At 45.1% G+C, this 926,282-nt stretch overlaps 1 protein-coding gene across 1 annotated transcript; it reads right to left on the bottom strand.

Moving 5' to 3' along the window:
• Positions 1-135,701: 135,701 nt before the first annotated feature.
• GDPD4 (glycerophosphodiester phosphodiesterase domain containing 4) lies at positions 135,702-826,752 on the bottom strand. Its single transcript, XM_069639989.1, has 16 exons — positions 826,276-826,752; positions 573,023-573,231; positions 495,740-495,843; positions 492,203-492,296; positions 463,925-463,984; positions 448,350-448,448; positions 379,646-379,739; positions 363,126-363,271; positions 315,640-315,722; positions 296,664-296,814; positions 251,347-251,568; positions 188,640-188,797; positions 172,720-172,867; positions 168,823-168,905; positions 165,069-165,124; positions 135,702-139,292 (listed from the first exon to the last, which is right to left on the bottom strand). The coding sequence occupies exons 2-16, from the start codon at positions 573,203-573,205 to the stop codon at positions 139,189-139,191; spliced, it is 1,785 nt and encodes a 594-aa protein (XP_069496090.1). The 5' UTR covers positions 573,206-573,231; positions 826,276-826,752; the 3' UTR covers positions 135,702-139,188.
• Positions 826,753-926,282: the final 99,530 nt, after the last annotated feature.

The following is a 926,282-nucleotide window of genomic DNA, read 5'->3' as shown; positions in this document are numbered from 1 at the left end:
TTCTTTATCATATTTTGTTGTTAACCTACATATATGATCTTTCATATATACTCAATCTTCATAATGTTTGCAATGTCATCACTCGTTTCATTGTCACAATCATTTTCTTCAATTCTAACTTCTGTACTATTTATCAACATAGATAAAATGTTCTCAGTATGAGCATGTTGGGAACTACCTTGGCTCATTCGATGACAGCACCAGCAAAGAAAGAAAGCAGCTATGGTGGCAATATTTACTGCACTAAGTACAGCCCACATATATGGGTCCACTAGTCTGAACATCGTGAGATATGTAATAGTAAATTATTTGATGTGCAAAGAACAACAGTTCAATAAGCAAATGTAAAAGCATTTTTCTCAGGTTTAAACGACGCTTATAGCGCATACAGTCATTGTCTGACTTCCTCATTCCTCTTTGTCCGCTGCAACATTTCTAGGTTATTGTCATAACGATATGTCACTATTATGGGCCTCATTACGAGTTCGGCGGTAACCGTGCCGGAAATTCCGGCAGGTTACCGCCGGGCTCGTATTACCATTCCGCCTCTGTGATTGCCGCAATCACCGGGGCATTACAACCCGGTAATTCCGGAGGCGGAATTCTGTTAATCCCCATTCCCATGGAGTCCGATAGGACTCCATGGGAATGGGGAAGTGGAAACACATGCTGTAATGGTGCCGGTGTTTCCATGTCCGCCTGCAGGCGGGTGGTGTTAAACCCGCCAGGACAGACCTGGCGGCGAATGACACCTCCCGCCTGCAGGACTCTTAATCAGCCGGTCCGGAAAGAACGGTGGTGGCAGATTTACCACCACCGTTCTTTCTGGACCGGCTAACTTGTAATGAGGCCCTATGACTTACCAGTGAAAACTAATTGTATATGTTGTCAGACTGGTGTCTGGCCCATTGAGGTGAGTGTCGGATCCCTAGCAGGCCCAGCTCTTCCTTTGCTATACTTGTTGAGGCAGCCCCCAGGCCCGCGTGCACCCCCTTGCCTCCCCCTGCCCTTCCATGTTATCATTCCCCTTCTCCCTCCTCCTATACCTGCCCACCGTCCCTGATTGGTGCTTCCACCGCACTGTCAGAATCTAGCAAGGCCCGCAGCCCCGCTCGCCCGCACTGGTGTCTGACCCATTGAGGTGATTGTCGGATCCCTAGCAGGCCCAAATCTTGCTTTGCTATACTTGTTGAGGCGGCTCCCAGGCCCGCGTGCACCCCTCCCCCTGCCCTTCCGTTTTATCATTCCTCTTCTCCCTCCTCCTATACCCGCCCACCGTCCCTGATTGGTGCTTCCACCGCACCGTTAGAACCTAGCGAGGCCCGCAGCCCCACTCCCCCACTGGTGTCTGGCCCATTGAGGTGAGTGTCGGATCCCTAGCAGGCCCAAATCTTGCTTTGCTATACTTATTGAGGCGGCCCCCAGGCCTGCGTTCACCCCCTTGCCTCCCCCTGCCCTTCCGTGTTATCATTCCCGTTATCCCCCTCCTATACCCGTCCATCGTCCCTGATTGGTGCTTCCACCGCACCATTAGAACCTAGCGAGGCCCGCAGCCCCGACTGGTGTCTGGCCCATTGAGGTGAGTGTCAGATCCCTAGCAGGCCCAAATCTTGCTCTGCTATACTTGTTGAGGCGGCCCCCAGGCCTGCGTTCACCCCCTTGTCTCCCCGTGCCCTTCCGTGTTATCATTCCCGTTATACCTCCTCCTATACCCGCCCATCGTCCGTGATTGGTGCTTCCACCGCACCATTAGAACCTAGCGAGGCCCGCAGCCCCGCTCGCCTCGCAGCCCCGCTTGCCTCTCAGCCCCGACTGGTGTCTGGCCCATTGAGGTGAGTGTCAGATTCCTAGCAGGCCCAAATCTTGCTCTGCTATACTTGTTGAGGCGGCCCCCAGGCCCGCCTGCACCCCCTTGCCTCTCCCTGCCCTTCCGTGTTATCATTCCCCTTCTCCCTCCTCCTATACCCGCTCACCGTCCCTGATTGGTGCTTCCACCGCACCGTCAGAACTTAGCGAGGCCCGGAGCCCTGCTCACCCCCACTGGTGTCTGGCCCGTTGAGGTGAGTGTCGGATCCCTAGCAGGCCCAAATCTTGCTTTTCTATACTTGTTGAGGCGGCCCCCAGGCCCGCATGCACCCCTTTGTCTCCCCCTGCCCTTCTGTGTTATCATTCCCCTTCTCCCTCCTCCTATAATCGCCCACCCTCCTGGATTGATGCTTCCACCGCACCATTAGAACCTAGCGAGGCCCGAATCCCCGTTTGCCCCCACTGGTGTCTGGCCCATTGAGGTAAGTGTGAGATCCCTAGCAGGCCCAAATCTTGCTTTTCTCTACTTGTCAACATCGGAGCACGGTGAGTGTCGCCCCTGACCACCTCACCTGCCTAAACTCTTTGGAGGCCCCCAGGCCCTTTCCATACCAGCTCCAGGCTGCCCGCAACCGCTTCCTGCATATCTTCCTTCCCACCTCCCGTCCCGCCCCTGCCCGCTCCCATTGGTCCGTAGGCCTTCATCACTGGTCTTCCCAGGGCAGCCCTCTGCCCGAGCAGCCCTGCGGCTAAGGCCCCAAGGCCAAGGGCGGCTCCAATAGAGGCGGCCTCAGGAAGTGTCAGCAGGTCTCTGCAGAGGGAGCAGTGGCCAGCCGTTAACCATCATCTACAAGGACCAATATGGTAGGAGTAGCCTGGGTCAGGAGTAGAGCAACTACTCTACCCGAGATTCCGAGCCACTTACCAAATGCAAAGTAAAGAAAGTAATTAGCCCCCTCTGCATATCGTTCCCTCACCCTCAAACTTAACCATTATTCACTACTGTACCAATCTAGCCAGGCACAGACGCCTCTCCTCTGTATAGACCTATACAGGTCTCTCCAGTTCACCAAGGGCACTGACTCCAAATTGCATTGTATGAATATAGATTGCATTGATAGGCCTCTCTCCCACTATACAGGTCTCTCAAATCTAGAAGGAGTTCTGTCTCCAAATTGTATGACGTTTAGATTGCATTGCTAGGCCCCCTCTCCCACTATACAGGTCTCTGAAAGCTAGCAGGGGTTGTGTCTCCAAATTGCACTGTATGACGTTTAGATTGCATTGATAGGCCTCTCTCCCACTATACAGGTCTCTCAAATCTAGCAGGAGTTCTGTCTCCAAACTGTATGACTTTTAGATTGCACTGATAGGCCTCTCTCCCACTATACAGGTCTCTCAAATCTAGCAGGGGTTCTGTCTCCACATTGTATGACGTTTAGATTGCATTGCTAGGCCTCTCTCCCACTATACAGGTCTCTCAAATCTAGCAGGGGTTCTTTCTCCAAATTGCACTGTATGCCTTTTAGATTGCATTGATAGGCCTCTCTCCCACTATACAGGTCTCTCGAATCTAGCAAGGTTCTCTCTCCAAATTGCATTGTATGATGTTAAAATTGTATGCTTAGACCTCTCTCCCACTATACAGGTCTCCCAAATTTAGCAGGGGTCCTGTTCCCAAATTGCATTGTATGACATATAGATTGCATTGATAGGCCTCTCTTCCACTATAAAGGTCTCTCAAATTTAGCAGGAGTTCTGTCTCCAAATTGTATGACATTTAGATTGCACTGATAGGCCTCTCTCCCACTATACAGGTCTCTCAAATCTAGCAGGGGTTCTGTCTCCAAATTGCACTGTATGATGTTTAGATTGCATTAATAGGCCTCTCTCCCACTATACATGTCGCTCAAATCTAGCAGGGGTTCTGTCTCCAAATTGCATTGTATGATGTTTAAATTGCACGGTTAGGCCTCTCTCCCACTATACAGGCCTCCCAAATTTAGCAGGGGTCCTGTCCCCAAATTGCATAGTAAGACGTATAGATTGCATTGATAGTCCTCTCACCTACAATACAGGTCTCTCAAATCTACCAGGGGTTCTGTCTCCAAATGGTATGACGTTTAGATTGCACTGATAGGCCCCTCTCCCACTATACAGGTCTCTCATCTAGCAGGGGGTCTGTCTCCAAATTGCATTGTATGATGTTTAGATTGCATGGTTAGGCCTCTCTCCCACTATACAGATCTCTCAAGTCTAGCAGGGGTTCTGTCTCCAAATTGCATTGTATGATGTTTAGATTGCACGGTTAGGCCTCTCTCCCACTATACAGGCCTCCCAAATTTAGCAGGGGTTCTGTCTCCAAATTGCATTGTATGACGTTTAGTTTGCATTGATAGGCCTCACTCCCACTACACAGGTCTCTGAAACTTAGCAGGGGTTCTGTCTTCAAATTGCATTGTATAACGTTTAGATTGCATTAATAGGCCTCTCTCCCACTATACAGGTCTCTCAAATCTAGTTGGGCTTTTGGGTCCAGATTGCATGGTAAGATATTTAGTAAGTCCTAGCTGCGGCCTCAAACTCACTCCTCAACCAGCATATGCCCCCCTGAACCTACATGGCTAGCTCACCGCGGTGAACACAAGGGAGACGGTCACTGTGAAGGACTCCCAGATCTAGCTGTGTTTGGTATCGTGCTCCACTGCTTCAACTGATCCTCAGATCTAGCTGTGCTTGGTATCAGACAGTACTACTTCAACTGACCCTCAAATACAGTTGCTCAGTCTGTTACCCTGTTGCTCTCCTACGCTTGGGCCTCTTCCCTACAGTGCAGGACCCTTGAGTCTAGGTGTGCTTAGTATCGTGCTCCGCTGTTTCGGCTGACCCTCAAATCCAGCTGTGTTAGGCCCAGAACACTGTTACCTCCTAGGTGCAAGCCTTTCTCCCATAACTGTGCTTAGTTCAGTACTCTTTCAATCCCGGAAACCCATCACAACCTAGCTTAGTCCCATTCCACCAGACCGTTACTACCCTAACCCTTCCCGACAGTGCGCCCTTAGGAAACATACCCTACCCACCGACAGAAACGACAGACTGAGCTAGAAAGCACCCCAGCGTATCCAGAGAAGGAACCAACATCACTGCACCTGCACAACACAGCATAGAGGACCAACTACCCTACTACGCCTGCACCTTAAACTAAAAAATGTCCCGACCCAGAAAAGGTTGCCGAGAAAGAGAACAAGACCATGCAACAAGAGACGCAAACACACAACACCGACAGAACCCAGAACAAGCAGTTCCATTGGAAGGAAACACGCCTAAAGCAACCATAACCGGAACAAAATCTGCAAGAGAAAAATCCTTATACCTCACACCTTATACCTCACACCTTACCTCACGACAACCGCGGAACACCGACGTCTCAACACGGAAACCTCGAGACATGCAAAGAATTTCCCAAAACACCTGGAAAAAAGATGGGAGCAGCCAACAAGAGCGTGGGGGGGCTCCAACCCCATCACCCCTTACATCACAAGAACAGAGGGGCGCCATCGATTTCTACAACATCCCACACAATACGGTGAAGCCTCGACAACCAACAATGCCACCTCTGACCCAACAATCGGACTCAATGAAGAAGCCATTGCTGACCTTCATCCGAGCAGCATCACAGCAGAAACACCACAACTGATCAGCCCTGTTATCAACCTATTGGACCGCTTCAATGAAGAAGCAGCCGTCGCCGTTTTTCATCCTACCAACACCAATGCGGAAACACCACAACCAGACAACTACAACCTTGAACAACGAATAACCACAAAACAAAATCACACCCAGAGAATCCACTGTAACTTAATAAACGCAAGGTCAATGTCCAAACATTCAACGGAAATATACAACTTCCTATCAGATGGAGGAATAGACATCCTATTTGTAACCGAAACATGGCTAGACGACAACTACAAGATCACCCTCAACAACTGCCTGCCTGAAGATTTCAAATGCATCCAAGCAACCAGAAAATCCTAGAGAGGGGGGGAGAACTAGCGATCATCCACAAGGAACAACTGGCCATCAAATTGGAAGATCCACTAAACATCGAGAAATGCGAATCCTTAATAATACGGCTATCAGTAAACCCCAAAACTAACCTGAAATTCCTACTGATATGCAGACCAACAACCTAGGATGCGACTTTCATAGACACATTCACAGGAGAAATCACCATCCTAGCCATCAAGTACAACCATCTGATCATCCTAGGAGACTTCAACATCTGGTTCGACGAAGAAACCACAACCACACAAAAATCCTTAACTGCCCAACTAGCAGCCATGAACCTACAACAACTAGTCAAAGGAGCAACACACTCAGCAGGGCACACACTCGACGCAATCTTCGCCAACAAGGATCTCATCACCACGGCACCCCCAATTCAAATACTCTGGAACAACTACCTCATCATTCCATTCATAATCACATTGGCCGCTCCAACAGAAAAGCAACAAGAAAAATCACCGATCATGATGAAAAGAAACCGGAGAACCATAAAAAACTCCAACTTAACCGAGCTCCTAGAAATCAGCAAACCACAAGCATCAACCATGGAAGAAGCTGACCTAGACAAATAAGTTGCCCTGCTCCACACCTGGATCGCAAAAACTCTAGACAACATCGCCAAACAAAAGCCCTTAACCCCTCATGTAAGAAAACAACAGCAAAATAGTTCACCCCACTACTCAACGCCATGAAAAGAAAAAAACAAAAACTAAAATCTGAATGGAGGACCAACAACACCACTGCAAAGAAATTGAAATTCCTGCAACAGATCCGCTCATATAAAAAGGAAATCCAAAAAGCGAAGAGGAAACATTACGACAACTAAATCTTCAGAGCGCCAAACGCACAAAAAGAACTCTTCAAAATCATAAACAAAATAAAAAACCCACCGGGCTGCAACAATAACCCAATTCCATCGATTAAACTTTGCGATGATTCTCCTTGATCTGTCGGCAGCTTTCGACACTGTCAACCACGACATCTTCATAAAGAGATTAGAAGGACTAGGGATAACAGACACCGCCCTACTATGGATCAAATCCTTCCTAACAAACAGAACCGAAACCGTATGGATGAAACCTTTTAAATCCAAACCTAGAGACTCCACATGTGGAGTACGACAAGGATCATCCTTCTCGCCGCTTCTATTCAACATCTACATGTACCTACTAATCAAACTCATCAAAAAACACGGCCTCACATGCTACAACTACGCCGACGATACTCAAATAATCTTCAACATACAAGACACCCGAGAAGAAAACACGACACTAGAGAATTGCCTTTGTGAGATATTCAACTGGATGAACCTCAACCACCTCAAAATCAACCCAGGCAAAACAGAGATAATGATTGTTTCAAAAAAGGGAGGAGACATCAACTACATCCCCTGGCCAGGAGAGCTCGGCACCACACCAGAACCATCATCAACTGTAAAAAACCTAGGGGTCCTGATGGATAACAACCTCACTATAGAGCCACAAGTAAACTCTCTACTCAAGAAATGTTCTTCCTCTTGCGAGCAGCAAAAACGATCCTACCGTTCCTGTCGTTCGCCAACAAAACACTTAACATCATCGCTCTGATCATGTCCAGAGTTGACTACGCCAATAGCCTATACCTGGGGATGCCCGAACGACTTCTAAAAAAACTACAACGCATACAAAATGCAGCAGCCAGACTCCTCCTCAAGATACCCAGAAGAGAACACATCACACCGGCGCGAAAAATAGTACACTGCTACCATTAAAACAGCAAATAAAGTTCAAGTCCATGTGCATCACGCACAGAGCAATACACAAACAAGGCACAGAACTCCTAAGCGATAAACTACACCTACATCAACTGACAAGAACACTGAGATCAAGCACTGACATCCCCCTGGAACCAAAACCCTATAACAGAAGAAAACTCGGAGGATCCTCTTTCTCTCACCAGGCACCGAAAACCTGGAATGACCTACCTAAGAATACACGGAACACAACAGACCACCTAGCATTCAGGGAACTCCTCAAATCATGGCTCTTCACAGCGTAACCACAACAGTGATGCACTAAAATGCCCACCCATTAGAACAACAACGAAAATAACACCAACCTCGGCCACTCTCGAATGGACAAACACTGAACCCAAGGAACCAACCATACGACAGACCATAAGACATAATGGGAAATAGCCACAAAAGGAGACCTCCAGAGACTGATCACATACTCAGACCCAGACGAAAGCCCTAAATGACTCACCCACTCCCCCGGACATACCATATCCAAAGCGGCAGACGCATTTAGATAGAAAGTTTGAGATGAGTCCGCTACACCAGCCCCAGCTCCCAAGGAGGAGAATAGACACCCAACCCACATTAATCTATCCATCAGCATTAGAACACCTACAGAACTGGCTAGAATAGAACGGCGAGGAGCAATCATAACACTTACAAAGCATGTTAGAACAGCACAGGGAGCGCCCCACAAAAACCAAACCCTGCCAAGCATAGCCCTTTTGCCCACTCTGATGAAATTGGGAGGATTGGCAAGTGCCACACTCGGACAGATTTCTGAACTTCTGCTAACCTTCATACAACCGACTAACAAAAAAACTGAGCATTTCTGCAAACTTATCTCACTCAAAAATCTCACACAACCATCTCTCGCACAACAACCCGCACGCACTTCACAAAACTGCAACAACACATAAGCAGCACCAAAAGCACACGAGGACTGACATTGATCTAATACTCGCACCAAAGCTCAGCACCCGGTGTATACCTAGTTGAAGCTGCCAACAGAACACCACTCCTCTCACTATCCTACTGCCACTTCACCTACTAACCCATCCCACCTTCTCATTTGCAGATCCGCCAGAGCGCCCGGGGGACCAACTCCGTTGGTGACGGTGCGCGGTACAAATACCTTTAACATTTAACATATGTTAAATGCACTTGTGTTCACAGTTCTGCAGGTCAATAAATGTTATGTTTTTCAGTCTGTCACATCATACACCATTTCTGCTGGGTGGAGAGCGCAGCTCTCATTGGGTGGGGGTTCTTTCGGCCACATGGTTAATAAATGTCCTAGTCCATGCCACACATCTCACTTCACTTTGTGAATGCTCACAACATAGCGAGTGGGTTTCTTGGGAACTTCGATTTCTCAAAAATTGTGCTAGTTATTATCCGATACGTTCGCTAGTTTCTCACTTTGTTGTATTGTTTGTTTATTTATAGAGCGCACTTGGCCGTTAAGCAACTGGGCACTTGCAAAAATAAAAACTTGGTTACAGGTACATAAATATGTTACATTTTTTATATTACAGGGTCATATATCAAGCATTTCCTATGTTACAATGTCAGATGACTTACATGTATTACAGTTTCAAGTATTTTACAGTAAATGTACAGAGTATTTTGGTACAGTTGAGGCATTTAGCAGTCGGTGTGAAGCCAGAGTTTGACGTTAGCACATGGAAGGAGGGGGTGGCTCTGAGTGCGTCTGGGATGGAGTTCCAGAGCTGAGCTGCTAGAACAGGGAAGATGGACCTGCCATTTCTTTTCAGTTTAAAGTTGGGGATTTTGATACTGTTTGAGCGAGCCTTTCTGATGGGTCGTCCGGATGGGTACTTTGTGAATTTTTCTGTGAGGTATGCAGGTGCTTTGTTGTTCAGACAATTGTGTGTGATGTTCAGAGTTTTAAATTTTATACGGTCATTGATGGCCAGCCAGTTGACGATTCTTCTATGGACAGATATGTGTTGCCCTTTGGGAATACCTAGGGCTGTTATAAGTTTGGAGAGGATGAGGGCTTGCGCTATGGTGGTGCAGCTGTCTGTGGAAAGGTATGGTTTACATGCGTGAATTAGTTTGCAGGTGTAACTGGTTGCTGAGGCTGTGGCATTTACTTGCTTGTCGAGGGTAAGAGCTGAGTCTAAGTAGAATCCTAAGGTTTTAACTTCCTTGGCTACCTTAATTTTGATACCGTCAATCGTGATGGAGTTGTACAGATGGGGTAATTTGTTAAGTTTACTGGTGGATCCGATGATTAATATCTCAGTCTTGTCGTCGTTAAGAAATAGGCTGTGTGTGGCCATCCAGCTTTGGATGATTTGGTAGATTTTATTTATGAGGCTGGTGTCCTTATCATAGTCCCCCTGGATTGGGATAAGGATCTGGCCCACATCCCAGGTTTTACAAGCGCAGTGCATTCCATGAATTGATGAACGGCTGCGTGCGCGGCTTTAGCACACGTGCGCTGCGATTTCCACGCTTGCGCTCCCCTTTTCGGCATACATTTATTCCATGAATGACCCCGTATATCAGGCATCTGGGTGTGGCCATCCAGGTTTGGATGATTTGGTAGATTTTATTTATGAGGCTGGTGTCGTTATCATAATCCCCCTGGATTGGGATAAGGATCTGGGTATCATCAGCGTAGTTGGTATATGAGACCCCTAGTTTGTCCAATATGTCAAAGAGAGGCTTTGTAAAAATATTGTACAAAGTGGGGGAAACACATGAATCTTGAGAGACTCCGTGATGGGGACTGGGTCCGCTGCTGATGTAGGTGAGAAGACTCTTATGGTTCTCTGGTCCAAGAATGAGTTTATCCCCGCCGTGGCTTTTGTGGAGAAGTTGGCCGCCGATTTGAGGTGATTACAAAGTACCTTGTGGTCTACCAGGTCGAAGGCAGCTGATAGGTCTAGGAGTAGGAGATTAGAGATGTTTCCTCTATCTTTGTGCTCATCTAGTTGGTTTTTAAGATCAAGGAGAGCCGTTTCGGTTCCATGTCTCGGTCTAACTCCTGATTGTCTCGTCCCTAGTAGATTATTGATCTCCAGGTAAGATTGGATCTGTAGATATGCAGCTTTATCTAAGATTTTGAGGAGGAACGGGGCAGTTGTTATGGGCCTATAGTTCGTTGGGACATTGGGGTCCAAGTTTGCCTTTTTTAGCAGAGGTAATATCCAGGCATCTTTAAGGTTGGTTGGCACAGAACATGTTTTGAACGATGAGTTGATAAACAATGTGATGAAGGGGGCTAGTTCATTTGCAGCCTCTTTAATAATGGGGGCTGGGCAGGTGTCAACAAGGCATCGAGACGGTTTAAGAGACATGATGATGTTCTTGGTTTCCGCAATAGAAATGGCTCTAAAACTAAATTGGATAGGGGGTTTGGTTTGGTTGGCGGCAAGTTCCTGAAGTATAGTCTCTTGCGTGGAGAGGGCAATGTTGTGGAGGGCAGATTTTTTGGCTAATATTTTGTCTTGTAACATTGTGATTTTGTTACAAAACGCCTTTTGAATGTTTGTGCACCAGGCTTTGTCTTTGGTACAAGAGTCTATGTGTGCGATTGGGGATTCTAATTCTCTCAGAATGGAGAAGATTTCCCTGGTATTCAAATTTGCTTTTTTGATTCTGTCACTAAAGGTCTCTTTTTTTGCCTGAATGATTTGTTTTTTGTAGCTATTAGTAAGGGTAGTGAGGAGATTTTTGTTATGGGGAGAATGTTTTTTCTCCAACAGGCTTCTGCGTGTCGTTTCTCTTTGCGTAAGGCTTTTAGCGTGGGAGTGAACCAGGTCTTAAGATGGGCAATAGGTTTAGATTTGGTGAGTTTCAGCCGCGCAATGGCATCAATCTCTGAGTTGATGGTGTTATTATACAGGTCAGCTAGATCATTGGGGTTAGAGATCAGGCTAGAGTGATTGGTGATAGGCTGGAGCAGGAGGAGAAGATTCGCAAGTGTTGTTTTTTTTTTGCAGCGGGTAAGGGCCAGAGGAACATGAGGTTTGGTAGATTTAGGTTGGGGTAGGTCTGAAATGGACAGTGAGATCAGGTAGTGATCAGTCCAAATGCAGGGTTCGATTGCCGTTATGAGGGAAATGCAGTTGATGTCTGCGACCCAGTCCAATGTGCGGCCTTTAGAGTGCATGGGGCCGTTGCTCCGTATGGTGAGGCCTGCTTCCACAATAGTGTTGGCTATGGTTGAGGCATTGGAGTCTTTTAGGTCCTTATAGCCTAAGTTAAAGTCGCCTAGTAGAATGATTTGTGTTCCCGGTTTGGCATTAGTGTTTAAGAGGGTGGTTAAGTCTTCTTCAAAAGTGCCTAATGGACCGGGGGGGTCTGTAGATAAAGTGTACCGTGATAGTACGTGAGGCGGAGATTTCCAGTTTTAGGGAGAGTAGTTCAGCTGACAGCATAGTAACGCTGTCTATTTCTTTGATGGTGAGGTTGGCTCTGCAGATAAGCGCTATGCTTCCTCCTTTGGATGTTTCCCTGTCTTTTCTGAAGATGGTAAAGTTGGGGTATGGCTATCATAAGGCTGGGGCCAGCAGCTTTGTGTAGCCATGTTTCAGTAACAGCTAGGAAGTCGAGTTGGTTACAGGAGATAATGTCAGCAATTTCAGAGGCGTGGGCTATTAGAGATCTAGCGTTCATGAGACCTCCCTTGAGGTTTTGTGTACTTTTAGTGTTATTGCTGATGTAGTCCTTGTTGGGCAAGGTTTCAGATGATTTGGCCCAGGGTGTTTGATTGAAGCTAGGTTTCCTTTTATGCGTGTTTCGCCTGGCGTGTGTTAGCTCATTCTTAGGGTGGCTGTGAGGTGGGTGTGTACCTGGTGGTTTGGGTAGTCTAGTGCCTAGTCTGAGGTTCCTTAGTCCGGTAGGACAAGCCTGATTCAGTTGGGTCTGGGTAAAGGGGGCAGACTGTTTGGGTAGTCTAGTGGCTAGCCTGAGGTTCCTTAGTCCGGTAGGACAAGCCTGATTCAGTTGGGTCTGGGTAAAGGGGGCAGGCTGTTTGGGTAGTCTAGTGCCTAGCCTGAGGTTCCTTAGTCCGGTAGGACAAGCATGATTCGATAGGGTCTGGGTAAAGGGGGCAGCCTGTTGGGGTGGTAGCTGTGTGTGCATCTTTTTGGTTGGTTCCCTTTCTGTAGGCAGATTGTGGTATGGGGCTACTGTAATGGCTAAGGCAGATAGTGAGAGAAGTGTAGCTAAGTAGCTTATAGGTGTGTCAGACATGGGAGATGTCATGACGGAGTTGATTGGTAAATGGGCCTGTAGTAGTCTAGTGCCTAGTGGTAGTATAATCTAAGAGTGCAGAGTGCAGATGGGTTAACCTAGATTCAAGAATCATAATATGACCTGAAATGCATAGCGTCACGAAGTTAGCAGCGTACAAGGTAAGCGACCAAAGGGTCTTAAATAGGTAACAGGGTGCAATGGTCGGCGACCAGAAGTGTCTCAGGTGGGTTACAGGGTGCAATGGTGGGCAGCCAAAAGGGTCTCAGGTAGGACACAGGGTGCAGTTGTAACAATATGGCAGTCTAGGCAGTACTGAGTGAATGAGTGGGCACATTCATAGCGGAAGTACAAGCGGCAAGACAAATACCAGGCTTGCAGCGAATGTGGGCATATCAGGCAGCATGTCCAGTTCAACAAAATCACAGCGCCTAGATTCGAAATGCTAGGTTAAGTCAGAAATCAGTAGTGTCACAGTGGGTAGCAGTTCAACAAAGTCACAGGCAACATATTGAGTTCAACAAAATCACAGCGCCTAAATTCGAATTTCTGGGTTGAGGCAGTAATCAATAGTAGTGTCACAATGGGTGGCAGTTCACCAAAATCACAGGCAACATTTTCAGTTCAACAAAATCATAGCGCCTAGATTTGAGTTTCTAGGGGAGCATGAGAATCAATGAGGTCACGATGGGGTAAGATTGTCAATGTCAGTTGTGGCAGGGTGCATTATCATGGCCAGAGTAGGCAAATGGCAAAGAAGTTGCAATATTTAAAAACATAGGGTTACAGTGAGCAAGTATCATCCACGCTCAGTGACACAGATGGTTAGATAGTATGCTCACAATGTACTGAGTTCAGCGAAGTCGCCGTAGGCTGGGGACAGCAGTATGTGCAGCATATTAGAGTAGCAGCATGGTAGTGCAAGTAGAGATGTTCCAGCGAACATTAGAGAGATGTACCAACAAGCAGGGATGCGCCCATGAAGGCAGTACAATGAATGACATCGCAGTGCCTAGTCAGTATAGTTCGGCATATCAGATGATCAAGGATCTGTGCGATTGCTCGGAGCCATGCGGGGGGCGCAGCAATATACACGTGTTTGCCGCGAGCTCACAGTTGGGTGAGTGTGCATGTAGTCGTGCTGATAGAAGGGCCGTGCTTATAGTAAGCACATTTTCGGCGGCGACATGTTGCTGAGGGCAGCTGCTAATGCATTTGTCACACTAGTCAGGATCATCAGATATCGCCTCAGTCGCTGATGGTGCTGCTTGTCGACAATAACTGTTTTGGACCCAGGTTGGCACATTCCAAAAGACAGCTGGACATGCCATAAGGAGCACCTCAAACAAGCCCCTCCACCTCCCTGATGTACAGACTTTCCGGTGATGGCTTCTCACATACACCCAGATGCCTGATATACGGGGTAATTCATGGAATAAATGTCCGCCGAAAAGGGGAGCGCAAGCGTGTAAATCGCAGAGCACGCATGCTAAAGCCGCGCACGCAGTCGTTCATCGATTCATGGAATGCACTGCGCTTGTAAAACCTGGGATGTGCGCCAAATCCGCGGGTGGCGCACGCAGGCGCACACGTCACTAAACGGCGTGCTCGACGCGCACAGGGAAAGCGCACATCGTGTAGCACACACAAGAAAAGTGGGCGTAACACGGGGCGTAACACACGGAATGGGGAACAACGCGTGAAAATGTGGGCGTTACGGGGAAGTACAGGAGGTAAATGCTCGCAACGCCCACATGCGCGCCAACAACACCTATTCATGGAATCGAACAGGGGAAAGCCGTGTGTCAAAAAAGACGCGCTAATCCGGAAACACGTACGCCAGCAGGAAGCAGGCGTAAGCGGCCACGCGCAGCATAAAAGTGCACGCAAACAACAAACAAGCTCAGACAATAAAATGAATATACCGTTCCTCGCAGCAGTGGTCGTGGGACACCGCAGGAGGAAGAGGATAGCCAGGCCCCACATTTTTTTACCCAGGACCAGCCTTTTTGGGATGCTTGATGACCAGGTGTATGGGAGGTACAGGTTTCCACCACACATAATCCTAGAACTTGTCAGGGAGTAGGAGGATGACCTCACATCACCCACCCTGTGCTCCCAAGCACTGAGCCCCTTGGAAAAGGTGCTCAATGTACTGCAATTCTTGGCAACTGGGTCATTTCAGCGGACAAGTGCCATAGTCGGGGGTGTCTCAGAGGCTACGCAGTCACGCTGCCTACACCAGGTGTTGGCCATCATGACTGCACACCCCTCAGTCCGCAGACACATATACATACCCAGAACACCTGCAGAAAGGTAGGCTGTTGTCCAGGACGTTTACAGGGTGGCACACTTCCCCAAAGTGCTAGGGGCCATTGATTGCACCCATGTGGCTCTACATCCTCCCAGGGCCAATGAGCACATCTATCGAAACCGCAAGCACTGGCATTCCACAAACGCGCAGGCTATATGTGATGCCAAGGGAATCATCACCTCAGTATATGCCAACTATCCAGGATGCAGCCATGATAGTTTCATATTCAGAATGTCACCCCTAAACCGGGACCTGGAAGCTGGGCGGCATGGTGACACATAGCTAATTGGTGAGTATAAATGCCTCTGCACATGCATGCATGTCAGAGACTGAGAAATGTTAAAACCCCACTAATTACAACCATTATCACCTCCCCAGGGGACAGTGCCTACCTGTAACGCTCACCTGATTCTCGCAGAGGCGCCGGTCTTGACTGGGCGACTACCGTATCTTCAAAGGTGATGTGTAGCACCCGGTTGGCTCTTTGGGCTGGACCTCTGTGCACTGTATGCCTGACTTCAAGAGTAAGATGTCTGCAGACAGAAAATATGGGATTAATGAACTGGGGTTATTGGGGGTGTCCCTATCTCTTCCCTTTTTGCTCTCCTGTAGACCCCCAAAGGTTAACGCTCTCACCTTAGGTAAGTGAATGCCGAGCTCTCCATCTGCCTCGGGGCAGGGTGCTGTAATCAGTTTCTTCACTGGATCGGTAGCGCAGGCCTCTTGACTTCAGAGGACTGCTGTCCGTCGTTTACTGCACGAACGGTAAGTTTCGAGTAATTCTATTGTCTTTAAAGTCTTTAGCAATGATGTCTCTTATTTTGCAGGTTCCGGCGATGGCGGATGACGGGCTGAAGTGAGTTGAAGATGGAGTCCGTATGATGAATAGAAGCGCCTGGAAGCACGTAAGTAAGCGCTTGTTGCCTGCTTCACGACGCGCTCTAACTGTCTTTTATTTTGCAGGTACGAGTTCGGAGCGGCTGCAGGGTGCCGGAATACCCACTGGGGTTGATGTGGAAAGGAGTAATGGCACGTGAGTATTAAAGTTCCCCAATGTCTTTAAACGCACCTTGTTTTGTCTTTCAGATGCAGGATGCAGCGCCGAAGGCCTCCGGAGAGTGCGAAGAGTCGGTAAGCTTTTGTCTTTCAGATGCCGGAATGCAGTGTGAAGACCTCCGGAGCGCACGAAGAGTTGGTAAGCCTTTGTCTTTCAGATGCCGGAATGCTAACCTGTTCTTTCTTGTCTTTATAGGTGTTGCTGAAGACTGGATTCAGGATGGTAAGCCTTTTTCCTTAGGCCCAGGATCCGATGCAGAAGACACGATGAGCGTTCTGCTGCAGAGGATGCAGAATAACGCAAAGCAAGATTCATCCACCGGGTGTGGTTTAAATAGCCTCCTGTAGTGCTTAGGTGTCTCCTTCCACAGCCACGCCTAGGTAAGAAAAGAGTTCCTGCTTTCCAGAAGAGTTCCAGTGTTCTGAATCTAGGGAGTGGCTCCTGCCCCACCCAACAGGAAAAGTAGTTCCAAACAGAAGAGGATCAGAGGCTCAGCTGGCAGGCAAGTAAGCAGCATGGTCTGCTGCAGGTAAGTCCACCCAAGCATTATGAGCCCGGCGCTTCCAGCGCTGGCACTGGACACATTTATGAGCCTGGTGCCACTGGCGCCAGGACTGGGTCCAAAAGGTCCTAATTGGGACTGGTTGGCCCTCGGAACCTGGGTTATGGATCTGCTTCCAAGGGAGTTGGGAAAACCCTGACCTTTTGGAAGCAGAGATCATGACAGTACCCCCCCTCAAGGCCCCTCCCAAACCGGGCTTCTCCGGGGGTTTTGGCTTGTCAGGAAATGTTTGGTGAAATCTTTTGATTAGGCGAGGAGCGTGGACATATTCAGCAGGTTCCCAGGATCTCTCTTGGGGGCCGTAGCCTTTCCAGTCAATTAGGTAAAATAGTTTAGATTTGGAGATCTTGGAGTCCAGAATGCTTTTGACTTCAAACTCGAGTTCTCCATCAACTAGGATGGGTTTTGGAGATTTAGTTAGTCGGGTTTGAGGTTGCACGGGTTTTAATAGAGAGACGTGGAAGACCGGATGTATCTTCATGTGAGGGGGCAAGTCCGACTTGACCGCTGCTGGGTTTACTATGGTAGTGATGGAATAGCGACCAAGGTATCTTGGGTTGAATGTGCCTGGCCCTTTTAGAGGTAGATATTTGGTGGATAACCAGACTTGGTCCCCTACTTGATATTGAGGGGCTTCCTTCCGATGTTGATCTGCTCCTTTCTTGTATTGTTCTTTAGCCCTTTGAAGGTGAGAAACAGCTTCCTTAAAGGCTTGGGTGATTGTAGAATGCAGGTAGTCTACTGCTGGTGTTTCAAGATCTTGGAGGGGATCCAACTCCGAGGTTCGAGGGTGACTGCCGTACAAAAGAAAAAACGGTGTTTTCCCAGTTCCCGAATGGACAGAGTTATTGTAGGCATATTCGGCTATCCAAAGGATGTCTTTCCAAGTTTTTTCAGTTTGTTGCAGCATGCAGCGTAAATACTGTTCCAGAGTTTGATTGGTCCTCTCGGTTTGTCCGTCGGTCTGAAGGTGGTGACTGGTCGATAGTCTCACATCAATTTGAGCCGACCGACAGCAACTTCGCCAAAAATGAGAAATAAATTGACTACCTCGATCCGAAATTAGAACCGAAGGAAAACCGTGTAGTCGGACGATGTTTTCGAGGAATTCTCGGGCCAGAGTTGCTGCTGTTGGCAAGCCTTTGAGTGGAATGAAATGCGCCATCTTGGAGAATAAGTCCACGATTACTAGAATCGTATTGTATCTGGAGCATGGAGGTAGATCGGTGATGAAGTCCATAGAAAGCGTATGCCAAGGGCGAGGTGGGATGTCAATAGGGCGTAAGAGGCCTGCTGGTCTTTCCTTTTGACTCTTGTTTTGGGCGCATACTCCACAAGACATGGGGCCTCATTACGACCCTGGCGGAAAGTGACTGACCGGACCGCCACAGCGTAAATAGCGTTTCCGCCATTGCACGAAGGAGCAAAGTGCGGGCCATTCCGACCCATCGGGCACGAGCACCACGGCATGGCGGAAGTGCAAAGTCCGCTATGGCGGAAATGACCCCAAAACGGCCCACACCGCCGCCGTACGGCGCCCTAGGTGCAATACCGCCACCCATCACAGCGGACACCGCAGTGTGCGCCTACCGGAAAGTACGGTGACCGTAAATATACGGAAACGGAAGCAAAAACATGGACCCGGAACGGGAAACATCCCGCCGTACACCTATAAAACCACAAAAACCACACAACCACTAAAAACACTACCCCGAGACACACCCCAACCCGTCATCCACCCTAGCGAAACCAAGAAAAATGGGAAAAGTAGCGAAGAAAGCGTGCGACCGCAAGCGGCAGGTCCACTTCTCCCGTGAGGAACTCACCGTGCTAACAGAGACCCTCCAGGAGAATGCTGCCGTCGTCTTCTCCACGCAAATAACCAGGACGGCACTTGTGAACAAGAAGGCCATATGGGCTCTGGTGGCACAGCGGGTAAGTGTGGTGGGGACCGCACCCCGCAACCCACAGCAATGCAGAAAGCGATGGGACGACCTGCGGATACGCGTCCGCAGCATACTCTCTGCCAACCGCAACATTGCCACAGCCACCGGGGGAGGTCCTGAATCACCCATCAAGTTGACCCCCTGGGAAGAAATCTGTGCCTCCACCATCGGAATGGAGAGCATAGAGGGAGTCGGAGGGATGGAGAAAGGAGTGCAGACATCCGAAGATTCAGGTAGGTGGGCCAGATAAAACAATGCTAAATCCACAATGTCCAATCATGTGAAGTACCATGTGTCCACATAGTGCAACAGAAACACATGTCCAGGAGAACGTCCACACACATCGCCCTGATAGCGCACTTTAAAACTCACAATAAATACATAAATAATTAAAAACCCCTAAAACAACCACTACACGTGCAGCAGGCACACCCTAACTGCAGGCTGCCAAACAACTGCACCCTCACTCCACACACAAATGAAAGCACCTCCAAGGCCCCGACCCAAATCACCCTCAGGTACCACCCCAATGCATGTGATACAATGCCATTCCAATACCCACAGACCCATTAATAACCCTCGCCCTCCTTTACTCCACCACAGGGTCCGATCCAAACGACGAGCATCAGGACACCCCTACCAGCACACCTGCAAAGAGGGCCAAGACCAACGGCCAAAGACCCTCCACCTCAGCTGCACGCATCAAGACACGGCAGCAGCACAAATCAGGTGGCAGCACAGAGGAGGGTACATCAACAGGCACCCCAGCAGCCAGCATGCCCACAACACCACCACCACAGGTCCCCCCAACGGATGCCACAGAACGCACTGCCTCTGGTGGCAGCAGCACCATAGGTGACACCCCATTGATGGCGGCATGCTCCGACACAGAAGACGGGGATGTCGAAGTCAGATCCATCCATGACCTGTCCCAATCCCCCTGTCTGTCCCATCCCGTACAACATGAGGATACCACGCAGGGGCACCCACAAGACGACGACTGGCCATCCCCCACAAGCCCTGTGGCAAGGCAACATGAGGACAACAGCCCCTCTGTGACACCCCCGCAAATGGCCATGGCCCAGCAGAGGCAACAGTCCCTCGACCAGTTAATCGTGCAACAGCAGCAACTGGCCACGCTCCTCAAGGACCATGCCGATGAATGTGGGGGCACTAAGGCAGACATAGAAACATCAACTGAGACACTTAGGGCAGAAATGGAGAGAAGTACAGAGACACTAAGGGCACAAATGCAGAGTAGCACCGAGAGCCTGAGAGTCCAAATGGAGAGTAGCACCGAGAGCCTGAGAGTCCAAATGGAGAGAAGCACCGAGAGCCTGAGAGTCCAAATGGAGAGAAGCACCGAGAGCCTGAGGGGGGAACTGCATGCGACGTCCAAAGACGTATGTGCCGAACTTGCCGCAGTGCGCCGTGTGCTCACTGAGCTCTCACAAACCCTTAGGGACATGCATGGACATGAGCAGGCAGAGACATCATCCGTTGCAAGTTCCGTCCAGGGCAGCCCCCAACGTAGATCTGGGAGGAACCTGCGCTCCACAGGCAGGGGTGCCCCTGATACCCGCAGAGGGGGCTTGCAATAGCGACAGCCCACTGACAATGAGCATCTTTGGACACTGGTGTTCGGGGGGGAGGTAGGAGGGTGGAGGGGGTGTGTTGGGCTCACTTGGGTGGCGGGTCGATAGGGTGTTCAACATGATATCACATATGCCATAAACAGTGCACGATCAACCAATGAGATGTGTGGACAATGATCTTTGTGTACTAGGCCATCATAGGCGTACAGTCCATATTGTGCATGTACCAGACACACACAGTGCCACGAGTCCCGTGTCCATGTATCAGCCACCAGGCGTGAGTGCTAGAAGCATGCATCAATGAGATGCTGACGAATGTCACGGCCCTCCGGTGCCTCGCAGACTCCATGAGGTGCTGCCACATCCCCACCCTCATCATGACCATCATCAGGTGCTTGCAGTTCTGCGTCAGGGGGCATGGGCACATTTCTACGTACACACATGTTGTGGAGCATGACACATGCCATGACCATCTTTGCAACCTTCTCATGGCGGTACAGGAGTGCCCCGCCAGACCTGCTGAGGCAGCGGAAACGAGTCTTCAGTAGGCCGAATGCCTGTTCAATGACTACACGGGTACGTGAGTGGGCATGGTTGTAGTCCTCCTCATGCTGGTCCCGTGGGTTCCGGACTGGTGTGAGGAGCCATCTCTTCAGTGGATACCCAGCATCACCTGTATGTGGACGATAAACGTATGATGTGGAATGCCATTGCTACGTACGCACACGCCCCCCCCTTCCTGCCAGGTCATTGCCGCATCACATACCCCACATCATCATGCATGAAATGAGACTCACCGAGTAGCCAGGATCTGTTCCCTGCGTGTCGCTCCATGTAGCGTGGTATAGTGGAGTTCCTCAAGACCATAGAATCATGGGTTGATCCAGGGAATCTGGCACAACAAAGTGTAATGATCCTGTTGGAGTCACACACCATTTGTACATTCAGGGAATGGAATTGTTTTCGGTTGCGGTACTGGGCCTCCATGGCATGTGGGACGACCAATTCCACATGGGTGCAGTCGATGGCACCAATGCAACCCGGTATGCCGGCAAGTGCATGGAATCCCACTTTTGTGTTGGTAATTTCCTGCTCCGAGCGTGGTAGAGAGATGTAGTCGTCTGCCTGCTGCAGGAGGGCATCGAGCACTTGCAATAGTGTCCGTGAGAACAGTGGCTGAGAAATGCCATGCAACTGTCCGACTGTGTGCTGGTAGGTGCCTGTGGCCAGGAAGTGTAGTACAGACACCACCTTCAGTAGGGGTGGGATGGCGGTTGGGCTATCTATCATGCTGACAAGGTCAGCCTGTGTCATGTCCACAATGGCGGCTATGGTGTCCCGGTCCAAACGGTAGAGGGTGTGGATCTGCTCATCAGTGAGGTTGAACGGATGTGCTCGGAGGCGTGGGATTGCGGGCTGCCTGCGTGGTGGTAGCGGCTGTGCTGGCGGCCCTTGCTGGCCCTGCCTTGGCCTCCTCCTCCTCCTGCGTCTCCTCGGTGCGGGCGGTTGTAGTTGGTGTTCGTCTGCTTCTTGGAGTTGGAGTACTTGCAGTGCTATCAGGTCCCCCAGGGCCAACATCGCGAGTCCTGCCGGTAGCATTTCGGTGTGGTTGTGGGAGGAGACCGGGTGTGCAATTCATGTGTTTTCAGGCTGTATGGCCTCCACCTGTGGTGATTCATTCCACCTGTGCAAGCAGCTCTCCCCTTTGGGCGAGCACGTCCCGCACACAACACTGCAATTCGAGGAATGGCATCTTGCAAATGCAATCATGTATTTGGACCCGATGGCCGTGTAACATTTGTTGATATGTACAATCGGCTATGGTCCCATTGTTTCACATACAATCTTTGCAGTCGCGAACAGACTTGTGATGGGTCAGTGGAACGTAGTACTCGAGTAACGGTGGGCCCTCATGCATCACTGTACCGAGTTGCAACGACGGGCGGGGCGTCCCATTAGTGGGTGAAGGCAGTTGCCATTTTCACACACAGCCGCACTAGAGGGATTAATTTGTGATTTCAAACGGCCACAGATGCCTTTTCGACGTGATGTTGCAAATGAGGAATTCGAAGGGCGGCGCTTTCGGTTTTCAGCTAGCGGCGGGGAGATGCCCACAGGTCTGACTGCAAATATAACGTTCTATTGTTCAATGTCCTTGAGACAGGGGCCATGGCGAGGAAGCAATGATTGATATGAATAGTTTGGGATGCGCAATAGCGACGTGGGCGATGAGGCCGGACGTTCCCAAATACATGTTACTTCACAACACTTGAATTACGGGCTGGGGCACTGTGGATTTTGCAGGCTGCATGACGCACAGACTCAATGGAAATTTCTAATGTTATGTGAGTAAACAATCAGGCGTTATTATACCGGGATGAGGGAATGATGAATGGATGCATGGCCAGGTGATTTGATACAGGGTTTGCCATGTACAGGGCTTGTTGGAATCTATCCGCCTCCCCTGCGCTATGTGATGCAGGGCTGCCATAGTGGGACCATCGTCTATCTGGCCTTGTTGAGCCCTCCCTGTCTCGACGCGCCTTCAGACACTTGTGTCCATGCACGTTAACATTCCCATCTGATGGAATCTGTTTTGACAGACGCATGCACAGGTACACTCGTTTGTGATGGTGTTTACACCTCGATATAGATGGTTATGAGTCGCAAGTGGCTTTGGGGTGGTGATGATCCTTTGGAGTGGGCTAGCATGCATATGGCTGTGGATTTAGTGTGATCATTGAAGTGAGTTGTTCGAATGTAGTTCTGATGGCCATTCTGTTCTTTTTCTTTTCTTTTGGTTGACAGGTATCTCCTCCCCTTTTGCCACTGCCATCTGTATGCCACTCCTGCAGATGGCTTTTACTCCCGACACCTGCTGCTTCGTGTTAATCAGTGGAGCAGCATTACGATCTTATGGGACGATCGCCAATGGGCCACATGCCCTTACGCAGTACTAGTGGCTCGGAGCAACATTTCGGCCTTTCAGCTGGACTAGTGCCTCCCCATTGGGACGGCCCTGCGGTTCTGTGCGCTTCCATGTTGCCTTTTCGTACGTGAATGTGGCTCTGTGTACCATGATGGAACAGGGCGTCTCACAAGTAGGAGCTGGTCATTCCTTGCGGATGCAGCCCACAATGGTGATATGTGTTTTGGAGTTCATGGACTTATGGCTGTATGGGCTTGGTGATTTTGTTGTGCATTAAATTTCTATTCTGATATGGCCCGTGTAGCGTTCTTCTTTGCGAGTGATGTGGCATATTCCTATTTGGGGAGCGATGTATTGTGAGGAGATCTGCATTGGGTTCCAGCTTTGGAGTTTAGTTGCGTGGTACTGTGCTGGGCGCGTTTGCCTACGGAGCCCAGTGAGGTCAGGGATGGGGGCTGCCAATATGACTGTTTGAATGTTGTCATGCTCAGGGGCGGGGGATTGGGTTTTGTGTAACAGATGCCGGTCAGCCAGGTGGACTGGTGGAATGTTGTGAATTTCGGAATATTGCTGGTCACAGGTGCCTGTGTTTGCGTGCGTTTCGGGGGGGGGGCTGTGGTCATGTCCATTGGAATGGCTTCTGTATTCGTGCCATCTGTGCCCTGCAGCTCCCATTGGCCCCTCTTGTGATTCTTTTGTTCGTTGGCATGCATGGGTGACTTGTACATTTCACTGGTTGCATTGTGACTTCATTGCACCTACGGGGAGTTGTACTTTGTGGGCAGGGAGCGGTGTACAGGCACTCAGTGGGGCCGTTTACGGTTTATTCGCGATGCCGTACTTCTCACCATGGCGGAATGGTACTTTCTGCCATGCTTGATGGCGTTAGGTACATGTCCGCTAGGGTCGGAATTCGCGTACCCTTGCGCCATGGTGGTATTTACGATTTGGCATGGCGCGCGCGTACTTGGTGCAGTTAGCGTTGGCGTTCACTACGGTGTCGCTAATGGCTTCGTACTTTGCGGTGACGGGTCATAGTCGCACCGAGCGCTATTCGATGGCGGTATTGCATTTCCGCCATCGTTTTCCGATTTCCGCCAGGGTCGTAATGAGGGCCATTATAAAGTCTCTGATATCTTTTTTCCAAGACGGCCACCAGAAGTAGCGCTTGATCTTTTCTGAGGTCTTGGCCATACCGGGATGACCTTCCATTAAAGAATCGTGATAACAGGAGATTACTTTTTTCTGTAAATCAGTGCTGGGTAGGTATAATCGTTCTTGGAAATACAATAAGTTGTCCTTTACTGCAAAGTCCTTTCCCTGCAGATGCCAATTCTGTATGTCAGCTGGGGTTACAAGTTGCCTGGCTTTATCCTTAACTTCCTCTATGGATTCTGTGGCGATTACACCCAGAATTCTTTGTTCGGGAATGATTGGTACAGGTTTAGGGTTGATCAAGTGTTCTTCCACTCCCATCCGAGAAAGGGCATCAGCTTTACCGTTCTTTGTACCAGGTCGATAGGTAATTATGAAGTCAAACTCGGCAAAGAATAATGCCCAACGGAGTTGTCTAGAGGATTGGGCTTTTGCGTTTTTCAAATATTGCAGGTTTCGGTGATCCGTAATCACAGTAACGGTGTGTCGGGCCCCCAGCAGATAATGCCGCCAAGCCTTAAAGGCAGACTTGATAGCCAGAAGTTCCTTGTCAGTAATCGTGTAATTTATTTCCGGAGGCGAGAATTTGCGGGACCAAAATGCCACGGGATGCAACTGATTGGTTACCGGGTCCTTTTGTGATAGAACTGCCCCCATGGCAAGGCTTGAAGCATCAGTTTCCACGATGTAGGGGCGTTCGGGGCGAGGGTGTTTTAAGATTGGTGCAGAGATAAATTTAGTCTTCAAATCCTGGAAAGCTTGTTCCGCCTCGGTAGACCATTCAAAACGTTTGTTTTTCTTTAACAAGGCAGTGATGGGCTGGACTATTCGAGAGAATTCGGGGATAAACCTGCGGTAAAAGTTAGCGAAGCCTAACATGCTTTGCACACCTTTTACGGAGGATGGTGATGGACATTTGAGAACTGCATCGACCTTCTTTGAATCCATACGTACTCCGCCAGGTGATAATATGAACCCCAAGAATTCAACTTCAGTCACGTTGAAAACACATTTTTCCAACTTAGCGAAAAGCTTGTGTTGACGCAATCTTTTGAGGACCATTTTCACGTGTTTCCGATGTTCAGATTCCGATGAAGAATAAACGAGGATGTCGTCAATGTAAACAACAACACACACATCTATGAGCTCTCTGAGGACATCGTTCATAAAATATTGAAAGGCGGCCGGGGCATTGCAAAGTCGAAGGGCATGACCTGATATTCAAATAGCCCATACTTGGTGCGGAAGGCAGTCTTCCATTCATCGCCCTCTTTTACTCGTACCAAGTGGTAAGCTCCTCTAAGATCCAGCTTTGTATATATGCATGCTTTTCTGACTTGGTCCAGGAGTTCAGGGATCAAAGGTAACGGATATCTATTCTTAACGGTGATCTGGTTTAGGGAGCGATAATCGATACAAGTTCTAAGGTCTCCTTCCTTTTTTGGAACGAAGAACAAAGCTGAAGAAGCAGGGGACTTGGAAGGACGAATAAACCCATTCGCCAGGTATTGATCCAGGTATTGTCGAAGGTGAAGGTTCTCAGGCTCGGTGAGAGCATAAATTCTACTACAAGGAGGAGTAGATCCAGGTATCAGGTATATCTGGCAGTCATAAGACCTATGAGGAGGTAGAGTGTTAGCCTGATCCTTCCGGAAAACATCTTGGTATTCAAGGTATTCGGGAGGTAACTGGGGAGTCTCTGAAGAAATTGCTGCCAGTGCAACACCAGGTGGAAGGTGACAAGTAGAGACACATTCTGGAAACTGGACCGTTCTTGCTCGCCAATCGATCAGAGGATTGTGTTTCTCTAACCAAGGTATTCCTAGAATAATCTGAAACTGAGGGGCCTTGATCACATCGAACACGATCTTCTCATGGTGTCCATCTTGACTTACTAGCGTCACCTCTTGAGTGGTATGCGTTACTGGCCCGGAGGCTATCTCCGTACCATCCACTGTAGTAATGACGTCCTTTACAGCCTTGGGACAAAGAGTTAGATTCATCCTCAAAACCATTTCATGATCCACATAATTGCCGATGGCACCGCTGTCGACGTAAGCTTCAATTGCATGTAATCGATCCGGATTATCAGGGCTAATGAGGACCATAGGTATCACGAAATGCGAGGTCACGGAACTGGTTTTCACGCTCGGCAAGAGGACCTCTATTCTTGTCGGGCGAGGTCGTTTCCCTGCTCAGAGTTTGTAACTTTGGTAACTGCAGCTCCTACTGCCTTCTTGGCAGGTTTCACCGGACAGTCTCGAAGAAAGTGCCCTGAGTTTCCGCAATATAGGCATAATTGCAACTGTTTTCTCCTTTCCCGCTCCTTTTGTGTTAGAGGACCTTTCAGACCCCCAATTTGCATGGGTTCCCCGGAGTCTACTCCTTTGGAAGGAGTTGGCGGTTTGGAAAATACTCGAGCATCAAACTTGGAACGGTCGGCCTTCCTGTTCTGCAGTCTATGATCTATTTGAACGACCAAGTCTATATAATCCGAACAGTCTTGTGGGGGATTCACTACTTGGGCTAAAACGTCTTTGAGCTCTCCACGTAGACCTCTGTAAAACAGCGTAATCCTTTTGTCCTCAGGCCATTGAGTTTCCACTATTAGTCTATTGAAAGATGCAATATAAGCCAAAAGGTCTTGATTACCCTGTCGCAACGAAAGAAGCTCATTGTCCAAGGCCTGCCCCTGTGAATGTCTTGCGAACAGTTTTTCCATACTAAGCTGAAAGGCTTGAAAATCATGGAGAACCGGATCATCTTGATTAACTAGAGGGATCGACCAGTCTGCCGCATTGCCACTAAGGTACGAAAGTACAAAAGCTACTTTAGCTTGATCAGTTGGAAAGGCTGCTGGCCGGCATAAGAAGTGCAACCGGCACTGATTGATAAATACTGCAAACCTCTTTGGGTCACCAGAAAATCGTTCGGGCGGAGCCAGAGGTACATTCCCAGGTAGGTTGATCTGCACTGGATTCATAGAGGATGTTGAAGGAAGATTTGCCCCTGATGCGGGTAACGGGGTTTGTCCGGCTTGTGACTGTAGCAATTGTCTAGCAAGACCGTCTGTTCTCTCCTTGGAAATAATTAGTTCCCTTCTTAGAGCATTTGTTTCCTGACGAGCTGCATGCACTTCTGCCCTTAGTTCCCCAAGTAACCGGGCTAGGTGGTCAGTATCCGAGGTTTCCATAGCGCCTGGGCGAGAGTTTTGCGGTAGGCTTTGCGTTCTGTAACGCTCACCTGATTCTCGCAGAGGCGCCGGTCTTGACTGGGCGACTACCGTATCTTCAAAGGTGATGTGTAGCACCCGGTTGGCTCTTTGGGCTGGACCTCTGTGCACTGTATGCCTGACTTCAAGAGTAAGATGTCTGCAGACAGAAAATATGGGATTAATGAACTGGGGTTATTGGGGGTGTCCCTATCTCTTCCCTTTTTGCTCTCCTGTAGACCCCCAAAGGTTAACGCTCTCACCTTAGGTAAGTGAATGCCGAGCTCTCCATCTGCCTCAGGGCAGGGTGCTGTAATCAGTTTCTTCACTGGATCGGTAGCGCAGGCCTCTTGACTTCAGAGGACTGCTGTCCGTCGTTTACTGCACGAACGGTAAGTTTCGAGTAATTCTATTGTCTTTAAAGTCTTTAGCAATGATGTCTCTTATTTTGCAGGTTCCGGCGATGGCGGATGACGGGCTGAAGTGAGTTGAAGATGGAGTCCGTATGATGAATAGAAGCGCCTGGAAGCACGTAAGTAAGCGCTTGTTGCCTGCTTCACGATGCGCTCTAACTGTCTTTTATTTTGCAGGTACGAGTTCGGAGCGGCTGCAGGGTGCCGGAATACCCACTGGGGTTGATGTGGAAAGGAGTAATGGCACGTGAGTATTAAAGTTCCCCAATGTCTTTAAACGCACCTTGTTTTGTCTTTCAGATGCAGGATGCAGCGCCGAAGGCCTCCGGAGAGTGCGAAGAGTCGGTAAGCTTTTGTCTTTCAGATGCCGGAATGCAGTGTGAAGACCTCCGGAGCGCACGAAGAGTTGGTAAGCCTTTGTCTTTCAGATGCCGGAATGCTAACCTGTTCTTTCTTGTCTTTATAGGTGTTGCTGAAGACTGGATTCAGGATGGTAAGCCTTTTTCCTTAGGCCCAGGAACCGATGCAGAAGACACGATGAGCGTTCTGCTGCAGAGGATGCAGAATAACGCAAAGCAAGATTCATCCACCGGGTGTGGTTTAAATAGCCTCCTGTAGTGCTTGGGTGTCTCCTTCCACAGCCACGCCTAGGTAAGAAAAGAGTTCCTGCTTTCCAGAAGAGTTCCAGTGTTCTGAATCTAGGGAGTGGCTCCTGCCCCACCCAACAGGAAAAGTAGTTCCAAACAGAAGAGGATCAGAGGCTCAGCTGGCAGGCAAGTAAGCAGCATGGTCTGCTGCAGGTAAGTCCACCCAAGCATTATGAGCCCGGCGCTTCCAGCGCTGGGACTGGACACATTTATGAGCCTGGTGCCACTGGCGCCAGGACTGGGTCCAAAAGGTCCTAATTGGGACTGGTTGGCCCTCGGAACCTGGGTTATGGATCTGCTTCCAAGGGAGTTGGGAAAACCCTGACCTTTTGGAAGCAGAGATCATGACACTACCCTCTGAGCACCTACATGATGACGCCAATTCCGAACCCCACAACACCACCCGAGGTAAGATACAACACAGCCCTTATTGCAACCCGGGGCATAGTAGAGCGCACATTCAGAGTGCTCAAGTCACAATCAATGATGATGACAAAAGGGACAGTCAACTGTCACAACCATACCAGCCTGAGATTGTTCACCTGGAAGTGCTACATTGTGTGCATCCCTAGCTACTTAAAGACTCCCAATGCTATGTCAGAAAAAGGCACACATTCATGCAGCATGAAGGACCACCCCCTTGCAAACTACCACTTCAAAATAGTGGCATGTCACCCAACCCCTCCCCATCTCAGCTACCCACCACACCATGGCATGGCATGCAATGTGAAAGCAACCAATTGAATGTACAACACATGACACAAGTGTCACAAATTGCACTGTCCCAAATGGAAACAGGCCACAGACAAATTGCTCTCAGTAATGAATAAAAAACAACACACATGAAGAAACACTTACCAGCAAGACAAAACGTCAGTCGAGGATCAAACAGTGGCAATATATAACAGTAAAAAATTAAAGTAGTGCAAGTGTCACCACCTGACTAAGGCAGCACATCGACCCCTTCCAACTGCAGAGTGTTGCCGGTAGGCAAATGTGTCAGTGTACTGCATACAACATGAACTGCATTTGCAAAGGAGACGGGCTTGTTAAGACATGAAGAAGGTACAAGTATGTAAGGATAAAGTCATGGATGTAGAACCATATATAAATCCACCATGCAGTGGAGAATTGAACAACACTCCCCACTAGGGATGTATACACAGTTTTGACTACAGACTGCCCACACAATTTATGGGAGCCCAATGTCACTGTGTAAGTTACTGTCACTTGGTCACACCCTTTGCAAGCCCATGGAAAGGGGAAGCAGGAGGGGTGTGTGTGTCAGGAACCCAAGTTTCTAACCCAAACACAGCACAAGCCTGCATGTGCTCAGCTGGAATACACAGTGGTTGCCTATGGGAGCCACACAAATCAACACACTGTAAAAAAAAAAAAATAATAAAAAATGGCCCCATGTGTTGACCGGGGGGGGGGCAGCCAGCAGGGATGAGGTACAGGGTGCCCCCCAAACACCCACATGCGTGGATGTTGAGAAAATAAAAACCCTCCATGGGCTCATGGCCTGCATGGCTACGCTACAGTGGGAGAACTGCTGTCGCTGTCATCACCCTCTGGTGCTACATTAGAAGGTGGGCATGATATGGGAGGCAGACCACGCAAAGCCCTGGCATGCTCCTCCATGGCAGCAAGCATGCGGATGTGAAAGGTTTGGTTCTGCATGATGATTGTACGGAGATTCCCATGCAGCACCTCACGGGTAGCACGCGTTTCTGCCTGCATGGTCTCGTGTGATGCCCGGATCTCCTGACGGGTTACTGGAGCTCAGCTGAGAGTGTGCGTGTCACCTGCACCAGCTGCTGTTCTGACCGTGTACTCAGGGATACCTCAAGTTCACACAGAGTATCTCTGAGGGAGCTGTGTTCTAACCTCAGGGCTTCCCTGTGGGCCTGTGACTCTGCAGATATGGCTGTGCGCAGAGTCTCCAGTCCAGTCTGCCGCTCCCTGTTGGACACCAACAGGTCCTCCCTGTGTGAGTGGCAAATGCACTCTGTTGCCTGCTGCTGGAGCTTCACCTGCCTTTCAGGGGGGAGAATGGAAGTGGCCACCCTATCCATGGCCTGAGCCATCATTTGACACGATTCCCCCTGTTGTGCTGCTATAGTGTACATGGAGTTTTCCCACACAGTATTGCCTGGTGGCGCATGGCCACCGCGTTGGCAGGCACCACACCTGTTTGGGGCAAGGTGATGTGAACCTTGCTGTGCTGGCACTGCCTGAGGCTGCAGGACTGCATTCCTCCTGTGATCTGCTGGCCCAGGAACAGGAGCAAATATTGTGGAGTGTGACCCTGCATCCGTAACCGCCACAGGCGGACTTTCCAACACTGAATGCCCCAAAGAGGGGTCTACCTCCAGTGCAGGTGGGTTGGACAGAACAGCATCCCTGCCAGAAACACTCACCTGCGACATATGTCTCAATGTCCGATTCAGCACCTGATTCATAGAGGTCTCCGGAGGTGTACCCCGAGACACCCGTGGACAGTATGGTCTGTAGGAGGATTGGGGTTTCACCCACCACCACCCCTCGTCCTCCACTGGTGCCCGGTTGTGGCTGTGAGTACTCCTGGCTCTGCAAGAACAGGGGGTAGGTTGGGCACCGCTTTATCTTTAAATAATTCACTGTTTCAATTCTTTTTCACAGTTTTTATGGGAGCTCACCCTTTAGCCTAGGCACAAGGTTGTAGCAATATCCAAGAAAGTAGGAATGGACTACTTCCGTTCCTGGATGAGCTCACTCACAAGACCCTATCCAGGGTTTCAACCAATGCTTGAATCGATTAACTCGCTTATATGCGGTGGGTATGGTTGTTAATCATGAATTCACAATTCTTTGTATGGTTTTTGAGGATCGTCATTTATTCCTGACACATCAGTGTCATATCATTTTAGCCAACGCATTTCGGACTTCCGTCCATCTTCAGGGCTATAAGCACTGCTACTTATTCACCAGTAAAGATCCCATCATCACACCATTGTACATTAGTGCAATTCATTCCCAATTAATCGCCATTGAGTAAAATCCACCAAAAATTTAACAAGAAGTAAACAAATTACACATACCAGATAATTGTTGTAGTCCAAGGTGAAATTTAGAGAAAAAGAAAAACAAAAGAGAATTCATTATAATACAATGTCCACTGTTTAAAATATTTCATTGTATAATTGTGACTTCAATTTGCTACCTGTTTGCCTTCTATCACCCAGAGTATTGTTTCACTCTGCTATATTTTCTCCTGATCAGCACGCATTCCCTGTGGGGTCAAAAACTTGTAATTAGGTCCCCGTGTGGTTCTATTACTCTTATCCTTACGCCCATACTGCCATCACCCTCTTTTCACTCGTCTCTTACCTCTCACTCTCCGTGATGTATGCATGGGCACTCACTGGACATTGCTTCAAGATCTGGTAGGTCTCCCACGCCTTGGATCTGATCCTCTGTGATGAATGCTCCAGCGATAGACTCATGTTCAGTGAGTTGTTCCTCCTCTGGTGGAGACCCACCGCCAGTCACCAGAGTAGAGGCATGATTAAAAGCCAGCTTGTTCTTTGCTCTGCGTTTCAGGTCATTCCACTGCTTAGAGCAATCAGCAGCTGTGCGCTTCCAAATCCAAGGGAACTAATGTGGTCCGCGATGGTCTGCCAGTGGGCCCTACGTTGAGAAGTCGTAGTCTTGCACCCTGCAATCACCACCATTTTGCGGCCATGGGCCGACACGTAGCCCACAAGTGCGTCTAGTTCTACATCATTGAAACTAGGCTTCCTTGACGTGCCGGAGTGGGCAGCTGTGACTGGGGTCCCAGCCTGTACCGCAAGAGCACCCTTCTTCCTCTTTTAAGGTGGTGTGGACCCTGAGTGGCTTATGCCGCTCTGGTTGGTAGGGGATGAAGCGCAGGTGGACTGGGTACTGGAAGTAGCCAAAGGCACGATGACTAAAGGTCTCACTGCAGGCATTGGCTGCTGGGTGATGTTGGCAGGACCAACCTCGGTGTGATTGACTTGGACCAACACTGTCCCTGCTGGGAGACTCAGAGCTGGGGTGGATTGAGCTGCAGCTGCCCCTGCAGCCTCCTCACCCTGGCTACTTGGGGCAGCAGATGACATTACTGCCCCAGATCCACGTGGCCTGGTGACAGCAACTTTCACCGCCACACATGGCTTTGACTTGGTGACACAGAAGTCAGCCTGGGAGTCATCCTGTGCCGGTTCGGTTGACAATATGGGCTGGGTTAACAAGGAATGGTGTCAGCTACATCACCCCGACCCATTGGCTGGGGGGCATAGGTGTCCCTGATCGGTCCTCCACACACTGGCCTCTTGGGCCACCCTGCACATCCTGGCCACATCCCCTACCGTGCCCACCTCTTTGAAGTTGGCCACCTTTGCCTCCCTTACTGCTTGGTCACCTCCCAACCATGGCAATGATGTTGTGAAAGGGGTAGGGTACTAGATGGAATACGTACCCTAGGGATCTAGCAAGGCTGTCTGTGACCCCGGGGGAAGATGACGGGTCACGCAATGCACAGGCACCCTGAAAACAAAATTTAACATGCACGCGTCCCCTGGTAGACCACGTGCGTGGAATAAAGAATCTGCACTATGCTGTGGCACCCAGAAACACAAAAATAAGCGTACACATGGTACACGCAGGCTACAATGACCTCTGAATGGGTACGCAACACACGGGGCAACCACAGTTGAAAAATATGTACGCAACTTACTGTCTGCCTGGAAAAAGAACGTGAAAAAGACGCGCGTGTGCGCGTTGGCAACACCACCGCCAAAAGAAGAATTGAACGCTGTCTGAGTATACAGGGAGTACGAACTGGAACCGTTGTGAAGTAATCGCGTGTGAACCGACAAGAAGTACAAGAATCACCCGCTCGCTCTCCACAAAAAGCATGTACAAGAACATTTCGTCCTATGCGTACCTTTTAACCCAGCCCACACGTGAAACGTCACTTACGCGCATACGCGCTAAGGGCCTTTCCTCCAATTACACGCAGTGACACCCGGACGTGCAGTTTTCGCACGTGTACAATCAACATGCACCCGTGTTGAGGGAAACGCCCTTGCGCGTCACGTCACAGATGCGCTTACGTACTAAGAGCCTTTCCTCGAATTACACGCAGACGTCCAGTTTTTTTCACGTGCCAAATCACTCCATATCAAGCTGGCCATGCAACAACACACAGAAGACCACCCTCCTGCCCAGAAGGCCATTTTCCTTCCCTCCCAGAGCCCCGAGCACGCTCCCACCTTCCATCTGCTGCTGCCTGCCTGCCTGCTGCCCATGTGCCCTGCTGATTGGTGCCTGCACGTGAGCCATCTGCAGGGGTGCAGTTGCTGTGACCACCCCTGCTGGAACAGAAGACTCCCGACTGGTATTCAATCGCTCCACAGCCCAGCCCCAGGACCCAGTTTCCCACCCACACCTGCCTCTGGGGTTGCCATGTCGGACCTAACAACATCTGGCACCACTAGCAACCCCCAGCCAGAGAGGCAGAGGGCTACCAGCTTCAGTGTCAATGAAGTTGGAATCCTGGTGGAGCAAGTCCTGGGGCAGTATGATGCCCTCTTTGGAAGTTCGCGCGCCAACAAGGACGGAAGAGGATCTGGATGGACATTGTGGCTGCCATCAACGTGGAGGGGGTGGCAGTCTGCGACATTCAACACGTCTGGAAGCGCTGGGAGGAGTTCAGGTCCAGGACCCTCAACAAGGCCCGGCGCCTCTTGAAGGCAGCGGATGCGGAGGGATGCTGGGTCCGCCTAACCAACAACCAGATGAGGGTCCTGGAACGTATACGCCCAGTGCTCCACCTCCAGTCGAGCGGTAAGTGTACATGCGTACTGATTGGACGCTGTGCATGTTGAGGTGTCGCAGGAGTGTGCAGGTCGCACATATGTCTTTGTAGGGCCATGTATGGATGTGTATGTACAGGGACATGAGCCTGCCGCAAGTGAGTCCTCTCATGTGTGAGACACATCGATGGTGTATGTGTTGGTAAGCATGCTGGCCAAATGCATGTGTGGGTGCACACATTTTTAAATTTCTGTGTATGTACTGTGGCATGGTTGTGGTGTCACACATGGATGCTGGTTCCACCTGCATGTATCTGCACTATGTGCATGTGTGTGTATTTGACAAGTGTGCAACTGTGATACACCATGGATGCATGTGACACTGACATGTAGGAGGCTGATTGCCAGATGTGACATGGATGCCGATGTTATCACTGCGACAGGTGGTTGAGATGTACTCCCCGTGTTGTATGTGACGTCAGGCTCACCTTCGGCTGCTCATGCTGTTTTTTGTTTATGGATGGTGCTGCAACATTCCTGTTGATTTGCTCATGTGTGTGAGTTGAAATGACATGTGTGCTGGGGAGTGTGATGCCATGTCTGAGGTTTGACACTGCCACTCATGTGCAACTGTCATGTGTGTATCAGACCATTGTACAGTGCCCTGATGCCTGTCTTCTATCTTTCCCTGTCTGCAGCGTCAACTGATGAAGAGGGCGGAGAGGGTGCTGTGGAGCAAAGCGGCAGGGATTGCACCGCCAGCCGGAGAGGCAAGGCCTGGCTCCCCTCCCATGTTGTCATCTCGTCGGGGAGTGAGGAGTCTGGTGCCGCGTCTGTGGCCGCGGCACCAGACTCCTCACCTGCCGAGGGTAGGTCCAAGAGGCAGAGGTCGGAGGTGGACTTCTCGGCAGCAGAAGGGGCAGCTGAGACCCCACAGGGTCCGATGGAGGAAGATGGCACGAAGTCATCCAGGTTGGTGGGGGGTTTGGTTGAGGAGGAAGCCGTGGAAGGGACACACACGGGGTCTGGAGGGGGATTCCACTGGTGCCAGTGGTGCAGTCCAGGTGCAGAGGTGCATGTGTGTAATCCTGTCCCCGATCCTGTGACTGCATCAGCCCACACCAGCAGGGATGCCTTCGTCCAGACCCGTTCTCAGGGAGGGGATCAGCGCACAACAACTGGCCTTCCTCTCCCTGCGGACGTGGCAATCTGGGACGGGTTGAGCCTGTCCTGGCTGGGATGGCGTTGCGTCAACGGGGCATGCGAGATGATCTGCAGAGTTTTCGTGAAGACACATTATCTAGGATGCCTCTTTGACCGCGTCGACCTACTAGGATGGGTCACCAGTGCTCGATTCCTCCGTGTGCTGGACCTTGTACCACCCCCCCCCTCAAATGATCCCCCTATGCGCCAGTCGTCCTGCGTGCCATCTTCCGGCCCAAGTATCACCTGGGTACCCTGTGGAGCTGCCTCTGACCCAGCAGTCAGGCTGGTGGAGGACACATCCCTGCCACAGTCGGGAGTCGGAGGTCCAGCAGGGGTGGGCACCCCAGTAGGAGGAGGACGTGCAGGCATTAAAAGCCAGGGCACAGGCACGGCAGCAGCAGGCACAAGGTGGGAGCGATGATGGCTCGGGCCATCAACATCAGGGGGGCAGGCATCGACCGGAGGGCAGGAGGACCCTGGATTGGGTGTGTCTTCCGTGTGGCAGCGGTTGGGCCAGCAAATAGATGCAGAGCGGCGGCGGGCGGAAGAGGCACAGCTCACTATGGTCAGGGCGGAGAACTCCATGCGCAGGGCACTGAGGCGGGCTGAGTGCCTCGAGGCAATTCGCAGGGAGTTGGAGGTGGACATGGCTTTATCCCTGCGAAACCTCAGGGCCATGGAGCAGGCCTGCCTCCAGGGCTTGGAACGGGAGTTCGATGATGCCCTGGCCCGGGAAATCAACAAGTGAGCAGTAGGACTTGCCCGCCGCCATTGTATAAAGTTAATTAGTGTTAGGTTTCCTTTCTGTTTTTATTTAATTTGGGGCGCTTGGACAATGCCCCACCTTTTTGTATATAGTTTTTCATTAGGTAGGGTTTTTTGTAGGTTTCCTTTCAGTGGTCGGGTCATGGACCCTGGATTTGTACTTTGTATTTAGTTCAACACTGGATTTCACTTCATTTAATTTTTTTTTTACCATGGATCAATGGATTTGTCTTATTTTTTCACTTTGGATTTGGTTTGACGGACAGACACTTTGGACCCATGTGCTTTTGGATTGTTTGGATTCTGCTTTCACACATTTTTTTGGGAATATTTTGGACATGCAGCTTTTTCTTTATTATTTCCATTATTGTGTGATTTCATTTAATTCCCTTGCTTTTGTGTTTAATGCATTTTTTATTTCATACTTCAATGTGTGGTATTCTCTCTTTGGTTTCATGCATGTCACGATGTTTGTTTTCTCATTCACTTGCACCCATTGTGTGTGTGTGACAGACATGTATTGATGTGCGTACTTGCCATTTGGGTTGTATCATCTGATGGGGATTTCAATGTGGGGTGGATGTAATACTTGGTTGTGTGTTTGGACTGGGGTGGCTTGGGGTGTGATTTGGGTGGCCATAAGGCCCATGAATGTGGATCGTGATGACGTGTTGGGGGAGGAGGACATGAGTCGGGCCTGCTGGCCTGTCACTGCTGGGTTAGTGGGGGTTCAGGGGGACGTGAGTCAGGGCCTGTTGGCCGGTGCCTGTCACTGCTGGGTGGGTGTGTGAGTGGGGGGACATGAGTCAGGGCCTGCTGGCAGGTGCCTGTCACTGCTGGGTGGGTGGGGGAGCAGGGTGACATGAGTCGGGGCCTGCTGGCAGCTACCTGTCACTGCTGGGTGGGTGGGGGTGTAGGGGGACATGAGCCGGGGCCTGCTGGCAGGTACCTGTCACTGCTGGGTGGGTGGGGGTACAGGAGGACATGTGTCAGTGCTCACTAGTGCATGGTGACATGTGGGCTGGCTGGGGGGCATGGCCAGGGTGGATGGGCTGCCTGTGGGGCATGGCCAGGGGTGCAGGGTAGTCCCCTGTGGCGTGGGCTGCCTGCGGGGCATGGCCAGGGTGGATGGGCTGCCTATGGGGCATGGCCAGGGGTGCAGGGTAGTCCCCTGTGGCGTGGGCTGCCTGCGGGGCATGGCCAGGGTGAATGGGCTGCCTGCGGGGCATGGCCAGGGGTGCAGGGTAGTCCCTGTGGCGTGGGCTGCCTGCAGGGCATGGCCAGGGTGGATGGGCTGCCTGCGGGGCATGGCCAGGGGTGCAGGGTAGTCCCCTGTGGCGTGGGCTGCCTGCAGGGCATGGCCAGGGTGGATGGGCTTCCTGCAGGGCATGGCCAGGGGTGCTGGGTAGTCCCTGTGGCATGGGCTGCCTGCAGGGCATGGCCAGGGTGGATGGGCTGCCTGTGGGGCATGGCCAGGGGTGCAGGGTAGACCCCTGTGACGTGGACTGCCTGCGGGGCATGGCCAGGGTTGATGGGCTGCCTGCGGGGCATGGCCATGGGTGCAGGGTAGTCCCCTGTGGCGTGGGCTGCCTGCGGGGCATGGCCAGGGTGGATGGGCTGCCTGCGGGGCATGGCCAGGGGTGCAGGGTAGTCCCCTGTGGCATGGAAAGCCTGAGGGGCATGGCCAGGGTGGATGGGCTGCCTGCGGGGCATGGCCAGGGGATCAGGGTAGTCCACTGTGTTGTGGGCTGCCTGCAGGGCCTGGGGAGGGGGGGGAGTGGGCACACCTGGGAGGACCCACACTGCCAATTCGTGTGTGGTACTCCCTGCGTACCCCAGGAATACACGTACCCCGCTCGCCTAGCGAAATCGCGTGTGAAACTCCCCGCACACCCCTAAGAATGCACGTACCCCACTCGCCCAGCGAAATTGCGTGTGAAACTCCCTGCACACCCCTCAGAATGCACGTACCCCGCTCACCCCGTGAAATCGCATGTGAAACTCCCTGCGCACTGCTCAGAATACACGTACCCCGCTCGCACAAGGCCTATCGCGTGTAAAACTTCCTGCGCACCCCCAAAATACACGTAGCCCGCTCGCACAAGGACTATCGCATGTAAAACTTCCTGCGCACCCCCAAAATATACATACTGCGCTCGCCCAAGGCCTATCGTGTGTAAAACTTCCCACGCACCCCCAGAATACATGTACCCCACTCGCCCAAGGACTATCGCATGTAAAACTTTCTGCGCACCCCCAAAATACACGTACCCCGCTCGCCCAAGGCCCATCGCGTGTAAAACTTCCCGCGCACCCCCGAAATACACGTACCCCACTCGCCCAAGGCCTATCACGTGTGATACTTCCCGCGCACCCCCGAAATACACGTACACTGCTCGCCCAAGGCCTATCGCGCGTGATACTTCACGCGCACCCTCGAAATACACGTACCCCGCTCGCCCAAGGCCTATTGCGTGTGATACTTCCCGCGCACCCCGAAAATACACTGTACCGGCCCTGTGAACTGGTGCAGGGTTAGCGCGGCCCTTTGCCCTGCATTGGGGATTTCAATGTCTTATCCTTGTGCAAGGGGCGTTGGTGGGGGCATAACTGGTGCTGCAGGGTGTTCTCTGCGCAAGCGCTCAAAATGGCTTTGATATTCCATGAATACGCAGAGCGCCAGAATGCTGTTTAGCGCACACGGCTGGCGCACGCTGGCGCACGCTCCTGCTCTGCGCTGCTCGCGTGCGCTGCCTCTGCGCTGAAATCTATGAATTACCCTGTTAATCTGGTGACATGGTGCCTCCAGTTCTTTCGTTATGCCTGTTGGATATGTGAATAAATATTCCTGACAACCTTTACCTAATTCTGGCAATATTACAACACTGTGTCATAAACCAGGTGAATATTTCTCCGGCTTCATAGCAACGTTGGGTGACTCTGGTAAGAGCACTGGTCTGTCTGTTAAAATCTTATATGGGCTTAATCCCGCTTTCCTGTATGTGGTGTCTTGCATGCTCATCAAGGCCAGTGGCAACGTGTTTGGCCACTTAAAGCAAGTATTGCTATAGATTGTTGTTATTTTATTTTTCGGCACCCTGTTTTAACTCTCCAGTGCTCTCACGTTTATTGTGGTTGATGTAGACAAAAGAGCTTTTTTATATTTAAGACTTTGCAGAGCCCCGGATTGACTTGCCCCAAGAAATGTGTTCCACTATCAATATTCACTGGCACTCCTCAAAGGTTTCCAAAGGTACAGGATCATTTACTTGGGAGACAGTTTTTCAACCAGTGGTAGAAGACATGGCACATACCATTATTTTCGTACCTGAGCCACCACCCCCGCCCCTTTTCCTACATGTGCGAAACCATGTAGCACATGTGGAAAACAATGTAATAGGGATTTGGACTCAACCAATGTGCCATCGTTGCTGTGCCACAGTTCATCAGTGTTCACCGTGCCTGACTCCAGCCATTAATTTCCACTTCTGAAGCACTTTCCTGAACATCAGCAAGTTCATCAAAGGTAGAATAGGGAGTAGCTGTGCCTGAGATTTTGTACAAATGTTCTCAGTCAAGGAAACAGGAGAAAGGGCATCCTCTCATTACTGTATTGCTGAGGGCGTTCATCTTTGCAACATTATCTTAAGCAATCTAATGGCCAGCACATTTGACCCCTGCTAATGTCTCTACAAATGGGGCATTCTTGATTGGTGTCATGAATAACACTGAATGCACACCGAGAGTCAGTATACACTGTTACAGTTGTTTCTTTCTCTTCTGTTGTTAACATGATGAGTTCAGCAAATTGGCCGCAAAATACATCAGTTAATTGTGCACTCTCAATGAACTCATGTGCAGTGCATACCACATTCCCTGGCTTCAATTCCCCCTTTATCTTTCTCAAACATGATGAGTCTACATACTATCCTTTCTCGGGAATTTCTAATGGGGTTTCAAATAGGTCTTTCCATGGCTTTATGAGGGCAGCTGTTATCAAAATACAATCATGGGATTCGCCAGTCTGCTGAGCTCAGCAGTGAGGCGAGGCGGGATTTAAATCTGAACTTTTTGCCAATGTAATATTTGCAGAGTTTAGCAGAACAATTTCATATTTCCTAAGACGTAAAGCGTAAAGATGTTGGGCCTCATTCCGAGTACGGCGCTAACCAATGGCGCTATTAACGCCTTGGTTGACGCCGTACCCGGACCGGCAGCGCCTTGGTGGATGGCGGAATTACCGCCCCATTCCAAGGTTGGCGGGGCGGTATCTCCCCATTCACCAAGGCTCTTCCCCATTCCCAAATGAGCCCCCATAGGGCTCAATGGGAATGGGGAAGATGCAAATAACGGTGACCGTTCATTACGGTCACCGTTATTGGCTTGGAGGCCCCTTTGCGCCGTCGACTTTAACACCTGCTCAAAGCAGGCGTTAAGGGCGAGGGCGCAAAGGGAACTCGGAGTATGGCGGTAAGGGATCACCGCCACCGGTCTCGTTACCGGTGGCCGCTATCCCTTACCGCCATACTCGGAATGAGGCCCGTTGTGTTTTAGTTTTAACAGTAAGGCAGTTCCTGCATGGGGAACTTCTTTCCTGAAGATTGTACAGCTAAAGTGCCACTGTAACCTACTACAAGCAAGGCATTAGGCCAGCTGCAATGGGATCCAGTGCAGCGATATAATAGGCAATCATTTGGTGCTTGTCACCATGCTTTTGTGTCTGCACCAATTGGGCTTTCTGTAATCGGGCAAACCGAGGGCTGGGGCACTAGCAAGTGCTTGTTTTACCTCTACAAATGTGTTTTCCACTGTCAGAGTCCACACAAAAGCCCTGGCAATGCAACTGTGTTATTTCTTTTAAGCCGCCCACCCATCATACCATAACACATTATCCATTATTAGCAGTATCCTGTTGTTCCCAGAAAAGATCTAACTTGTGCAGTTGCTGTGAATTTGGGCAATTTCCGAATCATTTTTATATGGTTATTTTTCAGGCTTGTAGAACCTTCTGATATGTCAACGCCAAAATAAGGCACTTTGGTTTTACCCAACAGCAATTTTTTGATATGATGCCTTATGTCCTGTTTCAGCAAGTGTTGTTACAAGTACTAGTGAGTGTTGCTTAAACATCTCATATGAAGGCGCTGCAACCGGGAGGACTTGCGTATAATGGAAACTTCATGTCCCAGAACCATACGTAAATTGTATATCATCTATGTTCTTATTAAGGATTTCAGAAAAAATAATTGATGGCACCCATGTGGATGCCTTGTCCATGTATATTGCAAACCAGAATAAGTAAAGGCAAACAAATGGATACGAAGAACGCAGAACACAAATCAACAACTTAAAAATAGCTAGCTGTAGGCAGAATACTAGAGAATATAGGTGCTAGATTTGGGAGAACTGTAAATGTGGGTAACGCCAATGACTTCACGCGTAAGAAACAAAAGGGTGTCTCACCTGCTAGTTCCCTGGGATATCTCTCTCAGGTGGACAGGGCACGTCCATCGCCTTTGGATCCAGACCCTGGGGGTGGACCAGTGTGGGAGGATCACTTGGATGAGGAGTCTTTGGGGAATGGGGGTGAGACAGCCAGTGACGAGACTCAGTATTCCTCCCTTTCCCATACCTATGATCCCTCCTATTTCATAGGATTCTCTGGTGTCCCAACTCCTCCCCCCTTTTCCTACACACACTAGGCCGAGGAAGAGGGTGACTAAGAGTAATAATGCTAACTCTTACACATCACATTGGACGTGTCCCACTAATTGGGTCAGGCAAAGTCAGGCACTTGACTCTATGTGCATACATCTGATGCCAATTAGCTCTCCTCACACGGATAAAAGTGCGAAACATAGAGACATACTCTGAGCAAGGTGGAACACAAGTAAGAGAAGAGCTTCCAGGGGGAAGGTAAACCTACTGGAGCAGAGCAACATACTGAGGGACGAGAGCCATCGTGGAGAACCCCAGGAGTTCCCTGCAGGAGGTTGTTGCCTCCAAAAGGAGACAAAAGATATGTGGAGAAGACTGAGTCCCAAACAAGAAGCTTGCATTGTGTTTCAAGGACGCCAGCGACCCTCCTGGGTGAACGGCAGAGTTGGGGAGGCAAGGCCAAGCGTGTGACACTAACCTTGACTCATAAACTGGAAGACATTTATACAAGAAAGAAACACACACAGTCGGTGAGTTGGCAAGCGACGTTAGAGACCGGTGTGTACTAAAGAAAGATTGAAGTTGCAACATTATTTTGCACAATTGAAGGCTGCATGTGTGTGGATGGGACGTAAAGAAAGGCAGACCTGCAAATTAACCTTGAAGTAACGATAACTGTAAAGTCAGTGATACTGCATAATGGAGAGGTTCGGTGAAAGGAAGTAGCTCACCCGAAAGTCTCTGTAAAAGGTGAAAAGTTTGTAGCGATAAAGTGAATGACCTATAAAAGCAAAGTGATTGAAAATGACCCCAAGAAAAGGGGAAAGTAAAAGGTGAACGTTGAACTTTGGTGCATAATACAGTGAACTACCCAGACCAGAAAGCACTGGGGCAAATAAAATAGGAGTGTGAGTTGAAAGTAGGAAAGTCGAAGTGGTCCTGCGGAGGTCTGTAGAAAAAAAGCCACACACATACAAAAGTCTTTGACATCAGGAAACGGTCTGAGCCCGACTGAGGGAGACCGAAGGTGTAATAAGTTAGGGGAAGGGAACCCCTAAAGAGGTGAATTAAGCTTGGGGGAGGGAACCCCTGTAAGTGTTTTTGTTTTGCTTTGAAAGGTCCAAGCCCAACTGAGGGAGACCGATGTGAACTTTTGCTTTGAAAGGTCCGAGCCCGACTGAGAGACAGATGTAAACATTTGCTTTGAAAGCTCTGAGCCTGACTGAAGGAGACTGATGTGAACATTTGCTTTGAAAGGTCTGTGCCCGACTGAGAGACAGATGTAAACATTTGCTTTGAAAGCTCTGAGCCCGACTGAGGGAGACCGATGTGAACTTTTGCTTTGAAAGGTCCGAGCCCGACTGAGAGACAGATGTAAACATTTGCTTTGAAAGCTCTGAGCCCGACTGAGGGAGACCGATGTGAACTTTTGCTTTGAAAGGTCCGAGCCCGACTGAGAGACAGATGTAAACATTTGCTTTGAAAGCTCTGAGCCCGACTGAGGGAGACCGATGTGAACTTTTGCTATGAAAGTTCCCAGCCCGACTAAGGGAGGCAGATGTGAACGTTTGCTTTAAGAGGTCTCAGCCCAAAAGAGGGGGACCTATGGGAAATTTTTAGTTAGTGAACTGTGTACTCTTAAATCCTGTCTTTTTTCCTCCATACTGTATGGGCGTCCCTTGCGAGAGACGGGAGACAGAACCTTTTTCACTAGAACAATCTTCTTCCCATTTAGATTTAGATGCCCTGGGAGCATGCGCTCGCCTGACTCTGCCCACCGGCACCACTCCTCAGTCCCCTTTTCTGCGTTTCTAAGAGTAAGTTAGTCACTACGGTGAGTAACTATTAATTACTCTTACGTCACATCCCCTTTCCTCTATACTGTATGGGTGATTACAACTATAAATTTTTGGAAATTGGTAAGGGAAGGCCAGGCGGTCCTCGATCCATGTCTTGAACTGCGTTTGTGTAAAGAGCCTGAGCCAGAGTGTGTCATCTGTACTACGGGGTCCGCCTTACTCCGTGGAGTCCTATGCCTGGAGGAGAGCTGACTCGGCCACATTTATTCTTTATATTTGAACACTGACTTTTTTTGCATACATATTCTCCTTTTCACACTTTATTTTACAAGATATAGGGCAGGCATTAGGTTTTGTTAGTATAGGCCATTTTGGTTTGACAGACTCAACTAGGACTGTTTTATTTATGATTTGATGGGCGAGACTACCTCCATGTTAGCTATGGGGCAAAGTAGGAGTTTCTCCAACCCATTGAAACTTCGATAACGGTTTTACAACTGGTACCTTTTGTGTCAGTGTCATACTTGTGATACCATGCCTCCCTTACACACCCTACAACTCTTATACAAAACAGTATGTGTCTCTACCAGACTTCTTCTTTGGACAAATTGGGGTGTTCCATGGGTTAGTTGTCAAACAATAATCCCCATCTGCAATAATTATTCTTTGTATGTGCGGCTTTCATGGGGAAGGTTTCATTTGATTAATTTGAATTCTTACTGGTTCAATGTCTCTAATCATCCCCACCTCATGTGCATAATTTGTCAGACACCTTGGATAATGGTATCAACAAGTCTGAAAGCGACTCTGCATTTTTTCATTCTTGCACTATTTCTGATTGCAACATAGCCAATATGTTGTTATCATTTTCACTAGAAATATCATTGAATAACCCTTTCGGACTACAGTAGATGGTGCACCTTAGCTTATACAACAGTTCAAGACCTAGTAAATTCACTGGGGAGGGAAGGCTTAGAATGAAGGAGTATGTCGTGTTCATCTGAAATATGTCCCACAGTCACTGACAGAGAAGGGCAGCATTTTAGGGAAAACCTTGGACCTGGTTGCTGAGTAATTCACTCCGGTATCTATTAAATAAGGCACAACCTTCCCTTCAATTGTGCATTTAACAAAGAGATCTTCCTGATCTATGTGTATTAAAGTTTACATGACTTTGTCACCTTTTCCCCAGCTGTCATAAATATCACGCTGTGGCTAGGGATGCAATATCCGTGCATTCACATCTGGAAAATGAGGGACAGTGGGAGTTATCCAAGCCTGAAGCTGCATCCTGTTTGAGGACTCACACTTTCCGTGCCCCTCCTGCTTGCTATAATGACAGGCTGTACTGCTCGTCTCAAACCCATTTTGAAAGCCCTGCAGAGCTTGAGGATGTGGGGCACCACCACTCCATCATCCCCTGTTCCTCAGTGTGCCAATAACCTTCCACGCTTCTATTTGCATTTACATTCCTGCTCATCCCCTGCCCTGCGCCTGCAGGTGCTGCAAATGAAGGGTCATTATTTTGCATCCAATCATTTCTTTCTTTTGCTGTTGACAAGAAACACAGTGATTCAACACTGCTATTAGTTCCGTGAGGGGGTTGGTCCTCCACACCATGCAAATAGTCTTCAGCTGTTGCTGAGTTTTGGCATCAACCCAGGACAACCGCTGAAGCCATGGCTTCCTGTGCTATTTCCACAGGTTTGTTAATTTCAGACTGCCGAGGAATGTATAACTTTGAAACAATCAAGATAGTTTGTTGGCGACTGATCTTTTTTCTGTTTACAATTTTGTTTGCCCAATCTGTTTTTTTCAGACACACCACTGGAATCTTTGCTCTCAAATTATCCTTTGCCTGTACCAACTCTGCAGCCAGTCCAAGATCTTGAAAAGACCAACCACTCTCTTGGGTTAAAAGTTGGCGCACCAAAGTAGGCATTACTACCTCCATTAACTGAGTCATATCAGCCAAGGAGGTGGTGTAACATTGACAAAAAAATTGGAAAATCTTTCACAAATTTCTCAAATCCCCAGGAGTCCACAAGGCATCAATTTAGCAGCACCATATGCGCCAACACCTGGTAGCTGTCCCAACAGAGCCTTTAATTGTGTGCCCTCTGCACCATAAACAGCACCTGCACGAGTATGTGATGACTAATAGTGAGCATGGAAATGCTAGTTTGCTGGTTGGAGTACACCTTTCTTGGTGTCTGTATGCTCCTGGTACTGTCGGGAGTTGGGGCTGTATATACATGTCATACCTCTAGTGTTTTTTTATTTTTAAAGTGTGGACCTAGCTGGAGAGCAGTGTTACAATGTACAGAGTGTGGGTAGCCATTGTTTGGGCTGTGCACCATTATCCAGATGTTCTCAAGAACATTATCTGGATGTCTCTTTCCCAGCAAGTCTAAGGGCCTCATTACACGGACGGCGGTAAGGGTTAACGGTCACCGTTAATGGTACCGGTGACCATTAACCCTTACCGCCTTACTACGAGGTCCCTTTGCGGGTTGGAGACTTTAACGCCTGCTTTTTGCAGGCGTTAAAAACCAACCCGCAAAGGGACCAGGGAGCTAATTAAGGTACCGCAATTTGCGGTGCCGTAATTAGCACCTTTCCCATTCCCATTATGCCCTATGGGGCAAAAATGGGAATGGGGAAGGGCAATGGGGGAAGGGGGAATTACCGCCCCACCAACCTTGGAATAGGGCGGTAATTCCCCTTTCCTCCAAGGCGGTGCCGGTATTTTACCGGCATGGACCAAGGTGCTACTAGCACCTTGGTCCACCGCCGTCTGTGTAATGAGGCCCTAAGTGTTCTATGGAAATGGCCAGCTGGGTGTTCTCTATAGGAGGTATCAAGCCATTCTTGGTCCACACCGGTCGCCTTTTCCACCTCCAGTAATTGCACCTGCAGCAGAACCCCTCTCCGCCTTCTTCATTTCCCCTTTCATCACAAAATCTTGCACCTTCTTGATTTGCCGAAGTTGGACATATCTATATAACTTTCTAGGAAATATTGGATTTTTCAATTCAGCATATCCTTTATTCGAAGTGTGGCAAACACTGGCCCCTCAGACACCTTTTATTCACCCTTCCAAGCTTGTATACTGTTAAAAAATAAAATGCCTCGTGATCACCTCATGGTTTTGTAAAGAAAATCTATCGTGATGTCAATGAGTGTGCTAGCAAAAATGTAATTGTCAACAGTGATCACCTTTTCCCCATACCATAGCCTGAGTGGAAATAGATATCCATCTTTGACAGATCAATTCCTGGTGCAAGACAGCTATTGATGAAGGAGACTAGTACCACAAAGACAGTGTACATACAGTAGGAAATAACAAAATGGTTATCTGCTTATGAACCATTTTTGTTATTTTCTTAACCTTTTGTATACATCTATTTTTTATGAACAAAATATGCATATAACTATGCTGCATTGTTTCACTCTGTTTAAAGTGGGAAGTGACTAAAGCGGAAGGGTAATCATTGCTGCTTTCTTCTTGACACTTGGGCCATTCGCTCAATTGGTTTTTCCCCTTTTGATTTGGTCTGATCCTTGTGCCTTCACTAGCACTATTACCTTCCTTCACAGTAGCATTCCAAAGATGCTCATTTGATTTACAGAGAGTATCCACAGCATAAATAGCTTCCTGAAGCAAGACACAGACAACCGATTCAAAGTTCAAAATAAAAATGGTTTATTAACTCAATGACAGGATGGTTGAAAGCCTAACTTGCCCTGTGCTAATGATTTCTACTTGGACACAACTAAGGAAAGTCTGAGTCAGAAAGTTCAACTTAAAAGTCTGTCTGTGTCCAAAATCTATCCTTGCCCTTACAACTAAAGTTAAGCGATGTGTACGGATGTTAAAACTAAAAGAAATGGTGATCAAAACAAAGTTCTGAGCTTCTTCCAGCTCCTACCTTCCTTTTAGCTCCCCTTCCCCAAGGTGCAAGAAAGTTCCACAAAAGTTTCAAGATTACCTTTCTCAAGTTCCAAACAGTTGCACAGATTCTTGGGGATGCCTTCCCCAAGTTCAAGGCAACACAGTTGCAAATGAGAGTGTTCAGGGCTCCGTCCTCAAGACAGCATTTAAGTTCATCAAGCCTCAGGGTTCCCTTCCCCAAAAATGCGATTGCCAACTTGTGCTTGGCCTCTGTCATTCAATGTTCAAAACAACTCTAGATCAACTTGTCACTCCTTCTGGATTGGATTAACAGTTCAATTAGATTACTTCCTCTTGGTTTACTTCAACAATGTCTTTGCCTTTCACAATTGACGGCTACTCGGTCTAGGCACAGTTGCCAGACCACATGCTCCACTCATTACTGGTCGCACAACCAGGAACCCTCGGCTCTACAGCCCAGACAGGTTCTTCTGTATGTTACCCTGTGTAAAGATTCACACTCACTTAGCTTCTCCTTGTCGGCCTCTTGGCTTTATGTGAAGGTTCATACTCACTTGGCTTCTCCTGATTAGCCTCCGGCTTCACCACAATGTGTCACATATCCTTTGGCAGTCTTTGGCCTTTCTGCACTATATTCATGCATAAAGTTCACTTTGTGGTGGTTTTATTTCTTCCCCCACCTTTCTGTCATGCTTTTTCTCAAACTTCCACACTTGCTCTCTTATTTTCGTATGTTGTGTTCAAATGGGCAATTTTACATTCATCTTTTATCAGATCGTAGCTTTGCCCATAAAGTTTTCATTCGGTTCGGTAGTCAATGTTAGTGACTATTTACTTTGCCGCTTCATTTTCATTCAACCTGTGGCTTTGGGATTGTTTCAATCTTCAAATGTTATTTAGTTCATTCAGCATTCGTCTCACTTCCGTGCTGCCCCTAGGAGCACCCCGGGTTCGAGTGACTTTCCCCTTCACTCACCGGTCCTCAGCGTTCCTTTCGGGCAGCTGCGTTGTTCCACCTGATGGTTTGCCTTGCACCGCGAGACCCGCCCGCACTTCTGATACTTCTCTGGTCCCGCCGGCAGCTCTGCTTCCTTCCGCGGATGCTGGTGGATACTTTGTTTCTTTCTCTTTGCTCGCAGCTCAGCCTGCGTATCTCCAACCACAGATGTTCCCGCACATGTGGATTTCATACGGCCCAATTTGTCCTGTGCTCCACAGTTTCATGCGATCATCTACCAGTGTCCTGGCTCTCCTGCAGGACCCATCACAGCTGCTAAAACTGTTTGTCACATGCATAGCCTATTGCTGTTATGTTGGGTCCTACTGCCCCAGTCAATGAATTTGGTCCTCCTTAGCTCCACCCCTGGTGAGCATTTTCAGATTTTTGCATGCTTTTGTGTTGTGATTCCTCAAGGTTTGCTCCTCGACTTTTTCATTCTGTCGGAAGCGGGTACCCGTTGCCAGTAGAGATCCTGCCTTCCATCAGATCTCCAGTTCATGTGAGGCTGCAAGCTGCATTTCGGGCCTATTGCATGCCCCATGTCAGAGGCAGAGAAGAAGTGCCTATTCAAGGCTTGCTCAAGATGCAGTCAGAAGAACATCTACATAGAAGACCACCATTAGAAGTGCATCTACTGTCTGCACCTAGACCACGTTAAAGAAGGATGTCCCATCTGCCAGTCCTTCTCCTCAAAGACGAGGAAGTATCGTCATCAGAGGTTCGTAGTGCGCCTTGAGGAAGGTAAGGCCTCTGACTTGGCATCGGTACGCAGTCATGCCTCTTACAGGGCTAGCAGGCTGTAGTGATAAACAGTACCCGCACCTCCCTGGGATCCAGCCCTTTGTGCAAAGTAAATCACTCCTAATTACCTTCCCACACAAATAAGGTTTAAGAAGCACGATGAACTCAGTCTGGAAAAAAGCCAATCACACAGAATATGATGCTTGCATTTATTATCTACAATGACTAATGAAAACTAAGCAGCAATTTATAATAATGTGGAAATAGAGAGTGCAAGCTATATAATGCCAATTATCAATCACAGATGAATATGCAATTATTTGGTCTTACGCTCCTAATGAAATGTAGATGAAGGTACGATCTGATCACACCCAGGACCCTCGCCGCTACAGGTGCCCGGCACTCCTCAGCAGAGGAGGGGAGGACTGGCCAAGCCCCCACAGTCCTACACCAGAGCGGGGATGTTAGGAGCCTCGGCCCTGATAGCGCACAGCTGGTCGTCCAGGCACTGTCCTTGATACGCGCGTCTTTCCAACAGTCCAGGATGAGTCCCCCCTCCCTGGTCCAAGTATAGTTCTCTTATTAGGAGCTGCACGTCAATCATCATGACGTGTCAGCTCTTCGAGAAGCTTCTAGGCTCTCCCCTCCTGGCAGTAAACATGTTTTTTGCTTGGAAAGTTACAAGACTGGAAACAGCCAGTCTTGGCTCCCAGGCTTCGGGCACTGTGTTTTGCATTCTTGCCTTATCAGTGCACCTGACTCGCAGAGCGAAGACGAGCAAAGCTATGCCTGACTCCCAAGGGCTGCACAGAGCCTCTTGTGCTAGATGTTTTATGTCTTCAGAAAAGGCCTTTGCAATTAACCCCTTGCAAGCATGCAGGCTCACCCAGTTCGAGAGTCCGGGTTGATGTCAGCATTTTCCTCCACGCTTCGAATAGGCTCTAGTACACACAAGATAGCTCAGTGGGTTAGTGCAAATGCAGGTTACTGCAAGCGCCTAGCAGCTTATCACGACATTCCACCCCTTTCGAAGTGAGGCCTGAAAATGCTGACTCAGTTCCATGATCTGGAAGCATGCACAGTGTGCTGTAGGCCAATTAAGCGTTTCTCTAGCGCAGTCATTCTAGTATAAAGGAAAGACATTCTGCGCAAGAGCCCAATGAAGACGATAAGTATGAATATTAGGGAAATCAGCAACCACAGCAATGGGTGCAGTATTATATTAAGCAGTTTAGTGGAGGAGGGAGACCATCCAGTGAATATATCCCACCAGTAGTGAGTAGTAACAGATTGCAGATGGTCAGCAGTTTTGATTAATTGGTGTCTGTCTATTATTAGCTTGTACTCTGCAGAAATAGCTGAGGTAGCTAGCGTCTGGAAATCTTTCCAAGCAGTTTGAGCAAACTGTCTAATAGCTTGAAGCCGGGCAGTAATCACTCCATAGGATAGAGTCCAGTTAAGCAAATGCGTGAGCTCAGCATGCAGAGTAGTGTGAGACCACTGGGTTAAAGAATATAGGGTATGAGTAACAATGTCTAGGATAGTCACAACTTGATCTACGCAAAATACTTGAGGATTCCCTAATAACCTATAATTGTTAATAAGCAAGGAATGATTAGTAACTAAGCAAGCTGTATGCTGATCTATTTGAAAGATGTCAGTCCCATTTATGTGGTATTGCATCCAGGTGCCCTCCCCTGCTACGGGATGTATGCATGGGTCCGGAACCCTCCCAGTTAGGGGACACACCCACCCTTGATCCCAGGGCATGCAGGTGTGACTGTGGATGGTGTAGTTTTGGCTGTCTAACCATTCCCCTCGTATTTTCGGAACCCACCAGGAACCATTGATTTTCATAGGCAATACTATAAAAGGGCACCATATTTCTAGAGCATAAGCGGTCCTACTAACTTGCATTAACGCATGGCATATGTTTGCTGGTAACTGTAGCTCTGTGTGCCAGTGGGTTGAAGATAGTCGCCCCCATTCGGAGCGGAAAGCCAACACCTGCTGATTTAGCAAAGTTTGCCATAAAATACATTGTGTGTCTTTAGCAGTTTTGTTGATCTGCCCTATGGCAGAGAAAATGTCTTCATAGCTGAAATTCTGCCACTTCCAATGGTTGCCAATACTTGTAGCAGTGTTGCGCAGGGTAGGACTTATCAATGGGCCCCACTGAGCCAGAAGTTTTATAGCGCCGCTGGCATCAGAACCCATAGTGGCTAACTTGTTGCGCACAGTTTCTATGTCAAAAGCATTTAAAGCCCCCGTTCCCACTCCCGCTGCACCCGCAATCAATGAATCTAAACCCCTAGCTACGCGCAATTTGGTGATGGGCCATAGAAATTGACTCCATTTATAGCAGCTTGGTAGTACTAAGGAGACATTGCCCCGTGACAAGTCTATGTCTAAGTGTACCTCTGAAATAATGGAAGCATGCATCACATGTCTGCAATTTAAATGTTGTCTTACTACTGGAAAATCTAGCATGCTGACTGTCTCCACTTTATGTGATTTGAAAAACACCATCCTCCAAGTGGGATGCCTACCATGTACAATATTGGTTTTTGATACAAACACCATACTACCATCTGGTAGAGGCTGTTTCAACGTACAATTGTATAAAAGGCATTTGGTTAAGTTATAGTCCAAAAAATCTTGGCAAGTACACTCATTGCAGTTCTTGGGGCAAAAGAAACATGAAACATCAAAGAGATTATTTAATCCATTCACTGAAACTTTCGGACCTAAGATCTCGTAGGCGCCAGTCATATGAGTTAGTGATAAAAGGTGTCCGACAATGTGCCAATCTAGAACTCTTGCAGTTCCATGTGGATACTCATTTGTAACGCTTTTCTCACAGGTTACGGTGCGGTTGTAGTTATCACGCAGGACTGGAGCATCAGGTGTAGTGCATGCGATTCTCAGAGTCCATGTAGTGTCTTGCAATAACCCACTCTTTACAGAGAAAGCGTTGGTTTGGCAGGCCAGGAGCACCCACAGCAAGGCAAGTCCCATCCCCTTCATACTGCTCTACGTTCGTGGTGTGAGCCTAGTAGCGGGAATATAAACAGGCACATCAGAATTATGCAAAAGTACAACATAAGTACTTCCAACACCTTGACTTAGCACTTCCCCAGCCTCAGGCTTCTTGTTAGGATGGTGCACCCACACCTTTTTTCCTGTGCTACCGAAGCCCCCTTCCCCCCTCAATGTAGTGTCTGGAGATTGCTTGCTTTCTACTACTAGGGGGACAACTGCTTGTTCACAAATCAATTGTGCAATTCGGTCATATTTGCTTAATGGTACTGCAGATGCACCAGCATTATGTAAAAGTACCGAAACAGTCCCTCTATAATCAGGATCAATCACACCTCCTAATATGCCAATGCCTTGTTTTGCCAGGCTGGATCGTGCAGCAATGCGTCCATAAGTGCCAGCCGGCAATTTGATGCCAATACCCAGCGAGATGGAGTTGGTTTGCCCCGCCGGTATAACATCATCTTCACAGGTAGATAGATCAAGTCCAATGCTGCCTGCAGTGGCTTGCACAGGCAGCTTAGCTTCTTTGTCGGTTTTCCACACAACAAGAGTCTTTGTAGATTCCACTTTCTCACTTGTCAGTCTCACAAAGGGTGTCTGGCGATTTCCCAGTGGACGATTGTTCAGTGCAAACAGTGCATGTGCCAGATGTTTGGACCACCCCTTGAGAGTGTGAGTCTTAGTCAGCTTCTTTATTTGTTGCTTGAGCAGCCCATTCCTACGTTCCACCAGAGCAGAGGATTCTGGGTATCGGCTGATGTGCAGTGTCCACTTTCTGCCTTGCTCTAGTGCCCAGTCTTGCACATTGTGTCCAGCAAAATGGCTGCCTTGGTCTGATTGGATTTCATCCGGGATGCCATAGTGTCTGATGAGGTATTCCATGCCTTGCAAGGTAGCCCGTTGATCTGCATGGGCGGCTGGATAAGCTAATAACAGTCCAGAGTATGTGTCTACCATGGTCAACACATAATGCTTTCCATTTTCGGGCGGTAAAGGGCCAATGTAGTCAACTTGCCATACGCTAGCAGCTCTTTCACCTCTTCTCAAAGGGCCTTGAGGCTTCCTCTCCAGAGGGTAGTGCTTCACTTCACTGCACACGGAACATTGGGAGGCAGCTTGTCTGGCTTGATCCATGGTAATGGGCAATTGTCTCTTTTTGTCCATTGATAAGTTCCTGTTTGCCCTAGATGCCCTGAGGTTTGGTGTGCCCAATCCGCCATCCCTTGCAGCACCTCAGCTTCTTGCGGTGTTGTCACTGGGCGAATCTTTGCCATTTGGTCCACTTCATTGTTGAACAGGGCAGCCAGTGAGGTGTCAGGGGGCATGTGTGCATCGACATGCCCAATGCAGATTTTGCACCTCTCACCTTTGCACCACATCTCTTCCCAGATGTCTGGCCCTCCCCAGATCGGCATGTTCTTGATCTGCCAACCATCTCTTCTCCATGCCGGTGCCCAATGTGTCAGGCCTTGATATGTGGCCCAACTGTCTGTGTATATGTATGCAGTCTCGGTTTCCTTCACCTGTTCAATCACAGAGGCCACTGCTTGCAGTTCAGCATACTGACTTGATCCTCCCACACCTTCTCTCATTAGCAGTGTTTCTCGATGGGGCTGGAATGCGACAGCTTGCCAGTGTCTTTGCCCTTTATCATACTTTGCCGTGCCGTCCGTGAACCATGCAGACTTTTGTTCTTCTTCTGTCAATGTATCATAGGCGGGTGCGACTTTGAAGGGAGATTCTGGCAATGCCACAGGGGTGTTTGGTTCAGGCATCGCTTCCAGATCTACTGTCTCCAGCATTTGTTCTTGCAGTCTGGAAACCCCTGTGCGGCCAGCTTTCGCACGTTGCTGTAAATACCATTTCCATTTGACATGAGTGGCGTCTTGTGCTCTGCCACTTTTCCCATTTGCAGCAGTGTCACGCACCCAGCCCATGATTGGAATTTCTGTGCAAATTGTCACTGGTTGCTCGCCTGTGATTCTTTCAGTTTCAACTAGAGCCCAGTACACTGCAGCAACTTGTTTCTCAAGCGGAGTGTATCTTGTCATAGGATCTGTGAGTTTCCTTGACCAGAACCCCTGTGGCACTCTTTTATGTCCTTGCTTTTGCCACAAGCTCCACACAGCCACGTCATTGTAGACAAGAATTTCCAATTCAAAAGGATCAGTTTTTGTCAGGGGCCCCAGCGTGATGTAATTTTGCAATGCGTCTTTAGCCTGTTGGAAGGAAGTCTGTTGCTCTAGGCCCCATGTAAAGTCATGTTTCTTTCTGGTGACTTTGTAAATGGGTTTCAGTATCAGGCTTAAATGAGGTATGTGATTTCTCCAAAACCCCATTAACCCAATGAATCTTTGTGCCTCTTTTTTATCTGCTGGTGGAGCCATCTGCTGAACCATATCAATTACCGGGTCGGGAATTTTCTTAACTGACCCAGACCAGATTGCACCTAGAAATTTCACCTCTTGAGCAGGCCCCTGTACCTTTTTGGGATTTATGGCCCACCCCCGATTTTGCATGTGTGTGATCAACTTTTCAGCAGCGTTTTCTACATGTTCTTTCTCAACACTGGTCAGCATGATGTCATCAATGTAATGAGCAATAAATACGTTATCCAATTGCACCATCTTTAAGTCCCTGGCAATCAATCCATGACACAGAGTGGGACTATGCATATACCCCTGGGGCAATTTAGTAAAGGTAAACTGTCTGTCTCCCCAAGTGATGGCAAATTGGTCTTGTGATTCAGTGTCAATATCAATGGAGAAAAATGCATTGGCCAGGTCAAGGACCACATGCCATTCACCCACTTCTCTCGTAAGGTTTTCAATCAGGGTGATGATGTCTGGCACCGCCGCAGCTAAGGGCGGCACCTTCTTGTTCAAAATGTGGTAATCAATTGTCAGACGCCATGCCCCATCCGGGCGGCGGACAGGCCAGATCGGCGAGTTGAATGGACTGACTGCCGGCCTCATTATGCCAGCTTTCACCAATGACTCAATAGTTTCACCAATCTCTTTATGTCCTCCTGGCAACCGGTACTGTTTCACACACACTGGGTCAGCAGGAGGAGGTAAATGCAAGGGGGACCATTTGGCATGCCCAACCACAACGGGGTTAATAACTCTCACATGGATTTTTCGATTGCCAAAAACAAATTCGCCTAAATCTGTAGTCACACTTTTGCCCAACAACACATCCATGCCAAGGATGTACTCCGGTATATCTGCAATCAAAACATTTGCTGTGAAAGGCAATCCCTCGCCAATTGACATTAAAGGCTTTTGCAACAGTTTCTGCTCCCCCATAACCATTGACCAAAATCCTGGGACCAGACAATTTACTGGGATTGCCATTCAGAATGGTTACCTCAGCTCCTGTGTCTAATAGAGCCAAAACATGTTTTACTTTCTCATCCAAGTACAAGGTAAGTGGCACAAAAGGGCGTCTGTCTCTGGGACTAGTTCTCTTTATTAACCGTACCTCAAAGACAGAGCCAGCCCTTCAATCAAAAATGGGGTCTGGGACCTCCCACTTGTTCTTTGCCAAATCAGGGTAACCTTTTGCTCGCACTTTGGGCTTTAACACCTCCTCTTCAGAGGGTGCAGAGGGCTTAGTTTTTTCCCGTCCCTGTCTTTTAATTGTTTTCCATTTCTCCAGCAGCTCAGATGTGGGTTTACCATCTATCGCTTCCACCCACATTTGTTTGCGTGTGATCTCAACAGTATCAGCTTTCTCTTTAGACTTTACATTTTTACCACGCTTTTTTTCTGAATCATTGTTTGCAGCCACTAGACGCGCTGCTTTGCGTACATCCAGCCCTTCTAGTTGCCCTAACAGAAGTGCCACTTCACCAATGGCTTTGCCCTGCGCTGGACCCAGCAATGAAAGCAATGCGCCCTTCATGTGACTCGGTGCATTTCTTAACAAACGTGCGCGCATGCCAGCTGTAAACAACTCCATGTCAGGCCCTGCAAAATTTGCACTGTACAGTGCACACTGCAAACCCATCTCTCTAAGCTGGTTTGTTGCTTCAGTTAGTGATTGCCAACAGCCCCAACTCTCTTCCATATCCATTGGACTCCCATACAGATTCATTAGGGCAGTCTGAAGCCAATTAAACAAGGAATGAGAACCTTGCTGTCCGAGCGCACCGCGCACTCTCTGTCCCAACATCACATTAGTAGTGAGTGAACCCATCTTTAACAGTTCCTCTGGGGTTAAGAAGATACTATCGGCACCCGTGTCCCAGGTGCGAAGGAACCAAGTCAAAAGTGCTTCACCTAGCTTCTGTCTAAATAACTTAGCAATCTCTAAAAGCTCTGTCTGTGTATAATCACAGACAATCCTTGTATTTTGAATATTTGCACCGCCAGCTTGGCCTTTTGATTTGTTCGTGATTAACGGCCGTGCTGGATAAACACATTTCTTTGGAGCACATTCCAGCTCCTCTTCATCAGACCAATTTAATTCAGCAAGTCTAATTTCAACAGACTCATTCCAGTCGTGTGCTTGCTCAGTTTCACTATCACTGACTTCACCCGACCATAAATTTGGGTCCCAGTTATCTTTCCTAATTAGCGCGCGAATCCTTATCTTTGACGGATTTCCCCGCCGCTGTCTGCGCTTGTGCGTGGCTACACGCACAGCTAAAGAGGCACACCTGTCCTCCATCTGATCAGCCCGTTTAACGGACGATTCAAGGGTCTCTCTCATAATAATTTGTTGCTCTTGGAGCAGGGATATCTCATCTGTTAATTTACGAATCTGAGCATCTTTAAGCAATTCATTCTCATGCACCTTTCTGAGCGCCTGCAGGAATAACCAGCCTATGTTTCCTGCTGCCTTTAGCTCCTTTCTGCATTTCTCAAGCGGTAAACTCTCCAAGCACTTACTAATTACCGCCGGGGAAACATCATTTTCAAGCATGTCCCATGCCCTCGGTGCCGAGTACCGATGCAAAATATCTGCCATACCCGACCAAGCATTTGATGCCGGCCATCCTGGAATGTGACAGAGTGCACTATCTTCCCCATTGCATTCATCTTTTGCATGTTTTTTCCAGAAGGGCATCGTGCTCGTAAACCCTGCTCACAGCGCCAAATGTAGTGATAAACAGTACCCGCACCTCCCTGGGATCCAGCCCTTTGTGCAAAGTAAATCACTCCTAATTACCTTCCCACACAAATAAGGTTTAAGAAGCACGATGAACTCAGTCTGGAAAAAAGCCAATCACACAGAATATGATGCTTGCATTTATTATCTACAATGACTAATGAAAACTAAGCAGCAATTTATAATAATGTGGAAATAGAGAGTGCAAGCTATATAATGGCAATTATCAATCACAGATGAATATGCAATTATTTGGTCTTACGCTCCTAATGAAATGTAGATGAAGGTACGATCTGATCACACCCAGGACCCTCGCCGCTACAGGTGCCGGCACTCCTCAGCAGAGGAGCGGAGGACTGGCCAAGCCCCCACAGTCCTACACCAGAGCGGGGATGTGATGTTAGGAGCCTCGGCCCTGATAGCGCACAGCTGGTCGTCCAGGCACTGTCCTTGATACGCGCGTCTTTCCAACAGTCCAGGATGAGTCCCCCCTCCCTGGTCCAAGTATAGTTCTCTTATTAGGAGCTGCACGTCAATCATCATGACGTGTCAGCTCTTCGAGAAGCTTCTAGGCTCTCCCCTCATGGCAGTAAACATGTTTTTTGCTTGGAAAGTTACAAGACTGGAAACAGCCAGTCTTGGCTCCCAGGCTTCGGGCACTGTGTTTTGCATTCTTGCCTTATCAGTGCACCTGACTCGCAGAGCGAAGACGAGCAAAGCTATGCCTGACTCCCAAGGGCTGCACAGAGCCTCTTGTGCTAGATGTTTTATGTCTTCAGAAAAGGCCTTTGCAATTAACCCCTTGCAAGCATGCAGGATCACCCAGTTCGAGAGTCCTGGTTGATGTCAGCATTTTCCTCCACGCTTCGAATAGGCTCTAGTACACACAAGATAGCTCAGTGGGTTAATGCAAATGCAGGTTACTACAAGCGCCTAGCAGCTTATCACGACATTCCACCCCTTTCGAAGTGAGGCCTGAAAATGCTGACTCAGTTCCATGATCTGGAAGCATGCACAGTGTGCTGTAGGCCAATTAAGCGTTTCTCTAGCGCAGTCATTCTAGTATAAAGCAAAGACATTCTGCGCAAGAGCCCAATGAAGACGATAAGTATGAATATTAGGGAAATCAGCAACCACAGCAATGGGTGCAGTATTATATTAAGCAGTTTAGTGGAGGAGGGAGACCATCCAGTGAATATATCCCACCAGTGGTGAGTAGTAACAGATTGCAGATGGTCAGCAGTTTTGATTAATTGGTGTCTGTCTATTATTAGCTTGTACTCTGCAGAAATAGCTGAGGTAGCTAGCGTCTGGAAATCTTTCCAAGCAGTTTGAGCAAACTGTCTAATAGTTTGAAGCCGGGCAGTAATCACTCCATAGGATAGAGTCCAGATAAGCAAATGCGTGAGCTCAGCATGCAGAGTAGTGTGAGACCACTGGGTTAAAGAATATAGGGTATGAGCAACAATGTCTAGGATAGTCACAACTTGATCTACGCAAAATACTTGAGGATTCCCTAATAACCTATAATTGTTAATAAGCAAGGAATGATTAGTAACTACGCAAGCTGTATGCTGATCTATTTGAAAGATGTCAGTCCCATTTATGTGGTATTGCATCCAGGTGCACTCCCCTGCTACGGGATGTATGCATGGGTCCGGAACCCTCCCAGTTAGGGGACACACCCACCCCTGATCCCAGGGCATGCAGGTGTGACTGTGGATGGTGTAGTTTTGGCTGTCTAACCATTCCCCTCGTATTTGCGGAACCCACCAGGAACCATTGATTTTCATAGGCAATACTATAAAAGGGCACCATATTTCTAGAGCATAAGCGGTCCTGCTAACTTGCATTAACGCATGACAGGTGTTATTCATGCAATCAAAAGCAAGCAGCTTAATCCATATGTTTGCTGGTAACTGTAGCTCTGTGTGCCAGTGGGTTGAAGATAGTCGCCCCGTTCGGAGCGGAAAGCCAACACCTGCTGATTTAGCAAAGTTTGCCATAAAATACATCGTGTGTCTTTAGCAGTTTTGTTGATCTGCCCTATGGCAGAGAAAATGTCTTCATAGCTGAAATTCTGCCACTTCCAATGGTTGCCAATACTTGTAGCAGTGTTGCGCAGGGTAGGACTTATCAATGGGCCCCAATGAGCCAGAAGTTTTATAGCGCCGCTGGCATCAGAACCCATAGTGGCTAACTTGTTGCGCACAGTTTCTATGTCAAAAGCATTTAAAGCCCCCGTTCCCACTCCCGCTGCACCCGCAATCAATGAATCTAAACCCCTAGCTACGCGCAATTTGGTGATGGGCCATAGAAATTGACTCCATTTATAGCAGCTTGGTAGTACTAAGGAGACATTGCCCCGTGACAAGTCTATGTCTAAGTGTACCTCTGAAATAATGGAAGCGTGCATCACATGTCTGCAATTTAAATGTTGTCTTACTACTGGAAAATCTAGCATGCTGACTGTCTCCACTTTATGTGATTTGAAAAACACCATCCTCCAAGTGGGATGCCTACCATGTACAATATTGGTTTTTGATACAAACACCATACTACCATCTGGTAGAGGCTGTTTCAACGTACAATTGTATAAAAGGCATTTGGTTAAGTTATAGTCCAAAAAATCTTGGCGAGTACACTCATTGCAGTTCTTGGGGCAAAAGAAACATGAAACATTAAACAGATTATTTGATCCATTCACTGAAACCTTCGGACCTAAGATCTCGTAGGCTCCAGTCATATGAGTTAGTGATAAAAGGTGTCCGACAATGTGCCAATCTAGAACTCTTGCAGTTCCATGTGGATACTCATTTGTAACGCTTTTCTCACAGGTTACGGTGCGGTTGTAGTTATCACGCAGGACTGGAGCATCAGGTGTAGTGCATGAGATTCTCAGAGTCCATGTAGTGTCTTGCAATAACCCACTCTTTACAGAGAAAGCGTTGGTTTGGCAGGCCAGGAGCACCCACAGCAAGGCAAGTCCCATCCCCTTCATACTGCTCTACGTTCGTGGTGTGAGCCTAGTAGCGGGAATATAAACAGGCACATCAGAATTATGCAAAAGTACAACATAAGTACTTCCAACACCTTGACTTAGCACTTCCCCAGCCTCAGGCTTCTTGTTAGGATGGTGCACCCATACCTTTTTTCCTGTGCTACCGAAGCCTCCTTCCCCCCTCAATGTAGTGTCTGGAGATTGCTTGCTTTCTACTACTAGGGGGACAACTGCTTGTTCACAAATCAATTGTGCAATTCGGTCATATTTGCTTAATGGTACTGCAGATGCACCAGCATTATGTAAAAGTACCGAAACAGTCCCTCTATAATCAGGATCAATCACACCGCCTAATATGCCAATGCCTTGTTTTGCCAGGCTGGATCGTGCAGCAATGCGTCCATAAGTGCCAGCCGGCAATTTGATGCCAATACCCAGCGAGATGGATTTGGTTTGCACCGCCGGTATAACATCATCTTCACAGGTAGATAGATCAAGTCCAATGCTGCCTGCAGTGGCTTGCACAGGCAGCTTAGCTTCTTTGTCGGTTTTCCACACAACAAGAGTCTTTGTAGATTCCACTTTCTCACTTGTCAGTCTCACAAAGGGTGTCTGGCGATTTCCCAGTGGACGATTGTTCAGTGCAAACAGTGCATGTGCCAGATGTTTGGACCACCCCTTGAGAGTGTGAGTCTTAGTCAGCTTCTTTATTTGTTGCTTGAGCAGCCCATTGCTACGTTCCACCAGAGCAGAGGATTCTGGGTATCGGCTGATGTGCAGTGTCCACTTTATGCCTTGCTCTAGTGCCCAGTCTTGCACATTGTGTCCAGCAAAATGGCTGCCTTGGTCTGATTGGATTTCATCCGGGATGCCATAGTGTCTGATGAGGTATTCCATGCCTTGCAAGGTAGCCCGTTGATCTGCATGGGCGGCTGGATAAGCTAATAACAGTCCAGAGTATGTGTCTACCATGGTCAACACATAATGCTTCCATTTTCGGGTGGTAAAGGGCCAATGTAGTCAACTTGCCATACGCTAGCAGCTCTTTCACCTCTTCTGAAAGGGCCTTGAGGCTTCCTCTCCAGAGGGTACTGCTTCACTTCACTGCACACGGAACATTGGGAGGCAGCTTGTCTGGCTTGATCCATGGTAATGGGCAATTGTCTCTTTTTTGCCCATTGATAAGTTCCTGTTTGCCCTAGATGCCCTGAGGTTTGGTGTGCCCAATCCGCCATCCCTTGCAGCACCTCAGCTTCTTGCGGTGTTGTCACTGGGCGAATCTTTGCCATTTGGTCCACTTCATTGTTGAACGGGGCAGCCAGTGAGGTGTCAGGGGGCATGTGTGCATCGACATGCCCAATGCAGATTTTGCACCTCTCACCTTTGCACCACATCTCTTCCCAGATGTCTGGCCCTCCCCAGATCGGCATGTTCTTGATCTGCCAACCATCTCTTCTCCATGCCGGTGCCCAATGTGTCAGGCCTTGATATGTGGCCCAACTGTCTGTGTATATGTATGCAGTCTCGGTTTCCTTCACCTGTTCAATCACAGAGGCCACTGCTTGCAGTTCAGCATACTGACTTGATCCTCCCACACCTTCTCTCATTAGCAGTGTTTCTCGATGGGGCTGGAATGCGACAGCTTGCCAGTGTCTTTGCCCTTTATCATACTTTGCCGTGCCGTCCGTGAACCATGCAGACTTGTGTTCTTCTTCTGTCAATGTATCATAGGCGGGTGCGACTTTGAAGGGAGATTCTGGCAATGCCACAGGGGTGTTTGGTTCAGGCATCGCTTCCAGATCTACTGCCTCCAGCATTTGTTCTTGCAGTCTGGAAACCCCTGTGCGGCCAGCTTTCGCACGTTGCTGTAAATACCATTTCCATTTGACATGAGTGGCGTCTTGTGCTCTGCCACTTTTCCCATTTGCAGCAGTGTCACGCACCCAGCCCATGATTGGAATTTCTGTGCAAATTGTCACTGGTTGCTCGCCTGTGATTCTTTCAGTTTCAACTAGAGCCCAGTACACTGCAGCAACTTGTTTCTCAAGCGGAGTGTATCTTGTCATAGGATCTGTGAGTTTCCTTGACCAGAACCCCTGTGGCACTCTTTTATGTCCTTGCTTTTGCCACAAGCTCCACACAGCCACGTCATTGTAGACAAGAATTTCCAATTCAAAAGGATCAATTTTTGTCAGGGGCCCCAGCGTGATGTAATTTTGCAATGCGTCTTTAGCCTGTTGGAAGGAAGTCTGTTGCTCTAGGCCCCATGTAAAGTCATGTTTCTTTCTGGTGACTTTGTAAATGGGTTTCAGTATCAGGCTTAAATGAGGTATGTGATTTCTCCAAAACCCCATTAACCAATGAATCTTTGTGCCTCTTTTTTATCTGCTGGTGGAGCCATCTGCTGAATCATATCAATTACCGGGTCGGGAATTTTCTTAACTGACCCAGACCAGATTGCACCTAGAAATTTCACCTCTTGAGCAGGCCCCTGTACCTTTTTGGGATTTATGGCCCACCCCCGATTTTGCATGTGTGTGATCAACTTTTCAGCAGCGTTTTCTACATGTTCTTTCTCAACATTGGTCAGCATGATGTCATCAATGTAATGAGCAATAAATACATTATCCAATTGCACCATCTGTAAGTCCCTGGCAATCAATCCATGACACAGAGTGGGACTATGCACATACCCCTGGGGCAATTTAGTAAAGGTAAACTGTCTGTCTCCCCAAGTAATAGCAAATTGGTCTTGTGATTCAGTGTCAATATCAATGGAGAAAAATGCATTGGCCAGGTCAAGGACCACATGCCATTCACCCACTTCTCTCGTAAGGTTTTCAATCAGGGTGATGATGTCTGGCACCGCCGCAGCTAAGGGCGGCACCTTCTTGTTCAAAATGCGGTAATCAATTGTCAGACGCCATGCCCCATCCGGGCGGCGGACAGGCCAGATCGGCGAGTTGAATGGACTGACTGCCGGCCTCATTATGCCAGCTTTCACCAATGACTCAATAGTTTCACCAATCTCTTTATGTCCTCCTGGCAACCGGTACTGTTTCACACACACTGGGTCAGCAGGAGGAGGTAAATGCAAGGGGGACCATTTGGCATGCCCAACCACAACGGGGTTAATAACTCTGACATGGATTTTTCGATTGCCAAAAACAAATTCGCCTAAATCTGTAGTCACACTTTTGCCCAACAACACATCCATGCCAAGGATGTACTCCGGTATATCTGCAATCAAAACATTTGCTGTGAAAGGCAATCCCTCGCCAATTGAAATTAAAGGCTTTTGCAACAGTTTCTGCTCCCCCATAACCATTGACCAAAATCCTGGGACCAGACAATTTACTGGGATTGCTATTCAGAATGGTTACCTCAGCTCCTGTGTCTAATAGAGCCAAAACATGTTTTACTTTCTCATCCAAGTACAAGGTAAGTGGCACAAAAGGGCGTCTGTCTCTGGGACTAGTTCTCTTTATTAACCGTACCTCAAAGACAGAGCCAGCCCTTCAATCAAAAATGGGGTCTGGGACCTCCCACTTGTTCTTTGGCAAATCAGGGTAACCTTTTGCTCGCACTTTGGGCTTTAACACATCCTCTTCAGAGGGTGCAGAGGGCTTAGTTTTTTCCCGTCCCTGTCTTTTAATTGTTTTCCATTTCTCCAGCAGCTCAGATGTGGGTTTACCATCTATCTCTTCCACCCACATTTGTTTGCGTGTGATCTCAACAGTATCAGCTTTCTCTTTAGACTTTACATTTTTACCACGCTTTTTTTCTGAATCATTTTTTGCAGCCACTAGACGCGCTGCTTTGCGTACATCCAGCCCTTCTAGTTGCCCTAACAGAAGTGCCACTTCACCAATGGCTTTGCCCTGCGCTGGACCCAGCAATGAAAGCAATGCGCCCTTCATGTGACTCGGTGCATTTCTTAACAAACGTGCGCGCATGCCAGCTGTAAACAACTCCATGTCAGGCCCTGCAAAATTTGCACTGTACAGTGCACACTGCAAACCCATCTCTCTAAGCTGGTTTGTTGCTTCAGTTAGTGATTGCCAACAGCCCCAACTCTCTTCCATATCCATTGGACTCCCATACAGATTCATTAGGGCAGTCTGAAGCCAATTAAACAAGGAATGAGAACCTTGCTGTCCGAGCGCACCGCGCACTATCCCTCCCAACATCACATTAGTAGTGAGTGAACCCATCTTTAACAGTTCCTCTGGGGTTTAGAAGATACTATCGGCACCCGTGTCCCAGGTGCGAAGGAACCAAGTCAAAAGTGCTTCACCTAGCTTCTGTCTAAATAACTTAGCAATCTCTAAAAGCTCTGTCTGTGTATAATCACGGACAATCCTTGTATTTTGAATATTTGCACCGCCAGCTTGGCCTTTTGATTTGTTCGTGATTAACGGCCGTGCTGGATAAACACATTTCTTTGGAGCACATTCCAGCTCCTCTTCATCAGACCAATTTAATTCAGCAAGTCTAATTTCAACAGACTCATTCCAGTCGTGTGCTTGCTCAGTTTCACTATCACTGACTTCACCCGACCATAAATTTGGGTCCCAGTTATCTTTCCTAATTAGCGCGCGAATCCTTATCTTTGACGGATTGCCCCGCCGCTGTCTGCGCTTGTGCGTGGCTACACGCACAGCTAAAGAGGCACACCTGTCCTCCATCTGATCAGCCCGTTTAACGGACGATTCAAGGGTCTCTCTCATAATAATTTGTTGCTCTTGGAGCAGGGATATCTCGTCTGTTAATTTACGAATCTGAGCATCTTTAAGCAATTCATTCTCATGCACCTTTCTGAGCGCCTGCAGGAATAACCAGCCTATGTTTCCTGCTGCCTTTAGCTCCTTTCTGCATTTCTCAAGCGGTAAACTCTCCAAGCACTTACTAATTACCGCCGGGGAAACATCATTTTCAAGCATGTCCCATGCCCTCGGTGCCGAGTACCGATGCAAAATATCTGCCACACCCGACCAAGCATTTGATGCCGGCCATCCTGGAATGTGACAGAGTGCACTATCTTCCCCATTGCATTCATCTTTTGCATGTTTTTTCCAGAAGGGCATCGTGCTCGTAAACCCTGCTCACAGCGCCAAATGTAGCGATAAACAGTACCCGCACCTCCCTGGGATCCAGCCCTTTGTGCAAAGTAAATCACTCCTAATTACCTTCCCACACAAATAAGGTTTAAGAAGCACGATGAACTCAGTCTGGAAAAAAGCCAATCACACAGAATATGATGCTTGCATTTATTATCTACAATGACTAATGAAAACTAAGCAGCAATTTATAATAATGTGGAAATAGAGAGTGCAAGCTATATAATGCCAATTATCAATCACAGATGAATATGCAATTATTTGGTCTTACGCTCCTAATGAAATGTAGATGAAGGTACGATCTGATCACACCCAGGACCCTCGCCGCTACAGGTGCCCGGCACTCCTCAGCAGAGGAGGGGAGGACTGGCCAAGCCCCCACAGTCCTACACCAGAGCGGGGATGTGATGTTAGGAGCTTCGGCCCTGATAGCGCACAGCTGGTCGTCCAGGCACTGTCCTTGATACGCGCGTCTTTCCAACAGTCCAGGATGAGTCCCCCCCTCCCTGGTCCAAGTATAGTTCTCTTATTAGGAGTTGCACGTCAATCATCATGACGTGTCAGCTCTTCGAGAAGCTTCTAGGCTCTCCCCTCCTGGCAGTAAACATGTTTTTTGCTTGGAAAGTTACAAGACTGGAAACAGCCAGTCTTGGCTCCCAGGCTTCGGGCACTGTGTTTTGCATTCTTGCCTTATCAGTGCACCTGACTCGCAGAGCGAAGACGAGCAAAGCTATGCCTGACTCCCAAGGGCTGCACAGAGCCTCTTGTGCTAGATGTTTTATGTCTTCAGAAAAGGCCTTTGCAATTAACCCCTTGCAAGCATGCAGGCTCACCCAGTTCGAGAGTCCTGGTTGATGTCAGCATTTTCCTCCACGCTTCGAATAGGCTCTAGTACACACAAGATAGCTCAGTGGGTTAGTGCAAATGCAGGTTACTGCAAGCGCCTAGCAGCTTATCACGACACAGGCCCAAAGAGCGTTCTCCCTCTGAAGAAGTTGAGGTCCATTGAGGGCACTTCCAAGTGGAAGTTACCTAAAAAGGCAACGTTTTCAAATGCTCCAGCTTCCTCAACAATGAGCGCCGCGGTTGATTGGCCCCTCCTTCACAAATGACCACTCAGACCCTGTTGATGAAGCATCATTCATCATCATCAAAATCCTCGTCGATGACCCCAACACTATTGTCCAAGACATCATCATTGATGAAAACTCAGTCGACGACATTGTCTGCCAGACCGATGGTGCTGGTTTTTGTCCCATCAATGGGCTCGTCAATGACTACAGTTACTGTCTTTATGGTAACAGAGGCTGCTTCCAGAGTAGTATTGCATCCAATGTCTCCGTCAGCCTCAGCTGGGTCTGAGTCACCATCACTATCTTCTCCAGGTGCGCCTGCGGAGCCACCTTCCTGAGCGGTTCTAGCATCGACGAGGAGTTTCCACCATTTTTTTTTTCACCGAAGACAACCAGGGCTCCTCAGCTGCACGCCACAACCCCTGTGAAGCCTCCCAGTGCATTAACCCCTACTCCTGGGGTTCAACCTTCCACCCTTTCAAAAGAGGAGGTGGAAGTATTTCCAGAGGACGTCTGCCCACACCCAGAGGAGGGTCATAGTGGCCTCGTCCCACAGCCAGCTCAGCAGCCTGTGCAGCCAGTTCAGCCATCTCGCCTTACGAGTTCCTAGCCTCATTCAGAAAGCTCCAGTTCCAAGGGATCTCTCCTTGGATATTTTGACGACTCTCCACACTTTGATCATGGAGATTCAGCAGCGCCTACCGCCTGTGGCTTCTGGTGTTCTGGTGTTCTGGTGTTCCAGTGGTTCCCAGCCCGGCTCCTGCCACCAATCTGCCAAGACCTTCTCGACCCAACCAAGCACCACCTCTCCCGGTGCCTCCGGTCCTGCAGCAGCTACCTATCCCATGGCTTCTTATTGTGGTGGGGCTGGACCTGATGGGAACTGACACAAGCATCGATACCAACCCGGATATGGATGGTATTCGTGCAACGGGTGAGTTTGAAGACTACATCCCAGTATATGGGGGGGCTGCCAGATATAGATTTGTCATCTAGAGACTCCCCTCCATATGAGGTCGGATCGTTCCAGGCGATGATCTCCCTGGCTGCTAACCTGGTCCCGGAAGAGCAAAAGGAGTTATTCCTGTTCTAATGGTGTGAATCCTCCTGAAAGACTGTGGTTGCTGTCCCGCTACTAGATGACATCTGGGCAAAAGGATTAGTGCTAATGTGGAATCCTTACTCTGCGCTTGCTAAAAAAGAGAGGCTGGTTAAAGAAATACAGGGTCTCGGATACGGCCCCTAAATGCCTCAGAGGCCATTCAACGCCAGACTCAGTAGTCTCAGCTGCTGCGAGGAAGAGGTCTTCAAACCCATCATCCTCTTGCTCAGTCCCACCTGACCAAGAGGGCAAGAAGTTGGATGTGGCTGATAAAAGCACCGCTACCACTGCAGCGTCTACCTTCAAGGCTGCCAACCCCCTAGCTATCCTCACACGTTACTATATGGGGCCCATCTGGTAAAAGATGGGCCCCATTCTCGATTTTCTGCCGGGCGGCAAGAAAGCAGAGGCCATGGCCTTTTAAAATGAGGGTGGAGTGGCTTCAGACCATGTGATAACTTGTCGCCCTGAACATGCTGACTCCGGCTTCAGACAAATGGGCAATGGTGTCGCCCTACGCTGCCAAGGTTGGCTCAACCTCAGAGGTATTCTTCCTTTTCTCACTTTCTCCCAGAAGCTCACTGTGTCCAGAGCTCTGGTCCTCTCTAGGCTGCACTATTGCAACATCCTCTTTCTAAATCTTCCTGCCTCTACTCTTCGACTTTTACAACTCATCCAGAACAGGACTGCAAGACTTGTCATTGGCCTCATGCCCAGGGATCATATCTCCCTAGCTCTGAAATCTCTTCACTGGCTCCCCGTGGCTGCAAGTATCAAGTTCAAGACCCTCTGCATCGTCCACAAGGCTTTCTTGGGCCTAGGACCGCTCTACCTCCAACTTTCTCTTATGATATGTTATTTGTATTGCGCTCATACACAAGTGTATCAGAGCGTGAAATCATCTTCCTTCTTGAGCTCTCGGCTCATCCACCTCCAACTCTATGAGGTGTCAGACGCTTCTCCAAGCAGGGAGTTGGGGGCAGATCTATCGCCTCGGCTTGTGCCTCCATTAAAACAGCCTCCCTGCCTGTCTCATACTTGAGCAGAACCACCTCTGGTTCCGGAAGCAACTCAAGACCTTCCTTTTCGCTTCCGCTTTCTCTCTTCCTCTCCCCTGTTAATGCACCGGACTGCTCCGTGCACTTGTCACCTGGTCACCCTCTGAACTCGGGCCCAGGCTCCTGCATGTTTAGTTGCCCTTGTACTGCCTCCGGGCTCAGCAGCACTCAAGGGTCTGTATCTGCAACCCTACAGTCCCTCCTCTCTGCACTTATGAGCCAGCCGCTGGCTGCACTTGTGAGTTAACGGCACTTCTCCTTTCTCCTCCTCCCTAGCACTTCTCTCCTTCCCTCTTCCTAGCACTTGAGCAATCTGAATCACACAAGGCCTAGTAAGATTGTTATTTTGTCCCCCCTTTTGTTTCCCCCTCCTTGTCTTGTCCCACCTGGAAGCACCTGTATACAGGCTTGTTATAAAAGCTGCATCATATTATATCATATCAAGGTCACTAACTTCAGGCAAGATGTGCAAGCCAGGGTTGTCGACATGCCTTTTGACAGTGAGAATCTATTCGATAAGGCAGTGGACAAATCTCTCCTAGCCATTAAAACGGATACAGAGACTGCACGCTCTATGGGTTCACTTCAACAGAGGAAGCCAGCCTTTCACTTCCCAAGAAGGAAGGTCTCTCGAGCATCTAAGGTTCTCAGCCGCGTCCTACCGCCAGCCCTCTTGCTCCACTAAGCAGGAAGCATATGTAGAGGCTGTTCTCAGGCCTACAGAGGCGGTACACTGTGTTGTCACCCCCAAGCCGCCAGGACACAGATGCTAAAGGAAGCCTGACCAGGCCTAGATCCCGATCCCCCACTTCAGCACCCCAGTTGGAGGCTGGCTATCACAGTTTGTCGACAAGTGGCGCAACATATCCACGGACAAATTGGTGCTCAAGGGTCATACACTAGAATTCCAGGGCAAATGCCCTTGCATTCCTCCCGTGACAAGACAAGAGCGGTACAAGCCCAACTCCTCAAGGAAGTTCAGGCTGTGCTGCAAAAAAGGTCAATAGAACCTGTCTCTCTGCGCCTCTGGGGCTTCGCAGTATACTCCAGATACATTCGGGTTCGCAAAAAGTCTGGCGGGTGGAGAGCAATCCTAGACTTAAGACACTGCAACAAATTCCTAAAATCCCCAAAATTCAGGAAGGTCACTTTATAGCACGTGCTAAGCCAGCTGAAAGAGAGAGGGTTCCTAGCGACACTAGATCTGAAAGATGCATTTTTCCACATCCCCATTCATCCAAAACATAGGAAATTACTGAGGTTTGTCGCCCAAGGAAGACACTACCAATTCTAGGCCCTGCGCTTAGGCCTCAAATAACCCCCGAGGATTTTCACCAAGTGCTTGGACCTGGTGGCAGCGTTCCTTCATCGCAAGGCAGTGTATGTATTATGCGACCTGGATGATTGGCTGGTCTGGTCCCATTCGCACACCCTGGTGGTGCACTATACAGCGGAGACAGTCCACACTCCAACCGCTCTGGTATTCTCTATAAACTATCAGAAGTCCTACATGGTGCCATCCCAAGATGCACTGTTCCTGGGGGCCCGACTCAAAACAGTATCACGCCTGGCAACCCCATTGGAGGAAAGGATAGGGGGCATCATAGGGAAAGTCCAACTGCTGTCTTCGACCAGCACTGATACAGTCTGGTCCATCAAATCCCTGTTGGAGACAATGTCCTTGTGCATCCATCTGGTTCCTCATTGCAGATTGCAGATAAGACCTATTCAGGAGTTCCTGGACGCCAAGTGAAAGCAGGTTGCGGGCCAATGATCCTCACGACTAACCCTGCCATTTCATCTGCCCATGCCGTTGTTCTAACCTGACTGCCATGCACAGCTTTAAATATGTAAGTGCAACCGAACTGCCACTATGCGCAGCACTAAATATGTAAGCATTTGTCTAACTATATGTATATATGCACATTCCACGCAATGTAATGCTGTGCCTCCTTTTTGTTTTTCTCTCATGTGTGCCTTATCCTGCAACAAAGTTTTTATGTTAGCTGGTCAAGTGGCACAGCGAGTAGAGCACTCGCTTTGACATCCGTGCAGAGCCTGCTAACTCAGGTTCGAATCCCCTTCCGAGGTCGATAAATGAGCACCACACACCAGTGGGTAATAATAAGCAGCGCCCAGTCCCCTGAGGGTTCGTAGCACTATATAAATGCGAAATTATTATTATTATGTAATCCTATCTTCCTGCCCTCTGTTGCCCCCTGTTACCTCTGGGTTTTGAGCGCCATGCTAAACAAATAAACAAACAAACAAATAACCAGCCAACAAGAATTCTGCTGGGGCTCCAAAGTGGCCTCCTCAGACACAGAGAATCAACCAGAGAAGAATTCAAACTCGAACACAATAACAATCAGGAGCAACAGCACTGGGTCGCAGTAGAGGCAGGGGATGGGGATGGGGATGGGGATGGGGATGGGGAAGGAGACACAGGAAGAGGGAAATATGTGCAGAGAACCCACCCCTCAAAACAGACATACACGTTCTAGCAGGAGGCATTCACAGAAGGACAACAGATGGCCGAGGAGATGAATAGACCTGTTACATTCAATATACCTCACAGACAACTGAGGCTAGGTGAGATAACAGTATTCCAGATGGATATCACATTTTCCCCGAGCAGCATTTTCATTTTAGAAAAACGAGTCGACGTCTTCAAATATACCATGGAAATTAAGTTGGCCATCTACTTAAAGGATAGTTCCGGGACTTTTTTTTTATTGTCCCTACGGGTCGGCCATGTGTTTGTAAGCATAAATCGGTAGATCGTAGGAAACTTTCCTATGGACCTTACCCGACTTTTCGCCCATTATCGCACTCGAAATCAGCCTCCATTTTGTGATAATCCTATCATTCCGCCGCATCGACCTGGCTCACCTGCCTTTGCGGCACTAAATCAAATCCCCCGCCCCTGAAACAGACATTATCAAAACATTCATATTCCCCGCCTCTCTCCGTGACGTTACTGTGCTGCGTAGGCAAACGCGCCCAGGCGTCTTCTACGCGACTCCACACAGACCCCGGAAATCAACACAGATCAGCTCACAATACAGCGCACCACAATTCGGAATATGAAACTGTACTTTGAAATCAAACCGCAAGATTGTAAATGTGGTAAAGTACATTTATTAGACATCAAATGTTTAGAGAATATTCAGCGATTTGCATTTTTATTTGCTCATGTTCCAAAAAGTTCGTATTGAGGAACGCGATGGTCCTTTGCTGTACACAGGGTCTTAGAGCATCTCACAATACAGCGCCACAATTCGGAATGTGAAACCGTGGTTTAAAAGCAAACGGCAAGATTGTACATTTGGCAAAGTACGTTTATTGGACATCAAATGTTTAGAGAATATTCAGCGATTTGCATTTTTCTTTGCTCTCGATCCAAATTAGTTCGTCTTGAGGGAAGCGATGTTCGTGTGCAGTAGACAGGGTGTTGGTTTACGATAAAAATAAGCTCTTCGGTCGCACTGATAATCGCATGGCTGTTCCAACAACGAGGCACTAGGCCACCACAACGGTAGGTATGTTGCATCTAACCGTTAGTACCGCGTAAGGGCATACTTGTACTTGGCGATCGTCCCATAAAATGGTCAGGGTGGTAACGTTGTTCACGCGGAGAAGCAACTGGCGGCTGTAGAAGCCGTCCGCCGGTGTCTGGTACTCGTGACACAGACAGTAGTGAATGATGTACCTAAAAACATAAAAAATGAAATTAGTCTCACCATCAGATCCTTATTAAAATCATAGCGAGGACAGCGCTACTGGGTGTACACAAGTGTTTAAAGGCGTGGCGAGGCAGGGAGGGGGGGGGAGTGGAGTACAAGGTAAGTAGCATAAAATAATAAATAAATAGGGCCAGCTGGTGGCAAGTGCAAGGTAAGTGCAGAACAAGTGCTGGGAAGGGGGGGCTGTAGGATACTGAGACAGTCCCCCAGTGCAGGGGTTGACAGGGAGGCAGTGCAGGTGGAGAGTGGAAGGGCCCAGGACCGAGGTCGCAGACAGTGGACCAGTTGTAGCAGGGGAGAGGGAGAGAGAAAGCAGAAGCAAAGAGGAAGGTTTTGAGGTGCTTCAGTAAAAGCAGATGTTTCTCCTCAAGATAGTGCGCGGTAGAAAACAATATGCCACATAGAACGAACAAGTACAACTGAACCCGTCTTTAAAGCCACTGTATAGTAATGAAATTGCGGTATAAACTCATCAAAAGTTACTTACATTATATTTGCATTTTCCATTGTGTCTCTGTGTAGGGCAGACCCGAAACACCACTCCTTTGCCGACGTTACTTCTTCTAATGAACGTGGCTCATCGTTTCGTTTCTGAAATTTTATTCATTATCTTTTCATAGTCTTTCAGGATGGTCCCGGCCTGTCAAGGTCAAATCACAATAGAACCTTATACTGGGTCGTGGGCCGTTCCGCCACCCGAGCAAAACATCAAAGCAGCTGACCTTCACTTTGAGCGAGCACACATTTCTAGTTAGCTGCAGTCAGTGTAAGGGCATCTTGTCTGCGTGCCTTTTTTTTTATTGTCCCTATGGGTCGGCCATGTGTTTGTAATACGGAAACATTCTATAATTTTTGTAAAAATGATTTATATTACTGTTTGGTTTAATTGCAATGGGCCTGCAACATGAGGAGACTCGAGAGAACAGACAATCAAATTACAATCATTTAAACCGTGATGTGTATTTCTCAATGAGCTCTGCTTTAGGTGGACATGGAACAGAGGCAATGTTGGGTGGCAATGCAGTTGTCCCCTGCATAGGTTCGTTCACCACTCCATGTATGTGCCTATCGAGGACATCTACGATAAGTCTCTCAATAAACTCATATTGCATATCCTCAAACACTGGTTTGATCACCCATTGTTTACTTCTTTTAGCGAAGGCCTTATTGTAGCGAAGCGTCCCTAAAGTTCCGGTCGTCCTACTTTGTTGACGGCCAACATTATGGTTATGTGCCAAGACCGCTAGAAGAGTCCGATTTATCATGCCTTCCATGCCAAAATGCAATCTTTTGGGCCTGTACTTTAGGCACATATTGTGGAACACCTCCAAATCTCCTGTGTGGCAGAATTCCGTGAGTCCCCTCAAATCTCTTGTTATAGTTTTATCAAATACAATCTTTTCAATGGCCTTGTGAGTGGGTGATGAAGGAATCAACCACTTCTTCTTCCGTGCCTCCTCTGTGGACAAATGGCCATGTTCACATTTGTGGAAATGCTCATTTGTCGACCATCGATGTACGTTGCTACAGTGCAACATTACTGACCGCCATTTTTCCAGTAGAATTTCCAACGACCCTTCACATGTTTTTGAGCTCCACCAAAGATGGTTGCTGATTGACTTGGACCACTGTGAAATACCTTGCATATCTTTTTTTTTTCCTGCAGCCGACAATTTTTTATTGATTGTTTTTGCAAGATGCCATACGTCAAATTGGTGATTTATATTTTTGTACTCTTCTCTCATTGTCTTGGCAATTGAAACGTGTCTGTCCGTGGCTATCAGGTCGATCACCATTCCCCGCGATTGTAGTTCTTGCAATGATGCTACAAAGCCAACTTTCTCCATGGCCACTGAGGATGTACTTTGTGACACCTGCACGACCACCGAACTCACAATTTTCTTACTTTCCATGTCCTGAAAGTGGTAGGTGCAGTACTTGGCTGAAAATCCTGGGCTGTCGCACTGTCCATCACCGGCTAGCCTGAAGCGTTTGCCCGCGAATGTACTTTCCATTGACATTTTTTCCATTCTCCAAGCTTCGCTGATGGCTGGAAATAGATAATCGGTTTGGTATTTGTAGAACTGACTTTTCGCAATGAAATGGATTCCCACAAACTGAAAGAAATACTGTAACTTTTTAAAACTTGAACCACTAAAAAGTGCGGCCGCTGCACAAAGTAGATTGCCTGCTGGCAGTTGCCCCAGCATGGGTTGTGCAGACCATGCGAACGGATGATATTGTGTACAGGTGGCATGTATTTTAAGGTTAGTGCCTCGAATTGCACGAGTCACATTAATCAATGGCTCCCCACATACTTCCCCACCAACCCAATGCCCACATTTCATCATCATAATAATATCCATCAAACAGCTATCGAATACAATGAATTTGGCCTCTTTCCTTATACTGTCACTCTGCATCCCAGCTGGTTCGGCCTGTAACGTTGAGGACATGTCACTCGCATGAAAGGTACAATCTCTGATATCGTCTTCCGCTATGCTGAGTGATATTGATGGTGTTTCATTGTCGTCCACTTCATTCTCTTCCATTGCAACATCTGTTCCTTGTCCGGAGATGGGAGAAAAAAACAATGTCTTCAACTTTCGCGCGCTCTTATTTTTTGCGGGTGTGGATTCTGTGAATTTATCTCCAACTGCATCCGAACTACCAGGAGGACATTCACTATCAATGGCTGGTGGTGGTATAGCTCCGTTGTCAATCACTTCATATTCTTCCCATTGGCACGATGCATCTCCAGTCTCAAGTCCCTGCCAAAAGGTTTGACAAGCAACATCTCTCGTTCGCTTCACTGTCTGTGTAGATCTAGTTCTTACACCCACTCGCAACTAGAGGACAGATTAGAAAAGGGATGTTCAGTTTAAACACAACTTACAGTATTGAACTATTGACAGTGAAAGACAACATAATATAGTGAACAGGACACTAACCTTCTTTTGCTTTCTTTTCTTTGAAACTTTCTTGCCTCGAACTTCAACATCTGGACGCTGTTGCTCCGACTCGTGTGTGCATGTCTCCACTTCCTCTCGCGCTGCAACGACTATATTTTCATGATAAGCACATCCATCACTCACTGAGGCTCCATCGACTCCCTGAAACATAGAACTTTCATTAGTATGTATAATAATATTGAAAACACAAAATGTACTTGGGGACCAATACCCATACGTACATCTCAATAGCAAAACACGAATGAACGCATTGTGTAGAACATTCAAACGACAATAGTTCACGCATTGTTGATCTAGTTAGATTGAACTGTCAAGATCCATACCTCGGGCTCCGCATAGACTTCCATTGATGATATTATTGAAGATGACGCTTCAGCAACTCCCTGAAACACAGTAATTGCATTAGTATGGTTTTCTATTTTGTTTAAAAGAACATAAACTTTCTGCAGGCGTCAACGGCTCATCTAAATAGACCTGCACAAATGATCAGTTGTCTAAAATAAATAATGGATATCTAAATATGATTCGATTTGCTCCATTGTTGGAAGTGTCACCACCCAGAGATCTGCATCAACTACTAGGGGTGATGTTCTTGTTGAAGAAGCTCCGTCAGATCCCTGAAACATAGTACTTGCGTTAATAAAGAAGGAAGTATAGCGGATGTAATCACGTCATTTGATCTGGCATGATTGATCTGTCAGTATCCATACCTCGAAATGCATAAGAACATCAAGGGACGCTGTAACTGCGGTGCACACTTCTGCAAGCTGTTGCGCCGACCCGTAACTGCATGCTCCCCCTTCTTCTTGGACTAATGCTCCATCGACTCCCTGAAAACATAGGACTTTCATTAGTAATGAACACAATATTGAAAAAAGAAGACACATAGGAGGGCGACGACAGAAAGACATACCAATGGCTAAAAACGAAAGAAACATTGTGTGTAACAATCACGCTACAAGAATGCAAGATCTGATGATCTCCATCGATGGAACTGTCCGGAAACGTACCTCGAGCATCTGAGTGACATCTACGGTTGTCGTCAATGCATTGGACTCCTCAGCATCTCCCTGAAAGACAGTACTTGCATTATTTTGGATCAATTAAAACTATTGATTTACATGCCTAAAACAAGTCAGTGTCAGAATAGCTAAGTAAGATTACCCGATAGGCGCTTGAAGTGGCTGATGACTGCAATAACGACACGGATGGAGAATCTTCCGCCTTCATATTGAGTGGATACATAAATGGGGAAATTATTGTTGCAAGTGCTGGGGGGGGGTGAGGAGGAAGGGAGGGAAGAGGGCCCCAGGGCTAGGTGAGTGCTAAGCGGAGGCCATGAGGACAAGTGCCAGGGGAATGAAGGTCCACATGCTAAGTGCAAGGACCGGGCTGGATGGGCTCAACAGAGTTGCATGCCAGCCAAACTAGTGCAGGGGACAGCCCCAGTAGGGCAAGTGCAGGTTAGGGGAGGGGTCAGGGAAGAACAAAGTGCTGGGGTATACTGGGTGAGGGGGGGCCTGGTGCCCTGTATGAATCAGAAGGAAGCAGGTAGCCAGTCAAATGCGGCAGAGGTGGACATTCGCAGGGGAGAGGGAAGGAAGAAAAGCAAAAGAGGGTCTTGAGAAGCTTCCAGAACTTAAGGATATCTGGCTTAAGTCTGAGAGGGGCAGGAAGGCCATTTGTGAGAAACTTGAGTCATTTCTCCCAGGCTATTCCCAGAGATCCTTTGTTCAGGTGGCCACGAGAGGGCCATTGCTCTTGGATCCCATGCCTGGGGCGGATGAGCGAGGGAGGATCACCTGGGCAGGGGGTCCTTGGGGTCTATGGGAGACATGCCCTTCGGCGAGACCTGGTATTCCTCCCATTCCGATACACCCCTACCCAACATCCCCTCAGTTGTCATGGGATATTGTCAGCAGATGCTACTCATACCCCAGTACCTTTCTACAAGGAAAAGGAGAAAACTACCAGGGAAAGTAAAACCCAACAGATAATCCATTCACCCATCACAATATATTTACCCCTTCATCCTGACGAAAACCTACATGGTTTTTCCAGGATTTCCAGGAAAACCTACAACTCCCATAATCCCTACTTCCATTCTAGAAGTCCAACTACCGGGACGAAAAAGAGGCAGATGGGAGTCATGGGGATTACCCAATGGAATCAATGGGCAATGGATACCTATGTGCAGTCTCCATGTTGTCCCGATAATGAGGTCAGGCAGTGTGGGACAACTACTCACACCAGACTCCAATCAACTGTTTCAAAGAGTATAAAAGATCAGACACCCAGGCACACTCTGAAGGAGCTGGGGATGCAGAAGGATGCAGAGAAGCCAGGAGGAAGGAGCCAGAGCATAAGAAACCCTGTAAGGCTTGGAGTGGGATGAACTGCCAGGACACTGAGCCAGTAAGCACATGAGATGCTGCAGTGTGGTGGAGAACCTGTGCATCCAGAAGGTTAACCCAGGGGCAGTTGAGGCTGCCTGACCGTGGCCAACCCAGAAGTCCTCCCCTGGGTCAGACTCAAAGACCCAGGCTCTTGAGGGGCAGGCGGTGAGACTCTGACCTCAGGAGAAATCCCATTTGAACACTGATGCACTCTAGGATTCGAAGTAAAAAAAAAAAACTTATTTTGAGAAGCAGTGAAAGCGGAGTCTGAGCCCGACTGAGGGAGAACCCGGATGAGTCTGAGCCCGATTGAAGGAGAACCCTGAGGAGTTAAGAGCAAGGCGGTGCACAAGAGAAATCTGTACTTCCATGACAAAGGCAAAGGAGGGAAGGAGAGCAAGAGACCAGGGTGCTGACTCCAGGAGGCCAGAGAGTGAAAGCTCCTTTGTTGAGAGACTGCTACTGCCTAGAATCCAAGGGTGCTATGTAAGCCAGCCCAGCATAGAAGGAAAAATATGGCATACAGTGCTACAGGGTTACCAGTGGGCACTCCTGGGTGAACAGCAGAGTTCACGAAGCGTTGAAGCTGAAAGAGTAACAGCCTTTGACTCTGACACCAAATTGTGAATCGAAGTGGTCCTGTGACGGGTTAGGCAAAATCCTGCGCACAGTCGAAAGGCTTTGTTTTCAATGCAGAGGGGAGGGACTCGAACCCGACAGAGGGAAGTCCAATAAAAAGGTAAAGAAAGCTAGGGGAAGGGAACCCCGGAAGTGAACTGAGGAAGGTTTGAGCCCGATCGAGGGGAACCTTTAATTGAAGAACGAACATTTATTAAGGAACATGTGTGTGTAAACTGTGTAAAACCCAGTAAGGTTGATCTGGACTTGGGGGAAGGAAAACCTGAGAGGTCAAGCCTCCTGAACTGATAGCTGAATGCCTAAAGGCCAAGAGAGCTCTGGAAGACAGGGTTGGTAGCTTAAGGTGTATTTGAATAGTTAAAGTGGGTCTGAGCCCGGGGGAGGTAGACCCGGGGTGAACAGTGAACAACCTGAGACATTGTACATGTAAAATCCTAAGAAGAAAGGAACTTTAATGTTTGTTGTGTCACATCAGGCCCTCCGAAATAAGAGACTTTGAATGGCAAAGAGACTTTGGTATAGAGGGCCCTGATACTGAGATTTTGAACTGCATCCTTGTGCTAGAAAAGCCACAGTATGTTCTAAGCTCGAGTGTGCCGCCTTGTCCCATGCTGAAAACGTGGGGAAGGGAAGCTAACGGCTTTACTATCCTGACATATCATTTCTTGAACACTTTTCTCTTGTATAACATTATTTCCCACACTATTTGTATTTAGAACTAAGGATTGGCAATAGGTTTATTAGCATAGGCCCTTTAATTTTGACTACTAGGACAGCGTTATTATTATTTGATGGTCGTAGCTTGTTTCCATGTTTAGATTTAGGATTAGACAGGTGTTTTTTCCAACCCCTTGTATAGTTCATTAAACACAGTTGAACTGTCATCTCTTCTTTCTGTCGTCTTACTGTTGATACCGTGGTTCCTTACACATTCCAGAGGGAGATTTTTGCGGAAGAGAGAGATCTACCCACCACTCTCTGTTTGGAAAAGCATCTGATCAGCAAAGAGTTGGAGCTAGACGACCAAAGGAATCTACCAGGGAGGTATTTAGGGAGAGAAAGATGGATGTAGCAGGATCCCAGGCCCCAGAAGCCTTGTGGATGATGCAGAAGGTCTTGAACTTGATCCTCGCAGCAACCGCAAGCCAGTGGAGAGATTTTAGGGCTGGAGAGATGGGATCCGTGGGCTTAAGGCCAAGGATAGGTCTTGCAGTCCTATTCTGGATTAGTTGAAGGGGGCGAAGGGAGGATTAAGGCAGATTGAGGAAGAGGCTGTTGCAGTAGTGCAGCCTACAAAGGACCTAAGCTCTGGAAACATTGAGTACTTTCTCACAGACATCGTGAGTGACAAAGGACTTACACGCGAGCCATATACCTGACATGAGCCAACACAAGGGTCAGGCAGAGTCAGGCTGCCATCCCTCTCTGCAGTTCTGCTGCGTCTCTCAACATCAGTTCAGGGTGGCAACCTGCGGGGGACACAGAAGTGTGCCTCCCCCCCTTGGATCACCGTGAAGACCCTCTGGGCAAAGATGGCCACCTCCACCAACAAACCTGGTGCCGGAGCAACCAGCTACCGGGAACGCGATTGGCCCGTAGCTGGATCAATAATCAAGCTTGCCGTTAGCTGAATCGCGAAGCCGAGAAGCGAAGGCAGAGAGCAAAGGCTGTCGTCCCTCTCTGCAGGTCTCCGCTGCTCGCTGCATGTGCCACTCGCCTGGGACCACGCCCGTCTCCAGCACTCCACTCCCAGTGAACAAGGTAAGCCAATGGTACGTAGTGATGCACATGGCAATAACCTGTATTGTTCCTGCACCCCCTCCCCCCGAGCGCTAGTTCTAGCACTGCTCTGGTGCACTCCTACCCACATACCACTTCAACATGCCCAAACATATCCCGAGGGCTTCCACATCTCCTTCCAGCTTCTAAACCCCATCACTTTATCTCCAGCCCTAGCATGGCACTCTTTGTATCCCTGATGCCTCACACAATTCACTTCCTGCCTGACTGCTGCGCATGGCACACCATCAGCACTGCCCCCCTCAGCAACCACTAGCCCTCCCACTTGCTCACCCTCACTGGTCAACACAATCCATAACTCTCCACCCCCACTACCTTCTTACCTCCTCCCATCCACGGTCCAGTCCACCTCCCACACAGCCGGACTCTGGGCGCACCAGCGCACCACCAGTAACAAAATGAGCCCATGCATGCCACCCCCCTGAGACCCACCCTCTCCTACCCTCCCTGAATGAGTTGTACCTTCAGCCTGCACTGACAACCAGGCTTCCACTCCTGCTAGCTGAGAGCACCAAACCTCCTTTTGATGAACCCATCATAGTGCATCCCAGCACCCCATACCCTGCATCACCAAGCAGCACATAAGCAAGACCTGTATCCTGTAACACTGCCCCCCTCCTCTCCACCTCCAATGCCCAAAGGCTCACAGACTCCTACCTCACAGACTGACACATCCAGCACTAGGACCTCCAAGCACATGCTACGCACCTCTCACCAACCCAAATCGCCAATATCTAAGACGCATCCTCCACCCACAGCTGCCGTACCACCCGCCAAAACCGATCACCCTCACAATCACCTGCACGCCCACTCCAACCCACCTACACCTCGACCACACAATACACTGCCACCCTCCATTAGAGCCTGGAACGCTCTCCTAAGACTCAGGACCACCACCCCATGCACTTATCAGCCCCAGCTCACTACACCACAGATGCCTGCCTCCAGAGCACCCTCCATCAGAGCCCGGAACGCTTACCAAGGCTACAGGATCTTTACTCCTAGTCATGACACTCCTGCCATCAATGCTGCGTTCAACCTTGCCGTCCCACACCAACCTACGACCACACATTCTAATTCAAACACATCCATGCCACACTGCCTTCCCTTGCGCTGCACACTCCTTAACATTAGGTCCATCACTGTGCATCCTCACAAAATCCTAGACCTCATCACCACTAATGACCTAGAAATCCTAGCCCTCACCAAGAATTGTCTCTACGCATCAGCAGGCCCAACCCTCTCCATTGCCATCCCTACTGGCCATGCCATCCTCCGCTGTGACAGGCCAGACAAGAAAGGCAGTGAAGTAGCCCTCATTTTCAAAGACTCTCTCCCTCTACCGGCCTCTTCCACCACCCATTTGCCCCACTGCAAATCCCTGTCTTTCAAACTTAGAGTTTCGCCAAATAACACTATCAACATACATCTCATATAACGACCACTAGGACCCATTGCCTCTTTTGAAGATGAAATCACCTAACTCATCTCTACCATCCTCAAACCCTCCACTCAACTCATACTTTTGGGCAACTTTAATCTGGACTTCAATGACGCCAATGACACAAACACTAATACCATAGCCAACTCTCTAGCAGCCTTTGGATGCACCCAACTCATCACAGATCCCAAACATGCCCACGGCCACACTCTAGATTGGCTGATGGACCACAACTGCAAAAATCACCATATCATCTAACCTCCCATGCCCTTGGTCTGACCACCACACCATCACCTTCTCCATCCCAGCCTCTAGCAAGCCTTCCAAACCCACCCCTACCCAAAACACAACAATGGCCCAAAGCTCACGCAACCGGACGAGTGCCAACATCATTCCCCTCATCAACACACCCCTACCGGCCACGCTTGACCCTACTGCCTTAGTTGACCACTACAACACCCTTCTCTGCAATGCAGTCAACATCCTTGCTTCTCTCAAAGCCAAGAGGCCTATAAACCCAACTCATCACAACTCTTGGTTCGCCCCAGAACTACGCACCACCAGAGCAGCCTAAGGCACAGCAGATGCTGTTTGGCTCAAATCCCCTACTCCTATGAACAAGAGCTACCGCTCTTCTCTCTCACTCCACTGCAAACAGCTGATCCTCAACTCAAAAGGCTCCATATACAACACCAGAATCGCTAAGACCGCCTCAAGCTCCCGGAAACTCTTCCCCATTCTCTGCGAACTTGAAACTCCCCTGTCCCCCCAAACGCCATTGTCAAAGACAATGACTGGTGTAGCAAGTTCCAAGACACCCACACAGGTAAAATGACATGACTCCAAGCCAGAATACTCACCAAACAAGCCTTTCTACCCACGGCAGTCTTCCAATCGGGACACACCCATGATAGCATGCCAACATTCAAGTCTCAGCCTACCAATGTCACCACCCTTGACAACATCATTGCTGGCTTCAAACCCTCCTGCTGCAAGGGAGATGCCCTCTAAACCTCTGTGGTCAAATACTGCATTGAGCCCCTTCTCCCGTTGATAGCCTCCTTTATCAACTCGTCCTTCACTACCTGCAGTGTCCCCCTCTGACTCAAGGAATCCTGGATCTCCCCATTATTGAAAAAACCCACCCTCGAACCTGCCATCCACACCAACTGCCACCCCATCACCACTGTCCCCTTCCTCCTCAAAATCATGGACAGAGTAGCCAATCTACAAATAAAATCATTCCTCGAACTCCATCACATCCTTGGTTTCCGCCAGCCATGCTTCCATCCCAAGCACGGAACAGAAACAGCCTGCCTCGATCTAAAAAATCAGCTTGACACTGCCAACGACAAAGGAGCCTTATCCCAGCTTCTCCTCCTTAACCTTTCAGTGGCATTCAACCTTGTTGACCATAAGCCCCTCTGCCAAGCACTCTAATCCGCCGCCTACTTCTCACCAGATGCCACTAACTGGATCTCCTCCTTCCTATACAGCAGATCCTCTAGAATTTTTGTGGGCGAGGCCACCACCTCCCTAACACCCAACTCTTGTGGGTCAACCCAAAGGCTTGTGTGTCTCACCCACCTTGTACAAAGTCAACACTAAGCCATTGTTTGCTCACCTTGACACCTTAGGTATCTTGTATACCAACTATGCTGATGATACCCAAATTCTCATCCCCCTCTCCTGGCAACTATCTGAAAGACATCATAAGATTGAACGAAATATATTAAACCATCCAAGTCTGGATGGCAGCTCACAGTCTGTGCCTCAACAACGAAAAGACTAAGCTCTTCCTCACTGGGCCATCTGCCTGCCTTAAGAGTCTTCCCAAGGATTACACATCCTTCCTCATTAATGGCCACAATATTCTGGTAGCTTCATCCGTCAAGACTTTGGGGGTCAATCTCGATTCCTCACTCTCCATGTCTCACCACGTCAACCACATCGCCTCGACCTCAGGCTATGCGATCAAACTTATTAATGCCAGCACACCTGTCCTCACCACCACGAACTGTCTGGAAGTTGCACAAGCCCTTATTCGCTCTAAACCTGACTACTGCAACTCCCCACTCTGCACCACTTCAGAAAAAAACCTCCACAAACTTCAAACCACCCAGAACAATGCCCTCAGAGCCACCTTAAACTTGGGCAAATGGGATCACATATCGGAGGCTAGGAGATCAGCTCACTGGCTTCCAGTAAAGGACAGAATCACCTTCAAAATCCTATCCCCCAACCACCGATGTCTCTCGAACAATGCCCCTAGCTACCTGGTGTCCAGCCTCGAAAACACACCCCATCAAGACCCACCAGGCAGCCCTACATCACTGCCTCATCACCCCAAGGTTCAGTCGGCTAAAGCTGGGGACTCCAACTTCCCAGTCCGAGCACCATCACTCTGGAATAAGCTACCTCTGCACCTGCGGGATGAACCATCTTACAATGTCTTCAGAAAGGAACTCAAAACACTGTTGTTTAACTGACTTGTCTCTGCTCCCAACCGTTTCCTGTTTTTCTCCTCTTGAAACTAGCACATAGATGCTTAGGGGCTGTGAGCGCTGCTATAAATGCACAAATAAATAAATAAATTCACCTGACTGCCATTACCCTTCCCCACACGGATAAAAGGCAGAGCACGAAAGCACTTTCTGAGCAAGGCAAAATACATGAGGAAGCAGCAGTTCCGAGATGGCGGTTTAATATGAGGATAAAGGCTGCGAGACCAGAAAGGGTTGCAAGGAGGGAATTTCCCTTGGCCTTTTCAGAGGAAGAAAACCATTACTTTAACAAGCCCTCAGAGATAATTTATTTTATTTATTTGGATTATAAAGCGCCCAGCGGCCCAGAGGCATTGTGCCGCTTTTACAGCATATTCACTTAGTACAGGTTAGGTGCAGTTATTTCAGAGCAGTGATACAGATTAGGACAGATATTACATAGGCAGTAGTACAAGTAAATAAACATAGGACTGGGAATTAAAGCTGAAGAAAGGCGCAGTGTGTGTCGAAGGTACCCGAGGCTTTCCTGCATCGAAAGGCAAGACGGGGAGGTGTGATTGCCGCTGTGGTGCTGTCCTTGGCTCTGACCACAAAGTCACTGCAATAAAGTCAACACAGCTAGAGAGTAGGGGAGACTGATGGCAGACCGGTCTGTGTTAGAACCAAGGTTGCAAGCTGCAACATTGTACAAAGAAATCTGCAAAGAACTTTAAGGCGTATGTGATTTGCGAATATAATTGAAGACCACAGGAGTGAATGAACTTTGAAAGGCCATGTAAGATACTGTGCATAGAGTGGTCTGGCGCCACGTGGGTGCTCATTTGAAGGTCTCTGTTAGGTATCCAACTGAATGGCAACTATATTGTGAAAAGGAATTTTATGTCAAAGTGGTCCTGCAGCGGGTCAAGCTAAACCATGTGCACATTCGAAAGGTCTTCGATAAATATAAAACTAACTGTAATAGGTCCGAGTCTGGCTGAGGGAGACTAATTGTGAAAAGCGGATCTGAACCCAACTGAGGGGGATCCGGAGTGAGCCGTGAGTCAACTGAGAACAAATATACATACTGTAATTGATCCGAGCCCGGCTGAGGGAGACTAATTATGAAAAGAGGATCTGAGCACGGAAGACGGGTATCCGGGGTGAACCGTGAGTCACCCGTGAAAAGGTATTGCTGTGGCTAATGTGATCCCGACTGAGGGGTGCCAATGAATTGAACAAACACTAGTCCAAGTCCGGCTGAAGGAGACTAGTTCTATAAAAGGGGATCTGAGCCTGGAAGAGAGGGATCTACGGTGAAGAGTGACTCACTTGACTTGCGTAGTTTTGTAAGAAACTTTTGTTTGTTTTTGGTACATCAGGCCCTCGGAATCAAGAGACTTTGATAACAGAAGAGACTTGGGCACAGAAAGCACTGATGTTGGTAATGGAACTGTGTCCTTGTGCCGAAGAAGCACAAGAGTGTTCTATGCTCGAGTGAACCACTTTGTCCTGTGCTAAAAACGTGGGGAAGGGAGGCCAACGGCCTGAACATCCTGACTTATCATTTTGTGAAACATTTCTTTTTCATGAATATTCCTCCACACTATTTTTAAATTAGCTGTAAGGATTGGTAATAGGTTGTTTAGTATAGGTCTTTTTATTTTGACGAGACTCCACTAGGACTGCATTATTATTATTTGATGGTTGAAGCGTGCTCCCATTTTAGATTTAGGTTTAGATAGGTGTTTATCACACCCTTGATGAGGTTCAATAAACACCCTTGAACTGTGGTCACTTGTGTCTGTCTTACTTTGATACCATGGCTTCCATACAGTATGCATAATGTTTAGGCATGGAAGTATGGAATATTCCTGTCTGCACTAGAGGTATTGATTCGCCATTGTCTGGATTGAGTATCTTGCTATGATTGTGTGTGTCACGTTATGATCCATGTACAGTCTGGCATGCTCAGGTCACCCCTGCCCTGTCTGCCAGTCTGGTGTCGGTCCCTGGTTCTTCGTTGTTAGCCCCTGTGCACTTGATCAGCCTCCCCTCCCCAGTTAACCACAAGCTCCTGTGCAGCCATCTAGTCATGTTTCAGCCATATTTTTCCCCTTCCTCATCTTCAGTAGGGATCCCAGAGCCCCCTCCCTGAGAACCAGTGGGTTTGGCAAGGTCCACCACACCTGCCTCAAATCCAAACAGTTGCACAAGCCCCGGCCGGAGATCCCCGGGGCTCTGGTCTTTGATCCTGTGGCTGTGGCACCCCTCGCAAAAGATATATAGTTAACTAGGGGGTAATTTTGCTGTAGCGATAGGAATCACTAGTAGGCCAACACCCAATCTGGCAATGTACTTCCAGCAGTGGTTGCAGGGCGGAAAGGAGGATAAATAGTGCCCCTCAACCCGTGGTCAGGGAGAGACTGCTGGGTCGTGCTGCTGAGGCAAAGCTCTGCTGGATCTTTGTCTTTATTCTCTCTCTTTCTCTCTCTCACTCCCTTCTTTCTCTCTCTCACTCCTTTCTTTCTCTCTCGCTCTGTAATGGCTAAAGAAAACTGGACTACTGTGATGGACCATAGGAACATACCAGAAGGGAATACTTATAATGATGGAGTGGTCCCTGCTATAACCCTGCCCTGTCTGCCAAGCATGAGGAAATTACCAATGCCATGACTGCCCTGTATCTGCCTGTCAGACTTTGATCTCATTTGTTTACAAGATTTTATTCACTCAGAGGATGTGGGTGATTACTTAGAAAGGGTTAAACAAGCATCCCAGCAGTATTCTGGCATGGCAGATCCTGTCACGTCTGTCAGACCCCTGATTGTGACCCACTTTTTGAAGGGACTTCACCCCGAGGAAAGCTCAGATATGAAAAGATTGTGTGTTGGTTGCGATAGCATCACAGTGACATATACTTTCACACATTTCTTAAAAAGTTATTCAATCACAACAAAAGATATTGCACACATATTAAGCAGGAAAAGTGCATGCGTGCAAATAAATGCATGAGTATCTTTCGCCTGCTGCGATTACAATCCAACATGGATCTAGACACACAGTAGTCGGCGATACGAAATAGCGTCAAGTACCTACTGAATTGAAAATGACCCCAATATGGTTTTATAGTCTCTCTTAGACACGCGTGAACCTGTTTAAGAAAACGGTCTCTTCACGCAAAAGAGTACTCGGCTTTAGGAGAGATACTTCATCCGCTCCAATGGAAGTGGTGGTTTTCTGAACTTAGAACAAATACACCAGGTAAACCGACAGTTAACCAGTACCCAACTTAATACAGCAAAGTGTATCCTGTCTACTACATCTCAGAGACAAAGCAACGTTTAATCCCTGATAAATGTGAACGCACCTAAGCACGGTTTTATGGTTTGTTGTAGGGACGTGAGTACCTAAAGGATAGCAAATAAACAAGCGTATTTTCCACGTGGAAAGAGGGATCGGCTGTAGGGAAGAGAGTATTCCTATCTAGCAAAAGGGGTGTGCATGCCATTGTGAAAGCATACCAGATGAGCCGAAAGAGAGTATAACGACTCTATTCAATGTAGTACAGCCTTTCTGACATTTGTTGCCTACGATTAAGGCTGTACTGATGGATTCAGGTTCTGAATGCGCTCTATTTCTTTGTGCATTTTCTGTAGGTAAAGATTATTTACTCAGCTGAGCAAATCTATTATCTAACTCATCCCGAACCTGTTCAAACTTCCCACAAGGTAAATTTAGTTGCCAAAGGTGCAGGAGGAAAGTTGGGCTGATTTCCTCCTGACCAATAGGTCGCACTAATGGCTGCTCTGTTTTTTGTGATTGTATTGCAGTGTCTGCAAGTATATGCGCTGCTTTCAATTAAACACAGAGCACTTGTTTATAAACAACATAGGCATGTTACTATATGTTTTTTATTATTTTGTTTCTGACTAAGCAATTTAGCTCCTGAGGAATGTTCAGCACGTGATGCATAGGAGCAGAAACATGATGAGCCAATGGTCATAGAGTTTTCTATGGACCACAAATTTAACTTGCATACTTCAGTACCCTGTTAGACCCCCGTTGCTTCATCCCTGACCTCCTGTCTGCGGGCGATTGACAGTTCTGTGTTCTTAGTGCAGAAAAGCTGCTATATTGTGCTCGAGAGCAAGCCGATTTTGAAAGTGCCCCATTCTGTCAACACCCTTCTGATCCACAGCAGTCCCCTGCATGAAAGTTGAGATATGAGGAAGTTCTGTTTAACAATGGTAACGTTAGAGGTGAAAGAGCACCTGACTTTAATTTATCATCCCTAGTGCCTGTCTGTGATGAATTATTGGATATGCATGACTGTTCGCAAGCAGTACACTCCCAGACCTTACACACACAGTTGTCCCTGGAGCGCCAGTGTTGTTTGTGGATGGTTCAGCAGAGACGGTTCCTTGGTCTCTGCCTATGATGTTGTGTCCTGGGAAGAAAGTACCAATGTCTTCTCTTTATGTATTTATTTGTTTTTTTGTATTTGTATAGGGCACAACAGCCGTGGGCATCGCTGTTACAGAGGTAGGTAAGCTCCTTAGTTACAGTGTACATACAACAAATGTCAAATATATTACAAGTAAATTAGTTACAGTGCTAATGGACATGAAATATTAAGTGTACACAGTTCATTTGGTTACAGGGAACATGAGTACGTAAATTTAAGGCAAGAAGCGGGGTTGCAGAGGTTAGTCAAACAGCCAGGCTTTGAGTGTTTTGCGGAATGCAGCATGGGAGGGTTTGTTTCTGAGGGTAAGTGGCAGGGAATTCCATTGTCTGACAGCAATGAAAGGGAAGCTAGCACCACCTGGTTTGGCACGTTTGACTCTAGGGATTATAAGGCAGTGGGAGTATGGTGTTCTGATGGGTCTGGAAGAGACCGCTCTAACTACTTTCGAGGAAAGGTAGGGGAGCTGTGTGAGTGATTCACTTGTGTGTGATGGCAAGAGTCTTAAATAGGACTCGTTCTTTGATGGGGAGCCAGTGGGCTTCACGTCTGGCTGTAGAGATGTGTTATCTTTTGGGAATGTTGAGAGAAGCTCGAGGTGTGTTGTTTTGGATTATTTGGAGTTTCAGTAGGTTTTGTGAGGAAGTGCCGGCAAAGAGGACGTTACAGTAATCCAGCCTTGAGCTTGTTATAGCTCTAGCGATGGAGAGGCAGTTCTCAGTGGATAAAAATGGTTTGGCTGCATTAATCAGCTTGGTGTAGTAAGCCGCTGAGGAGACGATAGCGCTGATTTGATGTGACATGGAGAGGGGGCATCAAGGTAGTGAGGAGGAGCAGTTGCAAGCCTCTGCAGGAAACCCTGCCCCCCTACCTCTCATATGTTGGAAGCCTGAGATCTTGCCGTGTTTTACACCAGCAGTTGTGCCAATACTGCAGCGTGTATTTGAAAGAAGATACCCATTGAGACAACCCTATCGAATGTATCCTCGAAGTGACGAAAATCTGAGGGAAGAAAGAAGCTTCTGACATCATGCGAGAGTATGAACGACGTCTCAGGATACTGACTGAAGAGGTTGTATAGTGCCTACAGAAACTAATGAAGAAGTAAAGAATCAAGTGAACTTTTAAATATGAAAAAAAAGATTGCATCCGCACAACACACGTTGATTCTCTGTTCCAAAGAATCAGTCGCTCAACAATTGTACAGACGCTGAAACGCAAGGCTGACTAAGGGCCTCATTATGACCTCGGCGCTAGCCACGCCGCAGCATGGCTGACGCCGAAATCGCCTCCGGCTCTGGGTTCCCAGAATGAGGAATTACGGGGCCATTCTGAGTTCGGAGGGTCCGGTAATTCCTCCCTCCAAGGACCCAGACCCGGACCTTCCCCATTCCCATTTCAACCCAAATAGGGCTGAATGGGAATGGGAGAGGGAGCAAACAACGAGCCGATTGCGAGTTGGTCCATTGTTTGCTCCCTCTTCCCCTCGCGGGATACAGTAAGCATGCCTGTTTTTACCTGGCGTGCTTACCGTGTCCCGCGAGGGGACCTCGTAATGTGGCGGAACGGGTTCAACGGGTCGCATCCTTTTGCGGCACCCGTTAACCCGTTCCGCCAGGATCGTAATGAGGCCCTAAATCATAGAAGCTGGCTATATGTAGTGAATAGAATGCAGACAAAGCTGCCATTGTATAGGGGCTGGAAATCGGTATCATGAATTTTAGTAAACCAAGAACCATGAAGAGGAAAGGGAAAATTGTGTTGCACCAAGAATAAGCTGAATCGTGGAGCTGCATGGTGAGGTTGTTTGGCCTGAAGTCAAGACTGAAGCAGCCAAGGTCGGCTATCTATTCTGGAAAGGAGTGGACGTGAATCATCCCTTGTTAAAGTGCAAAGAAAGAACACCAAGAGTTCCAAGTTTAATTCATTTTAGAACATTAAAAACCTGCAAAATTGACCAAACCATGGTCTCCTGTCACGTGAGCCAAGAATGAAAATAGAGTCGAACATGGAGTCCTAGAACACAATAGTGAGTGCCCGCACTCCCATATATTCTCAGAGACAAGGATACTTTGCAAGGCTAAGTTCAAAGACAATCATCATGGCAGAAGGCTTGGATGATGAGAGATGCTGGGCCGATTGGGTGCAGAGGTAGAGTCATGCCCATCTTCTTGCACCTGGGTCTGGGTTTACGTGGCAACCAATTTCCGTGGTCCATATCACTAAGGACCTTATAGTTTGAAAACCAATGAAAAACCATGTGTCTAATGTTTCTGAAGATTACATGTTCTAGAGGTAGGCATATGTTGCCCCTCTGACAGTGGGCAGCCAATCATAATCCTAGTTCGTATAGATAATACTTAGATGTTCCCCTTAAGACTATCTGATCCCCAGTAGGTTTTCCTTATTTGCCACGTAGAATGACCTCGCCTTCAACGTATTTTGTCATATATAACTCTTGTTTTGTGAAAAGATTGCTGAGAGAAATCGAGCATCCGTCCGTTGATGTTTGTTGTAACTTCCTGTTTCAGATAATTGTTAATAAAACAATACTTTGCCATCTTCCTGAGTTGGTGTGGTTATTTTCACTCAGAGTTATTTTGTGAACCCATCCATTGCATGCACGTTCCTAAAGGGCCATAAGCTCATGTGGTAGAGGTGAAAATGGTTCAAAAAGATCCAAACCAGTTTGTCTCCAGTATTTCGGGCCATCGGGCATCCTCTGCCATTAGCTGGAAGATCGCAGAGTTTGCTGTGGAGAGTGGCCAATAGAAATAAACTTGCAATAAGAACCGAGATGGTGGGTGTTGAGATGGATTTCTGAACTCAGAGCTGGAGGGGCAGAGGTTCAGAAGGCCAGCCTAGTTTCTTGGAACAGGGTAACCTCTGGACAAGCCAGACCAATCAAGGTAGCGATGGCGGCGGTCAAGACTAAGTCTCAAGAGGGTTGAGGGTGACGGAAAGTCCTCAATGAGCACACAAAGCAAGGACACTTACAAATTACTTCAGACAGGTGTTATATTAAAAATATAGACACATTTATTACAAGGCCTTTGTAACATCGACCATAGAAAAGAATCACAATAATACAAAAGTAAACCAACACATCACAATCAATACAATATATATACAAGACCGAGGGGTCTAAGGAGTTATTAGCACGTAATATGTAGACCACCTAGATGAGGAGGAAAACAGGCAGTGCAAGTAATCATTAGACCCAGTTTGACATCAGAAATACACCTAACTAGGAGGAAGTCCGAGCCCTACGAAGACAGGAGCTTTATGCTCAAAAGTACCTGCACGCGTGGGTGCCAATGGATAAAGTAGGGACTCTTCAAGGGTCTCAGGCAGGTCAGGAAGGTGAATGAAGCGATGCAGAACAAGTCCCCACTACTCAAGCAAGGCCTCCACTTGTGGGCAGAGGCAGGGTGAGAGTGCAGGATAGAGTCGCTATTTTGCAACAGCGGTAGAAAAGAAACGGGCTCCTGCACGAGGGGCCACCGGTTGGGGTATGGACTACTCACCGGTCCCCAATGCAGGCAGACCCAGACTTCTCCAGTTCAGTTCACGTTGCTGGCAGGTTCAGCTGCGATGATCAGGACGTCTCGACACTGTGTAGATTCTGTGTAGCAGGATGCAGGGTCGAGGGTGTCCCAAATGCAGCGGACGTGGACAGGTTGTTACCACAGCAGGGCAACACGGCAACCGCGTTTACTCTGGTCCGGGCGCACTCGTCTCACTTCAGACCTGGGAATTCCAAGTGTACGAAATTCGGGGTGAGGGTGCCGTGGACGCAGAACAAGCAGTAGACCAAGTTTCGAGGGCTTCCCCAAAACGGCAGCGGTGACAGAGCAAAGCGTCCTGCGTAAGCTGGTCAGCCCACTGGTTGGCCCAGGGACACTTCCGAAGAGGCTTACTTGCAGGGTTTGAAGAAGGTGCCAGGAATAGTTGATCCCACTATTCCAATGGGTCGAAGCACCTTCGCAGACCTTCTAGGACAATCAGATGCAGAGGATCTCGCAGGACGACAGCGGCTCAGGGTGCCAAACCTTCTGCGGGTCACCAGCAGTTCCTCGACTCAGCTTCTTGTTGCAGGATACTTGGCTCCTTATCCCTTGTTCGGTGTGAACTCAGGAGTTCAACATGATAGTGGTGTTTTCAGCCTCTCTTATCCAAAGTTCCCTGCGCCAAAATGGAGAGGACCCAATGGGAGATCTGCTCACAAACACTCACACCATACGTGGACCTATCACGGACCACGGTGGTCCCAGGCATTCAGGACACTCCAGACTCTCTGGCACTCAGGATGTGTATTGGGAACAGACATCACAGCACACATCCTGGAGGCACACACAAGGCATGCAGAAGCCTGCGAAAGTGTTGGGTTTTGCGGGAAAGTGCATGACCAAATAAGGACTGACCCGGGTCGGCTCGACCTGGGGAAGGTGAAGGGGCAAGATGGTCAGAGGACAGGACAAATAGCCTCGTGGCATGGCCATTTTGGAGCCAAGCCACTCATTTGTGCCAAGCGCGGATAACATGGCGAAAAAGGGTTCAAAACACAAGAGAAACGATAGCTGCCACCATTCCTGTCCATGACACACTTGCATAGTTCATAATAAGTCCAGCGAGAGGTTCCAGGGCCTTTGGAATGACTAGAAACCCAAGAGCATGGTAAAGTAAGTTACAGTGCACTCTTGTTTCATGTTGCACAAAAGCTGCAACATGAGGAAAGGACTAATGGAAACGAAGTCTCCCAGTACTGACTGTCTTAAGGGCATGTCAGTTTCCCCATAAGAATTGTGCGAAAGCCCATAGGAATGCGGCGGAAGGCTGTGCTTCTCTGGCAAAGTCTAGATCAGGGTGTAAAACAGCAGCAAAAAGTTTGGGGGTTGCCACATGGAGGGAAAATTACATATAATATGAAATCTTTCCTAACACTCGCCCCTTCCAGACTAAGGACAGGGGGTACTAATCCACCCCTGGATGAGTTTCTTGTTCAGGCCGGTTAAACATTCTGGACAACCCATCAGCATTGCTATATTGGACACCTGGCCTATGCTCAATAGTGAAGTCAAAGCCTTGTAGACTTATGGACCACCTAAGCAACTTTGGATTCTCTCCCTTCATGCTCATCAGCCACTTTAAGGGCTTATGGTCAGTTTGCACAGTGAAGTGGGTCCCATAGAGGTAGGGCCTCAGCTTCCGTAGGGCCCACACAACAGAGAAACAGTCTTTCTCTACTGTGGACCATCTGAGCTCTCTGTCCTTAAACTGGCGACTAATGAAACCAATAGGGTGTTCCTTACCCTTCTAATCTACATGTGATAGTACAGCTCCTATCCCAGTGTCAGAGGCATCTGTCTGCACAATAAAAGGTCTTTGGTAACCAGGGGCCTTGAGGACAGGGGCCTGGCACAAGGAGTCTTTTAAGCCATTGAAGGCCTCCTCACACTCTTCAGTCCAAGTTACTTTCTTGGGTTTCTTCGGAGTGGTGAGAGCAGTCAGAGGGGCAGCTATGGTGCCATAGTCTGCCATGAAATTTCTGTAATACCCAGTGAGTCCTAAGAAGGCTCTCACTTGGGTTCGTGTAGTGCGGGTAGGCCAGTCTTGTACTGCTTGTACTTTACTGGGTAGAGGCTGTATCCTTCCCCCCACCTACTTCATGTCCAAGATAAACCACTGAGCCTTGTCCAATTTGGCATTTACTGGCCTTTATTGTCAAGTGGGCTTTCTGAAGAGCCTGTAACACAATCCCAAGGTGTTTCACATGGTCTTCCCAGGTGGCACTGAAAACTGCTATATCATCCAGATATGCAAGACAGAATTCATCCAACCCATTCAACCCATGATTCACAAGCCTCTGGAAAGTGGCAGGTGCATTCTTCAACCCAAAAGGCATTACCCTGAACTGGTAAAGACCTTCCAGAGTTGAGAATGCTGTCTTCTCCTTGGCATGTTCTGCAAGGGCTATTTGCAAATAGCCTGCAGTGAGGTCAAACGTGCTGAGGTACTTGGAGGCACCCAAGTTATCCACCAGCTCATCTGTTCGAGGCAAGTGGTGTGCATCTGTCTTGGTGACAGCATTCAGAGCCTTGTAATCCACGCAGAACCTCAATTCAGAAGTGCCTGCTTTTGGATCCAAAATCACAGGGCTGGACCAAGGACTACTAGAGGGTTCAATCACCCCAACATCTTGTTGACCTCCATCTTAATGTAAGACCGTACTTTGTCTGACATCCTGTATCCCCTACTTTTGGTAGGTACACTGTCTCCTGTGTCTGTTATGTTTGCACCAAGGTGTCAAACCAGGGGCTGTGAAAACAGGGGGGAAAATTGCCTAAGCAAACTCTTCACCTCAGCCTGCTGATCAGAAGTCAGGTGAGGGGCCACTCGGACACCCTCAAAGGAGGTATCTGAAGGATAGCTTTGAAACAGGTCGAGGAGAGGTTCAGACTCCTCTTCCTCAACATCTGAAGCCAATTGCAGTGCTGCGATTCCAACTCTTGGGATGAAAGCCTTCAGCCTATTTACATGGAACACTTTTGGAGCCTGCCCAGGCCTTCCAAGGTCCACTAAATAGTTGACCTCACGCAGGGGCTCCACCACTGTGTAAGGGCCTGACCATTTATCCTGTAAAGCTCTAGGCCTTATGGGATTCATGATCAAGACTTGCTTACCAGGTGTGAAGTTGATGAGGGAAGCTTTCTGGTCATACCAATATTTCACCAGGGCTTGTTCTGCCTTCATCTTATCACTAGCCAGACCCATTAGGAGTACCATCCTTTTTCTGAGCCCTAACACATAGTCTACTATGTTGGTATTAATAGGGGGAGTGGGCATCTCCCATCCCTCCTTGACTATGGCTAAGGGTCCCCGCACAGGGTGACCAAACAGAAGTTTGAAGGGGCTGAAGCCAACACCCTCTTGTGGTACCTCTCTGTAGGCAAACAGTAAGCATGGTAAAAGAAGATCCCATTTTCTTCTCTGAGCCTCTTTCAGAGCCCCAATCATACTTTTTAAGGTCCTGTTAAACCGTTCCACCAGACCATTGGTCTGGGGGTGGTATGCGGAAGAAAACTTGTAGGTGATCCCACATTCCTTCCACATAGCCTGCATATACTTCGACATAAAGTTGCTGCCTCTGTCAGATACAACTTCTTTAGGGAAGCCAACCCTAGTAAAGATGCGAGTAAAGCTTTTGCGACTGACTTGGCAGTCACAGTTTTCAATGGGATGGCCTCAGGATATCTGGTGGCATGGTCGACCAATACCAGGATAAACCTATTGCCTGAGGATGTTTGTGGGTCAAGGGGACCAACTATGTCAATCCCTACCCTCTCAAATGGTACTCCCACAACTGGGAGTGGTACCAATGGAGCTTGGATTGTTGAACCACTCTTACCAGATAACTGGCAGGAGCCACAACTCCTGCAGTGACTTTCTACTTGCACCCCCATCTTGGGCCAGTAGAAGTGCATGGATAACCTTTGCTTGGTCCTCTTAATGCCAAGGTGAACAGCAAGGGTCACTTCATGCGCCAGCTGCAGGAGGAAGGGTCTTACAGCAAGGGGAACCACCAACCTCCTATGGTCTCCTTCTGTAGACTCTGTGGGATCACTATACAGGGGTCCACCTTCCCAATAAATCCGATGCTTCCCAGGAGGTTCACCATCAAGCTGGGAGCAGGTCTGTCTCCTCATGCCTTCCAGAGATGGGCACTCACGTTGGCCTTTACTGAATTCTTCCCTGTCAGGACCACCTTCTACTAACAAATCGTTTAGTTCAGGATGATCATTGGGGTCAAATACTTCAGGCATCACCACCTCCTCGTCAGGTCCGAGTGATTGACCAACTACCTCCACCGCAGTAGTAGGCGAGTTAGGGGGAATATTTTCTTTCCCTCTTTTTGGTTTTCTGACTCCTTTAGCCTTGGGTTTCCCCTTTGGCTGGGGCAGGGCATTGGTCTTGGCCAATGCTGCCCTCGTTTGAGACCTTGTGCAGGGTCTGTCAGCAGTATCTCCCACAAGCCCTAAAAATCTGAGATCATTGCCCAACAAGACCTTTCCTGGGACACTTCTCTGAATGCTCACTGGAATCCTGACTGCTGTACCATTGATAGTAAGATTTACAGGTATTACTGGGAACATGAGAGGTGGGCCGTCAGCCAACTTAGTGGGCATCAGGGTAGCTCTGGCAACTTCCTCTTGGTCTACCAAGGTAGAATCCACTACAGTTCGACTGCACTCACTATCCCTAAGAGCTGGAGTATCTACTCCATTGATCAGCACACTGTCTTTAAAGTAGTGCTTGGTGTTATCTGGAATCCTAGCGTAAGCCTCTCCGAGGGAGGGCTTTGCCCCTGCTGTCTGGGGGTAGATCTGTCTAAAGAGGGGTCCCATGCGATGTTCAGGTCTCCCCCCAAAATTATCTCCGCTGTGGCCTAGTGTTCCAGCTTCTCAAGCATGTCCTTCAGAAAACCCTCCTGTCCTGTGTTGGGGGCATATACTGCAGCCAGAGTTAGAGGGCAACCTTCTATAATCGTGTTGGCTAGGAGATATCTGCCCAGAGTATCAGCCTCTGTTTGGACCAATTGTACCTTTATGGAGTCCCTGAATGCGATCAGGACCCCCACCTTTTAGTCCTTAGCGTTTGCCTGTAATATCTGGTTGTAACCCTTCAGCCGCACCTTTCCCCTGTCCTGTCTCTTTATGTGTGTTTCTTGTAGCATAATGATGTCGTACTTGTCTTGTTTTAGGTAGTGTTCCACTTTTTTCCTTTTGACAGGGGAGTTAAGGCCTCTGATGTTATATGTTAGTACCTTGATACCCATCCCGTCCATAAATGGAAAGACTCTGGTTGAGCCTTATGATCTGAGCTATGGTGGTTCCCGGTATCCCTCCCCTCCTCCCCAAGGCATGCCCCAACTCTCCTTCCTTCCCTCCTCCCCCCAAAACTGCCCTGGGATGAGCCCTGGTTCCTATGTTCACTCAGGCATTTAGCCGTGTGCGCCATGCTCATCTGACCACAGGGGTAACTTGTAGGGTATTCTAAGACACTCTGGATTCCAATAGGTGTCGCCGGAGCTCTCCTCCCCCCCTCCACACCTTATCTTTTGGAAAAAATCATCATCTGTCATCTTGTTTTCTTCGTGTAAGTCTGCGTGGGCATGCCGTATTTACTCCGATGGGGGCTTCTGGAGCTTCCCCTTTTGTTGTCATAACTCTTTTGGCGTTGGAGCTCTCCCCTTTTTCTCTACTCTCATCCAGTGCCATTCCGATCTTTTCTAGGGTCTTTCATCTCTCTGTTCTCCTTGTTCTACTTCTCGATCTTGCATGCCCAGTAGTTGTTTCCCTTCCTCACATGTCTTTATTCTCCATGAGAACAGGAGTCCGAAAGGAAATGTCCATTTATATTTGATCTGTTTTGACGCTAGGAACTTCACCACCGGACCCATTTCTCTGCGTTTCTGTAGTGTTGACTGTGCCAAATCTTGGTATAGTTGTACCTCTTCTCCATTCATCCTGATGTGCTCCATTGACCTGGCTTTCCGTAATATTAGTTCTTTCTGGGGATATGAGGAGAGGGAAACTAGTACGTCCCTTGGCCGCGTGCCAGGTCCAATCCTCTTTGGACCCACCCTGTGGACCCTGTCGATTCCTACTTCCTCTTCCTCGTTTGCGTTTAAGATTTCTTTAAAGACCTGTTGCACTGCTTCTTTAAGGTGTCTGTCCTCCACCGTTTCCGCCATATTTTTTATTCTTATATTCGCTCTTCGTGATCTATTTTCTAGATCCTCACACTGTAATTCAAGGTTATGAGTGCGGGTCAAGAGTTGTTCTTGGAGTTCCGCATTCTGACGTGCCTCCTCGTCTAGGTTTTGGGTTATTTTTTCCAGGGTGTCCGTCCTTTCTCCCAGGCTCATGATCTCTGTTCATAGTTCTTGTATGGCAGTTTGCATGTCTTTTTTCATGGCTTCAAATTGTGACTGTGTTGTTGCTAGGAATTGCGTCTGGAACTCCCCGAACCACGATTTCATGTCTTCCTTAGATGCCATCCCTGTGTCCTGCGAGTCCATGCTCTGTGTCGCGGAATGGACCTCTGGGGTCTTCTTCCTAGTGGATATGGAAGGATTGGGGTGTTCTGGCCCCCACAGTTGCGTCAGGCTCTGATCCCCTCTTTTCTGTGATGCTTGCTGGTCTTGTTGCGCTGCCCTCCCTCTAGATTTTGACATAGGTGCGGTAAGATTCTTCTGTAGTATCGGAACTGATTCTCTACTGGGGGTATCCGCTTCTCTGTTTCAGGTCTGCATGGGGCACGTGGGGCCTCCACCTGCGTTCCGTGCGCCCGGTCCCTCTGCCCCCTTCTCTGCGTACCTGTAGTGTAGGAGACTTCCGTGTTCCCGCGCACTGGTCGTCCCCTCCAGTCCTCGCGGCCTCTGATGTTGTCCTACTCCGTCCGTTATATGTCCTCCACTTAGTGCCGCCTTGTATACGTTCCGGTCCCCGGCGGGATCGGGTCCTGCTACTGCTGTCTGGAGGTGGTACTTCGGTGCTGCATTCTTTCTGGTACCTTCTGGAGCGTTCCTTGCCTCCTGTCAGGGCCATCTCCTGCTGGTGCGCGATGCCTCCACTCCTCGGCCTGGAGGCGGCACATCTGTGGTTCTCCTCCTCGCGGACACAATCCACACAACCGCCGTCTTGGGAGCCCGGTCCCGGAGTCGCAGAGTCTCGCCGTTGCCCAGCTGTGGAGCGGCGGGCCTCTACGGTCTGCCTCCCGGGAATGTGCTCCGGTGCCGGTGTCCTCGACGCGTCCCCGCCCCCGGGAGTCACCTGCAGCGGGGTACGCCACCGGGCTTGGGTTGCTTAGGTGGTCTCGATGTACTCCCAGTCGAGCATAGCGTTTGCTGCCCACGGTGAGTTCTGCCGTAGACAAATTTTTCCGCTTAATTGATGTGCTTTGCTGGCGCGGCCTAGTAGGGGGACGGAGTGCGTCTCACACACGTCCGTTTCCCAGCGCCGCCATCTTGGAATCGGGTTTTATCTTTTATCTTGTAGTGAAGCTTAGACTTCTACACTCTCTTGTGGGCTTCCTCTGATTATTAAAACATTACTATCCAGATACATGTATTCTTCCTTCTGTTGTGGATGTTTTCGTCCCCCTTTATAATAAAGCTGACATGGATGGTATACGTTCCTTTGTTTTGAACCCTGTCAGGATGTGACCTCAGGTGTTGAGAAACTAAAATGTTTGCTCCTCTGGCAGTAATAATTAAACCTTCTACTCTGGCTTAAGGCATTCAGTCACAGCTCCGAGCGTGACATGTTTTATTTCTCTTTGCTCTCCTCCAGCAGAAATAGAGTTCACAGTCTATCCTCCCTCAGATGTGTCTGTGCTGCGGGCCGTATGTATTTAAAACATAAACTGGCTAGTAGAGAGACACACCTTCGATCGTGCGCGCGGGTCAAATTTCACTCAGCGGCCCGGGTGATCATACGCTCTGTCAGGTCTCCTCACAATCACACCATGAAGCTTTTCTCATGCTGCCCTTTCTCCCTCAGAAGCGGCGATCGGAGCTGCGTGTCAGTTTCACTTGTCTTATGATTGATGGCTTTCTACGGCAGTTCACCTCACAGCTGATGACTCCCAGCTGACGACTCCGAACGTGAGCTCGTCAGTTTCTCTTTTCCCCGGTCTCCCACGACGGGCTCTTCTGGTGATGACGCTCAACTGCTTTCCTTCGTCAATGACGCAGCGCAACAATGCTGCTTTATTCTCTTCAGCCCAACGAGGCAGTTACCCCCAACACAACTTTTTAAAATGTTTAAGTTTCTCTCCAGCCTTAGTATGCCCAATCATAAGTCTCCTCATCAGGATCTCCAACACCCTGTTAACGAACACACGTACATTAGAGGAAAGTCCCTACCACGCTGGCAGATCATTTGCTATTTGTATATTTACTTGTCCATCAAACCCCTAAGGACTTCCTACTGATTTTAACCCTGCACTCTTTCCTTGTCGTGATGCCTGGTGATGCTGGATACCTCCTTTTGGCTCGTTCTCTCAGGTTTAACTCCTTCACACACTGGAAGAAGGATTTGATATAGAAAGCATTGGAGAAAGGATCGATAAGGTGTAGCAACAGTTAAGGCAAGGTAGCAAGCATGAAACTCGAGGGAATGGTGACCGATCCCCAGTACCTCAATCACAAAGTGAGGTGGGAAACCTGTTCAGTGATGAACATTGGGCATTGTCCTTGAGCAGACTGAACTTAGACAAGGGTGAGGGGGATGAGAGTCACACTAGTTTTGGACTAGATTTGTCGGACGACGAAAGAGAGCCTGGTGTTGGGGCAGAAGGAGGAAGTGCATGCACCCCTGAAGGAAGCCTGCAAATGGATAAGGAAGTGAGATGGTCAGATCTGGAACAACCTAAAGATAGAACACCAGACCCTATACCATATCCTGAGCATCCCCGAGGACGATCACCTAGTGAGAGGGGAGGGTCACCACCATATGTAAGTAAGTTAAGGTCATTGCAGACTAGGTGACAGACAGGGATGGCTATCCCTGCCAGGGATAGACTAATAGGGGGATCTGACTATGGGATGGGGTTCACACAGTTCCCCTTACTGGAAAAAGGGGGGAGCAAGACCGGAAAACATTCCATGGCCACAGATGGACAAGGATAACTTAAAATGCAAGCTCCCTATTTTGAGTTCGGGTGCTGGGATATGGATATACGAATTAGAGAAAATGACAGGAGAAAATAAGCTGGCCATAGGGGACATAAATGGTCTCCTGGCAGCCATTCTTGGAGAGAGGGCTGATGACATATGGAGGAGAGCGGGATATTCAAGTGCGACTGCACAAAACTCAGCACATGATGGAGTGCTGTTTATTAATTGCGGAGCAGACGTTTGGAGGGCTCTCAGCGTACAGTACCCTGATACATCAGATATGGGTGAAATTATGACACGTAAAATGAAGGAACATGAAGACCATATTGCTTACATTTGGGATATTCAGGAGAAATGGCAGCTTGAAACTCGCAAGCCGTAGGAAAAGACAGTGGCGTTATTTTATCATATTTTATGTCAAGGGTTGCCTGAGCCAGTACAGAGGCAGATGAAGAAACAAGTGGGGATGGAAGAGAAGGTATGGGCTGAGATACAGTCGATGATAGTGCCCCATACTTGGTTATTACAAGAGAAAAACAAGATGAAGAAAATAGGAAGATCGAGGAAGCCAAGTTCGTTCAGAAGAAGTTGTCAAAATTTGCCATAGAAGGGGTGGTACTGACAAGCGGAGAAGGATTGGGAATCTAGGAAGCAATGGGTGCATTGCAGGTGAATAATTTGCACCTGATGGACCAAGGTGAATATGGGTTTACGCCATGAGGCAGAGGTATGGGTTATAGAGGAAGAGGAGGCATATGTCAAAATAATGAAGGTGGGTTTCAAGGTACATAGAACAATAACCAGAGTGTTTAGGGAGGATATAACCAAGAAGGGGCTAATAGGAGGGTTCCCCAGTATGTTGGAATAGCGGAATGACAGGATATTTTGTGCGCATGAGTGGGAGCCAATGGAATGTACAAAATGCCCAGTTTTCCAGTGGGGGGACATCTTATCCTCCGCCATTCAGCACACAGACTAGAGAGGGCTTTGCCCAAGATCACACATCTTATCAGAGACCAGCACCGCAAGTACAACAGGTACAACAGCAGGGACAAGTACAAATGAATCCACCACAAGGGAAGTCATAACAAGCCCCTATGCAGAGACAGCAGAATGCAAACACAGGACAACTATTGACAACCAGAATAGAAGGTGTCACTGTAGTAGGCTGACATCCTTTCACAGGGACAGGGATGAGCTTGTATCCACAATAGGACAGCTCACAGGGTGACTTGATGCTTTCAGTACTATCTGTGATGCCAGACCCCCAAGAGGAACCAAGGGTCGATGTGACGATACATGGCAATTCCTTTTCTTTCCCTTTCCTGATAAATTGCCAGTCTCCATAGGAGGATGTGGCATGTCCATTCCCCTGTTATATTCATGACAGACACCGGTTAATATTTTGGGAAGAGATGTAATGATGAAACTTAACATGATGATTTAATTTACTGATCAAGGAATAGTGTGCTCCACTCCAGGAATACACTATTACACAATTTAAACGTTGGAGAGTTTATACTGGCGTTTACAGGGCAAGTGGCTCTGTGAGGCGTTCCAGTGGACCCAGAGATTTTTCTATATGGGGTGAGCATTTTACTGGCATGGCTGCCTGGCCTGGTGGGAAAGATTGGGAGAATATCTGATGAGTTTCTATTTAGACTACAAATACCTATGGATGAGGAGGGTGGACTGACTATTCCTATAGAATTGGATGCAGCCATAGTATGAAGGGAAATGGCAATGCTCGAAATAATAAACGATGAGAGTAGACCATGGAGAACAGTGATCGCTCTGGAAGAAGGGTAATAATTGACTGACATAACTGATGACAATATGTTTGAGGAAGACCGAAATTATGAGGAAGTAGTGTTCTTCATGAGCATTACATACTGGATAAGGAGAGAGAAAAGGGAAGTCCCACAACGAATGGTGATAATGGTGCAAAGAAAAGCATTCTTTCAGGAGGATCTTGAAAAGGTGCAGAGTGCTTTAGGGACCACAGGCCCTTATGACTTAGGTTTCTTGAAGGGGATAGGGGAGTTTAAAATAATGCTTAATTCAGAAGCGATTTTACCTCGACCAAACAGTACCCCATGTCTCAAGAAGCTGATGAAGGTATATTTCAGATTATTTCAGCACTGATGAATCAGGGGATTCTGGTGCCCTCAGAATCATCGTGTAATACCGCTGTGTATCCAATGAAAAAAATCTAAAGGGGGGCTCGTGGAGATTTATAAAGGATATGAGACCTCTTAACCAGATTGTAAATGCAGAGTTTCCTTAAGTGACTAATGCGGCAACAATATTATGCAGTATCCCAGTGGAAGCTTGATATTTCACGGTGATAGATTTAGAAAATGTGTTTTTCTCGATCCCATCGCACAAGAACTCACAAGGGTTGACTTCATTGATGTTTCATCAAAAAAGACTGAAACATACTAGGCTGCCCCAAGGGCACTGTGAATCCACATCAATCTATAACAGAGGCCTACAGATGGATCTAGGCAATATTGATCTCAAAAGCGCAGTCATACAGTAAATAGATAACATATTGATTTGCAACACCACAGAAGATGAGTACAGACAGGACTCTGCCTGATTAATGACTATTCTAGCAGACAAGGGATATAAAGTAGACAAAGAGAAATTAAAATATTGCCAAGAAGAGGTGTCGTATATAGGTCAGTTGATTTTCGCATGAAGGAAAGAAAGTGACACCTGAGAGAGCTGACGCAATTATGAACACCTCAAAACAAAACACAGTGAAACAGATGCAACAGTTTTTGTTTTTGTACAATTACGTTAGAGCCTGGGTGTTTCATTATAGTATCTACACAAGGTCACTTCTGCAAGCATTAAAGAAAGCACAAGTGGGTAAAATAAAACTAGAATGGACTGGAGAAATGGAAGAAGGATTTGAGGAGTTGAAAACAGCAATTTGCACAGCCCCTGTTTTAGGAATTCCCAATTATGTTGAGGAATTTTATTTGTTTTCGTACAGAAATGGGACAGTCAGAACAGCAGTGCTTATACAAAGAACCACGTTGGGGTAAAAACCTTTTGCGTATGATAGTGGAATTTTAGACCCAGTAATGAGAGGACACTTCCCTTGTGAACATTCTTATAACCCTCTTTGTGGAGCATGCTCTATTTGCCATTTTAGAGAAACCCAAGGGCACATTAACATCCCAAAGAGCTTCATCTTATGAGGTAATAATTTCTAACCCAGAAATTAAAATTGTAAGATGTAAAACAGTGTACCCTGCTACTTTTATAGCTGAGCCAGTAGAAGGCGGCGATAATGTGCATGACTGTGCCAATTATGTTGAATTTTATGATGATATACCCCGTGTGAGGGAGAATGCTTTGTTGGGAGGGGAGATTCTTTTAATTAATGCTTTGTTGGGAGGGGAGATTCTTTTAATTGATGACTCTGCGAAAACTGATTCAACTAGTAGGGAAAGGCATTCAGGTGCCACAGTAGTAAGACATAGATTAAATGGAGAATTCAAAGTAGTAGCAAGTGCAAGGCTAACGTCTCAATTTTCAGCACAAGCAGCAGAATTAGTAGTGCTTATTGTTACACTTGAGAAACATGAAGGGCAGGAAGTGACAGTGTACAGTGACTCTGCCTACGTGACCTCAACCGTACACGCAGGGTTAGCACATTGGAAAAGAAGGGGCTACCTCCGCCAGGCACCACTCCAGTTCAACATGCTTCCTTATTGGAAAGACTGATTAAGGCACTACAACTCCCAGTAGCCATAGCAGTCATTAAATGTACAGCACATACTTAGAGAACAGATTGTATCTCTTGTGGAAACGAAGCCGCAGACATGGAAGACAAAAGTGTTGCATATTCTCCAGAAATTTCGAGTTTGGATACTGAGAGGAATATATGTCCCGGAAGGATAGTTCAGTGGCAATGTGCTCGCCTTGGAAACTAGACTACACGAACCAACACAGGTTCGAACCCCGGGTCCATGCTTAGAAACCTCTGGGTTTTTAATCGGGTTATAAATACAGAACTAAGACATTTTTCTCTAACAGCGCCTTGATGCCCCAGGGCTGTGTGAGCACTTTTAAATTGTGAATAAATAAATAGAGAAAGAAAATTCAGTTACAATGATGTTAGTGCAGGAGGGGTTTAATAAATTGTCAATAAGCCAATTAATAGATATTCAAGGAAGTGCACCACAGGAACAGCAACAATTAGGGAATCAAAGGGGGTGTTCTCATCCCCCATGGAAGCTCTATTGTAACAGGACAGCACTAGAAAGCCATATTGAAAGTCGTGCTCAAACAGCTGCATTAACCCGCGCATGTGACCAGAGAGTGTTTTGCTGCTAGTATTGAAGAAGACTGGTTAATTCCTTATTTGTTGGAACACGTTGCCCTGTTTATGATAAATCTCATTGTGTGTCAAAGGTTTACTGCTGGGCATACACTGAGAACGATTAGCAGAGTAATACCGCGACTGAATGGCCCATTTCAGCATTTGCATATTGACTATGTCGATATGCTGCAGACATGCAATGGATATAGGTATCTATTAGTGGATCGAGTCAGGTCTATGTACACACACTGATGCCACTTGCGCAGTGAAGTTTTTAGTGTGCAAAGTGTTCCTGAGGTGGGGTGTGTGTGCGGTGCTAAGATCCGATAATGGGCTGCATTCTGTCAGTGAGTTATTTGAAAACATAGGGCTTCTATTAAACATAAAGCACATGTTTTCTTCTGCTTATCACCCGCAAACAAAAAGAATATTTGAGAGACTCAATGGTCTCCTCAAAGGATTGCCAAGATTAAATTGACATTGAAAATGAGATGGCTGTATTGCCTACCCCTAGCCTTGTATGCCCTTCGGAATCAGCCAGGATCAGACCACAAACTAGTGACAGGGCGAATCGAATGAGAATGCCCCTTAGACCTCCGTCTAGGGGTAAGAGTGATGCCCAGAGGATAGCAAAATCTTTAGGTGATGAGATGCATGATTATCTGACATGTATGACCTCTAATATTTCTTTAATTTCAGATCAAGTCAAGCATCAGGGGGGTTGGTCTAAGAACACAGAAGATAATTGGCAACCAATCCAAGCAAACTATTAACACCACCTAAGTTATATGCTGGGGACCTAGTGTTGATTAAAACTTTTACCAAGAAGTGGCCTGAGCCACATTTCCATGGCCCCTTCTGCATTGAAGAGGTGTCCCCTTTAGCCATTTAAGTACAGGGAAGAAGAGCTTAGTTGCACATGAGTGACGTGAAAATCTATAAGGGCGAGACCGTCCCTCCTACCGTAGCTGATCCGGAAGCAAGACAAGAAGAATAATTTCCGTGTGTGCAGACTCGATCGATGACTAAGAAGAAGGATGATAAAGCAACAAGTGATTAACACATAGTTTATTTGGACTGGAATTCAATAGACACTCCTTATAGATATTATATCAGAGAGTGAAAGTACTTTTGCAGAGAATTCTAGGAATGTTGAAACAAACTTTTAGAAATATATTGAAGCAGAGAATAATGCATTAAAAGGTATGCCTAAACATCAGTTCTTGATCAAATATTGGAAAAGCAATAAGTACCCAGATTCATTTTGTGGAGAATATTTGTTTAAAGTGATAAAAACACATGGTACCTACTGACAGTGACATCCATTGTCTTGTGGTCGCTGTCTTTGTGTTCACACTTCAATCTTACCCTGCTCTTGTTAGAAGAGACATCAATATTCACACTTTTTTACAACATCCTAAAAACGGTCCAGTGATAAGAAGACAGAAGACTCCTTATTGCTATAATTGAACACATTTTACAGTTGCAAATATGAGGGAATTTGATGATTGTATTAAAAAGGATTAATGAAGAAAATGGCCTGATCATAGAGAATGAACAAATTCAACAAGCAGTAGGATGGCACGAGAGATGGATGCCCAGATTCTTATGTATAATATGCATTTGATTGATTGTTCTCATTGTCTTTCTGTTCCTCATCTTTCACAGGCTCTATCATAGTAAATTCGCTGAAGTAAAAGTCCCCATGGCTCTCCCCACCGTGAAAACAACTGACAAAATCTATGATTTCTATAGGTATTTTGTGAGACAAAAAACATGCAGAGGAAGATAGTGAAGGGATACATACCTATCTAGATAACACAGCTCATCTGGGGAATAACATGTGGAACCAACTCATGAAAAAGGTGGGGGAGAAAGCATCTAAGGAGGGTTGCTACGTCTGCTCCCTCATTCCCTATGCCATGAACAAGAACTTTCATTGCAAGAGAGGTTCCAGAGCACGATGCAACATGTCATCAGTCTTCTTGCAACATGTACTACTCGAGGACAATTTTAAGGGAGTTGGGCGACCTTGCGATGGAGATCAAAACGGTCGTTTCCATACCAAGATGACTATATCAAAACACTATAAATGGAAAAGGAGCCTGGATGGAAGAGCAAGATGCTTGTGTATTCTGCTGCAGGACAAGATGAGGTAATCATTGAAGAAATGAAAAGAATGAATCACCCTGATGTGACATAAATAGCCGGATCACCTGGATGTTGGGAACAGACTCAAATATTGATCTATAGATGAGTGAATTCTAAGAAGGGATTTGCCGAAGGAATTATGTCCTGTGCAGCTACTCTGCTAAAAACATATTGCGTACAAGAGGTACAGAAGGTAAATGATGGATGTTTAAAGTCATGGGTCATGCACTCCAAACTACTGACATGGGTAGAAGACAAATCAGGCACAGTAGTTGTAATCCCATTAGTTAATGCAACACTATGCACCCGAAGACATGGAAATAATCATGTGGGATATAAGGAATGCAAAACCATAATTGACGTTCCTAGGATGGGAGAAGGGACAGGCGTCCTTATGGACCGATATTGGGCTTGTGGATATAGAGCTTACATGAGGTTGCCCAAGAATTGGGGTGGAGTATGTTCCTTGGTGCTCATCCACGTTCCAGCACTAGTGATTCCTCAAAGCGACCTGAACATTGGTGATTTTCCAAAAGTGAATGCCCATTTAAGAAAAAGAAGATCGCTTGAACTTTCTCCGTCGGACAAAAAGAGAAAACCATTTCTCAGCTAAATGAATAACAGCATATGATTAGATTGTTCAGCAAGACTGCCACAATACTGATGACTATATTCATGCCTTCGGATCCAAACAGTGTCAAACGCCAAGTGGTTACAGATCACTAGGTGGGAGCTTCTACAGACAGTCAATGTTACCATAAAGGGATTTAACACTATTAAAGAAGAACTGAGGTCCATACGACTGATGACCCTCCAGGATAGGTATGTCCTTGATATGATCACAGCGATGGAAGGAGGAGTTTGCTCCTAAATCGGGCCACCATGTTGCACATTCATACTTTCTCACAATGAACAAAATGGAATCTTGACAGAGGCCATACCGTTGTTAACACATCTGCCTAACAAGATGGAAGATGAGATAGATGACATTGAAGATTACAGTTGGTTTACCTCCCTGTTCTCGTGGATTCTGCAGTGGTTGGCAAATATATTCAAGATTCTTGGAGTATTATTGGTGCTTGTGATGATTGGATTCTGTATAGTTAGGATAGTGATTGGCAAATGTAGGAAAATGATAAAGAAGGTGGTAGGGATGAAGATCATGATCAATGGCAAACCTGAACCTAACGCCAAGGAGTTGACTGATGAAGCTGTAAGGAAATATATAGAGGCCAGCATCGTCGCACCTGAAGGAACGAAGTTCCTGTATCCAAAGAATCATAAGAAGTACATGGGACGATGGGTCTATTGTACCTCGAATGGACAATGTATCAACATGACCTGGAGTGTAGAAGAACATGTCAAATCAGCCGGCACCCTGAGGGGGGTGATGAAGATATGAACACCAAAGAAACACTTCAAGAGAACATATCAGGATGTGGGCAAGGACTCGACCAGAGCGGGGAATGTAGAGAAGCAGCTACATGCCTCTGCCGGAAAACCAGACCCCATGCCTCCCATATGTTGGAAGCCTGAGATCGTGCCGTGTTTGACACCATCAGTTGTGCCAATAACGCAGCGTGTATTTGAAAGAAGGTACCCATTGAGACAACCGTATGAAATATATCCCCGAAGGGAGGACGATCTGAGGGAGGAACTCCCTGAAGGAATATAAAAAAGAGCAAATGATACAATAAGAGAGTATGAACAACATCTCAGGATACTGACTGAAGAGCATGTGAGAATCCTACATAAACTAATGACGAAGTAAAGAATCAAGTGAACTTTTAAATATGAAAAAGAGGATTACACATGCACAAGGTGTTGCAGAGAATCAACCATTCAACAACTGTACAGACGCTGAAACGCAAGGTAGACTAAGTCATCATAGAAGCTGGCTATATGTAGTGAATAGAATGCAGGGAAAGCCGCCATTGTATAGGGGTTTGACTTCGGGATCATGAATTTTAGTAAACCAAGAGAAAGAAGAGGCAAAGTAAAATTGTGTTGCACCAAGAATAATCTGAATCATTGAGCTTCATGGCAAGGTTGTTTGGCCTGAAGACAAGACTGAATCAGCCAAGGTTGGCTATCTATTCGGGAATCATCCTGTGTTAAGGTGCAGAGAAAGAACTCCAAGGGTGGCAAGTTTAATTCATTTTAGAGCATTTAAAACCTGCAAAAGGGACCAAATCGTGGTCTCCTGTCACGTGAGCCAAGGATGAATATAGAGTAGAACTTGGAGTTCTAAAACACAATAGTGGGTACCCACTACCCACACTCCCATGTATTCTCAGAGACAAGGATACTTTGCAAAGCCAAGCTCAAAGACAATATTCATGGCAGAAAGCTTGGTGATGAGAGATGCTGGGCTAATTGGGTGAGGAGGTAGAGTCTGGCCCAACTCCTTGCACTGGTCTTACCTGCTGCTAAGTGGACCAAAAGTTCCAGAGATGGCAGAAGCATGCAAACCAATTGTAGTGGTCCATATAATGAAGGACCTTATAGTTTGAAAAACAATGAGGAACCGTGTGTCTAATGTTTCTAAAGATGACATGTTTTAGTGGTAGGCATATGTTGTCCACCTGACAGTGGGCACCCAATCGCAATCGTAGTTCATATAGATATATACTTAGATGTTCCCTGTAAGCCTATCCCAATCCCCAGTAGGTTTTCATTATTTGCTATGTAGTATGACGTCGCCTCTGACTTATTTTATCATATATAACTCTTGCTTTGTGAAAAGATTGCTGAGAGAAATCGAGCATACATCCGTTGATTTTCGTTGTAACTCCCTGTTTTAGATAATTGTTAATAAAACAGTACTTTGCCATCTTCCTGAGTTTGTTCGGTTATTTGGACTCAGAGTTATTCTGTGAACCCATCCATTGCATGCACGTTCCTAAAGGGCCATAAGATCAGTAGATCCTAAGGTTTTGACCGAGGGGGAGACAGGGATCTGTATGTTGTCAATTGTGAAAGTGGTGTATTGGCTAGTGAGTTTTTGTAGGGGACCCTGCTAGGATAATTTCAGTCTTATCGCCATTGAGGCAGAGACCGTTGGCTGCCATCCAGGTCTGAATAATAGAGTAGGCTGTGTTGAGGGCCTTCGCGTCAATTTCGTAGTTACTGGAGAGTGGGAGGAAGACTTGGGTGTCATCAGCATAGTTGGACTAAGCTATGCCAATGGAGTCCAAGATGTCAAATTGAGGCTTAGTGAAAATGTTTTAACAAGTGGGAGTGATACAGGATCCCTGTGGAACTCAGCAGTGGATGGTGGTGGGGACTGTACAGGCCTGATCTGAGAACACTCCATGGCTCTTCCTTCCAGTAAGGAGGTGATCCATGCTGTCGATTTGGGTGAGAAATGGGCTGAGGAAGTGAGGTGATGGCACAGAATGTTGTGGTCCACTAGGTCAAATGCAGCTGATAAGTCCATGAGGAGAAGTAGGGCAGGCTTGCCTGCATTTTTGATCTCATCTTCTTGGTTTTTTAGGTCAAGCAGAGCAATTTCTGTGCCGTGACCAGGACAAAAAAGGCCCAGGATGTAGTTGGTTTCAAGGAAGTGTAGGACCAGAGTGTAGGCTTCTTTGTCAGGAAGGAAGGGGACTGTAGTTATGGGCCTGTAGTTATTGGGGGAGGCCGGGTCAAGGGAAGGATTTTTTTTTTTTTTTTTTTAGAAGTGCTCGTACCCAAGCTTCCGCAAGGCTAGGGGGAACCAGTCCTGAAGCAAAGGAGGCGTTTATAAATACAGTGAGAAACGCCAGTGTGACAGTACAGTCTTTGATGATCATGGCTGGGCAGTCATCACCTTTGCAATTAGATGGTTTAAGGTGTTTCAGGAGGGTGAGGACTTCTGGTTCAGTGACTTCTTTGAAGGAGAAGAGTGGGAGGTCCTAGGCAGAGGTGTTAGAGATGGGTGTAGATGTGAGTGGGGACAGTGCATTCTGGTTGGTTAGGATTCTACTATGCAGTAGGTCAAGTTTGTTGAGAATAGCATTTTGGATATTACAGCACCACAATTTGTCTTTGCCGATAGCCTGCGTGGTATGAGCTGGTGATTCTAGTTCCCTGAAGATGGCAAAAACCACCTTAAATCACGATTTTGCATTGGTAATCCTAGCATTAAAGGAGGTGCATTTGGCTAAGCTTATTGCCTTTTTGTATTGGGCGGCTATCCTATTGAATTCCAGTTTTGTGGCTTCAAGTGGGTTAGTTTGCCAAGTGGAGAGGGTGATGCGTTTCCAGGAACAGAGTTCCAGTAGCTCAGGGGTGAACCAGCAGTTTGCATGTCTAGCAGTTTTTTAGCTCTCCTGGCTGAAAGTGGGGCTATGGTGTTGACTGCATTCTTTATTGCGGAGTGTATTGTTCAGCAAGAACTGTGGTGTTATAGGAGAAAGGAGCTCTGAAAGCAGGTGTTTCTAGATTGATATTTTATTTGTATCGCGCTCGTACACAAGTATTTCAGAGCGCAACAAGGCAAGGGAGGGCAACAGGGGAGAACAAAAACAATGATCTTACTAGGCCCAGTGACATTGAGAACGCGAAGTGCATGGGAAGGGTAGTAGCCTTTCTTTGGTTAGTTTACGTGAGCTCCGAGCTAGGGTGGGCAGTAGGGGAGTGGTAAGAGGCTTTTGTTTCGATGGCATGGGGATGGAGAAGCGGATGACATGGTGATCAGTCCAGGGGCAAGGGTGTTGTAGCTGATGGATGGGGAGCAATTGTGGTTCGTTATAGAGTCCAGGATGCGGCCTTTGGAGTGGGTGGGGTTTGTGATCGATTGTCTGAACCCCAGGGTGTCTAGAGCTTTGGCGAGTGATTTGGCTTTTGAAACCTCCGGATCATTGAATCTGAGGTTCCGGTCTCCTAGTATGATGAATTTGGCTGAGGAGACGGAGGAGATTCTTGTGGAAGTCAGCCATGGGGCCGGGGGTAGGTGGTGGTACACGATATGTATTGTGATCGTGAAGTTAGGGTAAGTGGTAAGCTTGAGGGACAAAACTTCACTCTTACCTTCGAAAGAGTTGGTGATCTGACTTAGTGGAAGGGATTCCTTGGCTATGAGGGCAACTCCAGCGCCTTTGCTGTGTAGGCGGCCCTGACAGTAAATGTTTCCGAGATGGCTAAAAGGTCTAAATTGTGAGCAGGCCACAGATTTCCAGGGCGTGTTCTGGGAGGCAACGTGCATTAATGAGGGCACATTGGAATGGGCCAAGAGGATCGATGGGATGCTTGGGGAGGAGGCTGCTAGTAGTTTAAAGAGTGGTTGTAGCATCAAGGGTGGTTGTGGCAGGGGGGCTGGCTGTGTGAGCTATACTTAACTTAGATCCAGAGAGGATGGATGAAGTGGTGCCAGGGTTTAGGCTAACAGGTGTCAGGTTAGTATCAGCATTAGAGTGCAGAGGAATTGTAGGAGTAACGTGCAGGAGAGATGGATTTACCACATTGGGGGTCTAGTCATAGGCAGTGGGATTGAGATCAGCAGAGTACGGAGCAGGTATGTCAGGATTGGCGTGTACAGTTGTGTTTGTGCATGGAAGGCAAGCAAGAGCGGCAATCAGATACAAAGGTGATCCAGTGACATGGTCAGAGTAGGTGGTGGTTTGATGAATGGGTTTGATGAGGGTTGGTACTTTTTTAGGTGGTCTGGGGGTGGTAGCTTTGGCAGTTGCAGCACAAGGTAGTTGGCTGGAGATGCCAGCGAATGAGCCTGTAATCCTTCCTTAGTTTAGGCAGGAAGACAATTCTTTTTAGGTGAGTGTGGACGGAGGTGGCTGAGGCAGAGCAGCGACTCGAGTGGGTGAGGCTGTTCTCTGTAGTTGAAGCATCGCCCCTTGACCCCTGTGTTCTGCCCAGGTGGGCGGACGTATTGCCCTGACCTGTTCCTGCACCCTCATGACTGGGAACAAAGTCACCATTTTTTATTTTTTTATTTTTTATTTTATTGTGTTTAGTCAAAAGTAGGCTTTTCATAAAGAAACAGCTACAAGGAATAAAAAGTTACAAGATAAAAGAAGAAAGAAAAAAAAATAAATACAATCTTACCATAATTCAAAAAGGAAATTATAACATTTCTTCAATATTACATAGTCAAGAGAAGAATGAAAAAGAAAAACAAATGGCAATCATCCCATTAATCCCAAGAAAACACATAAAAATGCATAGAGCCGCAAGATCAATTTGACCGAGCTTCCCCAGATAAGCCTAATGTTAATGTTAATGTTAAAGGACATTTATACCACACACTATCACCACAAAAGTGGTCCCCTGGCACTCTGGCGGCTCTTAAAAGGGGAGGAGAGGGGGTGGGTTAGTGGGAATAAGCTGGAAAAAGTGCAAGACAGCAGTGATGTGCTGTTGGCAGCCTCAGACTGGTGGGTCTGTTGGCTGATCTTGGGGTGTTTTACGGTCGGTAGTCGTTGTGTGCTGTTGTGCAAGCCTATATGTGGCTTGTTTTGTTGTTGCATTGTTTTGACGTTTGTGCGGATTGCTGCGTTTTAGGCTTGTGGTTGTGTTTGGTTAGAGTTTGAGAGGTGTATGCAGAGGGATGAAATGTTAGTTGGTTGGTTAGTTGGCATTGCTGTCCTTGCAATTGTGGGATTCCATCTAGGTGCGGTACATGCTGACATTCACATTTCTATCTAGATGCGACGCAAGCTAGGGTTCAGAATTCTAAGTGTGGTGCATGTTGAGAATCGCATTTCTATCTAGATGCGACGCAAGATAAAGTTCAGAATTCCATACGAGTCTGGCATATGCTAACAGTCACATTTCTATCTAGATGCAGCGCAAGCTAAAGTTAGGAATCCTGAGTGTGGCACATGCTAATAATTACATTTCTATCTAGATGCGGCGCGGGCTAAAGTTCAGAATTCTAAGTGTGATGCATGTTAAGAATCACATTGCTATCTAGATGCCGCGCAAGCTAAAGTTCAGAATTCCAAGTGTGGTGCATGTTAAGAATCACATTTCTATCTAGATGCGGTGCAAGCTAAAGTTCAGAATTCTATACGAGTGTGGCATATGCTAACAGTCATATTTCTATCTAGATACGGCGCAAACTAAAGTTAGGAATCCGGATTGTGGCACATGCTAATAATCACATTTCTATCTAGATGCGGCGCAAGCAAAAGTTCCGAATTCCATACGAGTGTGGCATATGCCAACAGTCACATTTCTATCTAGATGCGGTGCAAGCTAAAGTTCAGAATTCCATACGAGTGTGGCATATGCTAACAATCACATTTTTATCTAGATAGATGCGGCGCAAGATAAAGTTCAGAATTCCATACGAGTGTGGCATATGCTAACAGTCACATTTCTATCTAGATGCGGCGCAAGCTAAAGTTCAGAATTCCATACGTGTGGCATATGCTAACAGTCATATTCTATCTTGATGCAGCGCAAGCTAAAGTTCAGAATTCCATACGAGTGTGGCATATGCTAACAGGCATATTTCTATCTAGATGCGGGGTAAGCTAAAGTTAGGAATTCCATACGAGTGTGGCATACGTTAACAGTCACATTACTAAATTCCATACGAGCTTGGCATACGTTAACAGTCACATTTCTATCTAGATGCGGCGCAAGCTAAAGTTCAGTTCCCTACATGTGTGGCACTAGCTGAAATTGGCAGGTAAGTTAATATACATCACAAGGCAACATTTACAATCCATTTACAGTGGTCACAAGTCTTCCTAAGTATGTACTGTTTAAGTCTATGGCAGTCTACGCTATGGAAGGTAAGGTAGAGGGACAGGGGCTTTCTGGAGTAGAGTAATTGCTCTGCACCCCACCCGTGCCACACTCACAGTTTTGTTGGTGTCTGCTGGCTTCCTTGGCTTCCCCTGCGGACACCTGCAGACACATCTTGGATCTGCCAATGTAGGAGCCGCCCTTTGCCTGAAGGCCCTTAGCAGCAGGAGCTGCAACAGGCAGAGGGCTGCCCTTGGAGGGGCATCTAAGACCAGGGAACTAACCAATCACAGGTGGCGGGAGGGCTGGGAGGCAGGCTCTGGGCAGGGATCAGCAGGGAAGGGACCGGGGATACTATGCAGCACGCGGGCATGGGGCCTGAAAAGGCAAGGCCCAGGGTTTTTTAGAGGGTCGGGGGCTCTGGAGAGTCTCACGTGCACACATGGGGACGCCGGCTGTTAATGGCGTAATCCCCAGTGCAGTGAGCAAGTTCCACAGTGCCTGATGCAGGCAACCAATCACAGGTGGCGGGAGGGCTGGGAGGCGGGCTCTGGGCGGGGATCAGCAGGGAAGGGAACGGGGATACTAGGCAGCACACAGGCATGGGGACTGAAAAGGCAAGGCCCAGGGTTTTTTAAGGGTTGGGGGGCTCTGGTAGTCTCACCTGCACACATGGGGATGCCGGCTGTTAATGGCGTAATCCCCAGTGCAGCGAGCAAGCTCCACTGTGCCTGAGCAAGCTCCACTGTGCCTAAGCCAAAACATATCTGTCAGAGTCACTTCGCCCACGTACCGCAGCCTCGGCTGCTCAAAGCATATGCAAGTCAAGATGTGTTTGTGTGTTTCAACGGATTTAGACTTGCAAAATCTACAATGATTGTCTGTAGTTGATTTGTCCCATTTTGATCTCCTTTCCAGGATTGCAAACTGGTTAAGGCAAAATCGCATGTAGGTGCCTGAATCTTTGGGCAAGGAAATAGAGCTATATACATGAGGTTGACCCCCCGCTTTCTTCTAATCCTTGCATTCTCTCTATATAACGTTACATTTCCTAGTAAATCAGCGGTTTCAGCCCAATCAACAGAGTATAATTTGCGCTTGACTACTCCCGGCACATCCCTCAGCTCACGGAGGTGAGGCCCAGCTCGTATCTAACAATAACATTTGGCGCGGAGTTGCCCAGACCCAGGGTTCTCTTCCATAGTTTCCCCTGAAGGATGTTGGGTGGGTCATCCAAATGAAATGGGACTATGCCCAAACCATATAGAACTACTGGTTCGATATTTTGTAGGTAGAACCTAATCAGGGGTACCAGGGAGAAGTGACAAATTTGGGAATAGACTTGCTTCATTTTAGCCAGTAGGGTAGGGAAGCCCTCTTTAAAAAGGGTAATCCACACCCCCTTGTAAAGATTGTTGGTGAGATTGAAAGCCAGGTACCTTATTGCCGTCACCATTGGAATAGGTTGCTCTCCCACCCTCCAGGAGTAAGTCTTTGGATTTCTCCTAGAAGAGAAGACGAGCAGCCTAGATTTCTGGCCATTAACCTGGAGATTTTTTTGTACTGCATAGGGAAAAAATAGTTGCAATTTTCTGTGAAAGCCAATCCGTGTTTTGTCGAAAAGAATAATATCATCGGCAAAGGCGAGCCAGTCTAAAACCAAGTTACCCATCTTGACCGAGTTGGTAGTGCCCGCCTCTCACAAAGTTGCAATGTCAGACACATACAGATTGAAGTGGGTCGGTGCAACCACAAAGCCCTGCCTCAACCCCACGAATGAGAGGAAAGGGGCAGATGATGTCCCATCCCTCATCAGCCTGACTCTCAGTGATGACTCCCTGTGTAACACTGCCAAGATCTGCACAATACTCAGGGGGACCCTCCACTCGAGGAGCGTCCTCCAAAGCAGCTCTCTGCTGACCGTATCGAAGGCGCTGGACATGTCAATGGATGCCTTGTAGACAGTGCCCACCGCCCCCAATTTCTTCGGCCACAGAGAGGTGTGATATGATTGTACCATTTAGGGAAGTCCCCCATGCCCGAATGGAAGCCCACCTGGAACTTAGACAAAAGCACAAGGTTCTTAACATGGTGCGAAATGTCTCTCAGCAGGAGTGAGGCGAATATATTACTAGAAGCGTCAAGCGGGCGATGGGTCTATAGTTCTTAGGATCGGAAACATCACCCTGCTTGAAGATGGGGAAAATAATGGACTGTTTCCAGGTAATTGTGGCCAGCCTATAGATGTTCTTAAACAGGGTCAGCAGGGGGCCCACCCACAGGTCCGGATCCTGCTTGAAAAGCAAAGGTAGAATGCCATCCGGGCCCGGGGCCGCTGATGACCAAGCTTTTCCAATGCCCCATCTAACATCTCCCTCGTCCCAGGGACAAACACCCCAATCCTGCTTGCCCGTATTTAGATCTGGGCAACATAGTTCAGTACTGGGTCGTGCATATTTGTTCTGCAAGTCGGCCACCGAAACATGCTTTGCTATATCGCAGCACCTGTCAATAACTGGGCCTTTGGAAGAGTGCATGACCATTGACCAAAAGTTAGAATATTTATGGCCTACCAGGGATTTAATTATTGCCTGGTTGGCTGATATGTGTGCTTGTCTTTTGCTGTGGGAAATAGCCAGTCCATAGTGGGCTTGGATTTTCTTTTTTGCAGCCATATACAGAGCCATCAAAAGGGGAGTTAAACCCTGGGAGTGCAGAGCTTCCCTCTTGTTGCTCTTAGCTCGGGCAATTGAGATATCATAATAATGTAGATGCTTCCTACCAAGGTTGGGTTTACCCTTGGCTGCCGGGATAGCCAAACAGTGTTGGATTGTGGCGCCAAAGGAATCCACCCCTGTGTTGTTACTCAGGGTACCCTCAGTATTTAGAAACTGGGTATAGATGTTAACAAATCGCTTGCAATTTGTATTGTTCCACTTGAACCTCCTCTGTCTGGAGAGACAAACGCAGTGGCTATCTCTTACAAAGTCACAATTCTGACTGATAGCCGGTATGCCCTGGGTGTTTGCCATGATCTGAAAGAAAAGATAGCTGACCTCAGCAGAGACCCCAATCCATAATGCTGCTCTTGTAGCTGCCGTCCTTGATGCCCTGGCGCTGCCCCTGAAAGTGTCAGTCATTCACTGCAAGGCACATCAGACTGGTGCATCCTGGCAGGTAAAAGGAAATGATATGGCAGACAAAGTAGCTAAACAGGCAGCAAAGACCCTTGCTGACATTCCTAAGAATACCACCCCAGTGTAACTGTCCCAACCCGTGACAGACCCAGGAAAGAAATGTCCCCACTGCACCATACCATGCAGGCCACACACAAACCCCTTGAGCCAGAGAAATGGAAAGGGAAGGGTTGCACCCAGGAGGGATTTGATATAGTGTAGATGGGAAACCAGTTACCCCAGCTTTGCATACTTGATTCGCCTTGCACACAACACGGGAGGATAGCTCAGCGGCAACATGCTCGCCTTGGAAACAAGACGACACAAAGCAACACAGGTTCTTTCCCCGGTTCCGCGCTTAAAAACCTCCAGGTATTAAGCACGTTATAAATATGCAACTAAGAGACTTATTCCTGTAACAGCGCCTCATGCCACTGGGCTGTGTGAGCGCTTTAAAAATGCAAATTAAAACATTAAAACATTGCACACATAGGAGGGTATGGCATGACCAGTTACATCAAAAGCACTTGGTTTTCCCCTGGGTTGGAGATTTGTTCAGTAGTGTCACATTTGTCAGCTACACAATGTAGGGAAAGCAGTAAGGGTAGCCCCAGGTTCTGACCCTGTTCCCCTGCCAGCACTATTTTACGAAATGAACATTGTCTTTATCCACATGCCTGGTGATTGTCAACATCTGCAGTGGGTACATGAAAGCATTTCCCTGCAAACATGGTTTCTGTTAGCTCTAGCAATAGAGGAGTACATTTTAACAAGCAGGTTATGACACAGATGTGTGAGGCCCTCGGCATTGATAAGAAACTGCATGTCCCCTACCGGCCACAGAGTTCTGGAAAAATAGAGCGAAAGAATGGGTATCTGAAGGGAAAGCTAGTGAAGGTTTGTGCCCAGACAGTTCTCAATTGATCGCATGCACTGCCTCTTTGCTTGATGTACATGAGAGGAATGCCCAGTCGATTTGCAGGTCTCTCTCCCTTTGAAATCATCATAGCCAGACATATGTCTCTCTCAGCTGCAGCACCACCCACATTCAATGGTTTATCATCCAAGAAGGAGATCAGGTGTACTTCAAAGACCTCACACGCGACTCCTGCCTGAAAGCCCGCTGGAAAGGACATTTCACTGTCTTGCTGACAACAGACACTGGTCTCAAAGTACTGAGCGGTAAGACTTGGGTACGTGCATCAGATGCTAAAAAAGGTGAGGCCTGCCCCAGAGTCTGAACTTGACACAACTCAACTGCCAACTCAGCTTTTTGGTCTCTGTGTACCCCCACACCCAGCCCTGAAAGGTCAAGGTCCGGATCACCACGAACCCAGATACAACCTCCGGCCATGATAAAGGTATTGTGCCGGAGACCCTACCTATGCTCTGAAAGATTGAACTGTGCTTTGAACCTGAACCGTCCTGAAACTCAAACCGAATCTGAAAATTGAACCGTTCTGTGACCTTGCATAGGTCCTGTCTCTGCAATTTCTCTGAAAATGGGCCTTTGCTCTGAATTTGAAGTTGGCCTGAATCCACAGCTGAACCGGCCCTGAACCTGAAGCTTTGACCAACTGTACTTGCTCTGAAAGTGAAAATTGCTCTGAGAAACTGAATGGTGTCACACACCCACATGTGTCTTGAAAGGAATTGCTCTGAAACTGAAACTGCTATGAAACTGAAACATCCTGAACTCGATCTTGTTCTCTGAAAGCAACTGGTTTCTTGAAACTGATTTGCTTACTGAACGTAAAATACTCTGAATTTGAATAGTAGGAAGAATTGGAAAATTAAAAACTGGTACACTGTCAGAAGAGATTTGCGTCATCACACCTCTGGAAGAAGCAATGCTGCACCACTTGCGCTGTGTAACTGAGAGTGCCAGAGCACCACTACAAGGAAATGAGAAGAATATCTGCTCAACACCCAGGCGTGCTCGCCCTGTGCTTGGCCATCATCATGATGCTGGAGGCATCTGCCAGTTACCAAGAGAACACCTTTGGGCAAACCTGCCACCCCCCAGCACAAGAACTGAACCAGACCAACTGCTGGGTTCTGGCGAACATGCTGACCCACGATGGAGAAGAATTCCAGTTCCAAGCAGTGCCCGCCAATGTGTCACTGCTCATGCTAACTTCCAGTGAACCTCTGCCTGCCCGCCAAGACACTGCTGTCATGAAAGTGAAGCACCTCGCCTCATTCCCTGTATGGTTCACCCAGCAAGTAGAAGAAGGTGCCGAGAACATTGGCACGACCAGGAAGAGCAACTCCACTGGGCACTGATCCCAGGACCACTCTGTGACTACAAGGAAGAAGGATTGCCAGGAATGTCGCTCGCAGGCTGGACTGTCAGAGAAAGACACTCCTGATGACAGCCCAACTGTCACCAGCAACCCCTTGTACTCGCCATGTGAGTTAATTTACTCTGCATCAGCAACCGTCAACAGCACCAAGCCTCTGGACCTCCTTCTACTGACTGTGTACTGCATCATCTGGGGACTGCCTGTGCCTGGATGCCAGCCAATCAGTACTTGGCAAGCCCAAGAAGGTCTCTACTGGGTATGTCACAACACCGCCTACAAGCAATTACCCCAAATCTGGACTGGAGTCTGTGTCCTGGGTCATGTCATCCCTGCCATCAGTGACAAAGGGGATACCACTTGGCTGAATCAGGAACACCAGATACCTGGCCCAGTCCATGGACATTGTGAACACGTACCTGCCCTTAACCAATGGTGAGATGTACATTAGCGCTGCTGTGATCCCCCAGGTGGGAGTTGTCCGAGTAGGCTGGGCTATCTACAGACTGCAAGCCCTCAGAGATCTACTGGCGAATGAGACTGCTTTCACCTTCAAGTCCCTGGCCACTAAGCTGAGAGAGTTGGCTCTGCAGAACCGCCTGACATTGGACATGTTGTTTGTCTCACACATTGGCTGAATACTGCATATTTGTGCTCCATGTCCTGGATCCAGAATATTAGGGACTTCCTGGAATCTTTGGGATGGAAAGTAGTATCAAATGTACTGTGTGGTCTGTCAGTTTTGGTTGTGGGTTTGGTAGCTTTCAGAGTTGTCATGTGTATTAGTATTAGATGCTGCTGGACCAAGAATAAATCGCTGATCATGAGCCACCTCCCCACTGCCAGCCTAGACTTTGAGTATGAACTTCAGAGACTGAACAAGATTGAGCTGTAATATGTGTCTCTTAGGACCAGAGGGGGGATTGTTAAAATGCCTGTCTTACTGACGAATGGCTGACACTCTCTGTTCTACGCATTTCTTCGCCCGTAGCTTGGTATGCATAATGTTTAGGCTTGGCAGTATGGAATATTCCTGTCTGCTCTAGAGGTATTGATTTGTCATTGTTATGGATTGTGTATAGTACTATGATTGTCTGTATCACGTTATGATCCGTGTACAGTGTGGTGTGGTCAGGTCCCCCTGTCCTGTCTGCCAGGCTGGTGTCGGTCCCTGGTTTTTACGTTGTTGGCCCCTGTGCGCTTGACCAGCCTCCCATCTCTGGTTCACCCCAAGCCTCCGTGCAGCCATCTTGTCATGTTTCAGCCATGTTTGTGCCCTTCCTCACCTTCAGTAGGGATTCCAGAACCCCCTCCCTGAGAACAGGAGGGTTTGGGAATGTCCACCACACCTGTTTTCTGCACAACCCCTGGACGGAGATAGCTAACCAAGGGGAAATTTGACTTTAGCAAAATAAATCACTCCCAAAGGGACGCCCCATCTGGAAATGTACTTCCTTCAGAGGGTGTAGGGCAGAAAGGAGGTTAAATAGTGACCCTCAGCCTGTGGTCCAGGAGAGGCTGCTGAGATGTGCTGCCGAAGCAAACCTCTTTTGCACCTTTGTCCACCTTCCCTCGTCTCTACCCCTCTCTCGCTTTCCCTCTCTCTTTTCCTCTTTCTCTCTCCCCCTCTCTCTCTTTCTGTTTCTCTCTCCCTCTCTCTTTCCATCACTCCATCTCTCTTTTCCTCTTTCTCTCGCTTCCTCTTTCTCTTTCCCTCTATCCCTTTCCCTTTCTCTCTCCCTCCCTCACTTTCTCCCTCTCTCTCCCTCTCTCTCTCTCTGTCCCTCTCTCTCTATCCCCTCTCTGCCTCTCTTTCTCTTTCCCTGTCTCTCCCTCCCCCCTCTCTCTCCCCAGTGAACACGTAAGCCTCTCCGTCCCCACTCGCACCCTGAGACCCGGTGCCCCACCCTGAGATCCCAAGCTCCCGAACTAACTTGAGACCCTGAGTAACCCCTCAGGCCCGGTACACCCTGGGAAAACAGGGGCCTCTGAGAAACCCAGCGTCCCGGAGTAAGCCAGCACACCCTGAAATTACGAATACCCTGAAGCCTTGCACACCCAGAGACCCCGTCCATTCTGAGAACCGATATACCCTGGGAAGCCGGTCACCCTGAAATATGTTTATAACCTGGTTACTGTGGCATGGTCCGTTTCTTCCATCATAGCCACCCTCTCCTGCCGTATTTCCAAGTTCACACACCCAGGCCTGTGACTCGAACTGTAGGGACAGGGAATTAATCCTAACAGCCGCCAGAGAGAAGGGGGAACTTCCTCTGGGAAACACTAAGATTTCTATATCTCCAGTCTTTAGTACGACTTTGCAAGTGGCCAGGAAGACATTTCTGGAGGTGAAATGTATCTGACAGGAAAGGAATGTGAAATACCAAATGTTGTTTCCATCTCGGCTGTAGATACTCCACCATGAAAAGTAATATTTCTTAACATTTGCTGAGGAGGCCTCTTACTTCATAGTCACCCACATAGGTAACCCCAAAACTAGTGTTGGCAGCTCTAGAAATGGTGAAGGACGTCAGGACATGACTCAACGCTAATCGGATGGTACAATGAAAAGGAACCGTCGTGATTCACCTCTCAGAGTGATGTGATGGTTGGTTCTTAATCTGCTTACCTAACACAGGTGTGTATAAGTAGCCAGGCAGTGTGTTCCTGCACCTAGCTCTCCCCCATGGTGAGACACACGAATGGTGGAATGTTAGAGGCCTGAATAATGCTATTACATCAGGCAAGGTTTTTGTATACCTTAAAAGGCACGCGTGTAAGGTGGTCTTGCTAAAAGAACCCACCTGACGCATAGCTTCTGCCGAGACCGGCCTCAGACCATTCTCCGGGAACGCTAGTGAGGAAATTAAGAAACCTCAGTCAGTGCCACAAGACTGGAGATTGTAACCAGATACACTTAAAAATGTGGCATTTAGGGTGGCTCTGCAGAAAGAAATCCTACCCTTTATGGATAATAACCTGGGCTCTGTAACAGCACTGGATATGTTCTGGGTCACCTAAAAAGTATCTACGAGGAGTATCCATCTCAAAAGAGTCTGGTGGACTGAAATCCACCAGAGGGGCAGTAAATTGTCCGGAGAAATCTTATCTGGAACAGAGGCATTTTAATTTATTTATTTGTATATTAACATTTGTATAGCGCACTTAACCCTTGGGCGTCTAGGCACTTGCCTCTTAATAATAGCAGATAGTTTGCAAGAAGATGAAAAGAGGAATGAGACATTAGCAGATATTAGGGAGCAATGGCACAAGTACTATAAAAAACCAGAACGTAAGGTTACATTTTTATCAAATAAAGTAACAATCAGAAGCTAGGGGGAAGGTAAGGACACCAACAATATACTTTCTAGGACGATTAATAGAAAACGCTCTACTGTGCGGATTGGGGATATTCGCACAAACGGTGTCACAGACCAAGATAATGTTGTGCAGACATTCCTGGAGTATTACACTAAACTATATGATGCTCCTCTTAAACTCCTCCCCACTAACCTCAAATCATGTTTGGAGAGGACCAAGCTCTCCAGGGTTGGGTATGCCCATTGGGAGCTGCTAAACGTGCCAAGTACAGCCGCTGAGGTAACTCCAGCCATCAACAAGCTGCGGGGCAGGCACCTGGACTGGATGGTTTCATAGTGCAATATTATAAAGAACAAGCAAGCCTAGTAGCGCCAAAAATCATGGATGAGTACAATGAAGCGCAGATCAAGTCCATGTCGTAAATGACAATCATGGTGCTATCTTAAACCTGGGAAAGGCAGAACACTATGCACCTCACAGAGGCCAGATTAACCCCATTGATGGATAAATTAGTCCTGCAAGATCAATCAGGTTTAATTCCAGGGAGATCGACTCAATCAAATCTCAGAGAGTATACTATCGCAAGTTGGCCCAGATATACAGGCTGTAGCCATGGCTTTAGACGCCAAGAAGGCCTTTGATTCATTAAAATGGGAATTCCTATTTAAAATGTGACAGTGTATGGGGATAGGAGGAAAATGGAGATCACTGGTTAAATTACAGTATCATTGCCCCGTAGCCAAAGTACTTATAATCGGTCATCTAGCTAGAGCGTTTGAATTACACAGGGGCACTGGACAAGGTTGTCCTCTGTCTCCACGCTTATTCGCATTGGCCATTGAACCGTTGGCATGCATCCTGAAAGCCGAGCATATTCATAGAGAGCTACGGCTTTACAGCAGAATGGTCCTGATCTTCCAGTACTCGGTGATCTGCTAGTGCATGTGGTAGACCCGGACAATAAAGCTGCTGATTGAGACCATGACCGAGTTTGGAAGACACTCTGGCCCTATGATCAATTGGGCTAAATCAGAACTCCTGCCACTCGCACCAGGCCCTTGATACACAGATAATCGGTACAGCTTTAGATGGTGGCCGGGGCGCAAGCTACTTTGGCGTGATGATGGCAACAACTTTCTACCGCTCGTTATCACATTTGAACAGGAGATAGAGAAATGAGTAGTGCTACTGCTGTCCATGCTAGCCAGAAGATGGTGGTTCTACCTAATCTATTTCATCTGTTTCTTAATATTCCCACATCTTTACCCAGAGAGTTTTTCACTGTGCTTAGGTCCCTGCTTGCAAGCCGGGGCCGGATGGGAGGCTTTAGGCTACCATACTCAGAAGGGGGTAGATGGTACCGGATCTCCTGACCTATTACTTGGTGACACAAATAAGCCATATCAAAGCATGGTCCATCTTGGCCCTCTATGCACAGCAAGTGGCACTGAAAAAAGATATCAAGATTGCCTGGAACCAAGTCCCCAATAACTACTACTGCTTTAGTGTGGGCCTGCCAGGATGAAGCCTGTGGATTAAGGGAGTGGTTGTTGCACTCCGGCCACCACATTTTACTGCATTTTGGCCCATGAGGGCCGCAATCCCGAGGTTGCCTGGAGCCACGACCCAAACATCTACTCCTGCCTCAGCCGGGGCCTGCCAAAGTGAATCCTGTGGGTTAAGGGCATGGGTGTTGGGCTCCGGCTGGGTTTGTCCCACGCCAACAGGATGGGAGGTGCCTCCAAACTATCGCAGCATATATAACCTGGAGCCCGGGCAGCCAAGAACATCATCACAGGAAGCATGCAACAAGGTGAGAGGTCAGGGGCTGAGTAAGGCTGGCTGCCTGGGGGTGGTGGGCCATAGCGCTGTGACTGAACTGTGAGCTGTAAGCACGACAGTGCGTTTGTTGTTTGCGCGCACCCAAAACTGCCCAATTATAAATTAAGCAAAGTCAAGCCAAGTCGGGCCCCTCTAACAACTCCTACTACTTCTCAACAACCCACACATTTTCTATATCTATCACTCCTTATTTTCCATCATGGAAGATTGTATGGAGACAACACGTAAAATACTGACTGTGAGGAGGAAATTGGCAATGGGACCCACCCCCTCCAGCCCCCGCATGTAGCTGACACGGATATTGACATAGCTTTGAAGAAACAAGCCCACAGTCCCATCAAGTTTACAGGGGAGGCTTATTTCCTTATAAAGGAAATCCATCAGATTCTTTTGGCCAAACAGGATGACGGGTGGCCTTTCCATAAAGCCAAGAGAAAAGGAACACCCCAATTGTGATAACAGAGTGGCAATTTGTAATTCTGGGCACATAGGCAGAGTCAGTCCACCAGATAATTCCACCCCAATCATTCAGTGAAAGTGTGCTTGCACAGCACTTCAGGCAGGTACAGTTGCTGCAAGGTGGATTTTGGGGGCATTCATGGAACCTCTCTGACTAATCATATCCCTGAAGCCTCGTCCCCAAATAAACTTGCAGCCACCTGCCCTGTTTCCAGCAGTGACCCTCCTGGACCTGAACAAACACAAAGACGAGCCAGGACTTGTACTAGTGCTTGGTGGCAAAGGTATGACCCTCACAACTAGTCAACCTTTAATTCGATCACAAGGGTGGGGAGAGAAAACCAGGAAAAGCTCAATGAGTTATTACAAGGGCTCTGAGATTCAGAACCCATTTGGTCTTACCCCACAAGCCATGATCTCTGTACTAGACTCCCGGAATCTATGGAGTGGACGGAGCTAGAGGCTGTGGATGTGATTCCCGAAAATAGCCTCCTTTGTATTGACACACATGGGAACAAGAATATGTTGGATGTGCACCTTGGGAGTAGCCCCCTGCTTATTTCCTCCTTCCAAAGTGCCCCCAGGCCCCATGGCCTATGTACTCCGTTGCCTGCCTAGCTACCAAGGCGGCGCCCATGGCTCATGGATGTAAATGCAAGCAAGTACTGGGTGAACTTGCAGACATAAAGAGGTTGCTTTTGGCCTTGTTGGAAGCCTGAGGAAGAGGGGGAGAGAAAGATATAGGGGCATTCCCCCCATGCCTCACAGATGCTATGAGGTGCCATAAACCACCTGAGGATCCGGAAAACCACACCCCCAGAAGCCCCCCAGCTATAATAAGTACCAGCATGATGGGGTGGGTGCCTATACGTGATTATGATGAAGATACTGGCCTCCACAGTGCGTTTGTGCCTCAGGTCACCACTCTCTGTGACTCACGTGCACCAGCTGTAAAGGCAGTGATCCGAGGTGAGTAACCCATCCAGCAGCTCATATTCAAGCAAACTGCTAAAGCAGCCAGTGCAAGCATAACACATGCAATCTGGGATGACAAGAGTCGCCAATATAGCAGGAAACCATGGCTTCAATATCGCTCACTCCAAGGAATGCAGTCCATGCAAAAGGGAAGGTACAACAAGTAGTAAGGTAACTGAGGGCTCCAGGAGGGGCAGAGTATTCCTGCATAGGGTCCCCAAAATGAACTCCTAATTAACGAGAACCAAGGGATGAGCTCATTAACTAATGCATGCACTGGCTTGGCACTGTAAGGGGCTGTCCTTTTGTAACCGGGGAGACAATATTGAGGGTGACAGTACATGTGACTTTTTACAGATGGAATTTAGGGACCATAGAGTGGCCAACGGGGTTCTGTGTACCAACATGTATTACAGCAGAACACCAAACAGCTCGATTGTAACCAGCCCCTATCCTTACTATAGTACTGTTCTTCCCCCTGGAAAAAAATAAAATATTCTGCTTTATCTGGTGCCAAGACTGTGCCATTGGGGAAAAGGTCCACGGGTAATCGTAGCAGGCTCCTAATAGATTTGTGAAAAAAACACTTAGTATGGGGGTTGAATTGTTATTAGCGGGACTTGGGGGCGAAACCAGATGCCATTGTGCTTCATGGAAGGCTGCACTGTTATTGTAAATTAAGTCTTTTTTGTTATATTAGGATGTACTTTGATGGCCTCATGGCCGAATTAAGTTATTTGATGATGATGATGGAAGAAGAAGCCAACCTCTGCCATGTTGGTAATACAAAAAGTACCGACAAGATAAAGCACACCGTGTGGACATCGATATACGCATTGAGACGTTTGTACAGCAAATTTAAACCAATACTTCATTGGAAAGAATAGGGTGAGTTGACTTCTCCTTCGATGCATTTATCCCCAGGGAATTGGCAAAGCTGGGCCTTGTTAGGATAATAGACTGGTTTCAGAACAGCACGTTCCTTACAATGGAAGAGTATGAAGAGCTGGGAGGTACATCCTTGTTAAAACATATGATATTTAGTAGGGCACACAAAGAGTTAGAGCAGAAAAGGCCAGATTTCCTGAAATGCCCGGAGCATCACCCTGTTCTGGCGTACACTACCACTGAAAGATTGCAAAGATATCTAATTTCTGCTCTACATAATTGTTGGGAAGAGTATGCCCCCACCCCATAGGCGCTTTAGGGTGAGGCAAATCCCATTGGAAGACCTGTGATATGCTCGGGGGCAGGGGGTGTCCCGAGCATCTCCACACAATCATAATTTTATATGTAACTTAGACATAGGGCGCGAATATAAGTAGACACCACTTTGTAGTCATGGTCGAGGCATAGGCCCTGCATGGCCGAATAGTATTCAGTGTGCTAAACACAGGCCTCAAGCCTGAAGGGAGAAGCTGAATAGGCCCAAGAGTAGGTGAAAGAGGCCCACATTGCTGCTAACTTTTACAGAAATCCCCCTTTGTTCTCAACGTGTTGCTAATATGTTGCTCTACGAAAGAAGGCCACAAGACAGTGTTGGGCGCTCTGGTGTACGTGTTATCACGAACAGGCCAAAGCAGGTCTCCGAACCCCATCAAGCCAACCACGAGATATAGCCCATGCCCATGTCATTCCACAAAGCATGATTTGTAATGCGAGGTTCAGGGAGGAGTAATTATAGTTCAAAAGCTAGGGTTGAAGCCTTGTAAGCTGAGAGACGCGATCGGGATGACCTAGAAACCCCACTACGTGCCCACCTTCGGGCCTGCAAGGTGAACTGTGTAACGATAAAGTAGCACTATTTTTCAAATGTAGCTAATTGTGTTTTCGGCCATGGCTCCCTGGAACTGATGAGCCCAACAGACCCCATGTGATGGAAGATGGACACACTGGGCTGGGGCCAATGGCCTGGCATCCCCCATTGAGTAGGCCAACCATGTATAGGGTCGCACCAACCAGCTGCGTGGGTTTCTACTGTGTATGAATGATCAGCTGTGTCCCCTTTTAAGTCTTTGCTCGCACCCTCTTCCCTTAGAACCTTATCGGCAGCAGAGTTCTTCGCTAGCCCACCTACTTTTTGTAAAAATACAACTTGTTAACCTTGCAAGACTTTCTTTGGACTTTTTTCATAGCGGGTTGCATTTTTTATGGTGTGACATTTTAGGGCCATGCCTTCACAATATATAAACTTGAGTGGGAGTGGAGATCAGGAACACTTGGATGTGCCAAAGAGGCTTGGACCATAGACTTGAGCTATTTAATAGAAAATAGCGACTGCAGTTATATATGCAAACAAACTAAAAAGGTCTCAAGAACCTATAGACGTAGGCTGCTTCATTTGAAATTCATTCACAGAGCGATTGTATACGCCAAAAAGAATTAAGACATTTGATCCCACCGCACCTGGGGCATGTCCATGCTAGAAGATGAAAGATGCAGACTTTCTACATACGGCATGGTCATAAACCTGTGACAAGTTATTGGTTTGAAGTGACAACTAAATGAACAGAGATTATGGATGAATTCATCGCATTGGAGAACATGGTTTGTGGGTTAGGGATGTCGGGAGATTTCCTAAGAGATATTGTAAATTCTTGGGCCTGGTGTTACTTTTAGCTGAGCGCCAAGTTGCTATTAATTGATGGTTAAAGACATCTCGAACAGTGCAGGCCTGGCTTAGGGATATGTTCTGGTGCAATGTACAGGAAGACCTCTAAAGAGAGTGGCAAAATGGAATAATCGCCCCAGAGAAACTATATGATTTAAGAAGTTTAATCCCTGTGTTTATATATCTGGTTCAGATTTACAAATGATTTTAAAGCACAAAAGGAAAACGTTTATTCCAATGCATTTTATTTAACTGTGTAAACTATTGTTCACTAACAGACTATGGGCTGCATTTGAGCTTATTTAAAATCCAAATCCTGGGAAGGAGCATAGCTCAGGGGCAAGGCAGTGCAATACAGGTTTGAATCATGATTCTGCGCTTTGGACCAATCTCTGGTATTAAGCCCGTTATAAAAGGACAATTATAATTATAATAAAATAGCTTCTACATTGTTTATATGGATCAGAAAATGGAAGATCTCTTGCAGCAGATCAAGCAAGAAGCCAGGAAGTAAAGGGGATGTCAGTGTGTGGCCATGTATTACAAGGAATAAAATACTCCCTACCATAGAGAAAAGGGTGTTAATCACCTCAGAGTTCTCTGACATTATAAATGAACTCGGCCTTCTGTCTCGTTCCTCTGTTTGGTCAAGGAGCTCCTTTGTGACTTGAAATGCCCTTATAGTGTACAGTAGGGAGTACTCTATCCCATGTATACCAATTCACATATGTACTTCTGGTCCAGGGACTGGCATTTCTGCGCAATTAGATGTGCATCTTGTTAGGAAGATTAGAATGTTGCTATGGTGTAGCTTCCATAAGGGAATAAGAAGATCTGTTGATATTAACTTGACTGACCATAGGTGGATAAGGATTATACTATGGTAATACTGTATATGGCAGTAGGCATGCAATATCGAATAATTATGCTGTGTGCCTTTTCTTAAGGAACTAATTCTCCTTTTAGAACTGGTGCCTGGAGAGGTCTCTGCCGACTGAACTGGCAGTGTACATATTTCTATTTCCCCCACGTTATAAAGGATTATCAGAGAAGTCCCAAGATAAAGTTGAATTTTTGTTGGATTATTTTCTAGAGGCCTCCCGCGTTAAGGACGGTGCTCTTTTTTTGATTTCCACTTAAACCTGCATTAAAAAGATATTTTTAAAAAAACAGAACCTAAACCGCAAAATTGGCAGTCATGTTGTTTGGAGCTTGTAAACGCAGACGATGGGAGTATATTGTGAAGATCGTAAATTAGCTACCGTTACAGAATACCATTAATCACCACCTAGATCTAGCCCAGGATTTTTTGTTGTTGTTTTTGGGACATATTTGTTAAACTGTCTTTTTGCTCCTACTCCTTTGTGTATCATCATATTTTATTGTGTTAATGTTTTTTTAGGTTGTACTATTTGATATGATATGGCATTTGTAACGCGCCTATACACAAGTGTTTCAAGGCGCGACGAGGCAGGGAGGGGGGAACAAGGGGAAGACAGACAACGATCCTACTAGGCCAGGTGTCATTTAGATTGCGCAAGTGCAGGGGTAGGGGGAAGGGAAAAAGTGCAAGGGGAAGGGGATGGAACTACAGGAACTAAGTTTGTGTGATTGTGGATTGTAAAAGTTTTTTTAACCATATACAATAAAAAACATTTTTTTTAAAAGAGCCACTGCTATCACTGCAGTGAACACTACTGACTACTGCTTCCGGAGTGTTCTGTGTCGCTTCCACCACCACACCTGAGGATCAAAGCACCACACTGATTGCATCCTTTATGGCCAACCACTTTAAAGCCACGCTGCGACAGGTTATCTAAACACCATCAAAGCATGGCACCTATGCCTGGCCGTTGCCTTTCTTTGGGGAGGAACCACCCAAGGATGGCGATGCATTCCAGGTCTGGGCAGATCCAACCAACCAGATGTTGTACAACTGGTGCGTTCCTAACAAAGAGAAACAGTGTGGCATGATAGAGACTGTGGGGTCCTGCTGTGAAGGTGATGCCGCTGCACCGAGCCACGCACCCCAGACCATCAGCTGCTGACTTCATGTGCATACTGGATGGCATTTTTTGGTGCCACAGAATATGGCTTCAGATTAATAGTAAAGTTCCACGCCACCTGTGTACACCTGGGAAGTGACTGTCGGAGCACCTCAGCAAGAACACGCCAATCTTGAGATGCAATACCAGAAAATAAGGGTCAAGTCACAGAGCTTGAACCGATTAAGGCTGGAACAAGCCCCACAAGGAGCAAGATTGTTTCCACTGATGCACTTCCAACTGTATCTTAAAGAGCAGACCCTGATCCCGCCATTGTTATAGGAGCTTGTGAGAGAGGTTCACACCCTGGGAGAAAAGATGGAGGACACAGTATACAGCCAACTGGTGAGCCACATCTACGGTCCCAGAATGTGACCTATGGCATCAAGTCGAGGAGTTGCATCAAGTCATCCACAACATGCCACTCCAAAGGCTCCATCTACCATGTCGAGTCCACTAAAGTATGGAAGAGGTTCTAGACTGCCATCACTAGACCATGAACTCGCGCTCTTTTGGCATGCTCAAGAGCCTTTGGGCACCCAGAGAATACACAATGCGAACAGGAGCTCTCCAGCCCTGACAGTTTTGCATGTTTTATTACAGCAAGGGCGCACAACACATTGTGCATCAACCCAGCGAACATCAAAAAGGTGGCAGATCAGTTTAATCCTCTCCAGCCCCAAACACATGTGATGGTGGGAAACATCAGAGAAGCCCAGGAAGTGGAGCTCCTGCAATCTCATCAGAACATCAGAATTGATCAAGAGAAAACAGCAGAAGGCCACAAGCCTTCACCATCCACAGAGCCCAATGTTACCCTGATAACACCAGGTGGTGAGTTGCTTTCAAAATCCAGACCAACTCCAGAGGGATTTTGGGGAATACCATACAGGCTCATTGTAGCACCAACATAAATGTTCCCAAACTTTTAGAAATCAGATGCAAGCACTTCTCAAGAGGTGCTCCAAGGCCACCATCATATACTTTCCTTACTACTGGAAGCACCTGGTGCAGATACACCTGGAACCCTTAACTGGGACGTACCCCCACAGTGTGGACAATCTCCTCTGAAAATATCTTGGGTACAACTGGGTCAGCTTACAACATCCACATAGGGTAGCATCATAATGCCAAGGCTCTGATATACAGAAGCCACAGCGAGAACCAGGAGGCACCTGTGGTCATTTGGCACAAACTAGGCCAAGTTAAACACTTTAGCAGTCCTTTGGTTGAGTGATGACCAGACTGAGGTATCAGCATGCTGTCAATGCATCTCCTGTGCCAACAGGCATCCCTTCAGTGGTAACTGCAGTCTAGAGCACCACCGGATGGACCAGCTGGCAAAACCCACACCACCAGGTTTGAGCAGTTACCTTTGCACAACACAGTGATGGTCCCCAGAAGAGTACATCTCAGTGGATGCCATTGGCCAAGATGCCTAGTGTTGAATGCACCAAAGTTGGAAGTACTTTCCAGCAAGATTATTGGTGCAATGGACCCTAGTGATGGATGATGGTCAAGACTTTAACAACTTCAAGGCCCTCATTACCAACATCAACAACATTATCACTCACCTGCCAGGATAAACCGTCATCACCCGATTCCACTTGACCACTTCTATTGCTCCAGCCAGTGTCACCTACCAGAATACGATTGGGGAGTCACTTTTCTATGAGAGAGACTGGGACTGGCTGTGTGAATAACTGTCGCAATGAATGAAATAATTTTTTTGCACGAGCTCCTGGGACTTGGCAGAAGGCCATTTTCTGAAGCATAAGACTAGAATCAACAATGAAACCCTATTCCAGGTGAGGTCCCACAGATTTGAACCTGGAGATGTGGAAGATGTCCAATGTCATTTGGGTAACTTTCGGGATCATTACTAAACGCAGGAGACCCTATGCTTATCCCATTGTCATCACCGGAAGAAGAACAGAGATGTCAGGATATGCATGGACTACTGTTGCCTTACCACACACATCAGTTCTGACCAGCACACCATGCCACACAGGGATAAGGCTGCGGATTGACTGACAGGGAGTGAGTGCTAATTGCTGTTGGCTCTCAGAATCAAGCACTATCAAATCACAATGTAGTTGAATGACATGGAGAAGATGGCGTTCATCTACCCCGTGGGGTTTCATGAATTTGTCGGGATGGTCTGGGGAATCTCTGGTGTTCCAGAGATATTCCAGTGACTCATCAAATGGATCGTCAGGGACACAAAGCTCCTGGAGGTAACTTGTGTAAGTAGACAACTTAATTGTGTTGGCAAGGGTTAAAGGGGGGCACTGTAGGAACAAGACAGAAGGCTCATGAAGATTCTGTACCATCTGAGAGACCAAGGCCTGAAGGTGAGCCGCATACATTGGGCACATACTTTCTGCAGACAGGATTGCAGTAGGCCTAGCAACGGTAGAGGCTCTAATCAACTGGCCCAGACCATAGGCATTGAATGAATTACAGAGCTTCCTGTAATTATTACTGATGCGTCTTTCCTATACTTTCCAACATCAGGAAGCCACTTGTGGAGCACACCAAGGGATACCCAAGTATACAGCCTATTTAACGAATTAAATTACATCGAGAGCTTTTTCACCTAAGTTTTTTTATTGAATCACTTTTTCATCAAATAAACTATATATTGAATGTTTATATATCGAAAATGTACTGTTTTGAACATGAAATATAATAATGTAATATGAAAAAAGTTCAAGGTATAATGTTCTTTTTGGGTGGGGTAAAGGGTTACATTTGTTTGGGAATGTTTGGGGTGTTGAAGTTTTATATATATACTGTTTTCATCATGAAATATAATAATGTGACATTAAAAATGGTTAATGTAGTTTGGACTGGGGTAAAGGGTTACATTTGTTTGGGGTGTTTTAAAGGGCAGAAAACAGGGGTTTGCCCCCTCCCCGATAAACATAAAATAAAAAAAACTGTATTTGGTATACAGGTTTATAGAAGTTTGGGAGGATGCCCCGTCCCCAATTAAAAAAATGAAATAAAAAAATCAATGCGGTATACAGGTTTTCGGTATAAGATTTTCGGTAGATAAACACTTTTAATTATGGGAATCTACATTCGGTGAATACGTTTTAGGTGAAAGAATTACATTGAAACATACTTTAGGTGTAAAAGATTTGGTGAAAAGACATCTAACCGGGATACCCATCCACTCACAAATGCATCAGAATTGCCAGCCCCCACCAGCCATTATTGGTTTAGGGATTACTTCAGTGAGATCTGGCCATACGGGCAAACCTTCCAGCAGATAGACGACGACACTCACCACAGTGCCATTCCAGGCCTATGCGGACTCACACCAGCCTTATATCCTGCACACAAACTCCAGCCTTGATGGACTGGGAACAGTTCTCTACCAAGGGACCAATGGTAAGATAAAGACAGCAGGCTCCATAGGGAAACCCAGCAATTGTGCCAGCATGAAAATGGATGCCAGGGAACACATGCTAGGGCATTCGTATGGCGGAGAGGAATGGAGGCGGAGGAAGGGCAAGTTGTTGTTTCCGCCCCTCTTCTCTGCCGAACAAATCAATTCATGAAAATGGGTTGTGACGTTAATGGAAGGCATACAAGCCTTTCACAATGCTTTTAGACCTTAAATGAAAGTTATGCCTCAATGGAACATGAGCTCCATACAGTGGTTCATAAACTCTGAGGTAGACTATTCTAACACTTCGATTTAACTTTGTTAATCCCCCTAGAAGCACATTGTGTTTTCTGTGTATGTCAGCAGGGATTTCTCTCATGTGTGTCCAGTTTTTAGAGAACATATACGATCTGGTATTACAGCACTGTGGTAGCATGAGCGGGCATTATACATTTCAACAAATGATGATTTGCGTAAAACAGAGCTATGCAACATTCCATGGCTTTCTTTAGAGACTTTTATTTCTAGATGAGCTTCACTTGGACCCTCAGGCACTTGCCTTGCAAATCTTTAGCTCTCAGCAAACTGTAATGTGCCTTAAAAGAAGTGAACTGGTGGGACATTAGTGGCCAGCATGAGATGAGGCACTTAGAAAAAATGTCAATACAGTACATAGAATTAGAATTTTTTTCAGTATTTAACAGGTTTGATTAGAGTAGGTTCAGAGTGTTACCTTACATGGATTATTGTTTTCAAAAGGGGATGTTGTTTCTGAAATAGGGAACTTGCAAAATGACCAGCAGATTACAATCAATAGTCAAGATGTGTTTGTAAAAAAATCCCTGTTTTGCAGTGAATAAGGTAAACCTTATCAGAAGAAAAGTGTACAGATTGTGTGTGGCTTGTTTTCCAGTATTCCATAATAATTGTGTTAATTTGCACTCTGACATTCCCAAATCTCTTCAAAGCGCTTGCATTTCCTAAGACCTTTGTTAAGATGTAATTTCAAATATAGATAAAAGACAAACAACTGCTAAACATCAGAAGTGTGGGGTTATTCAAGAGTGCAGACACCATTTCACTCAAAAGAAGCATAAATAACACCCTGGGGCCAAGAAAGAGCTAATGTCTTGAAAACCACTGTACAGAAGTACGACCTTATTAGGATAATATATGGAAACACAATGGGCTCTTCTTTAAGATGCAGAGTTAAAGTGATGGTCACACTTTTATAGCAGCAGTGTATGGTTATTTGACCCTGTGCCTCTTCTGATGCAAAAGAAGAGAACTGCAAGGGAGACTGGATAATGTACCTTTCATTGGCATCTCCAATGTTTGTTGGGGTGTCACATGCACTGAAAGGTTGGCCGGCGTTACACCAAGCAGAGAGTACGGAAGGAGGCTGAAAAGTGGAATGGAGGAGTAGAGAGGACAACGAAAGAGATGTGCCCAAAGCTTAAATGCAGGATCTAAGGCGGGACAGGGAAACAATAGAGTGGCGGTATAAGAAAGTGGCAAATTGAGACGAGGGCAGAAAAGCGCACACCACCTGGGATCGGGAGGGCACAAGTGATATATTTACAAGTGTTTCACAGATTCACAGTTAGAAGTCCCATTCCAATGAATACCTCAAAATGTATAAAGCCACTTTGCGGACTAAAAGAAATGTTGATGACACAGGGTTGACATAGCCAGCAATAGAAACCACACTGTTATGACTCTGCACCTCGACGATGGGGCGATATTGAGCAGTGGTTCCAGTTTTGTGGTTACTGTTCTCAAAAGCAAAACAAAATCCTACCCAAAATCTGTAGGAGTTTAGCGGCTATCCTGTGAGAAAATACTCAGAAATGTACTGATGTATCCATCGACAGAAAGAAGGGCGAGGCACGCGCCTCTGCGAGGATAATATTTAGACCACCCAAGAAGAAGGACTCTTTCATTGTCTGAGGGGGCTCTAGAATGTGAGGTCTTTAAGTGAAAGAAGAGGAAAGAGTGTTAAGAGTAGTCCGGGAAAAAGATGGACTGAATACTCATTGGGCACCATCTTCTGCCAAATGATGAACCCATTTACTCAAAGTAGAACTATGTCCATGATGCCTACAACCAAAACCGGCACTCCTTGATTTCAGCTCAGATTATAAATAGGGCGCCTTATGACACAAATGGATCCTCAATATGATTGGAGACTTTCTAGAAATGTGGAGCTCTATGACCATGAGGGCTAGGCATATTACTTTGCCTCCATCAATGTGTATTGCCCCTTTCCTGCTAAAAAGCTATTGTTAGCGTTACACTGATGTGCTAATTTTCCAGCCAAGTCCTAGAAAGTTCCACTCCAATCACTTTTCGAAAGACGAAAAGGAAGATTTCACTGCAGCACATTGATTGATCAAAGACATATAAATATTACATGTGCACCATCTAGAAAGGGCATTCAGCCACTACAATTGTCCTAATTTGTTGTGATGTAAACAATCTGAAATCAGATAGGTTGGTTGTTGAATTGTTTCCATGAACATATCCAGTTTTCTTCAACATGTAGAGTGTGGCTTTGTAGCTGGATGTCAAATTAGGTTTCGATTCTCCAGATCCGAAGTCAATGCCACGTTTTGGCAGTCATTCGACAAGTTGATGGCCCTCGACTGCTTGCTCTTTGACAGCAGTGCCTTCAAAACAAACCGAATGCATGCAGTGTGGCTGCTGGAGTCCCCTTCCTTGACACTCTCCGGTTCTCCCAACTTCTTATATAACTTCTCCTCTTCATCCGACACCAGTGTTAGTGCAGCAGCTCGCTCTGCACGGTTGCTCAAACCCACAGTGGGAGGTTCTAAGCTCCCACACAATATAAATTCAGCTTAATCTATTCACATGCAAATTAGCCTTAAACAAATTAAAGGTTCTCCTTCAGGCATAGTCGGTGCCTTTCCCCAATGTCACTCCATCCATATTAGTGTGTGCCCTGTTGGGCCATTAGTGGCGAGCAGCGGCAGGGAGGACAAGGGTGCACGGAGTGCTTTTCCGGCACAGTCAGCATGATCGAGCGTTCCACATCTGGGATGCTTAGAGGTGGTGTAGTGGATAAGTCTCTCTGTTACCGCTCAGCAGTCTTTTCGCCTTATTTCATGCACTGGTAACCGATCCTAGAACCTCATTTTGGGATGAACGGCTGGGAGTGCATGGCAGGCTTTTCAGATCGCTTTCTTCAGAAATGGAGCCATCAAGTTCTGGAGGAAATAAGATAGTGTTTGTTAGCACCCATATTCTAGTAGACATTCACAGGGATTAACAATCAGCCAGGGGGATTCTGGGGAGAAATGTATTCACAGTGGTTTGAACCAGGAATTCATGGCACCGGGTAGCTACATTTTAAACATACAAATTCTATACATGACATTAAGATCAAAGCATGGCTAAGAAACTGTTAGTCCATTATAGTACATTCTAATTCAGGGTTCAGCAACCCTTTGCTCTCCAGATGTTTTGGACTATAACTCCCATCAACCCTAGCTAGAGGATTCAAAAGGGAGGGATCACGGGAGTTGTATTCTAAAACATGTTGGTTGCAAACGCCTGTTCTAATTGGTTCATGCCTCAACTTCTTTTACACCAGTGGCATCTGACTAGGATATAAAACACTCCCACACACCATCAAAATTGGCCGACATTCCCGAATTGCAATGTGTGGCTTTTCAGAGCAAACTGTTTGGCTAGTAGCTGAAGGAACATTTTGTTGAAAATGTTTGTGAGCTTGTGTATTTTATTTATTTATTGTACATTTGTAAGGTTCTTATACATCAAGTAAATTGTGTTTCATAGCGACCACAGGACAACAGGGAGGGAACATGGGAATGAAAGGGAAAAATAACAATGAAAGAGAGAGGTGGTCTTACTAGGCCTTGTGAGCATTCAGAATGTGCAAGTGCAGAGAGAGGGTGGGAAAGGACATTCACAACTTAACATTGATTAAACAATCAACTGCATCAAGAGATTGGAGTGGCTCACTATGGGCTTCAAAACTGGTTCTTATTGACCTGTTTGGCAGCTTCTTCGGGCATTGCCCTGTTGCCATTCAGGCCAGTCCAAGCTTGTTTATCAGACCCTGGAATCCTGCAGACTCTTATTGGTTAACTCTGGGTGTTATTCCATACTTAGGCATAGTTAACATAAGGATGGAAGTGCAGCCACATTTAACTGGACTCTGATAGCCGAGTGAAGGGAGTCCCATCATGTCCAGAGCGGTCCCCTTTTGCATTCTCTGCTGGTTCACAGAGGCTCCAGGACATTAATGATGACATGGATAGGTAATACCAGGCTGCACAGGTTGTAGCTTGCACAAGTGAAGCGGTAAGGCGTGTCTGGATGCCCTTTTATCATCCAGGTTACAAAATGATGCAGGTATGTGATGTGCATCCCTTAGTGAGTATCCGAGACACGCACACGCACACACGTCATTTGTCTAGCAAATCACAAGATGCTGGGTGCAACATTGCAAATTCATGACTAAAGATACATATTGGCAACCCATGTATTGCAAGCTAGCAACTTTGTAGACTACTCGTTTAAGCAAGTGTTTGCATGAAACCATGCATTACAGGTAAGCAATTTCTTTGTAAACCTGCTCCATGGTATCTTAATTACCATGTCTCAGATCACTCTTTCAATTACTTGATATTATTGTATCGTCCCTCTGGGTATTATAACAAAAGGGAGGCAGGGGCAATGTTGGACGGAGCCGGAACGAGTATAAATAACTATGGCTTATGTTTAATTAAAGATATTTTAAAAATCGTCTGAAGAAAATATGCATGCATGGATAGGTATTGGCATAGTTGACCTAATGCAACTTGACCTACTCTGATTTGACCGCATCCTTTTGGTCGAATTCGGTCGGTCAAATGGTATATTTTAATTAAACACTAGTTGTGGGGTGAAGTAAGGGAATAGGTTGAAGTGGGTGGAAGTCGGGGAGGTTTTGTGGGGGTCTCTCTCTGCGAGTAGGTAAAAAGAAATTAGGTTCAACAAATTAGGTCAAATCAGCAGTAGGTCAGGTTTTTTAGGTCCAACGACCCATATCCCATTGATAGGGTCCACTATTAATCATTGGGCATATGGCAAGCCAGCCACAAAGCTTTAAAGTGGACACCTTTCCTATGACCCCCCCATCAGTAGTACTACACCTACTTGACTCAATAAATACACGTCATATTAGGAAGAAAATGAGCGCCCGTTCCTGGGACCATTTAGAAGATCATTTTCCCGAAACTATGAACAATATTACAGCTATGCATGAAACCAGCAGTGCCGCCTTACAAAGCACAATGTCCACTGATGCTTCCAATCAACTACCAAGGGGCACAGCCCTGTTATCTGGAGTGACAAAGGAAAGAGGAGAGAGACAGGAAGCAACGAGCCAGGCAGCGAAAACATACATCGATGAGAAGGCACATGCAAGAAGAAAAAAGAAAACCCCTCAATAGGCAATGCAGCCTGGAGTAAACCAAGGATGACTATGGTGACAGGTCAATGAAAGGTTTCTTTTGGCAGAACAACTGGAATAATCTGGGAACAGTGAGGGAAATCTTTAGAATTTAGGCTCTGGGATGGGGACCTTCAAATCAAACTGATGGCAAGATATTAGAGAAAGAAGGTATAAAATACTATATCAAAATGTTCAGCACTCTTTCCTCTGTACTCTCCATTGCATCCCTAATTTACAACACATACCACTGGGGATGATAACCATTAAATTATGCAGATACTACAGAAACCATTGACGAAGTTGTGGAGATGTTCTCAAACAAAAACCTGGAAGATGTCATAAAAATATCCAGTGAAATCTAAAGCCAAAGGTTCTAACAAGATCCCATCTGAAATAATATACTATTTAATCAACTAGTAAATTAGTAGAGTGGAGGAATGCTTCATGGAATTCAAAACGCTGGATACGCTCCCACAATCCTGGCTAAATAGTAGCAGCACCCAACTCTGGAAAGACAGACCACACAACAAAACCAATCTTATTGCACATAAGCTATTATTGAAAAATCTCAATAGACGGCATCTTGAAATGAATGGATACTGCAGGTGGGTAACTGTTATTTTGTTAACCAAATGTAAAGAGGCTTTAGGGCCACTTATTAACTGTGGACAAAATCTTGTTTTTTTGCAACTCATTGACAAATATTCCTTGCCTAAAGAAATGTCTACCTTCCTAAAATTCACATCCACTCAATCATCAATTGCTGTGGGAGAAACACGTAAACCAAGGCATAAGCCAGTTACTCTTAAACTAATCAGAGCAATGTGCCGCAACATCACCTTGCAAATCAAAACTGGCATCTCAGCCAGCAAACTGTACCAACCATTTCCTACAACGAGAGTTAAACAAGGCTGCGTGTTAATACACATTTTAATTTGCCCAATTCAAAAATTACATGAACGGTGCATTTCTTGCTTCTTCCAGAGATGTTCCATGAAGAAATGGCTATCCAGTTTCATGACATCTGTATGCCGATGAATAAATTCTACTACTACACACACACAACAAAACTACAGGACCAACTGGAAACAATTGGACAATACGGAACTTAGGATGATTTTATCAAACATCCCCTAAGGCAACAACAAAGGTCTTTCAAGCTAGATGGAGCGGACCCACATAAAACGTTTGAGTAAGACTACCAAGGTATGAAAATCTAAGCTAGAAATAACCTATTCACTAGGCAGCACAGAAAAAGAATGTGAGTAATTTGTTTGCAAGCACGGACACTCAATCACTACCTCTGTTAAGAGTAGGGAGGGCATAAGTTCCTGACGTTTCCCCTTATGCCCAAATGCTTGTTGCAGAAGCATGTCTCCTACAATACATTGTGAATAATTTTTCCTGTTGAAAATCCACTGTGACACCGGGGTATCAAACTGATCAAGCAGCTGTCACATCACTCACGTCCTTTGAGTCCTGCCGAGGGACTTGCATGCCAACCCGGATGAGTGAGAAGCCGACAGAGAGCCATAAGGAGAAGCTGCCAATGTGAACAGCTGTCACATGGATCGTACAGTACCGGATAGCCATACCAGCGAGGGCTCACACGTAAAGCAACTAGACCACTAGAGAAAGACACAAAGACTTGTAAACAATGTTGGCGATATCATTCCCCATGGTACAAACATTTACCAGAGACTTGATTCAACGCGAATTACAGGGCAAAGGCCTGTGGAAGCAGTGAGTGGGACATAAGCCCCTTTTGAACAATTTCCTTTTCACACACACATCACAGGTTGGAAGAGCAAATTAGATTGGCTAGGGGAAGCAAAGCTATTCCTTGGAGGAACGGATACTTAAGGGGAAACAGACAGTAGTGGGTGTACAAGGTAAGGTCAGCAGTGGAGGTGGACAATGACCGAGAGACGAGACGGAGGAAGGAGGAAGTGGTGGATCATGTAAGAGATTGTTGTAAAAGGTGAGGTATTTGTTCAGGAGTGGAAGTGGATTTGCAGTGTGTGTGATTGTGAGACAAGTGTGTAGTGGGGACCGAGTAAGGAGTAACTGGCTGGTACGGGGGGAAAGGAGGATGTGAGAGTAATAGTGGTTAGAGGGGAATAGTAGTTGGAGAAGAGTAGTAGAGGTTGGGGGAGAGTTGTAATGTTCTGAGGGGAGTAGTATTGGTGGGAGAACAGTAGTAGTGGCGAGAGGAGAGTAGTCATGGTTGGAGGGGAGTAGTAGTGGTTGGAGGAGTGTAGTAGTGGTTGGAGGAGGGTAGTAGTGGTCTGAGGGGAGTAGTAGTCATAGGAGGGTAGTAGTAATGGTTGGAGAGGAGTAGCAGTAATGGTTGGAAGAGAGGTCGTGCAGGGGACTATTAGTAGTGTGGGAGTGGTGTTAGTGTTTAGGAGAAGGAGTAAGGAAAGAGGTAACATCAAAGGGTGGAGACAGGAAACAGGAGAGTGAAACATCAGAACAAAAGCAGACTGGCGGGGAGGAGCAAAGGAAGAAGTACCAGGTAGAGTAGAAGGGAAAAGGGAGACCATGTATGAGTGGTGTAGACGCATTATCCCTAACTCCCACACCCATACCGCCGTCATACTAGAACATCAGGAGAAGAGACCTATATGGATCTCCATGTGTTATGCCTATACTGCATCGAGTGTACGAGAGATGATATGTACTTCGACAACCGTATGAAATGTATCCTCGCCCTAAATGAGTGGAAGGATGTCATGTGGAGGGATGTCATCACACACCACTGGATATCGTATAGTGCTGAGAGAAATCTGACATGGGCAGAGTAATGTCATAAAGAAGCCATACAAGCACATACTGAAACGATATGAAAATACTGAAGAGTAACAATGTAACTGAAGTGATAAGAGAAGCATGTACGAAACTATAATGTAATCATACATACAAAGAAGAATGAAGTATCTTGTTGACCAATAAGTGTAAATACGCAGCAACGCAAGGTAGATGAGACACATAGAAGCTTACTTTAGAGGAAAATATAATGTGGCAAGGACAGCCATGATAGGAAAATGGATAATTGCTCATGCAAAGATTCAATTCAGCTACCTCAGAAACAGACCTGGACTGCAGAGTTGGAGAATTAGCTTTTTGTGCAAAATGAAGAGGAGTCTATGTTGGCTGGGATCAAGGATGCTATTTCAAGGAATAGCTGCAAAGCACAAAGGGAGGCAAACGAATAAGCCATGGACGTGAGCCATATTTCTCTTAGATTAAAGAAGAAGAAAATATTTGCAAGAGCCGAAGTATTGACTAATTAACAATGAATAATGCTCCTACAAGATGGAGTGAGCAAATCTCTAGAAGCCAAGAGGAGCAATGACAACCAGCATAATCAAATCAAATAACAGTAAATAGGAGGTCGAAATAGACAAATTTGCGGTCTCTTCACACGTGATCCAAAAGTCGAAAACAAGGGCTATTCATTAAGCTGTTTTTTTGTTTGTTTACAAAACTTCACCTTGTGGCTGGCAGTATGTTGTCTTAATAGCGTCCCATGTCAAGCAGAAACTGGGACAGGTGGGCTCTGCAGTTCTTACCTACATAAATGGGCCCAGATCCTTTCACCTGTACACCACGTACATACACAGACCAGCCCAAATGCTCCGGCGCGAATGCGCCGACAATGAAGTAAAACTGTCCCACTCTTGCCGGGGAATGTTGTTTTTTAGGTGAACTACACACCAATACTCAGTGCTTCCTATGGGATTTCAGGCTAACAGACACACTCTGCAACTAACTCCTGCAAAGAAAACTATACCCTGACTGTCCCTCTCACAACAAGCATACATTGGGGCCAGATCTGTACCACTGCACGTTCATTTTCATAATGTATCCGAGTAAAGTGGTTATTAAGACTGAAGCTCCAATAAAATCAACTCATTCTACTTTTGACCATAAAAAACAGCACAACCTTCCTTGCACCCACCCCCACCCCTCCCCCCCTCACACTTCAAGATGTGGTTTTCCTTCGTTTGCGCTGCTTTCAGCAATAGCTGGGTGGCTCAAGATAAAACACATCTGGCAACAGGACTTTCACACAAAAAGAGGGGGCGAGAGAGAGAGAGAGAAGGGGAAAGAGGGAACGAGAGGGCAGAGAAAGATTGATGGAGAGAGAGAGGAAGATAGAAAGAGAGAGAGGGGAAGAGGGAAAGAGAGGGGCGAGAAAGAGTGGAAGAGGGAGAGAGAAGACGAAAGAGAGAGAGGGAGAAGGGGAAAGAGGGAGGAAGATAGAGAGTGGAAGAGGGAAAGAGAGAGAGGAGAACGAGGGAGAGAGAGGGAGGGGGAGGGGTAGAGGGAGAGAGACGGAGAGACCAGCATATGATATGCTGGACACAGTTGGCTTTGTTCATTTCTCCATGGGTTTCCCCAGTCCCCCCAGTGTGTACCATTGAGAGTCAGGATTGCACTTTCTTTTCTCCAGTACTCAGGCATTACAGCGAATTCATCAAGTGAATAAAGATCGTCAAATGCCATAAACCTCCCTACGCATTGCCACTAATCAGCATACATCTAATATGGCCCGTTCCCCTGTGCACGTTCAGCAGTGCTATTTCCAGCCTGACTTCGACTCCAATGAATGGAGAGGGATTGCATCATCCTGTGGATGCACTTCTGTCACTGAGCTGTGGGCATACATGGACGGCTTCCATTGTGACCACTTCAACACGGTATTCATTCATGGATCACTGCCAAACACATTTCTCTCATCCGCCCTACAATATGGACTCTTACTGATCGTGGATCTAAACTCTTCTGTCGTCTTTGACTTTGTGCCAACTTGCTTCACCTTACCCATCCTCACTATATTCTCCTTATTCCTTTCTTTTTTGCAAAAACAAAATCCCGACCTCCTCCTGCTGTGATTCCTAATGTGACTGAAATGCCACACATGTGGGTTTCACTGCTACAGTCCTATCTTTTATGTACCAGGATAGACATTTTATTCTGATTCATATTTATTTATCGGGAGGGAGTGATACATTGACAATGTAGTAATGGTCTCCATGGCATTAGGATCCTTGCATGATAAATGGCTAGCACATCAGACATGGATCTTTTGCATCGAGTGCGAGGCCCTAGTAGTGGAATCCATACATTGGCAAGGAAGGAGGCGACTCCCTGAGGCCTTAGGTAGCCTTTGCGGTATCTCCCAGATTCACAAAGGCTATCTTCCATGGTATGCATGGCCTTGCCTTCTTATGAACAGCAGGAAGTTGTCACTAGCATTGCTACAGTCCCGTCAGATGTCTGGGGACGTCCCTTTTAAGGGAGTAAAGTATGTTTCCGATCCTAACTGTGGTTGCCAGTGGGCGGTTCTGGGGACTCTAAGCTCATTGTCATCATTATCCCACTCAATGGTACTCGGTATGCCCACCTCAGAATAATGAGAGGCTGAGTGTACTCGTTGGGATGTGATCCTCTAACCATAGGTCACATATACATTTCTGCAGTCGATAAATTAGTGAGCTGAGCTTTCTAACCCAATCCAGGTAAAATAATCTTCATTTAAGACTCACAAAACCAGAAGCACAGGCTTATTTTGTATTTTACAGATTTTACAGAAAGAATTCAAACATCTCTCTTGACAGCTTTTTCCCCTCAGAAGGTACGCTGTTAGAAACATCAATAGTATAGCTGTGTTAAGTCTGCTTTATGCTATTTCACCATATCCCACTCATATTATTTTAACAATATAAGAAGTCGTAATGATAGTATTTTTAATACTTGCACTTATCACTACACTCACTATCCTTCTGGCTCAACCACCCACATGATTCCCCGGATATTTTGAATGAGGCCAGTCAATACGTTTCCATCTATAGCTTCCGCTGCTGCTAGGAAGGCCCTCATCATTTGCAATTGGCCAATTGGATAGTACCAATGAATCTGAACCAAAACCAATTATTGTTCACTGATTCTGCACTCATTTCCCTAATGTGCCCATGTATAACCTTGAAGAAGACTGGATAGGCCAAAACACGTGTTGACAAGGCAATGTAAACTGATCACTTGTGAATTGTTTATATATTTGATCACATACAAGGACTAGTATGAGCAACTCAATAAGCACTGTTTGTTTAAATCTATTAAGTTACACTTTAATTGATGGATCTATAAATGTAATTTTTAACCGTGCATTGCATAGAAACAATGTCCATACCATATTTTACCAGGGCATTCTAGTTTTGCTAGCCTTGATGGTATGTTTATCCCTAGATAACATATCGTGGATGTGTTAACAGGTGATTGTAGGCACAAATGATCCTATAGCCTGAATTGCTGCCTTAGTCTGTCAAAACTGCCAAACATTTGGTGATATATTACTCATTTTATTGGAGTTTTGTAATTTACCACATTGCGATCATGCCAGGGAGCCAGTTTGGAGCTGCGCGCATGAGCAGATTCCCCATCAAAGTTTTTCCAAAATGACACAAATTTTAATTGTCCATCAGTTGTATAAAGGTTTCCCTTAATTTGGCAATCTTTGCATATTGCTCTTTGCCTTTCTATTCATCTGTGGATTTAGGGGAATGTTAGTCTCCCCCGATTGTGATAGTTTCACCCACATAGTCTGCTTACTCTCATTACTACATTAAATCATGTCAGATTCTCTATCTTTGGGGCCATATATTATCCTGAAATATTGGCCTCCACTATCACCCATCTCCCTTTACTTTTCCCTTTCGACTCGTTGATGTGGATCCGTCCTATTTGTGGAAAGTACTCCTGTGCCTCTGATACAGCCTGTGAAGGTTGAACAAAACATTATTTTAACCAATGGAATATCTAACAGATGCTTATTACATGAAATATCTAGGAGATGCTTATTCCATGGTATTTCTAGGAGATGCTAATTCCATGGAATATCTAGGAGATGCTTAGCTTCTTTTTTGGAAAGGATAGTCTCCTACAGGTGGATCACATCTGCTTCTTGCTGTTGAAACGGATTCAAAACAGGACATTTCTCTTTGCATTCCTATGGCCATTCACGTTTCTTGAAATACATTCATGTTTGGTTTTTGTATCTGCCTTGTTTCGTTCCCCGTATCAGATTTGTTTATACACCCCACTCTTCCTATTTTGTCTTCCTTCCCTCTTGTTTTTCACCCCCTTTATGGTTCATCCGTTTTCTCAGAAATGTTCCTCCTTCAATCAATCAGTTGGTATCCTTTTTGCTTCCATGTTATTGGGCTAATCTCATCCCCACCATTGCTCCAACTTTCTTCTCGGTGAGGAAGCCCCTCCCCTTGTTTTTCCCTGTTCATGGTTTTTGAGCTGATTCCCTATTAATGTGACATCAATCAAGGAGATCCTGTCCATATTTCCGGGGTGGTTTGTCTCATCAGTGACCTCATTTGTTCTTGAGGATGAAGTTGCTAATGTATAAAAGTTCTGGTTTATCCCACTTAGTCCTTGGCTTTCTTCATAATGGTAATCAGTGTGTTCACTGGATTTCCGCTCACAAATCGCGTGTGTTTAGTTGTTTTTTAAAAGGTTGGCAAAGTACGATCTGGCCTTCCTTCGATCAGGCTCATATTGTAATGGTCTAATGTCTTAACCATTTTGTTTTAGATTTAGAGTCTTCATTCTCCTGTTATTCTCTGTAGAGACCATGTCGGCTTCTCAAACTCTACGCTCCAGTTCATCAATAAGTGTGTTTGTCACCCAGATTGTTTTTCTTCTAGGCCTTCTAATGTTTTTTTATCGCTCTTAGATGTCTCTTGGATTCGGCTTCTGTTGTACTGATTTGATTTTGAAGTGCTCTTTCCCATTTCCCATGCACCATTTGGATAATCCTGTGTGCAGATCACCTAATGTTGGTTCCTTTCGCTCCTCATTATTTGTCTCCATCTCTTAAACCTTTAATGGCATATCTTGTATTTTTTCTGCCAGAATTTCAATTGACATTAGGGTGGTTGATTTGTAGGTTGCGTTCTCTATCCCTGCATTCTGTGCCCCATCTATTGCCATGGTTACTGACTTGACAGAAACATTCTACTTATTTTTGTTTTGGCAGGATACAGTGAATATGGTGACTATAATGTGGCTAGTTAAGACACAGGAATTTTCCTGAAATCTGTTGGCTGAGTCACCTTCTCCCACACCAGAGTTACACTGTTTCAACTGGTTTCTCCATGCTTGCTTCTTTCTCCCAACTTTAGACCCGATTATCTCAGAATTGCTAGTGGATTCAGTTTCAGATGGAGTGGGCAAACTGGCTTGTAATTATGTACTTTCCCAGTTAACCTTAGAGGTGTAGTGGCTGCCCAGAAGCCTTTACTTCCCAAAACAGCTCTCACGACAGGTCCGCGATAGACTGACTCAATCTCTGAAATATATTCTGAGGCGACGAGTGCAATCTATCTTCCCTTGTCAGCCCAAGTCTGGGGCTGTGTTTGTCACAACTTATCTATTGAGATGTAGATTCTTTCGAAGCCGTCTCCTGCTAGCCCCACAAAGTCTGGAATCACTTCCAAGTGTGATGATTGATTACACTTTCTCTTCCGATGGGTTTGGAGTGAGATTGAAGATTGGAAAAGACTCCTGTTTCTGACTTCCAAGCTTAGGGGCAACAATATTTTCAGTTTTTAAATGTTCCCTTGAGGCCCTGGAGTTTGGTATCTTTAATTCCTGTTTGGTATCCATGTTATACTCATCCATTCACTTCATTGCATCTTTGTTAGTGATAAGGCTGGTATTTGCTTGTAGGGAGTGTTGCGTTGCAAGGATCATTTTAGTTAATTCCTTTTCCTCTGATATTACTGGATGCTGTTCGTCTTGTCCCTCTTATGCCCTCGCATCCCCCTCATGTGGGTTTGAAAGTGATTTTCCTGTGATGGTTTCAACTCTGCTTTAAGAGGTTACACTATTGGGCAAGACATGAAGGGATGTGTCTTATTACTGGTATCTTTCAGTGTATGAAAGCATTTTGCCTCCCACTTGACGCCCCTTGCTAGGATGTTGACCTTAATTTTTTATTGCTTAAAGTTTGAGGCCTGCACATTTGGCAACTTGTTTCCTATGGCAGGTTGCTGGACCTTCATTATCCTGCTCTTAGGGTCTTTACTGCAGACTCTCTCCTTTTTAAACACTACTTCTGACTTTCGTTTGCTGAGTGGTTCTGCATCTGGTCAACCACTCCTAATTATTTTTGTTGTGCTATTTTCACAGTATCTCCAATAGCCGCTACTAGTTTTTCTTTTAGTTTGCCATGTATCCCTTTACTGCAGCACGCTTCTAGCCTATATCTTATTCTGGAAAACTGCCTTGGCTTTTCGCAGTAATTAGTTACAATAAAGTTGTTCTTAAAGTGTATTAAAAAGTACACCCCTCCTTTGCCTCTGTAGATACCTAGCATTATCAATTAAAGCAAAGTGAAGGAAGGTGAAAGTGCCATAGAATGGAATGACTTTAAGGAGCAGAGTGATTTATATACAGGTAAACAGTTAACAGAGAGATCCCCATGAAGGACCCAAAGATAGTTTGAAGAGAGTTAGGCAGACTTATTCAGGCCTAAGATGATCCGAGAGTTCTGAGGTGCCACAGGGGGTGGGTGAGGTTATGTAGAAATTCTCTTCACTCTTCAGGACTTGATCTCTGCTTAATCTGTTCACTTGGATCCACCTGTTTTATTGAGCAGCGACCATTCTGAGCTTTTTAGCTTTTGGTTGCACCTTCTTTGTTGCCTTTTCATTGCTCTTCATCACTCCTTTTCCCTCGTTCATCCCCTGTTGCTGCTAACTCCTGTCCTCTGTCCTGCACAGGCAGCATTCTGCTTTGTGTACCGTCTATTATATACTAACTTGTCTTAGTTGTGACGTAGTCCTAACTAGACGATCACTGAGTACTGGGTGCAGACTGCATTATCAGTCAATGCCAGTCTCTGGTAAGTCACTAACGTAGTACACGGTTTCCCACCCCACCTCAGACGCCCTTCAAAATCTCGCCTCTAACCCAGCATCCCCACCTCCCAGGCTTCTCTTTCTAGACTACCTCCCTCTGCTTCACCCATCCCTCTTCCCCACTGTCCCCAACTCATTCCTGCCTCCATCGTTACACGTGGCCAGATGCCATGAGATCCATCTCCTCTGGAGGGGGAGTCAGGCAACAAAACTGACAGATGGTAGCGCAGTAACAAAAACAGAGGTAGGAAGAAAAATGGACGGAGGCGAGGAGACATGAAGGCAAAACACAAAAGGAAGCAATAAAAGATACTGTAAGGCTGAGTGAGGCGAAATAGGAACAAGAAGGATCAGGAAATCTCTATGGTGATAAAGGCGTCAAGAGCTGGTAGAAGCTAATGTAAGGTCATCAGTAGTGTCCTTAATGCATCAACATCATTTCCAAATGTGTTGAGTCCCCTATACCTCGTCCCTGTACATTGCTCTGTAAGTTATGTAGCGCCATGCCAGCCATCGGAAACGCGGTGCTCCTCACTCTGATGCTGTGTTCTAGTCTCTACTTCTTCCAGAAGAGAAAGGGAGAGAGAATGGGGTGGCCAATGGAGGAGTGACAGGGCTGATTTACTAGCCATGTCCGTACCAGAGATGGGATTGTAATATAAATCATTGGTACGGCGTACCACTAGTTCGCTAGCTTTTTACAGAGCATACTTTTAGTTCATAGGCTTAAGAAATGCGTCCTGGGCGCTTTAGCCGGACATTCAAGCACTGCCAGTTTCCCAAGTCACAACTGGGCCGACACAACCACAGCGTCCGTGGCTCTGCAGACCGTTAAGGTGCTCAGGTTGCAAACACATTTCTTTTATCAGTGGCAGAGCCTTTCATAGGCATGATGGAACATTTGCAACTCAAAGAGCTCACAAAGCACCAGTTATCTTGTAAACATGTGATAGTTAAAGTGAGCAGCACTAAGCACGCTTTTAAAGATTGTTTATATCCATGATGTCTACTAGCTTGACATGCAAAAAAATTAAGTTGCTTTCAGCCGCTAATCAGAGGTTTTCAACAACATAAATAACAACGAACTGGAAGTTTGTGACAAAGAATCTGTATATCCATCTTTGTTTATTACACAACTTCTTGTATTACATGTCTTACATTACTGAAAGTACAATGAGGTTGACTAGATTTTTCAGGTTGGCATTATCTTGCATTCTGGGACTTATAGTTCACCATTCTGGATGTGAAAATTAAAGCCACGATGTTATTCTTTTGGCTCAGCATGTTGCTATAAGGATTTACATGTTGGCATGTGGCTTTATTATGGAATATGTGTTTTTTGTATGTGAACTCAAAGACATTATTACTGTAGACCTTGGAATCCAACAATGTGAGCCAAAGTTATGATCCTGGTCACCTCCCACCCCCACCCCCACTCGACGTCCGTACCCTCCCCATCCCCACCACCCCTCTGCCATCTGTTAGACCATGTCACTCCTTCCTTTTTGGGTGCAGCCAGAGTACCACTAGTTCCTTTTTTCCACTTCCACCACTGGTCCGCACCTATACTTATCTATAAGCCTCCTGTCATCATCGGGTATAATAAGTGCCCGCCCTCTCCTACTTCCCTCTCCCAACTTTACTACCCCTCACCCTACTTATAAACCCTTGGTGTGACCGCCAAGGGGTTACGCGTCCCCTGTGCTCCATTGCCTCGCAGCTTGGTTTGCGCTTTATCAATCCCATACATGCATACAATGCTCGCAGGAAGTTCATACATTTGTGGGGGAGCTAGAACCCCCTGCTTTAGCTATGTTGCCAGAGGTCCCCACACAGGAGTTTCCGTTGTCTTCTACTCTACCCAGAGGCCTTTTTCCTCCAAAGTATGAATGTTTTACAAATATCTAATTGTTAATACACTTTGCAAGAGGAGTTCCACATGTTCACGTCACTTTTGGCAAAAGAAACACAATTTCACCCTTGAATTTATGGATCTATGTGATTACAACGACCCCCAGAATTCCGATGGCCAAAAATGTAGACTTTTTTTTTTCTTCAACCCCCTTTACACCACGTACATGTGCAGAGGGAGATCCCTGCAGCCTCCCCCCCATGCTACTATTATATCCCATACACCCCCCCTACATATGTGGTGTAAGTGGGGTCGATAAGATATACAAAGTTGGAATTTCAGGAGTCGGAATTCTGAGAGCGACATTTTGGGCCATTACCGAATTTATAAGGGCTGATTTCAGTTTGACAAACAGCAGATGCCATTAACAGGTGATTTCTTTGGGGAATTTTAGTGAAATCCCATTTCACGTTTACCAAACGTTTGAACAATATTTTTTAAAGAGTCATATTATATTCGATATAAGAACACACACTATGAGGAAATTAGTTCTTAACAGATATTAAAGGTGTTGCATTAGTGTGCTCGCCATTTTTGAAAATATCAGAAAACAGACTGTCAAAATGAAGGCGTTAGAACCGCCTCGTTTCGCAGGCCTTTGAAGTATAGGATACAAACATGTTTCTTGTTTTACACGCGCGTCAAATGAGGGCCTTGAATTCGCTTTTCATTCTTTGGAACAGCGCCGTCGGAGACCTCAGAAGCAAACCTCGCCCTGATGTCCCCTAATGCGCGGTTTCAAAGAAAGAAACGCTCATTTGCGGCCTTTGTTTGGTGAGAAGCTCAGTCAATTGTGAGGCGCAGAACGCCTCCATTTTGAACAATTGTTGTCCTCGCGCTGCAGTGTCATCCTTTGTTTCTCTTCCCAGATACTGAACCAAACATGTCTCACACTGCTTCTCCACAAGGACATGCTCAATGTCGATAGGTCCTGCCTGCTCGCAATAAACATGAGGTGTGCAGTGAAGGGGAGCTGCAGGTCCGGGAGAAGTCGCAATGGAAACATTGATGTATTTTGTATTTTTATGATTCAGAAGGGCCAACATACTTATTAGAACCCCCTAGTAGTATTTCTCGGAAGCTGATTGGTCAATCTGCGGGCTATACACACTGGTATAGCCCGCAGATTGAATACAGCCCGCAAATCGGGTGTTTGCAAAGCAAGCAGCTTCCACGTTGTATTCTGCAATTGTTCATATACACCCGAGGTCCATATGAACACTTTAATACACACCAAAGTAAGCAGCTTCAACGTTGCAGAATACAACGTAGAAGCTGCTTGCTTTGGTGTACATGAAAGTGTTCATAAACACCACACGGGTGTATATGAACACTTTCACATACATCAAAGCAAGCAGCTTCAGCGTTGTATTCTGCAACGTTGAAGCTGCTTACTTTGGTTTATATGAATGTGTTCATATACACCCATGCTCTCAGCAGCATATTTGTAAAATAACAAATATGTTGTTATTTTCCAAAAATGATGCTGGGATTTCAGGATTGCGCCCTTTATGACAAACAGGCGCAATCCCGAAGGATGCCCAGGCCCATTTGAAAATATTGGTGGAGCCTGGGCGTACTGATTTGGCACAGTGAATCCTGCTTTTTAGCACATTCACTGCGCCAAGTTCAGAATCAGGCCCTGAGGGTGTTCTAATAGCTTTATAGACCTGCAGCTCTGGGCCGTAACGGGCGTTACGGTCCCTCATACCTCGTTAAAGGCTCTTGCTTCGCTCAGGCCATTAACTCGGTCTTCAGGCCCATAACGCCCAGTACGGCCCTTGCTGCAGGTCTATAAAGCTATATTAGAGGCCTGGTCAACCGGGTTATAGTTTATAACGTACTGCAGTATTTCTCTTCAACATAATTTAATTAGATTTACACCTTAAAACAAAAGCAAAGCATGACCAGAAAACTACTGCTTGACTTAATGAGAGAAATATAATGTGCTCCAATCGTAACTTGAGCTGGGGCAAGTAAGCAGTGTGTTCTGGACCTACCCCACGTGACCAGGTCTGCTTATAGAGAGCTGCACTTGGAGGGATATCTTAGAGTGGTGTCAAAGAACTGACACGCGATCCAGGGAGAAAGCCTCTCATTGGCCCACTGATCTTGCTGGTGACTTTGTGCAATATCTGCTTTGCAATTCTACCAAAATCCTCTAACCAAAAATACCTCCTGCAGGACTATATTTATACAAAAAACAGCCTTTCATGGAAGACCAGGAAGGTACTTTAAACAAGCACTGGCAATGTCCACAGTTTAGGATTTAGTGTAGGCATGGGAAAGGCACTTGCTAGGCACTGTTTCAGTGGTATAAACTGCCCATTGATGGAAGCAGGTGCAAAATGGTGTGAGTCCCTGGGCATATAATAGCAGTTCCTGGCAAATGGCGAATGCATATAAACAAGACAAAATGTCGACTTTGCCTACTTCAGGGAAGGGTACTCATAGCGGCGATAGCGCTAATAAATGGAGTGTGTGAAGGCAGACCTGATTAAGACATTTTAATTACACCAGTTGTAGGTTTACACCTCCAATTAAGTCATTAACTCTCAGAAAACTGCATGAAAAAACACTGGCAGGCACTTCGAGTCCAACATCTTATAGTAAGGCTTGATTAAAGTGAGTTCAAAGAGTTCCCACAAGGAGGTGTTTTGGGCTGTGAGGGGCAGGAACGGAATGGGAATGGCCATAGGGATTACCATGGCAATGGGCAGTCAATAGATGGGCAAATAAGCAAACAACATCTACAAGCGGTGTGTCTCTCTTCATATGCCATTTCTCCATACGTGTACTTTAATGCAACTGTTTCGGCTTATAGGTGGTACAAGCGGCACCTATTAGCTCAAACAAAAAATTCAAACAATGGCCACAGCCCTGCAAGGGCCTGCCTTGCCCGACCAGGACCCTACCTAAATATTATTTTAAAAGTGTTGCGTCCTTTGAGCATTGTTGAAGCGCAAACATATGGAAAAGCATGACCTATTGACTTTGCCAAAGCTTGTTTTTGTTAGTGATGTATTCACTGCACAGCCCCTCCCCCCTTTTAACGCCAGGCACACACCCAGCTCCATTTTCATTGGGCTCCTTCCTCTAGGTGGAAGGCAGTGAGGCGTATTAAACTTTCTTCAATGTTTATTTAATTTCATGCTTATGTTGATTATATAGCACACACAGTAAAAATAATGTCTTCTTTGCGCTGAAGTTAGAGAGAAATACAGCATTGCTGTATAATTATGTATTAAAGTACATTTTTTCGGAAGCTTATATGATGTAGCTCTTTGGGGTTAAAGCTACTCCTGTGCTCATTACAAATAAAGTGCCCCCCCCTCAAGATTGCACCTGTAGAGTAACCCCTCAAAGCTCACACCAGAAAAACTAGAACGCCAAGCACACCTCTTGCAAGGAGAACAAGGTTTATTCTCACGAAAAACCAAGTATGTGCCATCAAAGAACTCTGCTGACACGAAGCGCTCTGACAAAAACAGCATGAACAATGGGTTATAAAGATACACAGCATCACACGTGACGTACACCACATAGGTTACAAATCCAGATAGCTGATTGATGCGACCCAATACACATATAGTCTGCTCCATATGGGATGCCAGGCGATTTGTCCAAGCATCTTATGTCCATCTTCGTGCACGTGGGGATCTTCTTCTTCCATCGTCAAGTGCGAAGGCTCCAATCAGCAATTTGGTTACACAATTCATTATTGCATAGATCTACAGCGCACCTGGTACCAAAGACATGAGCAAGGTGGCTACTTTCAAAGTCGTGATAACTTCTCAGAACTGCGTAAACCCCCGCTCCAATCCCAGACACGCTGGCGCCTCTACAATCTTCCCACCCGGAGTTTAAATGCGTTACCTTCTCCCCGGCAACTCGCAGCACAAATCACATGAACCAATGGTGGAGGCTGTCCGTCTCTGCTCTCTGATCTTCCTGGCCGATTGGCCACTTTACAGTTTTCTGGTCAAGGGTCTTGGGCTGGTCAGTGCACTGAAATGTTTGTGTTCGGGGCTCGGGGGTCTTAAGCCGCTTTAAGTTAGAGATCTGGACTGGTGAAGGCCTAAAGCCCTCTCCCCCCTTCTCATGGGATAGTTCTTCGAAGATGCATTGCGACCTCTCTTGGGCTTGCAGGGCACATTCCTTCTGGGTTACATGCACTAATGATAAGACACAATAAAGGACTGTGTCTCTTCAGGGATTTATCCTTCTGCAGGGCTGGCCGGGCTGCGAGCAGAAAACACACGCACACCCTTCTAACCCTCGGGACGGGATTTAAGCATACTGGCATAGCTGTGGCACTAGGCCTCAATTTCAAGATGGCGTCTCACTAATAAAATGGAGTTTCATTATTCACGTGATCCTAATACCATATCTACTGCAGTCCAGCTTCGATGAGTGACACCCTCCCACCTCCACTCTCCTTTGACTATTGCCTCATCCTAAATCGCTCTGAGCTGGGGGGAAATCCGACCGGTAATTTGCTGATTTCCGGTGCTATTACTGCGCGGTAATACCACGGCGGTAATAGTGCTGAAAATTCCCCATTGGGTCCAATGGAGAATGGGGAATTCACGAATGGGCCCAATGGGAATGGGGAAATACTGTTTTGCCAAACCAGTGATCCGGCGCTAATAGCGCCGGACCGGGTGGCAGTAGCACTGTTAGCGTGGGCAGTATCCCGGCGAGAATACCACTGGGATACCGCCTAACTCATGATGAGGCGCATTGTCTAGTGGGGTGTCCACCTATAGTTGTCCCTTTTTATTTAAAATTGTATGAGACCTGAGCAGTACAAGTGTATGTTGGGCACTAACCACCACCGGCCCATCACATACTACTAGGGATCTCCTATGAAACAGAAGATGTACTACCCCAACCAGCTCAGGGGTTGCGGCGGGGGGCGGGGATACATTATAACTTCAAGGAGAGTCTGATGTGGATGAAAAATAACTGCTTCCTTCTGGCTCTTCAGAAGCACCTGCTCTAACAATGCAACTCTTCCCAGGCCTGTCTATCAGCGACTGCATCCAAGATTCTAAGCATGCTGGCTCTGTGTGATAGAGTTGACCCATGAGCCCCAAATAAATTGTGTAGCGAGTGAATGCAGCGACCATTTGAGCAAACCCAAAGAAACTGTGCCTTCCTGGAATACTGACAAGAAAATCTTTCTAATCAGGGCTATTACCTTGCCAGCTCTAAACCAGGTAAATGCTACATTCAAGGGAGCCCTTCTACGGCCGATAAAGCTGCAAAAAGGATTCTTATTGTTGCATTTAGAGACCATGCCAGGCCTGTAATAAGGATACTGGATTGGCTGCTGGTAGGTCCCCATCTAATTCGTAGCACACTCAGAAATGATGGAACTAAACACTTGGAAGCACTGATCACCAAATGTAGCCCCACCAGCACATCCAAGGTCTGAATGAAAACATGTGCTAGATGTCCTGAAATCCAGACAGAAATGTTATAATGAAGGATCATCAGCCGCTTCAGGTAGGTGAACACGCAAGTCCTTTATTGCCGGCTCACCCCAACTAGCACCAGCCACGCCAACCTCTCAGGCAGCTGTTTAGCCGAGCCCCGCACAGTTACACGGCTGCCTGCAGGTGTCAGCATTTCAGATTAGAAAAAAAGAAAAGGCAGCGTCTTTTCTTTTTTCTAATCTGAAATGCTGACACCTGAAGTCAGCCATGTAGCCAATCAATGCTTGGGCTAAACCTGCTGCGTGATGTTTCTTTATTCTGAACCTGGAGGAGGGCTGGGTTGGCCAGCCTCTCCCTTTGTTTTTGAGTAAAGAGCTAACATGTAGAAGGAAGCCCATTTACTGTGCTTGGTTAAAGGGCTTCCACTGCGTGATAGCTCTTTACTCAGAAACAAAAGGAGAGGTTGACCAACCCAGCCCTCCATAGGTTTTGGAATAAAGAGACATCGCGCAGCAGGCAGCCCATTACATTCAAGGAGCCATGTGCTAAAACGGTTGCCTGGGAGGGCCTACGACCCCGGCAGGCAGTTCTTTAACAACGGGTCCTTGAATGCAAGGGCTGGGGGGGGGGGCTCTTGTTGGGGGCTTGTGTTGGAGGGTATGGCCTAAGCACTCATACTTAGGCCATGCCCCCGAAAGAGAGTCCCCCCCCCCATAATTTACCACCCTACTTAAAGCACTGCTGTTACTTGTAAGTTACATCTGAGGAACCCACTGGCTCCCACCAGCCAGGCTACATCGTCCAACTGCCTGGATTGGAAGCCAGCACACTGGCATTCTCTCACACATACTTCAACATTCTAACCTTCCAACATTCTCTCTGACCTCACGCATTCCAGACAAGCTTACCTGCATTCATTCAGCAAAGCACATGACAACACAACTCCCTTCCTTACCATACACAGCCTTCACGAACCACATCACAACAAACAAACAAAACTCGAGGAAGCTCCTGGCTTATGATGAAGTTACCAGAGTGGAGAAAACCACAACACGCTGTGCCCAGTCCCTGGCGACAGTCAAAAACATGATTCTTTTCTGCCAGGTTAGTCTTTATGCTTGAAGCTGTCTCGGCTGATGTAGCTCATACGAAAAGAACTAGTGTAGCATAACTAACCAAACAGGTAAGAGGCGTAGCAGCCACCTTTACTTCCTGAAACAGGCAAATACTAACAACAAACAAATAAGGAGTACAAGTATTCCAAGTAGAAAATGATTCCATTGTACCCGGGAGCCTGCCCCGTTTCCAGCCACCGCAATCGGTAGATATGTTCGGCTCCATGGTGCCTTCAGGGCAGTGCCACAGGGAGGAGCTCTCATATCATTACTGCCTGGTCCGAAGAGGGACTTCAAGGTAAAAGTGCACCTTCATTCGCATGAATTATTTGCACTAGCCATAGGGATTACACAGATATATCGCTTCTAGAATTCAAATATATTTTTACTAGACTATAAAATACATCGTTGGGAATGGGAATGCGTTTTTACTCCCAACTTCAAAAAAAGGGAGTAAAATATTCCACATCCACAGCCCTATATAGCAGGATATAACATCTAAGTTAAAGTTTCTTTGCATTTCTTATGCTTTAAATTCGCCTAACTTATTTCATTAAAAATATCTTTTGCTTTCTATCTTTACAGTGTTTTGCATTACTGTTGATTTGAGATGTTCACATTTCATTTCAGATAGGGTCTCATCTTTATTTTCGTTACCCATTTTTTTGTAGGACACCCCTCATTCTGCAGATTCCACACACCTCTGGCAGTCCATCCTTTTCTGTACCTGGTTTCCCCGTGCAGACACTTCCCAAACCCATCCTGTTCTTCAGCTTGCCTGTCTTCATGGCCACATTGTTCACCCCTCTCTTCCACCACCCTGCCATGGGTCCCTGTCACCATCTCTCATCACTTTCGACCAATTTACCCCTCTATTACCACCCCCTGCTTCATTATCCGTTATTCTACAGCACCCATCGTCTCTTCCCTATCCCTAAATCCCCCTTGTTCCTCCCATCCTCCTTTTTTTTACCGCCAGGTTGGCTCTGAAGTGATTGTTCTCCACTGGCGGGATGCAAATATATATCTACCCTATAATATAAAATCAAAAGTGATGGTTTCATGTAACATTTTCATGTAACTTTTTTGTAACATTTCTTGTAACGCTTGACATAGGCGTCAACGGATGTCCTGCAGACAGGAGACTGGTGTAATTCCATCCCAGATTTAGCCCACTTCAACGGTATACTGTCTAAATATGCAATTCATAAGATGTTTGGAGTGTATTCACTGCTGAAGTTTTGATTGAGTGACAATTTGATGTAACTTCTGTTGTAGCGCTTTTACTTGGGGCCATTGTACATTCTACAGACATGGTTCTGGTGTCATTCCGTTCCACATTTCGCCCACATTGATGGTATACTGTCCAAACTGCAATTCCTGAGACGTTTGAAGTTCATTCACTGGAGTTCATTCACTGATGAAGTTGTGTATGAAGCTGTGTATAAGTGATGACTTTGTGTAACGTTTCATGTGAGCCTGGTGTCATTCTGTCCAACATGCATCCAACTTTGATGGTATCCGGTCCAAATCTACAATTCCTAAGGTGTTTGAAGTGTCTTAACTGATAATGACTGATTAAGCTGTGGGATGAACTTGTGTAAGTGGATATACCGTGACGCGTTGACTTGGGATCATTGTATGCCCTAAAGATGTGGGTTGGCTGCCATTCTGCCCCACATTCCTCCAACTTTGCTGGCATACTGTCGAACATTTGGATTCTGCAAAGGAGGTGGGGGTACAAACAAAGCGAGCCCTTTGTGGACTATCCCTACAAGCGTCCAAGCTGCTGAGTGCAGCACGCATCAGTCGCAAGAGGGAAGTGGGGCAGAGAGATTCGAGCCCCTTGGGGGGTTGGGCACCAAAGGTGCCAGGGGGTGGGGCCCCGGGGGGTGGGCACCAAAGGCGCCAGGGGGAGAGAGTATAGCCGCTCCAATAGCACAGCAAGTAGAGTGCTCGCTTTGACATCTGTGCAGAGCCTGCTGATGCAGGTTCGAATCCCGCCAGGGTCAAGTTCAGCCTTTCATCCTTCCGAGATCGATAAATGAGCACCACACACCGTAGCGCTATATAAATGCTAAACTATTATTATTATTATTGTACTAGAGCTGTATGGGGAACCACTACACACAATTCTACAGCACAGAATCATGTCCTATTTGCAACCTGTCTTTAAGGGTGTATAAGCAGAATATGATCTGTGATGGTCTGGGCCTCATTCCAGTAACAACGATGCCGGCAAGCTACCAGCACCGTTGTTACCGGACCGGCACACTACGAGTCTGCAAGCGGGTTGTCTCTGGGTTTCCTTTCAGATGCTCAAACCTCTTGTCCACGTATTTTACTTACAAAATAACTTTTTCTGAACAACCTTGTAACACTCTGGTATAAACATCACCTCCCCACCCAAAATAAAAATGTACTCAAAGGTCTGTGGTGAAGTCACTGCATACATGTACTCACGGACCACTTTTTTTTTTATTGTGTACTCGTTTAATATGTGACACTATATATTTTTACTAACAGTGTTAAAGGTTTTATGTGACTAAACACTTTAAATAAAAAAAGGAAAAAATAAATAAAAAATGCTACATACTTTTGACGAGGTTTTCAGAATTCTCTATGCATGTCCGATTTTCATACTTTTGTAAGTCCCGCCCACACATAATTTCAGATTAATGAGAGCCTAAAGTAAGCAGACCCTGGGAAGGAGCTGCTCAGCACATGCAGAATTGGGATAATAGTACAGAGGGAAATCCGCCATTTTAAATTGGAGTGCAGTAGTGCTGGAGTGTGGTACTAGGGGCACCCCAACCCAACCGTGGAGAAGAAGGCGCCATATCCCCCCGTGGTTTGTGTGAAAGAGGGTGCATTGGGAAATACTCGTGGCTGTTATCTGCATGCATCTGTCTGACTGAATTAAAGTGTGTGCCCGTTTTCGTGAGCTCTGTGCCCATTGCTATTAACCCGCAAGGGGCATCAGTTTGAGTGTTGACTGATGGTCAAGTAAGTGGTTTGGTGTAGGATGATGCAGAACGGGGTGTGGGTGACTGCCCCATGCCTCCGATACAATGCCACTATTAGGGATGGCAGCTTGGGTGGGTGGTAAGCCATTGTTCTACTCATGATGATGGGGTAGTTAGAAGTGGTGGGTCTTTGAGTGGGTGGGTCTGACAACAATAGGGCTGAGAGCAAGGGTGACTGTCTGGTGACTTTGGTGTGCCTGAGTGCTAATATCACAGAATGAGAGCGCGAGTGCACCAGGTATACATATGGCCTGCATGGGTGAGCAAGTTTCTTTTTCCTGTTGAGTTTTGTTTTATTTGGTTTCTGATAGAGCAGGGAAATGTTCCCAGTTTCAGTGTCCTCTAGGTGAGTGGGGGTGGGGTGCCCCCTATATACCTCAGGCAGACAACTTGCCTGTCCAGGGACAGGTGGACTAGAAGGATCCAAGCCCTTCTCGAGACCATGGTGCAGACAATAGGCCAGTGGTCGAAGTGAGCAGCAATGGTTGGGAACAGCGTTGCACTACTTTTATTTTGTACTGTTAACAGTGCCACTACTTTGTACAACCATTTCCACCATTCAGAAGTGTTCTTTGTGAAGTTAAAGCACACGTCTCCACTTTACCATAACATAGCAGTTACAGCTAAACCAAAATCTTTTTCAACTTAATTGGCTGTCAACCACCATTACTGCAACCCTTGAAAAATGTTTTGCACATTACTCTCTTCCTGCCTACTCTGTCTCCGACCGGGGTACAGTTGCACTACATTTATTGGTACACTTCTACCACTGCTATAGGTGGATGGGCTCCAGGGCCCTGCAGCACAGCAGCAGACCATCACATAGGAAAGAGATGGCCCCTGTGAGACACGGACAGAGGAACAGAACGAAAGGAGCATCACGTGGGAAGTCATGCTGGACCACAGAGGAAGGCCTCTTTGTTGGATTAGGACAAGAGCCAAGGGCAGGCCAGGGGACAGAAGTACCAAGGACCCAAGTTCAAGTCCAGCAACACCAAAAGGTTAAGTGTCAAGTGGAAGATCAAGGTACGTACGAAGCACCACTCGGTGGTCACCAGTCACAGCTGCCCACACGCATTCGCCTCCATACTCCACTCTAATACGCAAAGCACAGCAGCCATCAGACTGCAACTACGACCTGCAACACAATTCAGTCTAGCTGCACACATAACGAGTCTCTGGCACTAGAAGGCACCTACAACAACATTCGGTCAAGCTGATCACATAACGAATCTCCTACACTCACTAACCCTCCTGACCTCCCCCAGCACCCATCCGAATCCCTGACCATGTTGGGTTACTTAATGGAGCACGGCAAGCCCACCGACTCCTCGATCTCGGCCTAATGTGCCTCCGCATTCTAGTCATCCTCACCACATCCATACTTGGACTCTGGTACCCAAGGGCGTTTACCCACAAACGCGTAGAGGCCACACACATGGGATAAAGGTGATATGCAATGGACAAACTACTGCTGGTACTACTACTAAAAGGTCCTTAAGCAGATCCTTGCTTTAGATATACTGTCAAACTCTAGAGGGAGCCAAGTGGATGAGGAAAGTTCATTTGGAAGACAAACTGCTGGGACTTAAAAGTCCTGGGCTGGGCTTGTCTAAAGCTTCTAGAATTTACATGTAGTTATGGTCACATAAATTCCCTTTGCTATTCATGTATGGAGGGTCGTTCAGTTTTTGATTTACTGTACACAACAATGACCCACAAGGACTACTATACTTTGGACAATGCTTACTTTCCATTAGCTTACCAAGCAGAGATCTCGTTGCAAATTAGAAGGCAGGCCTCACTTATTCAGGGCAAGCGGCACCCCCTGTTAGTTTCCCAGGTAAAACCCACCAATAGGCCATGACCATGTATGCTAGCCAATGAGTGCTATGGGATTCAAGAGAACCACATAAAGCAAAGGAAAACCTGAAAAGCTGAGTGGATGCTACTATATATAACAGGCCCCAGTGGAACTATGCAGTGAAAATGTGAGATTGACACGGACCGACCATTGGGGTGTATTTTTTTCAGGGCCGATCTTTTAGAGGTTAGTACCATTTAACGTACTTCAACTCTACTGTACCTCTTTCCAGGAGCATGGAGTTATTGGAACAACAGGTAAAACCCTTCTCCCTCCACCTGAAAAAGAAAAAATAGAGTCACTTGAAACTCGTCACCCTATTTGTAAATTCAGGATTATATTTACTTTCTGACGGAGAAGGAGAGTAGTGGAATGCCCTCACAAATAATTGACCAGGTTGCATAAAAATAAACAGGTGTGAAAGGAACTAAGAATAATTTATACCCAGTCCTTTAAGCTGGATACTATTGGCACAGTTATTCTTACCTTGCACAAATAAAGCACATCACAATAAAAATGGTGACTCTTTATAAAATCTGGCGCTCCTCAAAGAATCAACATGTCTGAGGCTGCTTTGAAGGGTCTGGTTTGGGACAACAAATCTACTTTACTATTTTGGCACTGGACCTTTCTGTCTTATAATAATCATAGAATGCCCCAAACCTTCGGTGTTGGACTGCCCATGTGGGCGGGACAAAGACTGATATGCAAATTTCCCATCTGTGAAAGGTACAGTGAGCAAAAAGCAGATGGCTGCAAACTCTCAAAGTGGTTAAAAACCACTGAACAGGTTATCATGCCATGTTCTTTCGAGAGAGGGACACCTGCTACCTTTTTTGTATTTTTGGAAGGAACTTGATGTTGGCCACCCTAAGTTACCTGGGGGCAACCAGACGTGGACTCCCTGCTCACTGTGCTCAGAGAAGCACAGTGCAACCTCACTGATGAGGCCCAACAGGCTGAAACACGTGTATGGGGTTGCTGTTGATACTCTTGTTCAGAAGGGAATTGCCATAGCATTTCGGTGCTGGACTGCCCATGTGGGCGGGACAAAGACTGATATGCAAATGGATATTTCCCATTTTTGAAAGGTAAAGTGAGCAAAAAGCAGATGGCTGTGATCTCTCAAAGTGGTTAAAAACCACTGAACAGGTTATCATGCTGTGTTCTTTCTGGAGAGGTGCGCCTGCTACCTTTTTTGTAACTATTACACTTAGGCAGCAATGAAATTAGAAAATCTGTATAGCAAATGATTATCTGTCCTGTACACTTTCTTCAGTTGGCAAAGACAAATTGAATACATTTCAATATTTCACTCAGTGGCATCACTTGCCATTGTCATTCATGCCAACCGATTTAGGTGGGAGACTCACGATTTTTTCAATTGAAAATATTGCTATTTTGTACTTTCTCCCTCCTGGAATAATTGTAACCCCAATGGGAGAAAACAATTCTCCTGCTTTCTGTAACAAAAGCTCTCCACCAGGTGCTACAGAATGCTGGCATGTATGCATTGTGTCCGTCTGAGCCCCCCCACTGTTTTTGGACTTGAGCTCCGGGCAGGACTTAATTTGCTATTTGAAGTAACTTCTTTTTGTTACATCACCCAGGTGGGGGAGACAGAGCCAGTGATCCAATTGGAGAAGGCGGTGAAGGATGAGAGGAGCAACAGGAAGGAGATGGAGAAGGAGGTGATGGATAAGAGGAGCAACAGGAAGCAGGAAGGTGTGGTTTGTTCAGGTACAGTCAGAGAAGGGAGAGGTGGCAGACCAAGAGACCAGCAGGTGGTAGGACAATGGATTAGAGTGCAACAGTGACATAGAGAAAAGATGACGTATTGGTTGATCAGTGCAAGTGGTATTGTGTTGTGAATGTGCCGGCAAACTAGGTGAGTGTTAGTGTTAGTGTTAAAGGGGTATAGGGAGTGAGAAGGGGTTGTGAGAGTGAAGACATGTGACTAGGGAGAAGGGTGGGGTGGTCGACTTACAGTGGAGAAAGGAGTAGTAGTGCAAACGAAGGAGTAGTAGTGTGGAGGAGAGAAATAGTGTGGAGAGGGGAGTAGTACTGCAAAGGTGAGAGTAGTACTGAGACAGAGGGTGCATTAGTGTGAAGGAGGGAGTAGTTGTGTGGAGGAGGGAGAAGCGATATTGAAGGGTTGAGGCAAGTGGTAGGAGGAGGGATAAAGAACAGAAGGACAGAGAAAAAAGATTCAGGGAGTAGAAGGAGTAAAGGTGAGTACATTGAGGACCAGGAGAGTAGCGAGAGAACATCAGACAAACAGACGGAGAGGAACACGTAGGCGTGATAAGAAGGCCACATCAGGCAGCACGTCTGAAAGGCACAGCCTATAATCCGTTCAAGTCAACCAACAACATTGATAGTGCAGGGTTAGCCTAGAAGCTCCCTGGGGGACTTTAGACAGATAAGGCATTGGCATTGGTGGTCCTAGCGCCCAGTAAAAAGTTAATAACCCTTGAACAGTCGCTGGGAGTGGGGGGGTTCTCTGAGCCATCTGGGAAGCCATCACGCCTTGGACGGAAGCATCCTGTACAATTCCCTTGGAATGTCTTCCCATTGGGAATGGAGCTTGTAAACAGCCATCCTTCCCCTGAGACCCGGTTACATTTGTATACACAGGGAAAGGAAACATTGTCTCCAGAGAGCCCTTGATCCCAGTGGAGCGGCAGATGTCAAAGCCATTGTATTCTCACATGCATCTCTTGCTTCTCCACTCTTTTTGACTGCTTACTCTCTGTTCACTTCTCATCTCCCTTTCTACCTTTTCCTATCTCCTCCCCTCCTTTCTTACTTTCTTCTATGCACTTACTCTATCAGAATTGTCCCTGGACTTTGTATGATAGCAAACTCGTCTGTCTCCTCCCCCCTCCCCTTACTTGTTTTTTTCCTCCACACGCCCCCCCCCCCCCAGCACTATCTGAAATGTCTTCAGGCCTAGTACGATAGTCGCTTGTTTTGTTCCTCCCCTCCCTTTCTGCACCCCTCACCCTCACCTTTTGTTTTAATCCGGCTCTAGCAGAAATGACGTCAGGCCTAGTACAGTAGTCGCCCGTCTGTTTCCATTTCCTTCCCGCTCTCCCCCTCCCTTCCTTATCTATGTCTTAGCTTTTGCAGTATCTGAAATGTTGTCAGGCCGAGTATGATAGTTAATTTCACATCCTTACTGTTCATGGCCTGTAAGAATGTCATTGTATTTTCCCTTGTTCCCTCCCTTGCCTTGAAGCTCTTTGAAACACATTGTGTATAGGCGCTAGATAAATAAACTATCATATCATATATCATTTCATGCATTTCCTGATGGTGTCCAGATCAGTGGATATGCTCCAGGGCTACCAGCACTGGGACCTTAATGTGAGTGTTGTGAAAAATGAAAATAAACACCAAGCCCGGCGTGCATTATGTACTTAGAGAGTGAAGCATACAACCCTTTCATCACAGACATATGTTTCAAATATAAAGATGTGTGCTCGTTCTTATGTCCTGGAAATGTTCCTTTGTTTTATGCACAGCAGGCTAGGGCTAGTTGTTTCTTTCCCCTTTCACATAGGGATATTTCGAAAGAGTACAACAGGAGTGTGCCAGACTGTGAATATTGGAACTACAGCCTACCACAAACTAATGCAGGTGATCAGTCTAGGCTTTGATAATGCGCTTTGCTCAGTAAGACACGCGTTGTATTCTTATAATGTGTACAATGGATACTGGAAGTGATCGTTAGGACTAAAAATTGTCACAGTTTAAAAACAAACAGTTTACAATGTTAATGAATTAAATCATTTTCAGACAGTTTGAGAATGAGAGTGAAAGAATGGGAGAAAAAAAGAGACAGAAGGACAGAGAGAGAAAGAAAGAGAAAAAAGAGCGCACGTTCGATTGGCCTATGGTATGCGGGTACAGAGCTTGTTTTTAAAAATGATTTGCCTGGCTTGATATTAGACGAATGAAGGAATATACTCACAGATGAAGAGCAAAGATGAGGCTGATGAGCACTGCAGAGATGACGTCACTCAGAATCCACATAAACCTATACCCCTGGGGGGTCTGCCAAAGGAAAGGAAAGAGTAAGGGTCTTCAGGAACCAATCGATAATCTGTGGAAGTTCTACAGTGCCCACTGCAGTACACCTGGAAAGGATGCTCAAGACAACATTACCAAATGGACTTCCTTTTGTCTCAGAATGACATTTTTATAGATTGCCAATAGCATCATCCAAACACTCACTGGCCCCTTGTAGGGAAACCCTATGTACTTGCTATATTTAATCCTACATCCTGCGTCTAGCTCGGAGACATGTTGGACCAGTCTCCCACTCACTCAGTTTTCAATCGAATGCAGCTCATTGAACATACTTTCGATGTCTTTTATCAGTCATTGTGGACTGTCTTTAATTTGATGTTACATGCCCCGAGCCAATCAATCCGCGCTCCTAAGACTCGTTGCCTGAGTGTCAAGCACCCATAGGGGTGGAAGTATATGTACTTTATTGCACCAGTACCCCATCGGGATCCAGCGAGAGACTGAATGACAGCCATTTCGTGGCACAGTTGCCGGGCAATTTAAAGGTCGCCACCAGAGGCTGCAGCTGTGAGCCCTCTGCAACCCCTGTACATCCGATGCCTGCCATACATCTGCCAGCCTGTTGTTTTCATTATGTTACTATAGAATTTCGCTTTGACTTTCACCACAGTTAAATGCTGTGCAATGCAACTTCCTGGGAAGTCATCAGAGGAGGGAGAGGCGGTGGGATAAAGAAATCTCAGTGGTTAGCTCCATAATTTACTCCAAAGGGAACTGTGGAACTTCCCTTAATCTGCACAAGATCACATGCACTAATATGATCTGGCGACCTTGCACAACAGATATACCTATGCAAGCCTTTTCCATACTGAGGGCAGGTTTTGCATGCTCTTCTGGAAATGCCCAGTTGGACAGCAGCAGTAGAAGACATAGGGCCTCATTACGAGTCCGGCGGTAACCGTGCCGGAAATTCTGGCAGGTAACGTCCGGACTCATATTACCATTCCGCCTCTGTGATTGCCGGAATCACTGGGGCATTACAACCCCGGTGACCCGGTAATTCCAGAGGCGGAATTCTGTTAATCCCCATTTCCATGGAGTCCATGGGAATGGGGAAGTGGAAACACCGGCACCCTGCTGTTATGGTGCCGGTGTTTCCATGTCCGCCTGCAGGCGGGTGGTGTTAAACCCACCAGGTCAGACCTGACGGGAGTGACACCTCCCGCCTGCAGGACTCTGCGGATTTACCACCACCATTCTTTCTGGACCGGCAGGGTCGTAATGAGGGCCATAATCTCCATATGAAGGAAGCGCTCCACTTTCTCTAATGTCTCCAATCTTTTGAAAAGGCAGCACCTTCTATGGCAAAAGATGCTGGAAAACACCAATGAAGCAGGGGCAGCTGGTGTGTTGGGGCACAAGTGTTGCATCCTCTTATTTCAGGTGAAGATATGCAAGTCTCAATTAAAACGTATGTCTTTTAGCTGGCACGGTGCGGCTTCAGGCAGGGTGGGTGCTTGTTAGGATGGGGGACTTTGCTGCCTGCCTCTGAGCAGGGGAATCTGTGTGATTTTTCCACGGCCGATTTTACCGTGACGAAAATGAGTGCATGGGAAATGTACTCAACACAAAATGTTGAGCGGGGTGTTACGGGGGACATCCCTACAGCACCCGAATTTTTTATTTTTTTTATTTTTTTTATTTTGCTCAGGTGAGTTGCACCCCGCTCACTATTGTGAGCAGGGTGTTGCGGGGGACACCCCTGCAGCCTTTGTGTTTCTTTTTTTAAATTTATTTTATGACCCCACCAAAACACATACCACAAAAAGTTTTAACTTTTGGTAGTGTGTTTTAGGTCTTTTAGTAAGGTCGGTAAATTATATTCGGTAACTTCGTCCTATTCCGAGCTATGTAGAATGTTTAGTTTGGAATGCAGAGCCTGAAGGCATCCAGCAGAAGGCTTCAATATTCAGAGGACAGTGGGAAGTGGGAAGTCTGACCCCACCACCTCTGATCTATGCGCAGAGTGTGGCATGCTGACTAAGGAGATGAAGGGTGGGCAATCCAGTGCAGCATGAGGCAGCAGTGATCTGAGGGCATAAACAGCTAACAGAAGAAACACATTGTGTGTATGTATGTTTGTATATGTATCTGCATGAGAGGGGTTGTTTGTGATTGTGCATGTGTTATTGTGTCTACCTGTGAATGTGTAAGCGAACATGTGTGGAAGAGGGGGCTGAGAGGAGGGTGAAGTCTAGCAGGCAGGCGTACGAGGTGTTGGCACTGAAAGTTGGCAACCAGCATGGACATTACTGGAACATGGGCAAAGCCAATGTGAACATTTTCCTAGATGGTGGTCGAGAGTCTGGTGTATATTGGCACAGCCAACATGAGCATGTTTTCTTACTGTGGCATTAATGCATTGCGATTAAACCCACCATTACTGAGTAGTTCCGTGTCCTTGGCAGAATCAATAGTTTGTCTTTAGGTGGAACTGCTGGCATATATTGGCGCAGTCATTTTGAGCTTGTTTTTATTACACTGGCATTATTACTGCATAATGGTCAAAGCCCTGAGTGTTCTTACAAGTGGATACTGGAATATATTGGCACAGTCAACATGGACACACACATTTAATGTAGCATTCGTGCATTATAGGCAAAACAAAATTACCAAGTGTCCAAGTGTGTCCTAACACGGGCAAACTGGCATATATAGGCACAGCAAGCATGGACATGGTTCCTTATTGTACTATTACTACTTTATGGGAAAAGCCAACATTACTGGTTTGTCCTTACACGTGACACTTGGCATATATTGGAACAGCCATTTTAAACATGTTTTCTTACACTGGCATTATTATTTTATATAGTGGGAAAAGCCAATATGAGTGTGTTCTCTAGTAGAGATAACACCAATACAATCATGTTCTTACAATTACAGTACTGTCATTATTGGTCAAAGACAATAAAAGTGTGTGTTTCCAATACTGGCCGTAGGCATACTGGGAAATGCCATCAAGATGGTGTGCTTACACTACTGGCATTATTGTGCAAAGTCAAGAAAAGAGTGCCCTTGCCGTCTCTGGCAATACTAACCTTAGGCTTGCAGGCCAAAGCCATCATGGGTGTGTTCCTACAGTTGCACAATTGAAATTATTGGGCAAAGCCATACTAAACGTGTTCTCACAGTGAACATGCGGGCATATATTGGGGGCATTTAGATTCTGAAAATGCTCCTGTGAACAGTTGGTGACATAGCATCTATTTGGTGGTTTAAATGCACTACCACACAAAACAGACTAAAGTGTGAGGCCTTTTACCTAGTTTTTCCTAGAATGTATACTGAAAATACTGTTAATACAAATTATTTTAAATTATGTTTTGGGGGAGAACCCCCTAAAGCACTATTGTTTAATTTGTGCTTCCACTCACACCATGCTCTTCCATTTGCACCTATTACTAGAAAATACTGACACCCTCCACCACTTCGAAAATGAAACACCACCTGCCACTGCACTGAAGACAGCAATCAGGCATGCAGCCAGGCGTGTTGGAAGGGCTGGCCAATGTCCCGACGCAAAGCTTAAAGGTGAGAGTGAAAGAGGTGCCACAGCTTGGAATGGACTCCTCCTGATCGTGTGAGATTGGACTACCCAGTGTCCACTTTTTATCTTTGACATATGATTGGGTTTAAAGTAGTTCTTGTTACTATACAATTTGGTATGCAGGGTTGTCAGCAAATCAACAGCACAGCTGTTCTAGCTAAAGGCAGAATTTACACACAATGCAAAAAAAGGGACACCATGAGGAACTACTTACCACGAGGAACTACTTACCATGAGGAAAAGTGGTTGGTCTAAATTCTTTAGAATGTGTGCTGCATTGGTGGTAACAGAGTGCGCTCCAGAGCACCAAGCCAATGAGAACAGCCAGGGCTCACTTATCACATAGAGGTTTGTGGAGATGTTGGCTCGGGCATAAGTGCTGAAAAACACAGAAGCAATTATTGAGGAGAAAAACAATGCATCGTTGCTCGCTGTTTGGGAGCACAGTTATTCAAACACAAAAATATTCCATGCAAAACTGAAAAGTGCTGGATTGAAGGATCGGAATAATTCATAATCTTACACAAATCATATTTTGGTTAAAACTGCATTGTGTCCTGTGCTTGTCCTAATGGCCATGTTGACTGGAGGCAGAATTCTGATGACTGATGTGTGTATGTGTGTGCAGCTCAGAGAATGTCGAGTGAGTGCTTGAATGCATTTTCCATTGGTGTGACAGTTGGGGTTCAGCTGTGACTGTTTGAGGTGGTCCGGTGGGTGTCTCCTGTCTCGTGTGTGACTTAGGGTCTAGGACTTCACTTGAAGTGGCACCTGTTGCAATAAAGTCCAAGTCAATTTCACCCTACGGCCTCCTGACTCATCTGTTGAAGGAAGTACCCGTGCAATGTAAGATGAAAGTAACAACATTGAATACTGTAACCTCAGAAGCGCTCTACTCATTTCCAACCCACTATTCAGCTAGACTACATACACAATCCTTAAAACAATGTATAACACCAAACAGCTATATTCTGCGTGATCAATTAGAAATTGAGGTAGAGGTAAATATTTCAGCATAGCTTTCTCAGACATAAATATTGAACAAATGTGGCGATTTAAATTCTGCCCTGCAGGAGTACAAGGATGAGTAGTGTCTAAAGCACCTACTAAGCCCTCACACTTCTACAATCCAAGAGCGAACACAATCATAAAGGTCAAACAAGCATTTAAAAGATATACCTCCTTCGCCTTTTGTGGTATATTCTCAAGAAGGGTGTGAATATGAAACAGTTGCAACCCAAACAGCGAAGTATAACGGTCCAAAATAAAGGAATGTCCAATTAACCTTTAAACGCACCATATGCAGTAATAACTAAATAGAAAACACTACAAATACCCCCCCACCCCTGTTGAAAGAACACAGAATGTGCAAGATAGAAAGATGCAGCACTCTGAGTAATGAGACAGGAGGACAAAAGGCAACAAAAACCACAGTGTTCAAAAAGGTTGTGTTCTTAGTTGCAAAAAGGGATTAATGTGTCGGTAGGACCCAAAATTGACTAGAGGGGGAGTTATCAAGCAATATATTTGGCAGTGTCTTAGCGGTTCGACAACAGCGAACAAGGCTTCTCAGCGCTGTTTGGTGGTTTGAGTCATTTCAAAAGGGGACTGCAGCGGTAGTGCAGTAGCAGATGTCGAAACAGGATGGAATGGAAGGGTGTTGCGGTCCAAAGTGTTATTCAAGCAATGTGGATCATGGAGGCCACCAAGTTCAGTTCAGAGGTTGAGCTGGTGACGGGAAGAGCACGCAAGTTAGATCGATTTGGGGGCTCGAAGAAGGTGGTTCGGAGATAACACCAGGGTTGGTCTGATTATTGACTGGACTGGCGATGAAGAGGCTGGTGGTTCAAGCAATGCAGGGGCATCAATACTTCTTTGTTCTTTTGTGACAAACTGGTTTGAATGGCTGTATGGCAGTTCAAATGTCAGTGGGTGCCAAAGGCAGCTCCAGAGGGTCCCGTTGGTTCGAACCTGTGTCAAAAACGCTTGAATCAGGGCTCGCAGTGGTTCAACGGTGAAAGTACAGGAACCCTGGCTGTCTTGGCTCTCATGAGTTGAGTCCCACTCCAGGGTCTCATGCAAAAGATGGGTCCTTTTCCTTTGGCTCCCAAACATGGGGGAGGCTGGCACAAACCTCCAGGGGTCCTTCAACACCATGAGGTCCTGGGCAGTAGTCTGGCAGGTAGAGATACACGTTTTGATCCATCAGTAGGTGCACCCCAAATGGTCTCTGGGCATGGTTAGGGGACAGAGCTGCTCTCCAATCAGGGTCTAATGAAATCCTTTTGAAGGATTGAAGTCCAGAGAGGATTCAAAGAGTGGGAGACCCCTTCTTTTAAAGGCAAAGGCTACAGCTGATTGGACAAAAGCAAGCCTGCTTTAAGGGTCTAGTCATTGTCCTTGCAACAAATGGACTTTGTCTTCAGACATCACACCCAGCGTGCTTCGTGCTGCTGGGAGGCGATAGGAAGGAAAGACAGAGGCAGAGAGAAATAAGATGGTAGAACCTTCCGCCAGCTATAAGGAGCTCCCCTCTGTCTTCACGACCCTACCCTGTGACGAATCGTAGGCGTTTGTCCCTTGTCCCTAAGAGGGAGTCCTCCCTGTGAGGCTAGCGAGGTGCACCCAAGGGGTTGGGGCAAGTGGGACCTCACTGGGAGAGACTTCCCCTTTGGGGACAAGGACTCCAGTTCCTATGAGGGACTCCCTAGGCATCTACCAACCACGCATACATGGGACTACCTGTTGGAACAAATAAAGCGGCATCTTTACTGTTGGCTGAAGATAATGCAAAAAGAAATCAATTTGTAAGAGAAAAGGAATATGTCTTTTTAACAAGAGACGTATATTTGACTGGGGCATGTAGGAGTGAGAGGAGAGTACATGGTGCGCAGGTGAAGCCCCCTAACATCATTACGCCTTGTGGAGGTGGAGCGAAGGCAAGTCACGGACACGTGACTTTCAATGAGGCAGAGAACGTTAGTACGAGACGCCGGGTGCCCAGCGTTTATCGATGCGAGAATTGTGAGGAAGGAGAGAGGAACAATCTATCCAGTGGTGGCGTGACCACAGGCACAGATGGTGGGCAGGACTCCCAAAAAACAATGCCGAGAGGTGGTATTGCGAGGTTGGGGAGTTTGGGGGGAAAAAGAAAATAAAATTCATAGTGTTTCCATTCTTGGTTTAAGTATTGTTTTCTACTAATGGTAATATTAGAACTTTCAGTCCCAGAATGCAATGTCATGTGGTCAGGCAAGAGGGGAGTGTGCGATACAAATCTTTCCCGCTTCCCAAATTGGTTTAATTCTCCCGAGATTCACGCTGTCCTGCTTGGGTCCCCTCGAGTACACAAGCAGGTTTCTGCTGGCACAGGGCCCAAGGCATGGGGTCACCCTGCTGCTCCACTTACAGGCTCGAAGGCAGCGCTGCACGAGGAGCCCTTGCTCCCCGTCACCCTTCCACACTTGCCACGAACACAGCGGCTCCACTGTGTTACTCCACGGCTAGCACGACGTCGTGGGAGACCCAAAGAGGAAGAGCAGGCAGGCCGACTTTATGCTTGCTGCATTCGGGGGGTTGTAGTCAATGTGCCATGGCTCACCACACGTGTGCCTAAATACTACACAGAGAGAAGACATAATATGTTTTGTCACCATTAGGATGAACATGTTTCTCATAGTGGCAATGTTGGCATACATCATTGGGGCCAACCGCCTGACCTCTTTGAATGCATGAAGATGACCGGTTGGTGGTCGCTCTTTCACTGACCACACTTTGAGAGTACCTGATGCCACGACCCCTCACCCCTCCAAAAAAAACACTTTCCCTTAGTTCACCACTTACCGCTGGCAATCTAGAAGCTTCCCAAACAATGAGAGGACTTTGTTACGGTGCAGGAGTGATGGGCGGAGTTAAAGATGGGAGTGAGTGTTGCCTCTCTCCCCCCCATTCGACTTTTGCCAAATATAACCAAATTAGATCCCAGAAAACCAATGAGAGAGAGGTGCGTTAATGTATAAAAGTATGTCTGATGGATGTGGGTCGAGGTCACACCAATTAATGCACCGGCAGATGGGCAAACCGGGGAGGGAAGGCTTGTTGTATTTGATCATCAAAATTCGATTTGAAAAATCCTGTTCGATGTTACCTGCATTTGATAATGTTCTGTAAGCCTACCACCAGAAACTGAAATGCATAACAGCACCCTGCCACCCACCCACCACAAATACCAGAATGCAATGGGAGATAAGTGCAAATGTCAGGAAGGGAAACATACTATGGGGCTTTTAGGATTGGGGAACTGGTGGCACGGAACACGATAGCAGGAGATGGCCTGGCAAAGAGCGATATTAGCATGGGAACCCAGGGAATGTCCATAATGTTAAGGAAATCCAAGACTGACCAGGCAGGAAAGGGGAGAGCAATAGACCTCAATTGCATCAGAGAAAAGACCACTGTCCCAGATGCATCACCCAGGAATTCCTAGACATCCGACCGGAGGCGGGCACCTATTAATACATAGGAACGGCAGCGCACTCAGCAGGTACCATTTTCAGGCGGTATTGAAACAAGCAGTGGCAAAAGCAGGATGGGACCCAGCCGAACTTGGTACACACTCATTCAGGAAAGGGGCAGCAACTTCTGCATGGGCAGGGGGCCTGGGAGCAAAAGGTGTGAAAACAATCCAGAAATGTTTCACCAGGACGGGGTGCACTTGTCAACCAAGGGAATGGGGGTTTTCTCTGACAACATTTTTAGGGCACTGGAAGAACGGGGATGCAAATAGAGGTGCTTTTGGGGGGGACATGAGCGGCCGAGGTAACACCCACTCAGGTGTGGCGGCATGTGCCCAGGAACGGATGCCCAAGGGTAACAAAGACTTGGGCATCTCCAAATGTGCCCAAAAGCAAATTATGTGATATATGTTTGTACTATGTATTTTCTGCAAGAAAATAAATTGCCTACGGCCTATAATTTTTCCACAAACAAAATTGGTCTGCTGTGTTATTGCTCAGGGAGGGGTCAGGTAACAGGAGCAAAGGGAGCCCACACTACTCAGCCTATGCCCCAGGCCCCGGGCCGTCAGAAAGACAGCACGATAAAGGGCCTGGGAGTTTAGGCGCGGGGTGGGGGGGGAAACGGCGCGAAAGCCGTGGGGAGGGGCGGCCAAATGGCGCCCACAAAACAAAAGGCCCAGGAAGCCCAGGAAATGGCACCAGGGAAAGGTGTGAGGGGTAACATTAGGGGGCCGGGGGAAGCCAGCCCCCTAGGTAAGAACAAAGGGGCTTGGGGGTATAAGTAACCCCAGGAAAAGGTATGAGGCACAAACCAGGTAAGGAGCTCACCTCTCTCGGGTAAGCTCCGAGGGCCTGGAAAAGGGTGAAGAAAAAACATTTACCACCCAATCCACCCTACAAAGATAACGAAAGAAGGAGGAAGCAGGCAGGAGCCGGAACACTGAGTACTTTCTTTCGGTACACGGCCCAAGAAAGTCGTAGGCGGCATGTGCCCAGGAACGGATGCCCAAGGGTAACAAAGACTTGGGAGGAGAAGCCTTGGGCATCTCCAGACTGGACACAATGTGCCCAAAAGCAAATTATGTGATATATGTTTGTACTATGTATTTTCTGCAAGAAAATAAATTGCCTACGGCCTATAATTTTTCCACAAACAAAATTGGTCTGCTGTGTTATTGCTCAGGGAGGGGTCAGGTAACAGGAGCAAAGGGAGCCCACACTACTCAGCCTATGGAATGTGGATACGATGGGGCGTATGACTGTGCCGTATGTCGGGACGGCCCCCGTTGCCGGCTGTCAGCACTATGGGAATTCTGCTGGCAGTGTGTGTTTGCGTTTTCCTTCTAAGCAGTCTCTTACTACGATTGCACACCAAAGCGAGCAAACACAGAGCGCGCCTTCAAATACCCACACTCACAGAGTCAGTTCCTTTCACAGGGGTGACACGCAGCCGAAGAAACTCAACGCAAACATTTTTAAAATACTCCGTCTGCGACATCTCCCTGTGTTTTGCAGGAATGCCTTTCATCTGTATGTAGGGAGCAGTTATGCAAGGCCCACGGTTTTCAAGGAGAACCCCCCCCAAAAAAAATCTAACTGAACGGCACCCTTAAACAGCACCCCAAACTTCCTTCCCAGAAAGTCAAAGGTATACAAATTCTAGAAGTAAAAATCCATTTGAACACTGCCACGCTAAAATAGTTCTCAAACCACGCATCATACTTGTTCTTGTTGGAGGCCACTTTTACTAGAGATATTGTCATGAGATAATGCCGTGAGACTGTACCTTCGTTTCTAAAGACAAGAGACAACCCAGGTTTCATCCAGCGCGAAGGTCTGCTCCACATTCGTCTTACAGGGTGCATCAAACAGTCCCTTCCCTTGTTTATTTGAAGGCCGTCTAATCAGATCGCAATTTTCGCAACCAAAACATCAGCGTCTGGATCTTGTCATGATTAAGCCGAGGCAGTTGCCTTTTTTTGAAGCTCACACTGTAAGAAGCAGAGCTCCATCTGCGAGTGACAACAAGGTTCGTGTGTCTTTGTCATTGCTTGTAGTTTGGATGCAGCCCTAGTCGGGTTACAGCACGATGAATCGAAATAAAAAGGCACCTCGTGTGCTGCTGGACTCTCAGGTCCTCATTTCTTTACCACGAATCAAAGCGAAATAATGCACACTCGGTGCATGTTCACATTTCCTGTCCATGCACTACCGTCATTCTTACTGCGCATCATGACATCACCGCGTGAAGAAACACGTGGCGAAAACAGCCGTAGCAGCGCCAGGCAGGTATGTATGCTCGCAGACTCGTCTGCCAGCTGACGTCAATGTATGGGGGGGGGGGGAGAGGAGTCAGCGAACCCAGGACAAAGTGGATGTTATCTCTGCTCTGCAAAGGCGAACGGGCGCCATTCTGCAGCTGCCCTCTGCGCGTTGGCCAGACTTTATGCCTTTTGTTGCACTGCCGGAATAAAACAACAACATGGCCCGGCAGATACATACTCGATAGGGGGCTGTAGCCCAGCAGGCTGCAGGCAGCAGCCAGCACGAGACAGACCACCTCACCCCCCTCTTGCACTTACCCAGGTTGCTGCTCAGCTCCACAACACAGGAGGACACACGTGCTGCTGAGAGTGGCGAGGACAAAATGGAGGAGCTCAAGCGTATACCTCCAGCATTCTCTGGTTGGAGAAAATGCCGGCGTTGCAAGTGATTGACCTGGATAGCAAACTAAAACACCGGGGTCACTCTTGGGACTCCAGAATGACGTCCCTGAGAGCGGGACCTCTTCACTTGATGCTTCTTCTTGTCCTTCAGTGAAGGTGCCGTTTCCTCTTAAACATCAGCAAGGGAATATAGGCTTTCTTCAAAGGAGGGTCTGAGGCCTGTGATTTTGCCAGCTTCCTCTTACCTCCCTTGTGGAGATGGGGGAAGCTTTTAGCAGCATGGCTTTAGGATGACTGGATCCAGAGGATCCACATTTCTCAGCATCTTGAGATCCCCAAGGCAATAAAGACATACCTTGTGGGGATCTGGCACCAGCATTTTTCTCCCGCAATCGAAAAAGGTCTTGAAGCCAGAGGCCTTTGTGGTATGAGTCTTGATGCAGTGAGGTCATGCGGCATGGCAGGCTCCATAACTCCAGGTCTGACATCTGGGGCATGCAACAGTGCCAGATGGGATCGACATGGAGCTATGTTGCACCCCCTGTTGTCTGAAAAAGTATCCGAAGACAGTTGGTGTTGGAGAATATATATCCAAGATGAGGAATCCATGGGAGGAAGGAATCCATTAGAAATATGATGTTATCAGGCTTTCTGGGACGTATTATAACCAGAAGGTGTGTATTTATGCAGGATACTGGTCTTCATGTTGCACTGTCCATCAATAGTTCGTATCTGTACAGTGTTAACTATAGCATCCATATTAGAAATAGGGATCGGGTTTAGGAACACTTGGCACCTTCCTGAAGGTGAGTTGTGTGGAGGGACTTTACAGTCAGGTGCCCTTGTCTGTTTCTGATAACAATCAGGCAAAGCATTGATGCAGCTTGGTTTTCGGTGTTCTGGTCTCTTGTGGTGGTTAAAGTGCAACTGTGAGAGAACACTTGTTTAACATTTATTATACGGGTGATTCTGAACTTGCTGCTTGCACAGGGAATTTCTGGATGGAGGTCAATAAAGAAGGTCAAGAGCATAAAACAAGTAGAAAGGGGAAGTGAAGGGGAACTAGGCACGGTAAACCAGCAAGAACCATTTACAGCTAAACCAGTGTGGCATTCCTGATATTGGCATAAGCACTATTTCAATGTCAGAACAGAGGTGATTGTACAGGAGGGGATGAGAACTGGAAGAGTGGCCCTCTAGTTCCAAAATCCTGTGTGAAAGTTCTTCATCCAAGGAGGACAGCTTTGAGGCGACTGAAGGTAAAGAGCTGTTAGAGAAGTTAATTAGTTCGAGAGTGGTTTACCTGGTGGAGGCACAGTTTCCATGTTGGAAGGTGCAGGTGAGGCCCAGTTCACGTGGTAGAGGCCCTCCTCATTCATATTAGTTTTTTTGTAGTTAGCTTAAGGTTTGGATCATAAGCGGCCAGAGGTTTCAGAACCTGCATCTGGCAATGTTACCACTTTTGGGGGCTCATCCCTTTTTGTTTGTTCTGTATTGGGACAGCAGCAAGGCTTCCCGAGGGTAGGGACCTCAAGGTCTTGAGATTAGGCTAGTCCTGCCGGGTCAAGGCAAGAGATCGCACAACCTGGTCATCTGGTAAAACAAAAAAAAAACAGTTCACCATCAGGCAGTGCCTTGGTTGTTTACAGGTTCAGGCAGGCCCTCCTCTCCAGTCATATATGCGTTGGTGACTTCATCCTTGTTTGGGACTGGTTCCCAGGAGGCATGAGGTAAAAGAGCGGGACCTTCATTGTTATGGTGGATTAGGGCTCAGGAAAAAATGAAATTACAGGGAAGATTGATTCATAATATTATGCCTGTCAGACAATTACTGGTGGCCGCCACATGGAGCTTAGACAGGGTCCTTCCTTCTGTTCAGTGTGGATTCAGGCTTAATCCGAAACACCATTTAGAAACTGTCCGTAGCTGGTCCTGGAAACTGCAGCCCTTATTCTCTGAGGCAGGAGGTTGCCAAGCCCATATATGGCCACTTCCATATCCCACCCATTTTCTCATAGGAACAATGACTGGCACGTGGATTCTGTTCTGAGTTATACATGGAGGCTTCAAAGGGGGACACCCCTGGGGTACATTAGACTAGAATCACAAAAGGATGCCACCAACCAAAGGAGGCTCATTGCTCGCCATGCAAGGAGACAACAGGGAAAACAGGGTACATGCTTTCTTGTTGGCATATTCATTTTAGTGAGGGACTGGCTCAGGAAGAGGTATTCTGTGTCCAGAATTAAGATTTTCACAGCCTGGTAGGCCAAGGTTTTCATCATCACTGCCTGAATCACAAGGTATAGTGGAATTTGAAGCTGATGCGAATTTGAAGCTGGTCTGTGCTTGCAGGGATAGTGTTGCCCTTTGACGGGCCGTGCTGCTGCATGTATGGTAACTTACATGCATGTATGCAAAATGTATGACAGTGTTTGATAGGTTCCCAAGATGAGTGAAGTAGGCCACTAAGCAGGGCAGGTGTTACAAGGTCGGCGTGGAGGATTTCTTGAAAGATATTCTCTTAATGTGGTTTAGCAGAGAAGGCTGCAGCCAAGAAGTCACATTTTTTTTCCAATATGATTTCTTACAAAACTGTGTAGGTGTCAATTTAAAAGGCAAACCAATTTTGATCGTGGCAATTTCTCAAGTGACGCCTTGACAGTCCATGGTTGTGTGTCAGGCTTAGATGCGTTGGTGGATGGGTTGGAACTAAGTTGCTTGGTGGGAATATTATTATGAGTTTGAGTTTTAAGACTATACTTTATAGGAATGATCAGATCAGAGGCAGGCATGAAGAGAAACATTAAGCTAGATGTGGGCATCCTTTATACCCTGGTCAGAGTAGAAAACATGGGTGGACATGAGGACCCTGTGTAGGAATCGGAATAAGAATGAAAGATGTTGTGGGTTCGTTACCCCACAGACGACACTGGTCCAGGCTTGCATGCGAGTAGTTTAATGTAGGTAAGCACACATTCAGGGCAAGTAGATGAATACATAGACAGAGCACTGGCCATCCACACCCAGCCAGCTCCCAGCTGTAACTGCCACTACCAGAACACTCCCACAGTCACACACACCACATTCCACTCGAACCTCACAGCACTCTGACAGCACTGGCGAATGCCCCCAGCATAGCAGCCATATACCCAAGATCATAACAGAAGACTTGTAGAGGCCAATTTAAATGAAGGGGTATTGGCTTTCTAGAAATACATTTAGCCCTTCGATGACTTCGTCCCATCTGCCCAAGAAAACGTTGCACTTGGCCTTGAGCTAATAGTACTGAAGGCTGTCATGAGTTCTAATAGCGCTAAGAGGAAGGGGTCACATTTGTCAAGGATGCATTTCCATTCTGTATTTATTTGAGATTCATAGAGCGCTTTACCCCAAAGTGCTGTACAAATAATAAAATGCAGTACAATAAAATAACTAGGAGCACGACCATAGAGTGATTTAAACACATGCACAGGGAATCATGAACTATTTTCATAGGGGCAATTCTTCTGCTGCAGCAGTCCCCAAACCGTATTAGCATAATGGCAGTTTGTTGTGCGTGGCTATGATAACCTTCAAATGGAGGGCAGCGTCTCTCTCTCTCTCTCTCTCTCTCTCTCTCTAGGACATTTTCAATGGAAGGCAAAATGTGCGATACAGTAGGTTATCTTGATTTCGGTGGGTCTCATGAGCAAGGGAAGGATGTGGACAGTTTTCTATAATGATGAGAAGACTCAGTAAGGGAAGTATTAATAGTGGCTATGATGGTGTAGAGGAGGTCCCAAATATGGCCTGCACTCCAGCCACCCATTTTGAGATGCCAGAAGCATACTCACCAAGATATGTGACGTATAAGGAGCAAATAAACCAACAGAGAGCCACAGTAGGGCTCTGTCCAGTACCCATCAGAAGGACTTGTATACCTATTGAAGCGCCAATAACCATACAACCATGGGCTGCACGGTACCCATTGAGACAACCATACCAGCAGCTGGCGCGAAATGAAGACCACTTACAAACTGTCCCTGAAGAGACCCAAAGGGTCCTTATTGAAGGTGAATGGTGACGACACAAAGGCCGGACAGGCTCACAGATGAAAGACGACAACCAAAAAGGTGATAAACAAAGACGAAATGTTATGAATAATGCCGTAATGGACATAGAAGAAGAAACAATGCTGAACTTTAAAGAAACGTAACCATTGAAAACAGGATGGAAATATGTAACTGGCTAAATGCCTGTAAATAGGCTTGGAACACAAGAAGCTAAGGAAACGATACAGCTTGCAAAGCTTCGTAGGAGGATAGAGCGGCAAGCGTCAACTATACATCTACCTCAAGAAGCACATTATACAAGTGCGACTCCATTTTACAAAGGCAGAATTAAGCCGAGGATGATAGAGGACGAACAGGCCAGGATTCATAAACTAGCTCAAAGTCAGACGAAAGAGCAGAATCGAAACTCAGTAAGAAGCAGCTCATGGCTAGGAATTCGAGGTCAACCCAAGGAAGGGAGGAGAGCAGCAACTCCGAAGAATAGAAACTTAAGAACATAAGAAGCCTGCCCCGTGAAGGTCGAGATAAGGAGGCCAAGGCAGGTGGCGAGGCTGAATAAAGAATCAAATATACAAATAGAGGGAAAATGAAGCCGATCCACGGTATACAGACACGTGACCAGCCTGGCACGGAGAGGTGCCCACATCTGATGTCATCCAAACCTAGAGGATGTCATAACTTTTCCGGACACAAAACTACAGTTCGAGGCCACTCTCAGCCAACTAATTGACACATACGCCTAAGGGTATTGATTGATGGAAGGGAGACAGGGTGAATCTTGGGCCATCCCGCACCTGGGCGACCATTCTGCATGCTGCTAATTAAAGTGGAGATTTATGTCTAGGGGTGTAACCGACCCAATCACAATGGACCAAATAATCTAGGGTCCTATAGCGAGTAGGACTAATGAGAGTTATCCAATCCCTACACTCTGTTACCATATACAGATATAGTACCTATACTTAAATTACCTTTTCCAACCAATAGAATTGCATGTCAAACTTATGAGTTTTACACGTCAATGATGACGAGAATTTGCTATAAAAGTTACTGTTTGCATGAAGAATTTGGAAGTTGAAGCGAGACAGGCGATCGCAGCTCTGATGATTTCCATTTGTTTCCCCGTTTTTTGTACTTGTCGTTAAACGGACTTCCCTTTGCCAAACCATTGACTTGTCCTTATTGATTGGTGTTGGAGTAAGAGAATCCTGCACCCCATCCTCCTCAAGGTGCAGCTATCTCGTCTTAAGGTACTTGAGGGTGAGCTCTGATCCTATGGGCCCGTCAGAGGTCACTCCGCCCTCCTGTACAATAGCCATCAGGAGTTTTGTAGCGTGTTACATTGTAACCATTATCACTTCAATGTTTGGAGAGGATAGAGGGAGTCAGAGGACATTCACAGTTAAAGCTGCATTACAGATCATGGCAAAGTTTAGGGAGGAGACTGGATAATGGAGAGGAAGGGAGTAAGGGGTGAGGGATGGATGATCAGGGATCACTAGAAGATAAGCCCAAGGCCACATTCCAGCTCCTGACTCCTCACCGGCTGTGGTCGTCTCTTTCTCAGTTTCACAATCTCTAATTCACGAGTCAAGGTTAGTACCACAGGCTTGGGCTCGCCCCCCAACTCTGCCGTTCACCTGGGAGGGTCGCTGGTGTCCTTGAAACACAATGCAGTCTTCGCTTGCAAGATATGGTCTTCTCACATGTCTTTCACAGCCTGTGGGAGGTAACGACCTCCAGTAGGGAACCCTTGGGGTTGTCTACCCACAGCTCTCGTCCCTGGGTCCGTCGCTCTGCTCCAGTAGGTTTGCCTTTGTCCTGGAAGCCCTGCTCGTACTCGTGTTCTGCCTTGGTCAGAGTGTGTCTTTGGGTTCTGCCTCTTATTCCTGTGAGGAGAGCTAATTGGTATCAGGTGTATGCACTTGGAGTCAAGTGCCTGACTTTGCCTGACCCGATTAGCGGGACATGTCCGGTACGATGTGTGAAAGTTAATGTTGTTACTCTCAGTCACCCTCTTCCTCGGCCCAGTGTTTGTGTAACAAGTGGGGGGGAGTTGGGACCTCAGAGAATCCTAAAAAATAGGATGGGTTTGATAAACAAAATAGGGAATACTGTGTCTCACCATTGGCTGCCTCACCCCCACTCACCTAGGTGATCCTCCCGCACTGGTCCACCCCCAGGGGCTGGATCCAAAGGTGATGGCCATGCCCTGGCCCCCTGAGAGAGGGATCACTGGGGACTAGCAGGTGAGACACCCTCTGGTTTCTCACAAAGATGACAGACGGGTAGGTCGATGCATGCATAGCAGCCGTAGGTTTACGGTAAGCATCACCCCATAATATTTTCTCACCTTTTGCCTTTACATACATCTCAGTCCGTCATGGAGGTCTATACTACCCCTCACCTATTCATGGTTATATTTGTTTTATTTGCTTATGAGCTCCTGGTGCACTCCTCTTCGTGGGTGGTTCCAAGACCTTGGCTAGTCTTTGTTGTGATGCCGATGGGCGATCTGGGTCAGAAGGAAGTGCTGCTAGCCTGATGGGTTATAAGACCTGTGAGTGGGGAAAGTTCTTGTAAGTACACTGTATGCACGGACCGGGGCCTATGCTAACGATGTTGCGTTTGTGTTGCTTTTGGTTTGGGGCTCGTAGTGTCAGCCTGGTAGGTGATGATGGTTTGGGCATGGGTCCTTTTTTGGTGGAGTTGGGGAGTCTCAGCTTGGTGGAGCTGGGTTCAGGAAAAGAAGCAAAGTAACTGGGATCAGTGATATAGGGGACTGGCCAGAGATAGGAGTTTGGTGCTCTGCTTTGAACTGTATGTGTGCCACTCTATCAGTGTGGAGGCCTCATGCTCGTGCATCTTTTGAGTGATCCAATTACAACCGACTACACATACACCCCTAATACAACTATCATACACCCCACTTCAAACACTTGTACCTATCCATCTGCCTGTTCATCTCTTTTCTATACCTTCCCTCCAATAAACTCCCCTAGTTTCCTATGCTCCCACAGACAAAGGTCTGGCACACTCCTCCTCATCCCATAGCGGGGGCACTATAACTCCCTCCATTATCCAGACAAGCCTTTGGCTATTAGACCAATACAGTGGTGATGTGAAAATCATAAAGGTCTCTTAACATAACTGCCCTTTACCTGGCCAGCTGAGCACTGGAAATCCTGGGTCCACTGTCAATCACACCAGTACTCTGGTTGGGCTAACGGCTCTGGTTTGGGAGACCAGGAAAGAAGGACCATGTTGATGGTCAGGCTCAGAGCTTGATGCTTCTAGAGCACTGGCCATGACAGTAGAAACGTGCATGGCGGTCCCATAGGAAGGTGCTTTCCATAGCACAAAGATGTTGCTTAGGTCTGCAAGTGTGTTAGGTTTAACGAAATTGAGATCTGTGATGTTTCCATAGACATCAATTATGGAGATCTGTGTATGTTCACAGTGTTTTTTTAAATAAATCCCATACATATATAGGTACATTCTTTCACACTCTCCTCTGTTTGTGTCTCTCCACCATTTTCCCACATCTCTTTAGCCTTGTTTCACCCTCTTCCGATTTCAACTTCTCAATGGCTGACCCTTGTTGTCTCTTCCTGTTTATCCCTCTTCACCTTTTCTCTTATTACCTTTTTTTCTCCTTCCATCATTTCTTTTCTCCTTCTCCCTGTGTCTCTGCTTCTAATCTTTGCTTTCCCTTTGTCTACTCTTGCCCTCTGCCTGTCTCACCCCCCCTTTGTTCCTTGCCATTGTCACTGTAAAGAGATATGGGGGGGAATAATTTGAAACTTCACTCGAGGGAATTGTGAAACTCAGACTGGCCTATAGGACAATAGGGCTCATAGCCGAAACCTAAACACAAAAGGCTGGTATGGGTCCGTTTTTTGGGTCAATGTGGGCCACTTTTTTGACCAATGTGGTCCAGTTTGACGAGTTACTTCACCATGCGGCTAATCGTTTTGACCAGAGTTGCTGAATAAATATTCTTTAAAATGCATCACATTTTATCAATAATCTCCCCCTTGGGTACTACTCAAACAGTTTGTCACCAAAGTAATACATTGGGCCACTTTTTCATTGGTGCCTGCACAATTTTATGGCCCAGTCCGACCCTTGGGGTTAACTAGTTGTAGAGCGCAGAGAGGGGGCACTGAATTGAATTACCCTCTCCGCCCCCCCCCATACCCCACAGTGTCTGCGTTAGTGCAGAATTTGCAGCATTTAGCAACTGCTCAAAGCTGGTGGATGCCATAGGAATCCAGTGTAAATTCCACCCCACATGCAAACGCGACGGGAGGTATTTACACTGATTTGCACTACAAGAACTTTGATCTACCGGGATTTGCATTAATCTATTGGACTTTGTAATGCAAAGAACACAAATTGCATGGAGAGAACTGCAGTGAACGTATATGAACACGTTGCCAACCTCTCTGTGCAACTGGCATATATATTAAGATGAGCCTCACACTATGCATCTCTTAATGAAAAAAGACAATTTTAATGTGTTAACCATTTTGGCATTATATAAAGCGTTGAAAACTGCTTAATCTATGTTATGTCCTTAGCAATGTGTGTTCAGTGCAATAGACTAGACTATGGGTCTGCAACCTTTGGCTCTGTAGATGTTTCGGACTACAATTCCCACGATATCTGGCTATTGACTATGTTGGGTAGCGATGATGGGAGTTGTAGTCCAAAACATCTGGAGAGCCAAAGGTTGCAGGCCCCTGGACTAGACAGACTGAAGACACACATGCACTAGCCGCATTGAATAATCAATGCCATTGGACAGGGGCAGAAGTCCTGCCACAGCTAAAGAGTTCATGGAGTGTCTGCTAGCGGGTTTCTAAGAAGGACAAAGGGTTCAAGACGGAGCTATGTGCTGTGCTTCTTACCTGATGTCGTCACTGGACATTTCACTATAGTGCAGGTTCAATTTCACAATGTTGCTTTTCACAAGCTCTTCGACAGGGGACTTCTTGCCCTGAGTCTGCTGAAATCCAGGTGCTAGCGCGGCAACCTCAGACCTTGCTTCATTTGGAAGCCAAAGAATCTACGAAGAAGGAGAAACAATTGAATTTTACTGCTGATCTTACAGAGTTAAACATTTAAAGACAGGCTGAAAAGGGCACATGAAAGAAAGGCTCTTAAAATGTATCACTTTAAATCAAATGATCAGTTCATTTATTTTCATAAAATAGGCTAGAGAAAATTTGTCAAAATTCTGCATTTGATGTATCTAATCATGATTTCAAAGGATAACGTTTTATACTTTACTAGATGTGCTTATAAATAGCTCTTTGGCACAGCTAGGGCATCAGATAAACGATAAGGCGTTCAGAAGGCCCTCAAAGTATTTCCCAGAAGGCCATCGCTCTGAAGACCATTTCCCTATAGCCCACTTTCGATTGTCTTGTTTAATTGATATTTCAACAGCCTTCCACCCCCCAACCCCACCACACCACCTCCCAGGGATGAATTACTGAATGTGTAATCACATTTACGTAATGTCCTTGAAAGTTCACAAAATCACAAAAGAGATAAGTTGTATGTATATGTTATTTGTTGTGCTGGACCGCTCAGTCCACTCTCCCATTCCCGTCCTCCCACCACTAACCTGGTTCCAGACCCCCCAGCCCAGAGCCTTCCATATGACCTACGCTTTCCATAAGACCTGAGCATATGACACCACTTTCCCCTAGAAAGAGAAGTTATGAGTGTGCCTGCGAAGAATAGCAGGCAAAGGCAAAAGAAAGATTAGGCATTAACTGGTGACAGCTTGTGGAAAGTGACAAGGAAAGGAGGAAATAAATGATAGGATGTGTAATAATAGATAGGATGTGTAATAATAGATAGAAAAAGAAAAATCGTAGCAACCGAAGCGATACATCATCCATAAACTATTCATTGCATCTCATAGTGCTGAACTTAATTGGCATAGTTCTTGTCCACTTCTGCCTGAATGCTGCTGTGGTGGACGCCTCACTACTAATACATACCCTGCTGGATGGAACTAAACGTACGTTGGCTGCTGTCTCATTGGTTGGGACTACGTGAGCGTTGGAGTTGACATGCCTCCCCTACATTAATCATAAAGGAGAGATTCCCGTGGCCCCATTAGGGCTTGACCTTACACACAAGATCAACTTTTTAAGCGTTCCCATGACACTGAAGTTATTCTTTATGTAATACATATGGCCTACTCTATCACTCGTACAACAATGTTACTGAATAATTCTATTATCCCATTGAATTCAGGGAGGTAATTGGAAGTAAACGTCATATTGATCCCTTATCTTTGGCATACATCATCATATTTGTACTTCTAAATCGTAGACCAATCACTTGCGATTTCCAGGGGATAACCCTTGCTGAAAAAATGTGTTCCAAAAATGTGTACAAAAAGCAATTTTATTTCTGCCCACTTAGAAAAAGGATCTCCCATAATGATCATAAACTGAATCTCCCTGCCTATGGCGTGGTAGGGATCCAAAAGATCTGGCAGAATTGGGCAGAGGAATTGCTTACTCAGTTTGAATCGTGTATCTGAATGTATGCATGGACAACACATTTTCAATTGCTAACAACTAGTTGTGCCTAGAGCATACCTAATTTGAAGAAATATTAATAATCTTAGAATGATTGGTGGGGTGTGGGGGAGAAAACCAACCCTGACACTGGGTTGTACCAATTAAAGTAGAAACAACAGATGTCCACAGCCTTGTGGAACTATCCCGTCCCCTGCACACCCAATTGTTATTGTAAATGCCAACAATTATTTCAATAGTGCTTCAAACATGTTCAATAACACATTATCTAATCAATGTGTGTAAAAACAACAATTTTACTGTAATTCAAAAAAGAAATGTCATATGTTTATCAAATCCTTGTCGAACTCATAATATCTCAATTACATTGTAGTTTGATTCTTTCAGTAAATAGATTGCAATTCAACTAGTTATAACTTTCAAGCAACATTTGAATAGCAAGAATCTCCATTAATTCACACATATGATAAAGTTCATCATTTGGTGTCATATATGATCGGGTCATTTCTTGTGTATTCCATTTGATGCGTTTCGGGCTGATAACATCCCCTTCTTCAGGAGCTGTTTACCCGCTCCTTTAAATTTCTGTGTATCTATAATGTATAATTAATAAATATCTTTTAGTTCTCTATACATTGTATCATGCTGTTCTGTCATGATTCGATGACTATTCACTCATAATCACCTGGGTGTACTGTCTGTTAATTATTCCTTCCTCTTATTGTAAATTCCTTTACGATAGTTGCATGCTCCAATGTAGCTGGTCCTAAAAAATGGAAAAACTGTATGCAGCACTTATCTAGAGATTAAAAACCTTAACTACCTCTGAATAAAACTTATTAGTCACAATAAATATAAGAACGAATCCTCCCAATAATTACCTGTTTAGGATGTATTCAGGGCAATTGTTGGAATAGAGTGTAAAACAACCTCCACCTTATATGTGATGGATCTGCTTATAACAGATGATGTTTCTGTAAAAAAGTAAAAAAATCATCTGTGACGTCTCCATGGTTACTACTTAACTGCATAGTTTCTGGCCTACCCTACTGGTAAAGAATCCTTAACATGTGGAAGTAGCCATTGGTTAAATGTAGATTCGATCACTGGATCACTGGATTCCGATTTATCCGTGTTCGCACTGTAAAATCAGCATGAACCTAAAAATGTAGTATAGTGTGTAACTATAATCTATAGGCATCTAAATTCTGTAGTTATAGGGTTCCAACTGATTCTGTCACACTCACCTGAGTGGTTGATTTGCAATATTCACTCAGTGTCTTGCCGCCGTAATTATGAACTTTATCATATGTGTGAATTCATGGGAATTCTTGCTATTCAAATGTTTACCTGAAAGTTATAACCAGTCGAATTGCAACCTATTTACTGAAAGAATCAAACTACGATGTAATTGAGATATTATGAGTTTGACAAGGATTTGATAAAAATATGAAACTTTTTTTTGAATTACAGTAAAATTGTTTTCTACACAAATTGATTAGATATTGTGTTATTGAACATGTTTGAAGCACTTTTGAAATAATTTTTTGTATTTACAATAACAATTGGGTGTGCATGGGATGGGATAGTTCCACAATGTTGTGGACATCTGCTGTTTCTACAACACATTTTCAATTTACTGTCCACAGAGAAGTCAACACATGTCCACCACTACTTTTCCTGTACCTTCCTCTTCATCTCTGTAATTCCCGGATGCACCTCATGCACCTTCACCCCATGCGCTATATGGATCAATCTGTCCCTAATCCTTGTGAAAGCTACAAGTTGTTAGCAACAAATTAACATTACTTCCTATATGGATAACTGGTGTTTAACCTCTGAGTAAGGGGATAGCACATTACCCATATTCTTCTTATCTAGCCAACCTTTGCATGCCGAGGCACTTATTTGGGATAGCATGGCACCACCCTCTTATTCGTTTCACCACTCATCTATAGATACCACAGCTTCGGACTCATAGCCCACTTCCCTAAACTGGGCTTGTTACAAAGTCTTCCTCTTCCTTCTCTGGAGCCATGAAGTCTAGGGGAAATGTTAGAGACAATCTGCTACCTTGTTCTGCATCACAGGGATGTATTCTACTTGAAACTCAACCTGGCTATCCTTGGGTGGCGCTTGACAGTAAGTAGTTTGATTAGTGGTTTGTGATAGTGCTGATGTTAAGTTGCTTACTCCAGATGTACTCTGTATAATGCTCCACAATCCATATGCAAGCCAACAACTCCCTCTCTATGACAGATTATCAAGCTCTTCAGGAACTTTCCTTGAGTCTATATCCTTTCCCAGTATGTGGCCTAGATCATGGGTCTACAAAACACACACACACACACACACACACACACACACACACACACACACACACACACACACACACACACACACACACACACACACGTTTTACCTACCTTGTGGGGACTATGTGTGGGAACCAGCCTTGTGGGGACTAACCCTTCCCAATGTTTTAGAAATGGGCTAATAGCAGAACTACGTTCAGAAAAAAATCATAATCCAGGAACCAACTTCATATTTGCAAAAAGGCTTATTTTTACTCGCGTGTCCGGTACCATCTTTGCGGGGACTTGGACGCGTGTTACCATCCTTGTGGGGACCTACTTTATTATTCTTATTTGGGATGGATTGCTCCATAAGCAAATGGAAAAATGCTTACTTTATAGTACTCAATATACGTTATACAATTGTATTCATACATGTGAGTACCTGCCTGCATTATCAACAGGTGCATTTTGATGGTTTGGCATTTCATTTTTTTAAAAGTTCTAAAAATTGGCACAGATATCTTTTAAGTTGTTTTAAGTCATTTGGAAGGCATTTAGGTCCCCACAGTGAAATCAAGTCCCCACAGCGTGTGCATGTTTACACACCCAAGTCCCCACAAGGATAGTAACACAAACTCACATACACACACACACACACACACACACATGGCGCACCCACTCTGCAGTATCACTTCTTCTCATGCTGAGAGTGGAATGTTTTGAGGGCTATTGGGATTGCACCGGATTTTAACACAATCGAGTGTTTGTAGCCTGTGCATCCAATCATTTTGTAACATACTTCAGGAAACCTAACATATCCTGTACACAGAGATCTAGTACACAACTGGGTTTTCTTCATGGTCTCGCCACCCAAGCACGTCCACTCTTTTTCAAGCCACCTAAATCTTTGCCACTTCTAATCTTCCATATAATTCCAGCATGACTTGGAACATGCCTGGTATGCTAATGCGAGATACTTTGAAAACTCTAGGATTTCTTATGTCAGCTTTTCTGAGCTGCTATTTGATTCCTTGTTTCAACATGTCCTCCCATTTAGTCTTCGAGATGATTGAGTATGGGGAGCAACTACCAACCATCATCATAATCGGAATGTTTTTTAGTGCTCTGAGTTGCATGAACAGTGAAATGAGCACCAACAACAATTATTTGTTCTTCTTCCCAGCAAGTTCCTGAAGTCTTGCTCTCAAGAAAGCGACATCCATCAGGAGGAAGATACAAAGGCCCTGATGCATGAATTAATTGCGCCGAAAAAAAGGATTTGTGCATCATTCTGCCCTCAAATCCCTGTTAACAAATGGGGATTTGCAGGCAGAATGGCGCACAAATCCCGTTTTTTTCGGCGCAAATAATCCATGAATCAGTCTCAAAAAGTTTACTTTTATGGGGTATTTTTATTTTTAGATTTTTCCCCCTTTGTGATCCGTCTGAACCCTTTGGCTTGAAAGATGTCTCTTTAAGGGTTAAACACAAACATTTGCAGATCATTATTGTCAAAATAAAAATGAGTCAGTGATAGTTGCATTTTCTACTTTTAGCTCAAAATCATGCCATTAATATACCATGCACTCACCTCTAGTCCAGCTCCTTTTTTATTTTTATAAATGGGGAGTGTGTGTTTCAATCAATCTCTATTAGTGTTATGAGTACATGTTCAGTTGCAATTGCACGTTATTGATAACAATGAACATATTCATTTAACTCTTTTGGTCAGCCACTGGACCTTGAAGGTTCCATTCACAACAAATCGGTTTTATGTTTAAAGTGTTTCTTAAAACATGTGCATGTGTGTTGTTAATCACCACAATGCATTAAGCCATTCATCAATGCTTTGTTATTTTCAACAATGATCTTAACATTTCATCACTTGTCACCAAAAGCATTTGTCTCATAAAATACCAAACAATAATTCAAATGTTTGCAATTCTAATAATTTCAACCTGCTTAACCTCCCGGCTTGTTGCATCAAGGTTTAATAATAGCAACTAGGGTTTCTAAAAGAAGCATTCTATTCTCACTTAGCCAATATTCTAAAAAAAAAAAAACAGCCCCCTAGCCATACAATTGCTTTCTAAATAACGTATATAAGTCATTAACGGCAGACAATGTTGAACATCTTAAAAACTTCTGATACTAATAAATGTTGGTGACTGTTAAGTAGAACAAAGAGAAAACATGTAATACAATTGTGAACCCTATAGGCGAAGGGGAAAGGGAGTGGGTACCATTTATAAAATAGAAATATGGGGAGAAGGTTTGGCAGGTGAACATGAACAATCATGTGGAGCCCAGCCACATGAACTTGTCCAAAGACGATATTCTAGGTTTCATACTTGGATTAAAGAATTTGAGAGCCCCGGGCCATGAAGGATTGGCTAATGTGGTCATCAAGAGAAACCCAGAATATTGGGCTTCTTATCTTCACTCCTTGTACAAAGTGATTATGGCCTGTAATACCATACCTGATTAATGGAAAAAAGCCGTATTAATCCTTGTATGCAAAAAGGGTATGAGGAAGCATCCGGCTAATTACAGGCTATTAGACCTCTTGGACATTCCAAGCAAAATGCTTGCATCATTTTTGCTAAAAGAACTTAAGGCCTGGGTTGAGAAGGAAAGATTATTGAACCCCTCTCAGACAGGTTTTAGGTATGGATCCTCCACGGTATGGAACATATTAGTGCTAAATACATTAATTCGAAATGCCCGTGCTAAAACCAATTTACCTTTGTATGCATTGTTTGTTGACTTTCGAGAAACCTTCAACACAGTTAATAGAGAGAGATTGTGGGAGAAACTCAGACGCGAAGACATCCTTGAGCTCTGTTACATTACTTGATTCAACTGCACACTAACACAAGGGTGCAGTTTAGGCTGAATAGTCAGGGCTCTTCTTCTCAAGAAATACCAACATATAGAGGGGTAGAGCAGGGCTGTGTTCTTGCCGCCATGCTCTTTAACTTACACCTATCGGATTTGTATGATTGCCTGATGGCCATGGCTAATTTCCCACCATCAATAGGCAATAAACCCATCATCTGGCTAGCATATGGCGATGATGTTATTATCCTGGATCACACTTACATTGGGATAAAAAGAAGTGCCATCAGACTAAGTGAGTATGCTAAGGATAATTATTTACTAATCAATATGGGAAAAATGAAATACATCAGATTCTGTACTTCTAAATGCTCTAGGCAGGTGTTGGATTTTCAGTCAAATAAAATATCGAGGGTCCACAGCTATAGGTACTTCGGATATGAAATCCCCAGTAATGGTTGTTGTAAAGAGCTAATTGAAACCAATCACGTTAAGGCATTGTTTCTAATGATGGTCATAAAATGATTTGCATTAAAATCTGATGGCTACAGCTTAAAGGGTTTGGCTTATAAGCACAGTTTTAGAAATGATCATGTGTGATTTAGAGGCCAACTCAGCATGTCATGAAATATGGCTCAATAAAATCGGAGGGCTGGTATGGAGAAAGATACTTGGTCTTGCACAAAGCATACCAGTTGAGGCTATTTGCCTTGAGCTGGGTTTGACATCAATCCATATATGTGTGTCAATAAAAAAAGGTTTATTATACATAAAAGCTATTACCAAACCAGTATGCCCTTTGCTAAAATTATTGGGATGGGCTATGAACAGCAACTGCACCATGGCCATAACCAAATACAGAGAAAGCTGTGAAAATATTTCCATGAGATAGGCTGGAAGCCTCGCTGGGGACTAGGCTATAATCAATTGAGACGTGAACTTACGATAAGAGCGAAGGAATGGGTTTGGGCAAGTAATCCGGAGTATGTGCATCATTTGGATAGCCTGCATTATTTTGCAAGGCTGCATCAGAACTTTCTAAGTCCTCCGAACGGCTTCTTACCGTATCCTTCTCCTACTTACAGAAGAACCACATTGCTCATGAGAATGGACAGACTACCCACGCTAGCAGTGGTCGGTCCCTGGTATGATATCCCTCTTAACAAACACTACTGTCGTATATGTAAAAATAAGTACCAAATGGAGACAAACAGACACATCATCACACAATGTCCCTTGTTGGGGAATCTATATGAAATACACTTTTTGCAATTTGTGCATAACAGGGAACATATTTAGAAGGACACATTTTGGGCCTGTTGCCGGGAATGCACAAATCTGTTGCTCACGTTAGCTTTGGTGAGAAAATGATCAACCATATATAAAAATCTAAGTACAAGACATATGAGCATGGAGGATGACAAAGGAAAAAGGAAGACACTGAATTGCTAACTGATGATAATGTAACATCATTGACCTGCATTTTGACACAGGGTGTCCTGCTGTAAAGATCAGACCGCATTATAGTTATCTTAAGTGCACAGGGGCTATCGTGCACTTAAAGTAACATGGCCAAGGGGATTGAAACACAGGGGATTCTCAGGAGTAACTCGAATTGATTACATTTTACAGGATTTTTGTTAATATGTGATGGATGTTTTTATTACCCTATATAATCTGATGATTTACTGATGCAATTATATTGTACATGTTTTATTATGGTTTATATAGATACATTTTTGTACTGTATATAGAGTGCATTTGATACAATAGTGTGCAAAGTTTAGTATTAAACTGTAACACACTGTAATAAATAAATAAGACTTTAAGGGTGCAGGCTAGTCTATGTTAGGTTCTGTGTGCAATGGTGCCTAGCTCTTGTAATTCATATCACCTCAGTCATAAACCTTCTAATTAGAAAACACTGCTCTTCTTTTAAAGAAGATGTTTTTAAAAAAGCATACAAAAACTCACATGTACTCCTTAGCTGTCCTTCTTTGGGCCCAGTCAAAAACATCCATCTAATTCCTCTATTTAAAAAAGTAGCGGAACGTGTCGTATTTTGAACCCAGACAAAAAAACGATGTTATTCCTCCATTCATATTCAGGATAAACAAAATCATATGCTAGCCCTCTTGTCTTTTGTAATGGAGAAAGATTTTACAAAAGTAATGGGATTAAGGATTATGTCCCATGGATAGCTCTTAAAGAACTCTCCTAGCTATTTAAGTAGGATTTCAGAATCCTTAGCCCGATTATTAACTCCCAATCCCAAATATATATATTCTGATACCACCTACAAAATGAGCTGTGCCATTTTCAACATAAACCTGTTGCTATTTTTAGTCAATTAAAAATCATAGTCTTACTTTTCCAATGTTTAATTTTCAGTGAGTAATGTCACAATACTCTGATAACGCATCCGGCATGCTCATTCTCTGTGCACTTAAATAGTACTATATCATTAGTATTCCTTGTCCAATCTATGTGAATATTTCCAACTTTCTAAGGGCGTGCTAGCTTTTCCAGATAATAATGCAAATCAGCCAGGTATAAATTAAAAGGAATGGGGGGCAATATGCATCCTTGCTTTAAAGCTTTGTTTAATATGAATGGAAAGAGTTCCTTCTCTATTCAAACACACTTTAACAGAAGGGTTTTCATGTGATTGTTCAATCAAATGTAAATGATTAGAACCAATCCTCCCACTTTCTCAACTTTGTCCATTAACATTTTCTACAATGCAGAAAAGCCAAAAAGCAACATATAAAGGGGCACTAATCAAGCACATTGCCATTTTAGTTACTGTATTTAGTATAATTAGAGTATGAATCCTATTTGATTGTTATTTAAAATGTCATTTTCTTGAACCCAGTTCTGCAATTTACATAAAAGAAAAATAGAAAAACTTTTGCTCTCCATAAGCATCCAATAAGGCAATTAGTCTATAGTTGCCACGTCTTTCTATCCAGCATTTTCATAGATTTGTGTTAGGATTACTTCCTTTCATGACTTGAGAATTTACCCTCTATCAATAATTAAAAAGGTTTTAAAAACTGGGCCCAAAACCCAAGTTGTTTGCAATTTTCTATCTGAATCAAGAGCATGCAAATTCTTCAAGCCCTCTTAGATCCCCAAAATATCTTCCTGCTTCAATATACATTCCATATAATTTTAAATTATTCACTAGTACTAAATGTCTATTCATATAAATCCATATTCTAGTTATCAAAAGATTTTCACCATTAGTCGGCATGATCTGTCTAACGTTTGCATCTTCACTTGAAGTTTTAACTGATTTCTAAAAACTATGGGTGTTTTCGACATGATCGCCTTCCACATTTTTTCCAATTACCTCTACGCCTCTTTTCTGATGACTAATCATCCAATTTGTATATTTCTGGCATATTTTCTTATTCTGTTGTATGTATTCTCTGGGGTTTCATTTAAGGCATTTCATTTTATTTATTTTATTGATTCTTTTTCTTATTGTAAATCTCCCAGTCCAAAACCCCCTTTATGCTGCAGTTCATCATTATTAATCTTTGACCTCTTCGAATTTTAAAATATGTTATCCACATTTTTATCAAGTAACCTTATGCATCAACCTCCGTCAAAGATACCTCATCATGATTCACCACATTTAATTCTACATTCCCATCCTCAATCTATTTTTGAAAAGCTTCCAAATGTTTTCTTGATGAATATTTTCTGTTACCATTTTTGTGAATTTTTAAATCCCCCAGATGTGGAATATCCTGGATCCAAAACAGATCTAATTGCATCTTCAACACCATAAAAGCATGATCATTAGCAGAATTTCTTTCTACATACTATGTTGTAGACGATTCAAAATTATTATTCTTTGCAAAAAACCATAATTTTAGATTACTTCAAAAGATCAAATCATATAGAACTATCTGGCATATGTCTTTTGATACACCTGTTTAACATAATCATGTCCAAATCTCCAAACAAATCTGTTAAAAAATATCCCACCTTGTTATTCACCTTTTGCTGCATGCTGTCATCTGGAATTTATTATGAATCCAGAGTTTTCCTATCAAGTGCCACACACTTTTCAGGGCATCTAGCATTGAAATCCTCAATGCACACAATGAGCTCTTCAACACAATTTTCCAAAATCATAACTAAATCTCTTACCACCATTTTACTTTCTGAATTTTAGGGGAAATATACACATTAAGCACCAAGATATTAGGTATGTGATTCTATGTTTAAAAATAATCACTTGAATATTAAAGTTGGAATCACATTATTTTGAAATTCTTTTGAAGGAACACCATTCTTAATTCCTACCAACAAACCTCCCTATAGTGCTCCCAAAGGACCCCTTTGGACCAATTTATTATGAATAAATGTCCTGCGATCCATCAGAAGTAAGGTAATGTGCAGACTTGAATTCTGACAGCGTAGGAAGGAAATAACCAGAAGAAAGAGCTTCTCAGTCTATGCTGCAAGCCTCTAGAACCTCCTCCCGATCAACATCAAACTTGCTCCATCGCTTCAACAGTTCAAATAATAAGTACCCTAATATTAATAATAATAATAACAATAATAATAATAATAATAATAATGATAATAAATTGTACAGCCATCTAAGTTCAATAAAGAAGTTAACAAAGATATGCACTATATTGGTGGTATTTATGAGTTGATTATGTGTCCCCTGGTATTCTATGACAGTACATAAAAAGTTTATTTCAATCAGGAACATCTGGTAGTTTGGCAATGGCTACCTGTTAACTTAACAAACCAATGATCTTCATTTGTTGTAGTTTGAGACAAATGATCTACTTGCAGTCTAACTACTCTACTATTCTCTAAGTCCTTCCGACATTCAAACATTATGTTGTTTTCTGGTCTAATTATGGTGGTTGCTAAACTCATAACTAATGTACCCCTGGTCCAAACTCAACTACATTTTTCACATCAAAGCCCATTACTCAGAAATTGTCAAAATGTTTGAGAATTAACTTATTTACAATCAAAGAAGCAAGATGATCTTGACCCAATATAAAGTGTGATCATCTAAACATTGAACACATTCACTATCACTACAAGTAATCAATCTCAACACAATAATAGTGTTAAAAACAGATAAAATGCAACTTCTATTTAAAGCAACTTGCTTATATCCAAAAATGTATCCAACATCAAATGTCTAGCCAGTCATCAGTTCAGCATCCACCAAAGTTCTCTGATTTGATTCAATATATTCCATTGATCTTTCCATATTAATCAAGCTGTTTATGGTCAGTTTGTTTCACTCATTGATTGCTGCCAAGCGATTGACTAATTTCCAACCTAGATCTAACCCTGTGTTCATCTTCTTTAGACTGCATTCTTGATATATTAAAATCCTCTTCATTCTTCTCTTTCTCGCTAGTAGAAGCCATTGAGTCTTGCAAGTCTACCAGGCCTACTCCTCCCTGATCTTTTAGCCAGGGTTTCTTTTTTCATTCCCCGGATTTCTAAAAGAGTTCCATTGCCATCTCAAAAATGTTTTTATTGCCTTTTTCTTTCAATTAATTAGCTTCAGATGTTGATGAATTGATTAATACTTTAAAGGTTGGATTAGTTGCTGGGCTGCTGTATTTTGAAGTCTATTTGTTTTTGTCAGAGAATAGGCCGGCAGTCAAAGATAAATCCATGTTAAGACATTCAGTCTGGACATGACTAAACCTACAATTGTTTGAAACCTAACTTAAAAGCAAAAGTTGAGTAAGTTAAGTTGTGATAAAGATACAAATAACCAGATTTAAGGACCATCTTAATTTGAGGTTCTAAAGTGAAATGAGAGTTGATTATTATGGTCAGACTTCAATCCTGTCTGACTGGGAGTGGGCAGCAAATACCCATTGAGGCAGGCCAGAATTCCATTGGCCAAGCTGTTTATTGTGCCCCTTCAACACCAATAGAGGTTTTACTTGCATTTACTTTTAGATTATTAGTTGTCATCCAGCCATACACTCTGAGGAATGCCTTTGCTGAGAGGCAGTGACTGGCTGCAACTTAATGTGAATCTGCAGGTTGTCCACATAGTTTAAATAGGAGATTTCAAAATGGGACATTAGTTTTATTGGTGGTTGACTATAAAGATTATAAAAGATTGGCGACTTATTTTATTTTTTATTTTTTTTATTATATTTGTATATAATCAATTTAGATTTTTACAAAAAAGCTTTTAGTTCTTAAAGTTCTTGAAGTTACACGAAAGACATTTCTGCGTACTTGGTGATTTCTCAAAGAAGGCCAAGAAGGCGGAAAAAAAAAAAGCAAAGAGAGAGGCTTTTCCAAGGGTTTACTTCTGTATCATTTGCGACGTCTTCTCTAATGCGATGGTTATCAGTTTGGTAGCTGCTATAAACCACCTTGTTTGGGCTCCCGTGATGAGGCGGTTCCACCAAATGTTGTCGTCAACGACGTAAGACAATTCGTACACAGGACCGAGGAAGGCCTTTCTTTCTTGGTCTATTGCGGGACAAACCATCAGGAGATGTTTGATAGATTCTATGGATTGAGCATCTCTGCAGAGTCTACAGGATCTTTCTTCAGTTGCTGAGCGGATGGCTAAGACTTCTTGTGTCGGTAAGAGATTTAGACGGGCTTTCAACAGAGTTCTCATAAGAAGTTTGCTTGGGTATTTAGTACAGTATTCCATTGGTTGTTTCAGTTTATTGAAGACTGGTGGCAAGTGGACTAGCAGTTTGTTCACCACAGCATTGTCATTTGTTTTTATCCAATCAAGCCCTTCCATTTTTTCTTTTATTCTCAGAGGGTTCTGGATAAGTTCTTCTTCTGAGCAAGCTATATCTTGTAATATACGTTTTTGCTTATCAGCCCAGTTGTTGAGGAATTTGTTGCTCCCTTTAGATAATTCCTCAGAAATCATCCTGTATATTTCCAGGCTTTCTGGGTTCCTGATTTTTCTGTAGAGTTGGATGGTGCTCTGAGCGACCACTGCCTCCATGGAAAGCAGCCAGAGTTCACGTTTTATAGGTGCCAGAGCTGTCGATTTCGGTAGGCCTTAAGTTGCTCTCCAGATAAAACCTTCTAATTTGGTCCACAGGGTCGAAGGAATTGCGGGGCTTGCGTCCATGCCATAAGTTAATGCTGGAATTACTTTTGACTTATAGAATTGGATTGCCGGTAGAAGACTGTATTTACCGTATTTTCTGTCGACTGCTCGTAGTTGGGCCGTTAGGTTTTTGGCCTTTGACCACAGGGTTGCCTGCATACTTAAACCTCTTTTCGTGCTGTCAATGTCGACTCCAAGGTATTTGAATGTGGAGACAATTTCGATTTTAGAGTGGTCAAGGAACCACCTCAAGGACTCTTTTTTTTGGCCTCTGCTTCTGAAGAATCAGGACTTTCGTTTTAGATTTATTGATATCCAAATTGTTCTCCTTGGTGTAGTGGGCCAGGTTATCCAATTGGCGTTGAAGGCCCACTTGAGTATGATCCAAAATGATGAGATCATCGGCGTATAGAAGTCTGGTAACCGTTGTGTTTCCAATTTTCAGCGGAAAGGATCTAATCAGATCTTGTGAGGCTTAGAAGTCACCAAGGAAGGAGATGAAGAGAGCAGGGACAAGAGGGCATCCCTGTTTGACTCCACGATTGGATGGTATGAGTTTGGAGAGTAGCCCTTGGTGGTTTAGTCTGACTGAAACGCTGGTATCGGTGTGTAAGGCGATAATCGGGTCAAGGATCCGGTTAGGGCGGTTCCACTTCTTCAGTTTGGCCCAGAGTTTCGATCTGTCAACTCTATCGAAGGCCTGGGATAAGTCCACGAAGGCGAGGAAGATTCTTGGGGCACCTAGCAAAACTTTTTCTTTCAGGATGTTTAGAATCATTATATTGGTACCTGTACTGGCGTTTTTCTGGAATCCCGTTTGGAGTGGGTCCCTGGCCGGAGAAATTCTTGCCCAGTTCTGGAAGTGAGTCAAAAGACTAGCAGCAAAGACTTTGCCAATGACGTCCAATAAGGCTATAGGACGGTAGTTGGAGGGGTCTTCCCTGATGCCTTTTTTAAAGATTGGAACGATGATTGCTTGGTTCCATGAGCTAGGGATTGTCGTTCGTTCTTTGCAGTCTTTGAATATCATGCTCAGAACCGCTGACCAAGCCTCTGGATGTTGCTTTAAATCGGTATTTGATAGACCGTCGGGCCCAGGAGCGGGCGACAGTTTCAATTTCGAAATGATAGACCTTATATCTTCTATATTGGAGAGATGAACCCAGTTTGATTTGGTAGAAGATTTTGTCCTCTCGATGGTGGAGGGAGGATGGTCAAACAGTTTTGAGAAATGGTTAATCCAACACGCTTCAGAGACCGTGTTTATCATCTGAGAATTCGGATGGGGTTTGGTGTTGTAAACTAATTTCCAAAACTCTCGAGTTTTTTTGTTGGCTATGATCTTGATCATATTTTCGGCATCGGGTTGGTAGAGGGCTGATTTGATGTTTCTTATCCACTGTTTATAGAATCTCAGCTCGAAAAGATAGGATTCCCATAGCGTAGGAGAGCTCAAAGTCATAGCCTCTTTTTTTAATTTTCTTAAGAGACGACGCCTGATCACTAGACTCCGATTATAAATGTGGTTATGGTTTCCGGCCTGCTTGTCTAGCCCTTTGAGGTTTTTTGTAGGTCAGAAGCAGCGGGATGTAGCTGGACCTGAAAATTGCGTTGTCTGCTTTGATGTCAGAGGATAAGATTTTGTATTCATCTGACAAAGTTTTGATATCGTTTTCGGTCATGCGTAGACGAGAGAGCTGCGTGTTGGTCTCAATTGCAACGTTGTAGAATTGCTGGTCCCGTCGTCTGGTACTGCATGTGAGGTTTAGCAGATTGTGATTGCTAGCTTCCGTTCTGATTACTTCGAATGAAGCTATAATCGAATAAATCTTTTCAGAAACAAAGATATAGTCGAGATTTGCTGTAGATTGATCGCGCTCCCATGTGGGAATTGTAGTTTGATTAGTAGATTTTGCAGCATTTCGAAGATTTTTAGAGTTCATTAACGTGATCCACATTTTTCCTCCCGTGGCGACTTATAGAGGTTTAAAGGTCAACTTAATTGCACCTTTTGAGACTTCAAAACTTCTACCAGAAAGAAACAAATTAAGCCAAACCTGCGATACCTAATTCTGCAGTGTTTTTAGGAGAAATTGGTGGCTGAGAGTGTTGAATGCAGCTGATAGATCAAACAGATCCACTGCTCTGACTCCATTGCCATAAATCAGGTTTTTAATGTTGTCCAAAATCGATAATATGACCGATTCTGTACAATAGCCTGAAGAATGTCTGATAGAGAAATGGTATATTTACCTGATCATTTAATTCAGCAAGTTGCTTTAAAATGACCATTTCAAATATTTTAGCAATTAATGATATGTTGAAGATCCAATTAAAACTGATTATGTCTTGTAGATCTGCAAATGATGAAACCACATGACACTACAGCAGACACGAGTGGGCATTTTAAGTTCTTACCCTGTCCAACCCCATTCAGCCAGCTATGTGCCCTTCAGTTATGAACGTTACTATTTCCCATACAGGGTGCAACCTAGAAATTCAAGGCATGCTTGAGAGTCACAAAAGCCATTGCCGACCGTTAACTACAATGATATTGGCATTTGGATATTATTAGAGCGCATATACTCTCAGCAGTCCATTGGTGCTCAATGAGACTAGGTGAGTATCGATCTTAAGGGAAAATCCAAGTTTGTACTGCTTTAAAAAAGTGAAATGGTTACGGATAATGCAGATGGTCTGGAGGGCAGAGGTTCGCAGATGAAGTACCAGCAAGGAAAATGTAGATCCCATCACTCTTTTTTTGCAGAAGCAGAGGGTATACAGAAGTAGGACATACACACAGTGAGAGCACTCTCCTGTAAAAAATATCTGATGAAAACACATGTGGCTAATGTCTAATATAAACAATCTCAGTGTGTGTTTACTAGAATTTGTAAATGTGCAGGGTCACCTCTGCTTTGGCGAACACTTGAAGCCAAGTAGATCTGTGCTGGAGGTATCAGAGAGAGAACTTTGTTATAAATAGGTCATAAAGTACCCCTACTCAACACAAAAATATCTATCTCCACCAGTAGGGAAAATAATGTATTTCTATAAAGGAGATAAAATTATAGCGCAGTAGTTTCAAATAGACACATTCAATCCGAAAAAGGAAATCGCTGATTGTCCGGCCTACTAGGTCCGTAAAAAATAGACTGTAAGCTGTAATGTATCAAAAAATATATATAATATACATTTATTTAGAACAATATAAATTCATAAGTAAAAACATCAATAAGTAAAAACATCTATTGATGTTTTTACTTATGAATTTATATTGTTCTAAATAAATGTATATTATATATATTTTTTGATACATTACAGTTTACAGTCTATTTTTTACGGACCTAGTAGGCCGGACAATCAGAGATTTCCTTTTTTGGATTGAATGTGTCTATTTGAAACTACTGCGGTATAATCTTATCTCCGGTATCAGAGAGAGAAGCCATGCCTGGAGGCCTGTCATAACAGACACTGGTTTGAGACTGAAGAATATCCAAGGACCCATCACCAACCTGCCAGACAAGACCATCTGTCTCGCAGGATGTATCAAGATTACCCAGCTCCACCTTACCTTGTGGCCTAAGCCATCTTTCCCAAGCATGCTGTTTCAGCCTTGACCCAGCACCAGCTGAACTTTCTGACTCACAACTGCTGCAGTAAGAGAAATATCACCTGCAAGAAAGGGTGATGTGGAGGATGCCAGATTCTATTTTGTTTTCTAAAAATCGAATTTCGGCTTTCCATTTTTCCTTTTATTTCTTTACAGGACAGAGAATCTGCATTAGGAAATGAAACCTACACATTTTGAAAATGTAAAATTCTGACAGTAGTTTGATTCCAAAGAAAATGTTATAATGCTGCCCTGTGTTTAAAGTGACAATTGCAATGTGGAAATGTAGAAATGCATGTGACTTTAAAGCCTGCATTTGTAAATGAAACAGCAACGTGGTCAAGACAGCAACATTACATTACTCCCACAACAGCTACAGGAGGGTATTGCTTTCCCAAGGAAATAACATTCAGGCCCAGAAGCTGGACTATAACATGTTAATTTAATTTAATTTAATTTAAGTTATGTTATGGCACTTCCTGCATTCTGCAAATGACCAAATGTTTTTATTTGTTCTCAAAGGCAGGCCTAGCAGAGGAAAACAAATGCCTTATACATTTAAGGAATGGATTCTGTGCAAAGGTCTTCCCTGCATAATCAGGCCTTCTCATCAGACCGGTCCTTCCACAAGGAAACAATTCACACCTTCAGAGACCTGGAGTCTGATACATGGGACAGACAGATGGTCCAATCAAACAAGGGGGCGGGACTGGGTCAACAAAATGGCCCAAGGCCAGCCTAATATCAAAGAATCTTCGGACAAAGTGTCCCATGACAACCACATTCTCAGGATTAAATGGCCAGCTCTGAGCTTCAAAGAGAATGACACCAAGCGTTCTATTGTCAAGCAGCTGATAGTATTTCATTTCATATTGTGATTCATCCCATTACATGTGGAAGAAAAAATGGCAATATTTAAATTGTACCTATAGAATCGTAGAAACATGCATTGTAAAAACAATTGTTCAGGGTGAAAAGCTTTATCAGCGGAATGCGAAAGATTGTTTATATTTGTTTAATTATGCAAATTAGACACATGTAGATATTGTTGTGCAAAAGTATTGCACATCACCGATTCATATATCGTATGCCAGTGCTGGCTAGGCTAATATTTTGAGATGAGAAGGGCAGCCCTCTTGCCACTTTTGTTTGCCCACGTCTTCACTAACCAAATACTGACAATGATATGGTTCTAGTTTGCTTCTTCCTTGGCTTTGGCAAAGTGGGTTTACACCAGCTTTTGCTATATACTTCTTCAAACATGGGCAATAAACATTACACACTTTGTGACTTTCAATTGGCCCCTCCTGACTTTGGCAATGTTTGTTGGTGTTAAATTGCCTTGCCTTTACTTTCTTTTGGTTTGGGTATTGGTTGTTTGCATTAAGTTCTAGAACTATTGCCCCATCTTGGAGCTGTGTTTTAAATAAACTTGCAAGCTTAACGTCACACTAATTTGGTCTTATGTAATAAGGTTTTCTTTGTTTTCTGCCAGTATTCAAAATTGCCTTCTTTCTTATTTTCACACCCACACAATTGCTTTTCAATATTAAAGTACCTGCATCGAGCACTCAAGCGGTCACGGAGAGCTCTGGTGTCACAATTACTTGGTGAACTCACCGGATACCTTGTGCCCGTCTGTTTCCCTCGATGCTCACAGATTCGTTGTTTCAGCTGCTCAAAACAATCTGGCAATCTGCTGGTATCAGTCCGCCACCGGCTCTGCCAACTGCACGCAGAGTTTCCTTTGCTCCACAGGCTCTACGGTGCTCACCTGCCACCAGAAATAGCTTTGTGGGAGGATAGCTTTCCAATCTTTCACTTGTAGCTGCGCAGCCTCTGCAAAACAGGTCTCCAGGGCACAAGCTTCCCTCTTTAACACTTCCTGCTGTGAGACATCTGCAATTAAGGTTTCTGGAGGCAAAGACCTTCAAAGGACAGTCTACTGCTCACCACTCGACAGTGGTTCAGGCATCTTCTTCCCCCTCCAGTCTCTGCTTTTGCTGCCATGTGGAAAGTTCATAACTCTTCCAACTTCATGACTACTACTCTACACCTTCTTCTCTCTCTTGACCTGCATCTGAGGGAGCCTTTTAAGCATCTCATTCTCCCTTAGGTATGGGTCATTCCCATTAAAAAGCTGCACTTTGCAGTTTTGTTCCTCTTCAGCCCTCTTTTTCATCCCAGTACCTCAGGGAGTATGGGACTAGAAGTCCCTACTGCATAAATCATTTTTATAGCGCGATTTTGGATCTCAAGCTCATTTCTGTTCCCAACAACATTCTCTACAGGAATATCATAACGATTAATACTAAAACTTGATTTTATGGTTAAATAACGATTTTTGGAGTTTAAGTTATTATTTACAGACTATTTTTCACTGTACCTTTGGGAGCTAGGGGAGCTTCTAGCTCTATACGTCCCCATGTATTTAGAAGGGTTTTCATTTCTCCTAATGCCAAAGGATTTATGGATGTTTTTACGCATTTTAGGATGTTCAGCCTCGGGAGCTTAAAGTTTATTCTGACAGCAAGCCATTATATACTTTGGCATTGAGGAGATGTCTTCTCTAGAGGAAGACAAATACTGTGTCTCACCCAACAGAGTCCTCGTATTTCCCTGGGCCCTTTCTCCTCCCAGGTGATCCTCCTGCAGAACACAACCCCCCAAGGTCAGGATCAAAAAGCGCCTGCCTTTCCCTGGACACCTGTGAGTAGACTATAGGTAGGGTCTTTGTGATGACTCTGCAGGATTCATCACAATACATACCTAGAAAAATAATGTCACTGAAGTCATTCCTGGTTACATCACCAAGCAGAGATCCAGCAGTGAACCACTCGAGAAAAAGGGCAAAGGGTTATTTACTGTTGCCCATTGAAATTTACAAACGTGCACATTTATACATTACTGCAAAAGAAATAACATTGAAGGGAATCTAGCAAAAATACATTTTCATTTTGCAAGTGGGTTACACACAAGAGTGTCAAGTAGCTTGTGTTTTAAGGGACATTTTCTGGAAAGTTGTTTGAGAGGTTCACATGTCTAATGAGTAGAGAAGAGGTGTTTATTCCAAATAATTAGAGAGATTTAGAAAGGCAGGGATGTTCGTATTTCATTTTGTTTTTCCAAACAAAAGCTTTATCTTGAACCCTTATACATTTGTCAATCCATGGTGGATGTGTGCTCAGGATAAACCAAATGCATAGATAGTGATGTGTGTGTTTACAAAAGTCTATATTCAAGTAACTGTAGTATTGATAATTGAATTGACCAGCATATTCATCAGTGTGACCTCAGGGTTTAACAAATGACCTCAGGGTTTAATTGAGAATGTTGATGTTTCATTTGTTCATATTTAAATTGATTTGACTATTCTGAGTTGAATTAATAGATACACCTTCTGTGCACCCATGTGTGTTTTGTTTTGTACTAACGGGAGAGAGGCTATAGGGAATCAGTATTGTTAAACTGGCATGTCCCAAGTTCATAAAACATTGTACACGCCTGATTTGGGGTGGGTGGAAAATTCCCCCAACTAGATGTCACTCGATTAAAACATCCTACAAAGCAAATAATACCAAGCCAAACTGTGAGAGAACACTGAAGAGCAATCCCCACAGAAGAAATATCTGAACCCATAGACTCCCTTCAGAGAATGATGATGGAAAAGAAGAGGATGGCCATGCTGACACAATCAACAAATTCTTCACCACCAATTAGGCTATTTCATCACCTGAATAACACATAAAAATTAACCCTCATGCCCCTGGAGAAGGAGGAGTAGAGGAGGCCTCAGCGGGGAAAACTGGATGTCTTGATACTGTGTGTGAACCTGCCGCCAAGTACCTCATACTGTTGATTAATCCTGATCAATGGCTGGAACCTGCCACTACCCCTGCACCATCTCCTGTGAGAGCCCAATTTTAGTTCCCAGTTCTATTTAAGTAGTGTTTACTAATTGCACCTTTTATAAAATGATGGATTTTGAAGTGTCCCATCCATCACTGCAACTTCATGGTATATCAAGACATCAGACAACCCTATGGGGACTCTACACTTAATAGGTTTCCCATAAAAAGTCTGTCACCAAATCTTGAGCAGAGCAGCTGAGGAGGAGAGTCACCTGAGGAGATAAAACTGCCAGGTGTGACACTCTTCACAGGGAGTCCTGTTTCACAGTTAACCACTGCAGGGACAATGCACTTCTACCTTACACCCAAACAGGCACTAACTGCCATGGTAGTAAGGTAAACCAACAACGAGCAGTTTCATAATGAGTGAGTTTGTTCATCAAGAATGAAGGGCTTGTCCCATGGAAACCCCTCTTTGTGATCCAGAGTGGCAGTAAACTGGATACGCTGACGCTCTGGAACCCAAGGAAGCTGGCAGAAGACAGGGAAAATAAGGCTGTACAATTCTGAATCATGTGAAGCCAAATAGAGAACAATAGGCAGTGCAGGCACAGTGCCTTATCATAGTTATGCCTAGCAAAATGATAGCTTTTGCTAATGTGCTTTTATTGGAAAAGGAGAGAAAATAGTCAGAATATTACATAACAAATGTATATACAAAAAGCAGGTGCTCACTAGAGCGTTAACATGTGGAATGAGGAACAAGAAGTCTAATTTCGAATCCTTCATTTTTTTATCCATGAAGCTCGAGTGGGGCAAACAGCCATTGGCAGAGGCCAGTGCGAGAAGTGACAGTTTCGCACCCTACCCACAACCAGAATTTCTATGTTGTCAAAATGAAGTTTTACCAGTTGTCAGCCATCTATCCATCAATAGTTATCAGCCATCTATCCATCAATGGCTATCAGGAATGTATGCGGTTTGTCCATTGACACACAGTCTCCATTGTCCAGAGGATATAGATGTAGCTGTCATAGGAGAGAGGGTGTGTGTACAGATGCTTAATGATAAGGGGCGTATGAGGAGCCCAGAGGGACTCCACAGGAAAAATGGATTCAGGGGCATGAAGTATGACTGACTGGGTTCTGCACTAGAGACATGACTGAAACCATGCTAAGGCAGTGCCCTCAATACCTGCAGCATGGAGCCTGTTAAGACATAGTGGATGGTAAACAGTGCCAATTTTCTGAAAGGTCCAACACCAGCAGGGCAATGACACCACCACCATCCGTGGTCACACAGGGATCTGTGACAAAGTCATGTGTGGCGACAGCAGAAAAGGCTCAGGAGACGGTGGGACCAGGGGAAGCCACCTGAACTGGGATGCAATCCCTGGAGGTGTTCGGGAGGGATCCCAGAGGGCCTTTCTACTCCCCAGTGTTAAAGCCTCCCCTAGGTTACCATTTCTCCTTCAGGGAGAATTATTACCAAAGACACTTGGGAAGCACAGAACTGTGAAAATAGGAGAGACAGTACCAGGGAATTTATTGCCAGCAGGAGCACTCGCAAGACCAATTGCTTACCCACATTTGAATGGAAACAGGAACGAGGGATGCCAGGGCCCGTGAACTGTGGACGTCGTTTGCAGACTGGGAAATCAGATGTGGGCATTCATTCAAAAGCAACTATGGAGTCAGACGGCCGCCAAGACAGATCCACCTAATTGCAAGGTAGTGAAAGCCTCTGATCACATCGCAACAAGCCAATCCTGTGAGCCCTTCAGAATAGCAAGAGATATCTACTATTCAGGAAGGCTAGTGGTCCAATGAAACTCAGCCCTGCAGCACAAAAAAGGGACCAGTCAGTCCATCCTTAAGGGAGGTGAAACGGTGGTCCAAGGAGGTGGTTTGTTTCACGGAAGTGGAGGGGATAGTGAGCCAAGATTAAGAATGTAGGGAACATTAAGTAGGGAAAGGTGGTGGTTGATTGGAGATTCAGGGAAAGGTTGGCTTCGGACAAGGGAGAGAGAGAGAAGGAGGATAACTGCAAGGGAAGGAAGAAGAAGAGGCCGTGTTTTGAGCTCCTTCTTTGCATTTAACACTATTAAATGAATAAAACCTGGCACTTCTAGTGTTTTTTCATTACAGCTCAACAGGAGCTCGCCTCACTTCTCATGTTCATTTTATCTTCTCAACTAGATAACCAGTTTCTTGGCTGCCCCAACCCTTGACACTGGGCCAGACATCCTTTCTCAAATCTTCCCCTTATTGTCAGCTGTTTTCTTCTACTGCACCATACTTTCAGCCCTTCTATTCATGGGGTCCTAGTTGTTAAACATGTCGTGGAATATCCAGATTCTATACACTTCTATATATTGGCGGCACCGCCTGCAGTCTATTCACTACTTATAGCCAGCCTTATCATTACTTAGTCTAGTTGCATTTCAGCATCTGTACAAATATAAAACGGCTTGCATTTTCTTCAGTGCTCTCCGCACGTGCAATCTTCATTACACACATGAAATGTTGTTCAATTCTTTACTTCACCATCAGATTCTATAAGGTCTATATACTCTCTTCATTGGCATCTCCTCTGTGTGCATCATTTCTGCCTCATGTGATGTCACCAGTCTTCTCTTTCATTCATCTTCACACTTCTTCTGGAACCTCCTTTAAAAGACTGTAATTTCTCCGCGGGTACATCATATAGGGGTTTTGCAAGGGATACCTTGTTTCGAGGACTCTTTGCGGTGTGGGGACCATTATTAGCGTTGTGCATGGCACAATTTCTGGTTTCCAACAAATAGGACAAATGGGGGCAGGACTTCCAGTAGGGGCACTTTGCTCCTCCTCTACACTTCTCTTTCCAAAGATTTACACAAGTGGTTATACTAGCAGTACAATTAAATTAGCTTAGCAATGGTAAGGTCATATTTATATTTATGGAAGTAGGCTTTGACGGGCAGCTTGACTTTTTTATGTTAAGAGAAACACTAGTTCCTTTCCAAGCATCCTTTTTGTTTTTCTTTCATTTTCCAGTTCAGGAGGGACCTATTTTGAGGGAGACTTCTTACTTGTACCAGTGGAGGGCATGAGATTATCCATTATATTGAAGATCCAGGTGTGAGAAAAACATATATACAGAAATCAGTTTGGAAGGATTTCACTCGGAAGTGTAAGCTGAAATGGGGCGGAGGGTAAAGGAATCACATTCTCTCCAATTGTAGTAGGGTTAGGAGGGGGAAGAGGGCAGGATGAGATGATATGAGACAGGGGCCGGGGCAGGGGGGATTGCGATACTTTCAGGGGAGTATTATGGTGGTGTAAACAGAGCTAACTGTAGGCAGAGCTCAAAGTATGAGATCTAGCAAATGTCGGAACAGGTTCATAGGACTGGAGATGCATTGATGCATTTAGAAGCTTTCACGTTAACCACACACATTAGTAGTAATGTGGATCAATGCCTCCTCACATCAGATATCCCCTAGCATAATAGTAGGGCTGGGTGAGAGAGGGTCCGAACAATGACTGAAGACATTGGGCCTCATTCAGACCCTGCCAGTCCAGAAACAATGGTGGCGGTAAGCTTCCTGGCACTGTTGATTCTGGACCTGCATATTACAGGTCTGCCTGCCGGAGCCGCCGTGCCCAACAGGTCTGACCCTGCTGGGCACAGCGGCCACGGTAGGCAAACCGCTCACTAACAGTGCTGGTGCTTCCATGGTCCCCACTCCCATATGGAATGGGGACTTACAATTTGCCGGCGCCTGACTTTCCGGGCTGCCGGGGTTGTAATCTCACGGTGGCACTGGGAAGTCAGGTGCCGTTAAATATTTACAGGTCCGGCAGCAACTCGCCATTAGCACTAGCACTGTTACCGCCCAACCCGTAAGGAGTCTCATTACCTGGGATCTCTCTTCTCAGGATTGTCCCCACTCTTCGATGATTGTCAGCACTTCCTTTCCTCACCTTCCCAGATACCCATCCATAGTGGCTTCTTTTTGTCCTTTTCAGACATATTAGCTACTGTTACAAGTCTTTAATACTTTTCGACAAGCACACCATTCTTTTCTTTATCAGCCCACCCCTTTCACTGTGGTTTCTCCTCTTCACTAATGCTCAGTTCTGTGCTCCACAGTCAATATCCTCATTGTCAGAATGATTATGTCTTTCTTGGTCAGAGGTTTTCCTCTCCAGCCTGCTTTTCCTCTCAAACTCTTCACATTTTTGGCTCTCTCCAACAGCCTCTCAATGGCATCTGTTAAATCTCCTCCTAACTTCCTTTGACTTCTTCTGCTTCCCATTAACTCTTTGCTTCAATGTTCACTGGGTGCTCTCCAGTGGGCATAACCAACTAGTTGTACTTCCATATGGGTAAAATACCCTGACCATACATCTGCTCCCCCTCCTTGAACTAAGACTTATCCCTTTATTTGTTCATTGTCCTTCATCCTTTTCCTCCTGAATTCATTAGTGGCTGCCTGCTCCACTTCTTCACCTTATCGCTCTACCTTTTTCCATTTTCCTACACCTCTGTACTTCGCTCTATTCTTAGTTTATACTCCTTCTCCTTTTAATTCATGGTCCAGCCCTCTCTCCTTCCACAGGCTGCCTGTGCTCTTTTTTTCAATTTCTATTCCCTGTCTCTCTTCCCTCTCCTTCGTTCTCGTCAACCTATCCTTCTCTATTCAAAGCCTCTTTTCCAACTACCACTCCAATCTCTGTCTTTCTTCCTGCTTCAAACTCTCATGCATCCCCAGCACTCAGTCTCTTCGCTGTTTCTCTAATGCATGCTCGTGTTTTCTTTTCCGGCTCCCATTCTCTCTGCCGCTCTATTTCCTCTTGAAAGAGACCATTTCATTATCTTATTCCATTGACAAGCCTTCAATAATGTTTCCTACTTAGCTTTGGCCCCTACTGTGTGCTTCCACTGCTGTGCCATACACAATGAATCATCATGTGACTGTTATTGCGTTGACATTATAATTATTACATATCATTATAATTGTTCTTTTTTATCACTCAGGTACCATCTCGACCTCCAGACCATTATGTTCCTCCACTGGCATGAACTACTCTAAGCTGTTCCCTCCATCTGCCCTTTTCCTTTGCCAACTTGTTACATTTCGACTCCACCACACCCTCACTCATGCCTGCCCTGTACATATGTTTATTTATTTCAGTGAAATTATGCATTATGATTGTAGTCAACTTGTTGTTTTATAGGTATAGTGGCAGTCAACTTGCTACTGGCCTCCTTCATTTTAGCAACCTCCCATTCGACCTCTTTCCGTTCTCCTCTCCCTGGCGTAACGGGTGGTCTAAACCAAGCAACTTAAGCTTCCCGTAAGTCTGCCCCCCCCTTAAATTGAACAATGGCTACCTCACTACCTCACTGACTCCCAACAAAGCACCTTGGATCCCCCAATGTTCATAGAATTGCTTGTGTAGATCTACTACTGAGTGAACATAGCATAATGCAGAGGATGCTTATAGTTTGACTAGATAAAATGTCTTAGAGCATGTCTGATAACCCGTTGGGTGCAAAGGGAGAGGGCACAGTTAATTGGTCTCCAGTAAAGGCCCCTTTGTACGCCCAGCCTTAGCCCCCCAGCCTTCAAGACACATACATCCGGCGTCTGCACAACCACAAACCTACATCATCAAGTGCCCAAGAGACTAGTGCAAGGAAAGGGGTGTAATTATAAATACATAATACATCACCGGTATGCCCTCTTGCTGTCTCAGCTGGGCTGATTATCTAGCTAGACGAAAGGGGTGCAAGCTTTACTGAATAATAAATCGCCTGATAAGCCCTACCATGCTTTCTACCGGACTGGCTCCTCGAGGTTCAGTGCCAGTCCAGTGAGAGGACAGCAGTGCACCTGGAATTAAAGAATAAAGCACTTCCTGAACGCACCATGGGCTGCTAGGGGGGCATGGCAGTCTCTTAAGTGTGCATTGATTACATCAACGCAACACATACAATGCGTCATCTCGCCCAGTACAGTGACGCCACACATCATTGGAAGAGGCCTGGGCCCGATGCTTGGCCAGCCTGTCCCTCTCCTTGATAGGTCCCTCAGCCGGGTGACCATTTCACCGCCCCAAAAAAATAGGTGGCTTTGGTTATTGTATATCCATTTGTTTTAAGTGATTAAACACTTGTATAATGTTCTATAGTTTGCTGGCCTAGACAGAGGGGTTCAGTGGATAAGCTAGATGCTGTCTGGAAGGGACTCTAGGGTGAAGCAAACCTGTAACCTAAAGATATGATGCATCAGAGAGTTACATAAGTCACTGAGCATCACCAGCCGCGCCCATGACTGTTAAAGAGTAGTTTGGTATGTGGGAAACCGATGCATTTAACACATTGGATAACACGATGGTGCAGCTGGACTCTAAGAAGCATGAATAATGAAGTGCTATTTGTTTACATGTAGTGTGGCTTTCTGACTTCTCTCTTTCAGATGCTAATATTCGGTATCGAACGACTAAGGTTTAATGTTATTCAGTTTGAGCCATTAAATCGGTACAACGTCCTTTCATCGTTGGCCTTTTTTTCGCTGGGTTTTTTACTGCAAATTTTCTAACGAAAAAACCCATCACATTTTTTTGGGGGGGTTGGAACAATATATATATGGTATGTGGGTGTTTGGGAATAGATTAAAACTGAAAGGGAATGGGGGTTTGGGGAGCCCCCCAAAAATAAATGTAAAAAAGATTCAATGGGTTGTTTCATTAAAAAAATTTGCAGTGAAAAACTGTGCAAAAAAACATCCCGCGATGAAATGACATGGAACCATTAAATCATTAAGTTGTAGTGTGTTCCAAATAAATAGGAATAGGCCGCATAGAAAACTCGAAACCATTGACGAATATGGGGTCTAAATAATTAAGATGCGAGTGGCGTACCCCATTACGTGGCAACCCACCATATCTGGATACATGATAATGAAGTGTGAATGTTGCGAGGAGCGCACTGCACCACACCACTGATTGCAATCTGTTTTTTGTAGATCAGCTGAAATTAAAGTACATCTGGTGAATTAATACCACTGCTCATATTGCCTATTCTGCCTGGCTTCAAGCAAATCAGATCTATGAATGCACTTCCCTCTGCTGAGACGAGGTGACCTGTGCCAGCTTCTTCAAAGTAAGAGAATTTGCACATCAATGCAACTCTTTTGAAAGCAACTTCTCTGAAGGGATGCAGGGCTCGCACACCAATCTGAATGCTATTTTTTCTGTCTCTTCCAACCCCACCTCTTCCCAGGCGCCGTAAACTGCCATCATAATGAAAAGATCTAACCTCCAGAACTGAAACAAACAGAAATCCTCTCTTCACCAAACACGCATTTCTCTTTCACGCAGTACAAAGTGTGACAATAGCCCCCCCTTCCTGTGTTCACATAACACTTATCTTTCACACTCATGTAATCAGAACGCACTTTTATATCATATAATATTATTATATATTATATTTAAGTTAGAGTTTTGTTTCAGTTGTAGGACATCTGCTCGAGGAAGAGACCTTCACGGCTTAATGACTGCACCAATTCTCCAAGATCGTGAGCAGTTTTTCCCGTGTTTCTAGAATAAGCTGCACTCCAGATACTGGCCATGCCAGTTTCAACAGTGCCATGATGGCTGTGCCCCAGTTTCACACATTGACACGGCAGCAACAACACTGCACGCGCTCGTTCTAATTTGTTCCCACACAATTTCCATGTTAGCTTCAACAGTGCCATGATGCCAGCCCTGCCTCGGTGAAGCACATGGTCCTATACTGCAGCAGTGTCTACATTGAGCGTCAGAAAAACGCATCACTGTTTCACGCTGGCCCCAGAAATTGACCATGGCAGTCACAACATTGTCATGCTAGATTCCATGCCAGTTTCACAGCACCTTATAAAAATGTTCACGCCGGTTATGACTCCACTTAGCAACAGTGCACGTCTATCAGAGTATGCAGTGCCGTCCTGATGCCAAGGCCATCGGGTGCTCCTTTGATTAAACTACACAGGTGATGCTCCTTCCACTCCCTTAGTTGTGCTGGACTTCACAACAGCACACGTCTCTATGAGCACATATGTGCCTAAGCAGATATGCTTAACCCCTATGCTTTCACCCTTGATGGCTATACAATTTGGACATCAGGATGTAGATGAGGGGCCAAATCTGCCCACCATGGTGCCCGCACGACTCTCGACTCTCGACACTCAGACAGCGAAACGATAGATCTACCTCACTCTCAGGCCCATCACCACAATCATCGATGTATCGCAGGTGTGAAAAGTGATATTCTCTTAAAAAACCATTCAAACCATACTGAATTAATGATTTGGATGACATGGAATTGACATCAATCGATTGACTGGGAAATCGGAAACCAATGACGCCATTACTGACTTCACGACGTAGCTGCGCTTATACATGATGTACATATTCATCCATCATGAAGCTACACAAACCTGCACTGGTTTATTGCATATAGGCATGAAGCACATGCTTGTGACCCACTTAGGCAGAGGATGAACACACATACATATCTCTATTTTCATATCTTTTGCCAAAACTGAAACTGTAAGATGCAAAGAATTAATATATCTAGCTTGCACATGCTTGACTGCTACTAACATAAGCCATAAGGAATATTATAGAAGTTATAGGCCTTTGAAACGAACAAGAAAGGAGAGACAGATTCTGACTGCACAGACAAGCTGACATGACCGCCGCAGCACGAGGCGAGCAGAAACAGGACACCCAGCCAAGGCCAAAGTGGCAGCAGGAAAATTCCAGCTACCGGGATAGTTTGCCACTTATAGAAATTCAGGCTAAACTCCCCATAATTACAGACAAGAAGGCTTCAGTTCGTGGTCTCGACACAGGTGACCCAGACGGAGAAAACTGTTTCCAGAGAAAGAGTGAACAAGATACAAGTGTTACCCACGATTCGTCAACTGACTGCACCCTCACAGGCTTGTGTGATCAGAGAATAGCAACATTAGAGAACGCTTCGCACCTCCATGTTCTTTCTCATTACCTTTAAGAGGTACATTCAGTCTGAGAACTGTCTAGGGCTGGGCGGGCACATTCTGCCCAATCCAAATTCACCTTTCACGTGGGGATATAATTTGTTGAAAGGGCCAATGGTCTTTCAGTGACCCTGCAACATTGTAGACAGGTGCTAGTAGAGGTGGTACGAGGAGGAGCCACTGGATATGGCCATACATTCATTAAATATAACTTACCCAAACTGATCAATGTAATGTGTGTCTGATAGGCTTCCGGAAGGGGACCTGGATTTGTGACGTCACACCGGGATAAATGCTTAGAAGCTGAGAGCTCTAGATGAAAATTGTTTTTCTGGTGCGATACCTGTTTTACTTGCTAATTCACAACAGTAACCTTTCCCTATGGCTGAGTCTTCCATTCTTGTGGCTGGGAGTTTCTGAGGGGTCCAAGTGTACTCTGTTAATAATAGGGGTGACTGCTAGAGCAGCCCGGCCACGCTATAAAAGGGCATTTTGTGCATTTTTGAAGGGCAAGGAGACACGCTGACTCCTGATTATTCCTGTTGATCCCTGGTAGGCCTAGGCCAGGCTACCCTGGTTGCATTGGATGCAGAGGCACCCAAAATAACACGAGGCTAATATGTTGTTCTGGCTGTTACCACCATAATCATACACTTCTCATTTACATCTTCTAGTATGCAAATTCCAAATCACATGGCACATCATTTGCTCTAACAGCCTGATAACTTTGTTTAACCCACTATTTCCCTCTTTTCTCCACAATTCATGCTTATTACTGGCCATAGAGCCGGTATTATTCCCACCACCCACAGCAAAGGAAAGCAGATTAATGGTAACCCGAATCTTCAGCGGTAGGCTATGCCATAGATGACCTGCTTGAACCAAAAAGATTCCCCTACCATGGAAGATGAACTCAAGCATTTTTAAATGGATGGGAACAAGAGTGTTTATTAGTTATGTTTCAGTGCCACAAATGACATCAGCTATAGATTCAATAATTAAACTATGAAATTCATTCGTAGGTTGCCAACTGTGTGCAAGGCCAAATAATGAAACAGATGTGCATGCTTACGTTTAAGAGTGATGCTTGGTGAGGGGATAACCTGAGGGAAAAACACAATCATATTCACTGTTAGCTTACCTGTCCTAGATGTATGCAAGAAATCATGAGCTATGGAACAAATTGGGGTCATGGTCTCCCACCATAGAGATGTGAAGAATGGGAACATCCAAGCTCATTAGGTTGCATCCCTGCATTATGGTGTATGATTAAAAGGACATGGCACTGTCCAGTAGTAGAAGGGCTTGCTTTTGGTGCACGAATGGCACAGATGATGACTGACATCTTGGGTAACCTCACACAAAGCGAAATTCAATACTCTGTTCCCTCTATGCTGTATGCCACTTCAACATTGTCAGCACAACACTGCTCCAGCCATCTTCCACACTGCCTATAGAAAATGTTCATGCCAGTTTCACATTGCCTAAAGAAAGTTCTCACAACATTTTCAAAAGGGCCTTAATAGCATACCTGTTAAGTACAATGATGATTTTAGCTTACAAAAAGAGAAATCAACAGTCCCATGTCAATGTTGCATACTTAAGCACATTAAACACAGAAATTCCTATTCAAGCTTCATGTTCCCCCCAGAAAATGCCCACTGTTTTTTTAACTGTAGCATTCCATTGTTTCTTCAGTTTAGCAGATTACAATGCTGGTTTCACTATCGCTTCCCAAGAAAATTTTCATTTCAACAGTGCATGGCAGTTATGCCCCAGTGTAGCAGATTGTCGATTTCTACATTGCCAGTTTTACATTCCATGCCATGTCGATCATGTACCAGTGAAGCTTGTAGCTATCCTACAAAGGTTTCTACATTGAACAAAAAAAAGTACCATTCCAGTTTGATACCACCCCAGAAAATGACCAGTCCAGCTTCAACAGTGGCTTGACAGTGTGGCCCCAGCTAAGCACATTGCTGCGCTGCTATTTTTCATATTGTGCGTAAAGGTTGTCATGCCACGCTCTCATTACCTTCATAAAACGGCCATGCATGTTCTAACAGTGTCAACACATTATTTCCAAAGCTAAGCACATTGCATTGCTATTCTAATTTGGATATCCCGCCTAGAAGCTGAGCATGCCATTTTAACACTGCCCCAAGAAAATTACTAAAACACTGCCCAGTTCTTGTGTTACATTACCACTGATTATTTTCCCCACGGCACTGTCTCATTGCCCCATTCCACTTTCATATTTCCGAAGCTTATCGCCCCATTCCACCTTCACAGTGCCAAAAAACACTGTCAGTGCTATTTTAACATTATTCATGAAATGCTGCCTCAAATCATTTTCCCTTTGCCACATTCCATGCCCACATGACCCCCAGAAAATGGCCATGTTAGTTTCACATTTCCAACAGAAAATTGCCATGACAGTTTCAACAGTGCCACAAACATTCCCATGTTAGTTTCAACAGTGAAAAGCCAGTTGTAGTCCAGTAAATCACACTCATCCTATGCCCCACATTGCCCAAAGAAAATGACCCTTCCGCTTTTACGATGCCACCTGATAACTGTGATACATGTTTCATTCAAGTTAAACAATGCCATAGGACTTTTACCCCAGCTAAAACATTGCTGTGCTACTTTCATCATTTATATTTTTTAAACGTATGCCACTTTTACATTGCCTCTCAGACAATGACTGTGCCATGTTCACGGAGCACTAGTGCTATGTGTAGGAAAGGCATAGTATCAAAGTAAGACAGACACAATTGATCACAGTTCAAAGGTGTTTGTTAAACTGTAAAAATGGGTGAGATAAGCGCTTAATCTAAACCTAAATCTAAGATGGGAGCAAGCTACAACCATCAAATAATAAGAATACCGTCCAAGTGGAGTCTGGTCAAATAAAAAGAGCCTATACTAAGAAAACCTATTACCAATCGTTACCGCTACGCTACAAAATAGTATGGGATAATATTCAGAAGAAAAGAAAGAAGTGTTCACAAAATGATACATCAGGATGTTATGGCCGGGGTCTCCCTTACCCACGTTTTAAGTATGGGACAAGGCAGGACACGTAAGCACAGCACACTCCTCTGCTTCTCGAGCATGAGGTTACAGTTCCTTTTCTCAATATCAGGACCTTCTGTGGCCAAGTTTCTTTCATAAAAAATGTCTTGCTTTAGAGGGCCTGATGTGCCATAAACAACAAAACAAAAGTTCATTCTATTAATCTTCACGTCAGCGATTAGACTTCACTCTTGGATCCCCCTCAGGATCCGTCTCTCAAAGTTAGCCTCCCTCAGTCGGGCTCAGACCATCAACTCACAGAGGACATCCCTCAGTCGGGTTCACGTTTGTCGTCACAATGTTCACGGGTTTATTACTCTTCACCCTAATTTGCAGGCATCCCTCCGCCTGCTTCACATTTGCCTTTCAATCACACGCTCTTCATTTTTATTATTCAAAAGTCTCAATGGCCCTCATTACAAGTCAGGCGTTATGGGTTTAAGTCAGGCGTCGGCGCCGTTAACCCTTAACGCCTGATTCACACTTTAACGCCTGCTTTTTGCAGGCTTTAAAGTCCAAGGCACTAAGCGACCTTGGTGCTAATTACGGCACCATAATTTACGGTGCCATAATTAGCGCCTTCCCCATCCCCATTATGCCCTATGGGGCAAAAAAGGGAATGGGGAAGGGCAAATGGTGAATGGGGAATTACCGCCCCACTCACCTTGGAATGGGGCGGTAATTCCGCCATCCACCATGGCGGAATCCGGCGTGGACCATGGTGCTAATAGCACCATGGTCCATTGCCTGACTTGTAATGAGGGCCTTTAAACACCATCTAGTTTAGTTAGGTCCCCGTCATCTGGGCTCAGACCTTCCTTCACCGGCTTCGTAAAGCATGTGCTAGTTCAAATAAAGAATTCCGAAGTGCGATCACATTTCGCTGGGTCACTCTGTTATTTTTTGGCAAATACGTATTTCAAAATATCACAGTTCACATGGCGTTCCCCTCATCCGGGCTTGAACACCATTTTCACATTTCCCTTAGTCGGGATTACACTTTCATATTCCTCAAAGAATACTGCAACTTGCAAGGGCTTTCGATTGTACAAGGGTGTATGCTTGACCCTTGTATGACTACTTTGACACCTCATGCCAGTCTCCCCTAGGGCCTCTTGATACTTGAAGTTTCAACAACAACCCAAGACTTTCGACTGTACAAGAGGTTTGGTTTGACCCTCGTATGACCACTTCGATTTCTCAGTTGAACACATTCTCCTTATTCAGGAGTAGGGTTTCAGTCAGAGTCCTTCAATTGAGCGCCCACATGGTGCGGGACCACTCTGACTGATGCATATTTTGCTTAGAAAATACCTTTGTGCTTTAGTCTTCTTTCTTCATACAATGTTGCTCTTCACAACCTTGAACCCAACACAGTCTGGTCTATTATTAGCTCTTCCAGCTCACTGGATTTGTCGAACTCTGTTGGCGTATCCTGCCTCTGGAGTCAAGGACGGTACCACGATGGCAATCTCTTCTCCCTGCCTTGGCTATCAGTGCGGGATGGTCCCATGTACCGCTGACATCCTTTGCACCATTCGCCAACTGCAATTCCCGGTCTTAAATTTCCTTTCTCGGACACTCCATGGGTCTGGGTTGAAAAAGGCAAGGGCAATTCCCTTCTTGTCGTTCTTTCAGGTCTCACCACCTTCCTCCTCCATTTGAACTGTCGTCCTGGAGTAGCTGCTTCCTCATGCGTTTGGCCTTGCTCAAAGTGTGCTTTAGTGCTCTGCCTTTTACCCTATGGGGAAAGGGAAGGGAAGTCAAGTGTGTGTAATTCTCGGCAATTGCCCGACTCTGCCTGACCCTTGTGTTGGGACATGTCAGGTATACGGATCTGGTGTTAGTCCGTCATCTTTCGTGGTAATCGGTCTGTGAGAAAGTGTTTGTGTCAAGAAAGGGGGTGGGAAGTTGGAGTTTCTAGATATCCTATGGGGTAGGATGGGGAAAAGCTGCCATAAGGAAGGGGGTACTGTGTCTCACCCTTTGGTGTCCCACTTCCACTCCCCTCACCCAGGTGATCCACCCGCTAGATCCACCCCCAGGAACTGGATCCAATAGTGATGACCGTGTCCTGGCCACCTGGTTGACAGATCCCCGGGGACTAGTAAGTGAGACACCTTCAAGTTTCTCACATACCCTTCTCCTATGCGAGGTGGATATGAATGTTCTTTGTCCAAGTTTCACGTTGTTAAGACATGGGAGAGAACAGGGACGAGAGATGTCCAGGAACGCTCACATATTCCTTTGATTTGTTGTGTTCGGTGTCAGTAGATGTGTAGTGATTTTACTGGTCTCTCTACAGCAGCCTATAAATTGGTTGTTGAGGGTTGTTCAGTTTTCCTAGGCTCAGAGTTTTCCCAGTCCCATATTGGAGAGTTTTGGGAGTAGTAGTCTGCTTGCCAACAACTCTGGGGCAGAACATCTCCAAATGGAGGTGGTGTTTCCTGTAAGAGAGCAGAGAAGGTAGGGAAATCCCACCCGAAAATAACTTCTTCGGGGAGTACAGGAATTATGGCTGATGATATCTCACAGGATTCGCCCCAGATATTAATGTGTAAAGGTATTTTGGGGTACACTTCATTGTCTCTGTGTACACATGTAACCCTAACTAGGGCCGCATTTTCCAGGTCCTCTGTTGTAACTAAATCAGCCCGTATAGCAGTTTTCTTAATACCTGAGTCAATTAGGGCCCTCAGTTGCCTCCCATTTACCCAGGCTTTTTCGTATGTAAAGTCAGTAGAAGACTGACATAAACAGATACTAAAGGTCTCTAGCTCTTTCTCGGGTTCTTCCCATTCTTCACCCTTTTAAAAGCCTATTTCCATAGGTTTGTCCCTTAGATTCTTTGGACAGTGTCTAGCAACATGTCCTGTCTCTCTACAGGAAAAGCAGACAGGTGGCGGTCGTCTGCTTCCTTGTATTTCCTCCTTTCTGCATTCATCTTTATTTTTATGATCAGTTCTTCTGATTTCTACTTTTTCTTGTGAGATCCCTTCTGTAGTTCTATATGACCCCCCCTGGTTTATCTATTCCCTGAGGTTGAGGTCGGTGGATAGGTCTATGTTCCTTCCGTTCCTTCCAACGATGGGCTGAGTGGAATTTTTAGATGCATCTGAGTGGTTTTGTTCACTCTCAATGGCCGTGGCTAGGGTAGGTCGATTTAGCCGTAGAACCACTTTCTGCGAAAAAGGGTGTAAGGAATTAGTGAATTGATCTAGGTTAAACATCTCCATCAGTTCTTCTAAGGATTTGTTATTGATCCATAGGGCCACACTGTTTTTGATACGTTCACCCATTTCTAAGGGGGTTTCTCCTGGGTTTAATCTAATGGCCCTCAACTTTTGCTGATAGAAATTGCAGGTTTGCCCCACTCATTTACACAGCCCCTCTTTAATGAATAGAAAGGTGGCTCCCTGTGCAAGATTAAGTATTTCATAGGAGGTTTCTAGTTCACCTTTCAACAAAGGGGCCAAATAGCATCTTGTGAGGTTCGCTTCCTATCCTAGTTGTTCAGCTAGGTGCTCAAAGTTTAGGAAAACATTTCCTAAATCTTCACCTTCAAGATATGGTTGAAGTAACCCCTATGGTACTAATGGTCTCGCTTGTAATTCAACCAATTTAGTTACGTTATTTGGAGTCTAGCTTCGGCCTTCATCTGATGGGTCCGAACTGTGTGATGGCATTGGCTAGGTCAGCCATTTCTTCCAGGGATGTAAGGGTTCCTTCAGTGGATGGTTCTGAATCAGAAAATAAACAACTCTTGATCCCCACGGATAAGGTTTCGAAAGTCCTCTGATTCTTCCGATTCTGAGTCTGCTGAAGGAATAGACTTTGGTAAGTGAATTTCTAACCCTGATGGCCTGGCGTTGGGTACTGAAAAAAAAGGTTCAGAAGGGTTTAGAGCACTAGGTCTAATAAAGGTAAAGATGGGTCGAACTTTCAGTATTATTCAATCCCATTGTTGTATATTATAATGTGAGAGGGGAAGGGTGTCTAATAACACTTGAGTTTTAAAGAACAGATCCTGTTGACTGGTCGGGCCATGAAGTTGAGAGAACAACACCCCTTTTTGTGTGGCTACGCTGCCAGTCAAGGAGTTCAACGATTCTATTTTCCCCTTCTGGTGCTGTAACAATTATCAGCATGGGTTTCAATTTTTATCAGTTGAATCGATCCCACCCTCACACCATATGTGAAGAAGGCATGGTATCAAAGCAAGACAGACACAAGTGATTACAGTTCAAGGGTGTTTATTAAACTGTAAAATTGGGCGAGATAAACGTCTACTGTAAACCTAAATCTAAGATGGGAGCAAGCTACGACCATCAAATAATAACAATACCATCCAAGTGGAGTCTAGTCAAATATAAAGCGCATGTTCTAAGAAACCTAGTGCCAATCCTTACCGCTATGCTACAAAATAGTGTGGGATAGTGTTCACAAGAAAAGAAAACTGTTCACAAAATGATAAGTCAGGATGTTACGGCCCGGGTCTCTGTATGTTTGTCATCACAATGTTCACGGGTGTGTTACTCTTCACCCTAATTCATAGGCATCCCTCAGCGGAGTTCACATTTGCCTTTCAAGCACACTCTCTTCATGTGTAATATTCAAAAGTCTCAATATCTTTTTAAACAACCCTCAAGTTAGTTAGATCCCCCTCATCCGGGCTCAGACCTTCCTTCACCGGCTTCCTAATGCACTTGCTAGTTCAAACAAAGACTTGTGAAGGGCGATCACGTCTCAATGGGTCACTCAGTTTCTGGCAAGTACGTATTTCAAAATATCACAATTCACACGACGTTTCCCTCATCCGGGCTCAAACGCCAGTTTCCCATTTCCCTTAGTCGGGTTTACACTTTCATATTCCTCGAAGACTACTGCAACGTGCCAAGGACTTTCGACTGTACAAGGGTTTGGCTTGACTCTCATATGACCACTTCAATTTCTCAGTTCAACACATTCTCCTTATTATTGCAGTCAGAGTCCTTCAATTGAGCGCCCACGTGGTGCTGGACCACTCTGGCTGATTCCTATTTTGCTTACAAAAGACCTTTGTGCTTTAGTCTTCTTTCTTCATACAATGTTGCTCTACAACCTTGAGCCCAACACAGTCCAATCGAATATCAGCTCTTTCCGACTCACCAGCTGTGTTGGTGTCTCCTGCCTGTAGAGTCAAGGACAGTATCATGAATTCAACCGCTTCTCTGCTCCCTGGCTATCAGAGCGGGAGGGTCCCATGTACCATTGACATCGCTCGCACCATTCGCCAGCTGCAATTCCTGGTCTTACGTTTCCTTTTTTGAAGCTCCATAGGTCTGGGTTGAAAAGTGCATGGGAAATTCCCTTCTTGTTGTCCTTTCAGGTCTCACTGCCTTCCTCCTCCATTTGAACTGCCATCCTGGAATAGCTTCTTCTTCATGCGTTTGGCCTTGTTCAAAGTGTGCTTTCGTGCTCTGCCTTTTATCCCTATGGGGAAAAGGGAAAAGACGTCAGGTGTGTGTAATTCTCGGCAATTGCCTGACTCTGCCTGACCCTTGTGTTGGGACATGTCAGGTATACGGTTCTGGTGTTAGTCCATCGTCTTTCATGGTAATCAGTCTGTGAGAAAATGTTCGTATCAAGAAAGGGGGGTTGAGTTTCTAGATATCTTACGGGGTAGGATGGGGAAAAGGTGTCATAAGGAAGGGGGTACCGCATCAAACTGTTTGGTGTACCACTCCCACTCCCCAGAGACCCCTCACCCAGGTGAACCTGCCGCACTGGTCCACCCCCAGGAACTGGATCCAATAGCAATGGCCGTGTCCTGGCCACCTGGCTGACAGATCCCCGGCAACTAGTAAGTGAGACACCTTCAGGTTTCTCACATATGCCATTTTCTTATTGCCTCTCATAAATGTTCCATGTCACATTCTGACATGTAAACTGCTCTCCTGAACATCTGTGAAGATCTGCTCTCCAACCTTGACTCTAACGTTCCCTCTGTCCTCATCCTACTCAATCTCTCTTCTGTCTTCGACACGGTCAACCACATCGTCCGGCTCAACCATATCATCCTGCTCAACTGTCTCTGTGATAACCTGGGTATCACCAATCAGGCTCTGGCCTGGCTAACCTCTTTCCTCTCTGATAGACCCTCCCAGGTCCAACTTGGGTCTTTCCTATCATCTATCTCCCTCCCTACCTGTGGTGTTCCCCAGGGGTCTAACTTCTCGCCCTGGCTTTTTAACCAATACCTGGCAACTCTTGCCCACTGGATTGCCATTTTCTGCTCCAATTTCCAGTGCTATGCTGACGACATTCAACTCATTTTCAGGCTGCCCTCGGCCACCTCCTCTCCTTCTCTCATCTCTGATTGCCTAACTGCCATTCAAGATTAGTGTCCCGCCAACAACCTTTGTCTGAATGCCAGCAAGACGGAGATCCTCCTCATCGGCACACCTTCACCCTCCTTTCCTCTCACTCTCTGGCCGGTCTCCCTTGGCCTTTCGCCTACCCCCACCTGCGAGGCTAAGAACCTCGGGTTAATTTTTGACTATACATTTTCTGTCTCTGCCCACATCTCTGATATTTCTAAAAAGTCATACTTCCTACTGCACCTACTCAGAGGTACTATGCCTTTCCTCTCCTTCCCCCAGAAGCTCACTGTCTATCAAGCTCTGGTTCTCTCTAGATTGGACTATTGTAACAACCTCTTTCTAATTCTATCTGCCTCTACTCTCCGCCCTGTGCAACTAATACAGAACAGGACTGCGAGACTGGTCCTTGGCCTCAAGCCATGGGATCGTATCTATCCAGCTCTGAAATCTCTCCATTGGCTTCCAGTGGATGCAAGGATTAAATTCAAAACCCTCTGCACTGTCCAAAAGGCTTTCTGAGGCCTGGGTCCAAAATACCTTCAGCTATCCCTCTGCAATTACCTCCCCTCTCGAGCTCTTTACTCCTCTACCTTCAACTCCCTCAGGGTTAGTTGTTTTTCAAAGAAATGAGCTGGCAGTAGATCTCTGTCTTCGGCTGGGGCCTCCCTCTGGAACAGCCTCCTGAAACTTGAGGAGAACGATCTCCGGTTCCGGAAGTACCTCAAGACATTCCTCTTTGCTTCTGCTTTTGTCTCCTCCTCTCCCCTGCAGATCTGTTTTCTCTCGGCACTGTGCACCTGGCCACCCTCTGTCTTTCCGGGCCCAGGTAACTGCTCACCCTGCCACCCTTCCGCACTGCCTCCCGGCCACCCCTTGCACTGGGCTCTGTATCTGTACCCATACAGCCCCCTCCCCTTCTTCCTGTACTTATCAGACATACCCTGTCTGCTGCCTTAAATCCAGCACTTGCCGCTTGCTGACTGCACTACCACTGTTTGTTGTCTTTTATTGATGATCAGTTTTCTCCTTTGCTCCGCACTTTCCACTTCTCCCCCCCTCCCATGCACTTTTCCCGTCTCTCATGCACTTGCACGTCCTCAATGTCACTGGGCCTAGTAAGATCATTGTTTTGTTCTCCCTTGTTTCCCCTCCCTTGTCTAGTATAAATAAAATATCAATATCAATTATAAAGCCCCAAAATATTGTGTCGTTCCACTTTCTCATTTCTCCCAGGATCTTGCCCTGTGCCACTATCATATTTCCCACTGTCATGTTCACATTGTCCCATTTCAGGTCCCTATTGTGCAACAGAATATTCCCATTCCACGTTCACATTGCCAAAAAGCAATGGCCCATAATACTTTCCCATCATTTGGGGTTGACTAATGCCACATTCATATTGCCTAGTGTTAAGGACCCCCCCACACACTCTTACAAACACACACGCACAAACACAAGCACACACTCACACACACACACACCTAAAACACCCAAAAAGCAGATGTACATACATACACACACAATATTCTGGGGTAGCAGGTCACTTAACATAATGAATCCAGTTTAACTCTTTTGTTAAAAATATCCAGGGAGGTGTACGCCAGTTGTTTGATCACAGTGGTGATGGGTTCTCTCTCACATACCGAGTCCTGGCAATATAGGGTCCAATAAATAATGTGTATAGACACCTATAATATGGCACAGTAAAACCAACATGGCTCTTGTTTCTCCACACATCAGGGAATAGTTAGAAGCCAGCCTAACAAAAATGCATCACTGCTACTCTTGATTGTCAAAGATAACGGAAAATGAAAACAAGTGGAACGTGGGTACAAAATACTTAAATCAGCCCCCAAAACAAAAAAGCAAGCATAACCTTAGAATTTGGAACAGTTCACATTTTTGGGCCTAGAAAGCATACACTCTGCGCTGGTACATTTATTAGAAGTCTTATTTTTCGTTCTACCAAAGCCAGTTGGGCGCTTTATCGAGCTCGGTGGATCAGCACTGTCTGCTAACTTCTTCCCCACATGGAATCTGCTCACCCTTTAAATGAGGAAGTTACATGGTAGCACTCCTCTTTGGAGATTGCAGCATAGGGTGAATTTCGGATTATCTAAACCCCTCCTAACAGCCAATCCTGACCTGGTACATCAGTGCTCAATATTAATTCTTGTTCTTTTCAACCAGCTGGTTACACCTTTTCTCCATAGCTTCTTAACATAGTTTTCTGAGAAAAAAGACTGGCAATGAATGATTTGGTGATGCCAGGACCTGTAATCTGGGTCTCCCACCACAATAAAACGGAGTCAGCCCACTGTTTTACCATAGATAACATGAGTTGTTAAGAAATGACAGAAAACATGTTGTGTAAATAGTGAAAGGGTTACCACCCATAACCATGTGTTATTCGAGTTAGTTATTTGGGCTAGTTATTTCTCTTTTCAAAATGGCAAAAAAGCCAAAGTACACTGCAGATGCATTCTTTGTAATGGAGAATCCAATTCTCTTTTAAAATGTATTTTGTTCACCATGTATGGGCATGTGCTGCATGAAATATAACATCAGGCCACTGTTAAATTATTTCAGTTTTCAAACGCTGTTATCTATAAACAATTTGATTTGCTTTGTGAACATGGCAGGCAAATGCATCACTACCAATTTAAATGGAGCCCATTTTCAAGTGGATAAATAATCTCACGCTTTATATAAATGCTTAATGGGCCTCATTACGAGGTAGGTGGTAAGGGATTACCGGCACCGGTAAGGACACCGGTGCCGGTAATCCCTTACCACCCTATTCCGAGGTCCCTTAGCGGGTCCCTTCCTTAACGCCTGGTCTGACCAGGTGTTAAGGATGGGACCCGTTAAGGGACTTCAAAGCTAATAACGGTACCGCAAACTGCGGTACCGTTATTAGCTCCATCCCCATTCCCATTGAGCCCTATGGGGGCTCGAATCGGAATGGGGAATGCTTCCCGGAATGGGGACGTACCGGGTCCTCCAAGGTTGGAATGACCCGGTAAGTTCCTATTTCTGGAACCCGGAATGCAGTAAGGGGGTAGCCATGGTGCTACTAGAACCATGGCTACCTCCTACCTCGCAATGAGGCCCATGTCTTGTATGTAAAAGCCCTGCCTTATAAATCAAATTTCGCACTTTCATTGAACCTTTTTTTCAGAAAACAGCACACAACTAGCAATATTTCAGAGCAATGTCACTCATAAGGCCCAGGCCTGTATCAATGAGTGCAGGTTTTCAATAGTGACACACCAATGTGTGTTTTGTTTGTGGATGCAACGTTACACCCAAAAGTAAGTAGTTTACTTTAATTCAGTCAAATGACATGCTTTAGCTTGTGAGGCATTCACAACCATCTTATATAAAATTCACTAACAAAAAACCTTGTTAAAGGGACGTTATGGTTAAGTTGCACCACTACAAAACCTATGAAATTCAATGGAAAAACGCTGCTACAGGGACGTTTTGGTTACAGGCAAAACCTAAAACCCCAGAAATGTGCACGTTTTGGTATGCTACACAACCAAAACATGCGCTACCACTGTGCACTGCAAAGACTAACACCGATGACATCAAAGATGACATCATAAATATCATTGATGACATCCCTGATGACATCACACGTCTGGCACCCTCTTTGTTAGTTTAGTGAGATATGTACACTAGGTGATTTTCTTGGACTAGCAGTGAGGAATTACAAAGTGAGAAGGTACTACATTTGTACACCTTACCGTTCACATATGTTCTTACACTGCTTTCCTTAGGTTCAGGGACATTATATGCTACATATGTATATGGGAAGAAGGAAGCCTGGAATGCAGCACTTATTTTTGTGCATTAAAATAACCAGATAGGTTATGAACACGTTGTGGTAGCACTGCTACGTTTTTACTTACTTTACTTTCTTTGGATATGCTGCTATTGGTATGCATTGTGCTGTCTTTCATTTTTGTATGCAGTAGTATATTTATATAGTAACTGAGGGATTGGTAGCTACTTATCACATGTTTAACAGTCCACAAAAGTCTAACAGCAAAGCATACATAATTTCACTATGCAACATGCGAAAAATTTGGATATTGCACCTGTATTATGCATGCTGCACAGACTGCATACGATCGTACATGAGTTTGGTTTTGTAATGGAAAGAAATGTGTAATGCAATACTGTTTATAGCAATGCCTTGTGTAATTACCTACTTATGTAATGATAGTTCTCCCCATGATATCTCATAGTTTTATGGCAACATAGCAAAGACAATCCCTTCTGGAGGCTTTTCATGACAACTACATATACATGTGATGTCATCAATGACATTTGTGATGTCATGATGTCATGGGTGTTAGTCCTTGCAGCGCACAGTGGTGGCGCGAGTTAAGGTTGCGTAGTGTACCATTACTTGCACATTTCTGGGGTTTTTAGGTTTTACCTGTAACCATAACGTCCCTTTAACAAGGTTTTTTGTTAGTGAATTTCATAGGTTTTTAATAGTGCTCTGTAACCATAACGATGCTTTAGGCTATTTTTTTGCAATAAAGTGTAAATGGTTTTAGTTGCGCAACTTAACCATAACGTCTCTTTAACAAAGTTTTTTGTGAGTCAATTGCATAGGTTTTTAATCGTGCACTGTAACCATAATGATGATTTAGGCTAGTTTTCTAAATAAAGCAGAAATGGTTGTAGTAGTACAACTTAACCATAACGTCCCTTTAAAAATGTTTTTTGTTTGTGAATTTCATGTTTTTAGTACACACTTTAACCATAACGTTGCTTTAGGGTAGTTCTTTTTACAGTAAAGGCAAAAGGTGTTTCGTAGAGCAATTTAACCATAACGTCCCTTCAACAATGTTTTTTCTTAGTGAGTAAATTTCATAGGTTTTTATTACGGCACTGTAAACATAACTTTGCTTTAGCATATTGTATTTGGAAATGATGCTATGTTTGTAAGAGTGCACCTGTATCTTAACATCCCTTTAGGAATGGTTTGTGTACGTGATTATCACAGAAAGCTCCTTTTACAGTGTCACAAAGTAAGTGGCAATGAAGGGAGTAAGTGCGACGCACATCGTATACTCGCCACAAAATTGGTTGCTAAATGTAAGGAATGGTGGTAGTGTGGAAAACACTGCAGTGGAAAAAAGGTAGAAATAGGTACCTGATGAAGGAGATAGTTGTGCGTGTTGCAGTGCGTTTTCAAGGGCGCAAGTGCGCAACAGCAATGAGAAACATTTTTCGTGTACTTCCAAAAAGGGCACCAAAGCAATGAGTGTACAGCGGGCACAAAAGGAAAATGCAGTAATAGGAAAAAGAACGCTATTTGTGGGGGAAAAATGCTCGTGCTGGCAAAAGAAAGATTCCCATTTGTATAGTAGGACAATGGCACAAGTTGTAAAAAGACACAAATACACTTCTTCACAATATACTGCGCTTTCTCCATTTCCGCACCAAATGAAAAATAACATCCCTACCTGGGTGGCTGCATTATGGGAAACAAAATTATGCAGGAGATTGGAAACAGAATCATTGCCTGCCCTACTACCTCCCTAAGAACAAACTTCACTAAACATTGTGTTACATGGTGTGCATTTCTCCCTATACAAGCAACAAAAATAATGTCCTCTGGATCTAGCATCATCAAAGTCTGACACAAAGAAACCATAAGCAATCACTTCAGTGTAGGTGCTCCATACGCGTACACACCCAGATGATACACTGCACACAACTCCCATTGGACGCACTTTTTCATTCACTGTCAAGTAATGTATGTGCAAATCACCCACAGAGCATATGCTGTGGCGCGTACAACACACATCCATAAGCTCACCCTCTGCATTAAGGTGAACAAATATATCGTATAGCACATTCTGAGCATGCATGGCACGCCCACAAAGCTTATTGCGCAATCCTGTGTCCTCCCCAAACCCAAAAAGAATATGTTCATTTGCAAAACCGTGTATGTTACACTTACAACCCTGCAACTGTGGCGATGTGTGTGATTTTTTTGCAGGTGTGCAGGTGCGAGAGTAGGGCAATACATGTCAACCAAGGTAGGGGATGTGCTTTGAAGTGGTGGCTTTTAAAAAAAGCTGTTTTAAAAAAAAAAAAAACTTGAGAGTAACAACTCCTTTGTCAGGCTTTTATAATGGTTTTTATTTGTTGCTCTGTGCCTCACATTCTTACAATAGTGTCTTCACTGCAGCCTGTAGATTCGAAAACCAAATATCATTGACACTGTGCGACAATGAAATACCATTTCCATTGAGAAGGTGCAGATATCGATGACCAATGTTTTCATTCTTACAGGAATACATCCCAGCAGCATGCAAAACGTTGCACATACTTCTGTTGATAAGACGCCTTCCCACCTCTTGCTGCTGACAACATTCATTTGAACAGTTATATACTGGACATGGTGGTTTACGTGAGAAAATCACCTTCTCACTGGCAAAAATGTGCTTCACTTCTTTCATCATCTTTTTCAGTTGACGGTACACACTTGCACAAGCTATTGAACCCAAAAACAATGCTCCATAATGCACTATCACTACGTGTACAGTACCTAAAGTGGCCACTTGTCGACATTCTTCAACCAAATGGTGGAAACTACAGACAAGGGACACCGCACCACAAAGTCTCCAGTTCGTCCAAATTCAAATTACTATTAAGGCCTCTTTCAACGGCATACTGGAGCAGATCGAGCACAAAGCGATCACCCACTATCAAAACTTTGCGTTTCGCCATCTCTGTCTGACTCACTGCACACAGGAATTAAACAAAATATGGCCGCCTTCTCTTGTGATGCACAATCTAAGCACCTCATTGGACAATTGCAACAATCACATTTCCATTGGCCAGCATGTTCAAAGGCACAGAATATAGCATGTGCTCCTCGCAAAGTACCATTAGAGCCGCACCCCAACAATTCATTTACAGTCCTTTTTCCCTTTCCAGTATCCTCTTCCTACCACACCCTGATTAGGTATTTGTAAGTACTGACACACGCATCCACCAATGGCCTCCAAGACTTCAGTATCCTACAATGTCACTTCTCCACACAAGTTCATATGTACCGTTACAACATTAGGGTGCACGTGTGCCGTATTGGGAAGCACTTCCAGTTAAAACTTCAGTGAAACATTGCAGTAATTATACATGCATATTCATGCACATAAGCACCCATCACCACAAAAGAAACTGATGGACATTTCTTTAGCAGTGTGTGCACAATTCTGTTAGAAGTACCGGTGCGCACGAAATCTGCTTATGAGCGTCCACTACGTCTTTAAAAAGCATACTAATGTTCCTCCCATCTGCCACCATGAAGTGGCAATTTGTTGGTAGATGCTTCCAACGTTTTTAGTTACCCATTTCAAACACTATATTAGCTAATCAGTAACTCTGTTCTTGCCTTCCCACATTGATACCAAATGTGTTCCCCACTATCCCAGCTACTACATAACTCATAAAAATAAGGCACTAAATGCACCACTGAATGTATTTTAGGAACCTACAGGCACTTTCCAAAAGGTCAGTGTCTGCACGAGTGTGGTGCTTTGTACTCTACACTGTTGCCACAGGCTCTTTTGCCCACCTCCACTTTCTGTCCTCACCAACTCATGCAAGAAAGAGAGCACAACTTGTCCTTCGCCTGCAAGTCAGGTATCCTACCTCTGCTTTAGTAAAATGTGTGCACTACCTCCCACTAACTACAAACAATAAAATAAAAGCTCTGTGCATTATGCAGAATGACATCTGGTCCCTGGGACCTCAATACCTCCCACTCTGACTTCCTACATATCTGCTTGCTCCACCTTTTCCCTCATCAGCCTCCTACTCCGTCCGGGTCAGTTGCTTGTACATGCAATCAGATGATAGTACATGTCTTTCTTCTGCTGCAGCCTCCCTGTGCAACGCACGCTCTGTCTCCCTGCACCTTCAGGAGAATAATGGTAGGCTCTCAAAGCACCTGAAATCCTTTCCATGTACTTCTTCTTTTTCCCTTCCTGTCCCCTGCTGACTTCCTGGCTAAAAAGTATTGTGCAGTGGTTTCTTACCCAACCTATCAGTGTCCCATTCTACCTCCCTCCTTACACTTCCACCCTTGCACTAGCTTTCAGCCAACCCCCGCACTTGCGTGCTGCTTCCTAGAACCCTAACAGTGCACACACCATTTTATGTCAACACCTATCCTTCCACTTGCCAGCACCGGCTGTAGTTGCATGTATTTCTGTTTCTTATTGTTCTCATATACTGCACTTTGCCCTCACCCTTCCCATTCACTTGTGCACGGTCAATGTCAGCTGGCCTAGAGGATTCAATATCTCTGTATAGCCTCCGTTCTGCGTCCCTTTCCTCAGCGCTCCTTCACACATTTGTATGTATGCACAATACAAATGGCAGAAAGTACCATAGCACATCATATGATGTAATGCACACACTATATGCACAACAACATCATGGCTGCCACGTACTTTATACACTACACAATATGGTCTTCCATTGTAATGCATGTACTACAAATGTCGGAAAAGTGATCCCACAAAAGCAGCAGGGAATGTATAGTAGCAACGTTACGCAAGTGCGTTCAGTCCAGGTATACAAACATGATGCATGCCCCTAACCTTGCACACTTTCACCATAGCATCCTACATTTATGTGTACAAACAAACCTTCTCTCACAGTCTTTGTGTACACACCACAACCAGTAAGCACATTGCCCAATTGCTTTGCCTCCTCAGTGGCAATGCTATAGCTGCCATCCTAAAAACAACCGGATGTGCCATGTGGAATCCTCACAGTACCGTGGATTGCGCTGCATTACCATGCTATACACTAGAAGGGGGTGGGGTTGAGATGGTTTTCGGGGGAAGGAGGGGAATGAAATAAAGGAGTGGGAATGTGTCTTTAGGATGGTGTGTAAAACCACTGTAGTGGCCTAGAAGGATGACAGGATGCTGTATGGTTTCAGTGGGTGTTTATTTAGACACCAGCACAATCACAATGTGGGGGGCTTGGGTATGGTTCAGAGCAGGGCTGGGGTCTGTACCCACTGTTGTGCTGTCTAATGATGCAGTTAACTTCACGTCATCCAAGGTGCCATGGAATGAGACACACTTACCCAGCAAATGCACCCAGGAAGCTGTCCTCAGCCTTGGTATTACGCTCAGCTAGCCCTCTGTTCTCTTTGCGCTCTTCGCACTCCTTCATTCTCGCTAGATCACACGAGGAGGAGTCACCACAAACACTTATATTTATTTTGTCCTTTTTGTAGTGTTTTTATTACATATGTGCATTCATACATTTCTTTCTTCTTCTTCTGTCTTTTGCTCACTGTTTGTTTCCTTCTCCTCCTGACATTTTTCTCCAGTGAAGATTAACCGTTATCTTACATTTGTACAGGATTGTCTGCAAAGCTTCGTGCACAGTGGCAAACACAACAGCATTGCCAATGGAAGTTAAAAAAATGCCATTTCCCTGGAACCACTGGAACTCTCGCTGGTTATTAATGCTGTCATAGTCCATGCACACCATCCCAACACTGGACATAAAGTCACACATGCTTCTGTTTATCCAAAGTCTCTCAACCTCTAGCTGTGGACAACTGACACCGGCATGCTCCCATTTTCCTCTTGGTGTCATCAATGTGAAAATCACCTTTGCAGTAGGAAATATCTGCATCACAGCTCTCATCAACCTCTTTAAATAAACAAGCAAACATAAACACGACATGTGCCCCAAATGTAGTCCTCCAAAATGCATGACAACCACATCCACAGTACCAACAGAGGCCACATATTTGCAAAGAAGATTCATGCAGCTGAAACCCCACTTATAAACTGTGGCCCAAAAAGCATGCACTCCTTCCAACTGAAAATCAGTATCGAAGCCGCTTTCCACGGCATACCTGCACAGATCGTGCGCAAAGCTATCACCGACTATAAGCACTCGCCTTCTCTCCATGTCCGCCAACCTCAAAACATCTACCTTTCGGTAAATATGTCACCTCCCCTTCTGTTAAACCACACCCTCCAATCCTCATTGGAGAATTCCCACAATTCCATTTGAGAAGGTGCCATGCACATAAAGCCATGATGTAGAACGTGCACTTTTACAGCTACAGCTAGGGCCACACCCCAGTAAATCACACACAATACTTCTTCCCTTTGCACTCGATTTCTCCAACAGTCCCTTACTGCCACCTATTAAGAACTATCACATTTTCTAAAATGCCTGCACCAATCACATACTTAAACTCTGCATTAAACACTTTCATTTCTATACACAACTCCATATGTCCCCTTTAACATTATGAGAACACGTTCCCTTTGCTTCCAAAGCCCTTCTACCAGAAACCTTTCCTACATAATGCCCTATTTCTGCATCCACAACAATCTGCCAGTGCACCCAGCACACCTTTTCCCATGCACACAACACTCCACCATTGCGCACACCCAAAACAACACTGTGAATGCATACATACGCCCATGTATGCAGCTAACATAGTACACAAACGTAACATACATAGCAGCACTTCAACCCAACTCCCTCACTCCATAAAGCACCCATTGATGAAAACAGGTCGCAATTACCACCAACCACAAACATACCATAGCCTCCACCATCCCCACCCACTACCATGCGAAAGTATTGTTTCACTAGCAACCGAACCACATTATCACAAAATTTCCCCTACCTCAACAATTCTGCACACATTATACTAAAGAACCCATATAAGCTGCACTTCAACCATACCCTGTGCCATACTGCCAGTGTGCACGCACTGCACCAAGTGGGCACACTGCGTGACTTTTCATTGCACCATGTCCAATCACACATCCAAAACTTTACCATATTCTACCATCCACCTCACCTGCGGAACCAAACATACACACCTGCCAGCTCATTTGTACTGCTCTATGTCATCTGCAACATACTGCATAACTATTCTTTGCAGGTCATCACTGTCTACTAGATGCACAGTCAACATTGCATTAGTGGCGTGGGTGTCCCCAAGCCCTAGGCTCTTCAATGCATGGCCTACAACCTACCACCTTCGGCCATACACCCAGTAGGCTACACCTTCAACACAGGCACCGCAACTCCATAGTGACATTATGCAAACCCAGCACCAGTGGACACACTGCATCACTTTTCACAGCACCATCTCCAAGTACACATCAAAAACTTTACCATGTTGTAACAGTGTCCTCACCAGCAAAACCACACAAGCAGTCATGGCAGCTCACTTGTCCTGCTCTATTACGTCTGAAATGGGTCGTCTGAAATGTGCTCCACACCCATTCTTTACATGTCACAACCCTCTGCCTGCTGCTGAATCTGAAATGCCTTACTATCGTGTGTGTGCCCTAAAGTCCTAGACTCTTTAGTGTATGGCATACGGCCTTCAGCCATGCCCCCAACAGTCTAGACCTTCAAGACTGTCACTGCTACATAATAGCATCATCCATTTCACCAACTTCGCCTATCCACATACACAGCAGTACCACCAGCACTACTTCATAACCTGTGCACTGCCATGGACTTATAGAGCAACAATTTGCACCACTTAGCTTAATGTAGAAAGAAAACACTCTCCTACACCCCTGTGCACTTTCATTCACATACTATGGCCGTCCCCATTCCCATTCCCAAACTATAGTGCCACTGCCTAACTAGCCACATTCAGTTCGCAACAGTAGCCTACTGCAGTACATGTGCACACAACACACTATGCAAGCATCACCCTGCACCACATGTACACCCACACTTGCTTTAATGCGGTAGATATGGTAAAGGCTTACGCTCTTCACTGCATGCCCTACAGTCTATGGCCTTCGTCCATGCAGCCAATATTATAATCCTTCCACAAACCCAATGCAGTTACCTTAACCCATGCATGCCACCATGTGCCCAAGTATTGCATTCCATCTACATGACACAGCCACCCGCGCTCCCACCCAGCCTATTTCATGTGCAATTCATTCCCCTTCTGCACTGTACCTGCCACCACTTAGGACAGAAAGAGGTGGCCCCAAACAGGTCACCTGAACACGCATGCACCAATCACATACAGAACCTCTGTCATTCCACCCATTCACTACAACAGGTTGCTATAACCAAAATGCACAAACATATCACAGCCTCCACCAACCCTACCTAAACCCATTCACAAAATATGTTATCACTACCAACCCAGCCACAAGTGTTGCACAAAACATTGGCCCTATTGCCACAATTTATCAGACAGCATAGTTACCAATCACAATTAAGGTGCACGTCTACCATATCCTCTGCCATAGTAACAGTATGCAAACCCAGCACCCAATTCCCACACTGCAACTTTTCACATCACCATCTTCAAGTACACATCAAATACTTTACCATGTTGTAACAATGTCCCCACAGCAAAATCAAACATGCAGTCATGGCAGCTCACTTGTTCTGTTCTATTGCATTTCAAATGTGCTCCACATCCTTTTTTTACATGTCACCACCCTCTACGTGCTGCAAATTCCAAAATGCATTAGTGCCGAGTTTGTCTTAAAGTCCTAGCCTCTTGAGTGCATGGCCTACAGCCTACGGCCTTCGGCCATGCACCCATCAGTCTAGGCCTTCAACAGTCTCACTTCTACATAATGGCACCATCCATTCACCAGCCTGTAACTGCTACACATTCCGAAATGCATTAGTGCCGTGTGTGTCCTACAGTCCTAGCCTCTTGAGTGCTTGGCCTACGTCCTATGGCCTTCGGCCATGCACCCAACAGTGTACACCTTCAAGACTATCAGTGCTACATAATTGTACCATCCATTTGACCATGTGACCAACATCACCTATCCACATACACAGCACTACCACCAGCACTACTACCCAACCTGCACACTGCCATGTACCTATACAGCAGCAAATAGCACCACTTACCATAATGTAGAAAGAAAACACTCTCTCCTTCACCCCTGTGCACTTTCCTTCATTGCAGCACTAGCCTACTGCAATCAATTTCAACACACCGCACGATGCAAGCACCACCCTGCACCCGATGTACACCCACAATTGCCGCGTTACTGCGTTACATATGGTAAAGGCCTACGCTCTTCACTCCATGCCCTATGGTCTACGTCCTTACTCCATGCATCCAATATTGTAATCCTTCCACTAACCCAACGCAGGTTCCTCAACCCGCGCATACCACCATGTGGCCAACTACCGCATTCCATCCGCATCAGAAATAGGTGGGCGCAAACAAGTGGAGGCACAATGTATGGGGCTGTTGCGCCACCTACCGCCAATCACCACACAAAGTACTCGCCTGCGTAGGTACCCTCCAGTTCACACAGTACACGCCAACAGTAGAGGCACTCCTCCGTCTTCTTCCACCTACACAGATATTTCACATAATCCACTGTTCACTCCCCCACCGTTCTGTACGGTCCATTTTCCATACCCTTCTGCCGCTGCACTGTCCTCCGATACACCATGGCGGCGTTTCCCAAAAATGTTGACGCAGAGCCCGCTTCCCTCCAACCAACCACCAGCCGCGTCCAACGTTCGCCAACATCATGGCGTACCGCAAGCCAATGACACTGTGGTCCGCGGAGCGAACAGGGAAATGGGTCAGCGGAGCAGACCCATATATCACACATTTTTTGGGACGTACATTTCAGTAATTTCCCAAAAAAAGTATTGGTCGGATTTCCACTAAACACACAAAAGCATGCTTTCTGACCCAAGCCCCCGCTCCTGATGCAAATTTGCCAAAAATCCGTCCAACCGTTCGGCCTGTAGCCATGCGCAAAGTTTTACCCCATTCACAAAGCCGCCCATATACTTTTTTTGCAAAGTTTGGTGCATATTCGTCCATGGGGAGCGAAGTTATAAGCCGATTAAAAAGTGCTCTTCCTATGAGTTTAGCAACTTAACCATAACAACACGCCGCTACCGCGGGCCGTGTGATATATGATCACCCCACCCTTTGAACAGTGAAACATGATAATGGGAGGTAAGATGTGTTTGAATCCACAGGTCCAAAGCAGCAAGGAAGAAATCCACAACAACTACCATGATGAAATTTCAGCATGGAGATCTTCCATCAGCTACACAGGAAAACATGCCGGAGTATGTCTCGTTTGGAATCCATGCACAGAAAGATGAACACAGAATCTGTTTTCATGTTGGTGGTGAGTAGAGCTCACGTTGGGACCACTGCATCAACCTGTGGTCTAGTTGATCGAGATGACTGTCCAGTTGCAAGCTTACCCAACAGGCACAAAGGCCAAGAGAACTTGTTCTTTATGATGGAGTAGTTCCTGGTAACATTTCAGGTACAGGTCCAGGTGCATTGTGCTTTGTAGAAAGGTGGCTAAAATTAGAATGCTATTTGGTAGGAACCAACTGATAAGGATGGATGCGATGGTTCATTACCCAGTATTCCTTCATGGGAGCATTATGAAGTACGGTACCATGTCCAAGAATATAACTTCTTATTCTACTGCACTGGTGTCTGCTTTGCAGCAGATCAAGCCCATGATTTGCTTTCACAGTCAGGCCCTCCTATGTGAACACAAAAGCGGGTGTGCTATAGCTGAGAGAGAGGGAGCGAGATAGCGAGAGAGCAAAAGAGTAAGAGAGAGAGCGCGAGAGAGAAGGGCACCTCACCCCTGGAATAGTGAGCAGGGCTAGGTGTGGGCTACTATGTTTTGAAGGGTGAGCATTGCACCATATCCCTGAGTATAAGACAGAGGAGGTGAGCCCCTATGCCCCAGAAGAGGGAAATAAGTAACAAAGAGATGGGGAGCCACAGTGAAGGGGGGGACCTTTGGAGCACTTGGAAAGGGAGAAAGCCCTAAATCCAGAGAGATGCAGAGAGGCATTGTGGTCAATGGAACTTTCTGCATGGCTTTTCTGCCTGTTGTCCTTCATTTATAAAACTGAGTTCAAGGACTGGGACTCCCAAGAATCTTTATTATACATCCATCGTTAACCCATTTGCATGCAATAGTCTTATGTTTGACTTTAGTTTAATAAAACCATTTAAACTTATTCTGGTGTCACTAGTTGTGCGTTCCCTTGGCCGGGTGACAGTACACACCCGGCCCAGCAGTGTGTTCCCCTGGATTGGTGACAGTACTCATAGGAAGTCTTTATTCAGTGTATTTCTTCTTGGTGTAGGGCACCCAAGGATATTATTGCTTGGCACTCCCGGTTTTCTTCTTCATTGGCCCAGGTTGACTTCTGAGGTGGAAAACATATTTTGGGATTCCCCACTCATGGGCTTGATTCTGAGATGTCTTCTTAATACTCATTTCTATCTGCTTATCCTTCAAGGTGGCACACATTTCAATAGACGGGACGGGAACCACTGATGCCAACATCTAGTTGACCTCCATTTCTATAAATTGACACACAGGTCTTTACCTGATATAGGATTGGGGAATGTGAAGTGGGACTACTAGGTAAAATGGGTTTGGGGGTACTTACATTCGTTCAAATACCTGCTTCTCTTCCCATGTACCTGCGAAAATTGATAGCGATGACTTGGAATTCTGACTTCCCCTATTCAGTGGACCCCTACATTAGCCTCTCCACCGGATACCTCCTCCACTTTGGCACAACACACAAACATTCAAAAACACTAATACTGTAGCGGTCATTTGTCCCTTACTATCCTGCTCCCTGACATTAGAATCAAAGCTGATTCAATCTGTGTTTGGCGATTGTTTTCTTGCCAAGGAAGGGAGCCGCCCTTTCCAGAGTGACTTATTTTACTCCACACTCTCTTAGAGAGTGCCTCGGGTGGGGTCAGAACTCAAAACGCATACAATTACCGGTAGAGACAAAGTCAAGGATACCTTTTTCGTAGCTTGGACACAATGGGCCTCATTCCGAGGTTGGTGCTAGTCATGGCGCTATTGACTATTACCGGTACCGTGTCTGCCCTGGTTCAATGGGGACTTACCGGTCTAGTCTGGCCTTTGCGGGACCGGTAAATACCCATTGAAAATGTCAATCCCCATTCCCATTGAGCCACTATAGGGCTCAATGGGAATGGGGTGGGTGCTAATAACGGTACCGTAAATTACGGGACCGTTATTAGCTCTAAAGTCCCTTTGCGGGTCCCGTCCTTAACGCCTGCTAAAAGCTAAAAGCAAAGGCATTACCGGCACCGGTGTCATTACCGGTGCCCGGTATCCCTTTGCACCCGGGTCGTAATGACCCCCAATATTATGCATCCATGGCAGTTAATTACTGTGCCACTATCATCGTCTGACAGCCCCAGGCTCCCTACATACTGTGCTCTGACCACGCAATGTGTGGCTCTCAAGTCCAACCCTGAGCAATGCTGAGCACAAAGTTGTCAGTTTTTGAATTTGCAAAGAATCTACATGCAGGCAGATCCTTTGCAAATCCAAAGATAGCACACTACAAATTAAATTGCATTAGAAAATATCACACAGACAACCTAAATCCGAGTTTACCTTGGCACAGACAATAACGCCAACATGAATTCAAATTGGGGGGGTGACTCCCTCGCTTCCCTCGTTGAATGCCCTACTGTTTGAAGGGCTACGCTACAAAACCGTTTCTGGTATTGCCTTGTTTCTCGATCGCATGATGTTGGACAACCCTTTTGCAAAACCCGAATGATCTGACACTGTTTAGGACATGGACCATAAAGCAATTCCTGTATTGTTTCTGTTATTTCATCACTATGGAAGATCCGAATGTTGCATCTTACTTGCCAAGCATGTCTTATAGTTTAAGAAAGAAGATACATTAATGTGAATATGATCATAAGCATTTTTTCTGTCACAAAAATCAATCATGTCTACCGATATCAGTCAAGCTACCTCCTACATCAGGACAGCCATCATAAACAAAATAGGTTAAGTGCAAGCTTTGCAATTGCAGCCTAGCAGGTCAACTTGACCTTCCCTACTTTCAAAGTAAATCATGAGAAGCATAACATACCTTACATTGAGTAGGCAAAGATCAACACTAGTATTTATCTTTATTTGTTTACAGTTAAAAAGACCTTTAACAAAATTAAGATTTGCATTATATATTAAATACAGATAAACAATTTAATTACTTAAATCAAGTCACAATATATACACACTGACATCACATCACAACAGTAATACTAAACTGGGTGATACTAAAAATCTAACCTTTCTAAAAATAAAAAAAATTACTCTTTTAAAACATATAAACCATTTAAATACTTATAACACCCCTGAATATGTTCAAATATTTAAAATATTTAATACACTTAAAAGGTTTTCACAATCTAAAATTCGTATCTAAGCAGATTTCTCAAAATCCCACACTTAATAATTCATAGGTTTCACAGTCAATTTCCACACATTCTATATGCCACTTCCGCAGTCCTCCAGCTCTTCAATTTCTTTCCTTTACAGGTTCGAGAGATTTCCAAAGCTTTACCATAGACTTCCAAACCCAATAAAGTGCCATGTGTAATATATTTGATTCAGAGTTTGAGGAGTATACCCAAAAGGACTCTGGTTTGATTGTATCGTAATTATACACTCCTTCAACTAATTAACACATATAAATGGAACCAAGAACCCTACACTCAGTCATAACACGATTCGCTGTTTCCAAATTGTCGGATAATTTACAGAACCGACATATCCTCATCTCTTTCAGAATTCCCAAATGCGAGCCTCTGAGTGTTAGTAGTGGAAGCAGATTAGTTCTGAGTCTCAGCATAAAATGTAGTACAGCAGGGCTCCGACTTAGGAGAAGGTATGCCTGTATGTTCATCTATCCGATTGTAACCTTTGCTACCTCATTGTAATTACCTACGTTGGACAAGTGGGTGCAGTTTTTAGTCCAATCGCACATGTTTGCCTTACTAATGAGAGAGGCTTCTACTGAATAAAAATGTGTCCGGAATTCTGGCTGTGGTATCCAGTTAATGGTTCAAAAGAAGTCTAAATGCAAGTTTTCAAAACTCTTCCCTCGGCCACCCACTTCACATTCATAGTTTTTCCCCAGTTCATTAAGTAATGGGCATACTGGGGTCATTCTGGACTTCACATCTAGTTTCCCCCTCTTCTTAAGTGGTTAGGTGCTCAGTGACACAATCCCTAGCTAAGTCTTAGATTCTCCATAGGAGTTGTGGTTGCTAGATTTAAGGCCTTAGGTCAGAACATGCCCTCCAAACGATCCAACCAACCAAGGTCCCTCATAGATAAAGCGTCAAGCCCATATAATATCATGGGGCTAAAGCACTGCTTGTAGAGTGTTAATATACCCTGAACAGTGTAACCTTCTGTCATAATGCACATTTTCTGAAAAGGAGCGTTAATTGGCATGCCTTTCTTGTTTTGGTCTCTATTATATTTAAATATTGAGTGTTGTTGCTCATTTCGAGCCCCAGTTAGGTATAGCTTTCAACATAGTCAATCATGCCCTGTTTTGATGATATGACCATTTTGTACACCTTTTTCCCAGTAAGATGCATGCATTCTGTCTTGGTGATATTTATTACAGGTTTATTTTCATTTGCATAATCACATAACTCATTTACCATATTTCTCATACCACTGTCCTTGTGGTCAAACACCACCAGATCATCAGCATACAGCATGCTTCCAATGTGTTCTTTTCCTAATTCAGGAGGGCAGTTATACTTTGCCAACAAGTGGGCAGGTAAGTGTGCCAGGTAGAGATAAAACAGCAGGAGAGCCAGCACACACCCATGCTTGACTCCCCTGCAAATACCTATCAGTCCCGACATGCCCCCCTCATTGTCCAAGAAAACTCCAACTTCAAAGTTCTTGTTTAAAAGCTGTATAGCATGCACCAGCCATTCTAGGCATCCCATCTTTTGTAGCTTTTGCCACAGTTTCTCCCCATCAACCCAATAAAACACGGCTTTTAAAGTCCACAAAAGTTACATATAAGGGTGGTCTGTCTTTACCAACTGTCCCCTTCGATAACATGTCCAACATCCTTATATTGCGGGTTGTTGCCGTGCCGGGTTGGAAACCTGTCTGGTATTTATAAAGGACCCAAATGTCTCCATCCAGCTTTGCTGTTTAATTAATAGAAACGTTCCAAACAATTTTCCAGTTACGTCCAACATGGACAGAAGTCTGTAGTTGTCCAGGACATTTTTGTCCCCTTTCTGGTAAATTGGGACCAACAATGACTGCAGCCATGAGGGCTGTATTTGGTGATCGACACACATTTTCTTAAACAATACCAAGAAAATTCTTGCCCATGCCTCTGGGGAAATCTTCAGAACCAGATTGGCCAGCCCATTTGGATCTGGTGCTCAGGAGCTTTTTAATTTCACTATAGCCTCAACCATCAACTCGTATGAGATCTGCACATGCCACTGTTGCTCAGGATTTGGATCTACTAGTGGACCAGAGGGGTCGGTTTTGTCTACTGGTTTTAGATAGTTCTCCCAGGTTTCTCTTTTGATTGGGTTTATGATCATTTTAGCCCTATCACCCTTGGCCTATACTATGCCATATGGAGTGAGTATTCCTAGATCTGAGGGCCCCCAACCTTTGCTGCCACTGGGCATTCTTAATTGAGAAGCCTGCGTGTCTGAGCCAATTATGATAGTCATTTATTTCCCTTTTACCAAGGCTATTTGCTCCTGCGTGGTTAGCTTGGACTGCTTACTACTCCTTATTTTCTTCTTCATTTACGGTTGGCATCTCGGATGACAATACCAAATTCTACAAATGCCCTTTCTCTGAGATTACCATACGATTACCCTTAATGGCACCACTACCATCTGCCAAACACTTCAACCAGTCCTCAAATTCATCTGGGGTTAAGTCAACCAAAGATTCCATTTCATATCTAAACACTGGTAGTGCAACTTGTCATGCTCTCTGAAGATCTGATGTAGATCAATAAATGTGGTTACCTGCGCTGTTTTGGTTGAGACCCCAATTATCTTAAGCATGCTATTCATTGCCTGAGTTTTTATAGACAGTAAGAGCAAATCATGGTCACTATTGTCTCCAAATTTCATGCCAAGTTATTAGATCCGTTCCTTGGCAGCATTATTACCAAAAGTATAGTCCAGCGTAGCCTTAGACCTACCATTACTCCATGTATACTGCCCTGGAACATCACCCTTGGCTCTGCCAATTATTAAAAACTGTTCCCAATCTTCCATTAGACCCAACCATCGCTTACAGCTGCTGTTACCCTTATCCTGCAGCATTACACTTCTACGTAGGACATTGCTCTACAGAGCACATTCTGTGTTGTCTAGTCACCACCCACCAGAATGGCACATTGTTTTCCACCTTCTTCCCACTTTTAACACATTTCCTATATAGTTCATAAATTGTGTCTATATTTCCAAAGCCAGGTGCAACAAATATGTTGGCAATCAGCAATTTAAAAAGCATGTTCTCTTTCTCTAGTTGTATCTCAACAGCAATCACATTCTCATTTGTAATTGAGGGAGACAGGTTTTTTAATTAAATGCATTTGTGACACCAATAATGAGCCCACCAAATGGCATACCACGTGTTCCCTTCTTTACTAACATGTTGTAAAGTTGAAACCCATCAACCACAACTGCGGAGGTCAACCAAGTCTCCTGAAGCACAATGATGTCATGTTTTATAAGAACATCAAGAGAGCCAGACTGTCCCAACAAGTGCATATGGCCCCAGGTGTTCCAACATGCAATCTTAATACTTCACTTGTTTTCGACTCCCTGGATGCATCGGGAAACCCTTCAAACATGCCCATCCATTTTCATTTTCCTTACTTGGTGCCAAGACAGCTGCGGTACCATTACATTTCCCTTTCCTGTCATTAGAAACATGTTCTTTGCATTTCTCACAACACCCCCTTAGACATTCCTTTAACAATTTCTTTGTCCAACGTGTAGCCTAGGCTAAGTAGTGCGGCCTTGTGAATTAGCTGTGCTATTTTGGGTAAGGCACAGTGTATACGTGACATATTGCCACTGTAACCCATTAAGGGTTCTACAAACTCAAAGTCAGAAGAGTTCAGCACCCTCAAAAAAGGAATGTTTGGAGAATACGGATTAGCTCACTACGGTAAGTCCCCTTTTTGTTTTGTCATATAATTCTATATCTAAGATTTTGTTTCTACAGGTAATTGGGCCTCTACAACTAAACCTAGTATTTCCTTGTGCCTGTTGGCTAATTCTGTCTGAGTTGCACAATCTCTAACCACTTCCTCTATGACTGCGACTGCGGCACCAGAAGGCTTACTCGTGTCACTCAGCGTTGGTTCAAAATAGTGCCAGACTCCTCAGATACTATTTCCTCAATGAATTCTGTTCCCTTATCTTTCAAAAGCCAGCTGGTCAAGGTCCTTTGTGTCCTCTTCTTGCGTCTTGATTCCTTCCTCCTCATTCTCTGTGACTTAGGGCGGGTCTCTGAATTTATAGTAGAATTCAGAGGCTCATTTGCAGTGGTTGCAGCGGTCACAGCGTTCGTTCGTTCGTTCGTTCGTTCGTTCGTTCGTTCATTTGTTTGTTCGTTTGTTTGTTCGTTTGACAGACTGTTAGAGTAAAGCACACCACGCCGTTAAGCCGCCCTAAACTAGTATACTATAGTAAAGGCTATCTATTGAATACTAGTCATTTCATCGAAAATGAAGCATCGAAATGCCACACCATAGAAACCAAAGCATCGTTTACCAATGTATCGACAGGCTATCTATTACATGTCAAAGTGCTTTTCCATCTAAACCAGTCCATAGAAAATATAAATGGACTGATTTCAATGGAAATGCACTTTTAAATGTAAAAGAGAGCATTTCAATGCATTTTTTGTAACATTAAAACGTCACATGGAGCTGTCCAAACCTGAAATTTTGGCACTGGCCAACTCCTTGTAACGTTTTAATGTTTTTTTTGTATATTGGGGGGTTTCCCCCAAACCCCTCCAACCCTTATGATGACCCCCCCCAACCCTAACTCCAACCCTAATGTAACTCTTAATCTAACCCTTGCCCCAACCCTAACCCTAATGTAACCCTTAATCTAACCCTAGCCCCAACCCTAACCCTAACCCCAACCTTAATGTAACTCTTAATCTAACCCTTGCCCCAACCCTAACCCTAACCCTAATGTAACCCTTAATCTAACCCTAGCTCCAACCCTAACCCTAATGTAACCCTTAATCTAACCCTAGCCCCAACCCCAACTCTAACCCTAATGTAACCCTACTGCAAAAAACAAATGTTATTCATTTTGATACTACCATCAAATTATAGCCAACGAAAGGGGCCTTCGATGGTAAGGCTTTTCGTTGCATATAATTCGATGGTATGGTGTTAGATGAAATAAAATTCGATGGAATGACTAGATACCCTATCTATTAAATATTTTTTATTGGGAAAGCTAAAAGTGTACTTGTTGGCTATGCTAAACATATTCATCATTTCAATTCAGTCTAAGAACTGTTTCTTTCTGTCTGGTAAAAAGCATAATACATCATCCCTAAACTAGGTCAGCATTCATGCAACAATGTACAAATGGGACTTAGTGAGAAAAGAGCTTACATTGAAAATGTGATGTTTTCAGACACACTTATGTGTTCTCCCAAAAAGTATTGACCTCTTGAATTTAAAAACTCTATAAAAAGGAACACATTTCTTAACGTAGCACGCATGGGGGAGACCCTCCTCCTTCACCCGATCACCTTGCATAGTGCGCTTCAACCTGGTACCATCTACCATGTGCCGGGCTCACTCATCCTGCCTCTTTCTGCTTTTTGAACTTTTATAGATTTACACATATTTCTTTGTCAGTCAAGTATACAAATATCCATCTTTTGTAAACAGTGGCTTGATGCAGAGAGAAATGTGGTCTTACCAGGTGGGGGTCCACTGCAGATTCATTGATGACCTCCAGGGTTCGTTTAACCCAGGTGTCCCGGAAAGGATGCATCATAGGAGGCCGGTATAGATCAAATAAAACATATTTTTTTGTACTGTTTGCAAGTTTCAAGAAGTCGCTGAACTTGTAAATAGACTGGTTTATGGCGAGCCTTTCGTCTTCACTTGACAGTGAGCCCATGGACAAAAACGGCTTGTCCTAAAAAAAAATATTAAGCATACATTTTGTTACCAAAAAAGAAACATTAGAAAATGAAAGCCAGCATCACTCTTAATTTGAAAATAACTGAGTAATACACCAGTGGCAGCAGGTCCATCAAAGGCAGTGGGGCCTGCCATTTCAGTTCTCTCATAGAGGGAGATGGAAGTCCTAATGAAAGAGCAGAGGCCAGGCATCAGCCAAACATGTTGGATGTCTGGTCTATGCTTGGCACAGTCCGGACTATGCATGTGTCATAGGTTTGTTCAAACATTGCTTCCATGCATTCAAACCCCTCTGCTCCCCTCCCAGATCAATCAGAAGTCATTTGAGATGCGAGTCAAAGAAGCTCAAAACCTATGGCGTGCCACCAACCCAAGTGTTTTCACCTGGCTAAGTGCTCCGCTGTGCCTCCCCCCGTGCTGGTAGCTAAGGGGGCAGTTGGAGCCAACAAGTATAGATCACTACTGGCAGACAGAACAAGTATTACTGGACAAGGCAGCGAGGATCAAGTTGAAGCCTTCATCGAAGCACTGTTAGCAAGACCAGGGCCTGATGTTGAACGAGTGTACGCCCTGCTCGCCTAAGCCAAGCCAACATGTTCGCAGTCGTTCACTTCCACTTTCACAAGATGATTGTACAGAAAGGACGGCAGTGGAGACCATTACTATTTTTAAAAGGATGGTTCGACCAAAATGTTTTATTTCAATAATAGAATGGCAATATTAAAAAAAAAGATTGGCTTTTTTTTTTTCAAGTCCCTATGTAAAATTTTTAGCAATTCAAGCTCAAATTTTGCAAAAGAAAGCACATGGGCGCATCCATTTTGTGAAATGGATGCCCGCCTGTGCTGGCTTTTGCGGCACTAATGAAGGAAAAGCCAGCCAGCTGTAGTAAACAAAAGCTACCACTGGGTGGCTTTTCCTTCATTGGTGCCGGGACTCGGAGGACACGGACCGGAGACTACAGGCAGAAAAGCTGCAGCTGCATCTCGGTAAGTGGTATTTTTTTTTTTTTTAAATAAGCACTAGCTGCGTTTTTTTTTCTACGTTTTCCGGGCTGGAGGAGCCAGGAAAACTTAGAAATAAAACCGCAGCTTTAAAAACGTATTTATGTTTGCGGTAGCTTTTGAAGCGACCGCAAACATAAATACAATGTTATTGTGTTTGAAAACGCTGCGGTTTTTCTTTCTAAGAAAAACCGCAATGGGGACTTACCGGTTCCGCCAGGGTCGGACTACACCAATAAGTCCCCTTTGAACTACACCAGTGCCGGACCCATTATTGCTGGCAGTCATGGCACAAATAGCGCCATGACTACCACCAATCTCGGAATGAGGCCCAAGGTCGCGTTTGTCAGAGGATAGGAGGTCGAAGATGCTGTATCTGTTTTTCACAACAGAGCGGGCATTAAAAAGGATGCAGTTGACTTCGATGGGGGTGTGGTCTTGGAGGAGGTCATCGGGTTGGGAGCAAGGGGAGCATGGGAGATTGGAGGGGAGGAGTGTGGGGTGGGAAATTCTGGGTTGTTGAGACAGGGAGAGGAGGGGTAATGAGGGGGCAGTGTGCCAGCAGATTCTGGGTGACTGGAGATGGGGTTACGTTGGTGGGGACTGGGAAGAGTAGGCGGGCGGAGGAGGATATGTGAGGGGTGTGGGTAGAGCCGAGGTGGGACGGGCAACTGGACAGATGGTCAGCGGGTGCGAGCAGGTTTAGGGGGTTAGAAATTGGAGTGAGTCTCGAAGGGTTCGGGGTCCGGCATGCAGGGTGAGAAGTCGAGAGAGAGGGGGTGGAAGCAGGGCGAGGGCAGGGGGTAGTGTGATGGGGTAGGGGAGAGAGGGATTGGGAGGCTGGGTTGAGGTAGAAGTGGTGAGGAATAGAGTCGAGGAGGGTGACCAGACTCGTTTTCTACTTTTCATGGGTTTTGGTGCAATAGGGGTGTGAGAGAGGGTAGGGGGTTCGGAGGGTGATGGAGATGAAGCTACTGTTCTTGCGAGGGCGAGATGTGCTGCTTTTAGAGAGGGGAAGGGATATGAAGGGGGGTTGTTCGTGGGGGTCGAGTACGGGTTAACGGGAAGGGGGATGTCAGTGGGGTGGGTGAAAGGGTGGGCAGTTCTCTTATAGGTTAGGGGGAGGGACTGGGGGTTTGGGGGAACAAAAAGGAGGGAGGGATGTTCATTGGAGGGTGTAAGGAAGGAGGAGAAGAAGATGAGGGTTCATGCTGTTTGGAGCGCCAGCAGGCTCCTCTGGCTTGGGAGTTTGATAGGGGGCGTGGTGTCTTGGTGAGGGGTATTAGGAAGTTCTCAATAGCAGTCAGAGGGAGGGTGGCAGCCGATGAGTGGGGGGTCGGCAGGGGGTGGTGAATAGGCTTCTGCAGAGGGAGGTGACTGGCGCGCCAGAGTGCGCATCTGATTTTAGAGTTGGATGCGGGGTGGTGGTAGGAGAGTGGGCGAGCGGCGTCTGGGTGCAATGTAGTGCGAGGGGAGGTTTCTAGGGTTGCGCTCAGGGGGGATATTGGTGGGTTCGAGAAGGTGGGTGCTAGAGTGTGGGCCAGGCGCCGTGAGGGGTGAGTGAGGAGGGGGGAGAGAGCGGGGGATTCTAGGGATCGGGACGGGTGCGAGAGGGGGATTCTTGTGAGCCGATGTCGCCATCTGGTGTGCCAGGGATTGATGCACTTGTGGTGGTAGATGGGCCCTGGATGTACAATCTGTGACTAAGATTTGGATGCCATGGGCGTGGGAGATGGTTAAAGAGGTTGGGATAGGGTGGAGATCAAGATGAGGAAGGGGTGCTTAGAATGTAAGCAAGTGAATTACAGTACTATCTCAGGGGGCGCTTGTAGTTGTAGGGGGGTTGAGTGGAAGCAATTTAATTCTGAAGCATAGGTAGGTAAATCACAGTGTCACCTTAGGAGTGATTTCAGGGTCAGAAACTGAGTAAATGTTCAAGGATGAACCCAAATAATTCTCTGTGTTTGGGACTCGGAGAATGCAGCACAGTAATTTCTAAGGATCTAAGGTCTACTATCTAGATGTGAAACAGGCTGGCAGAATGATATCTCAGTGAGTACATTTCTAATGAATAATTTCTAAGAGTTTGAGATTAGTAGAAAACAAGAAGGGAATACAACACAGTAGTATCTAGGGGCACTATCGAGATGTGAAGCAGGTTAACAGAAACACTTTTTAAGTGTTTGATACTGGCAGCAAATAACACAGTAGTATCTAAGGCACACAAACAATTCTAAGTGTGTGTGACAGGCAGAGAACAGCACAGTGAATATAATACGAATATATGTGAATACAACACAGTAGTTTCTAAGGCACACTATCTAGATGTGAGACGGGCTAACAGGAACAATTTCTCAGTGTTTGAGACAGGCAGAGAACAGCACATTAGTATCTAAGGTGCTCTATCTAGATGTGAATGTAACACTGTAAGAACAAACTGTCCCTCCTCTCCCCCCAACAACCGACCAATCCAACAACCCTCCAACCCCCTCTGCCCCGACCCCTAATTCCCCCACCTTCTACTCCTTCAGACCCATCTCCAGATATGAGTTTCTAGACCTACTATCAGCCAGCAAACCGTCTGGCTCCCCCCTTGAACCCTGCCCCACATCTGTCCTAAAAGAAATATTCTGGTCTACCTGCGCAGGAGAACATGCAAGAACCATACAAAATGAATACCTCAACTCTGGCAACTTCCCGGATGCCTTCAAAATTGCGCATGTCAAGCCTCTTCTTAAAAAGCCATCCCTCGACCCCCTTGGCCCCAAAAACTACAGACCCATCTCGAACACCAGATTCCTTGCAAAACTCAATCACCTGACCGAACAGCATGCTCCCAGCTAAATGCCTTTGTTGAATCCAACAACCGCTTCGACCCCACACAATCAGGCTTCAGACCACGACATGGAACCGAAACCACTCTGATCTCGAACTGGGATGATCTTTAGGTCACTGCAGACTCTGAAGGATGCGCTGCACTAATTCTCCTCGACCTCTCTGCAGCCTTTGACACGATTAAACACTCAATCCTCCTTGACCGCCTCCACTCCTTTGGAAACCGTGGCACTGCTCTCAAGTGGATCGCCTCCTTCCTCAGCAACAGGAAACAAATAACCCTTCTCTCCCCTTTTGTCTCAGCTGCTTGCTCGGTTAATACTTGAGTACCGCAAGGTGCATGCCTATATGCTCTCCTATTCAACCTCTATATGTCCACCCTTCCTGGAATCATCCACTTGCACAACATCTTGTGCTACAACTACGCTGACGATACCCAAATCATCCTTAAAATCCACAATTCGGACACCAACCCCCCCAGCCTGACCTTGAAACCGGTCTTCATGATATTGACTGATGGATGACAACAAACAACCTCCTCTTAAACCCCACTAAAACCGAAATCATGGTGTGTGGCAACACTGCCCTTCTACCTCATCCACTCCCTTGGCCCCCATCCCTGGGCGAATCCCCTCACCCCCCCCCGACACAGTAAAAAACCTAGGCTGCACTATGGACTCTGGCCTAAACCTCTCCATTCAGATCAACAATGTGTCTAAATGTTGTCACTACCATCTCAAACTTCCCAGATGCAGAAAAGTTAAAACCATACCTCCCACCACGCACCCTAAGATCAAGCACCCTCCTTTTAGTGATCCCAACCACTAACTCTGTCAGGATCAGAGGATCCGCCTTCTTTGCCTTGGCCCCAACTCTGCGGAACTCGCTTCCCCCACATATTCGACACACACACAAGACTATATGACATTCTGCAAAGCTCTAAAAACTTGGCTCTTTCCATAATACCAACCACAACCTTCCGAAGCAATTGAATTTCTAACAACCCAATGACTAAATACACAATGGATCTCCCAACCATGTCATCAATGATTACACCCATTCATTTGGCTATAAACAACCATATCCCTGAAATGCAGAATAATGATCTCCTGGTCATAACTCCTCGCAATTCCCCATGATGCTGCTCTGTCACCCTGCCCGTTTGGTCTGTGTTGTCGCTGTGTGCCCCCCCCCCTCCACATTCCCTGTGATAACGCTGTGTACACCATGGTCCCCCGTGCCTTCGCTAAATGTCCCATCCCCTCCTGTCCACTGTGTAACACTGCATGCCCCCAATCCCCTTTAGTCCCCCATGTTTGACTGTGTGCCCCTACCCCTTTTAGCCCCCGTGTTGTCACTGCGTACCCCCCACCCACTGGCTCTGGTGTTATCGCTGTGTACCCCTCTGTTCCCCGTGTTATCGCTGTATGCCCAGCCCCCTCTGGTCCCCGTGATGTCTCTATGTGCCCCCCATCCCCTTTTGTCCCCCTTGTTGTCACGGTGTACCCCTGTTCCCTGTGTATTCATTGTGTACCCCTCTGGACCCCATGCTGTCTATGTATGCCCAACCCTCTCTGTGCCCGTTTGGCCCCCCATCCTGTTGCTGTAAGCCTAGCCCCCACTAGTCCCTGTGATATCCCTATGCGCCCATACCCCCTCCCGTTCCTGTGTTGTTGCTGCGTATGCCTGCCCCATCTGGCCCCCCGCTGCATACCCCTCTGGCCCGTGTCGCCGTATGCCCAGCCCCCTAGTCCCTGTGATGTCCCTATGTGCCCCTACCCCCTCCAGTCCCTGTGTTCTCAATGCATACCCCCAGCCCTCGGGTCCCCCGTGATGTTGCCGTTTGCCCAGCCCCTCACTTCCCCTCGATGTCGCTGTGTACCCACAACCCCTTAGGTCCCCTCATTTCACTGTTGCCCAAACCACCGGTCCACTATGATGCCACTGTGTGCCCAGCCCCTTGGCTCCCGCAGTGTCGCTTTGTGCCCCCAGCCTCCCACCTGGTCCCCTAAAATATCGCAGTGCACTCCATGCCCCTCTCGTGTCCCATGCAATCGCTGTGTGCCCCAGCCCCCTCTGGTCCCCCTTGATGTCGCTGTATACCCCCAGCCCCTCTGGTCCCGTGATGTCTCTCTGTACCTCTGGCTCCTGCATGCTTGCTGTTTGCCCCTACCCCAATCCCCTGTGATGTCGCTGTGTACCCAGCCCCTCCAGTCTTCATATACCGTTCCTAGGCATGCCCTCCTGTCTGTGCCTTAGCACTTGCACGGTCTGGGTGTATCTAGACCGAGTGCAGTTGCTAGTCTTCACATTCATGCTGTTCATGACTTGTGGGAGTGTTTTTGTGTTTTCCCTCGTTCCCTCCATTGTCATCGGGTGCTTTCGAAGCACATTGTGCTTAGGAGCTTTGTGGAAGAACCATCATATCATATCATTTCACTACGCTTACTCTCGTCTCAACACCATCGCACAATTAGAGTACAGCTATACCCCTCGATAAATTTGGCCTAGCTGCTCACATACGAACACTACCCCATGAACACCTCATCACTCTAATAAAACACAGCTATATCCCATGACAAACCGGCCTAGCTGCACACATAAGCGTCCTACAGGCCTAACGCAGCCAGAACCCAGTCTGGGTGTCCACCTGGGTGCACACATTCAACTGATATCATCACTACCACACCTAATGCTAGGATGCAGCTACCATCAGGCAATTACATCAGCTGCACACATAACTGGTGCACCTATGCACCCTACAACACTTACTCTCTCAACTGACCTGCACTGCGGTCCCCGAGGCGTTCAACCTACCAGCGGTTTGAGGTCATACCAATGATATATAGAGCACTATATAAATGCCAAATAACATAACATAACAAAAGTCACCAATCCTAATTGTTCCTTTCCCAACCACATTAAAGCGCCCTTGTTTCTTGGGCGGCAGAGCAGTGAGTGTGCATCCCACTGTGGTGGAGCCAGGAGTCGTTAATGGGGCCATTGGGGAAATATAGTCCCCGCAATCTACTCTGATTCTCATCTACTCTCCTCATCCGCCGGGCAGCTCCTATGAGATTTAATCTGCATATAGATTGGCCTCCCCCACTTTTTTTCAACGAGGACATTAGCAGAGTGTACAACATGCCCCTTAGGCCATTATTGCTACTAGTAGCCCGGACCCTTTGCCTGGACAGCTAATACATATTTGTTTTTAAAGAAAATGTGCACAACGTGATTTGTGCACGGCCCATTTTCCATTAAAGAAAACTAAACAATATGGCGAGTGTCACGTCAGGAAAGGTGCGCAAGTACCTTTTCTGTTTCTGACACCATGATGTTGGGCCAGGTCACAGAGAATGGAGACACCAGCAGCCAGGTGATTGGAGTGGGTTTGCGGGGAAGTGTGGGAACAGAGGTGGGAGGGAGCAGTGACATGAGGGAAGGCAAACATAGGGAGGTAGCGAATAAAAATAAATGCTGCTCAGTGGACTGGCGCGGTGGAGATTATTCCCCGTTCCTAGCCTCCTGATTGGCTGGTGTCAATTCCAACATGCAAATTAACAAGGGGGGTTCTGGGAGTCCCTCTGCCAGACATTAGTCCTGGTTACGAGAGACTTACCCAGAGTCTTTAGCTCACTATCTTTCACAGAGAAGAAATAACCCAAACATATCAGTCTTTGTCCTGCCCTGGGGCAGTCCAGCACCAAAATGCTAGGCAATTCTCCTCTGAACAAGAGTACCAACAGAAACCCCAGACACGTGTTTCGGTCTGGTTGGACCTCATCAGTAGGGTGGATCTGTGCCTCTCTAAGACCCCTTGCTCACTATTCTTAGACTATTCTTAGAGAGGCACAGATCCACCCTACTGATGAGGTCCTACCAGACTGAAACACGTGTCTGGGGTTTCTGTTGGTACTCTTGTTCAGAGGAGAATTGCCTAGCATTTCGGTGCTGGACTGCCCCAGGGCAGGACAAAGACTGATATGTTTGGGATATTCTCTGTGAAAGATAGTGAGCTAAAGACTCTGGGTAAGTCTCTTGTACCAGGACTAATGTCTGGCAGAGGGACTCCCAGGACCGCCTTTGTGAATTTGCATATTTAAGTAACTTTGGGTCTCACCCTAAGTTACTAGGGGAATCCAGACGTGGACCCCTTGCTCACTATTCTTAGAGAGGCACAGATCCACCCTACTGATGAGGACCAACCAGACCGAAACACGTGTCTGGGGTTTCTGTTGGTACTCTTGTTAGGAGGAGAATTGCCTAGCATTTCGGTGCTGGACTGCCCCAGGGCAGGACAAAGACTGATATGTTTGGGATATTTCTTCTCTGTGAAAGATAGTGAGCTAAAGACTCTGGGTAAGTCTCTTGTAACCAGGACTAATGTCTGGCAGAGGGACTCCCAGGACCCCCCTTGTGAATTTGCATATTTAAGTAACTTTGGGTCTCACCCTAAATTACTAGGGGAATCCAGACGTGGACCCCTTGCTCACTATTCTTAGAGAGGCACAGATCCACCCTACTGATGAGGTCCAACCAGACCGAAACACATGTCTGGGGTTTCTGTTGGTACTCTTGTTCAGAGGAGAATTGCCTAGCATTTCGGTGCTGGACTGCCCCAGGGCAGGACAAAGACTGATATGTTTGGGATATTTCTTCTCTGTGAAAGATAGTGAGCTAAAGACTCTGGGTAAGTCTCTCGTAACCAGGACTAATGTCTGGCAGAGGGACTCCCAGGACCCCCCTTGTGAATTTTTCAATTCCAACGTAGCAGTTTATCACCTTATATTTGTATGCTGAAAAAAATGAAGTAAATATTTGACTACACTGAAACGTTGCAGGCATGTGAGTTTCAATTGCTTTGAAAGGCTTCCGTTAAACGCGCCCGATGGCATCATGCTGAGTGCTAGCTTCTGCAGCATGCACACACTAGGCAAATTAAAGCACGCAAGAAACATTTGAATTACAGATGTTCTAGAACATTCCCCACGTTTGGCTCCCTAATGTTACACTTCAGCAACACTTCAAGTGCACATTAATACAATGTAAAACTAGTCACCAAAGCAACTGCAGATGTACCATGCCCCTTTCCAAGCATGCTCAGGCCTCAGTGTTGATCATAAAGCGGTCAGTGCAGTACACTATGAATTGAATTAAACATTCCTTACATCCTATCTGTGTAGTTAGGCACAATTTAGATGTTTGCCCACAAAGTACTACAATCTTTGGCAAACACATCAAAACCTTAAGCAAACATAAGAGCTCCTTAACACAGTTCACCGAAACAATTGAACAGTTAGAAAATCACCTTGTTTTTGATAAGGAAAGAATGGAGAGGGCTTCGCTGGTAAAGAGACATCTTTCCCAGCCCTCCACACAAACGTCAGGCACCCATAGTGATAGCAGAACAAACTAAACTGAATAAAGAGAAACTGAAGTCAAGCATTAGTTCACAATCCTACATACCACGCAAGGGCAGGAAAGCTTCAATACACATGCAAATGTGTGGAGAAGCCCATGTTCTTCCCGCTATGATTGTAAAGCGCTCCATTGCTTCCTGAAGCTAGGTCCACACTCAATAGATACACTACAAATAATAAGAAAACTCAGGCATTGTGACGAATCTGTGGATGTCGGCCATTCTCCTCTATGGGGGACCTTTCCCATGGGGCCTGGGAAGTGTGCCCACAGTACAATAGTCCCCCTAGGGGTGGTGCACAGGGGGAGGGTCACATGGGAGAAGAAGCCTCTTGTGGGATTAGGGACGGCCATCCCCTAAGAACGTGGCATACCTCTGCTTTGTTAGACCCACCCTCTTCTCCCCAGCCTAACTCTCCTTCCCTCTGCCCAACTAGTGCCAATATCTTTTATTGTAAAGGCAGCCAACGTATTATGCTAGACTTGAATAAAGCACCAGACAACATAATGTGCTTTCCATATAGTTCCAATGCAAGTACTGTGAAGAAGATGATGGCCGGGAGTATGAACATCACTCCAGTGAACCGGAGTGAACCATCTAGTCCTTCACGGTATTTGATTGGCCAAAGCGAATGCAAAATATCAGAGGGAAAACAAAATGGAGAGAACCATCCTCCGAGGAGGAAACCAGGGAGACGCCGACCCGACGAGCATGGAAGTGCAACAGGAGATGTCATGCAAGGAGATGAACAGGAGCACAAAGGCAGTCCATGGAGAAGGAGCTACTTAGTCCACTGGCAGAGCAAACATCTGGGCGTCCCAAAGTCTGGGGAGCTGCGGCAAAGCAGGACTGCAGCTCAAGAAGGAACCAGTAACTGACGGGGCAACCGCCGACAAGGAGAAGTGTTACCTGAATGTGGCTAGAGAAGGAAAGCACAGCCCAAGAAAGGATGAGCGACCGGCAGAACTGTTGCCAACCTGAGGGAACACTTAAGCAATGCCAGAGCCTCCCAGCTGAGTACCACCACTCGGAAGACGCAAACCACACAAACAGGTATGCAGGCAGAGCGAGAGGTGCTAAAAGGTCCGGCAGGAATCGGCGAATGACTGCAGAGCGCAAGATAAGAGGGATGGGGTCCGTGGGAAAAACAGAATGAGAAAGAAAGGAGTATATTCTTGGCAGGTGAGTAAACCAAACAGGCCAGAAACATTACTGCGAGTCTAGGACCCGCACCCATATAAGAACCCGGGAATAAAAGGGTCTGGGACCCTGAGAGAAATAGAGACAGTCCAGAAGGACATATATGCTTGGCAGGGCAATAAACCAAGCTATTGTGAAACCACATTGCGAGTCTGGGACCCACACCTATATGAGAGCCAAAGAATAGGAGGGTCTGGGACCCTGAAATCAAAAGAGATAAACAAGAAGAAACCATATGCTTGGTAGGAGAGTACACCAAGCTGGTAGAGTTTGTCATTGCGAGTCTGGGACTCGCACCCATTTGAAGGTACAGGGTCTGGGACCCAAGAAGAGGAATAGAGAAGTTTAACAGTGATTAGGCGTTATAATTTCCTGGGATATGTTTGGCAGGAAAGGGAACCAGACATAAGCCCTCCATGAACAAAGAAGGGCTGTTCACAGGAAAGCTGGAACTTTTTGTTGTGCATCTAAAGTAAAGGAAACTACACAAGAGGAAGACCAGCTCCTAGCTTGCCAAGTAGGATAGGAAGAAATCAATGGAAAGGAGTTAATCCCTAATATTGGAATTTTACAGGAACATTTGGTTTGTTTGACAACCAGAGACATTGGGAACTTTCTGTTGGCAAGAACTGTCTTCAACACTTCAGTTCTGAACATAGCATCCTTCCACATTAGATCTGAGTTACTAGTGTTAGGGCAAGAAGCAGGGTTTTTGGACACGACAGTGACTAACTATTTATTTCACATCCTGACATTTTCATTTGTTTTCTTTGAGGCAGTGAAAACCCTCTTAGCTTTAGGAATAGAGAGGCCATTTTTCAAACTCTTTTGCTGGTTAATAAAGGTTTATAACCAAAACTATGTCACCTTTGCGTCCAAGCCTTACTTCTGCTCCCTTGCAACAGTCACTATAGGAAAGAGGTGGGAAAGCAAAGAAATGTATCGCAAAAGCCCGGAGCGTGGCTTTGGAGCCAAACAATGAACAGGGCCATTGGAAAAAATGTGTGTAAATTAGACAACCTAACATTTCTACATACCAAAAATAATGACATAGGAAAAATTATGTATTTATCATCACCACAATAATTTGTAAAGAACATTACGTTTTCATTATCTAGAAGAAAAACAGGATTAGAACTTCCTTAAAACCGATTAATTTACATCATTAACAATAATCACTTGCACTCAACCAAAACATTTAATGATTTGTTTGGATCAGGTGTAGGTAAGGTATTTTGGCTTTAATAGTGACAAAGCTGCTGAGTGGGAGGGGTGGGAGTTGTGTCTTTGTTTTGTTATAGTTTGTTGTGTGTTGCGTTCATTATTGGGGTATAGGGGTGGGATTTAATTACTATTCTATACTAAAGTTCTATTTTATGATGAAATGAAATGTATGTGCTATTCATATTCTGTTCCCACATAAATGTTTGTATGATTTTTGTGGAATAATTTAAATTAAAAAAGTGTAAAAAAAAAAAGAAAGAAAAAAAAAGCATTCCTGAACTCTGTATTCATGACTTCATCTCCCTCCTTGCAATAAATGGAGTGCCCTGTGCGCTTATTGTGGTATGACCCAATACAAATTTACTGCATAATAAAGTCCAATTTCAGAGTTCATCTATGCACCAGGCTTGGGGTTTAACTGAGTTTCATTGATTTTTGAACATCCCAAGGTGGCAGGGACAGATGTAATTTTCTCAGGGTTAATGGGGATTTCCTAGAAAATTACCCAGTTTCTGCCTTCGGAGCACATTAGCAGTCTTTTTAATCCTGTTTGACACTATACACAATGCACTGTATATTATTGGTGGAAGAAGAGGTGACTAATGCTTCTCCTCAATCAACTCGGCTATGCCCATTCATCTCTATGAAATCACTTGCTCACTGATCAATCTCACAGAGGGGCAAAGGCAACGTTTCCAAGCATAGGCATTGAACTGAAGGAATATTTTGGAGGGGCCGCACAACAAAAGGGATATTGAAGATTAATTTAACTAAAAATTAATCAAGTATCCTCATCAGACCCTCCAGAACACAACCATTTGAGGGCTATGGTTAGAATATCGTCATTACAATTTAGACTGGTTGAGATATATGTAAAAACTTGAGGGAGTCCATGCATTGGAAAAAATGAGTGTAGCAAAGGCAGCTTGGAATTTAGTAAATAGTATAAGTGGTGTAATAAAAGATGCATTAGGACCATCATCCTTATAATATAGATAAAAGACTACATTTTAATTATTGAGAGAGTAAAACTAAAGACTGCTATTAATTAACACAGCACTGTACAGCAGGCTGGGTCGGGTCTAGGCAACATGACAAGATCACTTTTATATAACGCTTCATGATAGATTCATTGTGGCTAGACTTCAGATAATCCAGAATGAGGCTGCCCGTCTCCTTTTTAGTTTGGGGGAACAGCGATCATATATCTCAAGTCTTATAAATGCAACATTGGTTGAGTATATTTCGTTCCACACCCTTAGGTTTACCGAGGAGTACACAATCAGAGTCCAGGTTTTCTGCAGGATACATGTAAATATACCTATTTTTTGCTGGAAGTTGGCTTCTCTTGGACCAGAAGTTTTGCAAGGCTATAGAAGTTTTGCAAGGCTATACATGGGAAAATGGGGCAGTCCATATTTGTTTGTCCAAGCAACAGCTCTGTGGAACACCATTCATACTTTTCTGCATCTAACCTCAGACCATCTACTGTTACATTAGAAATTGAAGACCTTTTTGTTCCCTCATTAGCTCATTTTCTCTTGGCCATAGATTCATGGTCTCAATCAATTCTTAATTAGCACAGTTACTCTATTGTAGCGCCATTATGCCCATGAAGGGTGACCAAAAGCTTTATAAAATAACACAACTTAACACACAGCTTTCTGTTGTTTGTTAAACATTTTATTAACAATTTTCGCCTCAATATAAATTGCAATAAACAAATATATCAATGCAAAAATCACTCAATTTTGGCAATGCTGTACAGCAGTTTTAATCAGTGATAGTGTTCAGTTGGGAGAATGGTGTTTTCCGCTGCAACAGTAAAGTTACAGGGATGTTGAAGGTTGGTGGCACGTGTGTTGGACACAGGCGGATGAGGCAGTGCCTAGATAAAGGAGACGAGGGGCGATGATGGTAAATATGGGCATCATGGGCAAGGATTCCATCTTCTTATCCTCAAGACCCTTGTTATCTTATTCTTGCAGTGCTGGGTTGTGATGGGTGCCTTTAAAACATTGGTGATAATATTCGAAATTCACTGAATGTTTGAACAGCAAGTGGACCCACCCGGAGAGTGTTTCCAGATGATAATGGTGGAACCAAAAAACACTGCCTAACACCACCAGATACTTAATAATCTCGATAAAATCTCAAATCCGCAGAACTGTGCACATCACCTCCCAACCTCACTCTCCATGTGTACAAACCTCTCCAAATCCTTGCTTGACAAAGGTGACACCATTTGTCTTGGCATTGCTTCTGGGGACCTATGCACTCCCCGCCCACTTCATCAGTCCAACCTTCACCACACTCTTGGAGAGGAGCAACCAACTGCCAACTGCCTCTGCAGGAAGTCCTGCCCCACTAGCGCCCCTCGTTAAGGTGCAAAGAAAGAACACCATGAGTGCCAAGTTTATTCATTCAAGACAATTAAATGCTGAAAAAAGTGCTGAATTACGGTCTCCTGTCACGTGAACCAAGCATGGGAATAGAGTGGGCACGCAGGGCAGAACTTTGATAAGCGTGTGCCCATACTCCCTTATATTCCCAGAGACGAGAATACATTGCAAGCCCAAGTTCAAAGACGGTCTGCACAGCAGAAGGAATGAGTGATGAGAGATGGTGGGCTAATTGGGTGGAGAGGTACAGTCAAGTCCACCTCCTGGCACCTGCGTTTGAGCTGACATGCTGCTAAGTGAATCGAATGTTACAGAAGGGCACGGGCGTGCCAACCAATTGTAGAGAGCCGTATCACAAAGGGCCATATAGTTTGAAAGCCAATAGAGTACCGGGTTTCTGGTAGCTGATGAAGATAACTTGCACTAGGGGTGAGCATGAATTGTCCACCTGACTGTAGGGACCCACCCACAACCTGACCCCTTGAACCAACCACAATCCCTGTAGGTTTTTCTTATTTGCCACATAGTATGATGCCACGTATGACAAGTTTTTGCTATATACGTGTTGTTTTTTATTAAATGCTTTGAGAGAGAACACTGTGTGATGCCTGTTGATATCCGTTGTAACTCCCTGTTTTAGATAATTGATATTAAAACAGTAAACAAAATTTGCAGTCTTCCTGAGTCTGTCTGATTATTGGAGTACAGAGTTATTCTGTTTCCCATCCACCTGCATGACACGCTACCTAAATTAAGGCCCATATGGTCACTGTTCTTCCACCAGACCTGATCTCCTCTTGCTACTTTCTAAAATCAGAATCTTTGTGCCTGCCTTGTATCCCTGCACCCCTGCTCTTTCCAACTACCACCTCTTTTGTACCCCCTTTTCCATCTCATCAATACCTTGTTCACTCCAAAATGATCCCGCCCAATTTCAAAAAGGTCCTCAGCATGACTCTCAAAACTAAAAACCTACCTTGGACCAATAAGTAGCCAATTAATTCATATAGCCTTCCTTTCCCCTCCATTAACTGGGGATCTATTGCAGCCCACCAGCTACAATCTAAACTTAAAGATCACAACCTCTATGATGACAATCTGATTAGCATTCATCCCCTGTGTAGCACCAATTCTGCAATTATTTCAGTGTTAGATGACTTTGTTGACATATGATTGCTGAACAAGTGCCCCGAGCCTCCTCAACCCATCTGCAGATGGTGATACAGATCATAATCAAATCCTTCTCTCCCGTCTCTCAGACATCAGCATCCAAGCTTTGGCTCTATCCCGACTGTATGCCTGATAACTTCATTTCTCTTTAACAGATGACAAATAGTCTGTCCTCCATACCATCAATCCAGCCTTCAAATCCCGGATGGATGATCCCTCCGATGTGTTCCCTCTGCCCACACCTTGTTACACTCAGATTCTTGAGAGACTGGGAAAATCACCTGATACCACAGCTGAAAACCTTTACCAATGCATGTCCACTATATGCCACTGGAAGCATAGCCACTAGATGAAACTAAATGGCGACATTACTGAGGTCCTGATCACAAACTATCATTCTTACCTCTGGCCTTGCTCCATCTGGCTGTTGTTCCTCTGTCCCTGTCCTCAACCCATTTTTAATTACAATGGTCAAAGAACGTGCATTCCAGCTTGCCACCAATCTATCACTACTGTGAGAAACCTAAAGGTGTCTCACCCGCTAGTCCCCGGAGATCTGTCATCCAGGTGGCCAGGACACGGCCATCGCTATTGATTCCAGTTCTGGGGAGTGGACCAGTGAGGGAGGATCAGCTGTATGGGTGGGTCTTCGGGGAGTGGAAGTGGGACACTGAAGGTTGAGACGCGGTACCCTCTTCCTTGTAACACCTTTTCCCCATCCTACCCTGTAGGAAATTTAGAAGCTCTACCGTCCCCCCTTTCCAACACAAACACTTTCTTACACAGAGAAAGACAACAGACTAACAGCAGAGCCATTTACCTGGTATGTCCCAATACAAGGGTCAGGCAATTGACAGTAGCCGCACACACCCGATGGCCCTTTACTTTCCCCACGGGGATAAAAGGCAGAGCACGAGAGCACACTTTGAGCAAGGCTGAGTGCACGAGGAAACAGCTACACCGGACCGGCAGTTCAGGCAGAGGAGAAAGGCAGCGAGACCTGTAGGGACGACGAAGGGGGAGCTGCCCTTGCCCTTTTCAACTCAGACCTGCAAAGCCTCCGAAAGGGAAATCATAAGACCAGGAGTTATGGCTGGTGTGTGGAGGAACAGATGTCAAAGGTGCACGGGGGCCTCCCGCATTTGATAGCACAGGTGGGGAGGCATGCTGGCTACCGTGGTACTGTCCTTAACTCCAGAAGCAAGACAAGCCAACGGGTTCAACACAGCCAGTGAATCGCAGGAAGCTGATGGCAAACTGAACTGTGTTGAGCCCAAGGTTGCAAGTGGAAACATGATATGAACACAAGGAACTTGAAAACAAAGAACTTCTGTGTGTTTGAACTTTTGGGAAAGCCCAGACAAGGGCCAGCTGCAGAGTGGTCAAGCACCGCAGGAGTGGTCATTCGAAGGACTCTCGCTGACACCTTTTGTTTTGTATTGAAACTGCAAGCACCAGAATGCCCTAGGAAAGGGCGGTGTGAGATGTCAGAGTGATCCTACAAGGGTCACGTCAAAACCCGTGTACAATCGAAAGTCTCTGACCAATTGCAAAATAAAGCTAGGGGAAGGGAACCCTCGCTTTTTGAAGAGAATGTTCAGATAACTATGGCAAGTGTGAAACCGACAGAGGGATGCCGAAAGAAAGCTAGGGGAACGGAACCCTCACTCTCTGATGAGATAAAGCAAAGCATGAACTGTATTAAAAACATATAACTGTTAAAAAAAACTCACAAACTGTGTTAAAGAAGGCTGTAGTGAACCCAGAGGGAGGCCCACTTTCCAAGGAAGATCCAAGCCCGGCAGATGGAAATCCAAGGGGCGAAGAGCAATCGCCGAAGGTGTAAGACCACCGACATAACTTTTGTTTGTTTGTTTGTTGTTTTTGATCAAGCAGGCCTTCTAAGGCAAGGGACTTTGTAGAAAAGAGACTTGGCCCCTGAAGGTTCTGGTATTGTTGAATGGAATTGTGAACCTCGTGCTGGAGAGGCCCAGGGGTGTGCTGTGCTCAGGAGTTCCACCTTGTCCCGTGCATAAAACGCGGGGAAGGGGGACTCTGCCATACCATCCTGACTTATCATTTTGTGAACACTTCTTTCTTTTCTGGTGAACATTATCCCACACTGTAACTTAGTGGTAAGGATTGGCAACATTTCTTTTTTAGTATAGGCACTTTTTATTTGCCAGGATGCCACTAGGCCCACCTTATTATTATTTGCTGGTCGTAGCTTGCTCCCATCTTAGATTTAGGTCTAGATTAGGTGTTTATCTCACCCATTATAACGTTCAATAAACGCCCTGGAACTGTGATCGCGTGTGTCTGTCTTTACTGTTGCCACCATGAGTTCCTTAAACTACCCTACCAATAATGTTGCTTATCAGCTTTTGCTTTTTTTTTTTAACTCTGATCCATAAAGGGTGTTCTCCCATATCTAATGTTTACCCATACTCAAAGTGGTCAATGGCTCAATCACATTCAGGCTGCACTATGACAACAGTGCTTATCCCACTCTTTCCCTTACTCTACTTTGTAAACTTCATAGAGCCCTGAACACAGATGCTCATCTTCTCCTTCAACTTAAGAGAGATGACCACATCACTCCACTTATTTCTGCCTTTAGAAATTATAAAATAGAATATGTCACTTATTGAAGGATTAGAAGGCACCCCTACAAGCCAGAGCGTACACTTATGTAGCAGTTCCTATACCCTGTTCCCCACGACAGTGAAAGCAAGCCTACTTCTTGTCGGTGCCTGCTTTTGGGTTGCAGTAAATAGGGTCCTGCCGGAAGGTGAAACACAGAGACCTGCCAGGCGAACGTTGCATAAGGTCAAAACCAGGTCAATCCAGAGGTGTTGCTGCTTTAGACTGGACTTTAAGCTATTGGAGGCACAGCAGTAACTGGTGACAATGTGTAATTGCACACAGAATCTGTGCTTTCACATTTAGCAAAAATATGAAGTAGCAATGTTACCTGTGGGGTAGCGGGCAAAAGCTAAGCTAGTAAGGCCACTTCCACTTCCTCTTGTTGTGACCGCGTCTAGTCCACCACCTGCTTGTACAAAAATGTCACTTTGCTTTTTCAAATGCTAGCAAATTGCAAACACTGATTGCAGTGTTAAAGGGGCTGAGTCTATCCAGGACTACTTAACTCTGTCATTCTGAGGTTTTATCACAGTCCTCTGCCCTAACTCCAGTCAGCCCCATTTCCCTAGTCCTTTGCACATGGCTGAGGGAATGTCTATATGCCCTCACTTCGTGAATGCACCTCTTATGGTTGGTGGATTGTGCATTTAGCAGGGTACCTATAGCAAACAAAATGCTGGCCCCATAGAAAAACCTAGGAAACCCTTTAATGACTTGACACCAGCAGGTCAGAATGCCAGGTCAGTCCTTGTCCCTGCTCAGGCCTTCCCAACATGCACTGGCAGAAAACCAAGGGTCCTGGCATCCAGTCCGGTACCAAAGGAAGAATTATTCTCAGAAGAGGCAGCCTGGTCACTGAAGTAGCAACACAAAGAAAAAGAGATCCTACCCGCATTAACCTTGATTAAACAAATTGCCAGAGTGAAAAAAAGTGTCAGTGGATATTTCATCAATCAATCAACTAATCAATTTTTATTGTGAAACAAATTCAAACATTCTTATTAAACATGTATGGTTACTAAGAAGATTAGAGATATTTCTAATAAAGAGACAACACCTTCAAGATAAGTGGTGTAAACATCCATCAAAAAATGTGCAGGCTTGTTCCCCTAAAAGTGACACAGACACAAAAATGACAACACAATAGACAAAATAGACATGGACAAAGTGGTACCAAATTTAAACCAAAATGGACAAACGCACCTAAAACACATTGAATTCAAGCACCAGGACTGTGAAATCAGTCTAAGTGCCTTTACGCTTTTCTGCATGAGCTATGAATTCATGGATGTTTACACCGCTCATCTTGAAGATGGTACCTTTTTATTAGAAATATCTACAATCGTTTTAGTATGCATACATATTTAATAAGAATGTTTGAATTTGTTTCACAATAAATATTGATTGATGAAATATCCACTGATGCTTTTTGCACTCTATGACAATGTGTTTAAGCAAGGTTAATGCGGGTAGACTGGGATCTCTATTTTTTTGTGTTGCTCTGTGAGTTCCCAATGACTCGACCCGTTGAAATAACTTTTGGTTGGACCTCATACATGTGTGTGTGCTTGGTTACTGAAGTAGGCAATATGAGCAGTGGATGACAGGCAATTTTAACATCGCAATGTATTCAACACGAATAAGAAACACAAGAATTATTTAGCTACACTTTGAGGCTATTTCAGCCCTGATGCATAAATTAATGTGCAGGTGACAGAATTGCCTCACACTTAACTGACTGAGATGTATTCAGAGCGTGAAGCGGTGGAGAAGCTTTATTGTGTTTTTGAGGGAATACACCGTGACCTGGCAGTACAAAGCTTGAAAAGGACCAGACTGTGCACCACCCCTAGGCGTTTGTCAACCCAAACTCTTCTCATGGTCTAAATGTCCACATGTGACAGTCACTTTGGCTTAAAAGATATCTATTGTGGCTCGGATATCATTGTTCTAATCATGGGCTTAGGTACCAGGTTAATGCTCTCTGGGGGTTGTTTGGTTATATCAGTTGGACATAAACCCATTTTGCCAAATGATTTTGAAAAGTTCACCAATGGAAAACTTGTACTCTAGTGACATGCTCTCATTTTAGGGCAGGGGTCTGCAACCCATGGATCTCCATATCTTTTGGACAAGGACGCCCATGATCCCTCGCTATTGAATATAGTTGCTAAGGTGGATGGGAGCTGTAGTCCACACACCATTTGGTATGGATTGAGCAAAAACAAATGACTACTTCTTTAGAGGTTTTTTTTTATTTGTTAAAGGCACATCTTCCGTTGAATAGCCCATCGATCTCATTGTAAAAGGGATTCCTGCCTCACCCTTCGTTAGCAGGTTTCAGGACTGTCCTTACCCAGGCACGAACCCACCCACAACAGTGTACTTTCTGTGTGAGGAAATATGCAGCCCATGATGGCCAATTCTGTATGAGGGAAGCTTGCACTGCTGCAGTCCAAGCTGATCTGTTCAGAGTAAAGAATACTTGTACAGTGAGTTCCTGTGCTGTCTCTTCTGGGTGAAGGAAGCTTGTGCTATTGCAACACATCTTGTCCTGTCCTGTGTGCGATAGCTTGCTCTGCCATCAATGTCACCCTGCAGCAGCTCCGCTTGTGTGGGTGAAGCTTGTACTGGCCAAACCCTGGCTGGCCTATTCTGTGTAAAGGATGCATTAAGAGGCTGGTACTACTGCTGTGCCTTTTTGGTGGAATACCAGTGTGCTGCGTCAGGGAAGCATGCACAGCTGCTGTGTCTTTTCAGTGCAGTACCAGTGCTCTGTGTTAGGAAAGCATGCACTGCTGCTGTGCCTTTTCGGTGTAGTATGTGAGAAACCTGAAGGTGTCTCACCCGCTAGTCCCCGGAGATCTGCCATCCAGGTGGCCAGGACACAGCCATCGCTATTGGATCCAGTTCCTGGGGGTGGACCAGTGGGGGAGGACCACCTGGGCAATGGGTTTTCGGGGAGTGGAAGTGGGACACTGAGGGTTGAGATGCGGTATCCCCTTCCCTGTAACACCTTTTCCCCATCCTACCCTGTAGGATATTTAGAAGATGTGCCCCCCCCCCCTCCTTTTCCCACACAAACACTTTCTTACACGGTAACAGACAAACGACTGACGCCAGAGCCGTTTACCTGACATGTCCCAACACACAAGTCAGGCACAGTCAGGCAATTAACAAGAACCACGCACACCTGATGGCCCTTTGCCATCCCCACAGGCATAAAAGGCAGAGCACGAAAGCAAACTTCCAGCAAGGTTGAATGCATGAGGAGACAGCTAGAACAAACCAGCAGTTCAAATGGAGAAGAAAGGCAGGGAGACCTGGAAGGCCGACGAAGGGGGAGTTACCCTTGCCCTTTTTACCTCAGACCTACAAAGTCCCCCAAAGGGAAATCATAAGACTTGGAGCTACAGCTGGTGTGCAAAGCAGCAGATATCAATGGTACACGGGCGCCTCCTGCTTTGATAACACAGGAGGAAAAGGAAAGCTGGCTACCGTGATGCTATGCTTGACTCCAGAGACCAAAGAAGCCACCGGGATCAGCACAACCGGTGAGTCGGAGGAAACTGATGGTAAACCGAACTGTGTTGAGCCCAAGGTTGCAAGTGGCAACATTTTGTACGCAAGGAATCCTAAGAGAAAGAACTTGTGTATGAACTTTAAAGAAAGCCCAGTTAAGGTCCAGGTGCAGAGCGGTCCGGCGCCATGTGGGCGATCATTCGAAAGACTCTGACCGGGACCTGTTTAAGAAACTACAAGAACAAGAAGGCCCTAGGAAAGAGTGGCACGAGGCATTAGAGTGGTCCTATAAGGGTTACCTCAAATCCTTTATACAATCGAAAGTCTCTGACCCATTGGCAGAGGAAAGCTAGGGGAAGCAAACCCTGCTTTCCGATAAGATTGTGAACTGTGGAGTAAGGCTGTATATGTACATTTCTGGATTGACCTGCCTATTCAAAACTTGATTCACTATCTATGATGTGACGAAACTACCTTACTGATTGATTCACCCCCAAGATGTAATGTAACAACTCTATCTTGTATGACTCCAGTTTTATGATGTAATATAATTACCATACTGTTTTCCATCGAGTCCTAACTATGTACCTTTAGAGCCGTGATACCTCCAGGTCTGAGCGATATCAACAAATAAAATAAATAAATAAATAAATAAAATAAAGGCAAGTGTGAACCCGACAGAGGGATGTCGAAAGAAAGCTAGGAGAAGGAAAACCCTGCTTTCTGATGGAAATGAACAACTCATGAAATGTGTTAAAAAGGTACATGAACTGTGTTAAAGATAGGCCATAGTGAACCCAATGGAGGGAGGCCCAATTTGCAAGGAGGATCTGAGCCCGGCGGGGGGAGATCCTAGGAGCAAAGAGCAATCGCTCAGGTGCAACACCACTGAAGGAACTTTTGTTTGTTTGTTTGTGTGTCGTTGAGAATCAGCAAGCCTTCTAAGGCAAGAGACTTTTGCAAGATGGAGACTTAGCCTCTGAAGGTTTGATATAGTTGAACTGAACTGTGAAGCTCGTGCTGACGAGGCAAAGGAGTGTGCTGTACTCGAGAATCCTGCCTTGTCCCGTACTTCAAACGTGGGGAAGGAAGACCCAGCCATACCATCCTGACTTTTCATTTTGTAAACACTTCTTTCTTTTCTGGTGAACATTATCCCACACTCTTTTTGTAATTTAGCAGTACGGATTTGCAATCGATTTTTTTAGCATAGGCCCTTTTTATTTTGACAAGAAGCCACTACGACTGGCTTATTATTATTTGATGGTCGTAGCTTGCTCCCATCTTAGATTTAGGTTTAGATTAGACGTTTATCTCACCCATTAAAAGGTTCAATAAACACCCTTGAACTGTGCTCACTTGTGTCTGTCTTTACTGTTGCCACCATGAGTCCCTTACCAGTGCTCTGGTCAAGGAAGCGTGCACTGCTGCTGTGTACTTGTGGTGCAGTGCCAATGCTCTGTGTCAGGGAAGTGTGCATTGCTTCTGTGTCTTTTCGGTGCAGTGCCAGTGCTCTGTGTCAGGGAAGAGTGCACTACTGCTGTGGCTTTTCGCTGCAGTACCAGTTGTAAGGGTGCAAAAGCAAGGCTCGGACACAAACATGGCATATTTTTGGCTATTTTATTAACCAATAAAAGGTTTGGAAAAATGCCTCTCTATCCATAAATTTGGGAGGAGTTTCCCTGCCTCAAAGGAAACCAAGGAATACGTCAGTATGTCAAAACTATATGTTTGTTACCATCGTGTCCCACAACCCTACTTCTGTCCTTAACACTAATAGCCTAAATCAACTGTGTTGGGTTGGTTTCTTCCAAAGTAAAGAGTTCATGATAACTCTTGCCAACAGAAAAGTTTGCAATGTCTTGGGCAGTCCAAAAGTCAAAAGAAATGTTCTACCAGGTAAAAGTCACAGGTTTCTAAGGGTTTGCTCCTTTCCCCTGGATTCCTTTTGGTTCTTCTTTCCTTTTCTTTGGGTCCTAAAGACCCTGTATCTTCTCAGGTACATGCCACTGTATTTTATATCTTCATAAGGGTGAAAGTCCCAGACATGTAATTCTCTATAATACTGGCTTGGTGTACTTCCCTGCCAAGCATAGGATTTTCATCAAAAGGCTCTCTTGTCTTCAGTGACCTCGACCCTCTTATTCTCAAACTCTGTCTTGGGTGTGAGTTCCAGACTCGCAAAGGTTGAACATAATATCTTGGTTCTCACTCCTGCCAAGTATATGTCCAGCTTAGTTTACTCTCCTGCTAAGCATTGGTCCTCTCGTAGACTGTCTTTATATCTCTTGGTATCCCAGACCCTCTTATTCATTGGCTTTCATATGGGTGTGGGTCCGCTGCTCACACTGTGCTCTTGTAATTGTTTGATTTACTCTCCTGTCAAGCATATGTTCTCTTCTGCACTTTCCCATATTCTGTTGGGGTCCCAGACCCTCTCAATCTCTTGTCTTCATATGGGTGCGGATCCCAGACTCGCACTGTATGCGTGCAATAACGTGGTTTGCTCTCCTGCCAAGCAGATGCCCGCTTCTGTGATCTCTTTGCTTCTCCAGAGGTCTCAGACCCTCTCACCCATGTGCCTTCATATGGGTGGGGGTCTCAGACTTGCACTGTATGTGCGCATTAACTTGGTTTACTCTCCTGCCAGGCATATGATCCTTTCTGCGCTCTCTCTACTTCTCTGGGTTTCCCTGACTGTGTCACTCTCTAGATCCTGTTGCTCCCGGACACCTCCTAGATCTTTAGCACCTTCAGCTCTACCAGCGTACCCGCCTTCTCTGGTGCGCGTCTTCCGGGCAGCAGTGCTTCTTTCTAAGGCTCCAGTATCATTCAGTTGCTTGCTTCAGTCGACAGCGTCCCGCTGATAAGTTTCCCTTCAGTTTCTCATTTGCAGTAACTCCGTCAGTGCTTTCTAGCTCTGTGGAACAGTACTTCGCTTCCCAGGCTTCAGGATCCCTGGAGGTTCATTCGGGCAGCATTTATAAAGGCGTTCCACCTCCTTTTCCTGCTTTCACGCTCCTGCTCAGCTCTGTGCACAGCGTCTCCTGTTTCACTTCCCGGTACGCCGGGTAAGTGTCTCCCCAGCTTACTTGCTCGAGGACTGCTCTCTCCATCTTGTTTTCCCTATGCCTTTTGTATTTATTTGAGGCAATCACAAACGGTGAAAGACTAGACGGTTCATTCTATTTCTCTGCACTAATCATCATACTCCTGATCCTCTTCTTCGTCACAGCAATAATGGTAGAGCTACATGGGAAGCATTTGGTCTTTCCAGGATTGTTGGTCAGCTCTATCATATTACGTGGCTTAACCTTACAATAACAGATATTAAAACTGTCTGGAGAAAATGACAGAGAATTTGATTTGGGGAAGGAGAGAGGGTCTACTAAGGTGGAGGGATACCGCGTTCGCTGGGAATGGTCGTCCCTAATCCCATAAGAGGCTTCCTCTCACATGTGATCCTCCCCCGCTGCAACACTCACAGGGGGGCTTTTGTACTGTGGCCGCACCGCCCTGACCCCACGAGAAAGGTCTCCCCAGAATGGGAGAAGGGACGACATCCTTAGATTGGTCACACAGTGCTCTGTGTCAGGGACATCATTTAGGGGTCGCCAGAGGTCGCAACTTCGACCTCTGAGGTCTCCCTTGCGACCTCTGTGGTCTGCCTTGTGACCTCCAAAACAAAGTAAACAAAAAAAGGGGTTTTTGTTTGTTTTTTTGGGGGTTTCCTGGGCTGTGGCCAGCACCATGTGGCTCTTTACTTCTGGAGTGGCTGGCTTTCTTGTTCAGGCCTCTTAAAAAAAGAAGAAAAATAACAACAGGAGTGTAACAAGTCAACACTTGAGCACTGACCCTAAATAAGAAAGGATAGGAATACCAAATAATGTGTCTTTCTGGAATTCTATACAATAATTGCTAGACCCATTAAAGGTTTATTTCAGGCACACTTCAGGGGGTGAGTCTCTGATTTAGTCTGTTTTTAGACGCCTCAATTCAGCCTTTCATCCATATGAGGTCGATAAATGAGTACAAACACAGGTTGGGTGATATTTGGTGTATATTTTTTCTATATAAAGCGCTTAAGCGTAAGTGCTATGTAATAACACATCATTATCATTTGGTCATGGACGTTTGCTTGCATTCACAGTAATTTGGTAATATTGGCCTATACGCACTGATCTTAACGATACATATGGCGATCCATTCTTGTGTGAAATGTACATCACATTATAGTGATATCGTAACCATATTTTTTGTAGCGTACAATGCTATGTGATGCCACTTCCTGTTTTGTCAATGGGTGAAAGGTTGTGTGCCAATGCTTCCCGCGATAGCACTTCGGGGTGGGGTCAAATGACATCACTTCCTGTGATGTCATCAGGGGGGTCAAGGGTTGTGTGATGTCACTTCCGCTACCCCTGACATTTTGATGAAATGACGTCCCTGGAAGCCGTGCACTGCTGCTTGCTGTGAGGGAGATGGCACTGATCATGCTTGTTCAAGTGAAAGTGAAGGTTGATCAACTAATGTCTGGGATATTCATGGTGAGTGCAGAGGATTGCATTGATGCTACCACTCTCGTACATGCTCTTTGCGTGAGAAATAGTTTACACAGGTGGTACATGTACTATGGTATTCCTGTTCGTTTTTGAGCAACGCTTTCACTGCGTCTTCCCCTACTTTATCACTGAGGCACATGTGAATGACTGATGCGTGTGGTCTCTGTGTGAGTGTGTGCGCGTGTGTGAGAGGGAAATTTTCGAACATAACTATATTTCAATTTCTTTTCTAATGTAGCCACAAGATAACGATGTTACTCTTGTATGTATGTGAGTCATATGATTTTTTAAATTTAATTGTGATCTTCATGTTTGTCTAACCATGTCTGCGTGTGTTCGCATCCAATCGTTGTGTATATATTACTTGCAATTAATGTCTGTTATCTGTTTCATTGTAAATAGTATGCATTCACTGCACTTATTTTGCAACACGATGTTGAATTTTTATTGTGTGCTAACTTGATGAACTCCTGAACGCACAGTTTGAGATATGCCTAGTAGGAAGCCCGTCCGTTCATATATGCCCTCCCATTGTCACCAGTATGGAGAGACTGACATACAATACACCATCATCCTCTCATCTGGCCCAGAAGAAGTAGCAGCCAAGACCACACCCTAGGAACCAACCCTCATGGAACCCACAATCAAGAAAACCAAGCCACAGACTCCAACCAGCTACACTTGTAGGTAAATAGGTACTGCAGTGCAAAATGAGTGGCCTGTTGTCTGAGCCGCTGATAGTACAGAGTGGTTGCAGGTTTCAACATGTTTGGGCCCTGCTTTCTTAATTGGGGGAGGTTACTGGTAAAGTGCTCATTGGACATATTTGTGGCAATGATACTTTTTCACTCGGTATGCTTTTCCATATCCCTTCTACACAGGCACTTGAGCGAAACAAGGCATGTTTTGGCCTTTTTTGGCCACATCAGTGAGGTGCAAATGCCTTAAACGTTTGGGACCCAAGCCTAGATAAACATCATCCACTTAGGAAGACTAACAGAAGAAAGCAAACAGAATGATTGAAGTGCCACAGAAACACTAAAAACAAACATTAAAATCAATACGACTGGGTTTATAAATGTGTCCACGGACAGATCTTAACCCCTTGATTTACGAAGTGAGACCTATTGGCTTTGGCAATGTATGCTTATCTTGCTGATGTAATTCCAACGCAGTGTCTCTGTGTGCATTGTGGTAGCTTAAGATAAGTACAGAGAATTTCCCTTCGAGTATGTGCAAATCTTTTGACAAACGGTCAAGGCAAACTGCTTCGTCAAAGTACAATTGGGTCAATTTTAGCCTTCTTTCCAATTTTTCCGCTCCCTGGAAATTCCACCAAATTTAGAAGTGGAACCAGCCAAAGCCACTGCCAACGTCCACACTTTTCTTACTCAATCTAGACTATGATCTGCTCAGTTTAATGTGCTGCAGAACTCGCCCCCTATAGCCCCCGCCCCGCCCCAACCTCCCTTGATCTTTTCATTGTTTCTTCATGTGATGTGCAAATAAAGGTGAACTAAAAGCACAACCCCGACCTTGGTATTCCTAAAACAACAAGTTGGAACATACAAGACCTGCAGCACTGAACAAAGTTGTGCAAACTATTGGATCACCTTAATTTTCGTTGTTTTACTTAAGGAGAATTGCCTAGTTCCTCACAATTTAGGTAGGCTAACCTGAGACTGGGTTTCAGCTAAGCACAGAATCTTTAGTGAATTCAGACAGATAGAAATAGCTGGCAATGTTGTTTGGCATTAAGTTACAGAACCAACTTATACCTCATAGCGAGGACACGAAAAGAGGAGGTAATTTTGCTACATTTTGTTTGGGTTTATTTCTCCAAACATACAGATTACACATATAGTGCTTAGAGTGTTCTCTAAAGAAAATGGGATAAAACTGTCTTCATTATGTAGTGCCCTTTAATGGTGCAGAGATCAAAGATCCGTACCAGCATCAAGGTTCCCTTGTAACGGTCCATCAAAAAAACAATGTTGGCGCCTCACTAATGAGCAGCCACATATGTGTGCAGATGAAGATTGCTATTGGGTGGGGGCAAGAGAACGTCTTTCAATGTCTGTTTCCCGGCCAGAACATCCCTATAAAGATGTCCAAGGGGTGATTGTTTGCTTAAATTGCGTTACATTTTCTGACTTGATTACAGAGGCTCACCAACTAAGTCATGACAGAAACATCTGTCAAATGTTTGTCGACGGAACTAATCTGAAAAAAGCAATATGGCCATTATCATTTGGGAGTAGATCCACAAATATTTGAATATAGCTCTCATCTGAGATCCCTCCAGCACAGACACTGTTTGTCTGTGCAATCAACTGTGCTCAACACAATAGGAGAATGGGTGAAAAGTCTTCAGTCTACCTGATTTTGGAGCATGTGGTCCAAATGGATAAATAATCATCATACTCAATGTCATCCCAGCCAAGACACATAGACCTGGTATCTTCAGATCAGTGATCGTTTTCTTGCTGCTAAAGTTGAGTAATTTGTTCACCACTTAAGGATCTCCTATGGCATGCAGGCATAGGTGTGGGATTTCTATAGGAGACACCTAGCTGGGGAGTAATGGAGTGTGACACTGTATAAGGGGGACACAGCAATTGAAAAGATGAGGGAGCCAGGCCAAAGGGTGAGGCAAGATAGTAGAGGGTAGAAGAGGAATCCAGGACCCAGTGATCAGAGGCTCAGGAGTTATTTGATGGTAGCATCGTTTGCCTGCACAATCTACACACCAACAGCTGTCTTGTTTATTTTGTAATTTCAATTTTTTTTTCAAAATCGGTTGATTGTTGGGGCTGGATGACTATGAGCTCAGAGGCATAGCCTTCTCGCAACTCCAGCATGCAATGGATTACAGATGTATCAGGTCAGATAATGATTTATATGTGCAGAATCGCTCCTGATTCCATAACCTACTAGTTTTGAGTAGTCAGATTTTCTTTGCATTGTTAAACTTGAGTCTACTCCTTAAATTAACATGTCAGGGATTTAACTATCAATTATTGAGAAAATTACTGTTGTTTCTTTCGTATTGGACGAAATAAACGAAAAATAAATGCTAATGCACTTTCACTGCACATTCGGCTTGGAAAAGAAAATCGAAGCCCATATAGCTGACCATGGGGAGCAGGGGTTGCGGAGGTATCCCCGCTCCCCTTGTTTGGCATTATGGGTATCGGGGACTTTGGGGTTGTACCCCGCTGCCATGGCATTGGAAGCTAGGGACAATAAAGAAAAAAAAAGAAAGAAAAAAAACAGAAAAAGGGACCCTGCAGCACCAGCTCCGACCCCCGTTAGTGGGAAGGATCTGACGCCGCAGGAAAAGAGGAGAGTCGGCGGCCCACTTCTGTGTGTGCCACCGAAAAGGTAAGGTGCGGGCATGCGGGATGTCGGGAAAGTGATCTATGTGATCACTGAGCATCACGATTTTGGAAATTGATATTTTTGGATTCGCAATTTCGCGCTGTGTAGTAATCACGTAGATCCGTTTCCTTTTGCCATCATGGTAGGATCATCTTGAAATGATTAAAATGTCTTCTTGTGGACTCATAACACCACATCTCGCCATGTTACAATTGTTCCCCTAGCCTGCAGTTTGAAAGTCCTCCCTGCCACCATGCAGTGGCAGAAGTGTACCGAAAGAAGTAGTGCAGCTGTGGCCTCGGCAGGGGATGGGGTAGGTGGGAGCATAGTGCAACACATGACCAGGCAGATTGACAGCTAAGTGGATGGAACAGGCAAAAGGCAATGATGCCTCTTTTTTTTTTCTTTTGTTTTTTTACTCAGTCGGTGAGTCAGTGGGAAGATTTATATATTGCCTAGAGTTGCTGATCTTTTCTATACTGGAACCTATGCCTGACAACCTGAACAGATGCTGCTTCAACTGGCGCATTGGAACTACAAAGAGCTTGCATTATCATTAAAGGAATTTGGAAATTTACTCCAAATCCTGTGTCCCAGAAATGAGAGACTTATCTCCTCGGACTTGACAGAGTTTTAGGGATTAATAGTCTGTGATCCTCCATAGAGAGGTCCCACCCTGGGATATACCGTGTGATGCTATCCTGAAGGTAGTGTGATGAATTCAATGGAATCATCACATATTCCCCGGAGGAGACCTCCTCCCATGTGGCCAGGGGACAGCAGCTGCTACCTGATCCTGACCCTGGGGGTGGTTATATGAGGGAGGATCACATGGGAGGAGACAACTACTGGGGGGATGTGGCGATTTCATTGGATACAACACAATGTTCCCCACTTTCCCAGGAGGAAGAGCCTCCAATGCCCACATTTTTAATGGCATATTGTCATTCTGGTTAGGTCCCCACCTTTGGACTAAACACCCACAACACACACAACTTTTTTTTCTAATGTGTCTTTATGTGAACTCTCTGAGAAAAACCCTCCGAGAGTTAAAGATCCAATGATAACCATGGACTCTAACAAAGACAACCAATCAGGTATTGAGATGAGGAGGAAGATGAGGGAGTTTGTGCAAAGTGACAGGCGCTCGAATTACAACATGCAGGTTATTTGTTTTTCCTAGCCTTCAGTGCACAGGACATTTAAAGATGGCAACCACAGTATTGGGGAAAGCAGTGCAGGAGAAGACGTTGAATACCAGGCTGAGGCTTACAAACGCAAGGTGCACAGAAAGCTGTGGTGGAACAGAGAAGGCCGCCGGGACAGGAGGAGAGATGCTGTGTGTGAGCAAGTAGCGCTGTGGAGACGTCATGAGCACTGCAGGAGCACCTGGATGCTGGGCCACTCGAAGAAACTGCGTTCTCCGGTCTGGGCCAAACAGGGAAGCTAGTGTGTGACCGCAGAGCCACACAGGACCCGGGCGATCATCCCCGACCTCCAAACTGTGGGTGAAGGAATAACACTACAGAGGCGCAAGCAGAGTCAGAGACGCTGTAAGACACCGATGGGTCTGCCCAAAGCAGCTGGGGACCCCCAGGCATTCCCACAAGTGCGACAGCAAGTGTTTGAATGCTACAAAGTTGCAGATGCAGAAAATACTCAAAGTTTGTTTAAATGCAGTCAAGGCAAAGTACACATTTAACACCCCATAAGAAGAATGTTTGAAAGCAGACAAAGGCAAAGTAGCATGCCAACAAGTGTTTCAATGCAGTTGAGGAAAAGTACAAATTCAACACCCAATAAGAAGAATGTTTGAATGCAGACAAGACAAAGTACAAAGGCAAACCCCAATTCAGTACAGATGCATGAGATGCCTGTCTGGGGGAGAAGCTTGGGCGAATGTTACTATAGACAGATATACCACGCACATCATGGTATATGCTATTGTGGTATAGGCAAAGACCTGTGAAGCGTAAAAGAAGTCCTGGCATGCGAGTTCACCAGACAGTTGAAACTGTATAAAGATTCCTGGCAGGGGGTATACAAGTTATAAGGTGGTTTACAGAAAGACTATTACAGAACTTTTTGCTTAGATAAGAACTTTGTGAGCCCAGTGAAGATGCAAAGGAACTGTTAGTTAAAGAGGCACTTTTGTCATCCTGTTCAAAGAATCCAGGGGCCGGGGACCACCCTCTGGATCCGAAGGTTTTTACGTTGGAGAACATTTTATTGAAGTCATTCTTACACTTTTGGTTTTGAACACTTTTTCTAACATCAAGTTAAAGACATTGGGCTTCACTCCGAGTTTGGCCGGAGCCGTGCTGGTGAAACCGGCATGGCTACCGCCACACTCGTCAAATTACCAGCACCAGCCAATGGGGATCTGGTAATTCCCCTTTGCCGGGTGCCGGTAAAAAGGTACTCCCCATTCCCATTGAGTCCCTTAGGAATGGGGAGGTCGGATGCACCGGCACCATTCATGAATGGTGCCGGTGCACCCGACATGGTCTGCGGGCGGGAGGGCACCCGCCTGCAGAACTCGGAGTATGCCGGTCCAGTAGCAACGGTACCGGCAAGCTTACCGGTACCATTGTTACCGGACCGGCATACTTGTAATGAGGCCCATTACACCTTGCACCATTTTGTTGTTTTGTTTATAGTGTGAGGGTCAGATTAGGATGTTTTGGACACAAGGACCGTTTTTCAGTTAATGACATCCTGACAAAGACAGACCCTTAGTGTTGATTTCTAGGTAGGGAAGTTCCTCTTGAGAATAGGGCTAGAAAGGTATTCTTCCAAACCATTTGCTTTGTGTCCGGCTTTCATTTGTTACACCTCACAGTAGGCGGGAGCAGCCCCATTGAAGGCATTGGAAAAGGATGCAAAGATGTTTAAGCTGAATTGCCTGCTTTACTGGAAGCCACATCCGGCTCCTGTGAGCAGTTTGGCTTGGACATGATCACTATTCAGAAACCAATCCGTTTTTTAACCAGCTGGAGTCTTCTAATGGATTTCATTGAAGTAACCCGCAGGAATGCATTGCAATTATCCAAATGACTATTCACTGAGGCTCCTACCTCAACTTTAGACTTTAGCCACCTGATATTAAAAGTGTATCCCTTGCAAATGACATGGACCTTTAGAAACTATATTGTCTTAATATCTTACCTGAGAACACAACCTGACACTTTTTTCCAAAAATCAGGGGGAGATAGAGTGTGAGAAGAAATTCCCTTCTTAGTGTTTCCAGGACTTCCCCCATCTTCCACTGGGTAAGATGAAGACAGCTAGAATCCATCCATGCTATGTCAGCTAGTCTTCCTAAATGTACACTCATACTTGTGTTTAGCTGCAACTCCTATACGATAATAGGGTTAAGGTTAAGAAGTATGCTTTATCTTCAACAAGTAGTGTTCCGGAATAGTAAACATAGTTGTAAAAAGTAGTGAAACTGTTAACAGAAAAAAATAAAAGTAGCAGAACTCTGCTCCCGACAATTCCCACTCACTTCGATCACTGCTGCCATGCCACATTTATATGGCACACAAATCATTGAATAGTCTTATCCACCTAAAACACACAGAGATCTAGGTGTAGTATTACATTTCGCTGATTCTTGAGGCTTTCATTTCTGCTTTATGTTGCAGTAGAAACCTTGTGACAACCTCTTGGTGTACTCTGGTGCAAATGAACGTTGACCAGGCCCTTCCCAAATAAATTCCACCGCTTCTTATGTTGGTCGTCAAGGACACAGTGCACAATCAAGTCGAACTGTGTATGCTTTTGTGAGCTACACACTACTGCTAGTTCCAAGCAAAACCTATTTATATATATATTAATTAATGAAGTTCTTCTTTCCATTTATTTGAGATATCATCCTTTATTCAGTCATTGGGAGATTGCAGCTAGTGAGCTTACCTAGTTCGCCTCTAGCTGAATGACCTTGATTGATGCTTTTAAAAAAATAAATATAAGTGTTACGTTACAGAAAACCTTCAACACTGTTGATAAAAGAATATATATACATTCATAATTCATAAAACATGATACCAGTAAAATACATGATGCGCAATCTGAAATTGAAGTACTAAATATATAGTACAATATGAAAATAGAGAACGCTAACTCAGGCACCAGAGAGCTCTTTTCCATCTTGCGGGAAGTGGAATCACCCTTCCAGGCCCCAGACCACTGTACTAAGGACCAAGTATGGTGTGAAAACACTCAAAAGGCCCTCTTGGACAAGACCTCTTCTCTCCAACACAACATCCAAATAAAAAAAGTCAAGCTTGCCATGACTACTCAGCCTATAGCTACTGATTCCAAGACACTAACCTCACCCCCTAGGTTTGAATTCACACCGATCACCACAGGGCTTAAATCCTTTGAGATGTCAAGGTGATATCTGCCCAGCCACACTTATTAAAGATTGCGCCGACAAACTGGCCCCATTTATCACAATGTACCCGAAAACCTGAAGGAAGCCTGGGTACTCCCACTGCTGAAGAAACCCACAATAGACCCTAATGTGCCAACCAACTACCAACCCATTACAAAAGTTCCCTTTCTACTAAAGTTAATAGACATAGAAGCTTATGTACAGATTCAAAACCCCTTGAAACTCATAACCTTCTTGGCCTTCGCCAATCAGGTTTCTGCCCCAGTCACAGAACAGAAACGGCCCTCTTGGACCTCAAAATCCAAATGGATCAAATCAGGGACGGGGCTGATTTAGCCATCCTCCTCCTGGATCTCTCGACAGCGTTTCACTTAGTAAATCACAACATCCTGTGCCAACACCGAGCCCGGCAGCTCACTTCTCAAATAATGCCATAAACTGGATAGAATCGTTCCTCTTCAGCCGCACCATGAGAGTCTTTTCTGCGTCTGCCGCAGCACCTCCCACCCCGTCACGTGCAGAGTCCCACAATGTTCTTGCGTCTCCCCTACATTGTACAATGTATTCACAAAACCTCTCTATGACCTCCTTGACAAACTGGGAGTCACGCATATAAACTACGTGGACAACACCCAAATACTGCTGCCTGTCACTGGAAATCATGACAAAGACTCTAAGTCCCTGAATACCATCTACCACACCATCCAAGCTTGGATGGCACAACACGAACTCTGTCTTAACGACGATAAAACAGAGGTCTTCATTGTGGGTAGGTCATCAAGGCTAAAGAAACTTTCACCAGCCTACAAATCCTTTGACATTGATGGCAACAGTATCACGGTAGGCAAAGAAGTAAAAACATTAAAGTAAAAACATTAGCGGTGTATTTGGACTTGTCAATCTTCCTAACAAGACAAGTCAATGCCATCACCTAGGCGTCAGCCTATACGGCCAAGCGTATCACCACTTGCAGACCATTCCTAACTATGGATAACTGCATCACGCTTGCTAGAACACTTATCCTCTCCAGGATCAATTACAGCAATGCCATCTTTGCAGGATCCACTGTGAAAAACATGAAGAAACTCCAGACAGTACAGAATAACGCAATCAGAGCTGCTCTCAATATTCCCAAAGCAGACCACATTTGCACAACCAGAAGAAGCATCCACTGGCTACCAGTGAGAGATTGCATCAAATACAAAATACTACTCCTAACACATAAATGTCTGTCCAACACTGCCCCGCCATACCTGACCAAAGAAATCTCAAAGCACAATACACTAGACCAACCTGCTCGACATATGTCAGCCAGCTGCCTACCCAGAGATTCAAACAACAAAAACAGGAGGGTCCAGCTTCCCGGTTGTCGCAGCCAAATATTGGAATTCCATGCCTCTGGAGCTAACAGTAGACCCATCACGTTGGTCCTTCAGTAGAAGTCTCAATACATGGCTATTCAGCCAAGACATTGAGAACTGAATCCCAACCTATCACTGAGCATAATGCACTCCTAAGATTAACAATAAAAAAGACACCATTACTGCCGCTAAGACTGACATCAATGGTACTACCTCTAAGACTGCCACGAACCTCTTACCACCACCGCAATCCACTTTAACTCCACCCACACCAACTACCCCCAGCTTCCACTTTCACAAAATTTCTACTAAAGAAGTTGAGAAAGTTATCCTCACCATCAAACCGTCCAAATGTCATGGCGACCCATGTCCAGCCCAAATTGTAAAAGACGCTGCCCGTGAACTCTCCCCCTTCATCACAAAACTTATAAAAACTTCATTCACATCAGGCACCATTCCTAGTAACCTGAAACATTCCTGGGTCCTCCCTCTCCTTAAAAACCAAACCCTCGACCCCTCCATCCCTACCAATTACCGCCCCATAACCACAGTGCCATTCCTACTAAAAATCCAGGATAAAGTAGCATACCTCCAAATTCAGCACCATCTGGAGCAAAATCACCTCCTAGGAGTTCGCCAATCTGGCTTCAGACCTCAGCATGGTACTGAGACTGCACTCTTAGACCTTAAGGCACAAATAGACACACTGAGAGACAACGGTAAGACAGCACTCCTACTACTCCTCGACCTCTCAGCAGCATTCGATTTGGTAGACCACTCTATACTTTGCAACCACCTGGTCTCCGCGGCCTGCTTCTGCCAGGAGGCAGTTGCTTGGATCCAGTCCTTCCTTGATAACAGGACAATGTGAGTCTTCTCGCCCCTTGCAGCTGCGGACCCTTCACCTATGTCATGCGGTGTACCCGAAGGCTCCTGCGTATCCCCCACTCTGTACAACATCTTCACAAAGCCCCTTTTCGATGATCTAGATGGCCTGGGTATCACCTACACAAATTACGCTGATGATATACAGATTCTCATCCCGTTGACGGGAGATTATGACAAGGATTTGGCCTTTGTGAACAGAGTTTACCTCATCATCCAGGCATGGATGGCCTCTCACGATCTATGCCTGAATGATGACAAAACAGAACTCGTCATTCTAGGTACACCATCTAACATTAAAAAACTAAGTCCTAAGTACGCCTCCCTCTTAATTGACAACAACAACATTACTGTGACCAAGGTAGTTAAAACACTTGGCTTCTACTTAGACTCTACGCTCACCTTTGGTAAACAAGTAAATGCTATGGCCTCAGCCACATCATATATTTGCAAGCTAATCAGAGCAGCCAAGCCCTTCCTTTCACCTAATAACTGCATCACTTTAGCGCAAGCCTTAATCTTATCCAAACTGGAATACTGTAACGCTTTATATATAGGTAGTAACAAATACATCACATCCAAATTTCAGACCCTGCAAAACAATGCCCTGAGAGCCGCCTTAAGTATCCCTAAAAATGCCCATATATCTGATCTTAGGAGATCTGTCAACTGGCTTTCCACAAAAGATAAAATCCTCCTTAAAACTGCATCCTTGACACATAAATGCCTTAACCACGCAGCCCCACCATACCTCACAGAGAGAAAGATTCTCGCCCCCTAAGAAAAGCCAACTCAAACCTCCTACTAGTACCTAGATTCAAGCTCACTAAGTCCGGCGGGAGTAGTTTCCCTGTTAAAGCTGCACAATATTGGAACCCCCTCCCCCTACCATAAGGGAAGATCTCCCCTTTCCACAATTCAGATCTAGTCTCATTCACTAGCTAAAGGAACATGACGTCTGACCCTACCTCACCTGCTTCCTTCTTAGTACCTATTGTACATTTGAGACCTCATTGCTTTTGCTATATTTATGTGCTTCACATTTATTCATGCTACTTACTGTATATATCTATCCGCCCTGCCTGTTGTTTCATGCATACAGCATTGCAACCCTAGCTGTAGGTATTTTTGTCCATTGTGTATCCTAAGCTTAACAACCCTCTTTATGCTTATGCGTCCGAATACCTCTGGGTCTGGTTCGCAATATAAATAGTAAAACAAACAAACAAGCAAATAAACAACCCCCTGTAATAATATACCCAACCTATGTCTGTCGTTACCCATGTATGTATTTCCTGTATCTTTATCAAGAATGTAATGCAACCAGCTAAGTATACAATGTAACCTTCTGGTTCTGGATCAAGAATGCAAAGTAACTGACTAAGTCTGTAATTTATTATAAGAGCCCAGATGCCTAATGCTTAGGTGCGCTCTAAATATGTAAAAAAAAAAAACATTATACATTTCGTGTTCTTATTTCATTATAATAATTGACAATTCAAAGATAAAAAGAAAAACTATGTATAAAAGACAGGATTTCCTTAAAGAGTGTTGTTGAACAATTTCTCGATTATAAGCCATATATAAAAGAGTGTATAGTTCAAGACCAAGCTAGTGCCCGAAAATATGAAAGCCAATGTTTGGTCACTGTCCAAATTGTCTGAAGGAAATCAACTACTGCAGTATCCTTTATCTAATATGTGGGTGGTCATTATACATTGCGTGAATAGATGTCTATCTGTTTCCACTTCTATTTTGCACAACCTACAGATACGATCACCTCAAGAGATGTTCACCCAAGCTCCCACTCTAGACAGGGTAGGAAGCAAAGCTATGCTTTTGTGCTCGGGCCAGGCCTTTTAACTTTTACTATAACTTTAGCTTTACTATTCATGGCCTGTGTTCAGATGTTAAGCACGGTGTATATAGAGCCCTCAGCAAAGACAGTCGTACTTTGAAAAACAGTTGGCAATGTGACTTAATTATATTCGCACCCGGGGAAGGGCGCTCAGCCAATCAGGTTGCTGGAACAGCAGGTGAGAATACACAGTCCCCACCCGCTGTCCTTCCCCGGGTGGCGTTTTTTTCTCCCTTTTTGATCACTGTGGGGAGGTAACAGAGACAATCTCCCTGTTGCCTCCCCACCCCCCTCCATTTATCAGCGGGACCGGAGCATTGCGCTCCAGTGCCAGAGCTCCTCCCATCTGGCGGCCGCCATAGACAGCTTCGCTTGGACCTGCCTTTGCTCGGGCTGGCCGGCCGTTAAAGAACATGTCTGCCCTGCGGGCAGAGCATGAAAGCCACATAATTTCAGGCAGGTAACGAAAATCAGCAATTGAGACACTGCCTTTGTAAGCTAATTGATGTGGATTTCCCATCTGATAACAGGAATCCAAATGAATCTTCTGACAAGTGTTAGTATGTTAGCATGGCCATCTTCTGGATGGGATAACTTCCATATAGCATATTAATATTCCCAAATCTAAAACATTTTGATACAAATCTGGCCTAGTATTTCAATGATCCTACAGTTCCATAGGAAAATGCTCCATCCACCTACCCAGTCATAAATCTATCTCTTGGATAGTCATGTCCACCGCCACTCAGACAGTTATCAAAAAGTGGAATTCTCCTGCTCTACTTAACCCATCTGGTTTTGGCACTTAGTCTACTTAATTGCAGAACTAAAATTAACTATCTAGTATTCTCCCATCCACATCCCAAACGAGAACTGATGATAACTCACATCCAAGATCTAATGCTACCTAATTCTATAAATCATGAATATATGTTATGATGCATAGTAAACCATAAATGCATATTCAAGATTGCTTCATTGAGTTCAATATATAGGTTTCATTTCCACATCTGCTTGCCCACATGATGCTTTGGGTAAATAGATGAGGAAGTGAGGCAGTGGTACTGGAAGGCAAGCTGGTTGTGTTGGCTTTGGTGGTGGTGAGACGGCCCGACTTGGAGTGCCACACCAAACTGTGTCCATAGAGTGCAGTGCGTGTTACCAATCTGGGTCCAACATGAACATTAATGAGGCTCTGGAAAATAATTGGATGCGGAAACATGTCCTAAGAAAAGAAGCAGTACAGGTCAGGATCAGTGTCGCGTCCGATACCACTTCAGCACCGGCAGCCTGAGGTGCCTGTAATTTACCATTGTAACCTAACTTGAGAAATAGAAAACCAACTAAGAAATAATCCATATTGGTTTAAGGTGATAACAGTCCCATGCAGTGAACAGCATGTGGGTGTTAATTGGCAGAGAGATCATTGGAGCATCAGGGTTTCAGCTTGCCTCTCTTGCTGCATCCCTCTATCACCATAGATGGGCAAGCAAAAAAGAGAAAGATGCCACAGGGTAATAGGTGCCAGTACAGGGCCAGCATCCACAGCCAGCACTCTTAGGGTGACAATGAGCTGCTTCTGCCTATCCTGGTATAGGAGTGCCACCTGCAGCCTGCATGTGCAGTTGCAGGTTGGTGCAGCAGAGTTCAGCATGACATCAGCCCAGCACGAAAGCGCTGCACAAGTAAACGGGTCTTCAACCTGAGACTCTCAGATGTTTTGGTCTACGACCTCCAAAACCCCTCACCATTACCTATGCTGCCTAGAATGTAATCCAAAACCTATGGGGAGCCAAAGGTTGCAGATCTCTAAAGTAGGTAAGTAAGGAACTGTGGCAATGTCCGTGGCCTGATCCTGGGAAGGGGATGGTAGGGCCCCAAGGGTGCCAGGTGCCACTAATAGCTTCATGATTCTGGGCCTGGTTGCAGCATGGATAGGAACCCCCTGACTACGTCCACCATGCCACCATCAGAGGGCAGGGCCTTGGCATATAGGACCACCCGAGATGCCAGACCCCTTAAGGAACTGCAGAAATGGTGCTAGAAGAAACAATGCCCAGACACCAGAGTATCATAGTTCACATTGCAGCAATACACAGTTTAGCAATCATTTTAACCGTATCTCCAGAGTGGCTTTGCTCCTTGAAGGAGAAGCATTCTGCATGAAAAGTTTCACAGGCAGCAGCGATGGATGTTTGGAGTGAGGAATACCAGTTCTCGTACATGCGGGCATCACATATGGAATTTAAGATGGCGGGCAAGCCTCTTCGAGGCTCAGTCCCACAGGTTCCCCCAAACAGATTGGTCTTTATCCTGAAATCTACAAATCTCCTCACAGGAACATTCAGGGACACTAGGTGCACACAATCAAAATATGCCCAGTGCAGCGGGGGGGGGGGCAGAGGCCTTCATAATCCGGGGAGTCTAAAGGACAGGTGGTACATTTTGGAGATGGCACATTTCTGGAGATGGTTGGATGCAGGAGAAAGGAGAGGCTAATGGACAACAAGCTGACGTTTGGAGAAGAAGCAAGTATGAGGAGAGAAGAACTGGGAAGGAGGTCAACAGAAGGACTAAGGAGGAGGGAAGAGAGAAGCTGAAGATGAGGTGGTAAGAGTATCTGAGGAGGAGAGAAGAGCTGGTAAGGAGGTGTAGGGAAGAGCAGGGAAGGGGTGGAGGGTGGAACCGAGGAGGTGAAGAAAGGAGTCAAGCAAGAGAAAGAGGGACACAAAAACCCTAGGCTTGTATGAGCAGGTGGGAGGAAGGTACAAGCAATTGGCAAAGGATTGAGGAGGCTAAACAGGAGTTCATAGGTAGCAGAGGCAACATGGTAGGAATTAGGGAAGCTCCTTCATGAATGAGCATGTGATGTGGAGATAAGAAGGAGAGTCTGACTTGGTTGAGTGAGACAAGAGCAGGACCCTGGGACAAGGAAGTAGAGCAAAGCCAATATCACAGCCTATAAAGACTCAGTGGTGTCTCCAATCTAACAGAAGCTTGGGCCACTATTAGGACAGCAGCCTAGACCGACTCTGGGACCAACTGTGTCTTCCAACTGCCAAGTTTATGGACCCAAACCGTCCCACCAGAGACAAGTCAATAAAGCCTAAAGATCATGTCAGGGAGACCAAGAACCTACTGGCATTAAAAAGTGTGAGTGACGTCGGAGAGAGATATGCGAAGAAATCTGCTAGCAATTCTTTTTGAGATGTTTTTACTATAAACAATTCTTTGAGAGACCTTTTTGCCATTAACATATTTTTGAAAAACACTAAAGAACATTGCTTTGAGAGACTTTATCCCAAGACTGAAACCAATCTTGCCATTTTGTTTATCATCAGCATTTGAACTTTCATTTTGTTTTGATCAATATTGTTGTGAAATTGAGCCCCTTCAACCCCTGCAAGCCTTACAGATTGGGACAGCCTCACATTATTGTCCTGGGAACAGAGTTGGAGAAGGGAGAACAAGGACTCTAAAGAGGGTGTTGTTTGAACTGGTTAAATTCAGTTCTTTATCTTTTCCCAAGCAGTCTGCCCACATCCTTCATAGTATAAGCTAACAATAAAAGGACTGCTAAGACAGCGTTTGTGTCTCACCTGTTCTTTGATGCATCTTTACTTAATAACCGAACCCAGACATAGAATCATGCAAGCTAGTCTGGACTAACCTCACTGCTTTGTAACACTAAATTCTCACAATTACCATGTCGCAAAGAGCCAGTCTGTAAACATGACTAAGAAAGCAGTGTTTATTCATCACTATATCCCTATCTAGGCCAAGTCACTCTGTCTCCTAACTCTTAGGGCACTGGCAGAGCCAATGCCCCTCCTCTTAGGGTGACAACCTTCTTTTTCCCTTTTTGCAGAGTCTCCACTCTGGATGATGTATGGATTGGACCCTTAATCACCTTAACCCAAAGCAGGCCCACCACTTAAGGAATGAGTGCACGTTTGTATGTACAGCAAGTTTATTGTACAATCGTACAGGGAGGAACTAGATGACTCTGTAGAGTCAAACTAACCTGCGTCCCCCCGAACCACATACATTTTTGCAACAGTTAAAACACTCCCATATATTTTATTATAGTCCACCCCCATACATGATTGGCCAAAATCTGCCCAGAGAAATCCAATTTTTCTCCCGTTCTTGCATTCCCATTGGTCACTGTTATCTTAACTACCATCATTAGAACATATTCGTAACACCCCCTTTTTTAGGATTTGTCTGTGGCAGCTCATAACATCATCACACAATTAAACATTCACCTACAAACATAATGCATTACAAGTGCCAGCTGGTCTGAGACCTCTTAATCCTAAATGTAATTGCACATGTTTTGCAAGGATACTTAAGATGACATGAGAGAGCACAATAAACAGATTCCCTTTGAACTGTTGATAGTCATCTCATCCACCCCCCCGCCTAACTGGTGTCATTGTTATATTTTAATTCATACGACTACCAATTCAACATTAATGGCCTCTGGCCACATCCTGAAAAAGCGATTGAAACACAGGGAATATTGGTCACTCTAGTCTTGACCGTCACCTCACCCCATGTTTATTGTTGGTCAAAAGCAAATGACCAGACCCCTCTGCAAGCTCTCATGCACTTAAAAGAGATTAGATCTGCTTTCTGCAAATCTACCAGGTCATAAACCCTTGGCCAGTTTGCTAGCTAACTATCTACCTGGTTAATCATTACTCCTCCTCCGGCCTCCAACCCTGCAGAACTAGAGTTTCCCAGTCACTTAAACTTGTCTCTGCAAACTCCTGACTGGAGAGTTTTAATGAATTGATAAAAGTCCACTACGTATAGATTTATAAATTCCCTGTGTTTGTATTTTAGTGTGCATGTATGTTTAAAAAATATTGTCTCTTCTTTACAGTGGATCCTCCGCGACCAGTCCCCTTCCTCGCATGCGTATTATGAAACTCCTCCCCGCCCAGCCTCTAGGCACTTAATCGCACACCATATCTGGATCCTGTTTTAGATTTCACTTGGAGGTTTTTCGCATTTATCTTTCTATGCACGTGCAAATCTAATATGTATCAATCTTGAACAAAAAGTAACACTTGAAGTAACACATCCTATTAACATTTAACTACAGTGGATACATATAAAATGGTAACATCGCGTCAACTTTGCTGCACCCCCAGTCACAAATATGGTGCGCGCAACGTGAACCCCTCTTAATCATTGAGACCTTTCCTGCCCACCCCAACAGTGACATAAAGGCAGATACACACATTAAAGGTGAAGTACAAAACCCTATGGTCTGTAAAAAGAAACCATGTAGTGATTTTAAATACTCCTCGATTAAGTGATTGTTTTCAAAATAATGTACTACGCGTTCAGCTGTAAGACATGTTTCCCAGTCCTTTCAAACAAACCTTTCCTCTTGCCAATAGTGCTCACCTTCATTTTCCAGACTATATACTTCACTTTTCAGATCTTGAAACTTCCTTATCATGAAGCAACATCTGAAACCTGCCCTTTTACCTACTTACAATGCAGAACTGCATGTGTGGCCTTTCAAATCCATTCCTGCTTGCGTACTTCTCCTGGGCAGCTCAAATCATGTGCTGCTTGGCGACACAGCTGAACTGAGCCTTACTCTTTATTTGTGAACCAATCATCTGAATGCAAAATGAAATCATAGCTAGCTAGTCTCATCCAAGGAACCCACTTCACAAAGGTTTTTGGGAAGTGCACATCTAGTTATGCTCACGAAAACGCAGTTTTCCCATATAGATGATTCACATAAGGTTTATAAGCAGGCAATTCCCTTGCGCTGCGTGTGGCCAGCTTGCACAGCTTGGGTGCAATCTCTGCACCCATATGTTATGTTATGTTCTTATGGCGTGCACCGTTGCCACCTACGTGGTCTCTTGTGTGCTAATGAATGGGTAGTGAGGGGGTTACTTTTCAAATAACCTCACTTTTCAAATCCAAGCTAAAGCGGATGGGGGAGTCTTATCAACAGGGAACACAAGGCAAAAGGGGGACACCGAGCAAAGAACTAGCTCATTATCTCTCAAATCACAATCTGACCCGGTTCCAGCATGGCCTTAGATATTATCATTTGAATATTTTTCCTTTCCAAGTATCTCACTTTCTCCTTTATTTGACACCACTTTCACCAGAACTCGTGTAACTTTTATTCACTTTTCATCTTCCCATGCACAGATACTGTACAGGGGGGCTTGCCCCGGAACATTAGCTCCCGCAAATCAAGGTGCTATTTCACCCGCAATTTTCGACGGGGGCAAATTGCTCACTGTGCAAGCAGGACTCCTTGTGAATCACCATGAGTCCCTATTTGTGAATCGTCATGCACCACCATGTCGTTCTGGCGAACCCCAAGTGCAATTTGCTAGAGAAGCTGCCGTTTACTCCTGGTCAACTCAGAGCTTTGTGAACGTGACCCAAGACGTTCTGATCAGGAATGTCTCTTCGTTCATTTCAAGGTCAGGGATTCTATGGTATATGAAGGTTTGCGTGGGTGTTTCCCCCGATGACACCTTACCTCATAAGTACAGAAATATGTCCTACTAACGTGGGGGTCTGTTTCACGATTGCTGGGTATTCTAGGAAAAATACCACCTCCCGCAGAGGGTATCACTCTCACAACTCAACTATGTACACCCTTGAAAAAGAGCGGTGTGCTTTTGTGTCATTACTTTCAGCTACTGCGTCAATCTCTGTTTTCCAGGTCCTCCTACCTTTTCCATGTGCTAGTCTATCTATTTCGCCATCTGTTGCGACGAGTAAATCTCAGTCATCCTATGTTTTGAATATATTGTTTGTGAAACTGACAGTTCATAAAGAAGTAACATGTAATCAAACTAAATTGTGGCTATTGTATGGATGGAAAGATCTGCTTAGTGAGGGCTGCACTTGAAGCTTCTGCAGTCGCCCAGCACAGGACGATACCAGGAGGCTACAGCACGTCCAGCGGCACATATAAGATAACAAAGGTGAAAGTGGTCCATTATATCTTCTTTCTCTTCAGGTTTATCCACAGTTCCACCTTTTTCTGCTTTTGACGTAAACTAAGAACTCCATTCATTGGTCAAAGTGGTCCTTCTCACATGAGTTTCCATGAGGGCAACGAATGGTTGAGAAATCCTGAATGATACCAAAATATAAAGCTAGCCAATAGTTATTTCAGAACAGGATAACTTAACTGATTTAACAAGCGTTGCAGCCTTACCTTAATGAACCACTTTCCAGCGTTCAAGCTCTTCAGTGCCTCCCACGTAAACATAGCAGCGTTTTCATTGGTTAGATTGGGATAGACTTCCTGGACGTTTGTTGTCCTCTTTAAAGTGCCGTCGTGCATTAAGAAGGGGATGCCATCATAACTTCAAAGGAGAAAAGCAAGGGTTACCAACACACATTCCATGTGGGATGACAAACGTCCAAATTATCAATAGTAATAATAATTTATTTTTTATATAACGCTTTAATCTGAAGCACTTTGCATGGGGCATATTTACATGCATTACTATCATTACCCAATCGAAATTCGTACTCATTTATCGACCTCGTAAGGTTGAAAGACTGAGTTGGCCACCCTTCATCTGATGCACCCAAACACTTGACGAGAAAAATCTAATTGCGTGTGTTCCATCCTAGTTCGAAAATGTTTTAAAAGATTTTAAAATCATAGCATATCAAATTATTTAAAAAAATAGGTAATGATCAAGTAAACAAGGGGACCTGAATCACAGATGAGTAAAAAGATAGGTTTCTAAGCAAGATTCCAGTAATCGAAGGTGGCTATGGGATGTATGAACAAAACTAGACAAGAATATGGGCCCAGTGAAGTGGTTTGAGAACCTTGCTGCCACTGCCCTTTAAACCATGCACGCGTAGGTCCACGTGTAGGCTGGTCCAGCGCTGGTTGTCACCCAAATGATATAGGGCCTCATTACACGGTAGGCGGTAAGGGTTTACCGGTACCGGTATTTTACCGGTACCGGTAAACCCTTACCGCCTTACTATGAGGTCCCTTTGCGGGTTGGTATATTAACGCCTGCTTTTAGCAGGCGTTAAAAAACGAACCCGCAAAGGGACCGGAGTGCTAATTACGGTGCCGCAATTTGCGGTACCGTAATTAGCGCCTTCCCCATTCCCATTATGCCCTATGGGGCAAAAATGGGAATGGGGAAGGGCAATGGAGGAAGGAGGAATTACCGCCTTCCCAACCTTGGAATAGGGCGGTAATTCCCCTTTCCTCCAAGGCGGTACCGGTAAATTACCGGCATGAACCATGGCGCTAATAGCGCCACGGTTTACCGCCTACCGTGTAATGAGGCCCATAGTCTTGCATGTATCTTCCGCCATAAATGTACAGCTTTTACACAACAAAGGAAACATTCTTACAAAAAAATGGTTTGTAGTCTAAGTCCGCTGCCTGTTTCTCATCAAAGTTTTCTTTATTTTCTCTCTGAGTGATACTAATTCGTTGGATAGTTCGTTTTGAAAAAAGTGACCATTTGTTGAGGTTTTCTTATAGAGAAGCAGTTGCCAAGTAAGATTCGCTTACATTTTTCTATGAAATACATATTTGTTTTCAGTGAGGCTTCTTTCCTATGTGCGCTCTGAGGTCTATGGGCATGTAGCGCTCTATAAAAATTAAAATAAATAAATAAATAGAGTGTAGTAGCAAAGGTCCAGGTTCATAGAACAACAGACCTTACCCGGAGCTTGAACCTTTGTCATTGATACAGTTGGAAATCCCCTTTGGGTAATCCTTGGCCACCAGGAGACAGCCGGCATGCCTGGGAAAAGGACATTTGTACATTCCTTTGGCCTTATTATATGAATGGTGCTACTTCCTCCAATGATTCCCATTCATTTGTACTTTAAGTTCAGAATTAAACAATTTGACAAGCTTGGGGCAGATGTATTAGCATGAAAACAATGGATACGTCACTCTCCTACATCACAGATCCAGTAGAGAACTCCGGGAAGGCAAACAAAGGGAAGAACTGCGACCTGGGGTTGGAAACTCAGAAAACGGGGCACAGTCATGCTGAATACTGGACAACCATAAGAAATGGGGGGAGAAGGAGACAAGGAACAGTCAGAGCAGAGAGAGAAAAGAACTGTGCAAAAATCATTCCGGGTTAGTGCGTGAGTGTAGAGACTAGAAAAAGCATCCAAGGCTGAGGAAACAGCCTCATTACGGGTCGGACGGCAACTCTGCCTGTGATACCGGAGGGTTGCCGCCGGACCCAAAAATAAATTACCGGAGCCTGACTTCCCGGTAACACCAGGGGATTACAACCCTCGTGGTCTGAGAAGTCAGGCGCCAACAATTTGTAGACTCCTATGGCAATGGGGACCATGGAAGCACCGGCACCATTGTTAACGGTGCTGGTGCTTCCGTGGTGGCTTTCCTACCGTGGCTGCTGTGCCCACCAGGGTCAGCCTTGTCGGGCACAGCCGTTCCAGCAGGCAAACCTGTAGTGTGCTGGTCCAGAAACAACGGTGCCGGTAGGCTTACCAGCACAGTTGTTTCCGGACCGGCACATTTGTAATGAGGCCCATTGTGTCATAAACAATATGTATAGCGCCAGTGACTCGCTAGTGCTAATGGAGGTGAAGTGTACAAAGATTCAAGATGAAAGATGACACTCTTAGTCACAGGCAGGAACAAACCTCTCAAAATGTTAAAGTTGACCTAAATCGTGTGAATCTAATGGCAGGTCACCAGGACTCAATAATAGTTATACATCTGTACCTTGAGCAGCTGCCATTACTAATGTATTACTGCAGGAGTTTAAATGTAGCAGAGATCAGTCCTTTTTGTCAGATGACAAATGAACAATAGACATATACTGTTGGGTTCTGTGCTTAGACCTGATCAAATGTCAACTTTTTCACATATTGAGAAACATATGCGGCATAGCTCAAAGCATGCAGTAGACACACTGGGGCAGCGAAAGACCACCTACTGCAGTCCTATCCCCTCTACCAATTGTACATCATTGGTAGGGTTTGGTCAATTGAATATAGGATCTGAAAAAGCCAGAAAATCAACCGAGTTAGTTTTGTCCTATTTCATGTGATAGGGTCCTGCCTACTGTTGGAGCAGCAGGGCCATGCAGTCTTTTTTAGGAAAGTAGCAAAGACAGAGATAGAGTTTGTGTATTGCAAACCAATCAAGAGAGCTACATGTGTACTCCACTGCACAAATTCCACAACCACCACCCATGGCCAACGGAACTCCATCTTCATATGTCAAGCCCTCGTGACCCAACCAAAACCACAGAGGATCTTTCCAAAGAGAATTGTAATCCCCAGCTCCGGCGAGGAGACTACTTCCTCGCCTGTTCACTTCATGCTGGGGTACTGGAAAGACCGCTATTAACACAAGTAGCTTTCTCTTGCTCACATGTCCCAGTTCATGATTCCCTGCGCGTGACAGTATATTTCCGTCCGTTTCTATACGTGTTCGCAGTCCACCTAAGTCCACATCACGTGACACAGATTGTGTCTCCCGCACACAAGGAATGGCTCAACAGTTTTCATGTTCTAATTAAAAAATGAAAATAGTCCCGCAGATCAACTTGAAAACAAGGAAACACACGTTAATAAAACGAGCATTGCAATAAGTCCAGTAGCAAACTACAATAAATGTACGCGTACATTGGAGGTCGCCTGCTATTTTTATATTTTCTCGACCACTATCCCATTACTGTGTGTCCCGGGAAACACAGAGACTGAGTTTACACAACCAAAATGCAACCTGTAGTCACAAGTTCGAATCCCAAATAGTGCCGACTCAACTTTTCATCCTTCTAATGTTGACCCAATGAGTATCATAGCAACGCACACTACATAGTGGCATGGTACAATTCAGTTTGTGGCGGGTACTTAAATGATCACGATTATTACCACCCTGGATGGAACATTGTAATCCTGAGAGCCAATTAGGGTCCATGTCTTCTGGGGAACCTTCGCCAGTGTAGGTATGGATCCTGCTACTTCTCATCATTCCAATATACATGCTATGTAACAGCCCTAGCGCTGCACCCTCCCCACTTACCTAAACTTTCTCCTAGTCTTTGCTCCTCTCCAGGCATCCATGCACGTCTCCTGCCTTTCGTGTACCTTGCTCATGCTCTTCATGTGCAGCAGGTGATGATCGTCTGCTGTGACTCTTGCTGCAACCTATGGCAACCATGGGCTGCTGGGGGCAAGCTACCAATCATGTGTTAGTTACTCCGTGGCCACTCAGATTCTGCATGCGAAGGAAAAGTCTGCCAACAGCCTACGCTGCCTCACCTGGGCCGTATAGCATTATTGCCAGGAGCCCATGCCATACTGTTCATTAGTAGGCGTTATTTCATGCACTCCTCGCAACAGCAGCATGGACCCCGGAACCCCTCCCACTCACCTGGTAGGTGCAATCTTGTCGGCGGCGCGGATCGTGGACTCCTTCCGCTCCTTCACCTGCTTGGCCTCCGGGAGCGTGCCGCACGCCATGGTGTCCCTGGCGCCTGCTCCCCCGATCACGTTGGGGTTTACCCTGGCGCCTGCAGCCACGCAGAAGTGCCTTCCTTCATCGCGGGCACCCATTGGGCACGGCGCTTCATAGGCAAAGGTCACGTGTACTGATGAGTGGTCACTTGACCCAGAAACAACACAGAAGGCGGTCACGTGACCAGGTGGGCAGTCAAGTGACACGGAAGAATGGCATAAGAGAGCTCCAGCCCTCTCAATCAGTGCTTCTCAGCTGTTCCTTCGGCGAGTAGCATTTCTGTGCTCCTTGTGCTTCTGTTTTTGGACTTCCTGGATTCCTGATCTTGTTTTTCTCCTCGATTGCCTCTTTGGATTTGTCCCATGGAACCCGGTTTACTGGAATTGACTAGACCCTTGGATTGTCGACTGGACTGCCTTTGGTTTTTGCCCTCTGGATTTGGTTGTTTTTGGACTGCCTCACCTGAACTGCTCAAGACCTCTGGATTGCTCCCTGGACTGCCTTGTTTCCTACCCCTTTGGCCCAGATACGTGCATTGGAAACAAAGTATTGCTTCCTAAGTGATACTTCCCGACCACATTGGACCCTTCTGCCTTGAAATATCCATTACCTCACTCTCCACACCTTCAGAGGGAACACTTAGGTTTCAAGCTGCCATCGGTCACCCCTAGGGTAGGTATTCTTTCTGTATACTTTTTGTGCTTTTAGTAATTTCCTTGCACCTGCCTGCTAACCGTGTCTTTCCCTTATGGCCATCCGGGACCCGGTGTTTTCTGTCCCTGCCTGCCTCATGTGGACACAATAATCGGTCAGCGAGTTGATAGCTCTTCTCTGACTTGTACTTGGTGACGGAGGTATAATAATCCTTGTTAGCCCTCCTTATTCAGGCCCATAAGGCGGGCAGCTGCGCTCTTAATAAACAGTATCATAACATGATCTTGGGGCAATAATTGAAGTCAAGTAGACATAGCAGATCAATCTGTGTTGGAGCTCTGCTCTTTAAAATCTCATAGTACACAATATTTTCAAAACCTTGCACACATTTTCATCCCTCACATTGGAAGTATTTCTCAATGTTACTTTTATTAGGCACTGTAAAAGACCTCCACTTTCTCTATGGGCTCAATGCCAGCCCTTCCTCTCCGTCTGGCATAACAGACTTGTATGTGCAGAGGCCCCTCTGTTCCCTACAGTAGTCACTGACGGAATTGTCTTCTATTACCAAACCACTTTTTCTGACTTTTGTGATGAAGTCACTGACCACACCAGAAAAGGAAGATTGGGACACCAATCTGCACAAGGGCCGACTTCAACAGTCTACAGGAACCTTCACCTGGGGATAAATATGGGAGAGTATATTTACAAAAGGAGGAGTTTTGTCCAAGAGCCCAGGGACAATCAGATGGAAAGAAAGACAGGCACGTAGCAGGCAGCAAATAGAACTAGTATGGCCTCAATTATCTTACTACGCACACTGTGAAAGGTGGCCATACTCACAACTGTGCAGCAGATAATATGGGTTTCCACCCTGGAGAGGGTGCAAGAAGGGCAGGAGGTAGTAAAGAACCATGTGTGGCAGCAGGAGCAGAGGAGGTGGAGAAGCAGGGGAATGAATAGTAGGAGGTTAAGACCAAGAGAATCGCCTGGTAGCAGGGCCAGTGACCTGTAGAAGGTCACCTTCAGGGAACGATGATGCTAGGACTTGGTGCTCTAGGTGGAGAATCACAACATTCTCATGAGATTGCTATGGTAGGTGGGGGAACTGTGATCCTGCTCGCTGCATAATGAATACATTATGCACCACTCCAAGGATTGCAACTGAACACCAATTATATGGTTATTACCCAATTAAACTAATCAATGGTAAAAATAACCCCACCAGTACTGCTTCAGGATTTTGTTTCTACTGGTAAAATGCCAAATATATCATGGCAAAATGAATAATTATCAGTCTATATAGACATATTAATGTGTGTTATTATAATTTTATAATTATTATAATTGGTTATTTATAATGTGCGGACCCAGAGATCAAACCTATTTTTCTCAGCATTGTTTTTCTTCCGAGGTGAGCGCATTGCCCCTGAGCTATCCTCCTGAGCCTTCGGTTGTTCCACTTGCGTTAGCAATCCCCCAGAAAAGTAAACCATGCAAATATATTGCCTGTGCACCCTTGTACATCTTTTTAACTAGAAGTGTCAATGAAGTCAAATAATTCTGCTTGCACACTAATGAGATTCTTTGATTGAGACTTAGCGCGATGCGGTCATACATGTACTCATCTGCACCAACATTATTCCTCCTTTATTAAGTTTATTTTCTTTGGGGTTGTGAATAATATAGTTCCTAAGTGTATTGCATTGCATTGAAATTGTTCACACATGCATCTTCAACAATACAGTTCTATGCAATACACGAACCTCCCATGTCAAATGAAAGTTTTACATTAGCACTGATGGACTTTATGACAAATCTGTGAATGTCGTCCTCGTCTGTATTCATTCCGGGAGATTTTAACCTTCCACTGAGGAATGATTCATGTTCTTCTTTCATTATGTTATCAAAATTTGAATATGAGACGAAATATCTGTTCCTAGACTCACATTACAGGGAATATTTTGGACTGGGTATTTAGTCCAAGTAAAATTACTATCCCTGTTGAGACGGTTCATATTGATTGGTCTGATCACTTACTGTTACCATTTGTTTAACTTTAGAACAATCTATCCATCAAAGGCAGGGAAAAAAAGTATGTGTCCAAAACTTAATTTGAGACTGATTGATAATATTTCACTATCCCAGGATTTCCCAAACAGAGAAGAATTAAGTATGCTCAATATTTCCATAAATGATGCATGCTCAAGATTTTATGAAACTGTGCAGTGTTCTATGGACAAGATTGCCCCATTACTGACCAGGTCTATTAGAAATAAGCCATCAACACCATAGTTTACTGATGAATTGAACTCTTGGAAGAAAAAGGTCAGGCGTTTGGAAAGAAGATGGCAATCTAACAAATCTGAAGGAAATCGAATTTCTTTCAAATCTGCCCGTTGCAATTATGCAGGCCTTGTAGTAAAGGTAAAGCAATTTTCCCACTCTACTACTATTGAATGTGCCTTAAATAAATCAAAAGCATTATTCTCATTACTGACATTTGTAAAAAAATCCATAAGACGAAACGTTCAAACTAGATTGTCAGGAGTTTGCACAATATTTCTGTGAGAAAATTAATGAGATACAAAATTACATTTCCTTATCCCCTAGCACAAAGGTAAACGTTGCATGTAGAGATGGAACGATTGTGATTTGCCAGTAGGTAACTTCATCTCTTCTTTATGGGCAAAGTAAAAACCGACATTTTGCTGATGACCCCTATCCAGCATCAAAAAGTAAAGAATGCTTCTCTATATTTTTTCCTTGTTTTACTCAAATAAAACATCTTCCACTAGATCAAGGCTATTTTCTGGACATTCTAAAGACTAGGCATATATGTCCATTACTGAAAAAGCCTAATCTAGATATTGATCAATTGTCGAGTTATCACCCAGTTACTGCTCTCCCTTTTTGGGAACATTATTAGATAAGGTAGTGTCATTCAGTTAAATGAATAGATAAAACCACAAAATGTATTGGCAACATTTCAATCTGGATTTAGGGAGGGTTACAATATTGAAACTACAACATTACACCCTCTAGACCAGAGGTCGCAAAATGGTTGATCGCGAGCTACCAGTAGCTTGCCTGAGCCTCTTCAGTCGCCCACGCTGGAGAAACTGAAAAATAAACTCTTTCTGAAGCTGGTGTGTTTTGCTGCTACCGTCCGTGTTCAGGATGTGAACCCTGGTCGTCTTCAGGGAGCTTGGCTACTCTGCCATGTGGAGCTGCTTGTAAATCCACTGACAGATGTCAGTATCACGTTCTGCTTCTGCCTGTAGTACCACAGATTGCCTTGTGCGCCCCCACGACACTGTCTTGCTGGAACATCTTTTTCATTGTACCTCATTACACTGACATGAAGCACTTGAAATTTGTGCTTCATGAATGCATGTTGCATACTTATAACAGTAGATTCTGGTCTCTAAATCCTGGCCTTATTTTGAAGTATCAATTACTCATTCGTGGCTGCCTGCTGTAGGACAGGCAAAATGACCCGAACAGACATCAGACACAACAAGCTGAGATCTAAATAATTGCAAATTAATTTAAGTGGGTCAAGAGCTAAGAAAATATAATGTTTCATGATTGTTATGTTAGCATGGACTGAAAAGCATGTACGAGTCTCTCCCACTGTGGGAGAGGCCTGCAGCCTCAAATTGATTTCTTTTGAATTTGCACAGAATCTTTCCATTTTATCTTGAATAAATGCGAGGTTATGGTGGGAGGAGTGAAGCTCTTTAACATGCCTGTCATCTATTATGTGCACCGTTCCAAGTGCCTGAGGAACAGGTGGGTTTCCATGTGTTTATTTGCATCCATTTCCCCCCACCAGTCACTTTTTTGCAAACATTAAGGGCAAATGGATAGTGGTGGTTGGCCAGGGAATGGATCGGGCTGGTTGCTTGCGTATATTCAGGGCAGAGTTGGGGATATTTCTCCCCTGCATTGAAAATCAAAAGTTAGCACCCATGAACCCACAGTTTAATTTCCTAAAAACTGCTGCCAGCACAACAGAAGCATTTATTTGTAATTAACCAGTTTGACAAGCATATAACATCTTTAGAAATATAAGCTGTGCTAAAACACAGAGAGGCACACAAATAACAGAGTATGTGTGGTGTCTACAAAAAAAACATTTCAAAGAAAACTAGTGAACGCAAGCAGCATTTTTCAGTTTGGAAATTACTTGTTTTTTTTAATGGAAGTGTGAAATGCACATTTGGAAAACAATAGTGTGCCCAGCATGTAGAAAGTCTGCATAAAACGCAAAGGAAGGGGCACAGAAATGACCAGATATTTGCGTGTTAGTCTTTTTATGAGACAGCTACTAATAAATAATAATGCAACAAAGAGGTTTTTGAAGTTCTTAATATAATCGTGAAGGCATATGTTATTCCATCTATTTATAGAGGGGAAATAATCGGGCCCAAAAAATATTAGTAAAAATTCGGAGGTTTATAAACATACCCACCCCGATATCGCCTGCTAGTAGCTCGCCACTGTTGGCCTCCACTACAAGTAGCTCTAGCTAACGTAAAGGTTGGAGACCCCTGATCTAGACCATCTTGTTATTACCTACACTAATTATGCAGATGATACTCCGATTCTCTTACCACTTACTGGGGATTATGATAAGGATTTGGCCTTGGTAAATAGAATGTACAGCATCATTCAGGCATGGATGGCCTCACATGGTCTCTGCTTGAATAATGATAAAGTCGAGATCATCTTCCTGGGCACTATCTCCCTTCTTATATGACTAGGCCCCAAATACTCATCCTTCCCATTGACGGGAACCCCATCAAAGTCGCGAAAGAAGTAAAAACACTAGGTTTTTACCTTGACTCCACCGCATAATAAATAAATAAACAAACAAACAAACATTTCTTGGATATACTTGTCAACCCAGATTTTTTCTAGTTTTTCCTTCAGTGGCAGGTAAGTGTTCATAAACTCTGCTGTTTTGTGTGAGGTCCTTTATTGGTGCCCGAGCACGTATTTGTTTTATAATGGGTAACTTTGCCAAACTGCTTACCCAATCTTTACAAATCCTCAGCTGGAATTAGGGTTTTGGAGAAAGGGAGGCATGCCATCTGTTATGGGATCCAGTGATGATGCTGATTATGGAAATATCCACTGTGGAAATAGTGGGTTATAGAAAATACATACAATGCACTCATGGGGTGGCATAAGTTAGGGAGAGGGCGACTGGAGGATACAAGGGGTAGATATTCTCAGTCATTAATATTTAGGAAGCTAAAAACATGTTTAACATTCTGAAGTAAAATAAAGGCAAAAGTAGCCATGTTTGTAATATTTCGGGTGAATATTTTTGTAGTTGAATGGTTTCCAAATGATAGAATTCCAAATACTTATTCAGCAACGCACACATTTACCCATCCTGGAACCGTGTTCCATAACATATTTTGCCAACAGACACAGTACTATCATGGCTTAGCGGTAGATCCACTCGCTGAACCCAACAATCTACATACATGTTAAACTGCTGGACATATATTTGAATTTCGTATAGAACGGGGCAAGAGCTTTGATCAGAACCACTGCAAATGAAGACAAATAATCAGAGAGCGGAAGGGTGCATTCAGGTGCGGGGGGGGGATACTAGTAAGAACATGGAGTGGGGGCAGCAAGACTGACAAGATAAACAATGTACCATACATACACCATATGTATTTGAACAAATAATGTTCAGTTAAAAAGTTAAACCACATTATGCACAATGGGGAGAGGGTGTGATCAAGGGAATGGTTTAATGTGCTGGGTTACAGCAGGTTCACTTACCAAACAGATGAGATGGAGTTTGAGGGCACATTTTAAAAGGGGCTATTGATGGTGATATTCTTGACATCAGGGGAGTGAAATACATTGATCTGGGGCAATGAAAGAAAAGGAAGAGAAGGTCATGACAGTGCAAGGGGTGTGTGAAACAGATATTTAATACGGTGCTGGAACTTAGTGTTCCGGGTGCAGCAATACGGGGCATTGAGTTAGCTAATTGTGGACACCTAGCTCATGAATTGAGTTGAAGACTTGTCAGCGGAACTTGAAGCAGGCACATTGGTGGATGGCGTGCCAGCCAGTTTGAAGATGGTTGGCTAAAAATGTAGCAGAGCTGGGATGGATGTACAGAGTGGAGGTTGCAAATGTGAACATTTTGTTAAGGGTGATAAAGGAACATATAGGAAGACCCAGGTGAAGGCTAGAACAGAAGATGAGTCAACCGAGTACAAGGGAGGAGATGAGACTTTTAGTGGTGTGGCTGGTGAAGGGTAGGAGGAAGAGTTGGAGTTTCCTGTTTAGTAGGTTTAACCTACCAACAGTCGTAGTAGAAGTGATACATTGGTGGCAATTAAGATCCTTGTGGGATGAGGAGATAAGATGGGGGGTGGAGTTGTGCATTATGTGTTGGGAGGTGCAGAACTTTGATGTTAATGGAAATGAGCAAAAGTGAATGAAGTGCCATCCAGTGGTGAATGGCCAGAAGGCAATTTGTGCTGTGGGATGATTGATACGGGGTAAAAGTGGGCGAGGGAAGGATTAATCTGAGTGTCAAGGCAAGGAGTAGAAGGCCAAGGATGGGCCGTTGGGAACTCCCACTGGGAAATGAACAGGAACAAGGGTAATCATGTTCCAGGAGATGAGGAATGAATGCTCTTAAGGGTTCTATGTCTGAAGGCCGGTTACAAAAGGCCATACCTGTGGATTACACTGCAAAAGGCTGCATTCCGCAGATGTGGCCTTTTGTAACCGGCCCTCTTGGGGGCGGGGAATCCACCGCCCCGAACTCTCCACTGCAGCGTGGCCACCTCTGTCATGCTCCTCCACACAGTGCTCCTCCCCCACTTACCTGCTGCAGGCTCCGGCCTCCGGCTGCCTCCTTCTGCACCCATGTGCAGTCTAGATACTATGTCTCCGGAAGCCGGATGCACAGAATGTCGTGCTTTTGTGCACAACCATTTGTGCCCCAGGTTTCCAGGGCCATGGTATATAGACCGCAAACGTCAGAAAGGTAAGATGCAATACAGGCAACTGCAGTATCTTGGATGCTGACGTGTGATAGTGTAAGAAGGACAGAAGGGTGGTCAATAGTAGCAACAACTGCTGAGAGGTCCAGGAGGATGCGAATAGAGAAGTGATGGGTAGTGGTAAGTAACTTAGAGACCCAGCTCAGTCATATTTCCATGGAGTAATCACTTCAGAACCCAGACAACAGGGAGAAATAGAGATCTGAGGACTTTATTGTAAAAGGGGGAGATTGGAGACTGAACAATAGTTGGACAGATTATTAGGGTCAGCCGAGGGAATTTTGAGGATGTGCATTACAGTGGAAATGAGAATCTTGAGCAGGCGGGGGAGATCCCAGTTATGAGATGAAGGTCCAATGGCAAGAAGAGTTAAGAGCAGATAAGGGTGTCAGGGCATGAGATTTCTTTTAGGAGAAAAACAATGCATAGGGACAAAAGATGTATTGGCCTTCTGAGGAATGGGTGCTAGTATGTCAGGTGAGTTAGAGGGTAAAGAGACAATACAGGATAAAGTAGGGATGCGAGAAGGAGTACAGAGAAGATATGAGGTGGGCGGTGTCATGGCCAAGGGATACACCGACCACACAAAGCCAAGTTATTATATAGACAGAAAACCAAAGGATTAGCTTTGAATGACATCACGGAATGCAAATTCAGCAGAGCAAACAAATGAGACTTCTCTATAGGACCATGGTCCTTAGTTCTTCCCTCTCTCCTACAGGCTCAGTCCCTCTGTGGGAAACCAAAATGTCACTCATAGTGTTTGGATTGTTAAGTGTCTCACATTTCTTTCTTGGAACCTGTAGTTGCTTGATTGTCTTTCATAGATTTTTCACATCACCAGTCTTTGATGTGGATTACATGGGTTGTGTGCCACAAGGTGAACATCACATTCTTTCTATTTGAAGCCCAAAGCATTTCCTCTCCTGATTTCCAAAAGTGTCCCCTTGTTACAGAAACACTGAACCCTCCCTGACTTCCAATAATGCAGACCTGACTTCCTAATGCAGAAAAGGGGTTCTTCTGACTATAAAAGGGGTAATTCGAAGTTGTCTAGGGATGGACTAGGGAGCGTGGGAAATCCCTCCTGTACATCTAACAGGGCCTACCATACGGACCAGGATTTGGTCTGCAGTGGTCTCCCCAAGTCCAACCTCTAGTCTAAGAGATGGTACATTGTCCCGGAGGTTAGAGCATGTAAGGCCATATAGTTAGTGCATGAAAAGTAGAGAGCAAAGTAATTGGAGGGGGAGATTAAGCAAGGACAAGGGTACCAGCATAGCCTGAAGACTACTGACGAGTTTGCAGGGTGAGATCAGAGAATTTAGAATTTTTGAGTTTTGAGGCATTTCTACAGTGCACGCAAAAAACTAAATCGAATCCTGGTGCAGATGTGACATTTAGCTAGCACAAGTAGAGGATCAGTTGTTTGCTTCTAACCAACCACAGTAATTACCAATAAAAAAAAGCAGGGATGGGCATGGACCAATTTAAATAAATAGGTATTTTTAAATAGGTCTTTAGACCTGCTGTGAAGGTCAGTAATGAGGTTACCTTTCTTAACTTTAGGGGCAGGCTGTTCCATAGTCTCGGGCCAGCGACTGAGAAACTGCGATCACCTCTTGAAACACAGTTCGACCTCGGAACAGTGAGCAGGTGCTGATCTTCTGATCTTAAAGCCCAGTTGGAGAGAGAAGATAAGATTGTCAAGGAAAGAGTAGGCAGAGTCCTGTTGTCTGGAGACTGGAGATTCCAAATCCAAAAATAGTACAAGAGGAGGGAGTAGAGAGAAATAGGTTCTTTAATAGGGGTGGGGTTGGAGGAGTGAGCATCATTTTAGGTTAGAGAAAACATGGCCGCCAAGGTGTTTTTGTGGATGGGCACAGTGACGTCTTTATCAGAGGGCAAAAGGGGCACTTGCCCCAGGCCCCCACCTTGGAGGGTGGCCCCTCATGGCTTCCTGACCTAAAGAAGTCAGTTTACATTGTTCACCATACATAAATGGCACACATCAGGATATTTTATGGCGTGCTGCTGAAGCCAAACCTGTTGCCTGTCTGCTGTTGACAGTTACATTCTGCTCTACTTAATTCATCCTGTAATGCTTGTGTGTTCACGGTCGTATACATAGTTTGTGCATTCACTAAGGCACAACTCCTGTAGCATTCTGACCTTTCTGTGGGGATCATGTTGATCATGTGCAATAGCCAAAATTGAAATGCATATTGCTACATTTGATTGCTGGGATGGTTCAGAAGATATCTCAATGTGTTAAGCACTCATTGAACAGATCTGTGTTTATATGCAAGATTACAAAACCAAGTTCCAGCAAGCAAATTCAGACATTCGTATGTCTGAGGTTGATATCTCGCGGACTTCCAGTAGTCGCAAGGCTTACACCGCCCGCACGGTCTGACCCAATTGGAAAAGATCCCAGTCCGACTACGTGTGTCTGCATGGGACTTCACTCACTTAAACACATGGTATCAGGGGTAGCTTTGCCATAACGCGGACAGGAGTTTTCGCAATCATCATTTGTTGATGGGGTTTGGAGGTGTAATTACTTCCCACCTTTTTAACAGAGGGCTATTAACAAGAATGTGCCGCAGCAAACAATTACTGACGATACCCATTGGACACGGATAACACATCATCCCTCGTCCTCAAGAAAGCCATTTCCACACAACCATCAACAAATAGCTTTACCTGGCTGAAACATTATAGTATCGACAACCTCCTTTTGTAATGTTCAGTGTTCAATGTCGCACTGTTGTCTCTGTACTCCAGAAATGCATCAGGCTCTGGATAGCACATGTTTCTATGTAAATGTATTGTTGAAAATAAAAGGAAACATGTATTGTATGAGTCAAATCCTTCTGATCTAATTGGATGGTACACATCTGTACTACCTTTTTTGGAATTAATACAGTGTCCTTTTTTGGGTCATATTTGATAGTGTTGAAGAAATTGATATGTTGAATAAAAAACCTAGGGACAAAGACTTGGTTGACCTAACAGTAAAAGTTTGTGTTTTGTGACTGTGTATGAATACACCAAAGGACTGAATATATGATCTCTCACGCTGATTATTGTGATTTAATAGTGTACCCACCTGGGTTTATCAGGGCCTAACCAGGTGCCCTTTTTGAAATTTGAGGTTGATAACCTGCATGTATATGTACTTTGTTTTGTAGCACATGAAGTGCTATTATCAGCAATGTACCTACACCAGATAGCGGTCGGTATAAAAAACAAACATAGCATCAACATGGTGAAGGTCTAGAAATCCGTTTCTTCAGATGGGCGGTTGTAAAAGTGAGGCAGCCATCACTAATGATGAGTATAAAGTGTTAGTCTGGTGATGCGATTAGCTAATCAAATTCAGGACTGTGCAACCAAGGCGTTCCTTCTCGTATTCTGGCTTTGCCAGCAGTGATCCTGGACAAATCATATTATATCAATGATAGTACTGAGCTGTGTTCTGTGAAAAGGTTTACCGTCTCACATGCTGGCGGCATTGTTTAACCCATTACGTGATCTTTCTTTTTATATATTTTTTACGTATGCCATTTATTTGGAAGGGGTTCTAGACAGAAGAAAGCAGACCAGATATCGCAGGCCTCTGGCAAGCATATTTTAAGGTCTGCTCATTTGACACAAAACAGTTTGCTTTTTTTTATACAATTCAATACATACGATCAATTCACAAGCCTTTGTTTTGGGCCTATTTAAAGAGCTTTGACATACACAAGAGAATACCAGATACAATAAAGATCACATCAGTTAGTATGCTGGTACTTGCATACTTCCTTGATGATGGAGGCAGTGAAACCAGAAGCATCCCCATTTTGCCTAATATGCTTCTATCACTTTTGTTTTGAAAGATTGTCATTTTGAGTTATGTGATTTGTGTGCGTTCCAATTCAGTTCTATACTGTTGGATTTGTTTTTTCATGATAAGAACTGCAAAATAACTGGAAAATAAAGTTGTAAAATGCAGAAATTGCAGAATGGGTGCAAATCCCAGCATCACCTCTTAGCCAATGTGTGATCCCAATTTTATTTAATCTCGTATTGCCTAACCTGTCAACATTACTAGTCCCGAAACCTTTCAAAAGTGTCACCCCAGAGTGATTTCGTTCTCAGGGTATGATCTTCAAAAAAAGGCTGACTCATGTTTTCCCTGGCTATAGTCTTGCCTAGACTATAATAATAGTGAGCATTTATATATTGCACACCACAACAACTTGCCTTGCTTTGCTCTGTAATGTAAACACTACTTGGAAACCCTCTTCCTCTTCTAATCTCAGCCTGTCTGGATATGGACACCTTCCTGGAGCTTCCAATCCTCACCCACTATCTATGCTATGAGATGTGTAGCTTTCTCCTGCCTTCAACTGGTCTCCTGTGTCCATACTTGAGCACTTTTGCATTCTTTGAGGCAGAAAATCTGGGTCCTCTGTCTCTTCTGGGGTATGTGCACCACTTTCATACAATCTCATTCCGGCCGGTTTACCTTCCTCATGGCTGCTATTGATGAAAAGTGCCCTGTACTTGTGCTAGAACACAAGTACCCTTGCAGTGGACTGCTAATGCTGCCCTTGAAATGCTACTTGTTTATTATTCTTATTACAGCAAGAATGAATAGGATAAAGGAACTGAAAGGGAGTAGCCGTGCTTATTTTGATCGATGTGAGCCAGCATATCAAGCTATGTATGGATGGTGATCGCGACGAGAGGGGCGTGCAACCAGATATTCAGATCCCTCAATCCCTTTGGTTCGGTAGAAGGGACCACTATGGTGTCCATGCCCCCGGCCCCAAAAGTGGTTAAAATGGCCCTGTGCACAGTACTGGTATGGAAAGAGGAGTAAAGGGGGTGTCATTCTGGGATGAGCATGGAATACCCATGTGAAGAGTAGGGAAAGGGCTGTTAGTAGGAATGAGAGTCTGGGAGCACGTGATGAGGGTCGGGGGACATAGGTGTGAATTACAGGTGTGAGCTGAGTAGTAGTGAATGGTACCAGTGGGGGCTGAAGAGTGAACACCCTTAGTAAAAAGGTTAAATTGAGTGAGGGACAGAGTTGCAGGAGCATTGGGGCAAATGGTACATTCAATGGGGGTATGAGTACTTGAGTATGCCACTACTATCTAGATTCAAGAAAAAGGTGGGAGCAACAAAAACATTAGCAACTAAGGAAGGTCCATTGTTGATGACCCTATTGCAGCATTAACTGCGGTAGAATAAAATGCAATGTTAGAAACATTTAAATGAAACTGTATTATACACAAACCTCCAGCTAGAAGCCTATGGTGTTTGTTGTCATCACTACCTAGAGACCATGATGCCTGCTTGCTAGGTACTTATTCAAGCACAGATGCAAATAGGAGCGGACACTGGTACTCTATGTTGCTATGTTGCATCTTAGTTGGTGTCAGGTATACCTCTTGAGGTATCCCATAATTATTAACACTAGATTCGCCTCCCTTTGCTGTGTATGTCTAAATGAAAAATTCCTCGGGGTCCTAGTTGGGCAGGGAATGGCACCTGATCTCTGCGGCCAAGCATTAGCTGCCTCGCCTGCGCCCAAGATGGCTAGCAGAGAATACATTGTAGGGCAGGAGGTAGGAAGTGGACTGCTGCTGGGGCACTTGTTCCTGCTCCGGAATAACAAGCATTCTAGTGCTGTCTTGCTCAGTGAAGTGATTCCATAACCGGTTTGATGCCTTTCTGGTTCAAAGCACTCAAGATTTCTGAAAGCTGAACAAAACTATACAAGTAGTTAGACAATGCGTTTTTTACAGAACAAAGAAAGATTTGTATTAAACGGTCTACAAAAACCTAGGAGACATATGGTTTCTCTACATGTGGGCATCACAATCGAGATCCTTTGCCTATGAAGACCCATCAAATACAAGTTCATCAGAAGGCAATATGTCTGACCCATGTGGCATAGTGATCACAATGAATGGAGAACCAAGTTATGGCCATCTGCGTAATTATTTACATTTATTGTACAGCTACACAAGTTAAATTCAAGACAGATTGCTAAGAAAAAAAACAATTGAATATAAGCAGAGACTAGAGTATTGTGCATGTGACAAAGGGGCGGGGTCAGGGGTTTCGTGGCAAACTTCCAATGCTACTTGACTACAAGTCCACCTTAACAAGGATGGGCGTAGATGGGCAACCATTTCTCCAGATTAAGAAATGGATATAGCAGAGTTAGAGAGGGGCTCTCACAGACCAAACAATGAGGTCTCCTTGTAGTTTCTCCTACACAAACAGCTACTGCACATCACTATAACTAGGTGTCACCCTGAGGAATGCCCTTCAGCAAGAAGAGGGCTGAAACATGTAGGGGAGCAACCTTAAACTAGGATAGAACAGTCTGCATTGAAAGAACGGAAATTACACAGCATTAACAAAGTTGGGATGGAAATAGACTTGTTTCGGCTTGTTTGTTAGTCTGACATCACACATGTAACTTGTTTTATATATATGTAAAGTTCTTTTAGTGAGTGCGAGGCAGTATATGTTTGAAAATATTTGGGAAACCAAAAATAGTTGTGGAAACTACATACAAATAAGTATTCTATAAACATGTGCTAAAGAGGGCAAGAATGTGATAGTCTGGGGTGACAGATTATGGTCTATATGATGTATACGAGGGCTTCCTCAGAATTGGCTGGGTTTAACTGCCATGAAAGTATAATTCCACACCCCTGTGACCTTCTTGGCTAATCGTCTGCTACCTCGCCTGAACCCAAGATGGCCACCTGGAAAACCTTTGCCAGTCAGAAGGTGGGAAGTGGAACATGCTAAGGTACTTGCTCATGCTCCAGAGGAGCCTTGCCGTGCAGGCTGGGTGGGTGAGCGGAATAATGCAGAACCTCTATTATGCAAGTACATGCATTGCTTGGATTGTGGGTTGTTGTTCTGGAAGGTGTGATTCTCGAAACAAAAATCACAGAGTTTCATTATCTTACCTCAATGTGACATCAGTTTCAAGACCTACTGCACCTTGTTCAATAGTCTTCTCAAATGACAATTTGGTGTTTTCTGGTGCCAGCTGCAGAAGAAAAAAGATAAATCACCTTAACAAGTAAGGGACAGCTCCCACATCCCTCAATACTTTCAACCCAACTATGGGCAATAACCACAAGAAAACATTAGCACTTTCAGATCCTCAAAATACCATTAGTATCTTTTTTGTATATATTGCTTGCTAAGGCCATTTTTCTTTTTTGTAGCACTGTAAATGATGGATGTTACTATTACATTTTTTTATTGTAGCCAGTTTACTAACCTCAGAATGATTAGAATATATCATGAACACCATGCTCACTATGGAAACATGATGATACCTTACAATGTGAGTTCGATCCCTGATCGAGCGCTTAGAATCGAGCGCATGATCTGCTATACAAATCACCACTGATTACTCAATAGGAGTGTCTTTAGAAAAACTTCTGAGCAGAGTGAATGTAAAGGCTCAGAAGCAGTGAAATACAAATTTGACAACTGTATATGAATTACTCTATCATGTTATACTGAGATGAAGTGTACTTTACTTTTGTACTTTACCGCACACAGCTTGTTTTAGAGCATTCTTTTAGCTCAATTGAAATGCTGTCCTTTGTTTTTGAATTACAAATTGACTTGTATGAACTAAATCTGTGAATTAAATTAGATCTTTTACACACATCTAAGGTATTGGTGTGGGGTAAATTAAATCTGTTTATCAAATCTGCTGGCGATATGATGTAATAACAAATCGGGTCTGCCTTGCACCTGTTGTTCTCAGTCGGATTCATTCTTGGTTGGAGACTCACTGCTAGACAGGGCCGAATGTACCCGGTTGACTATTTGAACATTAGATTAAGCCAATCACACCATTCTGTAGACTGGTGAAAACTGAGCCTTGTCGAACAAATATTCCCGCGAAGGAGTCTTTAGTCTCTGCAAGGCAGAATTACTACTTGGGACTAGTTCCCGTGAGGAGTGCAGCACAGGGTTACCGGCCGGCAACGGTCGGTGCATGTCTTGTTCTTCAGTATTTTGAATCTCGAGTGGCCTCGAGCTTCTCCCTGCTGCACCTGAAATATTATATACTTGAATGACACAGAGTTCCTAAGACCCTTTGGGCAAATGTACCTATAGTAAACTCTAACTATTGTTGGTAGTGCCCCCCAACTAATTCTCTTTTCTATACAAATCACCAATGTTCTATTAAATAATATAATATGATGAAAAACTGAATGTGCCCTGTTAGAATTCAAGCCTGTAACCTTGTGGAAATAAAGCTTTGGAAAACAGCTGCCAAGGTACAGCTCCGAGGAGGCAAATCCTGGCTTTTACTAGACATGGTATGATGAAAAATACATTGAAGCTCAGTGTAAAACACTGAAAATGGAACTGAACTTTCAAGAGCTGTACAAACATTTGGCAACTCTGAAATATAGATGTTTTAACTCTCCTTCGAGCTCTCCTTTATCTCTTCAAAATAGTATTTTCCGAGGGGACTGTCTGTTGCGGGGGCATGCCCGCACACAACCAAGACCTATTGATGGAATCATGCCTGCACACAACCAAGACCTATTGATGGAATCATGCCCGCACACAACCAAGACCTATTGATGGAATCATGCCTGCACACAACCAAGACCTGTTGATGGAATCATGCCCGCACACAACCAAGACCTATTGATGGAATCATGCCTGCACACAACCAAGACCTATTGATGGAATCATGCCTGCACACAACCAAGACCTATTGATGGAATCATGCCTGCACACAACCAAGACCTATTGATGGAATCATGCCTGCACACAACCAAGACCTATTGATGGAATCATGCCCCCACACAACCAAGACCTATTGATGGAACCATGCTGCAATAATCCGACTCTTTCATTTCAATTTCCAGTCAATCAGGTTCAGGCTGGCCCTCCTGTGAAGCTTCATAGGTTGCTTTAGCTTCCCTTCTTAGAGGTTCCTCATCTTTACTTTTCATTTCTCTGTTGCAATCAGTGTTTCTGCAGGCTTTCTCTTGTTCACATAGTTTTTTGTTCCACTGGGTCATTTTGGCTCACAGGCAGGTCTGTCTTTCTTTCATGCTTCCCATGGTTTCGGGTGTTCTTGACCTCCGTTGTGGTCTCTTGTAAAGGACCTCCTGCTACTGTTTGTAAATCTATTTTATGTCAGTGTCTCTGTTTTTTTCTACCCCCTTCACATGCTTCCCACCATCTTTTATTCTATGCTGTAAGCAAGGTGTATTCTCCTTCTGCTGATTGTATGCCATATGAAGCTGCTGCAGCATGATGGACTGATTTAGGGGAGCTAGGCGAATGGTTGGGAGCAGCATCAGGAGGGTATTTCCCCAATAATGTGGGAGACCACAAGGGTCTGTACTATGGTCCGGAAGCCCTGTGGCCGGATGAAAAGTTTGATTTGCAAAGGGTGGAGATTTGTAGCAAGTCCATTTGGGCCTACTTGGCTATGTGTTTCTGAAAGGGCAGGCTGCTGTTGATGGTAAATCCTAAGGATTCTGCTGAATCCAAGAGTCTAATACTTTTAGGCGCATATCATTGAGCCATTGTTGGATGAGTTATTGTTTAGTGGGACAACCAGGGATGACAAATTCTGTCTTGGACGGGTTAATCTTGAAGTAGACAATCGAAGAAGGGGTCTCAAGGATAAACAAAGATTCAAGTATTGTTGGGCGGGCGGTGTGGGGGCGGGGAGTGCAATGGAGTGGTTGATTTGGTACCCACTTGAAGTGTATCTTGTCCATGCTGTAGTTTTGATTCCGACTGATATGTTTCTTCGGAAGTGTAGACTGCTCTGTACGACGGCTAAGAACTCAAATACCTGAATGCATTCATATAAAGTGTATTGTTTCATGCAAAAATCGAATAAAGAAATAAAAAAATAAATAAAGATTGAGGTAGGCAGTCGACATCCAGTACTGTATGATGGGAAGGTAATCACGGAGATGACTGGTGTCCTGTAAGATTTTTATTCTCATGCATAACTAAGTTTCGTCAGCGCATTAATGAATGGCTATATCAGGATCTTTGAGGCGGGTGCCTAGAGGTTCCATGTAAAGGTTACAGATGATCTGTGAGAGGATGGAGCCATGGGGGATTCCGCAGGAGACTGGCAGTAAGTTATAATGCAACAAATTAATTTGGACGGCCTGCTGAGAGGTAGGAGGTGAAACACATGAAGACAGTGCCAGAGAATCCCATCCTTTCTGTGAGGGAGGAGAGGAGGATGTGGGGGTTGATGGTGTCGACTGCAACTGAGAGGACAAGCAGTACGAGGAGGCATGAGTCACCCTTATACGTGATTTGGAGGGCATCATTCACCACCTGGATGATGGGTGTTTCGATGCTGCACTTGGGACAGAATCCCATCTGATCGTCTTTTAAAAAGGTATACGTGTGCAATTCTATAGTGGCTACTTTTACCAAAAATCATGTCGATGAACTGACGGTTTGCATTGACACAGATTTTGCCCAGGTCATCTGGATCAAGGGTCAATTTCTTTTCAAAAGAGGTCATAGGAGACCAGTCTTGAGGGTGTATGATTGTCACATTAATAATGCTGAGCAGTGTGTTGGGCACCAGGACCATCAATTGTTTAATGATGTATGCTGGGGTGATATAGTCAGAGGTAGGTTTGTGGGGGGTGAGGGGGGGCAAAACCTGAGTTGTCAGATTTTTCCTATTTTTTTTTCAATGGAAAAGTTGTTGATTCCGTGGCAACTTTCCTGATTTGCTGGCATCTTGGGATTGGGAGCGGCTTGGTAGAATGCTTTACTACTTTGAAGAGGGCTTTGTTCCTGTTAGAAGCTGCCTTGATGGCGGTGGATTAGTAAGCAGCAACGATTGCTGCAGAGAGATGTGAGATCGGTGAGATTTCTGGTCTAAGGTTTCTGCATCACAGTTTGTCTAAGGCTTTGATTGAGCTTTCCGCTGAAGGCAAGCTTGGAGGTGTACCAAGGGGTGGGTAGTTTGGTCTTTGCTGGTTGGTTTTTAGTGGCGCATGTGTGTCCACCAGCTCAGTTGTTCAATAATTCTAGGAGGATGGAGTCCAAGTCTGACCAGGTCCACAAAATGTGCTTCTAGCTTATTGGCCAGGAATATGTTGAATGAGGGGTGCTGCATGAGGAGACGTTTAACCTGACCTTTTTGGGCCATGGTTGACTCCCTAAGTGCGTGATCGACAGTGAGATAGTGATGTGGTCAGACCAGTTGAGTCGGGTAGGGTCTGTGCAAGTGATGAGGGGGATGATGTAAAGATTAGGTCTAGAGCATTGCCTTTTTGTGCATGGGAGAAGACAATTCCTGTGGATGATTGCCACTCCATCTCCTGTCCTTCCAGGCCTTTAGGCATGTTGGATGAAGCAGCTGGGTCCTAGGAAGATGTCAAAAACATGGGTGGAGAGTGTGGTAAACCATGTTTCAAAGGTGTAGATTGTGTAAAGGTTATTGTACGAGAAAGGTTGTTGTAAGCGATCTTGGCAGCATGAGCAACTGCTGAGCTAGCATTCTTCAGCATGAGGGTGCATGTGCTTGTGGTCTGTGGGTGTTGGATAGGGGTAAGTGTGACACTGAATAGGTTCGAAATGGTAGGCTAGCAGGGCTGCCCATGGTGCATGGCCGTTCGAACCCCCAGTGAAGGTGCCAGGAGACACATGGTGATATCTTTTGACAAGTAGTTGTGTATCGACTACTTTGTAGGTGAAATGAGGATAGCCAGTCTGGCCCTGGGCCTTATCAGGCCCCAACAAGCTCAAACAGGTGGCATCCTTTATCTGGTACGTCCTTCACTGAGGACACCTGGCTTGGCAGACACTTAGGTGTGGTCCAGGACGTGGTTGTTTCCAAGGTGGAAGAATCCTGGATAGGAAGGCGGGAAGAATCCTGAGAGCAGGTGGTGGCAAGGTCAGGGAACCTGCTGCATCACTGTGTGCCTGTGAAATGAAAGAGGCATTAGGGCAGGTTCAGAGTCCTATCTTCCTCCCAAGGTGGGTGGAGTTAGGGATGCGGCCACAGGAAGGCGGGAAGAATCAAGGAAGATTGGAAGGATTCTGAGCACGAGCAGCTGCAAGCATAGGGGATTTGCTGCTCTGCTGTGTATCCAGGTAATGAAGAAGGCAGGAGGCCAGGAGCAGGGCCCTACATTTCTGCCAAGGTGGATGGAGTTAAGGGTGGGCCTGAGGAATGTTATGTTATGTTACTTTGCATTTATATAGCGCCTTATGTATCTTTTGTATGATCTCAAAGCGCTGGTAGGTTGAACGCCCTCGGGAACCGTAGTTCAAGTCAGTTGAAAGAGAGAGAGAGTTGTAAGGTGCGTGGGTGCACCAGATATGTGTGCAGCTGGTGTGGCACTTGCATGATAGCTGCTTATTAGCAGTAGGTGTGGTGTTTGGGAGGTCAGGAATATGAGTTCATTCTGGAGGGTTGACACCCAGACTGATTTCTGGCTGCGTTAGGCCTGAGGAGACACGTAGGCTAGTGGTGTGTGTGTTCAGCTAGCTGTGCTTAATTAGGATGTTGAGAAGTAAGAGGCAGGTGTTAGTATGAGAACAGCTATACCGAATGTGTCATAGTAACAATGTGTTCTAGTTGAGTGGTGGTGTATAGGAGAGAGTAAGCGTGGTAGTGTGATATGGTGGTTTTGAGTAAGGCCATTCCGTGCATTCTGTGCGTTCCGTGCGTCTTATCCGCTCCATCCACTCCATCCACTCCATCTACTCCATCCGATCTATTCATTCCATCTCTTCCATCTACTTCACCTGATCCATCTACTCCATCTAGTCCATCTGTTCCATCCACTCCAATCCGCTCCATTCGTTCCATCTGCTCTATCCGTTCTATCCACTCCTGTGTAAATAGTTGGGAAGCAGCTGCTGCCCTTTTGTACCCCCGTAGGTTGCTGAGAATGGGTCACTATCCCACGTCATCGAGGCAGTGCACAATCTAGGTGTTCAAATGACGAAAGAAGGAGTTGAGAACGTGGCTTGGCTATCACTTGCCTTTGACTGGGTCCCGTCATGGCTGGGGCAGCAGTAAAAATATTGTTATCATATTTTTCTTGGTCCTCTTCTGCACGTGCCAACTGGGTCTCCAATATTGTGTCAATATAGCTCTTAATAGTGCAAAGATAGGATCAATTGGGGGGAACTAAAACACCTTGACATACAATAAACAGCAAAACTCAAACTAATGGGGTTGTAGATATGTTGGGTGGGCACAAGTTTGTTACTGTATAAGTAATGAAAGAGGGGAATGTTGGGAAGGAACCAGGGTCCTCCCGTACCCCCAAGCAATTTAAAATTAGGTGAGAACTCTTTTAGGAGCTATAAGGGAAGAGGCGGAAGGGGGGTCCACTGGGAAAGCTCTCATGTAAATATAATCATATACACTGACATGGGCAGGCACTAAAAAAAGGTAGTTAATTGTTTAAATATAGGGTGCAATTAACTATTAGCTGAATACATTTGTAAATGTCTAATCCTATGCATTTCTAAAATCTTAGCACAGTAGATGCAAGCTCTCTCCCAGAAAGAATGCAGCCTGTGCTAAAAAATAGGACTACAGGCATCCGCAGTGTTCGTGCTAGCAATAGCAGCACAACGTGACTCACCAGCTGTCTGTCGTCAAGAGCCCAATGCAGGCTAAAATGGGATTTACATGCTCATTCACAAAATGCAGAATTATGAAAATAAGGTTTAAAAGGAGATTATTGGACCAGGTAAAAACATGAGTGGCATGAGTGAAATATGGAGAGAATGACTGGAAAATGTTTTTTGTACATAACATTCATAGGTAGCAAAATGAAGTAAAGCATGATATACAGTATTTTTGCATAGGCTAGCACAACGTAGAGCATCACGGTCTGACCAAAATCGTTGACAATGAAGAAAGTAAGGTTTACAGGTTTCTTGCGGAGTGCATTGAGTGAGGTTCTGGTAGAGTTACGCCAGGAATTAAAGGCGGTCAGGAGCGAAAATGTAGCAAGTTTGGGAAACCAGATGATGAAATGCAGACAGCCAACTCTGCTACCAATAGACACGTTTGATGATTTAGACCCCCCCCGGATTTAATTCGGGAGGAGGGGCAGGAGGAATTAAAGACACTTAGGCAATACAGAGGCAGAGAATGTCATTACCAAGTACCCTTAGCTGTTCCTGAACGTTATGGGGGAACCCAAGCAGGACATTTGTTGAAAGACTGTCCCAAGGGAAAAATGTTGAATTCCCTTGTCATTTCCGAATTCCGAGGTGGTGGAAAATACACTTCAATCAGCAGTCCCTCATTTTACCTTGAACGTATCCTTATACTTGGCAGGAAAAATTAAGGGACGCGGTCCAGTGATGTTCGATTCTAGGGCACAGAAAATTCTATAGATTGGGGTTTGGCCAAGTCTTTGGAAATTCAGGTGGTACTAAAGTCTAGTCCTGAAAAAATTAGGGCAGTTGATGGCTCGCAACTCTCTTCAGGACCAATCACCCATGAAACGGTTCCCGTTTGGATGGAGATAGAGGGAGGACATGAGGAAGAATTAGTGTGGGCATTAATTGATGCACCACAATTGTTACTGATTTTAGGAATGCAATGGCTCACACTACACAAGCCCTTAGTAGATTGGGAAAAGCGAGGAATACATTTTGAATCAAATGTGTACTTTATACTGTCTTGGTGGAAGCTCTGACACAAGAAGTCTCCTTTAGTAAGCAGCAAAGGAAATGAAGCATTGTGGAAAGCGGAAGGGGGTTCCAGGAATATCATCATAGGAGCATTTACGGGCAAGTTGCTACAAGGAATTTTTGAGCGTTTTTGGGAAGGTGGGAAGAACCGTGAGTGTGGGTGGCAGCAAGGCAAGGGAACCTGCTGCTCAGCTGAGTGTTCAGGGAATGATGGAGGTTGGCAGGGAGAGATGTGAGGTTGATGAGATCTCCGATGTTATGGTTTTTGTACCACAGTTTTTCTAGGGCTTTCATTGAGCATTTGTTGGAGACATGGTCGCGAGGTGTACCAAGTGCCAGATGGTTTGGTCTAACCCATCTGCGGTTTAGGGGGGTATGAGTAATGAGATATGGGTATGGGCAATGATGGGGGATATTAGGTTAAAGGTGTTGCTTTTGTTGTGCGTGGAGGAACAGCACATTTTGCTTAAGATCCATGGATCCGGTCAGTGTGAATAGCACACGAGAATAAGGACGAGTTCCCTGTGCTAGGTTGAATGCTTTGGATCAGTAGAGTATGGCATCAAATCCTAAAAAGTGTGAAGAAGCAACTGCATGTGAAACTGCATGAAGGTATCCACAAAGGAACAACATGCTCACAATAAAATCACTTTTTATTCAAGTTGATTCAAGGAAAGACTATTGTATTTTTCTTCATGCAATCTTTGTAAAACTAGCCTGCTTAGAACAAAAGATCAAGCAATGAACAATCAATAAGAAGACGGTATTGAGTAAAGAACCTTCACCTAAACAGGTATTGGGCATCGATTGACAACTTTAGCTTTTGCATGTACTTACCAATGTGGCCTCTTAAATAAGCCTTGTGGTTCTTTGGCTAGGCAGAAAAACATGTAAAATGATACATTCCCATGTGCTGCAACCAACGCAACACTCAGCATGTTAAATTAGACAGGTCTTTTGCAAATTCCATTTCTTCATGAGTTAATTCCCCTTTTCCTCTCCAGCAAGCCTGTTTTGTTTAACTTCCATGCTCTGAGCCTCCCACAGCCAGCAGAAACTTAAGTTGCATTGAACAATACAGAGCGGTCTTCCTTAGTTGTTTTCAAATATACGACTTCTCTTAAATAATATGTAGAATTAGCCTTCAACCCCACCCCCACACCATTTTCTCTGCAACTCAGGTTGATGCCTTGGTGTTGCAGGCCATAAATCATACATTTGTGCCAATTCAACCTTTATAATATCTTATCTAATGCCTAGCAAATGTGTTTCAGATGTGTACATTAAACTGATAGGCGAACATGCATTCTGCCCCAAGGGTATCTATAATTCCCAAAGCAAAGCACAGGACAAAGGCCACAAGCCGTCACTGTGTTAGGTCAGGAACTCTTTAAATATCAACGTTTAGGTTAAAACCCTGTACTTGGTGCACCCAGATGTCATTTAAAAGCCTACATTTTGTAATTGTCACTTTTTCTGTGACTGAGGGATGCATGCAGTGGCAGCATGAGAGAAAGTAGCATTTTACATGATCTACAAGACGAAAGTATCGCAAGTTGTTTTTTAGTAAATTCCATTTCTTTGGAAGTAAAATGCCATAGGAATATGGGATCTATAAGATTACTGTTACCCCTAAGCTGTGTGCATGTGCGCTTGCCCAGCTTCCTTCTGGGTATTTCTCAGAAGAATTTTAGCAGTGCACATAGACAATTCCATCCTTCTCAAGAATTAATAAGGCACAAGCCACAGCAGTTACCTGACATTTACTTTCTCTCTTAATAAAGCTAAATTATACTAAATAGTCCTTATATTCTGTTCTAGTCTATTTACATTAACCTATTATGCCTAGTGTGACCTTAAACATCCAAAAACCCCATGAACAGCATACACCCTCTACAGGTTAAAAACAAATATGAAAAAGTGTCTCAAATAACCTTCCCTCCCCAGCCACGACTCCTATGCTTGACTATACCTTATGACTCTAACTTCCACCCCAGGCCACTTTTAGATATTACCGAACAACCTTGTCTCTGCCTACATTGACTCTGCGAAAAGTAATCAAAAATGGACCTGCATCCACTTGTTCTATGTTTGTGGTAATATGAATAACGCTCAAGTGTGATAATTTCTGTTACTCATGGCACCTTAGCAAAAGCGACCCACGCTATGTAAACCAGCTTCCACTGAAATATCGGATACTGTCTGTAAGTAAGCAGGCTAATTGGATGTGTAACCTCATCCAATGCTTCTAATTGTTGTACATGTGTTACACAAGTGCTTTGAAGTGGTACACTTGGAAGTTAACACATTATAAAACTCAAATATTAATTTGTGCTCTATGGATTTTGAGTTGGCAAATGTCATGCTCAGCGTCTCCTACTTTAGCATTGCTAACATTACCCTATAAATGGAGAGCAACATTGAAATATAATTTACTTGACCTGCAAGGGATAATGGGTATGGACTATGCCTAGAATTACTCATACATCGCATTAGAGAAGCAGGTATTGAAACAGCTAGAATGCTTTTCACACAATCTGCATCCTTACCAGGTTTTCAGAGTTCCAGTAGTCCTTAACAAATTATGTGTTAACTCTCTGCTGTACAAAAACGTTTTCCCTGAGCACTTGTACAATTCTACCTAACAATATTACGATGGGGTATGTTGCAAACAATCTTGTATAGACTAAAAAATAATTATGTACTATCACATTCATGACATTTTCTTCGGATGCCCATGTAAATTACATGATGAGATTTTAAATACATTTTGCTTGCAAAGTATTGTGGGTATACAAAAATCCAGCTAGGGTTTTCTGGTAACAATCCCTCACTTTTCCAGAGCCCTGTTCACTAGTATTGGATGCTAGCAAACAAGCCTGGGAAGGGTACGAGGGAAAGGCACAGGAGAACACCGTTTGGGGGTGAAGAACAAATCAGCAGCTTTCAAAAACCAAGTCAGACATTTCGGCAGGACAGTATAGTGAAGGAAATGTGGTGTTTGTTTGCTCATGATTGGAAACACTAGTAACAGTTTTCGGAAACTGCACCTTCTTTTTCTTTCTATGCTCAGCTGCTGAGGGCTTTTCATTACAATCATGTGTTCTGCGTTTATTGCCTGTAGCAACCCCATGCATCATGCTTAAGTGATAACAGGAAATTGCAGAAGAAGGTCACCAAGTTACGGATAATGGCACTCAATATGTTGTACCGGTATATAAGTATTGCTGCTGTTAACTTAAAAGGCAAATATATGTCAATTTTTTTCAATGAGGCTCCATAAAACCCCCAGTAAGGCGCCTCCTGAATTTTGTCTAGACTGTGGTGAGGAAGGGAGGGCAAATATATAGGCTGTATTATGGGCCCTCTCACTTCACTTCCTATGTCAGGTTTGCAAGCAGGACTCTGATAAGATTTTACTCCCTACTTGAAATCAAATTATTTTTCGGGGAGTAAAAAAGTAATTGGCTTTGCCAATAGGGATGCTTATTAAAATATGTTCTTTCCCCTTAAAATTCTTCTTGAGCTCGAGCGGTAATATTTGAGTTCCTTCCTATGCCACTGCTCTGCTGGTCACTGATTCGAAAAGAGCAGTGGAGCTTTGTGGGTAGAAGGAGAGGGGAGGCTCTTATATGTTGGTTGTTTCCCATTTTTGTTGGTCAATTTTTCTGTTTTTGGGGAGTACAACTTGGTGTTTGTATGCCTCTTTCCTGTAAGGCATGTTTTTAGCACGTGTTGCCAGAGATCTGTTCACAGGACAATGTAATGTGGATCGTAAGCAGAGCCTCAGGAATTCTAATCATCATATTTTATGGTGCAGCTATTCAGATGCAATTATCATCCTTACACAAATTATGAGAGTCATGCTCTCCTGGCCCTTGAACTACTTTAATAAAGTGGCAATTGGCATGCTTTCTAATACATTCCTTTTAGTTGCCTTGTTTACACCTGCAAATACTGTATCCTGTCAGAAATGTTTGCTAGCCTCATTAAACATGAACAATATTTATTTTTTGTAATACATATGAGTTTTTTTTTCCAAAGGCAGAAAACACTTTCTGCACAGTCTCTGAGACATATCAACAAATGAATAGCCTAAACTAAACCTATTGATTATACTGATCATACAATGCTTTTTGAGTACATGCACACATTTTTCTCTGCACATGAGTCCTTTTGCTAGCTACTATGGCAGATGTGGAAGCCTTGGGATTGTTGATAAGCTCACTTTATAATTACATATATACAGTTTGTATTTTTAACCTATACCATTGGAAAACATGCCGTAAGATGCACCATTTACACTTATTTGTAAAGAATTGCAATAGTTGGGAGGGGGAAATTCCCTTCCAAACTCTCTTTGGAGATGATAGCTCACTAACTACGCTGCTCACAAATTGGCTTACCTCGTTAGTCAGCTGCACTCATGGAAAATATCATGCGCACGAAAGACAACCATTTCCGCTCTTAGAGATAAATATTTACAGGGAACATTGACTGCGACCCCTCATCACTGCAACCCCAAAATTGCGGACTTTTAAAAATATATTTCAACCCCCTTTACACCACATATGTATGCAGGGGAAGACCCCCATAGCCCCTCCTACTTGCATTATATACTATTATCCCCCCACATATATAAATGTGCTGTAAAAGGGGTCGAAATAAAAAAAAAGTCAGCATTTAAGGAGGCCGCAGTGATGGGGGCGCAGTAAGGGTGTAATTCCGAAATATGTAATTCTGATTAGTTTCTAATATGGAAGAAAGGGTAAATGGCAGAGGTAAAAGATAAGTTTACTATCTATGTCTGTATTTAATTGTTACGAGAATAAAGACGCATACTCTCTGTGACAAAGTCCTCTACCTGTTCCGGTCCCTGGAGGTGGTGGATTGGGTGGTGGATGTTGGGGGCTGGTTTCTGCTACACATTTCATGGTGCTGAGAGAAGTATGAGGAATCCCTGGCATACCCACATCTTGCCAGGGCTGTGGAAGATGATCGTCACCCAAGACATACACATCCGCTGCCTGTTCCTTTTAAAAAGTCCTCCTGCCTATGGGGAAAACCAAAGCCCTGAAAAGTAGGTGTAAATGTAACTAAAACTTGAAAGGTGAGTAGGGCTGGACCAGCTGAGTTCTGCTTAATGCAGTTGCTGTGAGACCTCAGCAAAGAACTGAGATGCAAACAAAGTCCAGGTGTCAGTGGAAGAGTAACAGGCACGCAAAGGAAGATGGCTGACACGCTTCAAGAAGGCTCAGTCTGTGGAGACACTCTGTGTGGCATCTCCCATGTTCTCACTGGTGAAGTGACTCAGCTATCCCCACCACATCAATCAGCAAGATGAAATAATTATCATACGCGGATGCAAACACTCATATGGAGGACAGGCACTGGGGAGGTGGCTAGTGACAAAAAGGCGTGAGGGCATGGAGAAGGAACGAAGGAAGAGGCTGAGATGGAGGCAAGAGGGGAAAGGAAGGAGGGGAAGAGGCAGGGACACAGAAGAACAAAGATGAGGTTGAGGTCGATGAACAGAGTAGACGGGGAGAACTAAGGTGGGTCAGAAGGGTGGATGAGTAAGATCAAGTGATGGAAGGAGGTCAGTATAGGAGAAGAGGCTAGAGGATGGAGGATGGAGAAAGTACACCTAGGAAAAATGACATTAAAGACTCCACAGGGCTTTTAGGAGGAGCTGTCGGCAGAAGGTACACTGGAGAAAGTAGAGAGGTTGGAAGGAAACAACAGAATGAGGTTGAAAAAAGGAAAAATGCTGGAAAGAGAAGAAGAGAGTGGGTTGCAGAAGAGCAGACGGTTGTGCTTGGAAGGAGAAGGTGGAGAAGCAGGAGATAGGAGGAAGTAAAAGAGAAGGGAGGAGATTTGCCCTTGGCCCTGCACCTCCACCTACCAACGAGGCAAAAAATCTGGGGTCATCTTCGACTTCACTCTCTCCTACTCATCTCATATCGCAGACATCTCAAAAAAGTCCCACTACCAACTGCACCTTCTCAGAGGTATTCTTCCTTTTCTCGCCTTCTCCCAGAGGCTCACTGTCTCCAGAGCCCTGGTCCTCTCTAGGCTGGAGTACTGCAACATCCTCTTTCTCCATCTTCCATCTTCTAACCTCCATCCTCTTCAACTCATCCAGAACAGAATCGTGAGACTTATCTTTGACCTCGAGCCCAGGGACTGCATCGCTTCAGCACTGAAATCCCTCCACTGGCTCCCAGTGGCTGCAAGGATTAAGTTCAAGACCCTTTGCATTGTCCACGAGGCGTTCTGGGGCCTGGGCCCTCTATCTGCAACACTCTCTCCCTAAATACTCACCTTCCTGAGACCTACTCTCATCTTCCCCTAACACTCTGTGGTTGAGCCCCTTCTTCAAGCAGAGACTTGGTGGGAGATCCCTATCCTCTGCAGGTACCACCCTCTGGAACAGCCTACCTGCCTCTCTCGGTCTTGAACCAGATCTCCTTAAGTCCTGGAAATTCCACAAGACTTTCCTCTTCGCCTCGTCCTTCTCTCTCTCGCTCCCCTGCTAACCACCTTTCTCTGCTCTCTTGCTCTCTCCCTCTACTTCTTTTCAGTTTCACTGACTGGCTGCCTGGTGTACCTTCAGAGCCTCACAGGTCCCAAGCTCTCCTCCACAGTCTCCTGCACTCGCCCCTGGACCTTGCAATTGCTGCAACACTACGGCACTTTGGGTACGACCCATAAGAGTGATATCTATCTGCACTTAACCAATGTTCTGATGGGACTGGGCGCATTTGTTCCAACTACCCTCCCCCCCACGCACTTCCTTTTCTGTTCGCCTTCATAATCTAAACGTACCATTCCTAGTAAGATCCTTTGTCTTGTCCTTCCCTACTTCCCTATGTCTTCCTGTTCCTTGCATGGTTGCGCTTGGAAAACATTTGTTTATAAGCGCATAATAAATGAACAATCTATCAATCAATGTTGGAGAAGAGAATGGAGTAAGAGAAGGCAGTGTTAGAAAAGACCAAGCAAATATTGGAGGAGATCTAGGGAAAAGAAAATAGGTTGGAAGAGACATCCAAATGAGATATTGGAGAAGAAGTAGAGTGGAAGGAGACAACAGAATGGGTGAAGGTGACTTTGGACAGAGGAAGGATAGTGAAAGGAGATGTCAGACAGGGTGGCCAAGAAAACCGCTTAAGTAGAGTTGGTGGTAGAGCAGGAGGCTACCCACCGAACCAAAAAAAGGGGTGGAGGTATGAGCATTTGGTCAAGCATCGAGGAGGTGGCAGAGGAAAGACAGTGGGTGAAAGAAAGATTCCTCCAGGCATGAGAATGTAGTTACCCATTGTAGAAGAAAGTGAGGACGGGACATTGGAGACCATTACTAGGACCTGGAGACTGAGCAGTGCCAAGGGAATAGGAGAAAAGCCTTTAGACCGCCACAGACTACCTACCTCTCTTCTGGGGGTTTGTTCACCACTCACCGCCACTTATGCCCTTGTCTAGGCCTGATATTCGGATGCACATGCGGTCTTGAAGACCTGAAAGAGGGGATGCCCAAGAGCAAGTACGAGAAGCAAAGGACCAGTTAAAGTGAAACAGGGAGACTAGAAAGAAGTGCTACGGCCACTTAATGTCCTCAGGGCTGTGAATGACAGCTACATTGTCTACCATGGGAGAAGACGCTGTAGTGAGATTTGCAAGCTAAAGAGTTCAACTATTACAAGCATACAGAAGACACCCTGCTGTTATTGAAGCTGTATGTCACGTTTTTCTTCAGTTGGCTTGTAAATAATCTTAATAAACACTTGCTGAGCTATAACCTCTTGTGTCTGCCAGATGTTAATCCTACTTTTTCCCCTGACATCACCTTACTGGTTTATTGTTAAACTAAACGTACTGGGAGTCAGTCATTGTATAAAGAGTGAAGTGCAAGAAGTGAACTGTGTACACCTTACTTTTAAAGGCCAAAGTTAGTCTTTCATCCTTCCAAATGAGCACCAAGCACTGTGGGTAATAATAAGCAGCGCTCAGATGCCTGAGGGTTCGTAGCGCTATATAAATGCAAAATTATTATTATTATTATTATTTTACACTCCAGGTGATTTTCAGTGCATTTGAAAGAGTAGGGACACAACATTGACTTAGCACTTATGCTTTGCATTTTGCCTCCTCCTTCAAATGCTTCCTGGTTTTATGCCTGAAAGAGGAAATAATGGAAAACATGCTTTTTCCTGATATGTACTCCATCTCCATAACACGTTACCAACACAGATACGACTCTCCGCCTCCATCCTACACTTCTGAAAGGACCTCTTGATCCTACTCTTCAAATAATATCTTGCCAATCACTGGTCACTCCACTCAACCCCATTACCCCTTCCGGAGTTCCCCCCTTAACTATTCCCCTACTCATCCCATCTCCTCAGCTAACCCAGCCACCTCCTTGTAACACCAGAATACATTGCGTTTGTGCAGCGCTCAGCTGCTTCCAGGCTAGGTTTGACCTTTATAGAGCCCAAATGCACATACATGATTACATGGCATTTTCATGCAGGTATAAAACCAATGGATTATATAGGTATGCACTGTAAAGGTCTACCGCAAAGAATAGCCTGCAGGCGGCATTTACATTATTTTGATAAACCTGAGAGTAAATTGAATGAGTAAAGAGTATTTTTCCCGATTTTACTCTTTCATTTTCCACTTCAAGTAGTAAACGCTGAAAATAGAATACAGGGGACGCAGCAGCACTTTAGGGCATTAACGCTGGTGGTCCCCTGAATACAATTTGCACTTCTTACAGAATGACCCGAACTCACAACAAGATTAATGCATTTCTGTTAAAGCAAAAAATAAGGGCAGCATGAATGCTCCCTCCAACCCGTTTTGCCACTAGTTTCCTTAATTCAATGCCATCTCACTCCACGCCATAGACATGGTTTTATGTAATTATTCTTCTTGTCTATGATATGTTTGTTTTGAAAGGTTAATTAATTAGCCAACCAAAATTAAAAAAATTTTTTTAAAAAAAACATAGACATGCTTTCCTCACTAGCCATAACATCTTAATCGCGCACACCCTTAAAGTTGTTAGGTTAGGCTTACAAATTCTAAGCTGTAGATATGTTAAAAAGGAGATATTGATGTAACACATCTGGGATCTTGCAAGTAAGGCTTACACTTAATGATACATTGAGCCTCCCCAGAATCAGTTGGCTATGTTATATGGAGCATGATATAAGCCGGCTGGTCTTAAACCACTGGGATTCATCCAATGGCATGTTCCACACTGTCTAGATAAAGGTAGCTGACATCAGCTTCTCTACTACTGTTAATTGTTGTGAGATCCCAATATTTAATTTTGAAATAATACTGCAGATTTAATTCTTTACAAAGGGACATAAATTGCACATACTGCAAATGTGTTAGTGCAATTGATCAATTCAGTGCTCTTGTCTATTAGCATTCCGTAGCAGGTACTTTCAAGCATTGCTTACTTAACAGATTCTGCAGACAAAAAATGTTTAGATGCACTAGGCTGTTTCCGCCTATCTTCTGCATTTGGAATAGACTCCCTGTGACTTTAGCAATGCTTTCTCTACAAATGTCATTTTATGATTTGGTTCTATGGACAGGGCTAAATTGTGATTGTCTAATGCAGGTCTTGGAGGTTCACCATTATATTTGCCAAATATGGTAATATATCTGAATGGATCCTGCTGTGGATCATCTGTGAGATTACCTTTTAGGAGAAGGTCATTTCTGTTTATATATAAACCTTTCCATCAACAATTTGATACTGCCTTAGTCTTACACCCTCGATGCTCATGTCATAAAATCATTAACCCTCAAAAGGTTAGCTCAAAGTAACTCCTGTGATGAATCGAGGGAATTTGTCCCTTCTCCCAAAGGAGGAGTCTCCCTCTTTGAGGCTAGGGAGTTGAGCCTACTCTGCAGGGGTCTAAGAAAGTGAGACCTCACTGAGAGAGAAAAAGACTCCCATTCCGCTGAGGAACTCCCTAAGCCATTCCCCATGATGGCATACATAGGACAATCTGATATGCAAAGCACAACCACATTCAGAACATTGACTGAAGAGGAGAATAAAGTATGCCATTTTTATTGAGAGAGGCTCTGTTGCTTTAAGAGAAAACCTCCAATGGACTGCAACAAGGAGGTTGAAAAGAGATGACAGGCCGAATGAAAGAAGAAGAGAGACGCATTTGCCAGTATGGGAGGACCCATGTAAGCCTAACACCTGACAGAGGTGAAATCGAGCAGAGCCATAGAGACCACAAAGTTCAGATCAACTTGGAATGTGAGAGACAGATGCTGGAAAACCAGCGTGTGCAGGCTGAGAGAAGCTGATAGAAGGAGAACCCAGGTACCAGTGATGGCATGATCACAGTGGCTCCGTGGAGGGCAGGTTGCCTAATGAACAACGCCAACACCACCCGGTTGAGAGTGCAGCAACCCATCCAGGTAGCAGAAGGAATACCGGGGCGTCGAGCAGAACGAGGAAAAGATGCGAAGTGGAAGGAAAAGAACGTAAGGATAGAGGTAGCGGGGAGAATGGGAGGACTGAGAGGCCACAGGAGATCATTATGAATTGCAAAAAACTTGGCCCAGTGAAATTGACAAAACCCAGAATATAAAATTGAGAGGAACTCATCCCAGTGAAACTCACAAAACCCTGCATATAAAATTGAAGGCAACTCGTCCCAGTAAGATTGACGAAATGCTGAATATAAAACTGATGAACTTGAACTATAATAATATGAGAAGGAGAACCCCAGGCACACAAGGGAACAAGTACACTAAAACTGGGATCACACTACCATGGGAGGAGAGAAAATTCCATGAACGCAAGAGAAGCCTATGAGTTAAAAGGTCCACAAAAGACACTACAGCTGAGAAGGGGGGAATGTTAATTACCCTGAAAAGATACCCCATCTAGGAGATTATAATTTACAGGAATCCTGAATGCCAATAACGTGGATCAAACTTGTGGAGGACTCGCCAGAATGATACGGGGAAAGCAAAATCCCTTGTGAGAGGGTTGAAAGAGTTGGTACACAAGGTGACCAGAGAGAAAATTGGAGGTTAAGAGAAACTCTATGAAGAAGACCAGTACACCACCAGGAGAAGGGAGTCATTCTTGTGACTTTAGTTTGTTATACTAGTGTTAGGTCAGCTCGGATTAGAGTTTTGGACAGCAGACTATTTTCATTTGGACATTTCCTCAAGAGTGACAGGCACCTAAGTTATTCATATAGGCAGGGAACACCCCATAGTGCTAGGGACAAATAGGTCTTATTCCTATTATTTAATAAACATGTATTGGAAATGTCATCATAGTGTCCGTGTGATCCTTCTGGCCCACCACACTCCCTACAAGGAATAATTTGTGTGTTCTTTATGGTGAAAATGTGAAGCTATGTTTATGTACAAATATATTTGTCATTTTAATATCATGTTTTTGTAGAGCACTTCATGCTTGATTGTTCCCACTTCAAGATATAATTTAACGGTAGTCCATTTATCAACCTCTGAAAGATGAGGGGTTGAATCATGTCAGAGATTAACTCTTGTGCTAGTATCTACCCAGTCAATGCATGAGGCTCACAAGTCTACAATACATTTCTTCAAGCTGCAGGTCCAAGAGTTGAATACCAAGTCTGCTCCATCAGCAACTGAATGCTAGTTTCAAAGAATTGCTTTTTAAGTTTTCACTTACAACTTTAAACAGTTATTGTACACACATCAAATTAGCAATATTTCACCAATGTAGCAGAGCCAAATCACAAAACTTGAATTTCAGATTAGTGCATTAGGGTGCATGTATTACCAACATGGTACTTGAAGAGGGGAAATCCAAATTCCCCCTCCCTCCCGATGGGCCACCCAATTGGAAGAAGCACCCCGACAGAAGAATCATAGACCGCATAAGTTTTCACCAATCCCCACCGCTCCCAATACGGTATCCGCCCACCCGTCCATATAATCCTGCTACTGGACGGGCCCTACCCAAAACAAACGAAGATAACCATGCCTGAGCTGGAGACAATTACATCGATCAAATTGACTGACATCCCCACAAGCTATGCTGCAAGTCGTTTGAGACGTCATGATGACGTAGCTGCGTTAGATAGGAAGCACACATGCAATCCGCACACTCGGGACACTCACACACCAATCTACACAAAGAATATACGTCTACAGTTCTAGGAGCTAGAGGACAGTGACATACATATACTGCCTGCACGTTTATTATTTTGCCAGTTAGGCCAGCTACAGCACCACAGAAATGCAAGATGCCAGAAGAGCTTGTGTATATGCTTGCAGATGCTACATGCTATTAACCCTGTGGAAGGAAAGCGGCGCTCGAGGGACCTGAACAACCGTCACACCCACTAACCTATGGACATTGTAATAACTACACAGTCAGAGCCGAAGTAGACCTTGCGAAAATCCAACAAGCCAGAATCGTCCTGTAGAAACCTTAAGCCACGAAATGCTGTGCACGCAGAATAGCTTGACAGGAGCTACTGAAGCCAAGGCCGCAATGTTGCAAGCAGCATTCCTCACACACTGAGCCAAGGTGACACCGGTCACAGCAAGGACTATCCCAAGCAAAATACAAATTAAATCGAAGTAATTCGGCCTCATCTACGGGCACCTCACACGTGACATGGCCACACTGACATGGTGCCAAGGCCTGGAGGCTGGAAAGACGCAGTCATATCTCCTCTGAGACCGAGCTCGCAACAGACTTGCAACAATCTAACTACAGTATGAACTGGGGATGGAACGCTCTCATGGCATTAGCAGAAACACATCATTGTTACACACAGACACACAGTCATACCTTCTCGGTATGTCAAATGGGAAATTATATCGGGCCTCCTATTGCAATGAATATATGTATATTGGCCTACGCCAAGCTGCTTGTAAAGCCACTTGCGAAGAAATCCGTGTTGTAAGGTCCTGACCTTAGAATCAATGTAAGCCGCCATTTTAGGTCAATCCGCCATTTTAGGTTCTCTTTGTAAAGTCACCCTGTGAGTTAAAATGGTGGACGATGTCATTCCGAAATACAACATGGCCGTCTTGACCTCTGCGTACAACTAATATGTAACTTGCCTGCAGGCCACATGTTGGGGTCGTGAACTGAGACCTTGTCCTTCCTTGACCTGTGTGTAAAGGATTACTTGTGCCAATAAAACAAATCCGCGAGCATACGTTAAGAACAATGTATCCAAATACTGAACTGAGAACACTTGTTTAACTACATTGTATTAATGTTTGAGAAGACTTAATGAGAAATCCTAAAATACACTGTTACCGTGTAGACTTGTTGACGAATGCATTAAAGGCAAACCCTATGCTTATAGATGTGTGAACTCTGCATGAACCCTAGATCAGTAATGTATTAGAGGAATATTAACCCGCAGTAGCGTTGGACATCACGTTCGCAAATGGTATAAAAGTGCGACTAATTCTAATGTACAGTACCACTCGCTGAGCACACCGAACCATGCTGGAGATCGCTGTGTTGTACTGAGGGCTGATAGCTATCTGATTGTTTGTCCTTTGTAACTGTGTTCGGTGTATTTCCTTTTGCGGTACTCAGCCTCGATATTTTCACTTTGTTTTCACAGTTGGCGCCCCAATAGGGACCCTAAAGATTGATGCCGGATTGTCGAAGGTTGACACATGCTATCGGACCGGGATTGGACGGTGGAGGAGGGCCCCTTCAGAGCGAGACACGACACCTCAGCAGCACTGCACGACCCGATCCCTGGACGATTAGCTTGTGGCCCGAGACGGCATCTTGACGAGGGTCCACTCATCGAGGCGGGCAGTTTTGCCGAAATCACCAAACACAAGGTAGTATTTGTTAGAAAAATAATTTGAAATCTGATCGGACCTCCTTAGGATTGATCAGGTGAGTTGTGACCGATTCTTAAGTATCCTGATAATTTGATTTTGGCGCATTGTATCTGCAGACACAATTATTGACCAGGTAACACCAATATTTTGATATGCCTGGGAAATTGTCTACCTGTTTCAGGGCGTTATTCCACAGCGATAGACAATTCTTTGGAATGTAGCCGTCTGGCACCACAGGAGGGGTCGCCGGCTTGTACTATGTACTGTAAGCAGGGCATAGGAAGGATAGTGTTTAATGATATTTGGCACAGACAAAGGAAATTGAACACAGTATGCACACCAAAGTATAGAAAAAGATTCTTATGATGCTAATAGAGATTTAGTGAGGTGCAGAGGAGAAAGACACTGCCTTGACACTAGGTAGTGGTACATAACAAGGAAAAGAAAGTGTCCACAGGCTGTGGAACACTCGCGTCCCCTGCACACTCAGGTTATTGCCAATGGCAACAGTAATTCACAAAGTCTAGATCATGTTCTCAGGGATCTACTTCAATGTTCTATTTGTAACAAATTGCTTACAGCGCAATGGGAAGATTAAAATGCAACTCTATATATAAAATGTCTTTGAAATGGCTGGCTGGTTCGTCACCAAATGTGGTTTACTCCAAAGGTCATAATCACTTAAACACTTTCTTGGTGTGCTTGGGTAGTAATCATCAAGTCACTTAGTTGTTGATTTAAAAAAACAAAAGATTTATTGATGCATGCCAGTCTATATTCAGCAATATTATCAATTGTTGATCATCATATAGTGACATGTCCTCAATCAAGAAGTGTGTAAATTTTGAATACAGTAGAGGCCTAACTACTGTACAGCTAGCTCAACGCGTTTCGGGAAATAATATCCCTTCTTCAGGAGCTGAATATTCTATGTTATCACAAGTCAAGTTTCAGTTTTTCATAATTTCATAGTTTCTTACTTGAAGTTCTTCCGGACAAACTGTGTCCCTTAAAGCAGAAAAGATAGGGATGTTTTTAGTACACTATATATCCATTTTCATAGACATAATAACATATTTAAACCAAAAGTGTCTCTACCTCTCATCGGTGCCCCTTTTGTGTATTTCAGGAAGGAGTAATCAGCGTTTCAGAGTGGGGGACCCCTGGAATCCGGTGAATTGGTTTCCAACGTAATCTCGAGCTGGAGAGTACTGGAAAAATAATGGGATGTGTATACTAAAATAGCATGATACCAAAAACACTCTAAACTAAAGAGTAATCATTAGAGAGTGATGTCTTAAAACACAAGAGGCAAGCAATTCTCAATTAATTTTATAAATGAATTAGGCTCCCAAACTCAGGAGTTTGGAAAAAAATGTTTTTGGGAGAATGTTATTTCACTCACCCCTTCCAAACTGGGTGGTCTTCGAGTCCAGTATTTAGTCAGTAGCTCCTGTGCTGGGAGAAGTCAATACTTGACAAATAGTTGCAGAGCAGTAAAGGCTTAGGTCATCACCTACAAGAATAGAGGGTGGTTGTATCAGACCTTTTCAAGTCCATATATAAAAAGAATTAAGTTAAGTCCAACCGGACAGATAAAGCACCATAAACCAAAACAGTCTTTTAGAGCTTCTTACCTCTCGGAAGCTTGCAGGTTCTGATGGCTGGCATCCGCGGATGATGCGGAATGCAAGTGGCCCGTTTTTAGTATTCGGAAGTGGCGCCGTCGTGCGTCAGCCCGATGAGGTCAGATGTAAACATCTGACGTCATCACGCGGTGCGCATCCCGCACCGCGTCACCATTCTCACTCCATACTGGCAGGTAAGAATACAGACGTATATTGTCTGCAATGTTTAGAACTAGATTCATGGCCCCTTAGATGAGGTTAAACCTTCTTCATACTGAGAGTCATGTCTCCATAGAGGATAGGGAGTGTGAATTATTTAAACTGTAATCGATGCAGTCCAGAGGTTGCCAACGGGAATGGAGCATAATAGTTATGTAAACTATAAATAATGCATAGTGTGAGTTTACCAAAGGGGCACCTCTGCTCACAATCTTAACACATTCATTTGTTGTTGAGATAGTGTAGTGCCCTGTGTGCATCCTGCAACACTACGGCATAGTTACAATTATTTCATAAGTAAAGTCAAAGGAAACAGCTGAAATGTGAGCATAATGTTACTCATTAAATTTACTTTCACACATATTAACAGAGCCACTTATACAGATAATGAGTCCGCACGGCAAATTTCACAATGTGAGCACAATAATAAGTGTGTAGTCTAATATGGTAATTGGACAATCTCGCATCATCAGATCATTCAGAGGAATGTATGTATCCACTATAACTAAAGTTAGTACAGGTGGAGCAGTTAAACACAGTTTGACCCATCAGAAAAGTTCTCACATTATTGGCAAAAGCCGACGGTATGTTTCAGATCTTATTCACAGGTACATACTTGCAGTGTATGAATAAAAGAATAAATATATATATTCTGATAGTATAGTATAGTAGTAGTAGTTATAGTGGATACATACACTCCTCTGAATGATCTGATGATGTGAGATTGTCCAATTACCATATTAGACTACACACTTATTATTGTGCTCACATTGTGAAATTTGCCGTGCGGACTCATTATCTGTATAAGTGGCTCTGTTAATATGTGTGAAAGTAAATTTAATGAGTAACATTATGCTCACATTTCAGCTGTTTCCTTTGACTTTACTTATGAAATAATTGTAACTATGCCGTAGTGTTGCAGGATGCACACAGGACACTACACTATCTCAACAACAAATGAATGTGTTAAGATTGTGAGCAGAGGTGCCCCTTTGGTAAACTCACACTATGCATTATTTATAGTTTACATAACTATTATGCTCCATTCCCGTTGGCAACCTCTGGACTGCATCGATTACAGTTTAAATAATTAACACTCCCTATCCTCTATGGAGACATGACTCTCAGTATGAAGAAGGTTTAACCTCATCTAAGGGGCCATGAATCTAGTTCTAAACATTACAGACAATATACGTCTGTATTCTTACCTGCCAGTATGGAGTGAGAATGGTGACGCGGTGCGGGATGCGCACCGCGTGATGACGTCAGATGTTTACATCTGACCTCATCGGGCTGACGCACGACGGCGCCACTTCCGAATACTAAAAACGGGCCACTCGCGTTCCGCATCATCCGCGGATACCGGCCATCAGAACCTGCAAGCTACCGAGAGGTAAGAAGCTCTAAAAGACTGTTTAGGTTTATGATGCTTTATCTGTCCGGTTGGACTTAAGTTAATTATTTTTATATATGGACTTGAAAAGGTCTGATACAACCACCCTCTATTCTTGTAGGTGATGACCTAAGCCTTTACTGCTCTGCACCTATTTGTCAAGTATTGACTTCTCCCAGCACAGGAGCTACTGACTAAATACTGGACTCACAGACCGCCCAGTTTGGAAGGGGCGAGTGAAATAGCATTCTCCCAAAAACATTTTTTCCAAACTCCTGAGTTTGGGAGCCTAATTCATTTATAAAATTAATTGAGAATTGCTTGCCTCTTGTGTTTTAAGACATCACTCTCTAATGCTTACTCTTTAGTTTAGAGTGTTTTTGGTATCATGCTATTTTAGTATACACATCCCATTATTTTTCCAGTACTCTCCAGCTCGTGATTACGTTGGAAACCAATTCACCGGATTCCAGGGGTCCCCCACTCTGAAACGCTGATTACTCCTTCCTGAAATACACAAAAGGGGCACTGATGAGAGGTAGAGACACTTTTGGTTTAAATATGTTATTATGTCTATGAAAATGGATATATAGTGTACTAAAAACATCCCTATCTTTTCTGCTTTCAGGGAAACAGTTTGTCCGGAAGAAATTCAATTAAGAAACTATGAAATTATGAAAAACTGAAACTTGACTTGTGATAACATAGAATATTCAGCTCCTGAAGAAGGGATATTATTTCCCGAAACGCGTTGAGCTAGCTGTACAGTAGTTAGGCCTCTACTGTATTCAAAATGTACACACTTCTTGATTGAGGACATGTCACTATATGATGATCAACAATTGATAATATTGCTGAATATAGACTGGCATGCATCAATAAATCTTTTGTTTTTTGAAATCAACAACTAAGTGACTTGATGATTACTACCTAAGCACACCAAGAAAGTGTTTAAGTGATTATGACCTTTGGAGTAAACCACATTTGGTGACGAACCAGCCAGCCATTTCAAAGACATTTTATATGTAGAGTTGCATTTTTATCTTCCCATTGCGCTGTAAGCAATTTATGTTACGAATAGAACATTGAAATAGATCCCTGAGAACATGATCTAGACTTTGTGAATTACTGATTGCCATTGGCAATAACCTGAGTGTGCAGGGGACCCGAGTGTTACACAGCACGTGGACACTTTCTTTTTCTTGTTATTTGGCACAGACAAACCAGACATACCTCCGAACTTCAGTGGCCAATCAATTGTAGTTTTGAAATCCCTCGTATTGAGTATTTAGAGTCGATTCTATTAAAGAAAAAGGCTACACCTGCAGCATTCGATGTTTTGCAGAATTTTAAAAAAGAAGCGTTACAGCAACTTAAGAGTAGGGAAAAACATGCGCGCCGTCATAAGACAAATGCCGAAAAAGCATTGTTGTATGACCAAGATAAACAGTCTGAGTCAGCTAGGAATATGGATAGGGCTTTCTCACTTGGCATTCAGAAAATGTATCCTTGTAAAGATTTCCATGTTCCTGATGAACTTATTGACAAATTGTTAAATGAGCGAAGGCCTGGTGCCACTGCGCCACCTCTGTATGTTCCTCTTCCTGCTGTTGTGCCTCTTCCTGCTCTTATTCCTGCTATTCCTGCTCTGCCTGTTCCTGCTCCTCCTAATGTTCCTTTTCCTCCAGTTTTTCTTCCACCTGTTCCTCCACCTCTTCCTATTGCAACAGTAACAGTCTCTCCACTGAATTTGCCTGCCCCCCCTCTTCCAAGTAGTCTCGTACCGCTTGTAGTCGATCAGGGTGCGGGGTCAAGGTTTGTCACTCGCAGTACTGTACCTCCAGAAAAGAAACATGAATTGATTTCATGGGCTAAGCATTGTATAGAGAAGGATGATCGAGCTAATATTCTTGCCACACTTTCTAATATGGATAATTTTCCTGAGAAAAATGTTTTCATTGAAGGTTTAGGGATTCATTTATGTGTAATGTGGGGAAAATTAAATAATGCAGATCTCCCGCAAGGGTTAAGGGATCTAAATACTTTAGCGTTTTCAAGAGACACTATGGAGAAAGTAAATGAGCATGTTCAGATGATATTTGAGTATAGAAAGGAGTTGGAAAGGTTACAGAATGAGGATGACGAGGGGGAAAGTATGTATGTACAGAAACGGTTCCTTCCTTGTCGAAAATCGATATCTGAGGAAGTACGAATTTGTACGAAAGACGCGATTAGATGGATCTCAGATATGCCGATAACTCCAGTTGAGGCATATGACACATAGAGTCAGTATACGCCAGAAATGCAGAGGAAAGTGATACAGGTAATGATAGAGTCCCTGCAGGATGATTGTGTGAAGAGAAAGATTAGTTGTCCCATAGAGTTATTGAGTATTCACTTGACACTTTAGCGCTCGACTTAGTTCTGTTGCTTAGTAAGCGTTCAGAGTTGCCTACTTCTCAGTTGCCTACGAGAGAGGTTCCTCCGACATTTGTCCGGAAGGTTGAGATTGCAGCCGATGCTGCGACGGGTATAGTTGCTGTGAACATTCCTGCACATTATGTATAACAGTTTGTGCACGTCCCGTTCCCAAGATAGGTAAGTGAACACTATTAGACAATCTATTCCTGGCATTAGGAAAAATCTGACAGTATTCTATAAAGAAATGGAGTCTGTCTTGCAGTCCTCAGTAATCACCCTGGGGGACATTGGGCCTCATTACACGGACGGCGGTAAGGGTTAACGGTCACCGTTAATGGCAACTGTGACCGTTAACCCTTACCGCCGTACTACGAGGTCCCTTTGCGGGTTGGAGGAATTAACGCCTGCTTCTTGCAGGCGTTAAGTACCAACCCGCTAAGGGACCTCGGAGCTAATTACGGCACCGCAAAATTGCGGTGCCGTAATTAGCGCCTTCCCCATTCCCATAGAGCCCTATGGGGCAGAAATGGGAATGGGGAAGGGCAATGGCGGAAAGGGGATTTACCGCCCCTCCAACCTTGGAATGGGGCGGTAAATCCCCTTTCCGCCAAGGCGGTGCCGGTAATTTACCGGCATGGTCCAGGGTGCTAATAGCACCCTGGATTACCGCCTTCCGTGTAATGAGGCCCATTGATTTGTTATTTCTTGTACTCCTGCCCGTAGATTTGTGGAAAGAAGTTACGACTATAGACGACGTACCAGGGTTGGGAGATACATGGGCTAACATAATTAGACTCGATGGAGAAAGACCAGCTGGTGAGAGACCGCCCCAGGTGATACTAACTTTGCCTGATAGAATCATTACAAAATTGAAAACCATAATTCCCGAAAAGAGAATTATTTGGGACAAGCTTATGGCCTGTGTCCAAGGGAAGTCTGAGGGTGCTACCGAGTTCTTTAATCGGTTCGAACAGGTATTCTCGGATTTCAGCGGACAAGACTTAGGCACAGAGTCTGGGAAAAGATTATTTGTGGACAAATTTGTGCGTGGATTGCTGCCTGACATCCAGTCACAAATTATGTCTTCTGAGAGCGCTTGGCAGGCGAAGTCCCAATCAGAAGTACTTAACATGGCTCAGTAATACGAGAATCGTGTCAATAATGAAAAGGAAAGAGTAGAGAAGAGAAAAGGTGATTTGAAGACTAAAGTATTATTACAGCAAATTGTTAGAGGCCCCAGAGGGGGTAGTTCGCAGGTTAGAGGTCAGTATGTTCCACAAGGGAATGTGCCCTTGGGTCCTGTGAACATTAACCAGTGTGCCTATTGTCGACAGGAGGGTCATTGGCGTGCACAATGCCCTGTCCTTCGACAGAGGTCGAATAACACATTTGGAAATATGGGTAGACGATACAGAGGTCGCCCGTGTGTAGGGGGCCCTGGTAGAGGTCAGTTTGCACAGGATCCTCAGCAACCTTTTTCACAGGATAATCAGGTACCGAGTGTGGATGCTAGAAACATATTTGATCATCCTTCTGCTGCATATCTATCTGAAGAGCTTCCTTTTGATGATATTTTGTTTCGTTAGGATTGCCCGAAGCAGGGTTTGGAACCTACACCTATTCCCGTTAATCAGAAAGGTCCCTACGTTGAAATGGTAGTGGAAAATAGGAAACATCAGTTTTTGATAGACACTGGAGCACAGAAGTGTTCCATTGATCATTCTTGGGTTCCAAACATTCCACTGTCAGGGCAAACCAATGTTTCTGTAGGGTTTTCTGGCACACCAGTTGTCTGTCCTGTTTCTTTGCCGGTACCTATTTCTTTGGGTCCCTTTATGGACCACTGTCCATTCCTTTTGACTTCGAATTGTGGAGAGAATTTGCTGGGGTTGAATCTGTTGAAAGAATTAAATGCTGTAATTCATTGTTCTTCTGACGGAGTGCGTTTGACGATTTCACCACAGCAACTTTCTGTCTCTCAATTCTTGACTAGACCTTTGCCGCCAGAATTCAGTGATGTACCAGAGAGTTTATGGGCAATTGACGACAATGATGTCGGTGTTTTACAGATTGAGCCTCTTAAAATAGTCTTGAAACATGGAATAAAGCTGCCACGCATTCCACAATATAAGATTTCAGTTGAGGGCGAGCAAGCTTTGAAATGCATTGTTTCCCATTTTGTGCATCACGGGGTGATTGAGGAAATTTCAGGAAGTTTGTGCAATAGTCCGATTTTACCCGTGTACAAAAAAAGCGATAATGCAATTCCATTCCGTTTTATAATTGATTTACGTACCATTAATAAAGTCGTCGCTCCGCAATTTCCAATTGTGCCTGAAGTGACGACGATATTAACCATGATTCCAGCTACAGCTACTTACTTTAGTGTTGTGGATCTGAAGAATGCTTTCTTTAGTATTCCTATACACAAGGACAGTAGATACTTGTTCGCGTTCACCTTAGGGGGACGCTCGTTTACATTTATTCGTGCACCTCAAGGTTACACAGAGAGTCCTAGCATCTACAGTAGGACTTTAAAAGAACAGCTTGATACACTTGAAATTGCCCTCTACTTGTACATTGCTTCAGTATTTTGAGAGCACCTGTAAGGAGGGCACTGTGTTGTTGTTTATTCATCTAGCTAAACATGGTCACAAAGCTTTGCTTAAAAAGTTTCAATATTGTTGCCAGGAGTCGCCTATTTAGGCTATCTCCTATCAAAGGAGGGAAGAAGATTGACACCTGAAAGAATAAAACACATTTCTGGCATGTCTGTCCCAAATACACAGAAGGAAGTTAGAGCCTTGATAGGTATGGCTTCTTACTGTAGGTTGTGGATCCCAAACTACACACTAGTGATTAAACCGATGTTGGCTTTGACAAAGAAGGGCATTTCTTCGCTATTGCCATAGAACACGGAGCATCAGCAATCATTTGATCTGCTCAAGACTGCATTGTGCTCAGCACCAGTTTTGGGCACGACAAATTATGAAAAGGCCTTTGTGTTGTTTGTGCATGAATGTGATGGATGTGCTTTGGCTGTATTAACGCAGGAACATGGAGGGAAGAATAGGCCGTGCGGTTACTTTTCTTCCGCCCTTGATCCTGTAGCATGCGCTTTGCCAAGATGTTTGCGAGCTGTCGCTGCTGCTGCTGCTGCATCTGTAAAACAGAGTGAGGGAATGGTCCTAGGCCATGATGTAACCCTGATGGTGCCTCACTCTGTAGATGTTCTACTGAACCGAACCCAAACGCAACACCTCACTTCCGCACGGTTGACGAGATATGAATTGATCTTGTTTGCTCCTCACATTCAAATTAAGAGGTGCTGTGTTCTTAATCCGGCTGAACTCTTACCTTTCCCACAAGGTACTACTTGCGGCGACGAAGAGTCACATGACTGTCTGTATACTACCGAACAAGAAACAAAGGGTAGAATTGATCTAAAAGACACTCCTTTGAACAATCCGCAAGGAGAGCTGTTTTGTGATGTCTCCTGCTTCAAACCTCCGGATGGTACATCCACAGCTGCTTATGCAATCACCACATTGAGCACGGTCGTGGAAACCAAGAGAATCACGCATAACTCTGCACAGGCCGCAGAGATTATTGCATTGACCCGAGCTTGTGAACTTTCCGAAGGGCTTAAAGTAAACATATATACTGATAGTCAGTATGCCTTTGGGGTGGTTCACAACTTTGGGAGACTTTGTTCAGAGAGAGGGTTCTTAACTTCGCATGGCACAAAGATCCAACATGGCTCCCTAATAGTACAACTGCTCTCAGCGCTTGCGCTCCCTACTCAGTTAGCTGTCGTGAAATGTGCAGCAAATCGAAAGATTATAGATGATATAGGAAAAGGGAATGCTTTCGCTGATCGGATAGCTAGACAAACTGCCACCGATCTCTTTACGGAGATGTATGTTTCAAGGGAGACTGTAAATACCTATGCAATGGACGAGGGTGTCGGGTCTGTACGGGATATCCAAGCCGATGCCTCGTCGGAAGAATCCAAGAGGTGGGCTGAAGGCTTGGGGAAACTCGATGATGGGGTGTTGGGTGGACGTAGTTGAAGGGAAATGGCTACTCCCTGACGCTTATGTGATGATGATGGTCATTATGGCCCATGGCCATATGCATATATGTGCCCAGAAAGTGACGAGAATGTTAGAGAAAGTTTGGGCAAATGACAAAATTTCGAAAATTGCCCAGTGCTATGTTCAGGACTGCATGATTTGCCTACAACACAATGTGGGAAAGGGGACATCAACTCCAAGGGGAAGTTTTGGGCCACCTTCTGTCCCCTTCGAAAGCATTCACTTCGATTTTATTGAAATGGAACGGTGCAACAATATGAAGTATGTATTAGTTGTCATCTGTGCTTTTAGTAAATGGGTCGAGGCTTTCCCTTTCAAAGATGCTAAAGCTATGACTACCGCGAAAACCATGTTAAAGGAATATTTTCCTCGGTTCGGGCTACCAAGAGTCATCTGGTCGAACAATGGTCCACATTTTGTCGCTGCTGTAATTCTGCAGATATGTGCGGCATTACAGATCGACAAACAGTTACATTCGGCCAGACATGCTCAGAGCGCCGGACTAGTAGAAAGACACAATGGTATCATGAAGAACAAGCTCGCTAAGACGTGTGCCGGCACTAAATTTAAATGGCCGGACGTCTAACCGATCGTGTTATTAGCCATGCGTACAACCCCTCAAACTAAGACTGGGCTCTCTCCATTTGAGGTGGTAATGGGGAGACCTGCCAATATCTGGAATCTTCCTAAATGTAGATACTTGAAAAATGTTGAAAATGTACTTCTTTCAGATTATTGCAGCCAGATGACTAAAAACCTGTATTTGATTTATCACCAGGTGCGAGAGGCTTTACCTGTGCGATACGAGGGCCCAGGCCACAGCATTCGGCCTGGAGAGTGGGTGCTTACCAAGGCATTTGAGCATTCTTCCTGCCTTGCACCTCGTTGGTGGGGCCCATTCCAGGTCCTGCTGGTCACACAGACGGTGGTGCGTGTCTCAGGCAGAAAACACTGGATCCATGCATCGCATCTCAAGAAACTTCCTCACCCAGTGCCACACGATACAGAAGAAATAGAACCCCTCGCTAACGCTGCAACCAATGATCCCAAAGCAGTAAATAGCCCTGAGAGTGCACCGGAGAATCTTTCTGAGCCTGTTAGGCTTGGGAAACCCATCATTCTGTCTCCACACTCTCCAAAAGTTTCGCTTCCAGAAACTGTCATTTCAAATTCGGCATCTTCACTTGCTCTTGATACGTTGCTTCCAACGGGAAGTGACGACACATTGTTTCCGGATCAATCAGTACCAGGAAAAGCAAGGTACAATCTGTGTCCAAGGAAATAGACTTACGGCATGGTTCGGCTGTGCATTTGGAGAAGGAAAAGAATCATCGAGGGCTTGCTTTTTGCCCAAATAATTGTTTGAGAAAAAGGGGATTCTGTTGGCTAGGGTTGTGGAAGGACTAAGAAGTCGCGCGGCCGGAGGTCGCCTGCAACGAACATTGGGGGTTTCCGTTGGAAGACTGCAATGCCTTCCACCGCTACCGCTCGTATTGGACTGATAAATGATCGTATGTGACCAGCCGGGATAATGGACAAATTACTTGGGCCCCGAAAACGTATTGCTGTGTTTTTATAATACTATTTGGTTTTATAATAGTCACTGTTTTAGGCCTATGGTACCTCGAGGAAACTCATCCTTTAGAGTCCTTGTTACCGACTGAAAATGTACCCACTGTTTCTAATCCCTTCGTACATTTGCTTACTCTGTCCCCTAGGGACTCCCAGCATAGACAAAGGTATCATAACAATACTCTGTTACTTATCATGAATGCTATGCATGCTATTTTCAATAGGTCCAACTGTTGGGTCTGCTCGCATTTACCTCAACATGGGGATAAGGGGCTAGGTTGGTATATTCATCCTTTACCTTTGACAACTGCTTGTTATGCTTCTCATAGAGCACTGTTCTTTGGCCGTTGGAACGATAGCATCTCGGGAACTCTGATGGCACTAATTTGAATAGTTTTGAGAAACATGTTCTGACTCCCCTGGGATGCTCGCTTTTCGCAAATAGGAGTAAGCTCAACGTTGCTTCTATTGGGCCTTCTGATAGGCTGTCTCGCCCCTTATAATCTTTGATGTCCTTTAAGATGGCTCCAATAGGCAATAAGGATGCCATGCCTCCTTCTTACACTGTTAACCACAGCCCTGATTCAGTTTCTTTCTGCATACAGAGGAATGGTACTCAGTCAATGGTAGATTTTAAAGGTTGTGCCAATGTTGCAAATTTGACTGGGGAAAACAGACATTTGTATGTAGGCGAACCTGTCTACTTTGGTTGCGGTAATGTAGCATTTCCATGGTTGCCCAGGGATTGGCAGGAACCTGTTATTTAGGGATCATGTTACCTGGGGTGTTCATAGCTAGTACAGTAGAAGTTTCAAAGGCAGGACGAGAATGGTGACACTCCAGCACAGGTCTTGGGAGATGTAGCAAAATCATTTGTGCCATTTTGGGGGCAGATAGCGAATTCCGAAGATATCAGAAGGCTAGCGAGAGTACTGGAGAGAACCATCAACCGGACCACGGACATACTCTATAATATGACATTAGAACAGAAAGCGATAAGACTAGTAGCGCTCCAGAACCGGATGGCATTAGATGTCATTCTGGCTGAACGTGGTGGAGTGTGTAAATTAGTGGGGTACGCTTGCTGTGTTTTCGTGCCAGATTCCTCCCCAACTATCTTCAAAGCAATACAGAATCTGCACGTCCTTAGTTCAGAAGTGCATGTTCCCGAGGGAAACTGGGATCTTAGCGCTTGGTTCTGGGACTTCTTGCGATCTTGGGGTTGGAAGGTACTTTCGGTCTTACTGATTATTTTGGGAATTCTGTTGTTCCTTGGTTGTTGTATCCAGTGTTTATCTAGTATATGTTCGATGCTAGGGGGATGTTGCGCACAAGCAATGGGTACGATAGGACATAAAGCGTATGCCCCAGATAAAAACTCCAAGGAATATGTGTTAAAAGAAATTTTAGCGAATGATCTGATGGCAATAGATTTTTCTGACAGCGATTCAGGGTGCATGGATGATGCATGGAGTTGTTTGCAAGGAGATCAGAAGTAGTTTAGCACTTGGCATAGGCCAAAAGGAGGGTTTGTCAAATGGGAAATTATATCGTGGCTCTTATTGCAATGAATATATGTATATTGGCCTACGCCAAGCTGCTTGTAAAGCCACTTGCGAAGAAATCCGTGTTGCAAGATCCTGACCTTAGAATCAATGTAAGCCGCCATTTTAGGTCAATCCGCCATTTAGGTTCTCTTTGTAAAGTCACCCTGTGAGTTAAAATGGTGGATGATGTAATTCCGAAATACAACATGGCCGTCTTGACCTCTGCGTACAACTAATATGTAACTTGCCTGCAGGCCACATGTTGGGGTCGTGAACTGAGACCTTGTCCTTCGTTGACCTGTGTGTAAAGCATTACATGTGCCAATAAAACTAATCCGCGAGCATACGTTAAAACAAAGTATCCAAATACTGAACTGAGAACACTTGTTTACCTACATTGTATTAATGTTTGAGAAGACTTTATGAGAAATCCTAAAATACACTGTTACCTTGTAGACTTGTTGGCGAATGCATTAAAGGCAAACCCTATGCATCTAGATGTGTGAACTCTGCATGAACCCTAGATCAGTAATGTATTAGAGGAATATTAACCCGCAGTAGGGTTGGACATCATGTTCGCAAATGGTATAAAAGTGCGACTAATTCGAATGTACAGTCCCACTCGCTGAGCACACCGAACCATGCTGGAGTTCGCTGTGTTGTACTGAGGGCCAATAGTTATCTGATTGTTTTGTCCTTTGTAACTGTTCAGTATAAATTAAAGATCTTTGTATGTTCCTTTGTAACCTGTGTTCGGTGTATTTCCTTTTGGGGTACTCAGCCTCGATATTTTCACTTTGTTTTCACAAGTACACAGTGTACATGAGCAAGTGTCTTGCGGGCTGGGAACAATGGTAGTCCCAGGCTTGGGGGCCCGCGGCCGGACCAATGGGAACACTGGGGGATAGGGGTGGATGGCGGGACTCCTCAGCCAATCACTGGGCTCTCTAATGTAACAATTCTCAGGTAACAATTTTTAGGGACAAGCAAAGTACACCGCCTGACACTGAGGCCACCACTAACAATGTACACTATATGTTCCTAGACTGGACCTACCACTCAGGGAGCCAACCCGCAGTGTCGTTAGGTTTGGGGAAGGAACTTGCTGGGTGACGCTTGTTGTGATGTCACAAATGCGAGCCGGAATTCAGCGAGATGTGCCTGGACTGGATTGCTCCAAGAGTTTTATCCCTGCCTGTTTGTCCTAATAAACAGCAGTAACCTTTGCTCCTTGTGGGGACCTCGACTTCTTTGGGACACTGGAAGGAGTTAGGGCTTTCCGAGAGCTTGTGGTCCTCGGAGCCTACGTACAACTCTGCCGACCCCAGAATTTACCCTAACAAGTAGGAGGCTCAGGCTGCTCAACTACACTTTAGGTGGAACATGCACTCTTTGCCATTCTGCATAAGCCAAAAAGCACACTGACAACACAGAGAGGAACAGGGTATGAAATGATACTATCCAGGCCCGAACTAAAGATAGTGAGGTGCAAAACGGTAAACCCAGCACATTTCCTGGCAGAAGAATATGGAAAAGGAGAATATGTACATGACTGCACACAAGCTATTGAATACTACACAGAAACACGCAAGGTAGAAGAAGACGCACTTGAGGGGGGAGAGGTGCTCTACATTGACGGTTCATCAACAACAATTGATCAAGGTGATGGGGTGAGATGAACATGGGGCGGCAGTGGTATGACTGCGAGAGGATTGGATGAGTCAGGCATTAAAATGTGTCAAATTAGCCCCTCAATCTTCAGTGCAAGGAGCAGAACTAGTGGCACTGGTATTAGCTCTAAAAGAAAACGTCCCGAATTGGAGACTCATGTTTTTGCCCTGATTTAAAAGCCCATGTGTCCAATTTCATCAGTAATTGTATAATATGGAAACAATGTATGGCTAGCCATACACTAAGAGTAATAAAAGGAGTAATACCCCGGTCCGAAGGTCAATTTTAACACCTCCACATTGACTACGGTGATATGATCAACGTATTTCAGGGCTACCGTTACATGATTGTGGTAGTTTGCCCCTTTTCAAGGTGGATAGAGGTGGACCTGTGCTCCCATGCTGATGCTTTAAGGGCAGCCATATTTCTGGTTAGAGAGGTATTCCTTAGGTGGGGCGTCTGTGAGGTCCTACGGTCGCACTATGGCCCCCACTTCGCAAATGAGTTGCTTCAGCACATCACCACATTACTAGGGATAAAGCACAAGTTCTCCTGTGCATATCACCCGCAGTCCAATGGCGTCTGCGAACACCTCAATGGCCTCATGAAAGAAAGCATTGCAAAAACACAACAAACAACTAAAATGAATTGGCTTTATTGCCTGCCTCTGGCTCTGTTTGAGCTGCGGAACAAATCCGGGTCAAATCACCACCTCACACCCCACGAGGTGGTGACCGGACACCAAATGCACTTCCTGTTAGCTCCACCCACAAGGGCCATCCAGGATTGCAAAGGGACAGCTGAAATGTTTGGTAAAGAAATGCATGAATATGTTAATTCACTTGTTACTAGCGCCTCTTATCTCTCAACAGATTCGACGAACACAGGGGAGGTCGGAGAACGATCTACAAGAAACAGAGCACCCAGGAACCTGCAACAGAACTGCCCATTAAAAAAGGAGACCAGGTGCTCCTTAAAAATTATTTGAGGTAGTGGAATTCACCCAGATTTACGGGGCCGCATATAGTTGAGGCGTCGTAAAAGGGCAGTTAAGCTCGAAAATTAAACAGTTTGGCACAATCTCCATGACGTCAAACCCTACAAAGGAACGGCCTCACCCCAACACACTTTTGACAGGGCCAACGCTACAGCAACGACAAACACTCAAGACAGCAGTAGTATCACTCTAGCAATACCTTCAAATGTAGATACTTCTCTGAACACAAATGAGCAAGAGTGAACTAATCACCCTATGGTTAGATCTAGCCACACCAACCGCCTAGCAATTCCAAAAAGCCTCAGAACCAGAGCAGGTGTCACTAGCTTCCCAGTCCTCGCCGCCACCAACTGGAACTTATTACCCGCCGAGATTAGAGGTATCAAATCCCACCTGTGCTTCAGGAAAGCAATAAAAACGATGCTGTTTGTATAAACCCCACTTGGGCCCTGTCAACTGTGTAACCGCTGTAATGTCAAACGTCCTTTTTTCCCAGGCTAGGGGTAGATACGATCTTGCTGTAACCTCCTCTATCTACCCCTCCTTGCACTGCAACTAAGTCATTATCTTGCAACAGTGCCCCGATGCCTCTGGGCTGTGTGGCGCTTTACAAATGTAAAAAATAAAATAAATGGTCAGACGCTTGCAAGCACCTGAAGTCCCTATGACTTCACTGATACAACTAAATAAATAAACTTAACATCACTGTTAAAAGATAGAGCTCTACAGGAGATACCCACCAAAAAGATGAACAATGTCTTAATGTAGAGATGACCATACAGCATGCACAATCTCATTAGGAATACATTGTGTTAACACGGTCTTAGCATTTTCTCTTTTTCTACGCACATGCAGGGGTCTGCGTTTCATAAATGTATATGAATGAATGTTAGAGGTAGGTTGAATATTTGATTTAGATGTTACCCCCATTGAACACCCTGAAGCACTGTCTCACCAATACATTCATCGTTTATGAAGACCCACACACTCTAGATCAATGCCACCACGTGTGTATTATAACACATTCATAGAATACATAGCTCATGTGTATCCACAACTTCATCACGCCCTACCCATACTTAGAAACAGATCCATAGAGAAAATTTGGGAAGAATTATTTGCATGGGCATTGAATGACTATTTAGTGCACCTGGCTTGAAGTACTTACAAATACTATTATATTAACAATTTTATCATCTCATCAGCAGCTGGACAGGGTGGTAAGAAGTATATATATGCTCATGGCTGTGCTAATAAAACTTGTTCTGACAACTGTGTGGCTAATGCTGTCCACAGGACTGCAAACTGCTGTCATTTGGCAGCTGTATTCCACTCGGCTTGTCTCTGAAACCCCTAATACTAACATTTCCCCCACCCAAGCTGCAAAAAGCACAGTGTCAGGTGGTACGGGCAGCACCATCGAAAAGGTAAGGAGAGGTAAGCGTAGCATTGGCCCTGATGTTAATAGAGTTGACACATATCTCTCTGGCACAGCACACATAACAAACAACATGTGGTATAAACACATGTCAAATATTGGTAAGGACACTACAAGTGGCAACTGCTATGTCTGCTCATTGATCCTATATGCCATGAGCACCTCCAGGACCTTTTTGGCAACAGAAGTACCAGCACCAACAGCGCAGTGCCTCTTATATCTTGCAATGTTCCAAACACGAGGGCTATTCCAAGGGAAGACAGCAACGCTTAGATGGAGAGCGAAGGCAACCTATCCATATGAGGATACCTTCATAAAAACATTACCTATGTTCCACAATTACTGGCAACACGCCGAATCACTGCGATACATAACTGATGGACCAGAAAAGGGAGAAACAAAGGAGGTGACACTAAACTACTTGCCATGCGAATGGAGCACTATGGAGACAGGCGGAGAACCCGGCTGCTGGGAGAGACCACAGATGTTGATATTTAGAAAGGTATACACTAAAGACAGATGGGTAGATGGAGTTGTGGGGAGCAAGCCTTTAACGTTGATGAAAGCTGCTGTAAACAAAGTTCAGGAAGAAAATGACAAGTGTCTCAAGGAATGGGCCAAAAGCACAAGTTTACTGACGTCGCTGGATAAGGAAGATGGGCTACTAACAATAATTCCTCTGACAACACCAGCCCTGTGCTATCAACATGACGGAGATATTGAGGTAGGAAACAACGAAGGGTGCAGAAGAATTGAGGAAATTGCTGAGATGGGGTATGGTACGGCAGTGCTAATGGACTACTATTTGGCCTGTGGTTCTAAGGCATACGACAAGTTACCACCAAACTGGGGAGTGGTATGTTCTCTAGCACACATCAATATTCCCTCACTAGTGGTACTAAAGAAACATATGAAGATAGATGACTTCCCAAAGATGGGCAAAAGCAGCGGAGACGGAAGACATCATTACCACAGACAGAACGTCCCCCAGACGACACAGCTGCAAGGGACGAAATGCTAAAGAGAGTAAAAAGACAAGGGAATTACCCCTGGGGCCGATCCGAAACGGCCCTTGATGAAGTACCACCATCACACAGATTGTTCAGCAGGGCTGCCATGTTTTTCTCAGCAATAATACATCCCGGATTCCAGACATATGCAAATGCTAAGTGGCTCCAAATATCGAGTTGGGAACTAATGATGATAAATTCTACTGTAAAAGGGCTCAACACAATCAAAGAAGAACTGCGAGCTATTAGACTGGTGGCCCTGCAAAATAGATACGTTCTGGACCTCCTCACAGCAATGGAGGGAGGGGTCTGTGCAAAAATAGGAAGCTCCTGCTGCACATTCAAACCAACAGACAACAAAGACAACAGGACACTGTCGGATGCAGTGTCACAGTTAGCAAAAATGCATGCCAAGATGGAAGAAGAATCCAAGGCAACAAAGAAGGAAGGAAGTTGGTTCTCATACATTTTGTCAGACGGCCTAAAAGTACTGGCGGGGGGTTTAATACTGGGAATGGCCTCACTGTTTGGGGTCAAGGCGTGCATGGCAAGGTCTAAGAAAACGGCAGAAGAGATGATCGGAATGAATGTACTCATGCCTCTAGATGATGACCAACATGTGGATGTCATAATTAAAGAAAGGGAGGACTGTGCCAACAAATAACAGAGGCAGACATGTACCCACCATCAATGAAACTGGAGAATTCGAGGAATCAAAAAATATATGTCAAAAAATGGGTATACTGCAAGCCCGGAGGAGGATGCGTGTACATGTACTGCTCATTTAAAGATCATGTGAACCACTAGGGACACCACTCCGGGATAACAAAGGTTTGGCGCTTGAGAGATGACAAGCGAAGTAGTAATTTTGTGTCGACAAGTCGACCAAAGGGGGGACTGAAGAGGGGAAATCCGAATGCCCCCTCCCTCCCGACAGGCCACCCAACTGGAAGAAGCACCCCCGACAGAAGAACCACAGACCGTATGAGTTCGCACCAATCCCCACCGCTCCCACCACAGGAATGCTCCCTGAACGGTATCCACACACTCGGCCATATAACCCTGCTACTGGGCGGGCCCTACCCAAAACAAACAAAGATAACCATGACCGAGCTGGAGACGATTGCATGGATCAAATTGACTGACATCCTTACAAGCTATGCTGCAAGTTGTTAGAGACGTCATGACGATGTAGCTGTGTTAGAAAGAAAGCAAACGTGCAATCCGCACACCCGGGACAATCACACACCAATCTACATGAAGAATATATGTCTGTAGTTCTATGAACTAGAGGACGGGTGACATATACATACTGTCTGCACATTTATTATTTTGCAACTTAGGCCGGCTACAGCACTGCAGAAATGCAAGATGCCAGAAGAGCTTGTATATATGCTTGCAGATGCCACACGCTATTAACCCTATGGAAGGACAGGAGCGCTCAAGGGACCTGAACAACCGTTACACCCACTAACCTATGGACATTGTAATAACTACACAGTAAGAGCCGAAGTAGGCCTTAGGAAAATCCAACAAGCCAGAATCGTCCTGCAGAAACCTTAAGCCACGAAATGTTGTGCACGCAGAATAGCCTGGCAGGAGCTACTGCAGCTAAGGATGCGATGTTGCAAGCAACATTCCTCACACACTGAGCCAAGGTGACTCTGGTCGCTGCAAGGAATATCCAAAGCAAAATACAAATTAAATCAAAGTAATTTGGTCTCATCGATGTCACCTCACACATGACATGGCCAAACTGACATGGTGCGCCAAGACCTGCAGGCTCGGAAGATGCAGTCATCTCATGTCTGAGACCGAGCTTGCAACAGACTTGCAACAAGCTAACTACAGTGTGCGCTGGGAATAGACCACTCTCATGGCATTAGCAGAAACGTAACGCATGCATAAAATTCACCGTACAATATGACAAGTTTTCCATCCCCTTTCTAGATCTCACCATCTATAAGACATCCTCAAACACCCTAGCCACCACTCTATATCGCAAACCTACCTCAAAGAATACACTGCTGGCATTTGAAAGCTTTCACCCAGCGGCCTTGAAAGAAAATTTGCCATTTGGTCAATTTCTTCACCTAAGACGCAATTGCACCACACGAGAGAGTTACAACATCACGAGCAAAGACCTTTCAACAAGGCTAAAAGCAAAAGGATACCCCGGATATATTATCCAAAGAGCGCAAAAAAGAGCTAAGAACAGAAGTAGAGAATCATGTCTCACCCCGACCCCCCGTGAAATATGGAAGGATAAGATCACCTGCATCATAACTTTCACACCTATGAGCAACCTGATCAAAAAAAGCACCCTACGTAACTGGAATATCCTTCACACTGAATCTTTCAAACCCACAAAACCTTGGTTCACGTTCAAACGCAGTAAGAACCTCAAAGACCGTCTAGTCAACACCTACACTGAACAAACACCATCAATCAGCCGACAGTCAACCCTGTGGGATTTACCAGGTGCAGATCCTGTTCTGTATACTGTCTTACTAAAGACATGAAATTGATCAACTTGAATGGCAAGATATGGACCTTTAACAACTTCACAAACTGTAAAAGTAAATGGACGGTCTATGCCATCCAATGCCCATGCAACCTCATTTATGTGGGCAAATGCAAAAGAGAAATAAGACAACGGATTTGTGAGCATCGCTCATGCATCAAGAATGCTGTACCGGAAAAACCCATGGTAGCTCATTTCAAAGAAAAACAACACAGCCACAATGACATATTCTGGTTCATTCTTCAAACAGTCAGTAATCCGTTCAGAGGAGCGGATAGAGATATATCCCTTCGAAAACTGGAACAAAAATGGATCTCCGCCTGGACTCTGCACGCCAAAAAAGACTAACGCTATTGTTGTACTTCCTTGTGCAATCCATCTCAATGAGAGTCTATCCGTTTCTGAATTATAACTTGTGCCCATGTTTTATCTAACTGCAATGATACCAAGCACTAGACTTTTTTGCCTGTGTTCAACAAAATTGTAACCATGTCACTAATAATATCTGTAAACATTGACAAAACACAATATTGACCAATTTGACGGCACTCAAACACATAAGATCTGCTTGTCTAATAACACAACTTAATAATGTTTTAGCTGTTTCAATGCATGCCTGGCACCCACTACGCATGCGCGATAGCGGGATCACTATTTTAGTACACAGCTCTACGTAGGCGCAGACAGCTCCACCGGCCCTGAAGCAACATTCGTGTTTAGCTACTACACGAAGTTAAGACTCTGACAAGCTTTTCCTTTAGCCAAGCATCATAACTGCTCTCTCAGGCACCTAATAGCCTTGGCACCTCCGGGATTTGTCGCAGCACTCGGTCACTCTACCGAGTGCACTTTGAACGTTACTGGCAAGCCACTCGACCACACAGAACGGATCACCCGGTTCCTTCCGGCATAGTCTGTTACACTCCTATGACTCCATAGTCTGAAATAATGCATGCATCAGACGTGAGTCACACAGACGCTGATTCATACACCCTTGTAGACACGGCCACATAGCCTTGCTATATTTTGTGTACCCAGCAGCAGTTCGCTCTATGCAGTGCAGCTTTAACAAGATCGGCAAGGCTTTGTACCACAAAAAAATCACCCGATCCTTCCGGATACGTCCTGTGTATTTTTAAGACTCCACTGTCCGCTCCAATGCATGCACCAGACACTAAGTTATATATGCCCTGTAGACACATCCAATTTCGGTCCCCTACTCATTTGTGCACACCGGCAACCCACCATTTTGTCGCATTGCGGCTGTAAGTAAGCTATCACACCCTCTATAGCCCTGACTAAATCAGCTTTGCTTCACTCGATATATACTGCGTCTAAAACAAAAATTCCTGCGATATTTAGACATCTAGATGCCTTAGAGAATCCCGTGACATCTACTTCTCCTTTCAACAACTTCCAGCATAATTGAAAAGCAACCACTCCAGGTATGTTTATACACTACAACTGTTCTTTGACAAACAACTCTATCAAATTAGGTAACCACTTGGTACCCCATCTGTTTCCCATAGGTGCTCTACATAATTAGAACCACCATACTTCGGCCAGTATAAAGAACAGGCTTTATCCATTGATTTGGGTTCAACCAAATGACAATATAAAGGTAGGCTTTTTGCTCTATAGCGCCGAGACACTTTTTGCCAGTATACAGTCTGCCACCCCTGACACGCACACTTGTCATCTATTTTCTAGGTCTTAATATCACCTGGTCCCCCAGTGACCACGTCCTGAAGACAGTTCGGATCCCTCAATACACTTGCTATGATTTAGCACCCTCTGAAGGCCACCAACATCCCGAACCAGAAACACCAATCTCTTTCATGTGTCAACAACAACAGCATACTACTAATGCAAAGTAGTATAGGAACCTGTACCAACATTTGTCTACTAACCCTCACTTGAATGTGAAGTGTAATTTTTCAAACAAGTAGCCCCCTTGGGCATTGTTTGTGTTTTTAAGGTCTGATTCTGTGTATCTAGACCTACAACTTTTAGATGTGTGTCTCAATCCTATTGGAATTGATTACAAATTTTGACTTGTCCAATTTTCTAGCCATGTACGTGATCTCTATCAGCTAGTATTTGTTAAACCTAGCCTGCTATTTTCCATAACTACCTTTATTGATGGTTGAATAGAGGTATCTTTCCGAGTCATCCTTCATTATATATATGTAACTTGCCTTCCTGACTCAAAGCCCCCCTTGAACAAAAAAGAAGGCACTCCTTGCCCTATATTTTTCTGCTATTAGCAAAAACACACCATTGTTACACGCTGACACATAGTCACACCTTCTCAATACACAGTATACATGAGCAGGTGTCTTGCGGGCCAAAGGTCGTCCCAGGCTTGGGGGCCCGCGGCCTGACCAACAGGAACACTGGCGGCTGGGGGCGGATGGCGGGACTCCTTGGAAAATCACTGGGCTCTCTAATGTAACAATTCTCAGGTAACCATTTTTAGGGACAACCCGAGTACACCACCTGACACTGAGGCCACCACTAACAATGCACACTATAGGTCCCTGTACTGGACCTACCACTCGGGGAGCCAACCCGGAGTGGCGTTAGGGTTGGGGAAGGAACTTGTGAGGTGACGCTTGTTGTGACATCACAACTGCAGAAAAACGGCCTGCGAGCGCGAATTCGGCGAGATGGGCCTGGACTGGATTGCACCACGTGTGTTATCCCTGCCCGTTTGTCCTAATAAGTAACCTTTGCTCCTTGTGTGGACTTCGACTTCTTTGGGACACTGGAACGAGTTAGGGCCTTCCGAGAGCTGGAGGTCCTCGGGCCCTAGGTACGGCTCTGCCGACCCCAGAATTTACCTTAACATACTACAATATATTTCTCATCTAATCATTCAGCAAAAAATAGTAAAAGACAAAATTGTTATTTAGAATGAATTTGGCTACTAAAATTATAATTTTGGCATGTTCCAAAAGAACAATACTGAAGGAAATATTTAAGTTCCTATATGCCATCCCTATATTTCATCAATATATTCTAGGCTCAAATGTCAAACAGAACCAGAATATAATCTTCAATCTATTAAGAACACACGTTTGTTTGTTTTTTGCATACAATGGTTGTCGTCAGTTTTATGTTGACATAGAATTATCCCAAAAAGTAGACAGGACCCCAGTGTTTGCGCCTTTTAAAGACAGAATAAATCTGCCCTTTACTGACATCTTCTCTAATAAGATCTCCCTCCTTCCCTTTGTTTGCAAGCTGTGGCTAAGCACAAGTGTTGAAGGAATTCAGCATTGGTGCACACCTGCTGTGGACAGTTAGTGTTTACTCTTCTCTCCATTGTGTTCAGGTCAGAGGTATGTGCAATGAGAAACCAATTTGCATCTCTTAAGAGGTACCTCACATTTAGTCATTTCTATGTTATATTTTAATATTGTTGCTCTCTGATCATTGTATGGACTGTTGTCTTATTGATTTTAAGCCTGGGATGGAGTTATTTATTTACAACACTTATCTTAATACATTCTTTGTTGTTTTTTCCCAACTGTAGTCAGCTGTTTCTTTTTTACACCCACTACATTATTTCTGAATATAACTGTGGGTGGCCAGCTATCCAATTATTGATCGTTGGTGACTTAGAGAAGCCAATTCTTTTTCTTCACCCGACCATTAAAGTCTGACTTTGGGTAGACTTCTGGTTTGATGCACATCTGAAGTGACTCCCTGTCCTCACTTTGACTGAAGGATGTTAAACTTGATCCGTCCATGTGCAGCTTGTGCCGATTCGGTTAAAGTATGATGGCCGATAAAAGGAAAACTACTGTAAAAATTTAGTCCAGGAGATCTCAGGACACAGAGTTTAGGCTAAAATATTGAATATTTGTTAAGGATGTTTTCTGGTACATAAGTGAAAGGTTATTTCAGGTACACGAATAATAGGGGACACCAAATCACTGAGAACATTCACCCAGGTTGAACACTTCCAACACCCCGCATGATATCATACCATCATGTCATGCAACATCACCCGGTCATTCTCACATACTACATGTTACAGAGAATGCGACAACTACTTCTGACCTAAAATCTTCACATGAAAACTTTGGAAGTTCATGAAGTTTAAAAATATACCAAACTTAGAACTGCTAGTTGGAAGAAGAGGTGGAATATTCTGAAAATATAAATGTTTCTGGGATACATTTACATGACCAAAAGGTTCGGACTGTTCCAAGACCGTCTAAGCTGCTTGCAACGTATGATTTTGGGTGCAAGGCTGCAAGGGCCTGGAACGGATTTTTGTTATGGAAGAGATTCTGTCTAGGTGGCAGGTATCCGGATCATGCTTCAGTAATATTCAGATGTTTTCAATTGCAACATTTACATTGTTCTAATGAGTCCTGACCTCTACATTGTGCTCATATTACAGGTGTCTGAAGTCATCTACCTCTGTTCTGATAGGGTGTCACATTAATCAGGACTCGTTAAAAATGATTGCACAAAAAAGCCTCTGATCTCCCATTCAAAATGCGTTTCAACATTATGAGATGCGCGGCTGTTCAATGCATGCCTCCTATGATACGCCCAGGGGGTAGTTTCAAAGCATGACATAGACATAGAAACTGAAAAAACACTCGACATCTTCTGACAATCAGATACATTCTCATAAGCAGTCCTAAGCTGTTTAAAGGATGTTCCGCCAGAAATTCAGATTAAAAAGGTACCTGTGTGGAATGTTTAACATACATGTTGACAAGAGGCCAATCAAAAGTGTAAAAAACCACGCTGCACAGCGTCCCCCCCTAACTATGCAAGGCGCTGGAATGACATATGCATACACGACCTGTACAACAGGTAGGGCTTGCATGGGAAGTATACGACCAGTCCTGTGCAGCCAAGTGGCTACTCAGTCTATGAACATGTTCATGAAGGGCAAACCATTAGGAACATGAACCACACACCATTTTTCAATGAAATGCATTCAAATACGATCACTGTTTCTGAGGACTACAGTAGGAAACCTCTGATTTGAAGTAGACCTTCGCATTGTAGATCTGCTGAAAGGAACGGTTGAGTGGGTGGGCCCGTTACCCATAGTAAAGCCGTCTCCAAACCGATGCTGGTTCAAGAAACAGGCATGGGTTACACAGAAACAGGGATCCCTTAACATGTCGTGAGCCTGGCAACACTGATCTATGACATGTATTTTGATAAATCTATTTAAGAAAGCACTGACCAAAATCATTCTAAAATCAAAGAGTGGAAATAGTAGTGGGACTACATACAAGAACATATTGCAGTAGACTCACACACCCATGCAACAACAAAAAAATGACATAGGTAACTATTACACTATAATGCCTATTATACCTACCAGTGGTGTGCCTCTGTGTCCAAACAGAACAGGTTTTTGACCCAGCGTACCCTCATTTCTGATGCAGGGGGAGTACATTCCAAGGGGGATCAAGTAGAGGAGGATCAGGAAAGAAAGGAATGGTCCAAGAATTATCACCTGACAAACTGCAGGAAGTAGAAAGAGAAAAGTTACAGATCAATGTGCCAATCAAAATGAGCTGATATACCAGGTAGACTTGTTTTCACAGCAGAATACATTGACAGAGTTTGTACAAAACGCAATGGCCTTGATCCACAGTGATGAGCACTGGAGCACACGAGGAGATACTCACGAGTATTTCCAATGCCCCTGCTGCCTTATGCCTTAGTCACATAGCCTATAACTGGAGCAAACCTGGAGACACTTGCAACATCTTTCAGGCAGTCACTTGAAAATATGGTTCACAAAGACTTCCACTATTGCATACAGAGATGCTCCAGGCAGCACCCCCCCCCCATTCCCCGATTTGCTCCTGTTTTAGGCTTTATGAAGCGCTTAATATTGAGGTGCAAATTTGAGATGCTCAGGGTAATCTCCTGATCGGCTCCATTTCAAATCTTTGTCAAACAGGCCCAATGTTTTTTTTTTTTTTTAAAAACCCTCTAAACGCAACATAATCATACAGTAATTCATTCATGCACCCATAAGAAAGTTTAATACACATCTCCAGATCAAGCTTACGAAAGAAGTTGTGTTTGAGTAAATATTTTCTGATATTCGTCATCCGAGGAAATACCTAATTTAAGAAGCTAGATCAGACCCCACATTGGCTGCCTTATGCCAGTTTTGAGCAACAGAGTCGGTAGAAGAATGTTCTGTAATGTCTGATTGCAGAGGTTCACATTCCAAAGTTACAGATCAGAACTGAGTGAGAGCTAGTTGGTCAAACTCGAGTTTCCAGTTTTGTTTCATTGATTGCTGTTGAGGTGGTTGGGGGCACGGTCAGTAGTGGCATGTGAGCCTGAGCTGGCAGCCCTGAATGAAACAAGAGCATCTTCGGAGGCTTCAGCCACTATCAGCAGCTTACACCTCCTCCAGACATGAATGCCATTAGCGGCCCTCCGTCATGCTCGGGGTGCTGGTGCGAGTAGTGTGTAGTGTGTAGTCTGCTCCCAAAAACTCTTCCCTTTGAATGCATTCAAATGGAAACTCACCCCATACAGAGAGGTCCACCACGGAATCCAGAGAGGGGCTCTTTGGAGCAAGCTCCTTTCCACTATCCATGGCAGAGTCTGGGAAAAGAAGGTGGCATCGTGAGGTCCTGTTGGTCCAGTGATTTCAGGTAGCCTATGGTGCCTAAAGGGGATGGGTATGAGGGATTGGGGGGAGGTAGGAGAGAGTAGGCAGAAAAACAGGGTGCATGCTGACTGGGCAGAGAAATGTCCTATACCTCTCCCAGATCCCAGTCATATATTGCAGAATTCAGCCTGGCGTTTGAAGGAGCCAATTGACTGGTACCACGTGCGAGGTGCTAATCAAATTATTGTACCTTCCCACTATCTCATCTGAAATGATAAACTGGTTCTGAGATGATGCGTGCCAGATTACTGCATCAAGCAGTCCATTTTGCTCTTTTGCAAAGAGGACACGCCTCATATGTGTTGCTGATAAACCCCATAGAATATAGGCACTAAAATGTTCTGGCATAAATAAGATCTTTTAGGGGCATTCTAACAAACATTGAATCACAAATTATACATAGTTATGACGTGTCCTTTGAAAGAATAATACATATATGCCTGGTCACAATGTTCCTGAACGGTTATTTTTCCTCATTGTAGCAAAAGAAGAGCATAAGAAGAAGAGCTGGGATTGCACGCTAAGAAAACTTCCATGACAAAAATGTCCAAATGAGCAAATCGTGAAGAATGTCCATGTAATGGATACAATGTGTGCATGGCACAAGGAAATCAGTTCAAGGCATTAAATATGCTTCCTAAACCCTAATTGACTTTGGGCAAAAAGATACTTTAGGACGGTTTCCTGTGCTTCAGGATTGGATGTCAGGAGCTCATACATTGGGAAAGTCAACTCATAAGTCCCGAGCCAACATCTTGGGGCACAGACACAACGCTTCTAAGGGGTATGTTCAGGCAAGTCACAGAGCAGTTTGGTGGACCTCAAAATGGTAGCCAACCCTGCTAACCCCTTGATGAACTCCAAACACAGAGCCAGAGGTTAATTGGTTAATACTATATGAGAGACAGCTGGGAAAGAAGAGGATGGGCAGGTGGTAAGCCTACTGACCCGATCATAGGTGATCCTAGGTGATCCCAACGGCCTCCTTAGCAAGCCATTTACTGCTCACCCCGCAGGATAAAAGGGAGCCAGATGAACCTACTGGGCTCCAATTCTCCCTCACCTCCCTAACCCCTCCCCCCGTTACATCCTGTAATTCAAGTGTTGCTAATTTTCTTCTTGTTCTGGACCATAATGCATAACCAAAGTTTAAAAAAAACAGATTTAAACATTTTTTAAACAGAAGCCATTTGGAGCCAGCATTAAGTGAGTTTGGAAGTCACAGCAAGAAGGCGGAGCGAGGAAAGGACGGAGGAGGAAGTCGAGATTAGCGCTGGAGGAGGGCAAGATCAAAGAGGAGGAGGAGGAGAGAAGAGGTGTGAGGAATAGGTGGGTGCCCCAGGAGGGGAAAATCGACAAGGAGGAGAGCAAAGGTGTGGAGTAGAGGCTGGCATTGGAAGAGAGAAAGAGAAATGGAGGCAGGAAGAGGAGAGAGTAAAGCAGGAACATGAATCACAGTCTTAAGGAAGGATGCGTGCCCGTGCCCGTGCCTTGGCCAAGGTTTAGCTGTGACCTGCATGATGGTTCTGTTTACCAAAGTGTTTTCATCACAGTATTTTTCACTAGCATGTTCTTCCCAATTATTTTATCCAAAATGCCGGAGGACAACACCCTCCTCCCAAGCCTCATCCTCTCTCCACCGCATATTGCTTCACCCAAAGAAAAACCTCTCTATTTTGCAGCAACATTTCGGTCAAAATAAAATTGCACTAAAAGAAATCGGCTGTGCAATGTAATCCTTAGAAAGACTGGATACCATGTGAAAGCCGTGGTGGAGAGAAGGAAGAGGAAGACCCCAGTAGAGAGGAGTTAGAGAGAGGTGAGGCGGGGACCTCTGGGACAAGGTGGAAAAGGGGAAGGAGATGAAAAAGAGAGCTGGTAAATGGCGAACTAGGAGATGGAGGCTGCGGACACATTTCCATGTTGTGCAAGTGTGGCACCTTGCCCATGGCCACTGATGGCCATTGAACAAATGGGCTTTAGACAACGAAGGGACTACTGTAGCCTGTGGTGATCATAACAACAGTAGCCTGAAAATCCAACCAGGACAGGCAGGGAAGATATAGGCCGTCTTCACTGTTGTCGCCCAAAGCATTGGATTTGGGGCTCTTGGCGCCAGACATTGTACTACAAGTCCAGAAAAGAGAACATGTATTGCATAATGAATGCAACTTTTTAAAGGTTTAAAGACAAAAAAGAGGATTAACGCACAATATAAGTGTTTATGTCAGGCCTTTATACATAAGATACAGATAATGGGCCTCATTACGAGTCAGCCAGTCCGGAAAGAACGGTGGTGGTAAATCCACCACCACCGTTCTTTCCGGACCGGCTGATGTCGAGTTCTGCAGGTGGAGGTGTCATTCCCGCCAGGTCTGACCTGGAGGGTTTAACTTAACCCGCCTGCAGGCGGACATGGAAACACCGGCACCATTACAACATGTTGCCGGTGTTTCCACTTCAACATTCCATGGAGTCCTATGGGACTCCATGGAATGGGGACTTACAGAATTACGCCTCCGGAATTCCCGGGTCACCGGGGTCGTAATGCCCTGGTAATTCCGGGAATCATAGAGGCGGAATGGTAATACGAGTCTGGCAGTAACCTGCCGTTTTTTCCGGCTCGGTTACCGCCGGACTCGTAATGAGGCCCAATGTCTTGGCATAGTTAGCGATGCATGGACAGAAGCATGTAGGGTAGGTCACAGTTAAGATTAGTTTTAGCTGTGTAATTAGTGGAGAATATTTTAGATAGTACTTTCAATATATGTATAATATCCTAACAATGATACAATGTTTTCGTTGGTTCATAAGTACATAATTAGTCCAGTAAAAACTCATACTACAGAGATGTGCTTAAATATCTATAAAGCTGTATGAATGTGATAGTTTATCTGCATGGGAAGAGTGGTAAGAAGCACAGACTAAAGTGTTACTGAAAATGCACATTTGTTCAAAACTATTAATGGGTTTTGAGAATAATAGAGATGTTGCTAAAAGGTTCAATATGTGCTGATTTCTTTAATTCAAAGTTTGATTGATTTGTACATATAACATATATGAACTTTGCTTGCATTTAAATTTTCATTCACTTTTGAGCTTGGCACACAGGGGTTTTATTTATATTGGAAAGCTTCATTGCTTTATAGTCTTCATAGGTAAGCGTTTTCTTTCAGTGCGGTATTCAATAAGTATGAAGATATATTTGTTAAGCTTTGAATTCAGTTCGGCATTCAATAATTGTCAGATGTTTTCATTTTAATCACTTCGTTGTTCTATTCAGTTCATTTTGTTATAATATGCCTTTAAACAAGCACAGCACTCTTGAGACTTTCGAAAACGTGCTTTCAAAATAACCTTGCATGTAAGATCAAACACTTGCATACCTGGTTTCTGCTTTCATAGAAACTCACTGGTTGCTTTGTTGCGAGTTCCCGCAGTGCCGATCTCTCGGCCTTCTGGTCTCCGCCTCAGGGCTCCACCTCCTACCCCTCAAGCACTCCTGGGTTGGCTTCTGTCCCCAGGAGACTCAGCACTTCAAACACCAGAAAAAGGTGCAGCCTCCCTGCACGGCTCTCCTTTCAATGTTCATTCGAGCCCCAACTCCTGGGCCACTCTCCCCTGAACCGTTGCCGTGCTCCACACATTCAGCTCCCCGCTGCTTCTCTTGGCCTCTCTGCTGCTGCTCCACCTTCATCGCCACTGCTTCTCTCAGTGACATTGCTTGATTTGGTTTTTATACATCTGCAGCCCTTCAACAGGCTGCAGGTGCAAATGTACAATTAGCCATACCTGACATCCCCTATCCTCACCATTGCTCCGCCATCCTCTCCATCACCCTCTCCCACTTAGGCTACGCAAACTGCCTTTACCTAGGCGCACCAGCGTTTCAGATAAGGAAACTGCAAAGAATCCAAAACGCTGCAGCCCACCTGCTCATTGACCTACCTCCCAGAGAACACATCAGCCCTACACTAAGAGTCTCCATTGGCTCCCTATTGGTGGACCCACTACCTTTAAAGCCATGTGCATCACCCACCGGGCCATCGACAACACCAGCCCAAAATTCCTTCAAGACAAAATCACGCTCTACCACCCCTCTTGGATGCTGAGATGTTGCACAGCATCTCTCCTAGTGGTCCCACATTACAACTCATCCAGACTGGGCGGATCCACTTTCTCCGTCCAAGCGCCGATCATCTGGAACTCACTACCCCTACACATTCACAATATTGACGATCACCTGGCATTAAGAAAGGCCCTCAAAACCTGGCTTTTCGCTCCCTCCTCTTGAACCTTCCCCCTAAACTCTAGATAGGTGCACAGAAACGCTGACCCAAACACGACATCACTCCATCCACCAATACTCCACGGATGCCAGCAGTGCCTGCAGAAGCACACCGTGACAATCTATCATCCAACCCATATACAACAACACCCCTACCCATCTATGACCCATGGATACCGGCAGTGTTTGCAGAGGCACACCGTAAAAAAAAATGAACAAATAAAGAAAACGTTCATCCTCCCGCAATACACAATAACTCTCTTACCCACCAATGCCTCACGGATGGTGGCAGCTTTCGCAGAGGAACACCGTAACAAACTATCATCCCCCTTATCGTCCCTCCCTCATCGCCGGCCCCTTCCTCCCTCCGAGCCCATCTCCAACTGTACAGATTTTCCTTCCAGGAAGACTACAAATAGAGACACCAGCAAACAGCAGTGGGCCAAGAAAACGACCACTGTAGTTGAACTCCATTCAAGCATACAGTATGTATACCGTACACCACTTCTGTGGACACAGGCCACAGGCACGGCCACCCATCCATGCACCCTAGAATGCAGCTATGGCTATGCCATTCTGGTCTAGCAGCACACTTATCCGTCCGCGCTGAAACCCCCTGATGTACTTCAACACCTTTGCCATTAGTATACAGCTCCAACCAACAAAAGAAAATGTGGTTTAGCTGGGCACACATCGACGCTTCAGCAATAACACTCTATCCTAAACCACCAACAGCGACCACCCACGTCTTCATTACTCCCGGTTGCTTCTTCTTCGCCCCAGTACTGTTAGTATTCGTATATGAGGAAGTCAGGTCAGTTGACTCATAATACCCCATAGAGGCGGCGGAAGGGTATTACCCAAATTGACCTTTTACACTTTACCTTTTGTCCTAATTGACCTAATTATAGTGGTCCTAATTGACCTTCTGCACAATTGACCTTCATATTATTTTAGTTATGCATTGGGTTGTTTTTGGATTATAAATAATATAAGGGTATTGAGTGGGGGGCTGTCAGCATTTTTTTTTTGGATTGGGTGGGGGGTTGCAGGGGGTTTCTCCCCCACATATATGTCCTAATAGAACTTTTAAATTAGGTCAATTCTCCCGAAGGTCAATTCTCACGAGGTCAATTGTGAAAAGGTCAATTAGTATACAACCGGCGGAAGTGTTGGGTTGGTCATTAGTAGGAAAAGGGGGATACCATGTCTATCCCAAGGGCATCCCACTCCCAGTCCCGAAAGACCCCCCACCAAGGTGATCTCCCTTGCTTGTCCACCTCCAGGGTCGGGATCCAAGAGCGATTGGCTTTCCCTGGCCACCGGCGCAGAGAATCAATGGGGAACAGGAGTGAGAATATTCTCAGGTTTCTCCCACCCCCCTAGAACTTGGTTCTGGTTTTCCACAGACATATAGGAACTTTATTAATCAGTGCAAATTGCACTTCCTAAATTGGTCAGCTGCATTCCCAGATTACACCTCTAAGGCAGCTTTTGTAGTGTCTGACTTAGAGGGGGAAGCAACCACTTTGGCTAATCTGTTACTTGAACATACCGATCCGTTATTATATGATTTCAATACCAAAGGTATTCAACACATGTCATCAGAGCCAGGCCACCGATCAGGAAATGCTTGAGTTGGCTATGTTGTACGGTTCCAACAACTAGCAACAGAGACCCTGTGGCCAGAAGAAAAGAAGGCAGGCATGTTTTACAAGTGGTTGAGTGATGAAATGAACGATGCTTTTGGCGTGGTACCAACCTTCCCCAAAAGCTTGCCTTAATTATTAGATGTGGTGCTCTAGAAGATAGATACACGGATCGTGGAACACCGTAGCATCCGTTGCAAGGGTCCCAGATTATCTGATGGCCAAGTTCCCTTACCTAGGCCCAGCGAATAAGGTGGAACCTCGAGAGGAACCTATGCAAATTAGAGGCCGTGCAGCCCTTTGACTACTGAGAAGGGTGGAACAAATGACGCAATAACAACTTGTGTTTGTATTGCAGTCAAACCATCACTTTGTCATAGAGTGCAACTTAAGACCAAACAAAACATTGTGAAACTTGTTGGTTCATGCATAAAGGGAAATATTTGGATGAGTCCAGTAACTACTGTGTCAGGTTTTCGAGCTATATTTGTGGTCCACTCTACTGAGGGTAACTTTCCACCTGCAAGTATCGACCCCGTCTGATAACAGAACACTGGACGCAACAGGCACAGGTGAAAAGGCCGGATGCAGACCACCTGGAAACCAGGCTGTGGAGGCAAGAAACAGAATAGATTAGACATGGTCACAATACTCACATACTTCCGATACTGCTTCCCCCCTCAATTACCCTGTCCTACTGGGGGTCTGTGCTGATACGGAGGTAACACCTAGAAAAATGTCCCACTTGTGGTAACGCAGTCCATAGAACAGATAACTGCTCATCGCCAACGGTATGAATAGTGGGGTTAGTAGTGAGCAAATGTCTGCAGGGACCTTACCCAGGCAGCACGAAGGAGCAACACTAAAGGAGTTCCAATGACAGGATCAATCGACGTGGAAACAACCATTTCACCAGTATACGAGTCTGTGAAGAATGAAATCCAAAAGCAGGCCAAAAGCCAGGTAACAATTCAATGCAGACAAATGCAAAATCGATTAACCAGCACAATCCAGGAGAACAGGCAGAGTCAGAAACTGAGAAACAGTAGTTGATAGCACGAGGCAGGCGGGGACAAAACAGCAAGCAGTATCAAAACAGGAAGCCAAAGGGGTCAGGATAGACAGGAGCCAAAACAAACTCCATGGTCGACCATAAAATCCTATTCCGCCATCTCATTGAAGGAAGGAAGAGTTTTGTAGGTATTTGCAGTAAATGCAACGCCCCTGCCCCCATCCATCATGCCATATGGTGTACCACAAGGGTCATGTATCTCCCCCAACCTCTCCAACAACTTCATCATGTTCTTTTCGACATCTTGGACTCCCGTTGCATAGCCTATACTAACGATGCTGACGATACTCACATTTTCATCCCTCTCACAGGTAACTATGCAGAGGATTCAAACACCCTCAACAATACTTACTAGCTGATTCAGTCATAGATGGCGGAGAATCACCATTGTCTAAACAGTGACAAAACTGAAATCTTACTAGTTGGGACCCCCTAAAGCCCTAAATAATCTCTCTAAACTTTACTCTACATTCCAGATTGAAAACATTTACTTTCCCGTGTCAACGTCAGTCAAAACCTAGGGGTGCACCCCAATGCCTCCCTAGCCATGCCCCGCCAAGTGAATGCCATCGAACACATCAACAGACTAGTCAACCTAAATGCTGCCAGGCGGATCCTATCCAGAAACAGCTGCTTAACTTTGGGCCGAGCGATCATCGGCTCAAAGCTGGACTAATGCAATGTCCTCTTTGCAGGCACCTCCTCCAGCATCATCAAGAAACTCAAAAATAACGCCCTACGAGCAGTGCTGAACATCCCAAGAAGAGAACACATCTCAGAAGCGAGAGAGGAGGCCCACTGGCTTTCCATCCAAGCTTGCATCACCTTCAAAACCCTCTCAATCACCCACATTGCCTATCTGCCACAGACCCTGTATCTCTCTCTCAGAAACTAGTCAAAGCACACTCAGCAAGACCCACCAGAACACCATACACTGACCGCCTAGTCCTACCGAAGGTTAAACACACAAAGGCAGGCACGCAAGCTTCCCCTACCTATTAGCCAAACAATGGACCGCCCTTCCCCCCACACTCAGAGCAGAGAGATCTTACTGGGTATTCAGAAAAGCACTCAAAATGCAGTTCTCCTAATCGCTAACCACCGCCGTAATCCTGAAGGCTCTAGCACACCCATATATCCGGTATTTGTAACCTAATGCTAACAATATGCGTGCATCTATCATAAATATTTACCTGTAAGAGCGCCACAATGCCTCCAGGCTTTTTCCACGCTATACAATTGAAATAAATATATATATATTTTTTTAAGTAAAGCAACCTATTTGGTTTTAGACTCATCAATGGTTTGTTCCGTGCTGTTCTTATCCTTGTCAGGATCTCCCGATTGCGGTGATTTGGACAACGTAATGAGGTCACACGCATAGCTCCAGCATGTGACGTGAAGTGGAACATGCTGACATGAACGTCCGCCTTGTGGAGGACGCTGCTAGAGTCTCCATGACAACTTCCATCCCGGTGTCTGCATCGGGTAGAATTACAGGCCGGGACATACTGGTTCACAAATAAGATTTATGTATATGAAGGTGTCTGTGCTATTACATTTAAGGCAGGAAGAGGCCATACTTCTGGAGGCATACATTGACTCTGGTGCATTGTTTTTTTTTTTACAACAATATTGTTACGGCTCAGAGTGGGAATTCCTCAAATTACCAAGACAAGGCCTGAATCTCTTCGAGCAGTGCATGCCAAAGTGCTGACTTCCAGTCCTATTCAGGTACAGAGTGCACTGTAATTAATCGTGTGTGCTGGTGAGCACAAGGAGTGATTAAACTTCAATATGATAGATACTGCCCTTGTGTTGGATGTTTGTTGGGTATTTCATGGGTGACACAGCACAGCTTTTATACTGATTGGGCTACCCAAGAAGTCCTTTTGACTCAGAATACTGCTTGACAAGATGTCTAAGATCAAATCCTGAAGAAGCCCCCTCAGTCGTATCCCATTATGGCTCCAATTCAATCCACTATTGATATTGCTATCCTACCACAAAAACTCCTACAGGAGTTTGGCAATTTTAAGGATGAGTTGGACTCAGCTGGGGTACATGTTCTACCCCGCATCATAGTTATGATTGCCCCATCATCCTCATCCCTGAGGCTCAAGTTTCAAGCAGGCACACTTATACCCATTAATAGTAGCCAAAGGACGACACTTGTGGGACAATTTTAGAAAGCATTTCTGCTCCAGTTTTATAAGCCCCTCTAAGTCTCCTACTGCCTCTCCCCTCTTCTTTGTATAGGAGAAAGGTGGGGAACTATGGACGTGCATTGACTATAGAGTCCTGAACAAGGTTATCATAAAGAACAGATGCCCCTTCACCTTATCTCTGTGCTGCTGGAACAAGTGAGGGTAGTTAGAGTCTTTACCAAATCAGAGCTCAGGAAGGAATACCATTTGATAAGAATGAGGACCTGGCTAGAGGAGAATATCACGTTTTGCAATTTCTGGGGCTTGTACAAATAGAACGCCATGCCTTTGGCTCGTCTAATGCCCTGACTACCTTCCTCCGGGTCATGAATGACATTTTTGTGAGATCTTGGATCAGTTTGTGGTGATCTATTTAGATGAAATACTCATCTCTACCCTGTCCTTGCTGCTACAGATTTCCCATGTTTGAACTGTCCATGGGATCTGTAGGTAGAATCATCTATATGCCAAATTGGAAAAATACATGTTCCATAGCACTGAGATGTAATTTTTAGGTTTTGTTTCAAGCCCACGAGCATATCCATGGCCAACAAGATGGTACAGGTTGTCCTGCAATGCCATAGACCAACCAGTGTAAAGCCGTCCAGATCTATCTAGATTTTGCCAATTTCCAATAATCACAGGTTTATAAGTGTTTTTTCTCAAACTGCAAAACCCCTCACACTACTCACGAATAACAACTGTGATGTGCCTTCCTCTGGACTCCCATTGGGTATCCAGCCATTTTATTGCAAACAGAACAGAGTGGTACATAACAGAGCAGACAAAAACACAGAAAACCACCGAAAAGACTAAATAAATATAAAGGGTAGTGGGGGTAAGGGGTTAAAATGGGCCAGGATGGGGTGGCCTTAAACGGGGGGCTTTGGGCGCAGTGTTTTGTTCGCGATGAAATTTACCACCCTGTAGTTGTGGTCGGTAAGATCACATATAATCTCCTACTGCTCAGAGAACATTAAAACAACTGAAGCAAGTGTGTACTTCCACCCTGGTTTTGCAACACTCAAACCCAGAACTCCCCTTTGTACTGGAGGCCGATCCTTCAGATGTAGTGATGGGTGCCATATTATCTCAACACTGCCCACAGACTAGCTTTGTCCATCAAGCGGCCTTATACTCCTTTAAGCTAATCATGACAAAGAAATTACACTATCTTAGAAAAGGAATGAATGGCCTTCAAAGAATGCAAACTCACCTTTTTGTGCCTATCATACTGTCACATCATATAGAGAGTATCATCACCTATTTGCTCTAAAGATGTCATGATTTACCAGTGCTCACCAAGCACGCCGGCATTTACTTTTTCTGCATATCACTTCACCATCACTTACTGTCCAGGCACTGCCAACAAAAAGCAGACATAGTTTTCAGTATTCATGCCTTGACTACTGTAGCAAGTAAGGAACCTGGGATGGTTCTTCCAATGGATACTTTGAGTGATTTTGTGGCACTCCTTCGCAACTCCTAACTAAAGTAAGAGAATGGGCCTTTCATTGTCCATCAATACATGTCACATAGGGAGCCTCCTTTCATGATGCCATACCTGTGTAATAAGGGGATGTGTACCCTCCCTACAACAGAATTACAGCAGCCTCCTGTTCCAAAGAAAAACAGCAGAGTTTGAGCTTTCCGGGTTTTGATGGCTTCAAGTAGTTGGCAGAGTATAGAAATATGTAGGCATCTGTGTTGTGTGTGCCCGGGGCAAAGAACATTGGGGTACACCAGAGGACTGATACCCCAAAAGCCCCTGGAGATGATATTCCCAGACTTCATTGTGAGCTAACAGCAATTCAGGCGAATAATGCCATTCTTATGGTAGTGGACTCCTTTTCTAATAAGGGGGCCTTTTGTGGCATGCCAAAGCCCACCCACCACTCTTAGGTTGGCCTTCCTGTTTTTAAAGCAAATGTTCCATCTTCACAGATTGCCTGAGATTATCATCTCTGATAGAAGCCCATAATTCACTACTAAGTTCTGGACATTCTTAATTGCCCTGTTGGCCATTGCCCCTTATTTGTCCTCCACTTGCCCCACCCACACACTGACGTGCAAATTCAATACTTAACCAAACCATATGAGGTACCTTTGATGCTATTGTACACAAAATAAGAACAACTGCTTTCCCTTCTCCCCACAAGATAGTTTTCATATGACAAACAACAGCATTCATTCACAAAGCCCTCAACCATTCCTGTGTGTTATGGCAACACCCTTGATGCTACCAGTACGTGTCTAACTGAATTCCCCCATGCCAACAGCTAATGGGGTCGTACACAGGTTACAAATGATCCAGTCCTAAATCTGCAAACATCTAAACATCCTTCAAGAGACTGTCACACGCCACGCTGATGAAAATCAGCAGGACTCCGAAATGTTAGTGGTACGATCTAAGGTGTGGCTGTCCACACAGACCCTCAAGTTGACAGGATCTAGAAAAGTGACCCCAAAATATGCGGGGACCTACATGGTGATCCGGGTGATAAACCTTGTCAGTTTTCAGTTAAATATTACCTGCAAATGGAAAATCCATCTGGTGTTCCACACGTTCCTACAGAAGAAGTTTCACCTACAATCAAGGTTATCCCAGCCCCTGCTCCCATGCTTGTTGGTAACCAGGAAGAGTGAGAGATTCCGGATATCCTGAAATTACGCTTTATGATAGGGAAGCCCTTCTTTTTGATAGATTTGAAGGGGTATGCACCAGAAGATTGCACATGAGAACCTCTCGAAAACATCCATGCACCTTTATTGTTGAAGCGCTTCCTCAGGTGGTTATCTGCCCGACACAATGGAGCGACGGCTTTGGTGAGGGAGACAGCCAGTATTCTAGTCCTGTGTCAGCCATGGTGGCTAGCCTGGTGGCTGTGTGATAGCTCTACGGGTCCAAACAGCACCAACAGGCAAAACGGAAGTGACGCATCTCTTGCCCTGTTTTTGCCATGGACATTTGAAAACAGCTTTAGTCGCAGCGGGACGTTGCTCTACAATAAGATTAGTGGTCCACCATTATGCTGTTGCCTGGTTTATTCTACATACATGGTTTCCTTTGTGTCTTCACTCTGCCTCTGGTGACTGTGTGTAATCATGGAACACAACATGCTGTGCTTGACCCCTCCCGCTTTGGGATTTTGCTCTGACTATGATTCTGCGTGCTGATTTCAGATCTTAGTAGCTATCACCTTGACTTGTTCGTTTTGAGACTCTGCTCTGCCTCCAGTGATTTTACTTACTGGCCTGAAACTCTGAACAGCAATGTGAAAAAAATCTGCTTCCACATAGGTGCTATACACCTAGATGCTGTCTTTAGTGCACCTTAGACCACACAAGCCACAGACTGTACTGTCAGACCTCAATTCAATTCTCTTGTCGCCGATCTGGACTGGTGCCCATTCCATCCTTATGCCATAGGGTGGGACTAAATGCGTCCCCTTACAGTCTGGTACTGGCTGACTTGGCTTCCCTCCTGGAATCGGACTCAGTAGGCACCCCCTTTTATGGACTTACCTACATAATTCTGGGAACGACTCTCTGGTAAATCTGTTCTGTTGAGTGACATGAGGGGATAGAAGGGTAGGTGTCCCTGTGGACCCAGGCTACTTACAGCAGAATCCATAAATATCAGAGTCATCGGGCCAGAAAAAGGACTTCACTTACGTTAGTTCAGGGAGACCATTCAGCGGCGTGTGGAACGCAGAGAGGTGCAGGGGCCATATAGGAGAGATAGAATTGACAGTCACGAGCTAGCATGCTCAGAGATCATCCAACTTGCCAAGGTGCAACCCGCAAGCGGGTGCTACACGTGAGAACTGTGGAATGCTGGACTCCACTGTGGCAGGCTATCCCAGAGCATGCATACTCTGAAGATCCAGGATGGAGCCCTCCCTAAGTAAAGCCTTGGCCTATGGCTCCACATGCACAAGGGCCGATCCTCCTAGGAAGTGGGAGGGCTGCACACAAATTAATAGTAGCCAATACCAAACTGACATTTAGAATCCCTAGCACCTGAAAGTAGTGAAGCAAGGGGAGACCCTGAGGTTGCGCCAGGCCCCTATATAAAGCCTGAGACTTGCTAGGTAGATGTGGACATTTGGCGAGAGCAGTGGAGTGGCGGAGGAGGAGGTTGGAGGCTGGAGCAGGAGGAGACAGCGAGGAGAAGGAGAAATAAGGCTGCAGAGAGGAGGATACAGAGACAGAGAGAGGGGAGAGAGAGAGAGAGAGAGAATGAGAAAGAGAGTGGCCTGTCAAGATGAGGTGGTCATACAGAGAGAGGTGATAGTTAAGGAGGAAGAGGAAGCAGCTAAGTGAGTGGATTGGGAAAACAATAGAGTGGAAATGAGAGACCAGAAGAGGTGAGACAAAAGCCAACAAGAAGCTATGAGTGAGAAAGACAAGGCAGAGAAAGAGCACACGAAAAAGCAGGTGAAGAGGTCTATAGAGGGGTGTGGAGGAAGAGCTAGGGGGAAGAAAGAAGAGATAAGCTTCAGCCAAAAAGAAATTGAGGTAGAAAGGAGCAGTCACAACATATCCCTCCCACAAGCGAGATTAGGTGGTGGGAGGTATGTGCATATGGCAGGGCATTAATGAGGTGGTAGAGAGAGAAAGCAGCCAGGAGATGAGGAGAAGCAGGAATGGGACCATCCCGAATTGTGGAGGAGAGAGAAGAGAATGGGTTGGTGGGAACCAGTGTCAGGCCGCGTAGACCAGGAAAAGGAGCATGATATCATACCCAGTCAACATAGGAACGAAACAGGCCTTAAACCTGGTGGAAGCTAATCTGGTGGTTGGCTTGATGACCCCCCGGCCCCCTGCTGCTGACTAGGCTCAGGGTGCACCTAGGCCTGAGACCATGATTGAATAATCTCCCAGAGTTCTGAGAGACAAAGATGGGAGCAGAAGAAGGAAGTGGGAGGACACTGAAACTACTTAGATTGTGAAACTGACCATTGCTTCTGGGAAGAAACCTGGACTCAGAGACTTTTGTGGAACCTGGAGATCTGTTTTGAAAACTTCGTGTTGCTATATCTGAAAAAAAGTGAACCTTGGACTCCAGAGAGAGCCTGCAGACTTTTGTAGTAGCCAGGGGCCACAAACAGCTGATTACTCTTTTTGGTTTTGCAAACAAAACTGGCAAACCTAAAGAGATGGAAATGTCTCCAGTCAGGGTATAATCATCATGAGTAAAAGAACCTGAGTGCACTGGCAGAGGCCCAGATCTCCAGCCTCGGAGCTCAGAAAGAGTGCTTGCATTGCCAATGCTATGAACGCTTCGATTAAAGACTGGTATCAGAAGTTGGTTTAATAACCTATTTCCATCACCCATTCCATGTGATATGATAGGTTATTTATAATGCACTTAATACCCAGAGGGTTCTAAGCGCAGACCGGGGGATCGAACCTGTGGTGTCCCGTGTCGTCTTGCTTCCAAGGCGAGCACGTTGCCCCTGAGCTATCCACGCCTTTGTCGCACTGTCCTGGGACATCATGGCCAGTGCTGGACAATGGCAGAAACACTGCAGCTGATGTTATGTATCCCTCTATGAATCGGGGTGTACACTTTGATCTCTGGAAGACCCTCCTCTACCCACATTTTGTGGACGCACTGGTTCAAATGCAGGGTGCACATACACCAGTTTTGTGGATCAGGGCACCCTCGGAGTGTATGAGTTTTCTCCGCACCCACAGGAGTGAAAACTTAGTTTGTGAATTAACCCCTATGTTTCTAAAAACACGTGCCTTCAGATCATAGTAAGACACAGTTAGGTTTATCAGGCTACACATCTGGTTACTTCCATTCCACGTTTCTAGCTAAAGCAATATAAAATCACCTTATAGCATTAGTGCTTGCTTTAAAAAACATTTTGCATATTCCTGTTTTACATGCAGAATGAGAAAGCTGTCATGCCTGGCCATCAAGTGCCCACTGTAACACACCCCTGAAACATTATCACACATGCAGGGCCTACCTTTCCTGCTCGTTCTCACAAAGTAAAGAGCCACTGGCCAAGACATGAGGGTCATAGCTGAAATGGCGCCAATATGGAGATATGGAGCCGTGACCTGTTAAGAAAGCACAAAATGACATCAGGTCCTTTTTAATGGGCGTGAATGAGGCTGCAAAGAACTAGGCATCACATAGTCTTCTACTCCAAATTGCTTGTGAAAACGTGATTATGTACAGGACACAGTGTGCCGACCAAAGCAGTGTTGTGTGGACTCCTTCAAAACTAATATTCTTGGAACACAACGAAACCCTCACTTTAACAATAAACCTGGACGCATGAGTGAGTGAATGTGTGTAGGTGCTTGGCTAAGCAAAAGATTAGAGGGCACCCCTGTCCCCACCCCACCCCACCACCCGCAGGAGCTCCGGATTGTCCGTTCAAGCATCAAATGCAATGCGATTGCCAGGGGAACAGGGCCTGGTTCATGGTTATACATTGACCTTACACCAACAACAACAAAAAGATAGATTCGATATAAACATTTCCAAATTGATCACATCAAGTTAAATCATTATAAAATTCACTTAAAATACAAATTCCAACTCACATTATTACAATCGCCAGTTCTACTTGGTTATTCCTTTCTTCTGCAAAAAACCCTCATTGATGCTAATATTAGCGCTATCGACTGAGTACTAATGTTATGGTATGTTATGTTATGTTAAAGGTACTTATATAGGGCACCGTCACCAACGGAATTGGTCCCCAAGCACTCTGGCGGATCTGTAAATAGGAAGGATGGGTATGGTTAGTCTGGAGGAGGGGAGCAGGAGAGTGGGAGAAGTGATGTGCTGTTGGCAGCTTCAGCTCGGTATACACCGAGTGCTGAGCTTTGGTGCTAGTATCGGATCGGACAAGACCTCGAGTGCTGTAGGTGATGTTTATGTGTTGTGGATGCGGTGTGGTAAAGTGCGTGCGGATTGCTGGGAGAGAGATGTTTGTGTGGCTTTGTGTGGTTTAAGTATGCAGAAGGTTGGTGGTTGGGTTAGTGGGGTCATATGTCCTGATTCAGGTACTTTCTGATTCCGTTAGAGATGTATCCCAGTGGGTTGGGTTGATGCTGGTTCCTCATGGGCCGACTCGCATTGTTGTTGCTGCGCTGATCCCACTGTATCATAGTGAGTATTTTTTGGATTGATAGGTGAGTCTGAACCTTTCTTCTGGTGTGGGGCTGGGTTGGTAATATCTCTATTCTCTTGTTATCTGGCGTGACACTGGTCAGTTGAGGTTTGAAGGGTTCAGGGTCGGAGTGGTGTTGATGTGGTGTTCTAGTGCTTCCGTCTTGGTGATCCTGTGTATTCAGTTGTGCGTTTCCTCTTGTCATGACTGTCTTTCTGTTGGTTCATTGGTTTCTGTTGGGTGAACATCCTTGGGGATCTTGTTAGTTGTAGTTTTTGTGATGGGGCATTGTGCTTTCCGCTGTGTGGTAGGTGGACATTGTGTAATGATGAAGCGTTTTGTTTCTCACACACCGGGTAGGGGGATCGTGGTGTAGAGCTTCATTACCCTCTCTGTCTATTGTCCTTATTGTCTGTTGGGAATGGCTATGGTTTAAGGTCATGGTCCTCTTGATGATTCGTCCTAGTGTTTCTGTCTTTGTCTTGCTATGTATACGGTCTTTGGTTGTATTGCGGCTGACTCCGGGTTAGTCATTTAGTATTTTGTTGGATATTTTCCTGAGGGTTTTTCCCCTTTGCTGTGGGTCCGGGTAGGTCTCTCTCTACGTTCATAGTTGTTATAGTTGTGTGCGTGCCCCTTTGGCTGGTCTTACTAGTTACCACGTGAAGAGCCAGGTTTTGAGTGATATGAAATAATGAAAGAATTTATGGCAATCAATATTTCTGATAATGATTATGATAGCGACTTGGGTAGTTCGGAAAGTGATACTTGGTCCGATGATAATGCAATGTTTGAATGATACTATTGGCTTATGGCCAAAAGGAGGGTTTGAAAAACTGTAATGCAATCGTACAGCACGAATGCTATGAATAGTATGTTGGCCAGAAGCGAATCGCATCATGTGACATACATTGCAAGCCATGAAACCTGAATGTGACCATTGGGAGTCCATTTTGTAATTGCCTGCCGTTTTTCTTTCCTAAACGCTTTTGCAAATATATTTTGCTTCAGATCTACACACGGTGCGAGGCCACAGCTTGAACTTTGAATGCTAATGTAGGCAGGAATGTGAAACCCTGCAGAAATACATTGTTTCCCTTATTTTGTGAAGCCTTGAAGCTGTACATAAGGGTCGACTAATCAGCAACCCAGGTGCCAGCCTGTCTTGCAAATGCTGTTATAGAAGCCAGTTAAATAAGAATTATATGCAACGGTGCTCCTCCATAAAAGATGGTATTTTCTCTGCTACAGAACTGTCTGACCCTTAGCCCATGAACGCAGCAAATAGATAACATTAGTTGGAATGTCTCCCTGCTAGAACATAATATCCTTCCCTGTGCCAGTGCCCTGTGTTCCCCAAAACAGTAAACTGTCTCTGCAGCCTCGGCTAGAAATACGAAATGTTTAGACTGAATGAAGTTACGTGCATAACTGTCAATTACTGAACCCTAGCCTGTACTATCAAAATGTTCCCAGAATACTTCTGTAACGACTGCCGATACAATTCAGAAGCACTTTGCAGGCAACAATGGAAAAGTCCTACCTTGTCTTCGGTATCTCCTGAAGGAGTGAAAGTTTACCAGAGACCCCTTCCCCAACCTTCCAACACAGGTGCCAGAAAGGGGTTCTCCGGGAAACCCTCTTAGAGAGACAAAAACCCGGTGCGGATGTTGTCCTGTAGGTGGTTCACGTAGCTCCCTCACAACTGGAGTAGGAAGTTTAACCAGATGGAATCGCGATGAATTGGCTTGGGTGAGACTCTTCTGTGGGAATAGAATAGGTAGAATTAACTATCTGTAGCACCCTTCGCCTTATGGTTACTCAAGGTTGAATGAGTGAGATGTACCTGTGGGAGAATCCCAAGGAGTGTTATGGAGAGTCTCTGGTGGCTGGTGATGCGGTCCGATCTAATATAGGTTAAAGAAAAACAGAAGGGAAGTGTTTGCATAAAGTTTTGTGAGAAGAGAAGTGAAGGGGGGCAAAGCCTGAATGTTTAGATCCCTACCTGTTGGATAGTCAAGGATGCAGAGATCACGTGTTGAGTCTTGAGAGTTCGAGGGAAGTGTCGAGGCGGGATCGACCAAAGGGTAATAAGACAGCTGAGAATTTCCTCCGTAAGACTGGGCCGGGTGGAGCGGCTGGGTCGGACTGAATAGGGGTATATGGAGATAAGTCCTGCAGGAAATGTAAGCAGAGTAAAGTAAAGAAAGGCTTCCCTAAATCTAACTCAATGAGAGGCGCGTATCGCAGTTTCAGTAACTCACGGAGCGGAGCAGTGATGAATCGTAGCAATGCGTAGTACTCCTAGCAACTCTGGTTCATATCGTACTTCCGGAGTGGAAGGAGGAGTCTCGCTCTCGTCCTTCTCACGAACCACTAGACCGCTCCTCCGAGCTGGAGGCTCCCTGTTGGTGGTATGAAATCGCATCCGCGGCTGTAACCGCCAACGATGCCAGAGAGTGGGATGCCGAAATCTGGGTGTAACAGTATACCCCCTCCCCAAAGAAGCAAAACCAGGCTTGTCAGGATGAAAAAGATGAAAGGAGCGAACCAATCGTGAAGCATGAACGGCCGAAGCCGGCTCCCACGACCTTTCAGAAGGAGAATAACCCTTCCAGTCCACCAGGTATTGAAGGACACCACGATGATATCGAGAGTCAGAGATACCCGAGATCTCGTATTCGGGACCCGCATCGGTCATCATCGGCGGAGGGGCGGATACCGCTGTACGATGAAAGCGGTTCCGTACGTCCGGCTTCAATTGGGAGACATGAAAAGTCGGATGAATACGGCTCCAGGATCTGGGCAGCTGCAAGGTATAGGCCACAGGACCCCGTTTAGCCACTATGGGAAATGGTCCAAAATATCTTCGAGACAGTTTGGACGGGACATGCCTTCTAGGTAGGAATTTGCTCGCCAACCAGACCTGTCCACCAATCTGGAATTGTGGAGTTGGAGAACGATGCTTATCAGCTTGAGTTTTACTGCGAGTCTGGGCTTCCTGAAGAGCCAGGTGAGCAGTCCGATGTCCTTGTTGGATGGCGTCCACCAATCTCTCTAGAGCCGGGAATTGTGCGTCTGGTGATGTGGCAACCGGGAAAACCGTAGGATGAAAGCCATAGGTGCAGAAAAAAGGACTTGCTTTGATAGCCGAATGTGCCGCATTATTATAAGCAAATTCGGCCAACGCCAGTTGGCATTTCCAATTGTCCTGTGCAGAGGAGACATAACATCTAAGATACCCTTCCAGTGTCTGGTTGAGGCGCTCCGTCTGACCATTGGTCTGCGGGTGGAACCCAGAGCTCAAAGCTCGGGATATCCCTAGAAGGGAGCATAGTTGTTTCCAATATCTGGAAGTATACTGTGGGCCCCTGTCCGAAATAATAGTATCCGGAAGGCCATGTAGAGAGAAAATGCGTTCCAAAAATATGTGAGCCATCTGTGCTGCTGAAGGAACTGCAGGCAAAGGTATAAAATGAGCCATTTTAGTCAATGTATCTATGGTCACCATGATAGCGGTACAATCTTCCGATCTCGGTAAATCCACAATGAAATCTGTTGTAATTATTTGCCATGGTCTCTCTGGAATCGGGGTCGTGACCAGTTTTCCCATAGGTGGTCTCCGGGGAGATTTAGTCTGAAGGCATATCGTGCATGGCGCAATATAATCCCGGACATCAGTACGGACTGAAGGCCACCAAAAATGCCTCTGAACCAATTCGAGAGTGTTGAGGATTCCTCGGTGACCAGCTGCAAGTGAATCGTGACAAAGTCTCAATACTTCTTTTTGGAGAGTTATATCCGGGACGTACACTTGTTCCCCTTTGAATAGGAGTCCTCTACTGCTTGTCAATCCCCTAATGAGACCATGTTCTGGTTCTGCTGTCAGCAGATCCTTAGTCTTGTCCTCCAGTGTCTGCAAGAAGTGATGGACTACTGGAACAAAGACAGCCTTTGGAAACATAGGTTCTGCTCGGAAGGGGATTTTCCCCGCAGGATCTTTGCGGGATAAAGCGTCGGCCCGGAGATTGGTATTTCCCAGGATGAAGGAGAACTTGATTTGATAGGGTGAGAAAAAATGTGCCCATCGTGCTTGTCGGCTGTTGCAGGTTTGTACATACTGAAGAGAACGAAGGTTGTGGTGATCAGTTCTTACTTCGATAGGGTATCGTGCTCCCAAAAGGAGATGTCGCCATTCTTCAAAAGCCCGCTTGATGGCTAGAAGTTCTTTTTCTAAGACGGTATAATTGATTTCTGCCGGTGAGATGGTCTTGGATAGGAAGGCTACAGGTCTTTCAGTATTATGACTGTCCGATTGAAGTAGAACCGCTCCCAGGGCATATTTCGAGGCATCCGATTCTACAATAAAAGGACGTTGTTGATCTGGGACTTTAAGTATCGGAGCCTGGGTAAAGAGAGTCTTCAGGTGGTCAAATGCTTCCTGTGTCTCGGAGTTCCAAAGATATGGGGTGCCTTTTTTTAGCAATTGAGTGATGGGTTTAGTATAAGAAGAGAAGTGTGGAATGAAATGCCTATAAAAATTGGCAAAACCTAGAAATCTTTGTATCTCCTTGATAGAACGAGGAGGAGGCCATTCCGTGATAGCGGAAACTTTTGCAGGATCCATAGCAATCCCTTCTTGGGAGAGAATATATCCCAGAAATGCTATGGTGGTCTTATGGAACGCACATTTTTCTAATTTGCAATACAAATGGTTTTCCTGCAATCTGTTTAAGACCTCCTTCACTTGGGACTGATGGTCTTTCAAAGAGGAAGAAAAAACTAAAATGTCATCTAAGTAAACAATAACATAATGAAGACTAATATCTGAGAAGATGTGGTCCATAAATCTTTGGAAAACTGCTGGAGCGTTCATAAGCCCAAAGGGCATGACTTTATACTGGAAATGACCGAAGGGTGTTCTGAACGCCGTTTTCCACTCGTCGCCAGCTTTGATGCGAATCAGATGGTACGCCCCCCTTAGGTCCAATTTGGTGTAGAATTTGGCCCCTTGCACCGCTTCCAGTATGTCTGGGATAAGGGGCATTGGATATTTGTCTGCAATGGTTATTTTGTTCAACCCTCTGAAGTCTATGCAAGGGCGAAGTTCCGATGTGTCTTTTTTTGGAATGAAAAAAAGCGAAGCGGCTGCCGGGGATGTGGATTCTGTAATTAATCCGTTCTTGAGATGGGTGTGTAGGTACTCCTTTAAAACTTCCTTCTCTCTTGCCGACAGAATATACATCCTGCCAAAAGGAAGGGGGGTGTCTGGGACTAAGTCTATGGCACAATCATCCCTTCTGTGAGGTGGGAGTTCTGAAAACTCTGGGTGAGAAAATACAGGACGAAACCGTTCGTATTCTGGAGGCAAGGAAGAGATCTCGTTGACTACAGTAGTCGAGATCCCGGTATCTGGAATCTGCTCTACCTTGGGGGAGTTTACCAATTGGTGATGTTGTACACATCGTTCGGACCCCAAAAAAAGTGTGCCTGCTGCCCAGTTAATATAGGGATTATGGTGTCTTAACCAAGGCAGCCCTAAAATGATTGGGTAGTGGGCTGTCTTGATTATGTCAAACTCTATATTCTCTTGATGTGAAGCAACCACCATCAACAAGGGCAAGGTTTGATCCTTAATGGGTCCTGATGTGAGCGGACTCCCGTCCACGCTTTCCACAGGTATGGGCATTTTTTTGAGGTACGAGGAATGTTACGAGAGCGTGCCCAGGTATCATCTATGAAATTTCCTGCGGCACCACTATCAATGAGGCCAGGGACATTGAGTAAAGAAGTGTTGTTCCAGGATAAAGTCCAGGATAAAGAGATTTTCAAACTGATCATGATGCTCTCTGATGAATGGGCGGAAAACCCACCGGATATGTAAGAAGAGGGACTATGTGTAGTGAAAGGACCCGATGCCGCCGTCCCTTTTACGGTCGGGTACTGGCGTTTCCCTGCCCCAGTTTCCTAGGAGGGATCAGAGTACATTCCCTAATAGTATGGCTATTAGACCCACAATACATGCATAAGCCTAGTGTTCTTCTTCGGGCTCGTTCTTCTGGGGTTAATGGACCTCTAGCTGTGCCTAATTGCATGGGTTCGTCTGAAGGGCCTGACTTAGGGGAGGTAAATACCTCTACATGAGCTCGAGCCCCTTTTCCCTTACGTCTTTCTCTGTTCCTCTCTTGAAGACAGTAATCCATTTGCATAACCAAGGCAATATATTCTGCAAGGTTCGTTGGTCTGGAAACACGGGACACTTCGTCCTTTAAGTCTTCTGACAGACCACGTCTAAATAGTGTCATTAGGGCGTCATCGGCCCAAGAGGTATCTGCAGCCATTCTTTTGAACGCTGTTATATAAGTGAGTATATCCTGACTACCCTGTTTTAAATCTAACAGTTTCTCTTGGAAGGCAACTACTACTTCCTGTCGGCTGAACATGCTTCGGATACTATTACAAAAAGCAGGGTATGAATCAAGGATTGGATTGTTGTTGGTGACTAATGGGGTGGCCCAGGCCAGAGCGGCACCAGTCATTTGGGCAATCATGTGCCCTACTTTGTCCCTATCAGTGGGGAAAAAGGCTGCCTTGAATGAAAATTGGACCGTACAAGATTCCAGGAACTCTTTCACGGCATGTGGATTGCCGTCAAAGGGCCCTCCTGGTAAAGGCCCCGGGGGTACCTCTGAACTCTGAGGGGAACGCCCTACCTGTTGTTTAAGAGTGGCGTTCTCCTGTTTCAGTAATTGCACCTCAGCAGACATGTTCTGCGTCGCTGCGACTAATTGCTGTATCTGTTGTTCCATTGTTGCCAGCTGAAATGCTTATTCAGGTTAATTTGAACACGTACCCTTTTAGGCGTTGCTATCTGTAACGACTGCCGATACAATTCAGAAGCACTTTGCAGGCAACAATGGAAAAGTCCTACCTTGTCTTCGGTATCTCCTGAAGGAGTGAAAGTTTACCAGAGACCCCTTCCCCAACCTTCCAACACAGGTGCTAGAAAGGGGTTCTCCGGGAAACCCTCTTAGAGGGACAAAAACCTGGTGCGGATGTTGTCCTGTAGGTGGTTCACGTAGCTCCCTCACGACTGGAGTAGGAAGTTTAACCAGATGGAATCGCGATGAATTGGCTTGGGTGAGACTCTTCTGTGGGAATAGAATAGGTAGAATTAACTATCTGTAGCACCCTTCGCCTTATGGTTACTCAAGGTTGAATGAGTGAGATGTACCTGTGGGAGAATCCCAAGGAGTGTTATGGAGAGTCTCTGGTGGCTGGTGATGCGGGCCGATCTAATATAGGTTAAAGAAAAACAGAAGGGAAGTGTTTGCATAAAGTTTTGTGAGAAGAGAAGTGAAGGGGGGCAAAGCCTGAATGTTTAGATCCCTACCTGTTGAATAGTCAAGGATGCAGAGATCACGTGTTGAGTCTTGGGAGTTCGAGGGAAGTGTCGAGGCGGGATCGACCAAAGGGTAATAAGACCGCTGAGAATTTCGTCCGTAAGACTGTGCCGGGTGGAGCGGCTGGGTCGGACTGAATAGGGGTATATGGAGGAAAGTCCTGCAGGAAATGTAAGCAGAGTAAAGTAAAGAAAGGCTTCCCTAAATCTAACTCAATGAGAGGCGGGTATCGCAGTTTCAGTAACTCACGGAGCGGAGCAGTGATGAATCGTAGCAACGCGTAGTACTCCTGCCAAATCTGGTTCATATCGTACTTCCGGAGTGGAAGGAGGAGTCTCGCTCTCGTCCTTCTCACGAACCACTAGACCGCTCCTCCGAGCTGGAGGCTCCCTGTTGGTAGTATGAAATCGCATCCGCGGCTGTAACCGCCAACGATGCCAGAGAGTGGGATGCCGAAATCTGGCTGTAACAACTTCACTAAAGATGAAAGATGAAGAGTAACACAACATCTATGCCATCACGTGGACCCCTGCCACCTGACTTGCTAGACCCTCTCCTCCCTGCAACCGTATACAGCTATACCCCTCATCTGTATTCTACCCCACTGTATATCTGTTCTGTTGTATGCCCAGCACTGGTCATTGGGCCGGGTCTCGCCGGATCCGAGGTCCGGCACCAGATATGTAGCCGGATCTCGGGATCCAGCCAGAATCAGCCACAGCAAACCCCAAACGAATGCTCGGCGCTGGGGTACTTTTAAAAAAAAATGTGGAAAAAAAAACTCATTGCCGCCATGAGCGCTCTGCTGGCTGTGCCCCCCTACTTGTATACAGCAGGACTTTGATACAGGTCACAGCTGCAGGAAAAGAAAACTAACTTCCTCTGGTGACCCCGTGCAAGGGGTCACCAGAGGAAGTTACAGTCCTCGCCCACAACCTGAAGAAAGAAAAAAAGAGATTTTGGGAAGATGAACTCAAATGCGCTAACTCCTTTGAATGAATATATAAAGGCGAGTCTTTAACAGTCTTGTAGGTTTTATTAGTGTTTTCTCACACTAATAATTTTTATTTTCCTTTTATGATTTCAAAAAAAGAGAACATTCATATTCCAAATAAAGCTACACACCAGTATAAAGTAGTTCATAAAGTACAGTGAATCAGATATTTCTCTTTTTCTTTCAATAAATCAAATATTTTCATAAGTTGCTCTTTCAAGATAAATCAAATAATTCTCTCTCTCTTCAAGATAAATCAAATAATTCTCTCTCTCAGATATTTCTCTTTTTCTTTCAATAAATCAAATATTTTCATAAGTTGCTCTTTCAAGATAAATCAAATAATTCTCTCTCTCTTCAAGATAAATCAAATAATTCTCTCTCTCGACACGTGTTTCCCCATTGTTACTCTCAATGGTTCTTCAGGAGAGGAAGTTTTAGTAGAAAGTTTCGATACGTTCTGATTTTCTGATTGTTCACATATATCATGTATTATTTATCCAAAATAAAAGTTTTTCTATATAATGTTCATCGGGATATTTGACTTAGTTTAATCTGTAGAATATGGATCCAGGTTTAAGCTGTGAGAACAAACATCGGGTTGTGGTGCGCTCAACCACTGCTTGGGAATGTTCAATTACGAAATCTGGTGGTCTGCTAACATGGGACTGGTCTCCTCATGAGCCCACAACCTGGTTTATTTATTTATTTATGCAATGTTTGTCGGATACTTGTATCCGACAAACATTGCACAAATAAATAAATATACAGGTATCCGACGAACATTGCATGAATAAATAAATACCCCTATTAACATTGAAACTATCCCACATGCTGCAGCCACCCAACTGCTTTCAGAGGGGAGCAGCAGGAGCTGTGCCGGGTGTGATTCCAGTAAAAGAAAACGTTGCTTATGGCATACAGAAATCAGCAGGTTTTAAGAAGGAGGTTGCAGGACAATCCCTCGGTTTAAATCAGGATTTTCCCCACAGATTATCTGCTCTTTCACCATTAGCTGGTGTAGTTGGAGTAATTGCTCTTCTTAATGATTCTTTCACAGTCTGCTTAAACTACTCCTCTTCATGAGCCCAGATCACAGTGTAGACTAACATTGCTGTTGGTAGTTTAGGTGCACAAATGGCTGGTATGGTTTGCTCCTGTGTAGGTGTGTGGGTCGGACTGAGCCATAAAATTGTCTCAGGCACCTATGAAAAAGTGTCCCATAGTTTTAAACGGCAATTCATTCCTTTTCTGACCCTGTTTGAATAGTACCCAAGGGGGAGTTTTTTAAAAAAAATGGGATGCAAATTGTGCATTTTAAAGAATATTTACTCAGCAACACTGATCAAAACTATTATCCGCACAGTGAAGTAACCCATCACCAGTGCCATGGAAGTGGTTTAAAGTGGAATTGATATATAGTTTGGAAAAGAAGCAGCATGAAAGAAATTGTGCCATTTTAAACTATTATTTTGGACATTTCCTTTGATCGGAGGTCAACTGCCAGCTCTGCCCCCTAAACCCCACCGCCTCGGGCACCGCCCCCCTGCCCAACTTGTATGCCCCTGTAAAGCGCATGGTCAAGCATCTGTATTGTTGTATACCTCTGTAAAGTGCTCTGTTGCTTCTCAAACCTAGGTCCGCGCTCAATAAATACCATAATAATAATTAATAATACAAAACGACTAAAAAACGCTATCCTTTCTTCATTAAGTCGCACACATGCCAGTCCCGAATGCCTTAAGGACTCAATTTCACGAGTACAGGTGGGGAAACTTCGTCATGTCTACTATACAATGATACATTTTGGTTTCTTTCCAACTAATTAAGTGTAAAGCCCATATATTGATTTCTAAATAATGCTGACGGGAGGTGCCTGAACATGTATGCACTAATCGCAGATCTGCAGCGCGTTCGTATTTCAGCACATTCCCCCGGGTTTCACTCCAATCCTAGCTCTGCCATTTTATTTGTAGTTTCTGCATATTCGCCCAGCCTTTGTCTAGCGTAATCCCCGCCCTTTTGACTGCTGCATCACATGCCTGTGCACAACTGTTTGGCATCCCCTGTTCCTCACTCCCAAATTCAGTAACTAGTGAATGCGCCGGAAGATCAGCAAACATGGCACAAAGTAGGAATCTCTTCCATAATAAGCATGCATTCATCCAAACCAAGCATCATTCATAGCGATTGAAAACCGTTGGAGCCCTTTTTGGCAGGGACAAAACATATTTCCACATTAAATCCTCACTGATGGTCAAGTCAATTGTGAGCAGGCAACGATAAGTTTCCAGGCTGTACAACAAGGCCAGGATAAACTTAGAGAATTGTTTAATATAAGGTAAATATCCCAAATGTATATAAAAAATGTTTCAGGTGGTGGACCAATTTCATTGCTTTTTTCCTCAATAGCAGGAAAAGTCAACTTTTCTTAGGCCGAGAGACCCACATAAGCAAAATATGTTCTCTAATTCTCCATTAGATGACTACCATTTGACGTTTGGGAACTTCTTCCCTGCCGAAAAATGTATAATTTTGGTTTTCCTTTCGTTTACCACAAGATTAGAGGCTTCTGCACAGAGTGCAAAATCAATGATCATTCTCTGTAAGCCCACTCTAGTGAGGTCACACAGCACCATGTCATCAGCGTGAGAGATCCATGCTACTTTCACCCCATAAAGTTTAGGCAAGGCCATCGAGGCTGGGGTCATGTAGCCCCGTTGTTTCAAGCAGCAAATGCTGTGGGACTGCCAGGGGAAGAGAGCGCAAGAATGATCCTAAGGCAGAAAATATCCTTGCACCACCACCGTGTGTGATAAAGTGGTTTCATGAATAACTATGTGAAAGTGTATTGTCCACTTCGAAACCCCACTTCTAAAGGCTTCAGGGCAAGATTCAAAGTGCCTGAAACTTTATTTTTCGCACCTAGAGAAAGCAAAGCATTGATGCCACGTTGTGGGAAGGTAAGAGCAAGACAATGGTGGATGACAAGTGGGTAGGGGCCAAGAAGTACGGAAGGAGGGCAGTGGAAAAGGTACTATAAGAGAAAGAATTCTGGGTGATAACGTGTGTGCAAGAGAGCGGTGAGCGAGGCATGGAATGTCAGCGGTACTGGGGTGCAGAAGGAGGCAGATGGATGAACAGGCAGGAAAAGGGATTGGGGGTTGCCCCTGTAAAAGAGCAGCAAAGTTATAGAATGGGTAGGGGCTCTACAGAAACGGGAGGAGGCCATGGTAGAAAACAGGGAAGGGCAGAGAAGTGAGTCGAGCTGTCAACTGACCCTCAACTCGCAGGTTTGGCTCGCAATTAAAAAATGAATCCTTCAAGGACGCAAACGTGTCAGGAAACCTGCAAGCAGGGAGGGCTGAAAAAAGTTCATCACTTACTAAGTGATGATACTTTTGCGTGCAAAGCGCCCCTTTTGTCTATGTATGATGACTGTACTGAGGTTTGCTTCTGCCAGTGACAGAGCTTTGACCCCCTGTGATCTCCTAAGGTTGGCAGGTTTCACAGGCCAGAAACGTATAGCCTTGCGGCTACATCTCCAAAAAAACAAACACAAGCGATGTAAGTGCCTTGAAGTCAGGCACACAAGTTGTTGGTAGGCTCTGGTTAAAAACAATGCAAACATCCTCATTTTCCATATCTGAAAGTAAATTATACACTGATATACAGGTTTTTACAATTGGGGTCATTTAAGTCCAGATAATTTTGTTTGCTCCATCACTACATATATTAATTATTGATGTTTCAATTTGTCAGGAAAGTCACTGCCAGTGAACACACATTCTCACAACAGTTTTGCACAAGATCACAAGGCACCCCAGCGCAATCACAACACTTCTAAATACCTATTAAAATGAAAGGGTAACTCAAAAGTAAAATGCAGTGCACACGTTAGCGGAGTAATACACCTAAGAGGAAGTGCTTCTCTGTCAAACTAATCACTAAGCACTGTCAACTAAGAAACTGTCACCTCTATTGGGGCAAATACGCGTATCGACGCTATTAAACACTATTACGAAAATGGTAAATTAAAGGGAACTATGTTTGTTCATCATTTGTATTGAATAGTCTTCAGTGTGGTGGGTTCACAATAATTGTGTTCCTTTTAGTGAGGTGGGCGGGACTTCACAAATTATGCACATTTTCGGAATGTGGGGCATGGGAGTGTGAGCAATGCATAAATGACCCTCGAGCCCACTGCGAAAAGTCGTCATCTATGAGAGAGGTGACCGACTGCACAGGTAAAGGACAAATAAAATGGTCATCAAAACAGGCAACTGGCCACTAAGTTCGATCACAGCATTGTAAACGAAAAGAACATCTAGCAGGTAGCAGAGGGGAGGTTTCAAAGGTTCGGGCAATGGGTCCATCAAAGTAATCCATACGATACAGATGGTTTAAAATGTCACAATGCCGCCCCTTGGTACTTGAAGTCAATCACACCTGGTGTCAATCCATCCTGTTTCAAGACTGGAAATTGCTTACAGAGATGTAGAAATGTTTTAAAGACAGTACTCTGGATGTGTTTCATGTTGCATTGCTGTAATGCTTTCTTACACACAGGACCTGCCACTAGAAAGAAAGGTTATTATGTTAAGGCAATGGGGCGAGGAGGGAGGGGTTTACTGCCAGGAAAAAGAGCCATGATTTCAATAAAGGTAGATGTATGCTATTACATCTGTGCCCGTCACACCTGTGGTTCGTTATATCATCACTTGTATAATGGAGCTAGCTCGTTTGTTTTATTGCAGAGGCTAGAACTCCCCCCAAAAAGCACTCCTACGTTTTAGTGTGACATCTAGGTGAACTTTTAAATGTACAGCAAGGTGCACATTTAAAGTGAAGACCGAAGCAAGACGTAGTTGTCACAAATACCAACTGTACTGAACAGAGAACAGAACTCTTGGATCTAAAAAAAAGTCTCTCTGGTTTTCTCCCCGATGACTGATTGGATCACCTCCTGGATCCAGGTGGGTTTTGTGGTGACCTGGAATGAGGAATCTGACCAAGTGAAGGCATGTTTGGGGTTATAAACGTTTATAAACCAAAATAATTGCAATCCTACCTATCCCTGAAACTAGAGGTGGTATCCCTACCACAACAAAAAACGAAAACTCAGGTCTGTCAGGAAGTCAAAGCAATCCTAGTCAAACCGTTACTCTATCCCTGTCACTGAAACACAAATCGCTAAGCTAACTGAAGAGTTCTTATTCTGAGCCAGGAGAACGACTCCCTTTGCCTGGGTAAAAGTTTCTCACAGTTCGTGTTTCACAAATCTCCGCAAATATCAAGGGGCTAGGAGAATGGCTCCCTTCTCCTTGTTTACCACTTGTTTTAGCAGACTTTTCTGGACTTCAATACTGTCTTTCAACTCGCCCCACCAGGACGAGGGAAGGACTCCCAGAGCTCTCTTGGACTATTCAACGTTATATCAATCTTCTTCAAACTGCACCCACTGGGACAAGGAGGAGGCTCCCGAGTCCTTCGTCCTTCTTGATGCTTCAATACCACAGTCTTATGTAACTGACCAGGGAGTTGCCTCAAAAAACGATCTACTTCTCTCTTGACTTCTGGTTTCCCCTTCTCAAGTTTTCCCGGCCCCCTCTCTGATTTACTACCATTCTCGTTACCTTTTCTCCGGTTACTCTTCACCGGTTTCACCAGGGGTTGCAGGATCATTCTTTCTCTTTCTTCTCCTGCTCTTCTTCAACCTGCTTGAATTCATGGCCCATTACTGCTGGCGATGTGGATGCAAGTTTCGAACCAAATGATCCACCTGTCACAGGTCGCGCAAACACAGTACCTCGTACTTCCCATGCAATTGCCTATGTGGCTCTGCAGTAGGCTAATGTTGGTGGTGTCTGCGTAGTTCTTGGACCGCACGGTCCACCCACCACAGGTCACACCACAACCACACTGACTCTCAGCTTCAGCGTTGTTGACTCACAGCCGATGGGTGAGACACTTTCCTAGCATCGCTCGGTTCCTTCTCGTCACTTCACAATGCTACTTCGACACAGCCTTCAAATGCCCTGTTTCCAACGAGCTGGCTTTTGCGGGCCTCCTAGTTCACTGACTTCTCCTTCCGGATGTTGCACTCCTTGTCCATTTCTGTGTAGCTTAAGTAACTGGGACTGCCAATTTGATTGACAACAGCTGGTCAAACACTCTTCATGCCTGATGGTAGCATTCTTGGGTTCTTTTTTGTCCCAGTACCTATCATAGTGAGACTGTTGGACACATTACAATAACATATCATCTCAGACTTTACCATATGTAAGGAAGGCTTGGGTGTTGTTTTTACCCCGTGGGGTTGGGCGATAAAGGGGCTGTGTCCCAGATGTACCTCCTTGTCCCTAGGAGGAAAGTCCCTCCCCATGAGATCCTCCTGCATGTTACCACCCCTAGGGGACCTATTGGTTGGCTACCTCACCTCCCTAGCCTCATAGAAAGGGGCTCCCATCTGGGGAGAAGTGATGTCATCTGGCGGATCATCACATACCTTTTGCCTAGAACCTTCTTCTTCGCCATCAACTCCCCTTGGAAACTGAGATAGGAAGTCGATATTTTCCCTGTTCCTTCTACTTCCTATGCTCAACATGGAAACAAAAGGGCTGCAAGTCTAAAAACCTGTGCATGATGGAGGGGTTAGTGTCTTTACGAAGGCTGAGCCAGGTTAAGGGGTAGTGGTCTGTCACCAGCTTGAATTTGAGTGGCATACTTTTTTTGCGTGGAAAAATGTCCTACTGGTGTATAGGACCTGATGTTCCACCCCATCGTATTCTTGCAACAGGACCGCCCCAAGACATACCTTCAAAGCATCCGGCTGTAACACACACTCTTTTTTTAAATTAGGCACTTTCAGAACTGGTTCATTACAGAGGATGTGTTTTAGTGTGTTGAAACTGGCTGGGCCAGTTTTTTCCAGTGTATCTTTTGGGGCTGAGCATTCTTTAGCTTATCGGTCAAGCAAGATGTGATACTAGAGTAGACAGAAATGAAACTACGATAATAGCCAGTAAGGTCAAAGAATGCCCGTAAGGCCCTCTTGGTCTTAGGGAGAGGGGTTTCACTAACAGCCTTGACCTTCTCAAGTTGACGTCTCACCAAGCCATTTCCTACAAAGAAACCCAGGTATCTCACGGCCGACTGTCAGTTGGCATTTCTTTGGGTTGACCATCAACCCCATCTGCCTTAAGGCTCTTACGATCTCATACAGGTGGCGTAGATGTTCTTCCCAGGTTTGACTATGGACTACGATATATGAGCTGCCAAAGCGGGAAAAGAGTCACAATTTTTAATCAATGACTTGATGGAAATCCGCCGGCACTCCATGGAGTCTAAAGGATAGGACTTGGAAATAGACTAATCCTCTAGGAGTGGAGAACACAGCTTTTTCTTTGTCAGTGGAGTTTAATAGCACTTGCCAATAGCCCTTAGTCAGATCAATCATGGAAATGAAAACTGCAGAATCCCAGTCTGTCAATAAGCTAATCGATCCGGGGCATTACCTAGTTGTCAAACTGGGATATCTTGTTTAATTTTCTGAAATCTATACAAAATGTCCACGATCGATCAGGTTTTAGACTTGGACTATTAGTGAGCACCATGAGCTCTCAGATGGTTCTATTATACTCAACTCCAATATCTTCTCCACCTCCTTGAGAATTACTTCCTTTCTGGACTTGGGAATTCGGCATGGCCGTAAATTAACTACTTTTCCAGGGGCCATACGAATATGATGTTGGAAGTTCTTAACTCTTCGCGCTTCCTCATTAAACACACCAGGGAACTGGTCCAACAGATCCTGTATATCTTCTTGTTGTTCGGTAGGCAAAGCAGGAGGTACTAGATTATACTCTACGGTCCCCTCAGACAAGAGAGCGGCCATGACCACTGAGGTACTCTTGATCGGATTGCCCTTCCATTCTTTTAACAGTTTTATATGATAAATCAGAGTCTTAGATTTTCTGTCAGATTGGGACACTCAGTAGTTATGATATGATATGATAAGCCATTTAAAACACGCTTGGGCACATGTGTTTCTAGGTGTGACAAGACAAGGGAGGGTACGGAGGGAGGAGAAGAGAAACAATCTTACTAGGCCTTGTGTCATACAGATCATGCAAGTGCTGAAACGCAAAGTGCAGGAGAAAGGAACGAGGGGAAGTGCATAGGGGGACGGGAAATGCAATCAGGGCAGCATTGCTCCGGGTAAGTGCAAGGAGGCGGGGGACTGTAGAAGTTACAGTTACAGCCCTTAGTGCATGACAGGCCCAGGCATAGTGCTGGGGAGACCGGTCAAGAGGAGCCAGGTACCCAATGAGACTTTGAGGGTAACCAAGCAACGGGTCGGCACAGCAGACAGGTAAGTCAGCCGGGGAGGGAGGGAGAGAACACAAAGGAGAAAAGGATGATTTTGAGCTGCTTCCGGAAATAATCGGGTCCAGCTCACATTTGAGAGGGGCAGGGAGGCTGTTCCAGAGGGAGGCACCTGCAGAGGAAACCTTCCCCCTACTTTCTGCCTGGAGAAACGCCTGACCCACAGAGATTTGGAGGCTGCAGAGCGAAGGGCTCGAGAAGGAAGGTATTTAGGAAGAGAGTGTTGAATGTAGTGCTGGCCCCAGCCCCAGAAAGCCTTGTGGACGATGCAGTGGGTCTTAACCTTGATCCTTGCAGCCACCGGTAGCCATTAGAGAGATGTCAAGGTTGGAGAGATACGGTCCTTGGGCTTGATGCCAAGGATAAGTCTCGCAGTCTTGTTCTGGATTAGTTGCAGAGGGCGGAGAGTAGAGGAAGGCAGATTGAGAAAGAGGCTGTTACAGTAGTCCAACCTAAAGAGACCAGGGCTCTGGAGGCATTGAGCTTCTGGGGAAAGTGAGAAAAGGAAGCGCACCTCTGAGGAGGTGCAATTGGAAGTGGGCCTTCTTGGAAAGGTCTGTGATATGAGGAGAGCAGGAGAGAGTGGAGTCAAAGATGACACCTAGATTTTTTGCCTCACAGAAAGTCGAAGGAAGTGGGCCCTTAGAGGGCGGCCAGAGTGAGAGAGGGAAAGCAGGAGCAGGATGAGAAGGATTTCTGTTTTACTGGCATTAAGGCGGAGATTGTGGAGGCACACCAATCCTGAATCACGGATAGACAATCAGGAATGTGCAAGAGAGAAGAGAAGGCTGTAGGCAGCCGGAAAGAAAGCTGCATGTCATCCGTATAACACTGAAAGTTAGAGCAGAAGGTGGAGATAAGGTGGGCCAGAGAGGCTTTAGAGCAGAAGGTGGTGATAAGGTGGGTCAGTGGGTCAGAGACATAGTTACATGGGCCAGTTTGTTCTAAAATCTCGTACGGGCCATGTCATCTCGAAGTTATCTTATGTTCGGACGTGGATAACAATACCAGAACCTTTTGACCTATGTAAAATGATCTTTTCACTGCCTTCTGATCATAATAGGCTTTTGTGTTCCCTGTGCCTTTTTTAGATATTTATATACCAGGTCTTGGACCACGGCCATTTGTTCCTTTAAGTGTCAGGATGCCTATGATAACGGAAGGACAGCCTCCTCATGTTCCTCCCAGGTTTCCTGGAGTATATCCAGGATATCCCTTGGGTCCCTACCATACAGATCTCTAAGGGAGAAAAACCCAACAAAGCTTTGGGTGGGAGGGAGTGCCCAGGGGGGTTGCGGACAACAAAAAGCACCCAGGGGATAATTATATCCTAGTTTCAGCCATCAGCCTCGACCAGCTTTTTGAGTATGTTCTTTAGTGTTTGATTAAATCGCTCCACCAGTGCATCCATATGTGGGTGGTACACAGATATGAACTGTTTAAATGTGGAGGATTTGCTTAATCTCTGTCATGAGCGTCGACATAAATGTGCTACCTTGGTTGGTTAAAGTTTCTTTGGAAAAACCCACACAGGTCAAGAAAGGGATCAAGCACTTAAAAAAATGCTGGGAGGTATTATTCCACGTAGGAAATGCTTCAGTGTAGCGTGTTGACTAATCCACGATTACCAAAATGTACTTATTTCCCAATCTGGATGGTTCCAAGGGTCTGATAACTTCCATGCTTATTCTAGAAAAAGGAACTTCGATGATTGGAAGCGGCTGCAATGGGGCAGGTGGCACATTGGCGTTAGTGGTCTGCTGACATAGTGTACATGCGGCAATAACGTTTTTGATGTTTGCATGTACACCCGGCCAGTAGAATCTTGGTATGATCTGATTCTGTGTTTTAGTGGTCTCCAAGTGTCCAGAAGTTAGATGGGCATGTGCCATCTCTTAGACTATCCGTCGGTGACCGAGGAACCACCAGATGAGTCCTTGAGACTCCCTCTGTTGTCAGATCTCATCTTTAAAGGAGACCTTTTCTTATAAAGAAGGGTCCTCCTTTCTCCCTACCCTGCTCTTCTGTAATGTCTTGGTTGAAAGCTACTGTTAAAATGGGATCATTCCGTTGTGCAAATCCAAGGTACGGGACCACTTTGGTGTCTTCATCCACTGGTCCAGGCACTTCAGCACCAACATATATCTTTTTTTTCCTTGGGTTTGGCGCAATTGAGAGATTTCATCAGCTTCCCCAAAACCGTTGGTACCTCTTTCGGTGATCTCCTGTTCCTGTACCTCCCTGGGTTTGGGGAAGAGAGTCCACTCCAATATTCCAGGGGCTATTTTCTCCCCAATCTTTACATGGTAGGCCTTTTTCCCATTAATATGGAGGAGAATTCTTATTCCCCCCAATAGTCTGGTGCATTCCCTCCCATTACCGCATCCAAACCATGTCGCCAGGTTGAGCCAGATCGCTGTACTAATCTGACATAAGTGCCTTTCAGGGGAAATAAAATCAACCCTGTAGGTACTAGTTTGCGTTCTCCCGCATCAACAACCATATCCTGGCTGCTGCATATACCAAATCCAATAGATTCAAGAGTCGCTATCGTGGGATTGGAAGCTCTGGTGGTAAGCTTAGTGATTTTAAGGGTCCCCCAATTTGTGTCAGTTGGGCAACATTTGTGGTGACCTGGAATGAGGAGTCTGACCAAGTGGAGGCATGCTTGGGGATATAAACCTTTATTAACCAAAATAAATGCAATCCTACCAATCCCACAATCTCGAGGTGGTTTTCTTACCACAACAAAAAATGAAAACACGGGTCTGTCAGGAAGTCTGTGATGTCGCAAGCAAAGGTACTATCCTAGACAAACTCCTAGTCTATCCCTGTCATTTAAAGACAAATCACTAAGCTAACTGAAGAGTTCTTATTGTGAATTACTCCCTTCTCCTGGGTAAAAGTCTCTCACAGTTCGTGTTTCACAAAGTTCCACAATATCAAGGGACTGGGAGAATGGCTCCCTTCTCCTAGTTTACCATCTGCTTTTAGTAGGCTTTTCATGACTTGAACACTGTCTTTCAACTTGCCCCAATGGTACAAGGGAAAGAAACCTTTAGCTCTCCTTGACTCTTCAATGTTTTATCAGTCTTCTTCAAACTATCCCCACCGGGATGAGGAGGTGGCTTCTTGGATCCTTCTGGACTCCTAAATACCACAGTCTTATGAAACGAACTAGGGAGTTGCCTCACAAAATTATCTATTTCTCTCTTGACTTTGGTGTTGCCGTCTCAAGTTTTCTCGTCCCCCTCCCAGACTTACTACCGCTCGCATCACGTTCTCTCACGGAACTCTTCACCGGTTTCACCGGGGGTCGCAGGTTAGTTCTTTCTTTTTCTTCTCCTGCTCTTCTTTGGCCCGCTTGACTTCACGTCCCATTACTTTTGGCAGTCTAGGCACAAGTTTTGGACTAAATGATCTACCCATTACAGGTCATGCAACCACCACAGTTCCCTGTACTTCCCCTGCAATCGCCTACGCAGCACGGCGTGGCAATAGACTAGTGTTGGCGATCTTGGCGTAGATCTTGGACCGCACGGTCCACCCACCATAGGTCATGCCACCAACAACTTCAGCATTGTGAACTCCCAGCTGACGGACGAGACACTTTCCTGGCATCCTTCGGTTCCTTCTCGTCACTTCACACTGCTGCTTCGACACAGCCATCAAACGCCCTGTTTCCAACTCTCAGGCTTTTTGGTGGACTTCTAGCTCGCTGGGCCTTACTTCTGGATGTTGCTCTCCTTGTCCCTTTTTGTTTAGCTTAAGTAGCTGGAACTGCCCAAGTGTAACGTCAATTTGATTGACAATAGCTGGTCGTACACGCTTCTTACCCGACGGTAGTGTTCTTGGGTTCTTCTTCATCCCATAACCTATCATAGTGAGGCTGTCTGACACATTACAATAACACATCGTCTTGGACTTTACCAAATGTAAGGAAGACTTGGGTGTTGTTTTTACCCTGTGGGTTTGGGAGATAAAGGGGCTGTTTCCCATATGTACGTCCTTATCCCCAGGAGTGAAGTCCCCCCCCAGGAGATCCTCCCGCATGATAGGCGGAAAATCGCCTCACCTCCCTAGCCTCATGGAAAGGGGCTCCCCCACTGGGGAGAAGTGACGTCATCTGGAGGATCATCGCAGTCTCCAGATGTGGCCACAGGTTGAGTGACATCTTTTAATTAAAACAAACACTCCTGTTGAAGTTCCAAGCTTTGACACAGTAAGGGCCATAATGTCTTTTAGAGGTGATGTGGGCCCTACAGAGCTTCTCTGTTCAGATACCTGATCCTATTACCCAAGCCAGTCTCATTTTCCTAGTTGCTGTACCAATGTTCACTCATGCCTAGGGACCTGTCTCTATGTCTCAACTCTGACCATTGGGGTATCTGTCGGCTGATCCCCTTGCAATTCTGCCACAATTTTGTGCATCCTCCTCCCACTTCTCCCAGACAACCAGTAGACTGGTCATACTATTACTTGTCCTATACCTTCTGGGATTTTCCCACCATCTACTTGTCTTCCTTCCAACTCCTCCCTTCCGCCAACTAAGAACATGCCTCCCTTGCCAGCTTCTCCTTCCTTTTTTCAGGTATTCTTACTTTCTCACTCTGTTTCCTTGTCTCCTCCCTCCAGCCGGCTCCTCACCTCCTATGACTGACTTCTGATCTCTTCCCCCCTTCTTGGTGTTCTCCTCCAACCTCTTCTGTACTCTCCTCATCTCTTCCTTGATGTTCTTCTCAAACTTCTTCTGTACTTTTCACTTTGCCTCCTTCCCCAGGAACTCCCTCGGCACATCCGCTCCCTCCTGCACCCTCAGCAAACTCTGCACATTTACCTCCTCCTGCACCTTCAGACCTTTCTGCACCTCCACAATCTCTTGCCCATTCAGCTCTCTCCACACAACCAGCTCCTCCTGCACCTTTAGCTCTCTCTGAACCTCCACATCTCCACACCTTGCCACTCCACTACGCCAAACATCCACTCCACTTGGCAGATTTGAGCAGGCTTTTATATAGCCATATTGCCCAGTTCCCTCCCCTAGGTAGGGCTATTGTCTAAGACTTGCAGGAGCATTTGGTAAATGTTTCTAGTTCAAGAGTGCTTATGTGGCAAAGGTTCAGGTGCATTTAATATTTCCTTGATGGGCGGTCTTCTCCATTGACCAAACCTTCAGTAAGCCGGTACACCATCTTGGAACTCTTTAGCGCACATAATCGGTGACATTTTGCAAATGAGGTGTGGCAGGCCTGGCAACTGTCCCACATCCTGCTCATGGACTGCAGCACCTGCGGAAAAGAATGCCAGTTAATAATCAGTGCTTTCACATTATAGACAGGTAGCTCTTGCAGATCTGCATCTATGCAAGCCATGGCTGCTGACTCTGCCTCTCTGCGGAAACCAATTAAAAGGCGAGTAGCGAGACTAGATCCATTATGGTGGATCCTTACCCCACATCCCTGGTGTTGTGGGTGGACAAGGAAATCCTCCCCATACCACCATTGAGCCCCACATCATGGTATGTGTGGTGGGGCCTGGCCCCTTGAGTCACCAGACCCCGCCCACCCAAACACACACCTTTGGGGCCAGCCAGGGGACATTGTCACATACAGTTCCACAAAGATTACACTATTTAGGTTTGAGAGGTAGTCAGGAACTCTGTCCTTTGGTCAGTTAAAGGTGTCATATGTTCTATTAGGAACAACCAAATATTTTTCTAAAACTCGCCATGGATATTCTCAATCTCTTGGTATTAAGAACTTGGCTACCAAATCCCAGTATTAAATGTAACTTTGTTCAGTCTCTTGATGAGATATGAGTAGGAGCTTGGTCTCCAAGTTCCAGAAGTCAGTGCCTCTCAGTTAAATGTATTTTCCGATTGGTCTCAGAAACGTCTTAGCTCTATGCTGCAGTATTGTTAAATTCAAGCTTGTTCTGAATGCGTACTACGAACTTTGCAGTCAGGGTTCAGAACCCTTGAGTTCAATTACTTTCTTAATTGGTATAAGGGGCATTGCCTCCGAGTACCCGAGTTCAGTACTTTTCAGTTCAATTATTTTTGCAGATCGGGCATGGGGGTTTGGCTCCAAGTATGGGGATTCAGCAATTTTAAGTTAAACCATTTTATCAATAGTCACTAGGATCTTTGCCTCCAAGATCCGTAATTCTGCGCTTTTCAATTAAATCATGTTCTGAATGGGCGTTAGCCACGCAGCCTTCAAGTGCCAGGATTCTTGCCCCCAAAGTCAAAGGTTCTCCAGCTTTTAGTTCAACGCCTTTCTTGATGGATCTAAGGAGCTTTGCCTCCAAGTTCCAAAGCTCAGCCCTTCTGTGTCCAATCACTTTGTCAATGCCTGCTAGCAGCGTTTTTTCATAGTTTCAGAGCCACGCTCTTCTAAGTTCAGTCTACTGGGCTGTTCACATGTCCCCTCTACTTCCTTGGTCATGGAGTCCTACTGAGGTTTGTCGCAAACACTTCCTCTCAGTACAGCAGCCTTCTTCCCTGTTCTCGTTATCTCTCTCTCACCAGTGGCTGGTGTCTACAGACTCCTCTCCTATTTTTGGTCTGCTTTTTGCCTGTACTCCCATCTCCCATTCTCATTACTCGCATACACCTATCAGTCGTAGAATTCTCTGCCAAATCTAGCGCATCCGCCGCATTTTTCAGCATTCCAGGACCTGTGATAGCAATCCATTCCCACTCAGTAGTCATCTCAGGTCGTCACTCGCTGTCAGGAGCCCTGTCAGGGCAGCCCCATCAGTGAAGGACCCCGAGGCAAAGGACAGCTCCAGCAGAAGCAGTTCCAGACCGTGTTGGCCCGTGTTAGCCTGTGTGGGCATGCATCCGTCAACCAGCAGCGACAGACAAGGTTAGGTGTGCTTGCTCATTATAGCACCCTTGGTGACTACTGACTCCATCTTTATTTACTGAAGATGGACGTGTTTTCCTTTCCTCCTAACTCTTCGGGCAAGTTCTACCTGGAGCATTTCACTACTAAGCATTTTCAGAAGCGTGACCCAGGTGCGCTCTACCTTTTTCTTTCTACTTGGCTGCATTGTTACACAGCGTACGAAGTTCAATAGGTTTGGAAAAGTAGCCTTCTACGGACTGCACTCCGTTCTTTAATCTATACTGGGGTGATACTATCAACTCACCTCCATCCTGCCCTGAGGAAGGCTCTGACTACTGATGTCAGTTTGGCATGCCGAAACGTGATTTATATATATGTTGTTCCCTTTAAGAACGAACTTTTGATTCTTTCCCACACGTTGGCAGATTAAATATACAAACTCAGCTAAAATAATATTCTTTTTACATACCTACCAGGGTAATTTTTTATACACTCTGGTAGGCCTTATGTTGCAGGAATTATGGGCAGCCTGTAATAATTGTGTTATCTTGATGTGATTAATATGTTATCCCTTCTTTTGCACTTGATATATTTGTGATGAATGTTCTGTTTTTCTTTATTTTTCAATTGCTCTATTCTACTTATTTTTTGCTTTAGAAATTGTGTAAAATCTCAAAAAAACTATGCTTTCAACAATAAATGTATGGTTAGCACTTCTCAGACTGCTCCCTTGGTGTATCCCCAGTGATTTGCCTCGCAAACACTAGCCTTTAAATTACTATGGAGATTTAATTTGAATGTCGGACAGAATCGAGGACTGTCTCGAGTGTGAGTACCCCTTTGTCGGTTTTTGTAAATTCTCAAATCTAGCGCTTACCACAGTTCCATGTGTCTGATATGCCTCTTCCTCTCAGTGAATTAAAGCTGTCCTCAACTAGATATGCAACCTGTCCCCAGAAGTCCAACTCAGCCCAGTCGCAGCTCCCCAGAGTTCTGTGAGAGTGCATCTTTCTTTCGGATTTCTCATCTCTATCCATCCCTTTTCTAATCTTTGGTCAGCACGCTGACCATGCCAAGTGGAAAAAAGAATCCCGATTCCAGATTGTTCTTGATATCTTTTATTTATTTATTTGTATTTATTTGCAGAGCCCGCGGGTATCGATGCGCTGTTACAGGAATTGTTTGTTGCGTAATTGTATTTTTTTTGTCTCAGTTGCGTATTTATAACGCGCTTAAATACCCAGAGGTTTCTAAACGCAGACCCGGACCCGGGGATCGAACCTGTCATCTTGCTTCCAAGGCAAACACGTTGCCGCTGAGCTATCCTCCTGGAACATCATAGGGCACTTCCCCACAGTTGTACGTTAAAAAAAGAATGTAAGAAGTTAGCACCACGTAAAGGAAACACATTTCATAAGTATAAGGTAAACCACCTGTTCGTTATTTCAAAAGAAAACCATGGCAACATATAGCAGGTAGATTATGGAGAAGAACCCTCTTTACGATGTACATTGTGATAGTATATTGCTTTTTAAAATTGAATTTAAGAAAACCGGTACCATATAAAACAAACGTGTTTTAAACATATCCAGAATAATACAAGCCTGTTTTCAACTATTTAACACATATGGAAATGGAAACAAATGTCTCTTCTGTGACTGGATAGCCTGCCACATATAACCAGGCTGAAGACTGGAAGAAGTTCCAATGGTGCTCTATTCTAAAATGACAAGTCATTGTTCCAAGGCAATCCCAGGAAGGTCTCGGGCTAATGGTGTTCTTAGGGTTGTTTGGCAGTAGGGCCATCCCCTTCTACCTATTTCCTGCTGGTTTACCCCATCCCTAGTCCAGGCATCCTTAACAGGGTGTTACTATCTGCCAGCGGGGACACCTATCGGTCTGATGTTTTTGACTAAGGCTGATGGTGTTTTCCCAAACACATTTGGTAACTAGCTCTCTGACCTTCCCTGACCTAGCCCGCTGAGTACTCGAGGAAGTTAGGGATGGTGCCTTCTTTCCCCCCTTCCACTCCTCCATCTCTCACACTCAATCTCCTCTGACCCTACTCTACTCTGAGTTCCAAGATGTCTTCCTCCCACCATACTAAAAGTCCCTTTGATCTCTCACTCCGCATTTCCACCTGCACTCTTTGATCTTAGGTCTCCTCTTACTTCTGCACTCCTTCACTATTATTGCTACCTCCTACGACCTCTGCCATTATATTCTCCTCTTTCCTTCCTCTTACTCTACCTCCTCGCCTCTCGCAATTCTCCCGTTGTAATATGTGTCTCACTCTACGCTGATAGTTACTCAGATTCTCCCACTCACTGAAGCTTTTAATATTCTGCTGCTTCTACTATTACTACTCCATACTTAACCCTTGCTATCGCCACCTACTACCATTCCTAACCCTGCCTACTACCGACTCCACTCTCACTCTCCACATTTCTTATTAACAATTCATGTAAGGAACATAATGAGGTGAAAGGAGAAGTGGTAAGTGCTGAAAAGGTTGGTGATGTTGTCTTCTTCATGACTCAATTGATTCTGATCCACACGCGACAGCATGCCATTTTTCGGAGTCTCCTTTCTTTGCGGATGATCAGCTGACTCAGTGCTTGCAGACATTGAGAATAAAGGGACACTCAGGGAGAAGAAAGGTCGTCATGCAAATGACTTCAGCAGCAAACGTCAATGTTCAGAAATGTGTCTTTTAAAAGGCAAAAGTCAGTTAGGTCCTTTATGGAGGACCAGGGAGACAGTGGGTCTCATTACGACCCTGCCGGTCAGGTAACAACGGTGCCGGTAGGCTTACCGGCAAAGTTGTTACCGGACCGGCAGAGTACAAGTTTGCGGGCCGGAGGCCCTCCAGCCCGCCAGGTCTGATCTGGCGGGTGGAACGGCACCCGCTCGCAGACCTTGACGGTTGCACCGACACCATTATGAATGGTGCCAGTGCTATCTTCCTCCCCATTCCCATTGAACGCTATGGGACTCAATAGGAATGGGGAGTTACTTTTAACAGCGCCTGGCTCCCGGGACCGCTGGGGCTGTAATGCCCTGATAATTCCCCAAAGCCAGGCGCTGGAAAAAATACAACTCCAGCGGCAGCCGTGCCATTTTTACCGCAGGGTTGTAACGAGGCCAGGGCTTCTTCAGATACCTTTCTCTCTTGTCTCTGTGGCTCCTTATGCAGGAATTTTGGCCTCCGGTTGGTGATCTGGTCAACTGGGTCCAACAGGCAGTGCAGCAATGCCATGTGGAACGAAGAAGCTTCAGACAGGCAGACAATGTCCAGGTTGGTGTAGAGCACACGTGGATCAAGGCAGGAGACAGAGCCCAGGTCAAATCCCTTAACTTATGGGTTGCTCAGAGACCAGTCCAGAGTCTCTAAGAGCAAGGTGAGTGAGTGTCTCCGCTCTTCCCAACCAGGACTTGCAGGGGTTCTGCTACCTCAATTGGCAAGGTGGCGAGTACCAATGCCTCAGTTAAAGTAGGCATTGTCCACACAGCAGTTTCACCCCAAGTGTGCCCTTGGGATGTGTGAGGAGAAGAGCTTTCCTCTTCCTTGGAGACTTCTCTCTTAGCAGAGGACTTATCCCAAACAGAATTCCATGTCAACCCTTCTTAACTTGAAGTTCAAAGATGAATCAACTATGCGCAGGGTTTCCTTCCCTTGTAAAGGAAAAATGTTACACGGGATTGGGCCAAGGCAAACCTGTTGGCAAGGGTTCAAACCAGGCTGCTGTAATAGGTGTCCTTTACCCTCCCCAGGGGCTACTCTAACTCCACCCCCTTGCCTGTCTGTTGACTTAAAGGACTCCAATGATTAGCACCCTGGCATGGGATTCGCTTTGTTATTTCAGGACTGCCTTTGAAGCTCTGGATTCACTGGGAAGCTCCCTGTGCCTTGGGAGGAAAGTGTTGGCCTTCCTGGGCATTCTTCCACATGGCTGTTGTGGGGACACCCAGGCCAGATGGCTAATACACATCAGCCCTGTCACAGCCAAACAACTGCTCATCAGGCTGACACTAATATGATATGCAAATGTTGAGACTGTATGACTTAAAAGATGTATTTGTAAAGCGCACGTTCACCCCCAGCGTGGCATCTTGGTGCTAGTGACAGATAACAAATGTTTATGGTTACCCAACTTAATGGTACTCATTCTATCAACCCTGGGAGGATGAATCGCTGAGTGGACCTGCAGGGATTCGAACCTGTGACCATGAGGTCAAACACAGGCTGTTTAATTGTGTGACCCTCAATATGCACCATGCTATAAACAAACATTGTTTTTTATTTATATTTTAACATGCCACCAGGCTGACTAGGGTATAAAATGATTAACTTTTGGATCAGAGGGCCTCTGCTTGTTTGGTGCTGGCAACGTCAAGGGACTGTGGTAGCAAAGGCACACTAATGCACCTATGATTTTGACATGGAGCATTACGAAAAGAGGGTCTAACTAGCAGATCTCCCTTTAAGAAATAATTGCCAACATCATTTTATTAATAAAAATCAAATAAGCTAAGGCTTTTTCACCCTTGCTGATGGCATCCCATTGCACACCCCCATCCAAAAAGGGTTGAGTACCATCTTTCTAAGGGTCTAGATTAAACCCAAAGTGAGATAATCGACTGAGGCAATCTGCTTTGAAGGGCTGCAATCCATGCTTAGGCGGTATGTCTATATGGAATCTCTCTAGCGATATTTCCCTACACCAAAGTTCTGAATTCTTCTCAACTGTGGTTCAGGTTCGTTCTCTTTCCATTAGCCACCTGCTAAGGCTGATATTCTGGTCTGACGATGCCCATATGAGTTTAGCTGGCTGAACTTGCTCCAATTCTAAATTTACACATACCTGTCTGCCATATGAATTCCTGCCCATGGGAATTCTAGAGTCGCTGCACACAGCATTGTTCAAGCCCTGGAAAGCTGTTTGGCTTGCAGAGGGAAAATAGTCTTTTTGTGGTATCTGCATAGCCACATAAGGAAGGGGGACCCCTTTCAGAGATTAATTTCTGGGGAATCCCTGCTAAGAGTATTCTCCCTTCCTCTCACAAGACCACCCAACTACAGGTAATGGAATTAAGGGAGCCTCGGTAGCCTGGCCTGACTTACCATAACCTTGGCAAGACTGGAAGGAGCACATTAAGTCCTCCATTTTTACACCCACTTGGGACCAGTAAAATGATCTGACAAGCTGTCAGATGTCCCAGTCACCTCTAAGCCACCAGACAAAAATTCAGGAGCCAACTCAGGTAAGACTTTCCTGAGGCCAGGGGGATCAACCAGTCTCTGGCTGCACCCTGCCTCAAAATTCTTGGATCACTGTCTTTGACCAGGCCTTGCCTTTCATATGGCATCTGTTTTGGTACAGACCAGAGGTCTCGCCTTGCACCTATTGCATTGTCTACTTCCACAGACCCACCAGAGTGGGACAGTCTTTCTGTTCCTGGCAAAAGTGAACCTGACGTAGGCCTCTAGATTAGGGCAGCTTGTTCAGCTCTGGTGGTCTTATTAAGTCTGAAGCTCCCAGGTCCTCCATCTCAAGTTCTATGCAAGTAGGCAATCCTGAGATCCCTGAATCCTGTGCTACAGCTATAGGCAAATCAGTGGCCACTGCACCTTCCTCCTGCAGGAGCAGGCCTCTCCGGGACTTCATGTCTTGACTACTGGTGATTCTGGTCTCTCCCTCTCTTGCAGAAAAAGCCTAAGGGCCAGTGACCCCTCCAAGTGCTTTTTCCGTTGCTGCTTGTAGAGCTCTCGCTCTAGAGATTAATCTGAGTATGTCTGTATCTGGAAGGTCATTACCAAAAAGACACTCTAAAGCAATGGAACCTTTGACTGCAACACAGTATGTGGAGGTTTTCCTCTTTCAGCTAAGATCCACCATTGGCAAGGGACAGGACCTAAGACCATCACACCCCGTTAACGGGTTGTCTGAGCCTGGAATATACTGCTATTTGATGTTCCTGGGACCCAGGCAAGTCACTAACCAATCGGGAACCAGTCTCTACCCAGGCATGTAGAAAAGGAAGGTTTACTTTATTGTTGCTGATACAGCTTAGATGGTAAAGCAAGAGTGTCAAGTAGATACATCCTTCTAGTTACGGTTCCCATAATGCAGTTCCCAACTGAGACTAAAGGAATCCAGAAGTCCCCCAGGTTCCACATTCCATAACATACCTCACAGTTCATACACACAAGCCTCTCCAAGTAAAAGCCCAAGTGACTACACAATTCCTGTACCCATTGTCGCCTGACAGATGTGACACTAGCATCTGTGTCACACAAGACAAGGGACCTTCCCCCATTAATGAAGATATTCTCCAGAAATGTCAGAGTATTGGTGGAAATTGGGCCTCCCCTTGGGAACCCGAAACAATTCCCACTAAGAGTGATTGGGGGAGATTAGTCCACGCCCTGCCAGAAGTTCTTCTGCCAAGAAGCCCACACTGACTATATCCTCCTTCATGGGATCAGCAACCATTGTTTGGGTTTGTCCCGGCAGGCTGGATCTCCGTTTCTGTGGATTCCGACCCCACACAGAAAATATCCTCTGAGTGTGCAGGTGCCTAAGGCATAGAGGTACCCTCACTCTTCTTCTCTGTGGTGGTTGATAAGCCATATGTTTGTGATTTCCCTTCATGTTTTTGGGTGATTTTTTTGGAAGAAGGGTCAGAAACGTTGTCCTTAGCCTCCTTATGGTTACCTTTATCAGATGTCTCTGCTTCTGGTTTGGCTGTGCTCACCTGAGCTTTTTTCTGAATGCGAGTGCCCACATACCTATCAGCAGCTCTTGCAAACCTCCCAGAGTCAGTAATAGTTTTGTCCATTAGATGTTGGTGTAGCACCGTTTCACAATTCTTTTGGACATGGTCACGTGCAATCCGATTAAACATTGCTTCAAGTGTGTCAGTTTTGTTAACAGTGACCCACACATTCAGATACTTCAGGGACAAACATGTAAACTTCTCAAAGGTTTAATTCCTTCTTATTATGAGCTCTTTATAGCTCCTGAAGTATCTCTTTAGGGTCTTGTAAAACTTCCCAAGGATTGCGGCCTTCATCCTGGCATTAATGGGTTTTTCCTCAGAAGCCAACAGAATAATGACACCAGCTCCAGCCGTCAATAGACGGCTCATGAGGGCTGTACCACACAATCTCTCTTTCACCTTCTGCAAATGAAAGGCTAATTCTAGTGCCACAAATGAGTCAAAGATGTCTCCCCACCACATATGGGTGAACCAAGTTCTTGGGTGCATAGTACCTAAGCTTTCCTTGGATGCTACTGCTTGAGACACTTCCTTCACCTCAGAATATTGTTTGTGTGCCTCCCCTTTCTTCTGAATCTCCAGCATTACCTGATCCCCTGGTTTCTGTTAGTCTATGGATACCCTCTTTTCCTCTAGAACACAGTTCCACCCCAGAGAGACCACCCTGGCAACTGGCCGATACTCTGGACTAAACCGAAACCTGGGATCTAGCTGAACCCCAGGATATTTGGGAAACCACTCAACCCCCCTGTGGGAGCAATGGCGTGAACAACTATTGTTAGCTCCACCTCCACCCACTTCCACAACCCTTAGTGGAAAGAGTACTTGGGTGGGGGGTTCCCAGTAAACACTAGCTGCCTAGGTCTCCTCCCCAAGACCATCTTCCTCAAAAGCTCAGAGGCTCTGGAGCATTTTGGGTTTGCAAACCTTGCTGCCATGGTGGAGTACCCTTTCCTGACATAACTCACGAAGGGGACTGGACTTCAAGCCTTGCATGGAGCTCATGTCCAATTCAATTGCACTCAAATCCCAAAATACCTAGCAGTGTCTCTAAAGTTGCCCGTACAGTATATAAGATGTAGGCACAGTATGTATTAAATCCAACCACTGACCACCAGTGTGGCAAGATGATTACGGTGCTGCATTAGTGCAGAGATGAGAAGTAGCTAAACTGGCTACTCAGCCCACACTAAACCGGCAGTGATCCCAATCAGAAAGGTGAAAGACACAGTCCAACAGGTATACCTACTTTCCCTCTTTTAAGAGCATGGGCCGAGACAACAGGGAAGATTTGTAGAGGGCACTTGAAGGGCTTTTGCCACCTCCAGTAGCAGGGTACTGGGTACCAGTGCCTCAATTCCAGCAGGCTTTGTCCATAGAGCAATTTCACCCGAAATGTGCCTTTGGGATTGGTTGGGAGAAGAGCTTTCCTCTTCCTGGGAGCCTTCTCTCATCAGCAGAGGGCTTTGGAATAGAATGTAGCCCCAATGGAGTTCCAGGGGAATCCCTGCTGTGAAGTCCAAAGTGTTCTTTTCCTTGTAGAGGCAAAATGTAACAGAAGGTTGGTCCAAAAAAATAAATAAACTGTTTCCAGGGCTCCAATCCAGGTTTATGTAACAAGTGTACTTTGCCTTCTGATATCATACCCATATTGATTTGGCTGCAGCAAGTGGTGGTGGGTGAGAGCCAGAGCAAGAAGGGTAGGGAGCCCCAGCAGAAAGCAAGATTTCGGCACCCGTTTTCTGGCCTACTGTATTCTCTGGGCTACTCTAACTTAACATCCTTCTCTTTCTGCTGACTTGACTGTATAATTGTGTGACCTTAGCAGCCACCATGCATTAACCCAACACTGCTTATATTTATAGTTCAACATTTCACCAGGCTGACTAGGATACACAATTAATATGTTTTGGATCAGAGGATCAGACAATTAAAGAGCTACCTTTGCTTTGGAAACTTTTGTTCCAGCAGTAATGTGCATTTGACCATTCAACCTGCCCTGCTGGCACTGAAGGGCTGGTGCTGGGTGTCAGGAGACTGTCTCAGCAAGTGCATTTGAGCACTTTTATTTTGGCTTGGAGCTTTGTGAAAGGGAGTTCTGATTAGCAGACCTCCCTTTCAGAACTATAATTACTTACCGCATTTTATTAATAAAAACCCTTGCATATGGCATTCTATCACAGCACGGAAAGCAGGAAGTGTGAGACCCATACCATTCCCTCTTTGTAAGCTTCCTCTGCTTCAAGTTTGCCTCCCGTAGCCTGCCTTTCTCACCCCCACCCCCTGTTTGATTGTCCTGTCCAATCTTTATTACTGCAAGCCTAAGGCAAATAACAGAATGCAAATGTACTTGTCTTAATGGCTGCATCTCCAAGATGTGTAACCATTGAGATGCACTAAATTCACATAATAACAAGTGGCCCGGGTCGTAAACATCTCCTTAAATAGGTAAGCCTTGAGAGAGAAAACTTTATAATCATATCACTCTTTTTCATTTTGAAATATTGTCATATGTGACACACCCTCAGTGATCAGTGGGGATCAGCAGTAACAACACTATGTGAGGACAAATGTAGATGATTAGTTGTTATGGGGTTGTAGTCTCAATGGTATGAGAACAGAGGTACAACACTCCAGTGCTTCAAAGCTAGGTTCACAGTCTGTACATCCAATACATGCATGCATACATACATACATACATACATACATACATACAAGAGGAGTAGAAGATTTCTGAAAGAGCACCTACTGAAATGCTATGGGATAGTGGCCGCACTGCGAGACATGAATAAACATATTGGAGAGTGGCCATCAGACCCCATCTGTAAAAGTGGCACTGATGCAGCTGGCTCATTAGACAGCATGCAGATCCCACACTGGTAACCACATGTATTAAATTAACTGCAAGGAAAATCGCATAGGTAGATGTTGGGAGTTGCTTTTGTTACCATGCAAAGAGGTGGGGCCTGACTCTTCATTATGCACAGTTCCATTCAGCGACAGGTAAAATCTCATTTGCATATGGTAGATTCCGTAGTGCATGAGCAAGGTAAACATAATGTTGCAATGAGGAGAAATAGCTTCATGATTTCCTTCCATACTTCCCTGTTTGGTTTTCTCAGGGAGTCTCTCCAACTGAGAGCGAGTATGCCCAAATATGGGTCTCTTGCTCGCTGTGCCTAGGGGATCAAGCACCACGTAATTGATGAAGCTCAAGATGGCTGAAACATGCTTCAGGTCCGTTGTGTTCCTATACAGAGAGGATATGACCTGGAATCTCTAGAATGATTGCACCACTTCAGGGTGAGGCCAAGGCTGATGTGCAAGTGAAACAAGACCCTTTCTTAATTTGTCTCCTCTGTCAAGGGTGCAGTGAGCTAAAACGTGGTTGTAGATCTGCCTGATTGGAAGAAATTTCATAGAACAGGGTATGTGACCCATGCTCATTCTCAGTAGAGGGGCTGCCACACCCTTGCTTAATTTGTGAAACTTGGGGTTTCACCCTAAGTAACCCAGGGTAATCCAGACGTGTAACCCTTGCTCACTGTGCCTTAGTGAGGCTCAGTTCCACCTCATTTAGGAGGACCAAGAAGGCTGAAACACGTGCCTGGGGTTGCTGATGGTACTCTTGCTCAGAGGATAATTGCCTACCATATCGGTGCTGGACTGCCCTTGTGAGTGGGACAAAGACTGATATGCAAATGAACATTTCCCCTCTGTGAAGGGTTCAGTGAGCTAAAACATGGTTATAGACCGTCCTGAGTGGGAGAAATTCCATACAACAGGGTTTCTGACCCTTGTGCATTCTCAGTAGAGGGGCTCCAACACCCTTGCTTGATCTGATTTGCATATGGTGTACCCCTTTCTTTAATGACACAGACAACCTAACAAACAAAATAAAATAAAAGTATCCAGTGGAATTCCTGGTGGTTAAGAAGTGTCGGCTCACCTTCCTCCATCAATGACTTTTTAGTTGTATTCAGAAAATCATATATTAGGTTTCGATGATTGTCGATTACCTCAGTTTTTCACTTGTGTAGTAAAGTGCAAGGAGGTTGATGGCAGTAACGTTTCTTTATTTACCTTATGCTAAATATTGCAATAGTGAAATAAAATCACATTTAATTAGGAAACGAGTCAACATAGTATTCAAGTGTAGGGGGCAGGAGACTAGGAAAGATTGTGATTAGCGTGATAAGAGGATGTAAAACAGCATAGAGTATAAGGGAGAAATAATGCCCAATGGCATAGATAACTGTGGAAGAGCAAGTCACCGAGGAGTTGTATTTTAAAAAATGTATTTGGAAAGAAAAAGACACATCTCGGTCTCATCATCAACACCTGTGAGGGGTCAGAAATGCGAGGTAACAACTGCTTGTAGTTTTGTCAGTATTTGACAGTCAATTTTGAACAGAAAGTGCAAAGAAAATCTAACTAAGCCTACTCTACCAGGGGATTCCCTACCTAGTCTAGGATCGAAGGGAAAATCTCCTAGCATATACAAAACTAACCCTCACACTAAACAACAAAACAGTTAAAACAAAGCATAAACAACATACATGAAAGATTACTAAACAACCAGTGTATTGGATGACTTCTACTTGTAGTGGGTAGATCGTGTTCCCCAGAATGTCCAAAGTAAATTTCTCCCAAAGAAAAGTAAAGTCTTAAATCAGTTCTTGAAAATTTCCAAAGAAACAAAAGTTCACAAAAATCCACTGTTAACATTCCTTCTTCGGTCATTTCAAAGTTCCCTTTCCAAGTTCCACAAAGAAAATAGCACCAATGGGTTATCCTGGATAACCTCCTTCCAGGATAGAGATGATAAAGTTCAAAATAAAAGTACCACTTCAGCTTCAACAACAATTCCTCTTTTGTAACCTCTGCAGCATCTGTAATATAACTTGTCAGGATGCTTCTTCTAAGGGGGGTTACTTTCTCCTTGACAACTCCCTTCTACAAATTATACTGTGAAAGCAGGCTCCTTTGCCCCACAGTTTACTACTGCATCAACTACATTTCATATAAAGTGTTCCGACAAAATTATAGACAACCACAGTTCTACTGATTCTGCTGCAACTTAATACTTTGAGAATGTATTGGGCAACGTAGACAAGACTTTTGACCTCTACAGGTAGGCAAGGCACTCTTCTTTCCTATGCCATAAGAAAGGGCAGCCTCTTTGCCGCTTCTGTCGGTCTTACAGCTACCACCAGAATCTGTCTCTGCTCCTACGCTGCTTCTATCGCTCAGCTTGAACAGTCTCAGCTTCACAGATTGTTGATCAGTTATTTTAACAAGCACCCAGCTCCCTTCCCCAGCTTTATGCACACCTTCTTGTTTCCAGTAATTACCCCAAAGCTGTATTGCCACCTTGACACTCTTGTATTGTAATTGTAATTGTTTATTTATAAAACACTTGAAGTGGGAGAATGGAACAAAAGACTCCCACCAATCCCCTCACGCCCCTGGCCTAGAGGATCGCGGCCCAGACACCCGCCACGAGAGGTTTTTGCCTATCTACCAGACGACCAAATACCCTGGTACAGGAACATACGGATGTGCCCACCAGCCTGCCCACCAGCCTGCCCTGCCCATGCCGACACCTGCGGCATGGATGAACTCGACTGAACCATTCAACAGTAAATAAACACATCGTTAGAGATGCCATGACGACCTAGCCAACGGTCAGCACACCCGTGCAAACATGCACACTGGACACTCCCACACCAATCCACACGAAGAACATATTCAGTGCTATGACGTAGGTGACGGACACACCCACTGACGCGCATCTTTATTATTTTTCACATAGGTTTTTCAAAATGCAGAAACGCAAGACGCACAACGAACTCATCTAAAATGCTTGCTGACGCTTCTCCTAACCCATGCATTACAATGATAAATATAACGGAGACATGATACTGGGGATAAGGCAATATGATACCATAACCTAAAGCACCGTGCATCAAACATCCCCACCTATGCACCAGGCCCAAGTAGGCCGCAAGCAAGAGCCTCCATGAACATTGAACGAGCAAGAGTACAATTGATGACCCTGCAGAATGAGCCCGGCGAGAACAGACAGTCAAGGGCACAATGTTGCAAACTCGCATGCCACAAGCCAAAGCCAAGGTCACACCTGCAAACTAAGCCAGACACACAGTGGAAAATGCAATATTAAATGTGCAGAATTCTGCCTCAACCACGGTCTCTCCTCACGTGACCAAGCCGAACCTGACAGGGTGCCAGACCCAGGAGGAAGGAGGCGCCTGGATCCCACGTTTTGAGACACAGGCAGCAACAATGAAGCGACTCAATGGACATCTGCGGCGGTGGGAGTAGTCTGCCCTCCAGCATATGAAAAAATCTTCGCATTGTCTGCACATACCCATAGTTATACATTGTTGCAAATGACAGGTGCACCGCGAGCTGGGAACAGCGATGGTCCCAGACTGGGGGGGCTCGCGAGTGGACCAATCAGAACATGGGGCACTTATCACTGACACCATTAACATTAGCCAATCCTCAGGGGTCTTCATGTAACAATTTTCATGTATCTAATTGAAGGGACAACCCAAGTATACCACCTGACTGACCCTCAACCACTAACAGCGCTCTCTATACGTATGCTATACTAACCCTACCACTCGAGGAACCAATCCAGAGTGACGATAGGTTTTTTTGCTAACTTTCCCAGGTGACGCAAGTAGCGCGTCATACTAAGGTAAAAAAGGGCCTGCCAGCCCCACGAGAGAGAGAGTCAGGACGGACGCGTACGATCCTTGACCCATCCCTGCCGTTGTTTAATGAACAGCAGATACACCTTGCTTCTTGCGTGTGCCTCATACTCATTTTTGGGATACGCGGGAGGAGTTGGGGCCTCCCTGCCCGGGGGTCCGCGGATGGCCCAGCAGACGCCGGCAGAATTTCCCCCGGACACACTTATACACAGGTGGAGTGCTTCAAAGTGCTTCAAGGCGGGAGGGGAAGAAGGGAACAAACACGTCCAGCCCAACAAGGCCCTGGGTTAAGTGCAGAGAGGTTTCCTCACTCGTGGAGCGTAAGCTGAAAGTGCAGTAATGATGAACATAGTGCAGTGGCCCAGAGGCAAGTGCAAAGACTGGCTGGGGGGGGGGGCCTGGGAGACCCGTAAGACTTTGAGGTGAACGAGGCAACCATTCAGCAAAACTGAACAGAGTTAGGAAGGAGAAGAATGAATGAGGGTGGAGAGAAAAAAGAACGGAGGTTAGCAGGGGAGAGGGAGAGAGAAGGACTTTGGGTTTACAACAGCTTCAACAACTTTAAAAGATCAGTGTTTAGATCTTAATTGGGCTGCTTTCACCTTAGAAAGGATTTGTCTACTGGCTTGGGTAATGCTTGTTCTTCTTGTGACATCAGCAACTTCTACAACTGCTAAATAATTGTTCTGAATGTTACAAGTCTCAAGTTTCACTTTAGAAACACATTTAGGTACACGTGATCTCTCTTCGATAATGAACTTCCACTTAAAGATTTGTGTTCCCTTTTGTTTGTGCAGCTTCTGCCTTAACATGGATTGGGAAATGTATAATTATAATAATTCTTTATAACGTAAGACTGGGATTTGAACCTGTGTTGCTATGCGTTGTCCTGCTTCCAAGACAAATACGTTGCCCCTGAGCTATCTTCCCGGCCTCAATAATAAGGGCGAGAGGATAAGCTGAATAGGTGCGTGATACAATTCCCTTCGTTATGAAGACTTCCATCTACTACGAACACCTTTACCCGCTTCTACTTAACCATAAGTGATATATTAGCTGGTTACAGTTACCGACAAGGAGTTTCTTGTAATTTGGAGTTCAGAGCTTCATTCACTAGCTCCAAAGTCACAGCTTTTCTTCCTTCTGCTGCTACTGCTACAGGCACTCCTGGGACCCAAAAGCCTCTGCCCTGCGGGTGTCTTGGATCCGCCTGAACAATGAAAAGTCTTTTCTCCAGCTTCCCTCAGGTTGCTTCTGCACATGGTCCTCGGGTGGAAGCACGACTTCAGCTCTGCATTCATGGCAATTAGGCACACCTGTAAAGCCTGCTAGTTTTGCCCACTCTCTTCCAGTGCAGTCTCAGCCAAACAGGGTTGGTGAGCACAGGACCAACTCAAAACATGCAGGTGAAATCTGCTCTTCTCTCGTCCCGGCGTACCTTCTGTGGTCACACCTCCTAGTGAACTGCCAGCCTTGTGCTCTGCTGCTTCGTCTGCTGCTACTGCTGCTGACCTTCCAGCTCCTGCTCCAGCTTCTTTCTACTGCTCCTTCCTGCTCCCGACCGTTTATGCCTCTCAAGTGGGGCAATTGGCTGTGGGTGCATGCCCTTAGTGTTAATTGCCTCACCCAACCAAAGGCTGTTAGGCCTGCCTGCTGAGGAAATAAGGGTTCCAGGCAGCAGTGATGAAGAAACAGTAATTTATTTCATTACAGCGACAGCGGCCTATGAGAGCCGAGTGCCAACATGGCTCTCTCCCTGCAGTCTGAACTGTAACCCATGAACATTCTTAGAATAACATTCTTAGAACTTCATGAGCTCATAGTGCAGCTCAATGCTTAACTAGGATCTGGTAATACATTTTTATGAACTTGTTTTAACTTACACTTACATCATAACACATCTCATCCCTTATGTGCATACAGCTGTTTACTCCACATAATAATCCTTAAACCAGCTGGGTTTGTTCTTGACTATTTGAATGTGTCTCTGCTGCAGACCTTGAATTGTTGTCATCCTTGGAACACTTATCTATGACACTAGAGTCTCTGATACTGTTATTAGCAACTGACTCCACTGGACGGATGTAAACTTAGAAAAGGAAATAGGATAATACCCCCCAGTGGAGCCAGATCTCATTTAGTAAATATAGCACATCAAGGTCACCTGGGCATGGGAGGAACAAAGAGATATTTGCGGCAATATTTCTGGTGGCCCGGGATTGACAGCGATGCAGAGAAGTGTGTTAGGGGTTGTAGAGAGTGTGGTAAGAGTGACAAGACCAAGATGGTTAGAGAAGTACCAATAAATCCTGTCAAAGTACCGAGTGCCAACATGGCTCTCTCCCTGCAGTCTGAACTGTAACCCATGAACATTCTTAGAATAACATTCTTAGAACTTAAAGAGCTCATAGAGCAGCTCAATGCTTAACTAGGATCTGGTAATACATTTTTATGAACTTGTTTTAATTTACACTTACATCATAACACCTGCCTTTCATTTACCTCCATATGTCTCTTCAGCCTCCTTCTTTGCACAGTCCATGAGGGATTCCGGGACATGTAGTCAGTTTTTAGGGAATTACGTGTTTCCTACTTCTTTACTATTTTTAACAGTGATTTTACTTCCTCTGATGTTGTTAGGGTTAAACCATTTTAGAGACAGATAGGATAGAAAAGGCTTTGTTTCTGTCATTCTGTTTGGTACACTTTTGGATATTTTATTTTAGGGGTACAAAAGACTTGTTCTTTGGATACAATACTTTGTTGGATTATACCCCAGGAGGTTATTCTTCCCTCCATAGTAGGAGGTTGAAATGTATCTAAATGACAATAAGCCAATTCCTCCTTCAACCCAGTGGTACAAGTATTCCTCTCCAAGGAGAAATATTGTAGTTTACTATGTAAAGTCTCCCGACTACCCTGGGCCTTTCTCCACTCAGGTGATCCTCCCTCAGTACAGCGCCCCCAGGATTGGGATCAGGAAGTGTCTGCCTGCACCTGGCCACCAGGCAAGGAGACTTTAGACAGGGCTTTAGTGTGGGATCTGCAGGATTATCCACACACTGGATGCAGGAGTATCAACATGCTACAGTATAACCAACATATACCAGAGTAGAGCAGCTATGTCCTTCAGCCACATATCACATTTCCATGCCATCCAGTGCCGTCCCCCTTGGAGCTCTAGCAAGATGTCCAAACCCAGCTACACAGACTGCAACAGGTATATCTGCAGAGGGTCCCACATATCCTTAGGTCTAACAGTTGGTGTGACCATAGCGATATAGACCGCCTTCCATTCATTAACGTATACTAAAGTCACTGGCAATTCCAGGACCATATGCGGTTTAGTACTGCTTCTGCCCTTGGGATGACTTTATGGAGCTGAAATTGAGCATTCAGGGGCGAGAAAGAGAAGAGAGATCATGCAGGAGAGAAAGGGACGGATGTACATTGAAGGCCTTTCAGAATTTTATGTGTTCATTAAGGGTCATCAGTGACAAATTCCAGTGGAGGGCGGCCTGGATGAAATTAGCACTGGGTATTTAGTGCAAAGTGGTTCATGAATCATGTCTGGGGGGCAGTTTGGTAGACATTGCTGGGCCTTGTGTGACATAGTCTCCCCAAGAAAGCCATGCCAGCACTTACAAAGCCCTATTGTTTAAATTGCCAGTAACATAACCTATCTAATGTCTGTGCTTTCTGGCCATTGATTTGGGAGGTTGGCATACTCTAAACACAATGAAGCCAGGGCAGTGACTGTTGTGACATGGTAGGTATACTCCAGGAATAGGACAAAGTTACATGGTGGGGGGCCATGATGAACGACATTGGTAATCTGGGGGCAAGGGAAGTCACCCGCTAAGTGAGGGAACCCCTGCAAGTGTTACATGACCAAACACAGATAGTTCCTTAGCCAAAGTAACAAACCACAAAACACATCCCTAGAGCCATTCCTCCTCTGAGGGACACCCATTTTATGTGTTATTTGGGTGACGACTTTGCAGAGTCCCAGCTAGAACATAGTGGCAGGGGTCAAGCACAGATACACAGGTCTGGATTAACCTTCCGGGGCGCCAGGTGATTGAGAGCATCTCTGCAGCAAACACATTCGTAAGCTGAGCTATCTTACTAGGATTGGAACTTGTAATAAGAAGGCAACAAAATCATCTCTTCACCAGCTATCTCACCAGCTCACTGTGGGTGATCGTCATAAGGTGCAATGTGTATCATCTTTTGCTAAGGCTAGAGGGCTACTGTTTACTAGCATTATATTCGGTGCCTTATAGAAGCACTGAGAAGTCAGATGAAATAGAATCTGTGAAGTACATTTGAACTGGCCTCCCTTGTGGCTGTTGCTTACGGGTGCTATTACCCTTTATAATAGGACTTATTTTTACCAGCCTGTAAAAGACGAAAGGCTGACACGGGAACCTTAGAAAACAAGATTTGTGAGATGTTTGCAAACTTTATACATATTGTAATTGTGATGCCAAAGAAGAAAGTTGGAGACAACATTGTAATGAATGGTGTCACCTTAACGCCATCTCTTTGGAACCCACTCCCATTCACTATGCCATGCTACACGAGGCACATGCCTGATAACTCCTTGTGAAGAGTGGCTCTGCTGCTTTAATGCTGCAAACTATCCAGAAAGCACTTTCACTGTGCAATAATCTCATGAGAGTACTTTGGTGGCTGTATCAAACAACTCAAGTTCAGATTGAAAAAAGTGTCTGTACAGTTGGCAATGTGTATTTATTGTTTTTCTGAATTCTGTACATGGATACATTAAATGCATACCCAAGGAAGTTTGGTGGTGGTAGGCAAAGTGGGCGACTGCAGTTGTAGGCATTTTAAGGGCACAGGATCAGCTGTTTCCAGCCAGCACTCTTAGACTAATTTATGAGCACTTTTACTGTTTGTTGTTTTTTTTGCTTCACATTTCAATTACGAAAAAAGTAACAGAACGGCACAGAGTCTGTCAAGTGTAAGGGATCAAGAGTAAAACTCTGACACAGTGCCATCTTGAGTGTGCGTTACACACTTTTATTTGGTATACAAGAAAATGGGTTGGAGAAATCCTATATGTCCCTAATTCTAAGAGGGGTTTTCCTGTCTCAACAAAACTAAGCAACGTCTGTGTCAGGATGAGAAATCATAACGCGTCATCCGTTCTGTGTCCAAAATCCTGTAACTGACCCTTACATGCTAAACTTAGTTTAATGTGTACATGGGGTTTTCTGAAACTGAACACTTGTAACTTTCCTAAAGTTACCAACATAAAGTTCTAAGGTGTAACAAAACAAAAGAATAAAGTTCCACTAGGAAACGGGTCTTCCCTTCCCCTAGATTTCCTCTAGTGGTCCAAATGTCACTTTGATAAAGTTTGTTTTGTTCAAGGGCAAAATGCTCTTCCCTTGAATGTCCTTTAAAGTACACAATTCACTTGAAAGTACATCATTCTCTTGAATATACACGGTTCTCTTGAATGGGTGCTTTGAAATACAATTCCTTGATGTATAAGCACCTTACAGATGCACAATAAATAAATAAACAAATAAATAAATGGTTTGATCAAGAGGGAATGCCTTTCCTTTGAACCTCCTTGAAGCACATACAACTCTCTTACTGTTTTCACAACTTCTTAGAGAAGTATTGACCCCCGGACTTTCTCAGTCTTTTCCCTTTCCCTAGTGTACTCTTCTGCCAGGGTATTGCAACTTTATAACTTCGCTTTGGAAGGGGTATGGGTCCTCCCTTTTCCAATGTTTGACGATTTCAGATTGGGATTTCAATCCCCTGTTTCGCTTGCTCTTCTTCTTACCCCTGGTATTCTCGCCTGCCAGGGTGTTACAACTTTCTTACTTGGGTGCGGATTCCAATCTCGCACATTGCTTGGTTCACTATCCTGCCAGGGTTTTTTGACCTTTCATTCACTCTCTGTTGTATCCAGAAAACAATCCCTTTTCATATGCTGGGGCATCAATTGTTTCTTAACAATGTCTATGTCAGTTTTACGTCTCTTGTCTTGACTCTTAGTAATGTTCATATCAGTTTCACTGTCCTTCCTTAGACTCTTAACAATATTCTTATCAACTGCACAGTCTTTACAATGTATGTATTGGTAACAACTGTTTCTCTTCATTCTCTTCAGCTCTCACGCACTGTGTATCATACGTGGCATTCACCCTGAAGTGCCCCGGTGACCCTTTCACTCTCCCTCGGCTTGCCGGTCATCTGTGGCTGCTTCAGTGTTCCTCACGCTTCACCCACAGCTTCGTTTTCAGCCCACTCACCAAAGTTCTGAGAGCCTCTCTGCTTTCACATTGTTTGTTTGTTTTGTGCATTTATATAGTGCTACGAACTCTCAGGCATCTGAGCGCTGCTTATTATCCACGGTATGTGGTGCTCATTTATCGACCTCGGAAGGATGAAAGGCTTGTTTGGCCCGCCGGGATTCAAACCTACGTTGGCAGTCTCCACACTGATGTCAAAGCGAGTGCTCTACTCGCTGTGCTATCTGACCGGCTATCTTACTAGGATAGCCTGCATGCTGACGCATTCTCTCCGTCAGCATGCAGCAACTCCAGCAGCCGTTGACAGAGGCACGTCAAACATCTCCCGGTTTTGCTTTTCTGCATGTTGTGTCTCTCCTTTGCACTGCATTTTGCAGTCCGCTCCTTTCGAGCCTTCCAAACAGCATCAGAACAAGTTAGCCACAGCAGCAGCGTCTGCCAATCTTGCTGCTTCTCTGCCTACTTCTCTCCCTCTTGCTGTTCCCCTGTGTCCATTTTAAATGTCCAACTCCAACTACTAGAATGAGGCGTTGGTTTACTGCACCTGGTAATCCACATTACTCCATCCTTCTTCCTCGTCTCAGTACTTGAAAAGGGGGTGGAGGGACAGTTTTGTTGGTTAGAAGAATGTGGGAATTCACCATCCACACTACAATAAGCCATAATTAAGTGTTGCAAAGGTGCATGGCTGTTACTAAGAGGTATATCTGAAAGGTTGTTTTTACTCAACATCTCTTTGCCTCCCAGGAGTTTATCCTCCCCTATGTGGTCCTCCAGCAGATAGCCACCCCCAGGGTCAGAGTCAAGTGACGTCTACCTTTTCCTGGCCACATAGGAGAAGTTTCCCTCCAGGGAATCAGTGATGAGGCCTTCAGATTCATCACACAAGTATGTTTTGAGTATGCCTTTGTGGTCTGCAGAGTGTTTTAAATGGGGAGCGACCAGTGATAGATCATTACAGCTAGAGCTGGGGGTAGGTAATTGGCAGAAACTATTGTTAATGGGATGTCCCATAAGAGGTGAAAATATTGTGTTATTAGAAACAGGAAGGGTGCAATACAAGATGCATGCTGTGTAAATTAATGAGCACAAGCACCTTATTATGCATTTTCTTTCACTGGTGAACATTTGATTAGGCACCCATTAATACATAGCTGTACCAGCTAGAGCTGGGAAGATATGTGGTCTAAATTGCAGATCGGGTTCAAATCTCAGCTTCATCTCTTAACCAAAGTGTGTGATACTGGGCAAATCTAATCTTGCTGTTCCTTAGCAATACCAATTGGGAGTCCCTAGAAGTGACTCAGTTCAACAAAATACTAACACTCATGTTTTACTAGGCTATAGTTGATAGTGAAAATGCTTTCTTTTTTGCAACATATTCATCAAACAAGGAAACATTTGTTATTTGAAAATGTGTGACAGTAATTAGGCTCTTGGTTGCAGTTGCCATTACTAGTTGTTCAGTGGAGTTTTAGTAAAGTAAATCTGATTAAAAACAAATGTACAGTCTTTAATGTGTGAAGCAAGGCTATGTTCTAGCTATACATTCAACTGAGAGCAAAATCATCGCAAAAATATTTTAAGGAATAGTGATAAACACCTGTGCAGCAGCAAAATCCAGGAGTTAGTGTTTTAGATGAACATATAAACCCAAGTCTCTTCTTACCTCGTCTCTCTCTTCACCAATTTGCTTTTCATCCACTGCATTCTACTGAAACCAACCTACTCTGTCTCCAACTCCCCTCTCTCTCTGCTTCTAATGCTAAGCTTTCTTCTATCCCTATTCTTCTTGATCTCTAGCAACTGTTGAAACTGTCGCTCAGCCTACTCTTTTGTCCACAAATTACTTCTTTGGCTTCTTGAGCTTCATACTTCAGCGGTTCTGCTCTGAGTTTTGATATTGATATTGATATTGTATATGTATTGCACTCGTACTGTAAGAGGATTCAATTCAACACTACAGCTAAGTCAATGCCTAGTCTGGGATACTGAATGGAAACCCTTATTGATATATCTTTATGTCCAGTTCATGCGTTCTGGATGACTACCCCTATATAACACCCCTCTCTTGGAATCCCCCTGACCCCACTGAGCCAAGAAGTAGTTCTGTTTTGCAAGTTAAAAGGTTTATTTGAGAATTTAAACAATATATATATATATCACACTTTATAATAAATTAATAATTGAATATCACACTTAATCTGATATGATAAAGATTAACAACGGAGAATCTGGCACTAGCCCACTTCTTTATAATCACTAAGGAGTTGACATGAAATGGATAAGGTAGCACACTGGTAAATAGGGACAGAAGAATAATGTGGTAGAGAATGCTTTATAGGGTTCAAGGAAATGCAAGGTTGAATGAATGAAATGCAGTATAGAAAATAAACTGATATGGTTTCACAAAAGACAAGGTAATCACTTTCCCTTTGTGGCAATTCACCCCCCTATACAATGTAAGGAGATGGAAGGAAGAGCACACAGTTCAGGTATACAATCACAATGTAATACATAGTTCCAGTTTCCCAGCAAGCTTAGAGGAGAATAGATATGAGTTTTACACAGGCTCAAAATGCCTTAAAATGTGATAGCAATATATTGGAAAATGTGCTAAAATGATTTTAATTCCCTCTGGAGGTTCAGGTTGAGGATTAGTTGGTTTAAATAAGTTCAGGCTTACTTTAGCAATGTTCTAGGAATGATTGGCAGGTTAAACGAATTTTTGGCAAATGAAAGCAAGGAAGCTGCTGTTTTCACACGTTGAGAAATTTGCAAATCGCGGTAAAATCCGCGAGTGCGTTTTTCGCGATTGCGGCAAAAGTATAGGGAGTAGGAATGGGGTTCTAGGTTCGTTGAAAAGCCAAGATTCCCAGCTTTCAGAGGAAAGTTACTGCAAGTCTCTAAGACAAACGGTCACGGAGATATGAGCGATATGGTAAAGGTCGTTTTTCAGATTTGAAATTTTAAAAGTTCAAAGTGACAAGTTACAGCTTGCAACTAGAAAATGACAGGTGACAGCTTTGTAAATGACAGGTGACAGTTAGGAGACAGTTCTGGTTAGATTAAAATAGATTGAATTATATTATTTTAACTAAGAGATTGGTTCTGCACAGTTCTGCTAGGTACTCACAATATATTTAGAAATAGAATGGGCCTCGCCACGGATCTTGTCAGGTTTTCTTCACTCGCCTGTCAGAAAGCACCAAAGTATTAACTGAAAAGGATACGGTACTCAAAAGGATACAGGTGGTAGGGTCTTCCGGATCCCTGTTCACGCGTTTTGATAGTTGTGAAGTCAAGTTAAGACCTTCCAAATGATACAACTCTCTGACCGGTAAAACAGGCAGAGCGATGGATCACTGGAAAGGGCGTGGGTAAGGTATAGGAAGTCAGCCTAGAACAAAATAAAGTATCATGAATAACTGCCCCAACCTGGGTATGATGGAATAGAAAATGTCATGAATGCACACACTGACCTTGAGTCTAGGGCAGAACGAATCCAGCAGAGTCTCTTGAGGAATCCAAGGTAGAACAAACGACAAGGAAGGGAAGATTAGTAAGGGAGACTTATCCCGAACGGAACGAGGCTCACGCTAGATACCGGGCTGATGCACCACAGGATAGCGTCCAAAGTACTGTTCACTGTCACCTTCCAATTTGAAAAGCTTCCTTCCCACGTAGAGTAAAGTATAGAAATGAATCAATCCCCCTGTTAATATCACAGGTGCAGGAGTTGGAAATAGCGCTCCTTTTAAGGTATAAACAAAGTTCACGCGGTTCTGTACAGCCGCGAAGAAAAGAGCGCGTGCGTGTGGATTTACACGCGATTAGGATTCACGCAGTCCAGGCCAGCAGCGCTTGAAGATAGCGTGCGCGTGTGGATTTACACGCGATTAGGATTCACGCAGTCCAGGCCAGCAGCGCTTGAAGATAGCGTGCGCGTGTGGATTTACACGCGATTAGGATTCACGCAGTCCAGGCCAGCAGCGCTCGAAGACAATATATGCGTGTGGATTTTACACGCGAGCAGGATTCACGCAGTCCAGACCAGCAGCGCTCGAAGACAATATATGCGTGTGGATTTTACACGCGAGCAGGATTCACGCAGTCCAGGCCAGCAGCGTTTGAAGATAGCGTGCGCGTGTGGATTTACACGCGAGCAGGATTCACGCAGTCCAGACCAGCAGCGCTTGAAGATAGCGTGCGCGTGTGGATTTACACGCGAACAGGATTCACGCAGTCCAGTCCAGTAGCGCTTGAAGATAGCGTGCGCGTGTGGATTTACACGCGAGCAGGATTCACGCAGTCCAGACCAGCAGCGCTTGAAGATAGCGTGCGCGTGTGGATTTACACGCGACCAAACAGCTCCAGGAATCAGCGTGTGACGGAAAACACGCTATAGAAGGCCCAATAAGTAGCTATAGTAACCTGCAAGGATGCAGACCGGAGGTTCAGCTACACAACGCCAAATGATTCGATCAGAAGCAGCGAGTGCAGTTTCCACGCTGCTTAAATACGTAATGCCGTAGTTCACGTGACGAAGCAGAATACACGTGGAGTTAGCGACGTGAAAAGTGCAAACGTCGTTTTCCCGGCAGCGTATCGAACAACCGCCATTTGGAATAGAACGGTCTAGCTGTTCTACGAGCGTAGGAGGTAGGACCACGTCCAGCATGCATGACATCGCCACGGACGGTCTCTGTGCACAGCGTCTGGGTCAGCTCTCTAGTTCTGCGAACAGCGGTCTGGGTCAGCTCTGCTCTGCCTCTGGTTCTGGATACTGCTCTGCTTTCTCTGGGTACAGCACTGCTTCTGGATCTTTCTGCACAGCTTTCTCTGGACCCAGCGCTGATCTGCACGGCTCCTGGATGCTGCTATCGCTGTTAGGTTTGCTGGATATGCTGAGGCCCACTGAGAAGAGTTCTCAGTTTGTGGGTTTAGGCCCTTGCTTTGAGTTCTGAATCAAGTTCTTTGGAGTTTTAAAGTCTAAGTGTTGAATCTAGTATCTTCTGGATGTTGTGTGGTCCGGCAGAGCGCGTTGCAGCAAATGGAATTGAATGTCCCTATCTGTCCTGACTGTCTGCTTTTATGTGTTTTGAAAGTGGGTGGAGAGGCTAGCTTTCTAGGCCCAACCCCTTCAGAGTTCTGATAGGTTGGAGAATTCTTTGCGTTCTCACTGGAGAGCAGGATTGTGTGTCAGAATGATGTCATTTAATGGCTTTCAGAAAGGACACTCCCTTGTCAAATTGCACACAATCTATATTTGATCAAAAAGACATATTTGCACAGGTACACATTTGTTTAAAATTACATGCACCCATCACATATCACAGGAGGTATACCCTGTCCAAATCTGCTCTTCCTGAGAGCTTGCATTGAGAAATGGCACATTTTGCACTTTTTAACTGGTTTTGCAATATCGGACATTAACCCAAATTTACACACATGTGCGCAAGGAGTATGGACATTAATTGATGAAGTGTCAGATTTTTAACATGCATACATTTTAAGTAATACCCTCTTAACTGCTAGCTTGCCCCCAGATCATACCACCGAATCTAAAAACCTCTTAAAATGTGGGCAGAAAAATCACAAGACTTATGGTATCATTTATACAATTTTCACAAGTCCGCTCTATGAATGATCCACCTTTTTAGAGTTATGTTCTGGCCCCAAAGGGGTGTGGTTTCCCCCCAGCACAAGGTTGAATTTCTGGTTTTTCCAGTTCTGCCAAGCCAGCTTGCTCTCACATGCAGTGCTCCTCCCCTTTCCTTCCAGGAGGAAGCCACATTTACGACTCCCACCAATAAAACATTTGCCTGAGTCAGGACAGGGCTTTGTTCAATTTCCTGCAGAGCCCAGGTAATTCAATCAGAGAAGTGTCATATCCCTTTTGGTGGGAACAGCAAAAGGCAGCTAGGCCTGGGAACACAGCTGTTGTGCAAGTCTCATCTCCTGTCGGGGGTAGCTGGTGGGCAGAATTCAGTTCCTTAAGCCAGGCCCCAGCTAATGTCACTTTTAGTTACCTAGTTTTCTGCATTCAAATAAAACTAACAATTTTTACATATGCAGCTAGAATGCTGATTCTAAGTTTAAAACTATGACATTTAAACAATTGCAACCTATGTGACACTCAAAGTAGGTCACTCATTTCTTTTAAACATTTAGATTTTTAGTGTCTTTCAGTCCAAATTTACTTAAACTGTTGAAATCCACAGCTCAGCCAGTCTTGTTATAAACCTTCAAGTCACTTCAGAATATAACTTTACATTGTATCCACCCCTCAGTAAGTCTTTCTTTGGCCTGCTTTGGGTTCATTTATTCAGTTTTACACAAAAAAAAAGTCTGGTGTTGTTTTAAAACGCCGGCTTTCTGATAGTGGTGAGTACTGGTAATGCACCCATTTTTGGGATTTAAGAAAATGAATTCCCCACAATTCTAGGTTGCTCTTGGCAATCAGCATTGCCATTCCCAATGGTTTCAGGCTACTGTGTGGGTAGTCCAATGGGGTTTTAGGCAGTGCCCTTCTGTGCCCATAACATCGTCAAAAATGGGTGGCAGCCTATTCTTCATGCATTTCCCTGGGCATTTTCTGGGAAGCTCTGGCCATCATGATGTTTTCAATGCCAGTACTGCACAGTTTTTGAGGTAGGGCTCGGATGCATGGGTAAAAACATCCCACAAGCCCCCCTCTTGCGATGGCCATTCTGTTTCACTGATGGGACTCGCAAGACCTGGGATGTTTCCTCATCTTATTCCAATAGATGGCACAGTTCAGCATCTTTTCCTCCATTCGGTACTGATCGATCGGTTCTCCTCGCCGGTCCTGATGGGAATATTGGGCGGTACACTGGGCCCCTTGCGTCTCTGCTCCCGGTCTCAGGATCGTCCTCCTTGGCCAGCCTGCAGGTTTTCCTTCTCCTAGGACGACAAAGGAAGAGCGGCAATACCTATTCATGGACATTTCTCCCCCACCATTGAGATAGTGGTTTGGCATATAAATTTATAGTCAAAACATATGAACATGCACATTTCTTTTTGCATTCAAAAACAAAAACACCCACATTGAGAAACTCAGAATTTGATAGGCGATATGTAGGATATTTTAAGTTAGAACTGAATTAATCTGAGACAGTACCCTCTAGGATTCCAGAGGATTCCTCCAGTTGTTGCAGAGTGTGCCTGGGATGGCAACACTTCAACTGGTTAATGTGGACCCACTTGTCTTCCCCCTCTGCCAAACCGCCTTTGGGGATGCGGATCTTGTAGGCCACAGGGGAGATCTTGTCTATAATCTCAAACGGTCCCTTCCATGTAGGCAAGAATTTTCGCTGTTTTGCCTGGTTTCTTTGGAAGTTGTATAGATAGACCCGGTCCCCCACCTGATATTCCTTCCTGGAAGTTTTCAGGTCATAGTGGGTCTTCATGCTATCAGCTGATCTTTCTAGATTCCGCTGAGCATAAGCAAAAGCATGTTGAAGGTGTTTCCTAAAATTCTCCACATACTCATGAGTTGTGGAGGCATTTATCAGTGTCTGCTCTTGGGTCCTGTAGAGCAAATGCTGAGGAAGCACCATCTTGCGCCCAGTCATCAACTCAAATGGTGACATTTTGGTTGCAGATGAAGGGGTAGATCTGATGGCCATTAGGACCAGAGGTAATCGGATATCCCAACTTGGCCCAGAATCTGCCACAAACTTCTTTAATATGCTCACAATGGTTCGGTTATATCTCTCTACTGCCCCAGAAGAAGCTGGCCGGTAAGCAATATGCAACTTCCTTTGACCCCCAGTATCTCCCACATCTTTGTCATTACTTCACTGGTGAAGTGGCTACCCCTGTCTGACTCAATCCTTTGAGGTAGACCGAAACGGGAAAAGATGTGGTTAATCATCAGGGCAGCTGCAGTTTCTGCCTTGCAATTTGGGGCTGGGAGACATTCCACCCACTTGGTAAACAAGCATGTAACGGTCAACATGTACTTGTTTCCTCTAGACGAGTGAATCACAGGGCCTACAAAGTCGATTTGCAAATCTGACCATGGCAGTGTCATCCCCCGCTTTTGGAGAGGCGCGCGGTGTGTGAGGGACGTCGGCTGAAATTGCGCACACACAAGACACCCCTTCAAGTATTGGTCAAGGTCCTGCCCCATGTGTGGCCAGTATGCAACCTCTCTTAAGATTTCCAGTGTTGTGTGAAACCCCCTATGACCGGCGGTGGCCGCATCATGGGCGTGACTTAACATCAGGCTTCGGAATGAGGTAGGAACCACCCACTGATCGTGGCCAGCTTTGGATTTCCTTACCAGCAAACCGTCTTGGATTCGGAACATTTTTGGACATTTCATCAACACTCTTAGGTCCTCTTTCCCAATATAATCGGTATCCGTCAGGGGAAAGTTCTCAGGGTCCTGAAGGTGTTGGTAAAACTTACCAATAATTGGATCCCCCTTCTGAGCGGTAATCAAATCAGCATCAGGGGTCTCCTTACTCCATTGTGCAATTGAAAGGTCGTTGTGAGCATTTGTCTGGGACCTAGTGATAGCAGTGACCTGGATTTCCCCCAACAGGGACTCAATCTCAATTAGATCCCCTTGGATGGCCCCGGTTTTGGCCAGCTGATCAGCTAAGTCATTTCCAGTTTTGTCTGGTCCCTCTACTTTGGAATGACCCGTGATCTTTTTCCAATAGATGGTCATCTCATTCGAGGTGACCAGATCATCAATGTTTTTGATCAACTTCCCATGTTTCAAGGGTTTGTTGTTAGCACATAACATGCCTCTGGTTTTCCAATTAACCAGGTGCTCCACGAACCCGTTCCGTACATAATCCGAATCTGTGATTATGACCAGTTCGTGGAGTTGATGCTGGACAGCAGTGAGGATGGCCTGATGCACAGCCATCAATTCTGCCACCTGACTACTTCGGGGACCAATTTTGTATCCAGCGGAGGGTTCTGGGGACTCATTCACCCATGCATTCCCTACGCCGGCCACCAGTTCTTTCTCCCCGTCGTTGTCAACATGGTAAGAGCATCCATCCACATATACAGTGGGCATTCCCTCACACTTGTCTTCTTCAAAGACTTTGTGGGGGGAATTAAGGTATGCCTCCATGTTGTCCTTTATTTTTAGACTTTCGTCCTCGAGACAGTTTTCTCTGGCACAATCATGCAAGTCAGCCAGACCTTGCGCGAGGGGACTCTTCTTGTTTTGGCCATATCTGACCTCCACAGGAAAGCCTTGCATTGACAGAATCCAGGAAGTAATTCGGGAATTACTGACATTTCCGGCCCGGATTCTGTCACTTTGGAGATATTGCAGAGGCTGGTGTGGAGTCTCCACTATGATGTGTTCCCCCTGGATAAACGGGCGGTAATTCTTCAATGCCCACACCGTTGCCAGGAGTGCCTTCTCACAATCGTTGAATTTTTCCTCCACAGAGGATAAAGTTTTGCTCGCATAGGAGATTACTTTATTGACCTTGTCATGCTTTTGGTATAATACTGCCGTCAAGCACGTATTAGAGAAACCCGTCTCCAGGAAGAACTCCTTGTTTCTGACAGGGTAAGCTAGGCAAGGCGCTTTTGAGAGGCTTCTTTTGAGTTGTTTTACTGCCTCGGCTTGTTCTGGACCCCATTCCCACTTGACCCCCCCCTTCAGGAGATGAATCAGGGGTCTGGTGATCTCTGCGTAGCCCTCAATGAACTTTCTGCTGTAATTAGTCAGTCCAAGGAGGCTCTTTAGTTCCCGCAGAGTTGTGGGGTCTTTCAGTTTCTGAAGTGCTTCCACTTTCTTTTCCTGGGGACAGAGACCCTGAGGAGTAATCTCATGCCCCAAGAAATTAACACGGGTTCTACACCACTGTGCTTTCTGAAAGGAAAGTTTTGCTCCGGAGGCCCTCAACTGCGTCAGAACATAACGGATCTCCGCTATGTGTTCCTCCACAGATGAACTTTTGATGAGGACATCATCTACATAAGCCAGGTTACCCCTCGCACCCAGGTCGGGCATGGCCTTATGTAGGAAAATATTGAACTCATTACCGGAGTTAAGGTATCCGAAGGGAGTCCGGGTCCATGTGTACTGCTGGCCCCCAAAGGTAAAAGCCAGTTTGTATTGGTCCTCCCTGCTGACAGGCACGGTCCAGTATCCATTGGTCAGGTCTATTGCAGTGAATACCTGTGACCCCTGAATCTGGGCCAGCCCTTGGTCAATGTAGGGCAGAGGCCTTCAGGAAGTATGGACCCGTTTGTTGAGCTCCCTGAGGTCGGCGCAGAGTCTCCACTGGCCGTTTGGCTTCAATATTCCCAGCACCGGATTATTGAAAGTGCTGTGGACTGGGCGGATTATTCCCCGGGACTCCAGGTTCTTAATTATTTCAGTAAGGGACTCCATTGATGCGAGAGGCAAGCGATATTGCTTCACAAACACAGGAGTCATGCCAGGGTCCGTGGGGATTGTTGTTGTGTGGATGTCAGTGCGACCACAGTCATATGAGTCTACCGCAAAGAGATCTTGGAAATCCAAGAAAACTTGTTTCAACTTTTGCTTTTGTTCCAGAGTCACACAGGCATCAGCTAGGTTGACTCTCTCTTCCACCATCTGCCTGAAGCCTGGAAAGACTTCTGGTTTGGCTATTTCAGCGGCCTCCTCCAGCTGGGTGGAGAAGTCCCTGGTCAGAGTGCTGATTTGGACTGGAGGCTTCAGGTGGGACAGGCAGCCCTCATGGACCTGGAAAATCACCTCATCCCTCCTGAAGTCACAAGTCACATCTTCCTTACCATAAGGGCAAGAAGTGTACACCAGGAAGTTCCCCCCATGCCGGGTAAAAATCCTGTCTGGTGTTGTATTGTCATCACTGTCACTGTCAAAACAGTCCTTGAGGATTGGTCCTAACAGTTCATTTCCTAAATCGATGGAAAAATGTCGGTCATCAACCGCCATTCCAATAATGGTGCCTGCGGCTAGAGTAATACTCTTTAAGTCGCTGTTATCCACCTCTATTAGAATGGTGTCATGTTCTATGTTGACTAATGGACTTGGGTTTACCCCCAACCCTTGCTGTTGGAGAGAAGCGTTTAGATGTATGTAAGCATCAGGGTTTTTCAAATGTTGTCCTCTTTTAGCTTTCACTTCCAGGGAGAATTGTCGGGTCCTTTCTGGGATGGTGACTTCCTCTTTGATCTGAATTTCAACTGCATAAGGTAGCAATTGAGCTGACCTAAATGCTTTTTCTGGATCATCAAAGCCCATGGGATTATCCGCTAATCGGGACCAAGCTTTGAAGTTTATTAGGTCCAAACTAATGGCAAAGCGATTGAGAATGTCACTGCCTAAGTAAAAGGCGGCAGTAATGTCTCGCACGACCCAACAATTATGGACTATGCTCTTGTTGCCAATGGAGATTTTGAGCATACACCTGCTTGGCAGGAGATGTTTGGAATTAGGTGCTTCCAGGTCCATTTCCCATTTGTCTATCAGTTTGAATGTGGGAATGGCTGGATCTTTTGGGAGTTGGCGGAACATGGCTTCGCTGATGAAGCTCTTACCGTTGCTCACACACACTCGAGCGAGAACAGAGTCCTTCCCATCATTTAACTGAACAGGGATGAACAACTGCTCTCTAATTTGCTGAATATCAGCCAGGCTCTGAGCTGATTTCACATCTTTCCGGACTATAGGAGTGAGAGTTCCTGATTGTGGATTAGTAAAGAATTTCAGGGTGTTTCCTTCCAGTGTGGAATACCACCTTAAACTGGAAGGAAGGTTGATTTTCAGAAATAGAGAGGACCCCCCATCACCAGTCTGTTGTCCTACTGCTATTACTGTCACGTCTGGAATTTGGTTGTTCTGGAAGTGAAATTCTACTTGGTCAGATTTTTGTTCAACCATGTGGCAGGTGCCGTTTGAACTAACATGGTTGACACTCTGTTTTAATTTTATTGGTCGGCTAGTCTGGGTCCAGAGGACCTTGTTTACACAATCTATTAGGGGTGACAACCTTCTCAGGAGGTCATTCCCTAGTAAATAAGGGGTGCCCTCTGGAGTCACTACTATGACCGGGTGTTTCACCTTGTGTCGCCCAATTTTAATGTCCAAATCTGCCGTCCCCTCGACGGGAATTTCCTTCCCGTCAAAGTTCTGGAGTTGTCCAGGAAGTGAGGTGAGAGGAATTTGGTAATTCCCTCCCCTTCCTGCTTTCAGTTCATCAAAGGCCCTTCTGGACAGAAGGGTAGCTTGAGATCCCGTGTCCACCAGCGCTGAAATCGTACCCTGCCCCTGTACTTGTACCGGGGCATAATATCTTCCCTCCTTCTCCTCAAGGGGGCACAGATAATGCACATTTTTGGACAACTGGTGGGCTAACTTTCTGGTTTTGGACATTGCTAGAGAAGAGATATGGGCAGAATTCTGTGGAGAGTCTTGGGAATCTGAAAGAAAAAGTTGGCAACTGGAGATCAGAGCCATTGTGGGTTCCCCTCGTTCCGGTTCTGGGCCACCCCCCCCCTTCTTGGAGGCAGTCACCAGGATGGGTTTGAACCAGGGGATTTTGGCATTGTTGGTTCTGGGATAAGATAGTGGGCGGCGGTAGCTCAGTCTCCACATCTCCCCAGTCTATATTGGAATCTTTTGGGACCCATTTTTCCTTGGGAGGAGTTCCCCCATCTCTGAAGGAGAAGATCCTTTCCCCAGGATCCTCTGGGAATCCCTCTCCTTCAAATTGGAAGATCTGTATTTCTTCCACAAAACGGGTCTGTTTGGGTCCTTTGTTTCTCCTACCCCCCCTCTGCTCCTTGGGAGGCAGGCTTTCAGGGGCAGGAGATTTTGTTTCCGGTTCCTGGTTTTCCAGGGCTGTTTCCAAGTCGGGAAGGAAGCTTCCTCCAAGGCTTTACACCCCCCTTCCCCTTGTGCCTCCTCCCTGGGAACCGGTGGTTTGTCGGGGTGCTGCCCCCGTCATTGCTCTGGAGCACCAGGCCCAGAGTTTGGTGCATTCTGTGCCGGCATGCCCATCTGAGGGTTCTGCTGAGCCCTTAGCACGCGACCCAGCTCCTGTGCCATGTTCTGAACCTGGCGCTCTAACTGGGAAACCCGCTCAGGCTGATACGGGGCCCTGTTTTCTCCCCTGGGCTGATCCTGGGAAGGGTAGCTATCCCTTCTCTGGTAATACCCCGGATTGGGAAGATTTGGGTTCCCCTCCACCCTTGGCCTCCCCTCTCCCGGATTAGGTTGTCTGGGCTCAGGGAATTGGGGAAAGAAGGATGGATGATTTTGGGGTTGGAAGTTGGGTGGATACCTGGGGAAAAAGTTCTGCCCAGGATTTGGAGAATTTCTGCCCTCCGGTGGGAAGTTAGGAGGGAAGTTCCCTGGGTTAGGTGCTTGGCTGGATCCCCCCCCTTGGGCTGGAGGAGTCCACACATAACCCAGGATGGGTCGATTTCCCTTGTAACGGGGACTTACATAATCAGGAGAGCGAGGGACCCCATTGGTGGGGCTGCCTCCTTGGCTCCCTGTCTGTGACTGGCCCGAGGACCTTCTGGGCCTAGCATTATTAGGTGCAGGTAGGTTTTTAGGCCCCCCCATCTCCAAATCCAAAACGGGGGTGACCTTTACCTCTGCCACCTTGGCAGCAGCAGGGGTGCTGTTGGTTTTGGGATTTTTCTGGGTATTGCTTTTATTTTCTATGGGCTTCTGCACCTCATAGATCCGGGTAGCCTGTTCAATGACCCAGTCTAAAGATCTTTTCTCATGAAAATCTCTCACGAGCTGGGTCATTATATATTTGGGCAAGGCATGGAAAAATGTATTGACAAATTCTCTGCTGTCTGTGCGCACCCTTCTGGTGGCCTACGCAAAGGCACGTTTCAGTTCTTGCACGAATTCTTGTGGGGCCTGATCCTCCCCACATTGCAAATTGTAGGCTGCCTTGCGAGCCTCTTGAGGATTTCTATGAGTAGAAAAATGTTTCAAGATGGCCGCCTTATAGGTGGACCATCTTAAATGATTTTGGTCCTCCAGCCCCGCAAAGAAACTGGAGTATTCCGGGGAGAAGGTCCACTTTACATATTGAATACAGCTTTGGCTGTCCTTCAAATGGAAAGTCTCCATCATTTGCTCAAACAACTCTAAGTGCTCCCAAACAGAATACTTGGTGTTCTTATGATAAGGCGTGATGACGCTCCTGATTGCCTTAATCTGCTTTAAGGGGTCCTTAAGCAAGGCCCTTTTTGTCTTATTGGCCCTTTTGGTCCGGGTAACCCTGGTCCATTCATCTTCTGACTCAGAGGCACTGCTCCCAGAGGTTCCCGTCTGTTCTTCCAGGTTTTCCCGGATTCTGCGAGCCTGGGAATGGCTGGCAGAATGTGGGGACCTGGTCTCCTGTGTCCTGTACCGCTCAGAGGAGTCTTCAGATCCCTCCTTGCTGCCAGGATTTGATGGGTACCCCCCCACTGACCTAACTGGGCAGAGCTACTCTCCTGGGGTTCCCCATTAAATTGCACTGTGCTTGGGTGCCCATACCCGGATGCCCGCCCCTCCACTCCTGGGTGGTACTGGCCTATGAGCCCCATGCTTCTGGCTGGATAGTAATCTGCCCTCCCTGTGGCCCTGTGCTCATGTGCGCCAGGGGACATGGGGGTGGCAGAGTCCAGGGACTGAGAGAGATAAAGGCCTCTGGTACTAGGGCTCCTGGGGTTATGCTCAGGAGTTTCTCTTTCCCAGCGAACCTCATCTCTATCCGCCCCTGCTCCCTGTTGCAATGCAAGAGCCTGCGCCTTCAGTTCCTCAGTTAAGGCCTTACTAGACTCTATCAGTCTCTCCTGCATCGCTACCTGTTGTTGGAGTCTATCATTGTGCTGGCAGAGAGCCTCATTCTCTCTCTGTGCCTCCTGATTGGTCCTGGAGCACTGGGCCAGTTTTTGCTGCAGGAGGGTTACCTCCTGAGCTGTGTCCCTATTGGCCTGCTCCTTTCTTGCTAGAGCATCCTCCACCCTCCTGGTGTGTTCTAACAAGTTCTGGTGTTCTTTTTGGAGGTCACCCAGCCCCTGGAGGGCCAAGTGATTTTCTTCTGTTTTTCTTTTTAAATGGCAGACTTCCTGGCCTAAGGCGTCTCTTTCCTGACTAAGAGCCTGCATTTGGGCCGCCAGGTCGTCCCTCTGCCTTTGAAAGGCACCAGCTTTCTGGCGTTCTTCATCAAACTCTGCCTGGGTATCCAGGTCTTTCAAAATCAGCTTGTTGCTCTCTGCCTTCACTCTATCTAGATGACTTTGCAGGGTGGCTACCTGCTCCGTGCATGCCCTGTTAATGTCTAATTGTTGCTCCAGCTTTTTCTGGCTCTGCAGTAAGGAGTCCAAACTGTCTTGGTGCTCCTTCTGCAGGGCCAGAAATCTAGTATCCTGGTCAGCCTTTTCCTGTTGCAGTATATCCATGTCCTCTTTTATTTTAATGATATACTGCCTACTATCATTTTCTGACTCCTGGCTCCTCTGCAGCCTCTGCTCAGAAGAGTCCAGATCAGATTGGGCCTTCTGTAATGCCAGCAGTTGCCTACTCGCCAGATCTTGGCCTTCAGCACATTTGTCCTGCATGGCTCCCATATGTAAATATAAATATGCCGCTACCCTGGCAATCTTGTTGTGCTCATCCTTGGCCTTAGAGGACATCTATAGTTCACTCAGGGCCACATGTAAGGGACCCTGGTCTCTCCATATATCTGACACTGTTTCCGTGATCTGGGGTGCGATTGCTTGCAACCAGACCGTCTGGTCCTGATGAGTCCACTCACCTCTCACAAATTGCTTATGTAAGAAGTGCTCTCTGCCTATTTTCATATCTACCAAGGTCGTCATTCTGGAATTTGAGTTCCTTCCTGACTTACAGAAGTTTGTATTTTATTTTTGCAAAACAGACCTTTTCCTTAGAGCGTTCCTTTGAGGAGTGCTTTACAGCGTAACACAGCGTGGTGATCCGACCGGATATGTGTATCTGGTCAGCTGGCACCCTGTATTAATCTGCACAAGTGATAGATCTACTCCGGAATCCCCGGCTACGAGCCCCCAATTTGTAAGAGGATTCAATTCAACACTACAGCTAAGTCAATGCCTAGTCTGGGATACTGAATGGAAACCCTTATTGATATATCTTTATGTCCAGTTCATGCGTTCTGGATGACTACCCCTATATAACACCCCTCTCTTGGAATCCCCCTGACACCACTGAGCCAAGAAGTAGTTCTGTTTTGCAAGTTAAAAGGTTTATTTGAGAATTTAAACAATATATATATATATCACACTTTATAATAAATTAATAATTGAATATCACACTTAATCTGATATGATAAAGATTAACAACGGAGAATCTGGCACTAGCCCACTTCTTTATAATCACTAAAGAGTTGACATGAAATGGATAAGGTAGCACACTGGTAAATAGGGACAGAAGAATAATGTGGTAGAGAATGCTTTATAGGGTTCAAGGAAATGCAAGGTTGAATGAATGAAATGCAGTATAGAAAACAAACTGATATGGTTTCACAAAAGACAAGGTAATCACTTTCCCTTTGTGGCAATTCACCCCCCCTATACAATGTAAGGAGATGGAAGGAAGAGCACACAGTTCAGGTATACAATCACAATGTAATACATAGTTCCAGTTTCCCAGCAAGCTTAGAGGAGAATAGATATGAGTTTTACACAGGCTCAAAATGCTTTAAAATGTGATAGCAATATATTGGAAAATGTGCTAAAATGATTTTAATTCCCTCTGGAGGTTCAGGTTGAGGATTAGTTGGTTTAAATAAGTTCAGGCTTACTTTAGCAATGTTCTAGGAATGATTGGCAGGTTAAACGAATTTTTGGCAAATGAAAGCAAGGAAGCTGCTGTTTTCACACGTGGAGAAATTTGCAAATCGCGGTAAAATTCGCGAGTGCGTTTTTCGCGATTGCGGCAAAAGTATAGGGAGTGGGAATGGGGTTCTAGGTTCGCTGAAAAGCCAAGATTCCCAGCTTTCAGAGGAAAGTTACTGCAAGTCTCTAAGACAAACGGTCACGGAGATATGAGCGATATGGTAAAGGTCGTTTTTCAGATTTGAAATTTTAAAAGTTCAAAGTGACAAGTTACAGCTTGCAACTAGAAAATGACAGGTGACAGCTTTGCAAATGACAGGTGACAGTTAGGAGACAGTTCTGGTTAGATTAAAATAGATTGAATTATATTATTTTAACTAAGAGATTGGTTCTGCACAGTTCTGCTAGGTACTCAAAATATATTTAGAAATAGAATGGGCCTCGCCACGGATCTGGTCAGGTTTTCTTCACTCGCCACGGACGGTCTCTGCGCACAGCGTCTGGGTCAGCTCTCTAGTTCTGCGAACAGCAGTCTGGGTCAGCTCTGCTCTGCCTCTGGTTCTGGATACTGCTCTGCTTTCTCTGGGTACAGCACTGCTTCTGGATCTTTCTGCACAGCTTTCTCTGGACCCAGCGCTGATCTGCACGGCTCCTGGATGCTGCTATCGTTGTTAGGTTTGCTGGATGCTGAGGCCCACTGAGAAGAGTTCTCAGTTTGTGGGTTTAGGCCCTTGCTTTGAGTTCTGAATCAAGTTCTTTGGAGTTTTAAAGTCTAAGTGTTGAATCTAGTATCTTCTGGATGTTGTGTGGTCCGGCAGAGCGCGTTGCAGCAAATGGAATTGAATGTCCCTATCTGTCCCGACTGTCTGCTTTTATGTGTTTTGAAAGTGGGTGGAGAGGCTAGCTTTCTAGGCCCAACCCCTTCAGAGTTCTGATAGGTTGGAAAATTCTTTGCGTTCTCACTGGAGAGAGGGATTGTGTGTCAGAATGATGTCATTTAATGGCTTTCAGAAAGGACACTCCCCTGTCAAATTGCACACAATCTATATTTGATCAAAAAGACATATTTGCACAGGTACACATTTGTTTAAAATTACATGCACCCATCACATATCACAGGAGGTATACCCTGTCCAAATCTGCTCTTCCTGAGAGCTTGCATTGAGAAATGGCAACATTTTGCACTTTTTAACTGGTTTTGCAATATCGGACATTAACCCAAATTTACACACATGTGCGCAAGGAGTATGGACATTAATCGATGAAGTGTCAGATTTTTAACATGCATACATTTGAAGTAATACCCTCTTAACTGCTAGCTTGCCCCCAGATCATACCACCGGTTCTAAAAACCTCTTAAAATGTGGGCAGAAAAATCACAAGAATTATGGTATCATTTATAAAATTTTCACAAGTCCGCTCTATGAATGATCCATCTTTTTAGAGTTATGTTCTGGCCCCAAAGGGGTGTGGTTTCCCCCCAGCACAAGGTTGAATTTCTGGTTTTTCCAGTTCTGCCAAGCCAGCTTGCTCTCACATGCAGTGCTCCTCCCCTTTCCTTCCAGGAGGAAGCCACATTTACCACTCCCACCAATAAAACATTTGCCTGAGTCAGGACAGGGCTTTGTTCAATTTCCTGCAGAGCCCAGGTAATTCAATCAGAGAAGTGTCATATCTCTTTTGGTGGGAACAGCAAAAGGTAGCTAGGCCTGGGAACACAGCTGTTGTGCAAGTCTCATCTCCTGTCGGGGGTAGCTGGTGGGCAGAATTCAGTTCCTTAAGCCAGGCCCCAGCTAATGTCACTTTTAGTTACCTAGTTTTCTGCATTCAAATAAAACTAACAATTTTTACATATGCAGCTAGAATGCTGATTCTAAGTTTAAAACTATGACATTTAAACAATTGCAACCTATGTGACACTCAAAGTAGGTCACTCATTTCTTTTAAACATTTAGATTTTTAGTGTCTTTCAGTCCAAATTTACTTAAACTGCTGAAATCCACAGCTCAGCCAGTCTTGTTATAAACCTTCAAGTCACTTCAGAATATAACTTTACATTGTATCCACCCCTCAGTAAGTCTTTCTTTGGCCTGCTTTGGGTTCATTTATTCAGTTTTACACAAAAAAAAGTCTGGTGTTGTTTTAAAACGCTGGCTTTCTGATAGTGGTGAGTACTGGTAATGCACCCATTTTTGGGATTTAAGAAAATGAATTCCCCACAATTCTAGGTTGCTCTTGGCAATCAGCATTGCCATTCCCAATGGTTTCAGGCTACTGTGTGGGTAGTCCAATGGGGTTTTAGGCAGTGCCCTTCTGTGCCCATAACATCGGCAAAAATGGGTGGCAGCCTATTCTTCATGCATTTCCCTGGGCATTTTCTGGGAAGCTCTGGCCATCATGATGTTTTCAATGCCAGTACTGCACAGTTTTTGAGGTAGGGCTCGGATGCATGGGTAAAAACATCCCACAGTACTAAACTTCGTCTCCTTTTTTCCTGACTTGATTATTGCTCAGCCCTTTTCTCGGTCTGTGAACTTTCTCTCCTTCGTTCGATTTTCTTTTCCAATCTCCTCCCCACTCTTCCCTTTTTCATCTTCTCTACTTCCTGGTTTTCCTTTGAGTCTCGCTTTCCTTTTCAATTCCTTTGTATCGTCTTCAAATGCATTCATGGACGTGGCCCTCAGGGTCTGGCTTCCTTGATGTCCTGCTATCTTCCTCCTCGTCCTCTTTCCTCTGAAGTGCACTTTCTTCTTACTGTCTCCAATTTCGCTTTTACTCTTTCTCACTCCTGAACCCTCCCTGACTTGACATCCATGCCTCTCCCTCGATAGCTATTTTCCATTCTCATCTGTAGTCTTTTCTTCTTTTGTCTCAATATTAATGATTGAGTTTAGTTAATGACTGTGCATTTGCCATTGTCTATTATGTTCTGTACCATCATCGTTCTTATGTGCAGCGCTTTGGCAAAAGTGATATATAAATTACAATAAATACAAATGCATGCAATAATGAAATGTAATTCTTTTTTGCAATGTTGTTGTCTACGTTGCTGCATCTACGTAATACTTTTAAGTACTGAAAGGGTGCAGAAGTATGGCTCGGACACAATGGTGGCGTGCTTTTGGGCAGAACCGTTTATTATTCAAGAAAGGGTTGGAAAAAGGCCTCTCTGTCCATAAAACTAAGAGGGGTTTCTGTGCCTCAAGAAAAAACTAAGGAAATTGTCGATTTATAGTGACTGTTTCGACAGTCAAAGTTTCGACTGGTGAAAGTTCCGACATAAAAGTGTCAAAAAAAAGTTGTGAATTATTTATTTATTTATTTTAATGGGGGGGGACACCGCCCCAAACCCCGTTTTTTTTTAACACCTATTACACTATACCAAATTATAATAAACCCTTTACTATTTTTGTTTTCGGCACTTTTGTGTTGAAACTTTTACCTGTCAAAACTATTTTTTTGAAACTTTGACGGGACACCGAAATTGTCAGTCCAAAACTATAAAGTCCATCCCTGTAGTTTCTCTAAAGCCTGCTTCTGTCCCTAAAACGAATAACTTAAATCAAGAGGGCAAGGATGATTTCTTCTAAAAGTAAAGTGTTCTTTGTGGTTACAATCAACAGAAAAGTTCCCAGTCTCTCAGGTAATCAACATTGATGAAATGTTCACAAGTGTAGAACTCCCAGGCTATGGTGGTGACCCTTTCCCTTAGCTTCCTCTGTGTTCTACTTTCTTTCCTTTTGGGCCTCTCAGTCCTCTATTTTCTTGAGCAGATGTCACTGGATAATTCACAAAAACAGGTTTCTTGAATCCACAGTCTTTATCCCAACAACTTGGCACACTCCCCATTTGCCAAGTGTAGGATTCCTTTCGATTAATTATTCTTCTCTCACTTTAGGTGCGGGTCCCAGACTTGCAGTGTTTAGAATAGCTTGGTTTACTCTCCTGCCAAGCAATCGCTGCCTCATGGACTTGGGTGCCGGTCCCAAGACTTGCAGTGTTTAGAATAGCTTGGTTTACTCTCCTGCCAAGCAATCGCTGCCTCATGGACTTGGGTGCCGGTCCCAGACTTGCAGTGTTCAGAATAGCTTGGTTTACTCCCTTCCAAGCAATCGCCACCTCATGGACTTGGGTGCGGGTCCAAGACTCGCGATATTCAGAGTGGCTTGGTTTACTCTCCTGCCAAGCAATCGGCCTCTCATGGACTTGGGTGCAGGTCCCAGACTAGCAGAGTTCAGAATAGCTTGGTTTACTCTCTTGCCAAGCAATCACTGTCTCTGGGACTTGGGTGCCGGTCCCAGTCTTGCAGTGTTCAGAATAGCTTGGTTTACTCTCTTGCCAAGCAATCACTGTCTCTGGGACTTGGGTGCGGGTCCCAGACTTAAAGTGTTCAGAATACCTTGGTTTACACTCCCGCCAAGCAATCGCCGCCTCATGGACTTGGGTGCGGGTCCCAGTTTCAGTGTTCAGAATAGCTTGGTTTACTCCCTGCCAAGCAATCGCCGCCTCATGGACTTGGGTGCGGGTCCCAGACTCGCGATATTCAGAGTGGCTTGGTTTACTCTCCTGCCAAGCAATCACCCACTCATGGACTTGGGTGCAGGTCCCAGACTAGCAGAGTTCAGAATAGCTTGGTTTACTCTCTTGCCAAGCAATCACTGTCTCTGGGACTTGGGTGCCGGTCCCAGTCTTGCAGTGTTCAGAATAGCTTGGTTTACTCTCTTGCCAAGTAATCACTGTCTCTGGGACTTTGGTGAGGGTCCCAGACTTGCAGTGTTCAGAATACCTTGGTTTACTCTCCTGCCAAGTAATTGTCCTCTTGTGGACATGGGTACGGGTCCCAGACTTGCAATGCGACCCCTGTTTTTTGATGTCCTGGACAGCTTTTTTCTCCATTCTTTCGATCATCTACATCGGTCCCCTTTCCTCTGTAGGTCGATGCTTTAGACTCACCCTTACTGATATCACTCTCTCTCTTCAGTCTACTCTTTCTCCCAGTGCTTGAAAACCAGGCACGCCTGGATGCAGAGAAAGAAAATCAAGTCCCTCATTACAAGGTTGGCTGCTGCCTACACTGTTACACTGTTTAACTCACAGTTTGGCGGTCTGGAAAGTGTGCTGGTACGTTGCTAACGGCACTGTAATTTCCGGACCGGCAAGCTTATAATGAGGACCTATGTCTGTGAATTATGCTGAAGGAAGCAACCAATGAGCTTTTGCACAACAGCCTCAAATGTAGGGCTATTTGCGGTGATATTCAAATTGCCACTAGTGAAAAAGAGTTAGCCCTGCTGTTGGCCCAGCTATACACCAGCAAGAAGCAATTGGTTTCTGGAGTTTGCATTTATGTAGGTGAAATCTAAAGCAAACACCTAGATAGCTAGCAATGGAGTACTGTTCAAAGAAAAGGTGGAAAGTGCACCATAGCACTACAGGAAGAGGGTTATATGTGTTAATATCCCCGCCAAAATATCGGCATACAAAAATATCGCCATATTTTTGCAGCAATATTAAGGCATGGACCCTGTGAGGGACAACACCATAACCACACCCCCATTATTGTTAAAGGTGCTGGGGACACCCTCCCTACCCCTGCTCCCAAAAACCCCAAAATGTAGCCCCCCCAGAAAAATGTCACCTATTGCCGTTTCAGACGACTATATATGTGGCAATATTTTTGGTGGGGATAATATGTAGTGATACTAGGAAGAGGGGAGTAAGAGGTCGTATATTGGTAGAAGGGTAAGCTTAGTTGATGGTCAATAAGTAGCAGCTGCTTTTGGCTGCTGTGAAAGGGGTTGTGCATGCTGATCAGAGGGTCTTCAGGTCATTGTGATAATCTTGCTATCGGAAGGTTACTACAGATCTTGTCAGCAGGAATTGCAAGCATGGAACCGTGCGGAAAGGGAGCCGGGACACATGGAGGCTCACTGTTCATATTTTCAGTTTTGGCGATTAAGCAACACATTAGCACCAACTCTAAAGCCAGAACTATTGTGCTGGGAGTACATATAGGAGGCAGATGGGATGTGAGGAGCGACACAGCCTGTGGGTGTTGTTTGGATTTTTACCAGTGGCCGTTGCCATGCTACTCCCAATTGCCATTCCCATCCAATTTCTGTCATGCAGTAACATCAACCTATGGGTTTGGCTGCGCTTGCTGTGCTATGCTGAAAAATAATTGTAGATGTAAATATAAATGTATTAAACAAAGGGTGTCTTCAATCACTTCATTATAGTCAATATGTTGATCCTTTTATCTGTTTATTGCACTGAATTACTGATCTTGCAAAAGAAACAGTCTTGGTTCTTTTATAAGCATCAGATAAGACTTTGCCATGACCTACCACCATATGCCCAGATGCCCGTTCCATTTGGCATCTGTTGCCATCTTATGGTCAAGTAGTAGTATCTCCAAACCTTCTGCTGCCAGACCATCCAGATCTGCATACTCCAACACTTTAATCGTACCCAGGACATGCAGAGTGCGCGCTGGTGGTTCCAGCTTCCCTGCCGTGGCTGCCACCACCTGGAACGCCCTTCCACTGCACATCAGGCAAATCGACTCCCATGCTTCCTTCCGCAAAGCCATCAAAACCTGCCTGTTCCTGTATCTTGCCTGTACCTTTAGTCACTCTTTTGTGTGGCTTAGTATCTATTCTTCTGTGTAATCATGTACCACAGCATCAATGTATTTCTTGGGCGGCATCACTGCAACCCTCTTAAGTAAGCCCGCGTATTCTCCAAGCTTTCAGCGCCTCGATGCCCGTGGGCTCTAGCGCGCTTTACAAATGCAAATAAATAAATTATAGCAAGCACTTAGAAACTCCCATGCTTGCTCGCAGGGTATGCACTGCATGTATATGTGATGTGTTTTATATAACGTTCACCTAGCTATGAAGCGCTGTACAACAAGGAGATACAGTAAACGGGTAGAAAAGAAGCCAAAGCGTCACTAGGGGGCAGCGGGGTTAGGGGGGTTCTATAGCCCCAGGTATTTTGGTTCTAGCCCGGATAGAAGCTCAGGAACCATAAACAAAAGGCCTAGCTAACCCCGAGTCCCGGCAGAACCAACATTAGCGTAGCCCGGATCTTTTCCAGACCTAGCAACACACCTGAAAAGAAGCATGCATTAAGTCTATGCACATGGGAATCTAAAATGTGAGACACGTTAAGCATGGCAGACAGTGGTGTGCACCAAAGCGAGTGCCTCTTCCAGGATGAGAGACAACAACAGTACCTGGAAGGAGAGGATGACTGCGGCCCATTCTTCTCCCCAAAGGTGAGACAGGACTGCCAAGGCCACAGCGGAGAACACCAACACAAGCAGGGTTCCAATCTGTGAAAGCAGAACACACAGTGATTAGGAGACCGAGGGATGGGGGGCAGGGGATGTCACTCAATACTGTGCTTCGGCTAAGCCCCGGTGAGGGGTGAACATGATCTCACAGCACTCCGCCTCTTGCTCCCACTGATGAGGACATCTGGCGCGTGTACTGCCATAAATAATGCATGAACATTTCATTTTCTCACCGGGGGATTACTTCCAGCATAATTACAGGATCAGAAATGCCTCAGGCCGGGCAAGGATAGCTTGAATAAGAGGTTTCATAGCAGTGTGGTGGCACAATTGACCTGCAATCTCTCCCCTGTACAATTGTCTCTTTCATTCCACACGCGACAGGTCACCATTACACTTCTGTGCAGAATGAAGGCACATGGAAAAGTTGGACAGTGAAAATGGGAGACGAAAGAAACAAAGGACTTACCTGTTAGAAATTTTATTTTTGATTGATTAGTCCTCCCGCCCTACAGGTTTCTCACCTTCGATATATATCCTGGTTTTATCTGTGTTGCACAAGATTTGTTTTAAACATGAGTACAATAAATAAATAAATGCAATAAAATGATCTATATCTTCCAGTGCCAGTAGTCTTTGAAAACATTTTCAGCCACCGACGGGTGCCAAGAAGCTCTGTGTCAGCTTCGCTCATCTACAATGTATGAGCCACTGACCCCCATTACGGCTTTTTTTTTACCTAGCAGTCAGCAGCTGAGGGACCGCAGAACAGCAAGAAGTGAACAAGCTATCCAACATGAGGGGTAGTATGGGAAGGCAAAGAGGAATCTGTGGAAGAACGCACTAATCTGCCAGAAAGAACATTACCGGGAGATACGTAATTTGTTATTTTAATCGATTCCTTCCTCCCACAGATTCCTCATCTTAGATAGGCTCCCATACCAGTACATAAACCTGCAAGGGGAGGATCGTGAGAACGACCCCCTAGACCATAAAACTCTGGAGCACTCCATGCCCAAAACAGGGGTCCTGACCAGACTTAGAATCCAGACAGTAGTGCCTGGCAAACATGTCAAGGAAGCCAAAGTAGCTGCCTGACATATGTCCAAAACTGGGACACCGCTCTGCATGACTGAAGTGGCCCCATGACCCCTGGTGGAGTGAGACCTGAGACCAGCAGGCACGTCCGTCCCGGCTACATCATTTCACTCAGTAGTGCAGGGGATGATCTACAGAGAAATCGCCTGCTTGATGATGGCACTGCGTGCAAGAGCAGCACCGTAACTAACAAAGAGCAGGTCATTCTTTCTGATGTCCCTCATCCGAGGACCCAGTAGATGAGTCTTCTTGGGCTCTAGCAGATGAAACCTCTCCTTCACCTTAGATGGAGGAGGTGGAGGATAGAAAATGGGAGATGAATTTATGTGTACATTTATAGCAGCACATAAAACCCTTAGGCATCTAGGCGCTATTTACAGAAAGTGCAAAGTGAAATTGTGCAGGGTGTGGGACAACGCATACGGGTTGCAACAAGTGGGTGGATCTTGAAGTCATAATCATATATGCTAAAGACAAAATAAGATGGATGCACATTCTGGCAAAGCCGCGCCTCATGCTACGGGGGGCTACATTAGCTGTACATAAATGCAAGAGACAAAATAAGGTGGATGCACATTCTGGCAAAGCGCGCCTCATGCTACGGGGGGCTACATTAGCTGTACATAAATGCAAGAGACAAAATAAGGTGGATGCACATTCTGGCAAAGCGCGCCTCATGCTACGGGGGGCTACATTAGCTGTACATAAATGCAAGAGACAAAATAAGGTGGATGCACATTCTGGCAAAGCGCGCCTCATGCTACAGGGGGCTACATTAGCTGTACATAAATGCAAGAGACAAAATAAGGTGGATGCACATTCTGGCAAAGCACGCCTCATGCTACGGGGGGCTACATTAGCTGTACATAAATGCAAGAAACAAAATAAGGTGGATGCACATTCTGGCAAAGCGCGCCTCATGCTACGGGGGCTACATTAGCTGTACATAAATGCAAGAGACAAAATAAGGTGAATGCACATTCTGGCAAAGCCGCGACTCGTGTTACGGGAGGCTACATCAGGTGTACAAAAATACAAAATCATTTATAAGTCATTTATAAAGCACCTTACACGCTTAGATGAGCATTTCAGGTGCTCCAGGACAGGAAATTAACACAGAAAATACAATGGATATAAACATTCTTACAGGCCCCTGGGACATTCAGAATGGGCAACTGCAATGTGTTATCATGGTTAAAAAAGGAGAGCTAAGTAATAGGAGACCTTATCAACATAAAAACAGAAACCATCCTAGAGGCTAGGCAGCGTTTAGAATAGTGCAAGTGCAGTAAACATAACGTGAGGCAGCGAGGGGGAGAGGGAAAGGGAGGGGAAGGTACAGAGACAGACAGACAAGAGGCGAGTAGAACAAGGCATGAGCAGGGCAGCAGAAGGATAAAGTGATCAGTCTCCATCACAAAAGGTACTCTAAAGTACGAAAAACAAAAATGGCTGCAGAGATGTTGGAGCACCTAGATTCAAATTCTGCCAAAGTCACTATAAAGCATGGATAACATGGTGGAGATGATGTTGGTGCTGGACAGAGGGTAATCAATAAGCAGAGGGGAGAAGGATCATGCCTGCTTACCAGGGCGGGTGCAAGTTGATGGGAATCCATTGTTGCTACGATTCCGGAAAAGTTTTTACGTAGAGGAGCTTTGTCATGCTCCGACAGGCTCAGAGAGGGCCTTACATATGGGCCGTGGGTGGGGGCCGACGTTCGCCTGCCAGCTTCAGAGATTGGCTAGTATATGACAAAATGCAGCCAATCAGAGATGCAGTAATGACAAGACCCAAAAGGCTGAGGTGGTTGTGAAGAAGGAGGCCATATTTGAGTTGTAGATGCGGATTGCATGCAAAGGCCCAGTTGAACAAACAAAGGTTTGGAGGGCTCTCACAGGCACAGAGACATCATCCAAAATTGAATCATGATGGCGGTACAATTGTGTACTCAATCTTGTGGGGAAACAGGATTGCGCAGCCAGATGCAAATCAAGCCCAAGAGGGTTTACCTGAGCAATGGTAGTGCTGTGGTTTTGCCCCATTATTTCTGGAGTCTTGCAGTGTTGTCTGGCCCCCACTGCATCACTTTTTTATCATGAGTTATTTACTATTCGCCTAAAGTGACAACAAAATACTGGCATTCTCAGGTCTCTCGAAAGCTTAAAATTGCATTTTTCCTTCAGGTCTGTCGTGAAGAAGTGGCGTAAAGCGTCATCAAATGCAAATCTGTAGCACAGAGGAAATCAAATGCTCCTATGCTCATTAATTCAAGGTTTGCACTGCTTCATTGATCACATCACCAATCCCAAACAGCTTGAAGTCAGAGCGAGGCCGTCACCGCCTGCTTCTGTGATCTAAATGAATGTTCTCTGTATGATGAAAATATGACAAGACCTTGGGAAGGAAGGTTGGACATACTTTCTATCAGGAGCAGGAATGAGACTCGGGCGCAGGGTATTCATAGTTTTAGTCAAAGACTTTTATTAAAATAAAAAGGGGTGGGAATCTATTCCCGCACAGGAGCTGTTTCCCTACCTAAAACCAAAAATAAGGGCCCTTCAATGTCAGAATGTCCAAAGCAAAACCGTGCACTGTAATGTCTTTGGCCTTAGGTGGTTTATAAATGTTCAAAATAAGAATGCGTAACTCCAACACAATTGGATTTCTCTTCCCTCTCTTTTATGTTCAAAGATAGCAGTTCCTTGAATTTCCCTTACTCCACAATGCAACTGTTCCACAAAAACAACTTGGTTTTCTATCCTTATGTAGTTAGGTTACCTGGTGTACTCTCCTGCCAGGTTTTCACGTCTCGTTTCATTGGTTTCACACAATCTTTGGCAGGTCCTGATATATCCCTCCCAGGACCCCTTTTGCTGATATACGTCTTGTATACTCTTCAATTTGTCTTTGGCTGGTGGATTTATCTATCAGGGCTTTCCCATGTAAACGCTCTTGTACTTGCCTGATATACCCTCATGCCAGGGTTTTCACAAGCACACTTGCAATTGCCTGGTATACTCTACTGCCGGGACTTTCTTTAATACACTTGCAATTGCCTGGTATAATATCCTGCATGGGCTTTTCTTTCCTGTGTGCTCTGCACACACCTTCAATTGTAAACACTCTTGTTCACGTGTTCTGCACACACTCTCAATTATAAACACTTCTGTCCATGTGTGCTTTGCAAACACTTTAAATGTAATATGCTCTTGAGTCTGATTTATCTAGCACAGTACCTGCATGGTACACTATCCTGCTAGGGCTTTTCTTCAATGTGTATTGCACGCACTTGAAATACCTAAAGTCTCTTACTTCTTGTTCGCTTTCCCGTTTTAAAAAGGGTTCAGTATTTCCTTCTCTTTCCAATCTTTCATTCACATGTTTAACATTTATTTGCTTTTGGCACATCTACCGGAATGCCCCAGTGTACCTGCTTCCCTTTAGGGAGCTTACCGACTCTTGCTGGTGTAGTTTTCTCTTCCTGCGGTCAGCCAGAGGTGTTTGTTCGGCTTCTCTCGCCATTTCTCCGCCCTTATTCCTCAGCCAGGACGCTGCCTGTAGCTCTTGCTGGGCTCTTCTGCTTTCTGTTCGGCTTCGGCAAAGACAACGGCGCCGGTCCGCACCTGCAAATGCCCAGGGGCCCTGTGCTAGCTTCTGGCATTCTGGCAGTGTGTCTGGTCATGCAGTCAACTTCACACTTCGGTCTTCCTGAGCCAGATGGCTCCACGACAGCCTCAGCAGCTCCACGGTCTCTCGGTGCGTCCCGACAAAAGCAGCTTTCTTCTTCCAGCACCACACCCTGATCAGCTTTGTCTGGGATTTAAATCTCCCGGATACAGGACTGTACTGACAACAACTAGAGTGCAGCCTGCACTCTTGGTCTTGTCCGCTCTGCATTACTCCGCTCCTCTTCCTTGTCCCAGTACTCTTGCAGTTATGGGAATGGAAGTCCATTCTTGATGTTGAATCTATATAAGTGTCTTTAGAGGTGTTTGTAGGCAGGTTAGCTCTTGATAACTTGTAAGTAAAGTCTAAGAAGACATTTTCATGAGTTCTGGAGTGTAAGTCAAGTTTTGATGGTTTATACACAAATCTTGTTGGATGGTTTTCCGTACCCTTCCTAGGTGGATGAGGGGAGGTGTAACAATATGCCATTAAGGCATTGGTCATGGATGGGTGATCCTCAAAAGAAGAGGGGGGTTGGCATGTCTCATCCAAGGGTGCGCTGCTACTCCCCGGGAGGCTGTCTCCCCCATGTGATCCTCCCTCATATAGCCACCACCAGGGTCAGGATGAGGTAGCGGCTGCCATTCTCTGGCCACATGGGGAAAGTTTACCGCTGGGAAAGGAATGATGACACCATTGGGTTCATCACATTTCAGACTCACTTTCTCATTAGAGAATACCAGCTGTGGAGGTTAAACAAGGAGACCAAAGCTCAGTCATCCACCTAGTGGAAATAATGGCAAACAGGAAGATCACTTAAGAATGAATGAGGATGAAGCTGAAACAGAGTTGTCATTAAGAAAGCCAACACAAATTTCAAGTACCATGTCAGGATAACAAACTGAAGTGGGGGAAACCTGTCACCCAAGAGAAGACAGGGTGCCCAGAACTTTGTGCCTGCATGTTTCAACTGTACCGGGTTGCTAAAAGCAGATCTTTTTCAGCAAAAAGCATCCAACGTCTTGTTTTCCCAATCTGGGGGAAAGGATGAAAACATGGCCGACTTTGAACCCACTGTAGAGGCCTGAAACGCCAGTCTCTCGGGACTGGGGTGCATGTACAGGAAGCCCAGATCCATGGGGTCCAAATTATGCTTTTTGGCAAGGTAACAGTGTAGAGCCATTGTGTATGCCAGTTGCAAGCATGAACCAAACACCTGTGCAGCTAATCCAGAGTTAAAAGGGAGGAAGTGCCTCTATCAGGAGACCCTGGTCAAGCAACTTCAATGAAGTCAAACTACCACTGATTTTAATGGAGCCGACATGGCCAGGGTATCAATGAGTTTAGAAATCGTCTGCTGAATGGAAGTCACATGCAGGGGCATGTATGAAATCCAGCCCAGGGCATGTGCCCAGTTCAATGGCATCTCAAAGGTCAGAAGCCAAATTGGCAAGTACAGTCTCTTAGTGTGAAATTCCTCCTGTTTCCCCACAAGATTGAGGGCCAGGAGAGCCACGAGAGCCACGAGAGCCAGGAGCAGTTAGTGTTCAAGATGCTTCCACGCTCCACCCAGCAAACAATCAGGAGAGTTTACATTGCGAGAAAGATCTGGATTGTTCCTTGGTAAGCAAAGTCCTTCGACCTTGTCATTGGCTATTCTGAGTAAATTGGCTGATGGGGGCCGATGGGGATTGGCGCCCCTGCCCAAATTAAAGTAAAGTGGAAAGAGTAGGAACATACGCCAGGGACAGGGACTGGAGAACATTGCAGCATGCATACCAGTGCTATCTGGAAATGAAAATGCATTCTATAAAACGTTGTGTGCCTATAAAGATGGCAGAGAATTTTTTTTCCACATTCACGTTTGAAGTTTACATGTGTCGTGGAATGAAACAATTGACGTTTATTTTTAAAAAAAAGAACTTCATTTCATCCTGCTTTTGCTAAATACTGCAGAGTAAACGATGAATTGATAGCAAATACCTACATGTGCCCAAAAAAAGACATTACAATTTATAAGATCCAACAATTGTGAAAGGCTACACAATTAGCGGCCAGAAGGAGAACGTTTTTAGACTTAAGCGATTTTGTTAAAAGTGTAGAAGCTGATCTAATATCAGGAGCCAGAGAGTTCCAATGGTCAGGTGCCGGAAGAGCGAAAAACAAGAAACGAGATGAGAAACAGGGGGGGTTGTGTACAGCAAGTCAACTGAACTTGAGAGAAGGGACATATAGCATGATCAGTTTGGAGAGATAAGAAGGGTCAAGTCCATGGGTGCATTTAAAAACAGTGCAAATAAAATGGAATACAAGGCGAAATTCAGAAGAAATCCAAGAAAGGGACTTAAGAAAGGAGGAAATAGAGGTACAGGGAGACAGACAGCATCTCTGGACCGGTGCCTGGCCATCCCATCTAATCCTTTTTTGGCCAAATGCACACACGCATCCTAATCGTACTCCATGACCTCCAACACTCTGGACTTCGGTCCTGCGAGGGCGGTCCCACTAACAGCGCAATGAGACTATAGTAATGATAAAATGGTGCGATAAAAATGTCAAGTGCAATGCAATATAATAAGGTACGAATGGAAGAATTAAAGCTGTGTGGAGTGGGCTAAGACGATCTGATTGCAGTCCAATAGGCAGAACAGTAGTGTAGACGAGAGAGGACCAGAGAGGAAATAAGCAGTTTGGTAGCATGGAAAGAAAGGAAGGCGTGTCCTTTGAGGGGCTATTAAAGGGTTAAAAAAAAGGGCAGGAACAAGCTTTGTTGGAGCTGTGTGTAGCAAAGCCGAGGAGGATTCAAAGCCAATGGCCAGGTTGCGAGGAGTGGCAGTGAAAGAGAGATTAGATGGGGAAGGGAATAGAATGACGGGCAGAAGAGGGGGGATAGTAGAGGCCGGGAAGAAAAGGATCTCAGGTTTTGAAGAGTTTAGATGTAAGAATTGATTATACATGGAAGATGTCATTGTTGAGAGGGAGGCAGAGACAGTATCATGGAGAGGATCCAAGAAAGAAGAGAAAGAGACATAGATTTGGGAATCATCATCAGAGAAGTGAAATGATAGGCCAAACGAGGAGACAAGAGAAGAGAGAAGAGGGCCCAGAATGGAGCCCTGGGGAACACCACGCAATAGAGGGAGAGTGGTAGAACATTTACCAGCCTAAGGGTCGGACTGGTAAACAGTACCAGAAAGACCCATGGAGCAGCGCATTCAAAGAAGTGTGGGGTGCTCGGCCATGTCAAAAGTGTCAGAAAGATCCAGGAACATGCAGAATGATAGCATGTTCAAAGTCAGTCAGGAAAGTAGCAGAGGAGAGAGACATGTTAATAAATGCTGTTAGGAAAGGAAGGCAGGGAGGGTCGCTTTTGGAGATATGAGGGGGACGTGGATCAAGCAGGGGGAGCATTTGGATGAGCAGGAGATAGAAATCCATTTCAGAAATGGAAAGAGGGGCAAAGGCAGTGATGGAGGAGGAGACTGAGGAAAATGGAAACTCAGAGGAGTTGAGTCTAGATGAGAGAGGGGACAATAACTGCATGGTGTTATTAGAAAAGTAGTTAGCAAAGGCAGGGAGGGAGTTGGAAGAAGACAAGGAACAAACAGGAGCGGTTGGTGAAACAATGTGATTAAGGAGCTGAAATGGGCAGCAGGGATTAGGCCATAACTAACAAAGAATCATAAAATGAGTGAAGATCAGAGAAGGAGGCAAGATCAGTTGATGAATTAGATTTCTTCTGTAGGCGTTTGGCGCATCGAAGTGAAGATCAAGGTTTCACAATCAAGTACGGGTCACAGCCGGAGGGGGGGAAATGGCACCCTGCAAGCAGAGTGTCAATCGTAGAGGGGAAACCAGTATGAAAAGCAAGGAGGGCGTAGTTAACAGAGAGAAGGGAATATTCAGAGAGAAGCAGGAACAAAGGGGGTGGGAACGAAAAAAATGTGAAGTACCTAAGGATAAGACAAGTGAAGGTTTGTGGAGTTAATAGATTGGGAGGTTATGGGAACATAAGAAAGAAAAGATAGTAAGATGTGGTCAGAGGAAAGATTGGGAACAGCAGATTTAGACCAAATAGATGGGATGGAAAACGAAGCCCATGGATGAGTCAGAGTGTGAGAAGGGGGGAGATGAGTACTGAAAAAAGATGATAGGATTCAAGAAGTGAGAGAAGGGGAGATGAAGCATGTACATTAAAGAGACGTACGGTGATGAAAAAATAACCAATGGGAGGGTGTCATCATAGAAAGAAGACAGGGTTCAGAAAGAAATGCAATAGGGCTTAGAAAAGGAGACAAGATGAAATTCAAAAGAAGAATACTGGGGAGGGATAAGTTGGGTGAGGATTTAAAGTTTAGAAGGTGTTATAGAGAATACAGGTACTTCTGCCTCTACCTGAGTGGTGAGGTGAGTGAGAGAAATTCAAAAGAGGAGTCGTAGGAGAGTTAGGAGTTACAGTCTCTGTAGAAGAGGTCCATGTTTTAGTGATGCAAAGGAAATGAAGATGAAGACACAAAGGAGGTATAGAGACCCATGCCGAATGTATTGTAGATCAAGCAGCATTGAGAAGACCTATGGCAACGATGGGGCAAGAGGAGTTAGAAGAGATGGAAATTAAGTTATCAAGATTAAGTGAGTGAAAAGGAGTGGGAATTGCTGGAGCAGTGCGTAGAGATGGAGGGAGGCAGAAGAAAGACCAGAGAATAAAGATATAAAGAGGAATAGAGACAGGTGAGAATGTGTAGAAGACCGTGGAAAGATGGAGAAGACACACAAAGCCTGGTAGCGGGAAGGCAGGTTGTGACCGACGGAGCGGTTAGGTAAAGAAAGAGGTGTAAAGGGTAGCATTGTGAGAAACGGTGGAGTCAGAGAGGATGCCGTAGTGTGACCACCTCCACCATCTCAAAGAGGAGCAATCAGGAAGGACCGACTGGAGAAGGTGGGTGGGAGGAGCCACCTGAGACGCACAGCTGATGGCAGAATCAGGCATAGGGGTCCTGGTGTGCAGGGTCCCACCAGAAGCAGCGAACATTTTGGAGGCAAGTTCCTCAGTTCACAATGGAGTGTCCTCTGCTAAGCGCTAGGGTGGGGGGGGCGGACAAATGACCAGGTCACATGACTGGCTGGAGAGGCAGGGTGGGCACCCAAGACCCACAAGCAAATAACCAGGGCAGGCTGAGGGGGTCCAGATTTGTGAGCCCCCATTCTCAGTAGTGAAGGTGCTGGCGGCAAGGCCCTAAATTCACTGGGGAGCGCCCTCTGGTAAGCACTGGGGTTCAGGGGGGCACGTGACAGATTGGAGAGAGGCCAGGTGGGAGGCATACATGGCAACCATCCCGATTTAGGCAGTGGACTCACAATTTTATAGATTTGTAAACCCCCAATGCAATCCTATGGGGAAATAGTTTTCTCCCGTTGTCTGGGGCAACATCTCCCACACAGGTGCTCGAGAATGTTGGCCTGCATGGGGAGAGTCGATTCCCAAATGACTTGTAGAAGCATCAATCTAAGCCTTTCTTGAAACCATAACATATTTATTTCATTTTCGAAAACATACAACATTCATTTCAAAGACATAGAGAAAAGAAACAACATTTGAGCACAATCCGTTATTGCAGCTTTGTGCACATCAACACATAGTATGTGACACGTGAACCAGGGTTAGTAATGTTCCCACATAAGGTGCTTCACAATAAAATGTTGCTTTTAACGAAAACATTGTGTTCATGTGAACATGGAGACTATGGCGCAGCCCCAGCCACTATTTATAGGTGTTTTGTATTAATTAACAATTAAATGTTTGAAAATGTACTTGCACTGCTCTAAGGTGCCGTTTTTGCTCAGTTTGTCTTAACAGTATATTTCAACCAGAATATTTTGTTAGCCCATTATTTTGTTAGCCCAAAAAAAGCTATCAAACTTTGGATTTTGTTTGATTCAGAAAACTAAGCAACAGCTCTTGAACACTTCATTTGTAAATTTGTTAACCAGCAAAAAAAAGTGCAGAAACTCATGAGTCCTTCTTAGTTTTCTGAATCAAACAAAATCCAAAGTTTGATAGCTTTTATTGGGCTAACAAAATATTGTGGTAAGATGGTAGTTCCATAGGCCTGCCAAGTCTCAGAGACCCTTAATCCTATGGTAGTTACAAGACAAATGTGAAACAAAAGAAAACACACACAGAGCTGGACATCTCTTTTACATGGGAAAAAAGCCAAGGGATTCTACCTCCATTGACTGCAGGAACAAAGTATGTCAGGAATTCAGTCTGGCAAGGCCCCTTTATCTGAAAGGCCATAAATTGAGCATGTGTCTGTTTTAGTTTCCAAACATTGAGAGGCAGTGTCCCTGCTGAGAAGTTACATTTCAAGCAAATGTTTTGCAGTGTGTAATGTGTCAAAATGATTCAAGGAATTATTTGCATGGAAAATAGGGTACTTGCGTCGATTTATGGCATCGAATGTGCAGTACTTTTCCTGAACTTGTGTGGAGTTCGCACAGGCTCGGCACATCTCTGCGAGCCGTCGAGGGCCTTGCACGAGACTCCATTCAGAGCATGGGCGTGGCTTGCACAGAGCACTGGGAAGGGGGAGGAACACTAGAAATGGGGAAGAATTTATTCAAAAGTGGACGTTCCAAGGGACGGTCTGCAGGCAGTCCCTTGCATGCCCACAATTGCATGGCACGAGACGTATTTATGGATTCGATCACGCAACCGCTCGGCTGTGAAATGGCCATGCAAGTCCTTCATATTATCTGCCACCCGAAGGCAGGTGTAAGTACACTTGCGCATAGGATTCGCAGTGGGCAGGTGGGTTTGCATGTCGGATTTCAGGGTGCGTGTAAGCAACCAGGGTTCCGATCCAACTTAGGGGTGCACGTATGCAGTGTAGCGGGGTGCAGGAACAGTTTATGGGGGTTTGCATTCATATTTTTTGAGATTTCAACCGAGTTACGATTTTTCATACGCATGTTGTCAGGGTGCCGGATACTGTTACAGGGGACCCTGCGCAGGCCCCCCGAGATGCAGGCCCGCTTGTGGGGGACCCCAGGCACTATTTGAAGGGTGCATATATTCGCGGCCAGGGGAGCATGCAAACGTAGCTGTCCTGACTGTTTTTGCTTTGTGTGGGGGCATGTCTGAGGCGTTCCGGGCACAACTTGCGAATACGGTTACTTTTCAAAGTAAATTCCGTGAATACACTGAGCGTGTATTTTTAAATTTCAGCACAGGCTCGCGCAGTGTCCTTCCCGGCGCGTGGCCCCTGCGGTATTTCTGCACACATTTCCATGAATCGGGCCCACAGGGTCTAATGAGTGGAACCCGGCATAAAAAAAAACAGTAATCCAGTTGTAGATGAAGTTGATGATATGATGGGCACAGGGATCAGAATACATTAGTTGGGTTCAGAGTATCAGCACTTTCATGTTGTGGGATGTAGAATTGCCACGCAACAAAAGTTAAAGACATTGGGTGCATACCTGGATCAAACCATGAATAGGCGAGCACAAGTGAATAGTTTGCTATCAGCATATCATATCAAACTATTGACACAGATACGGCCGTATCTCTCTAAAAAAAGCTGTGTTACCTTGGCCAGGACCATTATTAACGCATAAATGTACTGCTGTAGTAGCCTTCTGTGGGCATTAGTAGGAGGGACTCTCAAATTTCCGACTACGCCTCCTCAGAGGTACTCTGCCTTTCCTCTCCTTCCCCCAGAAGCTCATGGTATCCCAAGCTCTGGTCATTTCTAGCTTGGACTATTGTAACAGCCTCTTTCTAAATCTACCTGCCTCTACTCTCCACCCTCTACAACTGGTCTCGGGAGGAAAGCTCATGGGCAACGTGCTCGTCTTCAAAGCAAGACGACACGGAGCAACATGGGTTCGATCCCCGGGTCCGCGCTTAGAAACCTCTGGGTATTAGGCGCGTTAGAAATAACCAATCATATAACTAATCCAGAACAGGACTGCGAGACTCAAGCCCTGGGATCGTATCTCTCCAGCTCTGAAATCTCTCCACTGGCTCCCAGTGGATGCAAGGATTAAATTCAAAACCCTCTGCATTGTCCACAAGGCTTTCTGGGGCCTGGGTCCAAAATACCTCAGATATCCCGCCGCAAATACCTCCCCTCTCGAGCTCTTTGCTCCTCTACCTCCAGCTCCCTCAGGGTGAGTCGTTTTTCAAAGAAACAAGCTGGGGGCAGATCTCTGTCTTTGGCTGGGGCCTCCCTCTGGAACAGCCTCGCTGCCACTCTAAAACTTGAGGAGAACCATCTCCGGTTCCGGAAGCACCTCAAGACCTTCCTCTTTTCTTCTGCCTTTGTTCCCCCTGCCCCCTGCTGATATGTTCTCTTTTGGCACCATGCACCTGGCCACCCTCTGTCCTTCGGGCCCAGGTACCTGCTCACCCTGCTACCCTCCCGCACTGCCTCTGGGGTATGTATCTATCTGTACCCATACAGCCCCCCCTTTTTCTTCCTGCACTTATAAGACCTACCCTGTCTGCTGCCTTAAACCTAGCACTTGCAAATTGCTGGCTGCATTACCACTGTTTGTTGCCTTTATTATTTATTTATTGGTATTTATCTGTTTTTCCTTTGCTTTGCACTTTCCACTTCTCCCCCCTCCCATGCACTTTTCCCCTCCCCCCTCCCCCATGCACTGGTGCGTTCTCAATGTCACTGGGCCTAGTAAGATTGCTGTTTTGTTCTCCCCTGTTCCCCTCCCCTGCCTTGTCGCGCTCTGAAACACTTGTGTACGAGCGCGATAGAAATAAAATATCAATCAATCAAGGCTACAGGTGAGTCAGAACAGCGCTGTGAAAGCAGAAGAAGGTTTGAAAAGAAGAGAACACATCTACGATGCTAGAAAAAAGCTACACTGGCTACGTATTGAAGCTAGAATAGCACATCACCTGTTGACCATAACGCATACATGTCTGGTGGGGACTATCCCAGAGTATTTGGCAGAAAATCTTTTGAGAAAACCTGTACAGAGATCACTAAGATCTAATGATGCGTAGTCAATGGTGTTGCCAAGGACTAAACCGACCATGGACAGTAAAGGTGCCTTCTTTGCAGCCGCTCTTAATGCTCCTGGACCTCAGAGGTATTAAATTATGGGAAACGTTCAACTGAAATTAAAAATGTATTTGTTCAGGTAGGGCAGGGCCCTGCTGATGGTCTGGTAGCTTGAGTGTGTGTTAGTTGAATTGGTGTGCATAATTATGCTGTGTGTTAATAATAAAAATGATAATAGTTTGAGATCCTGTTAGGAGCAGCACGCCCTTTTGCCACTGGCCCTTTTGGTGCGTGATATAAATAAATTAACATAACATAACGTAGACAAATTCCAAAATGTTAAATTCAAAGGCACATAAGTTAAGAAGGAAAAGCATATGCTTTTTCACACCTTCCCTGCGCAGTAAGGTTTTTTACACATATAGTGGTTGGCATTTTGTAATGTTATAAGCAGACATTTTTTCCAATTACAATGTGTATGAGCATCTTTCTGGCAGTCACAGTCAAAGTATTGCTTGTAGTGATTGTAATGTCCCACCAGACTAAGAAAAACACGGTGCACCCGTGTGTGGGGACACACCTATGTTCAGAGGTTGCTGCATGTTTCTGCAGTCTCCATACAGTGCTAGGGTGGTAAATAGGTTCACCTGAGTTGCTTAGGCCTACCTATATGCATATGGTGAAACTAATACAGAAATATTCCCTAAACCTCCAAGGTGCTATGTCCAAATGTATCCTACTTGTGCCTCATATTTGACTGTGTCTTAGTATACTCACATACAAAGTGGCAAATACAAAAATACTTTACCACTGGTGAAATTTCCACTGTTTGCTGGGCATGCCTCTGATTTAATGATAGGTTCCAATCATTTCTTCTCACCCATCCAAAATGACCATATGTTATGCCTGTGGCCTTACCCATTCGGGGATTCAAACAGTGTCTAAAAGCTGTATGTGAGAGGTAATAATGGCAGGTCATATTTGGGTTTTTTCAACGTGCATGTCTTGAAGGTCTCAGGCTCAGAGTAGGCCATAGTGTGACATAAACCTTGTGTCTATGTTCAGACCAGAATTTTTTAGGTTGAGATTCCAGGTCTCAGGAGGATAGCTCAGGGGCAACGCACTAACCTTGGAAGCAAGACGTTGCACAGGTTTGATGCCCGGGTCCACGCTTAGAAACCTCTGGGTATTAAGCACGTTATAAATCACCAATTATAAGCACTTTAGCTCCCATGTTCTTCTTGGTGTGGTATTCGAGAGGTCACGTTTCAGTACCATCACTGACAGGTCACGCAGCGTGTGAAATTCTCCAGCACAAGCTTTAGCTTGCTGTATATATGTGCAAGCTAGCCACTTAGTTGCACTGTTTTTCTCCCTCTGTAATAACTATACTGAACATTATACTTTAATGAGAAAACCAAGTTATACATTATACATTTTATGATCTTTAAGTAGCAAAGTGAATTTACATCTGTAAAGTGTGCACAGAAAACAAGTACTGTTTATATTTCAATTTTTGCTATAAAGAAATGGAAAAGAAACTTTGTTTCCATAATTAAAACATGTTCAGACGTTTTATACTGCTATGAATGGCAGAAAAGCGAACAGTAAAAGTTTACATCAGGGCACTTATCTTCAGCTTTGGCTTTGTGGCACCCACAGGGTCTGATACTGGTCATCAAGTAAAATAAACCTGCTGATGACACAAATCAAACGTCTTACCTTGTGACTCCAGTGTAGATACAACCGCTGGCCTTCGGAAAGCAAGCATACTGCCAGAATCTGCAAGGCAACGTAAGGAAGAGTATTGAGAAACAGCCTGTCACACATTATGATGGCAACACCATTCTGGCAAGGGACTAAGCGGTGAAAACGGGTATTACCCAAATTGACCTTTTACAATCGACCTTTTGTCCTAATTGACCTAATTATAGTGGTCCTAATTGACCTTCTGCACAATATTATTTTAGTTATTTTATATATGTATTGGGTTGGTTTTGGATTATAAATAATATAAGGGAATTGGGTGGGAGGTTTCAGGGGGTTTGCGGGGGTTTCCCTAATGTCCTAATTGACCTAAATTAGGTCAATTCTCTAGAGGTCAATTCTCTAGAGGTGAATTGTGAAACAGTCAATTAGTATACAACCGTGAAAACGTGCTGCATTCCAACAGTCGCCCATACCATAGACTGTGCACGTGCCCCTAACACAGAGGGACGCATGGCACGTTAAGGACAAGTTAAATACAATCCTAGTTTTATTTTCTTCTGTTGTCAAGTACATATAACGGAGAACCCAATCCAATGACAGCCTTTCTGTTTGGCACAGATGTTCTCCCTGTCGCCTTCAGAGGAGACCTCACAGTCATGCCTGCTGGATGGAGAGCTCTTCCGCCCGCCACATGGTCTGGAAGGCTATAATTAGCATCCTCTCACCACTATGATTAGAAGAGCTGCCTCCGATTCATTCTTGGCAAGAACATGCCTCAGGATGTGCCTCACTTGCCAGGCCACTGATATGCCAGTGCTACAAACCTGTGTTCAACACGGTCATGTTATGTTTCATTTTCATTTCATTTACTTGTGCTTATATAGCGCTTATAACGAAAGCGCTGAAGAGAGTAGACAGAACACAGCAGTCAGTTAACAGTACATTGGATGAGTACAATGGTGGCATGCGTTAAGGAGAGCAAAGGAAGTGAGATTTCAGGTCAACATGGAATGAAGGGTACAGCGAGAGAGAACAAATAGAAAGAGACAGGCAATTCCAATGTTTGGGAGCTAAGCGGGAAAAGGAGCGGCAACGTGATTGGGCATATGAAGGTCGGGGGACAGAGATGCTATGTTATTGGATGTTATCCCACATGCCGCTGCTCTTTGGGTGCTCTAGGACCCGCAAGCAATTTGGTTTGGGGTTGGTTGGAAGGGCAAGAGGAAACAAGGCAAGCTTGCTTTCCTGTGGTCTTCATGCAGTCAGGTCAGTAGTTCCATTGCACTGAGTACAACTTTGCAGGTAGGTTGCAAGGGGATTTGTGTCGAGGATATATGTATCCATAAGGGGGCCACGTGTGCCCTAGTGCGAGCATGAGTGTCATGGCGGACCATGCTGCCCAGGCTAGTGAGAGAGAAGTTTCATGGTGTTTTGTAGTGGCTTAGTCGATGCGCATGGTGTATAGTGGAATAAAGGAATTTAAGCGGGCTGGTGAGAAACACAGGCAATCGGGACATCAACGAGCGCTCAAAGACTAATAACCGGTATCAATGATATCATAAAATCATCCCCACACACACCTTTCCAACAGAGGAGTACTCCTCATTACATGTTGCTTTCTTACAGTACCCCCACATTCCTCCAGGCAGCATCAGAGTGTGTGCACCTGGAACCCAGCGCACAAATAAAAAAAGGTTTGCAGAAGTTGGTCTTGGATTGTAAATTATTGCATAGCCTTGACGCAGATTAGGCAAAAAAGAACATTGCAGCTGGTTAGATATGCAAAAGACTTTCCCTTCCTCCATCCACGATGACCACACAATGGCCTACAAATCCCCCTGCACAGGATAGAGCCATTGGATTATGCAGTCTTGACACAAGTGCTGGTTTGAAGTGAAGCCATTTTTTAATTCAAAAGAATTTAACAATAGGTCCCTTCCACAAACAAGAGTTCGGTTTCCCTTCCTTCATGAGCTTTGCAAGAAGGACCACTGCATTTTTGGTGCAAAATGGAGAGAGTACCTGGGCATCTGATAGCCGTGCCAGGCAAAGGCCTAATACTTACACACAATCCAAAACTTCTGGCTTTGCCAATGTTTGTTTTTAAAAGGACTTCAGTGAGGATACGCAGAGTGCTTATACACCCAGTGGCTGAGGACATTTTTATTACACCAGGAGTACTTGTACAGCTCCAATGAAGTAATTAACTCTGAGAACACTGCTTTGAAAAACACTGGCAGGCACTTCCAGTGCAAGGTTTGTTGGTAAGTGTAGTAAAGCTGCAACGCCGTTGGATGGTGGAATAATAAAGCTTTTATTATTAGAAAGTATAATCCTTAAGACCCCCAGCACACCCTTCACCAACACCCTGGCAGCCAACTGATTTCTCTTCTAAGAAAAAACATTCCAGTGCTACCCAAACATTCTGTATGACATGGTGGGGATGGCATTCTAGCTTGCCATTCCACACTCTATCACCGTCACTATACAAAACATCTCCTTCCGTTGACAATAGTTCAACTTCAATATTCATACAATAACTGAATAAAAAATGACTATTTACATGTCACATATTGGCAATTTTGGGCTGATAGCGAAATAGTTTCTTATAACAATAAAAAAAATACATACTGGTGGACAATGCATGAGCTCAAGTCCTAGGCGAAGCAATATTTTAATTACTCAGAAACAGCACATGTTGAAGTAGGAACACATACAATGTGATCTTGTATAATCATCCTGCATCTGCACAAATGTCATCACAGCTACCCTCCTCAGATTCCATACCTTGCCCGCATCCACACGTACAGCTCCCTTCAACTCTTGCCTTATTTGGACTGGGTCCCCATACAACAAATCCCCTTTCTTTTTCACAATTCCCTTCTTTATTCTCACCCAATCTCGTACCTTCACTGGCACATCTCTCCTTCCAGACTTTGCATTTATTCTTTTCACATACTCTTCGTTCCTGGCATCCATACGAGCTTTCACATCTCGTACCACATGATCAACCTCACAAGCCCTTCCCATCCACGGAGGCACCACCTTAGTATTAGGTTTCCTCCATCTCATGAGTTCAAATGGACTTATTCAAGTGCTGGCATGGGGAGATAAATGTAACATGTACAATATATCCCTAACCGCAGTTTTCCTGTCCCTTCCACAAACTTTTGCAATCCTCACCGCCTCCATTATCGATCTATTCACTCTCTCAACCATACCATTCGTTTGTGGATGGTAGAAAGCAGTCTTATGTTTCACCCCACTCAAATTCAAATATTCCTGGAAATCCCCACTCACAAACTGCTTCCTGTTATCTGTTTGAATAGAATCCGGGACTCCATCTCTCTCGAATATCCCTTGCAAAAAGCCAATCACATTCTGGGATGAAATATCTGTCACAACCTTACATTCTTTCCATCTGGAAAACAGATCCACTAGCACCAACATAAAACTTCCAAGTCCTCGCCCCATTTCCACTAGGCCTAAAATATCCAAACCCAATTAACTCCGGTTTATTGACTTTCACCATGGGCTGTCCTTTTGCTATTGCATTCTTTACTGACGTCTCACATTCAATACATCCACCAATCATTCTCTCCACATCCCAATCGAATCCTGGCCACCAATAATCACTTCTTAACACACACATGGACTTCAATATACCTATGTGACCCTCATGAGCCACCTCCACCAATCTCCTCCTCAGGACCGTTGGCACTACCACCCTATCATATTTATATAGGAGATCACCTTCAATCCTCAATTCCATTCTCATCTCCCACAAAGCTCTCTCATCTCCAATTAACAAACCCTTCTCCGGCCATCCTCCATTTACAAATTGCATTGTCCTCACAAAAATGTCATCTTCTCTCAGGGCATTTAACCATCTTCCTTGGTAATTATTCCTTCATAATTCACAAATACAGCATCCGTGATGACTTCATCCCTCTTCACACCATCCTCATGTTCATTAACAACTAATCTAGAAACATGGTCAGCGAAAACATTATTTCTCCCGGATACCACCTCCATACAAAAGTTGTGTCCCTGCATTCTCACAACCCAGCATGCAACTCTCCTCAAAACTTTTTCCAAACTGTTCCTTTCAAATATATCTATGAAAGGCTTATGATCGGTTGTGATCACAAATTCAGATCCCCACACAAACTTTTTGAGTTGTTATACTGCCCGGTGGCAGGACAGCATCTCCTTCTCCACCACTGAATTGTTTCATTCAGACACTCTTAACATTCTTGATGCATGGGTGACCAGCAACTCTTCATCGTTTTCTCCTATCTGTGACAACACTGCCCCAATACCAAAATCACTGGCATCCACCGATATTACACTTTTTCTCTGTGTGTCAATCATAGCAAGGGGATTCGCCATATCTATCTCTTGCTTTATCATCTGGAAATATTTCTCACATTCCACGCTCCACTTGAACTCAACACCTTTCCGCAACAAACCTCTCATCTTCACCACCTTATCAGCAAACCCACCAACACATTTCTGGTAGAATTCTACCATACCTAGGAATGATCTTAAATCCCCCTTTCCTTTTGGAGATTTCACTTTCTTAATCCCATCCACCATATTGTTCTTTGGTTTTAAACCTTCACCCAAAATCTCGTGGCCCAGATATCCTATGGCCTCCTTCCTGAACAAACACCTTTTTGCCCTCAGGATTACTCCCCTCTGACCCAAAATCTTCACTAACTCCTGAGATGTATATCATGACTTTCTTGATCATTACCACATACCAGTATGTTGTCCTGAACGCAATATACACCAGGGAGGCCTCTCAGCAACTTGTCCATTACTTTTTGGAAAACTGAAGAGGTCGACACTAGCCTGTTAAGTGAGTCCAATCAAGCACTCCCACTAAGTCAGTGCCTTGTCCGGGATTGCTCAAGGAAAGCCCTTATTTATATATTTTTATGACAAGTTATACTCTGGATGATAAACCCTTATATAACACCCCTGTCTATGAATCCCCCTGATCTCACTGAGCCAAGAAGTAGGTTTGTTTTTCAATTTAACTGATTTATTGGAAAAATTAAACAATATATATATCACACTTTTATAATAAATTAATATTTGATATCACACTTATGAATATAATGTTGATCAACAATAGATAATATGACACTAGCACACTTCTTTACAATCAATTAGGAGTTAGTATAGGAAGGATAAGGTAGCAGAAAATACTTTTATGGTTTCAAGGAAAAGCAATGAGTGAAAAATGCAGCACAGAAATAAACTTGATATGATTTCAACAAAAGATAATATGATCACTTTTTCTTTGACAATTCCCTCCCCCCCATGCAAGATAAGGAGATGGAAGGAGAGCACACAATTCTCAGGAATACAAAATGCAATACCAATTTCCAGTTCCCCCCAGCGAGCTTAGAGGAAAACAGGTATGATTTTAAAGCAGGCAAGATCCTTTTAAATGTGGTGGCAATGAAGTGAGAAATATGCTGAAAATGCTTTTAATTCCCTCTAGAGGTTCAGGGTGAGTGAGAGATACTTTAAATCAGTTCAGGTCAGCCCTACCAATGATTCAGGGATGGTTATCAGGTGGAAAACGGGATTCAGTAATGGAAGCAAAAGACAGATATTTTTACACGTGGTTGAAATGAAGCAAACTGTCAATTCGCGGCACTTTTCTCCGAATGCGTCGATCGCGATTACGGAAATTTAAGGAGTAGTAAGTCGGTTCTAGGCTTGTTGGAAAGCTTAGAATCTTAGCTTTGAAATGAAAGTTAAACCACGTTCCTAGCACCTACGATTCCAAAGATACGGACGATTTTACGAAGGTAGTTTTTCAGAAATGAAATAATGATTCAAAATGGCAAAATTACACTTTTACAGGTTTAAAATCGGAGAAGGGACACACGATTCTATGATGCAGTTCTGGACAGGTTAAAATGGTTTGGATCAGATTATTTTAGACTAACAGATTGGTTTTGCACATTCTGGCTGAGTACTCACACTATGAATTTGAAATAGCCCGTCAGGGTCCGGTCAGCAGGTTTGGACTGGGCTCTGGGCGGATTCTGGTACTGGTTCTCTGGTTCTGGTCTGGTCTGTGGTTCTGCTGTCGGCACTTCACAGCGGTCTGGTCTGTGGTTCTGCTGGTCTGGATCAAGTGGATTCTGGATACAGCACTGCTTTCTGGGTCTGCTACTGGTTCTGGCAAAAGTTCTTGGCAAAGAATCCAACAGCTCACCCGGCTGTAGAATAGTTTGGTTGGATGGCTGGATTCTGAAGGCCTGCTGAGAAGAGTTCTCAGCTTGTGGGTTAGGCCTTTGCTTTAAGTTCTGTAGTCTATCTGGAGTCTAAGTTCTGGATGTTCCTTTTAGATGTTGTGTGGTCCGGCAAAATGCTCCGCAAGAAAATGGACAATGAATGTCTTGCCTGTCCAAGCAGTCTCTTTTTATGTGTTTTGAAAGTCGGTGGGTCGGCTCATTCTGCATGCCCAACCCTCTCATGATTTGATAGGTCAAGGATTCTCTGTGACCTGATTTGAGAAGGGATAGTGTATCAGAGTGAGTCAGAGTCTTACAGTCTATTGAAGAAACGCCCCTTTGCTTCTACTTAGAAAATGAATTTTTCATAACTAACAGGTTTCCCAGATACACACGTCGTTGAAATTACATACACATTTCACAGATTAATTTAAGATACAATCTCGTCCAACTCTGATCCCCCTCAGAGCCTGGGTTCACAAATGGCAACATTTTGTGCTTTTTAGTGAATTTCGCCATATTGGTTTTTCCTCAGAATTTACACAGACCTGCACCCCTTCCCTGAGCATATTACTGGAAATTACTATGCCTCTATCCTAAACACAGTGTCTGCAATATTAATAAATAGTGGGGTTCGGTCCCAGAACACCGTACAAAGTGGAATTTGGGCTCAAATCGTGAGGGCATTTTTCATTTTCAGGATCCCCAAATTGTACATTTCTGTGAGCTTAATACAAGATTTTAGAAGCATTTAACTTAAACACATATTTTCTGAAATATGAATTCACAGTCCTGTCTGGCCCGACCCTAGGAACTGGGGAAGTCAGGGATCACATGTCTCTCCTTCCAGGCAGAGCTCTGTTTACAGTCCACACCCAAAATCAGCATACCCCATTCAATTGAAAGGGTCTAGTGTGTTGGGTCCAGCAGGCTGCAGGGAAGTCCCCTCCCTCTCAATCAACAGGGCCATGTGATATCCTGCCTCCTGGTGTGGGTCTCTGGGGTGTTAAGAGTTCGCAGGAAAGGCAAGTCTTTTGAACCTTTAATTACATAAGACCCCCTTCTGTTCACTGCACAGTTCTGCAAGACAGCTCTCCTGTCACGATTTATAGAGCGCCAGCGCCGGTCAGTGTCCAATGCCGGTACTGCACCTATTTTTGACAGCTGTCTTGAATTAATACATTTCAAAAAGAAAGAATTTTACTTGATAGTATATGATCCTTGCTTGACATGGCATTGATGTGGATCTGTAGTAGAGTAAAGTAAAACACTCAACCATAGTTGGATTTTTGTTTGGTGGTTTCGGGCCCATGATCTTAGCAATTTTTGACATTAATAAAAACGGATTTTGAACAGAACCATCTTTCTTTGCACTGGTGGGTGGCAGGTCAGGGGACCATTTTGGTGTGCGCAAAACTGTACGGTTCTCCTGGATTCTGGCGCAAATGTGGGCTTTTTCGCCATCTTGGATTTCCTAAGCCCACAGCACCAAATGTTGCAGCATAATAGTCCAAACGTGGGTCAGGACACCCAACAAGCCCAAATGGCATCCTACAATACTGAAACACCCCTTCATGGGTAACAAATGCGGTATGCTTCTTGGAGTCATCATCCAATCTGATTTGATGATATGCAGAAGACATATCTAATTTTGAGAAGTTTTTTGCTTTCCCCACCATGGACAACATTTCTGCCATATTTGGCAAAGGGTGTCTTTCTGCAACAACACACTTGTTGAATGCCTCAAATCAATGCATAATCTTAACTCCCACCCTGGTTTTTTAACCACCACAATCGACAACACCCATTCCATGCTTCTCGCTTGTTCAATCACACCTGCTTCCTTTAACTTTGAAAGTTCTTCCCTCACACCATCTCTCAAAACCATGGGTAGTGGCTGCAGCTTCACCACAATGGGTTTGCTTCCTTCTTTCAAAACAATTCTGTGGAGCATAGCTTTCACACACAGAATTTTCTCTGAGAATACTTTGGGATTCTCCTGAACAATCTGTAAATCATCACCCCCTTGTGCAACATGCAACACTTGTTCAACAGTATTGGGATCTAAATGTATGTGCAAACCTTTTTGTTTCCTCCATCCAAGTAACATCTCCCGACTCTTGGTGACGTATACCTTCCCCTGGGTCTCCTTCCCTTTAAATTTTAAAGTGCCTATGAAGTATCCTATGACATCTATTTTGCCTAAATTATAACCGCCTGGCCTCTTATCCGAAGGCAGTAGTTTCTTGACATCTCTACCAACAACCGTCTCATGAATTGCATGAGATATAAGAGATAACTTGGCACCAGAATCCGCCATCATCTTCACCTTCCTATCATTCACCCATATATCTGCATATGGACTATCACATTTGTCCTCCTCTCCACATGCCACCATGTTCACTGTAACAATTCCAACATTTTCTTCCTCTCCTGATGATTGGTGGGTTTCATCTGACACATAAAATACCCTCTTCTCCCTGGATATGGGATATTTTTTGCAACAACTGGCAAAATGTCCCCAGTGCTTTCATTTGTTACAGATCACCTTCCTTCCTGGACATTCTGGCGATCGTGCAAAATGTGCAGGACTCCCACACCTGAAACACAATCTCTCTTCAGCCTTAAAATGTTTCATTCTTTCAACCTTCCCTTCCATACCCTCAAATCCCTTGGGATTGTGAACTTTCCCACTCTTCTTCACCCTTCTATCATCTCTACATCCAACATTCACTCTCAAAACCTCAGTCAGTAACACTTTGTTATCCTTTATACCCAGCTTGGCAACACACGCCATTGTGTGTTCAACTCTTTTTGCTATTATCAGTACCTCGTCCAAGTCTGGATCATCTTTTAACCAGATCTCTTCTCTATTTTTGTCATTGCACCCGTAGATCATAAATTGATCCCTTATGTGTTCGTCCAATTTCTCCCCGATTTTACAGTTAACAGCCAACTGGTGCAATGCCGTCACATACTCTTCAACTGATTCCTCTTCCCGTTGGTGCCTTGTTCCAAAATTGTACCTTTCCAACAGTGCACTTGTTCTCACTTCAAAATGGCTATCTAAACTTAATAGTGCTATTTCAAATTCATTTGCACCACTTTCTAAATCTATTTCAGAGATCTTGGGTAGTGTCTCATATTTGTTGCCTTTCAAATCCTAAAAAGTGCACCGATAATGATACTCTTCTTTCAGAAGAAATAGAATTCCCACAGGCAGCGTTTATCTAATGCAAAAATCCTTTTTACCATGCTGCCCACTGGATTTTTGCATGTCCCGGGCTTGCCAAAAACACTGCAGGGTGTGGCACCTGCCACTGCCATCTGCAACAGTAGTTGGTCTGCAGCTAATGTTTTGTCAAGTGTACGAACCACAAAACCGCTCGTCGAATATGTTCAGCTGCTTTCTGGTAGGTCTGAGCACAGTTTATGTCGCTTTAAATGACAGTAATTAAATTGTAGCAGCACATGTGCCCCTCCCGTGGGCCCTGGACACATGTGCTGTTTCTCCTTAGGTGTCATATGTTCCTTTATCCTCTAGAACTGGCACTACACCGGTTGGGCAGCTTGGTTTCAGCTCCACGTGACAGATCGTATCTCTGCCGATCACGGATGATTTGATTCCAGCTTCTGTTACACATTTACGCCACTCACGTGATGTATTTCTCCTTGCGTGGCGTAATTTCAGAGCTTGGTTTCAGCTCCACGTGATAATCCACATAGCCGATTCGATTCCCGCTGCTATTACCCATTACGCTATTTGTGTAATTTATTCCTCTTTGTGTGGCGTAGGGTAGTGACTTCCTACTAGCACAACGTAACCCAATTACGCCGCAGACGTAACTTTTTACCCGTTGTGCAGTGTTGGTTGCCTGGCAACACAACGTAGACCTTCCGTGTTGCGCTGCTGCCAAACAATCAGCTTCCCTCTCAGCCTTTTGTTTATTGCACTGGCAGCAGTTACCGTATCAGCATTCTCTCACTGCTAGACACGTAGGCTGTGCAAATTGAGCACACGGATCCCACTAGGACATTCTCACCCGCATCAGCGCGTTCCTACGCTCATTGCCAGGCGACGTTGTGTTGAAACAAAAATAAAACAATCGCTCGCTACGTCGTGGGTCGCAGCCTTTATATGCCCAAAAGAGTGCACCCTTTTACGGTCCTTATCTCAGCCCACTGTCTTTTCTATCAGCACTGCATCCACTCGCCAGTTCAGTAATTAACTGTCCGTGCTCCAAAACTGCCAAATGATCTTACCGCTGGCTCCTGTCAATTCATGCCTGCTGCTCCTTACAGCTGCTCCTTAGCCGATGTTCTTTCAGCATGCACTGGTCTCCCACACCATTGCCAATTTGTGTGTCCAGTTACCAGCTACTCCTCACTTGTTTAGCCACCAGCAGTTCCTTCTCGTGGATGGTGGGGGTCAATCCTCATCGCCACTGTAGTAAAGCTGCTACGCCTTTGAATGATATAATCCTTAAGACCCCCACCACATCCTCCATCAACACCCTGGCAGCCAACTCATTTCTCTACTAAGGAAAAACATTCCAGTGCTACCCAAAAAATTCTGTACGACATGGTGGGGATGGCATTCTAACTTGCCATTCCACATTCTATCACTATCACTATACAACAGTAAGGCTTGATTAAAGCAAGCTCAAATATTTCCCACAAGGAGGTATTTTGTGTGGGGGGAGGCAGGAACTGAGTGGGAATAGGCATCGGGATTAGCATGGGCAGTCAATGTGTGGGCAAATAACCAAACAACACCTGTACCTACAAGCTTTGGGTTCCTCCTCATATGCCATTTCTCCCACTCTGTACTCTAATGAAATAGTGTCAGATTATGGCAGAAGGTGCTTAAGTGCCCCCTAATTGTCCAAATTAACAAGATCCACAATTGAAACCATTCACAGAGACTTCCTTCCATCTTCTTGTATCTTACCCAGGTCACTGGAAACCCTTTTCCGCTACTCTTTCATGAATAATCCTTCAATTGTTCACATTACTCTAATCTTAGGGTAATCATTTGAAATTTCTAAGTATATCTAACACGTCAAATGTCTGGCTCAAAGTATATTTATTTAATAAGTAGAAGTTCATCAATTCTGCTGAACATAAATCAACTGGCATTAATTTAGCAGAACTAGCAAATAAATCATGGTTAACTAGTAAACAGTGCATGCATATCACTACTAGGTGTACATTGGGTGGGTGGTAGAAGGATGAAAACAATCAGAAATGAGTTTGCACACTCATAGTCGAGGGGTTTAATGTCACCATCTGGAACATATGTACCATTAGGAAGTCAGTTTCTCTGTTTACGACATCCAAATCAGTGCAACTAAATCAACTGGACTGTGGATTTCAAGAATGTTCTAGCTACTGTGGAAGCAGGCTTCAGGTCACCTTGTGTTATTTATTTAGGTTAAGTCTCCAGGCAGAGACAATCGTTGAGTTAATTCCTTCATGGTTAAATTCTGCAAATTGTCCACTGAAAACTGATTTTCCTTCCAATACAACATAACTGACCAGAGTCAAAAAGTTTTGCCTCTTTATAGGGGGTGTGACGAATCAACTGACGGGGCACCAGTGGTCCAGGGATGAATATCGGTTTCTAAACCATTAATCAACCTCACAACTCTAGTACAACAGAAGGAATTTGAACAGATTGGAGCACAAGTAATTTATAAACCTCCTTGACCAATTTTAGTAACGTGGATGGAACGGCAGGCTTATCTCTGCAAGGTCGTGGATCGTTGGTTAGTTGCAACACAGTGAAAATACAATTATTACCCAATGATAAAAGGGACTGTCAAGTCAAGGTTGTATACAAAAATCTACTTTATTATTATTATAACAGACAGTTCTAGCACACTACAAAGTACAACCCACCCTGTAAAGGAACACAGAGGACAGACAGTTTCACAAAGAAAAATTGATGCACTCTGGATACTGACAGGAGGGTAGTCAGTAAAGCAATCAGTCTCAACTGTTCAAGGTTATTTGGTTTCAGCACCAAGGGAGCAAAGGGTCGTAAATGTCACTAGGGGCTTTCGGAGAAGGACCAGGGGGTTAGAACCACAATGTACCTGGTGCTTGAGATGATCTTGATGCTTGACAGCGTCGAGTCGGTTCCAGGATGCTTTGCAGCTCCCACAACAGAGTTCAAGACAGAGACAGCTGCAGGTATCAGGTGGCAGGCAGTTTGGCAAGCGAGGCTGGATGGAAGGCTGCAGGTTGACCTACACGGTGGTTCTGGGTCAAGAATTGTTGTTTCTGTTCTGGTTGGTAGATCTGGAATGCTGGTCGAGACGTCTCAGATGGCTTTAGTGACTGCAGCGGGACAACAGTTAGTGGTGCAGCCGGTCGTGGTCCAAGGTCTTGCCTGTCTCGAAATTGTCCTTAAAATATGGATGCTGGTTGATGCTTGTTGTGGTACTCCTCCTAGCTTTTTCACCGGACTCATGTTGTCCTTTAAGACAGACAGCCCAAAGCGGGCGAGAGTGTTTGCAGGCAATGGTCTCGCCCTTTTCTCAGAGTCTCTCTGGCACTCCCCACCTAGGACGTTTGCTGGCAGAACCTAGCAGGGCATGCTGTGTGCTTGCTGGGTATCGGTTGTGGAGCTGCTGGTTGGGTCCTCTGAGTCTCCAGTATCTCCCTCTGTTACCTGGGAGATGTTTAGGGGAGGGATCCTGCTTCCCTCATGGAAAACCTAGCCTTCCTTCATTGGCGGATGCTGAAAAGCAGACTATACCTTCAGCCAGGGCCCAAATGAGTCCTTTATCTTACTCCTTTAGAAGTCATTGGATGATCTGCTAAGTGAGGGGCTGTCAGGAACTGCTGGCGGCAACAGTAAAGAAAGACACAAGTGATCACATTTCAAGGGTGTTTATTAAACGGTATGCAGGTTGGAAAAATGCCTAATCTAAACCTAAATCTAAGATGGGGGCAAGCATCGACCATCAAATAAAAATAAGGCAGTCCTGGTGGCGTTGTGCCAAATAAAAAGGGCCTATACTAAATAAGCCTATTGCTAAACCTTACAACTAATACAAAAAGGCTGTGGGATAGTTTTCAAGAAAAGAAAGAAGTGTTCACAAATAATATGTCAGGATGTGTTAGCCTGGGACTCCCTTCACCACATTTTGAGCACGGGGTAAGGTGGGATCTTAGAGCACAGCACACTCTCGAGCTTCTCCAGCACGAGATGAAAGTTCCACTTGCAGCTCTGAGGACTGACGATGGCCAAGTCTTGTTTCTCTTGAAAGTCTCTTGCCTTTGAGGGCCTGACATGCTCAAATATTCATTTTTCACGTATTCTCTGTAGGGGATGGTTGCACCCCTGCGTCCCCCTCTTCTGGGCATTGAGCATTCACAAATCGTATTTAAAAATATCAGTTCTTTCTCTCAATGGACTTTGGGTGCTGGCTTCACCCCTGGATCTTCCTTTTTCCGGCTCAAACCCTTAAAAAACAGTTCCTATCAGTATTAAGGCCTTCAGTGGTTTTGCCTTGGAGTTCCGAGGGCCTGATAGGTTTTTGAAAACAACAAACAAAAGTTCCTTCAACAAAAGAACAGTTTGTTTCCTTATTTCATTTAAGGTGAGGATTTTTCACCTTAGAGTCCCCCTTTCCGGACGCTGACCCCTCTTTACTTTCAGCCTCCCTCCATTGGTTTCACTATGGCTTCAATGAACCTTTGGGTGATGACTTCTCCCCTGGATCTCCCCCGTTCGGGCTTGGACCCCCTCTCAATTCTTAATGTCTGTTAAGGAGTTCCAGAGGACATCCCTCAACCAGGTTCACGCCTGTCAAGACACTGTTTCTTGGGATTTTAGACTTCTCCCTTCTCGTCAGCATCCCTCTTCCGCGTTCACTTTGCTTTCAATAATTTGCAGCATTCACTGCCCTTGCTTTCTTTAGTTTTTATGTCAAAGGCTTTTGACTGTACAGGGATTTTGCTTGACCTCCTGTATGACCACTTTGCCCTATCTTGCCCTATTTTGGTGACTCTCCTATGGCCTTCTGGTATCTGTAGTTTCATTCAGATGAGGATCGACCTCGAGTCTTTCGAGTCTTTCGAGTTAGAACTCACGTGGTGCTGGTTCCCTCTGCAAATCCATCTGCAGCTGGTCTCCTCTCAACACTTTTACAGTTCTTTGAACTTAGTTCATCTTGCCATTTGCGTCTTTCATTCACCACAGCCCGGCTCTTATCAGTTCTCCCCCCGACTCACTGAACTGTGATGAACTGCTTGGCTTTCCTCGTAACTGGAGTCAAGGCTGTTACCTGTAAGAAGATTCAATTCAACACTACAGCTAAATCAATGCCTAGTCTGGGATACTGAATGGAAACCCTTATTGATATATCTTTATGTCCAGTTCATGAGTTCCGGATGACTACCCCTATATAACACCCCTCTCTTAGAATCCCCCTGACCCCACTGAGCCAAGAAGTAGTTCTGCTTTGCAAGTTTAAAAGGTTTATTTGAGAAATAAGACAAAATATAGATACCACGCTTTTATAATAAATTAATAATCAATATCGCCCTTATAAATATAATGTTAATCAACAATGGGTAATCTGACACTAGCACACTTCTTTATAATCAAGGAGGAGTTAATATAGGATGGATCAAGTAGCAAAAATACTTTTATGATTTCAAGGGAAAAGCAATGAGGAATAAAATGCAGTACAGAAATACTTGAGATGATTTTAGCAAAAGATAATATAATCACTTTTTCTCTGGCAATTCACCCCCCTCCCTTATGCAATGTAAGACATGGAAGTAGATGGAAAGAGGAGCACACAGTTCTCAGGAATGCAATCAAATACAATACGAAATTCAGTTCCCCCCCAGCAAGCTTAGAGAAAACCGATATGAGTTTTAAAACACAGGCCCAAGTGCTTTGAATGTGGTGGCAATGAAGTGAGAAATATGCTGAAAATGCTTTTAATTTCCTTTAGGAGGTTCAGGGTGAGTGAGAGATACTTGGGATGAGTTCAGGCTCACTTTAGCAATGATTCAGAGATGGTGATTAAGAAGCAAACACATTTTTAGCAAGGAAAGAAATGACTGCTGATGGTTACACATGCCTGGATTTTTAACCAAATCGCAAATCGCGGTAAAATTCGCGAGTGCGTGAATCGTGATTACGGCAAAAGTATCATTCGGTTCCATGTTCGTTGGAAAGCCGAGATTCTAAGCTTTCAGAGGAAAGTTAAATATCGTTCCTATCCCAAACGGTTCCAGAGATACGGACGATTAAATAAAGGTAATTTTTCGGATTTAAGGTAAACTCAAAATGACAGGTGACAGCTTGCAGCTTCAGAATTGACAGGTGACAGTTGTGCAGCTTTACAAATGACAGATGACACGATTTCTAAGAGGCTGTTCTACTTAGGTTAAAATAGTTTGGATTAGATTATTTTAACTAAGAGATTGGTTCTGCACAGTTCTGCTAGGTACTCAAAATATAAATTTGAAATAGGCCCCGCCACCGATCTGGTCCGGTTTTGGACTGGACTTCGGTTCTGGTCTCGGCACTTCACAGTGATCTGGGTCAGCTCCCTGGTTCTGCTCACAGCGGTCTGGGTCACTCTGGATCTCTGGTCTGGTCTGTCCGGATACAGCGGTCTCTGCACGGCTCCTGGATCTCTGCACTGGTCCTGGCAAAAGTTCTTGGCAAGGGATTCAAGCAGCTCGCCCGGCTGTGAGTAGCTTGCAATGATTTGAGGCCTGCTGCAGAGAACTCAGCTTGTGGTTTTAGGCCTCTGATTTAGGTTCTAAAGTATAAGTTCTAGGTTCTGGAGTATGTAGCTGGAGTCAGTCTGGAACTGGTATGTTCTGGATGTTGTGTGGTCCGGCAAAACGCTCCGCAGCAACTGGATTTGAATGTCTCTACCTGTCCCAGCAGTCTCTTTTTATGTGTTTTGAAAATGGGTGTGTGCTAGCTAAGCCTGCCCCTCTCTACTTGTCATTGGCCCAATTCTCCTCTCTCCCATGATTGGAGGAAGGAAATGTGAGTCAGAGTGATGCTGTAGGTTTTATGGGTCAGAGGATCCTCCCCTGGTCAGTTTGCCCACAAATCTATATTTGATTCAAATACATCCTTCCCAGATATACAATTTGTTGAAATTACATGTGCACATTATATATTCCTTATGGTCCATGCTTGTCCACCTCTGATCTTCCTGGGGGCTTGCATTAAAAAATGACAAACTTTTTCGCTTTTTAACTGGTTTTGCAATATCGGACATTTACCCAAATTTACACACATGTGCGCAAGGAGTATGGACATTAATTGATGAAGTGTCAGATTTTTAACATGCAGACATTTGGAGTGAGACCCTATTTTCTGCTAGCAACCCCCCAGAATACACCACAAGGTCCTAACGCATCTCAAAATGTTCACAGAAAAATCACAAAAATAATGATATTACTTATATAATTCTGACAAGTCCGCACTTTGAGTTATCTATCTTTTTAAAATTATGCCCTGGTCAAAAAGGGGTGTGGCTTCCCACATCACAGGGTGAAATAACTGGTTTATCCACTTCCCCCAAGCTCAGCTGCTAGCAGAGGCACTGCCCCTCCCACTTTCCCCTAAGAGGAAGCCACTTTACGGCCCCCCAATATAACATTTGCCTGAGTCCAGGACAGGCCTTTGTTCAACTCCCTGTAGTCCCCAGCTGCTCCACCCCTAATCTAATCAACAGGGCCATGTGACCTCAGGATGCAGCCAGGCCTGGCAGCCAGGCCTGGGAACACAGCTGTTGATCCAGTATCAACTCCTGTCGGGGGTAGTTGTCAGGCAGAATTCAGTTTCATTAAGCCAGGTTTCAGCTAAATGTCACATTTTGTTCCCAGTTTTCTACATTCAAATCAAACTGACAATTTTTACATATACATTAAATAATTACTTCCTTCAAGTCATTTCAGAATATAGTTTTACATTGTATCCACCTCTTAGCAAGTCTTTCCTTGGTCTGGTTTTGTTTCATTTGTTCAGTTTTACACAAAAGTCTGGTGGTTTTAAAACGCTGGCTTTCTGATAGTGGTGAGTACTGGTAATGCAACCATTTTTGGGATTAAGAAAATGAATTCCCCACAAGAAGGTTGTATCTTTGGAGTGGTCTCGTGCCAACTGCGCAGTTCTCCTATTCTGGCGTGAATGTGGGCAGCGATAGCTCATCCCCACATCCACCCAGTCTATTGATTTAGTTTGTTCTGGGATAGAATAATGGGCGGCGACAGCTCATCCCCACATCTACCCAGTCTATTGATTCAACATGGGTCAAAACCCATGACATACCACAGTCGTGGGAGCTTCCCTCGCTCCTGCTTATCAGCGTCGACATGCTGTGGGTACTGCTGGCATCTGTTACAACACACTCTGTCTATTGTCCTCGGTCTTACGATGCCTTCTGTGGAGGTTTCGCAGGTCTGGATAGCCACCTCGTCGTGATGCCTGCCTTGCTCCTACTGTGCTCTCTTTTTCCACCTTTTCTCCCTGTGGGGAAGAGAAAGGGCCATCAGGTGTGTATGATTCTGATCAATTGCCTGACTTCGCCTGAACCTTGTAATGGGACATGTCAGGTAAACGGCTCTGGTGTTAGTCCGTTCTCTGGTGTGTCGTGCGAAAGGGTTTGTTGGAAAAGAGGGGGGAGAAGTGGATTTGAATGTCCTACGTGGTAGGATAGGGAAAAGGTGTTGAAAGAAGGTGGATGCCGCATCTCACCCGTCTGTGTCCTACTCCCCATCCAGGTGATCCTCCCTCACTGGTCCAACCCCTGGAACTGGATCCAACAGTGATGGCCATGACCTGGCCACCTGGATGACAGATCCCCAGGGTTTAGCCAGGGAGACACCTTCAGGTTTCTCACAGGAGCTCAGCCCTCTTTTAAAGCTAAATAGGCCCTAGTGATTGGTGCAGGGTAAGCCTACCTTAATGAACCATTCCTGGGTCCCTACCAACAATCTTCTGTTATGCATAAGGTCAGGACCAGAGTGCTTTGCAACAGGAAAGTAAGAGGTGACAACATGTACTCCTAAGTCCCACCCATCTTCCTGTCTGTTGTAGATCAAAGTGTCTCTATGGTTAACTGAGCCCTCTGTGGCCCTTGATCAAAGCGCAGATCTCCCATGAAGTTTGTGGTGAGAACAGACTTCTGTCTCCCTCAAATCACATACTTCTTCCCTCTGAAAGCGGTCCGTTCTGCAGGGATTGCCTACAAAAAATAATCGACCCAGACATGTCATTCACTGTCCTTTATAGAGAGGGGTGGGAACTAGCTTTAAGTTGGCACATTGTACATCCAAGAGGTGTTAGTGCTGCCTCCCTTTTGCCTTTTCTGGGGACAAGCCCCTTCCGTAGACTTGCCTCAATTAACTCTCATCAGTATGCTCTTCCACCAGCAATTGAGACAATAGGAAGGCAGATCCATGGAGTCTTTGATATTTTAATTAGGCTGCCCATGCAGAGGAAGGTGTCGCCTTCCCCTTCTTGAGACGCTTTGATGTACCTGTGGCTGTCAAATTTCAGCTGAACATGACAAGGAGGACTGCGCCTGTCGGCTGTGTCCACCTCCCCCCCCCACCCCTGGGGTACATCTGACTATGTGTTTGTTGTTCGGTAAGCAGAGGAAAACATGTGCAGAACACCCCACACATTTTCTCAGGTTGATCTCCCGTCATTCATTTTCATTACAAAACTTCAAAAAAGCCCAGGGGAGCGCACACCCCCCGTGCGGATGGTCGAATTCCTCACTGGGGGCACTTGCTTTCTTGTGGTTTTATTATCCCTTTAAACACTGTGATTACACCGTTTTCTTTCCAATGTATTGCTTGAGTTGTCTTGCGCTCCTATTCATTGGAGAATTTCTTTAAACAATGTTTTGTTTGCATGGCGTGAATTGCCTCCAAAATAGCGTCTCTAGGTTTTGATAACTGGTATCAAATTTGCAATGGTTTTTTTAAAGGTAGGTAATTCACTCAAAGCACAGGTTAAGCTCAGACCAAGGGAAGAGTTGCTCACAGAGGGTGATTGTGGAGTACAATATTGAGGTCTGCATGCAGATATAGCAATTCACAATCATTGCGGTTTGAAGCCTAAAAGGTTCCGTTTACTGAGATTAGGATATTTAAGCAACTTGAAATGACTTTACGGATCGCACGTGCAGTGAACATCACCCATTTATAGATTTCATTTTCTTTCCTTGCATAAATGACACCAATTCCAGGCCAACCGAATGCCTTGTTCCCTATTTTCCCCAATCCTCAGCACACCTTGCCCATACCCCATGCGATGTAACTGGTCAGATTCGAGTAACTCAAATCCTGCAAATTGATTTGCACGGCCTGTTACCTTGGTGAGGCATTTGGGTCTCCCGCCTTTCTGCTGTTACACCTATTCAGAAGCCCACATCAATTTCATTTCTATTTGTTACTTACTCGCAGCACAGGCATAACTCTTTTTTTGCTTATGTAAACAAGGCCCCTTTATACATACGCAAAATCTGTTTTTCTAAGAATACGTTCGTTCAATCGAGAAAAAAAAGCTTTGCGAATTGCCCTCTTAGCATTTTGCTAGCCGCGTTCAACGCGGATACCCCCGTGAGAAAGCCATGGGGCCGCTGTGCGTCCCCTGTGATTGATCGATAGAAAAAAAACAATATTGTTTGCAGAGCAATTGATTTCTCAGTCTATACTAGGGTCGCAGGACGCAATCCGCGGGATTCCACATGTCCACACAAGTAAATAATCAGAGAGTCATACTACCGGTTTGCACGTAGCACGGCTCCGTCATAAACCTTTGCATACAGACTACAGCAACACCTGTTTGCAAGCCAGCTATGGAAATACCGCTCCACGGTACCGGGAAAAAAGCACCACCGTTTCAGAGGACACATCTCTGTAAATGTTCTTAATGTACTATAAAGGTTTCCAATGTTTTCCCCTAAGAAGCGGTGCCAACCTATCCCTTTCATCCTTCTGAGGTTGAGAAGTTGATTACAATATAATTGGGTAAGAGCAACTATTATTAGAGCGTTTAGAAGAAGGAGGAGGAATATGTTATGCGGCGCTATAGGTGATGGGGATTTCATTATATTATTAAAACAAAATGGATGCCTAAAATATATATTTAACATTTTAAGAGTGTGTGGCAAGAAGACAGGAGTTAACCCAAGTATATTGATAAGTATTAATGAGTGAGTGAGTTTATAGAGCTTTTAATATGGCCAAGTTGTTGGAGGTAGCTCCTATACTGTCAGGAAGGCGCGGTCAAAGCACTGAAGAGACAAGAACCAGGTTAAGCTAAAGGTGAAGAACAAAAAGTTGGGCAAAGACAATCTGAGGTTGTGGAAGGGAAACGTAAGCTTGCATTCACTTATGAGACAGTCGAGTAACTGCAATGAACTGATTTGTTCATCAGATTCAGCTGGATCATGTTTATTCTCAAATAGGTGATAGCTAATAAGAGGGACTTGAGACTGTTACACGTGTTTGTAATGAATGGACGCAACACCCGAGCTCCAGAGCCCCCATCCCTTTATTACCTCCTTCCTCACACTACATACACCAACGCCATGAGTGATGTATAGCTGTCTTTCTCATTTGGGGGAATGGTCTGGATGATGGACTTGATCTTTCCACCAACCAGGTTGATGAACATGTCGCACAGTGTCAGCGACTGCTCCTCTCACGCAGTCTTGACGAAGTAGTTGAAGTCCTTCACCCATTCCACCCATCGGGCCCCTTTGTCGCTCTGCGGGACTAGCGTGAATGGGAGTGGCTTCTTCAACAGTGCAGCATTGGAGGTCGATGGCATAACTGGGGGCTGTGCTCCCTGGCGTGTGGGATAACTGGGGCCACTCATGGTGTCGGCCTGTGTTCTGTGGGCACCTCCACACTGGTCGACTTATGTGTCCTCTGTGGGGTTATGCTTACTGCTCACAGCCTGCTCCTCACCCGGCACTCTGCTGGGTCTCTGTGCTTTCCCCCTCTTTTGTTTTCCTCTGCCACCTGGTGGCTCCTGGTGTACCAATTGCTGTGGGGGTGGCCATGCAATTAATATGAATGCCAGCAGTGTTCAGGTCCTACCTTGGGAGGCAGTGTCACTGTCCCCTGTTGCGGCCAGTGGGGTAGCCGCTTTCCAGAAAATGGCAGACTGCCAGAACATTACTGCCAGCGGGATCGCCGCTTGGAGGAGAAAGGATGGATGATGGACTGCCATATAATCGCCTCGGGAGGGTGGCGGACTGCCAGGGAGACTGCAGTTGGAGGACAGCGGACTGCCGTGAGGGACACAGTGGGATCACTGCGTGTGTTGCTGCTCAGCGCTTAGCTGCTGGAGACGGCGGACTGCTATGAAGGAACGCTGGGATCACCACTTACGGATGTTTCGGCAGGAGGACCAGCAGGAGGACGGGTGTGCGGTCGGAGAAACCCTCATCTCCAGTTGTTACACTTGCTTGCAATGAATGGACGGGGCACCCGAGCTGAGGAACTCATTCCCTCTATACCTCCTCCCTCACAGTACATACGCCAACTGATATTCCCAGGCTCTCCGCCCCTTTCTCTGACTACCTCTTCCCGCCTTGTGTATTAGGCTCTACTTAAAGGCGCAGTAGCCTGCAACAGAGACCAAGCCTGATGTGCTCATATTGTCACCTGCAGGTCTTGCATTACGATGGATATGCAGGTGAGATGAGAATAAATGAGGGCAATCCCTTCTAGATGCCATCATGTCCTCCTGAGTGGAAGAGGAGGAATAAGGGGGCTCCCAGAGGTGCATCCTCCAAGAAGGGGGAAAAAGCCTGCTGGCAGAAAATAAATCACCCTAAAGTAGGCAATGCGTTTTGAGATTGAGGCCTTGCAAAATGTTCTTGCAGATGACACAGAACAGGCTGATTTCCCCAATGAAAACGAAGGTGGAGCCAGAGCATGAGAAGGAAGGAGGAGGGAACAAGGAGGCGAACAGCAGGAGGAAAAAGAAGATTCAAGGAATGCTGGGCAAGCAGCGGCATTAGGACAACCACAAGGAGCAGGGAAAGCAGGAAAACCTCACAGGTGTCTGTCAGCAAAGCCAAGTCATAATGTGGAGTGAAGAGCCGATCACTGTGAATTGTTACTTTCCATTTGCAGGTGGTGCGCGTCTGGCAGTCATCTTGGTGGAAGACTGGATCATCACTTCACGCTTCCGAACAAGTGTGACTGAAAAGTACAGAAGCCACCGGGTGCACTTCCAGCACCACCATATGGACCACCGCGAAAACCAGCAGTCTGTGACAGCATGCCGCCTTGCAAGCCTGATCGGCCCAGGCTTCCAAGGATGCCTTCGATGGATTATCTTAAGCAGATGAGAAGCATGCAACTGCACAGCTGGTTGCAAAGTGTGTTCACATGAAGCAAAGCCCTTCCAGTGAATCAAGTACTGAAGTCGACCTCAGCAGTAGCAGTCGCAAATTTGAGCTACTTTGCCAGACTTTGTCCTTCATGACAGGAGTAGGTGAGGGAGGTATCTATCCTGGAAAATTGTCGGGAACAAAACACTTGATCCGAAAGACATGAAAATTGGGATGGATCCATTTACAAGAAGTAGGTAAGTCAAGGTAGCAAGCCACCGTGTTGATCTGCTGGGTAATCCAGAAAAGACCCATAGATTGTTGTGACAGACTCGATCTCCTGTGTTTGTTCTATAAAGGTGATTCCTGACAATGACTATCTGCATACTTCTTTGTCTTGGCTTGAACCGCCTTCAGGCTTAGTACAGTGGTTTGATGTCCCTTTGGATGGTTTCGAGAGAGAGTCCAGAGATGCCAGGTTCCTGGTAGACAGACAAAAGATAGGGAAGACAGGAGCGTGACACACTGAGGAGCTGAAAAGGGGGGGGGGTCACCTTTGTGGAAGTAAGTATGGCATTGTTATAGGCAAACTCCTCTGTGGGTAATAACCCAGCCCAGTTGTCCTGTGCGGCCAATCAGAAGCACCTGGGGTATTGCTGCATGTTCTGATTTAGTCAATCAATCTGGCCATTTCTTTGGGGGTGATATCCAGAAGAAAGGGCTCTTTCTATACGAAGTGTCTTGCAAAGCACAGCCAAGAACTTTCAGATGTACTTTCAGTTGTACTGTGACTCCTACCCTAGATAATGATGGATGGCATGGATAAAGAGGATATCCCTGAAAAAAGAAATGTGTCATCTTGGTAAAGGAATTGATAATTTCCATGATGGGGAAACATCCCTCTGTGGGAGATAGGTCAACAAAAAATCAGGCAAAATGATGTGCCAAGGATAAGAAGGAATGACAGGTCACAGAAGCGTACCCATTGGATAGGCACATGAGTGCTTACTTTGTGCAAGAATTGTCATAATCCTCAATGTCTTTTTACATGATAGGCCACCAAAACTGATGTTGGATGAGATTGTAGGTGGTTACTGTACCACAATGTCCTGCAGGTTTGCTATCATGACATTACGATAGCACCTGTTGCTACAGTCAGGGAGTGGGGCCAAGGGCCTGTCCTTTCAAAAATAATCCCTTCAGTTTGGATTACTTTGTTCTGGCTTTGAAACTAGGACTCAAGTTCCTGGTAGATGCTTCATGAACTTGATCAGAAAAGGAAAATACAAACCCAGGCAATATCTGTTCAAGAAGACAAGCTGTGTGTTCTGATTCCACCATGCATCTGGACAGGGTGTCAGCTATGCTGTTGCTCACTCCCGGTTAACACTGAGCGAAGAAGTAGATCCATCAGGCCTGCCGGCTGTTCTTACATTCGATTTGTTGCAGCAGAGAAAGGTTTCAATGATCTGTTCTGATCTCTACAGGCTGGGTATCACCCGGTAACAGATGTCTCCATTCAGAACAGGCAGATTTGATAGCCAGGAGTTCTTGTTTGATCACTGAATAATGTTGTTAACTTACTGTTAGAGTGCGGGAATAGTATGATATGGGATGTTCCATGGAGTCCTCACAGTCCTGTTTTAAAACTGCCCCTATGGCTTCACTGTAGCATCAGCCTCCCCGATGAATGGGTGAGTGGTATAGGGTTGGCGTAGAATGGGTGCCGAACAAGAGGCTTGATTCCGTAACCAAAACACCTCTTCAACTTATTGGTTCCATATGAACGTCGCTCCTTTCTCCAGTAACTGAGTAAGCAGAAGTACTTTTTGAGAAAAAATGGTCAATGCATTTTCAGTAATAATTAGGTAAGCCAAGAAAACGCTGCACACCTGTGAAAGTTGTGGGCAGTGGCGTATTTAGGCTTTCTGCTGCCGTAGGCCCAAATGAGTGCAATTGGTGCATGCGTCTGATGTGGATACGTTTGTTGAGCAGGTTTCATTCGTACCTCCAAAAGTGGGGTCACGTATTTTCATCTGGCTTGCAAATTCAGACAATTTTTTGTTCTTTGATCGCACCCCTGTGGGACTGCAACGACTGATCACTGCATTCTCTGTGTGTGTCGAGGCAAATGATTTAATAATCAATGCAGGGAAAACCAAGGTTTTGCAATTTACTATGCATAAAAAAATTCTCCTTTTAAATGGTAGCTGAACCAGGATTACATTGAGACAGTTGACAATTTAATATTCCTTGGTTTCCCTGTAACTTGTAAACCATGTAAGCAGCATATTGTTGATTATGCGACTTACAAGGCTATGGCAGCTCAGATGCCACATATCAAAAGTACATACTGTAAATTCTCACTGATCCCTCTATTGAATTATTATGACGGTAAGTTGATTCCTAAGTTAACTTATGGATTTGAGTCTCTACAGCCAGGGGTGTTCGACATACTTCTTCATTTGGAAAGTATTACATGGCGTAAGGTGCTGCACATACCAAATGCAGTCACGACAACAGTAATTCGATTTGAGCTCGGTCGGAACTCTATATCAGTGAGAGCTAAGTGGAAATACAACTTTATTGTAAAATGTTGAAATCATAGGAAAATACGTTCTATGAGGAATTTGCAGCCATCATGAATTCAGGGAAGGAAATACCGCTGAATTCATTTTGTGTATTTTGTGAAAAGATACTGTCTGACATTGATATATGCCCAGTTGACCAAGTCGATAATCTAGGAAAGGTAAAAATAATTCTGCATCAATATGATTGGTGTTGTACTTTAGCTGAATATGATGGTTGAGTCATTGCTCCATTTGAAACACGAACATAAACTGTTGGGTGCAGTTGCGCTGTATTTGAAAATATTTCCCAACCCACATTCACAAATGGAATGTTTACGTTTCACATGGAATTTACATCCAACTAAGGAGATTTTGAAGGGACGCAACATTATTGATTCTGATTCATCTTACTGTCGGTTATGTAAAGATCAAAAGGAACTTGAGTCCTTAAAGCATTTACTAATTTATTGACTGAATTTGATATTAACGCGCACCATGTACTTCAGGGACACTGTGTATAATAGGAGCCTTATTGAGAGTGAAAATGTGTGGGTGAGGTCCCTTGGTGGTTATCCTACCTCAGCGGCTTTTGCAGTTAATGGGATCATAATAGCTTAAGCTTAGGAGACAGTCTGGCTTGAGCTTTAATTTGGAACATTAATTTGGTAATATTCAGGTCTTCTTATGCATTTCTAGTGTACAAAACTATATTTTGTAACAGGTTTTATATAAGATGTAGCTTAACTGAAAATATGTTCAGTTAGTCTTCTTGTGATATTGCTTACTTGTATTTGGAAGGTTTAATTTTTCTGTTCACATTTTTCATTTGATGTTTTCTTTATGTTCACTTGGTTTCAGTAACTTATATTGTTAAGGTTGAACTTGTTTTTAACTAAAATACAATAACAGGTTTTCTTTATTAAAAGAGGCGGAACAGCATTTATCAGAGTTTGCTACTTTCTCCCACTCCCGCTCTTGCAGACTTCTTCCTCTCTTGAATATGCCACTATTCAACTCCTACCTCCTATCCCCTCACTGTTCTGGTTCTCTATTGACCCCCTGGTCTCGACTCCTTCCACAACATGAACCTTCTCCTTAAGTCACTTCCCTAAGACATCTGCATTGTCATGCAGTAGGATTTTATGCTTCCCAAACCATTCTCAGCAGCCCACCTTGAACTCCCCTATTTCCTCCCCTATCTGACCACACCGTCGACTACCAGCCGATGCGAACACTCGACTTTCTCTCTACTTCGCTCTCCACCTCTGACCACTTTGTTGAACCCCCATCCCTCTGATCACTCTGCTGTTCACTTTAATGTCTTGGTCCCTCCTCCCTCTACTCCTCCCTCCCCTCTTAAATGACCATGAGTAAATTCAACCAAGACTATCTTGTCCCTTACCATAATGATGTGAGGTTCTCTCTACTGTCTCTCCCTCGTATGCATGCCATTGACCATGCTTTTTCTGACTTTCACTATGCACTTAGGACTTCCTTTGTCCAACACTATTCTGCATGCACATTGACACCTTCCTGCCCCAGCCCTCATCCCTGGATCACTTCTAAGAACCAGACCCTAAAATCAAACATGCACTGTGACCTATGATCCTGGTGCAAATCACGGAACCCACTCTGCTCCTAGCCTACAAAAAATCCCTTACTGCTGTCATCTGTGCAATGGACTCTGCCAACTTCTCCTACTTCACAAGCCTAATCCACTCCACTTTCAATCACTCCCAGAAACGTTCAATTACTCCAAGATTTTCTCACACCTACCAAGCCAATATACGCTGCCTTTCATCCTCTCTGGTAATGACTTTGCTCACTACGTTTCTTCTAAAGTCCCAAAAACTCTTAACACTGTCACAGCCTCTCCCTCTCTCCCCTCCTTCCTCTTTCTGTCAAATCTCTTCCTCCTATCCCTTTGACAATTGACTATTCCCCCCCTACACCACCAACTAAATTATCACGTTAGCACCCACCCTTTGCAGCGCCAATACGCTCCTCTTGATCTGTTTGCTCATCAAACGGTCAAGAATTTAGTGCAATTCACCTGTCCTTATTTCCAAGTTCTTGAGCCCCACTCTGGCTGGTGGACTGTTCCCTTCCACCTTCAAATTTGTTACCCTTTAAAAAAAAAACTCTGCTGACTAAAATATCCCAGCAAACTATTGCCTGGTTTCCCTCAGACCTCATTATTTAAAGGTCTTTAGCGGGTGGTCTTCTACCGGATTACTAAGTACCTTGAGGATAATGGTCTTGGAGATCCACTTCAGTTGGGCTTACGTGCACTACTTTATGAAATGAAAACATATCAACACCACAAAACGGAAATCCACCCATTAACCTGCAACAGTGCAAAAAACACAGGCACATCCTACCAACTGCCCACCATTCACAACAAGCGCAGAGAATGGTTGCAGGGCCACCATATGTAAATGAGTTGTCAGATAATGTCACATAGTATGGACAAGTGTGTGGGGTGTGACTTTATTGGGGTTTTGCAGTATATTTGAAATGTATTTAGCGGTCGTGGTAGGTCATCACTTCCCCGTATTACGTAACACATGCCAATATGAAGTGAATCTGTGCCTCTGTGTCTTGGGCACGCACTAGAAAATGCAAATGCAAACGCAACTCACATGTGTTTCACCAGTTATGAAAAATGAATACTTTTGAGTATGAGCCGTGCTTCGCATAGTGTAATTACACATGATGTCAAACTGTGCCTATCGCCAGTCCTGGCGTTCTATTCAAAATCATTCAGAATGATTCAGATCCACTTATGCATTTAAAGTAATGTGAAGACATGGGAGTGGGGCAAAATAACATTAAAAAGTGAGATGCTCTGAGTCTACTGCGGTGGTAATTTGCCGCATTATAAAAGCATCATAACGTAACTTCGCTTTGCGTACACAGGGAATTAGAAAGAGGGCAGCATTAGTCATTACACAAGCAGCCCACTTCCAGAAGAGGCAATAGTGATGGGCAGGCAAGACCTCGCCCTAATTTACATTCAGACAATACACCTTTGGTCCAAGTCCACTTTTCTGTTTTTTAAGGCCATAACTTTGCAGGGAATTTACAATTAGCAACACTTCTTACCAGTAACACTGCAATGTATGTAAACAAGACTGCTGCGACAACTAAGATTAGGAGCGACCAGAGGAACCAGTATCCCACATTTCCATAGGTATACCTAAAACACAGGAAAGGTCCAGTTATTTGCAACATTTCATACACTCATTTTTGGTATACACTTATTTTGACAGCACTGTTGCAAGCTAATACAACTAAAAATGCACAGATCCAAAAGAGTTTATGTGGGTTCATGGGTAGGGCATTAGATTCATAACAAATCTGATTCCAGAATCCCTTTAGCCCCTGGATGTGAAATTCTGCAAAAGGGACTACAGATTTGAACATGCAATGGACAACTTGGTTTGGTATAGAAAGATAATTTTCTACGTAAGCAGCAAGCAATGGCTGGCTAGCAATGTTTAGATGTTACTCAAAAGGAAATTAGATTTCACACTGCTGCCCATAGGGTGGGAAGGAGAGGGCTGGACGAGTAATCCACTGTCTTCTACTCGTGTGTCCCGGAGCTAAGGCAGGCACAGCCTCTACTCCCAGTGGTGGAAGAGCTACTGTGCTCCCATTGTTTGGATGGCAATAAAGAGATGGTCTATTTCCCCTAGGAAAAGGGATTGGTAGTGGACTGGATTAATGCAGATTTGTAACAATGCAACTGAGGTGACCATCACCCCTAGGTTATGGACTGTGGTAACCTTTTGGACCACTGGTGGTGGTTGGTCATGGGTCAATATTATTATTATTATTATTAAATTATTAATAGTTAAATGAAGGGCGTTTGGTTTTTGACTAAAGTCCTATTAATGATGATTCTCTTTCTTTTCTGTTTAAACTTGGACGCCTGTCCTGCATCCATGTTTGTATCGGAGACATACAGAGTAGATTCTGTGTTGCATTGTACAGCAGTGCAGGTGCTTTCATTTATTTCCAGTGGGGAAACTAAGGGCTGAGAAAAGGCTGTATCCATACTTGGTTGAGAGGTTTGCGTTGTAGGCTAGCGATAGTCCAGTGTAGGGTAGTAATCAATTACATTTTGTGGCTAGACTTGGATCAGACAGTGGAGAGTCCAGGACTAGGGTGTATGTTTGCCGCAGATACTACACTGAATGAGTAGACTAGGTTGAGTGAGGGTCCTGCTTAATGTGTGGATCCTAAGGCGTACAATGGAAAACAATGGTTCGGAGCAAGGTTGCCAATCTCAAGAGGTTATGGATCCTGGGATAAGGTGGCTCTTGGGTTTCCTGGCTTGTAGGTTGTTTGCAACACCAAAAGGCTAATTGTTTTGCAGGCGAGAGGTGCTGGTCAACAGCCCCTCATCCATGTCTGGGTACCCCTTTGCTAGATGTTGATGATTATTTGCATGGAGCGGATGTCGTATGCGAATCTGGGCGGCTTTGTAGGTTATTTGTCCATCTTAATGTAGTTGTTGTTATATTGTGTTCTTGGACAGAAGAAAAATATCATCTTGCGTTGCATCTATTACAAAACAATCATATGAATAACATCAAAAAGTGATTGTAAATATTTGCTTTACCGAAACAATTTGAAAACAAATTAAAAAACCTGTTCACATATTCATATCACAAAATACCATAGTTCATAACAAATAACAAATGATTAATATTAATTTGCTCACATTCATTACAAACATAAAATCACGAAATACCATGATTAATAACAATCAATCTTCAATCACATTAATGGGCAGTTGTCCAGTAATATTAATTGCCAGTTGCCAATTCATGCAATACATTTCCATGTGGAATAGTTGTATATGTTTTTCATACAGACATCGTCCTACATTGTAGGAGCATGTAATAATAGATAATAAAGTAGTAGTGCAAAATAATAAAGCATAATAATAAAGCATACATTTGCTCAAATTTAACAAATCCACAATATTGCTGTGTAAGGGACATGTAAGTGAAGCTGGGTTGAGAACATTGTTTGCTGCCCACTGTCTGCTTGAGAGTAAGACAGACAGGGCCTGGAAACACATTCCAATCACATCCGTTAAGCATCCTACGTTTGATCAGGCGTCAGGAGAAAAATTAAAGAATTAAAGAACAAGGGGGGTGAGGCACTTGCAAACAAGCCCCGCAGAATTCACCCCAAAGACCTTGCCAGAGATTCTCTCTAAATCAGAGCCTGGATTTTCGGTGGAACGTCTCTTAACTATTCCCTTGATCCCAAAGAAAGAGGATATTCAGGACTGCACCTCCCAGGATGCATCCTGTTTAGAACTCCAAAACATTGAGATATTCCAGAATGTTTACCAGGGATTCAGAGCAGGATATGCTATGGGGAAACAATAGCACATTCAGGATGACCCTTAGACAACAGGTGCGGGTCCTTGAAGGGAAAAGTCTATCGCAGAGTTTGTAAAGGAGAACTCCTTTATCTCTTCCCTGCAGTAATTAATGAGAGAAATGCTCCCTTCCCAAAGGAAAAATGATCACAGGTGGGATCTTTGCCAGAGTTTTCCTGTACCTTATGATGTCCTTTCCAACACCTGAAACCTTCAACTCTAACATCTTTACGGGGGGGGGGGGGCAGCCAGGATTCAAGAGACAAGCAGAGCAGAAGCAAACGCCAGCCCCTGCACTGGAAACAAACTGAAAGAAATGCAAAATGGCGGCAAGCCTTTTCAAATCTTCCTTCCTCTGGCCTGGACTAGGAAACCGGTTATCTAATCAATTTGGAAATGTGCTCAATGGGAGGCATGTGAGGTCTTTAGAATTGAGGCTACAAATCACACAGAGCCTCTTTGGCCTGAGTGCTGAGACGTCTTCTTAGGGAACTACCGAGCACCGGGAAGGGGAGCTCCTTGAAGACAGAAAGCAGCTGTTCACCAGTGAGAGGGAGGAAAGCCCTGTGAGCCCAGAGGAAAGACCCTGAACCAAGGGAAAGGAGGGGTGAAAGGTAGCAAGACAGAGAGACAGTGACTTTGATCCCAGGAAGAGGGGATGTGTAACAGAAGAGGAAATCCTCTTGAATCATAATGGAGGGGTGTGCTCCAGTGATCGGGAGGAGAGTCCATGAGGCCAGAAGTCAGTGTTACTGTGAAGTAAAGTGCGAGAGAAAGAGGGACTTTGATTCCTGAAGTGGGCCTGGCGGTATAAGAGAGGGTGAGAGCCCCTTCACCCTGGAAGAAGGAAGTAACAGAGAAGGAAAGCCCAAGAAGGGGAGGACTTTTCAGACACTTGGCAAAGAGAGGAAGCCCTAATTCCCAAATGAGGTGGAGAGCCCTTGTAGTCCCCAGAAGAATGGGTAAGAACTGAGATATAGAAATAACAAAGCAAGCGACCTTCCCGTATGCCTTTCTTTTTTCTGGCTTTAATATACTTGTAAGGCTACATTTCTCAAGAGACTTTCTGTTAAACCCATCCTGAACCAATTTTAATGCCAAAGTCTTAGGTTTTATTTTTCCTTAATACAATCCTTTGACAATATTCCAATGTCAGTAGTTGTGTGTTCCCTCGGCCTTGTGGCAATTGCTCAATGTAGCAACCTCAGCAGTAGAAATGGGGACTTGTATCAGTAACTTACCAGTCAAAGTCGTTGTAGTCATTCTGTGCTTCACCCCAGAAGTAGAGGAATATCAGAGACAGGCAGAACGTGCTTATCAGCACTAGAAAGAACACGTGTTCCCACTAAAAAGGAAAACAAAATACACTTCGTAAATGTCACGTTCATCAGCGGCACAGGTGCCTTAAGGTGAGCTGCTGTAGAGAGGTTAAGAGCAGCAATAAGCGAACGGTTATAGCAAAAATCCACCCAGTGGCGACATCTCGGCAAAATCATAGGGGTGGCTGAAGGGACAGGATAGTTCCTTTCATCATGGCATCACAGGGCATAACATCACACATCGCTCTGCCCCCTCGACTTCTACCCTCATTGCCATTCTACATTTTTCAGACAAACTATATTTAAAAAGCAAAGTAATACACATAGATTGATAAGAACAATCAACTAGCTGCTATAATTGAAAGTGTAGCTCTCTGAAAAGTCATATTGGTTAAAATCACGAGTGCAAAGCAGCAAATAAGGGATAACACTGGCAGCTACACACAACCTCTACATGGCACCACTGAGAAAACTGTGACATATTTACCAGGCGTATGTTTCACTAAGATATTCACTTAAGCATGATTGAAGAGGCTCAGAACCTTTCTGCGATTGGTCACACCTGTTATGGTATTCATTAGGATTAAGGTTTGATCAAATCTAGAAGCATTACTCATTCCTGTGCCTGCCCTGTATTTTAAAAGGTAGACGAAGCCTGCAGAATCTGTATACAAACTTTTACATAATTGTCTTTTTACAGTCCAATTAGGATATGCCTACTCACCTGAAATAGGAAAATGGCATACTTATCTACAATAACGTAATACAAAGTGAGCTGTGATGTCACTGTGTTGCCGCCCAACTCATGCACAGAGCAGAATTCCAGCCACTACTAGAATATTTACTGAAACGCAAGTCCAGTTTTTCAGATTCCTTTCTTCTGAAAAGTCTTGGTGACAATTCACATTTATTAGTTGCTAAGGAGAGAACAATTACGGTAGTATGTTTAGTATACTTCTGGAGTTGGATATAGCAATAAGACTCGTGGTGGCGGGCTGGATCGGGCAGTAACAAACGGGCCCCAAGTTAATGCTGGTCCCCGTTGCTGTTACCAGGCTGATTCAGCCCACTGCAATTGTTATTCATATTCACGGCCATGGTTTGAAAAGTGGGGTGCTGATAGCAATGTATTTATTTCCATGAACGGGTTAAGTGCTTTCTGCAACCTTTTTGTGGAAACAAATAATCAATATGGCCACCATGGAAATGGAAGGCAGGGATGGATACGTGTGGAGCCCCTTTTCCATTTCCATGGCGGCCATGAGTGTTGGAGGAGCAGCACAGTGGCATGAAAACATAAAGGTAAGTGAGAGAGGACAGGCGAGCCGAAGGGAGCTGACCAAAGGAGCACTGGGAAGTGACATGGAAGATGGTGGGGCAGGCATGAATTGTGAGATTCAGTCAGGGATCCAAGCAACCTGATTGGATGCCACACCACCTTGGGTGCTAATAAAGAAGCGCTCAAACAAGAAAATGATAGGGTAATTATATATAATGAGGGCGTCTGTGCTTATGAAAACTGAACATGTATACAGCCATTCTTACCCTAGGAAACATTTTGTTTGAACAGACCTGGGACCGCAGTGGAGCGACTGAGGTTGCAGCTGCAGTTTTACCCTTTATCTTCACATCCTATTCCTAAAGCAGTGTAACTCAGTATATATAGTTAAATGTTACAAACATGTTAATATTTGGGAAAGTGCTGTCTCCCTTCTCCTTAGGGGGGAGCCTTTCCTTGTGAGGCTAGCGAGGTGAGCCCACTACGCAATACCCTCCCTAGGGATAGAGGCAAGTGGGATCTCACCGGGAGAGACTACCCCCCCTTGGGGGCAGGGACACCCGATTCAAAGTGGAACTCCCAAAAACATTCCCTCACAATACACCAGCAGCAGTAACACAACCAAGAGGCCTTGAAGAACACACTGCTGTTTGCTTTTGTGGAATAACACCAGCAATAAAAGTAAAAGCAACTGGTATCACAAATACTGAGAAGAAGAAGAGTGATCGAGTAATACAGACTACTCAAGCATCTGACGCTGGTAATACTGAGATAAAGAAGAGTGATCGAGCAACACCGCACACTTAATGGAGAGTGAAGAAGGATTATACAACTACATTGGGAAGGCCCAGCTGTCCGTCATAAAAAGAGAAGGAGTAGTCAAGACAGATAGAGAAGACCAATAGATTCGAAATCGGCTGCAGAAGCTAAGAAAAGCCGCAAAGTGCAGCTGTCGTGGAAAAGGGATGCGATGATGGCTGATACCCAGGGAAGCTGATGAAAGAAAAACTCAGATAAGAAGCCCAAGAGTGTGTGGTGGCGTGACTGCGCTGCGGTAGACTGTCCAGTCCAGCAATGGCACTAAGACCACAGACTCTCCCACATCAGAGGATGGATGCCGAGGGAGAGAGCGAGAAGGAGAGAAGAGTGAAGCCAATCTGACAGAGTGAGGCGAGATTCCTGTCCTGCGAACAGGCCTGGTGACGCTAACCCCAAAGAAAAGCAGTGATGGGCACAGCGGAAGACCTGGGAGGGATATCAGAGATAAAGAATACATTAATCATACTCATCCCAATGAAACGGAAGAGTGGAACTCAAGTATGAATCGTTACTGGCACAATCAAACTCGTCCCAGTAACACTGAAGAGTGGGATCCAAGTGTGACTCGTTATTGGCAAAATCATTCTCGTCCCAGTAACAGTGAAGAGAAGAATATAACTAAGAATGATTATTGTAACTGCCATGCTCATTCATGTAATAGAGAAGAGTGGGAAATAAACGGGCCCAGCCAGGAGAGGGAGCGGATATTAAGAGAGGAAAAAGCAATACTTGTAAATATCCAGGACAGAGAGAGAAGGAGCATCAGAAAGGAAAATCACTGTGTTAAAGGCACACTAGTGTTAGAAATGCATCTTTCCAGTCTGCATTGGTTCCTGTGATTATCAAGCAGGACTGGATCATCCCGCTGTTAAAGAAATCATCTTTGGATCCAGGTATTCATAACAACTATCATCCTATCACAAGCTGCCTTTTCTTCTGAAACTATTGGATTGTTTGGCCTATTTACAAGTTCAGTCTCACCTTGATGAATATAATCATCTGGGCTCTAGAAAATCTGTGTTTAGAGCTCATCATGGTACTGAATTGGCCCGTTTGGACCGTAAGTCTAGCATGCTAGAAAGGATGGATGCCGGTCATGTATCCTTGCTGGGCTTATTAGATTTATCGGCGGCTTTCGATTTCGTTGATCTTTATATCCTTTTTAATAGTGTTCATGTTAATGCCTCCTTCTGCAAGAAGGCAGCTGATTGGGTTTTATCCTTATCGGGTAGATCATACAGAGTTTTGCCATGATCATCTCCCACTGAGCTTCTGTGTGGGGTGCCACAGGGTTCTTGCTTGTTGCCTACTCTTTTTAATATTTTCACAAAGCCCCTGTTTGATCTGCTGGGCGAAAAGGACATTTTGTATACCAGCTATGCGGACAAAATGCAAATCCTGCTCCATCTCACAGGTGACTATACTATAGATTTTGTCAGAGTGAAAGCCATCTCTGAGTTAATTCAAAGTTGATGGCACATAATAGACTCACCTTCCTTCTACTTTCTCACTATACAGGATTTATTTCCCTTAGCTGCCCAATTATTTGCCGGTCAAAGATTTTCGACTGTACAGGGGGTTTTACTCACCCCGCTGTATGACCGCTTTGACCTTTTCCTTGCAGCTCTCCTAAGGCCTTCTGGTATCAATAGTATCAACAGCAAGGGGGGGATCAACAAGAGTCTTTCGAGTGAGCATGTGACGTCGGACCCCTCTGCATCTATCTTTCCCCTGCAGTGTTAACAGTTCTTTGATTCCCCTTATTTTGCCATTTGCAACCTTCATTCAACACAGTTCGGTTTCTTATCGGTTCTCCCTCCGACTCAATGGCTGTGAGGAACCACTTGGCTTTTCTTGTCTCTGGAGTCGAGGACGGCACCACTGTAGCAAGTGTCTCTCCCCATCCCGGCTATCAGTGTGTAGTGCTGCACCCGTGGAAGTGTTGGCACAGATCGAAATACTTGTAACATGGAGTCTGAGTTTCCATCTTAACGGTCTAGTGTTCCACCAAGATGGCCGTCGACACTTTAACTGGAGGTGGAGACTGATCAACTCTGCGTTGTATACATCTCCTGGGTTTACGCTGCCTGACCTCTGTTCTCAGTTGTCTAGTGATTTACTTACTCTTCTTTAGTCCCTCTAGTTTTGTATCTAGTATTTTCTGCCTTGTACCTTCATATTTCTCCTTCGGGTATCCTTCCCTGTTCCGATTACTCTTCTCCATTCCTTACCAGTGTTGGGGTAAGTGTTTTCACGTTTTGGGTTCTATTAATCTATTATTTCTCTCTCTCTCTGTGTATACATACCCGCTTTCTGACGGACCTTTCTCCCTTTCTTTGGCAGCCCTCAGCCCGCTTTTGCCCGCTTTACCACTTTCTGCAGTTGATGTTTTCTTCTGTCTGCAGCCTTCTCCCCACTTTAGCGGTTCCCGTCACGGCTGCAGACAGTATCCTCACTGCGTCCTTGCGGTTTCCTTTTTGGTTGCCTTTAGACACTTTACTTGATCGCTGGCAAGTTCCTTATGTACGGCCTATCTTGATATCTCCGCCTTCTTACGGTTTCCTTTGAGCAGCTTATGTACTTAGGTTACCGCCCTCTCGCGGTGTTCCTGTCAGTCTAAGCACTGCTTTCTTGCAGTTTTTCTATCACAGCATCTCAGGGCTGTTTTACTCTCATCTAGGTAGGATTTCTCTTACTGGCCCTCCGCTCCTTTTCCGTTCTACCCTCTTTACCCTTCTTCAGATTTCTAATTCAGGTCTCCGTTATCAGCGAAATTCCTCTCTTCTCATCAGTTCTTACCGCATAGGGGAAGTATTAATCTCTTTCATATTCTGGACTCTGGATCCTTTCCATCCTACCAGCTGCATAGAATGTCACACTCTGGATCCTCTGCAAGACTTTCTACTTTTTTGTGTGTTCCACACAGCAAGTCTACTTACCTGGATACCTGGATACCATCCTCAACACACTGAAAAGAAAGATATTGCCAGACCGTATCTGTTTACTAGACTCTAATCTACAAGCAGGGTTTTTGTGCCAAAGAGGCTTTTTCCCTGACATAGGGAGCTTGCTCCTTGGGGTTCCCCTAATCTTGGGTGACTTGTCAGGCCAAGGTGGCCTCCGATGGAGCTCACACCAACCTTCACCGGAAGAAGGAAAAGCAGACCAAAGAAACACGGAAACAATGAAGGAAGAATGATTCAGAGGCCCAAGAGAGCTCCATAGAAGACACAAGTGAGGAGGGCCGGGAGGGGCCCCAGGGCTTGACACAGTGTAGGAGGGATCTGTGTACTGTTGAAATCGGCCACAGCACACATCAGCTATTGTTCGTGGTTTTATGATTCCTTTCACTGAGGATTTGCGGGTCTGGGTCGAGAAGCACAATGCAGCTTCTCTCCCTTCAGTTCTCACCGCTTTTCTACTCCTCTTCAACTGCCGTCCTGGAATAGCTAACTCATTGTGCAGTCTGTCTTGCTCGTCGTGTGCTCTCCCTGTGAGGAAAGGAAAGGGCTGTCAGGTGTGTGTTGATTTTATTAATTGCCTGAATTTGCCTGACCCTTCTGTTACAAGGTTAGTTCTGTCACCACCTCGAAGAACATATATATGACCAGCTTCAAAGACAGGACTAGCGAGGCGACAGACTGGACGTCATGGACAGCATAATTGATCCAGATTATAGGGGCGATGTAAAAATCCTTATCTTCAATCATTGAACTGCCCCATACACCGTGAAAGAGTGAGAAACAATTGCACTGGGGATCCTGGAAAAAGCCCTATTCCCCATCGTTCAGGAGATACAAGAACATAAAGAGACAGAAATGGGATTTCAGGGTTCTGGGGAGGCAGATCAACCTAGGAAAAGTAAAACTCCTCAGGAACTTGAAGAAGTGGGGCCTTTACCCGATTTAGCGTTTGCCCAGAGAAATGACACAATATTAACAGAAGCTTTTGGAAAAGTCATCTCTGAGGCAGATGGAAGAGATCAGGCAGAGCCTTCCTTTTTTCGAATGAAGGGACTGTTCTATCGAGGCGATCTAAGTCAGTAAGGGAAGTACAGGTAACAACTAGTAATACCTAGATTGAACAGAGAATTGTACTAGAATTGGCTCATTCTCACTTGACCGTTGGACACCAAGGGGTTGGAAAGACTCAGAGTCAAGTGACCCCAAAATGTTATTGGTTGGGTATATTCGCTGATGTAAAGAACTTTGACATGCCAACTTTGACAAAAACAACCTCTCTCTATCATAAACATTCCATGTTCCCACATTAGCATGGATATGGTGGGTCCCTTAGAGATATCAAAGTTGGGGATCCAATATATTTTCATAATTGTGCATTATGCAACCAGATATCCAAAAGCATATTCCGCTGAGGAGTAACAAAAGCCATCAGATCCATAAACACCTCATACCATTTTTGACCTAGTAGGGTTCCATAAGGAACCAAGGAACTACATTTATGTTCCGACTTATGGTGGAATTTAAAGAAATCCTCCACATAAAGACTGTGAAGACTTCGGCCTACCACCCACACACCAGCTGCCTTGTTGAATGATTTAACCAGACCCTTAAGAGGATTCTGAAGATGCTTGTGGAGGCGGATGGCAAGAATTGGGACACCATTATCCTCTAGTTAATTTTTGCAGTGAGAAAAAGCCTGCCGAGCTCTTTGGGGTCTTCCCCCTTTAAATTTTTACACCTAGAGATGTCCTCGATATGCTCAGAGAGACATGGGAAGACAGAGAGGAAGCTATCCTTCCCATCTCTGCAATGGCAAGTCATTTAAAGAAACATATGAGTACCACACAAGAGATAGTGAGAAAACATCTTTCGGAAGCTCAAGCAAGTCAGAAAACCCACTATTACCGAAAAATGTTTAATGTTCCATTTTGTTGGGACAATTAGTTTTATTATTATTACCAACTACGGAAAATAAGATGCTGTCCAAGTGGCATCGCGCATACAAAATCCTGGAGTGAAAAGGCCTGTGTGATTACCAGGGGTGTTGCTAGGTCTAGAAAAGATCTGGGGCTACTCTAATTTTGGGACTGTCGGGACTGGGAGCTAGGTAACCTTTTTGGTTGTGACCCCTGAGCTTCTATCCGGGGCTACAACCAAAAGACCTGGGGCTATAATCCCCTAAACCCCCCCTAGCTACGCCCCTGGTGATTACTTAGTTTCCCAACCCGATAGGAAACAAGAGCCAGTGTGCCATGTAAATCTCTTTAAAGAGAAGAAGAAAGTGTCACGACCCTCTTCCCGAATCCCCACTGGCAAGCCCATTGGCCAGGTGGGATCAGGACTCGGGTCTCTAAGGCCTGTCATCCACTTTAAATGCCCTCTTGGGGCCAGTCAAAAGCCCTATGACACCAGGCTCATACACCGTGAAAGACATGTGTTCAGGGAACTACTTTGTTGAGGCTTTCAGCCAACATGGAGGCATCCACATAGCGTGGCTCCTAGGAACCAAGCTATGCGGTATAGCGTTTTGGGTGTGGTGGCCTAGGGACTATTTTACCTGGACTACTTTGTTGTGGCTATTTAAACCACACCCGAACAAGACAACACACTTTGCATTACTTTGCAATGTGCAACGTGACGCTCACTGTGTCCAACTATACCCACGAGCCTCGGAGAAGCAGAACCTGCAAGGAGACCAAAGGAACACTGTTAGCAGCAGCATCTTACCTGCAATCTTCATCTTTATCCGCTCACAGCTCCTGTGAACAGCTTCCTCGGATCCGCACGCCTCCCGGACCGATAGACCTGAAAGAGGAAGGTAAAGACAACATTAAAGAAGGCATTAGAGACATTGTAAAACAACGAACTGCTGAAAAGGCTTACCTGGCTGGTCGCCTCTCGGCTTGCATCACCCTGGAAATTCCACATACGCTGAGAATAAACCACGACCTACGAGAAAAGAAGGAAAACAGGTTAGCAAAGGCAATACATCGCAGCGATGCGCATAGCGCTTACTTACCGCATCATAGCGCTCATTACGCGCCATCATTGACCGGCGAGGCTCAACAAAGTCAGTTCACCATGCTGAAGCTCTGCATATCTAAGGGAGAAAAGAGACATTACTAAACAAAGAAAGGCATGCAGGAATAACAACAATACGAAAAAACAGCAATAAGACCTACCTGAAAGACATTAAACAGGCCGGCGTCAGTGACGCAACTGGACCGCACACGCCCATGAAAGACAATGCGCCCCTGCAAAGAAGGCAGGTCGGAGAGCATGCCTAATTCTACAACAAGGCGGAACCTTCCCCGCAGACCACTTCTGGGAACCACTGAGAAGTATACAAGCGAGCAGCCCGGCTGGGTGGCGTCCCCGTGGATATCAGGTGAGCGTAACAGAAAGACTGTGATAAAAACTGCATGGTCACTATAGCCCGTCTACTGTCTGAAGAGGGACAAGAAAATTGTCTAATTTCCACTGACCTCTTGTAATCCTAGCAAACAGATATTGAATACCTGTTATCTTAATTTACAGATATTTTTATATATCAGCTAGGCAGGGTCAAAAACCTCTTTACTACCATCAGAACCCCACATGGAAAGAATGTGAATCTGAACGTGAACAGTGGCTCTCCTCCAAAGGTCTTATTATGGTTTGGTGGGTGAGTTGCTCTTGTCTTGAAAATGTTCATTATGTTGCTTAGCCTTCATCCTTACTGTTTCTTAGGGACTATCAATTAATGTTTCTTTCTTCTTGGTATTTGATTGTTCCTGTTTCTCTCTGTGGTATTCCATTTATGATTGTCATCACTTCATTAAATAGTACTATTTCATGAATGTGTGTAAAGTGCCTTTTATCTGGTGAGGAAAATGGTGATTAGAGGCAATGGGATGGTGCCTGGCTCCATTAACATGGGCTGTGTACTTCTTTGTTTACCAAGCAAAGGTGCGCCTGTAACATGCAGGTAGTTGTCTTCTCATCTGAGAGACCTCACCCGATAAATGATGCAGATTTTGCCACAAACTGAGGATTGGTTGTGATCAATTTTAAACACACAGCAAGAAATGCTATAAGACCTTTTTCAAAATAAATCTTTCTACTTTCATCCGAAAATTGTACCTTACTGCATTGAGACAAGCTACTGTACAGAACTTTACAAATAAAGAGAAATGGAGTCTGCGAAATGCAGAACAGCATTGTACCTAATCAATAATAGCAGAATGGAAGAAAGCCAAAGAATCATCACAGCTTCATACACTACCTGGAAAATATTGCTAAGCTTTTCAATAGGGCTTAATTCATTCAATTGTAATTTCTTGAGCCAAGATGTATTGTGTTTCTTTTTTTTAACAGTAAGCAAAATCGAATCGGCTATCCTGTTGAAAATATATGTAAGAAAAATACTGTAATACACTTGTAAATAGAAATAGAAGCCTATTGTAAATACACTATGGGCCTCATTACAACTCCGGTGTTCCTGGAAGTCAGGCGCCAGAAAAATGTTAATCCCCATTCCCAATTGAGTTCAATAGGACTCAATGCAAATGGGGATGACGGTAAGATGTGTTATAGTTATATGTGACATTTTAAAATAAGGAATATATTGCTGTTCAAATCTGCATGAGCAAATTGGTGTTTTAATATAGTTTTTTTAATATAGTTTTGGCAATGCTAGTTTTGGATTCTTCCTGGGAACCTTAAAGCATGATTACTTCTGTTTAGCCCTGCACACATTGTTAACGGGCGTAGGGTTGAAATCCCAGGAGATTAGCTTGCCCTTTGGAGATAAACAGACTTATTCATCTTCCACTAACGAAACATATTAAAAGCTCTACACAAAGACCATCTGTTCAAGGCCTCTGGTTAATAAGGTGCCCCACTCACATGAGAGATATACTCTTAAGGAAAAATACATGTAACATTTAAAATAGGCCTCAAGTACGGGCCTCTCATGAGATCAATTCTAAACTATTCACATGGTAGGAGATCTGTTTTCCAAAATCCATGCTTCAACTGCAGCCAAATGCCTTACTCATTACTTCTTGGCATAAACTTGGTAATAAAGTCCAGCACGTGCCCAGTTAATGGACAATCAAGCAAAGGTGCTTCTGAGGGCTGTTTGCAAGACTCTTGAGGCTTTCACAATTCAATTAAATGAAACTAATTTGAATTAGCACAAGAAATTATTTTAAAACAGTTTTGGATAGCCATATGATGTACAATCAAAGGAAAAGAGTGTTCTGGAACCGTGAGAGTCACCTATACAAAATTAGTCTAAACACAATAGGCCTTTTTACGCGGTGGGTGGTATTCAGGTGGTTAATCTGCCGGAATACTGCCCAACTGAATTACTGTTACTGCTAATTGGTCCATCGGAATTACAAGTGGCAGTGTAAATCCCTATGGGCCTCAGAGATTGGGTGGTGTGGTAAAAATGCAGCTGTAATGCTATTACCACCACATTACCGCTCCACCCAATCCCGAGTTTAGGTGGAAAGTAGTACATTTACCTCCAGCCTCTAGCTGCCCTTTCTACCGTTATACGGTTCTCTTCGCCTAGTATAACACAGGGAGGAATGTATAAGTCATGGCCGGAACAGGGAATGAATAATAAGGATATCTTGAGTCATATGTACACCTTTTTGGCAGCTAAATACAGAGGAAAGAGGTTGAAAAATAGAAAGGAAGTGTGAGATTTATGGAAGATAGCGGAAGATTTGGAAGATGTCCCTGTCAACTCTTCTAAGACTGAAAATATGTCACCCGCAGCTTATGTCCAACCCACTACCACACCGAATGATCATAGCTCCCAAGTACCCCTCGCCCCAATGTCCATTGCAGAAACAAGTCAGCCTCCTCCCCCATTAGGGTGTTACCCCACCCATTCAGCCTTCAGGATATAGAAACCCCACTTATATCCCTTTGCCCGCTCCTGCTCCCCTATCACCTGCACCGCATTAGTAGCAGAACCTCCCTAACCCCACAGCGTCTGCCGCTGCAAGGGCTAGAGCAGTGGAGGAAATAGATAGGAAACCACAGAAGGAGTTAGAAGAAGCGTTGAGGAAGGCAGAAGTGGTTGAAGTTAGATAGGAGAGACGAACAACAGACACCTGGAGCAACCGATGAATGAAGAGTGGGAGACATTCTATTTCAAATAGATAGCACTGCTATTAAGGACGTGCATATAGGGAAAGAGAGGGAGGATAGAAATAGAAGGCAGACAGATGGTTTGGTCTATGGAACAGTAAGATCAGATGATGAGTATGACCGTATGCAAATAGGGGAAGAGGAGTGGGATACCGCCAATGAGTTGGAGGATGAGGAGCAGCCACCCGCAATCTTCCCATGAGTGGAGAGCTTGTGGGAACTTAGGCTATGAAATGGGTGTGGGTATATGACAGTGGCAAAGACATCATTGGTGGGGAAGAAGAGAATGGCCAAAAAAGTGGGGGTGCAGATTTCATTATTGCACAAGGGACCAGGAAGGCCCTGTAAATACAATGGGCCCACATGGGCAAAAATAATCTCATTAAGACACTCCCGTCTCTCACTGCTAGAGCGGGTTAGTGGATATATGCGTATCCCTATATGAGAAGCAGACAGCTGGCACAACCCTAGCCATAGGGGATTTGAAGAGTGTATTTGTTTTGATACCGGGGGAGCAGGCTGACGATATTTGGTTTAAGGCTGGATTCTGGAAGAAAGGTTCGGGGATGATAGCCACGATAGGGCACATTTCAATGACATTAAGTTCCATGTGTGGGTGGTGCTGCAGCGTGCATATCCGGAAATGCCTGATCTTCAATCAATAATGCAACAAACAATGTGGGATGATAAAGATCCTGCTCAGTATATTTTGCAAATATAGGAAATGTGGAGGGCGGAAACGGGAGATTCTTGGGCCTGAGCAATTCCATTCTTTTATTTCGTAGTAAAGAGAGGACTCCCCAAGGAGGTACAAAAGGCTCTCGATAAGATAGTTGGGATTGAAACTAAGGGTTGGTTGGAAATACAGTCTATTATTATACATCATTGCAAATGGTTGAAAGAAAAATAGAAGGAAACGGCGCAGTGAACTCAAAGAGCGGAAGCAAAATTAGTGCAGAGAAGCTTGTGGAAGTTGCACCGGAGGGGGCAGTGATGGCAGTACAGACAGCGGGACAGAAGGAGCACAGAACAGCCGAGGCAAATGTACAAGCAGCACCTGGGTGGGGAGTAAGTATGATTGGACAGGGCGGTACCAGCCTCAGTACCAAAGGGGGTTTTCAGGAGGGTATCAGTATCAGGAGGGAGTGGAGGATTTTTTCTGGGGCCTGAGGTGGAAGGGGGGATTTGGAGGAATGGGGCCTTGGAGGGGAGGAGCAGGACTGTTTTGGACATGTGAGAGCATGGGCCATTTTTATAGGGAGTGCTGAAGCAGACATGTAGCCACATACCCACGGTAGCAGCAGTACTCATACCCCCAAAGTGACCCGGCCCCATACCCTCAGCCCTATGTGCAAGCACCCCCAGCAGTTATATATGGTGTGCCACTTCCCACAGCCCCATCTGCTCCCCCCACCTTCATTTCTACAGCTGCCAGCTGCAGGTCCTGGAGGTGCGCCGATATACGGCTCCAAGTACAGAACAGTAACTCAGTTCCCAATGGAACGGTGAAACATTAAGGGGGCACTGTTGTCGGAGTGAACCCATTATTTTTCACGGGAACAAATACATATCCCGATTAAGACAGCCCACAGAGAGCTTTAACTTGCCCAGTTCCATTGGTCACTGTCAGCCCAGAAGAGGAACCGTTGGTGGGCATGGAGATAGGCAATAAAGCATTCACCTTGCAACAAAATCATGCATTAGCGAGGGTGGATTCCTTTTGTCAGGTGAGGTAATGGACACACATCGGTTCGATTTACAAAAGGAACTAACTATTGAAGTAGGGGGTAGAGAGATGGGGGTACCATTGTTGCTTTCCACCGTGACCCCATCAATCTATTGAGTCAGGATATCCTAAGTAAGCTCAACATTACCATCTTGTGCACCAAAACAGGTGTGGCATGGTCAACCCCTGGCGTGTTTTACATGAGGGTTATGTTAACCATACATGCTTTAGAGAGTGAAACGGCGGTGAGAGGAACACTGGTGACTCCTGATTTGTTCATATATGGAATCACAACACTTCTCAATGCAGTGCTGCAGGTGGCCAACCAGTACTGGCGGGTAACCTCCAAATTTTTGTTCAGGCCCGCTCAGCCCTAGGAACTCACTTAAGAGGCTATTATCATTCTTGGCATAGAAGGAGTACTGGTGTCAAAAGAAAGGGTAGTGATGATAGCAACTGATTCCGATAGAGGATAGTGGCAGATGATTCTGTTTATTGACCCCACACAGCCCGAGAGACAGAACATATGAGGATTTTTTGAAGAATACAGAAAATTATGGGGGATCATGTTGGAAGTATGTGTCCCCTGAGAGATAATGATACAGTACCGGCACTTATGCCCCATGCTTTTGGTAGGGAACGCCCCTTTGTTCGCTTCAGAAGTCTTATCGTAGGCATCTGAAAAATTATAGATGAGTAACCCACATGATGTAGGGCTCTTGCGGAGTGTTGCGCCAATACGTATTACACTGAAACCAGGTGCAGTGGTACTCAGAGTTAAACAATACCCCTTATCCAAGACAGCTGAGGAGGGAATCTATGACACTATCATGGCCCTCTTAGACCAGGATATTATAGTTCCATCAAACTCTCCATGCAATACAGCTATTTATCCAGTGAAGAAATCAAAGGGGGGCCAGTTGGAGGATGACACAGACGATGTGGTACAGGCAGAGTTCCCTGTAGTTGCTAATCCTGCTACCATATTATGTAACATACCCACCTTGACCACCCACTTCACTGTGGTGGATCTGGCCTTCTCTGTCCATTTACATCCAGATTCTCAGTACCTCACTGCATTTACATTTTCCGGGAGGTTGTTCCAACATAGTAGGCTATCTCAGGGGTACTGTGAGTCTAACAGCATCTTCAACAGGGTTCTGAATGAAGATATAGGGAACATTCACATTCAAAGTACTATCATTCAGTATATGGATGATGTGTTGGTGTGTAGCACCGCTAAGCAACAGTGCAGGGAGGATTATATCACATTATTACGGTTGTTAACTGACAAGGGGGATAAGGTGGACAGAGCGAAGTTGCAGTATTGTCAGCGAGAGGTGTTGTATCTGGGCCAGCTGATTTAAGTAAATGGTAAGAGAGTGACTCCAGAACACATCAGAGTGGTGCGCAGCACACCCCAGCCGGTAACTGTTAAGGATATGCAAACATTTCTCTGTCTATGTAATTACTGTAGGGCATGGATCTTCGACTACTCATCATACACTCAACCACTGCTGAAGGCCCTTAAAGAAGCCCAACGGTTGAAAAATACCATTATTTGGACTGACGAGATGCTTACCAGTTTCCAGGAACTAAAAGATGTTATTTCTACCGCCTCTGTTTTAGCGACCCCCGATTACACAAAAGAGTTTTATCTTTTTTCACACTCTGAAGGCCAAATGATGATGGCAGTTCTTACACAATACAGTTCTATGGGTCATAAACCTCTAGCGTATTATAGTGGTATGTTAGATTCTGTCATGCAAGGACAGTTTCCTTGTGAACAAGCGTTAGCAGCAGCTACAGCTGCCTTTGCTATTGAGAAGTTGGCTACAATTGTCATGGGATGCTCAGGGACTCTATATGTTGTTATCCGAGGTTGGGGATTGTATTGTAATCTCCCTTGCAGACCCTTGTTTGCTAGACCATCTGACCAATTCCAACCTGACCTGAGGTAATAAACTGAATGGCACTAGGCTTGGGAGCAGACTAGTGTCATTGGAGTTTTTCTATTTGGATTTAGGAAGTTGTGCATAATGCAATAGTGGCCTCTGGGTATATGCAAAAAATAACCAAGCGGTAAAGGAAGCACCTCTGAAGGCAAAGAATAATCCTCATTTCTGACAGATATTGAATCCTAGGATTATATCGAGGGCAGCACAACAATTGAAAGTAGGTAGGGAATGTGCCCCATCAAGAGTTGTGGTATCAAATCATTTTGATGCGCTTTCAACTTTGGAGGAAATCGATTGCCGGATAGGTTTTCTTCCTGGTACATCAGATTTGGGGGTGTCAGGGGATAGAGGGAATGCCTTAAGACAGGAGTGGGAGGTGGGTCAAACATTGCAGAAGTCTATTTCTTCTGTGATGTGTTTGTTGTCTTGGAACATAGCAGGAACCTGAGGGAAATTAGTCAACCCGCACATCGTGGAGTTCCTGAAATCTCATGAGGTGATCCTCATACAGGAAACCTGGGCTTTAGAAACCCCCCTCATTGATGGCTATGTATCATATGGGGTACCAGCCAAAAGATGATTGAGACCAAGATGGATTTTTTACAGATGCTGCCAGTAAGGCTGACTTTTTTGAGGCCGGTAGCCATTCTCAATTTTTATTATAGGCCCCATAAGGCCAATGCAAATAGGCTGTTAAAACTTAAAGCCTTTGCTGATGATCAACAAAGGCAGAGGATAGATAATATGATTATGTTTGTGTTAGGGGGTGATTTTAACCTCAAAATGGGCAATGGGTTGCCGGATGATCTTTTTGATCCAATGGAGGATATGAATGTATACATTCCAAAACCCCAAATGCAGGCTGCACAGATGTGTGTGTGAGGGGTTTGTAATTTTGTGCTTGGCTCAGGGAATGTGGGATGTGTGTTGTTAATGGGTGCATTTTACCGGATATTCTGGGATTGCCAAAATTTAACAACTATTCAGGATCATCTACCATTGACTACTTCTGTCTTTCAGTGGTCCTGTGAGATAGAATTGTGGAATTTGAAGTAGCAAAGGGCCCATCTAAGGGCCCATCTAGTGATCACTGCCCAATTTGTTTAAAATCGAGGGTGGTATCCACGCAAGAGAATATCTCTTGCATAGTAGAAGTGGAGGATGTGTGGAAAGAACAATTAGCTGGGCCAAAATTGCTGACTTCAAGCTGCACCATAATATTTTGGCAGAACAGTGGCATGACATTCTGAATATATTGGACCATTTGGGTAATACAGAGCAGGTGGTGGCTGGATTTGTTGGTCTAATGGGGGCTCTCACGCAGGGATTAATGCAGGAGCATAAAGGGAAGGAGATTTTGACAAGAAAAGGATGGTTTGATGAGGCATATATTGAATCAAAACATGCAGTGTTGACTGCATTAAAATCCTCAACCCGCTCTAAGAATGATATTGTTCAGGAGCGTGCTAATTACCGTGCTACACTGGGGAAGAGGAAAGTGAAGCTGGATCAGGAAGCATGGGCAGGGTTTTTGGAGGCAGCCAAAACTAAGAATTTAAAGGCATTCTGGGAATTTGTTAACGAGTCCACTGAAGAGTCAAGGGGAACGTATGTGGAGATGTCAGCCTGGGTGGTGCATTTTTCCAAACTGTTTAAGGACAGGGATTGTATGGGGGATGATAGGAACCCTGGATCTTTGTTGGGCATTACATTAAAGGAGGTTATGGGGCCATTAACAAACAGGCCTGTAACTGGGCTCCAGGCCCGATGCCATTCCATCAGATTTGTTCCAAGATCAACCCGAATGGTGGGCAACGCTGTTGGCTGTAGTGTTTAACCCTTGTTTAGTGTCGGGACTTTATCCGCTGTCTTGGAAAAGTGCTATAATATTTCCAATATTTAAAAAGGGGGATCCTTCTAGCCCTTTGTCATATAGACCTATGGCTCAGGTCTTTGGGCTGCCTGGTTTAGATACTGACTGTGCTTCAGGAAATACACAGTGAGAACCACACGAGTACCCGCAGTGGACCAGGGAGACAATGCACAGCGTGTTTTAAATTGGGTCTGGCTGTTTGTTAGGGCTGTGTTTTGGGCCCGATTTTGTTTAAATTGTATATCAATGGACTGCAGGATGCCCTGGTAGAGATCAAGATGAATTATCTGAGTTTCCGTGGCAGGGAATTATCCATTTTAGCCTATGCCGATGGCACGGTTTTGATAGCAAGAACCTCTATGGCCCTCCAGTGCTTGATTAACGCTTATACAGTGTTTATGAATAACCTGGAGATGCCTCTAAATCAAAGGTGATGGGGTCTGTTGGGGGAAAACATGGGTGAAAATGAAGCCAATGGTCTGTAAAGGGGCAATTATTCCCAGAGACAAGGATTTTTACTATCTGGGAGTTCAATTCTCTGAGACAGTCACGGGCCGAGCACACCAGAGAAAGCAATCATTGAAGATGATGCAACATACGGGAGAGCTTTTTGACCCGATGCCAGGGGCAACTGCTGGACTTGGCTTTACAGGTGTATGCGAGACAAACGAAAGTGGCAACCTTGTATGGGGCACCTCTTTGGGGTTATACGAAAGGAGCCTGAGTTACAGGTGTTGGAAAACAAGTTTCTCAGACATTTACTGGGACTCCCAAGATCCTCATTGAGTGTAGCAGTGCACAGGGAACTGGGTGTGGGCTTCTTGGAGGATCAGTGGGAACTGGCTCCGATTTCTTTCTGGCTCCACCATTGGTGCAATGAACACGCAAGTTTAAGTCATTTTATTATTAAGTCTTTGATAGGTTGGGCTAACTGGCATAAAATTCCCTGGCTCACCTTTGTCAAGACAGTTCAAGTAAGAGCAATGCTTTGGTCCTTTTTCAGCCTGGCAGCTTGTTGTCCCTGAGGCAAAAGCAGTACTATAGGTGCATTTTGACGTCAGCAGTTATGGAAAAGAGGGAAAGCCAGGTGCTTGTTACTAATGATAGAGTACATGCAGGGTAGATAGGATTCAGACTTATCTCCTTGTGAGCTCTAAAAAGGAAGATCGTTGGCTGATTACACGTGCTAGAATGGATTGCCTACAGTTGAGGGGGGAATACAGTTAACTGGATGGGTTATCTGGACACAGCAGCTGTCCGTTATGTGGGGAGGTCAGGGAGGATCTAAAGCATTTCATTCTTTTCTACCCAGCATACAGGGATATTAGAAAGTCTGCATTACTACCTGTTTTTAGACAGTTCAATCTGCTTTGTTATCATCCTGCCTTCCTATTATCTGCGGATTCAATATATGTTGCTAGTGCCTTGTTATCTTTTTTAAAAAGTGCTACGTATAAAAGAAAGGGTGTTCTGACAGTGTTATGAAAGTCTTTATTTTATTTTCGTTGACTGCATAATGTATTATTTTTATTACGCTTTGTTTTGTTTTTGTCTGTTTAATGGATGTTTACATCCGAATAAACATATTGACTGATTGACTATATGTTGAACGTGCAGTATTTGCAATACTTGTGAGATCCAAGTTCAAACTAACTACACAGAGGGCGTCGGCATATGAAGTGATCCTTTTCAGCCCATCCATTCATATTGTGTGCTGTAAAACAGTAAATCGTGCTACCTTCTTGACAGAGCCCATCACTGACGATGACGATGTCTAAGACTGTGTCACCTAGGAAGGCCTAGAAGATGACATACCTAAAGCATGTGATTACACCTTAGATGATGGTGAGGTATTCTTTGTTAACGGGCCATTAACTATTGACCAGGAAACATGTCAGTAACATACTGGTGCAGCAGTGGTCCGATTGGTTAATGAAGAGTTTGAGGTTTTCATTCAACAAAGGTTGCCAGGGCATTATTCTGCCCAGGCGGTGAAATTGATCACTCCCATTGAAGTGCTAGAGGCAGTGCAGGGATGTTAAATGATGATATGTTCTGACCTGGCATAAGTGACAACAGTACATTCAGGGTTGTCGAGGTGGATGAGAAGAGGGTTTTGCAGAGCAGATGGGTCTCCAGTACAACATGCAGCCATTCTAAACAAATTTATTCATACTCTTTTGCAGCCCACATTTCTGCAATTGTCAATTGTGCCACCAATACAAACAGCGGGCACTTTGTTTCCCTGGGGAATGAAGCAGCAGACAACAGCAATATTGGCAGTGTATTTGCCAGTGCCAGATATCCCTGAACATCCAGCACTTGTTAATATGCAGCTGCAATTACAGGTCCCATATACTGTGTCAAACCATTGAACTACAGGGCCAAACGTTGCAGAGTGAGAAATTATTGTGGCAGAAAAGGGGGAAAAGGCGTGTGTGCAAACTCCGACAGCCTTAGTTTGCATTCACGTTAGCGCTGGAAAGGTAGTGATGCTGCAAGAATTGGCATTGGTGGCATTTCACCAGTTGCATCACCCCTCGCATGTGTCTAAGAAGCACATTGCTGCACATATACAGGAGGATTGGTACTTGCCGAATATACAGGATTTGTTGAACATGTTTACATCTAACTGTATCATTTGCAGACATACAGTACTGGTCATAACCTGAGAACATTGAGGGGCACGTGCCCCGGCCCACTGGTCCATTTCGGGACCTCCATATTGATTTTGCAGATATGGGAGAACGTTGTAATACCTTTCGTTATCTTATCATTGTCACTGTGTCCCTTCTCCCATTTGGATTGAGGCTGGTACATGTGCACATTCTGATGCCAAGTCAGCAGGCAGGTTTTTGGTGAGAGAAGTGTTTCCCAGTTGGGGATTGTGCAAAACACTCAAAAGTGACAATGGCACTCACGTCTTTAATGAGGTGTTTAAAGAAATTGCAGCTCTTTTGGGAATTAAACACAAGGGGCCTCATTACGGGTCCAGTGGTGACCCTGCCTGTGCTATCACCGGTGGCCCCTGGACCCGTAAATATTTACCGGCGCCCGACTTCCCGGTGCCAACAGGAGATTACAACTCTTGTGGCCCGGAAAGGCAGGCGCCGGTAAAATGTAAATCCCCACCCATAGAGTCCAATAGGAATCTATGGGAGTGGGGACACGGAAGCACCAGCGCTGTTGCTAATGATGCCAGTGCTTCCATGACCGGTCTGCTTACCATGGCCGCTGTGCCCAGCAGGGTCAGACCCGTCAGGCACAGCGGCTCCAGCAGGCAGACCTGTAATATGCCAGTCTGGAAACAACGGTACCAGTGAGCTTACCGGCACCCTTTTTCCGGACCCAAGATGTCCTCCATTTACCATTTTACCACCCCCTAGGCCAACAGCATTGTAGAAAGGATGAACAGCCTCTTAAAGGCTAAGCTCACTAAGCGATGTGTCACACTTAAGAAGAATTCGGTCCGTAGCTTGCCTTTGGCCCTGTTCGGTTTGAGGACCCAGCCCTGCAAGGACCATCACAATGACCTACACAAGATAGTGACTGGGAGACATATGCATACACTGCCATCTCCTATGCATAATGCATCTGATGCTCAGAGGGCTGCATCCATTTTAGGAGATGAATTTCATTCATAGTTGGCTCAGTTAAAAACATGTATAAAATACCTTTCTCAAAAGATTGCAGGAACTGTAGCTGAAGAAAACAGCACTGCACCAGCTCCTGCAAGCCTGCCATCATTGCAGCAAAACCATAATAAGGTGTATGTGAAAATGTTTGTCCACAGGTGAAGTGAGCCACACTATAATGGACATTATACGGTAAGTGTATGCCACTCCACTTGCGGTCAAAGTAATGGAGTAGCTGTATTGGATGCACCTTTCCGATGTTAGGGGGCCACCCCAGACTTCACCTTCTTCTATAAGCATCTTATGGGAGTGCTTCTTGTAGATGGCTAACTAATGACAGAATCAACCTTTGTAGCTATTTGTCAAGTGGTTTCACTACATTTGTATATTTTAATCACTTTGCTATTGGTTCAATATGTTGGTGTTTTTTCCAGTTTCACTACTTGTTTTTACCTTAACGAAAATGACTTCCTCCATCGACATTACATGGCTTATTTCTTCTTTCTCCAGTATGTTTACACTGTTTTACAGGTCTCATTGTATTAGAATACTTTTTTACCTCACTTGTGGATTTTTGTTTGGTATATTTTTCTATTTTTCAAGCAGGTTTATATGGTTGGGACATACAAAGGAGGGGTGAGGGTGTAATGTAGGATGGGGTGAAAATAGGGAATTTGCTGATGTTACAACATCAACTCATGACCTTATGTCTACTTTAGTGAATTTTAAACAAATATGAGCATGGGACACAGTAGTATGGCAATTGAAGTTGCGATTTAAAAGGGGATTAGATGAAGAGACCGAGTATGACCAATATAAAGGAGTTGTTTTTGGACACAATGGGCCTCATTACAAGTATGGCGGTCCAGAAATAAGGTTGAGAGAAGTGTCTCCCAGGTCGGGATTGTGCGAAACACTCAAAAGCGATGCCATTGTCACTCAAGTCTTTAATGAGTTGTTTAAAGAAATTGCAGCTTTTTTGGGAATTAAACACAAGGAGCCTTATTACGGGTCCAGTGGTAACCCTGCCTGTGCTACCACGGGTTGCCGCCAGACCTGTAAATATTTACTGGCACCTGACTTCCTGGTGCCACCGGGAGATTACAACTCTGGCAGGCCGGAAACCAGGCGCCAGTAAAATGTAAGTCCCCACTCCCATAGAGTCCAACGGTGCCGGTGCTTCAGTGACCGGTCTGCCTACAATGGCCGCTGTGCCCGGCAAGGTCAGACCTGTTGGGCACAGCCCTCCAGCAGGCAGACCTGTAATATGCCAGTCTGGAAACAACGGTACCAGTGAGCTTACTGGCACCCTTTTTCCATGGAAGCACTGGCACAGTTAGTAACGGTGCTGATTCTTCCATGTCCCATTTCCATGGAATCCTATGGGACTCCATTGAAATGGAGAGTAACTGTTACCACCGCCACTTGTGATATCCCGGTTGCACTGAGATATCAGGTGGTGGTAACAGTGTTACAGGGTTGGTGGCAATGTCTGATGTGCACCATCCAGAATTTAGCAACATGTGCTAAAGTGAAATGAGCTCAGGGCGGAAACAGAGGTATAACGAGAGTTGTTATGTCGGCTCCCTCATCCTCCATGCGTCAGGGGCACTCAAAATGTTAGTGAAATGACATCCTTGGAAGCCCAGTGTTTGGTTCATTTGGCACTGTGTCGGGTTTGCACTTTGTTCCAGGGCCATAAAGTTCAAGTTGTCCTAATGGACAAAGATAAAGAAAAATGTACCAAAGAAGATAGTACACCACAACGCAGTTTTGTTTGTGTCAAACAAATGGGGAAAAGAGATGGTGAGCTGCACAACAGGGGGGATGCCAGGCTTTGGAGAAGAACTAATGTGGAACATTAATAACAACCATTTTTCAATATGGACTACGTACATCTTGAAGTTGACATGGATCGAACAACACACGAACCTCCAGTGAAGGTCCAACAAGCGGGAGAATATGAGTTCTGTTTGCGAGGGCATGGGACAGTTCCTGTTGGCACCAATACCAAATGTAACAAGACATTGTTCATTCCAGACCAAGCAAAAGGAATAGCAGCTCTAATGGACCGTTACTGGGTATGTGGTCAGCAAGCATATCTGCATCTCCCACCATCCTGGCGAGGCACCTGTGTATTAGCACCACTGCACTCTGCTATACTTGTGGTGACTGAAGCTCATTTAACAATCACATCCAAGCCTGGTGTACCAAAACAGATTGAAGGTCCAACCCAACCCCCCGGGGTGAAGAGGAAGAAGCGCTCACTGAAGATATGAAAGAAGAGATTGAATTATTTGTCAGAACAGGCATCAAAACTATTGAAAGCAATTCCAGATAAATATCGCATGCACACCAAGACTGAGGTGTTTTTCACCTTCCTTCTGATGCCAGTGGTCCAGGCTGCAGCAAATGCAAAATGGCTGCAGATCATCAGGTGGGAAGTGATCCAGTTGGAAAATGACACTAAAAAAGGCCTGAACGCACACATGAGAGAATAAAGGACGATCCGGCTGATTAGACTCCAGATTCAGTATGTTCTGGATCTTCTGACAGTGATGGAGGGGGCGTATGTAAAAAAAATAGAAATGTCTTGCTGCACATACCCCCCACTCCAAATAATGCAGAAAATTGGTCTCTGACATGCATTATATAGGCCCCACACAAATTGAAGGCTGACATGGAGAATGAAGCAGGGGTGCAGCATGAAGATTGGTTTGATACATTGTTCTCGCATTGACATGGCTCAGAGCACTGGTGAAGATATCGGGTCCATTCATGGTGCTCCTGTTGGTGTTGTTCTGAACATGCCAAATGACACTTCAGTGTTGTGCAAAGAATATAACAAATAGTGCAATGACGATGGTTACATTGGAGCAGGAATGGCTCTCCCAGTTACAAAGAACAAGCAGGTGCAGACCCAAAAAAGCCTTGTATGGTTAGAATAGAAAGACCTATACATCCCGTGGGGACATTGACTCCTCCCACACCTGACCCAGAAAATTACACCGAGCACTGGGTTTATTTAGCGAGTGAAGGAGGGTTTATTGAACTCATGTGTACTCCTGAGAAGTATGCCAGAGATGGGGAAAGCTTGCGTCCTGCATGCAGGATGCGAGTCTCGAAGCGGATTGAGAGAGAGAAAGGGAAGCGTTAATTAATGGAGGATTAACTAAAGGGGGGGGGGATTTTGGGATGCATGTTCAGATCCCAGCCCCTCCTAAATGATTTAGATTGCGAAATGTATATTAATACATAGAAAATGCATATGGGCGGGTACAGGGGGGAGAGAAAACCTCCCAGGAGCTCAGACACACATGGGGAAACAGGATCACCAATCGGCGCACTCTTGGGAGTAATCATTGCTCGAACACTACGATAAATATAAGCACAAGCCTCCTAACTGGAGAGTGTTTGTATGACAATCCAGAGTACAAGTTCTGGAGTAGCGCAGCAAGGCAGAAGATAAAAGGAGAGAACCTGCATTGGCCAAGCCAAATAGATAATTTCATAAGAAAGAAAAATAGAATCAAGCTGCCAAGGTCTAGTGGACCACACCATGGATTAAGCCAGGTCACAGGGTCAGGTTAAACTAAAGAGCCTGCTAGGAACCTCGGCCCAGAGGCCTTATGTAAAGAATAAGGGCACGGTCCAGCTAGAGGACCCACCCAAACTAAAGAGGCTTGCAGCACCTCCAGAAGCCAGGTGGGGTGAGAAGAATCCTACTCTGAAGAACACAGGAAGGAGAATAATTCCTACCCAAAAGTGCAGAAAAGAAACCCTAGGGCAAGATTGGGATAATACTGTGCTTGACCAGGTAGCAGTGTCGAAATCAATCCAGCCACCAGGGCAGCAGGGTCACCTGAGAAGCACAAAGGCAAAGACAATGGTAAAGATAACTAGAAAGACATAGAAGCGTGGTTGGGTGCTTAGAAATCCATGGGAGTGCTTTGAGGAACTCTGCCCTGGCTAGGCTTGCAGGAAATCGAGATTAGGAAGAGGGATTTGACTCAGGACATTAGGTTATTTTGGGGTAAGTCTTTCATAGACTTTCTTTTGTCCAATTTACCTCCAACTGTTACCTTAGCATCTACCCCTGCTGTAAGTAGCTTATACAATAGGCACTTTTTACTAACCCCTTCACCTTGAAACTGGAAAATAAAGACCGTGCAGAAAAGTATTCTCTTGTGTTCTTTGTTGTCCATATGTGACAACAAAAAATCCAGGGAAAGGCCATCGTTTTTGGATCCTGACCCTGGAGGCGGAGAAGCGAGGGAGGATGACCTGGGTGGTCCTTGGGGATTGCAGAGAGGATGTCCTTGCGTAACACACGGTCTCCCCCATTCCCATTCCAGAATGAACCGTCAGTCCCAGCCACATTTATGGAATGTTGTTACCCGTATCCCTCTTACTGGAATAATACAATAAGGCATCTGCCATCTAGGCAAACAAGGAAGAGATTATCTGAAGACAGGGCATCCCACTTGTTCATATGAGTACCAACCTCACCCTCCTGCAGCCTTCATGAGCTATTTTAAAACATCTCTGCACATTTTCCATCATAAAACCCACTATGGTACTGGGACGAGGAAGAGTCAACTAAGAGTAGTGAACACTAGTAAAACATTTCGACACTCTAGTACTGAGAGGAGGAAGGGACCTGCTTTACTAATTACTACAAGGGAATTCCAATTTGAGACTCACACCTGAAACCTGTCAAGTGGTTGCAGGTGTATGAGAAGGCAGGCAACCAACAGCAAAGAGACCAACAGGAAATCCTGAATTCAAGGAGGCAACCATGGTGGGTCCTGCAGGACAGATAGGACGCCGACAGACAACGCCAGGGAACTCGAGAGTCCAGGGCCATTTGGGCTGCTATAAGGACACAAGAGGAGGAGCCTCAATGTTTGGAGTTGTGCAGCAGGAGCTGCCGACACAGGAAAGAGAAGCCAGAACACCCGTCAGCATCTTCAGAGAGAAAGCGTAGATGCCGGCAGCAAACGAGGAGAAAGACTGAAGTGTGAGCGGGGCTTGCTGTTGCAGAGAAACATGCAGGTGGAGCCGAGACACGAAGCACAGCTGCCTGGAGGAGATGCCAAGGTCCGGTGAGTGAGGAGACAGAATACTCAAGTCTGGGCTCTCCTGGGGGCTGTGAAGAACCAAAGTGAATGCTGAGTGAACAACAAAGCATGTGCCCAATGAAACCAACCTGAAGCCAAGGGTTGGGAAGAAATTAAGAACAATGTAAAGTGCAAGCCGCAAAGTAAGAAATAACATATATTGAATATAGAGTCAAATTAAAGCTTTCAGCAGAGCCATGATCTGATGACAAGAATATGGGAATTTCAGATAGTGGTGATTGTGAATGCAACACGGGAGCGATCTGAAATACAGAACTCTGCAAGTATATAGAAATGTGAAAGAATCTGAAAGCAAAGCGGAGGGGATACAAACCCATGGTGAAGTGAACTATACGCAGAAATACAATGTGGCAACGCCAAAGACTAGCAAAGGAGAGGTGACACATTGTGGCAAAGCCAGAAGGTGAATAAGGAGACACCAATTGAATGTGAACCTTCACACAGGTACCATTATGGAAGAACCTGTGTGGGCTGAAAAACCTAGGGTTCCTGGTTGCACAACCTGTAATGGGTGGACCGTGTGGTCTGACAACTGCACCGAGACCAGGGAACCCCAATTGTGCAAACTAAAGCAAAGCACAAGAAAATAATTAAGAAATCCTAAGAAGGGTAGAGTTGATTTGGAACTACCTTGAACTTGGGGAATGGAACCTTGAGATTTTGTGGAACTGTTTTGGTCTTGGGGAAGGAATCCCCAAGGTTTTGCTGAACCTGTCTTGGACCTGGGGAGGGGATCCCTGAGGTTGTGTGAATGTTTCTTGAACTCAAAGAAGGGGAGTTGAAAAGTAAGCCAGGAGCTGGAAAAAGCTCAGAACTTTGTTTGGAACACAATTTATTTTTAATGTGCACATCCCTACACATTGTTTAGCTTTAGTTGTGAGGGCAAGTATAGGTTTTGGATACAGACAGACTTATAAGTTGAACTCTATGACACAGACTTTCCTTAATTTCTTTAGGTAGGGAAAGGCCACCTTAGTTTAGGGTAAGTTAGGCCTTCATCCATCCTGACATTTAAGTTAAATAAAACTCTATTGATCAACTTTGAATCTGTTGTCTGTGACTTGCTTCATGATGCCTTCACAATACCTATGACTGCCTTCATGTGAAACAAAAAGTTAGGGAAAATACCCAATTAATAGTTATAGGGCCTTGTCACGAGTTGGGTGGTATCCCGTTGGCAATACTGACTAACTGTAATTGCATTGGCACCACCCGGTCCAGCGTTATTAGCGGTGGATTATGGGTTGGCCATTAACAGTAAATAACCTCATTCCCTATTGGGTCCAGTAGACCCAATGGGGCATTTTTGGCACAAATACTGTGCTCTAATACAGCTAGCGTAATTGCGCCAAAAACAGTGCGCTAAATGGAATTTTCACCTCCAGCAAAAAGCTGGAAGTAAAACAGCCCATTTAGCACCCAACTCGTGATCTGGCCAGTCCTTAAATGCAGGGGTAATAGTGTTACCGCTGCATTTAAGGGCTACCGCCCAACTCGTGATGAGGCCCATAGTAAGGACTGCAAGATACATAACCAGGGTGCCACAAATGAGAATATTTTGTGAAACAGAAGACCTATTTCCAGCTGAACATTTGCAGAGTATGTACATTCCACTAAAGAAATCTTCAGGAAAATGTCACCAAAGAAGACTGTCACTCCTGCACCAGCCCAATTCCAGTACTTACTCCTCTGTCATTTTTAAACAAGAAATTCTATGCCTTCAGGTTTAACATCTCATCTGGCCCACTCTGAGCAATGATCAAGAACTGTCAACAACACAGTAACCTTCCTATTCTACTGCATGATCTGTATCCTTCATTTCACTCCTGTCAATATCACAGAAAAAGCAACAATCTTTTCCTCATTCATGAACACTGATCCTCTGAGACTTGAACCAAAAAACCTAACACAGATCCAGTGTCCCTGTCAAACTACTAACCTTCACCAAAGCTTTGACAATAGTGTTCCCCTCTCAGATCTCATCCAAACTACGACTCCAAAGCATATTTAATGATTACCAGTAGTACTTCCACCTGTGGAGAGGGACTGAAACCACCTTATTAGCTATTGGAGCGAAAATGCAAACCGCTAAGACCTTGACGATTGGAGTACACACGTCACACATGATTTCACTGCAGAATTCAATACTATCAACAATGAAATAGAGCTGGATCAACTGGAATAGGTTGCTGGGTTAGCCTCTAGAACATCCTTCTGAACCAGCAGCACATGCCAGGTCATGGAAACATTGTCCCCCCTGAACTCCTAGCATATCCTGGGTTGTCCGACAGGAATCGCCCCGCTCGATGATCCTCTTCAATGTTTTCATGTGTCTGCAATCAGGTAGCTTGTAAACATACTTTATCAGATTTCCCTCAAATGACAAGATGTTTCTGGGCATAGTCACATCTTGTAATGAACTGCCTCTATCAAGTTCAGTGATGGATGCATCAAAACAGTCTCTTCCTAAATGGATCAAAGTCAGACAGCATGCTTATGGTTGCAGTAATACCACTCCTCTTCAGTTATACTGTACTGCTTGAGCTTGCATCCCACATAATCAGCAATGGTCCACATCCGCAGAGTAGAGGCACAAACATGTGATCCATAAGCTTAATCAACTTTGAGGGAGTCTCGATCTTCATCAATACAGTCAATATCTCATCTGAACCCCTGTAAAAGCCTATAAACCAGATTACCAGCAAAATCATTCAACAAGCGCCAAAGGGCCCAAAACCATTCAGCAAGACGCATTTTTGGCCTACAACGATTGCATCACATTACACTACACTTAAGGCCCTTCACTTGCTACTGATCAAGGAAAGAGTCCAATTCAATATACTGCAGTTAGTATATAAGTCTCTCCACTGCCATACTCCAAAGCTATTGCACCAAGATCTTCGAGTATTACTTGCTTATGAGATCACTGTGATAAATATCTTGCAACCAACTCACCATCTAAAAAACCCATTTCTCAAAAATTGAAGGGAGAACTCTCTACTCCGAAGGCTCCAAGCTATAAAACCTCTCCCTCCACATTTAGCACAAGAGGACCGCCTGCAATTCCAAAGAGGCTTGAAAACACATCATAGTTTTACTTTATACGCTGTATACTAAATCACAGCCTAAAACCATCAGTCATGTGCTTTAGACTGACATGTCCATCTATTCTTTGGTGAATATGAGAGAAAGGCTTATCAATGTACTGACTCCAATTGAGGACTTTTCACAAAGTATCTCTCTACCCTACTCCTAACCAAAGTCACTCTAGATTATTTGGTGAGGCCGCCTCTAACCTTATTCAACCTAGTCAAGCACTGCTCCAAGCCCACATTTGTCCCCGAGATGCCGGCCTCACAAGAGAAATGTGACTGAATAAACACCTTATTCATTATCAAACTTGAAAAAATGTGAGGTCTAATCGATGCCTCAAAACCAGACAGAGACCTGCTATCTATCCCCTCTCGGGTACTGCATTCTGGGACTGACGTGCCCCTTCTCTCTCTAAACGATCTCTGAGACTCATGCTTCACATAAACCCATTACTTACATGGACGACTTCCTCCCAGCATCCCTAATTCAACAACTCACTGGTCCAGCACCTAACACACTCCTTTGTATTGTAAACACCTCCCTCAGTAATGGTGTATTCCCTCACATGTTGAAGACAGGTCTCATACGACCACCCTCCCAAAAGAATAACTGCTTGACCCAGGGGACCTACCCAAGCCAACTACACCCATCAACAGCCTCTGGGGCATCGGAAATCCTATCAAGAAAGCAGTTGCAATCTAACTACTTGCCAGAATCAACCCGCTTGACCTCTTCTACAATAACCAATCTAGCTTCAACCATCCAAGTGGTGGACAATGCATGCAGATTCATCAGCACTGGGGACTCTTGTCTCCTAGTCCTCTTAGACCTCTCAGCTGCCTTCAACACATGTTTTCTTTCCCTCCTTGTCAACAGGATGGGCTCCTCTGGAACTGTCCTAAAATGGTTTAGATCCTACTTATCCCTTAGACACCAGGTCGCACAAAAGGGGTTTTCACAAAAAGACAATTAGTGTGCATTCCGCCTGGTTGAAAGACCAAAATACAGAACAAGGGGAGCGGAGGTTGCGGGGGTGTCCCCCACACCCTAGTTTGGTATTATGGGCTTCAGGATTCATGGGGGAGTCCCCTGCATACATTAAATGCATGACGGGTGTGAGAAATATGAAGGTTTCTCCCTGACTAGTTCCCGGGGATCTGTCATCCAGGTGGCCATGGCATGGCCATCGCTATTGGATACAGTACCTGGGGTGGACCAGTGGGGGAGGATCACCAGGGAGGAAGGGGGACACTAATGGGTGTGGCGCAGTATCCCCCTTCTTATAACACCTTTTCCCCATCCTACAAAGTAGGATACTCAGAAACTCTACCCATCCCCCCTTTTCCGACACAAACACTTAGACACACCACAAAAGACAAAAGACTAACACCAGAGCAGTTTACCTGAAATGTCCCAACACAAGGGTCAGGCAATTGACCAGAATCACACACACCCGACAGCCCTTTCCCTTCCGCACAGGGATAAAAGGTGGAACACGAGAGCACACTATGAGCAACGAAAACCGCACAACGAGACAGATATCCCAAGGCAGCAGTTCAAGAGGAGGAGAAAAGCGGCGAGAACCGAAGGGGTTATAACGAGAGAAGCGACCTCGCCCTTTTCGAGCGACATGCACGAAACCTCTGTGAAAGGAATCCTAAGACAGCAAACAATAGCCAGCGTGTGTTGCAGCAGTTGTAAATGGTACATGGAGCCCTTCAACACTGATAATCAGGATGGGGAGAGATGCTTGCTACTGTGGTACCATCCTTGACTCCAGAGACAAGAAAACCCAAGTGGTTCATCACAGCTGGTGAGTCGAAGGGAGAACCGATCAGAAACCAAACTATGTTGAACGAAAGTTGCAAATGGCAAATTAAGATGAAAACCAGCTGCAGAGGGGTCCGGTACCACGTGGGTGTTCAATCGATAGACTCTGGTTGATTCCCCTATTGTTGAAACTACTGATACCAGAAGGCCTCAGGAGAGCCATAAGGAAAAGGTCAAAGTGGTCATACGGGGCGTTAGGCAGAATCCTGTGCAGTGCCCTTAGGGACCACTACACACAATTAAGACTGCAAGTGGTAATACAAGTTCACCTTTGGTACAAGCCTGTACTACTATGTTAAAGTGGTAGCAGTAGCAGAGCAGCCAGGCTTATCTCAAGAGTATATGAGCAGTATCAGAGATTACACAAAGGGACCACAATTACTGTGACTCAAGCAAACACTGACTCAAGGTTTCAGGTAAAAAAATATAAGTACATTTATATTTAAACCATCTGTTATAAAACACAACACTTCTATAAATTCAAAACCACACGTAAAATACACTACAAACAACCAATTCTCTTGGCACAGAACAACTCAAGGTAAGTACCTTATGTTTTGGTGGACCGGTGTTGTGAAACAAAAGACGTTACCGTGAATACGTATGCGATCACTTTTTGACAGTTCGGTCTTACTAAAGATACGCGTATCCGCAGCAAGAAATGTTACCGGGGCAAAACACACTTAGCACCTGGGCTAACCAGAGAGAGTTGGGGGCAAAAATCATAGGCAATACTTTTGTCAAGGCAGACAAAATCAGAGAACACTCACTGACAGAAATACAAAAGTCAATAGGCCAGAGCCAGTGTATAGTGGAACCGGGTTCCTGTTGTTGAGGATCACACAGTCAGACAGTTCAAGATTCAACGTTGCCAGGAGTACTTAGATATTGTCAACAGAGGAAGCAAAAGTTATAAGAGGGAAGGAAGACAAGGGCAAGCCTTTGAAGAGGAGAAAAGGGATTCACCCTAGTTCCTCGATGCAGAACACAGTACCTTATTCAATGAAGAAGCTGGTGCCACGGCAGTTGTTCCTGGTAGTTTCCTGCATACCCACTGTTCCTGGAGCTTCGGTCGTGGCGACGAGAAGGAGGATGTCTGGAGGGGTCTGCACCACTCAGGGATGAGGCCAGCAGCAGCGATGGTGAATAAAAAAGGTGTGCTCCTTTAAAACAGGAGAGGCTCTCTTTCAGTTGGCTATCCGGACCATGGCATTAGGGTGCAGTGATTTCGACCACAAAGAGGATCCTCTGGCTGTGGAAGAGGAGCTGGTTGACCCCATCAGGCTCAAGGGAAGACGACTCCGGACTGGATCTTCTCTGGTCATCGAAAGGTAGATAGCTCAGGACGGCAGCAGGGCTTCACCGGGACGGGGTAGTTGCAGCAGCCGTCTTCTTCTCTGCTTTTCTTCGGTTCCTTGTAGTTCCAGTGGCGACTCTGACTTCCAGCCCAAGAGTCCTGCCTTTTAATGCAAAAATCCCCCATTCACACAGCGTGGCTGTCAATCACGCAGCAGGGGGGTTGTCCAGCCCGGACAACCACCTCAGCCAATCATGGCAAAGTGCGACTTCGGTTTCCTAGGATACCGTGTGCAGGGGGTGACTACACTTCTCCCTCACATTCAGCCCACCTAGACACCCAGGTGCCCAGAGGAGGGCTTCTTGGCAGAAGCCTGCCAAAAGACAGTGAACAAAGAAGGCAAACCTGGTTCGCCGCGTAAAGTAAAACACAAGAAGGACTTTAACAAAAAGAAATGGTGACTAAAGCCAACTGGAGCAACAAAAAAAAAAAGAAATCGGTCAAGCGGGTTTATGTTCGAGGCTACTATAATAGCCTAGAACAATACCACGTTTATATAGTATAATCGCGGTAGCAAAGTTAGGGTAGATACCACTACCACCAGCCAAGTCTAAATGTTAAAAGAGCAAAACAAAGCGCAGAGAGGCACAGACGGATTTAACCCTTTTCAGTACTCCATGTAAGATGGGTTGTACTGGGTCTGTAGTTTTAAAGTGACTATGTAAAGTTAATGGCAACTTTACCTGTTTCTGGGGGACAGTAGTCAGCCCCAGAAAAAGGAATTATTAGGAAGTCTTAGAGACAACCCTGTGTTACCGCACTGAAGGTGCTGTGTAACACACACAACAAGTTTGGGCTCATGGCGTGCTCCAGAGTCCAAGACCACACAACAAGTAGGAATGCACATGACAAAACACAGGTAAGAGTGGGAAAAAGAGGCACACGCTTACCAAGTGGAAAAAATAAACTCCAGAAATCCAGAAAAGCTGCTGAGGAACTCACTAGGTAAGGGAAAGTAGCCATAGAATGAGAATTCTCCCTAACAAGGGGTCTAGCAAAACTCCTTGTACAGTCGAAAGTCTTTGAACGGCACGTCATTGGAATGCTAAGGGAGGTGAATCATGCATAGAGAAAAAGTAGAAGGAACTGTGTGGTTGGCAAGAATGAACCCGATGGAGGGATGTCCACAGTGGATTGTTTAAAAGACATTAAGATGCAAAAGAATACATCTTTTGGAAAAAGTCGTAGTGAACCCGACAGAGGGAGGCTCTATTCGAGAAGGGTCTGAGCCCAAAAGAGGGAGATCCAGGGGTGAAAGCCATCACCCAACATACATACAGGAAGGAACTTTTTATTTTGTTATTTGGAACACATAAGGTCAGAGGAGGCAAGAGACTTTTTTTGGAGAAAAGATACTTAACCACCGAAGATCCTGATACTTGAAAATGGAACTGTAGTCTCGTGCTGGGAAAGCTTGACAGTGTGCTGTGTTCAGGAGTCCCGCCTTGTCCCGTGCTCAAAACATGGGGAAAGGAGACCCCTGGCTATAACATCCTGACTTATGACTGAGTGTTTATTTATTATGCGCTTATATTTGTGAACACTTCTTTCATTCTTTCTTGTGAGCACCATCCCACACTCTTTTTTGTATTTAGTTTGCAAGGATTGGCAATAGTTTTTTTTTTTTGTATAGGCCCTTTTTTTTGACAGGACGCCACTAGGGCTGCCTTATTATTTCATGGTCGTAGCTTGCTCTCATCTTAGATTTAGGGTTAGATTATGTGTTTTTCCAACCTACCTATAGTGTTTATTAAACACCCTTGAACTGTGATCACTTGTGTCTGTCTTTACTGTTACCACCATGAGGGAAAAAAAAAAAGATTGAGTTACAAAATGCGAACAAAATTTGATCTTTTGGTACTCGATTTATTAACGTACATCCTTACAAGTGGGCCAATTGCGATACAACTATCACGCAAAGAGAAGACTCAGAAGCAGTTCTTCTCCTGCCATGCCCGAGCATCCGCAACTCAACCGCGGCAGACGCTCAAAATGCCCCTACCATCTTTCAGATCCACAGAACACTAAAAACATGGCTATTTAAAGATGCCTGCCGGATGAGTAAAAATTCCCCTCTCACTCCATGACTGTGCAAATGTGTGAAACGCCACCCTCAATTCTGGCACCCTCCTGTTTTAAATCAGTCTGCTGCTCTTGAGGTAGGTTTGCGCTATAAGCAATGAAGTAAAATATGTAGAGACTTGAACACTAAAGAGGGTATGAAGCAGAAGTAGTTATTAATGGGGACTCAAAACCACAGCATTCACTAGAGAATCCAAACACTGATCAAATTCAAACAGAACCCTGTGACAGGTGGCAACAAATGATGCCACAAAGGTATTTAAGTCTATGCCTTGTTTTTAAGGTGCCAGGTTGATTGGGCTTAGGTTTAGTGTTCCCTGGCACTTTACACGGACACTTCTTTCCTAGATTAGTGCCCAGAGGAACATTTACTGGCTTCACCTCCTTGTTTGAGGCCTTCATCTTCTCGTCAGCTTCTCTGTCTTCTAGACTAGGGTTTGTACCCTTTCGTTATCTGCCTTTTCTTACTCTGCCCTTTGCTTGACTAGGGTTGTAACCAGGTTTCTGTTCACGTGCATTTTTGTCTCTGCTTCAAACTGCTTCCTCTTCTATATTTTCAACTCTTGGTTTTAGCTACCTCCAGTCTCCAGGTTTAACAATCAGTCTCTACTATCTGGGTGTTACACCCAGCCTCTCCTCACCAGGTAGTACAATCATCCCAGCAATTTTCGTATTCTTGCTTGGTCTTGAAAATTGTCCTCGCACTCCAGGTTTTAGGGACATCCCAGCTGTTTTCCTCTCCTCTCTGGGTCTTACAGTTTGTCCTTCCACTCCACGTCTTACAACCTGCCCATGAATCTTCTCACTCCTCCTCTTTAACACCACAATGCACCTTCTCTGTACCACAAAACTCCCTTCCACTTGTCATGAGAGATGGCCCTTATTTAGTACTTGGGCTGCATAGCTTCCCAACGACTGGCCAAAGGGGGGGGTTGCATACCCGCTCTGGGCATACTCCATGGCACAGATGTTTTGTGGTCCTGAGTTCATAGGGGAAGTATTTAAATGGGGAAGCCAAGATCTTGGATCCTACTTTAGTATGTGATTGTTGCTGACTGGGAAGGAGCTGTTGGTTTGTTCCCCTGTTTCATGCTGGAAAGATTCCCTTCTCTGAATTTCGCTTCGGGGACATCCTGTGACAATCAACTTAGGGTATGTATTGAGCATTACTGCTGTGGTTTGGGAAAACAAGTTTCTCTTTCGTTTGGTGCAGTGCCAGTTTCCTTTCCCTTACTTTTATTTGAGGCTGCAGGTGCAGGTGATCCTGTCTTCCTTGTGCTGGCAATTGTGAGAGAGACAAACGTTCACTCCTCCCCAGTGTTCCTGGTAGTTCGAGAAGGAAGTGGGCTTCTATCTGTGTATCCATTAACTTTAATGATGAGGACTGGGCTACCTGCTGCCACTCTGGATATTTGATGGGTGAGGGGTGCGTGCTTCCCAAGAGTGCCATCATTACGGTGTGGAAAACACTTCCGTGGGTTACCCCGGGTTTCTCCATCATCTGCCCGATTCCAAATCTGTATGCTTGTTTTGCTAGTCTGGTCTGGGGTTTCCTCGGTTGGAAAAAAAGGGATTATGAGAGATGTTCCTTTGTTGGTTTGCTAACATAATGTGAGCCATCTGGCCCCGAGATGTGTTTTGTAGCCTTCCCCCCCAGGCCTAGGTGCCATGAATGGGTCTTCTTTATGGTTTATGCCCTCCCAAGTCCATAGTCCCACTTCCTGGACCTGGGCCGGGATTTATTTTCATTCAAGAGCATAAGTATGGAATATATAGGTTTTTCTGGTTTGTTTTTCCAAAAGGGATTGGTCTATGCCTGGGAATATGCTTTCACTGTACACAGTGCTGCTCTGGACCTGGGGATACCATACTCTGGGCGATGTGATGAAGTCAGTTAGCTCACTTTATCATAACACCCATATTGCAAACCACCTTTCGGAGATCATGGCAGAATTGTGAGTATCAGCTCTTCTGGTTCATTCTTTCCAGAGTTCTGAAAGTCCTCAGAGTGGAAAAGTGGTGCTTGTCACATCTACCAAAGGAGTGTGACTACATTGGCTATGTGAATTGCTCTTAGTAAGTTCTCATGTTTCTCTTGCTCTGCAGGGAAAGTCTCAATCATGAGGGGATAGATTTGTTCTTGACCTCCATTACACACTACAACACTATCACTGCTTCTACCCACCACACTCGACCTACCAAGCAGTGGTGTCTCAGGGTGATTATGGGCATGTTTCCTTAATTCCTGACTTATAGTGACCTGGAAGACAAACTGGATCCATGACTATAAGCACGCTACATGTAGGTTAAAATAAACGCGTCAACCTCTGGAGGACACAGCACTTGTCCTGAACATATTCCAATGCATTTCAAGAACCCCTGGTAAAATATGTCGCTTGGCATACGGGTTATAACTGTAAGATTAATCATTTTGGCTCTGGCTTCTAGATATAAAGGGCCACTCATTTTGGGACAGGGGAAGAAAACACACTATCAACCAACATCTTCCAATATCTTGTTGAAGACACCTTTCAATTTCCTTGGCAGCTGCATTGGAACCAACCAAAGGTGTTTGGGAAATAGAAGTTGAGTTCTCCACTAAAGTTCAATTTTCCAAGAGGATCTCCTTAAGACCATTGCCTTGGCCCTAGGTGCAGACAATATATAACACTTATTTGAAATTAATGTATCTTAAGATCCCCAGTGGTTGGTAGATGTTCCATCAATCAGCAGAATGAAATCTGTGCCCTCTTATTCATTCGGGACCTGGATTGGTTTTCCTCCTCTTGACATTAGGTACCCAGTTCTAATGTCTGGATTCAAGGTTTCACAAAGTCACAACATTGTGCTTTGTGGTTTCTCGGTGCCCTAGTTCCAATCAAAATTAATAAGTATATACCAAAGTGTAAGTCACAGGATAAGGCTTCCACCAACTTACAAATGCCTCATGTAGTGTATGTCATGATTACAAAGAATAAGGCAAAATTCATATTTTCCAGAAATTCTTCCTTACAGTTGGGATACTAGGTTTGTTAACAAAAGGTATTTTACTGTATGGTGTAGAAAAAGGTTTTGCATTGGATGTTTCAGTCCTCAGACCCCAGATCACACTAAGGAAAACAAAAGAGATGTTGGCTGGCCTGTTTAGAATAAATCTTAATCTCTGGCATTGCTCTGGGCAACCATCCAGACCATCATTCTTTTGCCTGCCAAGCCATTACAAAAGGGGAATGACTATATGCAAATCAGGCTTGGTCCCACCCCAAAAGGAGCAGTCCTGCCCAAACTGCTTGGTCACATCCGTTCGGCACGAAACCGTAAGCATCCTCAGGCATGTTTCTGCCTCGTTGAGCCTCATCAGTGAGGAACAGCTTGGGTCTCCAGGCCCAGCAGGCTCGGTACCCACGTTTGGGCATACTCTTCCCACTCGGAGTGACTCAGCAGAAACCAAAGCATCTGGTAGTGTCAGTAGAAACTATACACCCTCTGAAGTCCATGGACTTGTGTTAAGGATATACTTGTGATCACCTCCAATAGTGCACAAGCAGAAGAATATGTCATCCTGCCCAAGGGTAAGACAGGGCCCAAGAGAAAGAAGCAGGTACTCTTCACTGTTATGGGAATACGTATTTAAAAAGGATAGCCGCAGGTGTGGCTCTTTACCTCAAATTTCAGCATACATATCAAGAAATGAGCTCCAAATTAGGAAAACAAAATTCCATAAGACATATAATATCCATATTGGATGTGGCTCAGCATTGCCCCTTAGCAGAACTATCAAACTTGCCAGGAATGATAGATAAGGGGAAAGAGCAATCATCCCAGACTTTTGTGAACTGGGTCTTAATCACGTTCTGGTTATTTCCAGTCTAGACTGGAACTTTCTATTTTTATTGAAGCAAACACCTAAGGTTCTTACACAATTGTCCTGCTTGACATGGCACTCTTCGCTTTTAGTCAAATCTGAATTGATAGCTCACGCATAGTAAGCAGGAGCATGTGTTGTATCTTGTCCATTCACCTTGTTTAGGCGCTTCAGTGAGAGTGAATAGGAAAAAGTCCTTTACATTCTCCCAATGTACTAGTGACCTATTGAAAAGACCCTGGGACCCAAAGGGACCAAGCAAGTGAAATAAGCAATGAAATAGTGGACTTTAACATTTCAACTAATGGATGAACTTTGTTAAGTGGTCTACTGTGGAGGATTATTTTGCCTGTAGGAATTATACAATTGTTGTTGGTCCTTCTGTATATTGCACATTTTCTAGCTGCCTGTCCTTAGAAACGTAGTAACTCATGCTTAATATTTGACTTTGATACATCGCTCAGCATTTCGGCTAGTTAGTTATGTTTTAGATTTGTACTGTGTGTTGACTTGTTTTCTCTGTGGTGTTGTCGACATCCCTCACCCATTGTTCTCTCTGGGGCGATTTCCGCCAACTACATCCATTAAGAATGGGTAACACTTGGGCACACACACGTGATGTTGAATATGCAGCTGACACGCCTGCAAACAAGATGGAGGCAGTCTATGGCGCAGAATCAGTGCAATTTGTGGTTAAGTGGCATATAAATACTGCTGCTAGGTAGGGGATTATGAAATGTCCACAATCGGGGAGCTTTGATCAAGGGGAATTTAAATTCTCCAAGTGTCCTACTGGACTCCAAGGGTTGTAAAGCTCAGCCAAAGGAATGGGCAGCTTTTGTACCTTGGGCTAAAGAATCATCGCACAAGGGAGAGGCACTCTTACAAAAACACAGAGAAGAAAAGGTAAAGTTAAAAAAGAAATTGCATGATAAAAAGAATAAGGATGAAAATGAGCATGCTCTTTACCCGGTCCTCGCACCCCTTAGTGCACCCCCTGCCAATGGTGATGACCCCCCGCCTATCTATTATCCTCCGGTGGCACGACAAGAGCAGGCGCTCCCCTCAGCCCCAGCACTACCCTCTACTCACACGCTGGGTGCAACACCTGACAGCACTACTCTCCAGCTTCCCGGCAACTCTGCCCAAGTGCTGCGTGCAGTACAGAGAATACAGACTCATTTACAGAACCCGGATAGAGTTGACTCTATCACCGCAATGACTCCTCGAGAATTAAGGGAGTACAGGAGAAATTAGGGGAAGGTAGCATTTAATATAAATATTGGATTTAAAAAATACCTAAGGGAAGTTGTGTTATACATGGGTAAAAATATGAATAGAGACAATGGAGAATGACTGCACTATGTTTTAAATGAACTGGGCAAAGACGATGGGTTAGGTGCACCATCACGTATGCCAGAAAACTGGAGGGGGGTAGTCATTTTTTAAATGTTTGTATTTATTTATAGGTTATTTATAATGTGCCTCTACACAAGTGTTTCGAGGCACAGTCATGGGAGAACATGCATAACCAGTCAGAATAACACCAGCACCGAGGGGTACCAAACTGTGCCATTCTACACCAGACCAAATATGGTCCTTCTAGGATGCACTCCTGCCACTTCGCATAAACCTGAAGATTTTGGTCAAGGAGCTATAAAGCATTATAGATTCCCACAACCCTACTACTGCAGATTTAGCAGGATTACCTAAACAGATCCTTACCCCCAGAGCAGCTACACACAGTTGGAGAAAAGGCAGAGTGGTCCCAAACCTTTAAAGATCCATTAATTGGGAATCAGGCTGGGACCGGTTAAAGACTAGACAGAAGAGGAAATTAGACAAAAGGAGGCGACATATTAAAGGCAAAAAAAGACATAGCAAAGGGTAAAACCGATTGGTCAAAAGTGGTTTCTTTAAGGCAGGATAAAATGGAACACCCTGGGGATTTCTTTTCAAGATGTGTTGCCACGCTAGAAGATCATTCTAATATAGATGTCAGCCATGCTGCCCTTGAGCTTGTCTCCTGGCAATTAATAGTGATGTTTATTGATTGGAAGCGTAAGGAGATGCCAGAAATAATGGCAACACTTGTGAACATGTACGGTTTGCATTTAGAAAAGAAAGATCAGAAGACAGAAAGGATTCTTACTCTCCAATTGACTCAATTTGACGGACTGCAACGACCCAGCCCCAGAGGTGCGTGTAGAGGGGGGGGCCCAACTGATCTCTGAGAGCTGTTGCCCTATTCAGACCCCCACTCCAACCCCCACAGGGTTCCCAATGCCATTACTGTCAAGGGTTTGGACACTGGAAAGCAGACTGCCCCAATATGTTTACACCTTACATGCCACAGGCCCCTCTGAAAGCATACAGATGGACAATTCAAACGCAACAGACCCCCACTGGTACCGTAGGCCACTAGTACCACAGCAACAGCAAAAAGGATCACTTAACTATACGTACATGCAAAGACAACCTGAACCGAGCCAATGAAATCCACAAGCAGCCCACTTCTCGACTGGATACTCAGACATCTCATGCTGACATAATGATGCCCCAGGACAACGCATTATTCCGCCCGTATTCAAATTGGACATGTCAAATCCTTCATTGGCAGCTAGAACACAGGAGCACCACACAAACCTCCTAGTAGATACAGGAGCTTCGAAAAGTACCCTCAAAGCACAAAACGGTGCCCTACCACATTTAGGGAAAAATGTAGTTACAATGGCAGCGGAGAGTGTCACTATACGCCTACATTTAACCGCCCAACCGTGTTAAACCTGGGGCCCCCGATCACCACACAGGCATTCTTGCTCAGCCCAACTACTCCTAGAGATCTTTTGGGTATGTACTGCCTCAGCGCCATGGGACGCAACAATTTACTGCAGACCACACAGCTCATACATTCATTTACCTTAAGATCCCGCCTCCGGCAGTAGATCTTCCCACAGCAGTGGAAGCATATACTCTAGCCACACATACTGAAGTACTTGCTGCAACACAGACACCTTTGCCTGATTGGCTTCAGGATGTTCCAAAACAATTATGGGTCACCGGCTCAAATGATGCGAGACTCATTACTTCCTGTGAACCAGTAGCGATGCCTTTAAAAGAGAATGTCACCTTCCCTAAAGTGAAACAATACCCCCTTACGCTTCAGGCAATAAGGGGGTTTGAAGCTATTATCCATGACCTATTGGCACAAGGTATACTTGTTTATACTTTTGAAGTGGGAGAATGGAAGACCAGGCTCCCGTCCTTCACCTCTCGCGCTTGGCCTAGAGGGTCACGGCCCAGACACCCGCCGCGAGAAGAGTTTGTCCAGTTACCAGACGACCAGGTACCCTGGTACAGGAACATACGGATGTGTCCACCTGCCTGCCCAGCAGTCCGCACTGGCCATGCCGACACCTGCGGCTCGGATCAGCTAGACTAAAAACCACACGTCGTTAGAGATGCCATGACGACCTAGACGACGGGAAGCACATCTGTACAAATATACACACTTAACATTTCCACACCAATCTACACGAAGAACATACTCAGTGCTCTGACATAGGCGACAGACATACTCACGGACGTACATCTTTATTATTTTTACATAGGCTTTCAGAATGCAGAAACGCAAGATGCATCATGAACTCATCTATAACGCCGCTTGCTCACGCTTCTCTTGAAACCCGTTACCACCATGAGAGGTATAATAGAAACACGATACTGGTCATGGAAATATATGCCACTATAACCTAAAGCACCCATGTCCGAAATGGATCACTATACACCAGGCCCTAGTAGGCCTCAAGCAAGAGTTCCCGTGGACATTAACAAAGCAAAAGTCAGGTTGCTGATCCTGCAGAATGAGCCTGGTGGAGAAATCAGCCAAGGTCGCAATGTTGCAAACCCACATCCAAGAACAAATCATCAAAGGCACGATGTTGCAACCTCGCACTCCGCATACCAACGTTAAAGTCATATCTACAAATTAAACCAGACACACAGTGGAAAAGCAATATTAATTGTGCAGAATTGTGCCTCAAACACGGTCCCGCCCCACATGACCAAGCCGAACCTGACGAGATGCCAAAACCCAGGAGAGAAAAGGCGTCTGGGTCCCTCACTACGAGACACAGGCCGAGACACGTGAAAGGCTCAATGAACACCTGCTACAGTGGGAGCGGTCAGCCTTCCACCTATGAATAAATCCTCACATTGTCTGCACGTACCCATATTGAAACATTGTTGCAAACACAGGTACACCGAGAGCTGGGAACAACGGTGGTCCCAGGCTGGGGAGCTCACGGATGCACCAATCAGAACATGGGGCTCTTATCTCAGACGTCAGTAACATTAGCCAATCCTCAGAGGTCTTCATGTAACAATTCTTATGTATCTAATTATAGGGACAACCCAGATATACCACCTGACTACACCTTGACCACTAATATCATTCTCTATATGTGTACTATACTAACCCTACCACTCGAGCAACCAATTAAGAGTGGCGATAGGTTTTTTTGTTAACCTTCTGAAGTGACGCAAGTAGCGCGTCATAATGCAGTAAAAAGGGCCTGCGAGCCCCACAATTGTGTGTGTCAGGACGAACGCGTGCGCTCCTTGACCCATCCCTGCCGTTTGCATAATAAACAGCAGAGTCGCCTTGCTCCTTGTGTGTGTCTCATACTCTATCTCATCTGGGATATACGGGAGGAGTTGGGGCCTCCCTGCCCGGAGGTCTGCGGACGGCCCAGCCGACCCCGGCAGAATTTCCCCCCGACAAGTTGGAGGCACTGCTGAGATCTGTTTAAGATCAACTTTTATTTTTTAGTTTTTCCAGGCACTCCCGTTGCGAGGAGGCCCGGCGGCGCGGCCCCCTCTGCCGTTGCCCCCTTCTGAGGACTACAGGACCATCGCGGAGCCGCGAGAAGACCGGACAGCGCAATCCGGATATTGGCCCTCGGGAGCCGGTTGAGAAGTATCCCGCCCGCGGTCGGCGAGTGTCCAGACGTGGTCCAGACGAGGGGAGGTGGCGAGCCGCTTGGAGGGTGCACGCAGTCGAGCGGCCCTGCATCGAGAGAACTTGGTGAGCATGACACGCGCAACAAGCAATGCGAAATTGTGAGGGAGGGGGAGGAAGTAAATAAGGGAGGGGGGAGGTATTGTACAGATGTGCGGTGAAGGTTTAACTGAGCGTTGCTAATGGAATGAATGGTAGTGAAACGAGTGCGAGAACAGTCGGCTAACGTTACGCGAAAGAGGGGGCGGGGCACGAAAACATCACGTGCAGCCGCTCGTAACAGTCAGCTAACGTTACGCGAAAGAGGGGGCGGGGCACGAAAACATCACGTGCAGCCGCTCGTAAGAAACTGATGGCTTAAAGTGCGACTAAGTGTGAGGGTGGGTGTGTGTGGTTTCCTACGACTTGACATTTATTGATCAATGAGTAGATGAGGTTCCCTATTGTTCGAGCAAGAAACTCGATAGGTAGATGACGTTTCCCTGTGGCAGGTAGCTAGCTACATAGTTGCCCAAAACGGAAGATAATTGGCTGGTTAAGCCCTCCTGTTGAGGGGCGTATCACACGCGAGGCGACGCAGCGTGCGCAGTCCGGTTATATTATTGATGAGATTACCTTGTTCCAGGAGAGACAGGAAGACAGCTGTAGGGTTAGCGGGGTAGATTGCAAGTGTATTTTGAACTTAAAGAACATAACAAGAATATACCAGTAGCTCGAAGAAATCGGTGACGTCACCAGTAGGGATTTAATAGGATATCGCGAGCACAAGGAATTTTGGGTTTGAGAATGGTGGGGAAGAGAAGCATGATAAAGGAGCTGATACGGAGATAAACTATAAACCAGTGGATCGAAAGAAGAAGGGGAAAGGGGCGTGGCTGCGCACGGAGAACGCCAGCCACGGCGAGTGTAAAAGGGGGAGGAGAACGGAGAAACAGGACGACTGTATAAGATCGTCGTAAGGGGTACGCAGCCGCAGGGGGCTGCGTGCGCTTCGGCCGCAGGGGGCTGTAGGGGAAGGAATATAATATTACATCATATTTATTATTATTGCATAATTTGTCAAAGGATTGTCGTAAGTCCCCACACTTGCGGGGCGAGGTAAGCAATACAAGGTTGTACATTATAAACTGCTAGTAAGGGGAAGGGTAACAAGGGGAGTGCAACTATGTCATACGGGAGAGGGTCGGGAGGGTGGGGGAACACCCTCACTACCCCACTACAGCACATATGCACCACATTGCCACCACACAGGGAGAAGTTAATTAAGTACAGCATAGAGTGGACCCAGGGGACAGACAACAAAATGTTAACACCATGGCCGCCTAATGGTAGTTTCGATCCATATGCCCAACATTCACTACTAAACCATCTGCACAATACATACAAGGGGAAGAAGTTGGCAAACCATGTGGAGGTGTTTAACTTATGGAGGATGTTCCAGGGGTCTCGACCAGGACCAAATGGAATGTTCACTATGGGGGAAACACCGGAAGAAAAGGAGATTAAGAAAGAAGGAACGGGTGGGGAAAAGGAGTGCGAAAGTACAAAGAATACGGGGAACGAAAGACAGGGAGGAGAAAAGGTTGATAAATCAGACGACATAAAAAAGGAACTGAGCAATGAGATACCCATAACACCGGGAGTAAAAACAGAGGGAGGAGGGTTGTACCCTTTAAGAGAATTAGGAGAAATAGAAGGACAGTTAAGGGCGGCTGAAGGATACTCAAACCCGGCATACAGCCCTCCACCATATGTGGCTCATGGGAAGATACCAATGGGGGAAGGGAGGATTAGAGAAGAGCAGACTGTAGAGATAGGAAACGATGAGTGGGTAGCTGCACAGATATTGTTGAAATTACGAGGCTCACTAACTGGAGAAGAAAGGGAGGCGGTAAAGAGAACAAACGAGGATAGTGCCAGAGAGAGTGAAATGAGGGGAGAGGAGCTACTACGGCAGAAGGAAGAGATTTTGGAGGAAAGATTAGCAAAACTAAGGGATGAGCAGAATGAACTGATCAAACAACTTGAGAGGGAGGAAAGAGAGAGAGTGAGGAAAAGGAAAGAAGGTAAGGACGAATTGGAAAAATTAAGGGAACGAAGTGAGGAGCAAAAGAGAGAAGCTGAAAGGGTAAAAGCAGCAGCAGATAGGGTATCAAGAGTAGTACTGAGAGAGAAGAAGAAGGAAGAAGAAGAAAAGGAAAAGGAAATGGAATTATGGAGGAGGAGGATAATATCGGAGACAGCTAAGAAATATGAAGAAGGGAAGGTAATAGAGAGTATAGTAGAAAGAGAAAGGGTGAAATGGGAAAGGAAGAGAGAGGATGAAAGGATATTGGAACAGATGAGCAACGAAGTAATGGAGGAACTGAAAAGGAAAAGGGAGGAAAATAGTAGGGAAATGGAGGAGAGAAGTGAAGAAGGAAGAGAAGGGAGGGGTAGGGAGAGTGAAAGATGGGGAGATGTATATAAAAGTAGGGAGGTAGCAACGACATCAGCACTAGGGGGGACAGTTGTTAACAACGAAAGGGGAGAAAGAGACCTAATAGATTTGAAAACGGTAACAATAAAAGGAAAAAAGGCAGAGTGGGGGGTGCCATTTATGAATGATTTTTGCAGTGAGGAGGAAGGAGGAGTGGAGAAGGATGGAAGAAAGAGTGAAAGGGAAAGCTTAGATAAACTGTACCTCACTAGAACAAACATAGATTCGCCCTGGATAAGTAGAAGATGGGAGGAGCTGGAGAGAAGTAAGGAGGAAGTGAAAAGAATAGGGGAAACACAAACCAATGAAACCACGCCACCCACATCCCCATCACGCCGCCCTCCCACGTCACTACCTACATGTTCAACCACCGCACGCTCTCTGCAAAGAATAAAGCTCGCACCCTTCATGAACGAACTTACACCCTATGCATGTCGGCTTAGGGACCTCCCTAGTCGCAGGCAAGAAAGACAAATAAACATACCCATATTGAACACAGGAAATGATGAAAGAAGGGGGAAGGAAGAAGAGGGAGGTAGGGGCAGAGGTAGTAAGGAAGAATTTGAAGTAGTAAAAGAAATGGGGGAAGAGGAGGGGTGTGAAGACTCAATATCATGGAGCGTAAAGGGTGACACAAGACAGAATTTAATGCCACTGCTGGAGAGAGGAGGGGTTAGACCACAGTATGTACCTTGGAAACATACGGATAAGGAAAATATAAAATGTAGGCTCCCATCACTAAGTGGAGGTGCGGGTAAGTGGATATATGAAATGGAAAAACACACCGCAGGACAGAAACTGGCAGTAGGAGATGTGAAGGGCCTGTTAATATCAATATTAGGGGATAGAGCGGATGACATTTGGAAAAGAGCGGGATTCCATGGGGTAACAATAACAAACACATCGCATGATGGGGCACCATTTGCAAACTGCAGACATGCGCTATGGCAGGCACTGAGAGTGCAGTACCCAGACACATCAGACATAGGAGCCATTACTTCCCGTAAGATGGGTGAAAATGAGGATCCTGTTGATTATATCCAGGATATTCAAGAGAAGTGGCGCATGGAAACTAGAGAACAATGGGACAAAACACCAGCCATATTTTATCATATACTAGTACAAGGGCTCCCAGAAGGAGTTCAGAAACAACTAAAGAAAGTAGTGGGAATGGAAGCAAAACCATGGCCAGAAATACAACTGACTATAGTACATCACTGCAGGACATGGCAAGGAAAAATGAAACAAAAGGAGGAGGACAGGAAAACAGAAGAGGCCAAATTAGTACAGAAAAAACTTACTAAATATACAATGGAAGGGGCACTAATAACTACGCCCACACCAATGGCCCAAAGCCCAACGCAAGTAGTGGCTGCACAAGATCCAGCTCAAATAACGCCTCCACAAGGTGTAATACAGCAAGTGCCGCCTCTGCAATTACACGCACCAAACATGGGAGGAGGGTACCCAATGCAAGGAACTGGGTATTATAGTTATAACAGAGGGAGAGGAGGGTTTATGAGGGGGAGAGGATATGGATATAATACCCAGCAACAGGCTGGGGGACTTAGAAATTACTACCCCACAGGGCAACCCGTATACCAGGACAACACAGGGAGCTTCCCATGGCAAAACAGGGAACCACCCGTGTGTTGGAGCTGCGGACTATTAGGACACATGTCACGTACATGTAGGGTCAGGCCAGGAACACCAGCATGGAATGAACAAGCACAACCTAGGACATCACAAGAACAGCAGGGCATACAACAACAGCAGATGTCACAACAAGGGAGTGACCAACAACAACAAACACGACAGCCACAAACCTATTCACTGCCACAACAACAAGTGGCGTTAATACAACCACCACCCCAAACTGAACGAACACAATTGGGTGGGGTGACGGTGTTGGGACACAACCCTTACACAGGGAATGGCCAATCATTGTACCCCCAATAGGCCAGCCCACAGACGGCCTTGGTGTGTCCCATCCTGTCAGTAACACCTAATAGTGCGGAGGAACCACGCATAGAGGTAACGATAGGTGACAAAAAATTATCATTTCTTGTTGACACCGGGGCAACTCGGTCTTGCATAAGGGAAGGTAAATTTAAGATGTCAGGCGAAGCCATGAACACCCAAGGATTTTCTGGGGCTAAAGGGTTGGTTCCATTTACTGATAACATTCCCTTATCTATTGGAGATTATGATCTGTCAGTTCCACTTTTGTATTATAGTGCCTCACCAGTAAATATACTGGGGAGGGACATAATGAACAGGTTGAACATGACGATCTCCTTTACAGAGGATGGCATAATTTGCTCTACTCCAGGGATTAACATGCTCGCAGCACGACAGATTTTGCAAGCATACTGTGGACAGACAGCGATTAGGGCGGAGCCAGTAGATGGCGAAATATTCCAATATGGCACAGACATGGCATTTGCATGGATGCCAGGGATAGAAGGGAAAATATGGAGGAGACCAGCAGCCTATCTATTCCGACCAGAAACACCAGGTAATGAACTAGAAGGGAAGGTGTTTGTAGTGGACATTGAGAGCATTATTGCAACAGCTGATTATGTTGCTGTGCACGCCCAAGATAAAGAAGGGAGAGCATGGAGGGCGGTGATAGCACTAGCAGAAGGATGTAGGCTGACCCAGGTGTCAGATGAAGAGCTGTTCTCAGAAGAAAAGGAAGAAAATGAAATGGTGTTCATGATGAGTGTAGAAATATGGCTAAGAGTGGCTCACAAACAAGTAGCACAGAAAATTGCAATGGCACTTGAGGCACCCGCAGGCACCCCAGTCCCATTTTTTAAGGAGGATATGTCAAAGGTGCCCAAATCATTATGGACTATTAGCCCTTATGACGTGGGATGCATAAAAAGCATAGGGGGTGTAAGGATAAAATTGAAAAAAGGTGCCATACTGCCAAGAGTGAAACAGTACCCATTGTCAAAAGAGGCAGATGAGGGCATATATGAAACCATAACGGCCCTTATAAACAATGGCATATTGGTCCCCTCAGAATCACCATGTAACACAGCTGTGTACCCGGTGCGCAAAGCTAAAGGGGGGTCTTGGCGCTTCATACAGGACCTCAGACCCTTGAACAACATAGTAGAAGCAGAGTATCCAGTAACAGCAAACCCGGCCACAATATTGTGTGGCATCCCAGCAGAAGCATCACGATTTACAGTGATTGACCTTAAAAATGCTTTTTTCTCAATACCATTACACCCAGACTCACAAGATTTGACAAGCTTCACTTACCGAAATACAAAGTGGAAACATACCAGATTACCACAGGGGTTTTGTGAATCACCCTCAATTTTCAATAGAGTAATACAGATGGATTTGGGTAACGTTGAGGTGGAAAGCACAGTGTTACAGTATGTGGATGACATAATAATTTGCAGTACAAACGAAAGCAAATGTAGAGAGGACTCCCTAAAAATGTTGATAATATTGGCTGAAAAGGGGTACAAGGTAGACATGGAAAAGATACAATACTGTCAGGAACAGGTACTTTACATTGGCCAACTGATATCCCAACATGGAAGAAGGATTGCACCACAAAGAGCACAGGCCATCTCAAGCACTCCCGTGCCACAGACTGTGAGAGAACTGCAGCAATTTCTGGGGCTGTGCAACTACTGTAGAGCATGGGTATTTGATTATAGCTCATACATAGGACCCCTGCTTGAGGGTTTGAAGGAAGCAAAGAAAGGGGAGAAAAAGTTGGGATGGACTATGGAAATGAGGGAGGCATTTGACGAATTAAAAGACGCGATATCAACTGCTCCAGTACTGGCATCCCCAGACTATGAGCGGCGCTTCTTTATATTTTCACATTGTGACTCAGCAGTGATGAAAGCAGTGTTGGCCCAAAAAACTAGCATGGGCTATAAACCAGTAGCATTTTACAGCGGTCACTTAGACCCTATAATGTTAGGTCACTTCTCTTGTGAACAAGGTCTTGCTGCAGCTGCTTTTGCAGTAGAAAAAGCATCAGCAATAACTATGGGGTGTCCAACTACACTATTTGTGGAACATGCATTATTTGCGATATTGAATAAACCTAAGTCCACACTAACGACACAGAGGGCATCAGGTTATGAGATTATTTTGTCTAAAGCTGAACTAGCAATTGTTAGATGTAGCACGGTTAACCCTGCAAGGTTCCTAGCAGAAGTAATTGAAGAGGGAGATTACGCCCACGACTGCACCCAAGTAACTGAAATGTACTCATGTGCTAGGAAAGTTGAAGAAAACGCACTAGAGGGAGGTGAGCTTTTGTTTATTGATGGGTCATCAACTATTGATCAAGGAGATGGGATACGAAGGACTGGGGCAGCAGTAGTAAAAATGATGGAGGCGCCGGTGTGTGTGGCTATGAAGTGTGTACAACTACCACAGCATTACTCTGCTCAAGCCGCGGAACTCGTTGCACTAATATTGGCATTAAAGGAAAGTTTTAATAAAAGAGTAACTATATATTCTGACAGTGCATATGTTACATCCACTGTCCACTCAGGGCTATCAAAATGGAGAAGAAGAGGGTTTAGGAGAGCTGATGGCACTCCAGTACAACATGCCCTCTTGTTGGCTGAACTAATTGAAGTAATAAACGACCCCCAAGAATTAGCCCTAGTAAAATGCACCGCACACACCAATGGAGAAGACTACGTCTCAAAAGGAAATGCAGCAGCAGACGCACATGCGAAATATGCTGCATATTTTGGTGAGATATGGAACCCCACAGACTCACAGAGAGGGAGAGGGAGGGGAATAGCTAGGGAGATGTTAATAAGAGAAGGGTACACCCATCTCCCAGCCACACAGATTATGGAACTACAAGCGGCTGCACCAATGGCCGAAAAAGAAGTATGGGTGAAAAGAGGATGCACAATGTCACCAACCGACGCACTATGGCGCCAGGGTGGCACTGGGAAAGTTGTAATACCGTTGACACTATTAAATACCGCCTTGAGCCAATTACACCACCCTGCCCATACAGGCAAGGAAATAATTGCAGCACGAATTCGAGAAGATTGGTTTTGTCCCGAGTTAACCTCCCATGTGTCAAATTTTATCAGCAATTGCCTAACATGTCAACAGTTTACGGCCGGTCATACTCTAAAAGTGGTAAGAGGTACCATACCCCGGCCAGAAGGACCTTTTCGGCACCTTCACATTGACTATGTTGATATGATCAACATCTGTCAAGGCAATAGGTATATGATTGTAGTAGTATGCCCATTTTCTAGATGGATTGAAGCAGGGCCCTGTTCACACCCTGATGCGTTTAGAGCAGCCAAATTCATAGTAAGGGAGGTCTTCCCCAGATGGGGAGTGTGCGAGGTGCTAAGATCAGACAATGGCCCCCATTTCGCAAACGAAATGTTCCAGCATATCACATCCCTGCTGAACATTAAACACAAATTTGCATGTGCATACCACCCACAGGCTAATGGTGTATGTGAACGCCTGAATGGCTTATTGAAGGAGGCAATTGCTAAAATACAACAAACAACAAAGAAAAGTTGGTTGTATTGCCTTCCGTTAGCATTATTTGAGCTTAGAAACAGGCCAGGGTCCGACCACCACCTCACCCCTCACGAAGTGGTAACTGGACGACAAATGCGCCTTCCCCTAACACCAACATCAAGGGCATTCACCGACCACGAAAGTTCAGCGAATGTGTTAGGTGATGAAATGTATCAATATGTGTCTTCTTTGATTACTAGTGTCGTGTTTGTGTCTCAACAGCTCGAGCGCACACGGGGCGGGTCTACCAGCAATCAAGAAAAAGACGAAAGTACGGAATTGGGAAAGGAGAACTCGTGCAAACTTGCCAAAGGTGACCACGTACTACTTCGCAATTTCAATAGAAAGTGGAACCAAAAGAGGTTCACTGGCCCCCATCTGGTAGAGGACGTATCAACAAGAGCAGTAAAACTAAAGGATAAGCGTGCCTGGAACCACCTACATGATGTAAAGATTTACAAACTGCAGACCCGCCCCAGCGCCAACGACAGGTCCATTGAAAGAACAGCAACAACATCCCCGACAGCGGAAGAAAGTTCCACCACAGACAACGACCCAATTGTTCCCTCGGAGACAATAACTTACGAAGAAGGGGGTGATCCCCATGCTGCCCACCCCATGATCACTCGCTCAAAGAGTAAAAATACTTCCGCCATTTGAGCACAAACCCCCCCCATTGACTGCTAAGTACAGGTGTAACTAAAACTGAAGGACATGCTTGCACTAATACACATGTAAACACGTGAATGTTCTCTTTTTCTCTCGCACATACAGGAACTGCGTAATATTGTATTGTTAAGAAAAGCTAATTAACAAATTCAGTGTGCAGGTGTAGATGGTGCTGCCAGACGATAACTACCCAGAGGAATTGTCACACCAATTTGTATACGAAATAAAGAGGCCAACATACTTAAAAAGGAGAAGGGTACGTGTCTACTACACAGCCTTCCTCCTGGCCATAGAATATCACATGCCCCACCTCCGCCCATACTTGCCGGTCTTAAGAGACCCATCACTTAGAGTAGCGTGGGAGCAGCTCTTCGCCTGGGCACTGAATGACTACTTGATAGGAAGAGCTTAAAACTAACATTTAATAACGAGCACTTTTGAGAATTTTTAGGCGGGCAACTGTAACGTCGCAAGAATAAGCTGCCAGGACCGCAGCAAGGTAAGAGCAAAATGCCGGTGAAATTAGCATATGTAATAAAAATAATAGGGATTTTTATGATCACCGGGTTCTTGGCTGCCTCTGTCTGGCAGTACAGCTATGCTATCGATTTTATTGCTGCACCCAAACTTAATATACCCCCGTCCTCTGCTGCAACAGGTGTTACGTCAGGTGGTAATAGTAACATTGCACCCAAGCAAAATAGAGTTAAACGCAGCACATACTCAGACAATAAAGGTATTGATAATTATGTACAAGATTCAGCACACGTCACAAACAACATATGGTACCAGCACATGACCCGCATTGGTAAGCAGACAACTGAGGATAGCTGTTACGTTTGCTCATTAATACCATACGCCATGAGCGCTTCACGAACATTTGTTGCCACAGAAATAGATGAAAAAACAGCACAGTGCATAATATATTTGGCCCTGTTCCAAACGAAAGGAAGGTTTCAAGGAACAGTAGTGCACATGACATGGAAGACACGAGACTCATACCCATATGAAAACAACTTCCTCAAGACCTATCTGAGTTATCACAAGACCAGTTTACATGCTGAAGCATTCAGGTACATAACAAGTGGCCCTGCAAAAGGAGAAACAAAGAAGGTAACACTGCAGTATCTACCATGTGATTGGTACGCCACTGAAGTTCCGGGTAAACAAGGATGTTGGGAAAGGCCGCTACTGACGATAACAGGAAAGGTGTACCTGGGCAACAACTGGGAGATAGGAGTAATTGGCAGCAACATGGTAACAAAAGAAACTATCTCAACTATCGAGACACACAATCATCGATGTTGGACGACGTGGATCAAATATGTACCAATGCTCACGTGGGTAGAAGAAGATGAAGACCCGATAACTATACTACCATTGACTGCGCCCAAAGTATGCTACCAGCATAAAGGAGAGGTGGCCGTAGGATATAACACCAATTGTGCAAGCCTGATGGAGTTACCTGAGGGGGGAGCGGGAACAGCAGTAATAATGGACCATTATTGGGCCTGTGGAGAAAAGGCATATCATACACTGCCTCCCCTGTGGAATGGTGTGTGCACAATGGTACACGTCAACGTACCATCACTAGTGGTACCTAAGAAGCATGTCGATGTGGCGAAATTTCCTAAAATGGATGAAGGAGATAAGAGAAGAAAGAGATCTGCACCACTTCAGAAGGAGCAAGGAAACAGGACCAACAGCAATGACACTGTCCTAAATAGGAGAAAAAGACAAGGAGAGCCATTGACAGGAAATTACCTGTGGGGAAGGTCGGAAACGGAACTAACATCAATACCGCCAGAACACAGACTATTCAGCAGAGCAGCAATGTTCTTCTCCTCAATAATACATCCGGGACTGCAGGCATACGCAAACGCAAAATGGCTCCAAATAACCAGGTGGGAACTAATGATGACCATCAATTCCACAGTAAATGGGTTCAACGCAATTAAAGAGGAGCTGCGAGCTGTCAGGATGGTAGCACTCCAGAACAGATATGTATTGGACCTTCTCACAGCAATGGAAGGAGGAGTTTGTGCAAAGATAGGACAATCTTGCTGCACGTTCATACCTGCCAACGATGCTGACAATGGTACACTGACAGAAGCAGTTTCACAACTGGCCCAGATGCACTCCAAAATGATGGACGAAAGTAACGGTGTAAACAAGGATAAGAGCTGGTTTTCACTATTATGGTCATGGATGCCATCTTGGCTGTCAGATGGACTGAAAATAATAGTGGGATGTGCTATTTTGGCTGGAGCTGCCCTGATCATAATTAGATTTTGGAAGGCCCGGAAGGCACGCACGACTGACGAGTTGCTGGAAATGGTGGGAATGCACCCCTTAATGCCAGCAGATGACGGCCAGAATACAGGTGTGATAATACAAGAAAGGGAGAAGTTGCGCACCCAAATCATCACCAATCATCTAGACCCACCATCAGTGAAGATCGAGAATCCAAGGAACCCCAGGAGCTACATAGGAAGATGGGTATACTGTACTCCTGGAGGAACATGTGAATACATGTATTGGTCATTTGAAGATCATGTGAACCATTATGGACATCTCGGAGGGATAACTAAGATATGGAGAGTAAGAGGAGATAACGAGAAGGATATGTTTGTGGTCGACAAGTCGACCAGAGGGGGGACTGAAGTGGGAGAATGGAAGACCAGGCTCCCGTCCTTCACCTCTCGCGCTTGGCCTAGAGGGTCACGGCCCAGACACCCGCCGCGAGAAGAGTTTGTCCAGTTACCAGACGACCAGGTACCCTGGTACAGGAACATACGGATGTGTCCACCTGCCTGCCCAGCAGTCCGCACTGGCCATGCCGACACCTGCGGCTCGGATCAGCTAGACTAAAAACCACACGTCGTTAGAGATGCCATGACGACCTAGACGACGGGAAGCACATCTGTACAAATATACACACTTAACATTTCCACACCAATCTACACGAAGAACATACTCAGTGCTCTGACATAGGCGACAGACATACTCACGGACGTACATCTTTATTATTTTTACATAGGCTTTCAGAATGCAGAAACGCAAGATGCATCATGAACTCATCTATAACGCCGCTTGCTCACGCTTCTCTTGAAACCCGTTACCACCATGAGAGGTATAATAGAAACACGATACTGGTCATGGAAATATATGCCACTATAACCTAAAGCACCCATGTCCGAAATGGATCACTATACACCAGGCCCAAGTAGGCCTCAAGCAAGAGTTCCCGTGGACATTAACAAAGCAAAAGTCAGGTTGCTGATCCTGCAGAATGAGCCTGGTGGAGAAATCAGCCAAGGTCGCAATGTTGCAAACCCACATCCAAGAACAAATCATCAAAGGCACGATGTTGCAACCTCGCACTCCGCATACCAACGTTAAAGTCATATCTACAAATTAAACCAGACACACAGTGGAAAAGCAATATTAATTGTGCAGAATTGTGCCTCAAACACGGTCCCGCCCCACATGACCAAGCCGAACCTGACGAGATGCCAAAACCCAGGAGAGAAAAGGCGTCTGGGTCCCTCACTACGAGACACAGGCCGAGACACGTGAAAGGCTCAATGAACACCTGCTACAGTGGGAGCGGTCAGCCTTCCACCTATGAATAAATCCTCACATTGTCTGCACGTACCCATATTGAAACATTGTTGCAAACACAGGTACACCGAGAGCTGGGAACAACGGTGGTCCCAGGCTGGGGAGCTCACGGATGCACCAATCAGAACATGGGGCTCTTATCTCAGACGTCAGTAACATTAGCCAATCCTCAGAGGTCTTCATGTAACAATTCTTATGTATCTAATTATAGGGACAATCCAGATATACCACCTGACTACACCTTGACCACTAATATCATTCTCTATATGTGTACTATACTAACCCTACCACTCGAGCAACCAATTAAGAGTGGCGATAGGTTTTTTTGTTAACCTTCTGAAGTGACGCAAGTAGCGCGTCATAATGCAGTAAAAAGGGCCTGCGAGCCCCACAATTGTGTGTGTCAGGACGAACGCGTGCGCTCCTTGACCCATCCCTGCCGTTTGCATAATAAACAGCAGAGTCGCCTTGCTCCTTGTGTGTGTCTCATACTCTATCTCATCTGGGATATACGGGAGGAGTTGGGGCCTCCCTGCCCGGAGGTCTGCGGACGGCCCGGCCGACCCCGGCAGAATTTCCCCCCGACACTTTATCTGCATGCAATACCCCGATTTCCACACTGCGGGAGGGTGAAGCAACCACAGAGGTAAGATGGAGGGTAGGTCAGGACTAGAGGGAAATTAATGAGATTGTTTCCCCTATGGTGTTCAACCCACATATAATTCTCTCGGCAATTCCCATCAAGCACCAATGTTCACAGTGTAGTTGACTTATGTGCAGCTTTCTTCTCAGTGCCTGTTGCACCCTAGTGCCCGTTCCTATTTAGGCAAATACCAGAACTGTCAAATGACTTCTACAGCATGCCTTTGATTCTTGGGTGATTCCACACTCATTCAGTACGTTGGTGATATATTGTTTTGCTCACCTGATCAGTCAGCAGCACAAAAGGATTTCCATTATTTGTTGACTAGTTTGGGCAACTCAGGCAATAAGGTGGCTCCATCTAACATGCAGTTATCAGTCTGAAGCAAAATATCTGGGATACACCCTAATGTCTGGACATCGGGTTTTAGATCCATCCAGAGTGAAAATCATAATGACTATGGGGGTCATTACGAGGTTGCAGGTAGCCATGGCGCTATTAGTGCCATGGCTACCCCCTTACCGCATACCGGGTCCGGGTTCCCTGAATGGGGAATTACCGGGCCATTCCAACCTTGGAGGACCCGGTATTTCCCCATTCAGCGAACCCATCCCCATTTGAGCCCCCATAGGGCTCAATGGGAATGGGGACCATGCTAACAATGGGTCTGTTACTAAGGGCGCCTGGTAAAGGACCTTGTAATGCGGCGGTAAGGAGTTAACGGCACCGACACCTTTACCGGTGCCATTAGTCCCTTACCGCCAAACTTGTAATGACCCCCTATGTCTCCACTGCAAACCAGCGCTGAATTAATATCATTTTTAGGTGTAGTAGGGTATTATCAGGCTTGGATAATGGATTATGTAATTCGGGTACAGAATTTGCAAAGTGGATGCCAAGAAGGACACACCAAATGAGATTGTTTGGACACCTGTGTTAAAAGAAGATTTTCAAGGGTTGAAAACTGCTTTATGTGCTGCCGTGTGTGACGAGTAAGGACATTGTCCTGGTAATAAGGAGAAATAACCAGGCTCCCATACCTAAACCAAGGAAGCTGCTAAAAGTCCCCACAACACCTCATGAAGAAAAGACTCGGATGCCATATGGCTAGATGTATCTTTGTAAGGCAACTCCTTTAATATTGTACTCTGGAAAAGCTGAGACGAGGAAGCTCTGTCTAGAGGAAAGAAGAGCAGAACACCAAACACAATACTGTACTCCTTTCTTTTTGACAGATGACCGCTTAACCAAAAGAATAGAAGAAGGATGAGGCCTCAGAGTTTATGATTGTTGGAGTAGAAGAAGCAGTATTAGCCTGATCTGGAGAGTTTGGGGAAAGAGTCAGAGTAGTGGCAGTAGTTGGAGGAATATAAGCGATTCGGAATGCACAGGCACAGAAAGCAAGTGGTGGCAGAAAAGCTGTGATAGAGTAAGTGAGAGCTGAGGCAGTAGAGTGAAAACAGCAGGCAATTGCAATATTTCAACCACCGCGTGAGGCGAAACACAAAAAGAACCCCAGAAAAAAATGCAACAGCAGACATCTGGTGAAAGCTGTGAACGCCTGTGCAGACAAACTCCAGAAGGGTTTCTTGGCAGCTGGACGCAACGGCAACGTTCCCCAGAGGCAAAGCTGCTGTAAAGGCAGTGTTGGTTGCCGCGGCACAGGAAAGATCTGTGTGCAGTGCCCAAAGAACTTTCTAGGCTAGATAGGAGTTCCACCTCAGAGTTGAGGAGGAGCTCACAGATAGGCTGAGGAGCTATGCCTGAAAGTGATGGAGGCGGAGTGTATGGAACTCTGGAAGTTGCCCTACGGCTGCGACTTGCTACCTGCGGCTTCCTGGCAGTAGCAATGGAGCTGCCGACAGAGACAAGATTTTGCCGGCTGGTGAAAGCAGTGGCCGTATGGAATGTTTGAATGTTTGAAAACATAAGGCTGTAAGAGAATAAGTTCACCAGTACAGTGGGACATTGATGCAAAATAGTGATCTCCCTCATCGCAGTACTTTGTAAAGTCATTAAGGATTACTTGGCAGGTTAGTGAACCAAGTAAGTCTGGCTGAAAGTAAACAATGCAAACCCTGGTAGGAGAATACACTAAGGCCTATGAGTAGGCAAATAAAAGCCGACAAAGGATATTATGATCCTCAAAAGACAGACAAACCCTGGGCAGGAGAGTATACCAAGGATGTGCATTGACTACATTGATTTACAGCCCCACCAAGGTAGTTACAAGAAAAGACCAGGGATGAGGATCGTCCCCTTGGTATTATTTGGGACACTTTAGAATCCATTTAGTTATTGAAATTGAGTGTTAGATAAAACGCACAGCACTGCAAACAAGCAGCCAAGAGACTCTTTATTTTTTCCTTTTAGTATATTTTGAAGTAGTTGGCCTGTGAGGCTCAGAATAGGTTTGAGACACGACGGTAAATATTATTTCGGACATCTTGACAAAGACTGGCCCATTAATTATTTTGTCGATGCAGGGAAACCCCTCAGACTTGGGGATAGTGAGTAGTTTTTCCAAACCCCTGCCGGTAGCAGTGTACCACCACCCTTTCCAGACCACCAGACTACAAGTATACCTGCAGGGGCCGTTCCTCCCGGCTGGTCTGACCTGCCTGGGCACCAGCCCCTGTAGGGATGTTTTTCATGGAAGCACCGGCACGGTTAGCAGCAGTGCCGGTGCTTCCGTGTCCCCATTCCCATTGAGTCTTATGGGACTCCACGGGAATGGCTTATCTTGGAGCCCACAAACATAGCTATTTTCAAATTCTCTGCACATACAAAGGAGGAAGATGTGGTGTCGAGAGGTAATGAAGGAGCTGACAACACATCATGGGGAGTGGCCCTAGGGATGATCCCACCAATATATAGCACCACAAGTACCGCTCAGGCCGAGGACAGCATGTATGTGAGCTACAGTATGTGACAGTTTGAGTAAATTACAAACATTGGCCACAAAAGAAGAAAAGGGCAGATGGGAAAAGAAGTGAGCAGGGAAGGATGTAGAGGGGATCCAGAGACAGGAAGGGAAACCAGTAGTGCCTCAAAAGGTACTCTTTCAGTTAGCAAGAAGTGCGCATGTTTTAGCACAAGTGCATGAACATGGCATGGTGTCACAGGAGCATTCGGCATGGTGGGCTCCAGGGTTCACAGCTGCAGCATGTCAGACTGTTCATCAATGTTCCAAATGCCACCAGTTTAATCTGGGGTGGCATAGAAGGCCCCTTTTGGGATGACACCTCTCCCGGCCGGGCGATTTCAGGGACTGCAAATTGACTTTGCCCACATGTCACCAACTGTTAACTCATGCATCTGCCTCCTTGTGGTGGTTGACATATTCAGCAGATGGTTCAAAGTCTATCCCAGTAAAAGGGAACACGCCCAGACAGTAGATAAGCGCTTGTTGCAAGATTTTATTCCAACATGGGGTATCCCTGGCTCTATAGATAGCGAAAGGGGTCCTCACTTCAACAATGCTTTGATGTCTCTTATTTGTAAAGCCATAGCTATTGAACATAAGTTGCATACTCTTTATTGACCACAAGCATCATTACTAGTGGAGAGATGCAAAGCAGATCTAAAATCCAAACTAGCGAAGATCTGCCCATATACTCAACTTAATTGGCTCCAAGTTCTGCCCATTGCGTTAATGTACTTGCAGGGCTCCATTAACCAGATCACTGATCTTTCCCCTAATAAAATGTTCACTGCACATCCTATGCGCTTGCCTGCGGTAGCAGCAGCAGCATTCTCACCTCTTCCATTGTCTGATGAGTATTTTATTTCATTGACATCAGCCCTCCAGTCTCTTCATTCACAGGTCTCGGTCACCTTCCGAGAACAGCCGAGCAAGCCACTTGACGATATACAGCCTGGCGATGTCGTTCTTGTTAAGGTGAATGCCCGGAAATCAGCATTGTAGCCAGTGGTGTATGGAGGCTTTCTGCTTCCCTAAGCCAAATATGTGGATGAGCCTCCAACCCCCATGTTTACTTCACCTCTGCCAGATACTGCTCCTTCGCGAGATTCCGCACCTTCAACAAACTCTCTCCGCTTTAACCAAACTACGCCCCTTTCACCCACACTCTGTCCCCCATTATGGCCCCGTAACATTATATATGATATGATAGGGTATTTATAACGCGCTTAATACCCAGAGGTTTCTAAGTGCGGACCCGGGATCGAACCTGTGTTGCTTTGTGCAGTCTAGCTTCCAAGGCAAGCATGTTGCCCCTGAGCTATCCTCCAGATAAGGATGTTTTTATTCATTCAAGTCTGACACCTTCTATGTTATGTTAGTTGAAAGAGTGTTTTCAGATCTCTGCTGCCCTAGATTTGGAGAAGGCAGTGTGTTCTACAGTTGAGTGCACTAGAGGTAATTTGTACGGCTAATTGGCTACTTTTGGTTAGGTCCGAAAACAATCTTTTAGAGGAAGCATTGAGAACATAAGCGGTCTGCCAACTAGACACAAGTGAGAGCGGAATTTTGGTTTCAATGCTAATATCTGGTTTCTCTCAAGCACTTAGACTGGTCTGTAATATTAATGCAACATAACTACATTTCTACAACCGGTCTTGTCAAATTGTAAATTTTACATATGAAATATATGCAGAGGGTACAGGCACATCTTATAAAAATGTTGAATAAAGATAACTGAACCCCCTTCTCATGGTTACAGCTCTGCTGTTAGCAAGTGGCAAAATGGAAATAAGGCAGGCGATGTACCTCTAATCCCTTTGGCTCGAACGCCATTAAAACATGGCAAAAAAAAGGGAAGTTTGTAAACTCTGTCTAGGCATAAACACCTCAGTAGAAGAAAGACAGTTGGTGAGTGCCTTGGAATCTTTGGCTGTGCATTCTCACGGTGGAATAATGGATAAGGGCGACCCCTGAACATTCATGTGTTTGAAGTAACAGCATTCCTCGTAGCTGCCCAATGCAAGCACCTTTTATAACAAATTAAGTGGTATACACTGTTTACATCATTGCTGTTTGTGGAATTGTTCAACATACCCAACACTCCAAGAGTAAAAGTGAGCAAAGGATCGGCATTCCGGCACAATATTACCTTTGGGGGTGTGGTTTAGGCTATGGGTCTTGCCAGCCTGCGTTTAAGGTAACTTAAAATATTTGTTAACTCTGTAGAGTAGGTCGGACTGTACGATACATAGACACATTTTGAGATTTGTGGCTAAAGATATACATTTTAATTTATTTATTTAGTGCATTTATTGACAGCGCCCAAACCCGTAAGAATCACAGCGTGGGTACAGCTTGGTGAATGGAAAACAAACAAGATAGCTGCAGACAGGGTACAGAAGTTAAAGGTTGTTGCAAAAGCAACACAAGGCTGCACATGTAATAATAGGTAGGTACAGGTAGATTGCAAATGCAGCACAGGGCAGCATACATCAAAATAGGTAGGTATAGGTAGACTGCAAAGCATCACAAGGCTGTGCACATCATGATAGGTAGGTACAGGTGGAGGTTGCAGGCAGGTTATAAGTGTAGCACGAGACTAAAAGTCATAATTGAGGTGGTTGCAAGCAAAATCACAATAACGGAAGCGTAGTTCAGCATTACAAGGTAAAACCCGCATAACGTAACAGAGTACTTGCAAGCTGCCAACTGCACTAGAGTGGCAGGCTTCTAGGGATGAGCAACAGCATAGTCAGGTGATGCAAAATTGGCAGAGGGTGTGTGCCGTTAGTGTCGCAAGCGTAGCCGGGATAGATGTGTAGTAGGACGTTGAAGTGGTCCAGGAGATTTGCATCTGAGGGCAGAGCATTATATATGCACTGCAGGGGCAAGCAATGTCAAAAGAACTGCAGAGTAAATCAGAGTAGTAGGTCTATGTAGTGGTACGGGAAGCCAGCGCCCAGGGACTGTGGGCCTCTTCGGACATGAAGGAGGGAGAAAGGTCACTGAAGGTGGTACACATAGGTAATTTTAACTTTGGGTACCAATGCGATCAGGCCGGCATCATAGCGGATGTAATCATCCTTACATCAGGCAAATCTTGATCGAGACCAGGGATATGAGCAGAAGTTAATGCAGGAAAATAGACGACAAACAGAGCCAGACAGGAAGCAACCCAGCCTTAGTGTAAGGCCTTCGTGGAGGCTAGCTTCCCCTGCCGGCTCCCTTGGGGGCTCATGATGCCGATCTGAGGCATCCAATCATCAGATGTCCTGTTGTTGTTTAAAGTACTGTTTCACAGTAAAAGTCCAACCTTGTATTTAAATTATAATTAATGTAAAGATTACTTATAGACATCACAGTTATGCATTATGTGACATACTTTTCAGTTGGTTCACCTGGTAGTACTGAGAGTGCAGCGGATTGTCATCAAAGACACATGATAAACCCAGCAAGGATGTGTGAGAAACCTAAGAGTATTCGCCCGATTAGACCCCGAGAATTCCTTATTCAGGTGGCCAGGGAAGGGCTAGCGTGCTTAGATCCCAACCCTGGGGGTAGACAAACGAGGGAGGATCACCTGGGTAGGGGAGCCCAGGGTTATGCTCAGCAGAATGCCCCAGGTGAGATGTGGTATTACACCGGGGAAGAGGATGAGGAGGGCGAAATACCTGAGGCTTTTATAGCTGTTTCAAATCAACCTCCCTTCCACCCAATGAATCTCCCTTACCAGAATCCAACAATCCTTCCACATCTGGTAAACCTTTTAAGAGCACAAGACCTGTTGCAGTGGGAAACTACATCTCCCAGGATCCCTATTTTCCTGTTGCCTAACTGAGTACTCCAGTCATTCTTCTCCCCGTCCCTCTGATTATTATTTCACAAACTCCCAGTCTGCTTTGACAAAACACTACAGTTCCTACAAACCCCCCCTTTCTTGACACAAACACTTTCTCAAAGGCTGATTACCACAAAAGATGATGGACTAACACCAACACTGGGGTCAGAGATAGTCAGGCAATTGCCAAAAATTACACAACCCTGACTTCCCTTCCCTTTCCCCATATGGATAGAAGGCGGAGCACAAAAGCATACTCTGAGCAAGGCCAAATGCATGAGGAAGCAGCTATTACAGGACGGCAGTTCAAACGGAGGAGAAAGGCAGTGAGACCTGAAAGGACGACAAGAAGGGAATTGCCCTGCCCTTTTCAACCCAGACCCACAGAGCCTCAGAGAAGGAAAACTTAAGACCGGAAATTGCAGCTGGCGAATGGTGCGAAGTACGTCAGCGGTACATGGGAACCTCCCGCACTGATAGCCATGGCGGGGAGAAGCGGTTGCCATTGTGGTACCGTCCTTGACTCCAGAGGCAGGAGACGCCAACAGAGTTCAGCAGAGCCAGTGAGTGGGAAAGAGCTGATAATAAATTGGCCTGTGTTGGGCTCAAGGTTGTGAAGAGCAACATTATATGAAAAAAGAAGACCAAAGCACAAAAGGTAAACAAAACAGGTATCAGTTAGAGTGGTTCGGCTCCACAAGGGTTCTCAATCGAAGGACTCTGACTGATGCCCCACTCCTGAACAAAGAGAATGTGTTGAACTGAGAAATCTAAGTGGTCTTACGACGGTCAAACCAAACCCCTTGTACAGTCGAATGTCTTCAGTTGTTGTTGAAACTTCAAATATCAAGAGGCCCTAGGGGAGGTTGGCGTGAGGTGTTCAGGTGGTCATACACTGGTCAAGCCAAAACCCTTGTACAATCGAATGTCCTTGGCACATTGCAGTACTCTTTAAAGGAATATGAAAGAGTAAACCCGACTAAGGGAAATGTGAAACTGGCGTTTGAGCCCGGATGAGGGGAACGCTGTGTGAACAGTGACATTTTGAAGTACATAACAGCTTGACCCAGAGAGACGTGATCGTCCTTCGGAAGTCTTTGATTGAACTAGCAAGTGCTGTAGGAAGCCAGTGAAGGAAGGTCTGAGCCCGGATGAGGGGGACCTAACTAAACTAGACGGTTGTTTTAAAAAGTCATTGAGACTTTTGAATATTACAAATGAAGAGAGTGTGATTGAAAGGCGGTAGTTAAACCCGACTGAGGTTTGTCAAGCGAAAAGCTAAGGGAAGCGCATCCTGCATTGTAGGAAAACTAAGTGACAGTGTTATCTTTGCAAATGTGAACCCGGTTGAGGGATGCCTGCGAATTAGGGTGAAGAGTAATACACCCGTGAACATTGTGACGACAAACGTGAATCCGACTGAGGGATGTGCACAGTGAGTTGTTGGTCTGAGCCCGACTAAGGGAGGCTAACTTTCAGAGAAGGATCGAAGCCTGGCTGAGGGGGACCCAAGGGTGAAGAGTAATCGCCTGACTTGGACACAGAAGGTCCGGATATAGAGAAAAGGAACTGTAACCTCGTGCTGGAAAAGCCCAGGAGTTTGCTGTGCTCATGAGTCCTGCCTTGTCCTGTGCTAGAAACATGGGGTAGGGAGACCCCGGCCATAATATCCTGATTTATCATTTTGTGAACACTTCTTTGTTTTCTTGTGAACACTATCCCACACTATTTTGTAGCATAGCAGTAAGGATTGGCAATAGGTTTTCTTTGTATATGCCCTTTTTATTTGACTAGACTCCACTTGGACAGTATTCTTATTATTTGATGGTCGTAGCTTGCTCCCATCTTAGATTTAGGTTTAGATTAGGCGTTTACCTCACCCATTTTTACAGTTTAATAAAAACCCTTGAACTGTGATCACTTGAGTCTGTCTTGTTATACCATGCCTTCCTTACAGATGCCATTTGCCTGCTTAGCACTGAGCAGCTTCTGTAAAGATGGCTGAATAAATATCTTTACAGGACACCTCTGCAGCTGTGAAACAGTGTGTACCTTTGACAGACAGTTTTTGTTCTCACCTTGCTATGGCTTTGGGTATCCTTTAACAGGTTAACAGGTTTCTTGATACACTTGCGCATTCAGTTTTACTCTCTGCCATTTTAACTCCTCCATGATCTTTTTCATGCTTGCACTTTTGGGCGGCTACGGATTTCTGAATTGTGGGGGCTGGGAGGGAAATGAGTGCTTGCTTCTGAACATTATTTTATTGCCACCTCAAATCTGTGCTTCAATTAAAGGTAGGCATGCCTTTAATATTGTAGACTGATGCATCGTTTGTAGCCTTTACTTTTCTGAAGGAAAAACCCTCATTTTTGCAACGGTTTCAAAAATGCATGTCATGTATTTGACTATAAAAGTGATTGTTTAACACAGTGTATGTATGCATTGATTAAAGTAACTCCAAAGATAATGTCAAGTCGCACCAATAAAACCAATGAGGTTTGGGCTGTTTTGCATATTAAAAGAGCATTTTGGGAAGATAAGAATGACCAAAGAGCTTTTTATCTGTCATATGTGTCTGTGAGAGTTGTATGACTAAATCACTGTGTACCTAAAGCATGCTGCACTCGATACGCTTTCTTTAAAAAAAAATGAAAACTTTGACTGTTAGAGTGGAATGACTGCTAACAGCTCAAAATTACTTGCAGTGTTATGGAGCAGCCACACTCGGAGAAACAAAATTGGCTTTATATTAAAGAAAAAAATGACAACCAGTCAATTGAAAATAACCTACAATAAAATTCTGCTCCTCTGGCAATCTGCAGCCCTAGGCCTGGGCCTAGTCAGCCTTGTTGTTAATACATCTATGATTGGAGCCCAGGTGGAAGGGACACTTTGTGGTCCTCTTGACATCATACACTGCCATTAGCTTGAGGGGGTACAGACATGTCAAGAAGCAGAAGAAGCTCCATGCCCTCACCTTACCACCAGCATCATCTTTACAGACTGTTTCTGATTTGTGGAAGGTTTCAGAGCCAACTAGAATCTCTGATATGAAGAGTGAATAAAATAAAGGTTAATGAGCAGGAACCACAAGAGGACTTATCAAGAGTACACAGGAGGTCAACAGTCATTGGCAGTTCAGTGGTGGCAGAAAACGATGTGTGATTGTACTAGAACACAAGAAAAAATAGTCAGTGGTTGTGTAGAGGAGCAGACGTGCATGTCACTGACAGACTCCACCCCCTCACCTACGACCTATTTGATAAATAACAAGAAGACACTGCATGACACCTGGTATAACTCCAATACTGTATAAAGTGTATGAGAGATGTTCTGCACTCAGGCAACCGTATTGAATGTACCCTCAAAAGAAGTGGTAGCAGGAGATTTGCAGACACCGCTGAATATCGAGGAGCTGTAAGGAACACTTGACGGGTGCAAAGTGACGTCATGAAGAGAAGAGACGATCACGCTCCAAAACAATATAAGAATACTTAAAGAATGAAGATGGAACTGAAGAAACAAGAGTAAGCATACATACAAGTGAAAAAAAAACATATATACAAAGAAGATAAGTAATCAGAGCAGTAGTGAATGTAAGCTCACAGAAACGCAAGGTAGATGAGTTAAATAGAAGCTTGCTGTAGTAGAAAATATAACATGGGTGAAGCAGCCATGTTGAAAATATGGGCGTCGGCTTTAAATAAAAGTAAGCAAAGAGCTTGAAGGAGAGAAACCAGGGCTGCAGAGCTGACACAGGCTGGAAATACAAATGTGTGCATGAACAAATAATAGCTGTTGGCCAAAGATCAAGTATGCCACAGCGAGAAGCTACTGAAGGGTAAATGGGTAGTGAACTAGGATAAGCAATGTACGCAGGAAATATGTCTCTTAGATTAAGAAAATGAGCAAACATTTGTGAATGCTAAGTATTGATGATTAAAGATGCAGAAAAGCATATGTGAGATGGAACAACCAGGTCTCCAGAGGCCGAAGAGATTCATGCCACCCAGCTAATAAAATAGCACAAAATAAAAGGTGAAATGGACAAAATTGTGGTCTCGTCATACGTGGTGTAAAGACCAAAAAGCTAAGCTTATTCATGAGCTCCAGACAAGATAACGATGTACCCTGTGCTCCAGACAAGATAACGATGTACCCTATCTCCATTACAGTTCCAGAGAAGAGAACATAATGCAAGGTCAAGTACAAAGGAGAAGTCTTGGCTGAAAGCTTGGCTGATGAGAGATGGTAGACTAATTGGGCATGTGAGTAGTAAGTAGTCTGATGTTTCTGCACCCGTGTTTCATTTTGCTTATGTGCTGCTAACAAGCCAAATGTCCAAGATTGGGAGAGAATGCCAACCAATCAGAGGGCCTATGTGATGGTGGACCATACACTGTTGCAGAGGCCAATCTGCTGCTATTATGCTGTTATAATCTGTATTATACATAGTTAGAGGGAAGTTCAAGGCATGCCTACTAGATGTGGGGCAGCCAATCATGTCACTAACACCTACATAAGCTGCAAGTAGATATGTTCCCCTAACAGCTTTTATTATTATTATTATTATTATTATTATTATTTGCCATATTTTATGACATCATAGCTGACGCACATCGAGATATAAAGCCTTTGTGTAACTGAAAGATAACAGAGTGTGTGGACTACAACTTGTTGTTCGCCAGATTTCCTTACTTTATTGAACTGATAATAAAGTAGTATTTTGCCATATTCTTTGGATCCTTCTGGTTATTTGGGTCCAAGAGTTTTTGTTATGGTAATTCCATTCAGCGCATAGAAACGCTCAAAAAGTGCTAGTGCACATGTTTGTAGGAGTGCGGATGGTTCAGATTCAGATCCCTGGATTCTTGACATATTCCACCATTAGACGTAAGATTGTGGAGTTTCCTGCAGAGGGCAGTGCTATAAGACGGGTGCCGAGAGATGGTTGGCAGGTGTCCATTTGAAGCAATTTCTGTCCGGTGCCCACAGTGTCCTGTGAACTGAAGGCAAAGTGGTTGATTGGGGAAGAGTCGATACTGAAGGCATTGAGCTGAATAAGTGATGTAAGTAGAAACATTGAAAGTGGCAAATAAAAGGGGAGGGCCAGTATTGCATATATATAAGTAGTGGGGAAACATAACAGGATTCATTAGGGAAAAGGAGATAACTTTTACCTGACCTCAAGGAGGGAGAAGGGACTACATCAGTGTAAAAATTACATTGACACATTTTGTATTAATGATGATAAAAAAGGATCACAGTTTAAACACTATAAAAACAATAGCAATGAAACTTGACAAAATGATTAGAGCCTCAACGAGCAAGTGATTGGCGCCAAACAAACATAGGAGGGTAGCATTTTAAGAAAAGCAGAATCCAATCAAACCTACGAGGAATAATATTTGAGGAAAATAGGATAAAATACGATCCATAAAACTATCAATAATAATAACAGGAAGGTACAAATTGATAAAAACTATAAACGAAGAGATAAAATTGATGTTGTTGTATACATTGTTTTGAAGAAATTGTTTTTTTTTGGAGACGGCTGAGTTATCTTTATTATGGTTTTTCAAAAATGCACCAAATGACTGGTGAAAGGCATACTGGGACAGCAGTAGTGAAATTAAAAAAGAATGGTGAATTTGAAGTAGTGACAAGTGCAAGATTGCCTTCACATTGTTCAGCACAGGTTGCAAAATTAGTGGCGCATCATCGCCGTAGTTCAGAGATTTGAAGATGAGGAAGTGACGGTGTATTCTGATTCCGGCTACATGTCGACAACAGTACACGCAGGGTTATCACGCTGGACCTATGTAATTCTTGTAGGTCCTGGGTTTTTGACTACAGTACATATATTCAACCACTTTTAAAAGGACCCAAGGAAGCACAGATAAGTAAATTAAGATTACATGGGCAGATGACATGACTGAAGGATTTAAAGAATTGAAAAGGGCGATTTACATAGCCCTTGTGTTAGCAATACAATTTTTATTCTGGTTTTTCAAAAACTGCACCAAATGACTGGTGAAAGGCATACTGGGACAGCAGTAGTGAAATTAAAAAAGCATGGTGAATTTGAAGTAGTGACAAGTGCAAGATTGCCTTCAAAATGTTCAGCACAGGCTGCAAAATTAGTGGCGCATCATCGCCGTAGTTCAGAGATTTGAAGATGAGGAAGTGACGGTGTATTCTGATTCCGGCTACATGTTGACAACAGTACACGCAGGGCTATCACGCTGGAAAAGGAGAGGTTTTCTCCGCACAGGTGACACTCCTGTGCAACATGTGTCCCTATGGGCAAGCTTATTAAAGTACTAAAGCTCCCATTGGCTATCGCTGTGGTGAAAGGCGCAGCCTATACTAAAGGAGCAGACTTAATTTCTTGAGGATAACAAAGCTGCAGATGTAAAAGCCAAAAAAGCAGCATATTTTCCAAATATTTCTGATTTTGAATTAGAGGTTGTTAAGCAAGGATCAGATTGATGCATGCTGATGCAGGAAGGATTTAATATGTTATCCATTGTACAGTTAATTGAGCTGCAAGGTCGAGCCCCACAGGAAGAGCAGTACCTATGGAAAAGATGAGGGTGTTCTTTATCCCCCACTGAGGCTTTATGGAGACAGGACAGCACTGGAAAGCCAGTTATGCCTCTAGCATTATTGAAGGTGGTGCTGGAGAAAATTCACTAATCTGTGCACACAACCACAGAGAGTTTTGCAGAAGACTGGTTTAAACCAAATTTATTAGAGCATGTGACACAGTTGATTGTAAATGTTATTGTGTGCCAGAAATGTACAGCAGGGCACACCTTGTTAATAGTGAGCAGAGCAATCCCTAGGCCCAATGGTCCATTTCAGCATCTACATATGGATTATGTGGATATGTTACAAGTATGTAAACGTTATAGGTACATACATACGCCAAACATATCCAGCTCTAGTGCGACGAAACGTGGACGTTGTATTTTTGGGAAATTCTAAAAACAGTCCTATCATTCACAGAGTTATTATAGCTATTGTAATTCCATTTCTGTTATAACAAGTGCATATTTTGAAAAACAAATTGAAGGTGAACAATTAAAAAATGTGAAAGTTCCATTATATAAAACACACACTGTTAACAAGAACACCAGCTACTCCAAAAGAGATAATATGGCATTTGAATATGATGGAAATACTTCTTACAACTACATTTTGCCTTATGTGTTGTCTTTATTTTGTTATGCTCTTTACATTTCGGGGGAATTTATTTTTATATTTATTTATTTTATATTATTTTATAATTCAAGTGTAGTACCAGACAACGAGACATCTCTTTCTATACCTAACAAAAGGACAAGTCATATTTATTTTCTGATATTTCCGAACAAAGAGATGTTGGGGAAGACAATGAAGGTATACATTAGGACAATTCCAAGGCAGGACAGATTCCATAGTGTGGGGGAATAAAGCAACATCCCAAAGAGGAGATAATCATGTGCAAGACATAAAGTCAAGAGCAAAGCAAGAGACAAAGCACCAAATAATTAAATATGAACAGCCTGGAATAAATAGGGAAGGAATCAAAATCGAGGTAAATCTGATGTTACAATACAAGGATAAAACAGGTAAAGAAATATGGGAATGCTGGGAAAGAGGTCAACTATGAATTAAAGGAACAGTCCTTGCTCCTGATGGATGGGCCTATGGATTGATTGTGTGTAAAGCAATGGCATTGGTAGGACAATGGGAAGTAGCTGTAGTATGCTATAAGATATGATATGATTCAAGTATCCTTAGTACACGCTTAATACCCAGACGTTTCTAAGCGCAGACCCTGCAATCGAACCTGTGGTGCTCCGTGTCGTCTTGCTTCCAAGGCGGGCATGTTGCCCCTGAGCTATCCTCCCGAGACGGTAAATGCAGAAAGAGAATGCAAGGACCAATGGCCTAAGATTGCAGGGTTGTTAACATGGGTCGATGATGGGGGGGCTATTGCAGATATTACTCCTGAAGAATGCGTCCCTATGCTTCAGAAATAATGGCACAATAAACGTTGGAGAAAATCTCAAATGTGGCTGCGTCTTTGATGTACCAGGAATGAAGGGAGGAACAGCAGTCCTGATGGACTACTACTGGGCCGGTGGATCAAGAGCATACATGAAGTTGCCACCAGAATGGGGAGGAGTTTGTTCATTAGTATCGATAAGCATACCAGCTTAGTAGTACCACAAAGCGACCTGCAGATCAGATGTTCCGAGAATGGATGCACACCCGAGGAAAAAGAGATTGGTTAAACACATTAGCTGAAAGAGGGAGAACTATTTCTCAGGAAAATCGATAGAAGCCTATCATGACATTCCAGATGAGCATAAACTGTTCAGCTGAACGACAGTGATATTCATAGCTATATTCATGCCAGGAATTCAGACTGCAGTAAACACCAAGTGGTTACAGATCACTAGGATTACAAATGATCAACACAACAATAAAAGGATTCAATGAAGGAACTGAGGGAAATTAGGCTCATGGCCCTCCAGATCAGGTATGTCCTGGACTTAATTACAGCAATGGAAGGAGGCATGTGCGGCAAGATCAAGCCTTCTGGCTGTACATTTGACCTGCCCATGATGGAGAAAATGGAACCCTGACCAAAGCAATAACTGTGCTGTCAACCGTGCATACGAAGATGGTGGATGAAGTAGGCGAGACTGAGGACAAATATTTTTTCCCCTGTTCTCATGGGTTCCAACCTGGTTGGCAAATGCCTTCGAACTAATTGGAGCAATACTAGTATTAGTCGTGCTGGGATTCTGTCTTATAAGAATATTCATAGGACAGTGCAAGGTGACAGCAAAGAAAGCAATTGGGATGAAGATAATGATCGATGTAAATGCTGTAACAGATGAGCACACACAGACTGAAAATACCACCCATGGGCACCTGAAGACAATCTCCTGGTACCCTGAGGAATGAAGTTCTATTATCTAAGGATTATAAGAACTATGTAGTCAACCAACTGTGGGCTGCTGCCACATGACCTGGAGTGTGGATGACATAAGAAATGCAGGTGACCTGAGGGGGTGAGTAAAATATGGATCCGAAGAAGCAGTTCTGCAGAAGAAGAATGAAGAGAATTGAGGAAGAGGAGGTGGTCGAGGACTCAACCAGAGGGGGGAATGAAGAGGAGCAGATGTTCATGTCACTAATAGACCCCACCTCACCGCCGACCTACTGGATGAATAACAGGAAGACACTGTGCATGACACCTGGTATAATTCCAATACTGCATTGAAGGTATGAGAGATGTTATGCACTCAGGCAACCATACCGAATGTACTCTCGAACTGATGTGGTAGCAGGAGATTTGCACACACCACTGAATATCGAGGAACTGTAAGGAAAGCCTGACAGGTGCAAAGTGACTTAATGAAGAGAAGAGACAATACGCACCGAAAAGATGTAACAATACTTAAAGAATGAAGATGCAACTGAAGAAACAAGAGAAAGCATACATACAAGTGAAAAGAAACCATATATAAAAAGAAGATAAGTAATCAGATGAGTAGTGAATGTATACACACAGAACGCAAGGTAGATGAGTTACATAGAAGCTTGCTACAGTAGAACATATAACCTGGATGAAGCAGCCATTTTGAAAAGACCGATGTTGGCTTTAAATAAAAGTAAGGCGAAGAGCTCGAAGGACAGAGACCAAGGCTGTATAGCTGACAGAGACTGTAGATATACATGTGTGCATGAACAAAGAATAGCTGTTGGCCAGAGATCAAGGATGCCACAGCAAGAAGATCCTGAAGAGTCCAAGGGGAGCCAGCTAGGATAAGCAATGTATGTAGGACATATTTCTCTTAGATTAAGTACACAAGCAAACAATTGTGAATGCCAAGTATTGACGATTAAAGATGCAGAAAAGCATATTTGAGACGGAACAACCAGGTCTCCAGAGGCCGAAGAGTTATGACACCCAGGATACTGGAATCAAATAGCACTAAATAAAAAGGTGAAATGGACAAAATCATGGCTTCTTCACATGTGGTGAAAGACCAGAAAACAAGGCCTATTCATGAGCTCCAGATGAAGATAATGATGTACCTTAACTCACTTAAAGCTCCAGAGAAGAGAACATCATGCAAGGTCAAGTACAAAGGAGAAGCCATTGCTGACAGCTTGGCTGATGAGAGATGGTAGACTAATTGGGCAAGTGTGTAGTAGTTCGACGTTATTCTCTTCACTTGGATTTTGTTTTACTTATGTGCTGCTAACGAGCAGAATGTCAAAGGTTGGAAGAGAATACCAACCAATCAGAGGGCCTATGTGATGGTGGACCATACACTCTTGCAGAAGAAAATCTGCTGCTGTTATGCTGTTATAATCTGTATTATATGTAGTTAGAGGGCAGTTTAAGGCATGCCTACTAGATGCGGGCAGCCAATCATGTCACTAATACCTACATAAGCTATAAGTAGATATGTTCCCCTAACCAATCCCTCCGCCTGAGAGGTTTTATTATTTGCCACATAGGATGACATCATAGCTGACGCACATCAAGATATAAAGACTTTGTGTAACTGAAAGAGAACCGAGAGTGTGTGAACTACAACTTGTTGTTAGCCAGGTTTCGCTACTTTTTTGAACTGATAATACAGTAGTATTTCACCATATTCTTTGAGTCTGTCCGGTCATTTGGGTCGAAGATTATTTGTTATGGTAATTCTATTCAGCGCATAGAAACGCCCAAAAAGTGCTACTGCACAGTTGGAATAAAACAATTGTTTCCATTTGCTCTAAAAATACTATTTATATCATGTCCCTACAGAAGAATGCACGTGTGCAGCATTAGATGATGCATATCACAGAATAGGAGCTTATGATGCATTGTTAAACACATATCGACCCAGTCATGTACTAAACACAAATGCATCCAGACAGAGGGCAATAATCCCTTGGCACAGTTACACCTGAGGGACCTGATGTCAGGCCTACCCCAAAATACTGAGAAAAAAAGGCTGAATGCACATTTAGTGCGCAATCAGCCTGATAGAAAATGCTGAAGCCCATAATACCGAACAAGGGGTGCAGGGATTGCAGCAGTGTCCCCCAGTCTCCTAGATGGGTATAATGGGCTGCAGAGGTTGGGAGGTGTCCCCCACATACATCAAATACCCACCAGGGGATAAACAACCAAATTCCCAAAAGCTTGAATAACAAAATGCGATCCAGTGGGCTTTGCAATTTTGTAATTCCAGCTTTTGGGATTCGGTTTTATAACGTAGATACCTTGCCGTCTATACGCTCCACCAGTAAACCTGAAGGGGGAGGAGCAATTGATAGAAACACAAGGAGAATGGGGGCCACTCAGGTTGTTTTACCCATCATACAAACAGGGATCATAAGTCCCCTTGTCCATTGTGCCCATGCTAAGCTATCACCTTCACTACAGGGTAATTCATGGTATTACCCAAATTGACCTTTTACAATTGAACCTTTTGCACAATTGACCTACTTATAGTGGTCCTAATTGACCTTCTGCACAATTGACCTTTATATTATTTTAATTATTTTATATATGTATTGGGCTGGTTTTGGATTATAAATAATATAAGGGGATTGGGCGGAGGGTTGCAGGGGGTTTGTATTGTTTGGGGGCCGCGGGGGGTTTCTCCCGCATATATGTCCTAATTGACCTTCTAAATTAGGTAAATTCTCCTGAGGTCAATTCTCCCGAGGTCAATTGTGAAAAGGTCAATTAGTATACAACCTAATTCATACATGAAATAGGTATACGTAACTACTTCTGAATTAAATATTAGTGATTTCTGGGTATGCATCCACCTGCCACACCATTCTGAGGACACTTATCCTATTGCTGCCATTTCATCAAGATTTTTTAATTGATGGAATATTCAGCAATTTTATGTTTTGTAGGACTTTTTATCACAAATGTATGCGGTGGACACACCCCGCAACCACCCCTCTCTAGTTTTTCTATTACCCTAACCCTCCCCCCCAGACACATTTGCGGTAAACGTTCTTGAACAAAATTTGATGATTTCTCCCTCGATGGAACAACTTGCAATAAAATCTACCCATCTCCCTCAAAGGGCCACAATAGATTATCCAGAACACTTAGAGTACACTTCAGATACCACTTCCCTCTTTGCGTGGAGATACAAGAAGGAAATGGAGAATGTTGGGTAACGCAATGGGTGGTAACTTTACAGTGGAATTACTTGAAAATGGCACTGCCTTGCTGAGAGGGGATGTTTGGGGAACAGATTATCTTAAAGACAGATGGACCAATACCTCGAACCCTGTCCTACGTTTGCTGAAAAGCCAATGCTGGTTTAGGAATGTGAAGGCCTCTAATGTCATGAAACAGTATTCCTATAATGAGAAGAACAATACCGTAGTCATACTGAAGGCAATGTTCCTCCCACCAGGTTGGCGTGGCAATATCATTGCAGCAACAACACTAAGTCATACTCTAACCCATGTGCCCTAAATATCATTAGCCTCCCCCTTCCACAAGGGGTGTTTTGGCTCTGTGGGCCAAGAGTGTATAAACCACTACCTGAACCATGAATGGGACGGTGTACCCTAACATACGTACCTCCTGGGCTGCGGGTGTTCAAGGACCTCACTTCAGGGAATATCAGGAACACCCGCTCACTGTATAAAAGGAGCGAAGAAGACGTACAAGCAATTGTGGATACTTACCGCCCATTAACATATGGCAAGATTACAGGGGGAGGAGTAGGGTGCATATTTGCAGGACTCAGAGGATGCATATATGCTACCACACGAACTGGTCATTCTCGTATAAGACTCCAGGCAATGCTTGAGCTAGTGGCGAAAGAGACAAACTGGACTCTCTGGTGCTGGAACCAGGGAAATGTGGACTATGGACCTGCAAAATAGAATGGCGCTTGACATAACTCTGGCAGCACTAGGAGGGGTTTGTGCACTCTGTAAAGAGCAATGTTGCGTATTCATATCAAATAACGAGCAGCAAATACATGATCATGCCACATACATCAGGGAAATTGGACACATACCCACAGACCAGTCTATGGATTGGTGAACAACATTCACAAGTATGTTTGGGGGATGGGGTCAAAGATTGTCATGTTTCTCCTGGTAGGTTTACTCATATTAATAACCGGTTGCTTATTTTACAAGCTAATTATGGCTTGGCGCACCAGCGGCAGGATTAATGTTACCACTATAGCTTTGCATACATTCCCTGACGCAGATGTAGGGAGAATAGATCATGACATCAAACAGGAAGAATATATTAGAATGATTAGTATTGAAGCATAATGATTTATAGTGAGAGACTATGAAAGGGGGCCCTGTGAGGGTGCCATTTTGATTATACTCTGCCATTTCTTGTATGCTTGCTTCTAAGCTGAGACATATGTGTGCATTAGGGAATAAGTGCTTATGCTGAAGACAGACGTGCACATTAGCACATGAAAATCATTGGGGAAAGGAATCATGCAGGGCCGCTTCTGGGTTACCGCCAGGCCTTGTTTCTCAGCACACAAGATAAGGCAGGGAAGCTTCCCTTTGTAAATGGTCATGGTTTGTTCTGCATGCTGGTAACCAAGGCCATCCAGGGGTCTCTCAGAAAATGAGTCGTGCACAATGACTTACTTATCTTCAACTTTTATGCTGTCTTCAGGCATACAAATCTTGAAATGTATACGCACATTTGCTTGACCTTGCATATTTAGAAAGGGACACTGTTATGACATGTAAATGTAATTTTGCCTGTCCTTCCACATTTTTGTTTGCAGTCTGCACCGATAAAAGTAGATGGGACAAACTCGAGGTGCATTTTTCTAAAATAAACACCTCTGAATGTAAGTCCCTTTGTTCCAGTGAAACTCACCTGTACTTTCTTTAGAGTGGAAGTGAGCCCGAAATTGACTATTTGACCCTTCACGGGACGGTGATGCCCCATGGACTGATAAGTAGGGCTTAGAGGACTGAGGCCTTACTGTAGAACAAGGCCTGCAACTACAAATACTGTGATCAAGCTCTGAATAGTTCTGCAAAGAACATTTCATAACATATTTTACATGTGTAAAGTATTGCAGTGATCCACCCACAGGCCTATCAAATGCTACATGACCTACTGGTAACATGAATGTATATGTACCCAACAGCAATCGTGCGCAATGTGTGATATCATCGCTCAGTACCCCAGAGAGAGACAGCTTTTACAAAGGTTCACATCTCCCCGCCGCAAGTGTTAGTAGCAGTGGCGTCACCAGAGGCGTTTCTCAGGGGAGTTGCTAGGTCTGGAAAAGACCTGGGGCTACGCTAATGTTGGAACTGTCGGGTCTGGGGGCTAGCTAGTCTTTTGGCTGTAGCTCCTGAGATTCTATCCGGGGCTACAACCAAAAGATCAGGGGCTACAGCCCCCTTAGCCCCCCCTAGCAACGCCCCTGGCGTTGCTAGAGGGGGGGTCTAATGAGGCTACAGCCTGGGTCTTTTGGTTGTAGCCCTGGATAGAATCTCAGGAGCTACAACCAAAATGCTAGCTAGCCCCCAGTCCCGACAGTTCCAACATTAGCGTAGCCCCAGGTCTTTTCCAGACCTAGCAACACCCCTGGGCGTCACTATAGCTATGCATAGACTTGCCCGCCGTATACTCTCTCCTACCTTCTTGCAGCAACACTCTCCTGGCTGCGTCTTCTCCCGCTGGTACCGCTTCCAGCGGCAGCTGTAGAGCCCAGCCAGGAAGGAGATGAAGGGCTGATGTTCATACCGCTGCAGCAGCCGCCGTCGCACCACCTTCAGCTTCCCGAGCCTCAGCTTCTTGAGGCTGATGGAAGTGCTACCCATCTGAGGCAGCTTACACCATTCTCCCACTGGAACAACAAAGCAAGTGGGAGATCAGTGCGTTGGACAAGAACACATGATCACAGTAGCCAGTGCTTAAGCTGATGTCATAATCTGGACTAATGTCCACAGATGTGAAGAGCATGCATTGCATTATACCACAGAAGCTCCTAGTCCAACGGCATGTCTTATACACGGTAAACTATTCACATGATCCACCTCACGCCCTCGGGCTTTGACATGCAGAATTAGAGCAAGCACTCTAGGATTACATTTCCATCTTCAATGAGTCAAGCAACTAAATATTTCAGAGAGTGGCTATTTCCTGCTTCCACCATCTCCCTCCCGCTTCCCTTCAATACTTCCCTTTTCAGAAGAAAAAGCAATGCACTGCAATCAGACCTTGCAAATGCAAAGCTTTGTGGCACAAGGATGGCCTGCGTTCCCTTCAGTTAGGAGATGATGAGAAGGAGAAATATGCAGTACGTCTCATGATAAGTACACATTGGTCGCCAATGACACTCGTCTCATGATAAGTACACATTGGTCGCCAATGAAACTCGTCTCATGATAAGTACACATTGGTCGCCAATGACACTCGTCTCATGATAAGTACACATTGGTCGCCAATGACGCTCGTCTCATGATAAGTACACATTGGTCGCCAATGACACTCGTCTCATGATAAATACACATTGGTCGCCAATGACACTCGTCTCATGATAAATACACATTGGTCGCCAATGACACTCGTCTCATGATAAATACACATTGGTCGCCAATGACGCTCCATGTGTGCCCCGGGAATGTGAAACAAGTTTTGCCATTTCAGCTTTTGTGATCATCCAATTGTATTGTTGTTGAATTTGCCTTGATAATGTATTGCAAGGCCGCTGCCCTGAGAAGGCTTCCTTAGAATTCACGGTGATTACTGGAGCCAGAAAAGTGCATTGGGATTGAAAGGCGTAGACCAATAGGCTTCTGGCCCCATGAAGCGAATACGTGCAGGGAAGAAACAGAAGGCACAAAGGAAACCTGTGAAAGAAGGGAACCCGAGCCGCCCTATCAAATGATTGGTAAATTAGATGCAAATGGGCCGCAGCTAGTGCCGTTAAGCAGCACTTTGCATGGGTGCCTCTGGGGCTCAGTGGTGTACCGACTGCTCGGGCTCCAGGCTCGCTTTGCATGTTAGCAGGATACAGCAAGGCCACCGTCTCAGGAGCAGAAAACGATCTCAGTAACTACAAAATAGCAGCGAGTTCAGGAGAACATGGACATGAAAGCTTTCACAGTGCGGAATGACAGCATTCAAAATAAGCATGTTTACTCCCTTTAAGTCCACTTACCCTCATTCTTGCTCTAATAAGAATGATAAACAAGTAGCATTTGAAGGCCAACATTAGCAGTCTACAAAGTGGCTAGTTTTTTCTGTTCTAGTATAGATACAGGAGACTTTTTTTCAGTAGCATCCAGGAAGGTCTGGAGCCTACGGTATTAATGCAGGACTGTATGTAAAAGGTACATGAAACCCAGAATAGATAGAGAACTCACATAAGCAGCCTCACAGAATGCAAAGGTGCTCAAGCATGGACAGAGGAGACAAATTGGAAGGAAGGTGAAAGTTAAACAGACCATAGCATGGATAGTGGATGCAGATTAGAAACTACCAGGAAGGTGTCTATATCCAGACAGAGATAAGAAGTGGGACATGGTTTTCAAATAGTGTTGCCATTAGAGATCAAAGGAACAAGTGCACGTGGGGTGCAATATATCAAGGCTCACTTTTAAGGTGGAAGCAACACTATAGGCAGTGAAACCATGAGTGAGGCTTTTATCACGATCATACCCTGAGAAGGAAATCACTCTGAAGGGCTGACAATTTTGAAAGGTTTAGGTACTGGCAATTTTGAGAGGTTAGGAAATACAAGATTAAATGAGATGCCCAGGCTCACACATTGTTTAAGGGATGAAGCTCGGATTTGTGCCAACTCTGTAATTTCTGTATTTGAACACTTTCTTTTCCAGTTCTTACCATGAACTAAAATAATCTCATTTGATAAAAACGGACTTGGAAAGTACACAAATCACATTACCAAACATGACAATTTTTAAAAACTAAATATTATAGAAGGGTGTTATGCAAAATGGGAATGATTCTAGCTACATTCTCTCCATCATCAAGGAAAGTATATAAGTACCAGCATACCAATCTATGAGATTTAATAGATTTAATCTGGGTTTGTCTTTTCTATTTTAAAGCTTTAAAGCTTTAAATATTACCGTTTGCTTGTACAAAAAACGCAAACAGTTGTTTGTGTCAAATGAGCAGATCTTAAAATGTGCTTCCTCAAGGTTTGCAAAATATGGTCCGCTCTTCTGTCTACCACCCCTTCCACTCAAATGGCCTACATAAGAAGAAAGATCAAGTAATGGGCTAAACGATGCCACCGCCTCATAGAAGACAGCACAGTAATGTCCGAGATATTAGATGATTTGACCAGGATCACTGTATCGTCTGCTGGCAAAGCCAGAATACACATATGAACGCTTTGGTTCCACAGTCTTGAATTTGGACACTTATTCACCTCTTGGACTAACAGTTTATGCGCATCATTGGATGTGACTGCTCGGTTTTACAACACCCCATCTGAACAAACCTATTTCTAGACTTTCACCATACGGATGAGATGTTAGTTTTCATAGCAACCCCTATCTGGTGCAGGTACATTGCTGATTAGCACCTGGTGTGCTGCAAAACCAAGTACATATGCAGGCATGTTTGTAAACTTCAGACACAGGAATGGCTCAGCCAGCCTTGCTGGAATGTGCTGTTCTAATCTTGCATATGAACACATATTTCTGCAATGAGTGCTTAACACACTGAGCTAACTTCTGAGCCATTGTGGCACTCAATTTATCAATATGCTATTGCGCATGATCAACATAATTCCCACAGGTAGGATAGAATGCTACAGGAGTTGTGCCGTAAGAAACACACAAACTATGTATACCACAGTGAACCAAGCAAGCATTACATGGTGAATTGATCAAGGCAGAATGTACTTGTCAAAACAGACAGGCAATGGGTTTAGAGCCTTAACAGGATGCCATAAAATATCCTGACGTGTGCTATTTAAGTCTAGTGAACAATGGAATCTTACTTTAGATCAGGCAGCCTTGTCGGGCCCCATCCAAGGTGGGGGGCCCAGGGCAAGTGCCCCTTTTGCCCTCCCCATAAAAATGTCTCTGGCTGTAGGTCAAACAGCTGTAAACTGTGCAATTGATGCTCCAGCCAGGTGCGGGTAAGAGTAGAGGTGCAAACACATGAGTAGGTGGGATCTATCGGATTACTGTGATTTAAAATATACTGAATACAAAACTGAAGATATTGGTTTTTCGATTCATGCACTTATATGCGGGGGGAGCCTCCCAACCCCCTCCCTTACTCCCTTTACATAATTAATTACCCTTGCCCTCTCCCCCACCCACCCCACATATAACTACGCCGAAATTCGGAAAAATTAAACCCAAGGCATTTTTGCACTCACAGCAAAGGAGTGATGCCAGTAAGTGCACCATCACACAGTGCTCGGTGCATTACATGGGAAGAAGACCTTTAGGCCTAGGTTTATCCTTAAACCCGCTAGAGTGATATTGACATGGGTGTTTGAATAACCCAATATACCCAATAACATGTGTCTGGTTTTCCTTGTTTACTGAATGAGGACAACTAATTTGAGAGCATTCATATCACCCATTCTCACCTTTTCTTCACTAGTGTATGTGATTGGCAGCAGTGGTGAAATGCACACTCGCAATGTTTGAGCACATTTTCCTGAACAGTCCTTTTCTGTGGAAGGGGCAGATGATACAGTAATTCACTTTTTTTGTGGTCTGTCTATTAAAACTCGCAAGAGGTAAGGATCTGAATGAACGATCTACAACCCATATCTAAAAGCCCTTTCAATAGATTCGATGTGCTGATCGATCTTGGTCGCTGTGGAATCGGGTTGGATTGGACACAGCTGATACATCCATGAAAGCCTTTTTGCTTTTATGCTCTGCTATGAAGATTTCATACTGCGCTGTGGAGCATCAGCGCCGGCACCTTGTCCGAGAAAATGGCATGGTGTGCCCCCGCTCTGGGTGATGAGAACCTATTTATTTATTCACATTTGTAAAGCGCGCAACAGCAACAGCCCGGAGGCATTGTGGCGCTTGTTACAGACAGATTTCTTAGTTACAGGTAAGGTGACAATTTTCAGTAGAGGCTTGAGAGAGAGAAGTGCATACAGTGGGTTAAATGAAGAGAGAGGTTTTGAGGGTTTTTTCGGAAGGCAAGGAGCGAGTTTTCAGCTCTGATGTCTGTGGGTAGAGCAGCACATTTGGCAACCTAGTCTGTGGAGGAAGAAGTAAGGAAAACAGGGCCAAACGTGTGGGTGGGGAGAAGGAGGAATAGGACAAGGATGCACTGAGATAATACACCGGGAAGATGCAATGGCATTGTGGTGGAGGGAATATGATTGTGTAGGCGGGTGTGTGTGTGGTAATGAGTATTTTTCAATGATGGTGGTTTCTCATACCATGGAAGAAGTATTTGAATTAATGGAAGCATGGTTGTGCTATTTGGCCCCGGCACAGACGCAGGGATCGAACCTGTGTTGCTCTGCATCGTCTTGCTTCCAAGGCGATCGCGTTAACGCGTTGCCCCTGAGATGTCCTCCAGAGACCGAGATGTGCAAGGACAGCTCTTAAAGTGTGCAGTCTAAAATTCTTAGGTAAGATTTTTTTTAGGCACCCACTGCCAGGTATATATACGAACCCCGCATACGCACTATAGTCATGTCATACTTTCAGTACTCAACCACATTTAATAAGACATGACAGGTTTAACAACTTGCAACATCTGCAAGCATGCAATGTGGCAGCTGTCCACTGATGGGAACACGCTCGTAGACATTCAATAATTCTCGCTCTGGACATGGGCAGAGCTTACTGGGTAATGGGGTGGAACGTTATGCTAACCTGTTTTGAAAATGATAATGATGATGATGTGTTATTTATATAGCGCCATAATCCAAAGCCCAAAAAAGTGGGTGTTTGCTTCTTGGCTCGTGCAGAGTACCCTAACCAAATAGACCATTTCGATGCGATTAGTTCCCAAAGTTGACATATTTGCAAAACTGCTACAAATAAATAAATAAAACAAAAAAAAGACTAACGACTATGCCACATTATGCCTAAATTCAGTGTCATATTGCAGCACAGCTGTGGGGTATTTCCAAGGATCCACTGGCATTAAAGCCGATTCAGAAGGCCTCTACCATTACACAGATGATGCTTTTTCATCTTCAGGTAAATTCTTTCGAGTTGTGGAGGCTGATGGTGCATTTAAAGCTAAAAGGGTCCCTCCCTGTTATGGTTTTGAGTGGGAAGAGCACGTCAGTTTCATGGAAACGAAGTGTCTCGAATGAACTCGCAATCATCTACCATAACCAATGGAAAGTCTTCTGGGCAGCTTTCCATTACATCATGTTCGAACTTTAAAAAAAACAATAATCTTTTCTCAACAAGACATTACTCCTGAGAAGAACATGGTAAATGCCATGGCTGGCCATGGTTTGTTAATGATCCTGAAACAAGGGATTGCATGATTGCAAACCTTAACCTAGGCCATCCTATTGCTACATGCACTCTCCACCCTTTTCTGAAGTCAAACATGTTAGAATCAGCCTCTCTCATCAGCTTTTGCACTGCATGCAATTCTAACAGGCAGCCCAGACCAGCTCCCTGGACAGACATCGCTTCACTTGTAACATGTGTTCCTCTCAGTAGAACTTTGCAACCACGTGTATTTCTGTCCTGGTCCTGCTCTGTCATTGGCCCTCTAGGTCTCTTTTCCAGAGCCCGAAGTCCCTGCCCCACCTGCCTCTTTGTTCGAATCCCTGCTCTTTTGCTTCTTTTTGCCCAACTTTACCATCCCCACCGTGCCCCACTTCCCTTTCCAGCTTTTTTCACTGCTCATTCTCCCAGCACCGCTCCCTCGCCCTGATCTTGTGCTCTTTCTGCCCACTTCCCTTTCTTTCCCCATCCCCTTCTGTTTCTTGAACTCTGGTTGGTCTGCACAGTTCAGTGTTTTTTTCACTTTATCTCTGCTTCTCTCTCTGAACCTCTGCTCTCTCTACAGCTCTGCTCCATTCTCTACACCCATCATCCTGCTACGTCACCCATGTGTGCCTCCCTCTCTCTCGCTTTTTCTCAACTTCCCCCTTCCCTCTCTCCTGGCTCTCAGTGCTTAATTTGTAAGAAAATAAGTGCCAAGGCACTAATTTTCTAGCACGCTTGTGACGCTGCGGCAGGTAGTTCCCCACCAATGCTGCCACCACCCACGGCTGCTCCCTACAGTGTTGACACATTTGGGGTTAAACTACAGCCCACACCTGCTCATTGGGGTGGATGGACACTCTGGCGATCATTACTTCATCACTTCATAATCAATCTGAGTCTGAGACAATAAGTGCCGGGGCTCAGAAATAAGTGCCGGGGCTGAGCCCTGGCAAACACCCCCACAAATGAAGCACTGCCCTTCCCCTCTGTCCCTTGCCTCCTTCTCTTCCCTCCCTCTCTCTCGTCCACAGCTCACCAACATGGTCGTGATACAATACTCTGCATTTCAGCAAACCTCCTTCCACACAGTTATTTCTTTTGTCACGTTAATCAATTTAGATTTTTTTTTGTGTGCATTTAGCCAGGTTATCTGCTTTTTACAAAAATAAAACCAAATCCAGTTAGCTGAAAATGTTAATCATTAGAACAGTTCATACATGTTACATCTCACAATTTTACATATTTAAAACTTGGAATTAAGAATACATACAGCGATCAAATAAACTCTGTCCACTAAAAAAAGACAGGCCGACTTCAACAAATCTAGGACTCCCAGGGTTAATTTGATGTTATGACCAGAAGCGGCTCTTTCCCAGATTGCAGTTGTGGCAGGCCAGTCTTTGCTATGGACCAACTGAGAAAGGTGTCCAGCTCTCATTTCTTTCAATGCTACACAATCAGTTACGATATGTCTGAGAGTTTGCACCTTCCCCAGACCACACTGTGGGCAAAGGCCATCTTCTATTCCTAGGCTATCTCTAGAGGCCCTTTCCTCACCCGTCAGGATGACATTAAGATGGAACCTAAGGAAATTAGACCTCTCCCTAGAGGCCGGAAATGTGATTAAGTAGCCAGGCAGAGAGCCCTTGGATTTATCATGGAACAAGAGTGATTTGGCAAGCTTCAAATTATCAACCGTTTTAATCCAATCTGCGTCCAAAATTGCTTTTTTCACCCCCTCCTGTTTCCCCACTAACTCCTTAGGGATTTTACCCAGGCACCCAAACAATTCATAACAATCTCCTTCATTTTCGTTAATTCAGGCGATTTTCCCTGAATGATGTGAACTGCCACATCTTCATACAAGGACCTCCTCTTTGGTGCCATGATAAAGCGGTATAATGAAACTGTCCTTTGCTCCAAGAGGGCTTCCAAGGACCACAGGCCCAATTCATATCTTATACCAGACACAGGGAGAGACTGTGGTAAATGTAACACCTTCTTCCATATTCACCCCTCCAGTCTCTCCCAGTTAACTTCCCATGCCTGGAAGCTCGAATCCAATCCATAAAGCACTTTAGGGATCACTTTCGCCTTGTAATAATGTATCAAAGGGACCAGCGACAATGTGCAGTACTTGGACAGAAGCTTTCTCATCTGACACATCAGTTGGTCGATTACAGTTTCGAGACGCGCTGTTACTTTCAAGACTGAGGGAATCGCGTACAGCATCAGACCCAGATATTTAATCTCTGACTTCATTGGAATGGCAAGGCCATTTACCCTCCATTTATAGCTGGAAATGTGCCTTCCTGGATTTGAGAAACACAAAACACTTGTCTTAGAGGCATTGATTATTAGATTGTGAAAACCCTTTATAAGGCGTTGGGGGCCTATTGGTGTGTAGTCTACAAGGACCACATCATCCGCGTATGCAAGCCAACTCAAAGGTTGGTTCCCTATCTTAGGGGCAGCAGGCGTGCATAGAATTAAGGCCTTGGCCAAGTCTGAAATGTAAAGGTATGATAGGCAGGGAGCCAGAATGCATCCCTGCCTAAGACCTCTACCAGTCAGGATCAGGCCAGAGAGATTACGGTTAGCGTTCAGTCTCACCTGTATTGTTGTTTCTGTATGGGGGTGCTTAATGATAGCTTGGAGCCCAGGTAGTATACCCCATACGTCCAAATTGGCCCCCAACCTATTTCTATTGATTGTATCAAAAGCCAGTGACAGGTCGATCCAGACACCATGTAGGACCGACACGCCCCTAGACCAGGATTTTCCTATTAAAGTGTGTATTAATACCCCATTCAAAGAGGTCAAAAGGCCTCTCCTAAAGCCAGTCTGATGTTTCTTCAGGATTCCACGTCCTCGGCCCAGGCTTCAAGTTCCACCAAGATCAAGGAAGCAAAGATCTTTCTATCAGCGTCAAGAAGAGCGAGCGAGGGGCATGGCTAACCGCGGGATGGAGTAGACGTGCATCTGCTCGGCTCCCGCGGCCGCACTAACATCCTGATATAAAAAAGCCTGTTTTCAGGGGTAATAAGAGATGGAAATACTCTGATACGATAGCGAACACCCTTGGGCATTCCTGGAGCGAAGATCGAAGAGAACCACAGTCGGATTCCCCGGAGGCGACTGTGTGAAGTTCTCTAGCGATAGCAGCCGGCCCGCTTTCAAAATGGCCACGGGCGCACGCAGCTGAACCTCCGGTGCACACCCAGCGAGGCCGCGCTGAGACAGTGGCCGAATCGCAACGGATTGATCGATCACAGCGGGAGAAAGGTGCGGCCCCGGGGAGGCTCCGACCGGAGACACGCTCCCTGCAGGACAGCACAGACAAGAAGGTAGCGGGAGAGCCTGCCAAAGAGTGGACCCTAGGCCTCCTGCGCCGGCTCCCGCCCCCTCGGGGGTCTGGCCGGAGCACCATCACTGGCCGGGAAGTCAAGAAGGCCTGCAGGGGGAGAGAAGACCGGTGAGCCCTCCCCTCCGAGCGGGGCGGCCCTGTGAGGCGACCCCAGTATCATACGCGTGGACCCGCGGGCCGGTGTGAGAGCGAAGAGCACGCCTTGCCCCGGGATGCACGCTACTTCTGTCGGCCCTGGAGGGAGGACATATCCCCGGAGCACAGCAGCTACGAAGGGTGCGACCCGCCGACAAGGTAAAAGAGACAAGGGGCACACCTGGCAGCGAGGTGCTCGGGCGAGGCCGACCACATCGGCCCACATAGCGTATGCGGTGGACCGGGCGCTATGGGGAAAGACAGGCCGAGGAAGCTTCACGCCCAAAGCAAAATGGATCAATACACCATTCCTCCTCCCCAACCCGCTGAACTCTCAGTCGACATGGAGACGGACCAAGGAATATCGCTCAAAGACATCACGGCCGCCATTACCGACTCCCGCACGTCCATGGAGCAGAAAATGGATGGAATTAGCATGGATGTCTCCCTCCTCAGGCACAACCTCCAAAAACTAATGGCACGCACCGGGGAAGCCGAGCAGCGCATTTCTAATTCGGAGGACAGAATGAACACCGTGCAACAAAATTCCATAACACAATGTCCAAACTGAAGGTGCTGGAAGACAGAATTGAGGAAGGAGAGGGCAGGTCCAGGCGCAATAATGTACGCATCCTGGGCATACCCGAAAGGGCAGAGGGCCCCTGCATGGAACTCTTTCTAGAACAATGGCTCTCTGACCTATACGAGCCCAAGGCCTTTTCCAAGTTCTTTTCCATAGAAAGGGCACATAGGGTGCCCACAGGCAGACCACCGCCTGGAGCCCCTCCAAGAACTGTGATAGCACGATTCTTAAATTACAGAGACCGCGACGCCCTGCTACAACATGCGCGCGCCAAAGGAGCGGTCACTTTCAATGGCTCCAAAATCGCCTTTTTTCCGGACTACACGAGGGAAGTGCAGAGGGCAAGGCAATCCTTTGACTCCCTGAAACGACAGCTACACACGATGGGCGTGAAATACGGCCTGCTCTTCCCTGCACAACTTAAGATTTACCATAAAGGCACAACAATCCATTTTAGGGACCCTAAGGAGGCTTGGCGTTGGCCCGAGCAAAAGATAGAAGGGGACTGGTCCGCCCCCCGCGAAAATAAGGGGAGAAACCAAAGACCTCCGCCAGACCAGCGGCGAGAACCCCGCCGACCATCACCGCAGGACCCACCGGAAGACCTAGGGGGGTGATAACCCCCTCAACAATCCTGTGTCCATACGGAAATACGCAAGTCAGACCATAGATCTTCTCATAATACACGCAGACACACAATGATAGGCAGCACACATCCACCTGTAGCGGCCGCGGTACGCCCTAGGCACTACGATAGGAAAAGAGCCCCCCCTCCCCCGAGAGCGCAATAAATCCCAGGTGTAGTTTACACGGGGATTGCCCTTGGGGATCCCCCCCCTTTTTAGAGGAGTACTGCCTCCCCCCTGGGTTCTCCCTAGAGGGGGACCATTTTTGTTTGATATTAAGTTTGGTGCATGTTAGGTGTCCAGTTGACACCATAGAGTTTTTGTTTGGGCGACCAATGCTTCTAGTTGGGAGGAGTATGGGGTGGGGGGTTTTGGGTTTGTTAAGCACAGCTATATCAGGGTCCTATCAAGCTAATGGAGGAACATGGCCAGGAAGGTCTCCAGTACACCACTGGCATGTTTCCAACAGGCGCATAACGCTGCCGGTGACAAGCAGGGCGGCCACCGACACACACTCACATGGCAGAGCATTGTAATAAGGTCGACACTCTCAGAACACTGAGGCTCATGTCGTGGAACGTCAATGGCCTAGGCAATGCAATTAAGCGCCGCTTGGTGCGTCAATTTTTGAACAGATGGGGGGCTGACATAGTGTTCCTGTCCGAGACACATCTTGCAGGCACAGAATGCACCCTATTTAAGCATACAAATTATAAGCTGACATTTCACTCAGGCTTTACGATGGGCTCAAGAGTCGTTATGATCTTGATACACAAAAACCTGCCCCTCCACCTCTACACAGTGACCCATGATACAGGAGGCAGATACATATATGTGACGGGCGATCTATGGGGGCAGTCCATTGCACTGATAGCCATCTATGCACCACCGACCCTTCTGGAATCACTTCTCACTGACATTACCCAGCTAATTGCTAATGACACCTCTAACTGCTTGATACTTGGCGGTGACTTCAACGAAGTCATGAATGTCACCCTGGATAGATCCCATATACGTAATAGGAACACCAAAGTCCCCACTAGGCTTGCTACGTTCGCCAACGCACCCGGCCTGTGCGATGTGTGGAGGGAACTGCACCCAGATTCTAAAACGTATTCTTTCCACTCAGGGGTCCATGCCTCGCTCTCTAGGCTGGACTATTTCTTCACTCCTGCAACTGATCTACACAGGGCACAGGAAATAAACATACTACCTAGAGGCATCTCTGATCACTCTCCACTAGAAATGCTACTTATAACGTCCCGGAGGGTCCCACCGCCATGTTGGTGCCTGAACAGTTACTATCTGGGGGACCCAGAGCTGATAGATAAACTACAGGAGACCACCACCTCATACTTTGAGTTAAACACACAGACCGCAACGAACCCTGAAATGCTATGGGAAGCCTATAAAACAGTGTTGAGGGGCGAACTAATATCCTGGACGGCGGCCAAAAAGAGGCTACATATGAGTAAGATCCTTGAAGCAGAGCTCCAAGTCAAACAGGCAGAGGAGAGGCACGTAGATGAAAACACGCCAGCCTCTAATCGGACGTTGCTACTTGCACAAAAAAGACTGCAAAGCATAGCGATGGACAATGCGCGCCAACCGCACATTGCAATGAGAGCAAGGGTCTACGAAACTGGTGACAAGGTGGGTAAGATGCTGGCATGGCTGGAAAGGAAGGAGCAGGGACGTAGCCATGTCCGGAGACTTGAAGCGGATGGTCCGAACGCAAGGGTGACGGACCAGGAAATAACCCAGGGCTTTGCGGAATGCTACGCAGAGCTATACAGTGAATCCACAACCCCAATGGACGCCACGATTATGGATCGAATTGAAACCCCTACCCTGAATGAGGCGCAAAGGCAACGACTAGAGCGGGAGATCACGGAGGATGAGATCCTAGCCGTCATTTCTGGGCTCCAGACCGGTAAGACTCCTGGTCCAAACGGCTTCCCGGTAGAGCTATGGCAAAGGGTGGGCACTAACGTGATAGCCCCCCAGATCCTGCAAATGTACCTCCATGCTCGTGAGAAGGGCATTCTCTCCCCAGATCTCCGAGAAGCAACAATCGTAGTGATCCCTAAGCCGGACAAGCCCCCAGACAGATGTAGCTCGTACAGGCCCATCTCACTGATCAACTCTGAAACTAAAATACTGGCGAAGCTTTTAACGGACCATTTACAAGAGGTAATTCCCTCCCTGATCCACCCGGACCAGTGCGGTTTTATGCCACAGAGATCAACTCGCATGAACCTCTGCAGACTATTTGCGGCTTTGGAAAGAGCCGGCAGCATACAGGGACCACTGGCCCTGTTGGCAATTGACTTTGAAAAAGCCTTAGATTTGGTGAGATGGGAGGCTGTCTGGACCATCATGCGCCGCATGGGCTTTTGGTGAGAACTTCATGACTTGGGTGAAGCTACTATACGAATCCCCGGTTGCCAGGACCAGGGTCAACGGTTGGCGATCAGAACTCTTCGGTCTGAGAAGGGGTACAAGGCAGGGCTGCCCACTATCCGCCATGATCTTTGCTATTGCGATCGAACCCCTGGTGATCCTGTTACGAAACGACCCAACATAGGAGGGTTTCCGATGGTCCGATACCTGGGAAGACAGAATATCCCTCTACGCAGACGACCTACTCATCTACCTGAAGGACCCAAGTACCTCCTGCCCAAGTCCATCCTTTTTCCTATAGGGAACACTCCATCGTCGTGTCTGGCGACCAGCCCCTACCAAATCGAGAAGGAACGATTCAAATACCTGGGGATACACATTACAATGCACCTTACTGAATATACTACCCTGAACCTGTCCCCCTTGATGGCAAAATTTGCAGACGACACTCACCACTGGATCTCCTTGCCGCTAACACTGATGGGTAGGGCAGCATTGTTTAAAATGATCGCCCTCCCGAAAGTTCTATACGCCCTGCAAAATGCGCCATTACATATCGACCACCGGGAATTCCACAAAATCGAATGCACCCTGTGAAAACTGCTCTGGAAAGGTGGCCACCCGAGAATTGCCCTTGCGACCCTTCAGAGGTCTGTTTGGGAGGGGGGGATCGGGCTGCCCAGGATGCAATCATACTACTGGGCCAGTCAGATGGATGTAATAAACGACATGCTTCACGGTGACAGGAGTCTCCCGCATATCAGGGGCCTCCATTACAACACTACAATCAAACCAATAGAGCACCTCTACAGAGACTTGGACCGCCCTCCAAAATCTGACATGGCATCCCACATAACGAGAATTTGGAAGGAAGCGCTTCGGTTCTTGGGCTGGGGCGGGTAAACAACACTGGCCCAGCCATTGTGGAACAAATGCAACCTCCCCGAAGTACGGAAACTGCCGAAATGGCCCGAATGGACCCAGCGTGGAATCTCCACTGTTGGAGATGTGGTACAGGAAGACAACCTGGCAACATTTGAAATGATGCAAGAAAGGTTCTCCCTGCCGGACACGGAAAGGTTCCAGCACATGCAGCTAAATCATGCCTGGACAGCCCAACGACGGACCATACAAGATCTGCCCGAAAAGCTCCCCGCTTGAACGAAACCTAGTTCTGGATCGGGTGGAGCAGAAGGTCACCTCCACCATGTACACTGTAATAACCTCCTTCGCAACTTCAGAGCTATCCGACCTGAAAACAAAATGGGAATGAGATGTAGGTCCCCTCCTTCCGGAAGACTGGACGGAGGCCCTGATGTACCCGCTTGAAACCACCATCTCTTCGAGACTCCGACTCGTCCAGCTGAAGATCCTGCACCGCACCTACTACCCGAGAGTAGCACTCTTCTGATGGGGCAGGGCCGTGGACACAAAGTGCCTACGCTGCCAGCAAGAGGAAGGTACCTTTTTCCATATTCTGTGGGAGTGTAGCAGTATTCAGTTGCTCTGGCAGAAATGCTGCGATAAACTGTCTAACGTCCTGGGAAAGACGATACAGAGGTGCCCGGAACAATTGCTTCTGGGGATTTCCGGGGAAACTGACTTATCTTGATATGAGAAACTGCTGTGGTCAACCGCACTCGCAGTCCTTAGGCGGAACATTGCACAACTGTGGGGTTCGGAGCGCACACCCAGCTATGACCAGTGGGTCGCGGACATGGACATATGTGCGGTAATGGAGCACCAGGTGTACAAAGCAAGAGGGTGCCCCCATAAAGCAGAGAAAATATGGAGAAGATGGGAGGAGGACAGCTGATGGCCGAGGCCGACCCTGCATCCACTGTGACTGTGTGAGACCCATTGAAAGGGAAGTACTAACTCTGTTAAGACCGCCCTTTGCCATGAAATCATCCTATGAAAAAAATGATGGTCTGTCGGACCAAGGTCCCTGAAGCTGAGTTTGTAACGGTTAATGCTGTTTTCTTTTGATTACATTGCTCTCCCCCCCACACCCCTGCCTTGACATTTACCCCCCTTCTCTTCCCCCCTTCCTTCCCCCCTCCGCCCTCCCTCACCCACTATGCCCCCTCCCTGAAATGTTGAGAGATGTTTGTAATGATGTTTAACCTTGAAAATCAATAAAATCTTTGATCAAAAAAAGAAGAGCGAGCGGGCGGTAGCTAACTGCCAACCCCTGATCAACCCCCCCTTGAAGATCGGGATGATAATAGCTGAGATCCATGAGGGGGTGTTTCCTCAAACTGTATGATGTTCTCAAAAAGGTTATACAGTTGGACTGACCAAGCCGGGGTATTCGATTTCAAGATTGAGTCAGATAGAGCATTCGGCCCTGGGGCTTGTGACGACGAAGCCCTTGTTATCAAGTCCTCAATACTTTCCATCGTAATTGTCAAGTTCCACCATTCCTGGATTGGACAGGGCACAACTTCCTCAGACAATGAACCATACAACTTCCCAAAATGCGAATGCCACACCTCCTCAGAGATCACGTTACACTGGAGACCCAGGTGAGAATTCTTACCATGATTGACTATCTCCCAGAAATTCCTGAAGTTATTCTTAGACAAAGCCCTTAACATAGAGTCCCCGTCCCTTTGTAATCTCAAAGCCCATTGGGCTTTGGACCAGTTCCTATAGTTATTTAACACGGATTCACGTTTGAGAGCCATGACCTGTGGATCTCCTCGACCTTTCTTAAATGCTCGAATTGCTCTTCTGAGTTGCTTTTTTTTCTGGTAACTCAGTTCGTCAAATTCATGCCGAAGACGAAGCCCAGCCTTTCCATTCATCAAATTAGGAGCTTCCAAACCCCAGATAAGGTTATTGTAATTAAAGGGGTTGCAAGCCTTAAATAGATCGTGTTCATCCACTTGGCCCGAATAACGGTCGCGTTTTAAATTTAAAGATGTTCCGTCTCTTCGGAATCTCACCGCTGTGTTTCCTCCCCGATTCAGTTCCAGGGGGATCTTATGCATCTCCAGGGCCAAGCGAGTTCCCAAATCAAGACTAGCTGTCAATATGTTATGATCACTTCTGTCCGTCTCAATAATTTCGAATCCATCAGAGCTATCCAAGGAAGCTTTTGAGAAGAACAGGCAATCTATCGTAGAACTGTTACACCATTGGACCATGTTGAAATCACCACATCTGCTCCCCCAATGCATCCATTAATCAATAATCAACACACCTTAAAGAAAGTTTCTGTGCCCCTCTACACTCTCCACGGGTCGGCACTGTACACAACCACGCTGCCCATAGCAAAGTTTAGCCATTGCAAACATGTCACTTCATCTACTGTCCTGCAGTGTAGGCGTCCATTGCCATCCCCAGGAATAGCAACGTGGCATTCTGTTTTTCAGATTGTATGTGCTTTTCTAGGCATCCTAATCAGAGCACTGGCAATTTAAAGGATGAGACAAGGCCTTTGAAAAAAGGGATCAGCCTCTGAGTGCCAAATCAGAACATGTCTGCCTGTGGCGCAGGGCAGGCAGCATAATATTGGACTCATGTAAATGTTTTCATTAATCAAGTATTGATCTAGGAGTCAAAGACATCCTGCAGCCAGGGTTGACCCGCTCTACCAGTGCTTGACTGCTTGTTTTCTACATGGCTAGGACCCATGTCATGCGTGAATGATCGGTGTGCTCTGTTTTCTCAGGGGCGGGTAGCATTGCCGAAACATTCCGTGCTGTGTTAAAGCTTTTATGCATGTGTAACAGTGTCATATTCAGAACATTGGTAGTGTAGAGGATGGGACCAGAACTTTGAAACAAGCACTGGCAATGCCAACAGTTTGGGCTTTTGTGTAGCCATGGGAAAGGCACTGGCAGGCACAGTTGCAGTGGTATTAACTGCCCATTGATGGCAGCAGGTGCAAAATGGTGTGAGCACCTGGGAATCTAATAGCAGTGCCTGGCAAATGCTTAATATGTATACACAAGACGACCCTGTTGGCTTTGCCAATGCTTGTTTTTAACAAGACTTCAGTGAAGGACACAGAGAGCTTATAAATCGAGTGGCTGAAGGCAGACCTGGTAGGACATTTGTATTACACCAGTAGCACAGGTATAACTCCAATTAAGCCATTAAGACTCAGAAGATGGCTTTGAAAAAACACTGGCTGGCACTTCCAGTGCAAAGTTTGATGGTAAGGCTTGGTTAAAGCAAGCTCAAAGACTTCCCATGAGGAGGTGTTTTTGGCGGAGAAGGGCAGGAAATAGGTAGGCATGGCCATAGGGATTAGCAGGGAAATGAGCAGTCACTGGGTGGGCAAATAACCAAACGCCACCTACAAGCTTTGTTCCATCTCCATATGCCATTTCTCGCCATCTGTACTCGAATGCAATAGTTTCGGCTTATGGGTGGCGCTAAAGCACAAACTAAAAATGTTTTGGTCATCTAGAGATGGCACTCAATTTGACTGATGAACTACATGCAGACGTACGTTCCCCTAGGCTAGCAAAGGTACTGTGTCATATAAAGAATGATTTATATTAAGAAGTAAAAATAATAGCAGTAATAATCATATGAACAGAATTATGATTAAAACAACAGGTGCTCATTGGCTGATTACTAGAAAATACACTTGACATCTTACCCAAGATATTATTAATAAATTCAGCTCATATGTGTTGTTCTTATTTTAAAGCAGCGGCACAGCCCTGTCTGAATCCACACATCAGTTAATGTTTTGGAGATTTTATTGGGAATTATCAATGGGTGGGGTAAAAATAAGAAAAGGCCTTTCAGAAATGGAACCAGGAATGCTATGGTGCTGAGTGCGTGCTCATGTTCTGTGATCTTTCTCAAAGATCATATGCTCTTATACGTGGATCGTAACCACAGCATTGACTAGAAAGGGAGTAGCCATGGGAGCTGGGAGGAACATTGCCGCAAGTGAGGTACCTTTCCAATTTTTTCTTTAATAATTTTGGCGCATTGGTGGCATAAGCCACCTACTCGCAAAAACATTGTATTGCTAATGTAAAAAAAAGCAGAAAGGGGAGTTTGCTGCTGTTGTTGTGGAAGCTGTGCAAGTTCTGAAGTAGGAGCAAAATGACTGCACGGAACTATGTGGCTGTTATTATTTTCATTTGTATGCAGCAATGCTTTTTGTCACTGAAACTCTGGTTGGACTATGTTTTAAGTCCGCTGCAGAGTGATCTGTTTTCGAGCCAACTTTTTCTTGTGTTTCTGATCCTATAGGTCAGGGGCTGCTCTGCAAACTCCACTTTTTTCTAGCCCCCGGATGCAATCAAGTCGTTATAGCAGGAGGATCGGGACAGTATCCCACAAGTGGAGTGAGCCCCCCGAATAAAGCTATTGTTAAAGTTGTGCCAGTATACTGCGATGAAGTGCGAGGCTGTAAGGGCACGCATATGTGTGTGTGTAATAAGGGTGCAGCGGGGAGACCCCATGCACTGGGAGTTTCCTACCCTAGGTATGGAAATGCAGATCAGGCAACAGACACAGAGCACCACTGAGCTACTTTACACATTACCACTCATGAGTTCACGGTCAGCTCGAGGGAGGAGGGCAGACGGTGCAAGACCTAGATCATGCCCGGACTCAGGCACTCACACTGAGCCCAAGACGGGATGCGATCGGTATCACAGAAGCGGTAGTGTATTCAGTTACAATGCTTCCTGTCTGTTCTGCATCAAGTCTTCGCACTTTCAGGCATAGCGCTTGTTCCTTGGCTTCTACGCGGGCACCTGTCAGGTTGCAGCGTCAGGTTGCAGCAGTAGTACAGCAGGGATTGAAGTCTAGAGCTGTTGAGTAGAAGTAAGATGCAGTGTCTGGGTATCCAGCAGCAAGTAGGAAGGAGGAGGTGCTGCATTGCGAATGTGTGCATTAGCCAAGCTGTGCCCCGTTATGCTTTAAAAATCTGCCAACCATGATTTAATTATTTTATACTCATCCCAAACACAAAGTTGGTGCCACGTGGCTGTGCTTGTACATCACCAGTTGGTCCGGGGTAGGTCTTATTCAATCTCAACAAGCAGATGCTGAACAGCTCCTGAACATTTTGCAAAATAATAAGTATATGGCAGGCGAGAGCTCTAGATACACACTGTTTGCCCAAGATCACACACATTTCCTGCAATGTAGTCACTGCATCTCGGTTTCCCCTGCCGACCCTTCACACAAGGCAGTTTCAGGGGTACCCGGTGTGGAGTGCTGGGAAGCACACAATTAATCCCTGCTCACCCTGACCTCCACATATGGGAATATTGGCAGAGCAGGGTGCCACCGCTGGGGCTGTGATAATATATGTAATAGTGTAGTGTGGTTTTACGATGCCATAATGTGCTTCTGGTGACATGGCAGATGTGTGGAGGATAGGCAACAGGTAAATAATGCCACCAGCAGGCATAGTCACTGAGGGCACAAGGAAAAGTGCTTTAATGGCACACGGGAAAGTGTTTTATGGTGCTATAGAGAGGTAAATGATTTGGCAATTTTTTTAAGACAAAATACCCACATGTCTCTGAATATTAACATAGATTGCCCATTCTCATTAAGATCTCGAGAAACTTTCGAACAATTATGTGCAGTGTAAACTAATGCAGAATTGAATGCTTACACAGTTTCATTCCACCCTGGTTGCACTTTACAACTTGCAAGCGTATTTTTGCACAATGTTTAGCATGTATTTCGCGTGTATCGTTTTATAAATCTTGGAGTGAAATGAAGTTTGAATGAATGTTTAGACTCTGTGAGAATGAAAAGAAGAAGTAATAATTAGATGTATTTTTTTTATTTATTTTTTACATACCAATGTAATACATGTATCTTCGTGAGAACTCAGAGTACTGCAATCTTTCACTAGGGGACATAGATACACGTACAGTAACGTAGGCCGTAACGACCTCACAGGAGGCGTCGAAAATATATGGAGATTACAAAAGACTGCAGTAGCACGCAGAGGTTTTCCATATACTACAAAGTGTGGGTTTGTTGTAATGCCAGCAGCAGGCATACATGTTCAGGGCAAAAGGGAAACTGCGTTATGGCCCTATAAAGCCACCATCAGGCATACCCACTGAGGGTACAAGGCAAAGTGTTTCATGGCCCTATAATGCCAGCAGCAGGCACACATACTGAGGGCACAAGTGTTTCGTGGTGGTGTACGGTCAGTAGCAGGCATACATACCGAGGGCACACGGGAAAGTGTTTCATGGCCCTATAATGCCAACAACAGGCACACATACTGAGGGCACAAGGGAAAGTGTTTCATGGCCCTATAATGCCAGCAACAGGCACACATATTGAGGGCATAAGGGAAAGTGTTTCATGGTGGTGTACTGTCAGTAGCAGGCATACATACCGAGGGTACAAGGCAAAGTATTTATGGCTTCCTCACTTGCTCTATTCCCCCTTCTCATTCTGCACCCCTTATCACACTCTCCTTGCATTCAGGTGCCTATAAATGCAACATGCAAAGAACATCAGTAAACGCCAAAACTATTGGCATTGCTAATGCTTGTTTGGAGCAAGGGTGGGCTGCTTAAACATACCTACATACATGACCATACACAAGGCATATTTGTAAGGCACATCTTCTCAGGTATCTGGACATGTGAAGGTAAACCTTGTCGTGCCAGCTGAGGGAGAGAGTTATTGGAGGCAGGGCTGGCACAGCTAATGTGTGGAGCTGCAGAAAATAGGTCCAATTAGTGCTGGGTAAGGACCCCCAGAGGCATGCCAAAACTACTGCAGCATAGTGGATCAAGCCAACTATAACCCAAAAAGCCCACTGAACAACCAGAAACATGTTCAAGACAATAAAAAAAAAAAACATATACTAAAGTTTAATCTAAATAATTATGCTTCACAAGCATGGGGGGAAATGAAGTTCAATGTCAGTCATAACAATAACAATAATTCTTTAATGTGATATAGTATGAAAATAAATTCAAACTTTACACAATACAAATTGCATACATTAATATATACTCATTAAAAGAAACAAATCAACAAATATCATATACAGTAAAAAAATATATTGGAACAAAATTCTTTAAAATGCTCAGGTGAGCACTATTGTGTATAGCTTATTATCTTTGCCTACACATCAGCACAGTCTTAGCCGCATATGCAGGAGTTGGACATCTCTACAAGAGACACCATGCCTCAGAATCAAATGAAAACACAGTAGGTGTAAAACCTCTGCCTAATCGGAGTGTCACATGCAATCTTTAACCTACCATATTAAGCTGTTTCAAATCAAGGAGCCCAGGTTTTTTTCAATCTCCTGCCACACATTATACAATGTAATGAACAAATGCATGTTGCAGGTGTTAGTGCAATAGAGCCAGAATGAAGTTTCACAAATGGTTAGAGGATCATGTACAAATTCCCCGAGATATTTGGAGATTGAAAGACCCAGTGTCGAACACTCAGTTAACAGATGCTTGGCTGTCTCCAAACATTCAGGAGATTTGCATAGGCGACAGACTCGCTCATTGGCAGGGATCTTTTAACTGGCTCCTACGTTATACAAGGGGGGTAATTGCTCCAGACGGAACAAAATAATGAAACGTCTGAGCCTTTTAGTGGGGCAGAGATACAGATATGCTTGTGGTTTCATAAAATTATAAAGTCTATATTTTACGAAATGAAAAGTCTTTAGGCTGCTCAGATGTAAGAAATTCTCTAACCAATCCCATAGGTCCACCTTTTTACCCAGCGCTTTTAGTACATCCTTAGAGACAGTTACCCCTCTATGCGTCCAGCCTATGTCTATGAGAAATTTCGTCATATCTTTCTGGAGGGGAGAAGTGGTATGTTTTTTGGTCACTTCTTGATGGATGACAGCTAATAACGGATTGGAAGAGCTGCACTTCATTTTAAGATACAATCCTGCCCTCCTTTTGAGTACCAGTGCTTTGAGTGAGGGAAGGCCCAACTCAAACCTAATCAGGGCCACTGGGACACTCGGAGGTAATCCCAGTATCCGTTGCCAGAATTTACCCTCCATCACTTGCAGCCAGGCCAGATCGAAAGAGAGAAGAGACTCAAGGCCATAGGCCATAGGTAATCATGGGCGCAAATACTTGGATGCATAAGTGTCTTGTCCCCCACAAAGTAAAGACGCCCTGTTTGTTAGTAAACAAAGATATTAATGCTGTTACTTGCATCGCCCTGGTTATACGTCCTTGCCTGCACAGGGGATAGTCACCCAACGGCTCAATTTCCACACCAAGATACCGATATGATGGAGCATACAGTATGTGATTATTATGTACCAACAGATCGACTCTGGATGCTCTTTTCCTAGTGAATCTGAGTACCTTTGTCTTGTCTAGGTTAATGGTCAAGCCATTGGTCTTAGCATAGTCCCATAAAGTGACAGCAGAGCGCCTAAATCCAGCTATGGTATTGTCAAATACGACCAGGTCGTCTGCATATGCTACGACAGTGCATGGCGCCTCACCAATTTTTGGAGGGCAGTTGTTAGCCTCGGCAAGTGCTGCAGGGATGTCATATACGTATAGATTGTAAATGAGGGGCGCAGTTACGCATCCTTGCTTTACCCCCCTATTCTGGATCACCTGTCGAGTCATACTGCCCTCCTGATTTAATCTGAGGCACGCAGAGGTGTTATAATGCAGCTGTCTTAGATAATATATGAGACCTGGCGGGCAACCCATAGTTTCCAGCTTGGTCCATAACCTTGCTATAGGGATGGAATCAAAGGCAGCCTTGAAATCAATATATAGGGCGTAAAGCGGAGGCTGCCCCTTGTTAAGCGCCCGTGTGCGAAGCATATCCATCACCCAGAGATTATGAGAGGTGGAAAAATCTCGCCAGAAACCGCGTTGGAATCTGCTGAGTATATTGGTCTGTTCTACCCACTTCTGCAGCTCATTAAGCAGTAGTGCGGCAAAGAGTTTGCCAGTGATGTCAAGCATAGAAAGGAGCCTGTAGTTGTTAGAGTCTATACGGCTACCCTTTTTAAACACAGGGACGAGAATAGCCGTTTGCCAAGAACGGGGAATAGTCCCCTGAGCTAAGATCTTTTTAAAGAGAATAGAGAAGAGGTGTGCCCAGAATGCAGGGTCATTCTTAATTACTGCGTTAGCCAGTCCATTAGGGCCAGGGGCTCTAGAGGCCTTAAGGGTGACTATTTTGTTGTGAATGGCCCCCACAGAAACATCAAAAGGCGGGGGGAAGGGAGCCTTCACTTCAAATATACTGGAAGCCTCCGCCACTCCAGAATTACGACTTAATAGAAATTTACCCATACTTCCTCGCCAATAGGGTTGGCTAGTGGGCCATTGACCTTTTCTCTATTCTCATTCAGGAGTTGCCATATACTACGAGAATCTCTAGAGCAGATGGTTTTTACGAGCCTTTGATATCTGTTGTTCCTCTCTGATATTTTTATGCTCTTAATGCAGGCTCTATATCTGTACTTGGCTATTCTAACTTTCTCATAGTAGGCGGCTCCCCCTAAGTTCATGTTCTTGAAACCCTGTATCTCTGCTCTTAGCCCTCTCTTGGCATCCCAGATTCCCTGATTATAGGGGAGTATTGTACCCCCAGGTTTCAGCATGTGCCACGTTTTTCTAGTGGCATGTAAGCCAGAGAAACCCAGAATCCAGTCTTCTATATCATTTACAGTCATAAGATCGAAGTGCGGAAAGCCCTGAGAAGCGGCGGGCTTGAGAGCTTCGGTAGCCGCTCTTATATGCTTCTCCGACCAGACTATTCTAGATCCTGAGCAATTGGTTTGAATACTACCAATATTGAACTGAGAGGTGGAAGGGGAAGGGAGGCGGAGTGAGCAATGAAGCAACGCGTGGTCGCTCCATTTATTGGGAGTTACACTCATATCAGCAACTCTGGTCAGCATCTCGGGGCACATAAATATGTAGTCCAGGGTGGTGAACGATATGCCATTAGTCCAGGTGTGTTTCCCAGGCCGATCCCCCAGTGTACGACCATTAATCATGGTAAGATCCCATGAATCAAACAGTTGCAACCAGCCTAACCCTTCACCTTCCCTTCTTCCATGGGACATCAGGCATTTTGCACTGAAGTCAGAATTAGGAGATACAAGGAGGTTGCCTGTCATGTGGCAATTAAAATCCCCCATAACCACTACAGCAGTGTTACCAGACCTCAGTGACCAAGAAGACAATAGATCCTGAATTGCTTCTTGTAATCGTTCTCTTATCACACCTCCAGGGGGGTTGTAGAGGTTAATCAATAGAAATCTACAAAGACCACTTTCATTTAGATAATCAACCTCTACCGCCAAAAGATAGTCCTCAGCTTTGCACTGTATCTTTCGTGAGATGACCGTATTAACTACCCCTGTAAGTAAACCCCCAAAAGGGCGACCCTTGTTACCCCTTTTAGCAAATGACTGATATATAACGAAACCATCAAGCAAAAGAGGGTCCAGTGACCAAGTTTCTTGGAGACAGATGCAACTATGTTTGGACAATAACTCTACTGAGCCCTCTGGCGTCAAAAGATGTACAAAACCTCGACAGTTCCAAGAAATTAGAGAAAAACGTCAATGGTTCTGTAGTACTAGCGGCAGGGATTCCAGAAGTGATTTGAGAGCTAGTTGTATTTCAACCAACGCAGAGTTTTCCACAGCTACAGACTTGGACTCATTGGCTGGGGGAGCAGGTGTATCAGTGACCTCAGGTTCGTCATGTAGATCCCTCTCCTGCGGATCTACGTCAATATCAATATCCACTGCTCTCAATTCTTCTTTGAATTTTCTGATCAATTGCGCAGAGGCCAAAAAGGTGCAATGTATGGTTGAGACATGGGAATTAGGCACCTGCAGGGGTTCAATGAACAAGAAGTTGTCAGACTTCAAAACTTGAAGTTGAGGAATGTAATGAAGCCTGGTTAAGAACTCAGAACGTGACAGCCAGGGATTTTTTCCACTAGGATAGAGATTTTTAATAAAGCAAATGCGGTTCTTGTTACACTCCTCCTCTAGGCTTTCTTGTCCATGCTGTGTAGTCTCTGATGGTTCTCCTGCTGCCCCCGTCCCTAGGGGTTCCCCAGGATATAAAGGAGTACTGAAATCGAGATCTTGCTCAGAGTCCACCAGCGAGGCTTCTTCTAGGTCTACCACTGTGGGCTTTTCTCCCGGTACTAGCCAGTCAGAAAGAGGACCCTTTGTCACTGCCGCTCGAGCCGCCGCTCGCGCAATTCTCTTCCTGGCTTTTTTCGAGTGAGTTTCTGGGGCAGTCCGTGGGCCAGCGGTTGGAAGTGGGGCACTCGTTATAGCTTTCTTATTTTGAAGTGCCCTCTAGGCCAATCTGCATTGTTTCCGTGTAGGGGGAGCCCGAGGACTTTGTACTAGCTCCTGGTCCTCCACACACACTACTGGTACATCCCCCTCTTGGGTACTCCCATTGGGTGTAGAATACTCAGCAGCTTCCTCGGGAGTGATTTCCTGCTGTTCCGTCTCTTCCACTATGTGCACAGCGTCTAATAGGTTCACTTCCGCATCGTCACGCAGGAAATCCTTAAATTCTAGCGCCAAGGTGATGGTGTTAGTATTTGTCAGAATGTGCCCTGACATTTGCAGAAGTATTTTAAGTACACATTGAAGGGAGGCCACCGACGATTGAAGCTCTGTTATCGCAGTTGAACTGGGATGCAAACTATTATCATCCTCGGCCTCATTTTCAACTCCATCCTCCATAGAAGCCATTGCTAGATTTGGAGAGACAGACAGGCGACCGCTGCTGCCCTCGGTATTATGCATCCCCGGAGTAGTACTGATGTTTACCTTCGGGGATGTTAAACTGCTGGATACCCTCTGAGGGATCTGTGATGACATTCCTCTCTGTATGTTTAAGCAAAGATCAAGCAGTGAATTGTTGTCTATATCGTCAAAATTCGTGGTATTTAAAGAAATACTACCACTTAGGCCTGGGGGAGCCGATTCCTCATTGATGGTAGAATTTATTTCAGGGGGGGGATTAACGGCAAAGAAAACTGTAATAGCTCCTTGCGCCACTGGTATAGAGTTTTTTGCGTGCTTCTTGCATTTATTACCTTTCTTGTAATTCTCCTTACATTCCTTCAGAGGTTGGGCCTTGATTTTCCGTAAGTTATAGATCGAATGGGGAGCTCTTCTCCCCCGCTGCATTTCTGCAGAAAGGCTACAATGGCCTTTGGAAGTTGCCTTATCTCGATCCTGCCTCACTGGCAAATGTAATAATCATCACAGTTGTTGGAGAGAAGAAGAAATTGGTCCCAATAATCGCTCCCACGGTGGTACTTCGCACTAGGACGTCCTGGTATTACATACACAGTGTTTATGTTCAATCTGCCCGGCTCAAAGGCAAAAGCCCGCGATCTCCGGGCCGTAACACACTGTTCCAGGTCTCTACCAGTGCCCCCTAAGTCCGAAGGTATGCTGGGGACGCCGTGGTATGTAGGAATACGACCCTGGGTGAGTTCCTAAGTTGTACACTCGCCTAAGTGGTTACTGACACATCCGAGGGGTCGCCTATAGATCCTACTGCCAGAGACACTACCAGTAAATGTGGAACCCCGCCCACAATACTCCATAACCAGTGCCTCCAAATCCAGCCACTCGGGACCCCCTCCTCCTCCCCACACTCCCCTTCTTCCGGTAGCCCAGACCCCAGGGGGAGCAAATGCCAGGGAATACAGGCCGAGCTAAACTTGCCGTCTGTGCTTGGAGTCTGTACTCCACGTCCCCAATCCTGGCAGACGCTCCTGTGCAAACCCACCTGTCCACTAGGGAGTATCCTCTCCCGGTGGCAGGGGAGTTGCTAGGTCTGGAAAAGACCCGGGGCTAAGCTTATGTCAGAACTTTTGGGACTGGGGGCTAGCTAGTCTTTTGGCTGTAGCTCTTGAGATTCTATCCGGGGCTACAACCAAAAGATCAGGGGCTATAGCCCCCTTAGCCCCCCCCTAGCAATGCCCCTGCCCGGCGGGTTCCCCGGGGAGCCCGGTGAGCGCTTGTAGCGGGCTAATAGAGTGCAGGGCACAGGATACGAGAGACTAGTGTGGAGGGCAGGCGTACAAAATACGGGTGCAATGCAGGAACGCCACACTGGGCGCAAGGCGCTGGGAGCCTCCGTTCGATACTCAGAGATCGCTCCTCCTTCTCCAAGCCTCCCTGCTTCCCAGTCACACCGCCCGCGTGTTCCTCGCTTGCTCGCCAAACACCGGACAGGGATCCGAGGAAAGCACCTTCGTACGCGCTCCTACGTGCTCAGACGCGTCAAGCCGCACCTCGCTCTTCCAATGCAGTCAGAGGCCGCTTCCGACACGTTGAGTGATCCGTCCTATTCTTTGCAATAGCCAACCCAAGAAGTTCAATGTCAGTCATAACATGTTCCGGGGTCGTAAGCACCCCTTGATCAAATGGACTAAAACATGAATGCAATAAATGCCACTTAAAGTGTGTTCTATAGACGCCCAAGTAGAATGACTTCCCACAATACGCTGCGCAGGAAAACAAAAGCAACACCAACCTAGCAGGGCCCTGAAACAGCGATTCACACGCACTGCAGGTAGGGAAGGAACCCGATGAGCGAGTATTGCAGGAATTTCAAACAGACACTGTGCCCACTTGATATTCCCGACATTATGCATAAAACGATACACCCTATCTCGAAGAACGGTGCCTGAGAAGAAACAAAGAAACAACTGCGGGCTCAACACATTTTCATAATGTGTACCAAAATGGAACAAAGATTCAGCACAGTGAAGGAATAAATGACAGCTGACCTCACACGAACAGGACCAATCTTCCCGAACCTACAGCTGGGCGTCATGAGCAAACCATTGCTTTGTAAAGAAAGAAAACAAAATCAGACAAACCCCAAAATCATGAGACAAATGCCCGAAATTAAAAATAATCATAACATAGGAAACCATTCAATGAGTGTCGCACGAACAATTGTAGATCAAAAACCCGAGGAGAAAACACCTAACGTGAACTAAAAAAGAATACAAGACTTCACAATAGTTTTGTACAGGTGTAATAGTTTGAAGATAGGAAGAGGAACAAAATCACTAAACGAGGGATACAAAATATGTCCTTGAAAGTAGGCAGTACTTCAATTGCCGCATTAAGCAAGGTTGGCGTGTATGTTGCATTGGATAGCTACCTCGCCTCTACATACAAAAACATACAAAAATAAATCAACAAAGTAAACATATATTTTGATGTTGTAGTTGTAAAACTGCAGGACACATTTTGACACAGAAAATGGTAATTGTTAAATTAACATCAGAAAATCTCCCAAAATATAAGCAATCAGATTAATTAAACAGAAAAATGGTGCTCCTATGATTTCACAAAGCGCCATTTCGTTTTGTATTTAAGCCATATCATGGCAGGTGTTTAATAGGATATGATATGATATGGCATTTGTAACGTGCCTATACACAAGTGTTTCAAGGTGCGACGCGGCAGAGGTGTGGGGGGGAACAAGGGGAGACAGACAACGATCCTACTAGGCCAGGTGTCATTCAGATCGCGCAAGTGCAAGGGTAGAGGGGAAGGGAAAAGTGCAAGGGGAAAGGGAGAGGGGAAAGTGCAGGGTTAGTAGAATACAACATAAATAATAAGGGCCAGCTGGTGGCAAGTTCAGGGTAGGTGCAGGGTGGAGGGGCTGTCGGGATACAGAGACAGTCCAGCAGTGCAGGGCAGGGGTTGCCAGGGAGGCAGTGCAGGGGAGAGTGGCTGGGCCAAGGACCGAGATTGGCGACTGGCCCAGTTGCAGATTCAGTGCAGGTTCAGTGATTTAAGCAGGGGGGAGGGGGAGAGAAAGTGGAGGCAAAGAGGAAGGTTTTGAGGTCCTTCCGGAACCAGAGATGGTTCTCCTCAAGTTTCAGGGAGGCAGGAAGGCTGTTCCAGAGGGAGGCTCCTGCTGCGGAGAGAGATCTACCCCCAACTCATTGTTTGGAGAAGCGGCTGACCCTGAGGGAGTTGGAGGCAGATGAGCGAAGAGCTTGAGAAGGAAGATATTTAGGAAGAGAGAGTTGAAGGTATTTTGGCCCAAGGCCCCAGAAGGCCTTGTGGACAATGCAGAGGGTTTTGAACTTAATCCTCGCAGCCACTGGGAGCCAGTGTAGTGATTTCAGTCCTGGAGAGATACGGTACCTGGGCTTGAGGCCAAGGACAAGTCTCGCAGTCCTGTTCTGGATGAGTTGCAAAGGGCGGAGAGTAGAGGCAGGCAGATTTAGATAGAGACTGTTACAGTAGTCCAGCTTCGAGAGAACCAGGGCTCTAGAGACAGTGAGCTTCTGGGGGAAGGAGAGGAAAGGAAGGATTCCTCTGAGGAGGTGTAGCTGGTAGTGTGACTTCTTAGAGACGTCAGAGATGCGAGGAGAGAAGGAGAGTGTGGAGTCGAAGATGACCCCGAGATTTTTTGTCTTGCAGGTAGGAGCAGGAAGAGGGCCAAGAGAGGCCGGCCAGAGAGCTTCTGGGAAGGAGGGAGTGGGTGTGCCGATGAGTAGAATCTCCATTTTACTGACATTAAGGCAGAGGTCATTGACGGCACACCATTCATGGATAGCAGAAAGACAGTCAGAGATGAGGGAAGGGGAAGAGGAGGCCGAGGGTAGCCTAAAAAAAATGAGCTGGGTATCATCCGCATAGCACTGAAAGTTGGGACAGAGAGCAGTGATGCGGTGGGCAAGAAGTGCCAGATACTGGTTGAACAGCCAGGGAGAGAGGTTAGATCCCTGGGGGACACCACATGTAGAGAAAAAGATGTCGGAGAGGAAGGACCCCAGTTGGACCTGGGAGGGTTGATTGGAGAGGAAAGAGGTCAGCCACGCCAGAGCCACGCCAGAGGATGGTATTAGTAAGTATACTTAACTGTAGCATATTGAAATTTTGGGAAAATAGTTTATTCAGAAATCTTGTAGTCATGTGGAGGTAAGGTAAGTGTAATTGGCAATTGATGATGGAAGGGCGTATTGCAGTGCAGCCGTATGACCCTGGGCATACACCACAGACACTTGGAGAAAATAAAGTACTGGGAGACAGACACTCTATCAGAGCTGGGAATGTGAAGGAAATTTTATATAGCAGACTTGTGATCATAATCAAGATGCGTATTGTGAGGTCATGTTTGTGAGGCCTTGTCAAACAGTATTATCTGAGCTCTTGTGTTCCAGTCATGAGGAAGGAAGTAATCAGCAAAGCGCTCAGTATTGTTGTAGCAGGGATTCATTACAGTTGCACCCTGTGTTCTTGGACAAACAGTACACCCAGAGATCTTGTGCTGAAACCGAGAGGAGGCAGGGAGCAATCAGCACTGGAAAGTGATTGTATTATTGCAGAGCAGCCTTGTGATATTGGCAAACAGTATATTTTGGGCTCTTACCCTCCACTATGAAACATGTCACAGAATACTCTACAGGAGTCCTTCATCATTTGTTTCTCCTAAACCTCGCCTGCCATTCCCAATAGCCAATGGGGCCAGCCTTTCCCACCATCCCCTGGGACTCTAGACTGAAAGGCTTGCACACTGGCAGGGGGAGGGAGGTTGCGGTCGCTTAATAGGCCTCTGCTCTCTCTCCTCAGTCTGCAAATACAAATGATCCAAAGTAACTCCCAGCCCCATCTGCAGTCCTTCGACAAACTGGCAAAAGCAGGTCTTGCAGACAGATAGCTTCCTGCCAGCATTACAGTCCAAGCTTGGAGATGGGCACGCCGCTGGCATTTACGCTCTGTTGACCATAGGTCTAAAGTTCTCCTCTGTAACCTATATTTGGTGTAGTTTTCCTTAGGTTTCCATTTGTTTCAGAAAATGCGCAATAAACACACCTCATAGTTTGCAAATAAAACCTTTCATGGCATAAATATCTACTGCGCCGTTGAGGGGGAGTGGGGGTTGAGGCTGTCTGGGTGTGTGTTTATAGCACTATTTCTGAAAAGATATCCACGTTACAATGACCATGAAACATGTGTGTATAGGCGCGTTATTAATGACATATCACATGTTTATTCCCACGATACTGGATAACCCCTCAACGTTCTCTCTTTGGGACCATTCTACCTGGAAATATAAAGATGCATGGCTATGCCAATGTGACCGGGCAGATTTCTGGAGCGTGCCTGATGGCTGCTGGTCAAGAAGATAAACCACGAATAAGGCTGCAGAGAAAACAGGCCGGGCATTTTATTTATTTTGCATTTTTAAAGCACTCACACGAGGCGCTGCTACAGGAATGGTTTGTTTTTTTAGTTGCGTAATTGTTTTTTTTTGTCTTAGTTGCGTATTTATAATTCGCTAAAATACCCAGAGGTTTCTAAGCGTGGACCCCGGGGATCGAACCTATGTTGCTCCTTGTGGTCTTGCTTCCAAGGCGAGCACGTTGCTGCTGAGCTATCCTCCGGGGACGTTGAAGTTGAAGCATTGGCAGCTCTCTCCTGGGGCAAAAATACAAAAGGAAGCATTGGCTCAGCCAGATTGGTCTGGGGCTGGCAGATAGATTTGCTAAGTGCAGAACGATTAATGCTCCTAAAGTGTTAAGACGAATAGACCTAAAACATTGTTTGTATTATTATAGACGAAGTGCTATGGCATGAAATAGTTTACTATATAAAATCATATATTTTTTAATAATTCTAGCACTTTCTGCCACAGGGTTGCCATAGCGCACATGGATAAACTAAGAGGCGTTGATAATGCTCAGAGAAATGGTACTTATTTCATCGACCTCACAAGGATGAAAAGGGTTTTATCCAGGGATCTGCCACAGGCACATACATCTCGGCGACAAGTGCCTAATTAAATGAGCTATCTTGTCGAATGGTGAAATTCGGAAGTACCTCCAGTTCCGGAAAATGTATGTTAACCCCTTTGATTTTACCAGCCTTGCCATACGGAGTGGTGTTTTCCCTCTATCAGGAAGGCACAGTTTAAGGATATAGATGTTCACTGTGTCGTGTGCATTGCCTTTTAGTAGAGAACACAGTACTAGTGATGTACCATTTCACAAGAAACGCTCGGCTTTGTTTTCAGCCTTTGCAGGAGGAAGTGCGAATCCAAACATTTGAGACTTTTGATCATCTAGCTACTGTAAGCTAACAGAAACAATTAACGCGCTTAGAAGCCCGAGGAATCCAGTATGAAGCGTTCTATCCAAAACTGTTATTACTGTAAATAAGTCTACAGTTGTGCTATGTTTGAAGGCGAGAAATCCGCTATTGATATGCATCTCCGTTGCAACTTTGAGAATTAAACCCAATAAAAGCACCCCCGGCGCAGCCAATCATTTTCACTTTCGTACTGTGGAATGTTTTAGTATAGGAAGGATCGGCGTGGGTGTATGTATGTATGGATTTAAATGTATAAAGCGCAATAGAACCAAGGCCCGGAGGCATCTGGGCGCTAGCAGAGACACTGGAGAAGACTGCAGGAACTAAGCCCTAAACAGAAGAGTCTTCAGCACTTTCCGGAAACAGAGGTGGTCGGGGTCTCTCGCAGGTACTGTGGAAGAGAATTCCACAGCGAAAGTGCCAGGACAGAAAAAGAGCGACCCCCGGACCATGTTTTGCAGAAGCCTGGGACCACTAGGAGATTTTTAGACACTGAGCGTAACCTGAATGATGGAACATACGCCTTGAGTTTTGACTTACGGAAAGCAGGCCCTATCAAATAAACGGCATGATGTACGATGAATAGAACCTTGAAAACAATCCGGCTTCTAACCGGCAGCCAGTGAAGCTAGGCAAAGAGATGAGCCGAGTGATCAAGCTTGGGTGCGCCCAGTGCTAACTGTGCTGGCGAGTTTTGGAGAATCTGGAGTCTCTGGACCAGGAAATCTGGGTGCCCCAGATAAATTCTGTTACAATAGTCCAGAGCGCCCATGGTGGAGGTCGCGAAAAACCATGGCTCCTTGGGCAGGCGGGAGAAAAGGCAGAATTTTCCTCCATATTGTTAACCTGAGGAAGCCTGCACTACAGACCAAGGCTATCTGGGCCTCACACGAGCTGGAGAGAAGAAATTTAATCCCTAAGCTTTTCACCACGGCAATTGGGATTGGGAGTTAGTCAACGGAGTCAGGCCAGAACCCTGAATTCCAGGCAGACCGAGGATCGATAGTGCTGGTCACAATCACCTCAGTCTTGCCACCATTTAACTACAGCCAGTTCTCTGCCATCCAGGTCCCTAACTCTGAGAGACACTCCCTAAGCTTAGAGGGAGGCTCTGAGGTCGAGATCCGAGGCGAAAAAGACCAGCTGAGTGTCATCCGCGTATGCATAGAAGCGGACTCCATGAGAAGAGATGAGGTCTGCGGGAGGCTGCAAGTAAAGATTAAAAGAAGAGGGGAGAGAGAAGACCCCTGGGGGACACCACAGGAGACAAGAGTAGCGGTGGAGGCAAAAGGGAACAGAGAGACTGTCTGGCGTGCTGATAAGAGGTAAACCATGCCAAAGGGGCGCCCGATACCCTAATCTGCGCAGCCGTTAGACAAGGATGGAATGGTCGATTGTGTCAAAAGCCATGGAGAGGTCAAGGAGGATCAAAACTCTGACCTCTCCGCAGTCTTGCATCCCTGCTAGGTCATCGAGAACTGAAATCATAACAGACTCAGTTCCCATAAGCGGTCAAAAGCCTGCTTGGAATGAGTGCAAGTGGCCGTTGTCTCCAGAAATCTAGAGAACTGTGGGGTGACAATGATTTCCATGAGTTTCACGAGTACGGGGAGCAGTGAGATGGGGCACTAATTGTCAGGTATTGCCGGGTTAAAATGGGGGGATTTTCAAGGGGGAGAGAAGATGGCATGTTTTAACAGTGCTGGAATAACACCATTCCTAAAAGAGTGTTTGAGGGCAGCCGCAAACAAGGGGGTGCAGTCCAAGGTGAGAATTGAACCAAATGTAGAGGAATAGGATCAGCATGAGAAGCTGATTTTAATTTGTTAGTGGCCACAAACACAATTTCATCTGTAATGGGTTCAAAAAGAAAAGTGGTGGAGAGAGAATTCTCAGGGTGTGCTGATAGCAAAGGTGCAGTATACAAGATGCCAGACCCGTTCTCCACTATTGAGTTCCTGATGTTAGAGATTTTATCCTGGAAAACAACACTAATTTGATCACACACTGCTTGCGGTCGAGAAGGGATCAATTGCAGGACGAGGGAGGATAGACAATTCATTAACGATTTTAAACAGTTCCAGCGAGGAGCAGGCGGCTGAGATAATACGGGCAGCATAGAGTTGTGATTTGGCCAGTTTTGTAGCGTTCTGAAAGTTGTGGTTGGCATGTTTGTAGCTGGCGCTAGACTCTGGGTCAGAGGTAAGATGCCACTTACGTCCGGCCCCCCGAGATGCTTGCTTAAGAAGCCTTAGTTCGGCAGAACCCCAAGGGGCTGAGGGCTTGAAACGACATGGACCCAGTTTCACAGGGGCTAGACTGTCGGCCGTAGTAGTCATTGCTGTTATAAGGACAGTGCAAGGGTCAAGGGAACCATCATTTGGGCCTGTAAAATTAAGTAGATGGTCTCTGAGACAACCAGCAACTTGTGTACAGGAGGAAAGCATAGTTCTGACTGGCTCTGGTTGGGGTGCAGGGGAATTGAGTGCAGCAGAAGGATGGTGGAGCTCTTGATAAAGAGGGGTACAGAGGGCTTAGGAGAAAGACCTTTTACACTGCTGTGGGAAAGGGTATTTGAAGCGTTGGTGTAAGAAGTGGTGCATGCGGTCAATGGCAACACCTCATCTGTGCATACCTGGAGATGGTGGGCGGGAGGGGTAATAATGGGCAACATACGCAGAAAATGAAGGGAGCTGCTATCAAACATTTATATATGAGAAGCTGCAATGCTTCTTTATTTTTAGCAAAGTGGCACGGAGACCGGAGGAGCCGGGGGTATTCAGTGTTGAAAGTCTGATCACTTTGAAGGGTTCACGGTATGCCTATTGGGGTCACCTCAAGCTATGAATGGGTCTAATCTGAGGGCAACATAAGCCATAGGAGGCAGCAGCAGGTGCCATATTCCTGAAATACGGTGCCCGAGGCGCTCACTCTGGATCCGGCCACTGAGACAAGAGCAACCAGTCAAAACAAGCCAACAACTCGTGCTCCCTGCACCACTAAACAAGGACAAAAGATCAGACGCCAAACACACGACTCCTCCCTCCAAACAACAATGGTGAAACAATCAACCTACTAGGGACTGATCAACGCCAGATCCCCAGTCGCGAATGCGCGTGTCGTGTGGACTTTAAACCGTTGTCTATAGCGCAGCGATGTATCTACAAGGAGGCTCCCCTCTACCTCAACATTGGTATTACTCTAAGATCCAGTTGCAGCATCTTGCTGGTCACTCCTCGCTTCAAGAGCAAAAAAGCCGGCAGGGTCAGCTTCGGCGTTACAGCTTCTTCTCTCTGGAACTCTTTGCCTTCAGAAATGAACACTCCTACACTACCTTCAGAAAGCTTGTAAAAGCCTGACTGTTTGATAAATATGAATAACACCGGAATCAATTGTTAACATGACCCATGACGGTTTGGAATTATTTTTTTTGCCCACTTGATGTACCAAAGGCCGTGATACCCCTGGCGCTGGGCGTTACAAAAATGTTACAATAAAAATAATAATACATTTATTTATTGGACGTTTGTTAGCCAAACATACAAGAAAATGGTGTTTCCAGGCGCCACAAGACAAAGTGGGGTGGGGACAAGGGGAGTACATAATAATGGCAATACAGTAGATATTCAATCGGGGTCCTACTAGGCCTTGTGACATTCGGGCGTGCAAGTGCAGTAAAGGGAAGCGCAGTAGGTAGGGAAGGGAGGTGGGTGTTCGGGAGCAAAGTATGGGCAAGTGCTGGTGAGAGCCTGCGAGGGAAGTGCAAAGGGGTTCCAGGGGAGGCGGCCACTGGCTAAGTTCTAGGGCAGAGGAATCCTAAGAGTGCAATGCAACTGCCAGGTAGGAGGCAGTGCTAGGGGAGGGGGTGCTGGTGTCGACTGGGCAGGGACCTGGTAACTTGTATGAAGGTCCAGGCTGCCAGTCTCAGACACAGTTGGGTGATTAGCAGGGAAGGGGAAGAGGTAGAGAAAAGCAGAGTTTTGAGGAGTTTCGGAACATAAGGAGGTCCAGCTCAAGTCTGAGAGGGGCAGGGTGGCTGTTCCAAAGAGAGGCACCACCCAACGAGAGAGACCTGTCCCCCACTCTTTGCTTGGAGAAGCGTTTGACAAGTGTTTGACAACCAGGGAGTTGGAGTTAGAGGAGCGGAGGGCTCTAGCAGGGAAGTATTTAGGGAGAGAAAGTTGGAGAAAGCATGGTGCCATGCCTCAGGAAGCATGGATGGGATTTGAATTTGATCCTTGCGGCAACCAGGAGAGAGTGGAGAGATTTTAGGGCTGGAGAAATACAGTCCCTGGGCTTGAGGCCAAGGATAAGTCTTGCAGCCCTATTCTGGATTAGCTAAAGAGGGCGTAGGGAGGAAAGGGGGAGATTGAGGAAGAGGCTGTTGCAATGGTCCAGTCTGGAGAGGACCAGCACTCTGAAAACATGGGGCTTCTCAGGAAAGGTGTGAAAGGGGAGAATGCCACTAAGGAGGTGAAGCTAGAAATGTGCCTCCTTGGAGAGGTCCAAGATGTGAGGGGGAAGGAAAGAGTGGAGTCGAAGATGACACCGAGGTTTTTGGCCTCACAGGATGTTGAGGGGGTAGAGGGCCCACGTAAGGTGGCCAGAGGGTAGGAGGAAACCAAGGCGCTGGTGTCCTGCCTCAATAATGTCTCAAACATACATAAATGGTATAATTGAAGAAGAAACTGTATGGCTCCTTACGGTCACTGAGTGAGAGCTGCTGCCATCAGACATGGAGGTTAGGTCAAGCAGACCTCACCATAGCCTAGTGGAGCCAGATGGATTTTGTACCCTTTTCTGGACACCAGAAACATACCTGAATGAAAACCACAAATCACCCAGTTGGATAGAGTGATTTGCAAACCAGCAGTTCAGCTCAGATGTTAAATACCTGTTGAACAGATCTATGTACAACCTGTATTATTAGTTTTAATAATGCCAGTGTTGACTCAACCTCGCCTCATTCTGCAGTCGATCAAACAATGAGCATTCAGTCGGTCAATAACAACTGCTATTAATAGTCGCACACCAAAATATGTGCATTAAAGTGCAACTGTTTGTCACTATTCTAAAGCAGTCTAGGATTTCAAATCAATGAAGTTGTCAAAAGCTGTCTGATTTTTCATAAAGTAACTATGAAATGTTTTAAATTGCCATGGGTTACCACATAACTGATTATCAGTTTGCACATCCTTAACACCTGCACATAGATCTAAGATGGCAAATGTGTGTTTTGGCCATGATGAAACTTTTCTAGGCTATTTACCTCATTTTGGTCCATGTTATTCCAACCAACATGGTGGGTAGCCTAAACCCCTCCCCATTGAGCCACCATCCAATGTTTCGAGTTAACAGTTAGAGCACAAACATCCTACCTCATGCACCAGTCAACTAATACTCTTATCTCTACTCTTGTGCTCAGCAAATCGGACAGGTGGGGCAATTACAAGTAGGGAGAAGGTGTGACAGTGGGAGGAGGCACCGGGATATGGCTAACTGATAGGTTGTGAACAGAAGAGCAGCAGAGCATTTAAGATGGAGAGTACAGTCAGGTGCATTCAGTGCAGTAGTGGTGGCAGGGGTCAAGATCATCATTGGATTTATAGACGACTAGTGTGAATGTAAAGAGGGATCGATTTTGCATGGAGGGCCCCGCTGCTTGGTGACAGTAGGTAGAAGTGTGGAATAATCGGGGCAAGGGCACGTGTTACAAAACTGAGGACTTTGTCAAGGGTTGAGTCGATCATTTGCAATGCTCTTCGACTGTATTTTGAGAATTTGATTGACAAACAGTCGATCAAATGCTCTTCCCCTGGCCATTAAGCATTCTCTTCAATGGAACACCTTAAAACAAGTCTCAAACTCCACCCACTAGCAATGGAATGACCCCCACGAATACTCCCACCCTCCAATCCATAGTAACCACAAAACCCACATCTCCAGCATTCTGCTCTCAGGACTACTCTCCCTAACCTGTAAATATGTAAATACCTGCATGAGGCTCTCAAAGTTACAAAAGCTGTAATGTCCCCCAGTCTCCATCCCTAGTTTACATTCCTCTTCTTGCCCCTTTCGTGCCCCGGCATGCATCATTCAAACTAGCAATGCTGTTTCATAAAGGCACCTTACCTTGGGGCTGGTTCTACTCACTGCTATGCTTACATTGTAAGTCATTTCTGTTCAATATGACACCATGTTCTTGAATAAATACAACATCTGCCTGGATGGGTCGACAGGCCAAGAATCACAAAGGTACCACATTCCTGAGTTTAGGGATCTTCCCTGGAAAATGTGACTGTACAAGGTGTACTGGACATGGAGGAGGTGTTGCCACACAGTTCCCGAGTCCAGTGTCTGGCTGTGTGCACTCTGGGGTGCAAATTCAGCCCCAGAGTGACAGAGACTGAGAGGCCATGCAAAGCCCCATTGTGAGACTGAAGCTGGAGGATGTTGAGACCCATTGGTATATACTGGCCAGTCCAAAGCACTTACTTTCCAACATGAGGCCTAGTGAATGCGAAAAGTGGGCCCCACTCAACATTACCAAAATGGGAAGGTGAAGGGAAGCATGCCTTCAAAAATGAACACAGCAGAATGTGCTCAATGCAGTTCAAAAGACATGTGTTGCAGCCAATATAAACCACCAAAAATGGTTCAATTCAGAAGCTTTGAACCTTAAAAAGGAAAAACGGAAACTAGAAAGGAAATGGCTAAAAGACCCCACAGAAAGTAATAAAAAGAACTGGCAAATTGCTGACACTATTTACAGGACTAAAATAACTGACTTAAAGAAAAATCATTATAACGAACAGATTGCTACTTCATCTAACTCGACTGGGAAACTTTTACAGATACTCGAAAACAATGAAAAACCTATAGCACTATTCCCTCCATTTCAGCTCATTGAAAAGGACTGTAAAGCAGTCCAAACTGCCTTTCACAATAAAATTATTAAGGCAAGAGAGACAATCTCCAATTGTAAGGCAACTAACATTTCCATCCCAGACAATACAGGGGAAAACAAGACCGACTAACAAAGTCCAAAATTCCATTTTAAACCGATCTCACTGGAAGACATGAATAAAACCCTGCCGTTGAATTCCTGATTTGTTTTATCCTTCAAGATTTCACACATTGTATGTTGTTTCCCAAATAAACATTTATATTTATTTCGTTTTTTGGAATGCAACCCTTTAAAAATAGAGGTGTTGATCTAATGTCTCTCAGCTGAAAATAGGATTATATAAATCGAGAGGCTGAACTCATGAGTTTATTTCACAAGTAGTATTTGTTAAAAAGTGTTATTTGGAGTGTTGGACCAAAGATAGTCGAAGACTACTCCTATTTTTTGTGTGGTTCTGAGATATATTCCTTCATGTAAGCTCCGTTCCTAGGGTTTTCAAATACACAATCCCTTTTGGTGTTGGGATTACAGTGTGGCCTGAATCAGGGATATCTCTAATCCGTAATTTTGCCAATCAGGTAACATAAAAGCCGACCGGTTTCAGTGGTATTGAGATTATTAAGACCACTTTCTTCAGGGCTAAGGACCAACACCAGTTAGTGTGTGGTATAATTTCTTCCGCTGGTAATAATTAATCTCTTGTATTCCAATAGGAGGTTGCCCCATCACTGATGAGGCAACTCCCATACGTCAAGGTCCTTGATCTGAACTAGTATAGTGATTTACAGTGTCACAGATCCAAAAAGATTGCACATTCCTTGCTCACCTCCTGGTAGATGAGAGGTGCCCCTTGTGATTCGAATCAGACCCTTGCTGAGCCTACAAAACAGCACAACAATAGCAAGAGTCACAATTCCCTCCCGGTTGGATTATGGAAACTCTTTATTACTGGGTGCCAGTAGCAAATGTCTAAAACAATGCCAAGTGGTCCAAAACAACGCTATTAGAAAAATCACTGGTAAACCTAAGAGAGAACATGTCACAAAGGACGGAAGGGATTTACACTGGCTGGCTATCGAGGAACGCATTACATTTAAATCCATTACCCTAGTACTCCGATGTTTATATGGAAAAGCGCCAATCTACCTAAAAAAACAATTCATATGGTATGAATCATACTGCAACCTGAGATCAAATAAGACTGGCCTTCTCCAAGTTATTCCAGCAAAAAAAGCAAACAGATTAGGTAGGGCTTTTACGACCAAAGCGGTCCTAAAATGGAACAAACTCCCTCCCGCACTAAGACTGGAAACCAACCAGCCTACCTTAGTTACTTCAGTGAACGCAAAATCTCTTCTTTATGTTTTGTTTTATGTGGCCCTCGCCATGTCCTGTCTCCTACATCCCAGCCTTTCTTAATGTAATGCGCTCTGATGCCTGCGGGCTGCAGCGCAATATAAACGTATAAATAAAATAAAATAAAATAAATGCTATTTTCATAAAATATGAAAAGCTTCAATTTCACTTAAAGAGACAGATAGCAGCATTTTACATTGACTTCAATGCAGCACAAGACTGTGATCCAGAAACCTAATGTGACGCCAAGCATCTTGCATTTGCCCCAAGCAAAGACACTTATTTTTCAACATTTAAAACGACATCATTTAAAAGGAAAGGCTTATTTGGTTTAAAAGTGAGCACTGGTTTCACATGGTGAACTTTGGCCTATGCATGAATAATACTGACAGTAAGACTCATATATTTTTAACTATGGTATTAAAGAAAGACTTTATTTATAGACAATAGGCCCAGATGCGATACAAAATGTCATGTGTAAAACACAGGTTTTCAATTTAAAATGCTATTCTGTTAGAATGATGTATGTAGCTTGTTTTCCCCACTGAACTGAAAGGTCTGAGCCTCTTAAACTTTGACCTCAAGGACTTTGGGCTGGGCCCACCAAGAAACTTTGGTTTTCAGGTTCAAGTGTAAAAGAAATACAAAGAATCAGATCAAAATTGTGGAAGGTTCAGATAAGATGGACAACAGAATTGACCTCTTGGATTGGCTTGACCCCAATAAAGTGCCTCTCAGAGCCACTAATGGGTCGTCAAAGAAGGTGTAGAAACAGGCACTACTGATAAGCAGCTGCTCAAGTCATGTGATTTGTGAGAAATGAAACGGTTTGGATTTTCTGAAATGTGTAACTGAGGCTTTTTTATTAATGTCTTGCAATCCAAATAACATGGGACACATTTTCCTTAATAACAGGAGAACCAAGCATCAGAATGAGCTCCTTCAGGACCAATATTAAAGATCACAAAAAGCATGTCTGTTCTATGCAAATAGTAACCATATAACATATGTGTAAGTTGAGTTAGTGGTAAACATGGGTTTGTGACACTCCTAATAATCAGAAAATCCGAAACTTGGGGAGCTGATAGAAAGAAAAAATGTGTGTGTGTTTGGTAGAATTTGGTATTGTTAACTATTTCAGCTCATGAATAAACCCGGAAAAACGACAGCTCCTCCCAGTGAGGGTCTGGTGAAATAAAATTAGTATTCCCTGATTCATCATAAATTGTAGAATTCAAAATGTATTTTCATGCAGAAATCTGAAAAGTGTAGGTAGTTGCTATGTAGTAAGATTTTGAGAATGATGCATTTTTCTCCTCCCCCATTATCCATAATATAGACCTCTAAACTCCTTGCCCTATCAGCTGGCAGTGGGCGGACAGGTGGGAGCGGGAGAAAGAGAGATGTCCAATCCATAGAATGGGAATATTCAGAATCTGTAAGTGTGATCAGCACTATATAATATCAGTTTTCAATCTAAAGGGAGAGAAGGAGCAAGAGAGACAAGGAGAGCTGCCAAAACCACCCTGGTACCACCTTGCCAGGAGAACAAAGCTAAACCAAGGCTTACCTAGATAGAGAATGAAACAGAGACCTTTGGACACTTGCTGGGGACATTTGTTTAAAAAGCTGGGAGCCCTATCTGGGAGAGGCCAGTGGCTGGAGAGACCTTGCTGTGAATGGAGGACTGAGGTGTGAGCTGCTGACTAAAAGAGGGTTCTAACATCTGGCTGGCCTCCTAAACTGAGAATAGAGACCTCCTATGTAAGTAGATATAACCCCAAAGCTATCCTTTGTCTTGGGAACTACCTGCCTTAACCCTTTCCATTTAATTGAGGGCGAGGTGGTGAAACTGTGTAGACCCTTAGCATGTTTAAAGCTAATTCAAATAATTCCCATATAGAAAAGATCACAGGATTATTTTTGTTACAATTCAAAACTAACACATTTCATGCCCAGTGTATTACAGCCATTATAATCAACAAAGTAATTGGATGACCCCATTTTCCTGTAACCCATGACTTTCTTACAGAAAAGGGGTGTCCTTAATCCCAAAATAAGAATATAAGAATCGCTAAAAATCTTCCTTTCAAGTGAACGTAGTCAGTGAAAACGAATTTGCCCATTTATTCCCAAATCAGAATCCCAAAGCCCTGCATTTCATTTGAATGTGTGTTCCCCAAACGATTTTCCCATTAAGTTAATTTCCCAAACCTTGCCTTTCAAATAAAAAGCCCAAACATAATTCCTATTAAATTTCCACTCCCGGTACCTAGCTTTCAAACCAAAGGGGTCATACATAACTGATGCCTGGGGGTGGGGGGCTAATGGGAGAAAGAGCATTGTGATAACCCAAGCAATCGCTGTGTGTTTTTAAAGTTTCCTCTCTGTTAATGTGCAAAGAAATCCTATGTGTGGCTTGACTTAAAATTCAACCTGTGTTTGTTGTGGCAACTGAACCTCTACTAAGGAATACATGGCACTCAATTGATGCCAGTAATTTGCATTTGTGCTTATTGTGTTGTGCCACAGGGTTGGTGACTGGTGTTCTTGTGATTTGTTATTATTCATTGTAGAAATGTCAATAAATGTACACCATGTCTATACACCGGCCTGGTTCCTAGCTTATTGGTGATACAGAGGGTATCTGTTGAATGGCGTTATACAGGTTGGAGGTCTTACTAAATTTGAATCTGCTAAGCGCTTGTTGTGCGTCACCTTGATCAGGGGGAAAGGAACTCCCTGAGTTGAGAGTGACCGTCCAATAAACCGTAACAGCACCATATTGCATTTTACAGATTTTCTGCCCTCGGTTTTTCATGCTAAACACAAGAAAACTATTCCCACCAGGAACGATTGTAGAAATGCAATTACTTAAAAGACTTCATTTTGACATTTGCTCTCTAAGTGAGGAAGAACAACGTGACGCGTCGTTGTCAGATCAGGAAAAATATATTTCAACCATTGAGATGCACATGAACAAAGGTCAGGCATGGATACCAATGCACATGGATGCACCTCAGGAAATGATGAAGGCAGTATTGGCACTAGAACAGGAGAGGAGTTTCATTAATGAGATTGTATTTAAACAAATGCTTAACAGAAAATAAATACTGAATTTTACAATCAAAAAAATCAATACATTTTTGGATTAGGTAGTACTAATTTGGGACATAGAATTGTGGAGAGATGCATGTTGAAAATTAAAATAGGATCCAATCACAATATATGAATTGTATGTGGAACTAAGGCTGAATTCTCTGTGGGAAATCTCACACACAGAATTAGTATGGTTTTAGATGTTTTTAAATCGAAAGGTTTGGTCCACACTGGGAGGGACAGCACCTGATTTTGAGAAAAGAGGGCAAGCATATCATTGTGCTCAAATGACGCCATATGCAGTTGAACTCCAAGTGAAAAAAGATGTTACCATTCCTGCATTGACGAGACAGGTCACATTATCATTCAAATCCAGAAAGGGACACAAGATTATGGAGTCTGATACATTTGTGTGTATCAATGAAACCATGAGGTAGCAGGGGCTAGAGTGTGAATACGCACCATTGATAGAAGTTGGAGATGGTCCCATCCAGATACTTGTAGATAATAAAGGATGTCAGGTTATTCAGAGGAAGGTACACCGGTAGGAATGGCAATGGAACATCATATTACAGTGCAGATTTGAACAACCCAGTTATTGGGAATATTCCTGAAAGCTATGCCACTTCACGAGGTGAACTGCCCGAGTCTCTAGACTCCAAATCAAGAGGGATCTTCAGAATTCCAGCAGTGTATCCTTATAAACCAAAAGCTGTGATTTGCCATCACTAAGACCATTGCATTCTGTTCCAGGCGGATGACAATGAGATAGAAGAAAAAAAGTACATTGAGGTGGAGGCTGAGGTGCCATAGTGCTTGAGAGTGGGGTCTGTCCAAAGAGGTACTGCAACACAGTTAGAAGAAAGCACAAAGATTCCTCCTCCGGAGTTCTCTCAAGCCTGCACATAACCGCCACTGATCATTGGGCTTCAACAAGCTTAATATAGGCGTGTTTAATGTGCTGTTAATTCGCCTAATGATTCCTCTGGACTCTACGTTTTTTATTATTTCTGCCAAAGACTTAACAGGCAAGCCTATATTGTCGCACAAAGACAGCTTCCCTGCCATAACCTCCTGGCAGTGTAACAACATGCAGATCAGTATGCACACAATCATATGCATCTCTGGCAAATACATTCTAGAAATATTTTCCACAATTGGTACCTCTCTAACACATTGGTGCATGCATCTGCAGCTTGGACTTTTTCCTCTACAATTTTTGAAAATTCTGGAAAATACTCCAGAGGAGAAATCTCTGTGCTTTCGTCGTTGTGTGGCATTCTATCACTGGCAAACCCGAATGGGTGACGCCCCCAACCTTCCTCCCAGGTTAAGCACCAAGAAATCTTGAGTGATGCTGACCTGAAAACAATTGTTCCTTTCCTTTATTTCTCCAGAGTCAAGGTCTTGCCTATGGACAATGCTGATAGAGTCTAGTTGGCTCTACCAATTTATCCGAATGAGCATCTGACAGTTTAGATAATTAGCAATTTAGGAAATTAGTGAGCATCAGCCTCTCCAAGGCAATCATAACAAGTTGCATCTATACACCACAGGAGTATGAAGAAATGGCGCTTGGAAGCTTCCTAGTGTGGCATCAGTGCGCTTAACAAAAAAACTCTTGAGAGTAATAATATCTATTTCTAATACAGTGCTACACACCATGGGTCTCAGAGCGCTGAAATAACACATGACATTATAATCCCCAAGAGTGGTATTCAATTTATCGACCTCGGAAGGATGAAAGGCTGAGTTCACCTTGCCGGGATTCTAACCTGCCACAGCCGACTGAACACAGACACCAGGGGCGAGCATTCAACTCGCTGACCTGTATAACATAACATGGCACAACCTGGCTATTAGGCAGGATTTCTAGTATCCGTAGCATGAATGTGGCAGTACATTACAAGGATGCTATTTACCATTCTTGAGCAAGATAAAATAAGTCACATTACACATTTACAGGACTCGCTACAAAAAGCTTCAAACTGATTAGAATGTGCATTTTAACTCTCCCATGTCCCATTTACAGCAAAGACTGCTGTATATTGAAACTTAAGTGCTTTTCTCGCTTATTCAGGTGAAATGCAGGGTGGAAATGCAGGCATAACTCAGTGGAAGGAAATCCGCGTGTAGCCCTGATGCTGGAATGATCAATCGTACGTTATCATTCTGATTAGGCGGGACCGAGGAAGTGGTAGAATTGTACTGAAAAAAGCAGTGGAACTGTGGTCTCGGCAGGGCAGAGGGTAGGCAGAAGCATAGTGCAACATGTGACAAGGTGTTGCGGCCGTGGCATTGCAATAGTCTAAGTGACAAGTAACAAAGTCTCCTATTACAACTTTACACTTGCACAGGGACATGAATGACCAAATCCTCTGCATAGAATGGTGAATATGGTCATAAAAAGTAGGGGAATGGTAAACAGAAAAGAATAAAAGTATTGGAACACCGCTCCCGACCGTTCCCGCTCACTTCGATCACTGGACCGAGGTCATGTTTATTCCAACCAGTCTGGCACAGGACAACTCTGCACCACACTGTTGAGCCAGAGCCCGCCGCCAGCCATCTTAGCATCCACACCAGCAAACATCTACACAACGTTTTTACCTAGCTATTAAACACAATCACACAACAAAGAAACATACACTAGAGTCAGAATTCACAATACAGACATAAACACACATAAACTATATGTTGCATCTGTCACCGGGCACTAGGGACCAAGAAACACTTCAATAGCAAACATTCAAAGTAAGCAGTCTATTAGGGGATAAAGTGTGCAGGATGAGCCAACTTAAAAGGAAAGGGAGTTTTCCAAATAATAAGTAGACAGGATAGCCCATTGGCCACAGCCCCAAAGTGGCCTTCCTCACTCTCTGAGGTCCAAAAGGGTCCTTCTAGACTTCTTGGTCCATGCCACCCTCCTTGTGTTTCTTATCCTGCTCAGTATTTCTTCAAGTCCATTAAACTACTGTGACAAAATGACTACTGCCTTACAAGACCTCATGGATGAGTAGAGGCCTAACCTCTCACTCAGACCTCACACTACTTAAAACCAACAGTGATCCCAATCATACAGGTGAAACAGGCACAGCTAAAATACATACCTCCGTCACCTATTGTGTTAACGTGGGCAGACGATAGGCTATATATAGTGCAAGACTCCAAAATAAAGGAATGTCCAATCAAGGTTCTATAAACATAACACTTTTAATTAATAAACCAATATACAAGAATAACATACTATAAATCAATAGAAAAAAAACACCCCTTTGGAATGAACACATAAAAAACAGAATGTACTGTAGCACGGGTAAGCGGGAAGAAATTGCAACAATGCCATTTTTTATAGTATATATGCCTTGATGATAAAGAGGCAAATGGGTGGCCTCTTTATCAGTCACTAGGGTCCCAAAAGTGAACAAAGGGTGCTGGGCACCTAAACAGCATCTTAATTTGTTCTTGTGTTGTTTGATGAAGTTACTACAGGCTTCAGGATGCTGTCTTTGTGGGTCAAAATGGGCACAAGGCGATGGGTCATACTGGTCAAGGTGATGAGTCAGCGTCGAGTCAGGTTCGAAGCAGAGCTGTGTGTGGTTCCAAGGTGGCATTCGAGCAGTGCAGTTCGAGGAGTCACCAGGGTCTGTTCAAAGGTTGTGATAGTTCGAGATGATGGTTATATTGGGTTGAGTCGGCGGATGACACAATGCTTCCAGCGCTTTGAGTTAAGTTCTGGAGCAATTCGATGTGAAGATCCTGGTGGTCAATTGTGTTGTTCAGAGGCAGCCGATTGAAGTCATTCACAGCCAAACAGGTGATGCTTGAACGATTCAGAGTCAAAGGCAGCACCGTTGGTCTGGGTAGTTTCAAGGCTTCGAACACAGTCAAACGTGTTTGATGGTCCTTTTGCAATGGGTGTGGCTCTTTGAATCATGGTTCACAGGAGTACTCCTGCTGAGAGTATCCTGGGAAAGGGAGGTGTTACTCACCTCCCAAGTGATCAAAGAGAAACAGCTTTCCTACCTATTGTCCTACTGGCTGAGTTAAGATCAGCAGCCTCATTTTGATCCACATAACTCTTCCATAGCTGGCCTGAACTCAGAAGTTTACATTAATTCTAAACCTTCCACCCATCACCTCTTTTATTTTGTTTTAGTCACCCCAGTGGGAAGGGTATGCCCAGACGTGGGTCCCGTGCCTGGTGACCATAGAGACCTAAACTACTCCTCACTGATGACGCCCAATGAAGCCGGAACATGTCTAGGCATGCTTGTTTTCCCATGCAGAAGGGATGCGAACTAGCAGTTTGGGCTGGACTGCCCCTTTTGGGGGTATATTTGCATATTGTCTTTCCCTTTTCTGTATTGAAGTGGCAGAAGTAGAACGATGGTCTGGAGGTTTGCCCAGAGCGAGGCCATAGGTTAAGATTAATTCTAGACCTTACTGCCAAGACCTTTTCTGTATTGCTTTAGTCACCCCGAGGGGGACGGGTATGCCCTAGACGTGGGTCCTGTCCAAGCTGGGCCTAGAGACCCAAGCTACTTCTCACTGAATGCCAAAACAGGTCTGTGGATGCTTGTGGTCTGGTGTAGAAGGGATGCGACCTATCAGTTCACGCTGGACTGTCCCTTCTGGGCTGGGACCAAGCCTGATATGTATATGGTCTTTCCCCTTTCTCATATGGCTTGACAGGCAAAGAACGATGTTCTGGAGGGTGCTAAAAACGATTCCAGAGGTTAAGAATAATTATAAACATTCCAGCCATCACCTCTTTTGTTTTTCTGCACTCACAAGGTTGACACAAGAGTGATACAAATCTGATGTTTCTTTAATAACTGTTCGTGCAATCAGTCCCCATACCAAACCCCATGTGCAGTTTATTCTCAGAGATTGTCCTGCCACCAGACTGATGGCCTGCACAATCAGTATGGTTTTGGATCAGAGGTAGTAGTGATGTTGGTGTCCCAGCAGTAGTTGTCAAACAGCGCACATGCACCCTTTGAACCTGCTCTGTGCCACTGAAGAGCAGGGGCTGCAGATCAGGAGACTAATGCAGCAGGGAACAGGTTTCCACTATGCTTTTGGCATTGGAGCTTTATAAAAGGGGGGGTTGGATTAGCAGACGACCTGCATCATGTCTACCATATAATAACAAACAAAAAAGCCAGGGCTTTCACACCCTCACCAGATCTAATCAAAATTTTAACAAGCTGTCTGTAATCTCGCTGTGATACCTAGGGGTCTGGCCGTGTAATAAATGTAATAAATAAATAAATAAATAAATAAATAAATAAATAAATAAATGGCAATTCCTAACAACTACTTTTCTATGTTGTATCTTTGGTTGTTTAGCTTTGAAAATGACAGTCTTCTTTTCATGTTTTGAAGTTTGCCTAGATTTGCCTTCTATAGCTGCGGGGCAGTCATGTAGGATTTGACTGGAAAATGTCTTTAAACTGGAATTCATTTTTTGATGTTATATTTGTATGCATTATTCGCCTGGTAAAACGAAAATGAAAGTGGAGGGCACACTGCATTTGACATACGCTAGCCTTGAAAACGATGCATACAGTTTATTAAATAACACTTGCTATAATTGGCAGACAGCCAACAGTACAAACCGATATGAATATTATCTGAAGGGTTTCTTATAAATGCGCTGCCTAGTCCAGTTAATTCTGAACGCGTTATTGATCCTGCCTCTGAGAGTTCAGTGTGGTCGTCCCTGGGCCGCGCTCTTACTCAAGCAATTTACAGCACGTTGTCATCTATTATAGAGGCATGCTTCCCTTGTGTGCCATCCGAGGTCAAGCATTAGAACAAAAATGAAGAAACATCCAATCGAAAACATCTTTGGCGTAGGTAAGGAGGGGGCGGGGGCGGGTTGAAGGGATGGGAGAAAAGCCTAGGGCAGGCATGTCGCTGGGGTCACAAAAGATTCTCGCAATTTCGACAGTCAGTTTTTGAGTCACAAACACTACAAAATCATACAAAGTGGAGAGTTCTACTTCTTGGAATTATCCTCACCGAGGGGACCAGGGCATAAAAGCAACCTTTGGGAATGTGGCTGAGGGTGCCAGGCTCGGAATGGCCTATAGGGCAATGGCCAAACCAAAAACATAAAATGCTAGTGTGGGGCCGTTTTTTTGGTCAAAGTGGGCTACTTTGATAAGTTACTTCACCAGGCAGCTAACAGTTTTGAACAGTGTTACTGAATAGATCTTTTTTTAAAAGCAAACTTTTCATTGCATTTTAATCAAAAATCTCACCCTTGGGTAATACTGAAATATTCGGTCAAAAAAGGAATTAATTACCATTTGAACTGTCAGCCACTTTTTGATTGGTGCCTGAGACAATGTTATACCACTGTCCAACCCTGGCGGGTGTACATACGTTTCTGGAAAGGTTGGGCGTACAGAGCACACTTGAGCATCTGACCCCATGGATTTGTGGGACATCCCCCACAGCATAAGTGTACTTCCTTGTGGTTACCATCAAATGTAATTCCAAAACGTGCTTCTCGATGGCAGCAAACAAGAGCCCTTGACATTATAGCGACTTCTTATTTTTGCACTAATTTCTCTGTCTTTAAGATCATTACTTGTTCCTATTATTGTGGTTACCTAAGTTGGTAGGTAAAATATTGAGAATAGCTAAAGAGTTTTTGTTTAGACCAGAATTACCCATGGATGATGGACAGGTTATTCCTTTAGAGTTAGAAGCAGTAGTAGTCAGAGAGGAAATAGTGGTTGTCCATGGAACAGATGAGGGGAGAAGGTGGAGAGCAGTGATAGCCCTCAGTGAAGGATATAGGTTGGCAGATTTGACAGATGAAGAGCTTTTTAGGGATGATTATTCTGATGAATTAGTATTTTTCATAAGTCTCACTTATTGGATTAAAGTAGAGAATAGAGAAATACCGCAGAGAATGGAGATGGTAAAAATAGAAACCGTCATTTGCCAAATATTTTATGGACCACCAGTCCATATGACGTTGGCTTATTGAAAGGAGTAGGATCAGTTAAAATTAAGCTTACACCAGGAGCAATTTTGCCAAAAGTAAAAACCATATCCCATGTCCTGAGATGCCGATGAAGATATTATCGAGACCATTTCTGCTTTAATGAAGCAAGGAAGGATAGGAGAAAACAGAGGTGCCATCTGAGTCCTGTGAGAAACCAGAAGGTGTCTCACTCACTAGTTCCCGGGGATTTGTCATCCAGTTGGCCAGGACACGGCCATCGCTTTTGGATCAAGTTCCTGGGGGCAGACCAGTGCGGGAGGATCACCTGTGTGAGCGGTCTTCGGGGAATGGGAGTGGGACACTGGATGCTGAGACGCAGTATCCCTCCTCCTGTAAACCCTTTACCCCATCCTACCCGGTAGGATACGTGGGAACTTTACCCCCCTTTCCCTTCAGAAAAATGTTCACATGGACAGCCCGCTGTGGGAGAAAACAGACTCAAGCCCAAGCAGTGTACCTGACATGTCCCGCTACTATGGTCAGGCAATTACTGACAATCACTCACACCTGATTTCCATTAAACGTCCCCACATGGATAAAAGGTGGAGCACGAGAGCACATTCTGAGCGAGGCAAAGCAGACAAACGAACAGCAGTTGGCAGCTGAACGAGGGGAGAGAGACGGCAAACCATGAAGTGTTCAAAAAGAGGGAAAAACCCTTGACCTTTTCGTCAAGAAACTGTTACTTTCAAGAAACCTTTGACAGTGAAAGTGTAAGGCCAAGAACCCAGACTGAAGAATCCTGCATTGTGTGTCAGAGATACCAGAGGCCCTCCCACGTAGCCGACCAAGGCGGGAAGGAGCAGCAGCCACTGTGGTATCATCCTTGGCTCCAAGAACAAAGTAGCGTTAGAGAGATCAACACAGCCATTGTGTTGTGGAGACCAATGCAAGACTGGTCTGTGTTGAAGTCAAGGTTGCAAGCGGTTAACATTGTATAACGAGTCCTGGAACGAACATTGTTAACCGTGTGTGATGAAAGACGCAAGTAAAGCTAAACTCTTGATGAATGTTTGAACTTGAGAAGGAAAGATACAATACCGTTGACACAATGATCTGGCACCACGAGTGTGCTCAATTGAAGGTCTCTCTAAGGTATCCTGCCAAGAAGTGGCAGAAACTAAAGTAGAGGATTGTGTGATGTGAATCGATGTAGTCCTGCGATGGTTCAAGCAAAACCTATCACTCATTTGAAGTCTTCGATTTTGATATCAAAGGGATCTAAGACAGAATGAGGGAGATCCATGATCCGAGCCAGTACGAGGGAGACAAAGTGTAAACATTGTAGTAAAAAGGGGATCCAAGCCTGAAGGAGGGAGACCCATGATGAACACTGGAAGCAAGAACTTGTGCATGTAACAATCCTGATGAAAATTGAACTTTGATGCTCGTTGTTATAACAGGCCCTACGCACTGTAACAGAGACTGTTATTGGAAAAGAGGCTTTGGCAGGAGGCCCTGATACCTATGCTTTCAACTGTATCCTTGTGGCAGGGAAGCTAGAATGTGTATGAAGTTCAAACGTGCCACCTTGCCCCATGCTGAAAACGTGGGGAAGGGAAGCCAACTGCTCAACTATCATGACATATTATTTCTTGAACACTTTTCTTTTTGCATACACTATTCTCCCACACACTTGTATTTAGAAGTAAGGATTGGCAATAGGTTTATTAGTATAAGCCCTTTTATTTTGACAGACACTCAACTAGGACTGCGTTATTATTTGATGGTCATAGCCTGCTACCATCCTTATATTTTGGTTATATAGGAATTCAACCAACCTACTGAAGTTCAATAAACACCCTTGAACTGTGATCACTTGTGTCTGTTTTCACTGTTTGATACCATGCCTTCCTTACAGTCCACATGTAACATGGATGTGTATCCAGTAAAAAAAAAATCAACCGGGGGGGGTGGGGGGGTTATTGGGATTTATTCAGGATCTTTGCTCGCTAAACAATATTGTTGAAGCAGTGTTTCCTTTAGTTCCAAATCCTGCTACGATATTATGTAATAGTCTATTTAAGGCTAAGTATTTTACAGTTATAGATCTAAAAAACACATTATACTCAATTCCCCTCCATAAGGACTCACAAGATTTGACTTCCTTTTCGTATAGAAATATCCACCTGAAACATACTTGCTTGCCCCAAGGGTACTGTGAGTCCCCATCAACCTTTAACAGGGTCCTTCAGATGGGCCTGGTTAATGTACAGCTCGAGTGTACAATAATTTGATACGCAGATGACATATTGGTGTGCAGTTAGACAGAGGAAAGGTGCAGTGAAGACTCAGTGCGACTCATTACCATATTAGCAGAGAAAGGATTCAAAGTGGACAAGGAAAGGTACAATATTGTCAGAAAGAGGTCCTGTACATAGGAGAGAAAAGGGAGAAAAGTTACACCTGAAAGAGCAGAAGCAATTATGAAGACTTCAGAACCTAAAACAATGAGGGAAATGCAACAGTTTGTTTTTACTCTCTAGGGTGGTCTACTACAACAGCCTCTTTCTCAATCTGCCTTTCTCTACTCTCCGCCCTCTGCAACTAATCCAGAACAGGACTGTGAAACTTATCCTGGGCCTCAAGCCCAGGGACTGTATCTCTCCCTGAAATCTCTTCACTGGCTCCCGGTGGCTGCAAGGATCAAGGTCAAGAGCCTCTGCATCATCCACAAGGCTTTCTGGGGCCAGGGCCCACACTACATCCAACTCTCTCTTCCAAAATACCTTCCTACTCGAGCCTTTTGCTCAGCCACCTCCAACTCTCTGAGTGTCAGACGCTTCTCCAGGCAGAGACTGGGGGGTAGAACTCTCCTCTGCAGGTGCCTCCCTTATGGATAGCCTCCCTGCCCTTCTCAAAAGTGAGCCGGACCACCTGAAGTTACAGAAGCAGCTGAAGGCTATCCTTTTCTCCTCTGCATTCTCTCTCTCTCCCTCCCCTGCTGACCTACCGGTCATCTGCTCCAACTGGTTGCTTGGCTACACTTAGAGTCTCACTGGGTAACAGGCTTCTCCTTGATCAGTGTTCCCTGCACTGCCTCTGGGTCTACCGCACACTTAGGGGATGCAACTGTAAACCCTACAGTCACCTGCCTCCTTGCACTTACCCAGAGCTGCGCTGACTGGCCTGCACTACAGTCCCCCTGCACTTTGTGTTGGCGCACTTTCACGATCTGAATGACACACGGCTTAGTAAGATCATTTGTCTTGTCCTCCATCTGTCCTCCCTCCCTTGTCTTGTCGCACCTAGTAACCCTCGTGTACAGGCATTATAAATGACATATCAGCACAGAAGGGGAAGAAGGGATGTTATCTTGTCCTGCACACTTATTGAAGAAGGAACCAGTAAGCATAGTCTGAATAGTGAATGACATGTCTTTAGAGTCATGGGCCAAGTACTCTAAGCAACTAACATGGCTTGACAATGAAGCAGGACCAGTATCTATAATACCACTAAAAAATGTGACAGCATGTTTTAAGAATGAAGGTCTGGTCCTGGTTGGAGAAAATAAAGGATGTAAGCAGGTGCTCGAAGTGCCAGGAATGAATGGAGGAACTGCTGTGCTGATGGATTGATGTTGGGCCTTTGGATCCAGAGTTTACATGCAGCTGCCTAAAAATTGGGAGTAGTATGCTCCCTTGTGGTCATACACATTCCTGCATTAGTGATTCCTCAAAGGTGCCTCCATATTGACGAATTTCCAAAAATGGATGAACACCAGAGAAGGAAGAAGTTGCTCAACCTCCGCCGACTGAAGAGGGAGAACGATTTCTCATCAAAGTCAATAGAAGCCTACGAAGACATACCATATGAACATAAGTTATTCAGCAAAAAGGCGATGATAATGACATCTATATTCATGGAAAGACTCCAGACTGCAGTGAATTCCAAATGACTGCAGATCACCAGATGGGAGCTGCGGCAAACGATCAATGCAACAATAAAAGGATTTAATGCAATCCAAGAAGAACTGAGCGCCATTAGGCTTATGACCATCCAGAACAGGTATGTTCTGGACTCAATTACAGCAATGAAAGGAGGCGTGTGCGCATAAGTTGGGCCTTCTTGCTGCACATTCACACCTTCCCATGGTGGAGAAAATGTAACCCTGACAGATGCAATAACTATGCTGACGACCCTGCATACGAAGATGAAAGATGAAGTTTTTGAGACAGCAAGAGATGACTGGTTTTCATCTCTGTTTTTGTGGATTCCAACCTGGCTAGCAAATGCTTTCAAATTACTTGGAGCAATACTAGTGTTGCTATTGCTAGGATTCTATCTCATAAGGATAATTTTGGGACAATGCCAGAAAACCGCCAAGAAAGCTATTGGGATGAAGATAATCATTTATGTGAATAGAGATCATATACCACAGACTGAAGATACTACCTGTGAGAACATAAAGAAAGTCCCCTGGCACCGCCAGGAACAAGGTTCTACTACCCTAATGATCACAAGAAATATGTAGGACGTTGAGTATTTTGTCGACCAACTGGAGAATGAGGTCACATGACGTGGCGTGTGGATGAGCATATAAAGAATGCAGGTGACCTGAGGGGGTGATGAAAATATGGATCCCAAAGAAACCTAGATGTGAAGAGAGGATGAAGAAGATTGAAGAAGAGGAGGTGGTCGAGGATTTGACAAGAGGGGATAACGTAGAGGAGCAGGTGGACATGCCATTCCTAGCTCCTGCCCCCTAACCTCTGTTACACTGGAACAGTAGGAGAAGAGACCTATGTGGGATACCAGGTATCATCCCAATTCTCCATCAATATGCACTCAGAAAACTGTATCTAATATACCCTTGCACTGAGAGGGTGGAAGGATGTCTGCACACACCATTGGACATCATAGAGCTATAAGTGAAATCTGACAAGAGCAGAGTGACATCATAGAGGACAGATATTGAGACACACTGAAATGATATGCAAATACTCAAAAAATAAAGATGTAACTAAAGTAACAAAAGAAACATGCAATAGAATATGAAGAAATTGTATACGCAAGAAGGATAAAGTAACCTGCTGACTATTAAGTGTATATACACAGAGATGCAAGGTATATGAGACATATAGAAGCTTGCTGCAGAGGAAAACATAACATGCTAGAGCGACCATGATGGAAAGATGGACATCAGACTTACATTAAAACCAATCAAGCTGCCTCAGAGACGGACCAGGGCTGCACTGTTTGACATCATAGAGCTATAAGTGAAATCTGACAAGAGCAGAGTGACGTCATAGAGGAAAGCTACTGAGACTCGCTGAAACAATCGCAAATACTCAAAGAATAAAGATGTAACTAAAATAAGAAGAGAACATGTAATTGAATATGAAGAAATTGTATATGCAAGCAAGATAAAGTAACCAGCTGACTAATTAAGTGTATATACGCTGAAATACAAAGTAGATGTGACATATAGTAGCTTGCTGCAGAGGAAAACATAACATTGCTAGAGCGGCCATGATAGAAAGATGGACGTCGGACTTGATTTAAAACCAATCAAGCTACCTCAGAGACAGACCAGGGTTGCAGAGTCGGGAGACGCTGTAAAAACAGCTTTGCGTGAGGAATAAGGAGGAGTTCATTGGCCTGGTATCAATGATGTTAATTCAATGAAAAATAGCAATGCACAAGGGGAGTCAAAAGGATAAGCCATGTACCTAAGACATATTTCTCTTAGATTAAGCAAAGGAGAAAACATCTGCATGAGCGAAGTATTAGACAATTAAAGATGTAGAAAACATATGTGACATGGAGTGAGCAAGGCCAAGAAGTGTAATGACGCCCAACTCAATTGAATCAAATTGCAGTAAATAGATGGCTGAGATGGATACATTTGTGGTCTCCTCACAGGGTATTCAGGAGTTGAAACAAGGAGTTTTTATTAAGCCCAAATGAAGGAGTGTGCCTACAATCCCTTGCATGTCCCAGAATAGTGAACAAGCTTCAAGGTCAACTGCAAAGGAGCAGTCTTGGCTTGGGGCCTGCTGATGAGAGACAATGGACTAATTGGGTAAGTGAAGAGTAGTCTGACGTTGCTTGCGGCACCTTAGTTTTGTTTTGCTTACATGCTGTTTACGATCCGAAAGTCCAAGGTTGGGAAAGTATGCCAACCAATCAGAGGGTCTGTGTAGCAATTTGCTATACAATGTTGCTAAGACCAACCTGCTGCCATTTTTCTGCTATAACCAGTATTATACGTATTTAGAGGTGGTTCAGAGCATACCCACCAGATAAGGGGCAGCCAATGAATTTATTAACACTTATACATGCCATAGGTTCCCTTAACCAATCCTTCCCTTCAATATGTTTTAGTTTGTCACGTAGGATGACATCATAGATGATGCATATCGAGGTATAAAACCTTTGTATAATCACACTTGGGTGTGAGTGTGTGAAGTACTACCTGTTATTCACCAGATTGCTCTACTTTATTTTTATGCTAATGATAAAGTAGGACTTTTACCATATTCTTTGAGTCTGTCCGGTTATTTGGGTCTGAGATCATTATTGGTCATTCTAGCTAGCACAGGAGATGCTTCAAGGTGCTAGAGCACACAGCCAACTGACGACCAGAATAAAACCTTCATGTTGCTGTGAAGCTCACAGCATAACGTCATTGATCGGATCCAAAGGATTCTAGGTTGGCAAGCAGTGTCAAAACAATGTTCATTTCTAAAAATTGCAGCAGATATGGGCTTCGTGGTTTTAGCTTTAGATCTTTGCATAGTCTTTGACAGATCAACTATGAAATATTCATGAGTCACTTGCGGGGTGCTGGGACAGATTAGGTCCTTCGCAGATCCCACATCTTTTTGATTGAATGTTCTGACCCAGTGAATGCTCCCAACATGTTTTCCAACCTACAGACCTGACTTGTGGGATTCATCAGACTTCTTGCCATTCCCAAACACATTTCCATCTTTAGCACTTCATGGTTTCAGCTTCTGTATCTGCTATAACCCCCACACACTTGCATTAGGACACTAAATTACACATTCAGCGAGCTAGGGTTTCCTTTTGGACTCATCTCTACATTTGCAAGTAAATTGTTTTATAGGTCCAGGTGGTTGCAATATTAGGATAAGCTGCAGAATATTTCTTGCCTCACTTTTCCTTATCGAACAACTCGAGTTAACACAGCGTTCTCACATTTGGATTCGGGGAATATTGTGTACTTTGGCTGCCAGAAGATCTTGTTGGCCAGAAAACTGAATGTTCAGAACATAACTACCAGATTTCACTTCTGGATAAGTAGCGGGTAACCCTGCACCCTTATCTTCTGACTCCAAATCCACGTGCACTTGGGCACCGATCTTGCCAACAGTTTGGTCCATACTTCTTGATTTAGAAGTTTCGAGGCTGCAAGCATTCACACACGACTGATGAGTGGACTCCAGACAGCTTGGTGTGCCAAGTGTTTCTAAAAAGGAAAACCCGAGGTAGGGTAGCCTTTTCTGTGCAAGCCTCACTTTGATGCATGCTGCACAAGATAAAAGAGATCTATGTGAAAATATCCCCAGGAAAATGTGGTTATGTGAAAATGTAGACAGCAAAACGTTGTTTTAAAAAAATGCAGTAATCGAATACAATCAATGCAAAGTGTGTGCATTTTGCCGGTAATAAGGTAGCAAAAAACTTATTTTAAAATACACAAAAGTACAAGGCTGAAACCCTAACAATGATCCAAACCTTTAATAAAACATCCACAATCACCCTAACTCCATTCCTAAACCGTCCCCCAACTCTAATTATTGCCCAGAACCGTTACAGAATACTGACCCTTCAGCGCACTAAAGCATTTTATTTGCATGTTACTCAATACAAAAGCAATTGAAAATGAACGGTAAACCTAACTTGAACCTCATCATTGGCTCGCCACAAAACACATAGCCGTGCCCTAACCCAAACCCTTGCTCTAATCCTGACTTTAGCCTGACCCTAACTGCAACACTAAAATTTACTCTAATGCTGACTTTGCGATAACTAGTAGGTTTATACTTACCCGTATCCTAACATCACCAGCCATCCCCAACTTCCCTTTCTCTTTCTTTAACATTTACCCTAACCATTACTCCATTAGCCCTAGCCTTACCATAGCCCTTACCCTAAAACGTACTCTGACACTTAATCTACCCTAACAACGAACCAAACCGCAGGATTACCAGCCCTGCAGCACCACCCTGACCCAAACTCTTACCCTAATTCTACCCTAAATCTGTACTCTATCCCTAACCCCTATACTTACCCTATTGTAACCCTAAAGCAGGTAATGACAAGCCCACAAAACCTTCCTTATTAACCCTATAAATTACCCCAGCAGCACTGCATTTCTGGACTACATTTTGCTTGCCAACCTTTTGACTGCAGAGATGTTTTCATCAAGTCTTTTTCACTGACTATTTTTGTACTGGTAACATTTTCACTGGATGCCGACGGCCAGGCAATGTCGAACATTATGAACCCAAAAGCCACACTCAACAGCCCCAAGTAAAACCAAAACCATTAAGGAGAGCTAATGGTACACATAAGACGTCAATGCCCCTGGCTGTGGGTGCTTAAGTGTTCAGCACCCATGGGGGCATGTGCTTGATGAAAAAGGAGTGCTTGTGTGAAAAATAGAAGAGCGTCAGACATGGCGTGCTGCGAGGGGAGATGCCAGCACAGAGGTAAGAGCATTTGACAAGGGTGATTCGGCAGCTATGGGATGCAGTCAGTGAGTCTTGAAGAGAGGCCTGGCTCGTCTACTCACAGGCAAGCTAAAGCATAAGGAGGGTGCTAGGTTGCAAGACAGGGGAACAAGAGGCTTGATTGCCCACCAGTAGAAGGCCATGAAAGGGAGATCTGGTCATGGCACTGTGTGTGAGGAAGCACAGGTATGATAGAAGATGAACTAAGCAAGGCAGAAGTACTGTCACAACGCAAAGATGCACATGCAGTGCTGGGGTCATGGAGAGACAGAAGGCAGTAAAATTGCAAAGAAGTGGCTCAGGGATTAAGAAGAGCAGAGAGTAGTGTGCAGCGGAAGAGCAGCTTGCCTACTTCAGCAATGAAAGAAAGAGGCAGGTGGGGAGCAGAGACTGCTACGGGACTCCACAGTGGCAGAAAAATGGCGAGTGAAAGAGAATGAGACAGGGCTTTGGGCCCAGCAACTCAGGCAACAAGCACCTTCTGCTTAACTCCAACTGGGTAGGAATACGGATTTGGGGAGCCTACCTGCTATTAGTGCCTGGAAAGTGCATGGAATCCTCATCTCTGAATGGCTGAGTAGAACGTAAAGTTTGAAAGAGTTTACAACCACTACAGGGTCTGTGGATCCCTTGAAACCTGGCTCTACAACCTTTAATCTTCCAGTACTAACATTAATGACACAAATATGCACTATACAAAAGTAACCAAATGAAACACAGAGCTAATGAAGCCTTTTGTGGTTTACTGCAAGCAAATTCCCAGATACGAATGCAATTATGGCAATGTGGGCTGTGAGAAACCTGAATGTGTCTCACCTGCTAGTCCCCGGGGATCTGTCATCCAGGTGGCCAGGACATGGCCATCGCTTTTGGATCCAGTTCCCACTGGGGTGGGTCAGTGCGGGAGGATCACCTGGATGAGGGGTCTTCAGGAGTGGATTTGAGACACCGGAGGGTGAGACGCAGTTTAATACAGGGAGAAAGTCTCAGAGACCAGGGAGGGTCGCAAGGAGGGAAGTACCCTTGTCCTCTAAAACCCGTTACTTTTGTGAGCTTGGAAAGTAAGAAACCGAAGACCAGGAACTAAGTCTGATCAAACACGCACAGTGTGTCAGAGGTACCTGGGGCTCTCCTGCGTCGATAACCCAGGGAGGAGCGATTGCCGCCGTGGTACTGTCCTTGGCTCCTACAACAAAGCGGCGTCAGAAAAGATAGCACAGCCGGTGAGTTGGAGTGACTGATACCAAACCAGCTTGTGTTTTGAACCAAGGATGCAAGCGGCAACTTTGCATGAAGAGAACAGTGTGAGGCATTTGCGATGAGCGATGCAAATATAATTGGAAACCAAAAGGAGCAGTTGGACTTTATAATTGAACTATAATTGAGGCCAAGAAAAGATACCATACACAGAGTGGTCCGGCGCCACGTGGGCGCTCATTAGAAAGTCTCTGTTAGGTATCCAGTGTGAGAAAAAGGAATATTGAGATCGAAGTGGTCATGCAACGGGTCAAGCTGAATCCTGTGCACATTCGAAACTCTTCGATAGTTTAATGTATCTCACAATTGGTCCGAGCCGGGCTGAGGGAGACTAATTGAGTGAAAGAAAGGGATCCAAGCCTGGCTGAGAAGGATCCAGGGTGAACTGCGAGTCACCCAAGAAAGAATTCTCTGAACATTGGTTTGAACGGTGTCTGATCTTGGAACAGGGGGATCCAACTTGGAACTTTTGAAAAAGGATCTGAGCCCGGCTGAGGGGGATCCGCCATGAACCGTGAGTCACACAAGAAAGAATTCTCTGAGCATTGGTTTGAAAGGGATCTGAGCCCGGGAGAGGGGGGTCCAACTTGGAACTTTTGAAAAAGGATCTGAGACGGCTGAACGGGATGCAGGGTGAATACCCAACTTGAATACAGGTGAAAGGAAAATAACATTTGAATGTTGTTTTTGCGCAGCAGGCCCTCTGAGTCAAGAGATTTGCAAGAAATAAAGAGGCTTGGACACAGAAGGTCCTGGACTGTGGACATTGAACTGTATCCTCATGCCGCAGAGGCCAGAGTGTATGATTTGCTCGAGTGACCCACCTTTTTTATGAACACTACCCCACATTATTTGTAAATTAATGGTGGAATGGCTATAGGCATTTTAGTATAGGCCCTTTTATTTTGACAAGACTACACTAGGACTGCATTATTATTATTTGATGTTGTAGCTTGCTCCCATCTGTAGATTTAGGTTTAGATTGGCGTTTATCACACCCTTGCAAAAATGTAATAAACACCCTTGAACTGTCGTCACTTGTGTCTGTCTTACTATTGATACCATGCCTTCCTTGCAAGGCAAAGCTCAATCTCAGTGAGACTGTACAGCCAAGTGTAGGGCGGAGCTTCATAATGCCACTAAGAGTGGGTATTAAGTGACTGCAGGTGAAGACTCAAGGATGCAACAGAGATCCATGCCAACCTCTGCAAACACATATGGAGGACAAAGATCATCTAGAAAAGTATGCATCTGCTAAAGACCCCCCTTCATAGACCTCACCTTAAATACAAAATAGCCCTTTAAAAAAGGTACAATGTTCCCTCTTCATTGTTTTTAGAGAATATCGCCATTTTGAAGTGCATGTCCATCCCTGCCAGACCACCATTAGTGTTAAAAGCTGCCCCACCAGCTTTCTTTTATGAGCCACTAACAGAGATTCAGCGATTACAGACCGGCATCTCTGTACTCAAACAGCATTCATTCCAAATGCACTCCCACTGAAATATAGCAATTACATAGAGTTTTAGACTTGTGATGTTAATTATTAGATGTATGCACTATAGACATTACTGTGTTCCCTCTATGTATTGTAGATTTTACTGGATTTTGTATCGTGTGTTTGTTTACTTGTATAATGTTTATAATAAACCAGGGTACAATACAAACATTTAAAAAAGATGTAGTATTCGCACCTGAGGAAGGGTGCTCAGTCAATCAGGTGGCTGGAACTGTGGGTGAGAATACACATTCCCCGCCCACTTCCAGCCACTCAAGACCCTTCCCTGGGTGGCGCCTCCATTTTCATTTTTGGTAATGTGGTGATGTGGAGAGGCGACAGGAGCCTCTCCCTGTTGCCTCCCCACCCTCCCAAAACAATCCTAACCCCTTCCCCACTCCCTCCCTCCTTCCCCATTTACATGAAGGACCAGAGTTTTATGCTCCTGTACACCATACCTCCCGCTCTGGCCGCCGCCATAGAAATGGAAAATAGACTTTCAGGGCTTTCATCATTCTCCAGCTCGGGCCTACCATGGGTTGGGCTGGCAGGCCGTTACCGGCCATATGCGCCCCCTACCGGTACGTGAAAGCCATCATATGGCATGACACAAGAACTATATAAATACAGTGAGCAACCACCCAAACAAAGTGTTTGAAGTGCACCTTTCCATGGCATTGGGCAATCTGTTCACCCAAACTATTGCCAGGCAAAAAATGTAAAGTTGTGCATTCGTAATACTATAGAGATAAACAAAATTGAGAAACCAAATCGATGGGGTTCTAATGAGAGGCGTATAGGTTTCAGTGATTTCCTTCAATAAAGCAGGATTCTGGCACTTTTAACTCTATATAAGTGCATATAGGGGCCATATAAGAATTTGACTGGGGAGCTAGTCAGTGACCGGAGAAATGATACTGGAAGGTTCTACACGAACACTGAAAACTACAATTCTATTAAATGGACTCCTTGCCCATTCGGTCCATACAACATCCACGGTAAAAAGACAGGTTAGATGATGCTACAATGGTTTGATATTACCAAGAGTGAACTATCAATCCCCTACTGGCACATGAAGAATGCACATTTTGGGCCAGATTCTAGATGTTGCATCAGGGACAGTAAGCAAGGTGAGGCTTCCATTTTGAGAGGATGCCATAATGTTTTACTGTAATCCACGTTTACGGTCCCCACTTGATTATCACAAAAACAGTTTCTAGAACCAAGCACATACAAAAAATATGACAAATAGAAGAATAGTTTTTCATTATTCAGCTACAGTAACTTATTCTGAACTTTTCCTTTTCAAAATAGTTTAACACTTGGCACATCGTAAGGAGTGTGTGGAATTGCCAGCATTCACAAAACAATGTTCACAAAAAATGAAAGAAATGTTTCCATTATTGTTCCTTGGGCCCACACTTCTTTTTGTTAAAAATAGAACACATTTTTAAAATGCACTGGTTTTGTAGGGTGTTCGTGGATTCTCTACCCAATCCTATCTAAAAATAATAGCAAATTAAGGTATTCCTGTAGCATCTCTTTCCACACTGACTAAGGGAAATGCCCTCAATGTTTGTCTGTTGTTATTTGTTTGATACATCTGGTTTGGTTTTAAGTTAATTTTACATTTTGATATAGTGGGATACAGGGTTATGGTGTGAAATTTTGCTGTATTGCTTCCCGCTATTGTATATTTGCAGTTCGATGACTTATGATGATGATACTGTTTGTTGAATATTGTTGAAAATAAGAAATAAAGAGTTGAAAAAAAATGTAAATGAACCAGCAGGAAACTTCTCCAAAACACGATGACTGAGGTCATAGGTCAGGAAATAATTCTAGGAGAACAAATGTGACAATGTCCTGTCAAAACCTTAAATTGGCCAGAACAGTGCCATGCAATAGCGCCCTAATCGGACAAGAAACAGACAGACAAGTATCCAAGTTGCCCCCTCGACATCAGCTCACAGAACATCCCCTAACAAAAACCCAGAAATGCACCCAGTCTCTGTGAAAGTGCTCTACATTAGCTCAAGAAAACACCACTGTAATACAGACCATTCTATTGTTCACATATAAAAAAAAGTGGTTAGACTATCTAGCGAGCCAGGTGGAAATTAGTACTTGTTCTGTTAAAGTTTTTTTTTTTTTTTTTAAAACAACCTCTTGCAGAGTTTCCATCTTTATTGGGACATGGACTTCAGCATGCAGCCCATAATCTCTAGTATAGACCTCATTCAAAACATTCTGGCTTGAGCAGTAGCCTGACAAGCAGCACAGACTTCAGCTGTGTAAATGCAGAGAGCCACATATGCAGTTCAACTCCCCAAACAAACAGTAATGTAGTGGCAATACCTTCCTGGCTCCAGGATACTCCATGTGAGGACAGCTCACGCCATGTGCAAATGCTAGACTCCAACAGCCCATCTCTGGTCCTGAAGGAAGGGACAGCTCTTAAAATTATCTGAATACTGCATACCGGTTTTTGCCTTGGTTTTATTATTTAGCTATTGCACAAACATCTGTAAGCAACCCAGGCAGAGATCCTTGCCTAGCAAGGGGCTAGAAGGTCTGCAATCTACAGACTGGATTGTTATTGTAATTGTTTATTTATACAGCGCTTATACACAGATGGAGTGCTTCAAAGCGCTTGGACGATGGACGATCCATTCTATCCCCCGCCCAAAAGCCCTTTCTTTCACTGCCAACATCTGCTCCTGATTTCATCATGAAGACCCCCCTCTAGAAGTAGAGCATCATGCCAAAAACAAAGTCCTGCTGCTGCTGCTTTAACAGCTGTTGAGTGGTGGGTGGCGAAGGGCACTCAAAAGGGCATTTACATTACAAATGTTTATTGTTATTGGTCCCATGGTTTATTAGATTAACACTGCAAATAAAAAACCTAATTTATTTTAAAGTCTTTAGGTTCACTGAACTGGCGAGGTGTATGTACATGTGCATGGCGTAATCTTTGAGACAAGCCTATGCTACTGGTAGGATCAACCAGGTAGCCGCACCTGGTCAAGGGTGACAATGGGGCTGATAATTGTATGTGATCATTTTTCCCCACATTAAACTCACTTTCTTTTTTAGTTGCAGAACTCCAAGTGCTAATAGCCTTACAAACCTCAGGATAGGTCATTATCACCTGCAATAATGTCCCTGGCCCAGTTTATGGAGGTGAAGCAGTTTCCAATGATAGTGACCCATCACTTGGTCTATAAGGCTTAATTAGGCTTGATCTATATTTATAGGAATCATAAAAATAAAGGCGTTTTTGTGGTATTTTTAAAAAAGCAGAGTAAGGTGCATTTTGGCAGAGTAATGCAACCTACATTTTGGCAGCAGATCATTTCAATTAGATTCACCTGGAGCCCTGCATTTTCACCATGGTGCATTCATTGCACCATTAGAGCCTATCCACGCCAATTAATGCCGCATGGCCTCACATGATTCACAATTAAAAGATAGAGAAACTTGGGGTAAACGACATCAATAATAGAAATTATCTTTTCTAATCAATAGTTGTTTGATTTTTCAATTGAATGTTCAAAAGGTGGAACCAACACTCCAGGGTCTGTCTTCCTCCGTTGTGCTGTTGGCGACCTTTGACATATTTCAGTGAAAAGATGCCACTGTAAAACATAGATATGGGACTGCAAAAGTACCCTTATAGGTCAGTGAAATGAAGCAGTGCTTGTCCTTGTTTTAACTTTGCATTCTGGGACTTGTAGTACTGGGTTTATAATGGGGAAATCTATGACTTAAAGACCCAGATTACAAAGTCAAAACGATGAGTGTATCATTGTCTCCTGATTGTAATTGATAATGTTGGCGTGTATAGAATAGCTATCTTTATTCCTGCAGAGATAAAACAAGGGAGTGGCTCATCAAAGTAAATATGGAGAGAAAGTATGCGTAGTAGGTAGAGTCGCAACAAAAACAGGGGATCACATGCCCAAACCCTGCTTTATTTATCTCTTGTGGCAGAACACTGTGTATACCTAGAACATGAGGCCAAGCTGTGAAAGAAGTCACTATGCTGCAGCCCCACAGTCTAGATAACATAACCAACAGCATGAAAAACAAGGCTGGGCAGCATACAGAATCATAAAAGAGCTGCACATCCTCAACTGGGGTGTATCCCTTCAACATTGTATGAAAATTGCATTTCAAGATAAATCAATATTTTTTCCACCAAAAATTTGACGCCGGATGTAACATTACGTTTCCTATGGATCCATCTATGTGGACGGAAAGGTACTGTAGCTTGCCTTCAACCAGTTCTCTTTGTATATTAGGACCCAGTGGTTAGCGCAAAGGTACAACGTCGTTTCATCAATAGTAGTTTTTTCGGCAGTTGTGTTTACGAAAATACTTTGCTGAAAAAACTAAATCGACATTTTTTTGGGGAGAAGGGCAGATAAGGGGTTGAGGACGTCGGGAACAGTTAAAAATAGGTGGTTGAGGGGGTGTTGGAGTGGAAATTTCGGCAAAATGCTTTCGGAAAAACAACCATCGTAAAAATGACTGTCGATGATATGACATAGAACCTAATAATGATCATATTTAATATTGTATTCTTGTATGGTCCTTCCTGCCACACTCATCCAGCTTCTGTGCGCCATCATAGCTGGTGGGATTCTTACTCCATTTTGAATTGTACTTGATTTACCAATCTCAGAAGTACGGAGGGAAGGATTTGAACTTGCAAAGTGCAGTCTGTGCTCAAGTCGGAGACCAACAATTACTCACTTATCTATCCATCCTCGGCTAGTGAGAACGTTTAAATCTTGCAAGCAACGACTAAACATTTCATCCTTCTGTGGTCTACAAATTGAGTACAAGAAACAGATTAAAATTAATGTTGCATCATTGAACATAAAAAACAAGGTTTCACAGCCCCAATACAGACCTAATGCAGAATTAAAAGTACATCACTGTCAGTTTCTAACACTAGGATAAACTCAACCTGCTAACGTCAATAGTCAAAACCGGGCTTGCATGAGGGAACAAAAAAAAAATCACAATCATTGACTTCAGTGGTCACATGATATGAGTTTTTCCATGGGCGGCTAGCCTGTTAAGGAGCAGGAGTGCTACTTTCTTGCTTTTAGGGCAAGAGATGTGGGATTATATTCATGCTTCACCAGATGAAGTGGCAGGCAGCACAGGCACTTTATGGAAAAGACTTTCACCGCAATATTGACAGGCAACGGGCGCAGGAGGTAGGACACACTGCCACTTATATTGTGCAAACAGAATGCGACAGCAGCATGTTGACTGACAGGAGAGGAGTCTCTGGTGTGGGTGCTCCAGCTCTTTGCGTGTCATGCAACAGGGGTGGACTGAGGGTGCAAGCAGGCAAGTGCAGTAGTTACATATGTACATTGTGCTTGTGTGTTTTTATGTAGTGTGCATAACCTGGGATCAACTTTGACTCCTCTCTCTCTTTCTCGCCACAGATCACAGGCCTTGCCAAGAAGTCCAATTTCTAGCTGCATCTCCTTTCCTTTCGTGCATTCTACCATTCCTCACCTTCCCCCCAGAAGCCCAATGTCTCCAGAGCCCTGGTTCTCTCAGGCTTGACTACTGCAATAGCCTCTTCCTCAACCTGCCTCTTTCCTCCCTTATCCCCCTCCAACTAATCCAGAATAGGACTGCAACGGTTATCCTAGGGACTGCATCTCTCTAGCCCTAAAATCTCTCCACTGGCTCCCGGTGACTGCAAGGATCAAATTCAAGACCCTTTGATGATGCACAAGGCTGTCTGAGGCCTGGGACCCTTCTACATCTAGCTTTCTCTTGCAAAATACCTACCAGCCAGAATCGTTCGGTCTTATTGCTCCAACTATCTGCAGGTCAAACGCTTCTTCAAGCAGAGAGTGGGATAGATCCTTTTCCTTGGATGGGGCCTCCCTTTCAAACAGCCTCCCTCCCCCCCTCAGACTTGAGCTGGATCTTTGTAAATTCTGGACACTTCTCAAGACCTTCCTTTTCTTCTCTTCCTTCCCCCTTCCCCCTTCCGTTCTAAACTGTCCATCTGCCGCTATGACTGGGGCCTTGTCCCTTCAGAGACATACAGGGGCCAGACCACCACCACTAGTCCCTCCCAGCACCCTTTGCCCTGCACTTTTCGCTTTACCCCCTGAACCCCCTTTGCTCTTATCACCTTGCCATGCACTTGCCTGGTAGGATTGTCACAAGGCCAATATAACCATTCTTTGCTGTTTATTCTTATGTTTTCCCATCTTCCCCCAACCCTGCATCTTGTCGTGTGGCACATGGAAACACCTGTGTATATGAGCCATACAAATGTTCAATAAAATAAATAAAAACACATACATGCAATGGTCCGAGTGTGCATGTATGAATGTTTCTGCTTGTGAATGTGTGCACAGGGAAGTGTGCACTGTCTGTATAAGTAATGCGATGGTGGCAGGATGGCACGAGGAGGACTGGTGATTTTTGCGGGTGCAGTGGTGGGTGGGAGGTGGTGGCACACTGAATGTTGCCATTTAACTGGCAGTATGAGCAAAGTTAACAATTTAAGTGTTCTTAGGTTTCTATACAGGCCTAAATGAGGGCTGTGAGTGAGACATTGCATTTTTACTGTGCAACAAAGCCAGCTTGTTGAGTGTTATTGCATGGCCATACTGCCCTACATTGGTGCACCCAGTCTTGACATATTTTCTTAAGGTGGCATGGCATTTTTTACTGGTAAAACCAACATAAGTATGTTATTCTTTGAGAATACTGGCATGTATTGGAGCACGTGTGCGTAGCATGAAAATGTTTGTTATACTAGCATATTTTGTGGGTAAAGGCATCACGAAAAATGTGTTGGAAAATGTTCCTGTGCGCTATTAGTGACTGCCATATTTTTTCATGTGCTGCCCTTCAAAATCAATTGCAAACTGTGTGGCTTTTCACCCAATTTTTCCGACAAAGTGTTCTTTAAAATGCACCATTGTAACCAATTATTTTCAATACCTTCACCCCGAAACTCCTTTGGTTGGTTCGGGCACCGTCGCTCCTGCATATTGTGTGAAACAGATATGCCCCTCCAATAAAAAAATTCAGCAGCCCTCACTGATTCTTTCATAGAGAAACTGTTTTTCACAGTGAGCGGTATGAGCGATACAAATCTATTTTTTGCATATAATCACAGTGTCTGCTCAGTAAGGGAGCAGGAAGTTACAGTAACTGCCTAAAGAAGGTACATTTAGTTAAACTATAACTGATCAAATATGCAAGAATCATTTTACTGTGTGTAGAAAACCACATGATTGACTTTAGCAATATTTTCACACAAACACACACACACACACACACACACACACACACACAGACGCACCGCGCACACACACACACACGATTTGTTGTGAATTAAATGTAGAAAAGCACAGGGACGAGTTAGAGACTGTGCATATGATGCACATGTTTTATTGCGATGCCCAGGAAAATACAAGTGATTATCTTGAGTGATAGACACGCATATACTTGTGAGATAGAAGAACAATCATAGTGACTAGTTCAAAGTGAGCTTGATAACATTTACTGTCAATAGAAATTAGGTATAGCACACAAGATTTATTTCGTTTTGAGGGCAACAAGTCGCAGTGTTTGTCTTGAGTGATACCCACACATGATTTTTGGGTCACATAGGTGGTGGAAAGTGCCAACTATATGTAAGACTAAAGCATTCATAAAGATGGGGAGCGTTGACATTTCTGATTCAGATGTATATAGTGCGTGCTGTTTGGCTGCACTGATGTGTCTTGGTAAGCATCCATTTTAGTGTCAGGCATATATCCCTAGGATTATTGTTGGGCAGGCCTTCTTTCGGTCAGGCAGTACGGAGACTGTTTTCCAGACCTACATCACGAGAAATGGGAACGTGGGTGCATCACGGCATATCCTCCGCATCGGGCTGGGATTCTGAAGGATTGAGAGCAGGCAAGCATTGCCACTGCGAGGAGAGGATTTGGGGATGGGGTTGTACATCTACCCAGATCTGATGTTACTACTTGTCTGTAGAACCCCTGAAGGCCTTTTGTGCCCTGTGATATTCCACGCTGTCTCGATTTGGCACCCTACCACCCATATGCCTTTCTCGCTGATGGTCTTTTCCCTGATGAGCCTCTCAACTAGATGTCATGTTGCATCCCACTCTCTCCCACAGATGAGTCTCTCCCACCAAACCCTCTCTCTCTCCTCAGTGTGCCACACTAGCCCGATGTTCCCCTCTACTCCTGCTCATGCCCTTTTGCTCCCAGATCTACCACGCTACTCTGCAATCTACCACATGGAGGCTCCCTCTGTCACCGTGAAGCATGTCTCTTGCACCTACACTTTTTTCACACCTACATCCTTCTCACTCCAGCACCTATGTTGCTCCTACACACCTGCTGCCTTTGTTCTCAAAACCTTACTCCCAGGTGAATCGTGCTGTGGATCAACCTTACTCCCGGGTGAATAGTGCCGTGGACCCACCTTACTCCCGGGTGAATCATGCCGTGGATCAACCTTACTCCCGGGTGAATCGTGCTGTGGATCAACCTTACTCCCGGGTGAATAGTGCCGTGGACCCACCTTACTCCCGGGTGAATCGTGCCGTGGATCAACCTTACTCCCGGGTGAATCGTGCCGTGGATCAACCTTACTCCCGGGTGAATCGTGCCGTGGATCAACCTTACTCCCATGGTGGTGAGGGATATGGGGTAGCTAATTACATTTGCTAATGTTGTGTTTCTTCCCCTTTTAGGTTACAGGATTCCACTGGTTTCTGTCTCTTTATTCCATTAGATTGATTTGTAATTCTTCCCTTTCAGCGTGGACATTTAACACAGAAATTGACATCAATTAAACGGTATTATGAGGCTGCTCTCATTAGGTTTGCCTGTACATTTCCATGTGACCACAGTCAGCTGACGGGATATGCTATGAGGCCTGGCAACAGTAGACTGTGGGCTCCATGGACGGCTACCATTGCTCTAGGGCCTGGGTGCTGGGAAGAGGCAAGGGAAAGGGACTTCTACAAGCAATTAACTCTTTATTACCATCTCTCAGTGCACAAGCCACCGCCACACGGAAAAAGTGTCGCTCCAACATACCACCTGGCCTGCAGATGCCTAAGCTACCTAGTCCATGAGTGGCTTTCCTTCTACTCCAATTATCTGCATTAACGCCCCTATACCACTACTTTTCAGTCAGTCGGGGTGTAATTAGGGCTGGGGTGAGGACCTGGGGGATCGTTCTATAAAACCCCACTGGATTCTGGCACATAAAGTAAGATGAGGTCCCTTGCAGCCAAGATCAACCAAGTCCCATGAGCTAGTCTCCAGCGTGTGACCTCTTAACAAACCCCAGCTGAAATCCTGTATTCATAGAAGGTCCGGGGCAATCAATTCAATAAAGAGTGAAGAAATGTGGTTCTTCGTTGGGTTTAGCCCCAGTGGCTATGACATTCTGTCCAGTTGTAGGTAATCTGGTAGTTCAAGTGTTGAGGGGACTATGGAAATTGAGTATTTGAGACTCATATTACTTGCTTACACGGTATACTATTTAAAACTACATTTGGCATTGGCAATCCAATGTGGATAGAGTCCAGTACCTCAGAAACCATGAGGTGCTGTGATGTGGGGAGACAGATATTCTACCACATGGTCTGGTCATATCCAGAACGCTGACAGGCGTGATATGTTGATAGGTGTGATATGTTGATAGGCGTGGCCCCGGAAATGAAATGTATGATGCAAAGGCAGTTCTCTCGAAAGGACAAATCTGTCATCATATCAATGATAACATACGGATTACTTATTTTCTATCCCTCTTTACATATCCTCTACTCCTGATTTCACCAGGTCATCCGTCCATCTTGACACCATACCCCTATGGCAATGGTCTTTAAACAGTTTGGCTGGCCCGGCTAGGGTGTCAGAAGGATGTCCACAGATGGTGGGGGGCGGGGGAGGGGGCACGAGATTCTTTAAAAAGGGGTTACTATGACTGCTTTCATAGAGAATATAAGCATTTCATCAAAAATATAAGCAGCTATAGCAAGTGAGGGGCCAGAAACAATATTTTTACTCTGGGGTCTGGCAGCAGGGGGTAATACCACTGCCCTACGGTGTCCTCCAGAGAGCTGCACCTAGAGACAAGTAAACAAGTAGGAAGCATGACACAAAAATACTCCATTCATGAGCATCACAAAGGCCCCAAAGGGACTCACACGGCCTGCATCAAAGCCGCACAAAGGCCCAAAGGGCAACACCACCCAAACTATGTCCCCCATACAGAGCAAAAACAGATCTTTACACATCTCCCAATGGACTCTCACACTTCCTCAACAGGCCATCACACATACTTAACAGCCGGTCCGATAGCGCAGCGAGTAGAGCGCTCGCTTTGACTTCTGTGCAGAGCCTGCTGACGCAGGTTCGAATCCTGGCAGGGCCAAACTCAGCCTTTCATCCTTCGGAGGTCGATAAATGAGCACCACACATCGTGGGTAATAATAAGCAGTGCTCAGATACCTGAGGGTTCATAGCGATATATAAATGCTGAATTATTATTATTCATTATTATTATCCTCAACAGACAAGTATACTGCCACCAACCAAGCCCCAGACAGCCCCAGCACCACCACAATGCACGTTCTTCTTTCAATCTGGCCTGGGAGAAAGTGTTACACAAATAACGCTTGCAAGATAATGGTGCCTCCTACTAACTTCTCTCATTTCCTTTACCTCCAAAGCCTCTCTCTTCGGTCTCGGTGCATTGAAGTGGCCTTCAGTGGCAGAAGCGCTATACAAGCAACCAACATAGCATATAACACACCACACATTGGCAATACCAAACGTTTGGGCTTTGGTGTAGGCATGGGAAAAGTATTGCCATAGTAGCACTAACTGGCCAGTGGTGGTAGCAGCTGCAAAATGGTGCAAGTGCATGGGCAACGAATGGTGGGTATGGCAAATGCATAATACTTATAGACAAGCCAAAACTGTTGGCTTTACCAATGCTTGTTTGTAACAGGACTTCGGTGAATGACACACACAGTGCTTATACATCTTGTGGCTGAAGTCAGACCTGGTTAAGACACTTTCATGACACCAGTAGCAGGTTTAGAGCTCCAATTAAGTCACTCAGAAGACTGCTTTGAAAAAACTCCAGCAGGCACTTTGAGTGCAAAGTGTGATGTTAAGGCTTGATAAAAGTGAGTTCAGAGTTCCCATTAGGAGGTATTTTGGGAGGGCTGGGACAGGAATTGGGTGGAAATGGCCATAGGAATTAGCATGGCCAAGGGCAGTCAATGGGTGATGTAAGGAACATAATAGTGTCAACAGTAAAGACAGACAAGTGATCACAGTTCAAGGGTGTTTATTAAACTGTATATGTGGGTTGGAAAAAAGTCTAATGTGAGCCTAAATCTAATGAGGCAGTCTTAGGGGCGTCTTGTCAAATAAAAGGGCCTATACTAAGAAAAACCTATTGCCAATCCTTACGCTAAATACAAACAAAAGAGTGTGGGATAGGATTCACAGGAAAGAAAGAAGTGTTCACAAATAATAAGTCAGGATTCGATAGTCGGGTCTCCCTTCCCCACGTTTTGAGCACAGGACAAGGTAGGACTCTGGAGCACAGCACATGCTTGAGCTTTCCCAGCATGAGCCAACAGCTCTGCTCTCAGCAATCAGGGCCTTCCGTGGTTAAGTCGCTTTTCTACACAAAAGTCTCTTGCCTCTGAGGACCTGATGGCTTCAACAAAATAATAAACAAAAGTTCCTTTCTGCTTGCACACTGGGTGATAACTTTTCACCGATGGATCCCCCTCTTCTGGGCTTAGATCCCGAAGAAGTCTTTAGCTCTATCAGGCCCTTCGGTATTCAAACTTCTCTTGTTACCGAAGGTCTGATGAGCTCCAAAAATATTAAACAAAGGGTCAACAATAATAAACCAAAGTTCTTCTCTGATTATATCTGTTTGCTTTTGGTTGATAGCTCTTCACCCCTGGGTCTCCCTCTTCTGGGCTCAGACTCCTCTTGATTTTTAGCCTCCCTCCGCCGGGTTCGCTATGGTTTTCAACAGTCTTCTTTGTGACATCAATTTGATTCACGAATCTTAATGTTTTTATTAACAGTTCACTGCGGACATCCCTCTGCCGGGTTCACTCTTGTCAACACACTATTGACTGGGACTTCAGACTTTGCCGCCTTTTATCAGCATCCCTCGGTCGGGTTCACTCTTGCCAACTTTGGAATGTAGGATTCGCTTCCCTTTACTTCACAATCATCTGTCGGTCATAGGCTTTCGGCTGTACAGGGGATATTACTAGACCCCTGTATAACCACTTTGACCCCCTTCTCGCCTTTCTCCCAAGGCCTTCTGGTTACGGTAGTTCAACAACAGGGCAATCGCCCAGAGTTTCTCGAGTTAACACCCACGTGGTGCTTGACTCTTCGATGCTGGCTTTCCCCTTTCGTATCAGCAGTTCTTTGTACTTTCTTTAATCAGCCGCTTGCTACTTTCGTTCAACACAGTTCGGTTTCTTATCGGCTCTCCCCTCGACTCACCGGGCTGTGATGAACCGCTTGGCTTTTCTTGTCTCTGGACTCCAGGCCGATACCATGGGGCTAAGAGTCTCTCCCCGGCTTGGTTATCAGCAGAGGAGGACCCTGTGTACTGTTGACATCTGCTGCAACACACGCTGGCTATTGTTCGCGGTGTTACGATTCCTTCTGCAGAGGTTTCACAGGCCGTAATCGGAAAGAGCAAGATCACTTCTCTCCTTGGCATCCTTTCGATTCGTGCCGTCTTTCGCCTCCTCTTGAACTGCCGTGCTGGGTTAGCTTTCTCGTTGTGCGGTCTGCCTTGCTGGTATTGTGCTCTCGTGCTCCACCTTTTATCCCTGTGGGAAAAAGGGTCGCCAGGTGTGTGTGGTTTTGATTAAATGCCCGACTCTGCCTGACCCTTGTGTCGGGACATGTCAGGTGAACAGTTCTACTACTATTTTGTTGGTTTTCACAATGTAAGAAAGTGTTTGTGTTGGAAAAGGGAGGGGGTTTGGAAAACTCAAAAGGGTGAGATTGGTAGGATTTGTGAAACAAACAGAAATGACTGGGATTATTATCGTGAAAGGAACCGGGGGGACTATGGGAATGGTAGTGCTCTGCCAATTTAGACTGGGTGTTCGGAAAAGAATAATCAAAGTGACGTGGAGAAGAATTATTGGGAGTATTCGGGTATAAAACAGGGATTCTGGGAATTGTGGTTTTCAAATGTACCAGGGTGTGGGTTCCTAGGGGATTTACCAGATATGGAGGGGTCGTTGGATTTGGATAAGGGAGATTATTTTGGTGAAAAGGAGGTTGGGTTGGTGTAGCCCACAAAAGCCTCAGGGACTTCAATCCTCCTCGCCTTCGTCCCTCGTATAGTACAGCGTCTCACCTGGGGCATTCCCCCCAGCATAACCCCGCGCTCCCCTACCCAGGTGATCCTCCCTCGCTCGTCCACCCCCAGGGTCGAGATCTGAGAGCGCCAGCCCTTCCCTTGCCACCTGAATAAGGGTTTCTCTGGGTCTGCTTGAAAGAATATCCTCAGGTTTCTCACAGTGGGAAAATAACCAAACAACACCTGTGGGCTATGTGTCCCTCCTCACATGCCATGTCTCCCTATCTACTCGAATGCAATAGTTCGCCACCCAGCAGTCCAAGCTAAAGAAGGATTGGCAGGCACCAGTGCTGCTGGGGTTCTTCTGTGCAGGTCCGTTGGAAGCTTTTCTCTGTAAGATGTACATCTGACCTAGTATCACAGATATTAGTCGGCTCGAAAGAACATGTTCATGTTTTGCGGCTGTGTTTCAGAAAGGAGACGAAATGGCTGCAGCGACCGGATAATACTGGATGCCACAGCCCTGCCACGCATCTGAAGTGGATCATTCATATTGAATGTTTTCTGCGAAATATAAGTCGATGTGACTGTTCTTGGAATTATGAATTATGTTCCATATAATGCATATGGAACAGCAGCATGCGTTGCACAATACGTTTCCAAGAGAGCACATTAGACCCTGTGCGGATTGGCGTGCCTTGCCTTTTCGTATAAGCTATTTATACCAACTGTGTTTTTTTAAGGCTGTAAACGCTTTTATATATTTTGGAACTGCTTTTAAAAAGATTCTGGGTAAAGCATTTTCGTATTAGAAATTACAAACTAGAATAGTGATTGAGAAATAAAACGGAAAAGAAACTAAAAAAAGCGCAGGCTTCACCTTGACCTGAAGCGCGCCGATTCTCGGTTTCCATGGGTCCTCTTTCAATTCCCAAAAATGTACATTCTAAAGAAGCACATTTTCCAAAAGACAACTGTTTCAATGGGTAAATAGCTCAGCAGGTTACACGCTCCTTTACAGGTCTGTGTGCAGCCTACAGTGACAGCTTCCAATCCCAGCATTGTCAACACAGAAGGCAGCAGTGGTCAATATAGTGAGCACGATTTTATTACAGCTCTTAGAAGTGGGAGTAATCTGCATGAAGCATTATAATATAAAAACAAATGCGCGTGCTGGATGCAGCTTTTACATAGAGGGCGCTTAAATTGTGATCCGTCTATAACTGGGGGATGGGCGGGAAGAGCTATTAGCTGCGCCAGTGTTTTATTGTCATTTGTTGCCTGTGACTCAAAAAAAGAGCACTTAATAAAAAGAAAAAAAGGCCACAATTCCTTGCTTGGAGACGGCCCCCACCTCCAGCATATTAATAATACTAGCATTGGCAATGCCAACAGTTTGGGCTTTTGTGTAGGCATGGGAAACGTACTTGCCAGGCTCTTTCGTAGTGGTATTAACTGGCCATCGATGATAGCAGCTGCAAAATGGTGCGAGTACCTGGGCATCCAATAGCAGTGCCTGGCAAATGCTTATACTTATAGACAAGCCAAAATGGATGGCTTTGCCAAAGCTTGTTTTTAGCAGGACTTCAGTGAAGGACATGCATAGTGCTTATAAAAGGGAGTGGCTGAAGGCATACCTGGTTAAGACATTTTTATTGCACCAAACGTGGGTTTACAGATCCAATTAAGTCATTAACTCCTCTCAGAAAACTGCTTCGAAAAAACACTGGCAGGTGCTTGAGTGCAAAGTTTGATTGTAAGGGTTGATTAAAGTGAGCTGAAAAAGTTCCCAGGAGGATGCGTTTTGGGGATGGGCAGAAAGTGGGTGGGAATGGCCATAGAGATTAGCATGGTCATGGGCAGTCAATGGGTGGGCAAATAACTAAACAATACCTGCAAACAGTTTTTCACTCCTCATATGCCATTTTTCCCCATCAGTACTCTATGGAATAGTTTTAGCTTATTGATGGCGCACGCTCAAACTAAAAAGGGATGTGGGCTGCATGTTGTGGATTCCACAGCTGGCACAGGCCTGAGGGTAAGCCACTTGGCATGAACAAGGTGCACAGATATGTCACAAACAATTGGTACATATACAAACGGTTTGCTCGTACCTTTCTGACAACTTAGTCAATACTACGTGAGTCAGGAACTCTGTCTCTTTGAGCACTTTAGGGGTTAATACTATGTTTTATAATAATAATAATAATAATTTAGTTTATTGTGATATAATCCAACATTGGACTTTACAAAACATAGCATTCTTAATATACAAAATACAGAAACAAGAATACAAATAAAGAATACAAATAAAAGTGGAGCATCACAACATAAAATGCATCACACTATATCATATAGTTCTCTGGTGCTAAGCTCTTACAAGCACTTACTGTGTGTTTAATTCAGTAAACCAGTGCAGCAATAAAATAAAATGGAAATATAAAATGGAAATTATAAAATCATTTAAATATGACTAAAGAATAACTAATATGCAATGCCCACCTGGTCTTTTCAATTCAACTGCCAAGTGCATTGCCAGAGAGACAGGGCGGAGGCAGAGGGGATGAAATCTAAAACACCGCAGTCTAGTTTCATTCATCATGCATTCATGCTGTAACCTGTTTCCAGACTCTAAACAAAGCAAGCTGCACTGAGATAGAATGAGAAGTCAAACAGTAATCCCAGAAAGAGTCAGTAGTGATTGCCTCATAGGAATGAACCAGGCTGCCCAATGTGCATATATATAAAGGCCCCAATGCCGTACATTGAGTAAGAACATGTCGTGCTGACTCCACCTGGTCAGGTTTACGGCATATCCGACAGTACCTAAGTTCCAAAGGTACCTTCAAGCGGGAGCCTGACACCGCCATTACCGGCAGTTGATTTATGCATAACTTTATAATGAACCGTCTAACTTCAGGGGCCAGGCAAAGCTGTAGGTAAGGTTGAATCTTACGATAGCGGTGCACAACGTGTGATACCGCTTCGTATCCTTTTAGCTTTGCCAGATGTATATAATTCTCACACCAGTCCCACCTGTTAAGTTTGTGTTCAAATGATTTCTTTAAATGAACAAATCGATAGCCTCTGTTTTTGGCAAATGGCCAGTCAATCTTCATAAATAAGGTTACATTAAAGGTCTTAAAATTAAAACCCTGCAGGATCCTTTCAGAATCGTAACTGTCCCCAACCATTGCCAATAACTTACAAGTGGGATCTGCACAAGATTTTAGGTAAAAAGACCCCCGGGCACGAAGAGCTATGCCGCTTAAAGATGTTAAGCCTAATTCTAGCCAAAGATATTCCATGGGGCATGTCGGGCTTAGTCTCAGCACAGTGCGCCAATAGTGGCCCTCCAATTTATTCATCCATGTCAGGTCCTAAATAGCAAGTGCTTCGAGGCCGTAGAGGATGGCCGGGACAAAGCATTGTTGGTAAAGCTTGACAATCCCGGCCATGCTGTACCCTGCCGTGCCACTGGCAAACTTGCAGGCTTGGAGTGTTTTAGCTCTTCTTTTTTTATTAATAATCCGGTCATAGCTAGGCTGTGCCTCAAACTCCAAGCCCAAATATGGATAGGATTGAGTATTCGAGGTGTCAATTCCAGTTCGGCCTATCTTATTCCCAGCAATCACCAAGATGTTAGTTTTCCCCAAGTTAATGAACAGACCCAGCGGTGTCGCATAACGGGCCATCTCATTAAGCATAATTTTTAGCCCTGATATGGTCCTGTCAAACAGGATCAGGTCGTCGGCATAGAGCATGCCCACAATATGTTTTAAAGAAGCACAGCAACAAATCAATGACATCAAAGGCTATAACGTTTTACAGGCACCAGACTTAAAAATGGAAATCTATTGGGAGACACTTGGACTAATAGGTCCTGATGACAGAAATTATTTAAAGGTCCAATATTCAAAAAAACTAAGGGGCTTATTCAGAGTCTGGGAGTAAACCGTAAAATGTTGGTCTTTGCCAATTCCACTGATTTTACTGTCTTTTAGCAGAAGATCCATCTCTGTTTAGCAGGTGCTTCCCTTCAATAAAGCAAAACACATTTTCAGAATCAGCCATGATAAGGTCTCCCTGACCTGTCTGGACAGCTTAGCAGTGCTTCCTAGTCATTTGCGGGTGCTTCAGGCTTCCACGGCTTCTCTTCGCTGCTTCCGGCGGCTCCACGTTGACTCCCGGCCTCTGAGCTGTGTGTCTCGGCTTCCCCACTGTGGGGTGAAATATAGCCCATGAATGCCAGAAATAAAGAGGCCAGAGTGATTTGGGAAGTCCCATTGAAGTATAAGGCCAGAACAGAAATGGTGATGTCAGACATGAGGCCTAGATCTCAAAGGAAAGAAAGTGGGCTTGAATCTCAAAAGTGCAAAGATATGCGCAATGCATTTCAGCAAGAAAAAGAAAGACATGTGGTTGACAATGCTTTTTACTGAATCGATGAGAGCTGCACTTTTATTTAAAGAGACAGAGAACAGTGTGTATGTTATCTTCAATGTAATACCAGAATGTGCTCCAGTCATCTCAAGTGAAACTGAGCTCATTGCAATTATAAGAAATAAAAGAACTTCCTTTTTCCTCATCCAAATGACAGTATGCTAAGAGAAGTGCTCACTAGACTTTCAGAGTTTGAACATGGTTTTCTCACATAACTTCCCTATACATATGGACAATCCAGGAGTGATATTCATGTACTTTGCAAATGTGAGATTAAAGAAGTACATTACATTAAGTCTGGGGAGGATAGCTTAGGGGCAACGTGCTCGCCATGGAGCAACACAGGTTCGATCCCCAGGTCTGTGCTTAGAAACCTCTGGGTATTAAGCACGTTATAAATAACCTATCATATCATACGCATGGATATAAGACCCAGGTGCCTTATAAAATGTAATGCAAAATGTATTGTGTGAGTTTAAAAGCCATTGCATGCAGAATTTTACATGCAGCCGGTCATTTCTCCTAAAGATAAAACTTAACCTCCAAGACCTTTCCTCTGCTGATCCTAGAGAGGGAGGTCTGGTTGTCAACTATCAATCAGGAGCATTGTTTAAAAATATAGAAAGAAATGCACAGGCTAGATTTAAACCACGGTGGAAACAGATAAGGCCATGCCTGTCCTTTCAGCAGAAGTGACCCTGCGGTCACAATTCCCATAAAATGTCCATTAGAGTTGCAGCCAGGGCCATTACAGGCCTTGAAGGGAGAGACGAAGATAAACATGAGCCAGCCTCTGGCTGATCACATGCTCAAGGGGAAATGAAACTGAAAGCGAATAAAGAAAAACTGGAGTTTAGCTAATAGAAAAATATATATTATAGCATAAAAGGGGCAGCGTGTATGCCACAATGGTAAATCCAGACTTTTAGTAAAGGTGACAGTAGCCCCCTTTGAACCATACCAAAACGATTTTGGTGTGATAAATATAACAGAAGTTATTAATAAAAATGTGATTTGGGCCTTCCCTTGAATCTGAGAGATTTGAAACTTGGTGTGAGGATGAAGGGTAAAATTAACATGGGAACTATGAAGGGGCATATTTTTCACTCATACAGATCCCGAGTAAATGAAGAACAACTGTATCTCTGCATAGGAAGGGCATGCCGACTTCAGATTAGCATTGTAACGCTCATCTGATTCCCACGGAGGCGCTGATCCCGGCTGGGCTGCTATCGTTTCTTCAATTGAGAAGCGTAGAGCTCGGACGACTCTCAGGACTGGGCTTCCTCTTATCGAATGTCTGACTTGCAGGGTAAGTTTTCTGCAGGTGGAAGAAAAAGGGTTAATCACCGTTTGATGGGATTCCTTCTCCCACCAATCGCCAGTATCTCCCACAGCCTAGCTTTCTACTTGTCTCGGCGAGCTCTCACCTTAGGCGTATAAATGCTGAGCTCTCCATCCTGCGTCTGGTGCAGGGGTGCGTGGATTCCAGTTACGTCACTGGATGAGTTCAGTGTTGAGGCTCAAGTCTTTTGCGGCCTTAGTTGTGGCACTGGTGCTGAGATGCCGAAGAGCGATGCCGCCGTTACTGCACGAGCGGATGCCTGTAAGTATACTGTAGTCTTTAGGCTTTAAAAGATGGGCACCTCAATAATGTCCCTTTTCCTTTGTTTCAGGCCTCGGGATGCTGTGGGCGTAGTTTTCCGTTGCCGCTGCACGTGCCGATGCACGTAAGTATAATGTTCGTTGGCCGCTTTTAATGGCACCTCTAATAATGTCGTTTTTCTAGTTTTTAGGTGCTGGGATGCTGCGGGCTTTATATCCGTTGCCACTGAACGTGCCGATGCACGTAAGTATAATGATCATTGGCCGCTTTTAATGGCACCTCTAATAATGTCCTTTTACTAGTTTTCAGGTGCCGGGATGCTGCGGTTGATGCGGCCGCTTCTGCGCGTGCAAAAACTGGTAAGTTAAGATTAATGCGACTGCCTTCACCCGAACCCCTTTTTAATTATGTCCTTTGCCTTTCAGGTGCAGAGAAGCTGCCGAAGAGAAGGCCGCGGTTAGCTCCGTTGCAATCACGGATGGATCAGGTAAGCCGGCGCGGCTGCGAGCGAGTTGCACTTTTCTAACCTTATGTTTATTCTCTGCAGGTTTTGCCGGTGACTGGATTCCGGGATCTGGTAAGTATTGTTATTTGTCTTTCTTCATCCACAGGTTGCTGCGCGGAAGCTGAAGATGACTCTGGACCTGGAATGCAGGAGCCGACTCGGTGAGCGTCCTGCTGCTGCTGCAGAATAACGCGAAGCACGTGTTTTCCATCGGGCGTGGTTTAAATAGCAGAGAAGTGCTTCCAGTGTGTGTTCTTCCACCGGTTCCACCCAGGTAAGAAAAGAGTTCCTGAATGGAGGGAATAGTTCCTCCCAGCCCTGATGGCTGGGGACTTCAACCAGACTGGATTGTTCTGGGTAAATATGCAGCATGGTCTGCCTCAGGTAAGTCCACCCAAGCATTATTACATTGTTTATCAATATGAGCCCGGCGCCTATGGTGCCGGGACTGAAACCCTTCATGAGCCTGGCGCCAAAGGCGCCAGGACAAGGTCCAAAGGGCCCCTGTAGGGGTCTGCTGGGTCCGGAGTAGTGGAAGACGGGTCTGCTTCCGAGGGCGCTGGGCCAGTCCTGGCCCCTCGGGAGTAGCGCTCATGACAAGCATCATCTGATTTGCCTTAAAATGTAGTTCTTAAAAATATATCCATACATGGAAATAGTTGAAAAATGGGCGTACTTGCCATCTTGGTAGATTTTCGGAGTCTAGACAGGCCGAGCCCACATGTCAGTTTGGGGTGACAAAGCTTTTTCCTCCCACAGCTTTCCTAACTCACACCCCTCATCTCCTTGTCCTATTAGCACACAGGTGGGAGGTGGGTAGAGAAAACTAACCAATCCCTTTTGCGGGAATCATGACAAGTCTGTGATGTCATTTGCCCTATAAGTAAACCAATTTGCATCAGAACTGGGATTTTTCCACTTTTCCAGGAGGTAACCTGCTGCTGAACTCTTGCTAGAAACATCCAAGCAGAGAGGCCCCAAATCTTGCATTGGAGACAGGGACCAGGAAACATAGAAGCTAACTGGGACCCCGTGGAGTAGCCAGATGGGACTATCCTGGATTGACACCATTGCTATCCCAGAGGTGCCCTGCTGTTCCCTGATGCTCATTCCAAGGCCTCTCCTATAAGTAAAACTATTACCAAAGGCATAGATTGTGTAGGCCCTGCATTTTCAAGCATCGTTTTAGTTATTTCACTATAGCAAAATATCCTGTTTGTCTGTGTAGATACTTAGCTTATTTAATTAAAGTAAATCAATTACTTCCCCTATAGAAATCACAGACTGTGTTTTGTTGGCATTCAAAACTAATAAGCTCTTCCCAGTGTGGTTTGAGCCAGTATAGACAAAGATTTGCCAAATGAATGAATCCCAAAACCCTGTTGCCACGCGAGTGTGCAGGGTGCAAAATGAAATTGCCCGTTTGTTGCTTTTAGCTGTGGCAAAAAGAATGTTCCTATTGCTTTTCTTTCCCTCACATTGCATCTGTGGTAATAAGTAAAAAAAAAACGATTTTGTCCCATTAATCCCTTTTTCCAAAGAGTGCATTTGATCAGAATCCCAAAACGATTTTCTCATTGTGTTCCCACTCTCTGCAACTGGCCTTCAATTCAGAGGGGCCCAGTCTAATTGATGTTTGGAGGGTGGGTGTTGCTGGGAGAAAAGTATTATAAGCAAATCAGCAATCACTGTGTGTCTTGAATTGTTCTTTTTCTGTATTGGTGGGTGATTTGAAAAGAAAGCTGCGGGAAATTTTGACTGCATATCTCAGTATTATCTCTGTGTTGGTGCCATTACGGAAGTTATTTTTGTTCTTGTGTTGCCACAGCATTGCTGGCTGATGTTAGTCTATTTGTCAAATTTGGTTTAAATAAATTAATAAATATATATTCTTACTACACACTTGCCTGGTTCCTAGTCCATTGTGGCACCGGGTAATTGTTGGGATCAGGTGCGAGACAGGTTGGAGGCCTTAACAAACTGAATCTTAACAAACTTATAGTGCTTCATTGTGCTCCACATTCATTGGGGGAAAGGAACTCCCCGCGTTGAGTGTGACAGCGTAATAAACCACAACAAAACATGCTCCAGGCTTCCAGCCTGGATGGGAACTCACGCTTCTGCATCTCATGGAAGTCTGTCTATGACAGAGCTTCTAGGGACACCGTTACCAGAGGGCAAGCTTACCATATTCTGCGTCCTGCCTCGTCTACAGCTGTCAGCATCAAATATCCCTCTTCCTCCTGTGAGGGCCTCTCTCTTTTGGCAGTCCTTCTTCCCTTCATATAAGACAAACGGCATTAGCCGTTCTATGGCATCTAGTCCGTGCATCTTGGTTTTGCAGCACCTGCCATGTGGATCCATGCCTCTTCTTCGTCCGACTAGTGAGGTCTTCATTCCTCACTAGGATGTTGTTTGCTCTTCCTTGTCCTGGTAGTGAGGTCCTCACTCCTCACTATGTTGTTGTTGCTCTTCCTCGTCCTAGTATTTATTGGGAAGTGACATTGTCTACTCTGCAGACATACATGGATGTGTGTGGGGTTATGTCTTGCGCAGGGTAAGAGGGAGGTTCTGGTGTAGGGGAATAATGCAGCATGTCTCCCAAGGTGTTGTCCCTCCCCATGAGATCCACCCACTGAGAACCAACTCCAGGGGGACCATCGGGTAGCAGCCTCACCTCCCTGGCCTCATGGAGAGGTGGCTTCCCCTAGAATTTGTTGCTGCTATGTTCATTTTAGGTCAGAACTACAGTTCCCAGCAATTCTGCAGTTCTCTCAACTACTTGTTTGCCGACCATGCGCGTGAGCGCTGGCACATGCTCAACTAACCAGTCTGTGCTGGTCTGTGATGTCCAAACTTCCGTCTTTTCCTCTGGGCCTCGCTGCATTTCTTGTCCCTCGTACCAGTTAATCTATTCTCGTGTGGCTTTCCTTTAGCATGCATCCCCTTAAAGTTATTGAGATCGCCAAGAATAATTTAGGTAAGAATCCATATGATGCTAATAAGCTTCTTAAGCAATCACGTTACATGGATACATTGAAACATTATATTACGCCCCCTCTTGCTGTCTCCACTTCATCAGCTCAATCTAACTCATCTGATTCAGTTATTGATATATGTCGCAATGACATAGCTTATTCTGACATGGGCAATAATAATACCCAGTGGAACCTAGTGCTGGATCAAAATAAGCACAACTTGCCTGCACCTTGTTCGCTGCAAGTAGAATGGCGTTTAGCATCGTCCTCAACAATTGTTGATGGAACCAACAACTTAGAGTCCACTTTACTTTACTCTCCCACTTTTACTGATGCAGTGATCGATGCACGTACCAACTCGGTTTCCACAACATGCACATTAAAAATGGCTTTACTAAATATCTGCTTTCTTGTTAAACACACCACAGAGGTGGCGGATTTGATTGAGAATACAAAATCTGGATTTTATTTGCCTTACCGAAACCTGGCTTACGGAGACTACCAATCATGCTGCACTACTCGCCCTTCCACATGGTTATCATATTTTTTGGACCGATCGCTGTTAGGGAAGGGGCAGAGCTACTGCTATTATTTTGAGAGATGTGCTTGATGCTTATGTGCATACCTTCTCGATAATCCATGAATTTCAATATACCTTTATCAAGATAATCGTTGATTGTAACACCACTATCTGCATACTTGTTCTCTATCAACCACCAGTTACTACACCCCTTTTTGAAGAACAACTGTTGATCCTTCTGGGTGATTTTATGAAGACTTCCTCTCATATTTTGATCCTAGGTGATTTTAACCTGTGGGCCTATCAAGAGGAGGATAATGAGGCAGATTCCCTCCTTGCAGCCCTACAGGCAAATTACTTCTCCCAATTGGTTAAGACTCCTACTCACAAAGAGCGATACATTTTAGAGGGGGTTCTCACCCACAATCTTATCACTACTTCTTTGGATAGCTCTGCATGTCCACAGACAGATCATTTTTTGATCACTTGTTCACTTCTTTTGCCATCTAAACCGGCAAAGGTTGATACAAATCCTAGAAAAGACACTTGGGTAAGAAATACCCGTAGAATCCCTTGGAAGCTTTCCTGGATCTTGCTCGTCCTATGTTAAGTAATCTTACTTATTCTGATAAGACCTGTATTAACTTGTGGATCAATTCCAGGTTAATACCACTCATATTGTTAATACCCTGCTGTTGTTAAAAAGCTCAAGACAGAAACTGTGGGTAAATCTTGGTTTTCAGACAATTCAATAGAACTCAGGAAGTTAAAAAGACAATATGAAATAGTATGGCGGAAATCTCCATCCCAGATGAATCTTATTAAGTATCTTACTGCAGCTACAAATTATAAGAACTCCATTATTGCTGCCAAATGAGAGCATTTCGATAACAGGATTCATTCTGCCAAATACCATCAAAACTAAATTGTTATCGTTCTTAAGGAATATGAAGGTAAAAACAGCTCTCACTCAGCAATTTTAAAGAGTCACATTTGGTGCACAGAAATTCAACTTGGCTTTAGTATGAAGCTTAATGCTCATCAAGCAAAGATTGCAGCTCACCGATCAAATTCATGATTATTTGCAAGCACTGAATTTAATACTGATAATATACAGCTTGCAAATCTTTCTATGCCCCCGAGTTCAACATCAATGAAATCTCTGAGCTAGATATGATAAAGATCAATAAAGACCTCAAACCTACATCCTGTTCTGGTGACATATGTCCAGCTGGTATCATCAAGGAGGCCATTAGTTGTTTGGCTCCTCTTATTACCATGATAGTTAGTTCTTCCTTTACTACATAAGTTGTGCTCCCCATCCTGAAGAATTTCTGGATCTCTCCAATATTAAAAAAGCAAACACTTGATCCGACGATTGTGAGCAATTATCACCCAATCACTAATGTTCCTTTTTCATAAAGAATTCTGGATAGAGTTGCGTATGTACAATTTCAGAACCATATTGAAAGTTTTAATCTCTTGGGCACATTACAATCAGGTTTCCATTCGGTGCATGTTATCTATTGCGTTATCTATTGCCAACGTCTCCACACTTGATACTGCTCTTGTTAACTCGAAGATCGACTACTACAATGAGCTCCTTGCTGGTACCTCGAAATCCAATAACAGAATATTACAGGTTGCTCAAAATAATGGGCAGTATGTGGTTTGGCAAGAACAGACCACATTACCGAAGGCCAGAGATCTCTGCACTGGCTTCTTGCCAAGCACTGTATCTCTTATAAGTTGCTATCTATGACTTATACATTTTTGGCTAATAAAGCCTCTGAATACCTGACGAAGAGGTGTCGGAACGCACAATTACCCGCCGTCTTCGATCTAATTGTATAGTAGACTGTATCAACCTCGATATAAGCTAAAGAACTCTGGAGGCACTAACTTTGGTCCAGTTGCTCCTCGCTTCTGCAATTCCACTCCCATAGAACTCAGGAACAGTAGATCTACCAGTAGATCTACCTCACGTCAAAAAGACCATCAAAACTTTCCTTTTTAATTCCAATGTTAAGTCTTGATCTTCTCTAGATCTCTTTCCTCGTTATGACCTGAATATGAACTTTAAGTCTCCTGTTCTGTCTGTATTCTTTGTTGATTTGATGTGCACTGATGCATTGGGGCGTGTTGCGCATTACAAAAGATTTGTGGTAATAATAGTAATAATAATAATAATAATAATAATAATAATAATAATAATAATAATAATAATAATAATAGAAGCAGTGACAACATCCTGCAATTGGTCACAGTTGTCGTTGAAACATTAAAAGCGGAGAGGAATCTCATTGAACATTCTGAGGGCACGACAACCTGGGAATAAGGTTGTCCTTGAAACACTGAAAGAGAAGAAGACCCTCATTGACCAATCGAAGCGCACGACAACCTCGGAATAAGGTTGTCCTTCCTTTCGAGCTCATTTGTTTTTTTGAGTGGAACAGAACTTTGAGACTAAAGACAATTAGCTTTTTCGTTTTAGTCTAAGTTCTTAGTGTGAGGGCTGGAAATAGAAATGTTGGACACAATGGTGTACTTGTTTATTTTGACTCTCCTGACAAACGCCTTAGAATATTATTTCGAGGCAGGGAAACACCTCTTAGTATAAGAGTCAGAAAGGTACTTCTCCAACCCTTACATGTTTAATAAAAGTATTTGGCAAAATTCATATCACCTATGTGTCAATCTCCTCCTCCCCCCTTACATAACAGAATCTGAGTCAATGGTTGTACAGTTTAAGAAGACACCAGGATAGGTTAATTGTGTTTCCAAATAACACATAAGGTCACATGAGTCCAAAACTGGTCAGATTGTATCTGACTTATATCATGCATAGATTTCACATACCCAGCCACATATAATGATGTGTCAGCAGATCATTGGGTCAATAGATGGCAAGATGTTTCATGCTCACCAGAACATAGCCTGCAGATTCTTGCTTCATCAGATATTTTTTTCCAAGAGCCAATAATTATTAAAGAGGCTAACAGATTGAATCGAAGTCGCATGAGTTTAAAGTAAATATTTAAATGGAGCCAAGTATGAAAAACCTTGTCCCAAAAACTCGACACAGGTTTTCCTGGTGGGTATGTGATCAAATATTGGTGTTTCTGAAATATCACGTCTGCCAGTGGATAAACTCTCAATTGGGTGGATTTTAAGAAATGCCGCAGGTAGAGGTGGTATCTTCCTCTGGTAAGATTGTTTTATGAAAATCTGCCCAACTCTAAATGAGCCCCTAAATTGTATTACTACATTAAAAGGGTTGTGCACCCCCTGAATAAAGCATAGTGAGTCACTAGGGCAACATAGGGTTAGAATTTAGGTGGATTAGGATTGCTTTTACGCAGTGCTGTGGACTCATTCATTGATCTAAAGTGGCCCACCAACACAAGTGCATTCTGGCACGAGAATCCCACTAAGGGAGAGCAGCTTTGGTGGCTGTGTTATACATTTCAACAGTCTGACAGATGCTCGATAAACCAGACATTCTGTGTCTAAGTGACTGTAATGGGAGACGCGTTGCCTGTGAGAAAAAAAAATGTATCTAACTTATACATGCAGTAATATAAAATTGGCAAAATCCCAAATGTTTTGTTAACGGGGAGTAATTCTCAAATTCTCAAAAAACTAAGCACTTGCTAAGGGACAAGAATCATCAGAAAGACAATCTAACTAGGGCAGAAAGAGCGGACCTCACTACCCTACAAAATAACCAAGCATTCTTGATTAAACCAGCTGATAAGGGTGGCGGGATTGTTCTGTGGGATACCGCGCTATAGAAAGCCGAGGCACGTATTCAGTTAGACAATCTGATGTTTTATCTAAACCTGAATCGAGATCCTACAGACCTCCTACGAGGTGACATCAAAAGTTTGATGGACCATGCCCTTCTGCAGGAGTGGATTGACCAAGATGAACACAAATTCTTGATAAAAACGTTACCTACCACTCCTGCATTCTATCTTTACCAAAGGTGCATACGAATTCCACCAACCCCCCCGGTAGACCGATTGTCTCGGCCATTAATTCCATTCTTGAGCCTCTGTCTATCTATGCTGATTGGTTTCTTCATCCTTTTGTAAGATCTATGAAGTCCTTCGTAAAAGACACCACCAGCATGATAAATCTGATTGATTCCATTCAATTAGAAGCCACAGATCTCCTGGTGACTCTGGATGTTACCTCACTCTCCACGAGTATCCCCCAGGGAGAATGCCTGACTGTCATGGAATCATATCTCAACAAACGTACTGACACCCTCAGTAAAGTTCCTACCTCATTTATCATGGAATGCATCAAGATTGCCCTCAGAGAAAATTTCTTTTTGTTTGAGGGCATGTTCTATAAACAAATACATGGTACGAGTATGGGGGTAATTTTTGCCCCCGATTTAGCAAACTTATTTATGGATCATTTTGAATCCACCTCCATCTTTGATCCTCAAAATCCTTTTAAGAACAATATCATCAAGTGGTTGCGCTACATCGACGACGTCTTCCTTATTTGGAAGGGCAACTCGACTATACTCAAATCTTTTCTAGAATGGCTTAATAATCACCACCAGCATATTACTTTTACCATGACGTATGACTTATATACCATACCTTTTCTTGACCTCTCCATTTATAAAACTGAGTTGGGCCGGTTGAAAACAAAGCTTTTTCGAAAACCGATGGATAAAAACACTCTATTAAGATTCAATAGTTTCCATCCATTGAGTCTATGAGAGAACCTTCCGGTTGGAAAATTTCTTAGAGTGAGGAGAAACTGTTCTGAAGTTGGTGATTTTGTTCAAGAGGGTAAGGACCTCAAACAGCGGTTAATTACCCGAGGATACCCCAAAAAATGTATTAATCGAGCCTACAAGAGGGCAAAACATGCCAACAGGGACAGATGTCTCCACCCGGAACCAAAGATTTCAGAGGAAAGGGTCACATGCGTGAGTACCTTTAGCCCTATTAGCAATGCTCTGCGTAGAACAATCAAAAAACAATGGCATATTCTAGCGACTGACGACTTTTGTCCAGCTCAACCTAGATTTGCGTTCAAACGCCAGAAGAATTTCAGAGATATTCTAGTTCACACTTATCCAGAACAACGGACTCTATCCACACAATCTACCCTCTGGAACTTACCTCCGGTTCTTGGTCATTACAAGTGTGGCCAATGTTCAGTCTGCTCCCTTACTAGCAACTGTACAACTTTGGAACTTAAAGGGATGACATGGAAACTTAATTTCTTTTCTAATTGTGGCTTGGATTGGCTCATCTATGGCATCAAGTGTCCCTGTAATCTACTATATATTGGGAAAACTAGTAGAGCTATAAGGCAAAGAATATGTGAGCATAGATCGTTTCTCAAAAATAAAATGGACAAAAAACCATTGGTGGCCCATTATACATCAGCAAAACACAATTACACAGAACTGCAGTGGTTTGTCATCCAGAAAATATCTTCCTCACCGAGGGGTGGCAATAGAGACTTGGCATTGACTGTAGCGGAACAAAGATGGATTTATAATTTGGATACGGTCAATCAGGGTTTGAATGTATCCGTAGAGTGGAATAATGTGATAACCTAACACTCTATCTAATACTCCTTTGTCCTGACTTCCCGGGAATTACATATCAGGTCACTTTTGGCTATGTTTTTTCAATTTTTCCTTGGTCATCCCTCTGCGGTTTCCGATGTCATTGGCAGGCTTGCGCTATATCCGGCACTTTTATTTGCCCATGTCCACGCAAACGTGGAGACAGGTACACTGGTCGTTTCTACTTCTCAGATCCTATTCTGATAGATCTCTGGTCCTCTTTGTGTCATCTAGTGGATCAGATTGATTTCACTGAAATATCCGGGGAAATACTCTCTGGACGAAAATATGCTTTGATGGACATTTATGTCATAGTCTTTTGTCCACATGTACTTGCATTTCCCCACTGGTCCTGTTTTCTGTGTATGATATTGCACAGACTTTTTTGGCCACATTTGTTAGTGATTGTAGATGAGGTGGGATGCGGTTTCATCGCTCTGCGCCTGGGCGCATGCCCTGGATTTGGTTCTGCTGCGTGTGGTTTGGCACACTGCTTTTTTGGAGTTTCCGCACGTCACGGGTGTGTGTTCTCTTTTGTGTACCATGAACGTTTGTGACACAGCGGATTAAGCGTGGAATGGGGTTTCCCTGCATTTTGGTGAAATTTTACCTTATACCTTTAAAATTAAGCCACCACCTTTGTCATATGGCAACCATCTGTAGTCATGTGACTCGTGTCTTCAAACGCGTACGGCACGCAGACACGTAATAATAATAATAATTTTGCATTTATATAGCACTATGAACCCTCAGGTATCTGAGCGCTGCTTATTATTACCCACAGTGTGGTGCTCATTTATTGACCTCGGAAGGATGAAAGGCTGAGTTTGGTTCTGCCAGGATTCGAACCTGCGTCAGCAGGCTCTGCAGGGATGTCAAAGCAAGCACTCTACTCGCTGTGCTATCTGACCGGTCATGTACTTTCACGTATTTAACCCGACGGTCTTGTTCACTCTGTTTTGCATTGCGAGTGTCCTCGGCTAATGCGGTTGACGTCGGTGTTCTCCGTTTGACTGGATGTAAGCGGTAAGTTCAACTACTTGTGATTAATTTACATTGTGGGCTCTAAGTTACATCCTGGGCCATTTCTGAATTCCTTGTGAATGCGGGAATTGATATTCTGTCTCTCCCTCATAACAGATTATATCTGGATGCTCATTTTGTTCTCTATACGATCGCAGATCCCTTTACAATTCCACTGCTATCCCGGGTTTTGAACCATTTACTTCGGGTACAGACTGATCTCCCTTCCATCTATTGAGAGTTTCGAGGTACTTTTTTGTTACGTTGCTGACTATTTGTTGTACAGCTCACCCGTTGGATAAAGAGCAGGTTTTAAATTAAATCCGTTTTCTATTCTTACATCTTTATGCAGCTTACGATTAACCTACGTCAGGTGTCGTGCCACGCCCCTCGTGATTTCCTGGGGTCAATTACTACAGATAGCAAAACAGAACCATATGTAATGGTGCCAACTATTCGCCTTTATTAGTAAGTCTGCTTCTTGACATATTGCTTGACAATCAATTAAAAAAATTATGTAGCATTACTGACACGTTAATTTTGATAGCACTGGGGAATTTTCTTTCTGGTTCTGTGCTGTTTTCAGAGTTAGAGGATTAGTTTTTTCCGAACTTATCCTCTTGTCTTAACCAATAGTTAATAGCCTAATAATAGAACAGGCCCTATGATAACTGGTTCATATATGTTCCCCCAGAAATATAGGATAAAGTGATCCTTGCCATGGAACTGGCGATCAGCCAACTTTTCTGTGGACTCTAAAATTACTATGAAAGATGGATGCAATTTGGTCTCCGACTTGGTCACACTCTCCCTAGAGGAATCAAGTAAGAGATTGAATACATTATGTGTCACATAATGTTATGTAGGTCATTTGTTTGTTTGTTGTCTCCTTTTGTTGAGTTTAGGGGCAAAATCTATGTGTGTAGTTTCTTTGGTATAATCAATGGCTATAGGTAAATACAAGCATTGAAGGGTGATACCGAACACTATAGAAATTCGTAACAGCTCCATGTTTGACTAGACCAACCACGGAATATGTCACAGTTTCCTTTTTCTTTCTCACTGACTTTACTGTTGTCATGATCTCTGCTTCCAAAAGATCAGGACTTGCCCGACTCCTTTGGAAGCAGACCCATAACCCCGGTTCCGAGTGCCAGCCAGTCCCAATTGGGACCTTTTGGACCCAGTCCTGGCGCCAGTGGCACCAGGCTCATAAAGATGCCCAGTCCCAGCGCTGGAAGCGCCGGGCTCATAATGCTTGGGTGGACTTACCTGCAGCAGACCATGCTGCTTACTTACCTGCCAGTTGAACCCCTGATCCTCTTCTGTTTGGGACTACTTTTCCTGTTGGGTGGGGCAGGAGCCACTCCCTAGGTTCAGAACACTGGAACTCTTCTGGAAAGCAGGAACTCTTTTCTTACCTAGGCGTGGCTGTGGAAGGAGACACCTAAGCACTACAGGAGGCTATTTAAACCACACCCGATGGATGAAACTTGCTTTGCGTTATTCTGCATTCTCTGCAGCAGAACGCTCATTGTGTCTTCTGCTTCTGATCCTGGGCCTAAGGGAACAAAGGCTTACCATCCTGGAATCCAGTCTTCAGCAGCACCTGTAAAGACAAAGAAAGAACAGGTTAGCACTACGGTCTTCAGTGGCAGCGCATCTCTTACCTGGTCCATCGGCTGTCACCAACGCCTCGCGCTGCATTCCGGCATCTGAAAGACAAAGGCTTACCTACTCTTCGCATGCTGCGGAGGTCTTCGCACTGCATTCCGGCATCTGAAAGACAAAAGCTTACCAGCTCTTCGCACGCTCCGGAGGCCTTCGGCGCTGCATCCCGCATCTGAAAGACAAAAGAAGGTGCGTTTAAAGACATTGGGCAACTTTATTACTCACGTGCCATTACTCCTTCCCACGCCGAATCCAGTGGGTATTCCAGCACCCTTCAGCTTCTCTAAAGCTCCGAACTTGTACCTGCAAGATAAAAGGGACAGTTAGTGCGCATCGTGAAGCAGGCTACAAGCGCTTACTTACGTGCTTCCAGGCGCTGCTATTCCTCACGCGGGTTCGATCCTCAACTCTCATCAGCCCGCCATCCGCCATCGCCGGAACCCTGCAAAACAAGAGATATCATTACAAAAGACTTTTAAGACATTTGAAGTGCCCAGAACTTACCGTTCGTGCAGTTAACGACGGACAGCAGTCCTCTGAGGTCAAGAGGCCTGCACCCTTATCCAGTGAAGAAACTGGTTATGGCACCCTGCCCCGAGGCAGATGGAGAGCTCGGCGTTCACTTACCTAAGGTGAGGGTGTTAACCTTTGGGGTTCTACAGGAGAAGAGAAAGGGAAGAGGAGAGAGGCACCCAATAACCCCAGTTCGTTAATCCCATATTTTCTATCTGCAGACATCTTACTCTTCGAGTCAGACATACAGTGCACAGAGGTCCAGCCCAAAGAGCCAACCGTGTGTTACACATCACCTTTGAAGATACGGCATACACCCAGTCAAGACCGGCGCCTCTGCGGGAATCAGGTGAGCGTTACAGAACGCAAAGCCTATCGCAAAACTCCCACCCAGGCGCTATGGAAACCTCGGATACCGACCAGCTAGCCCAGTTACTTGGGGAACTAAGAGCAGAAGTGCATGCAGCCCGTCAGGAAACGAATGCTCTAAGAAGGGAACTGATTATTTCCAAGGAGCGAACAGACGATCTCGCTAGACAATTGCTACAGTCACAAGCCGGACAAACTCTGTTACCCGCATCAGGGGCAAATCTTCCTTCAACATCCTCTACGAACCCAGTGCAGATCAACCTACCTGGGAATGTACCTCTGGCTCCGCCCGAACGATTTTCTGGTGACCCAAAGAGGTTTGCAGTATTTATTAATCAGTGCCGGTTGCACTTCTTATGCCGGCCAGCAGCCTTTCCAACTGATCAAGCTAAGGTAGCTTTCGTGCTTTCCTACCTTAGTGGCAATGCGGCTGACTGGTCGATCCCTCTAGTTAATCAAGATGATCCGGTTCTCCATGATTTTCAAGCTTTTCAGCTCAGTATGGAAAAACTGTTTGCAAGACATTCACAGGGGCAGGCCTTGGACAATGAGCTCCTTTCATTGCGACAGGGTAATCAAGACCTTTTGGCTTATATTGCGTCTTTCAACAGACTGATAGTGGAAACTCGATGGCCTGAGGACAAAAGGATTACGCTGTTTTATAGAGGTCTACGTGGAGAGCTCAAAGATGTGTTAGCCCAAGTAGTGAATCCCCCGCAAGACTGTTCGGACTATATTGATTTAGTCGTTCAAATTGACCACAGACTGCAGAACAGGAAGGCCGATCGTTCCAAGTTTGATGCTCGAGTATTTTCCAAACCACCAACTCCTACCAAAGGAGTAGACTCCGGGGAACCCATGCAAATAGGGGGCCTGAAAGGACCACTAACACAAAAGGAGCGGGAAAGGAGAAAACAGCTGCAATTATGCCTCTATTGCGGAAACTCGGGGCACTTTCTTCGAGACTGTCCGGTGAAACCAGCCAAGAAGGCAGTAGGAGCTGCAGTTACCAGGGTCACAAACTCTGAGCAGGGAAACGACCTCGCCCGACAAGAATAGAGGTCCTCTTGCCGAGCGTTAAAACCAGTTCCGTGACCTCGCATTTCGTGATACCTATGGTCCTCATTAGCCCTGAACATCCGGATCGATTACATGCGATTGAAGCTTACGTCGGCAGCGGTGCCATCGGCAATTATGTGGATCATGAAATGGTTTTGAGGATGAATCTGACTCTTTGTCCAAAGGCTGTAAAGGATGTCATTACTACAGTGGATGGTACGGAGATATCCTCCGGACCAGTAACACATACCACCCAAGAAGTGACGCTAGTAAGTCAAGATGGACACCATGAGAAGATCGTGTTCGATGTGATCAAGGCCCCTCAGTTCCAGATTATTCTAGGAATTCCTTGGTTAGAGAAGCACAATCCTCAGATCGATTGGCGAGCAAGAACGGTTCAGTTTCCAGAATGTGTCTCTACTTGTCACCCTCGACCTGGTGTTGCACTGGCAGCAATTTCCTCGGAGGCTCCCCAGTTACCTCCTGAATACCTAGAATTCCAAGATGTTTTCCGGAAGGATCAGGCTAACTCTCTACCTCCTCATAGGTCTTATGACTGCCAGATAGACCTGATACCTGGATCTACTCCTCCTTGTAGTAGAATTTATGCCCTCACCGAGCCTGAGATTCTTCACCTCCGACAATACCTGGATCAATACCTAGCAAATGGGTTTATTCGTCCTTCCAAGTCCCCTGCTTCCTCAGCTTTGTTCTTCGTTCCAAAAAAAGAAGGGGACCTTAGAACTTGTATAGATTATCGCGGCCTGAACCAGATCACCGTTAAGAATAGATATCCGTTACCTTTGATCCCTGAACTCCTGGACCAAGTCAGAAAAGCATGCATATATACAAAGCTGGATCTTAGAGGAGCCTACGACTTGGTACGAGTAAAAGAGGGCGATGAATGGAAGACGGCCTTCCGCACCAAGTATGGGCTATTTGAATATCAGGTCATGCCCTTCGGACTTTGCAATGCCCCCGCCGCCTTTCAATATTTTATGAACGATGTCCTCAGAGAGCTCATAGATGTGTGTGTTGTTGTTTACATTGACGACATCCTCGTTTATTCTTCATCGGAAACTGAACATCGGAAACACGTGAAAATGGTCCTCGAGAGATTGCGTCAACACAAACCTTTCGCTAAGTTGGAAAAATGTGTTTTCAACGTGACTGAAGTTGAATTCTTGGGATTCATATTATCACCTAGCGGAGTGCGTATGGATTCAAAGAAGGTCGATGCAATTCTCAAATGGCCATCGCCATCCTCCGTAAAAGGTCTTCAAAGCATGTTAGGCTTCGCTAACTTTTACCGCAGGTTTATCCCCGAATTCTCTCGAATAGTCCAGCCCATCACCGCCTTGTTAAAGAAAAACAAACGTTTTGAATGGTCTACCGAGGCGGATCAAGCTTTCCAGAATTTGAAGACTAGATTTATCTCTGCACCGATCTTAAAACATCCTTGCCCAGAACTCCCCTACATCGTTGAAACTGATGCTTCGAGCCTTGCCATGGGGGCAGTTCTATCACAAAAGGACCCAGTAAAGAATCAGTTGTATCCCGTGGCATTTTGGTCCCGCAAATTCTCGCCTCCTTAAATCAATTACACTATTACTGATAAGGAACTTCTAGCTGTCAAGTCCGCCTTTAAGGCTTGGCGGCATTATCTTCTGGGGGCCCGACACACCGTTACTGTGATTACAGATCACCGAAATCTGCAATATTTGAAAACCACAAAAGCTCAATCCTCTAGGCAACTCCGTTGTGCACTATTCTTTGCCGAGTTTGACTTCATAATTACCTATCGACCTGGTACAAAAAACGGTAAAGCTGATGCCCTTTCACGGATGGGAGTGAAAGAACATTTGATCAATCCTAAACCTGTACCTATCATTCCCGAACAAAGAATTCTAGGTATAATCGCCACACAATCCATAGAGGAAGTTAAGGATAAAGCCAGGCTACTGGTAACTCCAGCAGACATACAGAATTGGCATCTGCAGGGAAAGGACTTTACGGTGAAGGACAACCTATTATATTTCCAAGAACGGTTATACCTGCCCAGCACAGATTTACAGAAAAAGGTAATCTCTTGTTATCACGATTCTTTAATGGAAGGACATCCCGGTATGACCAAGACCTCGGAAAAGATCAAGCGCTACTTCTGGTGGCCGTCTTGGAAAAAAGATATCAGAGACTTTATAATGTCCTGTGGAGTATGCGCCCAAAACAAGAGTCAAAAGGAAAAACCAGCCGGCCTCTTACGCCCTATTGACATCCCGCCTCGCCCTTGGCATACGCTTTCTATGGACTTCATCACCGATCTACCTCCATGCTCCGGATACAATACGATCCTAGTAATCGTGGACCTATTCTCCAAGATGGCGCATTTCATTCCACTCAAAGGCTTAACAACAGCAGCAACTCTGGCCCGAGAATTTCTCGAAAACATCGTCCGACTGCACGGTTTTCCTTCAGTTCTAATTTCGGATCGAGGTAGTCAATTTATTTCTCATTTTTGGCGAAGTTGCTGTCGGTCGGCTCAAATTGATGTGAGACTTTCGACCAACCACCACCCTCAAACCGACGGACAAACCGAGAGGACCAATCAAACTCTGGAACAGTATTTGCGCTGCATGCTACAACAAACTGAAAAAACTTGGAAAGATATCCTTTGGATAGCCGAATATGCCTACAATAACTCTGTCCACTCGGGAACTGGGAAGACCCCGTTTTTTCTTTTATACGGTAGTCACCCTCGAACCTCGGAGTTGGATCCACTCCAAGATCTTGGAACACCAGCAGTAGACCACCTGCATTCTACAATCACCCAAGCCTTTAAGGAAGCCGTTTCTCACCTTCAAAGGGCTAAAGAACAATACAAGAAAGGAGCAGACCAACATCGGAAGGAAGCCCCCCAATATCAAGTAGGAGATGAAGTCTGGTTATCCACCAAATATCTACCTCTAAAAGGACCACGCACATTCAACCCAAGATACCTTGGTCCCTATTCCATCACTACCATAGTAAATCCAGTAGCGGTCAAATTGGACTTGCCCCCTCACATGAAGATACATCCGGTCTTCCACGTCTCTCTATTAAAACCCGTGCAACCTCAAACCCGACTAACTACATCTCCAAACCCTATTCTAGTTGATGGAGAACTCGAGTTTGAAGTCAAAAGCATCCTGGATTCCAAGATCTCCAAATCTAAACTATTTTACCTGATTGACTGGAAAGGCTACGGTCCCCAAGAAAGATCCTGGGAACCTGCAGAATATGTCAACGCGCCTCGTCTAATCAAAAGATTTCATCGAACATTTCCTAACAAGCCCAAACCCCCGGAGAAGCCCGGTTTGGGAAGGGCCTTGAGGGGGGGTGCGGTCATGATCTCTGCTTCCAAAAGATCAGGACTTGCCCGACTCCCTTGGAAGCAGACCCATAACCCCGGTTCCGAGTGCCAGCCAGTCCCAATTGGGACCTTTTGGACCCTGTCCTGGCGCCAGTGGCACCATGCTCATAAAGATGCCCAGTCCCAGCGCTGGAAGCGCCGGGCTCATAATGCTTGGGTGGACTTACCTGCAGCATACCATGCTGCTTACTTACCTGCCAGTTGAACCCCTGATCCTCTTCTGTTTGGGACTACTTTTCCTGTTGGGTGGGGCAGGAGCCACTCCCTAGGTTCAGAACACTGGAACTCTTCTGGAAAGCAGGAACTCTTTTCTTACCTAGGCGTGGCTGTGGAAGGAGACACCTAAGCACTACAGGAGGCTATTTAAACCACACCCGATGGATGAATCTTGCTTTGCGTTATTCTGCATTCTCTGCAGCAGAACGCTCATCGCGTCTTCTGCTTCTGATCCTGGGCCTAAGGGAACAAAGGCTTACCATCCTGGAATCCAGAATTCAGCAGCACCTGTAAAGACAAAGAAAGAACAGGTTAGCACTACGGTCTTCAGTGGCAGCGCATCTCTTACCTGGTCCATCGGCTGTCACCAACGCCTCGCGCTGCATTCCGGCATCTGAAAGACAAAGGCTTACCTACTCTTCGCATGCTCCGGAGGTCTTCGCACTGCATTCCGGCATCTGAAAGACAAAAGCTTACCAGCTCTTCGCACGCTCCGGAGGCCTTCGGCGCTGCATCCCGCATCTGAAAGACAAAAGAAGGTGCGTTTAAAGACATTGGGCAACTTTATTACTCACGTGCCATTACTCCTTCCCACGCCGAATCCAGTGGGTATTCCAGCACCCTTCAGCTTCTCTAAAGCTCCGAACTTGTACCTGCAAGATAAAAGGGACAGTTAGTGCGCATCGTGAAGCAGGCTACAAGCGCTTACTTACGTGCTTCCAGGCGCTGCTATTCCTCACGCGGGTTCGATCCTCAACTCTCATCAGCCCGCCATCCGCCATCGCCGGAACCCTGCAAAACAAGAGATATCATTACAAAAGACTTTTAAGACATTTGAAGTGCCCAGAACTTACCGTTCGTGCAGTTAACGACGGACAGCAGTCCTCTGAGGTCAAGAGGCCTGCACCCTTATCCAGTGAAGAAACTGGTTACGGCACCCTGCCCCGAGGCAGATGGAGAGCTCGGCGTTCATTTACCTAATGTGAGGGTGTTAACCTTTGGGGTTCTACAGGAGAAGAGAAAGGGAAGAGGAGAGAGGCACCCAATAACCCCAGTTCATTAATCCCATATTTTCTATCTGCAGACATCTTACTCTTCGAGTCAGACATACAGTGCACAGAGGTCCAGCCCAAAGAGCCAACCGTGTGTTACACATCACCTTTGAAGATACGGCATTCACCCAGTCAAGACCGGCGCCTCTGCGGGAATCAGGTGAGCGTTACAACTGTTGAAGAATAGACCAACTATGAAATGTATCGCAGCTTGTATTTTTAATTGTGTATTAATATTACATATTCTTTTAGATTTTTAGATTTACGATGTTTCATCTACATAATAGAAAAGACTAATTGTGAAGAAATCCTATGTCCTGAAGATGGCCACTACATTCACCTCTGAATGGACATTTGAGCAAATGTCCAATTCGCCTTTGGGCCGAAACATGTCGACACTCTCTGTCTCAGCTAATGTCTAAAGATAGACAGTATAGTTATATGAATTTGTCTTCTGAAAATAGGGCTATTGAATGACTCATTTTTTTCGATTCTTCTCCTTTGTTTCATGTCTTTCATTTTTGCTGTATCATTTCGGATACATTAATGTATGAATTCATCTTTTTTAACATTTATATGATTAATATAACTTTTGTATGAATTTGCTGCTGTTGGGTATCTTTTTTGGACTGTATATTTAGCTTTATGTCAATGTGTTCAGGCAACTTTGTTTGTGCTATGTTAAACTGCGTGTAACGATAATTCCTCAATCTCTACTCTCCCTAGGGTAAGAGTAGTGAGGAGTAATTCATTCTCAGTGCCCTGTCTGGGTACCTCCTTGTTTTCTAACTTATACATTACAATAGGAAGAAGGAGGAGGAGGAGGAGCAGGGAATCCCTGCGGCCAGCTTGTGATAGAGTCACGCATTAATCTTTTTGGTGGGAGAAAGCCATAGTGATTCAAGGAGGCGGGGGATACACAAGTCAGTGTCTGTCTCAAAGCGATTGGACAAGAGACCTGTACAATCAGGTGACACTTGGGAGGAGGAGGAGAAGGAGTAAGGACCCCCTGAGGTTAGCTTGTGAGAGCGTCACATACACCGTTTTGGTGGCAGGAAGCAGCAGAGATTCAGAGAGGTGGGTGATACACAAGTCAGTGAGTGAACAACACATTGGGACAACAGCACTCAAATGAGCCAGAGGCAGGGGGGCGGCTCTGCTCGTGGTCCTTTCAAACATGCATCAACACTTGCTTTGTGCCCTGGGGTGCCAGAATTGCATGTGCTCAATTGAAGGCATCATTGAGCTCACGTTCCACACCTAGAGTCACAAGTCGCTCGGGATAATAGGTACACCAGTGCAAGTACATGCTGGGACCAACAGAGGATGATGCACTTTCAGTTCCTTTCATCATCCCAGGGGCAGGTATACAGAATATTCCTCCCAAAGATAAGGGAAGACAAATACACAGGGTATTTAAACAGTGGGGGGAGATTAAATATACCAGGTCTCCATCTCCACCAGGACATCTCCGACAATAATGAGGAACATGACTGGGATGGTGTTCAAGACAAAGCAATCCACCAGAATCCAGCCAGGAACATGTGTTCAGCTGCAAAGCAGTAATACAGAGAAAGAGAAGGACACCACAGATACAGAGGGTGTAGTAGTATTGTCCCACGTCCAAGTACAGTTTATTCGAGAAACAGCTTTCCTGTCATAAAACAGCAAGGAACATCAAATCAAAATGTGACATCATGAATGCCACCGCCAGCACCATCATACCCAGACGAGCCCGGTCTGAGTTTGCGCAAAACAAAAGACAAAACACATGGCAGTACTTCTACAGAGAATAAACAACAACCAAATCAGGCCAATTGCACACTCTGGCAGAAAGCAGTGTGCAGAAAAAGAAGGCAGGTACTAATCTGGACACCACACATATGCAGCCCCTTATGAAGCAACACCATGCCCAGGCATGGGATGAAGTCATCCCTCCCGAAATCATCAGACAAGCAGGATACCACCACCAGCCTGCAGAATTACCCCTGAAAATACTGCAGCTGTTTTTCGGAGTGGGACCCCAAGCTTTATACCCTGGTACCCCAATGATACACAGCACTGATACCATATTGCAGGAGAGTGTTGTTGAAGCATTTCAGCATGGGCATAAATATCACAAGTCACTTGACAGGCAGCACCTGCTTGACGCTATGCTGGCATTAATGTTGACAACAGACCCGTTGCCTTATTCCTGTGAAAAGGACATGTATTATGGTGGCTTATGGAAAAAGCAGAGAAAAACAAAAAAGAGGTAATGGGTGGAAGGTTTAGAATTAATCTTAAGCTCTGGCCTTGCTCTGGGCAACCCTCCAGACCATCGTTCTTTGCCTGCCAAACCATTACAAAATAGGAAAAGACCATATGCAAATCAGGCTTGGTCCCACCCCAAAAGGGGCAGTCAGCCTGAACTGCTTGGCCACATCCCTTCTGTATGAGACCACAAACATCCTCAAATGATTTGCATATGGTCTTTCCCCTTTCTGTAATGGCTTGGCAGGTGAAGAACAATGGTCTTGATGGTTGTCCAGAGCGATGCCAGAGGTTAAGATTCATTATAAACCTTTCAACCATCACCTCTTTGTTTTTGTTATGGAAAAATAGATCACTGCTGGAAAGTTCCAAGCTGCTGTTTTTTCTCTCGCAGGCCGTACCGGAATTGAACGACAAGGTTATGGCTGCAGTTGGGTAGGTAGTACAACAATCAGTGACACAAAAACTCACTGGACCGTGTACATGTAGACAATTGGTCAGAGCACTAACTACATGGCCATCAGAGAACACTGGGTGGCCTTTCCTTCCTGTACCAGCCAAGAGAGGTCCCAGAGTAATGCAAAATAGGTCAGCAGACATATGCAGTTTAGCACCAGGCAACTCTGTACATGCCAGGATTTTATGGAAGAAGCCACAGGTAAGCTGACATCTTTTTTTCTCTTGTTTTTATTGTGAGTTAGTTTTACAATAACCTTTTTACACATAAAATCCCTCGGTGATCTCTCGTATATATTACTGTCCGTCTTTCACTCTTTCCTTTAAATTATGTATCCAACCTTGCACCTGGAATGTTGATCATCCTTTGTCATATGCCAAATGTATCATTTGCTGGCCATAACTTCCTTTGACGTGTCCTTCTCTTGCCTCAGACGTTGCTCATTTAGTAAGGACTGTGAGAAGTTTATTCCAGCACAAGTAAAGCGCGGGTTTCTCCCTTGTACAAAGTCGGTCCACCAGTCTTCCTTTGATTTCGTTTTAAATAGTATCGTATAGCATTTTAGTCGTCTGGACCTTTCTCGCGTCAAAGCTGAGTATTTTAGAAGCAGATGTGTTGTGGTTTCCATAAGGTCCTGTTTCTTGCAAAAACGACATGATCCATTTAAAACTCCTGACTTCCCACTTTTGTACAGAAAATCATTAGTGGGATAGACCTGAATTCTTATTTTCATCAGGATTTCTCGAAAATGTTTTTCTGGGAACTTTATTAAATATTTTGGCAACGTGTCTCTTTGCCGGTGTTCTATATATGCATTTTTTTGTGATTTGAGTGAGAGTCGCTTTTCTCTCGTTTTTATCCAATCCAGTTTCTTTAGTTTTTCTTTTACTCTGTTAGGATTTGCAATGACATCTGCGAAAATGGGCAGTGGGTGGAAAAACGGTGGATAAGTCCTTCTTATTTGCATTTGGTCTTTGTTACAGCAGACAATGGACCAAATGCCCTTTCTGCCTTACGAAGTTGCAAAACAATGCACATTCCTTTCTTTGTGCATGTTCTTCACCACGTGGTCACACACTTTATCCTTTATTGTCAACCTGTGAAAGAAAAGGTTGCTGTCACCCAGAATATCAGCTCCCATTTCAGCTGGGCTTTACATGCCAAAAATGAACTAAACAATCTTAAGAGCACAGGGCCATCCAATGGCACTCTATTTTCCACATGCTGGACAGGCTACCCAGGTGCCTATATGTTGTGCACCCATGGTACGGTATTCCCCCTGGGGGGCAGAGGGGGCACAGGGGATCCTCTGGGGAAAAAAAATCCCCTTTTGCGACTAGGGACGACCATTCGGAGGAGGCGTGGAATTTATCCACTGTAGAAAACCCTCACATCTTCCTGCAAAACACTTCTTTTACGCCTCTTACCTCTCTTACCCCTGGACCAAGTGCCACAATGCAGTATTGTGATACCTCTGTTAAGGCAGTCCCGTAATCCCAAACAGACCAAACTCAATGGCGGAGTAGACAAAGTGCACAGCAAAATACAGCTTTATTATCATTCAAACAAAGCCGGGACAGCATACAAGCATCAAAGTCTTGCCACCCTCATGTTAATTAAATACAATTGCTTAAGTATTACAAATGTGTCATCAATGAGGTCATAACATAATCTCAGTTTACAAAACCTACGAGGAACGGGAATAGGTCAGTGGGGTTTGCTACAGATAGGTTCCATAGGGGTTAGACATTTCTATGGGTTACAAATATCTCAATACTCCCCCGAGACCACCCCTATATTGATAAAAGGTAAAAAATGCATCATGTCTACCATATGCCATTGGTTGGCATACTACTTAATGGGCGGCATGATAGTAGGGATTCTGATAGGTTGGCTCACTTCTAACTACCCTTGGACACTTGACAGGTCGTCAAAATATGAGCCATATGGGAGTAGGGGGCGAGAGGGCCATGGCTGTCCTTTCTTTCTTTAAAAGTTACCATCCCTTGTTCTTAGGCCTTGAGACTGGGCAATCCCTTTGTACTTAGCTCTGTGTGGCCCCTTGCATCTGTGTGCTATTAGGGAGTACTGCAGGTGCCCTACCTCTGTTGGCTTCTAATGAATAGTCAGTGTTCTCCAATTATGGATCATGTGCTTTGAGACTGTTTGAAATTGAATTACATTTTATTTATTTGTGTTTTCTGTTGCCACCAGTGACACTCTGGAGTTATTCTTCATGGAGTCTATTGGCTTGCAGTTTTACTGTACCTGGTTAACAAAGACTGGTTGTATTCTTACACAACTTTAATGAATCTGGGAGTATCATTCTTGCATCTTGGAAACCACTTTCTCTGCCTTCGTTCTGCCGTTTCCATCCTCCCATGTTTCACTTGGGGAAATTGCTAATTGCCAGCTACCGTCTGAGCTCTGCACAGACCTATATTTGTGTGGATTCAGCCTTTTGAACATTTTCCGAGGTCCTTAGGCCTTTGCTCATTCAAAAGAATGCTGCGGCTTCCATTTTTAAGAAGATGGCTGCCCAATTACTCTTGTTTCTATGTTAGCTAGCTATATTTGCATGTAAACCATGTTGCATTTACCCTTTACATTGGTTATATTAGTGTTCTTCATATCTTATGGATGCTAGCTCAATATTCTTCATGTATAAATGCATATATTACCTATTGTACGTGTTCTTCATGTGGAGTGTATATTTGCTTCTTGTCTAATGTATGTGCTGATACTGTTACAGCGTTAGTTATAATACTTTTGCCATCTTCAGTTCATATTGTCTTCATGCCCTGCTGTACCTGCAGGGGTTACGGGTGGTACAGTTGTCTCGGTGAGTAACATCTCTCACCTCTGCGGTAATGGTGCGGTGGAGGGGCAAAAGCTATGAATGATGTATTCATCTGACTCCCAACAACTCTCTAGCAGAGACCACTGAAGAGAAAGACACTCACATGGCATCTAATGGCAGTACTGGGAAGAGCAAGAGGACATGAGTAATATGTTCTAGCTTTTCTGACAACGTGATTGGTGAGCTGTTGTTCAAAGGCAGAGCGGGGCGAGAACAGTGTTGCCTGCATTCTCTGCTCGGTGTGGACTGAGCACTTTGCAAGGGCCATGCAGACCCAATGCAGAGAGAGGCCAACGGTGCGCAGGAGGAAGGCAGACCAGCAGAGGACCAATGACACAAGTGGCGAACTGGGGACGAGGAAACGTACCTGCCAGTTACCGGAGCTGCTGTGCTGGCACCAAATCAGCAGGAAACTGCAAGAGAGACACGCGAGGGACCATGGAAGATCCCGCTGAGCCTGAAAGGCCACCACAACTCCTGGGAGACATGCAAACTACCCGAGAGACATGGCCACGGCCCTACGGGTACAAGGGTGGCTAGTCTAAAGGTTGGTGAGACCTAGAGAGCATATGTGGCATGAAGCAAAGTGAAGAACACTCACTGGGGCAGAGAGACCTAGTGGAGATGGTCTGTGACCCAACGCAGAAACACAAACCCCGAACAGTAACAGGGGGGAATACAAACTTTGCTAATATAAGGGATGCTCACAGACCTTGGCAGGAGAGGAAACCAAGGCTGTGTAATAAATATAGATTGGATAAAAGGAACACTGGGAGTGAGCACACAAAGGGGGTCTGGGACCCAGGTTGAGGAAGTGTTTTCCAAACTATCTTCAAGAGGAGTATGAAGTTTATCTGTGCTAGTAACACCCAGAGACCTTGGCAGGAGAGTAAACGAAGGCTGTGGGTGAAAGTAAAAGAATGACGAAGCTGGGAATTGGTGAATGTGGTGTACCCTGTTTGGCAAGAGAGTGGGCCAATAAAAGGAGTACAGAGAATATGGTCTGGAACTCACAGCAAATGAGAGGAAAATCACAGAACAGCTTGGGTGAGAGAACCAGGCTATCTTAACTTGTCACAACCTTAGGTGTTGGATCTGCCTGCAAGGAACAAACTTGTAGAACACTGGAAAGGCTCTGGGGAAAGGCAATCAACCCCCAAGCCTTGTGGAACCTTTTTTTTGTTTTTCTACACCGTTTCTGAAATTTCGTTTTGAATTGCAAAGCTGGCTGCAGGGTGGCAGCCAAAAACATTTCCCATTTCACCTTATATTAAATTTAGTTTGTGAGAGACAGGTTAGGATTTGGACCCAGGATGGCGACTTTACTTCGGACAGTTTCATCAGCCAGCTTTGTTGAGGTGGGAAATCCCTCTTAGAGGTAATGAAAGCTAGGACTCCGACCCCCCGCCCCCCATTCTTTGTTTGAATAAAAGTCTTTGCCAATTAACATGCCACTCTTGTGTCTGTCTCTTACTCCTAGACCCTCACACTTTTTAATGCCCCCCCTTAGTCAGGGTCTCTGTGCTTTGGAAGGTGATAGCGATGTGGCACAACTGTTGAGGGACCTGCTTTCAACCTTGTCAGGTGATCCAAGAGTAGTTTGATTTAAAAGGTAATATTGAGTGCCTGCCATCTTCCATTATGGACCGACGTTTGAAGGCAGAAGTAGCCACTATTCATCCACATGTGTTGTAAAGGAGGGCTTGCAGCAAACTACACAAGGAGGACACTTTGTGCAAATGTGCAAAGATGTTTTTCTGCAGCCCTTGTATCAATTGGAGTAAGAATGCAGGAAGCAGAAACATCAAGCAACTCAAATGCTCCAAATTAAACCTGGAATGTCAAGTTTAAAATTGATGGCATCAAGGCCAGTACATCATTGACAGCTTTCTGAGGAGTGCAGGCACCGGGACATGGTGGAGATGCTTTGAGGCACCACTCTCTACAGTGACTCTGGGATACTGAATACAGCTGGGTCAACAACATGAACAGACAGCAGATTATCAGCTGCACAGATGATTGACTCCTAGCCACTGGGCACTTCACCGGTTGGTAGGGCCAGTTCCGTTTTGATACAGCAAGCAGTCCATTTGGGCAACGCCACTTGTGCGACTTGGCATCTGAATATTCTGTGATCCTCCATACATGAGAAGGTTCTATCCCGGGATATGCGAAGTGATGTTCTCCTACAGGTAGGGAGGAATATTCCCATGGATGCATTTGAAGAAGATACAGAGAGTTTTAAGTTGGATCTACTGGAAGCCACAGCAGGTTCCTGCAACCAGCTTGAACGTGATTAATTTTTAGATGTGTGCCATCTGGAGTTTGCTAATAAAAAAGGTGTTGTACGATCGGACCGAAAAAAAGGGCAGACCGTACAAAATGACCGAAAAATGCCTCCACCAAAGGTTCGAACACCAAAAGTTCGAACCTTTGGTGGTAGCATTGCATGTAAGTAAAAAAAGAAAACGGGGCTTCATGGGTTTCCCCCGCAACTTTACAGTATAGTGAGCGCGGTGTTGTGGGGGAAACCCCTGGTATAGTGAGCAAGGTGTTGCGGGGAAAACCCCTGCAGCCCCAGTAGTATTTAAGTGTGTTTGAATGAGAAAGGTGCACACTTTTGGTAGTTCGCACCTTTCTCATGCAAACATTCCGGCCGCGGCAAACTCAGCCTCGGTCGGATCACTTTGAATCATAAAAAGTACAGTCTTGGAGTTGATTACAAAAACCCAAGGGATCAGTCACTAAGGCTGCTGTTACAAGTGCACATTTGTCCGGAGCATGAAGGGACAAATCCCATGTAGCCACCTGATACTACAAATATAATCCTTTTCAGCCTGAGCCTTTATCAACTATAACATCTAAGCGTTTAACCTGCGAGATCAACTGGATGTGTTTCCAAAAATCGAGGGAAGATGGGGTGAGAGGACAGATTCTTTCTGGGAGTCAACATGACCTCGTACACCTTCCCCTGACTGAGTTATGTTACGTTAACTGAATTTGTTGAGCGTAAGTACGCCCGAGGGCATCATGGCGCTAATTGCGTTAATAGAAGATTTTATTGAATTTCTGATTCTAGAATAATGTCATTTTCAGAAGCCGACGAAAGGCGAAATGGTCAGCAGTCCCCCATAGGGCAAGGGGAAGGCCGTTCCAGGCTTTAGCGGCTGCCACCGAGAAGGCTCGGCCACCTAATCGTTATAGTCTGATCCGAGGGACCATTACAAGAAGAGCCGCCTGGGAACGCAGAGCACGAGTAGGCACATAATGCAAGAATTTAGCCTGCAGATACTCAGCCCCCAGGCCATAGAAAGCTCGGCGCACAATACACATGGACTTAAAAAAAATCCAATCTGCAACGGGAAGTAATGGAGTTGCCTCAGCAGCGGAGATACGTGGGCTCTGAAGGGGGGGCCAGTTGAAGCTCGCTAGAGTGCAGCCAGGCACAGATGTCATCCAGGCTTTATTGTAGCCCAATTTAGGTCAGAACAGTTTACAGGCTCACGTTTAGGATTACACCGAGTACCTTCACCAATCTCCTGATTTTATTCAGTGGTTACAACAAAAGCTAAGATTGCAGACTTCTCAAATGCTTGACTGTATTTTGATTAATATGCAAAAGAATATGATGTGCAACTGTTCATATCATTATAACAATGTTTCAATTGAAGACCACTAGGGTATTGTAAGCCAGAACAGTTCACATAAAACATGATAAAGTGGTGAAATAAATGCATGTAAAATAAAAAGGACAGGTATAGTAATGTTATGTTAAAGGTTCTTGCACCGTGCTCTGTTACCACCTGCAAGGAGGGTGGCAGGGTCTGTTAGTCGGATTGAGCGGGAGAAGATCAAGAGAGCTGTTAGGTGCTTCATTTTGGATTGAAACAGCGTGTGAGCAGTGAACTATTTCGACTGACCTTGGTTTGTTTCTGCCATCATCCAGGCACTGCGAGCGTTGCTCTTGCCTGTTCCATACCGCTTCCTGGAGGAGGCGGAGTCAGTCGGACCACGTGTGTGATCACGTGACTGGTAGCGTGCTGAAAACTGCGCTCGAGCCACCCTTGCGGCGTTAAGCCCGACGGTGAAAAGCCCACTGGCTGTTTGGCGACGTATTCAGAAGGGAGACTGCAGTGATTAGTCACTTTGATCCTATAGGATCTCTATTATTAACAGTGTTAATGTCCAGGTTCGTGCTGAAAGCAGTGAATCTAATTACATATCGCTAGAACATGAAGATTTTATGATTACATTTTATGTGCTGGTGAGTGAGGGCGAAGCTCTATTCTAATAATTTTCTGATATTTTACTATAAAGTGCTGGGCGCTTGTCACCTTATAATGTGCTAATTCGTATTTATCAGCTTATTAGTGTAAAGTAAGATTAGTTTTTATTGGACATTGTTTATTTCTGAGATTTATTTAGTAGGTCGAGAACTCTGTTTCCTTATTAATATATTGCACAAGAACTACTGCCTGCACTTTAACATTGGCTAATGGATTGCGTAGTGGGCGGTGTACTGAGGCAATATTGAAAACTTTTACTGAAACTAACAATGACTCTTTAGGTCACAAAAGGAGTATTTTTAATAATGAGCCATCCGATAATAATACTTTAGCAGAGGTAGCTAAAGCTGATAACTTGATTCGTAGCGATATTCCAACACATGCTACTCATTTGGCTCAGATTCATGCCGTCTCAACTGCCACTATGCTCAATTCCATAAAAGAGGAAGAAAATGATGATGTCAGGGTGAGTTTGGGGCGTTGTACAACCCCACTGCTACCTTGCACTTTTAACGAAGACCCGTTTAGGATAACTATGAGGAAAATGGCTGAATTAGACGAACAGGTCAATCAATCCATTAATATGATGACCCCACTTGTTCATAGATCATCTAATATGGAGATTTCAAAAACAACTTGCAGAGAGGACATTATGAAAACTCACAATGAAACAATAGGCGAAGAGGTTCTGAAGGGATTTCGCATGCTTTATTGTACTCTCCTGAGCAAATTAAAGAACAAAGAAGGTTCATAAATGATGATCCTGAGGGGAGTATATCTGATAGGGGTAGCGCTCAACATCAATCTCCTAGTCCCCTTCCAGTGATTACAAAAATACTAGATCTTCTCGACAAGGGCCATGAACTTACACACTTGGAATTAAAGGCATTAAAGGCAATTATGCATTATCTCTGTTCCAAGATGGATACAATTGAGGGCTTCATAACCGCAATTGATACCCTGAGATCTATGCAATATGAAATATGTGGCCAAAGATCTAGAGAGGCTCCAAATGAGAGCCACGAGAAAAGTACGCAATGTTCGCAACCTGTTCACCTGGAATGTGACAATACTAGACAATCACATGGGGTATCATCTGAGCCGCTGAAGTGTAACTGTGAGAACGATCTGAGAGAGATTAAAGCATCGTTAACAGCATTAAATGATACAATTGTTTCACAACTATCGAATAAAGCACAGCCTGTAGATATGCCGCTTAGTCCTATTGCCAAAGCTCCGATTTTAGATCTGCCGGATAGCCCATCTGTCTTGTTGGATGAAATCGAAAAACAAAAAAAGGCAGAGATTGAAAATATTCCTACTGAAGTAACCCCCACCTTTATGTCTCGCCGGGCTAAAAGGATGCATATGCGTGCTGTGAAAAGACTTGCCAAAAGAAGGAGGGAGGTTTTACTACACAAAAAAGTATCAATGGCAAAGGAAATAAAATCAACTTCTATCCTAGAAATTGCAGATGAGGAGCATATTGACTATGATCAATTGTCCAAAGAGAGTCAGGATGCCCTCACACCTGCAATTGAAGTAATAGTGGATACGAGAAGTGGAGGTCTCGGTACCTCTTCGCTATTGAAGGAAGACGTGTACACCAATACGGGAACGATAAAAACTAGTATCACGCAATCGGCAAAATCAAATTCTCAGAAAACCATAACTTCCAAAACTGTGTCACATCAAAAAATAGGCATGATTATTCCAAAAGACCATGTAACCCAGCAAAAAGAAAATGAAAAGTCTAACATAGATCTCACTATTAAAAACTCGGCAAAATCCACCTTAAGTAAATATTTCCCTATAGTAGGCAGATGCTGTATGTCAAAAAGTCAAATGAAACATCAGGACGGAGGGGTCGGCGTCTCCCCAAAAACACCTATAAGGAAATCCTATAGTGAGATATGTACTAATGTCCCAAACAATCGAATACATGTAAATAATGTATGCATACTGAGTAATGAAAAACAATTAGAAGTCGGAAATAGAAATAGTAACAAAACGAATGTAATATGTGATGATTCCATGAGGCTTGAAAATTGTTTATTGGACAAAAAGCAAAATGTAGTGATGGTAAATGGCCAAGGGAAAAAAGCGAAAATGGTTGAGGCACTTTTGAGGACCCAGCCTGGGAACTCATCAATAAATGAAGTTAATAATGTAAATCATATGGATACTCTTTATGACCCGAGCCATATATCTATCCATGGTCCTGCATTAAGAAGGTCCTTATCTGAGAACCAAATTAACATGAATAATTCATATAAGGAAAACGATTCATCCAATAGCAAGAGTACATTTTCACTTGAGCCAAATCAAAACGCAAATGGTATTAGTAGAACTTTGCCACTACAAACTCCCTGTGTGGTTACTAGGGCATCTCCGATAGCTGTAATATCAACAAATACAGAAATAAACACACCTTCCACCAGGCCACAACAAATTGAATTTGAACGACAGTATATTATTGGATTTGAGGGGGATGAAAGGACATTGGCGGATAATCGCATTAATCGATCCTATACATTCTCCGTATTCTCAAAAATACCTCAATTGAGAATAATTAAATCTGAAGATATTACAAGGGTTTCTTTGGCAAGTGCAAACAATCACAGGGCTATTTGTTATCTTAGCTCTGAGGCCATAATGAAATGTATCTGGTTTAATCGTGAGGAAATAAAAAATGAGGGTTTGACGCTGTTTACTTTTGATTGTGAGTCAGAGGCCATACTATTCTTAGAAACACCGGGCAAGGGTATTGAAAAGATCGAAGAAGCAGGTAGGCCTTGTACGCAATCCGAAGTAGGTTTGGAAGGAGGAATGTTGGAAATATTGAAATTTGGAACCTATGCTTTCGGCAATTTTATGTCCAAAAGCACCCATTCCTGCTAAATAGCCATTCAATGATATGAGCATGCAAAGTATATCTTGGAACTCTTGTGGACATGTAAACTTAATGAAGTGGCACTCTGCTTTAACCTATGTAGACCAACCAACAATAATAATGGTGCAAGAAATGATGAAAACTGAGCCATTCGTGATTCCTGGTTACTTAACTTTTTCTTCACCTGCAAGGAGATCTCTGCTCGGGCGTCCATCTGGGGGTCTGATATCCTTGCAGGCTCAAGCGGAATTGGTTTGGGAATCTGCCAGTGTATTGGGGATCCATCTTATTATACCCTCACTTAGATACTCCTCACTCATGATAATTTCCCTATACTGGAATCCAGCCGCCTCATCAGTTGAAGAGATGTTGGACGAACTAGATGCATGCTTATTATATATATCTGGCAGATACCAGACTTGTGAAATCATTATAGGCGGTGACTTTAATTGTGATTGTAGAGATTTGACTGAAACCCATGAATTTAAATCGTCCACTCTTTCTCGCAGTAGAGGAGTTAAATTTAGAGAACTCCTCACAGAGTGGGATATGGATTTAATGGTGAGAAATGATATGAAACTTGGAAATACATGGGCAAGAGGCACGATGTATTCAACGATAGATTATATATATGTATCCCACAATCTTATCATGCATATGGCACTGCTAGTAATAGGACCGATTGAGATTGGAGATCATGCACAACTTTCTACTTTTATTCAATTGAAATGACATTCGCTTATGCCAAATATAACCTTGGCAGTGGTCGAAACTGATCGTCCTCTGCATTCCATCAGATGGAATCGAGGGACCTGTAACTTTGTTGTTAAACAAATATCCTCAGAGATTGAGAGGATTAGACGAGCAGGGGGAAATTATGAAAATACACTGTGCACGCATTATTCCGATAGAGTTGCCACAACACTTGAGCGGTTTTGCAAAATAGAAAATAATGTGATACATACACATCTATATGATCACACATGTAAACTATTAAAAAGGGATAAGAATAGGGCGTTGAGATATTTAAAGAAAAGCAACTCGGGCATCGAAGATAGCAAGGCAAGGAGGAATAGAATTTTATCAGCATACAAACACAATTTGAGATCTGCTCGTATTTCAAGATATAACGAGGTGAATTGTACATTAATTCGCGCCATTCTGGCTCATGACACACGAGTAATTTGGCGCACCTTGAAAGCTGATAATAAATGTGTGGCATTGTTCTCGTCGAATTGTATTCCCGAGCAGACATGGCAAACATTTATAAAGGTTAAATATCAACTGCCTTGCAAATTTCGTTTTGTCCCAGATGTTTCTCTAGAATATTCTAATATCCCAAGGCTGAAGTGTAACTGCAGTGATATTATTTGGGCAATTTCCAGGTTGTCATACTCAAAAGCTGCAGGACGTGATGGCCTTCCCCCATGTCTTTATAAGGCGGATCCCGTGTTGTGGGCTGGTATTATAAATAATAAGTTCGACTCTATCATCAGGTCCGGGGAGGTTCCACCCTCATGGCTAACCGCAAATATAGTACCCATATTTAAAAAGGGTGATCCATCTCGCCCAGAGAATTATCGTCCAATATCATTAATTGATACTGAGGCTAAGATGTTTTCAATCCTTCTCTTATACGAATTAGAGAAAGTAATTGGGGTCAATGGCATGTACTCGAAATACCAAACTGGATTTAGGAAGAACATGAGCACAACCCTAAACGCTTTTATTATGTCGCATGTTATTGCTGGAGCAAAAGAAAAGAATTCTAATCCTGTCTATATAGCAATGATCGATATGAGCTCAGCTTTCGACACGGTTGTCCGCAATTTATTGTGGAAGAAAATGACGAAGATAGGAATTCCAACTGTGTTGATGTATTGGATCATTAAGTTGCACAAGAATACATCGTACAGAATAAGAATCTCACCAGAAGGTGTCACTACTGCTCCTATGTGCACAACAATTGGTTTGAAACAGGGTTGTACCTTGCGGCCACCCTGTTTAACTTATACCTATCTGACCTCGGTGAGAACTGGGAAAATGGGAATTTGTTTTCTGTCAAAGTGGGGAGTATTCAGTTGAAATGACTGACGATATTATTTTGTTTGACCCTACCCCGGTAGGGCTTCAAACTAAACTCTCATTATTTGAGACTTTTGCAAAAGCACATAACTTGACACCTAACCCAGCGAAAACTCCATTATCTCTTGGTCTACTATCATTAAAAATAAAACTTGCCCACTATTATCTCAAATGAAAAGGATCTTTATCAAATATTGCAAATTCTCTTTAATCCCGCTAATAGATTTTATGACATTAAAAATTGAAAGTGTCATATTGTATACATTAGATATTTGTCTATGTGATATGACAATCACGCTTGATAGTTTACAGGGCTCTCTTTTGAAATCTGCAATGTTTCTTCCAATGTCGGTTCCAAATGCCATTATTCGACATTAATTGGGGCTGGTTGCACTCTCAACTCGTTGGAAATGGAGACAGTTGTCCAATTACGTTAAGATTCATTATCCTCCAACAAATTCACTGTATATGGACTTGAACAAAATGTTGGGTTCTCAAACTTCTAAATCTTTTTTTTAACTATCAATTGAAAATGCAACAAATCTTAGACAATGTAAATATAACTGTTGAGGATATACAATATCGTCCTGGTTTTGCTAAGAAAAAACTCTTTGAAATGGATTGGTGTACAACAATTGATTTAATTAAGACCTATGGGCTATATAAAGAATATGGTCTATATGTTAAACAGCGCATTCCACGTTATGATCATGTCTTGTTATTTCCTTGTGAAAATATCCGAAAGGTATATATTCGCTTTAGACTGAACCTATACCATACAAGAGAAAGAACTAAGAACTGGGAAATGAATAAATCAAATAATTGTGTGGGATGTCGATTTGTTGAATGCAATGAATCCTATGAAACGTTGAAACACCTTATAATGTATTGTCCGCATTTTAAGAACATAAGGACACTTAAATTGATGAAATTCGTGAAGATTGAATTTGAGGACTGCCTTGAAGTTTTGTGGTCCAGAATGATGCAGGGATTACATAAACCCTTAATATATGAGTTGGCAAGTTTTTGTAAGCATATTGAGAATGAATTAGAGCTATTTTTGTAGTTGCAATGATTGATTTAATGATTATCTGTAAGATTTTAAAGATTTTCAATTTTGTAAAGGTTCTACATGAAATGTTTTATGTATTTTGAACCAAATGCAAAAAAAAAAAAAAAAAAGAGCTGTTAGGTGCTGTTGACAGCTTCAGTTCTGAGAAACTGGTCACTGAGTGTTGGTGCGTGTTAGGGTCGGTAGCCGCCGTGTGGTGTTGAGGTCTGTGGCAAAGAGGTTTGTAACTAGCTCTCAAGGTTGCTCCCCTTTTTCCAAAATCCAATGTCCAATACTCTACTTAAGCAATGCTCTGGTCGGAGGAGCATACACAAGCATGCAAGCGCTGTACCACAAACAGTACGTCACCAGGCACTCACCCTTTTGACCAAACGTAAAAAGGTTGGAATTTTTTCAACCGCACTTTGTTCCACAAATATGAATATGGTGGGCTTGGGGTAAGTCTCTAGTAAGGTGTGGTGTGGGGGAAGGCGTGGGTAGTGCAGGGGTGTCTCTCCTCGCATTTTGCATTAAAAAGGGGTTTTACAAAATCATGGCTTTTTACTTTCGGTCAAAAAAATGCGTTGCTCTAACATAGAGCCTGTCACTATGCGCCATGCACCATCACATCTCCCATTCCATTCATGAAAGGCCATTTGATCAATTCTGGCTAAGGCCTCTACAACTTAACTAATGGATGGATTCAGACAGGGACGATTCATGCTCGTAAATGGTTGTCTGCATTTTGGTGAAGGTGGAAACTGTTATTTTGTACACCTATTCATATTATTTTATTGCGGTATTAATTGAATGCCATTTTAGGGCTTTCGCTTTGATATAAGAAAAGGACAAGAAAATGATTGTAAAATACATTTAAAAGCAGGTAGCACGCTACCCGAGATGTTGGGAGCCAGATCCCAAGGCTACTGCCGTTTGTCAGAGTCGAATGGCTGATCCTCTCGCTTACCAATTCTATGGCTGGGAAGCATGTGCAGTCAGATAAGTGCTTAAGCACAGCATGGTACATCATTAGCACCTGGGGTGGGGAAGCTAACCAATCAAGTTGCTCGAAATGGGGGCTGAAACCACAAAATCTCAGCTCGCGGCGTCCCGTTCAATGACTTACAATACTTTTTTCTAGCACCCTGGCTTACCACTTGAGTAACCCGGGGTGCTAATAGCCTTCAGACCCTCTCCAGGGGGCCGGATTGGGTCTTAATGCCATATTATGCTCCGGCCTGAATTTTGGGCATGGAATGTAGTGCCTACGCTGAAGGAAAGCAGATAATAGTCCCTGTAGGTTATGGCTAAAGCCTTGCTGGTGGGAATTGTAGTTTAGGTCTAGCAGCACAAGGTGGTGGGAGTGGAGAATGATGCAGTTAGTTTTCCCATAGGCTCACCAACAATGGGGAAAAATAAGAAAAGGGGGCTCAGCCAAAATGTATGGTATCGTATTGCAGAAAAGGAAGCTTTGCTTGCCAGACGATATTACGAATGGCAACAACAGATACGGTTGCTAGAGTCCAGGCCGGTTGCTAGAGTCCTGGTGCCCATAGTATACAGCATACTTTCATATGTATACAACACATCCTACAACAACAGGACATGTAGCGGCAGATTTCTCTAATAGCATAGTTGGACCAAGCTGACAGGCCCGTGTTGCTAGGCACGTCTGTTAGGAACCTATGCCCTTTGTAAGGGTATAGAAGTAAGGTTCGGACACAAAAGGTGGTATAGTTGTTGTAAAAACCTTTTATTAGGGTTGGGAAAATGGCCTCTCTGTTCCTAAAGCTAAGGGGGGATTTCCTGCCTCAGCGGAAACTAGTGAAAATGTCCAGAAGTCATATAAAGAGTCCGTCACTGTTGTGTCTCGAAAACCTACTTCTCACCCTAACGCTAATAACTTAACGCAAATGTGTAAGGTTGGTCTCTTCCAAAGTAAAGTGATAATGACAGTTTGTGCCAATATCAAAAGAAATTTAAACATTTACCCATAAACATCACCATTGAGGCACATAAGAACACAACAAGTCCCGCCCTCTTCAAAACCACCTGCGTTACCTGTCCCACCCATCCCTAAGTCCCTTCTGACATTCTTGCCTTCGTGGCCCATTGCTTTAAAAGAACTACTACCCAACTGCCCTCATGAGATGATTTGATATCTGTATCTAGATGTAGAAGTACGTACCATCCCAATCCAACATGATCAAGGTCTTCTTACCAACTAAATAGAACAAACAAACTACTAGGGGGCATCACATTTAACTCACCAAAATAGCATGCATGTCCAATCGCTCCCTAGAAATTAAAAATGAGACCGGGCCATGGGGCAGAAATATTCACAATCAGATGAAAAAGTACTCATGAGCCATTTGGAAAAAGAACACATTTGCAAGCCTCCAGAATTGTCACTCGATCGGATTCACGGACCGGACAGCTTGGGCATCTTGGACAGAGCCCAAATCCAAAAGCGTTTACCATACCTAAAGGAAAACATATACATGGAACATCACCTAAATAAAGCAACACATGTACAAGAGCATAGAAGTCTGTGATGTAAACCTTGATATAAGAACACAGCTACGTGTCTTAAAGTGGAAGCCGAAACAACACATAAATTGCCAACAGTGGCCGGCCAAAGAAACAAATCTAAAATATCCCTGGCAGTGAACAAGTAGCCACTAGAATAAATGAACAATTCACATAAAGAGTAAGCAAAGCTTGCAGAAGTACAAGAGAATCGGCAAGGGAAACACTGCTCAAAAACCTTAGCAAAAGCAATCTATGGGAGAGCAATCCATGGGAAAGCAATCCATGGGAGAGCAATCCATGGGAGAGCAATCCATGGGAGAGCAATCCATGGGTGTCTAGAGCAGATGCTCATAGAAGCAGACTGAGTTTTAAATGCATGTGTACGCATCGCATATTGTAAATATCAATTAGGGACGTCAACAATCAATCTTCAATACTTCATCAATCACATACAAACAGGAACAAATCATTATAAGCATACCTTGCTTTTTCTGATGCCATCAATAAGACTCACACCAATAACTCTTCCAAAAAGGTTGTTAGGGTTGTGGCAACAGAACAGAGTGTCACTTGAGCAAAAAGAACATATAGTACACTCTAGTACGGGGACTTAACATATTTCATTATGTGGGAACCGCCATTGGACTGCTCATTTATGAACCTTACAGAAAATTAAAGCAGGGGCGAAGGGAACAGCAGAGTGAAATGATACATCTAGGAATCATTCGGAGCGAGCATGTGGGCAAGATAGAAATAGGAGGCAAGAGAACATTGCAAATGAGTAAATGGAAAGCCATCTGCATGAGTTGGCAGGCCGTTCCCGGCCCACGCTGCTTGCATGTACATATGTAACCACAGACAGAATTTCCAAACAATTTCCATCTTGAGCCCGTCTGTACGCCTATATTTTTAGAAAGCACGTGCAGACAAAATAAACATAATCATTCTGATAAAAAATGAATGAAGAATAAAAGAAATCTGCAAATGACTCTTTTGTAAAGGTAAGACATTGTAAACACGTTCTTCTGCATCGCTAGAAATGTTGATTCGATGGACACTGACCTCGGTCCGCAATTCTCTTAGGAGGTCGGTCTTCACATTGGGGACTGAGCATGGGTACAGCCATCCTTACCCCAAGACGATGCCAAACCTCTGCACAGACCGCACTATAGTGATTGATGTGGCAGCCATTCTCTCCACAAATCCAAATCCTGAAGCTGTCCGAATCAGTAGACACGGTCCAGTGTTCAGGTATCCTCAGTGTTAGGGGAGTGCCATGAAAGACTGAATGAGCTCCAAGCCCAGTGCACATTATGTACTTAGGGAGTCAATAATGCAACCCTTTCACCACAGACATATTTGTCAGATAAAAAAGATCTGTGCTTCTTCATATGTTCACAAAACTGTTTTTTGATGTTATGCAAAGCATGCAGGCACCCTCACCAATTCCCCTTTGTCAGATGGATATTTCAAAGAGTACAATAGGAGGGCATCAGACTGTCCATTTTGGAATCATACACATTTATCAAAAAATAATTTGTCTGGTTAGTCTAGGTTTTTGGTGATGTGATTTTCTCTGTAAGAGAATCGCAACATTCTCATTATTGCTACAATATGTTCCAGAAGTGAACATTAGAAAATAAAATGATAACATTTTAAAAAGAACCAGTAGCATAACCAGTACAATTAATTAGTGTCCTTTACTTTTATAGCTTATTTCACACACTAAAAAAACAGGCAAGTTACCTCAGCATTTCTGTGTTTCCTCTCTAACTTCTCAGATGTCAGCAAATGCGCCCCTGACAAAGTGACAGAGAGAGAGAGACAGAGAGCCCAGAGGGAAGGAGATGGAGAGCGCAGGGATGTTGCAAGGTCTGGAAAAAATCCAGGGCTACGCTGATGTTGAGACTGCCGGGACTCAGGGTTAGCTAGCCTTTTGCTTGTAGCTGAGTTTCTATCCCAGGTTACAACCAAAAGACCCCGGGCTAGAGCCCTCACAGCCCGCCCCCCTAGCAATGCCCCGAGCGCTAGATTGGCATATTACACATTTGGTACAGCTAGTTGACAATATTTTCCCTAAATAGACTCAAGTGAAGTGAAGTTGAGCTTTATTTTGGAGATAAACGCCATTAAAAAAATGTAAACAATCAGAGGTCTGGATACATCCATGAAATATCAGACACGGCCACTTCCTAGAGGGTAAAAAATATATAAATTCCCCAGGAATAGGAGCATATAGCTCATCATTAGTAACATATAATCACACAAATCCACCTACTCAAGAGGTTCATCATCTTAAGCAGCAGCTACAAAATGCAGGATTTGGGGACACATATCAGTGATCTAAAATGGGCTCTCTTTTTTCTTTCAGAATGTTAGATTCGTGTTCAGAGGAACATAGCAAAAGAATAAGTCGAACGCACGATTAATATTCACCAAATGGAAGGATGGGTAAGAACAACTCTTTGAATCCTTGTCAATCTGAGTTTGAATAGAGACAAAAAAGTACTTCTCGAAGGAAAAAGGGAGCCAAAAGGAAAGGATAGGGGAGAACAGGGACATCATTCGAGGCTCTGTAACGCTCACCTGATTCCCACGGAGGCCAGGTCTGGCTTCGAGTACTGATGCTTCTTCAATGGTGAAGCGCAGGACTCTGAAGATGGACAGGAAGGGCCCTCTACTCTGGCTTCTCCGGCTCGCAGGAATATTCCCCTGTGCGTGAAAAGGGAGTATTACCTACTGACTGAGTTATGCTCAAGCCTCCCACTCTCTTTCAACCCTCCACGATACACTTCCACGATTCCCGTGAAGTCTCACCTTAGGGTCAGGAAGGATGAGCTCTCCATCCTGCTTCAGATGCAGGGGCGCGTTGATACCCAGTTACTTCACTGGATTGAGGTTTGATGGGAGTTCAAATAAGCTTGACTATTCAGGTAAGGTGCTGTAAAAGTTCTGTTGCAAGTTCAAAAGTCCAAGCTTAATAATAATGTTCATTGTCTTTTTGCAGCTAGCGCTAATGCTTATGTCTTTTTTCCCCTTAGGGGCCGGGTTTCAGAATGCCGGAGATATGGCGCCGACCCGAAGTGAAACGTGCAGTTCCAGTTCCAGTAAATGGCAGGTTAGTTCTGGATGAGCGCTCGGGAACTGTCTTTGCATACGCTCATTCAATGTCTTTGTCTTTTTTCCCCATAGGGCCGGGGTCCGGAAAATGGCTGGAAGCGGCAAGACCCGAAATGAAATGGGAATGACCCAACAGGTAAGTCTTATTCCCTTCCTTCTCTCACCTCTTATTCTTGTCTTTTTCTCTAGGCTCTGGGAAGTGGCTGTGTATCCGGATGATCGCTGCTGAAGATGGAGGCACCCAGGAAAGGTGAGTGAAATGCAGCGCTGCAGCGATCGTAACAAAATGCTTTTAAAAATGATGTCTTCCTTTTCAGGATCGTCGGTGTGATGTCTCTGTGGTGCAGATTTAGCTGGTAAGGTCTCTTGTCTCCCTTTGAAGGTGACCCAGGATGCTGACAGGCGTGGCTGAAGTCCAGATGCAGGAGCTGACACGGTGAGCGTCCAGCTGCGAGGAGCAGAACAACGCGAAGCGTGAGTTGCTGATCGGGTGTGGTTTAAATAGCTTTGGAAGAAGTTCCAAGTGTGTATCCTTCCTCCGATCAGGTATGTATCCTTCCCCGACCACACCCGGGTGGAAAGTAGTCCCACAGGTAAAGTAGTTCCATTCAGGCCTCAAGAGGGCCTGGATGTGGCAGCATGGTCTGCATCAGGTAAGTGCACATTAAAACACTTGAACACATGTCTAGCTTTATGAGCCTGGCGCCTAAGGCGCCAGGACAGAGGTCCAACATGAGCCTGGCTCCTAAGGCGAAAGGACTGCGTCCAAAGGGCCCCAGCTTGGGCCCGCTGGCACTCCCCTGGGGGAAATGATGCCTGCCTCTGGGGTTGCTGGGTCGGACCTGGCTCCTTGGAGGTAGGCATCATGACAGGCTCGCCAGGGGCTGCACCTGCGACCCCTGAGGTCTCCCTTGCTACCCCGGTGGTTTCCTTTCCAACCCCTGAACATTTTATTATTTTGAGTATATATATATATATATTTATTTGCAGCTTCTGGGCTGTGGCCAGTGCCATGTGGCTCTTTACTTCTGCAGTGACTGGCTTTCTTGTTCAGGCCTCTTAAAAAAACAGGGGGTTCCACAAGTGTAACACTGAGCGTGACCCTAAATAAAAAAAAGAATAGGAATAGCAAATAATTTGTCTTTCTGGAATTCTGTACAATAATTGCTAGACTCATTAAAGGTTTATTTCAGGCACACTTCAGGGGGTCAATCATTGATTTAGTCTGTTCCTAAACACCTCCATATCCCAATACACATCCCAAAAAGCATTTAGAGTAGAATAAGCATCAATTTCGGATTATGTATTTTGCTTTTCGTAAATTGCAGTTACAGCATGTTTTTTTCTGCCATTGTCTCTGTTACGATCATCACAAGACATTCCATTTTGGTGTCCTCGGTCACTTGACAAAATCCTTGTGCCTAAAAGCTTTTGTACAGTGTAGAAATGTTTGACCATAGCACATAAAGTGGCCGTTGATTTCATTGTGCTACAATTAATGCTTTGTTGCAATGTGTCTATCTTTCCTATCTCCATGGCATGCTGTTCACAATGTTTGTTTCCATGTATGAGGTAATGAGTGCCCAGAGTACGGGATGCCGTGTGAGTGTGCTGCTTTCCCTTTGCTACTCTCTCCAAAGGGTATGTATTTTGCCAACCTCTGAAGCCTGAAAAGTAGCTCCACGCAGTCTTGACTTGTGGCCAACTTTGCACCAGACCTGCAGAGGAACTGGCCTGGCGCTACATCTCAGTTCCCGGTCTACTGGTATTCTACAGAGTGTAATTTGCTTTCTAACTTTGAGAATATTTAGCCGTGTAATTTCTCATTTTACTAGAGCCGAGCCGGTATGATAGCTCAGTGGGTTGAGTGCTCGCTGCTGCAATGTGTGTTTGATCTGCAAGTTGCAGGTTCAAATCCCGAGAGGGCCAACTCAGCCTTTCATCATTCTGAGGTTGATAAATGAGTACCAACGCAGGTTGGGAGATATTGAATGTATATTTGTTCCATATAAAGCACTTACGCATAAGTGCTATGTAATAGCACATCACTATCATTTGTTCCTGGATGTCTGCTTGCATTCACAGTCATTTGTTAATATGGGCCTATACACACTGATATTAACGATACATATGGTGATCCATTCTTGCATGAAATGTATATCACATTACAGTGATATAGTAACCATATTTTTTGTAGTGTACTTAGGAACAATGCTATGTGATGACACATCCTGTTTTGTCAAGGGCTGAAGGTCGTGTTCCATTGCTTCCTGTCACTTCGGGTTGGGGTCAAATTACATCTCTTACTCTGATGTCATCAGAGGTCAAGGCTTGTGTGATGTCACTCCCGCTCCCCCTGGCATTTTGGTAAAATTACGTCCCTGGGGGACAAAAGGGGCACAACAAAATAAAAAAGGATAGGATAGGAAAGATTGACTAATTTAAAACAGAAAAGAGTGTCTTGGAAAATGATCACGCATCCTTTTCCGGTAGCAGCATATTCACACTCAACAAATGCTCACTCCCACATGGTTGTGATGAAGGAGGTCCTTTGATTAGGATGGTTTGGTGAAAGTTATATAGTCATCGAATTGATCACGTTTTATTTGTCTTTATTATTCAAAAGGGAGGTTTTTGAAGATTGGGCCATGTTTCAGTGAAGTCGACCAAGACTGGTAAAATAATGTGTCTGCAGAATTTTTGAACCCATCAGAGAAGTCGTCAATCTCTGTGTTGTAATGAAAACAGACATTGGAATGCTTAATGACCACTTTGTGCATTTTATAGGGTATCCGGGCTTTTCTGTTCCATTTGAGGACTCTGTAGTGGTTAAAACCCTGCAGCGATTCAAGCAACAAATAGAGACAGTGGTTTTTGAGACCATCGTGAATCATTGATGTCTTGAAAATCATTGGAGACCAATTCTGCCTCCCACATGAATAGCAGAAACCAATTGCATGTGTTCTTTCTATTGGGCCATTTGTAAATATTTTATTGAGGCTGTGCAACACTGGCTTTAGGGATGTTCTCTATCCAGGAAAAAAGGCTGTGGGGAGAAATTCAAATCTTTGCTTTTAAGATAATGTCTTTCAATTTCAACCATGGGTAAAATTCTAAATTGGGCAAGTTGAAAATAGGTTGAAATTGTGAAAACGAGAGGGTCATGACCTTCATGAAGATTGATGGTGGTTATCCCATTTGACACCCATAGTGGGCAATGCACTCATTGTATATTTATTTCTATCTTTTTATCTTTCCAGATAGAGGAACAAAACATCCTAAGAGAGGGTATAGGTGTTACCTTGTTTATATCACTTAACTTTTATGCTCTATTGCAGGCTTTTTGGTTAAGATTAGAGAGGCGACCCAAGAAGGAGGAAGGATGAACTTTGGTCTTGCTCTGCTTGGAGCCATGGCGTGTGGGAATCAGAGTCTTCTCTTATTAGGAACGTTTTCCTTTCTCAGGAAGGTAGAAAGACTTCATGGTATTTGGACAAACTGTGTAGTTCAATTTGCAATTTTCGAAGGGCTAATCTTGTTTTTTTGTTGATAGCTCAAAGGAAGTCATGAATTATTTTGAACAGTTTTATAAAAGTCGCAAAGGCGGCAGGAGAGGCTCCGGGATTGCAGGGAGGTCCCACTTCACCCAGGCCTCTGCTACTTCAGTGATTCTGGAGGCCTTCCTGGTCTCTGGACCCAGGACAAGGGAATCAGTCTGCACGGCTGAAGGAGTTCCCTTTAACAAAGCCAACATTTCTGTTTTGCCATGGTCTCTTCCTTGTTGCCAGAATGTGTGCCCTCGAGCGTGTCCTCTTTTGTTGTGAGTGATCCACCCCATGTTTTAGCAGCAACAAGGCCATGCACTTTACAAATGTAATTGTGAGGGATCTTCTTGTGGTGTAATGGTGAGTCTTAGTGTCATTATTGCATTGCAGCTGTTCTGTTGTAGGAATGCATGGCAGCAATAACTGACAGGCCCAGAGTAACAACAAATATTTTTCAGCAGACAAGTTTTGGTGGCATCAGTACTGTAACCTGCAATACATTGCAATGTGATACACATGAAAGTTTTCCAAAAATGACTCCCCGATGCCGCTCCCTACTCCAGTGATGGAGAATCCCTATCTGCACGACAGCACCTGAAAAACCATAAAAGCCCAGTCATTGAAGGGAGAGCACCTGCACCTGCCAATACCCAAATTCAAGATCCTGCCCTTGCCCTGATCTGACTGATGTAGTCTTAGAGCAAGAAGACTCAGAATGCCAGGATGCACCCTTGACCTCTTATTAAGTCCTTATCCCCAGAGCCTGCGTGCATTTTGGGGAAATTGAACCTAACTATGTTAAGACTGATCATAGGCAACGCTTTGATCTTGCAGGTTCCTATGAACCACAACGATTGACTAATGTTGATGAATATATACCTGAGGTCCCCATATGCCACAGGGGATCCTGCAGTAAGAAGCAATAGTGGCATCCAGTGCCGACATCGATAGAAAGAAGAAAGCAAGCTGCAGTATGCCACCACGGGCTGCCATGAAAGGAAAGATATTTGCGGTGCCCCCAAAAAAACAGATTCACATTTTGTAAAGGACTAAAGAGCGGCGTCATTACGTGCCTGGTGAAGAAATCAAATGTGGTCTCTGTACATCTTCCACAAGTACAAAAGCAAGAAATTGACCCAAAACAATGACACTGGCATCCTCTGCTCCAGAATACAGAACTGGCTCACTGTGCCTACTTCAGGTGCTAATATCCTGAAGGAAATGTCGTTTTGCCAAAACGGTGCCACCGTCCTAAACAAGGTGAGACAAGACAAGCAGGTGGTTCTTGTCCTATTGCCTTCAGTGGAATGCCAGGTGGTAGCCGATAACAGTGGAAATAATATCAAGTTTTACATAGCACTTCATGCTGGATGCTGCCTGCTTCTATGGGCTGCAACTGTAGCTGTTATGTACCAATGTAAGGACTGTGGCCCTTTCACACTTGGAACTCGCCAAGTGCAAGCTGGCCCCATGTCTGAGACAAGCACTTACCTTGTGAGCTGCGCTCTCTTGCTACGCGTATGCTCCTTGATCTGGGAGGCTATGAAATGGGTTGAGGAGTCCTATTTTCCTGCTGGCAGCAGTAAAAAAAGCCCCCACTGCCCTGTCTATTACCATCCTATGGAGCACTGGCAGTGCAAGCCTCAGCTATGGGTTCCTCTCGGTAACAAACACACAACTATGTACAGCCCACCCTTAAAATGCAAGGCCATCGGATGGATAGTTGTAATGCACCACTTCCACCAGGCTGCAATCAGTCTGGCGAGTGTGAGGGTGCATGGCTAACTTGCTCCCACCTGTTCTCCATATGTTCTGTAATATGGTCTATGATAGCAACACATGTTTGTCTCCTCCCCTCTCCCTTTACTTGTTTCCTTTTATTTATTTTATTTATTTGCATTTATAAAGCGCACAAAACTGCCCTGAGCCATCGTGGAGCTATTACAGAAGGCTTGAGCTTAACATACAAAGCATAAGCTTAACATAGGTAGGATGTAACAGTAAGTAGCATTAGTACATTGACAGGTGGTGAGCGACCGAGAGGGTCCAAGCGTTATGCTTTGCTGTGGTTACAGTGCAAGCTTAACTGTACATGTTGGTAAGAGACAATTAGCAAAATAGAAAGGGTTTTAGGTTTTTGCGAAAGGAGGTGTATGTTTTTTCATTCCTTAGTGAAGTTGGCAGGGCATTCCAGTTTTTGGGTGCGAGGTGTTGGAAGCTAGACCCTCCCGCTCTAGTTCTTTTGAACGTGGGAACCTGGATCTGGATCTTCCCCCCCAGCACTATCTGAAAAGTCGCCAGGCCTAGTACGAAAGCCGCTTTAGTTCCTCTCCCTCCTTTCTCCTCCCCCCTCCCTCACCTCTTATTAATCTTCGACTCTACCAGAAATGTCATCAGGCCTAGTACGGTAATCGTCTGTCTGTTTCCCTGTTTCCTCTTGCACTATCTGAAATGTCTTCAGGCCGAGTCCGATAATCAATTTCACATTCTTGTCATTCAAGGCCTGTTAGAATGTCATTGTATTTTCCCTTATTCCCTCCCTTGCCCTGAAGCGCTTTGAAACACATTGTGTATAGGTGCTATATAATATAAACTATCATATCATTAAAGCGAGTACGACATGGTTTAATTCAGTGAATGAGACACCCACCCCCACCTTCACACGCCTCGTTATAAACTGTAGATTTGTGTCTAAAAGGTAACAATGTATTATTTGGGATCAGGGTTTCCAGAAGCAGTGCATGGGGCATTTGTCCTGTAACAGGAGTGTTATCTATTGGGGGCTGGGGTACTTTCCTTTAAATATGTGCATAAATATCAGAAGAAATACCCAAGAGACCCATTGGTTGACCCTGAATTTAAATAATGTACCTTCAGGAAACGCTGAGTGTGCAGCATCCACCATCCCTCATTCGTGGATGGTTCAGGGAGCAAGGCTGGCTCTGAGGTGGGGCAGTTGTCAATGGCTATGTAGAGGGCTCCCAGAAGGAAGGTAGCCAGGGGAGACCGGACTGGCCCAACACACAGTCAATTCAATGCTGCTGCACAGGGGATTGCTGCTGAAAGCATACTCTGCCTGGGGCACCATAAACCTTTGCACCTGTCCTGACAATGAGAAATGAAGCCCCAACTAAGCCAGGCTTCTCAAATGTCCCCATTGAACAATGCCTTTTTATGCTGGCGGAGCTTTCCTAACAGATAGGAATTCTGGGAAAGGCCTTTCCATGATTGAGTCTGTTGCGACTGAAGGTGTAAACTGTACCTTAAAGAAGGAAAATGGAGCAAGAAGGCTGGTAAATTGTAGGTTATTTCACGTTTGACCCCTGTTCAGGCGAGTCAGAGAAAAGTGGAATAGCTAGGGATACTGCATTCAATTGGTCTATGCTAACTAACAATTACAAGCGAGAGCATTCCAGAGTCTAGTGACCTGTCAACATCTCAGCTACCATAGATTTGGCCAAATTACAGTCTACCAGATTCCGCAGTTGCTGTAATCTTTAGTTGAAGCAGTTTGGCCACATAAAGGATGCCCCAGAATGGTCGGGCCACCATTGTTTATCTAGGTTTCCCATGGCAGTTCTCCTAGCTTTGTGTAGATGTTCAGCCCGTTCAAGGAAGTAAACCAAAGCGTCAGGCCATTTCTACAAATCTAAATCACCAAGTACAAATCCATTTCATGTCACGGGTTACGTAAACAAAGACACTGGGCCTCATTCCGACCTGGGCGGCAAGGGATACCGGGCACCGGTAAGGACACCGGTGCGGTAATCACTTTGCGCCCTATTCCGAGGTCCCCCAACGGGACCCGTAAGGTACGTTTGGTTGGACCAAACGTACCTTTCGGTTCCCATTAGGGGACCAGGGCGCAAATAACGGTCTTGGAATGTGCCGGGACGTTATTTGCGCCCTCCCCATTCCCATTGAGCCCTATGGGGGCTCAAATGGGAATGGGGATTGCCATTTTCAATGGGCACTTACCGGTCCCGCAAAGGTCGGAATAGACCGGTAAATCCCCAATTAACCAGGGGGGACTCGGTACCGTTATTGGAGCGCCATGACTACCTCCAATCTCGGAATGAGGCCCAGGAACTTGTTTGGTATAGTGCTCTGTTGCTTGCTAGCTCGGTTTGTGTCCTATGCATTCCATGCGTGTACAGCACATGGCTCTGGACAATAAACACAGTGGTCTGTTTCGCAAAAGCCGAGCCTAAATTCAGTCATTTAATGTAGCCATCAGTGTTTCCTGCTGAGCTGGTCCTTTCCAGTATAGTGATTGCTGGCGAAATGAGGCTAATGAGACAGATTTACAAACATGTGTTTCATGTACTTCATCTAATGGAACAAATGAATGGCTGCTTTCCTGTGTGCTGTGGTAGGATTCGCTGCGAGAGACTATAACAGCCCCTCCATATATTGCCATCAAAGGTTCTGACAGATAGTCCCTGCACAACACGAGAGCAAACATGTCAATAAAGGAAAGTAGTAAAATGAAAAATAGAGGGTTTAAATCGGTAAAGAGGTTATAGGAACAGCGGGTATTGCCTCGGGACGATTAAGCTACAGAAACATTAAAAAACACCACTAGCTGCACCCCTTTAAAGTTTTGCGATCAAGAACTATTGTCTATTACTCTATTGAAGAGCAAAGCGTTTCGTGCGGCACGGCACTCTTTCAAGGTCCCAGGGAGCCAAGAGGCGTCCCAGGCAATAATATAAATTCCTGTCCTGCGTCAGTGACAACTATTTGTTGGAACAGTGAGCTCGGAAATGTTTCCATCGGTGGAACAATGCGACATTGACCTTTGGGATGGCCTGTCCCCACACGATGAGCCTCACGTGGGAGGAGTGGCAAGCATCAAATGCCAAGCATGCGGGAAAATATTGTTGCCAATATTTACAAAATTTGCCCAGCAAGCAAAAGAAAAATAATCACCTTTTTTTGGCCCCTCACGTGTTTCGCTCGTGGACACAGGTAAGTTAATATTGTGATGAATCTGAGGAGGCCATCACTCCATGTGGCCAAGGGATGGCAGCCGCTACCCGATCCTGACCCTGGGAGCGGCTTTATGAGGGAGGACCGTATGGGGGGCAGTGTCCCCTAATAGGAATAACATGGCATCATCAGATAAAGGCACATACTTCATTTTACTTTTCAGGGATGTTCCTTCCATTATTCAAGCTTTTATGGCTTATTTGAAAAGCTCCCTACCACTCCCTACCAGATCTACTAATAACCCCTTCCAGTATGATGTCAAATGAAAACCCAGAAAGGCTCAACCTTTTCATACATATGAGAATACTGCGACGAGGAGGCTGAAGGGAGCAATGTAGATCCATGAGGCTAAGAAGTGCAGAACGCGCTCTAGTGTTCATGAGCATATGACAGGTGCCAGGGCATAAACAAAGCGAAACTTGAATGGAGGAAGAGAGAGCTACGGGGAAGCTGTGTCTTCTCGCTGGTGACCGTGGGAATACTGATCCGCTAGAGAAAAGATCTGGGAGAAGAGCCAACCTGCCTGAGGGGGAAGTCAAAAGCAAGAAGGCTGCAAGAAACAGTTTGCTCCGCTCGGATTGCACCAGAAGAGAAAGTCAAATCTGGTTGGCGGCTGCGGGAACTGGAGAGCAGCACTTCAGCAGCCCGATCACAGAGAAAGTCTTAGCAACCAGGTGGGAGCCATGAAGGACGTGAAGAATGGCGAGTGGACCCCGGTGAGCCCAGAACTGGAGGCAGAGTACTGAAATGCCACTCCCTGTCTACCACAAGAGAACCAAAGAATGCTACAGGAAACCGGTGAGTCCTAAGGAGGGAGATTGGGACCTGAGGCACTTCAGCAACGTTACTGAAGAACGTTAAAAGACATTGAATGGAATGTAAAAGAATATGAGACATGATTTTGCCAAAACGAAACGAATGGAAACAAGTATAAGAGGTATACAAATTTGACAAGTGTCTAAAAGTGAAGCAAAGTCTGAAAGAGGTAAAGGGGAGAAAAAGATAACCTCTCACTGCTTGAACTTTTACAAAATCATAATAGTTACGAGTCTGGGACTTGCACGCAAGGGAAGCAAAGCCTGAGAGAGGTCCGGGGGAGAGAAGGATAACCTCACAACTTGTGGTCTTTTGCAAAACCATAATAGCTAGGAGTCTGGACTCGCACCCAAGGGAAGCAAAGCCTGAGAGAGGTCCATAGGAGACGAGGATAACCCCTCACCTTATGAACTTTGTGAAACCATAACAGTTGCAAGTGGACCGACCTGAGGCTTGCCTACTGGGTGTGTTTCCCTGAGGAAATACGGGGAGGCAGCTGGAGCAGCGCACTGCACACCTAACGAAAATGAAAGACCTTATTTGCATATAAGCAAAGCATAGAATAGCCATGGGTTGGAAGTCAGCGGTGGGTCCTAGTATTGATGAATGGCGAGGAGATCTACGAAGGTGGGCAATGGCGGAAACAATGATTTGGCACAGAGCAGTCATAGAGGTTTGAGAGAGAGAAGCGAGGACAGAACGTCTTGAAATGCACTTACTTAGGCGATGTTCGACACCCCACTGGGAGAGCGAATCATGCAGAATGAGGCATAGTAGTATCCCAGATGGAAAGGCCCAGGGGTGAAAGCAGTAGGTTGCGTAGGAGGGGGGTGAACGGGAGACTTTAAGGAGTTGAGGCTGAAGATTGCTGTGTACAGGATAAAACTGTTGGACGATAGTGTACAAACACCTGATGGATCTTGACAGACCAGTACAGACTCAATCAGTCTACCCAGCATAATTATGAAATGTAAGACTTTTTGGTGGCACAAACCTTGGATGACTCATTCACAGAACTAAAGTGATGAATAGAGTAGGCACCACATGCTTTTATGTACCATGGGGTGCAGGAGGCAGGGAAGTTTGTTGACTGTTTGTCAAATGCAAAAACAAATAAAAACAAACAAAAACAGTTGCAAGTGGATAAAAAATACACTAAAAGACCTGGCAGGAGTGTATACCAGGCAAACCCAAGTCTACCAGTGCATGAAAAGAATCATAATAAAAGTCCTGGCAGGAGAGCAAACCAAGCAAAGCCAACGTTTGCAAGTGTGTAAAGCAGACCAGATAAAGAAGTCCTGGCAGAGGAATATGACAGGCCAAAACAAGACTGCAAATAAAGTTAAACTAAAGTGGAGATGGACCAGGCAGGGGAGTACACCAGGTGTCTTGCATGGTTGAAATTCATATTTAATTTGTTTTTGAATACAAAGGGTTTTGTTGCTGACCAACGACGATTTGCAGCCTTGGGAACCTTAAAACTCAATAGAAACCCGGGGAAGGGAGCCATCCCCTGGAATGGTGAACCTTATCCACTGAGAGCTTTGTGTTGGAGCATATCCATTGGGAGCTGTGGGTTGGAGTGTATATATATTATATATATATATATATATATATTCAGTGAAAAAACTTTGTTAAAGGGACGTTATGGTTCCAAGTAAAACCGAAAAACCCTTGAAATTCGCCAGTTATGGTAAGTTAAGCAACCATAACTCGCGCCACCACCGTGCACTGCTAAGACTAACACCCACGACATCAAAGATGACATCACAAATATCATTGATGACATCACTGATGACATCACATGTCTGGCTCACTCTTGTTTCTTTTGCTGACATATCTAGGCCACATGCTTTTCCTCAGTAACAGTCAGAAACTAAAAATTGTATTTTATTTGTAGACGTATACTACAAGTAGGTTCTTATAGTAATTCCGTTAGAGTCCAGTCACATCATATGAAACATATACATAGGGGAAGACACAAGATTTAAAGACAGCATTATTTTCATGCAAATAAATGATTGCTCTGTTTCAAAGCTGCTATTTACCCTATGTATATGTATATTGGTATGTGTTCTTGTCTCTTTGTATTTTGTCTATAGTAATGCAATTATGTAATATATGGGTTTTATTAGCTACTTATTACATATTTCACAGTACACAAAAATCTATTAAGAAAACAATTCATTTCATTATTCAACATATTAACATTACGAATGTTATACCTTCATCTTATACGCTGCACACAATGCTATGTTTCTGCATTATTAGCTTAGTATACTAGATAGAATCCCATAATGGAATGCTATTGATATCAATGCATCGTTCAATGCACTAATTAGGGTATGATATTTATTGCAATGATCCTTGACACTTTTTTCGCAACATTATAATAAGAATCCCTTGTACACATATTTCATGAAAAGTACATACACATGTGATGTCATCAATGACATTTGTGATGTCATCTTTGATGTCGTGGGTGTTAGTCTTAGCAGTGCACGGTGGTGGCGCGAGTTATGGTTGCTTAACTTACCTTAACTGGCGAATTTCAAGGGTTTTTCGGTTTTACTTGGAACCATAACGTCCCTTTAACAAAGTTTTTTTACGGAATTTCATAGGTTTTTAGTAGCGAAACTTAACCATAACGTCCCTTTAACAAAGTTTTTTTACTGAATTTCATAGGTTTTTAGTAGCGCAACTTAACCATAACGTCCCTTTAACAACGATGTACTCCAGTTACTCGACCAAACAGTAAGTATACAATAATAAGGAGAACCATAGCACCATATCACATCCATAGTAACTAATACCTTTGTTCCTTATACATTTGTTTTTCACCCAAAGTTATAAGCAAATATGAATGTGATATGCTGCGGTGGTTGTTGCCAGGGCATAGAGTCTTGGGTGCATGGCCAAATGGCCAAATGGCCATGCACCCAAGACTCTATGCCCTGGCAACAACCACCGCAGCATATCACATCCATAGAGTCAAACATTTGAACTATGGTCTATGGAAACTTTTAATGTCCGCGGACATTATGAGTGTTCTTAGAACACTCAACTTGCCAGTGAACAATACGGACAGCGTTTTCAGGACACCCCCTACGAACATTTCAGAACAACGCGATAGTTCTTAGAACACTTTCAACATGACAACGAACAATACGGACAGTGTCCTCAGAACACCCCAATTTCGTTTATTTGCGAACATTTCAGGACACCATGAGTGTTCTAAGAACACATTCAACTTGCCATCGAACAATACGAACAGCATCTTCAGGACACCCCCTACGAACATTTCAGAACAACGCGAGAGTTCTTAGAAACGTCTTCAGAACACCACCATCTTGTTTATTTGCGAACATTTCAGGACACCGCGAGTGTTCTTAGAACACATTCAACTTGACAGAGAACAATACGGACAGCGTCCTCAGGACACCCCCATTTTGTTTATTTGCGAACATTGCAGGACACCGCGAGAGTTCTTAGAACACATTCAACTTTCCAGCCACAACCCCCATTCATATTTGCGAACATTTCAGGATACAGCGAGTGTTCGACAACGTCTTCAGAAAACCCCCATTTTGTGTATTTGCGAACATTTCAGGACACCGCGAGTGTTCTTAGAACACATTCAACTTGACAGAGAACAATACAGACAGCGTCCTCAGGACACCCCCTACGAACATTCCCCGGACACCGCGAGTGTTCTTAGAAACGTCTTCAGAACACCCGATTTTGTTTATTTGCGAACATTTCAGGACACCGCAAGTGTTCTTAGAACACATTCAACTTGCCAGCCACAACCCCCATTCATATTTGCGAACATTTCAGGACACAGCGAGTGTTCGACAACGTCTTCAGAACACCCCCATTTTGTGTATTTGCGGACATTTCAGGACACCGCGAGTGTTCTTAGAACACATTTAACTTGACGACGAACAATACGGACAGCGTCCTCAGGACACCCCCTACGAACATTCCCCGGACACCGCGAGTGTTCTTAGAAGCGTCTTCAGAACACCACCATCTTGTTTATTTGCGAACATTTTAGGACACTGCGAGTGTTCTTAGAACACAATCAACTTGACAGAGAACAATACAGACAGGGTCCTCAGGACACCCCCATTTTGTTTATTTGCGAACATTTCAGGACACCGCAAGTGTTCTTAGAACACATTCAACTTGCCAGCCACAACCCCCCATTCATATTTGTGAACATTTCAGGACACAGCAAGTGTTCGACAAAGTCTTCAAAACACCCCCATTTTGTGTATTTGCGAACATTTCCGGACACCGCGAGTGTTCTTACAACATATTCAACTTGACATCGAACAATACAGACAGCATCCTCAGGACACCCCCATTTTGTTTATTTGCGAACATTTCAGGACACTGCAAGTGTTCTTAGAACATATTCAACTTGACATCGAACAATACAGACAGCATCCTCAGGACACCCCCATTTTGTTTATTTGCGAACATTTCAGGACACTGCAAGTGTTCTTAGAACAGTTTCAGTTTGCTTGCGAACAAAACGGACACATATTGAGTCCTCAGAACACCCCCATTCAGTTTATTTAGAACATTTCCGAACACCCGTGATGTCCGTAGACAAATCGAACACAAAAAGAACGTCTAACACATAAAAAAACACAACTTTCATCCTATCTCATACACTCCCGCCCTCCCCAAAAACTCCTACACACTCTACTAAATACAAATTTTGAAAAAAGTTTCACCGTGCTGTCCGCGGACAACCGCGAATCCAAGATGGCGGGCGCTACCGAAAATCTGACGCGCTTCACGCTCCACGCCGTCCAATCAGCGAACACGTTGCATTTCCGCGAACATCACGCAAGCCGATTGGCCAATCAGGACACTGTCCGCGGAGCAAACAGGGAAGTGTGTCCGCGGACCGAACACAGATATCACTAATTTTTTTTTACCTACTTTTTGGTCATTTTAAAAAAAAACTACTGGACGGATTTTCACCAAATTTGCAAAAGCACGCTTTCGGGACCAAGCTGCTGCTCCTGGTCCAAATTTGGTGAAAATCCGTCCAGCGGTTTGGGCTGTAGACGCGAGCAAAATTTTGTTCCCATTCAGTCTATGGGAAAAAAAAAAGTTTTGGGACCCCCCCCTATAACTTTGCCCTCCCTGGACGAATCCTCACCAAACTTTGCAAAGAAATTCAGAGTGACCCAAATACTTCTTTTGCAAAGTTTGGTGAGGATTCGTCCAGGGAGAGCGAAGTTATAAGCCGCCCAAAAAGTGCTCTTCCTATGGAAACACCAACTTAACCAGAACTACATGGCCACTACCGTGGCCATGTAATACATATACACTTCCCTTATCACCTTAGAGTTACTTTTAGAATGTGAGGGCAAGGATAGGAATTCGGACACAGGGCAGATTTGCTTTGGACACCTTCACATTGGACAGGTTCTTAGTTGTTTGGTTGAGATAGGGAAATACCTCTTAGAATAGCCACAGTGAGGCATTTCTCAACCCGTTTTTATTTTGAATAAAGGTTTATGACAACAAACACGAAGTCCTCTGTGTCTATGTCTCATTCCTGTTTCATCACAATATGTTATGTAATAAAGAATTATAGGTTCAACAAATGTGATTATCATTTCAAATGTTCTATTAGACTAAAACATATATTGCAGGTCATTGTGCGCATGCGAGTTTAACTGGTAAATGATCAAACTAGGGTTAATGACATACACAATTAAATATTCAATTGTGATTGATATTCTAAGTATTTTAACACTTGTGGTCTTCCACTAATATATATTTTGATTTGTGCATCCTTGCTGGAATAACATGCTTTTGATTATCTATTGTGTGCACAATTTCAAATAAAGATCTGCCCAGTGAATTAGCTTCTCACATTACCATTGACAATGGAAATATTTTTATTAACAGGGAAATGAATGACTAACAGTAAACCCAGGTCCACCCTCCTTCCATTCCCAGGTGTTACTGCTGCCAACAGTTGACTGGTCATGTTGCCATCTGGGTTGTCTCTTGATAACCAAAGAACAAAAGCAGGTATCCCTTTGGTGTTCAAAGTCACAAAGATAATAAAAATCAGGTTACTCATGGGCTTGTGGTAAATATAGAGATGAAACCCCTCAGGAAAAAAGATAAAAGGGCCCGGATCAGCTCTCAGCATTATCTCTTTCCATGTTGTGGTTTTTCTTCTTCAACAATCCTGTCCTAAAACATATTGGGGAAATCAATGGTGTGGTCTATGTCTCAAAGCCTCGAGGTCTTGGAGGAGGATGTTATGGTACACACAAGACTACACAACAAGCTCCAAATCTCTCCAGTTTTGCAGAATTATTTCCTCCACTGGGTGCACTCTTGGTTGGCGGAAACCCAAACGCACAAAATCTAAGCATGAGAATCCTCCCGCCTCTGAGGTTTTGAGTTCCAGGTTTCTGCTGTTGCATTATCCTTGTGAACAATAAGTATCTCATGTCCCTACTTTTGGAAATCAAGCACTTTCTAGAAAACACAGACGATTTCCAAGAATCGGGCCAGCTGACATCTCTACACTGTTGTAAAGTGGCCTTTGCCAGAAATGACCAGGAACCAAAAGGTACAAGATGAAATCGTATTTATACAATCACACTGCAGAATAGCTCAGCCCCAAATATCCCAGGACACAAGACTCGGGTGATGTGGGGACATTCCAGTGGCACACCCTCTCTCGGGCAACCTTTCTCCAACTGTCATACATAGAACTCTCAGCAATCAGCACTCACACCACATTCCACTCTCATGACATCACCATTCATCCAGAGAAAACCCAGAAGGGAGAAAGCACAAGACAATACATCTACCCTTTTCAGAAAATTGAACACATCAAAAAAGAGACACACACGATCAAAAGGTAGAACAACACGCACCATATTCACTCCCAACAACCGAACAAACAAAATTCAACTCCTGTAACCTGAACCACACAGGTCCCCATTTACCTCCAGAGTGTGCAGCGACACTTCCACTCGAGCTGGGGGTATTTCTTAGCTTCAACATCACTGGGTGATGCACTTCACAGTACTGAGCATCACACCACCCAGAGACTATACACTCAAAGCGTCCTCACATGTCACCTCCAAAGCACACGTCCATGTGACCGTGGGACAAACTCCACACCCCGCTAAACCTAATGCCAAAGCAAAAGGAAAAAGACTAGAGTGCGCTTACACTCAAGCCTAGTAAAAAGGATACCCTGACTAAACCAACCAAAACTAAATCTAACACTATGCCTACTATCAGGAAACCACCCTTCAAAACTTAGAAAAATGTGGCAGAATCCGTTATTTGTGCCAGAATATGTTGTTTATTTCAAAGTTGCCAAAAGGTTTTTCTCATGTTTCCTTCTAATAGATTCTCATCTGCTTTGATTGTCCCTCTTATTTCAATCTTTCCAAAAAGTATGTGTCATTATTACTTTCAGTAAATTCACATCAATTTTGATTGTCCCTCATCAACTTTGATTGGCCCTCAACACGTGTTTCCCCACTTGCTTCCTGTGGTTCATCAGAAGGGTAACAAAATACATTTCTCAATAGTACTGTTGCATTGAGAATGTGTGTAGTTCAAAATTGTTTGTAGCAATAATTAGTTGCCGGGGAAAGGCAGTCATGTAACTTTTGTCCTTCCTCTGGATTTCCTCTGGATTTCAGATTGTACCGTTATTTTTGTAAACCGGGTTTCCCTTCGAATTTTTCTACCATTGCAGCTTTTTCGCACCCTTCAAAACAGCAAGCATGCTGGATGCACCTGGAACCAAGAACCACGGGCCCTGCAGCAGGGACGTCAAATCATTCCTCCAACACATACCACCAGCTTCACACATCCACTCTGAGCACACAACACTCTATGTGACCAAGTCAACTGGTGGTCTGCACTCCCTCAGCTGCAGCATCTATACAAATGGTGTCCAACACCTCATGCATGCAAACACAACAGTGTCCAACATGCACGCCCACAAAACCAATGGTGCACAACATCACATTAACTCCACAGGTAGTGCCAAACCCTAATTGTGGTCCCTAGGCCCATGGTTTGCTAGGCCACAGATCCAGGTAGGGTATGCCCAGACACAGGTCCCATACCTGCTGAGCCTAGAGACCCAAGCTACTCCTCACTAATGAGGCCCAATGAGGCCAAAACATGTTTGGGGATGCTTGTGGTCTCATGCAGAAGGGATGTGACCAATGAGTTTGGACTGGACTGCACTTTGCGGGGTGGGACCAAGCCTGATTTGCATGTGGTCTTTCTCTATTGTAATGGCTTGGCAGGTGAAGAATGATGGTCTGGATGGTTGCCCAGAGCAATTTCAGAGGTTAGGATTGATTCTACACCTTCCAACCATCACTCCTTTTGTTTTGCCACAGATCCAGGTAAGCAGAGATCAGTAACCTAGTTCTCAATACTACTCTCACATGCAACACCTCCCACCTACCCATAAGGTAACAGCTGGGACAGTGCTTCTGTAGGGGGAGCCCCTTTACATGAGGCCAACGAGGTGAGGCCCCTACATCATAGTCCCCGCGGGGGTGGCACTCAGTGGGTATATCTCATGGGAGGAAAAACCCACTATGGGATCATTGACGACTATTGTGGGAGAACCCGATACTCACCTAAAACCTACACCTCTCCTTCACCCCCACTCTCTTCACCCCAACCCTCCTATCCCATATACTTCTATAGCTTGCAAGAAGTAAAAAGGACTGAGACAAGAAATAATGGGGATGACATCATGAAGATCCAAATCAAGAACCTGTGATGATAAAGAGATGCGGCTCCACAGGGATCACTCAACTGAACGGTCTAGTGTTCAGCCACATACTTTACGAAATACGGATATAAAAACTGACAATAGACTCACTCGAATGTCTGATGCTTAAGATGAACCATGAGAGGGCCTGGTGCTCAGCAGGGGGGGGGAAGCAGCAGGAGCAGACCCAGGCACGGAGACATGGAAGTGGCGCTCTCCACCAGACATGCTGAGCAAACCGAGAGGCTGGCTGGGAAAAGCATCAGCAACTCAGCACAACAGGACGACCGCCGAACAGGGTCAGAAGGTGAAGAGCCACTGTGGAAAGCCGGGAAGAGCCCCAGAGTGCTAACGAAGCAGAGAAATATCTGGGGAGGGCTGGAGCCAAGATCCTAAAGGCATTTAGGTAGCTGAGCCTATGTTGGCGATCCCCCTAGAGTAAAGGAATCCCTAAAACCAACAGTGTATGGAACATGGGCGAAAAAGGATAACCCCTACGGAACACTAAGTAACATTATCACTGTACTGTAATGAGGGGAATAGGGTATGCGACCCTTACAAGAAAAGTTCATGTCAAGTAACAAGAAGGTCCAATCTTCCTTGTGACAGTACTTGGTGGGAAGGTGACCCAGGGCTGTCAAATAAGAGAGGAGAAGGTGAAGTGAACTGTCAAAATAAGACATACGAACGCAGTACTTGGCAGGAGAGCAAACCAAGTCTGCATGTGAGATGAAGAGACTGTAAAGAGAACTGTGAAAGTAATACAAATGGAGACAGCACTTGGCAGTCTAGCAAACCAAATCTGTGTTTGGGACTAAGAGACCTGGAAGCAAAGGGAACCAGATCTGCCAGTCAGGGGCAAGGACCACAGGAGTTTGGAGAAGCATCCAAACTCCTCTTCTTCATTGCAGTTCCTGGGAGAAGGAAACCAGGACTGGCAACCAAGGTCAGGGAGCCCACATGGCTTGAAGAGGTTTCCAGGTCACTCGTCTTCATCACAGTGCCATGTAGAAGGATACCAGGACTGCCAACCAGGGTCAGGGACCCACCACAGCTTGGAGGAGCATACAGACCACTCTTCTTCATCGCAGTGCATGGCAGAAGGAAACCAGGACTGCCAACCGAGGTCAGGGACCCACCACTGCTTGGACAGACATCCAAGCCACTCTTCTTCGTTGCAGTGCCTAGTATGTGCTACATACCTTAGACGGTAGATACTCCCCTGGTTTCCTATTCCTATTCCTTTATTTTCCAGCAGAAAGTCACACCAAGGAGAAATTTGGATTCTTCGGATACCTATGTTTTGATTTCCAACGAAGCAATTGGGCAAGTGTGAGCTTTATTCAAGAAAGTCAATTGGTCAACTTAGACCACTACTTACATGTTTGTGATTTAACTGATGAAACACAAATATATAATGAATCCTGAATTAATATTGGTTCATTTTACATTTTTATGTACAGGCCACCAAACAAGACCAGAATTCAATTCTTGACACTACTTGGTGAAACCTCACCATTCTTGACACCAAAAATTCAGTCAAATAAACATCACCCTGAAGAATTTCCTAGAACACATGAATATTGTGATAAAGGAAAGAAACATGTTGGGATAAGAAAGGCCTGTATTCTTGTCAGCAGTCTCCCTCGCTGGAGGATCTGAATTTGTCAATTACACATTGTTGATTTACTATGTTTGATGTATGTTTGATATTTGTTAATGTACTGTATATGTGCAACATTTTGATCAATTGAGTTTTTGTGTTATTTGCTTTGTGGTATTTTGGTGTGCATCACTATTTGGACTTTTACTAAGTTCATGAATAGGTGTTTGTATGTCTACACCTACCTTTTTAGGATTGAGTATTTAACTCGTTTTTAGAGATAATTCATTGATTTATGTGGATTCAATCAACTATTTGCTATCCCTTGATCATTTTTTTTATTTTATTTTAGGTTTTCATTAATACATTTGACAGATTAATAATTATGACTTGATGGGATTGAATTTAAATCTTTCTTCCCTCCGTGTCAGTTTTCAACTATTTGGTCTACTGTACAGATGTATAAGATACCCAGTCTTTTTGTATATATTTTACAGTTCTGAACCAGGTGTGACCATGTTATACATAAACCTTGCATCCCTTCCTCCTTTACTTGAGTTCCTGGTAGAAGGAAACCGGGTCTGCCAACTAGGGTCTGGGACCCCAGAGATGGAGAAGAAGCCCGGGAAGGGCCAGTTAAGAATGAGAGACATTTCCCCACCAATTGCTGAACTGTGTTGTAAGCCTAAGGAAGGCTGGGGAAGGAAGACATTTCCCCCAATATTTAAAAACTAGTAAACCAAGAACTGCCATTGTGTCCGGGGAAGGAAGTCATTCCTCTGGACTAAGAAGATGTCCTTTTATTTAGTTTAACATAGATTGTGAGGGACAGAGCTAGGATTCTGATATAGTACTGTGGACATCCTGACTGTGACCTTAGTAATATTTATTGTTGTTTTTCACTTTTAATAAAGGTTTATGCCAACCACAATGACCTCTCTGTGTCACAGTCTTACTTCTTCACCCTTACATAGCATAGGTAAATGAGGGCATTCACATTAGCCCGCCAAGTCCACAGTCACTATCTAACGTTTGCTTTAATGGCTGTTTCTGTGTGAAACAAGCGTGTTACCCAAACAAACATATTGATTAAACATGTTATTGAAGTACTGTTGAACCTCATACTTCTCTGCACCTAACACTCATTTCTAGAGGTGCAACCCCTGTGTTCTCCCTTGTTACCCCTGCGGAAGAAAAAGAAAAATATGTTTTTTTGTTTTTCTTACACTGAAGCTTCTGGTGTTGCAGGGGCCCCCGCAGCCCCACCACACCAGGTCTGGGGGTGCCCCGATGCAGTCTTCACCCATTAGGGTTAAGGCTGGGCCGGGTTTGCAGTGTGAGAAGGAAACGCTCAGTGGTGGGTGGATCTGACCATAACATGTGGCACGTTTCACATGCCACATTCAGCTCCAACACCTCTCCCAGCTTCCTGGTTCCTGTTTGTGAGCAGCATGGAGGAGCCGAGGGTGGCCAGAAGTGATGGACCAATGCTGAAAAAACAGGTAAGAAGGTTTTTAAAAATAAAACGATGTGTATTTTGCATGTGTGAAGTGAGTGTGAGATGTATATATGTGCTATGGGTCAGTGAGTGGTGGGTAAATGAGATGAAATGTGATGTGTGTGTGTCTTAATATTCTGTGTGGGTGGGTGTGTGCCTGTGTAGATAATGCAGTGAGAGTGGATGTAAGAGAAGGTGCATGAGTGAGTGATTGGTGGGTGAATGAGTATGAATGTGATACTGTGTTTCATTATGGATGCGTACGTGTCTGTGTGGAGAATACAGTGTGAGTGGACACGAGAAAACGTGCATGGGTCGGTGAGTGGTGGGTGAATGAATAGAAATGTAATAGTGTGTGTTTGAATGTTATCGGTGGGTGGGTGCGTTCCTGTGTGGAGAATGCATTGCAAGTGGATGTGGAAGATTTGTGAGCGAGTGAATGGTGGGTGAGTGAGTAGGAATGTGAGCGTGTGTGTGTATAAATGTTCTGGGTGGGTCCGTGCCAGTGTAAGCGTATGTGAGAGATGGTATATGGGTGAGTAACTGGTGGGTGAATGGGTATGAATGTGATTGTGTGTGTGTGAATGTTCTGGGTGGGTGCGTGCATGCTGTGTTAATTAATGTGAGAGGAGGTGTGTGTGTGTGAATGTTCTGGGTGGGTGCGTGCATGCTGTGTTAATTAATGTGAGAGGAGGTGTGTGTGTGTGTGTGTGTGAATGTTCTGGGTGGGTGCGTGCATGCTGTGTTAATTAATGTGAGAGGAGGTGTGTGTGTGTGTGTGTGTGTGAATGTTCTGGGTGGGTGCGTGCATGCTGTGTTAATTAATGTGAGAGGAGGTGTGTGTGTGTGTGTGAATGTTCTGGGTGGGTGCGTGCATGCTGTGTTAATTAATGTGAGAGGAGGTGTGTGTGTGTGTGTGTGAATGTTCTGGGTGGGTGCGTGCATGCTGTGTTAATTATTGTGAGAGGAGGTGTGTGTGTGTGTGTGTGTGAATGTTCTGGGTGGGTGCGTGCATGCTGTGTTAATTAATGTGAGAGGAGGTGTGTGTGTGTGAATGTTCTGGGTGGGTGCGTGCATGCTGTGTTAATTAATGTGAGAGGAGGTGTGTGTGTGTGAATGTTCTGGGTGGGTGCGTGCATGCTGTGTTAATTAATGTGAGAGGAGGTGTGTGTGTGAATGTTCTGGGTGGGTGCGTGCATGGTGTGTGTGTGTGTGTGTGCATGGTGTGTGTGTGCATGGTGTGTGTGTGCATGGTGTGTGTGTGCATGGGGGCGCGTGTGTGTGTGTGTGCATGGGTGCGCGTGTGCGTGTGCATGGGTGCACGTGTGCGTGTGCGCGTGTGTGTGTGTGTCGCCCTGGGAGACACGGGATCACTCAAGCATTTTTGACACATCCTTTATTGACTTTGCATGTTTTACTAGTATTCTCAGATAAAGCCGAGGTCATGTGTGTTGTTACCTGGCTAGACTGGAATTTTGGTACAGCCAGTCTAGACATTGTTTACTTTGGCATGACATTTATTACTTTGCATCTTTGATAAAGAAAGCATGATACATAGTATTACCTCGCTAGACTGGCATATTGGTGTAGCAGACTGTATATTTCTTACTTTAGCATGACATTTTATTAACTGAACATCTATGATGAAGCAAGGATGTTAAGTGTTCTCATGGGTCTAGACTGGCTTGCATTGGAACCAGTTTGGACATGTTTTCTTATTGTGACATGTCACTTTTAATGGCCAAACCAACAGAAGCATTTTCTTACATAGGATTACTGGCCTATATTGGCATAGCCAACTTTGTGCCTAGTGCCAGTAATGCTACTGATACTATAAAAAAACATCTCAAAGTGAACATGAGTATGTTCTTATAGGGGAATACTAGCAAACGTTGGTGGAGCCAGCATGGAAATGTATGGGCACAGCCATCAGGAAAATTCGTTTTATACTGGCTTATATTGAAGATACCGGCATGACAATGCATTGGGAAATGCACTTGTGCACTTCTGGTGACCTGCATCTATTGTACTTTTTTCTGTGAGTTAACCTATAAAACCAATAACAAACTGTGTGGCCTTCTACCCAAATGTTCACAGAAAGTGTGCTGTGTAATGTACCATTTTAACCCATGATTCAAAAAATGTTCTCATGGGATCGGGAAGAATCCCCCTGAACCCTCCAAACCTTTTTTCGTTAGTTCCGGCCCCCTCACTATGCTCGGTCGCAATTGCATACTTGTGGCAAATATTTACACACTTCAATAAAACCACTGGTGGCTGGTATATTTTGGGACCAGGCACCACCCCTTCTTTCTACGCTAGGTGAAACATTTAAGGTTTGATTAAAAAACATATTTACTTCTTTCACTTGGAGAAGTGCACGCCCCTGCAGCAGCAGCAGCATAATCATCATCGACATTGCACAAACGTTGTTAAGGAGCTTTGAGGGCTGGAGGGGGGCCTCAGCATGGCGCGCAGGGCAGGGGTCCACATTTTGTGCTATGCCACTGATTGGGCTCTGCTCACCTTGAAGGCATTTGAGTGTGATGTGAATGGTTGAGAGGGGCTACAAACTCGACCAGGACCCTGCTCTAGTGCAACACTGTTTAAGAAAATAAGCATTGGACACTCAGTCCCAGAAGTGAGAGCGCCATGGAGTGATCCACCCCTCCCCACTCAAACTCCTTGGAAAAGGGTTTGTTGAGCTTCATTCACAGGCCGGTCTTGGGGGATCATTGAGTAACGCACCTAGCACATAGAGCTCTGAAAATCGTAAATGCATTGAGCCTCACTCTTCAGGGAAGTGCAGCCTACCGCCCCCTCCCCACACCTCACCCTGTTAAAAAAGATTGAAGAAGAGTCATGTATCAAAGCCTAGGACATTAAGGTGTTATGTTCGGCTTTGGGTTGTGTGCACACGGAGACATATGGCCTCAGTTTACACCCACACAGTAGGTTTCTTCTATCGTAGTGGTAGCCGACTCATAGATACATTTATAACTAGGAAATGTTGTTGATACTAAATTCTGGTAAATGGTTTAATTTTCAGGCCTTGCTCGTGCAGCATTTTGCTCCTAGGTAAACAGAGAACGCACACCTCCCCAGGCCAGTGCTTTTTTGGCTTGTTTAAAACAATAATGCCACAGATAATGAGTACTTCTGGGTCCATTTATCTACAGATGTTTCATACACTAGCTGTAGCCTGCATTAGATATTTTGGTTACCCTCTTACAAGTACTGCACTATGTATGTTTTACATATAGGCTCCTCGTCGAATCTGGAAAAGGACATTAGGCTAATGTGTGATTGTGGACAAATCTCCCCTCTCTCTGTGCCTCGGAAACACAGGTGTTACAGACGCATCTGAAGGTCATGTGCAATCACTTCATGTGATGTCACTTGGGAACAGGGTCAAATTACATCACTTCCTGTGGTGTCATCAGAGTTGTCAAGGGCTGTGTGATGTCACTTTCGCTACCCCTGGTATTTTGGTGAAATGACGTCTCTGTAATCTACCCTCCAAAGTACCTCAACCGTGCTGTGGGTTCTTTGTCACAGCCACCCGTCCTCCATAGAGAATACAGTGGAAAAACATCAAAAACGTGCTTTATGAGACGCTCTCTGTAAGAAGTCATGGGCAAAATTCTGATCGCCACATGCAGGATAATCCCAAAACAGGGTCCCTTTTGATTGGAGAGATCCCACTCATTGACATGTAGCACCTGAAAACCTCAAGAAATCCCAGTGGGATTGCTGTTCCATTGAATATAGGACCTTTGTGCATGAAGCACGCAACGTTCCTCTTGCGCCCATTGCCTTGGAGCACGCGCATAATCAACATTCTTGCACGACATCATTTACTCTTCAGACAGTGAACAGGACAGAGCTCGGCTAATGCTTCCACAAATCTTCAACTTGCACCCATAACAACCGTTACTCTGCCTGTATTCCCCCCACAACAGCATAGAGACCACATCTTGGCAATTCCAGGTAATCTGCTGTAAACCACAGAGAACACAACACCTCTCCCACCACTTCTAGTAAACTGAATCGTGCTGATGTACAGAGACGTCTTTGTGGGTGGGCAAAAGGGGCACTTTCCCTGGGCCCCCATCTTGGAGGGTGCCCCTACAACGTTGCCTTATCTAAAGAAGTCACCAAACTTCAGTAGTACAGTTTAAGGCTTGCTGAGGGTGTACATCTATTTTGTGTCTGTTGTTGACAAGTACATTCTGCTCTGCTTCTTGCATTTTAACATTTCTGTGGGGATTATGATGTTTAATAGACACATTTGAAATGCATATTTATAAAGTCAAGTGCAGCATTGGTTCAGAAGACTTCTCGGTGTGTTAAGCACTCCTTGCAGAGCTCTGGGTTCATATGCAAGAGTACAATACCAAATTCCAGCAAGACTGACTCAGAATTTCCTATGTCAGAAGCTGACAAAACTGCATGTAAGTGCACTTTGTTCTGTAGCACAACAGGGGCAATTATCAGCAATGTACCTACACCAGAAAGTGTTTGCTATTAAAACAAACAGTGTCAGTATCGGGAAGGTCTAGAAATCGGTTTATTCAGACCGGAAGTTGTAAAACCTACTAGACCACCCCCAATGATGAGCATAGAGCGAAAGTCTGGAGAGGCGATTATGTATCCAATTACAGGACTGTGAAACAAAATCATTGATGGTTGTCCTGGCTTGCTAGATGCTACAGTGATCCTGGACAAGTCTTCTTATATTGCCGACAGTACAGTGCTGTCTTCTATGAAAAGGTTTCCATTCTGACATGCTGGTGGCAATGTTTAGCCCATTACTTTCTTTTTTATATAGGTCAGTTGAGTGGAAGGGGTTCTACAGAAAAGATAGTGGACAAGACATCTTGGGCCTCTGGCAGGCATATTTTAAGGTCTGCTCATTTGACACAAAAAACAGTTTGCCCTTTTGTACAATTCAAAGGTTTTTCTGCACGTCTATAACTAACAATTTCACAAGCTTGTATTTTAGATGTATTTAAAGCTTTAAAATACAAAAGAGAAACCTGGATAAAATGTATTAGGATCACATCAATTAGTATGCTGGTAGCTCTATACTTCCCTTGAAGATGGAGGCAATGAATCTAGAATATTTCCCATTTTGCAAAATAGCTTCTATAACATTTAGGAATTGCCATGTTGGATTATGTTATTTGTGTACTTTGCAAGTCATTTCTATACAAATTGGTTATTTTAGTTCATGGTAAGAACTAGAAAAAAAGGTGCTAAAGTGCAGGCATTACAGAGTGGTTGCAAATCCCAGCCTCACCCCTTAAACAATGTGTGATCCTGGGCAACTCATTTAATCTCGTATTGCCTAACCTGTCAAAATGACCAGGTTGTCATCTTCAAAAAAGTCTCACTCATGCTTTCACTGGCTATGGTGTTGCTTCCTCTATAATAATAGTGAGCATTGATATACTGCACACCACATACATTTTGCCAGCCAATGGCAACACTTCTTGAAATCCATGTCCCTCTTCTAATCTCAATATGCCTTAACATGGACTTGTTCCTGGTATGTTATAATCTTCATCCACTATCTATGCTATGTTATCTGTATCTTTCTCTTTGCTTTCAACTGGTCTCCTGTATCCATGCTTCAGCACTTATGCATTATTTTAGGCCACTATGATGTGTCGTTTGTCTATTCTGGATCATGGGCACCTTTTTCATATAATCTGCATTTATACTATGGCCGTTCTACCTTCTTCGTTCCTGCAGTTGATGAAAAGTAGCCTCTGCCTTTTCTAGAGCACAAGTACCCTTGTCAGTGACTGCTAATGTTGTTCTTGAAATGCTACTTGTTTTTCATTTAGACTAAGGGAAGAATGAAGATGATATTGACTGAAAAGATGTACCCATGATTATTCAGATCACTGCACAGCAGCTTATCACGCTATGTATATGTTTAAAATGAGGGGGGCGAGACCAGATATTTTGGATCTTTTAATTCCTCTGGATCAGCGGAGGAGGTCCAAAAGGTGTCTGTGCCTGGGTCCCAAAGGTGTTTAAGATGGCCCTGTTTATATAGTAAGATACCGGTCATGTCAGTGCGTAACCTTAACATTCCTGGTGGCATGGCGGGTGGGCACAGCAGGATGACACCTCCCTATACGTTGCAAGCAGCAGAGATCAGTCTGTGATATCATAGCAACTAGATAGGCATGGACAGCAGCAATGGTAGCTGCACAGACACTGCTGCACAAAACAAAACTGAGGCAGGGTTCTTACCTCCATTATGTTGGGGTGGTGGATGATACCAAGGCTATCTCTCAGCACAGTTAGAAGTAGAGAATGTGTAGGTTCCCTCGTCACCAATGTTGTCAAGTGTCCTTTCAAAGAGATGACCAGGACCCACAGCTACATAAGTAATTCTTCTTTATTCAATTACAGCGCAGGATAGCTCAGCCCCAAAGATACACAGGACACCAAACTCAGGTAATGTAGGATAAATCCACCAGTACTCCCTGTAAAGACTGGAGGGGGGGGGGGTCTGTACTTCTGCTCTCTATATGGCAGAGGAGAGGCACAGAGGACCCCAGTCAAGATTCTCTATTATTGGTATTGTGGTCGACAATGGAAAATATACAGTTCTTTTTGGTACCACTATTACCATTAGATCTCATTAAAGGGAATCAACTGTACGGTTAGATGTCACACAAATCAGTTTGTAAAGGAAACCAACAATAGATATAGGAGGAAAGCAGTTGGTTAGAACAATGGGCAGAATACTGGCCCTGCTACCTAGACACAGTTCTGTGTGGAGATCCCCCCACCTGGGCAACCTGTAGAAAAGATTTATCACACGCCCAGTCCATATATTGTTCACAAGAGTCTTTCCAATAGTTCAGCAACCCCAAAGTACCTGGTGTTGTAGAGTCCCTTGTCGGGAAATCGATGGCCCTTCTTGAGTGCACTCCCTTTAAGGCAGTAGCCACGGGTCATCGAACGTCCGGCGATGAACATGGTGAACTACGGCGGTGAAGTGGCAACTTTGTTCCTAGCGGTGCTCATCGACGATGGAGCGTAGACGTCCTGCAAGGAAAAGGCGTGCGGGGCACCTCGGTGTCGATAATTCAGGACCGCAAAGAGTTTGAAGAACTGTGGCCCAGCAAGGACGTCGAGTCGTCGGCGTCTCTGTGGTCTTTAGGTGACGGGAAACCCACCGGCAGATGCTCCTCGGCGCATCGACGGCCTGGCCTTCTCTGGCGGGATAAGGCGCGCAGCGGTGCGGACGAGCGCGTCCGTTAATTGAAAGTTCTTAGGCAACGGGAGCACTGCAGCTCTGGTCAGCGACAGCGGTCATCGACAGTGGTAGACAACAGTGTCCGGGTGCTTTCTCCTTGTGATTCCGCAGCGGTCCCCATCTCCAGTGGGCAGCCTGTTGTAGGTCTGTTTACCAGGGAGCTTTGGCAAAGATCAGCTGGTGCACGATGGTCCCTCGTAGCTCGGGAAGAGGGCGCCTTATAAGGTCCTCTCTGGGTCAGTCCTTGGAGACACAGCAGCGTTCAGGTGGATGAAGGAGAGCAACAGCAATTCTTCTAAATCTGGCAAAGCAAAATACATTTCTCTGGGAGGGCCAGGCTGAAGCAGCCCCTTCACCGTCCCAGCCCGGCCGCTTCCAGTGTTTTGTAACAAAAACTAACACTGCTTGGCTGGCGCCATGGTGTTGCTTGATGCAGAAGGCACTCTGAGCTGAGCATGGTTGGCCGGGCCCGGGCCCTGGGCCTCTCTGCAGTTGGAGACAATGCAAATGCATTCATCAAATACACGGCAAATTCCGCAAAGGAAAAAACAGGCCCCAAGGGCCTCGTAAAATCAGCCCAGGCATGGGTTCGGATGATTTTGCTTCATTGGCCACGGGCTGAAAGGCCGATTGGCCAATCCAGCCCTGGCTTCCCCCAAGATACATAGAACACTCTGCAGTCAGCACTCACACTACATTCACCTTGCAGAACTCTCGTGCCATCACCATTCATCCAGAGAAAACCCAGAAGGAAGAAAACGCAACACAACATAAGCAATTCAGGAACAGCTGCAAGAATGTTTAGGGTTGGGTCTGCATGGGATTGTTGAGGAACTCACCAAGGAGAATGTACAGAAGTAACAGCTGCTGAAGATAACTACTATGCCATAGATGCAAAGTAGTGAATAGTTACAGTGAGTGTTGTGGGAGTTAAGGTTTAATTTTTTGTGTGATGGCATTTCTTTAAGTTGCTAAAATACTTCTTTTACACAGAGTAACTTAATATTGGCATTCACAACGCGTGTTCAGACTTGTATAGGTAGTGACTAACTCTTCTTTTGAAAACTTGTTTTTTTCAACTGATTTCCTCTCTTTGTTGTGTTTTCTGTGTATTCCAAAAGTAATTTAGACGGGTATTGACTTTGGTGGGTGGCGGGGTGTATACATGTTCCTTGCATGTTGGCTACATTACACCAGTAGGTGTATGTTACATGTGTTTTGTTTGCCTATGCTAATTCGATTGTGCAGTTGGTCTTGTCGAGGCCTTGCATGCACATGCAACACACATGAAAGCGCATAGGACTATATTCTGCCATGTATGAAACGTGCACGTTGTCTGCATTTTTTATCCTTAGTGTGTTGTTGCTGGTGGTCAAGAGGGGGCATTTTGTGCATCTGCATCAACTACTAAAACACCTAGGACTACATACCAGCAGTAGGCCTGTGCTATGTGGGAGTTGTCTGCATGTGAGAACATGAGTGTGTTGAGGTTCATCATAGTGTGGCCATCTGGGAGCATGGGTTAAAGGCAAAAGCGTGTTCTACTCCATTTGACCCGCTCACTGAACATGTATGAACAAATGCATATTGTCTATGACTATCATGGTTGGTTGTACTCCACACGTGCAGGGTGTGCACCATTGGGCGTCCGTATCAATTAGGCTGATACTGGTGGGACAAGTTCATGGAACTGACCTTGTCAGAAGTGGGGAGATGGGGACCAAGACCCAGCTCTGCCTCTAATAACAGCAGCAAGGCCCAGTGTTCCTGATTTTTCCCTTGTGCCCGAAAGCTGGTGTACAGAGCCATGACTCCTGCCAGAACTCGTAAATCAGATGCTGACCAGCCTTTCTCTTCTTGTTGCAGAGCCACTGTAATGCCAGAGAATCAGACTGATCCAGTAACCAGAACAGCAGCCACGCCAGGATGAAGCCGGAAGCCTGCCAAGCCACTCACATGCCAACCCGAGATAGCATGGAGCCGACCAGAGAGCCAGCAAGTGACAGAGTTGCAGGGAGAATTTGCAAGCGTGCGCAGAAAGCAGAGAGGCAGTGGTAGGGCAGTCCCAGCTGGGCACACTGGCACAGGCTCCTGCATAACTATGCTAAATTACCAGGGACAAAACAAAGACTTGATAACAGCACTGAAGGCAAATTCACCCCAGGAAATGAACAGTTACCAAATACTCGCACCACTGCCATTGCACCTCCAAAGCCTGCAGAGGCAGTGAGTGGGGCTTAAACCCATTTTGAAATATTTCCCCTGGACACAATCGTCCCAGAGGGGAGAATTAGATTGGTATGGCGAGGAGAACCATTCCCTGAGAGGGGAGGAGTACTTAAGTGGAGAAAGTAAAAAGGACGTTGTGGATGTACTTGGTGAGATCAGCAGTGGAGGTGGAGGACGACCAAGAGACCAGAAGGAGGGGGGGGGGGGTGTTGTGTGTGTGTTGATGCGTGCGTGTGTGCGCGTTGATGCGTGTGCGTGTGTGCGTGTGTGCGTGTGTGCGTGTGTGCGTGTGTGCGTGTGCGTGGATGCGTGTGCGTGTGCGTGTGTGTGTGTGCTCTGCTCAGACATTCTCCCCCTGATGGGATAGGTTTCTTCGACACTCTCATTTCCAGAGCTGTCCATTTGTTTTGTATCTGATCCCGGAGGACCAGAAAAAGGAAGGTTTCTTATACTAACTTATACTAATGAAAGAAAGTCTTTGGTTGCCATACCCCCTCCTCAAAGACATTTTGGAAGACGACCCATTGGCCTTGAAAAGTCCCTTGTCTGCCCATCGCAAGAAGGACAGGTTTGAGAGGAAGTATAAGACTCCTGATTCCGCTCCTAAATTCTACAAACCCGACCCAGGCCAGATTCTGTGGTGTTGGTGGTGGGCCAAAAGAGTTCAGCTAACCCGCCCTCCCATGCATGGTTCAGCCAGACAAGGAAGGGAAGCAGCCGATGCCTTAGCCAAACACATCATCTCAACTGCTGCATCATCTCAGCTGCTATGCCAACAAGGATGTTTTAAGGCCATTCATTTCCATCCGGAAGTCCAGTCCAAAGTGGTAGATCTGCACTCCGCACAGAGGAACACTTTGTAAAGAAGACAAATGACATGCTTTGTGTCATTAAAGCGGATACGGATAACGCCTGCTCCCTCAGCACACTCCAGCAATACTGCCAGTGTGCAGTGAGGATAGAGGAAAGCGTGTTAGTGTGCAGTGAGGATAGAGAAAGGAGTGACTGTGAGAAGGCTGGTATTGGGTGACACGAGGGTGCTTGAGTGGTAGTGGCGGCACGAGTGTAGTAGTGGTTGGAGGGGAGTAGTAGAGAAGTAGTGGTTGGAGGAGAGGAGTAGTGCTTTCACAAGAGTAGAAGTAGAAGAGGTAAGGGGTAGTAGTGCGGGAGGAGTGGTAGTGATAAGTAGAAGGACAGAGAGAGATAACATCAAAAGGTAGGGAAAGGAGGAGTGAAGCATCTGAGGGAAAGAATGCCAGTGGGGAGGAGAGAAGGGAAGTAGAAAAGGTAGAACAGAAGGGAAAGGTGAGTGCGAGCATAGGTGTAACAGACAAGGCCTGCAGGGTGACTGCATGCACTGTTCCCACTTCCATTAGAGAACTAACCCTTGGCGAGAGTAGGGAAAGGTAGGAAGTCCCTGAGATAGTTAGTGAGCCTGAATTTGGGGATATCATTGTTAGCACAAGGACAAGAACTTAAACAATATGGGTTACCGTTCAATGGTACTAACTGTAAGGAACTCATGGTGGAAACAGTAAAGACAGACACAAGTGATCACAGTTCAAGGGTGTTTATAAAACTGTATGCAGGTTGGAAAAATGACTAATCTAAACCTAAATCCAAGATGAGAGCAAGCGTCGACCATCAAATTAATATAATCCAGTCCTAGTGCCATTGTGTCAAATAAAAAGGGTCTATAGTAAGAAACCTATTGCTAAACCTTACAATTATTATAAAACGGGTGTGGTATGGTTTTCAGGAAAAGAAAGAAGTGTTCACAAATAATATGTCAGGATGCGGTAGCTTGGATCTCTCTTCCCTGTGTTTTGAACACAGTGTAAAGTGGGATCTTGGAGCACAGTACACTCTCTGGTTTCCCCAGCATGAGACGACAGTTCCACTTGCAACTAATAGGTCCGTCGATGGCCAAGTCTCTTTTCTCTTGAAAAAAATCTCTTGCCTTCGAGGGCCTGACGTACTCAATAACAAAACAAAAGTTCCTTCAACAAATATCAAAGTTTGTTTCCTGGTTTTACTTCGGGTGAGGTTTCTTCACCCCTGGATCTCCCTCTTCGGGTGCTGCCACCGCTTTACTTTCATCCTCCCTCCTCCGGGTTCACTGTGGCTTGTCCTTTACTTACCAATCTTAATGTCTTGTTAAACAGTTCCGGTGGACATCCCCCGGCCGGGTTCACCTTTGTCAACATACTGTTTCTTGGGACTTTAGACTTTGCCCCCTTCTTGTCAGCATGCCTCTTTTGGGCTCACTCTTGCCAACTTCACCTTCACATTTACTTTAAATGTTTACGGGATTCACTTCCCTTGCTTTCTCTTGTAGTGGGATTCACTGCCCTTGCTTTCTTTATAGTTCTTAGGTCAAAGGCTTTCCACTGTACAGGGATTTCGCTTGATCTCCTGTATGACCACTTTGACCTATCTTGGTGGCTCTCCTATGGCCTTTTGGTATGTGTAGTTTCAGTCAGACGGGGATCGACCAGAGGTTTGTTGGAGCAGCACCCACATGGTTCTGGTCCCCTTCTGCTGCTGGTTTCCCCTTTGCAATGTTACAGTTCTTTGAACTTCTGTCACTTTGCCATTTTATGACTTTCATTCACCACAGCCCAGTTCTTATCAGTTTCCACTTTTGACTCACCAGCTGTGATGAACCGCTTGGCTTTCCTCTTTCACTGGAGTCAAGGCCGGTACCACGGAAGCAGGAGCCTCCCTTGCTCCGGGTTATCAGCGTCCATACGCTCCAGGTACCGTTGACATCTGCTGCAGCACACTTGGGCTATTGTCCTCAGTCTTACGATTCCTTCTGCTGAGGTTTCGCTGGGTTTTGTCGAGAAGGGCAAGGTCGTGTCTGTCCTTGTCAGCCTCTCGATATTTGCTGCCTTTCTCCTCCTTGTTAACTGCCAAACCTGTATAGCTGCCTCCTCGTGCGGTCTGCCTTGCTCATACAGTGCTCTCTTGCTCCACCTTTTATCCCTGTGGGGAAGGGAAAGGGCGGTCAGTTGTGCGAGATTCTGATCAACTGCCTGACTTTGTCTGACCCTTGTATTGGGACATGTTAGGTAAACAGCTCTGGTGTTAGTCAGTTCTCATGTGTGTCGTGCAAAAGTGTTTGTGTAGGAAAAGGGGTGGGGCAGTGGTTTTGAATGTCCTATGTCCTACGTGGTAGGATCGGGAACAGGTGTTGAAAGATGGGGGAAACCACATCTCACCCGTCTGTGTCTCACTCCCACTCCCCGAGGACCCCACATCCAGGTGATCCGCCATCACTGGTCCACTGCCAGGAACTAGATCCAATAGCGATGGCTGTGTCCTGGCCACCTGGATGCCAGATCCCCGGGTAGTAGGTAGGGAGATACCGTCAGGATTCTCACGTTTGAAAGCTTGGGTTATGTTTGGTGGAAATCCTACTGAAGACAAGTTACGGCTTTAGGCCCCACAACTAAAATCAATAAAAACCCTTGAACTGTCCTTGAGACTCAGAGTGGTTTTTAGGCTGTGACACGTGGTGTCAGAAGTGCAATCTCAGCGGACCCCGACACAGATGTCGGCCCATGCCCAGAATTTTTTTTTTTTTAAAAACGGATGTCTGAGACCGGAGACTTGTGGGTGACTGCCTATGCTGAACCTTGGAACCGAGAGGTTGGGCGATAGGGGTGGAATTGGAGTTTATCAGCTTGGAGCCCACAAGCAGGACTGAAAAAGACCCCAAAAGGAGGAAATAGAAAAGTACAAGTGAATTTGCTGGCTATGCAGACCGAGATAAAGGACAACCTGTCAGCAGGATCTAACAGAAATTTACTAGAGCAAATTCAATAAGCACGGGAAAAGACGAGCCAGTGGAGAAGAGCCCAGGCAGGTGGAAGTAGGAACTCTGGAAATCCAAGAGAATAGCACTTTCAGACAGTGGAAAGAGCCCACTAGCTCAAAAGAAGATTTAGACCTACCCCTTCCCCGTCCTATCCCAGGACAAGTAGCGACTTCCTGAGGCACCGATTCAGTCACCATGGAAGATATACTGCAGACTGGTCGAAAGTCAAATGAATATCCGCCGTCAACACCAAGGAATTCTGGCCATCCTGCAAGGGGTTATGGCAGTAAGATGATTTCAACTGGCAGTATCATCTACTATTCTACAAAATCTGGGTACTGGGGAAGATCCATCAGCTGTCTTTATACATTTCGAGAGAGTGGCCGAGACAGCAGGATGGCAAAGAGATCGATGTACCAAAAACATTGCTCCGTTACTGATTGGAGAGGCCCACAAAAAAAGACTTTCAGGCAATCCATCCGGATGGTTGGACTCCCTATGATGGGCAAAAGCCGGCATCATTGAAAGGCTGGGTCAGGATCGACAGCATTATAGGTTCTGTCTATGACATTTGTGCCTCCATCAAGGAGAAGCAGCACCCCAAGCACTCTTACCAAGTGAGGGGTTTATTGAACAAATGGATGAATGGCAAACCCCTCAAAGAGGTAAGAGATTTTGGTCCTCCCTCCATAACTTCAAAAGGTTATATGGCAATTACACAAGCCACCCAAACAGTAAATGCCCAACAGTGTGCCACCAATGCCAGAGAAGCCAGTGGAGGACCCAGGGTGCCACCTGGCAATAAACCCATAGGATGTGCATGAGAAGAGAGTCCCATTACCCAGAGGCCAAGCCCAAGTCTCCATCATCTTCCTGGGAATAAACATTGACACTCAAGCTCCCTTGAAGGGATGAAACAAGGACCTCCACCTAGAACAGAACCTATTCTATGCTATGCCTTTGAGAAACCAGGCCATCTGGTGGTTCCATGTGATAAAATCCCTGCAAAAACGTTGCCATGCAAGAATGGTGCCATTTTTTCCGGCGACATTATCACATGGAACCTGCGGAGGACACCCCCGCAGCTCCCAATTTTTTTTTTAAATGGAGCGACGACACCCCCGCTTCCATTTACCCCATAAATAATGTTGCCTATGCTGTTTCCCGGCGACTATATGCATGATGACATTATTTATGGGGATAATATTACTTGATATCCATCTGGTAAGGTTCGGCCCAGAGATGCCAAAGGAAGAGCCATTGGTGCTAGCTGGAGCGGAATAGTAATGGTTGGAGGAGATTAGTTGCATCTGAAGGAGAAAAGTAATGGTTTGATGGGAGCAGTTCTAAAAGGAGTAGTAGTAGTAGCAAAGAGTGGTAAGAGTGCGGTAGGAGTGAAGCACCCGAGGAAAGAAGGGAGTAGAATTAGGTAGAGTAGAAGGGAAAGGTGAGAGTGAGCATAAGTGGAATTGATGAGTCCTGCAGGGCGGCTTTAGGCACTGTTCCCACTTCCATAAGAGAACTAACCAATGGCGGGAGTAGGGAAAGTTAGGAAGTGCATGTGATAGTGAGTGAGCCTGCATTTAGGGATACTACTGTTAGCACAAGGACAAGACAGTAGGGGTTATCACTCATTAGTACCCAGCAAGGGGGGTATGGCAGCCTTCCAGCCAATGAGGAGGCTCAGAACGGGGTCTTTCACACACCAGTAAATGCCCTGCTCTGAGCCTCCTCATATCAGGTGGCCGCCACCTTCCCTCGCTGGGATGAAGGTAAGTGCGCTCTCCCACCACGTCCATTGCCCCTTTCCCCCACCCCAAGCACCCATTTCCACATTTCTATTTCCCCTCACCCCACCCCACTTACCCTGCGCTTACACGTCCCTCATAGGCGCTGGGAGCACTAGTGTTCCTGACGCGTCCCCGATCTGGTGAAATGGCCGCAATGGAAAGCAAGAAGGGGCTACATGCTGCTCCCTCTCCCCAATTCATGGTGGCCATCTTGATTTGTAGTTTTTATCTCGAGCTGAGAAATAGCAAACACGTTGTTTCTCAACTGAAGATAAAAAAACACTATTAGTACCCCAGTACAACGTGCTGGGCTACTAATAGCAATAAAGCCCTCAGAGGGGGGGCATTAATGGTCTGGTAATACTGCGGGACGTCAGTTACAGGCGGAGTGAATGCCCATTGCAAAACCCAGAGAATGGATGCCTGGGTGACTGAAAGAATCCCAGGGAAGATGAAAGATGGCACTATGCCCCACCACTAAATCAATACAAACCCTTCAAGATCCTAAGTGGGGTTTGGGATTTTCTGTGACACTGGTTAAACGTGATCTGCCATTATTCATTTGATACATGCGCTGTCCCTGCCCGTTGACTATGCCAATTGAGCAGAGTTGATTCTGCACATTAAAATTGTGTGTGCATATTGACCATCTGTGTTGTCTGAGGCTATTGCGGCCAATTGAATTCTGCCATTACTCGTGGGTTACATGCTTGTTGTGCAACCCTTTTGCCTGTTGCACTAAAACGTATTATGTGCGTGTTGTTTTAGACACACTCCTATTGTGCATATACACATCTTAGATACATTTCATGTGTTTCGTGTTGGGACGTCAATAACGAGCCACAGGGCTCGTGCCTAGTCACACGTTATAGGTCACATGCATGAGCATGTGAACCAGGTCAATAAAGGTGCAGAACAGGCTTCTGCTCGGCAGTTGCAGCTGGAGACAGTGTCTGGGCGAGAGGACAGGGGAAGGCCTGCCCCTCCGGACACTAAGTAAAGGTATACCTGTCTGCGGGAGAGGTGCACTGCCTCAAGTAGGGACGCTGCTGTCTGGCAGAGAAGTGCACTGCCTAAAGAAACTCCCACCTGGGGGAGAGGAGTGGATCATGCTGCCACAGCTAGTGAACACTCCTGCCTGGTGGGAAGGCCATGAGGCGAGGGGGAGAACAGCTCGGCTAGAACTGACTCCACAGTGGCTTTCACACGAAGCTACAACTTTGACACTGCCTATCCTTGTGGCCAAAGAGCCCAGAGCAGTTCATGCAGCGGGGTATTTTCCCAGCACCTTGAACGGGAGAAGAGCAGTGCAGCAGGAACCGCCGCCGCAGTGGCTGTGCCCCGGAGCCTGCAACAGCGACCTCCCGTCCGGGGGAGCCTGCAGCTGGCGCAACGTGAACGGCAGCCACAGTGTACTCCCACCTGGCGGAGGCAACAACAATGCGACGATGTCGGCCTGACTGTGGCTCTCCTCTGGGAGAGTGCTTGTGCGGTCAGACAGGAGGTTAACCAGGGAAGACGACATGGCCCAAGTGCGCTGCCGTCAACTCCTGACTGGGGGAGCCTGGCAATGGCGCGCCCATTGCTTCCTCTGTATCAAAGTGTTTTGTGAACGCCAATAAGTGAGAAGACGTGGCGGGCCCTGAGCACTGTCACAATGCTTGAGTGACGACCTCCCGCATGGGGGCTGGGCACTGTGCAGCCTTGCCGCTGCTGTCAGCTGCTTCCCACCTGGTGGGGGACTGAAGGAGAGTGTCCTTCCTGTTGCTCCATCCTCATGGGAGTGAGAGGGCCAAAAAAAGACTCCAGACTGTCTGCCACAAGGAACATAAACCACCCAGGAGCCGCCGGAAGGACCATCCTGCAGCATTAGTAGTGGAGGGGGGCTGCCAAGACCTTCCACCGGCTCTGGAACATCAGCCTGCATGCTCCGCACAGACGGGGCCGAGACTTGCTGGCAAAACGGCAGCCAATGTTGCCCCCGGCATATCGTGGCACGGCATTACCGGCTAGTGGAGTGCACTCCACTTTGGGTGAATGGACTACGAATGAGGGGCTGCCTTGATGACAAACCTGCTGATGTGGCCCCAGTGTCCCCGGTGCGGCTTGGCATGCTAGTGGGGCACTCCCTACTCTTTGATGGATTAATAAAGTGCCCAAGGTCCAAAGGTGTGTGTGTGGCACGCCAATGCATATATGTGTATAAATTCATACCATGACAACGATGTGTGTTTACAATGAAATGTTAGCGCAAACGTGCTACGCTTGAAGTGGACTCAGTAGTAATGTGTACTTTAAGCTGTGATCCTGCATATGACTCTCCTGCTTACAGTAGGCCCAGTAAAATAGCATGTTGTAGGTATTTACCAGAACCGCAAATGAGTCAAGTAGTTACCACCATCACTCACGAGATAATAAACTGAGCCGCCCAAACTCTAGTAGTGGACCCCCTGTAAAGATTGCGTAAGATTGCCAAAATGGCCCACGAGTACAGTGTGAGTTTTACGAGTCACTGTAATGCATACCGTTTGACATTGTTGTTATGGTGTGAATTGTTTGTTTTACCCTTGGCATGGGATGTTGTGACGTCAGCAATGAGCCACAGGAATTGTGCTGAAGACATGTGACTCAGCACAAGTCCATGAGCGCTTGTTCTTCTTCTTGCTGATAGATTTTTATCCATCAGCGGTGATTTTTGGATACCGAGGCTTGAGCCTCATTACTTCATCTTCTCGGGTTGAGTATCTTGGTCTGTGTGGTCATGTCACAGTAGGGCTGGTTTCACAGGGTCTTCGCAGTGATGGGCCGCAGGTAGCGATTGAAGGGGCTTGCCGTGGTGGCAGAGAGTCTTCTGATCAGAGGGTTTGGGTTCTGATCCAGTCCTTGGCAGAAGTTCTTACTCAGCTTCACAAGTCTATGAGCATGCGACCCAGGTTAATAGAGGTGCAGAGCGGGCTTCCGCTTGCCAGTTGCAACTGGAGACCGTGTCTGTGTGGTCATTACCGCCATACGTGGTGTACAGACAAAGGGCCCAGCAGGCCACCCCACACGACCGGGCATCATTCATCCATGAGGGTCAGTCACCCCGGACCCTATATTTCGCTGGTATCACTCCAAATGTTTGTCGCGTACACACTTGCAAGGTAAAGTCTTTGTGTGGGTTGAAAACACAATTTTCAGAATGTGTTTTTTAACATTAAAACGCTCTTCAAACTTAACCAAATTTGGAATGAGTGTTCGGATGCTGGCAAATTAGCGGTTAGCCAAATTTGATGAACACTAAAAGTCACAGAACAAAATTATTTCTATTTTCCATTTAAAGTGTCATGTAACCTTAACTCCACTGCTGATACCGCGTTAGTATAATCTTCATATACGAGTAAAAAAAAAACTTTCTTAAAAGGCATGTTATGGTTGCAGTGGAAGACAATTAAACTCCACATTGACAATTGGGTAAAACTTTATGAAACTCATCTTCAGTAGTCATGCTTCTTTGTATACCTTATGCATGCAAGTAGGTTTTCCTAAGTCTTTCTTCTGATATGTTCAGGTACTTTCCCTGATTCGCGCTCTACTGTGCAGAGGTAAAGCTGAACTCAATAAGGGTGAGTGTTACATTGCAAGTATTAAACGGAAATGACTTAGACGTGCACTGTGGACGCGGAAGAATGCACAACTTATGTGCCGTTTCAAGCGGATGAGTGAGGGCAGGGGCGTTGCTAGCGGGGGGGGTAAGGGGGCTATAGCCCCTGAACTTTTGGTTGTAGCCCCGGATAGAATCTCAGGATCTACAGCCAAAAGACTAGCTAGCCCCCAGTCCCAACAGTTCTGACATCAGCCTAGCCCCGGGTCTTTTCCAGACCTAGCAACTCCCCTGAGTGAGGGGCCGCGTGATTCACGTCGTCAATATATCATGTTAAATATATCAGGGCAAAAATACCATGGGAAGATAAATGCAGATGCCAAGTCGGTCTCCAAGAATAATTGACCGAGGTATATGGGGCCCATGTGAAATGAGTTCACATACCTCAATGGCATGCAGTCGTAAAACGGATACAGGCTTTGCAGGAAATGATGTTGCAAGCTGGTCATCACACAAACCCAAAGAAGAACCCTACAGATGGGAAGCGGCACTCTCTGTACCAAAGTGCCATTGCCATATAACTCTACAGTGCTACATAACGACAGGTCACGCAATGATGAAAACTACACTAAGTATAAGCGTTTTACGAATGTTAAAAGGCCTTTTATACAGCAACTGTCCTGCAGTGAAGTATTACATATTGTATATCGAAAATATAAACACATTCTTTACCCTTTATTGAACTCTTTTTTTTTTCGATTTATAGTGTGCTTAATGCCGGACGTCTCCAGCTTCTAAACACCGGATCGGGGATCGAACCCATGATGCATGGCAACCCCTGAGTGTTGCTCAAGCAACATATTCATATTTATTTACGTATTTCATCTACTGATTTAATTCCACAAAAAAAACGGCAAGTTTTGTGACTTTTATCCCTTCATTAATGCTGAAAACAAGCAAGGAAAAGAAACTATGGGCCTGCTTTTCAAAGAGCCTCACATGAGAAAATCAACAGATGTCCTTAAGCATTGCACCTCCTAACCTATTCCTTATTCACAAAGCCTGAAACTGGCAAACATCTCAAAATGCATGGGGTCTCTCTGAAAAGCCCTCGAGCCGAGCACATGTTTGCGGACCACATTTGTCCACGAGCCTCACAAAGATGCTGGAGGAAGCTGCAGATGTGCTCCAGTTTAAGACTTTGTGAATCCGGTGCAGGGCAGCAGGAGCAACTCGAAGAAGCTCCCTCGGCTTTTTTTGCTCCAGTGCAGTGCCAGGGCCCAAATAATTTTCTAGCACTCCTGTGACACTGCGGGTGGGCAGTTCCCCATCACTGCTGCCACCTCCCACAGCTGACTCCACAGTGTCGACATATTTGGCGTTACACTACCGCTCGCACCTGCTCATTGTGGTTGATGGATGCACTATCACCACTTCATAATTAAAGTGAGTTTGAGATAATAAGTGCCGGTTCCGAGCCCTGGCAAACACCCCCACAAATTAAGCACTGTTTGAATCCAGGTCACAGATTCTGGGCCTATATTAACGTGGAAGTCATTAATTCGTCAAACATACTGCAACAAGCTTTTCAAACCCCTCTCTTCGCCCCCAAAGCCCCCAAATACTGCTTCATAAACTATAACAGTACAAGCATTTAGGCACCAAGACAGTGATCCAGCCCAAAGGGAGGCTTATTCTGGAAAGTCGTAGATCACAAAGAGAAAAGAAAAGTGCTTGGTACTTTCACAAAGCAGAGATGCGGGTGGGTCATACTGATGGCATAAGAATCTTTGTTCCAGAGGTTTGCATGAAAGACAGAAAAAGCCCTTTCACCCACCGGCACACGACTAAACCTAGGAATCATTTTGCAACGCTGTTCTGATCATCTCAGGTGCAAGGATGGTTAGAAGATTAAATTTTCTTGCACTTTGGGGCCTGTGGACTTAAGCGCATAGTAAATAAAAAACATAATACATGTTGAAATGCTTTGGGTAATGGTGATGAATAACATGGTATTGTCACTGCTCCCATGGGGCCAGTGAGTTGAGGCCACTGCCTGATAGCCCTCTGGGGGTGGTACTAAGCGGGTGGATCTCATGGTGAACCATCTATGGGACAAGTGGCAACTATCTTGGAAGAATGAGGAATGCAGCTCCTACATCTCTGCCCCTTCTTTCCTCACACCCCACTCAGTCCTCTGTGGTTCCACAGACACCTATGTACTCATGTAGGATAGAAGACCCCATTCATACAGACCACACTGGGATGAGGAGGAGCGAGGGCTACCTAGATGGAGTACCTTTACCTAATGGCACGAAGAAGATCAGGCATGGAGGAAAAAGTACACAGCGGAACCAACATACGCGGTAAATTCAACTTGAGTCAAACCTGAACATAAAAAGAGAAGAAAGACTGTGTGCTGAATCATATCTTCCCTGGAGGAACCGAGAGCCGGATGGAGGCTTGCCAATGAGAACAGGAAAGGCTGACAGAGCCTCATCGAACATAGGTTGTGTTCCCTGTTATCCAGGTTGGAGGATCAGAGGTCCGGGAGCAACCAACAGTCGACCATGCGGTCAGACAGAGAAGCACATGCCGATAGAAGGACCAGACCTGGGAACGCTGCAAGGACACGCAGAGACCACGTTGAAGACCACAGCAGGTAGAAGCATTTCTATGCGAGCAAGCTGTAAAAGCCACAAAAGCTATCTGGGTTACCGTAGCGGGTGGTAGAGATTACGGAGAACAAAGGAGGTGGTGGGGGAAGGCTGAAGAACCCCATCTCCCTCATACCAGTACTTGGGGCAATGTAAGAACATATGAGAAACAGTGCCTGGCAAGTTAGTGAAAAAGGCCTGGGTACGACATGTGATAAACCTGAGAGAGGGTCCTGGGACCTTAAAAAGCACGAAGACCCTGAAGTGGGATAATGACTCTCAGGTGCTGCTACGCTCCTTTCAATTTTCTCTTAATTAATCTTTTAGACTTATTTCATGTAATAGACCCCCAGCATTTGCCACTGCATTTCTGAATGCAATGGATATGTATCTCGGTGTGGAACCTTATAACCAGCAAAACATTGCAATTGTAGGTGATCTCAACGTTTGGTGCAATGAGCAAGAAAATGGGGACTGCCTACACCTAATGAGTATCCTGGATTCACACAATTTAAATCTCTTGTCAAAACAACCGACACATGTGAATGGACATTGTCTTGATCCCATTATATATAGAGGTTTCCAGTTAGACATGGTGGCGATTAATCAAGTCAGCTGGTCTAACCATTTTGTAATTGAGACTTATTGGACTGTACCTCCGACCAATGGTATAACTAGATCTATAGTAGACACGGAATACCTACAGCAAAAGAAAGATCTAGATAAGATTTCAGATATTGATCTCATGGCACAGATCCTAGAAAAACCTAATTTACTAGGGGTAGAGGAAGAGTAGATGTGCCTGATGCAACAGCTACAGGCAAATTGCAACATCTCTGCACCTCTAAAAAAGATAAAAAAAATGCCACTAGGAGAGCGAATAGATGGTTTGATGAAAGTGTCAAGGAAACTCAGAAACATTACCGGAAGGCTGAGAAAAGATGGTGTCTAACTGATTCAAGGGATGATTTTAGCAAAGCTAAGTTAGCAGTGAAACGCTATAAAGAGGAGATTAAATTGAAAAAGGCACTCTGCCTACAAAATCCGATAAATATAGCACACACTAGACCAAAGGAACTCTTTAAAGTTATTGGAAATTTGGTGAATGTTGATTGCACTGGCACTGGGTTGCATCCCAGCTTGGAGCTGGCTAACAACTTTAATAACTTATTTTTTTATAAAGTGGAGCAGATTAGAGCAAACCTGGAAAAGCATTGACAAAGGGATGTGTGCCACAGGAATTGACAAGGTCCTACCTTACACCCTTGCTAATAAAGCCCAGCCTGGATCCCCATTAGCTGGCAAATTACCGTCCTATTGAAGGATTGAAATGGCCAACAAAAATCCTAGAGAAAGTAGTAACGCTACAATTGCAAAATCATTTGGAGGCAAATAAAATTCTCGATACATTCCAGTTCAGGTTCAGGCCTGGACATGGAACAGAGACAGTGCTGATTAAAGTTTGGGACGATATACTGGGGAACGCAGATTGTGGTAACGTCACAATGTTATTTATGTTGGACTTGTCGGCAGCGTTTGACACTGTCAACCCAAAACCTTTGATCACGAGATTCAGTGAACTAGCTCACATTTCTGAAGAAGCGCTGAAGTTGTTTGATTCCTTTCTAAGTGATCGTAAAGAGCAGGTCAAGAAAGGCTAATTTCTGTCAGATATGTTGACTACAATCTGCGGAGTCCTTCAGGGTTCCTCGCTGTCCCCAATCCTTTTTAATCTTTATATTCGCCCCTCTTGTTAATATTGGCATGGTTTATTCTGCAATATCACTCATACGCAGATGATACACAGATTTACTTGAGCCTGAAACAACCTGCCGAAGCTGTGGACAACATCCTAAAATGTGCAGAGGCAGTACAAAGTTGGGTGATAGAAAACAAGCTTCTGTTGAACCCCAATAAGTCAGAGGTTTTCATCTTTGGTTCTAAAAAGAATCTCAACATAACTACTCAGATGGTCCCCCGTCCACCTATGTTTGTCAATACCCAGGTGCACACAGATTCTGTTAGGCATTTAGGGTGCACCTGGCAGTCATGGGATATAACCGACAGGTGAACCAAATTGTCAAGTCAGTCTTCTTCCAGCTGAAAGTACTAAAACCACTTCTGCCCCTCATCTCAGAAGGTGACTGAGAAAAGGTAGTTGGCATGCTGGTCAATGCCAGGTTAGACTATTTCAATGGCCTCCTGGTCGGGTGTCCAAAGTATCAGCTTCAACGCCTGGTAGTGGCACGGAATGCTGCAGTACGGGTAGTGTGTGCACTTCCATGGAGAAAGCCGGTGTCGGAATCCAGGAAGAAATTACATTGGCTTCCAGTCCATCAAAGAATACAGTTCAAGCTATTGTGTTTGATTTTCAAGTTTGTACATAATTTGGCCCCATCCTATTGAGTGGACAAGATCCATATATACACCCTCTTGAAGAGCTCTAAGATCCTTGGCCTTGAGCCAACTACTGATTCCTACCTCCAGATTTGTCCTTTGGGGGGACAGAAGGTTCTCGGTAGCTGGAGCACGTGCATGGAATAATCTTCCATCTTCATTAAGGAAGTTAGAATCACTGTCAGTCTTCAGAAAGCAACTAAAGACACATTTATTAGAATATTGTTATGCCAATGACGTGGGTCCATCCAATCCAGATAAGACCTGCACCTAGATGCGGCTTGCCGCTTTGTTCCTTACGGATATGCGGAATACAAATGACAAATCAAATCAAATATGAAGGCGGGGAAGCCTCGCAAGAGCGGCACACCAGGGTATGGGACCCACATAAAGTCAGGGAAGCCCTGCAAGAACAGCACTCAGGGGTGAAGGACCCACACTTATTCAAAGAAGCATTCAACCAAGTGGCAGTGGCCCGCAGCAAATCAAGGGGGTCCCGCACCAGCATAGAAAGGTCTGGACCCACACAAAAGACAGAGCAGCTACATAACAAGTCAGGGAGATCCCAAGATATTCCAGAGGGGCCTGGGGCCCACACAAGACAGAGTGAGAGGTGCAAGACATGAAGATAAAGGGTCAAGGACCCATTACCAAAAGAAGGGACATTTTCTGCAACATTAAGAGGTACACTCAGGTGTAGCAGGATAGTGAACCAAATTTGATATTACATTTTTGACCTGGAGAAAGAACAGGGGAAGAGACTCCCCATAATGCTTGGGAACTGTGTTTTTGTGAAACAATATGAACAAAGAAAGAGAAGAGAAGGAATCGCAATTCCCCGCTAATCCTATTGTGATTTGGATATGTTTTGAAGAGCATCCAACATCAAGAGCTTTTAAGTTAACGAACCACTTGTGTTTTCTGGTCAAGAATCAAACATTTGAGGTGGCATCCAGAAAGAGAGAAGCCTCCTTGTGGATCAAGATGACACCCAGTTTTTCCTTATTTAATCTATAGTGTAAGGGACAGAAATAGGTTTGGACACAGGGCAGCGGACATTTTGCTTTATTGGACATCCTGGCAGTGTCCTTAGTCTTTTTATTGATGTAGGGCAACCCCTCTTAGAAATGGGGCCAGATAGGTTTCAATTTTCTTTACTTTTATATATAAATAAAAGTAATTGCCAACAAATATGCCACCAGTGTGTCAGACTTGTACTTCTGCACCCTTACAGTAACAAACAATGGAACCTTGATTTAAGCTGACAGGGAAATGCATATGCCCACTGCGAGTATTTCCGCTGCCAGAAAATGGCGGCAAGAGTGATCATCTCATTATTTGCAGAGAAGGTACTGCCTCAGATTAGAGAACCTGAAGCCAACCTACCAATTTTAACATACAAAGTGATGACGTTTGGTGACTTCTCTGTCCTAGGGATACATTGGTCAAAATCCAATCTTTTCCCTTTCCTCTGATCAAGATGATGTCTCAACTCTTGGTCCCTGGCGTATACTGATGGACTCAGAAGAGTACTACCGGCCTGTGTGTCAGGCTGTGCAAGACTGCACAGGCTTTGTTCACTGCAAATCATGATCTACACTTAATGATCTAGTATTTAACATTAGGCACTGGGCAAAACTTCATGTGTCCTTATATGGCAAACTGACTATCTCTACGATGCTGATAGTTACTAGATTATTTTACCTTTTCCAAGCCTTTCTGTTCTTGCCAGGTAAAATGGTCTTTGGTAAACTGTGCACTGCATTGATTACACTGGCATGGTGCCCAAACAACCTCTGATAGCCTGGAAAGGTTTCTATCGACCATTTAAATGGGTTGTACAGGAAGTGTCAGACATTGAAATCTATGTCCCAAGGTCAATCAGCCATACGTAAGGGAGGAGAGTCTTGGAGTAAACCCAGTTATACCTCCCACACCCAATAAACTCATCAGGTGATGCTGGGGTGAAGCAGGAATAATACAACTGGGGGATATGTTCACCAAGGGCTTCCTTGTAACATGAGAAACCTTTCAAGATCAAATGGGTGGTGGGCAACAACCTTACTGTAATAGACAGAATGTCTGGTGCGTTTCGTGGATAGTGTGCAGATTACCGGCATGCACCCCCAACCTTGTATACATTTAGAATAGATCACGATTGATGTGGGCTGTCAGAATTGCTTCAACTGCATATCACCAAGTTCGGTTGTTGGAATCTTTAGGGATAGACAAGTTGAGACTGGAAAGTGAACGTGACTTTAATTGTATGTTATCGGATCAGAGATGGGCCCGAATATGTACACACGCCTGCATAGTATCTATAAATGTACATTATAAATTGAACCAACATGAAGTGCTGACCAGGGCATACAATACCTTCACCATTCAGGGCTAGTGGCTTTTCCAATGCTACTGAGATGGTCCCCGGTGTAGGTAAGCGGGTGCAGGATTTTTCAGCCATTGTTCAAATGGGAGTTCTTTTTGGGTACACTTATTAGAAAAGCTGTGTCGTATTATTGGGAACCCTTAACACCTGACACATTAGGATGCTTGCTGGGTGGACTGCAAGGCCTCTCGAAAGATATCGATCGATGCGTTTCCTTCCCCTACTTCTAGCCAAAAAGTGTATTCTGCCAAATTGGACAGGCAATTCCTCGCCGTCTATTGATGAATGGTCTCATCATCTGGTCTGGTGTAAAGAGTTCCTGGACAGTTCCCAAACTCATCTCTCAAACAGCAGCCCTGGGACATTTGAGCACCATTATATACAGTATTTGCTTCAGATAGGAAATGCTAGTTACTTTACTATACTTTATTATATTTACATCGCGCACCACTGACCCAGAGGCATAAGAGCGCCCAACAAGACAAAACATACAAATCCTGGGAGGGCCGGGCCTTTATGGGAGGTAATAGGTACTTTACTTTATTATAGTTGTCCTTCCACTTGAAGCGAAGGTAATGTTTGCTACGATGCTGCTAAATGTACATTGGCCTATTAAGATCATACTGTTATGTTGATTTGCTATACTTGGGAATACACTTTCACAATGTGCAAGACAGCTTTGCTACTGATGATTGTCTTGTGCATGAAATATCATACTTGCTGCACTTCTCCGAGAGTGATGGGAGTGATGGGAGAAATCACGATGAATCTCCAACACATCTTGCCTTTTGATCCCTTGCACCGCCAAGATGATCAGCCCACCACTAAAGTACCTTTTGTGCTAACTAGTTGATGGCCAACTCATTAGCTGCCCTTCGATGAGTGTCTGAACTGCTCTATGAGCAGAGAAAAGAGAAGGGTTCAATAGAGTTCAGCGCATTTCAAAGTGAAATCCCCTTGATCTTGTATGAATCTCATCGTATACTGTGCAGCGCGCTCTACGAAGGAGCGTTCTCATTTCACAGGCTGGCCCCCGTCCCTGCTAGTTCCCCTCAGGCCTTCCAGTAATGAGCAATTTTCTGCACTTGATTTTGAACTTGATGAATGGGTGCAGCTTCCCCGAGCCGGATGGAATTGCAATTCTCGAAAGGCTCCTAGTTGGAAACCTGGTTTGATTATCTGATCTGCTTGGGAGATATATCCCGCCGGAGATTTCTTTTGCCCGATCTTCTTGGTCGGTGAAAAAGTAGCTGTTCGGAGAGGGCCTGGATAGTTTGCCATCATCAGCTGCTCATATGAGCTTCCACTGCAGCAGAAACATCCCTGGGGTATCCAGCGGCAGGGCAATCTTGATAAATTAGCAGAGTCAGGCAGGGAGCAACATTTTCAAGTCCCGTTGACGACGTAATACCATAATTCAAAGCTCTGCTAGTGGATAGTGCACTGCAGTAGCTGCTTCCTCTCCATCTCCCCACTGCACACACAGAGTTGACTAGAGGACTTGGGCCAAAATAAGAAAAATACAGAGGCTTGAGTGAGTTCTTTGGTATGAAGGCTTTAAAAGAGAAGTTGATTCTCATTGCCGAGTGTACCGCTTTTCTCTATGCTCTAGTATGGATAGAAAGTAGAAGCCAAAGCCCTTGGGTTCAAAGCTTTTTTCTGAAAATAATGATTTTTTGAACATCTTCATGTTATGGTGGGTTGGGGGGGTGGGGGTGATCCAGAGGTTGTGCTTGTGAACAGTCAACTTCCTGTCCAGTCTAGTCTTCTCCTGTGATTTATTAACCCTTTGGTTGGTATACTGAGTTGCAGAGGTGAATTGAAAATCCCTTTCTAATCATCTGTTTCTGAACTAAGGGCTAGTAGGGTACCAGAGACACAGTGAATGTCCTCAGGCTTGTTGCAGCTCTCAGACCCATATTTTTGGGCCATTTCTATTTTACTGATCTTCTTGTCTTAAAAAGCGCTGTGATTATCGAGGTGGCCGCTTAATATTGCACCAAGCCACAATCAATGTGTAGGCCTGGTGTCTCCAGCCTTGGCCCACTGATGTTGACCATCCAGGGTGGGAACACTCACCACCCCTCTCACTGCTAACCAGCTGCAAACAGAGGGGCACTAAGCATCCTGCAAATTGCAACAGTTAGTAGCCTTTTTGCAACAGGAGATGGGATACCCACTGAGGTCTTATATTTCTGATGTTAACCCCTTAATGAACGACGGAAGACACCAAGGTGGATATTTCAGAGCCAAAACGGAGATTTTATTGAAAAACATAATAAAAATATATGTATACACAGAAGCAGCATTTTTTTTCAGCCATTTTTCCAATATTCGAGGCTACAAAGGACTAAGGATAACCGTGGATATGAGTAGTTCAGTACCCAGAGTGACATTTTTTAAAAAACATTTGGAAGATATGTTTACAGCTATAGTGACGATAGGGGTGAAAAATCACTGGCCATGGCCAGCAACTCGATTGTCATCCAGGTCTCCCATCCATGCAATAACCAGGACAGACTCTGCTTAGTTTCATAGAGAAAAATGGGCCAGCCTCCTCACACCATGTTGCCAGATAAATTAGCCAAACCTACAAGACCACTTATAGGAATGGGCCAGCCCTTTCCTTGCTTGGAAGCTACGCAGGGTAAGCCCACTTTGAAGCTAAGCAGGGTCAGTCCCTGTTACTGCATGGTTGGACGACTGAATGAGCATCTGAATTATTATTTTTGAAACCATGCTACTGTCAGTCCTTGAAGGTTCTGCACTCAGAGACATTTTTTTGCCTTTTGCTGAATTGCATTCTGGAATTTGTAGTCTCCCAGTCAATAATACAAAAAAAAAGATATTTTTACAGCAACAGTGGGCTTTCCATCCCTGGAGTAACTGGGACAGCTTCAAAGTGAGGAAGGGGTTATGCCCTAAGGCCACGTTGCCTAATATATGAGCCTACCTTACAAGACCACTTAGAGAAACATGGCCTAAGGGGGCTGGATCCTTCCTCGCTTTGAAACTAATCAGGGACGTTCCTGGTTACTGCATGGATGGCAGACAGTCCACAGTCCTGAATGCTGTGTGTTTTCTTAGTTTTAAATGTCTCATAAAACATGGCATCCGCAAAACTTTCTTTTAAACCATGCTACTGTCAGTCCTTGAATGTTTTGCACTCAGAGACCATTTGTTTGCCTTTTGCTGAATTGCATTCTGGTATGTGTAGTCTCACACAGTACAGATGGGGGGGTGAGGGGGAATAATGCCTCAATTGTACACTTTTGCCCAACATAGCTCTATAAGGATTTATATATTTGAGTGACACTATGGTATGTTTACTTTTCAAGTTACCTTTATAAAGCAGAGTATTGTTGAAAGCCAAACATGGGTGTGAGGAGGTGGAAATTATGAGAGGGCAAGAGTATTTGCCCATGATGTGACAAGAGAGTTTGAAATCCTGGACACTGGTGCAGTTATTTTCCCCTGATTGTAGCTGTTTTTCAGGGCACCATTAAAGGACACATCTGGGCAGACAGTGTAACCTTTTTACAGAGGGCGGATGCAACCCCTTGTTTTTTTTTGAGGTTGGCAAGCTTGCTCAAGTAATGTCTGGCAGAGAGACTCCCAGGACCCCCCTTGTCAATTTGCATATTTAAGTAACTTTGGGTCTCGCCCTAAATTACTAGGGGAATCCAGACATGGACCCCTTGCTCACTATTCTTAGAGAGGCACAGCTCCTCCCTACTGATGAGGTCCAACCAGACCGAAACACGTGTCTGGGGATGCTGTTGGTACTCTTGTTCAGAGGAGAATTGCCTAGCATTTCGGTGCTGGACTGCCCCAGGGCAGGACAAAGACTGATATGTTTGGGATATTTCTTCTCTGTGAATGATAGTGAGCTAAAGACTCTGGCTAAGTCTCTCGTAACCAGGACTAATGTCTGGCAGAGAGACTCCCAGGACCCCCCCTTGTCAATTTGCATATTTAAGTAACTTTAGGTCACGCCCTAAATTACTAGGGGAATCCAGACATGGACCCCTTGCTCACTATTCTTAGAGAGGCACAGCTCTTCCCTACTGATGAGGTCCAACCAGACCGAAACACGTGTCTGGGGATGCTGCTGGTACTCTTGTTCAGAAGAGAACTGCCTAGCATTTCGGTGCTGGACTGCCCCAGGGCAGGACAAAGACTGATATGTTTGGGATATTTCTTCTCTGTGAAAGATAGTGAGCTAAAGACTCTGGGTAAGTCTCTCGTAACCAGGACTAATGTCTGGCAGAGAGACTCCCAGGACCCCCCCTTGTCAATTTTTAAGTATTTGTATAACAGGATTTTACTCAGGTTGGCATGTTCCCAGTGCAGATGCTTACCCGCAAGACCACAAGCACTTGCTTCAGATTGGGATTTTGTTTTCCATGGAATATTTCGCTACAGATTGCTGGGTTTAAAAGGTGAGCACCTTTTATACTTTGCCTGCATATTTATTGGAAGATTGTCTCTCTCGGGTTATTTTTCTGGAGTTCATTTTATTTTTTTAAAGGTCCAATGCTATTTTGTCTTGCGCACTTTCTTCTAAGGAGAAGGTTCATTGAACTTCATTTGTACATTTCACTCTAAAATATATGGTCACTTACTGTGCGTATATTCATGGGGGCCAGCTTTTGATTTTCGCTATGGGGGCAAAAGTACCTGGGCATATGTTATTCTTACAGCTGACCATTTTTTACCCTTTTCCATGCTGTTTAAATGCGATTAGTTGGGGTTGTGCAATGTATCACAACAGTCACCAAAAGACCGGCAATAAAACAAGGGGCTTGTGGTACGGGACAGGACATTTCATCATGGCCAGTTAGGCGCATGCCATTATGGCGCAGCCTTTTTGCTGCAGGTCCCGTTTGGGCGCACCCAGTTAGACACAGCCAGTTGGGAGCAGGGACCTCTCGGCGCAAGGATGTTTTGGCATGAGAGGTCGCAATTGCCGTGGCATGCACTGCAGGCACTTTGCATTTTGTACCTCTCTGCGCAAGGATGTTTTGCCATCAGAAGTCGCAATTGGCATGAACCTGCAGGCCCTTTGCATTTTGTAATATGGATTAAACGTGAAAAACATTTATTTACTGCAGCATTATAAAACAGGATGGGACATGTATCACACCATCTCTGGGCAACATTATAAAACTGAAATAAAAACACATTTATGCTGAACGCTGCCTTCGAGAACCCTGGTTTGCAGGAGTTTGAGACGCAGCACTTAACCATTATGCTACAATGACATTATTGTTTGAATTCTCACAAGTTTCATACAATTGGACAAATTAAATTGTAGGCCAAGTATGAAATGTATGCCCCATGATGTACCAGGCCCTTGTGGCCGAGTGGCTAAATGCTAGATTGTGAACTCTGACAGACCAGGATTCAAGGCTTTATGTTTTCTTTTTGTTATTTAACTAATGTAATTAAAAGAAAAGCGACCCAACTGGGAGGTGGCGAGGTTTGTTGCAGTGCAGTCCTGTGATCTTATTCGGCATGAGGGCGTTTAGATGTGGCTGCAATGTGATCCACGTCCAAACATCCCTCGTGCCAAAATAACATTGCCGGAATGGCTTTCGCGCTGAAAAGGGCGTGCCAAAATGGGCGCTGTAGCAGAATGTGCCTGCCAAATCTGCCCACGCCAAAATGATGGTGCCAAAAAGGGGTGTACCACTTGGAGCACGCTGCTTAACCAAAGTGTAAGCTCCATTGGCAAATAATGTAATCTCAGTGCGCATTTCCTAAAAACGTGTTGAGTTCTCAAAGCCTGTAATCAGAAGGCCATGGCTAAGGGAATGATAGCGTTTTAAAATGGACAGTGGGCATAGCCAAAGTCCATGCCCACTGACCATGGCCGAAGACCATGCTAGTGGTCTGGAAGCATTCATACATTTATGGAATAACAAAACCCTTGAAATTCAACTAAAACACTTTAGTTGCAGGGATGTTAAGATCAGAATTTAACGCAACAAAACCCCTCCAATTCAGCTAAAGCCACCTTAACTTCACGCCCCCTGTTGCAGCCTATAACCACAACAATGACATCACAGATCACATCACTGGTGACATTACTAATTACATGTTGTGGGAAAACACTGATAACATCATAAATTACATCACTGATGACAACACTAATTACATTGTAAATAGCCGATTACATCGATAAGCAATGTAGCTCTATGTGATTGGTTGTAGTGAAAATGTGTCATCCATTTTAGTAGCTTTATTGGCATAAAGTCCTATTTTTTTGGTATTCATTTTGGAAAGTATAAAAGCCACAATTTTCTGCAGTTGTATCCCTTTGATTCCAAAAATCTGACAGTGCACATGGCAGGAGTGTGGCTGATGTGAAAGGAAGTGTTAATACATATTAACATGTTTAAAGGTTTATTTGCAATGTCATGTGTGTTATTTATATTAATGACTGCTTTCAGATGGTGTTTATTATCATTTCTATCATCTGATCTGATTGTGTGACAAGTATTTTATAACTTTCACTAACATGGACATGCAAAATTAGATTTGTCAATGAATGGCATTTATATCCAGACATTTATTTTTTGTATTCATGTTAGTAAGGTTGAAAGTTCATTTGATTGTATTTGTTGTAATTGTAATGCACTTTCAGCTATGCAATACTCTTAGCTGTTTCAGGTTTTCTGTGAGGAAGTACAATGGATGGTTATCTGTATGTTTATTTTAGTTATTTTTTATTTTTGTATTGTGTCTTAGCTGTACTGTTCTCTTCATACCAGTGAACCTGCCCCAGATGTTGGACAGTTAACTTCTGTGAAAGGTCAATCTATATTAAAAACATAGTGGTACTGCTGGAGATGGGAGCAGCACATTTGTAGACAGTTTATGAAAAGCCTTCTATTTGAACCTCTCTAGCATTTCTGATGACTCTTGATATGGAATGCTGCAGGTGTTTCAAGTCTCTGGTTGTTGGTGACAGCACCTTTAATGTGTCGAGTTTGTTTATGCACAAACACAGCTCACACCTAGCTTTTTAATGTTTTTTTTTTTAATTCAAGTTGGATTTTTTTCCCAATGAGCTTGGGAACATCAACCATGATAAATCATCTGGTGCGAGTTTCCTTGGACGATGAGGATGTTGTGTATTGGAAATTGCACAAGATGGTTTGGCCCATACTGGGAGGCAGATTTCTTTTAGTTATATATGATGTTATATCTTTACTGTATCTGTGAGCAGTGGTAGTGCAGATTCAACGTCCTCCCATTAAAGTTGTTGCCAGCAACAGCCAGCATCTTCAAACACCTGCAGGAGCGGAACAGTCTTTTTGTAGAGCCATTAGAAATGCTAGAGAAGGTCAGAGAGGAGGCTTCATTGTTTGTAGCATGGTATTTTTGGAGTTATCATTTATGTTATTTTATGTCTTCCTCACCAGTTGGACATTTGAACATGTCTAATATTGTGCAAGAAAACACTAAGAAATGGCCTTTCTGATGTTTTGTTAGAAAGCTTGAGAATATCAATCATGATAAATCATCTGGTGCAAGTCTTCTGGGATGATGTGGATGATACGCATTGGAAATTGAATGAGATGGTCTGGCCCATACTGGGCTGCAACCTTTTTTGACTTATGTGTGGTCTTACATGTTCACTGTAGTTGTGAGCAGTGGTTGTGTATAATCAACCTCCACCCATTAAAGGTGCTTCGAGCAACAGCCAGAGTCTTCAACCACTGGCAGCACTGGAACACTATTTGAAATGTTATTAGAAATGCTAGAAAGGTTCAGAGACGAGGCTTCATTTTTCGTGGCTTTATCATTTTAGGGTTGTAATGTTTGTTATTTTATATTTTCATCACCAGTTGGACATTTGAATAGGTCTAACATTGTACAAGAAAACACTAAGATGTGTCCCTCCTAATGGTCAGTCAGAAAGCCTGGGAACATCAATTATGATAAACCATCTGGTGCAAGTATTCTGGGGTGATGCGTATTGGAAATTGCATGAGATGGTTTGGACCATACTGAGCTGCAGCCCTTTCTGGCTTATATGTGGTCTTATATCTTCACTGTAGCTGTGAGTGGTGGTTGTGCAGAATCAACCTCCATCCATTAAAAGTGCTGCTAGCAACAGCCAGAGTTTGTAAACATCTGCAGCATTGGAACAATGTATTTGAAGAGTTATTAGAAATGCTAGAGAGGTTCAGAGAGGCGACTTCATTTTTTTGTGGCATTGGGCCTCATAAGTTTGCCAGTCTGGGAGGTACGGTACCGCTAAGCATGGTGGTACCATAGTTTCCAGACCGGCAAATTACGAGTTCAGCTCGCAGGTTCCATTACGGCCACCAGGACTGGCCTGGCGTGCATACCGGCACACATGAGCAGAGCATATCGGATGCACAGGCACCATTGATACCGGTGCCTGTGCATCCAGCTTTCCCATTCCCATTGAGCCCCATGGAAAAAATTATTTCCGGCACCCATGAATGGGCAAATACCGGGTCCAGCAAGGCCGTAATGACCCATTAATTGCCCATTCCTGGGCGCCGGAAAAAATAAAATACCGGTGACAGCCGTGCCTGTATTACAGGCACGCCTACCGCCAGTCTCGTAACGAAGCCCATTGTCTTTTTAGAGATGTCATTTTTCTTATTTGATATTTTCATCACCAGTTGGACATTTGAATAGGTCTAACATTGTGCAAGAACACACTAAGACATGGCCCTTCTAATGGCCCATCAGAAAGGTTGGGGACATCAATTATGATAAATCATTTGTGTGAGTCTTCTGAAATGATGTGGTTGATGTGTATTATAAATTGAATGAGATGGTTTGGACCATACTGGGCTGCAGCCTTTTCTGGCTTATATGTGGTCTTATATCTTCACTGTAGCTGTGAGTGGTGGTTGTGCAGAACCAACCTCCATCCATTAAAGGTGCTGCTAGCAACAGCCAGAGTTTTTAAACATCTGCAGCATTGGAACACTGTTTTTGAAGAGTTATTAGAAATGCTAGAGAGGTTCAGAGAGGAGGCACTTCATGAAGTGTATTCAGATGTACTGCTCACATCTCCAGCAGTTGGATGAGCGAGAGGCCTTCCCAGGATCTTCTCTTTCTGATGCAATACATCTGCCAGAAGTCTCCATCCACTTCATCCTGGGATACTAATAGTGTCTTTATTCGGTTGAAGACACTCTGGCATTTCACAACTGAAAAAAAGAAAAGAAAAAAGATGTCGGCCATGGATTGGGATATGAAGTCCATTCACCCTTTCACTGGCGGCCATTTAAAACAGTAAAAAAGAAAAGCTAAACAAAGAAGATGGCCACCATGGAACGCGAGAAGGGACTACATATAGTCTGTTCTCTCTTTCCATGATGGCCATTAAAAAGATAAAAGAAAATAGCTGCTATGGAAAGGGAGAAGGGAGTACATGTAGTCCCTTCACTCTTTCCATGGCAGCCACACACAGAACAAACACCAAGGGATGTAGTGGTGACCGGTGCCTTGTCTGGATGCAAAGGACCCGGTGAGGGCCAATCATATTGTTTGTAACAATCTGATTATCTCTTGTCGGGTATGAATTGTAGTTTAAACTGTCTACTTGGATAACATTAGAAAAATGAAAACATTCAAGATATAGTGGAAATGCAAAACTGTTACATGATCCAATTATCTGTTACAAACAGGCACGAAGCCGTGTAGCTGCGTCAATGCAGCTTTCAAAGTGATTGGGTCTTTCCTCGATGTGGCTACGGCTACGTAAAGACGCATCTTCTCGTTGATTTAGGTGATTGGTCAATAATTTAACTGCAAACACGTCATTGTGTGTGGGCGTACCCATGCGTAGGAAAACACATTCTGGATTGCTATATTGTGTAACCGGGTTATACCACTCTCCCAAGCACCTCATTCCTGTTTTCTGTCATTGCATTTTGTCTCTTGGTGGATGAACTTCTTTGTAAGCCTTCAGGAACTTTTTAAATCAGTACCTTGATTTATCCCTTTTTTTAGCCTTTGTCCTTTCTCTTGTGCTTTGTCATTTTTTGTTATTTTAGCTTATGTAGTTTTATGTATGGCCAGTAGTCTTGTAAAGATTTATTTTAAGATATATTGAGTGTAGTCTTTGAACACAGTTATGGTAACACTTTAATAACTTTCTATTCATCAACTTTACATATAAATGTAAACACTTTAAAATGTTAAGCAAGCACATATGCAAACAAAGTTTGTTATGAACAGGTTTATTTGGGGGGAATGTGGTTAAACAATTTCTTTTTATTTTACTATGTAGACATGATACATCGTTTTCATGAGCCCAATTGTCTGTATTATTGCTGTCAATTATGTATGAATAACAAAACCTTTGAAAATCCAAGGAAAAAACCTTAGTTGCAGGGACGTTAAGGTGAACACTCAATGCAACAAAACCCCTGAAATTCAGCTAAAGCCACCTTAACTTTGTGACCCCTGTTGCACAGCCTATGACCACAATGATGACATCACATATCACATCACTGATGACATCACTAATTACATTACAACAGTAACTGACATTAATCATGGCATTTAGCCATGGTCAGTGTGCATGGCCAAATATATTTCAACACATGAATGGGTACTAGTAATGGCATTCAGTTATGGACAGTGGTCACAACCTTCACCCATGTGCACTGAATATTTTCAAACACTAACAGGAAACCAACCATAGATTCTGGCCTTTATCAGTGTATACAGCGGTCAACCGTGTCCACTGTTTATTATATACACTGATCAGGCACTAGCCATGGACTTCAGCACAATACTGGCCAGTCGCCACAATCTTTGCCTGTGCCCACTATATATTTCAACATATAAATGGGCCACTAGCCACAGCCTTTGACCTTGAGCAGTTTGTACATCTTTTGGCCATGTCCACTGTATATTTTAAAATGATAAAATGCAATAAGCGATGGCCTTCGCCCGTGCTCACTGTCTGTTATACATCTCTAACCAGCCACTAGCTATGGCCTTTGTCTGTGGCCACTGTATATTGTATACACTAACCAGCCACTAGCCATGGTCTTCAACGCAATACTAGCCATTGGCCACAGCCTTTGGCTGTGCCGATTGTATAGTGCAACATATTAATGGGCACTAGCTATGGCCTTCAGCCATGGCCACTGACTACAGCTTTCAACATTGCCCACTGTATATTTTAAAACAGTGATGAGCTTCTAGGCATGGCTTTGAACCATGCACATTGGTATTTTTTAACACTAACCGACCACTAGCTATGGCCTTTGGTGCTGGCCACTGACCCCAGCTTTTGTCATGGCCGAGTCCATGGCCTAAATTGTTAAAAAGGTCATCAAAGTTTTCATAAGCAGCTTATAAATGATGTTATGTCTAATTCCATTATTGATGTAATCAATTATACACAATGTAATTAGTGTTGTCACCTGCAATATCATCCGTGATGCAATTTGTGATGTCATCATTGTGGTCATAGGTTGCACAACAGGGGGCACAAAGTTACGGTGGATTTAGGTGTTTCAGCGGTTTTGTTGCGTTAAGTTCTCACCTTAACATCACTGCAACTAAAGATTTTTCCTTGAATTTCAAAGGTTTTGTTACAATGTATCGTTCACCTTAATGTCCCTGCAACTGAAGTGTTTTCCTTGAATATATATATTTATATATATTTAGATACATGTACAATGGTTGCAGGGGTGTGTCTGCTGCATTCAGCAACTTTCAAGTGTCCTTTGTAGGATGGGGAAGAGCCTGACCACAGTCTGTTGCTTAGTAGCTGTCATGCCCCGGCACACTCTCCTTTGTGGTACCCCATGCACCATGTGTGATACCCAAAACACTGCCGTGCGGCCCAGACATTCAAAATACCCCACAGTGGCCCAATGCCTTGGGAGGGCTGCCATAATCACTGACACAAGGCCCATGCACTGGGAATCTTCAGGAGGCGGTTCCATGCCCTGAGAGGCCACCACACACACACCAGAGCACACATTTTCCTTTTCACTGCGGCCCCATACCCGAAGTGGATGCCGCATCCAACCACTGCTCCCCGGTGCAGGTTTTTTCTTCTAGCGACATCCCGTTGCCTGGGGGACGAAGCACTCTCCGCTGTTCCCGAACTGCGCTCCATTACTTCCCCTGTGCATCTCTTTGTGGCCCGGCCTGACCTGGACCCTGGCCGGGCAGACTTGGCAGCAGGCCCCATGGCTGTCCGGGCATGCTGGCCAGGGCTCACGGATCAGCCCAGTCGTTACTGGTATAAGCAGCCCAGTATTTTCAATCTCTTGAGCACCCAGGGGGTCGCTCGGATGCACAACCCCCAAGCGAGAGCCTCAAAATACTCCTCATCTGCTTCTGGCCACTCAATCGTACCATTAATTCCAACAATTTTTTTCCCACTTTGTCCACTTTCTATCCCCTGCCCAGTCCATTTCTGGGAAATGTTCTCTTTCTTTTCCTCCTTTATCAACATTGCATGGTGGGCTGAATCGTTCAGTCGACATTAAACACAGAAAAGTGTACCCAGTAAAAAGAAAAACATATACATAAATAATTAAATAGATTAAAATAAATACAATATCGCCCCGCCCTGAAGTCTGGGTCTCTACTGCTTTCCGTCAGGGGACAAGTCATGTAGCCCCTACTAGACGGGCCTCATTTGGGCCAGGGGCTACACATGTGTGTTTTACAGGAGGTTGGGATCAATCTTTCTGAATGTCTTGCATTGAAAGTAGCAACTACTCGTCACTCCCTGCACTCAAAAACATGTGATGGTGTTGGAGAGTAGAACGATTGTCTGGAAGATGGGGGGAATATCCAATGTGTTCTTGCTTTTAGATTGCATGTTCCAAGCATTACTACATCAGTGGTAGGGCAGGCAGACCGGTGCCACAGCAATGGACATCTCCAAACTCCATAAGAAAGATAACTGAAGAGCTTGCGCAGCCAACCGTGTTGAAATAAAAGCAATTAGTCAAAAGTCTGTAAAGTATGGCGTGGCTGTAGGAAATAAAGGTGAAAGAAAAATGTAAATCTCAGGGCAGCTCTCTTTGCCATCATGGGACCCAGGCTGGCTGAATGACATCTAACGGTTCTTGTGAGGGTGCTGCTGGTCCTAGGCAGATGCACCCTAATTGCTACAGCAAAATAGGAGGCAAAGTCGTGTGTGCACACATAGTGCATTTATCAGAGGAAGCAATGACCTGTTTTGAAAGCATTAGAGAGGAATAATGCAGCTCTAAACACATGCATCAGGAAGGCGGGAAAGCACAGCAGCGAGTTACTCCAATACCTCGGAACAGTCAAGATGCAACGGCTAGTGAACGTTGAGTGGAGGCTGAGTGCACCTTGGCAATGAACTTGCAGACAGAAACAGAGACATAGGGCCTCATTACGAGGTTGGCAGAATGGGTTTACCGGCACCAGTAATGCCATTACTGGTTTACCGCTGCCGGTAAACCCATTCCGCCCCATTATGAAGTTCCCTTGCGGGACCCGCACAAAACGTCTAGTCAGACCAGACGTCCTTTGAGGGTCCCGCAAGGGGACCAAGGAGCTAATAACGGGCCCGTTATTAACGGGCCCGTTATTAGCTCCATCCCCATTCCCATTGAGCCCTATGGGAGCTTGAATGGGAATGGGGAATGGTTTTTTGAATGGGGACTTATCGGGTCCTCCAAGGTTGGAATGACCGGGTAAGTCCCCATTCAGGGAACCCGGACACGATTTTGGAGGCAGCCATGGTGCTAATAGCACCATGGCTACCTCGAAACTCGTAATGAGGCCCATAGAATTGCCTGACTCTGGGGAGTTGGATGTAAAGGGGTCCACGGTCCAGTCAGACTATATCTGGGCATGGGGCAGTCTCCACTCATGTTCATTTAAGATGATGTCTACACCAAAAAGCCTACCTTGAAGGGATGAATTCAAGACTTCAACGAGTCCCCTGCGACGTTAACATCCCTGGGTTTCAGCAGCACCCGCACACTGGTCTTCAAATTGCCTCTCCTTGCAAACACTTACCATGCTCCGCCTTCATGAACTCTTACCATGCTCCGCCTTCATGAACTCTTACCAAGCTCCGCCTTCATGAACTCTTACCATGCTCCGCCTTCATGAACTCTTACCATGCTCCGCCTTCATGAACTCTTACCATGCTCCGCCTTCATAGGGACTGAAGCTACAACGTCAGTGCTTGCACTTACTAAAACAGTATGAGAAAACATTTTGGGGTTCAATCTTTCGGGAGAATGAAAGGGGGGGTTAACTTTGGGGTGAAGTGGAGAAAATTGAGTAGCAAGCAAAACGAAAAAGGCATAATTGCTTTCTCACTGGGTAGTTTTTAAACATGGAGGTCTGTCTCTAGGCAGGAGCACTTACAAAACTGGTTGGTAATCCAGTCTCCCCAACAAAACAGGGAAGGGGTGACGACTGAGGGGCTTTTGAAAAAACAAATCTGCCTTATTCAGAATGAGTAAATCTACTGCTTTAACTCTTCGTTGTTCAGAAGCCAAAGTTTGGCAAAGATCCCCATTGGTCCACCCTCTCCAACCCTGACAACGCGTCATGTCATTTCAATCCAGGTCTAAAGGTCTGACACGCAAAGAACAAAATCAGTACTGGAGTGGACTACCATCTCCCAGAAGAAATTAGGTATGCTGGCACATTTATGGCACTCATTCCTTACCAAGGCCAGACCAATGACATACGCAAACATAGGCATATTCTTACAACATGAGCACAGGTTTAGAAAATAGCTAATGATCGATTCTACATGTAATACACACACCTATTCTACTGGTGAAAAGTAAAGGTTTGATTCAGCCTGGTCACAACTACTGGCGAGCCTTAGATTTGATGAGAATGGGATAGTGAAATTTTGTTCTGCTTCTGTAAGTAGGGCTGCACACGAACTCCTTATTCTGAGGCTGATCAGAATGTTTTTTTTAAATAGGGCTAGTGAGAAGCATAGGAGGCCGTTACATTGGCTCCTACTGAGTTCATTTCTTTTGACTTGATAGTCAGTAACTTGATAATCAAGAAGAAAACGATCTTCAATTTGTTGTAAAGAAAATTTTCCGTGAGAACATTTTTGTCTGTTTGAAATGCCTTTAATTGAGAAAAGAATTGAAAACTTAAAATGTTTCCTCGATGCGTGTTTCTCTGGCATTGAGTTACTGTCAGTTCTTTAAGAGGAATGTGCCTCTCAATCGGCATGTATTTTAGTAAATACAACTGCAATGTAAAACGAAAAAAACAAACACATTTAGAACTATTTGTCGAAGAGATAGCGGCATTTCTTACATTTGTAAAATAAAACTCGGGCTCATGCACAGATTGTTTACCTATTGGTATAAGGACATGCACACTCGTAAACAAAAAAACAATTTTTGTACTCACTATTGTGCTTTGCGCAAATTTCCCACTATTATAAAGAACATAAAGACTTCAAATTTGTTGAAAATGGCGGAATGCACTTAGATTTTTCCTGTTTGTGCAAATATTTTGGCGGGCAACCCAAACAGGGAGCTGAGTTGCTAAGTTTACTCTCTGGTTCTTTGCTTCTTATTGTAAAATACCACACACTAATATGTGTTGGCGTTTAAAGGCTCCATTTGCCAAAGGGTAGCTGTTTCTTACCTTAGTATTTTCTGAATTGGATAGTATGTAGAGAAGTTTCCTGGATTAACCTCAAAATCATGGCGTGATAACCTGCAATCTGGAAAATACAAGGTTGCTAAATTGTAAAACTGCGGGCTCGCGATCACGTGTTGCCTTCACCACGTGACCGTGAGTCCACTATTTACGATCGGGCTCTTAAAGACATCGTATTATAAATTACAAAACTATTAATTTAGGTACTGCCCATAGTAGTGGTGCTTATAGTTCAAGGTTGCGAAGTTCTGGAACCACAGGCTCGCGATCACGTTTTGCCTTTGTCACGTGACCGCGAATACGCCATATTCGATCTGGATCTTAAAGGCTTCATATCATAAGTTCTGAACCTATAATTTGATACTGCCCATAGTAATGATGCTTATAATTTAACTAATAGGTTATGTGTGAATATATTTATTTTTCATCTCGTTTGGCTTTTTTAATTATGCTGCATCAACACGTGAGCATGTACCGCCATTTTGGATTGGGATCTTATTGTTAATTACTTGTGGTGTACCATGCATCTTGTTTGCAGTTATGATAGGTTGCTTAAAATGTTTCATTTTCAATTTTGTGCAGTATATCAGTATATTGTTTAAACATTGGTTCTATTTAGGTGCTATTTGAGATCACTAAGCTTTTTTGTTATTTACGTTAACTTGCATCCTCCATCTTGGTGTGGCTTAAACTAGTATGTGGGGATTTTATTACTTAATGATACATTTTGTTTGTGTCGTATTGTCCTTAGTACAATAGGCAATTCGAAAACAAACTTAATCATTCAAATTAAACAGGGCAAAGTATCTTTAACAATCTGTTTTTGGTACAGTGTATCATACAATCTTAAATTGTGAAATTTGAGGACTGAGTAGCTTATCATTTGTATCAATAGAAAGTATTGATCATCTTTGCATCTGAATTTAGTCCACTATGGGAAGTGTCTAAAGTACAGACCCAGAAAGCTTCTCTGGATCCTAACATTCTTTCCAAATTGCCACCTCATGGTGGCTTGGTAACTTTTTCGATACCAAAGAACTTCATGGTATTAATAGATTCTCCTTGATGTTCCATAGCACAGTGGTATCCTAGAGGATACCTAATATCGTCTTTGGTTATAGTTCTGAAATGTTCTTGAATCCTGGTTTTAAGCATTCTTGTAGTGCTACCTACATACTGTTTTTTGCATGTGCACTCAATTGCGTACAATACATACTTGGTATTGCAGTTTATAAAATATTTTAGTTTGTACATTTTACCATTGGGTAATCATAGATCCTGTTTACCATTCGCTGAGAAAGTACAGCTTACAGTGACCACATTTATAATTTCCTTTAGGGGCTTGGAGTCCCATAGTTGTGGTAATCCAGTTTTCTGCCTTTTGCTGGTAAAGTGAGAGTGGCTCAGAATATCTTGTAGACTTTTGGCCTTTCGAAAGGTAATGTTGACATGTTCATCAAGGTACCCTGAGATGTATGGATCCAATTTTAGGATATGCCAGTTTTTCTTAAGAATTTGTTTAATTTGTTTTGAATTCGATGAGTATGAGGTCATAAACCTTAGCTTTTGTTGGCAGTCTGTTTGGATGGTATTTTAGTTAGTTACCATTCCGCCTCCGTGATTGCTGGAATCACTGGGGCATTACAACCCCGGTGACCCGGTAATTCCGGCGGCAGAATTCTGTAAATCCCCATTCCCATGGAGTCCAATAGGACTCCATGTGGATGGGGACCATGGAAACACCGGTTCCATCTATGACAGAGCCTGTGTTTCCATGTCCGCCTGCAGGCGGGTGGTGTTAATCCCGCCAGGTCAGACCTGGCGGGAGTGACACCTCCCACCTGCAGGAGTCTGAATCAGCCGGTCCGGAAACAACAGTGGCAGCGGTTTTACCGCCACCGTTCTTTCCAGACTGGCAGGGTCGTAATAAGGCCCAGTGTATGAGACTTCATGTCTGAGTGACGTGGGCAGCGCATTCTAGTTTTTGGGTGCAAGATATTGGAAGCTGGAGCATCCGCTCAGGCTCTTTTGAAGGTAGGGACGTAGATCAGGTTGGAATGGTGGGCATGAATGGGTCTGGTGGAGGTGACAGGAATTATTTTGTCAGATAGGCATGGGGGGCTGTACGGGTGAGGCATTTATGCGTGATAGCCAAGGTTTTAAATAGAATTTGTTCTTTAACTGGGAGCCAATGGGCATCCCTTCTTGCTTGTGAGACATGTTCCCTTCTGGAAATACTCAGTGCAGCTCTGGGGGAATTGTTTTGGGTGACTTATAACCTGTAGAGGTTTTTGGCTGATGTACCCATGAATAGGGTGTTGCAATAGTCGGCCCCAATGGTAGCCCAGGCTATTGTGAGGCAGTTTTTGGTCAACAGGTAAGGCTTAACTGCGTTGATGATTTTGGAGGTGAGAGCTGCTGAAGACAGAATGGCACTAACTTGCTGCGTCATGGAAAGAGTGGAGTCAATGAAGACCCCAAGAGTTTTGACTGAAGGTGACACAGTGATGGTGTTGTTATCATTGTTAAACTTACTGTATTGAGGATTCAACTTGTTGAGAGTATCCTTGGTGCCTACTAGGAGGATCTCTGTTTTGTCTCTGTTGAGGCATAGTTCATTAGCTGCCATCCAGGCCTGGATGGTTGTGTAGATGTTTGATAGTGCAGCTGCCTCCTGTGCATAGGAGCACGTGAGAGGGAGTAGGGCTTGAGTATCATCGGTATAGTTTGTGTAGGCTGCGCCACGATCATCCAGGTCGTTGAAGAGAGGAAAGGTGAATACATTATAGAGCAAATACAGTACACAAGCCTTGAGGGACACCATAGTGGATGGTGGTAGGAGAGGTCCATGCATGCTCTGAAAACACTCTCATAAGTCTCCCTTTCAAAAAGGATGAGATCCATAATGTAGCTTCAGGGGAGAAATGGGCAGAGTTCTTGAGTTGTTTACATAAGGTCTTGTGGTCAATTAGATCAAGTGCCGCAGACAAATCTAGGAGAAGGAGAAGTGCTGGTTTGCATTTGCCCATTATATCACTAAGCTGGATCTTGAGGTCGAGTAGGGCAGACTCTTTTCTGTGGCCGGGGCGGAAACCAGATTTGAACCAGATTGCTTCTTCCCCAGTATACTGTTTGCTTCTAGGAACTATTGGATTTGAAGCTAGGCAACTTTATCTAGAATTTTTAAGAAGAATGGGACTGTGGTGATGGGCCTGTAGTTAGGAATTTCTGGGTCCAGGGTTGTTTATTTTAAAAGTGTGCAGACCCAGGCCTCTTTAAAGGCAGGAAGGCACAGCGTCGGAGTGAAATGAAGCATTAATGAATGCTGTCAAAAACGGTACCAAGGAATCAGCACACTCTTTAATGAGGTTAGCTGGGCAGACATCACCCATGTAGAAGGAGGGTTTGATTTGCTGAATGATTGGAAGTACTTCTTTCTATGTTCCTCCTATATATGTCAGCATTCCCACGGTAACCCACTTTCATGAAATAGCACCCACAATATATGCCAGCATTCCATCTGTAAAGTCCTTTCATAATGCCCGGGTTTACAATATATGCCAGCATTCCCACTTTCAAATACTTAGTCATTATTGCCACTGTAAATCCTTTCATGATGCTTCAACTGCATCCACAATACAGGCCAACATTCCAGCTGTAAAACACCTTTATGATGCTGGTGCCCAGAGCATTAGTCATGAATTCCACTGTCAAACATTCATGATGTTGCAGCAGCATACTCAATACAGGGATCAAAATAAGGGTTTGTTGAAAAGGAGCTAAATGTTCATCAGTATCCGCCATCTCCTAACAATCAGAAGCTAGAATACAGATAACTGCAGATGCATTTTCCACATGGGATGAAATTATAACCTTTGTACATTTTATGTATGACTCATAATGTTTAGGGGTGTTCTATATTTATTCTTAACCCTCTTTTATACAAATTCCGAAATGCACAGTGTTAATGGCATGTTATGTGTGTATGGCACCAGTTTAATGATGGATCAAAGGTAGCTCCTTATAGCCGTTGGTGTCAACCTAACCAGCCTCTCATAGGCTAGAAGCAGGAGCTAGATAGCTCCATCTACTGACTGTTTTGAAGCCTGCTATATATGCCAGAATTTCTACTGTTAGAGATTTAATGGATTCTGCACCCACAACATATATGCAAGCACTCCCACTGTAAGCCACTTCCATGATGCTGTACTCAAAATTAGGAGTGTACTGAACTTTGGCTTCACTTTCTGCAATAGTGACTCGAAGCGGAGGTACACTTTCTATGATAAGCTGTCTTCTCCCTATTTGGGAGATTACGGACAATCACAGAAAGTGCAACACTTAAGCAGAGGCTGTAGGCTGAAGAAGCCAAATAAGCCGTTTGCTTATTGGCTGCTGCAGCCCAAGCCTGCTTGAAATAGGAAGTGAGGGAAGGGATCTGTTTCCTTCCCTCACTTCTTATCCCAATGACGGATCAGGAGGTAAGTCACCACCCGTTCATTGCTGCGACCCAGTGGAACTACCTGCCACCCAACCTTAGAAGAATCTCATCCCACATAGCCTTCTGCAAAGAGATCAAAACACGACTGTTAGTCTAAGATCCGCCTGGGTCTACCCACAAGGCTCTAAATGCACTGAATTGTCATGCCTGTAACATTGCCTCCTCATCAAGTAACTAAGTCGCGTGTATATTATGCCACCCACGTAACCTGCTCCAACCATGCTATGCCTCATGTAACCAGTAAGCAACGTTGGAACCTGTAACTAAGTCACTCTCTTGTAAAAGCGCCTCGATGCCCCTGGGTGGCCAGTGCACTTTATATTCAAATGAATAAAATAAATAAAAACCCTTCCACTCTCCCCCCACCCTGGCACACACAGTGAGGCTGCTAGGGTGTTTGCAACCTAGCGGCCTCACCATTCCTCTAATCTGGGGCCACCGGTGCTAGGCTGGTGGCTCATTGCTGCATCCAGTTGACTGGGAGCACCTCCCGCCCCTGCAAGCCCCATGCACGGACATCTACATGCTACACAGGCATCCCTTACATGCAGTGGCTGCACGGGGAGCTCATACACACCTAGATCATCACATACCTTCCACGGAAATCCCTAGCCTAAACATTCATGCAGACCCATAAGTCACACAATGTATCGTTTACTCCACCGCTGCTGGTTTATTCTCTGTGACCCAAGCAGAAGTACCAAACATGTATGCAAGGGGACCTTGCAGCCAGCGCTTGGTCCCCACTTCTGAAAATGATACAGCTTATATCTGTGTGAAACTTAAAAGGACAGTTTACTGATCCCTGTATTTTCAGAAATTAGCATCATGCTGTATCACTTTTCACTGTATCACTTTTCCCTGTGTTCTGTTCTCATAATAGAGCATCACGTTTTATGGCAGTTCCCCTGATTCTCATAATATTGCATGAAAGGAAGTGGATTTTGGGAACATAAGAGTGACCTCCAAATTCTTAAACATGTCTGTGCGAGTAATTCAAACGTTCATTCCTTACTGGCAGTGGCCCCCATCTTCCTTCCCCTTTGGTCAACTCAATGAGGCTCACCATAGATTCCCCCAGAACTGGTGAGGCCAACCGACAGGGGGGCATTACTCCCTGGTGGCCGTACCATTGGTACACCCACCCTCCACATATGAGACTGTCGGGAGGGGGGTGGTTTGTTCCCCAATGGGCTCATCATGTGTTGGGGGGGCCTATGGCCAGCCTCGTGTGGTTGGCCAAGGCGTAAGGAAGATGGGGGCCACTGCCAGTAGGTGCAGCAGCCCCCATCGGATGGTGGCATATATTGGAGCCATGGTGCACAATGCCCGGTGGCCCCTGATCAGCTCTGAAGAATGGGGGGGGGGGTCCGGCTTGAGAGCATAAGGGCAGGTGCAAAGCCTGTTCTGGAAGCACCGTTAAATGAGGGGGGAAAGGTATGCAGGCAGGCATGGGTTCCAGCCCATAGCCTTTAGCAGTGCTTCCAGACAGGCCCATCAACTGCTCTTATGCTCCCAACTCATGTGTACCTGGGAGGGGAGAATCTGTGATAAGAACGGCAGATATCCCAGGGTGAGGCTGTGCTGCTGGGGGCAATGGGCAGAAAGTTGATGTGTTTCCCCAGGGATCTAATCTCGCTCCCTGGCTTTTCAACCAGTATCTGGCACTTCTTGCCCACCGCATCGCCGCCCTCTGCCCCAACTTTCAGTGCTATGCGGACGATACCCAGCTCATTTTCAGGCTACCCTCGGACTCCTCTTCTCCTGCCCTCATCTCTGACTGTCTGTCTGCTATCCAGGAATGGTGTGCTGCCAACGACCTCCGCCTTAATGCTAGTAAGACTGAGATTCTACTCATCGGCACACCCACTCCCTCCTTCCCTGCAGCTCTCTGGCCAGCCTCTCTTGGGCCTCTTCCTGCTCCTACCTGCAAGGCAAAAAACCTCGGGGTCATCTTTGACTCCACACTCTCCTTCTCTCCTCATATATCTGACGTCTCTAAGAAGTCACACTACCAGCTGCACCTCCTTAGAGGTATTCTTCCCTTCCTCTCCTTCCCCCAGAAGCTCACTGTCTCCCGAGCCCTGGTTCTCTCGAAGCTGGACTACTGTAACAGTCTCTATCTTAATCTGCCTGCCTCCACTCTCCGCCCTCTGCAACTCATCCAGAACAGAACTGCGAGACTTGTCCTTGGCCTCAAGCCCAGGGACCGTATCTCTCCAGGACTGAAATCTCTACACTGGCTCCCAGTGGCTGCGAGGATTAAGTTCAAAACCCTCTGCATTGTCCACAAGGCCTTCTGGGGCCTGGGGCCTAAATACCTGCAACTCTCTCTTCCTAAATATCTTCCTTCCCGAACCCTTCGCTCATCCGTCTCCAACTCCCTCAGGGTCAGCCGCTTCTCGAAGCAACGAGCTGGGGGTAGATCTCTCTCCGCGGCAGGAGCCTCCCTCTGGAACAGACTTCCTGCCTCCCTGAAACCTGAGGAGAACCATCTCCGGTTCCGGAAGCACCTCAAAACCTTCCTCTTTGCTTCTGCTTTCTCTCTCCCTCTCCCCTGCTAAATTCTTCACCAAATTCTGCACCGAATCTGAAACTTGGCCACTCTCACCGACCTCGGTCCTGGGCCCAGCCACTCTCCACTTGCACTGCCTCCCTGGCAACCCCTGCACTGCGGGACTGTCTCTATATCCCTAGAGCCCCCCCTTCCCAGCACTTGTCTGCACTTACCTTGCACTTGCCACCAGCTGGCCCTATTTATTTATTTATCTATTTATTTCTATTCTACTTACCTTGTACTGCACTTTTCCCTTCCCCCTACCCCTGCACTTGCGCGGTCTGAATGACACCCTGCCTCGTCGCGCATTGAAATACTTGTGTATAGGAGTGTTACAAATGCCATATCATATCATTTGTTATGCCAAACATCGGTGTACCCTGCTCTCAAACTATGACACATGATCCTTTTCTTTTAGTCTTGCAACTGCCCTGAAAAGACGCGACACCAACCAAGAAAGCCCACCGCTGAGACCTGCTTGCCATTCTAACTTGATGCAAATCACTGTCTACGAACCTGGTGAGTGGTATGGGGGTTGCTGGTAAGAGGGGCACGAATGTACTAATCAGGGGGAGCTTGAGGTGGGAGGGCACCAATCAGACTGTATGGCTGTAAAATTAGAGGGGGCTAGATTACATTGCCCGCAGCCTGTGGATGTATTTGGCATTTAATACTCATTTTTTTTACATGCCTTTTTTAAAGAGGGCTTTTGAACAATATTTTGAAGTCAAACCGAGTACCGCTTCAAAGCCAACATTCGGTACAGCCCAGGCTTTGGTTTTACATTTTATTCTGTCACCAGTATAAGATTCTAAATTGCGTAAAGCCCCTCAAGCAACAGTTAGAAGACGTGCCCAGCAGAAACCCTATCCCTGGCATTACGGACAAATCAAGCACTGTTCGGGATTACTTTGCCGTTTGATTCCCAGTGTGTGTTGTGTGCTCAGCGGTTTTATCTCGTGGTTCTTCACACTCTAAACAGTGCAGCACATCTGCACTGACAAATCATCTGCGTGCAACGCATCCCAATGACTTTCCAGTCCAGAGGTTGTAGGGAGAAGCAACAGCAAAGTTACTCCCCTAAAGTGCGTGAAGGCATTGTCGCAGCTGTCCTCCATGATTGTATGGACAAAAAGCAAGTCTGGCCTCAGGACACGCCTTCTGCACATGCTGTGCATCGCAGTATTGGCGAAATGATCACATTAGACTTGCAACCATTTTCTGTTGTTGAGGATGTATGTTTTGTGCGTTTGCTAAATAAGTTGGAGCCGTGGTACAAAGTACCCTCACATAAATATTTTTCAACTCGCATCATCCCTGACGTACGAAAAAGTGTGCCAGAAGATTGCAGCTGAGGTTCAGAGTGCTGGGAAGATGGCTTTTACTGAAGACCTTTGGACCTCTGATAATACAGTCAAATCTTTTATGAGTTTTACAGGACATTTGCTAGCCAGCAACATGAAAAGGCATGGAGTTTCATTGCAATGTGAGGCTTTTGAAGGAAGCCAAACTAGTGCTAAAATAGGATTGGCATTCCAGAAAATGCTTTCAAGATTGCAAATTAGCCATTCCAAAAAGCATTTGATTGTTCGAGATAATGCAGCAAAAATGTGTAAAGCTTTCAGAGATGCAGATTTTTTTAATATGGGGCGTTTTGCACATACCCTATAGCCTTGCATCCATGATGGGCTTTTTGCGTAAAGATCTGTGTCCAACATGCTGTCGCATGCAAGAAAATCTGTTAGCCATTTCAAACATTTGAGTTTTACCATGTCTCGCTTACACTCAATGCAAAACGATCTTGGGTGTTGTGAGGGGTCAAAAATGAGATTCGGACACAAAGTTGTAATGTTCTCAACATCAGCCATTTTTATTAACAGATAGGGGTGTGGATAAAAGCCTATCTTTTCCTATCCTAAAAAGAATGTCCCTTCCTATCCTAAAAAGAACGTCCCTTCCTATGAAACTAAAACTGAAGCATGCTTGACCTTCTGTCCAAACTATCTCTGACCCTCACACTAACATACACAATCAAAAGGTGCAAGGTGAATATTTCTAATTTCAATTTAGCAAAAATGTGCAAAAACCAAATCATGTAACTCCAGCAAAATAATCCTTATCTCCAGGGGTTGGCTCCCTTCCCCTGAATTGTTTCAGGAAAATTGTTCCAAATGTTCTATTTACACAATAATCTATTAGAAGCAAAGAAAATAGGCCTCATTATGACCCTGCCGGTCCGGAAACAATGGTGGCGGTAAATCCGCTGCCACTGTTTCCAGACCGGCTGATTCCGAGTTCTGCAGGTGGGAGGTGTCACTGCCGCCAGGTGTACCCTGGTGGGAGTAACGCCACCCGCCTGCAGGCAGAAATGGAAACACCGGCTCAGTCATAGACGGAACCAGTGTTTCCATTGTCCCCATCCCCATGGAGTCCTACGGGACTCCATGGGAATGGGGATTGACGGAATTCCGCCTCCGGAATTACCGGGTCACCGGGGTTGTAATGCCCCGGTGATTCCGGCAATCACGAAGGTAGAATGGTATTTTGGGTCCGGCAGCAGCCTGCCGGTTGTTCCGGCACAGCTACCGCCGGACTTGTAATGAGGCCCAATGTCTCTTTCACGTATTACTTTCCTCAGTATGGCAAAACAAATGTTTCCACAACACTTGATGAAATATAGCAAAGGAAAGTATTTTCCTAGTTTTTTGGGATGGCAAAACAGAATGTCCTTTCCAGAACGCTGGTTGGAATATAGCTAAGGAAAGTATCTCCTAATTTTCAGGATGGTTAAACAAATGTCTTCCCTCCAATATTGGTTGAAGTGTGGCAAAAGGCAAGTCGTTTCTAATTCTCTGGTTGACAAAATGTTCAATTTAAAAAACTCGATATGAAAACGTTTCTCCTTAACAACATAAGTTCTAAATGGATTTCCTGGTATGCTGTCCTGCAAGGAAACTTCTCGACAATCTCTTGATATCCTGGTTTACTCCCATGCCATGAATATCTCCCTTTTGGCTCATGCAGATCCCCGGGCGTACTCTCCTGCCAGGTATCTCTTCCCAAAAAGGTTCACTACCTGATATTTATCTCTCATCAGGTCTTTCTGTAACATTCACATTCCTCTTAGGTATAACAAAGTTGCACTTCTTCAATAGTAACAGGGTTTGTTCAAGCTCTGTCTGTCATCCTACCTCTTAATATCTCTTGGCACTTGGCAATTCTTGTTCCAGATTTCCCCCAATTGTCATCTCATATTAGGAGAAATATACAGATTTTTCCCTTTTGTTTCTTCTGTATTGTCTTTTGGCTTATTAGTAATGGTGGTTCCAGGTTTCCCCTAATTGACATTTCATATTAGAAGATGTATACCACATTTGCCCTTGCTGTTCTTCTATAATGTCTTTTGGCTTATGGCAATGCTGGTTCCATGTTTCCCACAATTGACATCTCATATGGAGAATTGTACCATATTTGCCTTTGCTTTTTAATTCTATTTGGTCGGTATTCAAAAATGCTTCCCAAATGTTCATTAACATATTGGCACGTCCCTAGGCTCCCTACTCGTTTAGGTTGGCGCAACAGTGTAACATGCAGCTGCTGCGAAGAGTTTTCGTTGGGCAAGCAGCCCCTTCTCTGCAGAGTCTCTTTTGGTTCCCACGTCAGCCTTTTAGTCCTTCACTGATAGAACCACTGCCGTTCTGCAGGACTGCATCTCCCCTGGTCCTTCGGTGCACAGTTCACCTTCAGCGGTTCCTCCAGGGCACTCGCTGCAACTGCACCAGAGTTCCTCTTCTCCCGACCTGAACACCTCCATTCGGTTACCAGAAGACCTTTCCTGCTCTCCTCACAGCTCTTCTCTGTGAGTCTGCCTTTGCCTCTGTACTCGCTTCCCACTCCACGCACTCTGCAGCTTCTCTCTTCTCTCCTTCTCTGGTCTTACATCTGCAGGTAATTCCCATGTTTAAAAGTCCTGCACAGCTGACTTGGATCTTGACAACTAGACTGCACATTGTACTTGGTGTTCTATTCCCTCCACATTGACCCCTTGCTCCTCTTACTCATCTCAGTACTTCAGGCTTTCTGGGACTTGGAGTCCAAGGAAGTGTCAAATGATTTTAAGTTACATTGTTGGACAGTTTTATTTCAATAACAATCACCATAAACATTAGATGCTGGATGTGTTTTAGACTTATCATGTACACATGAAGAATAAAAAGATTTGTGTGAAAAAAGGTAGTTTTCAGATTGTTCTAATTAAATGGTTCTGAAAAATGACAACCTGCCATCAAAAACTCTGGAATTAAGGGATCTTCCTCCCAAGAAAAGGAAGAATATTGCTTCTCTCCTGCTGGAGTCACCACTCTCCCTTGACAGCCATCTCCTCCCATGTGATCCACCCTCAGAATACCACTGCCAGGGTTAGGATCAGGTGGCGGCTGCCTTCCCCTGGCCACATGGGAGGAGACTTCAGGCTGGGGATCAGTGATGACTCTGCAGGATTCATAACACTGTCCTGAACTGCAGTTAATCCAAGATGTGTCAACACGTTGGACCTCCTCGTTTTGATTCTGGGGAGATTGGTAGGGACACTGGTGTCAAGCTTGTCAAAACAGAGCTATTAAAAAGGTATTAGAAGCAAGGTTTGAAGGCATTGAAGATATGTCTATCTACTCTGTGGCAACAGGAATTGATCATCGGTTCAAGTTAAAAATGTTCAGTAACGATATTGTAGCAAATATTGTAAAATGTGCAAACCACTCTACTGCCCTAACGACTCAGTCTTTTCCTCTGCACTGCAGTTATCCACTTAGCACATGTAACACTGTACATTGCCCTGCATCACTGAACATTGTGTTAAACCATTTGCAAGCTTTCCTGCAATCTCACCACTTGGCTGGCTCAATTACCTCTTTTGTGTCTGTGCCGTCACCCGCTTTCAATCCTCTATACACTGTGAGGAGCCTCCACTGCTTCTGTCCTTTATCCTTTGTTCTATCCCCACAGGATCCTCATTGCTTAACACATTCATTTCACTTTTCATAATTGTCTTAACGTGCCTTTCGGACACTTGTTTTTAGCCTCCACTGTTCCAATGAACAAAGCATGACAAATGCAGACGTTTCTCGTCCTACGCAACCTTACATTGATAAATTGCATAGTCTAGTACATCAGTGAAAACCTTTTCCTTCAAGCGTGTCCTAGACCCCAAGGGCATTTCCCTACGCTATATACAGACTGGTCAGTCGGCTAGGGTGGAGGGGGGCAGAGAGGGAGGGCTGATGCAAGCCGGGCCTTTATGAGCTCCACGCCAGATAATTTGCCTTACCCGCCTGCTCGCCCACATTTTGGGTTTGCTAGTAATAGTAAATTTGAGAGGGGGAAATGGACTGCGATGAGCAGAGCAGTCCCGTGTGGATTAGAAAGACAGGGAGAAGTGTGGGCTAAAAAGAGTGTGGGGAGGAAAGACAGCTAGAGAAATAAGCATCAGAGGGTTCAGGCAGTGGCATCTGGGCAGCCAATATGGGAGCGTTTTGATGTTAACGGGTGTAGCCCAGGTAACAGCCTCTGGCATAAGGGGGCCCCCCGCAGTCCCTGCAGTGCAGGGGGCCCCATGATGCACATGCCCAGCGGTGAGCCCAGTGGCGAGTGGGGGTCCCCTCAGCATGGCTTGCAGGGGGCCCCCCACATTTTGTGTTATGCCACTGGTTACAGCACTTGATATGGTATACAATTTAGGTCATTTCTTAGGATTTTAAGTCATTAAAGCGTGGCTCTGTTAATATTAGGATTGGCTTGGGCCACATTAAAACAGCCTTTTTCACATCAGGATAATGATGGCAGAAGTATTTTGCACGGTTGTGTCCCAGGGTACAAAGTAAGCTTCACAATCAAACTTTCCCCAGGGACAAGGGTCCATTGAATCGTATGCTTTTAGGTTTCTTTGACCAATTTCCTATGTGTAAATCATGCTCCTATGCTTGCAACATTAAACCTTTGAGAAGAGGACTGTATGGCCAATTCCCATTGAATGATAAAATAACCTTGAGCCTCTTGCCATGATGCCAAAGTAGCAGTACATTTAGTGCAAGTACAGTGGCGAAATACAGGTAAATATCACCAATTTAGAAACACATATGCCAGGATCCCGCATCCCTCTGTGCCAGCCTATGCCATCCACCAGCTAAAAAGACCCCTTTGCTCTGCAAATCGTTTCTCTTTCCTTAACTCTTCACACCCCACTTTTATTAATTATTTACTAAAGTAACATGGTCCACCTTTGATGGGCTCCATGTCGGCTAATTAAGGAAATTCAAATGTGTGCCACAGTACTCAAATCTTAAAGCTCAAAAGAGGGGCTGAGAGAGGGGAACCAATGAAGGACTGGATTCTAAAATGAACAACAGGAGGACTTCACTTTCTAACCAGCATGAATGAAAAGAAGATCATTGCTATCAATCTGGACATTTTATTTTGGACATTAAAAATGGACAAGTGTTGAAATAAAATAGGTGAAATCTAATAGTAATCATAAATGAACAAGACAATACAAATAAAATAAGGTTAGCGATACCTGATCTTGCGAAATCTGAGTGCGATATGGGATGTACAAACATTTATTATTGAGGTGGGGTGTGACAGGATGGGTTAGGTATGGAAATTACTGGTAGCATTTTAGTTCCTGCTTGTAGTTGAGAAGAGCTTGGTGTGACAATTCCCAGGGTATTGTGACTGCTTTCATGGGGGGAGCCCCTTCCCGTGAGGCCAGGGAGGTTAGGCCACTACCCGATGCACCCCCCTCAGGGTGGTAATCAGTAGGAGGATCTCATGGGGAGGAGGGACCCCATTGTCAGCAGTGACCATAAAGGGAGAACGCAGTATCCCTTTAGCCCTCCCACCTTTCCTCTAACCCCTTCTCTCACCCCTTCACTAAATACATCAATGCACATTTGTGACATGTCTCCAGTAGAGGTCAAAGACACTTAGAAGACATCAGAGAATCCTGTTCAACCCTGGCTGAATAAAGGTACTGTGAGGGGTCAGCAATAATAGGCAGAAACAAAGAGATACTTTTCTCAATATTAGTCATTTTATTGACAGATAAAGGTGTAAGGATGAAGGCTTAATCTTAACTTTCCCTATCCTAGTGTACATGTCCCTTCCTATGAAATTAAAACTAAAACAGGATGTCCTTGTGTCCAAACTCAGTCTGACCCTCACACTAACATATACAAGCAAACAGTGCAGGGTAAATGTTTCAAAGTTCAACTTAATATAAAAGTCCAACAACTCAAACACATAACTTGAACAAAAACACTTCTTGTATCCAGTGGTGACTCTAGTCCCCTGAATTATGTCAGGTAAGTTAGTCACAATGTTCCTGTCTCAAGATCAGTCTCTTAAAGGCATTAAAATAACCCAAGAAATGTTCTTGTCACAACACTTGTCCAGATAAAGCAAAAAGTCTTTACTACTTTTCAGAATGGCAAAACAAATGTCTTTTTCAGAACAATGATTCAAGTATGGCAAAAAACATGTATTTTTAGGGCTTCTGGTTGAAAAAAGTTCAATTGCAAGATGAACTTAATATGACCAATTCTCTTTTTAAAACACCAACTAATTTCCGGGTACACTCTCCTGCCAGGAAACTTCTCAACTTCAACTGAGAAACTCTTGATATCCTGGTTTACCCTCCTGCCAGGAATATCCCCCTTTTGGTTCACTTAGATCCCCTGGTGTACTCTCCTGCCAGGTATCTCCTTCCAGAAAGGTTTCACTACCCAATACCCTTAGCAGGCCTCTCTCCAACATTCACTCTCCTCTTATATATTCTTACAGTTGCACATCTCCAGTGGTACAACCCTTTTTGAAATCAGTTAATACTTGCACCAATCTCCCTCACACTGGTATCCCTTATATGAGGGGTTGTTCAAGCTCCTTCTGTCAACCTCTTATAAAGTATCTTGGCTCTTGGCAATGTTTGTTCCATGTTTCCCCAACTGACATCTCAAGTCAGGAGAATTGTACAAATGTTGCCTCTTTATGTCTCTTAGAATCTCCTCCCAATTGACCTGAGTCAGGAGAATTGCTCTTTATTTGCCCCTGTTGTTCTTTAGGCAATGCCTCTTGGCTTAGACAAAGCTGGTCACATGTTTCCCCCCAACTGACATTTAATGTCTGGAGCATTGCACTATATTCATCTTTTTGGTTCAATTAATTTCAATCGATATTCAAAAGTACTTTCACAATGCTGTTTAGCATGTTTGCACATCCCGGAGCTCCTTTCAATACCAGGCGGACTCAGAGGTTCACTGTGCAGCAGCTGAGATGTGCAATCTCTCTCTCTCTCTCCATCTGGAGAGAGACTCTCTCTGGGTCACTGCATTGGACCTCCTATCCTTCACCGCCAAGACCCTTGCAGCCTCGCAGGGCCATGTCTCTGCTGTGCGTCATCTGCTCTCTCTCCCTCTGGAGTTCTCCTTCGCTCCTGAGTGACTCCAAACACATTCAGCCAGGCGTCTCTCGTTCTCCCCACGGTCCTCCGTAGCTCTTCCTCTGCCACCGGTCACACTTCCCTCTCAAAACCCAAGCAGGAATGGAACATGGCATTCTTCTTCTTGCTCTCGGTAGAGATTGTGGGAGTGTGAACACGCAGCAGACGGAGAGGCAGAACGGAGCGAGACAGTAGCCCCGTAACAGGCATGCCCAGGAGAGTTCCTGAGAGGATGTACCGAGGCAGGGAGAAGCAAAGGACGCTTCCCGACAGCCTAGGGAGCTGGGATGCTGAACAAGATCCGTCTGACTGCTGGAGAAGCCCGAGTGTAGATGCTGGAGCAGAGAAAGTGCCCTAGCAGAGTCGGGGAAGCCAGAACAGTACCAAGTACTAGTGAGCCCACAGAAGAGGGTTGGGATGCCGAAACACTGTCAGGCAAGTCAGGAAAACCCTGAGCAGTGGAACTTGGGTCTAGGATCCAAACAAAAGGCAGAGGGGGAAAGCACCCCAACCACTAACATAGATGAAGACAAGATTGAGTTGCACAACAAATGCTCAGGGACCTTGGCAGGAGAGTAAAGCAAGGCTCTGGGTAAGTCCAAGGTCAGACGCTGAAAAATAGATCATTGAATACTTTACTTGGCAGGAGAGTGGACCAAGCTGGGAATATTGAGGAAAGGAGGCCAAGGACCTCAGCACAGCTAAGGGGAAATAATCCAGGCCATTTTACCTTGTTACAGAGTGTCTGGGAAAGCAGGCCTGCCAGGTACAGACAAGGATTCATTTGTAACCAGTGAAGATTCAGGAATCATTTTGTGTAAAGCTGGAAAGACTTTGGGGGAAAGGGGAATCAACCCGTAAGTCTTGTGGACCTTTTTGTTTGCTTTTTGTCTACACATTTTATTGAAACATTTATTTTCCCCATTATGTCATTGGCAGTGGCGTAACGGGGCCCCCATGGTGCTTACGGGCCCCATGCTGCCCATGACCAGAGTGAGGTCTCAGTGGTAGTGGGTGTGACGTTTTGAGTGGTTGACGCGCATGCGCCAGCCTCGATGTGGCCCGCGCATGCGCAACTGTAACAAAGACGGTCCGTGCGGCAGTTGCCGCCAGGACCTTGGAAAGCATAGACCTACGCGCAGTCGGCTCAGTGATTGTGTGCATGTGTATATGTTAGTACGGGGCGGCCCGAGGCCCGTGCAAGCCCATCACATTGGCGACGAGGACGGGTGTGAAAAGGGGGATATTCCGACACGCGCTGTACATTTCTTCCTCGAACACGCCACGGTCCCGACACGAGTGATGGCGGCCATTTGCAATTTTCATGTGTGAGGTAGTAGCGGCCTGCACGGGTGCTCGTGTGCTGCCCACGTGTTGAAGAACATCCAAATCGTCAATTTTTGGAACCTCTGTGGTTCTCCACCCAGGAGGAACACAGAAACTACCAAGAAGGTGGGGGCTCTTCATAGTGGAGAGCTGAAGAGAATCTTCAGACCACGTTCTGGTGCTGCTGGCAGGTGCCAAGGTGGAGGCACGCTAGGAATTTTTTCAAGATATGTGTATGTCTGGGTAAAGTCAGGTTTGCGGCCTCCAGGATAGCAGGAGGTGCCTGTGCGGTCTGTGAAAACATGGCGAACAGCGACGAAGAAGCAACTGCGTCACCCACAGTGAGGCGACGGCAACAGGGCTCTCTGCTCTCAATGCAAGAGTTTGACATCTCAGGCCCACCCTCGCAACTCAGCCCGAAATGGCTCTTGTGGATCAAGAAGTTAGATATGTATTTCACAGCCACCGGAGAGACCGACGACGATGCGAAAAGGGCCACTCTACTATATTCAGCAGGCATAGACATTCTACGCATTTATGAGTCCCTGAACTTGCAGGTGGTGACGTATGTGGCCGTCAAAACGGTGCTCCAGAACTATTTCATTCCGTTATCTAATGTTGACTTCAAGAGGTTCCTTTTTTGTGGAGAGAAGCAGCATGAGGACGAATCTCTCGACAAGTTTTGCGCACGTCTGCGACAGATGGCAAGCACCTGCAGGTGGGACAATGAAGACAACATGGTCCGCAATCAAGTAATACAAGGATGCAGCTCTGGCAAGCTTCGCAGGCAGATTCTGCGGGAACCAGGTATGACTCTAGCCCAAATATTGGACAGTGGCCGGGTGTCTGAGCTTGCTGAGACGAGGGGTGCAAAGACGAACGCAGCTGTGCGTCCAGGCAAATGTGAAGAAGCGTTTGCAGTGGGGAGACAGGCCCCGTCTAAAGCACGATGGAGCCAGATGTGCCAGGAGGCGGCCCCTGCGCAGGGGATTGCGGCTATATGTCGGTACTGTGGTTATGATTTGCCCCACTCCGAGGACTGTCCGGCCAAGACGAGAATATGTGGAAGGTGCAACAATCCTGGTCACTATGCCCGAATGTGTCGCGCAGCCGCCCCGGTGACCACACACAGGGGGCCAGCAAGGGCGAGTGGAGGAGGCTTTCGGAGACAATGCAGCATCGCCACGCTGGAGCAGGACACTCAAAGGCTGAACATTGCCGAGGAAGAAGAGGAGGAAGAGGAGATTTTTTTCATTTCCAATCTTGCGACAGAGACAAAGAAAAGGCGGCAACCGACGTGCATCGTGGACATTCAGGGTGCCCCCACCCAGGTTCTGATTGACAGTGGTGCCTCTGTGTGCGTACTTGCCACTGACCACTACAAGGCCATCCCACGGCTGCCCCCATTGGATATGTCCAAGGCCAAGATATCTACTTTTTCTGGTGACACACCGCTGCCCATTCAAGGTGTGTTCGTGGCACCGGTGACTCGGGGGGACAAAACCATTAAAGCAAGATGTTTCATCACTGACGTCAGCCCCCACTCACTCCTAAGCTGTGCTGCGTCGAAGGCGCTGGACTTTGTACATTTTGCCCTCGAAGTATATCAGGTGGACACAGACCGGCTCCTAGACAGGTTCTCCAGTATCTTTCAAGGGGTGGGCAAATTGAAGGCTCCCCCAGTGAGATTGCACATCGACGACACTATTCGGCCCACCGCCCTAAAGCATCGACGAATTCCGTTCCATTTTAGGGCGTAGGTCGAGAAGGAACTGCAATTGCTCGTGGAAATGGACATCATTGAAAGGGTGGGGGGGCCAATGCCCTGGGTATCGCCTATTGTGGTGGCGCCCAAGCCCAAACAGCCAGAGGCCGTTGCATCTGCGTGGACATGCGTCTCCTGAATGCCGCCATCAGACGGGAGAGGCACATTACACCCACGTTGGATGACATTGTAGGAGAGCTGCAAGGGGCAAGGGTGTTCTCGAAGTTGGATCTGAGGTCGGGGTATCACCAGCTAGAGCTCCACCCAGACTCAAGATACATTACGACTTTTACTACCCATGAAGGCCTCTACCAATTTAAACGCTTGAGTTTTGGCATTTGGTCCATGGTGGAGGTCTTTCAAAATGCAATCAGGTGAGTGTTGGCCGGCCTCAAAGGAGTACTCAATATGAGTGATGACATTTTGGTTTTTGCCGAATCTCAGGCCGAGCATGTGAGGAGACTGGAATTAACGTTGCAGAGGCTGAGAGATCTGGGCCTCACTCTACATAAGGGGAAATGCCAATTCTGTGGATTCATTTTCCACGCCAATGGTGTCTCGTCAGACCCTGAAAAAGTTAAGGACATCCGTGAGGCCGCAGCGCCCCAATCCCCCACGGAGGTGCCGAGCTTCTTGGGGATGGTTAATTACTATGGGCGTTTTATCAAAGGTCTGGCATCCCTATCCGAACCTCTCCGAGCATTGACAAAAAATAACGCCACATGGATGTGGGAGAAGAGAGAACAGAATGCCTTCATGAAGATCAAGCGTGCTCTCTCGGATCGAGACGCAATGGCGTATTTTGATCCCACCACCGAGTCAGAGATCGTCGTTAACGCCAGCCCCGTGGGACTGGGGGCTGTTCTCATGCAGTCGGACACCAGAGGTGATATGAGGCCCATTGCATATGCGAGCAAGGCCCTCACGGACACCAAGAGGTGCCATTCGCAGATTGAGAGGGAGGCGTTGGCCATCCTATGGGGCTGCCGGCATTTTCGTTTGTACATACTAGGGAAACCTGTGACGGTTGTGACGGACCACAAACCGCTTCTGCCCATTCTAGCGGGTGTATCTTCAAAGCCTCCTCCGCGGATCGAGTGCTGGATGTTGGCACTCATCGAGTATGGGGTGAAGCTCGTGTACAGGCCGGGGACGAACAATCTGGCGGATTACTTGTCTCGCCACCCAAACTATGAGAGAGCGCAGGGATCTCAGGAGCTGGTTGAGTGCCAGCTGTTTGTCCATAACATTGTGGAATGCGCTATGCCGATGGCTCTGTCCAGAGAAGATGTGGCGGAAGAATCATCACACGATGAGGTGTTCCAAATCGTACAGGCCGCAATAAGAAGTGGATACTGGAAGGAGGTACTACAGAATAACACCAGGCGGGACGTCAAGGCCCGGCAGGACCTCCAGGCGCTTTGGAGGGTGATGGATAAACTCTCGATATCGGACGATGGACTGTTGGACTTCCGCCAGGACCTTGGAAAGCATAGACCTACGCGCAGTCGGCTCAGTGATTGTGTGCATGTGTGTATGTTGGTATGGGGCGGCCCGAGGCCCGGCAAGCCCATCACAGTGGGCTTGCCGGGGTGGGACCCACTTTTTGTATTACGCCATTGTGCGAGATTAGTGGGACATGGTGTCACTCGCTTTGGTCCATGGACTTGTTCCTCTGGAAGCATGGACAGATGCGCTTCTCGTGGCAGAGCACTGAGAAGATTGTCTTTGTGGACTGTGGATGTCCCTTGAAGGCACTGGCAATGCCGTGCGTTCCTGTAAGGGCCCTGACAGGCCTGCTCCTGTCTCTAGAGACAATGGCATGACTTTGTGCCTGGGGGGCACTGGCAGCTCTGCTAATGTCCCCAAGGAGATGGCTGTTCCTGCCTGCAGCAGGCCCTGCAGGACTACTGCTGTCAGGAGCCACCGAGGGGCTACTACCATCTCCAAAAGCAGCACTTCTCGTGCCAGTCAGGGTGCGCTAGCGTGAATGTGTTGATGCTACTCCCTGCTTGCGCCTGCAGTCGCCATCTTCCCAGGCTGTTCATGGGCTTGGCTCTGTTTTGGTCTCAAATAAACAGTGACACGCGTACAGCACCCCCACCCAGCCTCCGCAGTGGTCCTCCTCCTCCTCCCTGCCGCTCCCCGCAACACTCTGCAGCACGCTGTCAGCAGACCTGGATTGCTGGCTGTGCTCCACATTCATTTTCCTTCACCTGTTTAATTTGTGTGTTCTTCTTGTATAGCTTTTGTCCACACCTTCTACAACGTTGCTTCTGCCTAGGGCAGGACAGTTTTCGTCACGTTGGCATGAAATCAAAACACCAGCTGCTGGCAGGGAGGAGATTTCAAGCATCTGTGGGACATTGTTGGGTTGGATTTGAAGGTCAACACTTGTAGAGGCTTGCTTTCCTGTAGGAGGCACTTTTACAGGTCACACGCCCTTCCTGCTGAAGCCACAGCTTTGCAATGCCCTCTAATGCTACATATGGTGATCCATTCTTGTACGAAATGTATATCATAGTACAATGATATTGTAAGCACATTTTTCTTAATGTACTGAGGAACAATGCTATGTGATGCCACTTCCTGTTTTATCAATGGCTGAAAGGTTGTGTGCCAACATCACTTTCCGTGATGTCACTTGGGGTGGGGTCAAATGGCATTACTTCCTGTGATGTCATCAGAGGTCGAGGGTAGTGTGATTTCACTTCCGATTCCCCTGGCATTTTGGTGAAATGATGTCCTCAATAGGAACTGAACCAGTATAGCAGGGGTCTGCAACCTGTGGCTCTCCAGATGTTTTTGGACTACAATGCCCATGAGCTTGCATAATTGACTATAATGGCAAGGGCTGATGAGAGTTGTAGTCCAGAACATCCGGCGAGCCAAAGGTTGCGGACCTCTGCAGTATAGCATTATGCGAGTTGTGAAATATGTATTGTTCAACAAACTAAATGATTTCAAGAACTAACAGATCTAGGGGTGAAAATCACATCTGTTGTAAAGGTGTTAAAAGTAGGGGAAATGATAATCTAGGTCAGAAAAGACAAGGCTTTACAGACATATATCAAGACGAATACAGCAGAGTGTATTTAGAAAACTGCAAATGAGTGGGTGCACACTGTCAAGATTGACGGAAAGCGCTCCATACAAACACCATGAAGAATAACAAACAAGCATCACGTGTGGAAGTTAGAATTGCGACACTATGCAATAGCGCCTCATTCCCCAGGGGAAGGTAGTTCATACTTAATGGGTAACGTCCCACAACTAGAAGCTAGATATAGCTCCTGCTCATCAAATCTTTATTTTGATCTGTGCGAGTCATGGTGCGACAGAGTAACCTAAATGTGGAATAGTATGACAAGGCAAAGTGTGGCATGACACAGACTAACGTAATAGACAGAATATGTGGCATGGCAGTGACTGGTATGACTGCACATTATGTGACGGGGCATGGCATCATGACCAGGTATCTTGTGATGCGACAGGGTATGGTGTCATACGGTGGCAGTGAAGTGGTGCCACGGTGCAACAGGGGATGGGCTCATTTGCCACATATGCCTCGAGCCATCCCTGGCCATTACCTGCTTTCTACTGGAGCCCGGCCTCCCAGTGTGTTATTTACAAAGGAGAGTTCACTCCCTGATCATCACTCGCTATGTATGAACTTGGTTTACCATAAATCAAAGGTTGCTTGTATAATTTGAATTGTTATCACCCTAGGAAGCGACCCTTGATCTGTTGGCCACTCCTTCCAAGTCATTGAGCACCTCCATGACTCACATGGGTAGAAATATTGCTTTGCTCAGTTTCCTTGTGCAGACGCCTGCCTGTGCATTCCAGGGGCATATGGATGGCTGACTGCTCCCCAAGTAAACAGAGAGGCGAAAAGGTTTGGTGTCCAATTACCAATATAGAAAGCGATAGCGAGCGCACGGTTCCATCTGTTTTTGGTTTTGTTTGTTTATTCAAGGCAGTTCTGGAATTTAAAAATCTTTAAGCATCAAAAATCATTAAAGCCTATTCTAACGTAACGCGTGAGTAGTATATATATTCTAAAATGTCCATATCCAACATTTAAAAATCACTGACTTTTACAAATCGACATAGTTAATTTGACATTTTTAAAGGAACAGGACAAAGGTCACACGGGATACTGCAAAAAAGTTTAACTCACAACTGATTCAGAGTGTGGAGAGGGAAGAGACTCAGTCAGATAGCCAAATTATAAACATTATATTTTAATATTTATCAAAATCATCATAATCACATACAAATGTATTACATTCACACAATAACATCCTAAAATACATTTAAATGTTTATATCCATATGGACAAATTGCCCACAAATATCAAAAAACAGAGATAAAAGCAACCTAACATTTACTGACAGATGTAGTTCAAATCCATCTGTAATTCATAAATAGTATATGTTAGTCATTCTGAAAGTGCTGACATTTTTACACAGATTTGTGGGCAATAACTCAGTTTCAGCGGATGCTACTCCTAAGGCACTCCCAATTCAGTCTAGGGCTCATTGTGGGAGCCACGGGGCTGACACACGCTACTTAATGGTTTATGTCTGGTTTTTTAATGCACTGTGCTATTTGGCTGGATTCGCAACAGAGACTGGAATTACTGATCCCGCCATGCCAATCCACTGCGTGGAATGAATCGGACGCACCCGCTGTCCTCTCAGTGCAATATCGAAGCTCATCCTAAGTAAGCCGCGCTGTGTCTTGGGTGACAGATATTCTGGAAAGTTGGTTGCAAGATTGGTTCCTTCCTGTACAAGTGCGAGGAGTGGAGGAGATTCAGTGCACTCCACCATAAAGGAACAAAGATATCTGTGCCACAGTGTGTGGTGGGCACGCTGCTCATGTATCCGCCAATGCAATCGGCAACTCCTTTCATCCCCAACCTGAGCTCCCATTCACCCTGAGTTCCCATTCACCCTGAGCTCCCATTCACCCCGCATTACCCAAATAGGATTAATTCTGCTGGAGTGCCGTGATTTAGCCCTGCACTCCGGTGCCACCTGTGACAAAGTCACACTCCCTAGGGTGGGAAATAGGGGGAGAGCAACCAAGTAAAGACACCCGCTCCATCATGCCAACCCTAGAAGAGGTATATTGAGCATCCCCTAGGCCACATCTCCATTTCCAACCTCTTCGGCCTAGCCAATCCCTTTCTCTAGATGGTTTGGAGAAATGTTTAGACAGTGACAGCTCACCTCGCGATGGGGACCCCCCCCCATTCAGCCTATGGTGGGATGCCTACCAGGGTGTAAGCCAAATCCATTCCTTTCCCTGAGGGGGTAATGTAGCAGTTGTGAGGGCCCTAGTTAATGTCCCCTCCCCAAGTGCCTGTATGTGTTTGGGTAGCACCACTTTTAATCACTGCATACCTTTGTGTAAAGATGTTTCTCTCTTCCAGTTTCCAGCCATTACATCCATCAAACTGCTCAGCAGATCGCCCACTTCATGGCAGCTCAACAGAGCCTCCAAATAGACAACTCCAGTCAAAAGACCTCCACCGATAATGCGGAGAGAGAGAACGGTTATGCAGCGCAGCAGCGGCATGGAACAAGAGCGGCTCCCTGACATAAACTCAAGAAACAATCAAAAATGTAGCTATGATCTAGCCGCGGCTCAGCTCCTGAGATGAACAGAAACATTATCCAACGCAGGCCGACAGTGACCCGGCACAGCACACCCAAGGCAAAAAGAGGCTTGGCCAAGCCAACTTTTTTAATGTGTGTTCTGATGTCTGTAACACCTTGTGGGAGGGAAAGACATGGCTAGATTGGGCTGGGAAACCAAAAGGAGGAGGGAGCAGATGAAGCTGGGGACAGGAATTAGGAAGGTGTGAGTTATTCAGGCGAGGTCAGAGGATGAGGCGGCAGACCAAGAGACTAGAAGGAGGAAGGACATTGGACAGGAGTGTGGAGTTGATTTTCAGAAAAGGTGAGGTATTGGTTGTTTGGGAGAATGTGGTACTGTGTTACGGTTATGCATGTAACGTCTGTGAGTGACAGTAGAAGTGAGTGGAAGATCACTGAGGGAGTGAAACGAGGGTGGAAAAGTAGGAGGACAGTTATTTTTATTTGATTTTGATTTTTTATTTATATTGCAACTCTGTAGAAAGCAACGCAGAAATAGAGCAGATCAAACTAAAAGCATACAAAATAGGCATCCGCTTCTAGCAGAAATTGTACAAAAAGTGCAAACAAAACAGCTAATACATTCACTAAGCCAAACTGAAGCAGCTTGCAGGAAAGAAACTCTGACTCCTCTTTCAAAATGTAAAACTAAAAAGAAATGTATTAAGAAGACTGGAACTACCACTATTGCTAACACTGCACCTATAAACTTGATCACGCTCAACCCTTAAAACCTACTGTAGAAGACTAATCCTGGAAGCTCTCATCGACATTGCAATCCTTCTCAAAAGGAAATTATTTATATTAGTTTTAAACAGAATGAAACCATTAACAAAACGAATTACTAAACTAAAACAAGGACTTCGCAACAGACGGAATATCGACAAAGATAGCTTTGCAAACATCTGTGCAGGTGAATGGAGTCACACTGCCAGCACAGAGCTAGATTTCAATGAAGACGCATACAAACAAAAGCAAACAAACACAGTTGCCATACATAGCAGTGGACGAGGGTATGAAAAGGTTAACAATACCATAGCGAACAAGAAACGCTGCTCACATAAATATCCACAGCAAACTTCGCATCAACTCTCCATTCCACCGAGCCAATACGTCCAGTCTACATATGGCCGTGCACATCAATGTGAAACATGCGCAAAAAATTCTTTCACATTTTTATGCCAGTTCCTCAATCAGTATGTGAAAGGCAAAGACACCTTAAAAAATTACAAACTATAGACTCCTGTCCAGTGCACAAATATACAGGACTACGAGGACATTCATTAGCCTACATTTCTGGACCTACTTGCAAAAGCACTTTCCACCATATCAAAATGCTAGCAACACACCATTCAACTGCACGAAATCTCATTCATAAACTGTACTATGCAATAAGTCCTGTTTTAGCACTGGACCATTTAAATAACCTTCTTCTACATGGTACAGCCAAAGAACTACTCGAAGAAATAGAGTACATTCAAAACAAATATTTTGAAAGTGAAACCCACTTACAAAAGCCAGTATCTTTAGAACAGAATAGCAACAGCCTTGCAAGTGTCAACCCACTATTACACGCATACAAAAAATAAATAGTAAAGTTTAAAAGGTGGGGTGTGTGTGTATGTGTGTGTGTGTGTGTGTTTTTTAGGAAAAGAGCACCAAAACTGTAGACATAATGTACAAAATACAAGACAATGCGGAATCCCAGTGGTTACAATTTGCTCTCTATATTATAGCAGAAAACACATACAAAATTACTAACCCCTCAATACTTTGCAGATACTGCACTGCAAAACTTGACAAACTCCAAATACCTTCACGGGCTAAAATGTATAACTTGGAAATATTCACACTGCCAAAACTACTCCAACAACTTAACTTGTACGAAAGCATTATAATCCAAACAGTGCACCCATTTCAAGAAATAATACGACTTCAACCAAAAACAGCAAAACTGCCTCCCTCTGAATTACTGAGATCTTCTTCAATTAACACTACTGAAAGGTGAACCTATTTTTAAAACCTTAGGATACAAACTGTGCCATAAAACTCTTGGCAGCATAGGAAATGTAAATATTTGGCAGCATTTCCAATACAAAGCACTAACTGAAAACATGTGTCAGTCTGCAGACCCCGCCTATGCTAACATTTTGAAGAGTATTGTGGTTGGTGTAGTATTTAAAGAAGCACAGTCTACATTAAATACCAGACAATCCATGAGCTCTACGGCCATAACACTTGTGCTACTGATGTCATGGAACAATTAGCAGACAAAACGGTGAACTCTATGTCCTTGATGCCAACTCTTACAAGCTGTGCACAATTCAATGAAACAATGCTGAAAAAAGAAATGCAACCAATAGTGCAAATTTACTCCACAGACAAACTGGACGTGCCTGGTATGACAGTACCCATGTGTCAACAAGCCACAGCACGACTAAATACGTTAGAAAACTCTCTCTCTAACACAGGTGGTTTAGAGAAAATATTAACATTGTATTTAAACTGTAGAGTGATGCTAAAGAGTAATATTGGTTTGGCGCAAGGATTAGTTAATGGAGCACTTGGTACAGTTGTTGGCTTCCAGACATACCCATGTGACAACATCATTAATTTGGTCAATATTCACTTTGACAAACTTTCAGTTAAAAAAAACATACCTATAAATGAAATTGAGATTTCATACATGTGGAAACATACGTGCAGTATATGCAACCATGTAATGCACGAACACGTCCCTAACGAGCGGTTTGTGTGTATCCATACCCAACTGTGAATCCATTCCATTTCAGCAGCTCATACAAAATGAAAACCATGGCATATTATGTACTACTTGCAATTCTGATAATCGTTCCACCTTACAGATACAGTCACATAGCGAATACGTAATAGTAATGCTTTTGCATTACAATGCAGATTGTACCAAAAACAACTGCAAGCTGACTGGATTCACACATGGACAAGTATCAGTTGGCAAGAAAACCTCCACAACAGTAGGCATAATCTACCACGCATGAGCCACAACCAATGCAGGTCACTGTACTGCATACATTATAAAGAAATGTAGATGGTGTGAATGTAATGATAGTTCCATTACTCTGAAACAGAGATTACCAGCAAATCTTGCAAACGCTTACTTAATATTCTTAAAACCAAAATGTATTCACTAATCTGAGTATGAGCGTCTACAAAATGTCCTCAATAACCTCAATAACGAGATAGCTCGTCCTTGGCACTTAAGGAGTTAATGAAGGAGAAAATGTTATAAGGCTTCGCATGGTGAAATAGCAAAATCACCAAAACAGGCCTTGGCACTGGGGGGGGAACCCATGGCAGTTAAAAGGTTAAACCACAAACTGGTAGAATAAGGCAACAGCTATCTAAAAGTGAAAATGTACCTCCACCAACAAGAGAAAACATGCCCTGCAGAAGTGAAAAACTGTAAACAGTTAGAATACGCCAACTGGTATCTAACTGCAATCATAATACTGTAATATATGTTTTTCTGAGGAAACCCTGCAACACTTATTACGTATAAACATACCCTCAGCAACTTCGAAACTATCAACAGTTAGAATACTCCAACAGGTATCTAACTGCCTCTAAAGTCTGCAACATTACTGTGCAATACCACAGTACTTACAAAAGATCAACAACCAAAAGGATAAATGAATACTGCTAAAATGCAACAAGAAATAAACAAACAATTAGAATACGCCAACTAGTATCTAACTGCAACAATAGTACCACCACTTCCAAACCAAAAACCATACACCTTTTCAATTCATCCTATTACAATCGACCACTGAAAAAAACTGTGCCATATTACAACAAATAAACGTAGAAAGGTTTTTTTAATCATGCATGGATTATTTTTCCCAATGACCCAATGATTATGCGAATAAACACAGTAACTGAGCACATTGCACAGTACACTGGTTTGAAGCATAGTATTTGTAAAATACTAACTATGAGGGTCCACAAAGTACACAAATGACTGAGATGCAATGCAATAACACATTACAAAGTACCTACCCGAACATGTGATCTTTTCTTTTACCACAGAGAATGAAAAAACTATTTCTGCTACATTTTCCCATACCATGCAAAGAACTGCATACAGCCTCAACAATGCAAACAGTAAGTATACAATCATTGGAGTCACAAAATTCAGTGCATACCTGTATTATACTACGATAGTTGGAGCCAGCCATACAATATCATACACCCAACATTCTGAACACAGTCCAATAAACCAACTGCCACACACCATGTCCACTTTTCTACAAACACTATTACACTACTTGCAGCCAGTGGACAAACACTTCAGTACATACCCCCTATGCAATCCACATGCCACTGTCAAAAAGTTTGCTTGCATGGCTGTATTATGCTGCGGTGGTTGTGGCCAAGGCCTAGAGTCTTGGGTGCATGGCCACCGGCATACGGCCTCCGGCCATGCACCCAAGACTCTAGGCCCTGGTCACAACCACCACAGCATAACACAGCCATGCAAGCAAACACCTGCCCACTTACCACAACCCAAAAACATAACACAACCACCTCAAGCCCTATCCACTTCACTTGACATACTATTACAGTACTTGTAGCCAATGAACACACTTTTCAATGCATGCCCTCTCCACCCAATACTCTACTATCTACCCAAAAGCAATACATCATAACATAGTAAAATACCCAACAATCTGCCCAGTGGTGCTTCTGTCCGCAGACTACCGCGGTGTCCGCGCACACTGCGATCATGACACGGCCTTCTTCCACCTGAACAAATACAGCATTTGTCACATCTTTCACTCCCCCACCCTCTCCAGCCCCTCTTCCCCCCAAACACACTCCCCAAAAATGGGTTTCGGGCCTGTTCGCTGCTGCGCTTTCTGCAGATATGCAGATATGCACGGATCCAACAATGTGGGCGCGTCGGAAAATGTGACGCACCTCACGCTTCCCCCTAGCCATTCGGCGAGCATGTCATATGTCCACAGACTTCACGGCACCAGATTGCCCAATCAGATGACTGTCCGATGAGCGAACACGGAGCGAGTCCGCGGAGCTGACCGAGATATCATTATTTTTTTTAACCTACATTTTGCCCTTTTTTTTAAAAAAAAAGTACTGGTTGGATTTTCTCCAAATTTATGCTTTCGGGACCAAGCCGCTGCTCCTGCTGCAAATATAATGAAAATCCATCCAGCGGTTTGAGCTGTAGGCGTGAGCAAAGTTTTTTTCCATTCAGTCTATGGAAAAAATAACAATTTTGGGGCCCCTCCTATAACTTTGCCCCCCCCTTGAAGAAACCTCACTGAACTTGCCAAAGAAATTCAGAGTGGGCCATATACATTTTTTGCAAAGTTTGTTCAGCGGGAGCGAAGTTATAAGCCGTCCAAAAGGTGGTCTTCCTATGGGTTTAGCAACTTAACCATAACTACCGCAGGCCGAGTAATGATACTCTCCAGTTGGTAATAAGTCCACAATCTTTTTAGCAGAAATCCCTTTCACGTTTTATTTGAGAAACAGATTTTAAAAATGGCCGAGCCCCCCAGCCCACCAATTTCATTTGATTATTTACACACATTCACCACAGTTACCCAAGTAAATACCCCAGGCTTGTCTCCAAAGGTGACAAATACAATGGCGCAGGCTTGGATAGCAGGACCAAAAACAAATCATTGAGAGCCCCCTACATTCTATATTGTGAAGTTGGCTCAGAATGTATTTCACAACAGATTTGTTGCAACTGCAATCCTGAAATTTGTATCAAACAAGTCTCTGGAGAACTACATCTACGTGAACCTGCTGCAATCGGATGTTCTCGGGAGGACTCTCCCCCCACAGCTCTCCCCAGCTGTCTCGCTCTTAAGTAACCGCTATGTGTGTTTAGCAATCGGTTGCTTGGCTGCTCGCTTTCTGCTGCACAAATCCTCATCTGTCCCGGAACAGTAATCCTCAGGCAAAATAACTGCTGTTAGCATTTGAAAGGTAGTAATGCAGTCAGGCCATCGCCCATCTACTTCACAAACACTATTGTGTCATAAATGTTTGCTACAATAGAGCTCTCGCAGCAGCTGCTGTAAGTCCTCGTGTTGTAGGCACATGCCATTTTGTGTCCTTGTACTGTTTACAAACGCAGTACTTCAGTTACCACAATGCAACAGGTTGTGCACCTAAAAGCTAATACGGGTTAATTTAAGTTCTTGCCCAATAATGTGTACTGCTTTCAATACTTGGGGACTGATTCATGGAAGTGTTTTATAAAGGCGCAATCCCATAGGAAAACGTCCTGCGCATTGGACATAACGTTTGCAGTTCCACACACATATTCGACACATTTCTTTCGCATTAAACATGCACATAAAGGTTGGGCTTTCGGACAATAGGGGTGGGGCTGGGCCCCTCAGGCCACACCCTGCCTATGCCACTGCTCTTAAGATTTACTTGGGGGCTCCGTTTTTTGGGTGGTATCTTTTGGGCTCACTATTGCTTTTTCATGCCTTCGTGAAGTGCAAGTCTTGTCTCTATATAGATCTTAGGTGCACGCTGGCCCATAATATGCACTCAACAAAGAACCCCAATAAATAAGATGTTTTTATTTGTATTTTTGGGAATGATGTCCTCATCTTGCTTAAATTGTGAGTGTGTACTACTGTGATGATTATATGGTTTTCTCGCCTCTAAAGGTGAAGGCAGTCCCTGTACAGTGCTCAAGCGCCTCGGTGGCAGGCTCGTGCTGGTCAATGCAATAGGATTAACAGAATTCATAGCTTCTCTCATTGATGGCTCAGGCAGGCACCCAAAATCCCATTATAAAGAACGAGGGCAAATCAAATCTGTTGTTGTCTTACACTCTCTTTAACATGGCGCCCCGAGCTCAATTTCACCCGTAGCAAGTAATTTAGATGTAGAAACTAAACTACATCTAAATGTCTGTCATTCAATCACCAAGTGATGTTTTATTTTATCTTCGGAAATCCACACTTTTGTTCAATCAGGATTTACAGTTAAATGCTACCTCAAAGAAAGCGTCAAATGTGTGGGCAGGAGGAGACCTGCGGGAATTAAACTTCATAGCAAGGCACTGTCAAGACAGAGCAGCGGAGCATGCTTTGCCTACCCTGGATTAAGCAAACATTGGCAACGCCAATAGTTTGGCTTTTGTGTAGGCATGGGAAAGGTACTTGCCAGGCACATTAACAAGACATTGTTGGTAGCAGGTGCAAAATGGTGCGAGTACCTGGGCATCTAATAGCAGTGCCTGGGACAAGCTTAAAACGATGCACCAGGCAAAAAATGTTGGCTTTGCCAACGCATGTTTTACACAGGACTTCAGAGAAAGATACATACACAGACGGTTTATAATTCGAATGACTGAAGGCAGGCCTGATAGCGTGTTTATAACTCCAATGAAATCATTAACTCTCAGAAGACTGCTTTGGACAAACACTGGCAGGACTTTGAGCTCGCTTTAATCAAGCTTTGCCATTAGGCTGTGCATTCGAAGAGTTCCCATGAGGAGGTGTGTTGGGCGGCCAGGATTGGATGGGAATGGCCCTAGGGATTGGCAAGGCCATGGGCAGGCAATGGGTGGGCATGTAACCAAACAACACCTGTACACTATGCAGGGCTGTCAGAAGATGTGGTGAGGCCCGGGGCAAAACATTTGGTGAGGCCCCCTTACAGTTTTTTGCACTCTGCCAGCGGCGGCATATCCGCACACAGGAGACTTGAGAAATCTACCCTTGAGTTTGTGTGCAGGTTCCCAAATATGGTTTATTACTACTTTCTCTAGTGAAGAAAGGTTCATGCCAGACTAACTTTTTTATCATATGAATAAATATATATAAGATGGCATGAGCTCTCCACTGCGCCACCTCCAATTCTCTGAGGGTCAATCACTTTTCCAAGCAAAGAGTTGAGGGCAGATCTCTTTCTTCGGCTGGGGCCTCCCTCTGGAAACAGCCTCCCTGCCTCGCTAAAAACGAGGAGCACCATCTCCGGTTCCGGAAGCACCTCAAGACCTGTTTATTTGCTTCTGCCTTCTTTCTTCCTCTCCCTTGCTGATCACCTGCCTGATCCATGCACTGGTCACCTGGTCAAGCTCTGAATTCGGGCCCAGGTCCCTGCCTGTACGTCCTATTGCAATCCCGCACTGCCTCTTGGCTCCCCTACACTTGTGGTCTGTATCTGTAACCCTACAGTCCCCGCTCTTGCTCGTATTGTCCACCCATTGGCAACACTTATGAGTACTCACACTTGCCACCAGTTGGCTGCACTCTTGTTTCTACTTTGTTCCTGCACTTCTGCATCCTACCCCACCCTCGGCACTTCTCCCCTCCCCATTCCCTGCTCTTGTACGATCTGAATGACACAAGGCCTAGTAAGATCTGTGTTTTGTCCTACTCTTTTGTTTCTCCCTCCTTGCCTTGTCGCGCCTAGAAACACTTGCATACAGGCACGTTATAAATGCCATATCATATAATTAAGGAGCACCCTGCCCCTGTTTGCGCATTAAAACACACATCATACACATTGACAAATGATGTACAGTGGAGGCTGGTACATTTCTGAACTTAAGAGGCTTAAATGTTTGTTCCAATTAGTCAGGATCAACAGAGCACAGTGAGGGAGCTCAAACCAAAGGGTGGCTTGGGGGGGGGGGGTTTCTCACTCCCAAGAAAATGTTTAAAACATTGGGTTAAAAGTATGCATTTTATAGCACTTTCTTTGCAAAATTGGGTAGAAATCCACACAGTTTGCAATTGGTTTTGTATGGAAGCACATGGAAATTCCCAATAGTTGCAAATCACAAATTGTGCATAGGAACATTTTCCAATACATTTCATGCCGCCTTTCCACACGGGATATGCTAGTACAAACATATATTCATGCTGGTTGTTCTAATTATGTTGAAGCAGGCTGCATCAATATTTGCCATTATTACCATGTACGGATTCCCAACCAGTAAAAATGCCATGCCACAGAAAGTATATCCAGGCTGACTGTGTACCATAAGTGTTATTACTGGCTAGATTGGCCTACATTCAAAGTGGGCCAATTTAGCCAAGTAGTATGTTTGCTTTAACCTTGATGCATAGTCCTGTGCATCAAGGGTAAAGCAAAAAGAGCACTGGCAATGCTAACAGTTTGGGCATTTGTGTAGGCATGGCAAAGGCACTTCTGTATTAGTATTAGCTGGCCATTGATAGTGCCAGTGCAAAATGGTTTGAGTACCTGAGCAGCTAATAGCAGTGCCTCGTAAATGCCTAATACTTATACATAAGCCAAAACTGTTGGCTTTGCCAATGCTTATTTTTAAAAGAATTTCAGCGAAAGACATGCAGGGTGTTTTTAAATTGAGTGGCCAAAGACAGACCTGATTAAGACATTTTTATTACACCAGTTACGTGTTTACAACTCCAATGAAGTCATGAACTCTTAGAAGACTCCTTTGAGGAAACACTTGCAGGCACATTGAGGGCAAAGTTTGATGGCTAGCCATGTTTAAAGCTAGCCCAAAGAGTTCCAGTGAGGAGTTGTTTTGGGTGGGGAGGACAGGGACTGGGTGAGAATGCCATAGGGATAAGCATGGCCATGAGAAGTCATTTCACTGTTAGCACCTGCATTCATATCCATACACTTTTAGGTAATTGAAATCGTGATGTGGGGTTAGCACTTGCATGCTAGGGGAGTGATTAGAAGGGAAGTGGTGACATGAGGACATCTCATTCTCACAGCAGTCCTTAAGTGTGATGTTTCAGAAATGAAGGCAAGAGGTAACTGCTTGTAACATTGAAGCTTCACCAGAATAGTCTCATTCGAAAAGTGGAAAGATTTTAGGTGCCCCCACACAAGGAAGTTTGCCCCTTCCTCACAGCTACTGACGTTAGCACCTCTCCAAACATTTGAAGTATTAGACCCCTTTCCCCCCTGACATTTTAGCCTAGGTGCACCTCTGATGCCATGAGCCCACCCCTTAATGAAGTGGCCCCCAGGGTGGCTACATTTAGGGGTGGTGCTGAACACACACTCACAAAAAACACTTTCACCCATGCATTCAACCACCAGTTACACAACTCCATACATTCATGTATACATAAAACCAAACACTGCATTGACACAAACATCAACATGCACGCATGCATTCATACATACATATACATACTAATTTAATTTAAATACACATACACACTTTTAATTTAAAATAAAAAACACTTACCTTACCGCCATGCACCCTTAAAAAGCATCCACGCAGCCGACACGTAGACATGCTGCCTGACAAGAGAGAACTCCTCTCCCATCAGTCAGCGGGGTCACGCTGAGCAATGTGAACACACTGCCTGACAATAGAGAACTCCTCTCCCATCAGGCAGCGTGGTCACGCTGAGCAACGTGAACACACTGACTGACAAGCGAGGAGTCCTCTCTAATCAAGATGAACACACTGACTGACAGGAGAACTCTCCTGTCAGTCAGCGTGGTCATGCTGAGCAACGTGAACACACTGACTGACAAGAGAGAACTCCTCTCCCATCATTCAGCGTGGTCACGCTGAGCAACCTGAACACACTGACTGACGAGAGAGAACTCCTCTCCCATCAGTCAGCGTGGTCACACTGACAACATGAACACACTGACTGACAAGAGAGAACTCCTCTCCTGTCAGTCAGTGTGGTCACGCTGAGCAACGTGAACACACTGACTGACAGGAGAGGAGTCCTCTCTTGTCAGTAAGCGTGTCCACGTTTTCAGCTGAATGACGGGAGGCAGCAGAGCTCACTTCTGAGCCCTGCTGTCTCCCATTATTTTGCTGTTTGTTGCGGAGCCAAACGGCTTCACAAGAAACAGCAAAATCATTGCAGGGGCAGCACAGTCCCCCGTGTGAATAAAGGACACGGGAGACTGTGCTGCCTTCCACTTACGAGAGGGGGCTGCGAGGCCCCCAGCAAGCGCGAGGCCCGGGGCAGTTTGCCCCCCCTGCACCCCCCTCGTGACGGCCCTGACACTATGTGTACCTCCTCATACGCCATTCCTCTGTGTCCCTCCTCCTACGCCATTCTGTACTCCAATGCAATCGTTTCTGCTTATAGGTGTCGCAAGCAACACTTAATAGCCAAACTAAAAAGGGGCATGGCCTTTCGATGCATGCGGGTAGGTCTGCCATGAATAATTTAAAAATAAAAGGCGGAGCAGAATGTGCCTTTGGCTGGGACCCCTTCAACTAACAATGGGTTTAGCGCATGTTCGCATGCGGTTACCCTGGCCCGTTTGTTTTGATGTATGCCAGTAATAAGTTCAAACATCTGATCAGGCATACTCATAGATTTCAATTCTGACCAAAGCACCCCCCAATACACGTAATCAAAAGCTCCCTGCAAGTCCACAAAGCGGCAAGAGAGGGTCTGGGCTTCTACAATGAATATCCGCTCAACCAATGAAGATTGAATAATGATAACAAGTTCCAGTCTGTCACAAAATCATTGTATTTAGAAATTAGCATGTTGTTTGGGAACCATCGAGAAGTGCAATAAGCCTCTACGAAGAGGTCATATCTCTACGCCATTTCTTTTGGCTGGGCACAAGGTTGCAATCTCTATATGACGACACCAGCAGAAACAAATTACCTTAGAAAAAGCACAAAACTAAAAGGGGTAGCCACAATTTCCGGGCTATACGAGCCGGTATGGCTTGGAAATACAATAAAAGGACCAGGATTGGCCAATGAGTGGGGGGGGGGGGAGCACAGCGCTGGCAGCCTTGCTGGCCGCACCTGACAGACATGGTCCAGGAACCAGAAATCTCTCGCCACCAAGCTCCAGCTCCTTAACTTAAAAGGGTAGGGGCAGATGGACCCACCTCCTGCCTGCTCAATCTTTTCCAGGCTGCATCTGGTAGACACGGCCCGGCTTCTCCCACCAACGCCTCCATTATTTCGCAGAGCCAAACCTAGCAGACGCTGTTGTGCTGTTTGCTAAACCCCACCATCCCCTCCATTCACATCCTATTTCTAAGGTATTCAGTAATATTATCCCCATATATATGGTCGCCATACATAATGTCGCAGAGAAAATGGGGTCATGGGGAGCAGGGGTTGCGGTGGTGTCCCCGCTCCCCTTTCAAAAAAGGGTTTTGGGGGCACAGTGGTGTGCCCCGCATGTTCAATGTGATAATGTCCCTGCAAAAAAACAGCAATTTTTTGGTGACATTTTTGCCAGGCGACCTTTTTGCACAGACATTATCACCTGGAACCATTTCTAAGTGGTTGCTGGGAACTAGCAAGTACCCAGCAGCTACTCCAGGGAGACTGCCTTTTTTTGTTTTACACCTCCTCAACCCGAAATTTGAGTGGGTAATAATAGCTTCATAAACCTCCCAATCAGGCCATATCTGTAGTTTTTGGCCCATGAGCCTCATGAAACGCTTCCGCTACACCTGGGCCTTTAACTAAGTTTTCCGTGCCCATAACTCCCGGTATCGGCCTAGGTCTATAAAGCTTAATTACATGCACCCTAACCAATCGTCAGACAAGGGAGGCTCCCATCACTGTGTTACACTTTTCATGAGTACTTAACTTAAAAGGAGGTGTGCCCCTCATGGTAAATGTTTGCTACCACACCGAGGAAAACTAGCTGGGCCTAATGGAATTTTACTTCATAAAGTTTGCACAGGTAACCATTCCAGGTATTTCCATCAACAATGTTGTGATTAGCCTTAGCACAACAGTTGAGCAACTCACATTCACAACAGCATTGACCAATTATTGCTAATGTCTTACTGCAGTCTCGTTTTTCACCTTCAAAGTATTTATACTCTGGGTTTATTAGTAAAACACAATACAATGGGATTGGCAGATTACTGTGCATTCTGTTTGGTCGGCGGAGAATTTGTCTCCGATCTTATGACGACTGTTGCTGCATATATACCTGGGGGGCGGCGGGAGGGCTTTAGGGACATCATTATTGTAGGAGGGCTGAAGGGGCTGGGTGGCAGCGGGGGATCTCCCACGCATATATATGCAGCAAAATCAATCTGTCAAAAAAATTTATTCGGCCAATTCTCCTACGGCGAAATAGATTCGATGTAATCACACTAAACCAATGCAATCATCAGACCATTCAAATTGGCAAGTGCACGATCGGAAACACCTTGCATTTTCCACCACCACCACCGCGATACCAACTTTCAAGGCATGGTTACTACCATTGTTACTGCACTTTCCTGGAGCAAACTCTGCTGCAGTGTTGCTATCGTAACTAGTGCATGCCGGTAATAAAAGTACTGACAAATGGTGGCACTTGCTACAAGCTTGATGATGTGACGGAACGATATCAAGGGCCAGGGCTGTTGCTAGGTCTGGAAAAGACCCGGGGCTACGCTGATGTCAGAACTGTTGGGACTGGGTGCTAGCTAGTCTTTTGGCTGTAGCTCCTGAGATTTTATCTGGGGCTACAACCAAAAGACCAGGGTCTACAGCCCCTAAGCCCCCCCCCCCTAGCAACGCCTCTGTCAAGGGCCGTTCAAGGACCAGACCAAAAGTGCTCATTCTGTTTGGCTTGGATGGGGCAAGGCTGTCTCAAGCAGCTGGCATTTCAAGCAGTGAACGTAGCTTTCTGCAGCAAGAGCATTACAAAAAAAACAGACATTATAATGCACAAATTGTATATGCAAAAACAGCGTCACTCTTTACAAACATGAAAATAGCAAAACACTGATTTTTTAGTCGCATAAAGCAAAAATTCATTTTTATTTTGCTTTCAATCAGAAGGACCATTTGTTGATGCCAGGCTCACCAGTCACCCGATTTTGTTAACTGGTCCTTTTACCTTAGACATTGCTCGCTATGCATCGTTTACTGTCGGTCCCTCACTTTGCCTCATACTGACTCGCCGCCCTGACCCTCATTCACCAACATGTCACTTCTTGCCGGCTCCTACATGGCATGTCTTGTAACTGCTTCTTACAGGGCCTCAGGATCCATTTCCTCACTAGCACACGTAGCGCTCACCATATATTACTGGCGCCATAATTATGGTTAGTAAAGTGGAAAAGAGATGATTTTAAGTTGTTCAAATTGCTTACATTTATTTTTGAAAACATACTTTTGGATTTTGTTAAATTTTTCACTCATCTTGAATTTCAGTCCCTTCCTTTAAGTACTTATGTTTTTTGTGGGCGTTTCGATGGACTCGCAGACATGTTCATCGTCAGAAAGTAATTTTTACTTTACAGGTCATTATCATATCTTCCGAATAACCCTGATCCAAGCATATTTTGTAAACAGGCTTAAAAATGCTAAGTCGATCAGCCTACGCTTTTGGCGATTTGCTCCCTTCACAACAGCCCCCCCAGATACCGGATCATTGAGCAGTGCTTGTTACTTTGCGTGAAAATAAAACCTTAATTCTTTATTTCTACCATTTTTTGGTTTTACTATTGTTTTGTATAATGCTTTATTGCAGACCACGGTGCTTCGAAGGGCCAAAGTATTCAGGTTTCACCAACATGGTGACAAGTTACCGAATAGGTTCCCTTCAAAAGGTGCTCATTTCAGCTTCGTTGAATGTTTTCACGTCCGGAGTAGGCGAGTTCTTAAATAGGAACAGCAATGATGGATGGATAGGTTGAAATTAACTTTTTATATTGCCACCATAGGTTTCTCCACGAGTTAAAAAAGTTGAACTCGGTGGACCTTGAGTTTTGCTTCAGCTATACTGCTTACATGACTATAATTATCTAAGCTGTCAGCAGGCGCAAAGAGTAGCCTAACAGGTTGATCCACAGATTTCTCTGATAAGAAAGTCACTATGTCATGGTTACCCTGTGGTAACCATGACATAGCTTCGCTCTGGCCCTTAACTTTGGTGGCAGGCCTTTACCCACAGGGTTGACCTTCCACCTCAGGGCATATCGCCTAATTCACACCCAGGAAAGGGTGCTCAGCCAATCAGGTGGCCCAGAACACAGGCAGAAACTGCTGGTGTCTGCCTGGGTTTCGGCAGCCATCCACTCCCCTTCCGCAGGTGCCACCATGGCATTATAGCGCCCCAGTGCTGGCCCCCACTTTACCTCCACCAACACCATGCCCCACCTCAACCACCTAGCCCTGCAACACTCTCAGCAATCCATCCTCCTATCCTGTGTCACTGCTGCGCCACATGTGTAGGCATCGAAATAGAAAAGGGAATATGTACTTTATCTTTATTTTATGGTATTGGGCCTTTTAAATTTTGTTTTATTTTGAAAGCCAGTCCCCCATCCCAAGAAAATACTCTTTTCAGACTATTCGCAGCCCAGCGTGAGCCCCAGGGTGCGAATAGATATCACCCCATGTTGTTTGGGGGCATACAGGGATGATAACGACACTGAACCCTTGCTTAACTCAAGACTATGTAGGCTCTGGCTGGCCGGCTGTTAACGGCCCTCTATGCGCTCTCAAGTGGGGGATTGCTATATTCTCTGAGCTGTCCTGATTCTGATAGCCTGCCATTTGTCCAATAAGAACACTGAACATGCCATGGGTTACAAAGGTCTCTTATCTGGTTGGTCACAGTGGAAAGGGTAGGTAGGCTCTGGTCTTAGAGTTCAGTCTCAGTTTGCCTTGGATTTTTTCGCCACGGTGCTGAATTTTAATCTGGGTGTTTTTTAAAGCTTGATCTCCCAGGATTACATTGTTTGCACACTTGACAGTTCACTTGGGTTGGCGGGGTGTGGACAGGGGGCAGGACTTTCTTTCTCTACATGCAATGTTTTTTTGGGGAAAAGGAGCTTTCTGAACTTACTAGCGGCGCAGTGGTTGGATAAACTGGTGATTCAGATAACGGTGGGCTTTTACATTATCTTTCCCATCAGGCGGCGAGTTAAAACAAAGGACAGTTCTGGGCTTTAAAAACTCTACTGCCAAGAGCAGACTTTCAGACTCCATGCGAGCCAGTCCACTCAAGGCTTGTATACTCCATTTCCCTGCATGCAATGCTTTGAAACCAAAATGGCAGCTGAGCCCAGGCTGGGCTTTTAAGACTTTCTTTCGCAACAGGCAACAGCCTGGCAAAATGATTTTGCAATGTACATCTTTCGATAATTACTTTTGCAACATGAAATGTTCCAGACAAATAGAATTTCAATGCTTTATACTTCTATGACACACATTTCCAGTAAACCTAAGTGATTATGCATAAATACCAGCAGTGGCATTACTGCTTTCTTTTTATATGTAGTAGTTTATTTGTAATTTTAGTTAGCTACCATATCTCTCTTAATGTTGCCCCTCCCCCTTGCCCTCCTCTGTAACCCTTACACATTGCACCCTGTACGCAATGCAGGGTCAAACAGTGGCTGGGAGACACACTTACTGTGAAAGCAATCCATCTTTATTGTGTGCGAGGGGTATGGGCCGGGGAAAGCGGATACAAATCAAACCAGATCCTTCAGCTTTGAAAAGGCGATGATGGTGAGAACGGAACAAGTGCAAGAAAGGTTCTCATTCACTAGAAGGGTCGACTAGATACCCTGTATATCAAAGTTCAACAAAAGTCCTAGATGAGCTTGGTTTGCCCTGGGCGAGAGACCCAGGTCCTTCCTAGCTCCTAAATTCAGATTACCCGAGACCCTGGTATTTGGCAACTGAGACCCTTGTTAGTCTTGAGGCGTTCGTTCCTGAGGTCACCTGCGGAGCTTCACCAGGTCCCAGGGGCAGCTTGGCCCTCCTCTGCCACTGCTGGTCTATTTCCTCAACATCTGTCTTTGATCTGTTGCAGGCCATCATCATTCGAGCCCCCACATCCCCCAACTTTGGGTTTTGTTGTGGGTCTGGTCTTCTTTCTTTGTCTTGGAAGATTGTTTCAATATCTCACTTTTCTTTTTTGGTCTTTTGCAGCCTGGCTCGTACCTTCAGGTCACCTGTTGGTTTCAAGGGAATGACTGGGTTAGCAGTCACCTATACTGGATCGCTAGGAAAGTGTTCCTTAGCGTTACTGACAGACTTGCCAATTCTACCAGATCTGGAATACATCTCCCAGCTAACCTGTTTTCTTCTCCTAGTTTCAATCATTCTTCTCAGTGGAAATTCGTCTGTAATTTCTTTTGTCGACCTGCCATGTCCAGACAATCTGGATTATGGTTTCCTACAAGCCCCACTGTGATTTTGTCTTTCTGCTCTCCTACGGGATGTAGGCTTAAGCCCTGCCAGTTCTAAGCCCCACCAGTTCTAAGCCCCAGGTCTACATGGTTTTGATCTGTCTCAGCCCTGGCAATTTGACCCCTAACCATTTTAGGCCCTACTACTCTGCCCTTCCCCTCTTGATTCTCCAGTTGTCTTTTGGCATTCTTTGCCAGGACAAGGCGGGACTACTTCTATGGACCTCCTAGTCCACCCCGTTCCTTTATCCACTTTCTTCTGATAACTTATGCTATACGCTGTGCCGTGGGCTTAGAATTTCACTTCATGTTCCAGTGGGTGAATCTTTGCAGGTTTGGTGATCAGGCTCGCACTTTGGTACCTCTGATCAGCCTCACCCTACCCCAGGTGCGAGCTACCTTTTTCTTAATTATCCAAGATCTGTATAAAACAATGTGCCACCATCTTGAAAGCAGGAGGCTTGGTCATAGCGGCCGCCTGATTCTGTGGTGGTGCTCTCTCTGCCTGGCGTGTGTCTCTGCTTCTCACCAGGCTTGCTGTTTTCTGTCAATATTGGATGCTCTGGATGAAGCAGCCTGCTGAAGGTGCTGGTCCGCATTCAATTCCGAAGGCATACACCTAGCAGTTTCCTTCTTCTGGAGTTCACAATTCACATTGTGATCTGGGCACGCACTCACCCATGAATCTGTAACACATTTTGGCTTTCTGTCTCTTTTCAGGTATAATGATGATGATGATGATTAGGATTCCCTTATGCAAAGAGGATGGGAATCGGGGAGAGGTCCCTCTCTCTCTTGCTACCTCTCTCGCTCCCACCCTCTCTGCCGCTGCCGCCCTCCCTCTCCTCCTCTTGTCAGCTTTTCAGGCCTTGTGTCAATTTTTCTTCTTCATCTTGCATCGAGTTTGCAGACTCTTTCCTCTCTGGCTGCTGGAATGGTGGGTGTTGCATTCTCAGTTCTACTCTTGGTGTCTCTCTCTCACTCTCTCTTGTTCAGCTATCATGTACTGTGAGGTTCTCCCCCACTGACACAGGTGATCAGCCGACAGCATCCTTTGAGACATTCTCCCCTCAGCATCCTTGGGCGAAGTCCTTATCCCAGTACCCAACTCGAAGGAGGCTCTCAGCACCAACCGCTGACTCCCAGATCCCTCCTGCCAGTGGCAGAGCCAGCCTTTTGGCTTAGGGGCAGGGGTGTTGCTAGGTCTCGAAAGGATAAGCGTCTATGCTAATGTCGGGACTCAGGGCTAGCTAGCCTTTTGGTTGTAGCCCACAAGCTTCTTTCCGGGGCTACAACCAAAAGACCCTAGGCTATAGCCCCCACAGGAAACCCCTGTGGACAGATCTGCTTGGCGGGGCTGAAGCCCTCTCAAATTGAAGAAGCTCAGGGCAGAAGGCTGAACTCTGCAATGAACTCAGCCCTGGGTGCAGATGCGAAAGTGGAGCAACATGAAGAGCCTATCGAATCTCTCACCTGTGAGAGAGCAGAGTGTTGGAACAACCATACAGCGGCAGAGGACAGGAACCAGGGGTAGACTGGCCTATAGGGAACTCTGGAGATTTCCCGGTAGGCCTCGGCACCCTGGGCCTGTTTTGTGTGGTATTTCCAAATGTCCCCATAGGAAAACGGTTGGGCTTTCCGAAAATGTGTAATATGTAGCCACTTTGAAAATTATTTTCTGGGCCTCTTGATTCCCAGTCCACCCCTGACAGGAGCCTGCCTTGCCCCATCAATATACCGCCCCACACAATGAAACTAAAGACTTAACTACTCATCCTTTAGATGGCTCACACCTCCCAGTGACTACCATCTCTTTCTGAATAAAATATCCTCCAGAAGAAAACAATGGAGTGTGTGAGCGTGTTCAGCACTTCACTTTCTGCAAGTTTGTCTCAAACTTAATTCGAACTTCGGTACGCTACAGTTTCTTACACCCGAAAGTCCAATAAGTCATGTGAGAACAAGTGTAGGCCATGTGGCAAGGAAAGATGCAACTTTTAGCATATGTTTCTACATTACCCTTGTATCCCTACATTCTGGCAACAAATATCAGTATCCATGCAAGACACTTAAAATGTCTATTGCATGAACTTTTGCAAATACTTTACGCAAACGTCTATGCCTAGACACACAACTCAACTCGTGCTTCATCGACATTGTTGAATTTGTTTATTTTACTTGACTTTCAAGCCCTACCCTCTGATCGGAAGGATTTGCCTAAACTTACTAGCACTGTCAGGTGGAACAATGTGTGTAATCTTCATAGAGTCGAAAGAGCTAGTGTCTTAATTCCCTCTGAGCTTCAGATGCGTGGATTGAAATGGTCTATATTTGCAGAATATGTGTATGCCACCGCTAGTTTATGTGTATATTTGTAAACTCAATGCCTTGATGTATTCTTCTTGTATGTGTGGTTTTTGTTTGTGTAGGACTTCTCTCCAGAGTTGAGTATTTGTGCCTTTTTAGGTCCTCCTTCTTATGATAATTACATGAGTGCTTATTTTCTCTCATCGTATCTTGTCTTTGTTATAACTCTTCATTTTAAAATTATTTTTCACCATAGTCTACAATCTTACAAATACAAAATAAACAAATAAATCTTAACTGTAAGATATGTATGGATTTGACAACTGTCGATATTTTCTTTTTTGGTATTGCATTTTGAGGATTTACAATGTATTGCACTCTTATTGAATATGTATGTGTTGCTCCATGTTTATATATGGTTATGAATGATGGTCCTCTTGGTTGACCTTGAAATGTGGGATTGTAACTTAACTACCGTATCCTGAACCTTTCTATTGGGCATTCATCATACTATATCTTAAAATTGTTAATACATTGTGTAGTATGTATATGCGCATTGACGATAGCGTTATATAAATGACAAATCATTATTATTAACATCTGCATTACAAATGCTATGCATTGATTACATGTTTTGTTCATATTCTTTTGCATGGATGTTTACTGTACTCTCATGTCATGAGATTATCTCATTAATGCAAAGTATTAAAATTTAGGACTCACCCCAAACATGTTTTTTTCATCAACATTTAAAAAGAACTAACTTCACTTTTGAGGGCAAATCTTCGTTTTCAGGTACAACATACACTAAAAAGAAAAAAGGGAGCAACCATATCTGACAGGCATAAAGAATGTATTTCTTAATCCTAGCCAATTCCCTTTTACATTTTCAAAAACTCCGACAGGGATTATTTACGTGTTTCTTATTCACAGTGGGGACCCAGGTACTATGGCCAGACCAAGCTGTGTCTTAAGTGAGCCTCGGCCAAAAGACCTCATTACAAGTTTGGCAGTATTTACAGTCTTTTTGCAGAAATAATGCGTAACTCAGTTACCATTATCGCTACATGTTCCATAAGAGTAGAGGCATGGCAGTGTTAATCCTAATTTTTTAAATCCATAAAACTCCTTTGGGGATTTGACAGATTTACCATGGGCGGTATTCTGCTCATGGTAAATCTGCCATCTTCTTACCTTGAAGCAGAGGAAACATATCCATGCAAAGGGCAAATTTGTAATTTGGCGTAGCAGTACAATTAGCAGCAATTCCATTACTGCCTCAAAAACTAGCTGTAATGAAACTACCAATAGTTTTTACTGCACAACTTGAAGTGAGCCCCACTTTACCCCATTGCCCCATAATCCCCATGGCAGACTGCACATGTGCTGTTGCCCCTAATTTTCTTCCTGCACCCTTGCTCCCAAGTGACTCATTACCCCAATTATCATCAGCCTTAAAGGGAAAGTTCGCTCAAAAATGTTATTGTCCCGATCGTTTGGGCATGTATTTTTAAGCATACTGTAATTGATCTTAAAAAAAATCTCTGATGCATCTTTCCTTCGTTTTCCTCACTTTTACTCATGGGAAAACAACGGTTTGGGTGCCGCCATCTTGTGCTAATCTTATCCGTTAATGCATCGCCTAACTTCAAGTGCCCACGCAGCAAGAATACAGATCGCCTGCCCCTCAAACTGACATCACTAGACGCTTACGCCCCTTTCCACAACACCAATGCACATCTTGTGTCAACGTTCTCTGTGTGCAATCTATTGACGGGTCTCTGTGGAAATGCCAGGATGCCTATTTCCTCGACAAGTATAAACAGACCCTTTCTGAGCAGACAACATTGCAGTTGCTTTTTCAATCGTCTCATTGTATTTAGTTTTGATCACCTACGACTCAATTCTGCTCTGTTCAGCTATCTTCCTAGCACGACACCCCGCAAACAGGTACTTACATTAGCAGAACTGATTTAACTCGGTACTTGAGGTTTATTTAAATATTTGTCATATTATGTACCAATGTCTTCACCAAACCTTATTTAATTTTGAAATGTCATAGTTTCTGCCGGTTGTGCATTTATTCGATCTATGTGTATTTTTAACATTGAAATTTATTTTCTTCTCCTTCTTTAACAGTAGTTGCTACATACAAACAAACTCATTTTTAATTTTCTGACTGTGGATTTTGTACTCATTCAATTTTCAGGAACTATGGCAACAGTACCTACCAGTACAAGCCTGAATACAATTGAAAGAGAAAGAAGCAGAAACAATGGGGAATCGGATGATAGTTGGTAAGATGAATCACCAGAGCCTGAGCCTAGTCGCATGGAAGACGTTTCAAAGTGGTGTACCTGCAATCGTTGCAAGGTCATGCCAACCGAGGTGGAGAACTGCTGCTGCCAAGAAAACTCTGGATGCTTGGCCTACATATCAGAAGAAGACCCACCACCACTATGCGTTACCGAGCTGCATGACTTCAGGGCAACCTGCCTCACAAGGTCTGTGTTGCGGATTATGATGGTGCTTATGCATGAACTTCGCGCAACAGTTTGCCCTCGGAATCCAAGTAACGAGTTGGTATACTCTAGATGTGATGTCATTTGGGCCACCGAAACGACTAACATTTCATGTTGTTCTCCTACATTGTCGTAACTTAGATCAATTACTGATGAATGAATATAGTCTGTAAATTGAATTCATATCTCTTACTTATTGCAAATCAGAGTGTTCATCGCTTACGTGTCTTTCACTTTCGACTAAAAAAGTGAATTGGTATATTTATCTGGTTCATTCAATTAAAATATTTCTGTTTCTCTTTCACAGGTGGTACAGGCAGGTGGCCTAGCATTTGTTTACATGGTTGATTCATGGGACGCTTGGATTACTCATTCAATGAGTAATACCCGCCTGTGTCGTTCGAGCCATTTGCGCCAAATTCCCCAGTGACAGCGGGCAGTACAGGGAATTTTCAAAAACTCTGCTGCAACCTCATATATACAATTTGTAGTTTGTTTGTGCCATCAACATCTCCAAACTAAATAAAATACAAATGAGCTTATACGAATAGTTGTTTGAATTTTTCCATGAGTCAAGAACATGCCCAATCGTCTGAGAGGGGCATGAAAGAATGCTTGGTGCGCTTTTGCACATGCCTCGTCCCCATCCACCCCCTCCAGTATCAATGGCAGTTCACACCTATAACCGTGCGCTCCCGAGGGGGGCATGGTGAGTGGGACCGCTCAAGTTACCAAACACCATGTACACCTCAAAGGGATCTTCAGCATGGTGACCACTGTCCACATGGCCGCCCCAGACCTGGTGTCTCCAGACACCCCTCTCCAAGACCGCGGGCCAGCATTCAACATAAGTTTGAGTTCCATGAGCAGTGTTCTGGGCCTTTTTCACTCGCCTCATGCTCATCCATCATGCCTCCAGTATCAATGGCAGTTCGCACCTGTGGCTGTGCACTCCCGAGGGGGCTGGGAGGATGGGAACGCTCAAGGTGCCAAACACCATGTACACCTCAAAAGGATCTTCTGCACCATGACCATTGTCCACATGGATTCCCCAGACCCAGATTCTCCAAACTCCCCTCTCCAAGACCCTGTCCCTGCAATCAACACATGTTTGTGTCCCTTGAACATTGTTCCGGGCCTTTTGCGCTCCCATCATCCCCCCCCCCTTTTATCAATGGCAGTTGGCACCTATGAACAGGGTCGTACTGGGCCATATGATTGTCATGGGGAACCAAAGAAAACATGGCCCACAGTTAGAAGCGGCTAGTCATTCATTTTTGTACACTGTTTGAATAGTACCTGATGGAACGAATTTTGAATAAATGGTGATGCAAATTGTGCATTTAATAAAATATCTATTCATGAACAGTGTTCACTACTACTAGCCGCATATTGAAGTAACCCATCAAAATGGCCCATGCAAGCATTTTGTGGTTGTGGTTCAGCCCTGGCCCTATTGCCCTATAGGCAGTATGAGCAGGCGTATACATGTGCGCTCGCAAAGGGGGCTAGGTGTGAGGGTATGGCAGATGTGAAACATTGGCATCAAGGCTGAGTGTGTGTCAACAAACATATTACACATTCACATACACACCCACTTTTCTAAGCCTTTTTAAACACTTTGACATTTACCAGGAGAACAACTCTGCAATCCACAAGGTATATCCTCATTGAGCTACCTGTTCCCCGGCTACCTGTTCCACGTTACTTATTCCCCGGCTTGCTGAATCAGCTCACTTGTTCGTCCAAGTAAGGGTAGCTCACCTATATGGTTCTGTATGTTCATTGATTGTTGCTATGAAAGTTTCAATCGATTTCCACCTAATGTACACAGTATTCTAATTTTCATTTATCTCAAACACTTCACCATTATCGATTGTCTGATGTATTTTGTAAATGGCACGTTGCATCACTGTGCATTGTAACAGAATATAATGTTTCCTGGTCCATGTTTGAAAGCATGTTTTCTTTTGGTGCTTGAAAGTTCATTCAATGGACCAGTAATACATTTCAATTTGTGGTACAGCAAACAGTTCTGGCAAACGTGATCGGCGTGTTAATTAGACTAGGTTACACAGGATTTCTTTCTTTCTTTAAAACAAACTTTACAGACAAAGCTGTGTAATAGTTGCTTTATTCACATTAATAAATTATTATATGTAATAAGGAATTATATTTTTTCTACGGATCTTATGGACTTTTCAAGAATGCCTTCATGCATCATTTTCAGTTGCCCTTCTGTGAGCCATGTAAAAATTCCTGTCACAGTCCTGCATATATTCCTAAAGGATATCGATTTAATAAGAAGATGGATTACAAATTGAGGGTTTCCAGTGGATGAGGTTGAAAGTAGAGTCCAGGCTGTCTTGGGACACATGAGGGCCAATCGATTCCGCGTCTGTAGCCTGCACTTTACCGACAATATGTACGAACAATCAAAGTACACAAAAAAGCGTCGACCCAGAATTCTTCGTAAATTGCTTCCAAATGCAATTCCGACTCAATTTCACAACGTGCTGGCTCAGGTGAGTAGCAGACAATGAATTTATGTTTTTTGGTATGTAGGACAGTTGTATCTATAAATATTTCTTCTCAATGATCTCTCGATTAATTTTAAATAGTGTATTGAAAAGCTAACTTCATGAACGGTTTAGAGTTTTCAGTGTTTATTTCCATCAATGTTGTATTACTCAAGTTTCCCCAGTTACCAGAATTACCCAACTTTTAAAATGTTTCACTTTAGACTACTTGCACTATCCCCGCTTTCAGGACACTGATAAATTAGTGAAATGTGACCCTTAGTAAAAACGTACCTAGTGCCCTTTAAAAGTCATCTAATGTCTTCATAATGTGTTGGTTGACATGTTCTTCTTTACGTAGAGCTCACTGACAGAAGCACAGACCCTCACCAGTGACGAAACCACTGACACGTCTAGTTTCCCAATGGTCAGCCCAACCAACATACACAAAGTGATATTTTAGAGCGTTGGATGTGGCCACATTTCGAATACTAATGTACCTTTTTCATTTTACTCTTTTCTGACAATGTACTGAAAATGAAGGAGCGAGATTCTTCATCAATTATGTTTCCAAAGCAAACATCAACCTCACTCGTCTATCAAGTAATTATATGCAAATGAACAATACATGCTTGTGCTAGGCTTGAAATGTAAACGTATTGAAAATTATTATGTATAGTATTCGTTATTTACGCAACGTGGCATGTATGGGTGTCTCTCAGTATGTACTATCGTCTGCATCACATGTTTTCAGTTTAATTTTGCTTTTACATCCGTATTAAAACATGAACTATGTTATAGGAGGATGCTGGAACTTAGACTACAATCACTTCCTCATTTGCAACATGTCCAGAGTATGAGGTATGCATACTTACAGTTTCCTTGCTACAATGAAAGTAAATCCTACAAAAGATATACTATGAGACTCAAATGCATGTACCCTTGCACTGTTTCAAACTTTTCTGATTTTGGTTCTAACATTACACTTCCTCCCCAACGCAAAATAGACTGGAAAGGAAACATTACTAAGCAAACTACTTTTGAAGTCAACATTATAATCACTATGTTTTGCAGGGTGATCTCAGATCAAGTCCCTGTGTCATCTCGGAAGGTTATCAGGTGAAATCTGTAATGTATATTATGACCAAATCACGTACACAGTTTTTCGAGGGTATGTTCATACGAATGTTCTATTTGTGTTGCAACAACAAACCTTAAAGTGCATAACCTAATATGAAATACAAGTGAGCATCACATTGGATTGAGATGACATTTTTATAATGTAATGTTTTAAAGTCGGTCAAGTTGGTTCTGTTTGTAGATATGTACATATGTTTTCAGTCGAAAAGAATTTTGCTTCATTAAACCATATAAAAACGCTATTTTTTCAGCTTGATGGTGTGGTGGGCAAAGCAAAGTTTCGAAGCAAATTAAGAAAACAAGGGTAAAGAACAAACCAGTTAGTTTTGGAGAAGTTTTGAAGCAGATGTTTTAGTCATACTATGTTTTTAGTTGGAAAATCGTATCTTCTATAAGTGTGATATACATTGAGCATGTTTTTCAATAAATGTGTTAGGCCCAGAAAGAAGGAGTATAAAGACTCAGACAACAACTGAAAACAAAGATGTTGATTGACAAACGGATTTCACAATGAAGCAACTATTACTTGAGGCACAGCGTGGTCCAGTCAATATTCAGACTTGAGATGCATATGTCCAGTAGCTGGATATCGAATGGAATCTCACCCGCGAACCATACAAAGTTACCATGGACCATTGCTACTTTGTGGAAAATTGCCCAGATAAAACTGAAGATAGTGAAGATGCATTGCTATTGCTTGCAGACCCTTTGATGCAATCTACACCTTCTAAATATTTACCACCCACCATTTAATGGTACCTGTTTCTCCAATTCATGCTGGAAATCACAGCCTGTACTAACAGAGGCAGAAGCATCAATGCAATTGACTGACGAATTTGCTCAAGATCTCGACTTCAGTATGCCTAGTTTGGGGAAATTGTCCACCACTGTTGAGTCGCAAAACACAGGACGATTGTTTATTAAAAGGAGCAAAAATACATTGGCCTCATTATGACCCTGGCCAATATTCCCTGGCCCATCCTCCGAGCCAATACTACTTGAACCTACTAGCAACCTTGACTTAATCAGCAAAGTTTGGTCTGGATTGCGGTGAAGGTCGGTGAGTACTTGCATCACTTACCGGTTCCCCCTGGTACAACCATTCTCTTTTACGCATGAATATTCCCCAAAGGTATTTGATCTTGGCTGGGTTAGCCTGTGCTCCTTAGCTATTCTCACCTTTTGAAAACTGTTCTGCCGCCAAGAGCAGATCTTACTCTAATAAGTAACCAATTCTACATCTCCTGAAGCCCCTTCCTGACTTGCTGCAGCCTTCCCAAGAAGACCCACCTTTTGCGCCACCTGCGCGATTGTGTGATTTCACACACAACTGTACTGTTGAGCACAAGGCTCCCCACTTCTTAGGGCTGGACTAGAAAGTTAGGGAACAGCTCAGAAGAATTGTTTAATGCTCCTAGTGTGTTAACCAACCCTTCTCTTTATAGGTTGTGGTTGGGTTTTCCTAATTTTTCACATTAGGAAACGTATTGTATATATGCTGTATTGTGTGTGGTAACTGTTTTCACATAACTAAAGTTAACTTGTTTCTATTGGTCCGGTCAACAATAAATGTATAGATATCTTTCATATACACTTTTCTAAGAGTAATGTGTGGTTTGTTTCTGTGTGTGCTCATTGTGGGCTTCAGATCACTCTCACCCCGCCTGAGACTTATGCTTGACCGCCTGCAAAGCTACCTAGATTGGTCTGGCTTGTCCAGAAGGTTCCCCTGCTTCACTAAACCGAGGTAGCCCGCCTAAACTTCTGCCCACGAAGTCAGAGTTTAGAAATCCATCTTAACACCCTCCTCCAGCACTTTTACACCCATAGGCTCCTCCTTCCATCCCCTTCACTATCACTTCTCCCCATGCACTAGCACGGCCGATTGGCACAAAGCCTAGTCAGAGCATGAATGTAATTTACCGATTTGGGATTATTTTTCACCAACCTTCGTTTCCATTTCAGCTTGTGGTGCTTTGAAATAGAATTTTGTTGTAGAATGCGCAGTACAAATGACCACCTTGTGTGTCGTGTGGCAACTTGACATGATAATGAACACACTGGAGACATATTTAGCATGAGCTCGCAATCTCACCCTGTGTCGCATGATGGTAGAGAGGGCTGCTAGAGATGCGCAAGGGAGCATGAACAGACATGAATGGATTATAGCAAGAGCCGTGCAATATATGCTAGAAGTGTAAGTAGCAAAAAAATTATTCAAGAGTGGAACAGGGACGTAGTAATGAAGGGCGGTAGGTATATAGGACACTAGGAGTAGGGGGATGCTTTGTGCCATGAAACAGTGCTAGACGAGGGAGAGGTGGTGTTTCGATTGAATTTTCTTGCAGAGATTATATATCCCCAGAGGTAACAGCAACAGATAATTTTCTGGATTGTTTTTACGTTTATGCCGCAAACCATTTTACATCCCTGTTTGTAACTGTCCTTGGTCTTCTGAACCACTTGCCCAAAGCAGCGTCTTGTCCAGTTATTTTTTTTTTTGGCATTCTTTCCCAAAATTGAAACCTACCCGTCTCTGGCTCCAATCACTGAAAAATACCTGGTATTGTTATTTGGCCTTGAGCGAAAGTCATCAACTGTTAGAAGCACACAATAGGCCTCATTACGAGTTTGGAGGTACCCATTCCGTTTTTAGCAGAATGGCTACCCAAACCGGGTACCGGGTCCAGGTCCCGAAAATAGGGAATTACCGGGCCATGCTGACTTTGGCGGGCCCGGTAATTTCCATTCTCGGGCCCGGGAACAGGTACATCACCATTCCCATTTGAGCCCCCATAGGGCTCAATGTGAATGGGGAGGATGCTAACAACGGGCCTGTTAATAACGGTGCTGTATGCATAATAACTAATTCAGTGGCGTGCGAATGTGCGATTTGACCAAAAGAATTGACACAGTATGTTATGTTATGTTGAATGATATTTATATGGCGCACTATAAAAAAAACGAGTGTGTTACTCACGGTTTATCTGTCTAGTAATAATTGTTATTTGTGTATAGTTTAAAGAGGTGTGAATAGAGGTATGACTTTTTGGGGACGTATTGCTTACTGGCCTTGCTCACCAATATATTCTGTGCAGAGTTATGGGTCGTTTTCTGCACCATATTGTATTGATTATTCCTCGAAGACCCGCACCCACAACCTGTATGCAGGCTAATGATATCTACACCACTTAATCCCGTGGGATATCCCGGTGTGCTGTCACCATTGCATCCTTGTGCACCATAAAGTGGGGGTAGGGGGGTTATAACCTTTTTCATGGGCACTTGGTTCTCTTTTCGAACACTAATCTTACCACTTCCATTATAATGCCATCTGTCTGTGGTTCAACAGAAAACAATATTCTCTCTGTCCTTATTTTCTGGTAGGGCCCGCTATGTGAAGTGGGTGCATCTGGTTCTCAATCCCATTGGGAGCTATACCTACTTCACAGTGCTAACCTTTCATGCACGTCATGGTCTCAACTACTCCCCCATGTTGTCATGTCTGTGTTCATTCTGTGTGGTTTTGGTTTATGATTAGGTTTCATTTGGTGCTGGATTATATAGTAACTTGTTATATTCGATTACAGAACGACTACTGAAGTATATTCTTTTCTTTTATTCTGTTATCTACACAGCTATATTGTACCGTTCTCTGCATGTCATAGTTTCCTGCTACCGTTGCATGGATTCTTTAATCACCATTGGTGGATAATCCTCAACGGTGCTTATTTGATAACTGTTATGTGGGACGACCGACAGGGACCGATATGCCCTTTAGCGGTACCAGCAATAAGGAGTGACCTGTCAGCGATTAAGATGTAAAAACGTGCTGAAGCAAAAGCGTTGCGCTTGAAAGTGCAAATAATCCATAGCTTCTCACAAACAGAACACCATATGCTTCATTAGAAAGCTTTTCTCATGTAACATAAGGACACACAAGAATTGGAGTACCGGGATTGATCGATCGCTAATCGCAATTGGCGTATCATGAGGAATTTATAAGAACATATGAAGCATTTGATGTTCACTAGCTATTACTTGTTTTGCAAAAAGATATTGTTCATTTTGTGAACTTAACCTTCTCTTGTGAGCGTTCTTTGCTAAATAAAAGTACTTGTTACATTTCAGACTATAGATGTTTTGCCCTCCTGTTTGGGACTAGAAAGAAAAGTTACGCGCTGCGAGAGGATGTGTGTGGGTATCTTCCTGGTTCTGCGTTCAGTAATGTCATGGCATGGGTGATGACAGGGTACGTTTGGCTATGCTGGCCACGAATGAAAATAGGTGGAGCATATTGTTTGAACTAGTGATGTCAGTTTGAGGGGCGCGTGATCCATATTCTTGCTGTGAGGGCAGATGAACTTAGGGCGATGCATTAACGGATAAGATCAAAACAAGATGGCAGCGCCCAACCCGCTGCTTTCACATGTATAAAAGTGAGGAAAACTAAGGTAAAATGCACAGGAAATTTTTTTAGGATCTATTACAGTATGCTTAAAAATACATGCCCGAACGATCGGCAGAGTAACATTTTTGAGCGAACTTCCACTTTAACTGCCTTTCTGCTGCCCTAATCACAACAGTTCACTCTAAAACACCTGGCACTCTAGACACTGATCCGTTCTCATGCTCACTGTCTACACCTGAAGCCGCCTGCCCCCTTAGCCTTCCTCACTCCACTCTTCAAATGAGGCCTGGTGGAAATGTATTTATTGACAAGTCCCAATCCCGCCCCATCCCATCGACCATTCCCACCCCTGCCGCATCCAAATCTCATGCACTTGTTTTGAAACGACAGCATAAGGAGTTTGTGACGGTGGTCAGTCAAAAGGCCGAAAAAAAAATCTTGAATGACAAAAATCTCGAGAAAAAAAAAATCTCGAAAAAAAAAACCATTGAATTTTTTATTTATTTATTTATATGTATTTTTGGGGTCAGGTAAGTAAAAAAAGGGGTAAAATAAAAAAATGAAAAAAGGGGAGTTGAGGGGAAACCCCCCCATTTCGAAAAAAAAACGTATTGAAAAATAATTTTTTTTTTTTCGAGATTTTTTGGTTCAACCTTTTTTTCGATATTTTTTTTCCGGTCTTTTCACTATAAACCGTTTGTGACTGCTTACTCAGCCCATGATGCTAGCTAAAATCACCTAAATGTATCCACAAATGGCTTCTTTTGCAGGGACAGGGTCATCAAGCCAGACTTGACTTTACCCTATACTCTCCATTATCACATGAAATGGCCCCTAGAAATCAATTTGCAGTTCATACCATTCCATCATCCCCAAACCCTACTGCTTTTTCTAACTACCCCCACTCGCTTCCCAGCAACACAACCCTACTTGCCATCTCACATTACTGCCACTGTTGGTCGGACCCAACCTCTTCTCCCCACAGCCGCCCCTCCAATGAAGAGAGGGTTCCCCTCCCCCGGTACATTTTTTCCATTTCCAGCACTGTTTTGCACCCAAGATAATGTGTACAAATATACGTTACAAATGTTAATTTTACAGCACACCTTTCAAAGGTCAGATAAAATCCACATGCCTTACAGGTAGTTCGGAAGAATAAGTAACAGGTTTCATAGTACTGCACAAGAGAACATTTCTTAACGGCAAATCATGTATGTGCCCATCAGAAAATGTTGCACCTGATAGGAACACTGGATGCGCAGAACAGAGCAATGTGTGCCTCATTACTGAAGTTATGAGTGAAGTCATGAGGGGTACAGCTTGCGGATACCTCACTCGGAAAAACTGCAACCATAAATCAGAAGTAGAAACTACACCCATTTTTGGTACTGCAGGAACAGATTGGATTGTCATTATCTGCAATATTGTAGCACGAGCTAATTATTATTCATGTGCTGCTTAAAATATATTTATGGTTTTTGAGAGAAAATAAAATGCACTTTTCAGAGTTGCTAGTAAATGCAAGGAAGCTGCCACCGCCTGTCAGAGCTAATATACGCGGTCTACTCTGACAACCTGTCAATGGTTCTGCTCAAACACACCCTTGCTCTCCACATTTGGGAGTCAAATGTTGCAGTCAGTTTAAATGCTGCCATGCCAATTTCCAAATGTCCAAGTCAGTTTAAAATTGCTGCAGTAAATTAGTGAGAAACTGTTGTGTCAGAGCAGTGCCATCCTAATTGTGCTCCAGTTAGGCATATCGTTTTTGTTTCTAAATTGGCTCCAGAAAAATATTGCTCCTGTTTCAACCGTGTGAGGTAGGTGCGTGCAAGTTAAGCACACTGATGGTTTACTTTCTACATTGTCCCCCAAAAGATCTGCAATTTTTCACACAGACCCCATCTGGAAATATCCACGCCGATTATAAATTGCGCGCCAAGAAATGACAGCCTGCTTCAATAGTGTTATGCCAGTGTTATCTCAACTAAGCATATTATCATGCTTGTTCCCACATTGCGCAATAAAATGGCCATATATGTTTGAGCAGTGAAATGCTAATCTTGCTCGTTCAACACGTGGCGATGCTAATTTCTACATTGCCCCAGAAACGTCATGTCAATTTGGCATTGCCCTCATAAAGTGAAAATTGGCAGTTTCTCTGAAGTACATGGTCAGGGCAGTTTTCACATTGCTCACAGCAAATGACCATTCTACTTTCGCGTTCCCTCTAGAAACCTGTAATGCAGGTTGCACAGTGCCAGGCCATTGTTGCCCCAGCTGACCATATCATCCTTGTTCCACTTTTCATTTTGCCCTAGAAAACCGTTCCACGACTTTTACGTTGCGCCCGATTATTGCAGTGGGAAAGATAAACGCCATCCATCTTTCCCACTGCACCTAGAATATAAGGGCCACTTTGGCATTCCTCACAAAAAATATTGTTCCATACCACTTCACAATGTCCCGAAACAATTGCCACGTGGTCCATACCCAGGCAGATAGCACAGTGAGCTAAGCGCTCGCCACTGATATCTGTGCACAGCCTGCTGTGGCAGGTTCGAATCCCGGCAGAGTCAACCCAGCCTTTCATCCTTCTGAGGTCGATACATTGAGTACCACTCTGTGGGATAATAATGTCTTCTGTTATTTCAGCGCCATCAGGCATATGAGTGTGTAGTGCTATATAATAAAGGCATTAATATTATTTACATTGTCGCCATGTCCCCACGCCCCTCCTTTTTTCCTATGCCTCTTCCACATTCCCCTCAGAACATTGTTCCATGGCAATGCACATTGCAATCAGAAAATTGCTTTAGGTCCTTTACCTTGCCATTATAAGATCTCCTGCTTTCCTTTTCACATTGTTCATAAAAGATTTTCATGAGACACTTCACATTGCCCACAGACGTCTATTCATTTTATTTATTTGTTAAGATTTATATTGCTTATACCGAACCTCATAGGAAACCTGTTCCTGGGTGCAGGTGAAACTACAAATGATTAAAGTGCCATAGAGCGGCCTTCGACACTGTTGATAGGGGTAGGCTGTGGTGGAAACTGTCTAAATCGAACACACCTGGGTGCCTACTTACCATGATAAAGGCCTTACGTGAACACACGAAGGTCAGAGTAAGAATGAATTACTCTGGAGGCATGACTAAATGAATTGACATCTGCTCTGGTTTGAAACAGGGCTACATACTTGCACCCACACTGTTTAACTTATATCTGGCTGATTTGGGTGAAGGAATCGGAAACACGATATCGATCCCACCTAAGCTATGCAGTGGATGTTGTAAGGAACTCATGGTGGCAACAGTAAAGACAGACACAAGTGATCACAGTTCAAGCGCATTTATTAAACAGTAAATGCAGGGTGAAAAAACGCCTAATCTAAACCAAAATCTAAGATGGGAGCAAGCGTCGACCATCAAATGAATAAGGCAGTCCTTGTGGCGTCGTGTCAATATAAAAAGGCCTATACTAAAGATAAAACCTAGTGCCAATTCCTTACAACTAATTTCAGAAATAGTGTGGGATAGGGTTTTCAATAAAGAAAGAAGTGTTCACAAATAATAAGTCAGGATGTGATTGCCAGGGGTCTCCCTTCCCCACGTTTTGAGAACGGGACAAAGTGGATCTCCTGAACACATCACACGCTTGAGCTTACCCAACACGAGCCGACAGTTCCGCACCAGCTATCAGGTTCTTGAATAGTTAAGTCTCTTTCCAATAACAAGTCTCTTGCCTTCGAGGCCTGATGTATCCAACAAACAAACACAAAGTTCTGTTCCACATATACGTTGGGTAAGGCTTCACCCTTGAGGCCCCTCTTGCGGGTGCAGACCTCTCACAAATCGTGTTCGACAAAACAAATGCAAAGTTCCTTTTTCAATGAACCTATGGGGCATTAACTTTCCACCCCAGGATCTCCCTCCTTCAGGTTCGGACAATTTTGTTACGTTAGTGTCCCTCCTTTGGGTTCACTATGGCCTTTTCTTGGTTCACCGATCTTAATGTCTTTTTAAACAGTTCTCCCCTTTCTGGGTGATGCTGGCTTTGCGCCTGGGTTCCCCTCTTCCAGGCTTCACCACCTCTTGAATGTTAGCCTCCTTCCGCCAGGTTCACTCTGGCTTGTATTTCAAGAACAATCTTCTCTGTCATTTTAGCACAATGTCTTTTCAACAATTCACTGTGAACCGCCCGTTCACAGGTTTACCTTTGTCAACACATAATTTTCCTTGAGGCATCAGACTTCACCGCGTCTTGTCGGCATCCCTCTGTCGGGTTCACTCTTGTCAACACAACTGTTCTGCGGGACCTTAGACTTTGCCCCTTTCCATTGGCATCCCTCTTTCGGGTTCACTCTTGCCAATTCTTGTCAACACACCATTCATGCGCTAGTTTCACCAATCAGGATTCATCTCCCTTTTGCTTTTCATTACTCTGTCGGTCGAAGACTTTCAACGGCACAGAGGATTTTACAAAACCTCTGTATGACCGCTTTGACCTCCTTTTGCCTCTTCCCAAGGGCTTCTGGTTACGATAATTTCTACCATCGGGTAATCGCCCAGAGTTTCCTGCTAGAACACCCAGGTGGTGCCGACCTCCTCTGTTACTGGTTTTCACACTTCTCCAGCAATCATACCTTTAAGCCTTTCAAAGTAGGCTTTAAGCCTTTCATAGTAGCCGCTGGCTACTTTTGGTTCAGCACAGTTCTGTTTCTTATCGATTATCCCCTCGACTCACCGGCTGTGCTGAACCGCTTGCCTTTCTTCTTCGAGTCAAGATTGGTACCACAGAGATCTGCATCTCTCCTCGGCTTGGTTATCAGCGGAGGAGGGTCTCATGTACCATTGACATCTGCTGCAACACACGCTGGCCTTTGTTTGCGGTCTTATGTTTCCCTCTGCTGAGGTTTCACGGGCCTTGATCATTAAGGGCAAGGTTGCTTCTCTCCTTGTCACCCTCTCTGTATTCGCAGTCTTTCGCCTCCTCTTGAACTGCCGTTTTGAGTTAGCTATCACGTTGTGCGGCCTGTCCAGGTCGTATTGCGCTCTTGTGCTCCACCATTTATCCCTGGGGAGAAGGGAAAGGGCCGTCAGGTGTGTGTGATTCTGGTCAATTGTCTGACTTTGCCTGACCCTTGTATTGGGACATGCCAGGTAAACGGCTCTGGTGTTGGTCTGTTGTCTTTCGTGGTGTGCAAAAGTGTTTGTATTGGAAAGGAGAGGGTTAGAGAGGTGGAGTGTCCTCTGTAGCAGGATACAAAATAGAGATTAATAGAAGGGGGAATACCGCATCTCACCCGTTGGTGTTCCCGTTTCACTCCCTGAGGACCCCCCATCCAGGTGATCATCCTTCACTGGTCCACTCCCAGTAACTGGTTCCAATAGCAATGACCGTGTCCTGGCCACCTCAGTCTAGTTTGGGAGACACCTTCAGGTTTCTCACAGTGTACAGTGGCTTGCATATGCGGATGACGTCGCCCTGCTGGATTTGACTCCCTGGGGGTTGCCAGCCTCACTGGACCATCTACACTCTTATGCTGTGATTAACTCCCTGAAGGTCAACACTGCCTATACAAATATCATGGTCTTCAACCCAAAATATTACTTTGGTAAAAGGTGCAGTAAGTTATCCTGGACATAGAACAGGGAACCAATAGAGATGGCAAACTTCTACAAGTATTTGGGAGTAATAGTTTACCCCAGATTGGACAGAACGTTAAACCTTCAATACAGGACAGCCTAGGTTATGGGAGCTTTTGATATAATATGATAGGTTATTTATGACGCGCTTAATACCCCGAGGTTTCTAAGCATGGACCCGGGGATAGAACCTGTGTTGCTCCATGTCATCCTGCTTCCAAGGCGAGCACGTTGCCCCTGAGCGGTCCTCCCAAGCTAAAGGCATTAACTCATAGAGCAGGAGTATACACTGTTGGAACAACTATTAAATTGCATCTGACTTTTCATACTCTATGGGATTGAACTTTGGAGCCTAAACAAGACAACGAAACTAGCATTACTTGAGAGAGGTATACTGCAGAGACTTTTGCGACTTAATAAAAATACTCTGGCTGGAGTACATCATGTTGGAATATAATATTGTGAACATCCATGCTAACATGGATCAACACTGTTTACGTATGTACTGGAAAGTAATGAATGTCTCACCAGGTAAGCTGCATTGCTGTCTGAGAGACGCCCTTACGAGAAAGAGGGATTTTATGAGGACTTGTGTCATTTGTAGACTCTCTGATACTGCAAATGCATCGATCAGCAGATCTCCAAATGGTGTATTGTTGTTGCCCTACTCAGGGTTTAAGAATGTGACTCAAATGATTCTGAGTAAACACGTTAGAGAGGAAAATTTAGTAGACCTTGCTGGTAAATCGTCTACTGAATTATATATCTCGCGTAGCCCGGGGTATGACCATGTTCCACTGTATGCAAATCACTTTCCTGGGAATCATCTTATTTGGTCTTGTGTAAGAGTTATGTTTCAGTGTGTACAGACCCATGAAAGAATTGGAGCATACACTGGTGTTTCCAGGGGAGGAAGAATGCGCAGTCTATGGCATGGAAGGCATATAGAGTCCGCTAAACATCTTTTGTTGCATTGTCAAACTTTGAAAACTGTAAGGAAGAAGAATACCTTGGCTTGGGGCAAAGATACATTTGCCAATGACCATGATATGTGGGACATTTTTATTTCAGGAGATGATGAAGGCTGTATTTTCCATTTCACCAAACTGTGGAAGATGATTGAAGCAATATTGAGGATTATTAACAGATGTTTTCTTGACTTTGGATCTAGAGACTGATGTACGATTTCATACGAATGTATTTTTATTTGACGAAAATTATGTAAGATAATTAAATCAACATTTAGGATAATCAATTATTTGTATTGACTTTGGATTTAGATACTGATGTATGATTTTATATGAATGTAGTAAGAATCTACTAAATGGTAAACTGTACAATACTAAGAAGAAAAATAAAACAGACAAATGACTCAAATAGAAAGAACCCGCTGAGAAATAACCGTTTTTAATTGCTTTCTAAACACTGTAAGGGAATCTACGTTGAAGAGATCGAGCAGACGATGGTTTCACACGTTAGGACCTGCAACTGCAAAGTTCCTATCCCCACGAGAATGGAATAGAGAACAGTGCACCACCAAAAGAATTGTATCCTCAGATCGAAGAGATGGTGTCGACGAATCGTCTTGCATAGATATGGAGGAGTAAGACCGTGCAAGCACGTGAACATAAGGCAGAGCATTTAAAACCTAATTCTCTGTGGCACAGGCAGACAGAACTGTGTTGCCCTAACTAAGCACATGATCATGCTCCCCTTTACTGCTCTCAGGGCCAGACACATAGACACTGCTTAGATCCTTTCCAGCTGCAGGTACCAGCTCCTGTTTGTATGTACAGGAAGAACAATGTAAGGAGAGGTGTTGACCACTCCTCCCATGGGTTCTGCCTCCTGGGTGGCCATCACTGAACGTCTCAATTGCATGTTCTATGCATGCACTGACTGAGGCCTTCTGTTCTTCATGAGGCATACAGCACTCTCTATATGAAGACACTCAAGCGACAAATACCCATGTGTGACCGTTCAAGATTGAATTTCACCCCTCAAGAGTGGGTGCACTCCAGAGCAGAAAAAGCTGCCGAGAAGCCGAGTGCGCTGCTATGCTTATGGCTGACCCCTAATGGATGGTGGCACACCAGCCCATAACCGATTATGGATGGGTAGGCAGTACAAAAACTCATGTAATGGGGGTGACCAGATGGCTGCTAGTTACTGGGACACCACGTGAAGTAGCATCATAGGCCATGGCGGTTCTCTCTTCTCTTGTTAACAAGGGACAGGGCATTATGGGCTATGGGTTAGTCCGTGATCACTCACTCATTTGTTTTCTCTCATGTTCTCTCATTCTCTTCCTCGCGTTCCCCTTCATTCTCCCTCTCGTTCTCTCCCTCCCTTTCAATCTCATTACCTATTTCTTGTTCTTTCTCTCCCTCTCCCATTCCCACTGTCTCTCTCGTATTCGCCCATCTTTCGATCTCTGCCTCGTTCACTCGTATCGCCAGGTAAAGGAGCATGATACAAAAGGCTACCTAGGGCATTTCTCCTCTTCTTACTATTAAGTAAAAGAAAGGTATAGCCAGCAAATGGATTCTCTAATTTTCTTCCAACTAAAAAAGGGGATCGTTTTTGAGCTCTGGTACACGCGTTCTGTGGAGAAATTACGTAGACCCATACCTGAATACAAATATTTTAATGAGTGTGCCATGTTACTTCACAAAGTGCTCTTTATCATAGCAACCATTGCATGTCCAGTTCCCAAATATCAGAGTGATTGTACTGTCGCAATAATCATATTGAAGCTTTCTACTTATTACATAACCGTACATATAAATGCAGTTGTTTCAAAAATGTGTTGCGTATTGCTTGTGAACTTAAAACAAACAACCATATACAATAGTTACAAAAATGTGTTGCATGATTATTATAGCCTCGAATCAAAAGGCCAATTTGTTTGCGTGATCATTATATCCTTGAATCAAAAAACCGACTGCACACCATGAGTTTCGCCCGCTGGGCTTTGTCAAGGCTAATTTTCATTCCAATACCACATCATTCAGGTTAATGTCCCTTATGGGCAAGATACAGATCATTGGGTTCCTCCTTTCGGATCAAAGCCCCTTTTTGTGGTGACTGCTTGTTGGTATGTGTGAGGGGGGCCTCCTGAGCCTCTCCACACATACAAACGGAGCAGGGCACTTCCTCACAGACGCTCTGGCTCACATGTGCAGGAGCCAGGAAGTGCTTGCTTCTATTATGGATGCCCCAAGAAAATGCTGTGCCTGGGCCCCCAAGCACCTTGCATGCACACAATTGATTTTGTGTGTCTGTGAGCGCTGGTGCACAATGGGCTGTCATGGCATTTTTTACTGGGCTTCTATGATAAAGCAAGCATGATAAGTGTTATTACGTGGCTAGACTGGCATTTTTTTTATCCAGCCAGTCCATCCATTTCTTACTATGGCATAACATTTTGTATTGGGCATTTTTGATACAGCAAGCATGAGCAATGTTATTACGTGGCTATACTGGCATTTTGGTGCAGCCAGTGTAGCCATTTCTTATTGTTTTATGACATTTTGTATTGGGCATATTTGAGAAAGCAAGCATGATAAGTGTTATTATGTATCTTGACTGGCATTTTGGTACAGCCAGTTTGGACAGGTTTTTATACTGTGGCATGGCCTATTTATTGGTAAAGCCAATTGGAATATGTTCTAACAGGAGGATACTGACATATATTGGCAGAACAAGCATGGACATGTTTCTTATAATATCATTATTGGAGTTATGCAGAGTATGTTCTTATATGGGAATACTGGCATATATTGGTGCAGCCAGCAAGGAAATGTACGGACAAAGCTATTGTGAAATGTTTTTATACTGGTACATATTATGGGCAAAAGCATCATGAAAATATGTTGGAGAAAGCTACAAAAGCAATTGAAAAGTTTGACTTTTTGCCCCATTTGTTTTTTAAAGCGTGCTGCGAAAATGCAACCTTCGAAACAATTATTTTGAAAACATTCTCATCGGGAGTAACCCTCCTTGCCCCCAGAACGCTCCTTGACTGGTTTGGGCTCCCGCGCTATGCGAGGTTGCTAGGGCATATTTGGGGGGAATATTTACACCCCTCCACTTAAAATATTCACCAGGTCCCACAGTAAGAATTTTAAAGAACTGTAATTGCGTATTTATAATGCGCTTAATACCCAGGAGTGTGGACCACGGGGATCTAACCGGTGTTGCTGCGCGTCGTCTTGCTTCCAAGGCGAGCGCGTAGTTCCAACATTGCTTTACATACATGCAGTTCTTAGCCGATACATATGATGAAAAAAAACTAAAAACTAAGACAATGTGCTGTCCATTAAAATGTCAGCACTGGGTAAGGTTACCCTGATAACGCAGTTAGGCTCCTCCATCGACTGCTGTAGAACATTAGTCTACAACCTGTAGCTCTCAAGATGTTTTCGACATATGACTCCTATGATCTCCCACCATTGACTGTGCTGTCTAGGGCTGACTGAGCTGCAGTACAAAACATCTGCAGAGAAAAAGGTTAAAGACCCATTCTGTAGAATGTGACATACTTTCTTATCTCAAAAGTGAAATTACTTTTGACGCTCGAGTGTTTGATTTGTAGAAAGATGTTTTTACTTTTATTTCTGCGCCATTCCTGCACATTGACTAGAAGTGCTCTGGTCAGGGGTGTTTCAAGGGCCCGGCAAACCAGCTAACGGCCCGGGGCACAGTTGGGGGCAAGAGGCACAGCCTGTTAAATCTCCCACCGGGGAGATAAGCTTGAGCCTTTGCATTTTAACACAATTGGTGCTGTCATTTAGAAGGCAACAGCACTAAATGCACAGAGGAAGAGGCCAAAAGCCTGCCCCGCCCACATCCGTCTACCACCCTTGATGCAGCCAATGGCTTAATACTCTGCTCATGTTTTTTTTGTTTTTAAGAAGGATCTGCCACCTCCCCTACCACCAATATGAGCAGCTGTTTGTGAAACTTAACATGCTGAAACGGTCCAAGGACCTTGTGATCATGTCTGCATAGCTCTGGCATGCCAGAGAGAATGGGGGTTTGAGTGTGTAGGGTGGACTCAAAGTTGTTTTTGTGCTGGCTTAAATCATAAGGGACAAAGACGCTTGCAGGAGTGGGAGGTTGTGGAGGCAGGAGTGGGAGACCGAACTAAATGACCAAAGGAAGGCATAATATGAGATGGGTAGGAATTGGCATTGATTTGTTACCTTGAATCGGGTGCTAGGTTCATTGTCTTGTTTGTGTGAGGTTTTAGGGTGATCAGATGAGTGACTCCATTTTATCTGAACACCACTGGGGTTGCTTTATAAAATCCTTGTTCTTTTATGTTAATCCAGTTGAAAGAAAAAAAAGACTTCAACTCCCAGAATGCATTGATCTGTGTTACATGAAAGCCCAGGACTGGAAAACAAACGCTCGGGTGATATTGAGTCATTTTGCCAAAGTATGCTGATTTCTGGGAGGCAACAAATGTTTAAGTAGGAAAAAAGCAACAGTTGCACTATAACGTTTGCTGCTGCCCTTCAAGCTTTGGCAAAGGGGCCAAGATTTGGAAACTTTGAAGGTTGGGGGGGGGTTATGCTTAAAGGTATATCTTGCTTTGTTTGGTGCTGTGTGTGCCCAGGACAAAGGTGTGTGAGTTATTTGCTGTGAAAAAATGTGTGTCTAAAGGTAAAAAAACAAGCATTAACAAAGCCAACAGTTTTGAGATGCATATAGTGAAAACATGTTCTCTGTTGCTACTGTAGGCAGTACAATCACACGCTCAAGTACCTTGTTGATTTGCTTACTGTTGCAATCACTTATCCAAGTTATCATCATTTGATAAGTTGTACAACATATCCTGTCATAACCTATCACAAATATTGTCATCATACAGTGAAGAATTTACATCATTGCCAGATACAGACATTGCCAGCTTTTGCCATCAGACCACAGCAACTAGCAGAATGTCTGAGGCATTTCAGTATGTTGACATAGTACTGGCATCCTATAATTATAATTTGTATAGAGCTTCACATAGATTAATCACTTCTAAGCCCTGTATTAATCAGTGTTATTGATGATGGACCTAGTCGGCACAACAAGGGTTTCAAAACTGTCACATGGCATCGTCCCATTCCCGAAACAAGCAAGCTGCACGTGAGCTATCAATCCGCAGGGACGTCATTTTACCAAAATGCCAGGGGTAGCGGAAGTGAAATCACATGACCCTTGACCCCCTGATGACATCACAGGAAATGGTGTCATTTGACCCCACCCCAAAGTGATATCGCGGGAAGCGATGGAACACGACCTTTTATCTGTTGACAAAACAGGAAGTGACATCACATAGCATTGTACACTACGAAAAATAGTTACGATATCACTATAATGTGATGTACATTTCATACCGGAATGGATCGCCAGATGTATCGTTAAGATCAGTGTGTATAGGACCATATTACCAAATTACTGTGATTGCAAGCAGACGTCCATGACCAAATGATAATGATGTGTTATTATATAGCACTTAAGCTTAAACCCTTTAGATAGAAGAAATATACACACAATATCACCCAACCTGTGTTGGTACCCATTTATCGACCTCAGAAGGATGAAAGGCTGAGTTGAGGCGTTTGAGAACAGACTAAATCAGCGACTCACCCCCTGAAGTGTGGCTGAAATAAACCTTTAATGAGTCTAGCAATTATTGTGTAGAATTCCAGAAAGACACATTTGTTGGCATTCCTGTTCTTTCTTATTTAGGTTCACTGCTGAAAGTGTTAGACTTGTGGCACTCCTGTTCTTATTTTTCTTCTTTTTTAAGGGGCCTGAACAAGACAGCTAGCCACTACAGAATTAAAGATCCACATGGTTCTAGCCACAGCCCAGGAGCCCAGGAGCTTGCATTCCAAAAAAAAAATATATATTTTTTTTTAATTTTATTTTTTTTAAGAGGTCGCAAGGGAGACCACAGAGGTCGCAAGGAAGACCTCAGAGGTCGCACTTGCGACCCCCAAATGACGTCCCTATCCATCCGGCATGCAACTATTTGCCAGAAGTTAACATTATATTCCCAGGAGCTCACACCACTGGACAGCTGTTGCCATCAGATGCCTCATTCCATTGCCTAGACATTGCAATTCTATAATTAGGGACTCGCACCATACACCAGGCGTTCCCATTACATGCTCATGCAGTCACGCCATTTGGCAGGTACTGTTACACTTGCCGGCGTTGTTTCCAAGAGGTGAGCCCCCCTGCGGATGAATTAATGTGCACTGCAGAGCATGACAGTGTGATAGCTTGACCTCGTCCAAAACTATAGGCGTCCATCATCACACACTTCCATCCGTCGGCCGGTCCAGGTCTCGTGGGAGGAGTTAATCCACTCCTGCGTTATCTATGTACCTGGGCCAGGCTCGGACAGGCCTACAGGGCAATCCCGAACCAAAAACGTAAGATGCTAGTGTGGGCAAGGTTTTTTGGGTCAAAGTGGGCCACTTTTTTGGCCAATGTGGGACAGTTTTATGAGTTACTTCACTACGAGGCTAGTCGTTTTGACCATTGTTGCTGAATAAATAATCTTTAAATTACACAATTTGCATCACATGTTTTCAATACTATTCAAACAGTGTAACAAATGGAATGAATTGCTATTTGCAACTGTGGGCCACTTTTTCCATTGGTTCCCGAGACAATTGTATGGGCTAGTCCGACCCTGACCCGGGCACTTGTAGCCTTCAGGTAAAACCAGAACTACAAGTACCAGAATGCAAACAAAATAACGCCGACAAAATAACCGACCGAGGAAACAACTGTCACACGGCAGCTAAGTAGGGGTTGACTTATTGTGTATAAGCACAAGAAGTACCTTAGGAAACAGAACGTGAAACGCAAAGGAGTCTGTTGTTTACAATGAGCCCGCTGTCCTTCCTGGTCCCTCCAGCACCGTTGCCACCATAACAATAACGCTTCAGACCCGTCATGCACTCCCACTAGGCAGGGTGGCAGTTGGCCCCACTCTAGCGACAGAGTTAATTTAATGGTCAAATGCAGATGTTGAGGACACCCCACCCTTTTCCATTTTCAATTACAAAACACATTTTCGCCACACTGAGTGTATTTGTCAATATGTGTAAAAAAACAACAACAACAAACGTCAGGTATTGTTCCTCCTCGGTGTGCTGCCTGCAGCCGGTGTGTGGTGACGCTCGTCGGTGTCAGGCCACATCACTCCCCGTCAGACTGCACCGTGAAGGGACACACACACATATGCACGCGCGCGCGCGCGCCACCACCACCGCTCAGCAGCCCCCCGCCCGCTGTGAAGTTTTGGACAGGGAGGCGGTCAGCGTGGGGTCTGGCGCCGGCCGTGGTGGCACTGCCGCTGGTAAGGCATGGCAGCGCGGGGGCAGCATCGCCGTCGACGACTCACTCACCTGAGGGAATCCGCCTCCAGCTGCGGCCAGCAGGTGCCCGCCGAGAGCCGACCCTTGACAGCTGCTGCGGCCTCCCGGGACTGACGGCTGCCTCCAGCGGGTATCACACGCTGTCAGATGCTGATGGACGGGCCCGGCCCCCGTGGGAGGGGCTTGACGCGGCGGAGGCAGGGAGGGCGAGGAGGGGGCTTCTCTGGAAGCATGGGAGCTGGGGGCAGGCAGGACAGCAGCCCTCTGCCTGCCTGTGATGCTCAGGCTGCTGCGCCGGGGACTGGCGCTGCTGCTGGCCTCTGATGCTGAATGAAAGGGAAGCCTCGGGGGGGCGGGGGGCGGTGGGGGGCAGAGCGCGTGTGGCAGGTCTCATGAGCTCGCTGACAAGTTACACTTCATTTTTGGAACCTGACAGGGGCACGTCACAGGAGCAGACCCCCGCCCCCTCCCGTCTCCCGAATGAGTGCACTGCAAAGAATGAGCGCAATTGCAAAGGAAGAAGATGTCAAAAAGGCCTATCCAATCAGCACGCGTCTAATGTACGAGGCACCCCCTCTCATGATGTGAGATTTATAAATGAATATCACTGTGATGTTAGGGAAGGGGTGGGCTCCAGTGATTACGTTTTTTTGACAAGCCATGATACCAGGGGAGCTTCTGCACTTTGCACTGCTGTCTGATCCTGGGCAAGTCCCCGTATCATGCACGCATGCCCCGTTTCTATTTATATCACCACCCCACATTATGAAGTACTGTCTACACATGTGGCACTTAGAATTCTGTTAGCTCAATACAAACGGTCGACGTTACAAGTCATGCCAATGCACTACAACAACAGACCATTGAAATACTCTGGACAGGATCCCGAGTGAGGGGCAAAGAGATGCCAACTGCCCGCATGTCATGAATGTCAACTTGAACCAATCCTGGATTTTTACTAATCGCACTTCACATCCTGGAGCTCGCTGTTTATTTCAGTTATGACTATACGCCCACAAGTTCCAACATGTCGACAGATGTTAGCTTTTTTTTTAAAAAAAGCATTGCAAACTGTATAGTTTTCCTGGTTGTATAAGCATTGGATTAACTTTGGCCTCATATCCCCAGGCACTCACAGCATATATCAGCTACTACTGCCATCATAAGAAGTAACATAATTTCTCAGGCCTGGGCATGACGCGGTGAGATGATCACTTCGTGTGCGGGTATTGCTATCATATACCAGGCAATGCCATCAACAGCCCCTGTGCTGACACAATTTGAAGTTTAACAAAACCCAAGATGCAGACACCATTGACAGATACTGCCAGGAAAACCTCAGGTGCTTACACTGTTAGCGTCCAGTGCACAGAGACTCACACGTTTGTGAAGGCTATGCACAGTTAGCTGTTTGGACCTGCTGTGGCCAAATAGAGTCATCCAAATCGGCCCCTCGGTCCACATACCTCCTTTTTTTATTTATTTTTTATTTTTATTGTGATATAGTCAATACAATAGTTAAAATTTGACTTTTCACAAAAACCTCATAAAAATTGCAAACATAGGCAGTAAAAAGAAGAAATGGTAAAACTACAACACACAAACACATATCCCCAAAATAGCATGCACAGACCAGACGTTTAGAAAATACAAGGGAGTAATTACAAGAAAACAACACCTCTTAATCAATTAAAATATAATGACACACAACAACAAACATGATCTATTATTCAGGCGACGTTAATAACTTCCACTCCCTCAATAGTTTTCCTACTTCTACCGTTAGGAAGACTTCATTGCCTGAGGCCAATCTGTTTCCAGCCACGAGCCCAGAGGGGCGAATCTCGCCAGCCTTAGAACCCTCATCTCTAAAGTTCCAGGACAGTCACTCAACAGATGTCTCAAACTCTGAGTGGCTAGCCCCCCACATTTTTGGCAACCCGAATTGGGGGTCCCTATATGGTCTCTAATATACTTAATCTCCAAAATTGCTAACAGTCTAAATCTCAAAAATTCACCTCTCATAACTGGATCCGGAAATGTAGTCAAATATGTGGGCATTGTGGACGCGCGTTTATCTATCGGTGTTAAAGAGGCAAACGACCAGGATCTTCTCATTTGCTCATTTGTTCTTATCCAGTCCATTCTTCTCATGAGCTCTTTAGCCTTGTCTGGATTTTGGATAAAGTACCTTCCACACATTCTGATTCAGCTAAGATGTTAACACATATGTTTTCCAGGTTATTCAGGTATTGATTAGACAAACCTCTCAATGTTACTAAAAGATCTTCATATAGTGAGCTGGGGGAGGGGCGGTGGGGGGGGGGAATCAGGATCAAGCTGTTTTGAGAAATCCAACTCCATTTGAGGCAAGCCCTTAATGAGTTCAGACCCAACTCGACCTCAAACATGCTATGAGCACCCAATTAGGCAAACTCAAAACCCGCCTCCACAAATGACCCATCAACCTCTTCCAATCGATGTTATATGATTGGGGATTCATCTCTAAGCCATATATCAAAGACGGAACAATAATATGATATAATATGACATGATTGGTTATTTATAACGTGCTTAACACCCAGAGGTTAACCATTTTACCAATGTAATATTTAATTAACAGGCACATGGAGAATTTACAACATGTTTAAGATTCTTTTCATCTGGGACCCTGATTGCAAAATCTTAGCATCCAGGCTCGACGTAACCAATACCTTTTTTGGGAAAGCTCTAACCACCGATCCCAGATACTTAATCTCTTTCACCAAAGGGATTTTTTGTTTGTCCAAAGACCAATTAAAATGCTTGATTGACTTCCCGTGACATTTAAAAATCTAAATTTTTGATTTCTTCGGATTAGTCTTTAGACCATTAACCTCAGCATACAGCTGAAATGCTGCAAGCAGCCTCTGCAGGCCAATAGGGGTCCTATCCAATAACACTATGTCGTCGACATAGACTAGCCAACTAATGATGGTAGAGCCTTGTTTCAGGCTGGCCAATTCCGATTCCAGTAACCATTTCACCAGGTCGGCCAAATACACATTAAACAAAAAGGGGGCTAATACACAGCCATGCCTGACACCCCTGGTTATTACGATCGGTTTGGAGAGGTTCCCTGATCTATCCATTCTGATCTGCATGTCAGTATGTTTATGTACTTCAATCAGAATTGCCAATAGGTGATCCGGGATACCCATTTCTTTCAGCTTCTCCCAGAGGCGGTCCCGATTGATGGTGTCAAATGCCTGGGACAGGTCAATCCATGACCCAAACAAAGGTCGACTGCCCCTGGAAAATGCTTCACTTCTGACAGTATTTAGGACAAGACCATTTAAAGATGTCAACAAACGTCTCCTAAAACCTGTTTGGTGTCTTGAGATAATACCGTTGGAATTCGCCCATATTTCTAAATCTCTGAGGATTAACCCGACAAAAATGTTCCCATCGGCGTCCAATATCGATATCGGATGGTAATTTGTAGGGTCCAGGCGGTCTCCTTTCTTAAAGATAGGAATGACAAACGCTCTCCTCCAGGAGTTGGGAATAAGCTTACAATCTATAATGCCTTTAAATAAGGCAGCCAGAACCCGGTCCCAAGTGTACTCGTCTGATTTAATCAAAACCTGTTCTTGGATAATTCCATCCTGAATTATCCGGTTTATCAAAAGATACCACTATTGACCAGAAATTACTGGAGTTATTTTGCCAGATGGCCCTCAGCATAATTTCTCCTTTGTAAGAGGATTCAATTCAACACTACAGCTAAGTCAACGCCTAGTCTATCATACTGAATGAAAAACCTTATTGATATAACTTTATGTCCAGTTCATGCGTTCTGGATGACTACCCCTATATAACACCCCTCTCTTGGAATCCTCCTGACCCCACTGAGCCAAGAAGTAGTTCTGTTTTGCAAGTTAAAAGGTTTAATTGATAATTTAAACAATATATATATATATATATATATATATATATATATATATCACGCTTTATAATAAATTAATAATTGAATATCACACTTAATCTGATATGATAAAGATTAACAACGAAGAATCTGGCACTAGCACACTTCTTTATAATCACTAAGGAGTTGACATGAAATGGATAAGATAGCAACAATACTTTTATGGTTTCCAATGGATGCAATGTGGAAGGAAATGCAGTACAGAAAATAACTTGATAGGATTTCAGCAAAGACAATGTAATCACTTTCTTGTACAATTCACCCCCCCTTTTATGCAATGCAAGGAAAGGGAAGGGAGGCACACAATTCTCAGAAATGCAATTCAAACGTAATTCAGTTCACCCAGCAACTTAGACTACAGAAGTTGAAAACACAGGCCCAAATGCTTTTAAATGTGCTGGCAATGAAGAAAAAAAATATGCTAAAATGCTTTTAATTCCCTCTAGAGGTTCAGGTGAGTGGTATCTAGTTAATATTAGCTCAGGCTCACTCTAGCAGTGATGCAGGGATAGTTTTTATGAGGCAAACGATTTTTCTCAGAGGAAAGCAAAAGCAGCTATCTTTTTGCAAGTGGAGAAATTTTCAAATCGCGGCAAAATTCGCGAATGCGTCTGGCGCGATTACAGAAGAACTACAAGGGCTATCAATATCGTTTTGGGGTCCTAGGAAAGCCTAGGAAGCTTCCAGATGAAAGTTACTGCAAGTCTCTAGCACAAACGGTCGCGGAGATATGAGCGATTAAATAAAGGTCGTTTTTCAGATTGAAATTTTAAAGTTCAAAAAGACAAGTGCAGCTTGCAACTAGAAAATGACAGGTGACAGCTTTACTCAAGTTAAAATAGCTTGCATTAGATTATTTTAAGTGAGAGATTGGGTTCTGCACAGTTTTGCTAGGTACTCACACTATATTTTTGAATTAAATGGGCCTCGCCACGGATCTGGTCAGGTTTTAGACTGGACTCTGGTCTCTGCACTTCACAGTGATCTGGGTCAGCTCTCTCTGGTTCTGCTAACAGGTCAGCTCTACTCTGCTGGTCTGGTCTGGGTCTCTGAAGGCTGCTGGAGGTAAAGTATGGATTTTCCCGGCAGAGCTTCCAGCTGCAAATGGATTTGAAGGTCCCTATCTGTCCTGTCTCTCTGCTTTTACGTGTTTTTAAAATGGGTGTGTGTGAGCAGCATCACTAGCCAGCCCCTCTCCACTTATCATTGGCCAAGCTTTCATTTCTCCCCTGATTGGGGGAGCTAAGTTGTGTCAGAGTGATGTCATTTTACAGCCTGCAGAAAGTCCACTCCTCCTGTCAACTTGCACACAAATCTAGATTTGAACCAAATACATATTTCATAGCTACACAGTGGTTTGAAATTACATGCACCCATCACATATCACAGGAGGTATCCCCTGTTCCAACTCTGCTCTTCCTGGGGGCTTGCATTCAGAAATGGCAATATTTTGCACTTTTTAACTGGTTTGCAATACCGGACATTACCCCAAATTTACACACATGTGCACAAGGAGTATGGACATTAGTTGATGAAGTGTCAGATTTTTCACATGCACACATTTTGAGTAATATCCTCTTTTCCGCTAAAACCCCCCTGAACATGCCACCGGTTCTAAAAACCTCTTAAAATGTGGGCAGAAAAATCACAAGAATTATGGTGTCATTTAAATAATTTTCACAAGTCCGTACTATGAGTTATTCATCTTTTTAGAGTTATGTTCTGGCCCCAAAGGGGTGTGGTTTTCCCCCAGCACAAGGTTGAATTTCTGGTTTTTCCAGTTCTGCCAAGCCAGCTTGCTCTCACAGGCAGTGCCCCTCCTTTGTCCTTCCAGGAGGAAGCTACATTTACGACATCTGCAATAAACCATCTGCCTGGGTCAGGACAGGGCTTTGTTCAGAGCTCCTGTATTCTGTGGGGGCTCCCCTTAATTCAATTATCAGAGAGATGGCATATCCTTAGTGTGGCCAGCAAAAGGCAGATAGGCCTGGGAACACAGCTGTGACTCAAGTTTCACTCCTGATGGGGGGTAGTTGCCAGGCAAAATTGGAATCTCTTTAAGCCAGTTTTTAGCTACATGTCATTTCTGTTCCCCAGTTTTCTGCATTCAAATAAAACTAAACATTTTTACATATGCAGCTAGAATGCTGATTCTAAGTTCAAAACTATGACATTTAAACAATTGCAACCTATGTGACACTCAGAAATAGGTCACTCAGTCAATTTAAACATTTAGATTTGTAGTGTCTTTCAGTCCAAATTTACTTAAACTGCTGAAATCCACAGCTCAGCCAGTCTTGCTATAAACCTTCAAGTCACTTCAGAATATAACTTTACATTGGATCCACCTCTCAGTAAGTCTTTCTTTGGCTTGCTTTGGGTTCATTTATTCAGTTTTCTACAAAATCTGGTGGTTTTAAAACGCCGGCTTTTGGATAGTGGTGAGTACTGGTACTGCACCCCTTTTTGGGATTTAAGAAAATTAATTCCCAACAGTTATGGGTTTGCTTTTGGCAATCAGCATTGCCATTCCCAATGGTTTCAGACTACTGTGTGGGTAGTCCACTGGTGGTTCTAGGCAGTGTCCTTCTGTGCCCATAACATCGGCAAAAATGAGTGGCAGCCTATTCTTCATGCATTTCCCTGTGCATTTTCTGGGAAGCTCTGGCCATCATGATGTTTTCCATGTCAGTACTGCACAGTTTTGGGGTAGGGCTCGGATGCATGGGTAAATACATCCCACAAGCCCCCCTCTTGCGATGGCCATTCGGTTTCACTGATGGGACTCGCAAGACCTGGGATGTTTCCTCATCTTCTTCCAATAGATGGCACAGTTCAGCATCTTTTCCTCCATCCGGTATTGATCGATCGGTTCTCCTCGCCGGTCCTGATGGGAAGATTGGGCGGTACCCCGGGCCCATTGGATCTTCGTTCCCGGTCTCCGGATCGTCCTCCTTGGTCATTCTCCATGGTTTCATCTCTCCTAGGATGATAAAGCAAAAGCGGCAATACCTACTCATAGACGTTTTTCCACCACTGTTGAGATAGTGGGGCAGCATATGCATTTCATCATAACGAAACATTACATTCTTATTTTGAAAAAAAAAACAGTATAACTAAGAGACAGTTTCATGCAAATCACAATATTTTAGAGACTAGATGTGGTATGTTTTATGATTGGAACTGAATTAGTCTGAGACAGTACCCGCTAGGATTCCAGAGGATTCCTCCAGTTGTTGCAGAGTGTGCCTGGGATGGCAACATTTCAACTGGTTTATGTGGACCCACTTGTCTTCCCTCTCTGCCAAACCGCCTTTGGGGATGTGGATTTTGTAGGCCACAGGGGAGATCTTGTCGATGATCTCAAAGGGTCCTTTCCATGTAGGCAAGAATTTCCGCTGTTTTGCCTGGTTTCTTTGGAAGTTGTATAGATAGACCCGGTCCCCCACCTGATATTCCTTCCTGGAAGTTTTCAGGTCATAGTGGGTCTTCATGCTATCAGCTGATCTTTCTAGATTCCGCTGAGCATAAGCAAAAGCATGTTGGAGGTGTTTCCTTAAATTCTCCACATACTCATGAGTAGTGGAGGCATTTATCAGTGTCTGCTCTTGGGTCCTGTAGAGCAAATGCTGCGGAAGCACCATCTTGCGTCCAGTCATCAACTCAAATGGTGACATTTTGGTTGCAGATGAAGGGGTAGATCTGATGGCCATTAGGACCAGGGGTAATCGGATATCCCAACTTGGCCCAGAATCTGCCACAAACTTTTTTTAAGATGCTCACAATTGTCCGGTTGTAGCGTTCCACTGCTCCAGAAGAAGCTGGCCTGTAAGCAATATGTAACTTCCTTTTGACCCCCAGTATCTCCCACATCCTTGTCATCACTTCACTGGTGAAGTGGCTACCCCTGTCTGACTCAATCCTTTGAGGTAGACCAAAACGGGAAAAGATGTGGTTAATCATCAAGGCAGCTGCGGTTTCTGCCTTGCAATTTGGGGCTGGGAGACATTCCACCCACTTGGTAAACAAGCATGTCACAGTCAACATGTACTTATTCCCCCTAGCCGAGCGAATCACGGGGCCTACAAAGTCGATTTGTAAATCTGACCATGGCAGTGTCATCCCCCTCTTTTGGAGAGGCGCACGGTGCGTGAGGGATGATGGCTGAAATTGTGCACACACAAGACACCCCTTCAAGTATTGGTCGAGGTCCTGCCCCATGTGTGGCCAGTATGCAACCTCTCTTAAGATTTCCGATGATGTGTGAAACCCCCTGTGACCGGCAGTGGCCGCATCATGGGCGTGACTTAACATCAAGCTTCGGAATGAGGTAGGAACCACCCACTGATCGTGGCCAGCTTTGGATTTCCTTACCAGCAAACCGTCTTGGATCCGGAACATTTTTGGACATTTCATCAACACTCTTAGGTCCTCTTTCCCAATGTAATCGGTATCCGTTAGGGGAAAGTTCTCAGGGTCCTCAAGGTGTTGGTAAAACTTACCAATAACTGGATCCCCCTTCTGAGCTGTAATCAAATCAGCATCAGGGGTCTCCTTACTCCATTGGGCAATTGAAAGGTCGTTGTGAGCATTTGTCTGGGACCTAGTGATAGCAGTGACCTGGATTTCCCCCAATAGGTACTCAATCTCAATTAGATCCCCTTGGATGGCCCCGGTTTTGGCCAGCTGATCAGCTAAGTCATTTCCAGTTTTGTCTGGTCCCTCTACTTTGGAATGACCCTTGATCTTTTTCCAATAGATGGTCATCTCATTCGAGGTGACCAGATCATCAATGTTTTGGATCAACTTCCCATGTTTCAAGGGTTTGTTGTTAGCACATAACATGCCTCTGGTTTTCCAATTAACCAGGTGCTCCACTCTAGCGACAGAGTTAATTTAATGGTCAAATGCAGATGTTGAGGACACCCCACCCTTTTCCATTTTCAATTACAAAACACATTTTCGCCACACTGAGTGTATTTGTCAGTATGTGTAAAAAAACAACAACAAACGTCAGGTATTGTTCCTCCTCGGTGTGCTGCCTGCAGCCGGTGTGTGGTGACGCTCGTCGGTGTCAGGCCACATCACTCCCCGTCAGACTGCACCGTGAAGGGACACACACACATATGCACGCGCGCGCGCCACCACCACCGCTCAGCAGCCCCCCGCCCGCTGTGAAGTTTTGGACAGGGAGGCGGTCAGCGTGGGGTCTGGCGCCAGCCGTGGTGGCACTGCCGCTGGTACGGCATGGCAGCGCGGGGGCAGCATCGCCGTCGGCGACTCACTCACCTGAGGGAATCCGCCTCCAGCTGCGGCCAGCAGGTGCCCGCCGAGAGCCGACCCTTGACAGCTGCTGCGGCCTCCCGGGACTGACGGCTGCCTCCAGCGGGTATCACACGCTGTCAGATGCTGATGGACGGGCCCGGCCCCCGTGGGAGGGTCTTGACGCGGCGGAGGCAGGGAGGGCGAGGAGGGGGCTTCTCTGGAAGCATGGGAGCTGGGGGCAGGCAGGACAGCAGCCCTCTGCCTGCCTGTGATGCTCAGGCTGCTGCGCCGGGGACTGGCGCTGCTGCTGGCCTCTGATGCTGAATGAAAGGGAAGTCTCGGGGGGCGGGGGGCGGGGGGCGGTGGGGGGCAGAGCGCGTGTGGCAGGTCTCATGAGCTCGCTGACAAGTTGCACTTCATTTTTGGAACCTGACAGGGGCACGTCACAGGAGCAGACCCCCGCCCCCTCCCGTCTCCCGAATGAGTGCACTGCAAAGAATGAGCGCAATTGCAAAGGAAGAAGATGTCAAAAAGGCCTATCCAATCAGCACGCTTCTAATGTACGAGGCACCCCCTCTCATGATGTGAGATTTATAAATGAATATCACTGTGATGTTAGGGAAGGGGTGGGCTCCAGTGATTACGTTTTGTTGACAAGCCGTGATACCAGGGGAGCTTCTGCACTTTGCACTGCTGTCTGATCCTGGGCAAGTCCCCGTATCATGCACGCATGCCCCGTTTCTATTTATATCACCACCCCACATTATGAAGTACTGTCTACACATGTGGCACTTAGAATTCTGTTAGCTCAATACAAACGGTCGACGTTACAAGTCATGTCAATGCACTACAACAACAAACCATTGAAATAATCTGGACAGGATCCCGAGTGAGGGGCAAAGAGATGCCAACTGCCCGCATGTTATGAATGTCAACTTGAACCAATCCTGGATTTTTACCAATCGCACTTCACATCCTGGAGCTCGCTGTTTATTTCAGTTATGACTATACGCCCACAAGTTCCAACATGTCGACAGATGTTAGCTGTTTTTTTAAAAAAAAAAACATTGCAAACTGTATAGTTTTCCTGGTTGTATAAGCATTGGATTAACTTTGGCCTCATATCCCCAGGCACTCACAGCATATATCAGCTACTACTGCCATCATATGAAGTAACATCATTTCTCAGGCCTGGGCATGACGCAGTGAGATGATCACTTCGTGTGCGGGTATTGCTATCATATACCAGGCAATGCCATCAACAGCCCCTGTGCTGACACAATTTGAAGTTTAACAAAACCCAAGATGCAGATACCATTGACAGATACTGCCAGGAAAACCTCAGGTGCTTACACTGTTAGCGTCCAGTGCACAGAGACTCACACGTTTGTGAAGGCTATGCACAGTTAGCTGTTTGGACCTGCTGTGGCCAAATAGAGTCATCCAAATCGGCCCCTCGGTCCACATACCTCCTTTTTTTATTTATTTTTTATTTTTATTGTGATATAGTCAATACAAAAGTTAAAATTTGACTTCACAAAAACCTCATAAAAATTGCAAACAGGCAGTAAAAAGAAGAAATGGTAAAACTACAACACACAAACACATATCCCCAAAATAGCATGCACAGACCAGACATTTAGAAAATACAAGGGAGTAATTACAAGAAAACAACACCTCTTAATCAATTAAAATATAATGACACACAACAAGAAACATGATCTATTATTCAGGCGATGTTAATAACTTCCACTCCCTCATTAGTTTTCCTACTTCTACCGTTAGGAAGACTTCATTGCCTGAGGCCAATCTGTTTCCAGCCACGAGCCCAGAGGGGCGAATCTCGCCAGCCTTAGAACCCTCATCTCTAAAGTTCCAGGACAGTCACTCAACAGATGTCTCAAACTCTGAGTGGCTAGCCCCCCACATTTTTGGCAACCCGAATTGGGGGTCCCTATATGGTCTCTAATATACTTAATCTCCAAAATTGCTAACAGTCTAAATCTCAAAAATTCACCTCTCATAACTGGATCCGGAAATGTAGTCAAATATGTGGGCATTGTGGACGCGCGTTTATCTATCGGTGTTAAAGAGGCAAACGACCAGGATCTTCTCATTTGCTCATTTGTTCTTATCCAGTCCATTCTTCTCATGAGCTCTTTAGCCTTGTCTGGATTTTGGATAAAGTACCTTCCACACATTCTGATTCAGCTAAGATGTTAACACATATGTTTTCCAGGTTATTCAGGTATTGATTAGACAAACCTCTCAATGTTACTAAAAGATCTTCATATAGTGAGCTGGGGGAGGGGCGGTGGGGGGGGGAATCAGGATCAAGCTGTTTTGAGAAATCCAACTCCATTTGAGGCAAGCCCTTAATGAGTTCAGACCCAACTCGACCTCAAACATGCTATGAGCACCCAATTAGGCAAACTCAAAACCCGCCTCCACAAATGACCCATCAACCTCTTCCAATCGATGTTATATGATTGGGGATTCATCTCTAAGCCATATATCAAAGACGGAACAATAATATGATATAATATGACATGATTGGTTATTTATAACGTGCTTAACACCCAGAGGTTAACCATTTTACCAATGTAATATTTAATTAACAGGCACATGGAGAATTTACAACATGTTTAAGATTCTTTTCATCTGGGACCCTGATTGCAAAATCTTAGCATCCAGGCTCGACGTAACCAATACCTTTTTTGGGAAAGCTCTAACCACCGATCCCAGATACTTAATCTCTTTCACCAAAGGGATTTTTTGTTTGTCCAAAGACCAATTAAAATGCTTGATTGACTTCCCGTGACATTTAAAAATCTAAATTTTTGATTTCTTCGGATTAGTCTTTAGACCATTAACCTCAGCATACAGCTGAAATGCTGCAAGCAGCCTCTGCAGGCCAATAGGGGTCCTATCCAATAACACTATGTCGTCGACATAGACTAGCCAACTAATGATGGTAGAGCCTTGTTTCAGGCTGGCCAATTCCGATTCCAGTAACCATTTCACCAGGTCGGCCAAATACACATTAAACAAAAAGGGGGCTAATACACAGCCATGCCTGACACCCCTGGTTATTACGATCGGTTTGGAGAGGTTCCCTGATCTATCCATTCTGATCTGCATGTCAGTATGTTTATGTACTTCAATCAGAATTGCCAATAGGTGATCCGGGATACCCATTTCTTTCAGCTTCTCCCAGAGGCGGTCCCGATTGATGGTGTCAAATGCCTGGGACAGGTCAATCCATGACCCAAACAAAGGTCGACTGCCCCTGGAAAATGCTTCACTTCTGACAGTATTTAGGACAAGACCATTTAAAGATGTCAACAAACGTCTCCTAAAACCTGTTTGGTGTCTTGAGATAATACCGTTGGAATTCGCCCATATTTCTAAATCTCTGAGGATTAACCCGACAAAAATGTTCCCATCGGCGTCCAATATCGATATCGGATGGTAATTTGTAGGGTCCAGGCGGTCTCCTTTCTTAAAGATAGGAATGACAAACGCTCTCCTCCAGGAGTTGGGAATAAGCTTACAATCTATAATGCCTTTAAATAAGGCAGCCAGAACCCGGTCCCAAGTGTACTCGTCTGATTTAATCAAAACCTGTTCTTGGATAATTCCATCCTGAATTATCCGGTTTATCAAAAGATACCACTATTGACCAGAAATTACTGGAGTTATTTTGCCAGATGGCCCTCAGCATAATTTCTCCTTTGTAAGAGGATTCAATTCAACACTACAGCTAAGTCAACGCCTAGTCTATAATACTGAATGAAAAACCTTATTGATATAACTTTATGTCCAGTTCATGCGTTCTGGATGACTACCCCTATATAACACCCCTCTCTTGGAATCCTCCTGACCCCACTGAGCCAAGAAGTAGTTCTGTTTTGCAAGTTAAAAGGTTTAATTGATAATTTAAACAATATATATATATATATATATATATATATATATATATATATATATATATCACGCTTTATAATAAATTAATAATTGAATATCACACTTAATCTGATATGATAAAGATTAACAACGAAGAATCTGGCACTAGCACACTTCTTTATAATCACTAAGGAGTTGACATGAAATGGATAAGATAGCAACAATACTTTTATGGTTTCCAATGGATGCAATGTGGAAGGAAATGCAGTACAGAAAATAACTTGATAGGATTTCAGCAAAGACAATGTAATCACTTTCTTGTACAATTCACCCCCCCTTTTATGCAATGCAAGGAAAGGGAAGGAAGGCACACAATTCTCAGAAATGCAATTCAAACGTAATTCAGTTCACCCAGCAACTTAGACTACAGAAGTTGAAAACACAGGCCCAAATGCTTTTAAATGTGCTGGCAATGAAGAAAAAAAATATGCTAAAATGCTTTTAATTCCCTCTAGAGGTTCAGGTGAGTGGTATCTAGTTAATATTAGCTCAGGCTCACTCTAGCAGTGATGCAGGGATAGTTTTTATGAGGCAAACGATTTTTCTCAGAGGAAAGCAAAAGCAGCTATCTTTTTGCAAGTGGAGAAATTTTCAAATCGCGGCAAAATTCGCGAATGCGTCTGGCGCGATTACAGAAGAACTACAAGGGCTATCAATATCGTTTTGGGGTCCTAGGAAAGCCTAGGAAGCTTCCAGATGAAAGTTACTGCAAGTCTCTAGCACAAACGGTCGCGGAGATATGAGCGATTAAATAAAGGTCGTTTTTCAGATTGAAATTTTAAAGTTCAAAAAGACAAGTGCAGCTTGCAACTAGAAAATGACAGGTGACAGCTTTACTCAAGTTAAAATAGCTTGCATTAGATTATTTTAAGTGAGAGATTGGGTTCTGCACAGTTTTGCTAGGTACTCACACTATATTTTTTAATTAAATGGGCCTCGCCACGGATCTGGTCAGGTTTTAGACTGGACTCTGGTCTCTGCGCTTCACAGTGATCTGGGTCAGCTCTCTCTGGTTCTGCTAACAGGTCAGCTCTACTCTGCTGGTCTGGTCTGGGTCTCTGAAGGCTGCTGGAGGTAAAGTATGGATTTTCCCGGCAGAGCTTCCAGCTGCAAATGGATTTGAAGGTCCCTATCTGTCCTGTCTCTCTGCTTTTATGTGTTTTTAAAATGGGTGTGTGTGAGCAGCATCACTAGCCAGCCCCTCTCCACTTATCATTGGCCAAGCTTTCATTTCTCCCCTAATTGGGGGAGCTAAGTTGTGTCAGAGTGATGTCATTTTACAGCCTGCAGAAAGTCCACTCCTCCTGTCAACTTGCACACAAATCTAGATTTGAACCAAATACATATTTCATAGCTACACAGTGGTTTGAAATTACATGCACCCATCACATATCACAGGAGGTATCCCCTGTTCCAACTCTGCTCTTCCTGGGGGCTTGCATTCAGAAATGGCAATATTTTGCACTTTTTAACTGGTTTGCAATACCGGACATTACCCCAAATTTACACACATGTGCGCAAGGAGTATGGACATTAGTTGATGAAGTGTCAGATTTTTCACATGCACACATTTTGAGTAATATCCTCTTTTCCGCTAAAACCCCCCTGAACATGCCACCGGTTCTAAAAACCTCTTAAAATGTGGGCAGAAAAATCACAAGAATTATGGTGTCATTTAAATAATTTTCACAAGTCCGTACTATGAGTTATTCATCTTTTTAGAGTTATGTTCTGGCCCCAAAGGGGTGTGGTTTTCCCCCAGCACAAGGTTGAATTTCTGGTTTTTCCAGTTCTGCCAAGCCAGCTTGCTCTCACAGGCAGTGCCCCTCCTTTGTCCTTCCAGGAGGAAGCTACATTTACGACATCTGCAATAAACCATCTGCCTGGGTCAGGACAGGGCTTTGTTCAGAGCTCCTGTATTCTGTGGGGGCTCCCCTTAATTCAATTATCAGAGAGATGGCATATCCTTAGTGTGGCCAGCAAAAGGCAGATAGGCCTGGGAACACAGCTGTGACTCAAGTTTCACTCCTGATGGGGGGTAGTTGCCAGGCAAAATTGGAATCTCTTTAAGCCAGTTTTTAGCTACATGTCATTTCTGTTCCCCAGTTTTCTGCATTCAAATAAAACTAAACATTTTTACATATGCAGCTAGAATGCTGATTCTAAGTTCAAAACTATGACATTTAAACAATTGCAACCTATGTGACACTCAGAAATAGGTCACTCAGTCAATTTAAACATTTAGATTTGTAGTGTCTTTCAGTCCAAATTTACTTAAACTGCTGAAATCCACAGCTCAGCCAGTCTTGCTATAAACCTTCAAGTCACTTCAGAATATAACTTTACATTGGATCCACCTCTCAGTAAGTCTTTCTTTGGCTTGCTTTGGGTTCATTTATTCAGTTTTCTACAAAATCTGGTGGTTTTAAAACGCCGGCTTTTGGATAGTGGTGAGTACTGGTACTGCACCCCTTTTGGGATTTAAGAAAATTAATTCCCAACAGTTATGGGTTTGCTTTTGGCAATCAGCATTGCCATTCCCAATGGTTTCAGACTACTGTGTGGGTAGTCCACTGGTGGTTCTAGGCAGTGTCCTTCTGTGCCCATAACATCGGCAAAAATGAGTGGCAGCCTATTCTTCATGCATTTCCCTGTGCATTTTCTGGGAAGCTCTGGCCATCATGATGTTTTCCATGTCAGTACTGCACAGTTTTGGGGTAGGGCTCGGATGCATGGGTAAATACATCCCACAAGCCCCCCTCTTGCGATGGCCATTCGGTTTCACTGATGGGACTCGCAAGACCTGGGATGTTTCCTCATCTTCTTCCAATAGATGGCACAGTTCAGCATCTTTTCCTCCATCCGGTATTGATCGATCGGTTCTCCTCGCCGGTCCTGATGGGAAGATTGGGCGGTACCCCGGGCCCATTGGATCTTCGTTCCCGGTCTCCGGATCGTCCTCCTTGGTCATTCTCCATGGTTTCATCTCTCCTAGGATGATAAAGCAAAAGCGGCAATACCTACTCATAGACGTTTTTCCACCACTGTTGAGATAGTGGGGCAGCATATGCATTTCATCATAACGAAACATTACATTCTTATTTTGAAAAAAAAAACAGTATAACTAAGAGACAGTTTCATGCAAATCACAATATTTTAGAGACTAGATGTGGTATGTTTTATGATTGGAACTGAATTAGTCTGAGACAGTACCCGCTAGGATTCCAGAGGATTCCTCCAGTTGTTGCAGAGTGTGCCTGGGATGGCAACATTTCAACTGGTTTATGTGGACCCACTTGTCTTCCCCCTCTGCCAAACCGCCTTTGGGGATGTGGATTTTGTAGGCCACAGGGGAGATCTTGTCGATGATCTCAAAGGGTCCTTTCCATGTAGGCAAGAATTTCCGCTGTTTTGCCTGGTTTCTTTGGAAGTTGTATAGATAGACCCGGTCCCCCACCTGATATTCCTTCCTGGAAGTTTTCAGGTCATAGTGGGTCTTCATGCTATCAGCTGATCTTTCTAGATTCCGCTGAGCATAAGCAAAAGCATGTTGGAGGTGTTTCCTTAAATTCTCCACATACTCATGAGTAGTGGAGGCATTTATCAGTGTCTGCTCTTGGGTCCTGTAGAGCAAATGCTGCGGAAGCACCATCTTGCGTCCAGTCATCAACTCAAATGGTGACATTTTGGTTGCAGATGAAGGGGTAGATCTGATGGCCATTAGGACCAGGGGTAATCGGATATCCCAACTTGGCCCAGAATCTGCCACAAACTTTTTTTAAGATGCTCACAATTGTCCGGTTGTAGCGTTCCACTGCTCCAGAAGAAGCTGGCCTGTAAGCAATATGTAACTTCCTTTTGACCCCCAGTATCTCCCACATCCTTGTCATCACTTCACTGGTGAAGTGGCTACCCCTGTCTGACTCAATCCTTTGAGGTAGACCAAAACGGGAAAAGATGTGGTTAATCATCAAGGCAGCTGCGGTTTCTGCCTTGCAATTTGGGGCTGGGAGACATTCCACCCACTTGGTAAACAAGCATGTCACAGTCAACATGTACTTATTCCCCCTAACCGAGCGAATCACGGGGCCTACAAAGTCGATTTGTAAATCTGACCATGGCAGTGTCATCCCCCTCTTTTGGAGAGGCGCACGGTGCGTGAGGGATGATGGCTGAAATTGTGCACACACAAGACACCCCTTCAAGTATTGGTCGAGGTCCTGCCCCATGTGTGGCCAGTATGCAACCTCTCTTAAGATTTCCGATGATGTGTGAAACCCCCTGTGACCGGCAGTGGCCGCATCATGGGCGTGACTTAACATCAAGCTTCGGAATGAGGTAGGAACCACCCACTGATCGTGGCCAGCTTTGGATTTCCTTACCAGCAAACCGTCTTGGATCCGGAACATTTTTGGACATTTCATCAACACTCTTAGGTCCTCTTTCCCAATGTAATCGGTATCCGTTAGGGGAAAGTTCTCAGGGTCCTCAAGGTGTTGGTAAAACTTACCAATAACTGGATCCCCCTTCTGAGCTGTAATCAAATCAGCATCAGGGGTCTCCTTACTCCATTGGGCAATTGAAAGGTCGTTGTGAGCATTTGTCTGGGACCTAGTGATAGCAGTGACCTGGATTTCCCCCAATAGGTACTCAATCTCAATTAGATCCCCTTGGATGGCCCCGGTTTTGGCCAGCTGATCAGCTAAGTCATTTCCAGTTTTGTCTGGTCCCTCTACTTTGGAATGACCCTTGATCTTTTTCCAATAGATGGTCATCTCATTCGAGGTGACCAGATCATCAATGTTTTGGATCAACTTCCCATGTTTCAAGGGTTTGTTGTTAGCACATAACATGCCTCTGGTTTTCCAATTAACCAGGTGCTCCACGAACCCGTTCCGTACATAATCCGAATCTGTGATTATGACCAGTTCGCGGAGTTGATGCTGGACAGCAGTGAGGATGGCTTGATGCACAGCCATCAATTCTGCCACCTGACTACTTCGGGGACCAATTTTGTATCCAGCGGAGGGTTCTGGGGACTCATTCACCCATGCATTCCCTACGCCGGCCACCAGTTCTTTCTCCCCGTCGTTGTCAACATGGTAAGAGCATCCATCCACATAGACAGCGGGCATTCCCTCACACTTGTCTTCTTCAAAGACTTTGTGTGGGGAATTAAGGTATGCCTCCATGTTGTCCTTTATTTTTAGACTTTCGTCCTCGAGACAGTTTTCTCTGGCACAATCATGCAAGTCAGCCAGACCTTGCGCGAGGGGACTCTTCTTGTTTTGGCCATATCGGACCTCCACAGGAAAGCCTTGCATTGACAGAATCCAGGAAGTAATTCGGGAATTACTCACATTTCCGGTCCGGATTCTATCACTTTGGAGATATTGCAGAGGCTGGTGTGGAGTCTCCACTATGATGTGTTCCCCCTGGATAAACGGGCGGTAATTCTTCAATGCCCACACCGTTGCCAGGAGTGCCTTCTCACAATCGTTGAATTTTTCCTCCACATAGGATAAAGTTTTGCTCGCATAGGAGATTACTTTATTGACCTTGTCATGCTTTTGGTATAATACTGCCGTCAAGCACGTATTAGAGAACCCCGTCTCCAGGAAGAACTCCTTGTTTCTGACAGGGTAAGCTAGGCAGGGCGCTTGTGAGAGGCTTCTTTTGAGTTGTCTTACTGCCTCGGCTTGTTCTGGACCCCATTCCCACTTGACCCCCCCCTTCAGGAGATGAATCAGGGGTCTGGTAATCTCTGCGTAGCCCTCAATGAACTTTCTGCTGTAATTAGTCAGTCCAAGGAGGCTCCTTAGTTCCCGCAGAGTTGTGGGGTCCTTCAGTTTCTGAAGTGCTTCCACTTTCTTTTCCTGGGGACAGAGACCCTGAGGAGTAATCTCATGCCCCAAGAAATTAACACGGGTTCTACACCACTGTGCTTTCTGAAAGGAAAGTTTTGCTCCGGCGGCCCTCAACTGGGTCAGAACATAACGGATCTCCGCTATGTGTCCTCCACAGATGAACTTTTGATGAGGACATCATCTACATAAGCCAGGTTACCCCTCGCACCCAGGTCGGGCATGGCCTTATGTAGGAAAATGTTGAACTCATTACCGGAGTTAAGGTATCCGAAGGGAGTCCGGGTCCATGTGTACTGCTGGCCCCCAAAGGTAAAAGCCAGTTTGTATTGGTCCTCCCTGCTGACAGGCACAGTCCAGTATCCATTGGTCAGGTCTATTGCAGTGAATACCTGTGAACCCTGGATCTGGGCCAGCCCTTGGTCAATGTAGGGCAGAGGCCATCAGGAAGTATGGACCCGTTTGTTGAGCTCCCTGAGGTCAGCGCAGAGTCTCCACTGGCCGTTCGGCTTCAATATTCCCAGCACCGGGTTATTGAAGGTGCTGTGGACTGGACGGATTATTCCCCTGGACTCAAGGTTCTTAATTATTTCAGTAAGGGACTCCATTGATGCGAGAGGCAAGCGATATTGCTTCACAAACACTGGAGTCATGCCAGGGTCAGTGGGGATTGTTGTTGTGTGGATGTCAGTGCGACCACAGTCATATGAGTCTACCGCAAAGAGATCTTGGAAATCCAAGAAAACTTGTTTCAACTTTTGCTTTTGTTCCAAAGTCACACAGGCATCAGCTAGGTTGACTCTCTCTTCCACTATCTGCCTGAAGCCTGGAAAGACTTCTGGTTTGGCTATCTCCGCGGCCTCCTCCAGCTGGGTGGAGAAGTCCCTGGTCAGAGCGCTGATTTGGACTGGAGGCTTCAGGTGGGAAAGGCAGCCCTCATGGACCTGGAAAATCACCTCATCCCTCCTGAAGTCACAAGTCACATCTTCCTTACCATAAGGGCAAGAAGTGTACACCAGGAAGTTCCCCCCATGCCGGGTAAAAATCCTGTCTGGTGTTGTATTGTCCTCACTGTCACTGTCAACGCAGTCCTTGGGGATTGGCCCTAACAGTTCATTACCTAAATCTATGGAAAAATGTCGGTCATCAACCGCCATTCCAATAATGGTGCATGCGGCTAGAGTAATACTCTTTAAGTCGCTGTTATCCACCTCTATTAGAATGGTGTCATGTTCTATGTTGACTAATGGAGTTGGGTTTACCCCCAACCGTTGCTGTTGGAGAGAAGCATTTAGATGTATGTAAGCATCAGGGTTTTGCAAATATTGTCCTCTTTTAACTTTCACTTCCAGGGAGAATTGTCGGGTCCTTTCTGGGATGGTGACTTCCTCTTTGATCTGAATTTCAACTGCATAAGGTAGCAATTGAGCTGACCTAAATGCTTTTTCTGGATCATCAAAGCCCATGGGATTATCCGCTAATTGGGACCAAGCTTTGAAGTTTATTAGGTCCAAACTAATGGCAAAGCGATTGAGAATGTCACTGCCTAAGTAAAAGGCGGCAGTGACGTCTCGCACGACCCAACAATTATGGACTATGCTCTTGTTGCCAATGGAGATTTTGAGCATACACCTGCTTGGCAGGAGATGTTTGGAATTAGGTGCTTCCAGGTCCATTTCCCATTTGTCTATCAGTTTGAAGGTGGGAATGGCTGGATCTTTTGGGAGTTGGCGAAACATGGCTTCACTGATGAAGCTCTTACCATTGTTCACACACACTCGAGCGAGAACAGAGTCCTTCCCATCATTTAACTGGACAGGGATGAACAACTGCTCTCCAATTTGCTGAATCTCAGCCAGGCTCTGAGCTGATTTCACATCTTTCTGGACTATAGGAGTGGGAGTTTCTGATTGTGGATTAGTATAAAATCTCAGAGTGTTTCCTTCCAGCGTGGAGTACCACTTTAGACTGGAAGGAAGGTTGATTTTCAGAAATAGAGAGGACCCTCCATCACCAGTCTGTTGTCCTACTGCTATTACTGTCACGTCTGGAATCTGGTTGTTCTGGAAGTGAAATTCTACTTGGTCAGATTTTTGTTCAACCATGTGGCAGGTGCCGTTTAAACTAACATGGTTGACACTCTGTTTTAATTTTATTGGTCGGCTAGTCTGGGTCCAGAGGACCTTGTTTACGCAATCTATTAGGGGTGACAACCTTCTCAGGAGGTCATTCCCTAGTAAACAAGGGGTGCCCTCTGGGGTCACAACTATGACCGGGTGTTTCAACTTATGTCGCCCAATTTTTATGTCCAAATCTGCCGTCCCCTCGACGGGAATTTCCTTCCCGTCAAAGTTCTGCAGTTGTCCAGGAAGAGAGGTGAGAGGAATTTGGTAATTCCCTCCCCTTCCTGCATTCAGTTCGTCAAAGGCCCTTCTGGACAGAAGGGTAGCTTGAGATCCAGTGTCCACCAGTGCCAAAATTGTACCCTGCCCCTGTACTTGTACCGGGGCATAGTATCTTCCCTCCTTCTCCTCAAGGGGGCACAGATAATGCACATTTTTGGACAACTGGTGGGCTAACTTTCTGGTTTTGGACATCGCTAGCGAAGAGATTTGGGCAGAATTCTGTGGAGAGCCTTGGGAATCTGAAAGAAAAAGTTGGCAACTGGAGATCAGAGCCATTGTGGGTTCCCCTGGCTCCAGTTCTGGGCCGCCCCCCCTTTTTGGAGGCAGTCACCAGGATGGGTTTGAACCAGGGGATTTTCTTGCTGTTGGTTCTGGGATGAGATGGTGGGCGGCGGTAGCTCAGTCTCCACATCTCCCCAGTCTGGATTTGCATCCCTAGGGACCCATTTTTCTTTGGGAGGAGTTCCCCCCTCTCTGAAGGAGAAGATCCTTTTCCCAGGATCCTCTGAGGATCCCTCTCCCTCAAATTGGAAGATCTGTACCTCCTCCTCAAACTGTGTCTGTTTGGGTCTTTTGTTTCTCCTACCACCTCTCTGCTCCTTAGGAGGCAGACTTTCAGGGGCAAGAGATTTTGTTTCCGGTTCCTGGGTTTCCAGGGGCTGTTTACAAGTGAGGAAGGAAGCTTCCTCCAAGGCTTTACACCCCCCTTCCCCTTGTGCCTCCTCCCTGGGAACCGGTGTGTTATCGGGGTGCTGCCCCCGCCATTGTTCTGGAGCACCAGGTCCAGAGTTGGGTGCGTTCTGCGCCGGCACGCCCATCTGAGGGTTCTGCTGAGCCCTCAGTATGTGACCCAGATCCCGCGCCATGTTTTGAACCTGGCGCTCTAACTGGGAAACCCGCTCAGGCTGATACGGGGCCCTGTTTTCTCCCCTGGGCTGATCCCGGGAAGGGTAGCTGTCCCTCCTCTGGTAATACCCCGGGTTGGGAAGATTTGGGTACCCCTCCACCCTTGGCCTCCCCTCTCCCGGATTAGGTTGTCTGGGCTCAGGGAATTGGGGAAAGAAGGATGGATGATTTTGGGGTTGGAAATTGGGTGGATACCTGGGGAAAAAGTTCTGCCCAGGATTTGGAGAATTTCTGCCCTCCTGTGGGAAGTTGGGAGGGAAGTTCCCTGGGTTAGGTGCTTGGCTGGATCCCCCCCCTTGGGCCGGAGGAGTCCACACATAACCCAGGATGGGTCGATTTCCCTTGTAACGGGGACTTACATAATCAGGAGAGCGAGGGACCCCATTTGTGGGGCTGCCTCCCTGGCTCCCTGTCTGTGACTGGCCCGAGGACCTTCTGGGCCTAGCATTATTAGGTGCAGGTAGGTTTTTAGGCCCCCCCATCTCCAAATCCAAAACGGGGGTGACCTTTACCTCTGCCACCTTGACAGCAGCAGGGGTGCTGTTGGCTTTGGGGTTTTTCTGGGCATTACTTTTGCTATCTACCGGTTTCTGCACCTCATAGATCCGGGTAGCCTGTTCAATGACCCAGTCTAAAGATCTTTTCTCGTGAAAATCCCTCACGAGCTGGGTCATTATGTATTTGGGCAAGGCATGAAAAAATGTATTAATGAATTCTCTACTGTCTGTGCGCACCCTTCTGGTGGTCTGCGCAAAAGCAAGTTTCAGTTCTTGCACAAATTCTTGTGGGGCCTGATCCTCCCCACACTGCAAATTGTAGGCTGCCTTGCGAGCCTCTTGAGGATTTCTGTGAACAGAAAAATGTTTCAAGATGGCCGCCTTATAGGTGGACCATCTTAAATGATTTTGGTCCTCCAGCCCCGCAAAGAAACTGGAGTATTCCGGGGAGAAGGTTCACTTTACATATTGAATACAGCTTTGGCTGTCCTTCAAATGGAAAGTCTCCATCATTTGCTCAAACAACTCTAAGTGCTCCCAAACAGAATACTTAGCGTTCTTATGGTAAGGCGTGATGACGCTCCTGATCGCCTTAATCTGCTTTAAGGGGTCCTTAAGCAAGGCCCTTTTTGTCTTATTGGCCCTTTTGGTCCGGGTAACCCTGGTCCATTCATCTTCTGACTCAGAGGCACTGCTCCCAGACGTTCCTGTCTGCTCTTCCAGGTTTTCCCGGATTCTGCGAGCCTGGGAATGGCTGGCAGAATGTGGGGACCTCGTCTCCTGTGTCCTGCGCAGTTCAGAGGAGTCTTCAGATTCCTCCTTGCTGCCAGGATTTGATGGGTACCCCCTCCACTGACCTAACTGGGCAGAGGTTTTCAGGATGCCCTTAATGGGCCTACTCTCCTGGGGTTCCCCATTAAGTTCCACTGTGCTTGGGTGCCCATACCCGGATGCCCGCCCCTCCATTCCTGGGTGGTACTGGCCTATGAGCCCCATGCTTCTGGCTGGATAGTAATCTGCCATCCCTGTGGCCCTGTGCTCACGTGCGCCAGGGGACATGGGGGTGGCAGAGTCCAGGGACTGAGAGGTATGAGGGCCTCTGGTACTAGGGCTCCTGAGGTTATGCTCCGGAGTTTCCATTTCCCAGCGAACCTCATCTCTATCCGCCCCTGCTCCCTGTTGCAATGCAAGAGCCTGCATTTGTGCCTTCAGTTCCTCAGTTAAGGCCTTACTAGACTCTATCAGTCTCTCCTGCATCGCTACCTGTTGCTGGAGCCTATCATTGTGCTGGCAGAGAGCCTCATTCTCTCTCTGTGTTTCCTGATTGGTCCTGGAGCACTGGGCCAGTCTTTGCTGCAGGAGGGTTACCTCCTGAGCTGTGTCCCTATTGGCCTGCTCCTTTCTTGCTAGAGCATCCTCCACCCTCCTGGTGTGCTCTAACAAGTTCTGGTGTTCTTTTTGGAGGTCACCCAGTCCCTGGTGGGCCAGGTGATTTTCTTCCATTTTTCTTTTTAAATGGCAGACTTCCTGGCCTAAGGCGTCTCTTTCCTGACTAAGAGCCTGCATTTGTGCCGCCAGGTCGTCCCTCTGCCTTTGAAAGGCACCAGCTTTCTGGCGTTCTTCATCAAACTCTGCCTGGGTATCCAGGTCTTTCGAAATCAGCTTGTTGCTCTCTACCTTCACTCTATCTAGATGACTTTGCAGGGTGGCTACCTGCTCCGTGCATGCCCTGTTAAAGTCTAATTGTTGCTCCAGCTTTTTCTGGCTCTGCAGTAAGGAGTCCAAACTGTCTCGGTGCTCCTTCTGCAGGGCCAGACATCTAGTATCCTGGTCTGCCTTTTCCTGTTGCAGTATATCCATGTCTTCTTTTATTTTAATGATATACTGCCTACTGTCATTTTCTGACTCCTGGCTCCTGAGCAGCCTCTGCTCAGAAGAGTCCAGCTCAGATTGGGCCTTCTGTAATGCCAGCAGTTGCCTACTCGCCAGATCTTGGCCTTCAGCACATTTGTCCTGCATGGCTCCCATATGTAAATATAAATATGCCGCTACCCTGGCAATCTTGTTGTGCTCATCCTTGGCCTTAGAGGACATATATAGTTCACTCAGGGCCACATGTAAGGGACCCTGGTCTCTCCATATATCTGACCCTGTTTCCGTGATTTGGGGTGTGATGGCCTGCAACCAGACTGTTTGGTCCTGGTGAGTCCACTCACCTCTCACAAATAACTTATGTAAGAAGTGCTCTCTGGCTATTTTCATGCCTACTAAGGTCGTCATTCTAGAGATTGGTCTCTGTCCTGACTTACAGAAGTTTGTATTTAATTTTTGCAAAACAGACCTTTTTCTTAGAGCGTTCCTTTGAGAAGTGCTTTACAGCGTAACACAGCGTGTGCTCCGACCGGATATGTGTATCTGGTCAGCTGGCACGCTGTATTAATCTGCACAAGTGATAGATCTAATCCAAACGTCCGGCACGAGCCCCCAATTTGTAAGAGGATTCAATTCAACACTACAGCTAAGTCAACGCTTAGTCTATAATACTGAATGAAAACCCTTATTGATATAACTTTATGTCCAGTTCATGCGTTCTGGATGACTACCCCTATATAACACCCCTCTCTTGGAATCCAGTTCTGCCAAGCCAGCTTGCTCTCACAGGCAGTGCCCCTCCTTTGTCCTTCCAGGAGGAAGCTACATTTACGACATCTGCAATAAACCATCTGCCTGGGTCAGGACAGGGCTTTGTTCAGAGCTCCTGTATTCTGTGGGGGCTCCCCTTAATTCAATTATCAGAGAGATGGCATATCCTTAGTGTGGCCAGCAAAAGGCAGATAGGCCTGGGAACACAGCTGTGACTCAAGTTTCACTCCTGATGGGGGGTAGTTGCCAGGCAAAATTGGAATCTCTTTAAGCCAGTTTTTAGCTACATGTCATTTCTGTTCCCCAGTTTTCTGCATTCAAATAAAACTAAACATTTTTACATATGCAGCTAGAATGCTGATTCTAAGTTCAAAACTATGACATTTAAACAATTGCAACCTATGTGACACTCAGAAATAGGTCACTCAGTCAATTTAAACATTTAGATTTGTAGTGTCTTTCAGTCCAAATTTACTTAAACTGCTGAAATCCACAGCTCAGCCAGTCTTGCTATAAACCTTCAAGTCACTTCAGAATATAACTTTACATTGGATCCACCTCTCAGTAAGTCTTTCTTTGGCTTGCTTTGGGTTCATTTATTCAGTTTTCAACAAAATCTGGTGGTTTTAAAACGCCGGCTTTTGGATAGTGGTGAGTACTGGTACTGCACCCCTTTTTGGGATTTAAGAAAATTAATTCCCAACAGTTATGGGTTTGCTTTTGGCAATCAGAATTGCCATTCCCAATGGTTTCAGACTACTGTGTGGGTAGTCCACTGGTGGTTCTAGGCAGTGTCCTTCTGTGCCCATAACATCGGCAAAAATGAGTGGCAGCCTATTCTTCATGCATTTCCCTGTGCATTTTCTGGGAAGCTCTGGCCATCATGATGTTTTCCATGTCAGTACTGCACAGTTTTGAGGTAGGCCTCGGATGCATGGGTAAATACATCCCACACCTTCTAGTTGAGATCGTTGCTGGCGATGAGATCTGGACCAGTTCCTGTAGAGGTTTTTTATGACTTTGATCTCACTATTAACTATTCGTGGTGCCCCTCCCGCCCGCTTAGACTTTCTTATTGCTTGTCTCATCTCTCTTTTTTTTCTCCAAGTTTGTAAGTCAAACTGGTGGGGGTGCTTAATCTTAGTAGCAGCCAACGATTTCTCAGGGGGGTAAATATCCCAAAAAAATCCACAAATGAATGGGGTTGACAATTCCTTGCCAATTCACCTTCTGAAATGGGTTCTATCACCCAACCCAGCCGATCTGTCAGCAGCCGACGAATGTTTTTAAATCCAGAGACTCTATTCCCCCCTTGTTCACAAACAGGTTTTCATCATATAGATGGGTCATGCCCACTGGTTTTATCCTAAAAGCCACTTCCAAGACATCATGATCGCTGGGCGACCCATTCGTAATAATAAATTGTGAACAACACCTGAACAGGAGCTCGGACAAAAACAAATAGTCAATTGTCAAGAAGCTGGTCTCCCTACGCCAACTTGGCGCAGGGGGGATAAACCCCTCAATCATACCATTAGCCATCCAGAGGTCCCAGCCCTCTAGGAAATTCTTCCACAGAACCAATTGCTTGAAGGTAATTTAGGGATTACAAATCCTGGTGCTGAGGTCTTTATACACTGAGCATTGACATTACCCAATACCAACAGTTCATAATGTGGGAGTTGTTCCAACCAAAGAAGAAACAGGTCGGACAAGGACCGATGGAAGCTCATAAGATCAACAGTCATGGGGTTCCAGGAGATATTCGCAACAATCCTTTTCAGATTACCCTTTTCATTACTGGAGTCCAGCCTTACGGCCAAGATACCCAATTCATCATTTGACAAAAGAACGGACCAAGAAAACACATAATTCCTACAGGCAATACACATTCCCCCCAATGGATGATCCACCCCCTCACCCACAGCCAGTTGTTGAAAGACTGAGAAGCCATCCAACCCGAATGTAGCCTAAAGTCACGTTTCCTGCAGAACAAACAAATCAAAGGATTTAAAGATACAGGCTGCTCTGCTGTCCATTCTAAAGGATGTATGGCCCCTTGAGTTCCAAGACAGTAGGGCACTGGAGTCTTTTGCTGGAGATGCTCCCATGTCAATCCCAGCTTGAGAGATACCTGAGAAACAATAACCGAAGCCGTCGGCCATACCTCGCAAATTAGGTCCTCTTTTTGTAGAGTCCATGGAATCATTTACTAGAGATGCTTCCCTGACAGGCCCAACCTAAGAAATACCTGAGAAACAATTTCTGGAACCATTGACCATACATCAGTGGTTAGATCAACTTTTTGAGGAATCAAAAACCGGAACTGACCAACCTCTCACTTCGGATCCATGTCTAGAGCAGTTAGAATACTTACTGGCAAATCCATGTAGACTTCAAACTATATTTTCTCCATTCCAGCCACACTCTCCAGACTGCATCCACCCCATTCTAGACTTTAGGCCCAGCTCCATCACATCAAAGGAAGGTATGAAGGGGAATCTAATGTACTCAATGTCTGCTGTGGTAAAAAAACACAGATCCGAGATTTCGTTCATAATTGCTCAGATTGTAGATCTATTTAGATGGCTGTGCCTTGGATTAGTCACATCTGATCTAGAAATATAAACCTTCAATGACTTATTATGGGTCAAAACCAACAGTCTTTTTGATTGCGCCCATATAGGGTGCTGGAAAGCATCCTTCTTACAGACACAATGCATATGCGCATCAACCTCAGCATTTGTAGATTTGACCATCCTCCACATTCCTGGCGTTGAGCACTTTGTTTGTTTGTTTGTTTGTTTATTCATTTATATTGCGCGCCAGACCCGACGGTATGAGGGCACAGGAGCAGCAAGGTTATTCTCAGCTTGGTTACTGTGGTGTACATTAATTTACAGTGTGTACATAGGTTAATACAATTACGATGGATACAGTGAAATACAGTTTACGAGTATACATATTTACAAAATTTACAAAGGCGATGTCAGTTATTGGTCATTGTTTTTTAACCACTGAATGTAATTACGTCTAAAGTGTGGGTAGGTTTGCGGTGTCTTTAAGGAGGGTGGTAAGGAGTTGCAATGTTGGGCTGCTTTCACCTGGAATCTGTTGCCGCCCATTTTGGTTTGTTCATGTGGGGGAGACGCATGAACCCTGAGGGACCCCACATGTGATGGGGATGGGGTCAGCGGAAGCCAAGGTGGAGAAGATGTGCATAGATCTGTTGTTCAGGAATGACTCAATCCAACCGATGGCTTCTTGGGAGAAGTGGGCAGCGAAGTCCAAGTGGTTGCATAGAATTTTGTGATCAACTGGATCGAATGCTGCAGAGAGGTCTCGGAGAAGCAGTAAAGCAGTTTTCCCATTATCTCTCAGAGTGTCGATTTGGGCCTTAAGATCAATGAGAGCAGTTTCTGTCCCAGGTTGGGGTCTAAAGCCTGATTGCCGGATTCCTAGGAGATGGTTTTGTTCGAGGTATTTTTGTATTTGTTGATAGGCTGTCTTATCTAATATTTTGAGCAGGAAGGGGACGGTGGTGATGAGTCTGTAGTTAGTGGGAATAGTAGGGTCTAGGGAGGATTTTTTGAGTAGAGGGAGGACCCAGTGTTCTTTGAGGTTGTTGGGGATGGTACCTGATGAGAAGGAGACGTTAATGAGTTTGGTAATGAATGGTGAGAGGTCTCTTGCCACATCTTTGATGATTTGTGAGGGGCAAGGGTCGTCCTGGCAATTTGATGGTTTAAGGCTGAGGATGATTTTTACCACTTCTAACGTAGAGACTTTGGAGAAGCTGAGGCGGGTGAGTGGGTTGGGTATAGGGTTCTGATGAATGGGGCGTGGGGGAGCGTTAGTGGAGTTAGTGGAGTTAGTTAGTGAATCTTTCTTGGTGATTTTGATTTGAAGGCCTGCGACTTTATTGGACAGAGCATTTTGGACACTGGTGCACCAAAGTTTATCTTTCACACATGTGACTGGGACTAAGACAGGTTTTTCCAGCTCTTTGATGAAAGTGAACAGTTCTTTAGTCCTGGATTTGGCTTGTAATATTCTCTGGTTATAGGATTCTTGTTTAGCGATAATTATTTCTTTTTTATAGATAGAAGCTATTTTGTTGAGGATCAGCTTGTTGATGTCTGTAGGGGATTGTCTCCAGGCTTGTTCCTTTTTGCGTTTCTCTAGTCTGAGAGCTTTTAGGTGGGTAGAGAACCAGGTGTTCAAGTGTTTTTTCGGCTTACCTTTTCTCAGTTTTAGCGGTGCAATAGTGTCTAAGGCTGAGCGTATACTATTGTTGTAGCTTTCTACAAGGTGGTGGGGGTTGGAGTTAGCTGAAAGTTGGTTCAACGTTGGGAGAATGAGGGGGATGTGTTTTTCAACTGTGATGTTTTTCTTGCTTCTCGTGGGGATAGCTGTGGCTAATAAGTTATTGGTGATGGGGCTTGAGGCTTCGAGTGTGAAGGTGAGGAGGTGGTGGTCGGACCATAGTTGAGGGGTGTTAGCGGTGATGGAGGCCACACAGTTGTGGTCTGCTATGCAGTCAAGGGTTCTTCCTTTGTTGTGGGTAGGGGTGGACACTCTTTGGGTAAAGCCTAATTCTGACAGAGTGTTGTTAATGAGGTTAGCCTGGGGGTCTTTGGGGTCTTTTAGGCCTAGGTTAAAATCTCCTAAGAGTAGGCTCTGGGAGGTATTTTTTAAGTTGTTAGTAAGGATGGTAGTGAGGTCTTCCTCGAAGGAACCTAAGGGTCCAAGAGGTCTGTCGAATAAGTGGATGGTGATGGTTTGGGAGTTGGCAGTGGGAAGCTTAGCTGTGAGTGATTCACATGATGGGATGTGGTTTGTGGTGTCAAGTCTGATGTTGAGGTGTGTTTTGGCAATTTTGGCGAGGCCTCTGCCTCTGGATTCTGTTCTATCCACTGATAGTGTAGTCATCAGGGATGGCTAGCGAGAGAGCTGGCCCAGCGGCTGCATGGAGCCAGGACTCAGTGATGGCTAGGAAATCTAGTTCTTCTGTTAGAATGAGGTCTGCTATATCTATGGCATGGGCTACTACAGATCGCGCATTAATTAAGACGCCTCTTATGGGCGGGGTGATAGTTTTGGTACCGGTAAGTATGGTGGTTAAGTTGTGGACCTTATGCTTAGTCATAGTATTAGTTGGGCTATGCTTGGGAATGTCTGTGGCGCGGTTGGTAGGAGTGACCGTGTGCATAGGCGGAGTCCGGTTGGTCAGTTTAGACTGGATGGTGTCCCTGGCTCGAGGCTCATATCGTTTGGGTAGTCTGGCACGTAATTTGGCATTTCTGGCAGAGAGGCTGCATGGCGTAGAGAGGTGCATAATGACTGGGGAAGTGGTACCTATGGGGGCAGAGCTGGAGGTAGGGCTAAGATAGCTGGATGAGTGGATAAGGTGGAGAATGACTCTCAGCAGTGCTGAGTAGATGCCTGGTAGGTACATTCTGTAGGGTGTAGGTGCGGCAGTCAGATGGCAGAGCAGGTAGCTACTAGGTGCATCTTAGATGACCTGAGTGGTATTCCGAAGCAGGGCAGCTAGGTGCAAAATGCAGTGATCAAATGCAGCAGTCAGATAGAAGGTATTCCGAAGCAGGGCAGCTAGGTGCAAAATGCAGTGATCAAATGCAGCAGTCAGATAGAAGGTATTCCGAAGCAGGGCAGCTAGGTGCAAAATGCAGTGATCAAATGCAGCAGTCAGATAGAAAGTATTCCGAAGCAGGGCAGCTAGGTGCAAAATGCAGTGATCAAATGCAGCAATCAGATAGAAGGTATTCAGAAGCAGGGCAGCTAGGTACAAAATGTAATCAAATGCAGCAGTCAGATAGAAGGGCAGGTGGCTACTAGGCTACTATACAATGTTCTATCAGTTGAAAAGAGTGGTATTCAGAAGCAGGGCAACTGTATGCAAAGTGCAGTAGTCAATTGCAGCAGTGAAATAGAGCGGCATGTGGCTACTAGGTGCATCAAAACATGACAAAATTGGGGCGATTTTAGCAGAAGAATGTTCGCCTAGATTCGAGAATCACAATCAGGGTTAAGAGATAGTGTGCAGGCATGTGGCAACAATTATGGCAGCAAGGTCTGTCTAGATTCGAAATTCACAAAAGCAGCATAAATCACAGTAGATTGCACAACACTTTGTTAGCCATGGAGAGCATGTCTGAGTGGGGAGGCTCTGTGTTGAGGTTCTGCATGTTCCAAGTGGTATGCCTGATTAGATTGTTTGTTGGGGGTTGGAGAGTTGGACAGTTGAAGGCTCAGCAGGCATCACTTTTCTCTAGGCGCACGGGCAGGGGGTCTGGCCCTGGGCTCTGGTCAGCTCGGGACAGTCTCAGGACAGTTGCTGGCCTTGCCCTCAGGGCCTTTCCAGGAAGGGCTGGCTTACGCCTGCCGGCTTCCGATAGGCTTAAGAAGGTAGTGCACAGGCCAATCAGCAGAAGGCTGCTGTCTGGTGGGGAGGCTGGGCATGGTAAATCAGGCAAGAAACAAGGGCGGCCATCTTGGAAAGATAAGCACCTCGTGTGTTGTAATGGCGATGAGGTGATGTTGGCATCAAATGAGGCAGTACAACAGAGGTGCATGATTGCCTTATAAGCGCACATTTACTGGCGGAAATGTCGTCAGCTACCGCGCCTAATGCGCTAAGAATAGCCAAATAAGATTTAGTGCATTTAAATGATGGCAGTGGTCAACATACCTCCACATGGACTTCTCTGCTTCAGGAAGGTGCTGTGATCGACTGCTCCTGCAGTGGTCAGGAGTTCCTGCTCCTGCTCTGGATGGATTGCGAGTGTCTTCGATTCTGGGCAGAGGTAGTCTTGCTCACAGAGCCTTCCCAGGAGGAAACGTTCACTTTGCATGACTTGGATTTGCTTCATCTCTATGGGCATATTAACTCTTGGAGGCTGTGTTGCCGGAGGAGACTGTAACTGACCATATGAGATAGTTGATGTATAATTCACTGCAGGGACTGATGTAGTTTTACCTCCAGATACTTTTGGGGTCTCCTTCTATGTGTCATACTTCCATCTGGGTCTCAACTATCCCCAAGTTCACTAATAACCATAGATGACTCAGGTGCCACCAGATTCACCATGCCCACTGCCCTTAGTCAGAGTTTGCTGACCACCACCCATTCACTGCCCCACTCGCAGACACACAGCATAATGCTAGTAAATCCTCATTTATTGGTCCTACATACCGCTGATGCCTCAGACTTTATTACCTTTCTTGAATTGGATCCTGTCTTGATTATAGAGTTATGGGTCAGCCATGAATCCTCACACATTCTTGACACCCTTGTCCCAAGAGAGCACAGCCTTAAAAATGCTGACAGAGCATGTAGGATTGCTGGTAGACTTGTAGTCATCCACAAGAGAGCATTGAAACTTAACTCACTCGGGCATGACTTTGTTACCACAAGATTGTGGTGTCAAACAACACTGGACACACTGTTGAAGGCTTGCAGATGTAAGTGATGTATCATAGAAACCCAGTTACATTACATTGATATGAGGGGTCGACTGGGTACCATGACTGAGAAACAGTGAGAGGGCTGACCATTCCCCTGACGATTTAACAACACACACAGCCAGTCACTTGATCTTTGCTCAAGACTGAAATATGGCCATCATCCCGCTTTTGTAAGAAGAAACAACTAGTCACTGACAAACTCTTTTCCTGTCCCCTCTATTGCCACCTTCTTTTCTTTGGAAACATATTAGGGCGACCAGTTGTGAAATACAGCATTTCAAAACAGTTGCACCATGCATGCCCCTGACAAGCATCAGACAACAGGAAGCTCTATGGTGGTAGATTTATGGGGCTGGTGAAATCCTGAGAATATGCTGTGTGGAAATTTCAGGGGCATTATCATATTTTTCTAAATTTCAACCCATACAGACAAAATGTACACTTGGTGCACAAATTATTTTCATAAAGTTTCACATATTTCAATTTCAGGATGTAAATTATTCAAATTTAGCATGATACAGTTTTGCTGCTCGAAAATTGTAAAAAGCTAAACGTAAGATAAAAATTGCCAAGGTCGCTTCCCAAAGTCTGTAGTTGAAGACCGCAAAACAATATGAAAAAGACATTGGGCCTCATTACAAGGGTGCTGGTCCAGAAACAACGGTGCCAGTAAGCCTACTGGCACAATTGTTTCCAGACTGGCACACTGCGGGTTTGCCTGCCGGAGCCGCTGTGCCCAACTGGGCTGACCCTGCAGGCAGAGCACCCACGGTAAGCAAGCCATCACAGAAGCACCAGCACCATTAACAATAGTGACGGTGCTTCCGTGGTCCCCATTCCCATAGAGTCCTTTGGGACTCTATGGGAATGGCGATTAACAGAATTACCGCCGCCTGACTTCCCAGCCACTGGGGTTGTAATACCCCGGTGTTACCGGCAAGCCATGGGTCATATTTTTCAGGTCTCGCGGCAAGCCGCAGGTATCACCGGCAGGGCTACCGCCAGACCCGTAATGAGGCCCATTGTTTATTCACAAAGGGGGAATAGAATTTGGAAGACTGCAGATCATGGAGCATGGACACAGTTAGCAATCAGTGCCACGCCTATATAAGTACTGCAGCCATGAGAGGTGGTTCATCGTGAGATGTCAGAAACGTATGGACATCTTGCAGGACACTACCATCTATATGGGTTTTGAAGGCGTGGCCTGATGTTCAGGGTGTGAGGACGCTGTTCCCTTGAGCTCTGGCCGAGCCGCGCAGTCCGATCCTGTTCTGGGTGCCGAAAATCCAACAAAACAACCCATCCTTCGGTGCAGCTGTACATCAGGCGATTAGCTGCACCCTACGACTTGTTCCGACGAGAATCGGCGACCAGGGAACATTTCCGACGCTTCGGCCCGGCCCCTCCTGCCCCCTGAGAGAAGCGCACGGGAACCGGCCGAGCCACGCAGTCGCGTCCCGATTCAGACGGTGTGGGCTTCCCTGCAGCGCCCAGCCTTCGGTGCAGTCGTACATCAGGCGATTGGCTGCACCCGACGTTTTGATCCGACAAAAATCGGAGGTCTGGGGCCCGTTGGGACGCTCCGGTCTGGCTCCCCCTGTCCCCCATGAGAGACACCCAAGATGGCGGCCGCGTCGATCTGACGATTTCTGAGCGACCTCAAAGAGGAGTGTACACCCTGAAGGGGCCTCACCCCGGCCACCCAGGCGCCTCTCCCATTGCCCCCCGCTGCCCAGAGGTGCGGGGCGTTGCTGGGCCCCATCGATACGCCGGCTGGGGGCCGTGGCTGAGCGCCTGGTGCTGGTGCCCGCGCCAACGTAGCTGGAGCGCGACTGGGGGAAGGCCACTGGGGCAACTACTGCGGCCTCGACCCGGGGCGCCCAGGGCGGATTTCCAACTTCCCGGGGAGCAGAGCTCCCTGCCCGCGCATACCCGCACACCTCGACCTGGACCGGCGGCTGGCTCCAGATCTACCTGAACTACCTGGACCACAGGTGAGACCTCCCCGGATTGGGCCATACCTAGTGGGCTGGGACCGACGGCTCACTATCAGGGTTGTGGGAACTCGCCCGCTCACCCCAAGCAGCGCCGGGAGTCCACGCCACGGCGCTTCCATTGAACTTCCTGCTCCTGCATCCCCACCAGCCAACCATACTACACCAGCCAACGATGTCGCCCTGAACGACCCGGGCCTCACTGCCTCCTGTCCCACTAAAGCAAGGGGACCGTTGTACACCCGGATTCCGGACTACATAAAGCCTAAAATCCTCGCACCTCTACGTACTGCCAAAAGCAAGCCTGCCCCGACAGGAATCCTCTGTGCGCCCAACCAGGACCGAGACAATCCACCATGGCCGCAGAAAGGAATCAAGCCAAAAATGCCACCTTGGATCCTTTTGTCACAGCGAAATCTCACCCCGCCAACCAGCCCACGCCGGACGACCGAGCAACGCGGGATGGCGCGGACGCCAGACACAATCAGCTGCTGGGGGCGATTGAGGCCCTAAAATCATTCATAGACACGAAGATCGGTGAAGTAAAAGCAGACATCCAGCTGATAAGGCAAGACGCCCGCAACCTAACCGAACGCGTCACCATTGTGGAGTCCTCTCAGGAGGTCATGGTAATTGAATCGGCAGTCATGAAATCAGAACTCGCGGACCTTAAACATAAGATAGCCCTGCTGGAGGCGAGGTCTGAAGAGGCGGAGGGCCGCGCTAGACGCAGCAACATTAGGATACTGGGAGTACCGGAGGGGACGGAAACTGCTGACCCGACGGCCTTCGTGGAATCCTTAATCCAACAAGAGATCGGGGTGGCAAACCTCTCACAGGGCTTCGCCATAGAGAGAGCTCACAGGTCGCTCCAGAAGAAACCCCCCCCCCGGGCTCCTATCCTCGCCCCATCATAGCTAAGGTCCTCAACTTCCGAGACCGGGAGGTGATCCTGAAGTTCTCAAGGGAGGGCGGAGAGATAGAGCGAGGCAACTCGAGAATCACGATATACCCTGACTATACTCAGGCGGTACAGAGAGCGAGGAACTCTTTTGTCCCAGTTAAGGCCAGGCTAAGGAAACTAAACCTAAAATATATGCTGCTATATCCCTCCAGGCTGAAGGTAATTTACAAAGGAAAAGCAATATTCCTCGAGACACCAGCCGCGGCTAACATGTGGATGGAACACAATAACCTGGCTGAGGTTCCTGTCGAATCCCCACATGGGAAACTTAACGAAGGTACCCAAGGATGAGGGCAGCACGCTCAGACACAGGTGCTTGCACCCTTCCACAAATACCTGAGAGGTCAGGAAACTCCAATCTCAGAAGCAAAACTACAATGAGAGAAGCTAAATGACTGCGGGGCTCACCCGATCTCCCACGCATGCACACAGACCACGACCCCACGAAAGATCAGTGCAGGCCAGTTGCCAGCACACACCTACTCGCGCCAGACACCCGGAATGGGACAGAGAGCGCGAGAGCACCTGAGCACTACACCACTGTGTCAGCTGCTGGGTGCACCAGTTCTAACTGTTCCACACAAGTTATCACTGTTCTGACTACCTTGACTCTGAGGACCTTTGACCGAACAGAATCGAACCCAAAACTAACCCCTGGAGCTAACCACTCCACACAACTAGAACCAACCATGACTCACAATAACAAGCGAACAAGCCCCAGAGGGGACGTAGACCTCTCCTTGACAATTAATGCAACCAAACAATGGTGCCAAAACTTAAGGTAATCACATGGAACGTCAGGGGGATGGGGTCCTACCTCCGGAGAAATCGAATGCACTCTTACCTAAAGAGGAAGAAGGTATCAGTTGCCCTCCTACAAGAAACGCACCTCTCTGCCGACTCTGCAGATAAGTTATCAGATTACTGGGGGGGCCAAGACAACGGATCATCCTACTCGAAGTACGCAAGAGGAGTATACACATGGGTGAGCCCAGACACACCATTTCAACAGCTGGGGTTAGAGCAGGATAATGAAGGCAGGTACTTGCTGGTGTGGGGCATGCTGGAGGGCACTCGAATATGCATAATGAACTCATACTTCCCCCAACATGGCATACCTTCCTACCTCAAGAAGATGTGCGCCAAAGTCATGCTCCACAGGGACCACACTCTCCTGTGGGGAGGCGATTTCAATTGCGTCATTAATATGGAAATGGATAGATCCACCATGCCACGATCAATCAACAACCTCCCCGCTCTGGCACTCCACAGAACAGTTGAGGACTTGCACTTGGTTGACACCTGGCGAGACCTCCACCCCACTGAGAGATCATATTCATTCTACTCGGCCCCTCACAACCTGCATACTAGGATAGATTACCTCTTTATAAACGTCGAGCTGACCCCTCAGGTCGAGTCCGCAGAGTACCTGGGCAGAATAATCTCAGATCACTCTCCACTGATAGTACAACTCTGCCTACAACCCCCCCTACCTCCTATCCCAACATGGCGTATGCCAGTGGAGACCTTAACTGACCCCGCATTCAGAGAGTACCTGGCCGAGAAACTAGGAGAGTATATAGAGGTCAATAAGGGATCAGTGGAAAAATGGAGCACTCTCTGGGAAGCAATGAAGGTGGTGACAAGGGGAGAGGTGATTGCTGAGTCGGGTGGAATCAGGAAGCAATTGAGAAGGGAATTAGAGGCCGAGGAGGAAAAGATCAGGCACCTCGAAAACAATTCACCTCCCACAATTGAGACGGAGACCGAGCTGAGGGAGATCAGGGAAGAATGCAGAATTGCGTGGGAAAGGCTCTCGAAATTTGACTTCTCCACTCGCACCATGAAAACTCACAAAGAAGCGGATAAACCAGGCAGGATGCTAGCCTGGTTGTGCCGGAAGGAACATCCGAAGCAGGCTCTTACAGCGATCAGAGACGATAATGGCACAGTCCACAAAACACAACAAGCAATAAATGAGGTATTCACTGACTTCAATGCAGAACTGTATGCTCATAGTGAACAAATTCCCGAAGCAGACATAAGCAACACCCTGGAAGAAGTCGGCCTACCCAAACTGAATCAGGAGCAACGAAATATGCTGGGAGAAGACATCACGATCGAAGACATCACCGAGGCGATTAGATCCCTCTCCACGAGTAAGACCCCTGGAACCGACGGTCTTACCCCCGAGTTTTACAAGGCATATGAAGAGATCCTGTCTCCCATACTACATGAAGTCTATGCGGAGGCATTCGAGACAGGCACGCTACCAGGCACTATGAGAGAAACCCTCATAATCCCAATGCTCAAGCCTGGCAAACCACCTGACAAATGTGACTCATATCACCCACTTGCGCTTCTAAACTATGATAGCAAAATACTCACGACCATACTGGCTAAGAGGCTCTCAAAGGTGATAGGTTCCCTGGTACACGTAGACCAATGCGGCTTTGTCCCCGGACGCAACACTACAGCCAACCTGAGAAGGCTCCAGCACATAATGGCACAAACAGAGGAATGCAAAGAGGACCTAGCGGTACTCTCGCTAGATGCCATTAAGGCTTTTGACTCGATTTTCTGGGAGTGGCTAATCGAAACCTTGAGAGAGTTTGGAATGGGCGAATACTTTATCCGATGGGTCAAGGTACTCTATAACAACCCAGTGGCAAGAGTTAACGGGGGGCTGGGTGTCAGGGGCCTGGGCTATTCAGAGGGGGACCAGACAGGGATGCCCGCTCTCGCCAATGTTATACATTCTAGGTCTGGAACCAGTAGCAATTTATTTCAGGAAACAGCTGTTCGATGCGGGCATAAGTATTGGTGGTACAGACAACATCATCTCCCTGTATGCAGATGATGTTCTTTTATATCTTCGTGACCCCCAGGTGAATGCCCCGATAGCTCTAGACATCTTAGATAACTTCTCGAAATACTCAGGTATAAAGTTCAGTCGACAGAAATCATCCGCCTGCCCTCTGGCTGGCCTCAGGGGAAGGAGCACAGAAGAACTCCCCAAGATTGGGATTCAGTGGCAAGTTGAGTCCTTCCGCTACCTGGGCATCACCATCAAGCACACACCAATCTCCACTCACGAATGCAACACTGAAGCAGCCTTATCGGGGGTGCGGAGATCTGTCAAATTTTGGTCGAAACTACCGCTTTCTGTGATGGGCAGAGCTGCAATAACTAAAATGATAATATTACCTAGATTCCTCTATTACTTCACCAATATAACTTTCTACATCCCCCATCCTTCTTCAGGAAGCTGGAATCCCTGACCAGAGATTTTCTTTGGGGACGAACCAGACACAGGCTTACACTGAACATCCTCACACTTCCCTACTCCGCAGGAGGCATCCAACTGCCCGACTTCCAAAGATATTATCTAGCGGCACAACTAACACATGTAGCCAAATGGCTGAGCGATGAGCCCTCGGCCGAGACGAACCTTCTCTGCCAACTAACCTCACCCCTGCATCCTAAAGGACTAATATGGAACATCAAAGTGGGGCCTCCTGACCCGCCCATAATAGTGCAGGTGGGTCGACAGGTATGGAAAAAGGTCAGCTCTATGCTGGGACTGCAGCACTCGTACTCACCCGAGATTCCCATTCTAGCCGACGTATGTAAAGCCCCCGGTGACCTCCCAACAATGAGGAGTTGGGAGAACTTTGGCATCTATACGTGGGGAGATATGTTTGAGGAAGGGCAATTCAGAGACTTCGAATCACTTCAAGGCAATGACGGGCTCACCCTGAGCCACTACTTATGGTACCAAAAGGTGAAATTTAGCGCCAAGGTGAAATGGAATGTATGGCCCGAGGAGCCTGAAACACACGCCCTGATCCAGGAGATGCACGGAGTTAGCGATGGCTGGAAACCAACATCAAGGCTATACACCCAAATAAATGACAGGCCTAACCCAAGAAGTACACGTTTGAAAGAGAAATGGGAATCCGATCTGGGGACCGAAATTACGGAGGAAGAATGGTCGAGAGCCCTATCATACCCGAAGGAGATATGTAGGAACGCCAGATTCAGGCTAATACAACTCAACGTCCTCTATAGGACCTACATGTCCCCACATAGAGTATCTACCTTCAATGACAAAGTCAGCCCGATATGCCCATGGTGCCCCTCTGACCATGCTGACATGATCCACATGTTTTGGACCTGCCCTAAATCTCAGAAGCTATGGTTCGCCGCTGAACAGACCTGTAGGAAAGCTGGCCTAGAGGTATACGAATGGACACCGAAAGAGTGCCTCCTAGGCACCTACCCGAGGCTGAGCAAAATCAAGCACCTGGTGAAGCTAATGGACATAGCATGTGTGCTTATAAAAAGAACGATAGCAATGTCCTGGAAATCCTCAGCAGGCCCCAGGTATGAACCTTGGATAAGGGAGATGGAAAGATGGACGGCGGCAGAAACTAGAGCATGGGAGGAGGGGAATAACCGGGGTGGGGAAGACTCGAGCACCACACTGGAGGCCTGGAAGACCCTCCTGAGAGACATGATCTTCTCGACGAGCCATAAACCCCCCCTGAATCAACCCCCCCTGTAACCGGAGCAATGGCCTAACCCATGCACTGTAGCATCCATTCTACACGCACTCCGCCCCCCGGGTACCGCGAAGACCAGTCAGAACCCAATAGACTAGAGACTGGGGTTCGCCCACAGAAACAAGGATTACGACAACTCAGAGTTCAAAGGACAGTCAATGTTACCACTGTTACTTGTTTTGCTCTCCCCCCCCCCCCTTTTGGTTTCTTCCCTTTCTTTCATTGTTTATTTTGTTTGTTGTTCAATGTTATCCATACCTTTATAAGGCATAAGTGATTCGTAATTCATGCATTGACATAAACCATGATTGTAATGGTTCGAAATATAACCGTAAATGCCAATAAAAACATCTTAAAATAAATATATGGGTTTTGAAGCAGTGTGTTGGGGTGGCATAGACGCAGCAAAATGAATGGAGCCCATTTCAGCTGATCAGCGTATATCCCACAAACAATTCTCCTAATCTTTCTGGATTAGCGCACACCAGATCAATCGCTCTCCTTTTGAAACCAGCTTGCAGCCCTCCCGAGCATCACAGCTCACAGTTTACTCGGTCTGGAGCGCAATTCCATCATTGGGGTGCCCGATCCGTTCAATCTTGCTTGGGGGTCACAACCCAACAATGATCCATCCATTCCCAAGGTACCAGTTGCTGAGGCCCATTGAGGAGCCAGAAAAGCCAGCCTCTATCGTTGGGGTGCCCCATCCATTCACCCTTGCTGGGGGCAACAATCCATCAGTGCCCATTGTAGAATAGGAGAAAACATGTGCCCATCCTCGGTCTCCCAAATAAACCCCAAATCAACCGGGATTTGTTGAATCAGATGCACAAATCTCCATAATTCCAGCGACTGCCGGTTGCCGGGGTCCACAGCCAATTTCCCCGAGTCTGACAGTTGCGCAATCCCACCGTTGGAGTACAAGATGTGTCTAAAATACAAAGAGAATATAGAATTAGAATAGGCCATTTTTTACATAGCGCCAATCACTGTATTGTGATATTCAAATACATTTTTATAATGAGTTTTATTTTCAAATATTAATGGATACTGTGCTACATTTCCCATTAGCCATTGGCAAACACAGTAAATGCAGTTTAAATAATTTTTAAATTTTAATCCGTTTGTGTGAAAGAATCCCAGATACTTCCCATGCTTCATTAATTTCCTTCCATCTGCTGTATCCTCTCTCCTTTCCTCTGCTTCCTTGCCTCCCCCTCTGACTTCCCCTTGGCTACCTCGCCGTCTCCTTCTTCCTCTCCTGCCCCCCTCAGGCTCTGTCACACCTCCCTCTACACTTCCGCAGGGCGTACCTCTGATCTGCACCCCTCCGCGGAAGTCGTTCATGGACGGCAACCTTCTCCATATTGCCTCTCTCACCTCTCGTTAGGCGTCAAACATTCCTCTGACATCTGTCGCCCCCTGGAAGGACTTGACCTCAATGTCCTCGGTCTCACTGAGACATGGTTCACAGCTAGCTCTGTCGCAAGTTTTGACACCCTCCTCCCTGATGTCTACAAGATCCTCTCTGCACCCAGATCCACCCGATCCAGGGGCAGGAGTTAGGGGGGTGTAGCCCTGATCCTCCCGGAGTGGATTCCTGCCTCTTCATTCCTATACAAACCTACTCCTCCTTTGAATGCCTTGTCTGCAGGCTTCCTCTCTCTCCTGGCCACTCTTTGACTGTTACTACCATCTATCGGCCACCTGGTCAGATCATTTCCTTACTATCTGAGTGGGCGGACCTCTCCTCTTCCCTCCTAGCCTCAACCACTCAACTCCTCCTTCTTGGTGACTTCAATATCCATCTGGAGGCTCCCTGTTCCTCCTCTGTTCTCTTTCGTGACCTCTTTCCTTTCTCCCCTTTGGCCCGACTCACTCTGCAGGGCACACGCTTGATGCTCTAATCTCCTCAGACCTCTCCCTTTCCATCCCTCTGACCACTCCCCTCTCCTGGAGTGATCACTCCCTACTTTCCTCCCATCTATTCCTCTCTACCCCACAGGCCAAGTCAACTCCAACTTTGTCACCTACTTTTTCGGTCATTAGACCCATGAAACGTGTGGCAGTTGAGGCTTTCGCCGCCACTTTCTCTCCTCCTCCTCCTCCTTTGGCTGACTCACATCCTGACACAGCCCTTTCCATGCTTTACTCTTCTAGCGCTGATACTCTGGATGCTCTTGCCCCTGCCATGAGGATCCGCTTGTACGACTCCAACCTAGCTACCCTTAAACGCGAGTGTAGGGTGGCTGAGAGGAAATGGTGGGCTTCTTGTACATCCTCTGACAAACTGGCTTTCCAACTGCTCCAAAGGCATTACAGGCTCCTTGTTTGACCTATAAAGAGAGCCCACATCCAAGCCTGCGTCTCTGCGGCCTACATCAACACGACAAACTCTTTAAAATCTGCAAGGAGTTGGCCAACCCTGCTGCAGTCTCTACCTCTCCTGTTGCCTCATAGGCACTTTGCACGGCCTTTGCCTCTCATTTCATCTAAAAAAAAAAGACATCCTGTCCACCCTCCCCTCCTCTCCTCCTCTTCCCGTTTCTCCTTGCTACAGCTGCCCTGCCTCCCACTTTCTCTTCCTTTCCTCTTTTCTCCCCTGACAAGGTTTCTAGGCAAGTCAGATCTATGAAAGTCACGTCAAAACAGGTTCTTCACTGTTCTTCCAAAACTATCAAGGTCCACATTGACACCCTTGCTCCTGCCCTGGCTGAATTCTACAACCACTTCTTTGCCACTGGAGCCTTCCCCTCCCTGCTGAAGCACTCTTTTGTGCACCCTCTTCTCAAGGAAACCTCAGTCGACCCCTCCTGCCGAGCTAACTATTACCCGATCTCCATCGCTCCTTTCCTTGGCAAACTCCTGGAAAAGCTGGCCATCTCCCTGCTTAATCTTCACACTGAATCTGTTGGTTGTCTCCATGACCATCAGTCTGGCTTCAGAGCAGCCAGAAGCACGGAAACTGCTCTCCTGAACATCTGTGGAGACCTGCTCTCTAACCTTGATTGTAATCTCCCCTCTGTCCTCATCTTTCTCAATTTCTCTTCTGTCTTTGACACAGTCAACCATGCCATCCTGCTCAATCGTCTCCAAGATAACCTGGGTATCACTGATCAGACCCTGGCCTGGCTGACCTCTTTCCTCTCTGATCAACCCTCCCAGGTCCAACTTGGGTACTTCCTTTCCTCTATCTCACTCTCTACCTGTGGTGTTCCCCAGGGGTCTAACCTCTCTCCCTGGCTGTTCAACCAATACTTGGCATATCTCGTCACTGCATTGCCGCTCGCTGCTCCAACTTTCAGTGCTATGCAGTTGACACTCAGCTCCTTCTCAGGCTCCCCTCTGCCACCTCTTCTCCTTCTTTCATCTCTGATGTCTGTCTGCTTTCCAATAGTGGTGTGCCACCAACGATCTCTGCCTTAATGCCAACAAGACAGAGATTCTGCTCATTGACACACCTGCACTCTCCTTTCCTGTCACTCTCTGGCCGGCCTCCCTTGGCCCTCTTCCTGGTCCCACCTGTGAGGCTAAGAACCTCTGGGTCATCTTCGACTCCACACTCTCCTTTTCTCCTCACATCTCTGAAGTCTCTAAGAAGTCAAACTACCAACTGCACCCCCTCAGTGGTATTCTTCCTTTCCTCTCCTTCCCCCAGAAGCTCACTGTCTCTAGAGCTCTGGTTCTCTCTAGGCTGGACTTCTGCAACAGCCTCTTTCTAAATCTGCCTGCTTCTACTCTCTGCCCTCTGCAACTCATCCAGAACAGGACTGGGAGCAGGGCTCAAGTCGAGGGTGCACGTGGGTGGACGGAGTCGCCCTACCTTTTTCAGAAGGTGGACGGAGTCCCCCCACGTATTTGAGAGGCATGTGTAAAATAAAAATCATTGACTGCCATTTTTACACTGACCTCGGGACTTGAACTTCACAGGCCAGGCACTTCACCACTGCACCACATAACCTGACGAAATGCAACACACAACTAAAGGTGAAATGTCACATATCGGGACTGCATGTTCCAAGGAAAATATTGGCATTGGTCTTGGAGCTTAAAACATGCACACCTTTTTAACATTTACACTATTCAAAGAAAATATCCTCCCTTGGTTGTTAGTGTCTGTTGATTTGATGAAAGCCAGATTTCAATAATCCTGGGAAATTTGTATGGTTATGCAAAGCCAATTGAATTAAATGTACATATTTCACCTTGAGATGCTAATTTCTGGTGACGTCACATGCCATTGTATTTTAGTGAGTCCCCCCACCTTTTTATTTAGGACTTGACCCCTGACTGCGAGACTTGTCCTTGTCCTCAAGCCCAGCGATCGTATCTCTCCAGCACTAAAATCTCTGTATTGGCTCCCAGTGGCTGCAACAATTAAGTTCAAGACACTCTGCACTGTCCACAAGGACTTCTGGGGCCTGGGTTCTCAATACCTCCATTCTCTCTTCGTAAATACCTTCCTACTTGAGCTATTCGCTCCTCCACCTCCAACTCCCTCAGGGTCAGTCGCTTCTCCAAGCAACGAGTTAGTGGTAGATCTCTTTCCTCGGCTGGGGTCTCCCTGTGGAAAAGCCTCCCTGCCTCTCTGAAACTTGAGGAACCCATCTCCAGTTCCAGAAGCCCCTCAAGACCTTCCTCTTTGCTTCTGCCTTCTCTCTTCCTCTCCCCGGCTGATTTCCTGTCTGCTACTGCACTGGTCACATGGCTACCCTCTGATTTCGAACCAAGGTCCCTGCCCGCACAGTTGCACACCCACACTGCCTCCTGGCAACCCTTGCATTTAGGTCTGTATCTGGAACCCTACAGTCCAACTACGTGCACTTTTGGACACCTGCTGTCTGCACTTACCCTGGCACCTGCCACCTGCTCACTGCACTTTTTGTTATTGTTTTGATCCCATATACAGCACTTTTCCCTGCCCCCTCCCCTGCACTTGCACAATCTCAATGTCACTTTGCCTAGTAAGATCGTTGTCTCTGTCCTCCCTCTGTACCCCCTTCCTTGCCTCGTTGCACCTTGAAAAACTTGTATATAGGCTCATTACAAGGGCCACATCATATCATACTGGGATGGCAGTCATAAAGCTAAAACAGAGCGAGACAGTTGAAGTGTAGCAAGCTCGAGATTACCCTTGCATTTCTCAGCACAAGCAGCAGAATTAGTAGCTGTCATAATAGCTCTAGAAGCACATGAGGACAAGGAGATCACAGTGTACTCCAACTCTGCCTACGTGACATCAAAATTACATGAAGTACTGTCATGTTGGAAAAGGCAGGGCTTTTGACATGCTGTTGGTACACCAGTGCAGCACATGTCCCTATTGGATAGGCTCATAGAAGCACTACAACTCCCATCGGCCATTGCGGTAGTGAAATGCCAATATTCCCACGAGGGTGGAGGACATGGTTTCCAACAGCAATGAAGCAGCAGACTTAGAAGCAAAGTGAGCAGCTTATTTCTTAAAAGTAAATGAGTTTGACATTTCACCTAATAAACGCATGTGAGCACTCAGAATGACATTGCTAGAAGGGTGCAGTTCATTGCCCATCACCCAGATAATAGAACTACAGGTGTGGGCACCAACAGAAGAAAAGGAGCTATGGGTGAGAAGGGGGTGTTCGGTTTCACCCACAGATGCAAATTGGTGACATGAGAGCACTGGGAAGCCGGTTATTCCCCTTGCCATATTGCATGTAGCTCTCACGCAGCTTCATTATCCAACCTACTTTAGTAAGGATGTTCTTGTGGGACAGATAGTGGAAGACAGGTTCTGCACCAATTTGGCAGAGCATGTTGCTGCATTCATGAATAATTGCATTGTTTGTCAGAGGTTTACTGCGGGACACACGTTGCAGGACAATACTGTGCCTTAATGGGCCCTTCTAACACCTCCACATTGATTATGTGGACATGATTAAAAACTGTAATGGCTACTGGTACATGCTTGTAGTAGTGTGCTCATTTTCTCGCTGGATCGAAGGCGGCCCATGCTCACACCCGAATACCCTGTGTGCAGGGAAGTTCCTCGTCAGAGAGGTTTTCTGAAAGTGTGGGGTGTAAGTATTTGAGCACATCACAGCCCTGCTGGGGATTAAGCATAGGTTTTCCTGCGCTTCTCACCCACAAGTGAATGGGATTTGCGAACACCTCAATGGCTTGCCCAAAGAGAAAATTGCAAAAGTAAGAATGATACTGGAAAATGGGTGGCTCCATTGCCTACCAATAGCATTATTCACAAAGCGCAATCAGCCTGCATCTGACCACCATTTAACTCCTCTTGAGGTGGTGACAGGACGACGCATGTGCCTCCCACTTGCTCCTCCGCCCATAATACTGCTACTGTTCTTGGTAATTAAATGTACGCTTCGTTGATGGCTAGTGCTTCTTTTATATCTCAACAGCTGAAATACAGGCTGGAGAGGTCGAAGAAGAATGATGAAAATGACACACCAGCAGAACCACATGATCTGCTCACAGCACCTCTTCTTTACCCTGGGGACAAGGTTTTGTTAAAGAACTTTACTAGGGCATGGCACGCGCCGTGCTTTGACGGTTCCTTAACTGTAGAGCAAGCAACAGAGAAAGCTGTTAAATTTGCAGGGAAGAAAGCTAGGAACTATCTAGGAGATGTCAAGCCCTGCAGAAGTGAGATCCCACCTGAACCAACACTTAGACGATACACCGCTTGAAGAAGAAGCAGAAGAACAGTGACATATTCAAACATGTTCAAAGACCAAACCTAGAAAGGAGCATATGGAAAGCTAGATTAGGCACACTGGGCCTCATTACGAGCATGGAGGTAATGAAAAAAGAAAGGCGGAATGGTATTACCGGCATCGTTAATGGGTCCGGGCCATTACGAGCCGACAACCCGGTAATACCACCACCGCCTGTACGGTACCCCTTCTTACCGGCATGCGTGCTTACACGCACCCCTTTGCGGCGGAAATACCAGGATGCCGCTAACTGTTAAGGTGTGCGTCACGTGACCGTGAAGTACTTGTATTTCCGGGAGATGTCCATAATGGAGAAGCCAGACTGGTTGATCAGGAAGCCGGTAGATGAAAAGGTGACGCAAGGAAGCATCCCCAACCCAGCCCTGATGATACAGGTATGGATGGGGACCAACTCCTGACGCCACGAGGACTCTTCCCTGCGGATTTACGTGACGTCAAGACAGTGCAAGCACTGACAGGGAAGGTATATAGAGTTGAAGGCAAATCCAAAGAGTCCAAGGATGCTGGTTGAAGTTTGAAGAGGGGATCCTCTGTTTCCTTGCAGAGAAGTGAGAGAGACACACTGAGGACCAGTAGTGATAACACAGTTCATGTTGAGAAAACAAGGGGAACAGTCTATAACTGGTCTCCAGAAGAGGCTGATGGAACTGTAGAAGCAATACAGTCCAGGAGCTGGAATCCAGGTGGAGCAGGAGGACTGAAGCAGAGAATCAGGCCGGAGGCTGGACTCCAGAGGAGCAGGAGTGCTGATGCAAGGAATCAGGCCAGAGACTGGTACCCTGGCAAGACTGGCAAGGAAGGGAACCCAAGGAGGGGGAACCAGAGAAGACTGAAGCCCTAGGAGAGGAGCCCCCCCCCCTGAAGGAAGCAGGGACCCCAGAGAAGATTCAGGGAACCCAGACCAGAGGGAGTCAGGAGCAGGGGGGGGAATAGACAGGCACAGGAACGGAATCCCAAAGGGGTCAAAACAGGAGCAGGCAAACACAAGGCGAAGAGCAGCGGCGAGTCAGGAACGAACTGCGTTAAGACGCGATTCGTTTCTGCACTCGAGCGCTACTTAAAGCACACGGCATGAAGCCGAGGCTTGGAGAGAGCAGGAATGAGGCTTGGCTTGAAAACGGCAGCAAGTTCGGGCGTCGGGAGATCCCTCTCCCGGCGAGCCGAAATCGGGGATAGAGCTGCCAGGACTGAGGACGTCGTCCCGTACCCCTCCAGGTGGGTGCCTTAACACTAACAGGCGGACATCACAAGTTACGCGGGCATGCACTTACCGGCATCCCGACGGCGGTAATTAGGGACTGCACTATGGCGGCAATACAGGCATTGCGGACCACCTGTAAATAGCAACCTGCAGTGTAGGCAACTGCCACAGGTGCACACAATCACCACAGGTGGAGTCAATGGCGCCTGTCCCAGTACAAAAGGAGCACACCCACACACCACACCTCTTCCTACACCAAAAGGATCCCACTAGCCGATGCAATCCTGGGGCTGAAGGACATTCCTGTACTGCTACACCAGCAACAACAACAACAACAACTACAACAACAACAGGCAGCACAGAGGAGACGCAGGAGGGGATGAAGGGTGAGATAGGCCCAGCAAGTCCCACCAGTGCAGCCAGTGGTACCACATAGGCAGCCACCAATCCCTCACATCAGACCCAGTCAATTCAATCTAACCACTGAGCAGATCCACACCCTGGACCGGTTGGACCGGAACACCATCACCACCATAGTAGACATGATACACGACATCGTCAGCCTGATAGAAATCCGCAGTGTCATCCCCCCTCTACTAAAGGTGATGTCTGTGCTCCACTTCCTGGCCACAGGCACCTACCAGCACACAGTGGGCAAGCTGCATGGCATATCACAACCACTCTTTTCTTGCATGCTGACCCAAGTGCTTGATGTCCTCCTGAAGCATGCAAGCATCCACATTTCCCTACCACAGACTGTCCAGGAGCTCGCTGACACTAAAGTAGGCTTCCATGCACTGGCAGATATGCCCAATTGCGTTGGTGCCCTCGACTGCACCCATGTAGAATTGGTGGCCCCTCATGCCAATGAGGTGGTGTACCGCAATCACAAGCAATTCCACTCCATTAATGTGCAGATGTGACTCCAGCAAGATCATCACACATTGTTGCGCCCGATAGATCCGGGATCTACACATGATGCCATGGTGCTGCGTAACTCCATGCTACCCCGCTGCATGGAGCGAGATGCTGGACGACGTGCCTGGCTGCTTGGTAAATTGCCTGACTGGTCCATGGCAGTGCAGTGGGGTTGGGAGATGGGGGGTTGGGAGGGATGCATACTCCACCTGGGTGGGATTGGGGGGATGCATACTCCACCTGGGTCGGATGGGGGTGCTGCATACTCCATCTGGGTGGGACTGGGTGGGGGTGCATACTCCACTTGGGTGGGATTGGGGGTTTCCATACTCCACCTGGGTGGGATTGGGCGGTGAGTGGACAATGCACTTACAGCTAAACACTGTTGCCCTGAACATCCCAACCTGAACATGACACATCAATGGCATACAGAAGGCCAATGCTGCACATCAATGACAACATGCCAGACGCACAAGCAGGCCACTATGGTTATGTGAAGCGATGGATGACTAAACATGATTACACCTGTGGCAATGCCACTAGTGTGAATAGGTACAGAGTACCATACACTGCAATTATGGGGGGCAAGACATTGTTCCGCATCCACAGTACATTCGCATCAGCATGCAAGTGAACACCCTGTATCATCTGTACAACGCAATCCACACTACCAGACCATATTACAGTACACAATGCATCAAATGAACCTGTGTGCATACATCCAGGGACATGTGCATGTCAACATCAAATAGCTGCAGCTATAAAGGTGTCAAGTTAGATATTGACTCACACATACCTCTTTGTGCTGCCATGCAGGTGATGGTGGCTATACCTTGAAGCTGTGGCTACTTACCCCTGTACGGAACCCGAATAACAGGCACGAAGAGGAGTACAATCGGGTTCATACCCGTACCTGTGTTGAGATTGAGCAGACCTTTGGCCTGTTGAAGGCACAGTTCCGCTGCCTAAGCAGGTCTGGTGGAGCACTCCTTTATGGGCCTGAGAAGGTGGCAAAGATCACCATGGTCTGTGTCATGCTGCACAACATGTGCATCCGGAAAACGTACCACTGTCACCTGACATTGACATGCATGCACCGGGTGAGGATGATGAGGATGATGATGGAGGAGAAGCAGCATCCCTGGCAGTTTGTGATGCACAAGATGGCTGTGCTGTACGCCAATCACTGATTGACGATTACTTCTGAACCACAAGGACGTTGATAGTTATGTGTTAGTACTACACTGAGCACTGGGACCGTGTGGACATGGACACAGGGTGTGTGGGAGTTGGGCACTGTGCGCTGTCATGAATAGAATAAACACACACGAAATGAACAATGTCCAGTCATGAGATGATTTTGAACACAACAGGTGTATTAGGGTGTACCACTCACACGCCCTCCCCCCTCACTTCCAAAACACCCAAAGACCCCATACCCACGCCCAAAGACCCCATAGCCAACCCCAAAGACCCCATAACCCCCCAAAAAAACTCAAACCCCCCCACACCACCAACACCACCTCCCCCATTGTCATCCCACACACAATGTGGTTGGACCGGCTATTTCCGGCCTCTTTTCGGGTCGGGGGCAGCATTTCTGTGTGCCTTGCACTGCGCCTCATCAACCGCACAGGGCTTGAGGGAGATGAGCTTGCAGGTGTGGCAGATGGGGTGGAAGTGGATGGATTTGGCACCGCCGGTGCAGGTTGTTGCTGCTGCATGTGTTCCAGCATCCTGCTAAGGACCTGTGTCACCGTCCCTAAACTGTCACGAATGAGTATGGCACTCAAATTGATGGCCGTAATGGTGCGGCATTCACCTTCCCTATTTCATGGCATGTCTATTCACCCTCGGCCACACACTGGCGTACCAGTTCTATCATTGAGTCCTGGCGGGCCTCTACCGTCGACAGGCGTGCCTCCATGTCAGTGGGGGCTGTGGAGGTGGACTGTGCTGGGGCTGGGTGGACCATTGCAGGGCTGCCCACTGACGCGCTGGACAGATGCGGACTCCCCAGCAGAACCGCTGGTACCTGCATGGGGCTTGCTGGTGTGCCCTGTGTGGAGTGGTGGGGGGTGGACTGGGGGCTTGGAGTATGGGGACATTCAACATGGATGGTGTCATCAATGTCCTGGTATTCCTCCACGTGCACATCCACATCGGTGAGGTGGGCGGTGGCTGCTGCCTCACCTACAGAACTGGTGGCAGCGGACTGCGTACTATCACCCACTCCCTCTGCAATTGTCATGATTCCTGCCGCTCATGTCCCCAGCCCTCCAAGATGTCAGGCTGGAGCCAGGCCACGATCACCTACATGGCCCTCAATGGCCTCTCCATCCCTCCAAAGACCCACTTGGAGTCAGACTTGGCACTTGTGGTACCAGACTCACTCACTCCCATAGGATAACAATGGGGATTGGACTTGTAGTACATTGATGGGGACAAGATGGATGCCCCCACATTTTTCGGTTCCCAGAACTGCATGTGCAGGCTAGTCTTTTGGGAGTGGTTCAGCCCAGAGACACCTGGGATACCCAGAGACTATTTAAGCCACGCCTAGGCTGAGAAACATGCTTTGTGTTTTCTGCACCTGCAGCGTGACACTCACCGTGTTTGGATCGGTCTCCAGTAGGCCTGCATCTTTCTTCTGTGCTCAGCTCCTGCAAGAACAAGAACACCGTTAGAAACATCCTTACCTTGCGGCGCTTCTGCCCATCATTCATCGCTTCTTCTGTTCTGCGGGCATCTTCGGCGGTGTCATTCCCATCCCGGCACGGTGCTTCCTAAGGAAAAGGGAAAAGAACAGAAAAAAGGCATTAGTAAGCATTCTGCAAATCTTCGCTTATTTTTAAAGACTGTACGGGCTTCAAATGCTTACCTGAATCCCAGCCGCTCTGGAGGAACTCTGTCTCTGTAACTTCTCATTCATCTGCAAGAGGGAAAAGACACTCCAGTTTAGCGTGGGAACATCTAGAGGCGCCGCATACCGCCCTTACTCACCGCATTTCTTCTTCATAACCGGCATCCACGATGAAAACGTCGCGGCACCTAAAAGACTCAGCAAAATAACTCAGTTCAATACAAATACGAAAGGGTAGAATCGCGCATCATGCTCTCACTCACCTTCAGCGCTATGCATCTCAGCAGCACGTCGCCATCCCCGGATGCCGACCATCATCTAAGGAAGGAAGGGAACAAAGTTAGAGAACTGTTCAAAAGACTCATTATACTTACCTGTCGGACTCTTGCCAGTGAAGTAACTAGGCAGCAACGAGCCCGCATCCATCAACACGCCCCTGCGCTGAAAGCAGGACGGAGAGCACACTTTCCAAGAAAACAAGGTGAGCTCTTGATCAAAGGGAAGGGTTCGACCCAGGGGAAGAAGGGGTTCAAGCACACAGAGACAATAGGGAGTTAAACTCTACCAATCATGTGTTTCAGGCCCAGTCTACAGTCAAGTAGACTCCAGGGAAGGGTTTGAGGTCGAAAGAGGTCAGAACAGGCTGAGTGACGTCATCGTGGATACCAGGTGAGTGCTACAGAACACAAAGCCTCACATCAAAATCCACCTGGGCGTCATGGAAACGTCAGAAACCGACCAGTTAGCCCACATGTTGGAGCAGCTACGTTCTGAAGTACATGCAGCCAGGCAGGAGACCAACACCCTGAGGAGAGAGCTGATAGTAGCCAAAGAACGCACTGATGATTTAAGCCGGCAACCTCTCCAGTCACAAGCAGGGCATGCACCATTGCCGGGAAGCGTGCCCTCGATGCCAGCACCATCAGCTAATTCCGTTCAGATAACCCTTCCTGGGGCAGTACCCTTGGCCCCGCCCGAACGATTTACGGGGGATCCCAAGAGGTTTGCAACGTTCATGAACCAGTGCCACCTGCACTTCCTTAGTAGACAGGGGCCTTTCCGAATGACCAATCACGGGTCGCTTTTGTGCTATCCTACCTGAGTGGTAGCGCCGCGGACTGATCTGTACCCTTTGTGGCCCAAGACGATCCTTTGCTGCATGACTTCAGGGGCTTTCAGCAGGAGATGGAATAACTGTTCGCCCGTCGTACTCATGGGCAGGCATTAGACAACAAACTTCTGTCCCTACGCCAAGGGAATCAAGACCTATTAACATACATAGCCACGTTCAATAGACTCATAGTTGAAGCAGAATGGCCAGTGGAGAAGAGAACCACGTTATTTCATCAAGGGTTGCGGGGGGAGCTCAAGGATGTTCTAGCACAAGTAGTGAACACCCCGAAAGACTGATCAGAATTCATTGACCTTGTTGTTCAACTGGATCATAGGATGCAGGACCGAAGAGCAGATCGAACCAGACCGGACCCTCGCCCTATATATGTGCATTCAAAGGACAATATTGCCTGCACAACGGAAGGTTCAGGAGAACCAATGCAAATGGGGGGGGTCAGATCCCCCTTGACTAAAGTGGAAAGGGATAGAAGGAGACAGCAGCAGTTAGGTCTGTACTGTGGAAGGTCAGGTCATTTCCTTAAAGAGTGTCCTGTGAAGCCACCGAGGAGGACGGTAGGGGCCACGGACAAGGAAGATACCATCAAGGAATCGGAAAACTCCCCAGCCCGGCAAGTGTAGGGGTCCACTTGTCGAGCGAAGAAAGTGAACTACAGACCTCCCATTTTGCACTATCTGTGGTCTTGATCAATCACCAACAACCATCTCGGATACATGCAGTAAGAGCGTGCATTGACAGTGAAGCCGTTGGGAATTACATCAACCAGGATCTTGCGGCAAAGATGGGGCTTCCGTTATGCTCTAAATCAACCACTGACACTGTTACCACTGTCGACGGCACAGAAATAGCTTCTGGTCCAGTATCCCAATGTACTGCAGCTTTAACCCTTCTGTGCCAGGATGGACACCAAGAATCTATCGTTTTCAACCTCATTAAGGCACCACAGTTCCGGTTCATTTTGGTAATGCCATGGTTGGTAGCTCACAATCCTCGACTCGATTGGTGAGCAAAAGAATTGACCTTGCCCCAGACTTGCACCCAAACATGTTATCGCCAAGAGAAACAACCAATAGACGCCAGAAGCTCCACGCTTGCGACTGTGGCAATCGGCACCCTACCAAGTGAATACCTGGACTTTCAAGATGTCTTTCAGAAAGAACAGGCTAATACCCTGCCACCGCATAGACCATACGATTGCCAAATCGACCTGATACCCGGCGCACAAATCCCTTGTGGGCGAATTTACGCACTCACGGAACCAGAAAACCAGCAGCTATACCTGGCCAATGGGTTCATCCGTCCCTCGAAGTCTCCAGCAGCCAGTCCTCTATTCTTCGTACGTAAAAAGGAGGGGGACTTGAGAACGTGCATCGACTATCGCGCACTGAACCAGATTACCGTAAAAAAACACTACCCCCTGCCACTGATCCCCGAATTGCTTGATCAAGTCAAAGATGCCTAAATCTACACAAAACTACACCTGAGGGGGGCATATCACCTTGTTCGTGTAAAAAAGGGGGACGAATGGAAAACCGCTTTTTGCACCAAATGCGGCTTGTACGAATATCAAGTAATGTCCTTTGGCCTTTACAACGTGCCTGCAGCATTTCAATACTTCATGAACGATGTTCTACGGGAATTGATTGATGTCTGTGCTCTACTGTACATCGACGATATTCTAGTATATTCTGCATCAAAGCAGGACCAGGTTAAACACGTCCCATCCGTATTGGAGAAACTCCGTCAACACCAGCTCAATGCCAAGCTCGAAAAGTGCATATTCCACGTCTCTGAGGTGGAATTCCTGGGCTTTATTCTGAGCCCGAATGGAATCCGAATGAATGTACACAAGGTAGATGCTATCCTGAACTGGTCATCCCCAAATTCATTCAAGGGGGTTCAAAGTATGCTGGGTTTTGCAAACCTCTACCGCCGGTTCATCCCAGGATTTTTGCAAATGGTGCATCCCATCACGTCATTGCTAAGGAAAAGCAACAAAAAGTTCCAGTGGACAACAGAAGCAGAGGAAGCTTTCCAGGAACTCAAAGCAAGATTCACATTTGCCCTAATCTTACGCCACCCTCGCCCTGATCTCCCATACCTGGTGGAAACGGACGTCTCAAGCATGGCTATGGGAGCCGGACTCTCACAAAAGGACCCGAAAACGGGCCAGTTGTTGCCTTCTGGTCACGTAAATTCACACCCCCTGAACTAAATTACGCTATCAAGGAAAAAGAACTCCTGGCCATTAAGTCAGCCTTTAAGGCATGGCGGCACTACCTCTTGGGCGCCAGACACACAATCACGGTAATAACTGACCACCGGAACCTCCAGTACCTAAAAACGGCAAAGGCCCAATCCTCACGACAACTATGTTGGGCTCTTTTTTTGCTGATTATGACTACGTGATTACATTTAGACCAGGGGTGAAAAACAGGAAGGCCGATGCCCTTTCCCGTATGGGAGTGGAAGAGCAAGGGTATCAGACCCCTGACCCAATAGCAATCATCCCGTGTGACAAGCTCCTAGGAATCACAGCAACCATAACTCAGAAAGAATTAGATGAAGAAATCCAAAACCTGATGAGTCCGGAGCAATTACAAGCACGGAGTGCACAAGGAGAACATTACATGATAAAAGATCAGTTGCCCTACTTCATGAATCGTTTATTCTTACCAAACCAAGAACTACGAGAACAAGTCATGTCCGGTTATCATGATTCCTTGATCGAGGACCACCACGGAATTGCTAAAACCCTAGCCAAGGTAACACAACATTATTGGTGGCCCACGTGGCGTAAAGACATTATCCAATTCATCCTATCTTGTGGAGTGTGTGCTCAAAACAAGTCATCCAAGCAGAAACTGGCTGGGCTATTACAACCATTAGAAATCCCACCAGCACCCTGGCACACGTTGTCCCTTGATTTTATTACTGACTTATCACCCAGTCAAGGGTTTAACTCTATTCTTGTGGTCGTGGACCTATTTTCAAAAATGGCACATTTCATTCCTCTTAAGGGGCTCCCAAATGCTTCCACTCTGGCAAAGGTATTTCTTGAAGGCATCGTTAGGCTCCATGGGTTTCCTTCAGCTTTAGTCTCAGACCGAGGTACTCAATTCATATCTAACTTCTGGAGAAAATGCTGCTCTATGGCCCAGATCGACATCCGGCTATCCACCAGTCACCATCCCCAAACGGATGGTCAAACTGAGAGGACAAATCAGATGCTCGAGCAGTATCTGCGTTGCATGTTACACTAAGCTGAAGGAAGCTGGTTCGACCTAATATGGATAGCTGCATATGCTTATAATAATTCCCTACACACCAGCACTGGGCAGACACCCTTTTATACCATGTATGGCAGGAACCCATGTACTTCTGAGTTGGACGTTCCTACAATCCTGGAAATGCCAGCAGTCAAAACCTTGCACACGACCATTTCTCAAACCTTTAAAAGGGCAGCTGAACACCTACTTCAAGCTAAGAATCGCCAAAAGAAGTTTGCTGATCAACACTGAGCAAAGGCCCCCAACTACCAAGTGGGAGACAAAGTCTGGCTGGTGTCTAAACACGTGTCCATTAAAGGAACCCGAACCTTCCGTCCAAGATACCTGGGTCCATTCACTGTCACCTCCGTGATAAATCTTGTGGCGGTCAGACTAGCTTTGCGTCAAACATTCAGATTCATCCTGTGTTCCACGTGCCTCTCCTTAAACCTGTACAACCTGGGACCCGGGTAGCAACGCCACCGCAGCCAGTAGTAGTCGCCGGGGAGCCAGAATTCAAAGTCAAGGACATCCTGGATTCAAAGTACGTCAGATCCAAATTATACTACTTAGTAGACTGGAAGGGGTATGGTCCACAAGACGGGACACGGGAGCCTTGTGAGTACATCCATGCACCTTGCTTGCTTAGACGATTTCATCAAAACCATCCAAACAAACCAGGACCAGACAGAAGAGCCACCTTGAGGGGGGCTTTGGGGGGAGTGCTGTCATGATTCCTGCCCCTCATGTCCCCAGCCCTCCAAGATGTCAGGCTGGAGCCAGGCCACGATCACCTACATGGCCCTCCAGTAGGCCTGCATCTTTCTTCTGCGCTCAGCTCCTGCAAGAACAAGAACACTTTTAGGAACAACCTTACCTTGCGGCGCTTCTGCCCATCATTCATCGCTTCTTCTGTTCTGCGGGCATCTTCGGTGGTGTCATTCCCATCCCGGCACGCCGCTTCCTAAGGAAAAGGGAAAATAACAGAAAAAAGGCATTAGTAAGCATTCAGCAAATTATTTTTAAAGACTGTATGAGCTTCAAACGCTTACCTGAATCCCAGCCGCTCTGGGGGAACTCTGTCTCCGGAACTTCTCATCCATCTGCAAGAGGGAAAAGGCAATCCAGGTTAGAGTGGAAACATCTAGAGGCGCCGCATACCACGCTTACTCACCGCATTTCTTCTTCATAACCGGCATCCACGGGTTGGACCCCGGGGAAGAAGGGGTTCAAGCACACAGAGACAATAGGGAGTTAAACTGTACCAATCCTGTGTTTCAGGCCCAGTCTCCAGTCGAGCAGACTCCAGGGAAGGGTTTGAGGTCGTAAGAGGTCAGAACAGGCTGAGTGATGTCCTCGTGGATACCAGGTGAGCGTTACAGCAATTGTTGCCGACTCTGTATTGGCAGTCTCGTCGGCTGCTGTATTCTCCTCCTCACTCGGCCTGTCCTCTACTGGTTCCCTGGGTTGCACTCTGGCCCGCGGTGCTGCCCTGGAGGTGGAAGGCCCAGTGCCCACTGGTCTGATCCTGGATGACTTGGAGTGTGTTGATGCCCTTGGGGCAGGGTCCTGCCCTTCACTTTCTGCATCAGTGCCTGTGGGGGAAAAAGAGATGCAGGGCATTGTGATGGTGTTACATTCAAGATGCATGAGTTGGTGCTGTACAGTATTTCATTTTTCATGCATTGAATTCTTATAGGTGTGTCACACAGGGTACTTTCAACGGGGGGGCATATTGGCATAAGGCGTGGCCTCTCCATTCTGTACTGATGTGTACCAGGTGGCATACCGTTGTATTGCGGTTTGCATGATGTGTGACATGTGAATGATCCCTGTGTGTTGGGTGTCTGTTGGTAATGGGATTGGCACGCAGCATGCATTTCATTGTGCCAGGGTTTGGGCCTCCATCCGGATATGCATCTGTATATGTGTGTATGCTGAGCCATGCATTGGCTTGGTTCACTTTCACATCTGTTGTACTACGTCATGTTTTGGTCTACTGGGGTTTGCAGGGTCACTCACCTCCATCTCCCGATGTCGCCGGACCCGTCTCCATTTCACCGAAGCCCTCAATCGACTCCATATTTATGGTGGTGCTGCAGGTCTCTTCCCATCGCATCAATGTTACGGGTGAGTGGGCACCACCGCCTGTAGCCATGACCTCCCTGCAATTTGATGCTAGGATGTTACACACCCAGAGACATAGGTCACCCCATCTCTTCTTACAGTCTTTAACCGTGCGGGGGGTGGTGCCAACCGTTGGCACCTTACGCGCCACCTCCTCCCATATTTCTTTTTTCTGAGTTGCACTTCCCTTTTGAGGTTGTTGGCGAAAACCTCATCCGCATGGGCTGCAAGCATATCAGCATGCATGTTGAGCTCCTTGTTGGAGAAGCCTTTCTTGTGCAGGCGGGGGTTGGACTTGCGAGTTGCCTTAGACATGATGGATGGTATGGCCCTGCTCTCAACTCTGTAGCACTGCTGGATTGAGAGGATTGCAATGGATTGTGTTTTTTAAGATAGCCGTCGGCGCATTTCCTGTTCCGACGCGATGATGTTACTCCCGGGTCCAGGATTACGAGCCCGGTATTTGCATGATGGTATTACCGGGTCGTTATTTAGGGGTTGCTCCTTGGCAGAGGCGGTATCAGCGGGTCCCATGATGGTGATATTGGGGGATTGGAGGGCCTTTAGCAGCATGGCGGTACAGCCATTACTAGCATGGGGGTTCGCACGTGCTCGCGCACTCGTAATTAGCCACCATTAGCTGCGTCAAGGGTGCATGGACGCGCTATTACCACCATGCCGGTAATTACTCCATTTTTACCTCCATGCTCGTAATGAAGCCCACTGTCTTTTCTTACACTCAGGGTCATTACGAGTTTGGAGGCAGCCATGGCGCCATGGCTGCCTCCAAACCCGGGTCCGGTCTGGCTGAATGGGGATTTACCGGGACATTCCGACCTATGCGGACCCGGTAAATCCCCATTCAGTTTACCATTCCCCATTCTCATTTGAGCCCCCATAGGGCTCAATGGGAATGGGGAAGGCACTAATAACGGGCCCGCAAATTGCCGGCCCGTTATTAGCTCCAAGGTCCCTTAACGGGTTCCTGCTGGGACCCGCTAAGGGACCTCGGAATTGGGCGGTAAGGGTTTACCGGCACCGGCATCATTACCAGTGACCATTAACCTTTACCGCCCAACTCGGAATCAGGCCCACTGTGTGTGAACTAATTTTCAACGAGTAATTTTACACATGTACAATCACTGAAAAGCACTTTATGAACTTATAGCTACCAAAAGGCACATGATACCAATACAATTCTTTGTTTATGCTTTTCTTCTTTAAGTTTCACATAGTTACCCAATATTGACAAGAAGTAAAGTGCCCATTATTGCTTTGCTTGGTAATCGGAAGACTCCATTTATATTTGAACAATTCTTATTGCCGCATTAGCACAGTATTATCATGGAAGAGCCTGATTGGTTCAACAATGGTAACATCAAAAGCAATGAGTTTTGGTAAATGTTTTTGTCGAATTTATGAACAACGTCAAGCAGGCACACCAATGCGAGACATGGAAGCTGCAGCAAGAGTGATTGTGTTGAAATGTTTTGCATTCTGCTGTCTCTATACCCTCTTTGCATTAAAGAAAGCTGCATTGTATCACACACACCCTTAATCCTGTTGTTACAAGAACTGTACCTGAACAGGTCACCAGTGCTGCCCAAGAAATAAAAAAGACACAGGCGAAGCGCAAACACTGATTTTGAACATATACATGCATATCTACCTGATTCAGCCCACGTTTCTGATAACGTGTGGTGTCAGCACATCACCAAGGTGGGGAGAGAGACAACAAGGGATAGCTTCTATGTGTGCTCTGTCATCCTCTATGCTTCCATAACATTAATTGCTACAGAAATTCCAGCCAGAACACAATGTCTGTACTATGAGGGGCCTATTTCAAGGAAAATGGGCCACGCTTCGATGGATGTCACAAGAGACGTTCCCGTATGAAGACAGCTATATCAAGACTAAAGCAACAATGGACAATTATTGGAGTTCAGATAAGACATTACAGTATATTTTGGATGGTCCAAACAAAGGAGAAGCCAGGATAGTAACACAAAAGGAGTTTCATTGTCTGAAGACAGGGAGAAAAGAGACAGGAGGACTGCCAGGATGCTGGGAGAGACCTTAACTGTTGGTATATGGACAGGTGTGCACAGGAGAAAGAAGGATGGAAGGGATGGTGGGGTGTAAAACACAGGCACTACTGGCAGTTCTGGTAGAAGTGATACAGCAAGAAAACAATGACTGTCTCAAAGAATGGGTGGCAAGTACAAAGCTGCTCACGTGCATGGAGTTGGAAGCAGGACCTATTTTAATTATACCACTCGAGAATGCTTCCCTGTGTTTTCAGAATTATGGTCCAGTAATGGTTGGGGTAAACAAAGGATGCAAATGAACATCAAATATACAGGGTATGAAGGTCAATACTGCAGTAATAATGGACCACTATTGGCCATGTGGTTCCAAGGCATAGATGCAACTGCCACCGAACTGGGGAGGAGTATGTTCCCTAGTACAGCTGAACACACCAGCATTAGTAGTGCCTCAAAAGGACTTACAAGTAGATGGGTTCCCCAAAATGGATGCACACCAGAGGAAGAGGAGATCAGTGGAGCTGATAAGAGTAAAGAGAGGAAAGTACATTTCGACAAAGATGGAAGAAGCACTCGAGGCAATGCCACCAGAGCACAGACTGTTTAGCAGAACTGAAATGTTCTTTGCGTCAGTTGTTCCAGGAGTTCAGGTCAACTGGAATGCGAAATGGCTCCAGAAAACAAGATGGAAGCTGTTGCAGACAATAACAGTAACGTATTGTTCAACAGTAACGGTTGAACGCTATCAAGGAAGAACTGAGAGCTGTCAACTAATGCCCCTTCAGAATGAATATGTCTTGGATCTCCTCACAGCGATGGAAGGAGGTGTGTGCACAAAGATAGGACCACACTGTTGCACATACCTGCCTTCTCACGATGGAGAGAATGGAACCCTCACAGAAGCAATCATGCAATCATCAGACATGCATGCCAAAATGGAATAGATAACGAGCCCAGCAGGGGAAGATGAAGATTGGCTGACATATATCTATTCCTGATTACCGCCATGGATGGTAAACGGGCTGTAAGTAGTAGTAGCAGCCCTAGTGCTAGTAGTACTAGCATTCTGTGTCATTAGAGTAGCTATAACCCAATGCAAGAAGACCACTGAGTAGACAATAGGGATGAAAATATTATTGGGCAGAGGCAAAGACAAATGGTGAAACGTAGACTTTTGACATGCTACCGTCACACCTGAAACAATATCCTCTTTTTCCTCCAGTTCTAATTTCCCCCAGATCCACGCAAATATATGGGGCGATGGAGACTGCTGCTATATGATCTGGAGTTTGGACGAACAAGCAAAGTATCATGGTCACCTGGGAGGAATGGCGAAAGTATGGATTCCGAAACCATTTATAAACAGGGAAAATATCAGATGAAGTTTGGTCGATATATATCCTCCAGAGGGGGATTGAAGAGGAAGACATGGATGTGGCCCTCATTGCACCCATACCACTCTCACCTTGACAACAGAGAAATTAAAGGTGTACATCATTCCTGGCACTGCCCTCCCCATCATCGTTGATGTACCGCAGATGTGAGAAATGCTATTCAGACAGGCAGCCATTTAGACCGAGTCCTGATGACATCACTGAAGAGACAAGTTGGCAGTCAATGGAGCAAGTCGACTGACTGTGATCATGCAGAAGCAGATGATGTCACAACTAAGACTATGATGTAGATACGCTATAAATGAAGCACATATGCATTCCTGCATGAAGCTGTGCAGACACTTAGATTAAATTGCTCGCAAGCACAAAGAACATGCTTATGACCCACTTAGATAGAGAACGAACGCACGCTTGCTTTGCCGTAACCGCAAGTTGCACAAGAATATTGAAATTGATATTTTATTTCTATCGTGCTCATACACAAGTGTTTCAGAGCGCAAAAAGAATACATATAAACTTCTTGCAGACACTAAATACAACTAACATGAGAGGCAATGAAAATGAAGATGGAAGCCACAGCTGTACTGAAATGAATGGAAAATGCTGCAAGGCTCGGGAATACAGAGAGAGACATGACATACTGATTTCACAGAGATGTGCAGAGCAGGCTCTCAGTGCAGCCAGTGTGCATATTTCCAAGGACACAGGGGGGGAGAAGGTTTCATAATAGCAGACAAGATAGGACACCTATGTGTGTAAAAGCTGAAAATCCTCATAAATGCAGACAGGAAAATCCAGTTTGTGATCCATACCCATGTGATCTGAATCTAAGAGATAAAGCCTATTCTTTAGAGCCAGACGGAGACCGTTGTTCACATCCAATCGAAAGCAACAGTAATACCAGTTTCAAAGTCTAATGTTCTGTCTGAAGGCCTAGCGGATCAGAGATGGTAACTTGTTGGGTACATGCAGCACCTTTGGGACCGTTCCCACCACCTTGAATAGTTGCACTTGGGCTGGTAACTTTCCAGAGCCCCATGGCTGAGAAGACCCTCTCTGATCAATCCCTGCTCACCTTCCACGCTAACTCACACTTTGTTGCACAGCCCAATTGCAGCTCACTAACCTGACATACTTGTAGCTGCAACATTTAGGAGGTGGTCACAAGATGAGCACCAGATATGGTTTAACCAATAAGGGTATTAACCCTATATACATTCTATATGTAGCCCACCTCACTAAACAATACCGAACCACCCTAGATTTTTGCAATTTTGTGACATCACTGTGTAATAAAACCCCAGGACAAGCCTATAACTGACAAGAAAGTATTGGAGAATGCTGCGTTGTCCATAGCTTTATCCCTGTTACGAAAGATTTCAATGTCACATTGTTGTACTCTTCAATTTGTGAGTGCAGGGGATTTCCTCAGGCCCAGTTCCTCTTGCTTGTAATCAGGGAAATTAACAATTCCTCACCTTACCTCAACCACTAAACTGCATATTGCAGTTCTGTACCTCTGATCCCCCTGCAGAACACCACCCCCAGGGTCAGGATCAGGAAACGTCTGCCTCTCCCTGGCCACATGAGAAGGGTCCCGGGCCAGGGTTTTTGGGATAATCACTGCTGATTCATCACAGTTGCACATGCAGTTTGAGTTCAAACAGCTGCCTGAGTGTGAAAGGCAGCTCCAGAGGGTCCTGCTGGTTCGAGATGTTGTAAAAACAATTAGACAATGCTTCAACCAGTTTGATGTGAGCAAAAACACAGGGCTCTTGGCTGTTTTGGTTCTCAGGATGCTGTGAGTCCCACTCAAGGGTCTCAAGAACAGGTTTAGTCCCATCAAGGGAGGCTTGTGCACACCTCTAGGGGTCCTTCACATAGTTGAAGTCCTGGCAGAAGTATGGCTGGCAGAGAGACAGTTCTTGATCCAGCATCAGGTTCACCCCCAAAGTTCCCTCTGGATGGTTATGGAACATAACTTGTCTCTACCTTGGACACTCAGTCTTCACCTCACTAGTTAAGGGCACTGGAAAGTCAACTCTCACAACAGAGGTCTAAAGAAATCTTCTTCAAGGGTTGGAGTACAAAAGATGATCAAACAAAGTGGTGTGAGACCACTTCTTTTAATGACAGGTGATTGAACTAAAGCTAGTCTGCTTTAGGGGTCCAATACTTGTTCTTGAAAGAAGTTGACTTTTCCCTTCAGGCATCAGACCCAACGTACTTTGTGCGAGTGGAGGTGGGGAGGACAGGAAGGAGAGGGAAAGGCAGATAGAAACAGGATGGTGGGTGTTGTATATTATATAACTGTAAATAGCAAGTTTTTAGTATGTTACTAGTCAAGTTAGAGAATGTAGAGTGAGAGATTAGAATGAGAGAGAAGGGCAGTTAAAGGAAAGTGCAGGAGATGGACAGGCATGCAGCAGTAATTACCTCTATATACTTAATTCAATTAAGGTTTTACCTGAAGAGAAAGGAGCAATCCCTGCTTTGTACATGTATCATAGTGCTTTGTATGCATATAGTGGTGACAAGGATGGTATGAGAGAGCTGGTGGTAAAATTAGGGCATGAAGGTCATATGAAGATTTCTATTTTATTTTTATTTGTATTTTTTTTTCATTTTTCATTTTATAGTGCCAAACACCCTGTGGGCACCGTGGTGCTGTTACAGAGGTAGGTAAGTTGCTTAGTTACAGTGGTCTCGAGTGAAGCAGTGATAAGAACACATTTTTGGTGTCCAACCATGGCTGAATTGAAGTACAGATTAAGGAGTGTACTGAGTGCAGAGACAGTGATACAATATTGGAAACTAAAGTATCTCCCATGGGTGTGCCATCAGTACCAGGAGATCCATGGGAGGCGATAGCTATTGATTTGTTGGGCCCGTTGAATTGTACAGGAGTCAGACAGTTATGTGATAGTTGTGATCGATTCATTATCTAAATGGCCTTTGGTGGAAGGGTTGAGGAATATTACTATAAAAGGTATTATAACTTTTTTAGAGAGTGTGTTTTGCAGAAAGGACTTCACCCAAAATGGACTTCAATTTGTTTCAAGGGTGTTTCAAATGTGGTTGAGAGATTTGGGAACTGTACATCGCAGAACCTCTTTGTATCATCCTCAGAGCAACAGTTGTGTATCAAGGTTCACTAGAACAATCATGAATGGCATAAGAAGGTTTGTCAATAGCAATGCAAATTGGCACAGCAATGATGAAGAGAGTGTTTCAATACAGAATAACTCCCATGGAACAACTGGTTTTTTGCCATTTGAAATTCTTAGACGTTGCAAGCTAAATACAATGTTGGCTCATGGGTGGTTATTTAGGTCTAAAGTGATTATGCCAGATGTTGAGAAAATTAGGTGCAGAATTAAGAAGAGGGGGGAAGTCAGGGATGTAATGTGGGGTTGCTAGGGGTCACAGCCATGACCCCTGTGGTCTCTCTGGCTACCCCTGTATTAAAAAATTTAAATAATGATTTTCTTTTATTTAAAATGGTAGCTCCTGGGCTCTGGAGTAGCAGGGACCCGCACAGCCCCTGCGGTGTGGGGGGCCTGCCACACCAGGTCTGGGTGAAGGCTGGATTGAGGATTGCTCTGAGAGAAGAAAGCGCTCAATAGTGGTTGGAGCTGACCACGACATGTGGCACGTGTCACATGCCAGGTTCAGCTCCAACCACCATCTCCTCTGGCTTCCTTGCGGCTCATATACAGAGACCAGAAAGCTCTCCCAGCTTCCTGGTTCTTGTTTGTGAGCAGCACAGAGGAGCCCGGGGGTGAGCTGGAAAAACAGGTGAGAAGGCTTTAAAAAAATAGATGTGATGAGTATTTTGCATCTGTGAAGTGTGTGTCAGATGTATGTATGTGCTATGGGTCAGTGAGTGGGGGCTGAAGCAGAAGAAATGTGATTGTGTGTGTTTGAATGTTCTGGGTGGGTGTGCGCCTGTGTAGAGAATTCAGCAAGAGTGGATGTAAGAGAAGGTGTATGAGTGAGTGACTGGTGGGTGAATGGGTATGCACTTTATTGACTTTGCATGTTTTACTGGTATTTTCGGGCAAAGCAAAGTTCACGTGTGTCATTACCTGGCTATACTGGAATTTAGGTACAGCCAGTCTAGCCATTGCTTACTGTGGAATGATATTTATTACTCAGCATCTTTGATAAAGAAAGCATGATACGTTTTTGTGTAGCGGCCTGTATATTCTTCACTGTAGCATGATTGTTTATTAACTGAGCATCTATGATGAAGCAAGAATGATACGTGTACTTCTAGCCTGGATTACCATGGAACCAGTTTGGTTATATTTCTCACCTTTAATGGCCAAACCAATGGGAGTATTTTCTTACATACAAGTGCTGGCATATATTGACAGAGCCAGCTTTGTGCCTAGTACCAATAATGATACTATAAATAATTCTCAACGCGAACATGAGTATGTTCTTATATAGGAATACTAGCATATGTTGGTGGAGCCAGCATGGAAATGTGTGGACTCAGACATATTGGCATATATTGAATGGAACGGCATGACAATGCATTGTCAAATGCACTTGTGCACTTTTGGTGACTTGCATCTATTGCATTTTGTTTCATAATTTACCATACACTCTACAAAACCGATTGCAAGCAGTCTGGCCCTTTACCCAGATTTTTACAGAAAGTGTGCTGTGTAATGTACCATTTTAACCCATTATTAAAAATATTTCCTCATGGGAGGAGGAAGAACCTCCCTGACCCCCCAAACTCATTTTTGTTAATTCGGGCCCCATAGCTATGCTTGGTCGCAATAGCATACTTGTGACAAGTACTTACACCCTCCAATAAAAATACAAATAAACACTGGTGGCTGGTATATTTGGGGACTAGGCATCGCCTCCTTTTTCCCTAAAAATAACATTCCCAAAATGTGTGATCGTGGACAATTCACGGCTCCACCTGTGCCTCGGTTCTTATATCTGGCTGAAATGAAAGTACTGGAAAACACGGGTGTTAGACGCATCTGAAGGTCATCACTCCTGTGATGTCACTTGGGGGTGGGGTCAAATGACATCACTGCATGTGATGTCATCGGAGGTCAAGGGTTGTGTGATGTCACTTCTGCTACCCCTGGATTTTTGGTGAAATGACGTCCCTGGGGGAAGTGTCCAAATTAAGTCATGATCCTATTTTTGAATGCAAAGCTGAAACTTTGATTCAAGGTGATGGAATCAAGGTGAAGTTGCCAAGAAAGGTAAAGAAGTGTGAGTGTAAGTACTCTTGTGAAAAGATTGTTGAGAAAGATTATGGTAATGCAGTGAGAGTGGAAGGAGGGGAGTTATGGAATAAAGAAAGAGTGGTTAAGGTGAAGTGATGCATGCATAACCCATTTAATATAGAGTATTAAGGGTTCATTAATGCTATTAGACTTAGAAAATTAATGGCTCATTAAGTTATTTGCAGTGTTTTATCATTTGTTTGCTACAATGGATATTGCATACCCATCTCATTTTATGTGTAAGCGAAGGAGATGAGTTGTATATTATGTAACTGTAATGGGCAACTGTTCAGTAGAATGTACATCACAATATTATTGGTCAAATTAGAGAATGTACAGTGAGAGATTGGAATGAGAGAGAAGGGCAGTTGAAGGAGAGTGCAGCAGACATGCTGCAGTCATTACCTGTATATACTTAATTCAATAAAGGTTTTACCTGTAGAGAATCTAAGAATCCCTGATTTGTACATGTATCAGTGGAACCCTCGTTCAACTGAACAGAGTTCTCCCTGTGTAAGAGGATTCAATTCAACACTACAGCTAAGTCAATGCCTAGTCTGGGATACTGAATGGAAACCCTTATTGATATATCTTTACGTCCAGTTCATGCGTTCTGGATCACTACCCCTATATAACACCCCTCTCTTGGAATCCCCCTGACCCCACTGAGCCATGAAGTAGTTCAGTTTTGCAAGTTTAAACGGTTTATTTGATAATTTAAACAATATATATATATATATATATACATATATATATATATATATATATATCACACTTTATAATAAATTAATAATTGAATATCACACTTAATCTGAGCAGTAATCAATAATGGATAGTCTAGCACTAGCACACTTCTTTATAATCAATGATGAGTGGTTATAGGATGGATACGATAGCAACAATACTTTTATGGTTTCAAATGGATGCAATGTGGAATGAAATGCAGTACAGAAAATAACTTGATAGGACTTCAGCAAAAGACAATGTAATCACTTTCTTGGACAATTCACCCCCCCTCTTTTATGCACTGTAAGGAGATGAAGATGACACAGTTCTTAAGAATGCAATCAAATAGAATTCAGTTCAATTCCCCCCCAGCAGCTTATACAACAGATAGGAGTTTTGAAACACAGACAAAATGCTTTGAATGTGGTGACAATGCAGTGGGAAATATGCTGAAAATGGTTTTAATTCCCTTTAGGAGGTTCAGGGTGAGTGAAATATACTTGGGATGAGTTCAGGCTCACTTTAGCAAGGATCTAGGAGTAACTAGCAGGTTAAACGATTTTTTGGCAAAGGAAAGCAATGAAGCTGCTGTTTTCACACGTGGCTGGATTTTTAACCAAATTGCAAATCGTGGTAAAATTCGCGAGTGCGAGAATCGTGATTACGGCAAAAGTATGAGGAGTAGGAAGTCGGTTCTAGAGATACGGACGATTAAATAAAGGTAGTTTTTCGGATTTGAAATTTTAAAAGTTCAAAGCGACAGGTTACAGCTTGCAGCTAGAAAATTACAAGTGACAGCTTTGCAAATGACAGGTGACAATTAGGAGGCAGTTCTGGTTAGATTAAAATAGATTGAATTATATTATTTTAACTAAGAGATTGGTTCTGCACAGTTCTGCTAGGTACTCACAATATAATTTTAAAAGGAATGGGCCTCGCCACGGATCTGGTCAACAGGTTTTCTTCACTCGCCACGGACGGTTTCTGCGTACAGCGTCTGGGTCAGCTCTACTCTGCTGGTCTGGTCTGGGTCTCTGGTTCTGATCAGGTCTGTGGGTCCAGATACAGCGGTCTCCGGTTCAGCTGGTCTCTCTCTGGATACAACACTGCTCTCTGGCAAATGGCAAGAGTTCTTGCAAATAATTCAAACAGCTCGCCTGGCTGTGAATAGTGGCAATGATTTGAGGCCTGCTAAAGAGGGATTTAGCTTGTAGTTGACCTCTCTGCTACAAATTCTGAAGTAAAGTATTGGTCTCTGAAGGTGGATAGATTGAAGTCTCTATGTTGGCTCTCTGGAGGTTGATGGAGGTAAAGTATGGATTTTCCCGGCAGAGCGTCCCGCAGCAGGTGGAATAGAATCCCCTCTCTAGCTTCCAGTGGCTCTTTTTATGTCTTTTAAAAGTGGGTGTGTGTGCAGCATCACTAGCCAGCCCCTCTCTCAACTGCCCATTGGTCAAGCTTTCCTTTCTTTCTTGATTGGGGAAAAGAAGTGGAGTGTCAGAGCGATGTCATTTAATGGCTTGCAGAAGGGACAATCCCCTGTCAAATTACACACAATCTATATTTGACCTAAAGACATATTTCATAGATACACAATGGTTTGAAATTACATGCACCCATCACATTTCACATGAGGTATCCCCTGTTCAAACTCTGCTCTTCCTGGGGGCTTGGGTTCAAAAATGGCAAAATATTTCACTTTTTGGTCGGGTTACCAATATTGGATTTGTCCCCGCATTTACACAAATGTTCGCAAAGCATGTGGGCATTAGGTGGTGGAGTGTCAGATTTTTAACATACATACATTTAGAGTAATATCCTCTTTTCCGCTAAAAACCCCCCTGAACATACCACCGGGTCCTAACACATCTTCAAATGTGCACAGAAAAATCACAAGAATAATGATATCACTTATAACATTTTCACAAGTCCGCTCTATGAATGATCCATCTTTTTAGATTTATGTTCTGGCCCCAAAGGGGTGTGGTTTCCCAGGTCACATGGTGTAGAAACCAGTTTATCCAGTTTCTGCCAAGCTCAGAGACCCTGCCCCTCCCAGCTTCTGCCAAGAGGAAGCTATTTTACGGTCCCCCTAATAAACCATCTGCCTGGGCCCTGGAAGGCCCATTGTTCAAAAGGAAGCCATTTACGACTACCCTAATAAACCATCTGCCTGGGCCCAGGACAGGCCTTTGTTCAACACCCTGTAGCTGCTCCACCCCAAATCTAATCAGAGAGGTGACAACTCCTTTTGGCAAGGGGTAGAGTGGCTGAGCAGGTTTTAACTCCTGTGGGGGTAGATGTCAGGCAGAATTCAGTTCCTTAAGCCAGGCCCCAGCTAATGTCACTTCTAGTTACCCAGTTTTCTGCATTCAAATAAACTAACAATTTTTACACATGCAGCTAGAATGCTGATTCTAAGTTTAAAACTATGACATTTAAACAATTGAAACCTATGTGACACTCAAAAGTAGGTCACTCATTTCTTTTAAACATTTAGATTTTTAGTGTCTTTCAGTCCAAATTTACTTAAACTGCTGAAATCCACAGCTCAGCCAGTTTTGCTATGAACATTATTTTAGGCTCATCCTCTTTCCAGATTTTGTATGCCCACAAGACTTTATTCTGTCAAATGTCTGCTGGTATTCAGTGAGATTGTTGGATATTCTGCAATGTTTGAAATGGGCATTCTGAGCTTGCCTTCAGAGAAACAAAGGGTGATTTTTAAGTGCTTTCTAGCGAACAGGCACTGCTGTTTTTCTCTTTGGCACCCCATTTCACTCATGGCTCTTCTGACCCAGCACACCCGCACCGGGGGGTGGCAAGTCAGGTGACCATGTTGGTGTGCGCACAAACTGCGCGGTTTTCATAGATTCTGGCACACATGTGGGCTTTTTCGGCCATCTTGGATTTCCTAAGCCCACAGCACCAAATGTTGTAGCATAATAGTCCAAACGTGGGTCAGAACACCCAACAAACCCCCCGCCCGACTGCACTTGGATTGAGTCGAGGGGATGTCGGGTGCTAAGGATGTTGACCCACATGCTCGGAGGTCCGCATCATCTTCTTCCAATTCCGCAGATGACAAAGATCAGCATCCTTTCCTCCATCAGGGGTGGATCAGTCGGTTCTCCTCGCCGGTCCTGATGGGAGTATTGGGCGGTACACTGGGCCCCTTGTGTCTCTGCTCCCGGTCTCCGGATCGTCCTCCTTGGCCAGTCTCCAGGTTTTCTTTCTCCTAGGACGACAAAGGAAGAGCGGCAATACCTATTCATGGACATTTCTCCCCCACCATTGATATAGTGGGGTGGCATATATATTTTAGAACTCAACAGATATGAACATGCACATTTTTTTTAAATTAAGAGACAGGAACACATAAACCTGAGAAACACAGAATTTGATAGGCTATGGGTAGGTCTTTTAGGGTTAGAATTGAATTACTCTGGAGCGGTACCCTCTGGGATTACCGAGGACTCCTCCAGTTGCTGCAAAGTGTGCCTGGGATGGCAACACTTCAACTGGTTTTTGTGGACCCACTTGTCTTCCCCCTCTGCCAAACCGCCTTTGGGGATGCGGATCTTGTAGGCCACAGTGGAGATCTTGTCTATAATCTCATAGGGTCCCTTCCATGTAGGCAAAAAGTTTCGCTGCTTGGCCTGGTTCCTTTGGAAATTGTATAGATAGACCCGGTCCCCCACCTGATATTCCTTCCTGGAAGTTTTCAGGTCATAGTGGGTCTTCATACTCTCAGCTGATCTTTCTAGATTCCGCTGAGCATAGGCAAAAGCATGCTGAAGGTGTTTCCTTAAATTCTCCACATACTCATGAGTTGTGGAGGCATTTATCAACGTTTGCTCTTGGGTTCTGTAGAGCAAGTGCTGAGGAAGCACCATCTTGCGTCCAGTCATCAACTCAAATGGTGACATTTTGGTTGCAGATGAAGGGGTAGATCTGATGGCCATTAAGACCAGAGGTAATCGGATATCCCAACTTGGCCCAGAATCTGCCACAAACTTCTTTAATATGCTCACAATGGTTTGGTTGTATCTCTCCACTGCTCCAGAAGAAGCTGGCCTGTAAGCAATGTGTAGCTTTCTCTTGACCCCCAGTATCTCCCACATCTTTGTCATTACTTCACTGGTGAAGTGGCTACCTCTGTCTGACTCAATCCTTTGAGGTAGACCAAAACGGGAAAAGATGTGGTTAATCATCAGGGCAGCTGCTGTTTCTGCCTTGCAATTTGGGGCTGGGAGACATTCCACCCACTTGGTAAACAAGCATGTCACAGTCAACATGTACTTATTTCCTCTAGACGAGCGAATCACAGGGCCTACGAAGTCGATTTGTAAATCTGACCATGGCAGTGTCATCCCCCTCTTTTGGAGAGGCGCCCGGTGTGTGAGGGATGTTGGCTGAAATTGTGCACACACAAGACAACCCTTCAAGTATTGGTTGAGGTCCTGGCCCATGTGTGGCCAGTATGCAACCTCTCTTAAGATTTCCAGTGTTGTGTGAAACCCCCTATGACCGGCGGTGGCCGCATCATGGGTGTGACTTAACATCAGGCTTCGGAATGAGGTAGGAACCACCCACTGATCGTGGCCAGCTTTGGATTTCCTAACCAACAAACCGTCTTGGATCCGGAACATTTTTGGACATTTCATCAACACTATAAGGTCCTCTTTCCCGTTGTAATCGGTATCCGTCAGGGGAAAGTTCTCAGGGTCCTCAATGTGTTGGTAAAATTTACCAATGATTGGATCCCCCTTCTGAGCGGTAATCAAATCAGCATCAGGGGTCTCCTTGCTCCATTGGGCAGTTGACAGATCATTGTGAGCTTTTGTCTGGGACCTAGTGATAGCAGTGACCTGGATTTCCCCCAACAGGGACTCTATTTCTATTAGATCCCCTTGGATGGCCCCGGTTTTGGCCAGCTGATCAGCTAAGTCATTTCCAGTTTTGTCTGGTCCCTCTACTTTGGAATGACCCTTGATCTTTTTCCAATAGATGGTCATCTCATTTGAGGTGACCAGATCATCAATGTTTTGGATCAACTTCCCATGTTTCAAGGGTTTGTTATTAGCACATAACATGCCTCTGGTTTTCCAATTAACCAGGTGCTCCACAAACCCGTTCCGTACATAATCCGAGTCTGTGATTATGACCAGTTCGTGGAGTTGATGCTGGACAGCAGTGAGGATGGCCTGATGCACAGCCATCAATTCTGCCACCTGACTACTTCGGGGACCAATTTTGTATCCAGCGGAGGGTTCTGGGAACTCCTTCACCCATGCATTCCCTACGCCAGCCACCAGTTCTTTCTCCCCTTCGTTGTCAACATGGTACGAGCATCCATCCACATAGACAGTGGGCATTCCCTCACACTTGTCCTCTTCAAAGACTTTGTGTGGGGAATTAAGGTATGCCTCCGTGTTGTCCTTGATTTTTAGACTTTCATCCTCGAGACAGTTTTCTCTGGCACAATCATGCAAGTCAGCCAGACCTTGCGCGAGGGGACTCTTCTTGTTTTGGCCATATCTGACCTCCACAGGAAAGCCTTGCATTGCCAGAATCCAGGAAGTAATTCGGGAATTACTCACATTTCCGGCCCGGATTCTGTCACTTTGGAGATATTGCAGAGGCTGGTGTGGAGTCTCCACTATAATGTGTTCCCCATGGATAAACGGGCGGTAATTCTTCAATGCCCACACAGTTGCCAGGAGTGCCTTCTCACAATCGTTGAATTTTTCCTCCACAGAGGATAAAGTTTTGCTCGCATAGGAGATTACTTTATTGACCTTGTCATGTTTTTGGTATAATACTGCCGTCAAGCACGTATTAGAGAACCCCGTCTCCAGGACGAACTCCTTGTTTCTGACAGGGTAAGCTAGGCAAGGCGCTTGTGAGAGGCTTCTCTTGAGTTGTTTTACCGCCTCGGCTTGTTCTGGACCCCATTCCCACTTGACCCCCCCTTCAGGAGATGAATCAGGGGTCTGGTGATCTCTGCATAGCCCTCAATGAACTTTCTGCTGTAATTAGTCAGTCCAAGGAGGCTCCTTAGTTCCCGCGGAGTTGCGGGGTCTTTCAGTTTCTGAAGTGCTTCCACTTTCTTTTCCTGGGGACAGAGACCCTGAGGAGTAATCTCATGCCCCAAGAAATTAACACGGGTTCTACAACACTGTGCTTTCTGAAAGGAAAGTTTTGCTCCGGCGGCCCTCAACTGGGTCAGAACATAACGGATCTCCGCCATGTGTTCCTCCACAGATGAACATTTGATGAGGACATCATCTACATAAGCCAGGTTACCCCTCGCACCCAGGTCGGGCATGGCCTTATGTAGGAAAATGTTAAATTCATTGCCGGAGTTGAGGTATCCGAAGGGAGACCGGGTCCATGTATACTGCTGGCCCCCAAAGGTAAAAGCCAGCTTGTATTGGTCCTCCCTACTGACCGGCACGGTCCAGTATCCATTGGTCAGGTCTATTGCAGTGAATACCTGTGACCCCTGAATCCGGGCCAGCCCTTGGTCAATGTAGGGAAGAGGCCATCGGGAAGTATGGACCCGTTTGTTGAGCTCCCTAAGGTCAGCGCAGAGTCTCCACTGGCCGTTTGGCTTTAATATTCCCAGCACCGGATTATTGAAGGTACTGTGGACGGGACGGATTATTCCCCTGGACTCAAGGTTCTTAATTATTTCAGTAAGGGACTCCATTGATGCGAGAGGCAAGCGATATTGCTTCACAAACACTGGAGTCATGCCAGGGTCCGTAGGGATTGTTGTTGTGTGGATGTCGGTGCGACCACAGTCATATGAGTCTACCGCAAAGAGATCTTGAAAACCTAAGAAGACTTGTTTCAACTTTTGCTTCTGTTCCAGAGTCACACAGGCATCAGCTAGGTTGACTCTCTCTTCCACCATCTGCCTGAAGCCTGGAAAGACTTCTGGTTTGGCTATCTCAGCGGCCTCCTCCAGCTGGGTGGAGAAGTCCCTGGTCAGAGTGCTGATTTGGACTGGAGGCTTCAGGTGGGAAAGGCAGCCCTCATGGACCTGGAAAAACACCTCATCCCTCCTGAAGTCACAAGTCACATCTTCCTTACCATAAGGGCAAGAAGTGTACACCAGGAAGTTCCCCCCATGGCGGGTAAAAATCCTGTCTGGTGTTGTATTGTCCTCACTGTCACTGTCAAAACAGTCCTTGGGGATTGGTCCTAACAGTTCATTTCCTAAATCGATGGAAAAATGTCGGTCATCAACCGCCATTCCAATAATGGTGCCTGCGGCTAGAGTAATACTCTTTAAGTCGCTGTTATCCACCTCTATTAGAATGGTGTCATGTTCTATGTTGACTAATGGAGTTGTGGAGTTGGGTTTACCCCCAACCCTTGCTGTTGGAGAGAAGCGTTTAGATGTATGTAAGCATCAGGGTTTTTCGAATGTTGTCCGCTTTTAGCTTTCACTTCCAGGGAGAATTGTCGGGTCCTTTCTGGGATGGTGACTTCCTCTTTGATCTGAATTTCAACTGCATAAGGTAGCAATTGAGCTGACCTAAATGCTTTTTCTGGATCATCAAAGCCCATGGGATTATCCGCTAATCAGGACCAATCTTTGAAGTTTATTAGGTCCAAACTAATGGGAAAGCGATTGAGAACGTCACTGCCTAAGGAAAAAGTGGCAGTGACGTCTCGCACGACCCAACAATTGTGGACTATGCTCTTGTTGCCAATGGAGATTTTGAGCATACACCTGCTTGGCAGGAGATGTTTGGAATTGGGTGCTTCCAGGTCCATTTCCCATTTGTCTATCAGTTTGAATGTGGGAATGGCTGGATCTTTTGGGAGTTGGCGGAACACGGCTTCGCTGATGAAGCTTTTACCATTATTCACGCACAATTGAGCGAGAACAGAGTCCTTCCCATCATTTAACTGAACAGGGATGAACAACTGCTCTCCAATTTGCTGAATATCAGCCAGGCTCTGAGCTGATTGCACATCTTTCTGGACTATAGGAGTGAGAGTTTCTGATTGTGGATTAGTAAAGAATTTCAGGGTGTTTCCTTCCAGTGTGGAATACCACTTTAAACTGGAAGGAAGGTTGATTTTCAGAAATAGAGAGGACCCCCCATCACCAGTCTGTTGTCCTACTGCTATTACTGTCACGTCTGGAGTTTGGTTGTTCTGGAAGTGAAATTCTACTTGGTCAGATTTTTGTTCAACCATGTGGCAGGTGCCGTTTAAACTAACATGGTTGACACTCTGTTTTAATTTTATTGGTCGGCTAGTCTGGGTCCAGAGGACCTTGTTTACGCAATCTATTAGGGGTGACAACCTTCTCAGGAGGTCATTCCCTAGTAAACAAGGGGTGCCCTCTGGAGTCACTACTATGACCGGGTGTTTTACCTTGTGTCGCCCAATTTTAATGTCCAAGTCTGCAGTCCCCTCAACGGGAATTTCCTTCCCGTCAAAGTTCTGCAGTTGTCCAAGAAGAGAGGTGAGAGGAATACGGTAATTCTCCCCCTTTCCTGCATTTAGTTCATCAAAGGCCCTTTTGGACAGAAGGGTAGCTTGGGATCCAGTGTCCACCAGTGCCAAATTTGTACCCTGCCCCTGTACTTGTACCGGGGCATAGTAACTTCCCTCCTTCTCCTCAAGGGGGCACAGATAATGCACATTTTTGGACAACTGGTGGGCTAACTTTCTGGTTTTGGACATTGCTAGAGAAGAGATTTGGGCAGAGTTCTGTGGAGAGTCTTGGGAATCTGAAAGAAAAAGTTGGCAACTGGAGATCAGAGCCATTGTGGGTTCCCCTGGTTCCGGTTCTGGGCAACCCCCCCTTTTTGGAGGCAGTCATCAGGATGGGGTTGAACCAGGGGATTTTGGTATTGTGGGTTCTGGGATGAGATGATGGGCGGCGGTAGCTCAGTCTCCATATCTCCCCAGTCTGAATTGGCATCCCTTGGGACCCATTTTTCCTTGGGAGGAGTTCCCCCATCTCTGAAGGAGAAGGTCCTTCCCCCAGGATCCTCTAAGGATCCCTCTCTCTCAAATCGGGAGACCTGTACCTTCTCCACAAAGTGGATCTGTTTGGGTCCTTTGTTTCTCTTACCCCCCCTCTGCTCCTTGGGAGGCGGGCTTTCAGGGGCAGGAGATTTTGTTTCCGGTTCCTGGTTTTCCAGGGGCTGTTTACAAGTTGGGAAGGAAGCTTCCCCCAAGGCTTTACACCCCCCTTCCCGTTGTGCCTCCTCCCTGGGAACCGGTGTGTTATCGGAGTGCTGCCCCCGTCATTGTTCTGGAGCACCTGGTCCAGAGTTTGGGGCATTCTGCGGTGGCATGCTCATCTGAGGGTTCTGTTGAGCCCTCAGTATGTGACCCAGATCCCATGCCATATTTTGGACCTGGCGCTCTAACTGGGAAACCCGCTCAGGCTGATATGGGGCTCTATTTTCTCCCCTGGGCTGATCCCGGGAAGGGTAGCTATCCCTTCTCTTGTAGTACCCCTGGTTGGGAAGATTTTGGTACCCCTCCACCCTTGGCCTCCTCTCTCCCGGATTAGGTTGTCTGGGCTCAGGGAATTGGGGAAAGAAGGATGGATGATTTTGGGGCTGGAAATTGGGTGGATACCTGGGGAAAAAGTTCTGCCCAGGATTTGGAGAATTTCTGCCCTCCTTGGGGAAGTTAGGAGGGAAGTTCCCCGGGTCAGGTGCTTGGCTGGATCCCCCCGCCCCCTTGGGCTGGAGGAGTCCACACATAACCCAGGATTGGTCTGTTTCCCTTGTAACGGGGACTTACATAGTCAGGAGAGAGAGGGACCTCATTTGTGGGACTACCTCTTTCACTCCCTGTCTGTGACTGGCCCGAGGACCTTCTGGGCCTAGCATTATTAGGTGCAGGTAGGTTTTTAGGCCCCCCCATCTCCAAATCCAAAACGGGGGCAACCTTTACCTCTGCCACCTTGGCAGCAGCAGGGGTGCTGTTGGTTTTGGGGTTTTTGGGCTGGTTTTTGTTTTCCACCGGTTTCTGCACCTCGTAGATGCGGGTGGCTTGTTCAATGACCCATTCTAAAGATCTTTTCTCATGAAAATCTCTCACGAGCTGGGTCATTATGTATTTGGGCAAGGCATGGAAAAAAGTATTAACAAATTCTCTGCTGTCTGTGCGCACCCTTCTGGTGGTCTGCGCAAAGGCAGGTTTCAGTTCTTGCACGAATTCTTGTGGGGCCTGATCCTCCCCACATTGCAAATTGTAGGCTGCCTTGCGAGCTTCTTGAGGATTTCTGTGAACAGAAAAATGTTTCAAGATGGCCGCCTTATAGGTGGACCATCTTATATGATTTTGGTCCTCCAGCCCCGCAAAGAAACTGGAGTATTCTGGGGAGAATGTCCATTTGACGTACTGGATGCAGCTACTGCTGTCCTTCAAATGGAAAGTCTCCATCATTTACTCATAGAGCTCCAAGTGTTCTCAAACAGAGTACTTGGCGTTCTTATGATAAGGCGTGATGACACTCCTGATTGCCTTAATCTGTTTCAATGGGTCCTTAAGCAAGGCCTTTTTTGCCTTATTGGCCTTTTTGGTTTGGGTAACCCTTGTCCATTCATCCTCTGACTCAGAGGCACTGCTCCCAGAGGTTCCTGTCTGATCTTCCAGGTTTTCCCGGATTCTGCGAGCCTGGGAATGGCTGGCAGAATGTGGGGACCTGGTCTCCTGTGTCCTGCGCCGTTCAGAGGAGTCTTCAGATTCCTCCTTGCTGCCAGGATTTGATGGGTACCCCCCCCCACTGACCTAACTGGGCAGAAGTTTCAGGATGCCCTTAATGGGCCTATTCTCCTGGGGGTCCCCACTAAATTGCACTGTGCTTGGATGCCCATACCCGGATGCCCGCCCATCCATTCCTGGGAGGTACTGGCCTATGAGCCCCAGGCTGGATAGTAATCTGCCATCCCTGTGGCCCGATGCTCATGTGCGCCAGGGGACATGGGGGTGGCAGAGTCCAGGGACTGAGAGAGATAAATGCCTCTGGTACTAGGGCTCCTGAGGTTATGCTCAGGAGTTTCCTTTTCCCAGCGAACCTGGTCTCTATCCGCCCCTGCTCCCTGTTGCAATGCAAGAGCCTGCGCCTTCAGTTCCTCAGTTAAGGCCTTACTAGACTCTATCAGTCTCTCCTGCATCGCTACCTGTTGTTGGAGCCTATCATTGTGCTGGCAGAGAGCCTCATTCTCTCTCTGCGTTTCCTGATTGGTCCTGGAGCACTGGGCCAGTCTTTGCTGCAGGAGGGTTACCTCCTGAGCTGTGTCCCTATTGGCCTGCTCCTTTCTTGCCAGAGCATCCTCCACCTTCCTAGTGTGCTCTAACAAGTTATGGTGTTCTTTTTGGAGGTCACCCAGTCCCTTGAGGGCCAGGTGATTTTCTTCCATTTTCCTTTTTAAGTGGCAGACTTCCTGGCCTAAGGTATCCCTTTCCTGACTAAGAGTCTGCATCCTGGTCAAACTCTGCCTGGGTATCCAGGTCTTTCAAAATCAGTTTATTGCTCTCTGCCTTCTCCCTATCTAGGTGGCTTTGCAGGGTGACTACCTACTCAGTACATGCCCTATTGAAGTCTAACTGTTGCTCCAGCTTTTTCTGGCTCTGCAGTAGGGAGTCCAAACCTTCTTGGTACTCCTTCTGCAAGGCCAGAAATCTGGTATCCTGGTCCGCCTTTTCCTGTTGCAGCACATCCACATCCTCCTTTATTTTAGTGATGTACCGTCTGCTGTCATTTTCTGACTCCTGGCTCCTGAGCAGCCTCTGCTCAGAAGATTCCAGATCAGATTGGGCCTTCTGTAATGCCAGCAGTTGCCTACTCGCCAGATCTTGGCCTTCAGCACATTTGTCCTGCATGGCTCCCATATGTAAATATAAATATGCCGCTACTCTGGCAATCTTGTGGTGCTCATCCTTGGCCTTCGGGGCCATGTATAGTTCACTCAGGGCCACATGTAGGGGACCCTGATCTCCCCATATATCTGACCCTGTTTCAGTGACCTGTTGCGCGATTGCCTGCAGCCAGACCGTTTGGTCCTGATGAGTCCACTCACCTCTCACAAATAGCTTATGTAAGAAGTGTTCTCTGGCTATTTTCATATCTACCAAGGTCGTCATTCTAGAGATTGGTCTCTGACCTGACTTACAGAAGTTTGTATTTTATTTTTGCAAAAGAGACCTTTTCCTTAGAGCGTTCCTTTGAGGAGTGCTTTACAGCGTAACACAGCGTGGTGATCCGACCGGATATGTGTATCTGGCCAGCTGGCACGCTGTATTAATCTGCACAAGTGATATATTTAACCCAAACATCCCGGACGAGCCCCCAATTTGTAAGAGGATTCAATTCAACACTACAGCTAAGTCAATGCCTAGTCTGGGATACTGAATGGAAACCCTTATTGATATATCTTTACGTCCAGTTCATGCGTTCTGGATGACTACCCCTATATAACGCCCCTCTCTTGGAACCCCCCTGACCCCACTGAGCCACGAAGTAGTTCTGTTTTGCAAGTTTAAACGGTTTATTTGATAATTTAAACAATATATATATATATCACACTTTATAATAAATTAATAATTGAATATCACACTTAATCTGAGCAGTAATCAATAATGGATAGTCCGGCACTAGCACACTTCTTTATAATCAATGATGAGTGGTTATAGGATGGATACGATAGCAACAATACTTTTATGGTTTCAAATGGATGCAATGTGGAATGAAATGCAGTACAGAAAATAACTTGATAGGACTTCAGCAAAAGACAATGTAATCACTTTCTTGGACAATTCACCCCCCCCTTTTATGCACTGTAAGGAGATGAAGATGACACAGTTCTTAGGAAAGCAATCAAATAGAATTCAGTTCAATTCCCCTCAGCAGCTTATACAACAGATAGGAGTTTTGAAACACAGACAAAATGCTTTGAATATGGTCACAATGCAGTGAGAAATATGCTGAAAATGGTTTTAATTCCCTTTAGGAGGTTCAGGGTGAGTGAAATATACTTGGGATGAGTTCAGGCTCACTTTAGCAAGGATCTAGGAGTAACTAGCAGGTTAAACGATTTTTTGGCAAAGGAAAGCAATGAAGCTGCTGTTTTCACACGTGGCTGAATTTTTAACCAACGGCAAAAGTATGAGGAGTAGGAAGTTGGTTCTAGACTTGTTGCAAAGCTGAGATTCTAAGCTTTCAGAGGAAAGTTAAACCAAGTTCCTAGCCCAAACGGGTTCAGAGTTACGGACGATTAAATAAAGGTCGTTTTTCGGATTTGAAATTTTAAAAGTTCAAAGCGACAGGTTACAGCTTGCAGCTAGAAAATGACAAGTGACAGCTTTGCAAATGACAGGTGACAGGAGGCAGTTCTGGTTAGATTGAATTATATTATTTTATCTAAGAGATTGGTTCTGCACAGTTCTGCTAGGTACTCACAATATAATTTTAAAAGGAATGGGCCTCGCCACGGATCTGGTCAACAGGTTTTCTTCACTCGCCACGGACGGTTTCTGCGCACAGCGTCTGGGTAAGCTCTACTCTGCTGGTCTGGTCTGGTTCTCTGGTTCTGATCAGGTCTGTGGGTCCAGATACAGCGGTCTCCGGTTTAGCTGGTCTCTCTCTGGATACAACACTGCTCTCTGGCAAATGGCAAGAGTTCTTGCAAAGAATTCAAACAGCTCGCCTGGCTGTGAATAGTGGCAATGATTTGAGGCCTGCTAAAGAGGGATTTAGCTTGTAGTTGACCTCTCTGCTACAAATTCTGAAGTAAAGTCTTGGTCTCTGAAAGTGGATAGATTGAAGTCTCTATGTTGGCTCTCTGGAGGTTGATGGAGGTAAAGTATGGATTTTCCCGGCAGAGCGTCCCGCAGCAGGTGGAATAGAATCCCCTCTCTAGCTTCCAGTGGCTCTTTTTATGTCTTTTGAAAGTGGGTGTGTGTGCAGCATCACTAGCCAGCCCCTCTCTCAACTGCCCATTGGTCAAGCTTTCCTTTCTCTCTTGATTGGGGAAAAGAAGTGGAGTGTAAGAGCGATGTCATTTAATGGCTTGCAGAAAGGACACTCCCCTGTCAAATTACACACAATCTATATTTGACCTAAAGACATATTTCATAGATACACAATGGTTTGAAATTGCATGCACCCATCACATTTCACATGAGGTATCCCCTGTTCAAACTCTGCTCTTCCTGGGGGCTTGGGTTCAAAAATGGCAACATATTTCACTTTTTGGTCGGGTTACCAATATTGGATTTGTCCCCGCATTTACACAAATGTTCGCAAAGCATGTGGGCATTAGGTGGTGGAGTGTCAGATTTTTAACATACATACATTTAGAGTAATATCCTCTTTTCCGCTAAAAACCCCCCTGAACATACCACCGAGTCCTAACACGTCTTCAAATGTGCACAGAAAAATCACAAGAATAATGATATCACTTATAACATTTTCACAAGTCCGCTCTATGAATGATCCATCTTTTTAGATTTATGTTCTGGCCCCAAAGAGGTGTGGTTTCCCAGGTCACATGGTGTACAAACCAGTTTATCCAGTTTCTGCCAAGCTCAGAGACCCTGCCCCTCCCAGCTTCTGCCAAGAGGAAGCTATTTTACGGTCCCCCTAATAAACCATCTGCCTGGGCCCTGGAAGGCCCATTGTTCAAAAGGAAGCCATTTACGACTACCCTAATAAACCATCTGCCTGGGCCCAGGACAGGCCTTTGTTCAACTCCCTGTAGCTGCTCCACCCCTAATCTAATCAGAGAGGTGACAACTCCTTTTGGCAAGGGGAAGAGTGGCTGAGCAGGTTTTAACTCCTGTGGGGTAGATGTCAGGCAGAATTCAGTTCCTTAAGCCAGGCCCCAGCTAATGTCACTTCTAGTTACCCAGTTTTCTGCATTCAAATAAACTAACACTTTTTACACATGCAGCTAGAATGCTGATTCTAAGTTTAAAACTATGACATTTAAACAATTGAAACCTATGTGACACTCAAAAGTAGGTCACTCATTTCTTTTAAACATTTAGATTTTTAGTGTCTTTCAGTCCAAATTTACTTAAACTGCTGAAATCCACAGCTCAGCCAGTTTTGCTATGAACATTATTTTAGGCTCATCCTCTTTCCAGATTTTGTATGCCCACAAGACTTTATTCTGTCAAATGTCTGCTGGTGTTCAGTGAGATTGCTGGATATTCTGCAATGTTTGAAATGGGCATTCTGAGCTTGCCTTCAGAGAAACAAAGGGTGATTTTTAAAGTGCTTTCTAGCGAACAGGCACTGCTGTTTTTCTCTTTGGCACCCCATTTCACTCATGGCTCTTCTGACCCAGCACACCCGCACCGGGGGGTGGCAAGTCAGGCGACCATTTGGGTGTGCGCACAAACTGCGCGGTTTTCATAGATTCTGGCGCACATGTGGGCTTTTTCGGCCATCTTGGATTTCCTAAGCCCACAGCACCAAATGTTGCAGCATAATAGTCCAAACGTGGGTCAGAACACCCAACACCTGTCTACACTAACCCCACCGCATCACCTTCTCAATAGAATCAAAGGCCTTTAGATATGCAGCAACCTGGTGCTGGTGTGAGGCCAAGCCTTTTGTGAATGGGGGTGCCCTTTGATTCCTGTTCCTATGTCAGCTTCCTGTGGAGTGGCTGCCCTTGAGAAAGGATGTTACCTGCACTTACAAAGGAACATCATTGCAGTTTACTACCTATTGGGCTCTCAAACAGATGCAGGGCTACAAAGATTATCTTGATGATATGACCCCAAAAGCAATTTGTCCCATGTTGTAGAGGAGTCCCGCCCCATACTGCCTGCATGTTGGAAGCCGGAAACGGCACCATGCTTAACACCAGTAGTTGGGACCATACCGTGACGAGTATTGGAGAAAAGGTATACATTAAGAAAGCCATACAAGATGTATGCCTGAAGAGATGACAAACTCTTGCAAGAGCTCCCCGAAGGAATATGAAAACAAGAGAAAGAAAAGCTGGTGATGTCACAAAGTGAGAGTAATGCACTAAGAAGATAAGAAGAAGAAAATGTATGGGCCTTATAGAAACTGATGACAAAATAAGGAATTGAGTGTACATCCTTATGCAGAGAAGAAGATTGCATGTGTGTGCGACACACTGCAGAAAATGCACACCGTTTAATAACTGTACAGATACAACAACACAAGTAGACTAAGTAATCCTAGAAGCTAGCTATACGTAGTGAATAGACTGCAGGTGAAGCCACCATTGTATAGTGTCTGGATATCAGTGTCATAATTTTAGTAAGTTCAAACCCACAGAGAAAGAAGGATCGAGAACTGTATGTATCACAGCAAAGAATTAGCTGGAGATCGCGGACTTGAAGGGTGAAGCTGTTTGGCCTGGTGTCAAAGCTGAAGTAGCCAAGAACTGGTTATCTATCCATGAAGAAGAGAATCCATGAGATGTTGAATCATCTCGTGTTAAGGTGCAAAGAAGGAACACCATGAGTGACAAGTTTATTAATTCAAGACAATTAATTAGTGTGAAACAGGCCAAAATATGGTCTCCTGTCACCTGAGCCAAGGATGGAAATAGGAGTTGGGCATGCAGACCAGAACTGTGATAAGCGTGCGCCTGTACTCCCTTTTATTCCCAAGAGAAGAGAATTTGCAAGGTCAAGTTCAAAGACAGTCTTCATGGCAGAAGGCATGGGTGATGAGAGATGAGGTGATAATTGGGTGGAAAGCAAAGTCATGTCCACCTCCCGGCACCTGGGTATAAGCTTACATGGCACGAGTATGCCAACCAATTTTTAGTGGGCCATATAATGAAGGGCCTTATAGTTTAAAAGCCAATAGTATTCTGTGTACTTAATAACTGTTGAGGATGACTTGCACTAGAGGCAGGCTTAAGTTGTCCACCTGACTTTAGAGACCCAATCACAACCCAATCCCTTATAGAAAGAATTCTTAGATGTTCCCTTTAAGCCTATTATATCCCAGGGCAGTTTTTCTTATTTGCCACATAGACGTCACTTATGGCAAGTTTTTAGTACTTAAGTGTATTTTTATGTGATTTGCATTGAGAGCTCGAGCGAACGTCCGTCCATGTCCGTTGTAACTCCCTGTTTTAGACAATTGATATTAAAACAGTTGAATGAGTCTTTGCTAACTTCCTGAGTCGGTCTAAATATTTGGTGTAAGAGTTACTCTGCATCCCATCCATGCATGACAGGTTACTGATTAAGAACTATATGTTCACGTAGTAGCACTGTCAGATGGTTAAAGACCCATCAACCTGTTAAGGCCCAGAGCTTCAGACAATCGTACATCCTCCACCATCTAGCTGGAAGATCACGTGGTTTCCTGTGGAGAGTGGCAGAATAGAAATCTTACAAGAACATTGAGACGGTGAGCAGGGTCCCTCTTTGATGAAATCCCTATGAAGGCAAACGTGGTCGGTTGGAGCAGAAGACGATACCGAAGGTCTTGAGTAAAATGACTGAATGGTGAGTGGATTAACGTGAATGGCAATTAAGGGAATGGGTTGTGCTCATTTTAAAAGTAACGAGAGTAACGCTAAGTAACGAGAGTAACGAGAAGTAACGAGAGTAACGGGAGTAACAGGAAATATTGTGGAAGAAATAGAGATAGTGCATGAGAGTCTTAACCCAAGGGGGTTCAGAAGAGGTTGTCTTACATCCAGCAGGGGTCTTTAGGCTACTTGTGAACAGGTTCATATAAGAAGACAAACTAAACTCTGTGATCAGAGTATTAATTAGGGGCGAAGAGGAAAAGAGGGTGATCACCATGGTTTAAATGTGAAAAGTCGACTAGTCAGTCTGTTTGTGTATTTGTGTGAAGGAAAAGGTGACAAGGAGTGACGCAAATTGTAAAAGAATTGAGATAAAATCTAAGAAGTTATATTATCTATCTAGGGAAGTGGTTGGTACCGATCAAGAGGTAGAAAGAGAATATTGAAAAGATAGAGGTTTTGAGAGGCGATTTTTGGAGCGCGCTCATATTTGTTGTTTTTGTTGAAGGTATTTTTATAAAGTCTGGTAAGTATTGACAGTGAATTGAGACTCGTCACAATGGAAGATATCACCCCTCTGATGCATTTATGTAAAACATTGCCAAAACACATTCCCAAGCTCAAGCAGTATAGTGCGGAATGGGTGAAAGGCGCGGCAGATAAGATGTTCATGCCATGGCCACAAGGTGGATCGCTTTGAAAAGCGTTATTGCAACACATGACCACATACTTGCACAGTGCATACAAGGGGAGGAAATTGGAGAAAAGGTTAGCTATTTTAGAGCTTTGGAAGGTGTATCAGGAAGAGAGGGAAGATCTGCCACCTGAAGAGTGGATGCTTAGCCAACGTGAGGAGGAAGGTGTTGAGCCTTCGGCTCCCCTTGCCTCGACTGAAATGAAAAGCATTGATGTGGAAGATGTAGGGTTGTATCCATTAAAGGAACTGAAAGTGGCAGCAGGGTATAGTAATCCGATATACGAACTGCCCACTTATAGCAGTGACGATAGTCCAGAAGAAAGTAACAGAAAAGAGGAGATCTTTAAGATCATACAAGATAAAAAAGAGAAAAGAGAGCGATTGAATGTATCGACTGAAAAACAGAACGAGAGATCAAGAGATGGAAATCAGAGAAAGATAAAGCAGGCGAGGTAACGCTCGCACAGAAGGAATGGATAGGAGGACAGATATTACTCAAGCTAGATGGGAAAAGCATCAAGGAAGTAAGGCAAAAGAAAGATAAGCAAGAACAAGATAGAAAAGACAGGGAACAAGAAAAAAGATTGAAGGAAGATGAAAACAAGAGAAAGAGAAAAGAGCGGCGGGACCAGATGTATCAGGAGGAACAACAAAAAAAAGAAGAAAGGGCAGAGGAACAAATAAATCATGACAATAGACAGAGAGCAATGGAAGACAGGAAAAGAAGAGAAAGGGAGAGAGGAGGGAGAAGCACAGAAATGAAGGGACAACAGATTACAGAGACAGAGGGAAGAGGAAGATAAGAGGAAGAGAGAATCAGAAGAGAGGTGAGAAAGCAAAGAGAATTAGATGAAGAGTTAGAACAAAGAAGGAGACAGCAAGATTTTGATATAAGCCTTGTTCGTAAGGAACCGGTAGAGCCAAATCCAGCAATATGATGGGACAGAATAGAAGAGTTTCTTCCGTTAAAGGGAGTAATGCCTGGGGCATCTAGAGTAGTGTTAGAAGAAGGCTTTGATGTAGGAAGAATCGGGGACAGGATCGATAAGGCCTATAAAGAATTAAAGGAAGGTAACAAATCGGGAATCAGAGGGAAGGGAGACCAGCCCCCGGCATTCGAGTCACAAAGTGAAGAATAAAATCCGTTCAGCCGCGACAGAGTCTTATACTTAAGCAGACTGAACTTAGGTAAGGGTGAAGGGGATGAGAGTCACGCTAGTTGGGGACTAGATATATCAGATGAGGAGAGAGAATCTTTCCGTGGGGAAGTGGGGAAGAGGGAGGAGGTGCATGTGCCCTCGAGGGAAGCCTGCAGACATACAAGGAAGTAAGATGGTCAGATCTGGAACAACCTAAGGACACGACGCCAGATCCCATACCATATCCAGAACGTCCCCGAGGACGATCACATAGTGAGAAGGGGGAATCACTGCCATATATGAGCAGGTTAAGGTCGCTACCAGCGAGGAGATGTTCAGAGACCATTGTCCCTGCCATGGATAGGCAGACAACGGGAGCCGATTGCGGGTTAGGATTCACACAGTTTCCCTTATTGGAAAAAGGGAGAGCAAGACTGCAGTATATTCCATGGCCGCAGATGGATACGGATAATTTAAGATGCAAACTCCTGAGTTTGACATCAGGAGCAGGAAAATGGATTTACAAATTTAAAAAAAAGACAGGAGGAACTACGTTGGCCATTGGAGACATTAAGGGTCTCTTGGCAGCCATTACTGGAGAAAGAGCTGATGACATATGGATAAGAGCAGGCTATTCAAGTGTGACAGCGCAGAACACAGCGCATACTGGAGCATCATTTAATAATTGCAGACCAGATGTTTGGAGGGCTCTTAGAGTGCAGTATCCTGACACATCAGATATGGGTGCAATTATGACACGTAAGATGAAGGAAGATGAAGATCCTATTGCTTACATTCAGGATATTCAAGAGTATTGGACTCTTGAAACAAAAGAGCTGTGGGAAAAAGTGGTGACATTATTTTACCACATTCTATGTCAAGGGTTGCCCGAGCAAGTACAGAGGCAAATGAAGAAGCACTTGGGGATGGAAGCCAAACTGTAGGCTGAGATAAAGCTGACGATAGTGTATCACTGTCGACTATTGCAGGAGAAAAACAAGAAGAAAAAGGAGGCTAGGAAAGCTGAGGAAGCCAATTAGATGAAATTGTCAAAATACGCCATAGAAGGGGCAGTATTAACAAGCAGAGAAGGGCTGGGAATACAGCAAGCAGTAGGTACATCACAGGCAAATAATCAGCACCCGATGGACCAAGGAGGAAATGGGTTAATGCATGAGGCAGGGGTATGGGATATAGAGGAAGGGGTGGGTTTCAAAACAATCAAGGTGGATTTCAAAATGCGCAAAATGAGAATCAGAATGTGCAAGGAGGACTCAACCAAGGGGGGCTAGTCAGACGGTCTCCCCCTGTACGTTGGACCTGTGGGATAACAGGGCACATTGCACACATATGTGGGAGCCAAGGGAATGTACAGAATGGCTCATTCTCAAGAGGGGGGATAGCTTATCCTCCACCATAGAGCACACAAACTAGGGAAGGGTTTTCCCAAGATCAGACATTATATCAGACACAAGCGCCGCAAATGCAACAGACACTGCAACCAGAGCAAGTGCAAATGAATCCAGCGCAAGGACAGTCGCAACACGCCCCCATGCAGACACAGCAACATGCAAACACAGGACAACTGTTGACACCTAGAATAGGAGGTGCCACTGTAGTGGGAGGGAACCCTTTCACAGGTACTGGGGTGTGCATATACCCTCAATAGGACAGCTCACAAGGTGACTTGATGTGTTCAGTACTGTCTGTGACACAGACCCCCAAGAGGAACCAAGGGTCGATGTGACAATAGGAGGCAAATCTTTTTCTTTTTTAGTATACACTGGAGCTACTCGCTCATGTATACGAGAGGGAAAATATCCAATGTCGAGAATTGCCATGAATGCTCAAGGGTTCTCTGGAGCTGCAAGTCAAGTTCCTTTTACTGATGAATTGCCAGTCTTTATAGGAGAATGTGACATGTCTGTTCCATTGTTGTAATCCTGGCAGACCCCAGTTAACATTTTGGGAAGAGATTTAATGACAAAACTTAACATGACCATTTAATTTACTGATGAAGGGATAGTGTGTTCCACTCCTGGAATACACTATTTACACGTTGGCGAATTTATACTTGAATTCACAGGGCAAGTGGCTCTGCAAGGCGTTCCTGTTGAACCAGTGGTTTTCCTTTATGGGGTGAGCATTCTATTAACATGGATATCTGGCTTAGTGGGGAAGACTGTGAGAATACCTGTCAAATTTTTGTTTAGACCACAGATACCTATGGCAAAAGGGGGGGAGGCAGACTATCCCTATAGAATTGGAAGCAGCCATCGTACAAAGGGAAATGGCAATTCTCGGAAGGAACGGATGACGAGGGTAGACCATGGAGGACAGTGATAGCTATCGAAGAAGGGTGACTGACATTACTGACAATGACATGTTTAAAGATGACCCAATAGACGATGAAGTAGTGTTCTTTATGAGCATTACATATTGGATTAGAATAGAGAAAAGGGACGTCCCACTGCAAATGGTTATAATGCAAAAGCATCCAGCATTTTTTGAAGAAGACTTGGACAAAGTGCAATGCATCCTTTGGACCACAGCGGACCGTATTACATAGGTTTATTATAGGGTATAGGGGAAGTTAAAATAAAGCTGAAGCCGGGGGTGATTTTACCTTGAGCAAAACATTACCCCATGTCTCGAGAGGCAGATGAAAGTATAGTCAAGACCATTTCAGCACTGATGAAACAAGGTATTCTGGTACCGTCAGAATCATCGTGCAACAACGCAGTGTATCCTGTTAAAAAATCGAAGGGAGGGTTGTGGAGAATGATAAAGGACACGAGAGCGATTAACCAGATTATAGATGCAGAGTTTCCTTTAGTTCCTAACCCGGCGACGATACTATGCAGTATCCCGATGGAAGCACGATATTTCACAGTGATTGATTTGAAAAATAATTTTTTCTCAATCTCGTTGCACAAGGACTCACAAGACTTCACTTCATTTACATTCTGCCAGACTCATCTGAAACACACTTGTTTGCCTGAAGGGCATTGTGAATCTCCATCTATCTTTAACAGAGTCCTCCAGATGGACCTAGGCAATATTGATTTGAAAAGTGCAGTGATACAATACGTAGATGACATTTTAATTTGCAGCACTACAGAAGATGATTGTAAACAAGACTTGGTTTGGTTAATGACTTTTCCTAGCAGACAAGGGATACAAGGTAGACACGGAAAAATTGCAGTATTGCCAAGTAGAGGTGTTATACATCGGACAGTTGATCTAACACAAGGGAAAGAAGGTGACACCTGAAAGGGCTGAGGCAATTATGAAAACCGTACACAGTAAAACAGATGTAACCGTTTTTGGGACTATGTAATTATGTTAGAGCTTGGTTGTTTGATTACAGTTCATACACAAAACCCCTATTGCAGGCTTTAGAAAAGGCACAAGTGGACAAAGTAACAATAGAATGGACAGAGGAAATGGAGGAAGGATTTGCTGAGTTGAAAAAAGCGATTTGTACAGCTCCTATTTTGGGGATTCCCAATTATGCTGAGGAATTTTATTTATTCTTACATACAAATGGAACAGTCATGACTGCAGTGCTTACACAGAGGACCACATTGGGGTACAAGCCTCTAGTGTATTACAGTGGGATTTTACACCCAGTTATGAAAGGACACTTCCCTTGCAAACAGTCATAGGCAGCCGCCGTGTTCACAATTGAGAAGTGTACAAGCATTGTGATGGGCTGCTCTATGACTCTCTTTGTGGAACATGCTTTGTTTGCCATTTTAGAGAAACCCAAGGGCACATTAACATCTCATAGAGTTTCTGCCTATGGAGCATGTTATGGTGATGTCTTAGCATAGTCTTCTATTATTGTGCTGAGTAGAACTCTGGTGAGTGATGCTATGACATGATGCTATGACATGTAAGTTCTGGAGCATTGCTTATAGAATGTTATTGCTTGACTAACCAGTCAGTTGATGTTACACTGTGGAGATGGTTGGGGCTCTCTACTACCCAGTCTTTCTTATAAGCAATAAACCATCTGTCTAACTCATGTTGCTTGGTTCTTTGCTTCTACAGAGTAATGATTTCAAATCCAATGATCAAAATTGTCAGATGTAAAATAGTGAATCCAACCACATCCAGCCAGTGGAAGAAAGTGACCATATCGATGATTGTGCAAACTATGTCGCATTTTATGATGATATACAGCACATAAAAGAGAATGCATTGGCAGGAGGGGAAATTCTCTTTATTGATGGTTCTTCGAAAATGTATCCGACAAGTGGAGAAAGTCATTCTGGTGCAGCTGTAGTGAGGCATAGAGAAAATGGCGAGTTTGAGGTTGTAGAAAGTTCCAGGCTACCGTCTCACTTTTCAGCATAAGCGGCAGAATTAGTAGCGCTTATTGTCACTCTTGAGAAACCAGAAGGGCAGGAATTGACGGTGTACAGTGACTCCGCCTACGCAATGTCAACCGGACAAGCAGGGTTAGCGTGTTGGAAAAGGAGGGGCTACCTACATGCGGACGGCACTCCAGTGCAGCACTCATCCTTATTAGACAGGCTTATTAAGGCACTACAACTCCCAATAGCCATAGCAGTCATTAAATGCGCTTCTCATACTAAGCGGGCAGACTTTATTTCTTGCAGGAATAAAGCTGCAAATATAGAAGCCAAGAGGGTTGCATATTCTCCAGATATTTCAAGTTTTGATACACCAAATATCAAAGAGAAGGTAGTCACAGTTGTGATGATGCAAGAAGGGTTTAATAAATAACCAATGGCTCAACTAATATAGATTCAAGGGAGTGCACCACAGGAAGAGCAGAAATTATGGAAGCAAAGGGGGTGCACTTTATCCCCGCACAGAAGCACTATGGTGACAAAAAGTGGGTGATGCAGTAGCATTCTTAAATTTAGCGCTTGAACAGCTGCACTACACTGCACATGTAACTGGGGAATGTTTTGCTGCAAAGACTGTGGAAGACTGGTTTAGTCCACATTTGTTACAACACGTTGCATTTTTTGTAGTAAACTGCATCGTATGTCAAAAGTTTACCAGTGGGAATACACTGCAAATGATTAGAGGAGTAATACCTCAACCAAATGGTCCTTTTCAGCATTTACATATTTACTATGTTGATATGCTTCAGGTGTGTAGTGGATACAGGTATTTGATAGTGGTGGTGTGTCCCTTCTCCAGGTGGATCGAGGCAGGTCTGTGTACATACCCTGATACGTGAAGTCTTTCCAAGATGGGGTGTGTGTGAAGTGCTGAGATCTGATAATGGGCCACATTTTGTCAATGAAGTATTTGAACATATATGGCTTTTGTTGAGTATTAGTTCTCTGCTGCTTATCACCCACAAGTGAACAGGGAAGTATTTGAACAGATATGGCTTTTGTTGAGTATTAGTTTTCTACTGCTTATCACTGCTTATCACCCACAAGTTGCCTCTGTAGGGTCAACCCCTAGTTGTTTGTAGCTTGAGTGATCCTGTAGGAGATTCTGTACCATCTGGTCATACCACAGAAACCGGTCGGCTACTGGGAGACCTGACCTAGTGCTCAAGAAACAAGCACAGGCGGGGTCTTCCTTACTAGGACCCTGAAAAACAAACATTAAGGGCCCTACCAGGTTCTTCAATGCTCAGATGCAAAAGAGGAACCTACTGGAGAATATAATGTACACTCTCCAGTCTTTTAAGAAACAGACTTGCACCTGCCTGACGGAGATAGCTCATTAAAGTTTATAGAATTTCATGCGGACAGTGGCAGACACATAGATAGCCCAGAATGGCTTAATATGTGTTTTTTTAGCATGACAGAGTGCACCAACTTACAATTGCAAGTCCAGTAAAAGATATGTACCCATCCTAACCCACCCTAACAAAGAAACTGTGAGTTCCAGAGTGTGATCATAGTATTGGGCAACCCACAGTAGGAATACCCACAACAGTCCCTTGTGCTTTATATAACCACGGATTGTTACATCTCTCTACGGTCGCTGGTCATAGTCATGGTGGCGCCATGGGTGTGCTCATTTTGCTGCTACAATTGGGGATTCCAGCATGGCTACCGGCTCGTGCCATCTTTCTTTGCCTTCTGCTTCCTCTCCAGTTCTTTCAGGTGTCCCGCCTACCTTAGGTCATGTGACTCTTCTTATATCGACAGTTCCTGGTTACCCCTGCATCGCTACTCCCTTAGATGACGCTCCCTTAGATGACGCTCCATAGGTTCGTGGTCCAGGGAATTGTGCATTTGAACTTTCTTTCCTTCCCACTTTACCAACCTTCTCTTACCAATAGAATCTCGTCTTCCACGCGTCCAACCACTGCAGCATTACGAAGCATTCACCTTAGCGGCAACGATTCCCAACACACAGCTCCAGGTGTGAGTCTGGCTTCCATTCATATCGGAAGGGGAATCCATTCCCTGTTTACTGCGTACTCTAACGTTGTCTCTCCTTTCAGAGCCTGCACTTAGTGAACAAATTATCAGCGCTCACACTTCATGACTCCCGCACGGAAGCCACTATTCAAGGTTGCGGCTCCCCCTCAGTAAGTAGGTTATAGAGGGCGGGCTTAGCCTTTAGCTCAGGAACTTCTCTCATTCTTTCTTTGGGTTCCAGGGAACTAACCTGATACTTGGGAATCTGATGTAATGACTAGGCCGGAGTCATTACATCAGATTGGGGAGCTTCTTACAACATCTACAGGTGCCGTTCCCATTCCTTCTCACATCCCGATACTTCCGTTTTCAAATCTGGTTGATACTTACAGTCTGTGCCTTCTTTCTATTAGACCACGCACTCCCCAATCCATGGCCATTGCTAACATCCTGAAAGAACTATGCTTCACCCAGAAAGTTAACCTACCCACACATGACAATGGACGAACCCTTGATTGGATTGCAGATTACAATTGTAATGTCTCCATCAACTCAAACCCTGCTTGACCCACCTACTCTAACAAGGAACAAAAAAAAACATTACAGTAGACAAAATACTTCCTCACATACTCGCCAACCTTAACGCCTTACCTCATAACATGGACCCCAATTCTCTACAACAAAGCTATGACTATGGCCCTTGACGATATTGCCCCTCTCAAACTAAGGAAGTTTAAACCTAAAAAACATCTCAACACATGGTTCACTCCACACCTAAAAAATCTAAGACTAGCCAAAAGAAAATGTGAAACTGCCTGGAGACTCTCACCCTCAGCAGAAAATAAAATAAACCTGATCAGCACTTCAACCCAATACAGGAAAGGCATCATCCTGGCTAAACAGGAGGTGTATACCAATAGAATAGCACAGTCTAAATCTAGCACCAGAGAACTGTTCTCAATCTTAAAAGAACAAGAAACACCAATTTTACCGCAAGAAAATTGTACCGAAGACAAAATTTAGTGTACTGACATTCAGCATGCACTAACTAACAAAATCTACAAACTAAAATTGCCCCAAAGAAAGCCTCACTAGTATCTCTGTCCACTCCTAAAAAAGTTCCGTTGCCACATTGCAAACAAGAAACACGCTTCAACTTTTCCAAAGTATCTATTATTGAGGTGGAGAAGATCATACTTGGACTCAAACCATCCAACTGTAAGGGTGACCAATGCCCAGCACAACTTATCAAGGATGCTGCTAGAGAACTCTCACCCTTCATTTCCAAACTTATTATTGCCTCATTCACATCAGGTACTGTCCCTAATAATCTGAAAGAATCGTGGGTACTACCCCTCCTGAAAAAGCAAAACCATGACCCAATCAGACCTACTAATTACAGACCTATAACTACTGTGCCATTTCTTTTAAAAATCTTAGATAAAGTGGCATATACTCAAATCCAGAATTTCCTGGAATCTAACCTCTTACTAGGATCACGTCAATCGGGTTTCCGTCCTCAACATGGCACGGAAACAGCTCTAATTGATCTTAAGGCCCAAATAGATGAATTCAGAGGTAAGGGTCAATTAGCCCTACTCCTCCTCCTAGACCTTTCGGCTGCATTTGACTTGGTAGACCATAAAGTCCTATGCAGCCATCTGGACTCTGCAGCCCATTTCTCTAAGGAAGCTATAATATGGATAGAGTCATTCTTGACCAATAGGACTATGAGAGTCTTCTCACCGTTCAGCATCAGCAGATCCTATCCCCATTAGTTGTGGTGTACCTCAGGGATCCTGCGTCTCGCCGACTCTTTATAATGTATTCACCAAGCCCCTCTTTGACGAAATGGACCATTTGGGTATCACCTTCACGAATTATGCAGACGATACCCAAATCCTCCTTCCACTTTCAGGAGATTACGCCGTGGACCTGGCCTTGGTGAATAGAATTTATGGCATCGTTCAGGCATGGATCGCCACCCATGGGCTCTGCCTGAACGATGATAAAACAGACCTTATCATCCTAGGCACCACAGCCCATTTGTCCAAATTAAGTCCGGACTATGCATACTTCACCATTGATGGCAATGACATCAAAGTAGCCAATGAGGTGAAGACCCTATGCTTCCATCTAGATGCCTCCTTAAACTTTACAAAACAAGTCAATTCCCTGAAATCTTTCTCTGCATATACGTGCAGACTAATCAGAGCAGGCAAACAATTTCTATCCACAGAAAACGGTCTAATCCTCTCCACAGCTCTCATACTTTACAAATTGGATTATTGCAATGCTCTAAACATTGGTGCGAGCAAACATGTCATCCAAAAAATACAGGTACTCCAGAATAACTCTCTGAGAGCAGCACTAAATATAAAAAGAAAAGAACATATCTCCTCTACTAGGAGAAAATACAATTGGCTTTCCACTTTTGACAAGATTTGACTTAAAACTGCCACCCTCACCCTCAAATACCTAAATAATACAGCACCGCCTTACTTAACTGATAGGATTATCAGAAGAACATCCCTCAGACCGACCAGATCGGCCAATTCCAACTATCTCCTTGTACTACGCTTTAAACTGTCCACCATTGGGGGATCTAGCTTCCCAATTACTGCAGCTCAACTTTGGGACTCCATGCCTCCTCACCTAAGAGAACACCAAACCTTCGCTAAATTTAGACAGAACATGATTGTTTGGCTAAAAGAAAACGACAAGTAAGTCATCATGACTTAGTGGCCATCACTATACAGATGCCAGCTTAAATATTCTTGCTACACCTGTACATGATCTTCATGCTCTTTCTCACTGTATACATTTCTGTATTTTGACTCCTACTGCCCTGTAATTAGTTCTACATGTAATTTGTGTTCTTATATGATCTTATGATGTATGTCCTGCACCTATGTAACTAAGCTGAACGTAATCTTATGCTTTGCGCCCGGACATCCGAGGGTCTGGAGCGCACTATAAATAAATAAACAAACAAAACAAACAAACATTGTGACTCTGGATCCAGTTCAGCCGGATCGGATTTGTCCAAGCAGAGAAGACGTTCCCTATGCTCTCAATTCCAGACCAGGGTTTTCTTCCCCAGAGGGTTTCCCTGAGTAGTTTGCCTTTCTCCTTATCCTGTCACAAATCAGGCGGATGGAGGTAAGGCACCAAGGCGAATTTTCCTGTTGTCAAGGGAGATCTGCTGACAAGGTTAGTGTTCACTGCTGGGTATCTTTGTTATAGTTGTTACACGGATAGGCATCATTGCTGTAAACAAAGTAAACAGGGTCTCCTACATAAAAAGGTCTATCCTCACTGGTTAGAATTGTAATGTTGGTGCAACCCTCAAATAAACCCATTGGTTGAGAACCTTCTCTTCGTATGCAGAATGGAATGGAATTGGGACTATGAGTGATAGTATAGGAAGGGGGCATGGCATACCTATTGCCTACGGGAGCCATCTTGAAGGAAATCAAAGATTGAAAAGGTCCAGAGAGTCTGTCAGAAAGCCTAATAGAAGCAACATTTAGCTTGCTCCTATTTGCAAACAGAACATCCTAAAGGTGTTAAAACTCGCTTTTCAAATTTATTAAGATTAGTCCCGTCAAAATTCCCGGTGACACTATCATTCCAACGGCCAAAGAATAGTGCCCTAAGCAAAGCGTAGCAAGCAGTAGTTAAAGGGAGAGGATGAATATACCAGCCCAGTCCCTTTCCCCATGTTGTGGCAAATGCGAACACATCCAGCAATTCGTTTAGAATGGCATGGGTTGCATTCATAATCATTAAGAGTGTTACTATGATAACCCCCTCTGAGGTGAAGGTTTCGAGGAGGAAGAGTGTGCAGATGCACATAAGGTGGAGACACAGTGGAGGTACTTGCAGTCGATAACAAGACATCAAGCGGATGCACATTTTCTAGATATCAGAACCGAAATGTCAATGGGCCTCATTCCGAGATTGGTGGTAATCATGGTGCTATTTGCGCCATGATTGCCACCAATAACGGGACCGAGTCCAGTGTGGTGCAATGGGGACTTACTGGTCTAGTCCGACCCTGGCGGGACCAGTAACTCCCCATTGCACCAACCATTCCCCATTCCCATTTGGGCCCCCATAGGGCTCAATGGGAATGGGGAAGGCGCTATTTACGGGCCTGCAAATGGCAGGCCCGTAATTAGCGGCCTGGTCCCCTAACGGGACCCGTAAGGGACGTGTGGTCTGACCATACGTCCCTAGTGGTTCCTGTTAGCGGACCTCGGAATCGGGTGGTAGGGGATTACCGGCACCGGTCTCCTTACCGGTGCCCAGTATCCCCTACCGCCCGACTTGTAATGAGGCCCAATGTAATCATAAAAATTGCTGCTATTGTAACCAGTAATCATTTGGTTCTCGAAGACCATGACACTTGACGGGCAGATTCATCAGCAAACAAGTGACCAACATCCTTTTCAGTACAAGTGGCTTTTACAATGGGCATTGTTTCTCAGTGTCCGTTAAGAAGTCTCACTTTTAGGATTTTTTAGTTCATCCGGCGGTGGCTCCTGACCACTTGGCCTATGTTGATTGAAGGTAACTTTAACGGTCGCCACCTCTTATTTGTTTTCAGCAGATGAATGACGAGGGACTGGCTCAACAGTGGTTTCTTCTGAGCACAGCCTATGCAGCACTTTAAGTTTGATTCCGTGGTTGCAGAACGTACCTTAAGACTCCAGGTGCAGTGTGATCCGTGAACAAAGTGTTGTCGTTTCCTGAAAACAATGAGGAAGCAGAAGCAAGATCGCTCAACGGTGAAGAAGAATTTGAAGAAGAACTTGAAGAAGCAACAATCTCGCCAGGCCCCACGGGCTCAGGAAGGACCTTCGTAGACAAAGCAGCAGTATCCCCAGGCCCCACAGGCTCAGGAAGAATTTCCGTGACACTCTTGGTGTCGATTAGAGCAGGCTCGTTGTGATTATCAAGATCAGCAATTCCCTTCTCCTCTCCTTTCTCGTAGGTCAGAGGAAAAGGAATCCTCTTCACGTGTGTTGCGTGGATCCAATGTTTCTTCCCTGCCACTCGTACGGCAGTCTGCGTGGCCACAAGGACTCGGTGCGGTCCCTTCCAACTAGGTGCAAGACAGGAGCCCCTCTCAAAGTTCTTGAGTAGGATCCACTAGCCAGGTCGGAGTCGATGACCTGAGCCCTCGTATTTTACTGGCAGGGCTTCTCGCACCTGTTGATGAATCAAATACAAGTTTTGAGTTAACTGGTTAGAGTAGTCAGAAAGATGCGGGTGTTCGACATTCTTCAACAATTTGGGTCTTGGTATATTCCATATATTGGCTGGCCTACCGATTATGATTTCGTAAGGGGAGAGCCTTGTCTTTGATTGTGCGGTTGTCCGCATTGATAATAAGGCTATTGGTAAGGCATTAGGCCATTTCAAATTACTATGCACACAAACTTTTGCTATCTTGTTCTTCAATATACCTTTATGGCGTTCTAAAAGTCCAGCACTCTGAGCGTGCAAGGCTGAATGGAACCGTTTAACAACCTGTAATCCCGCACATACTTGCAGGTTGACAGCAGCGATAAAATGTGGACCATTATCAGGCCAAATGACTCTCAGCAAGCCAAACCTAGGAAAATATTCCTTCAGCATGGTTTTTGCCATTGATATTGCTGTGGCATCTTTTAGAGGAAAAGCTTCAACCCATTTACTGAAGGTGCAATTGACTACTAAAACATACTTATAGTTGTGACAGTGTTCCATCTCAATAAAATCAAAATATATAACCTCAAAAGGCATGGAGGGGGGACCAAAACTACCCTTTGGTGTCGATATTCCTTTTCCAATTTTATGCTATTATGCTGCAAGCATCTCATGCAACTTTGGAAACATCTATCAGCAGTCTTCTGAATATTAATATTGTACCAGACAGGATCTAACACTTTGCGAATGATTTTGGCACATATATGCGTTGGACCATGAGCCATTGTCACCATAGCGGTAACATAGACATTGGGTAGCATCCATCTTTGCTTTTCATTATCCACCCAACAACCCTCATCATCTAAACTTGCGGGACCCTCAGCCCATTGTTTAATCTCATCTGGA

Source organism: Ambystoma mexicanum, chromosome 7q (assembly GCF_040938575.1).
Source record: "Ambystoma mexicanum isolate Mex_15411 chromosome 7q, UKY_AmexF1_1, whole genome shotgun sequence".
NCBI lineage: Eukaryota > Metazoa > Chordata > Amphibia > Caudata > Ambystomatidae > Ambystoma > Ambystoma mexicanum.
Note: the sequence above shows the minus strand (reverse complement) of the source record. Positions and strands in the feature narration are given on the sequence as shown.

What these genes read in the sequence shown, in the direction of transcription:
- GDPD4 (XM_069639989.1), bottom strand. Translation starts at nt 573,205, where the DNA reads ATGGGTAGCACTTCCATCAGCCTCAAGAAGCTGAGGCTCGGGAAGCTG. An exon ending in CAGTCATCCTCTCCTTCCAG is followed by an intron (nt 379,740 to 448,349) that starts GTACTGTTGTTG and finishes CTTTCTTAACAG; the next exon opens with GTCACGGCTCCATATCTCCA. An exon ending in CTGGAAAGTGGTTCATTAAG is followed by an intron (nt 251,569 to 296,663) that starts GTAAGGCTGCAA and finishes ATTTTTTTTTAG; the next exon opens with GACAAGCCGTTTTTGTCCAT.